The 993,145-nt window shown below is 41.1% G+C and overlaps 4 protein-coding genes and 1 pseudogene across 11 annotated transcripts; 1 reads left to right on the top strand and 4 right to left on the bottom strand.

Moving 5' to 3' along the window:
• Positions 1–21,523: 21,523 nt before the first annotated feature.
• On the bottom strand, positions 21,524–39,745 carry SENP8 (SUMO peptidase family member, NEDD8 specific). Its single transcript, XM_081228031.1, has 2 exons — positions 39,647–39,745; positions 21,524–23,116 (listed from the first exon to the last, which is right to left on the bottom strand). Exon 2 carries the CDS (start codon positions 23,078–23,080, stop codon positions 22,442–22,444), a length of 639 nt encoding a protein of 212 aa, XP_081084157.1. The 5' UTR covers positions 23,081–23,116; positions 39,647–39,745; the 3' UTR covers positions 21,524–22,441.
• Positions 39,746–40,036: 291 nt separating this feature from the next.
• On the top strand, positions 40,037–324,621 carry MYO9A (myosin IXA). 7 transcript variants are annotated; one of them, XM_081228009.1, is made up of 43 exons: positions 40,037–40,425; positions 91,705–92,615; positions 98,485–98,579; positions 101,205–101,267; positions 109,377–109,476; positions 110,996–111,052; positions 116,765–116,862; positions 119,073–119,199; positions 128,337–128,426; positions 132,212–132,328; positions 134,347–134,481; positions 144,264–144,385; positions 150,479–150,620; positions 162,257–162,452; positions 177,358–177,477; positions 198,787–198,862; positions 212,445–212,588; positions 214,094–214,133; positions 220,138–220,260; positions 228,023–228,103; positions 229,870–229,980; positions 230,847–230,969; positions 233,141–233,290; positions 234,105–234,424; positions 234,706–236,310; positions 239,463–239,562; positions 240,075–240,290; positions 259,829–259,941; positions 263,365–263,507; positions 266,363–266,586; positions 267,074–267,190; positions 268,733–268,921; positions 276,239–276,286; positions 281,001–281,112; positions 283,058–283,119; positions 290,575–290,767; positions 292,245–292,373; positions 293,177–293,282; positions 294,037–294,168; positions 295,054–295,177; positions 318,779–318,981; positions 321,011–321,153; positions 321,834–324,621. In XM_081228009.1, exons 2-43 carry the CDS (start codon positions 91,776–91,778, stop codon positions 322,295–322,297), a joined length of 7,893 nt encoding a protein of 2,630 aa, XP_081084135.1. In that variant the 5' UTR covers positions 40,037–40,425; positions 91,705–91,775; the 3' UTR covers positions 322,298–324,621. The 7 variants fall into 7 exon arrangements, with proteins under 7 accessions (XP_081084135.1, XP_081084136.1, XP_081084134.1 ...); XM_081228010.1 differs by having other exon boundaries at positions 91,702–92,615; positions 240,078–240,290; XM_081228008.1 differs by having other exon boundaries at positions 91,702–92,615.
• A 7,279-nt stretch (positions 324,622–331,900) lies between these two features.
• On the bottom strand, positions 331,901–338,262 carry NR2E3 (nuclear receptor subfamily 2 group E member 3; the record flags this gene model as incomplete). The annotated part of the gene is made up of 8 exons (XM_081228414.1): positions 331,901–332,033; positions 335,107–335,212; positions 335,464–335,710; positions 336,604–336,779; positions 336,898–337,146; positions 337,235–337,338; positions 337,498–337,624; positions 338,181–338,262. 8 exons carry the CDS (start codon positions 338,260–338,262, stop codon positions 331,901–331,903), a joined length of 1,224 nt encoding a protein of 407 aa, XP_081084540.1.
• Positions 338,263–355,469: 17,207 nt separating this feature from the next.
• LOC308614647 (protein transport protein Sec61 subunit beta-like) lies at positions 355,470–355,844 on the bottom strand (annotated as a pseudogene). The gene has a single exon. The product of its transcript is annotated as a protein transport protein Sec61 subunit beta-like (transcript).
• Positions 355,845–361,238: 5,394 nt separating this feature from the next.
• Positions 361,239–950,182, bottom strand: THSD4 (thrombospondin type 1 domain containing 4). The gene is made up of 18 exons (XM_081227432.1): positions 949,939–950,182; positions 921,739–921,846; positions 909,596–909,665; positions 861,092–861,453; positions 827,243–827,690; positions 813,162–813,264; positions 677,884–678,020; positions 445,424–445,628; positions 389,751–389,926; positions 387,253–387,349; positions 382,328–382,603; positions 377,519–377,648; positions 376,348–376,552; positions 375,588–375,761; positions 373,769–373,942; positions 367,970–368,149; positions 363,429–363,573; positions 361,239–362,955 (listed from the first exon to the last, which is right to left on the bottom strand). Exons 2-18 carry the CDS (start codon positions 921,765–921,767, stop codon positions 362,813–362,815), a joined length of 3,054 nt encoding a protein of 1,017 aa, XP_081083558.1. The 5' UTR covers positions 921,768–921,846; positions 949,939–950,182; the 3' UTR covers positions 361,239–362,812.
• Positions 950,183–993,145: the final 42,963 nt, after the last annotated feature.

Raw genomic sequence — 993,145 nt, 5'->3', positions numbered from 1 at the left:
GGTATTTTCATAACCAACTGCATCAATCTACTGACTTTTAGAACAGCTGACAAAAGTAAAAATGATTTCCCTGCCACAGGAAATTCGTCATCAATGCCAAAGAACTTAATGGCCTAAAGAGGCTCAGAAGTAGATCATTCTGCATATTAGAAACCTCTAGAGGATACACCAAAACTACAGATAATGTGCTCAATAGCAAGAAAGTGGCTGATATCAGGATTTCTCTCTCTACCCCCTCACCCCCAAGTCACATCTTACTCAACCACTGCTTTGAATAAGGAATGTCCAATCTGTCCACAGGCAGAAAAGCTACTGATCTGTAATTCTGCTAGGCTTGCATTCACCTTTTTAACATTTTGTTTTTGGCAATTGGTAGAGTGCATGGATAGAGCCTGGCCTGCAATGAAGAACTATGATTTACCAAGATGTATCTTTGTCTAAAGCAGGAATCAGTGAAGATCAGATAAGACCACTGTAAGAACTTTGGCTTTTACTCTGAATGAAATGAGAGGCAAAGGAGTGAATACACTTTAATCATATAGGCTTTAAAAGGATCTTTGTTGGCTGTGAGGCAGGGAAAGGTGGAAGCAGGAAGGTCAGTTAGGAGACTTTGGGGTGATTGTGTTGAGAGATGACACAGGCTCTGACTCAGGTGGTAGAAGCAGAGATGGTGGAAATGGGCAGATTCTGGATATATTCTGATGGTAAAAACAACAGAATTTCCTGTCAAATTAGAGATGGAGGATAACAGAAAAAGAGTCATAAAGGATGACTCATGTTTTATGGCTTGAAGAGGATGGACAGAGTTGCCATCAGCTGCGATGAAGAAAGCCATGAGTGGTGCATTTTTTGGGAGGAAGATCAGAAGTGTACCACTGAACATGTAAAGTTTGAGATGAGTTTTAGACATATAAGTGGAGATGTCAAGTGGGCAATAGATATATGTGTCTGGAGTTCAGGAGAGAAGTCTGGGAAATACAAATCTGGGAACTGTCAACATATGGATGGTATTTAGTAGTAGGAGACTGGATGAGATCACCAAGGACTGAGTGTCCATTGATAGAGGAAAGTATGGACGACTGGGCCCTGTGGCACACTGTGATCAAGAGATCAGGAAGAAAAGGAGGAACTAGCAAAGGAAACTGATGAGTGCCTGATAAAGCACAAGGAAACCCAGAAGAGTCTGGTGTTCTGGAAGGTAATTACCATACGGCAAGGAGGAGACTGACAAATGCTGCTAATAAACCAAATTTCTTTTACTGTGGCTCAACAAAATTTCTTTTTCACTTGAATATAACCCAGAAGTTTCCAACCTGGACAACTCCAAACAATTTAATGTTTAGGGTTATTCTTTCAGTACAAAAATGGCCCGAGCCCCATTTCCAACCACCGTGGTCAGTCCTGAGACTCAATTTCTGCAAGAGTTTCCAAAGTTGCTTCTGTGTCTCCTGGGTTAGACCATGATGCAGTCTGCTTGTCTACTGTCTACTGTTCCTTTAGCTACTGCCTTCTTGCCCATGACGTGCCACTCCTCATCCTTTATTCCTCCAAATGATCCACCACCAAGATAATCAGATGTATCCAAATTGCATGAAAGATTTAGAGTTAATGGAAGGCTATGGCACAAAGCTGAAAACAACTTCAAATTCAGTGCACACGTGACTGCTTATAGCAATCTGACAGCCATTCTCTCTCTCAGGAAACTTCTCACCAGCCATGTCCTCCAGTAGGCCCCTGCCTCCTGCCGTGTTTCTGGCATGTATCCCATCTCAGTTCTTTTCACCAACCTCCCTCTACTTTCTTTCCTAGGCCTCATTCTCTTTTTCTAGGGCATCCAATGAAAATTCAATTTCTTTCATCTTATTATTTGGAGTAACTGATCTCTCTTTGTATCCTCCTGGCCCACTTAGGCTAAACCCAGAGAGTTGACTTTTCTCAACCAAAAAGGTCCATCAAGATATTTACCTCAACAAAACAACAAGCTCTCTAGCAATAAATTATGCGACACTCCTGAAGTCAGAAAAGCTACATTCAGTTTTTGTTTTTAATAGAAGTTTTTCCTTTTGGGTAAATAAAACAGAAAAAAAAGCATTACCACTAACAAACCATACAGCAGTGTATCACAGTGGTTAAGAGTAGAGGTTCTGGAATCGGCACATCTACATTTTTTTTTTTTTTTTTTTGCGGTACCCGGGCCTCTCACTGTTGTGGCCTCTCCCATTGCGGAGCACAGGCTCCGGACGCGCAGGCTCAGAGGCCATGGCTCACGGGCCCAGCCGCTCCGCGGCATGTGGGATCCTCCCGGACTGGGGCACGAACCCATGTCCCCTGCATTGGCAGGCGGACTCTCAACCACTGCATCACCAGGGAAGCCCAGCACATCTACATTTAAACCTCATTAATTCACTTGGGCAACTCTAAGCTTCGGTTTTCTCATCTCTAAAAGGGGGACAGTAGTAGCATCTACCTTAGAGCTTTATGGTTATTATTAAATTGGAAATTTACACCAAATCCTTAGAAGTCCCTGACACATAGAAAGAGCTCAATAAATGTTAGTTATTATCTATTAAACTTAAAGAAAATTTAAACTTAAATAAGTATAAAACCTAGTGTTGGTATGGCTACACAGAATTAAACATAGGTTTTTATTATACATTATTAATGGTATACCGCACATTGATTCTCTTTTGAGAACTCTCTGGATATCTATATGAAGGGAAATAAATTGCTCATATGCTTTGATGTCTCAACTCCACTTCTGTATTCCTCAAGGAGATAATTTGGAATGAAAAAGTTGTTTATGAAGAGTGTTTGCAGCAATGCTATTCATAACAACATCGGAACTAACCAAAAACAACCCCTAACTTTGGGGAGGAAACGACTAAGAAAGTTATGACCTATTAACCTGTTGTAACCCCAGGTTACCATTAAACATAACAAGTAGACAATGATTAAGGGAGGAAATGTGTAAAAAGCAGAATTAAAATAGTGCTTATGCATGGATTATAACTATGTAAAATGTGAAAATCTCTAAAAAATCAGCAGATAAGTTGAAGAGATGTCCATGGTTAGAGTTACATGTTTAGCGAGTTCCTTGTTTTCTGTCAGGTTGCTTAAGTTTGTCAAACCCTCCCCCAACAATAGCTTGGTATTATGCAAGCATGAAAAGTTATGCCGATTAACAGGGCATTTTGATTTCTGCTTTAATACCATGGAAAGATGATGGGCTGTTTTTTGATAAATTGCTTCTATATTTGTATTTATTTTATTATTCAATGAATAATAACCAGTGTCTATATGCCAGGCACTATACTAAGCAGCATGGATTCAGTGGTGATGAGACATCGTCCCTGGACTCCAGGGCTTCCAGTTTAGTGGCAAGACTGGAAAATCTTGCCACTATAAATCACCTTTTTTTTTTTTTTTTTTTTTTTTTGCGGTACGCAGGCCTCTCACTGTTGTGGCCTCTCCCGTCGCGGAGCACAGGCTCTGGACGCGCTGGCCCAGCGGCCATGGCTCAGCGGCCATGGCTCAGCAGCCATGGCTCACGGGCCCAGCCGCTCCGCGGCATGTGGGATCTTCCTGGACCGGGGCACGAACCCGTGTCCCCTGCATCGGCAGGCGGACTCTCAACCACTGCGCCACCAGGGAAGCCCAATCACCTATAATTTTACACCACCAAAAATTACAGGTGATTTGGGCACACTGAAAGGGTTCATGATTCTAGCGTATTGTTTAACAAGGAAAGCAAATTAGTCTGGTGCATCAGGGAAGATTTCCCTGATGAAGAGTGCTGGAGAGTTAGAGGGGGAGAGAATAGCAAGTAGGAAGGCTTTAAGGGGAGAAAAGAATGTGCTCTGCTGGAGGAACTAAAAGAAGGTCTGCAGAGTTGGGGAACAATAAACTAGGGCAAGAGGGATCTAGCTCACAGAGAGGCAAGAGAAGCCAGAAGAGGCCAGATTGTGCAGAGCTTTATTAAAGATACTGGCAGGATATGAAACAGACTGGGGGATGGACAATATGTGTGAATACCGGAAGACTACTTTACAAGCTATTGTGGCAGTCCAGATGAGAGATGATGGTTGCCCGGATGACAGCGGTGGCATTGGTGAGAGAAATCCATGGAGTTAAAGGATATTCAAGATGTAGAATCAACACGACTAGGAGATTGGTAAATGTGAAGTGTGTGAGAGACAAGTAAAGGATGACTCCTAGATCTCTGGCTAGAACTGGGTGGGGCAGTGGTGCCATTTCCTGAGGTAGGAAATACTGATAGAGCAGATTTGATGGGGGAAGTTGAACTTTGGGATTTGTTGGGTTTGAGTTGCCTGTGAAATATCCAAGGGAAGATGTCTGGTAGGCTGGTAAATGGATATTCAGGTAGAAGTTTGGCAGAGGTCAGGAGAGAAGTATAGGTCTGATGTGCCCAAATCTATCACTGGCCTGGGGAAAGATGGGAGAGCCTAGGAAGTGTGTACAGAATGAGAAAAGGGATTTGGGAACAAAAACCTGAGAATCTACAGCAAATAGACAAGAAACTGGCAAATAAGAAAGAGTGGTCAAGAAGTACTAAAAAACTAGGTATCACATCAATTAAAGGAAGAGTTGTTTGAAAAGGAGGGTTTAATGTTGCTAGGAGGACTAGTAAAATGAGAACCATTAGTGCTCTTGTTTAAAATTTTTTGTAGAGTGGTGGGCACAGAGTCTAGATTACCGTGGGTTGAGAAGTGGGCAGGAGGTGAGAAACTGACACTTTAGATCTGGCTGTAAAGAGGAAGAAAGCAAAAGGTCAGTATCTAGAGGGAGACATGAGGGCATGCTTTTATTTATTTTTAAAGATGGGGAGATTTAATACATATGTACATCTAAATGCTGATGGAAAAGAGCCAGTAGAGAGAGGCTCCTGCTGCTGCTGCTGTGTGAAGGAACTGTCTGCACAAGATCCCTGTGCACAGGTGAAGGCATTAGCCACAGCTATGAGGGTCACTGCAATAGGAGTGAGGAAGGCTCAAAGGTGTGTACAGATATAGTTAGATGTGTAGATTTGGTGTCAGGAAAGTTGAAGTTCATGACAGTTCCTATTTTCTCTCTGAAGCTGGAGAGTGTGGGAGGAGGTGAGGGCTTCCCAGGTTTGTGGAATGAAGACCGAGGCAGCAGCTGTGGAGAGCTAGAGTGTGAGCTGGCAAGGGAAGCATGGCCAAGGGCAGAGAAACTTGTCCTAGCCTGTGTCGTGGGGGACAGGTTTTCTTCTAAGTACAGGTTGCTCTGTTTTGGTACACGGAGGGAAAAGAGCCAGGCAGTAATTCTTGTTCTGGCTTTTAACCCAAACTGCAGGATCCAAGATTAATTTTTTCCTGAGTAATGGTAACTCTTCCCTAGTACTAACACTTTAGTTGGCTACCTCTTCCTTTGACACTCTGACATGAATGTTTTCCTTACACAAGAAAACTTCATTTAAATGCATCTGGCACTTGATTTTTTCCTTGGTGGAGTTTCACTTGCTTCATTTTGGAACACAGTGACCAATCTCCCCAGTTTTGTACAGTGTGCCACCTCTGCCTAGTACCATTTATTTGACTCAATTCCTTTAAGTCCTTTCTTTTGTATGAGTCTTCCCCAGGCTGCTGCTCTTGTTCTACTTCCCATCTTTCATATACATGAAATCTGAAAGGAAGTACAATGTGGGGCTTTTAAAATGCTTTAGGTCAGTACATCGATGTCAGGAGCTGATCCAAATATGATCTAATATATAAAACAAAGCCAGTTATTATATACACTTCGTTACCTAGCAGTTAATTGAGATGACAGTTTCTCACTACTGGTTTCTGTAATATACTTGCTGAATTTAGGAAATTTATAAAGTGAGGCAAGATTACATTTACAGTGTTCAAGCAAGGAGTTTTTGCTATGATTTTCTGGAAGAGGGAGAAAGGTACAAGTGGAAAGAGTGTGAGAAGAGGAGATGGAGGCCCTGCCCTTGAGTCTTGGTCCTGTCACTTGAAATCATGTGGCTGAGCTCCACCAAGTTTGTTTCTTATCTATAAAATCAGAATAATAAGGAAAACAACCAAGATGGTGGAGTAGAAAGACCCTGAGCTCACCTCCTCTCACAAGCACAACAAAATCACAACTATCTACAGAACAACCATTGATGAAAAAATACTGGAACCTACCAGAAAAGATTTTCTACAACTAAAGACATAAAGAAGGAGCCACAACGAGTAGGGGAGGAGGTGTGGACTTGTGATATAATTAAATCCCACACCCCCTTTTGTTTGTGGGTAGAAGACCCACAAACTGGAGAATAATTATACTGCAGAGGTTCTCCTACAGGAGTGAGAATTCTGAGCCCCACATCAGGCTGCTCAGCCTGGGAGTCTGGCACCGGGAAGATGAGCCCCCAGAGCATTTGGCTTTGAAGGCCAGTGGGGCTTAATTACAGGAGCCCCACAGTACTAGGGGAAACAGAGACTTCACTCTTAAAGGGTGCATGCAAAATCTCATGCGTACTGGGACCCAAGGCAAAAGCAGTAAGTTGATAGGAGCCTGGGCCAGACCTACCTGTTGGTCTTAGAGTCTCCTGGAGAGGTGGGAGGGTGGCTGTGGCTCACCCTGGAGACACAGACACTTGTGGCAGACGTACTGGGGAACATGCAACCTCAAGAACACTCCCGGCAGCTGCCATATTGGCTCATTAGTGCCAAGCCCTGGCCCCACTCAATAGCCTGTAGGCTCTAGTGCTAGGATGACTCAGGCCAAACAACTAACTGGGTGGGGACACAGCCCCACCCATTGGCAGACAGGTGGCCTAAAGACTAAAGAGATCACAGCCACCTCTAGACACTCCCCTAGACATGGCCTAGCCCACCAGAGGGCCAAGACCCAGCTCCACAAACCAGTGGACAGGCACCAGCACCTCCCACCAGGAAAGCTTGCACAAGCCTCTAGACCAGTTTCACCCACCAGGGAGCAGACACTGGAAGCAAGAAAATTATGATCCTGCAACACAGGCCAGACCCTACCCTGGGACCGGCTGGGCCCTGCCTTTGCCCACTAGCAGGGCAACGCAACCTTCAGGACACTCCCGACCCCATACCCAACTGTGTCAGGAACTGGCCCTCTCCCACCAATGATCTGAAACAAGATCTGGGATCCCTGGGCCCTGCAGCCAGACTTCAGGAACCAGCTCTGCCTGCCAGAAGCCCAGCACCAACCCCAGGATCTGGTTTCACCTGCCAGTAGGTGGGCAACAGCCCCAGAGTCTTCAGGACCCTGACTCTACCTACCAGCGAGACAGCACTAGCCCTGGGGACCCCTAGGATTCCGTAACCAGCCACCTTAGGACCAGGCCCTGCTAAACAACATGTAGCAGAATCCACGCAAGGTAGGGCCCGTTAACCAACCAGACTAGAGGCTAACCAAGCCTACCAGACAGCCCATACAGTCAGCCCACTACACAGAAGGACCCATGCAGCCCTCTTAGGGGGAGCCCCTAGAGCATATAGCCTGGGTGATGAGAGAGGAGTGCACTGCGGGGATGCATAGGCTGCCTCCTACAGAAGGTCACGTCTCCAAGGTTGAGAAACGTAGGTAACCTATGACATACATAAAATACAAACAGCAACTTAGACAAAATTACATAGCAGAAAAATATGTTCCAGGTGAAGGAACAAGATAAAACTGCAGAACAACTACTAAGTGAAGTGGAGATAGGCAATCTACCTGAGAAAGAGTTCAGAGTAATGATCTTAAAGATGATCAAAGAACTCGGGAGGAGAATGGATGCACAGAGCAAGAAGTCAGAAGTTTTTAACAAAGAGTTAGAAAATATAAAGAACAATCAAACAGAGATGAACAATACAATAACAGGAATGAAAAATACACTAGAAGCAATCAACAGTAGACTAAAGGATTCAGAAGAACAGATTAGTGAGCTGGAAGACAGAGGAGTGGAAATCACTGCCGTTAAACAGAAAAAAGAGAAAAGAATGAAAAGAAATGAGGACAGTTTAAGAGACCTCTGGGACAACATCAGGCACACTAATATTTGCATTATAGGGGTCTCAGAAGGAGAACCTCCCTAACCTGGGAAAGGAAACAGTCACCCAAGTCCAGGAAGCACAGAGTCCCATACAGGATTAACCCAAAGAGAACAACCATGACACATTTTAATCAACATTACAAAAATTAAAGATAAAAAGAAAATACAAAAGCAGCAAGGGAAAAGCAACAAACAATATACGAGGGAACTCCTGTAAGGCTATAAGCTGATTTTTCAGCAAAAATTCTGCAGGCAAGGAGGGAGTGGCACGATATACTTAAAGTGATGAAAGGAAAAAACCTACAACCAAAAATACTCTACCCAGCAAGGCTCTCATTCAGATTTGATGGAGAAATCAAAAGCTTTACAGACAAGCAAAAGCTAAAAGAATTCAGCACCACCAAACCAGCTTTACGACACGTTAAAGGAACCTATTTAGGCGAAAAATAAAAGGCTACGTTTAGGGACAAGAAAATTATGGAATGAAAAAGCTCACTGGTAAAGGCAAAGATAAAATAAAGGCAGAAAATCATCCACACACAAAGGTAGTATGGAGGTTAAAAGACAAAAGTAGTAAAATCATCTGTATCCACAATAAGCATTTAAGGGATACACAAAACAATTAGATGTAAAATATGATATCAAAAACAGTAATCGTGAGGGGAGAATACAAATGCAGGGTATTTTAAATGCACTTGAAATTAAGAGATCAGCAACTTAAAACAATCATGTATATAATACACTGCTATAAAAAACCTCATGGTAACGGCAAACCAAAAATCTATACTAGATATACACCCCAAAAAGAAAAAGGAATCTAAATATAACACTAAAGATAGCCATCAAGTCACAAAAAAGAAAACAAAAGAAGAAAGCGGGGGGGGGGGAAGACCTATAAAAACAAATTCAAAACAATTAATAAAATGGCATTAAGAACATACATATCGGGCTTCCCTGGTGGCGCAGTGGTTGAGAGTCTGTCTGCCGATGTGGGGGACACGGGTTTGTGCCCCAGTCTGGGAGGATCCTACATGCCGCGGAGCGGCTGGGCCCGTGAGCCATGGCCGCTGAGCCTGTGTGTCTGGAGCCTGTGCTCCGCAATGGGAGAGGCCACAACAGTGAGAGGCACGTGTACCGCAAAAAAAAAAAAAAAAAAAAAAAAGAATCCACCTGCCAATGCAGGAGACATGGATTCGAGCCCTGGTCTGAGAAGATCCCACAAGGTGCGGAGCAACTAAGCCCGTGCGCCACAACTACTGAGCCTGCGCTCTAGAGCCCGCGAGCCACAACTACTGAACCCGTGTGCTACAACTACTGAAGCCCGCGCACCTAGAGCCCATGCTCCACAACAAGAGAAGCCACCACAATGAGAAACCCGGGCACAACAAAGAGTAGCCCCTGCTCATAGCAACTAGAGAAAGCCTATGCGCAGCAACAAAAGACCCAAATGTAGCCAAAAAACAAAAAACAAAACCATACTGATAATTATCTTAAATATAAACAGACTAAATGCTCCAACCAAAAGATAGACTGGCTGAATGGATACAAAAACAAGACCCGTATATATGCTGCCTACAAAAGACTCAGATATCTAGAGACACATACAGACTGAAAGGAAAAAGGTATTCCACACAAATGGAAATCAAAGAAAGCCAGAGTAGCAATGCTTATATCAGCCAAAATAGACTTTAAAATAAAGACTGTTAAAAGAAACAAAGAAGGATACTACATAATGATCAAGGGATCAATCCAAGAAAAAGATATAACAACTGTAAATATATATATATACATACACCCAACACAGGAACACCTCAATATATAAGGCAAATATTAACAGAAATAAAAGGAGAAATCAACAGTAACAGAATAGTAGGGGGCTTTTTTTTTTCTTTTGGTGGTACACGGGCCTCTCACTGTTGTGGCCTCTCCCGTTGCAGAGCACAGGCTCCAGACGCGCAGGCTCAGCAGCCATGGCTCATGGGCCCAAGCCGCTCTGCGGCATGTGGGATGTTCCCAGACCAGGGCACGAACCTGTGTCCCCTGCATTGGCAGGCGGACTCTCAACCACTGTGGCACTAGGGAAGCCCAGTAAGGGGCTTTTTAACACCCCACTTATATCAATGGACAAATCATCTAGACAGAAAATCAATAAAGAAACACAGACCTTAAATAACACATTAGGCCAGATGATATTTATAGAGCATTATATCCGAAAGCAGCAGAATACACATTCTTTTCAAGTACACATGGAACATTCTCCAGGATAGATCACATGCTAGGCCACAAAACAAGCCTTGGTAAATTTAACAAAATCGAAATCATATCAAGCATCTTTTATTTTTTCCCCCAACCACAACACTATGAGACTAGAAATCAGCTACAAGAAAAAAAAAAACTGCAAAAGACACAAACATGTCATAGGCTAAACAATATGCTACTAAAAAATCAATGGATCACTGAAGAAATCAAAGAAGAAATCAAAAAATACCTAGAGACAAATGAAAACAAAAATATGATGATCCAAAACCTATGGGACTCAGCAAAAGCAGTTCTAAGAGGGAAGTTTATAGCGATACAAGCTTATCTCAGGAAATGAGAAAAATCTCAAATAAACAACCTAATCTTACACCTAAAGCAACTAGAGAAAGAAGAACAAACAAAACCCAAAGTCAGTAGAAGGCAATAAATCACAAATATCAGAGCAGAAATAAATGAAATAGAGGCAAAGAAAAAAATCAATGAGACGAAAAGCTAGTTCTTTGAAAAGATAAACAAAATTGATGAACATTTAGCCAGACTCATCAAGAAAAAAAGGGAGAGGGCCCAAATCAATAAAATCAGAAATGAAAAAGAATTTACAACCGACATCACAGAAGTACAAAGGATGATAAGAGACTACTATGAACAATTATATACCAATAAAATGTGAAACCTAGAAGAAATAGCCAAATTCTTAGAAAGGTACAATCTCACAAGACCAAACTAGGAGGAAATAGAAAATATCAATAGACCAATTAGCAGTACTGAAACTGAATCAGTAATTTAAAAATCCCAACAAACAAATGTCCAGGACCAGATGGCTTCACAGGTGAATTCTACTAAACATTTAGAGAAGAGTTAACACCTATCCTTCTGAAACTATTCCAAAAATTGCAAAGGAAGAAACACTTCCAAACTCATTCTATGAGGCCACCATCATCATCTTGAGACCAAAATCAGGTAAAGATATCACACAAAAAAGAAAATTATAGGCCAATATCACTGATGCACATAGATGCAAAAATTCTCAACAAAATACTAGCAAACCAACTCCAACAATACATTAAAAGTATCATACACCATGATCAAGTGGGATTTATCCCAGGGATGCAGGGATTTTTCAATATCTGCAATTCAATCAATGTGATACACCACATTAACAAACTGAAGAATAAAAACCATATGATCATCTCAACAGATGCGGAAAAAGCTTTTGATAAAATTCAACATTCAGTTATGAAAAAAACTCTCCAGAAAGTAGGCACAGAGGGAACCTACCTGAACATAATAAAGGTCACATATGACAAACCCACAGCTAACATCATGCTCAGTGGTGAAAAGCTGAAAGCATTTCCTCTAAGATCAGGAATTAGACAAGGATGCTCGCTCTTGCCACTTTTATTCAACATGGTTTTGGAAGTCCTAGCCACAACAATCAGAGAAGAAAAAGAAATAAAAGGAATCCAAACTGGAAAAGAAGAAGTAAAACTGTCACTGTTTGCAGATGACATGATACTATACATAGAAAATCCTAAAGGTGCCACCAGAAAACTATTAGAGTTCATCAATGAATTCAGTAAAGTTGCAGGATACAAAATTAATATACAGTTTCTACTCACTAACAATGAAATATCAGAAAGAGAAATTAAGGCAACAACCCCATTTACCATCACATCAAAAAGAATAAAATACTTAGGAATAAACCTACCTAATGAGGCAAAAAAACCCCTGTACTCTGAAAACTGTAAGACACTGATGAAAGAACTGAAGTCGACACAAACAGGTGGAAAGATATTCTGTGTTCTTGGATTGGAAGAATCAATATTAAAATGACCATACTATCTAAGGCAATCTACAGATTTAATGCAATCCCTACCAAATTACCAATGGCATTTTTCAAAGAACTAGAACAAAAAAATTTTAAACTTGTACAGAAACACAGAAGACCCTGAATAGCTAAAACAATCTTAAGAATGGAGCTGGAGGAATCAGGCTCCTTGACTTCAGACTATACAACAAAGCTACAGTAATCAAAACAGTATGGTACTGGCACAAAAACAAACACATAGATCAATGGAACAGGACAGAAAGCCCAGAAATAAACCCACGAACTTATGATCAGTTAATGTACAACAAAGGAGGCAAGAATATACAATGGAGAAAAGACAGTCTCTTCAATAAGTGGTGCTGGGAAAACTGGACAGCTACATGGAAAAGAATTAAATTAGAACATTCTCTAACACAATAAAAAAAATAAACTCAAAATGGATTAAAGACCTAAACATAAGACTGGATACTATAAACCTCCTAAACGGAAACACAGGCCTAAATCACAACAGTATTTTTCTGGAACTGTCTCCTAGAGTAATGGAAACAAAAGCAAAAATAAACAAATGGGACCTAATTAAACTTACAAGCTTTTGCACAGCAAAGGAAACCATAAACAAAACAAAAAGACAACCTACAGAATGGGAGAAAATATTTGCAAATAATGCAACTGACAAGAGATTAATTTCCAAAATATACAAACAGCTCATACAGCCATACAGCTCAATATCAAAACAACAACAAAACAAACAATCCAATCAAAAAATGGGCAAAAGACCTAAAGAGACATTTCCCCAAAGAAGACATACAGATGGCTAACAGGCACATGAAAAGATGCTTATCACCGCTAATTATTAGAGAAATGCAAATCAAAACTACAATGAGGTTACACCTCACTGGTCACTAGTCAGATGGCCATCATTAAAAAGTCAACAAAGGGTGTGGAGAAAAGGGAACCCTCCTACGTTGTTGGTGGGAATGGAAACTGGTGCAGCCACTATGGAGAATAGTGTGGAGTTCGTTAAAAAACTAAAAATAGAGTTACCATATGATACAGCAATCCCAATCCTGGGCATACATAGGGAGGAGACTCTAATTTGAAAAGATACATGCACCCCAATATTCACAGCAGCATTATTTACAACAGCCGAGACATGGGAGCAACCTAAATGTCCATCGACAGATGAATGGATAAAGAAGACATGGTATATTCATATATATATATGGAAGCAACATAGATGAGCCTAGAGATTATCATATTAAGTGAAGTCAAAGATAAATATCACATATCACTTCTATGCAGAATTTCAAAACATGACACAATGAACTAATTTACAAAACAGAAAAAGACTCACAAGACAGAAAACAAACTTATGGTTACCAAAGGGGAAAGTGGGGGTGAGGGATAAATTAGGAATCTGGGATTAACAGATACACAATACTATATATAAAACTGGTAAACAACAAGGACCTACTGTATAGCACAGGGAACTATATTTAATATCTTATAATAACCTATAATAGAAAATGGAAAAAAATCTGAAAAAGAATATATACATGTGTAACTGAGTCACTTTGCTATACACCTGAAACACTGTAAATCAACCATAATTCAATACAAAAATAATACCTGGAAAAAACTTGACAATTAAATGAGATTATAATTATATATAATAACATATATAAAGTACTTTGCACGTTATAGAATGATACAAAGATTAGTTGTCATTTACCACCCTTGAGTAAGTTTTCTCTTTTGACATAACAGTATTTATCAGGCCATTTTTCATACAGCTGAATGGGTGCACTATAAAACTAAGTTTTCAAACTTGCTGCTAGTCTTAAAATGGACTGGTAGTAGGACAGAGAAATAGGTTTATTTTTGTGTGTACTATATGCTTTACACACCATACTGAATCCTCATTGTACCTGCTTAAACAGACTGAAACTTCATTTTGCAGATGAGGCTACTGAATCTGAAACTTGCCCAAGACTATAAGTATATAACTGACAGTGCTTGGATTTGCAATATTCATGCTCTTTCCCACACCATAGCATGTAAATTTCTGTAACTATTTTCCCCTTTTCTAAGTGATGGAAGAAAAACATTTCAGTATCAGTAAATAACCATATGAGTTTGCCATTTCAATGGAATACCTATTATTAAAACATATAGTCAATATGGATATAGTAAAAACTATAGATAAAAATAATAAGACATATCAGAAATATAATCCACTTGTTTTTAAATTATTCTGATCCAATTAGGACTAGTGCTTAGGAACTTCAACAGCTATCTAGCCAAAGGGCAGAAATATTTTGATCTGGACAATGTTAAATATAAAACTCAATGATATTTTTGACCACCATCTGAAGCTGGGTTTATATATGGTGACCTTTCAATTCCATATGAGACACAGGTTGGACGAGTGTGAGTTACTTATGGATCAATACAACAGGATATTTGAAAGCAGGGTGGTTCAGTGTAATAACTGCTCAATCCACTTTTTTTTGTTTGTTTTTTTTTTTGCGGTATGCGGGCCTCTCACTGCTGTGGCCTCTCCCGTTGCGGAGCACAGGCTTCGGACGTGCAGGCTCAGCGGCCATGGCTCATGGGCCCAGCAGCTCCACGGCATGTGGGATCTTCCCGGACTGGGGCACAAACCTGTGTCCCCTGCATCGGCAGGCGGACTCCCAACCACTGCGCCCCCAGGGAAGCCTCTCAATCCACTTTTGAATAAACTGCTTACCCACTGAATATTTTTAAATTGAATTCTGCACACTAGATCCTTTTGACTCTAAAAGAAGGGAGCACTGTACCAGCGAAAGATCTTTTTCCTATTGTATATCATGTAATATCAATGGTATATGGTCAAGCAGGTGTATAACTTACAGGCTGTTACAGTATCTAGTGAAGTATTACAAGTAGACTCAAGTTCTCCTGTCATTTACAACGCTAACACTTACAAATGGCATACTCAAAAGTTTTACAGAAGTAGACTAACTTGTGGTACAATCCAATCATGTTATGTATCTGGAAAAGGAGACCTTAGATTTAGTCTTTTTCTTTTTTTTTAGACTTTACTAGTTTAGTTCAAAAAATAATTTATTTCTGGCACGAATCTTAGGGAGTCAGGAAAGATTGCTACCATATGTACTATCTTTAAGAGGGAGACAATCTGACATTTAAACAGACATACTTTGCACTATTCATTATCAGAAAGACAACAACTTTTCCCAGAGAGAATTTGACCCTTTCGCAGTCTAGACTAGATGCCTAAGTCAACAGTTATTTAAACAATATTGCTTTCTTATCATATCTACACTCCTGGCCTCAGCAACCTGTGTCCTTTTGCTGTCCCTCCCTCCCTATTTCACCTCTATGGCTGATTGCCAGTTCCTAATCTTTTTTTCCTGCTCCCAGCTTCCATTGGGTATCCTTTTTTATCCCAAATATACTGACTTGAAATGGAAACTTTTTTGGTAGCTTTCTCTTTGACTTTTAGTTTCAACTTGTGTTCACTGAGGCCTGCTATGTGACCTGTACTTATTTACACTTACTGGGTTTTCCCTTCCCGACTAAAAGGAACTGGGTTACTGCCTCTGTGGTCACTGAGTGGTGAGGTTACTTTGGGCCATGTGGGCTGGGGGCAGGGTTGGGCTGGGGGCAGGGTTAGGCTGGGGAGGTAGTGAAATAAGTTTCATGGCTGAAGCTAATCTTTGGCTTTCAAGTCTCATACACATTGCAATCTAATTCTCATTAGAAATAGAATATGTGCATCTAACATATCATTTAAATTATTAATTATCTGAAATAACTCTGAAAAAACATATCCATGATTTAGGAGGGATAGCTTTTCTTTTTTACTCTTAGCTCCACATTTTAAAAGTTACATTGTCTGCATTTTGAATTAAGTGAAAGGGCTGAGAAAGGTCTCTTTTTCTCCTTTATATCTAAAAAATAAACCAACTTTCAGTCTGTAAGTTTCAGATACAATAATAGTCCTCAAATCACCATGACTAACTGAAAACAATTCTGTCAGATTAAGGATAGAGAGGAGAGGAAAAATGACTATCAGAAAGCAGAAATAGGGCTTCCCTGGTGGCGTAGTGGTTGAGTCTGCCTGCCGATGCAGGGGATGCCGGTTCGTGCCCCGGTCTGGGAAGATCCCACATGCCGCGGAGCGGCTGGGCCCATGAGCCATGGCCGCTGAGCCTGCGCGTCCGGAGCCTGTGCTCCACAACGGGAGAGGCCACAACAGTGAGAGGCCCGCGTACCGCAAAAAAAAAAAAAAAAAAAAGAAAGAAAGCAGAAATATTTATCTGAAAAACCAGGGAATCTTGGGAAGTTATCAGCTATAAGTTTTAAAACCATAGAGCTTTGGATATAAGGAAAGAGTGTGTGCATGGCTAATAGACAAGGTGAAGGAAAGCTTGTTATCAGTCCAGAGTAGCAAGGCAGCTCACTCACTGAGCAATCTAAGAGGTCCACCAAGACATTTATTTTAATGAAGTTATTTAATATTCCCCCTTTCTTAAAGCACTCCGGGAATCAGATGGGGGAAGATGGGCTAACACCATCTTTATCAAGTATTGGCAAAAATTATAGCTGGGAAAGCCTTTGCATGATGAATGGAAGAGATCTCACAGAACTGAGTAACCAATTCTCTTAATATTTAGATGTTGAATTAGGTTAGGTCTTGATCTGCTTCTAGCCAGTTGATCTCTTCAAATATGTCGACTGACATTCAAAGTAAGATAGACAAGATGAAAAGGCAGAGGGCTATGTACCAGATGAAGGAACAAGACAAAAGCCCAGAAAAACAACTAAATTAAGTGGAGATAGGCAACTTTCCAGAAAAAGAATTCAGAATAATGATAGTGAAGATGATCCAGGACCTTAGAAAAAGAATGGAGGCAAAGATTGAGAAGATGCAAGAAATGTTTAACGAAGAGCTAGAAGAATTAAAGAACAAACAGAGAGAGATGAACAATACAATAACTGAAATGAAAACTACACTAGAAGGAATCAATAGCAGAATAACTGAGGCAGAAGAACGGATAAGTGACCTGGAAGACAGAATGGTGGAATTCACTGCCATGGAACAGAATAAAGAAAAAAGAATGAAAAGAAATGAAGACAGCCTAAGAGACCTCTGGGACAACATTAAACGCAACAACGTTCGCATTATAGGGGTCCCAGAAGGAGAAGAGAGAGAGAAAGGACATGAGAAAATACTTGAAGAGATTATACTCGAAAACTTCCCTAACATGGGAAAGGAAATAGCCACCCACGTCTAGGAAGCGCAGAGAGTCCCATACAGGATAAACCCAAGGAGAAACACACCGAGACACATAGTAATCAAATTGACAAAAATTAAAGACAAAGAAAAATTATTGAAAGCAGAAAGGGAAAAATGACACATACCATACAAGGGAACTCCCATAAGGTTAAGAGCTGATTTCTCAGCAGAAACTCTACAAGCCAGAAGGGAGTGGTATGATATACTTAGTGATGAAAGGGAAGAACTTACAATCAAGATTACTCTACCCAGCAAGGATCTCATTCAGATTCGATGGAGAAATCAAAAGCTTTACAGACGAGCAAAAGCTATGAGAATTCAACACCACAAAACCAGCTCTACAACAAATGCTAAAGGAACTTCTCTAAGTGGGAAACACAAGAGAAGGAAAGGACCTACAAAAACAAACCCAAAACAATTAAGAAAATGGCCACAGGAACATAAATATCGATAATTACCTTAAACGTGAATGGATTAAATGCTCCAACCAAAAGACACAGGCTTGCTGAATGGATACAAAAACAAGACCCATACATATGCTGTCTACAATAAACCCACTTCAGACCTAGGGACACATACAGACTGAAAGTGAGGGGATGGAAAAAGATATTCCATGCAAGTGAAAATCAAAAGAAAGCTGGAGTAGCAATACTCATATCAGATAAAATAGACTTTAAAATAAAGAATGTTACAAGAGACAAGGAAAGACACTAAATAATGATCAAGGGATCAATCCAAGAAGAAGATATAACAATCATAAATATATATGCACCCAACATAGGAGCACCTCAATACATAAGGCAACTGCTAACAGCTATAAAAGAGGAAATCAACAGTAACACAATAATAGTGTGGGACTTTAACATCTCACTTACACCAATGGACAGATCATTGAAAGTGAAAATAAATACGGGAACAGAAGCTTTAAATGACACAATAGACCAGATAGATTTAATTGACATTTATAGGACATTCCATCCAAAAACAGCAGATTACACTTTCTTCTCAAGTGAGCATGGAACATTCTCTAGGATAGATCACATCTTGGGTCACAAATCACAAATCAAGCCTCAGTAAATTTAAGAAAACTGAAATCATATCAACCATCTTTTCTGACCACAACGCTATGAGATTAGAAATCAATTACAGGGAAAAAAAAGTAAAAAACTCAAACACATGGAAGCTGAACAATACGTTACTAAATAACTGAGACATCACTGAAGAAATCAAAGAGGAAATCAAAAAATACCTAGAGACAAATGACAATGAAAACACGGCGATCCAAAACCTATGGGATGCAGCAAAAGTAGTTCTAAGAGGGAAATTTATAGCTATACAAGCCTACGTCAAGAAACAAGAAAAATCTCAAAGAATCTAACCTTACACCCAAAGGAACTAGAAAAAGAAGAACAAACAAAACCCAAAGTTAGCAGAAGGAAAGAAATCATAAAGATCAGAGCAGAAATAAATGAAATAGAAACAAAGAAAACAATAGCAAAGATCAATAAAACTAAAAGCTGGTTCTTTGAGAAGATAAACAAAATTGATAAACCATTAGCCAGATCAAGAAAAAGAGGGAGAGGACTCAAATCAATAAAATCAGAAATGAAAAAGGAGACATTACAACAGACACTGCAGAAATACAAAGCATACTAAGAGACTACTACAAGCCACTCTATGCCAATAAAATGGACAACTTGGAAGAAATGGACAAATTCTTACAAGGGTATAACCTTCCAAGACTGAACCAGGAAGAAATAAAAAATATGAACAGACCAATCACAAGTAATGAAATTGAAACTGTGACTAAAAATCTTCCAAAAAGGAAAAGTCCAGGACCAGATGGCTTCACAGGTGAATTCTATCTAACATTTAGAGAAGAGCTAACACCCATCCTTCTCAAACTCTTCCAAAAAGTTGCAGAGGAAGGAACACTCCCCACACTCATTCTATGAGGCCACCATCACCCTGATAGCAAAACCAGACAAAGATACTACAAAAAAAGAAAATTATAGACCAATATCACTGATGAATATAGATGCAAAAATCCTCAACAAAATACTAGCAAACAGAATCCAACAACACATTAAAAGGATCATACACCACGATCAAGTGGGATTTATCCCAGGGATGCAAGGATTCTTCAATATATGCAAATCAATGTGATACACCATATTAACAAATTGAAGAATAAAAATGATATGATCATCTCAGTAGATGCAGAAAAAGCTTTTGACAAAATTCAACACCCATTTATGATAAAAACTCTCCAGAAAGTGGGCATAGAGGGAACCTACCTCAACATAATAAAGGCCATATACGACAAACCCACAGCAAACATCATTCTCAATAGTGAAAAACTGAAACCATTTCCTCTAAGATCAGGAACAAGACAAGGATGTCCACTCTCACCAATAATAGTTGAAACTATTATTCAACATAGTTTTGGAAGTCCTAGCCATGGCAATCAGAGAAGAAAAAGAAATAAAAGGAATACAAATTGGAAAAGAAGAAGTAAAACTGTCACTGTTTCCAGGTGACATGATACTACACATAGAGAATCGTAAAGATGCCACCAGAAAACTACTACAGCTAATCAATGAATTTGGTAAAGTTGCAGGATACAAACTTTAATGCATAGAAACTTTCTGCATTACTATACGCTAAAGATGAAAAATCTGAAAGAGAAATTAAGGAAACACTCCCATTTACTACTGTAACAAAAAGAATAAAATACCTAGGAATAAACCTACCTAGGGGGACAAAAGACCTATATGCAGAAAACTATAAGACACTGATGAAAGAAATTAAAGATGATACCAACAGATGGAGAGATATACCATGTTCTTGGATTGGCAGGATCAACATTGTGAAAATGACTATACTACCCAAAGCAATCTACAGATTCAATGCAATCCCTATCAAATTACCAATGGCATTTTTTACAGAACTAGAACAAAAAGTCTTAAAATTTGTATGGAGACACAAAAGATCCCAAATAGCCAAAGCAGTCTTGAGGGCAAAAAACGGAGCTGGAGGAATCAGACTCCCTGACTTCAGACTATACTACAAAGCTACAGTAATCAAGAAAATATGGTACTGGCACAAAAACAGAAATATAGATCAATGGAACGAGATAGAAAGTCCAGAGATAAACCCACACACCTATGGTCAACTAATGTATGACAAAGGAGGCAAGGATACACGATGGAGAAAAGATAGTCTCTTCAATCAGTGGTGCTGGGATAGCTGGACAGCTACATGTAAAAGAATGAAATTAGAGCACTCCCTAACACCATACACAAAAATAAACTCAAAATGGATTAGAGACCTAAACGTAAGACCGAACAGTATAAAACTCTTCGAGGAAAACATAGGAAGAATCCTCTTTGACATAAATCACAGCAAGATCTTTTTTGATCCACCTCCTAGAGTAATGGAAATAAAAACAAAAATAAACAAATGGGACCTAATGAAACTTCAAAGCTTTTGCACAGGAAAGGAAACCATAAACAAGACTAGAAGACAACCCTCAGAATGGGAGAAAATATTTGCAAGTGAGTCAATGGACAAAGGATTAATCTCCAAAATATATAAACAGCTCATGCAGCTCAATATTTAAAAAACAAAAAACCCAATCTAAAAATGGGCAGAAGACCTAAATACACGTTTCTCCAAAGAAGACATACAGGTGGCCAAGAAGCACATGAAAAGCTGCTCAACATCACTAATTATTAGAGAAATGCAAATCAAAACTATAATGAGGTATCACCTCACACCAGTTAGAACGGGCATGATCAGAAAATCTACAAACAACAAATGCTGGAGAGGGTGTGGAGGAAAGGGAACCCTCTTGCACTGTTGGTGGGAATGTAAATTGATACAGCCACTATGGAGAACAGTACGGAGGTTCCTTAAAAAAACAGAAATAGAATTACCATATGATCCAGCAATCCCACTACTGGGCATACACCCAGAGAAAACCGTAATTCAAAAAGACACATGCACCCCAATGTTCACTGCAACACTATTTACAATAGCCAGGTCATGGAAGCAACCTAAATGCCCATTGACAGACGAATGGATAAAGAAGATGTGGTACATATATACGGTGGAATATTACTCAGCCATATAAAGGAGCGAAATTGGGTCATTTGTTGAGACGTGGATGGATCTAGAGACTGTCATACAGAGTGAAGTAAGTCAGAAAGAGAAAAACAAATATCGTATATTAACACATATATGTGGAACTTAGAAAAATGGTACAGATGAACCAGCTTGCAGGTCGGAAACTGAGACAGAGGTGTAGAGAACAAATGTATGGACACCAAGGGGGGAAAGCGGCAGGGGGATGGGGGGGGCTAGTGTGATGAATTGGGTGATTGGGATTGAAATGCATACACTGATGTGTATAAAATTGATGACTAATAACCTGCTGTATAAAAAAATAAAATTCAAAAAAATAAAATAAAACAATCCTTTTACATGTCACTAGGCACTAACTAAAAATCAACAGAATAGCACAGTGAGTTGGCATACGGCTTTTAAATTGTTTATTTTAGTTATAGGTCATGTTATGTCAAATCATTTTTGACAAAAAAGAAAATATGTGGGCTGTGCAATAAGGTTTTGGTTCTGCTATAATTTTCTTCTTGTATTCTGGACTTCACATAGTCTTAATTTGTTTTACTGATCACTGCTTTTCCTTTGGAATAAGCCAATGTGGATAAGGGAGACCAAAAGGGAATTAATAAGTGTTAAGATAGCTTGGTTTTAAGGTTTTGGTGCATATTTTCAAGACATTTTCACAGAACATATTGCTCTCAAGTTACGGTTAAAGTGAAACTTTCCATTAGGATAATACAGAGGATAACATTCTCTCAGGAAAAAGTAAGAATTCTAAACTTTCCTCTACCAGGTATCTTCCCTCAGGCACTGAGGTTGTAGCCATCCAATACATGGGGAGAGGCAGAAAGAGGAGACTTCAAAAGTCACAAATATATTTCAACAGCTAATTTTTAGCAAGTGTGGCAATGAGATCTTTCCATTGTCCTCTCTTCTTTGTGATGTACGTAGGAGTGAGTAGCTGCAGTAGTGATTCTGGCTGTTGCCTGAAGTAGTTCTGACACAAGGCCTCAGTGTTACATATCACGTACATCCCACAGTCATAGCTGTTTTGTTGAGCAGGGGCTTTCTCTTCCACAAAGGCCAATTTGTCTCCTTTCCTGCCTAAGAAAGCCTCTAGTTTCTCTGCTACCTGCTTTGCATGGACTAAGTTGCTCCTACTATGAGAATCATAATGAAAAAAGCTATTTTTATCTTGGAGATAAACCAACAAACTCCAATGGGTTCCCCCAGCTGCCTGGTTGGAATTATCATTGATGGCTAAAAATACAACTCTCTTGTGAGGGAGGTCCAAGGGTTCAAGGAACATGGCGATCTCTGCTGGGTTGCCAGTGCACTTGATGAACTGGGTGACTTCAGGGCTGATGAAGCAGACATGGTCAGAGCAGTCATGAAACTGACTGTTGGCAAAGTACTCAAAGGCAAACCCAATAATATGGTCATTGAGCCAGCTTGGAGGATCCAATAGTGAGACATCTGATTGCCGCAGTAGACTGTCCATGTAACTCAAGACTACTGGGTCCATCTTGTACTGACCAGGGCTGCTCAGAAATTCCAGAAGCTGAAGGAGAGGCAGAAGACAATATTTACTGTTGAATATGATACTTGGCTGTAAAATGGGGATCATAAATAGCAACTACTCTTACAAGGTTTTGGGTAAGGATTAAATATAATTGTAAAGTGTTTAGCAACAATGTCTGGCTAAGAGTAAACACTCAAAAAAACTCTAGCTTACGTGCTTTATGTTAACAATTAGTTAGAATGAAACCTTTGGAAATTCTGCCTCTGAAATAGTAAGCATGGATTTAAAATCTCCTCTTTAAATGCAGAGATTGGTTAAAATTATAACTAATGTTTTACCAAACTCTATAGCATTAACCATATATTTGGCACTTTAATGAATATGCATGATAAGAATGGCAAATTGTTTTTATATTAAAGATGAATTTTCAAGGCTTCCCTGGTGGTGCAGTGGTGAAGAATCTGCCTACCAATACAGGGGACATGGGTTCGAGCCCTGGTCCAGGAAGATCCCACATGCCGCGGAGCAACTGGGACCGTGCGCCACAACTGCTGAGCCTGCGCTCTAGAGCCTGTGAGCCACAACTGCTGAAGCCTGCACGCCTAGAGCCCGTGCTCCGCAACAAGAGGCCGCCGCAATGAGAGGCCCACGCACCGCAACGAAGACCCAACTCAGCCAAGAATAAATAAATTAATTAATTTTTAAAAAAAGATGAATTTTCAGAGTCCAATTTAAATGTTACTAATTACTAAGGGAAACAGCTTCCATTTCAAAATTAATTTTCAAGAGATAAGATAAACTATTGCTTCCTCATTCCATAATGGAAAGTGACAGTGATTAGAGTAGTTAAAAGGAACTGTAATTTCAAGAACAGAAAATCATGAGAGTAATACAAATGAAATTCATTCCTGATTCTGCCCAGTTATGAACATGAGTGACAGTCTTTCCCATCTTTAACCTCAAGGGGTAAGACAGAGACTACAGAAATTCTTCTGACACTGAAAGGTAGTGTGGCACAGGAATCATGAGACCTGGGTCTAGCCCCAGTTCTACCACTGATTTGCTAGTATCATCCTGATTAAGTCATTTAATTGACTTTGATTTTGTCCTTGTGTTTGGTCACCTGTAAAAAGGCCCCAGAAAGTTGTAGAAAAGGCCAAATAATTTTACTCGAAGGTATTAAAAGAGTATAAAATGTTGTACAAATAGTATTTATGTTATTAATTTGATGATATTAGTAAGATGATTGGACAATCTGGATAGAGCTCCAAACTAATCAAAGGAAATGAGGTTTGGAAACAAATATCCATTCATATTATCTTGTTCAAACAAAGGCACGACTGACTTAGAGTGGGAGCAAGACAAGTCATATAGTAAGATTAATATGCTCATGATCACCTGAGGTAAGGTGCTAAGAGACAAGAAACGTGATAAGTGTGGTAATATAATATTTGAACCTAACAGAGGTCACTGCTATGCACTCACTTGGCAGCATAACAATATTTCTAAAAATCATAAAGCAATAAACTGTCACATGCAGATTGAGAGTACAAAGCAAAGCATATTGTAGGAAAATAACACTACTATGAAAGACTGGGCTAGAAGAGTGACATCAATTTAATCAATTCTGGCCATTAGACCAGTTATTTTACCACTTGGTTACACTATTAAAACAATAAAATTTTGTGACATAACCATTTTCATGTAATCAAAACCCTACAAAAACCCATACAGAAAAATAAATATACCCCTGAAGAAAAAAACCTCAAGTAATGAGGTAGCTAGGAAGCACCAAAGATGGTTTTTTTGTGCATACAGTATATGAACTATTTCAGAAGTAATACAAGTCTGTTGATGAGTGTGTATATCAATCTATATAAAATAAGATGGCATGAATTAAGATTTTCTTAAGAAGAAAGAATAACTTGAGCACAGACATAAACTGGAGCCAGGAACGAAGTTAACGAGGCATAGAGTACATTTGTTATGGGTGGGCCACAAATTTGGCTCTTGCTTTTTTGGCAGCTAACCAGAGAGTGTTAAGTTAAACATTCACAATGTCCATAAGGTAAAAGCAAAGCAATTGCTCTGGAGAGGTAAAAGCATTCTCTGTATTAAGGTCAGACAGATTTCTCTCAAGAAATTTTCATAAAAGACATGGTGTATTATAATGAATGTCCCATAATATCCTCATAAAAGATGAAACAGTTTCAGAGGACTTGTTTCTTACAATGATCCTTAATATCCAGCCTGATGGGAATGAGCAAACAGCAATCTAGTAAAAGCAGCTGTGGGAGGCTAGGTGCTCAGCTGGCTGCTGATGTGACTGGATTTAAGAATATGTGAGTATGAAAAGGGAATGACTGCATGTGCATCAAGCAAGGCTCCCTGACTCTCCCCCTCATGTCTTCAATGACTAAGAGGAGTGGTAAGGGCCAGACTGTACTGCCTGGTAAATACCTGGAGACCTGCTCTCTATGCTGCCAGCTGAAATCAGACCCACACCTTAACAGCAAATCCAACTAGGGGTAGAAGCCCACAAGAAGAGTGCCTGAACAGACAGGCGTCTCACCTTGGAGGGAGTGTCCACAGGCAGGGCCAAGATTTTCTTCAGAAAACAGTTTTTGTGTTTTGTTTGTTTGATTTTGAAAACATCCAACATACAGACATTGGGTCAATCAGGACTTAATTCTATTCCATACAGCATGATTGCAATAGTTTAACCTCAACAATTCTAAAGCAGATGGAACCAGACTGGTCTTTGGGCAAACCACCTTGGCCAAGAAAATGGATGCTAAACTTCATATCGGAAGACTTGAATTTTAGACTCCATTCTGTTAACTCATTGGCTATATGATCATAAACAAACTACTTCATTTCTTTAAGACACAGTTTCCTTTTCTGTAAAGTGAGAATATTAATACATGACCTTTACCAACGGGTATTTGTCAGTATTAAATGAATAAACGTAAGTAACTAATACTTTAAAAAAATATAACATAAAGTAGTATTTCCAGATATCTACTGGGTCACCAGGAAATTTATATCCTGACAACTGGTAACTGAACAAATGTTTATTGAGTGTTTCCTATGTGCTAGGGGCTAGAAAATCAGAATGGGGATAAGACAGTCATAGTTCCTACCCTCACTGAGCTTAAGCCTATTATGTTATAATGAATACATAATGAATATATACATCTCTTTTAGTCAATAAACACCTATTGAGTACCTAATATTAGGTGTCATGGGAGATACAAAGATGTGTAAGGTAGCTTACACTCAAAGAAGAAACCCATAAGCCACAAATAAAATGAATGGGAATTCAAAAGACGGAAATGGATGGAGAGCTCAGATCAGGAAAGACTTCAAGGAGAAAGTGGCATAAAAGTGGGCTCTTGAAAGGCAGGTAGAGTTGCATGCATGTAGAAGGGCATTAAGAAGGCAGAGAGGGCCTCCCTGGTGGCGCAGTGGTTGAGAGTCCGCCTGCTGATGCAGGGGATGCGGGTTCGTGCCCCGGTCCGGGAGGATCCCATATGCCGCGGAGCGGCTGGGCCCGTGAGCCATGGCCGCTGAGCCTGCGCGTCCGGAGCCTGTGCTCCGCAGCGGGAGAGGCCACAACAGTGAGAGGCCCGCGTACCGCAAAAAAAAAAAAAAGAAGGCAGAGAGGCAAGGAAAGTGCCTTTAAGTGTGTAGTCCAGTTTGTCTGGAATGAAGTTGGAGTAGGGATGTAGGTGAAGGTTGGAGGATGATTATCAGAAGCTAAGTGTTGATAGACTGATTTCCAGGTGTAAAGTGTAGAACTTATACTGGAGAAAATGTGGAGCCATTAATGGCTTTGTCAGTGCTTTAGGAAGATTAATGATTCAGGCATAGTATACAGGATTAACTGGTAGGGAGAGAAATTGGAGGTGGAGATCAACTAGATTTTCATTGAAAGTAAAGGTAGGAGGACATGACCTAAACCAGGTGAAATGGTAGTAGGAGAGAGGCAAGGAGGAAAAGATATTATAGACAGAGTATCCATAAGGGATCAGAGGAGGGTAGATTAAGAGAGAAGAATTAAGAAACGGTCTGGAAGCTTTCATTGGAGTGACTGGAAGAACAATGATCCCATCATTAATGGAGTAAGGGAAAAGGAGATGGAAGGGGACCTAGCAGAAGAACCAGGAGCCATCTGGAACCATCCTAGGGTTATATCCTTTCTATACAGTGAGCACTGTGCTTAGCATATCTGAGGTACAATAAATGTTTGTCAGATGAATGAACCTTTTTAAAAAGGGAGTCAGAAAATACAGATTAGGAAAAAAAGGGAAATAAGGCATTTTAAGATTTTTGTATTGTCTGTAACATCCCCATTTTTGCTTTGGTTTTGTGTTTTGTCTGTTTTTCTCTGTTGATTAGTAGTAAATTCCTTTAGAATTAAGAGACCTATGTATCTGGTCTTGGTGGATGGTAAGGAATATTGGGGAGACAATGACCTCATAGTTCTATTTGTAAAATCCTACAAAATATAGTATAGTCATTTTCACAATGCTGATTATTCCAATCCAAGAACACAGTATATCTCCCCATCTGTTTCAATGAAATTAGAACACTCCCTAACACCATACACAAAAATAAACTCAAAATGGATTGATTAAAGACCTAAATGTAAGGCCAGACACTATCAAACTTAGAGGAAAACATAGGCAGAACACTCTTTGACATAAATCACAGCAAGATCCTTTTTGACCCACCTCCTAGAGTAATGGAAATAAAACCAAAAATAAACAAATGGGACCTAATGAAACTCAAAAGCTTTTGCACAGCAAAGGAAAGCATAAACAAGACGAAAAGACAACCCTCAGAATGGGAGAAAGTATTTGCAAATGAAGCAACTGACAAAGCATTAACCTCCAAAATATACAAGCAGCTCATGCAGCTCAATATCAAAAAAATAAACAACCCAATCCAAAAATGAGAAGATCTAAATAGACATTTCTCCAAAGAAGACATACAGATTGCCAACAAACAAATGAAAAGATGCTCAACATCACTAATCATTAGAGAAATGCAAGTCAAAACTACAATGAGGTATCACCTCACACCAGTCAGAATGGCCATCATCAAAATATCTACAAACAATAAATGCTGGAGAGGGTGTGGAGAAAAGGGAACCCTCTTGCACTGTTGGTGGGAATGTAAGTTGATACAGCCACTATGGAGAACAGTATGGAGGTTCCTTAAAAAACTAAAAATAGAACAACCATATGACCCAGCAATCCCACTACTGGGCATATACCCTAAGAAAACCATAATTCAAAAAGAGACATGTACCAAAGTGTTCATTGCAGGTGTATTTACAATAGCCAGGACATGGAAGCAACCTAAGTGTCCATCAACAGATGAATGGATAAAGAAGATGTGGCACATATACACAATGGAATATTACTCAGCCATAAAAAGAAACGAAATTGAGTTATTTGCAGTGAGGTGGATGGACCTAGAGTCTGTCATACAGAGTGAAGTAAGTCAGAAAGAGAAAAACAAATACCGTATGCTAACACATATATATGGAATCTAAAAAAAAAACATGGTTCTGAAGAACCTAGGGGCAGGACAGGAATAAAGACACAGACGTAGAGAATGGGCTTGAGGACACGGGGAGGGGGAAGGGTATGCTGGGACGAAGTGAGAGTAGCACTGACATATACACACTACCTAATGTAAAACCGATAGCTAGTGGGAAGCAGCTGCATGGCACAGGGAGAGCAGCTCGGTGTTCTGCAACCACCTAGAGGGGTGGGATAAGGAGGGTGGGAGGGAGACGCAAGAGGGAGGGGATATGGGGATATACATATGCATACAGCTGATTCAATTTGTTATACAGCAGAAACTAACACAACACTGTAAAGCAATTATACTCCAATAAAGATGTTAAAAAAATATATAGTATAGTTCTATATTTTGGAGCCAGGGGGCTTTGAGTTCAGGATCTGACTTTGCCACTTGCTATCTGTGTGACTCTGGACAAGTTATTCATCCTCTTTCCTGGCCTCATTTTCTTCATCTGTAAAAGGAGGTAATAATAAAACCTGTCTTTCAAGAGTTGCTTTGTGAATTAAAAACACAAATGAAAAGACTCAGCACATTGTCTGGTAGATAGCAAGCTCTCAAAAAAAAATTGTTTCCTTCCCTGTTCTCTATATATTTGGGGTGGTAATAATGAATCTTAAAGATTTCTTGAAAATAAAGCATCTGTTTGTCTCTTTATATAAAGCTACAAAGTCACCAAGGATAGATCTAGCCAGGGCATGACTCTGCACTCTTGTACTTTACCTTTGGCATAAGCAGAGTGAATGCTAACTCCAGAGAAAAGCAGTCTCTCAACTTGAGTGAAGCATGCTGTTAATGTGTTGTCAGCATACACAAACCTTGTGGTTACAGGGTTTAGTTTATTATATTCTTCCAACTTCTGTAGCTAAATGAATACTGAATTCATAGTATAGAACACTTCCCAAATATTTAATTTTAACAAAAGGAAGAGACTATTTTTCATATTAATCTTAAAATCCTTAAAATGCATACTACTTGAATATTTCTGTTATAGAAACAGGGAAATTAAATTAAAATAAAAATTAATTTAAAGGGAAAGTTTATAATTCAATAGGAACCATTCTGATTTCCTGCTGATATAAGTAAGGCAAGAAGCTGCAGGTTCAGTAGAAAAAACACTAGGCTGGGAGTCAGGAGACTTGGGATTCAGTTCAGATCTGCAATCAACCAGTTGTTTGACTCTGGAGAAGACATTTTAAACTTCTGGGTCTCAGCTTCATCATCTGTAAAGTGAGGTTTGGACTAGATAAATAGCGGTTCTAGCCAGGGATGCACATTTGAATCATCTATGGAGATTTTAAAGAACACATATGGTCTGTCTCTGGGGGGAGGGTCTGGGCACCTGTATTTTTAGGATGTTTCCAAGTGATTCTATGATTTCTAAAAGACTCCTCTAGCTCTAGGGTTGTACAATTCTAAGCTCTCATCTTTGCAAATTTAAAAATCTTCCCTTGTGGGAAGTAGCCACATAGCACAGGGAGATCAGCTCAGTGCTTTGTGTCCACCTAGAGGGGTGGGATAGGGAGGGTGGGAGGGAGACCTCAAGAGGGAGGAGATATGGGGATGTATGTATATGTATAGCTGATTCACTTTGTTATACAGCAGAAACTAACATACCATTGTAAAGCAATTATACTCCAATAAAAATGTTAAATAAAATAAAATTAAAAAAAATCTTCCCTTCCTCTTTAAAGTCTTACTGGAACAAAATCATGCTCATTTGTTTACATATTCTTTATGGCTGCTTTTGAGCTATAAGAGCTGAGTAGCCTGCAAAGTCTGATATATTTACTGTTTGCCCTCTTACAGAAAAACCTTGCCAATCCCTGTTTTAGACCACTATAATGTAACCGATTATAAATGTCTAGGCTTAATTAATTTTAAGAGCTTTTAGAGATCTAATAAAGCATTGGAGCTATTTGTTAAAATATCTCAAAGGCAGTTTCCAAGTAGATTAACCTTTAACTAGAGGTGTTACTGCTGATTCAGTTGGAATTTTTGATGAGCAAATACTTAAAAATACTAATTACAGTGGATATAAGAATTGCCTACATTAGAGATGCATAAATATTCATAAGATCAAAAATATACATGAAATTTTTAATTAACAAGCATTTCATAAGGTATGCATCAATTCTCATAACTTCTGGGAAAATATGCCTGTTGTGGTTAAAACCACAGTAGTGAGCCAGATAAGTTTTACTGTAAAGCCCCAAAGAAAACACTATCCCAGAACTGTGACTTTTATTCATTTTTTCCCCCTAATTATTCAGAAAGCGTTCCTTAAAAAAAAAAAAAAGGAACAGCTTCATTTAGTTATGTTTTTAAACACTACAAAGGGCAAAGCGCAGCTATTTACTCATTTTAAGTGAAGATTATAACAGTTAGTAGTTTTGAAATGCAGTTCTCCTTTCCCCTCCTCACTCCCTTCAGTTTTTGTTTTAAATTGTATCAAATTGCAAACGCTCACAGATATGGTCTGTGCTCCTCTAACTAGATACATGGCTATGTGCCAGCAGGTATTGACAGACAAAAGCAAACAAACACACCCACACACCGAAAATCAAACATAGGCTAATAATCCCAGTGCATCTTCCTAGAGCTTCAATTTCACTAATTTTGGGGGAAAAGAGCTAAGCAATTTAATCTTAAATATTGATATTTTTATATCTTAAATACTTAAAACATTTAAATCAGTAACTTACATCTTAATTAACATAAACATGGACATGATAAAGCATAAAATGCAAAAGCAGCATAGATTTTTAAAATAAGAAATTTCCAGAGAACTTTTGCACCTGAGAAAGGCGATTTTCTCTGCTTCATTCACCCTACTCTGCTGGCTTGGATACTTCAGTGGAACAGTTTAGTTACTCTCCATACTTGATAGGCCTGTAACATAAACCCCTAATTCTTAGGAACCAGATTCCCTAAAAATTAATAAAGACATGAGCAAAACCTTACGCTTTAGCAGTTTAAATGTGTATAGGAGCAAGACAATTATTCAAGCAAATTTATTCATTCGGTCAAAATACATTTATTGGTGTTTTCTGTGTGCCAATTTTGCCTATAATAATGACTAGAAATTGAACCTAATATTATATAATGAAAATATAGACATCATCCCTGAACTTTCTATTTTCTTCATACCTCCTCTCCAATTGATAAGTCCTACTGATTCTACAGCCAAAATGTTCTGAACCTGTCCAATGGTTTTCATCTTTACTTCCATCACAGTCAAGTGCATCAACATTTCTTACCTTGATATAGCCTAACAGGTCTCCTTACTTCTACTATTGACCCCTCCAGTAAATTCTCCATACAGCTGTCAGAGTAATTGTTTAAAAATTTGTCAGGTCACACCTGTCCTGTTTAAAACCCTTTGGTAGCACACTATTACACTCAGAAAAAAAAGTGAATGCCCTGCCCTAGCTGCTTACAAACACCCTGCATGATCACATGGTCCCAGCTACTGCTCCAATCTCATTTCCATCACTCTCCCCCTTGCCCACTAAGCTCCAGCCACACCACCTTTCTTTTTATTCTTCAAACACGCCATGCTTTTTTTCTCCTGAGGGCTGGGGTACTAGCTGTGCCGTGCCTGAACCTTCTAGTGGTTGGCTCCATGTGTTGGGTAGATTTCAGTTTAAATGTCACTTATTCACAGAGATCTCCCATGATCAGTCAAAATAAGAGGCCACTGGTCACTCTCTTGTCCTCTAATTTCAATTCCTTGCATAGCACTTGTGGCTGTCTGACAGTTTTCTTTTTCATTTATTTGTTTATTGATTAACACTCCCCCTCCCCAGGCCAAAAATGTAAGCTCCATGAGCATAGAGAATAAAGGACCTTGTCTGCCTAAACTTGTTTACCACCTTGGCCCCCTGGGCCTAAAACAAAACTTGTCGGGCAGACAATAAATAATAATTGTAGAATAAATGAATGAATAATGGAGTATGGATCTTCACATGATATATATCATGTTCTGCAGAGAAATTCTTACCTTTATAGAGTCTTAGAAGTGTAAAGGCCTTTACTATCCCTTCTAGTCTGACTTCCTACTCCATGCAGGAATTTTTCATTTCTGCTCTCAGGGAAAAATGTGCAGGAGCCTGACTTACAACTGCTGTGTAATACTGGAGCAGAAACAGATAAATCAATGCAACAGTACAAAAACAAATCCATGCATTTTAGAAACTTTAAATATGATGATGAAGACATTATAAATCAATGGGAGAAATTTATGGATTATTCCATTTTCAATGAACACTATGTTCTATAGCAGTGCTGTCCAGTAGGACTTTCCGTGATGATGGAAATAAATGTTCTTTATCTGCAATGTCCAATATAGTAGCCACTAGCCACATGTGGCTATTGAGCACTTGAAAATGGCTAGTGAGACTGAGGGACTGATTTTATTTATTTTAATTAATTTAAACTTAAATTGAAATAGCTACATGTGGGTAGTGGCTACTATTTTGGACAGCATAGTTCCATAGGATTTCATAGGTATTTCTGGAAAGAAAAAAGATTATATGGTTAAGTAAGTTAGGGAAATGCTGCATCCTAAAACTCTGTATTGTTGATTCATAATGCACACAAGCATATTAGAGGCTACGAGAGGTTCTGCAATAAAGAAAATTAACTTTTCTTGGTCTGATTTTTTTCCCAACTCATTTGACCAATGAAATCCTTTTTGTGTTTGTTTTGGTGTATTATCTATTAACACCCTATTGTCTGTGCAGTGAAGTTTGGGATATGCTAACTGGGTAATTTAATAAATGGCACTGGAACAAGTTGTTAATCATTCGATTAAAAAATGAAGTTAGATCCCTACTTCAGACCTCATATCGAATTATATTTCAGATGGAGTGAAATTTAAATGTTAAAAAGTGAAACAAAAATATTAAAAGAAAATAGAGCTTAAAAACACTTATACAACTGGTCAATAAACACATGAAAAGATACTCAACACCTTACTAGTAATCAAAGAAATGTAAGTTGAAGATTTCATTTTTTACCTGTCAAATTAGCAAAGATGTGGAAAACTGATAATAACCAGCATTGCTGAGTAACTATGGGAAAATGGGCATTCTTATTGTTAACAGAAATGTAAACAAATGCAAGCTTTTTGAAGGATAAATTGCCATTATATTTTAATATTTAAGAAATGTCTACAGGTAGGTATTACACTTTCAGAAATTTATCTGAAGGGAAACATTAGGATATGTGCAAAAATTTAACAGGGATGTTTACCACAGCAATATTTATAACAGAAAAATTGGAAACAATCTCAAAGTTTAAAAGAGGACCGGTAAATTTAAATAATAGGATTTCCATTCAATGGAATACTTTGCAGCCATTAAAAAATGAAGTTATAGAAATAAATTTATTGACACAGAAAAATGTTCATAATATGTTATGGAAAGAAAGGTTATATAAAAATCTGTACACAAATATACACAAAAATAGTCAAGAATGATAGCCATCTAAAGTTATATACAGCTTTCTTTAAGAATGGAATTTTAATACTTTTAAACTTTTTTCTTTTGATATTGACTGCTTAATTTTTTCCCCTTTCTTTTTATAATGAGCACATACCAGTAAATACAGCTATTTTCATTCAAGAAAAAAAAAATGCACCACCTCCCACTCTTACACTGACCTAAAAATGTCTGTTTCTTCAACTCACTGGTCTCACTTTTGTCCTCCGGAAAAAAACAGTAAGTCTAATCTCTCTTCTACAAAACTTCGAACACAAAGATTTAAATATAAATATAATCTGATGTTCATTAAAATTAGATTACGTCCAACTTCTAATGAATGATTCCCTTTGCAATTTCACAAAAAGAATCACATCCAAGACCAAATGTGCTTTTCATGGCAGCATAAGCAGAAAAATTTTCAGGAAGGAAGCTGAAGCCTTATTTTTTGGTTTCAATTTCCCCTAATTAAACGTTTCCTTCTAATGCTAGCCTAAACCATCCAGAGATTTGTATAAAGTGGCATGTTAAAAATTACCATCAAGATTTTACATCCCTGTTAAAGACAGAGATTAGATTTTACTCAACCCTGCTATCTTCAGTGCTTGAAAACACAAAATTGTTATAAACATAGGAAGATTTCTCAATTTTATAAATTATTTATAAAATTTGAACAATATTCCTCTAATGAATATTTTACAAATAGAGGAATTCAGCTCTCAAAGCAGAAAAACCATTTGGTATGATGATGATGCCTGGTAACTCTACAGCCATAAATTCCATTTGGCCCTACCTTGGGCCAGGGAGATAGACTAAGTAACCTTTTAGAATTTCTTCTAGCACTGAGGCTCTCCATTTATTGTTCTGTTACTTATTAGGAATGGCTATCAATGGCTAAGGGGTCATTGACCAGAAAAAGAACTTTATTCTTAGTCTACCATTTCTACTTCAAAGGTTCCATCTATAACTGTGTCACTATTTATTTTCCTTTACTTGGTGTAAACACCAGCCTTTTCTTAAAATGATTTTGTTTTGCTTAAATTTTCTGAGAAATGACTTAACACAATTGCAAAATTTGAAATGACTAGGGCTGTAAATAGTGTTTGGGGAGGACACCAGATTTAATGAGAGGTCTAAGATATTTTACAAAAGAGTAGACAGAATTTTATTTAGTATATAGCTAATATATCCTAGCTGATAAGACGTGGTCAAGCTAAAGTTATAATCTGCCTGGTTTCGTAAATCACTGTGTTTAGCCCACAGTAGCTATACGCAAGCATTTTGTTTGAAAGAGTATAAAAAAGCCATCATCTTTTATTCTTATTTGTCTTCTAGATTTCAAAGCCTGGTAAGTTATTTTTTTCATAGATAGTTAAGAGGTAAATTGTTATTACAAACTCCTATTTAATGGGTTTCAAAAATGTGCTTGGTGTATAGCAGGTGCTCAATAAATATTTAATGAACAAATGGAAGAAACAATGAATTTGTTTTACTGTACTGTGCTGACAGGAAAACAGTGTCTGATGGGACCCGATTATGACATATAGAATTCTTAGCAATTTGTCTTTAAATGTTAATTAATACGAATACTTGTGAGTCATCTGACCAGGTCTGAATTATATATTATTAAGTAGGACTAAACATTTCCAGCAACTATATATTTTAGCTGCTAATATAAAGTGCCAAGTTGCTGCAACAAACAGTAGTGGGAAAATTACAGCCAGCTAAGGCCAGAAATCCACAAGCTATTGTTTTGAAGGAATTTAACCTATCACACTACTCTGAGAGAGCATTTATTTATTTTTTGGCCCTGAGGGAAGGCAGGCCTAGAACGATTTTTAAACCTACAATATAGATGCTCAAAAATAATAACTGTAACCAGGACAATTTTTTTCAGTATCATGACTGTGTTCTAGTGCTTTTATAACAGATGAATGTGCGAAAGTGTAGTCATCTAATTGGAAGCCAGAGAAAGGAACTTCCAGAGATTTTCTTTAAGTAATAAAAATGCTTAAAATCTCTCATATGTTTCAAGTATTCTCTCTGCTTTAAGAGAGACCTATTCCTCCCTTCCCTAAAAAAGGAGACAGACAGATGAAACTCAGAGTCTACATAAACTTGATTTTCTATCTGTGTTGAACCATATCATTACCCAAACGGTCTCCAGTAGGTAGATGGACAAAGTGAATATAAGCTAGTTATGCTGAAGAAGGTAGCCTCTCAGAGAATCTGGTTCAGAAAAGTTAAGTAACCTTACTCATTTGGATTAGTAATACTTAGACATCAAATTCAATTTTTTCAATAATATGGTTAAAAAAGCACATTATTTGGAGAGTAGCTGGGATTTGAGCAGTAAGTTTTATATAGTCTGGCAATGGTCAGGTTCCAAAGAGATGGGTTACCTGGGCCTTGAGGACTTCCTTTTTGTTTACTAATGCATTTTACTCATCCAAGAGGTTTAAGGAATTGGCAAGGAGAGGAGTCTGGACCTTAAACAGTCAGAAATTTAGGACTTACAGATGTAGATGGAATTTAACCAAGAAAGGCCTTAGCAATATCCAGGAACCTAGATAAGCAGTAAAGCCATTGCTTATCAGAAGTTCTAACATTATAATTTATAACATAAAAGAATGGGCTAGCCTCTTGACAACGTAAAATGCTAACTGATCTCTATACAGGTATGCGTGTCCTTGTTGAAAGGTATGTAATTCAGTCCAATCTTGTTCTTTAGATTGGTCACATTGGGAAAATAAAGGAACTTAGCAGACTCTTTGGAGATCACTTTATGATAAAATTTATTTTTAAAAAAATTTAATTATTTATTGGTCTAGTCTCTTCATTCCTATCTTTTGATGATCTAACCTATACATTGCTGCTACATTATTTTTCAAACAGAACTCTAGTTTCATTATTCTTCTCCACATTTTTAAACATTTCTCCATCGTCTACCAAAATTAAGTACAAACTACAGCATGGCATTAAATTATTTCCACAAAAATAGCCGCAACCTATCTTTCCCAATTTACTTCTTGTACTTCTCCCACATACACAGCCACAAGGTCAGTTCTCCTGCAGGCCCAAATTATTAGGCAACAGTGGAGTAGTAGTGGTTACTGCAACTAAGGTACAGGAAAAAGGGAAGAGCCAGTTCCCCACTCCCACTCCAACTGAGAGGTTAAGAAGTGAACACTGCTCAAGTACCTTTCCGAAACACAGACTTGATCTGTCATGCTCTTGCTTAAAACCATTACAGTAAGCTTTTTATAAATCTAGAATCCATGGGCCAGGAGGTAGCTAGAATTAATGGTTCCATGAACTTGGAATGGGGAAAAAAATTGCATCTTTTCAATAAACTCTAGCTGAAATTTAGCATTTTCTTTACTAATTGTAGGCAATAATCCTCAGTGGTATTAACAGTCCCTATGTCTTTGTCACCATTAGAAATATATTTTCATATCACATTAAAGTTGTTGCAGTTACCTCAAAATATAATTTATACTCATCACTATTTTGAAATTACATAATTAGACCTGCTGCCAGATGTTATTTAATATGTAAGGAAGCACATATATAACTACATCACACATTTGTTTTAATATTTTTAAAACTTTCAATAAAATAATTTCATTTACATTTCTATGTATTTACTTTAAACATTTAAAAACATTATTCTGAGATAAGGTCCACAGGCCAGGCTGCCAAAGTGGTCCATGACATAAAAGAGGTTATTTTACTTTTACCTTTGTTATACTTATTAATTGCTTATTGTATATAATCTAAACACTTTAGCATGGAATTCAAGGCTCCTCATTAACTGTTCACACCCACTTTATCATCTTTATCTCTGTCCCACCCCTGCTTTTCATACTAAACTCTAGTCATACCAGACAATAGTGACTCTCTCTTATCTGGTGGCAGATAGGTTTTTGAATTAACCCTAGTTAATAGACAGTAGCCATGCACTGGCTTGGGCTTTGCCTTACCCAGACCTTCTCTGCCTGCCAAGTGAATTCCTTTAAAGGTCTGTTTTCCCTAATACTACGAGGTCCTAATAGGGCTGAATCTTAAATCTTTATCATTCCTAATGTAAATGATCAATGAAATGAATATAAAAGACAGATTCTAAATTGGCAAGGCACTGTGTGTGGTAATAATCTCTAGGGGAGTGAAGTTAGTCTCCGAATCTCATAAATTCGCCAAGCTCTGACCTTTTTGGGGATAGAAATGAGGAGGCCCTTGAGCTCTAAGGCTGGATCCCCAGCTGATAAATCTCGGATGGAGGGGAAAGGGAGGGGAAAGAGAGCAGTAACTGAGGTGGATCTGATTAAGACTGAAGGATGGAAATGTGCTGAAGGGAAAGGCAGGAGTGACTTCTCCCATTTACCAGAGCAGTTATTCAAAACTATCATCACTCTGACCAAGCGTCCCATTCCATCCCCAACTCTCTCTCATCAAATGACTCCCATCTTAATGTTACAGAGTCAACTCTATTAACCTTCTGCCTTCCCCTACTTCCCATCCTTTCCTTTGCTCTAGTTTAGTGGTTCTCAACCCACAGCATTAGTCACCTCAGGAGTTTTTTAAAAAGAAACACTGATTCCTGAGTTTGTTTAATTGGCCTCAGATGGAGCAACTTCATTGGTTTTATTTTTTCAAAAGCTTCCCAGGTGACTCTAATGTGCATACAAGATTGAGTTCCACTAGTGTTCTTGGTTCTGTAAATTAGCTATTCTCATCCATAAATTGTCTACTTCTTGGTTCCATGGTACACTTTTATGCCTAAGAGTTTCCCATCTTAAAAGAACACACTGTTGCGGCCCACACGCTTACCCTTCATCTCATCACTTTACAACGATGTTTCTTTAAAGGGTAGCCTACACCTGTATGGTTTTTACCAGTTATGTTCCACGACTTTTTACTCTTCCAGCCAGTACTGGCATATGATTTTGTACCCGTCATTCCCTCTGCTTCTATCTCCTCTCATATTTCTTTGACCAGCTACTGCTCACTAGCCTTTTAACACAAATTGAGTGACCTAAAGGTCACCTTGGAAAGGGTTTCCTCAAGTCCTTCTATACAATCATGCTCAGAGTATCCTGTGTGTGTGTGTGTTTTTTTTTTTTTCTATTATAAATTTACTTTACTACCACTGCGGATTCTCTCATCGTCTCGACATAACAGAGCGCTTCAGAAAGCTGAGACTGTTTCATTTGCTTCTGGCTTTCTGGAGCCTAACTCCTGGAAAGCACTCAGTGAAAAAAGTCTGAGTAATGAATGGAAAGAAAGGCTAGGAAACGGAGGTCTGGGGCGGGAAATGAGGGGGAGGGCGTGTGTGTGGAAACGGGGTGGGGAGGGCTGACGGGGTGGAGCTGAGAACCCTGCGCCAAAACTGGGGAGGGGGCAAGGATACCCTAGATCTGCGTGGGCGGTAAAGCGGTCCCCGGCCCAGACACACCGACCAGCAAACCCAAGTGGGGAGCAGGCTTCTTACCTGCCTCGGGCCTCACCAACCCAACCAGACTTCAGGCGGCTCTCTATTGGCCGGAAAACGAAAGCTACGGTCGCAAACCCAGAGTTTTCTACCCCAACATTGCGACATTCCTCTTCATTAGAGAGAAAATCTAAGGCAGAGTTCCCAGCTCTGCCGTAAGGTGAGGAAAAAAAGCTTGGGCGGGGCCGCCTGGGACGGATGAAATGGGGCGTGTCCGCGCAAGCGCATGCTTGACTCTCTGGCGGCGTCACGTGCGGGGGCGGGGGCGGGGCCAGGCGGACCGGCCAGCTCCGGCAGGCGGTAGGGGGCGTGGGAGGTAAGTGCGCGCGCCTGCCCGTTTGCAGCCGAGGAGTCGCGCGGGGCGGGGCCTTGTGCGCGGGGTCGGGGGCGCGCGGGCCGGAGCGGACGGGATCGGGGCGGTGGTTGGCTGTGGCTGCTGAGAATCCAGCCAGGACGCCGAGAGGCGGCGGAGGAGGCACCGGCGGCACCGGCATAGGGGGCGACAGCGGTTGAGGCGGCGGTCCAACGCGTGCTCTCTGGGCGGGTGCGGCGGGGGATGTGCCTGCCCAGGCCGGGCGGAGTCTCTCTGACAGGGCGGGGGATGCGCGGCGGCCGCTCGCCCGGACCCTAAGGCAGCTGGGCCCACCCTCTCCAAACCCTCCGACCCTCGGTGGTCTCGGCCTCTGCTGTCTCCTCCGGCCTGACCCTGCGGCTGAGGCTGGCAGGCGGCTTCCGCCGAAGAGGAGGGGGCTGCGGTGGCCACCGCGGCGGAGCCCGAGGTAAGACCCGCCCAAGCCGCCCAGCGGCCCTGCGGCCCGGCCCGGCCCACGTCTCAGTCTCTCTCTTTAGCTTTTGCGGGGCCGCTCCGCCCCGCCCCGGCGGAGACGCCCCGCGAGCGGGTCTGCCCCCGCAGCTTCCCTGACATCCGATCGCTGCCCCGGGTCCCCCGTAGACCTCACCCATCGTATCTTCCATTGCCCAGACACCATTCCGGCCCTCCAGCCTCTCTAGGGGTTCTGTCACGGGCCCCCCACCCCAGCACACCCTACTGGAACCTCCTTCAGACTCTTTTCGGACGCTTAATGGGGCCTCGAGACTCTGTCACATCCTCCCATGAGCTGACCCGGGTTTGTCACTGTTCCTCAGACCCAGTTACTGCCACCCCCTAACCCATTGCTACCCCCAGTTCCAGGGCAGATCCATCATGCCCACCCCTCTTCTCTCCTCCCCCGCCCCCCCCCCACCTCGCTCACCGCCTAGCCGACTAGCTTTTGCCCTACCCAACTCGGCTTTCAGATAGTGTGCTTCGTGATGCTCTTACCTCCCAAGAGATCTGGTGTCAGCCCCTCTTTAGACACCATCAACAGCGGCCTCTCCCCCCGACTCCTACTGTAGCCTCTCCCCCAGACCTCTTGTCCTTAGGCAGACCTGATTATCTTTCTCCCCGCTCGTGATCCTTTCTTTGGTTGGAAGGGCTTTGCCATGAAATCCTGAAGGGGTGTTTGCGTAGCCTAGTGTATTCACTCCGGTGGGGCTTAAGGGGACCAACTGACACCCTTGTTTGGAAGGTTTAGTCTGGTGGCTATAGAGGAAGAGGGAAGAGCATGGAAGCCCCGGGCAGGGGGTGTGTGCTGTTGTAAGGTCTCACAGCCTGCTTCTCATCTTGTCTCTTCTGTAGAACGTGTGAGGTAGTCCAGATCGTGACATTTTAGGGACTTCTGTAAGGATCAGAGCACACAACACTAATGAATATAACTGTGTCTCCATTTGGTATCATTTGCTTCACTTTCCTAGATTTTTACAGATCTTTTGCACTGTTTTTGAAGGATACCAGGGTGCTTTTTTTTTTTGATTTGCTGTTTGCGAATTTGCTGGAAAAGTAAGATTTGTAGCTTTCCTTAATCCCTGAAGACTTTAATGTCAGTTTAATAATAAAATTCTGCTACCTGGTGCTACTGTCTTGCTTTTCCAAGGAGCAAGTACAATTATCATGCAGTGTTCACCGATGTCATTACCAACAGTCTTCTCAATAGTAAAATATTGAATAAAATGTAGTTTGTTGAACTCCTGAGCTGTCAAGAAGGAAAGGTAATTTTACACCAGATGATCAGTGCATAATTTTAACCTTGGTATAGGGATGAAGTATAGAGAGGTTTTTGTAGTCAGTACTTAAAATTTTTTTATTTTGTGTGTATGGAACTGAGGAGGGAGAAAATCATATTAAAATTATATGTCATAACTAGACATAGTATAAAAGTCAAAAGGTTCAAAAGAGTATGCAGTAAAAAGTTTCTTTTCCCCCTTTTTATCCTCTAACCACCCATTTTCCCTCCTTAGATGCAACCACTGTTTCCATCTTTGTGTGTGTCCTTCCTGTGATATTTTTAGCATACAAGTCTATACATTTATATTTTTAAAACACTCCACAGACAAATCCTTGCATACTGTATACTATGGATATACCACCCCCCCTTTAATAATAGATCCTAGAGTTCATTCAACAATAGTACATTTGGAAGTGCCTCATTTACTGGGTGGATAGTATTCCGTTCTGGTGATATTGAGGTTATTTTCAGTCTTTGTTCTTATAAACAGTGCTGCATGCTTTTCTTTTAAATGTATCATATGTTTTGTATGTTTTAAGTAATTTTCAGGATTTGAAAAATTTCATGATGATTCTTTTGTGAACCTACAAAAAAGCATATAACTAAAGTAGATTTCTCACTGAACCTCTGAGCTTCCATGGAGTGACTGGCTTTGATAGAGATTATAATGTTTGTCAAGTAAGTTACTGAAGGATTTAAAGAAGGGGACTGAACTGATAAGATTTGCATTTTTAAAAGATCACTCTGTCTGCTTTGAGGAGGGTGGATTGAAAGGTAGACTAAATGTGTCAGGAGGGTAAATGATGATGGTGCAGTCTTCATTTGGGTTTTGAGAGTAGACGGGATTTGGTGATTTCATTGGATTTGGGATTAGGGTGAGGGTTCATAGAAGATAAGATCTAGGTTTCTAGCTTGTACCTTTCACTGAGGTGGGGACCCATGTGAGGGAGGAGTGGAATTTTTATTTTTGTCAAGAAAGGGGAATTCAATTTGTGGCATGTTGAGTTTGGGTGATTATACTTCTATCAGATGTAGATGGCCAGGAGGCAACTGGATTTGTGGCTTAAGCTCATTATCAAGTTCTGGGTTGATAGTAATAGATTTGCGTGCAAAAGGTGTACTGAGAGGAGAAGAGATTGTAGGATAGAAATCTAACATTTACAGTATAGGTAGAGTTGAATGTCTAAGCTAGTAAATTATGTGATTAAGTTCTCTAAAAAGTCTTGTTATAGTTTAAACATCAGTAGGTTCACTGTCTGACAAGACTTTTTAACAGTGTTTTCTCTGAGTGGTATATAGTACTGAGGGAAATGGAGTAAACTTAGATTATTAAAAAGGTAAAACCTCAGTAGAAATTAGCAACATAAATCCCATTTTTTCCTAATCATTTAGATTATACTATTGTAAAAGTTTGTTCAATCTTCATTGTTTACAGAGAAGTATAGGAGCTAGGAATATGTGGTTTGCCAAGAATATTAAGTTTTTTGGTTTGTATGCTTTCTAGTTATATTAGTAATAAAGATTAGTCAAAGATTTTTCAGTCACGTTTTTAAAACATAGCATGACTTAATGTAATTATTCCTAAGTCCAGAGCTGCAGTGTAGAGCTCTTGCCTTTACTCTGGACCCCTGTAAATCACTTCTAATGGACATCTCCACTGGGATTCATATTTCACAAGCACTTCACACATGTACAAAATAAAACTCTTCTCTGCCTCACTTCCCTCCAAAAAGGTGGGGGTAGAAGGAGACAAACTGCAACAAAATTTTTTCTTTTGATTGCCTGTCTTGATGAACGGTACTACTCTCTCCTCCTCATGAAGCCTTCAGGAATCTGGGAATCATCCTCCACTGCGCTCTGTACCAAACTACCAACATCACAAAGTCCGACACGTTTTCCCTCATGATATTTCAGATCATTCCTGATTGCTATTTTTGTTGTCTCTTTAACCCCGAATGTCTGTTGGTCTTCTTGTCTTCTCATCTGCCTCTTGTTTTGCCGTACCCTCTAGTTCATTCTCTCCACTTTTGCCAGAGTAAGTGTTCTAAAATGCTCTTTTAGTTAGGCTCTTTCAGTTGCAATGAAGAGACTCAAGTTACCTTAAGTAGTGGAGTGCTTATTGAAAGAAAACATGCACAAGGGAACCCCGGAAAAGTTAAACAGCTTGGTCTCAGGAAGAACAGGAGCTTAAAAATAAAACTAGAGGGCTTCCCTGGTGGGGCAGTGGATAAGAATCTGCCTGCCAATGCAAGGGACACAGGTTCGATCCCTGGTCCAGGAGGATCCCACATGCCGCGGAGCAACTAGGCCCATGCGCCATGACTACTGAGCCTGCACTGCAGAGCCCGTGTGCCACAACTACTGAAGCCCGTGTGCCTAGAGCCCGTGCTCTGCAACAAGAGAAGCCACCGCGATGAGAAGCCCATGCACCGCAACAAAGAGTAGCCCCCACTCACTGCAGCTAGAGAAGGCCTGCGCACAGCAATGAAGACCCAACACAGCCAAAAATAAATAAATTTTTAAAATAAGTAAATAAATAAATAAAACTAGAAGCAGGAAAAGACAGATTTCACTCTAGTGCTCTACTGTTAACTTGTCTTAGCTACCTTTTCTATTTCGTTTTGTATTATTTTTTCTCCCTAATCCCCTCCCCCACCCAATCTCATGGCTTCCATTTATTCCTAATTTCTGCTTCCTTATAACTACCGTGTCACTCCCATGCCAACATCTTGCCTCCCGGCTACTGTCTTTTTTCTTTTTTAACATCTTTATTGGAGTATAATTGCTTTACAATGGTGTGCTAGTTTCTGCTGTATAACAAAGTGAATCAGCTGTACACATACATATATCCCCATATCTCTTCCCTCTTGCGTCTCCCTCCCTCCCGCCCTCCCTATCCCACCCTTCTAGGTGGTCACACAGCACCAAGCTGATCTCCCTGTGCTATGCGGCTGCTTCCCACTAGCTATTTTACATTTGGTAGTGTATATTGGCTACTGTCTTTTAAACTTGAGCTTCTGTTGCTGACTTTTTCCTAAGATTTTCTGGTTTGAATTCCCAAGAAACAATCTCTTTGGCTCAGCTCTGTAATCATGGGCTGCTAGCAAGCCTGTGTACTTGGGTCATGTGACTACTTCTGGCCATTTAGTGTTGGCTGTGTGTTTATTTGTGCATGTGGGTGTGGGGCAGGATCATAATGGTGAAAAACATGGGGCAGTGTGCAGGATAACTTTCCCACAAAATGGGGTTGCAAACATGGCAGGCACCATGATTGACATGGTACAAATACAAATCTAATCATATCCTTTCCTATTGAAAGATCTTCAGTGCTTTCCCATTGCTTTCAGGATAAAGCTTAAACTGTAGCTTGGCATGTGTGTGAGATCCTTCATGATCTGACTCTTCTTTAGGCTTTCCTTCCTTGCTCTCTTCCTTAAATTCTTTGATCCACTCATTGAACTTAGGTCTTTGCACTCTCTGTTCCCTTTCCCGTCTTTCTCTTCCACCTTTCTCTGCTTAGCAATCTGCTATCTGATCTTCAGGACTCAGACCAGGTGTATCTTTGGGAAGCTTTCCTTTACTTCCTCCAGGTTAAGTTAGGTGCCACTCCTATAGTGTGTAGTGCTTGCTTCTGTCACAGCTCTCTAATGAAATTCCTAATAGCTTGTCTATTTTCTTCACTGGGCTGTAGCTTCTTTGGTATCAGTACAATATAGTAAGGCACGTTTTAAGATTGAAGAATTTTTAAAAAGAATATGCTTATTATAAATTATAATGTATATAAAAAAGTACACAGATCATAAATGTGCAGCTCAATAAATTTTCAGAGTGAATACACAAATGTAACCAACACCTACCTCAAGCATGATACAGGATATTACTGTCAATACAACCACACACGCCACCTTATGCCCTCTTCTGGTCGCTAGTCCAGTTCAAAGAGGATTTAATTTTAAATGGGAAAACTCTTTAACGTAGATTTCTCTACATATTTTTTGTGTATCCTTAGGCATACAAGAGACATAGATATTAGAATTTTGAACCTATGGAAAGAACATACGTGATTTATATTAGTGCAATTTTGGCATATTTTTGTGCAATAGATAAATTCAAAATCACATCATATTTTAATATTCAGTTATGGGATGTTTGTATTTAGGTAGATTCTCTTGTTTTTAAGTTTAATATTTTAGAGTCGTGGAAAAGAATATGACAGACCAAAGAATATTTGCTTAAAATAGCCTGTTTTGAGTGGGGATCATGCTTGAGATGGGTATAGTAAACATGTAAAGCACTTTCCAAATGGTGTTTGGCCTCTGGGTTTTAATGTGAATTATGTTGCTAGCATATTTTGGCAATGGGGTCATCCAACGGGCAACTGGAGTATAATTTTACATGTACAGTGAGGAAAGGACTAGCTGTCCTGTGTCATAGACAGCTGGCTTGCTAAGAATTGAGTTTTTTTTGCAACTAGCAATAATTTTAGAGCATACTTATTTTTTTTCTCAGTTTTGATTTTTCTTAAACTTTAAGATTATGTGGCTCTTTGACTATGAAGGAATGCTATTAAACATACTTTTTCCTTAGATGGACTTTTCTGTCTGTAAATATTAAATTTGTTAAGGCCAATTAAGTGGAAAGAATACTATAGACTTTTAAACCTGGATTTTCAACAGACCTCGATTCAATTTCCAGCCTCATCCCTTATGAGCTGTCATTTGTGGGCAAGTCACTTAACATTTCTGAGCTTCAAGAATGTTCATCTCACAAGATTATCATGAGTTAAAACAGTTTATGTAAAGCACCAAGCACATAGTAGGTACTCAATAAGTCTTCATTTTCCTCCTTGAATATGTCTATTTCTTGTTATGTTTAAATATGAGATCAGGAATTTAAAGAATTTCATTGTGTGGCATAAATAAATGACCATCAAAAGTTTGTTGCCAGTAGAAGTCAATCTTAGAAGGATAGTCTGCTAGCTGTCTTTCAAGTGTGATCATAGTTTTCAATTCAAAAAGGCTCGAAAGAAATGCTTCTCTTCATGTCTTAGTATATCAGGTTAATGGATGTTAGAATGTATTTTGATTCAGTGTGAGGTACAACAAAATGTTCTGTTTGCCAATGACAAACATTCCTTAAATCATTGACAGATTGTAGTACTATTGCTGTCTGTAGTGTGTAAGTATTTGAGATCTGTTTACTTATATTGATCAGATGATAGTGGGCTGAGTAGTCTGGATTTTTTTTTTTTTTTTTAAAGACAGTAACTTTATTTTAATTTTTTGGCCTTTGCCGCGTGGCTGGAGGGATGTTGGTTCCCCGACCAGGGGTTGAACCTAGGTCTCCAGCAGTGGAATCGTGGAGTCTTAACCACTGGACTGCCAGGGAATTCCCGAAATTTTTATTTATTTATTTATTTTACTATAAGGGAGAAAGTTCTTCAGATAACTATGTGGATATGAGTTTATAAATGATCTTGAGATCGTATTTTTTCCTTACCTTCTTTTGCAACTCTACCTTATTTTAGTTCTCTTCCTGCCTTCCCCCTCCTTCTTTAAAAAAAGAAAAAAATTATTTATTTGGTTGCAGTGGGTCTTAGTTGTGACAGGCGGGCTCCTTAGTTGTGGCTCACCAGCTCCTTAGTTGTGGCACGTGGGCTCCTTTAGTTGCAGCAGGCAGGCTCCTTAGTTGTGGCATGCGAACTCTTAGTTGCGGTAGGCATGTGGGATCTAGTTCGCTGACTAGGGATCAAACCTGGGCCCCCTGCATTGGGAGCGTGAAGTCTTATCCACTGCGCCACCAGGGAAATCCACCCCCACACACTATTTTTTTAATAATGAAAATACTTAGAAAATGTTGAGGGACATCCCTGGCCATCCAGTGGTTAAGACTCCGTGCTCCCATGGGTTCAATAGCTGGTTGGGGAACTGAGGTCCCGCACGCTGCACGGTGCGGCCAAAAAAAAAAAGTGTTGAAAAGTTGAAAGAATAGAACAAAGAACATTGATAAGTCAGCCACCATAAGAACCTGCTGTATAAAAAAATAAATAAAATTTAAAAATTAAAAAAAAAAGTTAACAGTATGCCATCCATATTTGCTGTATTGTTTTCTATGTGTATGTGTGTGTATATACTTTAACTGAACCTTTTGGAAATTGAGACTATTTTGACTTTTACCTCATAACACTTGAGCATATATCTCCTAAGAAAATATTCTCCTTATCACCACAGTGCCATTACCAACACCTAAGAAAAATAACAGTAATTTCCTAATAACATTTAATATTCAGACTACAGTTAAATTTTCAGTTTTTCAAACCAGAATTCAGGCAAGATTTTTGCATGCATTTGATTATCTTTAGTTTCTTTTAATCTAGAAAAGTTTCTTATCCCACTCCTTTTTCTTATGATATTGAAATTTCTTTGACAAGACTAGATCATCATCTTATAGAATGGCCTTTTTTTTTTTAACATCTTTATTGGAGTATAATTGCTTTACAATGGTGTGTTAGTTTCTGCTTTATAACAAAGTGAATCAGCTATACATATACATATATCCCTATATTTCCTCCCTCTTGCATCTCCCTCCCTCCCACCCTCCCTATGCCACCCCTCTAGGTGGTCACAGAGCACCAAGCTGATCTCCCTGTGCTATGCGGCTGCTTCCCACTCACTGTCTATTTTACGTTTGGTAGTGTATGTGTCCATGCCACTCTCTCACTTCGTCCCAGCTTACCCTTCCCATTCTCAAGTCCATTCTCTATGTCTGCGTCTTTATTCCTGTCCTGCCCCTAGGTTCTTCAGGACCATTTTTTTTTTTTTTAGATTCCATATATATGTGTTAGCATACGGAATTTGTTTTTCTCTTTTTGACTTACTTCACTCTGTATGACAGACTCTAGGTCCATCCACCTCTCTACAAATAACTCAATTTCATTTCTTTTTATGGCTGAGTAATATTCCATTGTATATATGTGCCACATCTTCTTTATCAGAATGGCCTGTTTTCTAGTTATCTAATTATTTCTTTGTGCTTTTGCTTAACTTGTTCCTCTGTTCCGTGTATATCTTGTACAGTGGAAGTTATAATTTAAAGGCTTGATTATGCATGGTAAAAAGTTTTGGCAAGAATACTTTATAGGTGATATTATATTTCATGTTGCATACTGTGGGAGATATATGACGTCACTATTAGTGATCTAAGTTTTATGAAGTTTAAAGTGACGTTTGCAGACTTCCCTGGTGGTGCAGTGGTTATGAATTCGCCTGCCAATTGCAGGGGACATGGGTTCGAGCCCTGGTCCAGGAAGATCCCACATGCCGCGGAGCAGCTAAGCCCGTGTGCCACAACTACTGAGCCTGTGCTCTAGAGCCAGTGGGCCACAACCACTGAGCTTGCACGCCACAACTACTGAAGCCCCTGTGCTCTGGGGCCTGTGCTTCGCAGCAAGAGAAGCCACCGCAATGAGAAGCATGTGCACCATAACGAAGAGTAGCCCCTGCTCACCACAACTAGAGAAAGCCCACGTGCAGCAAGGAAGACCCAACGCAGCCAAAAATAAATAAATAAATTTAAAAAATAAATAAAGTGGTGTTTGCTGTATCTTTCCATTGTAGAAGTATATTCTTTCCTCTTATGATCATCAAGTACAATAATCTTTGGGGGCAATACTTTGGTATCATACAAATTTTCCATCCTTCAAAATATTCTATACCTAGCAATTTTAGCATCTTTTGTGAGCCTTGGGCAAATGAGTTATTTGATTGAAGGTTGGAAAATGGTGATTTTTTCTAATTCTGTAATTTTTTAATATTTATTAGCTGTCATTCTTCTGTTAACAAAAGGTTTATAACCTTCATCACCTGGGAGTGAACTGTACTTCCTAAAAGGGCAGAATAAGTAAATGCTTAATTTTTTCTTGTCTAATTTTCAGAGTGAGGGGTTGGTCTAATAGTCATGTACAGTGGTGACAGATGAGTTTATTAATGGTCTCTTGGATTTTTATTTATTACAATTAGTTACAGTTGTTCTTTTTTTTCAGATTTTATTGAAGTAGAGTTGACTTACAATGTTGTGTTAATTTCTTCTGTATAGCAAAGTGACTCAGTTATACATATATATATATTCTTTTTCATATTCTTTTCCATTATGGTTTGTCACAGGATATTGAATATAGTTTCCTGTGCTATACAGTAGGACCTTATTGTTTATCCATCCTATATGTAATAGTTTGCCTCTGCTAATTTCAAACTCCCATTCCTTCCCTCCCATTGTTCTTTTTTGCTGCTAAGATTGTCTCAAATAAGGATATTGGGAGTCCCTTCAAACAGACACCTGATTCTTTTTGCATAAGCCTATTATTAGTCTTTGAGTGATTCTTTTTGCATAAGCCTATTATTAGTCTTTGAGTGATTCCTTACTTTCGGGTAGAAGACATCTTAGCTCACCAAGGACTTCTGCTTTAGACAGGAATCAGCAGTTTCTCCAAGGAGATCTGTCTCCTTTTAGTGGAGGATGATATTTAGAAAACAACATCTGGATGTTGGTATGCTCCCTTTTATGGAACTGTCATCACTTCTAGGTCTTCTCAGGAGAGAAAAAAAAGCATGAGGTCATATTGATAATTCTTACTCAAATTTAACATTGCATGTTTCTTCATCTTTTTTTAAAAAAAGTACTTCAGTTTTAATCTCTTTTATATTGAAAATCTTAATTTTTATTAACATTGATTTTTTTCCTAAGTATAACTAATGTAGTTTTAAAATAAATAACACTACCAGTAAATTTTAAGATTTCTTTGCATCTCATTTTGTCTTAGAACGTATCCCACCAAGGTTATACTTATTGTTAGTACTGTGTTTAAAAGTCACTTGAAATCATTATTTTCTCAATGTGATTGTTACCAGTTTGGTATGTATTTAGGTCCATTTGTTTTTCATTTTAGGGTTTGCTTCCTCTGTTTTTTTAAATTTACTGTTACCCTTTGAATATGTAAGATACATAGTTCAAAAGGAGAAACCAAATGTAAAGGTATATGTAGAAATCTTATTTTCATCCTCATCCCTTCTGTTTCCTTCTTGCTCTCCTATAGATAATCATTTTTATAAGTTTCTGATCAATCATTCCAGTTTTTTCTTCTTCCTTTGAAGTTAGGTGTATGTGCATGTGTGTACTCTCCTTTCATACCATATGTACTATTCTGTATTTCTTCTTTTTTTTTTTTCCATTTAACAATATATTTGGGAGAATACTCCATATTGGTACATACAGATCTTATTCTATTTTATGGAGGCATAGTATTCTATTGTGTTGATATACTATAATTTTATTAACGAGTCTGTATCTGATAGATATTTGTGTTTAATCTTTTGAACTATGAATAGGTAATACATACTGAATAGATTAACTGAAAAATAAAGTTTCTTCCCCCGGTAATTAAGAGGAGTTGATTTGTTCCAGAGAGCCCTATAGTCTGAGGGGGCTTTAGTTTTTTGTTTTTGTTTTTAAAAAATATTTATTTATTTATTTATTTATTTATTTATTTATTTATTTATTTATGCAGCGCTAGGTCTTAGTTGCGGCACACGGGATCTCCGTTGCAGCATGCAGACTTCTTAGTTGCAGCATGCATGTGGGATTGTCCCCGACCAGGGATCAAACCCCGGCCCCCTGCATTGGGAGTGTGGAGTCTTACCCACTGGACCACCAAGGAAGTCCCTGAGGGGGCTTTGTTATTGTGTTTTGTTGTTGTTGTTGTTAAGAGGATTTCAGGAGAAGTAGATATATTTAGGTACACTTTCTTGCACCTAAATATTAGGTGATGATATCAATGATGTTAATCTGCTTTGTTTTATGGCACCTGGTCAGAAGGGACAGAGGTGATTTACCTACTTCCTCTCCCTGTGCTTCCTGGCTCCTTGAAGCATTGGAACTAAAAATCTGACGTCCTGGGTGTTTTCATGTAAGCATAAGTCAGGTTCTTTCCTTACTGTTTTTTCCCACAACTTCCCCTCTCCTTAACCTTTCTTCTTCTTCTTTTTGCCTTAAATCTTTCAGATTATCCAAGCATTCATTGGACAGATACTTAGCGTCTAGTAAGGCAGATAAAATGTATACTATGAGTGTAAAGAGTAAGAGATAGGAATACTAAAGACAGAGGGAATACTAAAGACAGAGATAGGAATACTAAAGACAGAGGGAAGGGTACAGGAATACTAAAGACAGAGGGAAGGGTACCTGCTAGGATATAAGGAATTCAAGCTCTCGGGCTTACATAAATTGCTTTATCATATTAAGTTACTATAGCAGGGACTTCCCTGGCGGTCCAGTGGTTAAGACTCCATTCTTCCACTGCAGGGGGCACAGGTTCCATCCCTGGTCAGGGAAGTAAGATTCCGCATGCTGCGTGGCATGGCAGATGTTTTAGAGAACATCTAAAAAAAAATTACTATAGCAGTCATAAGCAGTTGTTACTTTTCCTTTTTATTCGAACATACGGGAGAGTGAATAAAACATATGCAGTTTAAAGAAAATTATAAAGTAAATATTTGTGTTGTCATTGCCCAGGCCAACAAACAAGAATTACCTCCCCATTACCTCACTCTCCCCTTGCCCTTGTCAACATATCCCACTCTGTGGAGGTGGCTATTATCCCGACCTTTTGTGACTGTCATTTTCTTGCTTTGCTTCATAATCTTAAATCCCAGGTCATATATCCTTAAACAATGTAGTATAGTTTTCCTTGTTTTTGAACTTCATATGAGTACTTTATGTGATTTAAAAAATTTAGTTCAGCATTTGTGAAATTAATTGCAAGTTGTTGGCTGTCGTTCGTTAGATTTCATTGTGGTAATGTATTCCAATGTATACTACAATTTAATCATTCTAGTTTTGATAGACATTTGAGTTGATTCCAATTTCTTGCTGTTACACAAATAATTCAGTGGTGAGTGCTCTTGTACCTGTTTCATGTACGCAAGTGCACAGATATTTCTGTAGAATTCCTAGGAATGGAATTGCTGGGTTGCGAGGTATGCACACATTCAACTTTGATAATGACAAAGTGTTTTTCAAAATTATTTCAATTTATAATTCCAACACAATGAGAGTTCCCTTTGTTTTACATTCTCAGTACTTGGTATTGTCAGACTCTAAGTTTTACCAATCTGAAAGGTGTGATGGTGTCTCATGATTTTAATTTGCATTTCCATGATTACTAATGAAGTTGAGCATCTTTTCATCATCATTTGAGTCTTCTTCTTATGACGTACCTGTTCAAGTTGTTTGCCCAGTTTTTTTCTGTTAGGTGGTCTGTGGTTTTCTTACTGATGTTTAGAAATCCTCTGTGTGTGTGTGTGCGTGTGTGTGTTTTGGCCATGTTGCGCAGCTCGCTGGATCTTAGTTCCCTGACCAAGGATTGAACCCAGGCCCATGGCAGTGAAAGCGTGGAGTCCTAACCACTGGACTGCCAGGGAATTCCCTACATGTGTTTTGGATAATAACACCTGTTTTTGGTGTGTTATTTCACTTTCTATGGTGCTTGTTGATCAATAGAAGTTCTCAGTTTTAATGTAGTTGAATTTATCAGCTTTGGCTACTGCTATTTGAATCCTTTTAAAGAAACCCTTTTGTAGTCTGAGGTAAAGTAGTTCTTCTATATCATCTTCTAAGAGCTTTTAAGTTTTAACCTTTCACAAATTTGTTCTTTACCTGGAATAGATTTTTATGGATAGTACGAGGTCCAATCTTATTCTCTCCCACCCCAAATGGACACTCAGTTGTTCCAGCACTGATTTTGAAAAATTCATCTTTTTTTTTTTTAAAGGCAGTTATTTTTTTATAAATTTACTTATTTATTTTTGGCTGTGTTGGGTCTTCGTTTCTGTACGAGGGCTTTCTCTAGTTGTGGCAAGCGGGGGCCACTCTTCATCGTGGTGCGCGGGCCTCTCACTGTTGCGGCCTCTCCCGTTGCGGAGCACAGGCTCGAGACGCGCAGGCTCAGTAGTTGTGGCTCACAGGCCTAGTTACTCCACGGCATGTGGGATCTTCCCAGACCAGGGCTTGAACCTGTGTCCCGTGCATTAGCAGGCAGATTCTCAACCACTGCGCCACCAGGGAAGCCCGAAAAATTCATCTTTACTGATCTGCAGTGCCACATCTCACATATGTCCAGTATCCATATTTGCATACTTCTGTTTCTGGACTTTCTTCTCTGTTCTATTGGTCTGTTTGTCTATTCCTGTACAAGTGACACACCGTCTTAACTACTTATAGCTTTAGAAGTTCTGATACCTGGTAAGGCACGTCTCCCCACTTCGCTGTTGTTTTTCAGGAGAGTCTTGGCTGTTTTTGGCCCATTACACTTTCATATATATTTTAGAATCACTGTGTCAAATTCCACAAAAAACCTCCCAACAAGTAATTCAACATAAAAACAGCATTTGAGATTTTTATTGAGATTGAACTGGTTCTGTAGATTTATTTGGGGAGAACTGGCATTTTTCCAACATTGAGTCTTCCAAATTAAGAACGTGGATATCCTTCCATTTCTGTAATGAATCATGATAAGGTCTTATTTTTTAAGTAGAGGTTTTATACATTATTTGTTAGATTTGTCACTGAGCACTTCATATTTTCTGATGCAATTGTAAGTAGTGATATCTTTAAAAGATTATTTTCTATTGTTTGCTGCTGGCATATAGAGCTATAAAACTAATATCAAACTTGTGTCTGTTAAATTAGAGAATTAATGAGATTATCTGTAGATTCTTTCAAATTTTCTATATGCGCAGTTATGTCATATGCAAATAATAACAGTTTGTTTCTTGTTTCTAATCCTTATACCTTTTATTTTTTTCTTGCTTTCTTATGCTGCCTACAATATACAGCTATCTCCAGTATAATGTTGTTAGAAGTAGATGGGGGCCATCCTTTTCTTGTTTCTGATCTCAAAGGAAAAATTCAGCCTTTCCACACTAAGTATGCTGTAGATTTTTGTAGATACCTTTTATCAAATGAAGTTTTGTTCTATTCCTAGTTTGCAAAGACTCCTTTTGAGATGTAAATAAATAATTGAATATTTATGGATCTTAAAATATGGTTGATTATATTAATTGGCTTTCTGATATAAGTATCAGATTTATCTTTGCTTTCCTGGGTTACCTAACTTGATCATAGTATACTGTACTTACATTGTTGGATTTTGTTTGCTAATACTTGTTTGGGAGTTGTGCGTGCAAGTTCTGGAGTACGATTGGCTTATGGTTTTGCTTTCTTGTCTGGTCTTTGCCAGATTTTTTGGTTTCAATATTATACCAGCCTCGTAAAAAGAATCGGGAAGGGGCTTCCCTGGTGGCGCAGTGGTTGAGAGTCCGCCTGCCGATGCAGGGGACGCGGGTTTGTGCCCTAGTCCGGGAAGAGCCCACATGCTGCGGAGCGGCTAGGCCCGTGAGCCATGGCCGTTGAGCCTGCGCGTCCGGAGCCTGTGCTCCGCAACGGGAGAGGCCACAACAGTGAGAGGCCCGCGTACTGCCCAAAAAAAAAAAAAGAATCGGGAAGAATTTATTTAAGATTGTATTATTTACTTCTTGAGTTTTGGGGGGGATTTGCTGGTAAAGCAGTGTGGCTCTGGCGTTTTCTTTGTTGGAAAGATTTTTTTATTAGGGTCACTAAGTTTTTTTTTTTTTTTTTAATGGGACCAGTCAGTTTTTGTGAGTAAATTGTGCTGTTATACATATTTTTAGGATATTTTCAATTTCATCTAAATTAAAAAATCCTTTTACCATTGTAACATTTTCGGCATTGATATTTTTCCCCTTTTTTCCATTCCTGATCACTTTCTCTTTTTTACCTCGTTACTTTTGTGAGAGTTTTGCCAATTTACAGTTTTTTCAAAGACCCACTTCTGGCTTTGTTGGCCCTTTTTATTTTATATTTTTTTATTTCTCATTTCTATTCTTTTCTTTTACTTGTCCTAGTTTTACTTTCCTGTTTTTTCTATCTTCTTAAAAAGACAGTTCCCAAATTTTCACTTTTTTCTATTATACCTATTTAGAGTTATAAATTTCCCTATAAAGTATTGCGTTAGCTGCATCTCACAAGTTTTGAAATGTAATATTTTTGTTATGGTTTATTCAAAATATTTTCTGTTTACTTATTTTCACATGGATTATTTAGGACTAGATTTTTAAGTTTACAGCTGTGTGAGGATTTCCTGCTATATTAGTTATCTATTGCAGCATAACAAGTTAAGCCCCAAACTTTGTAGCTTATTATTGTTTACAGTTTTTGTGGGTCAGGAATTCAGGAGTGGTTCAGCTTGGCAGTTTTGCCTGACTCAGTTCCTTGCCATATGGGTTTTTCCGTGGAGCTTTTTTTTTTTTTTTTTGCGGTGCACGGACCTCTCACTGTTGTGGCCTCTCCCGTTGCGGAGCACAGGCTCCGGACGCGCAGGCTCAGCGGCCATGGCTCATGGGCCCAGCCGCTCTGCGGCATGTGGGATCTTCCCGGACCAGGGCAGGAACCCGTGTCCCCTGCACTGGCAGGCGGACTCTCAACCACTGCGCCACCAGGGAAGCCCCCGTGGAGCTTTTTAAGTTTAGTTGTTAAGGTATGACTGCTAGAATTCCTGAGGGAGAAAGTGCTAGGTAGAAGCATGTTGCTGTTTATGATCTAGCCTCAGAAGTCACTCAGCCTCACTTCACTGCATTCTTCTGGTCAAGACAGTTGCAAAGGTCCATCCAACTTCAAGGGGCAGAGAACATAGGGAAAAGTGTCAACATCACATTGTAAAAGGGTATGTGGGATGGGATAGATGTTGGTGTGAAAGATACTATTTGTTACTCCTAGTCATTTTTTTGTTACTGATTTCTATTTGTTTGAAAGAACATGATGTTATGATTTCAGTGCTGTTTCTTTTCTTTTTCTGGATCTCCAATTTACATATATTAGATTTTCTCTCTTTCTCACGTTTCTTTTTTTTTTGAAGTTTTTTTTCTTTTTTTTTTTTTTTTTGCAGTATGTGGGCCTCTCACTGTTGTGGTCTCTCCTGTTGCAGAGCACAGGGTCCGGACGTGCAGGCTCAGCGGCCATGGCTCACGGGCCCAGCTGCTCTGCAGCATGTGGGATCTTCCCAGACCGGGGCACGAACCTGTGTCCCCTGCATCAGCAGGCGGACTCTCAACCACTGTGCCACCAGGGAAGCCCCTGAAGTTTTTTTTTCTTTAATAAATTTATTTATTTATTTTTGGCTGCATTGGGTCTTCTTTGCTGCAGGCTTTAGTTGGAGCGAGCGGGGGCTACTCTTCGTTTCAGTGGCTTCTCTTATTGTGGAGCACCGGCTGTAGGTGCTTGGGCTTCAGTAGTTGTGGCACGTGGGCTCAGTAGTTGTGGCTCTTGGGCTGTACAGCACAGGCTCAGTAGCTGTGGCGCATAGGCTTAGTTGCTCCGTAGCATGTGGGATCTTCCCAGACGAGAGATTGAACCCATGTTCTCTGCATTGGCAGGTGGATTCTTAACCACTGCGCCACCAGGGAAGTCCCTCTCACATGTTTCTTAACCTTTTTTTCTGTATTTTTCTTCTTTCACTGTGGGCAATTTCTTCAGGTAGGTCTTTTAGTTCATTCATGTCTACTATTCCATTTTAAATTCCAGTTGTGTTTTAAAATTTTACAAGTTCTTTTTAGCTTTTAAAATCTTCAAAGTCATTTTTTATGGTTCTTGTCCCTTTCAGATATTTTCAGTCTTATTTATCACTTGAAACATTAGTAAGCAATTATATTTTCTGTGTGATCATATCCAATATCTGAAATTTTTGCAGATCTGTTTCCATTCCTTGCTTCTTCTTATTCATGGTGCTTTGTTTCCTTCTTGCTTGGTCTAAATAATGTGTTTTCTTGGGACATTATTTGTGATGCTTGCACACGTGTCTTCTCGATGCCTGTAACCTGGGTTTTTTTTGTGTCATTCAGGTAATATGAATTAAGGCGACAAAATTGTGTGAGTGTTGTATGTATGTGTGTGTGTAGGGTAATAGTAGCTGAGGTGGTCTTGTGTCTAGTGGTTACAATTCAAAGCATACTGTGGCCTATGCTACCTGTTTTTGTAAGGTTGCAAGCTAAGAATGTTTTTTACATTTTTATTTTTATTTATTATTATTTTAAAATTTTCTTTATTTTTATTTTTGGCTGCGTTGGGACCTTGTTGCTGGGTGCCAGCTTTCTCTAGTTGCGGCGAGCAGGAGCTGCTCTTCCTTGCGGTGCGTGGGCTTTTCATTGCAGTGGCTTCTCTTTTTGCAGATCACGGGCTCTAGGCGCATGAGCTTCAGCAGTTGTGGCGCATGGGCTCTAGAGTGTAGACTCAGTAGTGTGGCACATGGGCTTATTTGCTCCGTGGCATGTGCGATCTTCCCAGACCAGAGCTCGAACCCGTGTCCCCTGCATTGGCGGGTGTATTTTTAACCACTGTGCCACCAGGGAAGTCCTCTACATTTTTAAATGATTGGAAAAAAGGAATAATATTTTGCAACATGTGAAAATTTTATGAAACTCAAATTTCAGTGTCCATAAATAAAGTTTTATTGGAACACAGCTGTGCTTATTTATTTCTGTATTGTCTGTGGTTGTTTGCGTGCCACAACCACAGAATTGAGTGGTTACAATAGAGGTCAGTATGACCTCCAAAGCCTAAAGTATTTATATCGGGCCCTTTACAGAAAAAATTACAACTTGTCAGGAACTCTCATTTACAGCTAGCTCAGTGCCAACACAAATTTCCTTGCAGTTCTTGGGGGATAGGGTAGAATGGGACAGGTTTATTTTGGTTTATTTTATGAGTTTGAGTTTTATTGTATAGGGTCTCGTATCAGACTCACTTCCTAGCGTGGGTCCTGGGTTTGGCTTCTGTCTTTATGAGACTGTGAAAACCAAAGCCCAACCTTGGCTTCAGTCAGGGGCTAACTTGGCTTCAGCATTCTGCTTACCTCTCTGTTTTGGCCTTATAATTCTTATGTTTTGTCCTTATAATTCCTTACCATCTTGTTAACTCTTTGATACTTTTTAGAACATATATTTTCTATTTTATTAATTTAAACAATTTCAGTGGGTGTTTTGTTCTAAATAATTGGCCATATTATTGGAGATTGATATTCTTTTTGAATATTAAGAAATTAAGGCTCAAAAAAAAAAAACAAAAGAAAGAAATTAAGGCTCAGAAATAGTTAGCCCAAAAGTTATACTACTGGCAAATAGCCAACAGAGACTTTGACTTTAGGAAGCTTATTTACCATCTAGGAGTGTGAGAAGTTAGGATTGTACATCATTTCCCATGTTCCTAATATAATTAGGATTTCTGCTACTTGGGCCATGCAGGAGAAATGTCTTAGTTACAGAGGACAAGAAAGGCAAAAATACTTATAAGCTCTTTGGCAGAGAAAACAAGCACCATATGTAGAAGCCAGAGAAATAAAAAATGTTGAGAAAGAAATGGAAAATTATTTTGATTGTATAAAAGACAGTAAAATTTAGTAAATTTGCCGTATTAACTGTATGAATCAAAGAAGAAAATAGGTCTTTTAATTTTGCACCTACTTTGTAGCAGTCATTTTTATATATAGTATCACATTTAACTTCATAGCAACTGTGAGTTAGGTGATAATGTTGATTTAACAAGTATGCAAACATTTAGAGAAGGTAGTTTATCAATTTATCCAGGATTATGCAGCTAGTAAGTGCTAAAAGTAGGATCTGAACCCCTCTGTGACTATAAAGCCCATGTTTTTTCTATACAATTAGATTGTAAAAAAAAACAGTCTCTAAATGGTTAATGGAGTGTGTATGAAAATATGTGGTTAACATTTCTATACTTACATGAGAATTCCTCAGGCTTTCATTTAGAGGTTAGTCTTATTTTAGACAATTCAAATAAGTAGTATTTGGTTTCTAAGGTCACATGGATTAGAAGCAGCAATGAGAAAAAGGGGCATTTGTAGGTTTTTATGCTGACAGGGTGAAATTTTTTCTATAAACTAAAAGTCAATCTGGTGATACTGAGGATGGGGACAGACAGCCTTACTTTTCTTTTTTTTTACGGTATGGCCATTTTTTTTTTTTAACATCTTTATTGGAGTATAATTGCTTTACATTGTTTTGTTAGTTTCTGCTGTATAACAAAGTGAATCAGCTATACGTATACATCTTACTTTTATATATCAGTAGTTTCTATGAATATCACTATCATAAAAATTAACATTTATTGCAGGAGTCCAAATTCTTTTTTTTTTAATATTTATTTAATTTATTTTTGGCTGCATCAGGTCTTCATTGCAGTTTCGGGGGCCCCAGGGTGCGTGGACTCTGTAGTTTGCAGCACGCAGGCTCTCTCGTTGAGGCACGCGAGCTCAGTAGTTGTGGCACACGGGCTTAGTTGCCCTGCGGCATGTGAGATCTTAGTTCCCTGACCAGGGATTGAACCTGCGTCCCCTGCATTGGAAGGTGATTTCTTTACTACTGGACTAACAGGGAATTCCCAGGAGTCCAAAGTCTTAAGAAACACATAAATTATATTCAGTATACTGTTGTCCCTTGGTATCCACGGGGGACTGGTTCCAGACACGTGACCGTGGACACCAAAAGCTGAGGATGCTCAAGTTCCTTACAGTTGGCCTTCTGTATCTGTAGATTTTGCATGCGTGGATACTGAGGGCCGACTGTATTCTGCTTAAAAGGATAATAAAGTTAGAAATACGTTGTAGAAATAATTTCATCCAGAGAATTTGAAAACAGCAACTTCTGATGCTTAAAGAGCTGAAATTCCAGTTTATTGGGAAGCTTGGATCTCTAGAATGACTTCTCTAGAAGTTCAGAATAGCTGACAATTGTCTCTTGTGCTAATAAGTAATTTGTATTTGCTATCTATCTGATTCTAATTACTCTACAGTAAAATAATGATTAACTTGCACTCTTACTTTACATAAAACTAGTAATTTTTCATAAATATTCAGTCTTTGTAAGTTATTAATTTAGCATTGTTATCTCACAGCTTAACAAAAGAGAGGTAAGATTGTTTAGAATCCCACTTGAAGTCATTCACATAATATAGTTTTTTGACACATAGTGATGGCACCTTTTTAAAAAGACCAAAACCAAAGAAAACTTTTAAGATTGAAGTTTTTTGTAAATGGTCTGGCAACTCTGCTGTTGATAATATCAAGGTCTTGAAGGAATAAAAATGATCAATTTTTCAATAATGTTTTGAGTCTTGAGGCAGTTATTTTGAAGTGTTAACTTAGTTGTTCAGTGTACCATTTTAACGAGAACAAAATTTTAGGCTTTATTGAGTAAGGGGTACTCTGTTCTCTGATCATACTTCTACCTTTGGAAGACTGTTGCTTTTGCAAAAATGCACGTCACTGATCAGAGAAGGGAGGCTGGATGAGTGAGCAGAGACATATCAGTGTAAATAGAAAGAACTCTTAGCACATGTTTTGTTGATGGGAACCAGCAAAGATGGACTTTCTTTAGATAGTATGTGAAGAGCAGTCATTTTTCACTGTGATAAGCTACATAGAGTTAACATTTGAATTTTCTCAACTCAAGGATAGGTGCAACTGTCAGAAAAAAAATAATCTGTTGGTGTGAGCAGTAAGATAAATAATCGACAGAAACCAGCATGTTATTGGTTTATTTAGTGACCAGAAGTACTCTCTCATTGGTTGGTGATGCTTCTAAATGCCTAACGTCAGTAGTACCAAGGCTGAGAAGTATACATGAAGCAGTTGGGAAAGGAGTGAGTTGGGAGGAGGGGGGAAGGTGTCAAGAGTGCCTGGCAGGTGGCAAATATGTCAGATTACAAATTTGATAGTGTATTGGCAAATAGACCTCTGGCAATTGTAGATACTAAGAGTAGAGATCAGAGATGATCATAGTTGAGGGGATGGAACAAAAAGGACCTTGAGTATAATATTTGAAGCTCTGTTGGTAAAAGAAAGCCATACATATATGACACTAGGCACAGAAGACATTGTACTTATTAGATGATGGAAAAAAACAAGTTAGTATCCTGTAGAATTCATTATAATATGGTGTCAAGTTAAGATTTATTAGTAATTGTGTACCAAAGATTGCTGTATGGTTGTATTAGTTTGCTAGGGCTGCCATAACAAAATACCATAAACAAAATTTCTGTGGCTTACTCAACAAAAATTTATTTTCTTACAGCTCTGAACGTTGAAAGCCCAAGGTCAAGGTTTTGGCAGGTTTGGTTTCTCCTGAGGCCTCTCCTTGGCTTGTAGATGGCCACCTTTTTTGCTGTGTCCTCACATGGCCTGTTCTCTGTGTGTGTGCATCCCTGCTGTCTTTTCCTCTTTCTATACGGACACCAGTCCTATTGAATTAGGGTCCCATCCTGATGACCTCATTTAACCATACTTATCTCTTTAAAGGTTTTATCTCCAAATATAGTCACATTGTTGGGGGGTGTGGTTAGGGTTTCAACATATGAATTTTGGGGGGACACAATTTAGTCCATCACAGAAGTAGTACCCAGACAACAGAACAGAATAGAAGCTAAATTTTGTCTAGAGAAAGGCATAGTGGAAAAGAATATAAGAAAGACAAGCATGGGATAGTTTTGAGGCATTGGTACATTGTTAGTTTATCAATGCTATAATAGCATATCTCAGATCAGTCCTTTGCATTCTGAAATAATGGATGATGTTTAATGTTGTGTTAGAACTTCACTGATGTCCAGCAGGGTGTCAGACTGTACATTAAGTTTTTTGTGGGTTTTTTTTGAGGGGGGAGGGGTCTAGGAGTCAGCTAAGTAGTGAAAGAGGAGGGTGCAGTGGAAGTACTGTAGTCATTGTAGGGATGGAATTATTGATAAACTAGGAATCAGCCAATAGCACTTGTTCCTAGTGTGGTCAGTCACAGTTGAGTGAATTAAAATTCCTTATAGGTGTGGAAATATTTAAAAATAAGGATCTATGTCCAATGTTAATTTACTCCAAGGCTGTTTATTCTTAAAGATTTAGAAAACATTTTGAAATTTTTTCTTCAAATTCTGAAGCCTGCATTTAAAACCTAGAAATAGCCAATTTAAAAAATTAATGTAGATTTTCCGAATAGAGATTAAGAGACACAGATTTAGGTATACCCCCACCCCCATCCTTCCATCCTGTTCCCTTCACAGCAGTGCTGTTTTCCCATATGATAGCTCCCTAGCGCTGCTCTTTCAGTTTGGTACATGTTTTTCCAGATAGTTATCTATGCATTTACTTACATGCATATATATGCACTTGTAGAACATATATCATCTTGTTGTAAAACACATAACTGTATATGTCCTTTGTTCTATATGCATTTTCAAATAAGAGGTCTAAAGAACCATTTATTTCATTTTTGAAAATTAAGGTATAATTTACATGGATTAAAATGACTGAATCTTAGAGTTTACAGGTTGATGACTTTATATAAATTTGTTACAAATTTATTTTTAATTAATAGACTTTATTTTTAAAAGCAGTTTTAGGTTTACAGAAAAATTAGGCAGAAAGTACAGAATTCCCATACATCTCTTCACCCTATCCCTCCAGTTTCCTCTATTATTAACATCTTGCATTAGTGTGGTCTGTTAGTTACAAATGATAAGCCAGTATTGGTACATTATTATTGATTGGAGTCCATAGTTTACATTAAGTTTCATTCTTTTTGTTGTACATTCTGTGGGGTTTCCCCACATTATAGTATACCAAATAATTTCACTGTCCTAAAATCTCCTGGGCTTCATTCATCTATTCATTCCTCCATCCCTCCTCTGAACCCCTGGCAACCACTGATATTTTTACTGTCTTTATATTTTTGCCTTTTCCAGAATGTCATATAATTGAAATCATATAGTACGAAGCCTTTTCAGATTGGATTCTTTCACTTAGTAATATACATTTAAGGTTCCTCTGTGTATTTTCATGGCTTGATAGCTCATTTCTCTTTATTACTGACTAGTAATACATTGTATAGGTACCATAGTTTGTTTACCCATTCACCTTTTGAAGAACATCTTGATTACTTCCAAGTTTTGGCAGTTTTGAATAAAGCTGCCATGCACATTGGTGTACAGTTTTTTGTGTGGACATAAGTTTTCAACTCATTTGGGTAAATACGAAGGAGTATGATTGCTGGATTGTATGGTAAGAGTATGTTTAGTCTGTAAGAAAACTGCAAAACTATACTGTTTTGCATTTCCACCAGCAGTGAATGAGAATTCCTGTTGCTCTACATTCTCACTAGCATTTGGTGTTGACATTGTTTTGTTTTTTTGCTATTCTAATAGATGTGTAATACTATCTCATTGTTTTGATTTTCAATTCTCTAATAACATATGATGTTGAGCATCTTTTCAGATGCCTATTTGCCATCTGTTTATCTTCTTTGGTGAGTGTATAGATCTTTTACCTGTTTTTCCACCTTAATTGGATTGTTTGTTTCCTTGTTGTTAGGTTTCTAAGAGTACTTTATGTAGTTTGAATACCAGTCCTTTATCAAATACGTGTTTTGCAAAGATATTTTTTCCCGGTCTGTGGCTTGTCTTTTCATTTTCTTAAGTGTCTTTTGCAGAGCAATATTTGATTTTAATGAAGTCCAACTGTCTTTTTTTTTTTTTTCTGTGACTTGATATTGTATTTAAAAAGTCATTACCAGGACTTCCCTGGTGGTTCAGTGGTTAAGAATCCACCTGCCAATGCAGGGGACACGGGTTCGAGCCCTGGTCCAAGAAGATCTCACATGCCATAGAACAACTAAGCCCGTGCGCCACAACTACTGAGCCTGCATGCCACAACTACCAAAGCCCACGCGCCTATAGCCCGTGCTCTGCAACAAGACAAGCCATTGCAATGAGAAGCCCGCGCACCGCAATGAAGAGTAGCCCCCGCCTGCTGCAACTAGAGAAAGCCTGTGCGCAGCAACAAATACCCAATGCAGCCAAAAATAAATAAATAAAAATAAATAAATTTTAAAAAAGTCATTACCAAACTCAAGGTTATCTAGGTTTCCCCCTATGCTGTCTTCTAGGAATTTTATAGTTTTTGTTTTATAGTTAGGTCTGTGACCCATTTTGAGTTAATTTTTGTTCAAGGCATGAGGTTTATATCTACACTCTTTTTTTTTTGCATGTAGATGTCCATTTATTTCAGCACCATTTTTTAAAAATTGATTTTTATTGAAGTATAGTTGATTTACAATGTTGTGTTAGTTTCTGCTGTACAGCAAAGTGAATCATTTATACTATACATATATCCACTCTGTTTTAGATTCTTTTCCCATATAGGTCATTACAGAATATTGAGTAGAGTTCCCTGTGCTATACAGTAAGTTCTTATTAGTTATCAATTTTATATATAGTAGTGTATATATGTCAATCCCAATCTCCCAATTTATCCCTCCTCTCCTTTCCCCCTTGGTAACCATAAGTTTGTTTTCTACATCTGTGACTCTGTTTTGTAAATAAGTTTATTTGTACCATTTTTTTAGATTCCACAGATAAGCGATGTCATATGATATTTCTCTTTCTCTGTCTGACTTAATTCACTCAGTATGACAATCTCTAGGTCCATCCATGTTGCTGCAAATGGCATTATTTCATTCTTTCTTATGGTTGAGCAATACTCCATTGTATATATGTACCACATCTTCTTTATCCATTCCTCTGCTGATGGACATTTAGGTTGCTTCCATGTCCTAGCTATTGTAAATAGTGTATTCCAACACCATTTGTTGAAACGACTATCCTTTCTCCATTGAATTGCCTTTGCTCCTTTGTTAAAGATCTGTCGACTATATTTGTCTATTTCTGGGCTTTTGTGTTCCATTGATCTATTTGTCCATTCTTTTAGCAATACCAACTGTCTTGATTACTGTAGCTTTATAGTAAGTCTTGAAGTCCTGTAGTTTGATTCTACAACCTTGTTTTTCTCCTTTGATATTATTGTTGGCTCTTCTGGGTCTTTTGCTTTCCATTTAAACTTTCTAATGAGTATGTCGATATCCACAAAATAACTTGCTGAGATTTTGAGTGGGATTGTGTTGAATCTATAGATTAATCTGGGGAAGGTTTGCTTCTTAATATTGAGTCTTCCTTTTCTTGAACATGGTATAGCTCTATGTTTATTGAGATTGTCTTTAATTTATTTGAGCGAAGTTTCATAGTTTTCATTTTAGACGTCTTTCACACCTTATTGCTAACTTCACTGCTAAGTGTTTGTTGTTTTTTGATTCTGTTGTAAATGGTATATATTTTTTTTTTTTTGCGTTACGCGGGCCTCTCACTGTTGTGGCCTCTCCCCTTGCGGAGCACAGGCTCCGGACGCACAGGCTCAGCGGCCATGGCTCACGGGCCCAGCCGCTCTGCGGCATGTGGGATCTTCCCGGACCGGGGCACGAACCCATGTCCCCTGCATCGGCAGGCAGACTCTCAACCACTGTGCCACCAGGGAAGCCCGTAAATGGTATTTTTTAATTTCATTTTTCCAATTTTGTTGTATTAGTAGTTAGAGTTTACTTGATTTGTATATATTGACATTGTGTCATTTGAACTTGGTAAATTAAATTGGATTCTCTGTGTATGGTCATGTTATCTGAGAATAAAGATAGTTTTACTTCCTTCTCAATCTTTATGCCTTCAGTTCTTTTTCTTGCTTCATGGCACTGGCTACTGCCTCCAGTACAGCATTGAATAGAAGTGGTGAGAGTGGACATACCTTTTTTGTTCCCAATATTTTCTGGTACTCTTCATTTTTTCCTGCAGATCCAGACTTCCATTTGAGATTATTTTCTTTTGAGTCTGAAGAAATTCCTTTAGTTTTTCTTGTATATCTGCTGGTGATGAGTTCTTTCAGCTTTTGTTTGTCTGAAAATATCTTTATTTTAACCTTCATCTTTAAAGGATATTTCTTGCAAGGTTTAGAATTCTAGATTGACAGTTTTCTTTTCTTTCAGCAGTTGAGATACATTATCTGTTATCTTCTAGCTTTTATTGTTTTTGATGAAAAGTCAGCTGTCATTCTTGTTGTTAACCTGAATGTAAATTGTCCTTTCTTTGGATACTTTAAAGATTTTTTCTTTATTTTTGATTTTTTTAAAGATTTATTTTAATTAATTAATTAATTAATTAATTTTGGCTGCGCTGGGTCTTAGCTGCAGCACAAGCGATCTTCTGGTTGCAGCATGCAGACTTCTTAGTTGCGGCATTCATGCGGGATCTAGTTCCCCGACTAGGGATTGAAGCCAGGCCCCCTGCATTGGGAGTGTGGAGTCCTACCCACTGGACCACCAGTGAGGTCCCTATTTTTGATTTTAAGCAGTTTTACTATGATGTACCTAAGTGCAGTTTTCTTTGTATTTATTTTGCTTGGGGTTTGCTGAGTTTTTTGGACCTGTGGACTTATTTTTACATCAATTTTGAAAAAATTCTGCCATTTTCTTTTCAAATATGTCGTCTACCCCATTCTCTTTTTCACCTCTTTCCAGACTGTTTGATATTACTTAACAGATATCTGACTCTAATCCTGTACTTTTTTGTTTAATTCTTTTTTCTCTATGCTTTAGTTTGGATAATTTCTATTGATTTCTTACATTCAGTGATCTTTTCTATATCTTGTTTATTGTCAAGCCTATTCAGTTAACTTTTTGTTTCAGATATTGAATTTATTTATTTTTTTTAGTTTGAGAATTTCCATTTGGCTCTTTTTTCCCAGTGTTTTCATTTTTCTGCCATAATATATTAAATCCATATTTTTCTCAAACATGTATTTATAAGATTTATTTTAAAGTCTTTGCTGACTCCCACATCTGGGTCATGTGTAGGTTTGTTTTGAATTTTTTCTCTTGCCTGTTGGTCACATTTTCATGATTCTTTGAATATCCATTAATTTGTATTGCATGTGAATATTATATATAAAAAGAACAGTTAGAATGAAGTTTATAACTGCTTCCTCCTGGAATAAAACATGCTAACTCCTCAGATAGACCAAAAGGGTTAAGGGCTAATGTCTTCATTCTGACATAGAATTGAATTATAACTGGGCTGGATTATAGTTAATTTTGGTTTCCAGTGTTTTGAGGATGGATTCAATCTCCACCCTACAACAGAGCTTGGAATTTAAGTACGGCAGATTCTAGAGATCTCTTTATAGCCCTACACTTGGCTTACCACTCTCCAGAAGATCCCACTCTGCCCTCCTAGTCTACCCCTAAGTTTATGCATGCTGCTCCATACTCTCTGAAACCTTCCTGGGGAAGAATTTTTAGGCTGTGTTGATTTGTTCTGCTTGTGGGACTCCTCTGGATTTCAGTCCATCATATTGGTTGATAGGGTGGTTTGCCCCTTTGCTCACCATGGCATTAGAGTTGAAACTGGTCACTTGTTTCTTTACCTAAAAATGGCTTGTCCCTCTATGGATTTGAGTTTTTTTAGACTTCTTTGTGTTCTCAGCTTTCTGATGGGTTTAAAAAATTAATTTTGTCTAACTTTTAGTAGTTTGTCCAGATTTTTTCCTTTAATTTATGGTGGGGATGACTCTCTTATGACCTTATATATTCTAACTAGAAGAGGAAGCCTCAGCATGTTATTTTATTAGTTGAGTTAAAAATTCGTTAGAAATTTTATTAGTTTCTTCATTTGCACAGTTTGAAAAAGTGGTGTTCTATTAATTCCTTAGTAGTATCAACAAATTTGCTGGCATGTCCAAGTGACTTAAGCTTTGTTTTCCTTTTTGTTTCCATTGAAGGTGATATAAACTATATGGAGCATGTTTATTTTTTATTATAATTGGACAGGAATGGCTAGTCAAATCTAACTTTCCATCAGTTCATTTTTTTTCTGGATTTCAGCTTTTATGAGTAAAAGCCGAGTTATGAGGATAAAACTTTGTTTATGTCTGTTTTTGTGCTAGAAGGACAGAGTTGAGTATTTGGGAAAGAGACCTTATGACGTGCAAAGTTTAACATATTATTTACTGTCTATCCGTTTATGCAAAAAGTTTGCGAACCCCTGCCATGATTAAATGGCAGTGAATAATACTGCCAATTAAATAGCTTGTCCCAGGTCACACAGCTACTTTGCATTAGCTGTCTTTAACTCTCCAGGGGGCTTTTCCTATAAAACCATTGCCATGGTGAACCATTGCTAAACAGTTAATCCCAGCTATAGTTTATGTATTTGTTTATCTCAAAGTGTGGCTGTTCCTAATCCAAATTTCTTCTTTCAGTTCTTCTGAGATTGTCATTGATATATATATATTTTTTTTGCGGTAGGCGGGCCTCTCACTGTTGTGGCCTCTCCCCTTGCAGAGCACAGGCTCCGGATGCGCAGGCTCAGCAGCCATGGCTCACGGGCCTAGCCGCTCTGCGGCATGTGGGATCTTCCCAGACCGGGGCACGAACCCGTGTCCCCTGCATCGGCAGGCGGACTCTCAACCACTGCGCCACCAGGGAAGCCCTGTCATTGATATTTTAATTTAGATTCCCTTGAGATGTATATCTCAAAGCACTACGTTGGCTCTATGGAATAAATTTACTAGAGCAGGGGGTATGCCTAGTTCTAATGGCTGTTGCCAAATGCGTTACTTGGTTATGATTTTTCGATGTTCCATAAATCCTGATAATTGCAGTGGTCAATTGGTTGAGTCAGGTACACTTTCTGATTCATCCTAGTTACAGGAGCCACTTAAATAACTTTAAAGTATCTGAGGCAAATGTTGCAAATTGTTGATCTGTTATAGGTCTTATGGTCTTTAGAGGTAAATGCTGATTTAATGCAAGGTCATACCCGACAGGTGGTTAACAGTGGTTTAGCTTTAACTTCTGGGAATAAGTGGTTCCTATATATCCACAATGTCTTAAATATTCATATTATTAGAGGATGATACTATAAAAATAGGTTACTAACCATGAATGATTTATAATAGGAAAGATAAGATGCCTGCTTTAGGTAACAGGTATGTAATGGGATGCTCAATAATAATAATAATACCTGCCAAAACTTATATGCTGTTATCATGTGCCAGATATTGTTTTAAATTCTTTTCATATGTTAACTTATTTATCTGTCACACTAACCCTATGAGGAAATTGAGGTACATTCCCAGACTCAACCAGCTACAATTATGAATCAAACACAGAAATGGTCACAAATGATTTCTGTGGTTTCATATCCATAGGTCATTTCTCTTATCTTTATCTGACTTCATGTGCTGCTTCTTGAGATACTTCTCTTTTCATGACCCTTCATTTGTCTGGTGGTTTTCCTCTACTTAGATGTATCATCTAGAGGAGGCTGTTTATCCTATGTTCTTCAGTTTCCTCATTGGAAGATGGAGATAATAGGGCTTACTTCACAAAGTTGCTCTAAGATTTAATGACTCAAATGAATAGTTTGGCACATAATAAGTATTCTAAGTGTTAACCATTATTACTATTATTACTACTACTGTTACTACTCTGTGTTTTTAAGTCATTAGCTGCTCTATTTTTTTTTTTTTTTTTGCGGTACGCGGGCCTCTCACTGTTGTGGTCTCTCCCGTTGCGGAGCACAGGCTCCGGACGCGCAGGCTCAGTGGCCATGGCTCACGGGCCCAGCCGCTCCACGGCATGTGGGATCTTCCCAGACCGGGGCACGAACCCGTGTCCTTTGCATCGGCAGGCAGACTCTCAACCACTGCACCACCAGGGAAGCCCTAGCTGCTCTATTTTTGACTCTCATTTTTTTCTCTGCTGGACCACTAAACAGTGGTGACCAAAGGGCTTGGTCATAGTTTTTTTTCTCTATCTGCAGCCTGTGTGTGTGAGTTCATCTAGTCTGATTGCTTCACATGCCATCCATATGCTAATAGGTACCAGATCTCTAGTCCTATTCTCATTTCTTTTACAGACTTGTATATCCAATTGCTTACATGATATTTCCACTTGCCTATCCTCTAGGTATTTTAGAGTTAATATGGCCAAAGACAATCTAAGCCATATTCCCCCCTCCCTCCCAAAGAACAACAAAACAGCATCAACAAATGAATGTAAACAAACCTGTTCTACTCCCTTTCCCCCATTTTAGTAGATAGATAGAACCACTGTTTACCTGGTTACTTTCAGTCAGATAAACCAGGGTGTTGTCTTTGTTCCCACATCTAATCCATCAGTGAGTCCAGAATGCATACCCAATCTGTCTACGCCTTTCTATCTCCATTGCTACTATTCTATCCATCAACCATTTCTTTTGCCTGGGCTACTACGACAACCTCCTAACTGGTCTCCTGCTTCTGCCCCTTCCTCCCGCTGTCCTCTAATCCTCTTTCTTTCAAGCAAGTGGAATAATCTTTTAAAAACATAAATCAGGTTGTATCATTCCCTGTATATAAAAACAAAACAAAACAAAACAATACAATACCCTAGGCTTTCTATTACGTTTAGAATAAAATCGCAGACTGCAAGGTACTGTACAGTCCAGTCCCTTTCTACCTCTGACCTCATCTCTGATCATTTTCCTCTTTGAATGCTTTGCTTCAGCCACACTAAGCTCTTTTCTGTTCCTCAACCATGCCAAATTTGTTTCTGATTTTGCACTACCTATTCCTCTTAGCTTGGAGTATTTCTCCCGTATGTTAGAATAGTTGGCTCCTTCATTGTCCTATAGGCTTCTTACCACCTCCCAGAAGCGCCTTGAGGGCTACTGATAACTAAAATAGCACACTCAAGCCCTCTAGTATAATGATAGACAAACTACTGCCCACAGGCCAAATCCGGCAGGTGGCCTGTTTTTGTATTGTCTGAAAGCTAAAAATGGTTTTTACATTTTTGAACCTTTAAAAGAGTGAAAGAAAACCCACAAAAAACCTGAGTATGTGACAAAGGCTATATGTGATCCACAAAGCATAAAATATTTACTATCTGGCCCTTCACAGGAAAAGAACTTCTAGCTATAAAAAATTACTTTGTTCATTTGTTTCCTTGGTAATTTTTTTTTTTGTTCTCAGAGTGTTTAATTGTTGAAGAGTTTTGGCAAGTTGGCTAAGTTGTCTGGAATGAAGGAATTGAGCAACAATAGTTAATAAAAGGAACATTAGAATCATTGTTAAAAGGATAGAAAAGTAGGACAGATAAAAAATGTAGTAGGGACAAAGACTGAAGAGTCTGTGGACTTCTTTCAAAGTGGACAAGAAGAGATAGTCTGTTCAAAGGATCTACTGCTTCTGAAAGCTCCTCGGAATATGGAGGACTCAAATCTGAGTTTAAGGTATACCTGTGAAACTATTCAAGTGCTTGAGAGTATGCACATCTGAAAGGCCACTAAGTACCTGGAGGATATCATATTACAAAAGGATGTGTTCCACAGACAAAGTATAGTAGAGTTGAAAGATTCCAAGGCCAAAATAAGTGCTGAATTCTGGTTGCACAAACTTAAGCATGTGGAAAGTGATGCTGAGTCTCAGTATTTTGATGTGCATTTTGTAGTGATTGAGTATATCTTGTCAACAAGACCTCCAAAATATGCAGACATCTGTGGAGCTCCTAAGTGGATCAACCTGTAGATGAACTTCCCTAGTATCTGATTTTCATGAAAGTCAGAGGGAGAGGTGCTCAAATGAAGGATATCTTGAAAGAAATAAAAATTTGTAAATATGTAAATTAAGAAAAAGACAAAGTCTCTCTTTGTTTTGCTTATTCCCATACTTACTGCTGGCTGTAAATAATACATGTTTCTACTCTTTTTTTTTTTTTTTGCGGTATGCGGGCCTCTCACTGTTGTGGCCTCTCCCGTTGCGGAGCACAGGCTCCGGACGCACAGCCTCAGCAGCCATGGCTCACAGGCCTAGCCGCTCCACGGCATGTGGGATCTTCCCAGACCGGGGCACGAACCGGTGTCCCTTGCATTGGCAGGCGGACTCTCAACCACTGCGCCACCAGGGAAGCCCCTGTTTCTACTCTTTATTACATGTTTACTTCAACAGCCGGATAGTGGTTTATCACAAATTATATAATTGCTTATGAACCTCTATCATATTATTGATTCTGTTGATGGGGGCATCATGAGGTACAGCCCTTTGTTTCACGTATTTTTTCAGCAAACATTTTTTGAGTTTTTACTAGATACTAAACTAGTTGTGTAGCAGATATAAAGACAGAAATACTCTGCCCTTAACAAGCCTATAGACTAGTAGGGGAGACTACCAAATATGAACTGAGCAATTAGATATACCATTTGGAGTTCATTGGCAAAGCTAAGCTCAAACATCACTATTGCAAAGAAGCCTTCCTTAGGACCCCAGTCCTTATGTCAGAGAAAAGCTAATGCTGAGACTTGATCTCTGTTCTCTAAAAGCTTATGATTTCATAGAGAAAATATGATATGTCCCTTATCAGCTATAATATAAGGCAGTTTATGACAGGCAAAGTAGCATAGTAGTTAAGAACCCAAATTCTATGGTTAGACCACTGAGGTCCAAATCTTGGCTCTGCCATTTACTAACCTATAACCTTAGACAAGTGGCAGCCTCCATGTGCTTCAATTTCTTCATTTGTAAAACAGGGATAATAATAGTATACATTTAATTAGGATTGTTATGAGGATTAAGTGATTTAAGCACATAGTAAATGCTATATGAGTGTTTATTGCTATTATTATTATTATCATGTTTCTTTTTTGTGCTAAGTTGTAAGCAAATTGTTTGAGAAATTGGGGCCTGGCTCCTAACTCCAGATCATCCATGTACTGATTATATTATCTTGGGAACATCACATAACCTCTCTGGAATTGGTTTCTTCATCTGTAAATGAGAGTAATAGCATACATTTCTTTTTAAATGAGGTAATACATATAAAACACACAGAACAGTATCTAACTATATATTCTCAATAAAGAGGAGATATTTTTCTTAAAGCTGTGAATGAAATAAAGGAAATGTTACGGAATTTCACTTCAGAGAAGTGAAGTACTGTTGAGATGTATAACATTCCTGAGCTCATAGGAGTCACTAAATGCATGTTCACTTAATACATTTATTTAGAGAATGGGAGCCTAGGGGGAAAGCTGTTTGAAATACAGGTTTCTTTCCATGAGGAGCATGGAAAGATGATTTGATAATCTTGTAGGCAAATATCATTGACCTAGTAAAAGGAAACTTAAACATAAATGACCTAGAAAAAGTCACTTACAGTTTTCTTTTCTATATACAAATAGAATTTTTGTGTTTTCATTAAGAATTCTAAAAAATTGTAGGATTCTTAGTTTTTCTGTCAAACTATGCATTGTTTTGTAACTATGAGTAAATTTGAGGGAGTTTCTATAGAGTAGAAAATTTGCTGAGTAAAACAATATAATTTTTTATAGCTTTAAAAGATTTGTATTGGAATAAATAGACATTTAGAAGTTTCTGAAATTTTATTAATTAAATATATAAAGCACAGGAGCTTCATAAGTAAGTACTCCATATTATGTTGGTGTATTAAGAAAAAAATGTAATTTTACAAAGAATGGAAATTTATCTTGTAGAGGGAGAGATTTTAAGTTGTTTAAGATTCATGTTTTGGTTATAGTCTAGTCTTCACATGGTGTCCCTGTAGAATGGCAAAAGGTCCATTATTTTGAAACTCTTAAAATACAGTTGACCCTTGAATAACATGGGGCTTAGGGGTACTGACCCTCTGTGCAGTTGAAAATTTGTGTCCTAGGGTATAGTTCACCCTCCATATCTGTGATTCCTCCATATCTGTGGTTCCACTTCTGTGGATTCAACCAACTTTGGGTTATATAGTACTGTAGTATTTACTGTTGAAAAAATGTCTGCATGTAAGTGGATCTGCACAGTTCAAACCCGTATTTTTCAACATCAAGTGTAATGGAACATTTAAAAAAATAAATCTTTGGGAACCACAAGAGATGCCCAATTGCTGAAACAATCTCGAGAAAAAAGAATAAATCTGGAGTTATCACGTGCCCAGACTTCAGACTATATTACAAAGCTACAGCAATCAAAACAACATGGTACTGGCACAGAAACAGACTCATAGATCAGTGGAACAAAATAGAGAGCCCAGAAATAAACCCACACACTATGGTCAATTAATGTACGACAAAGGAGCCAAGAATATACAATGGAGAAAAGACAGACTCTTCAGTAAGTGGTGCTGGGAAGGCAGGGCAGCTACATGTAAAAGAATGAAATTAGAACATTCCCTTACACCATATACAAAAATGAACTCAAAATGGGTTGAAGACCTGAAACCATAAAACTCCTAAAAGAGAACATAAGCAGAACACTCTTTGACATGAATCATAGCAATATTGTTTTGGATTTGTCCCTAAGGCAAAAGAAACAAAAGCGAAAACAAACAAATGGAACCTAATTAAACTTAAAAGCTTTTGCATAGCAAAGGAAATCATTGATAAAATGAAAAGACAACCTACTGAATGGGACAAAATGTTTGCAGATGATATGACTGATAAGGGGTTAATAACCAAAATGTATAAACAGCTCATATAACTCAATACCAAAAAAAAAACAACTCGATTAAAAAATGGGCAGAAGACCTGAATAGACATTTTTCTGAAGAAGATATACAGATGTCCAAGAGGCAAATGAAAAAATGCTCAACATTGCTAATCATTAGAGAAATGCAAATCAAAACCACAATGAGATATGTGTAACTGATTCACTTTGCTGTACAGCAGAAACTAACAACATTGTAAAGCAACTGTACTCCAAAAAAATTAATTAAAAAATTTAAAAAAGACAATAAGTTGCCACCTCCTACCTGTGAAAATAGCTATGATCAAAAAGTCTATAGGGCTTCCCTGGTGGCGCAGTGGTTAAGAATCCACCTGCCAATGCAGGGGAAACAGGTTCGAGCCCTGGTCTGGTAAGATCCCACATGCTATGGCGCAACTAAGCCCGTGCGCCACAACTACTGAGCCTGTGCCCCAGAGCTCGTGAGCCACAACTACTGAGCCTGTGTGCCACAACTACTGAAGCCCGCATGCCTAGAGCCTGTGCTCCACAACAAGAGAAGCCACTGCAATGAGAAGCCCGCGCACCGCAAGGAAGAGTAGTCCCCACTCACCGCAACTAGAGAAAGCCTGCATACAGCAACAAAGACCCAACGCAGCTAAAAAAAAAAATAATAATAAAGTCTGTAAATGTTAGCAAGGATGTGGAGTAAAGGGAACCCTAGTGCACTGTGGTGGGATTGTAAATTGGTGCAGCCACTATGGAAAACAGTATGGAGGATTCTCAAAAAACTAAAAACATAACTGCCTTATGATCCAGCAGTTTCACCCCTGGGTATATATACAAAGAAAATGAAAACACTAATTTGAAAAGGTACATACATCCCAATGTTCATAGCAGTATTATTTACAATAGCCAAGTTGTGGGAGCAACCTAGGTGTCTATCAACAGATGAATGGCTAAAGAAGATGTGGTTTATATATATGATGGAATATTAGTCATGAAAAAGAATGAAATACTGGCATTAGCAACAATGTGGATGGACCTAGAGGGTATTATGCTTAGTGAAATAAGTCAGACAGAGAAAGACAGTACTTTCTGTTATCACTTATATGTGGGATCTAAAAAGTAAAACAAACGGATGTATATAACAAAACAGTAACAGACTCACAGATATAGAGAACTACTAGCGGTTACCATGATGGATGGGAGGAAGATAGAGGTATGGGATTAAGAGATACAAACCACTGTGTATAAAATAAATAAACAATGGGACTTCCCTGGCAGTCCAGTGGTTAAGAATCTGCACTTCCAATGCAGGGGCACGGGTTTGATCCCTGGCCAGAGGGAGCTAAGATCCTGCATGCCGTGTGGTGTGGCAAAATAAATAAATAAAATAAACAAGCGACAAGGATATATTGTACAGCACAGGGACATATAGCTATTATTATATAATTTTAACTATAAAAATGTTGAATCACTATGTTATATGTCTGAAACTAATATAATATTTTAAATCAAGTATACTTCAATAAAAAATAAATCTTCGTAATAATATTTAGATGCTAATTTTCCACTTCCTCAAGGTATTTAGAGATTATGGTAAGTGTAATTTTGAGACATTATTAACTTAGTAGGAATAACTGCAATATCAGACTGATATTACATGGAATACCGTTTTAACTTCAAATAACCAATCTCTACCATTTTAACTTCAAATAACCATCTCATTAGTTATGTTAAAGTTTTTCCTCTTTTTTTTAAAAAATTTTATTTATTTTTGGCTGTGTTGGGTCTTGGTTGCTGCACATGGGCTTTCTCTAGTTGCAGTGAGTGGGGGCTACTCTTCATTGCGGTGCGTGGGCTTCTCATTGTGGTGGCTTCTCTTGTTGTGGAGCATGGGCTCTAGGCATGCGGGCTTCAGTAGTTGTGGCACGTGGGCTTAGTAGTTGTGGCTTGCCGGCTCTAGAGCGTAGGCTCAGTAGTTGTGGCACATGGGCTTAGTTGCTCTGCGGCATCTGGGATCTTCACGGACCAGGGCTCGAACCCATGTCCCCTGCATTGGCAGGCGGGTTCTTAACCACTGCGCCACCAGGGAAGTCCCTTTTCCCTTTTTTTATTGAGATGTAGCATATAGCAAGTGCACAAGTATTCAGTGATCACAGTTTAAAAATTATATGTATATACCTGCTTATGTACCATCTAAATCAAGATATAGAATGTTTATAAAACTCCATAAGGCTTCCTTTCGTGCCCTTCCTCCAAAACTCCTTCTCCCCTAAAGAGAATCATGCTTCTGAAGTTTATAACCATAGATTTATTTTGTCTGTTTGTGAACTTCATATAAATGGGATAGTTTAGTATGTATCTTTTTGTATCTGGCTTTTTTTCACTCAACATTATGTCTGTGAGTTCATGTTATATCAGCAATTTGTTCTTTTTTAATGCTGTATTGTATTCCATTTATTTTATTGTTGATGAACATTTTGATTGTTTTCATTTTGGGGGCAATTTTATGAATGAAGTGGCAATGAACATTCTTGTACAGATCTTTTAGTGGACATAATCCATTTTGATGACGTTTGGAGTATTCCATTGTGATTTTGATTTGAATTTCTCTGATGACTAATGATACTGTATTAGTCAACTATTACTGCTTAATAAACAACCTGAAAATTGCCAGTGATGTACAACAATAAGTATTTATTTGTTGGTCATGATTTTGTGGGTCAGCTGGGATAGACTTTGCTCTGTGTATCCCATCTTCTTACTGGGACTAATAGGCTAGTTGAGGCATGTTCTCGTGGTGGTACAAAGGGCACAAAGCTCATCTAGCTTACCACATATTTCAAGATTTCATTTATATCGTGTCTGTTGACATCCCACTCTAAATTGTCATGTGTCTTAGCCTAAATTCAGGGGATGGGAGGTATACTTCTCCGGAGGACAGTGAAGGTAGGTAGTGAATATTTTTGAACAATATTTTGTTCAAAAAATATTGATATTTTGAACAGTAATCTACCACAGATGTTGAGTTCTTTATTGGCCATTTGGATACTTTCATAAGAGCCACTCTTCTATATATATTGTTGCTGGCCATGCTTACTGTATCAGCAACATTAATTACCTCCTTAGGAAAGGACTTTGATTACTTGCTCATTTTTAAAGCCACACCTGTCAAATTGTTGTTGAAAATAACTCTCAAAGAAGTCAAAGTGGTGTATATACATGAAAACAGATGAGAAAGTCAGTAGGAAAAAGCTACAGTGAAGTTTAATAAAATAACTACCTTAAGCATTAAAGATGATTGGTAAAGTACATGGATTAATGTGGATTTGAATTCATTTATTCCTTTAACAAATATATTTTTGAGTTGTGGATACCTATGATGAAAAAGGCAAGTCTTTTCCCTTTAATGGGGAAATCAGACAGTAAACAAAAATACAAATAAATAATATAATTCTAGGTAGTGCATCAAGTCCTCTGATTAAAAATAAATCAGGGCAAGGACAATAGAGTGGGGAAAGAGGGTTATTTTAGATAAGGTAGTAAAGAAAAGCCTCTCTGAGGAGCTGGCATTTGAGCAGAGACTTCAGTGATATGAAAGAAGGTCCAGGCAGAGAGAACCAGAAAGAAGCGTAGAGGTCCTGAAGCAGGTATAAGCTTAAACACAGAAAAAAGACCAGTGAGGGTAGATTGAAGTGGAGTGAGGGAAAGATAGAAGTTTCAGTTTTATTTAATTGTGTTATGGAGAGTCATTCAAGGTTTTGAATAGGAGAGTGGCAAGATCTGATTTACCTTTAAAAAGGGTGACTGCCTGTTCTGTTGTGTATAAAACGGAATGTAGTGGAGCAATGATAGAAGCAAGGATGTCACACTTCAAGTAACTCAGATGAGAGAATGATAATGGGTTTGAACTAGGTGATAGAGATAGAAATGGTAAAAACTGGTTAGATTCAGGATATATTTGAAAGGCAGACCAATAGTAATTATTGATGGATTGAATCTAAGAGGGATTTCCTTACAGAATTCCTTACAGGGAAGGGGTTGGAAAAATTTAAAGGTAATGCATTAGTTAGGGTAGGCTAACTACTGTAACTAAACAACCTCCAAATATCTGTGGCTCTATGCAATAAAATTTTATTTATTATTTACTTCACAATCCAATGTAGGTGAATGGGGTTGGGGTGATGGTGGGTACTCTTTTCTACGTGGTTATAGGGGACCCAGAGTCCTTCCATCTACTGGCTCTGTGTCCCTTAGGGTCTTAGAGCTTTATCCTGGATCCTCTCCAGACAAGGAAAGGCAGACCTTTTTTTTAGGGGCTTTTATTGGCTCAGCTTGGAGGTGATATACATTACCCCTGCTCACATATCATTGGCATGGGACTTGATCACATGGTCACATGTAACTAACTGCAAGGAAGGTTGGGAAATAAAGTCTAGCTGAGTGCCCAGGAAGAGGAAGAAATGGGTTTGTAAAAAGAGTATTTGGGGACCTTTGGAAGAAAAAATCATTACAAAACACATAGTTTGCATAGTTTAAAAATACAAATATTTGCATATCTAAATAAGTTACATGTATGTCTATATACATATGTACCTAATTTTATGGCACTTTGCTTTATTGTGCTTCACAGATACTGAATTTTTTACAAATTGAAGTGGCCACTGCATTCAAGCAAGTTTATTGGCACCATTTTCCAACAGCATGTGCTCACTTTGTGTTTCTGAGCCACATTTTGGTAATTCTCTCAATATTTCAAACTTTCATTATTACTGTATTTGTTATAGTGCTCTGCGATCAGTGACCTTTGATGTCACTATTGTAATTGTTTTGGGGTGCCACAGCCACGCCCACGCAAGACGATGAACTAATCGGCATATGTTGTATGTGTTCTGGCTGCTTCACCGATTGGACATTCCCCCTGTCTCTTTTCCTGTCCTCAGGCCTCCTGATTCCCTGAGATATAAAAATATTGAAATTACGCCAATTAATAACCCTACAGTAGCTTCTAAGTGTTCAAGTGAAAGGTAGGGTCGCATGTCTCTCACTTTAAATCAAGAGCTAGAAATTAAGTGTTCAAGTGAAAGGCAGGGTCGCATGTCTCTCACTTTAAATCAAGAGCTAGAAATGACTAAGCTAAGCGAGGAATGCATGTCGAAAAGCTGAGATAGGCTGAAAGCTAAGCCTCTTGTGCCAGTTAACCAAGTTGTGATTGCAAAGGAAAAGTTCTTGAAGGAAATTAAAAGTGCTACTCCAGTAAACATCACAAATAAGAAAGCAAAATAGCCTTATTGCTGATATGGAGAAAGTTTTAGTGGTATGGATAGAAGATCAAACCAGTTACAATTCCTTTAAGCCAAAGGCCAATCCAGAGCAAGGCCCTAACTCTTTTCAATTCTGTGAAGGCTAAGAGAGGTGAGGAAGCAGCAGAAGAAAAGTTTGAAGCCAGCAGAGGTTGGTTCATGAGGTTTAAGAAAAGCTGTCTCCATAACATAAAAGTGCAAGGCAAAGCAGCAAGTGCTCATGTAGAATTTGCACCAAGTTATCCAGAAAATCTAGCTAAGGTAATTAATGAAGGTCGCTATGCTAAACAACAGATTTTCAATGTAGATGAAATAGCCTTCTATTGGAAGAAGATGCCATCTAGAACTTTCATACCTAGAGAGGAGAAGTCAATGCCTGTTTTCAAAGGACAGGCTGACTCTCGTTAAGGGTTAATGCAGCTGGTGACTTGAAGTTGAAGCCCAGTGCTTATTTACCATTCCAGAAATCCTGGGGCCTTTGAGAATTATGCTAAATCTACTCTGCCTGTTCTCTAAAATGGAACAACAAAGGCTGGATGCCGTCACATCTGTTTATAACATGGTTTACTGAATATTTTAAGCCCACTGTTGACACCTGCTCAGAAAAAGAGATTCTTTTCAAAATATTACTGCTCACTGACAATGCACCTGGTCATCTAAGAGCTCTGATAGGGATGTTTGAGATTAATGTTGTTTTCATGCCCCCTACACAACATCCATTCTGCAGATCAAGGTGTAATTGTGACTTTCAAGTCTTATTATTTAAGAAAAACATTTCATAAGGCTCTAGCTGTCATAGACAGTGATTTCCTCTGATGGTTCTGGGAAAAGTCATTTGAAAACCTTCTGGAAATGATTCAGCATTCTAGATGCTATTGAGACCATTTGTGATTCATGAGAAGATGTCAACACAGAAGTTTGGAAGAATCAGATTCCAACCCTCATGGATGACTTTGAGGGGTTCAGCACTTCAACAGAGGAAGTAATTGCAGATGTGGTAGAAATAGCAAGAGAATTAGAATTAGAAGTGGAATCTGAAGATGGGACTGAATTGCTGCAATTTCATGGTGAAGCTTGATTGGCTGAGGAGTTGTTTCTTATGGATGAGCAAAAAGAAAGTGGTTTCTTGAGGTGGAATCTACTCCTGGTGAAGATGCTCTGAAGATTATTGAAATGACAACAGAGGATTCAGAATATTACATAAACTTAATTGATAGAGCAGCAGCAGGATTTGAGAGGATTGACTCCAATTTTGAAAGAAGTTCTGTGGGTAAAATGCTATCAAACAGCATTGCATGCTACAGAGAAATCGTTCATGAAAGGAAGTCAATCGATGCAGCAAACCTCATTGTTGTCTTATTTTAAGAAGTTGCCATAGTCACCCCAACCTTCAGAAACTACTGTGATCGATCAGCAACCATCAGCATTGAGGGAAGACCCTCCACCAGCAAAAGGATTACAACTCGCTGAAAGCTTCAGTGATGGTTAGCACATTTTTTTAGCAATAAAGTAGTTTTTAATAGAGGTCTGTACATTTTTTAGACATAATGCTATTGCACACTTAATAGACTATAGTATAGTGTAAACATAACTTTTATAGCAACGGGAAACCAAAAAAATCTTTGTGACTTGCTTTATTGTGATATTCACTTTATTGTGATGGTCTGGAACTGAAAACTGCAATATGTCCAAGGTGTGTCCGTATGTGATTATACATTAGTATGGTAATAAATATATTTATTTGTAGAACATTTCAGTTGTAAGTACTAAAAAATGAAGAAACATGAATATTAGCTCTTGAGTACCACTTTCCCAGAGTCATTTTTCTAAAATAAGTTCAAAATGTTTAATAGCTCTCTCACCATGAAATTTATAGCAGTACCCAAGTCAGTAATGTTTTCTCAAATGGACCCTACCTTGATAGTAGAATGTTCTTCTTTCAAAATGTACTGGTGAGGCTCTTGCTTTGAGTGAAGCTGTAACAAAGCTGGATTTTTATTTTTCAGATATACGTTTGCCTGATTCTGTCCTTCCAATCCTCTTGTCACTGAGTGCTAATACATGATCCTGCTTGCTAACGTTCATAAATAGATCCCTATGATAAAGCAAGTATAAAGAGAAAGGACACTTCTTTTTTCTTCTTGAAAAATAACTTTGAGAACTTGATAAAAAAGTAAAAGCAACAATGCATATTTTTTGAAAATTAAGTTTTATTAGCACAAAGACAGAACACTGCATTAAAAATCTTTAGTTATTTCTTTTTATCTTTTTTTACTGAACTTCTGATTTAAAGGAAACTATTCCGAACTCTGTTTCCTTCACCATAGTTTTCCTCTATAATTAGTCTCTTCTAACTCAGTCCAGTGAATGTCATAAGCTAGCCTATTCTGAACCACACCCCACTGACCACAGCAACTGTCTCACCACATTGTTTTTCTGTTAGCATGTACTTTTGAAATAACTACTTTGGGATAGGGCATAAAAAGAATATTAAATAATTTTCTTTGTATAAGTACCAGTAATTCCTAATATGCATAGTTTTATTTTATTTTTAAAATTAGTCATTTATCCCCACATCATTATTGAGTAATCCATTTTTCTCTGCTGATTTGAAATATTTATCATCAATTTTATAGATCTTTTTTTTTGCTCTTTAAGCCTTAATTTTCTATTTTGAAAGGTAATAGTTTGTTTCCTGTCTCAGAGAATTGCTGTTCAACTCAAATGAAGTAATGCATGTCAAACTTAATTTTGGTGAACACTATAAAAGGAAAATTTGATGATTTCCCCAAAGCCTAATATTGTGGTTCATGTTTTATATATGTATACTTTTATATACAATTTTGTAGTTTATGTTTTTTCATTTGACGTTATATTGTACATCCCTTGCCATATTTCTGCATGGTTGGCATTGCAAGTATCCTTCACTATCTAAATCTGTTTAATTCTTCAGTTTTGATAGTGGATTTGGATGCCCGGGGAGGTACTGCCTTATTTGAATTTATTTGGTTATGCAAGTGGATAGCAAATTGCATGATAGTGAAGGAAGTATCCAAAAGTGTATTCAAATATATTTGGTTCCTGAGTTTAGATTGTTAGATTTTGGATATGAGGAATTTGTATAACAAGGGAGGCCAATATTATCAAAGGATATTATGCTAAACCTGTTGTAGTGGGTTCTTTTGTTGACAGAGAACAGAAAAACCCAACTCAGAGTGGCTCACGGAATAAAAAGCAATTGATTGGCACAGTTAACAAGAGGTTCAGTGGTTGAGTTTATCTGAGGCACAGCTGGATTCAGTGGCTCAGTGTTGATAAGGTTTTGCTGTGTGTTGAGTTAGTTCATTTCTTTTACTGCAGAGAGGCTTCTTCTGTGCATTCAGAGAAGACGACTGCCAATAGCTCTAGATTTACATTTTTCTAGACTAGCAGCCCTAGTAGCAAAAAAAAAAATGCTTCTTTCCTAATAGTTACAGCAAATTTCCAGTAGGGAATCTCAGTGAGCAGCCACTGTCACTAGGGGGAATGGAATAAACTGATTGGCTGGGCCTGGGTCACAACTAAGTGGGGGGTGAGGTCAGTCCATTCAAACTGTGTCATATGACAAAGGAGGAGGAGTAGTTCTTCAAAGGAAAACACAGTACTTTCACCAGAAGAAGGTATAGATTACTTACGGGGCAGACTAAACTGATAGATGTCCGTATACCTATGCTATAGTGTGTCATACGATGACTCATTTTTTCCATCACCCTTTCTTTAGTCGAAATACTACAAGATGTTTTTTCTTTCAGCACCAAATTTGGCTTTTAGTTGGTATTGATGTACTATAGGTTAAAATTGGGCTGGGACTTCTCTGGTGGCGCAGTGGTTAAGACTCCACGCTCCCAATGCGGGGGGCCTGGGTTCGATCCCTGGGCAGGGAACTAGATCCCACATGCATGCCGCAACTAAGGAGCCTGCAAGCTGCAAGTAAGGAGCACACCTGCTACAACTAAGGAGCATGCCTGCTGCAACCAAGACCCTGGCACAACCAAATAAATAAAATAAATAAATAAATATTAAAAAAATTGGGCTCCTATAGCCTATCTAGTGATAAAGATCAGCTAGCATGCACTTTTTTTTTTTAAGTCTTTATATTGAATTTGTTACAATATTGCTTCTGTTTTACGTTTTGGTATTTTGGCCGTGAGGCATGTGGGATCTTAGCTCCCCAACCAGGGATCAAACCCCCACCCCCTGCTTTGGAAGGTGAAGTCTTAACCACTGGACTGTCAGGGAAGTCCCTAACATGCACTCTTGTCACATCTTACCTGAAAAGCTGTTCCTCAACCCATCCTTTTTTTTTTTTTTAATTCTTTCAGAAAAAGTGTTTTTTCTTTTTGTGAGAGTTACCTGTCTACCTTTGACCTAAATCTTATTTTGTCTTGCTTACCAAAGAACCTTGGCTCATCAGACCTTCATTTTTTTTTTTGTTTTTTCGGTACACGGGCCTCTCACTGTTGTGGCCTCTCCCGTTGCAGAGCACAGGCTCCGGACGCGCAGGCTCAGCGGCCATGGCTCACGGGCCCAGCCGCTCCGCGGCATGTGGGATCTTCCCGGACCGGGGCACGAACCCGTGTCCCCTGCATTGGCAGGCGGACTCTCAACCACTGTGCCACCAGGGAAGCCCCAGACCTTCATTTTTTTAAGTTTTCAGTTCCTTTTTCTCTGCTTGATTCTATTTATAACCATAAAGGTGTGCTGCCAAGCTCCCTAACTAATAAACATTTCACTCATACCTCTTCTCCTTTCTTTTATAGCAGATATGAGCAACACCTGCTAGTCTACTTGCCAATCTGTCACTTCCTGTTTAACTTCTTACAGTCCTTTACTATTTTCTACTTTTCAGGGTCACCAGTGATATCCTGAGACCTTTGTCTCAGGTGTAAACCTAGTATTACAGTATGTAAGGGCTAAAAAGGGCCTTAGAGATATTTAACTCAACTTTCTTTTTCCATTTTGCTTGAAGTTATTTTGATTATACCAACTTTCTTTTGGCTAGAATTTACATGGTGTATCTTCTTTTTTTTTTTTTTTAACTTTCAGGTTCTGTATCCTCATATTATACATGTGTGTCTATTGAAAACAGCACAGAGGTGGATTTTAAAAATCTGCTCTGGCAATCTTTGTCTTTTAAGTGGAGCATTCACACTTAATACAGGTACTTATATATTTAGTATGCTTTCCATTTGTTCCATCTGTTCTAAATGCCCCCTTGCCCTCTTTTATATTGATTAGTTTTTATCATGCCGTATTTTCATTCTACTAGTTGTAAAGTTATACTTTTTCCCTTTTTCTTTCAGTGGTTATCCTAGAATAGGAGTTGGCAAATGTTTTCTTTTAAGGGCCACATAATAGACATTTTTGGCTTTGTGGGCTATATGGTCTCTGTCCTAACTGCTCAGTTCTGCCATAGTGCAAAAGCATCCATAGGTAATAGGAAACAGTATAAATTATAGAGGACTAGATGCTATCATCCAGATAGATGAGCACTGGGTTGAGACCAGAAACTGGGAGAATATTTTTATCTTTAAAGTGAGGTAGTAGAAGAGGAACTGTAAGATTGATTCAGAAAAAGAATCAACCTATCAGGAAGATAACAAGAAAAAGAATTGTCATGTGAGGGCTGTTTTAAGAATGAGAAGATGGCCACATAGTCAAATGCTACAGTGTGGTGTGTTAAGATGAGGCTTGAGAAGAGACCTTTGGATTTGGCAACCTTATGGTAATTGGTGACGTTTTTAAAGAACATTGGCAGTAGCTTTCTATGTGGAAAGAGTGGTAAGGGAGTGGAAAGTGGATATATAGACCACTGATTCCTGAATGCTGTTCTCTGGACCAGCAACAAAAGAATTGCCTAGTTGCCCCAACCTCAGAACCATTATTGGGCCTAGAAATGTATATTTTTTAAATTTCCCTAGATGATTCTGATAAACACTCACGGATTGCTGTCAAGATGTATTTAAGAGTGATTATTTATTTATTTATTTATTTATTTATTTATTTTGTGGCCATGCTGCGCAGCTTGCGGGATCTTAGTTCCCCAACCAGGGATCAAACTGGGGACCCCTGCAGTGGGAACTCGGAGTCCTAACCACTGGACTGCCAGGGAATTCCCTGCAAGTGATATTTTGAGGCAACCCCTTCTTTCTAAACACAAAGCAAGACTGATAAAGTAACAAAAAGAGAAAACTGAATTGACATAAATGGGGCTCAAAAAGGTAAACATTTCTATTTTGGAAAGAGAATAGAACAGAAAGCAGTGACTGGGGCTTATGTCTGGGAGCTTGCAGGGAAAGCATCTGAGGTTTTGGCCTCTGAGATAATGTGGAAGTGTCATTGGAATTGGGCTCATTGTTGGTAACCATGGGCCAGGGTAGGTAGGGCTCCTCTATTGAAAAAGGTATTTCTGAGTTTAGCTCTGGGGCTGCTTTTTTTTTTTTTTTTTTTTTTGGCTGTGCCGTGCGGCATGCAAGATCTTAATTCCCCGACCAGGTATCGAACCTGTGTCCCCTGCATTGAGGGCACAGATTCTTAACCACTGGACTGCCAGGGAAGTCCCCTGGGGCTGCCATATGATTCACCTTTATAGATCAGACTACAGTTATGCAGTGCATCTCCTGAAATAGTACACAGCACAGCCTGCATGACTGTAAGGAGTAGCTTTGCTGCTTTCTATTGCCGGAAGCCATAGTTTATACGAGGCCTTATACCTACGGACTCAGGAGAACACAAACATAGCTTTACAGCTAGAAACCTCCTAGCTTAAAGCATATTCTTACTGTTACTGCAGGACAGATCTCCTGATTTGAATAGGCCAACTGTAAGAAAAATATTTATGAGATAACTGGGGAAATCACACACTGACCAGTTGTATTAAAAAATATTGATTTTTAAAGGTGTGATTAATGGTATTGTGGCTTTGTTTAAAAAAAGTAGTAAATAGTGGGTTCTTAGTAAATGCTGGTATGAAAAACAAAAGTCTTCCATTAAAAAGTTCACTTCTAAAGCTAAGTTCTCAAACAAATTAAGTCATCTAATGCTGAGAAACATACGAAATAAAATCAACAATCAGAAGAGCAGTTCACGCTGATGACATTAAAATATGAGTCTGAAAAATATCAGATTATATATTATTTAGGATTTTCAGGGAGGTAAGTAAGTGAGTAGTGTCTCTTAAAACTATATGACATACAGAGTGAAGTAAGTGAGAAAGAGAAAAACAAATACTGTATGCTAACACATATATATGGAATCTAAGAAAAAAAAAAAGGTCATGAAGAACCTAGGGGTAAGACGGGAATAAGGACGCAGACCTGCTAGAGAATGGACTTGAGGATATGGGGAGGGGGAAGGGTAAGCTGTGACAAAGTGAGAGAGTGGCATGGACATATATACACTACCAAACGTAAAATAGATAGCTAGTGGGAAGCAGCCGCATAGCACAGGGAGATCAGCTTGGTGGTTTGTCACCACCTAGAGGGGTGGGATGGGGAGGGTGGGAGGGAGATGCAAGAGGGAAGAGATATGGGAACATAGGTATATGTATAACTGATTCACTTTGTTGTAAAGCAGAAACTAACACCATTGTAAAGCAATTATACTCCAAAAAAGATATTTAAAAAAAACACTATGAAAATGACAGAAACCTTAGAAGTGAAAAGTGTGATTAAAAACAACAGATGGGGCTTCCCTGGTGGCGCAGTGGTTGAGAGTCCGCCTGCCGATGCAGGGACACAGGTTCGTGCCCCGGTCTGGGAAGATCCCACATGCCACGGAGCGGCTGGGCCCGTGAGCCATGGCCGCTGAGCCTGCGCGTCCGGAGCCTGTGCTCCTTAACGGAAGAGGCCACAACAGTGAGAGGCCTGTGTACCACAAAAAAAAACAAAAAAACAAAAAACAGATGGTGTTCATGAATGGGAAGTCAGTAGGATGTCAGTTTTTTCCAGTATTAATCTTCAAAATCATTGCAATGTCCATCAAAATGCCAAAAGGTTTTTTCATTGTAGTTGATATGCTGATCTTAAAATTTTTATAGAACATAACTGAAGTAACATTAAAGAGGAGCAAACTGAGGTGGTATGCCCTCCAGATATCAAAACTTATAATAGAGCAGTAATAGGTAAGACAGGCTTATTGATGGATAAATAGACTAGTGGAAAACAGTACAGAACCCGGAACAGATTGAGACTTATCTGGAATTTGCCACAGGACAGAAGTGGCATTATAAGTCAGTGGGGAAAGATTAGACTCTTCATTGTGATGCTGGTTCATTTGCTAATCTGAATTGACTTGAAAATAATTACAAGCCCTATCTCACAGCATACATGAAAATAAGTTCTGTATGTGTTAAAAGACCTACATAAGAAAAGCAAAATTTAGGCTTTTTAGAAGAAAATATAAGATAATAACTTTATATCCTTAGGATAAAGGAGGATTTTAAAAAATGATACCAGGAGATAATAGTATGTAGGTTTTAGAGCCAGACTGCCTGCTTCAAATCTCAACTTTATTACATTTGGTCAAGTTCTGTAAAATTTCTGTGTTTTCTCATTTGTAAAATGAGGATGATGATGATAAAAACAACCCTGAGGGAGGAATTGTGAGGATTAAATAATCCATGTGCAATGCTTAGAAAAATGACTAGTACAAATAAGCACATAGTAAGAGTTAACTGCAATTGTTGTTAATGTTGCTTCTTAAAAAAGAAATAATAACCTGTAAAATATTGATAAATTTATTAAAAATACAACTTCTCTACAACAAAAGGCAACATGAACAAAATAGAAAGATAAGCTACAGAATGGTAGGAGATATTTGTCACTCATTCAGCTGAAATTGATTAATATCCAGGATATATGAAAAATCATTCAAATTAATAAGGAAAAGACAAGTCAAAAGGGGAAAATGAATGAACAATCATAGCTCCAATGGCAAATGATAGGATAAGTGTTGACCCTCCTTACTAGTCATGAAGGAAATACAAATTGAAGTAATGAAATACCTTTTTACATGTCTTATATTGGCACAAACTCAAGTCTGACAATACTGACTTTTGGTAAGGAGGCAGAGAAACATGAGCTCTTCCTACACCGGCTGTGAAATAGTCAGTTGGTACAACTGCTTTGGAGAGCATTTTGTTAATATCTAGTAAAGTTGAAGGTGCTTAAAACCCAGCAATTTCACTCTTAGGTCTACAGTCCAGAGAAATTCTAGCAAAGGTATATGAAGAGACATGTATGAGAATTGCAGCATTGCTTTAATAGTGTAATACTGGAAACATTTTAAGCGTTCAGTGGAAGGATTTAGTGTAGTAGATTGATAAATTGTGGTTTAATTAATAGTAGATTGATAAATTGTAGTATAAGCATACAGTGGGAGTTTTTGAAAAATAGACTTTATTTTTTAGGACAGTTTTAGGTTCACAGCAAAATTGAGTGGAAAGTACAGAGATTTCCCGTACATCCCCTGCCTGCCCCCACATATGCATAGCCTCACCCATTATCAGCATCTCCCACTAGACTGGTACATTTGTCACAATTAATGAGCCAACATACCATGTCATATTGCTTGGCAATTAATGAATGTTACATGTATCAGCAGTTTATAAATAGAAAAGACAATGTTAAGTTATAGTGAGATGCAGACTGTTTGGTATAGCATTTTTTTTAAAACTTAAAAATTGGAAACAATACTATCTATAATTTATGGGGACCCACATATGTAGTAAAAATATAAAAGCATGTATGGGAATAATACCAACCTCAGGATAATGGTTACCTCTGCAGAGCAAAGGAAGGAGCTTTAATTATCTCTCTAATATTTTGTTTATAAAAATAATCTGGAGTGATTACAGCAGTTTTCAAACGGTGAATTTGGGTAGTAGATTTATGGCTGCTTTCTATATTTTCTATAGTATTCTATGCTTTTGAAAGATCATCTAGGAAAAAGGTAAACAGAGTATCTTCATTAGAGAGGACTTTGACAGAAGTAGTGTAGTAGTCTGAGAGAAGCAACTGAAGGTATTTTTCTTTTAAAAAAAAATAACAGCATCTATATGTTAAAGGAGGCAATAAGTGAAAAGGGAAAGATGGATAGCATATGGGAGCTGTTTTTTGATGGGGCAAGATACTGATAGAGATGCTAAGAAATGGGAAGTATCTGGAACATTTTCTCTGTAGACAGAAATGGAAGAACAGAGATGAGATGAAAATAGGAATACATTTTGAGTTGAAGTCATTTAAAAGAAATCACTGTTTTCTCAGGTATAAAAGTTGAAATCATTCTTTTAGAGGTGTGATATATGTGGGGTTTGAGAAAATTGGAGGGTATGCAGAATACTTGTAAGAAATGAAATAAAGTTAGATAAAAAGGCAGCATTGAAAGAAAAGGGAACGTTGAATAAAATTTGTAATGGTGCCTAGTTGTATAATTTTGTCAGCTTTGTTCAGCAAGCCAGGGGCAGGATCAATTTTGTTGCTCCCTTTACATCTTCACCTTAAGGGAGACAGAGTCCAGAAGTCCTTGAAAATATGTCTATTCTGTAGCAGGTTTCTCTCACTGTTTTCTTGGTTATAACTTCGTCTAGTTTAATTTCTGTTTATCTGATCTCATCTTCTTACTGTTTTTAATTTCACAAGTTTTTGCTCTGTTGATGCACTCTTTCTCAGTTTTGCTTTAACCTTAAGAGCTTTTGGGTGTGGGGTGATTAGATTTGTGTGACTGTTCTGTCCATCTTAAGCCAGTCTTCAATGAGGCTCTTTTCATATATAAAGAAAGAACTTGATTCTATTGCCAGGTACCTTAGAAACATTCAAGATAGTAGAGGACAAATTAATTTTTATTTTTACTCTTTGGGTTTTGAATTATTAATATAACAAAAGACTGAAAAAATTTTGGCTGTTTTAGGAAGTGTGCAGATTTGGACAATAATATGAAATATTATGTGATCTCAACGAGACTGTCTTCAAGAACCATTCTTATACTGAGAAGAGTTAGGATTTTTTGTCCTAAAAGGTGTAATCAACTTGATTGTTAAGCCTCTTTTTATTGAGCTTCAGAAAGCAGTGGCTGTGTGATGTGACTTCTTAATGTTTCACATCTTTTATGTTGCAGCAGTTCTTTTGCCACGAAAATGATTTGTGCAGTCTTGAACACATACTATCCATGCTGATGGGACAGGATCCAATATGAATATAAATGATGGAGGAAGACGACGCTTTGAGGATAATGAACATACATTACGTATATATCCTGGGACAATTTCAGAAGGGACAATCTACTGTCCAATTCCTGCCAGAAAAAACTCCACGGCTGCTGAGGTGATTGACTCTCTTATAAACAGACTTCATCTTGACAAAACAAAATGTTATGTTTTAGCAGAGGTAAAAGAATTTGGTGGAGAAGAATGGATACTCAATCCAACAGACTGTCCAGTTCAGCGAATGATGTTGTGGCCCCGAATGGCTCTGGAAAATCGCCTGAGTGGAGAGGACTACCGTTTTCTTCTGAGAGAAAAAAACCTTGATGGATCAATCCATTATGGTAGTCTTCAGTCATGGCTACGGGTAACAGAAGAACGTCGCAGGATGATGGAACGGGGTTTTCTTCCACAGCCTCAACAAAAAGACTTTGATGATTTATGTAGCTTACCTGATTTGAATGAGAAAACTCTCTTAGAAAACCTACGAAATCGCTTTAAGCATGAAAAAATTTACACCTACGTTGGCAGTATTCTAATAGCTATTAACCCATTCAAGTTTCTTCCTATTTATAACCCCAAATATGTCAAAATGTATGATAACCACCAATTGGGAAAACTTGAGCCTCACATTTATGCTGTGGCTGATGTAGCTTATCATGCCATGCTTCAGCACAAAAGGAATCAGTGCATCGTGATTTCAGGAGAGAGTGGTTCTGGGAAGACTCAAAGCACAAACTTTCTTATTCATCACCTTACTGCCCTCAGTCAGAAAGGATTTGCCAGTGGAGTGGAACAAATTATTCTTGGAGCTGGACCAGTACTTGAGGTAAGTGTGTAGAAATACTTTTCTTACTCTTAAACATATCTTAAAAAAAATAAAAGTTTGTTAGATGTGAGAAAATGAAATGAAACTAAATAGAAGTATAGACATCATTTTTAGTTACCAAGGAAAACTGGAAGATAGGAAAGCAGAAAAAGGCAGTGTGGAAAATTGAAAGGTGTGACAGTGGCAATATTTTCTTCAAAGGATGTCTTTGGGCCATTTCAGAGGATGCAAAGGAAAGTTGATTGGAGTCAGATATATCCCCCTGTAAAGGGAGACCGCAGGCGCAGGACTCCTGCCTGTGTTGGATTGTGGAAATAGGTCGTTGGGGAATATAGTCTTGTCAATATATTTTTATCTGTGCAGCCTTAAAATCTGTGCCTAGGATTGAAATTCTAAGGGTTCATTTTTGAAAATGCAGAGAATATGGGAAAAAATTTTTAGTTCTGTGTTTTAGAAGTAATACCATCAAGGGTAGAAAGGAAAGAGAATACACTATTTTTGTTTTAGAGCTGAAAGGAAAGGTAATATTACTTGTTTTTTGAAAGAGATTTTTGTGAGGTATAATTGCACATATTTAAAGTGTACAATTGGATAAATTTGACATGTATTGATATATACCCATTAAACCACCACCACAGTCAAGATACTGAACATATCCATTATCCCTAAAGTGTTCTCATATACCTTTTTAATGCCTCCTTCTCACCCTTTCTAGCCCACTCATCTATAAGAAACCACTTATGTGCTTTCTGTCACTGTAGGTTAGTCTGTACATTCTATAATTTTATATAAATGGAATCATGTAGTATGTACTATTTTATGTTTGACTTCTCTTACTTGGTTTAATTATTTTGTGTGAGTGTCAATAATTGATTCCTTTTGCTAAGACAGTACTCCATTGTATGGATATACCACACTTTGTTTATTCGTTCATCTTTTGATGGACATATACGTTGTTTCCAGTTTTTGGCTATAATGCATAAAGTATTCAAGTTTTTGTGTGGACATACATTGTCTTTTCTCTTGGGTAAATAGCTAGGAGTGGAATGACTGGGTCATATGGTAGGTATCTGTTTAACTTTTAAAGAAACTGCCAAACTTACATATAAATTTTACATACCATTTTATATACCCACCAAACAGTATATACAGTTTCAGTTATTCCATATCTTTGCTAACCCTTGATATAGTCATTCTTTCTAATTTTAGCCATTCAAATAGGTGTACAATGGTATCTCATGATTTTAATTTGCATTCTATAATAACTAATGATGTGAGCACCTTTTCATGTGTTTATTTGCAACCTATATATGTTCCTTGGTGAAGTGCCTGTCAAAATCTATTGCCCAACTTGTTATTGTTGTGTTTTGAGAGTTCTTTGTGTATGCTGGGTGCAGATCCTTTATTAGACATGTTTTGAAAATAATATACATTTTTCCCAGGTTTAACCCTCTTTTTTAAAATTTAAATTAAAATTTTTTTATTTTTTAGCTTTTTTATTGAAGTATAGTTGATTTACAATGTTGTGTTAGTTTCGGATGTACAGCAAAGTGATTCAGTTATACATATACATACATATTCTTTTTCACATTCTTTTCCATATGGTTTATTATAGGATATTAAATATAGTTTCCTGTGCTATACAGTAAGACCTTGTTGTTTATCTATTTTATATATAGTATATAGTTTGTATCTGCTAATCCCAAAGTCCTAATTTATCCCTCTTCCACTCCCTTTCCCCTTTGGTAACCATAAGTTTGTTTTCTACGTCTACGAGTCTGTTTCTTAGTAGTCAGAAACTTCCAAAAGAAAAAAAAATTGCCCAGGACCAGATGACTTCACTGACGAATTCTACTAAACATTTAAAGAAGAATTAACACAAATCCTTCAAAAATTCTTCCAAGAAATAAAACAGGAGGGAGGAACACTTTCTAATTTTATAAGGCCCAAAATATTTCACTGATACCAAAATTAAACAAAGACACCACAACAAAAGAAAATTACAGACTGATATCCCTTGAAACACAAACATTCTTAAAGAAATACTGGCAAACTTAATTCAGCAAAATATAAAAAGAAGTATACACCATGGTAAAGTAAGATATATATTAGGGAATGAAAGTTTGGTTAAACAATACAAAAATAAATGTATTATACAATATTAATAGACTAAAGGACAAAAACCACACCATCATCAGAATAGATACAGAAAAAGCATTTGACAAAAACAACACCCTTTCATGATTAAAAAAACAAAACAAACAAACAAACAAAAACACACTCTCAACAAACTAGGAATAGGAAGGAACTTTCTCAATCTGATTAAAAACACCTATTGGGGCTTCCCTGGTGGCACAGTGGTTGAGAGTCCGCCTGCCGATGCAGGGGACACGGGTTCGTGCCCCGGTCCAGGAGGATCCCACATGCCGCGGAGCGGCTGGACCCGTGAGCCATGGCTGCTGAGCCTGCGCATCCAGAGCCTGTGCTCCGCAACGGGAGAGGCCACAACAGTGAGAGGCCCATGTACCGCAAAACAAACAAACAAACAAAAAAAACACCTATTAAAAATTATAGGTTAACAACATACTTAATGGTGAAAGACTGAAAACTTTCTCCCTTTGATCAGAAAGAAGACACAGATGTCTGCTCTCACCATTTCTTTTTTTTTTTTTATTTGGGTGCACTGGGTCTTAGTTGTGGCTCGCGGGCTCCTTAGTTGCGGCTTGCCAACTCCTTAGTTGCAGCTCTCTGACTCTGGTTGTGGCATGTGGGCTACTTAGTTGTGGCATGTGGACTTCTTAGTTGCAGCGGGTGGGCTCCTTAGTTGCGGCGCGTGGACTCCTTAGTTGCAGCTCACCGGTTCCTTAGTTGTGGCATGTGAACTCTTAGTTGTGACATGCACGTGGGATCTAGTTCCCTGACCAGGGATCGAACCTGGGCACCCTTCATTGTAGCGTAGAGTCTTAACCACTGCATCACCATGTTTTTTTTTCCTTTTTTTCCCTTTCTTTTTTTTTTTTTTTTTTTTTTTTGCGGTACGCGGGCCTCTCACTGTTGTGGCCTCTCCCGTTGCGGAGCACAGGCTCCGGACGCGCAGGCTCAGCGGCCATGACTCACGGGCCCAACTGCTCCGTGGCATGTGGGATCTTCCCGGACCGGGGCACGAACCTACGTCCCCTGCATCGGCAGGCGGACTCTCAACCACTGCACCACCAGGGAAGCCCTTTTTTCCCTTTCTTGCTCTCTTTTTTGGTACTGAAATATAGTTGATTTACAATGTTGTGTTAGTTTCTGGTGTGCAACAGAGTGATTCACTTATACATATATATACATATTCTTTTTCTTTTTTCTTTTTTTTTTCATATTCTTTTTCATATTCTTTTCCATCATAGGTTATTACAAGATAGGAATATAGTTAGTTCCCTGTGCTATACAATAGATCCTTGTTGTTTATTTATTTTATATGTAGTAGTGTGTATCTGCTAATCTCAAATTCCAAATTTATCCCTCTCCCACCCCCTTTCCTCTTTGGTAACCACAAATTTGTTCTCCATGCCTGTGAGTCTGTTTCTGTTTTGTAAGTTTATTTGTGTCATATTTTAGATTCTACATATAAGTGGTATCACATGATATTGCTATCTTTCTCTTTCTGACTTCACTTAGTATGATAATCTCTAGGTCCATCCATGTTGTTGCAAATGGCATTATTTCATTCTTTTTTTATGGCTGAGTAGTATTCCATTGTGCATATATACCACATCTTTATCCATTCTTCTGTCCATGGACATTTAGGTTGTTTCCATGTCTTGGCTATTTTAAGTGGTGCCACTATGAATATAAGGGTGCATGTATCTTTTCGAATTAGAGTTTTCTCCAGACATATGCCCAGGAGTGGGATTGGTGGATCACATGGCAACTCTATTTTTTAGTTTTTGTTTAACAAACACACCTGTGGGAAAAGGTTGTTCTCAGTGAGTGATCTTCAAGTCAGGTCACAGAAAGATAGCCCTTTGAATGAGGTTTTCTAGGAAAATGCCTAATAGGTCAAATTGTGAGTTATCTTTGGGACAAGGCTTTAACTCTAACCCTAGTCTGATATTTGCAGTGGCTTCTAGGCTAGACTGCTTTTTAAAAAAACCCTGTAATTGTAGGGTGTCAGTTTTCTCTTCAGTGTGGAGCTAGGGAGAGGGAATTGGTAATCAGGTAAGTTAAAATGCCATCAATACCTGCTTTTCTTACTGAGATCCAGCTGTTTTCCTTGATTAAATGTTCTTCTACAAAGGATTATTCCAAGCCCTCGTTAATTTCTAGAATCATCAAAAAGTTGATGTTACTTTTGACAAATAACAATTTTTGTTAGTCTTATTTGTTTTATGAAGGGGAGATGAATTTCAGAGATCTTTACCATTTTCTCTGATCTCATTCTCAGTAATCTTATCAAGAGGTCTAAGTAATAAAATGTATTTTATATATTTACTCATGTGGTTACTATTTCTACTGTTCTCTATTCCTTACATTGATCCATGTTTGAACATGATAGCATTTTCCTTTCGCATGAAGGACTTCCTTAGTTCTTTTAGTGTGGGTTCACTTATGATGAATATTTTCAGATTTGTATATCTGAAATTGTCTTTTATTTGCCTTTATTTTTTAATGATTTACTTTAAAAAGTAGATATTAAAATTAAAAGAAATAACTTTACAGTAAAATTCTATGAATTGTAAACATATTAATTTGTGTAACCATTTATGGGTGTAGGTACAGAGTAGTTCCACTACCCCATGAAACTCCCTCATGCTATTCCTTATCTTCATACCCTCTGCCCTCCCATACTCCCATAACTTGTGGGAACTACTTGTTTGTTCTTCATTGCTGGTTGTTGTTGTTTTTTTTCAAAATGTCATATAAATGGAATCATACAGTATGTAGTGTTTGGAGACTGGCTTCTTTTATTCAGCATTATGTCTTGAAGATTTCATTTAAGTTGTTGAATATGTGAGTTCAACAGTGGGTTCTTTCTTTTAAATTTTATTGAGATATAACTTGAAATAAAATATAGCCATTTAAAATGTATGGTTTAGTGAATTTTGATAAATGCATATACCCTGTAACCACCATCATACCATCAAGCATAGAATATTTTCATTACCCCTTGTGTCCCTTTGTAGACATTTCCCACCCCCATCCCCATTCCCAGACAGCTTCTAATCTGCTTCTTGTTACTCTTGTTTTGACTTTTCTAGAATTTCATATTACAATATGTACTCTTGTGTATGGTTTCTTCCACTTAACATAATGTTTAATATTTGTCAGTGTTGATGTCTGTACCAGTAGTTCCTTCTTTATTGCTAGGTGATATTTCATTGCATGGTGTATACTTTTGATTATAACTTAGGAAACATATATTTTTCATTCTTTCTAAAATAGCACTGTCATTTTGTTTTAAGTAGATATAATAAAGCGTACATTATGTAATGAAACTTTATTTCCTTTATACTGTTCTAGAATTTTAATTCTTTTGATGTAATTATTCTTTTCCTAGCTTATTGCTATTTCACTTAAGCAAGATTTAAAAAATATATATGTATAAATATATCAAGAATATTTGCTGGCTCTGGAATGTGAAAGTGAAATCTGATTTGTAATGAGCAATAAGTTTTTAAAATTAAGATTTATTTTACTGAATAGCATAAAATGCTGTCTACTTGGTTTCATTTCAAATATTAGTTGCTTTCTTTTACTTTACCTTAACTATAAAAGTGAATTGCTTTTCTACTGTCTCTTTAACATTATTTTCTCTTTGAGCTGATCTAAGCAAGATTTTCCATTTTAAAAAAATAAAATTAATGAGAACTCTTTATTTTGACAGGCCTTTGGAAATGCAAAGACAGCTCATAATAACAATTCAAGTCGTTTTGGCAAGTTTATTCAAGTAAATTACCAAGAAACAGGCACTGTACTTGGGTAAGTAGCAGTAGCAGGCTTTGGAGCATGTTTATATTTTTGCCATTGCCCCTTCATAAACCATAGGTTGTTCATTTGCTTTTTAATGAGAATAGTGACATTAGTGTTTATATTAAATTTTTTTCTTCTCAATTATTTCTTTCTTTTGGAAAAGTTCAAACCTGAGAAAAGTTCTAAGAATAGTGTAACCCCCATATACCCTTAACTTAGATTTATAAGTTTTTAACAATTATATGCATTTGCTTTATCTTTCTATATTATTTCTACATTCATTTTTAAAAAATTGTTTTTGAGTAAGTTGGGCAGGTAACTTGACCCCCTAATTACTGTATTTCCTAAAGCAACCACAATGACATTTTCCTACTTAATACTATTTTTTTTTTAAATATCTTAATTGGAGTATAATTGCTTTACAGTGTTGTGTTAGTTTCTGCTGTACAACAAACTGAATCAGCTATATGTATACATATATCCCCATATCCCCTCCCTCTTGAGCCCTAATACTATTTTATACTTAAGATATTTAATTTTGTCATAATAATAATTCTTATTATACAGTCTGTGATCAGAGTCCTCTCTGGTTGTGCCAGCAATATTCTTTATAACTTTTAAAAAATTAATAGACTATTTTAAAAACAGTTTTAGGTTTATGACCTAAAATGAATAGAAAGTTTTAGGTTTATGACCTAAAATGAATAGGAAGTACAGAGAGTTCCCATATACCTCTTCACCCTATCCCCCAGTTTCCCCTCTTAATAATATCTTGCATTAGTGTGTTCCATTTGTGTTGTACCTTGAATGGGCTTTGACAGATGTATAAAGGTATGTATTCACCATGACAATATTATATGGAATAGTTTCACTGCCCTAAAGATCCCTGTGCTCCACCTGTTCATCCCTTCCCACCCACTAACCTTTGGCAACCACTGATCTTTTCACTGTCTTAATAGGTTTGCATTTTTCAGAATGTCACATGGTTGGAATTATATAGTATATAGCCTTTACAGATTGAATTCTTTGCTCCTTAGCAATAGGTATTGAAGGATCTTTCATGTCTCTCATGGCTTGGTTTTATTGGACTAATAATTTTTTGGATAATTGACATCTTTATGCTTTTTAGAAGTGTTTTTAGTTTTTTTATGTTTCTTGTTGAGTTTATTCCTAAGTATCTTATTTTATTTTTAATGTTGTTATTAAAATGTGATTTTTCTCTTGCATTATATCTTCTAAAATTGCACATTATTTGTATATGTGAAGGCTACTGATTTTTATATTAATTTTATATCTTGTTATCTTACTGAATTATTTTATTGTTTATATTAGTTTTACTGTTGTTTCTCTTAACATTTCTAGGTGTATTATCATATCTGCCTAGATAAATACTTTAAATTTTTTTCCTGTTCCTTGTATCTCTGATTATTTTCTATTTTGTCTGATTACATACCTCCTATACTGTGATAATATTGTTTTAGACCTTTGTGTGAATGCCTTTAATTTTCTTCACTAAGTAAAATACTGGCTTTAGGACATTTTATTGTGTTAATGAATTAAACATTGATTTTAATTTTCTTTGAGTGTTTTTGTCAGTAATGGCTATTGTATTTTATCAAAGGCCTTGTTGGCATCTATGGATATTAGCTTGATCTTCATTTTGGGATCTATTAATATTACCATTATTTTGCATTCCTGGGGAAAAAATATCTCACTTGGTCAATACAAAGACACAAACACCCACAGATGTACACGCACAGACATATTTATACACATACATATGTAAACTGGTTGTTGTGTTCTGCTTGCTAGTTTTTATTTATGATTTTTGTATCCATATTAGTGCTATATACTCACCCTCTATGCGAGTTCTTCCTTACGTCCTTTTTCCTTCTTGGATTGAATCGTATGTGTCTCTCTTGGTACATCCATAATATTCTGGTCATTGCTGTAAAATAAACCCTACCAACTCAGCATGATAGCTGCTAGTTTACCTATTTTCTCCACTAGTTTGTAAGCCCCTTGAGGACAGGTAGTGTATCACTTATTTCTGTATTTGAACAGTGCTTAGCACAGTGCCCAGTTAATGAATACTTACTGAGTAAATTGGTAAATAAGAAACTTATTTACCAGAATTTATTCCAGAATGTGGCAACAGCATGGATATATAAAAAAAGTATATCTTTGAGCATTATTTAGTAGTCTGGTCAAACTGTAATATCTGAAAAGATGTCCAGTGGTATTGAGCCTAGAAAGAAAGTAAAGTCTTTGTCACGGGAGGGTGACAAAGAATGTACAGTGGTATTGAGCCGGGAAAGAAAGTAAAGTCTTTGTCACGGGAGGGTCTTATGTGCCATGTTTTGAACTTCTGACTTTATTTTGCTTTGTTGAAAGAAAAAAAAAGACTTAGGAGTTTATGAACTTAATGTGGATGACACTAACAGTGTCCATAACACAATTATAGTGGTAAATGTACTCTGGAAGGCAGCTGTGCTCACCACTATACCACCAGCACCGGTGGTACCTGTACTCTGGATAGTATTCTTTATACTTTTGCATCTTCTCTAATAAAATATTTGTCTACTTTATATTAAGCTTTATTACTTATATCAATAAATTTTATTTTTCTTCTAGTGCCTATGTTGAAAAGTATCTGCTGGAGAAGTCCAGGCTCGTTTATCAAGAGCATAATGAACGGTACATATTTTAATATGTGTAATTAGATCAAGTTAACATTTGTATCATGTAGATTGACTTTTCAGATCTTTGTATATTATGACCTTTAATTCAGTTTATACCATGTATAATTTTATATATAATTGCTATTTCTCTCATGGGCAGAATACTGTACTTTTTAAGAAGCTGCTAGGAGGTCTTTTTTTTTAATGGGTATATAGAAATGTTGTCCTTTCTAAATTCTAGGCAAACTATCAGAACAGGAAAATAGTGGTATCTCAGGTGGGTATCGTTTTGTGAGCATTTTGCCTTTGGACCTTGTGTCACGTCTTGGTGTTCTTTCCCTAATTTGAGAAAAGTTTTTAATAAAGCTCTTAATTTCTCTGTAATCTTTGAGGTATATGGAATTTCAGAGCTGACATATATGTAACCTTCTTTAGATGAGGAAGCCAAATATCAGAGAGGTAAATGATTTGCTTCATGTTATAATGAGACAAAATGAAGAGCCAGAGTTTGAAGTTAAACAAACCTATATTCAAATATTGGATATGCTTTTGGCATATCACCTAACTTCTCTGCTTCTTAGATACTTTTTCTCATTTTGCAGATGGAACACTATCCTGAAGTTGTTTAGAGGATTAAATGAAATAACGTTTATAAAATGCTCAGTGTAGTCCTTATATATAATAAAATTTCACTAAACATTATCATAATTAATTACCTGTAAGCTTAGGACTAGAACTCAGACTTTTCTGTTAATTTTTTTGTGGCTAGCTGATGAGGAAATCTGAATTAGAGATGTTTCAGAATGAAGGGAAGAGAGTTTGGGGAAGAGAATAGCCTCCTGAAGACATGTAGAGGTATCAGATACGGCTATTAGAAGGTTATTAGTAACTTTTTCTAACACATTTTAATAGAGTAGTAGTGATAGAAGCCTGGTTTCCTTGGTTTTGAAGAATCAATGGCAGGAGAAGATCCAGAGCTTATATAAACTGATTCTCTGTTATCTTGCTAGATTTGATTTGTAGATGTATGTATAATCCTTATTACATGTTGCTGGATTTGGCTTGCTAGTATTTTTTTTTAACATTTTTATTGGAGTATAATTGCTTTACAATGGTGTGTTAGCTTCTGCTATATAACAAAGTGAATCAGTTATACATATACATATATCCCCATATCTCTTCCCTCTTGTGTCTGCCTCCCTCCCACCCTCCCTATCCCACCCTTCTAGCTAGTCACAAAGCACCGAGCTGATCTCCCTGTGCTATGCGACTGCTTCCCACTAACTATCTATTTTACATTTGGTAGTGTATATATGTCCATATATACGCTACCACTCTCTTACTTTGTCCCAGCTTACCCTACCCCCCACCGTGTCCTCAAGTCCATTCTCTAGTAGGTCTGCGTCTTTATTCTCGTCTTGTCCCTAGGTTCTTCATGACCCTTTTTTTTTTTTTTTAGATTCCATATATATGTGTTAGCATACGGCATTTGTTTTTCTCTTTCTGACTTACTTCACTTTATATGACAGACTCTAGGTCCATCCACCTCACTACAAATAACTCAATTTCATTTCTTTTTATGGCTGAGTAATATTCCATTGTATATATGTGCCACATCTTTATCCATTCATCTGTCGATGAACACTTAGGTTGCTTCCATGTCCTGGCTATTGTAAATAGATCTGCAATGAACATTGTGCTACATGACTCTTTTTGAATTATGGTTTTCTCAGGGTATATGCCCAGTAGTGGGATTGCTGGGTCATATGGTACTTCTATTTTTAGTTTTTTAAGGAACCTCCATACTGTTCTCCATAGTGGCTGTATCAATTTACATTCCCACCAACAGTTTATGAGGGTTCCCTTTTCTCCACACCCTCTCCAGCATTTATTGTTTGTAGATTTTTTGATGATGGCCAGTCTGACCAGTGTGAGATGATATTGCATTGTAGTTTTGATTTGCATTTCTCTAATGATTAATGATGTTGAGCATTCTTTCATGTGTTTTTTGGCAATCTGTATATCTTCTTTGGAGAAATGTCTATTTAGGTCTTCTGCCCATTTTTGGATTGGGTTGTTTGTTTTTGTGATATTGATCTGCATGAGCTGCTTGTAAATTTTGGAGGTTAATGCTTTGTCAGTTGCTTCATTTGCAAATATTTTCTCCCATTCTGAGGGTTGTCTTTTCGTCTTGTTTATGCTTTCCTTTGCTGTGCAAAAGCTTTTGAGTTTCATTAGGTCCCATTTGTTTATTTTTGTTTTTATTTCCATTTCTCTAGGAGGTGGGTCAAAAAGGATCTTGCTGTGATTTATGTCATAGAGTGTTCTGCCTATGTTTTCCTGTAAGAGTTGATAGTGTCTGGCCTTACATTTAGGTCTTTAATCCATTTTGAGTTTATTTTTGTGTATGGTGTTAGGGAGTGTTCTAATTTCATTCTTTTACATGTAGCTGTCCAGTTTTCCCAGCACCACTTATTGAAGAGACTGTCTTTTCTCCATGGTATATCCTTGCCTCCTTTGTCATAGATTAGTTGACCATAGGTGTGTGGGTTTATCTCTGGGCTTTCTATCTTGTTCCATTGATCTATGTTTCTGTTTTTGTGCCAGTACCATATTGTCTTGATTACTGTAGCTTTGTAGTATAGTCTGAAGTCAGGGAGTCTGATTCCTCCAGCTCCCTTTTTTTCCCTCAAGACTGCTTTGGCTATTCGGGGTTTTTTGTGTTTCCATACAAGTTGTGAAATTTTTGGTTCTAGTTCTGTGAAAAATGCCAGTGGTAGTTTGATAGGGATTGCATTGAATCCATAGATTGCTTTGCGTAGTAGAGTCATTTTCACAGTGTTGATTCTTCCAATCCAAGAACATGGTATATCTCTCCATCTATTTGTATCATCTTTAATTTCTTTCATCAGTGTCTTATAATTTTCTGCATACAGGTCTTTTGTCTCCTTAGGTAGGTTTATTCCTAGATATTTTATTCTTCCTGTTGCAGTGGTAAATGGGAGTGTTTTCTTAATTTCACTTTCAGATTTTTCATCCTTAGTGAATAGGAATGCAAGAGATTTCTGTTCATTAATTTTGTATCCAGCTACTTTACCAAATTCATTGATTAGCTCTAGTAGTTTTCTGGTAGCATCTCTAGGATTCTGTATGTATAGTATCATGTCATCTGCAAACAGTGACGCTTTACTTCTTCTTTTCCGATTTGGATTCCTTTTTCTTCTGATTGCTGTGGCTGAAACTTCCAAAACTATGTTGAATAATAGTGGTGAGAGTTGTTTTGTTCTTGTTCCTTGTCTTGTTCCTGATCTTAGTGGAAATGGTTTTAGTTTTTCACCATTGAGGATGATGTTGGCTGTGGGTTTGTCATACATAGCCTTTATTATGTTGAGGTAAGTTCCCTCTATGCCTACTTTCTGGAGGGTTTTTATCATAAATGGGTGTTGAATTTGTTGAAAGCTTTCTCTGCATCTGTTGAGATGATCATGTGATTTTTCTCCTTCAGTTTGTTAATATGGTGTATCACATTGATTTGCGTATATTGAAGAATCCTTGCATTCCTGGGATAAACCCCACTTGATCATAGTGTATGATCCTTTTAATGTGCTGTTGGATTCTGTTTGCTTGTATTTTGTTGAGGATTTTTGCATCTGTGTTCATCAGTGATATTGGTCTGTAGTTTTCTTTTTTTGTGACATTTTTGTCTGGTTTTGGTATCAGGGTGATGGTGACCTCACAGAATGAGCTTGGGAGTGTTCCTCCCTCTCCTATATTTTGGAAGAGTTTGAGAAGGATAGGTGTTAGTTCTTCTCTAAATGTTTGATAGAATTCTCCTGTGAAGCCATCTGGTCCTGGGCTTTTGTTTGTTGGAAGAATTTTTTTTTTTTTTTTTTGCGGTACGCGGGCCTCTCACTGCTGTGGCCTCTCCCGTTGCGGAGCACAGGCTCCAGACACGCAGGCTCAGCAGCCATGGCTCACGGGCCCAGCTATTCAGGTATTCCACAGATGCAGGGTACATCAGGTTGATTGTGGAGATTTAATCTGCTGCTCTTGAGGCTGCATGGAGAAATTTCCCTTTCTCTTTGTTTGCACAGCTCCTGGGGTTCAGCTTTGGATTTGGCCCTGCCTCTGCATGTAGGTTGCCCTCTGACGTCTGTTCTTCATCCAGATGAGGGGCGGTTAAAGTAGCGACTGATTACGGGGCTGTGGCTCACTCAGGCCGGGGGGAGGGAGGGGTACGGAATGTTGGGTGAGGTTGAGGTGGCAGAGGCCAGCGTGACGTTGCAACAGCCTGAGGCATGCCGTGTGTTCTCCTGGATAAGTTGTCCTTGGATCACAGGACCCTGGCAGTGGTGGGCTGCACAGGCTCCCAGGAGGGGAGGTGTGGATAGTGACCTGTACTTGCACACAGGCTTGTTGGTGGCTGCAGCAGCAGCCTTAGCGTTTCATGCCCTTTTCTGGGGTCCGCACTGATAGCCACAGCTTGTGCCTGTCTCTGAAGCTCGTTTAGGTGGTGCTCTGAATCCCCTCTCCTCTCACACCCCGAAACAGTGGTCTCTCGCCTCTTAGTCAGGTCCAGAGTTTTTCCCGGACTCCCTCCCGGCTAGCTGTGGTGCACTAGCCCCCTTCAGGCTGTGTTCACGCAGGCAACCCCAGTCCTCTCCCTGGGATCTGACCTCTGAAGCCCGAGCCTCAGCTCCCAGCCCCCACCCGCCCTGGTGAGTGAGCAGACAAGCCTCTCAGGCTGGTGAGTGCTGGTCGGCACCGATCTTCTGTGTGGGAATCTCTCCGCTTTGACCTCTGCACCCCTATTGCTGTGCTCTCCTCCTTGGCTCCGAAGCTTCCCCCTCCCCACCCACTGTTTCCACCAGTGAAGGGGCTTCCTCGTGTGTGGAAACTTTTCCTCCTTCACGACTCCCTCCCAGAGGCACAGGTCCCGTCCCTATTCTTTTGTCTCTGTTTTCTCTTTTTTCTTTTGCCCTACCCAAGTACGTGGGAGGTTTCTTGCCTTTTGGGAAGTCTGAGTTCTTCTGCCAGCATTCAGTAGGTGTTCTGTAGGAGTTGTTCCACATGTAGATGTATTTTTAATGTATTTGTGGGGAGGAAGGTGATCGCCACATCTTACCGCCATCTTGAAGGTTCTCTCTGCTATTTCTTTCTTTCTTTTTTTTTTTTGCGGTACGTGGGCCTCTCACTGCTGTGGTCTCTCCCGTTGCGGATCACAGGCTCTGGACGCTCAGGCTCAGCGGCCATGGCTCACAGGCCTAGCCGCTCCGTGGCATGTGGGATCTTCCCAGAATGGGGCACGAACCCGTGTCCCCTGCATCGGCAGGCAGACTCTCAACCACTTCGCCACTAGGGAAGCCCTGCTATTTATTTCTTAATGCTTAATTGAATCTTGTCTAGTTTCCTTTCATTTCAGCCAGAAAAACTCCCTGTAGCATTTTTTATGGGGCCCATCTGTTAGCTCTGAAGTATATTAATTTTTATCTGGGAATATCCTAATTTCTCCTTTATTTTTGAAGGATAGTTTTGCTGAGTATATAATTCTTGATTTTTTTTCTTTTAGTACTTTGAATCTGTTTCCTTTCCATGGTTCCTGATGAGAAATCAGTTGGTAATCTTATATTACGATCCCTTGATGAGGCATTTCTCTCATGGTGCTTTGAAAATTTTGTCATTGTCTTTCAACAGTTTTAATTTGTCTAGGTGTGGATCTCTTTGAGTTTTTCCCTCCTGGAGTTCATTGAGTTTCTTGGATGTACAGATTGATATTTTCATCAAATTTGGGGAGTTTCTGGTCATGTTTTTCAAATATTCTTTCTGCTTTTTTCTTTCTTCTCTTTTTGGGGCTCCCATTGTGCATATTTTGGTGTTCTGTATTGTGCATGTGTTGGTGTCTGCTTAATAGTGTCCCACAATCTCTGAGACTGATAATTTTTCTTCATTCATGGTTCTTTCTCTTCCTCAGACTAACTAGCCTTAACTGACCTTTCTTCAAGTCCACTGATTCCTTCTTCTGCTTGCAAATCTGCTTTTGAGCTCCTCTAGAGAGTTTTTCATTTCAGTTATTATACTTTTCAACTCCAAAATTTCTTTTTTGATTATTTTTGTAAGTTCTGTATACTTATTGAGAGCTTCTATTTGATGAGACAGCATTCTCATACTTTAGTTCTTTAAACATGATTTCCTTCAGTTCTTTGAATGTATTTAAAACAGCTGATTAAAAGCCTTATCTAGTGAGTCTAATGTCAGGACCTCCCCAGGAACAGTTATTATTGAATGTTTTTTCTCCTTTGTATGTGGTATATTTTGTTTGTTTGTTTGTTTGTTTAATTAAAAATTTATTTATTTATTTATTTCTGGCTGCATTGGGTCTTCATTGCTGCGTGCGGGCTTTCTCTAGTTGCGGCCAGCGGGGGCTACTCTTCGTTGCAGTGTGCGGGCTTCTCATTGCAGTGGCTTCTCTTGTTGTGGAGCATGGGCTCTAGGTACCCGGGCTTCAGTAGTTTTGGCACATGGGCTTCAGTAGTTGTGGCTCGCGGGCTCTAGAGTGCAGGCTCAGTAGTTGTGGCGCCTGGGCTTAGTTTCTCCACGGCATGTGGGATCTTTCCGGCCCAGGGTTTGAACCTGTGTCCCCTGCATTAGCAGGTGTATGTCTAACCACTGCGCCACCAGGGAAGCCTGTATGTGCTATACTTTCTGATTTCCTTGCGTGACTTGTAAATTTTTGTTGAAAATTGGACATTTTAAGTAATAATTGGACATTTAAAATAATCATGTGGCAGCTCTAGAAATGAGTTCCTCCCCTTCCAGGGTTTGTGGTTGTTACTTTTGTTTCTGCTGTTTGTTTTGTGAATTTTCTGAGCTAATTTGAAGTCTTTGAAAAGTATTCTTTTTCAAGTGTAGCTATTGAAGTATCTGCTTAGTTAGATTTAATGATTGAGCAGTGTGTTCCTTAAATGGTTGGAAACAGTAAGTCTCCCAGACTTTGCCTCAGGGCTCTCTATGGGTATTGGGCCATGACGTTTATTAACACCTAGGTAGGCATTTTGTAATTCTGCCTTAGCCTTTACTTCCTCCTTGTGCAGACCTTCTGGGTTAGTGATAGGTGAGAGGTTAGTATATCCTCTTGTCTTTGCTGAGTGGACATGCAACCCTGGGCATGGGCACAGCGTTATGCATGCACATGGCCTTTTAGATTCCCAGGAACGTATTGGGGCTTTTCAAAGCCTCTGTGGATGTCTCATTCCCCACCTTTTCCCTTTAAGTTTTTTGGTTAGCCTACTGTGTGCCCCAACTTTTATTCATCGCTGCAGGAGGCTGATATGTTCAAAAATTGCCTATAATTGTTTCCTACAAATGTCTCTGGGGCAAAGATTTTCTTACTGGGCTAACACTGAGTCAGGTCAAATAAGGATAGTTTTGAAAATGGCTCCTTCCAAGGAACTACCAGACAGATCAGATAATCATATTTCTCAGGGAATGAGACTCTGAATGAGCCCCAACCCCGTTCTGCCCTCTTTTGGAGGCTGCCAGGCTTAGGGTGTCCACCTCAGTTGTAAGCTGTTGGTATTGAAAGCTACCATGGATCTGGTAAGCAGGAGGTGGAATAGGGCAAGTTAAAAGGCCATCAAGCTTCTGTTTTTACTGAGATTCAGCTGTTTTTCTTGTGTAAAAACTCTCTGGATTGCTGTTTTCTTTTGGTTAATTCCTAGAGTTGATTCTGACAAATTTGCCAGTTTTCTAATTGGTTCTGTGGAGAGAATTTTTAGAGGTCTCAAGTTTACTGTATTGCTGCCTTCACATTTCTCTTTTGTATTCAGCACACAAAACATTATTTTATTTTGTAGTACTTATTTTTTATTTGGGCCACACTGTGTGGCTTGCTGCATCTTAGTTCCCCGACCAGGGATTGAACCTGGGCCACGGCAGTGAAAGCTCTGAGTCCTAACCACTTGACTGCCACTTGAATTCCCCTGTAGTACTTAAATATTGAATTTATCACCTTTGTATTAAAAAAATAAAGCTGAAACAGTTTACTAATTAATGTTTTCTTTTTCTTGTTGAATAATAACCATTAGACCATGTTCATTATAAAGCCATACTTTTTTGTTTCCAACAGGAACTATCATGTATTTTATTACCTCCTGGCAGGAGCAAGTGAAGAAGAGAGATTAGCATTCCATCTTAAACAACCGGAAGAATATCATTATCTCAATCAGGTGAGAGTTCATGAAAAGCATTTTGAAATGTAGGGCATTATTAAATTTTAGCTCTTGAGGAAAGTTAATTTTCCTAGTACTTTGTTTCTGAAACCTGGTTGATAGTGAATATTAACTAGCATTTTCATGTATGCAATCTAAAAATCTATGTGATGCAGTTCTTAAATTTTAAAATTATTATTATTCTTATATGAATTGGAAAAGATTAGTTATATGTGAACCTTTTGTTTTTTGTGAGACTCTTTAAAAGAATAATAAACTGTTAATAGATACTTCCTATTTAGAAAAATGCTTTACTCTTTCCAAAGTGATTTACCTTTTACAGACCACAGCATGTTAAATGTTACTAATGATTCATGCTTGCCCTTGTCAAAGGAATACTGAAACTTTATTTGCATGTTTGAAGTCTAATACATATACCTCTTTGCATGATATTATGATACTGACTTAGAGTATGATTATTTTTATAACTCAGTGATTATCCTATTAAACATTCAGTATGAAAATTCACTAAAGGAAATGACTTAGAGAATTTGTAACTTACCTTGTAACTCAGAATTCACCCCTAAACTTCCATAATAAGTAGTAATTCTCACAACTTTTCATTGTATTGGTTTCTCCAATTTTATTCCCCATATTAACAAAAATTCTAGAACTGGTAATAATGGAATTGGTCTGATAGTAGACCATTTAAATAACAGATTGTTTCCCCTCATTTTTTTGTTTGAGGCAAGATGTAATGTCTATGGAAAGAAATTCCTTTTGGGTAATTTAAAAAATTCTTATGAGGGTTTTGTAAGGAAATTGACACTTTGATATGGCTCGGTGATTGTAGTATGTATTTAGGGTTATGAAAGTAACATCTCAGACTTTTTGCAAGATATAGAGCATGCTGTATAACTGATATTTCCTAATTTTGAAACTACATATTTATAAAAGCTAATATAACTCTGTATTACTATATTGAGAATTTCAAAATTATGTTATATATCACTTCCCAGTATGACACTAGGCATTTTTACTGTATTGAATTTAAGTATATTAAAAAAAATCATTGATTTAGCTTCTGAGTATTTTCCTTTCCTTTCCTGTTTAAACTATTTGCCTTATATATAGGTGATTAAATATTTTCCTTTTTAAAAAGTAGTAATTGCCCATAAATGAGCTGATAGTTGTTAGTATTAGAGAAATCCAGTGTTTATTGCATCTCTTCCAGATATTTTTTGTAATCAGTGTCCATACCATACATATTCTTGTCATAAGGTCAGTATTCAGAGACTATGGGACCCAGCAGTTACTATATTTCAGAGTAACTGAATAATAACAAATATGGATTGGTTATGATAATATATGATCTCCCAGAATCTGAATGTTTATACTTAGTTCTTTCTTGTTTTGTGCTGGTATACAAAATAACTTTCTCTGGTAACAGCTGTGCTACGTGAGCACTACATCTAAGAGGTAATTAGAGAAGTGTAATAATCATTCCTTCTACCTAACTAATCTGCCTTACTTTCAGATAACAAAGAAACCCCTCAGACAGAGCTGGGATGATTACTGCTATGACTCTGAGCCGGTCAGTACAAGTGCCTAAATATTCTGTGTTCCTGTTAAAGGACCCTCACCTTGCTTATTTGCATCTGTCTTGTGACTTAGGAAGAAAATTAGCTAAAATACAAACAAAGAATCTAAGAAAGAAGATAAATCAATGTTTAATTTATTTGAATTGATTTATTTGTATGTGTATGGTTTATTGATTAAAAACCAGTCAATTTACCATTTTTGGATTGTTTTTGCTGTTTAGACTGTATTCAATATTTATTTTGACCATTAATAAATACATTGCATTCCTGATTTCAACATTGTTATGGATCCTTATGAACTATAGGATTTTTTTCCTTGAGATGTGTTTCTTTCAGTTCTTTTTTCAGTAGTTTAGTTACCCACATATTATGAGTAATATTTATTGTTTATTTTAAAAAGTTACATCCTTCCTGTTTTATATGTCAGGTAACAGTCTTTTCACATAATGAATGCATACTTTTTTTTTTAATAGCAAGAGAGGCTATAGCCTTTATGTAATTTTCCAAAAATTCCTATAAATAAGATTATTTTATGTTTTAAATTGAGAATGATTTAAGGGCATATATGATGTAATATAAAATGAGTAGGTAAATTTAGCTTTATTTGTTATATTTTGTACGAACAAGTTTGTAATTGTAAAAAGAACACAAAAAGTCTTTTTCCTTTACTTCAGTTTGCAATTAGGTCAGATGTGAGAGGCTGAAAACATGCACTCATCTATATTCATTAACTAATGAACTAATTTATTAACTGTTCCTCCTGTAAACATAACATGTCTTATTCCTTGCTTTAAATAACCATCACTTTAATTCTTACTGCATGTGATTACAAACTCCTCTAATTGGAAAACTATCAGAGTTGAGAAGTATTAGTAATTATGACATTAATTTTTTCCTTCAGTTTAATTGCATTACCATTTCATAATAAATCAAGTAATTTGCAGTTTCAGATTTAATATTTTGGAAAATAAATTTTAGACACTTAAATTTATAGATACTGATAACTTTTAATAGAAAAATTTTATGCTATTTTGTCACTCTTGAGAAGCTACCATCTTTCGCCTAGTACACCAAGTGACTGTGTGTGCCTCATTGGGAAGTAGGTAGGAGACTGGGAAACTCATATGGTGAATATAAGACTTGATTGCCTTTACAGAGCTTATAGTGAAATTGTGAACTGGTCTGCTATTGTTTAGACAGTGTAAGTAATGCTTAAGAATTTTGGGGCTCTGAAGTAGATAGACCTGACTTGAATACTGGCTCCATCTACTTACTAGTTTTGAGAACCCAAGCAGGTCACTTATTCTTTTGTTTCCATCACCTATTTAAGGGAATAATAATGGTCTTTAACTTTCATGAGTATTAAATTAGTGCATCTAAAGAGTTTGATAGATTGCTTAATACTGTGTAAGCGCACAGTAAATGTTTCCCCCATCGCTGCCACCACTGAAAACATCACTCTCCATCTTTTCCTCTTAGAAGAACTTTGTAACCATACTCTCCTACTCCCTTAACATTACTTTCATCACTACCCTCCCATTTATTACGTTTTCAAATCTATTATAGTTAGAACTTTGATTAATTTCTGTTGCTTTTTATCCGCAAGGTAATTAATGCAAACAAGCAGTCTATTTGAGGATCTTTTGTTTTATTCTTTCTTAGCTCCTCCTCATAGTATATTTGGGGGCAAACTAAACTTGTTTTACTCTGAGTTATTAGAACTTATGTGACTAGCATTATAGGAAGAGAGGATTAAGGAGGGTTCTGCAATTTGTGTTGTATTTTTTAACATACATTATTTGGAACTGTATAAATGATCCCAAGAGGAGAAAATTGCTTTTGACAAGGGACCTGTTGTTGCCCATTGTACAGTGATTTAATTCGTTTTAAGGGTTATCCTATTAATACAAGCTCAAGCAACTAGTGTTTCATGGGAGATAGAGGATTTAGAACTGGATAGATTTTGGTTTGGCCACCCCTGTTATTTAGGTGACTTATTTAACCTCTGAGTCTATTTTCTTCACTATAAATGTACATACAATTAAATATACATATGCATAATTAACTCCTTGTGTTTTGAGGATTTAGAGATTATAAACGGTAAGTGACTCATAATGACTGATATGTAGAAGATATTTAGTAAATGCTAATTTCCCTTCTTTAAATGGTAATAATCTATTCAAACAGTTTTACCTTAAAGCCAGTTCTGAATAACTTCAATGGAAACAGTTAGTGTCACCTAATTTTTAAATTTTTCTGAACCAAGCTTTGAATGATTTTAGGGTCCAACTATCAGGCGAGTTTAGTGAGAATTGCCAGAATAGTTCTTAGGATATTGACATTCCACCATGCTGCAGAGGATTAGAACTCATATCTCAGTGAGGCCAAGCTTCCATCCTGGTCATTACTGCCTTTATAGGAACCCAACCATTTGTATAGTACCTGGCCTCCCATTTTCCCATGAGGTAGACCTTCTGCAGGAATCCTGATGCAACTTGGGCAGGAATCTTTGAATCATAATGTTTCCATTCTCCCTATTTTAAGTATTTCTACAACATAGCACTCTTACTGCTATTCACTGTCCAACAGTTTATAAATTTGTGGTCACTCCCTTAAATACTGCCTTTTTGGCTTTATGCCAGTCCAATATGAAGGTCTCTGCATGCTGCACAACTTCCTTTGCATATATTTTTCCATTTAAAAACCACTTTAACATCCGTATTATGTTTGATCATTATAAAACCCCTGGTTGTAGTTAGTATGGTTACCTTTCACACCAGAAGCAACAGTGGCTCAGAATTTAAGTGACTTCCCCCACGGTGATGAAGCAAGTTAATAGTGTAATTGGGATTCAAATCAGGCTATGTTCTTTATATTCTTTTTTCTTAAATGATCTTCAGCATCTTTACTAATTCTCAAAGTCAATTATTCCTATTTATGTCCTATATTATCAACTGGTAGCTATAAAAAAGTATGATTTTTATAAGCACCGTTTTAAGAAATATATACAGCGTAGGAGAAAAATGTGTAATTTGACTCTGCTCTTCACTTTCTCTCCTTCATAAATGTTTACTATATGCCAGGCTTATTGTAGGTGCTTATAAATGAGAAAGCATTCTCATCATCTCATACAAAGGGAAAAAAGGCTGATAGCATGAAAGAACATTTTGGTGTGTTTGTGGGGAGTGTGCAGTGGCGTGTTATCAAGTAAGACTAGAGCCTGAGCTAAGTTTGACAAGAGGAATCAACTATTTTCTTTCAGTGGAAAGGGTCCTAACAGTTGTTGGTTAGTTCCCTGCCTTATTCTTTGACCCTTACCATTTCATTGTTTTCTAAATGACCTCCAACAGCTAGTATTTGTATCTTGGTGCTTGAAGGCTTTTCTCAGAACCCTTGTGCTCTTGCATGACCCTCTAGAAGTTCCTAGGAGTTAACAGCTTATCTCTAGAAGTCCTCAACCAATAACTCATGGGAGGTGGTATATAAGTGTTCCCGCTCCTTCACCTGTCTTTTTTTTTTTTTTGGCGGTACGCGGGCCTCTCACTGTTGTGGCCTCTCCCGCTGCGGAGCACAGGCTCCGGACGCACAGGCTCAGCGGCCATGGCTCACAGGCCTAGCCGCTCCGCGGCATGTGGGATCTTCCCGGACCGGGGCACGAACCCATGTCCCCTGCATCGGCAGGCGGACTCTCAACCACTGCACCACCAGGGAAGCCCCACCTGGTCTATTTTTTATACTGTTTCCCAGAGATTACTTTGGGATTAAAGTCCAGTTACCCACTGTGGTAGCTACTTTAATATTGTACCCTCTTTAGGCTACATTGCCTTCCCTACATTCCGCTAGTACTTGTACTGTCTCAAGGTCTGCTTCCATAGGAACTCAGATTAAGATAAAGATATTTCTGGTCTGGTAGTTTAGTCCATCCTTAGTTTTTCTAATACCATTGTCATCAGGGAAATACACATTAAGTACAAGCATTTAAAAGTTAATTATGATTTTGGTCTTCACTGAGACCATTTTGTATTTCCAAAGAACAATTTGATTACAGATAACAGCAAGTATAAATGTATTTATATTTTAGTTCTTTATTCAATTTATGTTCTCAATATTTTATACACATTGTTTTATTCATTCTTGTGGTAGATAAGAACAACCGTCAGTTATGAGAATCATTACTGTATCATTGAGTTTACACAAGTAGAAGCATAGTTCTCTTTTTCCCCACTGATTTATTATAGAAAACTTTTTACTAAATCATAAAATGAGTGAGCTATTTGTGGTTTTGGGGGGAAGAAAAGCAAGAGCTTTTAAAAAGCTTTACTATAGGTAAAAGAAAAATGTGTTAACTTAAAATTTTTTAGTAGGTAGGATGTTGGCATGTCTGTAGAAGTATGTCTTAAAATTGCTTACTAAAATTTTATAGTCAGAAAATTTAAGTACATGGGTTCTCAGAAAGAACGTTTCTTGAATTTAAAAATTTAAACTATCCATGTATACCTTTCCATAGAGAATAAAAATATTTTAATAGCATTCTAAGACTTAATATTTAATTTTAAATTTTATTATTTACATATATATTCATTAACTCATTCTTACAGTGCCTAAAGCAAGTTGTACATGGTAGATACTTGATAAATACTTTTTAAAAAATAAATGAGCACTTTGTTTACTTCTCAAAAAAGAATATCTCATTCAGTTAAATAAATCATTCATTGTATATCTACTTTAATAATTTCCCACTTTCTTCTTGGCACTGATTTGATATTGGAGAACTTCAGTAAATGAGACAAGTAATAGTTCATGTGTTCATTGAGTATTTAATACAATATTTCATAGGAAGATAGGCATTAAAAAAGTAAATACATGTGAGGAGGTTTTTGAAAATGTTAAGTGTAAGGGACTGTGAGAACATATAGTAAAGGGATTTAAAGACTTATTTATTGTTTTAAAGATTTAGATTATGTGTACAGCGTCACCGTTTGACTTTTGGGGGAAGTGAAATGCAAGAGTTGCTCTAGAAGAGTAGTATTTTTTTATTTGGTAGTACATAACTATTTTTACTGACTCATATCATGTATGTTATTTGCAGGTTTTTATACTTTCACATATACTTTTTTATTTTGCTCACTGATTACCATGTTGTTTATATTATTAGGAATATAATATTTGTTATTTCTAATATTGATATAATATAAACATCTTTGTATTATAAAAGTCTAGTCTCCACTTCTCAACTAAATTGTTGCCTGTTCTAAAATTTATTTTTGTGTCCCAGGATCTAGTTCACCTTGCATATGGGTAGACACTTACTAAATATTTGTTGAATAAATAACATTTGTTTGTGGAATTGAGCTCTCTTAAATGCTTTGGATCTCCAAGACTCTTCAGAACCACTCAAAATCAAACTATGTATCAGAACATTTTATACATATTGCTAGCTCTTAAGTTACTTTTGAGATCCTTGCTTGAGTGATTGTGAAAGAGGGAGAAAAGATAACCTACTGGTATTTTGGTAGGTGTGTGTTTAGTGTGCATACTTGTAGTAAGATAAGAAGGCTAATGAATTTGGCAGTGTCTAAATATTTCACCAGCTCTAATTTTTATAATAGGTATATTTATCTAAAATTACTGTATTTCCACGTGGCTTAGGTTACTTTTCAATAGGTAGTCTTGATTTTTCTCCCCCTTTTTTCTTAAAAAAACAGGATTGCTTCACAGTGGAAGGGGAAGATTTGAGGCATGACTTTGAACGCTTACAACTAGCCATGGAAATGGTAGGATTTCTTCCCAAGACACGAAGACAGTAAGTTTATTTATTGTATTCTTATACCCTTGGTAGAGAATAGATCATGATGTGTGTTTCAAAAATTCCTCTTCTTTGATCCTTTGAAACAATTTTCTGATATTCCTGATCCAGTGCCTGATCCAGTTCCATCTTAACCGTTACTTAGAATTAGAAAATTTATTTTTTTAAAAGACTTGTTTTGAATTGCTTTCTTTTGTCATAAATCTTTGAGAGTCTGTTGAAAGTTGGAGCTCTTCTTCCTGTAAAATGTAATACATAAACATTTGCATATTATTGCAAGGGCTCATGGTGCCCCCCAAACCTCTCCATGTACCTTACCTAAAAACCGTTGCTTTGTAACACTATTTTATAACTCCTTGTTTTCTATATCATTGATCTTTAATCTTATTAAGACATGCATACATTTCAGTATAACATAGTTTTCTATGTATTTCAACTGTAAATTTATGTCTGTAGCATTGTGCTAAATGTATATTTTTCATTGTAAAAAAAGTAGAACTGTAAAAAGGTTGAGATAAGGATGGAGTAAATTATGCTTAAAATAAAGAAGTAAATTATATTTAAAATAAAACAGACTACTCTAAAGATGCAAATAACCTTAACCTTATAAGCTTTTTGAGAGCAGGGATTCTTAATTCATATTTATAAATCTTTTAATATTGAATTATAGTTTATTCAATTGTTTATAAGACATTTATTATTGCTGGAGACTATGCATCACATATTTGTGGGTGAGAAACATTATTGTGCTGATTATTGAATCCAAAATTCTGAAATAGTGTAATGTGCAACTATATAAACTACTACTAAAAGTAATTTTTTAAAAAATGGCTCATAAGTTTGTTTTTTTATGTTTTTGGCTTTCAGTAGTTTTTATATTTCAGTTGATACTGAGTTTCCTCTCTAACTCAGAATGTTTTTATGAAATATTCCTTTAGAATTGACTTGTATTTTGTTTGAGTCGTGTTAATGACTCAATCATTTAAAAATTTTGAATTATTTGAAAAATTACACCTATGAATTAGATGTTGCTTCGGACCTCCGAAAGTACAGCTATTAGGTTCCTAACACAATATCTTTGTTTTATTTAAAATGCTTCCTAATTTTAGGAAGACACATAGTTAAAATTTCATAAGTAGAACAGATTTATTCTGAGGAAATAACTGGAGAAGGCACAAAGATGTGTGTATATATAGATTTCTAGGAAGGGCTTTTAGATGGAGTATTCAACTGTGTTAAATGCCTTTGAGATATCATGTAAGTTAAGGACATAATATATTTTTCTAAGTTACATGGAGGTTCTTGGTAACTTCTATGAGACATTTTACTGGGAGGCAGATGCCAGAATGTGTTAGCAAATAGGGAATGACAAAGTGAAAGCAAGGAGTGTAAGTTAACATTTCAATAAGCTTGTTTGTGAAGTGAAGATGTGGGATCTAGGATGGGTTGTTTAAAGTAAAAGAGAAGTGAGATTATTTTGATAGAAAGTTCTTGTCAGGTTCAGGCGAGAGCTAGAAAATTGGTATAATAATGTTCCGGAGTAAACTGAGTTCCTGAGATGTATAGCACAAGTGTAGGGATTAGTTGTTGTCTGGAGGAGGGGCATGTGTTCTTCTGAGACAGGAGGGAAGGACAGTCCAGATGCAGATGTTTCACGTTAAGGGCCTGATATTAGATAATATATCCCAGTGGCCTCATACTGTTTTTTAAAAAGCATTTATAATATGATGGGAAGTATAATATGACGTAGGAAAGCATTTAAAAAGTATAACTAATAATAAAAAATCACCTAGGTTACTTTGTTAAAATACAGATTCTAAGACCTTTCTTTTAAAGATTCTGATGCAGTAGATCTGAAATAGACAGTGTAAGGAAAGGACATTCCAGGCAGGATGAAAAGCGTTTAGAAAGTCCATGGACTTTTGAAACACTACGGCAGATTCAGACAATAGTAGGAAGTCCCCTTCAAATAGCTATATCTGACAGGTGATATAATTCTGAAAGGGTTATGTAAAGCGCTTTGCACAGTGCCCGACATAGTGAACACTCGATAAATTTTAGTTATTATAGTTATTATTATCCTATTTCTTATTTTTCTGAAGACTAAATGCTTTGTACTGGTTAATTTGCTTGATTAGAATTTTGGAATGAAATAAGCTTAGAGAATGCACATAAGCAAGCTGTAATTTATGGTTTTATTTTCACAGGATTTTCTCTCTTCTCTCAGCAATACTACATTTGGGTAATATCTGTTATAAAAAGAAGACATACCGGGATGACTCCATAGATATATGTAATCCTGAAGTTCTGCCTGTTGTCTCAGAATTATTAGAAGTAAGTGATTACATTCTCAGTTGTCATTTCAAATACTGGGTAACTTTTCAGTTTTTATTTTGTGTAACTAGTTTGTAGGTATAAATGGGTTAATACTTTTTATTAATAGTGTTACTCCAAAAGTTGGAATTTTTGCTGTTGTGTGTGCCAGAATCTTTAGAAGATTTGGGTTTTCTCCCCTGCCTGCCTTTGCCCCAGATATCCATGATTCCTCAATTTGCTGAATAGGATGAGTATTTCACTCTATACTGTATCATGTTCTAGGCCTTTGTAATTTTTCTCCTTCTATATTTGATATTTCCTCTCATAGTAGGATGTTGGTTAGATTATTTTATTTGAAGATGGGGTATCTGGATGGGTGGAGAAAAGGGTACTACTTTTTCTTTCTTCATGGCTGAATGGGAGCCAAAGGTCTTCATCTCCTATGACATTTCCTCCCACATCAGGGTCTTTATTATTACCCTATTCTTTCTTCCTGGAGTGATGATTTCTCATGTTTTCTGAGCTAACTACTCATCTTAAAAGGGATATGATTTTTGTAGACCCTCCCCTCTGACAGGAAATATATGTGTGTATACTCCCCTGAGTATATTCACATATCTACAAATATTTTTATGTAACCATCTATATCTATATAAACATGATCTGCACAGCAAGGGAAACCATAAACAAAGTGAAAAGACAACCTACAGAATGGGAGAAAATATTTCCAAACAATGTAATTGATGAGGGATTAATTTCCAGAATATGCAAACAGTTCATACAGCTCAATATCAAAAAAACAAAACAACCCAGTCAAAAAAATGGGCAGAAGACCTAAATAGATATTTCTCCAGAGAAGACATACAGATGGCCAACAGGCACATGAAAAGATGCTCAACGTTGCTAATTATTAGAGAAATGCAAATCAAAACCACAATAAGGTATCATCTCATATCAGAATGGCTGTCATCAAAAAGTCTACAAATAGTAAATGCTGGAGAGGGTGTGGAGAAAGGGGAACCCTCTTGCACTGTTGGTGGGAATGTAAATTGGTGCAGCTGCGATGGAGAACAGTATGGAGGTTCCTTAAAAAACTAAAAGAAAAATAGAGCTATAATATTATCCAGCAATCCCACTGCTGGGCATGTATCCAGTGAAAACTCTAACTCGAAAAGACACATGCACCCCAGTGTTCATAGCAGCACTATTTACAATAGCCAAGACATGGAAGCAACATAAATGTCCATTGACAGATGAATGGGTAAAGATGTGGTGTGTGTATACACACACACACACACACACACACATACAGATACGTACACACACAATGGGATACTACTCAGCCATAAAAAAGAATGAAATAATGCCGTTTGCAGCAACATGGATGTACCTTGAGATTATCATACTTAGTGAAGTAAGTCAAACAGAGAGAGACAAATATTGTATGATATCACTTATATGTGGAATCTAAAAATATGATACAAATGAACTTATTTACAAACAGAAATAGACTCACAGACATAGAAACCACATTTATGGTTACCAAAAGGGAAAGTGGGAGGGAGGGATAAATTAGGAATTTGGGATTAACCAATACATACTGCTATATATAAAATAGATAAACAACAAGGACCTACTGCATAGCACAGGGAACTGTATACAGTATCTTATAATAACCTGCAATGGAAAAGAATCTGAAAAAGAATACATATTTATATTTATTGTATATCTATATAAATAAAACTGAATCACTTTGCTGTACACCTGCAACATTGTAAGTTAACTATACTTCAGTAAAAAAATAAAAATTAAAAAAAAGATAAACATGAGATTATACTGTTGTTTCTAACTAATCCATTAGCACATGTATCATTCTAGCCTCCTCCCCTTGCTTATCTGTAAACTCACACTCTAACAGTGAGGAAGCTGTCTCCCATCAATCTGCCATTCATTTAGGTATTCAATTCTAGTATACCTGTAAAGCAGTATTAGAATTTTTAACCCATATATCTGTGGGAAATGACTTTATGGTGTCGTGTTACCCCTAGTTTTACAGACTCCATTTATTTCCAGAATTACTTAGGTCAGCACCTTTTCCTCCCACCCCCTTCACTGAGGTTGTTATATTTGTCATACAGTTTTCATGTCATGGTCTGTAAGATTCCCACAACATCTTAAATAATTTTCTAAAAATTTGTACACATTAAGATTCACTCTTTTTGCTATTTAGGTTGTGACAGATGCATAATGTCATGTATCCTCCACTACATTATCATACAGAATAGTTTCACAGTCCAAAAAATTCCCTGTGCTTCACATTCAATCCATTGTAGCAAACTACTGATCTTTTTACTAGCTCTGTAGGTTTGCCTTTTCCAGAATATAACATAATTAGAGTCATATAGTATGTAGCCTTTTCAGACTGATTTGTTTCACTTAGCAATATACATTTAAGATTCATCTGTGGCTTTTCCTGGCTTGATAGCTCATTTCTCATTATTGCTGGGTAATATTCCATGGTGTGGATGTATTATACCACAGTTGATTTATCCATTCATCTGTTGAAGAGCATGTTGATCGTTTCCAGTTTTTTGCAATTATGAATAACCTTTTTTTCTGTTAAAATGTCACTTATCTTTCAAATCTTGGTTCATATACTACTTCATGGGACTTAACCATATTAAAGGGTCTAAACTGACTCTATCAGCATAGAACATTTGCTTCTCCTTAGCATAGTTCAGTATTGGCTTTGTAGCATAAAGTTAATTGTTTACCAGTTTGTGTCCATTATAAGGTGGCAGCAATGTTCTTTGAGAGCAATGGATGCCTCTTATTGATCTAACCTTACAGTGTTTATTATTTTGTACATGCCTTGCTGTTGCTTATTAACTTTAATGGAATGAGTTAGCCTGGAAGAAGGGTCAGGAGGGAGTACCTTGAATTGGAACTAGATTCACTCATTGGAAAGAAGTTCCAGGGTGTGGAGTGTGGTATCTGAAAGCTGTAATTTTGAAGGTCATGAGGGTCAGAAAACAGATGTATTTCAGGCAGGCATTTCAGGTGATATTTTAGTCAAACATTTGGTATTGTGACTAGTGGTCTTTCTTATAAGTTCAGGCATTCAGCAAGTACCAAGGCTTCTAGTCCTAGTGCAGTATTACTTTTTTTTTTTTTTTTTTCTTTCTTTCCGGTACGCGGGCCTCTCACTGTTGTGGCCTCTCCCGTTGCGGAGCACAGGCTCCAGACGCGCAGGCTCAGCGGCCATGGCTCACGGGCCCAGCCGCTCCGCGGCATGTGGGATCTTCGCGGACCGGGGCACGAACCCGTGTCCCCTGCATCGGCAGGCGGACTCTCAACCACTGCGCCACCAGGGAAGCCCAACAGTATTACTTTTTTTGGTGAGAGACTAGTAAGAGGAATTCAGGCAATTTAAAGAGGTATTGGTAAAAAAAGGAAAAATCCAATTCTGAGAATTGGACTTACCAGTGTCAGAGTTAGAGTAACAACTAAATGTGATTTGATGGCAAATCTCACTTTTGAACTCAAGCTTCTCAAATTCCTTCTTGTTATATATAGTTTGGACTGGTTCTAGGAATGGAGGTTTAGTAAGTAGAAAGATGATAATCTTCAAAGTCAATGAGCTAGAGAAGGTCTGAAAAGACCTACCAGGGTATCCTGCCTATAGTTAGATCTTATTTTAATTTATTATTATTATTTTTTAATTAAAAATTTTTTTTTGGCTGTGTGGCTTGTGAGATATTAGTTCCCCGACTGGGGATCGAACCTGGGCCCTTGGCAGTGAGAGCGCAGAGTCCTAACCACTGGACTGCCAGGGAATTCCCATAGTTAGATCTTATTTTTAAATATGGTTTTCTCTAATTGATTAACATTGATAATGATAATTGGAACCTTAAGGCTTTCATTGAAATAAGATTGAAAGATAGGCACAATAACTGGTTTAATTAAAATGTAAACTCTTTAGTAAAGGTTTAATTTAATTTCCCTCCTTCCCAAAGTGATTCAATTCAATAATAAATATAGATTTAGCTTTTAAGAACAAATAATGGTTTAATTTTATTTATTTTTTCCAATTATTTTTTTAAATTTATTTTTTCCAATTATTTTTTGTAGTTACCTCAGGCAGTAGTGAACGGTTTGCGTCTTCTGTGTACTAAATCCTATCTGGGGTAGATGCTTGTAAAATTATTAAAAGCAAACAAGCTCCAATAGATTAGTTGTATTTAATTGTGGAGCATGTTTTTGTTGTGCAATATTAGAACCATCATCATTACCATAAATTGTTCAATTTTTAGTAGATTTGTGTGTTTTGAGTATATTTAACATCTATTGAAACTATTAAAGAATGAATTTTTAATATACATATCAGTTTCTCAATTAAGTGAATATGAGAAACATTGTAGATTGGATATTGAGCCCATTGCTAATTATTAATATTTTGTATTAATAAAGTTTATTTATTTATTTATTTATTTATTGGCCTCAACACGCACCTTGCAGGATCTTAATCCCCGACCAGGGATCATACCTTGGCCCCAGCAGTGAAAGTGCCGAGTCCTAACCACTGGGCTGCCAGGGAATTCCCTCAATAAAGTTTATTTTAAAAATTTAAAGTCATATTTGCACGATTAAGACTATTCAGAAAATTATAGAGGTAGCTGATTAAAATATGAATTCAGTGATTTTTTTAGGATGTTTATCAAAATACAAGCAAGATTAGTGTGTTTTGTGTGATTTTGTGTGTATGTGTGTAGATCTGTGTATGACCACTGTCAGGTTTTAGTGTCAGCATTAAATCAGCTCCTTAAAATGAATTGGGTGGTTTTTCATTCTTTAAAAATTTTTTTCTGCATCTAAAAGAGGAATCATTAGCAGAAAATCTTATGTTCCTTAAAGATTTGAACAATATCAACCCTGTGACCAATTGTATTTGATGTTCTTCCAGTTAGTTTTGTGTTGACTGATTTCTCAGAACTTTCAAATCTCGCTTGAGTTGATTTTGATAATTTATGTTGTTCTAGGAAATAATTTGTTGATTAAATGTTTAAAACTTATTACTTTTGCATTCTTTTAAAATATTTTGTTGATGTTTAAAATTTTTTTTTCTATGGTATTAGCTTTCAGCTTTCTATTTGTGTTTCTTAATTTTTTCTTTTGATATGTGAGATTTGTCTTTCATTTCTTATTTACTTATTATGTATTGATTTCTATTTTAATATATTTTCTTCTTTTTTTCTGTTAAATTATGAAATGTTTTCAGCATACAATATATGTGGAAAACAGCATGATAAATACCTGTGTACTTGAAACCTCATCCAAGTAATAAAATATTGCATGTATTTGAAGTCCACTGTGTTACTCTGCCCCCAGCAGAAGTAAATACTACTATGAATTTAGTTTTTTTTCAGTTTTTATTAATTGAAATTTTAAATGCAGTCGAAAACAGAGAGAACCCCAAGTACCCCTCATATAATGAACATAACCCAAGTACCCATTGTTAAGCTTCATCACTTATTAATGTGGCCTCTCTCTTTTTATCTGTATCTTCACCTGTTCCTTCCCAATTTTTTTAAAACAAATTCCAAAACAAAATCCCAAATATCTAAAAGATAATTTAGATGTTTTAAAAATATTCACAATAATTAAGAACCTACTGTATAGCACAGGGAACCCTACTCAATACTGTGTAATGACCTATATGGGAAGAGAATCTAAAAAAAGAGTGGATATATGTATATGATTAACTGATTCACCTTGCCGCACACTTGAAATTAACACAACACTGCAAATCAACTATACTCTAACAAAACTTTAAAAAAACTAAACAATATTATTAAAACACCTAAAAAAATTAACAGTTGTTTTTTAGTCTCAGACATATAGTCAGTGTTCAGATTTTCTTTTTCGTTTATGATTTCTGTACAGTTTCTTAGTTTTCATTGAGTTATAAATAACATACAACATTAGTTTCAAGTATAAAGAATAACATTTCAATATTTGTATATATTTCAAAATGATCACAGTAAGTCTGGTCATCTTTCAGCATACATAGTTACAAAAAATTTATTTTCCTGTGATTAGGACTTTTAAGATCAACTCTCTTAGCAAGTTTCAAATATGGATTACAGTTTTTATTAACTGTTGTCACCATGCTGTACATTACATCTCCATGACATGTGACATTTATTTTATAACTGGAAGTTTGTACTGTTTTGACTTGAATTTAGTTTTTGTCATTCCTATTCTTGTTTTTACACTTTCAGAATAGGTAGGTGTTTCTTTTCATAAAGAATATATAGTTTAGTTGTTCTGCATGTTTTCAGACTTTATATAAATGTTATACTATATGTATCATTCTAAAACTTGACTTTTTCACTTCATATTTTGTTTTTGAGATTTTTCAGTGCTGGTTTATATATTCTAGATTCTTATTTTTAGCTGTTGTATAAAATTCTGTTATATGAATAAAACAATGTATCTTTTTTAGTGGAGAGTGAAGTTGTTTGTAATTTTCCATTTATAGATAGTACTATGACAGGCATTCTTGTACATGTCTCCTTGTTAACATGTGTGAGAATTATTCTAGGGTGTGGTCCAAGGAGTAGAATTCTTGGGTTATGGTATATACACATATTGAGCTTTACTGACACTGGCAAATTACTCTCTACATGGTTGTACCAATTTATGCAAGTGTATGGAAGTAACCTATGCTCCATGTTGTAGCCAGCTTACATTTGTTTGTTCCTTTAAAAAAAATTTCTTGAGTCTACTACATAGGTCATTTATTTTTAAATATTTTAAAAATAATTGCTTACATGAACAAATATACCTCACAATAATACTACAATGGTTTTTTAAATTTTTTATTTATTTAATTTACTTATTTTTGGCTGCATTGGGTCTTCATTGCTGTGCGTGGGCTTTCTCTAGTTGCGACGAGCAGGGGCCACTGTTTGTTGTGGTGCGCTGGCTTCTCATTGCAGTGGCTTCTCTTGTTGCGGAGCGCAGGCTCTAGGCACGTGGGCTCCAGTAATTGTGGCACATGGGCTCAGTAGGTATGGCTTGCGGGCTCTAGAGTGCAGGCTCAGTAGTTGTGGTGTGCGGGCTTAGTTGCTCCACGGCATGTGGGATCTTCCCAGACCAGGGCTCGAACCCGTGTCCCCTGCATTGGCAGGTGGATTCTTAACCACTGCGCCACCAGGGAAGCCCCACAGTGGTTTTTATCACATATGTTTTTTCTTTGTTTTCTTAGTTTTGTCATTTTGTGTAATCTGGTATTAATATTTTTTGTTGTTGTTGTTCCGTGAAATATTTTAAATATATCTGAAAGGTTGAGGTTTTACATTTAAACTTTGGCTGTTCATTTTGTGAAGTTAATGTGCCTCAAATTGTTTCCATCGTTTGGAATTTGAAGATTGAGCAATGGATGCTCCAGAAGAAGGTGTATTTTCTTTGTTGTGTAATCATATTTTAAAAATGGTCGACCTGTCATGAATTTGCTGGTGACAGGGTAATGCCTCACTCTCTTGTTTTAAAACTCAGTTTCTCCTTGTACTCGTCTTTTTTTTTTTTTTTTTTTTTTTTTTGTGGTACGCGGGCCTCTCACTGTTGTGGCCTCCCCCGCCGCGGAGCACAGGCTCCGGACGCGCAGGCCCAGCGGCCATGGCTCACGGGCCCAGCCGCTCCGCGGCATATGGGATCCTCCCAGACCGGGGCACGAACCCGCATCCCCTGCATCGGCAGGCGGACTCTCAACCACTGCGCCACCAGGGAGGCCCTGTACTCGTCTTTTTGCTTGATATATTTTATATCATATTGTTTACATAAAATTTTATGAATGTCAAAGCTTTATTATGTATGGATGCTTTTATAAAATGGTCTTGTTTAGCATTTCATGCCCATCAGCATGGCAAAAACCAAAAGTCTGATGATACCAAGTATAGTCAAGGTTTGAAGAAATAAGAACTGTCAGTGCTTCTGCTAGAGAGAGCAAATGGGTAAAACCCATGTACAGGAGTTTGGCAATATCCTATAAAGCTGAAAATAGGTACACTACAACCTGGTAATTCCACGTTCAGGTATGTACTTCAGAGAAACTCTTGAACTCACATGCAAAAATATTCACTGCAGGCTTCCCTGGTGGCGCAGTGGTTGAGAGTCCGCCTGCCGATGCACGGGACACGGGTTCGTGCCCCGGTCTGGGAAGATCCCACATGCCGCGGAGTGGCTGGGCCCGTGAGCCATGGCTGCTGAGCCTGCGCATCCGGAGCCTGTGCTCCGCAAGGGGAGAGGCCGCAACAGTGAGAGGCCCACCTACCGCAAAAAAAAAAAAAAAAAAAAAAAAAATATTCACTGCAGTTTACTTTCTGATGGTGCAAAATTGTGAATAGCATAAATGTCTACAAGTAGGAGAATGGATTGTGCATGGTGGTAATTTATATAGTGAGATGCTATATAGCAGTTAAAACGAATAAGCTTGATCTAAATTACCAACATAGATCCCAAAAACATGTTTGTAATATAAAAACATGAACTGAAATTATACATATATATGTATGTGTGTATGTGTGTGTGTGTGTGTATAAAAACATGAACTGAAATGATACATGTGAAATTCATGATTGTACTGGCCTCTAGAGAGAGAGTAAGAACAAGGGAAGCATCAACTTTATCTTAAAAGTTTAACATCTGTAAGTGAAAATAAACATCTGAAACATCAATAAGTATCCATTATAATGTCCCTGGAATTCAAGAAGTATTGTCACTTTTTAGTCCTTGTCTCCAGGTTGTGGGATTATGGTTGATTGTCTTAAAATATTTTTTGTGCCATCCTGTATTTTTCATATTCTGCACGATGAAACATGTTTCTCTATTATGATCAGAAAGAAAACTTTAATTTAAAAAGCCCCATCTGTCTTATTTACCCTTTGTGTCTTTTTTATGGTGAAGTATGGTGAGTGGGACACTTAAATTCCACTTTGGCCAATATTTAAATTGCCCAGTGAATTGTCTTTTTGTTTTTTCTCTGTTGCATATTTACTAATCTCAGTCATTTTTTTTCTCTATTTGACTTTTCAATAAATAATTCAACCATAGTCATAAATCTTTTATATTGAATTTACTTTTCCACTGTATAGGTTAAAGAAGAGATGCTATTTGAAGCACTAGTTACAAGGAAGACCGTGACAGTGGGAGAAAAGCTTATTTTACCATACAAACTGGCAGAGGTATGAATAGATTTTCTTTGAAATCAAGGAACTCTGAACATTTTTAGAAGTTTAGGTTTATATTCTTTCTGTTAATAGAGTGAAAATAGCAGTATGGATTGAAATATTTTCTGGGCTCTTGAAATTTATCATGAACTTTCTGTCAACTTGGAAACTTAAAGTTGAGTGTAATTTTAAACAATACACTTACATTTTTCTCCAATGATCTCAATCTGATCACGGTTTTTAAGTTTCATAGTATTACTATGGGATAAGTAGATGATAGGTAGAATTATAAATAAGCAGTCTTTAACCCAAATGATTATTCCTTGTTGAGCACATCATATCTTCCAGCATATCATACTCTTTTGGTTTACTTTTTCATTGTTGGCCACTCCTTTGCAGTTCTTTTTGTTTGTTTTTTCTTTTCTTCCTGACTTCTTAAAGATTGGGTGCCCTAGGACAGTCTTTGTCTTTTCTTCTCTATATTCTTTATCTAGATTTTCTCACTTAGTCCCATGGCTTTAAATATCATCTGTATAGTAAGGCTTCCAGGTAAGTTTTATTGCTATAGTGTGCCAATATTACTATTATACCACTCAGGTGTATAGGAGTAGGAAAGTTATTGAAAAGCCTACTATTTTATGGTGAAATTTTATGAAAGTGTTGAGAAATCAAACTGACAATTATAAAGATAGGACAGGAATATGAGATTGGAAGTCAGAGAGATGGGGAAACAGTGATTTAACTGTAGAGAATGCTTTCTAGGCAGACATTGATTAATTTATCCCATTGATCCATTTATCCCATTTTTGGGGTCTCTCCTAATTGTACCTACAGGTCCACATTTCTTCATTATATCAGGTATCTTATATCGTATTTTATAGTTGCCAACTTTGAGAGCTCCTTTCTAGACAAGAGCAAAATCCAAATCGTTTTAAGAGTTTTGTTCATCTTTTACATAAAAGTTCAATGCTTTTATATTTTCTTTCTCAACTTTTTTCATTATTAAATATTTCTTTATGTTTATTTACATGTTTAACTTTAACTTCAACATTTTGAGATTATTTTTGTAGCCCCTGCTTTATTTTTGTTTATGTTTGTTTGGTATATTTATTTGTTTAGTAAATATTTGAAAACACTTTTTGTGTCTGGAATTGTGCTAGGCATTATGAGTAAAATGAAGAGCAGTCCGTAAGGATTTTAGTATTTTGTCTGAAGAGCAATGGAAAGAAGTGTTTTAAGCAAAAAAGTTGCCTTAGATATTTTTTTAAGGACAATCTGGCAGCAGTGTGAAAAAATCAGTTGGAGGAGAGCGTGTTAGTTTTCTATAGCTGTATAACAAACTTAGTGACATAATATAATACAGATTTATTAACTGACAGTTTCCTTGGATCATCAGTCTGGGCACAGGTTAGCTGGGTCCTCTGCTCAGGGTTTCACCAGGCTGATGTCAAGATATTCATAATGGCTGTGATCTTATCTGAGACTCAACATCCTCTTCTAAGTTCACAGGTTGTTGACAGGATTCACTTCCTTGCAGTTGTAGGACTGAGATCCATAATTTCTTGTTGGCTGTTAGGGGCCATTCTCAGCACCTAGAGTCTACTTGCCATTTCCTGCCATGTGGTCCTGTACACAACATGGCAGTTTGCTTCTTCAGGGCCAGCGGGGGAATCTCTGATGGATGGGCTCAGTCCCTAGTAAGTCAGCTCTACCCAAGACAGTATCTCTTGGGTTAACTAAAAAATTCACCTGATTTTGGGCCACAATTATATCTTTAAAATCCTTTCACCCTTGTCATATAACATAAGATAGTTATGGGAGTGAAATCCATCATTTACAGTCCTGTTCACACTTACTGGGAGAGGATATAGAGAACATGTACACCTGGTGATGGGAATCATTCTAACACAGAGGGCAAGAGTGAATGTGGAAAGATGAGTTTGGAGGCTATAGTAGTTAGTACTCCTGAGGAGAAAGATGCTTGCTGCTATGTCTAGAATGGTGACCTACTGATAGGGAGAAATTTATTTAGAAAGAAAAGAAATTTAAAAAGAAAGAAATTTAGATGGTAAAATCAACAAGATTGGGCAATGATTTGCTTAGTGGGAAGCAGGGAGGAAGAAGGAGATGTCAAGGATGAATCCTGGTTTTCTGGTACACACAACTGTAGAATACTGGTACCATTCAGTGAGAAAGGAAACACTGAACGAGGTCTTGTTTGAGTGAGAAAATAATTAATTGGTATTTGGGCTTATTGAGGTTAAGCTGTGATAGGCAAGACTGCATTTCAGAGAAAACAGGCTAAAAGTATAATATTGGGAGTTATGGTATACATAGGCATTATATTTGTATATTTGTTATATTTGGATTCTCTAAATATTTTAATTTGATATGGAGGTTTGTCTTTTAACTACCGAATTCAACTCATTTATATTCATTGTAATAACGAACATGTTTTCTTACTGTGTGTTTTAAAATATTTTGCTTTTGCTGAATTTAATCAGATCATCTTTATTCTTTTTCCCCTCCTCTGGGGAAAATAGAATGGTTATTCTCTCTATATATTCTACTATTGATTTTCTTTTTATTTTAAAGATATTTGGTTGATAACTTGCCTAAGAATAGAATTTTAGGGCCACATCCTTTTTTCTCTCAGAATTTCTAAACGTTTTCCAATTACTTTCAAGTGTCTAGTGTTGAAGATAGAGAATTTAATACCTGTCTTCTCTTTCCTATGTAGGTGATAGTTTAGGTAGGTAGTTTTTGTTCTGGAAACTTGAGGGGTTTTTTTTTTTCACTGAAATTCAGAAATTCATTCATCATCTATGTGTGGTCAGTTATAGTATTGTCTCCATTTTACAAATGTAAAAAAGCTGTAGCCTAAGAGTTTAAGTAACTTGACCAAGGTCAAATAGATGGAATAAGTAGAGAAACCGGGACTGGGAGATAGTCTAGCTCTTAATCAACACTCTCTACTTCCTCTAAAATTAAGAACATAGATATAAATATGTACCTGAATATACAAGCTTCAAAATAAGTCCCTAGATGAGAAGTACATAAATTATTAGGATTTGTATTCTTTTAAGTTCTAGGACTCAGCTGTCTAAGATACATGCCCCACAACCCTCTTTTTAGGTTGAGGTACTTTCTAAATGTTGGATTTTCTTTAAGTAATAGACTTCATTTTTTAGACTAATTTCAGATTTACACAAAAATTGAGCGGATAGTACAGAGAGTTTCCATAAACTGGGGAAAGCTTGAGGTGAGGGGAAAAAGTAAATCACATAACTCCATAATGAAAGAATTGTTACTGTTTGGGGATGGAGAAATTCTGGAGGTTACTGTGGATGACAAGCTGAAGACAGCCAGGAGTGTAATTGTGGTGTATGACTAGGATTCCACAGATAACTGATGCCTTTTTGATAATTGATTCCTATGCCTGGAATACTCTTCCCCCCTTTAGCTGGCAAAGTTCATTTATTTATAAAGTTCCTATTCTACCTTCTTTACTAGGTGAAATATATACCCCAGTTTTCAGTAAAAGTGTTTTGAAATGTGTGGACTCATGTTTTGTTTCCTTTATCTTTCATGGCAGTTTTAGCCTGGATTCCCTGAGTTGGATTAAATTAATGAGTATATATAAAAAACTTCAATTGTAGGTTATTTATATTGAAAGAAAAATTAATTTCTAATTCAGGATAATAAGCTTTTTTTCTTGAATGAGAGCAAAACACTTTGTTATAGTATCTTAGTCAGATTGTTGCCAATTTCACTTAGACTCCTAACTTTTTTTTTTGCAGGCTGTGACAGTGAGGAACTCCATGGCTAAGTCTTTATATAGTGCCCTGTTTGACTGGATAGTTTTTCGGATTAATCATGCACTTATGAATAGTAAAGATTTGGAGCAAAATACCAAGGTAGACATATATTGGATTATAATATATTTTTCCTGAAAAACTGTTTTAATAAAATGGGTAATGCATAAAATTTTAAAACATAGAATTATATAGAGTAATAAGTATCACTTTTTATCTGTATTCCCTGCTATTTCTCTCCTTATTTCTGCTTCTATGATCCTATTCAGTGAAACTGTTCTGTGTGTCTTTCCAGAGCTTTTTTCCTATGTACTTACATTCCTATAGATGTACATGTACAGAGTTGCTTTTAAACATAAAAATAGGATCATGCTATCTGTATTGTTTCTAATTTGTATTTTTTTTACCTGGTTATGTCTTGAAATATATCTAGACCTCATTATTTTTAATATTTAAATGTAAAACTTAAATATTTAAATGTAAAATTGCTCTTACATGACCTTTTCATAATTCTAATCTAATATACCAAGTTGACTTATTTTTTAAAATTAATTAATTAATTTTATTTTTTGCTGCGTTGGGTCTTCACTGCAGTGCATGGGCTTCTCATTGCAGTGGCTTCTCTTGTTGTGGAGCACAGGCTCTAGGCGTGTGGGCTTCAGTAGTTGTGGCACGTGGGCTCAGTAGTTGTGGCTTGCGGGCTCTAGAGCACAGGCTCAGTAGTTATGGCGCACGGGCTTAGTTGCTCCGTGGCATGGGGGATCTTCCCGGACCAGGGCTCGAACCCATGTCCCCTGCATTGATAGGCGGATTCTTAACCACTGTGGCACCAGGGAAGTCCCAAGTTGACTTATGTTTGAAGATCATTATTTTCACTGTTTTTTGTAAGGGCTTAGAATTAGTCAGCAGTATTAATCACACAAAATACTCTTAATGGAGACTTTTAAAAGTTTCTTACTATTTATCACTCATTACATCAGTTTGCCCAGTATCTCTCTTAGCACCAGTGGAGAAAAATTTTTTTCATTTAATCAAAATTGTCATACAACTGTATTTTAAGAATAAGGTGGGGTGGTGAGAAGAATGGTGGTTTGGGATATTAGAACTGAATATTTATCATCCATAGTAAGAAGTTAGAAGGTAATTTTTGGAGGTAAAATATCAAGAAATAGAGGAATAAACATTTTTTACTATATTATACTATTCTTTACCAAACAAGTAAAAAGATTTGAGTGTTGTTGACTTTACGGAGCAGAAATTGAGGGTGGAGAAGGGATTGTTGTTTTTGTTATAATCCTTTTAGAACTGTTTAATGTCATAAATCTTGTGTGTTTCTTTTTTTTGATAAAAATTTTTAAAGTTTTAACTTCAAGAAACCACATATTCTGATATCCCGTTTCATTTCTAGCCTGTGTAAGACTATTTAAACATACCTGTTAGCTTGATTCTTTTTTTTTTTTTTTTTTTTGTGGTATGTGGGCCTCTCACTGTTGTGGCTTCCCCTGTTGCGGAGCACAGGCTCTGGACACGCAGGCTCAGCGGCCATGGCTCACGGGCCCAGCTGCTCTGCAGCATGTGGGATCTTCCCGGACCGGGACACGAACCCATGTCCCCTGCATCGGCAGGCAGACTCTAAACCACTGCGCCACCAGGGAAGCCCAATTCTTAATGCAGAATTTTATTGGGATAGAGAAGTCAAACTAGGAAAAATTGCATGATCCTTTTGGCATAACCAGGCATAGCTAGGAATAACCTAGCTTTACTTTAGTAACCTTCTGACTTTCCAATAGCCTGTTTTTCCCTTCCCTGTCTCTTGGGTTTTAGAGATTTGTGATATTGAGGTAACAGGTCATTAACTCTGCTTTGTACATTTCTGTAATCAATGTATTACATGTGTTAAAACTTTGGATCTTTTTTTATAATTAAGATAAAAAGAAAAAGATGAAGAAAAAGAGAACTAACATGCTTTTCATTTGTAGTATATTTTGACTGAACACTGGCCCCCCAAGTTTTCCTCTCTACTGCTGTTGAAGAACATTTTGTTACTTATATTGTGAATATTATTCATGAAATAAATTTGAGCATCCTTTTTTAACCATAATTTTTTTCCTGTTTCACAGACTTTGTCCATTGGTGTTCTTGATATTTTTGGGTTTGAAGATTATGAAAATAACAGCTTTGAACAGTTCTGTATTAATTTTGCTAATGAACGCTTACAACACTACTTTAATCAGCATATCTTTAAATTGGAGCAGGTGAGTACCTGAATGTGTGTACGCTTGCCCCCTTCCTGCTCCCTAAACCCTAACCCCCACCTTCACATACACACACATAAATTTTTGAGTCATAGTCGTGATAAGTATTTTAAGTGTTGTATTTCAATACAGATATTATTGACTTCATATTAGTGTAAGCAAATTACAGATCAGAGCATAGTTTGGGGGCCTTATCACACAGGGTTTTCTTTTTTGTTTAATAGGCCTCAAGTATTAGAATCAATAATATGTGCTTGTTTGACTGCACCTTTGAATGAAAAAATACATGGGTTTGTTTTGAATTTTTGTTGATGTTTTTGATTTTTAATTGCCACCATGGGCTTGGTCACTGTGTGTAATGTTAAGTATGGTTGTTGGATTCCTTTGATCTCTTAGTTGGAGGATGGGATAGAGGAGCTTATTAACAGAATCTCAAATCAGCTCAGAATGTGGATACAAAGAAATAGGGCAGTGTAGAGAGACCAAAATGAGTAACTAGATATTTCTTGTGAGAAGTTCAAATTGACTGAATTAGTGTAGAAAGAGCAAGCCATCAGTTTCCATGAGAGTTCTTAGGGTAAATGCAGGGTTGAAGGAAATGTGGGCTCTTTCTCCAAGTGAAGTTTGAATTCAGTAACAAGTTGAGATTGTAGCCCAGAATTTCAGTTTGTATAAAAAGAAGCAGGGTTCACATTCACCTCAAAGGAAATAGTGAAGAAAATAAATGAACAGAAAACCACAACAGGTCTTTCCTGTCACTGAGGCTTGCCATCCTCTGTCCTGGCTTTAAGCACTGCTATTTTACTTAAAGAGTTATAAGGACTGATTAATATTCGCACAAGCAGCCTTAGTCTTGGCCATTTTGATGATTCCTTAAAGTTTTTAACACATGACCTTTTAGCTAGACTGTTTTTTAGAGCTGTTAAAAGATAGTATTATTTGTTATAATATCACCTAACATATATGTAGTGCTTACTCTTAAGTGGGTACTCTTTTTATTCTGGTGTTGCAAATGATGCCTAAAGCCTGTATTCAAAACACTCTGGCTTCATAATTCTTGCGTTTAATCAAAAGTTGAGCTGGGATTGGTTTCTTTACTCAATCCAGTGTTCTTTTTACTAGATTATGCTAAATCAGTATTTTTATCTCCTAAAATGGCTGTGTGTGTTGGAGGGGTGGAGGAATGCATTTTGTTGACAGCGTTTTGTATTTTTCAAAGAAAAGCATCAATTGCTCTGTGGATCATTAAACAGAAGACTGGTTAAATTGCTTTTGAAGAAGAAAGGTGTTCTCTTATTGTGAACTGAAATTATTCTTACCTTATTTAGAAGTCTAGATTAGCCATGGAGGAGCCACGAGAAATGCCTTACCTAAAAACATGTATAAAAATAAAACCTTACAGTTGATGGAAAATGTGTTCAAAACTACTTGGTGGGTGGGTGATCCTCATTTATTTGCTACCCTGCATATCATAGTTGTGGGCAATGTGGTGGAATTATGGATCACAAGACATAGATACTAAGGTATAGCTTTTTTTTTCTTTCTTTTAAGTCTCAGTATTTTCTTCTGTTATTTGTGATGTAATGGGTAAGCTTTTGATATAATTTATGGAAAGCTTAGAGAAAATTTATACTTTTTGCCACCCCATCTATTTTATTCTTCCTTTCTCTCCCTCCGCATGTTTTTCTACTTGAAATGGATTTTCTGGAAATAAGAGATTTAAGTCAGTTTAAATATTGAGTGTTTTATTTATTTGTGTATCACTGGTCTGGTACCTGTTATGAGATGGGTACTCAGGGACTATTTGTTAAATTCAGTTGAATACAGAATCAGTTAAGTAGATTAAATTTTTTGAAAAAATAAAACACAGAAATAAAAAAGTACCAAAGATGCTTTGGGAGGAAACATCTTGAAAATCTTGATTACTGAAGTTTACTTCTAAATTTTGCCCAGAATTAGTACATATGCACATAGGATGGGAGAGAGATGTAATAGGTGCCATGCAGGATGATAGGTATAAGGTAATCAGATATAAGGTAAAGTAGTGATATAAAGGATGAAATTGATTAGAACTTACTGAAAGTCTGCAAAGATTTCCCAGGGGTGATTCTGGAATAGAGTTTTCAATAGAAGTTGAGCTCACCAGACTGTCAGTGGGGAAAAGATATTTTAAACAAAGGTAACAATATCTTTAAAACTGTGAGGCATAGAATAGCACAGCAGTTTTGATGAATTGGAAATGATTCAATATAGCTAAAATATAGGATATAAGGATGGAGGCAGGAAGGGAGATAAGTTTGATGAAATAGCCTGGGGTCAGAGAGTTGTGCAGAGAAGATTAGAATTTTTCTTTTAGAGAATGAGGAGCTATTTGAAGTATATTTAGCAGAGGATTTGAATTGGAACTGTGGAAGATGGATTGAAGAGAGGTGAACTGGAGAGAAGGACATAATCCATGAGCCAGTTGAAGTAGTATGGGAGAGTGATTCTGAGTCCTGAATCAAGGTATTTGTAGAGATAATGTGGAATAAGAGACAGACAAAAAGAGGTTTCTGTGATTTGAAAATCTGTTTCCTGTTATCATTTGTAATACTGCTCTTATTTCCTTTACTTGCTCAGAATTATTCCTTAGGTCATTGATTCATCAGTAAATCGAATAACAATTATGTATCAGGCACTGTTAGGCATTGAAGATAGACATTTTAGAGTTCAGGGATCTTACTGTGGAGTTCATAATCTAATGAGTTGTTCTTTTGTCTATCCCACTTCTGGGGATGTCAGACTAGGAAATTTTGACGAAACTTGCGTGCAGAACACCTAAAAAAAACTGAACAAAATATATTTGAAAGCATTGGAGTACCTTCAAATAAGTGAAGTTTTACAGGGCTTAGATATTTAAGCACGAAACCCAGGGAGTTGAGCCCAGCATTCGGGGACTGCTTTGTTCCTAGAGACGTTTCTGTTCTGGTAGAGGGCTGCCAGATTCTGAAAGAGTCAGCCTTGAGAATCTGAGAAGCCTAAAAGGGTTTTCTCCAGATTAAAGAACAAGGAGGAGCCCCCTGGCAACTCCCACAGGCTTTAGGTTGAAGACCTCAATGGGTTATATCTTACAGTAAAGGTAAAGCAGAAATAGAGAAGGCATCATAGAGGCTGAAGACCAGTTTAAAATAATCTCAGTTCTTGATTGGGTTAAAATAGCGTAGAATTTCCGGCATTCTTAGCCACCTGCCAAGAGCAAATTCAGTCTCCAGTGGAGGAAGAAATCATTCTAGTGCTAAAGTTATCTCTATACTTTTTCATATACAAGCATTCAGTTTTTAACTGAGAAGTTTGTTTGTTTTTTAAGACATACAAGGAAGGAAACCAACATGAATAAGAACCAAGTGAGATAATAGGCTATACCATAGGGGATCCAGATAATGATTTTATCAGACATGAACTTTAAAGTAACAGTGGTTTCAAGAAATTTTTTAAGTGATAATTTTATTAAAGAACTACAAACTGTTTTTAAAAAATCCTAAATTTAGGAAAATTTAAAACTAATTTAGAACTAAAGGAGAATTTTAAAAATTTAGAACTAAAATGTAGAGTGAAATTAAAAACATTAGTTTTTCACAGTTCATTAGATATAGCTTAAGAGAAAATTAGTGATGTGGAAGATAGGCCAGAAGAAATAACAGCCTGATGAATAAAGCTAAAAGAGGAAAATACAAATAGTGTAAGAGACATGGGGCATAGTAAAAAAGTCTAACATATGTGTAACAGGAATTCTGGAAAGATGTATGTGAAAGAGAGAGAATAGGATAGAAGCTGTATTTGAAAAAAGTGATGGCTGAGAATTTTCCAAAACTTAAAACACAAAACAAAAAAATTTCAACAGGCACACATTTGAGAAGCCCTAAGAATACGAAACATGATAAGAACAAAGGCAGCCATACAGTAAGACAAAGACAGGGACTTTCCTGGTGGCACAGTGGTTAAGAATCCGCCTGCCAGTGCAGGGGACACGGGTTTGAGCCCTGGTCTGGGAAGATCCCACATACCATGGGGCAACTAAGCCCATGCGCCACAGCTACTGAGCCTGCGATCTAGAGCCCGTGAGCCACAACTACTGAGCCCTTGTCTCACAACTACAGAAGCCAGCGTGCCTAGAGCCCGTGCTCCACAACAAGAGAAACCACTGCAATGAGAAGCCTGCGCACGGCAACAAAGACCCAATGCGGCCAAAAAAATAAAACCCCAATGAAAACAATATCTGAGAAGCAGCCAGAGATGGGGGAAACAGTACCTTTAAAGAAGCAACAGTCGGGCTTCCCTGGTGGCACAGTGGTTGAGAGTCCGCCTGCCGATGCAGGGGACACAGGTTTGTGCCCCGGTCCGGGAAGATCCCACATGCCGCGGAGTGGCTGGGCCCGTGAGCCATGGCCGCTGAGCCTGTGCGTCCGGAGCCTGTGCTCTGCAACAGGAGAGCCCACAACAGTGAGAGGCCCGCATACCGCAAAAAAAAAAAAAAAAAAAAAAGAAGCAACAATGAGATTGAAAGTCAGTCTTTCGGGGAGACAGTGGATGCCAGAAGACAGTGGGGTATTTTCCTTAAAACTGAAGTATGTTATTTGGTCAGTAACTAAATTATTCCCATTGTCACTCAGAGTTTCAGGAATGAATGAAAAGCAATGAACAATGTAAAAAAGTGGGTGAATCTAAATGAATTTTAACAAAATTAGACAAAGATAAAAATATCTTTTGTGGGGCTTCCCTGGTGGCACAGTGGTTGAGAGCCCGCCTGCCGATGCAGGGGACACGGGTTCGTGCCCCGGTCTGGGAAGATCCCACATGCCACGGAGTGGCTAGGCCCGTGAGCCATGGCCACTGAGCCTGTGCATCCGGAGCCTGTGCTCCACAATGGGAGAGGCCACAGCAGTGAGAGGCCCGTGTACCGCAGAAAAAAAAAAGAAGAAAAAAATATCTTTTGTGGTTTAATGTCTGTGTGGAACTAAAACTTGTGAGTACAATAGCATTTAATTCAGGAAGCGATACAGAATTTAAGGTATTGTAATGTCTTTGTATTAAATGCCAAGTGGTAGAAGATTTTTTTCTCTGTTAGACATTGGTAAGTTAAGAATGTCTTATGATTTTAGGATAACCACCAAGTAATAAAAGAATATAAAACTCTCAAGTTAATATAGGAAGCAAGTGAAGTAAAAACAACTCTAGTAATACAAAAGAAAGCAAGAAAGAGGAATAAAAGCAATAACAAGAAAGCAGGACAAATAACAAATGGTAAGATGGTTGATTTAATCCCACAAATACCGGTAATTGCATTAAATATAAATGGACGAATTACTCCAACTAGAAGCCAAAGATTGTCAGGCTGAATATAAAATAAGACTAAATTGCTCCTTCTAAGAGAGACTCTTTAAATATAAGCATACAGGAAGGTTAAAAGTAAAAGGATGGAAAAAGATTTAGCAAGCCTTAACAAAAACAAAAGAACTGATATAACTGTATTAGTATCACACTTTAAGCATTGCTAGAGATAAAAAAGGAATATTTGATAATACTAAACAGATCAGTTCATCAGAAAGTATACAATTCTAGATTTATAGGTACCTCATAATACGGCCTCAAAGTATATAAAACAAGAAATTGATAAAGCTAAAAACAAACATATATTTGCAATTTTAGTGGAATATTTTAACATACCTTGCTGAATAGCTGATAGAACAAGCAGACAAAAAATTGATAAGGATACAGAAGATGTAAAGCACCCAGAGAATTGGGTGGGTGCTTTTTTTTTTTTTTGCGGTACGCGGGCCTCTCACTGTTATGGCCTCTCCCATTGTGGAGCACAGGCTCTGGATGCGCAGGCTCAGCGGCCATGGCTCATGGGCCTAGCTGCTCTGCGGCATGTGGGATCTTCCCAGACCGGGGCACGAACCCATGTCCCCTGCATCGGCAGGCAGACTCTCAACCACTGCGCCATCAGGGAAGCCCGGGTGGGTGCTTTTGAGGGTACCTAGTCCTGCCTGCCCTTGATGTCAGAATGCCAGTTTCCCTGGGTCTGAGGCCTATATCAAATAAGGATATAGAAGATTTTTAAGGCAAATACTTATCTGACATATATAGATAACTGCAAATTTACAATATTTGCTTATATACTGGACCATAAAACAAGGGTCAAATTTCACAGTTTTGAAATCACACAGATCTCAGTACCATAATGAATTTATATCAGAAACCAACAACAAGAAGATAACTGGAAAATACTTTATGATTAAAAATTAAGTAATGAATTTCTAGATAGCCTAGAAGTTGAAAAAAATTAGAAAATATATTGAACTTAATATATTACGTATTAAAACTTGTGACTAAAGGTGCACTTGAGTCACTAAGAAGTGTGACTAATGATTTACTTAGAGGAAAATTTTATAGCTGTTAGAAGATTTTAAGGTTGAAGAGCAATGATTAACAAACTGGAAAAAGATCAGCAAAGTAAACCAAAGGAAAGTGGAAAGAGGGAAATAATAAAGAAAAAAAAAGATTAAATAAAAGCGAAAACAAATATATTATGGGAGCGGATCAACAGAGTGAAAAGTAATACTTTGAAATGATTAATAACATTGATATAACCCTTAAGAAATTGGTGTGAGAGAGAGACAGAGAGGGATATAAATAGCCAGAATTCCAATGATAAAGACCACATCATTGTGTATCCTACACATGTTAAAAAGATAGTAGGATACACTAAACAACTTCATGTCTGTAAGCCTTATTAAATGATAAGAGAAAAAACTTTTCAAAACTGACATAGATGAAATACAAAGTTTATAACTATTAAAGAAATTGAATATGTAATTAAAAACCTTTCCATAAAGAACATTGTAAGCCAAAATGGCAACACTGATGAATTCTGCTGACTTTGAAAGAATTATTTTCAGTTTGACATAAATTCTTATGTGGAATAGAAAAAAAGGGGACAATTCTCAACACATTTTTGGGGGCCAGGATAACATTGCTTTCTAAATCTGTGAAGGATTTTCTTAGAAGTGGAAATTGTCAATTTCACTCATAAATGTAGATTTAAAAATTCTAAACAAATATATATCCAGCAAGATACATAAAAGGATAATACATCAGAACCAAATGGTGTTTTTCCTGTGGCGTGTTACATCTAACCACCTATCAATTTAATTCATCTATTAACAAAACAAAAGAAAAATTCATAGTGTTCTCAATAGAAATGTAAAAAGCATTTGATAAATTTACATATTCATTCTTGTTAAAAACAAAACGAAACCCTTAGCAAACTAGGTACATATAGAAGGGAACTTCCTGATAAAGGGCATTTACAAAAAAACCAGCAGTTAATGTCAAGCTTAATGGAAATAGACTGAATGATTTCCTCCTAAGACTGAGAACAAGGCAAGGTTGTTTTCTAAGAATTTTTATCAGGAACACAGGCATGTGAGGACATCCAAATGGGAAGTAAACATAGGACAAGATTTTTCACTTATTAGTCATTAGGGAAAATAAAATTAAAAACATAATTAAATATTCCTAAGCATTCACCAGAATGACTAAAATGGAAAAGACTGACAATACAAGTATTAGAGAAATACTGTGCACCGGAAAGTCCCATACACTGGTGGTAGGTGCATAAATTGGTACAACCCCTTTAGAAAGCTGTTTGGCAGTATCTTCTGAGGTTATACATGTGTAGTTTATAAGCCTGTGGTTTCACTCTCAAAATGTGTATAAATGTTCAACAAGAGTTTTATATAGAAATGTTCATAATTTCATTATTTTTAATGGCCAGAAATCGGAAATAAGTGTAATGTCTATCAATAGTATATAAATAGGTGAATACATTGTATATAAATACTCTACAGTATTGGTTCTCAAAGAGTTGTTCTTCTCCTACCCCTACTGGTACCATTGACATCACCTGGGCACTCCTTAGAAATGCAAATATAGGATCCCACCCTATACCTACTTATTCACAAATCCTGGGTTTGTGGCTTCTGTTTTTAACAAGCTCTCCACATGATTCTGTTGTATATTAAAGTTTGAGACTTAATCTCCGTAGCCAATTTTGGCATACTTTTTCTGTAAAGGGACCAGACAAATCAGTTTTCTAGGTTTGGGGGGCCGTATGGTCTCAGCTCTGCTGTTACATTGAGAAAGCAGCCTAGACAATGCATAAATGAGCAAATGTTGTACTCCACAACCCCAGCCCTACAGCAATTAAAATGAATGAACTTTAGGTGCATCCTACAACATAATGTTGAGTAAAAGAAAAAAAGCCAGATGAAAAGAATATGTATTCTATGATTCTATTTATATAATATTTATACACAGGTGAATCTTATCAATGGTATTAGAAATTAGGATAGTAGTTAACTTTGGGCAAGAGGGTCTGAATCATCATTGGGAAAAGGGGATGAGAAGGGATTTTGGACTGCTAGTAATGTCTATAAAAATCCATATGCTTGTACTATTTAGTACGCTTTTTATCCATGCTATGAAAAAGAATAGGGAAAAAACTTCCTTACCACTGCTTGGGGGTGACCTTTGTATAGCATTACTTACTTGTGAAATTGTTAATTATGAGGAAAGAATTATGCATTTACTTTTGCCAATTAGAATGACTGTTGTCTATAGTAGGGTCCACTTTTTCTTTACAGGATAATGATAATACGGAAAGAATGATAAAATTACAAAATCACTATTTCACAAAACCACCATATTTGTAGAGAAGTATGCAAGTGTAATCAGTGAATACTAAAACCATCAGATGAACAGGATATTTATTTGGTGCCTAAATATCAGTGCAATGTAGAAACGTAACTTCTTTGTTCTCATGGGCATCTTTCTGACAGTTTAAAAGTAAAAGCATCACAGAGATGAATAAAAGAAGATTTCCTAGTATAGAAATTGAGGAAGGACCAATGGGGGCTTCATAAGAGAGTTCTGAATAGTTGCTAGTATGTGAGCTTTGAGTTATTTAGTCTTGAAATTTGGGAAACTACCCTGCCCCCACCTTTTGAAAGGTGTTGTAAGAGTTTTATTTTGCCGAAGTTCAGTGTGTATGAATTCCATATGATTTCTATCAGTGATCGCTGGAGGTGATAGTTTTCCACTTTTCCCAGACATTGTTTCATTAAATTCATTGTTGACGATCCAGCAGTTCTTTTTGATGGCTTAGAGTCGTGTGGGAGAAATTAGGCTTTTTCTTTTTTTTTTTTTTTTTTTTTTTTTGTGGTACGCGGGCCTCTCACTGTTGTGGCCTCTCCCGTTGCGGAGCACAGGCTCCGGACGCGCAGGCCCAGCGGCCATGGCTCACGGGCCCAGCCGCTCCGCGGCATATGGGATCCTCCCAGACCGGGGCACGAACCCGTATCCCCTGCATCGGCAGGCGGACTCTCAACCACTGCGCCACCAGGGAGGCCCCCAGGCTTTTTCATTTTATATTTTTCCTTAGTGCAGTCATCAGATAGTGTGGCTAAAACAAATCCAGCCCTAAATTCTCATCTGAGTGGAATCACAAATAGGATTCTAACCAGAAAATTTGGTTGCATGTACTTTTAAAAGAAAACAGACATACCCTATATCAAGATTTTATACAAGTGAAATTTATACATTCTTCCATTGTGTGGATTAGTGATTTAAAAGAGAAAAGTTTAAACTATTCTTTTAATCCTGGTAAAAGCTTTTTAGTCCTTATTCTCACATTCCTGTTATTTTCTGCAAGATGAATATATTGTTAATATGTTATTTCCTAGGAGGAATATAGAGCTGAAGGTATCAGCTGGCACAATATAGATTATATTGATAATACCTGTTGCATAAATCTTATTAGCAAGAAACCAACAGGCCTGCTCCATCTTTTGGATGAAGAAAGCAAGTGAGTATGATTCTTTTCAGTTTTGTTATTGGCCATTTGGGCTTTCCATGTCTTCTTAAGCCCTACATTTTCTTCTTAACATTATTAAGTAAAGAGCCAAAGTTTCCCATATATGCCTTTTTTGTGTGTGTTTGTGTGTTTCTAAGAAAATTGGATGGACTTCACTATAGAACTCATTTTTTCCTTGAGTTTTTCCAGATTTCTTCTACAGAGTCACTTTGATTTTAGATTTGTTGGTTTATATTTATTTTTTGTTTTTGTTTTGTGTTCCTCTCTTCTTGAATTAAGTTTGTGTATGTGTGTTTTAAGAATGGGTTTATTTTTAATTTTTATTGGCATCTAGTTGCCAACTAGATGCCAATAAAAATTAACTTTAAAAAAAGGGTTTTTTTCCCGCAGTTAAAGAAGGTCCTTTTTATTTTTGCAGTGTCATTCCATACAAAAGCAATAGAAAGATAACAGTCTTAACAAAAGTTTACAATTGAATATTTGAACAGAAAATCTGTACACATTATCATTTACAGCAATTTTACGTGGTAAATTAACTGATTGTAAAAAAAAAAAAAGGTCTTTCTAAATCCTTCTGCTGTCTTAACTCTTGGAGTATTTTAGGTAGAAGGCCTACTTAGTGCTATTTACAAGTACCAAATTAAGACTGTATAACTTACATAAAGCCCATTAACTTACCAGCTCAATTTAATATTTTGACTATTCAGTGCTCTTAAAAAAAAAAGTTTTATATATGAGATGTGTTTGCAGTTTTCCTGTTTTGCAGAGGAGAAGATAATAATAGATTCGTGATATCTGCCATGGCTCTGCAGGTTTTAAGTAGCAGCATATGCTAGATATTTGCCACCCCTTGATAACACTGTTCAATATACTAAACTTATATGTATGCTTCAGAAATAAAGCTTCCTATAGCATCCTCCAGAGCGTTCTCAGTGCTCTATAAAGTATTATTTATAGTTTAATTATCCTAAGAGATGGCACATCTAGAATTGGAGAAGCCAAAGTGGTGAAGTATGTGTTGGTTTTCTGTGACTCTTTAGTAAAATATTTAGAAATTGAATTAGTTCACCTGATTCTTAGCTTAATATTATACTCATTAAACTACAATATAAAATATTAAGCATTTACTATCATAGGATGACTATATACCAGGTTTGTGTGGGACAATCTAAAGTTTATGCCTGTTGTTCACTTTAGTTATTAAAGGTGCCTACTTCTACTCTCAGAATATCCTGGTATGTATGGTAAGTTATATGTCACCCTGTTAATATGCCATAAACACAGAATTGCTACATAGAATTATAAAGTAATATGGCAGAAGGCAAAATATAATGGAAAGGAGACTGCTAACAGTTACATCTACCCACCTTATCACCAGTCTATCACATTTATTTCCATTAATCTAAATGAATTAAAATGCAACCAACACAAAAAAATTTTAATTTTATGTCCAAAGTCGTGAAGGTTTCTTGTATTGCTCTATATGTCCTGAAACATACATTGTCTCTTATAAAATTGTAAGGTTATTAGTTCTTAACTCAGCCTGCATACCTTACTTCTGGTGTATTTTATTTTGGAAAGTGTCATAGGTGATTTTTGATATTTAGTGTTGAGACCCATTATGGTAGATATTGAAATGATAAGCAGTTCTTTTTGTTTGAGCTATATTATGGTAAAAGAACAAGAAAGTTTAAGCAGTCCAGAAAAAGATCATATATGTAGTAAATGATGGACTCAAGATTCAAACTCAAATATTCAGATTCAAATACCTGGACTCCAGGTATTTCTAACTAAGCTTTATTTTTTTTTTTAACCTGAGCTTTTGTTTTCCTTTTTTATTGAGGTAGCATTGGTTTATAACATTATGTAAGTTTCATGTTTACAACATCATATTTCTACTTCTGTATACCCTACAGTGTACTCACCACCAAAAATTTATTTTCTGTCACCATAGAGTTGATCCCTTTTACCAATTTTGCCTTCCCCCCTGCCCCATCCCCTCTGGTATATAAAAAACGAATGAACAAATGAAAACAAACTAAATGAATAAACCAAACAAAAACAAACACGTAGATACAGAGAGCAGAGTAATAAGCGTGTGCTTTGAAGTATTGTCCTGTATTGCTTCACCATAATACTTAGGCTGTAGAGTCAGAAGTTCAGGGTTGTATTCCAACTCCCCTTAACAAATCTCTTAATATCCTTGGTCCTCAGTTTTCTTGCATGCAAAAAGGAAATGATGATGATAAATTATAATGCTGTGTGCTGTATATCTTATGGTGTTGTGAGCAGCAAATGAGCTAGTGGATATATAATTAAAACATGAATAGAGCAAAGGGGTTTTGTCTGGTCTGTTATTCTTTAAGCAAAATTTCATTGAGTGCACATCTTATTTTATAAAGACCATCTTTACCTGGTCAGTTGGTACCTCACATAAATGTAAATATTACCCCATGAAGAGAATGGCACTTCTTTGCTGTTACCCAAAAGCTTCTGGGGTTAAGCCACATGGCCAGAAATCACAGGGAGACAGACTTTGGCTCAATATAAGGAAGAACTTTCTAATCATTAGAGCTGATTAGCAGCTGCTTCATAAAGTAATAAAATTTCCCATTATAGTAATTATTTTGCATCATCTGTCAGGGTATTATTGTAGGTAGGAGATTGGACTGAATAATCTCTTAATTATCGCTTCAATTATGCTTTTATATTAGTTCTCCATAAAATTTTTTAATAAACCATAGTATTACTTTCCTTTCTTTATAAGTCAGTCTGTCAGTCCTATTATTACCTCCCCTTGTAAATGGACCAGCTTTGTCTCTATGCTTTAACACTCCAGAAGATGCAAAGGCATGAAATATTTTCTCTCTGTCATGTACCTACAAAGAGAGGTTGAAAATAAATTAGTCTCATTTAGGAAGAGCTGTTTTGGGAATCACTTTGAGTATTTTTCCTCTAAAAATATTTTCTTCTGTAGGGAATACATTACATGAAATATATCCTTAGTGGTGTTCCTGCTTCATTCAGTGTGTTTGTAGTGCTTTAGATGCATGGGTTGGAAGTTAGAAGTCTTATTTAATCTTGTCTTTGCTATCTGCTGGCTGTTCAAATTTTATAAACTAGATTCTAAAGGATGCAGTGTGGAATTTAGAAATGAGGAACGGTGTGAGCAAAGCTAAGAGTGTTATCAGTCTTTTCTATAGTACTTAGTGTGATCTGCTGACAGCAGCCCTGGCTGCACCTTGACGGTTGTTAGAAGTACAGAATCTCATACTTCCATCCCAGATTTCTTTTTCTTTTTTCTTTTTACGTCCGCACGGCATGCAGGATCTTAGTTCCCTGACCAGGGATCAAACCCGTGTCCCCTGCACTGGAAGTGCAGAGTGTTAACCACTGGACCGCTAAGGAAGTCCTACACTCCGGATTTCTTGAATCAGAATCTTCATTTTAACAAACTGAAGTTAAGATCAGAGCATTCATTTAGGACAGCATTTTATCAATCTTACCTGTTCATAAGAATTACCTGGGGAAACTTCTAAATAGGACTGATGTACTATTACATCAGTTACACCAGCCTAGCATCAGTTCAGTAGAATCACTGGAGATGGGGTACAGGCATTGGTATTTTGGAAAGCTCCCAGAGGTACTTCTTATATGCAAAGAAACACTACTCTAAGGCTGCCCCTGCAGGTAGCCTTTGGGGGACACTAGCTGAAGAGCTTTGAAATGCACAATATCGACTCTGACTCTGTTCCAAGCCCTTTTGCTTGGTTATGTAGTATGTATCCACAAATGTTTGTTGAATGCAGGATATGTGGAGAGTTTTTCTTTCCATCTTTCCTTGTTTGGAATAAAAATTGTTCTCATATCTGTCCTCCTTCCTTTCAAAATTTATTTTCTCCATTCAAAAGTAAGAGAAAAACAAATCATAAGCTTTTTGATTACTCAGAGGATTAGAAGGTAAATAAACCTTTACCGAGAGACAATGAGGTGAGCATCCTTCCTGAAAAGAAGCATTCTGCTGTGGAGTAGTGAGGGGTAAGTTTGCAGAGGTTGGGTTGGTCTAGGCTTAGGAGCTTGGATTCCAGTTTTCCAGAGTAGGAGAGGCACACAATTAAAGCACTATTGTAGGAAGATTTATTTTGATAGTTCCGTTTGGTGACATGAAACAAAGTAAAATTAGAATCGCTGAGGCTACTTTAGAGGCTGTTGTGGTACTCTCTGAAATTGTTTAAGAGTTGTAATCCATTCTAGAATGGCTGAGAGTTCTGGATAGGAGAGGAAGAGCCTAGATAGTCGAGATATTTTGAGGATGGGATAGTATTTGAATGCAAAAGCAGGCCTAGTTGACTAGGAAAATGGCAGTCTTGGCAACATAAAAAAGTAGGTAACATTTATATCATCCCTATAGGATGTCAGCTAGTGTTAGGTGTTTCTACCTACTAGCACTGTGTTACCTCATTTTACTCATTTTATGTATTAAAAAACCAGTTCTTAAAGAAGGTTGTACCTAGCTTGCCCAAGGTCACAGACAGAATTGGTAATCTAAGCAATGACTGTCTGACATCAAAGATCATTCTCAGGAGATGGAGACAACCTAAGTGTCCATCATCGGATGAATGGATAAAGAAGATGTGGCACATATATACAATGGAATATTACTCAGCCATAAAAAGAAACGAAACTGAGCTATTTGTAGTGAGGTGGATGGACCTAGAGTCTGTCATACAGAGTGAAGTAAGTCAGAAAGAGAAAGACAAATACCGTATGCTAACACATATATACGGAATCTAAGAAAAAAAATGTCATGAGGAACCTAGGGCTAAGATGGGAATAAAGACACAGACCTACTAGAGAATGGACTTGGGGATATGGGGAGGGGGAGGGGTGAGCCATGACGGGGTGAGAGAGTGGCATGGACATGTATACACTACCAAATGTAAAATAGATAGCTAGTGGGAAGCAGCCGCATAGCACAGGGAGATCAGCTCGGTGCTCTGTGACCACCTAGAGGGGTGGGATGGGGAGAGTGGGAGGGAGGGAGACACAAGAGGGAAGAGATATGGGAACATATGTATATGTATAACTGATTCACTTTGTTATAAAGCGGAAACTAACACACCATTGTAAAGCAATTATACTCCAATAAAGATGTAAAAAAAAAAAGATCATTCTCCTTCCTGATTCCAATACATACTATGTAATTAACCATTTTCGTTTTAATTTTAGAATCATTTTTACGCATTAGATATCATATTCAGCATCTTTACAATCTCATGTCACATTATTTTTCATTATTTCAGCTACTGTTAAATAAAACTATTCTCTGAAAGATACTTGCCATGTCCTTTTTATTTGTCAGTGATTATTTTCTGTATTTGAAACTCCTACCCAACCTTTAACATCTAGCTCGTAATTAATTGCCTCCTTTATCCTCTGTGAACCTTTCCATTGTTCCCAACTAGAGATTTCTTTCTCTTCTGAAGTTTTATATGCCTGTACTATTATGTAGTTACTTCTTAATATTATTTGAATGATTCTCAGATATGAAATGCTCATCCGTGAGTATAAACCTATTGATGTATATTTGAAATAATAATAGATATAATATAAAGCTATACAGTAACTGGTGTGGGTAAGAAAATTACTACTTAATTCATACATGAAGAAAAAACAAAATATGACAGTGATTTAAAGGACCTGTCCAAATTGAGAGATCATTCCCTTACTGCAAGTTCTTGACCCAAAACAACATACGATTTAGTTTTTATTATTCTTTGGGTTTTATGGTAGTGCAGCACACTGTGACCTAAGCTAAATATCCAAAGACCTGAGTTAATTTCTCACTTCTGCCACTTGCAAAGTGTGAGTTAGGCAAATCACGACTTTTGAGCTCTCATCTGCAAAATAGAAATACCAATTCTTGTTTTACTCATTTTTCAGCTTGTTATGAGAATTTATTTAAGTGAAAACTCTCTGTAATTTGCTAAATGTGTTAGATGGAAATGTAATTAAAATGTATTTAGAAAAACTACTGTATTAACTGCTGCATCTTTAGTGTTTTTGTTTTTATTTTTAATTCAGCTTTCCACAGGCTACAAATCAAACACTGCTGGACAAATTTAAGCATCAACATGAAGAGAATTCTTACATTGAATTTCCAGCTGTTATGGAGCCTGCTTTTATCATAAAGCATTATGCCGGGAAAGTGAAATACGGGATAAAGGTCAGTAAATTTCTCACTGAATATGCCTTTAGGGCAGAGGAGTGTTCTTAACTATATCACCATCCCTGTCACACCACCCTCTTTGTAGTTGTTCAATAACAGTGGGAGATAGTTTAAGGATACTACTAAAATTCATACTCTGCTTTACAGTATTCTACTGTCATTAGAAGATGGTTTTGTTTGTTTCCTCCTGCGGCTAAAATTGCTGTCAGCCCATTCTGTATGTAATAGTCTATTTATTTATATTCTATTTTTTATTTTCTAATTTTTTAAATTAATTTTTATTTTAAATTTAATTTCTGTTTTATACTGGGGTATAGTTGATTTACAATGTTGTGTTAGTTTCAGTTGTATAGCAGGTGTACAAGTATACAGCAAAATGGTTCCCATATAGGTTATTACATAATCATAATAGCCTTTTTAGATCTGAAAGAATAGTTACCATCAGTAAGTCTTAAATCCACTAGTTTATCTATGTAGTTGGTTGAATTTTTCTCTTCTCTACATCCATTAGGCCTGACAGACTTCATGTCATCATGTACCATTGGGTATTTGTGAGCTTGTACTCCTAATGAATATGTTGAAACTCTTTTCTTTTTATACAGCAGGTTCTTAATAGTCATCCATTTTATACACATAAGTGTATACATGTCAAACCCAATCGCCCAATTCATCACACCACCACCACCACCCCTCCACGACTTTCGCCCCTTGGTGTCCAGACGTTTGTTCTCTACATCTGTGTCTCAATTTCTGCCCTGAAAACTGGTTCATCTGTACCATTTTTCTAGCTTCCACATACATGTGTTAATATATGATATTTGTTTTTCTCTTTCTGACTTACTCCACTCTGTATGACAGTCTCTTGATCCATCCACATCTCAACAAACTGATATTCCATTGTATATATGTACCACATCTTCTTTATCCATTCGTCTGTTGATGGGCGTTTCGGTTGCTTCCATGACCTGGCTATTGTAAATAGTGCTGCAGTGAACATTGGGGTGCATGTGTCTTTTTTTTTTTTTTTTTTTTTTTGCGGTACGCGGGCCTCTCACTGCTGTGGCCTGTCCCGCTGTGGAGCAGAGGCTCCGGACGCACAGGCTCTGCGGCCATGGCTCATGGGCCCAGCCGCTCCGCGGCATGTGGGATCCTCGCTGACCAGGGCACGAACCTGTGTCCCCTGCATCAGCAGGCGGACTCTCAACCACTGCGCCACCAGGGAAGCCTGCATGTGTCTTTTTGAATTGTGGTTTTCTCTGGGTATATGCCCAGTAGTGGGATTGCTGGATCCTCTGGTAATTCTATTTTTAGTTTTTTAAGGAACCTCCATACTGTTCTCCATAGTGGCTGTATCAGTTTACATTCCCACCAACAGTGCAAGAGGGTTCCCTTTTCTCCACACCCTCTCCAGCATTTGTTGTTTGTAGGTTTTCTGATGATGCCCATTCTAACTGGTGTGAGGTGATAGATACCTCATTGTAGTTTTGATTTGCATTTCTCTAATAATTAGTGATGTTGAGCAGCTTTTCATGTGCTTCTTGGCCATCTGTATGTCTTCTTTGGAGAAACGTGTATTTAGGTCTTCTGCCCATTTTTGGATTGGGTTGTTTGTTTTTTAAATATTGAGCTGCATGAGCTGTTTATATATTTTGGAGATTAATCCTTTGTCTGTTGATTCATTTGCAAATATTTTCTCCCATTCTGAGGGTTGTCTTTTCGTCTTGTTTATGGTTTCTTTTGCAGTGCAAAAACATTGAAGTTTCACTATGTCCCATTTATTTACTTTTGTTTTTATTTCCATTACTCTAGGAGGTGGATCAAAAAAGATCTTGCTGTGGTTTATGTCAAAGAGTGTTCTTCCTATGTTTTCCTCTAAGAGTTTTATAGTGTCCAGTCTTTCTTTTAGGTCTCTAATCCATTTTGAGTTTATTTTTGTGTATGGTGTTAGGGAGTGTTCTAATTTCATTCTTTAAAATGCAGCTGTCCAGTTTTCCCAACACCACTTTTTGAAGAGACTGTCTTTTCTCCATTGTATATCTTTGCCTCCTTTGTCATAGGTCACTTGACCATAGGTGCGTGGGTTTATCTCTGGGCTTTCTATCTTGTTCCACTGATCTTGTTTCTGTTTTTGTGCCAGTACCATATTTTCTTGATTACTGTAGCTTTGTAGTATAGTCTGAAGTCAGGGAGTCTGATTCCTCCAGCTCCGTTTTTTTCCCTCAAGACTGATTTGGCTATTCGGGGTCTTTTGTGTTTCCATACAAGTTGTGACATTTTTTGTTCTGGTTCTCTAAAAAATGCCATTGGTAATTTGATAGGGATTGCATTGAATCTGTAGATTGCTTTTGGTAGTATAGTCATTTCCACAATATTGATTCTTCCAATCAAAGAACATGGTATATCTCTCCATCTGTTGGTATCATCTTTAATTTCTTTCATCAGTGTCTTATAGTTTTCTTCATACAGGTCTTTTGTCTCCCTAGGTAGGTTTATTCCTAGGTATTTTATTCTTTCTGTTGCAGTGGTAAATGGGAGTGTTTTCTTAATTTCTCTTTCAGATTTTTCATCATTAGTGTATAGGAATGCAAGAGATTTCTGTGCATTAATTTTGTATCCTGCAACTTTACCAAATTCATTGATTAGCTGTAGCAGTTTTCTGGTGGCATCTTTAGGATTCTCTATGTATAGTATCATTTCACCTGCAAACAGTGACAGTTTTACTTCTTCTTTTCCAATTTGTATTCCTTTTATTTCTATTTCTTCTCTGATTGCTGTGGCTAGGACTTCCAAAACTATGTTGAATAATAGTGGTGAGAGTGGACATCCTTGTCTTTTTCCTGATCTTAGAGGAAATGCTTTCAGTTTTCACCATTGAGAATGATGTTTGCTGTGGATTTGTCATACTTGACCTTTATTATGTTGAGGTAGGTTCCCTCTATGCCCACTTTCTGGAGAATTTTTATCATAAATGGGTGTTGCATTTTGTCAGAAGCTTTTTCTGCATCTATTGAGATGATCATATGGTTTTTATTCTTCAGTTTGTTATATGGTGTATCACATTGATTGATTTGCGTATAGTGAAGAATCCTTGCATACCTGGGATAAATCCCACTTGATCAGGGTGTATGATCCTTTTACTGTGTTGTTGGATTCTCTTATAAGTATTTTGTTGAGGATTTTTGCATCTATATTCATCAGTGATATTGGTCTGTAATTTTATATTTTTCTAGTATCTTTGTCTGGTTTTGGTATCAGGGTGATGATGGCCTCATAGAATGAGTTTGGGAGTGTTCCTTCCTCTGCAATTTTTTGGAAGAGTTTGAGAAAGATGGGTGTTAGCTCTTCTGTAAATGTTTGATAAAATTCACCTGTGAAGCCATCTGGTCCTGGACTTTTGTTTGTTGGAAGATTTTTAATCACAGTTTCAATTTCATTGCTTGTGATTGGTCTGTTCATATTTTCTCTTTCTTCCTGGTTCAGTCTTGGAAGGTTATACCTTTCTAAGAATTTGTCCATTTCTTCCAGGTTGTCCATTTTATTAGCATAGAGTTGCTTGTAGTAGTCTCTTAGGATGCTTTGTATTTCTGAGGTGTGTGTTGTAACTTCTCCTTTTTCATTTCTAATTTTATTGATTTGAGTCCTCTCTCTTTCTTGATGAGTCTGGCTAATGGTTTATCAATTTTGTTTATCGTCTCAAAAAACCAGCTTTTAGTTTTATTGATCTTTGCTATTGTTTTCTTTGTTTCTATTTCATTTATTTCTGCTCTGATCTTTATGATTTCTTTCCTTCTGCTAACTTTGGGTTTTGTTTATTCTTCTTTCTCTTGTTCCCTTAGGTGTAAGGTTAGATTGTTTATTTGAGATTTTTCTTGTTTCTTGAGGTAGGCTTGTATAGCTATAAACTTCCCTCTTAGAACTGATATTTCTGCATCCCATAGGTTTTGGATCGCCGTGTTTTCATTGTCATTTGTCTCTAGGTATTTTTTGATTTCCTCTTTGATTTCTTCAGTGATCTCTTGGTTATTTAGTAACATATTGTTTCGCCTCCATCTGTTTGTGTTTTTTATGTTTTTTCCCCTGTAATTGATTTCTAATCTCATAGCGTTGTGGTCAGAAAAGATGCTTCATATGGTTTCAATTTTCTTAAATTTACTGAGGCTTGATTTGTGACCCAAGATGTGATCTATCCTGGAGAATGTTTTGTGCACACTTGAGAAGAAAGTGTAATCTGCTGTTTTTGGATGGAATGTCCTATAAATATCAATTAAATGTATCTGGTCTACTGTGTCATTAAAGCTTCTGTTTCCTTATTTATTTTCATTTTGGATGATCTGTCCATTGGTAAGTGAGGTGTTAAAGTCCCCCACTATTACTGTGTAACTGTCGATTTCCTCTTTCACAGCTGTTACCAGTTTCCTTATGTATTGAGGTGCTCCTATATTGGGTGCATATGTACTTATAATTGTTATATCTTCTTGGATTGATCCCTTGATCATTATGTAGTGTCCTTCCTTGTCTCTTGTAACATTCTTTATTTTAAAGTCTATTTTATCTGATATGAGTATTGCTACTCCAGCTTTCTTTTGATTTCCATTTGCATGGAGTATCTTTTTCCTTCCCCTCACTTTCAGTCAGTATGTGTCCCTAGGTCTGAAGTGGGTCTTTTGTAGACAGCATAGATATGGGTCTTGTTTTGGTATCCATTCAGCAAGCCTGTGTCTTTTGGTTGGGGCATTTAATCCATTCACGTTTAAGGTAGTTATCGATATGTATGTTCCTATGACCATTTTGTTAATTGTTTTGGATTTGTTTTTGTAGGTCCTTTTCTTCTCTTGTGTTTCCCACTTAGAGAAGTTCCTTTAGCATTTGTTATAGAGCTGGTTTTGTGGTGTTGAATTCTCTTAGCTTTTGCTTGTCTGTAAAGCTTTTGACTTCTCTATTGATTCTGAATGAGATCCTTGCTGGGTAGAGTAATCTTGGTTGTAGGTTCTTCCCTTTCATCACTTTAAGTATATCATGCCACTCCCTTCTGGCTTGTAGAGTTTCTGCTGAGAACTCAGCTGTTAACCTTATAGGAGTTCCCTTGTATGTTATTTGTCATTTTTCCCTTGCTGCTTTCAGTAATTTTTCTTTGTGTTTAATTTTTGCCAGTTGATTACTATGTGTCTTGGCGTGTTTCTCCTTGGGTTTCTCCTGTATGGGACTCTCTGCACTTCCTGGACTTGGGTGGCTGTTTCCTTTCCCATGTTAGGGAAGTTTTCGATTATAATCTCTTCAAATATTTTCTCTGGTCCTTTCTCTCTGTCTTCTCCTTCTGGGACACCTATAATGCGAATGTTGTTGCGTTTAATATTGTCCCAGAGGTCACTTAGGCTGTCTTCATTTCTTTTCATTCTTTTTTCTTTATTCTGTCCCGTAGCAGTGAATTCCACCATTCTGTCTTTCAGGTCACTTATCCGTTCTTCTGCCTCAGTTATTCTCCTATTGATTCCTTCTAATGTAGTTTTCATTTCAGTAATTGTATTGTTCGTCTGTGTTTGTTTGTTCTTTAATTCTTCTAAGTCTTTGTTAAACATTTCTTGCATCTTCTCGATCTTTGCATCCATTTTTTTTCCGAGGTCCTGAATCATCGTCACTATCATTATTCTGAATTCTTTTTTTGGAAGGTTACCTATCTCCACTCCATTTAGTTGTTTTTCTGGAGTTTTATCTTGTTCCTTCATCTGGTACATAGCCCTCTGCCTTTTCATCTTGTGTGTCCTTCTGTGAATGTGGTTTTTGTTCCGCAGGCTGCAGGATTGTAGTTCTTCTTGCTTCTGCTGTCTGCCCTCTGGATGTTGAAACTCTTAACTCCCGTGGAAGGGCATCTTCATAATTTTGCCCATTTCTTTTTTTTTTTATTTTTATAAATTTAATTATTTATTTGTTTTTATTTTTGGCCATGTTGGGTCTTCATTGTTGTGCGTGGGCTTTCTTTGGTCGCGGCCAGCTAGGGCTACTCTTCGTTGTGGTGCGCAGGCTTCTCATTGTCATGGCATTTCTTGTTGTGGAGCCCAGGCTCTAGGTGCACGGGCTTCAGTAGTTGTGGCACGTGGGCTCTAGAGCGCATGCTCAGTTGTTGTGGCGCATGGGGTTAGTTGCTCCGCGGCATGTGGGATCTTCCCGGGCCCGGGATCGAACCGGTGTCTTCTGCGTTGGCTGGTGGATTCTTAACCACTGCACTACCAGGGAAGCCCTTGCCCACTTTTTGTTTGTAATTGATGAGCCCATTACCCTTCAACCAGTTGATGTTTAAGCCTGCCATTTAAGAGAGGTTCTAAGTAATGCAGTGACGATATGGAGAACGGTGGAGCAATACGTTTTCTCATGGATCTTGACGTGAGAGTCAGAGTTAAGATCACTCATTCATTCATCACTGATTCATTTATTCAGGAAGTACTGATATTTATTAAACACAAAACACATGTCAGACCTTGTGCTTGGTGTTCAGAATATCTAGTGAGAAATTAGCAGACATGTTCCTGGCTCTGTATACACATATACACACATATACATATATGCATGTGTGTGTTTAATATAGATAAATGGGGTTATGTGTATAAATAAAGTAATGGGTTTTGTGAGAGAAAGTAGTGAAATAGTGGATTTTGAATTTGTGGATCCATAAACACCTCTTTGAGAAACTTGAAACTTGAGAGATGACCTGAAGTAGATGTTACCTTGGTGAGGGGTTGGGATGGTGAATATTATAGGCCATGAGATAGGACAGAATTTAATATGTTAAAATAATTGAAAACAGGTCAGTGTTACTAGATTATAGTGATCAAGGAAAATAGTGGCATGAAATGAATTCAGAGAATGGACAGCAAGTTAGTTCTTCAGGCCTTCTAGACCAAGTTAAAGGAGTTTGGTTTTTGTTGATATTATTATGAGGAGCTATGAAAAGATTTTTAAGCAGAGGACATGATATGTGTTTTTAAAAGATTGATTTCTTGGAGGAGAAGGAATAGCAGAGGGAGAGATTGGGAGCTGGGAGATGAATTATGTAGCTTTTTAAAATAGTTGAGGTGAAATGTTAAGGTAAACTGGACCACTGAGATGTCAGTAGAGATGGAGGAGATCTAGATGATTATGAGATAGTTTTTGGAGGTACAGTCAGTAAACCTTATTGATGCATTCCAAGTAAGTGATCTCTGGCTATAGCTGATGGGTGAGTTTGAGGTGCTATTTCCTGAGGTGGAAAAGATGGGAAGGAACAGATTTTAGAACAAACGTTAAGAATAACAGAGTAGAGGGCTCCCCTGGTGGCGCAGTGGTTGAGAGTCCGCCTGCTGATGCCGGGGACACAGGTTTGTGCCCCAGTCCGGGAAGATCCCATGTGCCGCGGAGTGGCTAGGCTCATGAGCCATGGCCGCTGAGCCTGTGCGTCTGGAGCCTGTGCTCCGCAACAGGAGAGGCCACAACAGTGAGAGGCCCGCGTACCGCAAAAAAAAAAAAAAAAAAGAATAACAGAGTAGAATGGTGGTTACTAGTGGGTGGGGGAATTGAGGAGATGCTGGCAAAGGATACAGACCTGCAATTAAATTCTGGAGATCTAATGTGCTACATTGTAATTATAGTAAACATTGTATTTATAGTTAACATTGTGATTATAGCATTGTCTTCAAAGTTTTTAAGAGACCAGATCTTAAATGTTCTTCACACAAAACAAAAGAATGATGATTATATGACATAATGGAGGTGTTTGCTAACTCTAAAGTGGTAATCATATTGCAGTATATAAATGTATCACATCAATATTTTGTATACCTTAACCAATGTTGTGTCAGTTATATCTCAATTTAAAAATACAGTCTAAAACAAAAACAAAAAAATGTTCATTCATATTATCAGATAGGCTGAAAGTAAATAAAAGGATGGGAAGAAGACACACCAGGCAAACCCTAACTAAAAGAAAGCTGGTATAATTACATAATTATCAGACAAGATAGACTTTAAGACAAGAATTATTATTAGATATAAAGAAGCACATTTCATAACAATAAAAGGGACCAGTTCAACAGAAGACATATCAAAAGTTATATGTACCTAATGACTTCAGTTCAATTATATAAGCCAAAAGGGGAGCAAAAGTAGAACTAGACAAGTTTACCATCAAAGTTGTAGATTTTAATACGTATCTCTCAGTAACAACAGAATATGCAGACACAAAATCAATAAAAACAGAACAATTGAACAGCAGTACTAAACAACTGACCTAAGTGGCATATCATAACTAGATATTCTTTGCGTGTTTAGAAATTAAGTAAAATTCTTCTAGATAACGCCTGAGTTAAAAAACAAATCACAATTAAAATGATAATATTTTAAACTGAACAGTAATGAAGATAACAACATATCAAAATTTGTAGGATGCATTTAAAGCGATAACTTTAAAAGCATATGTTAGAAAGGAAGACTGGTTGAAAATACACTAGGGAAAGAACAGCAAATTAAACCCCCAAAAGTAGAAGAGGGAAATAATAAAGAGCAGACCAGAAATCAATATTATAGAAAGCAGACATACAGGAGAGAAATTAACAAAGCCAAAAGTGAGTACCTTGAAAGGATAACAGAAAATAATAGAGTTGACCCTTGAACAACATTGGTTTGAACGTGGGGGTCCACTTATACACAAGTGTTTTTCAATAAATAGGTACTGTAGTGCTACCCGATCCACGATTGGTTGAATCCATGGATACAGCACCGTGGATACTATAAAGGGCTGACTATAAAGTTACACAGGTTTTTTAACTGTACGGGTGGGTTGGCCTCCCTAACCCCCATGTTGTTCAAGGGTAAACTGTATAAGTAAAAGGTAATAGAAAATAACTAATGAAAGAAAAAAGAAATTCACAGATTACAGATAGCAGAAATGAATAAGGGGATTTAACTACACACGCTACAGATACTAAAAAGATATGAACTTATTTTGCCAGTAAATTTGACAGCATAAATAAAATGGAAAATTCCATGAAAAATACATTGCCAAAATTGACACTGGAAATATAGGAAAACCTGAAAACCCTATGTCTGTTAAATAATTTGAATCAGTAGTTTAAAACTTTACACAAAGGAAATTCCAGGCCCACATGGTTTCACCGGTGAATGCTTTCAAACATATAAGCAATACTAGTCATGCATTTTCTTTCGAGTTTGAGATACCTTTAAGATGTATAAATGGATCTCAGACATAACAAGAAATATGTGAGCTGGAAATACAGATTTGGGCTTCATCATTTAGATAGTGTTTCAAGTCATAATTATGGTCCAGATCAACTGATACAAGATGATCGAGGAAAAAATATGAGTACACAAGATGAAACCCTAAGAATTTTCAATACAGAACCAACAGTGGGGACTGAGAACGGACTGCACAAGAACTAAGTAGTAAATCACAGTGTGTTGTTATGGAAGCCAATAGAAAAGAGTTTAAAGGATGATGTGATTAGTTTATGAAATATACTTAGAAATCTAGAAATATGAAGACAGAGAGACAAGACCATTACATTTGAAAAAGGAAGGTGTCTTGTCAACATTTGACAGTCCTCATGGAAAAGAAATCTTGAATTTTAGGTTTTATGGTATAGTTATTAATAGGACAGGATGATCTTCGGAGTAGGGCAGACTGATATTTTAGGTCCTATTACTGGTACTTATGTTTGACCTCTGATGAAATTCTCTACCTCTGTTTACTCACCAGTAAAGTGTGGTTTATAATTGATTCCACTTTATTGAGTAATCGTTAGAATTAAATAAGTTACGTATAGTGCTTAGCTTAATGCCTGACATTTGTCTTCCCTCAGTAGGTGTTTACTTCTGCTGGTGATTTGATTTGAAAATTCTTACTCAGTTTTACTAACGTTTATAATATATACGTTTGCTCAAAGGGTACTTAGGGACCAACTTAGCACCAAGACTTTTGGCTTGTTTCCCCTGTTCTCAGGAGAACCAAGAATTACTAGGAAAGGAAAGCCCTAAAGGTAATAGGACAAGTTCAAGCTGCCTTCTGGACATGAGGGTAGATGACGTCTTACTAGGCATGATTCTCACAGAATTCTGAGTTAGAGCTGTTCTGTGAAGCTGCAACGACATGGAGTGTTTTACTCACCAAGTTTTAATCCTTCCATCTGGGTGTGGTTATAGTCAAATGCCTAGACTACACGTATCAGTCTGGGACCTTCTTCCAGGAGTGTTAAGCTTCTTGCCCTCCCTATATTTCTGTGGGTATTTAAACCCATTTTCTTGTGTTCTGTCATCGCCAACCCCCATTGACAGGTGGTTTTAACTGTCTATTTACAGTTCTTAAGTAATCTTATCCAGCTTTAAAAATCTGTATGCTGATGATACCCAAATGCATTTTCTGAAATCTCTGTAAGAATCTAGACAAATATATCCATCTGCCTACTTGATGTCTGTATGCAGACATAGTATACTGGTTATAAGTGGCTGAGTTTGAACCTCTGTTCTTCCAGTTACTGTGTGATAGGAGCCAAGATAGTTAACCTTTCTATGACTCACTTTCCTCATGTATAAAATAGGAATAATAATATCATCTACCTCAAGGAGTTGTTAAGGTGATGAAATGAACTTCAATGAGACAACACATGTAAAATGCTTAGAAGTGTGCCATACACTTAGAAACCTCTCAATAAATGTTACTTGCTATTATCATTATTCTCAGCATCTCAAGCTTCACTTGGACAAAACTTACCTCTTAATCCTCATTTTCTATCCCTATACCTTCTCTCTTCTCTAGTCTTCTCCATATCAGTATATGGTACCTCTACCCACTTTGTTGCTCAAACCCAAAATATAGGTGTTAACCTAATTTCCTCATTCACTCACCATGCCCTAATCCACCAGCAAGTCCTTTGTCCTTACCTCTAAAACATATCCCAAATATGATAACCATTTTCCCTTTCCACTGTAGTCCAAGTCACTGTCAGTTCTTCTTCTGGAATACTGCAGTAGCTGGCCTACCTTTTCCATCTTTGTACAGTTCATTCCCTCTGCACCAACCAGTGATGTTTATAAAACACCAGTTAGCTCATGTCATTATCCTTCCAGTGGCTTTTCTTTACACTTGAATAAAACCCAAACTCCCAGTTCAGGCTTACATAGCCTACATAGCCTATTTATTTGCTTATTCTTCTACCACTCTCACCCTTGCCAAGAATGCTCCAGCCGCTGGTCTTACTGGTTTTCTCCTAACTTGTTCAACTCATTGCCACCTATAGGTAGTAGGTGTTCCCTTTGAAATGCTGTTCCTGGTCTTCTCATTTCTGGCTCCTTTTTGTTATTCAACTCTCTTATCATTTTATGTGATAGTCCTGTAGAGAGTCTCTCCCTGACCAGTGTTTAACAAGCTGCAATAAGATTGTGGAATGCTCATTCTAATTTAAATTAATTATTGAATTAAATAGTTTTAGGGTCAGATGGGACTTTGTAGAGGATATCTATCTGGTCCATTTAGCTGCCTAAAACAGAAGTCACTTCTATAGCCTTATTCAACCACTGTTCATATATGTCACCCATTATCTTCTTGGTTTAATAATTTTTTCAAAAGTAACACTGGTACTTTTTTCATGTAGGATTTCCGGGAAAAAAATACAGATCATATGCGCCCTGACATTGTAGCTCTTCTGAGAAGTAGCAAGAATGCATTTATCTCTGGGATGATTGGAATTGATCCTGTAGCTGTTTTCCGTTGGGCAGTTCTCCGAGCTTTTTTCAGAGCTGTTATTGCTTTCAGGGAAGCTGGGAAAAGACACATTCAGAGAAAAACTGGTAAGCAGTAGACATCAGTATTCTACCATGCTTCTGTTTGTTTTCTTACCATGCCCTAACATCATGTTTCAGATCTAATGAGTTCTGGTGAGTGTATGTGTGTGTATATATATGTTGGTACATTTTTATTAATAAATACTGATAGGAATAATGAGTGTAAAGCACCTGGTATTTATTAGGCATTCAGACATTGGTATGATTTTTAAACAAAAAGTGAAATTATTATTTAATTATATAGAATTTAATATTGATATTTTTCTGTTTTCTTCTTAAGTCCTAGTTTTTACTACAAATGAAACATAATGTGGAAGCATAAATCAGGAGGCAGAAAAATTAAGATGGAGGTAGTATAGTATAGTGGGGTAACCCAACTTTAGTAATCAGTTGTCATCTCTTCTCTTGACTGATTTTGTGACTATTAGCTGTTTTTCTTGGAGTGTAATATCGCCTTCAATATTATGAGGGTAAAATCAGATAATACATGTAAAGTATCTGTTTATGAGGTGTTAATTTTCTTTTCCTCTTACACTTAAGTCAGTTAGCTGGATTTTACTTTAAAAGTTAGGAATGGATAAAACAGGATACTTTTTTTTGTGTGTCTCCTCCTTAAATCATAAAATATTCTCATTTCACATTCTGTAGGAGGAGCATCTCTAAAGCACTTGCTACCTACTTGAAATGACACTGTTGCTTGCTGTAGCTCTAGCCTTAGATAGACCATTGCTGCATAGTGAGGATATTCTAATACATATGTAATTATTTAAAAGAATTTTTTTGGCCAAGAAGCTTCAGCAGAAGTGCAGGAGGACACACTTTGTGCTTTCAGAACTCCTAGACTTACTCATAGGGCTTTTGGGCATGTGCACTAGCAGTAAAACTTTAAATTCAGCTTTTATGTATTTTAAATGAATAAAATATTTTAAAGATTGTATTTCTAAAATGAGAGGCAAAACTAATTGAATTTCATTTCAGTACTTCAGATTATAATGTGTGCAAACTGGCCTTTGCGGATAGAACTATAGTTTTTTTTTTTTAAATAAAAGGAGTATCTTAAAACTGCTTTGCCTTTGCCAAAAATTATTTCTAAGAGGCTATCTTTGCAAAAAGCTTGAAAAAATTTTAAATTGAGGTATAATGGACATATAACATTATATTAGTTTCAGGTATATAACATAATGATTCAATATTTGTGTGTACTGCAAAATGGTACCATCCATTACTATATAAAGTTACAAAACTTTTTTTCTTGTGATGAGAACTTTTACAATTTAACCTCTTGGCAACTTTCAAATATGTACAGTACTGCAATATTATTGACTACAGTTACCAGCAAAAAGCTTTAAGGAAAAGTTTTTTCTTTTAAGATACATTCTTATTTATTACAGTGGTCTTATCAATTATGAAAATTTTGAAAATTGATACATATCCTGCTAAGACATAACTGACTAAGATAAGAAACTTTTCTTATATTTACTATTGAATACATTGCTTTCTGTAAAAGTTATTCACATTGAATGTTACTTTGGCATTTAAAATATTATTTGTGAAAGCTGGTTCTATGTGTATTAGTATTAGTACAAAGACATGCAGTGCTACTAATGATCAACAACTGAAATTATCTTTGATAATTTCTAGATTCTTCTTGTTTTCTAATCTAGTTTTGCTTTCTGGCCAGCATAGAGCTTCCACATAATAAACTCTTTTTGAAAACTCTTTTATACTGGGATATAACATGTATACAGAAAAGTGCACAAAACAAAACATATAGCTCAGTGAATTATCACAAAGTGAAAACACCCCTGGAACTATCTTCTAGGTTAGGAAAGAGAATATTACCAACATGCTAGAAGTCCCCCTTGCATAAACTTTTAAAATTTCACTTTTTATCAAGAAAAAAAAAAACAATAGTTCATTTGCATTTTGAGGCAGTGACTGAGCAGGTTTGTTACAGAGAATAATTGTATTACAGCATATTAGTGTCAGTGCCAAAATTTAGCATTTTTCCTCCCTCTGCACCACTTACCACCTGCTGTTTTCTGGTGGGTTTAGGATAAACGGCTATTATAAAATTAGAACACTGTAGTATTGCAAAACAAAAACTAACAGAGTAACTGTGAAAATGAACTAAGTAGTAGATGCAGAACTCTTATAATGACCATAAGTAGTATGCAAACATATCAACGTGAAACAGGAATTGGAGATTATTTAAGCAGAAGTAGAATATATGAAAGGCAGAAGGTAACCCAGTTCAGATCTTGAATGAGAGTAAGAAGAGGTCAAAGATAATATTTCTAATGAAGAAAGAAGATGTAGACTGCAGAAGTGCAATATATTTTCACTTCCTTTAAGAAATAAGATATTTCACTGGACTCTTAGCTGATTGTCAACAAATACCTTGATGGTGAACCAAAAAAATCCTGGATTTTCTTAAGGAATTCCCTAACATTCTTTTTCTTCATCAAGCCAACTGAGCCCAAATGAGAATATCAAATTTAAATCTACTTTTGACTGTTATTTTTTCTTTTTTATAGACTTTCAAATTAGAGGGCACAGTGCCATTTTAAGGTCTTTAAATAAAAATTAATTCAACTTATTCCTTTTAAGAATAAATTTGTTATAGTTGTGGTATGTTATAGCGGGGGCAGGTTATCAGGAAACCATAAAATGTTCTTAGTAGAGTCATATAAATAGGCATTCTGAGTGAAGCTACATGTTGGCCCTGCTGGGAGGTGGAATTAAAAATGGTAATGATTTTTCTGGTCAGCAGTGAGGTATTGGAGTACAGGTATTCCAGTGGTAGCATCCACCTTGCCTCTGATTTACTCCTCCTGAATAAGAAAGAGCCTGGACTAGAAAGTACAGGGGAGATCATAACTTGACCATAAATTATACAGTATGCAGATGTGAGTGCAGTGATGCTTATTTTGTTCTTTTGGAGTTACATAAAAGTATAGCCAAAGAGGAATTTTAATCCATCTAAAAAGGCTAGGCAGAGACAGCGAATTCAGCTGTGGCATTGGCATAAGAGGCAAGAACGAGGGGCTTCCCTGGTGGTGCAGTGGTTAAGAATCCACCTGCCAATGCAGGGGACATGGGTTCGATCCCTGGTCCGGGAAGATCCCACATACTGCAGAGCAGCTAAGCCTGTGCAACACAACTACTGAGCCTGCGAGCCGCAACTACTGAAGCCCACGCACCTAGAGCCCGTGCTCTGCAACAAGAGAAGCCACTACAATGAGAAGCCTGCGCACCACAATGAAGAGTAGGCCCCGCTCACCACAACTAGAGAAAGCCTGCACGAAGCAACGAAGACCCAACGCAGTCATTCATTCATAAATAAATAAATAAATAATAATAATAATAATAATAATAAAAGGCAGGAACGAGAGTCCAAAGTGTCATTTGGTTCCTTAATCTACAGGGAGAAAAGCTGAAGCCATTCATATAGTGTCTGCAGATAGAGAGCTTTAATGGTTCCCACATAAACTGTTCCTCTTCCCCATCCCACACAATGGACTCCATAAGTCTAATGTGCTCCCATTTGTTTTTGCAAGTGGGAGAAGGATTCCAGTGACCATCTATTTCCAGAAATGACCAGGTACTAAAACTAATTTAGATATCACCTAAACAGGGTCTAGGATCTCTATGCAGTACTCTATCCATAATTCTACCCAGTACTTAAGACAATTAAGAGCATTTTTGTTAACAAACAAAACCCTGACCATTATTTATAAATCAATTCTGTATCAGGCACTATGGTGTGGTGAATAAGAGTAAGGGTTTTAGATTAAATGTCAATGAAACGGTAGAGTAAGGACCTCTGAAAGTTCTCTCTTCCATAAAAGCAACAAGAACACTTGCAAAAATTGTCAGAATAACTTTGCTGGAGCTCCGTGAATTCATCAAAGGCCTTCAGTAATCTGGGAAGTACATATACAAGAAAAAAGGCTGAATATTGATAATGACAGTGCACTTTGTAGTGTTTTAACTTGCACTACTCACCTCCCTCCCTCCCAAGCTCTACGGTAGCCTTGAAAATCAATAGCCTGGAAGCACAATGAAAATCAGCAGTGTGACAACCCCTGGAGGGAACAGAGGGGGGCTGGCGCTCCTTCAAAGCCCCATTCCCAGAGAATATTCAACTTATTTGGTAGTTCCCTGGAAGACCCCACTTACAAGGCTATCTTTTATCCTGACTTGGAGCTTGCCCAGTATGAATAACCTTTTACCTAGGGGTTTTGTCCAAAACAATCAGAAGCAGTTGTTGAACATTGCAACTTTCTGATGCAGTAGATAACAGCTGGGGCAAAAACTAACCAAAACATTTGAAAGGAAAAGCTGGAGAATGAAGTTTCCATAACGGCTATGAAAAGTTCCCATATATTCATGGGAATCTAGATAGCTATGCACATGCATAGGACTGTATACGTGCCCAGGGCTATGCATATGCTCAGTAAAGACCTGAGGATATCCTGATTTCTTACGTCAGGATAACCTTCAGATTCTGTGCAAGCAGGACAAGGCTAAGTTGTAAACTGCCTAGCTGAGTGTTGAAGGTATGCACCAACATACACACTCCGTGACCCTTGACAAAAACTGGGAGAATTAGTGGTTTCAGGCATGTAAAGATACCTGCCTTCAATCAATAGCTGACATTTAAGCTAACTGAGCAGAGATTTCCATGGTCAACTGTGACAAACTTTACAGAATTAGTTCAGGAAAGTCCTAAACAAATAGTAGCAACTGTAAAAAACAGCAACAACAGCAAATCCTGGGAAGAGAATTTTCAGAGTTGCCATGTTATGTAACTACCCCTGAAAAAATCCAGACATTGATATTACTAGACAAAGTCTTTAAACTATTTTAAATATATTTAAAGACTTAAAGGTAGCTATATCTAAAGAACAAAAGGAGAGTATGAGAACAGTGTCTCACCAAATGGAGAATATCAATTTTATACACACACACACACACACACACACACACACATCAATTTTGAAGTGGAAAAAAATGTACAATAACTGAAATGAGAAATTCAGTAGAAGAGTTCAGCAGCAGGTTTGAATAAGCAGAAGCCAGAATCGGGTGAACGTGAAGACAGATCAGTTGAGATGATCTGGCTAAGGAACAGGAATAATAAAGAATGAAGAAAAATAAACGGAGCTTCTAGACTTGTGGGACACCATGAGGCATATAAACTTCTGAGAGTCCAGAAGGAAAGGAGGGAAAGGGAAAGAAAGAATATTTCAAGAAATAATGGCTAACACCTCCTCAAATTTGCTGAGAAAATTAATCTACACATCTAGCAAGCTCAACAAACTACAAGGTGGGTGAATTCAAAGAGATTCAAACTTAGATATATCATAATTAAACTGTCTAGAGGTAAAGAGAGAATATTGAAAGCAGCAAGAGAAAAATGATTCATCATGCACAAAGTGTACTCAGTAAGATTAAAAGTTGATTCATCATTAGAAAGCATTGAGGCTAGAGGACAGCAACTTGGCATATTCAAAGTGCTGAAAGAAAAAAACATTGTCAATCAAGAATTCTGTATTCACTAAAACTGTCCTTCAAAATGAAATTATGACATTCCCAGATAAACAGATCCTGAGCGACTGTTACTAGCTGCCCCACAAGAAATATTAAAGGGAGTTCTTCTGGCTGAAATGAAAGGTCACTAGACAGTAGCTCGAAAGCACATGAAATAATAAAGAGCACCATTAAAGGCAGCTATAGAGTTAAATATAAAAGATAGTAAAAATGTATTTTTTACATTTTGTAACTTTTTTTTCCTCCGATGTGATTTAAAAGACAACTGTGAAAAAGCAATAATTATAAATCTCTCTTGGAGGGCATGCCATTTTAAAGATGTAATTTTGCATGACAATAACAGCATAAAGAAGGAGGAAGGGAATGAAGCTATATGAGGAAAGTTTTTATATACTATTGAAATTAAGTAGCTTTTAATCTAGATTAGATTGTTGTAAATTAAGATGCTAATTTTAATTCCCTTGGCACCTGTTAAGAAAATAACTAAAAAATAATATAGTAAAAGAAATGACCAGAATATTAAAATAGTATACTAGAAAACATCTTTTCAACACAAAAGAAGAGAGTAATGAAAGAAAAGAGGAACAAAAATAATATGTCTTACAGTATATGTGGAAACTAAATAACACATTTCTTAATAACCAATGGGACAAAGAAGAAATCATAAGGGAAATTAGAAAATAGTTTGAAATGAATAGAACAAAATATACATGCATATCTTATGGGCTACAGCTAAAACAGTGCTTAGAGGGAAATTTATTTCTCCCTTAGAGAAATTTATCTCTATTAAAAAAAAAAGAATATCTCAAATCAATAACTTAATGCCCCACCTTAAGATTCTAGGGAAAAAGGGAAAACTAAACCCAAAGCAAGCAGTAGGAAGGACATATAAAGAGTAGATCTGAAATAAATAAAATAGAGTAGAAAACAATAAAGAAAACAAATAAAACTGAAAGGTACTTCTTTAAAAAGGTAAACGAAATTGACAAACCTTGAGGTAGACAGACCAAGAAGAGGAGAGAGGAGACTCAAATTACTAATTTGGGGAAAGAAAGGAGGGTGTTGCTGCTGAACTGATGGAAATAAAAAGGATTATAATACTATTAACAGTTGTATGTCAACAAATTAGAACCTAGTGGAAATGGAAAAATTCCTAGAAATATGCTAACAGCCTATACTGACTCCAGAAGAAATAGAAAGTCTGAAAAGGCCCGTTACAAGAAAAGAGGTTGAATTAGTTATGAAAAAAAATCTTCCCACAAACCAAGGAACAGTGAATTCACTGATAAATTTTATCAAATACTTAATGAAGAATTAACACCAATCCTTTATAAACTCTTCCAAAAACAGACGATAAGGGAATACTTTCATTCTCAATCTGTGAGGCCAGTATTACCAGCATACCAGATAAGACATCACAAAAATGAAAACCACAAACCAATATCCCTCAACAAAAATCCTCAACAAAATCCTTGCAGACTGAGTCCAGCAATATGTAAAAAGTATTTTACACCATTATCTAGTGGAATTTACCCAGGAATGCAAGGTTTGTTCACCTTAGAAAACTCAAATCAATGTAATACACCACATTGATAGACTAAAGGGCAAAAATCAGATCATCACCTCAATAGACACAGAAGAGGCACTTGACAGACACGAATACCTTTTCATATTTTTCATCATAAAAATGCTGAACAAATTAGCAATAGAAGGGGACTTCCTCAATCTGATAAGGGGACCTGTGAAAAACCCAAAGGTTATATCATTCTTGATGGTGAATGACTGAATACTTTTCCCTTAAGATCAGAAACAAGACAGGATATCTGTTTTCACCTCTTTTATTTAACATTGTCCTAGAAATCCTGGTAAGAGTAATTCAGGCAAGAAAAAGAAAAGATATCCAAATTGGAAAGGAAGAAACCATTTTGTTTGTAGATGACATATTTTGTGTAAAACTTCCTAAGGAATCCACAAAAAAATCTACTAGAGATAAAAAATGAGCTCGAGTTGCAAGACACAATGTCAACATGCAAAATTGGTTGTATTTCTAGACATTAACAGTAAACAACCTGAAAACAAAACTAAGTTGGTGCTTCAGTTACAAGAGCACCAACAAGTATAAAATTCTTACTAATAAATTTAACAAAAGAATTGCAAGACTTGTTCACTGAAAGTATAAAATATTATTGGAAAAACTTAAAGAATACTGCAATAAATGGAAAGATATTCTATGTTTATGTATTGGAAGGCATAGTTAAGATGGCAATACTGGATCTACAGATTCAGCATAGTCCTGTCAAAACCACAGCTACCTTTATGCAGATATTGATAAGCTAATCCTAAAATTGATACGTAAAGGAATCCAGAAATGCAAGAAGGACAAAAATTGGAGGATTCACATTTCCCAGTTTGGATTAGGCAGTGGATTCTTAGGTATGACAGGATTAGGTATAAAGCACAAGCAACCAAAGAAAAAATGGATAAATTAGACTTCATCAAAATTAAAAACTTTTGTGCCTCAAAGGATACTATTTTTTTTTAAATTTATTTATTTTTGGTTGTGCTGGGTCTTCGTTGCTGTGCGCGGGCTTTCTCTAGTTGCGGCAAGTGGGGGCTACTCTTTGTTGCAGTGAGCGGGCCTCTCAATGCAGTGGCTTCTCTTGTTGCAGAGCACAGGCTCTAGGGCTCACGGGCTTCAGTAGTTGCGGCGCAAGGGCTCAGTAGTTGTGGCTCGTGGGCTCCAGAGCGCAGGCTCAGTAGTTGTGGCGCACGGACCCAGTTGCTCCACGGCATGTGGGATCTTCCCGGACCAGGGCTCGAACCCGTGTCCCCTGCACCGGCAGGCGGATTCCCAACCACTGTGCCACCAGGGAAGCCCTCAAAGGATACTATTAAGAGAGTGAAGGGACTTCCCTGGTGGCGCAGTGGATAAGACTCCACGCTTCCAATGCAGGGGGCCCGGGTTTGATCCCTGTTCAGGGAACTAGATCCCACATGCATGCCACAACTAAGGAGCCTGTGAGCTGCAACTGAGGAGCCCACGTGCTGCAACTAAGGAGCTGGCGAGCCGCAACTAAGGAGCCCACAAGCTGCAACTAAGGAGCCTGCCTGCTGCAACTAAGACCTGGTGCAACCAAATAAATAAATATATTTTTTAAAAAGTGAAATGACAACTCACAGAATGATAGAAGATATTTATAAATCATGTATCTAATAAGGAACTGGTATCTAGAATATATACAATTCTTGCAATTCAGTAGTAAAAAACTAATAACCCAATTAAAAAATGGGCAAAGGATGTGAAAAGACATTTCTCCAAAGAAGATATGCAAATGGTCAATAAAAAACATGAAAAGATGGTCAATATAATTTGTCATTAGGGAAATGCAAATTGAAACCACAGTAAGATACAACTTCACATCTACTAAGATGGTTACAATAAAATAGACAGGTAATAACAGATGTTGGTAATAAGGATGTGGAGAAATTGGAAGCCTCACATGCTGCTGGTGAAAATTTAAAATGGTGCAGCCACTTTGTAAAACAGCCTTGGTAGTTACACTTCACCCAGCAGTTCCACTCTTAGGTAGATACTTAAAAGAATTGAAAGCAGGTGTTCAAACAAAAACTTGTACTTGATGATCTTAGCAACATATTCATAATAGCCAAAAGGTAGAAACGACTCAAATGTTCATCAGCAGATGACTGGATAAACAAAATGTGGTATATCCATACAATGGAATGCTATTTTGTCACATAAATGAATGAGGTACTAGTACATGCTATAACATGGGTGAACCTTGAAAGCATTTTGTTAAGTGAAAGCATAAGACACAAAAGGCCACATACTGTATGATTTCATTTATATGAATTTTCTAGAATAGGCAAATCTGTTGAGAAAGAATGTAGATTAGTGTTTGCTCAGGGCAGACAGGGAGATAAAAAGGGGAGTGATAGTTTAAAGTACAGAGTTTCTCCCTAAGGACTCCACAAAAAAACTACTAGATCTAATAAATGAATTCAGCAAAGTAGCCGACGTGCAGCCTCAGCACTTGTGGCTCACGGGCCCAGTTGCTCCATGGCATGTGGGATCTTCCCAGACCAGGGCTCGAACCTGTGTCCCCTGCATTGGAAGGCAGATTCTCAACCACTGCACCACCAGGGAAGCCCCATCAGTTGTATTTCTTTACACTAACAATGAAACATCAGAAAGGTAATGTTAAAAAAAACCCCAAAAAACTGGGACCTCCCTGGTGGTGCAGTGGTTAAGAATCCACCTGCCATTGCAGGGGACACGGGTTTAAGCCCTGGTCTGGGGAGATCCAGCATGCCACGGAGCAACTAAGGCCATGTGCCACAACTACTGAGCTTGTGCTCTAGAGCCCGTGAGCCACAACTACTGAGCCCTTGTGCCACAATTACTGAAGTCCACATGCCTAGAGCCCGTGCTCCACAAGAGAAGCCACTGCAGTGAGAAGCCTGCACACCACAACAAAGAGTATCTCCCCTCTCCACAACTGGAGGAAGCCCGTGTGCAGCAACGAAGACCCAATGCAACCAAAAATAAATAAATAAATAAATAAATAAATAAATAAATTTATCTTAAAAAGCCCCAAATACCTTTTAAAATTGCACCAAAAGAAAAGTATCTAGGAATAAACCTGACCAAGGAGGTGAAAGACTTATATACTGAGAACTATAAAACATTAATAAAGGAAATAAAAGAGGATTCAAAGAAATGGAAAGATAGCCCATGCTCTTGGATTAGAAGAATTAATACAGTTAAAATGGCAATACTACCCAAAACAATCTACAGATACAATGAGATCCTGTCAAATTATCCATGACATTTTTCACAGAACTAGAACAAATATCCAAAAATTTATATGGAATCATGAAAGACCCAGAATTGCTAGAGCAATCCTGAGGAAAAACAACAAAGCAGGAGGACTTCCCTGGTGGCACAGTGATTAAGAATCCATCTGCCAGTGCAGGGGACACAGGTTCAAGACCTGGTCTGGGAAGATCCTGTATGCTGCCGAGCAACTAAGCCCGTGTGCCACAACTACTGATCCTGCACTCTAGAGCCCATGAGCCACCGCTGCTGAGCCCACATGCCACAATACTGGGGCCCGTGTGCCTCGAGCCTGTGCTCTGCAACAAAGACAAGCCACCGCAATGAGAGGCCTGCGCACTTCAGCAAAGGGTGGCCCCCATTCAATGCAACTAGAGAAAGCCCATGCGCAGCAATGAAGACACAATGCAGACAAAAATAAATATTAATTAATTAATTAATTAAAAAAAACCCAAAACAGGAAGCATAACTCTTCCAGACTTCAGACAATACTACAAAGTTACAGTAATCAAAACAATGTGGTATTGGTACAAAAACAGGCATACGGATCAATGGTACAGAATAGAGAGCCCAGAAATAAACCCATACACCTATGGTCAATTAATCTTCAACAAAGGAGGCAAGAATATAAAATGGGAAAAAGACAGTCTCTTCATCAAGTGGTGCTGGGAGAGTTGGACAGCTGCATGTAAATCAGTGAAGTTAGAACACACCCTCACACCATGCACAAAAATAAACTCAAAATGTCTTAAAGACTTAAACATAAGACATGACAGTATAAAACTCCTAGAAGAGAGCAAAGGCATAACATTCTCTGACATAAATCATACCAATGTTTTCTTAGGTCAGTCTCCCAAGGCAATAGAAATAAAAACAAAAATAAACAAATGGAACCTAATCAAACTTACAAGCTTTTGCACAGCAAAGGAAACCATAAAAAAACAAAAAGACGACCAATGGAATGGGAGAAAATATTTGCAAATGATGCAACAGACAAAGGCTTAATCTCCAAAGTATACAAACAGCTCATACAGCTCAACAACAACAAAACAACAACCCAATTGAAAAATGGGCAGAAGGGCTTCCCTGGTGGCTCAGTGGTTGAGAGTCCGCCTGCTGATGCAGGGGACGTGGGTTTGTGCCCCGGTCTGGGAAGATCCCACATGCCGCGGAGTGGCTGGGCCCGTGAGCCATGGCCGCTGAGCCTGCATGTCCGGAGCCTGTGCTCCGCAGTGGGAGAGGCCACAACAGTGAGAGGCCCGTGTACCGCCAAAAAAAAAAAAAAAAAAAAAAGGCAGAAGACCTTAATAGACATTTCTCCAAAGAAGACATACAGATAGCCAGTAGGCACATGAAAAGATGCTCAGCATCACTAATTATTAGAGAAATGCAAATCAAAACTACAATGAGGTACCACCTCATGCCGGTCAGAATGGTCATCATTAAAACATTTACAAATAACAGTGTTGGAGAGAGTGTGGAGAAAAGGAAACCCTCCTACACTGTTGGTGGGGATGTAAGTTGGTACAGCCACTATGGAAAACAATATGGAGGTTCCTCATAAAACTAAAAATAGAATTACCATGTGATCCAGCAGTCCCACTCCTGGGATCATTACTTGATTGACTTTGGGAGGGGTAGGGGTGGTATTTACCAGAAGGGAATGAAATAACTTGCTGAGGTGATGGAAATGTCCTGTATCTTGATTGAGGATTATATGATAAAACTATTTGTTTAAGCTCATCAAACTGTATACTTGAGATTAGTGGAGTTTACTGTATGTGAAATATACCTTTAAAAAATGGCCCTAAGGCCTGGGAGCTGGCATTACAGAAACTATTATAGGATCAGAGACATGGCTTCAGGTTTCAATGATACAGTGGAGCTGGGATTGAGCCCCTGTTTTATATGGTGTAGGAGCTTCAAAGAGCTTGAACTCTTCTGTCACTGAAAAGATAATTGTAAAACTCTGTCTGTTGGCCTTGACTAGAAGAACAAGAAGAATCATATCAGTGTATGTTAGTCCTTAGATAAAGTTTGAAAAAAAAGTTGCCTAAAAAAATTAGTGCCCCATATCTTCTTCACCATGTGAGAGAATTTATACTGTTTGTTTGGTGCATAATCTCAAACTAAGAAATTATCAAAACTAGGCTAGGAACTTAGCATAAGCAAACACTAAATAAACCTCTTTTAAGAGTTTGAGACTCCACTGAAAACGTACTTATAAAATCATCCTAGGAAACCAAACCACCTTGACAGGGAGTTAGTACACACACAAAGGAGTATCACTTTAAGGTTTGGAAATAGTATTATAGTCTGTAAAGCAGTGTTTAAAATTGTTAAAGAGTTAAAGGAACGCATAGAAAGCAGAATGAAAGAACAGAAGTTAAAAAAATAACAAAACCCTAAGTTACAGGTATGATGATGAGATACAAAACAGTCGGTGAGACACAAAACAGTCACAGATATAAAATTACCCATATCCAAATGGCATTGCCACAATTTATTTAGATAAAATAGAAAATTGAGTACAGAGGCTGTAGTCAAGTTGAGCGAGTTTTAATTTAAGATTACATAATAATTTACTATATTTAATATTCTGAACTCATATAAAATACTTTAATACCATAATCTTCTTAAAATTATTTCTGACTAACAATATATCATTAGCTATTGAAGGGCCTGAAAGTCTGTTGATAACTTTCAAAAATTACAATTTGGATGGAGTATGAGTAGAACTCACCAGGTGGTTTTTTCCTCAAATGGTCCCCCTCAACTGATGGCTTACCCTAACCCCTAGTCCCCACCCTGTTACTAACCAAGTGCAGCCTCATCTGAGCCTAAGCATTCCTTCCCCCCCACAAGAGTCCTATGAAGGAGGGGATTATTGAGAATAGAATATTTTTATTGAGGTATCTTTTGACTAAGAAATGATGGTAATACTTGTCTCTTCTTGAAACATTGAACATATACAGCTATGGACTCTCTGTACTGGATAAATGAGATAGTGTTTTATTAGCTTACTTTTTAATTATAGGATATGAAATGTTTTTTTTAACTTTACAAAAGCCTGATATAGATATAGATAGATATCAGATATCTGTTTCTATATCTATCTGTCTATCTATAATCTGATGTTATGGTATCATGAGATTCTGTCTCTTTAACTAAAACGTGGATCCCTATTCTCTGGATGTAGATATTCAGTTTATGGAATTATAGTTTGGTTAAACCATGCAAACCTCTTTGAATTACTCTGCTTCTGTTTAACTTTTTAAATGATTCTGCCTTGAGATCTATTCATAGATAGTATCTTATTCCTAATTATACAGTAAATATGTACTAATGGAACTTTAGTTCATAATTATGTGTTGCTTTATTTGCCTCCATCTATTGTTAAACTATTCACTTTTATTTTATTTTATTTTTATTTATTTATTTATTTTTTGTGGTATATGGGCCTCTCAGTGTTGTGGCCTCTCCCATTGCGGAGCACAGGCTCCGGACCCGCAGGCTCAGCGGCCATGGCTCACGGGCCCAGCCGCTCCGCGGCATGTGGGATCTTCCCGGACCAGGGCATGAACCCGCGTCCCCTGCATCGGCAGGCGGCCTCTCAACCACCGCGCCACCAGGGAAGCCCTCACTTTTATTTTTTAAAGGCAAACCTACATACATTTGAACTTCATGTCCTAACTCTAGAGATGTTCTTGTGTAAATGATACTTGGCTCCTCCCAAACCTGGAAAACCTGAATTCTCTTTTAAATACATTTATTCCTAATATTTGTGGTACAATCTTCCTTCCCTCTTTACTGCTCAAGTGTCTCACTGTTTCAGTAGCACTAATCTGGGGCTTTGTTCCTTACTTGAATGTACTCTGGTTCCTTTCCTCCCAATAATTGATTCTGACAGATTTTCCAGCTTTGTTTTCAGATTTATAAGTACAGAAGTGCTGCTGGGTTTTCCTGCTCTCTAGTGCTTTTCTTCCTACTCTTTCAACATTGACACACTTGGAATTCCTACAAGTGTGGTTAATTGCGAGATTTGTGAACCTTTAACTTTTGGTAAATTATTTTGGGTATATTTCTCTTTGGGGTTCCATCAGAAACAATGTTTCTTGCATTGTTGCCAACTCTATGCTAATTATATTTCAGACCTGATAAAAATGAGTCCATTAAAAAAAAGACACCATACAACTGTTTTCGAAATTTCCCTGGTATTTTAAATTAAAATTTTTTAGTATAATGTTAACTCACAACACTTTTGAGTACTGAAAAAGGATACTTTTGAATACCTGGACAGGACCTTTATTTTTTCTTATTGTTTTTGTGTAATTTCCTCAAATTAATTGGAAAAATTATTCATATTTAACCCCAATTATTTGATACATTTTTATTTACTATTAAGATAGTTGGCAGCACTGTCCTTGATTCTCTATTGGTTTGGGCTTATATAATGTCTTTTTCTTTTCTCCATTTTTTGTTTTTCTTTTGCTTCCTAAGGACATGATGATGCAGCGCCATGTGCAGTTTTGAAAAGTATGGATAGTATTAGCTTTCTCCAACACCCAGTCCACCAGAGGAGCTTAGAGATTCTGCAGAGGTGCAAGGAAGAGAAGTACAGTAAGGCTGCAAATCCTGATAAATAAACTCTGTGTCATCACATCCATTTGGAAATGGAAACCAGGAGCATTCTACACCTGGGTGGGACGTAAATAGCTTAGGCGATGTGACCTCTATAATCCTTTGACCAGTGAGTCTCAGGATACTTCCATTGAGACTTTCATTGTTTTTTTTGAAAAAGTTGATATACCTGTTCTTTTAACTTGGATGACTTTTAACTTGGATGACTATTTGTGATCCTTGAGCTGTTAATTATACTTGGTTACAGACTTTGAATTGGTTTCTGCTTTTGACTTTAAAGTATCCAAGTGATGGGTAAAAATGAATAATGATTTTTTCCTGTTGGTTTTTTTTTCAACTTTATTGAAATCTAATTGAGGTAGTGTAAACTGCATGCCAAAGCATACAGTTTGGTAAGTTTTGACATATATGAACTCATCACAATCAAGATAATTAACATATCTAACACTGCCAACAGTTTCCTCTGTCTCTTGAGAATTCCTGCTGATTTTTATGCTAATTTACACTTGAATTTTAACATCAGCAATATTGCTTTCACTGGCAAATTCACTTAGTTTGACTATAGTTCTCCTATCAGATTTTATCATGTCTGATTTAGAGCAAAGCCACCAGTTAATGTTTTGTCTAAGGAAGAATGACAGAATCATAGAGGGTGTTCTCTTGTTTTGTTTGTTTGTTTGTTTTTTATAAAATTGGTGTAAAATGATGCCCTTGGTCTCCATTTTCTCCTTTTCTATTTGTTGTACTCATTCTGCATGAAAATGGTTCTTTTGCTTGTTGTGGGAAAACAGTTGTTTGGCTACTGCTATTGCTATAGTGAGAATAAAAGGATCCTTCAGAATACTCAAAGCCTAACTCAGCAATTTGCATATAATGGACTAAATTACTTATGTAGTCTGTTCTGAGCTTTTTACAAATCACAGATTTACTTTGCTAACTTCACAGTTCTGTGACTGAAATTCCATGGAATATTAGTATTTAATTATCAGTGAAAGGAGAATATAAGTAGAATTCCTAAGAGCAAATGTTGTGGGTTCTTTCTTCAGTTCTTACTTATGCTGTCTTGGTATAAGAAAATGTGTAATGCATTTTGAAAAATGTTAAAATATTTTCTCATTTTAGAAGAATGAAGGTAAGTATTGTGTTTAAAAAAGACATCTTCAAATGTTGCTCTTAATTATTGCTATGGTTTCTGAAAGGTATACAAGTACTTATTCCAAATATCCATCTTCCTTTTCTTAATCTTTTAATTCATGGGACATGATTGAAAACAGTCTACAAATCTTTTGGAGGGAACTTAATTCTTTTTAACTTTTAAATAATTGGAAGTAGTTTATTTGCTTCGTTGATTTTCATGACTCTCAGCCTGACAACCCCAGGCCTAATTGTATTCCAGTTAGGTATATATGGGTGTAGAATAGGAAGGCAAGGGTTTCAGCAGCAGCTACATGAGGATATTGTACATTGTACACATGCACATTTATTTCTACATTTGTGGAAGCTGGGCTTTTCCATTACTTTAGGTAGTTTATTTTCCATTATAGTACTACCAATAATTAAAATTTTATAATATATAAAATGATAAATTCAAGTTTGGGAGATTGTTTTTAAAAAACCGGGGGACTACTAGCCTTAGGTAATAGTAGTGGTGAATTGATGAGGTGAATGAACCCTGCCACAGGTAACAATGATAAACCCTGGAAAAAAATTAAGGTAACATTATTTGAAAGCACTGGAAAAGAGATAAAAAAATACTAACAGACCCCAAAAGACCAAAAATAAGCACAGAAACTAGTGGGGAGTTTATTCTTTAAAGTAACTAAGTAGTGGGTAAGAATTGTGAATTTGTGGCTTTTTGCATAAGGTTCTCCCTAACTGCCATAGCTTCAGAGACAGAAAACCACAACCATACTGGCTTGAAGTGTCAGAGGATAAAGTTGAGGAGTAGCAAAGAAGCTTGAAATTTAGGAGGAAAATCCTGGAATGGAGAGAGCTGCCAAAGGCTAAAACTCAAAGGGTACGAATTCTGCCATCCATACCTGGCTGACTGTTGTGAGTATTCAGGGGAGACTATAGGAGCTCTGTCAAAGAGCAATGCAAACCAAATAGGAGATAACTTTGGAAAGACACAACTGCAGTAGGTGAGATTTGCAAGTTTACCGATTTTTTTTAACTGAGGGCTTTTTGTATCTCTGCATAGCTCCTCTTGGGGGATAGCTGAATTCTTACTGCCTTTAGTTGGAATCCCATAGGTAGAGGTGAGAGAGAAAGAAGCAGAAAAATATTGGAAGAAATAGTGGCTGAAAACTTCTCATGTTTGAGAAAAACTAGCTTGGAGATTCAAGACAATCTGTGACCTCCAACTAGAATCAATACAAAAGAAAACCACAACTAGACACGTTATAGGCAAATTGCTAAATGCCAAAGATAGAAACAAAATCTTGAAAGCAGCCCAGAGAAAATATGGTACATTAAATATAGGGGAATACAGGCATACCTCAGAGCAATTTCAGAATCAGTTCCAGATCACTGCAATAAAGCAAATATCACAATAAAGGGAGTCACATGAATTCTTTTGGTTTCCTGGTTCATATAAAAGTTATGTTTACACTATACTGTAGTCTGTTAAGTGTGCAGTAGCATTATGTCAAAAAAAAAACAATGTACATACCTTAATTAAAAAATACTTTATTGCTGGGCTTCCCTGGTGGCGCAGTGGTTGAGAGTCCACCTGCCGATGCAGGGAACACGGGTTCGTGCCCCGGTCCGGGAAGATCCCACATGCCGCGGAGCGGCTAGGCCCATGAGACATGGCCGCTGAGCCTGCACGTCCGGAGCCTGTGCTCCGCAACAGGAGAGACTGCAACAGTGAGAGGCCCGTGTACCACAAAAAACAAACAAACAAACAAACAAAAAAACTTCATTGTTAAAAAATGCTAACCATAGTCCGAGCCTTCAGGGAGTAGTAGTTACATCAAAGATCACTGATCACAGATCACCATAACAAATATTATAATAATGAAAACTTTGAAATACTGCAGGCATTAGCTAAATGTGACACAGAGTCACTATGTGAGCAAATGCTGTTGGAAAAATGGTGCTGACAGACGTGCTCAACACATGGTTGCCACAAATCTTCAATTTGTAAAAAACGCAATATCTGCAAAGCACAATAAAGTGACGTACAATAAAATGAGGTTTGCCTATAATGATATGGTTAACACTTGTCTTCTCATTAAAAGCAATGGAGGCTGGAAGATATCCAAAAATCATAATTAAAATCCAACAAAACAATTCAAGACCCCAAAACAAAAGCAATGTTCAGGCAGTTCAGTTAATTTATAGTTTGGGTCCAGACAAGTTAATTGTCTGTTAGAAGAAAAATCAAGGCTGCAGGAAAACATAACAATTCATTGTTGTTACAATGTATTATCCACAATGTCCAATCATCAGTTAGGAAAAGTATCTTTCAAAAATGAAGCTGGAATAAAGATATTTTCAGATAAACAGATAATCTGAGGGAATTTGTCATCGTAATGTGTTCTATGAAAAAGATAATGGAAATTCTTTAGGTTAAAAGCAAATGACACCAGATGGTAATTTGAATGTATAGTAGAGGCTGATAAACGTTTTCTGCAAAGGATCAGATGGTAAATATTTTAGGCTTTGTGGGTCATATGGTCTGTTGAAACAACTCAATTCTGCTGTGAAAGGAGCTATAGAGACAATACATAAATAAATGAGCATGGCTACATTCCAATAAATTTTATTATAGACACTGAAATTTAAATTCCATATAATTTTCACATGTCACAAAAATATTCTTCCATTGATTTTTTTCCTCAACCATTAAAAAAATGTAAAACCATTCTTGGCTCTCAGGCCATGCAAAAATAGGCAGTGGGTTTGATTTGGCCCATGGACTCTAGTTTGCTGATCCATGAGTTATTGGAAGGAATAAAGAAACCAGAGGTAATACATATGTATAAAAATAAATGACTATACATATTTTCTTTCTCTCTCTTAGTTCTTTTAAAAGATATATGATTATTTAGGGTAAAAATTATGACATTGTTCTGGTGGTTTAAAATGTGTCCACAAATTTTTTGATACTCCTCCCTTCAAAAGGCATGTGCTGTACTTAGTGATTTGCTTCTAAAATGTAATGTGGCAGAACTGACAATGTGTGACCTTCGAGATTAAGACATAAAAGGTATTGTGGCTTTTCCTCCTCCATGTCATTTTCGGTGCTGCCACCTTCTCTCTATAGTGATTATTCTCTGAGATTTGCAGGGAGGAAATTAGAAGAGTGGGGAGAAATTTTGGTTCTTGGGAGCATGAGCTGAAGCCCCACTTCCACAAAGGTCAGGAGCCCTGGAAAAGGGAAGGAATAAGATGCTGGGGGAAGAGAGAGAGAGAGGGTAGAATAGTAGAATGTCAATTTAATTTAAACCCATACTTTTGACCTTCTTGGGACAATGGAGACTGTGATGTTCCTGAACAAGATGAAGGACCAGCAATTGTCAGAGAAGGGCTTGTCACTGTCCTGATGTGCCTGCCTTAATGTCCATGACCTCAGGCATCAGTGTGGTCACACAAATGATTGAAAATTTAAAGTATGTTGTCTGACCAAAATGGAATTAAAATAGAAATCAGTAACAGAAAGACATCTGAGAAATCCTCACATATTTGGAAAATAACATGTATAAGTAACTTATAAGTTAAAGAAAAATTTATAAGGGCAACTTGAAAATATTTTGGTCTGAATGATAATGGAAACACAGCATATTAAAAGTTGTGGAATGCAGCTAAAGAAGCGCTTAAAAGAAAACCAGTAGCTTTAAACCCTTATATAAGAAAAGAAATGAGGTAAAAAATCAATGATCTGAGCTTTTACTTTATGAAGCTACAACAAGAAGGGCCTATTAGAGCTAAAATTACTGAATAGGAAGCTGACCAACAGTAGAGAAAATCAGTGGAAACCAAAAGCTGGTATTTTGGGTTTTTTAGTGTTTTTTTTTTGTTTTCTTTTATTTATTTTTTTAATACAGCAGGCACTTACTAGTCATCAATTTTATACACATCAGTGTATACATTTCAATCCCAATGGCCCAATTCATCACACCACCACACACACACCCCCGCCGCTCTCCCCCACTGGTGTACATAACGTTTGTTCTCTACATCTGTGTCTCAATTTCTGCCCTGCAAACTGGTTCACCTGTACCATTTTTCTAGGTTCCACATATATGCGTTAATATACGATATTTGTTTTTCTCTTTCTGACTTAACTTCACTCTGTATGACAGTCTCTGGATCCATCCACGTCTCAACAAATGACCCAACTTAATTCCTTTTTATGGCTGAGTAATATTCCATTGTATATATGTACCACATCTTCTTTATCCATTCATCTGTTGATGGACATTTAGGTTGCTTCCATGACCGGGCTATTGTAAATAGTGCTGCACTGAACGCTGCGGTGCATGTGTCTTTTTGAATTATGGTTTTCTCTGGGTATATGCCCAGTAGTGGGATTGCTGGATCATATGGTAATTCTATTTTTAGCTTTTTAAGGAACCTCCATACTGTTCTCCATAGTGGCTGTATCAGTTTACATTCCCACCAGCAGGGCAAGAGGGTTCCCTTTTCTCCACACCCACTCCAGCATTTGTTGTTTGTAAATTTTCTGAGGATGCCCATTCTAACTGGTGTGAGGTGATACCTCATTGTAGTTTTGATTTGCATTTCTCTAATAATTAGTGATGTTGAGCAGCTTTTCATGTGCTTCTTGGCCATCTGTATGTCTTCTTTGGAGAAATGTCTATTGAGGTTTCCTGCCCATTTTTGGATTGGGTTGTTTGTTTTTTTAATATTGAGCTGCATGAGCTGTTTATATATTTTGGAGATTAATCCTTTGTCCGTTGATTTGTTTGCAAATATTTGCTCCCATCCTGAGGGTTGTCTTTTTCTCTTGTTTATGGTTTCCTTTGCTGTGCAAAAGCTTTGAAGTTTCATTAGGTCCCATTTGTTTATTTTTGTTTTTATTTCCATTACTCTAGGAGGTGGATCAAAAAAGATCTTGCTGTGATTTATGTCAAAGAGTGTTCTTCCTATGTTTTCCTCTAAGAGTTTTATAGTGTCCAGTCTTTCTTTTAGGTCTCTAATCCATTTTTTTTTTTTTTTTTAAGATGTTGGGGGTAGGAATTTTTATTAATTAATTAATTTATTTTTGCTGTGTTGCGTCTTCGTTTTTTATTTATTTATTTATTTATTTATTTATTTATTTATTTATTTATTTATTTAGGGCTGTGTTGGGTCTTCGTTTCTGTGTGAGGGCTTTCTCTAGTTGTGGCAAGCGGGGGCCACTCTTCATCACGGTGCGCGGGCCTCTCACCATCGCGGCCTCTCTTGTTGTGGAGCACAGGCTCCAGACGCGCAGGCTCAGTAGTTGTGGCTCACGGGCCTACTTGCTCCGCGGCATGTGGGATCTTCCCAGACCAGGGCTCGAACCCGTGTCCCCTGCATTGGCAGGCAGATTCTCAACCACTGCGCCACCAGGGAAGCCCTCTAATCCATTTTGAGTTTATTTTTGTGCATGGTGTTAGGGAGTGTTCTAATTTCATTCTTTCACATGTAGCTGTCCAGTTTTCCCAGCACCACTTATTGAAGAGACTGCCTTTTCTCCATGGTAATTCCTTGCCTCCTTTGTCATAGATTACCTGACCATAGGTGCGTGGGTTTATCTCTGGGCTTTCTATCTTGTTCCATTGATCTATATTTCTGTTCTTGTACCAGTACCATATTGTCTTGATTACTGTAGCTTTGTAGTATAGTCTGAAGTCAGGGAGTCTGATTCCTCCAGCTCCGCTTGATTCCCTCAAGACTGCTTTGGCTATTCAAGGTCTTTTGTGTCTCCATACAACTTTTAAGATTTTTTTTCCAGTTCTGTAAAAAATGCCATCGGTAATTTGGTAGGGATTGTATTGAATCTGTAGATTGCTTTGGGTAGTATAGTCATTTTCACAATATTGATTCTTCCAACCCAAGAACATGGTATATCTCTCCATCTGTTGGTATCATCTTTAATTTCTTTCATCAGTGTCTTATAGTTTTCTGCATACAGGTCTTTTGTCTCCCTAGGTAGGTTTATTCCTAGGTATTTTATTCTTTTTGTTGCAGTGGTAAATGGCAGTGTTTCCTTAATTTCTCTTTCAGATTTTTCATTAGTATATAGGAATGAAAGAGATATCTGTGCATTGATTTTGTATCCTGCAACTTTACCAAACTCATTGATTAGCCCTAGTAGTTTTCTGGTAGCCTCTTTAGGGTTCTCTTATTTCTTTTTCTTCTCTGATTGCTGTAGCTAGGACTTCCAAAACTATGTTGAGTAATAGTGGTGAGAGTGGACATCCTTGTCTTGTTCCTGATCTTAGAGGAAATGGTTTCAGTTTTTCACCATTGAGAATGATGTTTGCTGTGTGTTTGTCATATATGGCCTTTATTATGTTGAGGTAGGTTCCCTCTATGCCTACTTTCTGGAGAGTTTTTATCATAAATGGGTGTTACATTTTGTCAGAAGCTATTTCTGCATCTATTGAGATGATGATATGGTTTTTCTCCTTCAATTTATTATATGGTGTATCACACTGATTGATTTGTGTATATTGAAGAATCCTTGCATCCCTGGGATAAATCCCACTTGATCGTGGTGTATGATCCTTTTAATGTGTTGTTGGATTCTGTTTGGTAGTATTTTGTTGAGGATTTTTACATCTATATTCATCAGTGATATTGGCCTGTAATTTTCTTTTTTTGTAGTATCTTTGTCTGGTTTTGGTATCAGGGTGATGGTGGCCTCATAGAATGAGTTTGGGAGTGTTCCTTCCTCTGAAATTTTTTGGAAGAGTTTGAGAAGGATGAGTGTTAGCTCTTCTCTAAATGTTTGATAGAATTCACCTGTGAAGCCATCTGGTCCTGGACTTTTGTTTGTTGGAAGATTTTTAATCACAGTTTCAATTTTATTACTTGTGATTGGCCTGTTCATATTTTCTATTTCTTCCTGGTTCAGTCTTGGAAGGTTATACCTTTCTAAGAATTTGTCCATTTCTTCCAGGTTGTCCACTTTATTGGCATAGAGTTGCTTGTAGTAATCTCTTAGGATGCTTTGTATTTCTGCAGTGTCTGTTGTAACTTCTTTTTCATTTCTAATTTTATTGATTTGAGTCCTCTCCTTTTTCTTGATGAGTCTGGCTAATGGTGTATCAATTTTGTTTATCTTCTCAAAGAACCAGTTTTTAGTTTTATTGATCTTTGCTATTGTTTTCTTTGTTTCTATTTCATTTATTTCTGCTCTGATCTTTATGATTTCTTTCCTTTTGCTAACTTTAGGTTTTGTTTGTTCTTCTTTCTCTAGTTCCTTTGGTGTAAGGTTAGATTGTTTATTTGAGGTTTTTCTTGTTTCTTGAGGTAGGCTTGTATAGCTAGAAACTTGCCTCTTCGAACTGCTTTTGCTGTATCCCATAGGTTTTTTTTTTTTTTTTTTTTTTTTTTGGCGGTACGCGGGCCTCTCACTGCTGTGGCCTCTCCCGCTGCAGAGCACAGGCTCCGGACGCGCAGGCCCAGCGGTCACGGCTCACAGGCCCAGCCGCCCCGTGGCACGCGGGATCCTCCCGGGCCGGGGCACGAACCCGCACCCCCCGCATCGGCAGGTGGACTCTCAACCACCACGCCACCAGGGAAGCCCTATCCCATAGGTTTTGGATCATCGTGTTTTCATTGTCATTTGTCTCTAGGTATTTTTTGATTTCCTCTTTGATTTCTTCAGTGATGTCTCGATTATTTAGTAACGTATTGTTTAGCCTCCATGTGTTTGTGTTTTTTACGTTTTTTTCCCTGTGATTAATTGATTTCTGATCTCAAAGTGTTGTGGTCAGAAAAGATGCTTGATATAATTTCAGTTTTCTTAAATTTACTGATTCTTGATTTGTGATCCAAGATGTGATCTATACTGGAGAATGTTCCGTGCGCACTTGAGAAGAAAGTGTAATCTGCTGTTTTTGGATGGAATGTCCTATAAATATCAATTAAATCTCTCTGGTTTACTGTGTCATTTAAAGCTTCTGTTTCCTTATTTATTTTCATTTTGGGTGGTCTGTCCATTGGTGTAAGTGAGGCGTTAAAGTCCCCCACTGTTATTGTGTTACTGTCGATTTCCTCTTTTATAGCTGTTAGCAGTTGCCTTATGTATTGAGGTGCTCCTATATTGGGTACATATATATTTATAATTGTTATATCTTCTTCTTGGATTGATCCCTTGATCATTATGTAGTGTCCTTCCTTGTCTCTTGTAACATTCTTTATTTTAAAGTCTATTTTATCTGATATGAGTATTGCCAGTCCAGCTTTCTTTTGATTTCCATTTTCATGGAGTATCTTTTTCCATTCCCTCACTTTCAGTCTGTATGTGTCCCTAGGTCAGAAGTGGGTCTCTTGTAGACAGCATATAGATGGGTCTTGTTTTTGTATCCATTCAGCCAGTCAATGTCTTTTCGTTGGAGCATTTAATCCATTCACGTTTAAGGTAATTATTGATATGTATGTTCCTATGACCATTTTCTTAATCGTTTTGGGTTTATTTTTGTAGGTCCTTTTCTTCTCTTGTGCTTCCTACTTAGAGAAGTTCCTTTAGCATTTGTTGTAGAGCTGGTTTGGTGGTGCTGAATTCTCTTAGCTTTTTCTTGTCTGTAAAGCTTTTGATTTCTCCACTGAATCTGAATGAGACCCTTTCCGGGTAGAGTAATCTTGGTCGTAGGTTCTTCCCTTTCATCACTTTAAATATGTCATGCCACTCCCTTCTGGCTTGTAGAGTTTCTGCTGAGAACTCAGCTGTTAACCTTATAGGAGTTCCCTTGTATGTTATTTGTCTTTTTTCCCTTGTTGCTTTCAATAATTTTTCTTTGTCTTTAATTTTTGCCAATTTGATTACTATGTGTCTCAGCATGTTTCTACTTGGGTTTATCCTGCCTGGGACTCTCTGTGCTTCCTGGACTTGGTTGGCTCTTTACTTTCCCAGGTTAGGGAAGTTTTCGACTATAATCTCTTCAAATATTTTCTCGGGTCCTTTCTCTCTGTCTTCTCCTTCTGGGACCCCTATAATGAGAATGTTGTTGCGTTTGATGTTGTCCCAGAGGTCACTTAGGCTGTCTTCATTTCTTTTCATTCTTTTTTCTTTATTCTGTTCCACAGCAGTGAATTCCACCATTCTGTCTTCCAGGTCACTTATCCGTTCTTCTGCCCCAATTTTGCTGCTATTGACTCCTTCTAGTGTAGTTTTCATTTCAGTTATTGTATTGTTCATCTCTCTTTGTTCTTTAATTCTTCTAGGTCTTTGTTAAACATGTCTTGCATCTTCTCGATCTTTGCGTCCATTATTTTTCTGAGGTCCTGGATCATCTTCACTATCATTATTCTGAATTCTTTTTATGGAAGGTTGCCTATCTCCATGTCATTTAGTTGTTTTTCTGGGGTTTTATCTTGTTCCTTCATCTGGTACATAGCCCTCTGCCTTTCTGTCTTGTGTGTCTTTCTGTGAATGTGGTTTTTGTTCCGCAGGCTGCAGGATTGTAGTTCTTCTTGCTCTTGCTGTCTGCACTCTGGTGCTGTACAAAAGGCCAGTACACCAGACTACTCTTATATGTATTCCAGAATTTCTGTCTCAGTTTCAAAAATATGTCATCCTTTTCCTGGAGAATACTCTTACCGAAGTAGAAGGCAGAGATGTACACCGGCCCGCTGAGCTCCTGGTCGCACAGCACCTTGGTCAGGACGGTGCGCGGCGCGCGCCCTGGCAACACACGCACAGCCACACATAGTTGAAGTTTGTGTGGAAGGCCATGGCCATGGTCGCCATGGGCTGCATCTGCCACCAGTGGCAGGCCCGCCCCACAGCCGCTTCTGCAGCGTGTTGCCAGCTGAGAAGAGCGCGGTGTCCAAAAGCTGGTATTTTGAAAAAAACAATGAAATTAATAAAGCTTGAGTCCAGCACCATTCAGTAGAACTTTCTGTGAGTATGGAAATGTTCTCCAACTATGCTGTTCAAAACTGTAGCCACTAGCCACAGGTGGTTGTTAAACACCTGAAATTTTAAAAAAATTTTAAAACTGAAGTTTTAATTAAATCAGTTTAAATTTGAATGGCCATGTATAGCTAGTGGCTGCTGTATTGGATAGTGTAGTTCTGGCCATTCTGATCAAGAAATATGAGAGAAGACACAAATACTGTTATCTGAAATGAACAGGTGGACACAGTTACATATGGTATAGACATCAAAAGTTTGAGGAAAGATTGTGAACATTTATGCCAATATATTCAACAACTTAGATGAAATGGACAGATTCCTTGAATGTCAACAGTTATCAAAATTGACCCAAGGAAGGGCTTCCCTGGTGGTGCAGTGGTTGAGAGTCCGCCTGCCAATGCAGGGGACATGGGTTCGTGCCCCGGTCTGGGAGGATCCCACATGCCGCAGAGCGGCTGGGCCCGTGAGCCATGGCTGCTGAGCCTGCGCGTCCGGAGCCTGTGCTCCGCAAGGGGGGAGGCCACAACAGTGAGAGGCCTGCCTACCGCAAAAAAAAAAAAAAAAAAAAAAAATTGACCCAAGGAAAAATAAAGAATCTCTTTATCTGTTTAGTCCTGTATCAATGATTGGATTCATAAGTAAAATCTTCCCACACATGAAAACAAAAAAGTCCAGGCGTATATAGCTTCAGTAGTCAATTTTATTTAAGAAATGTTTTCATTTTTGTTTTTTTAATTTTCGGCTACTGTGCGCAGGCTTTCTCTAGTTTCGGCAAGTGGGGGCTACTCTTTGTTATGGTGCATGGGCCTCTCATTGTGGTGGCTTCTCTTGTTGCGGAACCTGGGCTCTAGGCTCACAGGCTTTAGTCGCTGTAGCACGTGGGGTCAGTAGTTGTTCCACGCGGGCCCTAGAGTGCACGTGCTTCAGTAGTTGTGGTTTGTGGCCTCCAGTAGTTGTGGCTCATGGGCTTAGCTGCTCCATGGCATGTGGGATTTTCCCGTATCAGGGATTGAACCCGTGTCCCCTGCATTGGCAGGCGGATTCTTAACCACTGCACCCCCAGGGAAGTCCTTAAGGAATGTTTAAGAAAGCAATTATACCAGTTCTCCTCAACTCTTTCAGAAAACAGAGGAGCAAGTAGTACTATACAAATCATATCATTAAACCAGTATTATTACTCTAAAACCAAAATTAGATAGCATTACAAGATAATTACAGTCTAACGTTCCTCACAGTGAGAGATGTAAAAGTCCTTAACAAAATAAAAGCAGCCTGAATTCAGCAGTATATTTAAAGAATAATACATGAAGACCAAGTAGAAATTCAGGAATGAAAGATTAGTTTGATATAGAAAATCAATCAATATAATGTATTATATATATATGTATATATAGAGTCATAATTTATAATATAGATATTAATCATCTAAAAAAGAAAAACCATATATCGTCTTAGTAGATGGATATAAAGAATTTGTCATAATTCTATGCCCATTCCTATTTTAAAACTTTTAGCAGCCTAGGAATAGAAGGCAACTTCCTCAACTTTATAAAGAATACACATGAAAATTCTACAGCAGACTTCATATGTAATGGTGAAAGACTGAGTACTTCTTCCCTGACATTAAGAACAAGGGAAAGATATCTGATTTTGCCTCTCAGATTTAACACTGTACTAAAGGTCATTGTGCAATAAGGCAGCAAAAAGAAATAGGTACATAAATTGAAAAGGAAGATGTAGACAACATGATCATCTATATAGAAAGTACTAATGGGTTTAAAAAATGCTTCTTTAATATTAAAAGTGAATTTAACAGTCTCACAGTATACCAGCTAAATATAGAAAATTAAATTGTAATATTCTAGCCATGAACACTTGGAAAATGAAACTTATAAAGTCCATTTATATATCTGTGGCAGTCAGCTACAGTAGTTATTCCCCATTTATCCCCATCTTCTGGTATTTACAACCTTGTGTAGTCTCCTCCCACATTTTACCAGTGTTGGTCTATGTGACCTATAGGACATAGCAGAAGTAATAGTACATCACTACCAAAATTGTTAAAAAAGACTAGTTTCCATCTTAGGTACTTTCTCACTTGCTAACTCTCTCTCGGATCACTGTCTCTTGGAGGATCAAGCTGCTGTTGTGAGTAGCCCTACTGAGAATCCCACTGAAGCCTCAGGTCAAAGGCAGTGGAGAACTTTGAGGCTTGCCTCTAAGGTCACATGAGTGACCTTAGAGACAGGTCCTTCAGTTCAATTATAGCTTTGAAATGACCACAGCGTTGGCTGACAGCTTGAATACAACTCATGAGAGACCCTGTCAGAACCACCCAGCTAAGCAGCTCTTGAAACCTGTTCCTCTACAAAGTCTGTGATATTACGTGTTATTTTAAAGTGCTAGGTTTTGGAGTGATTTGATATGCAATGGATTATAATATAGCATACCAAAACATGAAATATTTAGGGATAAATTTAACAAAATACTGTTAGACCAGTATACAACTGAGAGAAATTGAAAAATGCCTAAATAAGTGAAGATAGATACATATTTTTGTATTTCTAAGATGTCAGTTCTCCCCCAGATGGATCTGTGGATTGAATGAAGTCCCAGTGAATATCGAAGCAGATTTTGGGGTAGCAATTCATATGCTGATAACTAAAATTTATATAGAAATGTAGAATATCTAGAATGACCAAAACAATTGTGAAGAAGTATAATGAAGCTGGAGATCTTACACTATATGATTTTAAGATTAAAATAATCATGACATTGTTCTCTTAGTGTAAGCAAGAGAGCAATAGAAACCTACTGTATAGCACAGGGAACTGTACTCAATGCTCTGTGGTGACCTAAATGGGAAGGAAATCCAAAAAAGAGAGCAAGTATGTGTATGTATAGCTGATTCACTTTGCTGTACAGTAGAAGCTAACACAACATTGTAAAGCTACTATACTCCAATAAAAAAATTTTAATAATTTTAGAAAAATTGAATAAAATCCTTTTCTGTAGAAAAAAACAAAAAACAGAGTCCAGGAAAAGATCTATACATATATTGTCAATTGATTTTCCCCAAAGGCCCTCAGATAATTCAGTGGGGGTATATATAGTCTTTAAAAAAAAAAAAACAGCACTGGAACAACCTGGATATCCATATGTACAAGAGAACTTTGACCCTTACCTTATATTATACATAAAAATTAACTTGAAATGGGTCATACAGCTCTTTGCAAAGAACAAAACTATTAAATTGATAGAAGAAAACCTGAGAGAAAATCTTTGCAGTCTTGGGACAAAATTTATTAGATGGGACATAAGAGCATGAACTATAAAAGGAAAAAATTGAGAAATTAGAGTTCACCAAAATTGAAAACTTCTACTTTAAAAAAGATATTGTTAAAAAAAACATAAAACATATCACAGCCTGGGAAACAATATTCATAATAATTTATGATACATAACCGATAATGGACTTCAAAATAAAATATTTTAAAAAAACCTCCTGCAATAATAAGAGAAACAGTTGAGTTAAAAATGGTCAAGAGGGGACTTCCCTGGCAGTCCAGTGGTTAAGACTCTGTGCTTCCACTGCGGGGGGCGCAGGTTTGATCCCTGTTTGGGGAAGATCCCACATGCCACGCGGTGCAGCCAAAAAAAAAAAAAAAAGTTACTTTCTGGTTAAAAAAAAATGGTCAAGAGGTTTAAGCATACACTTAGAAAAGAAGATATATGAATCATCTATAGACGCATTAAAGATTACCAGCTTTATAAGTCATTAGGGAATGCAAATTATAATCACAGTGAAGTCACATTAACACTGTGTCATGGCTAAAATTTAAGAAGTTGACAGTACTGATGATGAGTGGAGCAGCTGGAATGCTTATACACTCTGCTGGCAATGTAAAATATAGTGCAGTTACTTTGGAAAACAGTGTCAGTTTTTTATAAAGGTAAGCATATGCTTTCCATATGTTCTCTCCACGTAAGAAGTGAACACATATGTTCACATGAAGACTTTTTATAGATCAAACTCTAAAATGTAATGTTGAGTGAAACCTTACACAAAAGAGAACATACTGTTTTATTCCACTTATATCAAATTCCAGAAAATGCAAACCAGTCGATATGGACAGCAGGTTAGTGGTTGCCTTGGCCCAGGAGGGTGTGTGGGGGATTGTCGAAGAAAGGGTGTGAGGGAACTTTGGGAGATGATGCAAATTTTTCTTTTCCTTTTTTGGCCATGCCACACGGCATGCCGGATCTTAGTTCCCCCACCAGGGATCGAACCCATGCCCTCTGCAGTGGAAGTGCAGAGTCTTAACCACTGGACCGCCAGGGAAGTCCCCGGAAATATTCTATATCTTCTTTTGGTGGCAGTTTTGTCTAAACTTAACTAACTATATGCTTATAATGAGTATGTTCTACAATATGTAAATTTTACCTCAATTTAAAAAATTAATTGCATATCATGAAGCCTGACATAAGTCATAGATAGATATCTAGAAGAGACTATTTTTCATGGAATTAAGCATACCAAAAATAAAAATACGTTATGGGAACCCCAGGAAGTGTCCACACCTTACTCATCAGGGCCTCCTCGGGACCAGAGTGGGAACTAGCCAGCTTGCCTGATCTTGGGGAAGGCTTCAGTGCCAGGAAGACCTGACCATCTTTTGCTTTTTGCCAGGGCTGTGGCAGGGCACAAAGATTCTGACGTGGGGACCTCCATGTTACTCTGAAAAGAAAGAGGAGAAACAGCCTGGCATTTGGAGTCAGGCAGTGCCAGGTACAAATTCTGGCTCTGCTACTTAGCCCCTGTATTCCTGTGTGTGGAAGATGTTGTTTCTCAGAGCCTCAATTTCCTTCTCTGAAATGTAGTCCCCACTGCACAGGGGCAATGCGAGGCTCAAATGTAATAATGAATGCTAAAGCCCTTATCTACTACCCACTGCAGAGATTTGCATTAAAATAATTTAAAATATTCTTTAAAAAATGTCACGTGATCAGAATTCTTGTTTGAAAATGGCAGACAGAAACAAATACAGGATATGCCAATGTGTATTTTGGGGAAGCCTGCAGGAAAGTCAGGGAGCTATTTCTATTGAGTTGATAGAATAAGGCTATTTATCAAATTTAGGAAATCAATGTGGATAAACAAACATGAATGTCTGCCTTACAGACAACCACAATAACAAAAATTGATTCTTTTTTTTTTTTTGTCTGCTGCAAGTGGCTTGTGGGACTTTATTCCCCAACGAGGGATTGAACCCATGTGTTCGGCAGCGAAAGCACAGAGTCCTAACCACTGGATCACCAGGGAATTCCCTGAATCTCTCTGTCTTCTAAAGTAGCACGAGAAACCTTTATCTATCAAATGAAAACTAACAAGGGGGAATATGGATTTGAAGAGTGAAATAAAAGTGAAACAAAATACAAGAAACAAGTACTATGATTTAAATTAATAAAAATAGATTAACGTCACCAATTCAAATCTCAAAATGAATTTTTCAAAAAGTTTAATTAAATGATATCTAGATTCTTAAAATGATAAAAAGTAAAAGGATGGAGTAAGCTATATCAGGCAAAGGTGAACAATAGCAGTAAATAAAACTAGATAGTAATTTGAGCAGATCTTCATCAATAGAATTTATAAAAAGATTTAGTTGAGAAAGACAGAAGCTGAACTCACTAGGACGTTTTGAGAAACTTGTAAATACAAGTTATTATTTTATAAAACTTAATGCCTAATTTGCTTGATTAATGGGAAGAAAATAAGGTGAAAATAAATACTGGGTAACAATAGCTATGATAGGAAGGGGATGACTTGTATCAGATTTAAAGGTTCTCGTACTCTTTAGAAAAAGAGACTAGAGAATTAATTTAGTTTAGAATTCATGAATATGTTAAAAATTCAAGAATAATCAAAGAGGAGAGTGTATATAACTTCCAAAACAAAGCAAAGAAATCAGAATATAAAGAAAATAGTTCAGTAGAAGTCTGGGTAAAAGCATACAATAATTAGGGTAGATACAAAACATAAAATAAGGCAGAAAAAATTCCAGATATATCAGTAATACCAATAAATTAAAACAAACCCAACTAAACAGTTTTTAAAAAGATTATGCAATTAAAATAAAATTCAGCTGTAAGATGTTTATAAGAGACAAACCTAAAGCATATGAACACAAAAAGATATGACCGCAAAAATATAAAATATTCGAGTAAAGTTGTATCAGAAAGTTTATTCTTACTCTCGTACATTTTCACACCCCCTTTAGACAATTCCTCTTAAGATGTCTGTTACTATAAATTAATTTTGCCTTTTCTAAAACAGAAATGGAATCATACAGTATTCTTTTGTGTTCTGATTCTGTTATGTAACGTAATTATATATGTGTTCATTTATGTTGTTCCCTATATCAGTAATTTGTTGCTGAGTTGTATTCCATTGTATATGTATATACAATTGTGTATACAACTTTGTGTTTATCATTTATTTCTTGATGGATATAAGGTTTGTACTGTCTTGAGCAATTGTGAGGAACCCTGCTATAAACATTCTTGTTCAATTCATTTTGTGTATATAAATTTTCATTCCTTGGGTAAAAGTTATGATGGAGTTTACTGTGTCATAAAGTAGACATATGTTTAACATCCTTAGGAACTATCAAACTTTTGGTGCTTTAAAGATGTTCCATTTTCTTTTGTCCTACATTATTTGTGATGTTAAACTCAGATGTCATTCTGTTGTCATTCTTTCATATCTAATGTACCTTTTTTCATCTGGCTGCTTCAAGATTTTCTCTTTATTTTTTCATTTTCAGCAGTTTGACTGTGATGTCCCTAGATATCATTTATATTTATATTTATGCTGTTTGGTATTTGCTATACCTTTTGGATCTGTGCTTCATTATTTTTCATCAAATTTAGGAAATTTTTGGTCAGTATTTTTTCAGAAATCTTTTTCTGCTGCAATTTCTCTTTTTCTTCTGAGACCCCAATTACATGCTCTTAGAATATTTGATATTGTCTCAGATTCCTCATATTCTGTGGATTTTTCTTCTATCTTTGTTCTTCCTGTTCTTCATATTGGATAATTTTTATTTATCTGATATCAAGTTCATTATGCTGTTTCAAGTCGCCTTGTAAAACCATAGAATGAATTTTTCATTTCAGAAAATTTGAGTTTTCAGTTCCAGAATATCCATTTGGATTCTTTTTACAGTTTCCATTTCTCTCCTGAGATTTTTCTGTTAGGTCATAAGACTGTCTTATACTTTAAGTCATTGAACATTATGATAGCAATTTTAAAGTCCTTTTATGCTAATTCCAACAAGTGGGCAATGTTGGGATCTGATGCTGTTGAAATGGGATCAAGAAGAAAGGTGCACAGGACCTCATTTTCTAATCTCAGTGGTCAGTTGCAAGTGTTCAGTATATTATTCCTTTAAAATATTTAATAATTAATGTTTAAAAAATCATTACACAAAGGGAAATAACATGCATAAAAGAAACACCCTGTTGTGTTGGCAAGGAAGATACTCCAAAAACGAGAAGAAAATTCCCGGTGGGCACTTTACAGTTTAAGAAGAATTTAAGAACATGAATCCAATAAAGCAGTAGCACAAATTTAAGACTATGAAATATCAGAATGATGTTGAAATAGGTTTTGAACTACTAAAACAAGTAGAGGCATAAATCAACACCTATGCGATCTCAATAGAGGAAACATATCTGAAAATTGCATTACTAATATTAAGGAAAGGCCTGAAGTGATTATATTTCAATATGCTGAAGAAAAGAATTCATATGGAGAATAGAAAATGATAATTTGTCATAAGGATATTTGGTGTCTATGACTTAGGAACTGAATAAATGAAACAAAAACAATGCATTCAAATATGTAAGAAAATAAAGTTGTTCAAAGTTCTAACTGAATTTGTTGATCCCAAGACATATATTTTCCAGTAACAGTTTTTATGTGGGTATAGATGTATGTCTTAAGTTCTGTTGGGTATATACTTAGTAGTGGAATTTCTGGGTCATATGGTAACTCTGTTTAATTTTTTCTTGAACTGCTAGACTGTTTCGCAAAGTGACTACCATTTCACATTCAGCAGTGTATGCAAGTTTCCAATTTTTACATGTCCTTGCCAACACTTACTATCTTCCTTTTTTATTATAGTCATGCTAGGGGGTGTGAAGTGCAATCTCATTGTAGTTTTGATTTCATTTCTCTGATGACTAATGATGTTGAGCATCTTTTTATGTGCTTATTAGCCATTTGTGTGTTGTCTTTGGAAAAATATCTATTCATACTCTGTTCATTTTAAAATTGGGTTATCTTTTGTATTATTCAGTTGCAAAAGTTCTTTTTATACTCTGGATTCAAGCTTCTTATCAGATATTTGATTGGCCATTTTCTGTTGATACCATTTTGTGGGTTGTCTTTTCACTTTCTTGATATAGTGTCCTTTGAAGCACAAAAGTATTAGATTTTGGTGATGTCTGGTTTATCAGTCTTTCTCTCTGGTTGCTTGTGCCTTTGGTTTCATCTCTAAGTAACCATTGCCTAATCCAATGTCAGGAATATTTACTCCTATGTTTTAAGAGTTTTATACTTTTAGCATTTGTATTTTGGTCTTTGATCCAACTTCATTCTTTTCCATGTGGACATATAGTTTTCCCAGTTTTTGTTGAAAAGCTTATTCTTTTCCCATTGAATTGTCTTGGCACCTTTGTCAAAATTTAGTTGATCATAAATGTATTTCTGTACTTTCAGTTCCTTTCCATTGATCTATTTGTCTATCTTTATGCTGGTGCCATACTGTCTCAGTTACTTTATCTTTGTAGTAACTTTTTAATTCAGGAAGTATGAGTCTTCCAACCATGTTCTCTTTTTTCAACATGGCTATTCTGGTTCCTTTGCATTTCCATATTAATTTTAGGATCAGCTTATTCATTTCAGTAAAAAAAAAAAGGCAGCTGGAATTTTAATAGAGATTGCATTGATCTGTAGATGAATTTGGGGAACACTGCCATCTTAACAATATTAAGTTTTACAGTCCATGAGCATGGATGGCTTTCCATTTATTTAGGTTTTCTTTAATTGCTTTTTATGATGCTTTATAGTTTTTCAGTAGACATTTTATATTTTTTGTTCAATTTATTCCTTTTATATTATTTTATTGCTATTATTAATGGAATTGTTTTCTTAATTTCATTTTCCAATTGTTTATTGCTAAGTTGATTTTTGAATATTGATCTTATATCTTGTAATTCTGCTAAACTTGTTTAATAGTCCTAATTTTTTGTGAATTACTTAGGATTTTCCACATACAAGATTGTTATCTCAAATAAAGATATTTTTACTATTTTAAATATAGTAGTGTCTGTCTGTTAATCCCATACCCCTATTTTGTTCCTCCCTGCTTCCCTCTCCTCTTTGGTAACCACATGTTGGTTTTCTGTATCTGTGAGCCTGTTGCTGTTTTGCATATACATTCATTTGTATTTTTTTTAGATTCCACATATAAGTCATATATAGTATTTGTCTTTCTCTGTCTGACTTACTTCACTAAGCATAATATTCTCTAGGTCCTTCCACATTGCTGCAAATGGCAGTATTTCTTTTTTTTTTTTATGTCTGAGTAATATGCCATTGTATATATATATCACATCTTCTTAAGCCAAGTGTTGGCTGATGGGCATGTGGGTTGCTTCCATGTCTTAGCTATTATAAACAGGGCTGCTATGAACATTGGAGTGCACGTATCTTTTCAAATTAGTGTTTTCATTTTTTCCAGATGTGTACCCAGGAGTGGAATTGCTGGATCATATGGTAGTTCCATTTTTAGTTTTTTGAGAAACTTCCATACTGTTTTCCACAGTGGTTGTACCAATTTACATTCCCACCAATAGTGTATGAGCACTCCCTTTTCTCCACATCCTCGCCAGCATTTGTTATTTGTGTTTTTTGATGATAGCCATTCTGACCGGTGTGAGGTGATATCTCATTTTGGTTTTGATTTGCATTTCCCCAGTGATTAGCGATGTTGAGCATCTTTTTATGTGCCTGTTAGCCACCTGGGTGTCTAGCAAATATTTACTATTGAAGTATATTAATTTCACTTGTTCCTAGAAAAATTATTTGATGTTTAATTTATCTTAGCATTGATTGAAAATTTTTGATTTCTCTATGCTAGGTATAACTCGGAAAAATCCCAGAACACCTCTTTCTGATCTCCAGGGAATGAACACTCTAAATGAAAAAAACCAACAGTAAGTGTGTTTGGTTTAAGTTTTCAAGGACGTAAAGAAGAAATAACTAGAATTCTTATTAATACTTCTGTGGCTTTAAAAGTATGCAGTAAATCGGGCCTTTTTCTCTTTAAATTTCTTAAAGTTTTTGTAAATGGTGTAATAAGTTAAAAAGGTTTGAGTTAACAGTACAGTAAATTATCTAAGATTGCCTCTAGTAAAGTGGTTGTACAGTGTAAAAAAAGTTTCCCCAGGATAATTAAAAATGAGTGCTTATGTTTTAATTTCTGAGACCCTTCTTACGTTTTAAATGTCTTTTGCAAAAGTAATGGGTATTCTGCTTCTTTCCATGGAGAAGTCTTATTGGTAAGTAATAATTGAGTAGTTTGATTTACATCAAACTGTCCGATACCTTTTCTTGATGAGTGTGATACCCAAAGCTTATCTTTTACCATTTTCAATGAAGAATTCTTAAGTAAAATTTGAAAGTAACAAATATAAGTAATTTTGGGGGTTCGTAAATAAAGCTCCTTTTCCTTTACACATACTGTTTTATAAAGATTGTACTTTAAATGAGCAAACGAGCATTGTTTAGTGTCTAGAGTCTGCTGTGTACATTTTAAACATCAAGAGAATTGAGCTTCTTAGTGTCCTGGTAAGATATAAGATTAGGATGATCAGTCATTTAAAATTAAAGTATAACTTCATTGATCAGGTTTTCCATTTTGAGTTACTATGTCTTTCTAATATATATTGTCACTTCTCTGCTCCATAACTTTTTTTTTATAACTCTTTATTGCTTATTACAAGAAGTCTAGGTTCACTATTTTAACCTGCAAGAGCCATCACAGCCCAAGTATCCAACCTCAACTGTACTTACCTTTAACGCCAGCAAATTGAACTACTGGCTGTCTTTATAGTGCATGCATTTTGTTTTCTTAACAGTGACAGTTGGCTGACGATGAAAATCACCATTATATGTGCATGTTAGATTTTACCCAAGAACAAATTTAGATCATTAATCTGGTGACCTGTGTACCTTTTTTATTTCAATCTATTGGCAGTATTCTCACCCTGGTCATTAGAGATCCCTAACTTAAGGAACTCATTTTCTTGATTTGGGTAAAAAAAGGAACTGTACTTGTTGCATTTCCCGAAGCAATTTAATGGTTATAACTTTCCTAATTCCTAGTTTTTGTTTTTGTTTTTTTCTTGGCCACTCGCGCAGCTTGCAGGATCTTAGTTCCCCGACCAAGGATTGAACTTGGGCCACCGCAGTGAAAGTGCCATGTCCTACCCACTGGACTGCTAGGGAATTCCCAGTTATGTTTCTTTGTACTGCTTTCAATTTTGGATGCCTGAAGAGATCTATATGGGCTTCTGTTTTTTATATATCAGTTGGAATAGTCTGATATATTGGTTTAAGATTGGTCTGGGCTCAAGCAGTTAAGGTGATTTTAGGCACTCATGGAATGACAAACTAATTTTGTAAAGATGTGTGTATAAGCTCATTTTTGAGACCCTTCCTCACAGAGAAATTGATCACATCAACTTGATTCTTTTCCTTTGTGTACAATAAAGAAAGATATGTGGCATTGAAGTAATGTTATCAGGAAAAGGCCAGCTAGCAGTCTTAACAAGAGAGCCTCCCAGCTTGTGTTTGTTGTATTGGTGAGTTTATTTTAGACATATTTTAGAGAAAATTGGTGAGAAGATAGAGAGGATAGAACAATAGATACTCAGAAAATCAAATCAGTCATGAAATCATTAGCTTGTATCTACTAAGTGGAGTCTTTTGGACCTTCCCTATGGAACACTCCTAATCAGTGACTCTTAAATGAAAGAGTGGAACATCCAATTTGCTGGTGATATAGGACTAAGAATTGATGTAGTCTGTATGAAAACAAGGAAACGCAAATATAAAACTATTTTTAGCCAGTGCAAATATTCCTCAAGTGAGAGATAAAACTTTCATCAATGTTGAGTGGGCAGTTGCTTTTTGGTAAGAGGGTATAAACTGGAAACAGATGTCTTTGTATCAGAATATGATTTGAAAAAAGTACAGAGCCTATAATTACATATCATGAAGCAGAGATGGTAAATAGAGGCTGCTGAAGTGACACTTAATGTGAATAACTAAAAAGACTACCCTGGTTTCAAAGATACATTCGTTCCTAGATGGAAAAAGCTCTCTGAATAGTTGTAGAGAAGATTGTGTGAAGAATAAAATATACCACCCTATATTGGGAAAATATGCCTTTGGAAACTTGTTATTTAGGGGGCAAAAAGAGTATTATCAGAATTTATTGTCGACGAGTACATAATGAATTTGCACATTGTCCAAGTATATGGTACGTTTTATAATTAAATGGGGTCTGCTGTACTATCATGCTAACCCCAGGGCATTAAGGAACTAGAATAAGTCTCATTAAAACTCATGGGTTATGACACCAGTTTTTAGGACTTCGGCTATATTGATAACCACATATTTGAGTCCTGGGATAAACCTATCCTCTAAGAGTTGACTATGTAGCATGTGTGGATCCTGATTTCTATTCTTAATGCAACTGAAAACTCACTGTCTAAAGTGTTATTTTTGTTTAAATTCAACTTTTCCTCTTGATCTGGGCAAATGACTGCTTACCATCTGAGACATTGTATTATAAAATGCAACAACGAGAACAAAAATAAATACTTTTTTTGAAGGATAAGTCAAATAATTTATTACTAGGGTTTTTTAAGTAATTATCATATTTAACATGATTTATAAAGGTGAATGGATTTCAAGGTTCTCTTAGAACCAGTATGACTTGGTGTCACATAAAACAGCTTGGAGTAATTTCTCATATGTTACAGCCAGATAAATCTCATGGAATTTGATCATGTCTTAGAATGTATTTTGTTTACCCTAATGAAAAAATACAGAACTTGGTTATTAATGTAAGCAGTTATTTGTGGTTAGCAGTTCATATAATAATAGCAAATTAGTAGTATGAAATAATACTCATATTTTAGTATAAATTTAAAACATTAAGTATTATAGGGCTTCCCTGGTGGTGCAGTGGTTGAGAGTCCGCCTGCCGATGCAGGGGACACGGGTTCGTGCCATGGTCTGGGAGGATCCCACATGCCTCGGAGTGGCTGGGCCTGTGAGCCATGGCCGCTGAGCCTGCGCGTCCGGAGCCTGTGCTCCACAACAGGAGAGACCACAACAGTGAGAGGCCCGCGTACCGCCAAAAAAAAAAGTATTATATAGCTATTTCAAAAGTCTCTTCCAAATTTTTTCACTTTAATATATACTATGTTGGTTATCCTAAATAATATTTGTGTGTTTTTACGTAGTTTGTCCTTTGTTTTAAAAATTAGTGGCTTTTTTACTGGAGCATTATTTGCATGTAACTCCATTCCTGAAGGTCAGATCATTCTTGAGAGAAAAATAAAGAAATAAATTAAGACAGATACAACTTCTAGTTCTGCCAGATCATTTGTTTATTTAACAAGTACTTTGTGCCAGGTCGTGTGGCGGAAACTGGAGATTCATTACTTTGTGAGATAAATGTGATAAATGATATGATTGGAGAAATATAAGATACCATGGAAACATAGAGGAGGACTTTTAAATTTTTTATGCTAATACTGTATTTAAAGAATTAGATATGGGGCCAGATGCATCAGAAATGTTTTTCAGAAAAAGAATCTTTTAAACTGTTATCTGCGTGAAGAGTAAGGGTGAACCCTTTGAAGAGGAGGGTGATGTTTTACAGGCAGAGGAGCAATCTGTATGATGGTCCAGGAGCAAAAAGAGAGCTCTCTCTAGAGAGCATGGCACGAATAAAGAATTAAAAGAATGTAAGAAGAGAGAAATGATGAGAGTCGACTCTAGAAAGACAAATAGACATAGGCTAATTCATGTGGGGCTTTGTTAGCTGTATTGGAGATGCTGGACTTCCTCTTAAGGGTAATGAGAAGTTATTTAATGCTTTTAAGCAGGGGACTGACTGGTATTTCAAAAGAATCTCTATGGTTGCTTTATGGAGAATGATTTGGAGAGGCACTGGATTGGATACAGGAAGACTAACAGTTCTGGCAAGAGATGATGGCTTGCAGTAGGTGGTTGTGGGTACACATTGATGTGAACCTGTATTAAGGAGGAAAATTGAAAATCTATATGTCTCTCATCTGATTTTATGAGGATTCAGTGTTTATGAGAAGTCTGTATTGGATTTTCTATGCTTTGTGCAAATAATTTTTATATGTATGCAACAAATATATGACAGTGATCTAATGTATATATAAGGAGTACATTGTATATAGAGAACAAAGACGTTGTGTATGCCATCAATCTTAATAGCAATGTACTAAGCTAAGGGAAGCCTCTAGAAAAACTGAGACAGATACCTACGTCAAGTCATTTCATTGAAATAACCAAGTGGCACAAAGTTTTTTTTTTTTTTTTTTTTTTTTTTGCCGTACGTGGGCCTTTCACTGCTGTGGCCTCTCTCGCTGCGGAGCACAGGCTCCGGACGTGCAGGCTTAGCGGCCATGGCTCACGGGCCCATCCGCTCCGCGGCATGTGGGATCTTCCTGGACCGGGGCACGAACCCATGTCCCCTGCATCGGCAGGTGGACTCTCAACCACTGCGCCACCAGGGAAGCCCTGGCAGAAAGATTTTTAAGTACACACAGAGCTTTTTCTTTCTCCCCAGCATCCCATTGATTGTCCTCTCTTAAAAATAGGCTCAGCCTATTTTTGCTTTCTTTCACTTCCAACATTCTACTTCACCATTGAGCCTGCCATTCTAATGCTAGGACTCTTCCTGTTACTCAATGTGTAAAATACCAGTAAAACCTTTTTGCTATATTTTAAGCCTTTACATAACACATAGGAGAAAGAGCACAGGTTTGGGAGTCACCAAAAATTTGTTCTTGGCTCAGCTTATCTTCGTATTCTGAGATTGTGACTCTTGTAGCCTTCGTTTCCTGAAAAGAGAGGGTGGGGGGAATCTGTGTCTTATATAAAACTTGTGGAATATATTGGGTGAGGAGACAGAGTAATTAAGGATGATTTCTGACCTAGTACTTAAGTACTTAAGAGGCAACAGTTTTGAAGAGGGAGTGATAGTTTCAGCCTGCACATGTTACTTTGAGATTCCTGAGAGACCTTCATCTAGAGAGAGAGAATAAGTCATCGGATTTACAGATGCACTCAGTTGATTCTTGGACTAGAAGATGTATTTTGTTATTAATTGGGGATCTCGGTGTTTAGTTGGTGACTTCCAAATGTCTGCTATCCCTAGATTGTTTCTCTTGGGTCAGTCAGTTTTCCCTGCCTATAGCTTTTAAATCTGGCTACTGATGTTCTAGGTATGTAGCTGGGCTTCTCATGATTCCATATGCATACTTCCACTTAATTCCTCCTATTTTCAGTGTACCTCACCCACCCCTACCTTTAGCTATGCCTAATGTCTCTGACTTCTCCTGAGAGTCTGTGTTTCCAACTTTTCTATAAAGTAAAATCTTTGAAAGGTTTGAGGAAGGGAATGTTACTTCACTATATAGGGTAAGAGTAAGGATCTAGCTCATTTTTAAAGACTTTCAAACTAACTTCCTATTTTTAGCCCCATTCAGCATCACCCTTGCAGTGGTACCAGTTATCTCTAATATCTGAACCTTTCCAGAGTTCTGAATGAGAACACACTTGCATTTTGTTGTTTTAGCCTCTCTCCCACTCCAAACCCCAGCCTCTACACACACACACACACACACACACACACGAGCATATGTGTATTCTCAATCATGCCTACCCCTATAGACTCCCCTTTTCTATGATTCCGACGTACATATAAACCTAGGTTTTAATTTTTTCTAGTCTACTACATCTCTTATTACATGTCTGTCAACTTTAAACTTTTACTGTTCCTTGTCCCTTGCATAGTCTTCCTTCTCACTCTTTGTCCTTGTGAATTTATGACTTTGTCAGATTCGTGGTATTTCAGCTGGGGGCTGACATAAACAATTGCTATGGAGTATGCTATGGCAGCTTATTATGGGTTTCCCTTATGCAACCACCAAATAGTGTATTTACAAATGTAGCTTATTTAAGAATGTTATCCTAGGGAGCAGGAGTGGGGATATGGGAATAAAAAAGGGAAGGATAGAGAATCCATACAAGAATCAATGAATGAGTTGGCCACTGGTTGCTCAATCCTGTGGGACCAACTGAGAAGCTTAATGATTTGTGTCTCAGGACCATCTATTTGCCTTGAGGAAGAAAGGAGGAGGGACTTATCCATTGCTCCAGGGGTTGCTAGCCCCACAGAGAGTTCTGCTTGTGTAAGTGCAGAGCAGAAGCCTACATCAGACAAGAGGCAAGTGTCTGGAATCTAAAACTAAGTGCTGCCAGCAGCATCTGTTTGACGCTGGACAAAATTTGTGTATATGACTAGTTACCATTTGCAACAGCAGCAGCTAGAGTAAGAGGTAAGACTTAGGGGATTTGAAATGGAACATAAGAAGTGTGCAGTATACAAGTTTAATAGGAAGCTTTGATTCAGTCTTTATACATTAAGGTAGCATTTGATACAAGAGAATATACAAAACACACATATACATTAGGAAGCATATCAATAAAATGAATACCACCCAAGTTCAGAACCAGAAGATTATTAGTATTGCTGCAGCCACTTTTTTATCATATATTTTCTGATCATTCTCCCTCTCACGCCACAGGTAACTGCTATCCAGAATTTTATGTATACCATTACTATGCTCTAAAAAATAGTTTTACATTAAACGTATGTTTTTCTAAGCAAAGAGTTGTTTGGCTTGGCTAGTTTTTGAGTTTTAGAAATACTAATATATAGTATGTGGTTGCTGTGACTCTTCTCCTCAGTAATATCTATCTAAGATTCATCCATCTTGTGGCATGTAATTTGTTCTTTTTAGTTGCTATATAATATTATATAGTATTGGAGGGCATGGGGAGTTATTGTGGAATGGGTACAAAGTTTCAGTTCGGCTGAAAGTTCTGGAGATAGATAGTAGTGATGGTTGCACAACAATAAATGTACTTAGTGCCACTGTATTGTACACTTAAAAATGGTTAAAATGGTAAATGTAGTTAAATGTGTTATTTTTTTCTCTATTATTTGTCCTTTTAATAACTTATTTAAAGAATTGTTTCCTCAGTCCAAAGTCATCTATTCAGCCAGATTTTCTTCTAAACTTTGGTGGTGCTTATATCCATTTCAACCCTAAGCTTTTTTGACAATTGTTTTAATTTCCTCTGATCATGTACAGATGCATCTTGAATTAATTTCATCTTCTTATAGAAATCTCTCCTGGCATTTTTTTGATCAGAAGGGTTTGTTCTCTAGATCTACCACATAGCTGTCACAGTGGTATCTTCTTTACCTTTGTATTGGTCATTCCTTATGTTATTCTTCTGTTTTGTATCAACAGTTTTTTCTACCATTTTTTCCTTTTATAGATCTACTTTTTAAACTTTTACAGAGCATATTCTCTAGAAGCTCCATGAGAAAGTGTATATAGGAGGAACATGTTTTTGATTCCTTGTATAACTAAGCATACATTTATTCTGCCCTCACACTTGATTGGAAATTTGAGTGTGTATAGACTCTTGGTTGGAAATACTTCTTTTCAGAATTTTGAAGACACCGCCACATTGCCTTTTAGTTCCAGCATTGCTGATTTCTGAGGCCTTGTTTTAAATAGCTTTATTGAGATATAATTTACATACCACAAAATTTTACCCACTTAAAGTATACAATTCATTTAAGAGTTGGCCAACTATTCCAAAATCTAATTTGGAACATTTTAGTCAGTTCAAAAGGAAGTTTCCTGTTTACTAGAATGTTTCCTTTTCTCGTACTCTCACTCACTGTAGGTAAATATGATCTACTTTTTGTCTTTGTAGATTTGCCTATTCTGGAAAAAAAATATTTTTTTTGGAAATTTTATATAAATGGAATCTACAATATGTGGCCTTTTGTGTGAGACTTCTTTCGCTTAGCATAATGTTTTCAGTAATCTAGGTTGTAACATATACCAGTACTTCATTCATTTTTATGGCTGAATAACATCTCATGTTATGGATATTTTGGCTACACGTTTATCAGTTAATGAACACTTGGGTTCTACTTTTTGGCTATTATGAATAATGCTGCTGTGAACATTCATATACAAGTTCTCTTGTGGACGTGTTTTCAGTGCTTTTGAGTACATGCCTAGGAATGAAATTGCTGTGTTACATGGTCACTGTCTGTTTTGTTTAACATTTTGAGAGTTTGCCAAACTATCTTCCAGAGTGGCTCGGACATTTTACATTCCCAGTAGTAATGGATAAGGGTTCCAGTTTCTCCACATTCTTGTCATTGTGTTATTGCCTGTCTTAGAGGGAATGAAGTAGTATCTCATTGTAGTTTTGATTTGTATTTCCCTAAATAATGATGTTCAGCATCTTTTTATGTACTTATTAGTGATTTGTATATGTTTTTTGATGATTCGTATATCTTCTTTGAATAAATGTCTATTTTGTCCATTACAATTTTTTTGGTAAATATTCTTCTTTCCGTGTATGTAAATATAATTGTCTTAAACAAAACTGTATCATGCAACAATATTTAGATTTGATAATATATGCAGACAGCTCTTTATGCCATTAAATACTGTTCTCCCACATGATTTTTTTTTAACAACTTTATTGGAGTATAGTTGCTTTACATTGTTGTGTTAGTTTCTGCTGTTATAGCAAAGTGAATCAGCTATATGTATATTTATATCCCCATATCCCCTCCCTCTTGTGTCTCCCCCCCACCCTCCCTATCCCGCCCCTCTAGGTGGTCACAAAGCACCGAGCTGATCTCCCTGTGCTATGTGGCTGCTTCCCACTAGCTATCTATTTTACATTTAGTAGTGTAAAATACCAAATGTAAAAATAGAGAGTCAGTGCCACTCTGTGACTTCGTCCCAGCTTGCCCTTCCCCCTCCCCGTGTCCTCGAGTCCATTCCCTACATCTACGTCTTTATTCCTGTCCTGCCTCTAGGTTCTTCAGAGCCATTTTTTTTTTTTTTAGATTTCATATATATGTGTTAGCATATGGTATTTTTCTCTTTCTGACTTACTTCACTCTGTATGACAGGTTCTAGGTCCATCCACCTCACTACAAATAGCTCAGTTTCATTTCTTTTTATGGCTGAGTAATAATGATTGTATATATGTGCCATCTTCTTTATCCATTCATCTGTCGATGGACACTTAGGTTGCTTCCATGTCCTGGCTATCGTAAATAGAGCTGCAATGAACATTGTAGTACTCTTTTTGAGTTATGGTTTTCTCAGGGTATATGCCCAGTAGTGGGATTGCTGGGTCGTATGGTAGTTCTATTTTTAGTTTTTAAAGGAACCTCCATACTGCTCTCCATAGTGGCTGTAACAAAAATGTTCTTAACTACAATTATGTGTGTTTAGTGGACCAACCTTCATTGGACATCTACTATAAGCTAAGAACTGGAGGACAGTGATGAGTAAAAATTTTGTGATTCTTGGTCTTATGGAGCTTACTCTCCAGCTCCCAGAGGGTTTATGTTTACTATGGGAGAGAAGGGGGACACAAAACAATTAAAAAATTGTACAAGACCATATAAATTTCCAAAAGCTATGGAATACACTGTGAGGTCTCTGTGGGAAGACATGGGCTGTGGTCTCCTCTCAGGCAAGGGGAATGACATATACAAGGGCTCATTGTTAGCTCAGAGGGGAAATGGGTTTAGGGGAGCAGTAGGAAACAAAGTTGAATAAATACAGTAGGGCCAGATTGTGAGGCCCTTGAAATCAGATATAGGAATTTACATTAAACTTATGTGTTAGGAAATAGTGAATCTATTAAATGAGTGTGTGTGTGTGTGTGTGTGTGTGTGTGTGTGTGACAGAGAGAGACACAGAGAGAGAGACACAGAGAGAGAGAGACAGAGAGATGGAGAAAGAGGAGAGAGAGCTAGTGAATGAGCAGAGGAATAAATTCTACCAGGGTTTTCTTTCTAAAAAGTCCCTTCACTGGCTCCCTCTTGGCAAAGAGTATAGTCCCAGCTCTTAGCAGGGCACACTGTACCCCGCACAAGCAAACCTCACTTATGTCCTCAGCCTAGTTTTAAACATTCACCCCATGACTCCTCATTCTGGACACACTGAACTTCTTGCTCTTCCTTTCACACTGTGGTAGCTTGGAGCAGATATATTTACTCTACCCTGTAACCCTTTCCCTTCTTTCCTGGGCTGTTAACACTGTATCCATCATTGCTGCTGAGAAATTTTCCTCAGCCCACCCCAGCCAGAACTGGTTTACTTCACCTTCCTTTCTATCATATCACTTTGTACATGTCTCAGTTACAGGATTTATCACATTTATTATCACTGTTGATATATGACAGTCTCTGTCCCCTATTCTACTAGTCTGTTCATCTCAGACTCATCTCTGTCCCCTACTAGCCTGTGAGTGGGACCACGGCTTAGTCTTCTTCATTCCCCCAGCACCAAACACAGAGGCCAGCACATGCTAAGATGAGGATGCTGCATAAGGTATCATGTCCCACTTAGGGCTGGAAGGAGCAGGGCAGAGGGGTGGCAGAGAGAGATTAAAGAAAAAAATGAAGGAGACATTATGGAAATCATAGGGAGATCAAAGTAAGGGGATAAATGAGACGAGGGGCAGCATTTGTATGAAGCACTGGGATGGGTAATATGAAGACCTTGCTCAAAACAGGTGGGGTCAATTTAAAAAACCAACATTTTTTCAGCACCTACTATGTGTGGGTAACACTGTGTTAGACACTGCGGGGATATAAAGTTAAACAAAACACCTTTCCCTATGATTTGGTTGGGAAGATAAGACAAAGACTGGCAACATTCATGCATACAAATACAAAGTTTTAAGGTTCTTAAAGTTCAGTATCATTTTCAACTTCAAGACATTTAATATGAAGCCCCTCAGCAGTCAATAAGATATTGTTTTAAGAAATATTAGATATGGAAAGTGACTTGCCTAGTTGAGATCTCAGCAAAGCTCAACAAGCCTAGACTTGAAACAATTTTCTTAGAAAGTGGACTAAGACAAATTGACATGGAAATGTAAATTTTAATACCATTTAGGAGTATTTCTCATTTCTCTGTGTCTCAAACTGTATATTATGAGCCTTTTTTTTTTCTGTCCCTGAGTTCTCTCTACTTTATTTATTTATTTATTTATTTTTTACATCTTTATTGGAGTATAATTGCTTTACAATGGTGTGTTAGTTTCTGCTTTATAACAAAGTGAATCAGTTATACACTGATATGGGTATGCGGCTGCTTCCCACTAGCTACCTATTTTACGTTTGGTAGTGTATATATGTCCATGCCACTCTCTCAGTTTGTCACAACTTCCCCTTCCCCCTCCCTATATCCTCAAGTCCCTTCTCTAGTAGGTCTGTGTCTTTATTCCCATCTTACCCCTAGGTTCTTCATGACATTTTTTTCCCCTTAGATTCCATATATATGTGTTAGCATATGGTATTTGTCTTTCTCTTTCTGACTTACTTCAGTCTGTATGACAGACTCTAGGTCCATCCACCTCACTACAAATAACTCAATTTCGTTTCTTTTTATGGCTGAGTAATATTCCATTGTATATATGTGCCACATCTTCTTTATCCATTCATCCAATGATGGACACTTAGGTTGCTTCCATCTCCTGGCTATTGTAAATAGAGCTGCAGTGGACATTTTGGTACATGACTCTTTTTGAATTATGGTTTTCTCAGGGTATATGCCCAGTAGTGGGATTGCTGGGTTATATGGTAGTTCTATTTGTAGTTTTTTAAGGAACCTCCATACTGTTCTCCATAGTGGCTGCACCAATTCACATTCCCACCAGCAGTGCAAGAGTGTTCCCTTTTCTCCACACCCTCTCCAGCATTTATTGTTTCTAGATTTTTTGATGATGGCCATTTTGACCTGTGTGAGATGATATCTCATTGTAGTTTTGATTTGCATTTCTCTAATGATTAATGATGTTGAGCATTCTTTCATGTATTTGTTGGCAATCTGTATATCTTCTTTGGAGAAATGTCTATTTAGGTCTTCTGCCCATTTTTGGATTGGGTTGTTTGTTTTTTTGTTATTGAGCTGCATGAGCTGCTTATAAATTTTGGAGATTAATGCTTTGTCAGTTGCTTCATTTGCAAATATTTTCTCCCATTCTGAGGGTTGTCTTTTGGTCTTGTTTATGGTTTCCTTTGCTGCTCCCACATGATTTTTAATGACCTTATAGACTTCCATGGGGGTGGTTATAATATAACTTCTTTCATTTATTTCCAATTGTTGGTTATTTAGGTTGTTTCTGATTTTCTTGATATTGATGAAAATTTTTGTAAAGTTTTGCATGTTTGATTATTTTTTTATCTTCTGTTGTTCTTAGTAAGAAGCTTGACCAGGAGGACAGAACAAAGTTATTACAAGATTTTAAAGATATTGTCCTGGCTATCTAAAAAGTAGTATAGTTTAAATAAAGAACTAATTGGAAAATAAATATTTTAAGGTTATATTCCATTTTTCAAAAGCAGGAAGTTTCAAAAATAGTACAAAGGAAAAAAATAGTTCATAGAGTCCTATGTACCCTTCACTCAGTTTTCCTTAAATGACATCTTATATACTGGTAGTATATTATCAAAACCAGGAAAGTTACATTGTTACATTAATATTAACTAGACTACAGTTCTCACCATTTAAAAAAATCTCTGAAAAAAAAATCTGTGTGTATGGGTAGTTTTTTGCAGTTTTATCCCATGTATGGATTTGTGTAACCAACACCACAATCAGGATACCGAACTCTTTCATCATCATAAAAGAATTTATTCATGCTGCTTATTTGTATTATCCTTCTTCTTCCATGTCTCTTTCCTGTCCTCTAGCAACCACTAATCTGTTCTTCATTTCTGTAGTTTTGTTATTTTGTGAATGTTATATAAATCAAATTATATGGTATGAAACTGTCAGGGAGAAAAAACTTTTCGTTTGCCTTCTTAGGTTCAGTGGCTGCGGGCCTGTAAGTTAAACTAATGAAAGACAATTAACAGGAGAAGAAGCATACAGTTTTTATTAGTATTTTACATACATGAGTATTCTCCAAAAATAAGTGAAACTCAAAGAAGTGGTTACACTCAGTGGCTAATATATCCTTTTTAAAAAGGAAAGAGGGTTTGGGCTTCAAACACAGACAAAAGCCATGACATTATATTTTAATACATTATATTATTTACTGCTTGTTAAGTGGTATAGTTAAAGGTATTAGCTATATGATGTGCTCACCTTGATGCACATTTGAATGTGAATGTGCTAGAATCCGTAGAAATATTTTGTTCTGAAAGAGTAAAAGATAAGCCAAATTAATCAGTAATCTCTCTGATAAAACCATTTTCTGCTGGTTTAGCATTTTTTCTAAATTTTAACTTTAGTGTTTATAGTTTTATTTTACTTTTTAAAGAAATGTATGGAGTTTTAGGGATGTCTCAATTAACAAAGCAAATTGTACTCTATTTAATTTTTACAGTGAAACATTTGATTTTGCCTGGAATGGCAGAACTGGGATTCGCCAGAGCAGACTATCCAGTAACACCTCCTTGCTTGATAAAGATGGGATATTCGCTAATTCAGCTAGCAGCAAACTCTTGGAGAGAGCCCATGGAATTCTCACGTTAGTATTGATCAATAATGTGGATTGCTTTTTTATGACTGATTTAAAATTTCTGGCTAAAAAAGAAGAGAGGTGATCATGAAGCATTATTTTCATGAGTAGAATTTTGAGTGAAACAAGACTCAAAAGTAGTCAGAATTTAGAGCTGTAACAGTCTCCTGTATTATAAAGCTGGTGTTTGTTTTCATCTCACCAGGAGAATCAGACTGAATATACTTATTATGGAGATGACTCTTTATTGCTCTTTAACAGACCCTACATCCAGAGAGAGCAAAAACTGATAGCTCTTTTTAGGATTCCTAGTCTTTAACTGCCGTTGTCCTTTAATTCTGGCAATCCTAATAAATTGGGCAGGAAAATCCCTTATGAAGTGGTGAATGGGGCCATATACAGTTTACCCCTCAACACTGCATGGGTTAGAGGTGCCAACCCTCTGTACAGTCAAAAATTTGTGTGTTTCCTGTAGTCAGCCCTCCATATCCACTGCTCCTCGGTATCTGTGATTCCACATCCACAGACTCAACCAACCTCAGATCAAGTACAGTAACTTGAAAGACAATTAACAGGAGAAGAAGCATACAGTTTTTAAAAAACTGTTGAAAAAAATTCCACTTATAAGTGGAACTGCACAGTCAAAACCTGTGTTGTTCAAGGGGCGCCTGTATGGTGATATATAACACTTAACCCAAGCCTGCCATTCCTCCTTACCTGATTTAGAACTGGTTTGAGGACCATAGATATAACCATGCATGGTAGACAAGTAAAAAGTTCTTAGCTACCTATATCAACATATTTTAAAAACTTCCGAAGCATATTTTTTGACCACTAGCTAGAAGTGTGACTGAATTGGATTCCTTAATCCCTAAATCATCATTTAACAGTGTTAATAGGCTCAATTTGTATAAGTCTTGCTATACTCCAGAATTAGTAGGTGAAAGAGCTTAGATTCAAGCCCAGGTCTTCCTGACACCCCAGCCCATGTTCATAAGCATTGGGCTTTATTCCCTGTATGTAGCCATTAAAAAAAGAAAGATTTGATATAAGTGTGATACTGAATTATGAATAAGGGAAAAAAGGGCAAAAGAGAATTTTTAATTTCTAAAAATGGAAGATCATGAGTCTTAGTGAAAAGTACATTTTAAAAATTCATGAAATTAGCTATCTATTTAAGTTTAAAATGACAGAAACAATGCCTCTATAGGTTTAAGAATGCAGAGCCCTATTAACATCCAAAAGAAAATGAAACTTCAGCTTTGAATGTACATTATGTTACTTATCATCGGGCTTAAATGTGTTTGTACCTGTATTACAGAGCAGGCATCTCTTTTCTTCGCTTAACCTTCCTTCCCAAAGATGACTGCTTAGTTGAATTAGACAGTGTTTTCATTTAGGCGACCTATAACTTGGAAATGGGTATATAGTCTGTTGTTTTAGTAGAGACCTTGAAATCATTCGTCTCTACTGTGGTTTTTTTTTTTTTCCTAATGTATGATTTATCTCTATAGGAGAAACAAAAATTTCAAATCCAAGCCTGGCCTTCCAAAGGTGAGTATTACAAAAAATTTTTTTCTGTTAGTGCCCCATTTCATAATTATTTTTTTATTATTCATCAAACGATCTTCATAAGCAAAAAAGAAATATGTTATTTGTACCCAAAATAGAGGTTAATTGTGTATATTCAGTTGAAACCATTTTAGAAATAATGCTGGATGTTATGAAATGGCCAAGTTTAATGGTTCAGGTAAATACTTGTGATATGTCCCATTTTCTAGTGTTTGAAGAGCTTCTGAATATAAATGTAAATTTTTGTTGAGTAATTGCATCTTTGTATAAGATCTTTTCATTTCTCCTTGAGTCAGTTTAAGATAAAATTCTGAATTTTATCTGATTTAAAAATAATTTCTAAGTAATGCTTACCTAACTCTCATCATCATTAGCGTTAGTTAGCCAGGTTTTTCTGTAAAGGTCCAGTTAGGCTTGCAGGCTTATCTCGTCTAGTCTGTGTTATAATTACTTAGCTCTGCTATCATAGCACAAATGCAGCTGTAGACAATATGTAACTGAGTGAGAGTGACTGTATTCCAATAAAACTTTACTTATGGACACTGAAATTTGAATTTCATTTAATTTTCACATGCCATCATATATTATTTAATTCTTTTTGCCACCATATAAATCTTATAAAAACAGTGGGCAGGATTTGACCCAGGGGTTGTAATTTGCCTACTCTAATCTACATTCCAAAATATTTATTAAATTTACTAAAGAAAGAAAAATCTTACTGAGTTTTTCTCTCTTGTGCTCTCCCAAAGAAGGAGTCCTGTCATTTGTAACTTTGTTAATGGGCATAATTTCAAAATTTTAAAAGAACTGAAAAAGAGCTATTTATTGTCATGGTTCTCAAGTTCAAGAAAGAAGAAAATGAATCTGTCTTTAATTTTTCCCTCTACTTAAGTCACCTTATATTTCCAAAGAAAATTTAATGTACTGCTGATGTGGTTTGTGGTAGTGACAAATATGTTTTAAGCCACAAAGAAAATTTACCTAAGTGGTTTGTGATTATGGTCTTACATGAAACGATTTTATGTAGAGAGAAAGAGAGGAGACTACATTCATTGTCAAATATTCATTATCGTTCATTTGTCTTTCTTTTTTCCTTCACTGTCTCTCTAGCCTTTTAATATTTTGAATGCCACCTCTGGGCCTAGTGTTTGTGCTGTTCTTTTCCCTCTCCTCAAATGGATAAATTATTTCTTTTTAATTGTATAGTTGATTTACAATGTTGTGTTAATTTCTGCTCTACAGCAAAGTGACTCAGTTATACATATATATACATTCTTTTATAACTTCTTAAACTTTACATGATAGCCAACAAGAATATGTTGGATACATCTGAAGTAAATGATTCCATTCAATCATCAATCATGGGAATCCCATCTATTTCTCAATCTTTTAAAATTAAGTATGGCTAATTTTTTGTTTATTTTAGTGTGTCTTGTGTATTCAAGTACATATATTTAATATTAGAGAGGCAACATAGTCTGTGAGAATATAGACCTTGGAGTCAAACTGACCTACGTTCAAATGATGGATCTGTTACTTGCTCTTTGATTTTTTTTTAATTAATTAATTAATTTTGGGGGGGCTGCATTGGGTCTTTGCTGCTGTGTGTGGGCTTTCTCTAGTTGCAGCAAGTGGGGGCTACTCTTCGTTGTGGTGGTGCGTGGGCTCCTCATTGAGGTGGCTCCTCTTGCGGAGCATGGGCTCTAGGCACGCAGGCCTCAGTAGTCGTGGCACATGGGCTCAGTAGTTGTGGCACTTGGGCTTAGTTGCTCTGCGGCATGTGGGAGCTTCCTGGACCAGAGCACGAACCTGTGTCCCCTGCATTGGCAGGCAGATTCTTAACCACTGCGCCACCAGGGAAGTCCCTGCTCTTTGATTTTTGGAGTAAGTTCTCGAACTTGTCTTAACCTCTGTCTCTTCATTTGTAATGTGGGGGATAATATATGTTAGGATGAGAGATAGATACTTGGTATGTGCATGATTAGTATTCAATAAATAATAAGTATTTTCTTCATATTTGCTACCAGAATGTTAGAGCTGAAGTTGTGGCTTATCTGTGTACATGCATGTAGGCATGATGTGTGCTTTGTTTAGTAACCTCACTCTTCATCTTACTTTCCTACCCTTCTTTAAATATGCCTCATTTTTTCTAATTATGCTTAATGAGTGTTTGTGTTTTGCTTGTTTCTTTCAGTCCATTTCAAACCAAGGCAAAACAAGTATATATTAATAAAATTAAAGTAGCAGATCCTGTATCCTCATTGACTATGGTCATTTGCTGATTAAGATATTTTGGTTGCATTAAGTTAGTTTTATGTGATGTGGAAGGAAGCAACAGAAGTGTAGATAACCTGAACTTCTTTTCCCTTTTGCTCTTTTGTGAAATCTGCAGCCACTTTCTTACCTTGAGTATGAATCATTATTGTACGCAGCCCTACAACTTTTATCGCTACTGGAAATAAGATTCAGTCACCTGTATTAAGGGCACATCATTTTATTGATATAGGTAGGATTTAGAATGCTTTATTTTTATTACAGTTCTGAATAAACACGGGCAAATGTTCAACACATATAACCTCCAGCAGCCCTTAGCCTTCTGTTAATATAGTTCTGTTTTGATAGTTCTTTCCCTTTCTCTCCTAGAGAGTACTTTCCCTCTCATACCTTGAAACCATCACTTCTATTAAATATACCTTTCTAATATGATCTACCTTTAAATTTTCAGTCTTTTACTGACAGTTCCCTTGTTGTACATTTCTACTTTGACACCCTGCTCATCTCTCAGACTTGATCCCCAAAGCGATTTTTGTTTGTCACTCCCCTACTGAATTTTTGTAGTCACTCAGGCTCAAACGTTGAAGGTAAGTTTACTGTCCATTTTAGTTGGCTTTAACAACATGAGCAATATTTTCTTAATCTTTGTGGCTATAGCACCTTGAACAGCAAACAGTAAATAATTGCTTAAAAAAGAATGAACTGACTAATCTTAATAAGCTAAACAATGAAGATGGAATTAAGAAAGGAATAAAGTAGATAGTGAACAGAAGACCTAAGAAAAGAATTAACTCTGTATCTGTTTTCTGCTAGATCTTGGGCCCACAGTTCAGTTCTTGGTTTTTGTCACATCATACTGGACTACTGAAGCTGTCCCTTGACTGGATTTATCTCTCTCTTGCCTCCTTAGCCTCTTGTCTTCCACATTGTTCTGCTCCGCCTTGTCTCTCCTTTCTTCCTTGCCCTGTTTTATCTTCTTCATAAATCTTAATAACCCTCAGATTATCATTTATTTTTTAATTTCCTTATAGTCTGTTTCCCTGTACTTGAATGCAATGTATTCCTAGCACTTAGAACAGAACCTGTAGTAATCACTGAATATTTGTTGATGGATCTAATCATGGTGAGTTTTGTGGACAAGAGACTGGTCTCCAGTTGCTGGGGAAACATTGTTCAAAAATCATTACTTGCTAACCATTCATTCATTTATCCAAACTAATATTTATTGAGTTTGCAGTACCAGACACTGTTTTAGGCATTGGAGGTGCTGAGATAAACAGTCCAGTCAGAGAATCCTTGCTCTCTCATAGTGATTCTTTTAGAGAAAGAGAAAAAAATATACAAGTAAACAAAAGATGATTTAGATGATATTATGTGCAAAGAGGAAAATGAAATGACATATTATTGATTTAGAGGTGGGCTACCTTTGGGGTATTTAAGAAAATAGCTTTATGAGAAAGTTTGGGTATTTAAGCTATAAGTTGAATGCTACGAAAAATCAAGCAATGTAAAGGTCTAGCTATAGAGTATTCCAAGCAAATGAAAAGATTGGACAGACCTTGAGATAAGAATGAATGTGGATTTTTTTTTTTTTACCTTTCTAATCATTCCTTGATGGGAAGGACTTTTTAATAGTTTAAAAAAAATAGTTACTTGTATTTTTCACAGTTCATCTGACCCTTTTTCACATAGTGACATTTAGTAATTAATTTTACCATTGCCTTAGATATGGTTTATAAAATGAAACCATTTCCAAGGTCTTTTTATCCGAAGTATCTTAAACGTTTGGGGAAATAATTTTAGGCTTCAGTGCTAATTTCTTTTTACTTATGGATAAACCACAAAACTCTTCTAATTGAGTCCTGACCAGTATGGAAAATTATTTTTTTCTTAATATACAATGAATCTTTTTGTAAGAATTCAAAAATGCTAATAAAAATAAAGTCTAAACTCTCAAAATTCAGTATACACATGTACTATACATATTTACATATATATTATTGTTTTGTGTGGGGTTTTTTTGGTCAAGAGTATTTGCAGATATTTTTCCATGTCAGTAAATATAGGTTGCAGTATTTTTAGGAGCTGTATAGTATTCAGTTGTGTGAATGAAGCTTACTTTATGAAAAAAATTCTGTATAGTTCCTTATTGCTTTTGTTTAGAATTTTTCACTATTTTTTTGAAGTACACTGTCAGAAACAACATTCAGAGCTCTCCTTAGATAAATACGTAGACGTGAAATGGTTTATCAGAAAGATTATAATGATTTGCATTCCTAAGAACAGTGCATAAATATGCCTATTTCATGTATACTGGGTTTTATCAGCCTTTACTATGTTTGCCAATCTGACGTGCAGAAAATCTCCTTAAAAGAAAATGTGTGTTTCTTTGATTAAAAGTGAGATTGATTGTCATTATGTTACTTGTCATTTATATTTTGAGAATTGCCTGTTGAAGTCTTCTGCTCATTTATTATCACTGGATGTATTTTTTAAAGAATTTTTTTTACAGTTCTTATGTATGGATAATAAGTCTTTGTCATTATTGAAAATATTTTTTCTTAGGTGGAATTGTTTAAATGTATATTGTACTTAATGCCACTTGGAAGTTTTTATTTTTTAATGTTTATCTTGTCAAAATTAATATTTTTTAGTCTTTTAATTTGTCATACTTTTAACTCAATTCTGTGCTTCTCATACAATAAAACTTTTACTACTTTTTAAATAACATATGCAGTTGCACATCTGTGTAGATACATTTTTTCCATTGACAAACTCACAGCCATAAATTAGTAGGATTTTAAAAATTGATTAATGATTAGCTAAAAAAAGCTCCGAAATACTTTATCAGTGTCCTGTTTTGTATTCTTTAGTTGCTTTATGTGTAACTTATATCTTATTTTTAAGATTAATAATTAGGACCTCAGGATGCGGGTTGATAGGGACTACATTTTCTTTTTTTCTGTGTATGTGTTCCTGGCTTACCTATTATATAGCCCAGGGATTGAATTTAATTTATTATCTGTGTGATCGGAATTCAGTTGCAGATAACTAACCACCATAGATATTTTTAAGTAGAAAGGGACTTAATTCAAAGAGGTGCTTACAGAAATCATCAGAAGTATTAAAACAACAGAGCAGAACTGACCTCAGCTGTACTCAGAAAGCTAGGAAACGAGGAAGCCACTATCACTGGTGCTGCTTCCAGGCTCATACCACCTGTGGTGTAATCCAGGCATCAGGAAGAAGCTGCTACAACTGTTGGCTTCAGGGCTAAGGTGCTTTTACTAGAGTTGCAGTGACAACACAAATGCCCTGCACTCTGCCTCACAACACTTTAAAAAGTAGTGCCTGGGCACTGGGACCACCGAAAACTAAAGTACTTTTGTGTACACGTTTGCCAGCAGAAACAAGCTAGTAGACAAAGCCTCTGCCTCAGTTAGACCTTCCCAGTTTCACGTGTGGGAATTGGTGAACTTAAATCACATCCAGAACCTGAGATGTAAGAGAGTTTGGGAAATGTAGTTTCTTTTTAGCTGGTAAGCTTCTGTAAGAAAGCAGAAGGAGGGTAAAAATGGATGTTGAATATTAATCGCTCATATTCACCACAGTCATTATATGCAGGAATAATGAAAACTAGCTTACAATTTTGTTTTTCCTATTCTTAGATTAATTTACATGAAGAATTTGATTTTTTTCCCCTGCTTTTCAGCACTTGCTAGAAGTAAAGTCTTTAAAGCACCTGACAAGACTGACCCTACAGGATCGCATTACCAAGTCTCTTCTTCATTTGCACAAGAAGAAGAAACCTCCCAGCATCAGTGCCCAGTTTCAGGTTGTTTCCTGTTTTACCTTTTTTTCCTTTTATTTTTAACAAAGAGGAATCTGTTTTGTTCAGATTGGCATTGTAAGGTCAAAGTGATCTGCAAGATACCTGAATGGGATATGATTCATGTGACTAAAAAGCTATACTATAATGGTCATTTTGGATGGAAGTACCAAAGATGGGGAAAAAAAGTCAAGTGCTTTTGTTTTTCATCCTTGTATCTCTGGATAGTGCATATCCCAAAGAGTAATTTATTATTTTCAGTGTGAGGAGAAAAGCATCAGAAAACTGACTGCCCAGATATGGTCACTGTTAACATAATGATGTGTATTTCTCCCTATATATGTAAACCTCATGCTACTGCCGTCAACATTTAACTCAGTGGAATTGTAAGTTGTTTCTTGATTGTTTATTTTTGTTTTGTGTATACAGGAATCCAGTTCCTTTCATTGTAACTGGGCATTTAGGAATAAATATGATCATAATAAATTAACCAAATAACCTCCAGAATAACTTTACAAAATTCTCTTTGAATTCTTCCCATTCTTCTCAAATCATCTCTAACATTCTATTCATTTGCTAGATATTTATGAAAAAGAGCTGAAAATCTTAAAGGAAAGAGTGCTTTACACAATTTTACTCTACCTCATGCTTTTATCACAGAAGCGTCGTTCACTGTTAACTAAAAATTTCTTTATCTGCCGATAGCTATACTTCTATGTTATCACGTTTTTCAATGCTTCTGTTTAATCCAGGAGACCTGAATGTAAATTATCTACTAACATATCACTGGATATGATCTAGTTTGATTTATAAGCACAGTTCTTCAAACTGTAGGCTAGAAATGTCATTTTATTTTAGACAATTTTCACCATAGGCCTAGAGAAAAATTTGATTCTATAAAAGCTACTTGGTCAAAGTGCTCGTTTTGTTTTGTTTTGTTTTTTTGTGGCCTCTCCCGCTGCAAAGCACAGGCTCTGGACACGCAGGCTCAGCGGCCATGGCTCACGGGCCCAGCCGCTCTGCGGCATGTGGGATCCTCCCGGACCGGGGCACGAACCCGTGTCCCCTGCATCGGCAGGCGGACGCTCAACCACTGCGCCACCAGGGAAGCCCCAAAGTGCTCTTTAAAAAAAAAACAAAAACAAAAAAACAAGATCGAAGAGCCAAACAGCTTATTAGGTGCTAATAAAGTTAAAGGAAAGACAATTGAATATATAATGGAAGCTCTGCCATGAATTAAAAAAAATCCTTCTTAAATCACAATCCTATGGGTTAATGGTATTTGATTATTTAAAAAAAGAGAGAGATGTTGCTTGACCAGACAGGTCTGTCTGTACCTCGGTGATGTCTTTACATCCCAGAGTTTGGGTTTTCACTTTATGGATTTAGAAATGGAAAGGTGAATTTACAGGGAAAAAAATATCATGCTGACTGATAAACTATAAACACTGCTGTAAAACAGTATCAAAGTTTATTAATATACAATGAGAAATAAGAGTCATAGGCAGACTTGTTATAATTGTTAGTTCATGATCGCATTTACTCCTGATTAGCAGATCAAGGTAGGAAGCCAAATTCTGATCAAAAGGTAATGTGGTGAGCTTGGCATCTGAAAAGGAAGCATTAATCTCATAATTATGAAGGGTAGAACCATTAAGCTGTTGTGTCCTTTATTTTGTTACCTTGGATCTTTTACAGGTTCCTGTATACCAAACTCAGACTTTAATCTGAAGAGTACACATTATAGCTACTACAATAAAACTTAGTTATAATTACAATCCTATCATGTCCCTTAAAATCCCCCAAATTCAGGAATTATGGATATTTTCAAATTAAATTCATGTATTGTATTTAACATTTGCAAAAAGGGTCATCTTTAATGTTTCTAATACATTGTTAAGTATTATAAAAGTAATGAGTACTATATTTTCCAGATCCTTTACTAAATATTTATACATACACATTATTTTTCCTCCAATTCTGTGAGATAAATACTGTCATTCTTATTGTACAGGTGAGGAAATTAGAAATGATGAAGATAGATGGCACCCAGCTGTCTTTGACTTCATACACTTCTTGTGAATGAATATTTACTTTCATCAAAATGAAATCATAGGACTCATGAAGGATTAACTGATACAGGAATTGCCCTTCTGCTCTAAACAACTAGAAAACTAAAAAACTAAAAAACTAAAAAGATAAGAATAGAATGTTTTTAGATATTAGACAGTAAGCATTGCAGGATTATGATCCCTGAGAAGAGGGAAATAAATGAGGCAAGTCCCAGGTTACTGCATAAAGGCAGTTTGCTATAGCCCAGGGAGAGGGAGTCCAAACAGATGCCAAGGTTTTGCTCTGGACCTGCCCTCACAAAGCTTAATAAAAGCAAGTCTTGAAAGAATCAAAGTGAACCTTTATAACTTAACAGCCCCAGGGGAAAATGTCTGTTGCTCTTTAAAGGAATATAACAAAAGCCAACAATGTAAAATCACACTAGCATCCAATCTGAAATTATTAGGCATGCAAAGAAAGAATCAGGGAAAAAACAACCCATAGCAAGGGAGAAAAAAAATCAATCATTGGAAACAGATCTAGGGACTTCCCTGGTGGCGCAGTGGTGAAGACTCCATGCTCCCAATGCAGGGGGCTGGTGTTCTATCCCTGGTCAGGGAACTAGGTCCACATTCATGCCACAACTAAAAGTTTGCATGCTACAACTAAGGAGCCTGTGAGCTGCAACTAAGGAGCCTGCCTGCTGCAACTAAGACCCGGTGCAGCCAAATAAATAAATAAATATTGAAAAATGAAAAAGAAACAGATCTAAAAATGACAGAGATTATGGAAATAGCATTTAGATGAGGATCTCAAAATAGCTATTATAAATCATATAAATATGTCCAAAGAAAAACATGAATAATGATGAGAAAAAAATAGAAGATATGAAAAAGACTCAAATGGAACTTTCAAAGATTAAAAATGTAATATTTGAAAATAAAAATAAGCTAGATGGGATTAACACCTATTTGCCGAGGTAGTGAATTAGAAGTTACATTTACTTTAAAGTGCAGAGAGAAATAACAAAGATGGAAAAAATGAAAAAAAGCATTAGTCACTTGTGGGAAAATATTAGATCATTGAACATAGGTGTAATTGGCATCTAAGAAGGAAAGTCAAGAGAGGGGGATACAGAAAAAAATTTGAAGAAATAATGACCAAAATATTTCCTTATTTTTATGAATAATATAAGCTCAAAGATCAAAGAATCTCAACAAATCCCAAGCAGAACAAACCTAAACACACCAATACACATCACATCAAATTGCTAAAGCCAGTTAAAAAGAGAAATTTTAAATACAGCCAGAGAAAAAAGACAACATTTATGTGCCATGAAATGAAGATAAGAATAACAGTAGGTTTCTCATCAGAAACTATGAAAGGCAGAATTCAAGAATAGTATTTTTAAAAAACTGAAAGGGGAAAAAAATTGTCCCTCTAAAATTCTATGCACATGAGTATTGAGGGTTATATAGAGACTTATTCAGACAAACAAAAGTTGAGAGAATGCATTGCCAGGAAATCTACATTATAAGAATGTTAAATTTGGGATAAAAATGATGAGAAAACCATAGGTTTTGGATCTATACAAAACACTAAATTGCCAGAATGATAGAAGTGTAATTAACTATAATAAATACTTTTTCTCTTCTTTTAATTTTTTAGAAAGATAATTGACTGTAGAAGAAGAAAAAATAATATATTGTGAGGTAGAAATAAAACGTATGACAAAAGCACAAAAGGGAGGGGCTAAATGTAAGTTTATACTGTTGTAAAGTTTATACTCTTGTAAAGTTACAGCATTACCTGTATACTATACACTATACAGGTAATGGTGTAGCATTATTTGAAGGCAGATTGTGATATGTTAAAGATGTAAAGTCTTGAGAAATCCTTAAAAAAATAAAAGCTTATCATAGGTAATGAGCTAATAGCAGAACTAAAATGGAATCATAAAATACAGGTGATCCTTGATTGAACTGCATGGGTCCACTTACACATGGATTTTTTTCAATAGTTACACTACAGTTTTACACGATCAGTAGTTGGTTGAATCTCAGGATTCAAACTCCAGATAGGGTGGAACCAAGTATGCCGGGGGCCAACTTTAAAGTTACATGTGGGTTTTCAACAGCACAGAGGGTCAGTACCCCTTACCCCTGTGTTGTTCAAGCATCAACTGTATACTCAGTTTAAAAAAGGCAGGATAAAAGAAAGAGCAGATTAAACAAATAGAAACAAATAACAAGGTGGTAGACCATATGTATATTTTCCTTATTTCAGTGGTTAGATAAATAGCCACCCTCACCCTACTCTGGATTATTCTCTTTTGAGACTTTTTCTACTGCCAGCAAATGTTAGTATCCTTTTAGCCACCAGACTGTCAAATAAAGTAGCTAAAGTCTTAAGTTATGAGCGAGATGATGCAACTTGATCATAAGGCAAAAACTATGCATTGTTTATGCATAGAGCTGTATATGAAAGGAGACCACTTCATAGGCACCATGTGTCTGCTCAGTTAATGCTTTAAAAGGAGTTTTGTGGCTTTCACTTAGGATAATAGGTCATGCACATGCTGTTGCTGTTATATCTGCTGAAACATGCGGATAAAACTACTGCCCCTCTCTTGGCCTGACAAGACACGCATGCTTGGCTGCTCAGAGACCCACAGATTGCTGGGAAATATATCCACCACTACATCATTAGTCAGTGTAGTCCTTTGCTTGTAGTGGTGGAAATTCTAAGTGTTTCTGTTCCTTGGCTAAGAGTTTTTCTAACTTGGGGTTTTTTGGCAGAAATCTGAGTTCTCTGCATAAAGGCCCGGTTTGAAGAAAATAATCTACTTCTAGTTCTACCTCTGGAACTAAGAATTAAGTCATTACACAAACTCAACCAAACTGATTTTTATTCTCGAATATGTATCTGTGTATTCTGTTTTCTACAGTAGATACATATTGGTTTTATAGTGAGAGGAAAAGATGTCTAAAGAGGATTATTTTTTTCAAAGGTGGTTTATTTATAGCAGCAGAAAGTGAACCAGTGGTTTCCTGGGACACTGGGCGGGGGCAGTTATTGACTGCAGATGGGCAGGAGGGGACCTTTTGAGGGGTTGGGTGGAAGATTTCTAAATCTGGATTGTAATGATGGTTGCACAATTGTATAAATTTACTAAAAAAATCATTGATCTATGCACTACAATGGATACATTTTTATAGTATGTAAATTGTAATTCAATAAAACTGTTAAAAACAAACTCACTACTAAGAGAATGAAAGGGCAGGCTACAGGGTATATACATATACTTGCAATACAACTGAAAAAAGACCTTATATGTGGAATATATGAAAAACCACAAATCAGTTCTTGAAAAGACAACCTAATAGAAATGGGCAAAGGTCTTGAACAAGCAAAACTCTCTTATATCAAAAGATGTTATCCAGGGCTTCCCTGGTGGCGCAGTGGTTGAGAGTCTGCCTGCCAATGCAGGGGACACAGGTTCGTGCCCCAGTCCGGGAAGATCCCACATGCCGCGGAGTGGCTAGGCCCGTGAGCCATGGCCACTGAGCCTGCGCTCCGCAACGGGAGAGGCCACAACAGTGAGAGGCCCGCGTACCGCAAAAAAAAAAAACAAAAACGTTATCCAAAAGGCCAATAAGCCTATCAAATACATCCTCAATATTATTTATTATTCATCAGGGAAATGAAAATTAAAACTGCCTATAAGGCAATAATACTACACACTTTCCAGCATGGCTGAAATAAAAAAGATTGATTATGCAAAGTATTGGCAAGGATGTAGAGCAACCAGAATTTTTATGCACTGCTATTGAAATATAAATTGATGCAGGGATTTTGGAAAACAGTTGAAAGACATGTAGAAGATTGTTCATAGCAACTTTATTCCTAACAGCCCAAACTTGAGCAACCAAATATCCATCCTAAACAGATAACTTAACTGTGATATAGTCATATAATGAATCACTACTATATAGTGCTGAAAATGTACAAGATACAATTGTATGCAACAAATACAAGATAGTACATAGTGTATCTTTCTCTTTATATAAAGTTTAATAGTAGGTAAACTGACTTACCATCTTGGAAGTAAGGATAATGGTTACCCTTGGTTGAGGTGTGGAGGGTGGAGGCAGGTAGCCTATGTACAGTGATCTTGCTAAGTTCAGTGGGATGGAGCACAGAGGGACTTCTAAGGTTCTAATAATATTTTATTCATTGATTTGGGCTCTGGTTTCAAGAGTGTATTCCCTTTGTGAAAATTCATCATACTGTGTATTTATGATTCAAGCCTTTTATATTATGTGTATTATATTACAGTAACACACACGAAAAGAACACCTAAAAGTAAAAAAATGTGTATGTTGATGTAATATATATGACAGCAATAACAGGAGTCTATGTGATTGTAAGACTTCTAAGTTTTACTTGAAATCATAAAATATTGACTCTAAGTATACTGTGCGGTCAGGTTAGTATATTGTTATCCATAGAGCAGACACACACACACAAAACAATACAAAGAGATGTAGCTGAAAAGCCAACAGATAAATAGAACACTAATAAACAAAATATGTTATCTGACTGTAATTAAACCAGAAATCAATAAAATAAAGATAACAATCCCCAAATATTTGGCAAATTAAAAAGACATCTAAATAAAACATGAGTCAAAGAGGAAGGACAATTTTTAAAATATTTTAAATGGAATGAAAATAAAATACCACAGTTTGTGCAGTGCAGCTAAATCAGTACTCCAAGGTTAATTTATAACATTAAATGCTCTTATTAGAAAAGGAGAAAGGCCTTAAGTCACTAATCTAAGCCTCTGCCCTAAGAAACTAGAAAAAGAAAAACATTAAACCCAAAGCAAGCAGGAGTGAAATGATAAAGTAGAAATCATCAGTGAGATCGAAAACAGAAAAATAATAGAGAAAAACCAATGAAATAAAAAAGCTGGTTTGGGGCTTCCCTGGTGGCGCACTGGTTGAGAGTCCGCCTGCCGATGCAGCTGATACGGGTTCGTGCCCCAGTCCGGGAAGATCCCACATGCCGCGGAGCGGCTGGGCTCATGAGCCATGGCCGCGGAGCCTGTGCGTCCGGAGCCTGTGCTCCGCAACGGGAGAGGCCACAACAATGAGAGGCCCACGTAGCACCAAAAAAAAAAAAAAAAAAAAAGCTGGTTCGTTGAAAATGTCAGAAAATTTATAAACCTCCAGTCAGACTAATCTGGAAAAAAGAGGCAAAGCACAAATTATCAGCATCAGGAATGAAAGAGGGAACATCACTACATACTCAAACATTAAAACTGAAGCAGGGGATTACTACCTTCCTGGATACCCTACTGGATGTTTTTCCCAAAGTTACTCTGAGACTGCATGAGTTTGAATAAAGTTGTTTCATGAAATGTGAAGAAAGGTAAAAAATTTATTATAGACTTAGATTACTATAAAAGATATCTGCAGTATTTACTATTGCCAGTCTGTCAGCTTTAAGGTTAAACTGCCATCCTCGTCCTTAACTGGCCTCAGTTTAATCAGTATGGCAGTGTACACAATGTGCTTTTCAGAAACAAACCTATTTCTATGTATACCACTTTTTTTTGCATATTTTACCAACATTGTTGTTTATATTTATAAACCATTCGTTGCCAGTTTGGAATGAGAGTAAGTGCTAATTATATTCCTTTGTATTGCAGGCCTCATTAAGCAAGCTGATGGAAACACTTGGTCAAGCAGAACCATATTTTGTAAAATGCATTCGCTCCAATGCCGAAAAGGTAAAAATGTCTGTAAATAAGAGCTTCTAGCTCAGCTTACTTCAAACCAAGCTTTAAATTCTTTCTAAGGAGAATAAGTGGCGGGGAAGAGCTATCTATAATCTTTGTAAGGAAAACGGTGTTCTGTATTTTCTATGAATATCCTTCTTATTTCCTCACTTACCTGCCTGAAAAGTATTTATATGGGCTCAATTTAGCATCTCCTAGAATTTAGCATCTCCTACAGAAGCAAAAATCTCTTGAAATTCCATCATATAAAAGAATTTTATGCAACTTTTGTTACCCGTACCAAGGTTAATCTCTCTTGTTTAGATATAAGGTATCAATTATTCTTACAGAACTTGCATGGCATTTTTCATGTTTAGAGATTCTTGTCTCTTCAAAATAGGGAAGATACTCAACATTCTTGATTTCTTCTTGTTTTATATGACAGTCCCCCTTATTAGAGCTTTGCAAAATATATCTGTTAAGTGTAAACAGTTGTCATTTTTATGTCCATCATAGGAAAAAAATAGTTCTAGCCCAAACTGCTAAAATGTCTTAGGAATTAGGTTCAGCTTTCTTAATTCTTAATAAGCAGTCTCTAGCTCTGCTAGTTATAAGCTTTGTGATCTTAGATGAGTTACTTAACCTTTCTATGCCTTAAATATTTTCATCTGTGTAACAATAAAATGGAATTGTAGGACCAACCTCATAGTGTTTTGTGAATACATATGAGTCAATACCTATAAAGTACTTAGAATGTTCCTGGCCCATACTAAGCACTTAGTAAATGTTAGCCATTCTTTTATAGTGACAAAAGAGGAAACCATTTTATTTACAGTTAAATAGAAGTTTGAGTCCTTGTTACTCTTGCTATGCAAAGCGTTCAATTAATGAAGTATTTAAGGGCACAGGATAAGTACAAAATAAATATTAACTGCTATTATTATTTAACATAAGTTGCCCACTTGACTTTTTTTTTTTTTTTTGACAGCTGGTATGCCCCATCTTTCTGCAGGAAAATATTTGAGATTGCCTTAGTGGATCATTGAAAATAGTATTTAGAGAATAGGGAGAAATATCAGAAGCTCCAAATACAGCCTCTTTTGAATGTCTAAAAATATGCCTATGAGATACCTAGGAGTGACAAAGTGTCATGACTGATGATGATCGAATGCCTCCCTTTAGCCTCTTCCCTATTGATACTTACACAATGAGAGATCAATTCTCAGGGATTATAGGAATTTTTTGTTTTTCAATGTGTCATACCAGTATCATCAGCAAAAACTAGGGAAGTAAACTTCTTTTAACCTTGTACTAGTCATACAAGAAGAAATATGTCAGCTCTCAAGTTAACCAAGGCAACTGGAAGAGTGTGGGGTAAGTCATTTCTGAGTGAGATTGTAGATAAAATCTTACTTAATAAAAATATAGACAGTCTTGACTATGTATAAGTAGATTAACCTTGTTACAAATTTTATAGTGACTAGACTATGTGGCCTGTGGGCAATTACATTCCTTTTGAGCTTTGAAGGCCCTCTTCTTCTGCAAGTAGAGAAGCCTGAAAGCTTGGTGTCTCTTTTTTCCTTTTGGTCAGGCAGTTAGAACTTTTCTGAAGCTACCAGCTGGGGAGGTGAGATTGTCCCACCACCTCTGCTGTATCTTAACCAGACGGCCTCCAGTCAATTCCTAGATATTCAAAACTTAACTACACTTATAAGACAAACATTAATTTGGAGATCTATTCTCCTGGGTTAATCTTTTTTCCATTTGCTTTGTTTTAGTTGCCATTAAGGTTCAGTGATGCCTTGGTACTTAGACAGCTTCGGTACACTGGGATGCTGGAGACAGTTCGAATTCGCCAATCAGGATACAGCTGCAAATATTCTTTCCAGGTTATGCTTTTATAGTGATATTTAAATATATTTGTACATCAAGTAAATTATTCCTATGCCTTGCTTATTTTTTATTTGGGTCTCACTTGTTGTTTATTTCTCCTGATTCTTCCTTTACATTCTATCTTTTGTATACAGAATTGAAGAGGGATAGAGAATACTCATTTCCATTGAATGACAGCAATCTCATTAAGCTTGTGTTGTAATAGAATCCACTACTTGGCTATTCTCATTTGATCTGAATGTTTGTTAATATAAGTTTACCCATAACATAGCAGTTCTTCACACTGATTACGCCAGTAATTGAACTACTTCAATCAGAACTATCTAGTTCAAAAGAAAAGATCCCATTTGATTTTTCCTAAAGTCTTCTCAGCAGGATTTTCTTACATAGGAGGCTGCCAACAAGGCTCACAACTGTTCTCATCAGCTACTGCTGCTATGGATATAGAAATTATTTTGAAGCTTTTCAGCAGCTGAGCAGGTCTTTACTGTTGAGGGAAAGCTTTATTCTCAGTTGTACCCTGAAATAGCTGTCACCTTTGCTTATTTTTCTGCTAAAAAATTCAGATTTTTGTTAAATAACCTTTTCTTTGGTCTTTAGTACAGCTTTCTCAAAGGGAGAATTAGCTTCTGCCCTTCTTCTTTCATTCCCCTTTGATAACAAAATATGTAGGAATCACTATCTCCCCCTACCATTTTACTAATTAACCTTTTGAAATATTTTAAACTAACAAGTAAATTCTTGGTTTCACCCTGTTTAAAATAATGAGAAAAAGGTCAATAAAAGGACAATTAGCTAGTTTAGGATTTTGTTTACATATAATTCTTTTGTGATTTTACAACATTTTCTTTTCACTTTTCAGGATTTTGTGAGCCATTTCCATGTACTTCTTCCCCGAAATATTATTCCATCCAAATTTAACATTCAGGATTTCTTCAGGAAAATACATCTTAATCCAGATAATTATCAAGTTGGAAAATCCATGGTAAATATAATATATACAGCTTTTGCCAGATTGAGTGCATTTTTGTATATAAGTAATAATGGCAGTCTTTGCTGAGGAGAATGTTTATAAGAAAGTGTACCAGATATCATAGGGAAATCGATTAGGCCAAGATTTTTACTTAATAATATAGTCAGTATTAATCAAAGAGCTTATGGCCAATGCTCTAGTACTGCCTGTAATTTTAACTGCTTAAAAAGCATTTCTTCCTAGGTATTGCACTGTAATTATCAACTCAATTTGCCTAAAGTGACCTTATCCAGATTCCCCTACTGTCTTTAACTAATCAACTAGTCTTTTTCTCTGTCACCTTTCTTCTAGTTTCTTAGGCTAGAAACCATAATCATATTTTGGCTTACCCTTCACTTTAATCATTTTACAAAGTTCTGTTTCTGTTTTTTTCCTTATAAATGTTTCTCACATCTCTCCCTTTTTCTCCATTCTTACTGTTTCCATTTTAGTTCTGTTTTGTAGCTCTCACACATTTCTCTTATAGTAAACAGATCCATCATCTAATGCCAGTCTATTTTTTATTCCATTTAACTCACTCTACCCATAGTGTCAAAATCATCATCTTAATATACTTTATGTCAGCCTCCTGCTCAATAATAATCCCTTTATAACCTCCTCATTAAATCAAAACATCTTTCTCTTTTTCAAGAACCTCCATGTTGTCACTTCACACTGTTTTTTTCCTTTTTAATAAATTTATTTATTTATTTATTTATTTATTTTTGGCTGCAGTGGGTCTTTGGTGTTGCGTGTGGGCTTTCTCTAGTTGTTGGCTGAGCAGGGGCTACTCTTTGTTGCGGAGCACGGGCTCTAGGTGCGTGTGCTTCAGTAGTTGTGGCATGTGGGCTCAGTAGTTGTGGCTCGCGGACTCTAGAGCGCAGGCTCAGTAGTTGTGGCACACAGGCTTAGTTGCTCCGTGGCATGTGGGATCTTCCCAGACCAGGGCTCGAACCTGTGTCCCTGCATTGGCAGGTGGATTCTTAACCACTGCACCACCAGGGAAGCCCCACTTCAAGCTATTAATTGTTCCATTGTCCCAGTATGTATCTTTATTCTTTTTTTAATAATTTTTTTTTTACATTTTTAGAAATTTATTTATTTATTTATTTGGCTGTGTTGGGTCTTAGTTGCGGCAGGCGGGATCTTCGTTGCGGCGAACAGGCTTCTCTCTGGTTGTGGCACGCGGGCTCAGTAGCTGCGGCATGTGGGCTTGGTTGTGCCGTGACATGTGGGATCTTAGTTCCCCGACCAGGGATCAAACCTACATCCCCTGCCTTGGAAGGTGGATTCTTAACCACTGGACCACCAGGGGAGTCCCTGTACCTTTGTTCTTATTTCCAACTCCTTGTTTTGCTCTGTCTCTTGCCCTGAATAGCTTACTGTTTTCCTCTTTGGGTATCTAATATCTACCTGTACTTTCTAAGAATATTTTTTAATTGTTGACAAAAATGGGAAGTGATGGATGTTAATTAGATTGTGGTAATCATTTCAAAACGTTTATACATACATCAAAACATCACATTGTACACCTTAAATATATACAGTTTTTAATATCTACCTGCTCTTAATGTTGAAGTGTAAATCCTGTTTCCAAAGGGACTATGTCTAAGTTATCTTTGTACCCCCCTAAATTCCTAAAGATTTATAATAGAATGAAGGAGTAACTAAGTAAACTGATGAATAGCTTTGGGCAGCAAGAAGCCTTTGACGCATGCTGGGTTTCAAAAAGACTATCATTATTGGTTTCTTCATATTATGATCAAACTTTAAAATCTGTGGTTGTCATCTTTTTTTTCCCCACTCCAACATCTTTGAAAAATATGACATATTAATATTACCAGTACTGCATTGGCTTCTAATGGTGAAGTTCCCAAGGGAATAATGTATCACAGTCTCTGGCACTGGGATTTTTGTAGTGATGTTCACCTTTCCAGTTCCCCTTCTATATTCTAATGCCTCCTTTCCAGTTTGAGAATGACTGCTCTGGCTAAGTTGATGGAAATATCTATCAGTACTGCTTGTACCTGTCTGCCACTATGTCTGTTCTTCTCTAAAAAAGCTTACCATAGGAACGATGATGCATGAAATAAATTTCTCATTTCTTCTTAAGCTGTATGCTTCATCTTTTTTCCTTCTGGTAGGTGTTCCTAAAGGAGCAGGAACGACAACACCTACAAGATCTGCTTCACCAAGAGGTGCTCCGCAGAATCATATTGTTGCAGCGATGGTTCAGGGTCTTGCTGTGTAGGCAGCATTTCCTCCATCTGAGACAGGCATCCGTTATCATCCAGGTAAGAAACAAAAGATTCTTTGCATGAGATTGGCTAGTTTATTTAGCCAGTGTTTTAGTAACTAGAACTGTTTTACTGTGAAACATTTAAGTAAGAATGTAAATTTCTTCAGTGGTGAGAATGTGTCCTACTCATTTGTTAAATGTCCACAGCATCCAACAGATTACCTGGCATATAATAATAGACTTTTAATAAATATTAATGGAGTTAAATTGAAATTAAATTGAATTTATAGTTATAATGTCTTGTGAGGTATGATTAGGGGCAAAGGAATTATGTGCCTTAATTTTTGTTGGCAAGTTATTTTTAGTTTTCTGAGTGATATTTGAGAATTATATGTACATTGTTGTTGTTATGTATTCATTTTGGATGAAAGGTATCATATTTTACATTTATCTTTTATTTTCTCCCTCTTTGATTTATATGATGGCTGTTTTCCACAGGATCTTTACTGTTTGTACAAGAAAATCTTTAATATCTTAATCTTTGCAATGTATACACGTTGACGTTAAACCCATGAATATTGGCAAATTGTAGGTGAGAATATAATGTAATTTGTTAAAATTAATTTGTAGGGCATGAAAGCATCAAAAAGTTTTAAATTACTTTAAGTTGTATAATTAACTTCATTGAGGTTATATTATCTAAAATAGTTATTTTAGCCAGGCATATCTGGAAAAGGAAACTTTTTTTACTTCAACCACCCACAATTTAGCTGTTTAGCCACTTAACCTCTAGTTATGACATAACAAATTTCTGTGAGAATGTGTTATAAGGTATGACAACAGTTTTTATTATTTTGTCTTCCCCACAGCGATTCTGGAGGAATTACCTAAATCAGAAGCAAGTCAGAGATGCAGCTGTGCAGCAGGATGCTTTAGTTATGGCTAGTGCAGCCACTCTTCTTCAAGCTTCCTGGCGTGCCCACTTAGAGAGGCAGCGGTATTTGGAGCTCCGGACTGCAGCCATTGTCATCCAGCAGAAATGGAGGGAACACTATAGGCGGAGGCACATGGCTGCTATCTGCATACAGGCGAGATGGAAAGGCTACAGGGAAAGTAAGAGGTATCAAGAACAAAGGAACAAAATTATCCTTTTGCAATCACTATGTAGAGGATTCAGAGCAAGACAAAGGTAATCTTTTTTGCTATAATAATAAATTCCTCACTTGTCAAATACTTCTTATATGTCTGCTCTAACATTTGCCTAACTTGAGTTAGAATTGGTTATCTCAGTTTGTCTTCTCCACTAGAAATAGAATTGTGAAATGTGCATCCAAGTTAAAGAAACACTTAATATTATAAAAAGAAAAATTTTGAGACTTTCCACTTTTAAAAAAATTCTCAATAAATGTATTCTCTGCAGTGGTAACCAAGAGATATCTCTAGCCTATTTTTTTTCCTGTTTTGATATAGATTTAAAGCTTTAAAAGAACAAAGACTAAAAAAAACAAAACTAAAACTTGGATTGGCAAATATCAAGCCATATGGAACTCTGGAAATTCACGGTTCAGACCCTTCAGAATGGGAGGATTGTTCATTTGACAACAGAGTAAAAGCCATAGAGGAATGTAAATCTGTGATAGAGAGTAATCGAATTAGTCATGAAAGTTCAAAGGACTGCTTGAACGAGTCCCCAGACAAGCGACAGGAGAGAGCCAGAAGTCAAAGTGGTATGGACTTGCAGGCAGATGTGACTGTAAGAGAGAGACCCAAGTCCTTGGAAGATCTCCACCAGAAAAAAGTGGGTCGGGCCAAAAGAGAAAGTCGGAGAATGAGAGAACTAGAGCAAGCTATATTTAGTTTAGAATTGCTGAAAGTCCGTTCTCTTGGTGGTGTGTCTCCTTCAGAAGAACGTAGGTGGTCTGCAGAACTGATGCCTGAGGGCCTTCAGTCTTTACAGGGTACACCTGATAGTGAAAGCTCTCAAGGAAGCTTGGAACTTCTGAGCTGTGAGGAAAGCCAAAAGAGCAAACCAGAGCCCATAATTCTAGATGAAGGAGATGTGCCGTTTCTGTCACCTAAGATATCTAGCAGTCCAAATTTTGATTCACAGGACAATGCCCTCAGTACCTCAAGTGAGACTAACTATACATTGATTCAAAAGAGGGCACCTTCTGACTCAGTGCATTTAAAGAATGGGGCTATGAAGGAAAAACTGGTTTGCAGTTCTGAATCTATTACCTGTAAACCACAACTGAGAGACTCTTTTATTTTAAATAGTCTGCCTACATTTTTTTATATTCCCCAACAAGACCCACTGAAAACAAGTTCTCAGCTAGACACAAGTGTCCAGAGAAACAAACTATTGGAAAGTGAAGAAACATTTCCATCTCTTACTTTGGATATCAACAGGGAAGCCAGAAAGTACCACTTTCCAGGGGAAAATCAAGTTGTTGCTTCTTTGAATACAGATTCTTCCAATATTGTGCTTAAGAAGTTAGAAAAGCTAAACACTGAGAAGGAAGAAAGGCAAAAGCAATTGCAGCAGCAGAATGAAAAAGAGATGATGGAACAGATTCGCCAGCAAACAGATATTTTAGAAAAGGAGCGTAAAGCCTTTAAGACAATTGAAAAGCCAAGAACTGGGGAGACTTTTCTGGTACCGTCTTTCCATCAGTCAAAGCAAAGAATAGAGAGGCCATCCTCTCTCCTCATCCTGAATACCCTAAATAAGGACGAACCCAGTGTAGCTGGGACTCCATCAGTAACTGTTAAAGATGCTGCTCTTGCCCCAAAAGACAGTCCCTCTGCTCACTTACCCTTGAAGGACCGACCTGTCACTCTGTTCTTTGAAAGAAAAGGAGGCCCATGCCAATCTAGTGCTGTTAAGGAATTATCCAAGACAGACAGAATGTCCACTCAACTGAATGTAGCCTGTAAACTCTCTAATAATCGCATTTCAAAAAGAGAACACCTTAGGCCAACTCAACCTTGTAGCTACAAATCTGATGACCCTTTCAGAGATGGAACTACTAGGGCCATTTTCTTCACGCCAAAGGAAAATATGAGTAGTTCCCTGTAAGTGAAGTCTTTATTTATTTTTATGTATAAATGGGAAACTTTTTGGAAATTTTCATTAGGGTGCCTTGATGTGCCTCAACTATTTGTATGGGTGCTACTCAAATTAGCCATTTTCTGTGTGTAAAAAAATTTCCTAATTGTTGACTCCACCAGCCACCTGAAATTGGATATAATTATACCCTAGGAGTCTTTGACTAAGCACAGATAGCACGGTTTTTGGTTCCTCCCCATTAAGTGAGAAAACATTTGTGAAGGGCTGTACAGTGCCTGGAAACTTAGTAGGCAGTCAGCAATTGCTGGTTGCCCTAGAGCTGTCAGGTGTAGCAGTCCAAGCTTGTTAGTATCAGGCTTTAAAGTTAATGTGCTTTGTCAAAGCTGTTGGCCTATTTATGGTCTGCATTAAGTTCTTTGTACTTTTTTGGGCGGGGGATAAAAACCACATAAAATTTACCATCTTAGCCATTTTAAAGTGTACAGTTCAGTTGTGTTAACTATATGCACACTGTTGTGCAGCAGATCTCTAGAGCTTTTTCATCTTGCAAAACAAACTCAATTACCCATTGAAAGCAGCTCCCCTTTTCCCCTTACCCCCAGCCCCTGGCAACCACCATTCTACTTTCTGTTTCTAAAAATATGACTACTGTATTTTGTTTGTTTGTTTGTTTTGTTTTGTGAGATCTTAGTTCCCCAACCAGGGATTGAACCTGGGCCCTTGGCAGTGAAAGCGGGGAGTCCTAATCACTGGACCGCCAGGGAATTCCCTGTGACTACTTTAAATACCTCACATAAGTGGAAGTTCTTTATTCTTTTAAGTTGTCTTAAGTAGTGGTAGCTGTGAGAAAGCATTTCTTAAGTGGTACATAAAAACAACTTTGATAAAATTTAAAATATTTATATTAAGGCTATGTATACAGTGAATTCTTTCTGTTCTTGTGGGAGAATATCACTTTAAATGAAAGGAGGGTTATATCTTAGGGCTAAAAAAGTTAAATTTCATGTTAACTCTGAAAATAACTTTTTCTCATCATAACCTAACTTTTAACTCTGTCAGTCTTTAAAATTACAGATTTTATAGAAACTCTTTGTAAATATGGGCAAGAGATCATTTATATTTTATTTTTCCACTAAGAATTTTTATAGAGGAGTATGAAATGCAGTTGACATGACAACTACATGACAACTTGAGATCCTAGTGCTGCACATTAACCTAGAGATTGCCCAGAAGTTCAGACTCTGTGTAGCATATAAGCCCACCAGAGAATGTTAAAAACATATTATTTCTGTCATTCTGATTAATTTTAGTTATGTGAGGGGTGTGCATGTGTGTGTGTGTGTGTGTGCGTAGTTGTTACATCCATGAATCTGTTTTGTAGAAGACTTACAGATTTCAAAAACATTAATCATCCTTGTGAATTATTCCTTTTATCATTTTGCCAAGATAAAGTCTTATAGCTACTTGACCTAGTTTTCTTTACCTTATTAATATCTGTGTATCTTCAAAATGATTATATATTAGATTGTTTGTGTGAAAGGTTAAGTAAAATTCATACTTCACATCTTCTCTTGTTCTATAAGTAATACTAGAAACATTAGCATTTTATAGACTCATAAATGTTAGTGTTTCTAAGTTATAATATCTAGTCCAGTTCCCACATATTATAGATGAGGTCACTGGTGCCCATGGAGGTGAAATGACTTGTATAAGGTCACATATTTAGAGAAACAGCTGAGACCAGAATTTGAGTTTCCTGTTTAGAAATCAGCATTGGATGTCATGATTAAGAAGTAACATTAGTGTCCTTTCTATGCCATAGTGGTGATAAGTGCATCTTAGTCTTCAGCTGGTTAGTAAGGGAGAACAAAAAAGAAATCACGGAGAAACTAAGAGAAAATGCTGTGAGTTTAAAAGTTAGTTAGGGTGGTCAGGTGCTATCAAAGGTCCTATTAATTGTTTCTCTTTTGGAGGAAAAAAATCGAAGGTAAATGGCTCAACTGTGGCAAGAGAGATTTTTAATAACCAAAAGGGTTATTCAGGACAACCTAGGATTGCTGGACTTGATTGTACACTGGTCAGAAGGGAGATCTCTGAGAAGCTTTTAGCTATCAGAAAGATTGACATCTAATTAGCTTTGTTTAGGGATTATTGCATAGGGCAAAGGACAAGATAACCTAGGCCTTCATTTATAAAATTAAGTGGAAGATTTTGAATGCAAGGGCAATTACTCTGCCAAATGGTATTATAAGTTAGTGTCTACTTTAAACCCAGCAGTATGCTAGAAGGTAAGATATGATTTTCAGTGAGTTTACAGTCCTGTTATTGATAAATTTTAAGACTCATGGTTCTGAGTTAATATAGATAATTGGGGCCATAAAAGTACAGGTTCTGTTCAGATTTTCATCAGACACAGACATTCATTTCTACAGAGAATTTAATGATAAAGCAGTCATATCATGTGGTTATTCAAGCAGAATTAAATTTTCACAGACTAACACTATACCATCTTTATGGTTTGGGGCATACTTCTTTTAGCTTGATAACAATTTCTTATTCTGCCAGTGTTGATTTTATTCTAAAAATTTTAAACTAAGACCACAGATGAAAGCTACAGAGAGATTTCAGAATGAAAATTTGCTTATCAATAGGACCATCTCAGTATAAAACAAAGGACCATCTCAGTATAAAACAAAGTAATGAGGTCCTCATCACTGGGTGGCTACTTATCAGGTATTTTATAATGATTAGAGTAAAGGCCCCTTCTTCTGAGACTGATTCTAAAGATTTGGGGATTTGGTATTTTCCCTTTCTCATTATCAAATCCATTTCTTTGGGCTTCCCCGGTGGCGCAGTGGTTGGGAGTCCCCCTGCTGATGCAGGGGACACGGGTTCATGCCCCGGTCTGGGAAGATCCCACATGCTGCAGAGCGGCTGGGCCCGTGAGCCATGGCCACTGAGCCTGTGCTTCCGGAGCCTGTGCTCTGCAACGGGAGAGGCCACAACAGTGAGAGGCCCGTGTACCGAAGGAAAAAAAAAAATCAAATCCATTTCTTTGACCTGACTTGTTAGACTGTATTTCATGCTATACTTTTAAGACTGCTGCCATGAGATACCTGCTAGGAATTGAAATGTAATCCTGTTGTTTTATCCTAAGTGTCACCAAGGAAGCCTTAAACAGTGGAAATCCTCAACTCCATAAACAAGATGAACCAGCTTGGAAATCTGTGAAGTTAACTGGGCCGGGCCAAGGAGAGGTAAGTATTGACTTTTGTTTTATTTATCTTCTCTGCAAAATAGGTGCACGCTGTTTTGGAAATTATTATTCTTGTAGGTAGAGCACCTCATCTACTCATTTACTCCCAAGTGTTTACAGAGAGAGAAGCCATGAGTTAAGTCTGTTACACTTAGAGAGGAGTACTTCAGGCAGGGAAGGGTGCCTAAAAATCCAGATTATATTTACAAAAAAGAAGTTGCTGAGGAAAAGAAGGCAATTTATGCAAGTGACTTTGGTGACTCATGGCAGTGAAAGATGACTTCCTTGGCTATGGAGAAGAACAGTATAGATTTAGCTTCCATTCTTATTCTTTGTCCAGAGTAATGAATATGGATTGCTTTTGGTTATCGCTGTCACTTCTAGTGGAAAGGGCACAGGGGTGGAGGGGATGTTTCAAGAAATTCATGAGCTCTCTGATGTCTTTCATTGGCATCGTCTCCCAAAAACCAAAACAAAACATTTTTGTGTTATTTGTTTTATCATTTGGTCAAGCAGGTTGCCAGACCGGCCCATAAAAAGAAAGCTCGAATGGCGCGGACGCGCTCCGATTTCTTGACTAGAGGTACTTTTGCCGATGGGGAGGGGGATACAGAGGAAGATGATTACGATGACATTATTGAGCCCCTTCTCTCCCTTGACCAAGCTTCTCACTCTGAGCTAGGGCCTGTACCCGGCCTGGGTCAGGCCTCTCACAGTGACTCCGAAATGGTAATTTTACAGCAATATAAGAAAAATAGGCAACAAGCACATCTGATGGGAATAGTCTTTGCTAATCTAAAGCTAACCTTCACAGCTACTTCTCCTTATAATGGTTTGTACATGGGAAACCTCAGTGAACAAAGCAACTAAAGCTAAACCTTAATTTAGTAGGACTTGGATAAAGGGCACTTTAACAGTATATGTCAAATCATAAATTAGGCAAAAAATATTAAAGTTATTTAACTTAGCACTAATGTAGGACTTTTCTGTGTTATATCTTTTTTTTTTTTTTTTTTTTGCAGTACGCGGGCCTCTCACTGCTGTGGCCTCTCCCATTGCGGAGCACAGGCCCCGGACACGCAGGCTCAGCAGCCATGGCTCCCGGGCCCAGCCGCTCAGCGGCATGTGGGATCTTCCCGGACCGGGGCACGAACCTGTGTCCCCTGCATCGGCAGGCGGACTCTCAACCACTGTGCCACCAGGGAAGCCCATGTGTTATATCTTAAAAGGTCTAGAGCAGGGAGCCTCAAATTTTTTTTTTTGTAAAGGGCCAGATAGTAAATGTTTTAGACTTTATGGGTTATACAGTCTCTGTTGCAACTGCTTAACTCTGTTACTGTAGAGTGGAAACAGCCATAGGCAATAAGTAAACAAAGGCACATGGCTGTGTTCCAATAAAACTATTTACAAAAACAGGCAATGGGCTGTATTTGACCTGCTGGTCATAGTTTCTTGATCCCTCCGTGGTCTAGTGAATAGGGTATATAAAAAATAATCCAGTAGCTTTTAACTGAAATGGTATTCTCTCTTCTTTTCTTTTCTTTTTGGCTTTAAAGTTGCTTCCCTTCTGCATTTTTTAGTAATAGAAAATAAACATGAATTTTTAAAAATTTAATAAGCAATGCCAAAAATGTCTCCTTGGGCCAACCGAGCCAACTAAAAGGCTATAGATAATGTGAATTTGTCTTAATCACAAATTACAACATTGGAGTTATGTTTGAATAAAGCTGCATTAAGAAAATAACTATTGGGGCTTCCCTGGTGGCGCAGTGGTTGAGAGTCCGCCTGCCGATGCAGGGGATGCGGGTTCGTGCCCCGGTCGGGGAAGATCCCACATGCCGCGGAGCGGCTGGGCCCGTGAGCCATGGCTGATGGGCCTGTGCGTCCGGAGCCTGTGCTCCGCAACAGGAGAGGCCACAACAGTGAGAGGCCCGCGTACCACAAAATAAAATAAAATAACTATTATCATATCTCAACCCAAATTAGGCATATATAGTTTGATAAGTACAAATGTATTTATAGGTATAAAGTGTTTGATTTTGGAATTGTCCTGGAAAATACAATATGAGTACCCTGTATGTCTATTATGTACTAAAACATTATCACTGAGAAGGTGGAATGATATGCATTTTATTTCCGTGCATATCCTTAATTAAGTTGGGTCTCTAATGTTTCTCTTTAGTATCTGTTCATTATGGGAGAAACATTTTAGGATGGCCTCTTTTTGACTCATTAAATATTTTATCTTTGAACTGTTTTAAAAGCTGTTTGATTGTTCCAAAGACCTAGTTAATTAAAATTTTTTCTAAGTTCCAGAATATTCTCATTGTCTTTATCTTTTATTGGAGATGGACCCAGTTTTTATTTATTTATTTATTTATTTATTTATTTATTTTTCCAGTACGTGGGCCTCTCACTGCTGTGGCCTCTCCCGTTGCGGAGCACAGGCTCTGGACGCGCAGGCTCAGCGGCCATGGCTCATGGGCCCAGCTGCTCTGCGGCATGTGGGATCTTCCCGGACCGGGGCACGAACCCGTGTCCCCTGCATCAGCAGGCGGACTCTCAACCACTGCGCCACCAAGGAAGCCCTGGACCCAGTTTTTAAATGATAATATTGATATTCTAAGAAAGAAAAAATAAAAACAACAACAAAAACAGAAAAATGCATGACCAGTTCTCTAATTAGACAAATGAGTCATTACCCTGAGCCAAACTGTAGGACTGTAAAAGTTGCAGCCTGTATATCCATTGATATATATAATTAGAACCAAAGCGTTCTCTTCGTTGTAGGATAAAATAACTCCACTTTGGAGGTGCCCTATTTCTGAGTTATAAATAATGAAATATACTCTATCATATGCTTAGTTGTTAAAGATGAAATTATGTAATGGAGCAAACTAATTTTAATGAAAAGCACTGCTATACATTTTTAGTGTAAATAGGGAACATGCTTAAATTATTCTCCAAAGTGTACATAGATTTTTCATTTGTTGAAGAATTTAGCATTTATAATTGCTGTTTCGTTCCTGAGAGTTTCCTTTGTTACAAACCTTAGTCTTTTGGTGGTAGAATTCTTTCTCACTGAGAATTACTGAGATGAACCAGGAAGTTGGGCTTTCTGCTTGGAGCATTCAGCCCCTTTAAGGGTTCTAGCTGGTAGTCTCTGCCTGTGATTCTGTTCACCTGCTTGACAGTCACTGCATGCCAGTAGTTGTAGAGCACCCTCCTGCACATTTTGTTAGTCACCTCTCCAGCTTTCTCACTGTCCTTCTGTTTCATCACTAGCTATTTTAGGAATAGTTGGTGGTGGTTGTTTCTGGTGAACACTTGCATGAAGAAGCTTTGCTTTCTAGAATATGCTGATAGATACTTACTGGGGTTGGGGGTGGGAAGGGTAGGGACAGTTTTAAAGTGTGTTTCTGTTTGTTTATCTTGAAAATATGCCATGTTCTAATGTTATCTGATATTGTGAAAAATGAAGTCTACTTGTTTCTAAATGGAATCTACTGAATTCTCAAAATCCACATATCTTCAGGATTTTAAATGGGCTTGATTTTCTGGGCACACGCTTTTTTAAAAAACTGGATAGTTTTTGTTTTTTCTCTGGACAAAGTGATTTTAATAACTGACATTTGCCAAGAAGTGTGTCTGTCTTCGAGGAAGCCATCCACTGACCTTTCCAGTTGTGAAATAACTGATCTAATGAGATAAAGACAGTTAGAAATGAATTACCTGAAGGGGATTTGATAAGCATTACCTCCTGAGCTGGTGAATTGTTAATTAGTTGTTACCTGCTGTAGAGGAGTTGAGGTTTTCCCTCCTTATGACTTTACTGTTTTTTTTAAACTTCCTACTTTTAACTCTGCCATTTGAATAACTGTTTAGTCTCTGTATGTTGCTTTCACTTAGTTTTTATACCTACCATGTTTTATTTTATTTTATTTTATTTTAACATCTTTATTGGAGTATAATTGCTTTACAATGGTGTGTTAGTTTCTGCTGTATAACAAAGTGAATCAGCTATACATATACACATATTCCCATTTCTCCTCCCTCTCGCATCTCCCTCCCAACCTCCCTATCCCACCCCACTAGGTAGACACAAAGCACCGAGCTGATCTCCCTGTGCCATGCGGCTGCTTCCCACTAGCTATCTGTTTTACATTTGGTACTGTATATATGTCCATGCCACTCTCTCGCTTTGTCCCAGCTTACCCTTACCTCTCCCCATGCCCTCAAGTCCATTCTCTACATCTGCGTCTTTATTCCTGTCCTGCCCCTAGGTTCTTCAGAACCTTTTTTTTTGTTTTAGATTCCATATATATGTGTTAGCATACGATATTTGTTTTTCTCTTTCTGACTTCACTCTGTATGACAGACTCTAGGTCCATCCACCTCACTACAAATACCTCAATTTCATTTCTTTTTATGGCTGAGTAATATTCCATTGTATATATATGCCACATCTTCTTTATCCATTCATCTGATGATGGACACTTAGGTTGCTTCCATCTCCTGGCTATTGTAAATAGTGCTGCAGTGAACATTGTGGTACATGTATCTCCAGAATATACAAGCAGCTCATGCAGCTCAATATCACAAAAACAACCCAATCCAAAAATGGACAGAAGACCTAAATAGACATTTCTTCAAGGAAGACATATCGATGGCCAACAAATACATGAAAAGAACGTCAACATCACTAATTAGAGAAATGCAAATCAAAACCACAATGAGGTATTACCTCACACTGTTTAGAATGGCCATCATCAAAAAATCTACAAACAATAAGTGCTGGAGAGGGTGTGGAGAAAAGGGAACCCTCCTGCACTATTGGTGGGAATGTAAATTGATACAGCCACTATGGAGAATAGTATGGAGGTTCCTTAAAAAACTAAAAACAGAACTACCATATGACCCAGATATCGCATTACTGAGCATATACCCTGAGAAGACCATAATTCAAAAAGAGACATGTACCACAGTGTTCATTGCAGCACTATTTACAATAGCCAGGACATGGAAACAACCTAAGTGTCCATCAACAGATGAATGGATAAAGAAGATGTGGCACATATATACAATGGAATATTACTGTTAAGCAATATTTTTAAGGTGGCTTTCATATCATTTTTTAGTCTCTGAATCATCTGGATGGTGAATGAGTTAATAAAATCATTTCTATCCCTTATTTGTAGGATTGGTATAGGTAACAGTTTTCTCTGTATAGTTTCTTCTACCGTTTGCTAAACTTAAAGCAATCATCTCCATGGGTATGACTCCCAAATAGCTCTCCAGAATTTGTTGACTTTATCTACAGTATGCTAAAACCAAGTTTTTCATTTCCCCCCAAAACTCCTATACTTCTTATATTCCTATTTCTGTTTGTTTTTCTCTGAGATTCTCTTCAATCCTTATCTGTGTTGAATTTTCCTTCTCTCTACTGTCCACTCCACAAAAAACTGCCAGAAAAAAACCATTTATCAAGGCTAAATTTATTAGCTTATTTTACAGTAAGGGAAAGTCCACCTTGACTAAGTCTTAGTAATTTCTCAGAAGGGGGAAGTCAGGAAAGGATATTTATAGGATTTTAGGGCCTAGGCTGGTGATTTTGAAGGTCTTACAAGTTTGAAAACCAGCTGAATTGAACAAAGTTTATGACATAAAAAGTTTAGATTGGTGGCCCCAGGACAGCAGCCACACTATTGAATATACTTGGTATTTATTTATTTTTTAATATACTGTTTTCTATTTGATTTTGTTTAATTTCTTCAAGCCTGTTAGGTCTTTCTGGTTTTCAGTTTTGTTCTCGGTTTTTTATTGATTTTTTTTTTTTTTTTTTTTTTGGCTGCACTGCACGGCTTGCAGGATCTCAGTTCCCCGAATAGGAATTGAACCCCGGCCACAGCAGTGAAAGCCCAGAATCCTAACCACTAGGTCACCAGGGAACTCCATACACTTAGTATTAATATGTGTATTTTATTCCCCCCAAAAGTCAGGGACAGTTCATAGCATTGCGACTCTCCACTGTTTGATTTGGTAGAATTTCCCTATGAAACCATCTGGGGTTGATACTTTTTTGTGACATAATTCTTTTATTATAAGTTCCTCTATTTCTTCTAGGAGAGTTAGTCTTTAAAGCTTTCTGTCTAATGGGGGCAATTTTGGCAACTAGTTTTTTCCATTTCAGCTAACTTTCGTATTTATTTGCCTAGAGGTCTGGAAAGTAGTCTCATGATTTTAAAAAATTCTCTGTTTCAATGGTTATTTCCCTTTTATCATTTCTTATTTTGTAGATTTTTTTCCCTTACCTAGTTGTTTGTCTATTTTGTTAATTTTTTCCAAAGTAACAGGATTTGGTTTATTTATCATACCTACTTTTTTTTTCATTCTCCACTGATTTCTGCTTTTACCTTTATTATTTATTTTATTATGCTTTTTTTGGTTTACTTTCTTATTTTTCTAGCTTTTGAGTGGTTAATTTAATTCATTTATTTATTTTTATCGATACAGGTTTGTAAGGCTATGGTTTTTCCTCTGGTCACACTTCAGATGTATCTTGTTTATTCTAATATGTAAAGGATTTATTATTTTTTAAGAAAATCTGTAATTTTAGTTTCTTTTTTTACCCAAAACTTGTTTAATAAAATTTTTTGTGTTTTCAGATGAAGAGGCTTTTTTGTTTTTTAATTTTTGTTAGTTTCTAGTTTTATTGTATTCTGTTGAAAGACTTTATGATGCTTCTATTTGATCAGATTTACTGGTATTTTCTTTGTTACTTAGTATATGATCAGTTTTTGTGAATGTACCATGTGCATTTTTTAAATTGAAATATAGTTGACGTACCATATTATGTTACTTTTGGATATGCTATGTAATGACATTTGCATACATTATGAAATGATCACCATGATAAGTCTCGTAACCATCTGTCCCCATACAAAGTTATTATAATATTACTGACCATATTCCTTATGCTGTATATACATCCTCATGACTTGCTTACTATTAAACTGGAGGTTTGTACCTCTTAATCCCCTACATGTATTTCGCCCACCTCTGCTACCCCGCTCCCTTCTGGCAACCACCCATTTGTTCTCTGTATCTGTGAGTCTGTTTTCATTTTGTTCAGTTTGTTTGTTTTGTTTTTTCGATTCTGCATATGAGTGAGATCGTGTAGTTTTTGTCTTTGACTGACTTATTTCAGTTAGCATAATACCCTCTAGATCTGTACATGTTGTCTCAAATGACAAGAATTAATTTTTAATGGCTTAGTAATATTCCATTGTTTATATATATACCACATCTTTTTTATCCAGTCATCTATTGATGGGCACTTAGGTTGCTTCTATAGCTTGTCTATTGTAAATAATACTTCAATGGACACTGGAGTGCATATATCTTATATTAGTGGGGTTTTTTTCCTTTGGATAAATACCCAGAAGTGGAATTGCTGGATCATATCATAGTTCTATTTTTAATTTTTTGAGGAACCTCCATATTGTTTTCCATAGTGGCCATACCAGTTTACATTCCCACCAACAGTGAATGAGGGTTCCCTTTTATCCACATCCTTGCCAACACTTGTTATTTGTTGAATGTGTATTTGATAAGAAGATATATTCTCTATTCAGAGTATAAAATTTCAATATATATCTGTAAGCTCTACCTTATTAATTATGTTGTTTGCCTTCTACATCCTTATTATTTTTGATCTGTCTTATACAGAATGTGTTAACATCTCCTGTTATTCATTGTGAATTGTGGCTTTTTAGTATTAAGAAGTGTCCTTTGTCAGATTCCATGTTTTTTGCTTGAATCCTACATAAATAATAATATCACAGCCTCTGTTTTCCTATTATTTCCACTTGCCTAGAATACTTTTGCTCTCCCCTTTAGTTTTAGCTTTTCTGGATCCTTTTGTTTAGAGGTGTGTTTTTTTGCACAGTATAGTTGGGCCCTGCTTTGTGAGCCAAATTAAAAAAATTTTCCTTAATAGGTGAGTTAAATCTATCCATATTTATTGATGTAACTGATAGATTAATTCTCCACTCTTTCTTATAATTTTGTTACTATTATGTTAAATTTGCTGTGTTTATGTTACTTTTCTTTGATCTTTTATTTTTTTTAATTTATTTTGATGTTTAGGAGAGGTTGTGTTCTTGTTCTGTTGATTGTTTACCTTTATATATAACTTTTTAAAATGCCTTTAATATTTTTTAATTTAACCAATTATACTCTAATTAGTCATTTTAAAATAAATAATATTCTCACCTATTGTGACACAACTGATGATGAATTATTCTAGTCTCTATTCCCTTCTACTCCTATTTTTTAGGCTTTTATTTCTACTTTGTCAGAACATGTAATTTTATGTATGATTCTTTCACTGTAGTCCCTACCTTTGTTTTTGTCTTACATCTATTATTAAATGTATTAAATTATCACTTCAAGTATTTTGCAGATGTTTCCCTGTTTATCTCTTGGTTGGATGAAGCTCTCCCCCTTAGTAGATTACTTACGAAGGGCCATCAATATGGAATTCCCCAAGATCTTTCTATAGCCTTGATGTTTGAAGGGACATCTTGGCTACATACAAAGTCCTTGATTCATATTTTCTTTCTCTGAGTTTTTTGAAAGTGCTATTTTATTGTTGTCTTACTTTATTTGTTACTGTTGGTAAGTCTCTTACCAGTCTAAATCTCTTGCCCTTATAAGTTATTTGATGTTTTTACTTGCATGCCTTCAGAGTTTCTTCTTTATATTTAAAGTTTAAGATATGTCTTTAAATCGATCATTACAGATTAATTATCCTGTATATCTGCAGGACTCTGTCAATGTGTAAATTCTGGTCTTGCCTTATTTTTGAAAAGTTTTACTGGATGATAGTTTTAAATATTGTGTTCTGTTGTTTTGTTTTTCTTGTTTAGGGACTGCAATTACAAACAAGTATTTTTCTTTTCCTATCATCCATTTCAACTACCTTCTCTCTGACCCTTTTTGCTTGTTTCTTTATATCATTTTATATATTTTTATTATCTTCCTGCTTTTGTCCCCTTTAAATTTTCCATTTGTGCTTTTTCTCCCTTAGGCATCTCATAAGTTAATCTTCATTTCACTTTCTTATTGATTGATTGATTGATTGATTACTGTGTCCTAGCTGCTGTGCACAGGCCTTCTCCAGTCACAGCAAGTAGGGGCCTCTCACCACAGTGGCCTCTCCAGCCGCGGAGCACAGGCTCCAGCCGCACTGGCCTCAGCAGTTGTGGCCTGTGGGCTCGGCAGCTGTGGCTCACGGGCTCCAGAGCGCAGCCTCAACAGTTGTGCTGCACGGACACAGCTGCTCCGCGGCACGTGGGATCCTCCCGGACCAGGGACTGAACCCGCATACCCTGCACTGGCAGGCGGACTCCCAACCACTGCACCACCAAAGACCTTTACTGTCTTTTTATTTCTTTCATGAGTTCATTCAACTCTACTTTCATTTCGACCCAGTTTTTGCTCTCTCAGGGTTAACTGTTCATTATCTTGATAGCTGCTGTTTCTTTTTTTTTTGGCTGCATTGGGTCTTCATTGCTGCACTTGGGCTTTCTCTAGTTGTGGCGAGTGGGGGCTACTCCTTGTTGCAGTGCACGGGCTTCTCATAATGGTGGCTTCTCTTGCTGCAGGGCACAGGCTCTAGGCACGTGGGCTTCCGTAGTTGCAGCACACGGGCTCAGTAGTTGTGGCTCACGGGCTCTAGAGCACAGGCTCGGTAGTTGTGGCGCACGAGCTTAGTTGCTCTGGGGCAAGTGGGATCTTCCTGGACCAGGGATTGAACCCATGTCACCTGCATTGGCAGGTGGACTCTTTTTTTTCTTTTTTTTTAACATCTCTATTGCAGTATAATTGCTTTACAATGGTGTGTTAGTTTCTGCTTTATAACAAAGTGAATCAGCTATACATATACATATATCCACATATCTCCTCCCTCTTGCGTCTCCCACCACCCTACCTATCCCACCCCTCTAGGTGGTCACAAAACACTGAGCTGATCTCCCTGTGCTATGCGGCTGCTTCCCACTAGCTAGCTATTTTACATTTGATAGTATATAAGTCCATGTCACTCTCTCACTTCGTCCCAGCTTACCCTTCCCCTCCTTGTGTCCTCAAGTCCATTCTCTATGTCTGCATCTTTATTCCTGTCCTGCCCCTAGGTTCTTCAGATCCATGGTTTTGTTTTAGATTCCATATATATGTGTTAGCATATGGTATTTATTTTTCTCTTTCTGACTTACTTCGCTCTGTATGACAGTCTCTAGGTCCATCCACCTCACTACAAATAACTGAATTTCGTTTCTTTTTATGGCTGAGTAATATTCCATTGTATATATGTGTCACATCTTTTTTTTTAACATTTTTATTGGAGTATAATTGCTTGGCAGTGGTGTGTTAGTTTCTGCTTTATAACAAAGTGAATCAGTTTTACATATACATATATCCCCATATCTCTTCCCTCTTGCATCTCCCTCCCTCCCATCCTCCCTATCCCACCCTTCTAGCTGGTCACAAAACACCGAGCTGATCTCCCTGTGCTATGCGACTGCTTCCCACTAGCTATCTATTTTACATTTGGTAGTGTATATATGTCCATATATACACTACCACTCTCTCACTTTATCCCAGCTTACCTTTCCCCCTCCCCATGACTCCAAGTCCTTTCTCTAGTAGGTCTGCATCTTTATTCCTGTCTTGCCCCTAGGTTCTTCATGACCTTTTCTCTTTTTTTTTTAGATTCTGTATATATGTGTTAGCATACGCTATTTGTTTTTCTCTTTCTGACTTACTTCACTCTGTATGACAGACTCTAGGTCCATCCACCTCACTACAAATAACTCAATTTCGTTTCATTTTATGGCTGAGTTATTCCATTATTATTCCATTATTATTATTATTATTATTATTCCATGAGTTATTCTCATGGAATAATACTCATTATTCCAATAATTATTCCAATAATTATTGGAATTATTATTCCAATAATACTCATTATTCCAATAATACTCATAATACTCATTATTATTCCATGAGTTATTCCAATATTCCATTGTATATATGTGCCACATCTTCTTTATCCATTCATCTGTCGATGGACACTTAGGTTGCTTCCATGTCCTAGCTATTGTAAATAGAGCTGCAGTGAACACTGTGGTACATGACTCTTTTTGAATTATGGTTTTCTCAGGGTATAAGCCCAGTAATGTGATATCTGGGTCATATGGTAGTTCTATTTTTAGTTTTTTAAGGAACCTCCATACTGTTCTCCATAGTGGCTGTATCAATTTACATTCCCACCAATACTGCAAGAGGCTTCCCTTTTCTCCACACCCTCTCCAGCATTTATTGTTCGTAGGTTTTTTGATGATGGCCATTCTGACTGGTGTGGGGTGATACCTCATTGTAGTTTTGATTTGCATTTCTCTAATGATTAGTGATGTTGAGCATCCTTTTATGTGTTTGTTGGCAAACTGTGTATCTTCTTTGGAGAAATATCTATTTAGGTCTTCTGCCCATTTTTAGATTGGGTTGTTTGTTTTCTTGATATTAAACTGCATGAGCTGCTTGTAAATTTTGGAGATTAATCTTTTGTCAATTGCTTCATTTGTAAATGTTTTCTCCCATTCTGAGGGTTGTCTTTTCGTCTTGTTTATGGTTTCCTTTGCTGTGCAAAAGCTTTTAAGTTCCATTAGGTCCCATTTGTTTATTTTTATTTTTACTTCCATTACACTAGGAGGTGGATCAAAAAAGATCTTGTTGTGATTTATGTCATAGAGTTTTCTGCTTATGTTTTCCTCTAACAGTTTTATAGTATCTGGCCTTACATTTAGGTCTGTAATCCATTTTGAGTTTATTTTTGTGTATGGTGTTAGGAAGTTTTCTAATTTCATTCTTTCACATGTAGCTGCCCAGTTTTCCCAGCACCACTTATAGAAGAGGCTGTCTTTTCTCCATTGTATATCCTTTCCTCTGTTACCAAAAATAAGGTCACCACATGTGCATGAGTTTACCTCTGGACTTTCTGTCTTGTTCCATTGATCTATATTTCTGTTTTTGTGCCAGTACCATACTGTCTTGATTACTTTAGCTTTGTAGTATAGTCTAAAGTAGGGAACCTGATTCCTCCAGCTCTGTTTTTCTTTCTCAAGATCGCTTTGGCTATTTGGGGTCTTTTGTGTTTCCCTATAAATTGTGACATTTTTTGTTCTAGTTCTGTGAAAAACGCCAGTGGTGGTTTGATAGGGATTGTATTGAATCTGTAGATTGCTTTGGGTAGTAGAGTCATTTTCACAATGTTGATTCTTCCAATCCAAGAACATGGTATATCTCTCCATCTGTTTGTATCATCTTCAGTTTCTTTCATCAGTGTCTTATAGTTTTCTGCATACAGGTCTTGTGTCTCCTTAGGTAGGTTTATTCCTAGGTATTTTATTCTTTTTGTTGCAGTGGTAAATGGGAGTGTTTCCTTAATTTCTCCTTCAGAATTTTCATCATTAGTGTATAGGAGTGCAAAGGTTTCTGTGCATTAATTTTGTATCCTGCTACTTTACCAAATTCATTGATGAGCTCTAGTAGTTTTCTGGTAGCATCTTTAGGATTATGTATGTATAGCATCCGGTCATCTGCAAACAGTGACAGTTTTACTTGTTTTCCGATTTGGATTCCTTTTATTTCTTTTCCTTCTCTGATTGCCAGGGCTAAAACTTCCAAAACTATGTTGAATAATAGTGGTGAGAGTGGGCAACCTTGTCTTGTTCCTATCTTAGTGGAAGTGGTTTCAGTTTTTCACCATTGAGAATGATGTTGGCTGTGGGTTTGTCATATATGGCCTTTATTATGTTGAGGTAGCTTCCCTCTTTGCCTGCTTTCTAGAGGGTTTTTATCATAAATGGGTGTTGAATTTTGTCGAAAGCTTTTTCTGCATCTGCTGAGATGATCATATGGTTTTTCTCCTTCAGTTTGTTAATATGATTTATCACATTGATTGATTTGCATATATTGAAGAATCCTTGCATTCCTGGGATAAACCCCACTTGATCATGGTGTATGATCCTTTTAATGTGCTGTTGGATTTTATTTGCTAGTATTTTGTTGAGGATTTTTGCATCTATGTTAATCAGTGATATTGGCCTGTAGTATTCTTTCTTTGTGACATCTTTATCTGGTTTTGGTATCAAGGTGATGGTGGCCTCCTAGAATGAGTTTGGGAGTGTTTGTCCCTCTGCTGTATTTTGGAAGAGTTTGAGAAGGATGGGTGTTAGCTCTTCTCTACATGTTTGATAGAATTCGCCTGTGAAGCCATCTGGGCCTGGGCTTTTGTCTGTTGGAAGATTTTTTTTTTTTTTTTTTTTTCGGTACGCGGGCCTCTCACTGCTGTGGCCTCTCCTGCTGCGGAGCACAGGCTCCGGATGTGCAGGCTCAGCGGCCATGGCTCATGGGCCCAGCCGCTCCACGGCATGTGGGATCTTCCTGGACCGGGGCACGAACCCACGTCCCCTGCACTGGCAGGCGGACTCTCAACCACTGCGCCACCAGGGAAGCCCCTGTTGGAAGATTTTTTATCATAGTTTCAATTTCAGTTCTTGTGATTGGTCTGTTCATATTTTATATTTCTTCCTGGTTCACTCTTGGCAGGTTGTGCATTTCTAAGAATTTGTCCATTTCTTCCAGGTTGTCCATTTTATTGGCATAGAGTTGCTTCTAGTAATCTCGCATGATCCTTTGAATTTCTGCAGTGTCAGTTGTTACTTCTCCTTTTTCATTTCTAATTCTATTGATTTGAGTCTTCTCCCTTTTTTTCTTGATGAGTCTGGCTAATGGTTTATCAATTTTGTTTATCTTCTCAAAGAACCAGCTTTTATTTTTATTGATCTTTGCTATCATTTCCTTCATTTCTTTTTCATATATTTCTGATCTGATCTTTATGATTTCTTTACTCTGCTAACTTTGGAGTTTTTTTGTTCTTCTTTCTCTAATTGCTTTAGGTGCAAAGTTAGGTTGTTTATTTGAGATGTTTCTTGTTTCTCAAGGTAGGATTGTATTGCTATAAACTTCCCTCTTAGAACTGCTTTTGTTGCCTCCCATAGGTTTTGGGTCATCGTGTCTCCATTGTCATTTGTTTCTAGGTATTTTTTGATTTCCTCTTTGACTTCTTCAGTGATCACTTGGTTATTAAGTAGTGTATTGTTTAGCCTTCATGTGTTTGTAATTTTTACAGATCTTTTTCTGTAATTGATATCTAGTCTCATAGCGTTGTGGTCAGAAAAGATGCTTGATATGATTTCAATTTTCTTAAATTTACGAAGGCTTGATTTGTGACCCAAGATATGATCTATCTTGGAGAATGTTCCATGAGCACTTGAGAAGAATGTGTATTCTGTTGTTTTTGGATGGAATGTCCTATAAATACCAATTAAGTCCATCTTGTTTAATGTATCATTTAAAGCTTCTGTTTCCTTATTTATTTTCATTTTGGATGACCTGTCCATTGGTGTAAGTGAGGCGTTAAAGGCCCCCACTATTATTGTGTTACCGTCGATTTCCTCTTTTATAGCTGTTAGCCGTTGCCTTATGTATTGAGGTGCTCCTATGTTGGGTGCATGTATATTTATAATTGTTCTGTCACCTTCTTGGATTGATCCCTTGATCATTATGTAGTGTCCTTCCTTGCTCTTGTAACAATCTTTATTTTAATGTCTATTTTATCTGATATGAGTGTAGCTACTCCAGCTTTCTTTTGATTTCCATTTGCATGGAGTATCTTTTTCCATCCCCTGACTTTCAGTCTGTATGTGTCCCTAGGTCTGAAGTGGGTCTCTTGCAGACAGCATATAGATGGGTCTTGTTTTTGTATCCATTCAGCAAGCCTGTGTCTTTTGGTTGGAGCATTTAATCCATTCACGTTTAAGGTAATTATCGATATGTATGTTCCTATGATCATTTTCTTAATTGTTTTGGGTTTGTTTTTGTAGATCCTTTTCTTCTCTTGTGTTTCCCACTTAAAGAATATCCTTTAGCATTTGTTGTAGAGCTGGTTTGGTGGTGCTGAATTCTCTTAGCTTTTTCTTGTCTGTAAAGCTTTTGATTTCTCCATCGAATCTCTATGAGATCCTTGCCAGGTAGTATAATCTTGGTTGTAGGTTCTTCCCTTCCATCACTTTAAGTATATCATACCACTCCCTTCTGGCTTGTAGAGTTTCTGCTGAGAAATCAGCTGTTAACCTTATGGGAGTTCCCTAGTATGTTATTTTTCGTTTTTCCCTTTCTGCTTTCAATAATTTTTCTTTGTCTTTAATTTTTGCCAATTTGATTACTATGTGTCTCGGCGTGTTTCTCCTTGTGTTTATCCTTTATGGGACTCAACACTTACTGGACTTGGGTGGCTATTTCCTTTCCCATGTTAGGGAAGTTTTCGACTATAATCTCTTCAAATATTTTCTCTGTTCCTTTCTCTCTCTCTTCTCCTTCTGGGACCCCTATAATGCGAATGTTGTTGTGTTTAATGTCCCAGAGGTCTCTTAGGCTGTCTTCATTTCTTATTTCTTTATTCTGTTCCGCAGCAGTGAATTCCACCATTCTGCCTTCCAGGTCACTTATCTGTTCTTCTGCCTCAGTTATTCTGCTATTGATTCCTTCTAGTGTAGTTTTCATTTCAGTTATTGTATTGTTCATCCCTGTTTGTTTGTTCTTTAATTCTTCTAGTTCTTTGTTAAACATTTCTTGCATCTTCTCGATCTTTGCGTCCATTATTTTTCCGAGGTCCTGGATCATCTTCACTATCATTATTCTGAATTCTTTTTCTGGAAGGTTGCTTATCTCCACTTCATTTAGTTGTTTTTCTGGGGTTTTATCTTGTCCCTACCTCTGGTACATAGCCCTCTGCCTTTTCATTTGTCTGTCTTTCTGTGAATGTGGTTTTTGTGCCACAGACTGCAGGGTTCTAGTTCTTCTTGCTTCTGCTGTCTGCCCTCTGGTGGATGAGGCTATCTAAGAGGCTTGATGGGAGGGACTGGTGGTGGGTAGAGCTGACTGTTGCTCTGGTGGGCAGAGCTCAGTAAAACTTTAATCTACTTGATTGTTGATGGGTGGGGCTCCAACACTAGCAGGTAGGTCTGGTTCAGCCTCCCCTGGGGTCACTGCTCCTTCCCCTGGGTCCCAACGCGCACACTACTTTGTGTGTGCCCTCCGAGAGTGGAGTCTCTGTTTCCCCCAGTCCTGTCAAAGTCCTGCAGTCAGTTCCCACTAGGCTTCAAAGTCTGATTCTCTAGGAATTCCTCCTCCCATTGCCAGACCCCTAGGTTGGGAAGCCTGACGTGGGGCTCAGAACCTTCACTCCAGTGGGTGGACTTCTGTGGTATAAGTGTTCTCCAGTTTGTGAGTCATCCACCTAGCAGTTACAGGGTTTGATTTTACTGTGATTGCGCCCCTCCTACCATCTCATTGTGGCTTCTCTTTTGTCTTTGGATGTGGGGTATCTTCTTTGGTGAGTTGCGGTGTCTTCCTGTCAATGATTGTCCAGCAGCTAGTTGTGATTCTGGTGTTCTCGGAAGAGGGGTTGAGAGCACGTCCTTCTACTCTGCCATCTTGGTTCCTCTCCTCATCCCATAGGTTTTGGGTCATTGTGTTTTCATTGTCATTTGTTTCTAGGTATTCTTTGATTTCCTCTTTGATTTCTTCAGTGATCTCTTGGTTATTTAGTAGTGTATTGTTTAGCCTCCATGTGTTTGTATTTTTCACAGATATTTTTCCTGTAATTGATATCTAGTTTCATAGCGTTGTGGTTGCAAAAGGTACTTGATATGATTTCAATTTTCTCAAGTTTACCAAGGCTTGATTTATGACCCAAGATATGATCTATCCTGGAGAATGTTCCATGAGCACTTGAGAAGCAAGTGTATTCTGTTAGTTTTGAATGGAATGTCCTATAAATATCAATTAAGTCCATCTTGTTTAATGTGTCATTTAAAGCTTGTGTTTCCTTACTTATTTTCATTTTGGATGATATGTCCTTTGGTGAAAATGGGGTGTTAAATTCCCCTACTATGTTTGTGTTACTGTTGATTTCCCCTTTTATGGCTGTTAGCATTTGCCTTATGTATTGAGGTGCTGCTATGTTGGGTGCAAAAATATTTACAATTGTTATATCTTCTTCTTGGATCGATCCCTTGGTCATTATGTAGTGTCCTTCTTTGTCTCTTGTAATAGTCTTTATTTTATTTATTTATTTATTTTTTCCTTTTTTTTTTTTTTTTTTTTTGCGGTACACGGGCCTCTCACTGTTGTGGCCTCTCCCGTTGCGGAGCACAGGCTCCAGACGCGCGGGCTCAGCGGCCATGGCTCATGGACCCAGGCGCTCCGCGGCATGTGGGATCCTCCCGGATCGGGGCACGAACCCGTGTCCCCTGCATCGGCAGGCGGACTCTCAACCACTGCGCCACCAGGGAAGCCCATAGTCTTTATTTTAAAGTCCATTTTGTCTAATATGAGTATTTCTACTCCAGCTTTCTTTTGATTTTCATTTGCATGGAATATCTTTTTCCATCCCCTCACTTTCAGTCTGTATGTGTCCCTAGGTCTGAAGTGGGTCTCTTGTAGACAGCATATATGTGGGTCTTGTTTTTGTATCCATTCAGCCAGTCTGTGTCTTTTGGCGGGAGCATTTAATCCATTTACATTTAAGGTAATTATCGTTATGTATGTTCCTATTACCATTTTCTTAATTGTTTTGGGTTTGTTATTGTAAATCTGTTCCTTCTTTTGTGTTTCCTGCCTAGAAGTTCCTTTAGCATTTGTTGTAAAGCTGGTTTGGTGGCGCTGAATTCTCTTAACTTTTGCTTGTCTATAAAGGTTTTAATTTCTCTGTCGAATCTGAATGAGATCCTTGCTGGGTAGAGTAACCTTGGCTGTAGGTTTTTCCCTTTCCTCACTTTAAATATGTCCTGTTGCTCCCTTCTGACTTGCAGAGTTTCTGTTGAAAGATCAGCTGTTATCCTTATGGTGTTTCCCTTGTATGTTATTTGTTGTTTTTCCGTTGCTGCTTTTAATATTTTTTCTTTGTGTTTAATTTTTGATAGTTTTATTAATATGTGTCTTGGTGTGTTTCTCCTTGGATTTATCCTGTATGGGAGTGTCTGTGCTTCCTGAAGTTGATTGACTATTTCCTTTCCCATATTAGGGAAGTTTTCAACTATAATGTCTTCAAGTACTTTCTTAGTCCATTTCTTTTACTCTTCTTCTTCTGGGACCCCTATAATTCGAATGTTGGTGCGTTTAATGTTGTCCCAGAGATCTCTAAGACTGTGCTCAATTCTTTTCATTCTTTTTTCTTTATTCTGCTCTGCAGTCGTGATTTCCTCTATTTTTATCTTCCAGGTCACTTATACGTTCTTCTGCCTCAGTTATTCTGCTATTGAGTCCATCTCTAGAATTGTTAATTTCATTTATTGTGTTGGTCATCATTGTTTGTTTGCTCTTTGGTCCTTTTAGTTTCTTGTTAAATGTTTCTTTTATTTTTTCCATTCTATTTCCAAGATTTTGGATCATCTTTACTATCATTACTCTGAATTCTTTTTCAGGTAGACTGCCTATTTCTTCTTCATTTATTTGGTCTCGTGGGCTTTTACCTTGCTCCTTCATCTGCTGTTTGTGTCTCTGTCTTCTCATTTTGCTTAACTTACTGTGTTTGGGGTCTCGTTTTCGCTGGCTGCAGGTTCGTAGTTCCTGTTGTTTTTCGTGTCTGCCCCTAGTGGCTAAGGTTGGTTCAGTGGGTTGTGTAAGGCTTCCTGGTGGAGGGGACTGGTGCCTGTGTTCTTCTGGATGAGGCTGGATCTTGTCTTTCTGGAGGGCAGGACCATGTCTGGTGGTGTGTTCTGGGGTGTCTGCGACCTTAGTATGATTTTAGGCAGCCTCTCTGCTAATGGGTGGAGTTTTGTTCCTGTCTTGGTCGTTGTTTGGCATAGGGTGTCCAGCACTGTAGCTTGCTGGTTGTTGCGTGGAGCTGGGTCTTAGCATTGTGATGGAGGTCTCTGGGAGAGCTTTCACCGTTTGATATTACATGGAGCTGGGGAGGTCTCTGGTTGATCAATGTCCTGAACTTGGCTTTCCCACCTCAGAGGCACAGGCCTGACACCCGGCCGGAGCAGGAAGACCCTGTCAGCCACATGTCTGGTCTCCACTTCTGCTGGTGTTGAGGTTCACACCTCTAGCCTTCTGTTGGAGTCACCCCACCGATGAAGACAGGACCCTCAGCAGCCGATTGTTGGCAGGTGGATTCTTAACCACTGCACCACCAGTGAAGTCCCTGTTTCATATTATTTTGTCTAAGTTTTCCTTTTATTTTGTTTTTGTCTTTGGTTGTTTCAGGCAAGAGTATAGAACAGGTTCTTGTTACTCCATCTTGGCCAGAAGCAGATCTGTTCTTTAAATTTAACAGTTCAGGATATTTGCTATTTCTGTTGATAAGGCCATAGTCATGCAGACCAAAAGGTTAAAGAAAAGATTATAACTGTAGAAAAATGAAATATTAGAAAAATGACTTGAATAGGTAACAAGAAATTCTGTCCTCCAAATGGTATTGTCTTTAAAGGGGCACATTGTAAACAAATGGAGCAAGAGTTATCAATTGAAATTCAGGTCCTTTTTATAGCTATGTAAGTTGTTCATAATTTAAACCATTAGTGAGTATAATGATATTTTATTCTTTGGTCTTTTGGTTTTTCTTATCTTCCTGTGTTCTAGCTCTTTTAAACCCTTAACTGGATATAAAAATCTATAATAGCAAGTTAGCCATAAAAATAATTATCATCTTTTTAGGGACAAATAAAAGAAGGTATGAAAAACTATGCTTAGTATTCTAGATTTATCAGGTCCTGGATCTTTTGTCTCTATCTTTAGATGGTTTTGATTTTTTTTCTTACTTTTCCACTTGATGTTCTTTTTTTTCTTTCACTCTACTTGATATTCTTTGTTAAATTGTTGGGAAACATGAGCTGGTAGTTCCTGTTTAGCGTTTTCATTGACCCAAGTTCTCTTTACTTCAGATTACTGTATGAAGTTAATGGAGTTTTTAGTAGGTTTTTTTATTTGAATGCATCTCTGAGTAATATGAATGTATTTTTGAATGTTTTTAATAGGTGTAATTCTCAAATAATTCTATAACCTGAGTTTTAATTACAGTGCTATGATATAATTACTTGGTTTTAAGGTCTTCTTTACATATGTAATTATTACAGACATCACAGCGTTTTTCCTCAGTTGATGAAGAAGCGAAGCTTCATAAGACCATGTCTCAAGGAGAGATTACGAAGTTGGCAGTGAGACAGAAGGCTTCAGGTTCAGATATAAGGTATAAAGCATACACTGGCTGTTAATAGGGGTAATATAATTTTATTTACTAATAGACCATAGTTAAATACTGAGCATCTTTTTAAAATCATAATTGATAGAATAGCTATCAATTTTGAAAGTTTTGAAATTTATTTTTCAACAAAGACTAAGTACCTCCTGTGTGACAGTAGCATAACTAATTCAGATATATATAATGAGCTTTGTCTGTTGCTGTGTGTAACACTGTGGTTTGGGCAAAGTCTTTACGTCATTATATGACTTAGGATTTTTGGTTGTAAAAGAAAAGAGATTAGACCAGGTTAGATTGAAAATATTTTCCAGTTTTGGACTTGGACTCTGTTCTGTTTTAAGTGTTTTACAAATGGAACTGGAAAAGACTTTCAGGAAAGAACTCTGTTCTCTCTAGGAGAGTATATGAAGTGTTTATTTATCAAGAATATGTCTTTGTCCCTTACTGTGTTATATAAGGCAATTGGGCCCTCAGTGAACACTTCAATATCTCATTGGAATCTATCTGGTTCATAACCCTGTTAAAGATCACTTCCTCAATGACTGTAGAGGCATAATCCAAGGTAACCCAAATCTAGAGCAGATTATGCTGGAGATCAAATTTTGGGAAACAAAATGTAACATAGAGAAAACGTACAGGTGGAGATAGCAGATTAACTATATAAATTTAATTTCCACATCCTCCTAAAATAACAAAACCTATACAGGCCAAAAACAACAGGAGACAGCAATAATAAAACAGGAGACAGCAGTAATACAAACGTGGAATCCAAAAAGTAGATAGACAAATTTTAGATGTCTTTATAGATAGGAGAAAGTTGAATCCTAAACCAACTGGGTAAAACTGAGAAAGAAGCATCTGGCTGACTGGTCTTCCCCAATCCTAGCAGAAAACAGGAGATTTATTTTCTGGAAAGGATAAGACAGAAGATTTCTGCACTTGGAGGTAACCAGATACAGTTGAGGACTGGGGTACATATTTGGAACAGGGAGATTTAATGAATGTTTACATACTGAATGTTAAGATCCCCCAGATTTTTTTCTGTATTCAGCTTCCACGTTTCACATACCCTCTAAGCAGATGATTCAAAGAGTCTTTGGGACTTCCATCCAACCCTCATGGAAAGACCTAAAGATATTGCTATCAGGGGCTCTCCCTACAAATTGGACCAGCCAGATAACCCTACAAGGACGACCACAGTTTGGAAGCCCCACCAATGCACACTAGACCTTCCAAGAAACTTGTTTATACCCTACTTTTGATCACCACACATTTGAGGAGACATCGGAAGTGAAAGAATCTAAAACTAATGGATAAAATACAACTTGGAAGCAATAAACTATACAGGGGAAAGAAAACTTCAAGACAGACAAATACAACTATCAATAGACCTTCTGCATAAATAAATATAACTACATTCATGAAACCAAACAGAATACTTTAAAGGGAAACATTCATAATAAAAAGTATTTGAAAATTGAAACTGTGATAGCATGAAGAAGTCAGAAGAGTTAGAAAGAAAGTTGAGGACATCTGTCAGAAAGTTGAGCCAAAAGACAAAGGGATAGAAGAGACAAGAAAAAATAGGAAAATTAGAGGATCAGTTCAGGTCATCCAGTGACCCACTGATAGGAGCTCTGGAAAGATAGGACAAAGTAAAAATAAAGTAATTCAAATAAATTTCATGGAACTGAAGGACTTGAGTTTCTATAGATTGAAAGGACCCCCTGAGGGCCCAACATAATGAATGATGGTGAAAGTAGCTTTTAAAGTGATGGTTGTACAGCAATCACTGAGGGAACCATGCCAGATTAGAGCAGGTTAGATGGCTCTGGGAAAGATTTCTTCAAGAACATGGAACTGATGTTGTACCTACTATGTTTCAACATGTTGAGAGGAGATACTCACAAATGGGGAGACACTTGGAGGTGAACTGGATGTAGGAAAGTGAGCAAATGTAAAACAAAACACTAACTCTAGAAACAAAACACTAACACTAACCATATTGGTTATGGAGGGTACTGTATGTCCCAGTTGTGAATATTATTTACAGAGTAAAAAAAATAGTGAATACTACTGAAAGAAAATACTGTATATTGATCTAACTAAAATTATGATATTCTGTTGCAGGGATGTCTGTGTTTGTGGAGAGTATAGAACTGGAGTGTTGGAATATGCTTAATTATTATTTGTGGTCACAAATATGATAGCATTATAAGTATGGTAAATATTAAAAGAATCAGTTAAATAAATTCAAAAGGGTTGCTCTAGGGAGCAGAAAAGGAATGAGAATGGCAGGAGAATGCTATCATTTGTAATAAGTCTTGTAGAATAATTTCCCTTTATACTATATGGATGTATAGGATTAGTAATAAGCTATTAGAAAAAGAAGGAAGCATGGATAAAAGAACATGGGCTTCAAAAGCAGACAGACCTGATTTTTTTTTTTTTTTTTTTTTTTTTTTTTGTGATACGCGGGCCTCTCACTGTTGTGGCCTCTCCCGTTGCGGAGTACAGGCTCCGGACACGCAGGCTCAGTGGCCATGGCTCATGGGCCCAGCCACTCCGCGGCATGTGGGATCCTCCTGGACCAGGGCACGAACCCATGTCCCCTGCATCGGCAGGTGGACTCTCAACCACTGCGCCACCAGGGAAGCCCCAGACCTGATTTTAACTTCCATCTCCATCAGCCCTCTGAGCCTCAGGTTGCTCATGTGTAAAGTTAGGATAAAAATACCTATTTATCATGGTAGTTGTGAAAAGAAGGCATCATAAGTAAGGCATAGTGCCTGGCTCCTAGTCGATGCTCAAAAAAAAAGGAACCAAAAAATTAATGTACAAGTAAGCCTCCTAATACAAGGTTAGGATACATACTATATGGTCAGTAAATGTGAACTGTTATTATCTCAGGATGTTTCCTTGATTTATATGATGGGAGAGAGTATATAAGCACTAAGAATGAGGCAATATAGAGCATAGTAGGTGTGATTCTCAACTTTGTTACTCACTGGCTGTATAACCTTGGGAAAGTTACCTAATGTTTAAGCTACCAGTTTTTCACCTGAAAAACGGTTATGGTTTGAATGTAAACTTGTTGTTATAGTTAATTAAGGTAATTCTATATAAACACTTGTACCTGGAGCATGATAACAACTCAAATAAATGGTGGTTTTTGTTAACATCCCTGAGTCTCATTATTTCTGTATTCAAGATGAGGAAACTATCATTTACCCTCCAGATGAAGTTTAAATGTACAATTGAAGATTAAATATGACTAAACTTAACTGTGAAGGTTAAATGAATTAATTCATACGAAAGGTGTTTATATAACTTAAAGTGACGTACAGATATTGTCAATAGGACATGCTAATTTCCATTGTTACTTTTTTTTTTTTTTTTTTTTGTAAACAGACCTCAGAGAGCTAAGATGAGATTCTGGGCCAAAGGGAAACAAGGGGAGAAGAAGACTACCAGAGTGAAACCTGCCACCCATTCGGAGGTTTCGGCACTCTTTGCTGGCTCAGATATGATTCCAGCTCATCAGTTTCCAGATGGTAAAAATGGACAAAGGGTGGAGATTGTCTTCATAATTTCTGTTTACTCTTTTTGAAAGTTTACTATCCCTCTAGTATTTGTAATGGTAATCCTGTTGGTGAGATATTCTAATGAGATAGGACCAAGATTGTTAAGTCCCTCCTTAACTAACAGATAATTATAAAATTAAATTTTACCTATAAAAGAAGTTTCAGGGAAATGTGGCACAAAACAGTGAAGTAACAACAACTTCAATAATGATTGTGAATCTTCGATTAGCCTCAGTTTTCTAAAGTGTAAAAATCTAACCATCATTCATTCACTTAACAAATGTATATTCCTAGTAAAAATTAATGACAGCAGCTAATTTTTGAGTGCTTACTACATACAAGACACTGTACTAAGCATATTGTATGTATTAACTCCATTGATCCTCACAACAATTTTTTGAGGTTGGTATGATTATTATTCCCAGTTTATAGATAAGAAAGCTGAGGCACAGAGAGTTATTTGCTTATACACGTATAGCAATTGGCAGAGCTGAGATTTGAATTCAGGCAGTCCAGCTCCAGAGTCTGTATTCATAACCATTGTGCTAAAGTACCTATTATATGTTCCTGGGACTTTATAGTGGTAGCTGTTATTTTAACTTTTGGGGCATCAATCATAGCACATTAGAAAATACCCAACAGTTAGTTCATCTGTTGAGATATGGCCTTTCTAAATGCTAGAATTATTAACTCTCCAAGGATTCCAATAGTCCCAGTATTAGAAGATTAGCCCATTCTTCCCAAGCCCTTTGCTCAAGTATGTATGAATGTTTTTAATTACCATGTAAAGATGCCAGCTATCTTAAACAGGGATATACATCAGAGGTGGATGTGTAGTAATGAGTGGGTAAAATACCGGTGGGTGGACGAAATATCAGTATTGAATAAAATAGAAAGAGGCCCTAGGAAGAAAGTTATTATCTCTAAGAAGAGATAGAACAGGCCCAGTTAAAATAAGTAAACAAAACTTCTCACATCTAGAATGAGATAAAAATAAAGGGACAAAGGATAAGATAAAGGGAGGAAAGATCAAGTTTCACATGGGAATGGATCAGCCAGAGCGGAGGCATCTGTGTGTCAAAGGAAAAACTGGGGGCTTCCCTGGTGGCGCAGTGGTTGAGAGTCCGCCTGCTGATGCAGGGGACACGGGCTCGTGCCCCGGTCTGGGAAGATCCCACATGCTGTGGAGCGGCTGGGCCCGTGAGCCATGGCCGCTGAGCCTGCGCGTCCGGAGCCTGTGCTCCGCAAAGGGAGAGGCCACAACAGTGAGAGGCCCGCGTACAGCAAAAAAAGAAAAACTGGTAGAAATTTAATTAGAACCCTGTTTTTCTGTCTTGTGGCTTTGCTCCTATCACTTTGCAAACTGATATGGATAAAACCAGTAGTAAATGAAGTGAATACTACAGGTTCAGTTTGGAAAATTTGGAATTCCTAAGAGGATCAATTCGTTTTATCTTATCTGGTTTATAGTAGTCATTCTAAATTTTTCATATTTCACAGTTATATTCTCCACTGCTGATTTCCAAGAAGGAATTAGGAAGCTCTTTGGTTGAAATATATATTATTAGCAGACTTCATTGTGTGTTTGCTTAATAAGGATACGTGTATAAAAATTGATTGTAGCCTTTTTATTTATCTTTGGGTAGAAATTTATTAAGGTAGCCCTTGTTTTTAATGCTGAAATTGGATTATGGACAGTTTATTTAGTAAGTATTATTTCTTTTAGTATAAAGAACGATATTGACTTTGCTAAATGAAATAATTAGATACTTGTATATCTAGGTTATATAATGGAATTAATATTAGTTGACACCAATTTGAATATACTTATATCCTATATCTTTATAATTTTTATTCTGGTGTCATATCTCAAGTTTGTTTCACTTCCTGCCTAAGGTGGCATTTAGCAAGTAGGGGGCTATTTTTTTTCCTTTATTGTCAGAATTAGCTTTTAGATGGAATGAGGATATACCATTGGACAGAAGGTAAGGTAAATATATGTGGGGAAAACATATGTGAAATGGGGCCAGCTTTCTCATCAAGCCCTAGGTAGGTGTTGGCAAATCCAGTGTAGTTCTAGATTATAATGGAGTACATGGAACCCAATTTCTCTGGTGTAAACAATTGCAGAGAAAATTTCTTGTGTTTTCCAATATTATATACAGAGCTAGTTAATTCCAGGAATTATCTGAGAAATTCATAGAGTTATTTGGGAAATATGTGTGAAAATCCTAAATAGCAAAGAGACACAGGCAGAAGTGAACCAATTGAGTTACCTGGTTCCCTAAATAGAGGTTGCCAGCCTAACACCAGATATTGTCACGGGAGCATTTATGGCTTTAGACCCTAGTAAACAAATAGTAATAATTATCAAACTTCACTGGTTTATTGGATTTGTATATAGCTGGATGTTCTTTCAAACAGATATAGTAAAGCAATGACTGGGTTAATAGTCAGCATTTAACATGCTAGTGTGATTGTGTACTCTTCTTTCTTTTCTTTGGGACTGAGGTCTTTGGGATCCAGGCTTCAGTTCTACAAGACACTTCCATCCAGTTTTTCAGTATCAGACCTCATCTCTTTGGGAGACGCGATAGAATTTCCCATTGAAAAGTGATAATTCTTAAATACATTTTCTGTACAAATGTACAATCTGGATTTACTGCCTAACTGCCTGAACTTAAACATTAATGTTACTTTACTTTTCAGATATTTACATGTTTCCTTCAGTGACTTACTAAAGGAACTTAAAAAAAGAAGGATGTAGAGGTTTCAGTATTTTTACTAAAAGAAAATTTTTTTGGACACTCTATCTTGATTTATAGAATTATCTCAGAATCAGCCAACACCTCCTTTGAGTCCAGAATTGCCTGGGAGTTGCCGGAAGGAGTTCAAAGAGAACAAAGAGCCTTCTCCAAAGGCAAGGCGCAAGCGAAATGTGAAGATCAGCAGCGTGGCTTTGGAGTCTATGCATTGGCAAAATGACTCTGTCCAGATCATAGCAAGTGCCAGTGATTTAAAAAGCATGGATGAATTTCTTCTGAAAAAGGTACCCTTTGCCTCAGGCCCCTGAGCAGCTTTGACTGTGGAATGCTTGTATATCAGGATATGCCCCCTAAAGGATATATGCTTCAGTAAGTTAGAGCGTCTGTTTCTTTACCAGAAAGGTGCAAATAATAGGATTTGTATGAGTTAGACTGCGTAGACAGGATTTAAAGTTTTAGGCTTTACTGTTGACTTCAGTTTTACCATAACTGTCATGTTGCATTCTGTATGGGAAGGTGAGGCTTGTCATTGCACACTTTCAGTTGTCTTTTTGGTAGCAGAACTGTGGAATCATACAATGTTAGAAGGGACTTTAGAAATCATCTAGTAGTAATAAAACTTTGGCTATCTGGTCATGCTTTTATCTGGGTTCCATGATAGTTTTCCCTTTCAGGACGGTCATTGTTGAAGAAACAGTATGTGTCCAGAGTGGCATTCACTTCTTTTCAGTTTAGTTGATTGTGTACAAAATCTCTTTCTGTGGTCCCCAGATGAATGACCTAGATAATGAAGACAGCAAGAAAGACACACTAGTGGATGTTGTATTTAAAAAAGCTCTGAAAGAATTTCGGCAGAATATCTTCAGCTTTTATTCATCTGCATTGGCGGTAAGTTAAACTGTGTCAGGAGATATTCAGAAGTTTAACATATGAAAAATTTGACAATGCCATAAAAAATAATACAGGGGCCGTGTTCAACTAGAGATTTCTCCAGTGTCTTCTTTTTGTTTTAGGGATAGATGGGGAAAAGCATACTGACTGATCTCAGATTAATAGCATTCTCAAATTTCCTTGAGCAGTTTTTTTTCCCCCCCTGTTATAGGTATATTTTCATCTTAAGGTATTGAATTCAGATATTCTAGGTATGATTCTTTTTCATCCAGTGGCTCTTGACTATTTTGACTTCTCATGATCCTTTTAGCTCTGGCTCCAGCTTCTAATTCTCATTTGTGTTGGAATTATTATACTTTTTTATTCAGTAGAATTAGAGCAGTTTATGTTCACCAATTTCTATATATGAGTTTGTATCACTTTCAGATTTACCTATACTTTCATATGATGTTGGTCATGGTTTAGAAAATTTATTATTGGTGCTAAAGTATATAATAATTAATACTTTTGATCTATAGAATCTTTATTGGTATCTGAATTGTCATATTTATTCTATAAAAATAATTTGTATTTAATTGGTTTTTCTTTGTTCAACCTGTAATTTAATGTGTAAAGAGAAATCAGGAGAACTTTCCTATGTATATTCTGCTCAGTATAAGATTTTTTTGCCTTTTAAAAATAGGAACCATGCAGTCTTAGAGAGCAATAATTTCAAGACCATAATAAAGTAGTAATCAGGCTACGGCAAATGACTAGGTTTGGGTAGAGACAATGTTGGCCATATTTTTCTAATCCTGCTAACTGCTTGTCATGCTTCATACCTTTATTTTCTAGGTTAGGGACCAATATACTTTGTATCACATAGGAAGAGCCAACGTTATGAAATAGAGCTTAATAGTGGTTTTCTAACCCTGGATCAAAGAGGTTCAACTTCTAATTCTGAGGAGGTGAAAGAGAAATACATTTTAAATGTATATAATACATTTTGGTCATTTAAATGCTGTTTTTTTTCTTTCTCATGAAGACTCCACACCTCATTTAAATAAGTTAAAAGGAATTCCATGTAGATTCCTTTGCAAGAAATATGGTGTTATTCTAAGCATGTCATTCTTCTTTGGAAAAATGAATCAAAGTAAAGGTTGCCTGATGTTTCACTAGGCAAGAATTCAGGTATTCACTTTTTCAGTTTTAGAGTGGAACTATCTAAACAAGGTTCATTTCTGGGGATAGGTAATTAAGAGGGATGCAAATAATCTTTATAGCTAAATATAGTTAAAAATTCCCAGGGCTTTCTCCAATTATTACATTGTTTAAACTGTTAGGTATTTTACTAAAATTTAGCAGGTTTTATTCTGCAGACATTCCATAGTAGAGTGGAAATTTACAAATACCACATGACCTCATGGACATGTCCATTAGAAAGTGTATCAGGATCCTAATTTTTATTCAAAATAACTACCCAATAAAAATTGAATCAGTCTTCTATATATAAAGAATTTCTTCATAAAACCTTACATTTCTTCTCTTATTGCTTATTAGATAGATGATGGGAAAAGTATACGGTATAAAGACCTCTACGCGCTATTTGAACAGATTTTGGAAAAGACCATGAGGCTTGAGCAGCGTGATTGGAGTGAATCTCCAGTCAGAGTTTGGGTCAACACTTTTAAAGTGTTTTTAGATGAATATATGAATGAATTCAAGACTCTGGAATATATACCCACAAAGGTAAATATATTTTGATTTCTAAAAGGATTCAGTTATGAATTCTTCTTAAGAGTCTGGGACATCTGGTATTTGAGAAAAACATTACAGTGAACATGTCAGCTACTTTAGCACTACTTTAGATCCAGCAAACTCCATTCTGTCCTAAAAGTTCATCAGACTGTATTATCAAAGCCTTCTGCCATTAATATATTCTTCACTGAGTTAAAATATAATGTTGTGCCATTAAGATTATACCCTCAGCTTTGATAGAGGTCAGTACATAAATTTCCTTTTGAAAAACAGAGGTTAAAGACGTGATTCGTTGTATCATCTAGTGGCCTTTATGTAAGGACCCACGAATTATATTTCTCCTTGAATTAGGTTTTAGGAAAATGTGTGTTTCTGAAAATCTATATAATAGTAATAATAAACTTTATTTATTGAGTACCAGGAATTATACTAGGTGTTTGATATTTTATTTACTTCTTGCTTCAGCCCTATTAAATAATTATTATGAAATTCTTATTACAGAAGAGATAGTAGGCTTAGAGAAGGTTGTCAGTGTGTTTCCTTTTAGTACCCCAGCTGAAATAATTAGGTATCTGATTATTAGGTAGCAGGAATACTATTAATCCTTCTTATTGTCTCCCATTTTATTTTCAGTTATTCTGGTTTATGTATATTTAGATTTATAAAACATTTGAAATCATTTTGAAGTAATCAGATATAAATAAATCCTTGAAAATTCTTCTATTCTACATCTAAATTGGGGTCTTATGTTATGCAGAAGAAGATTCTTACTAGGCTTATACTGCCTTCTTTTGTAATTTTAAAAGATTAGATTGAGATTGTTCTCTACTATGGCTAACAGGAAACATCATATGTAAAAGAACTTTTCCATGTCCCAGATGATACCTTTTTTAAAAATATTTATTTATTTATTTATTTATTTATTTTTGGCTGCACTGGGTCTTCGTTGCTGCGTGCGGGCTTTTCTCTAGTTGCGGCGAGCTGGGGCTACTCTTTGTTGTGGTGTGTGGGCTTCTCATTGCACTGGCTTTTCTTCTTGCAGAGCACAGGCCCTAGGCGCGTGGGCTTCAGTAGTTGTGGCTTGCAGGCTCTAGAGCACAGGCTCAGGAGTTGTGGTGCACAAGCTTAGTTGCTCCGTGGCATATGGGTATCTTCCCCAGAGCAGGGCTCGAACCCATGTCCCCTGTGTTGGCAGGTGGATTCTTAACCACGGCGCCACCAGGAAAGTCCTCCAGATGATGCCTTTTGTTTTTTAATTTAATTTTATTTATTTTTTTTATACAGCAGGTTCTTATTAGTTACCCATTTTATACATATTAGTGTATATATGTCAATCCCAATCTCCCAATTCATCCCACTACCAGCCCCGCCGCCACTTTCCCCCCTTGGTGTCCATACGTTTGTTCTCTACATCTGTGTCTCAATTTCTGCCCTGCAAATGGTTCATCTGTACCATTTTTCTAGGTTCCACATATATGCGTTAATATACACTACTTGTTTTTCTCTTTCTGACTTACTTCACTCTGTATGACAGTCTCTAGATCCATCCACGTCTCTACAAATGACCCAATTTCGTTCCATTTTATGGCTGAGTAATATTCCATAGTATATATGTACCACATCTTCTTTATCCATTCGTCTATCGATGGGCATTTAGGTTGCTTCCATGACCTGGCTATCGTAAATAGTGCTGCAGTGAACATTGGGGTGTCTTTTTGAATTATGGTTTTCTCTGGGTATATGCCCAGTAGTGGGATTGCTGGATCATATGGTAATTCTATTTTTAGCTTTTTAAGGAACCTCCATACTGTTCTCATTAGTGGCTGTATCAATTTACATTCCCACCAGCAGTGCAAGAGGGTTCCCTTTTCTTCACACCCTCTCCAGCATTTGTTGTTTGTAGATTTTCTGATGATTTCCATTCTAACTGGTATGAGGTGATACCTCATTGTAGTTTTGATTTGCACTTCTCTAATAATTAGTGATGTTGAGCAGCTTTTCATATGCTTCTTGGCCATCTGTATGTCTTCTTTGGAGAAACGTCTATTTAGGTTTTCTGCCCATTTTTGGATTGGGTTGTTTGTTTCTTTAATATTGAGCTGCATGAGTTGTTTATGTATTTTAGAGATTAATCCTTTGTCTGTTGATTCGTTTGCGAATATTTTCTCCCATTCTGAGGGTTCTCTTTTCGTCTTGTTTATGGTTTCCTTTGCTGTGCAAAAGCTTTGAAGTTTCATTAGGCCCCATTTGTTTATTTTTGTTTTTATTTCCATTTCTCTAGGAGGTGGATCAAAAAAGATCTTGCTGTGATTTATGTCAAAGAGTGTCCTTCCTATGTTTTCCTCTAAGAGTTTTATAGTGTCCAGTCTTACATTTATGTCTCTAATCCATTTTGAGTTTATTTTTGTGTATGGTGTTAGGGAGTATTCTACTTTCATTCTTTTACATGTAGCTGTCCAGTTTTCCCAACACCACTTATTGAAGAGACTGTCTTTTCTGCATTATATATCCTTGCCTTCTTTGTCATAGATTAGTTGACCATAGGTGCATGGGTTTATCTCTGGGCTTTCTATCTTGTTCCATTGATCTTGTTTCTGTTTTTGTGCCAGTACCATATTGTCTTGATTATTGTAGCTTTGTAGTATAGTCTGAAGTCAGGGAGTCTGATTCCTCCAGCTCCATTTTTTTCCCTCAAGTTTGCTTTGGCTATTCGGGGTCTGTTGTGTCTCCATACACATTTAAAAATTTTTATGTTCTAGTTATGTAAAAAGAAATGCCGTTGGTAATTTGATACAGATTGCATTGAGTCTGTAGATTGCTTTGGGTCGAATAGTCATTTTCACAATATTGATTCTTGCAATCCACGATCATGGTATATCTCTCCTGTTTGTGTCATCTTTGATTACTTACATCAGTGTCTTATAGTTTTCTGAGTACAGGTGTTTTACCTCCTTAGGTAGGTTTATTCCTAGGTATTTTTTGTTGTTGTTGTTGCAGTGGTGAATGGGATTGTTTCCTTAATTTCTCTTTCTGATCTTTTGTTGTTAGTGTATAGGAATGCAAGAGATTTCTGTGCATTAATTTTGTATCCTGCAACTTTACCAAATTCATTGCTTAGCTGTACTAGTTTTCTGGTGGCATCTTTAGGATTCTCTATGTATAGTATCATGTCATCTGCAAACAGTGACAGGTTTACTTAATCTTTTCCAATTTGAATTCCTTTTATTTCTTTTTCTTCTCTGATTGCCATGGCTAAGATTTCCAAAACTGTTGGATAATAGTGGCGAGAATGGACATCCTTGTCTTGTTCCTGATCTTAGAGGAAATGGTTTCAGTTTTTCACCATTGAGAATGATGTTTGCTATGGGTTTGTCATATATGGCCTTTATTATCTTGAGGTAGGTTCCCTCTATGCCCACTTTCTGGAGAGTTTTTATCATAAATGGTTGTTGAATTTTGTCGAAAGCTTTTTCTGCATCTATTGAGATGATCATATGGTTTTTATCCTTCAATTTGTTAATATGGTGTATCACTTTGAATTGTATATATTGAAGAATCCTTGCATCCCTGGGATAAATCCCACTTGATCATGGTGTATGATTCTTTTAATGTGTTGTTGAATTCTGATTGCTAGTATTTTGTTGAGGATTTTTGCATCTATAATCATCAGTGATATTGGTCTGTAATTTTCTTTCTTTGTAGTATCTTTGTCTGGCTTTGGTATCAGGGTGATGGTGACCTCATAGAATGAGTTTGGGAATGTTACTTCCTCTGCAGTTTTTTGGAAGGGTTTGCGAAGGATGGGTGTTAGCTCTTCTCTAAATGTTTGATATAATTCACCTGTGAAGCCATCTAGTCCTGGACTTTTGTTTGTTGGAAGATTTTTAATCACAGTTTCAATTTCCTTACTTGTGATTGGTCTGTTCATATTTTCTATTTCTTCCTGGTTCAGTCTTGGAAGTTTATACCTTTCTAAGAATTTGTCCATTTCTTCCAGGTTGTCCATTTTATTGGCATAGAGTTGCTAGTAGTAGTCTCTTAGGATGCTTTGTATTTCTGCAGTGTCTGTTGTAACTTCTCCTTTTTCATTTCTAATTTTATTGTTTTGTGTCCTCTCCCTCTTTTTCTTGATGAGTCTGGCTAATGGTTTATCAATTTTGTTTATCTTCTCAAGGAACCAGCTTTTGGTTTTACTGATCTTTGCTATTGTTTTCTTTGTTTCTATTTAATTTATTTCTGCTCTGATCTTTATGATTTCTTTCCTTCTGCTAACTTTGGGTTTTGTTTGTCCTTCTTTCTCAGTTCCTTTAGGTGTAAGGTTAGATTGTTTATTTGAGATTTTTCTTGTTTCTTGAGCTAGGATTCTATTGCTATAAACTTCCCTCTTAGAACTGCTTTTGCTGCATCCCTAGCTTTTGAATCGTCGTGTTTTCATTGTAATTTCTTTCTAGGTATTTTTTGATTTCCTCTTTGATTTCTTCAGAGATCTCTTGGTTATTTAGTAACGTGTTGTTTAGCCTCCATGTGTTTGTGTTTTTTACGTTTTTTTCCCTGTAATTGATTTCTAATCTCATAGTGTTGTGGTCAGAAAAGATACTTGATATGATTTCAGTTTTCTTAAATTTACTGAGGCTTGATTTGTGACCCAAGATGTGATGTATCCTGGAGCATGTTCCATGTGCACTTGAGAAGAAAATGTAATCTGCTGCTTTTGGATAAAATGTCCTATAAATATCAATTAAATCTATCTGGTCTATTGTGTCATGTAAAGCTTATGTTTCCATATTAATTTTCTGTTTGGATGATGTGTCCATTGGTATAAGTGAGGTGTTAAAAGTCCCCCACTATTACTGTGTTACTGTCGATTTCCTCTTTTATAGCTGTTAGCATTTGCCTTATGTATTGAGGTGCTCCTATGTTGGGTGCATATATATTTATAATTTTTATATCTTCTTCTTGGATTGGTCTCTTGATCATTATGTAGTGTCCTTCCCTGTCTCTTGTAACATTCTTTATTTTAAAGTGTATTTTATCTGATATGACTATTGCTACTCCAGCTTTCTTTTGAGTTCCATTTGCATGTAACATCTTTTCCATCCCCTCACTTTCAGTCTGTATGTGTCCCTAGGTCTGAAGTGGGTCTCTTGTAGAGAGCATATATATGGGTCCTGTTTTTGTATCTATTCAGCAGGCCTGTGTCTTTTGGTTAGAGCATTTAATCCATTCACGTTTAAGGTAATTATCGATATGTATGTTCCTGGGACCATTTTCTTAATTGTTATGGGTTTGTTTTTGTAGGTTCTTTTCTTCTCTTACGTTTCCCACTTAGAGAAGTTGTTTATCACTTGTTGTAGAGCTGGTTTGGTGGTGCTGAATTCTCTTAGCTTATGCTTGTCTGTAAAGCTTTTGATTTCTCAATCGAATCTGAATGAGATCCTTGCTGGGTAGAATAATCTTGGTTGTAGGTTCTTACTTTTCATCACTTTAAGTATATCATGCCACTCCCTTCTGGCTTGTAGAGCTTCTGCTGAGAAATGAGCTGTTAACCTTATGGGAGTTCCCTAGTATGTTATTTTTCGTTTTTCCCTTGTTGCTTTCAGTAATTTTTCTTTGTCTTTATTTTTGTAAAATTGATTGCTATGTGTCTCCGAGTGTTCCTTCTTGGGTTTATCCTGTATGGGACTCTCTGCGCTTCCTAGACTTGGGTGGCTATTTCCTTTCCCATGTTAGGGAAGTTTTTGACTATAATCTCTTCAAATATTTTCTCTGTTCCTTTCTCTCTCTCTCTTCTCCTTCTGGGACCCCTATAATGCGAATGTTGTTGTTTAATGTCCCAGAGGTCTCTTAGGCTGTCTTCATTTCTTATTTCTTTATTCTGTTCCGCAGCAGTGAATTCCACCATTCTGCCTTCCAGGTCACTTATCTGTTCTTCTGCCTCAGTTATTCTGCTATTGATTCCTTCTAGTGTAGTTTTCATTTCAGTTATTGTATTGTTCATCCCTGTTTGTTTGTTCTTTAATTCTTCTAGGTCTTTGTTAAACATTTCTTGCATCTTCTCGATCTTTGCGTCCATTATTTTTCCGAGGTCCTGGATCATCTTCACTATCATTATTCTGAATTCTTTTTCTGGAAGGTTGCTTATCTCCACTTCATTTAGTTGTTTTTCTGGGGTTTTATCTTGTCCCTATCTCTGGTACATAGCCCTCTGCCTTTTCATTTGTCTGTCTTTCTGTGAATGTGGTTTTTGTGCCACAGACTGCAGGGTTCTAGTTCTTCTTGCTTCTGCTGTCTGCCCTCTGGTGGATGAGGCTATCTAAGAGGTTTGATGGGAGGGACTGGTGGTGGGTAGAGCTGACTGTTGCTCTGGTGGGCAGAGCTCAGTAAAACTTTAATCTACTTGATTGTTGATGGGTGGGGCTCCAACACTAGCAGGTAGGTCTGGTTCAGCCTCCCCTGGGGTCACTGCTCCTTCCCCTGGGTCCCGACGCGCACACTACTTTGTGTGTGCCCTCCGAGAGTGGAGTCTCTGTTTCCCCCAGTCCTGTCAAAGTCCTGCAGTCAGTTCCCACTAGGCTTCAAAGTCTGATTCTCTAGGAATTCCTCCTCCCGTTGCTGGACCTCCAGGTTGGGAAGCCTGACGTGGGGCTCAGAACCTTCACTCCAGTGGGTGGACTTCTGTGGTATAAGTGTTCTCCAGTTTGTGAGTCATCCACCCAGCAGCTATGGGATTTGATTTTATTGTGATTGCACCCCTCCTACCATCTCATTGTGGCTTCTCCTTTGTCTTTGGATGTGGGGTATCTTTTTTGGTGAGTTCCAGTGTCTTCCTGTCGATGATTGTTCAGCAGTTAGTTGTTATTCTGGTCCTCTCACAAGAGGAGTGAGTGCTTGTCCTACTCTGCCATCTTGAACCAATCTCCAATACCTTTTTATATTTAGCTCTAGGATGGAGAGTTTTCTAGAGCCAAAATATGCAAAGTACAATCTTTAAAATTAATAATCAGGTAATTAATGTTTAAAATAAAATAATCATTTAAATTAATAATGGTGTGGCTTCTGAGCAGAACTGAGGTTTAAAAAGATAATTTCTAAAGTATCCTTCCATTCTGTTGCTTTTATGAGCACTGTGTTTTACTAAACATAAATTTTTTTCCTCACATATGCTTACTAGCACTGCACGTTTCCTCTTGAAGAATAAAGAGCTGCTTATTTTATTACCTGTTGAGCAAAAATCTCAGCATTTGCAAAGAAGTAAGAAATTATGTTAGTCTTTGTTATATCACATTTTCTGTCTTTCTCTCCAACCAGGTGCCAAAAACAGAGAGAAAGAAAAGAAGGAAAAAAGAAACTGATTTAGTAAGTTGTAATCTATATTTTTATGTTACTAAAAAGTAATTTTTTAGACCACCAGTCTGAGCTGTATCATACAGTATTTCTGTGGAAATATTTAAAGAATAAGTTTATCAGATGCCTAGGGGGTAATCATTTACGTCTTTACAAAAATTTAGAATGACAAATGTGTCTTGAATTCTTTGGCTTGACTTGTTATTAATGGTGGCTTCCTAAAATGGTAGAAAACTGAAATGTTTACTCATGAAAAGTACAAATATGATCCCTTTTCAGAAGTAGGGGTAGGGAAGGAGATTTTTAAGGCACTGTCCCTCCCTTCTGAAGAATATGAGGACTATTTAGGATTTTACAAATGTAAGTCCTAATTCAAGAGACATTCCCAAAGGCATTTGAGCATATTTTACCATTGTTCATGTTTTTATCTTTTGTATTGTATGTCTCTATTGCATACTTTACCATAATCTCTGTAATTACAAGGATGAGTTAAGCCCTAGAGGAGCTCATAATCTGCTAGTGAAGGCAGGCATTTAAAAAATTACTACTTTTAGATGTGATAAGTATTATAGTAGAACTAGTACAAAGTGCTGTGGAAATACAGAAAGAGAGAATGAAGGAATACTTTACAGAAGAAAAGATGTTTTTGCTACTTCTTATCAAGTGAGTAGTAGTTTAGACAGGCAGTATCTAGCCAGAGGGAAAGAGTATGTCCAGAGACACATGAGTGAAAAACCTGGCATGTTGAGCCAGTAGCTTTAATAGGCTCAAGTATTGCATGTTTATGTGGGGGTGGCTGGAGAAGTAGGTAGAACTCTGGCCAGCACTCTACCTCCAAAATGCATCTAATATCTGACCATTTCACACCACCTCCACTGCTGTTACAGTGGTCCAGTAATACTATGTGTTGTCTCATAATTGATCTGCTTTCTTATATTCTTCTCCCCTTACAGTTTTCTACATAATAGCCATAATGGACACTTAAAAACAAAAATCAGGTCATGTTCCTCCTCTACTCAGAACTCTCTAGTGACTTCCAGTGTTACTCAGAGTAAAATTCAGAGTTCTTACCATGCCTACAAGACTCGACATGATCTTGACCTTGACATCTCTAAGCTTCATTTCTTCCCACTCTCCCCCTGTTCCCTCTGCTTCAGTTGCATTTGCTGCCACCACCTTCTCCTCTTTCTTCCCAAGTTCTTTCCCCTGCCCATCCTGTCTTCCTCCCTTTCCCCTGAAAATGTTAAGCTTTAGGGCCTACAGAACCTGGATTCACCCCTGCCAATGGTAAATTCTAATCCTAGGATATTTATTGTTAACCTTATTAATAAATCAGGATTATAAATCATCCCCTATCACTTGTAAACCAAATTCCAAGGTTTTTTAGATCATTGCTTGTCACTTTTCCACTGTGTGTGTTAGAAGCATGATCTGACTCTATTTTAGCATGATCTTACCTGTTAAAGAGTTTCTTCCTTTTCATGGAAGGAAACGGAATCCTGAAAGTAGGATATTTAAGCCCTTAGCCTGGCTTACTTTTGTTCACCAATGGAGAAACTGTAGACAACTTAATCTTTGAGTCTCAATGTCCTCATGTATATAATAGGAGTATATATTATATAAAATAAGAGTAAAATAGGATTACATAAAACAGGTGTAATGTCACCCACCACTGAGGATTTTTGAGATTGTGTATGAAGTAAAGTGTAGGGAAGGTGGAGGAGTAACAGGAAGGCACCTGTTATTTAACAGGTAGTGTTTAGGCCTTTTATACATTTTAAGCCTTATAAGAATAGTCTTTTTCATATTGATGAGGGAAAGAACAATACCTCAAGATAAAAATGAGTAAAGCATATGACATTAAAAAAAAAAAAAAAGAAGGGCTTCCCTGGTGGCGCAGTGGTTGGGAGTCCGCCTGCCGATGCAGGGGACACGGGTTCGTGCTCCAGTCCGGGAGGATGCCACGTGCCGCGGAGCGGCTGGGCCCGTGAGCCATGGCCGCTGAGCCTGCGCGTCCGGAGCCTGTGCTCTGCAACGGGAGAGGCCACAGCAGTGAGAGGCCCGCGTACCACAAAAAAAAAAAAAAAAAAAAAAAAAAAAAATCATTAATTCAACTGCTATTATATTTCAGGGCCTGTGATAAGTGCAGGTCATACAAAGAAATGTTAAGAAATATATGAATAAATGTTTATACTTAAGAGTATTCAAATTAAAATAAAACAACAGTGATTTTCTACTTTGTCCATCTATGAGCAAAGCTAAATTAGTTACCTAGTTTGGAAAGATAAATAAGTATATAGATTTTTTTCAATACTGCAAATGGGGTTATTTGCATAACCTTCTTGGAGAAGGTACTTTAATAATGGTGTATTAAAAGCCTTAAAAATATTAAAAACAAAACCAAAAAACCTTTGATGCAGCAATTCCACATACAGGAATTTATCCAGTGGATATATCAATTTGTTCACACTGACATGTACAGGCTTTTTATTGAAGAGGAATTTGTAATAAATAAACGTTTTGAAAACAACCTAAATCAGTAAGGAAATGGTTAAATAAATTAGATACATCTATATAATATAATACTGATTGGCACTAAAGTAAGAGAAACCATTCTCCAAGATGTTTTATTAATTAAAAAGAGCAAAGAGCCAAACACTATATAGAAAGCTACTATTCGTATATTTTTAAAAAACCAAAATACATTTATAACTGTACACACACACACACAAAATACCTGAAAGTATACACAGGAAACTGGTATCAGTGATTATTTCTATAAGAGGAACTAAACAGTTGGAATTCAGAGGTGAAAGAAAGGTTTTCATTGTATTCTATTTTGTACCTTTTGATCCATTTAGAATAAAGTAATTTTTTAATGAAACTAACTTAATATTAAGAGTTGCAGTAGAGGAAAACAATGTGCATGTGTGTGATTTACAGTTTCATTAAATAGAAGGATATCTGTGTGATAAAATGTCAATATCTGGAAATATTTGAGACATCACAGAGCCAAGGTCACATTATAAAGCTGTGGGATGGATGAACTGTGAGTTAGATCTTTTTCATTTAGTTAGTTGGTTATTTGATTAATTAAGACAAAAATGACTACTAATACTCCCCTACATGTATGTATGTATGTGTAAATGTGTGTATATATGTATTTATTTATTTTAAAAAATTGAGATATAATTGACATATAACATTATACTACTTTTAGGTATACAGCATAATGATTCAGTATTTGAACTATACCATATAGTTACCAAAATGGTAACAGTACCATTTTACAATCCCACCTGAAATATCTGAGGTTCCAGTCTCTCCACATCCTCACCAATAGTTAGTTTTGTCTGATAGTTATAGCTATTCTAGAGGATATGAAGTGATTTCCCATCATCGTTCTGATTTGCATTTCTCTGATAACTAATGATTTGAGCATCTTTTCATGTGCCTCTTGGCCATTTATACTTCTTTGATGAGCTGTCTATTCAATATTTTGCCCATTTAAACAATTGAGTTGTCTTCTTATTAATACAGTTCTTCCTGTATTCTAGGTAGTAGTCCTTTATCAGATATACGATTTGCAAATATTTTCTCTGAGTCTGTGGTTTATCTTTTTATTTTCTTAATGGTACTTTGAAGTAAAAGTTGTAAATTTTAGTGAAGCCCAGAACAATGGATTTTAACATTACAGAATATGAAGAGTTGATTGGTGTGGTTTTAGATTCCATATTTCAATTAACCTTTACGTTACCATTTGCAGAGTTTTAATATTGTGTCATTTTCTGAAAGGACAATTAAATTATTTTTCCATTTTCGAATTTCATATCTGTATGAAGCTGAATTTTCTTCATATTTTTCAAACTTAATTGCATACTGCCACCAGATTGCATACAGAAGTGGATATGAGAATCCAGTTGTCTTTTATTAAGCCAGACATCAAAGAGGTTTACAAAAATGTAAAACAGTACCTCTCTTGTCAGTACTTTTTGTGTGTGTTTTATTTATTTATTTATTTATTTTTTGCGGTACGCGGGCCTCTCACTGTTGTGGCCTCTCCTGTTGCGGAGCACAGGCTCCGGACGCGCAGGCTCAGCAGCCATGGCTCACGGGCCCAGCCGCTCTGTGGCATATGGGATCCTCCCAGACCGGGGCATGAACCCGCGCCCCCTGCATCGGCAGGCAGACTCTCAACCACTGCGCCACCAGGGAAGCCCTGTGTGTTTTAAAGATACAGTTTTTTTCATTAAAATGTTACTTATCATTAAACATATTCCATGTTAACATAACTTTAAGTGAATTAGATAGTTACATTTTTTTAGTTTTAATTTCTAACTCATAACTCATATGAACAGAAGTATCTTGAGATCATCAGTAATTTTCAGAAGTGTGAAAGATTCTTGAGGTTAAAAATAAAAATTTGAGAACCGCTGCTTTTAATTTAACATGCTGATTCAGAGTTGCATAAGACAGCTCTTACATCTTTATAGCATTGTTTTCTGATTTTCATATAAGTTAGTTTTGTCTCTACTAGATTGTTCACTTTTTGAAAGCAAGGATCATATATTTTACCTTTATTTTATTTCTCAGATCATATTTGTCCTCCTGGAAATAAGTACCCAATGAAGACAACAGGGAATTGAAGGATTTCCCATTGCCCAACATGTTAGGGCAGCATTTACTGTGTTGGCTTTAACATAGATAGCTATATTTTTTCCTTCAGGTAGAAGAGCACAATGGTCACATCTTTAAAGCCACCCAGTATAGCATCCCTACATACTGTGAGTACTGTTCTTCTTTGATATGGATAATGGACCGAGCCTCTGTTTGCAAATGTAAGTATGAGAGTTCTTTGAGGAATTTTTTTAACCACTTGTTATTTCTGTTTCCATGAGTTTTCTTATATCTTCTTTAACATTAAGGAATACTTCACACTCCCTAATTCTTTAACTTCATCTCTCATTATAGTTCCCTTTACCTGCTCTTTGTTGGCAAATAAGATATTTTGGTGTTCTTTGGTCACTGTACTTGCAGCTCACTCCCTCTGAAATGCTCTTCTCTCAGATGTTAGTATGACTTGCTACTTCAGTTGATTCATGTCTCCACCCTCCTATCTAAAATGCCACCCTGTCCCCCAAATCTCTATCCCTTTACTCAGCTTTTCTAGTCTTTATAGTAGTTATCACCGCCCAAGATGATGTTAAGTCTTCATTTGTTTTCTTGTTTGTCTGTCCCACTAGAATGTGTTCTCTGTAAGGTCAGGAAACTTATCTGTCTCTTCTTTATACCTAGAAGTATACAGAACAGTTCTGGCACATTATAAGTTTTAGTAAATATTTATTGGGTAGATGGACCTATAGATGGTTGGATGAATTAATGAACAAATTCTTAGATTATAACCAGAAAGGTACTTTTTTCTACTATAATCCTTTCTCAGAACCTTTAAACCCTAGAATGTGAGTGGAGATTTTTTGTGGGTCAGCTTGGTTCTGGCTTACAGAGGGTCTTTAGCTTCTACTCCTGTCATTCCATACATCTATTCTGGTGCTTTTAATAATTTTGTGAGGCTTTGTTTACTAGTGGGCCAGAACTGAATGAAAGAAATATTAGGAAGGGTTGGGTCCAGTATGACAACAAGGATGGAAATCATGTTCACCATAGTGAAATCAGCATTTGGATATTGCTGGATATGTTCACTTGTTCTATGGTTCAAAAGTGGTTTTCTTTTTGCTTTATTATCAGTAGTCTAAAAAAATTGCAATGAAAGTGAAATTGGGAGTAGTTTGCCATGTACTTGACTGTTTAGTGTTAGTCTGATTCCTGTAGGTTTGGTATGATTTTCTCTGTGATCTGAAACTGAAAATATAAAGAATCTGCTTTTTTTTTTTTTATGACTTGGGTGGGTTTGGTTTGATTTCTTAACAGCATTAACTAACTTTTTTTGTGCTTATACTGGTGATTTCACCAGTACAACGGTATGGTCTCCCCTCCTTGATCTTGGCTTTGAAAACCCCTCAAGTCATGTTTTAGAAGCTCAAGAAGGATATTCAGGTGTTGATGTGCAGGAGCCAGAGCTGGTGTACCAAAATGACGTAGGCCAAGTATTTTCTCAGTATCCTCCTCTCAGTGTGCCCTTCGCACCTACTGCTGCCTAGCCATCCTGTCATCTCCTGCTACGAGAAATTATTTCTGCTCTGAACTTTTTCTTTATCTCATCTTCCCAATCACTACTGATATTCTTTATGTTCTGGTTCCTCAGAGCTCTATTCTGGACCTTCTAGGATAGTAAATAAGGCCTTTCTTATATCTTAGTATGCTACCAAATTTGTTTTTATTTTAGTAAAGGTCTTTAACAGTAATGCTTTTCTAACCCATTGGAATAATTCTTAATAGGTACTTCTTTCATTTTAGCAGATCGTAGAACAAATTTAAGAGGGGAACATGAGCACTAGTTTGTGAATCAGACCACAGAGATATATATTCTGCTGGAATATGGTGGGGACAGGGGAGGAGGGGTGGGCAATCTTGAAAGAATAAAAAGCTTTTTCATAGACAGTGGTTAGAAATTTTAGGTTATGTTTTTCAACTTCATTTTTCTGAATTGAATGAATTAAGACAATTTTTCATTCTAATACCATACAAAGTATATGTATGTGATACTATAGCAGTCTCAGATTTAAAGGAAAAAATTTATGCTCAAAATAAAGCAGTAAACTTATTAAGTTCTTGTCACTCATGAACAGACTTCTGAAAATGCTACATTCTTAACCTATTTTTCAGTATGCAAGTATGCTTGTCATAAGAGGTGCTGTCTGAAAACCACAGCCAAGTGCTCTAAAAAGGTAAGAAGCTATCATCTATGAGTAATAAATAACAGGTCTGTTGGTTTTTCTTGCCTTGTAGAAAGAAATCAAGGCCTCTTTGATGATTTTATAGAGTAGCAGTTTTCAAACTTTTTGGCCACAAATCACAGTAAGAAATACGTTTTATATCATAATCCAGCATACACATATAGAGGGATGTGTATATATAACTGAATTGATTTTCCTGGAACTATATTTACCTTTACTACATGGGAACTACTAAACTGATTTCACAGCTGACAACTTATTAAAACACTTCTTTTAAAGGTTTCCTACTTCTTTAAACACTCATAAGTGTTTCTAGAAATTGTCTTGAAAGTGGTAGGCTACAATTAAAGATTTTAACATGAATGGTAAAATTCACCAGCATAGTTGGTGTTTTTACATATTTCTACTTGGATACACAAACAGATCTAAAAGATACTGAACATGTACTCTGCTACCTTTATGCTTCAATGAAGCAACAATTTTGGAAATATTTCAGGCTTTTATTGGTGTATAATCACATTTTCTTATTTATTAGTCACATATAATTTTAACAATACTATGCAAATCTGAACTATAATAAAATGTGTGTGCATGTTTACAGCCCATGTATATAGTTTGCATCTGTTCCAAATTAGTAGACAAACATGGCAAAGTACAAAGAGAAATTTGACTCAGGGCTTAAAATACAATGAAGGTGGGGCATCTTCTTCCAGCTAAGACGAAGTAGCTTCTGGCAGACTAATATTCATGCTGAGAACAGCTGAAAAAAGTCTGTTGCCTAGCATTAGAAAGCTGCCCAGGCAAATTGAATTTAGGGGCCTAGATCCTACAGAGAAGAGAATTACAGATTGGTGAATCTATATCTATGAGATGTTTCTCTCCTACTGGGAGTTTGTCAATTTTTGTTGTAGGGCAGGAAACCAAGATTCTGGGCAGAGGGCCACACTTAAGAGTCAGAGAAGCCAGCAATGCTCTTAGAAATCTGATAGAGTTATAGAGACAAAAGTTGGAGTTTGAGATTGCCAGAACTTGAGGGACCATGATCCAAACATATAGAGAAGTGAGCCTGAAACTCAGAGGTTTTTCCCTCAAGGAGTTTTCTGAATTCTTAAGCTGCACAGGGCAAGAGGCTAAGAAGCTAAACAGGAAAGCAGATTAGAGTATTTTGCAGTCTCACAGTGTCAAAGAGAGAAAAATCGGACTTGAATGACCCACCTTTGAAAAAGGACCCTAGTCAATACTCTAGACTCTTCAGTGAGACCTGTGAAGAGCTATACCCCAGGAAGGAGGATGAAGCATTGATAGCATTGATTAACTGAGTTTTATAAAAACTGCAAGGCAGTCCTTGATTGGATTAAGATGATCTCTTCCTTTTTCTAGCTACCCACCTACAGAGAATAGCATGAATTCTCTCTAAAGAGAGATAACATTGTTGAGAGCCTTTACAATTTGTTCATATATGAAATTAGACATTAAGAAATGAGACTAAGAAATAAACAGACAATATCTGTAGACTCATAGATGACCCATTACTGAATTCAGACATGTACTTAAAATTTTTTTAATTAATATGTTTAGATGCTGGATAAAAAGATTTAAAATGTCTTTTTATCACAAAATTGAAATATATATATAAATAAGAGCCAAATGGAAATTATAAAAATAAAAAATGCAATTGAAATTGTAAACTCAAAAGATAGGTTTAACAGTGTATTGGCCATAGGAGAAGAGAAGATTGGTGAGCTGAAAAATAGATAAGTAGAGACATCCAAGCAGGGAGCGTAAAAAGAATGGGGAAATACAGAAATAAACATAGAGACATGTGGGAAAGGATGGAAGTTTCTTAAATGTGTGCAGTTGGAGTCCAGGAAGAAAAGAGAACAAGGGAGAAGCAGCATTTTAAGAGCTAATGGTCAACAAACACGTCAACCACTTTCAACCTAAAGTGGGATAAATACAAAGAAAATCGTACCAGATGAACAGACCTCCAAATGTAAGAAAAGGAAAATTTCTTAAAAGCATTCAGAGGAGGGAAAAAAATAACCGCTGCTAAAGGAGCAGTGAAAAGACTGACAACTGACTTATCAATAGAAATGATGGAAGCCAAAAAGACAGTGGCTTGGCATATTTTAAGTGTTATAAGAAAATAAAGCTAACTCAGAATTCTGTACTTGGTGACAGTAGCCTTCCAAAGTGAAAATGACGTGAAAACACTCCAGACAAAAACTCAGAATTTGTCATCGGCAGACCTGCAATACAAGAAATACTAAAGATTCTCCAGGCAGAAGGAAATTGATCTCAGATGGAAACAGAAGTACAGGAAGGAGTGAAGAGCTATGGAAAGAGTAAATAATATGTGTAAATATAAATGAATGTTGACTAAAGACAATAATAATGTCTTGTGGCTTAAAATATAAAGAGAATTAAATTATGTGACAACAGCACCACCAAGGTGGTTGGGAAAATGAAGTTAAACTATTCCAAGGTCCCTGGATTATCTGAGATGTGGTGGCGCAGTGGTTAAGAATCCACCTGCCAATGCAGGGGACACAGGTTCAAGCCCTGGTCCAGGAAGACCCCACATGCTGCGGAGCAACTAAGCCCGTGTGCCACAACTACTGAGCCTGTGCTCTAGAGCCCACGAGCCACAACTACTGAGCCCACATGCCACAACTACTGAAGCCTGTGTGCCTAGAGCCCATACTCCTCAACAAGAGAAGCCACTGCAATGAGAAGCCTGCGCACCGCAAGGAAAGAGTAGCCCCTGCTTGTTGCAACTAGAGAAAGCCCGCGCACAGCAACGAAGGCCCAACGCAGCCAAAAATAAATATATTTGACTTAAATATGTTATAAGTATTTGTTGTAGTCTTTAAAGTAGCCACTAAAAGAATAGCAAATGAATAGATAGCTAAAAAGCTAATAAAGGTGGGAAAATGGAAAAACAAAAAATACTTGATTAATCTAAGAGAAGATGAGAAATGAGAGAAACAGAATCATAAATCAAAGAAAATAAATAGTGGATTGATAGATATAAGTCCAAATATATTGGTGATTACATTAAATGTTAATAGACCAAATACTTCCAATTAAAAGACTAGGATAGGGACTTCCCTGGTGGTCCAGTGGTAAAGAATCCGCCTTCCAATGCAGGGGACATGGGTTCGATCCCTGGTCAGGGAACTAAGTTCCCACATGCTGCGGGGCAGCTAAGCCCACACATCACAACTAGAGAGAGAACACCCACACACCACAACTAGAGAGTAGCCCAAGCTCCGCAACGAAGAGACCGCATGCTGCAACGAAAGATCCCCCATGCCTCAATGACCCGATGCAGCCAAAATATATATATATTAAAAACAAAAAAAGACTAGGATAGGGACTTCCCTGGATGTCCAGTGGGTAGCACTCTGTGCTCCCAATGCAGGGGGACTGGGTTTGATCCCTGGTCAGGGAACTAGATCCCACATGCATGCTGCAACTAAGAAGTCCACATGCCACAACTAAGAAGCCCACATGCTGCAACTAAGAGTCCTCATGCCGCAACTAAGAAGTCCTCATGTCACAACTAAGAGTCCTCATGCCGCAACTAAGAAGTCCTCATGTCACAACTAAGAGTCCATATGCCACAACTAAGAAGTCCGCATGGCGCAACTAAAGATCCCGCATTCCACAACGAAGATCCCATGTGCTGCAACTAAGACCTGGCGCAGCCAGAATAAATAAATAAATTTAAAAAAAGACTAGGATAAAACCAACTGAAAAATCTCAATGATATGCTATTTACAAGAAACATACTTAAATATGTTTTAAAAAATACAGAAGGTTGAAAGCAAAAGGATAGATAGATATAGCTTGCAGAGACTAACCAATAGAAAAGTGGTGTAGCTGTAATAATATTAAAATGTACTTTAGGACAACAAACATTACTTCAGGTAAAGGTGTTTCATAATGATGAAATGGTCAAGCCACTAGGGAGCTATAAAAATTCTAACTTTAGAAGAGTCTATTATTATAGCTTCAATACCTGGAAGACAGAAATTCAGTAAGGATGCAACTGATTTAAAAAACACTCTTAAAAATCTTATCTACTTGATGTGTATTGAACCCTGCATCTTACAACTGCCTGAATACACAGTCTTTTCAACTGCACATGGAACATTTGACAAAATTGATCATATGTTGGGCCATTAAGCAAGTCCCTACAAATTTCAGAGGATTGAATATTTTGAGAGTATATTCTTTGACCAGAATAAAATTAAGCTATAAATCAAAATAAAGATAACTAGACAATCCTCAAATGAAAATGGAAAAATATTTTGAAAGAAATGATGAGGAAAGTATGACACAACAAAAATGTGGGTATAGCTAAATTTGTTATTAGAGGAATATTTATAGCTTTAAGTATATATTAATATACATTAATAATATATTAATGTACAATACATTATAATACACATTTGAAAGGATAAAAGAATAGAAATTATGTAAACTTCCATCTCTCGAAGCTAGGAAAAGAAAACCCAGCAAATTAAACCCAAAGGCAATAGAAAGAAGATAATAAAGAGAAATAAATGAAATGAAAAACATGTATACAAAAGATAAAAAGCTACAAAGCTAAATTTTAGTTCTTTGAAAAGACAATGCATAAACTCTTAGCAAGAGTGATCAATAAAGAGAATTTTTAAAAAACCAGGTCATTCACACGAAGAAAAACATACACCGCAGATACTACAAACATTAAAAGGAAAATAAAAGGCCATTATGAACACCTTGATGCTAATAAATTTGACATTTTAGATTAACTGGGCAAATTCCCACAAAAACACAACTAAGTTAAACTAAGTCAAGGAAAGCTAGAAAATCTAAAGAGTTATTTATATCTATTAAAATAGAATCTGTAATTGAAAAAGCTTCTCACAAAGACATCTTCAGGCCCAGATGGTTTTGCCATTGAATATTTCCCAGTGTTTAAGGAAGAAACAACACGTCTTTTACAGACTCTGCCAGAGAATGGTAAAGAGTAAATACTTCAGTACTTTTTTTCCCAAATTGACGAACGAAGATAGTGAAACCTTGAAGTCAGTCATGAAAAGGATAAAGGAAAATTTCAGTTCAGGCTGTATCATAAGCTTAGATGTAAAAGCCTTAACCAAAATGTTAGCACATTGAATCTGTGCTAATGACAGATGAAAAAAAAAGACTTCATGATAAAGTTGGTTTTTAATCCATAAATGCAAAGTTGGTTTATGGAAAAAAATCCGTTTTTTAAAAAAAATCATTCAAAAATCCGTTGATGTAATTCACCACATTGAACTAATAAAGAAAAAAATATGGTCATCTCAATAAATACAAAAAAAGTTTTAGATAAATTTCAAAAACCACTCACTGTTCAAAGAAAAAAAAATCAACCACAGAGTGGAAGAAGATATTTGCAGCTTGGATCTACAGTATCTAAAAAGCATCTACAAGTCAGTAAGAAAGAGATGGTCAACTCTGTGGGAAAATGAGCACATAATTTAAGCAAGCACCTCACAAGAGAGGATTTCCAAATGACCAATAAACATGAAAAGGTGACCAGCTTCACTAATCATCAGGGAAATGCAAATTGCAATCATAGTGAGGTATATACCCACTAGAATAGCTAAAATGAAAAACATCTTAACAAGGATATAAAGCAATTGGAACTTTCATACATTACTGGTAGGAGTTTGAGTTAACCTAACAACTCTTGAAATTATTTGGCAGTACCTATCAAACCTGAACATAAGCATTTCTCATGACTTAGCCGTGCCACTCCAAGATATATACCCAACAGATATATATATAGATATCTGTGCCAAAAGACAAAAGAACATTTATATCAGCACTATTTGAAATATCCCCAAACTGATAGAAACCTGAATGTCCATCAGCAGTAGAATGAATAAATAAATTGTGGTATATTTGTATAATGGAATACCGTATGGCAGTGAGATTAAACTGTTGGTACTCACAAACATAATAATGTTGGGTGAAAGAAGCCAGAAACAAGAACACATACTGTATTATTCAAAAATAAATAAAGTTCAAAAATAAACTCACCTCATGGAATGCATATTGTATGTTACCATTGATATAATGTTCAAAAGCAGTTAAGACTAATTTATAGTGATAGAAATACAGATACTGGTTATTTGTGAAAGGTGAAATGCATAGTAGTTGGGAGGGTCTTGAGAGGGAGATAACTGCTGGTTATATTCTATTTCTTGATTTGGGTTCTGGTAAGAAGTGTGCATTCACTTTGTCTAAGTCTGTCAAGCTGTACACTTAACAATTTATATACTTTTCTATATATGTGTCATACTTCAATAAAACTTTATTTAAAATATACAAGGAAATTACTTCGGACAGAAAATAACTAAAGACATCCTGCCACCCCTTCCCGCAGAAGAAAAAAAGAAAATAACTAAAAACATATATTGATTTTACAATAAGAACTCAAGAGTTCACTTTTTCTCAGTTGAGAATAGTAAAATTAATTTTTCCCTTAATTTCAAGAAATAGAAATTTTTAGCATGTTTGCTTTAGATTAGTTGGTTTCAAATAAAACTATTTTGAAGTTTTTGTTTAATACCTTCAAGTATTTTATTTTTTTGCTTTCACAAGTCTTACTATTAACATTCCCAATGCCCTAGGGGTAGCCATAACATTTAAATAAATAGGTTATACGTGTGCATGTGTGTGTCATAGTAATAGGAAGAAGATTGGCTAAAGTTTATTTTGTTTTAATTATTGCAGCAAACATTATTTTATTTCTTTTAACAATTTATTAAGCATTTGCCATATACCAGATACTGTGCTTTGTATGTTCACCTGTAACTTAATTTTTACAATAACCCTCTGAGATAGAAAGGTGATATTCCTATTCCCAGCTATAATCTAGTTGCAAATATGAAATAACCTAATTCATATAGTGACAATATATGCCTCTGCCTTTAGCTATGACATCAATAGTCAGTTAAACTTCCCTAAAGTTTACATAAACACCGAAGCATTCTTATGCTTCAGAAATTAGTGACAACTAATTCATTTTAAATCAGCAGATTTTCAAATGGTACTTGGGGAATGTTTAACATACAAAGTCTATCCCCTTTCTCCTTTGCCCACATCCCATCTTTACATGAGGAGATTTTTTTAACAGAAAGGGAAACAGTAATCTGTTCCCACTGCCTCCATTCTGCCCCATTATTTGGCAGGGGTTGGGAGGATTCCTAGTGGAAGAGGATTGAAACTAACAGCTCATATATTTATACTCTCAGCATTTATCATAATTCCCTTTCCTCCCAACTTTCATAATTATGCTTGTGAAACTGGAGGAAAATAAAAAGTAGTTACTCTTAAAGAATTGGATAAACATATCTAACAATGTTTGAATGTATTTGGAAACAAAAATTATTTTCCATTTAGTATGATCCAGAGCTATCATCTCGACAGTTTGGGGTTGAATTGTCCCGTTTGACCAGTGAAGACCGAACTGTTCCTTTGGTGGTGGAAAAACTCATAAACTACATTGAAATGCATGGATTATACACAGAAGGTATTTACCGAAAGTCTGGTTCAACTAATAAAATCAAGGAGCTTCGACAAGGTCTAGATACAGGTAAGATAGTGCCCTCTAAATCAAGACCAAATAATTTTATTTAAATAGGTCATCTTATGCTCTTAGTTTTCATTACATGTTGATCATTTTCTTGCAGCCAGAAGAGTGTGGTCTTTTCTGTGGTGCTTGTTTTATCATTTGTAGCTTTCAGAAGAGTCTTTGTTTTTATGTGGTCAATTCAGCAAACATACATTGCATATCATTTGTACAGGCATTATTAGGTACTTCAGACAGATCTCATTTAATCTTTTTTTAACAGTCTGGTAAGATCATGTCTTTAATTTACAAAGAAGAAAATTTAGGTTCAGGGAAATTGAATAATGAGCTGTTGATGAGATGCAGGGCACTGTGCTGATGTTTTTGTATTAATTTTCACAACAGATCTTTGTACTAATCTTCCCAAACAGTGATTATTATCCCTGTTTACAGATGAAGAAACTGAGGCTTACAGAGGATCTTGCCCAAAGACTCACCACCAATAAGTGGCAAAGCTGGCATTTAACCCATAATCTAAACTATTGCCTGTTAGTCTCTGTTATTCTGACTCCAAGTGGTGCTCTTTCTGATGCATATTCTTGCCTTCCTACATTGATGACATAGTTATTTAAATGGATAAGTAGTGAACTGAACATGTATCTGTGTAGAGCTCTAGCCTCAGTCCTGGAATGTATGCAGAGGTTTGGCTTTGGCATTATGTTCAACTTCTGCTCTTCACCACTATTGGAAAGGAATAGATTTTTTTTTTTTTTTTTTTTTTTTTTTGTCACACTGCGCGGCTTGTGGGATCTTAGTTCCCCGTCCAGGGATTGAGCCTGGGCCCTCGGCAGTGAAAGCACGGAGTTCTAACCACTGGACCACCAGGGAATTCCCAGGAATAGATCTTTTTGAATCACATATAGGTGCAAAGTTTGTCTCTGTGTCACCAAGAATCTACCCACAAGCATCATTCATCCTATATCATCCCAATCATCTCATGTATAACCCTAGGGAGTTTATAAGTGAAGCAGAGTAAAGGTTTTCTTCACATTTCCTAAGCTCAATTATCACTGTCATTTCATCTCTGAGAATGACTTAAAATCAGTCTGACTTTTAGAAACTGTCCTTTGGGCCTTTTTTATGTTTGTCATCTGAAGCATCACTACTAGAAGTATCGTTCACAGACCAATCCACGAGAGAAGTACAGAAATTGAGAAAAAGCATTTAGAAACATTTATAGCAATTTAACAGTGCCTTGACATGAAAACTTGTGATCTTTTATTTTACACATCTATCAGTCCATGACATTTGAAAAACAACCAACAAACAACAACTGTTCCTTTACCACAGTAGGAGCACTGTTCCAAAGCATGGAATTAGATTGTAGAAGATAGTTTGATTAAGAACATGAAGGCATTTTTCGGTCATGATAGTTTCTAAAGTGAATTATTTGACTCTCTGCATGTTTTGGCTTTCTTATCTAACTCTTGTCTCTGAATAGATGCTGAGAATGTAAACCTAGATGACTATAACATACATGTCATTGCAAGTGTATTCAAACAATGGCTTCGTGATTTGCCCAATCCACTCATGACCTTTGAACTCTATGAGGAATTTCTTCGAGCTATGGGTAAGCACAGGCTTCCTGGGTTCAGGGAAGGCCTGCACTTGGGAAAGGAATGCCATCTTCATATTAGATTATTTTGCCATCCTCTCAGCTGGTTTAGTTCATATAGATACAAAAGTAATACAGTCAGTACAAAACTGCCAGTGAACTCTCACCTATTCAAATGTTAACTTTTTTAGAAACTCATTAAAAGGTCAGTGTCCTAAAAACTTTCTGAGCAGGTCACCTAGTTGCTTCTTACAAAGAGATTGAAAGACTAAGGTTATAAACAAATTTAAAAATTAAATAGGAGATTTATGTTCATTTAAATTGTGAATCTAGGCGAGAACTCAGTGTAAAGTTGGCTATCTATTTTAAGCCATGCCTAACATGTTGGTTAAGTTTTTCAGTGCTACAGATGTGTAGGATATTGATTAAGGCCTACCTAGAAGTGTTTAGGCCCTGAGGCCTGACTCCTCAATTCCCATAAGACTGATTTATAACTTATATAACAATTGATTAATTTTAATGGGGAATTGGTTTGCCACAAAATGCCTGAAAAGCTAGGGCATCTCTTGCCCCTTGCTGTAATCAAGAATTACTGGGCTATAGATTAAAACTCGTGAGACTGCTTAGAGAGTATAGAACTCAAGCAAAGGGAGATTAGTGGTAACTGTGAGTGTTTCTTCTGCTATACAGGTATAGCTAAAACTCCTAAAAATCAACCCTAGAGCCAGTCTCCCTTGCTACCTAGTGTCTGTCCAGAAGGAATATGTAATGTATAAGAGAGGATATTCATTCTTATTTGCTGCTCTTACTGCTTTCAGGCCTTCAGGAGAGGAAAGAGACAATCCGTGGTGTATATTCTGTGATTGACCAGCTCTCCCGAACTCATCTCAATACACTGGAACGCCTCATCTTTCATCTAGTCAGGTAACTTCAAGAAACAAAGGAACACTTAACAGTTTCTCTTAAATAAATGAAGAGCTTCTTCGTATGAAAAACTGACAGATCTTTTTTTTCCTGTTGATAAAGTCAATGCCTCAAACAGGTAGTTATGGTTCCTTGGAGCAGAAATCCTCAGCTGAGTTAGATTGCATGGCAGGTACTTCTCTGCCCTATTTGAGCCATGTAACACCTCAGTCTCATGGTGGCACTGTGTAGCCTAGCCTGTTATCTAACTCCTGAGCTAGAAAGGCTGTGTGTCTGTTGACATAACCTAATTCATAGGAGGAGGGTTCAGACGGAGCTCAGGAATTGACTGACCAAAGAGAATTCAGGGGTAGTCTCTCTTCTTCTGAGTGTAAATATTAGCAATAGTTGGGAAGAAAGCCATCTTTCTCTTTGGATAAGTATCTTATATGACTGTTTGAAAATGCCTTAAAGTGTCTACATTCTGTAGACATGTTCATCTAGTAACGGTGACCTGGGGCAGTGAGTCACAAATTTTTCCTTGATCAGCTATCTGCTTGCCTGCATTGCTTCAAGGAACAGAGTAAAAGTACACTTTCCAGAGGCAAAGGAACAGCTTTGGGAAAAGTCTGCAGTATCTTCCTTCAACTGATAGGAATATATTTCCAGTACTATGCAGTTGATGCCATTGATCTTCTTTCTCTCATCTCTTCTGCCTACCTCCCTGCAATTTTCCTTTTTCATCCTAGTTTCACTTGGTTTTTTTGTCTCTTAGGATTGCTCTACAGGAAGACACTAATCGAATGTCTGCTAATGCTTTGGCCATTGTATTTGCACCCTGCATTCTCCGCTGCCCTGACACCATCGACCCACTACAAAGTGTGCAGGACATCAGTAAGACTACCACGTAAGGCCAGTCACCATCACCTCTGCAAGACCCCAGGGACTTCTGAGTCAGTGTAGTCACTTTATACAGATATCAAACATAGTGAATGATTTCTTTTTTTTTTTTTTTCTTTTTTTTGACCATGATGCGTGTCTTGCAGGGATCTTAATTCCCTGACCAGGGATCGAACCCGGGCCCCCTGCAGAGTCCTAACCACTGGACCGCCAGGGAATTCCCCTAGCAAATGATTTTTTTTTTTTTTAAGTTCATATGTTTTTAATAAGATTGCTAGGTGCCACTGGGCTTTTTTATGCTGAAGATGAAAAATTCCTTTAGGTTCTGTTCAACTAATCATCATTTGTTTTGAAGGGCCTTATTTTTTAAATTTGGCTTTTCTTTAGGAATGATTATAGTTTCCAAATGTATTTTAAAATACCATTTTACCAAATTACATATACTTTGTGTTTTCCTGTAATCTAGTCTAACTGTAGTCTTATGACTCTGAATCCCTTTGGTCTTAATACTTCAATATTCCTGTATTTCACCTTGCCCTTTTTTCATGGACCTCTGATTTCCTTCTAGAGTGGTGATTCTTAACCTTTTCTGCAAAAGGAGCTTTCCTCAAAAAAGCCTAGTGTTTGTGTCCCATTCCCAGAGAGTGATTTAATTGGTGGGGGTGTGGCCTAGGCATTGGGACTTATAACTGCTTCTCAGATGGATACTAAAGTGCAGCCAAAGTTGTGAACCACCATTATAAACCCTGTCTCTGAGCTCATAAAATAAGGGATGTTGATTTTTCTTTTATCCTCCAACTATCTACCACACTTAGCTGAAAAATAGTCTGTGGGTGCTACAATTTATTTGATCGACTTCAGCACTTAACAGTTTTCTCTTTTCCTGTTTCAGCTGTGTGGAGCTGATTGTTGTGGAACAAATGAATAAATACAAGGCTCGTCTCAAAGACATCAGTAGCCTGGAATTTGCTGAGAATAAGGCAAAGACCAGGCTGTCACTGATTCGTAGATCAATGGTAAGATGCAGGACATGGAATCACAGGGGGAAATGGGAGCCTTCCTCAGATTTTAAGTACACATTATGATGTGTAGAGAGAGATTATTCTCTGAATCTTTTTCACATGGAACAAGTGAAAAAAAAAAGTCACCTTATCTCAGGGTACAATGTATGCCTCATGTTTGTTCTTTGAGCTGTCTTTAGTTATATACACAGGATACAGTTAACTATGAAGAATTTTTAAAATCAAGTATTTGGGTAAAATGTTGGTGGTTTAATAATTTGCCCTGTTTTCTTTTCCTGTCCTTTCTCTGAAAATGTAACCCACCCTAACTTTTGAGTCTACTTTCTTCCACCATCTGTTCCCAACCTCAACCATGTCACTTTTGGTGGTCCCACCAATAGTTCTGTGATGTAGAGAACTTAATCACTTGCAAGAATGTGAGTCATAGGATATAGAACTCCACTATGAGTCTACTATTATCAAATAAATATTTCTTTGAGGGCTTGTTGCTAGGTTTTGAAAAAAGCCTTACAAAAATGATAATTTATTTCTTCCATTTGCCCATTTGTCTGTTTAATATCTTCCTTTGTAACTGGTGACCTATATATAAACAACTCCATTTCACACTGACCAATAATCAGTAGGGTCTAGATAACTGGAAACCTATTGCTGCATTAAAGTTTAATTATTGCCCATTTACTACCCTTCCCCTGAATTGTAAAACAAAATTGTATTAGTGAACACCCAATCAGATCCCCAGGAAATCTCTAAAGAGAAGCAGGCTTCCCCATCATTGTGCCCATGTTTTTGCAGAGGCCCAGCAATACTTCCTCTATGCTTGGTAGTTTATACTCAGGTTAGCATTAAAGTAACTCCGTTTCTTCCTTTACTGTTAAACTGCCTGGCACAGGACAAGTGCACAACAAATGTCTGTAGATTAAGTTAATGAAGGGTGTTCTCTAAAAACAAACATAAACACAGAATTTCTCCAGTCGGTAAAGGTATTAAATAAAGCTCATCACAGAACACATGCTGAATCTTTTCTCCAGGAAATGAAAACAGAAACCCCATTTAAAAGTGAAACCCTGGGCTTCCCTGGTGGCGCAGTGCTTGAGAGTCTGCCTGCCAATGCAGGGGACACGGGTTCGTGCCCCGGTCTGGGAAGATCCCACATGCCGCAGAGTGGCTGGGCCCGTGAGCCATGGCCGCTGAGCCTGCGCGTCCAGAGCCTGTGCTCCGCAACGGGAAAGGCCACAACAGTGAGAGGCCCGCGTATCGCAAAAAAAAAAAAAAAAAAGAAACCCTTTCTGTAGTATGAATTTTTATGAACTCAGTTCTGAGAGGCCCAAGTTAGCAGTGCCCATCCAGGGAAGACAGGAAGAGACCTTTTACTCTAAAGCTACTTTTCAAAGCAGGTAGACAAGCTGTGCTTTTTTGCTGATGCTGCAGAAGACAGATATATTCATTCCATTGAAAGATTAAACCTCTTTAATGGGGCAATGACATGTACATTCTAACCTTCTGCTTTCCTTTTCATGTCCTTCCTAATCCAGAAACCTGTACTAATTGCAGTTAGATTTATGAGCATTACCCGCAATTCAGTCTCGGTATGTATTAATATTGCAATGTGTCACAGCCACTTTACATTATTGTCTCTCATCCATCCAGGAGTTGTTCTGCTCTGTCTATCATCCATGCCTGTCTACCCTCCATGTGCAGCCCCAATTCAGGTCCCACTTCCTGATCAACCTTCACTTGCTTTTCTCTTGCTCTCTTTCTTTAGAACCTTTATTTTCTTTCCTCTGTGTCATGCAGTTGAACAATGTCCATTTATAATATACTGGTTTTTCCTCTTTGTCAAATAAGCCTCTTTGTGGATTTCTTCTTTGGTTGGATCATTGAAAGGTGAACATTGAAAGCATTGAGGTATCAAATAAATTTCTGCTCAGTGAGCTTTGTTCTCATCAGTCTCTTCCTTTATTACATAAAAACCTATTACTGTTTTTAGCATCCTCCATCATTAGAAATGCTTATTTGCCCATTCCTATCTGTGACTTTGATGGTGTCTTCCTAGACGTAGAAGTATGACTGTTATCTACTCAGCATTTTTTAGACAGTGCTGCAAGTAGTAGTGAGCAAATTGATGGACTGGTTCTAGACTTAAATAATAATAGTATAATAGATCTCATACCAGGATTTCATACAAAAAAAAAAGAATGGAGAGATGGAACACCAATATATATGGAAACTAATTGCAAAGACTATCCATCTGTGTGTAACCAGTTCATTAAGGATGTCAATTTGCTAGGATGTAAATGTCAGTCAGTTTTGCTTTTTATCTAGTAATTGCCTTCCAACTCTACCTTGTCAAAATCCCCTTTCCTACTGGATATCAACTACCTTAACAGCATCTTGTGACTATTCCATAATTTTTAAATGCTCTAGTCTTAGTCTAGTATTTAAGACTTAGTTCTCTTCATATTATATCTTCATATTATAACATCAGCCACAGGCTTAATCAGTACTCATCACTTTCTTCCAGGATAGACTAGACCTTAATCTGGGGCTGAAAACTTTGGGGGTGAGTGAGTAGGTTCTTTTTGTCACACACTTCTGCCCTCCCTCTTTCTTTCCTTTTTTTTTTTTTTTTTTTTTTAATTTCTAAATTCCAGAACCTACCTGGCTCCAAGAGTTGGTTTTTTTGTTTTTGTTCTTTAAAAATTTTTTATTTATTTATTTATATGTTGGCTGCGTTGGGTCTTCGTTGCTGCGCTTGGGCTTTCTCAAGTTGTGGCGAGTGGGGACTACTCTTTGTTGCGGTGCACGGGCTTCTCATTGTGGTGGCTTGTCTTTGTTGCAGAGTACGGGCTCTAGGCATGCAGGCTTCAGTAGTTGTGGCACATGGGCTCAGTAGTTGTGGCTCGCAGGCTCCAGAGCGCAGGTTCAGTAGTTGTGGCTCGCGGGCTCTAGAGCGCAGGCTCAGTAGTTGTGGCGCACAGGCTTAGTTGCTCCATGGCATGTGGGATCTTCCAGGACCAGGGCTCGAACCTGTGTCCCCTGCCTTGGCAGGCAGATTCTTAACCACTGCACCACCAAGGAAGTCCCTGCCCACTCTCTTTCTTGTGCTGTTTCTTCCTCTGGTGTTGAAACTGAGAGGAGTGATATAGGAGAGGCAGAATTCTATGTGCTATGCCAGTATTGAGGTGACAGTCTTCTTGGTTGTTCAGCACTACTATTCAAGCTCATTGTCAATAGGCTTAATGAAGATAAGTGGTATCTCCAATTGACCCTGCTGACAGTGAGCAGAAGGCTATAGGCATTGGCAGTCCCTTGCTTTGGTTACACCTTCTGGCTAAACCTGACGGATGGCATTCATACCATGTGACTCTGATATGTATGTCTTTTTTTTGCCTCAGCACTTTACCCAATCAGATCTACCTCCCATGGCCAGTTCTAGGGCCTACAAGCACACTGGGGGGAAGGTTACATTTTTCATTCCTCTTGGTTCCCAAGAACTCAAGGTGGGTAAGTCTTGCCTACCTCTCTATCTGACTCTTCCCACCACACTCTTTCCCCACTTCTCTTTTCCCTTGTGCATATAACAGAGTTGCAAATCAGTAAGTCTTTTGCCTATACAGACAACCAAATGGAATGAAATACCAGTCTCCCTTTCTTTTAGATGAACTCAAACCTTGATTCTTACCTTCTGGATTCAGTGATGACACTGCCGTTTTCCTGTAAGAGGGGAGGGAATATCCTCTTTTCATAAACGCTATGTTTCCCTGAAATTCCAATAACCCACCTTTCTTTTTAGCCTTTTTAGATTTACATTGAGGGAAAGGTGTTAGAATATTGATTACAGTATTGGTTCAAAAAAATGAAACTCTCAGTAAGCCCTGAGAGGAGAAGCTGGTACCAACTACTCTTGGCTCCTTAAAGCTAGAAGAAGGGCTACTTAATTATCCTCAGCTTTAGATCTTAGCCACAAGTTTGGAACAAGAGGAAAAATCCCACTTAACATCCTATTGCATATGCATCTAGCTGTAGAAACGGTGTTAGTCCCAGTCTTAAGAACAAGACCGTGTCTAGGACGTATTTGGTATTCATTCAGCATCTAAGGGATTGAATCTAAGAATTGAATCTAGGAGAGAGCAGTTAGTTTTAGGATATTCACTACAAATAAACTAATCAAAGTCAATAGTATTCAGGTCTTTATAGATGAAAAAAATTGCTATTCTGTAATTAAATACAATGGTGACTTTGCTGAAATGAAGAGTGAAATGAATTTTCGAAAAGTATGTTATATTATTGCCAATGTGAAAAGTCATTTGGGTTGGGTGTTAAAAGATGAGTAGTAATTTAACAAATGGTGAAAAGACAGGGGAACGACAATTGCAGAGGCAAAGAAGCACGAAACAGATATCTGTGAATAATGACTGCCTTGTGTAGCTGGAGCTGGGCAGGTGGTGTGGAAGTGGCAAAAGAGTTTGGAAAGGTAAACTGGAACCAGATGTGCAGCATTAAGAATTTTGGGGCTTCCCTGGTGGCGCAGTGGTTGAGAGTCCGCCTGCCAATGCAAGGGATACGGGTTCGTGCCCCGGTCCGGGAAGATCCCACATGCCGCAGAGCGTCTAGGCCCGTGAGCCATGGCCGCTGAGCTTGCGCGTCCGGAGCCTGTGCTCCACAACGGGAGAGGCCACAGCAGTGAGAGGCCTGCGTACCGCAAAAAAAAAAAAAAAGAAAAAAAAAGAATTTTGAATTTTCCCTTTTTGAAGCACTTGGGAGCTATGGAAAGGTTTTGAAGTATGGGAATGTCACCATCATTTCTTTTAGAAAAATAGCTGGTAGCATTCTAAAGAAGAATGGATTAGAGATGGGCAAGACTGGCAGCCATATATCAGTTAGGAGACTCTTGACTTGTAAGTAATCATATTTGCCATCACTATAATAGGTTGAATCCTGATCATGTCATTTTGAAAATATGTTTCTGCTACCATGTACTTTCCACAGAATTAGATTTATGGAGCATAATCTTTGACTAGGCTATTCCCAGAGTAGGATTTTGGAATATGATATGCTCACAGTCCATCCAGTTATGCCTCTTCTATAATAAATGGGTTTTTTTTGTAACTTATTTTTGTTATAGTTCTAAACATAAGTATTGATTTAATATTATTTAAGATAGTATAATATGAAGAATATAATTTGAAATAAAGTTTACTAATCTATAGAACGCTCACAAATTATCCTCTTGAAAAATGTTACACACAAAGGTTTTCATAGCCAAACAAAGTTTAGGATATAATGTGCAGTACTTCCAAAACTTTAACTGTGGAGTGCTTTCTTCATAATGAGTCTAGTTGAACAGGCGTTCTAAAAAATGCATTTTAAAAACAACATTCTAATTTTTAAAAATAGTATCAGTTGCTATTTTATTCACTTAGTTTGGAGTTTTAAAATTGCTCTAAGTTTTTTCAGGATTTTCTTGCGGCGCTCATAGTGATTGGCAGTACTTATAAATTTTGCACCATCTAGGCTTATTGAAGAACTTACCTGCATGTCTCTGTTAGAAATTTGCATACCTGCAATTCTGTATCATTGTGGATCTGTGGGGGTAAGCTATGAAACTGACAACACCAAAAGAAGCAAGAAATGCCCTTCCAGAAGTTAAGTATTAATAATTGGAAAGTTAAGAATCAATTGAAGTGTGGCAGCTTTGAAGAGCTCCAAAGGAAAAAGATATTCCAAGTGTGGACTTGATTCTAGCAAAAGGTCCTGTCATTTCCTTATGTTAGTGCATGCTGTCTAAGTCTACTGTTCACATTCAGGTGACTTGACATAATAAGAATCAGACCCAGAGAATGAAGATTTTCTGAGAATATAAAAGTGTTCTTACTGTTTCTGGTACTGACCAGAAGGTATTTTTGTAGTATTAATCTTTTTTTTTAAAGATATAATTGACATATAACATTCTTAGTTTTAGGTATAGCACAATGATTTGATATATGTATATATTGTGAAGTGATTATCATAATAAGCTTAGCTAACATTCATCACCACATACAGTTAATAATTTTTTCTTGTAATAAGAACGTGTAGTGTTGTCTTTGATAACACCACAACCAGAAGACCCTTGCTTTTTCTATTCCTCCGGAACCCTCTTTCAGAGATCATGATGGTAAGCAAGAGGCATTACTTGAAGATCCACATGCAGGAAACATGCAGTGCCAATGGTGAGGAGGATTAGGCACAGGACCTCTTTGGGAGAGTAGGCAAAAGGAGGACAGTATTTGTGCTCTTTTTTGTGAATTGTGAAAGAAGCATCTCTTTTGAAGCCTTGAAATCATCTCTCTCAGATGTGGACAAACGGGAAGAAAAGTTATGTAGGGAATTCTTGTAGATAGAATTCCATAGGAGTGGAAGAACTATATAGTAATATCTGGCAAGGGAACGTGACGCTTTTCAAGAGGCCTGAAAATTAGGTTTGGGGAATAAAAGGCAGAAGTTAGGAAGTAAGGAAATATAAGGATTCTGTGATCTTGGGATGATAGGATTATATGTGAGAGAAGAGAAGGTGAAGATTTACAAACAGCAGAGTGAGTGAGCCAGGTGGGTTGAGTGTTTAGAGAGTAAAAAGTACAGAATACTAGACAAAAATAAGTGATGGTGGCTCCCTATGCAATTTTTGCTGCTAGGTCTACCAGTTGTATCCTAAAAATCGATTGTTAAATATTTTCATTTTACTCTTATATCTCCTTTTTTAAAAAATTCAGATTTGAAACTTAATACTAGCTCTTTTTGTATAATGATGTACTCAGTGCTTTTAAAGAAGCTGTTTTCTCACAGAACTTGAAAGATAAACTATTTTATATTTTCAAATGACTGGAATTATTTCTTTCTCTTATAGTATATAATATCTTTTAAAATTAGGCATTTGATAAATCTAAGATCTTGTGTTTCTACATAAAAGACACATTTACATGCTTGTTTCATGCTCATTGTGGAAAAATTTGAACAGTAAGGTAAAGTGCAAAAAGCAGGAAGAAAATCACAATTTTCTATTAATATTTTAGAATACTTATATTTCCCTTGAACTTTTTCCTTATGTATATGTAGTGAAGTTATGACAGTCCTATGGTATTCATAGTTTTATGTTTCTTTTATTATTTTAGGAAGGTTTTTGTAGAGCTAAAACATGAATTCAATTCAGTATTATAAATCCATTTAATTTTTTTTTTTTTTTTTTTTTTTTTTTGCTGTACGCGGGCCTCTCACTGCTGTGGCCTCTCCCGTTGCGGAGCACAGGCTCCGGACACACAGGCTCCGCGGCCATGGCTCGCGGGCCCAGCCGCTGCGCGGCATGTGGGATCTTCCGGGATAGGGGCACGAACCCGTGTCCCCTGCATCGGCAGGCGGACTCTCAACCACTGCGCTACCAGGGAAGCCCCATTTAATATTTTTAAACTTACAGTTTTACTAAATAAAAATGAGACTACCTTCCATCTATGTTTCTTCAGAGGTACTTCTCATTTTAGACTACACTTCAGACACATCTTTTTTTCCTTCCTGTTCTCTTCTGCAGATGAGACCTGTCTTCCTAGCCCCACTCATTGATTCATTTTCATTTATTCTCACTCATTTTTTCAACAAAAATGTTACAGTTCTGTTGTGTTTTAGGCACTTGTGCTAGGTGCTGGAGGTATAGAAATGACAAGATCTCTTCTTTAGATAAATTAACAGTCTAGTAAGCAAAGATATAAATAATTGTAGTTAAGTTTACTAAATCTCATCTTGTCTGTTCAGAAAGCTGTAGGGAAGCATAGAGAGCTAGGTGACTTAATACCTGAGAACACTGAATAAACTTCAATAGCTAGAATGTAAGATTTCTTGGTAAGAATGAAGGAAGGGAAGAGTGATAAGATATAATGAATTAGCAAATAAGTTTTTGGGTTCTTAAATTCCAGGATTAGTAGCTTGGATTTGATCTTTTCAGGGCTTCAGAGGCCATCAAAGGTTGTCTAAGAGTTTCCTCTTTTAAAAACACTGGACATAAAGTTTCACAGAGGAATTTTACCAACCCTTTAAAAACATAACAATACAATTTAATCTGTTCCAGAGCTAAGAGGGAAAAGGTCTTTTTTTATGAAAAGAGTGTAACATTGGTACTTTTTAACACCCTGCCCAAAAAAGAAAAACTAACAAAAATTTTACACAAAAGTATTAAAGGCAGCAGAGTACAGGATGGGCTCTGGACTAAACGTTTGTGTTTAAATCCCAGCACCAGATTACTAGCTATTGTGACATGGGCAAGTCATTTAATCTCCATGCCTCAGTTTTCTCATGTATAAACTGGAGTTAATAGTACCAGACTCACAGGACTACATGAGTTTATAATTGTAAAGCCATAGAACAGGACTTGATACACTGAGATATATATATATTTACACACATATATATACACATATGTGTATATCAATAAAACACTTGATATATAAATTCAGAACTGCCTCATCTGTGAGTATTAATCCCAAAATCCCAAGTTAAAATATTAGCAAGCATAGCTCAGTGGCCCATAAACATAAACTTTGACTACGTGTGATTTAACCCAGGAATGCAAGAATGATTCGATTAGCATAATTCACCATGTTAATTGATCTGTAGGAAAAAAATCATATTCTCCTCATAGATATTTAAGAGGCATTTGATATAATTATACAGTATTATTTTTTTAATTCTTATTAAAATAGGGATATATCTATAATTCCTTAGCATGATAAAATATATCTATTATATTCCCCAAACCAGTATCTTGCTTAATGGAGAAACATTGGAAGCTTTCTAATTAAAACTGGGAAAAGGCAAGAATGTCCATTATCCTCACTGTTATTTGCCCTTGATCTGGAGGTACTATCTAATGCAATTAGGTAATAAAAAGGAATCATAGGTATAAAATTTAGAAGAAGAGGTAGAATTATCACTATTTTCATTATGATTGTATATATGCAAAACTCAAGAAAATCAACTAAAAAATAATTAAAATTATAGGGTATGAGTACAATTGATAACTTTGATATGTACTACCCATTGGATGATATAATGGAAGAAAAATGCCCATTTTTATTAGCACACACATGCACTCAAAACAGCAACATAAAATACCAAAGAATATACTTAAGAAATGTAGAACAAGAAATGTGGAAGATTTATACAGAGAGAGTCTTAAACCCCAAGAATTACAAAAGAAGATTTGAACAAGTAAATGCATTTGGAAAGGAAGACTGAATATATAAAGATGTCAGTTCTTCCTAAATTCATCTATTCATTTATTGTTCTAACACCCAATAGGATGGAGAGAGGATCTGTTGAGACTCACCTAAACTTTCAGACTCATAAGACTACCGTGAGCTACACTTGGCATCAGAATCACTTAGAAGAATATGGGACAGGAAGCACAGCATGCCAGCAGACAACATAAGGTCTTCCTTTTACGCCAGAGTCATCGTAGCAAGCCGTGCTGCCACACCACCATCAGGGTGTTAGCTATATCCTTAGTCTCTCAAGTCACAGCTCAAGTGCAAGGAAAAAGAGGTCCACATTTAGTGGTTGCAGATCTGTTCTACCTTAGAAGTTTCATGCCTCCACAGGAGTCAGTATCTCTCATAAAATTCCAGACATAGTTTCCAGGGTCCCTGCAAGGGATATGTCTAATTCCAGCAGCCTCCACACTCAAAGAGCCTAAATATATAGGTTCCAACCAGATATTTATAATTTATCATTCCTTCTTCAGATGCCAATCAGGGTAATTTTTGCCAGAGGCAATGTTGTCTAGTAACATCATTTACATGCTACCTTTATCAGGTTTCCAGGGTCCTGAGCTAGAACATGGACCAAAGATCAAATTCTCATAGACAAGGAAAGAGTTTTGTAACATTTTACCTACAGATGTGATGTCAATAAAAACAACAAAAGAATATTTGGGGGGACCTTGACAAGATGCTACTAAAATTCATAATAAGAAAATAAGGAAGCAGGAAAACTAAGAAAATCCTTAATAAAGAAAAAGAAAGAATCATAAACATTAAAGTGAGTGGCATTTCAGAGGTAATACTATCCAATAAATGGTGAAGGAAAAAAGGATAGTCGTGGGGAAAAAACAAGAAAAATTAAAATGTTGATCTAAATCAATTAATGACTAAAAATTTTAAAATAAAAGTGCTAGGAGTATAGTCATCTCTCAGGATCCACAGGGAATACTGTGATAGGGGTTTCAGAACCCCCACCCCCACAGATACCAAATTTCTAGGATGCTCAAGTTCATTATGTAAAATGGCAAAGGGCTTCCCTGGTGGCGCAGTGGTTAAGAATCGGCCTGCCAGTGCAGGGGACACACATTCGAGCCCTGGTCCGGGAAGATCCCACATGCCACGGAGCAACTAAGCCCATGCGCCACAACTACTGAGCCTGAGCTCTAGAACCCATGAGCCACCGCTACTGAGCCCATATGCCACAACTGCTGAAGCCCGCATGCCTAGAGCCTGTTCTCCGCAACAAGAGAAGCCACTGCAATGAGAAGCCTGAGCACCACAACGAAGAGTAGCCCCCACTTGTTGCAACTAGAGAAAGCCCACGCAGCAATGAAGACCCAACACAGCCAAAAATAAAAAAATAAAGTTCCTGCTTTAAAAAAAATGGCATAGTATTTGCATATAACCTACACACATTCTCCCATTATACTTTTTTATTTGAAATATAATTGATTTACAATATTCAAGTGTACAGTATACTGATTTGATATTTTTATACATTACAAAATGATCACCATGATAAGTCTAGTTACCATCTGTCACCATAAAAAGTTATTACAATATTATTGACTATATTCCCTATGCTGTACATTCCATCCACATGACTTATTTACTTTATAACTGGAAGTTTGTACCTTTTAATCTCCCTCACCTATTTAACTCATCCCCCTACACCCCTCCTCTTTGGCAACCACAAGTTCTTTGTATCTATTAATCTGTTTCTGTCTTGTTATGTTTGTTTTTTTAGATTCCACATATAAGTGAAATCATGCATTACTTGTCTTTCTGTGTTTGACTTATTTCACGTAGCATAATCTAGGTCCATCCGTGTTGTTGCTAATGACAGGATTTCATTCTTTTTTTATGATTGAGTAATATTCCATTGTGTGTGTATGTATGTGTGTATACACACACATGCATACATATATATACTTCATCTTCTTTATCCATTCATCTATCATTGGATATTTAGGTTGCTTTCATATGTGGGCTATTGTAAATAATGCTGCAGTGAACATATGGGGTGTATATCTCTTTTCGAATTAGTGTTTTTGTTCTATCTGGATAAATATCCAGGAGTGGAATTGTTAGATCATATGATAGTTCTATTTTTAATTTTCTGAGGATCCTTCATACAATCTTCCATGTACCAATTTACATTCCCACCAACAGTGCACAAGGGTTCCCTTTTCTCCACATCCTCACCAACACTTACCTGCTATCTTTTTTTTTTTTTTTTTTTGCGGTACGTGGGCCTCTCACTGTTGTGGCCTCTCCCATTGCGGAGCACAGGCTCCAGATGTGCAGGCTCAGTGGCCATGGCTCACAGGCCCAGCCGCTCCACAGCATGTGGGATCTTCCCGGACTGGGGCACGAACCCGTGTCCCCTGCATCGGCAGGCGGACTCTCAACCACTGCACCACCAGGGAAGCCCTACATGCTATCTTTTTGATAATAGCCATTCTGACAGGTGTGAGTTGATATCTCATTGTAGTTTTGATTTGCATTTCCTTGATGATAGTGATGTTGAACATCTTTTCATGTGTCTGTTGGCCATCTGTATGTTGTCTTTGGAAAAATGTCTATTGAGGTGCTCTGCTCATTTTTTAATTAGGTTGTTTGTCATTTTGAAGTTGAGTTGTATGAGTTCTTTGGATATTTTTGGATATTAACCTCTTGTTAGATATATCATTTGCAAATATCTTTTCCTATTCAGTAGGCTGCCTTTTCATTTTGTTGATAACTTCCTTCACTGGGCAGAAGCTTTTTAGTTTGATGTAGTCCCATTTGCTTATTTTTGCTTTTTTTTCACTTGACTAAGGAGACATATCCAAAAAAAATATTGCTAACACCAATGTCAAAGAGCATACTGCCTGTGTTTTCTTCTAAGAGTTTTATGGTTTCAGGTCTTACATTTAAGTCTTTAATGCATTTTGTGTTTATTTTGTATATGGTATGAGAAAGTAACCCAGTTTGATTCTTTTGCATGTAGCTGTTCAGTTGTCCCAACGCCATTTGTTGAAGAAGCTGTCTTTTCCCCTTGTATATTCTTGCCACCTTCGTTGTAGATTAATTAACCATATAAGCATGGGTTTATTTCTGGGCACTCTGGTTTCTGTTCCAGTGATCTATGTGTCTGTTTTTGTTCCAGTACCATACTGTTTTGATTACTGTAGCTTTGCAGTATATTTTGAAATAAGGGAGTGTGATTCCTCTAGTTTTGTTGTTCTTTTTCAAGATTGGTTTGGCTATTTGGAGTCTTCTGTGTTTCCATACACATTTTGGAATTATTCTAGTTCTGTGAAAAATGCCATTGGTGTTTTGGTAGGGATTACATTTAATCTGTAGATTGCCTTGTGTTGTATTTGTGATTTTATCAGTATTAATTCTTCCAATCCATGAACATGGTATATCTTTCCATTTGTTTGTGTCATCTTCAGTTTCTTTCATTGGTGTCTTTTAGTTTTCCAAGTACAGGTCTTTTATCTCCTTGGTTAGATTTATTCCTAGGTATTTTCTTCTTTTTGATGCAGTTGTAAATGGAATTGTTTTCTTAATTCCTCTTTCTGATAGTTCATTGTTAGTGTATAGAAACGCATCAGATTTCTGTATATTAATTTTGTATCCTGAAACTTTAGTCAATTAATTTATTCTCATATTTTTTCAGTGGTATCTTTAGGATTTTTTTATATGTATGGTATCGTGTCATCTGCAAACAGTGACAGTTTTACTTCCTCCTTTGCAATTTGTATTCCTTTTATTTTTCTTGTCTGATTACTGTGGCTAGGACTTCCAATACTGTGTTAAATAAAAGTGATGAGAGTGGGCATCTTTGTCTTGTTTCTGATCTTAGAGGAAATGCTTTCAGCTTTTCACCATTGAGTGTGATGTTAGGTTTGTCATATATGGCCTTTATTATGTTGAGGTTTGTTCTCTCTATACCCACTTTGCTGACAGTTTTTACCATAAATGGATGTTGAATTTTGTCAAAGCTTTTTCTGCATCTGTTGAGATGATCATAATTTTTATTCTTCAGTTTGTTAATGTGGTGTATCACATTGATTGATTTGTGGGTATTGAACCATCCTTGCATCCCTGGGATAAATCCTACTTGATCATGGTATGATCCTTATAATGTATTGTTGAATTTGGTTTGCTAGTGTTTTGTTAAGGACTTTTATGTCTGTGTTCATCAGTGACATTGGCCTGTAATTGTCTTTTTTTGTGGTGTCTTTGGTTTTGACATCAGGGTGATGCTGACCTCATAGAAAGAGTTCAGAAGCATTTCTTCCTCTTCAGTTTTTGGGAATAGTTTGAGAAGGATAGGTGTCCTGCATACTCTAAATCATCCCTAGATTACTTACCGTATCTAATTCAATGTAAATGTAAATAGTTGTTATGTAATGCTATGTAAATAGTTGTTAGTGCATGGTGGCAAATTCAAGTTTTGTTTTTTGGAATTTTAGGGAAATTTTTTTCAAATATTTTCATTCTGCAGTTGGTTGAATCCAAGAATGCAGAACCTGCAGATACAGAGGGATGTCCTACAGCTCAGGCAACCTAGCTTTGCAGAGCTGTTTACTGCCCTGTATCCTGCAGGCACAAAAGCATTCCACCTCTTCACCTTCACATTGCCAAAACATCCAAGAAGAAGTTCAATTCAGCTGAAAGGGCAGTTATGGAAGAGCCCAAGAGGAGATGAAGAAGGTTACCAGATACACCTTCCCTACAAAAGTTGAAACCAATACATAACAGGAGGCAGAAAAGGATAAATCTTTAGGGGAAAAAATAGGAACAAAAGGGGAAAGGGGAGCAAAAGGAAAACAGACTGAAGTAGCTAACAAAGAAACTAAAAACACCTTAAGATAACAGAGAAACTGAAGCCAAGTGTGATTAAATTAATATAATTTATCAAGTTGGTGAGCCCTGTATTGTACTTCTTGTACAACACAGTAGAATTTTTTAAATCAGTTTTTTAAATGTGACTTTTATAGAGCTCTAAAAACATGTGTCATGTGTTTTGGTTTTTCTTTTTCTCCTAGTATATATACTGAGATTATATACATTGAGGTATAGTTGACATATAACATTGTGTAAATTTAAGGTGTACAATGTGATGATTATATATATATATATATATATATATAAAATGAAATGATTACCACAGTAAGGTTACTAAACACATCCATTACTTCATATAGTTACTTTTTTTTTTTTTTTTGGTGGTGGTAACAACATTTAAGATCTACTCTCTTAGCAGCTTTTAAGCATATAATACAGTATTGTTAACTGCAGTCAGTATGCTGTACATTACATCCCCAGAATTTATTCATCTTGTAACTGGAAATTTGTACCCTTTGACCACTATCACCCATTTCCCCCACACCCCAGCCCCTGGCAACCACCGATCTACTCTCTGTTTCTATGAGTTCAGTTACAAATATGTTTTTTAAGAAGAAGGGAATTCCACCTTCTCCCATTTTGAAAGGGTGAAATCAGTGCTAGTTTATTTTGCTTTACAAACTGAAAATAGTTAACTCTCCAAAAGCATAGTAATGTCTTAAATTGCTTCTTGATCTTGGCTCTCTGTCGTAACTGTGTTATCTGTGATGTCTTTGGTAGTGGTAATCCAGCTTTTCCTAGTAACTTTGTTAATGAGAGGTTGGAAATTTGAATATTGTGTATGATATTAAATCGTGGATAAGTGGGACTTTAGACCTAACACTCATCAACATTTGAAAATAATTGTAGTTGAAATCTTGATTTTAGGAATAATTTGTCTCTAGAGTTTAAGCTGGCAAGTCACTGGCATAACTGTTCAGAAAAGGATTACAATATGGCTTTATAGGATTTTCAGTACTTATATTAACAATTGGGTACACATTGTTCATAAACTATGTGATCAATCAAAACCAATAAAATCCCTATTATGGTAGAAAAATATACTGTGATCTTGGAGTAGAGGAGGTTTTTCTATTATATAAAACCATTAAGAGAAAAGTTCATAGGTTCATTGGCATAGTTATCAAGTATTAATGCATGACAAAAATGACCATAACCAAGGCAAAAGGGAAATGATATACGGTAAGAAAATATTTACAACTCATATCACAAAGTCTGATTTTCCCTAGTTAATGAGGAGAAGCCCCTACAAATAAATAAGAGAAAGACCTAGTGGAAAATGAACAAAGGGTACTACAAACCACTTCTCAAAGTGTCAACTGCTAACTCAGGGAGTCCACAAGGTCAAATATTTTTACCATAATGTGAAGAAAATATTTGCCTTTTTCACTCTGTTGACTTTTGCAGTGATGATAGAAAAACAGTTATGGATAAAACAACTGAAAGAGAATATATAGTGAATGTTGCTATAAAAAAAAGAAATCCCATTTAAAAAAACTAAATTATGCTTACTATGGAAAAGTATGGAGAATAAAGGATATTATTCCACTCAGGAAATACCTTTATATACTTGCAGATTTTAAAAGAACCTAAGGTATACCAGTTTATGTCCAGTTTTTAACACAGTATTAGCATTTTCCCATGTTTCTAAAAGCTCTATGTAATTAACTTTAAAATTTACTTTCTCTGACCTTGTAAGAGAACTCTGGGCTGTAGGGGTTCCAGCTTTTCCTTAATCTTTATTTAATTCTATCTTAAGAGAGATCAGACCTGTGGAGTTTGATTTTCTTCAGCTCTGTTAAGTAATTCTTAGCTAACCTGTAGTGAAGTACTTTAGGCGGCCAGGTGATGGTATGAATGCCGAACAAAGGCAGCTCTTTTATCGAATACTGGGAAGTGAATACTAGGAGTAAGCTCAGATTTTTCCAGCTCCCCGAGGCTTTTATACCACATTAAGTTTTAGTTGTTCATTTGGCTTCGTTAAAATAGTCACAATGATATGTAATGAGAAGCTGTCTTGGAACTTATAATGTAATTCTGACCAGTCATAATGGACTTTAACACTGTGTTGATACCAACTCCAAACCCTGTGCTCTGTGTCCATTCCACAATGCTATCTTTTCCGTAGTCATCCTCTATTAAATTTGCAGACTGACCTTTTGTTTTGAGGGCCTTTTTCTTAACATATTCTTTACTTCTTGCTCTCAGAACTGAAAGTGGAACAGCAGTCTTTTCACCCTCCTACTATTCATCCTGTTGCATGTTTTAGAGGGCATGAGCTTGGAAGAGTCAGTCTGAATGTCCTTAGAACTACCTTCTACTTTCACCTTACCATTTGGGCTAGCTCAGCAGTTTCTGTTTCTGAGACAGCATGTCTTCCTTTCTTCTTCCCAAAATCAACTCAGAAATCTGTCAGTTTATTGTCCCATCTATTCAAAGATAGTAGTATATTTGCATAAATAGTTAGCTTTGAAGAGGAGCTCTTACTTGTTGAGAAATACAACACATTAAAAAAAAAAAGCACAGAAACATACATCTGCATCTTAATGAATTATGAAGTAAACATCCACATACCAACCTCAGGTCAAGAAATAGAACATTGCCAGCACCCCCAGAAGCTCTTCTCTTTCTCTTTCCAATCGCAATCCTTTCTCTCCCCCAAAGGTAAGCAGTAACTTGAGTTTTATATTAATCACTTACTCTGTTTTCTTTGTTGTTTTCCCACTATAATATGTATCCCTGAGCACTATACTTTTGTCTGTTTTTGAGCTTTATATAAATGGAATCATATAATAGGTATTATTTTATATCTGACTTATTTCACTCAACCTTATGTGTGTAAGACTTATCCACATTATTGTATTTCATTGTAGCTCACATATGTTACTGTATAGTATTCCAGTGTATACGTATACCACAGTTTATCCATTCTAGTATTGATGGACATTTGGCTTGTGTTTGGGGGAATTATGAATAATGTTGCTATGAACATTCTGATACATGTAGTTTGGATGGACACATGGATGTATTTTTGTGGGGGTTATATAGGAGTAGAATTACTGAGTCACAGGATATATATATATCTTCAACCTGAGTACATAATGCCAAACTCTTTTTCCAAAATGGTTGTACTTTACTAGCAGTGTATGAGAGTTCCCAATTGCTCCACTTCCTCCCTAGCACTTATATTGCCAGATTCCTTAATTTTAACCATTTTAGTGGATGTATCACTGGGGTCTTATTTTAAATTTCTGTGTTGTGACTCTGATGTGCTTAAGCACCTTTTCGTAAGTATGTTGGCAGTTTGGATATGCTCTTTTGTGAAGGACCTGTTCAGAACTCTTGCCCATTTTCTAATTAGGTTGTCTGTCTTTCTCTGATCTGTAGGAGTTCTTTATGAATTTTGGATACATAACCTTTATTGGTTACTTCTGTTGCAGCTTTCTTCTTCCACTCTTAAAGGTGTCTTTTGATGAACAGGATGTTCTTAATTGTAATGTAGGCTAACTTACCAGTCTTTTCCTTTAGACTAGTACTTTTAGGGTCATGTTTAAGTTTTTTACTACCTGAAGTTATGAAGATAATCTTTATTATCTTCTAAAAGCTTTATTGTTTTGCCTTTCATATTTAGATATATAATCAACCTGGAAACAATTTTTGTATGTGGTATAGTATAGGGAGTGGTCTTTATGTTTCCACATGGGTATCCAGTTTTTCCAGCACTGTTTATTTAAAAAAGCATCCTTTCCATACTGCTCTGAAGTTCCCCTTTTGTGATCACTCAAGAGTCTATATATGTGTGGCTCTCTAGGCTCTCTATTTTGACTTTGTACCAACACCACTATTTTAATTACTATAGCTTTCTAAACATGTCTGCTAGAACAAGTCATCCTACCTCCTTCTTCAATAGTGTTTTGACTATTCTTGGCTCTGTATACAGTATTGCCATATAAATTATAGAATCAGCTTCACAAAAATTGTCTTGGGATTTTTATTGAGATTGCATTGAATTTAGAGATCACTTTAGGGAGAATTGATATTTTTACAATATTGATTGTTCCCATCCGTGAACATGATATATCTCTCCATTCATGTAGATCATTAATTCCTCTCAAAATTGTTTTATAGTTTTGTATATAGATACCTTACACATCTTTTGAATTATTTGAATTGTTACTAGGATTTTAATAATTTTAATACAATTATAAATGTTATTTTAAAATTTTTGTATTCTGTTTGTTGCTTGTTAAATAAAAATACAATTGATTTTGGTATTTTTCCACTTATTCTAACAATTTTTCTGTGCATTCCTTTGGATTTCCTACCTCTACAGTCATATTGTTCATGAATAATGATAGTTTCATTTGTTCTTTCATAATCCTTCTGCCTTTTATTTCTTTTTCTTATGCTAGCTAGAACCTTCAATGCTATGTTGAAAGGAAGTGGTGATAGGGATCATTCTTGGCATGTTCCCAGTCTCAAAGGGAAAGTGTTCAGCCTTTTACCACTAAGTATGATGTTTGCTATAGAATTTTTTATAGATGCTTGATGAGATTAAATATGTACCCTTCTATTCCTGGTTTTCTAAGAGTTGTAATTGTGATTTAGTATTGAATTTTATGAAATGCCTTTACTGCATGTATTGAGGTGTGCATGAGACTTTTTAATTTTATTGTTTTGACATTTTACAATGAGTGAATTTCTGAATCATTATACTAGTACAATAAATCCAACTTAGTCATGATGTAATATTCTCCTTATATATTGCTTGATTTGATTTATAGTATGTTGTTTAGAATTTTTACACCCCTGTTTATGACTAAAATTGTCCTATAATAGACTTTCCTTTTAATGTCCTTATGTTTTGGTATGAAGCTTATGCTGGCCTCTAAGAATGAGTTGGAGAGTAGCCCTTATTTTTAATTCTGTGGAAGAATTTGTGTGTTATTTCTTCTTATTTACTAGTGAAATCATGTAGGCTTCCAGTTTTCTCTCTGTAAAGGTTTTATTTATAGATTCAGTTTATAAGATTAATCACATTTTTTATTTTTTGACAGTATTAATTACTTGGATTTTTGTAGAAATTTCTCCACTTTGTATAAAATTTCAGATTTATTGACATAAAGTTGTTCATAGTAGCCTCTTATCCTTTTCATGTCTACTAGATTTTTAGTGATATCCCCCTTTCATTCCCGCCTTTGGTTATTTGTAAATTCTTTTTCTCTTACCAATTTTGCCAGAGTTTAAAATCTTTTATTAGTCTTTTCAAAGAGCAACATTTTGGCTTTGGTCCTCTTTTTTCTAATGTTTATTTACTGTTTATTTTCTTTTTTCTCCTTGAGTTTATTTTGTTGTTCTTTATCTAGTTTCCTGAAATAGATACTTACCTCTTTAATTTTTAACTTTTCTTTTTTTCTAATATATGCATATAAGGCTATAACTTTAATATAGGCAGAGTTAAACTGTATCCCATAGATTTTGATATTACTGTTTAAAGAATTTTAAAATTTTCATTGTGATTTCTTCTTTGGCTGGGCTATGAGTGTTTTAGAAGTCTTATTTCTTTTTTTAATTTTATTCAAGTATATTTGATTTACAATGTTGTGTTAATTTCTGCTGTACAGCAAAGTGACTCATTTATACATATATATACATTATTTTCATATTCTTTTCCATTATGGTTTATCACAGGATACTGAATATAGTTCCCTGTGCTATACAGTAGGACCTTATTGTTTATCCATTTTATATATAATATTGATAGTTTGCATCTGCTAATCCAAAACTCCCAATCCATCTCTCCCTTTCCTCCCTCCACCTTGTTTCCTCCCTCCACCTTGGCAACCACAAGTCTGTTCTCTGTGTCTGTGAGTCTGTTTCTGTTTCGTAGATAAGTTCATTTGTGTCATATTTTAGATTCCACATATAAGTGATATAATACGGTATTTGTCTTTCTCTTTCTGACTTACTTCACTTAGTATGATAATCTCTAGGTCTATCCATGTTGCTGCAAATGGCATGATTTCATATATGTACCATATCGTCTTTATTCATAGAAGTCTTTCTTAAATTCTGCATACATAGGGATTTTTAGTTTTCTCTTTGTAACTGCACTATCAGAAAACTTATTTTAAATTAATTTAAAGGTCAGATAAACTATTTGAACCCTTAGAAATGTATTGTCTTGCTGTATGTGCTTTAAAATAATGAGTATTCTGTAGTTAGATCGTGAATTCTATGTATGTCTGTTATATCACTTATGTTTATTAAGTTGTTCAGTTCTATGACTTTACTGATTGGTGTGTACACACTTGTTTTCTCTGTGCTGACATGGTAAGTCTTTTACACCAATCTTTTTACTTTCAGCCTTTCTGAATTCTGAATGTTTTATATGCGTGCTTTGTAAACTTAATATAGTTGGGTTTTCTTTTTTTAATACAGTCTGATAATCTTCAGATTTTAACTAGAGCATTTAATCTACTTAATTTAATGTAATCACTGATATATTTGGATTTAAATCTACTATTTTATTTTGTGCTTTTAATTTTTCTTACCTGACATATGTTTCTTTTCTTTCTTTCCTTTTTTGGTTCATTCTTGCCTTTTTCTTTTGGCTACTTTCTATTATTCCATTTTTTTCCTTTGTTAGTTTTGAAGTTTTATACTTTTTTACTCTTCTTTTAGTAGTCAACCTAAAGATTACAACATAAATTTGTGGTTTATCAAAGTTTGTTAATTGATACTTTTATTTTTTTCCCAGATAGTGCAAGGACTTTAATATGCTTTAGCTATTATATGATGTAGTTGATGTTGTTGTTATGTTTTTAATTACCTGTGTATTTTAAATTCAACACATTATTCTTATGTTTTATGCAAATTCTTTTAGACTTACATATTTACCGTTTTCATTGCTCTTCATTTCTTCCTCCCTGACTTTTCTTCTTGGGTCATTTTCTGTCTGCCCTTCCTTTAGTGCAGATATGCTGGTGACAGATTTCCTGTCTTAGTATGTCTGAAAATGTCTTTATTTCAACTTCATTCTTGAAGTTTGTTTTTGTGATGTATAGAATTCTAGATTGGCAGTTACTTTTTCCTTTCCTCTTTTGAAAATACCATTTATTGTTTTCTGACTTAAATTGTTTCTGTTAAAAAGTAAGCTTTGAATCAAATAGTTGCTTCTTTGTTGCAGGTACTTTTTTTTTTTTTTTGAGTGCTTTTAAGATTTTCTTTTGCCTTTAATTTTTAGCAGCTGTCTCTAGGTATGGACTTCTTTTTATTTATCTTTCCTAGAGGTCAAAGGCTTTCTTTAGTCGGTAGGTTGATATCTTTAATTAGTTTTGAAAAATGTTCTGCCAATATCTTTTTATTATTTCTTCTACAGGATCTCTCTTCTCTCCTGGTACTCTTTTTATATATGGTAGATCTTTTTATTGTGTTCTTCTATCAACTTTTCTGAATTTTTCTAGAAAATTTTTTGTTTTGTTTTGTTTTCTCTGCTTGATTCTTTGTATTTTCTTCTGACCTAACTTCTGGTCCACTATTTCAACTGTGTCTTTCTATCTCTTTCAGCATGGCTATTTTAAGTCTGTTCTGAGAGCAACAATATCTGGTGTCATTGAAGGTTTCTGTTGTTTTTACTGGTTTTCATTTACATTGTCTTGTCTCCTTTTGTGCTTGGTTGCCTTTTATTGTGTGTGAGACATAGTATTTTTAAAAATTATTTGTAAAAATATTTTGAAACCTGAGATGATGTTACTTTCCTCCAGATAGTGTTTTCATTTCTTCTGCCAGGTCCTAGGGCACTAGCAAACTGGGGTTACTTTAATCCAGTTTTAGGGATTACAGTTTTCTGAACCATTCAAATGACTTGAAGCTAGGCTGCAGTATCTGCAAGGACCGTAATAATTTCAATTTACACTTATACCTAGGATGCAAACCTTAGGGGTCCCAGCATCAGGCATGGATGGGGATGGAGCCCACACTCAAACCAGACTGCAACCCACACCCTTGCCTGGGTCTGGACTATTATTCTTTACCCCAGGGGTTGGCAAACATTTTCTGTAAAGGACCAGAGAGTAAATACTTGAGGCGTTGTGGACCATACAATCTCTTGCAACCATCAGTGCTACCATTATTCTGCAGAAGAGCCATAGACAGTGCATGAATTAATGAGCATGAAGGCATTTCAGTAAAGCTTTATTTACAAAATCAGGCACAAGGACAGATTTGACCCAGGGGCCATAATTTGCTGACTCCTGCTGTAGTCTGTCAAAAGCTCTGCTCAGACTCTCATCCACCTCTTCTTAAATTTAAATTAACCCTGAATGCTGGGCTAGCCTCATCTTGGTCTACCTTGTTAGCTCTCTGGTGCCTTCAAGAATATGTTGGGTTTTTTATGTTTGGTCCAGTTGTTCTCAGTAGGAGGTTTAATTTTAAATACCTAGTCTGCCATTATCAGAAGTGAAAGTTCTGTGCAAGGTAACCAATTAAAACAATGAGATTTTTTTTCTCCCTCTGATCTCAAGAAAGAAGTTTCTTGAGTTGTTCTTAGAGAATATCTCTCACTAACACCCTGTAATATATAAATGACTTTTTAAAAAAAGTAAAACTGAGTTTTAGGACCTGTTTCTATAGTCTTCCTAGACAGATTATATATTCCAAGGTTAAAGTTATAGAGCAGTGTTGTCCATCAGAACTTTCTTCGATGATGGAAATGTTCTACATCTGCACTGTTCAATATGGTAGTCACTAACCACCTGTGGCTGTTGAGCTTTTGAAATCTGGCTAGTGTTAACGCAGAACTAAATTTTTACTTCTATTTAATTTTTAAAAAAATTTTATTGGAGTACAGTTGATTTACAATGTTGTGTTAGTTTCAGGTATACAACAAAGTGAGTCAGTTATACACATACATATATCCACATTTTTAGATTCTTTTCCCATGCAGGCCATTACGGAGTATTGAGTAGAGTTTCCTGTGCTATACAGGAGGTCCTTATTAGTTATCTACTTTATATATAGTAGTGTCAATCCTAATCTCCCAATTTATCCCTGCCCCCCTTACCCCCCGTTTTATTTTAATTAATTAATTTAAAGAGCCATGTGTGGATATTTAGTTTGGAGGGGATGCAGCTTAGATTAAAAGAAGAATCTTGTCTCAGTACACAGTGTATTCTTACACTCCTACCCACCAACATACCCATTTTCCAGTGCTCTTGCAAGAAAATGCTTAACCTAAATGTGTTCAATGGATGGTATCTCACTAAATATCTTAGGTCTTGCAGAATGTTTCTGCTTCTTCCTACCATTCACCAGGTGTGATGGAAGTAGTACACTTGTTATCCTAACTGGGCCAGGTAAAACTGATCAGTCACTCAATTTACCTTTTAACATATATTTTTCTTTGCAGGGGAAGGGGCGTCTTCGTCGAGGAAACTATCCATGCCCGTCCTCTCCTGTTGTAGTTCGGTTGCCCTCCATGTCTGATGTCCCAGAAGAGACCTTGACTAGTGAGGCAGCGCTGGAGGCTGACATCACAGAACAGCAGCAAGCAGCTATGCAGCAGGAGGAGAGAGTCCTGACTGAGCAGATTGAGAACCTGCAGAAAGAAAAGTGAGTTTCCAGGGGGAAAGGGAGCAACTAGTTATCTGTTTTCATTTCCTTCCTTCTATCCTTTTTTTATTCTTCCTTATTGTGAGTCAAGCACTAGGTTAGGTGATATAGGGCATGTGGAGATGACAAAGACATGTTGCCTGTACTCAGGTAGCAGTGTGAAAGTTGTCACCTCAAGGAAGGATGCTCTGTGAGCTGGGAGACCAAACTGAAGCTGCTACAGTGATGATTCTGGAGATGCTGACTGGGACAGGGTATGTCAGTCTTAGCTAAGATCCCTAACAGGTCACCAGCCTTGGTGAACAGATTTGTCTTAAAAAGGAGGAATAAGGATTCCCAGGCTAAGATTATTCAGAACTCCATAAAAGAAGGTTATTATCTGAAGATCAATATAGCCATGGGGCCAGCAACTGGCTGGTTAGGGTAAGGCAGCAACTCTAGTGGGTGCTGGGATACTAGGTAGGGAAATTGGTTGCAATTTAGGTGACAAATAAGCCACTCTGTGACCTCTACCATCACTGGAGCAGGAGTGGGTATCCCTATATCTTGGGGATAATGTGAACATCCCATGGTTCTCCCTGAAGGTACTGTGTAGTGGTTTTGGTTGACAATGATGACTCTTATGTTTTAAGGGGATTTTTGTTCCTGAGTTCCCAGGATCCCAGAATCCTAGGTCTGAGAGCTTGATTCATGAGAGGTTATGAGTCTATTAAAGTACTTTTTGCCTGTCAGGATTGAATCTAGAATTTGGGCAAGCTAAAAAAGGCAGCTAGGGCTCAGGTGTGCTGAACATGGTAAGGCAAAAGTGGTCTACTTTGACCAGGGGCTAGCTATTTGATATAAAAATGATCTGAAAAGAGGACCTAATTCAGCTTTGATGAAAATGGCATTGGAAGTATTGACGGGTGAATAGGAATTTGCTAGGAAGGTGAAAAGTCTTTCCAGAGAAAGGAAAACGTATGAGCCTAGTCTTAGAGGTGTGAATGCACACTGCTTATGACAGTTGTAAATGCAGTAATGAGTTGCTGGTGAGACTGTCCTTGAAAAGATTGTCCATGAATCTCAAGCTAGATGTTGGAGGTATTAAAGGATGAATAATTTAAAGCTAGGTAGAGTGGAAAAGAAGCTACAAGGGCTCTGAAGGGGAGGAGACTTGATGAAAAACGGAGTACAGTTGGAAGGATAAGGAGATTGTGGACAGAGTGGAGGATTGGATTGACAAACTCTAGGATCTGCCCATTGGAGAAAATTGCCTATATAAAGTGGAGGAGAGGTTGTTAGGAGTTGCAGACGTAAAGGAACTTTGGTTTTAGAGTATTAATGTGAGCTTTCACAAAGATGTGGATTGAAATAGATCAGGGTGGTGTCAGGAGGTAGTGAGAAAGTGAGATTAGGAGCCAAGTACCAAAGACTTCAGGGAATGAGGGGGCGTGACTGAGAGGTAGGTGGGTGACTGATGAGGAGGTGTAGAGAATACTCTTAAGTGGAGATGGCAAAGGCTTCAAAGGACAGAAAAGGTCAATCAGTATTTTACTTCATCTAGGAGATCTAGAGGTCTCTCCTTGGTCAAGGTAGAGGGTATAGTCTGTAACCAGCGAATAAAATTTTGTAGAAAATAGTTTAAGGAATCCTAGAGACTATCTGGTTTAATCTCTTTGTTTTGTGGATGAGAAAGTTGAGGTCCAGAGAGAGGAAAGTACTTTCCTGATATGTTATGAATGAGTTTAGAGTGAGTTTAGAATCCCCTCCTGATTAGCAGCCCAGAGTTCATTTTACCAGAAGGTCTTGTAGCTTCAGCATCTTTCTCTACCTCATGCGTAGCCCTGTTATAGGTCCCACAGCCTTTGCTGTCTTTAGCCTTCACTGTGACTGTGCTTTCAGGTCCTTATCGCCACCCTGGAAGGGAACAGTAAGAAATGTGACTGTTTTTGCTACCTCAATTCCTGATCTTCACGGAAGGTCTTTTTTCCTGCTGTCTTCCTTCGTTTCTTATCAAATGCTAATGCGTTTCTTGATTGTATCTTAACAGGGAAGAGCTAACTTTTGAGATGCTTGTACTGGAACCCCGTGCCTCTGATGATGAAACCCTTGAGTCTGAGGCCTCCATAGGGACTGCTGATAGCTCTGAAAATTTGAATATTGAGTCTGAAGGTGCCATCGCTGAGAAATCAGGTAAATGAACATGTTAGACCAAAGACTCCAGATTTGTTTTGCAAAGAAGGAATAAAGATGCCCAAGTGAAGACAAAGTCCCTTTCAAGAAAGCCTTGAGTTTACATGAAAAAGTGACAAAGTCCTAAAGAGTTGAAATATACCGATTTTGTGAAGCTTCTATATAAATTGTTCATCAGACCAAGCCTTCAATGTAAGGCATTACTTTTGCAATTTAATGTTTTCTCTATATTTACCACGGAGAAAAGGCAACAGTCACAGCTTCTGTGTCTTACTGACCCATGATCCATTTTCTAAGGGTGGGTAGCAGGAGCTGAGTCCTGCTGTGAGATGGGACTGTACCAAACAAGGTCTTTAACTGCCTGGCGTGTTTCAGCGAGATGTGGAATTGACTACATATCCTGGCAGTTTTTTAAATGATAGGGACGGTTGTAGGCCTCTTCTGATGCCATAGTCCAACTCCAGACTTCCTTGGGGTTGATTCTGAAACGATATGGGTGGTGTAGAAATGGGTGGTGAGAGCTCTTCTCGAGTTGTGTCTGTGCACAAAGTAGGTCAAACTGGACCCTCCAGATCTTAGCCCACCCACTTTCACATGTGAACAGTGACACCTCTTCATCACACGATGATTTGTTTCAGAGGGAACTGTCATTTACAGCCTCGGTCTCTTTCTTGCTTTAGAGAGAAGCTTAGCCCTTATCTCCCTGAAGGCAGCTGGCAAGTCTGAACCTTCAGGCAAGTTGCGGAAGCAGCTAAAAAAGCAGCAAGGCTCACTGGATTCAGTGGACTCTTCAGTCTCTTCTTTATGTTCGTCTAGCACTGCATCTTCTCATGGGACCAGAAGACGATTTCAAATTTATTCCAAATCTCCATTCTACCGAGCTTCCTCAGCTGGCGAGGCCCTGGGAATGGAAGGGCCATTGGGCCAGACCAAGCCTCTAGAAGACAAGCCTCAATTCATCAGCAGAGGAACCTTCAACCCTGAAAAGGGCAAACAAAAATTAAAGAATGTGAAAAACTCACCTCAGAAAACCAAAGAGACCCCAGAGGGGACAGTTGTGTCTGGCCGCAGGAAAACTGTGGACCCAGACTGCAGCTCTACCCAACAGCTAGCTCTCTTTGGAAATAATGAGTTTATGGTCTGAACTGGCAGATGTGTTGTCCCTTCATGGCTACATCTCATCTTTGGGGCCTCCACCTGGTCCACAATATTCATCCTAATTGTGGTCCTGCCTCTCGCCTAAGCATACAACCAAGACCTTGTGTGCTGAATTCCTGGTCCTCCTGCTGGAGCGGAAAGGCCTCTTTGAAGCCTGCTAGGGATGGTGCCAGTTGTGCCTTGGCTGCTGTATTTGACTAGAGATTTGACTAAATAAAGCAACCAGGGCCTGGGGATTTGGGTCAGTTGTGGAGGTCTTTGTAGTTGCCTCTCCTCCCTCCTCTTTTCCCTTCCCAGACGTGAGTGTGGAACTGGGGGGACATTGTGGGCTGAAGGGACCCACTGATTTCTGACATTTGAAGAAAACATATAAATCTTTCTTAACCATTAAAGTGAAATCCTTTGGGTTTATTTTGGGATAGTTAGGAGCTGGGGTAGAATATAATTTTTTTCCAAGGATTTATAAACAAAAAGCCTAAGCCCTCTATTTTAAGATTTTTGAAAAACACTCCATGTTATATTCTGGGGAAAGTGAAAAAGCAGTTGTCTCCATTAAGCCATCAGAGCATGTCTCAGACATCTGTGGTTACACAGTGAAGAGGAGAATACATGTTTTGCTTTTGATGATGTTTGATGTCGTAATAATCAATGCTGGTTTAACTCCTGGTTAGTTCCTGCCAAATATATTGCATGGCCCGAAATTTCAGTAGCTATACTGTTCTTATAGCTCCTGATTCTAGGATCAGGTTCCTCTAATATTTTTTAAATGTCCCAGAGACATGGTGAACCCTAAACATGAGGGTTTCATCCAGGCTTTTCTCTTTGTATAGATTAAACTGAAGATCGTTTATGAACCTATTTATCTGCTGGTGGATTTCCACCATGAGCTCAGACAAATAATGTGACCATTTAATCACTTCTGCCCAAACATTCACACACAGCACTGCATGAATAAGTGTTACAGAAAGCTGCCAAAAAAAAAAGAGAAAAGTTTTTAATATGACCCATCTAACTTTTATCTTCTTTTCCTCAGACCATCAGTATTAAATAGATGAAAAAAAAAAAAAAAACAAGGACTACTTGAAGCTATTTTTGTTAATATTCTGGTTACTGAAGTTTACTGTAAATACATATATGTATAGTATGCATATTTCTTTTTAACCTTATGCTACCTTGCTCCCCATGGAATTTCTTCCCACAGATTAGGGGCCATTGGACGTGATGGTGAGAGCCACTCACCCCTGGGTTGAGGGAAAAGTCAGACCATTTTTCTCACCACTGGGTGTCTCCATATACCTGAGTTATGAAAGCATTTTAAGCTTCTTAGCATTTGTGGGATTAGAAATCTGTTTTTGCCTATTTATAATATATGGAAAATGAAACATGATACCCTTTCTTGAGATAAGTATGTGAAAATGTTTTTTTAAAGTTACTAAATGCATCTTGTCTAACTACCACATGCACTGTTCTAAAAAAGAGCCTTTACCATCTGTAACCTGAATTTTGGTTATTCTTCCTTTTCATACTTATTTGATGTGAAGTTATAGAAATATTAAGACTTTTGTTAAGGCAGAGTCTCTCCTGTTACACAACACTGAACCTCATGCCACTGCCTCCTTGGTTATTGTTGAGCCCCAGAGGCCAGACATGGAACATCATTCTGAGTGGCAGCTACAGGTAGCAGGAGGCTTACCTCTCTCTGGTTTGGGTTCAGAAATGACCCCAGGAAAGGAATCTTTTTAAATCTCCAGAATGATGATGGTTAGTAAGTAAATGTTAGATTTTATATCCTGCAAACATCTGCCACCTTGTTCATGCTGTCCTGAGGAGTAACAAAGATAAAGCCTTTAAAAATCTGAATTTGAGAGTCTCCTAGAGTAAAACCCAACCCCTCAGCATGGTGTGTCATCGTGGGTGCCCCAGTCCCCGTGCCAGGCACAGTCTGTCCCATTATTCTTGGGAGGGTGGTTTTCAGCTGGCACTAACTACTACTCTCCACTTGCTCCAGAACGTTGTTTAAATAGCATACAAAAAAAAAAGAGATTAGCCCTGTTGAATAGTTTTCTTTGGCCCACGGAAATGGCCTGGGAAACACATCTTGGCACGTGGCCTCCCCTCTGAATCTTTGTGGAGTTTTTGTTTTGTTGCTGTTGTTTTGCAAAGTAAGTTTTTGGCAGTTAAAAAACTACTCATATAGGTCACTTTATAGGAACCAGGCGATGGATGTTAAGAGACTTTATAATTTTTCTCAGGGACCTAAAACCTGAAATTGGATAAAATTTAATAAATATTTGTTTTTCAGTTGCTAGATTTGTGGATTTCTAGTCATTTAACAAGCTGCCAGAATGGAGGGTGGGGGTAGGGAGATCCACGCAATTATAAGAATGGAGAGCAAATGTGGGACCCTCCCTTTGAAGGAAAGCAAGCCGTTGTTCTCATAACATAACAGGCATTGTTGGCCTGGGAAAGAGATGAAGCCATAACTCTAAAAAACTGTCAGAACCAAATGCTGTATCTCCTTCCCTCTGATGTTAACTGGTCCTCCCCGTGGTTAAAGTTATGTTACCACAAGGCGATGCTGTATTACCAGGGGTCCCCAATCCCTGGGCTGCAGACCGGTACCGGTCTTGCGGCCTGTTAGGAACTGGGCTGCACAGCAGGAGGTGAGTGGCGGGGTGAGCGAGTAAAGCTTCATCTGTATTTACAGCCGCTCCCCATCGCTCGCATCACCGCCTGAACCATCTCCCCTCCCCACCGCCCCCTGTCCGTGGAAAAGTTGTCTCCCACGAAACCAGTCCCTGGTGCCAAAAAGGGTGGGGACCGCTGCTGCATTACAATCACTTATGATTGAGATATTTAACCTTACTATGTGTCAAATTTGTGTTTCCTATTGCTTCTCTGCTCATTTTCTTTGATCTCAAATGCCTCAAAGGAAATCCCTGCATGGCAGCAGTGGGACAGCCCCTCATTTGAAGCCCATACTCTAAAATGCAGAGCATTCTCTGCTTATCACACGTTCCCAGCCCCAAACACAGCCTTGATTTTTAACTCTCCCAATTAAAGCCAACGTATCCCTTATCATGGAAAATGTAATGGAAGCAGAGAAGTGTGCCTTGTGTATCACAAAGTGAAGCAAATACAGGAAGGATTTAGGAAGGTGACATGCTGAGTTTGTAATGCGCTTTATACTTCCTGCCATTTTAATTATTTTGCCACTCTCGGCTTCTGAAAGACAAAGGAGATACAGCTCAGTATGAACCTTGCAGAGGCAGAGGGAGCTGAGGTTAGGGGATGGGATACAAGAGCCCCACCTTCTCATGCTTTGGAAACCAGCTACAGCTCTTACCTTGCTGGGGGGTTAGTGGAGACTTCTGTCTTCCATCACGACAACAATAAGATTGTTTTCACTGTCAAAGACAGAGGGTTCCAGAAGCATGCTGAAGAGAGGAGGTCCAGCAAGGTTCTGCAGGCCCACCTTAGTGCCTGTGGGCCATGGTTTTTTAACTATAATGAATGTGTACCTTTCACAAGCACTTTGGTGAACCAGAGAGAAGAAAGTATTCTCAGGACATGTTTAAAGCTAAGAGAGTTTTAAGAAGAAACAAAGTCCAGACGGCTTTGCTCGTCCTTCTCTCTCCCTATTTTCTCCCCCTTGGTGGGGAGCTGGACAACATCATTCTGTGTTGACAGATGTGTTTGTCTACCCATAATTTTGTGACAGTTGGCACTGTCCCCCAAAACCACGCTAGCCTTGTAGTAAAATTCCTTGGTATTTGTGGGAGTCCTCTGTCTTTCTGTGCCCCTAAAATACTGTTAACCACTTTTCTCTGGAACCACTCCCGCATTTGATTTGGTGGTAAAGAGCAAAACAGTGATTGTGGAGGTGGATCTTTTAGGTCTTGTTGGTCTCTTGGTTGAAACTTTTCAAAAGCCCCACCAAGGGGTCTATTACCTTGCTCTCCATCCATACTTAATGCCTATTTATCAGCCCTGTTAGGTCATATAAAAGTTGCACCTTTTGAAAAAGTAATTGTATTTACTAAGGGAAAGGTGTGGACTACAGATTAGTATTATATTATTTTAATGGATTGAAAGTAATTTATAAGTATGCTGAGTGTAAATTTATAAAAGACTATGTATTGTAAAAGGACATATCCTGTGAAATATAATATCATTTTACTGTTTAACAGAATAATTCTATACGAAGAATGATTTGTCTCACCCACAGAACTGATTACATTCCTGATGCAATCAACAGGCACTTTGTGATTTCCTTTTTTTTTTTTCATCTTTTTTTGGCGGGAGGGAGGGGGACATCATTTGTATAAAGTAGAGTTTGTGTCACTCAAAATATGCACTGTATGGCTACACAAGAGCAGCTTGATGAACAGATCACTCCATGGCTCATTAAAGAACAAAGCTTCCAGAAGCAGCAATACGTGTGGTTTGTTTTCTGGCCATCCTGGCTCCCACCCCAACTCACTCCAACCTGAACCCAAGGAAGAGCAATGATTTTTGTTAAAGTGATTTTTTTTTAAGGAAAGGACTGAGCCCCCAAATTTTCAAAGTACAGAGGTGGTAATTATTGGAACTCAGTAGAGTTCAAGTGAAGGTGAGATTCAAGCTGTGAGTTTTCTGTAATGGATGCTAAGCTGTCAAGACTTCATTTAATCAATTTAGAGGTAGGCGGGCAGGAAAGGCAATAAATCTACATTGAGGATCCTCACCAAAAAGGCCATGAAGAAGTAGCAATAGCTGCTAATAGAAGGCCCTAGTGTATCCTTTTTGTTCTGCCCTGCACTGCATGACTTTGGGAAAGTCATTTGCCCTCTGTCTGGAATGTGGTCTCTCCCCCAGGTTTACTTCTCCGGATAACTCTTACTGACTCTCAGGTCTCAGTGTAAAAAGCAGTTCTACTTGGAAATGTCCTCTTCCCCCTTGAACTGGCTTAGATGTCTTGTTTTCTCGACAGCTCCCAGTATTTGTGGCATCAAAAAACTTTGATGTTAGCTTCCCAAGGCAAGAAAAGAGCCTATCTTGCTGACTCTTAGATCCTCAGCACCTAACAAAAGGTGCCCACACTTACCTTTTGGATGAGAGGCCTGAATGAGATCAGGGGTTTTCAAATGCCAAACCAAGTGTAAGGTGGAATTGAAAAAAAATGTGATCAATTTTCCCCTAATGTCAAATTTATTCAATTTTTAAAATTCTGAGACCATCCTTCACATTTCTTTTTACATCAAGTTTACATTTACATTTTGCATTAAATTCACATTACAACAAAATAGTGGACTAAGATTTCCTTAATTGGCTAAATAAAACCTAGTAATGCCACTTTTAAAAGTTGCCCCTGTGATTACTGGATCCACAACAAACCTTTCTGATTATAAAGAGTAGAAATCTGTAAGGAGATGCAGACTAGAGCTTTGCTTTTTAAAAACTTGTTCTGTCTCCTAGATTGGATAGCAGTACAGCATCTTAGAGCCAGGAACATAACCATGAATATGGATAAGACACATGTAACATCTGTTGAATCTTGTGAGGCATCTCGGACTCCGAGGAGTATGTCACTTCTCAGTTCTGTGTGGCCATTCATTCAGCAAGTATTGACTGAGCACCCACACCCACGGGCACTGTCCTAGGTGGCGGAGGTACATTGGTGAACAAAGCTCCTGCCCCCGTGGAGCTTGCATCCTAGTGGGGAAAACCAATGGTGTCCACCAGATGGAGACTAGTCATCCACAATATCTGGGTTCCCCTATCAGATTATATTTATTAATTTGAATGGGTGCTTCTTGGCACCTTTGAGTCTTTCTCTGCCCTTCCTACCTTTAAATACTCCCTTAAGGGCAGAGGAGAAGTGTCTCACAAATCTGAAAACTGCAGTTGAAAAGAAAGGCCCAGATAGTACCACAGGGTCTTCCTCTGTATATTTCATAGCCAGAGACATTTCTGGCGTTGAGGGCTGAAAGGAGTTTTGGTAGTATCCCCTCCCCTAGCAAGAGCCCTAAGTGCAGTGAAACAGAGCTGTAACCCATTTGAATTTCATGGGGCCAATTTACAGCAAAAGGTTGAATAAATCTTGGGATCAACTGAGAGCTGTATTAGGAAAACAGAGGCCACTTAGTATATTTCAGGTGTGAAGGACTTAATATAGGTATTAGGGGCTTAACATAAACTTTGGAAGAACTGGGGAAACAGATGAGAGAAAGCTCCCACAGATGGTCCAGAAAGCCACCAGATCTGAACCAAAAGTTCTGAAGTTCTCCAGAGCTTGCCGGGAAGCTCCTGCAACTCTAAAGAAGGCTGCTGTGAAATCTCCGTGTTCCCACACACATGGCTGCAACTGCCTCCAGAGAATAATGGCTCCTCATTTCCTTTACAAATCTCACGTGAGTGCCTCCCTTCCATTAGCAAACCATAGGGGAAGGGGATCCTGGGAAATGTACCTCCTGGCATCTCTGCAATGAAGACAAGACCTTAAGAGGGGCGGGGCAGGGGGCGGCTATGGATGCCAGGTTGGCAGCAGATAATTCAGCTTATGTACCTGCTCTAATTTTCCAAGACTTCTTCCTGAAGATCCCAATCTCTTTCTCAATGTAGAATTGCTGTGCTCACACCTCCCAGAGACTAGCCTGTGAACTTCAGCAGGCTGCCTTTGCAGCCTTATGTTCCCCAAAGCAAGACTTCAGGATAATGTTCAGGGCCTATTTGGTCAAATTTCAACCATGTTTCTTGCTAGCATGCCTTTGCTCAGGCTTTCTATACGTTTAAAGACTTCAGGCCTTTAAACCTTACGGATAAAACTTTGGATAGGGAATTGGAGAGTATAATGGCATTATAGACATTAAATGACCCAAATAACTGAGGCAAGTCTGATGCTTTTAGAAGATCAAGGGTCGGGGCTTCCCTGGTGGCACAGTGGTTGAGAGTCCGCCTGCCGATGCAGGGGACACAGGTTCGAGCCCAGGTCCGGGAAGATCTCACATGCCGCGGAGCGGCTGGGCCCGTAAGCCATGGCTGCTGAGCCTGCGCGTCCGGAGCCTGTGCTCCGCAACGGGAGAGGCCACAACAGTGAGAGGCCCGCATACCGCAAAAAAAAAAAAAATAGAAGATCAAGGGTCTTGAATAGTTTGAGTGCTTAGGTGGGAAGGGCTTAAGCTGGGCAGTATTTGCCATACTCTTTCTTCTCTGGGCACCAGTCAAGCTATTGTCATTTCCAGAGCAGAGTGTTCTGAACTATCCTTCCTCCATCAAGGCCAGACATCTCTGGATAACTAGGAGAATTCATATACAGGCCAAAGGGCAGGGAACCCCTAGGATTTCACAGATTTCTCACATGACCTTTTTCTTCTCGGCTTTAAGCATTTCTTCTTTGAAGGCAGAAAATGCAACGGGGGCTTCCCTGGTGGTGCAGTGGTTGGGAGTCCACCTGCCGATGCAGGGGACACGGGTTCGTGCCCCAGTCTGGGAAGATCCCACATGCCGTGGAGCGGCTGGGCCCGTGAGCCATGGCCGCTGAGCCTGCGCGTCCGGAGCCTGTGCCCCGCAACGGGAGAGGCCACAACAGTGAGAGGCCCGCGTACCGCAAAAAAAAAAAAAAAAAAAAGAAAATGCAACGGAATTGTTGTGCTGATTGCAGGGGCGGAGGGGCAAGGTGGAGAGACAGTGCCGGGGTTAAGCGGAGTCATACCAAGGTTTGCGTCCTCTCTGAGCCTCAGCTTTTCTCAACTATAAATGGGATGACTGGTCCCCTTGTCAGATTAATCTGAGGGTTAAATAACAATACACATTCAGTGCTCAGTTCACTGCCTGGTGTATCAAGTGCCTGAGATATGTTAATATTTTTTAAATTATTATTTTCTAGGTCTTCTGGATCTGTCTTTGAAAAGGAAGAGGTTTGTCTGAACTTCATCTTTCCATAAGGAATTAAGAAGTGATGCGGGGCGGGGTGGGGCGGGGCGGGTGGGGGGGCTTCCCTGGTGGTGCAGTGGTTAAGGATCCGCCTGCCAATGCAGGGGACACAGGTTCAAGCCCTGGTTCGGGAAGATCCCACATGCTGCGGAGCAACTAAGGCCGTGTGCCACAACTGCTGAGCCTGCGCTCTAGAGCCCGCGAGCCACAACTATGGGGCCTGCATGCCAGCGCGCCTAGAGCCCGTGCTCTGCAACAAGAGAAGCCACTGCAATGAGAAGCCCGCGCACCGCAACGAAGAGTAGCCCCCACTCACCGCAACTACAGAAAGCCGGAGCGCAGCAGTGAAGACCAACACAGCCAAAAATAAAATAAATAAATTTATATTTTTTTAAAGTGATGGAGGGACTTCCCTGGTGGTGCAGTGGTTAAGAATCCGCCTGCCAATGCAGGGGATAGGGGTTCGATCCCTGGTTCAGGAAGATCCCACATGCCGTGGGGCAACTAAGCCCTTGCGCCACAACTACTGAGCCTGCGCTCTAGAGCCCACGAGCCACAACTACTGAGCCTGCGTGCCACAACTACTGAAGCTGAAGCCCGCACACCTAGAGCCCCTGCTCCATAACCAGAGAAGCCACCGCAATGAGATGCCCGCACACCGCAATGAAGAGTAGCCCCCGCTCGCCGCAACTAGAGAAAGCCCTCGCACAGCAATGAAGACCCAACACAGCCAAAATTAAATAAATAAAATAAATAAATTTATTTAAAAAAAAAAAAAGAAGAAGTGATGGAGATTCCCCTTCACAAAAAGTGCCTGTGGCTGCCTTGTGTTGTGTTGCGTGGAGCTCACCTTTGTTTACGGAGAGGTGAGGAAGGATGAGGAAGAGAAAGATGGGGAGAAGCCATGGGGTGGTGGGATGCCATCTAGAGAGAAGCTGGGTTGTTGAATCCTCTGGGAGATTTTTCACTGGGCTTGGCTTCATGGCACCTGGACTACGACTCGGAGTGGCAACCAGATGGAATTCGAGACCCTGTACTCACTCTTTCAGCGTCTTCAAAGGGAGAACCTTGGCCACATTGTCTTCCTGTTTTTGTTTTTTCACTTTTTTTTTGAGGTCTAACAATACAGTAAATTGCACAAATCTTAAGTGCATGGCTCAATTAATTTTTATGAATGGATAAATTTATGAAACCACCACCCGGATCAAAATAAAGAACATTTCTAGCACATCAGAAGGCTCCCTCAGGCCCCTTTCCAATCAACCCCACCCCCTGCCGCGGAGGTAACCACTATTCCAACTTCTACCACCATTGGTTAGTCTTGCCTGTTCTTGAACTTTGTATAAGCAGAACTGGTGCCTGGATGCTTTTGTTCAACGTTTACATCTGTGAAATTTATCCATGTTGCCACATAATATTGATGGTTCATTCCTTTTTATTGCTGTTTTCCATTATATGAATGTACCACAATTTATTAATCCATCCTATTGTCATTGTACAGTTTGGAGCTATTATGAAAAAAGCTGCTACGAACATTCTGGTCCTATCTTTTGGTGGACATTTCTGCTAGGTACACATACCTACGGGTACAGTTGCTGAATCAAAGGGCAGGCAGATGTTTAGCTTCAGTAGATTGTTTTCCAAAGTGGTTGCACCCATTTTATTTCCACCTCCACTAGTTTTTGAACATATCACAAAGGAGCTTCTCCATTGGAGTATTCCCTATGGTCTTGCGGAAAAAGAGGAGCTCAACACGTTCGGAAGTGATAAACCTCAAAGCCGGTAGGAGCAGGAGCAGTTTCCCAAACCTGAACAGGATAGAGGATGCCATCAGTTTGGTTATCAGCTTCTGAGCCTGAGTCCTAGGGATAGTGCCATCCCAGGAGAGGCAGAAGGGGAAGGAGAGGAGAGATGACTGGTGCCCAGGGCGAGTAAGGAAGAGCTTAGAGGAAAGGCCCCATTCACCTACCCCTGACCCACTGTGGCCCTCCTCCAATCTTTAGTTGAGGAGTGTGATGAAAATAGTGAATAAATATTGTTTATTATGTGTTAAGATTATAAAGTCAGAAGTTTTATATATATATATATATATATATATATATATATATATTTTTTTTTTTTTTTTTTTTTTTTGGCAGTATGCGGGCCTCTCACTGTTGTGGCCTCTCCCGTTGCAGAGCACAGGCTCCGGACGCGCAGGCTCAGTGGCCATGGCTCACGGGCCCAGCGGCTCCACGGCATGTGGGATCCTCCCGGACCGGGCACGAACCCGTGTCCCCCACGTCGGCAGGTAGACTCTCAACCACTGCGCCACCAGGGAAGCCCGAGAAATTATTTATATTAATAGTACATGTGAATATATTATTAATTGAATATAATGATTATAATTATATGATGATTAATACCACATATATGTTAATAAGAATATAAATTCCTGGGAATTTCCTGGTGGTCAAGTGGTTAGGACTTGACGCTTTCACTCATGGGGCATGGGTTCAATCCCTGGTTGGGGAACCAAGATCCCACAAGCCGCATGGCGTGGCCAAAAAAAAAATATATATATATATATATACATATATATATATATATATATATATATATATATATATATATATATATATATATATATATAAATTCCCCTCTGTAAGCCACCTAGGATGACAGAATAGCTAGCCATTAGTGAAAATGTTCTGCAATCGAAACTTAATTTTTGTGGCTGAGATACTCATCCAGAAAAGGAGTCATTGTAGTTTTAAATAAGAACCATTTGCCAAGGCAGGGGTCCCCAGTGCAGAGAAGGTGGATGGTGAAGCCACAAGAGACGGGGAGGGGCATTAGACCCTCCTTGGGTGGGAGGACTGACAGCTGGGGTCAGTGCCCAATGTCAAGGAGGCCACATCAAAGTGGGGCAACTCCACACTCAGCTTCTACCACGGAGGTCTAAGGGAAGTCTTCCCACCTCCCAATGACCTACTGAACTTGTTTTGCCAAACCAAGGGCTTTCTTTCTCTTATAAGAGCCAAGCTGGTGGCACTGAGCAGTCGTGCACCCCTCCCTTCTTCTGCTTTTCTGATCTAAGCAGTGTCAGGAAGAAGTAACTATAAAGCCAAGTAGAGAAATTGTTTTTCAAACTGCCGGAAGTGGGTCACAACCAGCCTTTTTAAACAATAAACAATTTAAATAATTTAAACAGAAATATCAGAGTCAATCATTCAAAGTAAGGGCAGGTATTATTTGGGGGAATTTTGTTTCAGGGTCTGTATGTTATTGGGTTATGATGGAAATTGCATTTCTTCCTGGGTGTTGCAGTTTTTAAAAACTGAAATACGCTGGCTTAGAGAACCCCAAATGACTTCCTCAGCACTCAGTTTCTGCCTGTAGTTGATACTGAACCAACTCCAGTAGGAGTGGCAAAGGAAATGTTAATCAGAAGTTTGAAATTTGACACAAAACCAATATGCCCAGACATCTCTGGGAGCTGAGCCCAACAGAAACCTGGTGAAGGAGGGCCGCTGGTGCCTGAATGTCTGTGATGACTGTTCTTAGGGTGCTGTGTTGAGCCTTAGGGACACATTCTACCTATGCTCACCAATAACAGAAATCTTTCTGTGTGATGGGTGTAGTCCTTATACCTTTGACTCTTTCTAAAAGAAAATTACCTCTTCTTTTGATCATTTCTCAGATTACAGGGGATTTCGGGGGTGCCCGTGTTAGCTTACTTCTTCAGAGAGACCTGCTGGGGGCCCAAGAGAATGCAGAAAATATGGTCTAAAATAGCCAATAGGTGCCTGGAGTCCAAGTGATCCAATCTTGCTGAGGCTCCGTTGGATCTGCTGGTGTCAGGGCAAGCCGGGCAGTCCCAGAGCACTGGCTCCTGCCCCACTATCCCTGCAGCCACAGTCTCAGCTGGCAGCCACTGTCCTCCAAACCCAGCCAGGGCAGGGCTATTGTCCATGCACATGGCTTGTGCAAATGCATCCCTGTCAGATGTCCCGCTGCACCTCCAACAGGCCTCATGTTCCCTCAAAACTCTTTTCCTCCTGACTTTCCTTTTTATTTCTTGACTACCTCGTCTCCCAAATAGCGCTTCTTCCCCTCGTTCCTTATATCTACTCAAGTGCCAAGTCTGACCCATCCCAACTCCCAGTGGCTCCCGCAACTCTCATTGCCTTTCCACTCCCAAAGAGCAGAAACTCCACGGCTCCCCTGGATGATGGCAATGTCTGCTTCCCTCCCTGGTTGGATGCTCTGTACTCACTGCCACGGCCCTGCATGAAGCCCAGCCCTGTGTACAACACTCTCCTGCTCAAAAGCCTGCAGTGGCTCCTCTCTGCCTAGCGAATCAGATTTGGCCTTTGGCTGGCCTGAACAGGCTGAATGCCAGAGAGCCATTCTGGCTTAGTCTGCCACCTCCTCAGTGGCAGCGATCTCTTATACTTTCCAAACTGGGCTCCTGACCTAAGAACATATGCATATTCGCCTCTCTCTCTCTCCCCGCCTTGGCGAATGATGATTTCTCTCCTTGTAGATCTTATCCTTCCTCCAAGTCCAGCCCTGCCTCCAGCTCTGCTTGGCACCCCATCTCCCAGTGGGTCTCTGTCTCCTGCAGAGACATGCAGCCCTCAAGACCAGCCCTCAACTGCAATGTGGTCACTGTGCTGGGCACCCCTAGGAGACAGCAAGTTTGCCTTATGCACATTTTGGTCCCTACTTCCGGGCCTGGTGCTGTGCCTGGCACTCAGTAGGTGTCAGCCACAGACTGGTTGTACTGAGACCCTTTTGCCATCTAAACAGTGCAGCCCTGAGATGGTGTCAGAGAGGTGGGCAGGGGGATGGTGAGATGAAGGGAGAGATGGGCAGGTAGGCACGTGCATAGGTCACCTCACAGGCTGGCTGGGGTGGTGGGCCTTGCTGTGCTGGCTCAGCATCACCTGGGACTGGTCCTGCAAGGCCTCCACATGCTCAGGATCCTTCAGGCCCCGCGTTTCTGGAGAGAAGCAGCAGCAGTGAGCTTCTCTCTCAGCCCCTCCGACCCCCTCACAGTCAGCCAGGGCCTCAGGAGGCGTGAGCCCAGCCGTGCAGCCATCCATTCCCTCCTGCCCCCAGGGGAGAAGTCTGCACACATCTGCGTCTATGTGGGGCCATGGAGGGAAAGTGAGAGGCAGAAGGAAGTCACCAGAATTCCCCTTCCTCATCCCCAACCACTCTCCTCTAAGGCTTGGGCAAAGACTCAGCTACCTGGTTTGAAGAGGACCAGGGCCTTCATGCAGGCGAACTCCGTGGGGTCCACCGCCAGTGCCCGGAACCTTGAAATGGTTTCCTGCAGGATTCGAGTCTCTGCACTGGCCAGTGCCAGCCGGCCCTGAGAGCTGCCACCAGCAGAGGCCTCAGGCGGGGCTAGCAGTGGGCAGCTGTCCAGGGGCAGAGACCACTGGATGGCTCCGAGGAGGAAAAGTTCACTCCATGCCTCTTCCAGCAGGATCACCTGTGCCCAGAGAGAGGGAGAGTGTTATGACTGATACACAGCTCCTCTGGCTCAGCCTGGAACCTCTGCCACCTTCTCGGGTGTCCTAGGAAACGAAGGGCTGGTCCCGGGTGCCCAGAACATTCTGACCTCTGCCTGACATCAACCAGGGGTCCAGAGCTCTGGGACTTGGCACCATCTGGCCCAGATGCCTCAGCTGCAAGATATTCTGTGGGCTCCATCCAAAGCTGCAAGTGGAACACATAGGAAATCCTGGAGCTGTGAGAAGCTGGGCAGCCTCAGGGACTCCCCTCTAGCATCCTAAGTTAGGCATCCTAAGCCGACTCAGCCTGGCTTCTGATCTGCTTCATCCAAACCACTGGCTAAGGACTCAGACTCTCAGTGTGCCTCTTCTCCTGGATTTGTCATGACAGGTCCTCTTGCTCATGAGAAGCCCAGAGGGGTGTCCTAGCAGAGACGAGGCAGGGCTGAAATGCAAGCCCTGAAGTCAGGGGCATTTGTGTTCCAAGGGAGCTCAGGTTTGCCCACTGATGCTGTTTAGGGTGTGCAGACCATCCTGTGACAAACAGAGCATCTGTAGGGCCTGAGGTCTTGTCTAGGAGGAAAGAAGGCCCAGAGGGGCACAGACATTGTCTTCAAATCCCTGGTCCCCGTGTGTCCCTGGCCATCACTTTCCCCTGGGTGATGACCCTGACCATCATCGCTGTCCAGGGATGTAGCACCCCCAGCAGTCATATCCCTGAGACTGGTGTCCCTGACCATCACTGACTCTGAGGCATGGGTGTCCCCAGCCGTCACCATCCCCGAGCCGCGTGCACCACCAATCATCACCTGCACGAGGAGATATGCGCCCCCAGCCCGGTGGACTCTTGTGAGCCCCCTGACGGGTATACCTGATCCCGGAAGGGCAGGTTGGAGAACACGGGCAGGTTCTTGGCCCACTTGACAGCCATGAAGAGGAGGCGAGCCGACGTCTCATGGATGCTGTCCAGGCCACAGGGGGAGGAGGAGGAGTATGGGGACGAGGGGAACTCGGGATCATTGCTGGTGACATCAATATTCTCATCGGCTGTTGGAGGAGGAGGCTGTGCATCAGCCCCTGCTCCGAGGTAGGCGGCAGGGGCTTCTCAGGGGCCCAGGTGTGGGATGAAGGCAGGACCCGGGAGCTCAGCCATCCTCCCACTTACCATCCTCTGGCTCCAGCTTAGTGCAGGTTTCGGCCGTTATCAGACTGGCCATGAAATGGTGGTGGCCTGGAGGTGTGAGGGCCCGGGGCCCCAGGGCTCTGGCTGCAGACACCGGTGTAGGGCCCCGCGGGCTGGGCCCTGCTGGGGTCGGGGGAGCCGCCAAGGGCTCCAGCCAGGGCTCCGTGTCTGACTCCACGTGGTCCATTCGGACCTGGGCGGTGCTTCGTGGCTGGCGCTCATTCTGCACGGCTGGGGAGACAGGGAGGGTCAGGACGCCCCACGGGTCACACACCCCCTTCTCTTCTGCCACACCTCTCCGGGTGGTCTCCCGACTCACCGTCCTGGTTCATGCCCGCCTGCAAGCACTTCTTCAGCCGGCAGGCCTGGCACTGGTTGCGGTGGGCCTTGTCCACCGGGCACATCCCTGCCCCCACCTGGCACCTGTGGGCGGAGGGGAACCCCCAGGGAGTCAGGGTCCCGCCCAGGCCCTGGGCCGTGGGTTTCGGACGTGTTTGCCACAGCTCCTTCTTCCCTGAACACCCTCCATCCCTCCCAGGCACCTTCAGGGGCTGGAGGGCGGCGGGGCGCTGCCTGCCTCACCTGTAGATGAGCCGCCGCCTCACGCTCCTCTTGAAGAAGCCGCTGCAGCCGTTGCAGGCGTAGATGCCGTAGTGCTTCCCGCTGCTGCTGTCCCCACACACGCGGCACTGGAGCGAGGGCCCTGCACCTGAGGGGCAGCCGGGCTGGGTAGGGACTGGCCCAGGGTTGGTCAATCCCCCCTCCCACCTCCTCAGGGGCCCCTACGCCCTCCTTGCTTCCTCATCCTCAGATTCCTGCCCACCCGCCTTTAGACACGCCTGTGTCTCTCCCATCTGGAAGAGTGTCTGACTTATCACACCCCCTCAGCCCTCCTCCTCCCTCTTCTCTCTCCATGGCCAGTTCTTAACAAGAGGACACTCTCTGCCCCACCTCCCGTTCCCTCTCTCTGCAGGTGGCTTCAGGCTCCCTCAGGCAAAAAAGCAATCTTGGCACCACTGCTACGGACCTCTGCTCCCACCCCCTGAGGGCCCTTCTCTCTCCTTTCCTCCCCCATCCACTCGGCTGTCCTGTCTGATCCCCCTGTTTCTAGGATTCTGGGTTTGCCAGCAGGTTCCCTCACACTTGCCCACAGTCCTTGGGGCTCGGTCTGAGTCACTCCAGCTCCTTTCACGGTCCCTGCAAACCTCTGACCCACACTCCACTCTCCAAGGGTCCAGACCCTACTATGTCCAGGAAAGCCATACCTGTCAGCTCCTCCCCCAGGCCCCACCTGCCTGGAGACTCCTTCCTGGAGGCAGGCACAGCTGCCGGAGCCGCTGCAGCCATGTTGGAGTTCATGGGCACTGTCGGCCTGGTCCTGGCTGGTCCCAGGGCAGCCTCCACCTTCCTGCCTAAGAGAGGCCTCAGGATCGCTGAGCCGGGCCCAGCCTCTGCCTCCCTCTCTGATCCTCTGTCTCTCTGTCTGTGCCCCCGTCTCTTGTTTATCTCTACTTCTCCCTCTGTCCCTGTCTCCTTGTCTCTCCTCTCTGTGCTCCTGCCTCCTGGCCCCTCTGTCTAAACTCAGGAGCTGCCCCAACTTCCCCTCAGAGCAGCGGCTCTGGCTTGGGGAGATTTCTCCCAGGGCAGTGCTGGATGCAGCTTATGATCCTCTTAATCTTTACTGTCTCCACAGGGGATCAACCAGCCACACCTGCAGCATTACCAAGGTGCCCCCCGGAGCCGGTTGGGCCTGCTGTGCCCACACTGGCTCCCAGGATGCTCAGTGTCTCCGAGTCCCTGTGCTCTCAAGCTGATCAAATCGTGAAGGGAGGTGTGGACTCCACTGGCCCCAGGACCGTAGGGGTCTGGGTACAAGTGTGTGGCCGAGGTGTGTGTGTGTCTGGGCGTGGCTCCACACACAGGGTGCTCACTGTGGGTACTGCTCTCTGTCCCAGCGCTTCTCACCTAATCCCTTCATAAGGGACGGCTTAGGGCCCAGGATTTGAAGGTCTGGGCACTCCTGGAAGGCTAGCAGCCCCCAGACGCCCAGCACAGAGGCAGTTCCCATCGCATGTGGAAATGGGTCCAATGTAGGGTCTGAGGCTGCCTTGCAGGTGGGGTCTGGGCCCCACGTGGAGGGTCTCCTGCAGGACTGGAGGGGGTGAGGACGCAGCCCCTGAGCCTGGCTACGGGCTCTCAGGCGGCCTCCCAGCCCTTCCCTGACTTGTCCTCACAGTCCCAGTCAGGCTGGTCCCTCAGCGTCCCCAGATCCAGTCTTCCCAGCTCGAACCCATTGATGGTTCTGAGGTGGGGAGTGGGGAGGAGGCGTTTGTGTTTCCTTTGACCCCAAGGGTGGGTGGAGACAGCCGAGACAGACCCAAGTTCAAATCCCTGCTCCCTCACAGCCAGCCACGCGTCCCTGAGCAAGTGCTTTAACCTGTCTGAGCTTCAGTCTCCAGTAAAAAGGGGTGACAGAAGAAGTACCTGCCTTGGAGGGTAGCTGGGGAAGCTAAGTCAGATGATTCTCAAAGCCTTCCAGGGCCTGGCACTTAGTAGGCATGTAATAAATGATGGGGACTGTTATTCTGATTGCTTCTCAGGGTTGTGGAGAAGATCCCAGAGGAATCCTCGGCAAACGGCCGTTCCTTTCCTGGCTCCTTGGCCCCCATCCCCATTCCCACCCCATGCTCAGGCCGCAGCAGAAAGCCCCATGTTGGTCTGGAGGGGACCACGCATCCTGGGCGGAACTGGGCTCACCTCTGGGTGAGCCTGGGGCAGGGCTTGGCCCAGCCTTAGAGCCTGAGGGAGAGGAGGGACAGTGTGAAACTTCTGGAAGGAATCATGGAGTTAAGGGGGCAGAGGGGGCGGTGCAGCGCCCTTCTGTAAGTGGGGTTAACCCTCCCTGTGACAGAGAAGCACTACTGGGGATTTGGAAAGTCAGCTCGAGGGGCTTTGCAGGGTAATCCGCTTTCTGGGGCCTCAGAAGATCGAGGCCACTGAGCTGAGGCCCCTCACCTGGGCTTCTCTGTCTCTGTCCTCGCCCTCACCGCTCTGCTGATGGGCAGGCCCTCGGGACACTCCACGGCCAAGGTGTCTTGCTCCACCTAACCTCCAAAGCCAAGGGCGTCTCCTTGAACTCGATTGACCCATCCCTCCTTCCCGAAGCTCATCTCTTCCATTCTTCTGGAACTGTCTTAACTATCTTCCTCCCCCTCTGAACTCCTGAGCACCTCCAGGGCCCCAGCAGACCTTTCCACTCTCCGCTTGGGTAATCTCGCACACCTTCGTGGCTTCCACGACCACTTCACATCAGATTTTTGCCTGTGTCTCTGCCCCGAGCTTCTACCCACAGATACCCCTGGACCAACTCCACATGCCCCCAACCAACCCATCCCCAACTTGTCCGCAAAGAGATGGTCCCTGAAGCCCCGGGATTGAGAGACTGCCTGGGGCACCCTGTGCGGTAGGAAAGTGCCCAAGGCTGAGCTGACAGCCTCTAGTCCTGGAAGCCTGGGCCGAGAGGGGTCCGCTGGCAGAGGAGCTAAGAGGGAAAATCGGGATGGCGTGGGTCATGGGAGCAAGGGCTGGGGAGGATTCAAGGATGGAGGCAGCCACCAGGTCAAGTGTCCTTTGAGGTCGTTTGTATCCCCAATAATAAGGATGAGAAAGCAAGAGGAGTGCTTCCACAAATGCTGGCAATATATCCAAGCCTCACAGCATCCCTATAAAGAGTTATCATTATTACCCTCAACTCACAGATCAGAGAGGTTAAGCAATTCCCTTCAGGCCACACAGCTACAGAGTGGTGGAGGAGGTTGGGGATGGAGATGGGGGTTTCAAACTTGTGTCTCATCCCCAGACTCCCGCTTTGTACCACGGTGCTCTCCAAGAAGAGTCTGAGCAGTCGCTCTGCTAGGCTTTAGCAGCAGAAGGTAGCTGGCGCCCTTGGCCACAGTCATTCCACACGAAGGGACAGCAGATGGCCCTGGGTGGGTGGTGCTGGTGGGGAGGACCTGGAAGCAGAGCCCTGGGCTGAGAGGAGAAGGAGACAGAGCTAAGGGGTTTGCAGGAAGGGTGACACTGAAGGAAGGTTTTTTTGTTTTCCTGTGGAGGGAGATATTAAAAGAAAAATATTTGAGAACCAGAGTTCCTTTTATAATGGGAGACACAGAGGAGGAAGAGGCAGGGGGAGAGAGAGTAAAGCTGGAGACGGGGTGTGAATCGAGTACCGGATCCCTGAAGCAAGCCTGGGGGGTACAGGGCACAGGTAGAGGGACAGCTTTGGCCTGGAGAGGGGTCGCCGGGAAGGAATGAGAGAACCCAGGGCTTAGGGCAGGCTCCGGGTCAGTGGACCTCCTCTAGGGTCCTGGTTTTACATCTTCCTGGCTGTGCGAGCAAATGATTCTGCCTCTCTCTTTGTCGCACCATTTCTATTTTTTTTATTTTTTTATTTTTTTATTTTTTTTTTGCTTTATAACAAATTTAATCAGTTATACATATACATATGTTTCCATATCCCCTCCCTTTTGTGTCGCACCCTTTCTAAACTGGGTAGGCTAGTGCCCCGGGGGGGTTGTGGTGGGATCAGAGGAGGTGACACCGCAGGCGTTAGCACAGTCCAAGGTGAGAGGGAGGAGGCATGTGGAAGGGAGCCCGGGACGGAAGGCAGAGGTTGGGGGGAACACCTTGCACAGGTGAGGTCTGAAGCAGTCGCGCTGGGGAAGAGACTCAGGGAGGGACTTTGGGGGAAGCTCTGAGTCCCAGCTGTGAGTAAAGACGGTGACAGTCTGGGCAGGTATAGGATTTTCCTTGGAGCCCCCAGCAGAGTGGCAGAGGCTGGGAGGAGGAAGTGGACACCAGGATTGCTCCAAGGCTCGGTTCCTCTGAGCAAGTGCATGGGAGGGATGGCGAGGAAGGAGTTCAAGGCATGGGGAGGAGGTGGCGAGGGGAGAGCTGAGTGAGGAAACGGAGAAGGAGGGGACTTCTTTCCCCTGGCGGGTCTTTTCTCTGCTGTTCTCCATCTGAGCTGCCCTGCCCCTCCTGATCTCCCTGCCCAATTAACCCCATCCTTCAAGGCCTGTTCAGGGCTCACCTCCTCCAGGTAGTCTGCCCCGACTGCTCTCTTTCTAGAAGCACCTCCAGGGCCAGATATTGTCCTTAATGTTGACCTCATGCCAGGTCAACTTTCTCTCCTCAGTCTATGGGAGATTCCAAGGGTCAGGTTCAGAGTTTCAGGCCAGCTGGGCATGTGGATCACAAGACACTTAACGGACGGAAGTCTATTTTTAAATTGTCCTTCTTTTCCTGGTATTCTAGAGTGGGTATAGAATAAAAAATAAATAAATCCATTAGAATAAAAGACACCGGCAGTGTTTGACCTGCTTGTTCTTACACTGTTGGTTTTGACTTTATTATGTTGGCTCTCTATGTCATTGTTGGCTCTCCAGCTGAGCTCCTTTCTCATCCTGGCCCTCGGTTCTCTGGCTGTTCAGGCCCAGCCAGAGCTGTGACCATGCTGGGGGAAAAGATGACAGCCCAGCCGGGCCGGGGGACAGGGTGGGGTCTCTCCCGATCTGTGACCACCAGCTGCTGGGGCAGACACCAAAGGATTACTCAGCCCAAAGCCTTGAATCTGCTGACAAAGCCGCCAGAGGCCACCTTATCACTAATACAATTATTCCCCCAGGGGACAGGTCAGCAACTTCCTTCTGACTCCCTGGAAGTCTGGGACTGGGTGGAGGGGGTGCTGGGGGGCTGGGCTGGTGGGGAGATGGGTTCACGATGAAGGCTGCAGAACTGATTTCCCTCCGGACCTTGAAGACCCTAGCAGGTAAAGCCACCTGCTCCAGCCTGTCTGGGGCCTGTCATCCCCGGTGTCATCAGGTCACAGACCTCAGAGAAGCACTGGGCTCCACCATCAGGGGGGAGACAGTGGTTCTTGGGATGACCCAGCTGCCGGTTGGCCTGCTTAGGCTGGGTGGTGCCACTGTGGCAGCCATGGGCTTCTGGTTTGGGGCAAACCTCATTCACAGCATGTGGGAACATGTCTTTTGGGATTTCTTTAAAATTCTCTCTTTTTTCCCCATCCGAGGGTCTTCGCTATCTCTGAGAAAGGATAGCTAGTGGCGAGGGCATGGGCTCTGGAGCTCAGGACCCAGCAATTCCACTTCTAGGAAACTCTCTCACAAAGATTTAATTATATGGCTGTTCTCTGTAATGATTTTAGTAAAACATCCATCTGCAGACAACTGGGTAAATAAAGTATGCTCCATCCCTACAGTGGAATGCTATGCATCCATTGCTCCCAAGTTCATTTCCAGGGAAATACGACCACAGTATTTCAACCTCAATCCAGCTGCAAAACAGCATGCATAGTTTGATTTCATGTGTCTCAGTGGAGTTTCTGGCCACAGATCACGGGACTCTTTTTTCTCCTCGGCAGGACCTGAATTAATTAATAGTTTCTTTTTCTAGAGCAGTGAGCGGAAGGTTCAGGACTCCGAGGGGCCGACACTAGCAGGAAAGTTGCTCAACAACGCCTCTTTATCTCCTCTTCAAGATAACACTTAGAAATAATCAGATATTCCCTGCGCAGTTTCCCAGATCTTGGCTGCTGAAGTCTCTCTCCTAGAATCGTTTCAAAGGTCTGAGAGGAACAGGAGAGGCTCCCAGCCCCATCCGAGGATGAGCAGGCAAAAGGCAGGCCGTGCCGGACACATCCGATCTGCTGCTGCATGCTGGGGACCTGTGGGGAGACTCCCCTCCTCCGTGTCGTGATGACTGACAGTGAACGACGTCTGTATTTTATTGTTTTGTTTTGTTTTTTGCGGTACGCGGGCCTCTCACCGCTGTGGCCCCTCCCGTTGCGGAGCACAGGCTCCGGACGCGCGCAGTCTCAGTGGCCATGGCTCACGGGCCCAGCCGCTCCGCGGCATGTGGGATCTTCCCGGACCGGGGCACAAACCCGCGTCCCCTGCATCAGCAGGCGGACTCTCAACCAGTGCGCCACCAGGGAAGCCCACGACGTCTGTTTTAACCTCTCCTTCTCCCCGGTGCTTGGAGAGGTGGGCTTCTCCACCCTTTAGCAGAGCTACGACCAGCAGAAATTCTCACCACACTCAGAATCAGAAAATTTTGTTTCCTTTGAATATTTAATAGTGAACATGTGTTACCATATAATCAGGATAAAGCAAAGGTCTTTTCAGTTTTTAAAGAAGAGCTAATTTGAAGTAAATATTACCAATAATAATAATCATCAGAGGAAATATTTATGAAGAAATGGTTCAGTGTTTCAGTGTGTGAGAACGAAAAGCTTCTCATGTTCTGGGTTTCTCTCCCACATTACCCATGGGGAAGGCCCAAATCTCTAGCAGCGGCTCAGGCCGAGCCTTGGCTAATCAGAACAGCTGCAGCCGCAGAGATGGAGACCTGGTCCTGGACACGCCCCTCCCTTTTGCTGCGCCTGGTGTCAACCCTTTAGTGCTGGACTCCGCGAAGCTCTGCAGATCAGGGAGGGGCTGGGGCAGTGAGGGCTGGGTCGGGTGGGAGCTCTTTGAAAACTAGTAATGAGGTATGTTAAGTTCAACTACAGGCACAACCATACCAGTGTATTCTAGTTGGCTGACCCTCCGGGTTATAATATTTATGTCCTAGAAATGAAACAACCTAAAAGCAGGGTTTTCCTCTTTCTGACTTACTTCATTCTGTATGAGAATGGACTTGAGGACACGGGGAGGGGGAAGGGGAAGCTGGGACGAAGTGAGAGAGTGGCATGGACATATATACACTACCAAATGCAAAATAGATAGCGAGTGGGAAGCAGCCACATAGCACAGGGAGATCAGCTCTGTGCTCTGTGACCACCTAGAGGGGTGGGATAGGGAGGGTGGGAGGGAGATGCAAGAGGGAGGGGATATGAGGATATATGTACACATATAGCTGATCCACTTTGTTATACAGCAGAAATTAACACACCATTGTAAAGCAATTATACTCCAATAAATATGTTTTTTAAAAAAAAGCAGGGTTTTTCAACTTGGGCACGGCTGACATTTTTTTTTAATTTATTTTTTAACATCTTTATTGGAGTATAATTGCTTTACAATGGTGTGTTAGTTTCTGCTTTATAACAAAGTGAATCAGTTATACATATACATACGTTCCCAGATACAGCTGACATTTTGAGCCAGATAATTCTTTGTCATGGAGGCTGTCCTGTGCACTGCAGGATGTTTAGCAGCTTCCCTGGCCTCTACCCACTAGATGCCAGTGGCATCCCCTTTTTTCCAATGGTGACAACAAAAATGTCTCCAGACATTGACAAATGTCCCCTTGAGGGGCAGACTCGCCCTTGGTGGAGAACCACTGGCCTGAGCCATGTTATTTCCTGCTTTCCTGGAGACAGGTCACCAATCTGTTTTCACAGATGCAGGAAGCACTTCCCATGACAGATGTCCCGGAGGCGCCCCAGGCCATCAGGCATGTAACATTATCTCCGGTGTCGGTGTCGTGTGTATACAGACTCAGGAACTGTCTGCGAGGATGCTCAAAGTCGGCAGTTTTCTCTGAAGGAGAATTTTACTATTTTATTTTCTTTATATTTTTCTGTGTTGTTTGAATGTTTAATAATGAGCATGTGTCATAATTGTAATTAAGATAAAGCTTCTTTGTGTCTTTTAAAAAAAGATTAGCTAATTTGAAATAAATACGACCTCGAATGATAATAATAATTGGAAATATTTACTTAAGAAACTGTTACATGCCAGACACAGTTCTATGTGTTTATATGCATGAATTCTCTTAATCCTCACAACACTATCAGATAGGCATTATCATTATTATCCTCCTTTCACAGAGAGGTTTAGTGACTTCCCCAAAGTCACACAGCTAGTAGGAGACAGAGCTGGGATTCAAACCCAGGCAGATAAGCTGGTTATTTTAGGAGAATGTATCTGCCCAAGGGTAGGGAGAAAAAAAAAATGGGAATATCTTATTAAAATATCACCTTCATATATTTAATAAAGGAAATCTCCTCCAGACACATTCTGTCTCCAGGTAGATTAAAAGGATAAAGCAGATATTCTAGGCTGTGGAAAGTGACTTTGAGTTGGCATTTCTGTTCTCAGTTTTTCTACAAAATGCAGATTCTTAGACTCAAGCTACAATATCACTTATAGAGAAAAGTGAAAAGATTACTCGTAGGAAGCTTTGTTTTCTATGTTTGCTTTTAAGGGTAGGGCTCTGGGGTTGCACCAGGTATGACTGGGAATTACCTGTAGGTGTGCATGTGTGTAGGTGTGAGTGTGTGTGTGTGTGGTGAGAATCTGTCTCGTGACTGTGGAGGGCTAACTGCGATGTCGCCACAAAGACTCCAGCTCTGCCTGTGTCTACTGCAGTTTATTCTTGAAGATCCAGACAACATCCTGACAACTGCATGGGTGTAAAGAAATTGCCCAAAGTGAACTGTTTAAATGAGCAATGTCCACATGTCACATTTAGCACATTTTCCTTCCTGACTTCTGATATTGAAGTTAGCTGTGTTTAATGACATTCCTTACTAGCTCCATTTATTAATTTGGTGAAGACAGTAAATTGGGGCAGCAAAAATCCAGTGCCTCTCCACAGTGATGGAGGATATGTTTTTTAGGATGACATTTTAGAAAATGCATATGCTCAAAGCAATTCTCCCTAAGGTGAATGGTACAGGAAGGGTCCCGGGGTGGACTGGCAGCTGCCCATCTTTTCAGCCTGGGCTGCAATCTTGCCCCGGCTCCATGCTCTGGCCACAAAGGTCTCCTGCATCCCTGAGTACAGCAAACTCCTCCCCAAAACACGGGCTTCACATATGCTGGTCCTGCTCTGTTATCTTCAAAGGGGTTTGGAAGACCTGTTCTTTAATGGAGTTTCTTACACAGACACTACACCATGATATGAGATGTCGTTTTCAGTCTCCAGGCATTGGAAATAGCTAAATATATTTTTTTCAGTTAATAAATTATGACACATTTCCCAGATGGCTATTTTTTCTGCCATGGAAAGGGGATTATGCAGAAAAATGTTCTGATGAAATAGCAAGGTACAAAATACTACAAACACTATGGCATTTGTATACAAAACCAAAACTAATTCTGTTACACTATGGCATTTGTATACAAAACCAAAACTAATTCTGTTAAGTCAGAGGCATTCTGGTTGATATATTAAATTAAATTTAATATATTTAGTAGAAATTATTTTTATTTAATAAAAGTAAATAATGTTATTTAATAGAATTATTAAATTATAAATTTTTAATTAAAATATATTTAGTATATTTAATGGAAAAATAGTCTTTAAAATAAATTAGCATTATGATTTTACTGATCTCTGTTTCTTTACTGTTTCTGCAGCATAAAGAATTGTCAATTATTTATTTATTTATTTACCTGGTTACTTACTTATTTATTTAATAATCCCCATTCAATGGTAACTTTTAAGTCTGTTGATCTATTATTTTACTCCCAGACACAATCTTAAGTTGAGACTCCCGAATAAGACATTGAAATTCAAAATAAGTGTTCTGGAATTCCGAAATTATTTTGAAAATAAAATGTTTACAGACAAATACACACATTTATAATACATTAAGTAATTGTTTTTAATTTGGTTTGTTCTGACAATGGTATTGTAGTTATGTTTAATAAAAGACAATCTTTATAACTGTTAGAGTCATATTCTGAGGCATTTACCAGAGAAGTGATTCAATGTTTTGGATTTGCTTTTTAAAGATCCCAGCAAAAAAAAAAAAAAAAGTAAACAAATGGATATGAACTGAGAACGACTAAGGTTGGTGGTTGCTTTTGTGGGAGGTGGGTAAGATGGTTTCACTGAACGATTATCTCTACAATTTTGTTTATGATTGGAATTTTATTAAATAAAAGGTTAATTTAAAAATATATGCTCATACAACCAGACAACGTGAAAAATGAAACAGAAAAATGTTGTCGGTGACTTTGGACATACTCTCAAGTCTTTCTTGTTTTTCCCTTTGTTTGCAGCCCTCCCTCAATCTGCCTTCATGACAATTTTTAGCTTGCTGTGTAAATTTTGAGGAGCTTAGGGGAAAAGGGTAGTGCAGCGGAGAGGAAAATTCCAGGGGCTGGCTTTGGATTAGGTTGGCTGTTATGTGCATCAGCGCCCCCTCCTGGAAGGAGAGAAAGGCAGAGAGCTGGGGCTGAGGCACCCTGCAGCTTTCTCTCTGAATAAGAGTGCCTGGCTTGCTTTCTTCTCTCTCTCTCTCTTTTTTATGGTGTTATCTTGAGGATTTGTTTATCTATTTATTTATTTGTTATTAAAATTTTTTCCAGCTTCACTGAGATGTGGTCGATGTATGATATCGTGCAACTTTAAGGTGTACAATGCGTTGATTTGATACACTTATGCATCCCAGTATGATTAGCTGACACCTCCACCATGTCACATAATTATCATTTCTTTTCTGTGGTGAGAACATTTAAGATCACAACATATAAATATATACTACAGTGTTGTTAACTATAGTCACCAGGTCGTACATTAGATCTTCAGAACTTATTCATCATATAACTGGAAGTTTGTACCCTTTGACTAACATCTCCCCTTTTCCTCCACCCCCAAGCCCCTGGAAACCACCATTTTACTCTCTGTTTTTACAAGTTTGGCTTTTTTAGATTCCACGTATAAGTGATATCTGGCAGTATCTTTCTTTCTCTGATTTCTCTCACTTGGGATACCCACTGTTGGCTTACCGACAGGATTGCCCCAGGATCCTCCTCCTCTAGCCAGCTCTTCCTCACACCTCAAGACTAGGCCCCAATGTCTTCCCTCAGGTCAGAACGCTATCATTTCTCCCCACATCCCAGTTATGATCAGAAGCTATCTTATTCACCTCTTTGTTTCATTGTTATTGCCTGTCTCCAAATACAACCAGGAGATGGCTGAGATTGGAAATCTCCATCTCGTTGAAAGGCTTGGCACAGAGAAGGAGCCTGAATGGGTAAATGAAAGCTTCCCCTCATTCCCCAGTAGAGTTTGCTGCTCTTTCCTCTCGCCCTGCCCTCTGCTCTTGCCTCCAATAGAATCATCTCACTGCTTCAGACTGCTCTGCTCACGTGCCAGAGCCTGGCCCAGGGCCTGGTGTGGAGCAAGCCCACATGCATTCCTGCTGCCCTCACACCCATGGCCAGTGTTGCAAGTGATTCTGTCATAGGAGGTTTAAACCATTTACTTGCAGTTGAAAACAAGTCAACCTAGAGATTCTCTGGGGAGAAGTAAAAATGAAGAGTTGCAGATAATCGTGATAGAAAGAGAATGTGCTTTAATAAAAGGGTTTTATCTGGCCAGAGTAGAAAACTGTTCAAGTAATAAACTACCTCAGGATGGAATGATAGTTTCCTAGGGATCTTTCCCTGGTTTCTACAGTAATGTTTCCACATTGATTTACCAGGGGAGCAGCCCCTGATATAAGAAAATGGTTTTCAAGGTTTGCTGAGGAAAGGGGCTGGCAAGGGTAGCCCATCTCCACTTCAACCAAAACACCTCTGTGTTTGTCTGTTTTCTAATTGGTAGGATTTTGTTTGAAGAAAGATTTCCTCTTCCAAAAAAGTGACAAGAGGATTGCAGGAGTATCAGGTAAGGTACTTAATAGCTGTGTGACCTTGGCTGAGCCTCGTAACCTCTCTGGGCTGTTACAGTAAAGAAATAATGGAGCCAAGAAACCTTACCTGTGTGAAGGCAGGGGACTGAATTAGAGGACCTCTCAGGTTCTCTCCCATGTCTAAGATCCATGGTTGTACGAAGTCACAAAATTAGAGGGAGCTTAATCTACTCTCAATACCCAGAATGGCCACAAGATAGAGATGTTACTCCATGAGCAAAGCTTTTTCTATGCCAGGGACTGTTTCACTCCCCAAATTCTAGCACAAGAGATTTGGGAATTTCTCCTTAGAAATTACAGAAAAGGAAAAAATGTCCATTAGTACTTGCAAATTCAAGCAGAAGATTTAAACTATTTTAGTGATGAATTCTGGCAAAGTTACCCAGTGTTTAACTCATAGCTTTGTTTTTCTACCAAAACATCAAAGAGTATCGCTCTTTGGAGTCTCCCTCGCCCCATGACAAGAGTCTCTGCAAGGTTTTGTTCTGAGATATTGGAGCTCCTGACATATCATAAATATCCAGGAAATGGATGCTGAATGGAATGGATGTTGAATTTGTTGAATTGCATCGGTGAATGCCAGGTTGGCATTAAAAGATATGTTCTTCTATGAGGAGGATTTCCTATTCCCGTAAGGGCTGTTGACATGATTTGCCAAAATGGTTAGAGCGGTCTCTAGTTTTTGGCTAGAATTCAGCTTTTCTGTATTTTAGAGGTGATTGCCTCAAGCCCCAGATTACCAGGGTTTGGGGAGCATTGAGCTGGAAGGACATTTACTGAATTATGACTTGAGAATCTTTGTCACATTATACTTTACGGGTAGGAAAAGAAAGTATGAAAGCAACAGGTTTAGGCAAACACATGTGGTCCCAGAGGACGTCTCACTCAGCAGACATTTGGCATGGAGGCAGGATGGAGCAAAAGAGACTGGGATGTTAACTTCTTGCTGCTGGGAGAGCAGGGAAGATGGAAAGGTGGTGGGAGGAGGTTGCCTAGAAGATGATGACTGAGATCACCTGGGAGAGAGCCTGAGTGATGATAAAGGGTGGGTGCCCTGAGCCTGGAAGCTGGAGAACTTTCTGGACCCAGACCTGCCTGTTGTTTCCCCCAGAGTGTGGTCCCACCAGCATAAATGAACTGAATGTTCCTGAATCCTTGCTGGACCAATCTGTCAGGGCCTGCTTGTAGAGAAGCCCTGGTGACCTGGGGACCTTCATGAATAGGCTGGGGCAGGTAATGATACCTTGATAGCTCTCCCAGGCCCTTCCTGCAGCCAAGGAGCAGCCAGCCCTTCCTGAGTAGGTGATCAGTGGATCAGCATTGGAACAGCTGTTTTCATTTGTCTGATGCTTCAAGCTGCTGGTTATTCCAGTGTTGCTCATGCCTGAGTGACGTTCAGACAACTTGTAAAGGAAAATAATTGTTTCACTCACATGGGATGCTGAATTAAATAATACTTAATTACAATGTTACAAAAATGAATCTAAGTAGAGGGATTATAACTCTTACAGAACTACATAATCAAAATGAAATTGCCAATTAAGTAAAAACACTATTTCAGAACAAACAGAATTAAAGGCAACATCACTGATAAGATAGATAATGCTTTGTTGAAACTCAGTTGACACTCACAACATGGATGCATGGTGGAAATGCATGGTGGAAATTCTTTTGGGTTTGGCATTAATGACAAGTAACTCACCACTCTTGCCTACCCACCCTACTGTGGATCCTTGCTTCAAACAGCAAGCCTGTGACATAATTTGGCCTTTGCTTGGCATGAATAAACCTTTTACTGCTAAATTCAACTCCATTCTTCACGTATTAGCTCGCCCATGACAATTAATGTAACACTACCTGGTTCCAGGGCTGGAAACAAAGGCCTTGTTGGGCCGTAAGGTGGTCAACTAGACGTGGTGTATAGGTTCATGCCTATATATATATATATATATATATATATATATATATATATATTTATTTATTTATTTATTTATTTATTTTTTTGGTCTGTGTTAGGTCTTTCTTGCTGCACGCGGGCCTTCTCTAGTTGTGGCGAGCGGGGGCTACTCTTCGCTGCAGTGTGTGGGCTTCTCGTTGCAGTGGCTTCTTTTGTTGCAGAGCATGGGCTGTAGGCACGTGGGCTTCAGTAGTTGTGGGGCGTGGGTTCAGTAGTTATGGCTCGTGGGCTCTAGAGCTCAGGCTCAGTAGTTGTGGCGCACGGGCTTAGTGGCTCTGCGGCATGTGGGATCTTCCCGGACCAGGGCTGGAACCCGTGTCCCCTGCATTGGCAGGCAGATTCTTAACCACTGCACCACCAGGGAAGCTCCATGCCTATATATTTTTAATGCACAATTATTTTAATGACAGTGCTATTTATAATTTTTAAAAGGTGAAGATAAAGCAAAATTTCTAAGCATAGGTGAATGTCCAATCTCATTACAGTCACACAGCTCTTACAATGACATGTTCATGCCAATTTAAAAAAGATTATTATTAACATGAAAGCACAAAATGAAAAAACTTGCTATTGAAGACACTCTGGGAAAACACTGTTTTATTAAATTCTCTCCTCAGGATGAATTCCCAGGCATGGAATTATTAAGTGAAAGCTGAAGAGCTTTATGGCTCTTGTTACATTGTACTGAGTGGAGTTTCATAAATCAACATTTTCATTGAGATGGTATTTCTCAGCTTGCCTCCAAGGTTCATGGTTTAACCCAGGAAAATACCTGTCTGGGGCACAGCTCCTGCAAGGGCAGAAATGGCAGCTCATGTCCGGCTGCTGGCCTTACTCGGATCCTGTCACCCCTCTGCCCAGATCCCCAGCTGGCCTCTCCTCTGTCTCACGGTGAAAGCACAGCCTGTCCCTGGCTCCCAGGGTCTGACCTCATCTCCTCCCGCGCTGCCCCGCTCCCCCAGTGTTCCTGAATACCCTGTGTGCGCCATGGGGGCTCGACTCCGGCAGCTTCCTCGCCCGGCACCCTTACCCAGCTATCCACGTGGCCAGCTTCTCCCACGCCCCAACCATCCTATTTAAAGTCGCACCCCTGCCTGTCTCCACCGCTGCCCCTCCACCTTCTCAGCTCGGCTGTTTGCCCCAACACACACCACCGCCTGACGTGCCGGGCACACACGAGTTGTCTACATCCTTGTTTAGAATGTAAGCTCCGAGGGCAGTCTTCCGGCTGCGCTACTGCGTATTCAGTGCTAGTAGAGCATCAGGAGCGAGTGCGTGAACGGTTGTCACAACTGGGGAGGCTCAAAGCCTGGTGATGCACAGTGAATCCCGAGGGAGAATGCCTGGGATCTGAGGAGACAGAGCTCCGAGGGCAGGAGCAGGCGGAGGGATCTGCGTATTTCCCTTCCCTGTGATTGGCTTTGACCGGTAGAGCGAGGCAGAGGCTGATACTGGTATCAAGTTCAAGCACATTTGATCCTTTGGGTCCCACTGCTCTTGTTCCCCCTCCCACCTGGCCAGCCTCCAAACAGGGTTGACTCTGGCCTCTGAAGAACACATTTTTGGAATCCACATGTGAAAACAGGACAGAGAAGTAGAGGCGTCTCCTTGAAGCATTTTCTCTGGAGGCAGTGGTGTGTGTGTGTGTGCATGTGTGTGTCTGCGTGTGTGTCTGTCTGTGTGTCTTTGTGTGTCTCTGTGTGTCTGTCTGTATGTGTGTGTCTGTGTGTGTCTCTGTGTGTATCTTTGTGTGTCTTTCTGTGTGTGTCTGTGTGTGTTTCTGTGTTTCTGTATGTGTCTGTGTGTCTGTGTGTGTGTACATATCATAGAAGTGTGCTGCCCACTGTTGTCGGGCACTCCACCCCGAGCATGAGAATCTTTGTGAAGCCACAATAATCAACAACAACATCTGCTGTAATGTGTATTACGTGCTCAAGGAGTAAGTTCTGGGTTAAGTTAGTTTTCAAGGGAGTTTTTGTCTTGCACATGGGTTTATGCAGTTCTTCGGGAGAGGCAGTGCCACGCAGAGGAACAAGCACACTCTTTGAGACCAGACAGATATGTGTTCGACTTCCTCAGCCACTTAGGACCTGTGTGATCAAAATATTTCCTCATCTGGCTGAGACCTGGTTTTCCCAGCTATATTCTCTTTGCATCTCAATTTATTTATCCATAAAATGGCCACAAAATGAAGTGTTTGCTTCGAAGGTGTTATCTTGAAGATTAAATGATGTAAAAGGACCTAGAGGACACCTGGCACATAGTAGGTGCTCAATAAGTTAGGGTTTCCCAGCCTCAGTAACGATAAGCTTCACCCAGGACTGGCTCTGGCTGCTGCCAAAAATATTAGTTTCCCTTCCCCTGTCCTCTTTTTGTACTTTATTCTCTCCAACTTTTTACTTTAGAAAATCTCAAACCTCAGAGAAGAATAATATAACGAATACTACATACCCTTCACTAATATTCAGCAAAGTGCATTTTACCTTATTTGCACGTATTCTTTCTCTCTCTCCACATACACGTGCACACACACACAATTTTACTGATGACCCACGTGAAAGTAAATTGCAGACCTTGTGACCTTCATCCCTAGGACTGCCACAGTGTGTACTCCTGCCCGACCAAACACCACCTTCACATCCAAGAAGTTTTACGTGGATTCAGTTGTGTCATCTTAAGTACAGGCCATGTTCAAATTTTCTCTCTGCCCAAATGTTCCTGATCACTCTTACTTATTTACTCATTTATTTAATTAAAAAAATTTTAACATAGGTCCTTGTTGGTTATCCATTTTAAACATAGCAGTGTGTACATGTCAATCCCAAACTCCCTAACTATCCCTCCCCCCACCCTTCCCCCCTGGTGACCATAAATTCATTCTCTAAGTCTCTGTTTCTGTTGTGTAAATAAGTTCATTTGTATCATTTTTTTTTAACATTCTGCATATAAGCAATATCGTTGATCACTCTTTTTTTGAGGGTCACTGTCGCTGAGTCTATTACAGGAACGTGTTATTTTGAACCAAGTCTGACTCGCAGGCCCTTCTCTTTCTGATCTGCTGGAGGTAGATCTTGTTGTCTGTCCCTAGAGATGCCTGGAGATAGCTGAAGACAGTTACCCGTCCAGATCCTCCCTCCCCCATCCTGGTCCCCATCCCAGGCACCATCCTGATCCTCTGGGCTCTTTCCTGGTGGCCAATTGACTAAATACAACGTGTCGGTCCCAGAACTGGAGACCGAGGGGTCCAGCTTGGGTCTGACCCCTGAACAGGGGCTTTTGACCTCCCTCTCAGGGGCAGCTGTACATCTTCAAATGCAGCCTCTGCTCACACTGTCATACTGAGCATGGGTAAACTAAACAGCACTGCACTTTCTTATCAACAGCCAAGCACCCATCCAGTCCTTGGGCAATTAATGTCATTGATTGGAATCAATGTGGAGAGACTGGAACTAATATATGCTGAGACCATGTGACACGCCAGGCCCTGGGGAGATGGACATGGGAAAGACACAGGCCGGCCTCTAGGGGAAGCCGACAGTAGAATCCTAGTGTCACCAAGAGTTAGCTGGACACGAAACCTCTCTGAGTCTCAATGTTCTCATTTCTAGAAGGGGACAACATTCCAACTCCCTAGGTCTGCTGTGAAGATTTAAGACAGCAGATGTGAGGGTTCTCAGCACAGTGTCTGGCACATGGTAGACTTCTGATTTGGGTGTTGAAGAATAAATGGAATTTGGATAAATGCCAGAATAAATAAAATGTTCTGGCAATGGTTGCACAACAGTGTACTAAATACCACTGAATTTCACACTTTTTTATGAATTAAAAAGTTTATGAACCATAGAAAAAAAATTGATTCCTTAAAATCAATTCTCATTAAGTTCCCTGTAAAACAGTTAGCTTACAGAAAACTTTCTTTCTCATGAACAGAAAATCACCATGCTTTTGGTCCAAGATATGCTGGGGTTTTTTCCTTTCTTCTTCAGATGACAGATAGATGGATGTAGCTGAATCTATGAACGAGTGTACTTGCCCCAAATGTGCAACATAAATACAGAAGCGACGAACAGAAGAGTCATAACCAATACTGGAACCGGGCCAACTTTGAGCCCCGGTGAATCCTCTGTTTAGAATCGCCACATCCCCCCGGTGCCGGCTCGGGTAGTGCGGCCTGCGCTCCTCTCCGCAGCTGGCGGTTTTCCTCTGCCAGACTATGGATCTCGCCGCCCCGGCGGCCACTGCTCTGCTGGGAGAGCGCCCTGAGACCACGTTAGTGCCACTGGGGGACGGACCGGGCATGCAGAAGACAGGAGGGCGGCAGGACGCTGAAGTGGACAGCGGAGAAGCAGTGGAGCCCGGCGGCCGGAGAGACTGATGCAGGTTCACACTTTAAAATGATTAAAACAGTGAATTTTGTTAAGTGAATTTTACCGCAATAAAAAAAAGAGTAGGGCTTCCCTGGTGGTGCAGTGTTTGAGAGTCCGCCTGCTGATGCAGGGGACACGGGTTCGTGCCCCGGTCCGGGAAGATCCCACATGCCGCGGAGCGGCTAGGCCCGTGAGCCATGGCCGCTGAGCCTGCGCGTCCAGAGCCTGTGCTCCACAACGGGAGAGGCCACGGCAGTGAGAGGCCCGCGTACCGCAAAAAAAAAAAAAAAAAAAGAGTAAATGAAGATTTTTCAGGCAGGAAATGTGGATGGGAGGGATGGGAAGCACATCTAAGGCACAATAATAATTTTCTGAGAGTTACTGATGCTGCTGCTGCAGAGCAGCCAGTGTCAAGGACAGAGCCTGTAGGCACTCTACTAGAGACTCTCTCGTCCAGGGTGACTTTCAATGGGCTTTATGACCTAAGTCATATTTCACGTTATTAGGCATCAAGATAACCTGAAAGATTTTGTCAAACACTCTGCTAAGCTCAAGCCCAAGGTAAAGTCAGCCCGAGGAGAGTTGGAAGAAGTTGTATTCCAGTTGAGAGATGGAGCCGCACGAATCAGCACAGTGGGTCCCAACACTTTCTGCCTCCTGGGGGAGGTTTAAAGAAATACCTGTAAAAGTGCAATCCTGTAAAACAAAACAAAACAAAAATGAAATCCTCTAGAAGTGCACATGCCTGAATGTTTTATCTTAAGCTCCTCAGCCAAGGTTGAGGACCAGGGTACCAGCAGGCTGATGTCCTGCACTCCCTGTCCTCTTAGGGGTCCAGGCGCCCCCAGAGCCAAAGTCCCACAGATCAACCGATCTCTAAAGGGCTCAGCTCTTCTTTTTAGAGGGCTGTGCGAAGCAACGTGAGTAGAAATGGAATAAGGCCCGAGAAAGCACAGACGTGTTAACAAAGCTGACATTTTAAAACCAGTTTATTGTATTTTTACAATAATAAAAATAAATTAGTCATACACAAAAATAGTTGTCATTTTTGCTGAAGAGAAAACTGATTATTTACTCATATAATGCGCCTCCGCCTCTTTAAGCGATAATTGACACCGTACGGGTGACCTGGGGTGGATGGGGTATTCTGTGGGTTCCTTGCTCCTGGCTGTGCAGTTGACAACCCAGAGCTCCCACTCAGCAGTGTCCAGCGGGGGCCCTGGAGGCGTGGTCAGAGCAGTGAATGCATCACCTCTCTTACACCCCTCCCTGCCCTTGCCAGGGGACCCTGCCTCCGTCACAGCTCTAAGCCAGCCTCCCCAACAACTTCCTGCTGGTGATTCCAAGGAACGAGGCAAGACAAAGAGAAGGGATGAAAAAGACCCTCCTAATTCCTTCTTTAAATGTTTGAGGATGAGGAGATGGCAGATTACATGAGCAAATATGATATTCAAGGTGGAAAGGTGGCAATCCAGAGAGACCTGTTTCAGGTATAATCCGAGGGGTAAAAACCCCTGAATGAGTCGAAAAGCCGAGTCATTTATATTTGATCTTAAAACCCAGGAATTTGGCTAATCAGTATGCTAAATTGTAACTATGGACTTGGAATAAGACATCACGTGCAGCAACCTTCCGGGAAGCTGGGTTAGTAGGATCAAATAATTTGACACAAATGTGGATCGAATATGTAAATAAATACCTATTAGGTCCCTTTATAATTAACATATTCTAAATAATAGAACTATTTTGGTGTAGTGACTCATTCTGCTGGTAGAGTTCAGAATACACATTTCCTATAAACATCTTGTATTTACAAAGGACAAAATAATAAGTTATAACAAAGTATATCCTTCCATCAAACTGAATGGGGGGGATCTGGGGGTCAAGGCAGGTGGAAATTATGTAACAGAATGGCTTTCCTCTCACTGAGGCAAGGGGCTCAACGTCTGGAAGCTGCTAAGAAAGCTGGCTAGAGAATCCCACCCTGTGGGGGTCACTTTTCCTCAGCAAGATGGCAGTTTCCCACTGTTACCCACTGAATAGAAAGAAGCAGGAGTGTGGTTGAGAGGGGAGAGAATGACGTAGCTCCAGCAAAGGCACAAGAAAGCAAAGTGAGTTGAGAAAGTGAGATGGTATTCAAAGGGTGCTAGTCTAGTCGAGGTTCTGCCCCCATCAAGGTGTGTGACCCTGGGCAGGGAACTAGTCATCGGGACAATTGGTTACTCATCTATGAAGCAGGACCAGACAGGGCAGCTCTGACCAATTGGCTAGTGGTTCTCCGAGGTATGAGGCCACATTCAGCCCTGGAGAGGGGTGCGCCCCTGGGTTCAAAATGGTAGAAATGGGAAGTACGTGTGCTGTGTACTTGCCATCCCAGACCAGGTGAATCACTTGAAGCTGTTCTACTTACAGAGTCACCAAAACCCAGATTGGAGAGAATCTTAAAAGTCCTGTTGCCCCAGCTGGGTGCTCGAATCCTCCCTTCAGCATCCATGACAAATGGCCATTAAGCCTCTGCTGAGACCTCCAGGGATGGGTCAGTCACCACCAACCACAGAGCGCTCTACCTTCTGAAGGCTCTCACTTGTAGAAAGGTGGTTCTTCTGCAAGAAGTAAAATGTGTCTCCCTGCAGCTTTTACCTTCTGGTCCTAGGATGGCTCTCCTCCGGGCTAAACATTCTCATGAAGTCCTTTCCACTGCTTCTCAGAGTCTGTGCCCCTCATCAGGATTGGGTGTGCTCATCTGAATGTTATACGTTACCAATATTCTTTTTAAAGTTTCCAACAATCACAAATACGGTTCACCAACATTTTCTCCTTATGTAGCCTGAATGTCGTGTGTTGTGTGTGTGCGTGTGTGTGTGTGTGTGTTTGGGGGTAGTTCCATCCCACTTTCTGGACCCACACTGAGCTTCATCCACTGAAACTCTTGCATCTCCCCCACCTTGTACTTGTATGGTGTTTCTTTTTTTAATACAAAGGTGGGACTTTATGTTGCTTCCTGGTGAATTTTGAAGATCCCAGGTTTTGTTCTAGTCTCCCAGACTTTTTTGGTACTAGAACGTGTCATTCAAGCGTTACCTCTCCAGCTTCTTGGCATCCACCAATTTCATCAGGAAGGTGTCTAATTTCCCATCTAAGCCACGGAAAAAGTGTTTCATATGGCAGGATCAAATGTTGGCCTCCACCTGCCAGGCTGATAGAGGTTCCCTCAGGTTTGACTATTCAGCCTGTTTCAAGAGAAGTCATGTTTCTTTTTACCACTTATATTTGTGTCTTTGACATTAGAAAGCAGATATTCAAATTCTAAAGTGGCTATATTAAAGAAAAAGAGAGCCACTGGTTTAGAAAGTTACATCTGGGTTTCTCTCCCTGCCACACAGCTTGACAAAAGAAATGAAGCCAGTGTCCCTCATTTTCATCCCTCTGGAAAGTCATTCTTTTTAAAGGAAAGGGTGTTGAAAAACACTTTGAGGGTGAGTAAATGATACACACCCCAAGAGCCTTGGGCCAGAGAAGTAAGGCAACGGGACAGATGGGGACAGTTCTGAGCGCTTCTGTCACAGTGCAGCTCCTCTAGGGCGGGGACTGGCCCTGCTCATCTGGCTTCCCCACCAGCTCGCGAGCAGGGGGCACTGTACACGCCTTTAATGAAATGAACTGACGCCATCTAGTGGCCGAGTTTACAAGCTTTTTTTTTTTTTTTTTTAAATGCCCTATTTCTTATGCTGTTCCTTTTCTAAGGGGAGAAAGGCGAGTCCACGTGAGGATGGGGAGGATGGGCTGCACTGAATGGCTTTTGCCTAGGCTACAAGCGGCACACTTTCCTTTTCTAATAAGTGATAGTAAAAAAAGCAAACTATATCTGTTTGCAGTTTTGTTGATTTTTTTGTGAGAAAAACACAGAACAGCTTTAATTTATCTAATTTCAAAATTCAGAGCAGGGACTGAGGCAATCTGGTACACAGAAAAAAAAAGCTGTATTAAAATGTAAATTTCATTTTTGCATCATGGTCAGTTAAGGGACAAAGCAGAGGACTGAGAAGGAGATGGTGGGTCATGGGAAGGAGAGGGTGAGATAAGGGGACAAGAAAATGAGAAAGAGGCATCTCTGGAGGGAGGAAGGAACATTGTCGCTGAAAATACTAAAGGACATTATCATGTGTGTTGTGCTAAGAACAAAGGCATTTAGACGTTGATATAAGAAACAAGGAGATTAGTAAAAATTGGATTTCCAAGTCAAGCTGATAAAACCCCTCATCTAGCAACTTATAAGCTTTCCAGACATAAATGAATTCCAGGATTAACTCAACTATTTGTTGCAAGAGAAAAAAGACCCCTAATTTCAGTACTTCTTTCCCCTGAAGACATGGGGTTGATTTATTTGCTCCTATCCAATTCCACAACAGGCAGGATGGCCATTCTCATGAGAGGACCACTGTCCCTTTAAAGAACTTTTAGGTGACATTTAGGAGCCACAGGGCACTGCTGGATGTCAAAGAGACAAAGCCGTCACTGCCCCAGCCCAGTCGTGAGAATCCTGAGTTGGAAGGACCCAGGATGCTCACCTGCCACTTGGTGGAGAAATCCCTTTTAGGCTGGAGAGCTCACTCATTAGGACACCATACCTCTGTTGCGCTGGGCAGCCTGGATGGCTAGAAGGTTTTCCCGCAATCGGAGCTGAAATCAGCCTTTCTGCTCTTCCACCCACTGCTCTTGCTCTGTCCTCCAGCAGGTAAAGAAAGCTTCCTCCAAAGAATCCTTCAAATGACTGGCTTGTACAGCAACATCTGACAGTAGTTGCATAAAGGAAACCCTCCCTTGGGACAAGAAGCAAAGGCAAGTGGCGAGAGGGAAAGAGTGGGTGCTGGATGAAAACCAGCCATATGCTTGGCCTCTCTGGTCTGTTTTTGCTTGGTGGGCACAGGAATCTGGGCCTCTGTCTTGCTGCTTATTGCATGAGTTACGTAAGGATCAGGAGAGATAGGGTGCTTTGGGGGAAATGATGGCTGGGGCTCTCCAGAAGGAGAAGGTCACATAAAAAGGCCAAATAGAATTTCTGAAAGCTCAAGGGTAGTGGGAACCTAATGGAGTGTGCAAGACTGAGCTAGTGATACTGCTTCCAAAAGCTGCAAATCATCATCAAATTAGCAGATTTTTGGGTTAAAGGGCTCACGGGAGAAACTCAGTTGCTATGAATTTCAAAGCAAATGCTTGCTTTGAAAGGGAAATACGCCCAGGACCATAGTACTAAATAAGATAAATTTTCTATACGCCTCCAATTTGCTCAGCCTGATTATTTTTCTTAGTGGGTGTAAGAATATATATATATATATATACGTCCCCCCTTCTTTATCCTCACTGATTTTTCAGATAGTTTATCTTTCATATGCACTGCATTCCCCTTCCAGCCAGAGGCCTCGGGAACTACAGAGTTATGTGAAGTGAATCAGGGAAGACCCTGCCGCTGCGGCCATCGTGGAGGAGTTCACAGCCCCTTTTCCCAGGCTGGCTGCATTAATATAGATCTTAGTGCTCACATCTGGGAGCGGGGATATGGGTTGTGAGTCATGGGGGAAGGGAGGGATGCAAAGTCACAGAGAGACATCTGCAAATCAGACCAGAAAGACCTCAGGGAGACTCTTTCTAATATAAATATAGGGCTTTTGCTGGGACAGGTTGGTTAGACTTTCCACTGGGCGATGTGTAGGGAAGGACCCAGGAGAGATGGCTGAGGAAGGGGTGAGAGCCCAGGGGACAGAGCTGTGTGCTCTGGAAATCTGCTCTGGGAGACAAAAGGCCAAAGGATCCACGATATAGGATTCCATGGGCGGCATGTACCACTGGGGAGAGGAATCAGAATTTCAGGCAATCACCTTTCTACCCCAGTGGCTTTCTTACCTCATGGCATAGTTCCATTAAGGATGGGGTTTAAGAAACTGTGCAGAGTCCTGTCACCAGGACCTGTGACTTTGTGGGGGAAGGGAAAAAAGAAACAGACTCCTGAAACAACTGAGGGCAGGAGATAAAGACGACTTTTGGCCCGAGGAAAGAATTCAAAGGTCTGGGCGTTGTTTGCTGAATGGGAAACTTCTCAGCCTCTAGGTCTGAAATGAAACCACATCCTGCAGACCTAAGCCTTCTGGACAGCCCTCGGGGTGAGGGCTTTGTGGTCAGATGACTGGGGTCAGAACTCAGCTCTGTCACTGAATGGGTCAATTACCTGATAACGTGGCAGGTAGGTTACCTAAGTTTAGTCTCAGTTTCCTTGTCAGTAAAATGGGGACAATGATTCATTCCCTGACTCCCATTCTGGGGCGCTGTGCTCACAGCCGCTAATGAGCTAATATCTCTGAATACACCTGCAAAACAATAAAGCTCTAAACTGGCATGAGATATTTGTGTCACAAGGCTGAAAAAGAGCCTAATGTCTTTGAGAGTAAAAATAGGCACAGCCGGGCTGAGGTAACAGAGGGATGCAGGCATCCTAGCAAGGCTTAAGGGGGCTCTGGGGTGGGGGGACTGTCTCCTCTGATTCTCCAAGGGGCGCTGGTATTAGAAAGGCCAGCAGCACTGGGGCTAGGCAGTGCCCAGACAGGGCCTGACTGCTGACTTAGAAAGTGCCAGGACGGGAGTCGGCCGAGAGCTGCATGCAGTCCCCACCGCTCGGTCTGCAGAGAGCGCAGGTGCCAGGTTTCTGAAGGAGGGGTCAGCAGTTCACGGTGATGCTCAAAGGACAACTGTGGCCTTGCTCCTGGGCACCGTGTGTACACTTCATGAAGGTGGGGTGCTAAGTTGGCTGGCAGCTCCACAGGCCAGGGAGCCCCCAGGAGGGGCAGCAGTCAGCCAGTCCCACTGCTCACAGACTCCCTGACCTGCCCACGGTTGCGGAGCGGGGTGTTATCTGCTCCCCAGGAAGCCCGAGTGCCTGTTGGCCACGCGCGTGCAGGAGACGCAGCAGGCAGTCTTGTAGTAGTTGTAGACGCAGAGCCTGGCCTGGACCACCACGTTGCAGTTGTAGTACCTGTCCTTGCAGTTTTCATCTGTAGCAGAGGAGAACAGAAAAGACTCTCTGAGCACGAGGGGCAGCCTGGACTTAGGGAAGGAGAAAGAGCGGCCGGTGTGGCTCTTCATCCCGGTCCTGCTGTTTATTATTGATGGGAGGTGTGAGTGTGGGCTGAGAGCTTTTATTTTTTTCTTCTTCTTTAAACATGCAGTTGAAATCTATCTACTTTGGCCATAAGGATGCTGGAACCAAATCTCTGAGTGCATTGCCATTTTAATCAATTCCCATGTAAGTTTATCTGTTGATGGGTGGCTTGGATCGCCATCTGTGTTATCAACAGGCACCTTAAACTATGAAATATATACCCAAAGGATGCTGACCCCCTTCAACTCCATGACTAGGCACAAGGTCACAGAGAGACCTAGATGAATCTGGCATTTTCATACCAGAGAACAGGACGGACCTTAAGAAAGATTAATATTTTACTCCAAGATAGGACTCCCTACTTACCAACTTCAGGGACGCAGTCCTGAGGGTTACAAGATTCTTTCTCTTCTGGTTTCAACTGAGGGTCACAGAGATTACTTAGAGTCATCTCATCAGACAGACAGCGCACTTCCCGGACGCGGAAGCCTCCCTGGCAGCTCTTGGAACACTGCCCGGGGAAAGGAAGAAAGTTAGATTTCTTGACAGCCCATTAGCTCAGCACACGGGAGAAGACAGATATTGGAAAATTTCAGACATCTACCAAAGGAGACAGAGTATTAAACTCCCCTGCACCTAGCAACCAGCTTCAACACGCATCCACTCATGGCTAGCCACGTCTCGTCTGTACCCACCCAGGTCCATTATTTTGAAGCAAATCTAGATATCATGTCACTTCTTCCATAATATTTCTGTCTGTAGCTCTAAACAACAAAGACTCTTAAAAAATTACCACGATACCATTATTACACCTAGAAATCAACAATAGTTCCTTATCTTCAAAGATATATTCAGTGCTCCTATTTCCATTTGCCTTGTGAATCTCAATTTTTTTAATAGTGCTTTTTTGGGGGGGGGATCAGGATCCACATCAGGTTTGTATATTGCAGCTGGTTGACATGCCTTTTGTGACTCTTAATCCATGGGTTCCCCTCCCCTGTGTTTCTTCTCCCTTATACTTTATTTGTTGGAGGAACTGAGTCATTTGTCCTGTAGAGTTTCCCATAGTCAGGATTTTGCTGACTGCATCCCCATGGTACAGTTTGACATGTTCCTCTGTCTTCTGCATTTCCTGTAAATTGGAAATTGGATCCAGAAGAGGCCTTAACAGATGCAGATTTGATTTTTTGTGGTGAGACTGCTTCATAGGATGTGTATGTTTGTCTCTCTTTGTAGGGGGCCAGCAACCACTGATAAGCAGATCCATTAGTTCATTTGGGGTTGAAAAATGGTGATAATATCCTAACACCTCTTCTTCTTCTTCTTCTTCTTCTTCTTCTTCTTCTTCTTTTTCTTGTACGTGGGCCTCTCACTGTTGTGGCCTCTCCTGTTGCGGAGCACAGGCTCCGGACGTGCAGGCTCAGCGGCCATGGCTCACGGGCCCAGCCGCTCCACAGCATGTGGGATCCTCCTGGACCGGGGCACGAATGAGTGTCCCCTGCATCGGCAGGCGGACTCTCAACCACTGCGCCACCAGGGAAGCCCTCTTCTTCTTTTATAAGCAGAGAATGTAAAGAATCCCCACTCCTTCCTCACATATATTTACTCTCTGGTTACCCAGTGGTATGGCTTGTTTAGGAGAGACAGGGTAAATTCTTGACTATTTTCTTTTATTTATCAGTTTTCAGAATAATGAGTTGGTTCCCCTAACATCCTCCAATGGTGGAACCTCTAATTAGTTTTTTTTTATCATTACAAACTTATTATAGATGGATGGATTTAAACATATGTGATGTATTTCATTAAATCCATGGTAGTTATTATTTTTACTGATGCTCACTGATGCCCCATCAATGGCTATCAGGAGCCCAAACGTTGGTTCTTGAGCCCTTTGGACATGAACTCGTCTTTGAGAACCTCTTTGCTACCTTGTATGAAAAGACATCCCAATCTAATTTATACTTATAACAGTCACAGACCTGGAATCAGCCATTTCTCTAAGAATTCTTGGTTCCTTTTAGTGGGGAGTGGTATGTTGAAACCATATTCTGGCTGATAGGCATGCCGTTTGCTACTGGGTTGGTCATTGTTTCCAGGCTTTTTCAGTGGATAAAACAGGGAAAAAATTTTTTTAAGATAAATTAATTTGTGAGTTCATACTGATATTTCTAAGTCCAATTCAGGACAACAGGATTTTCACTTAAATCTCTTCTACTTTTGGTCTGTATCTTCTTTCTCCTAAGTTGAGAATCCTATTTCTCAAGGATACTGGGGATAATAGAGCTATACTATCATACTATCATATTTACTGGTACATATATTATCACAGTACCATAAAGTAGATTATTCATTTACTTTATCACCCATTATACACCCAATCATCTCAGAACACAGGACACCAGCTGTCACTAAAAATGTGATTATTGCAAACAATACAAACGTGTTTCTGCAGTCCTTTTTGTCCTTAGGGATGGACAGTCAAATTACTGTGGTTTACAACCACATGCAAGAGTGCTGATGCCACCAACTGCATACATATTTAGGTTAATTTGTTTCATTGCATTTTCCATTTTTAGGGATTTCTTTTTTAAGCAGAATAATTTTGTTTAAAAAAAATTTTTTTTTTGGCTGCGTTGGGTCTTCGTTGCTGTGTGTGGGCTTTCTTTAGTTGTGGTGAGCAGGGGCTACTCTTTGTTACGGTGCATGGACTTCTCATTGCAGTGGCTTCTCTTGCTGCGGAGCACGGGCTCTAGGCACGTGGGCTTCAGTAGTTGTGGCACGTGGGCTCTAGAGCACAGGCTGAGTAGTTATGGTGCATGGGCTTAGCTGCTCTGTGGCATGTGGCATCCTCCTGGACCAGGGCTCGAACCTGTGTCCCCTGCATTGGCAGGAGGATTCTTAACCACTGCACCACCAGGGAAGTCCCTGTTTTATAATTATATAAAATATTTACTTAGTTCCAAACTCAAATTTATAAAACAAGGTAAATTTAAAAGTGTCTTGCTTCCATCATCTTTGCTACTATGGTAACTATATATTTCATATTAGTTTCAGTTCACTTATTTATTTTAAAATTTACATGCAGAAAAATTCATTTTTTGTGGTGCACAGTTCTGAGTTTTGACAAATTCAGAGAGTCATGTATCTCCCACTGCAAACAAGACAGAACTTTCATCACACACAACAAATGCTCTTGTGTTGTCCCTTTGTAGTGAGATTCACCCTGCTCCATCCTCTGGCAATCACTGATCTGGTCTCTGTGCCTATAGTTTTTCCTTTTACAGAATATTATGTAAATGTAATCATACAACATACAGTTTTTGGGGGGGTTCTTTCTTTCATTAGCAAAATGCATCTGAAGTTCCTCCAAGTCGTGGGAGGTATCAGTTCATTCGTTCTTGTTGCTGAGTGGTACCTCATTGTTTGGACGCACTGCATTTTGTTTATCCACTGACCTGCTGAGGGACGTCTGGGTTGTTCCCAGGCAAGGCAGGTGTCTTTGGAGTTGGTGGCCTTTGACGTGGCCTGGTGAGTTTGGTCCTTTCTAGACTCTCTAAGCAGAATGGCAGAAGAAAATAGTGATCTGTTCCTGCTTTCTCAAGGGCCTTGGCCAATATCAAAATAATAAAATGGTACTTCCCAGAAGTTGGCAAAACATCTTTGAAACTCAACACCTCCTTTATTCCCATTTGCATCCAAGGTGTGGTTCACCACATACCCAAATGGCTGTCATACACTGTCTGAAAACAGAATTCTCAGCTTTTATCCACATATTTTATAAGAAAATCCCTTTGATCACCTTTGAATGATTTTGAGGAAGGCTCTGGCCTCTACTCTGGACTCACCTACAGCTACTGCTTGATGATCTTCCCTAGCAAAAAGCAGAACGAACACTGGTCCCCTTGTGTACAAGTCATATGAAATGGTCTTTGGGAATGATGACCTGAGGAATTTTTCTGTTCTAGGAAGTTTCTTAACAATAAACTCTTTCACTTGAAAAAAAAAGAATTTTATCACTGTTTCCATCCTTTTCTATTTCATTCCTTACTAACCTAGTTCTCTATTCACTCTGTCTCTCTGTAGCTCTGTCTTTCTTCATTTACCCTCCTTCCGTACAAAAAGGATTTGAGATGGCTTAATAGATACATAAGAGGGTCACAAGATAAAAAATAGGTGAGGAAACTGGGGTAAAAAGAAGATAAAAGTAGGAAAGAGAAAGAGAAGCCAGAGAACATTAGCACCTATAAGTCACTTTGTGTATTCTGATAAACTCTCTCTTAGAGATGGGCCACAGTTTTGGCTTTGAGTTTCCTAGTAGCCAATTCAAAGAGAAAAACAGGATCAGTCCCATAATCCATATTGTCTATAGGATTTTAAAAAAGTGTACAACACACACACACACACACACACACACACAGGTATGGAGGCCTGACAGAAATTCCTCCAGTGGGATTTATAACGAGATCACTTCATGATGTTGTATTCTCAACAGCATCCCTGAATCCTTTCAGCCATCAATCCTCTGCAGCAGTATTTCTCAAAATGTTGGTTACACCTGTAGCCAACTCACCTAAGGAGCAAATTCCTTGGCCACATTGGACCCAGAATCGGCCGTTTCAAACAGATCCCCTCTGATTCTTATGCACACAAAAATTTGAGAGTCATTATTTTATGGCCTCTATAGTTTAGAAATCAAGATCGTCCCAGTCTCAGGCTCCCCACTCCCCGCCAAGCAGGCTGAGTCCAGGGCACCCTGGCTGTGACCAAGTAGGGCTGATTGCTGCAGGGAATCTACTCAAGGGCTGAGCCCAGTGCCTGGTACCCAGTAGACGGCCCAACAGTGAGGGGGGAGGGGGGAAGCATAATGATGTACTAACACAACCTCTACCAAAAGCACCGGGACTTACCATGCTCCATTCTGTGTTAAACCATTTGGCTCCGCAGGGCTTGAGGTGGCAGGATTGCTGGCTGGGGGGTCTCTCCAGGAAGGAACATTCATAGGGGTCCAGCACTTCAAAGGTGTCAGTGTTCTTCCTAACACAAATCACCTCCCTCTGTTGGGTCCCACTCCCACACTCGATGGAACACTGGAGAAAGAAGCAGAGAAAGATGGGTGTCATATGACGGAAAGGGGACGAGAACTACCATCAACTGAGTGATGTTTACCAGAGCTTACCATCACTGATTCAGTGAGGAAGAGCCCGAGGGTGCCCGGAAAACACTTCTGGAGGAAAAGTTGCACACAGATTCCAATTTTCCTAACACTTCTGTGTCTGGAATGGAGAGTGGGTACCCTGAGTTCTCACAGCTTGAGGATGCTGGCCTCTGAGACCCTGGCACCCTCGGTGAATATGAGTGAGATGGTGTCCTGTAGGCTTTCCCACAGAACATACCAGCCAGTCAATTTGGTTTTGTCTGGTAGACTCTTGACACCTCTCACTGTAAAACAATGAACTAACATTCTAGTTTATCTGCTGGTCTTTTAGGGGAGGGAACTGGGAATGAATTCGTTTCCCAGAGTCTGCATGCCTCTGGATGAAGGGCTACATTAAAATTCTTTGGGACACACAAAGCAGAGAAGACCACAGACTTGGGACAATGTCCCCTGGTCAGCCCTCCGCTCCCAACAGGGCAGCCAGCAGGAAGCCTTTGTCCGCGGAGTCCAATCCCCTGGCTTCTTATTTGGAGCTGAAGCTCGCTGGGGTTGCGGCCACGAAGAAGCCAGTCAGATAATTACACATCTTGGTTCGTTGTGTTAGGTTATGGAAATACGATGCGTGTAACCCCCTATAAGTTATTCTGTTTAGTATCTATTACTTTGTAAAATGTTTTTTGTTCATGTTTGGTGTACTCTTAATACCTTTTGATTAGAAAATTTTTTTTTTTTTTTTTTTTTTTTTTTTCGGTATGTGGGCCTCTCACTGTTGTGGCCTCTCCCGTTGCGGAGCACAGGCTCTGGACGCGCAGGCTCAACGGCCATGGCTCACGGGCCCAGCTGCTCCGCAGCATGTGGGATCTTCCCGGACTGGGGCACGAACCCGTGTCCCCTGCATTGGCAGGCGGACTCTCAACCACTGCACCACCAGGGAAGCCCTGATTAGAAAATTTTACAAGCTGTGATCTATATACTTTTAAAGACTTTAAAGAAGCTATTGCCTTTATGAATAGCCTGTAAAAATGTCTACAGCTGAAACTCAATATTATCCTTGCTTCTGTATGCAGGCACATGGTGAAATAAAAACAGTGTGGAAAAACCCACGTCACTACCCAGCAAAAGTACCCCAAACCCAAGGCAACAGACTATGGATTATTCACACAGAGCATAATAAACATCTCCATCAGCAATTTCCACTTTGTGCCTTATTTTCTGCCATCTTCACAGACATCCAGAAAACTACAAGGCTTCTTAGTTTTGGGACTGTCTGCTCAGATGTTAGAGAGTAAATGTGATCCAGACACAGGGGCAGACAAGAAGGCTGCTGTTAATAGCTAAAGACTGTGAAAGAACCATCCCCCCAATCCCCCGCAAGAACTAAGACAATCTAAGGGTGAAGTAAACCCAGAATTGACAGGGAAGAAAGCAAGCATCTGTGCATGAATAATAGACCTGGTGGAATATCTTATGAGTAAGAGTTGGGCTACTTTGTCTCCAGAGTAGAAAAAGACTCCCTAAGCCTGACAGGTCTCATTCTCTTGGGCTGGCTTCTCCATCAGCCTCAACAGGACCACTGCTAGCACCTGTGCTCACAACTTCCCAGGGAGTCTCTTCCCCTAAGCCCACATGAAAAGTCCCAGGAAAGGACTCCATTTGGCTCGGCTTGGGTCACATGTCCATCCTGGACTAATCACTGTGACCGGGCCAGTGGGGTGTTCAAGAAGCCAACTCTCATTCAAACCACGTGTCTGGAAGGAACATTTATTTTTATATCCTGAAGTCAGTTAATGTTTAAGACCTACTTTCAACAAATAAGCATGCTCTATTTCATTTTCTTTTGGGATAATATCAAATTCCCAGGGCAGGGAGGTGCCAGCAGGCTCTGATAGTCTTATAAATTCAGAACAAAAACCTTGTCCACAATCAATCATGTCCTGACCCTTTGGATGACAGGCAATAAATTCCATGTTTCTAATCTTAGCAGAGATAAATGCTGCCTTCACCAGGATTCACGCGACTCTCAGTTTTCTGAGTAGGTCTGGAGTCAATAGGATGCCCACAGGTAAAAAAGACCTGAATCGGGCTTCCCTGGTGGCGCAGTGGTTGAGAGTCCGCCTGCCGATGCAGGGGACACGGGTTCGTGCCCCGGTCTGGGAGGATCCCACATGCTGCGGAGCGGCTGGGCCCGTGAGCCGTGGCCGCTGAGCCTGCGCGTCCAGAGCCTGTGCTCCGCAGTGGGAGAGGCCACAACAGTGAGAGGCCCACGTACCGCAAATAAAAGAAAAAAAAAAAAAAGACCTGAATCCTGCTCCCCTTTCTTCTTCCTCAGACATTGGTGGACATGTGAGTCGAACTGCACTGCTTATCTTCTCTGTGTGAAGGCTGTTATGATCCAGTATTAAGATTCCACACAGGACTCTTCCCATTGCCTCAGTTTCCATGAATACTTGGTGTAATTAGTGTCCCATACACGGTCCACTTCTGAATTATCTTTGGGGTTTAGATCCTAGGTGTTTTGCTGCCAACAATGAGATAGAAACATTGGCAGAAAAAATAATAAACATGGAGAAAGGGAACTAATACTTATAAAGTATTCCCCATGTCCTAAGCAATGACCCTTTTATATACAGTGTCTCATGAAAACCAAGAGCAACTCTAAAAAGTTGGTATCATTATCCTCATATTTGGATGAGGAAACAGGCTCAGAGAGGTTAAATTACCTGCCCCAACTCAGAGAACTAAGGCGACGCTGAACTGGGACCTGTTATTAAGTATGTCTAACTCTGATATCAACTTGGGTAGCATTGGAAGTACTTGAATTCTTTCTTTTCTGAATTTTTAAATATTTTACACTTTGTATTATAAAAATATTAAGGAAATTTGAGAAGGAAACACTTACCCATGTTGTTTATATAGAAAACTATACTTTGAAGCGGTTGAGATAGGGTTCATATACTTTCATATTCTGTTTTTCACTTGCCTTTATATTATATGTACTTTCTACATCTTCCTAATTATCATTGTTCTTGTTACGTATCTTAATGAGTTACGATATACCATAATATCCCTAACCATCCTGCTGTCATGAACATCTCTGTTGAAAAAACTTTTTTTCCCCCCTCTAATTATTTCCTTAAAATGAATCCCCAGGAGTGGGGTGACTGGGTGAAGGCAAATGAACATTTTTATGGTTCTTGACTTTTATTGCCAAATTGCTTTCCAAAGGGGTTGTGTTGATTTACAAGGACAAGGCAGTCCATTTCTTTTCAGGGTCTGTTTTTAAAGCTACTTAAAAGAAATAAAATTCTATATGGAGCCAGAGGTCCAGATAATGTGTAAATCATGATCATCAGCCAAAAAGTCTTTGGAGAACCAGCCAGCCCGGGGAGCCAAATACTAAATGGCCCAAGAACTCAAAATACCGATGGTAATCATAACAGGGCAAAGAGGGAATGATTTTAGGGGGTTCATGTTCAATTTTGGAACCCTAAGGAAAAATTAATTAATCAATTAAGTTACTTTATTGAGGCATTTGGTATTATTGGTTCTCCATAATGAACAAACTTAACTTTCTCTGTTTCTGCTTCATTCCCCCAGCTTTGTTGAGATATAATTGACAAATAAAATTGTAACATATTGAAAGTATGCACATGATGATATGGTATACATGTGCATTGCGAAAGGATTCTTACAGTCAAATTAACACATCCATCACTTCACATATTTACCTTTTTTGTGTGTATACGTGACAACACTTAAGTTCTACTCTTAGTAAATTTCAGTATACAATACAGTATTATCTACTATAGTCACCATGTTATACATTAGATCCCCAGAACGTATTCATCTTATAACTGAAAGTTTGAACCCTTTACCAACCTCTTCCTATATCCCCCACCCCCAGCCCCTGGCAACCATCATTCAACTCTGTTTTCCTGAGTTTGACTTTTTTTTTTCAGATCTCACATATAAGTGATACCATGCAGTATTTGCCTTTCTGTGTCTGGTTTATTTCACTTAGCATAATGCCCTCCAAGTCCATCCATGTTGCTGCTAATGGCAGGATTTCCTTCCTTTTTAAAGGCTGAATAATATTCCATTATAAACAAATACCACATTTTCTTTATCCATTCATCTGTCAACAGACACTTAGATTACTTCCATACCTTGGCTATTGTGAACAATACTACGAACATGGCGGGGGGCTGGGCAGTGCAGATATCTCTCCCAGATAATGATTTTCTTTCCTTTGGATATATACCCAGAAGTGGGATTGCTGGATCATATCTATTTCTGCTTTTGACACTCAAATACAGACAAAACTGACTTTATTAACAATAATAGCACTAGAAGCTACAATTTGTTGTGTGTTTATTGTATGTCAGGCACTGCACTACATACTTTGTACACATTACTTCATTTCTTCTAAAAATAACCTCATAATGTGCTTCATTATTGGCATTTTATAGACAAGGAAACCATGCTGGACCATAAGCTTCCTGAGGGCAGGGATATTTGTTTTGCTCAGTGATGTATCCCAAGGGCTTAGAGAGAAGAGCACATAGTAGGTGCCCAATAACTACTGGGGTTTTTTTTTGAGATATCACTAATACCTGTTAAAATGGCAAAAAAGAAACAAAAACAAAAACAACTCAGACAATACCATGATCTGATGATACAGAGGAACTAGAACTTTTAGACATTACTCACAGGAATACAAAAGGGTACAGCCACTCTGGAAGAGCTTGGAGCTCTGTATTAAATTAAAAAACCATTTACTACACAACTCAGCAATTCCACTCCTAGGCATTGACCCAGATGAAATGAAAACTTATGCACCCATAAAAAACTGTACATGAAAGTTAAAATGGCTTTATTCAAAATCACCAAACACTGAAGTGTCCCTCAACTTGGGAATCAACAAGTGTAGTATACCCATACAATGGAACACTACTCAGCCACAAACAGAATGAACTCTTGATATATGGAACAATATGGATAAATCTCAAATGCATGTGTATTACACATAAGCAAAAGGAAGCTGACTCAAAAGGCTACACACTGTTATATACAGTAATATGAAATTTTGGAAAATGAAAAATTATGAGGACAGAAACAGATGAGTGGATGCCAGGTGCCAGGTTTGAAGGAAAAAGTTGACCACAAAGGCACAGGAGAATTTTGGTGGGCAATGGAACTGTTCTATATCTTGATCGTGGTGGTAGTAACATGACAGTAATGTTTGTCGATAATGATAGAACTATATACTAGTTATGGGTTGAACTGTGTCCCCCAAGAGTTCATATGTTTAAATCCTAATGTCCGTACTTCAGCATCTGACCTTGTTTGGAGAGAGGGTCTTCACAAATTAATCAAGAATAACTACTGTTGACCGAATGAGGCTCTAAAAGCATAAGTAGCTTCTCCAGGGTCATGGGTAGCACAGCTGGGGTTCAAACCCACCCGGCACCCCCGGGATACACCGAGCCCTATTCCCTGACCTAGAAACAGGTCAGGGGACGGACAGACACACCCGGTTCTGGCCACTCACCTGACTCCAGCTTCCCGCAAACCACTCCACCTCGCCCGTGCAGGGCCCGTTGTCACATGGGGTGGCCTCCACTGGCCGGTTGTTCCCGCAGCCCTCCAGCGGCAGGCTGCTGACGTGGTTGGTCATGCACACCACCGAGCGTGTCCGCACTCCAGCCCCACACTCTGCCGAGCACTGCGAGACAGCAAGGGGCGCCTTAGAGGGGAGGCCTCCCCGCCGGTTCTGGAGCCACTCTCAAAGGATGCGAACGACATCGCGTTTCCCTACCAGCTCTTTCCCCTGGAAACCTCTGACCACTTCTCAGGCACACTTTCCTCCGTTACGGAATGTCAGTATGGCACCCTGTCCTAGATGTTCAGGGACAGTCTTCTTTCCAAATAGCCTGTCCCACGGCTGTGATTAATACACTTACACTTGTCAGACTGTTGTTTGGGCTTTCGATTTCGAAAATCTATTCAGCAGCAGAATAGTGAGAGCGCGAAAACTCGGGCACACCATCTGCCTGCTAGGAGCTGAGTCTAGGACTGGTCTGGGAAAGGACGGCTGAAGTCCGTCACAAGACATTGCTGCCTGATACTAAGGCAGATGGTTCCAGTCCCCGAGGGCCACAGCTATGGGAGTATTGGGAGGTGGCCTGATAGTAAGGGAGAGCTGGGCCTGATAACTGGACACATCAGTGTTAATACCCCTGCTATCTGTGTGACCCATGCTCACCTGGACAGCTGGTACAGGGACACATTCCTGGCAGGATGACTCAGAGTCTGCACTGGAACAAGGTTTCCAGGGATTTGTAGGCACATTACAGTTTCGAAGCGCCCTGAGGAATTCTGCTAAGGGAAATGGTGCAGACCTGGCCTAACTGGGAGGGAGGGACTAAGGACAGATGCAGCCACTAATGTCTCCATCCCGGTTAAACCTCCAAGGTCTTCTGAAGAATCCAGAAACCCAGAAACTATTCATCTGATGAGCAGTCCAGCTGCCCTGGTCAGAATATGCCTACTGGCAGCCAATCAACAGCTTCCACAAGAAAAGGCAGGCAAAACTCCTTATCTCCTTCCCCGATCGCTCCTTCACCCCAACGTACATCCTTGAATTTTGCTTAGTATTTTTCCCTAACATTTTTTTTAATTGTGGTAAAATACGCGTAACATAAAATTTACCATATGAATCATTTTTTAAGAGTCAGTGGCATTAAGTACATTCCCATTGTTGTGCGACCATCACCACCATCCAACTCCAGAATCCCTCTCTCTTCTGTTATAACTCTTATTTTTGTCTTTGATAGATGAATTCAATTTCTTAACGGCTTCCCTTGTACACAGGTAACTGGTGGGCTAATGATGAACTATAGACGCCTTTGAGTTCACCCTTGACACCTGACACCAGGGACCCTAAGGCGGCTGCGCTACTGGGGAGGGGAATGGTGGGATTGGTTTTGAGTTTGTAAGAAGCAGGGAAGGGGGCCTGCTATTTGCTGAGTGCCTGTTCTATGCCAGGCACGCCCAAGATGTAGGAAAGGGGTGATGTAATCCCTCGCTTTATTTAGAATTTCATTACTTAATATTCGTGTGACGTGCTAAGGAGAATTAAATGAATTCTTTCATACCCACGTCTCGATCTTGGAGGCCCTCAGTCTTCACAGAAGGATAGAAAGCCTACAGTAGTTCACCTCTGGGTTTTTCCCCAAAGTCAGAAGTCACCTTTGGGATTCCAAGCTAGCGATTCGTCTCTGTGTGGTTTGGGGCACCTCGTGATGCACGGCTCCTGCCCATCAGACCAGCAGACTTGGTCCCACCCGCCCGCCGTCCGGCACGCTCACCCTCTCGCTCCACTCCGTCAGGAACCAGCTCTTGGCGCAGGGTCCCATGTCGCAGTTCTCAATGTCATTGGGCCGGAGTTTCATGTTGCATTCCTCATCATCGACCACGTCCCCGATGTTGCTCACACACTTCACATCGCGGGTCCTCTGCCCCACTCCGCAGGGCACTGAGCACTAAAACACAGCAAGCGCACGTCAGCGCACCGGGCAGTGCCCGCTCTGAGGGCCCCTCTGGTCAGGGTGCCCTCGTCCTCGTTACCCACCACCTGAGCAGAGGATGGGGTGGGGCGAGACTCCTGGGTTGCCGGGTCCCCTCTCAAGCGATGCTACCTGGGGAGGATCCCAGCCTGAAAACATCACATGCCTTCTCTCTAAGATCTGCTTGGATGTCTCGCCTACTTTGATCCTCTGGGCCTCAGTTTTGCCATCTATAAAATGGGAGAGCACGACTGGAAGGAGGAGTTGGCTCTAGCAGCCTTTGCCAGCCTTCCCTCCACCGTGACACAGGAGAGAGAGGACACCTGTGTACACACGGCTCCCATGGGCTCACCCTGAAAGTTGACCCTTAAGTCTATCAGGATGATAGGATGGCCCTATCAGCACATCTTATGGTTTGCAGAATAGTCCTTCCAGAACCCCACAGGATGGGTCCTCCTGGAGAACCCAGGGTTCTCCCACATCAGGTCTTGGAGGGGGGAGGCAGGAGGGTGGCGGTAGGCCTAGGAGGGGGAGCTCCAGAGCAGGCTGGCCCGCTGCGTACCGAGGTCCAGTCCGTCCGGATCTGCCACTCGCTGCAGATCTTGAGCTGGCAGGTGCTGGTGGTCTCGGGCTTCTCCAGGTGCTGGCAGCGGTAGGGCTGCACCGTCAGGCTGCGGTTGGCATACACCTGGCGACACAGAACCTGGCGGTGCTGCATGCCCAGGCCACAGGTTTTGCTGCACTCAGACCACTCCCCGATGTCCCAGCTAGCTCAGGAACGAGAGATCGAGAGGGACCGGTCACTTCGGTCAACAGGAAGAGAGCATCTTACACAGAAGTTGGCCAAGCCAACTTACAAAGAAGCATCAGAATTGTTATGGGTGATCCCCAGCCCAGAGCAGTGCCTGGCAGTCTGCCTAAGGCCATCTGACTCCATAAAGAATGTGGCTCTGTTCCATATTCTCTTTACCAGTGATTAGGGCCCAGATTCCGTAAAATTATAGAAAACCAAGAAGGTACAAAAGATTTTTATCTAGTCAGAAAAATAACGCCAAAGATGAGTTTTATTACCCTGTAGAACATTAACCCACTTTGGAACTAACTTAGAAATCTTCTTCCAACCTTTGTTATTTTTCATGAACTATTTACACATCAGTTTCACATATTCTCCTCTGTTATCCTGCTTTGTCATTTCCTTAAATAAGACATCGGCACATGGGCACTATGTCTTCAGATGAGAATCATGTTCTTATTAGTTTGAGAATTATGTTTTGACCCCTTTTAGGGCTTTCCCTCCTTGTTCTTCTAAAAGTGTCCTATTTATTATTCAATAACTAAACCAAGACCTCTCCTGAGACACTCCCCAAGCAGATGTATTTGTGACTTACATTAGTCTCTCTCTGTACACAGCTCACCTGAGCACTGACTGCACTGGATTGTAACTCTTTGCTTCCCTCTTTGTTTTCCTTGCCAGCTAAAACCTAATTTCTCCAGTTCACCAAAGGCTTCCTGGGAGTGCGCTGACCAGTTAAAGGCTATGAGCTCCTGTGTTAATCCTGAAAGACAGGTGTGCTTGCTATACATATTGCATTTTATGCATAGACTAAGTCTCCTGTTTCTAAATCAGATGTAGGCTGATTTAAAAATTAGATTACACCTACTACTAGGGTCCTATGCACAAGCAACTAGAAGTGAGCTGAAAACAGGCAACCGAAACAGAGAGGCCCTCTTACAAGGCTGGGCAAGGGAAGATGTTGCAGGGTTCCTCCTCCGGGGTTGGCTTCATGCTCGAGTCACAGTAGCTCTCAGGAACTTCTTCGTGAGTGTTTCTGTTCACACAACGAAAAATAGGGTACTGCGATCCTGCAGGGACAAGAAGAACACACTCTAATGCTGGGCTATGAATGCAGATGTGCAGAGATCCGGGTGCTGATGAAGAAAAGCCTCAGAAACAGAACGATTCACACACACACACTCCTCCATTCCTGAGTTTATATGCAGCTCCTGCACAAGGGCTTTCCTAGGCACTGTCCGGGGCAAAGAAGAGCAGGAATAGTTCCTGCCCTCAAAGGCCTTATAATCTATTTGTGGACATGGTTTGAACATGTTCAAAGGCAGATAAAAACAATTCCCCTAAGAGTTCAAGACAACAAGAAAGATCGATAGGCAGGGGAATGATTATAAAATGAACACAAATAATAACTTCTTGAAGGTTTTCCGCAGACATGAAAGAGAGAGGGTTTTGCAGAGAGAGGGTTGGTTTTGGGGAGCTGTGCACACGTGCGTCTTGGAGGGGGGCTCTGTCCAGGCCGTGGAACTGGAACAAAAGTGCATGGCAAACTGGCCTGCAAGCGCCAGGTATGTTGAAGCAACAGTCAGGTTGGGGCAGAGAAGTAAGAAGATTCAAGAGAGGTTAGAAAAGCAGCTGGGTTTGCCTTTGTAAATCATTTTACACATTCCCCCAGTAAAGTACTGATCCAGTGGAATTTTAGTTATTTGAGTATATGTCTGCCTCCTATGAGATGGTGAGTTTCTAGGGGACAGGACTAATGCTTGCTCAACCCTGTAACCCCAGTACAGCAGGGGAGTAAGTGCTCCATAAAAGTTTGTTGAGTGAATATTTATCAGAGGTCTAACATTTGCTTTTGTTACTTTGCTAAAAAAAAATACTGACTGCCTAAGTTTTTTTGTTTTAAATGCACAGCCTCATGTTTCATACTTAATAAGGCATAATCTATTTTGGAGAAAAAGTCAAAGTTTGTTCAGTGCAATTTCTAGCTCTCAACTGGAAAAAACAAAACAAAAACTGATTCAATTCGGCCTGTCTCTCTGCTACCCCCTGGTGGCAGCACTGAAGTATTACTACTGGGTGTTTACAAAGAACCGTAACTGGGGGAAGGCGCAACCCGAGCGTCTGGAGAGTAAGATGCTTTTTCATAAATGACTGTGCACCCACTCCACCCACCCCCGGCCCCAGTCTAGGCCAGTAGCTGAGTCCTGCTAGGCAGAACACTGGCATTTAGCCTACAGCTTTGTCTCAGTTCTGTTGCTAATTGGCCAGGCATTTAGAGCTTCTCAACTTCAACTTGCTATAATTTTAATTGTAACTAAAGGGATAACTTTGAATGTGTCTCTAAATATTTCAGCAGCCACGAAGTGTTCCAATGCTTCTTTAAGCTAATTTTGTGGGACACACCGAGCCAGAAGGTAGTTCTTGTAAAAAACATGACAGTTTGTAAGACAGTTTTGAATCAGAAACAATTGTTTGTTTAAACTACTACGGGCATAAACATTTACAATGCAGCTATAACTTGAGACCATTATTTTAAAATAATGTTCCAATTAAGCATAATTATTAGCTGAGTAAAAAGCAGTACTACGCATAGCACAGGGAGATCAGCTCGGTGCTTTGTGACCACCTAGAGGGGTGGGATAGGGAGGGTGGGAGGGAGATGCAAGAGGGAGGAGATATGGGGATGTATGTATATGTATAGCTGAGTCACTTTGTTATACAGCAGAAACTAACACACCATTGTAAAGCAATTATACTCCAATAAAGATGTTTTAAAAAAAAGCAGTACTGGCTATAAAATTAATAGGAAGCAAAAACTTTTGTGGAATTAAATTTTCTCCAGTAACATATCTGCTTCCATTAAGAAGAGATTTTTAATGAAATTCAACAAACATTAAGGACACTGTGCTGAGTTACAAAGATGAATAAGATTCAGTTCACAGCTTGCAGGATACTCATTGCGATGCAGCTATTAAGGGATTAAGTAAAAAATTTATTATTTAGCCCATCCCTTTCCCATCAGACCATGTGGGTTTAACTTTTCTACTTACACCTTTGTGGATTGGAAGGCAAAAGTAACTATCCCAACTCCTTGGCATTAATGAGGGGGAAATTGAGTATCTTTAGCTGAAAGGATACAAGTTACCCTAGGAATGCTCTGTGCCTTGGAAGGATGGGTCCTGTTTGGGGCTCTGTGCACTTTGGCCACTGCCTGCCTTCCCCCGGTCCAGTTCCAGTGTTTAGCCCAGGAAATAAACTCAGAGGTACTCTTTCTGTCTCCAATGGTGAGAAAACACTAGATCTATAGTTCTTGACTCCAACGACCAAAAAGGTTTCTTTCTCTGGGTCAGTTTATATTTCTGCAGAAAGGGAGGCTATCACTCAAAATGGTACCTGGCCACCTCTTCACTGTCCAAGCATGCCACACAATTAGCCCTCTAAGTGCTGGCCAGCAAGAATGGGGTGGGGAGGTCAGGTGCTGGCTGGGCTTCAGGGAGCAGGAACAATCTGGGATCAGTTTGGTTGGGCTGTATGTTCAACAGAAGCGTGTTATGTTGGAGGGGGGACTGTACCACAGGTAATCAGTGGACATTAAATGAGGTAAGTTGGTGAATTCAGGGGACCGTGTAGAGGTCAGTGAGGCATTGTGGAGAGATGGACAAAATAAGAAGAAAGACAAAATTAAATAACTCTAGTCTTGGAACATCAGGGATCAACTGGGCCAAGCCAGGAGTTTGACCAGATAAACAGAGGTCTGGGCAGTGACTGGACAGAGTATGGGCCTCTCTTGTACACCAGTGACGGGGCTCTCCCCTGTGACCATGCTGTCATGATGCTGGAATTTTTAATCTGAGAGGCACAGAAATGTGCGGTCTGGTGAGTGTTGCCAGGAGGGACTGGAGGAGAGTTTGGGAGAGGGTTTGTGTGGGGAAAATGATGAGATCACGAGGCAAGTGGACTTGGCTTGTGCAGAAAAGAGATGGACAGCCGTGGCAGGCTCAGAATTTCTTGGTCACATCACACTTGTCACTACCACTGACAGCCATGAGATGAACTAAATGTTTTGTGCATCCACACTGCCTCCCTGCCCTGACGTCTCTGAGGCCATCGCTGGCTGGGAGCAAACCTTAGAGGGACAAAGGGGTCCTTCCATCATGCCTGGTACAGAACAGATACAGACTATTGAATGACCACCTGGACGAGTCCAGTGAACACAAGGCTGGGTGAGCAGCACGCAGGGTGTGTGGCAAATGGCACATGCTCTTGTCCTTGTCCCACTGTGTCCACAATGCAATGCCTTATGGTCTCCAGACAGGCCTAAATCTTGTCCTACTGGAAAGGCTGGGCCAGGCTGTCTTTAAAGACATGAAATGGAGGAGACTCTTCTACACATGCCACCCTTGATATCAAACCACATGACAACAATCTTTATCCTTTCACCTAGTTTTCACCTAGTTCTGAGTGTATCTGTTTCCGTTAGCAGGCATCACACCACTACCTAAATGGTAGACTATTTCAGCACTATCAAAATACCTTTTGATCCTGGGCTCCTATGTCAAGTACATTTCATTTCACACTGCTTACCTCTATGGCGTCATGGACAGATCCTCACTAAACTGATTTTGGCCTTAATGCATAATTATCTCTAGCTTTCTGCCTCTTTATTTTTATTTTTATTTATTTTTGCGGTATGTGGGCCTCTCACTGTTGTGGCCTCTCCCGTTGTGGAGCTCTGGACGCGTAGGCTCAGCAGCCATGGCTCGCGGGCCCAGCCGTTCCGTGGCATGTGGGATCTTCCCGGACTGGGGCACGAACCCGTGTCCCCTGCATCGGCAGGCGGACCCTCAACCACTGCGCCACCAGGGAAGCCCTGAGAATGACTTTTGAATGGCATTTGTGTAAGTGTTCCACAACCTTGACTTGTACGTCAGCTTGTAAATCTTGAACTAGGTGAGAGTATTCTCTGATTATTAATGAACACACTGCGCAGGAAAGGGTTCACTCAGCAGGCTTGGGTTGCTCAGACCCTGCATATTCCAAAGAGAGAGCTGTATTCAGGACTGGTCCTTGACCAGGGCTGGAGATAACCTCAGAGCCCTTGGAATATTCTGCTGATAAGAGTTTTTCTATGCCAGAGATATTGGGTTGCACTCTGTCAGTTTGACAAGCTAGTTTATGCCAACAATGTGATTTCTATGAATGCCTGTCTTTGCATACCTGAGGCCTTAGGCCATGTTGGATTAGTTTGACCTCTGGGGTGCTAAAGGCTGAGTAGCTAATGTGGGAGCTACATGCCTATGTGGTTGAACCCCAATAAATCCCCTGGACACCAAAGCTGGAGTGAGCTTCTCTGGTTGGCAATACTTGACTCATATACAATATTGTTGAGAGAACCAAGTGCATCCCTGTGCCACTCTACTGGGAGGGGACGCCTGGAGGCTGGCGCCTGGTGTCTCCTGGACTTTGTCACATGTGCTTTTCCCTTTGCTGATGCCAATCTGTAGCCTTTCACTGTTACAAATTGTAACCATGAGCACAGCAGGTTTTCTGAGTTTTCTAAGTCCTTCCGGTGGATCACCGAGCCTGAGGGTGGTCTTGGGGACCCCCCAACACAGCCTCACACTAACGAGCAATCACACAGTCAGGCTCAAGGAGGGGAAGCTTTGCCACGTGCCTGGGGCCTACCTGCATGTTCCCCACTCCTGCTCGGGGATCTGCAGAGACCCTCCTAGCCTGCACATGAGCTCACCTTTCCCGCAACTTGTCGAGCACTCTGTCGTCCCCAGCTGTTTCCAGTTGTGATCCCGGCTCCGCCGTGGGGTCTGTGGTGCTGGTGGTACCACATTGTCCGGCCGGTGGGGAGAGAATCTATCAGGATGCCTGACCGGGAAGGTCTGTGCTGATTCCGAGGTGAATATTTCAGATGCCCCGCCGTGCACGTCTGCCTTCTCTTCGTCCACCTCTTTCCCTTCTCTCTCCTGCTGGCTCCCCCCTTCTGCTACCAGCTGGCCGTTGAAGGGCTCCCCTAGGAGAGGCAAGTGCACACACCACAGAAGATGGGTTTGGACGGTGAGTTGTAAAGAGGCAATGGCTCCAACATTAGAAAATAGGTAGCATGAGATCATTTCTAATTCATAGCACATAAATTTAAAATAGGCAGATGTTAATTTCCCTAATATTAAAAACATTATTAAAAATGAATAAGAAAAAGATGAACATCACAGTAGGGAAAGTGGGCAAGGGACAGGGAGAGGCAATTTCTTTTCACATGAGAAGAAATACACACAGTCAAAAGTCACACAACAACGCTCAACTTCCTTCCTAATTAAAGAACTACATGAGAAAGCAACTAACAACAGCAATTCTATTTACCTAACAATAAAGATGAGAAACTCTGGAAACCCTTAAATCCCTAAACCCCTCGCTGAAGGTGCAGGAAAACACACTTTTGCACACTGGGTGAGCCTGCAAATACACGCAAAGTTTTGGAGGGCGACTTGGCAATATCTCTCTAAATTTTAAATGCACACACCTTTGACCTAGGGATTCAGTTTCCAGGACAATAGTCATACAAATATTCTCATTCTTTTATATAAAGTGGTATGTATAAGTATGGTTACTAATTTGAAACAGCAAAACAGTAAAATGAACTTAAATGTCTACCAGTGGTAGTGGTTCAAATAAATTATACTACAACCAAGAATGAAATATTATGCTATTTTTTAAAAGAATGAAGCAAATACATGTTGTGACATGGAGAAATGACCCATAGGTTGTTTAGTGAAAGAAAAAAGCATAGCAGAATTCAGTTTGTATACACATACACAGATGTGGCCGGACACTTTTTGAGAGACTAATTTTTTTTTTTTTTTTGCCACATTGTGCAGCATGTGGGATCTTAGTTCCCTGACTGGGGATCAAACCCAGGCTCCCTGCATTAGAAGAGCAGAGTTTTAACCACTGGACCACCAGGGAAGTCCTTGAGAGATTAATTTGTGTTTTGTTCTTTATCTCTGTTCCTCCTCCTATCCTATTCCAAGTGGCCAAGTTCTTAGATTTTCTTGTCTGAGATTTTTGCAGGAGTGAAAGTGAAAGGTGCAGGAAGTTAACAGCTCTTCCTTCCCACAGGGAAAGCCTCAGGTCCCAGAGGGGCCAGCCCAGGGAAAGGAGGAGGGAAAAGTGGAGAGAGCGCTTTCTCAGAGAGAGAGAGAGACAGAGAGAGAGAGATCTCCAAAGTGAGGAGAGGCACGTGTTTGAGGTCTTGGGTTTCCTGAGCACCACAGACCTGCCAGGCAGGTATCTTTCCTCTATCTGGGGTGTGTGTGGGAGCCCCCAGATTGACTGAGATTGAGTATTCTACCAGTTTCAGAGAAGTTTCAAACTGAGGTTAGATTTATGTTGGCTTATGGAAAAGACTGGCACACTTAGATTGTAGACAAATATTCAAACTGGCCGCATACATGTTTGTATATGCACAGAAAGGGCTGGGTAGGGTCCCACCAAACTGTAAAGAGAGATTCCCTCTGGGAAGATGGGAGAGGGCTGAGGTTGGGAATACTGCATTTTTAAAAAATAGACATATATATAATATAAAATACGTATATTAATTAGAGCAGTTTAGGTTCGCAGCAAAATCAAGTGGCAAGTCTAGAAAGTTCCCGTATCTCTCCTGCCCCACACATGCACAGCCTCCACCATCAACATCCCACACCAGAGTGGTACGTTTGTTACAACTGATGAGCCTACACTGACACATCCTTATCATCCAAAGTCCATAGTTTACATTAGGGTTCACTCTTGGTGTTGTACATTCTGTGGGTTTTGACAAATGTATGACATCTATCGACCATTGTAGTATCACACAGAATAGTTTCACTGCCCTAAAATCCTCTATGCTCTGCCTGTTCATCCCTCCCTCCCCTCTAATCCCTGGTAACCACTGATCTGTTTAATGTCTCCATAGTTTTGTCTTCTCCAGAATACCATACATACATACTTGGAATCATACAATATGGAGACTTTTCAGATTGGCTTCTTTCACTTAGTAATATGCAGTTAAGATTCCTACGTGTCCTTTCATGGCTTGATAGCTCATTTCTTTTTAACACTGGATAATATTCCATTGCCTGGATATACCACAGTTCCTTTATCCAAATTTACCTACTGAAAGACATCTTGGATGCTTCCAAGTTTTGGCAGTTATGGAGCAGTTGCATTTTACTTTACATATTTCCATTTTGATTGAATAGTGTTCAAGCATTCATTAGTTTAATATAAAATAAGGAGGCAAATTCTAAGGTTACTATAAAATGCAGTTAAAACTTAGAGCTTTCTCTATCCTTTCAGCAGCACTTTCTTATTTAGTTGGCTACTTATAATACTTCATGGTTTAAAATATTATATGCAAATTAAACTAATAGAATCAAGACCAGCATACTGATATAAATGAAACTGTCCAAGATGTTATCAGATAAAACATTTTAAAATCTTTTATGTACCTTATATATAGTGGGCACTGTGCTAGGATGGACACCTAATTTATTCAATACCTTCCCCCTCCCAAATAAACCCTTTGAGTGTATGTTTTTCCCTCTCTATTTTGTAGACTGGGAATGTGTTCAGAGAAGTTACTGACTTGCCTGAGGATGCACAGCAAGAAAGTGGCAGAATTGAATTCAAGCTCTGGCCTCCTGACTCCACTGATATGGTGGATGAAGCCTGGTCCAGATTGCCTCTCCTCACCAACTTTTTACAGCTAACCCCTTCTGGCCTGCCCTGTCCCAGGTAGCTGATCCCAGAACCACAGGCTACCCATTAGCTGAGACCCATTAGGCTTGTTATCACTCATCATCATCCTATATGATTTCAAATAGTCTGTCCAATTGTCCTTATAAATCAGCATCAGTAATCTCAATATTTCCCCAACTGAACTTGGTTTCTCAGACTGTATATTGCTCCTGGAAATGGCTTAAAAATTCTTTCAGGGCTTCCCTGGTGGCGCAGTGGTTGAGAGTCCGCCTGCCGATGGAGGGGACACGGGTTCATGCCCCGGTCCATGAGGATTCCACATGCTGTGGAGGGGCTGGGCCCATGAGCCATGGCCGCTGGGCCTGCATGTCCGGAGCCTGTGCTCCGCAACAGGAGAGGCCACAACAGTGAGAGGCCCGCGTACCGCAAAAAAAAAAAAAAAAAAAAAAAAAAAAAAAAAAAAATTCTTTCAAGCTGAGTGTGCTGACTTGGAGTTTGGATACATGCACATGCACCCCATGTGCCAGGTGGCTCCTCCCCAACCTGTAACAATCAGATAACCTGGTTATCCAATCGGCAGCCCAGAGAAGGATGTACAGCCAGGTCTCGCATCTGTCTCCTCACTTTCTAGGACAGGTGTTGGACCAGGTCACCTGTAGGCAGTGTAATAAGCACAGGGGCTAGTGACCCAGGCTGACCTGAGGTCATTGTGGGACCTGGGCAAGTAACTCAATCTCTCTAAGCTTCCATCTCCTTACTCTTAAAATGGGGCTAATAACAGTACCTCCCTCTGAGCATAGTTGTGAGAATTTGATGAGTTAGTCTATGTGAAGGGCTCAGCAGTGTCTGGCACATAGCGAGGACTCTGCGTGTGAGTGATTATTAGCGATTATTATTAATATTTCTGCAGACCCTTCTGTCTGAAAGATGGAAAAGACAGTCTCCATTTGGGTGGTGGGCTCCATCACCATTTGGTAAAGAAATATCAGCCAGGGGCTGCACTATACCCAGCAGAGGCAAGCAAAGCTGCTGGCTCTGTCAGCAGAGCCCACAGGGAAGAGGTGGATTGTTAGGTGTGAATTCATTATTCTTTTCTTATAGGTGAAAGCTGTGTTAGCAGAAGCAGAAGGGGACCAAGAGAAAGGGCATGTGGTAGATAGAATAATGGCCCTCTGAAGATGTCTGTGTCCTAATATCTGGAACCTGGGATGTGTTATTTTATACTGCAAAAGGGATTTTGCAGATGTGATTAAGTTATCCTGGATTTTGAGATGGAGAGATTACCCTGAATTATCTGGCTGAGCTCAATGTAATCGGAAGGGTCCTTGTAAGAAAGAGGCGAGAGTCAGAGAAGGAGAGATGACAGAAGAAGAGGGTCAGAGGCAGAGAGAGATTTGAAGGTGCTATTCAGCTGACTTTGAAGACGGAGGAAGGGGCCATGAACCAAGAAACGCAGGTGGCCTCTGCTGAAAAAGGCAAGGAAACTGATTCTTTCCCGGAGCCTGCACAGGGAGCACAGCCTGCCAACACCTTGATTTCTGCCCAGCAAAACCCATTTTGGACTTCTGACCTCCGGAACTATAAGACAGTAAATTTGTGTTGCTTTATGCTCCTGAGTTTAAGGTCATTTGTTATAGCAGTGATAGGAAACTAACATAAAAGACATTTCAAAATGTTGAACTGGAAAGACAGACTGAGAATGTTCACTTCATTTTTGAATCAAGTGAATGAAACAGTCTTGTCAGTGAAGGCTCAGGCAAATGGTGAAGCATCCTCTGATATCAATGCCCATTGACTCTGAAATATATGTCCATGGGTTTTCTCTGCGTTGACCAAGAGACAGAGGGCAGATACACAAGAAGAATAGAGAAAGGGCGTTAAAAGGAAATGATCCGGAGTGACCGGCAGCAAAACCAGAAATTTTACCTGGTCTCCTGTGAGGCAGCACCTGTGGGCTGATGGCATTGTTCCCCATGATTACGTACTCGTAGTGGACGCCTGGGTTAGGCTGCTGGTGTATCATCTGACAACACAAAGGTCAATGTCACTGCACTGGCACACATGCATACCCCCTTCCTGCTGGCTTTGGGCTCAATGGTGTAAGTGGCACTAACTATAAATGAGTGGACTGATTTACATCTAATAATATTAGCGGACTGGTGACCCACTAAACGAAAGCTATTTCCAGGTGGCTTTTTGCTATCTGCTTTTGAAGAATGAAGAATGTAGTCTTTGAGAGAATAAGAAGAAAACTAGGTTGAAAGTCAAGATTTTATAAATTTTAAACAGGAAGATGGGAGCAATGGTAGGGAACCTTTCTGTCGGCTCCCAACCATCTTCTACCATTGCTTAGGTTTTGCTCATGGCCCTCAAAATATCCAAAATAGACACTTAAGTTTGAACACTAGGTGGCGAGATAGAGTCATGTAAGGAAGGGCCAGACCTCTGGCAGCGTCGCCCCGAGATCCCCTAGGTTCCTCCCAAGTCCTCTACCTGGCCTGGGACGCTGGCTCAGGAAGGGTCTGACCCAACCCTCTCCCTCATTGACTCTCTGGGTCCCATCCCCTCTCATCCATGGAAAGTTCCAGAACCACAGAGAGATGAGGTGAGGAAAGCAGGTATAAGGGCAATAAGTTTCCTTGGGTCCTATTCTCTCAGGGACCCATGACAAAAGCTGCATAGGGCTGTGGAAGTCAGCAATTAAACATTGTCTGGGACAAGAACACAAAACAAACCAGCATGGCTCAGCAGAATAAATCCCTCCCTATTGGCTTTGGAGCACAAAATCCTTTGTGCTCATGGCTTTCCTGGAGGGAAGCAGGGTGGTGGGCTAAATGGAGCCTCGGAATGCAAATCTGCAGTTAAAATACGAGCCAGGCAAGGAGACAGGTCACGCTGTGATATTTCTGTCTCTACTGCTTTACGAAGGAGTTCTCCTGTTTACCCGCTGGGTCACCTAGAGCAAGTCCCTCAATCTCATGGTTTTCGATCTCTTCATCTGGAGAAGCAGGAGGTGAGAATCCAGTTGATCTCTGAGGTCCTGTTAGCTACAGGCATTCTCTGAGTCACTCCTGCATGGGTGGGTCCTGTTTGGTCCCTGAGGGTGTCTATTCCATCCAGTTACACCATCAGCCTTTACCCCTTCCTTACATGTGATATGTGGCCTCCTGTCTAGAAATCACCCAACAGAGGCGGACATGAGAACCCCTGGGCCCCCTACATCCAGGAACCATGGTGGGGAGCAGAGAGCCCCCGAGGGACATGGTGGTGTGACCTCAGGTCCCTGCTGTCTACTCCTAATCCCCTCACTTCTCTTTTCACACAAGCCAACAGTCATTCTGGGGCCGGAAAGCCTTTCCCCCGCTACTGTGCCTCTTCTGTGTGAACATTCTGCCAGTGCAAACCTTGTCCCATTTATGAACTTATTACTGGCCACCACATCCCAGACCACCCACAGTGGGCCTTTAACAACCTGAGTTTTTACCCCTGATGCCATTCGAAACTTACCCGGAGTCCAACACCAGCTGGACAGTCTATAAAAAAATATTCAGAATGTGCTATAACAAGACTTCCTTTGTAGTTTCTAGTCCATGAGCCACTAGGCCCAAAGGGAATGAACATGTAACTGTATAGATGGACAAGTAATATTTATAAAATTCGAACTTGGCAAATATCAAGTAGACCAGCATGGCTTTGGAGATGGTGGGAGAATATATATCTATGGGTGAGCGCATTCTTTTTTATCAAAACGTGATTTTGAGCTTTTATTTCCGGTCACCTTTTATTTCCTGATCTTTTTAAGAAGATTGGATTCTAGTGGTTTCTTTTAAAAAATAAGGACCATTTTTAACTCTGGGGCAACTTAATACTTTAGTTTCTTGTCAAAGAAATCAAAGTTCTGTCTTCTGTGAATGCAGGGAACGACTACTAAATCTCTATATTGTTCCTCCAAGCTTTATTGTGTCGTCTGGAGTACTCTGGAGTTCTTGTTTCTTCACTTGCTTTAATAGAATTTGAAGAGGGCTGGGAACTGTGAGTGGTCTTGTCCTGCTTTAGGCATTTGCTTTCTTTTGCCATAAAAAGAAAACACGCCAAATTAGCACAGGAGGAAAGTGCCTGGAGGAGAGCCAATGCTCATGAAATAAAGGATATGTTTTGCCTCTGATTTGGTTCAACAAGTAAAATTGGTTTTACTGGCTCAATAAACGCTGAGGGTAATAAGCATCTGGGAGAGTTTAAGGTTTCTATGAGCTAGGTACATTTGGAGGTGAGGGGCAAAGATGAATGCCAAGCATGTAAGGGCACCCCAAAAGGTGCCGCTCAAATGGTCTTATTGAGCAAGGGCAATATTTGTTGTTTATTTGTTCTAAGTGTGGTCCTGAGAAGCAAGAAGATACAAAATCCAGGCAGGAGTTCAAACTCACATAGACATCCAAGATCTCATTAGTGGGACCTTCCGCCAAAAAGGACTCTCCAGCAGTGCTCGAAATCTCATTTGGTCGCTTGTATGTGAACATGGTCCCTCCTCCTTCATATTTTCCAGGCCGGTCAATTGCCCAGTTCCCGTTGATGATGGAGCGGCCAGAACGACTTCGCAAGGCTGTTGAGAAAAATGAGAGTCCTCAGGTAAGCCTAGGTGTGCACAAGAAACTGACTGCTCCCTACTTGCTGGCTTATTCATTCATCAGGTTTGTCATTATGATCCACTATGTGCAGGGCACTGGCCTAGGCCCCGGAACAGGATGAGGCATCTAGATCACAGCCCTTTGGGCTTCATCACTTCTTCAACCCACTTCAATCCCTTCTACCACTTGGACTTAGTCTAGAAAGGAAGGGTGGGAGTGGTTAGGAGAGAAGAATGTAGAAAATGAGAGAAAGGAGAAAGTTAGAGTTGGAAGATAAGGGGGCGGGGAAGGGAAACTGTGTTCTATCCCATTATCTAGGTGAGAGGTCGCACACTGGCAGCTCATGAGCTGCTTTTGGCCCACAAATGGAATTAGTTTAGCCGTTGTAGTGTTCTTTTTTTGTAAATAATTGAAACCAAATTTAAGAATTGGGAGATTTCACATAAAAATTTTAGAGTTCTAGCTTCTCTTGTAAAACAAGAAGACATGTTAACCTTGGCTCCACATTCTCTCATGGCAGCAGTCATGGAGCTGAGGAGGACTGCCTCTGTTAGACGGGGCCTGCGTGCTCTGGCCTGCCCTACTCCCCACCGCTCCCTAATGCTCCCCAACACTGAGGCTAAGTCTCAGTTTATTACCCATTTATTTATGAATATAGATTATTTATTCCATTTATGATCATGCTGAATTAATATTTTCCTTATAGAATAGAAAATTTCTTACAATTCTTCCTACTGGTATGTCTACTAAAAGTGGCAAAGCTAAAGACAGGCTAAAAGGGTCACAGGACTTTCTCCTACTTGGTCATCTTCATTCATTTGTATTACCTGACTTCTGTGGACTTTTGAGGATGTAGCTATGTACCTACTCCCACATACACTGTCAGAATTCATCTTCACAACATTGTTAAGCGGATGTGCATCCTCATCTTTCAGAACATGGTTCAAGTCTGAGAAGGAAGTTGTTCAAGTTCATGAACAAGTGACAGAACTGCTATTTGGAGTCCAATAACAGTGGACTCAGGAGGGAGGTAAGAACGGAGAAGAGGGGCAAGGAACAAGGTGTTAGGGTTATTGAGAGAAGAAAGGACAGCATCTGAGAGCAGACTTGACTCCCTTAGACATTTGCTACCTTGAAACCCACAAGCGAATGGCAAATTGTATTTAAAGGAGATCCCATTTTAAGTGGCATGGTCAACAGTGGGCCTGTGATAGTCACTGGCTCTGTGTACTTTCAATTTACATAGCTACTAAACTTAATTTTTTTACAATGTATTATGAAAAAATTTACACATAAACGAAAGTAGTGAGAACGGTATAATAAACCTCCATGTACCCATCCCATCACCCAGCTTCAATAAATGATCAACTCCTGGCTTAGCTTTTTTCACTTTGTAAATCCCAGACACTATTTATCCTTACATTTTTCAGTGGGTGTCTCTAAAATATAAGGACTCTTTGTTTCTTAAAGCCAGTTTCAGCAGCGTTTTCTACAATGGGCCTTCCCAGGCCTGCAGAGTCAGAAGCTGCTCTGAGAGGTGGAAGAGCCCCCAAGGTTGAGGTGGCCTCCCCTGCAGACTCTATCCCTGTCTGGCTTGTTGCCATGGCTCCTGGGAGACCACAGCTGTGGAACGTCAAAGACCAAATTAGAAAATCACTTCAGCTTACTGAGTGGCAAGGAAGGGTCAAGAGTAGAGACTGAGGATGAATAGGTTTGGGGCTGTTTTCTCTCAAAACCACACTTCTTGAGAGTGGTCCATACGGTGTCTATGTGTTTTCACTTCCCATTCATTTCTCAGTCATCTCTAGTCTGACTCCTGCCCCCCATTATTTCACTGAAACAATTCAAATGAACGTCACCAGGACCTCCATGTTGCCCATTCCAATGGGCATTTTCCAGCCTTCCTCTTATTAGATGTCTCAGCAGCATTTGGCACTCCTGGCTGCTCCATTCTATTTGAAACCTTCTTTCACTGGTTTCTGGGACCCCTCACTCAGCTGGTTTTCCTCCTGCTCTTGGGCTGCTCACCTGTTCTTTCTTTTTTGTCTCATCTTTCTCTACTCGGCCATTAAATGTTAGTGTTCCTTAAGGCTTCAGAGTAGAGCTGATTTGGGTGCTGTACTCCTTTCATGGGTGATTGCATCTTTGCCCATGGCTTTAATTACTATATTCCAGTGACTTCCATATTTATGTCTCCAATCCAGACTTCTCCTCTGGTCCCAGGCTTATGGGATTTTAGTTCCCTGACCAGGGATTGAACCCAGGCCCTCAGCAGTGAGAGTGCAGAGTCCTAACCACTGTACCACGAGGGAATTCCCTGGCCCCAGACTTTTATATCTAATTAGCTATTTGACAGCTTCACTCAGATGTGTTGTGTAAGCCTGAATTCATCCTTGACCTCTTCCAGTATTTCTTTTTTTAATAGAAGTATAGTTTATTTACAATATTATATTAATTTCAGGTTTACAGCATAATGATTCAGTATTTTTACATATTATACTCTCTTTCCTCTCCCCTTTGGTAATCTCTAGTTTGTTTTCTATGTCTCTGAGTCCATTTCTGTTTTGCATATACATTCATTTATATTATTTTTTTAGACTCCACATATAACTGATATCATATAGTGTTTTTCACTGTCTGATGTATTACACTAAGCATAATATTCTCTAACTCCATTCATGTTACTGCAAATGGAAGAATTTCATTCTTTTTATGGCTGAGTAATATTATATATATATATATATATATGTAATGGAATATATATACATATATATATATATATATATATATATATATATATCACATCTTCTTTATCCATTCATGTGTTGACGGGCACTTGGTTTGCTTCCATATCTTGGCTATTGTTAATAGTGCTGCTATGTCCATACATCTTTTTGAATTAGTGTTTTAGTTTTTTTTTTATGTATACCCAGGAGTAGAACTGCTGGATCATATGGTGGTTCTTATTTCAGTAAATGGTACCACCATCCATCTAATTAGGAACCTAGGAATCATCCTGGACACTTCCTCCCTTCCTTATCCCTTATATCCAATCCATCATCAAATTTTGACCTTCTCCATATTTCTTTTTTTTTTTTTTTTTGCGGTATGCGGGCCTCTCACCATTGTGGCCTCTCCCGTTGCGGAGCACAGGCTCCGGACGCGCAGGCTCAGCGGCCATGGCTCACGGGCCCAGCCGCTCCGCAGTATGTGGGATCTTCCTGGACCGGGGCACGAACCCGCGTCCCCTGCATCGGCAGGCAGACTCTCAACCACTGCGCCACCAGGGAAGCCCTTCTCCATATTTCTTGAACTCATCTACTTCTCTTCATGTCCACTGCCATAATCCAGGGCCAAGGTACCATCAGATTTCATATGGACTAACTCAAAAACCTTCTGACTGGTCTTCCTGTTTACCTTCTTTTCAGCCAGAGTGATCTTTTCAGAATGCAGGTTTGATAACCAACTGTGGCTCAAAATCCTTCAATACTTTCTATTTCTCTAGGAGAAGAACCCCTCAATCATCAATGGGGTCAGGGCCCAGGTAATGTAGTCCAGCCTCATCTTGTGTCACTGTTATTCTTCTCTCTGTGCTCTGAGCCCTGGCCTTCTTTTAGCTCATCTGATACATCACATTCCCTCCAAAATGCTGTTCCTTCTTCCAGAAATGCTTTCCCTAACCACAAATCCTATTTGTTCTTTAGATGTCAGCTCCTTCAGGTAACTTTCTCCTACCCTCAGTCCAGGTCTCTCTCTTCTCACATGCTCTAAGAGATGCAAGAGCCTTTCCTTCAAGGCACTTAACTCAGTCTGTACATACACCCATTCAGAGCATGACTTGGTTAATGTTTGTGTCCCAGTACTGTAAGCTCCCAAAGGGCAAAGACAGTGGTATTTCCTCACCAACAATGGTGAGCCCAGCATACTGCTCACCATGTAGTAGGAACTTAATACTTACTGAATGCAAAAATATCTAGTAGAAAAAGGCAACAGCTCAAAAGAAAGACAGGCAAAGAATGATAAATAGGCAATGCACAGAAAACCAAATACAAATTCCATAAGCAAATGAAAAGATGCTTCTACCTCACTTAAAATTTAAGAAATGCAAGTCAAAACCACAATGAAATATTCTTGACCCAGCAGATCAGTAAATGTTTTAAAAATTTAATACTGCCAGAATTGACATGTGTGTGAACAAGCAAGCACCCATGACATTGTTGGTGGGAATGTAAACCGATTCAACCTTGGAGGGCAGTTTGGTTACAATCTGTTCTCAGGTCAAGAGGATGTTTAAATGCCCATCCTCTTGACCTGAGCATTGTACTTCTAGGAAACTACTTGAGGGCTGTCCTTCTAAGTACACAAAAGTGTTTTTAATAAGGATATTCTCTGCAGACAGTTTTAACTTGAGAAAAACTAAGACCAACCTAAATATCCATTAGTAGAGGATTGCTTAAGTAAATTGTCACCCTGGATAATCATGCAGTGGAATATCACGTGACCCTAAAAATGATGAGGCAGGTCTGTGTACGTGGGTATGAAAAGAACTCTGTGATACATTAAAAATTTTTTTTGTTTTCCTTACTTGAACACTTTTTTTTTTTTCATTTTGGCCACACAGTGGGCATGCGGGATCTTAGTTCCCTGATCAGGGATTGAACCCACGCCCCCTGCAGTGGAAGAGTCTTAACCACTGGACCACCAAGGAAGTCCCTGTGATATGCTTTTAAATAAAAACATATATACATAAAACATGTAGACACACACAGAAAACATTTCAGGGAAAGATGGTTCTAAAACTGTTAACATTTGGGGACAGGAGCTGTGGTTTATGTTGGGATGGGAGATTAGAAGGGAGACATTTATTTCCCATTTTATATCTTTTTACTACCATTAAAATTTTTTTTTACCATATGCATATATTACTTTCTTACTTTCTTTAAAGCTTAAAATTTTTAATTAATATAAAGGACAAGGTACTACAGAAATACTACTAAGGGATATAAAGATTTTCCCTTTTTTTATAGCTTCTCCTTAAAAGACCATTCAGAGCATCAAGAGCTCAGAATTAAGGTAGGTTCTGGCTAAGATTTTATGGCTTTTAATGGCAGTATTGTAGAAGAGGTTATTATCTGGAAACCAAAAAGTCCATTAAAGAACATTTGAAGTACTGTAGGGGAGAGAGCATCAAAGGCCCCCCAGGAAATAAAACATTGGGATCCTGAATCTTTTTACCATCCACTACTGTTACCTGTACATTCCCTCTAAAGGTTTAGATGAATCTTTAATCATATAATAGCAAAGCATTGAAAAAAAAAAAGCCACATCAGATTTTTAGTAAACATGGTCCTGATTCCATATGCCCACGGGTTAGCTTCTGAAATAGCTCCAAAACTAGCCCCCATCTGGCCTGGCCTTGTATATTGAAAACAGCTGCATCTACAATTTCTGTGCCTGTAAGCAGCTCCAGAGCTATTAATGGTGTCCAGAACTAGTCCACAAAAAGGTGCAGGTGATTCATGGTTCTTGCTAATGAGTGTGTTCACTGAAGGTCAAGCTTTGGCAAAGCCTATTTGAAAGGCAACTTCACAACTATGTCAATGAGAGGAAATCTCCATTCTTGTTAGACATTTGGGTTTTATTCCAGTTTTAGTTGTCAACACTGAGCATATATATTTGGCCTAAACTATCTGCACCAATAATGCCTTTCTCCAAGGTTCATATAGGAATTGCTAATATGTCCAAGCCCTGCTTTTCATATACCTTATCCCACCATCTTATTTTATTTTTATTTATTTATTTTTGGCTGCATTGGGTCTTTGTTGCTGCACGTGGGGGGCTTTCTGTAGTTGCAGTGAGCGGGGGTTACTCTTCCTCGCGGTGCGCGGGCTTCTCATTGTGGTGGCTTCTCTTGTTGCGGAGCATGGGCTCTGGGCGCGTGGGCTTCAGTAGTTGTGGCTCGCGGGCTCTAGGCGCGCAGGCTTCAGTAGTTGTGATGCATGGGCTTAGTTGCTCCGTGGCATATGGGATCTTCCCGGACTAGGGCTCGAACCCGTGTCCCCTCCACTGGCAGGCAGATTCTTAACCACTGCACCACCAGGGAAGCCTTATCCCACCATCTTAATGCCCACTGTTGATGACCCAAACACTGGCTTCCACAATCAAATAAAGAAGGTGATTTCCTTACAGCAAACAGATCGCTGTGATCTAGATGTCTGTTTCTTCCCTTGGAAATGAAGCTTAAGTTCCTCCTATTAACAAAATACCAAGCTTCTTAATGTTTCATCCATTCTTAGAAGCTATTAGGGAAGCGGCACAACAAACTTAAGGGTGAAGGGGTCAGACGTCACTGGCCACTGCCATGATGTAGCTGAAGGTTTGTAGTCATGCCATTTTTGGTCTGGTCTCTGAGCTTCCACAGAAGCCCACATATGGGCATGATCCCAAGTGAGTCTCAGAATATTTTAGCTAATCTAGATACCCTGAAAATGGAACACAACTATTCACTTCATATTACCACCATGGAGGGGTCTGTCAATGACATCTTTATTTTCACTAGCTTCAAGTGAAACTTAGCATTCCTTCTATTATAAATGTAGGCAACAAACCAAAACAGTATTAGCAGTACTGTGGCGTTGTCACCAATAGAAATCACTTATCTATTCACATTATGCATGTTAACAGATATTATGAAATATTGTTAAATAACTCATCACTATTTTAGAATTACAATAGTTATTAGACCCTCCATGCACAGTTTTTTTCCCATTTTCCCATTACTGACACTGGATGTGTATTACAACAGAAAAGCAGTAGTTGTCAGGCAGATGATTAAGTTCTGATAGAGTTGTCATTTCCTGAACACATGTGAATTTGGTCCGATTAAGTCATTTCAGTTGAGTTAATTGCATCGGCAGCCCAATTTATAGCTGTATTAACTAAAAAAATAGGATATAACTCACATATAGTAAAGTATTTAAATGATAAGTTTATAGCTTGATGATTTTTTTTATATTTGTATTATGCCTGTGTTACTACCACCTGGAAAAAACACAGAACATTCCAGCCCCCCACAAGGCTCCTCCTGGTCCCCTCAGAGTCCTTACCCCATCCTCACAAGTCTCGAATGTTGCCACTACTCTGCTGTCTAGAGCCATAGTTTCCCTGTTTTTGAATTTCATATAAATGGAATAATAACATACATATCCTTTTGCATTGGACATCTTTTACTTAACTTGATGCCCATGAGACTCACCCACTTTGTTGCATTTATCAGTAGTTCATTCTTTTTCATAGCAATTTAGTATCATGTAAATATGCCATGATTTACTTTTCTATTGTTGATTGACTTTTGGGTGTTTCCAGTTTTTGGCTCCTTTGGGTAAAGCTGCTATAAAACATTCTTGTATGTTTTTGGTGGACATAAGTTCTCATTTCTGTTGGGAATATACCCAGAAGTAGAATTGCTGTGTTAAAGGCATATGTATGCTTAGTTGCAGTAGGCACTGCTAAACATTTTTCCAAAGTGGCTGGACTTGTTGTTGGGAGCCAGGGATCTCACTGTGGAAAAGGAGCCACACAAATATGGAATGGGGGAACACTGTGGGGTATGGATTTAAATTTAAGATATCAGTGTGAATTCATAATTTTGAAATCATGTATATGTAGGTATATGTGCATGTTTATATGTACACCGTATATATGTATACATATGTGAGTATGTGTATTTTTGTTATGTGTTTGCATATGTATACACACATGCATATATTTCCTAGCTCTGTCTGCTAAGAGGGCTAAGAAGCAGAGACACCCCACTAGCAATAAGCATACCCTGCACCTTAATCTTGGTCTCTAATACCAGTCCGCATGAAAAGGCACCCTTATTTGGAGAAATGACTAGTTCCAGGGATGGGGCAGGGTAGGTATAAGATAAGCCTGGGAGTAAGGAAGTGTTCACAAAGATGATGGGGACATGTCACAAGGACATAGGAGTCACCTTGAAGAAGCTCCTATTGGCCACATCTGAGACAGTCTGAGCACCTAAGTAAGTATGGTAACAAATTACAAATTACAAATTACTGAAAGAAAAGGAAATTCATGAGCTCATACCAATAATAAGTAGATAAATAAATACATGGGGGAGAAGGGAGGGCTCTTGCTTGTGAAAAATTTCAAGGGCCGACTGGTAAATATAGAGAGAGTGCTGGAGTTGGAAAATCATTTTGCAATCGTCATGGTAAAGATTGGATCAGCCAGAAATCATCAACACACACTAAACCTTGGGGGGAAATTTTGATGTGGAGCAATATATTCCAGTGGTCTTGTCAGCCCCTCAGACTGCTTATTAGTTGCGAGGGAGAAAAAGAAAGAGTAATTATCCAGTGAAGAAACTGGGCAACACTTTACCAGGTGATCAAAATTAACAGCACCAGTGAGAAAAGGTAGACACTGTGTATCTCCTGACATGGTACCTTGCAAAGGGCGCACCACCCCTAACCCAGGGTTCAGCTGAGAGTGTATAACTTTAATCTAGTCACAAGAAACATCAGACAGGGAGGAACATTTTAATTTTTTTAAGGGTGGGGGACTGTATTCTTAAAAAATGTCAATATGATAAAAGACAAAGTCTGTGGAAACATTAGAGATTAAATGAGGAGAGGGAGAAATGTCAAATGAATGTAGTACCTAGCCTAGATTTGCTCCTGAACTGGAGGAAGAAAAGTGCTATAAAGGACATTATTAGATCAACTGACAAAACCGGAGTATGGACGGTAAATTAAATACTTGTAAATGTTGTGTCAATGTAGATGTGTGAAGTTGCAGGCTATCCCGTGGTTACGTAAGAGAGTATTCCCATTCTTAGCAAATACTCACTGAAACTGGTGTATTTGTGGATAAAGGGCTGTGGTACACGTAACTTACCCTCAAATGGTTCAGAGGGAAAAAATATAGGTGACTCTGAATAAATAAATACAGGGGTTCTCTGTACTATTTTAACTTTTTCAACATTTATTCAATAATTTGAATTCAAATTATTTCCACATAAAAACTTCTTTTAAAAACACAAGATGACGCCTTCTCCCCCAGATACTCACACCTGGGTTGCATCTCCCCATTGATTTGGATTTAATTGGTTGAGGTACAGCTTGCACAGCGAGTGATTTACAAGCTCCCAGGTGGGCTTCCCTGGTGGCGCAGTGGTTGAGAGTCTGCCTGCCGATGCAGGGGACACGGGTTCGTGTCCCAGTCTGGGAGGATCCCACATGCCGCGGAGCGGCTGGGCCCGTGAGCCATGGCCGCTGAGCCTGTGCGTCCAGAGACTGTGCTCTGCAATGGGAGAGGCCACAGCAGTGAGAGGCCCACGTACCGCAGAGAAAAAAGGAAAAAAAAAATATATAAAGCTCCCAGATGATACTAATGTACAGCCAGGACTGGATTAGATAACAGAATTTCCAAAGCAGAAGTAGGTGCCACTGTTTCCTGCATCCTGAACCACAAGTGTGTTGCTCCCCATCTATTTTTCTAAAGCTTTGAGCTAACTTTCGGTGGATAACTTCTAGAAATACATAATGTGATGAAGGGGAAACAATGTGTATAATCAAACAAGAAGTTCAGACAAAGCCCCGGTATTCTCTAATGTGCTTTGAACATCTACTGATAGGTAAGAGATTGTCATACTGAGTGAAGTAAATCAGACAGAGGAAGACACATATCATATGATATCACTTATCTGTGGAATCTCAAAAAATGGTACAAATGCACTTATTTAGAAAACAGAAATAGAGTCACAGATGTATCAGTAGAAAACAAACTTATGGTTACTGGGGGGAAAGGGATAAAGTGGAAGATTGGGATTGACATGTACACACCACTATATATAAAATAGATAACTAATAAGGACCTACTGTATAGCACAGGGAACTCTATTTGATACTCTGTAATGACCTATATGGGAAAAGAATCTAAAAAAGAGTGGATATACGTATATGTATAACTGATTCACTTTGCTGTACACCTGAAACTAACACAACATTGTAAATCAATGATACTCCAATAAAAATTAATTAAAAAAACATGCTGTAGGGAGACCATATGCACAGATCACACAAAACATTCTGTCACTGTGATGCTCTACAGAGCTGCCAAAGACCAAAAGTGGTGCAAAAGACGTTTTAGGATCTGAGTATGAAGAAGGCTTAGAGTGCAAGGTCGATGCAACTTTGAAAGAAGTAGCATCTATACATAAATATAGGTTATGGCTGGTTTCTATTATTAACTTTATTTCCCTGAACTATATGTGTATATACCTGCTTCCCTTGATAGAAGGTGAGTGCTTTAAAAGCAGATACTGTGACATGTACATGTTTGCCCCACTACTTAGCTCTTGCTTGGCACTTAATAAATGCTTATTGAATAGAAGTAAATTATGAGGTGTATTGTTCCTTTTTTTTTTTTTTTTTTTTTTTTTTTGCTGTACGCGGGCCTCTCACTGCTGTGGCCTCTCCCGTTGCGGAGCACAGGCTCCGGACACACAGGCTCCGCGGCCATGGCTCGCGGGCCCAGCCGCTGCGCGGCATGTGGGATCTTCCGGGATAGGGGCACGAACCCGTGTCCCCTGCATCGGCAGGCGGACTCTCAACCACTGCGCCACCAGGGAAGCCCGTATTGTTCCTTTTTTTTTTCTTTTTTGGCTGCGTTGGGTCTTTTCGTTGCGGCATGTGGGAACTTTCGTTGTGGCACGCGGGCTCTTCGTTGGGGCACACGGGCTCCTCTGTAGTTGTGGCGCGTGGGCTCCAGAGCATGTTGGATCTGTAGTTGCGGCACACCAGCTCTGTAGTTGTGGTGCGTGAGCTTAGCTGCCCTGTGGCATGTGGGATCTTAGTTCCCCGACCAGAGATCGAATCCGCATCCCCTGCATTGGAAGGCGGATTCTTAACCACTGGACCACCAGGGAAGTCCTTGTATTGTTCCGATCTATCTTATTTTAACTTTGGAGTTCAGATAAGAGGCTCTTGAAAACTCCTTAAAGTCCTGCTTTTATCTAGATGCTCCTGTTTAAGAATTTCAATCTCAAAAATGTCCTCCATTCCTCCTGGTCAAAATGGTAAATGCATGCAGTGATGCCTAAAAATTCTGTTGAAAAAAAAAATGACAAAAAAAAAAAGCAACATCTCTCTTTGGGTAGATCCAGGTCCAGTCTGTTAAAATGTCCAGATTATGGTTTCCGTTAAACAAATATACACACATATCACACTGATTTTTCAGTTCAGATTACTTTGGCATTTTGAGTTTGGAAAGAATTGAACAGGTGTGATTTTCTACAACATGATGTAACACATTTGGACTGAAAATCAGAGTAACAGAGAAAGAAGGTTGGCTTTCTCTTTGGCACTGTGTGATTACAGGTTGTGAGGGGTTTGAATAAAGGGAACTGCCAAGTCTGTTATTTAATTGCTAAATTATGGCTAAGTACAGCTAATTCTCATTCTTCACAATATTAACATTTGATTTATTTTGACTCCAAATTTCCTTTGGAGTGCTTACTAACTATAAAGAAAGTTTGTGTATTTTTAAGCCCCAAATAATGTTGTATGAAATAGATCCCATCTACGGTTTAAGACAATAAGCTAAGCAAAGAGGTATTGCGGGGCTGTCAAGGTAAGACACAGCCCACAACTTTGGGAGCTTAGACACATACTAATGTGACGTGAATAGAGAGACTGGTAAAATTTCCATGGGGTGCAGCGGATCACAGCAGAGGGTGTTGGTGGTGTCTGAGCAGGAATTTGCAGGGTGAGAAGCAGTTCACCAGGCAGAGGATGGGGGGGTAGCGGGAGGAATTCAGGGGAGAACAGAGAAGGACATGGACAAAGGCAGAGGCCAGAAGAGGCCTGACCTTGGAGGGGTGGGGGACAGTCTGGTGTGGTTAGAGGAGGGGCATCACAGGGTGGTGGGGGCTGGTGTAGAGCAGGGCGGGGGTGTGGAGTGAGAGCCCCTGGAGGTGAGGTGGGAAGTGAATGTTGTGGGCGGACTGTGAGGGCTGGATGGTGGGCACTGGGGAGCCATGAAAGGTTTTTGATCAGGAGAGGGACAGCTGAGATCTGGTTTTAGGAGAGAACACTGGCTGCTGAATAGGAGGGGCCCCAAAGTTCATGATCACCAGAGTTTCTGAGCGTCCACCATGCCTCATGGGCAGCGCCAGCTCTGCCACTGCAGCCATCTGGGGCCACCTCTCTTCTCTAGGCTGAACTGTCTACTCCCCACGAGCAGGGGGGAACTCCCTGCCCTTTAGAAGGAATTCCAGGAGCCTAGTTACTCTAACAGGTCTCATTGTAGCTCAGTTCATCTAGAGATAAACCCGATATCTTTCTCACCCTAAATGAACTTGCTTCCTAACTCTTCCTCCTTTTAAAAAAGAATTATTCTCCCACTACTCAGATTCAAGTTTTGGCAATCATCTTTGGGTTTTCCCTGCTTTTCTCTCTCCTTTCTCCTCCTGCCTAGTCCCCTCCCCACATTCAAGTTCGGTTTGCCTCACCCCTGGACCACGGCAGAAGTTTGATCATGGATCTCCTTGCATGCTACCCTAGATTGATCTTTGTAAAATACCCCCATGCCTAAAGGATAAAGCCCGCCCTCCCCTGATTCACAATCAATGTCTTGTGTGATTTGACCCTGCCTTCAACCATCTTGCACAGCCCCCTTGGCTTCTTCAGTCAAGTATGGAAAATGTCGGTAATTTGTACCTGAGATTTAAAAAAATCCTACTGTGATTTTTCATAGGGCAGGAGCCCTGTCTTATTTAGTATGTGACAAAAGGACACTCAGTAGACGTTGCTGAATAAAGCTAGCATCCCCTTCTCATCCCGAGGGTCCTAGTCAAGAGCTGCTCTCTCTTGCTTCTAACCTCTTAACCCTAATCTTAGGGTCCGTGACCTGTTTTTTCCGAGGCTCAATCAATGGCTGTCTTGATTGTTTTACTATTCTAAATGCTGCATCTAAGCTCCCAAGATTTTTTTTAACCTCAGGAGCAGAAAGTTGAATTAATCAGTCTCGTCAGCTCAGGACATTTTTGCTCTACAAGGCCTACCTCTCTTGTCTTATTTTATTTTCCCCTTCACACTGGATTCTCACTGACATCTCCCCCTGCCTGTCCTAACCAGCACCTACACTAATGTGATACTTATGTGTGTGTATAATACATATGTTACTCTTTTTCCAACAAACCTGTTTTTAAGATTCAAGCATAAACTTGAATCCAATGAAAAGATGCAAGATCTTGTGGGAAATTCCAAACAACCAGTCTAATAGCATTTTCACCCCTTTTATTCCTTTCTTTTTTTAAAGCCTTTTTGCTGAAATATAGTTAATTTACATTGTTGTTGGACTTCCATGGCGGTCCAGTGGTTAAGACTCTGTGCTTCCACTGCAGGGGGCACCGGCTAGGTCCCTGGTTGGGGAAGTTCTGCATGCTGCGCAGTGTGGCCAAACCAAAAAAATTAAAAAACAAGGTTGTGTCAGTTTCAAGTGTACAGCAAAGTGATACAGTTATGTGTATATAATATATATATGTATACACATACAGACACATTCTTTTTCAGATTCTTCCGGTGGGGGGGAGAGATAAATTAGGAGTTTGGGATTAACACATACACACTACTTTTTTGCTGAGGGTTCCAAGATGATGGTACTAATTCAATCCTTACTAGTGAATTGGTAATGGCAGAAGTTAATCTAAAAAGCATAGGATGTACTTAGATGTAATGTAATGTAAGAGTTTTATTGCAGAGACACAAATGAACCCAAACCCTTCTGTTGTCTGAGTATGAGAACACTGAGCGATAAATGCATATCAATTTCAATGTCCTCTGAAAGCAAACACAATTCCTATTGAATTACTTTGTTGAGCTATGGTTCTTGCACTTGATAATTCCCTGAGACTGAACCACTTATGTCTTTGGAGTTATAAGGGTTATACAGATAATGATGGCAGCTTGTCCATCTATTAGGTGAACAGGTAGGAAACATTTTCCCATGATAATAATTTAAAACATTTTTAGATGAAACCAAATGGATACTAACTAGGATGCAAAACCACATTTGGGAGAGAAAACACAAAATTTTAAAGAAATTTGGACTTGCAGTAGAACAACCTTGGGCTACCTTGTTAGTGTCAGGTAAGTATTAACTTTCCTCAGTACTAGGGGCTTAAAGGAAAGTCTAAGAAGCACCGGTGAAGTGGATTTATCTCTAAATCATCTTGAGAATTTGAGAATAGCATTTAAACTTCCTCTAACACACATCCATCTTCTGCTAGGCTCCTCTATTTTATAATCTCAGTTTACTTAAAAAGAACTTTTTTAAAAATGGAAAATGTCAAACATATAATATTAAGAGTAAACAAAGCAGTATAATAAATTCTCATGTACCTATCATCAAGCTTCAGGAATTATCAACATTCAGCCATTCTTCATTATACCTAATTGCTTCCTTACCTTTTTTGCTTTTCAACCCCTTCTTAGGGGAGATAGACTTGTTCTTTTCCCTGGAAGTATTCACTCAATTCAGATTTCAAGAATATAGCAGATTTATCTTTTTTTACTTCTCTGATTTAATTCCCTTTCCAAATTGGGTTAAGGAATGCAAGGTGGAGCTCAGAATGGAATCAACCCCATTTGGGCACTGTTCCTGCACTTGGGGTATTGAGCACCAAGTGATGATGGGGTCCAGTTAGGGCAGCACAGAGCTAGAGCCATGGTTCTCAAAGTGTGAATCCTGAGTCAACAGCAGCAGCATCGGAGAACTGGTTAGAAATGCAAACTCTCAGGCCCCATATCAGACCTCCTGAACTTGAATCCGAGGAAGTGGGGCCCAGAAATGGGTGGCACATTGATTTCCTCAGTTGTTTTCCTATTTTCAATTTCACTGATTTCTGCTCTTATCTTGATTATTTTCTCCCTTCTGCTTGCTTTGGCTTTCATTTGCTCTTCTTTTCCTACTTTCTCAAGTTTTAAGATTAAATTACTGATTTGGAATCTTTCTTCTTTTCCAATATAAGCATTTAACACTACAAATTTCCTCTAAGTATTGCTTTAGCTACATCCCACAAGTTTCAACATGCTGTATTTTCACTTTCATTCAGTTCAAAATATTTTCTAAGTTCACATGAAATTTTTGTCATTTTATTTCCATGTTTTGTTAAACTTCAAATATTTGGGAAATTTCCAGATCTCCTTTGATTACTTATTTCTAGTTAAATTCCCGTCATGGTTGAATAAAAAGCTATTTTATATGATTATCACTATATTAAGTTTGTTAAGGTCTACCTTATGGCTCAGAATACAGTTTATCTTGCTGACTGTTCCATGTGCACTTGGAAAGAGTGTATATTTCTGCTGCTGCTGGGTGGACTGTTGTATAAATGTTGATTAGATCAAGTTGTCTTCTTGTTCTATTAATTATCTTGACAGTAACACTAAAGTCTCCAAGTATAATTGTGGATTTGTCTATTTTTCCTTTCAGTGCTATCGGTTTTAGCTTTATGTATTTTGGGACTTTGCTGTTTAGATATATACACATTTATGACTGCTATGTTTTCTTGCTAATTTCCTCTTTATTATTATATACGTTCTCTCTTTGTCCCTGGTAATTTTTCCTTGTTCTGAAGTTTACATAGCTTTCTTTTGTTTAGTATTTGCATGGCATATCTTTTTTTTTATCCTATTAGTTTTAATCTACTTTTATCATTAAATTTAGAGTAGGTTTCTCACAGAGAGCATATCATTGGGTCTTAAAAAAAAAAACCCAACTGGACAATATCTACATTTAGCATAATTATTGATTAGATTTAGGTCTACCATTTTCTTAGTGTTCTGTTTGTCTCCTCTGTCTTCTGTTCCTCTGTTCTCTCTTTCCCTTCCTTCTTTTGGATTTGAATAATTTTTAGTATTCCATATAATTTATCTATTGGCTTTTTGTTCATAGCTCTTGTACTTTTTTTAGTTGTTACCCAAGGATTATAATACACAAACCTCATTTGTCACAGTTTAATGTTAACATTTACCACTTCAAATAAAACATAAAGTCTTGAAAACATATAGGTCCTTTCACACTCCCCTATTTATATTATTGATATATTTGCCATATGTATTACATCTACATACACTGAAATCCTCCCAGTGTTATTTTTGCTTTCAATAATCACGCATAGTTCATATAACTTAAGAGGATGACCTTGGCTTTTTTTAACCTCACGATAATCCTATGAAATAGGTAGCAGGTATTATGATTTCCATTTTTGAGGAGAGAAAACTGGTAAGTTAGGTGACTTGTCTGTATTCACACAGCTGGCTAACAGCAGAACTAGGACTCGACTTATTTGTTCTCACTTCCTATTCCTTTCTCTGTTACTAGGCTGCCATATATGTAAGTTATGGCTTTGGTACAGAAGCTAGAGTCTGTGTGGCACAGAAGGTGCCATGAAATTGCAAACAAATATTGGAAATGACAACACCTGGGTTCAAGACATGCTTTGCACACTGCAGGACATAACGACAGAGCTCATTCAGGGAGAACACTCAATATGTGACTGCAAAGCCAGGGAAGTGTCAATAAATAATATGTAAGCATTCTTCCCTTTGGAAACACCATGGTGACCTGGAGGAAGTGGCTCTTATATCCTACATGTGGCACCAAGATAATAAGCAGAAATAGACCTGGGTCTAATTTTTAAGGCACTGGATGAACCACAGACTGGCTGATGCTGTTCATGTTCCCAACTAACAAATAGTTTCAGTCCATGGCCATTTATGTTGGCTCTTCTCCATTTTGGATTTGCTACTTCTATTCATCAAAACAATCAGGATTCCAACTACAGATGGCTGAATACAAAATTCATTTCTGTGGAAATCCTATTTCCCTTCCCTTAAATTAGTGGTTTTAAAAACTGTGTTCCCTGGAGTCCTAGAGCTTTTCATTAACTTTCTAGATTTCCACAGTGTCCTCACAGGTCATCATGGAGAAGGGGGTAGAATGGACTTGGTATGTGTAGGGGTGAGGTGGGGAGGAAGCCAACTCCTTCTTCTTTTGTTTTAGATATTTTATTTGAACAAATAGTTCCTTGGAACTATTAAGGAAATTTGAAAACCTCCACCTCAGAGCATTGACTCAGCCTCTCAGGATGGGTGGGAACTTGAGGTCGGTGAACTTCAGTCTAACCGTCCACGGAAGGCTTGCATTCATCACAACTACATGACACTCAGACTGGGTCTGAGCAGCTTCAATGGCAGGGAATCTCCATGTCTCTAGCAGTTCACTTTTTTGCTTAGTTCTGATGCCATCAGCCTTTCTGTAGATCAGTGCTTCTCTAACTTGGCTCCCCATTGAAATCACCTGGAGAGGTTTAAAAAATACTGATGCCTGGGCCCCACCCCTAGAGATTCTGATATAATGGGTTTGGGGTGCAGCCGGGGCTATGGGTGATTTCACAGTTTCCCGAGTGATTCTAATTTGCAGCAAAGTTTGGGAACCATAGCCTTACATGAGCTGAAATCTGTACCTAAGAAGTGTTACCTAGTGCTCTTACTCCTGTTGAAGACACGTGTAACAATCCAAATCTGTCTTCCACATAAGAACCTTTATGTTTACAATCCAGAGACAGCTTTCACTTTCCTTGCAGAGTTTTCCCCTTCCAATGAAAATCCCAGCGCTCCCTGGATGTCTCCTCCAGCAGCATGTGATCGGGCTGGCCTGTATTTCTCTGAAAGTGAGGTACCTCCCCTGGAGTGAGTGCACTGTGCTGGGATGGAATTGATGATTTCCATCAATTCCTTTCCCCCCTTGAATTTGGATACGAATTAAAAATTACTGGCTAAGGCCTAATGACAACCAGAAAACCAATCAGCAGAGCCTGGAGACAATTCACTCTTACATCCCTTAACATTTTACAGTTTGCAAAGTAAATTCACACACCTTATTTCAATTACTCCTCCTCCTCAGCTGTTCTTATTCCATTCACATTATTTAGGTGAGGAAGCTGGTTTTAAAATAAAGAATTGTGCCCCAAACCACGAGGTTAGCAAGTAGCAGAGCTGGGGGTGGAATGTAAGGCTCCTGCTTCCATATTTAAATTCCTACACTATGTCACACCACCTCCCACATAACTGAATGTCCATGGCAGGCTGGGGACAGGACCTCACAGAATACAGACCTCTGGTTGTTGCTGCTGCTATATGTGGCGGTGTTCCAGGGCCACCCAAGCTCTCTGCACTGTGTGTGCGCAGCACCATAACCACAGGACAGGAGTCTCTGCCACAGTGTTGAGAAAATAAGGCCAGGTTTCAGGCCACATTACACGCCCCTCACTCTGAATGCTGACAGAAATTATGTGGTTACTTTAAAACCTCCTTGGAGAAAGGCCGCCATGTGCATGGCTGAACCAAATCACAAAAACCAGGTCAGACAGTGGCAACCTGTTTGGCAAAAATTCATAATTCATCTCACAATGGATCCCTTCCTGCATATATGGGATGCTTTATTCCCATACATGGGATGCTTTATTCTCCTTTTGGTTCCTGGCTTGTGTTTGCCCTAGGACTTAAAAAAAATCCCTTCTAACAACTGACACCTTAATTATATACCCTTTTAGTTTCCAGCTCAGCTCTGACCCTGGGCTTTGGTTTTCTGGCTGCACATTTGGAATACTCTCGGGACTTGCTGATTTCAGACTCCCATTGCTGACACTACTTTGGGTCTTAATTTCACCTATTTCACTGACTGAACTAAAGACAGTGTGATATTCATTGTCTGGGCAGTGGGCGAGGTCTGTCCTGAGTGCAGGGAATAAGGAGGTACATTGTAGAGGATTTAAAAATGGTAATGACTGTCTAGCAGTCGATGCTTTTTATTATCACCATGATAAAATCCTCCTCCCACTGCCCCCTTCCCCCTCCCCTTGGTAACATTCAGTCACAAATGTCCATCCCAACCTGCTACAGCCCTGGGCTCCATTTCTGCCCTGTCTTTTGGGCAGGATGGAAGTCACATCTGACCAGGCTCGGTAGGGCTTCCATAGAACTTGCCCAACAGTTCAGATGGAAAAGAACTCTGTTAGGGACAACAGACCCCTAAAAGATAGTGCATCTTCCTTGGCTGGACAGATAACCAGAGAAAACTGGATTTTAAAAATCTCTAAGAACATGCTCTCACATGAAGCACTGGTTATTACCAAGCCCTGTAAAGTATCACACTGGAAAAAGAGGGCATGAAATTGTTTTTATTTAAGAGGCATTTGTTTGCAAAAACGATGCTTTCTCCAAGCAAAATGTTAGCTTGCCTGGTTAGAAGTTAATTACAGTATTTATTGCTTAAAGCCAGCTTGGAATTTTGGCTTGAATTCTTATGAGCCTATGATTCAGGGGAAAAATTACCTATTCAACCCAAGGTCAGTGAGCTAAAGGTTAATCTGATAACTGCTTATTTCAAAAAGACCCATGAGATAAGAAATAAGTCCCTGAGGGGTAAAAAACCAAGCTGTGATTTTAAATCCAGGAACATTATCGTGGAGCTACAGGAATGTTTGTTACTCAGATTAGACCTAAATGAGGAAATGACTTAAAAGGATCAAGTGGTTAGTTGCCTGATTCTCACATTAATAATGCCCTTGTTCTTTTGATATCTTCAATACTCACATATTGGTTTAATTAAAATATTTGGAAGTTGAAGTCCAGTGCAAGCAGAGAAATCTTGCATGTGTTTATGTGGCTTAAGGGACTTGAGCTTTATCATTCTAACCTGTCTCCAAAGCAAACGTTATCCTTGTTGGTCCTCTTCCTTTAGCCCCATCTTAGGGGCTGGGTACCATGGACTGACTTGTCTGGGCCTCTGGACATCATGACTGTGTTTTCCAGCTGTCCTCTTCTTGGTGCCTATCTGACCTTGACCTTTGGGTTTCTCCCAATGCTCAAGCCTTGGCCCTTTGGTTTTCTTCTTCCTGCGTGACTCACTCCATCCGGGAGATTCAGTGCTCACCCCAGACCGGCCCTCCCACCTCAGCTCAGAGACTTCCATTCCAACTGTCAACGGGCCATGTCCTTGACCTTAATCCCTCCTGCCTCCTTCAAGATCACCCGCCAGCAAGCATTCCTTCTCCCCTCCAACTCTTATCTCCCTCTGTCTCTGCCAGCTCCTCTCCATTTTCCAAGAAACATGTTTAAGTCTACCCTAGCCTTCAAGAAGAAAAGAAACACCACACCTTGCCTCAGCCCTGGCACCCCTTAATCTCCCTCCTCCTCTGCACTGTCAAACTTCCTAAATAACATTTACTCTGGCTGACTTGCACCTGCAAAGGTCAGGAGCAACGGTCTAGTGGCTAGATTCAGCTACCTCTCTGCTCAGGCCTCCTGCTATGGAATGTTAACCCTTTTTTACTGGGACGTAGACTGCTCCCCAGTGCATCTCTCTCATCCCTCACCTCCAGGCTGCTGCATTCCCTGACTCCTGCCTATCTCTGTGCACCTCTGTTCCTCCTCTACCTTCTCCTGTCCAAAGGGAGCTGTGGCTGCAGTCTTTGGTTGGCTTTTTTAAAAAAATAAATTTCATTTATTTATTTATTTTTGGCTGAGTTGGATCTTCATTGCTGCATGTGGGCTTTCTCTAGTTGCGGTGAGCGGAGGCTACTCTTCGTTGCGGTGCGCAGGCTTCTCACTGTGGTGGCTTCTCTTGTTGCGGAGCACGAGCTCTAGGCGTGCGGGCTTCAGTAGTTGTGGTGCATGGGCTCAGTAGTTGTGGCTCATGGGCTCTAGAGCTCAGGCTCACTAGTTGTGGTGCACGGGCTTAGTGGCTCTGCGGCATGCGGGATCTTCCCGGACCAGGGATCGAACCCATGTCCCATGCATTGGCAGGTGGATTCTTAACCACGGCGCCACCAGGGGAGCCGTCTTTGGTTGGCTTCTATTTCCCTTCCATTCTATTGCCTTCCTCCCACCCCTGCAACAACTCCAGTTCTCCACTTTGAAGAGATGACCTGCAATTTATATCTTTGGTCCTGTCTCCTTCCTGCACTCCAGCACCAGGTTTCCAAGGCCTGCCAGAACTTTACTCTGTACCTTTCATAAATATGCCCCATGCCCCCCAAGTTCAACATGTCCCAAAGCAAACACCCCATGATCTCTCCCAGCCCTGCTTCGCCTGTTCACTGGCCCAGGTGTCCTCCCAGTCATCGGGCTGGAAACCTCTGCTCTTCTCCAGCTCTTTCTTTACCCCTGGTGTCTAATCAGTTATAAAATCCTATTTTCCAAGCAAACTGTGATCCCCATTCCACCATCCAGTCAGAACTTCCACGGCTCCAGGCACTGGCCTGCACTGTGTGCTGGGTGAGGAGGGCACTGTGTGGACAGATGCTGCATTTGTAATGGCTCAGTTTCCAGACCTGCTCCTACCAGCCTGGTCTGTGTCCTCATATGCACAATGAGGGATTAAGCGGACAGATGGAGAGATATACGATGTTCTTGGATTGGAAGAATCAATATTGTGAAAATGACTATACTACCCAAAGCAATCTACAGATTCAATGCAATCCCTAGCAAATTACCATTGGCATTTTTTATGGAACTAGAACCAAAAAAACTTAAAATTTGTATGGAGACACAAAAGACCCCGAATAGCCAAAGCAGTCTTTATGGAAAAAAACGGAGCTGGAGGAATCAGACTCCCTGACTTCAGACGATACTACAAAGCTACAGTAATCAAGAAAATATGGTACTGGCACAAAAACAGAAACACAGATCAATGGAACAAGATAGAAAGCCCAGAGATAAACCCACACACCTATGGTCAACTAATCTATGACAAAGGAGGCAAGGATATACAATGGAGAAAAGACAGTCTCTTCAATAAGTGGTGCTGGGAAAACTGGACAGCTACATGTAAAAGAATGAAATTAGAACACTCCCTAACACCATACACAAAAATAAACTCAAAATGGATTAGAGACCTAAATGTAAGACTGGACACTATAAAACTCTTAGAGGAAAACATAGGAAGAACACTCTTTGACATAAATCACAGCAAGATTATTTTGGATCCACCTCCTAGGGTAATGGAAATAAAAACAAAAATAAACAAATGGGATCTAATGAAACTTAAAAGCTTTTGCACAGCAAAGGAAACCATAAACAAGACGAAAAGACAACCCTCAGAATGGGAGAAAATATTTGGAAATGAATCAACGGACAAAGGATTAATCTCCAAAATATATAAACAGCTCATGCAGCTCAATATTAAAGAAACAAACAACCCAATCCAAAAATGGGCAGAAAACCTAAATAGACATTTCTCCAAAGAAGACATACAGATGGCCAAGAAGCACATGAAAAGCTGCTCAACATCACTAATTATTAGAGAAATGCAAATCAAAACTACAATGAGGTATCACCTCACACCAGTTACAATGGGTGTCATCAGAAAATCTACAAACAAGAAATGCCGGAGAGGGTGTGGAGAAAAGGGAACCCTCTTGCACTGTTGGTGGGAATGTAAATTGATACAGACACTACGGAGAACAGTACGGAGGTTCCTTAAAAAACTAAAAATAGAATTACCATATGATCCAGCAATCCCAATACTGGGCATATACCCAGAGAAAAGCATAATTCAAAAAGACACATGCACCCCAATGTTCATTGCAGCACTATTCACAATAGCCAGGTCATGGAAGTAACCTAAATGCCCATGGACAGACGAATGGATAAAGAAGATGTGGTACGGGCTTCCCTGGTGGCACAGTGGATGAGAATCTATGCTAATGCAGGGGACATGGGTTTGAGCCCTGGTCTGGGAGGATCCCACATGCCGCGGAGCAACTAGGCCCGTGAGCTACAACTACTGAGCCTCCGCATCTGGAGCCTGTGCTCCGCAACAAGAGAGACTGTGATAGTGAGAGGCCCGCGCACTGTGATGAAGAGTGGCCCCCGCTTGCCACAACTAGAGAAAGTCCTCGCACAGAAACGAAGACCTAACACAGCAAAAATTAATTAATTAATTAATAAACTCCTACCCCCAACATCTTCTTTAAAAAAAAAAAGAAGATGTGGTACATATATACAATGGAATATTACTCAGCCATAAAAAGGAATGAAATTGGGTCATTTGTTGAGATGTGGATGGTCTAGAGACTGTCGTACAGAGTGAAGTAAGTCAGAACGAGAAAAACAAATATTGTATATTAATGCATGTATGTGGAACCTAGAAAAATGGTACAGAGGAACTGGCTTGCAGGGCAGAAGTTGAGACACAGATGTAGAGAACAAATGTATGGACACCAAGGGGGGTAAGCCGTGGGGAGTTGGGGCTGGTGGTGTGATGAATTGGGCGATTGGGATTGACATGTATACACTGATGTGTATAAAACTGATGACTAATAAGAACCTGCTGTATAAAAATATAAATAAAATAAAATTCAAATAAAATAAATGCATCTTTTATCATGTACTATGTTTTTATATACACAGTCTTTTTCTAGACTATTTCATTTCATTGCAATCTCTTTGGTATCCCTGTGTCTGTTCCACACTGTTTTAAGTGCTGTAGGCTTACAGTATTTTGATATCTGGTAGGACATGTTCTCACTTCATCTTTATTCAAAAATTTTTGGTTATTCTTGCACATTTGTTCTTCCAGGTGAATCAGTTAGGTGATGATCATTAAAATTCTACTGGAATGTTGAGGTTTTTAAAAAATTGAATTTGTGGATTAATTTGGGGGAAATTGATGACTTTCATATGGAGTTGTCAGACATAAATATGGTATATTCTTAAATTTATTTAAGTTTACTTACATATCCTTTAGTAAAGTTTCACAGTTTTCTTCATATGTCTCTTGTGTGTTATTGCTTCATTTATTCCTAAATATTTAAAATTTTTGTTGCTTTATTGAATGGCGTCTTTTAAAAATTACATGTTCTCGGGACTTCCCTGGTGGCCCAGTGGTTGGGAGTCTGCCTGCCAATGCAGGGGACATGGGTTCGAGCCCTGGTCTGGGAGGATCCCACATGCTGCAGAGCAACTAAGCCCATGTGCCACAACTACTGAGCCTGTGCTCTAGAGCCTGAGAGCCACAACTACTGAGCCCACGTGCCAAAAAAAAAAAAAAAATTACATGTTCTCTATGGTTATTGCTTATGTATAGAAAAGCTAGTGATTTTTGAATTTACCTGTAATGAACATATGATTAGGTCTAATGAACTTTACATGAATTGTCAATAATTTAGTTTGTAAAAAGTAATGTAATATGCAAGTAAGGAGAGTTTTATCTCTTTTCCCCCAATATTTATACCTTGTTTATTTTTCTCATCTTAATTCATTGGTTAGAATCTTCACAGTGATTCTCTGAAATAGGATTGCTTTTCAAGTTTCACCATTAAGTACAATGAATACTATTGGATTCCAATAGACATTCTTTATCAAATTAAGGGATCCCTAGCTTATTAAGAGGGAATGAATGAATGAATTCAAATACAAACTGGGTGGCAAATGTCATCAAGTGACTTTTTAGCATCTATTAAAATACTTTTTCATTTAATATATTGGTGTAGTAACAGATTTCCTAATATTAGCTATCTTTTTTATTCCCAGAATTATTTGGGTTTTTGAAATTAAGTGACAATCCCCTCCCCAACATGCCTTTCTAATGGGATTTTCCATTAGAAACAACAAAGATTGTTATATTAACATGGAAAACCCTCCAGAATGCTGGACCTGCCACCTCTTAACCAATTCCTGATCTGTTTGGTGCTTTCAGGCCTGGAAGGCCCCGATGAAGGTGCGGTATGTCTAGCTGTAAGACTTGGGCATAGACCCAGTTTGAAGGTGATTTTGGCAAACCCTAGGCTGAACCTATCAAGTGAAATGTGAAATGTCCAAAACAGAGAAACAAAGGGAATGACAATGTTATTTTCAAGAAGAGAGAAGATAATAGACACTAACAGCTAATAACATTACTAAATACTGGAATAAAATATTGGCAGAAACTTTGCTTTGAAAGCTGGAGAAAAATAACAGATCAGAAGACAGACAAGGTACAGTATATACATTCTTAGCTACAAAAACTATCTATGTATCTAGCTTTGCTGTTCCCAAAGGAAACATTTCATAACCCTGGAGTTTAGGGAAGGTCTCACAAGAGATTATGATTCCAAATGTCATCTTGAATCCTGTGAGGATGACCAGTCTGTAATCCTGCCACCTCATGGATCATTCAAGTCAATTTGGCAAATCTTGTTGGCAAGGTCCCCTTCCTCCCTTTTTGCTCCTGTCCTTCCTAATTCACTTCACCCAGTCTTTCCAGTCTCATTTCCCATTACCCTTTACATCATCCTGTGTTCTAGAATAACATTTCCAGAACATTCTATGCACATTTATACTTTCATAGATTTACAGTTTGTTCTCTTTGCCTTCAAACCTCTTTCTCTAGTCTCAGCTGGAGAATTTGATTTATTCTTCACGATCCAGCTCAGAGGCAGCTCCTCTGAAGGCCTTCTATAAGTCTTCTTTCTCTCCTCTGCACACCCTCTGGGAAGAGTTGATTGTTCTCTCTCTGATTCTACCTCAGCACTGTGTTCCAGAGAGCTGTTTAATCTTCTGTCTCCCCTCTAGACTCTGAGTTCTCCAAGGGCAGGGTACGATACTTATTTAACTGTATGTCTTCCATATCTACCACAGTGTATGCAGGAAGTGGCTGCATCCGATAGTTTTCAAAGTGTGTGTCACAGAGCCCTAAGGTCCTGAGTCGAATATGAAGGACTCTGCAGAGTGAGGGAGGGGCTGAGCTGATGAAGCTACAGGTCCTCAACCCCCTATTCTGTGAGAGAAATGCCCTGTGTCTTATTCACATACTGAATTGGGGGTTCTGTGCAAAATTTCATCTATAAAAGTTTCACTGCCATAAAAATAAGAAAAACTCACATTTCCACCCAAGGCCCTGTTCTGTACATATTCTAGAGAAAATACTAGCTATCTAGCTTTTTTAAAACTTCAAAGAGGAGACCCCCACGTCTTGTGCCATAAAAATGAATTCACATTTTGTAACTGGAAAGATGTGACGTTTTACAAATATCCAATAATATCTCCCCCAACACACACAGAACACAAATGTAGATTTTGCGAACACCATGATTTGCAAAACCCTAAGTGTTAATCAGGTGCTATGAAGGTGGTTCTATCTTCCTTTTTTCACTTTATATGGTACATTTTAGACTCGGTGACCTGAATTCTACAGCATTCCTGGTCTATGGTGCCAGAATCATCACTTCCTCCCTCTCTCCTTTCATCTGGGTCCAAAACCATACTCTTTCTTTATGGCAGAGCCCTCGGAGGCGCTCCGCACCCCCATTTCCCCTGCCTGTGGGCCCTGGGATCCTCTGGCCCAGGCAGCTTGCAGAACAGGTGTGTTTATGTCTTTGTGTCTCTGTGCCCACTTCCCTTGAGCAGGTGTTTCTCCTCATTTTCCTGAAATGAATTCCAAGTTTGCTTAATGAAGCTGGCATTCCAGCACATTCCACCTCCCACTGGCTCCCGGCTTCCTGATGTCATGCACCTCTTCTTCATTTCATGTCACTGTCCTCCACACCCCCCTTCTGCTCTACCATCCCACACTCTGGGACAGCTCCTCCACTTTATTTTCCCATTTCCCCTTTTGAAGCTCTCCAACTTAAGATTCCTTCTGGAATTCTCCTGGACACAGCTCTTCTCATACATCCCCTTTCCACATAATAATTGGTATCTGTTTGCCCTTAACAGCGGCCACCCTATTTTCCCCCTTTATTTCCCTCCCTCTTTTCCACCCCATCACACTTCTCCCTTCCTCACCTGTTCTCCTCCCTTGGAAGCTGTGTGTTGCACAGACTGCCCGTTCAAGACACTTGTACTTGTGACTCCCCCAGAGTCTGTGCTCTGATCTCCCTGGACACCTGGGTTAGTATTTTCAGGCTTAGAGCAGACTTAATTCTGTCAGGAGCTGTTTTAGATCAATCTGAAGCCTTCTTCTCTCTCCCCTCCAGATTCTCTGTATGTTTCTGCTTCCCCTGGCCATGCAGTGGGGATGCAGGTGAGGTGGGAGGACGTGTGCACCTTTGTGTGCTGGGACGTGGTGTTCTTTTTCTTTTTAATTGCAGTTACTTTAACGTTTGGGCATTCTCTGGCCTCAAGTTATGCCAAGGGTGTGATTTTTGTGCACTTTCTTTTCCCCTTTCTTGATGTTCTAGCTTGTTTGTAGAAGAAATATTGGGAGATGGGCACCCAGCTGCTGTCCTTATTTTCAGCTACCTGGAAGCCCCTGTGTTCTTCTTTTAAATGATCATTGCTACCATAATAGAACTTTTCAATAGACCATATATTATACCTTACATAATAACAGTAAAACGAGCTAACATTTATTGCAGACTTTCTATGCACCTTGTATGATAAATGCTCTATCTGTAATGACTCATTTAATTACCATAACCACCTTATCAGGTAGGTACCTGTATTACTCAGATTTTATAGAGAAGTTAAGTAACTTGCACAATATGCACAAATTATCATGTATACTCTTCATAAAGCCTCCAGGGAGGCATTATTAGCTGCACTGTACAGATGAAGAAGCAGAGGCTCAGACAGGCCAAGTAACTTGCCCAAGGTCACAGAGCTACCAAGGTGCAAAGCAGGGATTCGAACTTGGTTCCAAAGCTATTCTTCTCCCTTGTGAAGGAAGAGGAAGGTAGCATGTGTGCTGGCTCCTGAGTGTGAGGGGCTGAAGCTGTTCCCAGACTTGGGGCTGTGACCCTAGGGCAGGGTGGGGGTCAGGCCACCTTCTCACTGCTTCTGTTGTGGTTGCCACTACCTCTCCCTTCATGAGGGGGCCCCGGGATGGCAGGAGGGATAGCAGAGGCCCGATCTTCCTTTTGTGAGATTGTCCCCTGCCTTCACAGAGCTGTGGGTCTGCCTTCTTTTGGGGCAAGGACATTCCATGTCTAGGCGGGCCCCTCTCCTGGAATGACAAGGGTGGACAGCAGACTCAGGAGTTGGGTTGGAGGGGGTCTCTGAAGGCGAGAAGCTGCAGTCTTCCAACCTCTTTACTGACCTTGATCTACTCTAGAGATATCAACATATGGACTAATGCCTCACTTGGGGGACTGTACCTGACTCTCATCTAGCCTCTGATCCAACGGCCAATTGGCAGAAAATAGAGAGGACAGAGGAACCTACTAAACTGCACTGACTCTGCAATCAGCAAAACTCACCAGCACGGGTTACATGACAATCAATGACACTGCATCCTCAACAGGTAACTCATAAAGAAAAGAAGAGAAGAGAGAATCTGTAGGTGAAGAGAGGTTTAAAAGGACCTAATTGAAAGTGGGCAAGACTGAACCATGAGGTCCAAGGATAACCACTTGGGCAATAAAATTATAAATAAATGCAAGGAAGTGATTTCTCTACAAGTTAGGAGGGGGAGGGAGGGAGCAGAGCTTGGGACAGGGCGTGTGGAGGGGCTTCTAGTGACTGGCTGATTTCCAGTTCTTTACTTTGTAATAACTCATTAAGATACAGGGATATACATATGCATATAGCTGATTCACTTTGCTATACAGCAGAAACTAACAAAACACTGTAAAGCAATTATACTCCAACAAAGATGTTAAAAAAAAAAAGATATACATGTGTTCCATGGGATTTTGGAAGAAGGGAGATATGAGGATAGTGAATGGGATATGAACTCAAGAGGCACCAAAGGAAAAGTTTAAATTAAGAGACAAGGGTACCTGGCCATTTCTATGCACATGCTTGTTTTATATTGTATCTTTCTGCCTCTCTTGACTGGCTCCACTTATGGGCTTTCCTGGCTGCCAGGTGCACCTGGGCCCCAGGTGGATGCCGTGGGTGCTCTGTGTGGTTTGCTGTGGTCCTGCGGGGTCTACTGGGGTGGTCCTTGGCACGAGGACGGGGCTATGGACGTCCTCAGATTTGTGCTTCAGGCTTCTCCTGACGAAGTTATACACAGTTATGGTAGCACATCCTGAAAACCTAAGTTCAGGATATCTGCACTTTTTCTTGGGACACAATAATATGGGCAGCAGTCATTAGACTTTTAAAAAAGTTTTTAATGGCTCCTTTGTTTGGGAGCAGAAGTTTTCACTTAGTTAAAACCTGAAATAATATTTGTATTATTTCTTACAACTGCATGTGAATCCACAATTGTTTCAATAAAAATTTCGGTTAAACCATAGAGAGGAAGGGAAAAATAAGCCACTAGGAAACATGTTGAACAAATTGAAGGAAAACGCATAATTCTTGAAAAGCTTAACCATGTTAAAAGAAAATGTGATGGGCTTCCCTGGTGGTGCAGTGGTTGAGAGTCCGCCTGCCGATGCAGGGGACACGGGTTCGTGCCCCGGTCCGGGAAGATCCCACATGCCGCGGAATGGCTGGGCCTGTGAGCCATGGCCACTGAGCCTGTGTGTCCGAAGCCTGTGCTCCACAACGGGAGAGGCCACAACAGTGAGAGGCCCACGTATCACAAAAAAAAAAAAAAAAAAAAAGAAAATGTGATGACCCGAAGTCATGCTTAAAGGACATCAGACTTTTATTAAAAGTCATCAGAAACAGTGATCTGGAGGCAACTGATGAAAAGCTAACCAGATGGAAATCTCTGTTGTGGGGAAAAATAAAATACAAAGAAAAAACAGACAGAGGAGAGATCTAAACATTCAGAGATGAATTGCTTGTGATAATACAAGAAGGATAGAGTCACTAGAACATAAGTGAAAATCCATTCAATGGCTGACGGCTTTTCAAGAGTCCTTCTCAGATTCTTCACCAAGGATCGAGCTTCATCTGAAAGCTCTTCCCATTGCCCTCTTCTCAGAGTCCCACATTCAACCCAAGCTTTGTTCCTCCACCTCTCCCTCCAGTTCAAGATCTTTTGTTGCCAGTGGACACAAGGAGACAGATCTTGGAAGACGGATTTCCTTGCCCTGATGCCCCACCAGAGGACACGTCTGGACCACCCCACAAATACTTCCTGCTGAGGGATGTTTTTCACCTTCCAATCCTTTGGTAGCAATGAGAAATATCTATCCACTAAGAGGTTTTCCTGATTTTCCTTTTCCATAGGCTGGACTTCCCTCCACCATCCTCATATCCTGAAAGTAATAGTGAGTTAACATCATGGTTGATTCAGTCTACAAACAAACCTAAACATCTAGAACCACAGCCAGAAATTTGAGATATTTTTGTGTCTCTTCAAAACCCCAGTTTTTTTTTTTTTTTTTTTTTTTTTTTTTTTGCGGTACACAGGCCTCTCACTGTTGTGGCCTCTCCCATTGCGGAGCCCAGGCTCTGGATGTGCAGCGGCCATGGCTCACGGGCCCAGCTGCTCTGTGGCACGTGGGATCTTCCCGGACTGGGGCACGAACCCGTGTCCCCTGCATCGGCAGGCAGACTCTCGACCACTGCGCCACCAGGGAAGCCCTCAAAACCAGTTTTGGATTCACTCTCATTACCCGTTTAGGACACTGCTCTCTCTTCCTGACGTTTATATTCTTGGCCCAGTCGGAAGTTTTATGGAATTGTAATTCCAGGATAGTGACTTGTAAATAAAGTTGACTCAATGACTTCAAAGATCCTTTTAAATATTAAATATCATCCAGGTCAGCATTTGCCAAAATGTCTTCACTGGAACGTGAGTTCCACCGGATACCAGGGTGTTGGAGCAGGATTTCTTACTGCCAGTAATAGAGCCGGTGACTCTTACATGCAGGCACCTCGGTGCCATTCCTCCCCTTCCCACTTTCTCCTGCTGCTTCTCTAAGACACCCTCAGATGTCAGAGCAACACGTGAACTCAGGGATGTCCCTGTCCAATCCCCCAAGCACAGAAGAGGAGACCAGGAGTCTGAGGGGTGGCCAGCTGGAAAGACTGGCTCTGATAGCTGAGCTGAGTTCACCATGGCCGGCTCGTGACCTCCAGCTCACTGGTAGCTCCCAGCATACTGCAGAGATAAATCTTACAACCCAGTGAATGAAAAAAAATCTCCAGTGGAAGAATATGTGTCCTGCCATAAAATACAGCTTTTGTCTAGCTAAATCCCCTTGGCATCCAGCAAAGTAAAAAGGGGAAAAAAATAGTCCTGAACTGTCTTGAAGGATGGCCTGGGAGTAAAATTCCAGTAAGATGACCTCATAATCTCTATAATTCTTGAAACCTGTAACAGCGATTCAGTTTAGAATAATGGAAAAATCAAAATTAGACTCAAATGTTCTCTTCCATGTGCATCTATCCCTGTGTGTCTTTTATCAGTTTGTGCCTGAATGTTCTGGAACCCTCATTTGTATATATCAATGTCCTGGTATTTTTTCACTCTTAAAATTATATGAGAAATTAGCCCTACAGAGGCTCTGGTCACTCAAATAGAGAACACGCCCGTGTGATTTCTTGTTACTTTTGGTGAACGTCCCAGATGGAATTTTGTGGTCCCTCATGGAGAGGTTAAACTTTCTAGCCCAACCACACTGCCGTTTTTGGTTACTCAAGGCTTTCACCTGGCTGGCATGATCTTTGGGAATCTTGATGGCTGGTTGGTTTTGACATTCAAAGAGATGTGCTGTGCCAAGTCTTCACGTATTAGCTGTCTTTGGAGAAGAGAGTGTCCAGGTGTGAGAGTCCAACTACCTCCAGTGGTGTCACTACGAATCCCTGGAGCCAGGCTCCCCAGTGCTGTACAGAGGAAAGAACATTGATCTCCTACACTCTAAATAAAGAGAAATGCTTCCCAGAGTCATTAGTAAAAGAGGCCATATGCTGAGAGTCCACTAGGTGCCAGGTACTCCACAAGGAGAACCTTCTGCAGTTTAATCCTTTCGTGATGCCCATTTCATAGATGAGGATAATAAAGGCCATGAAGCAATTTGAGGCTGTGCAACCAGGAAGTGATGGCACTGGAACTCAATCCAGTCCTGCCTGGATCCAAAGTCTGTGCTCTTTCCTCTCCAGGCAAGTTGCCTCTTAATGATGAGTTAACACCTTAGCAGTCACGGTCTCCAGGCAGGTGACAGTGAAGAACGATACACCCACAGCAGGAAGCAGGATAATGAAAGAAGGGGGATGTATTAGTTCCCTACTGCTGCTGTAACAAATTACTATAAACTTGGTGGCTTAATGCATCACACATTTATTCTCTTGCAGTTCTGGAGGTCAGAAGTCTGAAATGGGTTTCACTGGACTAAAATCAAGGTGTTGGCAGATGTCCCTTTATAGAAATTCTAGGGGAGATTACATTTTCTTTTGCCATTTCCTAGAGCTGTCTTCGTTGCACTCCTTGGCTCGTGGCCCTACCTCCATCATCAAAACCAGCCGTGAAGCATCTTCAAATTTCTCTCTGACTACAACTTTTCTTTCTTCCCCTTCCACTTACAAGAACGCTTGTGATTACATCGGACCTACCTGGATAATCTCCCCATCACAAGATTTTAATTAGAAACTTTAATTCCATCTGCAACCATAATTCTCCTTTGCCATGTAACTTAACATGTTTACAGGTTCCAGGGAATAGGATGTGAACATTCTTTGGGGGAGAGCATTATTCTGCTTACCACAGGGAGTATCAACACCACTCTGCCTCCTCGCAATTTTACTTGAAGCTGGCTGATGGTGGCACTCAAGTCCCCATGTCCCCCTCTGACATGTGTGCTGACCCCTGGCTCCCACCCTGCTAAGCAACTTTGTGAAAATCTAGAAATATAGACTCTAGCACCATCCTAAGAGAGGGGGAGTGGGAGCTACAGCTTCTCTGGGACCCCAGCTTCTCAGCAAGGATTCTGAACTGATGCTCAGCAATTCCAGAGAGGGAATCCGAAGAGGACAGTTCCACCAAGTAGTCTTGAAAATGGGAGGCTCAGAGAACACACAGAAGTAACTGCCCATCCATCACAAAACCATTTACACCACCAGGGCCAAGATGAAGGGCAAGGATGGTCTTCTGTAAAGATCCCTCTGGCTGGCTTTTAACTTTTTCCTTTTAAGATTGACTTCGATGTTTAATTGAACCTGATTCCATTGGGATTTAAAAAAAAGCACCTTAATTGGAGAAAGGCTTGGGGCATTTATTCCATTTTATGGATTACGGGTGGGAAGTTTGAAGAAGCAGATTTGGGTTAAATAGAAAGTACTTTTGAGCAATCAGAACTGTTTGGGGTGGAAGAGCCTGCCCCGCGAGGAAGTCACTCTGCCTCTGTCTGTGTTCAGGGAAGCTGGGGAGAGTGGTCCAGAGAGCTCCAGATAGGATTCTGGACTCTGAACCCAACCTGGAGGGAAATAACAGCTGGAGAATCCCTTCCCTGGTCCAGATGAGATGCTAGTCCTTTTATAGACACTCACAACCTCAACGGAGGATGACAGTATTAGCTCCACTTTATGGATCAGAAAACAGGTGAGTCACAGAGACTCACCCCAGGTAACAGAGCTTGCCCAAGGCAGGGGTTGGAGGACAGCCCAGGCTCCTGGTGCGCAGGCCACATAACTCTCTCATTGGGAAGCCTGGATGCTCTTGGCTCTCCTTCCTGGCTCAGGAAGTCAGTGACTTTATGATAATTCTGAGAGCAGAGGCGAGAAAACGAAGCTTACTTCGTATCTGTAGGCAGCTTTATACAACTATCTCATTTCTGTCATCCCTACTTTATATGTCAGGAGAAGGAGATTCACAGAGTTCACAGTATATGCCCAAGATCACAGAGCTGCCCAGTGGTGGGCACGGAATTCAAAGATTGACTGAGACTCCGAGCCCGGGACTCTCTCCACTGCCCCTTCCTGGATGCTGCTTCCAGAAGCCCAGAGGTGCCGAGCACCCTGAGGAACCAGGTGGTGGCTTCCAGAGCTGGAAGGGCACACCAGCTCCGAAATCCATCCTTGGTCTGACTACACACACCCACATGAGGATACCAAGAGGATAAAACGTTTTTTGAGGGTTAAAAACACTTTGTAGAAACTTCCAGCAGGAAGATTGTTATTTTGGGGTCACATTTTAGACCTACTGTTTATCTATCAGAATCTCAGTGAGGAAGAAGTAAACTGAAGATCCCTGCAGGTCCTAATGGGCAGAGCTTCAGAGCAGAGGATCCCTGGCACTTGCCTGACACCCAACGGTGGACAAAAGACTCTCATGTGCGTTATCTCGTGGGTGGAGATGGATAGGAAGCAGGTAAACGGTCCTGCTCCCAAGAATAGTCAGATGCATGGGGTTCTGGAACATCACAACTGGGAATGGAAATGTCAAAGTGAATGACTAAAAATAAATAAATAATAACGGATGGGGAATGATTATTCCAAGATGTTAACTTTTTGCCCTCAAAAGTAGGTTTTTAAAAATTATAGGCAGCTCACGAAAAGAAAAAAAAAACCCCAACAACTGTGGGTAATAAACAGGTAATTTAATAAAAGCGTTATTCTTTTTAATTATAAAAGTTTTAATTTCCCTTTCCCCTCCATTATTTCTGCTAATAAGCTTGTCGACTGGGCTGGAAGTGATTATGAAAGGCTGGGAACAGGTTTTATTACCTGGAATAACACTTTTAGACATTAACATTTTACTTTTCAGTTTTATGAATCAAATGTAATATGGAGCCTCTTTAAAAATTAGGACGCAATTCAGAATATTACCTCAGGATCACTTCATTTGAGTATGCAAATACACTCATCTTTAGGGTGAAGTCTGGGTCCTGGTAATTCTACACAAACCCTTAAAGGCAGAAAGGAAAATGTTCTTTGCAACCTTCGGGAATGATAGGAAAATTAAGGGAGGAATTCTGGATAGGCCTTAAGACAGAAGACTGGATTATAAAGGCTTCCCACCAGTCAGTAAATCAAAGTCATGAGCTAAGCACTTTTTTCCGTGTGGAGTATCCAGTTGGGAACTGTGGAGCATTATGAAGAAAAGGGAAAATCCAGATTTTCACTCAAGTAGCTTTTATTATCAAAAGGGAAGGTAGAAGAAATAATTATATAGAATACTTATGAGCACATGTGAAACAAAACAAACATTTACAAGAAGCTGTAACTGAAGTCATAACTGTAGCCTAAAACAGACTTGGCTTGTAACAGACTCTCAATAAACGTCTGTTGAATGGTGAATAAATGAAAGAAAAGTGAATGAATAAGTGTAACTTGTATATAAGCACTCCAATATTTTTCACCGATTGATGGTTGACACAGATCAGTTTCTGAGATGTTAGTTTTTAAGGTTAGTTTGCTAGCTCATTGTCCTCTGATGGGCTTTTCCTAAACAGAAAGTGCTTTCAGAAGGAAGCAATGATGCCCTGCTTATGGCCTCCTGGCCCAAACAGCCAAGATCCCACAACTTGAAAAATTAAAGCATAAATTTTCATATACAATAAAATTCTTATTTAAAATAGCAGACCATAACAAACATTAAGAGGTGGACTAAATAGTTCTAAAGAACAAGCAATTACAGAAAATGAACACCTAGTAAGAAGTTGGTAGCTTAATTTTTATTCCCTAGGGCTTACTAGCCACCATCTAGCACTATGCTCATAATTGACTATGAAACTTTTCTCAACTAAATTTTGGAATGAGAAATGAGTCCAGCTTTGGTACCTGTTAATAGGCACAGTATGTGACTATTCATTGTCTTGATTACTGTTCATCTGTGTGCTGGTAGAATTTTCCTTTAACATGGTCAGCGGGTAAAGAGTAAGCCACTTTTCAGATGTACCAGGCATTACAGCCACCATGCTGTACATTACCTCCTCACGACTTTGTAGTTTTTAAATAAGCAACCTTGATAAAGAAAAAAGCCATAAAGCCACTCAAACTGTATCACAACTAAAAATAGACAATACGTCAGAGGACATTTAAATAATGAGTGAATTCTATATGTAATTCTATACTACGACATTCGAAGCTCTCCATGAAAAAGCTATATGAAAAAATTACCAAATTGACTTAAGATGAACAAAAGAAACTCATGACAGACTAGTAACCGTAAATGAATGTTTAAGGGTTACCAAAAATAATTTCTTTTAGAAAGATTCCAGAGCCAGATGTTTTTTATTGGTGCGTTTCCATCAAAACCTAAAGGACTAGGTAATGTTATAAACCTTTCCAGAGAATATAAAAATTGGAAAGCTAACCTAACCTAAGCTTCAGAGAAGTGGCACAAAATGAAAGCAATAGCCCAATCTCACTGATGAATTATAGATTTAAAAAGTCCTAAGTAAGGTACCAGCAAACTGAATTCAACAGAAGAGTAAAAGAATCCCTGAGCAAGATGAAGAAGGTTGTATGCCAGGAATGCAAGAATGATTTAATATAGGAAATTTTTAGGAAAAAATAATTTAAATAGCTGCCAAAAATGACATCTAAAACTCATCCTGGTAAAAAAACATTTATAAAATTAGAAACAGACTTTCTCAACCTGATAATAAGCATGTAATCATACATTAATTTAAAATATTTATTGAGCATACATTTATCTTTCATGATAGTGAAAATTAGAGGCATTCGCATGAAAGTCAGAGATAGGTGAAGGATGTCTGCTATCACTCACTAACAGTTGTTTTAGAAGTTTTGGTAAACTTTTGGTAATATATCATGAAAAAGAAATCGAGGTATGACTGTTGGAAAGAAGAAGGCAACATCATCATTATTTCTATCTTATATATCATTAGAAAATCATGAGGACCAATTGAAAATACTCAGAATTAATAGAAGTTCACAAAGTGGCCAGTAAATGTAAGAAATCCATAGCTTTCCTATATACTGATAATAACAATTTGAAGATAAGATAGGGACAGATTTCATTCTCCATCATCGTCATCATCATCATCATACCACAGCAAAATACAGTTAAACACCTAAGACCAATCTTCACAAGAAATGCAGAGAATCTACATGAGAAATATCAAAATTTTACTGGCAGATGTAAACTATTGGAATAAATGGAAATAAATGCTACGTTCTTAGGCTGGATGTTTTAATTATGTCTATTACTCTCAAATTGATGTATAGATCTGGTACATTCTAGACAGGATGCAGGTTCCAATTCAAGTGTCACCTCCTTTGAGAGATCTTTTCTGACCACTGAACTCAGAGAGCACCCTGCTCCTCTAGCCAGCCACTCATTCTCCACTTCCCCTGTTTTCTTTTTTTATAGCACATATCTCCATCTGAAATGATCTTTTTGCTTTTTTGTCTCCCATCTCCCCCACTAGAAAGTAACTGTCATCAGGGCAGGGGTGTGCCCTTTTTCTCTGCAGTATTCCCAGCGCCTAGAACAGAGCCTGGCACACAGTAAGTGCTCAATACATGTTTATCAAGTGGATTTAACACAATCACAAGAAAACACCAATAGTATTTTTTTTTTTGAATGTGACAAAATGGTTCCAAAATTCACCTGGAATACAAACACCCCAGATTATCTTAAATGGTGTTAAAAAAGAAGCAAAAGAGGGGAGACTTGCCATGCTAAATATTAAAACACATTTTAAAGCTGCAACAGTCAAAATGTGGTATGGAGTTTATTTGAAAGATAAATGTAACAGAGCAAGCAGCCATGAAATAGACCTAGGATAAATATGAGGATGTAGCACATTCCAAACATTCCAATGTTAAATAAATAAATTATCCAAAATGTTGGGTTGGAAAATTGGCTAAATATTAGGGGAAAAATCTATGATCACATTTTATACTATTCTCCAAGTTAAGTGTAAAACTGTTTAGACCCCTATGCCCCCAAGCCAGACATAAAAGAATATATATATGCTGTATTATTCCATATTTATATAAGGCTTTAAAAAAAACAGACAAAACTAATCTATGGTGATAACAGTAAAGGTAGTGGTTCCTTTGGAGGTGACTGGAGGCAGGGTGCTCCTGGGACGCCAATAAAGTTCTATTTCTTGATCTGGGTACTAGTTACACGAGTGTGTGTTCACTTTGTGAAAATTCATCAAAGCTGTACAAATCTGAACCGAGGACTTTTCCTATATATTTACACTTAATACTTTAATAAAAAGCTTATTTAACAAAAAATAAGTATTAGGCCAGCTGATGGTTCTGGCCAGAGGTCAGGCTTTCCATCCTTAAACATGCATTTCTTCTCCATTTGTGTTTGAGAAGAGGGAATAAAGGTCTGTGGTGAAAAGCTAAACTTATTTCATTGTAATCAATTAATCAGGTCCATAAGGACCTTGGGTTGAAACACGTCTGCATCCCTCCACGAGGGATCTGTGTCACAGCGGCTCTGAGATTCCCCATGCTGACCAGCACTGAGGGTTTATGTTTCTATGAGAATTCCCTATGCTCACAGCAGACATTTCAATGTTCTGTGGGTCTCTGAGACATGGTTGAACATTTTAAAAAACACATGACAAAATAGAAAGTCAGTATTCATACTAAAAGCAGAACATCTAAAAGCCCAATCCTTGGGACTTCCCTGCTGGCACAGTGGTTAAGAATCCACCTGCCAATGCAGGGGACACGGTTTGAGCCCTGGTCCGGGAACTAAGCCTGTGCACCACAACTACTGAGCCCACGTTCCACAGCTACTGAAGCCCGCGCGCCTAGAGCCCGTGTTCCGCGTCGAGAAGCCACTGCAATGAGAAGCCCACACACCGCAAGGAAGAGCAGCCCCCGCTCGCCACAACTAGAGAAAGCCCGTGTACAGCAACGAAGACCCAACGCAGCCAAAAATAAATAATAAAATAAATAAATAAATAAATAAATAATTTTTTTACATCTTTATTGGAGTATAATTGCTTTACAATGGTGTGTTACTTTCTGCTTTATAACAAAGTGAATCAGTTATACCTATACATATGTTCCCATATCTCTTCCCTCTTGCATCTCCCTCCCTCCCACCCTCCCTATCCCACCCCTCTAGGTGGTCACAAAGCACTGAGCTGATCTCCCCGTGCTATGCGGCTGCTTCCCACTAGCTATCTACCTTACGTTTGGTAGTGTATATATGTCCATGCCACTCTCTCGCTTTGTCACAGCTTACCCTTCCCCCTCCCCATATCCTCAAGTCCATTCTCTAGTAGGTCTGTGTCTTTATTCCCGTCTTACCCCTAGGTTCTTCATGACATTTTTTTCTTAGATTCCATATATATGTGTTAGCATACGGTATTTGTCTTTCTCTTTCTGACTTACTTCACTCTGTATGACAGACTCTAGGTCCATCCACCTCATTACAAATAACTCAATTTCGTTTCTTTTTATGGCTGAGTAACATTCCATTGTATATACGTGCCACATCTTCTTTATCCATTCATCGGATGATGGACACTTAGGTTGTTTCCATCTCTGGGCTATTGTAAATAGAGCTGCAATGAACATTTTGGTACATGACTCTTTTTGAATTATGGTTTTCTCAGGGTATATGCCCAGTAGTGGGATTGCTGGGTCATATGGTGTTTCTATTTGTAGTTTTTTAAGGAACCTCCATACCGTTCTCCATAGTGGCTGTACCAATTCACATTCCCACCAGCAGTGCAAGAGTGTTGTTCCCTTTTCTCCACACCCTCTCCAGCATTTATTGTTTGTAGATTTTTTGATGATGGTCATTCTAACTGGTGTGAGGTGATACCTCATTGTAGTTTTGATTTGCATTTCACTAATAATTAGTGATGTTGAGCAGCTCATCATGTGCCTCTTGGCCATCTGTATGTCTTCTTTGGAGAAACGTCTATTTAGGTCTTCTGCCCATTTTTGGATTGGGTTGTTTGTTTTTTTGATATTGAGCTGCATGAGCTGCTTGTATATTTTGAAGATTAATGCTTTGTCAGTTGCTTCATTTGCAAATATTTTCTCCCATTCTGAGGGTTGTCTTTTTGTTTTGTTTATGGTTTCCTTTGCTGTGCAAAAGCTTTTAAGTTTCATTAGGTCCCATTTGTTTATTTTTGTTTTTATTTCCATTTCTCTAGGAGGTGGGTCAAAAAGGATCTTGCTGTGATTTATGTCATAGAGTGTTCTGCCTATATAAGTATTGATCAACTTCTGATTGCATCTATGAACATCTTAGTAACACCTCAAGCCAATGAGCTCCATGAGGGACATCACATGGGCTGGATATAATCCAAACAGCCCTTAAGATCTAGTTCACTGTCAATTATAAAAGCATGTGCCATAAAACTTTGACATCACTCTTGGCTTGGTATGGTTAGAAAAAAAGTCTTTGCTTGTGGAAGGGTATTTCTTGTCCAGAAAAATCTCAAAGCGCAAATATATAACCATATAATTCTGGACTAGTTTGTATAATAGTAACAACTAGCAGCCCACAACTAGCAGCAGAAAAGAACTTTATCTTCAAAGCTCACCCCTTCAGGGATTTATTAGCAAGAATTAAATGTTTAAAGGAAGAGCAGAATCTGACTGGAGCTCTGCTTAATGCGAGAAGGGAAAAGCGTGCTCAGTTTCTCCTGGAGGGAAGAGGGGGACCATCCTAGAATGCAGGTTTCCCATTTCTGAAGCTTTAACTCTTGAGAGAAAGTAGGGGGCCTTCTGAAGACAGCACTGACAATGGAGCAGCAAAGCATGGGCAACCTCAGCTGCTGGTTAAGAAAGTCTGGAAGTTATGGTTTTTCTCGGCTGTTGCTTCTTTCCGTAAGTCAACTATATTTACTAAATGTCGTTTAAACCTTAGAGATCTCTTCTTGAGGCTTAACTTGTATTAATTCCCTAATGTGGAAGCTCAGTGATCTAACACACCGCAAAAAGCCAAACTTCGCTTCAAAGAGGGAAGGCTTAGAGGCATTTCCAAGTGGGTTAGGGAGTGGATGTATTGAGGACAGCTTTATCGATGCTGGACGCACAGATAATGGGTTCTGAGCTATTACCCTAATCCAGGTAGGAGACCTGGGAGCGATTAGCAGCCCTGCTGAAGATGCTGTCTGCAGGTGCTGCTGGGAGATAATGTTATTCTCCCTGAAGGGACAAGGCTGTCAAACCACTTCCATAAAAATCTAAGACCCAGCCTGCCCGACAGCTGTTTCCTGCATTTGAGGAAAGCATCCCATTAGGTGCAAAAAAAGCAGGTGTGGGTGCTTTGCATATGTCTGAGACAGATGATATAATTAAAAACAAAGGCAAATCTCAGCTTAACTCCTCCCCACAAAACAAAAGGCAAATCCAAGTACAAAGAGGCAAAACTCAGTCTTACATTTCCAGGCAACTAGGCGCTAACTAAAAAGTAGAAAATGTGAAAACACAAGGAGCATAAGCAGGTGGGGCAGAATTGGTTCCAGCGTCTCTGAAAGCTCTTCAAGGCAGAGCGACTGTAAAAGTAAAAAGAAAGCCCATGTAAACAGACGCAAGGACATCAGAGCTTTCCTAAATCAAAGGGAAGAGTGCTGTCAGACACCGGGTGGAGAGTATGTAATGCAAAATTAAGTCTAGGAGTGCTCAAACAAATAACAGCATCTTTCCACTGTCTCTCTGGCATGGGATCTTTGGCAAATATTTGGTTTTAGACAGGAATCATAAAAGCCTCTTGCTGAAGAGAAGGCAAGAACTGAGTCCAAGTAAAAAACCAAATGCTCAAGGATCACCCTCTCTCATGTGCCAGCATTGATGAGGAACCTCCAGCCGCGAATCAGGATATCACTCTGAGATGTGTCCTGGGGCTGCCACTACCTGTAACAGGTAACCGAGAGGGGTCACAAAGCCCATCTCAGCAGCCTTTCCTGATGCTTGAAAGCAGGCCATGTCATATCACCTGCTTAAATACCCTTTTAAGAACATGCTTGAAGCGTTGGATGTGGAGAACCTGGAACCCTCATGCGTAGCTAGTGGGGATAGAAAATGGTGCAGCCACTGTGGAAAACGGTTGTGCAATTCCTCAGAAAGGTAAACACAGAATTATCACATGACCCGGCAATTCCACTCCTAGGTATATACCCAAAAGAGATGAAAGCAGGGACTAAACAGATACCTATACAGCAGCATTATTCACTATAGACAAAAGGTGGAAACGACCCAAATGTCCATCAACAGATGAGTGGATACAAAAATGTGGTAGATACATAAAAAGGAATTAATTTCTGACACATGCTACAACATGGATGAGTCTTGACAACATTATGCTAAGTGAAATAATCCAGACACAAAAGGACAAATACTGTGTGATTCCACTTGTATGAGGTACCTAGAATAGGCAAATTCATGAGACATAAAGTAGAATAGAGGTTACCAGGGGTTTGAAATAGGGGAAAATGAAGAATTATTGTTTATTAGGTACAGTTTTGGGGATGATAAAAAAGGTCCGATAGTGGTGGTAGTTGGACAACATATGAATGTACTTAATGCCACTGAAGAATACAGTTAAAACTGTTAAAACCATAAATTTTATGTTTATAGATATTTTACCACAATTTTTTAAAAAGGAGAAAAAAAACCACATGGTGTTTCATTTCTCCAAAATGCTCCACACTTTTTAAGAGCTGAACATTCTTTAAGAGGCTAGCTTCAGAAGAATGCTGTTGAGGCAGATGGTGAAAGTCTAGTGACTAAGACATAACTCTGGCAAGCTAGCCCAAGGATTTCCAACATGAGGGTAAGCCAAATGATTGTCAGCAAGTTTGAAGTAATAGTCGGGGTAGGGATGGAACAGTGTGGAGGGGACAAAAGGCTGTGAGGAATTAGAACATATTTTTCTTCTCATGGCGGTAGGGAGGGGGGCAGAGAAGGCACAGGTCCTCCTCCACGCCCCAGCTACGTTTTTCCTGCCAATGGCCACGGGCATATACGTAGGTCATGAACAAGGACAGAGCCTGGATCTGAGACCTGACTCCACCACTCATGAATTGTTCCCCTCAGCAGGTCCCTCAACCAGGCTGAGCTCAGTATCCTCAGCTCTAAATGCAGATGCTGATAGGACCCTACCAGCCCACCACCACTGTGAGACTGCTGCATTACATGAAGCAGGCAGACCCAGGATTCCTACAGTCTATGAGTAACACACGACCCCAGTACCATAAGTGAGGCCTCGTGATCAAGGTGGGCTAAGGATGCCTGAGCATAGACCCCCAAAATGGCTTCAGGAGAGCCAAGGCCTGCCTTGATTTCTGTATCCCCACTACTCATCCCAGTTGCTGGCACCTGGAGGGTACTTGAGGGAAGGAATGTCTAAGTCTGGACTGTTTGTCTTCAAGGAGTACACAGACAAATTACAATAGATAAATTACAATAAAATAAAATACGGTGAGTGCCAAACTGGAGATATGATCAAAGTCCTATGGGAGTCCAAAGGAAAAATCTCTCTTTGCTTTTCCTTTTATCTTCTGTCTTTTATTGTTCTGCCATGTATTAAGAAAGCAAGCAAGGACTACAGATTCCAGAAAGGCAGCTGTTGTAAGGTGTAGGAAGGTGTTCTAAGCTGGAACTTCTGTTGACGGGGCTGTAACCCAGGGGCCCACAACCAACAGACCGAGTGAAAGATTGAAGGTAAAATGAAGGAGAGGGCTTGGATTTGGGAACTAAGAATTCAGAGTGAGCTGACAAACACAAACTTAATGGTAGATAGAACAGTCATTCCAATAGCACCTTAGACATTTATTATTATCATTAAGACACCACTCTGAAATAAGTGACCCATGAAACTTTAGCACCAAAAGAGATCTTAGTGATCGCATTGGCCAGGGTTTCTCATCTCAGCACTAATGACACTTGGGGCTGGATAATTCTTTGCTGCGGGGCTATCCTGTGCATTGTAGGATGCTTAGCACCAGCCCTGGCCTCTACTCACCAGATGTCAGTAGCAACCCCTAACCTTACCTAAGTAGTAACAATCAAAGATGTCTCCAGGTATTGCCACATGAATGGGTATCAGGGTGGGGGGCAAAATAGTCCCCAGTTGAGACCCACTGTATAAGGAAATGGTCTTTTACCCTGAAAGGACACTGGAATCACCTAGGAGCTTAAAAAATCCTGATACCCAAACCGTGCCCCAGACCTATTAAAACTGCAGGCGGGAGAAGGCATGGGCATATTTCAAATAGACCTCAAATATTATACCTCCTGTGATTCCACTGTGCAGCCAGGGTGAGAACCAGTAACCCAGGGAGATTAAGGAACTAACAGTTACTGAGTACCTCTAAGATGCTGGGTATTTTACATACATCTCATTTGAAGTCAAAGGCTCAATGAAATTAGAACTATTTCTCTCTTTTACCTATGAGGAAACGGAATCTCAGAAACATTAACAAACTTGTCCAAAAGCATCCCAGTCAGAAATGGTAGTTTTGCAAAGGGCAATTTCAATGGGCAACGCTGGACTGAATGGAAGACAAATCAAGAAGTGGAGGTGACATAGGAACAAGAGCAGAGAAATGTCACTCGAAGCACTGGATGCAGTCTGAGGTGGAGGTGGAAGGAGTAAATACGTGATTATAAGTGTGTACCACAAAGAAGCCATTTTCTTCTCTTTTTATTGGAGTATAGTTGATTTACAAGTCGTGTTAGTTTCAGGTGTACAGCACAGTGATTCAGGTATATATCTATTCATTTTCAGATTCTTTTCCCTTATAGGTTATCACAGAATATTGAGTAGAGTTCTCTGTGCTAAACAATAAGTCCTTGTTGTTTATCTGTTTTAGATACAGTAGTGTGTATCTGTTAATCCCAAACTCTTACTTTATCCCTCCCCCCACCTTTCCCCTTTGGTAACCGTAAGTTTGTTTTCTATGTCTGTGGGTTTAAAAGAAACCATTTTCTGATTAGAATGAGGTCATCACAGGGGAGATGCTGAACACATGTGTTCACTTGTGTTTCTTTCTTTGTTCTGCTGGGAAGAAGGAATTACTCCTAGAGAGACAGTTGGTGGGTGGTGGGGCATAAGGACACATAACTAGAGCAATTAAGTTAAATCAGGTAGGCTTTTGATGTCTAAGAAGAAAGGTACAAATTTTTTTTTTTTTTTTTTGCGGTACGCAGGCCTCTCACTGTTGTGGCCTCTCCCGTGGCGGAGCACAGGCTCCGGACGCGCAGGCCCAGCGGCCATGGCTCACGGGCCCAGCCGCTCTGCAGCATGTGGGATCTTCCCGGACCGGGGCACAAACCCGTGTCCCCTGCATCGGCAGGCGGACTCTCAACCACTGCGCCACCAGGGAAGCCCGAAAGGTACAAATTTTTACACTTCAGCCAGCATAATCCTAGAGGCTTCTGGCTTCTGGAAGAGAAGGCTGTTTTCTATTTAGCCATTACAAGGAAAAGTAGAGTTTTGTTAAGCAGTCATTGATAAATATTGGAACCTTGAGATAAGAAAGGGAAACTATGAATTAAGCCCTTGCCATGTTAGAAGCTTTATATTTATTATCCTACTGAATCCTTGCATACCTCTAGGAGGTAGTGGTTTTGTATCTACTCCGTGTTGCCACTTGCCCATACACACTCAGAGGAAACCTCTCAGACAGCAGACTGACAGCATACTGAGGTTTGTTCCATTTTAAGGAAAGGTAAGTGTCTTAGTCTGTTTGGGTCACTAGAGCAATATATCACTGACTGGGTGGCTTGTAAACAATAGAAATTTATTTCTCACAGTTTTGGGGGCTGGGAAGTATAAGATAAAGGTGTTGGTAGGTTCAGTGACTGATGAGAGCCTACTTCCTAGATGACTCTTTTCCCTGTAACCTCACATGGCAGAAAGGGGTCAGGGATCTCTCTGGGGCCTCTTTTATAAGGGCACTAATTCCATTCATGAAGGTTCTGCCCTCATGACCTAATCATCTCCCAAAGGCCTCACCTCCCAATACCACCACCTTGGAGGTTTCAACAAATGAATCTGGGAAGGATGTGAGCATTCAGTCTACTGTAGTAACTGAAGGAAACCACTTAATATACCTATAATAAACAAATACTCATTAACTTTATAAATGTAAATTGACAACTAAGGATAATCAGTCACTGGAGCAAAAACAAAAACAAGGGCAAATTACAATAAAAATTCTTAAAAGTTAGTTATGTAAAGAAAATTCCTTACTTTGATAAGAGGTATCTATCAGAATCTTCAGCAAACATCTATTAGAAGCATTCCCATTGTCAGAAACATGATAAAGAAGTCCACTATCAGTATGATTATTCCAAAAATTTTTAGAGGTCTGAGTCTTTAAGTGCAACAACATATGAAAGAAATAGGAGGTAGAATACTTCAAGGGAAGATAACATTAATATTATCTACAGATATCATGATTTTCCGCCTAGAAAATCCACGTTAAATAACTGAAAAACAATTCTATTAGAATTGTTAAAAGAGTCTAGCAAGGTGTACAGGTACAAAATAAATAAGTAAACTGATGTAATATGCATTAGCACAAGTAATTGGAAATATAATGGAATAAAAATCTTATCCCATATTAGGAAAAACTATAGCATAAACCTAATAAAACATAAGCAAAGTCTAGGTAAAGACATTTTATTAAAGAACATAAAACAAGGAGATATACTATGCTCTGGAATCAAATAAGTCAATATTGTGAAGACAGTTTTTTCTTCTTCAAATTAGTCCATAAGTTTATTGCACTTTCAATTAAAATCTCAACGGAAGTTTTATAGATTTTGACAAATTGATTTGTAAAGTGTATGTAGAACAAATGTACAGGAAGACCCAAGAAAATTTAGGAAAAACAAAGCATTTGGGAGGAGTCAGAGAGTTGACCTACAAAAATTTAAAACATATGAAATTACAGTAATGAAAAAAATGGTACTAAAGGAGGAAGAGACAGATAGATCAACAGACCTGAACTGAGAATTCACAGGTATATCTACAGATATTTAAATTTAATATATGGTAGAGGTGTCATTTCAAATTAGTGAGGGAAATTTAATAAGCAGTGTTGGGACAATAATGTCTATCTATTAGGAAAAAGACAGCTCCCTACCTCACACTGCACACAAAAATTAATTCCAGATGGATTAAATGTTTAAATATAAAAAGAGATTATAAAAGTAATAGGAGAAAATATTAGAGAATAATTTTATGATGTTGGAGGTGGGTAGCTCTTCCTATGTAAGACAAAATCCACTAGCCATAAAAAGATGATTGATAGATTTGACTAAAAAAAGACTAAAATTTTCTCCACAGAACAATAGATATCATAAGCAGAGTTGAAACACAAGATAAAGACGAATAAACATACACAAAGAGAACGGTTATTATTCATAACATATATGAGTTCTTAAAATCAGCAAGAAAACTACAAACACAATTCATAGCAAATTCATAGAAGGAGTACAAATAACAAAAATGAGTGGTCAGGGAAATGTAAATTAAAAAGCTATACTAAAAATTAGGTACATTCATAATATTTAGTGTTGGTAAAGGTGTGGAGAAATGGTTCTTTCATGAACTTTTGGTGGGGGTATAAATGGGTACAACCAAATGTGGAGAGGAATTTTGCTTTATCTTTCAGAATTTTAAGTGTTCATTCCATTTGACCTATAAATTCTATTTCTAGGAGTCTATCCTATAGAAATATTTATGTAAGTATGAAAGGATACATGTATTAGGATATTCATGGAAGCACTACTTGTTAAAGAACCATTCTTCAAGTTTTCTTCTCCAAGAATTTGCTGTTTCTTCTAGAAACATCTTTTTCAGTTATTTATCTTGGGTTTTCTCTTTCAGTCTTTTAAAAAATATCTAGTGATCCTTGGTTGTCCATTCATGTTATTTTCAATCATCCATTGATATTTAAGACAAAAGTGGTGGGAAGGCTGCTTGAGAACTCCGTACACATTGGCTGAGCTTATTAACAGGCCAAGTTCTAGGAGATGGGGTACCAGTCACTCAGCAGCTCCTTCTTCCAATTCCAGAATGAATACTGAGGTCTTGGAGCACCAACCCTCTCACCCACGCCCTTTTGAATGAGGAAGTCAGTGCCAGCATTCTGAACGTGTGTGTGTGGGCTGCCTGCTCACATACACGTTTGTTCACTGTTTCCCTGTTTTTCAGCTCCATTCTCCCCTCCCACCTTCCATTTTACCTGCTGTCCCCCAGACTCACAGGCTCATGGGGCTCTACATGCAGGTCAACCCCCCTTTATCACAGTCCCCTCTGCTACCTAGGCTGTGATTTCCTTTGCTCTATTAGTGAAATTTCTTTCACCTACTCTTGAGAATTTGTTCCAGAAATTTGTTAAAATCATGTAATAGATGCCCCCCCCCATTTTTTTGGTGGTTGTATGTTGTACCTTCTCTTATTCCTTTAGTGTCATTTTGATGGAACCTTGGGAGGAAGGGAAGAAAAACTCATGTATGCAGTCTGCCATCTTGAACAACAAATCGAAAGTATTATTTGCAATATTAGAAAACTGGAGCCAGTCTCAATATTCCTCAGTAGGAAAATGCTTAAATAAATTAGGTTACATCTGTTGTATGGAATATTCTTTACTCAAAAATAATGAATTAGCTTATTATATGCATTGCTATGAAAAGTTATCATGATATAACATTAAAATAAAGGAGCACATTGCAGAAAGTGTATATAGTAACATGGATTTTAGAAAATATATATTTATTTGTATTTCCACAAAGGACTGGAGGGTATACACTGATGTGTTAAGAGCGGTCCTTTATATCCATCTTTACACTTGAAACCGGTGGATCAAGTGTGAGGTTGGCATGGAAAAAGAATTTCATCTCTTTTGCTCTATATCACCTGTATTGTTCAAATTTTTTACAATGCATGTGACTAAATCTTTGGAATTAATCATCATACAAATGTGAGGCATCATATTATTTAAATATTCTAGTCTTTCCCACATAGAAAGCTGCTCAACTAACAAATTAAAGGCTTGCAAATTACAGATGATCCATGATACTTGATTTTTAAAATGCTGACCACTACTTTCATTGTTTAAAACTTTTAAGAAAACGTGCTTAAAAGTAAAGGTATTGCCAGTTTATTTTTTTTATTTTTATTTTATTTTATTTTTTTGCGGTACGCGGGCCTCTCACTGCTGTGGCCTCTCCCGTTGCGGAGCACAGGCTCCGGATGCGCAGGCTCAGCGGCCATGGCTCACAGGCCCAGCCGCTCCACGGCATGTGGGATCCTCCCGGACCAGGGCATGAACCCATGTCCCCTGCATCGGCAGGCGGACTCTCAACCACTGCGCCACCAGGGAAGCCCTTGCCAGTTTATTTTAATTTTTAAAAAAATTTTATTTATTTATTTATTTTTGGCTGTGTTGGGTCTTTGTTGCTGCGCGTGGGCTTTCTCTAGTTGTGGCGAGCGGGGGCTACTCTTTGTTGTGGTGTGTGGGCTTCTTATTGTGGTGCCTTCTCCTGTTGTGGAGCACGGGCTCTGAGCACGCGGGTTTCAGTAGTTGTGGCATGCAGGGTCAGTAGTTGTGGCTCTCGGACTCTAGAGCGCAGGCTCAGTAATTGCGGCTCACAGGCTCAGTTGCTCCACAGCACGTGAGATCTTCCTGGACCAGGGCTTGAACCCATGTCCCCTGCATTGGCAGGCGGATTCTTAACCATTACGCCACTAGGGAAGTCTGCCAGTTCATTTTTAAAAGTTTATAAATCTTCAAAAACAAAAAAAATCCCTTCTAAGTCTAAAGCTCTATGACAGTGTAAACATGTTGGCAGGTAGAACATGTCCTGTAGAATCAATTTTTGCTTGGTATGCTTTTATGTCTGATTTCTTAACTGTTACATAATGACATTAGTAAATTGAGCTGGCTGAACTATGCCAAACTTTGATATTTCAGCTAAAATAATTTCACAACATCTTATTAAGGAAGAGGCAAGTAATATAAAATGTCAATCATTTTAATAAAATTAGATTTAACTTTTTATTTCCAAAGAGCAGGGTTCAGAATAATTCAAGTGGAAAAGGAGACTACATAGTTTACAATAGATACACTGGTTCTAAAGTATTTTCCATGAAAAAAAAAAGATCTAGGAATCTATAATCTACCAGCTAGTCTATATTTTGGAGCATGTGAAAAATTCAAATAAACACTGAAAAGTGGAGCTCATTTCTGCAGAACTTCATTGGTTTCCAACCTAAAATGAGACAGATAAACATCTTATCTCCTGAAATCTGTGTATCATTAAATGTCGTGATTTCTTCAGCTTTGCTCAGAGAAATAGTAAGCATCACGAGGTGCTGAGCTGGCCTGTCTTCCCAGCTACATATGGGCCAGAACCTCTTGTGAGTTATGGCAGGGCCAGGGCCAGAACTCAGGCTTTCAGAATCTGAGTCCAGCAGGTCCAGTTCTTGATGGCCAAACCCAAGAAAGCCATAAACTCAAGAGTCAGGTCGAATGCTCCATCGCTATTTACATATTAGCCAAGGCTTTTGGTATATATGCCTCTTTCTTCTGTGAAGGTTTTGATTTTTTAAAATTGAAATATAGTTGATTTACAATATTATATGTTTCACATGTTCAACATACTGATTCAATATTTTTATAGATTATACTCCATTTAAAGTTATTATAAAATATTGGCTATATTCCCTGTGCTGTACAATATATCTTTGTTGCTTTTTTATTTTATACATAGTAGTTTGTATCTCTTGATCCCATACCCCTATCTTGCCCATCCCCCTTCCCTCTCCCCATTGGTAACCACTAGTTTGTTCTCTATATCTGTAAGTCTGTTTCTGTTTTGTTACATTCATTCATTTTTTTAAATTGGCGTATAATTGCTTTACAATATTGTGTTAGTTTCTGCTGTACAATAAAGTGAATCAGCTATATGTATACATATATCCCCTGCCTCTTGGACCTCCCTCCCCCACCATCCCACCCATCTAGATAATCACAGAACATCAAACTGAACTCCCTGCGCTATATAGCAGGTTCCTACTAGCTATCTATTTTACACATGGTAGTGTATTTATGTCAAACCTAATCTTCCATTTCATCCCACCCTCCCCATCACCCCTGTGCCCACATGTCCATTCTCTACGTCTGCGTTTCTATTCCTGCCCTGCAAATAGGTTCATCTGAACCACTTTTCTAGATTCCATATATATTTGTTTCATTTTTTAGGTTCCACCTATAAGTGATAACATACAGTCTTTGTCTTTCTCTGTCTGACTTATTTCACTAAGCATAATACCCTCCCATTCCATGTTGTTGCAAATTGCAAGATTTTATTCTTTTTTTTATGGCTGAGTAATATCTAATTTTTTGTACCACATGTTCTTTATCCATTCATCTGCTGATGGACATTTAGGTTGCTTCCATATCTTGGCTACTGTAAGTAATGCTGCTGTGAACATTAGGGTGCATATAACTTTTAGTATTAGTGTTTTCCTCTTCTTCCAATATATACCCAGGAGTGGGATTGCTGGATCATATGGTAACTCTATTTTTAGTTTTTTGAGGACACTCCATATTGTTTTCCACAGTGGCTGCATCAATTTACATTCCCATCAACAATGTAGGAGGGTTCCCTTTTCTTCATATCCTTGCAAAAATTTGTTATTTGTGGTCTTTTTGATGATAACCATTTTGACAGGTGTGAGGTGATAACTCATTGTGGTTTTGATTTGCATTTCTCTGATGATTAGTAATGTTGAGTATCTTTTCATGTGTCTTTTGGCCATCTCTATGTCTTCTCCATGACATTTTTCACAGAACTAGAACAAATCCTCCTAAAATTTATGTAGAACCACAAAAGACCAAGAATAGCCAAACCAATCTTGAGGAAAAAAAAAAAAAAGCTGGAGGCATCACACTCTTTGACTTCAGATTATACTATAAAACTACAGTCATCAAAACAGTATGGTACTGGCACAAGAACAGACACATAGATAAATGGAACAGAAAAGAGAGCAGAGAAATAAACCCATACACTTATGGTCAATTAATCTATGACAAAGGAGACAAGAATATACAATGGGAAAAAGATAGTCTCTTCAATAAATGGTGCTGGAAAAACTGGGCAGCTATGTAAAAGAATGAAACTAGAACATTTTCTCACCATATACAAAAGTAAAGTCAAAATGGATTAAAGACCTAAATGTAGGACCTAAATGTTTCCTAGAAGAAAACATAGGCAGAACACTCTTTGACACAAATTGTAGCAATATATTTTTGAATCTGTCTCCTAAGGCAAAGGAAAAAAAAAGCAAAAATAAACAAATGGGACCTAATTAAACTTAAAAGTTTTTGCACAGGAAAGGAAACCATCAACAAAACAAAATGACAACCTATTGAATGGGAGAAAATATTTGCAAATGCTATGACCAATAAGGGGTTAATATCCAAAATATATAAATAGCTCATACAACTCAATATCAGAAAAACCAAACAACCCAATTAAAAATAGGCAAAAGGCCTGAACAGATATTTTTCCAAAGTTTTTGATTTTTAAATTTCAATTTTCACATACTAACTCAATAATTGCATCTTTAGTAAATAACTCCAGATCTTTTTTGAACCAAGCAAAGTAAAGAATGTCCATTTTTAAAAGTCAGAAGACCATGCATGTGAAAACACTTGGAGACTAAAGTACTATACGTGTAGCATGACTATTATTATTAACTAAGCGAATAGCCTAGAATAAGTCATTTAAATATTGTGGGTTTTAAAAAAACCTTTAAAAATGAGGTGATTAAACCACCTTCTCCAGCACTAATAATATAAGTCCTTCTGTTTTCATAGAAATCTACTTTCTATCTCTATCAAGTTTGGAGAGTCAGTCATTTTAACAATTCCAAGTATTTCACAAGGCAAATTTGATTTTTATTACTAATAACCCACAGGCCATTCAGGAAAACAATAGGGCAACTGAAAAAACTTGTTAAAGGTGTGCATTTTTTAAAAGCAATTATACACATTTGAACTATCCATTTCCTCTACATTGTGTATTATGCAGAACAAATGTACACAGACAGCCAAATCAGTTTTGTGCATCAAGTCAAATTTTTGTACAAAACACAGTTTACATAGCCAGAAATCACAAGGTAAGAAAACCAAAACTTTTATCATGACCTGGAAGATTGTGGAGAACCCTATTACATACCTCTTTGAAAAATGTTTCAAGAAAAGAAAAAAAAGAAAGAAAAATGTTTCAATGTTTGAAAATGTATAATGTGAAATACAGTCATTGGAAAGTTCAAAAATAGCTTGATAGACCTGTGCTCTAATAGCTTACACATAATCTCAAACAATTGCATGCAGTTTAACTTTGAACATATATAGACTTCCCAGAACAGGAAATTTCATAGGATTAAGTGGAATAGGGGAAGAGAACACCTGTGATGAGAAAAAGACCGTCCCATCCACCGTGAGCTTTAAAAGAATGAATTTTATGGTAGGCGAATTAAATCTCAATAATAGAAGGAAAGAAGGAAAAAAAAAAGAGCCTCTGGGTGATGCTACATCCCAAGTGATGCTTAAGTGCCCTAAACAGGAGGCCCTGTTCATCACCTCTGGAAACTCCTTTCACCCTCGCCTGTTCTTCTATCTCTACTCTCCCCACTCTGGCCACATGGCATCACGTCATACTGCCATGGACTCTGGATTTCTCATGCACCCCACTGGTCACTGGGCATAAGAAGTTGAACATGATTTTCTGAATCACTCTTCCATTGATTCTGGGTACTCCCATTCTCCTCTGCCTCCTCTGCATCTTTTTTAGGGAATTTCAGGGAATTAGGGAATTTGTATTCCATGAAGCTTTGAAATACTGACAAGCTCTCTGAGACAAAAGAAAGAGACTGAACATTTGTCAACTGCTAGTAAGTGCCAGGGGCTCGGTGGGGTCCTGGATATCTGTTATCCTATGGATTCTCATGAATACTTATAAGGTCCAGATTCTTAGTCCCATATTCTAGATGAAAACACTGAGGCTCTGAGAGCAGTTTCCACTCAGACATCTGGTGGGTAATCACCCAGATTATCTATTTTACCTTCGGAAGGCACAGCTTAAAAGCCACTTACTGAATAGAACTAATTCGAGCCAGGGAAATTACTAAAAACTACGCAAAGCTCACAAAAAGTGGCATTGTTTGCTGGTGCATTTGAACACAATCACACTTAAAGCAATCCCTCAAAGAACATTTTCCATTCTAGGAACAGGATGTCTATGAAGATTTGCTCTTTTAATAGTACAAAAGGAAGGAAGCGAAAAGACTTTTTTTTATGCAAATAAAAATAACACACAAACAACTCGGGGGAAACTAGCCTTATTGCCACTTTGGTGGCTCCTGGGTTTTCCAGAGCAAATGTAATAGCTTTCCACTTTAATTGGGTTTGTTTCAGAGTCCCATCTGCCATCCGTTCCTCCTCTCACCAATAAAACCAAGTGAAGCTAATTTTGGATGCATTTGCCCAGACAAAGATGGCAGAGCTTCAGAATCTAGAGTTCTTGGGTTATCTTCTGGGATGATCCTGGTACTCGAATTTATAAAATTAATGATCTCTCAGTTGCTGCAACCATTGACTGCTGCATGGCCAATGGTGTACCAGAACTGCTCATGGGTGTTATGTCTTGGTAGACTACCACGCTTGGAGATAGACTGCCTGGCTTTGAATCCCAGCTCCACCTCTTCCTTGCTGTGTGGCCTTGTCAAGTTACATAATCGCCCTGTGCCTGTCTCCTTATGTATGAAATGGTGAGGGGAATAGCTCCCATCTCCTAGGGTTGTTGGGAGGGTTCAATGATTTAATACCTGTACAGCACCAAGAATAGTGCCTAGTATACAGTCTGTGCTATTTAAATTTCTGTTAAATAAATGATCAAAAAAATAAACATGTATATTGCTGTTCATTAAATGTTTTTAAGAAATTGCTTTCCTTATGCTATTTGTTAACTGGTTTGTCCATGTTTACATGAATTAGAACTGCTAAAAGTTAACTTGCAGGACCTGATTTGCTTTGCATAAAATCAGCCAGAAACAGAGAAGGAAGAATCAACAAAGATCTCCTTTTGTGGGAAAATGGGTTAAAAATGGTCTCCCAATATTGATGATATTGCCCAAAATGATCGCTGACGGGTTCTGCAGCTGTTCCAAAGACACACACATACTGTTGCCCCAGGCTGATGAAGCAGAAAGAAGAGAAAAATGGCTTTTGCTTTAGACCTCCGCAGAGTGAGAGTCCGGACAGGATCATCAACTGCCCCTGTCCCCCTTAAATTCCAACAGAAAAAAGACTGGTAGATCTCTTGCCATTTCAAAGAGCCTCCCCTATTTCAGAGAAACATTTAGGCCATTTCTGATTTCATAGCCTTGTTTCTCTTGGAAGGAAGAAAGACTGGTTTAAATATGTAGATATTAAACATTTCCTTGCAAGAAGGACTTTTTTACTTTCTCCATATCATTTCAAGGGGAGGCCAGGTAGTGCTTTGGCATTCCCCAGTGGCACCTTCTACAGGTCCAAGGACCTCTGGACACTGCCGTGTCACAGTCGTGGAAGGAATAAATCATCTTGTAGGGACAGCTGGTTTCCTCTGGAAAAAGATCAAGCTTACCCAAATAGTTGTTGCTCTTGTACATCTCGGTGATGTTGATTTTTGTGGCTCCTTGAGGAATCTCAACAACTCGGTGGTAGCCCAGGCTGGTGAGGGCATGCTTAAACACACCCGACACAACCTGACAGCCCGTGTTATCGCCTCCGCACACCCCGCATTTGTCCACGACTTTGTCGGAGCCTAGGTAGTCATCACAGCCAATGCTCTGCAAAGAGGTGGAAAACAAGAGACTCTTGTAGCATATGTCAGGAGCATCCCAGGGAGGAAGGGGAGAGGGGACGACTGAAGATCCGTTGGTGGGTCTCAACCTGAACTTCCTCCTGTCCCCATCCAGATCCTGTAGATAAGCAAGTTCATTCTTCCCTTCGCTCAACAGATCTCCACTGAGCACCTACTCTGGGCAAGGAACTTCTTTCCTAGGTTAGGTGTGAAATGTACGTTCTAGGGGCGAGGTGGAAGCCACATCAGTAAACAAGTAAGTAAAACAAGCACACTTGGTAATCAGGAGAAAAATAACACAGAGAAAATACATAAGGAGGGTGTGGGGACTGGACATTTATTAAACAGGTTGGACAGTGAAGTTGTCCTGAAAATTCATCCCCCTGTTGGAAGTTTTTTGGGACATAAAACTGGGGTTTGTCTTCAAGTCTTCTGTCCTAAATGACAGATGATACAAACACTTAGCCAAGTACCCCCAACAGTAGTGTTCTCAGGCCCTGTTCCTTAGGAAATTAAATCAAATTTGTTGAGATCTGGGTCCCCACTGGTCACTGTGACTCTGAAAAGCTGAGCAGTTGGGACTTTTGCTTGGCTCGTCTAAAGCATTTTTCCCAGGGCAGAAGGGTACAGGGAAGCAAGGACCAGAAACATCAGCAAACTGGATGATATGCATCTAAATAACGGGATACACCAGAGTTTAAAGGAGCTCTGACCTTCCTGCGTTTCCTCCCCAATGAATCTTCTCATTATTCATCCCAAGATCTTTTTGCTTTATCTTCCCCCTCCCTATTCATGTGTTTCTTAGGCAATTTAACCTCAGGACCGAATGGAATGGTCTTCACAGAATCCTTTTCCACGTCTGTAGCTGAGTCCATAGGACTCACATTCGTGTATCCTGAATTTAAAGTTGGGACATATGGTCTGAACAGAGAAGATTCTGTCCCACTTCTGTTGGCAGATAGAAGTGAGCTGATTATAGTTCGGACAATGAAATATCGGGATGACAGGATTATTTCACTGGGTTACGGGGATAGGAAATGATACTTGAAATCAGTTTTACAACTTGAGACACACGTCTGCTGAATCAGAGGTTTGTGTTGGTTCTGGAATGGTAAGAGCAATCGTCAGACCCCACCTCAGGGGCAAAGTGTTCAGCAAACCATTCGAAGTTCACTTTTGATTGTGTTAAACAATCCTGGGTCTGTTCACGTGGGTCCTACAGGCCAAATCCTACAGGCAGAGTCAGATCAAAAGGTGTTCATTCTTTCCCCTCCCACTTCATGTTTTTTTTTTTTAATTTATTTATTTATTTATTTATTTATTTATTTATTTATTTATTTATTTTTTAAATTAGTTTCTGCTTTATAACAAAGTGAATCAGTCATACATATACATCTGTTCCCACATCCCTTCCCTCTTGCATCTCCCTCCCTCCCACCGTCCCCATCCCACCCCTCCAGGCGGTCACAAAGCACCGAGCTGATCTCCCTGTGCTCTGCGGCTGCTTCCCACTATCTATCTACCTTACGTTTGGTAGTGTATATATGTCCATGCCTCTCTTTCGCTTTGTCACAGCTTACCCTTCCCCCTCCCTATATCCTCAATCCCACTTCATGTTTGACTGACATCTTTCTGCAGGCACTGTACATCTGCATTATTATTTCCATATTCCTGAGTGCACATGAGTCCATCAACAATAACTGGTCTCTCTTCACAAATAGCTTCTCTGTAAAACATTATTTCTGACAATAACAGAACATCATCTCAACATGTTCCTCCACATCCAATTAGCCTTTCAAAGTGCCATGTTTGCTATGAATTTCTCCTCCCTCAAATATTTCTTGCCCTTGCCCTTGCCCTGTGCACGTTTTAGCAGAAAAATAAGGAAAACGCTTTCTGTGCATGGTTTCTAGCCCGCACCCCTGCTCCGGGTTCTCCTTTGCTTTGAAACAAACAAACAAAAAGGCCACCCTCAGCAGCAGTTTGGGAAAGTAGATCCCACGTGGCTAAAGAAAGATTCTAACTGAATGGAGATGCTTCTGATTCTCACTGAAAGGGAAGATGAACAGAAAAGCTGGCAGCACTGACACACTGGCCTGTCTAGCAAAATCTTAACTTCTTCCCTCCCCCGCTGCATGATCCATTCTTGCTACCCCGGGCCTCAACTTAACCCAGATGGAGCTTATTCCCTTGGGGCACTCCAGGTAAAGGCAACAATGTGTACCGAGGCACAGAAGTAGGAAAGAACACTGAGGAAGTAGGAGAGCATGCTCATAGCCAGACATGGTTGAAGTCTAGGTTTGCTGCTAAGGATGAAAGGGGGCTGGAGAATTTAGCTGAATCCGTTAAGGATCTTGTTTGCCAGGGTGAAGAATCGGAATTTTATTCTATCATATCAACAACCAGTGAAGAAGGTGGGGGCCATCCTCAGATTTGTTTTTCAGGTAATAACTTTAGCTGCAGTGAGGAGTGGGTCTTAGAGAGGGGAGAGCAGGCAGTCCAGTGAGTCTTTCTCTTGTCAATGGGGTGTATGGGGTGACCTACTAGAGAATGGACTTGAGGATATGGGGAGGGGGAAAGGTAAGCTGTGACAAAGCGAGAGAGAGGCATGGACATATATACACTACCAAACGTAAGGTAGATAGCTAGTGGGAAGCAGCTGCATAGCACAGGGAGATCAGCTTGGTGCTTTGTGACCGCCTGGAGGGGTGGGATAGGGAAGGTGGGAGGGAGGGAGACGCAAGAGGGAAGAGATATGGGAACATATGTATATGTATAACTGATTCACTTTGTTATAAAGCAGAAACTAACACACCATTGTAAAGCAATTATACTCCAATAAAGATGTAAAAAAAAAAAAAAAAAAAAAAAGAACCTCCAAAGACAGGGACTGACTTTGCATGAATCCTCAGCCCGCAGCCCAGTTAGTATGGGATGATCACAAGGGAATTACACAGACATGGACTGCTTCAGACAACCACACACGCAGACAAAACACCATTTTATCTTGGAAGTAGACACTATATTAAAATGCTCTGCACATTCCAATGGATCCCACACCAGATTTCCTGCACTCAGGATGAATCTAGACAATGGGGAGGGAGGGCTGCAGCAGTTTTTCCTGGTAGATGTCTAAGAGCCTGGAGGTTGGCTTCAATGATGCATGTGGCTGCACAAGTGATGCCAAGAACTGAAGGTAACATCCTGCCTCCTCAAAGCCCATCTCTGTGGAGTCTGAGCACCCAGGGTTCACTCCTTAAGAGAGAAGTCAGAACGAAGAGTGTGTGAACCTTCCTTGAGGGGTGACAAGAGGCTAACAGAGCACCCTTCTAGTGTTCTAGTGCCTAGCCAGGGTCTTCGAGAGGCTCAGTTGCTATGGAGTTACTAAATGTCCCACATGCAGTTCGCAAAGCAGGAGGGATAACCCCATAACGCGAACTGGGCAGATGACGTGCTTTCAAGGCCTTTATTTTTAGCACTGAGGGCACAGGTAAGTTACATATCTGACAACTGTCCCTTCTCTTGCATGGGGCTATTATGAAGATCAGATGATATAATGAGGGAAAATCTGGACTTGGAGTCCAGGCAGGGCATGGCTAAGGAAGTGACCTTTGGGCTAGAATCTGAAGCACAAGAAGGATCAACCATGGCAAGATCCAAACATGTAAATACACATTTTATCACTACTGTTGTTGAGTGACTGCACTGGGCGAAATCTGGGAAATCCCAGGCTGACTCTGACATGGGTCCTGATTATGGGAATTTGAATCTAAGTGGGGCGATTAGACACACATGCAGAAAATCACTTGCTATTAGGCAACGAGGAGTCCCTGCATTCCCTATGTCATGCTGGGCCAGATCAATTCTCTTTTAGAAAGCTGATAATTGACAATGGGGTGCATAAGTCTGGAGAATGTGGCAAGATCCCAGTCTGAACTAGGGGAATGATGATGGCATGAAGAGGACTTGAAAGATGCTTAGGAAGCAAAATGGACAGGCCTTTGTGAGGTAGAAGGGAACTCAAATCATCGTCTTCCTCCTCCCCCGCCTCAGCATCATCAAACCTAACATTTACAGTCTTTGTCATATTCCAGGTCCTCTGAATATGTAGTTTTCTCATTTAATCTTAAAAGCGATCTGTGCTATTGCTGAAAAACTAGGAAACTAAGACTTAAGAGAGAGGTTAGGTAACTGGCTCAAGGCTATGCTGCTGATAAGAGGTGGGGCTGGATTTGAACACAAATCCCATGCTTGTAACCATTATGCAAAAACTGCCCCCCTCCAAAGGATCAGAGGTCACACTGAGGGTTCTAGCTTTGTCGAAGGAGTGGATGGTGGCTGTGACCTAGGTGCAGAAGAGCAAGTTCAAGGCACTGTGACTATAGTGACTGTGAGAGCTTGGTCCAGAAGTGACTCTGGCATTCTCCTTTTCCAGCATTATGAAGCACCAAGCACATTTTGTATCTCTCTCACGTTGACTGTTTTACCATTATACACACAGTAAGTGAATAAATATTTTAGCTCATCTTCCCATCACGTTACTGTCACATAACTTTCTTACTGTTGTAACTTTTAATTTTGAGATAGTTTAAGACTCACAAGAAGTTACAAAAACAGTACAGAACATTTCAGTGACCCATCACCCAGGCTCCTCCAATGACAGTATCTCACATTAGCACAGCATGTTGTCAAAACCATGCATATCATGGACGTCAGTATAACATATTAACTCAAGGACAAACCTTATTTGGATTTTGTCATTTTTTACCTGCACTTTTTCTTGGTGTATAGGTCTACACAATTTTATCACATATATAGATTCATGTGCTTTGTTGCTTTCTTTAATGCAGCTGGTATTCTCCTCTAAAACATGGAGGTATAAGTTGATAAGTGGAGTTGACGTGATTTAGCAGGAAAAGCAGTTCGGCATGAGGGAAAGAATGTTGCACTGGGAATCAGGAAACCTGGAGCATAGTCCTGGCTCAGTCCCTGGCTTATGTGTGATGCTGGGTGGCTTGCTTCTCTCTGGGCTTGGTGCTGAAAACATTTCCACCACCATCCAGATCTTTCAGGGGACAGTGCTCAGAAATGAATCTGACCTGAATTCTGGTTTGCATATCAGAAGTCTGGTCAATTGGTCTCTGATGGAGTTGACTTAATAGTGCTGGTCTGTGTCTCTAAACTCTTTCAGAGGCACCACCAAAGTGCCATCAGTGGGTCCTTAAGGTGGCACTGCTGGACCTGGGTCACGTGCTGGCTCTGCCACTTAGGAGTGCTGCATCTTTGGACCTGTCAATCAGCCATTCTGAGCCTCAGTTGATCTGTGGCTGGGGCGGTACCTCATAGCACTATTGGGAGCATCAGATGAGGTAAACACGGAAGGCATTTAGCAGGATGCTGGATAGGGTGGCTTCTCAGGCAACTCTGGGTTTATCATTGTCTTCATAGACTTGGTTTCAGCTGGAATCTATCCATTTTAAAGTAAATCCCACCCTTATATAAGTGTTCAGACTCACTCTTATTTCTATAGCACTTTCTATTACTTCTCAGTTGCAGATATTCTCTTCTTCATTTGGAGAAATTCAGAAAAGTGTGAAAGGCTAAGAAAAGGCCAAGTTCTCCATAAAGGTAAGACAGCTGACATGGCTCCTTTGCACCCTGACTGCTCCAATAGCATTGAGTGAAAAAGGACAGAACAAACATCTGGTCCCTGGCCCCCGATCTATATTTCATCTCTCTCTCTTTTTTTTTCGCTCACCATGTACTGTCGTTCAAAAGAGATATTTCTTGTTGTTACAAAGGCAATTGGACAACTATCATATATTCTTATACTCTTCCAGTGATTTTTGCAACATGTTGTAGGAAAATTTTATATGTTGTAAGCCATCACAGGAGAAATTGCTCAAGAATTGCCTCCAATTGTATGCCAAAATTAACCTAAATGAAATTTCCTGTGGGAAATGAGCAAGCTGGACGACATATTTGGTGGTGAAGTTCACAGGGAGGAGACCTCTGTACATCGTGGCAGGGTAGGCTGGTGCCAGGCGTGCAGATAGTGGAGCTTCTGACTCCCTAATGGGAAGCAGATGTTTCTGTGTGTGCTCAGTAAACACATCAGATAGGGTAAACTCAACTGGTTGGCTTGATGACACTGACAGGTAAAACAACGTGCCTTAATAACCATGCTTTCCCAACAGTGTGGGAGAACATTATTATTAAAATGATCAGTCGCTAACACCAATTTACTTACATTTATGGTGAGCTAATTCGTGGAAATACATATGGATGCCAAAACTTTTATTCATGACACCCTGTTGAAAGAAATCTTTTGCCTATGATAAATATCTCCCTCTTATTACGGTCAGGAATGTAGATCAATACCACCTTCCTGGAAAGCTATTTAGCTATATATACTGTCTGACCCAGGAATCCTTCTAGGAATTTACACTAAGGAAATTATAAGAAATGAGGCCAACAATTTCTCTATGAAGGAGCTCATCACAGTATTATTATTAATGGAAAAATGGAAACATCCTAAATGTCCAACATAGGGAAATAGTTAAACAATATACAGAAATCCTCTGGGAAACACTGGAGGGGTCTTTTTCCAGTTGTTTTTCTCATGAAAATCTTCTAGCACTTGTGCCAGCACGATTGACCCTCAATATAGTTTGGTAAATGTTTCCTGAGGAGCCTGTACTATGTGCCAGTACGGTGTTAGGCAGGGGAGACATGAAGGTAAAACCAACACGGTTCCTACTTATGGTCTAAATCAGGGGTCAGCAAACTACTGCCCACAGGCCATATCTGGCCCATCACCTGTTTTTATAAATAAAGATTTATTGGAACACAAACATGTCCATTACTTACAGTTTACTTACTGTCCAGAGCTGCTTTTGTGTTATAACAGCAGAGTTGAGTAGTTGCAACAGAGACAGTATGGCCCACAAAGCCTAAAATACTTATGATTTGGTGATTTACAGAAAAAAAAAAAAAAAGCCAACCCCTGGTTTAAATCAAAAGGCAGACACTAGCAGCCGCATAGCACAGGGAGATCAGCTCAGTGCTTTGTGACCACCTAGAGGGGTGGGATAGGGAGGGTGGGAGGGAGGGAGACGCAAGAGGGAAGAGATATGGGAACATATGTATATGTATAATTGATTCACTTTGTTATAAAGCAGAAACGAACACACCATCGTAAAGCAATTATACTCCAATAAAGATGTAAAAAAAAAAAAAAAAGGCAGACACGATGCCATCTTTCAATATGGCATGTATATGTTCAGAGGGAGGCATGCAGAGCCCTGCACAGACAAGGCCGAGGCTCAGGTTGAAGGCTCCAGTCTGCCCCTGACTGGCCCTCATCCCGCTGCCCACTTGATTCGTCCCAATGTGTCTCAACTATAATACGGAAGGCAAAGAGTTACCTTCTACCTCAGTCGTTTTCTTCTTTTCCTTAAGCAGAAAGCACATACTTTTCAAACAAAACCTCATGAAGAAACAGAGAGAACTCCAATACGTAAAATGAGAAAAGCAGAACTGTTCTGGTTGAAGAGGGGCTGGCAGGGTTTGGAAGCCCACGTCTCACCTTCCTGCTGGCTCTTCTTCCTCACGGCCATGGTTTCTCAACTGCGGCTCTAGTGCCAATTTGGCCTAGATAGTTCTTGGTTGTGGGGATTGTCTTCTGCATTGTAGGATGGTTAGCAGCACCCCTGGCTTCTACCCACTGGATGCCAGTAGCAACCCTCCTCCTCAGTATGACAAACAGAAATGTCTACAGACATTGCCAAATGTCCCTTTGGGAAAAAAACCACCCCTGGTTGAGAAGCACTGCTCTAGTTTATTCCACAGCTCACGGAACACCTAGGAGCACAGATCTCCTGGAAAAAAGCTTTAAAACAATGGCAATTTCCTAGAAGTGCAAAAACAGTCATCTGTAAGTGTCAGAAGCTAATGAGCACAGAATACTTAATTATCCAGTTTTAAAAAACACTTCCCCACTGTTATCAGGCTAGCCAGTAGCCTTCTAGAGCTCTTGAATCTTGCCTTTTGGCTGAACTTCAACATGAGCAGGGTTATGTACTGGGAAGAGCACAGTGCCTGGCATATGGTAGGTGCATAGTAAGTGCTGAATGAAGTAGCAGCTGGTTGAGGAATCAAGAGATCAAAATTATAGGAACCAACTTGCTTCTTGAACTGGATCATCTCTAAGTCTCTTCTGGTGCTAAATTGTTTCTGGGGAAAAAAAAAAAGATACAGCCCTGATGTGAAGAATCCTGTCATGTCTAAAGTCAGAGGAATTTGCTTCATGTAGACAAAATTAAATTGGAAACAGGAATCAATGGGAAACAAACTGACAATGTCATTCATTTGGAGGGAAGAAATGGTCCATGAGATAAAAGGTATTTTGGCTTCCTTAAAGAAGGTAATTGTAAACTGGCAATCTGGTTTTAATCAAGCTTATGGCTGTCCCTTTTCAGTACCTCATCTTATTTCATTAGAGAATAGCACCTTATCAAGTGACTCCACTGGAAGAAAATGTTGGTGCTCTCCTAGGATAAAATTGGGTGAGAATCAACTACATGAGTGTTTACAGGTCTGAGGGAAGTAGTCCTGAGAGGGAAACATTTGATATGCAGTGAGAGAATTACCAGCCCTATTCCCACTAGGGTTGTCTTTCCCTGGAGAGTAGGGGTATTCCAAACTCTAAAATTTCAGTGCTTCACTTTCATGATCTTCCTCCCTGATGGACTGAAATGGCGGGGGGGCATGAATGAATTACAACAATGACAACTGCTCTATTATAAAAGTAAGGTGTCCATATTTCTGTACAGAATAGTAGAAACCTCTGGACTTCCACTTTACTTTTAAAATGTAAGGCTGACTGGTAAATTCTCTGTTTAAACAGAATTCTGTTTAAAGTATTTGATCAGATTGTATCTTCACTCTGTCGGGCCTCAGGAGGGATGGGTCTGTGAGGAGCTGTGGTCTGGGCAGCCAAGGGGTCAGGATTAGGAAGTTTCTTGCAGAAAGGAGCAGAGAGATACTTGTCTACACTCTACAGGGCAAAGTTCTGGAAGCCAGATTACTAGCAAAAAGGCAATAGCGAGTTGGGCGGATGAACTGTGCTCTAGGATGGAGGCTGCTTGCACACTGGCCCAATTTACACGGCCTCCTGGGTGCAGACAGCCGGGATCCACAGGTCCAATCAAAAGGCCCTTGGAGGACTGTGGGTGAATCCAGGGACCAGCAAAGAGGGAGGCTCATGCTTGTCCTTGACATTTCCTTGCCTCACAGCCTATCTCTAGACCTGCCTGTTTGCATTTTTCTCCACAAGATGGCACCTATAAGCCTTTGTAAAAGGGTACTCACATAAGCAACTAGTTTAGGGACATGAAACAGTGGTTAAACATTAAAAGGAATGATAGTCGAGAAACATAAGAAGGGTAGACTCAGAAATTCAGGGTGACTATATTTATTGTGCTCTTATGTGCAAGTTGCTGCCATGTTGTTAAGGTGTGATGTTCATTTCTCAAAATGTTTTTGTGGAGCATTTCAAAACGTGGGTGGGATATTCAGGCCTTTTATTTCCAGAATGTTCAAGAAAGTGCTTAAAAAGCTGTGTGAGTTAAACTTTGGGGGCTACATGGGCTTTTTCGATGTCACTGGGTGATCTCTTCAGGGATGGTTGAGAAGGCTGGCTGGGTGGGTGGGTTAGTGGGTGAGGGGTGGGAGATGAGAAGAAAAGCTGGCTACCAAAGCACGAGGGCTCGAATCCCAAGACTCTTGAGTGGGAGAAGGGCACACTGAAATGCTGTTGTCGCAAGACGCTAGGCAGACACAGGCAGTGGGTTCCAGAGATGGAAGAGACTAGAGATTGAGAAGCACACAGACAACTACATTAAGATGGGCACAGAGGGATGGTGGCCTGGACCAGAGAGATGGAATTAGAACAGAGGGCAAGGGCACACCAACGTTAGGCTAGAGGAATGACCAATAGAGTGATGAAGGATGGTCTATTGAACGTGAAGTAAGGAAGACCTGGAGGTCCGTGGCTTTGGAATCTGGAAGATTAGTAGTGTTGCCTGTTTCAGGCAGAAGCTTTCCTAGGGAAGTAGGCCTTTGATGGAGTCATCTTAGAGCGAGGGTCTGAGTGTACATCTTGATTATCACTAATTCATTAAATTTAGTCATATTAATTCTCTCTTCCTCTTTCACTGGAACTTTCCTCTAGAACACTAAACATTTTTTTAATTTTAGCTTTTTGGATAGGAATCCTTCCAAACTATATTTTTCACTCCTTTGTTTTGATTTTCGTTTTTAAAAATCAAGAATAATAAGCACTATTTGACCTTCTCTAGCCTCACTGCTACCCGAAGTGTGGTCCATGGACCAGAAGCATAGGCATCATCTGAGAGCTCGTTAGAAACCCTGGGGCCCACTGCAGGCTTAATGAATCGCAGTCTACATTTGAGTAGCGTCCTCAGGTGACTCCTGTGCTATCTGAGATTATCTGACTTTCTGGATCACTTTTTGTTTGCTCCAAGTTCTTTCTACTTTTCCCAAGTTGCCCAACCAATTCTCCCACCCGGTCAAAACAAAGACAACACAACACCATCACCCTCTAGGTTAAAAATTAAAAAGAAATAATGCCTTTGGGAAGCTTTTCTCTGTGATATTTTTTATAGGGATGGGATGGAGGCAAGACACACATTCCTAAACACAGTCTCTTGAGAATCCCAGTACTGGACAGCAGGAAGGGCTCTGGGAGACCCAGCCCCTTGCTCCAGGGATGAAGAACAAAGTCTCAGGAGGGGAAGTGATTTCTCCAGGGTGGCAGAGAGAGGACTTCCTCTCTCTAGAGACTACAGGCGAGAGACTCCTTTTCATGATACTATGATGTCCCCCTGCTCCTTCTGAGGCAGGGTTTTAATGTTCACTCACTTAAATGGTCTATGTTCTTTTCTTTCTTCTTCTTACGTCCCTGTAACCATGTGAAAAAGGTTTTGTCTACCAGCTAGAATAGCGACTCCTTTTGGAAAGCAAACTGTCTCTGTGAAAATACTTGGATAAACTGCATGGGCTGGGAGGTGGGACCCTGAGGCCTGGGGGTGAGCAAAAATCAAGGCAACAAGAGATAATGGCTAAACTGAGATATAGCTAAATAGGAGAAGAGTCTGGTTTTGCTTCCAGAGCTGGAGACAGAACAAAGGGACAGAAAAGAGAAGGAGGAGAGAAGTTATGAGATTGTGGAGGGTCAATGAGAAGCCCTGAGTGGCTGGGAGCACTGTTAACACTGACCTTGAATCTGAAGTGTGCTTGCTGTGATTTAAACCTCTCTTTGTTCTCAGACTTCCCAAGTCTTCACTGAAGACTTAACATAACATCTACGTTATGCCTATTTTCCTGCCTTTAAAATTCCTGGTTTAGGTTCCTTTAACCCCTCTGCATTTCCATAATCGGAAATAAAAATTTCTCTTCTATGTTCCCACATCTTCATAAGTTTTTCTTCTAGACACAGGGATGCCCACCTAAGAGCATCCCTAGTGTATTCCTGCAGGTGACATCATCTTTCTGAGCCTTAGTTTCCTTCCGTGTAAAGCAAGGATATTAAAATATAGTTTCTCAAATCTGTTGTGAAGATTGAAAACATGCAGATGAAGGCACCTAGTTCAGAACTGGCTTGGACTTGGGGCTGGAAAAATGTTGGCATGCTTTCCTTCTCCTTGAGGCTGCACCTGCCTCCCTTCAATGACCTGTCCCTGGGCATGGCCATGGGAATCCTTACTCTCACACCAGGCACACACATTTCTACTCTAACAGAGGAGGTTGTTCTGTTTGCACTGTCCACAGAAACCCCACTTCTATTTACACACGATTCTCAAGTGGTGTTCCAAGCCAGGGTTGTAATGGCAAACTGCTATGATCTATTTGCATTTCAATACCATTCTGGGACAATGGGGATCAAGAATTCCAGAGATTTTCTTATAACTTTGTTACCTCTCTATTTTTTTTAAAAAAGTGTGGGTTTGCTTGTTTTGTTAGTCTTTCCTGGTTTGTCTTAGAGACCAGTTATGGAAAGCCTCAGACGTTGTAAAGAGGTTATGTTCATTTCAGAAACAGAGCAAGGGAAGCTGTGGGTGGAGCTCACAGCTCAGGCATGTTGAAGCGCTGTCTTAGATGGACTGTAGGTGGAAAACAGATGCAAATAGGGATTCAAGCAACTCCCAGGGATTCAGGCAGTAGGAAGCCCCACATATATATTTGATAGCTGTCCTGGGTAGAGTACTGGCCACGTGCTAGGCACCTCACATGTTATCCTGTTTAATTATCTTGACTATCCCTACTTTATCGAAGCTCACAGAAGATAAGTAATGTGTAACACAGAGGTGGTGATGGTGGGTTTGAATGAAGGGACTTCTGGCTCTTTCTCCTTTGCTACTGGCACAGTCCCTTAGCCCAGTGGAAATCTTTCTTTACCTTAAGAACAGAGCCTGGTAGATGGCCGACCAAGGGCTACATATACCGAGGGCTAGAATGTCCAAGAAATCAAATAAGGCTAATTCCCTCTTATTGTTCTATCTCTAGGGCTGCTCTCTGGCTTTTCCCAAGACCCTTTCACGGGGTGCTACTTATGGTCTGAGGACTCCCACAAGGGCTGACTGAACTGTTTCTGCATCTCCTTCCTATAGCTTCTCTTTGTTTCTTGTTCCCCTCAAAGTCCCATGCTGTCTCTTTCCCCTCACGCAGCGCTCATTCCCCTAAGGGAGGGGACATCTACAACACCATCCTTTCTTTCATAACAAATCCATAGGTCCAAACTTATTTATTGAAATAGTAACTAGAGCTTTCTCATTTGTCTTGCTGGGAATGGAAACTGTTGGTGCACCAAGCTGGGAAATATTTATGACTCAAGGAAAAACATCATTCCACGAGAGATATCATTACCCAATCCAAGAGCTTGCTCTTTAGGGCTAGACTGACCAAGAAATCAAATCAAGATAATTCCTTCTTATTCTCTCTCCTAACCATAGGTGCGTCCAATGTGAATATTTATTTCATTAAGAAATAAAGGGGCTTCCCTGGTGGCGCAGTGGTTAAGAATCTGCTTGCCAATGCAGGGGACACAGGTTCGAGCCCTGGTCCGGGAAGATCCCACATGCCATGGAGCAACAAAGCCCATGCGCCATAACTACTGAGCCTGTGCTCTAGAGCCCGCGTGCCACAACTGCTGAAGCCCGCACGCCTAGAGCCCGTGCTCCACAACAAAAGAAGCCACCACAATGAGAAGCCCGCACACCACAACAAAGAGTAGTCCCCGCTCGCCACAACTAGAGAAAGCCTGCACACAGCAAGGAAGACCCAACACAGCCAAAAATAAATAAATAAAACTAAAAAAAAAAAAAAGACATTGTGTTGCATGCATGCTCAGAAGGAAGAAATTTGGCTGAAATATTTAAACACGAAGGCTCCTTCACGCTTCTTTTGAAGGATGTCTAAGAACAGGGTTATCTGTCAAACTCAATGTGTTCCATAACAATAATTCAGGTGGCAGCCAGATGAATAATTCTCACGCTTGCAGAAAATTTCCCTTCTTCTGCAACTTTAAACCTTCTTCTGCAACTTTAAACCAACTTTAAGGTAGGGCAATGGCAGATAGGATACCCACACATGGCCTCCAAGTGACTGCATTACCTATATGCACTTGTGTACATAAATATTTAGGACATGCAAACCAGTTGGATAAACATTGATTCTTCACCATCTTTGGTGGAACCCTGAAATTCTTAATTTTCACCAGTCCCTTCTTTAAACAGATCACATTTATGAGCTTTTCAGTCATGCCCCCCAGATGTATAAGCATAAGAAAGGCTAATGTTGTGATTTCAGGTAATCTATCCTGCATGTGGCTGTGAAATTTATCTTCCCCAAATACTGCTGTCATCATGTCAGTCCTCTGGCTCAAAAGGCTTCCTGATGTCAGTTGTCACTTAAACAAGCTGATTATTTTCTCCTAGGCATTATGCCTATATTTAAGTTCCTGATTCCAGGTGGAAAGGAGTGCCTGGGGCTACACGATCTCAAGAGTGAGCTTTACCCCAGGTGTGATAACTGAGTGAAAGTAGAAATTTTGAAAATGATCCAGCATCATTACACTTTGACAGCAAAAATACTTTGTTAAAGTGACAGTACCTATTAATTAGCAATGCTCATTATTAATTCTGCTCTAATTTGTTGGGTTGGTTTTGTGATAATAAACGGAGACAAAGTTTGTAAAAGGCATCTGACACAGGGGAGGAACTCAATACATATTATGTTTTATTTAAAGTCAAGTTAAAGATAACATAGAGGGCAAATTCAAAGAAATACAAACAAATGATATTCATTGCTAGCTTAAACAATAGCTGCCTTGGAATGTTACTTAGCTAGAGAACAGCCGGACTGCGCATACTTCAAGGAATGTGGAATGGCAGCAAATATGGAAGTAAAAAGAAAAGCATTTCTCTGGCAGAGTAAAAGAAACCCTAGTTAAAAGAGAGCCAGAGCCAAAGCAAAAAGAGTCAAAAATTCAGTTTTGACAATTGATGGACTCTCTGGACCCTATAAGAAAGGCAGGTTCTCATTATTCAAAGGAGTCCCTAGAGGTGCTGATGGATGCCAAGAAAAGCAACAGAAAGAAAGGAAACTGGTACTTGTTGAGGATCTAGTAAGGTGACAATATTTACTACCATTTTAATAGAGAAGGAAAGAGGTCACATAGCTAAGAGTCAGGCTATGAACACACAGCTATCTAGCTCAAACTCTTAGAAACAGAATGATAGGGTGGAAGCCAAACAGGCGAGGTGAATAGTGACTGAGACAGTGAACACAGTGGTGAACAGCACACACTAAGGGGGAAAAGCAGGAGCTACAAGAGAGGGAGTGAGAACAGCTCTGGAAATGGGTGAATGCAGTGCCCACAAAGGCAAGTGTCCTCTGGATGAGGACATGCAGCCTGGGGTGGACAGTGATGGAGAGAAAAATGGCTTCTGACTGCCTGCTCTTCCCTGATATAGCTCACGGGAGGGAGTCTCTTAATATTGTGTTGGGCTTCCTTTTTATACTCATGGGAAAGCTCCAATTTCTCAGAATCTTTGGGTTCTCTCTTACCATTGTCTCCATGTGTTGCCTGAAGCCCTGGCACGAAAAGTTTTCCCAACCACTTTTTCCTATTGTTAACAAAAGGATCTGATGGAGGCTTTCTCTCCAGTACAGACCCAAGGGTCTTTAAATCTTTTGGACAGCCTCTATTTCCTATTAGACTCACTCTGCCTCAAACCTCCAGAATGTTCTCTTTTGACTAGTGAGTGGAAAGGGAAGCTAAAATCATGGCATCACGAGCTTATAGACCAGGATTTCTCCAAGACCACCTTTTCTCTGAGTGTATTTGAGTCATCCTAGCAATTCTGGGGCTTCCCTTTTGAGACCTAAGGTCACCCTCTTTGAGACTGTATTCTTTATGTTTGAGGGCTACAAAGAAATCCCTGTAGATTCAATTTGCTCAGCTTGTATTTTAAGTAATGATAGGAAACAGCCTGCTCTTTTTAAGGTACAGAAACTTCTAGAGATCTTGAGCGGAGGAAGGCTATAAACCTATAACTTAATAGCTGCTTTGGTAGAACATTGATTTTGAGTTGTTAACTAAGATTTTACCCCTGAGATGAGGAGTGAACTTGAGTGCTCCAGAGTTATTGGAAGTGTCTACTTGAACACCGGAAAAATCTTTGCCTCAAATAAGTTGGGAATGGTGACATTGTTGACACAAAGCCATTCAGATGGTAACGAGCAGAATGACTTATCTGCTTCTTAGGATGGCTGGAAAACCATATCATCAGCGTAGACGAGGATGTTCATCTACCTCTCTGCTGTCGTTCAAAGTCATGGACAAATTGAACCAGGTTTTTTTTTTTTTTCTTTTTTTAATAAAAGCTAAAATGTCAGGGAACAGAACACAAACAAGGGTGGCATAGGGCATTGACCTAGCTGGCCATGAAAAGCAAATTTGAATTTCTTTGTAAATTTGGACCTTGCAGTTGCCAGTGAGTGTTAGCAAATACCCCACTATCTCTCCTTGCTGTAGAAAACCACAGTTCTCTATTTTATACAAGCATCACTAAGGTGGGTAGGAACAATAATAAAATGGATATTCATCAAAGGATGTCCTTTTCAAAAAATATAACCTTGAATTTCTTTTCCTAACGGATTTTTGTAATATAGAGAGGAACGAAATGGTCCAACCCATAGGAGGAGGAGGAGGCTTATCATAGTAAAATCAGTCTTATTACCAAGTATTCCCACTAAATAAAGAATGCTAGAATCACAGACTTAGAGCGGAAGAAACCAAAGAAGTCATCTGGTCTAACCAAGGTCACAGGAGGTAACGTAAGGGGCCAAGATCCATACTGGTGTCAGCCTAGGAACTACTGTTCCCTGCTGAGACCCTGGACAGGTCACTGGGGCTAATTAAACTGATAAAATGTGTGTGCTAGACTAAATAGGCTTTCAAGCTATTCTACGGTTCTATTTTAATGTTTTCATAATCTTTAAAACATGTTTGTAAAATATGAAGAACTTGATAAACATCCTTTTAACCACTGTATATGCCTAATTATAACACACTGGACACTGCTGTATTAACTCATTCTTATGCAGTCCTCAGGACAAACTGCTCCCATTTTTAATCAGTGAGATTGCCTGTCTACAATTTGCAATTTGTTGTCTGTCTTAATCAGGAACGCCTCAAGAACTGTAAGCTAAAATAATATTCAGAAATAAATCGGATGGTCAGGCATCTAAAATCATTTTCCATATTTTATGCGCTGAAATTTCTACTCAACAAAATAGCCATGTGCTTACTAATTGCTATTATAACAGTTAGATGCTAATTTTTTTTTTTTTTTTTTTTTTTTTTCTGCGGTATGTGGGCCTCTCACTGTTGCGGCCTCTCCCGTTGCGGAGCACAGGCTCCGGACGCGCAGGCTCAGCGGCCATGGCTCACGGGCCCAGCCGCTCCGCGGCATATGGGATCCTCCCGGACCGGGGCACGAACCCGTATCCCCTGCATCGGCAGGCGGACCCTCAACCACTGCGCCACCAGGGAGGCCCGATGCTAATGTTTTAATTAAAATTAATTAATACTAACACAACACATCGAGTTTTTAAAAATTTATTTTATGATTAGGATCTCTCATACCACTTTGTTTGGAAAAAAGAGCATTGCTGCTAAAAAGTGAAGACGATAAGATTAGATAATTTAGCACAAGCATAGCACTTTTTTTTAATAAAATGCCTTACATAAATTAACTCATTGAATTTTCCCAACACCCCAAGAGGTAGATTACATTAATTCCATTTTAGAGATGAGAAAACTGAGGCACAGGGAGGTTGAGAAAATTGTCCTAGATTAGCAGGCTATTGAGCTAGAATGTAACCTGGGCAGTCTGGTCCCAGAACATGGACTGTTAACTCCAACTCTCACTACATCTCCTGATGACCTCATGGGTGCCTGGTGACCCTAACTTTGTAAGACATTTCCCTTCTTGGCAAGAACCCTGTCTATCTGCTTGTTTGACCCTCTTCCACTGTCAGGGAGCTCCCCACCTGCTGAGGAGGCCATTCATCCCTGAAAGACTCTGACTTGTAACAAATCCTCCCTTTGGAAACCACTCTCTGTGTACCCTCCACCCTCCACCAGTGCTCCAAACTCTGATCTCTGGAGACCTTTGGACACTGGGCTGTCCCACTTCCTTTCTAATATTTTCCATTTGGTTTGACATTTTTGCCTAAAACAGTCCTTTTCCTCAACATTATCCCCTCTTTGTCAGGACTATGGGATGAGACTCTGGTGCAAGGAAAGCCCTAGATTTCCAGCTCCAAAGATGAATGATCTAGAATAACTTTACTGATGTACAGTATCAAAAATATGTTTTCAGTATTGGACCTTTTCTAGCATTCGGTTTTCCAGAGAAAACAGGGGCTTGAAAATACCCCTTTCATGAATCTTCTTTCTATGACAAAGTATTTGCCTTTTTCACTCTTCTATTAAAAAGATGACATAAGAAATTTTATACTGTGAAAAAAGATAAAATTACTATTAAATAGCAATGACACTGAGTAATAACTGGAAACTCTGTCTTTGGAATCATGCTCTCCTGGGGTTCCAATCCTGTTGGCCACTCTGGCTGTGTGACCTTAGGCAAGGTGCTTAAATTAAAAAAAAAATAGTAATTTAAGCCACAAGAGGAAAGCATTTCTCACAGTACTTGGAATAAGAGTTTGCGATTGTTGTTAACAATTACAGTATAAAGATCTGGAGTGTTTAACAGGAAGAAAAGAAGACAGACATGCTAGATGGCTCTAAATATTGGAGGCTTTGTCACATGGAAGAAAGATGTCCTCTTCGTGGGCACAAGAGGCTGGACAGGGACCAACAGGGGGATTGTACAGAAAGACCTGTCACATTACTGGTCCCTGGACTAGAAAGTTGCTTTTTTTTACTGCTTTTCAAATCTTCCCCAAATATTACTATTTGGTGGCTAAAAAAGAGTAGCATTTTTTTTCTTGACCTGTCTCTGCTGAAAAAGGCCAGTAATATACATTGTGAGATGTATTATTCTTCATGACACTAAAGTAAACTTTATTTTGAATAAGAAAAAATATACCTGAATATATTTTAATGCTTTCTGGCTTGCTCTTTTTGCTAAATGGGTTACTTGTAATTGACCTAGACCATCTTATAAGAATTAGCAGATGAGAATCCCCAGGGATATATTGGCAGTAGGTCAGGATTACATAAAGCCACAAGATAAAGATCATAATTCTTCGTTGATTAACATTTTAATTTAACTGGAAGTCTTTTAAAATATTTAAATCCCAACATTATTATCGACCTTGCGTTCAAGTTACATCTAAGTGTCTTGAGCAAAGAACATACAAAATTTAGCTCTGTATGCCTTTCAGAACTAGCACACACTAAGTGATAATAATTCTTGAATTAAGTAAAATTTTATGGCTGCAACTGGGCTTCCTTTTCAGTTTACAGAATGTCTCATTTGGACATCGAAGAAATTAGAGCCTAGGTCCACATGGAGTGAAATTTTGTGGTTTAGTGCATTTTTGCTTCTGTATTGCAAATGAGGTGTTTATGTCAAAGAGATACTTTCTTAGCTTCAGTGGATGTCACTCCTGAGTTATATCTGGCTTACTGGAACTCTCTCCCATCCCCCATGCAAGTCACCAGGATTTACTTCAAAATTACAGTTTACAAAGGTGATGAAAGTACTCATCTTTTCTTCTTAGGCAAAGGGAATGGTAGGATGAACTTCTGTTCAACATTACGGACATTCCTCTGTATGTGGTTCTTCTAGGTAAATGGTGGATTATAATTTCCCACCCCTCTGAAGTTAGCTGTGACCATGTGCCTAGTTCTGGCCAATGGGATGTATGTGGGAGTGGCATGAATCACTTCCAGGTTGAAAGATTTAATTGCTGGTGCTCAACTCTCCAAACTTTTCTTCCTCTGCCAGAGCAAATCTTGCAGACTTTGGGTGAGATGGCAGCTGCCTAAGGTGGTGGAGCCTCCACCAACCTGGGACCCTGAAGGACTATGATAAACAGAGGTCTTGTTGGTCCTTGAAGGACTGGAATGAAAAAGAAATCTTTGTTTTAAGTCACTGATATTTTGTCCTTATTTGTCACTCAAGCATAACACAGACTATTTTTCTTGATCCAGAACTTCTGGTTAAATTTTTAAACCTACAGCCAAAAAATTATGTAGAATTTCATGCTAGGTGACAAAGACTAGATCATACTAATTTCTAATATCTGGTAGGTCAAACTATGTTCTGAATTCTTTCTTTCTAATGCCTGATAGAGAGTGTGCTATTGCATTGCCATATCATAAATTAAAATTACTATGACTATTAGAATAATAAAGTTTGAAATGGAGTAGTTGAAATTGCTTAAAAAGACTCTTTCTTTATTATACAGAAAAGACAAACTGTTAATAGACACAGAATGCTACTTGACAATTCCACGTGCAGTTCATGATTTTCACGTATACTTTTAGTCTCCTAGGGTTCAGACGTTAACTTCGCGTTTCTGGGTTATGAGACATAGTTTGGAAAGCTCCATGCAGGTCCCTGTAAGGAACCTACAAGACATTTCATCACAACTTCTATGTATCACACAAAGCCAGAGTAGAACAGAAGTCCACAAGTAACCAAATGGCCTTCAGCCTTCTCAAAATACAACCTGGAGAATCCTGCATTCATTTGTCCCCACTGCATACTATCAGCTCAAGCATAACCATGTCCTGCAAACAACTAGAAATTACACATCGACAATCCTGACCTTCACCGCTGCCCCAAGTACGGTGCTGCCTCCGCTTTTGGCTATTATCCTCTCACTACTAAGTATCTCAAAGAAGCACCAACTTTCAAACAATCATGTCTCTTAACCTTTAGCCACGGACTCCCACCCTTGCTAGTTACTGAGATTTTCTCCCTTGAAGATGCTAATGACTTCATTTTACCCTGTATCAAATGGGGTCTTCTCATTCATTCCCAAGAGCACTGCTCATGCCTCACCTCCTGAATTGTTCTCTGCCTTTGCACCCACCTTGGCCCTCCATGCTCTCCTTTCTTCCTTTCCTCTACTTGTTTCCTAACTGTGGGCTTCCAAAGTCTCAGTTCGATTCTTAATACTCTTTAGATTCGTGTTTGCAAATATTTAACATGGGATGGCAGGGAGAGGGGCCAAAGGCTCAGTTCTTGACTGTACTTTCTCAATCTATACAGCCCAGGATGTTTCCTGAAAGCCAATCTCTTTTTTTTTTTCTTATTAGTCATCAATTTTATACACATCAGTGTATACATGTCAATCCCAATTGCCCAGTTCATCACACCACCATCCCCACCCCCCCACGGCTTTCCCCCCTTGGTGTCCATACGTTTGTTCTCTACATCTGTGTCTCAATTTCTGCCCTGCAAACTGGTTCATCTGTACCATTTTTCTAGGTTCCACATACATGCGTTAATATACGATATTTGTTTTTCTCTTTCTGACTTACTTCACTCTGTATGACAGTCTCTAGATCCATCCACATCTCAACAAATGACCCAATTTCGTTCCTTTTTATGGCTGAGTAATATTCCACTGTATATATGTACCACATTATCTTTATCCGTTCGTCTGTCGATGGGCATTTAGGTTGCTTCCATGACCTGGCTATTGTAAATAGTGCTGCAATGAACATTGGGGTGCATGTGTCTTTTTGAATTGTGGTTTTCTCTGGGTATATGCCCAGTAGTGGGATTGTTGGATCATATGGTAATTCTATTTTTAGTTTTTTAAGGAACCTCCATACTGTGCTCCATAGTGTGAAAGCCAATCTTGTAAAGAATTTGTTAGTAAAGGAACTTTCATCTAAAACTTCAAAAACAAGTGTCCTGAAAGTAAACAAGAAGTTGAAGATCTGTAAACAATGCTTAAAAAGAGTTAATCAGACTTGAAACTAGCACTGATCACTGATTCCCTACTACCTCCTAACAGTGGGTGTTCTCTCAAGCTAATTGTTCACTCTCTGTTTTCTATTTATTCTGTTGCCATCAGTAAATTCATCTACTTATTCTCACCTGAATTCCTAATACAAAAGACCACAATCTTAACTAGTTCTTTAGGTGTCTGTGTTTTCCAGCTAAAGTCCATGGATTATATTTGAAAAGCATTCTGCTAATTATTGTCTTTTCTCTTTTTTTACTCATCCTCCAGGAAATTCAGAAACGATACTAAGGCAGGAATGCCCAAGTTTCTCGAAGAAATAAAATCTGAATCTAGAAAGCAGTTTTTTTTTTTTTTTTTTTTTTTTTTTTTTTTTTTTTGCTGTACGCGGGCCTCTCACTGCTGTGGCCTCTCCCGTTGCGGAGCACAGGCTCCGGACACACAGGCTCCGCGGCCATGGCTCGCGGGCCCAGCCGCTCCGCGGCATGTGGGATCTTCCGGGATAGGGGCACGAACCCGTGTCCCCTGCATCGGCAGGCGGACTCTCAACCACTGCGCCACCAGGGAAGCCCTAGAAAGCAGTTTTGAGGGTGAAAACAGATGTCATCCAAAGCTCTTCTCTTAGGAACCTGCTTAAATGTGAGAAATTCCTGAATAGAAGGGAATGCTGGGCCAGTAATCAAACTTGCAGGTCTCTCACCTCACAGGTCCTCCTGTGGTTCTGGGATGTCATGGGAATTGAGGAGAGAGGTGGGAGCCTATGATTCCTGGGGGACCGGTGGGGGTCAGGGGAGTTGAAGGCACAGCTGCAGGATTGCTAGGAAGAGCTAAGCAAAGAAAGATTTCTTTGTGCTGGTCCCCACCCATGATAGAGAGCCAAGAAGCTAAGAATGCAGGGACAATGTAGCAGAAGATGGTGGGAGCTTCAGTCCAGGGATGGAAATAAGAAATAACTGGAATGAAATAAAATGGAGGAGGAGGAGGAGGTACTGACATCTGTTGACTATCTCTGTACTTCATTTATCCTTATTTCATTTAATTTTTATACTAACTACGAGGCAGCTATTATTTTTTCCCATTTTACCTGAGTTGAAGGACAGTTTCAGAAAAGTTAATCAATTTGTTGATGATCACATGACAGACCTGGACAAAACTCTGGTCTGCCTCCAAAGCCCACGTACTTTCCACTGAGCCAGGATAACAGAAGGTGATGGGCAAGAGCTTCAGGACAGACAGACAGACCTCACTGAGATCTGACTTCTGACTCTGCCATTTCCCAGCTGGATGACCTTGGTAAGTTTCTTAAGCTTGTGAAACTGTAATTTCCTCATCTATGAAACGGATGCATAATAGTGCCTACCTCATAGATTTTCAAGGGTCAAATGAGATAATTCATGAAAATGCATACATTGAAAGTGCCACAGACTAAGGACCTAATAAACATAAACTCCCTTTTTATTATGATTGTGGTTTTTTTTTTTTTTTTTAGTATCACCTCTGCCACATGTTCCTGTTCCAAATCATGCTGCTGGGAAAGAATAGTATTCTCTTTCTTTGATAATTGGCAATCTTTGTACAATATGTTTTTGACTCCCTATTAATTAAAGCATTTGGTAACCAGAAGACCACGTGTTCCAACCAATCCACGATGTGTTTCCTTTAGAGAAAGATAGATATAGGAGAAAACAGACCATTCTTTCAGCCTTCCAGCAGACTCACCGTTGTCAATTGGTCCATTTTTACTTTCACAGAAAACCCAACTGCTATCTTCAAGACCATCTTCTCACATGATTACTTTTGCCAGATAGCTTTTCATTTTCCAGGGTGCCTCAAATAAAGCCTGTGTGTGTGTGCGTGTGTGTGTGTGTGTGTGTGTGTGTGTGTTCCCACCCAATAAATCTCCCACTTGGCAGGGAGTGTTGATGGTTTCTGTGAAAGGGTCTTTGTGTCCCTTTTTGTCTAAGAAGCTTTTTCATTAGAAGCCTGGAAGTTAAGGTAAGTGCCACAGGGATTCGAGGATCTCTTGGCTTTTCTCTGATGTCCAAATTATCTCCTGGAAAAATGAAGTCCTACATTCCCTGAAGCCAGTTAATAGAAGGGACAGCTGTGAGAGCTTCAAATCTGGCCTTAATTAATGGGCACCACACAAATGTGACCAAAGCATATTTGCAGAGAAGAGGCTTTAAATAGCATCAAATGTTTGTGAGCAGGAGGCCATGCAATGCCAGGAAATATCTGACCATCTTAATGGGATCAGGCTTTTGTGTGCAAACAATGGTGAGCAAAACCACAGCCCAGCTGAGAGCCATTAGAATAGCTTCCATTTGTGGCAGTGTGGAAAGGCTCTTCACTGCTCATCAGAACAAAACAATGAAATTGTGGGGTCATGCAACTGTAACAAAACTGGGTGCCCAAATGAGTGTTAGTACAGTTTACGTGGACTGGGCTTCCCTTTGACCTTGCTGCCACCCTGGGCACAGAGGAGCATCACTGCCTTCAAGAAACTCTTCCCGGGCTTCCCTGGTGGCACAGTGGTTGAGAGTCCGCCTGCTGATAGAGGGGACACGGGTTCGTGCCCCGGTCTGGGAAGATCCCACATGCCGCGGAGCGGCTGGGCCCGTGAGCCATGGCCGCTGAGCCTGCGCATCCGGAGCCTGTGCTCCGCAACGGGAGAGGCCACAGCGGTGAGAGGCCCGCGTACCGCAAAAAAAAAAAAAAAGAAAGAAACTCTTCCCTTCACCTCTGAGGCCAGTTTTTTCCTCTCCTTTCAGATCAACCTATCTCCAACTTGCTCCTCCCATCTCCTCAATGAGTTAGTCCCCAAGCTACAATTCTTCTTCTCTGTCCACATCTGCCATGTGACTGATCACCCTGGGGGAAACTCCTTCTCCCAAATTACATAAGGATTTAAAAATGTCACTTGTCCAGCTGTGGCCAAAGTACCGGGTGTGTCATTGGGTTGTGGATGTTCTCACGCTTCCCTAAATACTTATATTGAAGACAGCAGAGACCTGAACATGTGAGTATGACATTCATTCATTCATTTCAGACACTTGCATTTCCAGATACAGATCTAGAAGCTGGCGATGCACACAGAACACTCCGTGTTCTCAAGGAACTTATAAAAACCCTCCTCCTTGTCACTGCAGCAACTGACATGGGCTGGGTATACCAAGCACTCTGCCAGGTGCTCCACTTACACGATCTCACGTATCCCTCAGAACAACCCAGTGAAGTGGCTACTATTATTATTTCATTTGACAGAGGACAAAACTGAATTTTGAGTGGGAGGGCAATCAGATAACTTTCCCCAAGCTAGGGAGCCAGTAAGCAGCAGAATTTGGACTAGAATAGGCTTTCCGTTGTCAGATCTCATGCCCTAATCCCTTATGCTATGTTGACTTTCCTTTCTGGTCATCTGCTTCCCAGTCTAGTGGAGGGAAATAGACAAAGAAGTTCACAATCGCTGATCATTGATAATTATAACATCATTGATAATTATAACCCAGCAGGAAAAAGAACTAATAGGAGGACATATTAATAATCTATACCAACACCCAGGGGAGCTGCATCTTCAAGGAATCAAAATTTATCCCTTCAAGAGAAATACTGCTCTTGATTTCAAGTCACCATCTTTCCACAGTTACCCCTGTCTTCACACAGTGGAGTCAATCTCACAAGTGGGGATGCTTATTTGTACACCCAATAGATGGGGGCTGACCTAGAATAAGAATCTGAAGAAACTAAATTTGGGGGCAATGTGACAAAATATTCCTGGAAGCAATTTTCCTGTTGAGCGTCAACCAATGCCTAGGAATTCCAAAGAGTTTGATTTTGGAGCAGTTTGTCTTTTAGTTGCTTTTTTCCTTTAGGAACTCTTTTCTTTCCTGTCTCACCTTGATCCCCGAAAAAAGGACAAATTGTTAGCTAAGGTGCCAAACTGGGGAGACCTGTAATAAAATAACTGCCTTAGACAAAGTCTGTCGTAGTAATTAGGAGATTTGTTGCAGCAATAGGTCAGACAAGAGCTGAAAGGACCTAGAGTTCAACTTCTCCTCACTCATGAATTAGCCCCTATCATTGGCCTCTGTGCCCCCAGGAGAAAATTTCACATGTAAGCTGTTTGTATAGTCTTTTTATTAATGTAAGTAAACAAGACCCTACGTGAGATGCAAAAAAGAAATTAACCAGGACCAGGCAATATTTCCAAATCACTGACAGCACTTGCTGGGAAAACAAAACTTTATATTTAAAACATAACAGGGAAAAAGTGTGCAACACTTCAGTCCAAGACATATAAACTGTGGATGGGGAGTTCATTCAACCAACACTTAGAGTGACTTGAAAACATACAGACATTTAAAACCCAAGCAAAGTAAGCCAGTCCAGGCTCTCTGGTGGTGGGAACCAAAACTAACAATTCTGACACACTGGGAGACCACAGGGGGTCCAAAGAAGTAGATTCTGGCCATATGGCTTCTGTATTTCACCCTGTTGGTTCCAGAGAACCTCTGGAAATTTTAATCAGGAGTCACATGACCCTAGTAACACCTGGAGAGATGTCAGCTTCACGACACAGCAAGGTAGACTTACAGGGGGTGTGACTGGTGACACAGAACTCAGGTAATACCAACAAAGATGGGAAGCTGGGGGCCATATTTTCAAAAGACATTTCCATGGAACAGGTAACAGAACTTCTTGACCCACTGGATGTTGTGGCCAAAGAATAAATAATGATAGCTAATATTTAGCGAGCACTGTGCTTAATACTTTTCATGGATTATCTCATTCAATTCTTCTACCAGCTTTATGAGATAGGCATGATGATTATCCTCATTTTACAGATGGAAAACTGAGGCCCAGGTAGGTCAAGCAGCCTACTTCTCTAAGATCTCTCCACTAGTAAGACATGGACTCAAGAACTGAACACAACTCTAGTGACTCCATGCTCTTAATCTCTCTGCCGTAGTAGAAATGAGTGCAAAACGACAGGAGGATTTCTAGCTTAGGATATGAGATGGGATGGTAGCATCCTGAACTGAAACCCGGAAGTCTGACACTAAAGCATCCCACTGTTTTTCTTACCCCTTTAGTATAGGACTTATGTTACCACAGAGGAAAATGGAGGAACATCACAAGACCCCTAAGCCAACACTGCTGAAGCCATTTCCTAACCCTAGGTTAATTGGAACCAAGTGGCCAAGAAGGAATGACTTCTCTGCCTCAGGGCTGCTTCCCCTCCTGGTCTGTCTCTCCCTCTTTCCCTTTTCCCTGAGGCCTCAGAGGCTCAGCTGACTTTTCTTTTTAGTATCTCCAAGACACATTCTACCCCTTTAAGATTCCTCCTCTCTCACAGCCTGGCTGTGAGGTGTAACTGGGTCTCCCTGACCCTTCCCAGCACAGGGCTTCTTCATTTCAAGGTTCTTCTAACCACTAAGGAAGAAAAAAGAGCAAACACAAGAGCTTCAGCTGGTCATTTGTCCTTCTTGGTCTTTCCTTTCTGACTCCCATTATTAATGAAATGGCGATGTTCTAAGGTCCATGTTCTTCTTAGTCCTTTGATGGAGGTCATGAAACAGTCCCTCTTTTCAAAGTTCTCTCTTTCTCAACACTGAGTGTATACTAGAATCACCTGGGGGTCTTTTAAAGCCATTGATGCCTGGGTCTTTCCCCCAAGACTCTGACTTGGTCTGGCACGGGCCTGGCCATGGTCATTTGTTGAAGTGTCTCAGGTGACTCACTACTCTGGGTCCCATAAACGCTGCCTCTTACAAGGATCCCTTTCCAAGTCCATCCAAAGCAGCAGTTCTCAAATGGGGGTTTGGGGGAGGTTTTTTCTTCCCTCAGGGAACATTTAGAAATGTCTGGAGACATTTTTTTTTTTTTTTTTTTTTTTGCAGTACGCGGGCCTCTCACTGTTGTGGCCTCTCCCGTTGCGGAGCACAGGCTCTGGATGTGCAGGCTCAGTGGCCATGGCTCACGGGCCTAGCCGCTCCGCGGCATGTGGGATCTTCCCGGACCGGGGCACGAACCCATGTCCCCTGCATCAGCAGGCGGATTCTCTACCACTGCACCACCAGGGAAGCCCTGGAGACATTTTTGATTGTACAATCGATGGAGGCAGGGGGAATGTGCTACTGACACCTGGTGGATGGAGGCCAGGGATGCTGCTAGACATCCTACAATGCACAGGACAGCCCCACAGCCAATAATTATTGGTCCAAAATGTGAATAGTGCCACTGTTGAGAAACCCCTCTCTAACGGAACTAGAGACACACACTGGTGCATTCAAACACCCTCGCACCTGTGAGGGGCTCCCCGGGGCTGTGAGAGGCCCTATTTGGAAGGCCTCAGTCTTTGTGAGGCTCCTTCTTTCCTGGACAGCCTGCCTGTTATTACCGTTCTGGAAACGTTACAGCGAAGGTTGTTTTTGCCATATCCGTATGGACGTTGTGCCTGAGAAGGTGGGGAGAAACCCTGCTCTGTCTTCAGGGGAGGAAACTGCACTTTGTATCCTATTCACAGTCATGCTCAGAACGCTCACACCTCTTTAATTACATGAAGAAAATTCTCAAGGAAAGCAAGACAAGAAACAAGAACACTGAAATGGGAGGTAAAATATAAACAAATGTTTTGGCTGATGTACCACCCATTTTTTAATCACAAAGTGTGTTTTCAGAGTGTACTGAGCTCTGCCTGGAATGGCTTGAATTAAAGATCAAAGGAGACAGAACAGAGCTCTGTGCCAATTTCACATCTCCCCGCCCCTCCCTGGAAAATCCTTGTGGTCATCCATTCGCCTAAAAAGTGCTTGTCTGAAGCACTTAAGCAAGCATTGATTAAAGGAGGGTGTTTTTTTTTTTTGTCTGTTTGTTTTCTTTTTTATTGGGGGAATTTTAGAACGTGGTTAGATAGGAACAACTTTTAAGAAAAAAAAGAAAGTGCTCGAGAGCCAGCTTACATGGACATAAGCTTGATGCTTGGAAACTGTTTCCCTTTTTATTGAGCGATTTCAACTTGAGGCAGAAGAAGGAAAGCTGGCTAAGAGGGATGAGGGCCCCTCTCGGAGCAAACAGCGGGCATGACCATGAGGGCTGGCGGGTGTGAAGGAGCCACCATGGGTCCCAGAACCAGCCATCGCCAGTCACAGCGGGCTGGCTATCCTGGGAACCAGACGAACCAAACTCCTGTGAGCTGGGGCTGCAATCGACATATCTCGAAGGAGGAACGTGTACAGAAAGCTGCTTGAGCAGCTGCCTACAGGATGGATTTTATTGGGGATGGGGACAGGGGACATAAATAAACAAAGAGAAACTTCCAGGGAGGCTGATGCAACAGTCTAGGCGTGGGATGTAGGATGGCGTGGGGCCCGGATGAGGAAAAGGCAAGTCTATGAATATCGCAAAGGAATAACTGGGAAGCTCTGAGCATCTTCTTATGGATCATATCCTCTAGAGCTGAGCTTCTCAAACTGTCCTCACACACAAGTAAGAAATGATGGTACAACGAGGGAGGTGATAAGAGTTAAGAAGAAGTGAAAACATGGACATGTGATGGGGAGTGCTGGGGACATGCGATGGGGAGGATGCTTTCACTTAGATCAGGGGGGGTGACAATAGCGTGGCCTGAACGACAGGTGTCATCCCTTGAGGACTATGGAGGGAGCACAGAGGCAGAGGGACATCCGGGGAAGGCCCTCAGGTCCCTCGCACCCTCTGTCTTGAAGCAGGACCTGTAACACTTCCAGCGCGTTCAACAGTGCTTGATGTGACGTGTTCAGGTCTCCTCCCGTCTGGCCACTCTCCCTGGACGAGGCCCCGTTTGTCACAGTTCCCGCTGAGACAGGGCCCGGAGATCTGAAGCCAGTTGTCCAGCTGCAGGCTGACTGGGCAGAGAGAGCTGGTTTAGGACACTTCTATTTATGCAGATGGAGCCTCCATTAGTTTTCTGGCAGTTCCACAACATTGTTTATTCATATCGAGCCAACCTGGTGACAGACTGGACATAGAGGCTGACAGAGCAAGAAAAGTCAGGGTATTTCAAGGGTTTGGGGCAGGAAAACTGTAAGTTAGACACGTAACCAAACCCCATGATAACTGTTTTGGTTTAGGCTCACTCCACCGGATTATAAAAGTGACTTGTTTATCCTTCCATTTCAAGTGCCTAGAACAGTCTCCAGGTCTCTGTGGGTATACCTTGGAGATATAGTGGGATTAGTTCACAACCACGGAAATAAAGTAAATATCACAATAAAGCGAGTCACACTAATTTTTTGGTTTTCCAGAGCATATAAAAGTTACATTTACACTGTCCTGTAGTCTATTAAGTGTGCAATAGCATTATGTTTTTAAAAAAAATACGTGATTGCTAAAAACTGAAAATCATCACCTGACCACACAGGGCTGCCACAACCTTCAATCTGTAAAATAAATAAACAAAGAAACAAGCAATATCTGTGAAGCAAAATAAAGCAAAGTGCAATAAAATGAGGTCTGCCTGTTTTGAGAGGATAGATGATCCTGATGTCCTTGATTATAAATGAATTTGATGACTATATTTCTCAGATGAGAAAATTGAGAAAAAGAGATGTCCCCTGATGTCCATGCACATTTGGGATGTCTCTACTTTGACTCACAGCCACTGCTTGTCCTACTGAGGCATCAGACAGGCTTCCCTGGGAAACAAGAATGGGGCTGGCAGTGAGGGAAATAGGGTTAGTCATCCAGTGGTTCAACTAATATTTATGGGGTGCCCACAGAGACCTGGAGACTGTTCTAGGCACTTGAGATGGAAAGATAAACAAGTCACTTTTATAATCCGGTGGAGTGAGCCTAAACCAAAACAGTTATCATGGGGTTTGGTTACGTGTCTAACTTACAGTTTTCCTGCCCCAAACCCTTGAAATACCCTGACTTTTCTTGCTCTGTCAGCCTCTATGTCCAGTCTGTCACCAGGTTGGCTCGATATGAATAAACAATGTTGTGGAACTGCCAGAAAACTAATGGAGGCTCCATCTGCATAAATAGAAGTGTCCTAAACCAGCTCTCTCTGCCCAGTCAGCCTGCAGCTGGACAACTGGCTTCAGATCTCCGGGCCCTGTCTCAGCGGGAACTGTGACAAACGGGGCCTCGTCCAGGGAGAGTGGCCAGACGGGAGGAGACCTGAACACGTCACATCAAGCACTGTTGAACGCGCTGGAAGTGTTACAGGTCCTGCTTCAAGACAGAGGGTGCGAGGGACCTGAGGGCCTTCCCCGGATGTCCCTCTGCCTCTGTGCTCCCTCCATAGTCCTCAAGGGATGACACCTGTCGTTCAGGCCACGCTATTGTCACCCCCCCTGATCTAAGTGAAAGCATCCTCCCCATCGCATGTCCCCAGCACTCCCCATCACATGTCCATGTTTTCACTTCTTCTTAACTCTTATCACCTCCCTCGTTGTACCATCATTTCTTACTTGTGTGTGAGGACAGTTTGAGAAGCTCAGCTCTAGAGGATATGATCCATAAGAAGATGCTCAGAGCTTCCCAGTTATTCCTTTGCGATATTCATAGACTTGCCTTTTCCTCATCCGGGCCGCATGCCACCCCACATCCCACGCCTAGACTGTTGCATCAGCCTCCCTGGAAGTTTCTCTTTGTTTATTTATGTCCCCTGTCCCCATCCCCAATAAAATCCATCCTGTAGGCAGCTGCTCAAGCAGCTTTCTGTACACGTTCCTCCTTCGAGATATGTCGATTGCAGCCCCAGCTCACAGGAGTTTGGTTCGTCTGGTTCCCAGGATAGCCAGCCTGCTGTGACTGGCAATGGTTGGTTCTGGGACCCATGGTGGCTCCTTCACATCCGCCAGCCCTCATGGTCATTGATATAGTAATAAAGAATCTTCTTATGCTTCACCTTCCTCCCCCAGAGCACTGGGCCTAGATGATTTTGTAAGTTCTATCAAATGTTCCAGGAACAGATAATCCCCACTTTACAAGTTGTTCCTGAGTACAGAAAAAGAAGAAAAGCTTCCCATTTTATTTAATGACATTAGAATAGCTTTGATTCCAAAGCTGGATAAGAACGGTGAAAGAAAAGAAAACAATAAGCCAATGTTCCCTACTTTAACATACCACAATCTTGAATTAAATGTTAGCTAATGTAATCCAGTAGTGTATTAAAATGGTAATAATTATATTCAAGTGATTTTATCTCAGAATGTAAGGATGGTACAATCTGATAAATATACCAATGTAATTCATTCCATCATTGGTACTAAAGAATAAAAATCATATGGGCATCTCAAAAGATGCTATTTAAATAAAGCATTTGTTAAAGTCCAATTCGTATTTAAGATAAAGCATTCCTAGAAAAACTTAGAAGTAGAAGGGTGCTTCCTAAACCTGAAAATGGTATCTACCAAAACCTACCCACAGAAAACATCACTCTCAAAGGAGAAAAGTAAGACATATTCCTTTTAGGGTCTGGGAGAAGACAGAGATGCCCAAATTACTGCTGCTCTTTCTTTATGGATGTCCTGGCCAGTGCAGTAACACAGAGAAAGGAAATAAGAAATATAAAGACTGGAAAAGATGAGACAAGACTGCCTTTGTCTGCAGATGGTATGTTTATCTACATAGAAAACCCAAGAAAATCCAAACACTCTTAGAATTAGTCACAGGGTACTGTGAGGTTGCATGATACAAGATACTATGTCAAGGTCAATTGTACTTCTCTATAACCAACAATGAACCACCAAAAAAAGAATATAAAATAACATACTCTTCACAATAGCATCAAAGATGATGAATTATTTAGGAATTAAGTTCAAAGACAAATAAAAGATCTTTATGGAAAATGTATAAAAATCCTCTTAAAGGATAAAAAAGAAGATCTAAGTAGGTGGAAATATGTGACACAATTATGGATGGAAAAATCATATTTGACTTATGCATTTCCAATCCTGGAGAGTCCTCTAGACCTCCTCCAGGGAGCTCTCCCTGACTCTCAGAGGAGAGTTTAGGGACCATCTGTCTGTGCTCTCCCAGTTCCTGTGCCTCTCTGTGTTTGTGCTCTATTATCTGTCAGTCTCAGCCCGCTCCCTCAGGCTGTGAGCTCCTGAAGGCAGAGGTTGAATCTTTCTGTCTTTGCACTGCTGACATTTGCACAGTGCTTGGAATATAGTAACTGCTCAACTAAGGTTTATTGCGTGAATAAATAAAAGACAGATCCCTGCGTATATGCTCCCGCTTATTTGCTATCCCTCAAGATAAACACAAGGATCATCTTCATTTAAGAGCAATGGATAAGATAATAAAAATAAACAAGAGGAACTTCAAAAAGATCTATGAATCTTAGAGATTTTTCTTCATCCCTATCCCTACTTTCTAGTTCCCAATTCTGTCCTGTGTTCTCTTGCTCTTTTGAGTGCAGAGTTTTTCAACTTCTTTCTTTCTTCTAGATGGTACTCCCCACTTCCTCTAAGAAGATCTTTCTTTCTGAGATTCAGCCTTTTGGAAAGCCCCAGCGTACCCAATTGGTGACATCATCCTCAAAGACTCCCATAGAATAGACTGTTTATCAAAGGCCTCCACTGGCTCACTGGAAAGGGGTTCTTGAACTCTGGTGAATCTTAGAGGCTGTTACAAAATAAGTATTCCTGGATCCCACTCCAGCCACCAGGAATTAGATTCTCTGGGAGGTGAAGTCCAGGTATGTATGTATTTTGTGTGTTTGTGCCTAATATTTGTCAAGATCAGGTGCGGTATAATGGAGTGTCCCCTGGGTGACTTTGGCCCAAGACATTATTCACACAGCTCCTCTCTGCAGGCAAGCCTGGCAGGGTCTTTTTGATGGACGTGAAGGATGACTTCATGACACCATATGATTTGGATTCCCGGACAGTGATGACAGTCCATGCCCTTTCCTTAGTTTGAAGCAAGAAATCCATATGAGACTTCCACTTGAAAAAGGAATCATAAAACGAGGACAGGTGTGAAAACAGTATTGGATTTACACATTAACACCAAATGGGTCCAAAACACAGTGTTTCAATTAAGCCACACAGCAAATGCCTTCCATATTGATTATTTTCATAAAGAACTAAAGCTACCACTCTATAGCAAAGAAATGCACTGATAGATTTATTATGTGTCTCCTCCCCACCAAAATAGTACTTTGAAAGGAAAGTATTCCCCCCAAATGTGACTTAAGGTATTTATATTAAAGAGTAGATAGTTTTAAAAATATAAGTATGTTCTTATATTTTGTTGTAGTGGATGCTGTAGTATGTTGTCCAGATTCCCTTCAGGACTGAGGACACAGCTGAGTCCCTCCCCAGGACCTGTCTTCAGGAGAAGGAAGCTGCTTTGTTCAAAGGTTACCCTCCCTTCCTGGGGGCAGCCAGCATCCACTGATTGCTTGATGGAGGGGTACAAAGGCCTGGCCTCCTTGCCTTTATTGGGACAACTCTGAAGGGCCATTCCAGCTCCAGAAGTCCCTATAAGATCAGTTGAGGTCTCTGTGGCATCTGCCCATTCCTGCACCCCTCACCTTTCATGGGATATTTTTCCCAAGCACTCTCCCTGATAAACCTTCTGCACACAAATCTCAAAGTCTATTTCCTGGGGAATCCAACCTATGACATCTGTTTGGTTCATGTTACAACTTGATTTTCTGGTTAGATTTTAAACGCTTATGATAAAATATTTGGTCTTAACTACTTTAAGATGCTATAATATCAAGTACAGTGCTAAGCAAAATATATATTGGCTATTTTTCATTTCTACCTTTCAAATACTTCTAACGTTTCTCTTTTATAACATGGGTTCAGCTGTCAGATAACTTAGGCTGAGATCTTCACTCTACCAATTAGGGGAAATCATTTAACTTTTCTAAGTCTCAGTTTCTTCATCTGCAAAATGGGATTAATAATAGTACTTATCTCATAATGTTGCTGTGATGATGATTAAATGATATACTCTATGTAAAGTACTTAGCACTATGCCTGGCACATAATAAGCATGCAATTAATGGTAGCTTTGTTGTTATGAATGGCATAACACTGGCACCACTCTGGTGACCTTAGTTATTATTACTTTAATCATCACTTTACTCCTTGATTGTTATAATAGAAACTGGTCTTCCTGCCTCTTAGTTTTCCTTCACCTTACTCCTTCCCTCCAATTTTATCCAATGCCACTGAATTACTTTCTTTTAACATTGCTTTCATTATATCACTTCTCCACTCAAAATTCTTCAGGGACTCCTGATTACCAAGACCTTTAAAAACTGGCTCTTCTGTAGTCATCCAACCATTTTTCCAATGGAGAAAACTCTTCTTCATTGTCTTTGAACCATTGCTCAGTCTGAATTATTTTCCCTTTTTTTTTAATCAATCCAAACCTGCCCAGATCAAAGTGGACCCTATCAATTAAAATTCCTCTCTATCTAAGTCAATAGCTACCTCTGTCCTGAGTCTAACATCCTCCCACGTTTCTAATACTGTATAGTCAAAGGCAGCCTTAAAGTTCTACATTTTCCTTCGATTTCATAAATGAGTCAAAAAATCTCCCTTGATAAGCTTGTCATCAGGACAGACTACAAAGGTTGCTATTCTGAGCATCTCCATCAGTCCTTAGGTGCTTTTTACATCATTAAAATTTACAAAAGGATAGTACTAAAAAATAGAGTGGACATCTCAAAAAAGAAAAAAAGGTTTAAAAAAAAGTGACTCCCACCCACAAATAACACAAGACCAAATGCTGAGCCACGATGAGGTAATGAGACATATGGAATTTGTCTAAAAGAAGTCAAGTGGCTTCCAGATTTGGAGGTTTGATGCCTCCAACTTATTTTTACTGGTAGAGATTCCATTTTATTAGTAATATTTGGGACATGGTATCAACAGTCGGCAGTTCACAAACTCTTTAAAAAGTCTGTCTCCCAGCAGAAAAGTTTTAATTAAGCTTGACAGAAACTATCTAGCAGCTTTCACAAGTAATTGCTATTACCCAAAATAGGACCAACTCATAAACTGCATGATTTCAGAAATGATGAATCAATAAAAATGTTTACAGAAACAGGCTTTTGATTAATTCCTTCAGACTAACAAATTCATGGCACATGTGATAAATTGAGATTTCTACTGTCAATTAGGGAAACCCAGAAATCAAACCCAGCCCTCAAATACGGCTCTTTGGATAACTGATCCCAGATTTTGGCGTTGGAACCACTTTCTAAGCAGCTCCTCCAAGATCAACTGCACCACAGCTCTGGGCTTTGTTCCTGCTATAGTCAGGTTCAAAATTGCTTCAATTCTCATGAATTCATGCTAAGAGCCACAGTGAGACTGACTATAACAACATGCATTGTAATTATTACGGTCTTGATAAATCAAGAAACAAGTCATCCATAAGTAATAATCACTTCCTTTTATGCATATAAGCTCAACAGCAACCAAAATCATTAGCAGTTATAATAAAGTAATATTTCCTCTATTACTAGGGTAAGAATTAACATGGAAGTTCCATTTATCTAGAGCACAAGTAAGAAATATTTTTTGTTATACAGCACTGTGCTCATAGCAATTAACTCTTGAGTTTCTACAAGAATCCAAAGAACCTTTGAAGCCATCAACAAATATGAAATTATTTTCACTGCAGTTTCAGTGTCCAAACATATTTACTTGAAGATAATCAATGTGTGACAGCTATAGGAAAAACCAGCTGATCAGAATATCAGTAATTTAACACTTCAATGGAAATTTACATGTAATTATTTAATAGGTACAATATTACTATGTCATTCCCATAAACCATCTTCTATTTTTTCCAAAATGCTCTATACTTAATGAGTGCACAAAATAACCAAATATGTGAAACAAAGTTAGTGTGTCAGAGCATCTCTGGGCCGAAAGGGACCTTCAGGGACACCCAAACCAATCCCTCCCCTGGGACAATTGTCCTTACAGCTTCTGGGTTGCTTTTATGTTAAAAATCTCCATTAAGTTACAAGAATTGTACATTCTCATTTTCAGTCAGTATTTTGACAGTAATTTTCCATCTTCCTGTAGAAACTCTTGATAAAATAGTACTTATTATCAGTATTTCTCCTGTATTTAACACTGTATTTCACAGCAGTCTAAATTACCATCAGTTGTAATTTTTTGGATGTTAAAATGTGAAAAAAAGGTGCATTTTACAACTGAAAACACATGGTCATTTTAGTGTGCAATCATACATGCAAAGAACAAGAAGTCATGAACATGCAGAATTCTGAAGCAAAGGAATTCAGAAATCATTTCATCTAACATCCTACATCACCATTTTTTTTTTTTTTTTTTTTTTTTGCAGTACGCAGGCCTCTCACTGTTGTGGCCTCTCCCGTTGCGGAGCACAGGCTCCGGACGCGCAGGCTCTGCGGCCACGGCTCATGGGTCCAGCCGCTCCGCGGCATGTGGGATCTTCCTGGACCGGGGCACGAACCCGTGTCCCCTGCATCGGCAGGCAGACTCTCAACCACTGCGCCACCAGGGAAGCCCTACATCCCCATTTTTAAAGACCAAGAGATTCAGAGCTAGGAAGTTATTTGCTCAAGATGACATAATAGGGGGTAGCTGATAGGGAGAATGGAAAATAGGTTGGACTCTCAGCCTGAAACTGACCTGCTGGTTGTTAACCTTTTCAACCCTCACCCCAGTAACAGTGGTCACTAGGGCAGTGAGTCCAGGCTGGAGGGATGACATGGGATATACACAGCCACTTTAAATTTTTTTTAGAAAAATGCATTTACTTTAATGAAATTTTTTAAAATAAAATGCAGTGGCACAAATCACCACAAAGTTATTTAAGTGATTATATCAATAGGCTGCTCTTGTAATTATATGCTAAAAATTTATGACTGTTCTCATTAACAGCATTTTCCCTCCTAATTAGAGCGATATCAAGAGCTTCTGAGAACGTGTCATGTTTCCTAAAGTACTACAAAAAGTATCACAAACACAGTTTGTGCAACATTCATTTACATCACCTTTATCCACCCAAGGTTTCACTTCAAGCTTATGCAAGGTTACACACAGAATTCAAAAATCTAATTGTATCATTTGATACCACAATTATCAGTAGGGTTGCTTCACAATGAGTTAATCCTGATGCCCTCCTGATGACAAATTATCATGCGAGAAGATGACCTCTGTTTGGTAAAGGGCATATGGATGGTTACAATCCCCTAGGCAAAACCTTGCTATGGCAATCTGACCAAAGCTGGACCAATGTTTTTCCCGTGTTGATGTGTTACATGCAAATCATATCTTCATAGATAATGTGCAGCATTTACATGTCTCTCCCTGTGTCTTGCGTCAGGAATAAGGAAGAGGAAACTACAACTATGCTTTCAAATACCTACAATATGTCAGGCACTGTATGAAGCATTGTACATTACTTATCTCACTCAGTTCTTTTTTATTTATTTATTTATTTAATTTTTTTGGGCTGCATTGGGTCTTCATTGCTGCACATGGGCTTTCTCTAGTTGCAGTGAGTGGGGGCTACCCTTCGTTGTGGTGCACGGGCTTCTCATTGCGGTGGCTTCTCTTGTTGCGGAGCACAGACTCTAGGCATGCGGGCTTCAGTAGTTGTGGCACGCGGGCTCAATAGTTGTGGCTCGTGGGCTCTAGAACACAGGCTCAGTAGTTGTGGTGCAAGGGCTTTGTTGCTCCATGGCATGTGGGATCCTCCCAGACCAGGGCTCGAACCCATGTCCCCTGCATTGGCAGGTGGGTTCTTAAACACCACGCCACCAGGGAAGTCCTCACTCAGTTCTTAGCCATCCCAGAAGGTAGGTATTACTAACCTCATGTTTTGGATGAGAAAATAGAAGATCAGAGATGTTAAGTAACTTTTCCAAGGGCTCACCAGGGGTATCATGGCAGAGCTGCCATCCAGAGCTCCACTTATCTGACCTCAAACACTGCACTGGTTCCTCCATGCCTCCCTCTCAGGACTCTCAAAGGCCTTTAATCACAGCATCAATGCAACGGACAGTGCATTGCATATTTTTCTTCAAACTGCCTTCTGGGACTGCAAATGATTTTCTAAAGAGCTGCACGTAATTCCAGTCTTATAGGCTGGTCACCCTTGACAGAGAAGATGTTGCATAGATACTGGCTGAACAGAAGTGATATTAAGTAACATTGAAAGAACTTCAAACCTTGGTCAGGATTTCCAATCAGGTGTTAACTGAATTAGTTGGAAAAATGAATTGTTACTGTCAATCAGACCTCCCTCCACCTGTAGATATTTATTTCCATTTATTAAATAAAGTTCTATGTGGAATAGAGAGCAAGCTGTGCCATCCACCTATAGGTCCTGTTTGGGTGTACGCATTTGAATATAATGAACAGAGAGAAGAGGAACTTGAACCACAAAGGAATAGAATGAATAGCAGCAATGGAAATTTCGGTTTATAGTATCACCAGGTGGGATTAAAAATTTGTGCCAGGCAAGAAGAATGTGACCAGGAAGTTAAGTCATTAAACAACAAGCTTTTATGGAGTCTTAAGAGCAGGCTGCTGAAAGAGAAAGAATGAATTAGTTTGAACACAACTTGCTGGTACTTCTGTCTTCCTGAAGATCGGGGCCTCAGCTTGTTTTACCAGATGCCAACTGTCCTTGCTTTGCTGGGTTTGGAGAGAAACCCTCCTGGGTGCTACATAGTGCATCCACTCTTTTTGTTTAAATCCTGGTTTGGGCTTTATGTTTAATTTGTAAAATGTATAACAATGCATGTGTGAAACCCTTGAAAACTGTAAATCACTACAGAATGTAAAGAATTGTTCATTCAATTAAAAATAATCAAAAAAATGTGTAAAGATGCAGAAAGGCATAGAAAATAATACCAAGTACTCAGTAAATTAATTTTGTGTTAAATTTGCTTTAGATATTTTCTTTCTTAGGGAAACACAACATTACTGATAATGTTGAGGAGGCTTTGGTATCCCTCCCTACTTCCATCCTCTCCCCAGAGGCAGTCTCTGAAGCTGGGGTACATCCATGCTCTTTAGTGTCTGTTTTGTGTTTTTAATTCAAATATTTGCATAATGGTAATGTATCTTTAGTAATTTGCTTTCTTCACTCTGTGTTCTTGAGAGCTATCCACGTGGGCACATGTGCATCTGGTTTATTCATTTTAACTGCTGCTAAGAGGGCACATGTGGAAGAGTTGCCCTGAAGTATATACCTAAAAGTGGAACTGCTTGCTTTTATGGTGTGCGTGCTTTCAGTTTTACTAGAAAGTGCCTCTGTTTTTAAGTTTCAGGTATCAATACACACCGTTTCTACATCTAAGTAAGACAACCTCCAACAGTACTAGGCTAAGAGAATCTTAGGAAATTTAAGTGAAGTTAAATAGGCATTGTAATTTTCTTCAAAAGACTACTTTGGGTACTTCTTTGGTTTTAGAGCTTTCCATGACTGAATGTACTTCCAAACTTTGGGCTAGGACCAGAGATGGAAAATAAGAACGCTTGTTGTTCAGAGGTGTGTGCTGATTGTTTGGGGTCTGTGGACATCAGCTCATGCCTGCCGGGTAGGAACTGGTAAATGGCTCCTTTGAGGACAAAGATAAACAGAAATGCCAGAGCTAACTGGAAAATTGTTTTCATAATTCAATTTTGTTTTACATAACCTTGCTCCCCAAATGTTAGCAATTTAGCTCAAAGAGCTGTTAGTGTTATTGAATAGTCACTAAATGTTGCAAAGAGACAGCTCAGCAAAACTCATGAATTGAGAAACCATTTTATGACCATTGTTTCACCTCTGGGGGTGGCTCGCTGCATTTTGTTCCAGGTCCCTAGGGCCCAGAGGTAATAACATCTGTATTTTTAAGACCAGCTTTGTACCACACCTGCATATCAATTCCCCTTTTCGACTTCTGCCTCTAAACCAAAGCCAAATGTTTGGCTACAGATTGGGTTTCCAGGGTTCGGCTGAGTATTAAATGCAGCAGCCCCAAGACTTCACTGGTCCCACAAAAATTTTCTTAAGTGATATTAACTGAGTCCTGGGAAAGTTTAAAAAATATAAATTTGGTCGCATGCATGCTCCCGGGAAGGGCCTGTCCCAGTCAGCTCTGCCCTACCGCCACAGCGTCCCCACCTGGCTGAAGCTGACATCTGACGACGTGAAGGAGAAGATCTACAAACTGGCCAAGAAGGGCCTGACTCCCTCGCAAATCAGTGTGATCCTGAGGGACTCACATGGTGTTGCACAAGTACATTTTGTGACAGGCAATAAAATCTTGAGAATTCTTAAGTCCAAAGGACTTGCTCCTGATCTTTCTGAGGATCTTTATCATTTAATTAAGAAGCTGTTGCTGTTCCAAAGCATCTCAAGAGAAACAGAAAGGATAAAGATGCTAAATTCTGTCTGATTCAGACTGAGAGCTGTATTCACCAGTTGGCTTGATATTACCAGACCAAATGAGTCCTCTCCCTCAGTTGGAAATAGTCTTAAAAGTGGTTGTCATAAACCAAGAAATAAAGTTACTGTAATACAGCCAACATCTCCAAGAGTGATGAACAAGTAAAACAAGGTAACAGCAAGATCCTTTGCAAACCCCAGGGTCTTCAGGCTCCTGCAGTGCTCTCCCAGCAGCTCCAGAGCAGCTCTGATTTTCTGGTATTTAAAGAACCCACTTCCACAAACACCACATTCATAGAAAGATAGACAAGACGAAAAGCAGAGGGCTACATATCCGATCAAGGAACAAGATAAAACCCCAGAAAAACAACTAAATGAAATGGAGATAGGCAACCTTCCACAAAAAGAATTCAGAATGATAGTGAAGATGATCCAGGAAGTTGGAAAAAGAATGGAGGCAAAGACTGAGAAGATGCAAGAAATGTTTAACAAAGATCTAGAAGAATTAAAGAACAAAAAATAGAGATAACTGAAATGAAAAATACACTTGAGGGAATCAATAGCAGAATAACTGAGGCAGAAGAACAGATAAGTGACCTGGAAGACAGAATGGTGGAATTCACTGCTACGGAACAGAATAAAGAAAAAAGAATGAAAAGAAATGAAGACAGCCTAAGAGACCTCTGGGACAACATTAAATGCAACAACATTCGCATTATAGGGGTCCCAGAAGGAGAAGACAGAGAGAAAGGACCCGAGAAAATATTTGAAGAGATTATAGTTGAAAACTTCCCTAATGTGGGAAAGGAAATAGCCACCCAAGTCCAGGAAGTGCAGAGAGTCCCATACAGGAGAAACCCAAGGAGAAACACGCCAAGACACATAGTAATCAACTGGCAAAAATTAAACACAAAGAAAAATTACTGAAAGCAGCAAGGGAAAAATGACAAATAACATACAAGGGAACTCCTATAAGGTTAACAGCTGAGTTCTCAGCAGAAACTCTACAAGCCAGAAGGGAGTGGCATGATATACTTAAAGTGATGAAAGGGAAGAACCTACAACCAAGATTACTCTACCCAGCAAGGATCTCATTCAGAATCAATAGAGAAGTCAAAAGCTTTACAGACAAGCAAAAGCTAAGAGAATTCAACACCACAAAACCAGCTCTATAACAAATGCTAAAGGAACTTCTCTAAGTGGGAAACACAAGAGAAGAAAAGGACCTACAAAAACAAATCCAAAACAATTAACAAAATGGTCATAGGAACATACATATCGATAACTACCTTAAACGTGAATGGATTAAATGCCCCAACCAAAAGACACAGGCTTGCTGAATGGATACCAAAACAAGACCCATATATATGCTGTCTACAAGACACCCACTTCAGACCTAGGGACACATACAGACTGAAAGTAAGGGGATGGAAAAAGATATTCCATGCAAATGGAAATCAAGAAAACTGGAGTAGCAATACTCATATCAGATAAAATACACTTTAAAATAAATAATGTTACAAGAGACAACGAAGGACACTACATAATGATCAAGGGGTCAATCCAAGAAGAAGATATAACAATTATAAACATATATGCACCCAACATAGGAGCACCTCAATACATAAGGAAACTGATAACAGCTATACAAGAGGAAATCGACAGTAACACAATCATAGTGGGGGACTTTAACACCTCACTTACACCAGTGGACAGATCATACAAACAGAAAATTAATAAGGAAACACAAACTATAAAAGACACAATAGACCCGATAGATTTAATTGATATTTATAGGACATTCCATCCCAAAACAGCAGATTACACTTTCTTCTCAAGTGCACACGGAACATTCTCTAGGATATATCACATCTTGGGTCACAAATCAAGCCTCAGTAAATTTAAGAAAACTGATATCATATCAAGCATCTTTTCTGACCATAATGCTATGAGATTAGAAATCAATTACAGGGAAAAAAATGTAAGAAACACAAACATGGAGGCTAAACAATACGTTACTAAATAACCAAGAGATCACTGAAGAAACCAAAGAGGAAATCAAAAAATACCTAGAGACAAATGACAATGAAAACACTATGATCCAAAACCTATGGGATGCAGCAAAAGCAGTTCGAAGAGGCAAGTTTATAGCTATATGAGCCTACCTCAAGAAACAAGAAAAATCTCAAATAAAGAATCTAAACTTACACCTAAAGGAACTAGAGAAAGAAGAAAAAACAAAACCCAAAGTAGGCAAAAGGAAAGAAATCATAAAGGTCAGAGCAGAAATAAATGAAATAGAAACAAAGAAAACAATAGCAAAGATCAATGAAACTAAAAGCTGTTTCTTTCAGAAGATAAACAAAATTGATAAACCATTAGCCAGACTCATCAAGAAAAAGAGGGAGAGGACTCAGATCAATAAAATTAGAAATGAAAAAGGAGAAGTTACGACAGACACCACAGAAATACAAAGCATCCTAAGAGACTACTACAAGCAACTCTATGCCAATAAAATGGACAACCTGGAAGAAATGGACAAATTCTTAGAAAGGTATAACCTTCCAAGACTGAACCAGGAAGAAATAGAAAATATGAACAGACCAATCACAAGTAATGAAATTGAAACTGTGGTTAAAAATCTTCCAACAAACAGAAGTCCAGGACCAGATGGCTTCACAGGTGAATTTTATCAAAAGTCTAGAAAAGAGCTAACATCCATCCTTCTCAAACTGTTCCAAAAAATTGCAGAGGAAGGAACACTCCCAAACTCATTCTATGAGGCCACCATCACCGATACCAAAACCAGACAAAGATACTACAAAAAAAAAAAGAAAATTACAGACCAATATCACTAATGAATATAGATGCAAAATTCCTCAACAAAATACTAGCAAACAGAATCCAACAACACATTAAAAGGATCATACACCATGATCAAGTGGGATTATCCCAGGGATGCAAGGATTCTTTAATATATGCAAATCAATCAATGTGATACACCATATTAACAAATTGAAGAATAAAAACCATATGATCATCTCAATAGATGCAGAAAAAGCTTTTGACAAAGTTCAACACCAATTTATGATAAAAAATCTCCATAAAGTGGGCATAGAGGGAACCTACCTCAACATAATAAAGGCCATATATGACAAACCCACAGCAAACATCATTCTCAACGGTGGAAAACTGAAAGCATTTCCTCTAAGATCAGGAACGAGACAATGTCCATTCTCACCACTATTATTCAACATAGTTTTGGAAGTCCTAGCCATGGCAATCAGAGAAGAAAAAGAAATAAAATGAATACAAATTGGAAAAGAAGAAGTAAAACTGTCACTGTTTGCACATGACATGATACTATACATAGATTATCTTAAAGATGCCACCAGAAAACTACTAGAGGCAATCAACGAATTTGGTAAAGTTGCAGGATACAAATTAATGCACAGAAATCTCTTGCATTCCTATACACTAATGATGAAAAATCTGAAAGAGAAAATAAGGAAACACTCTCATACACCCCTGCAACAAAAGAATAAAATACCTAGGAATAAACCTACCAAGGGAGACAAAAGACCTGCATGCAGAAAACTATAAGACACCGATGAAAGAAACTAAGGATGATACGAACAGATGGAGAGATATACCATGTTCTTAGACTGGAAGAATCAATATTGTGAAAATGACTATACTACCCAAAGCAATCTACAGATTCAATGCAATCCCTATCAAGTTACCAATAGCATTTTTTATGGAACTAGAATAAAAATCTTAAAATTTGTATGGAGACACAAAAACTGTGAATAGCCAAAGCAGTCTTGAGGGAAGAAAAATGGAGCTGCAGGAATCAGACTCTCTGACTTCAAACTGTACTACAAAGCTACAGTAATCAAGACAATATGGTACTGGCACAAAAACAGAAATATAGATCAATGGAACAAGATAGAAAGCCCAGAGATAAACCCATGCACCTATGGTCAACTAATCCATGACAAAGGAGGCAAGGATATACAATGGAGAAAAGACAGTCTCTTCAATAAGTGGTGCTGGGAAAACTGGACAGCTACATGTAAAAGAATGAAATTAGAACACTCCCTAACACCATACACAAAAATAAACTCAAAATGGACTAGAGACCTAAATGTAAGACTGGACACTATAAAACTCTTAGAGGAAAACATAGGAAGAATACTCTTTGACATAAATCACAGCAAGATCTTTTTTGATCCACCTCTTAGAGTAATGGAAATAAAGACAACAATAAACAAATGGGACCTAATGAAACCTAAAAGCTTTTGCACAGCAAAGGAAGCCATAAACAAGACGAAAAGACAACCCTCAAAATGGGAGAAAATATTTGCAAACGAATCAACGGACAAAGGATTAATCTCCAAAATATATAAACAGCTCATGCAGCTCAATATGAAAAAAACAAACAACCCAATCCAAAAATGGGCAGAAGACTTAAATAGACATTTCTCCAAAGAATACATACAGATGGCCAAGAAGCACATGAAAAGCTGCTCAACATCACTAATTATTAGAGAAATGTAAATCAAAACTACAATGAGGTATCACCTCACACCAGTTAGAATGGGCATCATCAGAAAATCTACAAACAACAAATGCTGGAGAGGGTGTGGAGAAAAGGGAACCCTCTTGCACTGTTGGTGGGAATGTAAATTGATACAGGCACTATGGAGAACAGTATGGAGGTTCCTTAAAAAACTAAAAATAGAACTACCATATGACCCAGCAATCCCACTACTGGGCATATACCCAGAGAAAACCATAATTCAAAAAGACACATGCACCCCAATGTTCATTGCAGCACTATTTACAATAGCCAGGTCATGGAAGCAACCTAAATGTCCATGGACAGACAAATGGATAAAGAAGAGGTGGTACATATATACAATGGAATATTACTCAGCCATAAAAGGAAAGAAATTGGGTCATTTGTAGAGATGTGGATGGATCTAGAGACTGTCATAGAGAGTGAAGTGAGTCAGAAAGAGAAAAACAAATATCATATATTAACACATGTATGTGGAACCTAGAAAAATGGTACAGATGAACCAGTTTGCAGGGCAGAAATTGAGACACAGATGTAGAGAACAAACTTATGGACACCAAGTGGGGAAAGTGGCTGGGGGGTGGTGGTGTGATGAATTGGGTGATTGGGATTGACATGTATACACTGATGTGTATAAAATGGATGACTAATAAGAACCTGCTGTATAAACAAATAAAATAAAATAAAATTCAAAAAATATATATATAAATTTTTAGAGGAAAAGAAGATGAAAGGAAATGAAAGGCAGGAAGAAGAAGAAAAGGGGCAGACAATAAGAAATTACTAATAAAAGTAGAAGTGAAACCTAAATGATGGTGGAAAAAATTTAAACTAAAATAATTTAAGAAGAAGATTATAGTCTAATTTTATGTACTTCCATTAATTTATTTCTGGCTTTTATGTGATTTTATTTTAAAAGTAGAAGATTGCTATTAAATGTTCTAAAAACAACTGGAGGAAAGGAATTTGAGATAGGGAATTTGAGGAATTCAAGAATTCTCAGATTGGAGTTCATGTTAGTTGATTTATCACTAGAAACTTCTGCTGACATTTGCCATGATATCACATGATGTGATGTGAATCAATGTTCTAACTTACAAATTATCTTTTAAAAGCTAGAATTAATTATAGATTGGCCGCTCCCTGGTGACAGGTAGGAAGTTGCTTTAAACTAATTGCTAAACTCTTTTGAATCCTATGACAGATATAGGTTACTGTGAACAGCTGACCTGGAAAATAATGTGAATGGAGCCTCCAAGGGGCTTTGCTGCACAGTGGCCCTCATCTGGAAAGGTTCCTTGTAGAGAGCCAATCCTATTCATGATTAATTCACCATCATGAATTCCTGGTGTTGAAGACCACCCAGTTCAAACCTCTTGCTCAATGCAGGAATCCCATGTACACCTTCCCTGAACAGGTTATCCAGGCACTTCTGTGGAACATTTGCTCTTTGTGTCTGGGGGCAGCACAATTCTATTTTCTAGGAAATTCTTCTTTATGGTGGATTAAATACAGGCCCCTTATTACTTCTACCCATTGGTCCCAGTTCTGCCTTTGTAAGCAGAACAAAGGAGATCTACACCTATTTTCCAGAGCTTTGAAGATGGCATTGCTGCCTCTTCCTGCTTACCTCCACCAATATTCTCCAGGTTAAACCACGCCAGCTGTCTCAACTGTACTTATTTGATAGGGACTCTAACGACTGGTCCTGGACACCCTCCCTCTGATAATCTAGAGATTATCAGAGCCCTTCTGAAAGTGAGCTGCTTGGAACAGAACATAACGTGGTCTGACCAGCAATTCACAAGAGGACTATGATTACTCAGGACCCTATATTTCTAGTAATGCAATATATAATTAGATTTCGCTTTTAACATCTTTTCATTGCACTAGTGGTTTTTAAAGAAAGTCAGCTCAAATTTCCAGATCATTTCTAGATGAACTGCAGATTTTCAAACCAGCTATTTCCAGATTTTTTTGTGGGGGGGAACTACCATCAAGCTTAGATATTTGTAGTTCCCAAATTTTACCCTTCTTCATTTTGAAAATGCAGACATTTGTCTATCTCTAGTCTTGGCACATTTAAATGGCACATTTGTATTGTGTGTCTCTTCTGGGCCAGATGCTGTACTGGGAGCTGGGAATGGCAGTGAATGAGACACAATCTCTGCCCTTGCGGAGCCTCTATCCAGAGGGGAGAGTCACGTAAGTGATGAGAAGGTTACAATAGCCCAGGAGCAAGTTGCCGTGGGAACACACATTCATCCACACTGAAGGAGTATCTCTCCCTGGGGTTCTGGGGTCAATCCACAAACAATTAGGATTGGCCAGAAGCCCAAATTCATCTCAAGAGCCCTATCTCCTCACTTACCCTGGGCTGCAGGTGCCTCTTTAGCCTGTTTCTCTTTTCTTACATAAAGAGCAATGTCCACCCAGGAAAACACAGAATCCACGTAGGAACAGCCCTTGTTTCTCTTTGCTATTTAATAAATTATTCTTGGGACCCTAAGGAGTAGGCCTGACCCTGCACTCTGTTCCTACTTGCTCTAAAGGATGGTGATGATGACAAAGAGAAGGAGCAGCTTCCTTTTTTTTTTTTTTTTGCGGTATGCGGGCCTCTCACTGTTGTGGCCTCTCCCGTTGCGGAGCACAGGCTCCGGATGCGCAGGCTCAGCAGCCATGGCTCACGGGCCCAGCTGCTCCGCGGCATGTGGGATCTTCCCGGACTGGGGCACGAACCCGCATCCCCTGCATCAGCAGGCGGACTCTCAACCACTGTGCCACCAGGGAAGCCCCAACAGCTTCCGTTTTTATTGAACATTCACTCGGTATAAAGTACATGTTATATATATCTCATATACACTCCTTCAGTCCTTTCTAACCCTCATAGCAATCTAATGAGGTATTTTTATCCTCATTTACAGCTGGGAAAACAGGCCCAGTAACATGCCCGGTGTCACATTATTAGGAAATGAGCGCACCCGTCAGTAGCTCAGCAGTGAAAATGAGGCTGCTCGCTGGGCCCCAAACCCAGGATTCCTGTACCTTAAATGCATATATTACCCTGACCACTGTTTCTGAGGCCTTGCTTACCTACAGGCCAACAAGACATCCAAATGATCTAGAGGCCCTTTTTTCAAGAGTCCTGGTTGATTCCAGCCTTGGCCTTCCTGACCCTGTTTTCCTATGTTTCACTGCTGTGTGTGTTCATCTGGGTGCGTGATCCCCTTCCGCCCACATGACCAAACTTTTGGAAACCCCGGCTCGTGAGATCTCTAGAGACAGCTTCATGGGTTTCTTTGGAAGTTTCCCTCCTTTCCCTGGTGCTCATTTTCTTTCAGTGGTGTTTCTTTCAATGGTAACGTGAACTGAGTTTAGAGGTTTTGTTTGGTTGTCTCGTTTTATTAATTCACTTACCTATGTAGCAACATTTTCATTTATTTTGTCCTCCATCCCTTTGGGAGCCACATTTCTCTTCGGAGTCTCTGACCAGGAGAACCTGTTTATCTTTTCTGAAAATAGAGATTCTGTGCATCATGGAAACCTCGTTTCCATTTTTCCATTTACATTTAAAAGGGAAAAGTGAACAAGGCTGAGGGCAGAAGTAGAGAGCTATAAAACACCGGCCCACTGTTTTCACTGCAAAAGCAAATCTGTACAAGTTGATTTACATCGAAGGTAGTGTAATCTAAGAATTGCTCCAAAGGCCAGTCCTTTCTCGGGTCCTGTTTTTGAATTGAGGGCAGTGGTTTGGTAGGAAGGGTGGCATCTTCCCATCCCAAGCTGGTGGAGACTCCTCACATGCAGGCCTCATCTTCTGGTTGTAAAAGCACCCAGCCTAGAGTCAGTCTCAGTAAATGTGACCTGCTGGGGTAGGGGGTTCACCTACGCTCATGTGGCCTGCTTCTTCCCCTGCCAGGTCTAGCTCGTTGTCTCTCTCCATTTTATTTTATTTTATTAATTTATTTATTTTTTTGCGGTATGCGGGCCTCTCACTGTTGTGGCTTCTCCCATTGTGGAGCACAGGCTCCGGACGCGCAGGCTCAGTGGCCATGGCTCATGGGCCCTGCCGCTCCGTGGCATGTGGGATCTTCCCAGGCCAGGGCACGAACCCGTGTCCCCTGCATCGGCAGGCGGACTCTCAAGCACTGCACCACCAGGGAAGCCCGTCTCTCTCCATTTTAAAAGGAGGAAGAAATAGTCCCTGAGTTCCTTGTCTCCAGTTACTGCTCTCTTCAAATATTACATATTCTTCATCTCCACTCAAAGTCTTATCTTTTTTTGAAATGTTCCACACTGACTCTCACCAACACTAAACCTCTCCCTCTCTTCCTATACTTGAAGTATGTCTTCCAGCTAAGCATTTCTGGTTTAATTAAATATTTTCAGAAACTGTTATTTAAACCTTTCAGATTTATGGCTTTCCTGTCCAGTGAGAGGATGCTTTATGAAAAAGGAATTAAATTTCACTCTTCCCCTTATTTCCAAAAATCCCATACAAGGTTGAGCCAGGCAGTGAGTAAAACCTCTGATCTAGGCTTACAAAATCATTAACAGCCATGACTATTCACCAGAAGGCAGCCACCAGAATTGTAAATAAATAGAGGGCTCTGATAAAACACATACAACTTTTAGATGACAATAACATACATAGGAACGAAGCCAGGGAGCATTCTGAACTAATGTATGAGGAAGTTAGAGAGCAGGACAACTTCCCAGCATAAAATAAAATGGATTAAATAAATTCTGTTTATTTGAGCAGGAAACAGAAGAAATAAATATCTTTCACAGACCTGCCCTCGTGCCTCCAAATTTATGACACGGTCACAAATGTCACAGGAGGTCAGGGAGACAGGGAAGTCAAAGATAATCCTGATGTTTTAAATTCAATTGACCTGGGAAATTTATGATTTCATTTAGAGAAACAGAAATATTTGGAGGAAGCAACAGTTTACTTGTTTATTCCCTGCAGTATTCCAAAAGAATCAGAGGTGGGGCAGCAACCTTAGGTGGTTGGAGATAAATGAGTTAAATGGATGGAAGCATTCCGTGCAGAAGACAGAGACTCGAAGGGCTGACTTCAAGGGCATGTGAGAACAAGGAGAATTCAGCATCCTATAAGTCAGGAGAATAGGTCCTCAAGAAGACTTTGAGGAGGTGGAAAAAATAAAGCTGTGACAATGCCAAGTGGACATGATAATTAGGCAGTTACCAGTGTCCTCAGGAGTAAAGGTGGATGAATCCAGACTGGGATGGGCAACAGCCAGAAGTAAATGGTGGCAAGGAAATGCAAGAAGTGGGTAGAGTTCTCTCAAACACTGGCAAATATTTATTTGGGGAAGACAGATAAATATTTAGCCGAAACAGAGTAGCTGAGTTTTTTAAAGAAAATATGGCCCTTTAGGGAGGGAGCGTCGCTCTGCTACCATTCTGATGACCCAGCTCTAACCATAAAGCCTCCATGTCTAGAGCTGGCTTCTGCGGTTAAAAGTTGAATTAATAAACATACCCTGTAGTGAGGGGAGGACAGGGAAAAGGGTCTATTTATTCAGTGAGTTTACAGTCTGGTCAATAGGCAGCAAATCTCCTTTCAGACCATAGGTGGATATCGGTTACACATACTCCAAGCTTAAATGAGTTATACTTACACTCCACAAAAAAGGAGGCATATTGGTTAGCTGGGAATTTGGCCCAAATGTGATACTACATTCCACCTAAGCAGGACTGGTTTATTAGAGTACAGAGGTTCTGCATGGATTTAGTGGTTTACATGGGATATGATTCCATATGTGGATAGAAGAACCCTTCCGAGCACAACAGTTGGTATGGATATAGCTTCATAAACAGGGTGTAGAGGAAAATTGACATGGTCAGGCCAGTTTTGCTTGGGTGGATGTGGGGAGTTATGAACATGAGAGGATCCAGATAAGGAAGAGGGGTTGGAGAGAGAGACTGTGACTCATTTTATATATGTGGCTCAATAAATATCTCCAGGCTAACGATTAACAGGCTCAACATTGTCAAAAGTGAGCAAAGACAATATAACTCAATAAATCCTACACCTATTTATGTCTTAGTTATCCAAAGCAGAATTTCCTAAAGTCGTTCTGAATATGCAGGATTTTAAAGGATGTTAAAAATAGAAGGAAAAAAAAAAAAAAAAAACACCGCAAAACAATGGCTCCATGGAAAACAAGTTTGGGAAATGCTAAATTGTACAAAGTCAACCAGGTTTCCTCAGTGTCTTTACCATGCCAGTGGGCCTTGTGAATCTCCAAGAGGAGCATATAACACACAGCATTTCTTGGATTTACTCGCATATAAACCCTTTCCTGCGCAGGACTTTCAAAGGACTAAAGGTATTGGAACACACTTTGGGAAAGGTTGTTCTTCATCAGCTCTGCTTATGCAAACACTATGCCTGTGACTGGCCATTAGCAAATGAAAATGCATTTGCTTTTCCTTAAGTCAAGGTGAATTTCACGATGCTTTTTCATTAAGGAAGCAGACTCCGCAAAGGCTTTACCTTGGTTATTCATGTGACCAAGTGACAAAGGCTCTTATTAAATAAACAATACCCTTCAAGATAGAATTATTATCAAAAGCACAATTTGTGAATTTGCTAACTCTTTCCTACTGATGGCACTAGCATTCTGACTTCAGTCACATTTAGCAACAATCAGAAATTTCAGGAAAGCACCGACAATCATCCACCTTGCTCTAAGTTCATTGGAGTACCCTGGATTGAGCCTTTGAAACTTAGCAATGCATTGACTCTGTCGGGAATTAATTTCACAGCTGGGGCCTCCCGTCTGAGTGTGATCCTTTCAATTGCAGAATTCAGAAGGCAAAGAAGACATGAGAGGAAGCTGAATGGCCTCCCATTCTAGTCCCACAGCAATGTGTCAAAAGTTTGAGCAGCCGCATATCCCTCTTGTCTCTGTCAACAGCTGCAGCCATGGAACCTACTCCTTTTCACGGGTGAAAACAGCTATGGACAACCTTGTATGGTTCATACACTAACAATCCAAGTAACCTCACAGAGCCTGGGATGCCATTCCGCCTTCCTGCTGTCTGCGCTTTGAATTTCAGATCCTCCACCTCTGTGAAACCATTTCCTCTATGAATTATCTGTTTTCAGAAATCCTTCAATTCAAGGAGCCATCATACAAAGAAGTTTGCAGAAGAAGTCTGGCATCAGCCCCACTGAGGGGTGATTAGTTGAAACCATGAGCTCATCCAACCTTAGAAAGCCTCATTACCTCTTCTACAAAAGGCTTTAATTCCCCTTTAGTGATTAAACTGACAAAAGCACAAAGATACTGGTCATTCATGACCCTATTCCAAAGGTCTCCCAGGCCTCCTAGCCCCTCCCTGACCACACAACTAGTGTTTCCCTAGTCTTTGAGGGTTGTCCATTTCCACAGAACTGGCTAACAGGGGATGTTTTTCAAGTGACCCAGTACTCTGGGCCCCCACATGCCTTAGCTACGAATGGTACACGCACTGACTTAAATGCCTCTATACAGCAGCAGTTCTTGGGGCAAAAAGCACTCACTCAAATTCTGCTCAGCTCCAAGCTTGCAAGACCTGACCCCTGCCTAATTTTCCAACCTTATTTATAGCCATTTCCCATTCCACAACTTACATGCTCAACCAGCACACCCCCCACGCCCCGATCCAGGTATTCCAGACTATTCCCTGTCCCTTAATCCTATCATGCTGTAGGCTCTGCCTTAATTGTCCTCACTGGCCTGCCAAACAAAAATTATCCCTCAAGTTCCAACTGAAACGTCATTTCCTCTGAAGCCTTCTCTGACCTCCCCAAGCTGGGTTATTCCTTCTCTCTCCTCTGCACATAACATTAATTGCTCACCTGTCATATTATACAATGGTTAGTTGTTATTGATCGTCTCTTCTATGTCTAGACTGTGACCTCCTGAGGGTCCCCAGCACAGAGCAGGTGTCCGCAGGGTGCTCACTGAGAAAAGAGGAGGCGTGCTGAGCTTCCGCTGCGCATGGGCACAGGGCTTCTGAGGGGAGGTAGCTTCCATAGGAAACACTGGCAGTGGGAAGCAGGCAGCACGAAATGGAAAAGGCTAGCCTGGGACCACCCTTAATCTATGTCTAGGAGGAAACGGCGATACTTTAATATTCCAATGAAAACCCCAGGACTCTCCAAATGCCAGATACAGGAAACAGGAGATCAGTACAGCAATATTAGGACACTGAAAGGGTCAGGGATACAGAAGGGAAATGTGTAATCTACTGACTGGAACTGGCTACCGCTGACACTTCTCATATTTACTGATTGCGCAGCTGGTAAGGTGGCATAACTGAGGTTTGGGCCCAAGCAGCCATAAGTGCAATGCTTTTTCTATTAAGGCATCTAAATGCACATTAAAAACTGCCAAGGCCTCCGCAAATAGTTGTATGCTAAGAATAGAGGTCAGCATGGTGTTCATTCATGTAACCCTCTCCACATCCCAGCCTGTCTTTCTCCTTCTACACACACACATACACACAAATGCATACATACATACACATACATACACATGTGGATGTAAGTATACGTACATGCCAACTCACCGAGGGGCACCCCTCTAGTCCCCCACTGCCATCATATGACTGCCCTGTCTGCTCTGTGCTCTGTTTGCCTCCAACTTATATTTGAGGAATGACTGTCAGAGTGTTACCCTCTCTTACATAAGCAAAGAAGTATAAAGACCGCATTTTATTCAGTCTGGGGAAAGAGAGTGTATTAATGCATGACCATCTTCCAGTAAATATGCAAATGAATGTATATAAATCACCTGAGTTTACACTTGAGCACAGAGAGTAAATGACTGGAACCAGGAATGTCCCACACATCCGTCCCTACTAAGTGGAACCCCGCCCCCACTGTAATCTCCCTCTTGTGTCGAGACAGACTGTTTCTACAAGGGCAGTCCTTGCTGATTTGAGCCCTGTTCTCAGAGGAGTTCTGTTGTGAAAAAATTAGCATTCCCTTCAGTCTGACCCAGTGCCTTCCTAAAGGTGCCATTTTCTGGATGATAGTGGATCTCCGCAGTTCACACATGCTTATGAAATGTGGTGTTTCTCTTACTAACAGGAGCAATGGACAGAAAACGAAGGGCTGGAAGATAGGACAGGGCAGAAGGTGGATGGAGGGGCCCTGAAGCGGGGGTGACACATCCCAACAGGCAGAGTGTCACACGGTTCCTTCCTCTCTGCAGCATTCATTTCCTTCGGGACACATGAGTGGCTGCCACTATCGATTGCTTGTCAATCTGATGCTTTCTCCTATATATTTTTTAATACTTATTTATTTGTTTTGGCTGCACTGGGTCTTCGTAGCAGCATGCAGGATCTTTTTTTTTTTAGTTGCGGCATGTAGGATCTAGTTCCCAGACCAGGATCGAACCTGGGCCCCTTGCATTGGGAGCGCAGAGTCTTACGCACTGGACCACCAGGGAAGTCCCGCTTTCTCCTATTTAATACCAGTGTATTCTTCTTTAAGTTAGGGAAGGAATATGCATGATTCAATGTGCTCTAAAACAGATTATCTAAATCCCTTTTGCAAACAGTTTTCACTTCTTTATTGCTGATGACAGTCTTGGATTCCATGCCAGGGAGTCTGTCTTTAATTTGGTTTGCTTATTGGGTCCCAAATGTGCCCAAGGGAGTTCATTTTCTCTATATGTCTGGCATACAGTAAGCACTCAATAAATGGTAGTTCTGATTGTTATTTTTCTTACACTCCCTATGTGTGGCCAAGAGAGATTATTGGCCAATTTGGATCTTTCAAGAGAGCAAATCTAACCCATGTGGCTAATCTGGCCAGAGCCTGAGTTAAACCCTGAGGTGACCCTGGACCTGGATGTCATGCCTCTGACCTTCAGGTCTGAAAAGCTGAAGAGATGTGGGAGTTTTCAGAGACATGGCTGAGCTGAGAACAGCTCAACTTAATTCCTAGTGAAATGACCCCTTCCACAATTATTAACTAGACAACACTGTTTAGAAATTACTGCAGTGGGTCACATTTGTTAACTAATTTGTATGAACTCATATATATGTTACCTATTAACATTAATAACCTACATTACATTTTCTGTTTTTTTCGCCCCTCTCCATATAATCAGTCTTCAGCTCATAAATCCCAAAGAACAAGAAAGGGTTCTCTCGTGTCAGCTGGTAGTTAATCTTCTTTAGACCCATCACCAATGTACAAGCCAGGGCTAAGAAGAGCAGGCCAAGAGGACCTTGTCCCTCATGTCACTCTCTGGATTTAAAACCCTCCAGTGGGATCCTTTAGCTGTCCAGGGAGACAGCAATGCAGCTCTCGAATTCTGAGCCAAAACCCGGGTTGGGTCTGTCTCTGTGCCTTCCTAGCTATGTGACTCGGAGCTGGTGAAGTAACCTGTCGACCTCAGTTTCTTATCTGTAAATTGGGGATAATACTCATGTCATGAGAATATCATAAGGATTAAGTGATATCAAATTTTAAATTACAGTGTTCATTTTTGGAGAGTATGCAGTGAAATGCTGCCAGTTGAAACACAGATTGGAAGGAGTTTTTGGAAAGCCATTTGGCAACAGGGATCAAGAGGCTGAAAATGCTCATGCCCTTTGACCCCATCATTCCAGTTATGGGAACTAACTGTGAAGGCATAATCAAAAACAAGGTCAAAGACTGACATACAAGGATGCTGATCACAGCTTTATTTATATTTATGTAAAACTGGAAACAACCCAAATACACAGTGCTAGGAGAATGATTAAATAAATTACTGTGCATTCACAGGATGGAATATTAGATATTGCTTAAGATGATTTTTATAAAGAATTTTTAATAATGTGGGAGATCCCCTTTAAAATGCTAAGTGATAAAAGGATGGAAGAGACATTACATAAAAATGCCAGGAAGAAGTATATCAGGATGGGTTATTGTCTTCTTTCTTTTTGTGTTTTACAATTTTTCTACAACGAGCATATTTTTTTAAAAAAATTGAAAGATCACAACCAAACTTAAAAATATGAAAGCCTTAACAAAGGGCCTGCTGTACAATAGGTACTTAAGCGTGAGTCCCCTCCCCACCTCCAGCCCCTTAGCATGTTTACTAAGTGGCTGCTGACCTGCCCTCGTCAATTTCCTACCTCATTTCCTGCTTTCCTCTGGATTCCAGGCCCTTCCATACTTCTGAACTCCCTGTACCTCCCAGGACCTTTCATGCTTTTCCACACACCCTAGTGTTTGTCCGTGTTGGAAAAAGTTACAGGTCTCTCCTCCCCAGACCTAGTTAAACACTATTCAGTATGACTCTATCTGCACACCTGCACTGAGACTCGGGGTGCGTAAGGTTCCACCTCCTCATGCCTTGATTACAACTCTTATGCTTTGTGCTGTGTTGAGCACACACTGCTGTTTCACCACAACAGAGAGGGTGACTACAGCAAGTACAGACACTGTACCTTGCTCACCTCTGAATTGTCAGTGCTGGGCATGATGCCTGGGTCTTAGCAGTGAGTCAACGAGCACAGAAGTGAGAGACTCTTATTCCAGCACCTTAACTCACATGTCACCTCTCAAGGTCCTTGTCATTTACAACTGCCAAAATGCCATCCTTCCTCACCTTTGAGCCGTCTTGCCCACTGGACCATCTGCCTGTGACCTTCCCCATTACCACTTCTTCCCAAGACGGTCCACCTGCCTTTCTCCAACCTTTGCAATGTCTCCTAAATCCCAACTCTCCTATGAAACAGGACTTCCTCTGCCACTTCCCATTCAGGGACCCCTGGATCCACATTTAGCCATTCTGACTCTCTGGTGTCAGTTTCTAGCCAGTGCTAGATCATCTCCATTTGTATCTCCTGCAAAGTCCCAAATTGAAAGTACTGCGTTGCCCCCAGCTGGCCCCTCTTTTCCTACTAACACATTTCTGCTCAGCACTGCTAAGCTTTTGGCTCACCCAAAAGGTTTGACAAATTTTTTCTTCTCCCCTAATTCATCCCCCAAAGCCAAGCTGTCATCCAGCCCTGCCTTTTTTCCCCTCAGAAATGTTTTCAGATTTCATCTCCCAATTTTAAGGACAACCACATTACAATTGCCCCTAGAAATATGTTATTTCTGGGAGGTCTTGTTCCTTTGAGCTGTTGATCCCGTCTCCTTGCTGGAGTGTGCAGCTCCCAAATTGCATTCCCTTTGCCGCAGAAGCTTAAGTGACAAGGAACATAAAATGAGCTAACGTGCTGCTGCAAAATGCCCCCAACCCCAAAAGGAGCCGGATGATGGCAACAGAAAACCATATAGCTTCTGTGGTCTCTCTGCCCAGCCACTGTGCAAAGTATATTAGAAGAGGTCTCTTGGAGAAACTTCCTTTGTCTTTTGCTTTTCACAAAGACCAACCAAGGAGAGTGTGGAAAAGAAAACAACAAAAAACAAAATGAAAGGAAAAAAAACCCCCCACAAAAACAGAGACAGCATTTTCTCTTGAACTTGCTGCAGTCAGGCTTCTGCCCTCACTAGGTACAGACATTTCCATCGTCAAGGTTACCAGTGACTGCCCTGATACTAATTCTGAGTCCTCATCTTACCGTACCCAACAGGAACGTTTGACCCAAATGATTTACCCCTTCCTCCCTAGAACACTGTCCTCAGTTGGCTTCTGGCACTGCACTCTCTCCTAGTTTTATTCCGAACTTCCTGGTTGCTGCTTCTCGGTCTTATTTGCTGTCCTCCCCATTTCACAGACTACAAACATTGTAGCATCCTAGGGCTCAGTTCTTTGACCATCTTCTCTCCTCTATACTTGCCAAGGTCATCTAGTCTCTTGGTATTAAATATCACATTTCTATTCCAGTCTGAAGCTCTCCCCGAACCTCTGACTTTTATACCCATGGCTCCAACATCTCCACTTAGCTGTCCAAAAGGCACCACAAACTTCACAATCCAAAATCTAGTTCCTGATCTCCTCCCCCAAATCTGTTCCCCATCTCGGCTGTGGGCTACTCCATCCTTCCCATTGTTTAGGCCAAAATCTTTGATGTCACCCTCTAACTACCCTTTTCCTCTCACACCCTGCAAGAGGTATGCCACTCTCCCTTCAAAATACTTCCAGGATCCAGACACTTCTCATCACCTCTACCGCCCTGTGACCCAAGACACCCTCACCTCTCACCTGGGATTGTTCAATAGTTAACTAATTGGTGTCCTCTTTTCAGTTTTGCCCGCTTAGCATCTATTCTCCACATGATAGTCTGACACTCATGTTACAGCCAGATCACTGGTCAAAACCTCCAGAGGTTCCAATCTCAATATGCATAAAGGCCAAAGTTTTTAAATGACCTATACTTAGGGTTACCATAAAGTTTCTCATCCAAACCAGGATATGTTTTTAATAAATTAATATCAGGACAATAAGTATATATTTGGATTGTCCCAGGCCAACAAGATATATATTTATCCTTCCCATAATCCTCTACACAGTCTGGTCCCTGTCAGCTTTGTGAAGTCATCCCCTTCTCTTTTCTTCCTTGATCTCCTCAGCCACACTGGTCTCCTTGCTATTATTTAAACATGTCAGACATGCATCTTCTCAGGGGCTTTCTGCTTGTTATAACTTCTTCTCCCATTTGTTTACATGGCTCACCCCCTCACCTTCTGGTCTCTGAACAACTGTCACATTCCCAGAAAGGTCCTCCTTGACCATTCTACTTAAAACTAAGACCCCACTCCTGCACTTCTTACTGACATTTCTTGTTTTATTCTTCTCCATAGCATTTCTTTTTTCCATCATTTCTACAGAATATTTTCACTGGACCTAGAATTCTAGGTTGACAGTGTTTTTTCTTTCAGCACTTGAAGACACCATTCCACTGTCTTTTTCTATTACAATGGACATTTATATACCTTGAAACGGTAAATAATTGACACCAGTTAATACACATACATTTTCCCAGCACTTGTTTGCAGTGGAGCTCCTGGAGCTCCTTGCTTTCCTGGAGCTCCCCTAAGTTTGAATGGGCTATTTGTTTCATTTGATGCAGATAACACACATTTCACCAGGCACTGGTGGGAGTGTCTCGTCTTGCATCCAAATATTCAGGGCCTTTCTGATTCTTCCTCTTGAACTCCCTCTGTCACTCAAACTGCTGAATGGAAGGCCATAATAAATCCAACTGTAGTTTTGTGCAGGGCAAATTCTCCATTGTGGAAGAATTACGATAAAACTGTATCACATTAAGTAGAAAAAAAGATGCCAAAATAGTCTGTAGATTACAAAGCATTATGAAAATGCACTGGATTGCCAGTGTTATTACTCTTTCATACTTCTCATTGGCACATCAATCAGACCTTACTTTCCTAAAGTGCAAGGAAGGAAAAGGCTGCATCTGTCTGGGATGAGGGCCTGGGCAGGGAGTTAGCACAACTCTGGTGCCAATGTTTCAGTGTCATTACCCCAAACTCAATAGGCTGCCAACTTACTTCATTATCTTCTCCTCAAGCTAAGCCTCCTTTCTATGTCGTTTTTATCCCTAGCACCTTCAAGTTTCCAGCCTTCCAGGTGCAAAACCTAGAGTTAAAAAGAAGAGAAACTTAGGATGGTTCTATAACTGTTCCTTCTCCATCTGTGGCTGAGGCTATTATTTATTTTTTCTAAATCTTACCCCGATTCGTTCCTCCTCTTCATTTCTACTACCAAAACCTTGAACTAAACTCTCCTTAACTCATGCCTGGATGATTACAGTTGGCCTCCCTGACCCACTCTGTCTTCACACTAACCCACCCTTTGTACAGTGCCAGAAGAACCTTCCAAAAACAATAATATCCCTAATGGACCACTGTCCACTGCCCCAAATTAAAATTTCCCCACCAGAGGGGAGGGCATTTCAAGTCTTTCATAATATGATCCCCTCCTGCAGACCTTACCTGTCACAGCCCACAAGCTGTGTGCACAAAAATATTCCATCACGAGGCTCAGTTAGTCAATGAACCCTGGGAGCCAGCACCCCAGCATCCCCCGTCCAGACCTCAGGTGGAGTCCAGAATTGGTCTTGCTCTCTTCAAAGGCAGTATCTGGTGTGTTACTTCCTACTAGAAACGTTACTATGTGTCACATGACCCACTAGGTTTTACATTGTATCTGTCAGACAGCATCACTGCATTTGTAAAAATACATTTTACTCATTGATCAAACTCTGTGACCAACTTCATGGCTAAGCCTTCACAGGTCCTAAAAGGACAGAAGACAGCATGGTCTAGGGGGAAGATCACAAGCTTTGGAGCCAGGAAGCACGGGCTTCAATCCCGGTTTGCTGGTTGACCACCAGCTTCATGACCCTGGGAATGTCACTTGATCTCTGTTCCTCAGTTTTTTTCCCCTCATTATTATTATTTTTGAGATACAGCTCATATACCATATAGTTCACCCTTTTTAAAGTAGATAATTTAGTAGTATATTCACAAAGTTGTACAAACATCACAATGATCCAATTCCAGAACACTCATCACCCCAAAAAGAAACCCTGTATCCATTAACAATCACTTCCTATTTTCCCCTCTCCCAGCCCCTGACAACCACCAATCTGCTTTCTGCCCTCTATGGATTTGCATTAGCCTCAGTTTTAATTAACACTAAGCTGAATATAACACTTACCTTATAGGACTAATGTGAGGATTGCTAAGCCTCTAGCTCAGTGTTGGCATCTAAGAGGACTTTAATAAATTGCTAAACCCTTCAGAGTCCCCAGTATGAAACCCTTAGCTCCAGTCAACCCATCATCTTTATCACCTTCCTCACCTTACACTCTGTTCTTGCCCCTCAGCTCATGTCTGTCTCCTAGATCACTGCCTCTCCAAACCCAACATTGAAGATCCAGCTGAAATTCTACCCCTACTTGTGAAACCTTCTCCAGTGTAACTTCTGTTTTTCCCATGGTTTTCCTAAGCTACCCTGAAGACAGAAAAAAAAGCCCTTCGGCCTGACTTTAAACATTTCCACATAATGAGATTTGGGCCATGACTCCAGGCTAATCAAACTTGTGTTTATTCTAGATTTTGCTTTGTGACACATCCAGGACAGCTCATACACACAGCTGCTTTGTTACAATAAAGAAAAAGAGTGCTACAGTTTTTTCAGGAGAGATTTCTGATCTTGCAACCAAATCGCCATTACGAGATGATGTTGAAGCAATAAACAGTGACATTTCAGTAGCTCTGTACATGGCAGTTATATTTTTCCACATTCTTGTGATTTGCAAATTTACAGCCATCAAAGATTACAGCCTCTTCAGAGTTTATTTGGTCTTGGAAACCTTCTTAATGAGTTTGACATTTTTATTAGGCTCAAAGTCTTCCACCAAAGCCTGGTGCAATTATAGTCATTTATAAAGTAGCCAACATGAAAAGAGGCTTGGCAGGTCCGTGACAATGCCTCCCAAAGTCTGGCCACCTGGGGATTCTCACCCAGTTTTCCCTTGTTCCGGAAGCACTGTGGAGACCAGGGGGGCAATCGCTGGAGCTGGGATAAGCGTAGATGACCTGTAATGCTCTTTCTAAGCTGCGAAATGCTTTCATTCTAGCTTGATTTCACAAATGCATCAATTCTCCCCACTGCCCTAGCCCAAGCCTTGAGGGAATAAAGGGAAAGAGACTGCTGTTACACGCAGCAGAAATCGCCGTTTAATGATATTCTTTAGGATAACACAACAGTTCATGGCTCTGCTCTGTTGTCAAATGGAGCTGGTTTCAAATCTCACTTCTATCATTTATTCATCCTGGCTTTGGGCATGTTATTTGCTCTCTCTAAAACCACATTTCCTCATTATTAAGATGAGTATAGTAACATGTAAAGTGCTGTTACTTTGTCGCATGTAGAATGCAGCAACTGTTCAATGTATGATGGCCACTCTTACTATTTTAGTTATCATCACCATCATCACTATCATCCTCATCAGACAACATTCTTAGGAACTGATTGTGGAGGTCATTAAAAATGGTTGAGTATGGGAACAAACTTCCAGTTATAAGATAAATAAGTCCTGGGGATGTCATGCACTTAACAATACTGTATTGTATACTTGAAAGTTGCTAAGAGAGTAGATCCTAAAAGTTCTTCATCACAAGAAAAAAAAAAAAAACTGTGATGGATGTTAACTAAACTGACTGGTAATCATTTTGCAGTACACACACATAACAAATCTTTATGCTGTATATCTTCAACTAATACAATGTTATATGTCAATTTTATCTGACTAAAACTGTAAAAACACAAAACAAAAAATGGTTAACTACAATTCATTCAAATAATTTCCAATAATTCCTTTTCTATGCCCACACACCAAATATTTAGAAAGTGTCATGTATGTGTAAGGCACTTTATTAAGTATTAAGGGAAGAATAATGATTAAGAAGACACAGATTCTTTCCTCAAGGATCTTAGAGAAGAATACAAGTAACATATGCTCTTATTAAGATGAGACAAAGAAAAAAATGAAAAGAGTTTCAAGAGAAGAGGAAACAAAGCCCTATGGGAATTCAGAAGAAGAGTGAAATCAGGGAAGGCTTCCTGGAGGAGGTGATACCTGAGCTAGAGAAGTGATGATAGTGAAGTGATTTGACCATTGGAAGACTAGGAGACAGGCATTCCAGGAAGAGGACAAGGCTGGGAAATCCAGACAGAACTTTCTGTGTGAGTGGCAGTCTTGCACAGAATATTCTCGAATCCACAGAATTGACTGTAGCTAATTAGTGGTATTTTCCCAAGGTCACACTGTTATAAAACCTTAATTGATGTTTCAATCTTTAAAGAAGAAAAAAAGCTTTTGGTGCTCATATCAGTCACTTTGGAAGGGAAATTAAATAGGTTTTCACCAGATGGAGTCATAACAGAAAGATGACACTAACCAAGCCTGGATGGTTCAGAATTTGAGACGTGAGAGCTTACAGGAAGACAGAGAGTCAAAGTGCATCTCAGCGAGATCTGTGGCTCTGCCGCTGAAAAGGAACTTTGCATACTGGGGTGCATTGTGGGGAAGACATTGGGGCTTTATGCAGCTCCCGGTCTTTAGGCACAAAGCGAGCTCTCCACACAATGCAGGGAGATGACATTTGCCCTTGAGTGCACACACATTCCTCAGGGCCGCAGCCAGCAGCCACCATAGCAGCTGAGTGGCAGAATGGAAGAGTTCTTACTTTAAAAAAAAAAAAAGTGCTCCTCATCAGGTTTTACGAAGCAAATGGAGCGGGACCTTGAGCGGGCGGGGAGAGGTGGTGCATGCCACCGGATTGATGGAGTCTAATTACCTTGCGTTGGGCAGGGTTCCTGGTTTTAGGTCCTTTCCACCCTTGAGATACTCCACAGCATTTCCATGACCTCGCAGGTGACCAAGCTCTGGTCAGAACAGTGAACAGCTTGCGTAAGTCTGAGCCTCAAATTTTGGCACTAAGAGAAGACATTATAATGTGTATGGAAAGGGTCTGGCATAGCAGGGGCTCAGTCTGTGTCCGGTTGGAATGTGACAGTGTGAATGAATATATTGATGGAAAGTGAGTTCCGTGTGTGACGTCAGCTCAGAGGACTTGGATCCTCCTCAGGCGACAAACATCCATATTTCCACTTGGATGGGAAAAGCCACAGCAAATCCATCAATCAAGTATTTACCTCGTACATACCGTGTAACCAGCATTGCACCATGCTAGAGTCAGAGGGCTGGATTCAAAGAAATATAATACATGCCCCCTGATCTCAAAGGTTTACCATTTAGTTTGGGAGACAAAACTAAGCCACATGAAATAAATACTTGTACCCAACATCATTTAGGGTTTTACTAAGGTTTTCAAGTGGTCCCAACTGTAAATATTGACTGTGAGTGCAAGTGGGGTTCAGAGAATATAAAAAGGTCAGAGCAAGTATGAGTAGTTAAAAAAGGAGTCACAAAGTAGGTGGAACTTTCCCTGGGTTGCTCCTAACATAGGTGACACATACCTTCATCAGTCTGTAGAAAACAACTTTTCAGAGAAACTGAAAGAGCATTCTTTATTAGATCTCTTTAAATACTAAGCAATCTTGTGAGATAATTGTCATCTGAGGTTATCTGGTTTGTCAGAGGTGGGGAGGGATTCAAACCCAGCTCTGTTCTTGAACCTCCCACAGCTAACACAAGTATGGTGGAACTTGCCTAAGCCCTCTTCTAATTTTAAATATTATAAAATAAAACAGTTCTTTCAGAAGCATATTCAGAATAGTATGGTTTTTCTGGATCATGCATGCATTATGTGGCTGGGAGGTATTGAGAATGAAAAGCAGCCTTCAATAGGACTAATCTATTGTACAGTGGTACTAAATTAAGAACCTAGGAAGGAGATTCGTTCTCCCACCTGGGAGTTTAATTATGGAAATGCTGTTCTTGGCATTAGCCTGGGGCATCCGCTGCCTTGAAGAATATGAACAATTCAATTAGTAATGACATGGATTACAGAGAAGGCTTGGTGGGAAAACATGAGCTCCTCAGGCATGCGGTGGGGTTCTTTCAGACACAAACCTGTGAGGCCTGCTGGTTTCTGCCTCAAAAGACTATCTTAGGGGCTTTCCTGGTGGCGCAGTGGTTGAGAGTCCGCCTGCCGATGCAGGGGACTCGGGTTCGTGCCCCAGTCCGGGAAGATCCCACATGCTGTGGAGCGGCCGGGCCTGTGAGCCATGGCCGCTGAGCCTGCGCGTCCGGAGCCTGTGCTCCTCAATGGGAGAGGCCACAGCAGTGAGAGGCCCACGTACCGCAAAAAAAAAAAAAAGACTATCTTAGTTACTGTTAACAGCCCTGAGTCCTTGGCTGTGCGTAGAAGACTCCAGCACAAAGCCTGGGGGAGAGGAGGAGGAGTGCAGTAGGGCAGGGGGAAAATAGACTCAGCAAGATAATGAGCCTTCTCCCCAACCTTCTGTCAAATCCTGGTCTTTCCAAGGAGTCCTCTAGTGTGTTTATACTTGATACCATGTATACATGCAGGCCCTCCTCTTCTCAATTCCCATCAATGCCTTCAGATTAAAGGTCAAACTCTTGGCTTCGGGGTTTATCCTGGCTGACTTCTCAAGTCTCCTGATGTAGCCACATCAGCCACACTGGCATTTTCCAAACATATCATGGGTTGAATACTTTCTGCCCTTGATTTTTGTTCTTGTTCCCCTGGCCTGGAAGGCCCCTCTCGTTCATCTACCTGACCAGTGCTCACCAGTCTTCCAAGGTCTAAGCTAAAAGTGACTGGCTCTGTGAACCTTTGCCAACCCTGGTGACTCTACCCTCCGATACAACCCTTCTTATCTCTCTCTCTGTTGCTGTCCTCCTTACTCAGCTTAGCCTGTACCAATGAGCACTTCTCTCTCCCCTGGGAGCATCTTGAATCATGGTTAATTCATCTGGGCGATCCTGGGGTCCAGCACAGGATCTGGCTCAGAGCAGGCACTCACTAAATGTATGACGGAGAAATGAAAAGCAATTCAAGAGGGTGCCTGAACTCACTTCCTTTGGGGCTGACACAGGCGCTACCCTGATGAGATGCTCTGTACAACCCTGGGGGCTCAGAAGCTGTGCTTGGGGGTTGGGTGGTGGGATCTACTTTCCAATCCCAGGAGGCCGTGGATGGAAGAGGCTTTTCTCACATGGGATGTTAAGCTTGTTAAAAACCCGTAAGTGCTATCCAGTGACTTGGAAGAGAAGTGGGTACAGTATGCAAGGGAAATGAATCCATCAAAGCTCAGTGATTTGACTAGGGAACGTCTCATCTTGTTTTTCCAAGTAAAATAAAAAGGTTGTGTTCTCTTGTAAACGTATTTTTTGGTGAAAAACTTTTTCTCTATAAATCTTATTATCATTCTAATGACTTGTATTATGATGCTCTTTACAGTGTGTTTTGTCTATCGGAAGAACTGGCATAAGTATTCTGTATCAAGACGTCAGAAAGAGCTGCATAGATTATAAGAATATATAGTCCATTTAGCATCTCTCTGAAAATCTGCAAAATACCAGACACTAAAGATCCACTGTCGGTTTTAGCCAGGCTGTTTTTACACATTCTTGCCTGTTTGAGAAAGAAGATTCTGGGTCGCACCAAAGAAGGCCTATGACTGAAAGCATACCCAGGAATTTGAGAAATTTGATGCTATGATTTAGAAATAATCTAAAGAGTCTACATTCCACCCAAAAAAACAAGATTAAAAGAACAATATTGTTGGAACATTAAGAAAAGAAACAACTTCAAAGCTAAACTTTCAAGCAAAGAATTTGGACTGAAGGAAAAAAGTGAAATCTAGTCAAATATTTTGGTTTAGCAATAGTTCCTCTTTGCCTCACCCAGCTTCGTTCCCTAAAGCTTACGGCTTCAGTGTCTCTTGGCTGCTTTCCTTCGTCCCCACCCCATCTCTGGCTGCAGCTCTTAAACAATGGCATTCCAAGCCAGGAGGGCCAGGGTCAACCCAAGGCCCAGCAAACCACCATCACCCTTCCACCTCGCTCTGCTTCTGCGCTCCCAAAACAGGACATCATTCCCCAGGTAGGAAGTCTCCAGGGTTCTCACCCCACCATGCACAACAGGAAACAAGCAGACAATGGTCCCATCATGAACAGGTTGGCCAAATTGAGCCTGAAGAGCACTGTCCATGCAAGGATCAACCTGGGCCTCTTCAACACCAGGAAACTTTAGAATTCAAAGAGGCCCAACAAGTGTCTTGATCTGGAGTAACTAAATAAAACTAAGTATCTTAGTTTGTTCCCATGGAACCAGTCTTGGGTTGCTAAGGACAATCTGAGTGGTAACTCACTGTTCACAAAATACAAAACTCTCAGCAATAAGCTTTTACAGCACCTCCTGGGAAGTGGATGCTTGCTGCATTTATTGGGTTAGAGAAACAGATGGCTACTTCTGGAACTGGGTAGAAGATGTTCCTTTTTTCATAAAAGAGTCTTTAGATAATTACCTTGTGTTTGTACTTGGAAAAAAGAGAAAGGGAGAAAGCCACAATGATGTCATGATTTTGACTACATCTCTACCCACGGAGGGGTGGCACACACCATGTCATTTGTGGAAGGCCACTGTCCCTTCAAACCAGTCGGCAAAATAGAACGTCGCCTTTTACTCAGTGATTTCTCTAAAGACATGTTTTTAATAAAGGATGGAATGAATACTCATAAGAAACAAAAATACAAACAAGGAATACCTCAAGAACATTCTGGTTGTGATTGAAAAATAAAAAAACCAAAACAGAACCTTTGCTGGGAAAGAAAAGTAATGATGAGGTTGCACAGAAGGACTCACGTCCTGACATTAAGGTTAGGAGATGCTGAAACAGTCACGCCAGAAAGCTGTGCCATCTCTCAGTGAAACCAAAATATGCAGTTATGCAAACACAGACAGAAACCCTTCTCTGCCACTCAGGATGACCTTAGCCTCTTTGGGTCTTGGTTTCCTTATCTGTAGAATGGGTATAACAGTACCTACCATCTTTAAATGGATGGTGTTGAACTAGCAGACCTTGCGATGATGGGGTGAGGGGATTCTTCTGCTCTAATAATTCAGGGGAGGATGTTCTTTAATTAATTATTAACAGGGCTCTGGGAATACAATAACTGGTAAAGGATGCTAGCTTCTTCCTTTGGACTGGCATATACATACATGCAATTTTAGGCCTGTTGAATTTCCCAAGCTCTAACTAAATTGCTTATTAAAACAAATTTTTAGTATTCACAGTGTCTGACTTCCAAGGCTTCCTGCCCATAGTGGCTTTCCAGCATCACCCAGTATCTACATAGAAGTACCACCGCACAGCTTCCAATCTCAGTCTGATTAAAGAGAGAAGAAGTGGGGGCTTCCCTGGTGGCGCAGTGGTAGAGAGTCCGCCTGCCGATGCAGGGGACACGGGTTCATGCCCCGGTCTGGGAAGATCCCACATGCCGTGGAGCAGCTGGGCCCGTGAGCCATGGCCGCTGAGCCTGTGCGTCTGGAGCCTGTGCTCCGCAGCGGGAGAGGCCATGGCAGTGAGAGGCCCGCGTACTGCAAAAAAAAAAATAATAAATAAAATAAAGAGAGAAGAAGCTCATACTTTTAGTTTAGTAACAACATCACTTGACTTTCCAAACTCAGCTCCTCCCTGGCCTCCATGCTCTGCCACTCAATTCGCACCATTGGGACTGCCCAGCCCCCTACATACCTGGTTAATGCTTCCTCCTTCTTGAATACCCAGCTCAGATGTCACCATCTCAGAGAAGGCGTCCCCAATTCCCTAATCCCAGGGACACTCAGATACTAACTTATCTCTGCTCCCAAGCTTTTTGTGCCTTCTTCAGGCATACAACATACTTCGTTTACTTCTCTCTCTCTCGACTGTTAATTCCTCCAGACCAAGACTATATCTTATTTTCCTTTATGCCCCAGCATATCACGAAGCCTGACACATTGTAGGCGGTGAGTTAATGCTTGCTGTGTAAATAGAGGCAAGAGTACGAGTGACCTGGAGCATTGCCTTCACGTGTCTGCTCTCAGTGCCGAGGGGGAGGCCCAAGGTCTCCACCGAAGGCAGTGTGGGGAACTTCTGGATTCAGGAAGTCTGAATCACCTGGTCACACCTGAGTCAGGTTGGATCCTCCTGGGCTAGGGCAGAAGCTGGCTCACAGCGAAGCAGAAGTCCTAGCTTGAAAGAGATCCATGTAGGTTTGGGAATGGACTGGAGCAAATGGTGCCAGCAATCCAGTGGGTGCCTGGGCTGTGAGGCAAAAGGTGCAGAGGGAGGCACCTGGCAGGAAAAGACACCCCATACTATGCGCTTAGCCCCCCATGGAACCCCCGACACCTCCCACCTCCCCAGCTCCCTCCTGTCCTTGGGCGCCCTCCCCTCTGCCCCCTTTCCCATTGGACTCCTCTCTTAGTGACTATAAACAGCCACTGATTTGACAGCAAGAATTTCCAGCCAGACACAGAGAAGAGAAAGGGAGATGAGACAGTGGGTCCGGGAAAGGGCAGGAGCAGCTATGAGGGGTGTTACCATCCTGCCCACGTCACACAGTCTCCAGCAACTTAGTGTGTTTTTACAAGGCCCCCATGAGGCTTTCGTATGGGTTCTTTTTATCACAATGATGGTAAGGGGCAAAGCTGGGGCAGGAAGAGAACCTCCAATTAAGTGATTTGATCTCTTTCTGGAAAGAACTTGAACTATAGACCTCACAATCCTCCCTAGCTGTAAACCCTTGGAAAAGTTAATTAACCTTTCTGAGAGTCCAATCCCCTGCACAAAAATGAAGATGCTCCTACTGACTTCCCAGAACTAGAGTTGGAACGAGACAAGAGGTTACATAGAATCCCCAGCACAGCCCTGGGTACCTGTGAGTGCCCACTAAGTGTCACTCCCCGTCCCCTCCCTCAGGCAACACTGGAACCCAGACGCTTAACACCTCAAATCTCAGCATTCTTCCAAGGCAGGCCATCCTCAGCTTAAGGCAGGCTATGTTCCAAATGTCCATTTGAAAGCTAAACTACGAACACATTTTCCTACCAAATGTATGTGATATGTGGCCCCTGGGCTCTCAGACCTGCCCGTAAAAGCCAATCTAGTCCACAATGGATTCTGTCACTGTTCTGCAGGCCAGAACCCAATACCAAGGAGGACGTGCTTTCCGTGGGAAAATGTGTTCTGCATTCCGACTTGTGATCCCAGACAGACATCTCACTGCACCTCTACAGGGAGGTATCTGCTCAACTCCTGGGATAGCAGGGCATGTGGCTGTTCAGTAGGGCCAGTGGGGCACTGGGGGACTGCCAGCAGCCCTCCTCTGCTCTCTGCCCCGGCTGCTTGTAGCTCCTGCCCACCGTGCACTTCACTGCTGGATGGAACATGCCAGAACAGAGCATTCACCTAGACAGTCATCTGCTCAAGAACCTAGACTAGTTTCCCAGCCCAAAGGTCTAAATTTCCTCTTCCAGTATTCCAGCCCCACCCCCCAAATCTACTTCTTTCCATGGTCACCACATGTTGGCTTATAAACGTGTTTTCTTTTCCCTATCAATTTTATTACTGCATGATATAGAGCAAACACTGTGAGCTATGGGGCAAAACCCGACTTCAAATCCTGGCTACATCACTTACTAGCCAGTGACCCTGGGCAGACCAGCTAATGCCTTAGCTCTTGTTTCCCAGTCTTTAAATTGAAGGATATTATCACCTGCCTCAGAGGGTTGTTGGGAAAATTACATGAGAATAATGTGTTCATCAAAACCTGACATGGAAGCTACACTTTAGACTCAGAAACATTTGTTTTTGTCCTTTCTTCTGTTATTTATGGAGTGAAACCACATCTGAACAATGTTATTCACAGTTACCTGCTGCCTTTGTTACACACCCATGTTTTTGTTTGTTAGTTCCTAGTCTATGGAAGATGTCTGGGTTTGTTGCCTTTTTTTTTTTCTCTCTCTCTCTTTTTTTGCTAGGGAGAATGTCTGGCTCCAGTCTAAGCATCTCTAGCCACACATAGGCTGGTTGCAAACATTCCTGCAGAAGGTGGTACCAGGCCTCATTCCCCTATCAGCTGCCCTCTGACATCCTCTGAAGCTCGGCCAGCAAGAATCTACCAGGTATTTGCCCTTGAATTCTCCCTTTCAGTGTCATGTGTCACACAGGGAATGTGCCCCATGACCAACAGGGAAGCCCAGGTGAGGATGTGCTCCTGCATCTTGAAGACGTCAGTGAGTTACAGCAATGCTCTTGCTTCATGAGAGCTGACGATGTCTCCACAATCACAGTCTTTATATCATATGTTTGTGACACGTATAAGTGAAAACCAGAGACTTAAAGAACAACACTTGGACTTTAGTCAAAGGTGGACCTAATATGCTAGTCTTTTTTTTAAATTTAATTTTATTCATTTTTTATACAGCAGGTTCTTATTAGTTATCTATTTTATACATATTAGTGTATATATGTCCTGAAAGACCAAAAAAACATGGGCAGACTGGATTCAATTCCACACTTCACTACTCCTTACTGTCTTGTCTCAGCCAAGTCATTTCATTTCTCTAAATTCCAGTTTTCTGAGGTCACCTGCCTATCTGGTGACCATAACATGAGAAGATGTCTGTAGAAGTGTTTTTCTATTTTGAAAGCCCATCCAAAAATATAGGGTATTATTATCACCGCTATCACACATACTACTGTATGAGAACAGCTTATTCTTGTCATGGCCCTAGTCCAGGACCATTGCCTTTAAAGCTATACTATTGCAAGTCTCCAAGTCAGTCTCTGCCCAGCGCTGGCTCATGAATTATCCTACGGTTCTGTTCTAAGCAAATGTACTACAGAATATTCGAGCCTGCAGACAGACATAGGGAATGTTATCAAAGACACTTGAGTTCCCATCACCCAATTTAACACAAACAGATGCAGGAGAAAGTCCGTCTCTCTGATGCCATTCCCCTCTCTCCTTCATCAGCCATAACCGCTACCCTCAATTTGCTGTTATCATACTCAGGCATGTTTCTACTCCTCCATAAATAATGTATTTCATTGTTTTGTATGTTTTTAAGGTCTATATAATGATCTAATACATTTATAATTCAGAGACCTTTTTTCTCTCTTTCAGCTTTGATTTTTTTTTTTTTTTTTTTTTCGGTACGCGGGCCTCTCACTGTTGTGGCCTCTCCCATTGCGGAGCACAGGCTCCGGACGCACAGGCTCAGCGGCCATGGCTCATGGGCCTAGCCGCTCCGCGGCATGTGGGATCCTCCCGGACCGGGGCACGAACCCACGTCCCCTGCATCAGCAGGCGGACTCTCAACCACTGTGCCACCAGGGAAGCCCAGCTCTGATGTTTTTTGTCTATGATGATGTGTCTCTAGTTTCTTTCTTTTTAAGTGTTACTCTGTACCTCATTATACGCATAATCCACAACTTATCTATTCTCCTGAGGATGAACATCAAGGGGGTTTCCTATTATTGGCGATTATAAACAGTGCTGCTACCAACATTATTGTACTTATGTACACATCTGCAAGAGTTTCTCTGGGCAGTCTTTTTTGAACTGTTTTGACTGCAACCCACAGTAAGAAATATATTTTATATCACAGTATGCTACACAAAGCACAAAATATGTCCACATACTTACATATAATGGAACTGCTTCAAGAAACAATACTTATTACCCTTATTGCATCCTCTGTCCTTTAGTATATTTCATTCCACCCTATTCTATATTTTAAATGCTGTTCAAAACCCACCAAACTGATTTCATGATCCATATATGGGTCTAGGGTATATACCCAGGTGTGGAATTGCTGAGTGGACGGAAGGCTATGTGAACCTTCAACTCCCCATTAAAAGACTGCTCTTTTAAATCACTCTCCAGCTAAACAAACACAACAGCTCCCTAACATCTAACGTGCCTTACTGCAAATTCCTGGGTCTCTGACAGGTCATTAACACTTTGACAGGTTTCCCCCCTCCCCCTGCTTGTTCCTGCCTTTACTCAGACTGTGCCCCCTGCCTGCCCCTTTCTTCCTGCCCTCTGCATACCTGTGCCCATCTCCCCATCAAGTATCAAAAGCTACCCCAGTCTCACACTGCCTTTCAACTTAAGCTGTGTTAAAAACACCACTAGGATGTTTACTCCTTAATCTGCAACTGCTTTCTGCATTGGCTCCCATCATCTTCCAAATGACAAAATTCTTGAGGGTGGAAATATGTCACAGTGAAAGTTCCCATCTTCGAGCAGAGTATCTCATCCGTGACTCAGAAGTCCCAGCTGCAAGTCACTGGGTTTTTTACCTTGGGCTAATCTTATAACCTCTCTGAGCTCCAGTTTCCTTGCATATAAAATGAAAAGGTGGTAGAGCTTCTTCTTCTTCTTCTTTTTTTTTTAAGAGGCAATGAGATCACAGCTGTGGAAGTACTTTGCAAACTGTGAAGGGACAGAAAAGGACTTATAGGCATTTTATATCCTCCACAGCAGGCATGATACTTGTTGGTTCTGATAAGCAGTCTTCCTCAGGGCTAAGCAGAATTCTGAGATGAGCCTCATGCCCTGGATGCTCTCCAGGACTGCCAGTGTGATGGGATTCACGCCCATGATTACGTTATGTTAAATGGCACAGCTGACCTTAAGATAGGGAGGTTATCTGCGTGGCCTGGCTTAATCACACGAGCCTTTTAAAGGCAGAAAGTTTTTAAACTGGTTGGTTGCAGATTTGAAACACAAGTATTTGTCGTGCTGTTTCTGGCTTGAAGATGGAGAGATCACATGGCGAGGAAAAGTAGGCAGCCTCCCAGAGCTCAGCTGATAGCCGCAAGGAAACAGGGACCTCAGGAATGAATTCTGCCAACAAGCAGGGAGCTTGGAACATCACTCCAGACTCCATCCAGGTGAGGAACACCTGGGAACACCTTGATCTCAGCCCAGGGAGACCCTGAACAAAAAACCTAGCCATGCTGTGCCCAGACTTCATACCTACAGAAATGATGATGATGATATATATGAATTAATATAATGTATGCATCCCGTATATAATATAGAAACTATGAAATAATACATCTGTGTTGTTTTAAGCCACTAAGTTTGTGGTATTTTGTTACAAAGCAATAGAAAACTAGTTATACATAGAATTCGGCAGATTTAGTTACTAGCTAGGTTTTCTATTTATTTCTCTGTCTGTGAAATTGGTGTCGCTTGTTGCTGTTGTTTTACCTTGCAAATTATGGTGGCTCAGATCCTTTAAATGTTATGAATGGAAAATAAAAACCAAGGTTGAGGGTAGGGAGAGATAAAGGAAGTAATTTGAGAGGTATCTACCAATTACTGCAGAGTAGATTGGAATCATCCTTTAAGAGTGTAGCAGCAATCTTTTCTGGGTGAAGCTACTTTGCTAAAATAACAAACCTCCTGAACCATGTCAAGTCTGATAGTTGAATTATTATTACTTTTCACATGTGTGCTTTCCTTCTTTTGGGGACTTGTTTACCCAGAGGTATTTCTAATTCCTTTCCTCATCAGAAACTCCATAGATTTGCAATAGTCAGATTATCATGAGAACGGGCATGGGTCCCTCTTCCGAAGGACATGCTAGCTCTAGGTAATACTCTCTGAAATTCCAGCCAGCCTCTAGCAACTTAACAATAACAGGTATTGGACATCTGCAAAGAACCAGATCTGAAGGAGAATACAAAAGGAATAACAGAATATCCCCTTACCTAATTCAGTTTATCCCCACTTTATGAAGGCAAATTACCTTAAACTGAAAATATAATTACCACTAATTTCATAAGAAAAAAGTTAGTGTAATCCAGAACCCCAAATTAAATCAATGTATGTAAAGACAACACCAAATATCACTAAAATGGTCTTAACTACTTTACTAGACAACATCGGTATGGTGATAAAACCCAACCAAGTGTTTTCTCTTTATTAGTTAGTCTATCTAATAGCCATTTACCTGTTCTCCTTAGGTTATGACCCCCTGTATACTTTATACTAAAAAAACAAAACATGTATTTGATACTGAAAGTTTAAATAATTCAACCTTTAATTAAAAAAAAATAGTAAAGTCAAAAAGAATCAATGAACACAGTGCAGATGACACCATACTCATCCAACAAGTTGCCATCCTAATGAAACAGCATCCCTGCTACAACCAGCAAACCACGAGTCATCTGAAAGGAGCGCGCCCAGCCAGATGTTGGTGTGACCTGCACCACAGCCCAGATGGCCACCTGGAGGCCACCCTGCTGCTCACAAGGGGCACCAGTCCAAACCGGTTTTCATGAATACCAGGACAGCCCTCTCAGAGCTAAATCAGGGGCACGCAGTGAAAGCTGTAGTAAAGCCAAATGGTTGTAAACCAAAGAGGCGTAATTTCACCGCACTTTACAGTTTACAAAACGTTCCTCCATCCTGAAAGTGTCTCCACAATACCACATTTACTTCTGCCCCCATGAATCTGAAAACTGTCATTCACCACATTCCACAGTCTCCTGTCTTACTTAACAACTGTAAAGTCCCAGAACGATAGAAACTTTAGCCATGAGGGTGGGAGGGAGGGAGATGCAAGAGGGAAGAGATATGGGGATATATGTATATGTATAACTGATTCACTTTGTTATAAAGCAGAAACTAACACACCATTGTAAAGCAATTATACTCCAATAAAGATGTTAAAAAAAAGAAAAAGAAAAAAAGAGACCTTAGCCATCACGTTTAACATTACAGTAGCCAAGGATTAGGGAGATGAATGTCATGCCTTCTGTGCATTTCCTTGCACCCCTTCTAGGAAAGCTTTTCTGATTCTCCCAGAACACACAGATCAGTGGATTAGTCAGTCAGCAAGTATTCACTGAGTACTTCTTATGTCGTGGCATTGATCTAGAAACTATGAGGGATTCAAAACAAAGTTTCTTCCCACAACAGGGATTCTATTCTAGTCCAGGAAAGAAGGTTTAAATATGTGAAATGATTTTGAATAAGAGAATACTAAAGGTTTTTTTTTTTTTTTTTTTTTTTCTTTTTGCGGTATGCGGGCCTCTCACTGTTGTGGCCTCTCCCGTTGCGGAGCACAGGCTCCGGACGCGCAGGCCCAGCGGCCATGGCTCACGGGCCCAGCCGCTCCGCGGCATATGGGATCCTCCCAGACCGGGGCACGAACCCGTATCCCCTGCATCCGCAGGCGGACTCTCAACCACTGCACCACCAGGGAGGCCCTACTAAAGGTTTTTTGTTAGGACAGTCCTGGAACATACTCTGGAGGCATTCACAGTTTATATTGAAGAACTCAGTACTTTCCAAAATATACCATTTATTATATAAAGGAATCTATTTCTATTTTGGAAGTATTTGTATATCACTCCAACATAGGTTTTGGAGGGTTTATAATAAAAGACATTACAAGGTTGTTAAAAATAGAAGAAGAAACCAGGAAACAGAAAATGTTATCACTCTTAAGGGTAAACAAAGTTGTTCTGGTTGAACATAAAAACTGAACCGGGGCCACTCTCAGCAAAGGCAAAAAGGTAACATGCTATCTTGTTATCGAAAGGAGAAGAAAAGATAGATCCACAGAACATTAGAAAGGACCCTAAAACCTCCTTATATGGAACTTTAAAGTCTGCTGTGTAATATAAGCGAAGGTGTCCTTAATAATAGCTTTAAAATAAAACAAAGGCAGAAACAGAGTTTTAATAGGTTGTTTCATCTTTTGATCTCTATAAAAGCTAAGAACATGACAGTGGAATGTAATTATTGAGGCCAAGTATTCTAACATGCTTAAAGGGTAGATTTAGAATTCCCAGCTGGAGGGGAGGAAGGAGAATATTCCTTAGACTGTTTCCTAAATACCACCTTTTTAAAAAAACGTGGTTTATAATAGGAGCTGGACTGTAAGTGATATGAGATCATATTTTCTGTGAAGGGCCTGATATATACAAATGTATTGAGAAGGATTATATTAACTATTTCGGTATTGGTTTCCTTTCTTATATAACTGCACATTTTCCGGAATTTTGGATTTTGTGGGCCCCAATTTTTAAATTCCCCCAAAGAACTCTGACGTCTCTATGGATTTGTTCCCCTTTTATTGTCAAGTAGAAAGTTTTTTACAAAAAGAAAAAAAAAACTGTCTTCCATCTATTCTTACTATCATTTCATAAAAGAAAAGACATTTTAATACCAAAAAAGTAGAAAAGCAAAATTTCAGAGAAAAAGAGAACTTTTTAAAATGATTATATTTAGGAACTCCCTGATGGCACAGTGGTTAAGAATCCGCCTGCCAACACAGGGGACACAGGTTCGAGCCCTGGTCCAGGAAGATCTCATATGCCGCGGAGCAACTAAGCCCGTGCACCACAACTACTGAGCCCGTGTGCCACAACTACTGAAGCCTGCATGCCTAGAGCTCATGCTCCGCAACAAGAGAAGCCACCGCAATAAGAAGCCTGCACGCCGCAACGAAGAGTAGCCCCCGCTTTCTGTAACTAGAGAAAGCCCACATGCAGCAACGAAGACCCAACGCAGCCAAAAATAAATAAATTAAAAACAAAAGAATATATTTAGCTTCATGTAAGGTTCTCTACACTACTTTTTCATTTACATTTTGCTCAGGGCCACTGAAAACTGCGTTTAGGAGGGTTAGGAAAACTCTGGCCTTGATTGTAAGCGTCTTGCAGGCAGGGGCTAGCCCACATACACAGGGTACCATGCCCTCAACCTTTTCCATTCCATTGCCAAATATTTGTACACCCAACCCTATATAAAAGAGACATAGGTTTTATGCCTTAGAGTGGTCGCGCATAAATATCCCACAGTCCTTACAGCAGAGTCCGTACAACTATTATCCACCTAGATAATGACAGAGTGTCACCTAGTGGTGAGAAGGGTAACTGCAGTCTTTCCAAAATAAAATTTAGAAGCTGTAAAGTTTCAAAGTATGAAATTTCAGTCCTCAAGGTGGGACTTCAAAAACAACTTATTGAAAATAAACAAAAAATAATAAAAAACACACTGATTTTCAGTACATTGTTGGGTATATGAAGGCATTCTGCTTGCTTATTCATTGTCATTTTTTTATCGTCTACTTTATTCAAAACTTAACCACTTACAAAAATATACAATGCAATCAAACAAAATAAGATTTAAAGTAAGTAGGAAGGAGACCTGTTAAAAGGAACAATATAAGGGAGCTGAAAGTGAAATCAGTACCAAAATATATGTCACAGGGTCTCCATGTTTGTTAGTAGCGGGTCACTATTCAGCTCTAAACTTTCTAGTAGACAGTTGGAGAGAGAAATCCATTCACTTCATGAGTCACAAATTTGTAAGATTAAAAAACAGCCCAGCTCTAGAGAAACTCAGGCGTGCCTAGTATGGAGACAAGTCAGGAACCTCTCCACCGTGTACTAAAATGCACAATGTCTTCAACAACAAACTGGGAGTAAATATGACAATGAGCTGAAGAGTCCAGTTTCCTGTAACTTCCCTTGTGTACAGACCGATGCATCACTAAAGCCCTGTTAGTACAGGTAAATTCTACTGAGGGCTATAATACTATGGTTCAGCTATGCAGCTTCTGCCAGTCTGGCTTAGTCTGAAGCTATTCTGGAGCCTCTAGGGAAATGGATCGATTATATCAGCTTCAGGCAATCACTATGGCTGCACTTGTTCACATTTCTCTGTAGCCAAGCCCGTGGCAATGTGATTTTGCAGCTCCTCCCCATGAAGAGATGGAGTCTATCTCCTTATCCCCTTGAAGGTCTTGCATGTTTCTGCTCATACTCTTGGAATTCCAACACTGACACATGAACAAGCTTGGCTTAGCCTGTAGAGAATGAGAGATGCATGCTCCATTCACCCTTGTCACCCTGGTGGATAGCCAGGCAACTGTCGGACATGTGTGTGAGGCTCTCTTAGATCAGCCAGCTCCTGACCAACCACAGATGCAGCCCAGCCAAGGTCAGCCATGCATGGCCCACATTGGCAGAAACACCCCAACTGACCTGCAGACTCAGGAACAATAATAAATGGCTGTTATTTTAAGCCACTCTTTCCTGCCTTACATTGCATCGATCATCATGTCCAGGTGATTTTCCCGTTAACATTCTTGTGTCCAGCTGCTCCTCTCCATCTGTTCTGGTGCCCCTCAGTTCATCACCTCTCACCTGGGCACTATAAACTGAGGGCCAGAGAGAGGAAGGAACTGCTCAGGGTCACAAAGCAGAAAGGCAAGGAGCCTTCAAACCCTCTGACATCCTGACACCCTACTTCATAGCCCCCACTGCTTACTTAGCTGGTAAAAGGAGAGCCAGAAACCAGTTTCTGGTACCATGAAGAGGGAGGTGAAACAGCCAGCTTCCCCTTTGATTATACCACCTGGGATGAGTAACTTTAGTGTTTCCAACCTCATTTTGCTTATCTGCAAAAGGGGACGATAATATCTACCAGGGTGGTCGCAAGGTTCAAAAGGAGAAATCTCTTTGGAATCCAAGGAACACCATGAATGTCTGCTATTGTGTTGGCACACTGCAGGTGCTCAATAAAAGCTGAATGCATGCAAGAAAAGTTGCATTATTGCCTGAGGCACAAGCTTGAACTGATGGCTGTGGCTCAGCACCAGACATTGCTCCGGCAGTGTTGATCAGGGAGCTAATATTCACTGAGTGCCTCCAAAGTAGTGGGATCAAGGGGTTAGAGCAAGTCTGTGTCACTGTATCAAGGACCAAATTCTGGTTTCACCTCTTAAGTTCCCCCTGAACTGCAGTTCTCTCTGACGTCTCTAAAATTCCCCAGAGGAGCATTTTTTTTTTTTTTTTTTTTGCGGTACGCGGGCCTCTCACTGCTGTGGCCTCTCCTGTTGCGGAGCACAGGCTCCGGACATGCAGGCTCAGCGGCCATGGCTCACGGGCCCAGCCGCTCCGTGGCATGTGGGATCTTCCCGGACTGGGGCACGAACCTGTGTCCCCCGCATGGGCAGGTGGACTTTCAACCACTGCGCCACCAGGGAAGCCCCAGAGGAGCATTTTTAAAGGACTCAGAGTCCTCTTCCACTCAGAAGACATTTACTAGGCACCCTGCTTGTTCCAGGTACTCTAGCACGTGCTGGGAATACAGTGAAAATCAAAGGTAATCAAAGGGGCACAATTAGTATTAAGTTACCAAATGAAGTCACAACTAGTGAGACTGCAGGAAATCAGAGCTCCGACTGACGTTTATTGTCGCTCACAATCCTTCAGAAACAGTTGATTCATCACCTACCGCAACAGCAGTGTAGAACGTGTGAATGGAGTACCTTGTATAAGGAAAATTAGATTATTCTATTCCCTAAAGAGTAATTAATTTATACGGTGGGTTTGAGGAAATATTTTTATATTAAGACAGTGTGGTGTTTAACTTATTTCACAGGTGGCATTTTTTGGGGAAAAGGGACCCACTGAATAGAACCAAACTATGTAATTCACAAAGCAGAGATTAGAGTTTCAAAAGGTCTAGAAACATTCCATTGGCCTATTGGTTCCTGAAGTCAAATACCTTTTCAAAAGCCACATTCTAGTTTTTGGTCAGGGCTGAAAAATAAGGTCTGTTGGGATCCTTGGCTTTACGGTCAGTAAATCTCATCCACGTCCCTTCCTAAATGTCTTTCTAATGGGACCCCACCCTACCCTTCTCAATGCCACCACCTTCAGCATTCCTCCTGGAATCTTGTAACGGCCTCTTTCAGATGTAACAAATACTGAGCACCCATCATGTGCCAGGCAGCGGTAAAGAAAAGTCACAATTCCTGTGCCCAGGAGGCTCAGAGTCCTCACCTGCTACCTCTCCCCAGAAACCCCCATGTCTCCTGTCCCCGCTACGGATGCTACAGTGACTCTCCTAGACATTCTGTACGTCTTGCACGTCCGCCGAGCTCAGACCTCTATCTGTAACCCTTAGCGGTTCACCAAGCTTTTGGTTGAAGTGCTCCCCTTGTGGGGCATCAAAAGCCTCTCAGCACATGTCCCCTGCAAACCTCACCAGTGGCAGCCCCTGTCATGCATCCTAAATTCAGGCCAGAACAAAGCCCTGGCACACATTCAACCCTGCCCAAGCTCCCTTTCTTGGCCTTGTTTGCCTTTCCTGGAATGACCTCTCCCACCCTCACCCCCAAACCTTCCCTCCTTCCTCCTTGTCACTTTGTCCTTCAAGAAGTAGCTCAAGGGTCAACTTCTCTTAGGGAGCTTTCTCCCCACCGTCACCCCGAAAATCACTTTTCAGACTTAGAAAATAATGAAATATACATAACTCTGAGATTATACTGAATATCATAGCATTAGATGACTCAGCAAGCCCTTTCAGACTCTGCTATGCTACAAGGGAGGGCCCCAATATTAAGTATCATGTTAGTAGACATGATACATGCCCAGAAACAGTGCTCACAACCCCTCTCCCTGAGGGCGAAGCCAGTGCCTTTTCTTCCTTTATCCCCAGAGCTAGCCCAGTGTCAGACGTAAGCTATACACTCTGTAAGTGGCTACCAAGCTACAGCTACCACCTTATCGGTGGGTTTGAAGTTAAAAGGTGGAAACCATCTACAAGTCCAGCACAAAGGAAACGGGTAAAATGACAGCTTCACCCGTACAACTGAATGTTGTGCAGCTATTAACAAATAAGGTTTTGAAGACGATTTAATGATAGAGGAAAACTGCTCACTATATAATATAGTTATTATCCCCCAACTCGAAATTCACATAATTGGCAAGGGTTGAGGATAAGTAACCACAGGCAATCATACTTTTGGAAATCCAAAATATTAACAGCAGTAAATCTGCTATGGTGGGATTATATTTTCTTTATTATCTTTTTCTAAGTTTCTCTCTGCATGGTGTCTCTTTCTGTTTCTGTCTCTCTTTCTCTTTCAACAATAAATATAAATTACTTTTAGGAAAAAAGACAAACATTTTAGGAGGGAGGGCAGTTTAGGGTTGGTAGAAACAAGAAGCAGATGAAAAAAACCCACTCTTCAAAGAGGCTGGAAGAAAGAAAATACAACTCATAGAGAAATTGCCAAGGCAGTTGCTAGATGGCATCTTAGCTAGTGAGATAAGCTATTTGTGGCCAGTCCCAGAGCTAAACTTACCACCATCAGGAAGGAGGACGGTGGCCACATGAAGATGCTATATTGCATAGTATAGACGATCAACATGTAGGGAGAAAGCTGGTCTGCAGGCTAGAGCTGACACTTCCTATAGATTCTAATGCAATCTTTACAACTAAATTATATGTTGGGGTTTGAGTCTCACTTGGGGACTCTATTTCCTACAGGGCTCAGAGGAGAATCCTGTCCACAATAGGTACTCGAAATGCATTCTAGGGGCTAAATACAGGCATTTTTAGAAAAGCATACCAGACATCTGGGGATTTGGTGAGGTGAACTTGCCTTAATATGGTAGGAACATGGAAATCACATTTTGAAATATAAACTCAGGGATCTCTTTTTTCCATTAAACAAGGAATTTCTTGGGATTTGCTAAACATTTCTGTTTTATTCAATACAGAAACTTTGAGGTAAAGGGATGCCAGAAGCAAACCTGGAGCCTACAGCTTAGGACAGGGTTTATTTATTTGGGCACAGGAAACTAACACACAACATTCTAGCCCCCAGGGAAGCCCTCCATGGAGACACTGCTAACTTGTAAGAATCCAAGATGTGTACATGGGATCTTTGGGCTCCGAAGAGGCTTAAACAGGAAAGGGGGGGAAAAAGAGTGAGTTCTTTACTAGGTCTGGATTCAACTTCAGGAACTTTCCACCTTGAATCTTCCCAGAAGATGCATGGAAGATGAAGCATCAATCAGCAACAACAAAACCTGTCCTGGTGATGCCGTGGAAACACCCCGTGGGACACCTCAGGCTTAAAGGGAGCTCTGGCTTCTCTCAGCCTTTAACATGCAGCTTGCAAGCCCAGCTCGGCCCCCAAGCAGGCGGGGACAATGATGAAGGTTAAACGGCCCACAGAGGCACAGCCAAGCTGTACCACAGAGCAACTGCTAACGCGAAAATGACTAGGAACACCCTGGAGTGTAGTCTGGGAAACCGCCTGGAGCCATAGAAACCCAGAGATGAACAGGCTGTTGTAGCTGGAATGAATCCGCCTGGACAGTCATCAACCTTCTAATTTTCCAGTTGAAGACACTGCTGCTCCCAGAAGAAAAGGGACTTTCTCAATACCCTACAGCCTGTTCATGGCGGGCCTGGGAGTAGACACACAAACTCAGCTTAAGATCCTAGAGCCAACTATCCTATTTCCATCACCACAGTTTTGCCTCCTAGATCACAAGGTAGTGGAAACGGTCTATCAGAAAAATCTGGATTTGCATGCCAGGTCCACCAATTATTAGCTATATGACCTTGCCTTCCTTGTGGAAAAACAATGTCTTCCTGGCCAATATCTCAAAGGGTTATTTTGAGTAATTAAGTAAATACAAATGGGAAAGCCTTTTATAAACCACAAATTCTACTTTTACAAATATAAGCAGCTGTACTTAATGCATGGTATTCTTGTGCCATGAGTACCTTGGCTGGGATTGTGCTTGGCATATAAGAAGCACTCAGTTGATGGTAGCTAGTGTTATTATTTGTCCTCGTAAGTAGTGGCACTGACTCCTTGAGTCCAAGGGCTAATACCTCTTATCTCCTTTGTATATGTTCTCCAAAATACTTAGCTCAGTACCCCATCCAAAATGAATTACGTTTTTCTCCCCCAACCTATGAGTCACATATTTGGTTGTGTTTCCGTCTTTGCTTTGGCTACTATGAAGCGCAGAGTAAAATTTCTGACCCATACTCAGCAGGACTTAATGGCATGGATTTTAGACACTAGTTTTTATCCTTCTCTTAGTTTTCTTATGTTAAGTTTTCCCTTTGCTCCATCTTCCTCCCTTACTTGTTACCGTGTATGTTACATTCACTAAACTTTTTATGGTTGTTTTCAACACTTTTTAGAATAAAGGAGTCATAAGTAAATAACTTTTGAGAGATGCTCAATTCACATTCTTGACTGCTGAACAAAAGAAAAAGAAACAAGAGTGGAGTCCAGGTTTGCAACCTCCCTCCTTCCCTCCCTCCCTTCCTTCCTTCCTTCCTTCCTTCCTTCCCCTGTCCCTCTTCCCCGCTCCTTTTAACTGTGACATCGGGCTTAATATTTTCCCTGAAACGTGAAACCAAATGGCAAAGAAAGATTAGCATGGGTCTGTACTCATATCCATGAATATCAGAGGGCAGAATCTTCATTTCTTCAGGGCTTCTGACCAGCAAAGAACACAACCCAAACCTTGGATATCTGACCAGCAGGCCACATTTTGCCTTGGATGCTTTTAGCAAAACATGTATTTTTAGAAAACCAAGATATTTAAGGGGATGTCATGATTAAAATAGATTCTTATGAGAGGAAGTATCTCTTCATCTTCTCTCCATTTAGGAGTAATACATACTCATTAAAGGAAATTTGTTGTATACCGTACAGACAAGTAGTAAAAAATATTAAGCAAAAAATCATGCATGGGAGGAAATGTTTTAAATATTAGCCTAAAAAAAGAGAGGTAAGATCACAGCTATTAAAGTTCTGGAGGGCGCTTCTGCTAGTACTTGCCTTCATTTATTTTTCTATTTTCCATGTTATCAAAAGGGTCCTGAATCCTGATTCAGCAAAACTGAGACTCGTGGGCTGATTTGGTCTTCAGGAATCCTGGTCATATTACCCATGTGATGCAGGAGTCTCCTATTTTATAGCACTGTTTCTGCAGCCACTTTGAAGAACACATGCATTTTCCTTTATCTGCAGTTCTCTGGTGACTCACTACAAACTTGATGCATGTGTAAGAATTCTGTGGTTCCCCATGCAGTCAAGACCTTTGTGTGAAGACCAGGAAGCCCCAGATAAAAAATCTTTAGGTAAAGCTAGAGACCAGCCAGCAGCCTGGCAGTCCCAGATTTGTCTCTTTCAACTGCATAACCTGGTTTTGTATTTATTTGTACCCAACTTATACCAACACAGAGATTCCAGGAGCCTTTTAAAGGCATGCACAAATAGGGTAAGAATAAATATACAAAGAAACTGGGGCAGAAAGAAAATAAATGAGAGAAGGGAAATAAAAAGGTAAGGTTGGGCCTCCCTGGTGGCGCAGTGGTTGAGAGTCCGCCTGCTGATGCAGGGGATACGGGTTCGTGCCCCGGTCTGGGAGGATCCCATATGCCGCGGAGCGGCTGGGCCCGTGAGCCATGGCCGCTGGGTCTGCGCATCCGGAGCCTGTGCTCCGCAACGGGAGAGGCCACAACAGTGAGAGGCCCGCATACCGCAAAAAGAAAAAAAAAAAAAAAAAAAAAAAAAAAAAGGTAAGGTTGGTACAAGGGTTCTATTTCCATAAGGTCTTATCCAATAGCTAGAGGTGGGTTATAAATTGGTTCTGAGCTTCCAAATTGCAAAGACTGAGAAGCAAGCATGATGAGTCATCAAAATCAGTGTTTGTAAGTCAAACACACACACACGCACACACACACACAGATCAGGTGTCCTGGTGTTCCTGCTTCTGATGGCTGATGTACTTCCTCTTGTAGGTCCTTAAAAAGATGAGGCCAAGTAAGTGGGCAAATATGCCAGCTTCCTTGCTCCTCTGTTGAATAATTCTGAGGTATGTGCTACAATGACTCTCAGAGACCCCCATCCAGATGGAGGCCCAGATGCCCACATGGTCACTGGCTTGACAACACACCTGTACTGAGTGCCTCCCTCTGTGCCTTACCTCCCCACTCTCTACTGGGGTATCCTGTGACCACCTGCCAAATGAACCACTTGCACTAGGATCTCTGGCTCAGAGTCTGTGTCTGGGGGAACCCAAACCAAGATCTAGATGCTGTGAGATCTAGTGAAACGTAGTAAACACAATGATGATTGCCACTTGCTGCCTCGTATAAGGACGTCCAGCACAGCCACGGACAGTTTCACATAATCAATGCCATGGCCACCTGCTCACTGCTCGGGGTGAGGGGTCCACTTGATAGAACTAACTTTTAGCATTGGAGCCAATAAAGTGGAACCAATAACTTTATCTGGCCTGCAGATTCCTAATCTCTAACAAGAAAGGGCTGGTCTATTGGTCCCCTCCGGTTCTAAGACTCCTTGACGTAAAATATGCCATACCTACATGAGTTTAAGCTTTTAGGGAGAAAGAAAATCACAGTGCTCTCTGCTGAGGTGTTTTTCAGAGCATCCCAGTCTGTTCAGCAGAAGCCTTCAGGGTTGGAGATGGGGAGGTGGCCCTGAGGAGAGAAGAGCTAGTGTCTGGAGCAGCCATCACATCTGTCCATGTGATGACCAAGGAAGTGGGAAGGGCATGAGGAGGGAGAAAGGGAGGCCCAAGAGCTAAGAGGACAGTTTAGAGACCAAGAGAGGAAATGACAGGGCTCTCTGGAGGCACAGTGAGGCAATTATAACCCACAAAATCTGGTTGCAGTGTGGGAAGGAATGGGGAATTATGTGGCAAAACGGTCCGAGAGATCAGGGTCTGTACTACAGAAACTCAGGGTGGGGTGTACCACCCAGCGTGGCTGAGGAACTAAGAGAAGTCCTACAGCCTTTAACAAGTTACAGTCAGAGTGTTCCTTATCTGTCTAGCTCAGTTTTCTCATCTAAAAATGGGATAATAATCCCTATCACAGAGAGCTCTGCTGGCCTGAGCACCTGAGCACAAAGTAGATGCTCCCTAAATACTGTTGTGGGAACGTTGGCCGACCCTGAATTAAAGAAATGCATGGACACCTCTGACCACAAACTTCTCAACCCTCAGAAAGTGGGTATTTTGACTCAGAAGGTGGGTATTTTTACTCATGGCTGTTTCAAAGCTAGTTTGCATTTTTATTTGATTAAATTCGTATAAAGAGAAAACGCACACAACATTCAAATGGTGCACTGTTACAGAATAACAATGCCCGAAGGGTACTTGAATTCACTATTAAATTTCAGCAAAAAAATGTCTAAAACAAAACCAAATGAAATGGTTTACTCATTACTTTTCTTTAAGTACTAGCTGTGACCTTATCAAGTTATTCCGCTCCCTGAACCTCAGATTTCCCATAACTAAAAATCGAGGGGCACTGGGCCAAATGCACTTGAAGAGCCTTTTTGGGTCTTTGGTCTGTTTCCATTCTAGGGCCCCTGGGAAAGCAGAGGACTGAGTCCTTTGTGTGGCCATAAAGAGTTACTTCTGTCTGCCATCGTCACACTTGTGTCCCGAGTACCTCAGAAGCTGTCTGAGAACATCTAAACCTTAATGACTCCTTTGCTTTTCTTCCCTTGTCAATAAATTACAGGAGGATGTCTTTCCTCTTGTTACTGTACCCCAGTAATTTATGTCCTGTGGTCTCAGAGGTTCATTCGGGTCCAGGAAAATCTGTCTGTTGCTCCCTCTTCAAATTCAATGCTTGTTTACAATTAAACTTGCAAGAGAGTCCTGGAGCAGAAACTAGAGTGATAAGATCTCTCCCATCACTTCCAGCGCGGCCCATCACTAACAAGTCAGGGCTGCCTTAGACCCGCACGTCAAACTACAGCCCTGGGAGCTGGTGAATGGTGGGGGCCTTGATACACATTTGCCACTTGGGCTTAAGACTTTACTCATCAGCTGGATACATTTATGGGAGATGGAAACAGTAACCGGGAAGTAGGGAGTCCTGGTTGGATAACAACCTTCTTTGAGGCCAGACAAAGCCACCTCTATTGAGGTTACTGACAGACATGCTATGAAACATGGAAATCAGAGGCCATGTAAGTCCTTAGAATTAGGTTATTTGAACCCAGTAAAAATAAGTGGACCTTTAAAAAAATGTACTACCTTTCTATTTCAGTGTGCTTTGTTTCTCAGGAATAACAGCCAAAATGTTATTTGGCTTAACCATTATGGTATGTATCTGGCTTCAAGTCTTGGCTTAGAATTCTGTTAATCATCAAAATGCTTCATGATTAGAGGCCCCCCTTCATCTGACAATCCCACAGTGCTTGCTCATAGTTCTTAGATGTTTTCAGTGGCATTTGGGATTTCAATTCCCTTTGAATGGGTTTTCCAGAGCATTTAGAGGATATGGTTCCAAAGAAGCTGCTCCCAGGGCACTAACTGGGTCTTCACTACCTGTACCTCACAGGGAAGATTCCTGGAGTAGTCTTGCGAGTGGGTCCCCCAGCAAGACTCTGCTGACTTCTCGTCTTTGAAGGGTGTCCTCATCAGTCATGACACAGCTTTTCTGCTCCAGTCTTACGTGAAGGCTCTATAAATGTATGCCACCTGCATGCACCTGGGGTCCAGCACTGTGTACCACAGGATGATGCGGGAGGTAGGGGTGTTTTTCCAGCCTCCGGTGCTTGCAGGCTCACCCTGAGACCAGCTGCTCATGGGGGAAACTAGTAAGAGAGCAATGGAGGTCAAACCAGATACAAGGCTTGATGTTACGTTATGTGTCAAAGCAGAGGGCGCTCTAGGACCAGAGATGGTATGCTAGGGGTGTCATGGAAGTGTGAGACTGGGAATGAGCAGGGAACGGGAGGTGTGAAGAAATGGAAGCTGCACCATATCCACGCCCTGCTTTTCTGCTACACTTCCGGAGCGAGAAAGCTAGAATGTGAGGTCAGCACCTTTGTCTGGTTGATTCACTGATGTATGCCAACCACTTAGAACAGTGCCTGGCACATAGCAGGCCCTCCAAAAATAATGTGTTGCTGAATGCAGTGGAGACCTGGATTCCACCCTTTCTCCTCCCTCCCCACCACCTTCCAACAGACTCAGATGGTTGATGCACAAATCTAACCGTCCCACGGGTCAGCATACTTGGGGAACAAACTGTATACAGCTGAGGTCTCTTACAAATAGCTCTGAACACATTTAATGCATCTGGTTTAACTGGTGCAGCCCAAAAGATTTAAAGCCACAACCACTGTCTTTCAAGTTACCCCCAAGCTTTCACTTGCCCAAAGGTTTCAGATGCTACAACTAGGCCCATAGTGATCATGTTGCTTCTAGACCATTCACCCTCCAGCTCTGAGTTGAGCAACTGTATGGTCTTGGGAAAGCCACATAACCTCTAAAAGATTTATTTTCCTCCTATGCAAAAGTAATGGGTTGGACTGGATTATCTCTAAGATTCCTTCTCAAATAATGATTTAAGAGATTGGAATTTGGTGTTTAACACCACTTTTTGGCTCTAGGGAAGACAGAGTGTTTTTTATCCACCCTTTTGCTGGGAAAACCACAGTGACCTCCTAGCCCCCTCCTTCACCCACAGGGCAGGTGTGGCTGACTTGTTCCAGCTTTAAGAATCCTAGTTTTGCTCTTTCTCGCCTTTCAACGGGCCATCTCTACCTTCCCATCTTAAAGCATCCTAGAAACTTTCTTCTCCTTTCTCTCTCAGTCAGAGCCTTTGCCTCCATAATATTTGGTTGAGAAATTTGGAGCCGCGTTGTGGTGTCTTGACCATAAACCTCCCCTCTCTAGGATCTTCTCTTTTTATTCCCATGGACGCTCCCCCCAAATCCACGTTCACTCCCTCTCCTTCCTCTCACTTTATATTCTGCTTTAATTTGACAAATATCTCCTTGAAGCTTTACTGAAGAATCCTTTTCCATTAGGCTTGAGAGATCAAATATGTTTACAACCAGGATAACTGCCATCCATCAAGCATCGGCTGTGTACCAAACACTCTATGGAAATTACCTCCTTAATCTTCACTGAAACTATGACGTTGACACAATCCTCCCCGTTTTAAAGATGAGAGAAAAGATGCTTAGGGAAGTCACTGACCCTGCCCAGTTAAGAACGTGCAAGACTGGAGATTCAAGCTCAGGCCCACGCGCCTCAAAGCCCATGGGTCTTCTCCATTCTACTAAAGACAGTAATGCTATTCAGGGGTTCACAATATGCATTTGTAGTTTAGTGGTCACTTCTAGATTCAGAGAATTTTGAAGTTGGAACATATTTAATAAATCATTTAGTTTTAGTTACTTCTAGTAGAACTTAAGAAATATAAGAACATACCCACACAGAGGGAAGGAATGATATAATTACATGGAAGAATGCACACGTATTATATACATCTATATTTATAATAAAAATGTAAAGTATATCTTTACAAGCTGCCATGGAACATTTACAAAAATTGTAATATTTGACCACAAAGAAAGCCTCAATCCTTTCTTTAAGGCTGGAATTGTATTGTGTACAATATGTCCCCAAGCTGTCTTGCATTCATTGTCTCCCACTACGTGCATGTACTTGATATTCTAGCCAAAGGGAACCAAAAAAAAAAAAAAAGAATTATTTGCCATTGTCTAAATATGCCCTTACCTGTCCCAATTTAAGACTTTTCTTTATTCATATCGTTCCTGAGGCTGGGAATGGCTTCCTCCACTATCTGTCTATAGAATGCTTAAGCATTCTTCAATCTCATCTCAAATACTATTTTTTCCATAAGGCTGGTCCTGATCCTCACAATAGGGTGTAATATGTTTATTAGAGTAGTTTACATGTTAGCTTTAACTAACCTAATTTTTCATGCCCACCTTTAGAGGACAGTGGAGGTAGAGGTGGTTCTCACTTCCTTATGAATCCCAGAGCACTTAGCACAAACCTCATACACGAAATAGCACTCAATACAGAGCTGGTGAATTTAATTGAGAGTTGTTTACTTTTGCCATGGTGCAACATAGGAATGTGGAAAAAAATAATTGTAGATAGGCAGATTTCAGTACATTCTAATACAAACCACTCGGTCTTTTACATCAATTACTCATTCTGTTTTTTAAATATGCCTGGGCTGAAATTTTAGCATTCTTTCTGTCAGTTCATATTAACTTTCTAAGCTAAAGTAAATAAATTTATATAATATGCTGAATCAGCAAATAAGTATTTTAAGTAAAAAAAATATATTTTTAAAGAAGAAATGCCTAATTTGAATATGCATGCCAACAACACAGTACAAGAAAATAGGGGAAAAGGACACCCACTATGGCATTCGTTTTTAGACTGAATAAATACTTCCATTTATCAAACTTGTGACTTTCTATTAAGGCACCCAATAGTTTCTTGGTGAGTAATTTTCTCAAAAAGTGGTAAATAAAATTTTGTTTGAGGCTCTCATGATATGCCAACCACAATGAATCACTTTTCTCTAATGTAGCTGAGCTGCTTTATAACATTAGCTATACAAAAGGAAAGGAAAGTTAAGGAAAGGTGCTAAAGGTCATAGTTTGCATTTGTATAGATCTTTACAGTTTGCAAAGCACCTACATGGACATTATCTTATTAATGTTCCTTATATGGCATTGAGGTGAATATTACTATTATCCCCATTTTATAGATGAGGAAACAGAGGTCTAGAAAAATTCTTTGCCCAATAAACACATGTTGGGAGAAAAAGGAAAAGGAAGAAAAGAAGAAAGGATAAAAATGTATCTTACAAAGGTGAAGATGGTAGACTGAGCAAAAGTATTTGTTTTTCTATTTTCTTTCCAAAATTCCATTCAGATGGCAGAAAAGATACACATGTTGTAAAAACAACTACAAAAGAAGTAAGGATACAATCAGCAGATAAACAATTTTTGAGGAATTTCTGAGTATTAGAAAGTTTATGTTGGCAAAAAACCACAGCAGAAAAAAACTACTAAAGCAGACTATTGCTGAGTTGGAAAAATTCTAAACACAGAAACCACAGGTACAATGAGCAGGAGGGGCCATTGAGCAAGAGTGGTCATTAATATCAAGGACAGGACTCCCTGAAGAACAGTGAGGTCAGTCATGCCCCATCCCCTCCACAGGCCAACAGAGCAGCTGGTGAGAGATTTCAACATGTCTCTTTCAAATATTGATAGATGAAGCAGGCAAACATTAGCAAAGATACAGACTTGAAAAATTCAATCTGCAATCTTGATTGAATACATATATAAATAGTCCCTGTACCCAGTTATCAAGAATGAACATTTTCCTCAAGCACACTTAGAATGTTTACAAAGACTGTCCACATATGGGGCCATAAAGCACGTTTCAGCTAATTTAAAAGAATAAGTATTGGGCTTCCCTGGTGGCGCAGTGGTTGAGAGTCCGCCTGCCGATGCAGGGGACACGGGTTCGTGCCCCGGTCTGGGAAGATCCCACATGCCGCAGAGCGGCTGGGCCCGTGAGCCATGGCTGCTGAGCCTGCGCATCCGGAGCCTGTGCTCTGCAAGGGGAGAGGCCACAACAGTGAGAGGCCCGCCTACCGCAAAAAAAAAAAAAAAAGAATAAGTATTACAGATATCACATTCTCTGACCACCATGCAATCAAGTTATAAATGAGCATGGGTCATACTTGTGAAAATATAATTAAATAAGGCATGGGTCAAAAATATCATAATGACAATTTTAAAAACCACTAAAACTGAATAATAAAAATACTATATGTCAAAACTTAAGGATGCAACAAAAGTGATATTTCAAGGAAAAAATACCATCTTTAATGCTTATATTAGAACAGATTAAAGGCTGAAAATTAATGAGCTCAACATAAATTTAAGGAGATAAAGAAATAAAGAAAAAAATCAAATGAATAAATTCAAAGAAAGTAGAAGTAAAAAGAAGAGCAGAACTAAAAAGAACAGAAAACAAAGCATCAGTACAGAGGGTCAACAAAGCCAAAAGTTGCTTTTTTCGTAAAGATTAATAAAATTGATAGACCTCTGGTGAGAATGGTCAATAAAATAGAAGTCATAAAGGAACAATCTGGACATCTGTAAGGACATCTGTAGCATCTGAAAAGATAATTAGAGGATATAATGAACATGTTTATGTTAAAAAACTGGATAACTTAAATGAAATGGACAAATTCCTAGACATATATAACTTTCAAACATTATCCAAGAAGAAATAGGAAGGTTTAATTTTCCTACAACCATTTAATACAATTCAATACTCTTGAATACAGATTTTAAAAAATCCTCTAGACAAAATAGTCACATATAGAATTAATTTAATAAACATCAAAATATATCATAACCAAGTCAGATTTACCCCTGGAACGCAAGGATGGTTTAACATTATAATGTCTATTTCTGCAATTAGACAGATTAAAGAAAACTACATGATCATCTCAATAGACAGAGGCAATGCCTTAGATAAAATTCAATACCTATTCATGATTAAAGAATAAATCTCTTAACAAATACAAGAGAATTTAGCAACCCAATACAACCAAACACTTTCAACAAGCTTCATTTTTAATGGCAAAATGTTAGAAGCATTCCCTTTAAATCAGAAACAAAATAGCACTGCCTCTATTCAACATTTTATTGGAGGGTCCAGCCAGTGCAATAAAAATAAGAAGAAACAAAAGGTAAAAGAATTGAAAAAGGAAAAAAAAAAAACCCAAATGGTCATTATTCAAAGTCATTATTCACAGATGACATGACTATGTACTTAGAAATCACAAAGGTTAAAGACGCAGACATAGAGAATGGACTTGAGGACACGGGGAGGGGGAAGGGTAAGTTGGGACGAAGTGAGAGAGTGGCATGAACATATATACACTACCAAATGTAAAATAGACAGCTAGAGGGAAGCAGCCGCATAGCATGGGGACATCAGCTCAGTGCTTTGTGTCCACCTAGAGAGGTGGGATAGGGAGGGTGGGAGGGAGACGCAAGAGGGAGAAGATATGGGGATGTATGTATATGTATAGCTGATTCACTTTGTTATATAGCAGAAACTAACACACCATTGTAAAGCAATTATACTCCAATAAAGATGTTAAAAAAAAAAAAGAAATCACAAAGGTTCCTACAGACAATTGATTTAAATAAATAAGAGAGTTAAGAAAGTTGCCTGGTTGCATTTCTAGGCATTAGCAAAATTTAAAAAATAATTTAAAAAATAAACATAATTTACAACAACAAAACTATAACAAGGTAGGTAGGAATAAATCTAAAATTAAAAGTGTACCAGACCATGGGGTGGGATAGGGAGGGTGAGAGGGAGGGAGACGCAAGAGGGAAGGGATATGGAAACAGATGTATATGTATAACTGATTCACTTTGTTATAAAGCAGAAACTAATTAAAAAAAAAAGTGTACCAGACCTTTATGTAGAAAATTATAAAACCTTATTGAAAAAGTTCAAAGACGACTTAAATAAATGTAAGGTTTAGAGTATGTTCCTGGATATAAGGGCTCAATATTGGGATGATATTAGTGCTCTTATATTGATCTATAGATTCAATACAGTTCTGATAAAATTTTCTAAAGGATTTTTCAAGGAAAATTGATGAGTTAACTTCAAATTTCATAAAGAATGTCTAAGTATAACTGAGACTCCCCCAAAGTAAGAATAAGGTAGAGAGATTTCAATAAATGGTCCTGCAACAATTGATTACCAATATGAGAAAAAAAATTAGATCCCTTCTTCACACTAAGCAGGCAAATCAACTCTAAGTGTATTAAAGACATAAATGTGAAATGCAAAACTTCAACAATTTTAGAAAAGAACATAGGATAATAACTCCATAACCTCGGGCTCAATAATTTCTTAAACAAGACATAGAAAGTGTTAACACAAAGAAAGAAAACTGGTAAATTCAAATACACTAAAACTGAAGGCTTCTGTTTATCAAAAGACTATAAACATTTAAATACAAGGCACAGAGACTACCCTGGTGGTCTAGTGGTTAAGACTCTGCACTCCCAGTGCAGAGGGTGTGGGTTCAATCCCTGATTGGGGAACTAGGATCCCTCATGCCGAGCGGTGCAGCCAAAAAAAATAAAAAATAAAAAAAAAATACAAGGCACAAACTGGAGGAAATAGTGCAAGGAATAATAAGCAGAGGATTCATATTCAAAATACATAAAGAACTCTTACATCAGTGGTGAAAAAAAGAAGCACCAAATTTAAAATAAGAAAATAGTCATGAACTGGCATTTCATGGAAGACAAAATGTGAATAACTTGTACACATGTAAAAATTATACTATATTGCAAGAGTTAGTGAAAAGAGAAGTGTCAATGAACATATACTAATAACGTTTTATACCTAATGTATCAGCAAAAATTAGCCTGTCTGATAGTGCCAAACACTGACAAGAAGATAGATAATTGAGAACCCTTAAACACTGCTAGTGGGAGTGAAAATTGATGGAACGTTTTAGAAATGAATTTGACATTATACTGTAGAGTTAAACAAACACATACTCTATGACCCAGTAACTCAACTCCTAGGTATACATCCTAAAGGAATCCTTGCACATACATGTGAAGAGATATGTTCCAAAATGTTCACATCAGTATCATTTATAATAAAAAATAAAAATAAAAAGAAACATGGAAAGAACCTAAATATCCATCAACAGTAAAAAATATGGTATATTCACAAAGAAGGATGCTTCGTATCCGTGAAAATAAATGAAATATAGCTATATGCATCTGCCTGTTGAATAAAAGATCAAGTTGAATAAAAAAAATCAAGATACCATGTCTATGTAATTCAAAACCAAACAAAATCAAACAATATATTCTTTAAAGATACATACATATGTGATAAAATTATTTTTAAAAAAGCAAAGAACGATAATCATAAAATTCACGATGTTTCTCTCTGAGGGAGAGAAGTGAGGGGGACAAAACTAGGAGCAGCATACAGTATTGAAAATGTTTTACTTCTTTTGTTGGGTGGTGGGCTCATAGATGTTTGTTTTATTATCTTGCTTTATAACTTGCTTATATATTATCATATATATTAAATATTGCACATTTTTTAGAAATAGAAGGTAAAAAAGGTACTCAGAGACTACCACTCCACAAAAGGGCTGGTTTCATGACTGAGTTCAACAGACCTTCAAGAAAAGGCTAATTCCTCTGTTGTTTAAACTATTTCAAAGCACGCTAAAGTATGAGAAACTTTTGAATTTACTTTACAAAACTAGCAAAACCCCAGCCTAGCCCAATAAAAGAGAGCCATGAACCAATAGTACTCATTTTTATAAAAAAAGACAAATTTCAAAATAAAATATTCACAAATCAAATCCATCAGCAAATTTAATGAATAAATCACTATGATTAAGAAAGTTAAGTTCCAGGAATCCAAAGAGAACCCAACGTTAAGAAATCTATTAATAGAATTCCTTATCTAAGTAGATTAAAGGAGAATTCCATATCAGCATTTCATGAAGGCAAACAGGGTTTGATAAAATTCAACAGAAACATAGAAGGGAAATTGTAACTAGATAAAATTTATCTACCTAAAACAATTGGCAGCCATCACACTTAGTGATGAAATATTAGAAGCTTTCCCATTTAAGTCTAGAAGAAGACAAGAATGTTCATTTTCATTGTGCTAATTCAACACTGTATCCTGGGAATCCTAGCAATTGCATTAGATAAGAGGTAGAAATAAGAGGCACCAGGTATCAGAAAAGAAGCAAAACTGTCATTATTTGCAAGTCTTAGGCATATACACACATATACTCATAGACACACACATCCACACATACACATACCTTTATGCTTGTAAATATGTAGGAATGGTTCTAGAAGGACAAATGCCAAATTGTTACTGATGGTTTCATCCAGGGAGGGAAGAGGGATAGGGTAGGAAGTGAGGGTAAAAAGGAACCTTTAATTTTTTATACTTTGCATTTCTTTATTGCTTGAACTTGTTTTACAATAACAACAGCTTTCATAATTAAAGAAAAAAACAATTAAAAATGTCAAAAGTCATATGGCTAAACATGGTAGACCCAAGGCTCAAACTCAGGTCTTATATTATCAAGGTAGTTCCACACAGTTGGTTTTGAAAATTGTATTCATAAGAAGGCGAAAGAAAGGTGGAGCCACTGAGAATTGTGCACAAAGAATCAGTCACTCAGGGCATTACACTGATCCTTCATTCCTTCATTTGCCACAAATAACACTCCAGGGACTAATAATGATGGCTAGCTACTTATAAAGTCTGTCACCGCTTACAAAACAACCCTACCTTCATTATTTCACTTACTTTAACCCTTAGGAAATAATTTCAATAATCTATGACCAAGAAAATGTTCCACAGTGGTAATCTAAATGATGTCATAAAAATATAATCTTAAGACTGTAGATATAGAATTTCTGGAACTTCCAAAGGCACAGAAAAAAACTCCAACCCTCGGGATCCAGGTGACTGACAAACCTTCTCCTGACACATCCCTTACAATATGATTGTGTAATCTGAACTGCTTCCAGAGTACGCCATGTTCTTTCTTATTTCTGGGTCTCTACATATCTTTTCCTTCTGCCTGGAACGTCCTCCCTCCCTATTTTTCCCCTTAAGTTGCCTACCCATCTGTGCAGAGGAGTTAACATAGCAGACCTGACTACTCTCCTTTAAAAATACCTGCTTATGGGGCTTCCCTGGTGGTGCAGTGGTTAAGAATCCGCCTGCCAATGCAGGGGACATGGGCTCCCTGATCCGGGAAGATGTCACGTGCCACGGAGCAACTAAGCCCGTGCACCACAACTACTGAGCCTGGGCTCTAGAGCCCACGAGCCACAACTACTGAGCCCAGGTGCCACAACTACTGAAGCCCACGCGCCTGGAGCCCGTGCTCCGCAACAAGAGAAACCACCGCAATGAGAAGCCCGCACACCGCATCGAAGAGTAGCCCCCGCTCACCGCAGCTAGAGAAAGCCCGTGCGCAGCAACGAAGACCCAACACAGCCAAAAAAAAAAACCACCTGCTTATGATGTTGGCCATTGGCTGGTGTCTGGGAACTTGGATTTTGGGAGGGTGCCCACCATTCCCAGAACTGGTAAGAGTGGCTCACTTGCATGTACTGTATGAACAATTCGGTTTATGCTGAACAGCTGTTTCCCTTTGGGAGTCTGTAATGTTGGTACATGGCAGGCAGAGAGTGCCTGCGTGGCCAGCCCCCAACAAAAACCTGAGGTGCTGAGTGTCTACAGCTTCCCTGGTTGGCAATACTTCACACGTGTTGTCACAACACATTGCTGGGGGAATGAAGTGGGCCCTGTGTGACTCCACTTCATTGGAACTTTCCTCTGGTTCCCCCCCCGCAGCTTCACCCCATGCACCTTCTTCTTTGCTGGTTTTCTTGTATCCTGTCACTGTGATAATTTACAGCTGTTAAGTGCAACTATATGCTGATGTATAGAATCACTGTGAATCACTGAACCTGGGGGTTGTCTTGAAGAGCCCCAACGCAAAACACTGAGTTTTTCAAATTGACATTGTCTGTCAATCTTTCTTCACTTTCTTAGGCAGATTTCACTGCTTCTTTGCCTCTGCTTTTGCAATTAAAGAGAGCTTCTTATTGCATAATCATTAATTGTTTGCACTCTGTGCCCCTTTTAAAGTATAAGCTCATCAAAGACAAAGACCTTATTTTTTTACCTTCCTTTTTTCAGCACTGAGGTGGCACACTCTGGTAGCATTTGCAATAGTAATTGTAGTAATAGCCAATAAGTGCTGTTCACTCTGTGCCTGACACACCAAGCTAAGAGCTCTACACATTTTAAAAATATTTTTTTAAAATTGAGGTATAGTTGATTTACAATATTATATAAATTTCAGGTGTACAACACAGTAATTCACAATTTTTTAAGGTTATACTCCATTTATAGTTATAGGCTATATTCCCTGTGCTCTACAATATATCCCTATAGCTTATTTATTTTAGGCATAGTAGTTTGTACCTCTTAGTCCTATGCCTCTATCTTGCTCCTCTCCGTTCTTTCTCCCCACTGGTAACCACTAGTCTGTCCTCCATATCTGTGAGTCTGTTGGTTGGTGGTAATCCTTCCAACAACCCTTAAAATAGCTACTGTTGTTATCCTCATTGTAAAATGAGAAAACAGAGGGGTTTTAAGTAGGTGTTCACTGAATGAATGAGCCACCTAAAGAACATCATTTTAGCCCTTAAGGAATCACTTCATTGAGGTGAACTTGTGTTATGCCTATTAAGTCGTGAACACTTCACCTTGACACCTGCTATGAGCAACTGTTGAGGATGTTATCTATCACATATTTTATTACTAAGTGATTTATTATTACATCATGCATATTATTATTATTTTTTAACTGAAAAGACATGCTCACTGCACACAATTCAAAAGGTACCAAAGGTATATAGTAAATCATAAGTCTCACCGGCTCTCCTTCCCCAGCCACTCTATTTTTTCCCTCATTTTCTCATATATCCTTCCAGAGAGAGGATGGACAAATACGTTAACACATTTCACAAAAAGGCTACCATTTTTTTTTTTTTTTTTTTTTTTTTTTTTTTTTTTGCTGTATGCGGGCCTCTCACTGTTGTGGCCTCTCCCGTTGCGGAGCACAGGCTCCGGACGCGCAGGCCCAACGGCCATGGCTCACGGGCCCAACCGCTCCGCGGCATGTGGGATCTTCCCAGACCGGGGCACGAACCCGTGTCCCCTGCATCGGCAGGCGGACTCTCAACCACTGCGCCACCAGGGAAGCCCAAAGGCTACCATTTTATACACGTTGCTCTTTTCTTACCTAACAACATATCCTGGTGGTCATTTCGTATCAGTGCGTGTAGAGCTACCTCATTCTTTCTGAAAACCTTGGTGATGATTGTCAACCAAGAACAGAACAACCCAGTATGGGGTTGGTGCACGGGTTTGAAAACAAACAGAGAAGGACTATTCCTTCTTTCATTTTCTGGCTGCAGGAGCATTAAACTGAGAGGTTTAATGCTAGGTCCACTCTAGGTCCCTAGAATGCCCTTGCCCTTGTCACAATAGGACAGCATTGGTGTCCACTTGCACAGGCTGTGTGCATCCCCTGAAAGAATGTAAAGGACTGTGAGTCAGGCTGGACTTTGGGTGCATTTGTCCCCTGCTGACGGACATTTAGGTTGTTGTAACAACTACATAGTGGAAAATGGTTTAGAGGGCATTTTGCACATTCAGAGTAGATCTATTTGATAAAGTATTAGAAATGGAAAAGCTGCGTCAAAGAGATACTTATTGTTTATTTTTAATTAAATACGTTGAGATATTAGTCACATGCCATAAAATTTGCTCTTTTAAAAGGTACGATTCAGTACAATCACAAGATTGTGCAACCATTACCACTAACTCGGAAACATTTTCATCACCACAAAAGATAGCCCGTACCTGTTAGCAGCTGAGATATTTTTAATTTTGATATGTTTTGCCAAATTGCTTCATCAAAATTAAAATAAACGTCTTTCTGGCTCACTTCTAGGAATCTGTCTCACCACAGTGTACCAACTATACAGGTTTCCAGTTGCCTCTGCCACCCCCTCTGCACATATAACTATCGCATTGGTTTTATCTGAGAAGGTAAGTCCAAGTTCAGGAAATGTACACACACATCCCCACACAGCATTCTCTTGCATCCTGCAAAGAAACTGGATCCTGGCACACTTCCCACACTGAAAAATGCACCCAAGGTCCAGCCTGATTCACGGTCCTTTACATTCTATCAAGGGATGCACACAGTCTGTACAAGTGAACACCAATGCTGTCCTATTGTGACAAAGGCAAAAGCATTCTAGGGGCCTCAGTGTTCTTAGTTTAATGCTCCTGCAACCAGAAAATGAAAGAGGGAACAGTCCTTCTCTGTGTTTGTTCTCCAACCCATGCACCGACCCCATACTGGGTTGACAGTCAGTTGACTGTCCTTGGTTGACAGTCACCAACGCAACAGTGCCAGCAACAGGACGCCAAATAAGACTTGCTTTGAGTCTCACCCCCTCTTCCCACCACCTGCCAGCCCCTGGTTATCTGGAAGAACCTCACACCCTAGAAAACTGAGTCTGTGAGCTCCTGGTCGGGGTTTGCTGCTTGGCGTCCATGCACACTGAGAACACAGCCAGCCAAACACCACGAGGTGTATGACACCCTCTTCCCCTTCCTTCTTTTTCCTCACGTGTTTTTATAAACATCGAAAGGGAAGGTAATTAAAACCTGCAAGAAAACCTGCTGGCCGAGAAACTGAAAATCTGAGTGACTTGGGGATGACACCACATGTTTACGGGTGCGTTTTGTAAGTAACATGGTTATAAAAAAAGAGGCTCTTATAAAGAAATGCCCCATTCCCCAAAGCTCCATATAAATGACATTCTTTTTAAGGAGCGGGTGGGGAGCAGTTCATACTCATGTTCTTCCTCATCGTTTCATTTCCAACAAGGGGAAAGGAATCTTAATTGTACAGTTTTCTAGGAGCACAGTAGTTATGGAGCCAAGGCTTTGCAGCGGCACACACACACACGCGCGTGCGCGCGCGCACACACACACACGGAAGGAAGGTAAACTAGAAAGAAAAGAGGAAAAGGCACAGGAGGGTCTTTATTTAGCATAGCAGGGTAGAACAAAGGAAGAGACAGCAGGCATTCATCACCTCTGATTGGCTTTTCTGAGTATTAAGCACACACACACACACACACACACACACTTTAATTCAAAAGACAGAAGTTCTGCCTTCCTCTCCTGAGTGCTAAGTGCCGCCTGAACAGTCAAGATTTGGATGAGCCCGTGTAATCCCCTTGAATTTTTCATCTGCTGTGCTGACTGTAAAGTGAAACAGAGCCACTGGCCTCTCCGCATGTGACACAAGGCTTGAAGCACACACACTGCAGAGTGGCCTTCCCCGGGAGCCAGCTGTGTGCAGGTAACTGGAGCCTGCCCTTGGCCCCGCTGTTAATAAGAGTAATTGGCACGCCACTGAGGGGCTGTTGGAGCGCTGTGATTTGCTCTGTATGGGGGTCTCCCCAGACCATATGCGTATGCAGCGGTGATAGAAATATTTTCCATATGAGCTCTCCTCTCACATGCTTAAGTGCTCCAGGCTGAGTCAGGCTGGCCCATTTGTCATTTACTCCACTAAAAAATCAACAGGGAAGTTGCGAACTTCAACTGCAACTAGAGGGTAATGGTCTGCTTTCCGCCTCCGCATCACTAACCCATTCAGTTCCTCCAGCTCCCATTCAAGACCCCGCCTCCCCCCACCCCACAGGCCCAGAAAATATCTGCAGAGCAGAAGACATGGGTAACTAATAGGCTAAAAGTCTAGAACAAATGACCCATTGCTGCACGCCTCTGTACCATGTCTGCTTTGAACAGAGTAAAGAGCCTGCTGCAACCATAGCTTGCCTTGCAGCGTGGATTTGGGAGCAGCTCACTTCCACTCCTCTTAGAAAAGGGAAAGTCATTACAGGAGGCTTTCAGAGCCTGCTCCGTCCCCACAATGCTAACAAAAGGCAGAGCTGTGAAGTGGCCCAGTGGCCTTTCTAGGAGATACACTTTTCACTTGGCTTTTCAAAGAGGAAGATGGATTCAGGAAAAAAGGCTGTCCTTTCATTACTCAGCCATCAGTCTCCAAGACTTTCCATCAGAATAAGGAGTAAAAGCAGTGGATGAGGTAAATTTGTTGCAGGCTTATTTGCAGGTGAGGGTGGATACACCTATGTGCTTCCCTCTCCAGCCCATATGATCATCCCTTCCAATTGCTGTGTCAAAAACTGGCTCCTACAGGCATTTATGATGTTCAAAAATGTATCCAGCAAACATATGAGCTAAACCAATAAGAATAAATCATCCTCATGGGTCTTAAACATGCCTCCCTTCTATGGTAGATCAGTAGAGCTGGGACACTCTGAGCCCTGTTATGTATCACTACCCTTCTTCAAACCTATGATACAAAGTTAAACACAGATTTTTTCCAAGCACATCAAAGCAAAAAAGGAGGAAAATGTAATGCAAAGGCAGCAAAGAAAAGCAATTCCTCTAGTATGCACCCTCTAGCATGCATATGCAATACTGGAGAAAAATTCGCAACAGGTAATAGTCTCTATTGGAATCTGACATGTACATTTTTTTTTTTTTGCAACAACAGAACTAGAAACGTACATGCTCCAGGCATCTGTCACCAAGACCATGCCAATGCCCTGGTGTGGCAGCTGTACCAGAAGAAGATTTTAGAAATTACAGGATTTTTCAAGAAGAAAAGAAGTCTTCCTGTAAGAAAAGGCAAGGCAAGCCTAAAAAAGCAAAATCAAGCATGACTCTTTACACACCATAAAAACCCCTTCCTTGATCCCTCTTGGTAGATAGAAGAGGAAATATAATGCTGACGAAAATACAACTTCTGACAAGATATTTTATTTGGCTTACCTCTCCCCCAGGTCTTGCTAACACTGCTGTTTGAACGTGGAGCAATGTTAATATCAGGTAGCTGACAAACATTATTACCCAACGTTAGAACTACCCTAGAGGAGAAGTCCGTCTGCCAAGTGCTAACAGCTAGCAGATGCACTTGTGTCTCGGGATTCCAGCCCCGGAGTTCCGCTAGGCACCGCGCTGCTTCCCTCGGCTCTCCCTCTCACTGTACTACCCGGAGCTCCGAGCTCAGCCTCTGCTCGGAAGAAAACTGGTAAGCTGATCTCTTCATGTAATAACTTCTCCCAGCTGGGGGAGGGGACAGGAGCCAGCTGGGAGCTGGGGGGCTGCCTTTAACCGAAAGCAGAAAGGGGAGGGACAGAAATGATCAATGTGGAGTTCCGCATCTGGTCTCATTCATGAAAAGGGCTCCAAGGTAAGCACTCCACAGGCAGGCAGACGGCCCCTGCTTCATCAACTGAGGCAGGCAGGAGGCAGTGAACTGCAGCAGGATAAGCCCTAGGCTGGGAGCTGGAACAACTGGGGCCTTCCTAGTCCAGGATCTGCTACTGACAAGCTGTGTGTGCCTGGATAAGTTGCCAACCCTCTCTGCTCCTCGACTGGTTTTCTCAGTGGTACAGGCAAGGGTTGGGTTGATGACCTCTGAGCTCCCTTTTAGTTCTGATTTGATGGCTGCAGAAATCTAGGCAGTCAAAGGCTGTGCTATCAAGGGCAGCCTCGAAGAGGAGAGAAGTCACACTATGCGTTTGACTGCTATGCGTTTATGTGCCGATCACCAGGACAGGAATGGATGGGAACTGAGGAAGCCACTATAACCTCCTCCTGCTGCTTCACGGGGTCTGTGTCTAACCAAGAGCTTGAGGAGTTATTGCAGGCGATGTAAAAATAAATGGTAAGGTGGGAACAAGTGAAACCCAGGTATTAGATGACACTGGCATAGTGCATGAAAGGATGGTTTTAGAGCCATACCTCTGGGCAGAATCACACTGACCATCAAAGTGGGGCTTATGGACAGAGGGAGCACAGGAGCAGGCTGGGGAGCAGGTCTTGCTAAAGCCTACAGTGAGCCCCAGCCGTTCCACTGGTCAAATGGGGAAAGGCCATCTGCTGGGTTTTGGTGATTATCAGTGAGGTCACCTAGGCACAAAACTTGGCATAGTTCCTGATACACAGTAAGTGCTAAAGACATCGGCTTTCTCTTTGATCTGAACAAGTATTGGCACTCAGTCCCAGAAAGTAAATTAATAAACACTTGAAAAGCCTCAGGTTGTGGGCATTTTCTTGCATTAATGAGGAAACTTTAAACCAAACTGCAGTTTGTAGCCACTTCAGAATGTTTATTATCACCAGTCATGTGACAATTTACTAGTGGGAGTTTTCTTGGTGGTTGGGTGAAGGGACTTTCAATCCCTTTTTCCAGGGCTGTAAGAGACAGAAGGTAATGGTGAAGATAATATCTCGTTAGAGAAAGGAAGGAATGAACTTCTTCTCTTCCCCTTCCTCTTCTGCTTTCTCTTTCTCATTCATTATTATTATTGCCTAGCATGGGGTCTGTTATGCTAGGTGACTGAAGGGGCACTGTCATCTACTCAATAACCTCACCAGAAACGCAGGAATTGTCTAAGAAAACCAAACTTCTTGAAAGACCAGGGGTCTTGTCTAGTCCGGGGGTTGGGGAACTTTCTGTAAGGGGCCAGATAATAAATATTTGTAGTTTTGCAGATCACATGCGTTCTGTGGCAGCTACTCAGCTCTGCTGGGGTAGCACAAGAGCAACCGAAGGCAATACATACAGGAAGGGGTGGGCTGTGTTCCGGTACAACTTTATTTACAGAAACAGGTCGCGGGCCAGATTCGGCCAGAGTTTGCCAATGCCTGGTCCACACGCTTCCCAATCATCCTTCAACCCACTGCAATCTGATTTTTAACACCTTTTCTCCACTGCAAGGGCTCTGGAAATATCACCAATGGCCTCCATGGCACAGACTGCAAAGGATAATTTTTCAGAGCTTATCTTATTTGGCTTCTTTGCAGCATTAACCATGGCCTTCTTTTTTTTTTTTTTCATATTGTGGTAAAATATACACAGCATAAAATTTTACCACTTTAACCATTTTTTTTTTTTTTTTTTGCGGTACGCAGGCCTCTCACTGTTGTGGCCTCTCCCGTTGTGGAGCACAGGCTCTGGACGTGCAGGCTCAGCGGCCATGGCTCACAGGCCCAGCCATTCCGCGGCATGTGGGATCTTCCCGGACCGGGGCACGAACCCGTGTCCCCTGCATCGGCAGGCAGACCCTCAACCACTGCGCCACCAGGGAAGCCCTAACCATTTTTAAGTGTATAATTCAGAGGCATTTTAGTATATTCACAATGTTGTACCACCATCACCACTAACCATTTCCAGAACTTTTTCATCATCCCAAACAGAAACTCTGTATTCATTAAATAATAACTCCTCAATTCCCCCTCCTCCCGACTCCAGGTAACCTTTATTCACCTTCCTGTCTTTATGAATTGGCCTGCTCTCGGTTGCTCAACTAAGTGGAATCATATATTTGTCCTTTCGTATCTGACATTTTACTTAGCATGATATTTTCAAGTTTCATCCATGTTGTAGGATACGTCAGAACTTCATTCCTTTTTAAGGTTGAATAAGATTCCACTGGGGCTTCCCTGGTGGCGCAGTGGTTGAGAGTCCGCCTGCCGATGCAGGGGACGCGGGTTCGTGCCACGGTCTGGGAGGATCCCACATGCCGCGGAGCGGCTGGGCCCGTGAGCCATGGCCGCTGAGCCTGCGCGTCCGGAGCCTGTGCTCCGCCAACGGGAGAGGCCACAACAGTGAGAGGCCCGCGTACCGCAAAAAAATAAATAAATAAAATAAAAAATAATAATATTCCACTGTATAGATCAGGGGTCCCCAACCCCCAGGCCGTGGACCAGTTGTGGTCCGTGGCCTGTTAGGACCCGGGCCGCCCAGCAGGAGATGAGCAGCGGGCTAGCGGGAGAAGCTTCATCTGCTGCTCCCCATCGCTCCCCATCGCATTACTGCCTGAACAATCCACCCCCGCCCCACCCCGCCCAAGCAAAAACTGTCTTCCACGAAACCGGTCCCTGATGCCGAGAGGTTGGGGACCGCTGGATATACCACATGTTATTTATCCATTCATCTGTTGATGGACACTTGGATATATTAAATGTACTCCAAACTCAACGGGTCTAAAACTGAACTAACGTTTCCCTGAAACCTGTTCTTGCTGTTTTCTCCATCTCAATGAATGACATCATTGCCCATCTAATGGTTGAAAACCATTAGGTGTTATCTTGAGTTCTCGTACTTCCTTACCAAACCATCACCAGATCTGACTGAGTTTCCTTCTAGAGCTCTCTCCAATCTGTCCATTGCCCCAGATTCCTGCTGCCTCTGCCCCCATTTGGGCCTCCACTAACCCTTCCTGACTTTTTGTAGCAAGACCTTGTAACCTCCCTACTCTCGTCTTTCCCCTTCCAAACTTCTTTCCCCACTGCAACCACTGGAATTCTTCTAAAATGTGAATCTAATCATGTCACTCCCCTGATTCTTTTTTTTTTAACTTTTATTTTGAAATAATTTTATATTTACAGAACGTTTGCAAAGATAGCACAGAGTATCATGGTATATCTTCACCCAGCTCCTTCTAACGTTAACATCTTAAATAGCTATGGTACCTTTAAGAAAACTAAGATATTAACATTGGTACAATGATATTAACTAAAATAAAGACTTCAGTCATATTTCCCCAGTTTTCCCCCAGTGTCCTTTTACTGTTCCAGGAGCCCATCCCAGGATTCCACATCTCTTTGGTCTTTTCTGGTGTGTGACAGTTTCTCAGTCTTTGATTTTTTGAAGAATATTGATTAGCTTTTTTGTAGAATGTCCCTCAATTTGGGTTTATCTGATGTTTTCCCATAATTAGACCTGGTTATGGGTTTTGAAGAAGTATACCACAGAGGTGAAGTGCCCTTCTCAACACATTTGTCAGGGGCACCCTATATCAACATTCCTGGTGATGTGGACCTTGATCACTTGGTTGAGGTGGTGTCTGCCAGGTTTGTCCACTGTAAAGTTACTATTTTTCCTTTTCCATACCTTATTCATTAGAAGTGAGTGAGCAAGTCCAGTGGAATTAAGCTCCACTTCCTGGAGAGGGAGTATCAAAGAATATTTGGACATATGTTAAAACCATTACAATAATTAATACATATTTGGGGGGAGATACTTTGAGGCTATGCAAATATTCTGCTTCTCAAAGTTTCATCCACTAATTTGAATATTCATAGGTAGATCTTGCCTGCAGCAGTTATTACTGTAGTCCTCTAAATGGCTATTTTCTGTTTCCCATCTACATCTATTAATCAGAATTCATCCGTATGGAAGATTTGTCCCTCCTGCCCCATTTATTTATTAATTCAATCATCTATTAATTCTTCCCTGCTTCTGAAAACCTTTTGATTACTCTCCATTATGGATGAAGTCCAAACTCCTTAATGTGACACTGGCGAGGCTGTTTATAATCTGGTCTCTTCCTGCCCTTCCAGCCTCCTCATCCTCTTTTCTGTTCACACACACTCCACTGTCCAGACGTCTTGCGCCACAAGAAATTATCCCTAAATGCCATGTGTCCTTGTGCCCCGTGCCTCCCTTCATGCTAGTCTCTCTAGAATATCATTCCCTCATCCTCAGTGGGTTAGCACCTGTTGCCCTCTGCCTCTTTGAAAATCCAGCTCAAATAAGCACCAAATACTGGAAACCACCTACATGCCCATCGATAAGGATTAAATGAACAACTTGTGACATACATAAAATAGGATACTCGGCAGCAGTAAAGATTGAGCTTGCTTCCCATATAATGAAACATCTTCAAGATTTATTCAGTGAAAAAAAGTAGGATGCACAACAGTGTAATTATTATCCTATTATTTGTGAATATGTGTTTATAATTGCTGGTATACATAACTATCTGCAGAAGAAAACACCTGAGGCTACCAACAGTGCCTGCTTCTAGGGAGGGGAACTCAGTAGCTTCAGAGCAGAAATGGGGTTGAAACTTATGACAATGTAGCCACTTAGTCACGTGTGGTTATTGAGCCCTTGAAATGTGGCTTTTCCAAATTGTGATGTGTTGTAAATGTAAAATATACTTTGTCCAGTGGGAAGACCTGGTATGAAAAAAGAATGTAAAATATCTCACTAGTATGCTTTTTTGCTGATTAGATGTTGGAATGATAATTTTATATATGTTGGTTTAAATAAAGTATGGTATTACACAACTTGTTTTGTTTTACTTTTTAAAATGCAGCTATTAGAAAAATTTTAAATCACGTATTTCTATGGGGCAGCACTTCTATATCCCTTTCATATTTAACTGAATTGTCAAACATGTGAGTGTATTGCTATTCCAAAAGTAAATAAAAATGAGGTAATAATAACAGTTAATAATAGAAAGAAATAAATACATACACAAACCCCCTCCATCAATGATTCACTTAAATGTCACCCTTCCTGGGAGTTATGCCTTGACAGGCTCCCCACCAAGCCGAGGGCACTGCCCCTGGCCTTTGTCCCCAGGCATCCTCTGATTTTCTCCAGTGCAATATTTATTGTAATTGTTAGCTAATGTATCTGCCTTCATCAGTAGAGAGTGAGGCCTTGATGACAGGAGATGTATCATTCTGTGTTCCCATGGCTCCACACGTTGCCTCATTCAGTGTGCACTGAATTAGGGAATGCATGCAAGAAAGCGTCCTATAGGAAACTCTCGTCTGCTTGTGATGGGAGGAGAGGTCTTCTAATGGCACATTTTAGACACTGCGAAGTGAAAAATGAAAAGGAGAAATTTCCAGAAACTGAATCCCTCCAGGAAATGCAGACAATTTCCAACCTAACTTTTGTGTGGCCTAGATAGAGAAAATATAAGTGAGTGGGAGAAATATGAGTAACAAAAAACAGGGAAAACAAATGCAAATAGCACCTTTAAGGCCATTTTATTTCCTGCAAAGAATGTCCATCCCTTTATGAAGGAAGAAGTAAGATGCCACTTTCTCCACAGAGATATATACTATATGGCTAAACAGGTCAAACTACTTTTATTTCCTTAAATATGCTTACATTGTATGGAACAGGTGGAAAAAAAATCTTTGTCAAGAAGTTGGCTATTGGTCTGGGAGCAGGTGTTAGTAATTAACTCTCCCTTTGTACGGACCATGGAGCCATTAAATAGCCAAGGAAGTGGGAACGCAGAAAGCAAAGGGGAGTTCTCAGCTCTATTCCCCTTAAACATAAGGAAAATCATGAGAAGCTCCAGCAAAGGGAGTCACAGGTCCTTCCCTTTCTCTAGTTTCTGCTTATGAGGGGCCAAAGCCTGACTCTTGTAACCAGTAGGGCACCTGTGCTATTCGGCTGAGCACCTTGCAGGGTCACTGAAAGGAGGGCTATGCTTCTTGGCTCGCCTTTGAATTTGAGCCAGGAGCAGGGCCAGAGACACGGTCAGGGAGATGCTTACACAAAGTACAGGGGGTAGGTAGGTAGGCTCATCCTACGTCTGAGAGGACACCAGGGAATGAATGCAGACATCAGGACCATTCTCATGTTGACCACATTCTTTATTTCAATTATTTACCCTAAGGCAGAGGTTCTCAAATTGTGGTCCCTGGACCAGCAGCATCACTATCATCAGGAAACTTGCTAGAGATGTAAATACTTGGGCCCCACTCCAGACCTACTGACTCAGAAACTCTGGGAGTGGGCTCAAGGATTTGTGTTGCTCTACCCAACAGTTCTCTGTCTAGTAACCTGAATTCAAATTGTATAACTTGAAAGTATTATTTTATTAAAAACATATTTTCTTAGAAAATTTGACTGTCAGATACTAAAACATAGCATAAAGCTATAATAATGAAAACAGTGGCAAATACTACCAGTGTAAGAATAGACATTATTTACATAACTGAACATGGAAAAGGATTTAGGGTGCAAGCAATGAATCACTACAGATCTGCAAGGAAAGGATGGAAAAGTGTTAGGAAAATGGCTATTTGGGAAGTAAATAAAGTTATTTCCATAAATTATACCATATGCTAAAAATAAACTGCAGGTAGATTGAAGATTTTAATGCAAACAATAGAAGTGTGAAAGCAGTAAAAAAAAAAAAAAGGTCAATATTTCCGTATTCTTGGAGTGGGGGAGGACTTTTAAGCACAGTTCTAACAAAGGCAGAAATCATAGAAGAAAGATTTATATGTACTTTTAAGATTTTGTAAATCAAAAATGTACATACCATTAACATAATTTAAAGTCAAATACACAGTAGAAAATGTATTTCACTAGTAAATAACTTAAAATATCAATACTTATCATGTGCTGGGACTTGGAGAGACAGGGATCAGCAAAAGAGACTCAGTTCCTATCTTTGTGGAGCTTGCTGTCTGGTGCAGGAGGCCAACATTAATGAAACCCAATAAGTAAATTAAAAATTGCAACATGAAAAGGTCTGCAAAGAAAAGATATGTGGTGATATAAGAGGCTTGTCCTCATTAGGGAGATTGGCTTGTGACAGGAGCAACAATGGGTTTCACAAGGACCTGAGAGGAAGCAGGTGTGGATGCAGAGAGAGTGGGAGAGTGGGAGCACAGCATCAGATTAGGCTGAAGACAAAGGGAGGAGCCAAGATAAAGAGTTCCATCCTTTTCCTAATGAGAATCTGTTTTAAAAGCAGAGGCAGCAGTTACATGACTAGAATTGCATTTTGCAAAGGCTACTCTGTTTATAGAGAAAGGGCTGAAGAGAGGCAACAGTGGAGGCTGGGAGACCAGTGAGAAGATTCTGGCTGGAGTCCAGCTGAAAGGGATAAGAGCTTAAACCAGGATGGTGAAAAGAAGTGACCAATTTCAAAGGTAATTTACAACATCTATAAAGGAAAAGGGTTTGTGTCCATAATATATTTTTAAAAACCCATAAATCAGATAATGTCTATTTTAATAGGGAAAGGCTAAAAGCAATGTCCAATAGCGAAGTTGCTAAATAAAGTATGGTGTATCCATAAAGTGAAATCCCATCCAATCATTTAAAGAGACTATGTCATATATTTATTGATATGGGTACATTTTGATATTATATTGTTTTAAGACAAAAGTAGGCCACTTAAATGGAAGAAGAGTCTTCTCAACAAATAGTGCTGGGATAACTGGATGTCCACAGGCAGAAGATTGAAGCTGGACCTCTACCTCACACCACACACAAAAATTTACCCAAGATGGATTACAGTCTATGACGGGCAGAATAATAGTCCCTCAAAGACGTCCATGCTCTAATCCTCAGAATCTTCGAATACGTTGCATTACATGGCAGAGGGTAATTAAGATAACAAATGGAATTAAGGTGGCTAATCAGATTACTTTAAAATAGGAATAGTATCTTGACTATCCAGGTGGGCCCAGTGTAATCATAAAGTTCCTTAAATGTGGAAAAGTGAGGCAGAAGAGGAAATCAAGAGTACAGTTGTCCTTCCCTCGGTATCCTGGGAGGATTGGTTCCAGAACCCCATGGATACCGAAATCTGTGGATGCACAAGTCCCTCATAGAAAATGGCATAGTATTTGCATATAACCTATGCACATCCTCCTGTATACTTTAAATCATCTCTAGATTACTTATAACACCTAATACAGACACTACAAGCCCCTTCGCGGGCGGAGACTGCAGGTGGCGGAGGGGGAAAGCTTCGGAGTAGCGGAGGAGAGCACAGCAACAGGGGTGCGGAGGGCAAAGCGGAGAGATTCTGGCACAGAGGACCGGTGCCCTCAGGCACACACCAGCCCGAGAGGCTTGTCTGCTCGGCCGCCGTGGCGGGCGGGGCTGGGAGCTGAGGCTCGGGTATCGGCTTTCAGTCGGAGCGCAGGGAGAGGACTGGGGCTGGCGGCAGGAAGAGAGCCTGAAGGAGTTAGTGCACCACGGCTAGCCCGGAGGGAGTCCGGGGAAAGGGTCTGGAGCTGCTGAAGAGGCAAGAGACTTTTTTCCCTTTTGTTTCCTGGTGCGCGAGGAGAGGGCATTAAGAGGGCTGCTTGGGGAAGCGCCGGTGACAGGCACGAGCCGCGGGTAAGGCACGGACCTCGGAGACGGGCGTGGGCCGCCGCCGCCGCCGCCGCCGCCGCCGCCGCGGGGCCTGTGTGCGAGCGCGGGTCACTGTCCGCCCCGCCTTCCGGGGGGCCTGTGCACCCCGCCACTGCTGGGGTCCCCGAGACCCGGGGACGGCTTTCCCGGGAAAGCGCACGGAGCGCCACGGGCTGCTGCAACGTCACGCCGGCCTCTGCCGCCGCAGGCCCGCCCCACACTGCGCGCCCCTCCCTCCCCTCTGCCTGAGTGAGCCAGAGCCCCCGAATCAGCGGCTCCTTTAAACCCGTCCTGTCTGAGCGAAGAACGGACGCCCTCCGGCGACCTACGCGCAGAGGCGGGGCCAGGTCCAAGGCTGAGACCCGGGAGCTGTGAGAGCAGAGGCAGGGAAATTCTGTGCAGCCTCGGAGGCAGCGGATTAAAGCTCCACGGTCCATTTGATGTGCCCTGCGTCTGTGGAGTGCATGAATGGACAGCGAATCATCCCAAATTGAGGAAGTGGACTTTGAGGACAAGATTTAAGACTTTCCCCCCTTTTCCTCTTTTTACAACGAATTATTCCAAATTAAGGAGGTGGACTTAGAGAGCAAGATTTCAGACTTCTCGCCCTTTTCCTCTTTTTACAACGAATTATCCCAAATTGAGGAGGTGGACTTGGAGAGCAAGATTTTTGATTTTTCCCCCTGCTCTCTTTTTGTGAATGTGTATGTGTAATCTTCTGTGTAAGATTCTCTCTGTATAGCTTTGCTTCCACCATATGTCTCAGGGTTCTATCGGTCCGTTTTTTTTTTTTTTTTTTTTCAATAATTACTTTCTAATTTTAATAACGCTACTATATTTCATACTTTATTCTATTTTACTTTACCTGCTCTTTCTTTTTTTCCTACTCTCCCTTCCTCCCTCCCTCCCTCCGCTCCTCCTTTCCTTCTTTCTTTTTCTTTCCTCCCTCCCACCCTTCTTCTTTCCACTTTCTTTTTCTTTCCTTCCTCCCTCCCTCCTGTCTTTCTTCCTTTCCTTTCTCCCTCCCTCCCTCCTTTCTTTCCATCCTTCCTCCCTCCCTCCCTCCCTCCTTTCTTTCTTCCTTCCTTCCTTCCTTCCTTTCTTCCCTTCTTCCTTTCTTTCCCTCTCTCTTTCTTTCTTCTACTAATTCTTTCTTTCTACTTTTTCTCCCTGTTACTCTGAGCCGGGTGGATGAAAGGCTCTTGGTGCTGCAGCCAGGAGCCAGTGCTGTGCCTCTGAAGTGGGAGAGCCAACTTCAGGACACGGGTCCACAACAGACCTCCCAGCTCCACATAATATCAAGCAGCGAAAATCTCCCAGAGATCTCCATCCCAACACCAGCACCCAGCTTCAGTCAACGACCAGCAAGCTACAGTGCAGGTCACCCTATGCCAAGCAACTAGCAAGGCAGGAACACAACCCCACTCATTAGCAGAGAGGCTACCTAAAAACATAATAAGGCCATAGGCACCCCAAAACACACCACCAGACGTGGACCTGTCCACCAGAAAGACAAGATCGAGCCTCAACCACCAGAGCACAGGAATTAGTCCCCCCCACCAGGAAGCCTACCCAACCTACTGAAACAACCTTAGCCACTGGGGTCAGACACCAAAAACAACGGGAACTACGAATCTGCAGCCGGCAAAAAGGAGACCCCAAACACAGTAACATAAGCAAAATGAGAAGGCAGAAAAACACACAGCAGGTGAAGGAGCAAGATAAACACCTACCAGACCTAACAAATGAAGAGGTAATAGGCAGTCTACCTGAAAAAGAATTCAGAATAATGATAGTAAAGCTGATCCAAGATTCTATTTCCATGATCCATAATCTTGGAAATAGAATAGACAACATGCAAGAAACAGTTAACAAGGACCTAGAAGAACTAAAGATGAATCAAGCATCGATTAAAAACACAATAAATGAAATGAAAAATACTCTAGATGGGATCAATAGCAGAATAACTGAGGCAGAAGAACGGATAAGTGAGGTGGAAGATAAAATAGTGGAAATAACTGATGCAGAGCAAAATAAAGAAAAAAGAATGAAAAGAACAGAGGAGAGTCTCAGAGATCTCTGGGACAACATTAAACGCACCAACATTCGAATTATAGGGGTTCCAGAAGAAGAAGAGAAAAAGAAAGGGACTGAGAAAATATTTGAAGAGATTATAGTTGAAAACTTCCCTAATTTGGGAAAGGAAATAGTTAATCAAGTCCAGGAGGCACAGAGAGTCCCATACAGAATAAATCCAAGGAGAAATACACCAAGACACATATTAATCAAACTGTCAAAAATTAAACACAAAGAAATCATATTAAAAGCAGCAAGGCAAAAACAACAAATAACACACAAGGGAATCCCCATAAGGTTAACAGCTGATCTCTCAGCAGAAACCCTACAAGCCAGAAGGGAGTGGCAGGACATAATTAAAGTGATGAAGGAGAGAAACCTGCAACCTAGATTACTCTACCCAGCAAGGATCTCATTCAGATTTGATGGAGAAATTAAAACCTTTACAGACAAGCAAAAGCTGAGAGAGTTCAGCACCACCAAACCAGCTTTACAACAAATGCTAAAGGAACTTCTCTAGGCAAGAAACACAACAGAAGGAATATACCTACAATAACGAACCCAAAGCAATTAAGGAAATGGGAATAGGAACATACATATCAATAATTACCTTAAATGTAAATGGACTAAATGCTCCCACCAAAAGACACAGAGTGGCTGAATGGATACAAAAACAAGACCCATATATATGCTGTCTACAAGAGACCCACTTCAGACCTAGAGACACATACAGATTGAAAGTAAAGGGATGGAAAAAGATATTCCATGCAAATGGAAATCAAAAGAAAGCTGGAGTAGCAATTCTTATATCAGACAAAATAGACTTTAAAATAAAGACTATTAGAAGAGACAAGGAAGGACACTACATAACGATAAAGGGATCGATCCAAGAAGAAGATATAACAATTGTAAATATTTATGCACCCAACATAGGAGCACCTCAATACATAAGGCAAATACTAACAGCCATAAAAGGGGAAATCGACAGTAACACACTCATAGTAGGGGACTTTAACACCCCACTTTCACCAATGGACAGATCATCCAAAATGAAAATAAATAAGGAAACACAAGCTTTAAATGATACATTAAACGAGATGGACTTAGTTGATATTTATAGGACATTCCATCCAAAAACAACAGAATACACATTTTTCTCAAGTGCTCATGGAACATTCTCCAGGATAGATCATATCTTGGGTCACAAATCAAGCCTCGGTAATTTTAAGAAAATTGAAATTGTATCAAGTATCTTCTCCGACCACAATGCTATGAGACTAGACATCAATTACAGGAAAAGATGTGTAAAAAATACAAACACATGGAGGCTAAACAATACACTACTCAATAACAAAGTGATCACTGAAGAAATCAAAGAGGAAATTAAAAAATACCTAGAAACAAATGACAATGGAGACACGACGACCCAAAACCTATGGGATGCAGCAAAAGCAGTTCTAAGGGGGAAGTTTATAGCAATACAATCCCACCTTAAGAAACAGGAAGCATTTCGAGTAAACAACCTGACCCTGCACCTAAAGCAATTAGAGAAAGAAGAACAAAAATACCCCAAAGCTAGCAGAAGGAAAGAAATCATAAAGATCAGATCAGAAATAAATGAAAAAGAAATGAAGGAAACGATAGCAAAGATCAACCAAACTAAAAGCTGGTTCTTTGAGAAGATAAACAAAATTGACAAACCATTAGCCAGACTCATCAAGAAAAAAAGGGAGAAGACTCAAATCAATAGAATTAGAAATGAAAAAGGAGAAGTAACAACTGACACTGCAGAAATACAAAAGATTATGAGAGATTACTATAAGCAACTCTATTCCAATAAAATGGACAACCTGGAAGAAATGGACACATTCTTAGAAATGCACAACCTGCCAAGACTGACTCAGGAAGAAATAGAAAATATGAATAGACCAATCACAAGCACTGAAATTGAAACTGTGATTAAAAATCTTCCATCAAACAAAAGCCCAGGACCAGATGGCTTCACAGGTGAATTCTATCAAACATTTAGAGAAGAGCTAACACCTATCCTTCTCAAACTCTTCCAAAATATAGCAGAGGGAGGAACACTCCCAAACTCATTCTACGAGGCCGACATCACCTTGATACCAAAACCAGGCAAGGATGTCACAAAGAAAGAAAACTACAGGCCAATATCACTGATGAACATAGATGCAAAAATCCTCAACAAAATACTAGCAAACAGAATCCAAGAGCACATTAAAAGGATCATACACCATGATCAAGTGGGGTTTATCCCAGGAATGCAAGGATTCTTCAATATACGCAAATCAATCAATGTAATACACCATATTAACAAGTTGAAGGAGAAAAACCATATGATCATCTCAATAGATGCAGAGAAAGCTTTCGACAAAATTCAACACCCATTTATGATAAAAACCCTGCAGAAAGTAGGTATAGAGGGATCTTTCCTCAACATAATAAAGGCCATATATGACAAACCCACAGCCAACATTGTCCTCAATGGTGAAAAACTGAAACCATTTCCACTAAGATCAGGAACAAGACAAGGCTGCCCACTCTCACCACTCTTATTCAACATAGTTTTGGAAGTTTTAGCCACAGCAATCAGAGAAGAAAAGGAAATAAAAGGAATCCAAATTGGAAAAGAAGAAGTAAAGCTGTCACTGTTTGCAGATGACATGATACTATACATAGAGAATCCTAAAGATGCTACCGAAAAACTACTAGAGCTAATCAATGAATTTGGTAAAGTAGCAGGATATAAAATTAATGTACAGAAATCTCTGGCATTCCTATACACTAATGATGAAAAATCTGAAAATGAAATCAAGAAAACACTCCCATTTACCATCGCAACAAAAAGAATAAAATATCTAGGAATAAACCTACCTAAGGAGACAAAAGACCTGTATGCAGAAAACTATAAGACACTGATGAAAGAAATTAAAGATGATACAAATAGATGGAGAGATATACCATGCTCCTGGATTGGAAGAATCAATATTGTGAAAATGACTCTACTACCGAAAGCAATCTACAGATTCAATGCAATCCCTATCAAACTACCAATGGCATTTTTCACAGAACTAGAACAAAAAATTTCAAAATTTGTTTGGAAAAACAAAAGGCCCCGAATAGCTAAAGCAATCTTGAGAACGAAAAACGGAGCTGGAGGAATCAGGCTCCCTGACTTCAGACTATACTACAAAGCTACAGTAATTAAGACAGTCTGGTACTGGCATAAAAACAGAAAGATAGATCAGTGGATCAGGATAGAAAGCCCAGAGATAAACCCACGCACATATGGCCAACTTATCTTTGATAAAGGAGGCAGGAATGTACAGTGGAGAAAGGACAGCCTCTTCAATAAGTGGTGCTGGGAAAACTGGACAGGGACATGTAAAAGTTTGAGATTAGATCATTCCCTAGCACCATACACAAAAATAAGCTCAAAATGGATTAAAGACTTAAATGTAAGGCCAGAAACTATCAAACTCTTAGAGGAAAACATAGGTAGAACACTCTATGACATAAATCACAGCAAGATCCTTTTGGACCCACCTCCTAGAGAAATGGAAATAAAAACAAAGATAAACAAATGGGACCTAATGAAACTTCAAAGCTTTTGCACAGCAAAGGAAACCATAAAGAAGACCAAAAGACAACCCTCAGAATGGGAGAAAATATTTGCAAATGAAGCAACTGACAAAGGATTAATCTCCAAAATTTATAAACAGCTCATGCAGCTCAATAGCAAAAAAACAGACAACCCAATCCAAAAATGGGCAGAAGACTTAAATAGGCATTTCTCCAAAGAAGATATACAGACTGCCAACAAACACATGAAAGAATGCTCAACATCATTAATCATTAGAGAAATGCAAATCAAAACTACAATGAGATATCATCTCACACCAGTCAGAATGGCCATCATCAAGGAATCTAGAAACAATAAATGCTGGAGAGGGTGTGGAGAAAAGGGAACACTCTTGCACTGCTGGTGGGAATGTGAATTGGTACAGCCACTATGGAGAACGGTATGGAGGTTCCTTAAAAAACTACAAATAGAACTACCATATGACCCAGCAATCCCACTACTGGGCATATACCCTGAGAAAACCATAATTCCAAAAGAGACATGTACCAAAATGTTCATTGCAGCTCTATTCACAATAGCCCGGAGCTGGAAACAACCTAAGTGTCCATCATCGGATGAATGGATAAAGAAGATGTGGCACATATATACAATGGAATATTACTCAGCCATAAAAAGAAACGAAACTGAGCTATTTGTAATGAGGTGGATAGACCTAGAGTCTGTCATACAGAGTGAAGTTAGTCAGAAAGAGAAAGACAAATACCGTATGCTAACACATATATACGGAATTTAAAAAAAAAATGTCATGAAGAACCTAGGGGCAAAACGAGAATAAAGACACAGACCTACTTGAGAATGGACTTGAGGATATGGGGAGGGGGAAGGGTAAGCTGTGACAAAGCGAAAGAGAGGCATGGACATATATACACTACCAAACGTAAGGTAGATAGATAGTGGGAAGCAGCCGCAGAGCACAGGGAGATCAGCTCGGTGCTTTGTGACCGCCTGGAGGGGTGGGATGGGAAGGGTGGGAGGGAGGGAGATGCATGAGGGAAGGGATGTGGGAACAGATGTATATGTATGACTGATTCACTTTGTTATAAAGCAGAAACTAATTAAAAAAAAAAAAAAAGAAAAAAAAAAAAAAAAACACCTAATACAATGTAAATGCTATGTAAATAGTTACTGGCATGTGGCAAATTCAAGTTTTGCTTTTTTGGAACTTTCTGGAATTTTTTTCCCCAAATATTTTCTATCTTCAGTTGGTTGAATTCACAGATGCAGAACCAGTGGATACTGAGGGCTGACTGTAATTTGGTGTGAGAAGAACTCAACTTGCCATTGCTGGCTTTGAAGATAAAAGGGAGCCATGAGCCAACGAATGTGGACAGTCTCTAGAAGCTGGAAAAGGCAACAAAATAGAAATTCTTCTCTAGCACCTCCACAAGGAATGCAGCCTGCTGACACCTTGATTTTAGCCTAGTGAGACCCATTTCAGACTTCTGGCCTCCAGAACCGTATGAAACTCAATTTGTGTTACTTTAAGCTACTGTTTGTGTTAGTTGACAGCAGCCATCGACACTAATATATAGATCTAAATGTAAGAGCTAAAACTGTAAAACTCCGAGAAGAAACATAGGAGTAACTTCAGGACCTTGGGTTAGGTGACAGTTTCTTAGATAAGACACCAAAAACACAAGTGACAAAGGAAGAAGTAAGTGGGACTTCATTGAAATTAAAGACTTTTGTGCTGCTAACGATAAACACAAGCCACAGGTTGGGTGAAAATGTTTACAAATCATATATCTGATAAGGGACTTATATCCAGAATATATAAAAAATTCCTAAACTTAATAACAAAAAAAAAACAACCCAATTATAAAGTAGGCAAAGGACTTGAACAGACATTTCCCCCCCAAAATATACAAATGGCCAATAAGCACATGAAAAGATGGTCAACATCATTAGTCATCAGGGAAATGTAAATCAAAACTACAATAAGACACCACTTCCTACCGGCAATCAGAAATACAGGTAATGACAAATGTTGGTGAGGATGTGGAGAAATCAAAACCCTCATACACTACTGGAGGTAAAATGTAAAATGGTGCAGCTGCTTTGGAAAACAATCTGGCAGCTGCACTATAAAGTTAAATGTAGAATTACCACATGATCCAGCAATTCCAATCCTAGTTATACACCTAAGAAAAGTGAAAACATATGTCCACACAATGCTTTCATTGGATGGATGCTCATAGCAGCACTATTCATAATAGCCAAAGTGTGGAAACAACTCAAATGTTTATCACCTGATGAATGAATAAAAATACCCAAACAATATCATAGTATCTGGCAATAAAGAGATGAAGTGCTAATACATGCTACAACATGATGGCCCTCGAAAATATTATGTTAAGTAAAAGAACCCAGTCACAAAAGTCCACTTATTAACTGATTCCAATAATATAAAATGTTCAGGATAGGCAAATTTATAGAGACAGAAAGTATATTAGTAGTTTCTTAGGCCTGAGGAGGGTGAGAAGAAATGGGTAGTATTTCTTTTTGGGGTGATGAAAATTTCTAAAAACTAGATTGTGGTGATGGTTGTACAACTCTGAATATACTAAAAAATATGGCATTATATACTTTAAATGAGTGACTAGTATACGTGCATTACTGTTAATAAAGCTGTTTTTAAAAAGTAGACCATAATATGGCATCCTTAATTCTGTTTGGGGCAAACATAAAAGATGAATCACATTCTTGTTTTTAAAATTTTAGTTATTTTTTTCCTACAATGAGCAGCAGAGGAATAAATGTAGTAAGAAAAACAAAATTATCTTCATTTGGAAAAAAAATGGTGACTATAACAATAAAAATGGGAAAGACCATGAAATAGTAAATTCACAAATGAAGATATACAAATGCAATACGAAAATGGAAGATGAAAGGCAATTTAACATCAATGGTGACCAAAGAATTACAAAACCAAATAACATCATACCATGTTCACCTGATACACCGGAAAAGAGTTTTTGTGAATGGTAATACCCACTATTGGCAAGAGTTCAGAAAAGCGAGTAGTCCGACATAAGGCTGGTGAGAATGTAAATCAGAACAGGTGCTTTAAGAGCTGGGTTTCTCAAACTTTTGATGTGTACACAGAAGAGCAACCAAAGTTACTTCTTACCCTCAACCAGCTTTCCACCTTCAATCCCCAATCTTATTTTACATTTTACCTCTCTTTCCTCTCTCCTTCCTCCCGACATAAAAGCTGAAAGTGCAGCAAGGCCATACCTAGGCAGGGAGTTCTGACTTCTGTTAACCTCAGCTTGCTGGAAACAGCAACAATCTTGGCATTGAATGTAATGGACCCCCAAGCCGTTGAAACAGCCCTCTGAAGGCTGGTAATTGGCTCTGCCTGGGGTATTTCCCCCAGCTTGGATATAGAGCTTGTTCATTTTTTAGTAATAATTTCTACTGGGGTGTTTTATTTTCTTCTTCCCATAAAAAGGATTTGATGAAGATAACTTCAAGGCTGTAGCTACCAGTAAAAAGCCAATATAAATTGTAAAAGTAGATACAGTAACTAAAACCACTGCTATTTAGCACCAACTGATGTTGAGGTAAGCAGCCAGATAGTTTACAAGCCTCTGAGGGTGTAACTCATGTTCTTAAGCATAATTCCAAAGCAAAATCCAATAAGCCAAATCATTAAGAAAGAGGTCAAGGTTTCAACAGTTATTGTGTGCATTATTTAATATTTATTGTGCCAGGCATTAGGCGGGGAGGTAGACATGAGCCGCATTTAATCCTCAAATCCTATGGATTAAGTATCCCTCATTTTATGGTTGATGAAGCTGAAGACTGGGAAAGGTAAAATTATTTTCAGTATAGTTTGTTTAAGAAAACATACAAGTATATAGAATACCTGAGAAATGCTTTTAGTTTTCTAATTTCTGCATTTCTAATAATCACTTCTATTTCTCCTGTTTTACTGAGCTCTCCCTTGTCAGCCCAGCATCTGGCATCAGGAATGTTTAATCTAATTTAAAACACAATAAAAGTAGTTAATCACTAACCCTGGCTTTCAGTGGAAACTGTTAGGCAAAAAAATCAAATGGTCTTCTTGCTGACAGAGAACCCTGTGCCATACTTCTTATGATCAATATACACAGCGTATTTTTGAATAGATAGACCACATAGTTAGTTTTTAAGCAATTATGAAATTTGTTTTCCCATAGTAACAAAATATAAAATGGCACTGTCACATTCAGAAAAGTGTCAAGTGCCATCACAAGGAGAAAGTTTTAAAAATTCACCTCGTGTTTCACCAAGTTCATTAGTTAAGGTAGTGGTAGCTGCTGTAACAGATAAACCTTGAGGTTTTCATGGCTTCATTAAGAGTTTATTTCTTATTTGGATAAAGTCCAGATGGTGGCACAGATGGTAGGGCAGGCGGCGCTCTGCTCTACGTGGCCACTTAAGAGATCCAGGCTGCCCGAGGCTCTGCCTGCTTCAGCACATGCTGTTCAGGGTCACCCTGGACATCGACATCCACCTGGCAGACGAGGAGGGGAGAAAGTGGAGGATTCTCACCTTCCACTGGCCACATCCAACTGCAGGAAGGCTAGGAAATATGACCTGGCTGTTGGCCCAGGAGAGAAGAATCACAGGTCTGGCATAGCAGTCAGGATCTTCTGAAGGGGAGGGTTCATCGCCGTTACCCGTGTTGTAAAAACGTGTGATGTACATTTGTAGTAAAGTGACCCTGGATAGCCCAGACTTCTTTCATGCTATCTATGAGGCCTAAATGTCTGTTTTATATCTAGATTTCCCCCTGCCTTTGCTTCATCTCAGTCCAGCCCGGAAATCTGAGGAATTCACTGAAGAAGCATGTCTCATCATCCCACGGGTTAATGCTCAGATATTTCAGTTTCAGAAACAGAAGCTGCAGAGGGAGTTATGGCTTAAATTATGAGGTGCAGGGAGGTGAGGAAACGAACATATATCAATTGTCGACTCTATGCTGGCACTTGACAGACATGATGTTATTTACTTTTAATAACAATGGATAAAGGAATTTTTTGAAAGCTACTTAGTTGTGAAAATCTTCGCTCTTTTAATAGTGGAGACTCAGTTTTCTTAAATAATCGAAGACCTCTTAAAGAAGACATGAGGCACAGGAAACCATTTTGATAAAACACAGAATCTTTCTTGGCTGATTACTTAGAAGGTAAAGAAAAACCTTTCACAATCTCATGTAGGACAGACCAATAATCCAAGGTGAAGTTTCATCTTCTCATTTTAGCAGATGAAAGAGAATTGTTTGAGTTTTACATAAATATACTATTGATATTAAAGCTTATTTTTCTTCAAGCCAATTAGGTAGAGCTCTTTTACATATAATTTTGGCAATACCCTGTGGAGGTAAAAAAATCACATATACATAACATATCCATAGACATGCATAAACATACAGACAGACACAGACACCCTATAGCTTTTGTTCCAAAACTTTAGCCATGAATCAGGTACAATAATACAAAACTCACTGGTTTATAAATAGCAGTTGAATCCAAATTGTGTCCCTGGCAGACAGAACGAGTTAAGGTTACCCACTCACATGGCTAAAGCTTTTTACTAATATTTGTGGAGAAGACTTTTTTTGTTGAAATATAGTTGATTTACAATATTATATTAGTTTCAGGTGTACAACATAGTGAGTCAATATTTTTATAGATAATACTCCCTTTAAAGTCATAATAAAATACTGGCTATGTTCCCTGTGCTGTACAATATATCCTTGTATAGTCTTTTTTTTTTTTTTTTTTTTTTTTTTTTTGCGTTACGGGGGCCTCTCACTGTTGTGGCCTCTCCCGTTGCGGAGCACAGGCTCCGGACGCGCAGGCTCAGCGGCCATGGCTCACGGGCCCAGCTGCTCCGCAGCATGTGGGATCTTCCCGGACCGGGGCACGAACCCGTGTCCCCTGCATCGGCAGGCGGACTCTCAACCACTGCGCCACCAGGGAAGCCCCCTTGTATAGTCTTTGTACATAGTAGTTTGTACCTCTTAATCCCCTACCCCTATCTTGCCCTTCTCTTCTTCCCTCTCCCCGCTGGTAACCACTAGTTTGTTCTCTGTCAGTCTGTTTCTGTTCTGTTCTGTTCATTTGTTTGGTTTATTTTTTAGATTCCAGTTATAAGTGGTAACATACAAGTATTTGTCTAGAGAAAGGAGTTTTATTTCCACTTTCCAGATGAGAAGGCTGAGGCTCACAAGAGTAGACAGCTCTGCCAAGGTCACAGTAGTAGTAAGAAGTGGACCCCAGTTTGAGTGCTGAGTCCAAATACTTTCCTTCATATCACTGCTTCCCACAGAGCCAAGCACTCTTAGGTGACTCTAGGGGGTGCCCGGAATGGGAAGTTCCTGACAATCACTCTCTGTGGCAGCTCCTGACGTTCTTAAGGGCCACGACTCTCAGAGTCAAGGAGCCCTGTCTACCACAACGACACGCACGACACATGGGCGAGAGCACTTGCCTTGAATCCTAATCACTGACCCTGACAATGGCAAAGGTGGAGGGATGAGGGGATTTTCCAAGTTAGCTGTGCTCCATTTTCAACTTTTGTGGTTTCCAGTAATAATCACTTTGGAAAGTTGGGTAAATATCTGAGAGCAAGAGATTTCAAGGTATTCTTCATTCTTACTTAAGGCAATTTTCCTAGGCTTGGACCTAGGATATCTCAGGCAAAATATGATAGTATACACAGAAACATGGGTGGAAATCAACAAAATCGGCATAATGTCCATGCAGAAATACAGCAAAATTTGAATAACGTTCAAAAGAAGAATCATAAATGTGAACTGAAGTGTGTATGTGTGTGTGTGAGTGTGAGTGTGTGTATCAGAGCCTAACTGATGTCATTGGGAATAGATCGGTGGTCTGTAACGTTTTTGTGTGTGCCTGTAGCACAATTTCAGACACTCAAATTTTGGGCTGTACACTTGAAGGACTTTAAAGGTGAACAATGGTTATAAAAAAAAAAAAGCCTTCAGGAAGTTCCAAAAACTTCCCACAGTTGTGTAACATTATTCACTTTCGTCGCCCCCCCCCATTTGAGAAAAACTGTTTGCTGCCCTGACCACATGCTTTTTTTTTTTTTTTTTTTTTTGTGGTACGCGGGCCTCTCACTGCTGTGGCCTCTCCCATTGCGGAGCACAGGCTCCGGATGCGCAGGCTCAGTGGCCATGGCTCACGGGCCCAGCTGCTCCACGGCATATGGGATCTTCCTGGACCGGGGCACGAACCCGTGTCCCCTGCATTGGCAGACGGACTGTCAACCACTGCGCCACCAGGGAAGCCCTACAGGCTTTTTTATATTCACGAGACACGTTTGCATATTTCAATAAATGGCCATTTTCCGTATGTGCTAACTTGATGTGGTACAGAAAACTGTGCCTCACTCTGTGCCACATCCCATAACCTGTTCACTTCAACACACCACCTGCCAGACGCTATAAGAGAATCTATTCTAGGTTGAAGCAAAAATAAATCCATTACATCCAGATCAAAATTTGGCAGTACCCCGGATGCCACAGCGATGCAGTAACCCATATCACTGGCTGTAGGGATTCACATCACCTAATTAGAAACGTGTCAAATAAAAGTCACGACATTTGCACAAGTGAAATATTAAGCTCCCTTTCACATATACAGTCCTTCACCCAGCCCATAAACATGCCAAGAGAGATTCAACATCATGTTTCAAATGCAGCACTGAAGAAGGAGTTTCTTTCAGCAACAGAAAAAACCAAACACAACTTTAAAAAAAGAATCACTAAATTAAACCTAAGAACAATACAATAAAATTGCCAAGAATGACAGCATTTCTGTCTACTCCGTAGACCTTTAAGCGACTGTCTCCTAACAAATATTCTGCCTGTGCCAGTGATGTGTGATTTAAGAGAGGAAATACTTGGGGGCTTAAGAGACCTTTGCAGGGAGCCTGGAAGCTCGCTGCAAATTTGAAGACATCTGCATTCCCTGGAATCTAGGTTCATTTCTCTCTGGGAACCACCAGGATGTAGAGTCCATAAACTGTGATTTTAGCAGGTCTCTGAAGTAGGCAATGAATCAGAACAAAATGAAACTCAGTGCAAGTAGGTAGCAATTTATCGCGGCTTTGTCCCCAGTATATGTGGACAAATTCAGGCATCTGCAATGGCGTAGTGACGGATCAGTGAAAACACTTTAATATTGGATAATGTGTCCAGGAGCAGAATGTAGCCGAACAGGGTTGGTTCTCATTTCCTCGGCTCAGCGACTATATCCTGGGTGTCTGCATTGTGCCTGGTGTTAGGAGCTTCTAGACGAATGAGGTGCAGTCCCGTGCCCCAGGGGCTCCAGGGAACGGGGAAGGTACTGAGTCTGTGGTGAGATGTCATCAGATCTCCTCACTGGCTTTCACTGAGGACCATGGTTTTCTACTGCACTTATGGGACCAGTGAGACTTCTCTGCTTCTCAAAACTCCCAACTGATTCTGACTTTTCAGCATGATTTAGGATATAGACTTCTGTGTCTGGGTCCTGTTTCCTCACAGTTGGAACGTTCTGTCCATGGATTTGATAACAGTAGCCAGTTATTTCTAACTCATTGCTTGGGAAAATTAAAAACATTTTAATACATAAAATCTTTGCATGGAGTTCCTTCTGCATTGTAAATCTTATAACCAACTCTTGACCTCATAGTTTGAATAAATGTATCCATGGGCAATTTTCAACCACCATCTGCCCGGATGGCTCTGAGCCCAGGCCTGACTTTATCCAATTCTATATCCTCCACTGCCTTCTGCATATTTCCATCTGCAAGTCTTACCAACATTTGAACTCTAAAACATCTACAATTAAATTCAAATCTCGTGGTTATGAACGTTAGTTTTAACATTAGACTGCTTGGAGTCAAACTCTGGCTGTACGACACACCAGCTACGCATCCTTGGGCAAGTAACAATTTCTATGTGCCTCGTGTTCTCATATATAAAATCTGATCATTGATGGTACCTATCCCTTAGGACTGTCATGAGAATTAAATGAGATATTGCACGTAAAACACTTAATGTGGTGTCTGATGCATATGAAGAGCTCAGTAAACATTCACTTTTTTTTTTTTTTTTTTACTATTCATTGCAAAATTGATGTCTATATTTCTGTCATTGGTACCAACCATTCTTCTCTACATGGGGCAGGGAGTGCTAAAGATAGGAGGGTCCAGGATTACTGTGGCGGTGGGAGCTTCAGTTGCGCTCTTGGATGGCCCCTTTCACGCATAGAGAGGGCGGGTGGGGGAGGGTGGGAAAGTCAGTTCTTCAGGGTATAAAGCAAGAGGGGTTCAAATCTCACCCCCACCTTCCTCCTGTGCTCATGGCAGACATCACTAATCATCTGCAGCACTCTTCCAGGCATCCTACTCCAGGCAGCACGAGCATTGCCATACAATGGATCAGTGTTGTCACAATGGTTGAAACTGATGTGCCACACCTCCTCTTAAAGTGAAAGCTTCTTCTATGGAGAAGAAGGTACCAGACAAAGAAGAACCCAAACCACAGGACAGTCCCACAGACTATTCAAGTCAAAGAGGGCTGTGCAAGCTTTCAAGTGGCTTCTGCCAACTGCTGTCAGTCTCTGTAGCTATTCTTATCGCTGGCAGGGGTCTTGGGAAACAAACATGGCCCTCCACAGACCACCTGACTCAATTTTTCTTCATTCCATCCTCCTAACCTTCACATTTTCTTTTCTCCCTCATCCCTGTCTCAGTGGATGGGGAGCCTAAGAGCAATACTTTCTAGAGGTGTGTGGATCATTTGTTCTTCAAGATAATCTAGGTAAAACAGGTCCACAGTCAATAAGTTTGGGAAAGGCTGTCCCCCAGAAGCTCCCTGTAGGGAACCACAGTGCACATAAGCACGCCAAAGGCTTAGAGAAGCACTGCAGAGAAGCCGGTTCAACCCTGTTTGATCCAGTGTTTCCCAGAGGCGTCTGTCTATAGAACCACTTCCCGCACATAATACCTACTGACATTCCAAGATCCAGTACATTCTACAGCGCACGTTTTTGGGAAACATGCTTTAGTGCCGAATTAAAGCTTTCCCTTTCCCTATTCACCACACATGCAGTGACCTAGTCCTGGCTAATTCTTTCATCAAATGTCTCCTGATTCCACCTCCTCTGCTTTATTCCCGTGCCCCCGCCCCCATCCAGTTCCTCATTTCTTCAGTCCTGGACTAAGGCCAGAACAGCCAGGGAGGCTAGTGTTTCACCCACCCTCGCCTTCCTACTCTCCTTGTCAGACTCTCTTCTTAATACATCGAAGTCTGTGTAATGGGTTGAATTGTGTTTCCCCCAACAGACATGCCCACGTCCTAATCCCCAGAAACTGTGACTGCGGATAATGGAGTTCAGGACATGCTACCCCTGAATATAGCACCTTGGCATATTTTAGGCTAAAGGGATCTGAGAAATGGCAAGTGCAGGAAGGACTCTCTGATCTTCCCTGAGGCAGGTCACAAGACCCTCGTGTGAGAGGTGCCCTCCCTATACCTGGAGGTCAGATGCACCTTTATCTTAAAGATGGAGAGACGCCAAGAAGAACCTAAATGAACAGGGCTGCTAAGTTTCCCACAGTTTACTACTCTCAGCTCTGACCCGCTTTTGTCCTATTACATTTTCCCACAACTCTCCATTCGGCACTAAACCTAGTATACAGACACTCAGGTTTAACTGTTTCTTTGGGTCTTCGTTTTATTAAAGGCTGCCGTGTCATGTAAAACTTATATTAAATAAATGTGAATGATTCTCTCTTGTTAATCTGTCTTTTGTTATGGGATCCCAGCCAAGAACTTTAGAAGGAAAAGATATTTTTCCTCCCTTATATGACGTTATTTGGAAAAAAGGTTTTTGCAGATGTAATTAAATTAAGGATCTCAAGATGAAATCATTTTGGATTATCTGGGTGGGCCCTAAATACAATGACAAGTGTCCTATAAGAGACACACAGAGGAAAGATGCAGAGAGAAGAGGAGAAGGCCATGTGAAAACAGAGGCAGAGATTGGAGTGAAGCAGCCACAGGCCAAGGAATCACCAGGGGGCTGGAAGAGGGGAGGATTAATTCTCCCCTAGAGCCTTTAAAAGGGGTGCAGCCCTGATGACACCTTAATTTTGGATGTCTGGTCTCCAGAACTGTGAGAGATCAAATTTCTGTTGGTTTAAGCCAAGAAGTGTGTGGTAATTTGTTATAGCAGTCATAGGAAATGAATAGTCATGACATCTTTATACTCATCTCCAAAAACGAAGCAACCTGAGCCAATTTACCCCAAAGTGTTGACTCTTCTGTTCCCATCACGTGGTCAGACAACAAAGTGTGGTTGTCCCGTGGTGGTGCTTCCATGTGTGCGGTTGCCGTGCAAGGGAGCCTTCTTGAAGGCTTGGCTGCCCCTGCTCCAGGTTACAGACAGGAGTCTCATTAAGTTGCTGGCTCTGAAATCTCCAGCTTTGGAACTTACTAGATCTTTTTTTTTTTTTACCACCATAATGCCTGCTCTCTCACTAAACAGCATTTGAAGAGAGGCATCCATAAACTCTGCCACTCAAACCTTTTGGTTCCACTCAGAGATACACAGTTGTTAAATTATATATTCCAGGAGGCACACAGAAAGGAAATAAAGATTCTGGGTTTGCTTGTCCACCAGGTGAATCAAAAGAAAACAAATTGATTTACAGGTTAATAAACTCTTTTAGAATACAGATGAAGGACTGAGATCTACCTAAGAGGCCATCTCCTTACTCATGGCCTTTTGGCAGAGAAGTTCATGGCCCTTCCACAGAAGTTCAGTCGTCCTGTGAGTCTAGGTATTTTCAAGTTAGAGAAAGTCAGACATACGACTAAAAATGACTTTGCCAAGATCACGGAGCCTAAGAAAACTGAGATCAGATTATCCACCCATGTTTTTGGATAGGAATAGATGAAAGTCAAAGAAAATATATTTTTTTAAATGATGAAATGGAATCAATTACATATGATGCCTAAAGAATCTTATTTCATTTATTTAAATAATTTCCTCTTAAAATACCCTGCATATTTATTTTCTTTAAAATATCATGGAAAACTAAAATACCTTACCAAACTGTATTCATAATCCCACCACTTGTCTTGTGGGGAGGGTGGGGAAGTAGACAGCTTTTTAGGTGTTCATTTAGTGGAATTAAAAGGGGGAAAAAGGGCTTCCCTGGTGGCGCAGTGGTTAAGAATCCACCTGCCAATGCAGGGGACACGGGTTCGAGCCTTGGTCTGGGAAGATCCCACATGCTGTGGAGCAACTACGCCCGTGCAGCACAACTACTGAGCCTTCACTCTAGAGCCTGGGAGCCACAACTACTACTGAAGCCCGCGTGCCTAGAGCCCATGTTCCGCAACAAGAGAAGCCACCGCAATGAGAAGCCCGCTCACTGCAACGAAGAGTAGCCCCCACTCACTGCAACTAGAGAAAGCCTGCGTGCAGCAACAAAGACCCAATGCAGCCAAAAATAAATAAAAATTAAAGTAGATAAATTTATTTTAAAAAGGGGGGGGAAGTACTATTTGAGTAGTGTCACTTTTATACTTAGTGGTGGAAGACAAGTAAGTAAAGCAATAATTTCTTTCTCTCTATGCATATCAATTTCCCCCTTCCAACCCATGTTTCCCTCAAGTCCACCACCTTCAGGTTGCTTCCTGATCTTGATAGTTGGTCTACTGACATTTCAAAATCAATGTGGTCAAGGAACACCTTGGCTGTTCACCCCCAAGACCTCTCTTCCAACTTTGTTTTGCTACATTCACTCATTTTTGGGGGGTTTACAAAGACTTCTCAGGAAGCACTACCGCTCAACCCAGCATACATACGTTCCTCACTTGTACCAGAGTGATTAAGGATTAACCTCTGGTACCAGATCATTAGGGTTCAAATCTCAGGTCCATCACTCACTGTGACTTTGGGCAAGTTATGTAACCCATCTAGAGCTCAGTTAGTCCATCAGAAAAAGGAGAGCAAGGCTAGTAGCTATATCACAAGATTCTTGTGTTTACTGAAGGAATAATATACATCAAGTGCTTAGCACAGAACTTTAAAACATAGTAAGTGCCTAATTAATCAAAGTAAGTGATTATTATCTCCAAATGAGAGTCACCGTAAAACATCTCAGAAATGGGTAAATGTGAGCATTCTCCCACCCAAGAGCAGTGGGATAAAAGAAGTCAAGACATTGTCTTGTTTAGATGACACTGCTCTTCTCCCACAAGCTGCCTAAGAAAGCATTCCCAGGAAGGGGGCCCTGGCTCACCCCACCCACAGGAAGCTGCAGCAAAGAGCATCACTCAGGGCTCCACGTTTCCAGTTTGCTCTGATCAGGAACCTCCTTCTAGAGTCAGTCAGGATGAGTGGCATCATGGGACAAACTTGTTTAGCTTCATCACTCCCTCCCAGATCCCCTTTGTCATCTGGGTCTCATCTCCAGACCCCACCCTTAGTTAGGTCACTTTCCAACTCTCTCTGACAGTCCCAAACCTTACCACTCTGACTTCTAAAGTTAAGAATCTGTCAACCTACTTAGTAGCACTCCTATCACGTAGTAGCTACAAGTTTCTTAACTATTCTGTGTCTCAGTTTCCTGTGTAAAATGGGGCTAATAATAGCATCTGGGGGGGGGGCTTCCCTGGTGGCAGTAGAGTGGTTAAGAATCCGCCTGCCAATGCAGGGGACACGGGTTCGAGCCCTGGTCCGGGAAGATACCACATGCCACGGAGCAAATAAGCCCGTGCGCCACAACTACTAAGCCTGCGCTCTAGAGCCCGTGCGCCACAACTACTGAGCCCACGTGCCAAAACTACTGAAGCCCGCGTGCCTAAAGCCTGTCTGTGCTCTGCAACAAGGGAAGCCACCGCAATGAGAAGCCCGCGCACTGTGACGAAGAGTAGCCCCGGCTCGTGGCAACTAGAGAAAAGCCCGCACTCAGCAACAAAGACCCAACGCAGACAAAAAAAAAAAAAAAAAAAAAAGCACCTGGGGTTTAAGATTATTGAGAGGACTAAAGAAGTTATTTCAAGAAAAGCACTCAGAATACCCCTAGACACACAGTCCATGCTCAAGAAAACTAGCTGTTATTACTATGATTTGCCAGCACTGACACTGAAGCAGACTCCCTAGAGCTTCATCTTTTTTTCCCATTTTAAAAAAATTTATTTATTTATTTTTTGGAACGCTCTGTGCGGCTTGTAGGATCTTAGTTCCCCAACCAAGGATCAAACCCATGTCCCCTGCAGCAGAAGTGTGGAGTCCTACCGACCGGACCGCCAGGGAATTCCCTTCATTTTCTTTTCTAAACTTCCCTTTTGCCCACTAACTGGACCTGGCTGGCCCCTGAGGCTCCCTCCTCACATCTCGAGTATCTCAGGGCCTAGATGATGGTAAGTACTCTCTTGCCCTCACCCCCTTGGCAGTTTCCAAAGCCAGGGCTGCATCTTCTTCAAAAACCTCCAGCCCCCTTGAAGTTCATGTTCTTTTAACCATCTCCCCTACTCCCTGTCTTACTCCTGTACCTACTATTCTCCACACAGAAACCAGAGGGATCTTTCAAAACCTTAATTCAGATCATATGCCTCTTCTGCTTAGAACCCTTCTGTGGCTTCCTGTTATACCTGGAACAAAACCCAAAACCTGCCTACATGTCTGACCTTGTATCACTCACCCACAATGGCCACATAGAAAAATGAGCTTTTTTTTTTTTTTTTTTGCGGTACGCGGGCCTCTCACTGTTGTGGCCTCTCCCGTTGCGGAGCACAGGCGGACGCGCAGGCTCAGCGGCCATGGCTCATGGGCCTAGCCGCTCTGCGGCATGTGGGATCTTCCTGGACCGGGGCACAAACCCGTGTACCCTGCATCGGCAGGCGGACTCTCAACCACTGCACCACCAGGGAAGCCCCCAAAATGGGCTTTTTTGTTGTTCCTGAAACACAGGGCACTCACTCTCACCCCTGGGCCTTTGCACTCGCTGTTTCCATTGCCCTCAATACCTGCCTAATCCTTCATATTATTCAGGTCTGAGTTCAAAGGCCATCTCAGAAAATCCTTCAATCCACATTCACTATCACTTTACTCCATCTATTGTTTTTATGGCATTACCAGCATCTGAAATGATCTAGATTCTTTTTTAACTTATTCTTTTTCTATCTTTTCTCTCTAGGATATCAGATGCATATGATCAGAGATCTCTCTTTGAGCCCAGAATAGTGCCTGGCCCATAGTAACCATCAATAAACACTTCACGAAAAAACAGACACAAAACTACAGGGTCCAAAGAAAACAGAGCTCTGGCATTGGACAGACCCAGGCTTGTATTTGAGCTCTGCCACGTATTGGCTGTATGACCTTTGACAAATTATTTACCTCTCCCAAACTCAAATTCCTCAAACTAAAATATGGGGGGGATGGTAGTGGTGGTCCCCACCATCACGGTTGTGATGAGGATTAATGAGATTGCGTCTACAGCACCTAACACACTGCTGGGAAAATTCCAAGGACTCAACAAATATTTGTTATAGTTATTATTATCCAGAGGACAACACAGACCCTAAACCTTAGTAAGATTAAGGTTAGTTAAACTTGGATCTGTTCCTCTCTTTCAGAGTGGAGTAGAACAGAACCCAGCCAGAAGGAAGGTTCTATCATTCCCACCCAGGTAGGGACTTCCCATTTTGGACAACTGCCTCTCTTTGTCTGAGAAAGAGAGCAGATCATCACATCACTTTCCTGAGACTAATCAGTGCCATATTTAAGGTTTTAAAGCTGACAGATGAAGATCCCAAGGTATCATAACTCCTTGTATAAATTAGCAAGAGGAACTAAATTTTCCATAACCTAATTGAATGCATTTAGAATGGAAAAAAAAGAACACATTTTCCTGCAAGGAGTATGGGAAACTTTCAACTTTGTTCTCCTAAGGAAGGGTCTAGTTCATGCAAACAATGCATATATGTTCCCTAGTGCATCCTGCTCTTCTGAGAGCTCCTGGATCCAACTTCTCCTCTACTTTCCTGCCTGGGGTCTCTGGTTAATTAAAATAAGGAGAGAGTGGTCGGTCTGGTCTGTTCTACTCCTCAACGTTCATGGCCAACAGACAAAGCATACATATGTCTATACAGCAGTTTCCTCCCTCTGGGGATCCTCCAGAGGCTTTCTAAGCACTAGCAGGGTCATTTTTTATTTCAAAAGAAGTTACATCAAGTCTTCTAGGCAATCCCTGGTTTTTTGCCTGCTCAATAAAGGTAACCAGTGCCAAAGAGGGAGCTTTGGGCCCCTCTTCCATGGGCCTGAAGAGAAGCATGATCAAAAATTCTCTTGTTCTGGGGGCTTCCCTGGTGGCGCAGTGGTTGAGAGTCTGCCTGCCAATGCAGGGGACACGGGTTCGTGCTCTGGTCCGGGAAGATCCCAGCCACAGAGTGGCTGGTTCCGTGAGCCATGGCCGCTGAGCCTGCGCGTCCGGAGCCTGTGCTCCGCAACGGGAGAGGCCACAACAGTGAGAGGCCCGCATACCGCAAAAAAAAAAAAAAAAAAATCTCTTGTTCTTTTAAAGGTGGCTTAGGATGAGGAGTAGGTAAAGCAAGTAGGTTGGTATGGTTACATCAGCGAGGGGCAGGCAAGGGTTTGAGTGGGAAACAGCTCAGTCTTAGGCATCCTGACCTTGAGATGTCAGGGGGACTTCCAAGTAGAGGTGTCCAGTGTGCCACTGACCACGTTCCTAAGGAATTCTGCTAGAAGGTATCCCTTACACAAGTTACAACTGAGAATGTCCTCTGGCCTGAAATTATTGTAGTTGAAGAATAATTTAAAAAACAGAATCCAAATACCTTCGCATTTTGAATTAGGGAGATTTTTGGGTGAGAAGGTAAAAGGAACATAGCTAGAAAGGGAGAGAAAGGACTAAGGGCAAGAATGAAAGTGAGCTAGGAATATTCACAGCCACACTATTTATAACAGTCAAGACATGGAAGCAACGTAAATGTCCATTGACAGATGAATGGATAAAGAAGATGGATAAAGAAGATGGAATACTACTCAGCTATAAAAAAGAATGAAATAATGCCATTTGCAGCAATATGGATGGACCTAGAGATGATCATATTAAGCAAAGTAAGTCAAAGACAAATATCATATGACATCACTTATATGTGTAATCTAAAACAATGATACAGGGCCTCCCTGGTGGCGCAGTGGTTGAGAGTCCGCCTGCCGATGCAGGGGATACGGGTTCGTGCCCCGGTCTGGGAGGATCCCATATGCCGCGGAGCGGCTGGGCCCGTGAGCCATGGCCGCTGGGCCTGCGCGTCCGGAGCCTGTGCTCCGCAACGGGAGAGGCCACAACGGTGAGAGGCCCGCATACCGCAAAAAAAGAAAAAAAATAAAAATAAAAAAAAAAATAAATAAAACAATGATACAAATGAACTTATTTACAAAACAGAGATAGACTCACAGACATAGAAGACAAACTTAGGGTTACCAAAGAGGAGAGCAGGGAGGGGTGGGGGAGAGGGAAATTAGGAGTTTGGGATTAATATATATACACTACTATATATAAAATAGGTAAGCAACAAGGTCTTACTATATAGCACAGTGAACTATATTCAATATCCTGTAATACATATAATGGAAAAAAATGAAAAAAAATATGTATAACTGAATCACTCTGCTGTACACTTGAAACTAACATAACATTGTAAATTAACTAGACTTCAATTAAAAAAAAGAAAGTGAGCTAGGACAAACAGAGGTGGAGCAAGAGAAAGAGAAGCAGGAAAGCAGAGGACACACTCAGACACACATGGAAGGGAGAGAGACGGACTGGGAGAGAGGACATTTTTGCTAGCATTTCCTAAATTAATCATTATTCACAATTCTTTTGGTAATCTTACCATATATTGGTTTAGCTCTAGCCAATGAAAGCAGTCAACATGCCCTGGGCAAACCTTAAGCAGAGCCATTTAGTACAACTTTCTGGGATGATAGGGCTGCTCTCTGCCTTGTTCAACATGGTAGCCACAGTGGCTACTGTGCATTTAAAATGTGGCTAATTCAACCAAGGAAATGAATTTTAAATTTTATTTAATTTTAATGAATTTCTCAGAGTATGGTGTGTATAACAAAGGGGGTAAAAGTGAAATACATTACACAGTACACAAATGACTATTTAAAATATTTAATAGCTATGTAATTTTTAAGGTATATTAGAAAACTATAACCGGTATGTCCAAATGATGATTTCACAGATATCGTATTGCTTAGAATAAGAAAAAATGAAATAGCGTATTTATTTGAAGACGAGTATTAAGTAAATAATAGTACACGAGGTACATGAACATGGCATAAATGAAGGCTAAATGACTAAAGTCTGGGAAATAGTAGACTAGACAGTGTCTTCTAAGCACATCATACTAATAAGATGGGCAGTCGACTTCGATTTGTTCCTGTGGACTCACAGAGCAAGAAAGAAGAGTTGTTTTTCAGCTATTGTCATGGAAGAGTAAGATAGAAGAGGAAGGAGTGTGACCTCAAAAATCTGCCAAGAAAGCAGAGACTTGGGGGACTTCAAGCCAAGCTCTCTGCTTGTAGAAGCAATTGGGCCACTGGCCACCACTACGCCAGCTCTTGCATTTGCTTGCTGGGTGAATCAGGGCAAAATGGCAATGAAGAGATACCAGAGACACCATGTGGAATAAATAAGGTAGGTCAGACTCTAGGTCAATCCACCTCACTACAAATAACCCAGTTTCATTCCTTTTTATGGCTGAGTAATATTCCATTGTATATATGTGCCATATATATATATAATGGATCTTCTTTATCCATTCATCTGTCGATGGACACTTAGGTTGCTTCCATGTCCTGGCTATTGTAAATAGTGCTGCAAGGAACACTGTGGTACATGTCTCTTTTTGAATTACGGTTTTCTCAAGGGCATATGCCCAGTAGTAAGATTTCTGGGTTGTATGGTAATTCTATTTTTAGTTTTTTAAGGAACCTCCATAATGTTCTCCACAGTGGCTGTATCAATTTACATTCCCACCAACTGTACAAGAGGGTTCCCTTTTCTCCACACCCTCTCCAGCATTTATTATTTGCAGATTTTTTGATAACGGCTATTCTGACCGGTGTGAGGTGATACCTCATTGAGGTTTTGATTTGCATTTCTCTAATGATTAGTGATGTTGAGCATCCTTTCATGTGTTTGCTGTCCACCTGTATATCTTCTTTGGAGAAATGTCTATTTAGGTCTTGCACCCATTTTTGGATTGGGTTGTTTGTTTTTTTGATATTGAGCTACATGAGGTGCTTGTATATTTTGGAGATTAATCCTTTGTCAGTTGCTTTGTTTGCAAATATCTTCTCCCATTTGAGGGTTGTCTTTTCATCTTGTTTATGGTTTCCTTTGCTGTGCAAAAGCTTTTAAGTTTCATTAGGTCCCATTTGTTTATTTTTGTTTTTATTTCCATTTCTTTAGGATGTGGGTCAAAAAGGATCTTGCTGTGATTTATGTCATAGGGTGTTCTGCCTATGTTTTCCTCTAAGAGTCTTATAGTGTCTGGCCTTACCTTTAGGTCTTTAATACATTTTGAGTTTATTTTTGTGTATGGTGTTAGGGAGTGTTCTAATTTCATTCTTTTACATGTAGCTGTCCAGTTTTCCCAGCACCACTTATTGAACAGGCTGTCTTTTCTCCACTGTTTTTCTTGCCTCCTTTATCCAAGATAAGGTGACCATATGTGCCTGGGTTTATCTCTGGGCTTCTATCCTGTTCCATTGATCTATATTTCTGTCTTTGTGCCAGTACCATACTGTCTTGATTACTGTAGCTTTGTAGTATAGTCTGAAGTCAGGGAGCCTGATTCCTCCAGCTCTGTTTTTCTTTCTCATGATTGCTTTGGCTATTCAGGGTCTTTTGTGTTTCCATACAAATTGTGAAAATTTTTGTTCTAGTTCTGTGAACAATGCCATGGGTAGTTTGATAGGGATTGCACTGAATCTGTAGATTACTTTGCGTAGTACAGTCATTTTCACAATGTTGATTTTTCCAATCCAAGAACATGGTATATCTCTCCATCTGTTTGTATCATCTTTAATTTCTTTCATCAGTGTCAAGTCAGAAAGAGAAAAGCAAATACCGTATGCTAACACATATATATGGAATCTAAAAAAAAAATGGTTCTGATGAACCTAGGGGCAGGACAGGAATAAAGATGCAGATGTAGAGAATAGACTTGAGGACACGGGGAGGGGTAAGGATAAGGTGGGACGAAGTGAGAGAGTAGCCTTGACATATATACACTACCAAATGTAAAATAGATAGCTAGTGGGATGCAGCTGCATAGCACAGGGAGATCAGCTTGGTGCTTTGTGACCACTTAGAGAGGTGGGATAGGGAGGGTGGGAGAGAGGCACAAGAGGAAGGGGATATGGGGATATATGTATACATATAGCTGATTCACTTTGTTATACAGCAGAAACTAATACAACATTGTAAAGCAATTATACACCAATAAAGATGTTAAAAAAAAAGACCACATACTATATGATTCCATTCCCAGGGAATGGAAATCTATAGAGAAAATAGATTTGTGGTTGCTTAGGGCTGGGAGATGGGTAGGTGGGGAGGATAAGGAGATGACAGCTAAGGGTATAGAAGGTTTTTTTTTAGGTGATGAAAAAATTTTTTTAAATTGACTGTGGTTATACAGATCTGCGAATACAGTAAAAAGCATTGAATTGTATACTTTAATTGGGTGGATTGTATGGTATACGAATTATATCTCAATAAGACTATTTTTTTAAAGTCTATTAAAAAATAAATTTTCATTAAAAAAATACAGTAGGTCAGCATAGGCTGCAAACTGTAGAGAACCAAATACAAATGTTACTCAATGTTATTCCTTCCTCACTATCCTTAGCTTCATCTCCTCTTCCAGGACACCACCTGGACCCCATTTCATGGATCACAGATGCAGATCTTTATTAAGGAATCCTGACCAATACTATGCTTTTGGCTATCCTGTTTCCTGTGGTATGTTGATCAGAATGTTTCCACTTGGTCTAGAAAACACTTCAGAGGCCAGGATAAGTGCTCCACGATAAAGCCTAGGTCTCTTATATGTGTCTGTTTTGGGTTATTCATGTAGAGTATGTGTCATCCTGCCGGAAGAGCAACAACCAGGTCATGGCATCTGCTGATCCTCTGAAAAAGCTGCCAGGGTTTTGCCAGACTGTGCCCTGAAAAACAGCCAAGGCACAAATTAACACCCACTCTCCGGCAATGGGAACAATTCCTGAAAAAGCCACTTCCGCAAAACCCAAGGCAACTCGGAATAATCCAGGAGCCAAGACACAATTTATTACTTCACAAAGAACATAGAATTCTGATCCAGCAGCAAACTAGCTGCTGGGCTTTTTCCTTTCCCACACTAGCTGCATTTTAAAGGCCTGACACTCTCAATTTACAAGCCCAGCCTTAGAGAGGAATGCTTTAAATAGGCAAAGATTTACAGAATGTCATAACTGAAGGCAAAGTAAAGATGGGATCCTCCTGAACTCTGTATCTTAGAGATGGGGCCACTGAGGCCCAGGCAGAGTAAGCAAGTGACGTGCCAGATGTAACACACAGCAACAGATGATGATACAGCCAACCCTGAAACCAAGGTACTCTGACCCCAGGATCACTCCTCCTTCTAACTCTCCCAATTTTTCTACTACGTTGAAATACCAATCATATTCTCAAATTAATATTTTAAAAGAAATATTTTTCATTTCAAACTAGAAGAGTCCAAAAGAGGATTCAGGCATCGCTTGGGATATGGAGCTAGACAACATCAAAGGTTAATTTCTAACCAACGAAGAGGTGGTACCTAAGGTGGGGACCAAAGTTACAGTCTATGCATTAGGGTGACACAGGTGACTCATTCATTCATTGCTGGTGAATTCTAAGAAGAAAAAATGGGGACATCCCTGGTGGCACAGTGGTTAAGAATCCACCTGCCAATGCAGGGGACGCAGGTTCGATCCCTGGTCCAGGAAGATCCCACATGCCGCGGAGCAACTAAGCCCGTGCACCACAACTACTGAGCCTGCGCTCTAGAGCCTGCGAGCCTCAGCTACTGAGCCCAGGTGCCACAACTACTGAGCCTGCACTCTAGAGCCCGCAAGTCACAACTACTAAACCCATATGCTGCAACTACTGAAGCCTGCGTGCCTCGAGCCTGTGCTCCGCAACAAGAGAAGCCACTGTAGTCAGAAGCCCGCCCACTGCAACGAAGAGTAGCCTCCGCTCGCCGTACCTAGAGAAAGCCCGCGTGCAGTGAAGACTCAACACAGCCAAAAAAATAAAAGTAAAAAGGGACAATATGAATTAAATGTCTTAAACATGTCCAAACCTCAATTTTGACCCAGAATTTCCACTTCTAGGAAGTTTCCCTGAAGAAATAACTAAGAAAGTGAGCAAACATCACTTACAAGATTTTCTCTTGCAGGACGTTAGTAGGCAGTAGCAAAAAACTGGAAACAACTTGAATATGTAACAGCAAGGCTTGGTTAAACAAATTTGGATATAGCCATCCATGGAATGTTATGTATTCAACAGAAAGGATATCTATTTATATCCTCTAACAGAGAGAAATGTTCATGATATGTTGTTTAAAAAGCACATTGTAAAACAGCACATTTAGTATGATCCTGTTTTTGTTAAGCTGAAGTCTTTTTATTTATTAGCAAACAATAAAAAAATATCTGAGACTATCATTGGACAACAGGCCCTAGGAAGTTTTAATTTTTTCTATTTTTCTACTTTTTGCAATGGAAATGTATTGATTAATTCATGAAGAGTTTTAGAAAGGTCTTAAAAATGAAACACATTTATTATTTACTACTGAAGGTGGATACCAGCAAAAGAATAACCTTAATACTTTCTCTACTGGCAGGTTCCATGAATCAGATGATGATGCTTATCTCTGCGCCAATGTCTTTCAAGCCCTCCTAATTACTCTTGCAGGTGGCCAGATGGAATTGCCTCTTTCCATCACAGGCACTATTATGAGCCTTATGCCTAAGACAGAAATGTGACCTCTGTGACTACTGTTCCTCCTTCCCCTGGTACAAGGGAGCCTCCCTTCTGCTCTTCCTCACCTTCCTTCTAGGCTGAGAGAATGATGTAGCCAAAGGGGCCCTCACTCTGACATCACTTAGCCTGAGTTCAAGTATTGACTCTGCCATTTATTTGCTGCCCCACTTTAAGCAAGTATCTTCTCTCTGAACCCGACTTTCCTCTTTTGTAAAGGTACAATTTACACATTACAAAATGCATGTCTCTTAGATGTACAGTTCACGGAGTTTTGACAAACATTTACACATAGTACAGATATTTACACTCATGTATCCACCACTTTAGTCAAAATATAGAACATTTCCATTACCCCTGAAAGTTCCTTCCTGTCCCGTCTCTAAACTGAAGCATCTACTTTCCGATTTCCATTACCACAGCCTAGTCCCACATGTCCTGGAACCACATAGAATGGAATCTTGCAGATTGTGTCTGGTTTCTTTTGATCAACGTAATGTTTCTGAAATACAACCATCTGGTGTGAGCATCCATAGTTTGTTTCTTTTTGTTGTTGAATATATCCATTGTAATATATCCATTGCATGAATATACCTCAATTTGTTTATCCGTTCACTTTTTTTTTTTTTTTTTTTTGCGGTATGTGGGCCTCTCACTGTTGTGGCCTCTCCCGTTGCGGAGCACAGGCTCCGGACGCACAGGCCCAGCGGCCATGGCTCACGGGCCCAGCCACTCCGCGGCATGCGGGATCTTCCCAGACCGGGGCACGAACCCGTTTCCCCTGCATCGGCAGGCGGACTCTCAACCACTGCGCCACCAGGGAAGCCCTATCCGTTCACTTATTGATGGATGTTTGGGCTGTTTCCAGTTTGGGCTGGCTGTTATGAATAGAGGTGATATTAACATTCCTATTCAAGTCCTATGTGTGTGCAGGTGTGTGTATGTGTGTGTGTGCGTGTGTGTACACACATTTTTGATTTCTCTTTAGTAAATACCTAGGCATGGAATTGCTGGATCAGTTCTCCCAAGTGGTTGTGCCCCTCAGCAACGGATGAAGATTTGTCTTTCATCCTCACCAATATGAGGTATTGCCAGTGAAGTGGTATTCGTGGTAGTGCACGGGAGATTTAACCTGCAAGTTCCTAACAACTAATAATGTTGAGCATCTTGATGTAATTATTGGCCATGCATGTATCGTCTTCTGCTAAGTGTCAGTTTAAGCCTTTTGCCCATTTTAATAGGTTGTTAGTCTTATTAGGATTGAGCTCTTTATGTATTCTGGATACAAGTCCATTGTCATGTAAAATGGTTTTAAAAGTACGTTCTGGGCTTCCCTGGTGGCGCAGTGGTTGAGAGTCCGCCTGCCGCTGCAGGGGACACAGGTTTGTGCCCCGGTCCAGGAAGATCCCACATGCCGCAGAGCGGCTGGGCCCGTGAGCCGTGGCCGCTGAGCCTGCGCGTCGGAACCTGTGCTCCACAACGGGAGAGGCCACAACAGTGAGAGGCCCGCGTACCGCAAAAAAAAAAAAAAAGTACATTCCTACCTACCTCAGACATTCAAGGTAAAGAGCAAATTAGACAGTGCTGTGACAGGCTATAATTAAGGATAGCCTTTCTTAATGGAAGTCACAATTCTTCTCTTTGTAAGGAACAGGATAACTGGAGCTAAAAGCGTTGTGAGGATGGTACATCCTCATGTACAGAGATGGCAGGAAGCTCTTAGCTCTGACTCACCACCTTGGGAAGCCTCTGGCAGTGTTGGAAGGATGTATACTTTACCCTCATTCCTCTTGATTCTCTGTCTTCCTTCACACTGCTTCCGCATCAGCTTGTGTCACCATTATTATTCCCTAGACTCTGCTTAGATTTTGGATCAATTTATTTGCTCTGATCTCAAATTGCCTTTCTTTTTCCTGAAATACTGGGTTTTGAGCTTCCTGCAACTAAGATTTATGTTTTTATTTTCTTGTGTGACTTGTTGCTTTTCCTGAATCCTGTCCCTAGCCCAACTTCCTGCCTGCCCTCCTGGCTCTGACTTGTGGTCTTGCTTTTATTCCAAGGGTCAAAAGGTGCTTGTACTCTGGCTTGTTTATGTGGCTTCAGGCCCTCGGTTCTGTCCTGGGTCCAGCTTACTTTATTCCCTGCATATCTGGGTGTGCCCATGGTCTGCTAGACTTGGTTCCTCATTCCTTACCCGAGAAATAATATTGCCAGGATGCTCTGTGTGGTAAGAGGTGGATTCTGTTTCCCAGAATAAAATATTTGCATTCGCTTTAGCATTAAAAGTCTTCAACAGCTGACTCCTTATCATCTTTCCCCATCCAGTTTTTGTTGGTTTTTTTTTTTTTTAAGAAGATGGTGGGGGTAGGAGTTTATTAATTAATTTATTTATTTTTGCTGTGTTGGGTCTTCGTTTCTGTGCGAGGGCTTTCTCTAGTTGTGGCAAGCGGGGGCTACTCTTCATCGCGGTGTGCGGGCCTCTCACGATCACGGCCTCTCTTGTTGCGGAGCACAGGCTCCAGATGCGCAGGCTCAGTAGCTGTGGCTCACAGGCCTAGTTGCTCTGCGGCATGTGGGATCCTCCCAGACCAGGGTTCGAACCCGTGTCCCCTGCATTAGCAGGCAGATTCCCAACCACTGCGCCACCAGGGAAGCCCCATTTTTGTTGTTTTAAAAATAAATTTTCCAATATGAAAATGTACTTATATTTTTCCCTATTAATTTAAAAGATCAATAGAAAATAATAAGCAGGGATCACAAGATTTGACAATTCTTTGCTGTTTCAGTGACAGATTATTCCTAGCTAGAAGAAAGAATCCAGATTCATGTGATTCTTTGACTCTTCTATATGTTCGTTCATTCATTCATTCATTCATTATTCAGCATTTACAGATCACCTGCTAGATGTGAGTTGCTGTGCTTGTAGCTGAAAATATAAACAAGACTCATACACAAAACCTTACTCTGAGATGCTCACTGAGTGGTGAGGAAAGCCAACAGGTAAAGAACTTTCCTTCCACAACATGGCAAGCGTTATACTGCAGGTACAAGGTGCTACAGAAGTTCAGGGGAGAAATGGAATACTTATCCCTGGAGGCCATCAGGACTGACAGTGATGGTGATATTTCACAGAAAAGGTAGTATTCAAGCAGTGCATTGAAGGATAAGTAGAAATATGACAGAAAGACAGGGAAGAGTATCAACAGAAACTTATTTCTCCAAACTTTTAACCTCTCAAGATGCTAAAAAACTCAGTTATAGAAATTACATTAGCTAAAAAGAATGTTTTAAAAAGAGAGAGAGAAAGTGAATGGAAAGAAATAAAGTATCAACTACTTAACCATAAAAAGAAGAAACGACACCTAGGTAAGTCATGCCTGGATGGCGAATCTCCCACTGAGGTACTATCTTGAGTACATGGAAAGAAATCAAACAAGCAAGCAATAGATGGTCTCAGTCACAGAGTGCCCTGTACTGTGCCTTCCTAACTCTGGCTGGTTTGACTGTTTGACTAATATCAGCCTGACCTCGTGAAAACAAAGACCAGGCCCATTCTGCTAACTGTTTTTTCCCAAGAGCTGTGCCTGGCACATGGAAGCACTCAATATTTGGTAAAGAAATGGATGCATGACACCCTGAATGCAAGGCAGCAGAGGGCAGTGTGGCTTCTGCAGGCAGACCATTCACCCTGCCTGTCAAGGCCTTCCACACCTGGACTTCTATCTTTACATTTCCAGTCTGTGTCAGCATTTTGATTCTTGCTCTGCATCATTTAAACCATGACAATTTGAAAGTGATCTTAGAATATTCTGTGCCTGTTTGAGAAAGGACTTTTGGGGAAATTCTTTTGTAATAGGAAATTTTAAAAAACATTCCCCTAGGACTGGCTCAAGTCACTTTTACTTACAGAGACTGTTTTGAGGGGAAGAAGTCTTGCCCAGGAATCTGACCAAAAAAAAGTATAAATATATTCAACATCTAGTTGGGCATGAAGCGGTTGGACACGATCACCCCTGGTTTCAGTCTGTAACTGTGTCACAGAAGTAACTTCTGTTATTTCCAAAGAAACACCAATGGAACTTGCTCTTTTCTTGCAAACCTGCATTCCCAGGGCAAACCTACCTGTGGCAAGGACCTACATAATTGTGAATGGATGGGGGCAAAGAGTTGCTGACTATCAGGAAATGCAGATAAAAATCCAATGAGATACCCTCACACACCTGCTAGGATGGCTATAATAAAGAAGACAGATAATAGCAAGTGTTAGCAAGGATGTAGAGAAACTGGAACACTCACACATTGCTGATGGGAATGTTAAATGGTGCACTTGTTTTGGAAAACAGTCCGACAGTTCCACGAAAGGCTAAACATAGAGTTACCATGTGAAACCAGCAATTTCATTCGTGGGTATATACCTAAGAGGAATGAAAACATACATTCACACAAAAACCTATACCCGAATATTCATAGCATCCATGTTCATAATGACCAAAAAGCAAAAACAACCCAATGGCCATCAACTGGTGAATGGATAAACAAATTGGCACATCCACACAATGGAATATTTTTCAGCAACAAAAAGGGATGAAGTACTGACACATGCTACAACATGAATGAACTTTGGAAACATTATGCTAGGTGAAAGAAGCCAGACACAAAAGAGCATATATTGTATGCTATTTATAGGAAATTTCCAAAGTAGGAAAATCTATAGAGACAGAAAGTAGATGGGTGGTTTCCAGGGGTTGGGTGGTGAGAGTTTGGGGAGAAATGGGGAGTGATTGCTAATGGGTACATGCTTTCTATTTGGGGTAATGAAAACATTATGAAATTGATAGGGGTGATGGTTGCACAGCCTCGTGAATATAGGACAAACTACTGAACTGTACACTTTCAAAACATGAGTTATATGGTACGTGACTTATATCTCAATCAAGTTGTTAAATATTCAAAAAAGAGCAGGCAAGGTGGAATACAGAAGAGAGGCAGGGACAAAGTTCAACCACAAAGGGAGGGCCAGACTACTGTCCCATTCTCCAGGTCAAGTGGGGTTCAAAGTAACATCTGAACCACTCCTGCATTTCAGTTCTACTTTTGTTGTATGTATGCGGGAGTATATGTACTATTAAGTTACCTCTTGAGAACCTATAAATCTGTGCTGTTTAATGTGGTAGTCACTAGCCACGTGTGGCTATTGAAATTATTCAAAAAGAAACAAAATTGAAAATTCAGTTCCTCAGTTGCACCAGCCCCATTTCAAGTGTTCAGTAGCCATGTGTGGTCCATGGTAACCACACAGTGACGACAGATACAGAACATATCCATCATCTCCAAGAGTTCCTATCAGACAGCGCTGCTCTGGATGACTCACCTGGCTCCCGGGGGGGTCAATCATTTACCACCAATCTTTTCTGCTCTCTTTAAAGCCTAGAGTTAAAAGAACTCTTTCAAGTATTGTGGGTAAGAATCCAGGCCAGGAAGAAAAGCAGAGGCCTGTGAAGGACAGAGCCCAGCGAGGCCTATGCCTATATGGGTGTGTCGTTTGTCTCATATGCAGTTGCTCTGCCCTGTGGGGATACTGGATGCTTTTTATTTCTTAAAAAAAAAAAAAAAAAAAAAAGGAATGAAAGAAAGAAGGAAAAGAATTCCAATATCGTTTTTATAATACTGCTGGAATAATAAACAATTGTTTAATGTTCTGTGCTGTGAGATTAAGCCCCTAGGGGAATAGGAGGGAAGATAAATCAATATTTACCAGTAGTCTTTATCCTATGTTAAATATTAGCTTAAACTTGAAAACCCATGGTTTTTGTTGCTGTCTCTCCTTAAGCCCACATTTCACTAGTCTCCTGTTCTTGGAGAGAATCATTGCAGAAGCAGTGGGAAATATTTGAACCATGTCCATTATATACGTTTTACTGTCGTCTTTAATACTTATGGTAAACGCAGGGGTCACAGGAAAACCTCAACAGACTGAAATGGCTCAACCTTTGTAACACAGCAACCCATAAATGTCAGTGGGAGTCAACCAGTATCGTTCATAAAGCTGTAAGGTGACCAAAATTAAGAGTAATTTGCTAGAATTTTGGATAAAACCTTGTGAGCTGAGCTAGGGGTCCTGCATTTCACAGATCTGCATATACCCTCTAGAGACACTGGCAGTTGCTACTGATCCTATGCAGACATAATCAGGGCGTCCACACCAAAGGAAGACCATGCTGGGCATGTGTTCAACTTGCAGCCACATCCCTGATTTCTTAGCCACTGGGAAAACAGCAAAACTCAGTCTCCAGAGAAGCCAGAAGAAAGTCTCAGTAGGAAATGTGGAGCCAAAAAGCAAGCCATTATATAACATCGGTTAGATGGCCCAAAGAGCAGATTTCCTATTGCATATTAAAGCATCGCCCTCCCTGGGGTCTCCGATAAAGATCCTTTATAAACACTAACTGAATAAAATTTCCGACACCTTCTCCATGGGGGGATGTATATTAAATACCAAACTTTTCTTACCAATGCTACAGCTAAGCTTTGAGAGGTGAAATAACTTGCCTTAAATCATGGCACGCCAGGAGGAGTCCAGGTGCATTGGCATTTGAACCTGCTATGGAAAACCTCATTATAATTGTACGGAATATGACAAGAAACACAGTCATTATCCAAAGAATTTTGGAAGTTAAGCAGTTATTTAATCAAAGTCACTTAAATGATTTATGGTTGGAAGGATCAAAGAATTAATGTTACAAAATTAAGCAAAAGCCAAAATGAAAGCAGTGAAGGGGGGAATGTTTGGTTTTCCCACGTTTTAACTCTTTTGTGAAAATGAGCCCTACAAATGCTTAAATATTTGCAATGGAAGTAAATCTTTTTTCTTTTTCCGGGGAGGAAGAAAAAATGACAATAAAATTTATGTTATTCAACTCAATGAGAAGACCCACGTCTTCAAAAAGTCTCTTAATCCTCCCACCTTTATGCCCCACTTTAGCTAAGAAGGGAAGAGAATCTATTCTTCTTCTTTAAGTCCTTTTAAGCCAAAAGCTGAGAGAAAGAGGCTGGTGTCTCCAACCCCTGCCTTGGACCAATACCAAATGTCCACAAAAATGTCCACTGAGACCAACCTGGACACCAGGTCCATAAACAGCCCATAACCAGAACAACTCTCTTTCCCTTTCCTCGTTGTTTCCCTGCTTCCCATGGTCTGGCATCTTATCCATCTGATTGGCTCCACTGGAAACAGAAGCCATGTTTTTTATTTCTCCTTATCCCCATTCACACTGCTCTGCCCACAATCCTGATAACAAAACACAGCTCAGTCACACCACCAAGCACAATCACACTCAGCCTCTGGGATCAGAGCCTGGCCTGTGAGAAACACCAATTTTTGTTAAGTTTAAATAAAAATAAAAATTTCTACTTCTATGATGGCCACCTGCAGTAAATGATGAGCACTCTGATCATCCATTCACAATGCCAAAGGCTCTGTTTGCTGTCTCTATGCATAAGGATTATCCACAGGCTACCGGTGAGTTGAGTTCCACAGAGAGGCCATAGTCCAAAACAGGAAATGAGGCTGGGCTGTGAAGGAACCTTTTTATGTGACTCTCATGTCTATTCATAATCCAGGTAGCATTACCCACATCTTCCTGCTGTTGCTCCCATATCTTACTCAGGTTTCTACTCAAATATCATCTCCGTGCAAAGACCTCCCCTGACCACATAATCTAAAAGAGCCCCATCCACACTATGTCTCTCTAGCCTCTTCTTCCCATTTAACGTTTTTCAGAGCCGTTATCATCACTGACATTCTAGATTTGTGTATCTGTTCATTATCAGTCTTCCCTCTAGAATAGCAGCCCCCAACCTTTTTGGCACCAGGGACTGGTTTCGTGGAAGACAATTTTTCCATGGACTGGGGGTGGGGGGTGGGGAGGGGATGGTTTCGGGATGATTCAAACACATTACATTTATTGTGCACTTTATTTCTACTATTATTACACTGTGATATGTAATGAAATAATTATACAACTCACCATAATGCAGAATCAGTAGGAGTCCTGAGCTTGTTTTCACTTGCCACTCACTCATAGGGTTTTAATATGAGTCTGCAAGCAATTGACTTATTATGGTCTCTGTGCAGTCAAACCTGTCTGCTCATGATAATCTGTACTTGCAGCCGCTCCCCAGCACTAGCATCACCGTCTCAGCTCCACCTCAGATCATCAGGCATTAGATTTTCATAAGGAGCATGTGACCTAGATCCCTCGCATGCACAGTTCACAGTAGGCAGAGCTCAAGCAGTAATTCGAGCGATGGGGAGTGGCTGTAAATACAGATGAAGCTTGGCTCGCTCACCTGCCACTCACCTTCTGCTGTGTGGTGCGGTTCCTAACAGGCCACGGACTGCTACCGGTCTGTGGTCTGGGGGTTGGGGACCCCTGCTCTAGAACATAAGCTCTATGAGGGCAGGAACATCTGTCTTGTTCACTGCTGTATCATCAGTGCACTTATGGAACACATGAATGGATGAACAAATAACTGTCATTCATTGAGAAGGCATTTACCAAGCATCTAATCACAATATCTACCAATTACTGAGTGTTTCCTAGATACCAGATACTGCAGAGAGTACTTTTAGCAAGCTCACTGGGTGTTCTAGCAACATAAGGATTTTCTGTCAATAGGCGATATTCTGTTTTTAATCAATAAAAAGTCTCTTGCAGCAAACCCTAACATAAACTATGGACTTTGGGTGATAATGGCATGTCATTGTAGGTTCATCAGTTGTGACAAACGTACTACTTTGGTAGGGGATGTTGTTAAAGGGGGAGGCCATGCATGTGTAGGGGCAGGGGGATGTGAGAAATCTCTGTTCCTTCCTCTCAATGTTTCTGGGAGCCTAAATCTGCTTTTTAAAAAAATAAGTCTTGGGCTTCCCTGGTGGTGCAGTGGTTGAGAGTCCGCCTGCCGATGCAGGGAACACGAGTTCGTGGCCTGGTCTGGGAAGATCCCACGTGTCGCGGAGCCGCTGGGCCCGTGAGCCATGGCCGCTGAGCCTGCGCGTCCGGAGCCTGTGCTCCGCAACGGGAGAGGCCACAACAGTGAGAGGCCCGCGTACCGCAAAAAAAAAAAAATAATAAGTCTTAAAAACAGGTCTCTTGGTGCTTCCCTGGTGGCACAGTGGTTGAGAATCCACCTGCCAATGCAGGGGACATGGGTTTGAGCCCTGGTCCGGGAAGATCCCACATGTTGCAGAGCAACTAAGCCCGGGCGCCACAACTACTGAGCTTGCGTGCCACAACTACTGAAGTCCGTGCACCTAGAGCCCATGCTCCACAACAAGAGAAGCCACTGCAGTGAGAAGCCCGTGCACTGCAACAAAGAGTAGCCCCCACTTGCCCCAACTAGAGAAAAGCCTGCGTGCAGCAACTAAGACCCAATGCAGCCATTAATTAATTAATTAATCAAAAAAAACCCCCAAACCCCAAAAAACAGGTCTCTTGCCCCAGCATAGCAGTGACACACATCACTAGGGTTACTCATTACCTTTCTTTCACTCCAGTATGGAAAGCTTATAACTTCTGCCAACATGGGTATTAGAATGATTCCTACTGTGTTTATTTCATTTGCAGGAATATCCATAATATTTATGAACTGGAGCCTGCTGGATAAAAAATTCTTTTTAAAACCAATAGAACACCACAACAACCAGATTTAAATGCTTTCATTTAATCTAAATAAACCAGTGGTGTAGCTTGGTAGACGAACCCTCCAAAGAGGTAACATTTGGTAAGCTTTTCCAGGGAAAGTCACTTCAGACTTAACATCTAAGTAGGATCAGCTATTTTTCTTAATGAAGAATCCATTTGAAGTTCTCAGTTAATTTCATATGAAATGGTTTCTACTGACTAGAGGATTCAGTATGGTGTCTGATATGGTGAAAGCAACCAATAAAATATACGGGGTTTGGAATCCGATAGACTCAGGTTTGATTTCTAGCTCTGCCATCATCAGCTGTGTAAAGTTAAGCAAGATGCCTTCCTTCTTGGAGTCTAAATGTCCTTGCTGCTCAACTGTCATCGTTTAACTAACATGTAATTATTGTTTTCTCTGAGGGTTGATTTAACCCCACTTATAAGTTAATGAGTTAATCTATTGCTGGCAGAAGATATGAGACCCCCTGGGTCAGAGACTAAAGACTTCATTAGTCACAGCACAGCAAGCAGCATGGACATCAGTATTTAGATCAGCTACCTTTTCCCCCAAGTCCTTGAGGCCAATGCAGAGGGGTCCAGATAGATGTTGCACATGTAGTGGGTTTGCACTGCAGCTGAGGAACACTGAGCTTGGGGGATGCACTGCTTTTACAGCCAGGAATAAGCAAGCCTCCTCTTCGTTCTGGAGGTAGATCTTAGCTCATTTCTCAGGGTTGCTTGCCGAAAACACAACTCTGAAAAATGGCTCAGGTAAAAAGCAGTCACGGCCTCATATTCTTGGCATACTCAGGAAGACATGTGAGAGCACGAGAGACCCACAGAGGACTGTGTCCCAAGAGTAACATGATTAGATTATGCTCCACAGTGCCTACAACATGGTAGCCAAAGATGATACCATCTCTCTTAGAAAGCATTCTTTTATTTGTTTATTTATTTATTTTTAACATCTTTATTGCAGTATAATTGTTTTACAATGGTGTGTTAGTTTCTGCTGTATCACAAAGTGAATCAGCTATATGTATACATATATCCCCATATCCCCTCCCTCTTGCGTCTCCCTCCCACCCTCCCTATCCCACCCCTGTAGGTGGTCACAAAGCACCAAGCTAATCTCCCTGTGCTGTGTGGCTGCTTCCCACTAGCTATCTATTTTACATTTGGCAGTGTATATATGTCCATGCCACTCTCTCACTTCATCCCAGCTTACCCTTCTCCCTCCCCGTGTCCTCAAGTCCATTCTCTACGTCTGCGTCTTTATTCCTGTACTGCCCCTAGGTTTTCCAGAACCACTTTTTTTTTTAGATTCCATATATATGTGTTAGCATACGGTATTTGTCTTTCTCTTTCTGACTTACTTCACTCTGTATGACAGACTCTAGGTCCATCCACCTCACTGCAAATAACTCAATTTCGTTTCTTTTTATGGTTGAGTAATATTCCATTCTATATATGTGCCACATATATATACAATGGATCTTCTTTATCCATTCATCTGCCGATGGACACTTAGGTTGCTTCCATGTCCTGGCTATTGTAAATAGTGCTGCAATGAACATTGTGGTACACGACTCTTCATGAATTATGGTTTTCTCAGGGGATATACCCAGTAGTGGAACTGCTGGGTCATACGGTAGTTCTATTTTTAGTTTTTTAAGGAACCTCCATAATGTTCTCCACAGTGGCTGTATCATTTTACATTCCCACCAACTGTACAAGAGGGTTCTGTTTTCTCCACACCCTCTCCAGCATTTATTGTTTGTAGATTTTTTGATGATGGCCACTCTGACTGGTGTGAGGTGATACGTCATTGTAGTTTTGATTTGCATTTCTCTAATGATTAGTGATGTTGAACATCCTTTCATGTGTTTGTTGGCCATCTGTATATCTTCTTTGGAGAAATGTCTATTTAGGTCTTCCACCCATTTTTGGATTGGGTTGTTTGTTTTTTTGATATTGAGCTGCTTGAGCTGCTTGTATATTTTGGAGATTAATCCTTTGTTAGTTGCTTCGTTTGCAAATATTTTCTTCCCCTCTAAGGGTTGTCTTTTCATCTTGTTTATGGTTTCCTTTGCTGTGCGAAAGCTTTTAAGTTTCATTAGGTTCCACTTGTTTATTTTTGTTTTTATTTCCATTTCTCTAGGAGGTGGCTCAAAAAGGATCTTGCTGTGATTTATGTCATAGAGTGTTCTGCCAATGTTTTCCTCTAAGAGTTTTATAGTGTGTAGCCTTACCTTTAGGTCTTTAATCCATTTTGAGTTTATTTTTGTGTATGGTTGTTAGGGAGTGTTCTAATTTCATTCTTTTACATGTAGCTGTCCAGTTTTCCCAGCACCACTTATTGAACAGGCTGTCTTTTCTCCATTGTTTATTTTTGCCTCCTTTATCAAAGATAAGGTGACCATATGTGCGTGGGTTTATCTCTGGGCTTTTTATCCTATTCCCTTGATCTATATTTCTGTTTCTGTGCCAGTACCATACTGTCTTGATTACTGTAGCTTTGTAGTATAGTCTGAAGTCAGGGAGCCTGATTCTTCCTGCTCTGTTTTTCTTTCTCAAGATTGCTTTGGCTATTCAGGGTCTTTTGTGTTTCCATACAAATTGTGAATTTTTTTGTTGTAGTTCTGTGAACAATGCCATGGGTAGTTGGATAGGGATTGCATTGAATCTGTAGATTGCTTTGGGTAGTATAGTCATTTTCACAACGTTGAGTCTTCCAATCCAAGAACATGGTATATCTCTCCATCTGTTTGTATCATCTATAATTTCTTTCATCAGTGTCTTATAGTTTTCTGCATGCAGAAGACTTTTGTCTCCTTAGGTAGGTTTATTCCTAGGTATCTTATTCTTTTTGTTGCAGTGGTAAATGGGAGTGTTTCCTTAATTTCTCTTTCAGATATTTCATCATTAGTCTATAGGAATGCAGGAGATTTCTGTGCATTAATTTTGTATCCTGCTACTTTACCAAATTAATTGATTAGTGCTAGTAGTTTTCTGGTAGCATCTTTAGGATTCTCTATGTATAGTATTATGTCAACTGCAAAGAGTGACAGTTTTACTTCTTCTTTTCCAATTTGGATTCCTTTAATTTATTTTTTTTCTCTGATTGCTGTAGCTAATACTTCCAAAACTATGTTGAATAATAGTGGTGAGAATGGGCAACCTTGTCTTGTTCCTGATCTTAGTGGAAATGGTTTCAGTTTTTCACATTGAGAACGATGTTGGCTGTGGGTTTGTCATATATGGTCTTTATTATGTTGAGGTAAGTTCCCTCTATGCCTGCTTTTTCTTCCAGGTTGTCCATATTATCGGCATATAGTTGCTTGTAGTAATCTCTCATGACCCTTTGTATTTCTGCAGTGTCAGTTGTTACTTCTCCTTTTTCATTTCTAATTCTGTTGATTTGAGTCTTCTCCCCTTTTCTCTTGATGAGTCTCACTAACAGTTTATCAATTTTGTTTATCTTCTCAAAGAACCAGCTTTCAGTTTTATTATCTTTGCTATCGTTTCCTTCATTTCTTTTTCACTTATTTCTCATCTGTTCTTTATGATTTCTTTCCTTCTGCTAAATTTGGGGTTATTTTGTTCTTCTTTCTCTAATTGCTTTAGGTGTAAGGTTAGGTTTATTTGAGATTTTTCTTATTTCTTGCAGTAGGATTGTATTGCTATAAACGTCCCTCTTAGAACTGCTTTTGTTGCATCCCATAGGTTTGGGGTCATCGTGTTTTCATTGTCATTTGTTTCTAGGTATTTTTTGATTTCCTCTTTGATTTGTTCAGTGATCTCTTGGTTATTTATTAGCGTATTGTTTAGCCTCTATGTGTTTGTAATTTTTTACAGTTTTTTTTTCCTGTAACTGATATCTAGTCTCATAGCATTGTGGTCTGGAAAGATACTTGATATGATTTCAATTTTCTTAAATTTACCAAGGGTTGATTTGTGACCCAAGATATGATCTATCCTGGAGAATGTTCCAAGAGCACTTGATAAGAAAGTGTATTCTGTTGCTTTTGGATGGAATGTCCTATAAATATCGATTAAGTCCATCTTGTTTAATGTGTCATTTAAAGCTTGTGTTTCCTTATTTATTTTCATTTTGGATGATCTGTCCATTGGTGAAAGTGGGGTGTTAAAGTCCCCTACTATGATTGTGTTACTGTTGATTTCTCCTTTTATGGCTGCTAGCATTTGCCTTATTGTGGTGCTCCTATAATGGGTGCATAAATATATACAATTGTTATATCTTCTTCTTGGATTGATCCCTTGATCATTATGTAGTGTCCTTCTTTGTCTTTTATAATAGTCTTTATTTTAAGGTCTATTTTGTCTGATATGAGAATTGCTACTCCAGCTTTCTTTTGATTTCCATTTGCATGGAATATCTTTTTCCATCCCCTCACTTTCAGTCTGTATGTGTCCTTAGGTCTGAAGTGGTTCTCTTGTAGACAGCATATGCATGGGTCTTGTTTTTGTATCCATTCAGCTAGTCTATGTGTTCTGGTTGCAGCATTTAATCCATTTACATTTAAGGTAGTTATCGATATGTATGTTCCTATTACCATTTCCTTAATTGTTTTGGGTTTGTTATTGTAGGTCTTTTCCTTCTCTTGTGTTTCCTGCCTGGAGAAGTTCCTTTAGCATTTGTTGTAAAGCTGGTTTGCTGGTGCTGAATTCTCTTAACTTTTGCTTGTCTGTAAAGGTTTTAATTTCTCCGTCGAATCTGAATGAGATCCTTGCTGGGTAGAGTAATCTTGGTTGTAGGTTTTTCCCTTTCCTCACTTTAAATATGTCTTGTCGCTCCCTTCTGGCTTGCAGAGCTTCTGCTGAAAGATCAGCTGTTAACCTTATGGGGATTCCCTTGTATGTTATTTGTTGTTTTTCCCTTTCTGCTTTTAGTATTTTTTCTTTGTATTTAATTTTTGATAGTTTGATTAATATGTGTCTTGGCATGTTTCTCCTTGGATTTATCCTGTATGGGACTCTCTGTGCTTCCTGGACTTGATTGACTATTTCGTTTCCCATATTATGGAAGTTTTCAACTATAATCTCTTCAAATATTTTCTCAGTCCCTTTCTTTTTCTCTTCTTCTGGGACCACTTTAATTCGAATGTTGGTGCATTTAATGTTGTTCCAGAGGTCTCTGAGAGTGTCCTCAATTCTTTTCATTCTTTTCTCTTTATTCTGCTGTGCGGTAGTTATTTCCACTATTTTGTCTTCCAGGTCACTTATCTGTTCTTCTGCCTCAGTTATTCTGCTATTGATTCCTTCTAGAGAATTTTTAATTTCATTTTTTGTGTTGTTCATCATTGTCTGTTTGCTCTTTAATTCTTCCAGGTCCTTGTTAAACATTTCTTGTATTTTCTCCATTCTATTTCCAAGATTTTGGATCATGTTTACTATCATTACTCTGAATTCTTTTTCAGGTAGACTGCCTATTTCCTCTTCATTTGTTTGGTCTGGTGGGTTTTTACCTTGCTCATTCATCTGCTGAGTAGTTCTCTGTCTTCTCATTTTGCTTAACTTACTGTGTTGGGGTCTCCTTTTTGCAGGCTGCAGGTTCCTGTTGTTTTTTGTGTCTGCCGCCAGTGGCTAAGGTTGGTTCAGTGGGTTCTTCATGCTCCCTGGTGGAGGGGACTGGTGCACTTATTCTGGTGGATGAGGCTGGATCTTGTCTTTCTGGTGGGCAGGACCGCATCCATTGGTGTGTTTTGGGGTGTCTGTGAACTTATGATTTTAGGTAGCCTCTCTGCTAATGGGTGGAGTTGTGTTCCTGTCTTGGTAGTTGTTTGGCATGGGGTGTTCAGCACTGGAGCTTGCTGGTTATTGAGTGGAGCTGGGTCTTAGCGTTGAGATGGAGATCTCTGGGAGAGCTCTCGCCAATTGATATTACGTGGGGCTGGGAGGTCTCTGGTGGTCCAAAGTCCTGAACTTGACTCTCTTACCTTGGAGGCTCAGGCCAGACACCTGGCTGGAGCACCAAGACCCTGTAAGCCACACGGCTTTTGGGAAGTCTGAGGTCTTCTGCCAGCATTCAGTAGCTGTTTTGTAGGAGTTTTTCCACATGTAGATGTATTTTTGATGTATCTGTGGGGAGGAAGGTGATCTCCATGTCTTACTTCTCTACCATCTTGAATGTCCTCCCAAGGCATTCTTTTAAATAAAGTTTCATCTTTTTTTTTGTATCATCACTCAAAGAATCCTAAAATGGTTGAGCTGCAAGGCATTTTGGAAACCCAACGGTTGTGAAATTTTAATAATGACGTAATTATTTTAATGAATGGAGAAGTGCTTCATATAACATTAGGGGAAGAAACAGGATCCCAAATTGTATTTATAATCTCTTAAAATACTTTACATATGCATGATATTTTTCCATGTTTTACAACAATGAAAATGTGCTTTATCACTTCTCTACTTAGAAAAAAATACAATGTTCTCATTCAGCCCCTTCACTTCACAGATGAGGAACTAAGAAGCAGACAGGTTAAATGACCTCCCCCAGATTCCCAGCAGGTCCTCGGCAGAGCTGGAATGCAAGCCCTCTGATTTCCAGTGTTATGTCTTATGCCTTCTCCTCTAGGGATCTGCAAGGGGTAGCAGGGCAAGGCGGGGTATGGAGGGTCTGGCCAAGGTAACCATGACCCTCTGAACTTGGGGTAAGTAGTTCTTTGCATTTTAGTTCACCGGCCCCTTACTACAGTGGACAGGAGGGAGAAGAATTCCCTTAGGCATGAGCTTCTTATGGTAAGTCACTCATTGTTAATAGTTGGCAGCCAACTGCGATGCGGCTTAATCCAGGGCAAAACAAAACCCTGGGACTCCAGTAGGCAGGACTGAGGTTGGGCTTTGGCACAAACTCCTAAAGGGTTGGCTTCAGCCTGAGCTATCTGAATTACTGGTCTAGACAGTTCCCAATTCACTAGATAATTAAGGGGTCCTCCCGCTCCCTTAGCCATGTTCACAACTCATGTAACACGTCTTTCTCAGTCATATACTTACCTCTCTCTTCTCCCACTATTATTTTCGAATGACATTATTGCACCATTGTACTTTTTATTTTACTTTTTGGTAGCAATGACTTTGCTCTTCCCTGTTTCAGAAGAAAAGCCCAATACAAATTATTAGAAGATCTAATTGAGGTATTGGTCAATTTGCTTAGTTGAATTAGAGTGGGCCCCTTGGAGCATCATGGGGTTTATCCCTAAAAGTCTTGCAGTATAATTCTGGCCCTGCTTCCATGGGGAGTGTATTTGGGGAGGGCATCTGGCTTTCTGACACCTGTTACAGACAATTCGAGTTAACATTCCAACTCTGAGTCTAGGCTTTTCTGCAGGCATGAGGGGATGTGGAGACCAAAGATTTGGTTTTTGTCTTCATGGAGTTTGGGGTCTAGAGGGAATGGAGTTTGCAGTGGCAATACATTGAGGCAACTCCTAGGAACTATGTGACTCCGCCCCTCTTCTCCTCAGTCCCCACCTTTCAAACTCTGGGACTATGGAAGGAGCAGTGTCCCCAGCTAAGAACATATCAAAGGGAAAAGATCTGAGTGTGGTTGAAAGAAAAACAAAGATGAGTATAGGCCTTTCAATATGGACCCCTGAAAAATCTTGTGTTCTGCGAACTAGTGCCCTAAAAATGTAGAGTTTTTGGGAAAAATAAGGGCCAACCATTTAAAACCTGTGCAACTTTGTAACCAGAAGCCAGGCAAAAACAATAATTGGTTCCTGGGATATAATTTAACACCCCAAGCAGGAAGTTTAGAGTTCTGGAGTCGACCTCAGGGCATATTAAAAATGTACAAAGACAAAAGAGTGGCAGCACTGGCTTGCAGGTGCTGAGTCAAGATGATGAAGCAGAGCTCTGATCCACAGGGTAGCCATTAAAGGCACAGCAGGAAGCACAACTAACTGCAGCCCTACAGCCCCAAAAGGCAGGAGGTGTGCTTCGTCTGGAGGCTGGAGCCCTCGGTAGACACTCATTTTTTTTTTTTTTAACTTTTTGGCCACGCCATGCAGCATGTGGGATCTTAGTTCCCCGACCAGGGATCGAACCCACACCCCCTGCATTGGAAGCACAGAGTTTTAACCATGGGACCACCAGGGAAGTTCCTGCACTCGTTTTTTTTTTTTTTTAACATCTTTATTGGAGTGTAATTGCTTTACAATGGTGTGTTGTTTTCTGCTTTATAACAAAGTGAATCAGCTATAGATATACATATATCCCCATATCTCCTCCCTCTTGCATCTCCCTCCCACCCTCCCTATCCCACCCCTCTAGGTTGTCACAAAGCACCGAGCTGATCTCCCTGACAGCACTCATTTTTAATTTGCTTAAGATACATCTGTAAAGGCTCTAGTCTATGCAGCACCCTACTGAGGTATTGTTTTGTTTTGCTTTGTTTTGTTGTCCTGTTGAAGCTGTTGAAGTTTGTAATTCTACTTCTGTTATTCTACCTTAGAAAATCACAGATGAACCAACTTAACTTACATGGTATATGGATAGCATTCCTCCTTTTACCAGGCATTTGTGAACTAAGCAATGTGACATGAACAGAAGTTAGAACAGAACAGCACCTGACAGATGAGCCTAGAACACAAACCCTATAAAGCTGGCGGAAAGGTCCAGCCATGGCAGAGGCCTTGGGCCAGTTCAGGCTGAGAAAGACAACTTGCTTTTCAAGCAACCTTAAGGGATGCAATTGAAAAAACTAAAAAATAATTGGGCTTGTGGAATATAGTAGGATCTTTGTTTCCTATATGCAACCTGAAGGTTTAATGCGTTACATAGTTTTGTGTGGATTACACGGATTTTCATAACCTTGTGTTGACATTCTTATTTGGGACGGAATGCCTGGTGCGTGGCACTTGTGCTCGATGATACGAAAGGCTGGACAAGGCAGGTCACTTGCAAAAAACCTGGGCTTGGTTGGCAAGGGAATATACAAAGTAGAGCCAACCTATGGAGACAAATTTACTGTCTCTACCATGTTCATGGGTTGATCCTCTTGCAAGCACATGGGGAAGTGAGAGTGAGAGCATCAACAATCCAGTACTTAACCTGGGCAGGGGGTAGGAGAGAGGTGCTGAAACAGGTCACTCATCCTGATGTGTAATACGCTTTCCTAAATGACATGGTGCATAGCCTGGGCTACAGAAGGAAAAAGCAAAACCAAAACCCTGCCTGAAAAAGAGATTTGACTCCTAAGCTCAAAACCAGCAAAAATGCAAATGAGAGGTAAGGAATAAAATGAGCATATACTAACTAGACCACAAGTCCCCGGGAGCAGGAACCAACTCCTGACACTGTGTCTGAACAGAGACTATGCACAATAAATCCCTGAGTGAAAGAAAACATTTAGTATGACATCATGGGCATGAGCCACATTTAGAAAACATGTTCATGCATTTTTTCCTCAAAAATAAACAAACAAACAAAAACTATTTACCAAGCTAAATTTTTTAAAAAGGATTTAAAATTCCCTTGTTGTTTGCCTCTCAAAACAAAATGACTCTGTTTATACAAAGAAAACAGGCCCAAATTTAAACCTTTGTCCTCCTCAGACCCTTTCATTAAGCTCAAGCTGATAGCTACTATCACTTGAGTGTTGCCAAAAGGTTCGTGCACTCTCCAGATTGCAGCATTTTCCTTTTGTAAGATCAGATAACTATATTATTTTGCTTTTCATTAAAATTTGCCTTACCTATTTGAAACATTTTTTGTCTATGTTTTGGTCCCTAGAAACCCGAACGACTTACATTTCCCCTACTTTTGCAAAATTTTAAAAATATTTATTTATTTACTTATTTTGGCTGCACCGGGTCTTAGTTGCGGCATGCGGATTTCTTAAGTTGCGGCACGCGGACTTCTTAGTTGCGGCACACATGTGGGATCCAGTTCCCTGACCAAGGATCGAACCAGGGCCCCCTGCCTCAGGAGCGCAGAGTCTTAGCCCCTGGACCACCAAGGAAGTCCTGCAAAATTTTAAAGTTGGTAACTTTTGATTTTTTTTAACTTTGCTTTTGACCACTATTCCATTTTGCATTTGCTACTTTCATCACAAACTTTGCTCTCGTTCGATTTGGCTGTCTACTTTTGGCTGCCATCTTTCTCCTGTCTTGTTCTTTGTTTATATCTCATTTTGCATTTCAGTGCTTTCATCTCCTTCCTCAAGCCCTAAGAACGTCTTTATGTGCATGTCTGTTTCATTCACTCTCTTTGATAATGCTAAAACAGATACTCAACAAACATCCATAAAGGGAGAGTGCATTGCCGCTAAAGCAAAAGAGAGTATATGTGGGAACAGGGTCTCAGTTACAGTACAAAGGAACAGGATTCTGAGGATGTCTGAAAGGAGACTCCATGCTACTTAATGTGAGCCTGGAAGGGTGGGAGGTTGGCCATAGGATGGGACCATGTTGGGGTAAAGGCAAGAACTGTGGTCCAAAAAATTAATCAAGATTAATATCCCTAGTGATGTCATGTGCCCCCTGATATGACATGTCCAGAAGGGCACTTCACCTTTGTGATAGTCAGCTTGTGGACTACTGGGGTATTCCCAAATCCGTAACCCCAGTCTAACCATGAGAAAACCTCAGACAAACCCATTTTTGAGGGATGTTCTACAACATACCTGACCACACACCTCAAAATTGTCAAAAAATATCAAGCGCGTGAAAACCAGAAAGGACTGAGAAATTGCCACAGACCAAAGGAGACTAAGGAGATGTGATGATCTAACGTGATGTGGGATCCTGGCTTGGACCCTGGAACAGAAGGACGATAATGGAAAAACTGGTGATCTGAATAGAGTCTAGAGTTTAGTTAATAGCGATGTCCCAGTGGGCAGGGACCAACTCCTGACACTGTGTCTGAACAGCGTTGGCTTCTTAGTTTTGACAAATGTACCTTGGTAATTTATCATGTTAACATTAGGCAAAAATGAAACTGGCTAAAGCAGTACACAGGAATTCTCTGAACTATCTTTGCAATTTTTAGGTAAATTTAAATTTATTCCAAAATAAAAACTTTATTAAAAAAATTAATCCAAAGAATATGTTATTCTCAAATTCCTTGTAGCTAGGGCTTTAGCCACTGGCTCCATTTTATATCTTTTCTTTTTTCCACCTTCTATAGTTATTTGCATACTTTGTGAGAGGAGTATGTGGCTTTAGTTTTTAATGCTTCTAAAATTGTTTCTTCTGAAGTCATCTGATTTAATTAAGAAGTCCTTTCATCTTTCATCAGTTCTTCTGTGTAAATCACAGAGGTGACCATCCTCACCTTTAATTGTCTCAACTTCCATAACCTTGCATGCATATATTCATTCATTCCCTTGTGCATTCATTCAACACACATATATTGAAGGTCTTATAATAAGCCAGGCTCTGAGCTACCCCTCAAGATTCCCTGTTGACTTAGAGTCCCAGCCCTCAAGTCATCAAGATAAAGAAAGATGAAATTCTTCATTACTTGCTCATCATAGAACAAGGGCAAGTCCCAGGGGCCTTGCTGAATCTGAAAGGTATGATTTGCCCTGCTATTTGAAAAGCCTTAATTTTCCACCATTCTTTTCCACCTCTCTCCTCCCACCATGCTATATACCCTCTAAAGTCATAATTTACTGAGTAACTGGGTTCCGAAGGCTGTCTGCATAATAAGTGCCAGTATGAACTGGTTCTTCATGGTCACTTGAGTCAGAAAATTACAGCACAGACAATGGTTCCATTTTCCTGTTTTGTGCATGATTTTCATCTATTGAAAAAGATGGGAGGGTTGGCTCCAGGAGTGAAATTGGTGCTTCTTTTGGCTTTACTGTGCTGACTGTCCATCAAAACTCTCAATTCAGGGCTCAAGAGCAAACAAATTAGGCCACGACCCTGGAGGGTGGCACTCTGGTGGCGGGGGGGGTGGGGAGTCGGGAGGTCAGCAGAGAGGTGTTGCCCAGACCCCCTTTGCTGCAGCAGCTCCTAGAGTGTATGGGTCCCAGCCAAGCTGGGGGTTTGCCTTGTTTTGTTTTCACTTATGGACCAGACAAGCTCCTAATGGGTGGGTTCAGGATCCCCAGGCAGAACAGCTCCATGGAAAGGCCAGGTTCAAGGATAAGGTTTCATGTGAAAAGACAGAAGCCAGGCCCTCCATAAACCTGGTGTGTTCACACCAATGCTGTAACAGTGGATCCTACAAGAGAACTGGTTCTGGGGCTCTGTTTTGCCTGATTTTCAGTAACACTTGAAAAGAAAGACAAATATGATATCGCTTGTATGTGGAATCTAAAAATATGGTACAAATGAACTTATTTACAAAACGGAAATAGAGTCACGAATGTAGAAAACAAACTTAAGGTTACCAGGGAGGAAAAGAGGTGGGGAGGGATAAATTGGAAGATTGGGATTGACATATACACAGTACTATATATAAAATAGATAACTAATAAGGACCTGCTGTATAGCACAGGGAACTCTACTCAATACTCTGTAATGGCCTGTATGGGAAAAGAATCTAAAAAAGAGTGGATATATGAATATGTATAACTGATTCACTTTGCTGTACACCTGAAACTAACATAACATTGTAAATCAACTATACTGCAATAAAAACTAGAAAAAAAGAAAAAGAAAAGCACCCTTATTGGAAGGCTCTCCCCTAGCAGGTTGGGTGGGGTTTTGTTTACATCTCCTATAGTATTTGGTACCCTGTGCTATTCTTACACTATATCAGTTCACTTATATATACTATACATGTTAGTATATATACTGTGTATATGTATATGTGTGTATATATATATAGTATATACTATATATCTATACCCATATGGATATATATGGATATACAGTATATACTATACAAGTTCAACAGTATGTAAGTACACTTGACTGCAAATTCCCTGAGTCAGATGACAGCCTCTGATGTGGCACCTGGCACACACGAGGACTGAAGCAACAGCATGTGTAGGGTCAGTAGTGAGGATCCAATATTTGACCATATGCCACAAAGACCTCATTTAAATGATTTGTTTTCTTTCTCCAACTCTCACTTACAACGTTTTCTAGCCTTTTTCTATCTAAAGATGGACAGGAGCCTGAAATTATCTCCTGTAGAACCCCTTGCCTCTATTCAGTATATAATATGTAATATACGATGATCCAATCTATTATTTTTCAAGTCAACTGTTTCAACTCTTCTTACATTTTACTTTCCATTGCTTTAATCATATTTGAACTCCTTTGAGTTTCATTTCTCTAACTTGTGAAGCATAAAACTTGATACATTATTGTTGTACACAGTTAATGTTAAGTTGGAAGATTTTTAATAGATTCTATAATTGTTCAAACATCCTTTGTGCTTGCTTTTGGATAACATATTGTGTTCCTGTTCATCTGTGATCCATGGTGAACTCTAAATTGTTTTCCACAGAAGTTCACAAAGAAGCATATCCCATTGTTTTCATTCACTTCCCCACCCTAATTTTGCTGAACTTTTGTACTCCTAGTTAATTTCAATAGCCCATAAAAAGTGTTGAGATGTATTTTTCAATGCTTTCTGGACTGACCATATATTATATACAAGCAGTTCTAAACATCTGTAATATCTAAATGTACCAGCTTGCCCTGATTATGTGCCATTCCTTTCAGTAGCGATATCAACTCTAAGCATCGTGCTATTTATCCCTGTACAATGGGGCTCTAATTAAGGTCCAGTTCCCACAAATGTTCTGGAATTTTGTGAAAATAGTTCTCTATGAGATCGGTATTGTGGATTAGTCCTACTTTATTTCTAAAATCAATCAATGTCAAAGCCCTCATTCTCAGCTTTATATTTAAACATGTTCCACATTCCTGGGCAGATCTTAAGCATAGTTAAATAGGTGTGTTCTCTGCGTGATTTGCTCTCTTTTTGGTGGCAGAAATTATGTAACATGTACTAAACAGAGGAGGCAGGGATAGGAAAGGGAAGGCACAAAGATAACTCAATGACACCAAAACGAAAATGGTCCTGGAGTTTCACAAGGTTGTCAGAATGGAAAGAGTTATTTGCATCTTTAAATTCATATCTCCCTTCAACTGTTAGCTGATCAAAAGAGACTCACAAGGTTACTGAATTAAGCCAGAGCACACTGAATTATTCCATCAGTTCAGCCATGAAATTCCCTTGCCATAATGAAATGCACTTGCCAAAGGATGGCTAATACTGACCTTGGCATTACCTAGCCCTGGTATGAAGGCAGTCAACAGCTCACATTAGCAGAGTTGGAAAACACCATCATGGAGAGGAAGAGAGACAAAGCAAGGGGAGAAATGGAGAAGAGACTGAAGATGAGAATGAGAATAAACAAAACACAGGTTTGGAAGTCAGACAAGTCCACTCTGGGCAAACCCAGACTCTGCCATGGACTCACTGCATGAACCTTTAATAACCGAAGTTATTAAATGTGAGTCTCAGTTTCTTTCTTTGCAAAATAAGGAGACCAACACTTACCTCATGAGGTCGTACTAAGAATAATCATATGTAGAAAGTGTTTGATAGAGTGAAAGTGCCAAATATGTGTTAATTGCTTTCTTTTCATTCTTCCTGCCTCCTCCAAAAGAAAAAAGAAAGAAAGAAAAACCCCTAGCTTTGGTGATATTTTCATACCCTTTCATCATCAACAACAATCTTATTATTATACATAAAGAATTGTGCTAAGCCTCTAAGATATATAAGCCTGGCTTTGAAGTTGCTTAGAGCATAAATGTAAGGAAAACATAGTACATGGTATCTTACGTGACATAGTATCAGGGACAATATGTGCTTTGAAAACTTGGTGTTGGAGAGACCACTGCCCCATGGGTAGTCAAAGCAAAGGATGGGCTTCCTCCTGGGCCTTGAGGGAAGGATCAGACTCAGTAAAGAGACACATCCTCGGTGGAGAAGATAGTGTGAAGCAAAACTGCAAAGAGGGAACAGCAACTCTGAGCACCAGGAATGGGACCAATTAGACCGAGGTGAAGGGTTTATGTCTGAAAATAATGAAAGACAGGGTGGGACAAGTAGGATGCGCTTGATCAGTGCCAAGCTACAGCACTTCATCTGGCATCAACTCAATACTAATAGATGTTCTTGAGCTTGGTGATTAGATGACCTAAGTCATGTCATCAGAAGATGAATCCAGCTGCTCTGTACAGGATCAATGGAAAAGGTAGAAACAGAGGCAGAGGGAGCAGCCATGGTGGCTACTTCCACATCTAGAAAACCAGCAGTGAAGCCTGGACTGAGGAGGTGGTCATGGCAGTGAGAGGAAGGAATGATTCTACAGAAACCCTAAGGATGAGGGACGTTAGGAGAGGCAGCCATGGGATTAAAAATAAAAGAGAGAACGAGAAACAATAAAATACTTTCTGCCAACTCTTATGTATCAGTCAGATATTAATAACAAGCACAACTGGGGTGAAAAAATTTTAAATATTTTAAAATACATTTAAGGTACTTGCACACAGCAGGAAAGTTTTGTGGGTGTCAACTTGCAGTGGCCCTTAAAATGTTAGTGTTTTAATTAGATGAGAAATAATCAGCTTTCTCCAGAAGAATGAGTAGTTTCCCCCATAAAGCATGATAAATGACGATATTATATGGATTATTTCCATGGATTCTTTCTGATTAGACAGTGTTACAAAACTTAATATTGTTTTGAGTAACATAATCCAACAGCAGGGTTTCTATTAGTTAAAAGTTACTCAATCATTAAATTCAAGTGTTAGATTTCTATCACCAACTCATGTTGGCTTCATGCCACCCCCAGTTAGGACAAGTACCTAAATCATTAGAAGAATCAACCTACACTCGACTCTTCCCTTGCAAAGAATTCAGTTTCCTTTAAATATAATTTTAACCCAAACATGTTTAATTCCTCCGTTTGAAAATTCCATTGGCATGTACCAGACATTCTATCCACCAAGTGCATTGCGTTGATGATCCTGAAGCAATATTCTACTTTTCAGGGCACTGAAACCATTTTTTTTTTTATTAGACCATGGCATTAAAAGCCCGTTCTGCCTATTCAACAAAGAGAAATCTTTACAGTTCTGTAGTTGTATTCAAAGATGGACAATCGTATGTTGATTAACAGAGAAAAAACAATTGCAAAGACTGCAGTAACCTGGGAACCTTATAACCCAGTGAGGATTGCTTGGCAAGTAATGTTTTTCCCCAGGGAATTTCAGTCTTAAGAGATTAAACTTTACGTCTGTAGACGAGACCCCTTGAACAAGAACACAATGTAGTAAGCACTATAAGATGAATGTAATTAAATGTATTTTTTATATATTTCTTATATGCATATATATTATCTCATGCACATATATGCCTTCATACACATGGCCATACTCCCTTTCTCTTCTCCTTATTAACAGAGCATTTGAAAAATATTCAAATTTGTATAATTACATCTTTACTGCAGAAAGATCTACTTTGGGGTACAACAACTTCAGAATCTGTAAAACATCCTTCCTTTTGCAAAATACTCTTTGGGGGCTAGAGAGCCACGGCAGTACTGGCATTTAAATTTCTTGGATGGAAAAGTCTAGAGTATGCCCAGTGCTCATGTATTTCCTTCTCTGTTTGGTAACTAATTCATCACTTTGCTCAGGGCACAAAGCTTCTAGAAAATGCTCCCAGAGTGGTTTCTCCCATTTTCAGCTGCTGCCACCCCAAGAGGAAAGGGGGCAGGGGCTGTGCCACAGTCTTCTCCTTTCTCTAGTACTGCTTGTGGCAGAGACGCTGAGTCACTTACTCGTTCTCTCATTTTTCCTTAGGACAGACCCTGGTTTTAGTCCATGCATCAGGGAGCCCAACTAAATGATTATAGTTTCTACCCTCTCTTGTTGCCAGGGGGGTACAATGAGATGTCACTGGAAGTTGTAGGGTGAGTTTCTGGAAAAGTTCCCTAATGGGAACAAGCAGTAGTACACTTTTTGTCTCTCTCTCCTTCCTTCATCTTGTTGCCTGGAATGCGTTTCTGTTGACAGGAGCTCCTGCAGCCCCTTGGACCCTGAGGCAACCTGGATGAAAGCTGCATACTGAGGGCACAGAACAAAACAGCAGAGGAATTTAGGATCCTCACTGCCTGCGTACAGACTTCTTTCAAGAGAAAGAAAAAGAAAACCCCCTTTGGGACTCTACCATGGTTAGTCTGAGTCTTCTGTTTGTGCAGCAGATTCTAATCCTAATTAATGTAATGCTTCAAACCGACAGCTTTCTATTGTACACTAAGTCAATTTTAATATCAAAAACTTATCTTTTTTATACCATGAGGTAACATTAGGATGCAAAAGCTGTAGTTCATATAAGTTACAGATGGATCTCACTAACATCGTTAAATGATCTCAGTTCAGCTTAATCAAGGAATAGATTCATGCGGGACAAGTGAGGTTCCAAACTGATCTGTAACTTAAGAAACCAAAGAATGGTACTTAGCTGTGATCCACCATTCCCTCTAAGAAAGAAGCCTCTGCTCCAAGGTGGGCCAGCACCTGAGCTGGTGCTTTACTGCATAGGAAAGAAATGAGTGTGAGCCTCAGCTGACTGTCCTGAGGCAAACGGAGGAGGCCCTGTCCTGAATGCTTCCAAAGCCTGAAGCTGTAATCAGCCCCTCTAGTGACTCTACCACGGGCTTAAATGAGATGCACGCTCTTTTCCTGACATGAAGCCTCATGGAGAAGCTAAAAATAAGATGGACTGGGTGCTTGGGAGTGTCCCTGGTGGGGGCAGTGAGATGTGTCTGTGAAATATAGCTTTAGACTTCCTCCTTTACAGCCCACATGGGAAGTTTCTAAACCCAAATCCTTTTCATTACAATGATAATAATATTGACTCTCATTTTAATCCTTCCCAACCTCTGCAGTCTGCAGTTTTCTTGACCCAGCAGCTTGGGCATGTCCTGTTTGATTTGTTGGGTGTCAGATCTCCTGAGCAAAGAAAAAAATGATTCCTTTTCTCCTATAGCATATTTCTAACTGACAAAGAGAAACTACACTTTTCGTATTTTAGTTTAGTTTAGAGTGTTATTCTCAGAAGACTGGATATTGAGAACCATTAGGTAATCACAATAAGACATGTGAAGCCCAGTCCTCTATGGAGGCATACATCTGCTCTGGGAGGGGCTGGCTTGTGGGCCATCTTCATGTCTAGAAAAGGGACTTTGGTGTCCGGATCTTTGCATTTGAGGGTAGGGCTGGAAGTGATCCAAGCAGTACGAGGGGGGCACTCCATTTTTGCATTCTCTCAAATAACCCAACGATTCAAGTTTGTAGGGAGAAAAGCAGAGCTGGATTGCCATTGGCAGTTGTCAACTTGAATTGTTAGCAGTTTCCACCTTTAGAGGAAACTGTGACTTAGGTCACTCGCACCATTTCTTTCTGAAAGGCAATAAATCGTCCCCATTTCCTCAGTCTCCCTCCTCTCACCCGCCACGGGCCTTAGTCAGGTCAGCTGTATCAATAGTTTGGAAGGTGCGTGGACCATTAAGCGGGGATTCAGTGGAGGTCTTTCTACCAGCACTTCATCAGAGCACATAAATCACTTCCTAGGCCCTGAAAGAGAAACATATGCCCCAAATATGTCAATTTACAAAATATTTTCATATCTTTAGGGTATTTTATTTCTCCTGCTTCTTGTGACATAAATAGCACAAAACCCGGACCCCAGGATTTTTTAATAACCAGCTGTGAAATTTCACTAGCACTGGCATAAAATCAAGAACCAAAAATAATTCATCCCAATGTATGGGGGCTTCTGTCCTCCTCTGATGGGGCTTTGATTTGGTAATGGTTTATAAAGCCACTCTTCTTCCTGAACTGAAACAGAACTTAAAAGAAAAATAGTGAATTTTCTAATGGGCAAGGATCCAGACAGTATTTCTTTGGGGATCCATGATGTGGTGGTGATGGGGGAGGGGGTCAGAATATGGAAGAGTAAAGAGGAAACTTTGTATAATACATACTTAGGCTGCTTGAAAGCTTTTTTTTTTTTTTTTTTTTTTTTGCGGTACGTGGGCCTCTCACTGTTGTGGCCTCTCCCGTTGTGGAGCACAGGCTCCGGACATGCAGGCTTAGCAGCCATGGCTCACGGGCCTAGCCACTCCGCAGCATGTGGGATCTTCCTGGACCGGGGCACGAACCCGTGTCCCCCGCATCGGCAGGCGGACTCTCAACCACTGCGCCACCAGGGAAGCCCTGCTTGAAAGCTTTTGAAAATATTTAATTAAAAATCCATGTCCTGTTGGATCTGGAAGCTGCCTGTGCTTTGTGCCAGCCTTTGGAATTCTTGAGACTCTAGGGCTGATCATGACTTGGGCCCTCTGATGCATTTAGGGCACAAGGTTTCCCAGCTTGGAAGGTGGGGTTAGAAAGGAAAAAATGGGGACAGAGAGGAACCCAATCCTTTCTTTTTATGTTGGTGTTCATTTATTTCACTGTAATCAAAAAAAAAAATCCTCCTCCCAACAAGTTTAGTTTGCAAATAAAAACAGTAGGTGTAAACTGAAAAAACAGTTTTACCTAATTTTTTTCATTTACAAAGGTTCATGTGTAATTTACAAACCTCCCCATAGGGCTTCCCCGTGGCACAGTGGTTGGGAATCCGCCTGCCAATGCAGAGGACACAGGTTCGAGCCCTGGTCCAGGAGGATCCCACATGCCGCGGAGCAGCTGAGCCCGTGCGCCACAACTACTGAGCCTGCACGCCGGGGCCCACGAGCCACAACTACTGAGCCTATGTGCTACAACTACTGAAGCCTGAGTGCCTACAGCCCGTGCTCCGCAACAACAGAAGCCACCACAATGAGAGGCCCGCGCACCGCAGCGAAGAGTGGCCCCTGCTCGCCGCAACTAGAGAAAGCCCGCGCGCAGCAACAAAGACCCAACACAGCCAAAAATAAATAAATAAAATAAATAAATTTAAAAAACCAAAGGGGCTTCCCTGGTGGCGCAGTGGTTGAGAGTCCGCCTGCTGATGCGGGGGACACGGGTTCATGCCCCGGTCCGGGAAGATCCCACATGCCACGAAGCGGCTGGGCCCGTGAGCCATGGCCGCTGAACCTGCATGTCTGGAGCCTGTGCTCCACAACGGGAGAGGCCACAACAGTGAGAGGCCCGCGTACTGCAAAAAAAAAAAAAAACAAAAAACCAAAAACCCACAAAACCCCTCCCCATACTGGTATGCGTAATTTCCTTATGAAATTGACCTTTGCAGTCTTGAATCAAATTAAAGTTGGATTACACCTGGGTGTTCCATCACTCAGATGCTACCCAAGAGCAGTGCTGGGAACTAGGAAGGGCTGGGTTGAGGCTGCCAGGTACAGCTGTGCCCTCGCCACCACTCACAACCTGAGCCTCATGCAGGCCAGCACAGCACCAAGTAGCCGGGCTGCACGGGGCGGGGTTCACACCCGGCGCAACCTCTGATGTGCTCTTGGGCAAGGTAACCACTCTGAGCCTCCCTTTCCCCAGCTCTGACGATGGCAACAGCCCTTCCTTCACAGGGTACCTATGGCCGATTCAATATACTGTATGTAAAACACCACCCAGGACGGACGGTACATAGTGTGAGCGGGATAAATATTTCCCTTCTGGGTGAAAGAAGCTGCTATCCCCAAGACAAAGAGAGTTTGCGCCAGCACTTTCAGGGCAATCCAATTGTGTTTTTTTGTCCACGCTGAAGTGTATGGAGTTCCTGGAGTAATAATAAAGCCCAGGTTCATACACGAATGTTGATGCACATTAGTCGTTTGACTCACACACAAGAACCCATCAAGCTTTTTGGAGCCTCAGTTTACTCAGCTGTAAAATGGGGAGAATGGTCAGCTACATTTTCCTCACAGATGATAAAGATCACACAAAGGAAGCTCATTGAACCTGTGGGGTGCTATACAAAAATATACATTATTCTTAAGTTTGAGATGACTCCAGTCCTAACTCAGGGGAAATTATAAAATAGTATAAACAATCAAAGAAGTATAAGAGTGAGAGGTACAGGGATGGAGCACTGATTTGCCAGCCAAACTTCAGAGGAGGCCACAGGCAGTCCCACAGTTAAACATTAGACCCTCCAGCTGTGGCTCAAAAAACCTGCTATCGTCTCATTATCCCAGAGCACAGAGAGGGCAACGAGGGGCAAGCTGGCTCAGTGTGCGTGCTTTCACGCCCACCTGAGAAGGTCTTCCCAAACCATTTTACTCTGAGTAACCCAAGCAGGTTTGTTTATTTTAAGACATGAGGGACAACCATGTGGTTCTGAAGTATCTTCTTGCTGCCTTCTCCCAGCCAAGACGCCCACCTGAATTCACAAAATTTTATTTGGAAAGTGTGATGGCTGGTGTGGCTTTTCAAGGGGCTACTTTCCACACTACAGCGATTAACCCTTTTTCAACAGTTCATTAAACGGTTTCTGAAAAACATAAAAAAGATATTTCATGGAGGGCAAAGGGTTTAAATGTGGCATGCTTCAGCAGTAATGACTGCCACACACACATCCATTCCTTCTACCAGGCTCCGTGAGTATGGAATTGATTTAGAGGCTTATACAAGAACAATGGCGGGGTGGGGGGGGGCGATTTTCTGCTTTGAAGAAGACCCTGGGTTAACTCCGGGCCTGAGAAAAGAGAGGAAAAAGGTGTTTGCTTCCTAAACTGCTAGGTTTCTTTTCTGGAAGCTTTCTTTCTCTTAGGTTCAGGGAGAAGAAGCCAGGTCCTTAGCTTTCCCACACACATGTACTTTCCTTCTAAACAAAACTTAAGCTGGATAGAACTGACATATGACTTCAGACTCATGGTACACCATCCATTCTTGCTATGGATACCGAGAGCACATTATTTTGAGAAAAAGCAAAGCTGCCAACATCCAAAGCATCACATGTATAATATCAGTAACGTTTAAATACGTCTAACAGGTCACGAAGAAAGAGCAAACACTCCAACAGGAAAATGTGCAAAGGAGGTGAACAGGCAGTTCAGAAATGAAACGGTAGTGACAGTTATGAAGAAATGTTCCACCTCACTAGTAACCAAAGTTAGGCAAATGAAAATAAGACACCTTTCATCAACTTACAAAATTTGTTACAAAATATGATTATGCCCAGTGTTGTTCAAGGGTGTGGGGATAAGGGCAAACTTTCATCTTCTAGTTATGTAAGCGTGGATCTTACAGAAAAGTGAAACTTCTCTGGTGGACAATTTGTCAAGTGTCATAAAGATGTTCATACCCCTTTGATCAAAATAGCTCCCTTTCTAGGAATTTATGTTGAGAAAATAAACATGTATATACATAGACATGTATATAAAAAATGAACATGGCAAGATGTTCACTGCAGTACAACAGGGTAGGGAACTTTCTATAAAGGGTCAGATAGCATATATTTTAGGCTTCACAGGCCAGTCAGTCTCTGTGGCTACTCAACTCTACCACTGCAGGGAGAAACCAGTCACAAACAATACATAGTGGAATGGACATGGCTGTGTTCCAGAAAAACTTTATTTATAAAAACAGGTAGCCACAGGCTGGATTTGGCCCATGAACCATAGTTTTCCAACCTGTATAGTACAATTTATAATAATAAAAAATATAGAATCAGCTAATGCTTACAACATGGAAATGATAATATAATTTATTTTATGCAGCTTTTACAACCCTTTTTTTCCTTTTAGTGATTTGGGAAAATGCTTATGTGAAGAAAAAAACAAGATTTTTTTATCATGCAGGTTTAGAATAAGCCCAGTTTTTTAAGGGAAAGAAAATATGTAAGCATGGAAAAAGGATTAGAAAGAAATACACAAGGATTTTAACAGTGATGGTTTTAATTTTCTTTTTTATACTTCTCAGGATCTGAATTTTCTATAACATATATGTATTTTATTTTTAAAATAGAAAGAAATGTTTAAAATGACAGAAATGGACTTCTCGTGTGAATATAGTTGCATAAGTCAGCATTCGCCCCCTCCTGCTTGTGGAAATAGTCCAAAAATGAGGATAAAAGGAAAAAACATACCATCTTCCATTTCTGGCAGAACCAAGAAACATACATCAACTTTCTAAAGGGATACAAAAGGCAAACAAATTTTCGCTGGAGCTCCAGAGGAGGAAGTATAAAGAAGAGCAGGAGAGACAGTTTAGGCACAGCAGAGCTCACAGAGCCCTAAAAATAATGCACTTCTGGAGGGTGATGGACACACTCAGCGGACTAAGGCAGAGACGTCATCTGTAAGAGAGGGTTTGCAGATGGGGGTGAGCTGGGCAGCAGTCAGAAGTAGATCCAGTGCTGTGGGCTTGAAGCTTATACAATTTGGGGGCCCCTTTTAAAGATAAACAATATGTTTTAAATACAGAATTATGCACAAACGTATTTATTTAGAATGAGGAAAGATAGGGTAATACATGTAAATTTTTAAGCTGATAAATTCCACTCACACCACCAAAATCCAGAAAAATAATGTTTCTAAAAACTGCAACTATCTGCTTGATCCACCTCTATAAAACCCCTCTTCTATAATGCCCCACCTCTAAATATCTTCTTTCCCTATATCTTTTGATTGCATAGTCCTTGATCACATCTTCATAGGACAATAATTTTTAATATGCAAGAACTCAGGGAACACTGACCCCATGAGTTTTCTGTGGAAATTTCTAGAAGATGCACTACAGCCCACCAAAAGATGACTGGGGAAACTGCAGCAAAAGAACTGGTAGGGCACTCTGAATACACTTAACTATACATCTAAGATAACAACAAATTTGAGCATTATAAGTGAGAAAAGGGAAAATAAACTGAAGAGAAGCAGAAGAAAGAGATTAATAGAAATAAAAGCAGATGTTAGTGAGTTAGAAAATAGAAAATAGCAGAATAAATAGAACTAAAAGCTTTTTTGGGGAGAAAGACAGTTAATCTGCTAGCTAAAACTTAATCAGGAAAAGGGAGGAAATAGTAAATATATAAGTAAGAAATGTCAGAAGGAAATAACTACAAAATCTAAGCAGGGCTTCCCTGGTGGTGCAGTGGTTGAGAGTCCGCCTGCCGATGCAGGGGACACGGGTTCGTGCCCCAGTCCGGGAAGATCCCACATGCCGCGGAGTGGCTGGGCCTGTGAGCCATGGCCGCTGAGCCTGTGCGTCCAGAGCCTGTGCTCCGCAACTGGAGAGGCCACAACAGTGAGAGGCCCGCGTATCGGAAAAAAAAAAAAAAAAAAATCTAAGCAAACTAAAAGAACCATAAAAGACTAGTTTGCTAAACTCAAAATAAATACATTTGAAAACCTAGACGAATGAACAATTTTTGAAGATAACATAATTTACATAAACTGACTGCAGAAAAAGAGATAATCTAAACAGACAAGTTTCCATGGGGGAAAAAAATGAGGAGAGTTGACAAAGAGCCTCATCTCCTAAAAAGTACCAGATCCAGCTGGTTTCATATAGGATTTCCACCAAATTTCAAAGAATAGATAGTTCCAATGTAATTTAAACTATTCGATTCAGAAATAGAATGAATACTTCCAAATTTTCTGCTGTGAGCAACAACTAAATGCAACAAAGATTTCACAAATAAAGTCACAGACCATCTCTTATGAATACTGATGCATAAATCCTAAATAAAATGTTAACAAAGTGTTGAGAGGTTAGCTAAGCTACTCTGTGATATTACTGCTTCAGCATCTATTTTGTTCTGCTAAGCAGCTTTCATGGACCTTAAACTGACACTAGCCCCCTAATGCAAGCACATGCCCTAGACAGCAGCTGCAGTCACACACAAATATAAGTTCCTGATATGACTTCCCCAATAGCCCCTGTGATCAACAATCTCCCAGGGCCTATAGGCCTTTTGAGCCCCTTAGATAAGACCCTTGTGGGGCTTACCAAAAACCCACTCCTCTGGTCTGAATCAACAAATCAGGCCCCAGCCTGGGAACCCCAAAGCACTCTACCCACAGATCCTAATAAAGGCATGTGCCCCAGGTCCTGCCTCTCACTGTCTGCACTGTGCACTGACCTTCCCATGTGGCCCCTCAAGGTATGCTGTGTACTTCCTCCAGGACCTGTGAGTAATTAACTTCTCTATTTCAATTTCTCTTGTGATCTGTTGTTGAATGGTGCTCACCATCCAGCACCCTGTGCTCCACTTAACAAATCTAAAGAAGTCACAACACAAACAGAATCCAGAATATTCAAAGAACAATGCATCCTAACCAGGTGGGGTTTATGCCAGGAATAGAGACAAGTTAATATTAGGAGACATGTTAATACAATTTACATATTAATACATTTAAGAAGAAAAAGCATAATTCAACATCTATTTACTCAATGGTATAAGAATAATATACTCAATGGTATAAGAATGCTCCCTTATCAGTAAATCTACCCCTGCCCAAGAGCCTGCATCATGCTAAAGAAAGAAATACAAGAAGCGGGCTTCCCTGGTGGCGCAGTGGTTGAGAGTCCACCTGCCGATGCAGGGGACACGGGTTCGTGCCCTGGTCTGGGAAGATCCCACATGCCGCGGAGCGGCTGGGCCCATGAGCCATGGCCGCTGAACCTGCGCGTCCGGAGCCTGTGCTCCGCAACTGGAGAAGCCACAATAGTGAGAGGCCTGCGTACCGCAAAAAAAAAAAAAAGAAATAAAAGAAGCATCTTCAGTAAAGTCAAGAACAAGACAAAGACACAAAGATTTAACTCTTATTTAACTGTACCAGAAGTAGTAGCCTATATAATTAGACAAGAAAAAGAAATTAGGGCTAAAATTAGGGCTAAAAATATTGATTAGAAGGAGGCAAAATTACCACTACTTGCAGGTGATATGGCTACATACTTTGAACATCCAAAAGGAAAAAAAATTAAAACTACTGAAATAATAAAATAATTTAGGAAGATAATAAAGTAGAAAAATTATACAGAATTAAATAACTTTCATATTTATAAATAATAACCAGACTGAAGATATAATGGGGAAAAAAAGCTTTCATTTATAACAGCAATAAAAAGATTAAAATACACATAAATTAAGAAGTGTAAAAGTTACTTATAAAAATATTTAAAATATTTCTGAAGGTTCCAAGAGAACACTTGAACAATGTAAAGTCATGCCGTGTTCTTGGATTGTGTACATTTAACATGATCTTAATATAAGTATCAATGGTTTTACCTCCTTGGAACTAGACAAATATCTACGTACAAGATTCTGTGCTTCAGGAGGATTGCACCCATAAGTCAAACAAGAATTGTTCTTTGCCACATTACTTGTGACCTCATATTCTGGTTGACAATTTCTTGCAATTACTATAAAAATACTCCCCAAAATCTACGTATACTGAGACTCAGAAAAGGCAAGTAGATTTAGCAACAAAGAGGTAACTGCTGACCTTCAAGAAAGAAGTTTCCATAGAATAGTGAGTCTGAAAACCAGTTAGCAACTGTTACCAAAAGCCACTCATTTCACTGCCCAAAGAGAGGCACAGAACTTCTCACCTGATTACAGGGAGCTGAACTGATGCAAAAAGCAGATCTTCCTGCTCCAAACACACTGTTAAATTGGATAAAATACATATATACACAAAATCCCACACAGTCACATTCAGAATAAGAAAGGGGAATCCTGAGGCATCAGAAATAAAGAGGATTGCATCCCACTACTGGGCATATACCCTGAGAAAACCATAATTCAAAAAGAGTCATGTACCAAAATGTTCATTGCAGCTCTATTTACAATAGCCAGGACATGGAAGCAACCTAAGTGTCCATCATTGGATGAATGGATAAAGAAGATGTGGCACATATATACAATGGAATATTACTCAGCCATAAAAAGAAACGAAATTGAGTTATTTGTAATGAGGTGGATGGACCTAGAGTCTGTCATACAGAGTGAAGTAAGTCAGAAAGAGAAAGACAAATACCGTATGCTAACACATATATATGGAACCTAAGAAAAAAAAATGTCATGAAGAACCTAGGGGTGAGAAGGGCATAAAGACACAGACCTAGTAGAGAATGGACTTGAGGTTATGGGGAGGGGGAAGGGTAAGCTGTGACAAAGTGAGAGAGTGGCATGGACATACATACACTACCAAATGTAAAATCGATAGCTAGTGGGAAGCAGCCTCATAACTCAGGGAGATCAGCTCAGTGCTTTGTGACCACCTAGAGGGGTGGGATAGGGACGGTGGGAGGGAGGGAGACGCAAGAGGGAAGAGATACGGGAACATGTGTATATGTATAACTGATTCACTTTGTTATAAAGCAGAAACTAACACACCATTGTAAAGCAATTATACTCCAATAAAGATGTAAAAAAAAAAAAGAAATAAGAAATAAAGAGGAAACACAAAGTCAGGATGTCATGCTGGCATAAAGCTGAAGGTTTTGCAGTGGTACCAGGCCCTAATAAACCCTGCAGGGATGAGATACGAATACAATTTTAAAACTGTCCACAATTGAGACTATAGCCAACCTCCTCCTAGGCAGAAAAGAAGCTGGACCTGAGGGGTTTTCTCAGCATAAACTGGAAGTTTTATGAACCAGTGGGGAACCACTCAATTGGTGTTGTCTTGAAAAACAGAAGTTAACATAAAACATGGCCCATGGAGAAACCTGTAGCACCCCAGAAAGGTAAATTCAAAATCTTCCCATAGGTACTACTCTTGAACACAGGACAAATGGGTTGTTCAGGGAAAACAATTCCTGCTGAACCAGCCCGACTCCAAAATTGCAAAGCATGGGAGAAATACCCAACCATGAGCTGGCATTAGCACTCAAAATAAACAAGGGAATTCACACCCAGGAAAAGCGGATAAGAGGCCAGTCTGAAAGAGACTTTTAAAAACTCTTTCTAAATATGGAAATAGAGGAAAGAATAGGAAAAAATAAAAACAAAAACTAGAAAGGAAGGTTTGTATCAGGGAGGTAGGCAACTGGCTCCAATGCTCACGGTAGGATGTGAGCACCACCTGTATGCCATAAGCCAAAATAGAAAAACAATAGGTAAGTGGGAGAATGAACACTGACTGAGCTAATTATGTACCAGCCACTCTCCTAAAATGTAAATTTCTCATATAATTCCCACAACTAGCCTGTGGGGTAAAATCATTATTCCCAGTTTTTTAAACTGAGCCTGAGTTTAACTTCCCCAAGGTCTCATAAATGGAACTGGATTTGGAACCTCAAAATAGTAAAGGGGAAGAAGCTACAGCTGCTAAAGAAAAATGTGTAAAATCGAGGGCTTAATATCGCCCAGGAAGGAAGAATTAAAGAGAGCTGATTTTAAAGGAAGATGTATCCATTTCAGCCCTGACTCTGAGAAACAGAAACATTTCAAGCTGCAGAGGAGGGTGTCTAAGGATGCTGAAGACTGAATGCCATGCAATATATAAAACTACAAACATCCCCCAAACTGGAATCACCTCTTACTCATGCAATTATTTTAGCAGGAGAGGAAAAAATGATCTGACTTCAGTTTGTTCAGCGTTTATTTTCTAAAAAAAAGGATACTTGCCACAAGTAATTACTGTGAAAGGGAAGCTATTCCTGGTTAGAAAAGTTTTTAATCATGAAGTGGTATTTGACAATGTAATTATTTCCACAGGCTGAAAAAAGAACTTGTCACTGAACTGTAGTAGTAACTGAGCTCGACCACAAAGAAAATGGTATGCATTGCTGATACACATGGTCACTAATTTTACAGGAATAACACTAAAATATATAGTAATAAAGATTTGCCATTCTATGAAAGTAATCATAAAATAATATAGAAAACACAGTTGTATGCTCTGTTTTGTTCTTAAAAGCGGGGCGACCTTGGACCTGGGCTGTGGTCTCCCCTTCATAGAAGGTGGGAAGAGGAGGAGTCTGGGATGTCCAGGCACTTCTGACTCCAAATTCCACTTTACTCAGGACTCCCTCTGCCTGGCAAGGTTGGTAAAATCAAATGCTCTAGAAGCAACGGTGAACTCAATTTTCTGTTAATGATCTCAAAACACTTTAAAGATGAATTTGCAATAAGTTCCTCTCCTACCACTGAACCACAATAATTTTGAGCCAAAAATAGTCAACGATGGTGAACTGTAACTCTGCCCAAGGAGGGAAATGATTCACAGAGAAATCCCTTAGAGGGTTTCCAGTTCAACCATGTCAGCTTAGGGAAAAGGATCTGAGGTCCAGAGATGGAGACCTTGGCCTAGAACCTGTGTCTTCCGGTTCCTCATCTAGGGCTCCACACTGTGCTGATGAGAATCAGGTCAGCTGAATAATGGCAGAAAAAAAAATATATATGTTGAGCCAATGAGGCCTAGAAAAAGCCATTAACATTAATGAGAATAGCAGGAGGGGCAGCGGTGGTTACTCATAAAACACCCTTCCCCAGCCCTGCCCTCTTTCTTCCAAATCTGGAAACACTAGCTTCTAGTGGAGCTCAGGAAAACAGTGGAGAAATGGCATACGTGAAAGCACAGGTTGCTTTAAACGTTTGGTGAATGTCATTGAGCAGGTCAGCAAGAGTCAGGAGAGCAGAGGCCACTGGCCAGACATCCGTTTCAGAGAAGATGGGAAATCTTAAGTGAATTCAAACAGATTGCATATTTTATCAACCAAGACCAAACCTTTTGTCAGAAACCCATGACCTCTTTTATTTATTTATTTATTCAATTTTTTTAATTGAAGTATAGTTGATTTACAGTGTTGTGTTAATTCCTATGTACAGCAGAGTGATTCAGTTATACATATACATACATTCTTTTTTAAATATTCTTTTCCATTATGGTTTATAATAGGATATTGAATAGAGTTCTCTGTGCTATACCGTAGGATCTTGTTGTTTATTCATTTTATATATAAAAGCTTATATCTGCTAACCCCAAGCTCCCACTCCATCCCTCCCCTAACCCCCTCCCCCTTGGCAACCACCAGTCTGTTCTCTGCGCCACGACCTCTCTTAAATTAGAATGCTTCCAACTGTCTGGGAAGGACAATCTTGACTCCAGGTCTTACTCCATCGCAAGGTCTCCCTCAATCATGAATTCCCTGTAGCATCATAGATGGATCACTTCATGTCTCTAAGCCTCAGTTTCCTCACCTGTAAACTGGGGCTAATAAACTCACAGTTCAACCAACCTCAGAGGTGAGAAATGGGGGTAATCAAGATAAGCGGTGTGCTTAAAGGATAACGAGAAGGAGGAGGAAGAATTTTGATGTTGATGACGTTACCTCTGACCCCTGATAGGAGCTGAGGCTAAGAGCTCTGCCTGCGGATAAGGCACATCTGGCTTAAAAGCCAGATCTTGGTCAAAACACATAATCTTTCTGAGCCTTGGTTTCCTTGGATTTAAATTTGGAATAATAATAGTAACTATTTCATCGGAAAAACAATTTAGGAAGAGATCCATGGCCAGTTTATTCTGATGTTACTCATGGAAACAAGAGCATGTGGGCCTTTCTGAGAGCTTATTTAGAAAAGTAGAACCATTCTCCAGGGATGCTCTTCACAATTCAGCTATGCCGGTGGGACCAGTGAGATCCGCAGGATTTCCCTGGTGGTCAGAGCTTTAGGAATTTTGCAGGAAAATACTTCAAAAGCTCCCTTTGGGGAGTAGTCTGGTCTCCGTCACAGTTTCAAATCTTGAGGAAGTCCAGGCTCAGGGAAGAGCTGTTTGATGGGCCCACTGAGAAATAGACAGGGACACACTGGAAGGGCCCATAATTGTTTACCGTGAACTTGCTCATTTGTTAACATTTTGCTCACAACACAATGAGGTAGGCAAAGAGGCTGCAGTCTCCATTCCCCAGAAGAAGAAACTGAGGCTGTGAAAGTTCAAGTTACTTTCCTAAGCAAATTGCCAACAATCAAATGCTCTTCTCAGGACACAGGCGCTGCCTCTCACTCTACTTGACCAAGTTTAAGAACATTACTCTCACTTAAATGTCCAGTCAAAAGCCAAATATCAGTAATTAGCATTAGTAATTAGTAATTTTTTATCCATTTTGATACCAATATATCAAATAAGATATAAACCATATATTTACATTTATTCAAACATATAAAGTTTTGGGGAAGTTTAAGAAGAAGGTATTCAAGAAGAATTGAGGTATCTGATACCTTGGAAGAAGGCTGAAGGACCCAAGACTTCAGTCAGCCCAACTTGGCCCGTGTACCTTCTCCCTTGGCTCCCTCTCTATCCCTGGATGGCGCTTTTAGAGCTCTTTAATATTTTGTATTCCTTGTTGTGTAAGACATTTTTTATTGGCAATCCAATACCTATTCTCAACCCCCTTCTTTTTTTGATGTCTTCATCAGAAATATTCACTTTCCCAGTCTCCCTCATAGCTAGGGATGGGCATGCCAAGAGTTCTGGCCAATGACGTCTAAGTTGAGATTAGCTGGAGGCAGCGGTAATGGGAGAGTTTTGCTTTCCTATGAAAAGTGACAGCACTGCCCTTTCTATCCTTCTTTCCGCCTTGAGCTCAGAGATGACGGTTGGCCATCCCTGACCATAGGAGAAAGGCCAAGGGAATCAGTAGAGATGATATGGCTGTTAAAGTACTGGACAACAACTTTGGTTAGTGCCTAACTTTAGACTTTTTGTTATGAGAGGAAAACAAATCCCTCTTGGTTTAAGCGACTCTGTCTGTTACTATTACGTGAAGCCAAACACATTACTAATTGATATGGCTGTTATCTTAGGCCCTTTTGTGATCAGAGTACGGTCAGAAGGAGTAGGGATCATTTTTGTTTTAACATCTTTATTGGAGTATAACTGCTTTGCAGTGTGTTAGTCTCTGCTTTATAACAAAGTGAATCAGTGATACATATACATATATCCCCACATCCCTTCCCTCTTGTGTCTCCCTCCCTCCCACACTCCCTATCCCACCCCTCTAGGTGGTCACAAAGCACCGAGCTGAACTCCCTGTGCTATGTGGCTGCTTCCCACTAGCTATCTATTTTACGTTTGGTAGTAATACATGTCCATGCCACTCTCTCGCTTTGTCACAGCTTACCCTTCCCCCTCCCCATATCCTCAAGTCCATTCTCTAGTAGGTCTGTGTCTTTATTCCTGTTTTAACCCTAGGTTCTTCATGACATTTTTTTTCTTAGATTCCATATATATGTGTTAGCATACGGTATTTGTCTTTCTCCTTCTGACTTACTTCACTCTGTATGACAGACTCTAGGTCTATCCACCTCACTACAAATAACTCCATTTCGTTTCTTTTTATGGCTGAGTAATATTCCATTGTATATATGTGCCACATCTTCTTTATCTATTCATCCAATGATGGACACTTAAGTTGCTTCCATCTCCTGGCTATGTATGGGATCATTTTCTTTAAACCCCATGTTAATGTTGGACTTTGGGAAGGGCACCCATGGTTCTGGGCCACTTTTCTGGTGTTAAAAGCTAAAAGGATGCATTTTCAAAGAATCGCTAGAAACGCCAAGAAAAAAAAAAGTATATATATATATATATATATATATATATATATATATATATATATATATATATATAAAGGAATAACTCAAATTCTGTAATATACTTAGAAGTTATAGATATCTTTCAGTATTTTCTATATGAGTTTAACAATATGATATTCCGAAGTCATCAGATTACCTTGCCCTGGATCTAACTGGGGCTTCTTATTTCACAAAGTCTAAAGGTTATATTTAAATTTGTCATCATTGGAGCTTTTTTTCTCTCAGTGTACAGGTATTTTGTTGTTGTTTTTTGGCTTAGTGAATATCCTCCTTTCTCCTCTCCCAAAACAATCTCACAAACATCAGTAAAAAAAATCATTCCTAGACAACAGTTTTGTTTTTAAACAAGTCTAATGAAGGCAGTCTGGTCACATGTATAAAAATCAAAACTTTATATATACTTTGACCCCTGACCAATTTTCACTTCTATGAATTTATCCTAAAAAAAATCAATCATGTGTGCAAACTGTAAGCATAGGAGTGTTCACAGCAGTGCTTCCAATAATGAAAAATGAAGGTAATGTGGTATATTAGATTCATGTTTGGAAATACATACTCTTCCTATGTCCCTCTCTGTGGACCCAGTGTACTTCCTGCCCCCTGAATTCAGGCTGGACCAGTGATTTTCTTTGGCGAATGAAATATTCATGACCAGGATGTAACCCAAGGCTTGACAAGCATTTGTGCAATTGGGTTTTCACCCGTGCACGTTTGTCATCACTATGAGAAAACATACAACACTAGCTGGCATCAGTGTGAGAAGATCCCAGGAGGGGGAATGACAGATTCATGGATCAGAGCCTCCCCATCTACCTCATTATGTACCACCAGTGCCACCGCAGGCAGTCTGTAAACTCATGAGTAAGAAGTAATGCTTATTTCTACAGGGCATTGAGATTTTGTGGTTGTCTGTTACACAACATTATTATGACCATAGGTGACAGATACACAACCTAAATATCAAAAACTAAGGAATTTAATAAATTGAGACACATATAATGGAGCATTCAACAGTCATTATTATTATTATCATTATTATTATTATTATTATTTGGCTGCGCCACACGGCATGAAGGATCTTAGTTCCCCAACCAGGGATCAAGCCCGTGCCCCCTTGAGTCTTAACCACTGGATCACCAGGGAAGTCCCGGTAGTCATTATTATTAATGATAGTGACCTATGTACATATTGACATGGAAAGTATCTAAAACATAGTAAGAAAAAAGCAAGTTATAAACATTTTATGTATAGCATGAATCCTTTCTTATACAAAATATATATACATATATGTGTTTACATGTATAGGAAAGAGCCTGAAAAGAAATATACCGAATGTTAGCAGTGTTTCTCTCTGAGTGGTAAGAATATAAATATTTTCACTTTCATTTTTATGAACATCTGATTTTTTGTATCAAAAATAAGCTTCTAGCAATTTTAAGTCGGAATTAAAACAATAAAGTTATTTCGTTTAGAAAATCAATTAAAGCTTGTATAGAATTCTGGATATAATTTGTCAGCTATTATTGGCCTTCCAGAGGAAAAAAGTTTTCTTTTTTATGTTTTTTAAAAATATATGTTTTTAAAAAATGTTTTTATATGTTTTATATGTTTTTTAAAAATCTGGCAACTAAAGTTTGAAATGTGCTTCAAAAATTAAACCGAATTCCCATCAAAGTACTAACAACAGCCCAACCTGTTGTTCCTCAAATTTGTCCGTCTCCTACCTCAACTGATAAAAAGCATTTGCTTCAGATTCTGAGTAGCTTATCTGTAAATTAGTCTTCATACGGTCTCCCAAAGGTAAAGTTGACCTTCTCTTCCACCTCTAACTTGATGATTTGCCCTTGATCTGTCCGTAAAACCCCAAATCCTGAAGCAATGATTGGGAAAGGGCAGACTCTAATAAAAGTAAGTTCATGAATGTCAGGGAAAAAGAAAGCTCACCCAATTAAAAGGACTAAGATTTGGCATCAGAAACAGAAGCTGTGAATATGATAAATAACACCGACAAATGGATGTGGAGAATGGTATTTAAATCTCCTGGGACTTCGTGTGCAATAATATCTCCATCAAATACCTCACTCAGGTACAGCAGAGTCATTGCAAACATTTGACTAAAACAAAAGAAAAACACAAAACAACCTGCCAGAGATCAGCTAGCATTTACAGATCCCAGACGTGGCTTGCAGAACATGTCCTGCCTAATTTTTCTGCAGGTGTTTCTGCTCCCTTGGACCGCCATTGTACTACTGGGGGCCCACTGCTCTCTGGTGTTAAGGAGTATAGTTGTTTCCGTTACAAGACATGACGCAGACCTGTGGTTTCAGGAAATATTAAAGACCTGTTCACTTGCAGGAAAATGACAGAAACTTTCATCTCTGTTAACCAGTAAATAGTCCCTTTCTCTAATGGCCCATTAGGGAAGCACGGGAAGGACAGGTCTTGGAGCACTTTGCCACACTGCCCAGTGTCTGGAAGAAAGTCCATATGGTTCATATCCCTTGCAAACACTCATTTGGTTGCCAGGGACCTCCCATTATCAGAAAATGGTCCCCAATATTTTTGTTACATGTTACATAATTAGAGTGAGTGTGTGTGCTTTAAGCCACATAAAAGGGACTTGAATTTTGGTTGCTACCTACAACTGACATTCTCTCCAACTGAAGTCCAAGATCTAAATCTCTCCTCACAATGCTGCACTATTTTGTAACAGGTTACTAAAGATGCTGTTACTTTGATTTTGTTACTATTCAGTACATCGTTTGGAAAGACTCCACCAAATCACGTTCTCCACTAAAAAAAGCTGCATCTTTCTACTTAATAAATATCTCTCTATAGACACCATATGTGCATGTTCATTTATAAAAATATGAGAATGTAAGGTATAATCCTTTATATTTCATATCCAATCTTAAATAAACATATGTTATAATACAGAATCACCTAAATTAAAATGAGTAGATGAAGACATAACAATGCCAGGAATGGAGTTAGCACACAACACACGATATACATTCTCATGTACTTGCTAGGGGTAAGCTCTGAACTTTCTGCTGTGATCAGCAATATGACACAGGATTCACAGGACCAGAGTAGGCTGATTGCTCAGTACAAAGACAGCTAATTCTACTCAGCTAAACCTGAGGGAAATCTCTTCCTTGGGTCCTCATTAAGAGGCTGCTGTGGAATGGGATGAACATCTTCAAGAAAACACTGCATAAAGCCAGCTAGCAGTTTCGTGGGGCCGTTTTTCACAACAGCCCTCAAAGCAGGCTGAGAGTGTAAGCCCTCTTCCTTGGGGACCAGAGCAATTTGATCTGGTCACACAACTCTGCTGCACTGCCCCTGATCCAGGGACAGATTTGGAAGCAAGCAGAGTGACTGTTTGTAATCATTTTTTAAGCTGCAGAACACTGGCTTCCCATGAAGCCTTACTTGGGAGTGGGGAACAGAGAAAGAGGAGCAGGTTTGGAGAGCGGCCTTAGGGATGCTGATGGCAGGGCTCTGGAGGAACGTTCAGCTGGAGACACAGGGCAGGAGATTGGGAGGGAGATCTGGGCTAGTGATGAAGACTGGAGAATCACCAGCACGACAGTGGAGGATGAGCAGACCCAGCTAAGGGGGCGAAAACGGAAGGGGCCGAGAACCCACAGATAAGAGAGCTGCTCAAGAAGTAACGGAAGCAGCAGCTTTTATTTCTTTTTCTGTCACTTGCAGCGTGAGACTCCCAATGTGGCCTCCATACCCCTCCCGGAACTTTCAAGTGTCTCTTGCTATCCGCCTGTCCGTTCATCCTCCTGGCACAAGAGCTGCGGGCAGTGTGGGGAAAATGAATTCAAGACCCGGGGCCTGTGGTGCAGCACATCCACTTCCTCCACTTCTGGACTCCTCTGGGCAACTTCAAAGCCATTTCCACACATGCTCACAGTTTTCCTGGCTGTCTGTTCATGCTCTTACTCCAACTCCACATTACACAGAATGAGGCAAGCCCGTCAGGGACACACGCTCGGGCAGCTGGCTCTGGCTGGCCCCGTGCAGGTCTGAGCCCTCTTCTCAATGCCACGAACTCATGGCTCTGGTTTTTGAAATGTTTGTAAACCAGGATCTGTATTACAAATGATTTACATGTTTAGCTGGGTGAACTGCGCTATTTTAGGGGACAATTTGCATATATATCCCCACGGGCTATGAGTGGTATCTGTAGGCAAGATTGCATATGGCCAAGTTCCCTAGAAAGCTGCGTTTAGATATCGCTGGGAGTAATTCAGGGGCTCTACCTTCTGCTCCAAATGGGAGGATGCCACTGGGGGGTTCCCTTAAGCTCAGCCAAAAGAAAAGAAGGATTAGAGACTTTCTTAAAGGTTTTCATTAGGATTAAGATCATTCTAAAGAAAAAGATGGATTAGATGTCTGCCTGGGAGACTGCTGGGGCAGCTGGTGCTCGCTAAGTCTCACTTTACTAAAAGCGAACGTCTCCAACGTTTCTTGAACTAGTGGAACAATGGCTCAGCAGAGGGCTTGGCAGTGACTTGGCCACAAGCTCCCCTCTAAAGATGCTAAAGCAGAATAGTATTGGGTTCCAGCTATCGCTTAGGATCCAGAGGCTGACTTGAAAATAAGCAGAACCTTCTGGAGAAGCTGCCAGACTGGGACACTGGAAGCTGTTTGAGGGGAGTTAAGGGCAGCTAAGTATCAGCAACAGACAGAACGTGGGGCAAATAACCATCAGGAATAGGCAGGGGTGGGGCAAAGAAGAATCTGAGCTCCCATTTGTGGAATGTCAGTGATGCGTCAAGCCCTTTGCTAAGTACTTTATCTACAGGTGTTACCTTATTTGATCATCATAAAACCTATGATCCAATCCCCATTTTATTGATGAGGAAACTGAGGCTCGAGGAGATTAAGAAACTTGCCCAAAGTCACAGTATGTGGTTGATTGGGGATTTAAACCCAAAGCCTATTTCTTAGCCATTACTTTATGCTTACTCTCTAACTCCTTGTTATTCAGGACCAGCACAGACCTGGATCACCTGGGAACTTGCTAAAAATGCAGACTCTCAGGCCCCACCCCAGACCTCCCAAATCAGAATCTGCATTTAACGAGATCCGCAGGTGATCTGTGTGTACCCAAGTCTGAGAAGTATGACCCTGACACACTGCCACTATCTGGTCAATGAATAGCCACTGGAAGAGGTACTACAATGTGAAATAACTAGAGACCAGTTTAGAAAATAGCCAACTGGGACAACATTTTTGGGGAACAAATTTGGCAATAGCTATTGAAATTTAAAATACACATTGTATGCTATTTGAAGGAATTTATTCTACTTATAAGCTCATATATATATGCAGAGATCTACAAATAAAGATCACAACTGTGTGGAACGGCAAACCTAAATGTGTGTCAACAGGTACATCAGGCAGGGAAACAGATGGCAGGTTCAAATTGTGACAATTTGAGGAGGGCTTAATAAAGGGATTATTAGCAAAGTTGTGGGTAAGGCAAAACAAGAAGACTTAGGGCAGTGGTTCTCAAACTTAACTGTGCATCAGAATCACCCAGAGGGCTTGTTAAAACACACACTGTTGGACCCCCATCCCCAGAGTTCCTGAATCACTAGGTCTGGGGCTGGCCTGGGAGTCTACATTTCTAAGTTTCCAGGTGATGCTGATTCTGCTGGTCGAGCAGTCACACTTTGAGGATCACTTGCGAAGTATACTAACTTAGGACATAAGAGTGAAGGAGAGGCCCCTTGGCCCAACGGGACAAGAGGAGGGAGAGATTGCTGAAACCCGAAAGGAAACGGTCATGTAGAAAAAGCACCTAAGAGGTAAGAAGTGAGGCAAGGGAATAAATACCCCAACCTCACTCTCCTCTCGCCTTCCTGTCTCATGTTGAGCTTCCCCCTGGCTGAACCCAATGGGAAACCAGGAGGAGGGAGGCCTGATGATAAAATCCATATAGAGCCTCCTGCAGGCAGACAGTGGGATGGAAAGGGCAGCCAAAGGGTCTGGAGGGGCAAGAGGAAAGTATCTGGCACAACAGCAGACTGGTTGCATGAAGCCATGGAGAACTCTGCTGTCAGGAACAAGAATAAAGCAGCTAATGTCGAACAGTGTGTACTGTGATGCTGCTCTTTGTGTACAAATACTGCAGAATATCTCCGTAAGGGCACAAGAGGCTATGAACTGTGGCTACTTCTGCCCCTGGGGCACGAGGATTCCTTGAGTGGGCAAAGCCTGACCCCAGAGGAGGTCAGAGGGGCAGCGGGTGAGCCTAACCAGAGAACCTCATGAGAAGGAGTCAGCATCAAGAGACTGCCCAGCAAGGTGCATCACCAGAGGGACCTCGGTAGGGTGGGTCTCAGCCTGGATGCACACCTGAACCACCTGGGAAGCTTTGAAAACTACCACACAGGCCCCGGCCCTAGAAGTTCCAACGGAACTGGTCTGGAAGAGCCTGGGCTGCTAAGTAAGAAAGTCCCAGGTGATGCTGCACTGGGCTGGTTGCTTTCTGATGAGCGCCCTCCACTGGTGGCAACCTGCACATCTCTGTGCATCCTGCAGCATGCACATGCATGGGGATTTTGCTGGCCCCATTCAGCCTCCTTTAGGCTCCAAGTCCCTCACTGTCAACAGCCTCCCAGGGCTTTCCTGGTGGCGCAGTGGTTGAGAATCCGCCTGCCGATGCCGGGGACACGGGTTCGTGCCCCGGTCTGGGAAGATCCCACATGCCGCGGAGCGGCTGGGCCCGTGAGCCATGGCTGCTGAGCCTGCGCGTCCGGAGCCTGTGCTCCGCAACGGGAGAGGCCACAACAGTGAAAGGCCCGCGTACCGCAAAAACAAAACAAAACAAAACAAAACAAAACAAAAAAACAACTGTGGTGCAACAGCCTCCCAAAACAGGGGGCAGGGTCCTTGACACCACTCCCCCGCCCAGCAGGAGCAGTGGCAATGGGAAGGGAATGCTCCCTGCCTCTCTTCTGTATGTAGGGCTGAGAAGAGAGGGGTGAGACCACCTTGTTACAACGACATGAGCATGCCAAGGATTAGTGCTGAGGCTATTACTATTATTAGAGAGAATAATAATTTACCAACAGGTCACCTTGTGGATTTGAAGACTCAGAAACAGTAACAACTCTGAGCGATCTAGTCTGTAGAGTCCTAGTTGGGACATGGCCCAGAAAAAAGGTGGTGGCTCTTAAAATAGTAGTGAATGAAGTAAAACAGGTTAAGATTCACAAAGCTGCATATGGTCAATAAAAATTGCAAAAAAACTGGGTAACATCAGAAACACCCCCCCAAAAAAACCCCCTAAAAACGCGCTATTCAGAAAGACCTCACCAATAACAGCTGTCAGGCTGCACGACCCAGGTATTCTTCCCACCAGAGTTACATAAAACAACTCACACTGTCTCCTCCACTGTTTCAAAGGTTACATTCCCTCCAATGCCGTTTTTCTAAATTTAGAATGCAACGTTACCACTCACACAGTTTCAATTAAGATGACATGTGCTTTATGAGAATAACATACAGCCAACCTCCTGTGAAATCAACCTCTCTTAAAATCAAGATTCCAGTTTCCAAGCAGGTCAGTGAGCGGGACTTCCAAAGATGCATTGAGAGAAAGATGACTGTACTGGAACACTCATCTTGGAATGAAGACTCCTCAGGGAGAAATTCCTAGTTTGTCTGCTGTGGAACCCTGCCCATTAGGGTAGGCAAGCCGCTGTCCACTAAGAAAAGCAAAGAAACCTTCAGCTGGGGAGATTCTAACTGGGAACTTGGAGGGAGAGCAGGAGTAAGGCTTACAGGGACAGTCTGAGCTGTGCTGGAAAGGATCCCCACTCAGATGAGCCTTTTCGCAGCCACTACGGATCATTCATCCAGAATGGGTTAACTTCAACTGGTGGTAATGATGATGATAAATGGCAAACAGTAGTAGTTAGTTTTTTTTTTTTTTTTTTTGCGGTACACGGGCCTCTCACTGTTGTGGCCTCTCCCATTGTGGAGCACAGGCTCCGGACGTGCAGGCTCAGCGGCCATGGCTCACGGGCCCAGCTGCTCCGCGGCATTTGGGATCCTCCTGGACCGGGGCACGAACCCATGTCCCCTGCATTGGCAGACGGACTCTCAACCACTGCGCCACCAGGGAAGCCCCAGTTAGTATTTACTGAACACCCAATATGTGCCAGACAGCCCACTGAGCACTTCACCATATGATAAGCATGAAATCTTTACAACAATCTAATAAAGTGGATACTACTATTAGCCCCATGTTACAGAGGAGGAGAAGTCACAAAGTCACTGGTCACACAGTTAGACAGTGGCCAAGCTGGGATTCAAACCCACTGTGGGACTCCAGAGCCCAGGCTCTGACACTGTACGGACAGCCTCTGAGAGCCGTTGCTACTGAGCACTAGGGATCATCTTACTTGAATCCTCATTACAACACTGCCAGGAAGGTATTATCACTCTCATTTTATAGATTAGGAAATCGAGGAATAACAAGTTTGGGGGACTTGCCTAAGGTGACATACTTAGTATGATGCCTGAGCCAGGATTTGAACCCAGGCGTGTCTGAGCAGACCATCCTTGCTCCTGGCCACTTGACTATACTTCTCCCTTATGCTGCAAAAGGCAAACATCTGACTGAGGTGATACAAAGGGGCATGGGCCAGGCCAGAGGTGGGGAATGGGGGGGCAGTGGGCCAGACGGCCTCAGAGGGGCACACTGCACACTGCAGACCCGGTGTTCTACCTCAGAACTGCCTGGGTGTGCAAGAAGGGCCACTGAAGAGGTGAGAGTGGTATACCCTGCTCTCAAGGGATGAAACAGAAAGGATTAAGTACATTCACAGTCTCAGAGGGAGGCAGGGCCTCCTGGAAGAACATTCTAGAAACTGCTCCATGGATCTGATTTTTGGATACCTCCACCTGCTTGCTCTAGTGATCAGTTCTGAATCTTCCCATGCAGAGGGCCGGTGCTCATGTTCAGGGTAGCTGGCATGGGGAGCAGAGGTGGGGACCAGCCACAGAGGGAGTAGCCAGAGAGGTAAGCCATGCTGGAGAGGGGCCCACAGCACAGGGAGGTGAGGGAATGCTCCCGAGATGTCAGGGCCCAAGGGGTTATCTAAAACCCAGCAAGTTCTTTCTGGTTTTCCTCATAAAAAAAAACGTATTTGCCTAGAAGAAAAGCTCAAAAAGTAAAATAATAAAAGAAACAGCCTGATAACTTTAAATACACTGTAAAACTTTTGAACTGTGTAAGAGTTTCACATCCTAACTCAGTCGCTTGAGTGACCTTGAGCTTTGTGACCTTGAGCAAGTCACTAAATCTTGGTGACTTGGTTTCCTCATCAATGAAATGGGGATAATACTAGCACCTACTTTATAAGGTTATTATAAAAATTAAAGGAGTCAATGCATATAAAATGCTCAGAACGGCACCTGGCACTCTGCCATGTAAATATTAGCAATTGTTGTTGCTGTTTTCTAGTTGTGGTTATTGATGGGGTTTTAAAAGACCTTTATATTGAAATTACTGAAGTGTAGCATTCACATGGCTCCAAGTACTCAACATCTAGGAAAGAAAGCAAAATTTTCAGTTTTACTGGTGCTCCCAGGTGGGGAGTGGATAGAACTCTAACAAATGACCAGATCCTGTTCTATAACATTTGGATGCGAATCATCATTCTAAATCAAAGCTCTGAACTTTGATAAATCACTAGTAATTATGAATCACTTCTAGAAAAAAAGAGGAAAAGTTTAGTTTTGCAAAAAGCTACTTTAAAAACTATAAGGTCTTTAAGTTAGGGGACCTCTTATACTTATTGCCTGAACATGTAAGGTTGTTTTGTCCCTTTAGACCCTTGTACAAGTTGGTTTCTCTACCTCCATGGGCCTAGCAAACTCGTATTCATACCATGAAATCCAGCTCAGACATCTCCTCTGTGCTACTTCAACACTGTGCATGTATTTATACTGTATACTTTTCTCTATAATATGATTGCTTATGTTTGGCTTCCCCCACTAGATTTTGAGCTCTGAGGATAAAGACCATGTTTCAGTTATCTTTGCATCTTCATCATTTAGCATATGGTGTTCTTTCATCTATTCTTTAAACAAATACTTATTGAAAGCCTATTCTATGTCAGGCTCCACGTGAAACACTGAAAAAGGAGTCAAGAGTGAGCAAGACCAGTGTAGTGGAGAACATGGGGAGGGAGATAACCAGATTATGAATTTCCTGCTTTCCTCCCCAAAAAGGGCAGTCTTCCAAAGATATATTTGATGCAGATATGTTGAGCATAAGTTGAATACATATCCAGCTAAATGTATTCATATGGGTGCTGTTTAGTAGATAAATATCACCTGTGCCTCGCCTCACCAGAAGTGAGCTATCAGAAGAAGTTGGTGGGTAGCTTCTCAGCCTTGAACCCAGACATTAGTGTGTGTCCATGGGCCTGGTGGCTATGAGGGAACCATACCAAGGACATTCTCACATTGTTCTTTTACTGTTCACCATGGCTGTTGACCTGTGAATTTGCTGTTGCATTCTGAGAACTGGTAAATCTGAAACTGTGGCCTGAGTCGACTGAAACTGTTACGTATGTGTGCAGACCAGACCTATGTGTGAAACCCAAGGAACCCCACTGGTATAGACCCATGACAACCACAGGGGGTCTGAGCAATGCAGGACACAGAGAAGTCAGCATGGTTTATAAGACGGAGAAAAATTTTTTTTCAGCAGCACCCTCTTTGGAAGTAAGCTGTAGGTGTTTGGGAAATACACCCAAACAAGTTCCTGGGTCAAATGTGAAGCTTGGAGGAAACCTGACCATACATCAAACTAGGCAAGGCAAGAAGAGTGGGTGGGTGTTTATTGTTATAGGTGTTATAGGTTTATGGGATGCCCCCACAATATTTATTCTCCCTTTCTTCCATAGTAATAGAACCCCTAGGTTTTAACTGGGCACATGTCTGCCCAGATAAAGACTACATTTCCCAACTTACTTTGTAATGAGGTGTGGCCATATGACTAACTTCTGGCCAATAGGGTGAAGGCAGAAGTGGTCTGTGCAACTTCTGGGAAATATTCTTAAAGGGAGAGTGCATGCCCTTCTTGCTGGCTGGAATGTATGAGTAATGGCTGGAGCTGCAGCAGTCATTTTAGATAGTGAGATGACCTCAGGAATAGAAGCCAAGTATGAAGAAATAAAATGAAAGAAGGACTCATACTGAGGACAAAAAAATTGCCCTGCCACTCTCCGACTTCTTCAATGTGAGATGGAAATAAACTCCTTTAGATCACTGCAATTATTATTATTATTTCTATTAGAGTTGAACTTAATGTAAAGGGGAATAAGAAAAAGACAGTGGAATGAGGGTTGAGCCAGTGAAGGGACATATGACCAATCACTTGTTAAAGTCACCTCTCATGATCACCTCAATCTTCAGCAAAGATAGTCAATTCATGAAAGTAAACTCATACCATGTGGATTTCTGCAGGAAATGGATTTGGGGGCTTGACTAATGAGGACAGAAACCAAGGTAGCACATGAAGATATTGAAGTGAAGAGGCAGAGAGAAGCATGAAAAAGCAAGCCCGGGAAGTCTCTGGAAATCATGGGAAATGCTTTGGAGCTTCTAGGTCTTTCCTAGAATTTAATAGCGTTTCTTGGAGGGGAAACTTGGGGCTCTGGTTATAAATGTGAAGCAATACCTGAGAGGGGACACTTGATTAAGGGTCTGGGTAAGGAAGTCTGTCTCAGCTGAGACCAGAGGACCTTGAGGCACTAGGCCCAGAGGCACGAGAGCTCAGGTCCAGTCCAGTGTAGCTGGAATAGAGCTTAGCAGGGCAAGAGGGGAGGAACGGGAGATAGCAGAGGTCAGGTCACGAACCGCTTCGGAGATTTGTTAGGGGGTGGAGATTTCATCTTCAGGGCCACAGGGATGAAGTCCCTCCAGATTTAACCAGAGGAGCTCGAGATTGGCATTGCCTTCTGGAAAGACAGTCCTGGCTGCAACGTAGAAAGAGGGTCAGGGACGAGTCAGCATGATGCAGGGGAGCAATTTCCAAGTCACTGTAGCAATCTAAGCAGGAGGTAATGATGGCCTCTACCAGGGGAGGGAGGAGAACAGCATTTGAGAGAGATCCAGATAGTGGAACAAACACTTGAGGATGAAGAATGGAACTTAGGGAGAGGCTACCTAGAGGCTTCTTCCACGGGGCCAGAGAAGGAGGTCTGGCAGATAAAGGAAAGGACCTTTTAAAGCATGATAGGGCCTCGGACTGGGGGGCCTGGGGAGCAGGCGGGCAGTGAGGGTCTACGGCATACCCAGTCTGACCTTGTTTCCCTGGTCCAGCTTCTCCTCCTCAGGCCTCTATTCCCTGTGTTTAAAGTAGAAAAGGAGCAGAAAAGCTGGAAGAGGAAGAAGAAATATCCTTCAGAATTCTCAAGGAAGGGTAGGTCAGGCCCTCTTCCCTGCATCAATTTCATCCTGGGCCCTGCTTTCTAGACTTCTCACTCTGTTGACACAGGAAACATTAGCACCGACCCCCCAAGGAATTGCCAATAAGCACTGTGAATAGGCATTCCCTTATTTGCCCCTATTTAAAAACTCATGTAGTTTCTGGCCTTACATTTAAGTCTTTAATCCATTTTGAGCTTATTTTTGTGTATGGTGTTAGGGAATGATCTAATCTCAAACTTTTACATGTCCCTGTCCAGTTTTCCCAGCACCACTTATTGAAGAGGCTGTCCTTTCTCCACTGTACATTCCTGCCTCCTTTATCAAAGATAAGTTGGCCATATGTGCGTGGGTTTATCTCTGGGCTTTCTATCCTGATCCACTGATCTATCTTTCTGTTTTTATGCCAGTACCACACTGTCTTAATTACTGTACCTTTGTAGTATAGTCTGAAGTCAGGGAGCCTGATTCCTCCAGCTCCGTTTTTCGTTCTCAAGATTGCTTTGGCTATCCGGGGCCTTTTGTTTTTCCAAACAAATTTTGAAATTTTTTGTTCTAGTTCTGTGAAAAATGCCAGTGGTAGTTTGATAGGGATTGCATTGAATCTGTAGATTGCTTTGGGTAGTAGAGTCACTTTCACAATATTGATTCTTCCAATCCAGGAGCATGGTATATCTCTCCATCTATTTGTATCATCTTTAATTTCTTTCATCAGTGTCTTATAATTTTCTGCATACAGGTCTTTTGTCTCCTTAGGTAGGTTTAACACATGAAAGAATGCTCAACATCATTAATCATTAGAGAAATGCAAATCAAAACTACAATGAGATATCATCTCACACCAGTCAGAATGGCCATCATCAAGAAATCTAGAAACAATAAATGCTGGAGAGGGTGTGGAGAAAAGGGAACACTCTTGCACTGCTGGTGGGAATGTGAATTGGTACAGCCACTATGGAGAACAGTATGGAGGTTCCTTAAAAAACTAAAAATAGAACTACCATATGACCCAGCAATCCCACTACTAGGCATATACCCTGAGAAAACCATAATTCAAAAAGAGACATGTACCAAAATGTTCATTGCAGCTCTATTCACAATAGCCCGGAGCTGGAAACAACCTAAGTGTCCATCATCGGATGAATGGATAAAGAAGATGTGGCACATATATACAATGGAATATTACTCAGCCATAAAAAGAAACGAAACTGAGCTATTTGTAATGAGGTGGATAGACCTAGAGTCTGTCATACAGAGTGAAGTAAGTCAGAAAGAGAAAGACAAATACCGTATGCTAACACATATATACAGAATTTAAAGAAAAAAAAATGTCATGAAGAACCTAGGGGTAAGACAGGAATAAAGACACAGACCTACTTGAGAATGGACTTGAGGATATGGGGAGGGGGAAGGGTAAGCTGTGACAAAGCGAAAGAGAGGCATGGACATATATACACTACCAAACGTAAGGTAGATAGATAGTGGGAAGCAGCCGCAGAGCACAGGGAGATCAGCTCGGTGCTTTGTGACCGCCTGGAGGGGTGGGATGGGGAGGGTGGGAGGGAGGGAGATGCATGAGGGAAGGGATGTGGGAACAGATGTATATGTATGACTGATTCACTTTGTTATAAAGCAGAAACTAATAAAAAAAATAAAAACAAAACAAAACAAAAACAAAAACAAACAAAAAAAACTCATGTAAAGTGACCGAAGCATTCTTTCCAGTTTCCTCCCTCCTCCAGCTGATACTATATGCATCACAAATAAGAAAGCAACAAAGCAAGTTTTGGGAAATAACCTATTAGATTAAGCTTTTCCCGACTGGGGAGATGAATACCGACCATGTAACTGATGAAGTTTGATTTATATGTAGGTAACTTGGGTTGCAGGAATAAAAAGTCTAGGCAAATACAAATCTTAAATTTAAATGCGTCACCCCGATTTTAAATAATGAATCCCCTTTCCTTTGGGCTCATTAAATCTGAAGCCAAAGAGGGAGGCCAGGGAGAAAATGAAGCATAAATCTATCATTTAGCTTTATAATGTAGAAAGGACTTAAAACTCCCCAAAAGGTAGCAGGAACAGCTTTTAAATCCTGCGTTTTCTCTGCCCCTGTCTACCTCTCAACAGTCACCCTAATTAAGTGCAGCACAAGTGTCAAACTATGGAACCACAGCCAAGATACAGTAGGAGCCTGAACTGCTGAGTTCAAAGGGGGCTCATTCCTTTATTACTATTATGCCATGATGCAGCCAATCACACCGAACATCCGGTGGGAGATCCCACTTCAATTAATAAAAACCTTGTTTTCTTCACAGTGAAATGTTAAAGTAGATTAATACGCTTGAAAATGAGTAGAAACAGGCTCATTTATTAAAGAATTTCAGAGGCTAAAAGCTCCGATTTCCTAGTGTTTAGTGGGAGAGCCAGGGGCTTGAGTTCCATTGTCACTCACCCACCAGGGAATAAATAACCCAGGTAAGGGCCACACACAAGTACAAATTTTACTTAATCTCGAAAGTTTTAAACATTCATTTTCACTTATCATTTAGGGGATAAAAATTGATGTTAAAAATGCACATATTCACTTTCCTAAGTAGGGAATTAAAGATTTGCAGGGGTCCCCAACCCCCGGGCCATGGACCTGTACCAGTCCGCAGCCTGTTAGAAACAGGGTCACACAGCAGGAGGTGAGCGGCGGGCCAGTGAGCGAAGCTTCATCTGCCTGCCACGTCCCATCGCTCACATTACCACCTGAGACACATCCCACCCCCCCAGCCCCCGAATCCGTGGGAAAACTGTCTTCCATTAAATGGGTCCCTGGTGCCAAAAAGGTTGGGGACCTCTGATTTAAGGAAAGAGGTGATGTTTTCATCTCTTACTCCTACTGAAGGCCATAGATTTGGAAGATCATGGAATACATGGGAAATTGGTAGCTGGCTACCTAGGCAGGGTTTACAAATAGGGATTCTATGACTTCTTGGGCAGAAACAGTGTACATCTCACTCCTAGGAAAAAATATAGGGAGTAAGCTCCTTAACATCCATGTTCGTAATGATTTTTTAGATTTGACCCCCAAAATAAAGGCAACAAAAGCAAGTTGGGGCTTGCTAAACAAGTGGGGCTACACCAAACTAAAAAGCTTCTGCACAGCAAAGCAAACGATCAACAAAATGAAAAGGGAACCTACAGAATGGGAGAAAATATTTTCAAATCATATATCTGATAATGGGTTAATATCCAAAATATAAGAAGAAATAGTACAACTCAATAGCAAAAAAACCAAACACTCCAATTAAAAAACAAGCAGAGAAACTGAATAGACGTTTTTTCAAAGAAGACATACCAGTGGCCAACAGGTACGTGAACAGATGTTCAACATCACTCGTCATCAGGAAAATGCAAATCCAAACCACAGTGAGATATCATCTCACACCTATTAGAATGGCTAACATCCAAAAGACAAGAGAAAACAAGTCTTGGTGAGAATGTAAATTAAAGAGAACTCTTATGAACTGTTGGTGGGAATGTAGGTTGGTGCAGCAACTAAGGAAAACAGTATAGAGGTTCCTCAAAAAATTAAAAATAGAAGTACCATATGATCCAGCAATTCCACTTATGGGTATAACCCCGAAGTAAATGAAATCACGACCTCAAAGAGATATCTGCACCCCCATGTTCACTGCAGCACTACTTACAATAGCCAAGACATGGAAACAACCTAAGTGTTTATCGATGGATGAATTGACAAAGAAAATGTGGCATATGTATAAAAGGGAATATTATTCAGCTATAAAAAGAAGGAAATCCTGCCACTGAGACAACATGGATAGACCTTGAGGGCATTATGATAAATGAAATTAATCAGACAAAGAAAGACAAATACTGTATGATCTCACTTATACGTGGAATCTAAAAAGCACTGAACTCATAGAAACAGAGAACAGATTGGTAGTTGGCAGAGGCAGGGGGTAGGGGATGGGGGAAATGGGTGAAGGTGATCAGAAAGTACAAACTTCCAGTTATAAGATTAATAAGTTCTGGGGATGTAATGTACAGCATGTTGAATATAATGAACAATACTGTATTGTATATTTGAAAGTTTCTAAGAGATTATATCTTAAAAATATATACATCACAAGGAAAATATTTGTAAGTATGTGATGTGATGGATGTTAACTTATTGTGATCGTTTCACAATACATACATATATCAAATCATGTTGTACATCTTAAAAACATGTTAAATGTCAATTATATCTCAATAAAATTAGGAAAAACAAAAACTCTAAAATAAAGAAATAAAAAGCAACAATGTATATCTCCCCAAACTGGAGAAAAGATGGCAGAGGAATTTCTGATCTAGAGGGTTAAAAGCTTAAGCTTTAGAGAGGAAAATGTCCAGATGAGACTATGACTCTATACTAAGATAATGAGTGTGTCCCAGAAAAAAGCACCAAAGCTCTATATTTTCCATGAAAAAATTAGGGCAAACTTATTGAGTATGTTGCTCACAACTTAAAGGTCCTACAGACTTTAGAAGAGACAGATTGTGGGTAACACAGTTACTTGAATTGTGACCCCTGATGGCGGGTACCTTTTCATTCTTATCACCAAGAATGATGGTTGGGTCTCATTACTACAAATCAGCACCCCTCCCCTGCAAAAGTATGCTTAATCTAAAACTAACAGGCAATAAACTGTACTGGATTATCGGTACTGGACTGGGAACTGGAACCCAGTCTTTCCATCTATTTTTCTGCCCACTGTCTTTCTAATCTTTCTGACAGGAGAAGGGCAAGTTCTGTGATGGAGGTTCCAGGGTGGGGCAGGGCAATATGCATCCTACCTACAGTGCTTGATCCAATAGAAGTCATACGCTGGTGGGAAACAAGGTCTGAGCCAGAGTAGACTGTCTGAACCTAGTTACCAAATCTAAGACCCAAAGACAGTGGGCATGGCAGGGCATGAAGCCAAAAATAATGGAGAAATCACAGGTCCTAACACATAAGGCTGGACACCTAGGATGGTGGGGACAGGTGTGAGTCTGCAGGACTTCCTAAGGTGGAGCAGGGCTGACCAGGGTGGCTTGTTATGGACTGTTGTTTGGGAAGTTGCGTAGGGTGCATTAAAAAGTATTGACATGGCATGGCCATATCTTGTACAGGGACGTACACTAAGTACTCATAATATTTGGTGATTTGAATTATGAAAACCCATGAACCTGAGGATCAAAGCAAGGTAGAGAACAGACAAATGAGGTCAAAAGGGGAGAGTGACGTGAACCCAAGATAGCTAGAAAGAACAGCTGATCAGGAATGAAGAGACTTGGGTTCTAATCAAGGTTATAATACTTTTAAGCAACAAGGTATGTCTTGGTTCTAGAGGGTCAGGTCAAGGGGTCAGTCAATAGATACATCTTCATGAAGTTGGCAGTCCCCTAGCTGGAGCCAGGACTTTGGTGGTTAGGGAGTTGGAGTAGAAGACAGAACCATTCCCAGCTTGCCCCATTCCCTTTCTGCCTCTGGAGCAAGAAGCAGGTCACTACAACTGACAACTGGGAATGTCAGAGACCCAGCATGTGTTGATTAATCAAGGCATTTGGCAAAGTCTCTCAGGAAATGCTTGTGGACAAGATGGAGAAATGCAGACCAGATGACAGTATAATTTGGGCAACTCATAGTTGGCTGAAAATCTGTTCACAAAGAGGGGATGGAAGGGGGAAGGGAGGGGTCTAATGACCCACCAAATGACTCTGTCACTGGTCCTATTCTACTCCCCATTACTAGGAGTGACTTGAATGCAAAGAGAGAAGAAATGCTGATCAAAACTGCAGATGAATACACAAAGCTGCAAGAAATACTAATACAATGAAGTCAAGATCTAAGAGTCAGCAAATATAAACACGACTTTGATGGACTGGAATGATGAGCTGGACCAATGAGATGTAATTGGATAGAGATAAATGTGAAGTCTTTCATTTAGATTCAAAAAATTAAAAAATCAATTACAGGGTTGGGAAGACAAGAACTGAGAAGAGTTCCCTTCAACAAAAACTGATCATTTTAGTTGATCACAGCCCCAAATAATCCAATAGTTTGACATGGCTACAAAAAAACTAATGTAATCTTTGGTGACATCAACAGAAACATAACATCTAAGTTAACTGGAAGAAACAGCTCCACTCAACTCTGTCTTTTTCAGACATCTGGACTGACACAGTGCCTTGCCAACAGACAGCATTCAACAAATTCTTGGTCGCACAAATGAATGGACACCACGTTTTCAGATGGACCTTGAAACTAAGATGGCAAGGGATTTGGAGGCTAAACAAACATGGAATATTGAACCTGGAAAAGACTAAGGAGACCCACATGAGAGTGGTTTTTAAATATCTGAAGTAATTTCACATTTGGTTTTGTTCCGGGGGTTGGTGGGGGGGAAGGTCAATGGTCAGAAGATACACAGAGATAAAAATGTGGCTTAAGCAGCAAATTAGAACTCTTTGACAATTAAAGGGAGTGGTAGCTTAAGCTTTTTCTTACTTATGATATTAAAGCAGAAGCAGGATGATCATCTACACATCTTTAGTATTTCAGAATATATACCTGCATACATTGGAAGTTTGGCCTGGAGGGTCTTGTAGATTCTGTCCAACCATGAGGCTATCAGAGATATGATTCTACAAGGCTTCCTTTAGCTCTGATCTTGTTCCTTTAGCTCTGAATGCACTTCCAATTCACTGGGGATGGCTTGCCAACACGCAAAACTTTGTGCCAGGCAATCTTGGCTATGGATTTCAAAGCAGCAGCTAACAAAAGAAACTGGCCTGCACTCCAGGATGGCAATCCATGACAATGGTAACTTTGTGAAAGGGTTCAGTTCTGCTTTGTTTGTTTAACTTTCCTCAATGCAAACACTGGGGAAGAAAAGAAAACTGATAGTGCCCATATGGCTTCATCATGGTAGAAGAAAATCCTGTTTGGAAAGTGTGATCAAAAGTGGACTCTAACCCTGACTTTTCTGGACTGTTTTGTTTCTTAACAAACATCAAGTCAGATGTTTGGAATTGAATCTTTCTTTTAACAGGACTACATATAATATTGACACTGTTTGGTAGCCATATTTAACACTGAAGGAACCTACAGATCCCAAGAGCACCCCTGGTTCTTTATTTGAAATAACACTATTAGAATTTTCTACTAGAGGGGATTCAAATTCTGAAGGGCTATAGAGAGTGTGGTAGCCCCCATTAAGATGGCCTCCAATAATCCTGGCCAACTGGTATTCATGCCTTTTTGTAGTTCCCTTGCATATTGAATGAGGCTAATCTGCGTAAGCAATAAGATATTAGAGAACTGATGAAGTGTGGCTTCTGAGGCTAGGTCATAAAATGCACTGGGGCTTCTACTTTGTGCTTTCTTGGATCATCTGGGGAAGCCAGCCCCCATATTGTAAAGACACTCAAGCAGCCCTGCAGAGACTCATCCATGAGGAACTGAGGCCTCCTACCAAGAGCCAGTACCAACTTACTAGTCATGTGCATAAGCCATCTTGGAAGCAGATCTTCTAGCCCAAGTCAAGACTTTAGATGGCATCAGGACGACCCAGCTAACATCTTGACTGTCACCTCGTGAGAGCCCCTGAATCAGAACCATCCAGTTAAGCTGCTCCTGAATTCCTGACCCACAGAAACTTTGTGGGAAAATAAAAGTGGATTATTATTTTTAGGTCACAAGTTTTGGAGCAATTTGTTACACAGCAAGAGATAACTAACACAGGAGAGTTAATACTGAGCTACAATTAGTAAATCTCCATTTTTCTTTTTAGTGGTTAAATAGTAGGGACCTCACTAAGGGGGCCAACATGTATAAAATCAGGATGTAGGAAACTATATAGAGAAGACACAGATTTTATTTGGTCTTCCCAGGACTGACTGCCCTGGGCAATGAATGATTAGTTAAGCAAACTGTGATCTGGTAACTTCCAGTCCCATCTAGCTGGGCGGCAATGACTAGACACCATCATGAAAAAAAAATGACCTTGGCCTTAAACACTAAAGGTGGCTGAACTGTGTTCAAACAGGGATCATTCATCATTGTCACAAGGTAGCCCTTTTCTATTTTCGCTAAGGAGACAGCCACCAGCCCAGGGACAGAAAGGGCAGGACTCAGATAGCAAAAAGTATCTGCTGACTTTAAATGGTCCAGGATAAATCAGCTCCCATAGAGTCATGGGCATAACTGTCAGATTCTGATGTGAACTCAGGACTTGAGTTGTCATAAACCAAGCTACTGTTTCCACAATGTGCAAATATGTCCACATGCCATCCAGCCCTGCTGGCAGGCATAATAAACTCCGTGTGGAATGTACTCCGATCCATTAATTCTGCGAGAGCAGGCATGATATGTAGGTGCCTTTTAATATACCATTTAATCTACTCCTGGAGTTATCTGGGACCAAAGGCATGCTTTAAAAAAACAGGCGGCTTGTATTTCTTCTCCTCTTGCTTATCTACCTATATATTTTTGAATGCTCGTAGGTGATTTATTTCTTTTATTAGCATGCATTGGCTCTGAACAACTGGCCTAGGTTTCAACCTCTTAGCCATTCCCTTAGGGGATCCTCTGGGAATGTGCTTGAGAAAGAAAATTACCATCAGTATTGAATCAAGGGGGACAGAGGGGACAGCTCCAGAGAAACATGGAAAGGGGCCATGGCACTTCTCATGGGTAGAAACTTGGAGATGGGGCCAGAGGTAAGAGTGTTGGTCCCTCCAAGGCCACGAAAGGTATTGCTGAGTGTGGCAGGGGACAAGATGTAGACCCAGTCTGTGGAAGACTCACTATCGAGGCTGTAAGAGGGAACATAATGCAGAAGATTAAAAAGTGTAAGGCTTACTGGCCTAATAATACCTCCCTAGGATTTATCAATTCATTTGCTACTCTCTAGTTCAGAGTTACTCACAATGGGCTAATCCTTCACAAAGTTGAAATGTTATTCTGAAATAACATTAGTTATGATATAACTCAGTTTACATGTATTCACTTCTTATTTTATTTATATTTTGCTGCAGTTCAAGGATTATGTGTGAGTGTTACTTGGAAGGTATATGTGTATCTTTTTGAAATTTTCAAATTAAAAAGGAATCTAAATAACCCTTGCTTCGTATATTCTATTTTACGGTAAGAGATACACATTTTTTTTTTTTTTTTTTTTGCGGTACGCGGGCCTCTCACTGTTGCGGCCTCTCCTGTTGCGGAGCACAGGCTCCGGACGCGCAGGCTCAGCGGCCATGGCTCACGGGCCCAGCCGCTCCGCGGCATGTGGGATCTTCCCGGACCGGGACACGAACCCGTGTCCCCTGCATCAACAGGCGGACTCTCAACCACTGCACCACCAGGGAAGCCCAGAGATACAGTTTTTGAAGAAAACTTGCAGGAGAAATGTTTCCGTCTACCTTGAACCAAGCAAGGTGAGTAGACTAAAACTCCCACCTGTGACAGCACTGGTGTGCTTTGCTGAGTGACTAGCTCAGAAGCATGTTAAACAGACAGAAAACAAGAAGAAATGTAAAGGCTGACTAGTACTGAAGACTCAAAGAGAATTGACAAAGTTACAGTTAGGGGTTCATGAGAAAGCTGTCTTAAGTACCCCTTCCGGTTCCCTCAAAGATAAGTTCCAACTCTTTTCAAATAACGTGTAAAACATTAATGGCAGCATAGGCAAGGATTCAAGCAGAGAAGTTCCCATGCGTCCAGCAAATAACAAAACTTGTGAAAGCGCTATCTACACTTAGTACCACTGTAAAGGAATAACAGAGTCAAGTTTTTTGAAGCTTCTTTTAAAAATTCTGTGCATAAGAGTAAACCATAAATGGGACTTCCCTGGTGGCACAGTGGTTAAGAATCCGCCTGTCAATGCAGGGGACACAGGTTTAAGCCCTGGTCCTCTGGTCCAGGAAGATCCCACATGCCGCGGAGCAACTAAGCCCATGCGCCACAACCACTGAGCCTGCGCTCTAGAGCCCGCAAGCCACAACTACTGAGCCTACGTGCCACAACTACTGAAGCCTGTGCTCCTAGAGCTCGTACTCCGCAACAAGAGAAGCCACCACAATGAGAAGCCTGAGCGCAGCAACGAAAACCCAATGCAGTCAAAAATAAATAATTAAAATTAATTAATTTAAAAAAAAAGAGAGAATCGCCTGCCAATGCAGGGGACACGGGTTCAAGCCCTGGTCCGGGAAGATCCCACATGCCGTGGAGCAAGTAAGCCCGTGCACCACAACTACTGAAGCCCATGCGCCTAGAGCCCGTACTCCGCAACAAGGGAAGCCACCGCAATGAGAAGCCCGCGCACCGCAAGAGTAGCCTCCGCTCGCCGCAACTAGAGAAAGCCCGCGTGCAGCAACGAAGAGCCAATGCAGCCAAAAATAAATTAATTAATTAAATTGTTTTTTTAAAAAAGAGTAAACCGTACAGTTGTGGAAACCTCACAGGATAAGAAGGACTCTCTCTCGGTAACATAAATGCCTTGAATGGTTTTTCCAATTATGTCTAAGGATGAAAAGAATATTTTCATTACACTTCATTCTCTTTTAGAAAGTTCTAGGATGTGCAGTGTTTTGAAACATGACAATAATATAATCAGTTAACATTTGCAATATGCTTTTTATAGTTCATGAAGTACTTTTGACACCTTACTTTATTTGAGCTTAATAACAACCCCGAGAGGTGGGCATAGTATTTTACAGGTGAGGAAATAGGTGTGTATAAGTCAACCAACATTTAGTGTGCGCCTAACAGATATGCTGGACTCTACTAAATACTAAATATGCTCTCACAGGTAGTCTTGTGAATGAAGTCGTATTTTTAAAAATTTATTATCCTCATTTACAATAAGAACACTGATGCTTAGAAAGGGAAGTCTGTTGTCTGGGATAGTATTGTGATAAACATGCTAAAATGCAAACTAATACAAAATATAAAATATAAAACTTTTGACTCCAAATCCTAGGCTCTTTCTACTCTAAAACAATAGATACACAAATCAAATTTCCACATATATTTATATGATAAAATTCTTGTTCAAAGCTTGTATGTTTTTTGGCAAGTCAATGCATTTCTCTGAGCTTCAGTTTTACCATCCATGAAACAGAAATATTGGTATCAATTAGAACAATTTACCTATGGCCATTAAAGAACTAAACTAATGCATATGTAAAAGAGATCTATTATAACCAGATTACATTTTCACAGGATTGTGTCATTTTTAATAATTTATCCTAGAACTGGAAAAGCCCAGAAATCAGCTGATAGAGATTCTGATAATGGCAGATGCCACAGACTCCGTGAATTCATCTGCTCATTCAACACATATGTGCCAGGCACTGTCATCCTGCAGGGAATCCAGTGGTGAGCAAGGTGGACAAAGACCCTGCATTTGTGGGGCTCACATTCCGGTGGGGATGGCAGGCCATGAACCTGTAACTAAATAAATACTGTCGTCTCCGGCAATGGTGCTATGGAGAAAATAAGCCATTCAAGGGAAGAGAGTATGGTGGTAGAGACAGGGTGGAGCTAGCCTGGCTAGAGGAGGATCCTTCCAGAGGAATGTGAAAGAAGCGAAGGAATGAGCCCTGCAAAGATCCCAGGGTCGAGTGCTCCAGGCAGATGTCACGGCAAGTGTCAAGCCCCTGAGCTGGGATGAGTTTGGCAAGACCCAAGAACAAGAAGGGTGAGGTGGCAGATGCTAAGTGAGAGTAGCAGAGAGAAAAGTAGAGCCGTGGGAAGGGGCCAGAGTATAGAGAACCTGTAGTCCACAGCAAGGAGTATGGATTTTATTTCAGGTGATGAACCTCTGCTTCTTAACCTCAGGCTGAATGTACAGGTTGGAAACACCAGCACCACCATCATTCCGAGGCCAGCTCCTTCACAGGCTGGGATGGAATTCTACACCCATGGGGCCTTCATCCTTGTCTAAAGGATGCTCATGGAAGCTCCTCATCTGCTTCACCTCCCCATTCTGCCCCAACTCTTTCAAATTCTAACAAGGCCTTGTTGAGAAGGAAGCAGTGCAGCCCCCGGATGGGGTTCTCGGACTCAGAAGCCCCTCAGATGAGGGGTGACTCCTGACTCAGCCACCAACCGGGTATAAGACCTCGGTCACACTGTTGTGTGCATCAGGTCTCCATGGGTAAACTGAGGATTGTGACAGAACCTACCTAGTAACATTGCTTGGGGATTGGTTGAGATGGCCAGGTACTGTGCTTAGCAGAGAGCTTCCCTCATCTCCACAATGCATGAAACAATGCTATTTTTATTTCAGCAAGCATGAGCATGTCAGCATTTCCACTATCTCACTGATACTTAAAGGCAGCTCCTTTTAGCTACTGGCAAAAATGTTTTCTGGAAATGGAAGAAATTACTCAGGAAAAAGAAAGGCATAAGATTGCCTTAGAATCCGAGGTGAAGAGGAATACACAGGGTGGAAAATATATGAATAAACATGGCATGCTGCCTTGGCACTCCTTGAATGCTTACCTGGGGACATTTTCTTCTATTTTTTAAGTAATCTAAAAGCAAACCACAAGAGGAAAAGAAAGGAAGAGAAAAGTTCTTTCCTCATACCCAAACCAAATACCACCAAATAACACTGCCATTCATACTAGGGGATTCTAATTAAGGGAAGAAAAGCCTGACTTTGTTTACAAAAGGGGCTCAGTCTAAAAAGTCAGCGGGTCAAACTGGGCTGAGCTTGACCCTTGACTCTCCGGCAGGCTCAGAAAGAGAGGAAACTGACCTGGATGAAACAGGCAGGCATCAGTGGCCTCTGTTGCTCAAGAAAAACAGTAGGACCCATGAGAACTGTGGGGTCAAGCACAAAGAAGGGTGCTCCTTCTTGCTGCAATCCAGGGCCACCCCGAGGTGAAAAGGGCAATTTTGTCTCTGACACCTCCCACCTCCCTTTCAGCATCGACTGTGTCAAATTTCTGCCCCCTTCCCCAGTGCTCCTAATTCCTGCCCCCTACCTCTCAACCAAATTGGGGTTCATCTGGAACGGATTACATCCATCAATTCACTTTCCCACTAGGCAGGGGTGTCAGGCTGGGGAGGGATAAGAGCATTTGATTACAGGCCAATTCCTGAGGTCAAAGGGACGAATACCCAATGCTGGGCATGGGGCTGACGGCATATGGACTCGCCGGAAGGGACAGGCTGCCCCGGAGGGTTGAATGATGGCTGTTTATTAAGAGGTGGGCCGCCCCCTTTCATGAAGTATCAGGGCCAATGGGAGAGCTGGCGGGGATGAACGATGTTACCTCCGCCATGCTCTCCTTCAAACCCCGCCCACCCACCAAACCACCAACTCAGCAGATAGTCCGAGTGCAAACGGTAGGCTTCTCAGTAAGCACAGCTATAGATGAGCCCCCTAACACTGCCTTCCAGCCATTCTGCCACCCCAAGCCCTTCTGATTTAGTCATCCTGGTGCCACCGCTACATCAAATATGAAAACCTTCCAGCCTGGAGAGGCCCAAGGCTTCAACGTAGGGCAGATGTGGGGAGAGGTGGGTGAAGCAAAGTTCTGCTTTCTTCTGGCTCTCATCCCTCCTGCCCCGCAGACCTCCAACAAGCACTTAGAGCCACAAAAGATGCCTTGGCTCAGAGAATCCAGTTAGGAACTTACTGCTGGTAGAAAATCAAGTCCCAGAGGATCAGCAGGTGAGAGGGATTTTTCTGGATGGCAAAGGTGAGTGTGGGAAGGGAGAGGGAGCTTCTGTGACCCTCAAGTCAAACCAAAGTGGATTCTGGCTTTGGAAGGAGATTGTACTTTCTCCTCCCGTCTTGATCCTTTCAACTGAGCTCTGGAGTTTTTATTTCTTCAGTCAATTTAGCCTGTCTTAGTAACCGATCCTTGTTAATTGTGTTCCTCTTTGGAATGACCTCGTGTCAGGGAGAAATGATTGGAGGGAGGGGGACCAGGCTGCCAACCTCGCACTGAGAAAGGCTTCTTTCCAATTACCGTCTGGACCACTTAGAATGAATTTTAACGGGCTGTGCTTTTCCTGGGACATTTTTCTTTGAACTCCCAGACTTCTCTTCATTGCAAGTTGCCATAATATGAACCAGATTTTTTTTTCTCCCTCTTGTTTGCTTAAAAGGCGTTAACTATAAATTAGAGTATCTTAAGAACGAGGTGTCACACATGGGGCCTCGGGCTCCACAGCCCCGGAGCCCCACAGCTGGGAGAGGGGCCAGGCTGCCTCTTTCTTTGGCAGCCAGGCTCCAAGACCCAGGCCAGGGATGATCCCACCCTCCTTTTCAAAGCTATCCAGTTACATCAATGTACAGGAACAGCCTTGTTTGACTTAAACATGAAGTTTTATTCCTCCCTCCCCCCACCCCATTTCTTTCCTAGAAGAGCAAGAGAGGGAAGAGTGGTTTTATTTATTTTTTATTTTTTTATTTTTTTTGCGGTACGCGGGCTTCTCACTGTTGTGGCCTCTCCTGTTGCACAGCACAGGCTCCGGACGTGCAGGCCCAGTGGCCATGGCTCACGGGCCCAGCCGCTCCGCGGCATGTGGGATCTTCCCGCACCGGGGCACAAACCTGTGTACCGTGCATCGGCAGGTGGACTCTCAACCACTGTGCCACCAGGGAAGCCCAGAAGAGTGGTTTTAAATGTACATTTCACCCACCATGGACATCAAGGTTCATTTGCAACAAATAAAACCATGCTCCCGAGCCTGGGGTTCCTCACCTCTGGGGGCTGCCAGTAGGTGGCCATGATGGTCATGACACAAGAAGGCAATGACCACCACACTGGATTTTCTGATGTACTACCCATTAGATGCTCATCAGAGCATCTTCACAACTGCACACAACCACATCCCGCCAGGTCTGAATATCATGCCTCCAGGGGAAAAAGCTGCTAACAAGCAGACAACCATCGTTTTAATGTAGTTCAGCTTTATTTTTTAGGATACTCAAGTTCACAGCTGTTACTCAATGTCAAAATTTAGGAAACATTCACTGGGCACCAACTGTTTACCAGGCATAGTACTAAACAATTTCACATCTGCTCATATCCCCCAATATTTACAATCATTATCCAATGAATTGCTCACTTGTGGTCGGTAACACCAAGTTGTTCCACGGCCCTCCATCCATTGAGGCACAATGGAGACCATAGGTCAGTTCCGGAAGCCCACGTCAGACAGGAGGCCTTTGATTTGCAAGAGCTAGAAGCTTCAGTGCAGAAGAGTTTAGTTTTGAATTTTGAAAGGGCTTGGCCTGCAAGATCACCCCAAGCTGGGTCTGAGCACAGGCTGTGACTGGAAATGACAGGGGCAGGGGCTGTCTTAGCTCCCCCTGCCACAGCAAAACACCACACACCAGGTGGCTTAAACAACAGACATGTATTTTCTCACAGTTCTGGAGGGTAGAAATCCCAGATCAAGGTCCCACAGAGTTGATTTCTGGTGAGGACTCTTCGTGGCTTGCAGATGCCAACTTCTTGCTATGACCTCACATGGCCTTTCCTCCATGTGTTTGTGTAAAGAGAGAGGAAGAAGGGGAAAGTGAAAGAGAGAAAGAGAGAGAGAGGGGGAGGGCTCTCTGGGGTCTCGTCTTATAAAGGCACTAATCCCACTATGGGGGCTCCACCCTCATGACCTCACCTAAACTTAATTACCTCCCAAAGGACCCACCTCCAAATACCATCGCATTAGGGTTAGGGCTTCAACGTATGCATGTTAGAGAAAGGGGACAAAAATTCAGTCTAGAACAGGCATAAATGCCCTTGAAAGCTGGGAGAAGGGCGGTGTGGGGGGGGTTAAAGTTTCAAGTGTGGGACCTGTTCCTTCACCACATGCAGCATCCCCCCATCCAGCCCAGGGTAGAAACACTGGAGGTGGGAATAGAAACCTCCAGAAATAGTTGGGAACCCAAAGCCAAGGGGATGTGTGTCGACCTTCCCACGTGGGAAAGTGGGAACTGGGAGACGCCCTCCCTGTGTCCCCAGCAACACAGGAAAGCTGCAGGAGAGAAGAAACAGTGGTGTGGTGGGTCTAGGCAGAGAAAGGAGCTGAGATGCACCCTGCTCCTCACCCAGGCCAGCACGTGGCTGCATGAGGAGTTGAGGCATGAGGTGGATGGCCCAGAACTGGGAGCCTCAGGGGCAGGCAGGGGGGCCTGGGAGCATCAGTGGCCAAAATGGGCGTGAGGGAGGACTGGAGTCCACCAGCCCTCAACTGTGCTGCAGTTCCATCCACTGCTATTGGAGCAGATACAGCGAGGATGGAGGGGACACCTGAAGACCAGACAATATGGACTCCAGCCAACCAGCCAGCAGGAGCTAGCAGGAAGGCCCACAGGGAGCCAAAGCCTTGGCCCCCAGCACCACCAGGAACTGTACACGTCCTCTTTCACCTTGACCCTCCCCAGGAGAACAGGGTTAGAGAAGGAACCCTCGAGAAAGGGGGAGGAACTCTGAGAGATAGAGGATTTTTCCCAAAGACACTGAGTTAGTCCAGAAGAGATTTCTAAAGCAGAAATGACTGATTTTAACTGACAAGATTAAATGCCACCCCCTCCCCAGCCCCGGCAACTCTGTCTACTTAGTGGAAACGGGGCCTTGTGAACAAGTTGAACTCAGTTATGAACAAAGTCACACCTCCACAAGCTCCCCTTTGTGGCTGTTCACTTTATACGTGTCTCATTATCTTGGGTGCTGTAAGCTTTGCTATTTCCATTTTGCAGATGAGAAAACGGAAGATCAGAGAGTGGGAGTAACTTGTCGATGGGCACACAGCTTGTAAGAGAGGGAAGCTGCGTGTGAACTTGAATTTTCTGAGCCTAAGTTCAATGTGCTTTGGGTTGGTTCCCTGTTCTCTCTCTTCCAACCCTCTCTTTGCAGGCTCAGCTCTCCTGGGTGACAAGAAGGCAAGACAAGAGATCCTCAGCTGCCTGCATTACCTTCACTCTTCACTCAGTCACAGGGCACCAACGGGGTGAGTCTACACTTTTCTCCTGAGCCCATGTCTCCTCCAGGCAGAAACACCAACCAGTTAGTGGAACATATGAGACCAGAGGGACAGGCAGCTACCCAAGTCATTAGCTACAAGGACCCGATCTGACCTGGTTTAGAGACAGGTCTGCCATCCCCTTCAAGTGTTCAAACACACATCGCTGGACTGAAACATCTGTCCAACACCAACACCTTCCTTCCTCTGTCCCTTCTTTTGATTCCATCCAGATTTGCACCTCACACCTCCCTTAGGGCCGTCCGTGTCCACCCTGGATGGTCATTCTACATCAGAGCCCTGATCCATCCCTTTGCATTGCCATGTTGCTTTAATATGGAGAATAGTTTCTTGTCCTACGTTTAAAGTGAAATTTTTTTTCCTAAGTGTCTCAAAGCCTACTATACATCTGTAGTGAAAGCTACCCAGAGAACTAGGCATTAACTTTGGCCAGCAAATCTTACAGATACCAGTTGGGGTTAAACTGGTTAAAAATAGGTTATACCTGCTTTTTGTTTTCTAGTAGCTTGGGGTCTGAATTTATGTTGCAAATCAATTTCCCCCTAATTAAATCTACTTATTTCTAAAATGCTAGTTTAACTTGAACCTAGTAATAGATTTTACAGGCAAATACTATTGATTTTGCTCTCAGCACTTTTACAACTCAAGTTAAACTGATTATCAAATGCCTGTATAGAATGGGAAAACAGAATAGACATCGCTGTCCTTTGTGACTTTCATGAATTTGGATTATGGCAACACTAGTAGCGAATTTTTTTGAGCACTCACAGTGTAGCAGGTACTGTGCTAGGTGGTTCACACAGAATTATCTCACTCAATCCTCACAATGACTCTGGGAAGTAGATTCTAGTATTACCTCCATTTCTCTGAGAGGAGAGGCTAATTAATCTTACCCAAGGCCACAGAGTAGTAGGTGATAGAACCTAGACTAGCACCCAGCTCCTTCTAACTCTAAAGCCCATGTTCTTCACCATGCTACTGTGCTACCACATAGAAACAGTGTCCAATATACCTCCAGATAATTTAGTTAAGTCAGTAGAACAAGAGTTTGACACCAGCGGTACTGAATAAGGACATGTGTGTTTATGTCTACAAGAGTAGTTTAAAAGCCAGTCACCTAGTTGCTAACTCAACCCAACATATAAGCCTTCTCCATCTGAATAGTGAAGACAGGGCCTGGCCACCTAGTCTCCTCTGTGATGACCACCTTAGAGTCTGTGACCGAAGTGAATAGGCTCCCTTGCGTCCTCTGGGGCAGTACTGAGGCTGCCCCTGGTCAGGTAGGCACACACAGGTGAGACCGGCCAGCCAGTTTCTGGGCTTGCCTGCTGTGGCTGGCCCAGGAGGGACCTGGGATTTGAAGGAGAATGAACAGAAGGCAAGGAGAGTTCTATGTAATCATCAAACGTGTTTACAGCCAGGCCCCAGTTTTCACCACCTCTCCTCTAACCAATCCATTCACCCAGCCGTGCCTGAAAGCCACCTACATTTAACTTTTTTTTTTTTTTTTTTTGCTGTACGCGGGCCTCTCACTGCTGTGGCCTCTCCCGTTGCGGAGCACAGGCTCCGGACACACAGGCTCCGCGGCCATGGCTCGCGGGCCCAGCCGCTGCGCGGCATGTGGGATCTTCCGGGATAGGGGCACGAACCCGTGTCCCCTGCATCGGCAGGCGGACTCTCAACCACTGCGCCACCAGGGAGGCCCTGCATTTAACTTTTCACCACTTTGATCCAAGAGTCTGTCAGTTCCTACCAGGCGGTTACTATTATCAGTCATCCGTTTCCCGATCAATGTCTGAGTGCCACCTAGGTGTGAATGGAGGTAACTGCAGGCCACAGTCGGTCCTGCACTGTTCTTTCATAGATCTTTCTAGGAGCCCTTGCAGAGAGAGCAGGAAGCAAGGACTACATGAAGATCCTCATTACATGACTCAATACTGGGCATGATACCTAGAAAATCATACAGATACACTTTCTGCTTTTGAAGACTTTGTCATGTAAGACTGGAAAAAGAAGTTAATAAATTTAATTTCCATTACCACAGGATCATATGCGCTGAAATCACTACATGCCCAGCACGTTAAGGGAGATAAGGATAGGTTACTCCCAAACAACCTCTACCACCTAATTTCTCATCAAACTTGGGCAAACGACATCTTTCTGGGCCTCGGTTCTCTCCACATATCTTCTCAATACTCTCAATGAGGCTGTTGAAGAGTGTGATATAAACCATTCTTACAAGGCCCATTTCCAGGATATAACACGGTACTTCTGTGTGACTGCTTTGAATGGCTGCTATTTTGTTTCAAGCTGGCAGGTGGGACAATAAGTAAAGAATAAATTATCTTGAGACCCTTTGGAGGTGACTAAGGCAGGCACTACCTAAGCACATGCACATTCTCCCACCTCTCCGTCTTCCTAACAGACCCCTGACAATGGGTTGGCAATGTTGGCAACGTCCCTGGAAGACCAGATCCAGGTTTAGCTAATGGGATGTAACCAGAAGTCAACTAGATGTTGCTGCTGAGAAAGCTATTGTTTGAGGAAAAGACACAGACTTGGCTGACAAGCACCCTCAGCCCTTCTTCTTGCCTGGAACGTGGAACTCGGTGGGGAAGAATGGTCACCTGGTGCTCGTGAGGACATGTGGTCACATGCGAAGGCGCCAGAAGGTGTCTCGGTCCTTGACAAGAGCATCTTCATTAGCCTAGGGCCTCTTCCTCTGGAGTTGTTGTTCCGTGGGAAAAACACACCTTTCTTTGGTTAAATCACTATTGTTGGATTTCTGTTATAAGCAGAAAGTCATTCCTAACTGACACAACAACTCAGGTTTTGCCATTCATTTTCTTACTCAACAAATATTAGAGCACATGCCTGTAACCACGTAACAGTAACTATGCCAGGTACTAATTAACCACGAGGCACTTGTGGTCTGGTGGGATAGGTTCTATGGCAGTGTAGCTCATCAGAAGGCACTGGAAGGAAGGGAGGTGGTCAGAGAAACGTCCCCGCAAGGAGACTCCTTAGTTGAGTATTCAGAATTAGCCTGGTAAAATTAACCTGCTAAAGAAGGGGAAAGAGGGCTACAGCAGACACAGTTGTTTGCCAACCCAACAGGTGTTTTCCCTTCCTCCACGCTGACATGCCTTGGCTTTCATTCCAATGTCTTTCCGTCTCTCCCTCTCTCCCTCCCTCCCTCCCTTTCTCTCCCGTTTGTGACTTTGTTAAATCCCTTTGCTGGTGATTGGTTTAGGAGGGGCATGACACTCTCGGTTCTAATGAGACAGGAGGCAAATTCTGCTGTGAGGGTGTCTAGAAAAGCTTTATTCACTCTTCGAAGAAGAAGAAAGGATGGACTCTTCTTTCTTCTGCTGGACCTCATGTCTGCCCGCGATGCTTAGATGCATGGCAGATGTCCTGAAAATGAGGGAAGTAACCCTGAGGAGGCCACACAGAGTTTGGCAGAGTGGAAAGGTGAAGGGAACCTTGTTCTCAGTGGCATCACCGACTAGCCATCTTCATCAAGCCTAGAACCACAAGGTACCCAGGTCTATGCTATGTGAGTTAATAGATCCTCTTAGTGTTTAAGTCTTTTGGACTGGATTTTTTGCTACCTGCAGCCAAAAACATCCTGCTACGAAGGCATTCTAGACAGAAGCAGCAGCGTGTACTAAAGAAACGAGAGATATGACAGAAGATGACCTGTTTTAAGATCTAGAAGTATTAGTATTACCCACGTCTAAGGTGAAAGAGTAGTGTGATGAAATGACACTGCACAATTAAGCAGAGACCTAAAGACCCTGAAAGAACTACTGAAATTTTTCAGCAGATGACACTGGTAATTCTGTATAAGGAGAGGCAATGCCAGAGACGGGAAGATCATGACAGTGGTTGCTTCACTTACCTACACCAGCGATGATGAAGACTTGAAGAAAGGGAGCAAAGTACAGAAACTTACTGGGGCAGTTTTCTTGGGACCTGGATCACCACTGGACGTGGTGGGGGGAAGGAAAAAGGAATTGAGGATGACATTCATATTTCTGGCCTGGATAACTAGTTGGATGCTACTCATGGAGATACAGGAGAGAGCATCTATGATGGTAAGGTTATTTCCTTTGGGGGGAAAGATAAGAAACATTCCATTTTAATTATCCTGAGGTTTGAGGTCCTTGTTGGGCATCTAGGTGGAGCCATCCTGAATGTAGTTGCTAAAGGGGGTAAAGTAGGGACTCGTTTCCAAGACTGAACTCAGCCAAACTTCCCCCATGCTTCATGTTGTTATGTACAAGAAAAGCACAAAATCATAAAGAGCCCATGCACTTTCATGGGTAACATTTGAATCCTGTAACCTTGAAAAGAACTTTCTGAGGCTTTTAGTCCGAAAACTAAACCATCACTTCTTTCCAGTCAGCCAGAACAAGGATCCCGACCAATCCTTGAACCTCAGGCTTGGATATCCAGCTGCCTACTGGACAGCACCATTGAAATGACTGGGAGGATCATCTGAGAAAAGAGAGAACCCCCTGCTGATCAAGTGGAACATGGACACTGCGGGTCCTGCTGTAAATGTGATTGTGAGGTCAGGAGATACCCAGGTAAGACCCAGTGAAGAATGCATAGATCATATAATCCAGTATCTCTAAATGAACAGTGTTGAAAAATCTCATGGCTGGTTGAACAAAGTACCATGTGCTAACTCACTGTGCTAATCAATGGAGGATTAAAGATGAGAAAGACAAGGTTGGTCGCTGGTTCAAGGTGTTTCTGGGCATCCATGGAGAGGCAGATGTGTAAGTCAAAAAGGCAACAGTGAATTACAGGTGTCTTGATAGAAGTCTATTTGGAGCACAACTGGGAGAGGCATCCATCCTCTCCTGGGACCAAGAGTAACAGTGTTATAGAGGTAATGACTCTTAAACTGAGTCTCGTCTGGTCTACGGCTATTTGCCATTTGTATAGGGAAGAAGAGACACTCCAGGCGGAAGAAGAGACACTCCAGGCAGAAGGAGGGGCAAAGCATAAAACAGAGGCATGGCCTATTCAGAGAGCTGTACCTGGTTTCGTATGGCTGGGGTAAGTGCTTTCTGAGTGGAGAGGTAGGCGGGGACTACATCATGGTGCATACTGAATGCCATGCTAGGAGTCTGGACTTTGTCTGTGGACAATAGGGGTGGGGATCATGGGCACAGAAGAAAGAGAGTAAATTTACTCTTATTTACATTTTAAAATCCCTCTGGCAGCAAAGTGAAAGCTCAACTTCCATGAAAGAAAACAAGAAAGAGGCAGGAAGACCAGTTCGGAGACCCCTGCAATGGTCCAAATGATTGAAGACCTGAAATGAAGCAATGGCTTCAAGAAGGCAAGAAAGGGGCAGACACAGGAGACTTCAAGGATGTAGAATGGACAGAACTTGGTGACCAAGTGGGGAGGCAAGAATGAGGAAGGCATCCAGCTGGTCTGGCTTGGGAAACCAGTAGAATGGAGGCGCCACTTGCCAAAATCAGAAACATGAACATGAACAAGGAGGGAGGGAAACATAATGAGTTCAGATTTGATCAAGTTGAACATTTCCAGGTGGAAATGCATTAATAGTGAATTAGTATGAGTCTGGAGCTCCAAAAAGAGGCCTAGCTACAGAGGACACATTGATTCTCTTGGTAAATTTCTGTCTTCTGACCAACAATTAAATTGGTAAGACTAGACAAGTTAGGAACGTCACTTGTGGTCACAGAAGAGGTGGTATCAGTCTAAGACACTTCAGATTGATTCAGTGCTTTAAACTCTCCATTTAAACTTTAGAATGGTGGATTTGCAATATCTTAGATGGAAAGTCTGCACTCAATTTAGACATCCGTTCTCCAGCACCAGTGCATCAGTTGGTCCATGCTCTGCCTGTGCATCTTTCTATGTGCCTGCCTGCCCACCCCCCTGCCCCGTTTACCAAACATTTAACAGGCATTCACACCATTTTTGATGTGGAAGGCAGTATACCACATGAAAAGGCCACGCCATTGCTGGAAAATTCTATTTCTTAGGAATTAAAAAAAATTGTTGACTAAAGGTCTGTTATCTCAGAAAGTACTCTCAGCCTTAGGAGAGGCAGATTTTCAATTAAGAAAAAGCATCTGATCTTCTTCAAGCAACCCATGTAACAGAAGGGATGTGTGACAGTCTTTACTTCTAGGATTGGCCTCAGGCCCTTTCTTCTAAAAAATAAAATAGAAGCACTTGAAGAGGGACTTCCCTGGTGGCGCAGTGGTTGAGAATCTGCCTGCCAATGCAGGGGAAATGGGTTTGAGCCCTAGTCCGGGAAGATCCCACATGCTGCGGAGCAACTAAGCCCGTGCGCCACAATTACTGAACCTGCGCTCTAGAGCCCGTGAGCCACAACTACTAAGCCTGAGTGCCACAACTACTGGAGCCCACGCACTTAGAGCCCAAGCTCTGCAACAAGAGAGGCCACCGCAATGAGAGGCCCGCACACTGCAATGAAGAGTAGACCCCACTCGCCGCAACTGGGGAAAGCCTGCGCGCAGCAACGAAGACCCAACAACAGACCCAATACAACCAAAAATAAATAAATAAATTTATATTAAAAAAAAAAGCACTTGGGCTTCCCTGGTGGCGCAGTGGTTGAGAGTCCGCCTGCCGAGGCAGGGGACACGGGTTCGTGCCCCGGTCCGGGAAGATCCCACATGCTGCGGAGCGGCTGGGCCCGTGAGCCGTGGCCGCTGAGCCTGCGCGTCCGGAGCCTGTGCTCCGCAACGGGAGAGGCCACAACAGTGAGAGGCCCGCGTACCGCAAAAAAAAAAAAAAAAAAAAAAAAAGCACTTGAGCGTTTGCTAGGCGGTTTTCGTTTTGAAATGAGATTTGCCCATTCTGCTTTAATTCAGTACAGAGCTTAAAGATTCAAGCAATGTTTGCTGCAGAAGGGAATGGGATGGGATATAGCTTTGAACGTGGCACCTTTCATGCCTTTCAAAAGTACGGCACAAGGAATTTACCAGTGATCTGGGATGCCGCAGTTTTGCAAATGCCCAGCAGGGGGAGCCAGAAGTGAAAACGTACAGTTTTGTTGTTTGCTTGCTTCTGAAATGAACAAGCATTTTTACGGGGTTGTTTCAACGCTTCCTCTTTGCAAAATTTAACGTTATTCCTCCTCATCCCCAATTCCTAAATATGTTGTGGCTTCCAAGCAACATTAAGTGTTTATATCTAGAAAGAGAGGAAACTGTTTTTCTCTTAATTACAGGTGGAACCCCAGTTGACCAGAGCCAAGTCAGGTAGAGACTTGTGGGCAGAGGACAGCTTTTCCCTTTGGACACAAAAAGTATTTATGAGCAGCCAGAGCAGCCCAGGGAGGCCAGGTGAGGAAGGGGGAAACACACAGAAGATGGGTCCTGTCTCCCCCAAAAGAAATGCTTTGAATGCAAAAATGAAAACAGGGCAAATCTTTCATTTTTCCCTCCTCCATTTTGTATTTTGAAGGATTACAAACCTAAAGAAAAAGTTGCAAGAAGAGTTCCATTAACATCCACACGCCCTTCCCCTAGATTCAGTGACCAAGTTGCTACACTTGTGTTCTCCCTGTGTTCCGCTTCTCTCCTCTCCCTCTCCTGTTCATCAATTCCACCAAAATTTCTTTTTTTAATTGAAGTATAGTTGATTTACAATGTTGTGTTAATTTCTACTGCACAGCAAAGTGATTCAGTCATATATATATATATATATATATATATATATATATATATATATTCTTTTTTATATTCTTTTCCATTATGGTGCATCGCAGGACACTGAATGCTATCCAGTGTGCTATATAGTAGTACCTTGTTGCCCATCCTTTCCATACATAATAATTTGCATCTGTTAACCCCAAGCTCCCAATCCATCTCTCTCCCACCCACCCCGCCTTGCCAACCACAAGTCTGTTCTCTATGTCTGTGAGTCTGTTTCTGTTTCCTAAATAGGTTCATTTGTGTCATATTTTAGATTCCACATATGAATGATATCACATGGTATTTGTCTTTCTCTTTCTGATTTACTTCACTTAGCATGCTAATCTCTAAATCCATCCATGTTGCTACAAATTCCACGCTTCCCAAAAAGACATGTAATTTCAACACCGGACACTAGATGTCACTGTTAACCGGTTCTACACAACCACCCTTCATAAAGTAGTACCAGGGAAAAAGTCATCACCAAGAATTATTAAAGTCACATTTACGTGGTATTGTGCTACTTAATCTATAAAAACTGGAACACAGCAATAAGACAGACTTTCATTAACAATACTGCATGTTCTCTAGGCTCACTTTGAGGGGCTTAAAAAAAAAGTCTATTTTTCCCCAAGTGAGAAATAATAATAAAATCATATCAGGCACCACTGGAAGACCAGGAATTGAAACCTCCCATTGCATGTGTGAGGTCTTTAGATTGGGCTTTTAGAAAGTGATTTGAAACCCAAAGCATACAAAAATCTTTCACCCAGGAAAAGCTCATCATAGCTCTCATAAGGGAGACAAACATACTTTGAGGTTTTGTCAAGTACAGTTTTGAGAAAACAAGGCTGGTATCTGGAAACCGAAATTTGAATCCAAGGTCCTTTAACTCACATGATTATATTCAGTCCCTTGACAATCATGGGCCACTACTAATCTTCCTTCCTTAGTCCAATTTGAGTGATTTTGGCGGTAGGGCAAGAAAGAATCTTTTCTCCTGGCACCCTCTCAGGATTTGGTTAGGAGACCAGGTATTAATTGCTACAACTACTAGCATTATGCTGAAAATAAAACACAGGAAAAATAGTAAATTTCTAACCATCAGGAGATGAGTTGTTAAACTTTCAGAAATTGATAGGATCCATAAACATATTAAATAAAATTTGTAGAAGATATTCTTATTTATTGAATGACAGAAGATGGGACCCCAAGAGCTGAGTTGCTCTTAGGGACAGCATTTTTTCCCTGTCAAATCCAGTTTATTTTAAAAGCAAGTAGCTGCTAGAACTTTTATTCTATGCTTTTCAATGAATCTTAATAAATCTAATTCCTTTTTTATTTTTTATTTTTGCCATGGTTTTGCCATCTGGAGTACTTTTCATGATTGTAACTTCTGCTATTCCAGTACTAAAAGTCACGGAACATACGTTTTTCAATCAAGTAAAAATGTATTGTAAATATGAAGGCTTACTAAGGCCCCTAAATGCAGATGGCTTTTCCAAGTGATAAACAAATGTTTCCATTTGAAGGCCATAAGTGCATTAGCTCCAAGCAAACAGCAAACTTACCTTTCATAAGTTTAAATGCCAGTCCATTTTATTTCTCTTTCAAAGTGTACATTCTGGTATTCATTTATGAATAGACATAACAGACTAATGGAATACACCAGAAAGCCCAAAATACGTATCTACATATATACATGCATGCATGCATACATACATACGGTAATAAAGAGGGAACTCCAAAATAGTGGGGGAAAGATTTATTTAATCATGATAAAGGCATAACTGTGTAGCCATCTGAAACAAAGTAAAATTGAATCCATACCTCATATGATACACTAGAATAAATTCCAAATGGATTAATATGAAATGTAAAAATGTAAAAGCATACAGTTATAAATTACTGAAAGAAGACACAGAAGAAATTTTTTAACTTCAAAGTGTAGAAAGACTTTCCATGACACAAAATCTAGAATCAGACAAGAGAAAGTTACTAAATTCACCATTTAAAAAATGTAAAACTTCTGCCTGGCAAAAAAATAAATAAAACTGCATGAGCAAAGGCATAAGTCAAAAGGCTATTTGAAGAAAAAAGCCTTGCAATTTACATCATAAAAAATTCTTTCATGTATGAAAAGATCCTACAAATGAAGAGAATGATCAATAACCCAATAGAAAAACAGATCACAGGAGAGGAATATAAATGGTTCCCAGGTCAGGAGATCAAGGTGCAGTGCAGGGCTGGGACTGGAGTGGGACAGGTGAGGTGCCTAAGGGACAACATTTAAGGAGACCCTGAGAATTTCATTTTATTCAGCGCCTCCTTAAATTCTGCATCCAAGGCACCTCAGGCATCCTACTCCAAGGCCTGAAGGGATCTTAAACATATGAAAAGATGCACAACCTCACTCAAAATAGAAGCAAATGAAAACTACCCGAGATACAATTTTTCACTTCTCAGATTGGCAAAAATCCAAATGTTGGACAACACACTACCCTCAGACATTGCTGGTCCAAGGGTTAGTTGTTTCAACTACTCTGGAGAGCAATTTGCCACCCACTGGGCATTAAAATCACAAATACATATGGACTCTTGACTCACTTCTAAGACTTTATCCTACAGATACAGGCAAACATAAAATGAATCACTCACGGGAGCATTCATTGCAGCACTGCTGGTAATGGTGAAAGATTGGATACGACCTGAACATGCATCACGGTTAAATAAATTACGGTTAGTTCATATAGTGCAGTACCATGCCACTGTCGAATGAAGGGGGCTGTGCTTTAGATATTAAAATGGAAAGTTCTCCAACATATGTTAAGTAAGAAAAGCAAGGTCCATGTGGTAGCCGAGGGGGAGGGGGGTGAGGGAGGGATGGATTGGGAGTTTGGGATTAGCAGATGCAAACTACTATATAGAGAAAGGATAAACAACAAGTCCTACTGTAGAGCACAGGGAATTATATTCATATCCTGTGATAAACCATAACGGATATAGCTAGTGGGAACCTGCGGTGTAGCACAGGGAGCTCAGCTCGGTGCTCTGTGATGACCTAGATGGGTGGGATGGGGGCGTGGGGTGGGAGGGAGGTCCAAGAGGGAGGGGATATATGTATACATATAGCTGGTTCACTTTGTTGTACAGCAGAAACTAACACAGCACTGTAAAGCAATTACACTCCAATTTAAAAAAGAATATATATATATGTATAACCGAATCGCTTTGCTGTACAGTAGAAACTAACACAACACTGTAAATCAACTATACTTCAATAAAATAACAAATAAATAAATAAATAAATAATTTTTAAAAGAAAAGAGAAAAGCAAGGTCCAGACCATATTTGCCAAGAAGAAGGGAAAATAATATAATACGAATGGGCTGGTAAGTGCATGAAAGCATCTGCCTTAAAAAAGGAACTATCAGAGAGTGGTTACTTCCTGTTGGGGAATGGGAAACTGGGTGGATGGAGACAGGGAATCACATTTTTTGATACTGGAGTCATGTAATGTATTATTATCTATTACAAATACAAAATAAGAAATGTGTTTCCTCTGGCACTGTTGCCCTCAAATATCTATTTCTACCTAGATGCACAACACCTCAGGATACTTTTCTGAAGCTTTTCTAACACACTAGCAGTGCTACTCACTACTTGGTTTGACCTGACGTATAAAAAGATGCCCAAACTTGGTGTCAGGGTGGTGGGCTTTCAGACTCTACCAAAGTCATCGTCAGGCTAAGCAGCCTACTTGGTTTTTTGTTTTTTTGTGTTTTTTTTTTTGCGGTACGCGGGCCTCTCACTGTTGTGGCCTCTCTCGTTGCGGAGCACAGGCTCTGGATGCGCAGGCTCAGCGGCCACGGCTCACGGGCCCAGCCGCTCCATGGCATGTGGAATCTTCCCGTACCGGGACACGAACCCGTGTCCCCTGCATCGGCAGGAGGACTCTCAACCACTGCGCCACCAGGGAAGCCCCGTTTTTTTTTTTTTTAAAGTCTGATCCTCTGTCAATATCATCAGTTAAGAACATGAGCTGACTCAGCAAGAATGTGCACAGGGGCCAAAGGGAAAGGGGCGGGGGGACTGCTTTCCTTGGCTTTGTTAGTCTGAACAGACACTGCCTTGGGGTTTCCATATGCAATACAGTTTTCTGCATCCCTAAAATTTTTATTACGTGCCTTGTGGAAAAGTATCTGCAGATGAGCTTATATACAATGAGCGCTGTATAACTCTGTAGCGTCTGTATCATAACAGGTCATACTCAGGCAGTGCTTCTAGCCTGTGTTTGGTTCAGGGCAGGAATAGAGATGGTCTGGGGCAAAGGTGGACTATTTGTCTGGCCCAGGGGACTTTGCTGAAGCTTCCTCTCATTTCTCAGTTACAAGTGCCTGTCAGCACTCCTGCCAATTTGGATAGAATAGCTCTTTAAGTCCCCTTTGGCGGAAGGCTGCCCCTTCCTTCAGAAGACCAGGGGAAAGGAACCCTAAAATTCTCTCTCTTCTGACACTGTGGTATAGGACAGACCACCAGGAAGGGCAGGTTGGAGGTTCCGGACATCCTACCCCAATCTTACCTAAGCAAACCCTCTCTCATCTGTTTTGACATTAGAGATCCTGGCTGACCCCCAAACCTGTTCTCGACCCATTATATCATCCAGTTTCCAGGGCAATCTTTCTCGGCTTAGAGAATGACCCAATGGAGGGCTTTCTACTGCTAAAGCCAGCATGCACCCAGGAAGATGTGTGAGTATCTTGGAGGAAAGAAGAATGGCACCATCAGGGGGAGACCAGACTCACCCAAGGGCAGAGAGCAGAAGAAAACGCAAAATGATCACCTTGGTATCTCTCAGCTCCTGAGTACCGCATATGTACTGGGTCCTGCCTGGAGACCTGGCACACATTTTCTCCAGTCCCTGGACCTGCATGGCCGGTAGTGCAGCTCCACTTGTTCTCCCGACCCCTGCTCACCTCGGAGACCTTCCCCTGACACCCCATCTAACATGTGCTCTAACCACTGTTCACTATTTCAGTTCCCCATTAACTTCAAAGTGCTCATCAAAATTTGTCATTCTTTTGTTTGTTAACGGACTTTTTGTTACTTTCTCCATTAAATTAAGCTCAATGTGGGTAGGAACCTTGTTAATCTCTCCCATTTTTTTATCTCCAATGCCTAGCCCAGTGTATGGCTGGGAGCAGTTAAGACTATTTGTTGAGTTAATTATGTGTATTGCTTGGGTTATTGATTAATGATTAGTTAATAATTCATAAGTACATATTAAGAAATCCAAACTGAGTTTTGTTAGGTAGTGGTCCCAATGCTTGAAAATGAGAAAAAGCATAGATCATGGAAAAGAAGTACATAGAATCAGGCAAATTTCATCAAGTTCACTTTAGGTTTCTGTTTAAGATTTCAAGAGGCCCTGAGAACGATCAGGCAGGGCTTGGGCTCTAAAATTTTAATGCTTAGTTAATCCTATTCTTGATCATTTTTAGGAAAAGGGGTTAGGAAAGCCAATTTCTAACTTGTTCTTCGGTTCGTTCATTTACACATTTTTAAAACTGATTCAATTTACTGAATAATCTTAATAGCTTAAACACTGAGGATCCAAATACGTATAACACTCCCTCTGCTTTAGGAGCTCAGACACATGTCCAAATAACTGTAACATAACATGATAAGCATTTTAATACAAGCAGAAAGTACTTTTAGAACACGGTTTGCTTGGGGTGGGGATGGAACAGGGAGCCCACCAAGTGTCACATAAGCTCAGAATTCAAGCAAAGTAAAAGCTCTCCACCCTATCTCAAGGCTTGACTCATGCACATGTCTGGCACAGACAAGAACACTTTACTCAAAGCAATGATTCTCTTGGTTTCATTCAAGTAACAACAGAACTCTGAGCAAAGCCCACACAATAAAGCCAGTAACCAAAAGAGAAAAAAAAAAGCAACTTAGGGCAAATGGGCAGAGAAATGAACAGGGTTGTTTGGTTCAGGAGAGCACAAGAGCAGTTTATAGAGGATGGAGGAAATCTGGCGCCTGAACTCACAGGCGCACATAGATGCACACGCCCATCAGGTCACCCTTTCCAGTCACGGCAACATGCTGGTCCAGAGCTTATCTCTGAACATGTGGAAAGAGTTACCTTGCTTTAATTTACTGAATAGATACGAAAATGTCTGCTGATGTGTCCTGGTCGAAGCTGAGCGGTGACCCAGCTGGGAGAGGAGGTATGAAAGCCCCCGTCGAGCGGGGAGGGGTGCGGATGGTGGGCCCCGCATGGAAGGTGCTGGCTGACCAGGGATGAAGAGGGCAGGTGGGTGGCAGAAGGGGGTCTTTTCCCTCAACAGAAGGCACCATGGGAGACTGCGCTCTCACCCTTGCTTAGCTTCTTCCTGTCATTAGCTCGGTCCGGACTCAAGAAATTCAGTGTGAATAAAATTAAAAACAAGACAGGAGCCTGGGGAGGTGCCAGGAATTCTCCCTGACCTTCAAAGCCTTGGGTTCTGGGGATTTAGCCAAGGGGGCTTCATGTCCTTGTGTTATCAGCCCTCAACTACCCGTCCCAGCCAAAAGAGAAAGCTCTGTGTTGGATTCAAGACTAATTTCATTTGCTGAAATCCAACAGACTGAGTCACCAAGTACCTCAATTCATTTACACATTTATTTTAAGTACCTATTCAAAAGCAAAGTGCCTGGAATTGCTCCTGGCCTGGATGGGTGGTAGGCAGTGGTGATGGGAACAAATAATCACAAGAAGTGGGAACAGAAGAACAGAAACAGTGCTCAATGGGGTCAGCCAGTGGCTTTTGAGCCGAGTCCACTGGGTGGCCCAAGAGTGGACGTGGAACGGCTCTCCAGGCTGCCAGACAGTGTGTTCATTCTTGTGGAGGCACAACCCTGCAGGCCCCCTGGCTCAGGGAGCAGCACATCCCAGCCCAGCCAGCACCAGGGCCCCAGGAGGCCTGGCAGGAGACAGACGATGAAGGGCCTGGACTTTATTCCACAGGCAATGGGGAGCCACAGGTGGAGTTTAAGCAAAAGAGAGGCATATCCTAATGTGTGTTTTAGAAAGACAGTTTGTTTTGGAAAGACGCAGTGAGGAAAATAAAATCAGAATAGGGGAGACACCTAAAGCACAAGAGTTTCCGCCTATCACATTTAAATTACTCTTTCTGTTCTGATTAACAATTCACCCTAAAAAGCCAATATTAACAATTCACCCTAAAAAGCCAATATTATCCAACTCATTTTGTCTTCATAACAGTTCTCTGTAAAATGGAGACTAATAATGCATATTGACTGAGTTATTGTGAAGATAAATGGCTTAAGGCATCCTTCTGTATGAACAGCACACATCACAGTGTCTGGCACAGGGTAAACACTCAGAAGCAACTCCTTGCTGTGTGCATTAGCTTCAACACCTTCCTGCATGGAGGTTTTGCATCAGCCTATTATTTCAAGGCACTTACTCAGGGACTGTTTCTCCACCATCAGGGATTTTTTTTCTGGTGGGAGGGAGGGTAGGTCTTAGAGTGAGTCTGACTCTTTCAGGATCATTCAAGTTTGAAAGCCTGAGGTTTCTGAAAGGCTGGTCTCCAGGGAGCTAAGGTTGTTTTTTGTGCTTTTTTTTTTTTTTTAGTTTTTATCCAAGGGACCCTGTTCTTTCAAATGGCTGCTATACCTTTGAAGGCAAAGTTCCATCTATTTGCATTAAGTTGTCAGCAAAAATATGTACATTATCAAACTATGAAAATCCAGAATTTTGCAGAGCTTGAAACTGAGATCAAGGAAAAAAAACCTCATAGCACACTTAATGTGATGCTTAATGATAGAAATGGTTACTGTGCTCTCTGTTCATTAGACATAAATGCTATTCCATTCCCATCAATGACAATCATGCCTGGGTAGGGCAGAGACTTCTCTGAAGACGGGCCAGATGTTCCTATCTGACGTCTAGAGGGATGAGTTTAAGGTGAGGAAGGCCGAATCTCTGTGGGCTTCAGATACACCCTCTTGATTTAGGACAAGTCAGGGCTAGAGTTCTTTCCCTTCAAAGCCTGGCTATCGATATGCAGTCCTTAGTCTGAGGCCAACATTTAGGATCCTTCATTCCCTGTCAAAAAAGGAAGTGTTGGGGCTTCCTTGGTGGCGCAGTGGTTGGGAGTCCGCCTGCCGATGCAGGGGACGTGGGTTCGTGCCCCGGTCCAGGAGGATCCCACATGCCGCGGAGCGGCTGGGCCCGTGAGCCATGGCCACTGGGCCTGCGTGTCCGGAGCCTGTGCTCCGCGACGGGAGAGGCGACAACAGTGAGAGGCCCGCGTACCAGAAAAAAAAAAAAAAAAGAAAGGAAGTGTTACCCAGTTCTGAGGGACTGGCGAGGAATTCCCATGTTCTCCAGCCCCGAGCTCAAGGGTTTCTGCATTCTTACAGCCTCTCTTCCAACTCTTGGATCTAAAACCCCAGTGGAGCTCCAGCAACAGGGTAAACACAGGCTGGCCAGGGAGCGCTCTGCCAGGAGCTGGAACAGAGCATTCCAGCTTGCTCTGGGTGGGCCTGGGGTGGCTTGGAAGTGGCTTGGTGTCAGGAGGACGCCCTTCTCCCTCAGCTACTCTTGCGTAGGTTTAGCTCGTATTCTTATTTAATGCTTGTCACTTTTCATTAACTTTTGTGGCAGGCCTGGGTTTGCTTTCAACTCTCTGGGTCCAGCAGAGTTTTTCTGGAGCTATTTCAGATGTAGACGCTCCTGTCAGAGAGTGACAGCTCTCTCAGCCACAGGTCAGCGAGGCAGAGATAGCAACTTGCATTCTGGGCTTCCGATCAAATATTCAGAAAAGGGCACTTTACCCTTTGAAAGTTGCAAACTAAACAGAACTTCAGCCTGGGAAGCAAATGTACTTCTGATTTATTTAAACTGAAGTTCTAAAGAGGAGGTGACAGTCAGTGGTTCCAACAACAGCAGTGAGTGAATGTCAGGCAAACAGCACAGAGAACAACTACGAAGTAATATCAAAGTTGTCCTTGTAACATCAAATTCCTATTCATCTACTCACATCCTGGGGAATGTCTGTCTCAGTCTTTCAGCAATTATCATCTTCAAACTGTGTTGTCTACACCACTGGTTTTCATCAATTAGTACGAATCCATACCCATGTCCTTATAAGTGTTTGTTTTCCTTTCATATCATCAGCTTAGAGGCACTTAATGCAACACTAAGAAAACAAGCTCCCCCAGTGGAAAGAGACCACATTTCCTCTTCCTTCCAACACATCTCACTACTGTATATTTACACTTCTGGTTCTTTGTGAACTATATTTTAATCACTGTGTCTCTTAAGATTTTGCTATTCAAAGTATGATCTATGGACCAGCAGTATAAGCATCACAAGGGAGCCTGATGGAAAAACAGACTACTCAACTCTACTCCAAAATAAAATAAAAAGTTAAAAAAAAAGAGTCCTCCATATCCTTGCCAATACTTGTCATTGTCAGACCTTTACATTTGGGGCAATATGGTGAGTTTCCCTGATTACACGTGAGGTGTAGCACCTTTTCCCATGTGCCTACTGAGCATTTGAAACGTGGCTAGTCTGAGTTGCACTGAAAGAAGTGAATAAAATACACACCAGATTTTGAAGAATTAATATGAAAAAGAATGTAAAAATGTGTCACTAATAATTTTTATATTGATTACATGTTGAAATGATAATAATTTGGATATACTAGGTCAAATAAGATACAGTATTAAAGTTTAAAAAAATAGACTACTCAGGCCCTTCCCTAGACCTACCAATGTAGAATCTGCCATCCACCTGTGATTCACACTACAGTGTAAGAACACTGCCTCAAAACATAATGTGAATCTCACAAATCTACAATCTGCAAAAAAAAAAAAAGCAAATACTTTCGCATAGAAAATTCATACACAACAGGACATATGTGGGCATAAGCAAACATAATACTAAGAAAAGCCAGCATGCTTTACTAAGTGCCTGTTATGAGGACCTTATGTGTATTGGCTCGTGACTCCTCACTACAACGCAGGAAGTAGGTACCATCCTCCTCCTGTTGTAAATGATGTACAGGCACAGAGAGCTTACAGAACTTGTACAAGGTCACACAGTCAATCATGGAAGAGGTAGGATTTGAACCCAAGCAGTCTGACTTCAGAGGGCATGTTTTTAACCACTAAACTACACCACCTCCCAGCAGTGTGCACCTGTATTCAGGAAATAGAACAGCTGATTCAGGATCTGAAAGAAAAACCTAGGCTGCTATAAGGTGCATTATTTCAGGTTCAGTAGCATTTAGAAGCAGGGACTAGTTGAGCCGGAAACCACAAAACACTAACGGAACTCCTTTGGGTATTATCTGAGGACAGTAAGGATAGAGGGGATGCGTGAAACCCAGTTTTTTCCAAACAAGAAGAAATTGGAGGCTAGATAGGTCCCAGCCTTCAGCGTGCTTCCCATCGTACTCCCTACCTCTTTTGTACTGCATCAATGCTCTGGGGGTTTCTTGCTCATCCGAAGACAACCTCACACGCATCAGATATCAAATGACCACTTTTTCCTTCCTTTATTCACAATCCGAGAATATCCATACTGCTTTGATAAATTATTTTGTATCCTATTTAAAACCTCATTAAGAAAAAGGCTGGAAGGGGAAGGGGGGGTGCGTATAAATTATACTCAAATAGCTCTAATACTAAACACAGTGGCAATTTACGTTCAAAGTAGAACAGGAACTTTCAGACATGATAGCCAAAGAGCTCTTCCTTTGATGAAACTCAGTCCTGCCAGCAACTGTTAATTAAGATAGAATCTTAGTCTGGGCTCCAAAGAGTCATTTACCTGCTAGAGTCAGACCTCCACTCTTACATTTATAGATGAAAGGAGGGTCGACATCCAGGCTCCAATTAATGTGGCTGTGGAATTGGTGCCATCTCCTTTGGGGCACCTGTTTTTAACCACATGGTGCTTTCTGTCAAAGGGTAGCATCCCACAGGGATTCTCTACAGACCAGAATGTTTGCAGAACGCAGGGGAGGGAGTTCCTGGAACAGACTTCAGAAATACAAGGAGGCTAAAAACTTCCTGTTGAAAGTACAACTTCAGCTATAAAGACACCAGACAACTTTCATTTGGAAGCTGGCCCCAGCTGGTGGGAGGCAAGATAAAATACGCCATGCCCTTAAAATGCCACCCTGATGACTTCAACTGCTTCTTGACTGATCCAGCAGTGCCCTTTTCATAACCTCCACTGCAGAGGGAAGGAAGAAGCTTTGGATCCAACAAGGAAAGATCGCTGAGTTTCTTACGACGCATGTGATATAAACGTGCATAAGTCACTTAATAACTGAAATGCCAGAGTGAGACTTGGCAACTCTCAAAGATCGAAAACACGGAGCAAAACAAGCTGCCCTGTCTTACGCACTTCTCCCAGAGCTTATGGTTTGGAGTGGAGGGGACCAAAAGTTGTGGGGAGGAAGCACGCCACAGCCTGGCAAACAGTGCAGTCGGCAGGCACAGATCAAACACCCGAGACCCACTCCAGATACGCCAGTCCAGGGGCACTTACCTTGCACTGCCCAGATACGCAGATGGCCGTGCCGTTCTGGTCACAGGGGGTACCATCAATGACCTTCTCAGCCTGTCGTACATAGAAGCGGTAGCCCATTGCCTGGCAGTTCAGCTCACACTTCCGATTGCCCTTGGCTACCGAAAAAGAAAAGCACAACCCAAAAATCAATAAGCATCTTTTTTTCCCTGTATTTTTTATTGAGATAAAATTCACATAACATAAAATTAACCATTTTAACCAAAGTGTGCATTTCAGTGGTTTTTAGCATATTCACAGTGTTGTACAACCATCCCCGTGAACTAATTCCAGAACATTTCTATCACCCCAAAAAGGAAACACTGGACCTGTTAGCTGTCACTCCCAATTCTCTCCTCCCTTCAAGACCTTGGCAACCACCAAATCTATTTTTTGTCTCTATGGATTTGCCTATTCTGGACATCTCATAGTCACACACCTTTTAAAATGCGTGAAAGTTATTAGATCTCTCTCTATTTGATGGTAGAGAGAAGGGGTTGTATCTTGATCTACAGGCACATAGTAGAGATTCGATGCTGAGTGAATACTGTAAAGGAATTCTTTTTTTTTTTTTTTTTTTTTTTTCTTTTTTTCTTTTTGCGGTATGTGGGCCTCTCACTGCTGTGGCCTCTCCCGTTGTGGAGCACAGGCTCCGGACGCGCAGGCCCAGCGGCCATGGCTCACGGGCCCAGCCGCTCCGCGGCATATGGGATCCTCCCAGACTGGGGCACGAACCCGTGTCCCCTGCATCGGCAGGCGGACTCTCAACCACTGCGCCACCAGGGAGGCCCAAGGAATTCTTAAAGAATCTCACAATGCAAATAATAGACTCCACTTTTAGACATCCTCCCATGCTTTAACATAGTCAAAATTATATCGTATAAATCAGCAATCACAGTGAGCACACAATGTTTATGTTCTACTTTTTATTATTTAAAATCTATACAATTATATCATTTTATGTTCTTTTAAATGGCTGAATTTCCTGTAATAATTCCTCCATTACCAGATATTTAAGTGGTTTCCCTATCACCTTAGTGTGGAGTCCAAAGTCCTCAGCAAGGGATAAAACATCTTTCAGGAGCTGTACCTTGCCTACGTTTATAGTTTCATTTCCTCCTGTTCCTCCTTAAATCTGCATTCTATCCCCAACTAAGCACTTCCTCTGTCCAGCCATTGTTTCACTGCTCCTCTGGCTAGCACCTGTTTCTACTTTGCTTTACTTCCCAGGTCACCCCCTCTGGGAAGCCCTCCACAGATCCTGATCTACTCTATACGTCCATCCATCGCCGGCTAACCCAGCCTCCTCTACTATAAGGTTAAACAAACTTCATTTGAAGCATGGCTTTGAGGGACCACAGAGATGTGTCTATCTTATTCACTTTTATATCCCCAACACTCAGTAGAGAGCTGGGCACGTAGCAAATGCTCAATAAATCCCTGAGGAATAAAAGGAGGGATAGATAAATGAATATTGGCCTTTGGGGTTTTTCTGTTTTGTTTTTGTTTTTGCCTTTCTCTCCTCTCTCCCCACTAGATAGATTCCCCTACCTCGGGGTGTTTCTTTATATTTTTGTTAATTCACAAAAAGTACTTCACCAGCCCAAAGCCTGGTGCTCAATAAATACTACATTAATTACTGCTACAACTAATATTTTCAGAGCAACCTAGTTGCCTCCAAAATAAGAATGAGAAAAATGTTCAGGTGAGATATATTTCCATATCCAAGGGAGAAAGACATGCCAAGTACACACTGATTTTGTTTAACTGTTTTTGGAGACAAGACTAATGCTATGTTCAGCCATAAACAGCATGTTCCAGGGTCATGCCTTTGTCTGAAAATCTGATTACTGCATTGGATAATACTAACTTTTTCCTACACAACACAATACATCATACTTTCCCCAGTGTGGCTGCCTGACTGTCATAGCAACGAACTTCCTTCTACTCCAAAGCCATTGAAAACCGCTAACAGGAAATCACAGGCAACCTCTGGGACCACATGGTTTAGGGAAGATTGAATCTTCTGTGTACTCTGAGCTCTACTGGAGAAGTCAGGAGACTTGATTTCCTACGCTGGCTGCCCAAAAGATATGAGGTGATCTTGGAAAAGTCAAAGGTTACCAGAGACGAAGCACCTTTGGGAATGTCTGAAACCAAACTGGCATTTTATGGATTAAACACACACACACACACACACACACACACACACTCCACACACACACACCAGGCCTAACAAAGGAAGTGACAAGTTAGAGGGAAAACTAGTCTCCTACAACCTGCTTTCTCATGTCATCTATGTATCCAGACCCCATTTCCTCTCTCCCAGCTCCTTACTTTGGGAAGTAATAGCAGGAACTATCCAGGTGCATTGCATTTTGTAATGAAAGTGTCTGAAAGGCAGCCTCACAGAGGGCAAGTGTTTTGAGTTCTCACTTCTCTGGGCTTCCTCCCAATTACCTCTCTCCTTTGGAATACTTTCTTTGGCAGCCACAGCTTTAACCCTCAATATTTGCAATCATACTATGGAAGAACATTCTGAGAACAAAAAAAAGATGGCTAAACATGAGACAATGACAGCAAATGGCTACATGTAAATAACCCAGAGGAATGGCCTTAGGTCTGGGTTTCTCCTACCTGTGGCCCAAACCAGCTACTAGGTCTGACCCTCTGCCTATGTGGCTTAGGCAGTGTCCCTGCCTTCTCAGACTTGCAACAAGAAAAAGGGGGATCCTAGGAGGTAACTGAAACCTGGGGACAAGTGACTACCTGACAAAATTGCCCAGAATCCTGCTGCCTTAGCAATATTTTATGTAGAGCATCTCATAAAATTACATTAGCCCTGACTTCTCCAGACCCTGCTCATACTCCTCAACCACTTTAAAATGCCACATAAAAATACATCTGCAGGGCTACAGTTTAATGTTTTTTCATGGATGGTCACTTCACTCCTTTCTTCTCCCCTTGAATAGAATTACAATTCTGATGTCAAGAGCCTCTTCTCTAAGAAGATTTTGTTATGGTTTCCTCCTTGCAGAGAGAGGAGACAAAACAGGAGAGCACAAGATAGAACAACAGGATAAGAGCAAGGGGGCACATCCTTCTCCTCCGTGCTTATCTCCCTCTTACTGCTCTCCCTCTCTGCTCTCATCTGCTTCCTAAAAGTCCTCCCCAACCCCACAGGGAATACCTTTACATTCCACACACCACAGAGGTAGTGACTCTCAGTGTGGTCCCAGGACCAGAAGCATCAGCATCACCTGGGAACTTGCTGAAAATGCAAATTCTTGGGCCTCACTTCCAACTCCTAAAGCAGAAACCCTGGGGATGGAGCCTGGAAACCTGTATGTTGACAGGCCCTCTGGGTGATTCTAGTGCATGGTCAAGTTTGGGAACAACTGCTCTATGAAAAATCAAGTAGTGAATAGACCTGGAAGCAGCTGATTATTCTTACATTGAATCAAAGATGTTCAAATTCCATGCCTAAATTTAAAAGTTAATACAAGCACTATTTTTAATTTAGGATATTGCCTGGATCCCTGATAGTAAAACAGCCCGCTGATCATTTTTTAAAATTCTGGAGAATATACAAGAAAATTCAGGTTGCTTAGAATAAAGTGACTAACAGCTAAAGGGTTTACCCTCAAATACAGGTTAAATGTTTAAATCACTCATTGAACTCTTTAATTGGAAAATCCATTGATCTAAGAGTGAAGACATTTTTAAGTGATAAAGGGCAAAGAATATAGAAAAAGAGCTAACAGTTATAAAATTTTGGAAGGTGGGAAGCAGAAGGATCCATGGAAATGACTTAGCAGACAGACCCAAGCAAATGGATCTTAAGCAGGAATTGAAGCAATGAAGCTACCTAGTATTGTACCATCTCCAGAAGGCAACTTTGGAAATAGGGGAGAAAGCAGGCCTAAAAACAGAAAAATTATCTATAAGCATATTTAAGAATTAGTCAGAGGTTCTACTTTCCAGAATGGTTAGCTAAAAGCCTTTGAAAATCAGCTCCTTCATAAAAGCAATGAGAACATTGGAAAAAGCTGGAGTGGCTTATACTAATATCAGACCAAACAGACTTTCAGACAAACATTTTTACCAAAGAAAAATAAGAGCATTTTACAATGATAAAATCCATCAGGAAGACAAACAATGAAGCCCCAAAATACATGAGGCAAAAACTGACAGAATTGAAAGGAGAAACAGACAATTCAACAATAATAGTTTGAAACGTTGATACTCCACTTTCAATAATGGATAGAACAACTAGAGCCAGTAGATATCTATAGAACCTTCCACCCAAGAAGAGCAGAATACACATTCCTCTCAGGTACACATGAAACATTCTCCAGAAGGGAACAAATGTTAGATCACAAAACAAGCTTTAATAAATTTAAGAGGAGTGAAATCATACAAACCATGCTTACTGATCACAATGGAATGAAATTAGGCATCAACAGCAGAAAGAAATTTAGGAATTTCAAAAATATGTGGAAATTAAACAACATACTTCTAAATAACTGATTAAGAAAAAAAACTCAGGGAAAATTAGAAAAAACTTTGAGATTAATAAAAATTAAAACACATCATACCAAAACTTATGCGATGCAGTTATAGTTGTGCTTAGAGGGAAATTTATAGCTATAAACACCTATGTTAAAAAAGATCTCAAATCAATAACTTAATCTCCCACCTTAAGTATTGAAAAAAGAAGAAAAAACTAAACTCAAAGCCAACAGGAAGAAGGAACCTAGAATGGAAATAAATTAAACACAGAAGGGAGAGACAACAGAGAAAATCAATGAAACTGAAGTTGGCTTTTTTTTAAAGGGAGAAAATTGACAAACTTTAGATAGACTAACCAAGAATAAAAAAGAGAAGACTCAAAATACTAAAATTAGGAACAGAGAGGCGACATTACTACTGATTTTAGAGAAACAAAAAACAAACAAAAAACAAAACAATCTTCTAGCCAGGGCAAAATAGACAAGAAAAAGAAAAGGCATCCAGATTGAAAAGAAAGAAGTATCTATCTGTATTCACAGATGACATGACCTTGTGTATAGAAAAAATTTTAAGTGCACCAATAAACAAGTTCATCAAAGTTACAGGATATAAGATCAATATGCAAAAATCAATTATATTTCTATACACTATCAATAAAACAACCTTAAAATAATAGCATTATTTTTTATTGTAAAAATAGCATTTACAATAGCATCAAAAAGAAGAAAACACTTAGGAACAAATTTAACAAAAGAAGTGTAAGACTTACACATTGAAAAATACAAAACACTGTTGAAAGAAATTAAGGAAGATCTAAATAAATGGAAAGAAATTCCATGTTCATGGATCGAAAGACAATATTGTTAAGATGGCAATACTCCCCAAAATTGATCTACAGATTCAGTGCAATCCTAATCAAAATATCAGCTGTCTTTTTTGCAGAAATTGACAAGCTGATCCCAGAATTTATATGAAAATACAAGGAACCAAGAATAGCCAAAATAACCTTGAAAAAGAAAAACAAAGTTGGAGGACTCATACTTCCTGATTTTGAAACTTACTACAAAACTACAGTAATGAAGACAGTGTGATATTATCACAGGCTAGATCACAGATCAATGGAAGAGACCTGAGAGTCCAGAAATAAGCCCTTATATTTATGGTCAATTGATTTTTGACAAGGGTGCCAAGATAATTCAATGAGGAAAGAATAGTCTTTGCAACAAATGGTGTTGGGACAACTTTGCATATCTACATGCAAAAGAATGAAGCTGGACCCCTATCTCACACCATATATAACAATTAACTCAAAATGGATCATCAACCTAAATGTAAAAGCTAAAACTATAAAATTTCTAGAAGGAAGCATAGTCACAAATCTTCATGATTTTGGATTAACAATGGTTTCTTAGATGATATGACATCAAAGGGACAAGTGACAAAAGAAAAAACAAGATAAATTGGACTTTATCACAGAAGTCTATTGAGAAAATGAAATGGCAACCCATTGAATGAGACAAAACTTTTGCACATCATATGCCAGATAAGGGACTTGTATCCAGAATCTATGAAGAACTTTTATAACCAAAAGATAAAAAGAGATTCCAATTAAAAATGGACAAAGGACTTAAACAGACATTTCTCTGAGGAAGATATACAAATGGCTAATAAGCACATGAAAAGATGCTCAATATCATTAGTCATTAGGGAAATACAAATTGAAACCACAATGAGATATCACTTCACACACAGGATGCCCCCCCCCCAAAAAAAAAAAAGACAATAAGAAGCACTGGCAAGGATGTAGGGAGATCAGAACCCTCTCACAATGCTGATAGGATTGTAAAATGGAACAGCTTCCTTGGAATACATTTGGCAGTTCCTCAGAATGTTAAATGTAGAGTTACCATACGAGCCAGCAATTCCACTTCTAGGAATATACCAATGAGAAATGAAAACATACATCTTCACAAAAACTTGTATATGAAAATTCATAGCAGCATTATTCATAATAGCTAAAAAGTAGAAACAATACAAGTGTCCAAGTGATGAATGGATAAACATAATGTGGTATATCCATACAGGAAATATTACGTGACAAAAGAAAGGAATGAAGCACTGATATATGCTACAACATGGATGCACCTTGAAAACACTATGCTAAGAGAAAAAAGCCAATCACAAAAAGTCACATATTGTATAATTACATTTATATCAAATATTCAGAATAGGCAAACATATAGAGGTAGAAAGTAGATTAGTGGTTGCCGGGGGCTGGAGGGAGGCGAGAATGTGGAGTGACTACTAATGGGTATGGACTTTCTTCCTGGGGTGATGAAAATGTTCTGAAATTATATAATGGTGATGGTCGCATGACTCTATACTAAAAGCTGCTAAATTGTACTATTTAAATTGGTGGCTTTTATGGTATGTGAATTTTATCTCAATAAAGCTGTTATTTTTTAAAAAAGAAGCAGCAGGGCTTCCCTGGTGGCGCAGTGGTTGAGAGTCTGCCTGCCGATGCAGGGGACACGGGTTCGTGCCCCGGTCCGGGAAGATCCCACATGCCACGGAGCAGCTGGGCCCGTGAGCCATGGCCGCTGAGCCTGCGCGTCCGGAGCCTGTGCTCCACAACGGGAGAGGCCACAACAGTGAGAGGCCCGCGTACCACAAAAAAAAAAAAAAAAAAAAAAAAAAAGCAGCAGCAGCAGTTAGCTTCCTAGATCCCCAAGAAATCATCACATAAATAACAAGAAAACTTCTGTTTCCAGATTGAAGGAGCCCACCAGGTGCCCAGGACCAGGGTGTTAGGGTGCTCAGATTATCTACCATTACCATCCCAATCCAAGTCAGGATTCCCCCAGCAGCGGGGAGTTTTGCCTGCTGTTAGCTCACAGCTGTGTCTTTCTGGAACTTGCCCCCAGCCTAAGGGAGCTGCCTCACCAACCTCCTTCCCGGGGATAGCCCCTGTCCAAGGACGGGTCCATGTGGTTGTACAATGGCCCATCCCGTCTCAGTTTGGGGTAATTCCCGGCTCAGAGCTGTTCATTCCTGCATCTCACACCCCTCACAGGCATAGTTCCAGAATCACTGCCTAATAAACACTGGGCACAAATCTCTGCCTCAGGATTAGCATCCTGGAGACCTGACCTAGTACACAATTATGGCTCAGCTGTGAAGCGCATGCACATAGTCATACTGTAAGCAGTGGTTATTAATCTAACCAAAATTACAACATAATTACATTGAGAGTGTGTGGGATGGGAAGTGTGTAAGTATGGTGAGGTGGAGGGAGAGGATGATGAAAGAGGGCGACATCATCACCTTCAACAGAAAATACCTGAAACTGAGAAATCCAGAAGTAATGATATAAGCATTATTCAGAGATAAGAAGGTAAATATCAAAAGAACAGCTAAAATTATTGGGGAGGAGAAATACTGGAGGGGGCAAAGTTTGTAGAATTATTTGACTCTGTAAGATACATGCATGGGTAACTTAGATTAAACAATAAAAATTAATTTTAAAAAGAATTTAAAAAATAACTCCAACAATTTGGGTTCTGAGAAATGGAATCCTGTACAGTTTCTATCAGTGGTGGGTCCCTTCCATCTCTATTCAAAATTAACACAAAACTATAAAACTCCTTGCTGTCTTTTTAGGAACTCAGCATAAGTGGGAGAGCAAAAATGTTGCTTTCCAGGAAAGCAACACGTTGCTGAAGGTTCTAGATTTCAGCCAGCTTTGCTACTACCAAGGCTTGCATTATCTCTTAGTAAGCAAGAGGGAGACTCCTCAAAATGGCAGGAAATGAGGTTCAAGCTTTCCCCACAAATGCACATTCTTTCGCCTTCCCTTAATTAGAGAGAAAACTTCAGGTAAGAAAAGAGGAGAGACATTCTGTGAATAAATACATGAGGCTATTCTTGGAGAATGGATAATAACATCTGTGCTTAGTTTCAGATCCATTCAAACTTCACAAGTTCACTCCAAGTTTAACACTGAAGCTCTCATTTCCCAGGCTCAAGTTCCATTTTTTTGGTAGAATATGTGATATCCCTGTTCAAGAAAAGCAGCCTCGTAAATGCAGCTCATAAAACTCAGACGTGGCAGGGTGCTCACCCAACACATGCTGATGAGTGAAGTGTAAACGAATTAGAAACATGTGGATACACTGTCTTAACTGTGTATGTAACATTTATATAAAATAAAAAGGTGTTTGCCCAAAGTCCTAGCAATGGGCACGGAGTTTGCAGCATTTGCTAGGGGGTGAACAATCCAGGGCAGCCAGAGCCATAGCCATAGCCGTGCCGGGCTTGACCTCTGCCAACTACATTATCTACGTGCTAATCCTCCTGTTTATGACGAAGGATCTGCCTGCCCTTGGACTCCAAATTCTGCACTAGACGCAGATGATTACTACATAAACTGCTTTCCCCCAGACTGTATTTTCCAGTACAAAGTTATGGAAAATAAGATGAGGAGAATGCTTCTAAGAGCCCAGACTCTTCTCCGGAATTAGAAAACTGTTTGAAAAAGTAGAGAAGAGGGGCAAGATTAATTCTTAGCTTTTCCTGTTCTGAAAAGGAAATTGTTTGGGCGTGCATTCCATTATAAAAACTTAAATACAAAAGCATACAGCTTATCAATTATGGACAATAATACCCCTAACCTTCTATCCCACACTGCAACTATATAGTTTAAACTTTGAATCTTATTTAATTGACAGTCTTAACAGACTTGGAGATCTGGATGAAAAACAGTACACAAAATGCCTTTTTTAAATCCTGAAAAATCACTGGCTCAATGTTGCATAGATGTTAAATTCCTCTTAGCACTGCTCACACTTACACACACTTCTAGTAGGTAACACTTTAATGGTGGTTCTCAAACTTCAGTGTACTCAGAATCACTTTGAGGTTTCATTAAAACACAGACTGATGGACTCTAGCCCCAGAGTTTCTGACTCATTAGGTGTCTGATTCTTGGCAAACCCAGCATCTGCCTTTCTAACAGGTTCCCAGGTGATGCTAATGCTGCTGGCCCAGGAACCACACTTTGAGAACCATTGTTCTAATTGGTGCTATTGAACCAGGATGGGGAAAGGAGACCCACCCAGCAACCAGACCACTAGTTGACACTTCGGGAATGCACTGCCAAAGCTGACACATAAAATGATGTTCAGCTAACTAAATCAAAGGTTACAGTTTTATACATGCAAGCCAGCCAGTCGAGACTGTAATCAAGAGGCCATTCAAGGAGGAAGTTCCCTTCTGAGCTGGCAGGTACGGTCCATATACTATGCAGGAAACGGAGAGGGAAAAGGAACTTCTCTTTCTTTAGCATCTGCATTTGTCTCTGGCTACCTAACCTCTTCCTGCCTTTTACAATTTTTATGTCTACTGCTTACTGAGCACCTACTATGTGCCAGACTCTTTATGTACATTGACTCAGCTAATCCTCGCCCCTGGAGGATGAGGGCCCTGAGGCTCAGGCAAGCTCATCACCGCACATGGCCCATTCGAGGGGTGAGAGACATCCTCCATGGTGGAAGTAGAGAGTGAGGGAAGATGAGCTGAGATGAGGCTGCAGAGGCAGATCGGCAGCCCAGGGCATGCAAGACCATCATTCTCGTAAAAAGAATGAACACACTTGTCTTGAGTTCTACGAAGCACCACGGCTAGCATTCCTTGCACTTTTCCAGATAGCAGAACGTGGAGCAGCAGCAGCTTCCCATTTGGAGAAAGTTCCTAGACACGTAATTTCACAGGAATTGGTTAAGCCAACTTTGTCCAAGTTACCCAACCTTTTTTCTGAAATGTGTTCTTTTTCTCTCATGTCATAGTAAATCCAAAGCTGGAAAAAGTGACTGAAAACAAATACCATTATGGAAAAATATCATGCTGTTCAAAACTCTTCAAGCTGTGTGACATGTAGTGCTACATCTTAAAATGTTACATTTAATAAAAAAATGAAAGTGTGAAAGGGGTTCTGTCAGTAGAAAGCCAGTTTGGCCAACTGTCAGGAAAGCAGCTTGACAGCTTCAATAGAAGTGGGAGGTCATACCAGTTTCTTATGGAAAAATATATATCTATCTGAGTGGATGTGGATATATTAAAATACGGCATATATACATAGCCTCCAGCAAAACGATGTGGCTGGGGTTTTTCCTGCTAAGGACTGAGGCTGTTGAGAGCTCCGAGAAGGAAGCTGGGGAAGGGAACTCTGGTACAAACTGCCATGTAAAAGTCTCAGAGGCCAGAGAAACTCAGAGGCAGAGGAAATGACACCATCTCTGCAGGCAATACCCAGAGGAGGGTGGCTTGACTTCCCATCTCCTGCCATTATCATAGTAAAAAATATATATATGTATAGGTATGCATGTATATGTGTGTGTATGTGGGTATGTTTACATGTGTGTAGTATGTATATATGTTGCATATATCTGGGTGTAGGAATGCCTGTGTGCATATATTTGTGTGTATATGTGTACTTATTTATGTGTGCATTATGTGTATAAGTGTGTTCATGTAAATAAGTGTGCATGCACACATGTATCTTCCAGAGTCTGTTGGCCCCAGGCCAAAGCAATCAACAGTGATAAGAACACAATATGAGCTGATCCATAAGGTAGTAAAACTAATTGCATGAATGTGTGGGCAGATGTAGCAAATCCACATACCAAGCAGTGGTTCTAACAAAGGCTCTCTCTTCTAAACATTTAAGAGCAGACATGGTAAGACACTAGAAAAAGAAGGTTTCAGCAGGAAGAAAGTTTTGATGGCTTCAGGCCATCAAAAGCCATTTGATGGCTTAGTATGACAAATTCTCAGAATTCAGGGGAGAACTTCAAGGAGCCCCAGTTAACCTTGGACTCAGCTTTCCCTTCTGGGGCTTCATAAAACCCGCTGAAGAATGACTTTCATTGCATTACCACTCCTCTTGCAGCCATCCTGAGTTCGTCAGTCTCCTCAGAACATCTATGTCCAGCCCCTAAGATGGGGTTCGAGGACATCATTCTCTACAAGTGGGTCTTTCACTAACTAACGACTCAACTACTCTCTTCATTGTTCTGGAAACACACCATGGGCATTCTCACCTCTGTGGCTCTATTTCTTTTGTTCACCTCTCCAGAATGTCCTTGACATTCCAATTTACCAACACAAACCCTACCTCCAGCATATGATTGTGAAATACACAAACATAAAAACTGTGACAAGTGCCGTGAAGGCAGAGTCTCCCAGGGAATACAGAACAGAGAAATGCACTGTGTCTACGGTATCAGGAAAGGCTTTACCGAGGAAGTGACTTTTGAATTGAAATCTGAAGAATGAATTAGTTTTATGAGAGAGGGGATGGAGAGGAAGCCATCTCAAGCAGTGGTACCAGCCTGTGCAAAGGCCCTGTGGTAGCAGGAGTGGAAAGAAGGCCAGTGTGGCTGGAGAGACAGCCTGGAGAGGAGTGAGCCTGGAGAGGTGACCCTTCTTTAAGTCCACAGTTCTCATGATCTCTCTGGATCGGGGTTGCCAGATAAAGTGCAGAATGCCCAGTTAAAATTTTCAGATGCATAAGATATGTTGTATGGGACATACTTAGGCTAAATACATTAAAAAATTATTTGTTTATCTGAAATTCAAATTTAACTGGACGTTCTTTATTTTTATTTGCTAGCAACCTTACGCTGGATACAACCAAAGGACATATTCTTCTACATAACTCATTTGTATTCTCTACCACAACAGGTCTTATTTTTTAGCTGGCTTCAGTTCTTTCCATCTCTCAGGACCTCAATCAGAGAACCTCAGAGCAGGAAGAGTCCTAGAAATCAGGTAGTCTGACCTTCTAGCTCCACAGATAAGAACAGGAGGCTCAGAAAGGCTCCGGAGCTGCTCAAGGTCACAGATAAAGACCCCACTGAGGCATCTTTCATGCCCTCCTGCTGTGCCTAGGACAGCGCTGAGCACATTAAAACAACAGCCTAATCAATTGTTTGATTGAATTAACAAGCTCATTTACATGCCTCTGTACAGAGGGGGATGAATAGATACAATCCCAGACAGCCAGGAGCTTTCCAAACAAAATAAACAGACAGACAGACAGAGCAGAGGCCACTTGCACATGCACAAACACGGGACAGACACAAAGAACCCCAGCCAGCGGCTGCTTTGACCAGCTAGACTCCTGCCTTTTTCCGGGGGCTCTATAAGAGCCAGGAACCAAGAAGCCTCTCCTCCTTGCTGGCTTGGTGAATTTACTCTTGCATGGTGGCCCATGGAATTGACATGACAAGTGTGGAAAGGGATCATTTTTACCTTAAGATGGGAACTGTGACACTGAAAGGCCTCAATAGCCAGCCTCGTTTGTCCCTTTCAGGTCCTAGTTATTTGCTAAGAGACTTTTTTTCGGGCCTTCTCTGCAGGCAGAGCACGTTCTGTCCAAATAGGCACAACCACCCAGAGAAAAAGGCAGGGGTGGGACCCTCCACCACTATTTACCAAACGAATGCAACATTCAACCCGACTGAAAGCAGGGGAATAATCCCTCTGAGCAAGCTTGGCTTTCATTCCTCCACAGGACTTGAAAAGACGTCAATCCATCCCAATCACAATCAAATGCAAGCATTTCACTTCCCAAAGACAAACAAGGATTTGGACAAATGAGAAACGGAGGCTCCCTTGTGGAGGCATGAAAAGGGAATTCAGCAGCCCCGGCGGCTCCCTCTCTAAGAAAGCACCGGGAAGGATGTTCTTGCCGTGGCCACACAAAGCGTGGCATGAGCTCATCACGCCAGAACCTAATTGAAACCTCAGGCTGAAACAGTGTTTTGTGATATCTGGGGGAAAGGATGGGCAAAGACAAAAAGGAAAAACAAAGGATGTGTACAGAAGAGGCATGAAAAGCAGCCCACTTCTTGACTGTTGGGACGATTTGGATGGTGGCCATTGAGTTAAATGAGGTGCAGCCTTCCTTTCAATCTCAGAGACCCAAAGCCGTTTTGCAGAACTAGCTGCTGCCAGCATCGTGGCTCCCTAGCCAAGGTCTTCAGGGTCCATTAGCACCTTCAAAGTACAATTTAAAAATTGTATCTAGGGCTTCCCTGGTGGCACAGTGGTTGAGAGTCCGCCTGCCGATGCAGGGGACGTGGGTTCGTGCCCCGGTCCGGGAAGATTCCACATGCCGCGGAGAGGCTGGGCCCGTGAGCTGTGGCCGCCGAGCCTGCACGTCCGGAGCCTGTGCTCCACAACGGGAGAGGCCAAGACAGTGAGAGGCCCGCGTACCGAAAAAAAAAAAAAATTGTATCTAAAGAAATGCAGCAGAAAAGATACTGGTTAGACCTTTAGACAAACCACCTAGCATTCATGAATCCACTGAAAGGCATAAAAGGGAAAGAGAAAGAGCGTGGCTCTGTTCTGTCCTTTCCTAGGTTTGAATCTGAGTTCTGCCACTTAACTAAGCTTGTGTCATTGGACTAATTATGTCTATGAACCTTGCTTTCCTTAACTGTTAAAATGGCTATGCTAATGCTTATCTCACGGTCTTGTCTGAGAATCAAATAAGAGAATGCTTGTAAAAGCACAGGTGCAAATATTTGTTCACTTCCTTTCTTCTCCCCTGAAACTAGATGCCCAGGGAAGTGATGAAGTCAGTGTTTGGAAGCTTTATTAAGAACTGCAGACATGGAAATATCTGACTTTATTGAAATGTGGCAACGCTTGGAGGCTGGAGGTAAAAAGATGCGCTGGGTGGTAGTCCCCCCCCACCTAGTTTCAAGGCTTTATTTTATTAAAAGTATTCCCTTGTCAGTAAGTAGTTAATTGACGTTAGGCTGTCTTCAAAGCTCTGCGGAGCTGCCTGTTCTTTGCATATTCTTTGATAATTGCCGAAGCAGTGTGGCCAAGTTAAAATAAGCCTGGAAGACGAGTAGGGAGAGCGGTCCCATGGTGTTTTGGCTGCACTTCAGGACTCCAGCTGCTCAGTAGCCAAACCTTGGGAACGCTGTTTAAGATCTCATTATTCTATTTTCTTTCTCTTTATGGTTCTTGCAAATAGCCACCTGCAAGTTTCATTTCGTTATTGGATCTGTATAGAGAAACGGTTTTAATCCTTCTTCTGAGAGTCTGCTGTGTTCTGAAGGGCCAGCATCTCCTGCAGTTCAACCCTCAGCCACTGACAAATATAGGTCTTAGTGAGGGACTCGCTATTCTTTTCCTTCAGTAGAAGTTCCCATCGACAAGCATACCCTGCCTCAATGAAAGACCGGGATGCCTGGAAAGAAGGCACCTCTCCCTATACTCCCAACAGTACCTAGTCACAGCCAGTATACCTTTGTGAGGTTATTGGTTCTTTTCCTAGGGCCAGTCCCCTATTTCACCTGGACTATGTAGCCATAGCCCGATGCTCTGGATTCCTTTGGAATGATTTAGCCAGCCATAATTACCTAAAAAATTGGGGGAGGGGGCCAGAAAAAGAGAATTCTCTTTAAATGCCCAATAGATTTGAGACAAAAGGATGTGATCTCTTTGACTGAGTAATCCAGCTTATCCTCTACTCTCCTCTTCACTGTACTAGGCAGATCAGGCTCCAGGAAAACTTCCTGGATCATCCAACATAGTAAACGCAGGGCACTGTGACAAACGGGCAAGCACATGTTTAGATCAAGGACACTCAAGGTCTTTCTGTGGGTTCATAGTGCTGGAGGTCAGGGGAAGGTTATGTGACAGAGTAGACAGAGGGAGATGTGAGATGCAAAGCTGGATTCAACCCTGTAGACCTATGAAAGTCCAAGTTTCCATAGCTCTCTCTGCAATCCAGAAATCTTCCAATAGTTCTAACCATATTTCCAAGTGCTCTCTACTCTTCCCCCACTGTTTTCCTTGTCCAGTTAAAGCCATACAAAGATTTCACCAAAAACAGATAGTCCCATGAAAATCAAACTAGATAACATCAACAGAGAGGGAATGTAATATAAGCTCTTTTAAACCTTTGGCCTAGATTCCATTGGGCCCATCCTCTCACACCTCATTTTTTTTCCTACAACAATAACAGCAACGTTTACAAGAGCCAAAAAAGTGGAAGTAACCCAAGTATCCATCGACAGATGAATGAACAAACAAAATGTGGTATATACTTACAATGGAGTACTATTCGGCACTAAAAAGGAAGGGAATTCTGACACATGCTACAACATGGATGTATCTTCAGACATTATGCTGCATGAAATAAGCCACTTACAGGAAGACACTGTATGGTACCACTTACTGAGGCACCTGGAGTAGTCAAATTCTTAGAGACAGAAAGTAAAATGGTGGTGGCCAGAGTTAGGGGGAGGGTAAAATGAGGAGCCATTATTTAATGGGTACAGAGTTTCAGTTCTGCAAGAATAAAAGAGTTCTGGAGATTGGATGCACAGCAGTGTGAATGTACTTAACACTACTGAACTGTATACTTAAAAACAGTTTAGATGGTCAATTTTGTTATGTGTATTTTGCTACAAATTTGAAAAAATGGAACTAGAGTCTTTACATTCAAAAGTCTGCCCCTCCTTCCATTATATTCCAAGGCTCCAATCAACACTCTAATGAAACAATACTTAAAATTGGTGGTCAAGTTCCAATAGCTGGGATGATCCACGCTGCCCCACAGAGATCTGCTGTCTGCTCTCGTCAAGTGAAGTGGGCATCAGCTGTCCTTTGCAAACAAAGATGACATTACTGACTCCAAACCAGCAAAGCATGGGTGAAGGCTGCTTCATTCCCCATTACTTGGGATACATTTCCATCGCTTTCACCCGCATTCTCCTCCTTAAAGGGCCTGGCGCATACTGGGTACTCCATATGGGTTTGGTGAGCAAATTAATGAGTCACTAAAAGGTTAAAGGGGAATGAACCAAGCAGCTATACGACAGAACTGTGAGAACCCCTCGAGAGTGTTAAAAACACAAATTGATTGCTCTTTGTGGACAAATCCGAGGGATGATTTATGTGAAACAAGGTAAAGTAGGTTCTTGTTAAAGTCTCAGATTTTACTGGGAATGTGTGATATCCTGAGCGCGGTTTTGATTTGTCTTCTGTTTATGTGTGTAAACCACAAAAGCAGTTAACTGTTGATGGCCAAATAACAAATGTCTCTGCCTCTCCCCAGAGAGATTAAATAGCTCTGGGTTGAGAAAAAAGATAGAAGATCAAAAGAAGATCCAGACTTCCCGGCTGGCAGGCAGCAAGAGGTCCCCTGGCCAAGGGAGGGTAACCTTTGCTTGAACTTAGAGGAATGTGGAAAAGGGGTTCTGGGCTGAGAAGAAAATCTGTAAGATGCTTCTCCTAAGCTGTTCAGACCAGAATTCTGAGCTACATGCCTGAAATTCCCTGACCTGACCATAATATTTACTTCTAAGCCTTGGCCGCATATACTTATAATTAACAAAAAAGATGTCTTGTTTTCTTTTTTTAAAAATGATGGCACATAAAGCAAGTTCCGGGTGAAAGTGGTATCTTTGTATAATTGGTCCAATACTTTTGGGGAAGTAAGGCAGATATCAGGTGACATAATTCATACCCGCTGATCTATTCATCCCCCTCCTGGAATTTATTCTAAGACTAAAATCTAAAAGAAGAGAACATATTACAGTTTTCCTGAAAATGTATTTGAATGAATTTTGAGTTCTTTTTTAAAAACTCACTAGGAAAAAGACTTTGGGGGAGATAAAACATTATCCCCATTACACTTAACGCCATATTAACCCCTATATAAGCCCTGATTCATGAGTACCACTTCCTTGATTTGGAGACAATCACCAACCACAGCATCCTGAGCAGATCTGAAAATGCTTCTCTAACACCTGAGATCACCCAGACAACACTGTCCGTCAAAAAGATCCCATTCTATAGGCACTCAGACAGTTTTTTTTTTTTTTAATGTTAATGAGTTATGCCTAGCAGCTAGCTTGCAGTGCACAGCTATTCAATTCTTCAAACGGGTGATAAAAGCATCCTGCCCAAGTCCTCAGAAGCCTAAAACAAAACGCAAGCAAGCTGTGAAAACAACTTGACCCCCATGCCCAGGGCTGCAAGGGAATCTCCAGGGCCCAGGAAAAAAAGAAAAGACAACAAAAACAGAAAACCCTGAAACCTTGACTCCTAAAGTAGCAAGTACTATAATGCAAATGTATGTTGATTAGAAGGCAAATAGAATCCTTTTCAGCCTTTGGTTTCCAAACACAAAGCTTGGAAGACAATTGATTTTCTCCAAATTCTTCCAAATAGAGAAGGAAATAGCTGGGGAAGACTTTCGTCATTTTAAAAGCTGACCTCTGAATTTGGAACCTAGGTAACGCCCACATTTTCTCTTAAAAAGTGTTATTTACTTAGTGATCTGGAGTCTACATATTTCAGACTCTCTGTGTCTCTCTGCTAAGAAAACAAGCCATCCCGTTCTGGAAAGTAGAAAGGCTGGGGCCGTGCCCACCTGTCAAACTTCTCTTTCACATGGTAACATCTCCATCTGCTGGAAAGTTAGATGTCTGCATTAAAGGCAGATAATGTTAGTTTTACTGTCCTATAAATCTAGGTCAAATTTACATTCCCACTTTCTCGTTCATAAGCCTTGCCATTTTATTTGAAACATCTGGCTTTTTTTCCTTATTTCCGAGGCCCCCAATGGTCTTCATCCCTGTGGCATTTGCAGGACCCCTCCTAACCCCTGCTCACTCCCCTCCCCACGGTTTGGGCAGGTTCCCATCAGTCTTTCTTTAGAGATGTACATCCTTAGGTTAGTCCAGAAACCCTTCTCTGAAGCTGGATATTGTTTACCTGGAGGTCAGTGGTTCCCATACAACCCTCCCCCCCACCCCCCGCCCCCGGCTGGCATTCCTTTGAACTATGATCTTAGCTTTTCACAGCACGAGCTCTTTTATTTGCCTGGGCAAAACTGTTCAATAACTGCCTGTTTTGTCTTTGATTTTTAAAAATAAATAAACACACAAACATTTGGGCCATGAGGACAAGGCTGTGGTTGCCCCTCTCTTGTTTCTGGTGCCTTCAAGTCTCTTGCTTTTCTGTACGTTTGTGTGGATTCCACCTTGGCCAGGCACCCACTCAGTGATTAGCCCCAGGAAATACAAGTGCACGTTGCCTGTGTACATGACTACTTCTCTGTCCTTTCTGTTTCATCATTAGCATCATTTTTCAGAATCAATTCCTCCATGCCTTTAGTTTAGTCTCCATTCTGCCATTCCTTTCTTTAAAGTAAACAACGTGGAATTCTATTTATAAATTATTGCTTCCTGGTATTAAACTTCCAGCCCGAACCTGAGCAGCTTTCTGGGCTTTCATCTCTTTATTTGTACAGTAAGGAAGTGGGACTGATCCCTTAAGTCCATGCTATTTATGATGGTCAGAGGAAAAAGAGGCCCGGCAAGTAAAGAAGCCACCTGCTTCAGTAGCCTCTCAAAGACGACAAACTTGAGAGTCAGAGGTTGGCAAGGAAATAAAAGCTAGGCTGATCTTGTCCTTCTCTTAGGAGAGCTGGTGAAGGACAAGCTAGCTATGAGAATACCTGATTATAAAAAAAACAGGAGTCAGATAAGCCCAAGAGGACCCAACCCTCCTCCGTCTACCTAAAGAGAAATTAGAACTGTAGAGCTGAACAGAAAGGCAGGCCTTTCCTTGTCCTCCAAGACCATCTGCTAAAATGTACCTGAGAAGGAGAAAATGAGAAAAGCTAAAGAAAAACGCCTTCTCTCTCTTTCTCTGTCTCTCTCTCCACAGCTGCCTAATCCAGGGGGTAGAGGGCCTAAATAATTTCGATCTCAACAACTGGTTTAAAACATGTTATCTTCCTTTGCCTAGAAGAAAGAATTAGGTTTATTGAGCAGTGACTTGCAACAATAAAAGATCCATAAAACTGATGCTTTAATTAATGGCTAATATGTAAGCTTATTCCATTAAAAGCAAGAGCATAATGGAGTGGAACAGTGGATGTGACAGGACTGAGTTCCGGCCCCCAGCACTTTATACATATGATTATTGCACTATGTTGCTTTCCTACTCACGCCCGCACTTAGATTAGGAGTTCCTTGAGGACGATGGAACCTGGTCTTCTCATCCTAGTAGCCTAGACAGAGGTCCTCTCACACAACAGGTATTCAATAAATGCTTGTCAAATTGAAATGGACCAACCAGAGCCCATTCTAATGGTCCCTCCACATATGGAGAGCAGATGGCTGATGATCTACTTGCCAAAGTGCTGGCCCCTTGTTCATCTGATGTGAGCCCTCCAGGTCTCCTTCATGGTGCCTTTACAAGAATTAGAATATGTGTCCCTACCTCAACACACTTTACTTCCTCCTGATAGAAAATTGTCATAATGTATTGATACCATTAGAAAAAGCCACTTTTTGCCATCTGCTGGAAAGTTGTCACAGTAAATATGCAAATCATGCACCTTTTGAGTCAACAGAGTCATAATAAAAATATGAAGAAAATCAAAACAATAAAGATACCTACAGAGGAAACTTGCACAAGCCTCTTAGATAGCCTCATCCACCAGAGGGCAGACAGCAGAAGCAAGAAGAACTACAATCCTGCAGCCTGTGGAACAAAAACCACATTCACAGAAAGATAGACAAGATGAAAGGGCAGAGGGCTATGTACCAGATGAAGGAACAAGATAAAACCCCAGAAAAACAACTAAATGAAGTGGAGGTAGGCAATCTTCCAGAAAAAGAATTCAGAATAATGACAGTGAAGATGATCCAGGACCTCAGAAAAAGAATGGAGGCAAAGATCAAGAAGATGCAAGAAATGTTTAACAAAGACCTAGAAGAATTAAAGAACAAACAGAGAGGAACAATACAATAACTGAAATGAAAAATACACTAGAAGGAACCAATAGCAGAATAACTGAGGGAGAAGAATGGATAAGTGACCTGGAAGACAGAATGGTGGAATTCACTGCTGTGAAACAGAATAAAGAAAAAAGAATGAAAAGAAATGAAGACAGCCTAATAGACTTCTGGGACAACATTAAATGCAACAATATTCGCATTATAGGGGTACCAGAAGGAGAAGAGAGAGAAAAAGGACCCGAGAAAATACTTGAAGAGGTTATAGTTGAAAACTTCCCTAACCTGGGAAAGGAAATAGCCACCCAAGTCCAGGAAGCGCAGAGAGTCCGAGGTAGGATAAACCGAAGGAGAAACATGCCGAGACACATAGTAATCAAATTGACAAAAATTAAAGGCAAAGAAAAATTATTGAAAGCAACAAGGGAAAAATGACACATAACATACAAGGGAACTCCCATAAGGTTAATGGCTGATTTCTCAGCAGAAACTCTACAAGCCAGAAGGGAGTGGCATGACATATTTAAAGTGATGAAAGGGAAGAAGCTACAACCAAGATTACTCTACCTGGCAAGGATCTCATTCAGATTTGATGGAGAAATCAAAAGCTTTACAGACAAGCAAAAGCTAAGAGAATTCAGCACCACCAAACAAGCTCTATAACAAATGCTAAAGGAACTTCTCTAAGTGGGAAACATAAGAGAAAGAAAGGACCTACAGAAAAAACCCCAAAACAATTAAGAAAATGGTAATAGGAACATACATATCGATAACTACCTTAAACATGAAAGGATTAAATGCTCCAACCAAAGGACACAGGCTCGCTGAATGGATACAAAACCAAGACACATATCACATATATATGCTGTCTACAAGAGACCCACTTCAGACCTAGCAACCCATACAGACTGAAAGTGAGGGGATGGAAAAAGATATTGCATGCAAATGGAAATCAAAAGAAAGCTGGAGTTGCAATACTCATATCAGATAAAATAGACTTTAAAATAAAGAATGTTACAAGAGACAAGGAAGGACACTACATAATGATCAAGGGATCAATCCAAGAAGAAGGTAGAACCATTATAAATATATATGCACCCAACATAGGAGCACTTCAATACATAAGGCAACTGCTAACAACTATAAAAAAGGAAATCGACAGTAACACAATAACAGTGGGGGACTTTAACACCTCACTTACCCCAATGGACAGATCATCCAAAATGAAAATAAATAAGGAAACAGAAGCTTTAAATGACACAATACACCAGATAGATTTAATTGATATTTATAGGACATTCCATCCCAAAACAGCAGATTACACTTTTTTCTAAAGTGCACATGGTACATTCTCCAGGATAGATCACATCTTGGGTCACAAATCAAGCCTCAGTAAAGTTAGGAAAATTGAAATCACATCAAGCATCTTTTCTGACCACAATGCTATGAGATTTGAAATCAATTACAGGGAAAAAAAAGTAAAAAACACAAACACATGGAGGCTAAACAATGTTACTAAATAACCAAGAGATCACTGAAGAAATCAAAGAGGAAATCAAAAAATACCTAAAGACAAATGACAATGAACACACGACGATCCAAAACCTATGGGATGCAGCAAAAGCAGTTCTAAGAGGGAGGTTTATAGCAATACAATCCTACCTCAAGAAACAACAAACATCTCAAATTAACAATCTAACCTTACACCTAAAGGAACTAGAGAAAGAAAAACAAACAAAACCCAAAGTTAGTAGAAGGAAAGAAACCATAAAGATCAGAGCAGAAATAAATGAAATAGAAACAAAGAAAACAATTGCAAAGATCAATAAAACTAAAAGCTGGTTCTTTGAGAAGATAAGCAAAATTGATAAACCATTAGCCAGACTCATCAAGAAAAAGAGGGAGAGGACTCAAATCATTAAAATTTGAAATGAAAAAGGAGTAGTTACAACAGACACTGCAGAAATACAAAGCATCCTAAGAGACTACTACGAGCAACTCTATGCCAATAAAATGGACAACCTGGAAGAAATGGACAAATTCTTACAAAGGTATAAGTTTCCAAGACAGACCCAGGAAGAAACAGAAAATATGAACAAACCACTCACAAGTAATGAAATCGAAGCTGTGATTAAAAATCTTCCAACAGGGACTTCCCTGGTGGTGCAATGGTTAAGAATCCGCCTGCCAGTGCAGGGGACACGGGTTTGAGCCCTGGTCCGGGAAGATCCCACATGCCATGGAGCACCTAAGCCTGTGCACCACAACCACTGAGCCTGCACTCTAGAGCCCATGAGCCACAACTACTGAACTGAGCCTGAGTGCCACAACTACTGAAGCCCACGTGCCTAGAGCCCGTGCTCCGCAACAAGAGAATCCACCGCTATGAGAAGCCTGCACACCGCAATGAAGAGTAGCCCCCGCTCGCCGCAGCTAGAGAAAGCCCATGTGCAGCAATGAAGACCCAATGCAGCCCCCCAAAAAATAAATAAATAAATAAATCTTCCAACAAACAAAAGTGCAAAGCCAGATGGCTTCACAGGTGAATTCTATCAAACGTTTAGAGAAGAGCTAACACCCATCCTTCTCAAACTCTTCCAAAAAATTGCAGAGGAAGGAACACTCCCAAATTCATTCCATGAAGCCACCATCACCCTGATACCAAAACCAGACAACGATACTACAAAAAAAGAAAATTACAGACCAATATCACTGATGAATATAGATGCAAAAATCCTCAACAAAATACTAGGAAACAGAATCCAACAACACATTAAAAGGATCATACACCATGATCACGTGGGATTTATCCCAGGGATTCAAGGATTCTTCAATATGCACAAATCAATCAATGTGATACACCATATTAACAAACTGAAGAAGAAGAACCATATGATCATCTCAATAGATGTAGAAAAAGCCCTTGACCAAATTCAACACCCATTTATGACAAAAACTCTGCAGAAAGTGGGCATAGAGGGAACCTACATCAACATAATAAAGGCATATACGACAAACCCACAGCAGACCTCAATGGTGAAAAACTGAAAGCATTTCCTCTAAGATCAGGAACAAGACAAGGATGTCTACTCTCACCACTATTATTCAACAGAGTTCTGGAAGTCCTAGCCACAGCAATCAGAGAAGAAAAAGAAATAAAAGGAATACAAATTGGAAAAGAAGAAGTAAAACTGTCACTGTTTGCAGATGACATGATACTATACATAGAGAATCCTAAAGATGCCACCAGAGAACTACTAGAGCTAATCAATGAATTTGGTAAAGTTGCAGGATACAAAATTAATGCACAGAAATCTCTTGCATTCCTCTACACTAATGATGAAAAATCTGAAAGTGAAATTAAGGAAACACTCCCATTTGCCACTTCAAAAAAAGAATAAAATACCTAGGAATAAACTTACCTAGGGAAACAAAAGACCTGTATGCAGAAAACTATAAGACACTGATGAAAGAAATTAAAGATGATACAAACAGATGGAGAGATACACCATGTTCTTGGATTGGAAGAATCAATATTGTGAAAATGACTATACTACCCAAAGCAATCTACAGATTCAATGCAATCCCTATCAAATTACCAATGGCATTTTTTACAGAACTAGAACAAAAACTCTTAAAATTTGTATGAAGACACAAAAGACCTCAGATAGCCAAAGCGGTCTTGAGGGGAAAAAATGGAGCAGGAGGAATCAGACTCCTGGACTTCAGACTATACTACAAAGCTACAGTAATCAAGACAATATGGTACTGGCACAAAAACAGAAATATAGATCAGTGGAACAAAATAGAAAGCCCAGAGATAAACCCACGCACCTATGGTCAACTAATCTATGACAAAGGAGGCAAGGATATACAATGGAGAAATGAAAGTCTCTTCAATAAGTGGTGCAGGGAAAACTGGACAGCTACATGTAAAAGAATGAAATTAGAACACTCCCTAACACCATACACAAAAATAAACTCATAATGGATTAGAAACCTAAATGTGAGACCTGACACTATAAAACTCTTAAAGAAAAACATAGGAAGAACACTATTTGACATAAATCACATCAAGACCTTTTTTGATCCACCTCCTAGAGTAATGGAAGTAAAAACAAAAATAAACAAATGGGACCTAATGAAACTTAAAAGTTTTTGCACAGCAAAGGAAACTACAAACAAGACGAAAAGACAAGCCTCAGAACGGGAGAAAATATTTGCAAATGAATCAACGGACAAAGGACTAATATCCAAAATACATAAACAGCTCATGCAGCTCAATATTAAAAAAACAAACAACCCAATCCAAAAATGAGCAGAAGACCTAAATAGACATTTCTCCAAAGAAGACATACAGATGGCCAAGAAGCACATGAAAAGCTGCTCAACATCACTAATCATTAGAGAAATGCAAATCAAAACTACAATGAGGTTATCACCTCATACCAGTTAGAATGGGCATCATCAGAAAATCTACAAACAACAAATGCTGGAGAGGGTGTGGAGAAAAGGGAACCCTCTTGCACTGTTGGTGGGAATGTAAATTGATACAGCCACTATGGAGATCAGTATGGAGGTTCCTTAAGTAACTAAAAATAGAATTACCATATGACCCATCAATCCCACTACTGGGCATATACCCAGAGAAAACCATAATTCAAAAAGACACATGCACCCCAATGTTCATTGCATCACTATTTACAATAGCCAGGTCATGGAAGTAACCTAAATGCCCATGGACAGACGAATGGATAAAGAAGATGTGGTACATATATACAATGGAATATTACTCATCCATAAAGAGGAACAAAATTGGGTCATTTGTAGAGACGTGGATGGATCTAGAGACTGTCATACAGAGTGAAGTAAATCAGAAAGAGAAAAACAAATATCTTATATTAACGCATATATGTGGAAACTAGAAAAATGGTACAGATGAACTGGTTTGCAGAGCAGAAATTGAGACACAGATGTAGAGAACAAACATATGGACACCAAGGGGGGAAAGTGGGGGTCGGGGGGGTGGTGGTGTGATGAATTGGGAGATTGGGATTAACATGTATACACTGATGTGTATAAAATTGCTGACTAACAAGAACCTGCTGTATAAAAAAATAAATAAAAGAAAATTCAAAAAGAAAAGATACCTACAATGTAAACACTGACCCTAGAGATACAGTAACCTGTTCAGTGTACAGCCTGAACAACTGTGCAAGGCAGATGATTTCTTTCAGGCATCTATGAGACTAGCCTTGAAAAACCGAGCCTATGAGGTGGTGGCAAATGGTAGAACTATTTATGTTCTGCTACTTTCATGTTGGCTTCAGAAGAGTCACTGACAGAAAGAGGTGGGATTGTGTGTGTTTGTGTGTGTGTTAGGGGATTGGGAAGGGGGCAAGCAGTGATCACAAGGAATCTAAAGAATGACTTCTCTCCATTACAAAGTGCTCAGGCCCAGCAGGTTTGAGCTGTAAACTTGTCCACAAAAGGATTTCCCTGGCAATACACTGTTAGTTTAGGTACCAAATAGCTGTCCTGACATGGAATGGCCCACAGCACTCTGGGTGTTGTCCATCAACCCACAGGTATACTCATCAGGTCTGCTCTCTTTCCTTGTCCTCTCTGCAGATTTACACTGCAGACCAGCAGCCCTCCCTCAGTGCTCTCCTGTCCCATTGCATCCCTAGCACTGCAGTCTCCAGGTTGCCCTCCTCCTGGGCTGTTCCTCCAAAGGTTCTTCTTCCTCCACCCCAGATAGGCATTCTCCGAAGGTCATGTCTCAGAGTCTGAATCTCCTTCTCCACTATCCCCTTTTCATCTGTTTCCCAGGATGGAGAGCACCCACATGCCTGTTCATCCCAATCTGCACACAACCTGTGGCCCTGGCTCTCCATATGCCTGTACAGCATTCCCACTGGGACATCTTGACTTCACCGCAAACTTACTTCATAGCTAAACTCAAGCTCTCAACTTCCTCCCACTTCTGTTCTTCCCCACTGGACTGCCTGTTTCGTGTCAGGGTTGCCGTTATTCCAGTCACATAGCTACAAAACAGTGTGATCGGGCTTCCCTGGTGGTGCAGTGGTTGAGAGTCCGCCTGCCAATGCAGGGACATGGGTTCGTGCCCCGGTCCGGGAAGATTCCTCATGCTGCGGAGCGGCTGGGCCCGTGAGCCATGGTCGCTGAGGCTGAGCGTCTGGAGCCTGTGCTCCGCAACGGGAGAGGCCACAACAGTGAGAGGCCGGTGTACCCCCCCCAAAAAAAAAACAGTGTCATCTTTGACTCTTTTCTGGCCCTTAGCTCCTGCATGAAGTCACCCATCCAGCCTAACTCATTCCCCCTTGGAAATGTCTCCAGTGTTTCGTTCACATGTCAGTTTCTTTCCACTCCTGCACCCAGGGCCACATCAAGCCTGGGTAACTGTGGCAGTCTCCTCTTGGTCCCTGCCCTGCTCATCACCCTGAGCACACTTGCTACGTCACAACTCTACAGAACCCCTTTCAAGTGTCACCACCTTTTCCAACTCAGAGCCACTGATGGCTCCCTCCTACAGCGCAAAGTCCAAACTCCAGAGCTGGGGGATTAAGACCTTCCATAATCTGATCTTACCAATTGTTTGCCAGTGTTTCAACCCAATGTGCCTTGGAATGGGTTCTTTCACTTTTTAATTTTTATTTTATGTTGGACTATAGTTGATTTACAATGTTGTGTTAGTTTCAGGTGTAGAGCAAAGTGATTTAGTTATACATATACATATATTTATTCTTTTTCAAATTATTTTCCCATTTAGGTTATTACAGAATATTGAGGAGAGTTCCCTGTGCTATACAGTAGGTCCTTGTTGGTTATCTATTTTAAATATAATAGTGTGTTTATGTCAATCCCAAACTCTGACATGGGTTCTTAGCCAAGCCAGACTGGTCTTCTAAGGGGATCCAATCATTTGTCACATTCTGACCTCTGTGCCTTTATTTGTACTTGGTGCTACCACCTGGAATCCTTTTCTTTTTTTTTTCTTTTTTTTTAATTTAATTTTTTTATACAGCAGGTTCTTATTAGTCATCCATTTTATACATATTAGTGTATACATGTCAATCCCAATCTCCCAATTCATCACACCACCACTGCCCCCCACCCCGACCCCGCTTTCCTTCCTTGGTGTCCATACATTTGTTCTCTACATCTGTGTCTCTATTTATGCCTTGCAAACCTGTTCACCTGTACCATTTTTCTAGATTCCACATGCATGCGTTAATACATGATATTTGTTTTGTTGATAAGTGGGGCAGGCTGAGGAGACAGCCAGGACTAGGGGTGTGTGAAGATTAGCTGGCCTTGATTGGGAGAAGTGTTTGCAAATGGGAACAAGGAGGAAAAGATTTGTTTTTCTCAGGGCACATCAAAATTATGTATGTTCAAGGGTAGATCCAAAATGATCTGACCCAGCCACAGAAGGAGGTCATGAGGGCAGCTAGAGAAAGGTCCCAATGCAGAACAAGGGGTTGAGAGGCTGGTCAAACAGTGACAGGGCAGGCCATCAACCAAGACCCAGAGGAGTGGTGATCAGTATGGGGGAGGTCCAGTGGCCTGTACTGAAGACCCAATTACAGCAAGACTAGTGCCAAGGGGCAGGACTCCCAAGCAGGGGCACGAGAAAGGAGGGTGCATCCTAGAATACTAGAGCATGATGCTCAGAACAGAACCTGCAGCCAGACTGTCAGCCCTAAGCATGGTCTTCATCTTGTCCTGCATAAACTCAGGACTGGCTCCAGATCAACAATGGCAGACACAAGGGACCTGAGTACTCCTTACTCCTGCACACGTGGCAGAGGTCAATAATTGATTATGGCACGTTTTCCCTCTGGGCCCAGAAATAACTTCAGAATCCTGCATACAAGATCTCCAAACAGCCACTGCCAATCAATCGAAAGTAGCACATGAGATACATTCTATTTGTCATGCCTGGTCCCAAAGTCACAGGTAGGGCCAAATGTGTATGTGAGAGTTCACTGGCTCAGCTGTAAATAACACGGAGACAGAGTTGCAGGGTGCTAGGTCAGTGGTTGTCTAACTTTGATGTGCATCATAATCACCTGGAGGGTTTATGAAAACCCAGATTGCCAGGTCCCACCTCCTGGGTCTCTAGTTTTGTAGGTGTGGGGTGAGGACAGAAATTTGCATTTCTAACAAGTTCCCAGATGATGCTAATGTTGCTGGTCCAGGGACCTCAGTTTGAGAACCACTGCACTAGGTAAAACCATACCATCTCTCATCTTGTTCTTATCTCTCGGGGCCAGCTGGAGTCCTTTCTCCTGGGCTTAAAATGACCTCGTCCATCTCCACTTTTAGAGAACATTATCAACACTGTGTATACGATCTATCGACAAACATGTATCATGTTGGGAGTAACAGAGACAGGCTAAGTCCCTGTTCCCACAAGTCACAAAGGATTTTATAGTCAATTACAATTCAGTGTGAGAGGTCCTGTGACAGGGAAAGCACAGGCAGCGGTGGAAACACACAGAGCACCTCACCCAGTCTTAGAAGATCAGAGAAGGCTGCTCAGGGGAACGTGAACCTGAGCTGGACCTGAAGGATGAGAAGGTAGACTGGAAGGGGAGGAAGAAACTTATGTATGGCCTGGGGTTGTTTACCTTTTGCACACACACACACACATACACACACACTCCACCTTATCTCCACGTCTAGACAGTAACCAGCCTGGATGAAGAGCTGATCTTTAATCCACCCAGGCATTCCTTAGGATGCTGGGCTCTAGCAGACATGGACGTTTTTATTCATTGATGGAATGCATACTTTTGCAACAGGCTGGAGTTGTTCTGTATTTGGGAAGGCACGGGAGAGGAGGAGTGGGGACTGTGAGGACATGCGGGTTTGGCTGAAATCCCCCCTGCGATTTGGTGCTTTCTGTGGCTGTGAGTATTTCTCTAATTACCTGCAGGACAGGGGCCTCAACACCAAGCCCTACTAAACCCTGCCTCAGCCCGGTATGCCGCTTACAACTGGCAGCGTATCTGCAGACGGTGATTAATGGCCCATCGTCCTAGCCTTTGTGTCCACTCCCAGCCCAAGCCACCATCTGTGAACAGTCTCTTGCTTGAGTAATAGCTGTCTCGAAAATTGTTTTCCACGTTTATAAACAGAGATGGGGCGTTTTCCTCTGCTGTCTTAATTTCAAGTGATTAGGCTGAGCTCATTCCTGCAAACAACCTCATTATTAGGATTCAAAGTTTGAGGGTCAGGGCCATTGCTCACCTGCAAGCTTCATTCCCCAAAGCAGCCTCTGAGGAAGCTGGAGGGAGGCCCCAGTGCTCTGATGAGGTCAAGGCAGCTTTTTCTGACATTGAATGAGGAGACGCTGCCACCTTCTCCCCCAGACTGTCCCTTTCTGATTTGGAAAGTTAGATGGATATTTTCTTACCACATCCCCTATCTCACCACTCCCGTTTATTCTTATTTAGAATGTGGTTAGCTCAAGTCTTACTTTAGGTGGGATAAGAAGTGACAGATATCCATTAAATTCTTCTGGTCTCTACTCCATCTCTGTCTCTGCAGAAGATAGCACAACCTGACACGTATTAGATGCTCAACAGATGGAAAATGAATGAAATAATTAAGATACAGTTTCAAGGGGACATTTGAAATGAAGAAAACGACCCATGTGTTTTGCATAGACAGTTACACGCCCTCCACTTCCCCCTTCTGAGAGCTTCACCTACCCCACAGTCAAGGGCATCCGGGAAGAAACAGTACAGCCGTGAGCACTGGAAACATGTGTTTGCATCCCCTTCAGGGAGTACACACATCACCCAGGCCATGTACAGCTGTTCTAGACAAAGAAAACACAAGCCAGGATTGTGCACATCATTCCAGGTCTGCCCTCTGACCTAGTTTGTCATGGAACTTGGTCCAGCGTTCATATAACAAACTGAGGAAAGAGTTACCCCAGTGATTTTACAACTGATTGCAGACCAGCAGTTCCAGCACTTTTTAAATAATGATTTTGCAATTCCCAGGGACCAGTGTGTAGCACTTGCCTGTGCAAAATGCTTTCTCCAAGAAACACTCATCTGCGATGGGAACACCCTGCTTCATGAACTGCCTATGACCCTGAGGATGGAAAGCCAGAGGCCCACTGTGCAGGGTCTGAGACTTTGAGAAGCAGAATTGACCATGAGAACATCTTCCCTGACCGCCATGTTTCATGGGGAGGCAATTCACCCAGGGGCAAGTTAGTGGCAGAGTCGGGCCAAAAACTCACATGTCCTGCCTCACCATCCAAAGCTGTTTTAGAAGTGGAGAACGCCTCCCCACCAGATCTTATGGATCTAGAAGAGACCTCCTGCTTTCTTGAGAATGAGATAACAGAAATGTAGTTGAGTCTCGGGTATGCTAATGTTTTCAATGAAAATTTGCTGTGTTGGTCATCAGTACTCCAAAATGGCTTCGTTTCAGTCTCTGGGATCTCCTGTGTGGAAGACCCTGAACTAGAAGCCAAGTTAAGAGAAAGCCACAGAACTCTATCCAGCAACGAAAAAGCAAATACATAATCTTCAAACATCCATGGAACAGTTACAAAAACTGCCGATGTATTAGACTACCATACAAACCTCACTACAGTCTAAAAGTTAGAACTCAGGGCTATATTTCTGCTCCCAAAAGAAACAAAGCATAAAACTAGAAACTTATTCTAGAAGACTTACTTTTAGTCTATCCACTTGCAAGTTACGGACATTCCTTGAAATAACTCTTTTGATTAAAGAGGCAATCAAAACCAAAATTATTAACTATTTCGAAGAATTGTTTCCAAGCCTAGCCCTAACACTATCTGAACACTCTTGGACAAATCATATAATCACTCAATTTCCTTCTCTCAAGAAAGAGTTTGTGACAAGGATTAAAAGAGATAATATGAAAAGGGGTCTAGCACAGACAACAAATGCGATGCCGGCTCTAAGGCCAAGCTTGTGTAACTGGATGTTAAAACGGGCCTGTTCTGTCCCCTTTTCAGCTAAAATAGGAAGACAGTGGATGCTACATTTTGAAGGGAACACAACACAAAATTTCAAAGTTGAAGGGCAAATACATGACTTGAATCCCTTACTCACAGTGAGCATAGAATAGTTTTGAGAAAATGGAGCTTAAGAGAGGATATCTTTGGAGAGAGTTGTGCCGGCATTTCTCCCTCCCCAGGGAAAAGGGTGGGGCTCTTCTTCAGGTTGAGAGAAAGGAACTTCAGTGAGATCACTGGAGGGTTTGATTTGGTCTCCTTACAATTACTGGGACACAGAGCAGTGGGTCTAATTCCTGCCTGGAAAATCTAAAAGATTAGATGCTCTATTGGTACCAGCAAAGGAGAAGTGTCTGTTGAGCACTGTTCTCCTAGAGAGAGTCAGGGCAGATGCTCTGTAAGAGCTTCTTGTGGACCAGAAGGTATACTGGGGAGACAGTGAGTCTGGATCTATTTAAATCCCACTAAGAGGATTCCATGGGAAAGTGACAGAAGCCCAACCAAATGGGTCTGAAAGCTGAGGAAAGGAGAGGTAACTGGAGGAAAATGCAACACGTGTGTCAGGGAACATATAGGTCAATGTTCCCAGTAAGCGTCTCAAAAGAGCCCACAGAAAAATCCATGAGGGAAATAGTTGGCTCCATAGACCTTCCAGGCCCATCCAGTGAGGACACCTTACAGCAGGACTTGTCAAGTCAGAGCTTTCCTGCCTTTTCTTCTTCCCAGTCCATATACCCAGCAGAGCCAGCAATGCTGGTCACAGTTATGAGCGAGGATGTGTGAAAGCAGAGCAAAAAGGCAACTCATCCTCTTCTCACCTGCATCAGCTTCTAATTTAGAAAGGGGAGCAGATCTAACTTTAAAACAAGTTGGAAATTATTACATAGACTGGTCACTTAAAAACTAAATTGAGACTGTGTTGTCAACTTCCAGTGGTCCAAGGAATTTATATTACCTGAGAGTGATGAGAAAAGTCATGAGACTGCCTGAGTTTTCAATCAATGGCAGTGGAAGAACTTCTACTGAAATACTTTTAAAAGGGCAGTGAGAGAAAAAGAAAAGTTGCTTGTAATTACATCCCATGAATTTCTTGTTCAATTTACTGGCTGCACTTACAAGTTATATCTCCATTCCACCCATCTCCATTCAGGATGCTGGGATACCAAGGGCTCCAAAGGCAGCCCAAAACCTCCTTTCAGTTTATAAAATCTCTTCCTTGTCCCCCCCCTCCCCCATATATCGCTAAAGTTTCAGCAGACTGTGCTGTTGAAGGCTATCGCTGAGAAAGGGAAATACATGATAGAGGGATTCTGAGAGATAGGAAAAGGATGGAAGGAGGCTTTTTACTAGAAGGGGAGAGTTAGGGCAACCACAGCTCAAGGAAGATAGCGTAGGAATCCCAGGCAGACAGAAAGAGAGCTTGATGGAGTGGAGACAATGCCCTTGGGGTTAAGGCTCCTCCTCTGGAGTCCTGCCCGAACCACCACTTTGGCGGCCTTTGTTACTGTTACATCAGCAACAGTGATGTGAGGTATAGAAGACTGACAACCAGAAGGCAAGCCGGGAAAGTCAGAGCTAGAGCGTTCTCTGCTTCCCCTGGAAATCCTCATGCAAATTCCTTAAGCAGCACCCACCCAATCAAGTGGGTCATGGCTGGTGGGCTTGCTCTCTCTCTCTCTCTCTCTACACACACACACACAGACCCCTACACACACACAGACACACACACGGGTAGGGAGAGAAACAAACACAATTTTACGAATGAAGTTAAGTGAGCTTCATTTCCAACGATCTGATATTTTTTGGTTTTTTTTTTCTAGGATATGTAGTTTAGGTGCCAAAATAACAGAATTCCTAAGATATTTTATTGTTTAGGTGGAAGCCATGGGTGAAAATATTTGTGATTAGGGCTGTCCCCGCAAAGTGCAATTTAACAGGGCTTTACATAACCATTAATTCACATGTACAATATACGTTCCATTTATAATCCATCCCCAAATAAGCTGCAAGCAATTTCATACTGTTTTGTACTTGCTACAACCAAAACACAAGCCCCTACCATAACACGCCTTAAAATGTGGTGCCATGTGATGGCCAAAAAGAAAACACAAATGGTCCAAAATGATGTGATGAAAATAAATAAAACTGAGTTGCAAAAACACTAACTATTGTTCTGGGAAAGGTTACAAAATCTGGAAATGCTGACATGCAAAAACATCTACTCATCCATCAAGACTTGACTTAGTGGTCATCTCTGTTAGAACCTCCTGAACCCCCAAAGGGAAACTAGTATTTTCTGGAACCACTACCTGCCAGTTCTTTTAGCGAATCTGAGAGGTAGGTATCATTTTCTGCCTTTGAACAGATAAAGAAACCAAAGCTCAGGTTGCTGAAGCTACTTGCCCAGGGCACACAAGTTAAGTATCTAGCAAGCACCTCAGATGGAAGGTAGGAAATTAACATTATACCATAACAGTATACCAAACTGCTGGGGCCAGGCAAAGTGCTAAGTATGAAGTATGTGCTTTCTCGTTTGATACGATGGTCTGTGAGGCAGTTGTTATTACCCCCTAACCAGCTATGAGCAAACTGGCCCAGTCTTGCTCCATGTCAGAGGGGTGTGAAGTGCTTGGACTCAAATGTGGGTTTTCTAACTCCAGTACTGTGCAATTCCATGTCACCATGCTGCCTCTTCTGAAATGGTCCCTGGGATTGTCCACTTCATTCACTTTCACTGGTCAAACATCAGTCTTCACCTAGAGTACTGCTGGTAAATGTATCTCCCTCCTGTACCTTCTGTGCCACAGGCTCAAGCATCTGCCGCAGCTGCCCATCACTGTCTGAGTTTGAAAACCGCATGCCTAGATTGCAAGATCTTCTATAATCTAGCGTACCATGACTTTACTGAATGTTATTGCTATCACACAAAACTGGGGAAAACTTTGAAAGAACAAAAAAAGATTTTTGAGTATGTTTTCCGGTAAAATTAGGCATTGTTTAATAACCTTTTCTGGATGACCTAATTTTATAGGTCAGTGCCTTTCAGAGTCTTTAGCTGAGCTCTTTTACAACTCTATAAATGGTAGAAAACTGATCGTAATGCAAATGATTTTTGTCATTTGTGGAGACACAAATTATAAGCCCCCTTGCTTCCCCAGAGGCTAGTTTTTCATCTACAGCCAATTCCTTTCAGCACGCTGGTTGGCCTTTATGTGTGCTTGCTCTCTCCTTCGAACCAGCTGTAACATCGTGCTGGTTCCCTCATTAGTTAATGAGTTAAATAAAATCTTCGACACATGTTCATTTTATATTTGAAAGCGTGTCATGATTGTACCTTTTCCTAAAAAACTATTCCTTAACACTGTTGCCTCAGATACTTGGGCTGAATTCCTCACTAATTTAGAAATACAGTAAGTTTTCTCCTTTCTTTTTCAGTTCCTCCCTCCCAGGGACCACAAATGCACACATATATGTATACAAACACACATGCACACAGACCAGGAATTTCAGCCCTTTGCCAGGGGGACAAGGGAAAGGGAGAGAGCAAAATCCGATGATAGCAAACTAGGAATTAGGTAATAGCAAACTATGGCCCTCAGGCTAAATCTGACTTAACCACCTGCTTTTGTACATAAAATCTTATTGGAATGCATTCATTTGTGCGTTGACTATGGCTGCTTTTGTGATATAACTAACAGCAGCATTGAGTAGTTACGATGGAGACTATCTGGCCCGCAAAGCCTGAAATAGTTACTATCTGGCCTTTTACAGAAAAAGTTTGCTGACTTCTCAATTAGACACAATCTTTACCCTCTACAGAGTTCAGAATCTCGTGAAGGGAAGTAATGAGTATACATAGATGAAAATACAAAAATGACAATAAAATAAAGTGAGTCTCCATGGATGGGAGTGGTTAGGGGAGAAATGAAACATAGACGGGAGTGCTGAGTGTGGCTGAAAATGGCTAACGAACTTCAGTAATCTCACAGTAGAGCACCAAAACCATACCATGCAAATTATTAATTTGTCTACTTATTTACTCGTCACAATTGTTCTTTGTTACTGCAAAATAACCCTAAGCATAAGGAAAGGCAGTATGAAATACTTGTGTGCTCAACGCAACTCACTTTACTATTTTGTCATATTTGCTTTGCTTAAGATTTTATTTTCATAGTCTTTAAGTTGGGAAGATTAGGCCAAGTTTCCTCTCTCATTAATTGACCGTATAATGAAGGAGATCCATGGAGTATTTAGTCTACTCTAGATCTGAAGAAGGTCCCAGTATTAATGGTTTACTTGTTTGAAATTCTTGCTTTTCTTTTGTCTCCTTTCCATTAAAAAAAAATGAGATTCATATGGTTCAAAATTCAACAGATACAAAAAAGTAACCAATGAAATATTTTCCTTCTACTTCTGTTCCCCAGTTACTCATTATTATAAACAATATCGAAAGTTTCTTATGTTTCCTTCCAGAGATATTTCATGTATATTTGAGCAAATATGTATGTATATTTATTTTCCACTTTCTTTTTACAATTTTTTTCTCTTCACCCAATACTTTGTTTTGACAAGCCAGCCAGATCATCACATACAGAAATTCTCATTCTCTTTTTTCAATATTTCATAGCATTCCTTCATATGGATGGATTATAATTTATGTGACCAGTTTTCTTTCCATGACATTTAGGTTATTTCCAATCCTCTGCAATTACAAACAATGCTACAATAATCACGTGCGTTTGTTGCTTCCTCTAAACCTAAGAATAACTGTACATTGAGAAGTAGAATTGCTAGGTCAAATAATATAGGCATTTATAATTTTGATAGATATCACCAAGTCATTTTCCATGGAGAGGGGACCAAAATTATACTTCTACCAGCAAGGTATGAGGAAGCCCATATCCTCACCAAACCAGGTGCTATTAGTCTTTTTGACCTTTGCTGCTCTAAGACATGACAAATAGTATCTCAGTGTAGCTTAAAATTGCACTTTCCTTATTATGAATGAAGCTGCGCATCTTTTCATATAGTTAAGTCATTTGTATTTGCATCTCTAAGAACTGTATGTCCAAATATTTTTGGTTCATTTTCTTTTGGGCTATTGGTCTTTTTAAGGGGGAGGGAAGTGACCCTTTACAATCCATCCAAGTATGGCCATGATGGAGTCAGGGGACAGAGAAGTAAGGCAGTAAGTAACCTTTTAAACTCTTTTCCAGATAAGTGGAGCATGTTAAAGGATCACGTGTAGGTCTTACCCATCAGTGGCTCCCCATTACCTATAGAATCAAGTCCAGGCCTCTTAGTATGACATCCAGGGCCCTTCATGCTCTAGAAACACCAAATACCTTGTGCTACCACCTACCCTGCCCTAGTTCCCACCTCTTACCTTTGTCTCTCAGGCCATTCCCTCTGTCCCAATATCCTCCCACATTACTTTGCTCAGATAACTCTTTCTATAAACTTGGAGATTCAGTTCAAGGAAATTCTTCAGGGAAGAAATCTTCCCTGAAGCCCAAACTGTGTTACATGCCTCTCCTCTATACTCATATGGGACCATGTGCCAACTTCCATTAAAATTATCTCTAAGGTACCCATCACCTCTATTAAACTATAGTCTCTTCAAGGGCAGGAACTGGGTCTTCTCCCTCTTTGTTCTTCTAGCCTAAGGAGGACAGTTTGTAAGTGCTGACCGACCTGAAGCTCTATAAAAAATTAACCATATGATTTTGAATATGCTCTGTTGAGGTCTTGGTTTCTTCCTCTGTAAAATGAGAGGGTGAGACTGGATGACTCTAGGTCCTCATTAGATCCATGAATATGTGAACCGATGGTTGAAAGAGGCATCTCATGAGGATTTGTATGCTATTGAAGTACACAGTCAATTAGGAGCTGGGGAGAGTGTCAAAACCCAGCTAGGAGACGGTTGTAGTGAACCAAAAATGAAGCACAACAAAACAGAACTCTACAAAGGTGATAGCAGTAGAATAGAACAGCTAATAAGATCATCTATACCATTTTTCTAGAAATAGAGACAAAGACGTAGAGAACAAATGTATGGACGCCAAGGGGGGAAGAGGGGTGGGATGAACTGGGAGATGGGGATTGACATATATACACTATCGATACTACGTATAAAATAGGTAACTAATGAGAACCTACTGGATAGCACAGGGAACTCTTCTCTGCGAACAATGCTCTGCGGTGACCTAAATGGGAAGAAAATCCAAAAAAGAGGGGATATGTGTATATGTATAGCTGACTCACTTTGCTGTGAATTGAAACACAATATTGTAAAGCAACTATTCTCCAATAAAAAAAATTTTTGTTTAAAGAATAGAACAGCTAAGAGGGACTTTTTTAAAGCAAAAACATTGATGGGTCTTGGTGGCTGATCAGATAAAGATGGTGACCATCAATTCCTTCCTTCACTACACACACATGTCTCTTCTCATAACAAGAGATCAAGCCTAATAACTCATTCCACTGAATCTGGACTGGCCTTATAACTTTCTTGACCAATAAAATGTGGTGGCAGTGAAGGTCTGGGACTTCTAAAGCTAGGTCATAAGAAGCCTTGCAGCTTCCAGTGGATTTTTTAGAATGCTTGCTCTAGGGAAAGTCAGCTGCCATGTAGGAAATCTGACTGCTCTAAGACCACCATGCTGTGAGAAAGTGCAAGCTAGCCACATGGAGGGATCACACAGGGAGAAAGAGATGCCTGATCAGCCCCTAGCTCTTCCCAGCCCAGGTGTCAAATATCTGAGTAAAGGAACATTTAGATGACCCCTGCTTTGGTCACCATTTGAGTGGAAGTACAGGAGAGAACGAGCAAGAATCACCCAGCCGAGTGCAGTCACTCAGAATAATGAGAGGTAATAATAAAAAATAATAAGCTGTTGCTTTAAGCCGCCCAGTGGTTTGTTACGTAGAAATAGATAGCCAAAACATAAAGGAACCAGCAGATACAAAATAACAGAGTGGGAAATGCAGAAGATGGATTCTCACATACCTACCTGGGTTTCAATCCCAGCTTAATTTGCTACTGAGTGGCCTTTGGCAAAATTCTTAATCTCACTAAGCCTCAGTTTGTTCATCTGTAAAATGGGATGATTATAGCTCCTACCACCTAGGGTTACTGTGAAAATCAATGAGATGACAAAGTAAAGACACATAGTACGGTGACTGTAGGCCTTTACTGAATGGAAGGTATTATAACAACAGAGGAAGAATCAAAGGTAACTCAAGATTAATGGGAGAATGGTGATATGAATGATGCAATGGGGGTCAGGAAAGAGTATTAGGCATGTTGAGTTTGACATCCAAGGGGAAATCCTTCCACACCTTCAGTGAGCTCTGGGCCTCCTGCCACTATCCTAGATATGTACAAGGCCCTCAAAACTAATTGCCTGACTGATGCACAGCAGAAGAGAAGATGCAAAGGAGAGAACTGGAGGATGGGAAAAGGAGTTGACTTTTAGACTGAAGATGATGTTAACTTCTACCATATTAAAACAAGTGACAAGGACTATACTTGCCATACACAGCCAGCCACACTATAATAAAATGGATCCTTCCATCCAAATAGCTGGCAGGCTACACAGAGGCAGGCTGTGCTGGAGAGGGACAAGGGAACTCATTTTTGCCAAGTTTTCACTAGGTGTCAATCCCTGGGCTAATGTCTTTTTTTTTTTCTTTCTTTTTTTTTTTTGTGGTACGGGGGCCTCTCACTGCTGTGGCCTCTCCTGTTGCGGAGCACAGTCTCTGGACGCGCACGCTCAGTGGCCACGGCTCACGGGCCCAGCCGCTCCGCCGCATGTGGGATCTTCCCGGACCGGGGCACGAACCTGCGTCCCCTGCATCGGCAGGCGGACTCTCAACCACTGCGCCACCAGGAAAGCCCTGGGCTAATGTCTTTACATACATTCTCTCTTAATCTTCTTGACAATCCTATTAGTGTTATAGCCATTTTACACATAAGGAAGCCAAGGCTCAGAGAATCAAAGTAACTTACAAAAGGCCACCAGAGAGTAAGTAAAGATGATGATGACAATGGCATTGACACTAAGTAATATGAGCTGAGCAGTAGCAGGCACTGTTCTCAGCACTTTATGTTCATGATTTCATTGAATCCTCCCAGCAACCAGAGGTAAATACTATTTTTGCATCCATTTCACAGCTGGGGAAACTGAGGCACGGTGAAGTTACGTCTTTGTCCAAGGCCATCCCATTGATGAGTGGCTAAGGAAGGATATGAATTTATGAAATCTGGCTCCAGAGTTGAAGCTCTTGGAAGCCCCATGCCTGTTCCTGTCACCCAGTGTGGCTGCTTCTAAATGGATACCTATCTAACGGGATTTCAGCCGGAGAGATTCCTGAAGTTCCACCTGATCACACTCTACAATTAAAGTACAGTTACTAAATATTCCCTGGACTGATAATGAAGAGCTTTCACTGTCAGGGCAACCCTGATGTGGGAACTCTCCCTTAAGCCACCACCAAGAGAGGCAAGGAGCAGAATTCAAGGAACAGCTGGGAACGAGGGGAGGAATACTCTGCCAGGACGTCACGAGGTGAGACAGACACCTTTAAGGGTCTCCAGCCAAAGGTGACTAAGCCCTTCGAAGCCCAGAGAAGGGGAAGGCCCGGGGGAAGTCCGTGCTATGGGCACTTGTCTGGATAAGTGGGAGAAGTCAAAGGGGATCCGGCCACCCCTCCCCTAAAAGGCCAGGCCTTGGGTTCTCGTTTCCACAGTATTAACAGACAGCAGAGCCACATCTTAGAATGTGGCCCAAGTTTGAGGCATTTGGTAGGAACCACAGCACAGGGCCAAAATGAATGCTTTTTTCTCCCCCCTTCAAATCAGTAAGGCAATCGGTAGTATGACGGGGACCAGGAAAAAACCCCAAATAGATAATTTTGCAAAATAACATAACTCAATTATTTTTAGGCGGCAGAAAGGGAAAATCCATTTCTCGCCACATTTAATTTTGTCACTCTCTTTCCTTTATCCTTCCCAAATCTCCGTCCCTGCATCTGGAATGTGATCCTGAAGTGCACTCTCCATCCTCGGCCAGAAAGGACTCCGGTTGCTAGATTCTGCCAAGACACTTAATCCAGCCCCCGCCCATGTTAAAACTGCAGGCCAAGAGCCAGGAGGGGAGAGGGAGCAAGGGCATGGGGCCCTGCACGGCCTCCATGCCTCAAATACTTTCTCAAAACCTGGCTGCCGCCCTCACCGCACTTGGCAGTACAGCTCACGCCCTCTCAGAGAAGTCATCCTGCACAGGGTCCCACGGGGTCGACTTGCTGAAAATCACACCGAAGAGCATGTCGTCTCCCACCCGGGCCAGGAGTGGTAGCCAAGGAAACGCAAGCCTCCCAGCTGAGGAATCTCAGGGACAGCAACAGGGTCCTCAGGGCAGCAAAGATGTGCCACCACACACTGCCTGTCCCAAGCATGGCAGCCACCAAATCAAGGGACTGAGAGCAGGAAGCGCTTGGGTGGGAGGTGGGAAGAGAGGAGGAGGGGACATTCCTTTGCTTTCTCTCCACCAGCTACACAGTAATGAGCATGAGCATCTGGGAAGGAGTGGTCCTTGGCCCAGATGCTGCAGGACACAGATGGGGCAGCCATCATGGCCTGTGCACCTACTAAGCTCTGGAAGCACAGACATGGATGTTCCCTTCTTACCTCAAATGCACAGAGAAAATATCCTTCACACTTGTAGGATGGGGAGAAGCAGAGGCTGAGCTGGGCAGCCCCTGTCCCTCTCTGCTCTCCCCCAGGCTAAACCTGACTGCCTCCCTGGGCCCTGTCCCTTGGTGTCTTTGGGTGCACAGTGCTGCTAATGTCCTGGGAAAAGAACTCCCCTTAAAGGGGCTGTGAGGGCATTCCAGGCCCCCTTGGTGCTGGAATAGCCACGGCAGACTCCTCTCTGGCTTAAGACAGCGAGCGCTGTGAGCTCCAAGGGGGTAGGTGAGCCGCACTCCGGGAGCAGGGTACCCCTCGTGAGCTTTGATGACCGTGGCCTCCTCCACCCCAGCTTGCTTAATACAAGAAGAGTTAGTATCCCCGCTGAAGTTTCCTTCCTTCTTTCCTCCGTCCCTTTTTCCTTCCTTCCCTCCCTCTCTTACTTTCCTTCCCTTTGCTTTCTGTTCATTCATTCAACACATTTTCATTAAGCACCTACTACGCACCAAGTACTTTTTCTAGCTTCTGGGGACACAGCAGGCAATGAGGCTGCTAGCTCTCCACTCTCACCAAGTTACATTCTACTGTGGGGGCCAGGGGGTGAGAGACAATAAATAAATGAGCAAACAAAGAGCTCCCCCAACTCCTTTTTGGATTGAAAGTGTGATGGGGAGAACCAGAGTGGGGGAGCAGGTAGGGACTGACTGCATGGCCACTTTGCTCTGGGTGCTCACGGAAGGTCTTGGGGCCCCAGAAATAACCATGTGCAGAGACTAGTCATCAACCTCATTGGAAGAAGAAACTGAATAGAATGTTCTGGGGAAAAAACTAATTAGAGCTAAGTGGAAGAAGCTGACAGACAACTTGGAAAAGGCGAACACTCCGTTTTGACACATGAGGAAAATACTACATCATGCCTTACTACTCGCCACTGGGTCCTAGTGATGGAAACTCAGTCGTGCACCAGCATCCTCCATGGGCCCTGCCGTCCACTAGCTCAGCTCCCCGAGGCCCAGACCTGGTTGCCCAAGAGCACATTCCCAGCTGGGCAGGGGCTGGGCCAGCAACTTCCTTCCTCCCCCAACTGCCAACCAGCCCAGCACAGTCCCCTTCACCTGGTGATACCCCTCTCCTCTCAGGGCACCACTGAACAACACAATCTGGTACTTGAGCTTCCGGTCCACACTTGCAACAAAAACAAGAAACAAACCTCTGGGAAGTTAGGGCAATCAACTGCGAGACACTCATTTAGAGCCTCTATTTTGTGTGTGTACACACGTGTGTGCACACACACAAGAGGCAAATTTCAAACCAGCTGGAGGAAAGCATGTCTTGCTCCGAAAGTCATCAGGTTTGGAAGGCAATTTCAAATAAAGAAGAGGTCCTTGGTGAGTTGGGTGTAAGGAGGCCAGGATTAACACTCACCTTATGCAGTTAGCACGTTATATCACTCTTTTATTGCTTGCGGTTTTGCTCCAGGAAAACCTTTATTTGAGACACTAATTGATCTGCAGTGCATTGAAATCTCCATAAAGAGGACTCTCACGCCAAACAAGGTCATGTACATGAAAAAATCTAGCACAGGGCCTAGCTCATGGTTGGCGTTCAGCAATGTTATTTTTGTTTTATAAAACACCTGTACTGGTTTCGTGTGAAAACAACAGGATTCCCTGGGAGGAAAAACTCCTCACCTGCAATACTTTATCCACCCACCAAACATGGGCAGAGACACCACACAGGCCCAGGAGTTGCAAGGAAGAACAAGAGGGCCATGAAGTTGACAGAGGGACATCCTACATGATGATGTGCTCTGGGTATATAACCAGAGTTCTATATGTGAAAGGCATTCATGGATTACCACCTCCTGCTCCCATCTTGACTGGGCAGTGATATAGGATTCACTGTAGATTGGAGACACTTGACAGATAACTAGTCCCCATCCCTTAGGCCTGGAGAGATCCTGTGGCCTGCCCATGGCCACTCAGTGGACCAATATGTTGTCTGGTCATCTCATCCAATGCTCATTAGCAACTGCAGGGGTGGAAATCATGTCAGCCTAAAGTTTCTAAAGGTGAGACCGCATGAAGCAAGCTCCATGACACCACTAGCACATAATAGGCATGCAGTAAATTGACGTTACATTAATAATAGAGGAGTCTTTAGTTCATCAAGTACTCTCTGAGCCACACTTTCGAGAAGTATAATCTGGGATTAAAATGAAGAACCAAAGGTGTCTTCTCGGGACTTCCCTGGTGGCGCAGTGGTTAAGAATCCGGTGCCAATGGGTTCGAGCTCTGGTCCGGGAAGATCCCACATGCTGCAAGGCAACTAAGTCCATGCGCCACAACTACTAAGCCTGCGCTCTAGAGCCCGTGTGCCACAACTACTGAGCCGCGTGCCACAACTACTGAAGCCCGGGTGCCTAGAGCCCATGGTCCAAAACAAGAAAAGTCACTGCAATGAGAAGCCCGTGCACCGCAACAAAGAGTAGCCCTCGCTCGCCACAACTAGAGAAAACCCGCGAGCAGCAATGAAGACCCAACACAGCCAAAAGTAAATAAATAAACAAATTGGAAATAATTTTTTTAAAAAGATAGCTTTAAAAAAAAACTACAAAGGTGTCTCCTCAGTCCTTACCTAACTGGATCAGTCTAAGGCCACTCTGATGCCTCCCTGCTGGAGCCTCTTCCTCTCTGACTTCTGTCCTGGCTCCCTGGCCTCTCCTTCTCAGCCTGCTTCATCGGCTCCCCTTTCTCAACAGCCCCTTGGATCCTGGTGCTCCCCAGGGTTCCATCCTCAGCCCCTTCCCTCCTCAATCACCTGGCAATCTCATTTGCTCTCCCTATTACACATGTGTGAATCTCATTATCTGTTCCCATATAACTTTCCATGTCCACAAAGGAGGAAATGAAAGCTGAGTCACACCAGCAGCGAAGGATTGGGACAGGATTTGAATTCAGGCCTGTCTGATGCTCAAATCTATGCCTTCAATGCAAAGAAGCTGAGATTTTATCATCCAGGCTTTGAAGAAGTGTTGGGAACATTGCATTCTGTAGATAACCTATACATTAGCGGCTCCTATTATTTGGGGGACTAACAGACCCTTTTTAGAATTGTATAAAAGCATGGACTTTCTCCATGGGACATAGCTATGTATTGGTAGAGAAAACGTTTGTATGCAATTTAAAGGGTGTCCTGGATCTCCCTGAAGCTCATCAGTAACTCCGTCTGGGTCAGCAACCTCAAATTAAAAATGTATCCTGTAAAGACAGAGAAAACATCTTTGAAGTATTTTAAATAAAACCATGGTTTAGGTGTTCTTTCTCATCTGCTCTGAATTGCCTCTGGAAAGCAAACTGAAAACTGTATCACATCATGGATTGTTTTGCAAACAGATTAAGTGCTTTCTAATGAATAATTGGACACTTTATTGACATGGATTATTTATTGTCAAAAATTGCACCAGGCCCAAACGAATTAAAGATGTTGTGTCCCATGAAGATTTTGTTTTCCTCATCCTCCACTGCTCTTCTAGGTGTGACATCCCTGGATGGAAACAGAGAAACCTTGCTTCTGCTTCATGTGGCATGTGTCTGTTGATATCAGAAGGGTCTGATGGATATACTGTGATAAGTAAATGAAGCACCAAACACAGAGTGTTCAGCAAAGTGTCTGGTACAGGAGATGGTATTGAACAAATGGGAGTTATTGCCTGCAAGGTCCTTGGAGAGCTGGCCACAGCTGCCTTTATAGCCTCATCTCCTGATCTCCTACCTCCTCCACATCTAGACAAGCCACATAGACGAAAACAGTATTTCCCAGAGTTTTCAGGCTTCTGGACCTTCACTCATGCTGTTCCCTCCTCCTAGACTGCCCTTCCATCGATGTGTCCACATGGAGAATTCCACCAAGATCCAGCTTAAAAGTTCTCATCACAAGGAAAAAAAAATTGTAACTATGTCTGGTGATGGATGCGAACTAGACTTATTGTGGTGCTCATTTTGCACTATTCACAAATATCAAATCATTATGCTGTACACCTGAAACTTATATAATGTTATATGTCAATTCTATCTCAATTTTTTAAAAAGATCCAGCTTAAAAGTTAAGCTTTCCATTATCCCTCCCCCACCCAAACTCTGGTTGGAATTCCTTTTCTTTTCGGGGGCGGGGCTCATAAAGTGCTAAGATAGCTGCTAAGCTTCTATCATAGCACATATGATACTGGGTTACAAGTATTCTCTTCTTTCTCCTGGTATCTCGAACTCCCCGGAACTCCTGAGGACAGGATCCATGTCTTTAACATTTGTATCCCTAGCAGACCACAGAAGTTCTCAAGAAATACTCTTTGGAATGACCTCAACTACACTAGCAAATCCTCTCAAACTCTCTCTAAGTCCCAGGGTGTCTAGAAGCTTTAGTAAAGTTCAAGTATGTTCCAATTTACCTGGTTTTTAAAGACCCATACCTTTCAACCCCATTAATAACTGACACAGCAGACACAGTAATGCCTGCTACTCTGTTATGGAGCCATGACTATGTGAAACATCCTGTAATTTTTCTCCATAGGAAGCCATCGCCAAGGGAAAGAAACACATCTGCTTCTCAGAAAGAATGGCTGGCAACCATCAGGGCTTCGGATAAACTCAGGCCATGTGTCTTCAGTCAGAAGTTTACCTTGTGGACCGATCATCAAACCTTAACCTGGCTGAGGCCTGAACGTAATAGAAGCAGTAACACCAGGAGTGACCATCCTGGAAGTTTCTATCTTTCCAAATGAATATTCAACATGTTCCTGGTTGGAAAAGGATGCTTAAAAAAAAGAAAAAGAGAAAGAAAAAGGACCAGGAAGGTATCAACGAATTCAAATCACCAACTTGCCAAAAATAAAGGAACACTGTAATCTTTTCTTTTGTTTAAGTAATAGGCCCACTTTGGATGCCAAAGTGAGAAGTACAGGGCTGTCATGATTCTTCAAAGGGGGCTTTTATCAGGTAGCTGCACACAGGTACTGAGAAGTTTTAAAAAGAACCAAAGGCTGGCAAACTGTGGGTGGAAAAGCTAAAGGGCAGAAAGCAATGGGTTTCCTAAATGCAGACCAGAGTCAGCAAGTTACCATGAGTTGGTAATTGACTTCTTAACCAATATGGCTCCTGGAAGGGAGTAAGGAGACAGCAGCAAAGGCGTGGGCCAAGCTGGGAGACATGGTGCGGAAGGGAAACGGGTTTCCATGTTGTTTCCAGGCCAACCTGGCCACAGAGAACACCATCACCAGCCCAGGAGAGGGACCAGGCAAATGCTGTCTCCACTCTCCGGTGAGAACCTAGAAATAGCTGTGGCCAAGAGCCTGCAGTCTCGAGCCAGATAATGAGAGCAAGAGCACATGTGAGAACATTTAGATATTATTTTGAAGTTATAAAAGGTTGTTTAGGTTTGGTCCAGGGAGGAATTTAAGAGCAAACAGCTGGGAGAAGGAACGAGCTTAGAAGTCTCATGAAATCTGTAAGTTGGGAGAAGAAACAGTATTTAGAGGGTAAAATCAATCAACAGAAGCAATATAGTTTAAGGACCTATTATTGTGTGTGTCTGTATTACTTATGCATACCTTTCGTAAAGAAAGTTTTTTTTTTTTGTAATAATGACATACATATAGTGTGTTACAGTGGGAAACGCAGAAAGCTCAGCTCAGCATCAGGTAGCCGATTGGCCCTGCCCCTTACTAGCTGAGTCTGGGCCTCTAGGCTTGGGTCAGATGCTCTCTAATGCCTCTCGCAGTGCTCACGTCCCATGATTGATTTACCATGCAACATTTAATTGTGATGCAGGGCCTTTTTCCTACAGAGTATACGTGGGCTTCTACTACTCCCCAGTGGCTCCCCAACCACTCACCTGATACCCCAGGACCATAGCTGGCCCTGGAAAGCATTTCCCAAACAGAGGTAATTGGTACCCCAGCTGGAGCACAAGCAAAGCTGCTCCAACCGCAGCTTGTGGTCAGACTTGTTGGATTATGCTCCTTGAACACAGGGACCCGAGTGGTCTCACGTATCAGCTCAGCTTAAAGGTAATAAAAACCACCCATCCGGGCTTCCCTGGTGGCGCAGTGGTTGAGAGTCCGCCTGCCGATGCAGGGGACACGGGTTCGTGCCCCAGTCCAGGAAGATCCCACATGCCGCAGAGCGGCTAGGCCCGTGAGCCATGGCCGCTGAGCCTGCGCGTCCGGAGCCTGTGCTCTGCAACTGCAGAGGCCACAGCAGTGAGAGGCCCGTGTACCGCAAAAAAAACAAAAACAAAAACAAACCCCACCCATCCTCCCAGCAGTGTTTCTTAGAATTACTGACAGGCTTCATGCAATGAAGAGGTTAGAGGTGTGTCTACATGCTTTGCCTGCAACTTATAAAGAGGAGACTCCCAAACCTGGGGGTGGCACACCCTTGTCACCAACTCTGTTCTTTTTCCCGTTTGCCCTTTCCCTAAGGTCTCAGCTTATCTCCCCGGCTCTCCTCCCCACCTTCCTCCTAATTGTCCATAGACATCTCAAGCTTCTTGGCCATTCTTTCTACTTGGATGTTTTGGAACTGAAGAAATTTGACTTCAGAGTTGTGTTAATGGCAGTGTTGGGAGATTTTTATTTTAAGAGAGGAAGAAGGAAAAAGAAAAATTCGAGTCACAAAATGTTCACTCTATCTAGAAGTTACAGCACCTCGGCTCCCAGAAGGGTAGTCATTTCACGAGTCAGTGGCAGCCCCATAGCAGAGCTCAGGGCTCTTGATTCCCAGCAAAGAACTTGCTCCTGTTCCACTCCTCCACTCGGCAGGAATGACTGTGTGAATTCTGGGGCACTCGGCTCCCCATCAAGAATGCACGCTTCAAAATGAAGGTGCCGAAAAGAAACACTGAACAGACCCCAATATCCCCTCATGTTAGACACTGGAAAGCATAACTCTGGGATATTTTTAGTGAGTAAATGTCATCAAACTCAGGAACAAAACAAAGTTCAGCTTAAAATAATGAAGCTCAAGTTAATACACCCCTCCTCCGTGGTTTTGGCATCGCAATTCACCATTTTTTCTTTTTTCGGTACTTTGCAGTTTATACAGTTATAAGACTGGAAATCTATCACACCAGCTGGGCAAGGATACACTATAAATGTGCTAGAATAAAATATAGATGGAGATTTAATTATCATGCTACTCACGCTTTTTAAATAACAGTGTGTCAGCACTTCCATAAACCGATTTGCATTACGTTAAAATTAATGGGCTGTAAACCTCTGCTCCTGGAGAAACATACCACGTCTCTCCTTCCTGCTCTAACCTCCCTCCTGAGACCAGCTGCTTATCAGCTACCCTGGCTGGGCCCACATTCCAACTCCCACTCAATTACAAAGCCCCCGAAACCTCTAAGAGTAAGGATCCCATCCTATTTCAAACACCAATGTACGCACACAACAGCCTCATCCCGTTTCTCCAAAACACGTGAAAGCAAAACAAAAAGAAAAACGAATCCTTTGATTAATCACTCAGCAATCCTCCTCTTGCCGCAGTGATTTTTGACCAGTGCTGGGTGTGGACCACTTTTACCTGTGAAAGTACCATCAAGTGAAGAAAAGATGGAGATGCTGGCTCCTAGAGGGAGTGGGTCAGAGAACATACAGGACTGTCCAGGCCGAGGCCACATGCTCTCGGGGCCAGGCAGACAGGGAAGTGATGAGAACAGCCAGTGGCCATGTCTTCAAGGAACCTGTTAGTAGAGGGAGGACAGGACATGGAATAGCATGTAGAGAAAGGAGCAGGTTCATGTCACTGCTTTCCCGATAGCAGACATGTGCACGACTGCATGAAGAAGGAAAGAACTGAGCAAGAGAGGGGTCAAAACAAAAGAGAGAAACAATTAAAAAAGGGAAACAACATTTTTGGGTGCTTTTCTGGGCTGGGCACTTCTGTATCCATTTTATCTTCCATATACACTATGTATAATTCAACCCCCAAGTGTCAGAGAAGCCTCATTTTAAATTAAAACACTGAAATTCAGAGAAGTTAAATAATTTGTCTATGATCTTGCTGCTAAGAAGAACTGACATGGGATTTGAACCCGGGTTAGCTTGACTTTGCTATCCCAGTTTCCCCCATGCTCCATGCGGCACAGCCCGGGAGGATGAGCTAGATCTGAGGCCACAGGTAGGAGGATCATCCAGAAAAAGAGAATATATGTCTGAAATCCAGAACGGATAGCTATAGAGATTGAAGTACATGATGCATTTGTAAGGGAAAGTGAATTTCATAATTAAAAGGTGAAAACCCACCTCTCCAAATAAGAGCACTGCCCCCTTTTCAAGGGACTCACCCTGGAGACTTGGCACTTATTCCAAAGATGATACTGTTACTCAAAATGCTTATATGACTCCTTACTTACATGAAGTTATAGAACATGTGGCACATTCCTTTAAATAGCTTGGTGGTTACAGGTGTTCATCTTTTGGAAACAAATCTGAAGCAAAAGGTTGTATGGGAAAGTGTAAATTTTAATTAAAGGCAAAAACAGCCATTATAAATTGGTGTGACTATAAAACAGAGATACTACATCTTCTATGGCCCTGCCTGTCTCTGAACACAAGCAAGAGCTAAGCTCTGAGCTGTTTTCTGAAATGGTGGCCTCACTGGGGTGTAGACTCTTGAGGTATCTCTGTTGAAAGACAACATTCACCTAGATATCAAGTTTTGCTGAGCAGGTGTTCTGAGAGAAGACAAAGGAAAAATAGAGAAGAGAGTTAACATTTCTGGGATGAAGCATCTCAGACATCCAGGACCTGCTGCTGTGGTCCTCAGGCCAGCAACACCAGCACCCACTGGGGCTCATTAAAAGGCAGAATCTCAGGCCCATTCCAGACCTCCTGAATCAGAGCATCTGCATTTTTACATTTCCATGTGGTTCTGCTGCATATTAAAGTTTGAGAAGCACTGATCTGGAGGAGGAGACCCTATGCCAAAGGTTGGGTACTGAGGAACTGAAAAGACAACATGGAATCAAGGTTCCCACAACACAGATAACCTAAAAAGCATGCTTTTCAAAAGCTCAGACAAGCAGGAATTTGATTCCACTCATTTTATAACTACTGTAACTATAAGCCCAAGAGTTTCCAAGACAGTCTCAGTTTCAAATACTCTGTTCCATTTGCAGACCACATATTATGGACAGTCTGGGACAATGGATGGACTGATGGGTACTGTGAATGAGTACTTAGGGGTGAGATTAGTGAAACTGTTACCATGTGGGTATGGAGCCAGGCTAGTTAGCGTGGAGGACTGCCAAGTGTTTGGATGATCAACCTGATCATCTGAAAATGAAAAATTAAGCTGGAGTTGGGATGAAGAGCAGTCAGGGAAGGATCAATGTCAAATTAGGAGGAAAAAAGAGTGGGTTTATGCAGTATATAACAGAGCTGTCTGATAGAACTTTCTGTGACAATGGCAATGTTCTATATCGACACTGTCCAATATGGTAACTGCTAGTCACATGTGGCTACTGATCACTTAGAATATAGCTAGCACAACTAAGAAGCCTGAATTTTAAATTTTATTTAATTTTAATTAATTTAAACTTAAAAGTTACATGTGACTGTTGGCCACCATACTAGACAGCACAGGTATATTTAAACACTATGGATAGGAAACCAGCCCCTGGGCCTGCCTCGGGCCCAAGGAGGACCAGCAGCACCCCCACTTAGGGAAGGGTCATTAGTGGGGCACGAAAGGTACCAATCAGGGAAGGAGAAAGGATTCAATGAGTAGATTTAGACATACAGAAAATGTAGATCCTGATAAAGTCAAACTCTTTGCCTTTAAAAGTGTGTGTTTAGGGCCTCCCTGGTGGCGCAGTGGTTGAGAATCTGCCTGCTAATGCAGGGGACACAGGTTCGAGCCCTGGTCTGGGAAGATCCCACATGCCGCAGAGCAACTAGGCCCATGAGCCACAACTGCTGAACCTGTGCGTCTGGAGCCTGTGCTCCGCAACAAGAGAGGCCGCGATAGTGAGAGGCCCGTGTACCGCGATGAAGAGTGGTCCCCGCTTGCCACAACTAGAGAAAGCCCTCACACAGAAATGAAGACCCAACACAGCAAAAATAAATTAATTAATTAATAAACTCCTACTCCCAACATCTTCTTTTAAAAAAAAAAAAAAAAGAAGTGTGTGTTTAGGGGGCTGAGCAAGGGAGATGTCCATCTGGTGGTGGCCTGAGCAAGGTGCCAGAGCCCTAGTGGGAGAAAGATGGCATTCATGTGGGAGGGTGGTCTGGCACTGAGTGGACATCTACATAGAACAGGGGTAATGGTAGCAACGGAAAATTAATTACATGTAAGGTGCTTGAGCAAATAAACATATAAAGCATAATGGGAGTTGGATTTCTCATCATCAGAGAAAACAGTTACAAATATGGAAAGAGAGAAAACTGGAATGAACCTTATGTTGGATTGAAACTTGAGATATGAGTGTGAACTCACAATTTTATATATAATATACATATATATATATATATGGACACAGAAGTTAATATAGATTGATATGGATATAAATATGTATGTATATACATACATATTGCCTAGCTTTGTCCACCTTGAGGGCCTGGGAGCAGCAATGCCCCAGTAGCAATAGGAACACCCATTTTCCAGATCTTGGCTTCTAACTTCCATTCCCCACAGTCTCCTTGGAAAAATGGCTGATTCCCAGGCATAGATTGGAAAAACATAGCATAAGCTTTGAATATCTTACTGTGCCAGAAAGTGAGGAAGTGCTCAAAGAATGACGGGGGCATGTCAAAAAAGACACAAGTTGACAGGACTCCCACTGGCTAACTTAGGACAATTTGAGCCTAAAAATAAGGAATGATAGTAACAAATCATAAACTATTTCTCTTTTAGAGAAATCCATGTGTCCATACTGATATAAATAAATGACTGAATAAAGGAACAAATGGACATCATATACCACTTGCTAGGATACAATAAGAACACACCATCCCTTCTGTGATTTTCCTGCTAAAAATGTACAGCCTGAATCTAATCATGAGAAATCTAATCTAATCTAATCATGAGACGAACCCAAACCGAGGGCCATCCTACATAATAAATGGCCTGCACTCTTCAAATATGTCAAGGCCCTGAAAGTCCAAGGAAGACTGAGAAATTATTCCAGATTGAAGGAGACCAAAGAGATAAAACAACTAAATATAACATGTGATTCTGAACTAGATGCTTTCGCTATGAGAATATTCTTGGGACAACTGATGAAATGTGAATGATGTTTGATGGCAGTAATATATCAATATCACTTTGCTGATTTTGATGGATTTACTGTGATTATGTCTGAGAATGTCTCTGTTTATAGGAAATACAGCATGCAGGGGTAATGGTGCATCCCGCTGGCAACTTACTTTCAAATAGTTCAGGAAAAAAATAATTCTGGGTACAGGATTTGCATCTTTTCTGTAAATTTGAGACTGTTTCAACATAAAAAATAAAAATAAACCATGTTTATCTATTTGGAGTCCATGGACTGTAATGAGAACTCTTTGGAGACATCTCATCAGAAAGATGTTCTTCTCTAGCAAAAAGACAGAACAGTGTGCAGGAAATCTCTTCCCTTCCACCTAAGGTAGACATTTATGTGTTGATGCTGATGCCTGGAGCTGTGGCAGACACCCTGCAAATAGGGAAAAGCCACTAGAAACTCAGAGAAACCATCCCAGAGACTGATGCTGTTGAGCTGCTAAATTAGCAAGCCCACAAACTAGCTACCTCCAGATTTCTTATGTGTGATTATCAAATTCAAAATTGTTTAAGTTAAAAAAAATCTACCATTAGGTAGCATTAGCTCTCCTGTTTGAAGAAAGCAGTCCATCAAAGAGTTCAGGACTCTCTTCTTCTATAGGCCGCTCAGCTACCTTTGGCCCTGCATTATTGCCTTCTGTATTTCAGCTTCCCATCCTCCACCTCCTCTGGCCTGAGACTGGAGTTGCTAACATATGAAATACGCTTCCTATTGGCAGGTTGCTAGGGTACAACTCCTCCTTACTGGAAGTCAGTCCCTCCCTTCACCCTACACACACACACACACACACACATACACACACACACACAGGTAAAACGGCACACTGAAACAGAACAAAAATGTACCTTACAGAAATGAGAAGTCACATATATATTTATAGCCAATGTCACAGACCCTGCCTAGACTAAGGAAGGTCAAGAATAAAGATGAAGCAACCTGACAACGGTCTTCTTTTGGACTTAAGCCTCATGCTCTCCCCCTTGAATATTTCACCTAGTGCAATCTGCACCTCTCTTTCCACACTTTTCCCTTATGACTACATCCATACTCAGAATTCTTGGCTCTCTTTCCTGCCACCACACCTAAAGGGCATCTTCCACCTGGGTAGCTCTCACTGGTTGGAACTAAGAAATAGACATTGATACCACACCATTTTCAAATCCTTCCCATGACCCTGCAGATTCTGGTGAGCAAGGTCAATTTGTTGGGTTGACCTCGTACATATGAACACAGAATCCACAGAGGCAAGCATGAGAAATCCTGTTGAATGCTTGCGATACAACCCAGTATTTCCATGGCTTTTTTTTTTTCGAGTGTGAAAATAATGCCCGTACCCTAAGCCCAGAGAAACTTTCACACTGTTTACTATTTTTCCTAAATTATCATGTCTGGCAAGAAACTAAAGATAAGCTTACAGCACAATGCTAGGTGTCAAGGAGGACACCACAAAGGATAAAGGAGGTGAGGTTTTTTAAGCAGACACCCAGCTAGCTAGCACCTCGCAGGTGTGCTTGGAGAGGCAGCTCACGCGTGTTTTGGAGACACAGCCAATGCTTCTTGATAATCAGGAGGGAGTACAGTGTTAAATAGTAGAGAGTGACCGCCCCCCCCAACCCCCGCAAAATAGATCCAAATCCTAACCCGGGAACCTGTGAATGTGATTTTATTTGGAAAAAGGGTTGTTACAGATGAAAGTAAGGATCCTGAAATAAGACCAGCCTGGATTTAGGGTAACCCTAAATCCAAAGGCAGGTGTCCTTATAAGAGAGAGGTAGAGGTAGATCAGAGTCACAGACACACCAAAAAGAATGCCATATGAAGAAAGAGGCAGAGATTAGAGGGATGCACCTACAGGGTAAGGAGAGCCACGGATTATCAGCAGCCACCAGAAGCTAGGAGAGAGGCATGGAACAATTCTCCCGCAGGGCCTCCAGAAGGAACCAACCCTGTCAACACCTTGATTTCAGACTCTGCCCTCTGAAACCATGAGAGAATACATTTCTCTTGTTTCAAACCATCAAGTCTGTGGTCGTTTGTTATAGCAGCCCTAGGACACTCATACAGTGTGCAAGGCAGGGCATTTAGGGGTGGGCATTTAGGGGTGGGCTCTGTCCAGAGGAGAAATCATTTTCGCTCCTAGTTATGGTAAAATAAGAACAGCAGGCACAAAGTCTCTGGCATACGAATGAAATGGAACTTTTTAGGGTGTGGCAAAGGTTACTTCTCTGAAGATTCTTTTGGGTGCAGAAGTAGATGGTGAGATAGCAGAGAGCCTCAAACAAACTAGGATGGCAAACACCTTCTGAGACTCAGCACCAGACTTTCTCAGAGGGTCTAGGTGGGCCTGACATCAAAGATCCCAGGAGTTAAATTCACCATGAGGAAAGGGGCATCTAGTTGGTGTCCTGGGCCCCCATCTGTGATGCTGGGTGGGGAAGGCCGCTTCAGGTGCCGCTTACGACTGGGGCTGGGCTCCCTCCAACACAAGGACCTGGCACAGCGCTCATGTGTTGAGAGCAGAGAAAAGTACGTGAGAGTCAGCCAAAGAGGCTGCAACTGTGGGCTGCACCCAGGGGTCACTCTGCAGCCCTGCAGGGTCTGTCCCTGCCAGCATCTCAGGTCAGGGGCAGAAGGGACATGGGGAGCCAGATGAGGGAGTCTAGAGAGTGGAAGAGGTTGTACCATGTGGAGGTCAGTTCAATGGGAGGTCGGAGAAGGAGAGACACTGATGCTGAGACTGCACTTCCGTTGTCTCTTCTCTCCTGTTCTCAGGCCGCCCCCTGACTCAGGGTCCTCCAGAGTGTCTGCAGCGAGAGGACCACAGGTCTGAGCCCAGGACACACCCCCACTTCTTTATCAGATTCATCGTGTACATGATGCATAGTTCACCCTTCCTACAACAGTCTCTGTAACACAAACGGCCTCTCCGTTCCAACTTCCCAAAGCATACTTTAAAACCTCATCAGGCATCAGGGACTTCCCTGGTGGCACAGTGGTTAAGAATCCGCCTGCCAATGCAGGGGACACGGGTTCATGCCCTGGTCCGGGAAGATCCCACATGCTGCGGAACAACTAAGCCTGTGCACCATAGCTACTGAGCCTGTGCTCTAAAGCCCGCGAGCCACAACTACTGAGCCCACGTGCCACAACTACTGAAGCCGGCGCGCCTAGAGCCCGTGTTCCTCTACAAGAGACGCCACTGCAATGAGAAGCCCGCACACCGCAACAAAGGGTAGCCCCTGAGCACAGCAGTGAAGACTCAATGCAGCCAAAAATAAACAAACAACTAACTAACTAACTAACTAACTAAATTTATAAAAAACAAAAAAATCTTCATCAGCTGCATTATTTTTAAACTCTAGGAAGAAAATGGAACTGAGCAGATGTTGCTAAATAACATCTGCTGTCCCATTTTTATAAAAAGCATTTCAGTCAATCGATGTATTGGTTTCTCTATCAGGATATCCATCAACCAACCCACTCACCCATGCTTCTGTGTGTGTGTGTGTGTATGTGTGTGTGTGATGCATCAGTGATGCCTGGAGTTATGTTTACCTACTGTTAACAAGAATTAATTCTCCGTGGTGTAATCTGGAGTGATTTGTTTACTTTCTTCTTGGCTTTCATCTGTATTGTTTGAATTCTTTACATTGGACACGTTACTTTTAGAAAAAAAAATTAAGGCATTCAGATCATTATTTTAAAAGAAATATAATAAAATTCCCATAAGTGGAAATAAATAGAAAGAAAGAAAGGAGAGAAGGAGAGGAAAGAGGAGAGAGGATAAAAAAAGAAAGGAAAGAAAGAAAAAGGAAAAGAAATGAAAAGAAACTGGAGACAGAATGAGACCCACTCAGAAGAAATGGTGACGTCATTATCTAGATACCCACACCTTAGAAGCCCGGGTCCCAGTGTAGGCCCTCCTGTCCCATTTTCACAAGTGAACCCCCTTGGAAAGCTTATGGAAGAGTCTCTGCAGGCTCATTAAGGCCCAAACACCGGCCACCTCTCCTGCAAAGGAAAGACTGGGTGGTAGGGTAATGGGAGGCCGCCACAACCAAGGCCAGCCAGAGGGCGGGCAGCACGGTGAGCTTCCCATGCCGCGTGGAAAGGGCCACACGTCCTGGTTCCTCTAGCTCATCCCCTTGAGGATTTAGTTTGAGAGGCCAGAACCTTTCAACTTCAGGGTGGCTGACATTTTAGACTCTCTGGTTCAAGCTCTCACTTAGGGTTCCAGGACTTCTACCATATCTTGGACTTCAAAGTGTCCTTCCACAAGTCCCTTAACTTCTTGGAGCCTCAGGTTCCTCATCTATGAAGCAGGGATAGGAGACCCATCCTAGCAAAGGGCCAAATCCACCATGTACCTTAGCAGGCAGGTCACGCTGCCCTTCCTCAGCAAACCCAGGCTGGTCAGGACTCATAACACAAAGCAGATCAGCACACATCTACTGAGACCATGCTAAGCTCCGCAGCTGTAATGGAGCCTAGAGATCAGATCAACGTCAACAATAATAGACAGAGAAACCACAACACTGAGCAATTATGTGCTTTATACATCTTTGCCATTTAATCCTCACAACATGCCTAGGAGGTGGGTTCTTTAAGTGTTCCCATTTTATAAGTTAGAAAGTTGAGGCACAGGGAAGTTAAGAACGCGCCTCAAGTCACAAAGCTTGCAAACGGTAGTGCTGGGCTTTTAATCTAAGTAATCCATCTCTTACACACTATACCTTATGCCTACTTGATAATAAATAATATATGGCTCTCATTTTTAATGAGGTTACATTTTTAGATAGGGACAAGGCACTTAAATATAAAATAATGCACCGTGATCAGTTTAACAGGACATGTGTGCTAACCCAGGGGGGAAATAATAAAATATCTGAGAAGGTCAAGGAAGATTTCCTAAGAGTGATGAAACTCAATCTGGGTTTTGAAGGATGAATGGAAGATTTTCTGGGTTAAAAAATAAAGAAATCAAAAGGAGGCAGAAGCAAGAGTTTGGATAGGCAGAGGCAAAAGAAAAAAAGAAAAAAAAAGCAAGAAACAGCACAGAACACTGAAAAAGTTTAAGGAGATGAAACATGCTAAGAATGCTAAAATGCTACGAAGAGCAGGGCACAGTGCACAGAGGGAGTGATATCTCAAGGGCTGAAAACAAGGCTGACAAAAAGATCCAGGATCCAGGATGACATCAGGACAAGATGGCCTGGAAGGAGGCAAGCCTCAGAGACGGCCAGTGGCTGGAGCGACACAGGGTGACCGCCCTGCAAGAAGCTTATCCTATAAACACTGGCCACACAGGCCTAGGGGTGACCCCTAGGACAGACGGGTAGCCCCAGAACCCTGATCCTGGTTTCTAGACAGTGGCTGGACTCTGGCCTCAGCTCTGGCCACACCAAACTGGAGACTGCAGTCTTCGCCAGGCCCACTCTGGTGGTTCAGGTTGGACGTACTTTTCTATTTTGTCCCATTTATCTCTTCTCTTACCTCCCAAGAAGTGTCGGTTACTGCAAGAGGCTGGTTATGAGTGCCTTTTCCTTCTAATAATCTCAGTTTTCCATCACTGATTAAGCAAACCTGAACAATAGAATTTGCTCAGAAACAAAAAGCTGAACTCCAGCCCTTTCGAGCCAAAGGCCCGTGCCTGTGTAACTCCTTAGTCAACGGCCTCCTAACCTCCCTGCCTTTCTCTAAAGAGACACTATAAAAGGAGAAATCAGAGCCGAAAGAACCTCACTGTGGAGGAGATCAGCATATTAATTTATACAGTCCGCATACTCTTGGCATTATCTCACGGCCTGATTCTAGGTTCCACATGTGAGTAGGAACTGGAGCGGCATGAAGCTCCCTGATGTGCAAGGCTGGCTTAGACACAGGTCCAAAGAACACTGACCGTGCAGAGTGTGAGCAGACGACTTTTGGAGTCTCCCGCGCTACTGCAGAGAGCTCGGAGAGGTCAGGGCAGGAGGGCTGGAGCCACCACCAAGGATTCCTGACATGTCAAAGCACACCAAGATTGCAGGACTGGCTCAAGGTTGCTCAGCCAAGGAGGGAAGCTAGGATTCAAAGCCCAAACTTCTGATGCTTCAATGTTAAAAACCATACTTTGAACCCAGTTCTTGGGGAAATAAGGTGATAGCATTTGAGGAGGAGAGGATGGGGCAGTTTAAGAGCAGCACCGGGAAGGGAAATGTGGACAGCAGCCTTTGCTGGGTACCGCTGGGTGATAAACTGTGTTTACCACAGTTCCGTTAATCCTCACAATCCTTCAAGGAGGTCGTCAGTGCCCCCATTTATTTATCCAGGGAGGGAGCTGAGGTTGAGAAAGGCACAGAGACTGGACCACAGTCAGTTAGTGAATGAGAGTCCAGATTAGAACTCAGTCTGACCTTCAAATGAGCATTCTGCCTACATCACACCGCATCCGGGAGTCACTTTACTAACCCTCAAGCCTTCCAGGCATGTCTCGGGGTGCCTCAGCCCTCCATCAGGTCCACGTGGGGCATCCAACACGCACAGCCTTATCTTACAGCCTGGCTGGGGCCTCTCTGGCCTGGGGCCCAGGCTTCCGAGACCTCCAGGGTTGAACAGAGACTTGCTGTATGGATGGCCTGCCTGGGCAGAATGTCCGAGGGCTCTCTCACCCCATTCCTGGCTGGGAGACCCTTTTGCTATTTATCAGGCCAGACCAGTTTATCCAGTTCCTATTTAGGATGACTCTTTACCCGTTAACTAGTTGATTCTTGTAAGGTTTTGCTCACACGGCAAGTATTTGTGGTTTTGTTCCTGGGGCAACAGACACTGAATAACTGGGGCCAGGTTTCCTCCCAGCTCCCTTGGGCTCAGCCGGCTCCTCCCTCTTAGGGCCACCAGGGGCCATGGGGCCTGGCTCTACTCGTCCACCTGGACCCTAACACAGCCGCCAGGTTCTCTGGGCCTCCAGGCTGGGTCCACCGTCCATTCCTCAGGCTTGGTAGCTTCAGGGACGACCACCCCCTACAGTTCTCTCTTGGGCTGGGAAATGGCCACTCAGCTTTGGAGCAGTTCTTATGGGTGCAACTAGAGAGCAACTGAGTGCTGTATCCAGTCGAGCCACGTCCATATCCACAGATGTCCTCTGCCTAGCCCAGGACTAGGTGGTCATTCCAGCTCTTCTCCTTCTTCCCCTCTTTCCCCTCCCCACCAGACAGACACGTATGCACACACAATCTGATCTGTCCTAAGATCTGGAAGGGCTGGGCAGATAACAAAAGGCCCTCAAGCAAATGGTACCCATGTAAATAACACCCTTGCTTCCCTAAGGCATATGCTTAAATAGGACCAAAGTCACCTCCAGGTGACCTTAATAAATAGCATTTTCCCTGATGGTGTGAACACCTCGCTCATTTTGACAGGTTTGACAGGTTTGACAGGTTTGTGCATCATTCTTAGAATTTCACCCACATCCTACAGAAAAATTAGATTGCGGTTCAATCTGTTTGCTGCTTCAGAAACTGAACCTGAATGACCAAATAAGAGAAAATACGTTATGAATTTTTTTTTTTTTTTTTTTTTTGCGGTACACGGGCCCCTCACTGTTGTGGCCTCTCCCGTTGCACAGCACGGGCTCCAGACGCGCAGGCTCAGCAGCCATGGCTCACGGGCCTAGCCGCTCCGCGGCATGTGGGATCTTCCCAGACCGGGGCACAAACCCGTGTCCCCTGCATCGGCAGGCGGACTCTCAACCACTGCGCCACCAGGGAAGCCCTGTTATGCATTTAAAAAAATCTTTTGAGGAAGAGAAATGATGAGTTGCTAGATTAGGGTTTTGAACGCATGTCTTACAGAAATTTAATACTTTATGCCTTTTAAAAAAGTCTAATTCTGTGAGATCTATTGTTTCTTTGCACATATGGTACTTTAAAACAAACGGAGACATGGTTCTATGTGGAATTTAATTAATGATTAGTGGTAACACCAACTGTTCCACTTACTGATCATCAACTTTAAGAAAAGCAATCACACCCGAATGACCACTTTACTTTCTTCCTTACGGTTAAAATGACAAAGTAAAGAATTCCTTGCTTCAAATATTGCTAATAGAAATTTTAACTTTTCGGTAACTTGAATTTGAATTTGTTTTATGTTTAAATGAATTTCAGATTCAACAAAATATTACAAACTTCTAATAAAAGGGTATTCATGGGCTTCCCTGGTGGCGCAGTGGTTGAGAGTCCGCCTGCCGATGCAGGGGACACGGGTTCGTGCCCCGGTCTGGGAAGATCCCACATGCCGCAGAGCGGCTAGGCCCATGAGCCATGGCCGCTGAGCCTGTGCGTCCGGAGCCTGCGCTCCGCAAGGGGAGAGGCCACAACAGTGAGAGGCCCGCATAACGCAAAAAAAAAAAAAAAAAAAAAAAAAGGGTATTCATATATTTATTAGAGGCCTCTTCTTTCCATGCATCATGGAGAGATACACCACTCAGACCAAGGCTGTAATATTAAAAGTTGAAAAACTATTGCCCTAAATCATTTAATTGTTTAAATAGGTTCTAGAAGTGTGAGCATTTGTGGGAGAGAGAAAGAGAGAATGCCTGCATGTCTCACACATAGGGGTATGGCAGCCATCACTATAGTGCCCCTCCCTAATGAATTAAAATAGAAAAGCCATCCACTGAGGTGATTTCTCCCCAGTTTGAGAATTTTTAAAAATTCATTGTGCTTTGCTGCAGTCCAGCCCCTCAAGTTTGGCCTTCCACATCATTCCTTTACAACCCACCCCTGTGCCCTTCCAAGAAGAAGGATGACCTCAAGTGGGAAACAGTCTCCAGCATCTGCTTGGGGCTTTGATTTTGTAGGTTTATTTTACACATCCTAATTCTGCGGGAAACTCCCTGCAGATGTGGAGGAGCCCTCAATAACTGACCTCTTGTTAAAAGACAAACAGCCAGAAACCAGAAACATGACCGGGAAGACAAACAGCTGTTCAGGTCTCAGCTGTTTGCCAGAATGGCAACATCTTCAGAAATGAGCCTCATACTCATCTTGATGGAGGAGGTCAGGGCTTGAGGTTCCTTTGTTTGGTTAGAGATGGTAAAAGCATGGCACATATGCCCTTCCACCCCTCTCCCACACTCATGACAGACATCACTAATCAATCCCTATATCTTTTTCCTCTGAACCTGAAATCAACCCCAGAATTCTTCTCAAAACGGAGTACAGCCAGAATCCACGGTACCAGATTAATTCTATTTGCCATCCTGGAGTCTAGGTTCGAAAGGGTGAGGATTATACAAAAATCCTCATGAGGAAGGGGGTACTTCGTTCAATTCCTAAACTTCGTTCAATTTGTTCTGTTTCGTTGAAGTACCATCTCCGAACCCAACAATGCTGATTTAAGCAAAGAGCCTTCAGCTAAAAGATGCTGGTGCTGATGTGTTTGCATTTACTGAACGTGAGCTGTGTGCCAGGCATGTGTGTGCTGAGCACCTCACATGTACTGTCTCATTTAATTAATAAAAGATGATTCTGATGCTAACATGACCCAGGATCCAAGACTCACTTCTCAGATCCAACATGTTTCACAGATGAGTGTAGCACAAGTCACACAGGACAGCTGCATGCCAAGAGTGCTCTCAGCCTCCCAGGACCTAAGCTCCATTAATTCTGCTCAAGGAGGAGGGCCTTTCTAAAATCCAGCGCAGCCCTGGCGCATCTGTTCCAGTCTGTCACTTAGCCACATTATATTTCTGAATAAGCAGCTTCAGAAAGCAGCACACTTTGTAACACAGGCCACCTTTGCCCCAGATGAACAGCACAGCTTCCATGGAGAACATACATTTTCCTTCCTCCACCTACCATATCTGATGACATTTCTGAGAGCTGTGAGGCTGACAAACCTATCCAGCAATCAGATGATGTCAAAGGCTTCATTTCAAAGAACTGGAGACAGGAAAGCTGTTGTGTTTCTTCTCTTGGGCTTGGGTCAGACCCTGGCCTGCTGAGTCATTTGCCCTGATAGGATGGCATTTAGCCACAGACTTGGATCCTGGGTGACAGCCTTGCACCAGCTGCTCCCAGAGCTGTAGAGTGAGAAGATAAGAATGATGATGAAAGTAAGAGTAAAAAATGAGAGCTACCAATTTTACTGGATGTTCAGTAAGCACCCTTGCAACGTACCAAATGCTTCACATATACACTCTCATGTTTAATGCCCCAACTCTCTCCTATGACCTATCCATGTAGAAAGGCTGCTAATGTTTATCTCTTGGAGAAACGGTTCTAGAGAAACCATGGATTGGTTTCAAAGCTAGGATTTTGAAGAGGGCCTTTAACTCTGTCTGCCCATTTGCAAGAAGGAGAGAATTCTCTTTGTTTTTCACATATTATATATGCTGAAGAAAAATGATCCACGTGAACATGCTTTGGATGATTTTGTGGAAAGGAGCTAAGTTCTCTGTTTATGACTGTTCTGGTTGTTGATATACTGCTCTGGCTCCCTGTTTGCTGGATGTATCTCATCACACAGTCCTCCATAATGTGAATTCTAAATCTTAAAAGTGGTCATTCTTTAAATACTTTCATTAACCAAACCAGCACCAAAAACAGCAGGCGGGGGGGAGGTTGTGAGTTTCTCGAGGGCAGAGATTGTGTCTTACTCATCTCTGAGTTCCACATATCTGGCATAAAAGAGTCAGGCTAGGGCTTCCCTGGTGGCGCAGTGGTTGAGAGTCCGCCTGCCGATGCAGGGGACACGGGTTTGTGTCCCGGTCCGGGAAGATCCCACAGGCCGCGGAACGGCTGGGCCCGTGAGCCATGGCCGCTGAGCCTGCGCATCCGGAGCCTGTGCTCCGCAACGGGAGAGGCCACAACAGTGAGAGGCCCGCGTACCTCAAAAAAAAAAAAAAGAGTCAGGCTAGAAATGTGACTTGAGGATAAAGGACTGGAGGGTAGGAGAGGGAAGGAAACCACAACCTTCAGTAGAATTAATTATCTTGTCAACTAAAGTTCAGACTTTGTCCACAAGCATCTACCAAGCCCTGCGACAGAGAGAGGTTTGTTCATGCTTGGTACTGCCTTAAAGATCAGATGTTTGACAAAAATGTTACCTCTAATGAGAGGGAAATAGCATTAAGTCAAGTATTAAGTAAAGACTTCATATGTGTCTCTAATGACAAGCACAGCCCCTAGTATCTTAGTCTGGTGGATTCTTGAGAGAATTAAAAGGCCCACCTGATGGCCTGGGACTGTCCTCTAATATCACTGCCCTTCTCAGTGTACCAGTTGCCAGCCACTCAAATCCATACTTTTCCTGTCCAAAATTGTAGATGCCAAAACAACAAGGCTCCTGGCCAAGAAAAAACAAAGGCTCAACCTAATTAGAGCATGTTGAGGGTGAGAAAGCTCAAATCTGAGAGGCCCACACATCAGAAATGGGAAATAAAATAGGCAGCTGTTTGGAGTCCTGATGGGCAATTCTCCACTTCCACGATACATTAACAGTCACAAGGGCAGCAACGAGGGGGCTTTAGGTGGGCTGGGACCCACTCCATAGAATGCATGCCTGATCTGAAAGCTGAACCTTCGTAAACTCCTCCTGACACAATTTCAGCCTGGAGATTCCAAAGGAAGGAAGCCCACTCTCTTGGGTTGAGTTGTTAAAGATTGCATTATACCCCTCTTCTTCAAGCAGAAAGCAGAAAGCACAATGCACAGCGGCTCTCTCCACCATGACCTTGCAGCCAGCAAAGAGGGAAGATGTCCTTCTCAGCCCAGCATCCCAGTCTTCCCATAGAAGCACCACAGTTAGGGAGGCCTAATGGGGGTGGGGTGCTCAAATGGAATCTGGATGAGCTAGATTGGACACCAAACTAACAGTCTGCAGCCAATGGATTCATCACTCAAATATTTACTTGAGAGCCTTCTGTGTACCAAGCACGATTCCAGGTATTGATTACACAGCATGGACAAAACAGACAGACATAGCTGCCTTCAGGGATAACGAACCCTGCCTTAACCTTGTGACAGCCCCTGGGTCATAAAATGTTAACCTCGCAAGACTTGAACTGGGATTCAAATCCCAGGCGTGCTGCATTCTACCTTTGCAACCTCAGGCACCCAGCTTCCCTGGGTTTGTGGGGATGATTAAATTAAGGCAGGAATTTGAAGGACCTAAAGTAGAGTCCTTGCCTCCGCACCGCCCCTGGTCTCCTGATTCCAAGCCTGACATTCTTCCCTCCATATCCTACAGCCAAGAATTGCCACACACACATGGACCCATGCATACAGATACATCATCCTTAAAATAAGATGTCCCATTCTCTACATCTTTGATCTCTTATCCTCCCAGCCACCTGCAGTGTAGGTATCTGTGGCGCCTCTGAGAACGATGTCCTTTGCAGACCTTCATCTACAGGGAGTGTAACAGACCAAGGGCCCCAGATGCTGGGCCCTGAAATTCATCATTACAGCAGCACTGGCCCTGCAATGAGCTGTGCTTCCTAGAGGCAATGGCTGAACCCAGCAGGGGTACAGAGGCAAGTCTGTTCCTGGGAGACACGGATCCTCTGATAGCCAACTTTGACTCCAGGGCTCCCCGATATGGTCTTCCTTGGAAATCTAGGATCCTTCCCCACAACCTTCCCTCCCTGTCTCCTTCAATCGAGGACAGACTTGCATTGCTGTCTGACCATCCTCCTAGCCCACACGTTTCCCCTAATAAAACCTTTGCCCATTTAATCCTGTCTTGGTGTCTGCTTCTTGTAAGATCCTGACAAACAGAATCTCATTACCTCTGTATTGCAGATGGGGAGGCTGAAGTTCAAGAAACAAGCACTGGCCCAGTGTCACAAAAGAGAAAAGAGCTGCAATTCGATATTAGCTATTTGGGAATCCAAATGACACAGACACCACCCAACCCTCCACAAAGAGCCCCAGAGACAGGGTCTAAGGTGTTTTCTGCAAAGCTGGATGCCTTTATCCCAAGTCCCACAACTGAGTAGCGGTGGGCCAAGACCAAAGCCTAGGTTTTCAGCATCTGAATCTGGGATCCCGCCTCCTGCCCCGCCATGCTCCAGAGTCAGACCGCATCAGAGCCATCCCAGAGAGAACGCACCTCTGCCGTTCACCCCGCCCCGTGGAGCCACGGCAGGTTTTTGCATTTAGTAAGTGTGTTTGGAGACAATCATTTCATAAAAGTTGATCGGCTCTGAGTCGGAGCCAGCTGAGACTGATAACTCCAAGTCTCCCCAGACATGGAGTTCAGATGCAAAGCCACATTTCGTCCCAGTGATCTGGCCACCTGAGACCTGACCGTCTTCAGATGAAACCAGGGGCTCATGTGTCCGCATCCAAATATCCTCGGCCTGCCCCAGTTGGAGGTTTCAAAGCTGCTTCTCCAACGCCAGGAGGAGCCTGAGGAAGGGCAGCCACCTCTCCGTCACCACTGCAGGCCAAACACCTAGGTGGCTGGGGGAGGCGCCCAAACACCACCACAGGAAAACCAATCAACGCTGTCTCGATGACTGTAGCAGAAGACTGGAAGGCGAGACAAACAGCTTTGCCAGCCAAAGGCCACTGAGGGGAGTGCAGAAGGGAGCTCAATTCTCTGTCTACGCCCCGGGAGACTCACAGGTGGGAGAGCAGATGAGCACGGCCCTCCTCCCCTCTCGCCAAGGCCAGCTTGCAGGGACAGCTGGTAAACAGGCTAATTAGTGTCCATGCCATTCACACCCCTGATGTGTCAACTGATGATGTCTGTTTTAAGTTACTCACGGAACTAGCCTCTCTCTTACTCTTGGCAGCCAACAGGGCAGTGGACCAGGGTCAGCCACAGCAGAGACAGAGAGAAAAAGTGAGAAAAAGTGAGCGGGTTTATAAAACAGTATGTTAGGTCAGAAGGAACACAGTGCCTGAGCACTACCTTCAATTGGGTCCCAGAAGAACTTAGGGCAGGAAGGAAAGGGTTAACGGTTATTGAGGGCTTTGCTGAGTGTCACACACTGTGCTAACTGATTTACGTGCATTATGTCGTCTAATCCTCACAGTAACTCTAGACAGTCAGTACTATCATTATTTCTACTTTACAGAAGAAGAAACTGAAGTTCAGAGTGGTGAAGCAATGTGCTCAACGCCTCCCAGCTAATAATGGGTCAGGCCTGGGTTTTAACGTCAGTCTATCGTCGGAGCTTACTCTACCCCGCAAAACAATGCATGATTCCCTGTGTTTTCTGAATACCTACTGTGTACCTGGTGTTTTAATTACACGACCTCATGGAATCCTTACAGTAACCTTACAAAGTCCTTGTCTTACCCATTTCTGAGAAGTGAGAACAAAGACTCAGAAAGATGAATTTAGTAAAAGTCATATAGCTATAGTCACATAGGTGGGGTGGGGCACAGGTTGGAACTGAGTCTGACTGGCTCCATACACCCTAAGTCCTTCCCAGGGGCACCCAGGGGCAGCCACAGCCACTATTCACACGGCCCAGGAGGGCAGTATTACGCTAGCAACGATCCTGAATACTGACTGAGCATTAACAATGGGCTCACTACCAAACCAAGGACTTTGCACATATTAACTTCATGTGATTGTAACCACAGCCCTGCCAGGTAAGTGGCATGACCTCGATTTCACAATCCGACGCTCAGACAGGCAGGGCTGCACAAGTACTGGGAGCAGAGCTGCAGTTCTAACTCAGACCCACAATACTGCCTGCCGGCATGGCGTCTTCCAGGAGACACATCAACGCAGTCATCACCTTTCCACTGAGTTAAAATATGCTTTTTGGCTGAAGAATCCCTTTAAAGCAAGTTGTTAAGGAATCAGCAAAGGAAGTTTCGGGGTTTCATCCTGACCCTAAAAGAACCTTCTAGAAGTTACGGGCAGGGTGGGTCACCTGGACAACTGGCCACTTTTCTCTCCCATTGAACTTTCCTCGGGCCCGAGCCTCCGAGGTCTGCCTCTGACTTCCCAGGACACGGCTCTGGCCTTTCAAGTCAGCGAGATTCCAGCTGAGGCCTGAGCTCATACTCGTCTGGCCCCCTCCCTATCGCCAGGCAGCCAGCTCCTTGTTTTTCCTCCCATGATGATGGATATGACCTGTCAGGAAAGCTGGGAATATTTTAAGCTCCTAACTGATTTTTATCTAAATTTAACTTTGGGCCACAGCATCAGCAGAGTTTGGTCCAGAGGGCAGCCAGCATTTTCATGGTGACACATCATAACGAAGGCTCGGTATTTCTCAGATGCCCTGGCTGGGCCTGAAGCTAAAAGATGGCAAACGGCTCTTTAGGAAAAAGATCTTGATCTTGTAGGACTAGAGTCATCAGACTGCAGATGGGAAGGGAACCATAGATACTATCCAACACTCCCTCCCGTTTAACAGATGGGGAACCTGAGGCCCAGTGAGCCTGAGTGACTAGAGCCACAAAGCTTGGTCTTGCTTTTTTTCTGTGACAGTGCATTGCCTCTAGGGAACACAGTGAACAAACCAGATGTGACATCCCCAAGGGCCATACTTTTTTATTTTATAAATCATAAAATCAAATGCTCTGTGTCATGGAACTGAAGTCTGTTGAACCCTGATCTCTAGTCAGCAGCACTGACTGTCTGGTTCAGCATATTTAACGAGCCCATGGAAAGTGGACTTTTTCCAAGGGTCAGGGTTTCTAAAAAATTCCAATCAAAAAATGTCCGTGCCACACATTGTTTTCTCTCCCTTGCTAAAATGCTGGCTTCTGGAGAGCAGGGCATTATCAGTGTAATTCACTGGTCTACTTCCAAAGCCCAGAACAGCACCTGGCACTTGGTGGACAAAGGTTAAATATTTATTAAAAGGCAGACTGGCTGAATGAATGAACAAATGAGTAAATATAAGAAAGAGAATCATCAGGCCAAACTGACTCTTGGTAGGAAGGGGAGAGCAAAGCCACAAGTGAAATAACGTGAAATTACCCTTTTCCCTTCCTGCCACCAAGGTATGCAGCCACTGATGACTTTTAGGAGGATTAGATGAAAAGTTCTTGCATCGTCTTTCAATAAAAGGCAGATTGAAACACCCAAATGGTCACTATCATCCACACAGCTAGCTAGATTATATGATTGAAGATTGAATTAAGAAGAAAAAGAAATAAACAGTATGGAGGTTCCTTAAAAAACTAAAAATAGAGCTACCATATGATCCAGCAATCCCACTCCTGGGCAAATATCCGGAAAAGATGAAAACCCTACATCGAAAAGATACAGGCACTCCAATGTTCATAGCAGCACTATTCACAAGAGCCAAGACATGGAAGCAACCTAAATGTCCATTGACAGGTGAAAGGATAAAGAAGATGTGGTGTATGTATATATACAAGGGAATATTACTCGGCAATACAAAAGAATGAAATATTGCCATTTGCAACAACATGGATGGACCTAGAGATTATCATACTAACTGAAGTAAGTCAGACAGAGAAAGACAAATGTCATATAATATCACGTACATGTGGAATCTAAAAAGAAAATACAAATGAATTTATTTACAAAACAGAAACAGACTCACAGACATAGAAAACAAACTTACGGTTACCAAAGGAGAAAGGAAGGGGGGAGGGATAAATTAGGAGTATGGGATTAACAGATACATACTACTATATATAAAATAGATAAGCAACAAGGATTTACTATATAGCACAGGAAACTATAGCAATATCTTGTAATATCTTGTAATGGAAAATCTGAAAATATATATATATATACATATACATATAGATATATCACTGAATCACTTTGTTATACTCCTGAAACTAACACAATTTTGAAAATCAACTATACTTCAATTTTAAAAAAGAAGAGAAAGAAATAGAAAGAAGAGAAATAAAGACACGGACAAAAATACAGTGACACAGACTGCTAATAAGAGGGGTCACAGTGGATCCCACAGCCGGAGGCAACATTAGTCCAGAGGCCTCTCCTCTGAGTCAGGGTTTTTAATACTTTTAGAGTCAGATCACCTCGGGGTTTGGGAACAGGGGACACACAGCCCAATCAGCAAGGCAGTGAAGAGAGTAGCTTTCTTTTTCATCCTATTCCTCACTTCAGTATCTTTGTGGGGAAAGATACCGGCCTTCGCTACAGTACACTTACTTAAATTAAGAAATTACCATTCTCGGGCTTCCCTGGTGGCACAGTGGTTGAGAGTCCGCCTGCCGATGCAGGGGACACGGGTTCGTGCCCCGGTCCGGGAAGATCCCACATGCCGCGCAACGGCTGGGCCCGTGAGCCATGGCCACTGGGCCTGCGCGTCCGTAGCCTGTGCTCCGCAACGGGAGAGACCACAACAGTGAGAGGCCCGTGTACCGCAAAAAAAAGAAATGACCATTCTCTCACCAACACGACTGAATTAATTAATATATTCTGAGGCTCAGATGGTATCAGGTGTCCCAGGCCCCACATGGTAACAGGTTTATTTTCACAAGCGGGTCACTAAATATATAAACATAAAAGGTTGCATTTGTGTATATTTGAAGGCACACGATACGGAGAGTGAAGTGAAGAAAAAGGACAAGAGAAGAAGCAGGATTTATAAAAAGAGATCCAAATACAGCTTTATTTATTGAATGCCCATTATCTGTTCAGCTCTGAATCATAATGAATTTTTAGGGGGAGGGAATCTGGATAAAAGAAAGCAGATGATATTCAAAAAATAAATATAACAGAGTTCCTGACTTCATAGGGTTTTAATTGGTTAGGGAGACAAAACAAACACATATATAAAATAAATATACATACTTAGCATAGTAAAGCATTAGTGAACTGTTTTATAAAATGCATGATCCAGAAGTCCCAAGAAAGGAAGCTCTAGGCGGGTCAGGTCAGTTAGGGAGGGCTTCCTGAGGGAGGTGAGAACAATGTGGTAGATGGAGGCTAAGATTTAGACTGGCAGGAGCGGTTTGAAACAAATGTGGGTGGCAGGACAGTGTGAGCCCCTCCACAAGCATGGGCATTTATGCATTTCATAGGAGGAGAAAAGGCAACCATAAAACAATGAAAAAGAGGAAATGGAAAAAAACGTGTGGTCCATTGGAGAGTTCGAATTGTTAACGGAATATCCTTTTCATGAACACAACTACCATTTACTGGGCCTGCCCACCACCAGCTGCTTTCACACATACTGTCTCCTTTGGTCATCACTACAACCTGAAGGGAAGGTCCTGTTCCCAGTTCACAGGTGGACAATCGAGAATTACCGAGACTGAATGTCACAGAGCCTACAGAAGATTAGAGGTAAAATGCTGCTTGGTCTGTTGGCCTCCCACACCTCTGTTCTTTCTACTCTTTCTCTCTTCTGAAATAGTTTCATTCTGTCCACCCCACCCCTCCTCCAAATTACTATTCTCTTTTCCTGACTCTGCACCTCAGCTATAGCTGCAAGACAACCAGAAAATCACTCCTGATTCATGTTAGCAATACATTTTTTCACTTTCCCATCATCACCACCACCACCACCACCATCACCATTGTCATTATCACTATCACCAAAAGTACCACCATCACCATCAACATCATCACCACCACCACCATCACCATCAACATCACCATCACCACTATCGTCACCACCACCACCATCATCACCACCACCACCATCACCATCACCACCACCATCACCATCATGACCATCACCATTATCATCACCTGCCATTTATTGAGTGTTCACACTGGACCGGATATCGGCTCTGGATCGGGTATTAACATTAAGCCCTTGACACACATTCACTCACAGAATCCTCACAACAACTCTGTGTGGTATATATCATCTATTATCTCCACTTTGTGGATGAGGAAACTGAGGCTTGAAGAAGTTAAATCACCTGCCCCGGGTCACATCAGTGGCTGAATCTGGGTTCAAAATGCATCTTTCCTTTCTCCCACGCCATCTGCTTCATGCTATACCCAACTGACTAAATTCTACCCCGGCAGCTTTGCAGAGCAGTTCCATGAAATTATTAAGCAGATGTTCTTGCTCTACTAGAATGCAACGTTTATTACTGAGGCGGAAATTGTTAGAGGATTTGCCATCATGTATTTTACATGCATGTCATTAGAATTACTCAGGGGTGAGAGGAAAAAAGTTCCCAGTAAAAAATTTTATTTCTTTCTGACTTTGATGTCATCAAAAACCCACAGTGGCCCCCTGGACAAACTATTCAGGGGAGATTCTTTTGTTCAATTTACGTCATACTCAGAAGTCAAATGGGCTCTAACTTAGCACTTCCTTAGACTCCTCTCTGATCTGGGCTTGGCATTTCAGAAGCTGAGCCCCAAATGCACAGGTTTGGGGAAAAAAATACCTGTGCAGTCAGTGTTGCTAGCTCACTGTACAGATGTGGAAATCAAGGTTTGCAACAATCACAAATCATGTGATCTTGTGCTCTGACTTGAGTACCAAGGAAGATGGGGGCTATGACATATCCTACATTTGAACCCCCTTAGACCATACTGAGGACCTCTTTTGGTATGAAAGCTCCCTGCCACCTTTTCATCCTCACATTTGCCTCCTTCCTTTCACATACAGAAATGGGCTCTCAGTCATCTGTCTCTCTCCAGTACCAGACTCAGGATGGGCTGGCAACAGCCTGGTACTCAGGGACTATTGCCCTGAGGAATGGAGAGAAAATTCATGGTCGTGAGATCAAAGGGAAAGGAGGCAATCGTCCTGGAGATTACAGATAAGAGTCTGACTCCTATGGATGAGAGAAACGATTCCTGGACATGTGTGAGGAGTTTGTTACAACATTGTGTATAACAAGTAAAACCTGGAAATAATCCCCACATTTTCAGTCATGGCGGATGGTTATATAAATTGTTCTATACTCATATAATGAAATAACATAAAGCTATATAAAATGTTGCTATAGTACATGCAGTGTCACAGGGGGCAAACGTTTGTTCTTGGGAGGTAAAAAAAAACCCTCAGATATTGCAATTATTTGCAGCCCTCCCAAGAACCATAATATATAATCAGATATACAGTATATCTGTGGTATTAAATTTTCATGGTGGTATTAAAAGGACTCCTCAGTGAAGCAGTAATGAAAAGAAGGCCAAGAAACACTGCTGTAGAAGAATCATTCACGAAAGCGGTTGACACTAAAGATGCTACATGAGAAAAGCAGGTAACAGTGGCGTGACACTGCTTTGGTAAAACATATACTCACTGATAGAGTGAGAAATTCACTGTCACTGGAAAAAACAAAAGTCATAATTTCAGTAGTATTCTTAGAGTAGTGGGGTTACAGACTATTTTAATTTTCTTCTTGCTTACCTGCATTTTCTGAAGTTCCTATCATCAATATATTCTTTATGAGGAAAAGGGCTCTGTGTGTGTGTTTCTAAGAGTCAGATTCTTGTATTAAGCTTGTGCTAAACCAAAGGGAGCAGCAGAGCCACATAGGCAGCCCTTGATTTTTGCTACTTCATCCTTTTTCTTTTTGTTTTTTGGCTGCATTGGGTTTTTGTTGCTGCGAGTGGGCTTTCTCTAGTTGTGGCGAGCAGGGGCTACTCTTCGTTGCTGTGCATGGGCTTCTCATTTTGGTGGCTTCTCTTGTTGTGGAGCACGGCCTCTAGGTGCGCAGGCTTCAGTAGTTGCAGCAAGTGGTCTCAGTAGTTGTGGTTCGTGGGCTTAGTTGCTCTGTGGCATGTTGGATCTCCCTGGACCAGGGATGGAACCCGTGTCCCCTGCATGGGCAGGTGGATTCTTAAACACTGTGCCACCGGGGAAGTCCAGCTGCTTCATCTTTTATCTTTCTTCCTATCAACCAACTTTTCGCTTGCAACCTTGGGACACTCATGCAACTTAACTGTAAGGAACTGCTACAGCGCCTAAAGCTTTCAGCTCAGGATGACCTTCTTGGAACCCAAACCAGTCAGAAGCTCTATAGCCAGTATTCAGGAAATCTGAGAAAACTGAATGGGCTCCACTCCCCACCCCTCTCCTGCTATGGTCCCCCTCAATTCCTCACTGGCTGCCTGAACAATCTCATCTTCTTTCCAACGGGCCTCACTGGGGTTTAGCTGACTCTTTCTCCTTTTAAGCTGCCACCATCTGTCCATCTCTTAGGCCTTCTGCTCCTGCAATGCTGGTCAAAGGACAACAGGGGTTTCTCTACTCTCTTCATGATCTTTAATCCTTTGCTGTGGTAGTCAGCCTCCAAAAGGGCCCCCAAATGATCAATGCCTTCTGTGATTCACCACTCTGTGTAGTCTCCCCACACATGGATCAGGACCAGCCTGTGTAATCAACCGAGGATGACAAAGGTAAACAGTCTATGACTTCCATTACTAGGTCATTAAGGATGTGGTACTTTACACTTTGCCTCTTTGATTGCCTGCTGTGAAGAAAGCCAGCAACCATGTCAGGAAGATTCTCAGCATCCCTGTGGAAAGGCCCAGGTGGAGAGGAACCGAGGCCTCCTGCCAACAGCCAGGGCCAAATCGCTAGCCCTGCAAGTGAGCTGCTTTGGACATTTATGCTCCCGCCCCAGTCAAGCCTTTAGATGACTTTAGCCCCAGACACCTCATGAGCAAACCAAACACAACCACCCAACCAAGCCACTTCTGAATCCCTGACCCACAGAAATTTTGTAAGATAATAAATATTTATCGTTGTTTTTAAGCCACTCAGTTTGGGGATACTTTGTTATGCAGCAATAGGCAGCTAATACATTTGTGTTTTTAGAATTCTACTACCGCGCCCCCGCCCCCAGCCAATACTGTGTGAAATAGACAGGGTTGAAAATTTTAAAATAGGAGGAAATCACAATGATTCAACAAACTCATTAAGTTATTCTGATCTTCTCCTTGGATTAAATTTCCTCACTTTTTTCTGACCCTTTTCCCCAGATGGTTCTGATAACCAAATATCCTCTAGCAAGGGCTGAGTTTGTCCAGTCAGCCTACCTATAATCTCAGCCTCCCAGTCTCTTTACCTCATGAAAATGCTCTTTTCCAGCAAGTGAGCCAGTAGGTATAAATCAGGCAGACTAGGGGAACATTTCTTCAAAGTTCCTAAAGAGTCACCTATCCCTTCCAGGCAGAATTCCACAACAATGTTTGGTCTGCAATGGATTTTTAAAAACTATTAATAATTTTTTAAAACTATTAGTAGGTGCATTTCGATATACTCCGAGATTGATTTCAACTTAATTTGACCCATATTAAAACCCCCAAAAGAAATCTATGTTATCATTTTACTCAGTTCTAAATTTGCCCTTCAGTTCTCATGGATTTTGATTGTTATTAACATTTGCAATTGTTGACTCTGGCTTTTATTTGTTTTAGCTGCTTTTCAAGGTTTTAAGAAATATTTTTGGGCCCCTATTAAATTGACTATAATATTTTAAGATTCTTTTCAACTTTGCTCACATTAGCCCATTTGTTGTTTTAACAGGTCTTAAGTTGTTTCAGCTGTTTTTGGTTAAATAGTTTAACTTAGGGCTTCCCTGGTGGCGCAGTGGTTGAGAGTCTGCCTGCCGATGCAGGGGATGCGGGTTCGTGCCCCGGTCCAGGAGGATCCCACATGCTGCGGAGCGGCTGGGCCCGTGACCCATGGCCGCTGAGCCTGTGTGTCCGGAGCCTGTGCTCCGCAACGGGAGAAGCCACAACAGTGAGACGCCCACGTACAGGAAGAAAAAAAAAAAAAGTTTAACTTAAAATTATCATCTGATGTTACAGCATTTTAAGAACGCAATTACATTTATTTCGGTGCTTTTATGTTCGTAACTACTTTTAATATTTTAAGACCTTATTTAGTTCTAGCCTATTCTTGGAATATGATTTCAAAATATTGTGGGGAGAGGAAAAATTATTTTAAGAGACTATTTTAACCTTATGTTTTAATACAAAGAACTGATACAAAAGTTCCGAGGAGGTGAGTTCCACCGAAGATCTTGGTCCCAGCTCTGGCTGTCCAGGCAAATAACTGAGTCAAAGTCATCTCACCTCTCCAAGTCTCAGTTTACTCATCTGTAAAATGATGAGGGTCAATTCATCAAGTGGGGTCAACTTCGGACGGTGGCCTGGCAACTGTTATGACAGCAGTTCCTTCACAATTTTTGCCATCTCCTGGACTAAAATTTCAAATTTTTAAAAATTAATTTTCAAAAGAAATTTCATCTTACCCTGTAAGTGGAAAATCCACATCAATTTCCATCCATGAAAGGTCGCAAGAAAATAAATACAAAAGAAAGCCAAAAGATGTTATTAAATTTTGGGTGAATACTGTCAAAGGCTAGCTCAGTTTGAGAATTGCTGGAGATAACTAACACCCAACTGAGACATTTTTCTCAATGTTAAAGAAAAAAAAAAAGATGTAGCGTGGGGTTGAAAAAGAACTAAAAAAGGATGACTTTCTCATTCTATGACTCAATGTTAGGTAATTGGGTTTCTTGGTTCCACCTAAAGTCAAGGGATGTGCTACCACCAGCAGTGTGAGTCTCACACTTTCTGAAAAGCTGACGAAAGATACGTGGTGGAGCAAAACATTCAATGATATTCCAGGAATAGGTTTCCGTGGCTATTCAGATCTTCTCTTTTACGTGTTGTCTGTCTCTTTACTAATCTAAGATGGATCGCATTGTATTAAAAGGCCAGAAATGTGAGTTGACCTATTTTAAATCTTAGTAATATCAGGGACCTTTGAGAAGGGGAATAATTTGTGATATAAAGGAGAGTCCCTTTTTCTAGAAGGCGGTATCCCCACGAAAAGAAGTAAAGGAAAGAGCATGGGAGAAGGGGAGTTGCTGTAATACAGAGACACTCAGCAAACAATTTTGAGGTTGCTTCAGTCTGGGTTAGCTGGTGGTCCTCAGTACCTTCCAAATATACAAAAGTGTTTTATGAACTTCAGTCTTATACCAAATGTAAGGCATTATGGAATTATCCCATTAGACTGTGATGTGGTTATTATGGGTGACAACAGAATGACCTCACCCAGTTTACCCTGATTTGGGACGGTGACTCATTAAAAGGCCAGCTCGGGGGAACTGGGGTTCACTAGGGGTGACTCAGCAAACTCTGAGCTCAGCAAACATGAATCCTTAAGTCAGCATTTCCCAAAGCACTTTCTTAAGAATGTTAGTGTCGAGAGATTTCTGTTTAAAAAAAAAGCCCAATTAAAAAAAAAACTGCTGTGACCCTTTACCCTTTGGTAAAGCCTGGTTACTGCAACTTCCTTTTGAAAATTTATAATTCCCATAAGTAGAGTCAAAGCTTTGAGAAGTCCTATAATAATTTGCTTACCTTTGTTTAAGCACAAGTCTGTTACTTGTTCGCCAAATAAGCTTTCATTAATAGCTTAGCAGAATGCATGTTCAGGGCCACCCTGATTTCTACCAGGGTGCCACCGACAGGGCACTCTGGGACCAGGACAAAGAAAAATGTTGAGGAAGAAATAGTGTTCTGTTTTCTTGAATGCTTTAAGGAAGAGTGTTTTCACTCTGGAATTAATGTAAAAGAGTATTTCCCAGAAATTTTAAGGACTTTGGGATATTTTAGAGATTTTGGAATCCTTGTTTCATGTCAGTGTTTTAGTGTTCCTTGTTTCCTTTATCAGACATAGCAAGAGTGTCCTAAAGAGACCAGTTAGGACCATGGTGTGCTGAAAACAGACTTGGACCGAGTATCAACAAATATGATCACTTAAGAGAGGGTTTTGCAAGCACCAAAGTCAGGCACAAGTGCTAACTGTGATCCCCCAAAGGTCTGGCTCTAATTCGGATTCTGCCACTAACTGACATTATGACCCTGGGCGTGGCCACGCCCGTTTTGCAGATGAGGAAACTGAGGCTGAGAAACAAAGCAGCTTGTCCGAGGCCATACACCAAGTTAGGATAATTCCACTGGCATGTAGGGTACCAGCTCCCAGGTCAGCACTCTCTCCATGGGCTACACTTAGGCCCCTCTGCCTCCTGCTTCCCAGGTTCACACCTGACATCATCTGACCTTTTTCCAGTTAACCTGGATGTCTGTCTTCCTTCTGCCTTAAGTCTTAGATTCACTGCCCCTAGCATCTTGACCTTAGTGGCTTCTACCCCAGAATGAAATGATTCTGTGTGGTTCTGCCATCTCTGGGGTCCTTCTGATACTGATGGGCTGAGCCCCAGCCTCAGCTACGGGCCCTTGACTCTGTGTTTGTGTTGGTCTGAATGACCTTAACGACTCTGGCCCCATCAGTGACTCTGTGGCCAAACCCTGAGTGCCTCCCAAGAGCTTTGGCCTTTCCCATCAGGATGATTATTCCAAGAGCCTTCATCTTGGGCCAGGATTCCAACTCTTTATTAAGATTCCATCTCTCATTGTGGCTCAGGAACAAAAGGCCCAGGTGCAGAGGACACTGAACTAGCCCTGCTTCCAACCACCCTGCCTCCATCCCTCCCACCACTCCCTGACTCCCCCGTCTGTCTGCACACCTGATCTCCTCAGCCTTCATGCTGGTGGCCATTCACGGTGATTGTCCTACTCTATGTTGACCAGGAGGCTTGGCTGTTTCAAGTCCTTGCCTTTCCAAATTCACTGCCTTGTCTCTGGCTCATGGCATGCCTCCTGTGAAGGGCCTCTGTAACAACTTCCCCCATGGGAGGCCCAAGCAGATTAGGAACACATAACTCCACGCTTCCTGAAACTTTCCTCCCTCTACACCCCCCTAAAAGCCACTGGCAGGTGCATGTGGGTGCAAGAAGTACCCTACTCCTGGGTATATATGTTCTAAGCTCCACTGTTTCCTCTCTTGAAAATAACAATAGTGAGAGACACTAACATCTACTGAGCACTGACCAAATACCAGGCATTTTGCTAATCAAGCACTTTAGGTGGCTTGTCTCGTCTAACACCATAAGAACCCGATGAAGATAGGTACTGTGGTTACCCTCATGCTGTCTGATGAGGAAAAGTTCAAAGAGGTTGAGTAATTTGTCAGATATCAGTTTTTTTTGTTTGTTTGCTTTGTTTTTGCGGTACGCGGGCCTCTCACTGTCGTGGCCTCTCCCGTTGTGGAGCACAGGCTCCGGATGCGCAGTCTCAGCGGCCATGGCTCACGGGCCTAGCTACTCCGCAGCATGTGGGATCTTCCCGGACTGGGGCACGAACTCGTGTCCCCTGCATCGGCAGGCGGACTCTCAACCACTGCGCCACCAGGGAAGCCCCAGATATCAGTTTTAAGTGGTGGATCCAGGATTTGAAACCAGGCCATCCCTAATCCTTAACTATTCTGCTACCCTCCTTCACAGGCAACCTCACCCTGGGAATCTTAAGGAAAAACAAATTTCCCCAATGGGAACACTTTACCATCTTCCAAAGAACTCCACCTGACGTATACAGAGATGGGTTCACGGGAGACAAACACCCTTTTTCCTTTTGTGGCTACTCCTCACTTTTAATTCTCTCAATCACAAATCTGTTTCACAGGTAAAGGGAATAGAGAGTTAGTCACTTTCATATCTACTATTTTAGACACCGAAATCCAACCCTGAAAATAATCCCTCGACAGTTTATTCAAACTATTCTTTTCTTTTCTTTTTAACATCTTTATTGGAGTATAATTGCTTTACAATGGTGTGTTAGTTTCTGCTTTATAACAAAGTGAATCAGCTATACATATATATATATTTTTTTTTCAGACTATTCTTACACAAAGCAAACATTTAAGCAATCTAATCTGTCTAAACATTTACATCTCACCCAATCCTTTTTAAACTTTGGGTTCTGCCAACACTTTCTGAGGGACCTTGGATGGCAGTTCCCATGGCTCATTTTGTGTTGCATGAAAATATAAATGTCAGAATTGGCAATGGTTTATTAGGTCTCACTGATAACTACAAAGTACAATGCTTTGCGTACTTTTCCGACATGGGCTTTCCCAGAACAGGCAGGAAAAATAGTCTTATATGAGGGTCTCCAGATTTTGGCCCTGACACCCATTACACTGTCTTCTGAGAACTGCACTGAGATGCTGGAAACATAAATCTTCCAGCCATCTCCTACTGCTCCCTGGGGGCCCCGCATGCCCTAGGCCCAGGGAGCCCTGCTCTGCTCAGCAGCTGCACTGAAGAAGTTCATCTGCAGAATTGGTTCTACTCAGTCCTTTGGCCTCTAGGAGCCAAGCTCAGAAGCATGCTGTGTCCCCATCCCTACCAGCAATGGGCTTAGATTGGTGTCTACTGCATTTAAAGAGCCAAATGATATCCAGGTCGCTGCAGAGTCACAGTTCTGTATCACTCACCCTCAATAAAGGTAGACCTGTGTTTGACCTATAGATTCCACAAAGGCCTGGGACAATCACCTCAGTAACGCCTTGGGCTTCCCCATTCATTCATTCACTCCCTTGTCAACCTACTCTCCTTTTTTCCATTCCTCCTCCCTTCCTTCCTTCCTTCCCTCCCCTTCCTCCTTCTTTCAGTCCCCTTTCTTTCTCCCTTCCTTCCTTTCTCCCTTCCTTCCTTTCTTTCTTTCTTCCTTTCTTCCTTTCTCCCTTCCTCCCTTTCTCCCTTTCTCTCTTTCTTTCTTTCTTGTTTTCATTGAACCCTTTCCATAAGCCAGGCACTGTGCTAGGTGCTAGGGAGACAGGGGAGTGCAATAAACATGGTCCTGCTCTCTTAATGAATCATTTCTGGATCTGAATGAAGGCGGGCTCCTATATTTATCCATGTCCACCTAATCTATTTCTTCTTGTTCCTAAACACATAGCTAGGCAGCATCTCCCAGGACCTCTCGTAGTCAGATGCAGCCACGTGACTTGACTGAGCTCTGGCCAATGGAGTATGGGTAGAAGCCATGTACACTACCTCCCATAAAACTCCACATGCTTTCTCTCTTCCATTACACACAATCCTGTGGCAGAGGACCCACTGAAGGTCCCCAAGGCCAACAAGGGACATTGATCCATAAGGTGGAAGGAGCTAAAGTCCCTAAATAACTTTGTGGAACCAAGCACTCCCATCTACCCACCACCCACTCACACTGGTGTGTGATGTGAGCGAGAAATACATCCTAATTATGTTAAGTCACTGAGATTTGGGGGTTGCTTGCTATAGCAGTGAGCCTACCCTGACCAAGACTCAGGCATGAGATTGACTAATTACATCGTGTTTCTCTGGAAAGAATCCTAAGAAGGTATTTCTCCCAGGAATATTTAAATTTTGCCCAACTAGAAGGTCTCAAGCTGAGCTTAATTCTTCACAGGGGTAGCAATCAATACATAGCAGCTTACTGTTGCTTCTGCAGAATTTAACAAGGGTTATTTTTAAACAGATTGGTATATGACAGAGGCAGCTTGACAAATCAGTGAAGGAAAGATGGCCTATTCAACAAATGGCTAGGACAACCCCTCCATAGAAAGAAAATTAAAATTAGATTTATCGTTCACATCACACGAAAATAAATTCCAGGCCAATTGAAAACTTAAATATAAAATGCAAAACTTTAAAGCTTTCAGAGGTACAAATAGGACAAAGTATTTAATACAAAGAGAAGAGAAGAGTATCTTGAAAAGAACCCCAAAACAGAAACAAATAGGGAAAGATTGGGAAAAACCGACTGTATTCAAATAAAAATTCAGTAGCTTTCATAAAGTTGCAATAATCTAGAACAGGGGTCAGCAAACCATGACCCATGGGCCATCATCTGGCCCTCTGCCTGTTTTTTTGTGAATAAAGTTTTACTGGAATACAGCCTTGCCCATTTGTTTATGTCTACAGCTGCTTTCACGCTGGAATGACAGAGTTGAGTAGTTGCCACAGAGACTCAGTGGGCCACAACGACTAAAGCATTTACTAACTGGCCCTATGCAGAAAGAGTTTGCTGATACCTGGCTTAGAAGAAAGTAATTGCAATACACATAGCCGACAAAAGATTAGCGCACGCTCATTTCACTCATGTGTATAAGGAGGCATTGTCTGCAGGGGTTAATAAATGAAAACAGCCTAAATGTCCATCGATGTGAGAATAGATTTAAAAATTGTGAAGTGCTTACTCACTAGAATATTATACAGCAGGAGTGAATTAGATCTGCACATATCAACAAAAATAAATTTCAGCTAAAACTTGCAAAAGGTAAGATACAACATGGTATCATTTTAAAAACACACTGAAGAAATATTACATATTTTGTTTAGGTTCGTACATAAGTCACAAATCATAAAAACACGCAGAGAAGGATATTCATTGCCTTCGGTATATTAGCTTCTGCTAAGGAGATTAAGGAATAAGAAGAAATGATGAGATGTGTTTTAGTTATTTCTGTATCTTTAAAAATTTGTATCAAATATGGCAAAATGGTGGCATGTATTCAATACTAGTAGTGAATACACCATGTTTTATTACTTTCTACATCTTTCTCTACATTTGAAATTTTCTAATTTAAATAACAATAATATAAAATAAAAGCATAAAAAGCTCCTGATTACTACTACTGGATATGCCTTCTAAATATAGCTACCAAAGTACAAGGCAAAAACAGGTGTGTCCCCAAAACTTGGGGGCAGTGCCACTTTGTAAAAACACCAGCTCTGCCAGTTAATAGCTGTCATTTTGACTCTCTAAGAGTCTCCTTTTCCTCACTCTAAGAATAAAGATAGTATCTATCTCATAGATTTCTTTATAAGAATTAAATGAGATAATCCATGCAAAGCATTTTGCACAATGCAAACACATAATTGTTCAATAAATGATAGATATTATAATTACTATTTTTATTATTATAAGTATAGTACAGTACTATTTTTATTATTATAAGTACAGTCCTGAGCATAAATTGGTAGAACCAATACAAAAAGTAAGATCCACATTAATCATTAGTCACCTTAAAAGGCAGAAAGTTTGTCAAAACAGGTAAGAAAGACTTGGCTAGCTTTATTTTTTAAGGTGGTCTCTGAAAAGCAATTCATAATATGAAGAAGGACCACTTATTAGAAGGGGGTTGTCCGTCTGGATTCTCAAGAGGGTAAGTCCCTGGAGCATGAAATATCTCCAGCTATATCCCAGGGACAGCTTGGCCTGGACAAATCAGATGAGTGTTTTATTTTTTGGACACATGCTTTCTGATCATGAAAAAGGAAGCATCAGACTCCAAGACTTTAAGCCCTCTTAGACTTTCTCTGCTCAAATTCAATGGTCAAGTGATCTTTAAATAAAAATACTGTAATATCAGTAATTACCACAGTGCTTGGCAGTTACACGTTACATCATGTGATCCTCACAATTCAGTAGAATAAATGATTATTATTCTATTTCACAAGTAAGAAAACTAGGGTTCCACGAACTTAGTAAGATTACACAAAGTCACACACTGTAAGCCAGAGGGCTGAGTTAGCAACATATGTTCAAGTCACCCTTGTCCAGCCTAACAGCTCATGTTCATTACGTTACATCATGATAACTGCTCTTCATCTGGAATAATAAATGGCTTCCCCTATACATATTCCTCTAGGGAGAAGAATGTGAGAACCAGCTAACATGTCTCTACATCACCTGGTAGTTGCATTTATTACTCTTAATAATTTGAAGCTCATGTAATTCAAATCCCTAACACCTAATGTCTGATTCTGCAGGGGAGAACCAGACTATAATGTAGGGTTCAGACAAGCATCCCATCTTTAAGGGAGCTGCCAGAATGGCTACCCGTTTCCGCTCCTATTTTGACATTGCTATTGTTTCTCTGTTCAATTTCAGCATACTTATTACAAAATTAAGGCAACGGGAGAAAGAACACGGTTTACGCAGAAGAAGCTGGTCTCAGGAGGGAGTATGACTGATCATTATACAATACTATTATTCAGCCCAGTAAAGCATGTGACACGCCCTTAAACACTTCTGGATTACACTTGCAAGCCTGGCAGAAGCCTGACTCAGCAAACCAAAGAGATGCTGGCACAAATTATTTGGCACAAGTATTAAGAGGCACCTCTTATTTCTCCTTCAACAACTTCACAGGATAGCTATTGATAGAGTAAAAGTAGAAAGGTCCAGTTCTGACACAGGCAATTTCTACCAGCCAAGGTGTTAAACAAAGACTTTTTCATGAGCTCACTTCTACTTATTCTTTACCCTGGTACCATAAGAAAAAGATAATTAAGCCCAGAAATTTTCAGTGGGCTCTCAAAAATCTCTCTCCTTCCTATGGCCCTTTATTCTTAAAAATCTATTTAAAAGCTATAATACAAACTCTGGGGTTATTACAAAAAAAGAGAATCTTTAAACACTAGATGTTCAAAAAACAAAGTAAATATGTGTCCCAAGATGCCCTATAAGCTTTGTAGTATATAAATATCAGCCAATCAATCAGGGCCAATCATGGAAATATTTAATCATGTATTTCAATAAAATCCTTTCTTGGAAAACTCATTCAGAGATAACAAGGGCTACAACATGATCACCAAAAATATGGCGCCACATTGAAATCATAAAAGGTAATGCACAGGTATCATACAATTCCTGCTCTAAACGTTTTTCATAAGGATGCAGTGGCCTAAATTCCCCCATAGAACAGAAATGTGGTGCTGGGAAAGTAGAGAGGAATCCAACTTAAGAATGAAACTTAGAAGTGAACTTTCGAAATGAAAGTTGTTTTGAACACATCCCACAATGTTTCAGCCCTGGATAAAGGTTGGATTCCTTTAACTACAGCCAGGTTCATAAGTGTTGTCAAACATTTTTAAAACATGAAGGACTCTTCCAAGACCTCATGATTAAAGTAGCGCAGTGGTTAAGAATCTGCCTGCCAGTGCAAGGGACACGGGTTCAAGCCCTGGTCCGGGAAGATCCCACATGCCGCAGAGCAACTAAGCCCGTGCGCCACAACTACTGAGCCTGCGCTCTAGAGCCTGCGAGCCACAACTACTGAACCCGTGAGCCACAACGACTGAGCCCGCGCTCCGCAACAAGAGAAGCCATCACAATGAGAAGCCCGTGCACGGCAACGAAGAGCAGCCCCCGCTCGCCGCAACTAGAGAAAAGCCCTCATGCAGCAATGAAGACCTAACGCAGCCATAAATTTAAAAAAACAAAACAAAACAAAAAAACAGTGAAAACGTAACTTTTGTGTTGAGTTCATGTTTCTTTCTGCAGACTCACGGGCCATTTTCGAGCAGGGAATAGTCTGGAAATGGGGACAAAACTCTCTGGGGACAACCAACAGTTTTCCACACCAGGCAGAAATCACCCTTGGTGGTACACAGCAAAAAATAACAAACATAGGTATTCATTGGTAAATCTTACCAGTACATTGCTAAAATTCTCAAGTCTAAAATTCAGCCTGTATGAGAATCTGCTTCCAAAACAGGGCCCCGGCCATAACTAAAGTCACACACCACCTGATTCTCCTACTGCAGTGATTTATCTCTATTGCCATTCCTGGCCTCGATCTTGCTCTTCATTCTCACTTTTCTAACTTCTGCTGAATGTCTCTCCCTTAATATCCTAACTTTATTTCCAGTTAAGTACATTTAAAGCTAAACCCACCTTTTGAAAACAAATAAACACACAAATAAGTCCTCCTTGCTCCCTACCCAAAGGCAGACATTCAGTCTCTTTCTCGATAAACTTGACTCTTACCAAACCTTTCAAAAGAGCAATGATCGTATGACTAAAATGATCCTTTCTAACTCATCCAGAAACTTTCTTAGGGTCAATGTTCTCTAAAGACTGGGAAAAGCTGTAGGACTTTCAGCAGCTTTGTACTCAAAGCCCCTCCTGATAGAAGAATCCCGCAGGAAAACCCTCCATACATCTAGTCATCCGTATTAAGACATAAGAGCTCATTTAAAGGACAGCTTTCATTTGCTTTTGTTAGTAGAAGCCTGGACTGTGCTTTTTCTGACAACCTGAGTCCTAGCTCTAATAGAGAAAATTTGGCTAAAGAGATGATCATGTAGAAAAATGATACTAATAATGGCATGAAAGCCACAGCGACCTGGTGTCAGTACCAATCTTCTGAAATGAAGGGAGCCTTGTGTAGACAAATGACAGCCAAGACCTCAGCTGCATGGGGGCAGGGGTAACCACAATAAATCAAAAGTCAAAAACGACTTGCTTCTCCTGAGAAACGCTTCTCCAGAAGGTAAATGCTCTCTTCCCCTTAAAGCAGTATTTTTTTAAATTTTGAAATTATACATATATTAAAACTAATTTTAACCTACATCTACTCATCCGTTCTAGTGAATATTTATTGAGCCCCACTATGCACCAGGCACTGTTCTAGTAAGTGGAGATACACAGTGAGCAAGACAGAGGAAGTCACGGCTCTCACGGAGTTTTCAAGCCTAAGCTGTGAGGAGAAGTCTTTCCTAGCAGGACAGGCCCTGTGGTTAGTAGCACATATAAGCATCCCTGCTATTAGAGTCAATAGCTTTTCTGATACTCATATACTTCTGGATGACCAGAGTCTCCATCCGTGGTAATGTCGTTATAAAGGTCGTGATAGCTACCACATCTTAGGCTCATCCTAGCTACTGGGCAGTTTATAATAACAGCCTCATTAATCCTCCCAGCAACTCAGAGTTAACAAATAAAGAAAATGAACTCAGAGAGGTAGAGTACCTTTGAGGGTCACAAGATTGGAACCTATATGTGTCTGGCTCCAAAACCCTGTTAACCACTGCCCTCAACTATGAACACCATCCTCTCTCACAATGATGGGCCCCCTCTGCTTTCCAGCCTTGCAGTCAACCCCTGGGGGTGGTCTTGGGAAGACAGCTCACCATGTCAAGAACCTGGTGTTTAATGGTAATTGAATTTGTCTCCATCTTTCTGTCATTCCGTCCTGACACGACAGATTGCAGGGGGTCCTCGAAGACTCAAGTCTGTCCTCTGGGGACTGGTACAGTCTTGGGGAGGAATTTGTGCTTTGATGAATAGAGAAAAATGTTTTGTCCCGGATTGGTAGATGACTGGCTATATGATTTTCATTTCCTTCATCTATCAGCTCTGGGTCATGGGGAAAAGTCTACTAGCACCTTAGGGTTTTCTCCAAGAATTCTTATCAGAAAACACTTGCCTACCTTTCACCAGCAGCAGAGCGGTTAGGGAAAGAGGTTAAAAGAATATGTGTAGGACCACTGGTGACTGATGGAAGAGAAGTGTTTCAAACAAGCCTCGTGCGTTTATTGCCCAGGCCAAGGAGAGAAAATAGTCTTTACTGGACGCATGTATTTGATAGCATCTGGATCCATTTAGTAAGCCTATTTATTTCATAACAACATGAGACCATGATGCCAGGATGACTAATGATCTTTTATATTCTACCACTCTTTTTGCATAAATCGACAAGTCTGTTAGGGAGATTAATTATCTGATATGGGGCAAATATGCATTTCGGTTACTTCTTTTTAGCAGGGATCTCTTACATGGAATACCTTTTCCCATGGACAAGGTTGGAGAACATTGGAAAGCCCTTTAGGCATCTTCCAAATTAGGTGAACCTGAGTTCTTGGAAAATAATTTCAAGGTTCTTAGGTAATGCTCTTCTGTTATCCCGAGGGGAAACATTGATAGAATCCTCAGATTGGGCAAGAGACAGAAAGGAGGAAAGAGAACTTGGGCCAAAATTTTAGTGATACGACTGAAAATTTTACTGTCAAACATATTTTTAAATATGCAGGATAATACCGTACATTGTAACTATACTGGAAATATAATTAATTGGGATACACTGGAATAGAAGTGCTATGTTCTATGTGGCAAACTTCAGAATAAGTGATGTCTCCCCTGAACTCCAACCAGAGGATTTAGGGTCTGAAGTAACAACTGTCAAAGTACCATTCAACCTCTGAAGGAAGCACAAGGCTCCCCACTTCCCCTTCACAGCTCACCTGGTGAGGGGAGACCCGGACAGTCCCCACCAAAGGCCTTGCAGGTCGCAGCCAGATGGGACGGGCTTTCTCACATTTCACGAAGAGTGAGAGGTCCCGGTCTTTGCATGATTCAGTCCTTTCAGTTTTCCTCCCAGGGCAAGTGCAACATCCTGGGTGGTTTCTGGGACGGGCTGCCGCCACCTTGGAAGGCCCCCTACCCACAGCTGGAATAAATCCAACGGGCAGCTTGGGCCCACTCTGCTCTTCAACCCTTAGTGCCCTTCCTTGGGGACATATCCTTCTCCACTTTTGCCCTCTGATCCTGAAGGTCACAACTAGGGCCAACCAGGGAAAGGGAACCAAAGGGGCCTGCTCTGGGTCCAGGCAAAGTGGTCCTTGTGAACCAAAGTGGAGCAGCCTGGGGTTTCTGGCATGAGGAGCGACTTAGAGGAGTCTTTAACACCCAGAGAGTTAAAGGACCTACGTATGCCTGGTGGTGTTCTCTAGGTAAACATTACCTGGAGTAACCACACCAGGCACAATGTCAGGCTAGGACTAACCTAGAACACCAGTAAAACGTCCTCCTCAAGGACTCCCAAAGGCCAGCACAGCACCCAGTTAGGAGGAAGTATCACCCAGACGAACGGCACTAAATGCAAGACTCCAGAGAAGGGGTATAATTAGTAATATGGGAAAACCTGAAAGGGAAGATTCTGGAAGAGGCGACACATTTGAGACCCACTACCCATTTCTATCAGGCCCACCACCTTGGTTCTTCCTACAAAGTCAAAAACAAATAAACAGAAACCTCATCTCAAATGTACTGCTTTACTCACAGAAGTGGCTTGTGTGAGGTCCACATTTATAAGCAAACACATATCACATTATCCTTTACAACTTTAGAGCCCATTTATCATTTGTCTCCCCATTGCCTCTTCAGCCAGAGCAGACATCAGCATCTGCCAGAGATCTGTAAGAACTCAGCCCATGCTGACTGCCCGCTTCCTGCCCTACAGCTCCCTAACTGGAGTCTATGTGGGCCTTGCCTGGAGGTTTGGCCACCATCCCAGCTGGCACAGGGAACGTATGGGTACCCGAAGCTAGATGTTCTGACTGCCAGAATCACGTGGGGAACTTTTATAAACACAGATTCCGGGGTTTCTCCCAGACATGGCAAATCAGAGTCACCTCCTGGGCGAGGGAGTTTTGGAATGAGTGGCGAAGGGTTTTGAGAGGCACACAATGCACAAGTTGCAGACGTTACATCAGAAGCTGGGAGATCTAGAGCTGCATGTAGTGTTCTCTGGATGCAGGCTGCCATTTCTAGGGGCCAAACAAAGGCTTCACAGGGACGGGCAGGCCCCCTGAGCCCCTGCACCCTGCAGAGTGGTAGGGGGAGAAGGGCTGAATGAGAAGCCAGAAGGCATAGAGCTTGAGGGGCCATGGTGCTGGAAGGAGTGAAAACGGGTACTATCTCCCCAGATGAGGGGAAGTGACTGACATCATTACATGCCCCTCTGCAGCAGCCAAGCAGACTTGCTGCTGGCCCAAAGAAGGGATGTGACCACTGGGCTAAGTGTGGGTAGGAGTGTGTTTGCAGACAGGAGCCCCAAATCTTCATTACCTGCTGCCTTACTTACTCCCCATGGACACCCCCAAACCATCCCACTTGGATCTTGGATGTGAGCAGGCCCTTTTGCAGGTGGTGTGCACCATGCCGGAGATGGGACCCGCTCTCTGGCGCAGACCAGAGCCTCTCTGTCGGATGGGATCTGCTGGCCCTGCTCTTCCCATCTCCCTGACTATGGCCTTCCCAGTTGTGTGTTCTGGCTGCAGTGCCTGTTTGCGGCCCCTGTGGTTCTGGTGACCTACTGGCCTTCCCTCTTGGGGTCATCAGAGTTTGGCTTCTCTATTTGGGTCTCAGGTCTGCTCTGCCAGCCCTCACCATCTGCCACTTCTGGTGTTCTCTCCAACCTGGGGAAGAGAATCTCTGTGTAGCCCCAGGCCCATGAAATCCCACTAAACAAGGACTGAAAGCCCTGCCAGGGAAAGGAGACTCCGACAGCAATACTTGGCAGCTCACCTCTTACGTGCAGAAAGATTTTCTGGGTTTGAACCTACTACTTTAAACCTCGGTCTTCAGAAATATGTCCCCAAATAAACCAACCCTAACCTTGCTCCCATGGAGAGACCCTCCAGTCCTTGTCTGAGCACAAAATCAAAATGTCCTGTAGTTGGCTGTGGCACCAGCATGGGCATCAAGCAGCTGAGGTCAGACCCCAGTGAGATCCTCTGGCAGGAGGAATCGAAAAGCACCCCATCTTTCTAATGTCATGTACTGAAAAGACTGAGTGATTTTTCCTTCCCTCCCAACAAGTTCCACTGGCTAGTAGAAGAGAGGATAGTTACCTGGCAAGTATCCAAGCAGAGCACAAGTTCAACTACCTTGAGGCACACACTCAAATTAGAAACTCGGAGTTGTAAATTGAAACTCAAATTACTGGAGAAGATCTTCAGATACCCCAGAGAAAATCATTATAAAAAAGATACTAAACTACTTCTCAAAAGAAAGCACAAGAATCACTCTAATGTTCATCTGGAAAAAGGACAGCCCAGAACAGCAAAGAGAATCTTGGAAAAAAGCAGAGTAAATAAAGGGGAATCAGGCCTTCTGGATATGAACACATATTACAAAGGAGTTAAAATGGAATCATATTAGTAGGATATAATAGACAGCTTAAAAATACATCTTATAAAATATAAATATAAAATTAAAAAAATATATATATCATATCTTATAAGGTGCTGTAAGAGCTATTCTCAGAGATGTTTTATGGCCCTTATTGATTACTTACTAACAGATAAATATTGTCTAAATGATTTATATACAGTCACTCATTTAATCATCACAACAGTCATATGCAGTAGGTACTATTTTATCATCCCCATTTATAGATGGGGAAACTGAGGTCAAGAGAAGTTAAGCAACTTGCTCAAGGTCATACAGTCATAGAGTTAATAAGTCAAATCCAGACAGTCTAAAACCAGAGTCAGTGTTTGCATCCATTATACTCAGGGGCTTCTTTAGCAAAATCAACTGAAATGTTCTTTGTAGGATACATTTAAAATAGGTTATTGTCAATTAACTCAAAATAGTATTGTGTGGGCCTAAAATGATGGTTATTAAATAAAGAAGGAGTCTGGAAAACTGCTTGTGATGTAATATGAAACTTTTTAAAATGCAGAATAAAAGATGTACAGACACTCTGAGTGAAATAAATATATATATGGGACAAATTGGAAGGAAATATGTATCTATGGAAGCAAGCCTGATGACTGATCTAGGCTAGAGCAGTGGTCCCACCCCATCCCAACCAAATCTATGTCTGGAACTGGGAACCAGGCTCCAACAGTTTTTAAAGATCCCCAGGAAATTGATTCCAGTGTTCCATCATGTTTAGGAACCTCTGGTCTAGAGTTCAGAGCCAGGTAAAAGAGTCCAAAGAGAACCAGGCTTTTCTTTTATCCCCTATAAATGAGGGCAAATAAAAGTTTTCTAGAAGTCTAAAGAGAAGTTGTCATTAGCAAAAAACATCAAGAAACAATTCATAAAAGTAGAAATATAAATGGCCAGAAGACCTGGAAAAGTACTCAGAAAGAACTTAAGAGATATCATTTTTTTTAGAACAGCAAAGCTGGAAAAGAATGATTATCCCCAATACACAAAGGTATGTGTTCAAAGATATTTACTAAAGCATTGTTTCAAATAGTAGTATCCTACAAACAACTTGGATGGCAATCAATAGGTGGTTAATATAATATATTATGATCCATCCATTACATAGGACACTTGAAGCCACTAAAAATCATGATCTAAGCCTCTCTTTGTTGGCCTAAAAAGCTGTTTACAATACATTTTTAAGTGCAGAAAGACAGGCTAAGCAATATTATGTACAGTATGATCTCAGTTTTTGTTAAAAAGCTAAATAACATATAGAACAAATTAATAGTTATTTCTGAGTGATGGAATCAGAGCTGATGTTTTTCTCTTTTGCCTTCTGTCTTTATTTCTGTTTAAGAATGTACAAACAAAAACAACAAAAACTCCCAGCCTTTAATGAAGCAAGTTTTAGGTAATTAGAGGAAAATGCCCTTCGGGTAGAGAAGTTTCCCTTTTCTTGCAGGAAAGGCACAGATTATTTTAAATAAAACAAGCACTGTCCAGATTTTATCTTCTCCTTTAGCAAATTCTTATGTCCTAAAAGGGATTTTTCCAATTAAACAGATATTGTTTTGGACAATGGTAAAATCTCAGAGCAAAAGAGTCCTCTGGCTGTGGTTTCAGAAGCTGGGAGTTAGTTCTTTGGGAAGAAGATGTTTATCAAGGCACTTTGATGCTCCCTTAGAACTTGCCAACACAATCTGTTTATTTTATTATATAGCTTGTAATTTCTTAATTTGAAACTTAAGTTCTCATATACTGTTCTACTGCCAGACATTACATGAAGAGTTTGAAGCAGACAAAGCAATCAAAAAGAACACATTATACTCTCTAGATATTTACTGGTACTTTTAAACTCATAGACTAGTATCTTCATGGATAATTTTGGCAAATTGATAAGTGTTAGGGCTTTAAAAAGTCAAACTCTGCCTAGGATAGGACTCAGTGATTTAGTAGGAAAAGTGATAAGAAACTTCTATGAATACAGCACCTGGTCCAGAAATAACAACTAAACCAATCCCTAATAATCAGCATTAATCAAACCATCCCAAGTTTCCAGCCATCCCTGTGCAGCTCTGAAAGCCTCTTCTAGACAAAGGTCCCTATCTTGGAGAGATGCTCCTCTGATTCCCAGTTAAAGGTACTGTTTATGTCCTTCTGTTAACTCAGGTAGTTTTTGAAAAAATAAATAAATAAAACATATAGGAGTGGTGTATCCTTGAGGACAGTGTAAAAAAATAATATTTGAGAAAAAGCTGTTTTTAGGTATTCGGAGGGAACACATCTGTAGATAGAAAACTGTTCTTTATATGAAAGCTTGGCCCTCATTTTACAATAGGGATGCTAATTTATGAGGATGTTCCAGACTGAGGCAGTGTAAGAATATATTCCACACAAGTTTTAATAACCTTCAAAAGGCACATTTATGAAAATTCCATTCCTTATCCCTAGTAGTGTGAGAGTTGACCATTAGTTTAGGGCTTTCTGGGTCTAGAGAGTATGTATGCTCAGCAATTTTCTCTTACTATACAATTCCCCCACCCCTACCCAGGGTCCTCAGCTACAGTGTTTTTCAGAACTTGCTTTCTAAGAGGTCAGGGTCTCTTCCTGTTCCAGATTAAGGGGCAGGCCAGCAGGAAAACTGCCAAGATGCCAAAATACAAGGAAAACCTAACTAGAGAAAGAAAATAGGATTTGCCAGAACTCCTTTCAAAGAGGGCTCTGTAAATGGTTGAGAGTCCTCTGATGAAGGGGCCTGTGGTAGTCATGACAACCGTAAGGGGTATGTATGCTTGAGTGACAGTAGGCGGTTACCAAAATGCTTTCTCAGGTAGGTGATTCCTGTTAAGCACATTGTTTTTATTTTGCTCAGTGATGCATGCAAGTTTGGGGCCAGAGGTGAAATGCCCAGGACAACAAAGGAGCTGCTGCCCCAGTGGTCCTCCTTCTCCCCATCACCCTGCACAGCTTCTCTAAATAGTGGAACAAATATTTCAAGAATATCAAAGCATCCGCAATGCTTAGCTTGCCCCTATCAAGAAGCCAAGCATTTGAAAACAAAAACTACAAGATGACCTAAGTTTTAAAAACCTCAAAATATGGTAAAACATTTCAAACAGTTCCATAAAAGTCACCCAACTCTAGCTCTCCTCTTTTTAATTATCGTTCTGCTCTGTGTTTCTCAATTGCGCTGTCCAGCTCAGCAGGATGAAGTACAACTCAGACCAGAGGCTCACAAAAGCCAGGGCAGAATCTGAGTGCACCAGGCTGGTGAAGAAGGAAGGGACAATGGAGATGTCTGGCACCAGACCGGGTGGTCCCCAAGTTGAAAGCCATCTGAGAAGGAATGCAATAACCTGTGGGAATTTGGAAACTGCACACAATGGGAAACATCATTGTAAAGGACATTGGAGGCTTCGAAAGATATCCAGCACCTGTGTCAGGTACTGTGCTAGGTGGTTTTCATTCCTTATTTCATTTGATCTGAGTACTAATTCTGTAAAGTCAGAACTGCTATCCCCACTTCACAGATGAATAAGCTGAGGCTCAAAGGGTTTAAGAAGTGTGCCCAACTTCACATCATTATAGCAAGGGCCTGAGCTAGAATCAAATCTACATTTGTCTGAATTCAGTATCCATGCTCTTCTCAAGAGACAGACAGAAAACACAGCCACCTAGGAAGAAGGCAGTGTCACTGGACTTGACATCAAGAGACAAGTGTTCTATCCTGGGTTTTAACTCTTCCAAATTGGGACAAGGCACCTAATCTCTTTGGGGGAGACGATATGCATGCTGATGAAATGGGAGGGTGCAAGAGCGATGACAGTAAAAATGACAATCCCTATTATAATAAAACCCAAGAGGCTCATTGAGATCTGATGCAGAGGTGCCCACTCTGGGCAAAAAGCACCAATATCAGGGCAGGTGAGGAAGGTAGAAGCTGTCAAGCTGGGTCTCAGACACACCAAGAGGGCTCCTGAGCTGAGCTGGATGGTCACAAGAAGAGAGCTGAGGTCTGAAGGGCATCCGGGGGACCCAACAACAAAAATTCTGCTTCTCCAACCATGGAGGGGATTAAAATAAAAGGTCAGCATTGGACCAGGGGTTTAAAGAGAAATTAGCCATAAAACTCCAGATTGAAGATAGAGGTAGTGCTAGCCACATTGAAGGAGGGAATATCTAGGTAAGCCTAGAAGAGAAGAAATGAAGCCTCATCAAGTGAAAAAAAAACAGTGAGGTCAGACATGTATAGGTGACTTTACAGTATACTTAGCTGATACCCTGGTCCAGTAGCAAAATAATGAATGTGTTTTAAGTGGGTAGTGCAGAACAGTAGGACGGCCAGTTCATAACAGAAGAGGGTCTTGAAAAAGAACAAAATTGGAGCACTCAAACTTCCCAATTTTAAAACTTGCTACAAAGCTACGATAACAAAGACAGTGTGGTATTATTGACATATAGATCAATGGACTAAAATTGAGAGTCCAAAAATAAAACCTTTATGGATCGACTGTCAATTGATTTTTGGACAAGAGTACCAAGATCATTCAAAGAGGAAAGAATAGACTGACTGAATAAATGATGCTTGGACAACTGAATAGCCATACACAAGAGAATGAAGTTTGACCTCTACCTCATACTATATACAAAAATTAATTCAAAATGGATCAAAGACCTGAAATTTAAGAGCAAATTATAAAACGCTTAAAAGAAAACATAGGGGTAAATCTTTATTTCCCTGGATTTGGCAATGGATTCCTAGATATGACACCAAAATCATAAATCAAGATTGAGTCATGAGGAAATAGAAAGTCCTAATAGACCTATAACTAGCAAGGAGATTGAATCAGAATCAAAAACCTTCCAACAAAGAAAAGCCCAGGACCAGATGGCTTCACTGGTGAATTCTACCAAACATTTAAGGAAGAATTAACACTAATGCTTCTCAAACTCTTCCAACAACCTGAAGAGAAAAGAACATGTCCAAATATTTTATGAGGCTAAGATTACCCTGAAATCCAGAAAAAGATACTACAAGAATAGAAAATTATAGGCCAATAACTCTGATGAATATAGATGCAAAAATCCTCACCAAATAGTAGCAGTATTAAAAGGATCAAACACCATGACCAAGTGAGATTTATCCTTGGGATGCAAGGATGGTTCAATATATGAAAATCAAATAATGTGATATACCACATTAACAAAATGAAGGATAAAAATCACATGTTCATCTCAATAGATGCAGAAAAAACATTTGACAAAATTCAACACCCTTTCATGATAAAAACTCTTAACAAACTAGTAATAGAAGGAACTCACCTCAACATAATAAAGGCCATATTTGGAAAGTGAACAGCCAATATCATACTCAATGGTAAAAAAACTGAAAGCTTTTCCTCTAAGATCAGGAACAAGGTAAGGATGCTCACTCTCACCACTTCTATTCAACATAGTGCTAGAAGTCCTAGCCAGAGCAATTAGGCAAGAAAAAGAAATAAAAAGCACCTTAATTGGAAAGGAAGAAGTAAAATTGTCTCTGTTAGCAAATGACATAATCTTACATATAGAAAACCCTAAAGATCCCACAAAATACTATTAGAACTAATAAATAAATTTTATAAAATTTCAAGATACAAAATCAATATACAAAAATCAGTTGTATTTCCATACACTAACAACGAACTATCTGAAAAGGAAATTGGAAAACAATCTCATTTACAAGTGCACAATAAATAAAGAAATAAATAAAATACTTAGGAATAAACTTAACTAAGGAAGTGAAAAACTTATACACTGAAAACTACAAAACATTCATGAAATAAATTAAAGAAAACAAATGGAGAGAAATTCTGTGTTCATGGGTTAGAACACTTAATATCGTTAAAATGTCCGCACTACTCTAAGAAATCTACAGATTCAATGCAATCCCTATGAAAATCCCAATGGCATTTTTTACAGGAATTTTTTTAAAGTACTAAAATTCATATGAAACCACAAAAGACCTCAATAGCCAAAATGGTTTTGAGAAAGAACAAACTGGAGGCATCACACTCCTGATTTCAAAATATATTACAAAGCTACTGTAATCAAAATAGTAGGATACAGGCTTAAAGATAGAAATATAGACTAAAGGCACAAAATAGAGAATGTGGAAATCAAACCACACATATATAGTCAACTGATCTTCAACAAGGGTGCCAAAAATACATAGTAGGGAAAAGATAGTCTCTTCAACAGTATTGGGAAAATGGAATATCCACGTTCAAAAAATGAAATTGGACCCTAATCTTACACCATACACAAAAATCAACTCAAAGTGAATTAAAAAGTTAAATGGAAGAACTGAAACTATAAAACTCCTAGAAGAAAACAGGAGGAAAGCTTCATGACATTGGTCCTGGCAATGATTTCATGGATATGATATCAAAAGCACAGACAATGAAAGCAAAAATAGAGTGGGACTACATCGAATGAAAAAGCTTATGTACAGCAATGGAAACAATAGAGTGAAAAGGCAACCCACAGAATGGGAGAAACATATTCACTAATCTTGTACCACATAAGGGACTGCTTTCCAAAATATGTAAGAAATTCTTACAACTCAATAGCAAAAAACCTAATAACCCAATTTAAAAATGGGCTAAAGACATGAATTGACACTTCTACAAAGAAGACAATACAGATAGCCAACAGGTACATGAAAATATGCTCAACACCACTAATCATCAGGGAAATGCAATTAAAACCACAATGAGATATCACTTCACAGCTGTTAGAATAGTCATTTTCTTTTCTTTTTTTTTTTTAATTTTATTGAAGTATTTGGACTTCCCTGGTGGTGCAGTGGTTAAGAATCCGCCTGCCAATGCAGGGGACACGGGTTCGAGCCCTGATCCAGGAAGATCCCACATGCTGCAGAGCAACTTAGCCCATGCACCACAACTACTGAGCCTGCACTCTAGAGCCCATGAGCCACAACTACTGAGTCTGTGTGCCGCAACTACTGAAGCCCACGTGCCTAGAGCCCATGCTCCACAAGAGAAGCCACTGCAATGAGAAGCCCATGCACTGCAACGAAGAGTAGCCCCTGCTCACCACAACTAGAGAAAGCCCAGATGCAGCAACGAAGACCCAAGACAGCCAAAAATAAATTAATTAATTGATTAATTTAAAAAAATTATTGAAGTATAATTGATTTACAATGTTGTGTTAGTTTCAGGTGCACAGCAAAGTGATTCAGTTAGACATACATATATATCTATTTTTTTCCAGATTATTTTCCCTTACAGGTTATTACAAAATTATAATAGGTATTTAAAAAAAAAACCAAAAGACAACAAATGTTGGCAAGAATGTGAAGAAACTGGAACCCTTGCATGCTGTTGGAGTGAATGGAAAATAGTGTAGCCGCTATGGAAAACAATATGGAGATTCCACAAAAATTAAGATAGAACTACCATATGATCCAGCAATCCTACTTCTAGGAATGTATTCAAAAGAACTGAGATCAGGATCTTGAAAAGATATTAGCAATCCCATGTTCTTGGAGCACCATTCACAATAGCCAAAATGTAGAAACAACCTAAATGTCCACTGATGGACGAACAGATAAAGAAAATGTGGTAAATCATGGAATCGTACTCAGTCTTTTAAAAAAAAGAAGGAGGGCTTCCCTGGTGGCGCAGTGGTTGAGAGTCCGCCTGCCGATTCAGGGGACGTGGGTTCGTGCCCCTGTCCGGGAAGATCCCACATGCTGCGGAGCTGCTGGGCCTGTGAGCCATGGCCGCTGAGCCTGCGCGTCCGGAGCCTGCGCTCCGCGACGGGAGAGGCCACGGCGGTGAGGGGCCCGCGTACCGCCAAAAAAAAAAAAAGAAAAAAAGAATCCTGCAATATGCGGTAACATGGATGAACGTTGAGGACATTATGCTAAGTAAGATAAACCAGTCACAGAAGGACAAATACTGAGTGTTTGTGCTTATATGAGGTACCTAAACTAGTCAAACTCATAGAATCAGAGAGTAGAATGGTGGTTTCCAGGGGTTGGGGGAGTGGAAATGGGGAGTTACTAATCAATGGGCATAAAGTCTCAATTATGCAAAATGAATAAGTCCTAGAGATCTGCTGTACAACACTGTCTCTGTAACTAACAGAAGTATATTGTATACATAAAATTTTGTTAAGAGGGTAGATCTCATGTTGTGTTTTGACTACAGTAAAATAAAAGTTTAAAGAAATAATGGGAGATATACAAGTGGCCAACAAGCACATGAAAATATGTATAATAACAGGGCAAGAAAGAGGGAGAAAAGAGGACTAAGGTCCATCCTAGTTACATTTCATATTATCTCATTTAATCCTCACAAGAGACTCCATGATGTTAATATTATTAGTCCCATTCTGCAGACAAGGAAACAGAGGCTCAGAGCCATTAAGAAACCAGTCACAGTTAATAAATGGCAAGGTTGGGATGAAGCTTCTCAATAAGTTACTAAAATGGCAGCAACCAAGATTATAACTTAAAGAAAGAGGATGCTTTCAGAGGCACTGAAAACTGGACCCTTGATTTTATGGCACTTTTACAGTGTGATAACACATGAAAAGCTGTGATAAAATTTTATGTCTATGAAGCCAGGGACACAAAGCCTTGGCCTGTGTTGAGGATAATGAAGGACAGGTGCTGTACAGATTTATGAATACAACTTGGCCAACTCCCTCAACCCCGCCCTACATAACTGCTTCTCTGATCCAAAGACAAACACCAAGAAATAGTTGGCAGGAATATGCATCTTGCCCTAGAGGCACAAACTAATAGAAACAACTGGCCTCAGGGAGGCTTTGGAGACCACCTGGTCTTAGTGGGTCCAAACACACATCCACTCACCAGATGTATCTAGATCACCTGGGAAGCTTGTTAAATGCAAATTCCTGGGCCCCACTCCAGATCCCTTGGGAGTTAGGCCCAGAAATTAGAATTTTTTAAAAATTCCCCAGGGGAGCCCTTATACATTGTTGATGGGAATGTAAAATGGAACAGTCACTTTAGAAAACAATTTGGCAGTTTTCTAAAAAGTTAAACAGAATTACCATATGACCCAGCAATTCCACTTCTAGGTACGTACCCAAGAAAAATGAAAACATACATTCCCACAAAAACTTCTACATGAATGTTCTTAGCAGCATTATTCACTACCTGCTAAGTCTATCACCTGGACCAAGTGTCCATAAACTGACGAACAGATAGACTAAATGTGGTATATCTGGACAATGGAATAATATTGAACAACAAAAAGGAACAAACTGTTGATACATAACACATTAATGAACCGCAAAGACATGTTAAGTAAAAGAGGTCAAGTGCAAGAGACCACATGTTGCATGATTCTATTCATATGAAATGTTCAGAAAAGATAAATCTACAGAGATAGAAAGTGCATGTATTCTATGTTCTAAGACTGATTTATGGTGATGGTTGCACAATCAGGTAAATTTACTAAAAATCATTGAATTTTTACACTTGAAATAGGTAAACTTTATATTTTATGATACATAAAATATGCCTTAATAGAGTTGTTTCTTAAAAAAAACAAAAACAAAAACAAAAACCCTCTCTGGATGACTTTGAAGCACCAGCAGATTTGAGAACCACTGAATTCCAATATACTTATCTTACGATGGAAACTGAAACCCAGAGAGGGAAATGATTCACCCAGTGTCACAAAGTGAATTTATACAGAGTCAGAATGCCTCTGATCTGTGACTACAGAAAAGGAAACAGAGAGCCGGGGATGACCTGGTGAAATGAACCAAAGGGAACATACAACCTTAATGATTCAGTCCCCACTAAACCCTTTTCCCCCCTCAAAGAGCAGGAAGCTGGCTTGTTTTGCTTGAATGATCCAGGAAAGGGGCTCAGGAAGCAGCTGGAGGGCATAGACTTGGAGTCAGGAGGCTTGAGTTCAAATCCTGGCCCTGAGAGTTAATGGTGACCCTGGGCAGGTCATCCCACCTCCCTGAGTCTCATGGGGTTCATCCATCTGTAAACGGAGCTGATAACATCACGCTCCCAGGATCACCATGACCCCAGTAGGGAAGACATTGAATAATCCAGGAAAGAGATGACTCCGGATGATTTCCTTTCCTGCCTAACTGAAACCACAGATGTCCAGCCCAATCTGCTTATCTAAATGCCACAACTAGAGCATCCCTTCCAGCCTATAGGGCACTCACAGGCCCTTTCAAGTTCTCTGATGCAGGCACCACAAACCCACCCTGATCTTGGTCTTATCCAAGTCACCAGGTGTCATAAAACTCTGGAAAGGGGGAAACAGGATTGCATTTCTTTACAGATATGACAGCCCCAGACTGAGAACAATATATATTTAAAAAATAACAACCTTCCGAGTGGCCACCAATGCATCAATACTGGATTGGGTGTGGTGTTATTACAAGACCAAGAGAATGTAAAACATCCTGTAATATATCTCAGTAGAAAATCTTTGCCAAGGGAAAGAAATCTGTCTTCTATCTAAAAGGAATGTTTGGTAATTGTTTGGGCCTTGGATAAACTCAGGCCATACGTTTTGGGGCCAGCCGTTTACATTATGGATAATCATAGAGCCCTGATGTGAATATAGACATCGCAGACCAAGAATAGTAAGGGACCGAGATGGTCATGGCAGCTTTGACACTTAGGGAGAGAAGGGAAGCCTGTGTCAGGATGGGGAACATTTAGGTCAAGATGCTTTCTGAGAAGGAAAAATGTAAACCCTAGTACCTCCTGAACTGAACCCACCTCAGTGGATTCTGAGCTCTCAGCCTATGAGATCAGACAATCAGACAGGAACGTTGATGTGGCAGAGGCGAAGGTGAGAAGGGACCCCTTCAACTTGGCTTGCTTAGGCCACATTTTCTTTGCTTTATTAGCTCTAAGAGGAATCTGACTTCTTGGAGGAAACTGCTTGTGTCACTGACTAGTTGGCTCCTGGTAACTGAACTAGACAGAGATTAACAGGCATTCTTTGTAAAACGTCATTCGGGACAGACAAGAAGACAAAAGAAACAGCAGCTCCCCACTTACCACAGCAGAGCAGGCTCAGGCCGGGAGAAAGAAAGCCTAACCTGAGAGCATTTAGCTCACAGAGGTGTGAAAGACTTGTTGAAAATGTAAGCAGCAGTAGCAGCAGAACATAAACGTGCACAGGAGAGGCTAGAAGAGGGTGAGGACTAAGGCAGGATAAATAGGAAGAAAAGCAAAGGGTAGGATGACAAACATCTAAAATGGGGATGGCAAACACTTAGCACAGGGGCTGCAAATGCCCCCACCCCAGGATGCATGGTGGCCCCAGAATCCCCCATGCAGTCCCCAGGCAGCCACTGGGAGGAACTGGGCTCCACGGGCACTTCTCAGGTCTGAAGAGAAAGCCAAGATTTTCACATCCAGTTAAACATGGAGGAGTGACTATCAGCCTTCACTTCCTCTCCCTCCAAAAATCCTACTAAAGTGTCAGTAAAGCAATTAAAAGTACTGTAACCCACAAGGATAAAGGCAACAGAAAGAAAACATCAGCGAATCAAAGGTTTCAGCAAAGTTGGTAATAGAGTGCACGTTTTAAACTCAGAATCCGCCGTGAAGGATCTGCTGAGATCAAAGCCAACCAGCCTGACAACGCCAGCAGCTCAGGCCTTGGAGGCATAAGTTCCATGAAAGATGGGCATCAGGGAAATGAAAAAAACAGCATTACTGTGACTTTATGAGGCCAGACCACTTTGTATTCTCCATCTCCCGCTCTGAGCAGGCAAGATGTTTATTCTCGGGAGAAACTGAGGAGGGGCTGCAGACTCAGGAAGCAGACATGGTGGAGAACAGAAGAGAGGGATGAGGGACTCGCAGAACAACAGTCACACGTCCACCTCCCCGGGCAGGAGATTAAAGAATTCTTCCCTGGAGAAAATGAATAACCTCAGAGGAAAGACATCCATATACTGACATGTGTGTGTGAGGTTCCAACAAAAAGGCCAGCTCAAAAATCTGTTCTCCCCAGAGAAAGCTCATCAGCCAACTACCCAACCTGTGTAGGCAGAACTTTCACATAGTTCTTAGTGACTTACTGTCAAATATAAAAACTCACTAAAGGGCTTCCCTGGTGGCGCAGTGGTTGAGAGTCCGCCTGCCGATGCAGGGGACACGGGTTCGTGCCCCGGTCTGGGAAGATCCCACATGCTGCGGAGCGGCTAGGCCTGTGAGCCATGGCCACTGAGCCTGTGCGTCTGGAGCCTGTGCTGCACAACGGGAGAGGCCACAACAGTGAGAGACCCGCGTACCGCAAAAAAAAAAAACTCACTAAAGGTCAGCAGATCTAACAGGAAAGGCAGAGTCAAAACAAACAGAAAAATAACTTGGAGGTGAGGCGAGATGCAGAGCAAATAAAAAGAACTTTGAAAAATCCTATTATATTCTTAGAAAGTGAATACATTAAGATATCACATCCATGAAACAAGAACAGGATGCTATGTTAAAGAAGTAATCAGAAAACAAGAAAGAGCTCTTAGAAATTACATGGTCATAAAATTTTAAAGTTCAACAGAGAATCTAGAAGACAGTCAAGCAAACTCCCCAAAAAGTAGAACCAAAAAAGCAAAACAATGGAAGACAGGAGAGGAAAGATAAGAACATTTGAGACTCAATCCAAAAAGGAGTTCCAGAAATTAAGAGAAAATACAATAAAACTTATCAAAGAAATATTAAAAGAAACTACCCAGGAATGCATTTCCAGCTTGAAAGGTCCATCATAAGGTATGCATATGATGCAATGGACACACACAAAGGTCCTCCCCAAGGCAACTCATTGTGAAGTATGGAGACACCAGAGATTAAGAGAAGACCCTAAAAGCTTCCAGAGGCAAAATTCACACCCCTTGCAAAGCAAGGAGCATCAGAATGGCATGAAAGTCTTCTCTCAAGCAGAATGCTAGAAGACAATGGTGAAAAACCTTCAGAATTCTCAGATACAAAGGATTTCCAATATTGATTTCTAAAGCTAGTTTAATTATAAGTCAAGCATGGGGTGGAATAAACACATTTTTTTACATATGCAAAAACTAAAAATAAAATATTTCCCTTGCACCCTTCCTTAGGAAGCTGTTAGAGGATATGCTTCAGCCAAGCAAAAGAATAAACCAAGAAAGCAGAAGATATAGAACACAGTAGACAAGGGCCAACACAAGAGAGGATGCTAGCTACGCCCTCAGCCTAGAACACAACCAACCAGTCCAGATCGGACAGAGCAGGAGGGTGGAGAGATAAGGAGGGAAGATCTCCAAGAGAAAACAAAATATAAATGGTAGGTTATTTTATGTATTTGAGCACTTGGAAAAATCGAGAGATGTCAGAAAGATATTGTTATAGTTAATTTTATGCATCAGCTCAGTGGGTCACAGGGCGCCCAGACATTTGGTCAAACGTTATTCTGGGTGTACCTGTAAGGATGTTTCTGGATGAGACTAACATTTGAATCAATAAACTGAGTAAAGCAGATTGTCCTCCCTAATGTGGGTGGGCCTCATCCAACCAGTTGAAGGCCTGAATAGAACAAAAAGGCTAACCCTCCCGTGATAAGAAGGAATTCCTCCTGTCTGACTGCCTTAAGCTGGGACATCAGGTTTTTCCTGCCTTTGGAGTCAAATGGAAATATCAGCTTTTCTTGGGCCTCAAGCCTATTGCCTTTCAGACTGGAACTACACCATTGGCTCTTCTGGGTCTCCAGCTTGCCAACTGCAGATCTTGGGACTTGCCAGCCTCCAAAAAGCATATGAACCAATTCCTTATAACAAATAAATAAGTAAATATATACATATATACACACATACATACATCCTATTGCTTCTGTTTCTCTGGAGAATTCTGACAAATACAGATGTATTGAACTATTTAGAAAGAAATAATGGTAACATATGAAAGAACTGTAGTGAACAGTATTTCCATGGTCATAATCATATGAACAATGATCATTTAAAAGTTCAGTTACAACTACACGGGGAAGGCTGGAGGAGGGGGGAGCGGGGGGAGGCGGAGGGAGGGGGGAGTAGTAGGGCTGGGAGTGATTGGTTTAAGAATGCTAAATCCAGTTACCTTACAAGAAGTCAAGAAGGAATATTCAAAATGGATAACTCATATTGTCTAGAAAAATGGAGGTAAATGCCAAAAGAAACAGCTCAAGAAGTTGAAGACAGTTGCCTCTGGGGAATGGATAGGATTTGGGGGGAATACTGTTTTTCATTATAAGCCTTTAAGGACTATCTGATTTTTAAATTATATGCATATGTTCATAAATAAAAGTTAATTTAAAAAAGGAAAAAGAAAGGAAACCAGATTTTCAAGATAGATCAATTAGGGTGTGATTATACATGTTAAAAGTAACTTAATTGGAATTGGCAGTAGAGACAAACCTTCCTGCCACCTGTAACACATGATGACAAGGTTACTTATTTGTAATCAACAGCTTTTTATGCAGTTGAGTGTTTCATGGCTTTTATAGACAAGATTCACAGGTAACTAATTTATATAATATGACCAAAAGAGATATCTATACAATCAAAATATTTTTTAAATTAAGTACTAGTGAATGATGTATCTCTGCTCTTCTTAGTAATCAAAGCCTGAAATAAATCTAATTACCATGCATTCAGCTTCCTGGAAGCAAAGAACTTTTCCAAGTGTTGGATGTTATTGTAAACAAGCTCATTTTTGAAAGCAACCTAGTAAGTGGATAGTTGTGGAGGTCCCAAAGAGACACTAATAGGACAAAAGGGAAGAAAATCTAAACAACGTACAAATGAAAGCTGGGATTTAGAATAAAATTTCCAATGACAGCATCGTTCATGGATTTTAAAAGTGCTCTATTGTGCTATCGCAAACACCAAACCCACCCTAGCTGGATTAAACAGAAAATATATTTAAAGGACATTAGGCAGCTCACAATCTCCATGAGAGCCAGCTTGGAAGCTACTCAGCCAGGAACAGAGGACATGCTGAACCAGCACCTGCCCCTAAGGCTACAGACCACATGGTCACCGTGACCAACAGCTTGCACTATCAGTACTACCAAGAGGACGTGGTACAGGGATCGAGGCATTGCCAGAGCAAAACTTCCAACACCCTTCTCTCTATCCCATCTATTGCAGGAAAGAAAGAACTGGTAAAAATTCTTTGGTGTTTAATGCATATTTGCTTTAGGAAAAGGTGGGTGAGGAGGTGTTTAGTATGTGTGGGTGCTCGCCCAATGCTCTGGCACCATCGTTTCATTCTGGATTATTCAGCAGGGAGGGATCATCCAGCTAGGAAAATAGGAAAGTGAATTCCAGTCATTTCTCCCCTGTCAGGAGGAAGCCAAAGCCATGTCCTGTGATAAATGATGAGCCCCAAACAAGAGCTGAAAAGGTGTCAGGCTAAGGCAATATCAGGCAGTTTAACACTCTATCCATAATAATTAGATTACTGATTGGTCCACTTAATGTCCTCCATACTAACTTAACAGTTGCCTAACTAGTTCCTTTGAAAATTGGACCTCAAGAGGGAACCCACAAAGGCACGGCCTTGGTATCTATCTTAGTCTAATAGAAGCAGAGCTACTATTCTATTCAGGAGGAACGGTATGGGGCGTGAGGCAGGGAAGGACCCATCTCCCATTTTCAAAAAGTGGCATGGACATATATACAGTACCAAACGTAAAATAGATAGCTTGTGGGAAGTAGCCGCATAGCACAGGGAGATCAGCTCGGTGCTTTGTGACCACCTAGAGGGGTGGGATAGGGAGGGTGGGAGGGAGGGAGACAAAAGAGGGAGGAGATATGGGAACATATGTATATGTATAACTGATTCACTTTGTTATAAAGCAGAAACTAACACACCATTGTAAAGCAATTATACTCCAATAAAGATGTAAAAAAAAAAAAAGCAGTACTAATAAATAGAAAACTCCACCAGTTGGGGGTTTGCCCACCAGAAGTGTTTTCTATGTTTCTTTATGCATAAATCCCCCATGCAGAAGACCACAGATCCCTGGAAGGTCCTGGTGTAACTGTGAGGGGAGCCTGAAGACAGAAACTGCACAAAGTATTGTCAGCAGATTGTGTAAATAATAAGTCTCACACATGTGCATAGGCGTCATTTCAAATGTATGTGGATGCTGTTGTGATGAGTAAGATACTGTGATTTACTGAATGAGCTGAATCAGCATTCATAAGGACATTCTTCATCGTGGATGTGATCAATGTGTCATTCTCTGCCTGCCTTCCTTGACCCATTCTCTGCCTTTCTTTGACCTGCTCTGTGTCTCAGGAGGGAGTCCTTGCCCTTTGACTTCCAACTGGACTTGACCAGGAGGAGATGGGATGATGAGAGGAGTCCAGGTATTTATTTTGACTCTCCATTCCAACCCTCACCTGCCCTTTGACCCAAGAAGGTCATTAGACACCTCCAGACCTCAGTTTCCCCATCTGTACAATGGGGGAATGACTCTGAGGTGTATTTCAGTGGCTGTCCCATGTTTTTACTTCTTGGAGCCTCAGAAAGAATAGTTATTCACATCGGCCAAATCAAATAGGTATTCATTCCAAGCTGATATTTCCTCGCTGAGGTCAGAATGCCTTCTTTCAAAAAGAGATCAAAACGACAGGATAAGAAAGTTTTTGTTTTGTCTTTATCTCTTTTCACATTAAACGTTCACTGAGGACTGCTTCCTTTTTACCATCTAAACGCAGGCTTGAATTCAGTAAATAACAAGCAAACAGTTATGTGGGACTGTAAGATTCATTTTTTTCTAAGCATTTTATATGTCTCATTGGGCATAAACTAGGGCATTTGCTGCAGGAAGTATCACCCAGAATCCTCTGCATGTTGCCTCTCTGTACTAACAGGGCACGCTGCACATATTGTATAAAATTGCACAAATGTGAAAAGGAATTGTTTTCTTCCTCAAATTTTCCCCCAAGTATCATAGGAACTGTATTAGCCCTTAGCCACAGTAGTCATTCATTTTTAAATGAAGAAGGGTTAAAAATTCCTTCTTGAACTTGAAGTCTCCTAACACAGTTTATCAACCCAAGAAGAACTGTACCCGACTCCAGCGGCTCAGAATATCAAAAGCAAAATATGAAGCATGTGAAATATGCAAGTTCATCCTCTTGGCATTTGACCCCATGGTGGTCCTTGACTCCTGTGTGGCAGGAGGCTTGTCCTAGTTTCAAAATCGTGCAAGATTATTTTCCACAAAATATGTTTGTGGAACATATTATGTTGCCTCACTCAAAGCTGTTTTTAAAGTCTACATCTATCAGTTTCCCAGGAACATATTCCTATTTCTCTTCACCACGTGAAGTTTGATTGTTTTTTCGGGTAATGTCTGGAACTGCTCTGGATATAAAACATATAAATTTAAAAATATTCTCATGCATATCAAAGAAGAATGTAAAGACATTAATATTATCCCATAATGCTTATTACAGATAGTGCAATGGGTAAAAATCTAGGTCTGTAGGCTTATATAAAAACACTATGGGATAATAAGCATATTATTTTCAGTTTTTCTTGGATGCTATTACACTTTTCTAAATATTAAATATTAACACAGTATTCTGTAAGATGATGAACTTTCTTCCATTTCCTTCTGTAAATACAAGCATCTGACACTGCTGTATTCAACCACCCAAAAGGCTACTCTTGTACTTTCCCTTTGCTTCCTAAGTATTTCATTTTCTCTGGTATATTTTCCAGGTAGACACAATTTTTAGTGTTAATTTATTTGTGACTATGAGTTTAACTCAAGTATGATCCTTCCCAAACGGGAGTCAGCATACTGCTAGGAATGGTAACCATTTGTTAAAAAGTGGAAGATTGAAGTATAAACTTTAAACAATCAAAAATGTGGACAATAATAGGCAAAAGTAAAAATAATTTGAAATCAGCCCAAGTTTTGAAATTTCCTCACTATAAAACTGACAGGGCCTCCCTGGTGGCGCAGTGGTTGAGAGTCCGCCTGCCGATGCAGGGGATACGGGTTCGTGCCCCGGTCTGGGAGGATCCCATATGCCGCGGAGCGGCTGGGCCCGTGAGCCATGGCCGCTGGGCCTGCGCGTCCGGAGCCTGTGCTCCGCAGCGGGAGAGGCCACAAGAGTGAGAGGCCCGCATACCGCAAAAAGAAAAAAAAAAAAACTGACAACAAGTAATGATAACAATAGCAAAACAACAACAATAATAATAGGATTACCCCAAACCCAACTTATAGCAAACTGGTCACAATCTGTCTAAAATGCATAGGATGCATTTATATGTAAATGTCAATTTTTAAAAAAGCATTCTATGTATACATCAAAGAAAGAGTTTACCATTGTAGATATACAAATGAACCTAAACCTGACTTTTTTTATTATGGTGGAAAAAAAATCTGAGGATTAGCTGCATGAAAAAAGTTTCCTGCAATGATATTTATTAATAAATTATGCAAACTTTTGAAGAAAAACCACTAGGACCTTTTTCAATGTACGAGAAAAGTTGGGATTTGGAACAATCCATTGGAAAACACAGTTAGTGAAGCCCTAAGTTGCTTGTAGGTTTGTTCAGGGTTAGTTTCAGAAACACCTTAGGAGATAAAGTTCAGTCAAGAGAACATCTGATGAAGCCCTGATACGTATACATGACTTTTTCTGGCTTGGATCAAAAAGAGATAGGCTAAAAAAATCAATATTACTACCAAACAACACACTTTAAAGTATTCAACAGACACAAGTAAAGGAGCATCTAAGGAACTTTCCAGAAAGTTGAGAAATATTAGCTATTAGTCCACTTATGGTCTTTGCTGCTTCTGTTTATAATATTGTTGTAAAGGCTTGTTAATGTGCCAAATGTTTAGCTGTGAAATGTCTGATGAAGTAATTTGTAGTAAGGTATGATTATTCCATTCCATTCCACTCATAATCATAATGGTGCTCACATCTCTGAAAACGTACAGACAGTGGCTAAAATTGAGAATGACAGCCTGGATGGAGGCTGGTGAGTGCACTCAAAACTGCTGTAGCTTCAACAGAGAACACACCTTAAAAGGATAGGACAGTGTCTGACTACTAAACTCTTTAGACACATTGTAATAAAAAGTGCCTCCAAAAGCTTGCTCTATTACCTCCTTGAATACTGGCTGTTGCTGGAGGAAAGACTAGATCTCAGCTAATGTTCTTAAACTGACTATTGAATTGTTGTTTTTATTAATGGAGGAGAAACTGTTCTCAAAATAAAGGGTAAAGACCTGGATACACTGAATTATTTTGATATTCACAAGTTGACTTCCTTGGGAAAGTTTTTTTTTTCACCGCTGAAATCCCTCAACCCACCACTGCAAGGCAGAACTGACTGCTGCAATAAAAAAGTTTGACTTATATGAAGAGCACAGACCCCAGGAACTATATGTCTTTGAGACAGTTTATTTATATTAATGGCCAAAACAAAGAACACCAGTTTTTTTCATTACTGAAATCAAAAATGCTTTGGGTCCATCATATTATAGGAGTAACTTGGTCTCTCAGAGGAAGAAATACTTAGGGAAATTTTCAGGAGCCTGAAAATACAGCATGAAACCACTTCTTTGGCAACATTCTGGGCATCTTCTCACATACAATGCCCCAACACTTATTTGTATGAGTTTATGTTTTCAAAATATTATAACACCAGGAAAGAGGGAGAAGCTGTCTGGACCTAGAACGTATTATTATGTTGCATTAGTACTCTTTTACCAACCCAATTTTTTAAAATAACCAAACAACAGCATCTCACATTTTCCCTCAATGGTAAGCAATATAAATTAATTTTTCTACTAAGACAATATGTATATGTTATAATGTACAATGAAAAACCTCGTGCATTTGTAAGAATGTACAGACATTCCTAGCCTTTCTTTGTGTTACTTGAGGCCACATACCCAGGGCTCTCACTTATCTGCTCTGGGATTGAATGCACTTGAGAGAAAAGGCATCAGAAGCACTGTACCTCTGGTTTAAGTAGAATATTATGGTACTGACATAATTCAATCCAACTAAAATGTGAAATTCTGGTAAGTGACCAATAGGCTGCTCTTTTCTAAGACAAAAGATCCAAACAGGACAGGAAGGTCTTTTTCTCCTGAAGTCTCCATTTAGAAGTCTCAATTTAAAAAGAAACAACACTAAAATAGATAACTAATGAGAACCTATTGTATAGCACAGGGAACTCTACTCAATGCTCTGTGGTGACCTAAATGGGAAGGAAATCCAAAAAAGAGGGGATATATGTATACGTATAGCTGATTCACTTTGCTGTACAGCAGAAACTAACACAACATTGTAAAGCAACTATACTCCAAAAAAATTCATAAAAAAAGAAAGAAACAACACAAAATATCTCCCATGGTAATAGCAATCTTTGTAATGAGTTAAAGCTATTTACTCCTTTTTTTTTTTTTTTTTTTTGCGGTACACGGGCCTCTCACTGTTGTGGCCTCTCCCATTGCGGAGCACAGGCTCCGGACGCGCAGGCTCAGCGGCCATGGCTCACGGGCCCAGCTGCTCCACGGCATGTGGGATCTTCCCGGACTGGGGCACGAACCTGTGTCCCCTGCATCGGCAGGTGGACTCTCAACCACTGCACCACCAGGGAAGCCCTATTTACTACTTTTTTGATCTATCGGGTCTTAGCAAATTGCTAAACCTCTCTGAACCTAGATTGAAACTAAACGTAATAATGGCACCCATATTATAGAAGCATTCTGAGGATTAAGTGAGATATTTCCTGTAAAGAAGCTCAGCATAATGCCTACCACACAGGAAGCAATTGCTAAATATGACTGTTATTAGGCACCAAGTCTTTAGTAAGTGCTGGATACAGTGCCAAGTGCTATTGAGAAGCTCAGGAGTAAAAGACATTTCCTCCCAACATCAAGATTTTACAGACTAGTTAAGGAGATGATACAAGAAATAAGTGGTATAAAACCATATTTGGGAAATAGGGCTGGTAGACTTAGTGAGTTCAAGTTATTGGTCTCACTGGCTGTATGAGTTTGACCAAGTAACCATGTACAGTAAGGGTTAAAAATATCCCATCTGCCTATCTCATAGGGGTGTTAGGAAAGTTACAGAAATAATGAAAGTGAAAAAGTTCTGGCAGCTAGAGAATTTTACGAGGGTTTTAATTATTACTGTGATTTCCATTACAGTTGACCCTTGAACAACATGGGTTTGAACTGGGCGGGTCCACTTATACAGAGATTTTTTTTTTTTCAAGAGTAAATACTACAGTGCTACAGGATCTGCGGTTGGTTGAATCTGTGGATGTGGAACCGCAGATATGGGATAGGGTCAAGGCTGAAAAGGATACGCAAGTTGAATGAGGACGAAATCAGTGACGAGTAAGGCAGTCATGGAAGCCTTCATGGATCTGATAAGCACTGAGTGGGTCCCAGAGACTAGCTGGGATTTGGATAAACAAAAGGGAAGTGGAGGAGATCCTAGGCAGAGTCAATACATGAGCAAGTTCATGGGGATGTGCCTGGTTAGAATGGAAAGTGTGTGAACTGAAATGGTAGGGAAGCAAACGTGGGTTACTGTGGGTGTTTGACTATGTGGATCCTCCAAGCCAAGGCGCAGATATTAGATTGGCCATGTTGGAAGCAAGGCACCACTGCACAAGCAAGGGGATAGTGCTAGAAATAAGACCATGACAATAACTGGGATCAACAAAACATGCACATAAAAGTGACGCCTCTCCCTCCCCCTCCCCCATCCTTTTCCCTCTTCCTCTTTTTTCCCCTTTCACTTCTCTCTTAGGCTATGGTACAGTTGGGTAGGGATATCATAAATTGATGAACTGTTAAAACACTTTAATCCAAGCACCAGATAAGGTAGGGTCTCCTGATACTGCTAAACACCAGTAGTTTAAGTTAGATGCCAAACTTCTTTTTTTTTTTTTTTTTGTGGTACGCGGGCCTCCCACCGCTATGGACTCCCTCGTTGCGGAGCACAGGCTCCAGACACGCAGGCTCAGCGGCCATGGCTCACAGGCCCAGCCGCTCCGCGGCATGTGGGATCCTCCCGGACCGGGGCATGAACCCGTGTGCCCTGCATCGGCAGGTGGACTCCCAACCACTGCGCCACCAGGGAAGCCCACATTTTCTCATTTTGTAAAACGTATAACAGTTTAGATACTGAATAAAAGTTGAATAAAAAACATTCATTTGGAAATAAAATACTGCTTAGCTGGAGTTAACTGATCTTGTTTTTGGGACTGGAAAAGTAGTAATAACATAATAGCTTACATTTATTGAGCACTTACTAGGCACAAGGTGTATGAATTACTTCATTTAATGTTCTTCAAAGACCTTTGAGGGGATACTACTATTATCCCCATTTGATTGATATAGAATCTGAGGCCTATGGTCAGCAGAGTCAGGTACACATCAGAGTTTTAAAGGCTATTTTATATGGGCGTAAACCAAAGGTTATTGAATACAATGATGACTGAGCATAACAAATAAGAACCTTTGTTATGAAGCAGCTTTGAAAATTAGAATCATTCATAACGCAAAATTCTTTGGGGTTAAAAAACAAATTGATGATTACTGAATGAGTACCTTTCATATATGTAAATTAATTTTTAAAGTGGAGAAATGATTATCTTAAAATTTCCTAATGCCATGAAAAGGGGATTCCACTTAACATAATACATGTATTCAGAAACAGTTGTATAGGAGAGACCTTCAAGATGGCAGAAGAGTAAGACATGGAGATCACCTTCCTCCCCACAAATACATCAGAAATACATCTACATATGGAACAACTCCTACAGAACACCCACTGAACACTGGCAGAAGACCTCAGACCCCAAAAGGCAAGAAACTCCCCACGTAGCTGGGCAGAGCAAAAGAAAAAACAGAGACAAAAGAATAGGGAGGGGACCTGTGACTCTGGGAGGGAGCCGTGAAGGAGGAAAAGTTTCCACACACGAGGAAGCCCCTTCACTGGCAGAGATGGGGGGTGGCGGGGCGGGGGGAAGCTTCAGAGCCATGGAGGAGAGCACAGCTACAAGGGTGCAGAGGGCAAAGCGGAGAAATACCCACACAGAGGATCGGTGCCGACGAGCACTCACCAGCCCGAGAGGCTCATCTGCTCACCCACTGGGACAGGTGGGGGCTGGGAGCTGAGGCTTGGGCTTCGGAGGTCAGATCCCAGGGAGAGGACTGGGGTTGGCTGTGTGAACACAGCCTGAAGGGGGCTAGTGCGCCACAGCTAGCTGGGAGGGAGTCCGGGTAAAACTCTGGACCCGCCTAAGAGGCAAGAGACCACTGTTTCAGGTTGCGAGGAGAGGGGATTCAGAGCACCGCCTAAAGGAGCTCCAGCGGCTACCAGCACCGACCCCAGAGACGGGCATGAGACGCTAAGGCTGCTGCTGCAGCCACCAAGAAGCCTGTGTGCAAGCACAGGTCACTATCCACACCTCCCCTCCCTGGAGCCTGTGCAGCCCGCCACTGCCAGGGTCACGTGATCCAGGGACAACTTCCCCGGGAGAACACGCGGCGTGCCTCAGGCTGGTGCAATGTCACGCCGGCCTTTGCCGCCGCAGGCTCGCCCTGCATTCTGTACCCCTCCCTCCCCCTGGCCTGAGTGAGCCAGAGCCCCTTAATCAGCTACTCCTTTAACCCCATCCTGTCTGAGCGAAAACAGACGCACTCAGGCGACCTACACGCAGAGGTGGGGCCAATCCAAAGCTGAACCCCGGGAGTTGTGCGAACAAAGAAGAGAAAGGGAAATTTCTTCCAGCAGCCTCAGGAGCAGCGGATTAAGTCTCCACAATCAACTTGATGTACCCTGCATCTGTGGAATACGTGAATAGACAACAAATCATCCTAAAATTCAGGTGGTGGACTTTGGGAGCAACTGTAGACTTGGGGTTTGCTTTCTACATCTAATTTGTTCCTGGTTTTATGTTTATCTTAGTTTAATATTTAGAGATTATTATCATTGGTAGATTTGTTTATTGATTTCGTTGTTCTCTTCCTTTTATATATATATATATTTTTTTTTATTTTCCTTTTTCTCTTTCTGTGGGTGTATAGGTGTATGCTTCTTTGTGTGATTTTGACTGTAAAGCTTTGCTTTTGTCCTAGGGTCCTGTCTGTCCATTTTTCTTTTCTTTGTACAGTTTTTAGTGCTTGTTATCATTGGTGGCTTTCTTTTTTGGTTTGGTTGCTCTCCTTTCTTTCTTTTTTTTCTTTTTATAATTACTATTTAATTTTTAATAATTTTTAATTTTAATAACATTATTTTTTTCTTTCTTTCTTTTTTTCTCCCTTTTCCTCTGAGCCGTGTGGCTGACAGGGTCTTGGTGCTCCGGCCAGATGTCAGAACTGTGCCTATGAGGTGGGAGAGCCGAATTCAGGACATTGGTCCATGAGAGACCTCCTGGCTCCACGTAATATCAAATGGCAAAAATCTCCCAGAGATCTCCATCTCAATGCCAAGACCCAGCTCCACTCAACAACCAGCAAGACACTGTGCTGGAAACACTATGCCAAACAACTAACAAGACAGGAACACAACCCCACCCATTAGCAGAGAGGCTGCCCAAAATCATAATAAGGTCAAAGACACCACAAAAACACACCACCGGACGTGGTCCACCCCACCAGCAAGAGAAGATCCAGCCTCATCCACCAGAACACAAGCACCAGTCCCCTCCACCAGGAAGCCTACACAACACACTGAACCAATATCAGCCACTGGGGGCAGATACCAAATACAACAGGAACTATGATCCTGCAGCCTGTGAAAAGGAGGCCCCAAACACAGTAAGTTAAGCAAAATGAGAAGACAGAGAACTACGCAGCAGATGAAGGAGCAAGGTAAAACCCACCAGACCAAACAAATGAAGAGGAAACAGGCAGTCTACCTGAAAAAGAATTCAGAGTAATGATAGTAAAGATTATCCAAAATCTTGGAAATAGAATGGAGAAAATACAAGAAACGTTTAACAAGGACCTAGAAGAACTAAAGAGCAAACAAACAGTGATGAACAACACAATAAATGAAATTAAACATTCTCTAGAAGGAATCAATAGCAGAATAACTGAGGCAGAAGAACAGATAAGTGACCTGGAAGATAACATAGTGGAAATAACTACCACAGAGCAGAATAAAGAAAAAGGAATGAAAAGAATTGAGGACAGTCTCAGAGACCTCTGGGACAACATTAAACACACCAACATTGAATTATAGGAGTCCCAGCAGAAGAATAGAAAAAGAAAACGACTGAGAAAATATTTGAACAGCTCATAGTTGAAAACTTCCCTAATATGGGAAAGGAAATAGTCAATCAAGTCCAGGAAACTCAGAGAATCCCATACAGGACAAATCCAAGGAGAAACACGCCAAGACACATATTAATCAAACTATCAAAAATTAAATACAAAGAAAAAATATTAAAAGCAGAAAGGGAAAAACAACAAATAACATACAAGGGAACCCCCATAAGGTTAACAGCTGATCTTTCAGCAGAAACTCTGCAAGCCAGAAAGGAATGGCAGCACATAGGTAAAGTGATGAAAGGGAAAAACCTACAACCAAGATTCCTCTACCCAGCAAGGATCTCATTCAGATTCTGCAGAGAAATTAAAACCTTTACAGACAAGAAAGCCAAGAGAATTCAGCACCACAAAACCAGCTTTACAACAAATGCTGAAGGAACTTCTCCAGGCAGGAAACACAAGGGAAGGAAAAGACCTACAATAACCCAAAACAATTAAGAAAATAGTAACAGGAACATACATATTGATAACTACCTTAAATGTAAATGGATTAAATCCAACAACCAAAAGACACAGACTGGCTGAATGGATACAAACAAGACCAGTATATATGCTGTCTACAAGACACCCACTTCAGATCTAGGGACACATACAGACTGAAAGTGAGGGGATGGAAAAAGATATTCCATGCAAACGGAAATAAAAAGAAAGATGGAATAGCAATTCTCGTATCAGACAAAATGGACTTTAAAATAAAGACTATTACAAGAGACAAAGAAGGACACTACCTAAAGATCAAGGGATCAATCCAAGAAGAAGATATAACAATTGTAAATATTTATGCACCCAACATAGGAGCACCTCAATACATAAGGTAAATGCTAACAGCCATAAAAGGGGAAATCGACAGTAACCCAATCATAGTAGGGGACGTTAACACCCCACTTTCACCAATGGACAGATCATCCAAAATGAAAATAAATAAGGAAACACAAGCTTTAAATAATACATTAAACAAGATGAACTTAATTGATATTACAGGACATTGCAACCAAAAACAACTGAATACACTTTCTTCTCAGGTGCTCATGGAACATTCTGCAGGATAGATCATATCTTGGGTCACAAATCAAGCCTTGGTAAATTAAAGAAAATTGAAATCATATCAAGTATCTTTTCTGACCACAACGCTATGAGACTGGATATCAATTACAGGAAAAAAATTGTAAAAAATACAAACACATGGAGGCTAAACAATACACTACTAAATAACCAAGAGATCACTGAAGAAATCAAAGAGGAAGTCAAAAAATACCTAGAAACAAATGACAACGAAAACATGATGACCCAAAACCTATGGGATGCAGCAAAAGCAGTTCTAACAGGGAGGTTTATAGCAATACAATCCTTCCTCAAGAAAGAAGAAACATCGCAAATAAACAACCTAACCTTACATCTAAAGCAATTAGAGAAAGAACAAAAAACCCCCAAAGTTAGCAGAGGAAAGAAATCATAAAGACCAGATCAGAAATAAATGAAAAAGAAATGAAGGAAACGATAGCAAAGATCAATAAAGCTTAAAGCTGGTTCTTTGTGAAGATAAAATTGATAAACCATTAGCCAGACGCATCAAGAAAAAGAGGGAGAAGACTCAAATCAATAGAATTAGAAATGAAAAAGGAGAAGTAACAACTGACACTGCAGAAATACAAAGGATCATGAGAGATTACTACAAGCAACTCTATGCCAATAAAATGGACAATCTGGAAGAAATGGACACATTCTTAGAAATGCACAACTTTCCGAGACTGAACCGGGAAGAAACAAAAAATATAAACAGACCAATCACAAGCACTGAAATTGAAACCGTGATTAAAAATCTTCCAACAAACAAAAGCGCAGGACCAGATGGCTTCACAGGCGAGTTCTATGAAACATTTAGAGAAGTGCTAACACCTATCCTTCTCAAGCTCTTCCAAAATATAGCAGAGGGAGGAACACTCCCAAACTCATTCTATGAGGCCACCATCACCCTGATACCAAAACCAGGCAAGGATGTCACAAAGAAAGAAAACAACAGGTCAATATCACTGATGAACATAGATGCAAAAATCCTCAACAAAACACTAGCAAACAGCATCCAACAGCACATTAAAAGGATCAAACACCATGATCAAGTGGGGTTTATCCCAGGAATGCAAGGATTCTTCAATATATGCAAATCAATCAATGTGATAAACCATACTAACAAATTGGAGAAAAACCATATGATCATCTCAATAGATGCAGAAAATGCTTTTGACAAAATTCAACACCCATTTATGATAAAAACCCTGCTGAAAGTAGGCATAGAGGGAACTTACCTCAACATAATAATGGCCATATATGACAAACCCACAGTCAACGTCATTCTCAGTGGTGAAAAACTGACACCATTTCCTCTAAGATCAGGAACAAGACAAGGTTGTCCACTCTCACCACTATTATTCAACATAGTTTTGGAAGCTTTAGCCACAGCAATCAGAGAAGAAAAAGAAAAGGAATCTAAATCAGAAAAGAAAAAGTTAAGCTGTCACTGTTTGCAGATGACACGATACTCTACATAGAGAATCCTAAAGATGCTACCAGAAAATAACTAGAGCTCATCAATGAATTTGGTAAAGTAGCAGGATACAAAAGTAATGCACAGAAATCTCTTGCATTCCTATACACTAATGATGAAAAATCTGAAAGAGAAATTAAGGAAACACTCCCATTTACCATTGCAACAAAAAGAATAAAATACCTAGGAATAAACCTACCTAAGGAGACAAAAGACCTGTATGCAGAAAACTGTAAGACACTGATGAAAGAAATTAAAGATGATATAAACAGATGGAGAGATATACCATTTTCATGGATTGGAAGAATGAACATTGTGAAAATGACTCTACTACCCAAAGCAATCTACAGATTCAGTGCAATCCCTATCAAACTACCCATTGGTAGTTTTTCACAGAACTAGACCAAGAAATTGCACAATTTGTATGGAAACAACAAAAAAAAACCCAAATAGCCAAATCAATCTTGAGAAAGAAAAACAGAGATGGAGGAATCAGGCTCCCTGACTTCAGACTATACTGCAAATCAACAGTAATCAAGACAGTATGATACTGGCACAAAAACAGAAATATAGATCAATGGAACAGGATAGAAAGCCCTGAGATAAACCCATGCACATATGGTCACCTTATTTTTGATAAAGGAGGCAAGAAGATACAATGGAGAAAAGACAGCCTCTTCAATAAGTGGTGCGGGGAAAACTGGACAGCTACATGTAAAAGAATGAAATTAGAACACTCCCTAGCTCCATACACAAAAATAAACTCAACATGGATTAAAGACCTAAATGTAAGGCCAGACACTGTAAAACTCTCAGAGGAAAACATAGGCAGAACACTCTATGACATAAATCACAGAAAGATCCTTTTTGACCCACCTCCTAGAGCAATGGAAATAAGAGCAAAAATGAACAAATGGGACCTAATGAAACGTAAAAGCTTTTGCACAGTAAAGGAAACCATAAACAAGATGAAAAGATATACCTGAATGGGAGAAAATATTTGCAAATGAAGCAACTGACAAAGGATTAATCTCCAAAATTTACAAGCAACTCAATGTCAAAAAAAACCCCAATCCAAAAATAGGCAGAAGATCTAAATAGACATTTCTCCCCAAGAAGATATACAGATTGCCAACAAACACATGAACGGTGCTCAACATCACTAATCATTAGAGAAATACAAATCAAAACTACAATGAGGTATCACTTCACACCAGTCAAAATGGCCATCATCAAAAAATATACAAACAATAAACGCTGGAGAGGGTGGAAGAAAAGGGAACCCTCTTGCACTCTTGCTGGGAATGTAAATTGATACAGCCACTATGGAGAACAGTATGGAGGTTCCTTACAAAACTAAAAATGGAACTACCATACGACCCTGCAATCCCACTAGTGAGCATATACCCTGAGAAAACCATAATTCAAAAAGGGTCATGTACCACAATGTTCACTGCAGGTCTAGTTACAATAGCCAGGACATGGAATCAACCTAAGTGTCTATCGACAGATGAATGGATAAAGAAGATGTGGCACATATATACAGTGGAATATTACTCAGCCTTAAAAAGAAATGAAATTGAGTTATTTGTAGTGAGGTGGATGGACCTAGAGTCTGTCATACAGAGTGAAGTAAGTCAGAAAGAGAAAAACAAATACCACATTCTAATACATATATATATGGAATCTAAAAAAGAAAGGTTCTGAAGAACCTAGGGGCAGGACAGGAATAAAGACGCAGACATAGAGAATTGACCGAGGATAGGGGGAGGGGGAAGGGTAAGCTGGGACGAAGTGAGAGAGTGGCATGGACATATACACACTACCAAATGTAAAATAGATAGCTAGTGGGAAGCAGCCGCATAGCACAGGGAGATCAGCTCGGTGCTTTGTGACCACCTAGAGGGGTGGGATAGGGAGGGTGGGAGGGAGATGCAAGAGGGAGGAGATACGGGAACATATGTATATGTATAACTGATTCATTTTGTTATGAAGCAGAAACTAAGACACCATCGTAAAGCAATTATACTCCAATAAAGATGCTAAAAAGAAAAAAAAAGAAACAGTTGTATATATTGATTGTCTGTAAATAAAATACTAACTACATTTCCTTAAAGAACTTCTCTAGGGTAAATATGCAGAGTAAATATTTAATAAAATGAAAATTTGTTTTGCAATCTGAATAGTCATCCAATAATTTATCTGTTTTGTGAATTTGGATTTACAGCAGACTCTTGACATTCCTGAGGCACATATCTGGAACCTTCTTGAGTTCCCAGATTCACAAACAGAAAAATATTTATAGAGGCTCCCGGCTTTTTCAGGAGTCAAATATCCATGGAGAGTTTCCTGTTTATAGCCTTACACTACACACTACAAGTTAACCATACTTCCACATCTCATGATAGGTTTATATCTCACTTGACTGCCATTTTTCACAGAAACAAGCAAAAGTTTTCTAACTAATTAATGAGCATTGTTGCAAATGCACAGATAAGTGAAGAAAAATAAAGCTAAGTGACTCTTTTCCGGACACACATCTTGCAAAGCTGACTTTTCAGATTCCTATCTCAGTCAGGGGATCTCACACAGTGTCACAAACCTGCAAGTGAAATGCAGAAACACCTAGGGTCTAAACACATTTATCCAATTTGCTTGAGCAAAGGACAAGGGCCATACTGATAAAACCCATAGAAATGCCATCGTTATTGCTAACCCAAGCGTTACAGAAGACGACTGAACTTTTTGGTGATGAGTCCAGAAAACTGGATTATAGAAACACTGTCCACATGAATTACAGGAATTTGCCTGCTCATTCCAAATACCTATATTTTGTATGGTCGGGGTTGGTGACAATCAAGGTTGGATGTTTGCGCTGCCTTCGGTAGTGGGACCCCGTCACAGCAGGCGCAGAGGCCCCAGAAGGCTGGACCTCCTGGAAGCACTGTGCTGGAAGCCTCAACCTCTGGCTCGGTTTTCAGCCCCGCCAAAGCAACACCCACCATGAAAGGCAGACAGGAGAGAAGGAGTGACAGAGTGAATGAGCGAGAGAAAGAAACAAAGGAAGAGGGAGAGAGGGAGGGAACGCAGAAAAGAAAGAAAAGAGAGGGAATGAAAAAGGAATTTGGCTGTTGTGAGGGGGAAAAAAAAGAACAAGAAAGATATTATCATTTCAAAATATATAGCATGTACATTTCAGAACATATTTGAAAACACTCCTGCCAAATTTTCGAATTATTTATTTATTTATATCCCTTCTTGTTCCAAAGAGGTTTTGCAGCATTTTGCTGCCAGATTAATTTTCCTGAAGCTCAGCTCTGATCATGTTACTTCCCTGCTTTAAAAAACCCCAATACCTCCTCACTGCCTGTAAAATGAAGTCCAATTTCCTTAGCCTCCTATTTGAGGCCCTCCATAATCTGGCCCCAAACTTCCAGCCCAACCTTATCCTGCATTTCTTCCCTTTAAACACCCTTCGTTCCAACCAAAGGACACTCACTGATTTCTCCTAATACATTCTGTATTTTCCACCCTTGCACCTTGGCTTGTGCTGTTCCCTCTGCCTGGAATGCCTTTCCCGACATCTGCATATGCCCCATACTATTCACCATTCCAGATTCCACCTGGAGGATGCAGGCACCTGGTCATCAATCGTGGAACTTACAACCTTTATACACATGCTACATACACATCATCTCACTGGATCTTCGCAATGGGAGGAAGCTATTTCTTACTGTGGTCCAAGGAAGCTGTGGCTGGTACCTCTGGGGTTGTGTCCTCTGTCCACTGTCCTTCCTGCTACCCCAAGGCTATCCCTCACACAGACCAAAAGGTGGCTGCCTGAATCAACGCCAACATGTTGTAGCAATCTTTTTTTAGCTTCACTTTTTAAGGAGAAAAAGTGCACCTTTCTATTCTGTGTGAACTTGAACTCACCTGTCCAGCCCTGAGGCACAGTTTCATTTGGCAGTCCCTGTGCAGCCCTTGCCAGGCTCCATCAGGTGGGACAGTACACTAGCTGATTCTGAAAGGCAGAGGCCTGGCACGTCCAGCGAGCCAGGGTGGGAGCAGTTACCCCAGGGGCCCCTCCATGCTCCCTGCCTGTAATGCACGAGAACATACAGGGAAGAAGACTGATAACCATGGTAAATATCAGTGGGTCAAGTTCTACTCCTTCGAATCCTAAGAACATGCCAAGGGATTTTTTTTGAAGGTGCCACTGATCACTGGGAGTGGGACAGCAGGTTGCTAAAGCTATTTATACAACCTCCAAAGCCAGCTTAAACAAACAAGGCAACTGGGTGTGGGACAAGGCATCGTGACTGATTGATGGGGATCTATTAGGCATGCAAAGCTGCCAATATCTACATGCTCGTTGGGCGAGGGCCAAAGCTATTACATGATGAGCAGTTACGTAACCTTAAGTACAAATGGAATTTGGGCTGTATGTATCAGATACGCTTCTCCTTTCTAATTTTTGGCATCAAGAGGTTACATGAACTGAATGGAGGGTCACAGCCCTCCCCTCCACTTTCTCCCTTTCCTAAAGACCGGCAGGCCTAATGCTCACAACAGACACATCTCTTAATAATGACTGCAAGTTTTTCCCCAAACCAAAAGCTCCACTGTCCTGTTTAAATCTGACCTATTTTTTAATGTGCTGCTCAATATTTTTTTAAAAAACATCGTTTGCTGGAACATGACTTTAGACGAAAGCTGTTTCCAGGGATTAACCCAAACTTTAATCGCTCCCCTGAACAAAACTTGACTCAGCCCAATAAACTATGGCTCACTTGATAAAATCTTAAAGCAAAAATTAATTGGGTAACCATGTGAAATCTATGGTTTGCCCTGCCAGTCTCTTGCCCTATCTATTGGTGACTTCTGGCCTCACTAAGCTCATGACAAGGTTTGTCTGCCTGGCGGTTCTGACCCATGAAATGCCTGGCTCTCCACCCCCATAACCTGCTCTATTTCAGCCTCTCCCAATTGCAATCCCTTCCCAAACGAGGTCTACTCACCATTCTCCTCCATGCCTCCACGATGAAAACCGTTTGCAACAAGGTTGAAAAGAAAAATATTAACTGAGTACAACATAGAATTTTGTTTTCCTAAACTTTTCTTGTCATTAATTACTAAATAACAATCCTGAGTTGTAAAGTCTGTTGACCAGCTCCAAAGCTGCTAATCAATTATCGATCACTTACATTTGCAAAACCACTATCTAGTCTTTAGTTCAAAAGTAGAATTTATACGGGGCTTTTCCTTGTTTTACTTCTGAACTATTTAAACATATCCACACACGTGTTTGTCAACAAAGTTATACAGTGATTTCCTCACAGGGGGTTTTGGTGGTGGTGGTGGTATGTTTATGTGTGTATGTGGTAACCCAAAAAGAGAGAATGGAAAAATCCGGTAAAAACACTAAGCACTAACCAGAGAAGGGTGAGCTGAACAGTACGAATCATATAATAGAGTACTTCTGCTTTGCCCCGGGGGAGCTACAGAATCTGCACCATGTTAGTTCCAGCACAGAAAGGGCCAGAAATGTACATCTCCTTTGGTGGGCCATCCAAAGATCACCAGTTTCCATCATGGGTGAGAATGGAGCAGTGACAGTCACAGAACAAGAAAGAGAGGAGAAATGCAACAATCCAGAAATTTCTCCCATATGAACAGAAATGGTTGTGAACTAAAGCCTAATATATCAGGCTATGTATCACAATTAGTAATCTTAAAGAAAACCATACATCTCAATATATACTCAGTTGCTAAGTATTTGGGTTCAAAGGACCTCAAATAGTTAGCTGTTCATGTCACCTAGGTTTGCAGGAAAGAGGTGTGATAATGATGTATGTGAACTCAAGACATGATGACAAGTGCTCTCCATAGTTCAGGCTGAAAATAGCTGGGTTTGGAAGCAGGATAATTCAAATATAAATCATTGCCACTACTTCATTTTTTTTTTTTTTTTTTTTTTTTTTTTTTTTTGCGGTACGCGGGCCTCTCACTGTTGTGGCCTCTCCCGTTGCGGAGCACAGGCTCCAGACGCGCAGGCTCAGTGGCCATGGCTCACGGGCCCAGCCGCTCCGCGGCATGTGGGATCTTCCCGGACCGGGGCACGAACCCGTGTCCCCTGCATCGGCAGGCGGACTCTCAACCACTGCGCCACCAGGGAAGCCCCCCACTACTTCATTTTTAAAAAATTTTGCCTTGTACTTTTTTTCTTTTTCTTTTTTTTTCTCTTTTTTTTTTTTTTTTTTTTTTGGCTGCACCGGGTTTTAGTTGCAGCATGCAGGATATTTAGCTGTGGCATGTGGATTTCTTGGCTGCAGCATGCACGCAGGATCTAGTTCCCTGACCAGGGATCGAACCCAGGCCCCCTGCATCGGGAGCACGGAGTCTTACCCACTGAACCACCGGGGAAGTCCCCTCCACTACTTCATTTTGTTTTGCTGCAGTAGACACAGCCTCAGATGCAGACGGGAAATACAATTCCAAAGGTAGAAAGAAACCTATTGCACACTTCAATATCAGACAAACCAGTTTTTAGAAATTGTCCTTGAGTTAGTCCCTCCACCTCTAGATACACTGGGCCCCTGAAAGAACCCTTAATTTAAAGGATCACTCTGGGAAAGCAGGCCTTCCCCTGACTATTTCAGCCATCCTAAAAGGCCTCTCTTGGAAAATTACAAACAGTTATACATTATTTGGTTTTTACTTACATTTTAAATGTGAACACATTTTAGACAGAACTAGTACAATGATGTGTTCATTATATTTATTTGCATCATTTCCTTGATTACTGTATTCTAAAATCAGAAGCTTTATACTTGCATTTGAAGCAAGACCTATGTACTGCTTGGCAAACTTTGTGAATCATTTAAGAGTCTCATCTCTGTTCAATAAATAGGAACTCATCCCAAATTTTCAAACAACTAACAGGGTTAGTTGGCACCTATATCATCACAATGTGAAAGACAGAAACAGACTTACAGATATCAAAAGCAAACTTAAGGTTAGCAAAGGGGAAACATGGTGGGGTAGGGTGGGGTGGGGGGGGGATAAACCAGGAGCTTGGGGTGAACATACACATGCTACGAGTAACCAACAAGGACCTACTGTGTAGCACTGGGAACTCTATTCAATACTCTGTGATAACCTATATGAGAAAGGAATCTAAAAAGGAATGAATATATGCATATGTATAACCGAATCACTTTGCTGAACACCTGAAACTAACACAACATTGTAAATCAACTCTACTCCAATAAGATTAAAATATATATTAAAAAACTGTAAAGGCAGAAAAGAGGCAGTGTATGTGCTGCCATTTCCCTTCCCATACCTGCGCGAGACATCACTAATCAATCCCAGTGACACTCCTTGCTCCTGAGCCCAGCACATCAGAGCCACACTCAACCAGAGCTGCTTGTTATGACTCATGTATTGATTCTAAAGAGAATAGCCAAGATGATAAACAAGTTGCATGCTCCAATCCATAAGGAATCAACTGAAGGAAATAAACATTCAGCAGGCTGGTGAAATAAGATTTAGGGTGACAAGACGGCTGCTTTCAAGTATCTGAAGGGGGAACCTGGAGGTTTCATTAAATGTGGCTCCAAAGGGTAGCCAGGCAACAAATAATCATCCCAGAGTGAATTATAGTGGCATTATAAGAATGCCATTATTGCAAAGTGTAGGCAATGTGAGGAGGAAGGTGAAGCAGACTGCCTGGGAATGCTGAACATGCTCTCTCCCTTCTTCCCACCCAACCACAGATACACATCAGATTTTTCCTTTAATCCTTTGTAAACAAGTTCCACTGACTCATGGAATGTTCTCACTCATGGAATTTCTAAGAAGCAGATACAGACAGGTATGGTTGCTATTTAATAGCTTTTGGGGAGTGACTATGCAGATGAGGGAGACTCTCTTTGGTAAATATGCAAAAGGATGGGCTGGATTTACAGTTTAAACAGAAATTGCATTTTCATTGATTACTTTCTAGCCCTAAGGCCTCTAACTCTAAAAACCTCTTGATGTTGGCCCCATACTAATGTCTCGATGTTCATGCAAGGTGCAACCAAATGTCCTGACCACTCCTTTGGGACCCAACTCTACCAATTTACAGTCAGAGGCCTCTGCTCAGAGGGTGACAGAGCTGTGCTACAAGGGATTAAGACAGAGTCCCAGGATTTCCTGCAAAAGTCTTAGTCAATGTACAAAGTGAGAGAGTGGCATGGACATATATACACTACCAAACGTAAAATAGATAGCTAGTGGGAAGCAGCCACATAGCACAGGGAGATCAGCTCGGTGCTTTGTGACCACCTAGAGGGGTGGGATAGGGAGGGTGGGAGGGAGGGAGACGCAAGAGGGAAGAGATATGGGAACATATGTATATGTATAACTGATTCACTTTGTTATAAAGCAGAAACTACCACACCATTGTAAAGCAATTATACTCCAATAAAGATGTTAAAAAAAAACAACACACATTTGTTTGTTTTTAAAGGTACCGAATTGGTCACAGCTTGGTTACACAGAGAGAGAAATTCTTTGGTAGCCCCTGAGGCAAATGACTGCTCTGAAATCAGCAGGCTGTGGTTATGTAACTTCTTGTTTACTCTGATCCTTCTATTTTATCCTGCGACTTGGAGCAAACCATCCAACCTGAAGTCTCAGTTCCTGCGTCTGTAGAACAGGAACACTGTAGTGACATCTGACCTTGCCCATCCTGACACCACGAAGATGAGGCAGTCTTTGAAGAAAGCTGAGCTTCTTAGAAGACAGAAATGACAGGATTGGGTCTCATTATTTAATACTTTGCAATGGGTTTAAGCTCTACCCTTGGTTTTCAATCCTCAAAATTACTCACATTTAGACTAATCTGCTTACTAGATGTTGAAATGTACCCTGAGGCTTTTCTTTACTATTACTTAGAATGACGCTGGTTCAAGCACCAGGAAAGAAATCGCTCTTACACGAATCATTTATACCTTCCAGAAGACTTTAGAGCAGGGGCGATACTCTCCCTCAAACAATCTTTCCCTTTCTAAATCCTAAATTTCCCAGGGAAAAGAGGCTCACAGAGATGTGACACCGTGTGCTCCACCCTACATCTTTCATACTCTTCAGATACAGAGAGAAACACAGTGTGGATGCAAGAACTAGACGTGTTCTAGGTGTACTTCACATAGATAGTCCCACTGGGGAGCAGGAGGGTGACCAGGATTACGGAAATCAGGGGGAAGGAACAGAACCATTACTAACCCCCCTTCCCTTCCCCCTGAGGTCATCACCCTCAACACAGGATGCCGTGGGATGGTAAAGGTTACCACAGAACACCAGCCTCTCTCCCATGCCCCTGTGTAAATGCACACTGGTCAACCTGAATTATGCCTGATAATGTGTGGAAGCAAAGGGGACCCACACAGTCACATGCCATACATGCATAAGGAGGCCTATCTGTAGAAATCTGCAGAAACAGAAACACAAGGAGAACAAATGAGTGATACTCAAACATAATATCCTAATTCCAATAATCCCTCAAAGGTGTCAAGAGGCCCTGTGAGCCTACTGCTGAAAGGACAGTTGACAAACCAGATGGGCACCCTGACTTGTGAGTTTCTGTCATGGACATGGGTCGTTTGGGGCCCTTCAAGACCCATTCTTCCTTCTTTTGGTTCAGCACCAGGATTTCCTTTTTGGAAATTAATTCTCCCCCTCTGTGTGTAGTCTTGCTGGGACTGTCAGTCAGGACTCTCCCCACCCTTTTACCCCCCGGCCGAGGAGTGGGCATGTGGCCTGGAGCAAGCCAATAGGGCTCTTATTTCCAGGGCTTTGACTCTTGGATGGAGAAACCTGTTGGAATTTATCCACTGCAGCAGCAGCAGACAAGTAAGACTGTCAGTTCTGTCCACCTGGATCCCCAGAGCTTCCTCAGTTTCTGTCCTTCACCCAGCCTGGTCCTGCACACTTCCTGTTGATTCTCAGAGCCACTGTATATCCTTCCAATAAAATCCTTTTGTGTTTGACTTAGCCAAAATTGGTGTCTGCTGCTTACAAGGAAAAAAAAAAAAAGAGAGAGAGAATGCTAACTTATACAGATGTGCAGCTTGCTTCCTCAGATTCCGGACCTACCTGAGGATTTCCAGGCCCAACAAAGCCCTATGATGGATCCTAAATGATTCCAAAAATGATACTCCGCATCTGAGTCCATTCTCCCTAAAATCCTCTTGTTTCTCCATGGTCAGTAGTAAAGAGTATTTAAAATAGAATGAGAGAGAAAGAGGCAAACTAGCAAGACTTAAAATAGTTCTATAATGGTGAAATTTATACTGGCTCTAAATTTCACTTTTAGGAACACAGAGATGAAGACAGAGAAGAGGAAAGAGAATCTAATGGACTTTTTAAAGGATCATTTATATACAAGAAAATGCCTAGATCACAAGAATTCAGTTGATGGGTTTTGACAACTATATTCACCTGTGTAACAACCATGCAAATCACGATTTGGATCATTACCATTGCTCCACAAAGTTCTATCATGCCGCTTTCCAGCTAATCCTTCCCCACACCCAAACAGGCAAACACTGTTCTGACGTCCATCACCATAGCCTAATTTCTCCTACTTTAGAACATAATATAAAAGGAATCAGACAGTATGTACTCTTGCATCTGGCTTATTTTGCTCAATATAATATTTCTGAGGTTCATCCAGATTGCTATATGCATCAGTAGAGCGGTCTATTTTATTGCTGAGTAATACTCCATTGTATGAAGGTACCATAGTTTGTTTATTGTCTCCTGTTTATGGATAGTTGGGTTGTTTCCAGTTTGGAGCTTTTATGAAAAAAGCTGCTGTGAACATTCTTAAATAAATATTTTTTATGGACCTATGATTGCTTTCATTTCTCTTGAATAAATGCATTTTTATTTAATGGTGAAGAAGCTTTCTATAACAGAATGCAGAGAAACAATAACATACTTTTTCCAAGAGGAAAAAAAGTGCCTATTTTCCACCTTTTCTTCTAGGATAGAGTAGGTTCATAGGCACCATTCTATTAACCCTTTATTCTTCTTTATAAGTTTCATTCTCTCAATCCACAGAATCCTCATTTCTCTACCATTCCAAACAAACGTTTCTCTTTCCCCTTAAACTAGCAAACACTCTCCATATGCCTTCTTCACAGCAATTTTTAAAAGAAAGAGCTAGCTCTATTCACCAGCTACCCTCTTTAATTTCTTTCCAGTGGTTTTCCCAACCGTCTATCCTAGTCTTATTTTCTCAGTTCTCATTCTCTCCTTGACCTCTTGCTGTGTTAAGCTGATATGACTGCTTCTCCCCCATGGCCCCTTCTTTCATTTTTTAAAGAAAATTTAAATGTTAATTACTCAGACAGTTTTTACGAGGAAAACAGGTACCCAAAGACTAGTCTTAAATGCTCACAACTGTACACATCTTTCTCCTGGCTTCCATACACATTGAGAGTACAGATCCTGTAGCCAGATTCTGAGTTTAGAACCTGGCTTTATCACTTACTAGCTGGATAACCCTGGGCAAGTTAGTTAACTATTATATACTTTGTTTCTTCTGTAAAATGAGGCTGATAATAGTACCCACCTCACAGGGTTGTTGTGAGGAGTAAATGAGTAGCATTTATTTATTTATTTATTTTTTTTTGCGGTACGCGGGCCTCTCACTGTTGTGGCCTCTCCCGTTGCGGAGCACAGGCTCCGGATGCGCAGGCTCAGCAGCCATGGCTCACGGGCCCAGCCGCTCCGCGGCATGTGGGATCTTCCCGGACCGGGGCACGAACCCGTGTCCCCTGCATCGGCAGGCGAACTCTCAACCACTGCGCCACCAGGGAAGCCCAATGAGTAGCATTTAGAGCTATGCCTGGTATGTAGTAAGTGCTCAATAAACACAAGCAATTTCTATTATCTCATTTGTTCCTCACTGTGGTGTATGTAATAAGAGAACTTTATAAACCATAATAGACTATATTACTGTAAGAGATGATATAAGGCATTATAATGCTTTGGTGCCACCTCTTCTCAGGCTCCTTTCATGGTTGACTCTCTTTCCCCTGCTTCTTTAAAGTGGGCATAATCCAAAGCTCCTTCCTGGATCCCTTGTCCTCATGATTCTACGCTCTCTTGAAGGTCGTATCCATCACGGTGGCTTTAATTATCACACCAAAACCAATGACTTCAAATACAGGTCTACAACTCTAAGGTAACTCCCTTAAACATCCCCAACTTCCTGCTGGGCATCTCACTACCATTCATTCAAACTCAACATATATAAAACCCAAATCGCCGTTTTGTTTTCACAAGAGGTTGCCCTCAGGATTTTGCTTTGTCCTCAATAATACACTCATATGTAAGCAACCATGGCCTAGTCTTGCCAGGTATTCCTAGGCATGGATAAGAGAGCTTGAGAATGGATCTTGAGGTGGGTATTACGGGAAAACTCCTCTCGTTACCCTTAGGCCTTCCCTGTCCACTCTGAAAGGTCCCTGATGACTATGAACTGTCTGTGCAGGAAGGGTGGGCTGGAGGATGGAGAATTGCAGGTACCTAGGAATGAATGAAGGTGCTTCATTAAAACATGAACATCCTAATCCCAGGTTCACCAGCACTTGGTCCTAAGCCTTCCTTCCTCATGTCATACAGTTTGGATAATACTGTCCATGTTTATGGCAGCCCTTGCCCCACGCACCAGTGGAGTATCTGTGCCAGGGCAGACTGGTGGGGGACTCAGCAGCACACCTGGGCACCTGGGTGCCAACATTCCACCTCTGCCCCTCAGAGCTTTAGTCAAGGAGAAGAAATGGTCTCAGTGGCTCAGGGCTCTGTGGCTATTAGAGACTATGTGGCACCTTTAATATTTCCTGGAGCAAAATCTACTCTCCTTGCAAGCAGCCTAATAAAAGTCTCCTGGACTTAGAAGGAAGGCACTGTTGGAGCTTCCTGCCTGTGCTAGTCATTAGGGCTGGTCACGGATATTCAATTTCTCCTCCTTCAAGCACACAGTGGGATGGGTACCTCCCTGCTGCCCTTGAAGTTAAGTGTGACATGCCACTTGCTGTGGCCAATGAGATGTGAGCAGAAACAACAGGGATCGCTTCCAGTAGAAGCTTAAAGATCCCACGTGTGATTCACTTGCTCCCTTTCCCTGCCTCAGTGGAAGCAGAAGTTGAGGTGCAGCTTCTATCAGCCTGGGTCCCCGAATGAGCAGAATACTTACTACATTACACAGGTAGCATGAGCGTAAGACAAACTGTTGTTCATGTCATTAGGGATTTGGAGGCTCTTTGTTCATTAGGATTTGGGGGCTCTTTGTTCCTGCAGCATAAGCTACTAAGGCCTGACAGATACAGTGGCCCTGGTCACATGACCACTTAGCAACCTCCAATTTCTGACTCAGCCTCACTTTTGGCTTTTAGATTTGCACTCTATTTAGTTCAGCTATTGAGGACACACAGTGTACTTACAGTACTCCAATACAAAGCTGTCCCTGGTTTATGGATTAAGACTGATGCTTGCTGCTGAATAGCCCACAGCGACCCAGAAAAACTCTAGATTCTAGTGCCGCCCAGCCCCAACACTCTAGTCGTGAAAACAGGTACAATTTTCCCCAATGCACCTAAAAAAAGTCTTTCTATTAAAGAAGACTTTCCCATTATAGCTAGGTTGATCATATAATTTATTGTCCAAAATGGTTTTGAATGAAGGGGGACTAGGGTGACAGGCATGAACTATCACTATCCTGAGTAAACAGGGACGCAGAGGCACTGGAATTCTACTTTTATCGTCTTTATGGTATTAGGTCTATGAGAAAAATTCCTAGAGGCATTATCTTAGGACAGATCCAGGAAATGCATTTAAAAGCCTAAGAAGAAGCATGTGGAGAAATTAATGTGTTTATCAGAGAGTGTACTCTGCTTTTACTATTCTGTGTGGCATTGGACTGAATGAGTGCAGCTGTTTCCCTAAGTAGGCATGTGCAAATAGCAGTAGACTTCCAAACAAAACCAAGAGCCCAATGCAAAATCCAGCCGTAAAGTATGAACACCCTGCAGAAACATTAACAGCGTCTTCCTCCCACTGGTCAGCCTGGGAGTCATTTAAGAGGAAAGAGGACAAAATCAAGAAAACAATCTTAGCAGCAAGAAGAATTGTTTAAAAAAAGCCAAAGTAAATGCAGCTTCGGTGACTATGGGATCCTCTTCTAGGCATGTGAGACATATTAACATCAATAAATATTTTTAAAGAATGCTGAATTTTCTAGACAAAGTAACAAACACAGTGTAGAAGGTAGCTGATTTCTTTAGTCTGCTGCTAGTCTGCATTTTTCTTTTCCTTGTAAAATACCAGGATTCATATTGCCTTCTTCAAACTTTCAGGGCTTATGGCCAAAAAGTAGATAATAATTTCTGGAGAAGATTCTGTTTTTCTGTCTGTCACAATCCCCTCTTCCCCACCTCCACTTGCTGGGATGTGTGTTTCCCACCAGAGGGTTGGTCACATGACCTGAGTTAGCCCAACGACCCCCTCAGGCCCTGAACTCAGGTCCAGGGATGGGGATATGATCCAAAGAAGATCACAGTGTGGTTTTTCTGAGGTTGAAACCATCACTAGGCATGCTAGTTTCCTAGGCTGCCGTAGCAAATTACCACAAACTGGGTGGTTTAGAACAACATAAATTTATTCTCTCATAGTCCTGGAGGCTGAAAATTCAAAATCAAGGTGTTGGCAGGGCCATGTTCCCTCTGCAATCTCTGGGGAAGAACCTTTCTGTGCCTTCTCCTGGTTTCGGGTGCTTTCCCGAAATCCTTGGTGTTCCTTGACTTGTAGCTGCATCATTCTTATCTCCACCTTGGTCGTCACGTGGCCATCTTCCCTCTGTCTCTGTGCCCGAGTGTTCCCTGTATGTGTGTCTCTGTGCCTCTTCTCTTTTTATAAGGGCACCAGTCATATTGGATAAGGGCCCACCCTAATCCAGTATGACCTCTTCTTAACTTGCACCTTAATTACCATGCAAAGACCCTATTTCCAAATAAGCAAATTCTTAGGTACCAGGGATAGGACTTAAACATACCTTTTTTGGGGGGACACAATTCAATCCATAGCACTAGATAAGACAGAGTCTTTCTCACTATGATTGCAAGTTCAAAGCCATGTAAACCTGCCCATCCACCTGAGAAGTAAGTAAACAGACCCAAGAGATGGAGAAAGATAGAGAAAAGCAGGGTCCTAATATTACTGAATCCCTGGAATGCAGCCATATCTGAATCCCAGCCCACCTCTTGGACTTCCCAGTAACATGACCAACAAAATATCTTTCTTATTTTTATATAGGTAGGTTGGATTTCGGTCACTAACAACCGAGAGTTCTAATTAATATATGCACCAGTGAATTATGCTATATAATGTGAATCCAAATAGCTCCCCATATCTGGATGGGGAAGAGCAGGTGGGTTATATATGAAAAAGATTAGCCATGAGTTGTTAACTGTTGAAACTAAATAGAAGGTTATTATTATATGATTATACTATTCTCTCTATTTTTACGTACGTTTGAAATTTTCCAAAATAAAAAGTTAAATCAAATGTTAAAAAAGCCTCCTCCCCTCCCCCTGCCAGGACTCACAATTAAAGTCCAGCACAAATCAGGGCAAACAAAAGAACAGAAAAGGTAGAATCATACATAAACCAGACAATAGCAGGCATCCACAGGGAATATTGATAATAGATGAAAATATTAGCACAAGTTTTCTTTGCAGGATGCAAAGGGCTTTTGATATTAGATCTGAGTCTACCAGGCTTGACAGGATCAGGTGGCTGGCAGATGACCTCCCTGAACTAAGCATAGAGGGTTGGGCAATGGGGCTCCAGCTCCAGGGGAAACAATGGGGAGCACAGTGCAGAGTTGGAGGAATTTGCCTTTCTTCCCAGTGAATCACGGCAAAGCAGCTATTATTATCCACAGCCAGCAATAAAGCAAGGGTGCAGCTCAGACAAAATGCTCTAAATGCTCACTGACAAGTACTGTTGTTCTGACACAAGAATATATTTCACAGGTTATGAAACACCCATGATTCTGTGCCTTTAATTTAAGCCAGAGTCACCAGCTCTTCTGAAATCCTGCCTTCCTCTTGGATTAGAGGTTCTCAACCCCAGCTGCTCATTAGAATTACTTGGGATCTTTAAAAAATCCTCATGCCCAGGCTGCACCCCAAACCAATTAAATCACAATCCCTGGGAGTGGTGCCCAGGCATCAGTATTTCTAGAAGGCTCTTCAGTGATCCTAGTGGGCAGTGGTCATGAGAGCACTTTAAGAATCCAAACAAGGCTACAGACTCTTCTCTGAGAAAAATGCACAGACAAGAATAATTCTGCATCCAATTTCAGAGCAGACATCAATTCTGCCTTCTCCTCCTCAAGGGCTTACACCTAGGCACAACCTTCCACATTTGGACATTGATTCTGTAATGGAATCTGCACAACTCATTATCAAGCCCTCCCCAGGACAATTTCTCCAGAGCTCGGACATAACAGCAGTGCTCCACACACTGGGTTGTGGCCCAGCCCAGCTGCCCCAGTCACTGCCTTGGGCTGACGTTGAGCAGAGCCCTTCAGCTGGACACTGAGGGCAGCTGCACTCTCTCCTCTGGCCAGCATGGCTGTCGGTATTGAACCCCACAAGTTTTGCTTGACCCATCACCAATTTGGAGCCTACTTTCTCTGTGATGGGAAGATATATCTCAGAATTTAACACTTCTCAGCCCAAAAGCCATGTCATCACCTGCGTTTCAACATAGGAAAGTGACTCCAAGATCTAGAACAGCACTGACAAGCTCTACCAATATCAGATCTTCCATCATTTTGAAAAGGCAGGAACCTTGGTCCCAAGGGCAATGGCTACCTACCACACTTCATCTTTGGAAAAAGCATTCAAGGCTCCCCCAACACAAAAGCCAAGCAAGTGTCAACCCTACAACTCTACATGCTCTCTTAAGCCACCACACCAGCGCTTGCAGCAAGAACCAAGGAAAAGGGAAACTCCATCCCTGCTCACTCCTCACAACCTTAGTTTGAAACTCTCACTCTAACCCATTCCTCAAACCCTGTCTCACTCATCCTGCCAGCCTCAGACACTGCTTGTTTCAGTCAATGCCTCATCCATCTGACTGATGATCCAGGTGTCACCTGAGCTACACTACCTTTGGTAAAGACCCCTACCAGCTCCCCTTTGCCCTGGGGGTCACACTTTCTCCCTCATTGTCACTCTAGCCAGGATCACACTAATTCCTCCAGCAATAACCAAAGGGCAACAGGGTTGGAGAACAGACAGAAAATAATTGCTGTGGACAGGGCTAGGGCTATTCTTACCTTCTGCAAACGGTTCCCATTCATAAAACCGGCCCATGAACGGCTTGTTGTTGTAGGATGCACATTGTACCTCCCAGATACTTCTACTGCTTTCTGGACACACCTAATAAAGTAGATATTAAACATGCAATTAGCGTCCATCTCTCTTCATGGCCCCAGCCAAATCCCAGGAGACCTCTCCAATGTTAAATGTCAGTCCTCCTCCACCGAAACCTGGGGTTCTACAAATGTGCTGATCACCTATATCGAAAATTTTAAATGCAGATCCCAAGGCTTCATTCCAAGTTTACTAAATCAGAAACTTTGGAAGGACACTAAAGTTTTAACACGCTCCCCGTGTTAAGTTTTTCCATACCATAATTTGAGAACCACTGACCCAAACCTGCTCCTGACAAAGAGGTCTGCTCGCCTCCCTCAAAGAGGCCATCCATTTCCATCTGTTTGACTTTGTTCGGGCCATTCCTGTGCATGGGACAATATTCACAGCAAACATGTACGGCGCTCTTACCAGGTGCAGGCACTATTTTAAGCATATTTCACATATTAACTAACTTAATCTTCACGATGACCAATGTGATTGATATGGTATTTTTAGATTTTTTTTACAGGTGAGCAAACTGAGGCATGAAGCAGCCACACAGCCAGTGAGGACAGAGGCTGCATTGAAGCCCAAGAGGTCTGGTGCCCACCAGGCTCTCTCTCAGTGTCCTCCCATCTTGTCTAAATTCTGGTCTAAATTCTCTCCACCATCTAAAGCAAGAGCTCCTAGCCTTCGGCATGCAAAAGAACCACCCAGAGAGCTCCTGGGAGATGCAAACTCCTGGATCCCTCCTCCAAGGATTATTATTCAGTAAATCTGGCATGAGGCCCCATAATCTGTATTTTGTCAAACTATCCAGATGATTCTGATACACTAGACTACTCAAAGAAAACATCCAGCTCCCTCTGGTTTCTTTCTTTCTTTCTTTTAACAAATATCTCTTTTTTTTTAAATTAATTCATTTATTTTTGGCTGTGTTAGGTCTTCGTTGCTGTGCGTGGGCTTTCTCTAGTTGCGGCGAGTAGGGGCTACTCTTCCTTGCGGTGCACGGGCTTCTCACTGCAGTGGCTTCTCTTGTTGCACAGCATGGGCTCTAGGCGCGCGGGCTTCAGTAATTGTGGCACACAGGCTTCAGTAGTTGTGGCTCACAGGCTTAGTTGCTCTGAGGCATGTGGGATCTTCCTGGACCAGGGCTCGAACCCGTGTTCCCTTCATTGGCAGGTGGATTCTTAACCACTGCGCCACCAGGGAAGTCCCATTTATAAATGATAAATATGAGCAAAATGTGACATAAACGTGAAATAAGATCACAATCTCTCATTTAAAGCTAGGATCTAGCTTTTTAAAACTAGCAACACTCTGCTTAAGTGTAAGGTGTGTGTGTGGTGAAGGGGTGTTTTAATAATCAGACGGGAAAGGCATCTGGCCCCTTAAATATTAAAAGCTCTGTATAGAAGTCTCTGGAATAAACTGCTAATATGATAGCTCAAGTCCTGAAGGATTTAGAAAGAAATCTACTGTATGTATCAGAAACATGAGGTCTCGTGGAAGATGAGGGAACAGAGGGAGAAATGAAAACAGGTGGAAGGAAAAACATCCCCTGCTTGATCAAGGGCACTTGGGGAGGCTGCTGGGACAAACACTCAGGGTGGTCATAACCCTGCTGCGGCCTGAGCCAAACCATATGGAGCAAGAAACCATGTGAAGCAGAACGTGATGGTAACTGGTGGGGGAAAAGGGCCGGCAGGATGAGCAGGGCCGGCTGGGCTCTGACAATGGGTGAGAAGCTGACAGGCTGGGGAAGGCTGTCTCCAAGGGCTCTGGAAGCCACGCTGCTGGTGGTCCTGAAGCCGGAACCATGTAGGCTTCCAGCAATACCAGCTGCCTCCATGAAGGATTTGGAGTTAAGATGCTTGTTACAACCTTTGGCCAGATCCAAAGTTCTACTAGGATGGGATCAGCTGGGCAGCTTGAGAGTAAGTACCATCCTTGCGATGAGAAAGAATCGCTAAGGGGTGTGTTAAAAATACAGATTCTCGGGCTTCGCCCCAATGGAGGGTGGGCAAGAGGGCCAGGAATATACACTCAAAGTGCTCCCTCTGGTGCAGCCAGCCTGGCACCAGACTAGGCAGCCGCAATTAAGAGCCACTCCCAAGCCTCAATCACACGCCAAATTACTTAACATGAAATCACAGTGTGAGAGCAGAATTAAAGCAAATCCAACCCCTTTCATTTAAAGATGAGGAAACAGAGGTGTGGCGAAGGGGGGTACCTTACCAGAGGTCCCACGGTGACATAGAGACAGAGCCTAGAATGCTGACCACCCACCCTCGCCATCACTAGAAACTCGAGATCCGCTGCTGGGTGGGTGGCAGGTTTTTGTAATGGAAAGAGACCAGAACCAGTGGGCCAAATGTCTCGTTCCTCAAATAACTACGTAAAGTCAAGCTGCTCTGAATGAGGCTCCAGCCAGAAGCCACCCTAATTAACCTAGCGGCAATTACCAGAATTAGAAGCTGTAGACCACAAAAACTTAGCCAGTCTGTTTAACCTCTTTCTACCCATCAGTAACATAGTGGCAATGGGCTGGACCACGAAACAACACACCTTCGGAATCACTTTGAATTGCTTGATATTTGATGATATAAATGCATATTTCATGCCATGGAAAGCAGTCCACAATCCATTAAGTGAAAAAAGTGATTATGTGTGTGGGGTGTGTGTGTGTAGAGAGAGAGACTAAAAGTGTTATCTCTGGAAGGTGGGTTATAGAAGTTTTCTTTTTACAATTAACTTTCGGTTTATTTGTATTGTCTAATTTCTCTACAATAAATATGACATTTATGTAATAAAAATATATCCGTATTGAGCCCTTCCAGACACACAGCCACGCAAAGCTGGAAGGGCTCAACACTGATACCATTTTTATCAGTGTGTTTAATGCTAATGACTGGTGCTCTTATTATATCCATAAGCATCTGCCGAATCAACTAGCTACCTGTGATGCGTCATTCAGGATACCCTGTCCCTGGTCATCAACAAGTTCTTTATATTTGAGCCTGGCCCAGTTACCTCCTAAGGCCAGAGGGCTTAACGTGGCATCAGATCCACAGTGAGGGATCAGGTGCTGAAGCAGCAAATCCACCTACAGTTGCCAGGAGGCAGCTGAGCCCAGAGGTTGACTATGGTATCCAGTGAGCACCATGGGAAGGTGTAGCAGGAGGTAACAAGGTGCTCTGGAAAATGGGGGTCTCCCTGTGCATGACTCTGAGCAGGGGCCCCCACAAGACGTCAGGTAAGCTGCCAGTTAAAGGCAAGACACTACTTCCTGGGGAGGAGAGAGACCTGGCCAGAGAAATGCAAGCCTCACAGAGTCCAGATATGGAAGTGGGTTACTGAGACAGAATTATGGTACAGGTGAGGAACACAGATGCCTGGGGTGATAATGATGAAGATGGTGTTAAGAATAGCTAACTTTTTTTTTTTTTTTTTTTTTTTTGTGGTACGCGGGCCTCTCACTGTTGTAGCCTCTCCCATTGCGGAGCACAGGCTCCGGACGTGCAGGCCCAGCGGCCATGGTTCACTGGCCCAGCCGCTCCGCGGCATGTGGGATCTTCCCGGACCGGGGCACGAACCCGTGTCCCCTGCATTGGCAGGTGGACTCTCAACCACTGCACCAGCAGGGAAGCCCCAAGAATAGCTAACTTTTATTGACACTTACTAAACGTCAGCCACCCCACCATATGATTTATGTATATTTGCTCATTTAATCCACACAACCACTGTTATATCCATTTTACAGATGAAGAAGCCAAGGCAAAGAAAAGTTAAATGAGCTGCCCAAGGCCACGGGGGAGTCAGGATTTGAACCTAGAACCCACGACAGTAACCACTATGCCACAGTGCCCCTCAAGAATGTGTGGATAGCAAAGTTAATTTGCAATCGGTCCTCAGACAAGAGGGCTGTAAACTTCTTCTTGCCTACTGTCAGGAGACGTCCTGGAGAACAAGTTCAGATTCAGCCTCTGAGGCCTACTGAAGTGGCTCCAGCAACAAGGACCAGGGAGCCGTGGATTGAGGATGAAAACTAAGGAGGGCTGGGGAATTTCTGTTTCATGTCTCTCCTGTAGATTACATCTGTTTGTACTTATACTATTATCAGTATAAGATCTCCTCTCATTTTAACAGACTCTCTGAAGTTAAAACTTCCAGGTTACAGATCATTTTACATTTGTTATACTTTAAGTGGGTTGTTTCCTGATGCCATAGACTGAGTCACCCTCACCTTATCAGTAACTGTCTCTATATTACACTGTGAGTTGGCTTTGGGCAGATTTCCTGCAGACAGCTGATCCTTTCTATGGGCACGGATTCTTACAACCTTCAGGCCAGAAAACCGAAACAAGGGAAAAGCCATGTAGATAGAGATCAGGCTCATTCAGGATGGGGCCAGCTAAGACCGGAGCTTTATAGCCAAGGAATGGCCCTGGGAGATAACCTCCCTTCAAATGACTCCTTTCCACCACAAAGAGGGAGGGATATTCCCACTGGTCTCTTATGGGAAGAAGAATAAAGATTTACTTTAATATAATGAGCTGAATCCTGATAAAGCACTTCAGGCCCTATCCAAAGTTCCATCTAGACAATTGCCTGGAGTTGCTATGAGTCACAAAGAGTATTATGGAAACTCTGACTATGTTTCTAGTGACCCTGGTTAATCTGAGATGACAACTGCCCGTACGTAACTTCACTGCTCAAGAGGCCGCTGTCAGTGATCACACAATTAACTTTCAGTAATTAATTACTTTCAGTTCCCCAGGAGACTGAAGGGTATCATCCCCGATGAAGATGACACCAAGGAACATGACCTTGGGGTCTGCCTGGGTCCAATATGCATTTTTGTTTTTACCCTTTGCATTGCTCTGGATTCAATCAAAAGACCGGCTACCATAGCAACACATGATGTATTTAACATCACCACAGTGAAAAAAAAATCTAAAGAAAAAAATCTAGAAAATGTCCCTGAACTGCTATGAGAAAGTGGCTATGTGACCTTGGGCAAAGCAGTTTGCTCTTCTAAACCTAAATGACTGCATTTCAATAACAAGCCCTGCACCACTCCCCTCACCCCCTAACCCGGGAATTCTGTGAGGAGTAAACTAGTAATATATTAAAGTTTCTAGCTCATAGTAATGCTCAATAAATGTTAGCTGAATTGGAATCTAAGAAGACATCAAAGATGAATCCAGCAGTTCCAGAAGCTGTTAAGTGCCCGACAGGTAGGTGTTCTGAGCAAACATTCCCTTCTTTTCTCTTCTACAGATGGAAGATGGGCTTTGTTTCCCATCATCTTGTTATATGATATAGAATCATATAACCATGGACCAAAATTTCTTACAAGTTATCCAGCACAGTTTTCAAATATGTTTAATATCTGCTTTCTCAAGTCACTTGGAACAAACTCAACCTCACAAAAACTCTTCTGCCACCTCCTACCACTTCCAGGGCCCTCTAGACAGTCAGTGAATTGGTTTGTCCAAAAGAGCTGGGTAAAGGCTTTGGATTTAAAAAACAAAAAACAAATAACTGAGGTTTTCTTAGTTCTCAAACACTTTTTTTTTTCCTATCTCAAACACTTTTTTTTTTTCCTATCCATGTTCATACTGTTCTCCTAGAGAAAGGAGTTTCTCTCTTATTCAATAAATACATCAAAAACCCAAAGGATATTACTATAACTAAGCCCATCCGTTCACCCGTGAGAACCCTATTTTTTAGATACTCTGTACAGGGCTTCCCAGGTGGCGCAGTGGTTAAGAACCCGCCTGCCAGTGCAGGGACAGGGGTTCGAGCCTTGGTCCAGGAAGATCCCACATGCCACGGAGCAACTAAGCCCGTGCGCCACAACTACCGAGCCTGCACTCTGGAGCCCGCGTGCCACAACTACTGAAGCCCGTGTGCCTAGAGCCTGTGCTCGGCAACAAGAGAAGCCACCGCAATAAAAAGCCCATGCACCGCAACAAAGAGTAGCCCCTGCTCACCACAACCAGAGAAAGCCCACGTGCGGCAATGAAGACCCAAAGCAGCCAAAAATAAATAAATAAAATAAATAAATTTATAAAAAATAAATAAATAAGTACTCTGTACACATGTCTATACAAACCTAGGCTTACCCCAGGAATGCTTGTTTATTTCTCTCTCTTTAGATTATGAATGTATCTCTATGCCTGTAAGAAGGTCTGAAAGAGAATATCTTTTTTTCTAACTAACCAGGAAGTATGTGGCAAAATGTAAACTTAAATTCAAAGCTCCTACTCCCCCAGAGAGCATACATTTCTCAGTGGCTACTTTGGGGATCACATTAATAAGACTGGTTTCTTCCCCTCTGCTATCTGCTGAGACAGGATGTGAAATTCCTTCAAAGGCAAATAGTCACTGTGCCCCTACTATGTGTCAGGGGTTGCAAGCATTGAGGCTACAGAGAAAAATCCCTCATATAGTCTCTCACAGGGATTTCACAGGCCAAGGGAAAAAAAAAAAGAAAAAGCCCAACAACAAATAAAACATAAACCAAAACACATAATGCAATGAGAAGAATTTGGTGAACCGTTTGGGCACTACATTTCTAACCTTGCAAAATAAGGAGGGGACTGATCCTTCCTAATATTGATAAATCAAGACAATAAAAATGGTTAATATACTATATATAATAAAAATATAACTGAAAATAAAATGTGGCTAGCAGAGATCAGCAGAGTGGGAGGAAAGAGAATCATTTCTTCATCTTTCAGAGTAAGCACTCAGAGAAAATTTGAAGTTGATATATCAAGAAGCAGAGATGTTCGTACACTATTTAGACTTATGGAGAGAATGAGAGTAAAACTTTTTTTTTTTTTTTTGCGGTACGCGGGCCTCTCACTGCTGTGGCCTCTCCCGTGGCGGAGCACAGGCTCCGGACGCGCAGGCTCAGCGGCCATGGCTCACGGGCCCAGCCGCTCCATGGCATGTGGGATCTTCCCAGACCAGGGCACGAACCCGTGTCCCCTGCATCAGCAGGCGGACTCTCAACCACTGCGCCACCAGGGAAGCCCAAGAGTAAAACTTTTAAATGATTGACTGTGATTACATCTTGGGAGAGGCACTAGGATATACCTCTCTCTACCACTGTGATATTTCTTCCTGTTTGTACTACTTTTTATAATCATGAAAAGTGACAGTTGTGAACAATTCATATATATGTGTACGATTCATACATCTATATTTCATACATATGAAATATATATATATGAAATTTATTTGAATATTTATATATAATATTTACACGTTTAATATATTTAATATGTATATGTTCACAAAATATTCATATACATATTTCATATATATATATGTAAGGCCACTTTTCATATACATATGAAAGTCAATAAGAGAACTTTGTATGGAAAATTCCCAGTGGTCTGAGAAGATGGAAAGCAGAATAATGCAAAAAGCACTGACACTAGCATATATTTCCCAGATAAGGAGGTTGGTGACAAGCTCACGATAGGAGAAACCTACGCTGAGCCCTCTAGTTAGATGACCTGTCCATCCGCTAACTGGTCCCACAGTTCCTGTCATGTTTTACACCTTACAGAACTGCACTGGCTTCTTGACGTGGTCCATTTGCTAAGCTTCTCCTTAAACTGCACGCAGGAAGTTGTTTGTCAGTTCCTCTCATTTCATATGAGACTAGGAATGGGATAGAATTAGAATCTGCCTAAAGAGACCTTAGCTATATTTGAGATTTGTCCAACATCTTCCCTTCATTTTCACTTACCTTGAGCCAGAAACAAGTCCCCATGGATATCTCCATTGTCAGAAGTCAGTCCCACCCCAGGGAAATTTACTGGAGAGTCATTGATACCAGAACTCATCACAGCCATTGTTTGCTAAAAGCTGCTTTTTAGCCCCAGAGGTTTTTCCCCTTGAAACGTTAAGTGCACTCAGTCTAAGTTCAGGATCATTTTTCCTTTGGCAGCAAAGCCCTTTAAAAACTCGAAAGCTTGCCCCCGCCTTGCACCTGGTGACTCCCTCCAGCCTCCCTGATCCAGAAGGAGCCTGTGTGTCAGTCCCCTCTCCAGGGAGGAAGCACTGAACTCACAGTGCTTAAGAGAAGAAGGCGGGAGAGAGACACCTACGTCTCCAGGACAAAGGGCATACATAAGGTGTCTTGGTTGGTTCATGTATTTTGCAAAAAATAATACAAAACCCCAGAAACAGCTAGTAGAAAAGAACTGTATTTTTACTACATCTCCATGGGCACCAGGAGGGATTGTGGTTTGGTTTTCTCCTCCCCCTGTGTCACCCTTATAAAGACTCTAGATCTTTTGCTCCCAGGTCTTAACCTTCAATGAAAGTCCATGAAGAAGAAACTTATCTATTTCCTCGATTGCTTGAATACTTATAATTTTTAGCCATAGCTGAGGAAGTGCAGGGCTGTGGATAAACCATGGACACCCCTGTGTTGCCCCTTCACTGCTGAAGACATACTTGCAGGTGAAGCCACCGCTCATGGCAAAAGCATCTCATTCCACTGAGAGGTCCTCCAAGCACCCTTTCTTGATCCTCAGCCCCTACAGGAGCGCAAAGGGGCTCTCGGATCCCTGTCACTCCCTCTTCCTAGAAAATTCTCCCTTCCACTGGATCGCCTGCAGGAGGCCTTTGCTGCCTCCACCCAAGCCAGGTTCATTTCCACTACCTGGAGATTTCAAAGTGCCTACACAGTGTGTAGAGTGGTGCCTGTGCCCTGCGCTTGTTATTACCTATTTATGAGTCTCTCTCTCCCGCTGGACTTTGAGCTTAGGCTCAGAGCTTGCTCTACTTTCAGCGTCCCTGACTCCACTCAGTCAATGTCAGTGCCGTGCTTATGGAGTCCAAGCAAAAACCTGCAATAGTGAGTGACCTGGACTGTTGTACTAGTAGACGTCTAAGATGATGCCTGCTCTAAAAGACCACAGATTCTTTATTTTTACTGGAGTGTATCACCTTCACTTCCTCATATACATTGTAGGCAAGGAAAAAGAAAACCTTCCTTATTTTTAAAGTCTACATTCAGGGATCATTAGTGCTGCACTGATTACTGATACTGAAGTACTATTTCATAGAGGACATCTTATATGAACCGAACATCCTAAAGACAAACTAGCATGCTTAAAATTCCCAGATGACATCACAAGGTAGGGCTTAATATTAAATATGCACATTTGAGGGTATAAAGGCTTCACTGGCATGAAGTTATCTATAGGCTGACTTCTATCACTTTAAACATGACCCAAGGGTGATTACACTGAAAGCCACATCACAGCGAAATGCTGGGTCTCTCAGCAATCTTGTTTTATTCTTGGGCAAAGGGGAAGGACCCTCAACCACAGCTAACCCAAAGGACAAAAGGGGACTCTGAGCAAGTCTGACCATTTCATCCCCAGTTCCATGACTCAGCCCTTAGGAATTGAGAGCTGTTCAGATATGCAGACATCTTACTCCATTCTTATCTTCAGCCACGTTCACTTATCCAGGTCCAAATGGTTTATTTACTAACAATGTGTCAGCACATGCCAAGCTCCTTTTACACATGACCTTATCTGAACCTCACATCAACCCTATGGAGCAGGTACTATTATTCTCCCCACTTCACAGATGATCCTCAAAGAGTTAAGTAACTTGTCCAAGGAAACTCAGCTCCCGGTGTTGGAGCTGGGATTTGTATCCAGCTCAACTTAACCCCCAAACTCACTGTCCCACACCGTCTTGCAAGCTTAACATCCAATTAAACCGGTTGATTAGAATTGCTTTCTGATTTTTCACTGTGTTTAAAAGGTTTCTCACCCATCAATCTCATGTATGAAAGTCCAGCAAGACCACGTGATAATTCTGTATTCTGAGATGTTAAAGCATAAGTTTCCCATTAAGACCGTGATTATTTAAAGTGGATAGAAAGAGGCGGGAGGGAAAGGAAGGAGGGTCCCTACCACCTGGCAGGCACTGCAGCACCCAAGATCCTGAAACAACCCTGCCTTTTTGTCCTTGACTAAGCTGCTTCCTTGGCCCCAAATGCTCTTATCCCTTTTCTGGCCATCTTTGAAAGCCCAGCTCAATTGTTCCCTTCCCCAACCCTGTGGACTCCTGCCCTGTGCTCTCAGAGCTCCTTCCCCCTCACTAAGTGCTCCACCACCAAGTAGACCTACAAGTAGCTGCATTTAGCACCTTCTCTGTTGTGTTGAGGGAGGGATTGTGACCAGTGATGAGATTTGGAAGGCTGCAAAAACATTTCCCCTAATTCACACCACCTGTCATAAGCATGACCTCACAGCTCAGAACTGAGCCCTTTACTGTGGGGTAGTTTTAGAAAGGGGGCATTCCGGGCTTCCCTGGTGGCGCAGTGGTTGAGAATCTGCCTGCTAATGCAGGGGACACGGGTTCGAGCCTTGGTCTGGGAAGATCCCACATGCCGCGGAGCAGCTGGGCCCGTGAGCCACAACTACTGAGCCTGCGCGTCTGGAGCCTGTGCTCTGCAACAAGAGGCCGCCATAGTGAGGGGCCTGCGCACCGCGATGAAGAGTGGCCCCCGCTTGCCACAACTAGAGAAAGCCCTCGCACAGAAACGAAGATGCAACACAGCAAAAATAAATAAATTAAATTAATAAACTCCTACCCCCAACATCTTCTTTAAAAAAAAAAAAAAAAGAAAGGGGGCATTCCATCAAGAACTAGGGTGGGGTACACTGGGCACTTAGTTAAAGGGATGAAGTTCTGAAATCAGTGGATATTTCCAACCTACCCTGGGTTACTTTCCCTTCTTTTTCTTCTCCCAGATAATAACTGGGTGAGAACTTGAAATGTATGCATTATTTTCTAATTTTTTGAAGAGGACATAAGTGATAACTTTCATTCCTTGTTCACAGTATTACCCTTCACCTCTTTCCTTTTTGAGTAGGAAGACTTACATAACTGGGGGACTCACGCCATCCCCTCACTTGGACATCGAGGAGGATACGTACATGTCTACATAAGGTCACTGATGCTAAGATGCTGGAGCACATGGGTCCAGGTGGAGGATGTGCAAATAAGACAACACAGAAGACTGAGATTACTCTCCTTAGAAAGGCCTGATTGCAAGGTTGGTCCTTGGCTGATGTCTGGGAACTTGGATTTCAAAAGGGTTCCCATCACTCCCTAAGTGATAAGAGTGACTCACTATGCTCCAACTATATGTACAAGCAATATATATATATATATATTTTTACATCTTTATTGGAGTATAATTGCTTTACAATGGTGTGTTAGTTTCTGCTTATAACAAAGTGAATCAGTTACACATATACATATATCCCCATATCTCTTCCCTCTTGCCTCTCCCTCCCTCCCACCCTCCCTATCCCACCCCTCTAGGCGGTCACAAAGCACTGAGCTGATCTCCCTGTGCTATTTGGCTGCTTCCTACTAGCTATCTATTTTACGTTTGGTAGTGTATATATGTCCATGCCACTCTCTCACTTTGTCCCAGCTTACCCTTCCCCCTCCCCATATCCTCAAGTCCATTCTCTAGTAGGTCTGTGCCTTTATTCCTGTCTTACCCCTAGGTTCTTCTTGACATTTTTTTCCCTTAAATTCTATATATATGTGTTAGCATATGGTATTTGTCTTTCTCTTTCTGACTTACTTCACTCTGTATGACAGACTCTAGGTCCATCCACCTCATTACATATAGCTCAATTTCATTTTCGTTTCTTTTTATGGCTGAGTAATATTCCATTGTATATATGTGCCACATCTTCTATATCAATTCATATACCCTGAGAAAACCATAATTCAAAAAGAGTCATGTACCAAAATGTTCATTGCAGCTCTATTTACAATAGCCAGGAGATGGAAACAACTTAAGTGTCCATCATCGGATGAATGGACAAGCAATATATTTTATGCTAAGCACCTGCTTTCCTTTTGGGAACCTGGAACTTTAGTATGTAGCAGGCAAAGGGTGCCTATGTGACTAGCCACCGATATAAACTTTGGCCATGGAATCTGTAATGAGCTTCCCTGGTAGACAACACTTCACATGTGTAACAACTCATTGCTGAGGGAACAAAGTACATCCTGTGCAACTCCACAGGGACAGGACTCTTGGAAGACTGTGCCTGCTTTCCTCTGGACTTGGCCCCATGCACCTTTCTTTGTGCTGATTTTTCTCTGTATCCTTTCACTGTAATAAATCGTAACTGTGCATACAACTATATGTTGAGTCCTGTGAGTCTTCCTAGCAAATCATTAAACCTAGGAGTGGTTTGGGGGACCACTAACACAGGGAGTTTTAAAGTGTCCATGGGGCATAGCCCAAGTCACAAGAAGCCATGGGCTTATAAAAAGAAGATATGTAGTAATGGGACCTTTAAGGAAAGCTATCTCTCAATAAGGGTAAGTAGGATGTGACTTGGGGTGATGGCATGCAAAACGTTACAGTGAAAAGAAAGGAGTTAAACCTGTACAATCCTCTGTCAACATTTACTTCTTTGTCTAAGAAAATGTGTGAGACATTGTTTTACCTACGTCCAAAATGATGCAGACATGAATTCACAAGAATTTTTAAATATTCTTTGTAATTCAATCTCCTCGGTAGTGGAGTTATCCAGCACCCAGAGAAGCCACAGCTTTTATATGGGAAGAGACAGCCCTGCTGTTGGCAGCATAGGTCTGGAAAAAAGTGCATGCTTCAAAAACATAGGTTAAATGAAAGAAACGCTAAGTAGATATCAGGTCCACATATATGTCAAATGCCTTCTCTCTTTTCCCTTCTCTTTATGGATTACTTGGTCCTTAAAACTGACACATACTAGTCAATGGGAGAATATATTCTACATTAGAAATGAATTCATTTCATTTTTTAAAAATTGCAATGGATATTCCAGAACAGGGACTGTGTCTTACCATGGACACAAATATTTTTTTTTTATTTATAAAGCACTTTCTTAACATCACCTCATTTGACCCTCGTAACAACTCCATGAGGTAGATAATATGACTTCTATCTTCCATGGAGCCTGGTCCGTTACAAGACAAGCAATGATGCTCAATTAAGACTTACTAGCTGACTGATGGCTTTAGAAAAATTACTTTAGGCTTTAGGAAAATTTCTGCTTTACAAAAATCAATAATTCCTGAAGTCTGTCAGTGGAAAAACAAGCTGAAAAGCAATCCAGGCATTCAGAGGAATTATTAAAATCACAAATTAAGTCATTTCTATGGACTCTACAGCAGGAAATATATTTTTAATGAGGAAATTGAAGCTAATATATAACAGCTGTCCTGTTACCCAGTAACAGACTATTAAGGCAGATTAAATTATTAATGAAAAATATAGTAACTTGGAAGTTTAACCTTTAAACATTCTCATTCCTTTCTCTTTTATATAAAGTCTTTCAACTGATATTTATTCTTAAAAACACCTTTGGTCATCTTATGTAGTTTCCATTTATAATTCGCTTTGCTATGGAATTATTAGCTGTAGAATCTTCAGCAATTTTTCACTATCAGACTTTTTCACAGTACAATATCCAAAGTCTTTATGCCTTGAAGAGCAGGGAGCCTCCAGGAAACTTACTGGATGATACGCATGCTGGTCAAACCTCCCAAAGCTCCCACATCTTTGACACCACCACTGGTTGCCCTAAATTAGTCAAACTGCACTTGACTCACAGACCCACGAGCAAAGAAAAAATATTGTTGATATAAAGCCACTGAGAATGTGAGGGTTGTTTGCTATATGCAGCAATAGTGATTGTCAATAAGTGATTCAAGAAGTTATCCATAAGTTACTAAAGTAATAACCTTATAAAAAAGAAAAGTATATGGGAAGAACACATGAAGAGAAATGAAAGGGAGGGAAGCCAAAAGGTGCATTCACGTGGCCTAAAAAACCATGCCCTCTCTGTCTTCCACCATGTTTACTGCCAACCAGCAGAAAGATAAGAGTAGCAGCTGTTTCCAGGGCCAGTCTCAGGCGGTGTATACTCACATTTGTGTTGCACAGCTTGTACTGCCGATAGGCCCCAATGCAGGAGATTGCTGTAGATCGGGCAGGCTGGGAGAAGCTCTGAGCTGCCCTGTGGGCCCCCAGGCCAGGGCTGCTGCTTGTTTCTGGGTTGTGGAAGAGATGTGAGGCTTCAGGGAAGCCTTGGTCCTGGGTCAAAGGCAGCTGGTAGATGGAGCTCTCTGAGACTTGCAGTCCAGGACGAGGGTTACTGTCACTCTGGTACAGGGGTCCATGTCGGGGGGCCCGATGGGCTGGAAGGTTGTAGCCATGGCTAGAACCAGATGCCCCCTGGGACCTGGAATTCCGGGATGAGGGCCTCTGCCTCCGAAGCCTCTGTGGCAGGTGTGCAGAGTCCGTCTGCAGTGGTAAGATGTATGGGGCCTTACCATAGCCATACATGCCAGGGCCGATGGGACCTCGGGTCCTGCTCCTAAAGAGAGACACACAAGAGAGGATTTTCATGTTAACCCAGAAGCTCTGATCCATGGGAGAGGGAACTGGGTAGGAACAGAAGCCTGGGAGAGAGCCTATAGTAGAACAAGGAGGTCAAAGAGGGCTTTCCAGGAGAAGGGAAGATTCTGGAGGCTGGAACAGAGGCTCTACAGAGGCTGCCATGTAGAATGAAGGTAGGAATCAACAGTGGGTGATGTGACTGGTGGAAAATGAGGTTAGAACGGTAAGCTGCGGCCAGTAGGTGATTTATGTCGGGAGTTTGGGTGCTTTTGTAGGTTGTAGGGAGCCACTGAAGGTTTTTTGAGAAGAATAAAGATAGAATTGTAATTTCAGCCAGAGTAACGTCCTGTTCACTCTTTTTCAGATAATAGTTTGTGGGGGGTTTTTTTCTCACTTAATTGTACCTGATATTTCAGACCCTGTTTCCATGACCATTCATGCCCAAATAGCTTTTCCAGGTAAATGGAACTTAGCTAAGCAACCAAAGACTAATGCAGTCCTGAGACGTGACTTGCTCTGGGTCAAACTCAATCCCTGATGAAATGAGAGGAGGCTGAACAATGCGGAACCCATGCGGAACAATGAGTAAATGGTCATCTTCACATTGGTATGGATCTTTAGGTTTTGTCAAGACCAGCTGCCTTGTGAGGTCTTATGACAATCATGTAAACAGAAGTGTGCATGTAAATTTCCAACAACTGGCTTTCCAGGGGGAAAAAAGCCCTGATCTGTGCCATTTGTCCATTTCCACGGTGTAAGTACTCCCACCATGGCCAATTTCAAGCTATCAATGTGAAGACACAATCATCTCTAACAAGCAGGAAAAAAAACTCCAGCATACCACTGCATACAAATGTACTGTGAAAATACTGTTTGCAAAATACAGAGTTAGGAATGATGAACAAATATAAAAGTGAATCAGAGAGGATTCCCAAGATGCCAACCGTACAACTGAAAGTAACTAGAACATAACACAGGGTGGGGTAACAGCCTTGGGAGCAATACAACAAGCAATGCGTCAGGAATTCTGAGGCAAGAGAATGCCTCAGAATTCCTCCCCCTTCTGTCTGTGGGGATCTGAGAAGGTTTCACCATCACTGGTCTGAGAGTTGGGAAGCAAGGTTCCAACACTGTGGAAGGATTTAAGTAAGACATATAACTCTTACTTATTTGTAAAATGACTGAACTGGATTAAATGACCAAGAAGGTCATTCCAACTCTAAAATTTTATGCTCCCAGAGTAATTAATACTACATTTATGTAAAATTGGAAATGTGCCCAAGACTTTCTACAGGATGGCCCCATTAAAATAAGCACATTAAAATAGCAATCAAGGTGAAACATTAATTTCTGCCCTCACGAGGAAATTCTTGCTTCACTCTACATAACCACTGAACGTAACATTTAACAGACCACAACTAATTATTAACATCTTTATCACTAATGGCACCTTCATTCTTAGCTGATACGGTTTTGAATTAAACTGTGTTAGTGTTTATTTTCCTTTAGGCATTTCTCAATTAATCTTGGCAACACTTAGGACTCTGTGAATGATGGGGGGATCCAGAATGTTGCTTTGAGAGATGCAATTAAGAAGTTGGTCGGGCTGCCCCGGTGGCGCAGTGGTTGGGGGTCCGCCTGCTGATGCGGGCGACACGGATTCATGCCCCGGTCCGGGGGGATACCACATGCTGCGGAGCAGCTGGGCCCATGAGCCATGGCTGCTGGGCCTGCGCGTCCGGAGACTGTGCTCTGCGGCAGGGGAGGCCACAGCAGTGGGAGGCTCACGTACTGCGAAAAAAAAAAAAAAAAAAAAAAAAGAAGTTGGTCTTAGGAGGAGCTTCAAGATGGCAGAAGAATAAGACATGGAGATCACCTGCCTCCACACAAATACATCAGAAATATATCTACATGTGGAAAAACTCCTACAGAACATCTACTGAACATTGACAGAAGACCTCAGACGTCCCACAAGGCTCTTGGTGCTCTAGCCAGGAGTCAGGGCTGTGCCTCTGAGGTGGGAGAGCCAAATTCAGGACATTGGTCCACCAGAGACCTCCCAGCTCCACATAATATCAAACGGCAAAAATCTCCCAGAGATCTCCATCTCAACGCCAAGACCCAGCTCCACTCAACGACCAGCAAGATACAGTGCTGGACACCCTATGCCAAACAAGTAGCAAGACAGGAACACAAACCCACCCATTAGCAGAGAGGCTGCCTAAAATCATAATAAGGTCACAGACACCCCAAAACACACCATCAGACATGAACCTGCCCACCAGAAAGACAAAATCCAGCCTCATCCACCAGAACACAGGCGCTAGTCCCCTCCACCAGAAAGCTTACAAAACCCACTGAACCAACCTTAGCACTGAGGGCAGACACCAAAAACAATGGGAACTACGAACCTGCAGCCTGTGAAAAGGAGGCCCCAAACACAGTAAGTTAAGCAAAATAAGAAGACAGAGAAACACACAGCAGATGAAGGAGCAAGGTAAAAACCCACCAGACCTAACAAATGAAGAGGAAATAGGCAGTCTACCTGAAAAAGAATTCAGAATAATGATAGTAAAGATGATCCAAAATCTTGGAAATAGAATGGAGAAAATAGCAGAAATGTTTAACAAGGACCTAGAAGAACTAAAGAGCAAACAAACAGTGATGAACAAAACAATAAATGAAATTAAAAATTCTCTAAAAGGGATCAATAGCAGAATAACAGAGGCAGAAGAACGGATAAGTGACCTGGAAGATAAAATAGTGGAAATAACTACCTCAGAGCAGAAAAAAGAAAAAGGAATGAAAAGAATTGAGGACAGTCTCAGAGACCTCTGGGACAACATTAAATGCACCAATATTCGAATTATAGAGGTCCCAGAAGAAGAAGAGAAAAAGAAAGGGACTGAGAAAATATTTGAAGAGATTATAGTTGAAAACTTCCCTAATATGGGAAAGGAAATAGTTAAACAAATCCAGGAAGCACAGAGAGTGGCATACAGGATAAATCCAAAGAGAAACACGCCAGACACATATTAATCAAGCTATCAAAAATTAAATACAAAGAAAAAATATTAAAAGCAGAAAGGGAAAAACAACAAATTAACATACAAGGGAATCCCCATAAGGTTAACAGCTGATGTTTCAGCAGAAACTCTGCAAGCCAGACGGTGTGGCAGGACATATTTAAAGTGAGGAAAGGGAAGAACCTACAACCAAGATTACTCTACCCAGCAAGGATCTCATTCAGATTTGAAGGAGAAACAAAAACCTTTACAGACAAGCAAAAGCCAAGAGAATTCAGCACCACAAAACCAGCTTTATAACAAATGCTAAAGGAACTTCTCTAGACAGGAAACACAAGAGAAGGAAAAGACCTACAATAACAAACCCCCCAAAATTAAGAAAATGGTAATAGGAACATACATGTCGATAATTACCTTAAATGTAAATGGATTAAATGCTCCAACCAAAAGACATAGATTGGCTGAATGGATACAAAAACAAGACCCATATTATCCTGCCTACAAGAGACCCACTTCAGACCTAGGGACACATACAGACTGAAAGTGAGGGGATGGAAAAAGATATTCCATGCAAGTGGAAATCAAAAGAAAGACGGAGTAGCAATTGTCGTATCAGACAAAACAGACTTTAAAATAAAGACTATTACAAGAGACAAAGAAGGACACTACATAATGATCAAGGGATCAACCCAAGAAGATGTAACAATTGTAAATATTTATGCACCCAACATAGGAGCACCTCAATACATAAGGTAAATGCTAACAACCATAAAAGGGGAAATCAACAGTAACCCAGTCATAGTAGGGGACGTTAACACCCCACTTTCACCAATGGACAGATCATCCAAAATGCAAATAAATAAGGAAACACAAGCTTTAAATGATAAATTAAACAAGATGGACTTAATTGATATTTATAGGACATTGCATCCAAAAACAACAGAATACACTTTCTTCTCAAGTGCTCATGGAATATTCTACAGGATAGATCACATTCTGGGTCACAAATTAAGCCTTGGTAAATCAAAGAAAATTGAAATCATATCAAGTATCTTTTCTAACCACAACACTATGAGACTAGATATCAATTACAGGAAAAAATCTGTAAAAAATACAAACACATGGAGGCTAAGCAATACACTACTTAATAACCAAGAGATCACTGCAGAAATCAAAGAGGAAATCAAAAAATACCTAGAAACAAATGACAATGAACACACGACGACCCAAAACCTATGGGATGCAGCAAAAGCAGTTCTAAGAGCGAAGTTAATAGCAATACAATCCTACCTCAAGAAACAAGAAACATCTCAAATAAACAACATAACCGTACACCTAAAGCAATCAGAGAAAGAAGAACAAAAAAACCCCAAAGTTAGCAGAAGGAAAGAAATTGTAAAGATCAGATAAGAAATAAATGAAAAAGAAATGAAGGAAACAATAGCAAAGATCAATAAAACTAAAAGCTGATTCTTTGAGAAGATAAAAAATATTGATAAACCACCAGCCAGACTCATCAAGAAAAAAAGAGAAAAGACTCAAATCAATAGAATTAGAAATGAAAAAGGAGAAGTAACAACTGACACTGCAGAAATACAAAGGATCATGAGAGATTACTACAAGCACTCTATGCCAATAAAATGGACAACCAGGAAGAAATAGACCAATTCTTAGAAATGCACAACCTTCTGAGACTGAATGAGAAAGAAACAGAAAATATGAACAGACCAAGCACTGAAATTGAAACTGTGATTAAAAATCTTCCAACAAACAAAAGCCCAGGACCAGATGGCTTCACAGGCAAATTCTATGAAACATTTAGAGAAGAGCTAACACCTTCCCTTCTCAAACTCTTCCAAAATATAGCAGAGGGACGAACACTCACAAACCCATTCTATGAGGTCACAATCACCCTGATATCAAAACCAGACAAAGATGTCACAAAGAAAGAAAACTACAGGCCAATATCACTGATGAACATAGATGCAAAAATCCTCAACAAAATACTAGCAAACAGAATCCAACAGCACATTAAAAGGATCAAACACCATGATTAAGTGGGGTTTATCCCAGAAATGCAAGGATTCTCCAATATACGCAAATCAATCAACGTGAAACACCATATTAACAAATTGAAGGGGAAAAACCATATGATCATCTCAATAGATGCAGAGAAAGCTTTCGACAAAATTCAACACCCATTTATGATAAAAAAAAACCCTCCAGAAAGTAGGCATAGAGGGGACTTAGCTCAACATAATAATGGCCATATATGACAAACCCACAGCCAACAACGTCCTCAATGGTGAAAAACTGAAACCATTTCCACTAAGATCAGGAACAAGAGAAGGTTGTCCACTCTCAGCACTATTATTTCACATAGTTTTGGGAGTTTTAGCCACAGCAATCAGAGAAGAAAAAGAAATAAAAGGAATCCAAATCGGAAGAGAAGTAAAGCTATCACTGTTTGCAGATGACATGATACTATACATAGAGAATCCTAAAGATGTTACCAGAAAACTACTAGAGCTAATCAATGAATTTGGTAAAGTAGCAGGATACAAAATTAATGCACAGAAATCTCTGGCATTCCTGTACACTAATGATGAAAAATCTGAAAGTGAAATCAAGAAAACACTCCCATTTACCATTGCAACAAAAAGAATAAAATATCCAGGAATAAACCTACCTAAGGAGACAAAAGACCTGTATGCAGCAAATTATAAGACACTGATGAAAGAAATTAAAGATGATACAAATAGATGGAGAGATATACCATGCTCCTGGATTGGAATAATCAATATTGTGAAAGTGACTCTACTACCCAAAGCAATCTACAGATTCAATGCAATCCCTATCCAACTACCACTGGCATTTTTCACAGAACTAGAACAAAAAATTTCAAAATTTGTTTGGAAAAACAAAAGACCCCAAATAGCCAAAGCAATCTTGAGAACGAAAAACGGAGCTGGAGGAATCAGGCTCCCTGACTTCAGACTATACTACAAAGCTACAGTAATCAAGACAGTGTGGTACTGGCACAAAAACAGAAAGATAGATCAGTGGAACAGGATAGAAAGCCCAGAGATAAACCCACGCACATATGGTGAACTTATCTTTGATAAAGGAGGCAGGAATGTACAGTGGAGAAAGGACAGCCTCTTCAGTAAGTGGTGCTGGGAAAACTGGACAGGGACATGTAAAAGTATGAGATTAGATCACTCCCTAACACCATACACAAAAATAAGCTCAAAATGGATTAAAGACCTAAATGTAAGGCCAGAAACTATCAAACTCTTAGAGGAAAACATAGGCAGAACACTCTATGACATAAATCACAGCAAGATCCTTTTGGACACACCTCCTAGAGAAATGGAAATAAAAACAAAGATAAACAAATGGGACCTAATGAAACTTCAAAGCTTTTGCACAGCAAAGGAAACCATAAACAAGACCAAAAGACAACCCTCAGAATGGGAGAAAATATTTGCAAATGAAGCAACTGACAAAGGATTAATCTCCAAAATTTATAAGCAGCTCATGCAGCTCAATAGCAAAAAAACAAACAACCCAATCCAAAAATGGGCAGAAGACTTAAATAGGCATTTCTCCAAAGAAGATATACAGACTGCCAACAAACACATGAAAGAATGCTCAACATCATTAATCATTAGAGAAATGCAAATCAAAACCACAATGAGATATCATCTCACACCAGTCAGAATGGCCATCATCAAGAAATCTAGAAACAATAAATGCTGGAGAGGGTGTGGAGAAAAGGGAACACTCTTGCACTGCTGGTGGGAATGTGAATTGGTACAGCCACTATGGAGAACGGTATGGAGGTTCCTTAAAAAACTACAAATAGAACTACCATATGACCCAGCAATCCCACTACTAGGCATACACCCTGAGAAAAACATAATTCAAAAAGAGACATGTACCAAAATGTTCATTGCAGCTCTATTCACAATAGCCCGGAGCTGGAAACAACCTAAGTGTCCATCATCGGATGAATGGATAAAGAAGATGTGGCACATATATACAATGAAATATTACTCAGCCATAAAAAGAAACGAAACTGAGCTATTTGTAATGAGGTGGATAGACCTAGAGTCTGTCATACAGAGTGAAGTAAGTCAGAAAGAGAAAGACAAATACCGTATGCTAACACATATATATGGAATTTTAAAAAATGTCATGAAGAACCTAGGGGTAAAAGAGGAATAAAGACACAGACCTACTTGAGAATGGACTTGAGGATATGGGGAGGGGGAAGGGTAAGCTGTGACAAAGCGAAAGAGAGGCATGGACATATATACACTAGCAAACGTAAGGTAGATAGATAGTGGGAAGCAGCCGCAGAGCACAGGGAGATCAGCTCGGTGCTTTGTGACCTGACCGCCTGGAGGGGTGGGATGGGGAGGGTGGGAGGGAGGGAGATGCAAGAGGGAAGGGATGTGGGAACAGATGTATATGTATGACTGATTCACTTTGTTATAAAGCAGAAACTAACACACCATTGTAAAGCAATTATAGTTCAATAAAGATGTCAAAAAAAAAAGAAATGCTAGCAAAGATTCATGCAGAAAGATAACAATCTCGAAATAAATTAGATTAAAAATCAACAAAAATAGAAGTTAGTCTTAAAAGAAACAAATATCTATCTATCTATAGATATAGATATATATAGATATATATATGTTGGATGTAATTTGCTTTTTTCTTCTTGTGGCAGGCCAGGTAATATGAATGAATGACATCATGAAAAAGTGAAGGAAAGAATTTCTGTGTGTGTGTTTGTCTTTTTTTTTTTTTTTTTTTTAAGATCTGAAAGCCTAACAAAAATTCTAGCTTCACAGTAAGTACTGGGTGGAGATCCCAGCTGAAGGTAATACAGAAATAAACACACATGGAGTGATGCTTCTCAAATTTGAATGTGCACAGGAATAGCCTAGGGATCTTGTTGAGAGTGTCAGATTCTGATTCAGAAGCTCTGGGGTGGGGCTTAGGATTCTGCATTTCCAACAAGCTCCCAGGTTCCAACAAGTCACCAGCATGACTTGAGGAACGAAGTCAAAGAACAGAATTGACATTCCAAACAAAAGAGTGAGAATTCAACAATAAAAGTTATTATGCTTAATGAAGAAAGACAGCTATAAAACTGTTTTAAAAACCTCTGAGTTTGTGACATATACAAAAATCTGCTGGTCTGGGCCGGGCTGCACTGCTATAGCTCAGTGAGAGGTGCTGAACCCAGTCTGACTTGACCTTGCTCTCGGAAAGTAGAGGAGGCAGAGTGAGAGCCTGCTACAGTTGGCTGATGACTTCTATAAGCATCTTTCCAAAGGCTGCCCATCACCCCTGAGGGGGTAACGGATGCATGTGCACATGTATATTTTCGTACTCACACTGCCTTGTGGGAGGCTCTGCCTAAACCAGAGAACCATTCAAAACCCACCCAAACAGCGGCACCATCGGAAAGAGGATGATTCAGAAACGAACGGCCAGTTAATTCTGATAAACGGACTACAGAGGAGGAGCAGCCAGTTAGGGTGTGCTTGCGAGAGAGATGATTTCTGAATCCTTGACTCAGAACACTTGGATAAGCCGCAGATTCATCCCCACTTGGCCAGGAGAATGTGTGTTTTCCTTACAGCCGGCTGGTCAGAGCTAATCATCCTGATGGTTCAGAATGGCCTCTTCCCCACCAGGACAGAGTCCATCTGGCCACTTGCAAGGGAGCCGACATGAACTGGGTAGATTTATGCGGAGTTGAGATTATAAGCACAGATGTGGCCGAGAGGATCTGTGTAGCCAGTTAACCCTTCCAGGGGTGCTCGCGGTAGGTGCCCTGGGGGCTGTTAGGTTGATTAGTTCTGCTTGGTCTCCCCATAACCCAACTCTGGGATTTTACTTGGGATATCCCATTTGTCAAAGTTCTAGCTAATTTTGGAAAGTTAGGTCTTGAGAAAGAAATGGAAAAAGCCTGAGTTGGAAGTCAAGGACATGGATGTTAGTAAAGCATAGTGGTTAGACTTGGACTCTGAAACCAGGTTTCCTAAGTTTGAATCCCAGCTCTGCCACCTGGTAATTATGAAATTTGGGTCAGTCACTAGGCTTTTTTTTTTTTTTTGCGGTACGCGGGCCTCTCACTATTGGGGCCTCTCCCGTTGCGGAGCACAGGCTCCGGACGCACAGGCTCAGCGGTCATGGCTCACGGGCCCAGCCGCTCCGCGGCATGTGGGATCCTCCCGGACCGGAGCACAAACCCGCGTCCCCTGCATCAGCAGGTGGACTCTCAACCACTGCACCACCAGGGAAGCCCCAGTCACTAGGCTTTTTGAAGCACTTAGGATGCAACATTTAAGGAGACACTCACTCTCAGGGTTGCGATGTCTCCTTAAATGTTGCATCTCAGGTCCAGTCCTGGCCCTGCATGCATTTATAAATAAAGATGATAATAGTGCCTTCCTTCCAGGTTGTTGTAAAACATAAACGACTTAAGAGCAAAGGACTTAAATAATGCCTTGCACAGAGCACACTTCATATACGTATTTGCTCTTTTAAAAAAAAGTTCAAGCTTGGCCATTTACTAGCTCCACAAACTCTGGCAAAAAAAATGCACCCTCAATTTTCTTACCTATTAACTGAGTTACACCCACTAGGATGGCTATAATAAAAGGAACAAATAATAACAAGTGTTGGGAGAGGATGCAGAGAAACTGGAACCCTCATGCATCCCTGGTGGGAACGTAAAATAGTGCAGTCACTTTGGAAAACTATCTGGAAGTTGCTCAAAAAGTTACATGCAGTATTTCCGTGTGACCCAGCAATTCCAATCCTAGGTGTATACCCAAGAGAAGTGGAAACATATGTCCAAGCAAAGACTTGTACATGAACGTTCATAACAGCTTTGTTCATAATAGCCGCGAGATGGAAACCACCCAAATGCCTATCACCTGATGATTGGATAAACAAAACAGAGCATATCCATACACTGGATTATTACTCAGCCGTAAAAGAGATGAAGTACTGATATATATTACAATACTGATGAACCTCAACACTATTCTAAGTGAAAAGAGCCAGACACAAAAGGCCACGTATTGCATGATTCCATTTATATGAAATGTCCAGAAACAGCAAATTCATAGAGACAGAAAGCAGATTAGCGCTTACCAGGGGCTGGGGGGGGGGAGGGGAGAATAGGCAGTGACTGCTAAAGGGTACGGGTTTCTTTTTGGGGTGATGGAAATGTTCTGTAATTAGATAGTGGTGATGGTTGCACAACCTTGTGAATATGCTAAAACCCACTGAATTATACACTCTAGATGGTGAATTTTATGGTACATTAATTATATCAATAAAGCTTTTATTTTTTTTAAATGGGAGCATGAATAATTCCCATCTTATCTACTTATAGTGATGTTGTAAAGGTCAAATTGAGGTTACCAACAGGAATGCATTTTTCAAATCTGAAAGCAGTTTTTATCATTCATTTTCCATTATTTGTTTCAACAACCTTTAACAAACTTTTATTGATCTATGAGCATATCATGTGTGATATTTTTTTCTGCTCGTTCACATTCCCAAGCCTGACGACATTAGTAAGTGCAGAGCCTCCCTCCCCCACAATGACAAGAACAAGGCAGTAAGTGTTCTGACAGCAGGTTCTGGTCCCAGTTCTTCCAATGACCTACTATGGATGTCTGGGGAAATTGTTTCTTGAGAAAATGGCTGCAAATAGCATTTTGGAAAGGGTAATAAGCACATAAAACACTTTTCTTACAACAGGCTGGCTACCATCCAGGGGCTCATTATGTGTGATGTTGTGCAGCTTGGTGATGTTAATCCTGACCAGTCAGTGTGACGATTCAAGCAAAGACACCGCATCTAGCCTCCCTCTTCCCAGCTCTATACACGAACCCTGAAGTGTGTCACCTACAACTACCGCCTGAAACTGACAACACCCACATGTCTACTGCCTGCCCAGACCCCTCTTTTGAGCATCAATCCCATAGACCCAACTAACCTGTAGACTAGCACTGCTTCTCATCTGTGAGGTGCATGCAAGTCACCTGGGGATCTTGTCAAACTACAGCTTCTGATTCAGGAGGTCGGGGGGTGGGGGTCTGATTCTGCATTTGTAACCATCTCCCAGATGACACTGATGCTGTGGGTCCTCGGACTACACTTTAATTGCTCTACCTAGACATCCCCCCAGACATCTCAAGCTCAACAAGCCCAAAGTCATCATCTTCACCCCACGACACAAAAGGGTTCTCTTTCTAGTTCTTCCTATACTCTCCTTCTCAGTAGTTCTCAAGCTTGAACAAGCATCAGAATCACCCGGAAGTCTTATCTAAACAGACCACTGAACCCCACCTGCAAAGAGTCTGATTCAGGAGATTTGGGGTAGGGTCTGAGAATCTGCATTTCTTACAAGATCCCAAGGGATGCTGTTGGTCTGTGGGCCACACTGCTCTGTTTCACTCCCAAGCACCACACCATACCCTGAAGTCGGCTGGCTCTTCTGTTCTCCTCACCCCTGTATATTAAGTTCAAATTTCTTGGCTCAGTCAACCAGCCTGCACCACATGGCTCGTCACACCCTGGGTACTGCGTGGACCACTCACACTACACTTCTTGGAGTTTCCCAACAGAACAACCCAATTTATTTCTCCATATGCTCTGGCTATGCTGTTTCCTCCTCCAGGCTGTCTTCCCCACCATTTTCTACAACAACAATCTGTTCGCCCTTTAGGACTTAGCTGAAGCATTAATTCCCCCATGAAGCTTTTCCTGGTCCAAACCCCAGCTCAACCCTTCACTCCATAGCATCAAAGTCCTTCTCTTTTGTCCATCCACTGGACCCCATGTAATTGTCACAGTACAATAACCTTTTATTATGCCGATTTCTTTAGTCTGCCTTAGTTTACCAGACTGTAGGCTCCTTCAGAGCAGGGAGTATGTCTTTTTTGTCTTATATCCTTAGAACCTAGTACAACGGCCGGCATAGAGTAGGTGTTCAATAACTGTTGAAAAACTGAAATAACAAATGAAGGAATGGCTCAAACCATGATTGCCAAAGGAAGGAAAATCTCCCCTTCCCCTTACTATCTGTGTTTAATTTCTGGTACATGCATTATCCCTCTATGTAGCAATAAAAGTCTCATCTACTGGGTGAGACCATTCCTGATATCAAACACCGGGAGAAGACATGGGCCCTTGGAATAGAAAGGAGAATCAGACAGAGGCTGGGACTCAGCTTTATTCTCAAAAGGCGGGAAGAATTAAGAGGTCAAGGTGCTCCATGCATACCTGTCAGAGCTGGACAGCCACCAGGAAAGGCTGTCTGTCAGCTGCTTGCGACTACAGGATGGCTTCCCATCTCTTGTCTTAGTTTCCAGTACGGAGTAGAATGGGCAGAGAGAGAACCCTGCATCTGGAAGCCAGGCTGATTATATTTCTTTATACTCTTTATGTTGATTTCCCTCGTGTCTTCCCTTCAAGCTCAGTCAGGTCTCCGTGAGAGGTCCAGCCTCTCTCAGCTGTGCTAACATGAACCACACATGGGCCCCAGCATCCAATGGAGCAACAGCCCCTGGGACCAGCCTGCAAGGACCCCTAGGAGCCTAAACCTGACAGCCAGGGGCTGGGCAGTGAGGTCAGGCGCCCCTGCTCAAGTGGAAAGTCTCCTTGCATGGCTTTATCTCGGAGGTTCCAGGTTTTACAGCATTTAGAGAGGCGCATCCCTTGCAGCAAGCTTGAGCTATCTGAGTTGAATTTAAGGTAAAAAGAAGTCAATCCTTCCATAGAGAAGATGGGAAGGAGGTTTGCGAGATGGAATATTACTGATTACTGGAGATGGCTCACAGAACCAGGGGTGGGTGGAAGTTCCTGTACTAGATGCTGTTGAGAAAATCTAAGATCCTGTTGAATCTTACTATATCTAATGAATAATCCCCATATGATTTATTTTTTATTAATTTTTATTGGAGTATAGTTGCTTTACAATGTTGTGTTTGTTTCTGCTGTACGGTAAAGTGAATCAGTTATACATATACATATATCCATGGAAGCAACCTAAATATCCTTCGACAGAGGAATGGATAAAGATGTTGTACATATATACAATGGAATATTACTCAGCCATGAAATGGAACGAAATAATGCCATTTGCAGTGACATGGATGGGCCTAGAGATTGTCATACAGAGTGAAGTAAGTCAGAAAGAGAAAGACAAATATCGTATAATATTGCTTATATGTGGAATCTAGAAAAATGGTACAGATGAACTTACTTGCAAAGCAGAAACAGAGTCACAGATGTAGAAAACAAATCTCCATATGATTTAAAGGGATCCTTTAATCCACATTTGCACCTTGCACTGTTTTTACATATCAAAACTAAACTCTTCCCAAGCCAATGTTTGGGGGCAAATTTACCTGGCCAGTCTTACCATCGAAGACAGGTCTTAGGAAATGAGAAGCTAAAATCACAGTTTCCTAGTTACAGATGCAGGGATGCTGCATCTGAGGGTTGCCTCTACACCAGCCTCCAAAATGTGCACATTCTTCCTCCCTTTCTCTTCTCACTGAGAAAACAAGGCATTTCCACTCAGCACTCTAAGCTTGGAGAGAGGGGAGGAAGATGTGATTTGCAATTACTATCAAGTGAAATGCATTTCCCAAAATCCATTAGTATGACCAAAAGCATTTTTTTAAGGTTTATTTATTTATTTATTTATTATTTTTGGCTGCGTTGGGTCTTCATTGCTGCACGCGGGCTTTCTCTAGTTGCAGCAAGTGGGGCTTTCTCTTTGTTGCTCTATGCGCGCAGGCTCAGTAGTTATGACTTGCGGGCTCTAGGGCACAGGCTCAGTAGTTGTGGTGCATGGGCTCAGTTGCTCCGCGGCATGTGGGATCTTCTTGGACCAGGGCTCAAACTCGTGTCCCCTGCGTTGGCAGGCGGATTCTTAACCACTGCGTCACCAGGGAAGTCCCAGCATTTTTTTTTTTTATTGAAGGATAGTTGATTTACAATGTTGTCTTAGTTTCTGATGTGCAGCAAAGTGATTCAGATATAGATATAGATATAGATAGATATGTATACATATATTCTTTTCCACTATAGGTTATTATAAAATATAGAATATAGTTCCCTGTGCTATACAAGGTCCTTGTTGTTTATATGTTTTATATATAGTAGTGCATATCTGTTAATCCCAAACTCCTAATTTATCCCCAAATGCATTTTTAAAGAGGTTTTAATAGACATTTTCAAAGATACTGGGCAGCAGCAATCATAACTAGGAATTATCTTTTCAGGCGGTTATAGAGATACAAAGAGATGTGAGCTCAGGAGTCCTCAGTGCAGCCCTCTTGAACTGGCAGGACACCTGAAACAACCCTCACAGGACAACGTTTTGAGAAATTCGCCAGTACATTTCTCCCTCTCAGCAGTCCCTTCTCTCTCCTCTCAGTGCTTCTAGAATGACCTTGATGATTATAGCACCAGAGAAGAGAAGACCTAAAGGTCAGCAGGAGAAAAGAAGTTTCTTTAGAATTTGAAAAGCTGAACTTTGTCTGGCAAGAACCAAAGTCTGAGGCATAGAAAGCAGAGGTGTAGTATATACCACAGAATATGAAGAAGATGCTATGACTTTGGAATTACCTTCTCAAACCTAAGGAAATGAAGAGTTTGGCTAGCAGACAGAGGAAGAAGCAACTGAGAGGCAGTAACCAAAGGTTAGGCCAGAATACTCTGCCTGGTGTGGGGAGTAATAGAAGCTTCAGATTTGTTTAGGAGCCCGAGAACAGAAGGGACCTGCAAGTTTTGTGGGGAAGCCGGTGTCCAACATGGCGCCTGATGTGGGAGGACTTGGGAGGGAGGGGCCCACCTGAGCACTGGTAGGTCATCCCAGAGGGGTCTTTGTGGTCCTAGGAAGGACCCAGGGCACATGGCCCTCACTGACTACAGCACATGTGGAGACCTCAGCAACAGTTACTGCAAAGGATGGGAGGCAGTCAGGGAAGTGGAGCAGCAACAAAGACTGCAGAGAAGTCTCTCATCTGGGGACCCAGGTCGCCCCCAGGGAAAACGGTAGCATTTGAGGAAGGGGGAGAATCCTGAATGAACTGAGTATAAACTCCCAAACTGATCATGTTTAACATTACATGTCAAATCATCTGAGTGTCCTGGAGTTGGCAGTTTTCCTGCAACAGCAGAAACAGAGACTCATGAACCAAACCTAGTTGTAGAAAAATAAATTGCATTTTGCATATCTGAGTTGTGACTGTAAATCTGACACTCAACCTAAACATCCTTAAACAGGAGAATAATGAGCTAGGCAAATAAGGTAAATGTCAGAGTACATACTGGAGTTCAATGAAGCTATTTAAAAGAATGAGGCAGATGCGTATATACTGATGCAGGATGGTCTCCAAAGTACAGGGAAATGAAAAAGAACAAGACACAGAAGACACTAAGCATTCATGCTCCCCATTTGTGTTTAAAAAGAAAAGAGAAAAAAATGTATACAATATATCATAGATATACTGGATACATTTCTGAACTGATACAAATGAAATTTTAGGCAATGATTTCCTCTGGGAAGCAGACTCAACAGGGTGGAGTTGAAGCAGATTCTTTTGTCATTTCTTATCCTTTCCTACTATCGTAAAAAATATATATATGTATTTTTTGTCTTCTGCACATTTTCTATGTATGAAAGTGATGTCAAAAAGAATAACACTAAACTGTTTTCCACTGAATTTTTAAAAAATTTACGGATTTAGCTGTTTACGGATGTGGGGAAGATCATAAGAAACAAACGCAGAAATCCCCAGTCAGAACTCTCCTTAAAGGTTTTGTCTGCTGTATACACAACATCACAAAGAGAATACAAGTCAGCAAACTTAATACTTAAATACGCAGACATTTCAATTGGACACAAAATACCCACTTATAAAGAAGCTGTAATCCCCAAAGACTGAAGGGACAGAAATAGTTAGGGGAGAAAATTTTCTTCTGAAATGTCACTGTCAATAACTGAAAAGTCATATACTCCCAGAAGATTTTACATCAACAAAGGCCATCACCAGCCTTGTGCCCAGCTTCTTTGGAGTCTGGCTGTGCTTGGGCAACATAGCCTAGGTAAGGAATAGCACTGGCTCTGTGACATCCAATCCAGTATTTATAGTGATGACAAACACCCAGTGCATATTCCCAGGTTGTCTACAGCATCCCATCCGTGAGGTACCCAAGTCAGGGTCAGGAACCTCAGGCACTTTTGACTTCTCTTTCCACCAGATTTGTTTTCATAAACACAGCCTTGGTCATTACCCTCTGTTTCAAAAAACACTCATGGCTCATCTCTGCCTAGAAAATAAAGTTCAAACATAGATGGTTTTAAGGCACATTTGGTTTGATGCCACGTCAAGTCCTTCATCATCTGGTCTCAGTCTCTCTTCCCAAATTCAACTCCAGTCTTCATCCTCTCCCCCGTCTCCTGCCGCCAACCCTACACTTCCCAGGCATAAAGGATCACTCATCATTTGCCAAACACACTGAGCTCTTGTGCCTCTAAGGGCCAGCCTGGAATTCTACTCTACCTACCGACTTCTGAACTGGTACAGCCTTCCAGGCCCAAAATAAACATCAGCGCCTGTATGCTCCCCCCAAGTGGTCCCCACACAGTTAGTGCTCTCTGCTGTCTGCACACCCCTCTGCCATGGCATTAACACTGTATCTTGGTAACGTTGTTAAGTAAAAGGTCTGGCTTCCCCACAAGTCTTCTAGTCTTTGGGGGCAAGGCTTGTCAGCTTCTTATTCCTGTGTGTGTAATCCGTGAAACTAGCAGCGGGTCTGACCCAGAGGCACTCTGGGAATGTTTGTTGAAATAGCACCTGTTAGAGACCATGGCTTAATTGCTCGGCATTTCTTACCAGTGGGTCAGTAAAGGTTACCTCTATGGATCAATTAGTAGAGATATAAAGGCTCTAAGTTCCAATAAGCAAGAAGTCAAGGCAGCCCCACACTTCTGGGTGGGAAGTAAAGGGAGCTGGTGAAATTAAAAATCAGTAGCCAGTGGCCACCTAGAGAGACCTTAATGCTCAAATTCGAGGGGAGGAAGAATGGAAGGGAACGGCAGCTGAAGAGCAGAAACATGCGTTCACCAGGGGGCCTCGTGATCCAAGGCAAGCTGGAGGGAAAGGAGTCTGCAGCTCAAAGCTGGAAAGAGAGCCCTGTGTTCCTAAAACTCGCCCTGTTCCATTGTGATCACCTGCCAAAGGGAGAAAGGATAGAATGTGCTAAGTTCAAAGAGGCTGTGAGCAAATGGTTTAGGTTGAGTGCATATGTCTTCTTAGAAGTTCAGAAGACTGAAAGTCCTGCCAGAGCTGTTCCAGGCAATAAATTCTCTGGTGTCTCCAGAAGATAAGAGGCAAAAATCTGACCACTTAGGGAAGTAAAAATTAAGATGAGGAAAACAAAAGCTTTCCTGATTGTCTGTCTACCGGGCGGTACACATTGTCACACGCATTAGCTGGTTTAACCACATCTGCTCCCCGGAAAGTATTCAAGGTCTGGATCTAAAGACCAGTGTAAGAATCAGCTGATAGGTTTGCTCTGAACCTTCAGGGAAGAAGGATCTCAAAGGCTTATACATGGTTATGGTGGCGGGGAGAGGCAGGAGGGAGAGAGGGAGGAAGGACACAGGGGCAAGTGACGAATGATTCAAGAAGCAAGCAATCTAGCAAAGAAAGCAGAAAGGAGAGACTCTGAGTTTAAAAGGCCCTCTTTGCACCAGGAAGCCAAGCCTCAAGGCCCTATCCTCAGTGACCCAACCCAACTGCTGGCCTCCCAGAAGGCAAGGACCACAGCGCTGTCCCCGCACACACCCCCAAATACAAAACAGCCTTCAGAACGGACCCAGTTCTTCTGGGGCAAGGATCCCAGGAGATGAATTAGACTTTGACGTAGATCTTGCCATCAGGCTCCTTCCCCTTGTCTAAAGGATGGAGTTTGAAAGCCAGCCAAGTATCCCTGAGAACAAGTCACCACAGTGCTCACGGGTGCCACTGTGCATCTGAGTGATCCTGGGTTTCCAGGACTGATCTTCAGGTGCCTTGTGCAGTGTGGGCCCCAAGGGGTGGAATAAGGGCCATTGAGGGGGTGTTGATGAAATAATGAAGGTAAAGGGTCTAGCCTTTGTGGATGCTCCATAAACTGTGGTTACCATGACAGCTGCACTGTCCCCAAGGAGAGAGACACACAGCCTACAACCTTGACACACGAAGGTCACTGCAGAGGCAGACAGCCAAATGGGGGCTGAGAGGTACAGCGCTGGCTTTGCATGAAAGAACAGTAAATGCATTCATTTCTCCAGCGTAACTGAGAGGAGCCCTCTTGGGAATCAAACCTGTTGCTGGTGTGTGTTGTGATCTGAACCTGAGCGGCCCTGCATGACTCAGGGGCTTAGGGGAAACCAAATGAGATTGGAGTGGGGCATGGTGCCTGGCCAGGCAGGTGCCAAGCAAACGTGAGCTCCTAACCCCTCTCCCCTGGGGACTCTCAAACAGTGCTCTCTGCCCCAGAGGCTGACCCCCCAGCAGGTTGAAGCAAACTGAAGAACTATTTTCTGTAAGTTCTGCTGAATTTATTAATGGAACAGTAATAATGATGATAATGCAACTTACATTTCTTGAGCATCTTTTATGTGAAAGGCCCATGGAGGAAGCAATGGTATTTCTCTCATATTCTGAATGTCTCCCCAATCTGAGCTTTTACACATACCACTTTCTGTGTACCCACTTGCCATATATCACTTCATTTTTTCTTTATTATAAATAGGAAATATTTCAATTATAACGGTCGGGTGTGAAAAATGATGCATAACTTTCTTCTTTGTGTTAGAGGAAGTTTTTTAGGTACAAGTCTGTCACCCTCAGTTAATTCAAGGAAAAAGGGATTTGTCCTAGATGTTACTCCATCCCCCAAAATGGCACTGTGTACTTAAATAAATTCAGTATTCAGATCACAGTAATTTATTGAACACCTGCCAAATGTTTTATGCATGTTATCCATTTAACCCTGCAAACAGTGAAGTGGGTCATTATTCCTATTTTATACCTAAGGAAACTGAGTCTAAAAAATATTAAACAACTTTCCAAGCTAGAAAGTCTGTGTGAATGGATATAACTGAGATATTAACAAATATTACTGAATGAATGAATGGTAAGCTCTTAAGGAGCTTAAACAGCTGCAGTGGAGCACAGCTTATAAATAACAAATGCCACTCACAAAGGATTACAGGGAAGGACTGTTTGGAATGAGCATTTATTGGAAAACAGGGTGGGGGGAATTACTGTTTCCCTCCAAATCCAGAAAGAAAACATTTTCAGCACTAGCCCATGTGTTCTAATCACCAAGGAAAAGGAAATCTTAGCTAACTGCTGCTGGATCCACAAGGCCCACGGAGGACTAAATGCTTCTCTAGGAAAAAGATTCATGAGGGAAAAAAGAAAATAATACATGCCTGGAAGTCAGACTGTAAAGAGGAAAAGGAAGTCCCTGGGGCAAGGTCTGATCTTGACCTAGGCCTGATGTAGGAGGCATTAAGCCAAGAAATAAGTCTAGGGGACAGGAAGAGAGAACAACACAGTGATTAAAAGCAGAGGCTTAGAGCCAAACTCTGGTTCAAATCCCTGTTCTACAACCTACTAGCTCTGGGCCCCAAGGCTCATCACTTCATCTAAGTGCAGAGTTCTTCTCGTATTTAAAAAAAAAAAAAAAAAAGGATAATATGGATTACTTTACGCGTGAAGAGTTCTTAGAGGTTTAGCTCAAAGCCTTCAACATGGTGCATTAGTTTCCTGTAGCTGCCGTACAGACTACCACAAACTTGGTGGCTTAAAACAGCAGAAATTTATTCTCTCATAGTTCTGAAGGCCAGAAGTTCAAAATCAGTATCAATGGACTGAAATGAAGTTGTTGTCAGGGCTGTGCTCCCTCAGGAGGCTCTAGGGGAGACTCTTATTTTCTTGCCTCTTCCAGCTTCTGGTGGCTGCCAGCATTCCTTGGCTTGTGGCCCCGTCACTCCAATTTTCAAGAACAGCTCCTTCAAATCTCTCTCTCTTCTGTCTTCATATCCCCTTCTCCTCTGTGTGTCTGGATGTCAGATCTCTCTCTGCCTGTCTCTGTTTTTTTTTTTTTTTTTTTTTGCAGTACACAGGCCTCTCACTGTTGTGGCCTCTCCCGTTGCGGAGCACAGGCTCCGGACACGCAGGCTCAGCGGCCATGGCTCACGGGCCCAGCCGCTCCGCGGCATGTGGGATCTTCCCAGACCGGGGCACGAACCCGTGTCCCCTGCATCGGCAGGCGGACTCTCAACCACTGTGCCACCAGGGAAGCCATCTGCCTTTCTCTTCTAATGACGCTCATGGTTGCATTTAGGGCCTACACCTGTATAATGTAGGATAATCTCCCCATCTCAAGATCCTTCATTACATCTGCAAAGTCTTTTTTTTTTTTTTTTTTTTTTTTTAAGGTAAGTTAACATTTTCAGGCTCCAGGGAACAGGACTTGATACCTTTGGGTGGGTGGTGGGGGGTTTGTCACTCAGCCTGTTACACACAGTAAACCCTCAATAAACATCCGTTGTGGCTGCCCTTGTTACTATTAACAGAGATGAGCTAAAAGAATGATATGCCCAGGAAAGGGTCTATGGATGGATGAGAAAGTGAGGACTCAAAAAGCCCTTGAGGTGCTGTTAGTACTTTGTCATGAAAACCAACAGTGAGGCCACAGCTTTTGTACCCCAAACTCTCTCACAGGTAAATTACCTGGATCCACATTATAGGCTCGGAGTAGGAAGAGTGGGGAGGCTGGGGTCAGGCGACACTGCACTCAGATCCACTCCGCCCCTTACAGGAGCAGGATGCTGGGGACTTTTCTACCTCAGCTCAGTGTTCTCAACTGCAAGATGGGCTGCTTAAGGCTCAAATACACATGCGACTGATGTGGCACATAGCAGGTGCTATAAAAATGGTTGTCTTGGGCTTCCCTGGTGGCGCAGTAGTTAAGAGTCCGCCTGCCGATGCAGGGGACACGGGTTCGTGCCCCGGTCCGGGAAGATCCCGCATGCCGTGGAGCGGCTGGGCCCGTGGGCCATGGCCGCTGGGCCTGCGCGTCCGGAGCCTGTGCTCCGCAACGGGAGAGGCCACGGCAGTGAGAGGCCCGCGTACCAAAAAAAAAAAAAAAAAAAAAGGTTGTCTTCACTACTACTGAATTAGCAACGTGTGCAGGGAGGGGGTGAGTAAAGGAGATGACGGTAACCCCACACATACAGGATGTGTCCCCCCACCATCCTTACACGAAGGCATCTCTGACTGCCACCAGGCATGCATCCAAGGAGAAGCCCTAGGGGTCCGAGATGCAAGGTGGAGATCCCCTTTTGGGGACACACATATTGTTGTCTGGCTTTTTCCAGAGCCCATCAACTCTCTTCTGGAACCCGGAGTTATTTGGAGGAGGTTCAATGCAGCATTCTTATGGCAAATGTGATCTTTGTTCTGATAACTAATGAAACACTTCTGACACTTCATGAAATGCCACAAGAAAGGAAAAAGGGCTCTTTGGAGCCTTGTCTGCGAGCAGAGTCGCTCACGCTTAAAATCTGGCTCCAACCTTTCCTAACCTATAGGCAGAAGTGTACACACCAGTGAGCCCGGCTCTGCTGCAAATGCTGAGGTTTCAGATTTAGAAACCGAAGCATATTAAATCACCATTTATCTGGTTAGCATCAACAGGTAACTTCTTGTCAAACAGTTCAGGGACTAAGTAGAAATCCTGCTTCAAAAGAAGGTAAAGAAACAAAACTTTCCTTGCAGGCAGAAAACAAACAACAAAAACACAGAGTATGCATTTCAAACAGATGTACCTGCTTTCTCTGCTAACTGCCCAGGATCACCAGGGAGGTTTTCCAAGGAGAAACACAGACAATGCCAAAGCTTTCCCTTCTCTTGCCCTGTGGTTTCTTGCCTGTATGTAACAAGACTCCCTAGGTTTCGACGGAGGGTCAAGAAAATGGCATGTGGCCTCGTGAAGTTTAATTAACAGCAAAATTTGCTATCCAACATCATGAAGGGGTCCACTTGGCTCCAGGGCCCCTCAGGACAGAAATAACATATTGCTCCAGAGTTATTAATGATGAAATGGAAATGGCCTCCAAGAAAGTGGGCAGGAAAGGAGGAGCTAAAAAAACAAATGATTCCTACCCACAAGCCAGAGACGGTTCCCTGGGGAGGTGGGGAAGGATGGGACAGCCTGTGACCTAGGCCTGATCCTGTCTGTCCTGTTTCAAAATGAAAGGACCTTTCAAGCAAAAACACACACACGCACGCACATACATACACTACATGCATACACACACACACGCATGTACACGCATAGGCTAGAAATTACAGAAAAAGACTCAAGGCTCTAAAACCCAAAGGTGATCTGGTCAATGATAATAAAATAATCAAGCCATGTTGGTTTTGAACAGTGTCTTATATTTTAAAAGTACTTGTACAGCTGTTACCTCATCTGACCCTCTCAGCAGGCCTCTATGGAAGACAGAGGACAAATAATTATCCAGATTTTATAGATTAGATTGATTCCCAAAGGTCATCCAGCTAGCAAATCATGGCCATGAGACAGGAAGTGGGGTCTAATGACTCCCAGCCCAGGGCTTTTCCAAGGTAAGAACTGCCAGTGCTTCCAACAGAAAAGGGCCAAAGCCCAGGGGGAGACCAAGAAGAGGAGGTCAGACATACGGACAGCACTTTTAAGAAAAGCTCATGTGATGGGGCAGAAGTCTGAACAGAGGGTTACGATGTGGATGCATCTAGAGAGGAAAAAAGCCGTCGCATTCCAGAGCGTGTTGGAAAACAGGTCTGAGAGCTGTGTCTCCCAGCCACCGTCTTTCCATCACTCGGGATGGCAGAAGGGTGGTGGGAGCATTTAAAAGAGCAATCGGACCTCACTAACACATCAATATCAGGCAACAAACAACCTAATCCAAAAATGGGCAGAAGACCTAAATAGACATTTCTCCAAAGAAGATATACAGATTGCCAACAAACACATGAAAGGATGCTCAACATCATTAATCATTAGAGAAATGCAAATCAAAACTACAATGAGATATCATCTCACACCAGTCAGAATGGCCATCATCAAAAAATCTAGAAACAACAAATGCTGGAGAGGGTGTGGAGAAAAGGGAACACTCTCGCACTGCTGGTGGGAATGTGAACTGGTACAGCCACTATGGAGAACAGTATGGAGGTTCCTTAAAAAACTACAAATAGAACTACCATATGACCCAGCAATCCCACTACTGGGCATATACCCTGAGAAAACCATAACTCAAAAAGAGTCATGTACCAAAATGTTCATTGCAGCCCTATTTACAATAGCCAGGAGATGGAAACAACCTAAGTGTCCATCATCGGATGAATGGATAAAGAAGATGTGGCATATATATACAATGGAATATTACTCAGCCATAAAAAGAAACGAAATTGAGCTATCTGTAATGAGGTGGATGGACCTAGAGTCTGTCATACAGAGTGAAGTAAGTCAGAAAGAGAAAGACAAATACCGTATGCTCACACATATATATGAATTTAAGAAAAAAAAATGTCATGAAGAACCTAGGGGTAAGACAGGAATAAAGGCACAGACCTACTAGAGAATGGACTTGAGGATATGGGGAGGGGGAAGGGTAAGCTGTGACAAAGTGAGAGAGTGGCATGGACATATACACACTACCAAACGTAAAATAGATAGCTAGTGGGAAGCAGCCGCGTAGCACAGGGAGATCAGCCCGGTGCTTTGTGACCACCTAGAGGGGTGGGATAGGGAGGGTGGGAGGGAGGGAGATGCAAGAGGGAAGAGATATGGGAACATATGTATATGTATAATTGATTCACTTTGCTATAAAGCAGAAACTAACACACCATTGTAAAGCAATTATACTCCAATAAAGATGTAAAAAAAAAAAAATCAGGCAAGAGACCTTAATGAATGGATAAAATCCCTTTGTTTTACAAACATGTAAACTAAGGCTCAGAGAAATGAGGTGACTTCCCCAAGATCAAAGTGTTCGTGAGAGCTGGGGACTGGACCCTGGACTCTGGAATGGAATACAGAGTTCTTTATTCTACACCAGCTGCCTTGGGCGTCTATTATCTTTAACTTCATTATCACTGTCCTTGATTAGCACTGCATGTCCAAAGCAGAGCACAGAAGAGCGCAATGGGGAATGCGTGGTTTTCCCTCTTCTTTTTACTGGGAAATGGCACTGCTGAATTTCCCATAGACGATTACCAGACATGATGTGGGGAAACGGCTGGTGGTCCTGCTAGCACAGAAACTGTCCTATTACTACGGTATTCTTAAGAACCCCCCAAACGCAAGTACATTATGGTAGGCTGGATAATGCTCCCCCCTCCCCAACCCCAAGATGCCCACATCCTAATCCCTGGAACCCCGTGAATGTTACCTTAAGTAGCAAAGGGATTTTGCAGATGTGATTAAGGATTTTGAAATGAGGAGATTATCCTGGATTATCGGAGTGGGTGCCATGTAATCACAAGGGTCCTTATAAGGAGGAGATCGGGTGGATAAGAGTTAGAGAAGGTGAGAGGACAGAGGCATGAGGGTGGAGTGATGGGAGGAAAAGCCCTCGGGCCAGGGAAGGCAGGCCGACTCCACAAGCTGGAAAAGGGAAGGAAACAAATCCTCCCCTGAAGCCCCGAGAAGGAACATAGCCCTACCGACACTGTGATTTTAGACTTCCAGACTGTAAGAGAATAAAGCTGGGCTGTTTTTTTTTTTTTTTTTTTTGGCTGTATGTGGGCCTCTCACTGTTGTGGCCTCTCCCCTTGTGGAGCACAGGCTCCGGACGCCAGGCTCAGCGGCCATGGCTCACGGGCCCAGCCGCTCCACAGCATGTGGGATCTTCCCGAACCGGGGCACGAACCCGTGTCCCCTGCATCGGCAGGCGGACTCTCAACCACTGCGCCACCAGGGAAGCCCAGCTGGGCTGTTTTAAGCCACCAAATTTGTGGTCAGTGTTACAGCATCAATAGGAAACTAAAACACCTACTGCAAAACTAGAGGATCAAGTCCAAGCTCCCAGGCAGTAAACCCCAGCTTCATGAGCTTTCCTGAGACGGGGCTGGGGGAGGAGGGTAGCAGAGCCAAATACTTGTAAAATCACAAGGGCATTAAGAAGAGATTTAGACCAACTATACAATGGAGACATCATCTTGCTTTAAGATGAAAAAGTGTTGGTTATCCATGTTTACGGGGTCTGCCTCTCTCGAAGAAATTCTATTTCAATCCCCTTAGGACTGCTTGATAATCCCTCCTTGGAAAGGAGCCTGTGGACTTTCCTGGTCTCGCTTGCACACGCTTTCATATACAGCCTGTGCTCCAGCCCCATCAGACCATTTAGAACTTCCAGAACATGACAGGCTCACCATGCCTCCAGGGGTCAGCCCTCGCAGTTTGATTTTTTGGGGAATGCCCTCCTCTCTGCTAAAATCCTTCTTCTTCAGAGCTCAGCTCAGTCATCACTGCTTCCGTGAAGCCTTCTCTGGCTCCCTCCTCCTTCCCCTCCCTTCCTTCCTCACACCCTGAGCATCTCTCTTAGGAGAGCACTTGGTCTTGTAAATGTCTGTTTGCTTGTCTTCCTCTCCCACCCCGCCAGCATGCACTCCTTGAGGACAAGGAGACTTTCTTGTTCCTCTTGTGTCACCGAACCGCTGCCATCTCCCATCCATATCAAGTACTCCCCAGGTCTTTCCCCCCTGAGTAATACGAACTCACCCTGCAAGGAAGGACTTCCACCAACCAAGTCATCTGAATTCCCCAAGAATTAGCTCCACCTCTGTGTTCCCACAGCCCTCTGCTCACCCCACAGGTAGAATACTCACTACACTGCATTCTGGTGGTTACCCCTGAGCTGTTTCCTTATTAGGCATGGAGGTCCTTGAAAACCACACCTCCTTCACCTGTCTATCCCTTCTGTGTTTAGCACAGGGCCTGGGTCACAGCAAATACACAAGGAACGGTGACTGAATTAAAATGAAAACTAAACACAACAACGTAATGCCCAGGTCATCTCTATTAATTAAGCCCTGGGATCCAGAGGCAGCCTTTAAAAGCAAATACCTTCATGTGAAAGTTTTGCATGGCCAGCTGTTGACTGTGCCTAGTTGGTATTTCTCCTGGGATCCCACACAGACTTTGGAGTTCATGGTGAAGATGGTTTCAGTGTTACTACATCTATATCTATATCTATATCATCTATATCTATGTCCATGTTATATATGGGGTAAATATTGGAGAAAATTTTTGTTTTTCATCTCAAACAGAGAAGTATTAGTTTACCGAACTTAGCTTAATTCGTGAGTGTTACCTTTAACTTTGAAAACGGCTCTCTAGAAGGGCAAGTCTGAGATGAACATGGTAAGTACAGATGGGTTTAAACCCTGATTCTCTTGCCTTCCTTCTGTGTGACCCTGAACTTGACATTTTCTCTTCGACCCTCGAGTTTGTCTACCACAAATGGAACAATATAAGTCTGCCACACAAAACTGGGATGAAGATATGATAAAATGCCACATATAAAACGCCTGCCAATGTGCCTGGCATGTGGAAGGCATTCTGACACCTTTACTGAGGGCTTATGAGTAGCCCCTGCACTATGCTAAACACTTTGTATGAATTATCCAATTCACAGCAACCCAACAAAGCAGGTGTGTTATTATCATCATCAGGGAAAAGTTAAGCGATGTCAGCAGGACACACAGCAAGCAAGGGGCAGAACTGGGCAGAGAACCCAGACCCGTCAACAGCAGAGCTGAGCTCTTCACCGGCATGCAATCTGCAGCCTCTCAGGATGGGTTAGCTCCCGTTGCCCCCTGTCATCAGAAGGTCTGGTTAAAAGACCGACAACAAATAAAGACCAATATTTTAAAGAAAAAAAAAATAACTGAGAACTGACCACAAACTGCTGCTGAGCGCAGTCTGCACAGCCTGGGCAACAGAATGGCTGATCCAGCCAGACTACCTCCCAAAGGAAACTTCACTCTACTTGCTCGGAGGCTCTGGGAAGCCTACCCTCTACAACCTCTTTCTCACACCTGAGGGATATGACACACTCCACCCAATGGAAACAATGGCCATGATTTTCACAGCTGTGAATTCTCAGCCCCAGGCTCCTACAATGGTCTCCAGTAGATGACAGTTTTCGACTTGGCAATGCCCACTGGGGGAGGGCGTTCCCCATCTGGAACATCTCTGGATTAAAGCCATCAAGCATCCCATTCCCCAGATTCCCCAGCTGGTTCACACGCATCATGATCAGGAAAACTGGCTCACGAGGAAGCCCACGGGGAGGAATGTCTGCCTGTTAGCGGGCTCTCTGGCAACGAAAGCGCTGACAAAGGTACCTGAAGTGGTCCTCAAAGAGTAGTGGACGCTGCTCTCATCTCCTGTCTTTGTGGAAGCTGAATGAAACTGGCCAGCAGGTATTTACAACAGGTTCTGTAAGCTTATGTACTTGAACTCCGGGCAGCAGGACCTCTCTTTGGGTGCCACTGTCACTAGACATTTCGGGAATGGGAAATCTGTTTGGTTTTGCTGTTACAAAAGGGAAGGTCCTACCATAGCAGGGGCTCCTTGGGCCTCCCTCCAGTCTGCGGGTACCCTTTTCCAGAAATCGAGGGGGAAGCCTCTCCTACTGAGGAGTGTCTTTAATATCACAGGTGTGAGTTCCTGCACTGCTGCCCGACTCACCTAAATGCCTCCCCCGCCCACCCCTCTCCCTTTAGCCATCCCAGGGACACAGCCTTGGACATGGAGAGAGGTAGGACTTGGTGCAATCCTTCTGGAATCTGCTGGCCAAGACCTGCAGGCTGCAGTCCCCCAGGCCTGAGCCTCCCCAGGCTGCCACTGCTCTGACGAAATCCCAGGGAAGGCCACCATTGTGGAGGCCTTTTCCGAGCAGGCTACATCAGGCAAGGGCATAGGGAAGGGTCCCCAGGCCCTGGGATCCTGGCTGCACCCAGGCTGTGCTGCCCAGAGTCCTGCCCTCCTGGACTAGTCCTCAGTTCCCGACTCCCTGTCTTCCTCTGTGGTCCTAGTTCTCCACCTGATCCTCCCTGCAGAATAAGAGTTCTAACGGGAACTCTCCAACGCGCTACCGCTCAGCCTCTAAATTTATAATGGCATTAAAGCTACAATTTACTGAGCACCTACTATGGACCAGACAATATATTACTTCATTTAATTACTCAACAATCCTATATGATAGATAGTATTATTATCCTTATTTGAAAGATGAAGCCCCTGAGGTTCGGAGAGCTTAAATAACTTTAGGATCCTTGGGAGAGCTCCAATCAGTACTGACATGATTTCTAAGGTTTTGTAGAGTGTGAATGTGCGTGTTTTAATGAGCCAAAAGTCTGATGTGGGAGCAAGTGGACTCAAGAAGTTTCCAGATCTATTCCAGCCAAGTAAATTCTATTTATTCGTCAAGGTTAGGTTCAAATCCTACCTGTTCTGTGCAGTGTTCCCTGACTGTTCCATCCCACAAAGATTTCCCATCTTCCTGAACTCTGGCCACATGTCTACTGTTTTCTGACCCTTGCAGTGTTTTGTGAGTTTGCCACTTATCCACTACCTCATTGTCAAGGACAAGGACCATGGCTTCCAATTTTTTTTTTTTTTTGCGGTTCGCGGGCCTCTCACTGTTGTGGCCTCTCCCGTTGCGGAGCACAGTCTCCGGACGCGCAGGCTCAGCGGCCATGGCTCACGGGCCCAGCCGCTCTGCGGTATGTGGGATCTTCCCGGACCGGGGCACGAACCTGTGTCCCCTGCATCGGCAGGCGGACTCTCAACCACTGCCCCACCAGGGAAGCCCCCAATTTTTTTTTGAACTGCCCTAGTACCCAGGACTAGATGCAAAGATTTCCCTGGGTAAGAGAGCTGAACAATGCAAGGAAGAGATGCAGCTCATTTTAAACCTTGACTACCAAATCCCATACACTTTTCAAGACGTGTCTCAAGCTATCCAACCTCCGAGCAGCTTTTCTGGACCACAGCTGCTGGAAGCGAGCAGCCTCACTTTCAAAATACCCACTTCAAAAATACTCATTTCAGAGAAAAGAACTTTAGTGCTGGACTCTGACAGACCTACTTTGAACCCTGGTTCTGTTGCTTCTGAAGTGGGTGATCTTGAGTGAGTCACTTCATTCCTCCGAGTCTGCTTCCTCATCTGTAAAATGTGAATATCCGCATCGGCCTCATAGGGCTGTGTGAACTGTAAATGTTACAGTGCATTTGACATAGTGCCTGTATATGAGAATGATCCAAAATGGTAGCCATTATCATTACGGTTACTATTTCAGCCCACTGCCTTATCTGGAAGGCATTTACACACATGCCTTTTCCAACCTTCTAGAGCAGTGGTTCTCAAACTCTGGAGCATATCAGAATCATTTAAAATAAAGCTACCCAGGTCACAGTACAAATCTACAGAGCAGAATCCCCATCAGGCAGGGGAGATAGTGGAGACTGGGCAACTCTACTTTTAACAAGCCTCCCCACCCCACTGCAAGTAATTCTGATACATTCTTGCCAAACTTGGAAAATTCTGCTGGACAAGACTGATTCCCAAATTACTTTCCACAGAACCTTGAAGTTCCAAAGAGATACTTCCAGATCAATGGCTCCCAACCTTGGCTGGACTGGAATTATATAAATCTTCAAGCACAACCCTTAGAGAACCAGATGTTCACCTGGGACGTGACCAGGGTGTCAAGACTTCTAAAAGATGGGCAAAGGATTCTGATGGTCAACCAAGGTTGAAAACCATTGCTGCATTTGGATCTAGATCCTGGGTTTCCATAGCAATGCCTCTGAGGCTTCCACCAGAGCAGCTCAGCTTCTGTCTGTGTGACAGACTGAGCCTCTTCCTAAGGCTGATTTTGCAGAAAGGACTCTTATGCTTCAAAAAATAGTTAAGTTTGCCAACAGTTGCTCTAGCCTGTCAGTAAGAGCCTGGAGGATCCCTCACCTGGTTTTTATACCTTTGTGTCTGTCCAGGGCCTTACAACATAGTAGATGCTTAATAAATATTTGTTAGAAGGTTGAATTATTTTGTTTTATTTGTTATCTGGCTCCAATTAGGTTTTCAGTTGCCTAGTATAACAACGTAACAGTTTCTTAAACATATAAGCTCCCGATAGCCTTCGCCTCAAATCTCAAACCTGAAACAGAGAGTGGGGCAGACAGCCATCCAGAGAACACACTGACATTTCTTCTGGGGTCACATAAACTATGCAAGTTCCTAATGACTAATAAATATAAGCAAATGTGATTTTCATCAGCCAGGAAGAGCTCGACATTTGTCAGCAGTGCAGGTCTTCCAGGCTAATATTTGGAGTGTTTCATCTAAAACTGTCAAATTACAAGAGCATGATAGAAACTTGTAAGAACTTCATAGTAAACAGTAACTGGCCCCTTGTCAATAAGTTAAAAGAAAAAAAAAATTCCTGCTGCCAAAACACATGGGCTGGAATGTCTGCAGCCCAGGCCTGCAGCCAACTTGAGCCTGTTCCCTAGGCAGCTCTCCTAGGTTGGTTCTCAACCACAGAGGCTGGAAGAGAAGTCCCTAGTACTCCAGGGATCTGGGAATCAGCAGCACCTTCAAATTTCAGCTTTCCCATGGCTCTAGGAATCTGAGCAGTCATTTAACCTCTTAGGGCCTTAGAGCCTCATGTGTAACAATACTTCATTAGGTCCTTAGAGCCTCATGTGTAACAATACTTCATTAGGTCCTTAGAGCCAGGACTGCCTGGGTTCCAATCCTAACTCTTCGCAGACTAGCTGTGTGGCCTTGGGCAAGTTACTCCCCTTCTCTGGGCCTCTGTTTCCTCACCTCTAAAATGCGGATGATATTAGCATCTATCTCACAGGGTTGTCAGTGCAAAGGGACAAGAACAGTGCCTGGTACAGAACAGGCATTCAATAAACTTTAGCTGTTATAAATCTGCAATTCTGAAACCAAAAGTTTTGAAAACCAAGTTTTTGTCTTTCCTTTCCTTAATATTTATTTTTTTAAATTTATTTATTTTCCTTATCTTTTTGGCTGTGTCAGGTCTTAGTTGCGGCACACGGGGTCCTCGTTGAGGCACGCAGGATCTTTCCTTACAGCATGCGGTCTCTTCGTTGCAGATTCGGGCTTCTCTCTAGTTGCAGCGTGCAGGCTTTCTCTCTCTAGTTGTGGCGCACCAGCTCCAGGGCGTGTGGGCTCTGTAGTTTGCAACACACAGGCTCTCTAGTTGAGGCGCAGGAGCTCAATAGTTGTGGCGCGTGGGCTTAGTTGCCCGCAGCATGTGGGATCTTAGAGCCCCGACCAGAGATCAAACCCGCGTCCCCTGCATTAGAAGGCGGATTCTTTACCACTGGACCACCGGGGACGTCCCTTGTCTTTCCTTTTCTTGTTACATTTTTCTCAGTTTGGTGGCAAAACTAATTGGGCAGCAAACCTGACCTTAACAGACACAAAGCTTTTTATGGTCTTTTATTTTATCCTAGCTGATGTGAACATTCGTATGTTTCACTGCAGCAGTAATAATGTGTTTGATGATGGGATGCTGCCCATGCCACGGAAGGAATGTCATTCACATGTGAAATATGCCCTAACAATACCTTTCTAAACTCTGAACAGTTCTGAATTCTAAAATGCACTGGCCATACGCATTTCAGATAAGGGACTGGGGAGCTATGTTATTATGGGGTTGTGGTCAGGATGAAGAGAGAAAACACATGTCAAACCCTTGGCTTTAGAAGTAGCAGCCCCTCAGTCCCAGAGTGACGTTGGGGGGTCCTCGGGTCTATACGCAGGAAGAGAGAACGAAGGAATCATCCTCTCCCAGGTGGTCTCTCTTTTATTCTCCCACTGACATGCCATGCCAGTCCTCAGAACTCTCCCTTCTATCAACTCAGATTTGATTTATCATTCAGAATTCGGCCAAAGCACTTTCTCTGTGAAATGATCCTCTCTCTCCAAACTCCCAATGACCAGGTCAAGAGAGTGTGTGTGGCTGGCGAGGGTGGATGGGTTGCACCTCCTCTCCACCTCCAGGTGGCTGGCGAGGGTGGATGGGTTGCACCTCCTCTCCACCTCCAGGTGGCTGGCAGCTGAGAAGGATTCAGGCAGCGTTAGCCACAGTGGGGAAGGGGGGCCATCGGTGCTAATGTCTGAACTGCAAGGCCGCCCACCGGATATGTTCGTGCCCTGCTTGGGATGGGCATTAACTTGGCTTAGCCACTAAATTATGTATTTCTTAAGCACAGCAAGCACAGCTTACACTTTTTGTTCTTCCTGTAAATGTTTGTTGTTATTGTTACTGCTTTCATATGAATATTCTCTCAGAATCTATCATGGACTTCGGGCGCACAACAAATACTGCTGAATGGATGCTGAATAATCTGTCAATGTTGGTTGATTAATTCACTGACAAGCTCTTCCCAGCCTCTATATTCCTACCTTTCCATGGGCACTGTCTACTTTGGCATATTTATGCTAACCTAGCCACCCGAGGCTTTTGAGAGCTAAACAACTATTCTGATGCCAGTATGCCATTTCTGGAGTTCATATTTTATTAAGACTACAAAAAATGTCCAGGTCTTTAATTAGACACATCCTCAAAGTTGTGTGTTCACTCAAAATACTTTGGAGAAACTTTGTAGAAAAGTTCATAGAAGCCTGAAACCTACAGCCTGGGAGCAAGTTAGACTCCAGACACTTAACTTGTTCAAGGATTCCAAACTCATGTCAGCTCTTGGGTTAAAAGGCCCCTTGTTTTGTGTCCTCAGCTCAAATCCACACATCCTGCGGCCAGGAATCTCCCTGTCCCCCAGCACTAGGGGAGCACAAGGACAGATGTCTCCCGGCTCCAGGTAGCTCTTTCTTTCAACCCTCCGCGGGGCCTCCCTAAGGTTGAGCCTAAGGGCATTCTGAAACTCAGCTTCACTTTGAAGGCAATTCAGAATCACAGAGGGGGTGGGAGTGGCCTCAACGCTTTAAACGGCTGCAAAATAAATCAAAGGATGGAAGGAGATCTGTGGAGCCGAGAATTCCTCCCCCTCTGGCAGAAGCAAGGCATTAACCGCGCAATCTAGGATGAAGAGCAGCGCGCGCGGCACATCCGGGCAGGGTCAGGGACAGGGATAGTGGCGGGTGGGCGGGCGGGCGCGCGGGGGCCGGGAGGGCCTGTACCTTCTCTCCGCTGTGGGTTCGCGGCCCCGGGCCTGCGGGTGCCGGCTGCCTCGCTGCGCCGGACCCTGGCGGCTGGAGTTGAGGCTGGCGGGGGCGCGTGGCTCCTCGCGGCTCCGGTGCAGCGGCACCGACGTACGCACGGCTGACACCACGTGGCCTGCGAAGGCGCGCGCGGGGGCTGCGGGCGGCGGTGCGCCGCGTGCGCGGTACGAGCCGGGCAGGCAGGGTCGCGTCTGCTCCATCACGCCGCCGCTGCAGCTGCGCGAGCAGGCGGACCAGGGGCCCCAGGCGCCCCACACGCCCGGGGCGCCGCCGCCGCCGTCCTCGGGAGCGCCCTCGGCCACCGCCATCCGCTGCGGGACCTGTGGAGACAAGAGGCCGGTTAGGGGACCGCAATATCCGCTCCTGCTTCATTCGCAGAGGCTCTGGATAACCCGAAAGGCTTATCCATTAGGCACAAGTTGGCACAGGGCCTGTGTTAAAATCTGAGAAACAAAATAGAATCCAGCCTGGGTTATACTCGTCTTCATACAGACGCAGACGCAGTCATAAAATAGAATGAATGAGTATATATAGCGTATGTGTATACATATAGATACATATATATGTGTGCGTGTGTGTATATATATATATACACACACACATATACATATATTTTAATAAAGGAAGGGACACACAAAGGCCGGAGTGCATAGGGCTCAGCAAAATTGTATGTGGTCCTGGCTTTGGGGGCCATGGCCTTGGAGAGCTCAGTGTGGTGCCCTCACCTCCTAACTGAGGCTTACCCCTCTGGTCCTTAGGGTCCAGGCTAGAAGGACAGGGCTTCCCTTAAGCCTCTGAGGAGGCCACGTCCCAGTGTCTCCATGCAGTAAAGGCAACACAACTCCAGGGTTTAGAGTCCCTGCTCTAGAACCAGATGCCTGAAGTCACACCCCTGCCACCTCTTCTATTAGTGTGACTGGGAGGTTTCTGAAGCGCTCTGTGTTCTAAAGAGGGATGGTACCTACCTATTTCACAGGGCTGTAAGGAGATTTAAGTCAGGATGTCCACGTGCAAAGCAGACAGCTGGCACTAAACACATACTTGTTAAACCCATAATGATAACCTTTCCTGCTTCCAAGATGAATCAGGAGATTTAAAACGTCAGAAAGTTTTAAAGTTCTATCCCGAGGGTGACTCTACACCCCCATTCACTTAACTGGTCATTTCACAGAGATCTACCATGCCAAGCAGGTTGCTAAGCGTGGGTACACTGTGTTCCTTCATGATGCAGACAGGCTCTGAGCACCAGGTATATACCAGTGTTGAGCTAGGTCCTGAGGACAAGGAGAAAAGCACCCCAGGTTGCACGAATAGCCTGGCCCAGTAGCAAAGAGCTTTATGTAGCTAGGACAAGCCTAGGGAGGCTCCCCCGGGGGGACTGGCTGCCTGTCTCCGTGGGGTGGGGCTTGAGAAGTCCTCAGAGAAGGAATCATGGTAAAAGAGCTGTAATTATTCAGGCACCCACTTGGTGCCAGATAACGCGTGTAATTTCTAGTCCTCACAGCAGCCCTGGTTACAACCATTCTCACCTTTCAGAGATGAGGTTTCCCACCTGAGATTCACAGACCTGTGACCTACCCTAGTCATGTGGCTGCAGCAGAGTTTGGACTCAAGTCTCCCCAGCCTCCAATACCTGCAGCTCCAGCACTGCCTGCTCTCCCCCCAGCAGACAGCTGCTCTTGGATCCTTCCCCTGGAATGTCCTTCCTACCCTTGGGACACCGAGTAACACTATGACTTTCCTTAAAAAATGTGGGTTTTTCCAAATATCGTATATTAACGCATATATGTGGAATCTAGAAAAATGGTACAGATGAACCGGTTTGCAAGGCAGAAATAGAGACAGAGATATAGAGAACAAAGGTATGGACACCAAGGGGGGAAAGTGGCAGGGGGTAGAGGGGGAGTGGTGATGGGACGAATTGGGAGATTGAGATTGACATATATACACCAATATGTATAAAATAGATAACTAATAAGAACCTGCTGTATAAAAATAAAATAAAATTCAAAAAAAAATGTGGGTTTTTCAGTGAACCTCAGGCTTCCATCTGACATGCATAATTGCCTCCAGATTACCTTGGCTTTTTTTTTTTTTTTTTTAGATATTGGGATTCATCCGCATTGTTTGGTCCAAGAGCTTGAAGACCTTTCACAGTTACACTCCTCTGTCCCCACGATACCCCTGAGAGGTGAGAAGGTACAGGGATTGTCTTCCCCTTTGTGTGGAACAAACCCAATAAGGCTGAACTCCTTCACAGCACATGGGAATGAGACATGGAGCTAAGATTACTTCAGAGGGTGGTGTGGATGAGGAGACCCCCCCCCAAGAACCTGAGGTGAGAGCTCAGAAAGAGTAAGCCACCACTGTAATGGTGACTTTTAGTGACTATAGTCACTAAAAGCCTTGCAAGGCTCAGCTCCAGGGTAGAGTCCTTGCCCCCAGGTACTCAGTTACCCTGAAGCCATGGGGCTTGTTTAATTGGGGCCACCTTCCTTCAATACATTCCAGGGCACAGAGGGGTCTCTGCATGACCTTGATAGCTTAAGCTGGGTTCCTGAAGGTTCAGGGAGTGACTACTGGAAGGATGAGTGAGAGAGCTGAGGAGTCCAGGAAGCAAACAAGCATCTAATCAGAGGTTTAAACCCAGAGCTGGATGTCAGCCCGCCAGTCTGTGGGCGCCATGTTCAGAGAGCCACGGCGAGAGGTCAGGGGTCATGTGAGTGGAGCCAGCGGGAGATGCAGTGGAGCGAGGGTAGGACAAAAGGTTCTGTGACAGGAGGGCTGCAGTTTCCTGACCACCAGTATGTGAGCAGCAGGCAGGAAGATGGGCGCACAAATAGCAAATACACTCCACTCATCACTGCTAAATTGGGAACCCAGGAGAGAAGGGTTATAAATATAAAACAAAACACAGCAAACAAAAACCAAGCTTTTGTTCTTTTTTCTCCTCCCTGACATACCCTGATTTATTAATATCAAACCGATGGTGGATTCGCTGGGTGACTGTAAAAAAAAATGTGCCGAATCAGGCCACAGTCTTGATCTATAAAGTAATCCCTAGAGTGTGTGTGGTGGGCTGAATGGTCGCCTTCCCCAAAAGGTATATGTCCACACCCTAACCCCCAGAACTTGTAAATGTGGCCTTATTTGGAAAAAGAGTCAATGTCGATGTAATTAGGTTAAGCGTCTTGAGATGAGAACATTTTTCTGGGTGGCCCTTAAATCCAATGACAAGTGTCCTTAGAAGACACAGAGGAGAAGGCCATGTGACCAGAGAGGCAGAGACGGGGGTGCTGCAGCCACAGGCTGGGAGCCACCACAAGCTGAAAGAAGCAAGGAGGATTCTCCTCTACTTACTGGAAGGAGCATAGCCCTGGCAACACCGTGATTTTTTTTTTTTTTTTTTTTTTTTTGCGGTACGTGGGCCTCTCACCGTTGTGGCCTCTCCCGTTGCGGAGCACAGGCTCCGGACGCGCAGGCTCACGGGCCTAGCCGCTCCGCGGCATGTGGGATCTTCCTGGACAGGGGCACGAGCCCGTGTCCCCTGCATCGACAGGCGGACTCTCAACCACTGCGCCACCAGGGAAGCCCAACACCATGATTTTGAACTTCAGGCCTCCAGAATTGTGAGGGAATAAATTTCTGTTGCTTTAAGCCACCAAGTTTGTGGTTATTTGTTACGACAGTCCTAGGAAACTAATACAATCTGTTGGTACTTCCAGGACAAGGAAGAAAAGCAGACAGGCATTTGTTGGGCTCCTTCTCTGTGCCGGGTACTCTGCAAACAGCTCACATGCGTGGGGACGGGCTCTATGACATAGGCACCACGAGCTCCAGGTCACACTTTACAGGGCCCCTGAGCCACCCTGGGAGGTTGGTTATTTTGTCCCTTTTACAGGAAGAAACTGGGGCCCTGAGAAGCTGTATAACCTGCCCATGTCTCAGTCTAGTGAGGGGCACCGACAGGACTAAAATTGAGGTCTCCTAACACCTACTCTAGCATTTTTTTTTCATGCAGCATGTTGCCTCCCTGCCTATGTTGTTGATGGAAAACAGAAGAGTAAAATGAGTAGTAATAAATCCACTCTGTTAGTCTAGTAGGAGGATAATCAGAATAAACAAACAAAGGCAGAAGTATGTTTCTGGCACATTTGGGGACTTCAGTTACCCACGACTTCCTGATTGCACATGAACATAGATAACTAAGGCACTGTCTATAATATTTGGCTTAGACCTGCAGCTAGACTAAAAATCCACTTCCTAGAACTAATCCCACCCTTAATTTAGTTTCCTATTGCCAAACTGGGCAGGGTCCCTAGGGAAGGAAAACATGAAACCACATTCCATCCTATTCTATTCATAAGAATTCTCTAATTTATAAAGTTGAATTATGGTGAGTGACTTGAAATTCCATATCAGTCCCCATGGTGGGAATCCAACCCCATGTTCCAGAATTGTATTTTTATAGTACATAGCCAGGGGAAAAAAAGAGAAACAGAAAGGAAGGAAGGAGGGAAATGCAGAGAAAGAAAGGAAGAAATATCAAAGAAAAAATAAAGGGAGGACAGACAGCTTTGCGTGTCAGCCTCCCAGTTCCACCAACCTCCCATCCGCCCTCTATGCCTTCCCAGTCCTCCTAATGACCCTCCTCCCTCCTTCCTTTCTGATGGTCACGGAGTTTTCTGGGCGGCAGGATGGGAAAAATTCCAAGTGTTCTGGACATAATATTCCTAAAATTAGGACTAACTCACAGGACCTCAGTTAGTCAGTGACAAACAGCAAAACCAAAGAATAAATCATGCTGAGAGACAAAAACCAACAAATAATAGAAACTCAAAGCCGTGTCAACTGCCAGCCTGTTATCCCTTCCCCAAGACACACACGACATGTAAAGACTGAAGCAGAAAACACGAAGCGCTTCTCAAATGACCCCCAAACTGCTGATTTCTTTCATTTTTAAAGAGTTCTAACAAACCAGTAAGAAAAAGACAAACAACCCAATGGAAGTAGGTTCAAAGGGAACCTACTTTGAATGGGGAGTTTACAGTTGTTATGGACTGAATGTCTGTGTCCCCTCAAGGTTCACGTCTTGAAGCCCTAACCCCAATGTGATAGTATTTAGAGGTAGGGCATTTGGGAGTTAATTAGGTTTAGATGATGTCGGGTGGATGGGACCCCCTGATGGGATTCGTATCCTTATAAGAAGAGGAAGAAAGACCAGAACTCTCTCTCTCTTTCTCCACCATGTGAGGACATAGTGAAAAGCCAGCCATCTTCAATCCAAGAAGAGAGTCCCCACTGTGGAATCAAATCTGCCAGCACCTGGATCTTGGACTTTTCCCAGCCTCCAGAATGGTGAGAAATAATTCCTGTGGTTTAAGCCACCCCGTCAATGGTATTTTGTTATAGCAGCCCAGGCTGACTAGTACAGCAGGAAAATAAATACAATACATATATGAAAACTGTATAACATCACATATAATCAAATAAATGCAAACTAAAACAACAGAGTTCCATTTTATCTCTATTAGATTAGCAAAGATTATAAAGTTTGACAATACTGATATGGCAAGAATGTTCCCTGCTGATGGGAGTCTAAACTGGGGCACTTCTTTGGAGGGAACTTTGCAATACCTACCAAATTTGAAATGTACATACCCTTTAGCCCAGCAGCTCTACTTTCAGTAGTTCACCCTATAGATACACTCAAAACTGGTGCATAAAGCTGTATATAGAAAAACTTTTATTGCATTACTTTTTGTAAGAACAAAACCAAAAATATCTGGAAACAACCTAAATGTCCATGAATAGGAGCTTGGTTCAATCCTCCCAAATCTAATCCAGCCAAGCAATGGATTACAACTTACCTGTTAGAATGAGGTATTGATAGATTTATACCTGTTAAATTGGACTACTCTCCATAATATATTAATTAGGGACAAAAATACCAAGAAGTAGAACAGTATTAGAGAATAGACCTATTTACAGATATCACTAGGTTGAAACAAATAATTATTGATATTTGATCTTCTGTCATGAAAAGCAATATTCTGCTGTAAGGAAAGGAGTGGGTGATGAAGTTCACATTGGATGGCTTCAGCCTTCTAGGAAAGAGGTAAGATCTGCCACTGAAAGAAGGAGAGAGACAAACTGGAAGATTACAGAAAGAAGGTGTAATTAGGATGAGCAAAAATTTCCTTTCTTTGCCTGAACTGGTTTAACGTAAGCTCTACATCTGATATTCACAAGATTCATTTCAAGGATTTTTACTTCCATTTTGCAGATATGGTCACTGAGGTTCAGAGTGCCCTAGTGGATGAAGCATGGGTTTTGAAAATACACATGAGAAAGAAAATACAGTTGGCCCTCCATATCTGCGGGTTCCACATCTGTAGATTCAACCAACCTTGGATTGAAAATATTAAGAAAAAAAAAATACCAGAGTTTCAAAAAGCGAAACTTGATTTTGCCTTGACTTGGCAACTATTTACATAACATTTACATTGTGTTTAGAACTATTTATATAGCATTTACATTGTATTAGGTATTATGAATAATCCAGACATGATTTAAAGTATATGGGAGGATGCACATAGGTTATACACAAGTACCATGCCATTTTATATAAAGGACTTGAGCATCTGCAGGTTTTGGTATCCCTGGGGGTCCTGGAACCAATCCCCCACGTATCCAAGGACTGACTGTAATGCAGCTCTGATGGTGTTGTTGGGTAAATGAAATGAAATAATGAAGTAAAGCGTCAAACACACTACCAGTCACCGAGAAGGAGCATAGAAGACCTCTAATTTTGTCCCTTCACTGGAAGAACTTACATCACCCATCAAAAGTTTTATAATGTGTAAGAAGCAGATCCAGCCCTCAAATAAAATTGGTGTTCTCTCCATTCCACTGGAGGTTTTAAAGAACAGAGGCAGGGTGGATGTAGAGGCAAGATAACAGAATTAAAAGAGAAGACTTTTCAAAGTACACATACCATGCCATGCCTTTTCCCCAGATGTTATAATATGTCTTGCCTAGGATCAAGGGAAATGTGTACTTTGGATAAAATCCTCCAAACCTTCTAACAGCCCCCTTCCTCATAGAAAAATGACTGCTTGATATTATGCTTTTCTAAATAGTCACTGTGGGGCATGAGTCAGGGAACAGAAAAAAAGGAAGGTATTCAAAGAAGTAGGAGAATCACGCTAGTCACATCCCTATTTAACTCAGGCCATGCAAAAGAAGAGGTTGTAGTAGAACTGGAGGGGGGATTAAAATCCCCCTAAGGTTTTGGGTTTGGAGAGGGATGCTGTAACTAACAACACTGTGGGACCTGTTGTATGGAAGTTACTGTTAGGCAGGGATGTTTTTGTAAATGTATACTGATGGTAGGATGTGTGTGTAGGGCAGCCTGGCAATCATTCCCCTTTCCCTGGGTCCTCTAGGAAATCACCCCTCCACACTGGATGAAGTGTGATAGGAATGTATTCAGGGACCCTGTCAGCTGAAGCCAAGGTAAGCAATGTGAGCCAACTGAACACTCCCTGGAATTTGAATCGCCAGTAAAGTGGCTGAGAGACTGCAAATGGCTTTGGGTCCTTCGTTCTGACCTCACTGCTTATGCTCTGAGACCATTCCTGCTGCTCTCTGGAGTGTCTCAATGCCCACATGCTTCCTGGGCTGGTTCCAATAAATTTCCCATTGCTTATGTTAGTTTCTGTGGCTTGCAGTAAAGAACCCTAAATGGTATCTAAATGAGTGCAAATATTAAAATATATGGATATATGGATAAAGTGTGGTAACAAAGACAGTGTGAAATAAGCTGGGTCTGCCTTTGGCACAGGACTTGGAGAGGAAGCAATGACTGGAATGACCAAAGGTGGTCCTGACTTGGCAGAAGCCTTGGGATTAAGGGGGTCCAGGGCTGGAGGATTCATATGGAGACAACAGTTGACCACAGTCAGCATAATGAGAGAACCAAGGTCTCCATGAAACATGATGGGCTAAGTGAATAGGAGGATCACAGGGACAGACAGCAAATGGGCTTAGAGGAGTTGGAAAAGCAACAATCTGAGCTACTGTGGCCGTGTTTTATTCCATCAGCATCTTTTGAAGGAAGATGAACATATGTGACTAAAATAGAAGGGTGGTCAAATAAACTGGAGCTTCATGACTCAATGAAATAGCATAATCATGAATAATACAGAGCAATGCGGAAAGAGTCCTGTAATATAATACTAAGTGAAAAATGCCAAATACAAACTTGTAACTATACCATGATTATAATAATGTAAAGATTCTGTAGCATGTGAACAAAGCCTGGAAGGGAACGTGGAAAAATGAAAACATACGATCTGTTACTGAAGCTGGACCCCGGGTAAGTTTTCTTGTAATTTAAAAAAGTTCAGTCATGGTTACGATATTGCTTGCTCAATAAATAAAAATAAATAGATTAAGTGGAGAAAGATTCAGAACAGACTGCTGGGGGTTGGGGGAGGCACAGAATAGACCAAGAGTTGGTGGTAGTCCTCCTCACAGAAAGCTCTGGGAATTTCTCATCGCCATCAGTAAATCCGTAACTAGCTAGGAACAGCTCTAAATGTTTTCAGTGTATTTGGTTTTGGTACTAATGTGAAATCATGTAAGATTTCACTGATTTCTAATTTTCTTTCTACAAAATTAAACCCACCATCTGTTCTTCATAGAAAGCGAGTCACATGCAAAGTCTGACATTCTGAAGTCTCATTCTAGAAGAGAATGGGAAAAGGAGGTTTTGTTTTAGCCACATAACAAGTCAACACCCTAAAGCAAACATTACAAAAATACTCCTTGGAGTTTGAGCCCAGAGAGCAAAGTTTTGGAACTCCAACAGCACATGAAAGCAAGCACATAGAAGTGGCAGCTCAGCTAGGACATTTGTTACCTGTGCAGGAACATGGGGAGGTGGTGCATCTTGATAAAGAAGCTCCAAACTCAAACCAGATCTAAATTAAGGACCTCCACGATGGTTTCTCAGAGACACAAATTCAACCTTACATCTTAACCATGCATCTAATCTTTCCTCTCAGCATAATGTCAAGGCCGGCAGCTGCAAAATGAATATGAGAATCTCACAAATATGGGAGACTGGACTGGAGTAAAACATGCTCAGCCTTGACCATTGTGTCAGAATCTCCCACAACGTAGTTTACATATAAGGGAGTTCACCAATGCATTTCAGGAACAGTTAAAAGGATGCATTTGCACAAAGCCATAACAGGGGGAGGAGTGAGTGGAGGTTAAGGTAGAGAGAGAGAGATGTGTGGAAAGAGAAATATCAAGCCTGAGCTAGAGCATGTGCCATATAGAGGAAAATCCACTGACATACAGTCACCCAAAAGCTAAGCAAGTGTGAGTCTGGTTGCCCTGCCAATTCCAGCTCTGTCTGCCAGGCCCTCAGGCCCTCTCTCAATACCTGTGTCCTCCAAGTTGGTGAACCCTGACAGTAAATCATCTCAAATACATCAAACTCTATTCTATCCGCTCACTATGGTACTGAGTATATACTCTGACCCAAACACTGGAGACGAACACAGAGGTACCCTCGTCCTCCTAGTTCTAGTCCTGTGTTGTTTCTCCATGTGTGACCCACAAGGTACCCACCACATAATCAACCTCACGTCTATTTGAGACACGCAGTTCCTGGATCCCACACCAAACCTAGTGAATAAAAAGCTCCGGGGTGGGGCCCAGGAATATGTATTTTAAACAAGCTTCCCCAGTGATTTGAATGCATCCTCTGGTTTGAGAATCACTGGCCCCCGAATACCTCTAGGTGAAACTCAGAGGAAAGCACTCAACTGAGCTTACCCTCTGGACTTTGGACCTTTACTATATACTGCTACTTCCTTAATCCCCAAATGCTCTAGCCACATGATTTTATCACCCTCGAATTCCCTGCTTTTTGGCCTACCCCTGCCACTTCTGCCATTCAAGTTGAGGCCAACCTGGAGCTTATCATATGAGACAGGAAAACATTCACAGAACGATACCTACCTAACATGGGATCCATGCTAAGAAGACTCCATTTGAAATGTACTTCTAAGAAAAGAAGTATAACAGCAATAGGAACTGTAGAAAGATGAAAGAAGAGGGAAGGGAAGGCTCGTGGGAAACCCTGGACTGGCCCCTGTGTTCTGGTCCCAAGTCTGCTGTTACTCACTTTCTGATTTGGGGCAAGTCAGTCTGTGGCTCTGGACCTCAGTTTCCATATCAGTAAAGTGAGCCGGTTGGGATTGATGAGGGCTGGGGTCCCTTCCAGTGCTAACAGGCTCGGATTTTTCCTGGAAGAGCACTGACATTCCTTGCCACGTATTGATTCGCTTCAAGTACCACAACTGAGAGGCAATCCCACAGGTTGTGCCCAGGGGTCCCCACTGCCAGCAAAGAGCAGGCTTTAAGCACAGAAGATCTTCCCTAAAGGCGGTGCAAAGGAGGCCTGGATGCCTTTCCACAATATTCAAAGGCAGGGCCCAGCCAAAAGGATGGAATGAGGTAAATATTTGAATGTGATCTACATAATCGGAAACACTCCCCCTTCTGAAATGGACCTGACTCTTTCATCACCAGCCACATGGAAATCATCCTCGGTTATAACTAGAAAATAACGCAGAGCATGTGCCTGGGTACCGAGGCCGCCCTGTGTTGCTGCGCAGTTACTCAGGAAACAGAAGCAGATGTCTCTGTGCACAGTGCCTGGGTGTGTTCTTTTGTTCAGTGGCTAGTCCATTTGGCCTCATGCTCTCAACAGCAATCCCCTACCTTCAACCCAAGCCAACCAGGACAGTCAAAATAGTGAGTAATTCACACAATAAAGAGTGCCGGCTTCTGGACCCAGAGGTTGACTTGGGGAACAGCAACCTTCCAGCAGAGAATTCTGCCTGGTGATTTGGCCAACTGCATCTGAGTCAATATCCAACACTCCCCAGGAAGCAGCTGGGATCCGCAGGCCCCTATAAGGAAGGCAATTGGAAAGCACTCCCTGAAACTTGGCGGCATCCAGCGCAGAGCAGAACACACAGTAGATGCTCTGGAAACACTCTGCTGAGTGAAGGAGCCTGCAGATGGGCTGAGATGGAACCCTACCTGGATTCCCATCTTCAGACTTACCCTGTCCACTCAGGCTTCCTGGTGCCACCACAGTTATTTTCTTGAAATCTAGCCCTATTGCGTTACTCTCTTGCTTACCAATGTCTCTTGAGTTCTCACTCTCCAGAAGATGAGATCCAAACTTATTCCGTGCCATGACATTCTAAGCCTTTCATAAACTGGCCTCACCCTTCCTTTCCAGCTTCAACTCCTCCGCTGCCCTCTGCCCCACCCCCAGTGCTCACAGCGTGCATGAAGTGGGGAAGCAGGACACGCCCTTTCTCCCCTCCTGCCTTCACCCTGCTGAAGCTCAAATAGCTTCCAATACCTCTCCCTTCTTCCTCTGCCTGGGAACTCCTACTCAGCTCCAAAGACCTCTCCCAATCAGGTCAAATGGTCTCTCTCCCATGCTGCAGGGCCATTACCCCCATCGCTCTGCATAGCACTCAGAACCTGGCACTATAATTATCTGTGTACACAACCATCTCCCCAATAACACCGTGAGCCCTCCAAGGCAGGGGTTATGCTTATTTATCTTTGCCTTCCATCTACTCTAACAGCACCTCTTACAGAGTCTGTCACCTGGCAAGGCCCTCAGAGAGTATTTGATGGATGGATGAATGAGCACATGGATGAATGAATGACGAATGTACCAACTGCTTGGTTTCTTGCTCTGTGAAACATCAAACACCTCCTCTCCCTAGAGCAGCATGTGCCATAGCTGTTCAGCCACTTGGGTGGTCATCTAAGATGCCCCTATTGTTTTCCTTGCTGCATGTGCCTAAATGACGGTTCTATCTCTTGAAAGTAATACACTCAGTATTTCATCTCCTGGCTCTCTCCTGCCTGTTGAAACTTTCTCTCTCCTTGATTCCAGGACACCATATTGCCCTGGTTTTCCTCCTAAGTTTGTAGCTCTCTTCTCCTCTTCTGTTATGTAGTTCTTCTTCTATCTGCTGGCTTCTCCCCTTCTACCTGCCCTTCAAATATTAGGGCTCCATTCTTGGTTTTCCAATCTCATCCAGCCCTTCTTACAGGGAAATACTGTAGCATCAGCAATGATCTTTCATGTTGATATCACCCTTATTAATGGGTAGCCCCAAACTCTCTCCCAGGTACCAGATTTACATTCCAAATCACCAACTCGACATAGTTGCCAGGATGACGCATGGGCTTCTCATACTCAATATGTCACCTAACCAGGACCTGAATGCCTGCTCCATCTTCTGATTCATCCATTGTCCATTCAGTTGTCCATTCAACTGGACATAAAATCCTACTAGTCTGACTTCAAAAATATCCCTGGACTCTGTCCCATTTCCTCCATCCCCACGGCCCGTGGTTGGGTCATGGTCTCACTCCCATTTGCTCTTACCTTGTCTCTATCCATTCAATCTCCCCTTCCCCCACTTCCAGAATTACATTCCTAAAAATCACATCATCCAAGACCCATGTTTACAGACCTCCCGGAGCTCCCCTCTGCCCCCCGAACTACATCTAGTCCCCCCAGCCTGGCTCACAAGGCCCTTCACTCTTTGGCCTCTCCCCGGACCTGCAGCCTCCCCTGCCAGCACTTCCCTATTCTTAACTTCTGACTCAACCACCCCAAGTCTTTACACCACTCTGTGCCTCTATATGACATGCCACTGGGCTCAAAAACCCTCCCTTGGGCTTCCCTGGTGGCGCAGTGCTTGAGGTTCCGCTTGCCGATGCAGAGGACACGGGTTCGTGCCCCGGTCGGGAGGATCCCGTGTGCCGCGGAGCGGCTGGGCCCGTGAGCCATGGCCGCTAAGCCTGCGCGTCCGGAGCCTGTGCTCCACAACGGGAGAGGCCACAACAGTGAGAGGCCCGCGTACCGCAAAAAAAAAAAAAAAAAAAAAAAAAAAAAGCCCTCCCTCACCTCCCACCCTTACTTCACCTGATCAAGTCCTGCTCATTCGTCAAGACCCTATTGGAAAGAAGTACACCCTCTTTAGAGACAACCCCAACTCTCCAGGCAAGGATAGCTGCTCTGTCCTTTAGGCATCCACAGAACTTTGCGCACACTTCACTATATTCCGTTATAACTTTTTTGATGTGTCTCATACCCCAAGTTGTGAAACAAAACCAAGTATAAATTTCTTATGCTTACTTACAAATGGAATAAGTACAAAACTGAAAACAACCAACAAAATCAAATTAACAATATTAATTTAATGTGATAGATAGTTAATGAAACTAAATAGACATTGTAGGGTGTGATGTAGGACATATTTAAGTCTTTGAAGTTTCATTTATTGACTAGATTCTTTTAAATTTGAGCAGGATGGACCATCATTTGAGTTGTTATTTTTTCCTTTTGAAAAATGAATTTGTTTACACCACCAATCCGTCATTTAGAAGGGCCAATCTATAAGGCTGAAAAAAAATTTAAATGCTGCTTAACAAAAAAAATTCACTATCATTTACCACTGTATTTACTATGAGTGAGCTAGTATGATCTGGGTCACAAAAGGCAGAACTTGTGTATACAGCTGAAGGTGGACATGGTTCTGAATCTCTACAAGACAGGGTCTTTGGAGATTGGCACCCCAGATGGTATCTCAATATCCCCACCCTTTTATGGATTCAAAAATGTAAAAATCTTTTCTCACTAAAATGTAGGTATAAACTGTCATTCAGATTATCCAGAATAGACATATTTTTAGGTTCTCATCAAAATGAAAATTCTCAACTAAAAAAATCTAATTTAAGTTGCAGTTCACCAAGAATATACCCAGGATTCCAAGGAGCTATGGGTCCTTGGCTTATAAAACACTGTTTTAATTTTAAAGAAAAACGATGATGCTTAGAGCCAGGATTTGACCCCAGGCTGGGCTGATTCCAAAGTTCAGACTCCTCTCTCTGCCCCTGCTGCTTAATTCTCAAGAATGCTATGAGGCCCAAATACTGGGTACCAAAGAGCTTTATAGGCCATAAAGTCCTATACAATGGTTAGTTTAGGTTATTTTTATTTATATAGGTCAAAGGAAAATACTTTAGAGAAGGAACTGGCACATTTTAGGAAATGTCCTATCTTGCACAATACAATGCCTCTTTAAGGAGATAATATTTATATCAGTTCTCTCCATATAGTTAACAGGTTACAACTCAAACCTGATATTATTTGATTAAAGAGGGAAAGATATTATTACATGCTCCATGGGAGCAGGTGAGCAGAAAATCGGAACCTCTCAACAAAGGAAAAGATGCTGATTATCAGGGGCCCATGTGCAAATGCATTAGAAAACTCCTGTTTACTCAGGAACACCCATGGGCAGCCATCCCTGAAAGAGGTGCAATAATATGGGACGCAAACAAATTTTCTGACCATATCATTTCCAAAGTCCAGTGGAATTCCTTGGTTACCCTTTTGAGATCCTTCCAATCACATCCAATGACCTGTAAAAATCTGTTTCTTAGGCTTCCCTGGTGGCACAGTGGTTGAGAGTCTGCCTGCCAATGCAGGGGACACGGGTTTGAGCCCTGGTCTGGGAGGATCCCACATGCCGCAGAGCGGCTGGGCCCGTGAGCCACGACTACTGAGCCTGCGTGTCTGGAGCCTGTGCTCCACAACAAGAGAGGCCGCGATAGTGAGAGGCCCGTGCACTGCGATGATGATAGTGAGTGGCCCCCACTTGCCACAACTAGAGAAAGCCCTCGCACAGAAACGAAGACACAACACAGCCAAAGATAAATAAACAAATGTGGGGTTTAAAAAAAAAAAAAGAATATTATTTTTTTTTAAATCTGTTTCTTTGTGTTTAAATAGCATTTCTTTGATTCTTCTAGAAAGAGAGGCAATTAATGTCTACTAAGGCCCTACCATGTGCCAGGCACTTTACTAATTTACTTCACTGAATTCTCAAAGCTGGCTCCACCTCACCAATCAGATCTTAATTCAAATGTCATCTCCTCAAAGAGGTTTCCCTGGCCACATCGTCTAAAGTAGCAAGTGTATATGGGCACACAGGTACACACGTACACACACACACACAAACACACACACAGAGTCACTATCACATTGCCCTGTTTCACTTCCCTCATACAGTCTGAAATGCTATTATTTGCTTGTTTGTTTATTGTCTGTTGCTCCCATCTGGAATAGATATGCCTCCTTATATGTGAGGATCTTGTGTCTCTTCTTCACCTCTATTCCCAGGCCCTAGAGCAGAGCCTCATACATAGTAGGGGCTGAATGGTTGCTGAATGAATACACCCTTCTAGGTAGGAAAAATCATCCGTCTGTTATAACTGAGAAGCTAATATATTCTGCTTAAGTTTAGGCTCTAGAAAGTGATATAGTCAGAATTGAAACTCAGATCTACCTGCTCCAGGAGCCAAGATGCCCACTCCCCAACCTTCTCTAACTGGGCTTGTTAGCCGTGCCCCAGACATCCCAGAAAAAAAAGATGTGGCATCTTCCCCAACAGCCAATTTTCTCAGAGTTTAAAAAAAACAGGTGTATGTGTATGTAAATTTTTTCCTGATGTTAAGTAATTTAAAGGATTGCTTTAAAATTAAAACAATCAGTTGTATTTTGGGACATAATGTCACATTTACAAGAATGTTTAAAGAAAAAAGTGGACTTCAAGGAAATGTTAAGCCTTTAGTAGGCTACTTCGGGCTACTCCAAAGGCTGTATTGTGCATGATTGTGAACCTGCGTGTGTGTGTGTGCGTGCAAATATTCACACTCTTCTAGTGGGACATTTTGAGGGAGACATTTGAGAAGCCCCAAACTGTACTGGCCACCACCCAAATGTACTGGAGTTGAAATGATTTAGCAAAGAGAAAAGTAACCGAGGGATAACTGTCCTAAACAATGATCTTCAAGGTCACGAAGGATGGTGCTAGAGACAGAAAGGTCAACAGACCTCAGCTAAAGTGGTTTAGGTGACAAGGCAAAAGCACAGACAAAAGAGACAAAAAGAGACTCCAAGGGAGTCCAAGGGTGGTTGCAAAGCCTCCTTCGCAGAGCAGTTCAAAATAAAACAGACTTGTCTTTCTGGGATGGCGTAGGTGTGGTCTTGCCTGAAAGAGAAAATCTCAGGAAATTATTTCCATCCCGAGAACGCTATGGTCTAGACCACCAGCGGCAGTCAAATTGGAAGCTCCCACCACTGTTTCTGGAATGGTAAAAAAAAAAAAAACAACACCAAAGGCCCCTCTTAACAGTCTCTGGCTTGATCTGAAACTTCTGCCACAGACATTCATAGAAAAGGTCACCTGGTGCAGAGTCCTTGCTCGGGTGAGGAACAGAGCCCTCCAGCAGTGCCCATCCCACGGAGGTGGGCTCCTCCCGTGTGCTGGGGGAACCAGGATGTCTCCTTGACCCTGTGGATGTGGGTCATGTGGACAGCCCCGGAAGGGTCTCCTCTGCAGCACTCGTGTAGGCTTCCCCAAACATTTAAACTCTCCCTGGCTCTGAACCAAGAATCCCTCGCAGAGCCAACAGCGTACAGCCCATTAAAAACCCTGTGCAAAGGCAAACACTCTCTCCATTAGACAAGGAAGAAACAAGAACCACGTTTTGGGACCATGCTAGCTGTTGTTGAAATCAGACCAGGGGCTAGAGTCCCTGAAGAGGAAATATCACTGTATTAAAAGCCACAGCTATTTACAATGCTCACAGTCGATTATGTGGGAGACCAAAGGTGCCGTAGGAAGCGCTGGGAGGGCAGGCAGATCCTGCCACGTTCGGGGCAGTTCCAGTGTGGGGAAATCAGAGGCACCTTTGGATTGTCAAGCTGTCTGAGGCTTGAGACCCGACGTGTTTGATGGTAAGAATACTACATTAGTATAAATTCATTTAATCCACACCCCAATCCTGGGAGATCAGCATCAACCTTTTATCCATAGGAGAGTCATTAATCTAACTGGTTAGAATCCCTTATGCTGCCTGGACCACATTGATTGGCAAGCAGAGGTACCACTTGGAAAGCCTCCATCCTCTGGCTCTTTCTTCCACAGCATGGGGTCCTCCACCTCTTTCTTTACGAGCTCTTGAGAGTGCTGTCACTGCTTTGGGCTCACAGACACAGAAGGTCCTGTGCAGGCCTCAAATCTAAGCTATATAATCCACTTATGCTTTGTCAGAACTCTGCACTGGGAGCCATTAGGCACTGACCCAGGTAAAGTGTTTTCTGGCATTTTACTCACAAAATAACTCTTACTGTAAATTGGATATAACGGGGATGATTAAAAATGAGCACGGCCACCATCACAAGGATGGTGGCCATGTGAGATTCCCGAGGCAAGCCAGCCAGGGGCGCGGGAGAAGCCACCGCCGCCCCAGGTGGGCACGGCTCTGCTTGAGGTTTGCCAACAACACGGCGTCTTCTCCCTCTGAGGGAGTCGGCTGTGAAGGGAGCTGCACTGTGTTTGGATATGGTGCCCCCTACCCCCAACATCTTATTTCAATTTTGTACTTTATTGATTATAACAATGGATCATGATGACAACGGCCTACACATTTTACCAAAATATGCTCTGCAACCACTAAGAACCCTTTATTAATTCTTACAGAAAAAAAATTATTCTTGCAAGTATGAAACTCTCAAACACTTAACCCTTTTATTCCTTCGAAGCATGGCTTTGATGACTTGATGTTTAGCACAAAACCCCTCAGGGAGATAACTAAGGCATCAGGACAGGACCCACCATGCTCTGTTGTCAGGGTCTCTCTCCCATGGGACTCCCACAGGCAGGAGTCAGGCCTTTCAGCATCTCTGGCCATAATACCGTTGGATGACATGACAAGCTCGCCAGGACCCAGTGCTGATATTCCACACAAGGTGATCTAAGTCACACGGCCAGCGAGAGGCACAGCCAGGACACCAGTCCAGGATTTCTCATGCTCTCTCCACCACCCCTGCCCCCAGTCAACCTGCCATGCAAGGCCAGAGACTCTGCAGACCAGCCTGTCTGGGACAACAGGGACTCAGCAAACCACAGACCAATGTGAAGAGTGATGGGGTTCTGGTTGAAAGAACAGCCACGGAAATGAAGGAGGAGCGCGCTGGGCCCAGGAATGTGGAGGGAGCTGGGACATGCCCTTTGTTCCCCGCAGCCCGAGATGCCTCTGAAATTCCCAACTGAAGGAGAAACGTGGGGAAAGCTCCAGAGGCCTCTGAAATACTCACGGCTGCTGTGGTCTCTAGAACAATGGTTCTCAATCAGGGGCAATTCTGCCCACCAGGGGGACATTAGAGCGTACCTGGACACATTTTTGGTTGTCACGTTTGAGGGTGTGGGGGACACTACTTGTATCTAGTGGGTGGAGGCCAGGGATGCTGCTAGCATTCTACAGTCCATGAGACAGTCATCTCCACCCTCTGCTCCCCAGGCACCTTCACAGTTATCTGGCCCAAAATGTCAATGGTGCTGAGGATGAAAAACCCTGCTCTGGAGTCAGCCAGGGATACCCTGACACGACTCAGCCTTCCTCTCTGCAGAGTTCCATCTCTGGCCTGTGTAGAGCAAAAGAATCTGGACCCCAGAGCATCAGCATCGTGACTGAGAGGAGGAAGGGGGTGGGATACAAAGTGAGAGGGAGCAAAGGTCCAAAAAGAAAAGGTCCAAAGGGAATGGGGATGTGGGAGTGCACATGTGAGGGACCCCGAGATGTATCCCTGGCCCTGCCTCTAATATCTCGTGGCACCCGTGCAAAGAGCCTGGGTAGGTCAGTTTGGTTCTTGGTGCCTGGCAAGTGGATGTTGGTATGCACTAATCTTAAACAAGGTCACAAATAAAATGACACATCAGGGGATTTCCAGTGAATCTACTAATAGGGGAACTGCTTATGCCAGTTGATTAAAGTTGATACTACTGAGGTTAAATAGGGAAAATACCCAGACTGGAATCGGTCAATCGGAATGAAAAGGAATGCTGCTCTGACTCATTAAATGGTTGAGGCAGGGCCCTTGGAACGATCGGGCTGTAAGTGAATTTTTACTTAAAGGCACCTGGGTCATCCGTATCGGTGGATGGTGGTGGGCCCCTACATGCATTGCCGAGAGATTTAACTCAACCTAGAGCCCACACATCCCAGCTGGCCTTCTCCGGTGCCGGGCATACCTGGCCAGGTAGAAGAGGGAGACTATGCAAGGTTAGCAAGTTTCTTACCCTGGATGTGAGCAACCTTCTGACCCATTCTGCCCTCCAGGCCCAAAGCTCCAGCTGTGACCCTGAGCCACCTGTGATTTACATTCCTCCAACCATCTGGGAAACTGAGGCAACAGTCAACTGCGGGGGAGGAGGGAGGAGAAGGGATGGGTGACCCCCGAAGGCCCTCCCAGCCTGACACGCAAAAATCTCCATGTCCTGGATATAGGCCCGGGGTGACGGACAGCAAAGAAATGGGACAGAGCTGCCTACCAGAAGAGCTGGTGAAGGAAGCAGCGTTTGGGCAGTGCAGCCTTCCTGTGCCAGCCTCACAGGGCACCTTGTTGGCCTTTCCTGTCCCTCTTTGATCTCCCCCTCCCCCAACATCCTCCAACTTCTAGGTCACACATGGATTCCTCCGGGAGCACTTATCTTTGTGGCATCAATCCCCCGCCTCCAGCCTCTACACCCCAGTGTCCCAACAGTACCAAACACACGTAGAGCCACTCCCCTAACCCCCTCCCCACTTCCCAGTCCCCAGCGAGGCTGTGCTGGGGGCAGCAAGGCCCTCAAGCAGATAAACACAGAGACCTGCAGCCCTCAGGCCCCCAGAGGACAAAGGGCCAGTCCACTGGGCCCATGGTACATCCAGCTCATCTGTGCTGTCAACGTTCAGAGCCCTTGGGGATCCTCTCGTCTGCCACGGAGCTCTCCATATGTTTCCCGGGGCGTGGCCAGTGAGAACACCACCAGCCAACAGAAGGGGGCTCTGTCTCTGTCTGAACTTGGGGAAGAAGAATGAAAGGGAGCTCTGTTGGAACATCTGGGCCAAAAAACACATTAAAGGACGGGAAGTTCTAGAAATAGGAGATTCTTTTCAGTCCTGAAAAGCCACATGAGGCAGCAGAAATCAGGCCTGATTGACTGAACAGCACGAACCACTGAAGAGAGGACGTCTTCCCAAGGAAGGCAGGCTTCCCTGAGTCTGGCAGGCAGACCCTCAGAAACGGCCCTTCATTCTCCTATTTGTCCTTATGAGTTCCAAGCATGATCAAGCAAGCACACCATTAAGCTCCAGGTACTGGGTGAGTGTTGTACCTGCATCAGTTCTGAATCCCAGAACAATTCCCAGAGCAGCAATACTTGCTCGGGGGTATGCTCATTCTATAGACAAGGAAGCAGAAGTTCAGAGAATAGCAGTCTTGCTAAGCGGAAGAGCCACACTGCAACTCAGGTCCGTTTCAAGGTTTCCTGAGCCGGTCAAGAGCAGGGTCTTGCCTTTTTCTATTCTCTGCACCAAATACAAGGCCAGGCCTATGGAAGCCACTTACTGAGTGCATGGTGAGTTGAACTGAGCCCTCCCGAGTTCAGGCAGCAGCATGCATCTTGCCTTCTCGGACATGTATGACACCTTGACAACTTACTTGGGACCACCTCTGTAGCTGGTTTCTGCCATGCACACCATGATGCCATCCTTGTTCCTCTTCCTGCTTCTCTGACAGCTACTTCCACTGCCATTCCTCATTCTAATTTCCTCCAGAATCTACCCCTAACATAGGAGGCTTTCTCCTTTCCATGTTCCTATTCATTCATGTTCCCAGTTTGTCTACAACATGAGTCAGAGAAGATGACTGACTTGCTACCTGGCATGTCTGCCGCTACCTTGATTGTCACATTTCTTTCTTTCTTTTTTCAAAATTAAAGTACAATTGATTTACAATATTCATTTCAGGTGTACAGCATTATGATTCCGTATTTTCACAGATTATACTCCTTTAAAAGTTATTACAAGATAATGGCTATAGTTATACAATATATCCTACTCCTGATTTGCCCCTCCCCCCTTCCCTCTCCCCTTTCGTAATCACTAGTTTGTTTTCTATGTCTCTGCGAGTCTGTTTCTTTTTTGCGTATACATTCATTTACGTTGTATTTTAGATTCCACATATAAGTGATATCATCAATTGTCACATTTCTGAAACTCATCACAATACCTTCTCGCCTCCCCTGCTCAAGATCGCCTCTTCCTCATGACCCTTGGTGTCGGGTGGCTGTACTGCCTCTGTCCCAATATCCGAGGCTACAAAATGGAGCCATTCTTTTTCCCTGAGTCTCCTTTGCCCTTCAAACCTGGTCAGTTATCAAGTCTTCTTAATTCTTGCAGTCATGTCTTTCATCTGACCCTTCTTTTCAATTTGATTAAAACTCCCCTAATTTGAAACCCAAATTCATAATAAAAGCGCCTCACCTACTCCAGCCTGGGCTTTGAAAGGCAGTCCTGAGTTCAAATGCTGGTTCTGCCGTTTACAAACTCTGTGACTCTGGGTGGGCTCTTCAACATGGATAAGTCTTAGTTCCCTCATTAGTTAAGTGTACTCACTCTGTCAGGTTGTTGAGTAAGATAGAAATCATATGTGTACAGAGCCTAGTACCTAGGGGATGCTCAATAACTGGTTGTTATTATTATTATTACCACCAGATGGCTTCCCCGCCACCAGTGTCTCCCCATCCCCCTCCACCCTACACACACTCCAGTTGACAAGAGACACGTCCTCCCTACCTGCCTCCATCTATTGAACTCTTCCCAATTCTGCCTTCCCAAACCCTCTGGATCCCAGCAGAGACGCCGCCCTTCACTGAACTCAATAATGCTCAGCTGTCTTTTTATCGTTTGCAGTAGAATATGCATACCTAAAGATCTTAACATTTCTTGGCATCTCCCATGGACTGAGTACTGTTAGGTACATTCACAAACATTATTGCTTTTCCACCTTCTACAATGAACTAATGCAATGCCTTGCACATAAAACCAGTCAATAAATATTTACTGATTGAAGAAAGCAGTGCCCCGTGAGAGCATGGAGGACACATCCCACATGGTGAAGGAGGATAGACAGGGTTCCAGCCCCCTCCTGGGCTCCTGCATGCCAGGCTGTTTCGTTCCTCTTCCTGCGCCCCTGGAAGCCTCTAGCTCTCCCCAGAGCAGCGTCTCCAATTGGGAATCCAGGTGTAACAGCCCACCAGGCGACGACTAGCCGCGGTTTCCATGCCTCTGCAGTGAAGCCACTGCAGTGGGTCTTAGGATCTCACAGTGCAAATGTGAGCACCCCGAAGTGGATGCCACAGAAGACCAGGAATGGCTGGTGTCCAGGAAGCAGAGGCATGCACACGTTTTGAGACACTTAAAGGATACTAAAAAGCAGATGCAGCCTTGGACTGGTAGGATCGAACTGGGTTTGTGGGGCCTCTCCAAACAGGGCCTACCTTCAGGGTCAAGCCTTGGTTTCAGCGAGAAAATGAGTGACAGACAGGAATGGGGCCCAGTAAGGCAACAGGCCACCCGGGATGGAGTCATAGGGAAACTGTATCCTATGTTCCCTAAATTTATCCCCCAGGCCCGGAGTGTGGAAGCAGCAGACTGTTTCCAGACCCTTCCATGTGGTTCTTAGTGCTGAGGCCATGGGTGGGCTGTGCTTCTCAGTGGCAGGTGGCTGCTACTGCTGGAAGCTGGCTGGGGCTAAACCAGAGGAGGCGACTGCTACTCAGCAGCAAGAAAAGCAACTTGAGCTTGTGGAAAAGGGATGTGGGCATCACTTTTCATCATCCATTAAAGGCAAGAAAGAAACAGGACATAGACCTCATATGTCTTTCATAGATACCTTCATAGTACTTCAGGGTTCTTACCAACACCAGCAGCTATTCCTTTAGGTAACCCTGACTCTCTGACACTGGCCTAGAACCATAATCCAGGCGGCGGAAGAACCTAGAAATTCTAGAAGTTATGAATCATCAGAATTGTACCAATCGTACCTAGTTGTTTATTTCACTGTCGTGCTATAAGTCATTCTGTTTCACAGCATGCTACTATTATTCGCATAATGCTGTATAAGGCATGTCATGAGCTGCCGACCCAAACACCGACTTGTGCCCGTTGGCAAGAGGCAGATTCGAAGCAGTAGTGACCCTTTCTGACTGTGGCACCCAGTTCACCCCAGAAGGTACAGAGTAGGGAGGCCATTGGAGGGCTGCACTAATACAGCCAGCCCTCTGTATCATGAGCTCAACTACAGCCTCAACCAACCTCGAATCAAAAATATCCGAAAAAGGGCTTCCCTGGTGGTGCAGTGGTTGAGAGTCCGCCTGCCAATGCAGGGGACACGGGTTCGTGCCCCGGTCCGGGAGGATCCCACATGCCGCGGAGCGGCTGGGCCCATGAGCCATGGCCGCTGAGCCTGCGCGTCCGGAGCCTGTGCTCTGCAACGGGAGAGGCCACAACAGTGAGAGGCCCACATACCGAAAAAAATATATATATATCCGAAAAAAAATTCAAGAAATTTCCAAAAAGCAAAACTTGAACTTGCCACTTGCCAGAAACTATTTACGTAGCATTTACATTGTATTTACAACTATTTATATAGCATTTACATTGTATTTACAACTATTTATATAGCATTTACATTGTATTAGTTATAAGTAATCTAGAGATGATTTAAAGTATCCAGGAGGATGTGCATAGGTTATATGCAAGCACTATGCCATTTTATATAAGGGACTTGAGCATCCGTGGGTTTTGGTATCCTAGGGGGTTCTGGAACCAACCCGCCATGGATACCAGATACCGAAGATACCAAGGGACAACTGTGCTCAGATTCCCAACACCAGCCCAGCCCCTGATCAAAAGCACGACCGGCAGTATGTCCCCCAGGAGTCCCGCCCATTCCGCTAGAAGTCATTTGTATTCCTGTGCAGTCAGCGGTTTGCAGCCAGGTTTGGCTGGGGAGGTCCCACTGCTCATTTCTCTCCTAAATTTCCCTGGTGTCCAGCCAAGTCTCCATTTTACTCAAACTCTGAAGACAAAAACGTATGAAGAAAAATGATTCCCACGAAGGATGGAAAACTAATCTAACAAGCGATTCCGGCTGTGCAGAGGACCAGAGGCGGACCAGGGCACCTTAGCAGAACAGCTCCTGGAGGTGGGACGGCCTCTCACAGCCTCATTTACATGGTGCAGCACAAGACGCTGCAATGGACAAGAGCAGAAGTCAAAATAATCAACTCGGACTTGAGGGACCACTGCATCCAAGGAGGCAGCGCTGGGAGCTCAGGACACGGAACTAAGTTTATGACACAGTCCTATCCGCCAGGGTTTATAACCCATCCAGGAAAATAACACTGAAATACCTGAAAAGGAGTCCACAGCAGTTTCACATGAAAACGAACAAAAGGAATGTAAAACACAAGAGAGTACACCAAAAAAAGGCTTTTGAAATTCAGAAGGTTTGAAGAGGCCAAAAAGACCAAGCCCCAGGGATGGCATTGCCCCTGAGTTTGGGCAAAAACCTAGAAGAGGGACAGATTGATGAGACTCGGGGACCCAGGAGTAAACCAGTTCCCGTGGAGCTATAACTCCTACATGGAAGGATGAAAGAAGAGAAGATTGCAAAGGCGGGCGAGGGCAGATCTGGAGAAGCCTGTGTGCCAGTCCTAGGAGCTTGGTGTTTATTCTACATGCGCTGGGCAACTGCTGAGGGCCGCGGGCAAAGGGAGAGGCAACGGAGTCTGGTTCAGAGGCCCAGAGCGAGTCTGAATTTCTGTTCCACCACTTGTCCTTGGTTAAGAGCCTTGGATGGATGGATGGTTCCCAACCATCTCCAAATCTGCCTCCTCACAGGTAAAAGAGGAAAAATAAGAGTGTTTACTGATTCATAAGCTCGTCGTCAGGTTGATAACAGATGTACCACGCTTAGCAGTATGCCAGGCACTCGGCGCGAGATCCACAGATGTTTGCTGGGAGAGGAGTAAAAGCACATTAGAAGGAGGACGCTGAGAGCGACGTGTAGATGGGGGTAGAGTGAGACTGGAAAGTGGCTGGCTCCCTGGAAGGTTCTCACAACAACCCAGCGCAAGGTAGCAGGGGCACAGGCAAGAACAGCCGTCGTGAGAGGCATCAGGAAGGAAACGTGGACCAGACACGGGTATTGACTGGATAACGGAGCTTAACGCAGCTCGGCTCTCTTGCCTGGGAAATCAGAAGAGACAGTGGTGCCTGAAATAAAAATAGAGGGTCCCAGAGACAGGGCCAATTTGGTGAACACGAGAGGAAGTTCCATGAATAGATGCCATGGGGAGACTGGGACTCAGCGTATGTCAGGCCAGTGCCTTGGATCTGGGGAAAGAATCCCAAAGAGAAAGAAAGTGTGGGGAGAAGTGCTGAGGGACAAAGACGGCGGCACTGGGGAAAGGCTCCCATTGAGGGGTGAGAGAAGGCAAAGACGTCAGTAAAGGAAATAGAGAAGGAACAGAAAGGAGGCAGGACTATTAGGATGCCGGGAGAGGAGAGGGTGGCCAACCGCGTCCGGTGATTCAGGGAGAGCAGAGAGAATGAGAAGTGCCACTTAGGAGGCCCTGGTGACTTCAAGCAAAAGCAATTTTTGTGAAGCATGAGCGGGCAGCTATGATGGAGTAAGTCTTGGTGAAGGTGGCACTAGGAACCTGGCACTGAGTGGAGAGGGCTGAGAGCTGGGGAGTCCCCGCGCAGACGTGTTTCCTCTTGGGGGCACCTTGTGCATCCCAACATTCACAAAAGTCAGCAGAGACACTCTGTTGCCAGAGTTCAGATCCTTTGGCGCTGCTCCGGAAACACAGCCTCCTTCTTGCTGTTCTGGGACAGTGTCACCAGCTGTCACCTGTTTCAGCCTCCTGTCAGGGAACCTCCAGGATGGTGATGGGTGTCAGCAGGCCTTTGACTGCTTTCCCTTCTATTTTGTTTGGCAGAAAAATAAAGAGGTACATGGAAGAGGTGCAGGGAGAGAAGGGGTGCCCTGCAAGGGAATCTGCAGAGAGGTGTCAGAAGCCCTCATGGCATCTGGTTAAGTAGGCGCCTGCACAGCGCTGATGCCTCTGGCCACCCTCTCCCCGCCCAGCCTGCACCGGGGGTAATGCTCACCAAGCTACCAAGAGCAGGACCCACCTCCAGACACGCTGAGGAGTGGGGGACGGAGCCCAGCCTCAGTAGTTTTTGTGGGTTTTTTTTTTTTAACTTCCTTGGTGATTCTGCTGGGCAACCAAGGTTAATCACTTACTCCCCAAGGGGTTTCCTCTAATGAACACATAGGGCACACGTTCCACAAACAAAGAGACTTTTTAAATTATTGATTTGGGAAGTGACAGGCTCTCTAGCTTAGCAAACGAAAATAGGTTTGGCTTGTGAGGAGCTCTCTTAACCTCTGCGAATCTCATTTTCTTCAACTGTAAAATGGGCAGGCTCTGATCTCAGAGGATCGGATGGTTGCTGTGATAGTGAGCGAGGGCATCCAGCTTAGAGTCTGGCCATGTTTGGGGCACCCGGTAAATGGTTTTAGTTGAAAGAAAGAAAAAAAAGGAATGAAGAGACGAGATAGAAGTGACACAGATGAAACAAACAGCTTCGCTGCACGTGTGGAAACCTACCTCTGACTACAGTCAAGCAGAATTATGAAGATGATTACCGCCACGGAACACAGAAACACCCCACGGCCAGTCATTCTCTGATGGCCCCCTGAAGGGTCCTACCTGTCCTAACTGCACAGCCTGCTCCTGTAAATGCAGGCTTTGGGTCGTTTTCCTGTCAAAAATCATGCTAAAATCATTATTTTAAATGATGTTAAAACAGCAAGCTCATGTCGACTCTTGGCTGGAGACTTCTGCTTAGAGGAAACCAAAGACACCAGAACGTCCATTTGCCTCACGCTGTCATGTGTGGAAAATTTTAATTTGCCTAGTTAATCGTGAGGGACATGGGAGACAGGTAGGCAGAATGGCATGACGGCGGAGAGCACAGCCTCCACCATTCAAATCCTGTGTCTGCAGCTAGTACTTGGGTGACCAGTCCTAGACCGGGAGCAGTTTAATCCTCCTGTTCACCTTGAGTCTTTCATGCCCTTACCCGTGGCTTCCTGCAGGCTCCAAGGTAAAGCACAAGATCCCCGTTACCTTTCAAGCCCTCCAGATGCATCCCTCCCACCTCTCCGGTCCACTCTGTCCTCTCCTCGGGAGAAACCTCCATCTATGTGGCCCCTTGAGAACCCTGAACACGTACCGTTCCCCGTGCTGCTCCCCCATCTTCATCAAGGCCTCCTTCCCCCTTTGTCTGGGTCTTCCTCATCCTTTGAAGCCTAGGCTTGAGTAGGCAGCCCTGTCAATCTCAGGCCTGGGGTGGCTCCCTTCCTCCTCTGACCCTCTTCCTCCAGTGTCTACCTTGTTCTGCAATTATTTCGCTTCATACTTTCTGCCCCTTCTAGCTTATGAGCACTTGAAAGGCATGAGTAGGGTGACCATGTAATTCATCGTTAAAACTGGATCACTTCTGAGAGTGGAAGGGGGTCTTAATACTAATTATATCAGAATAACAGGCATAAACAAGGACTGTCCCAGATGAAGCAGGATGTCTGGTGACCTTAAAATTAGTCCCATCTTACGTCTCCTTATATCCTTCTCAGCTCCTGGGCCTTATAAACAGGAGTTGTAAAGTGAAATGCTGGCAGCTAGCTCTTGATGGAGGTTTAGAGAGATTAATCTGGCCCGTGCTGTGTAGGGGAGATGAGCTAGAATAATAACAGCTCACAGTTATGAATAGAAATGAGTAAGTGACATGCTGCTTTTATTTCCTTCTCTATAGAGATGCAAATGCAGCCCAAGGGCTGATGTAAGGTTGAAACAGGCCTTGCATGAGAAATGCGGTTTGCATAGTTTAATACAATTTAATATCTACTCATGGCCAGCTAAGCATCTGTCTCTAATTCCACAGCCACGGTCCTTTCAAAGTCACTGCCTTTGGATGTAAGTTTCTCAGAGAGAATGAGCCTGTGTCCAACGCCGGGAAAGCAACAGCATTTGGCCACCAATCTCCCCTCTATCCCCACCAAGCAGCCTTTCCTGTTTTGTTTTTAGCTCCAGGGGAAGGACAATGGACAAGTCAATCAGTGCAGATTACCCTACACAGGGAGGAGCGACACCTGACAGCCATACCCTTCACAGAGTCCACGGGGACAAAGGCGTAGGGTAATCAGGGCTGCACGGAGAATGCACTTCTCATCAAGCCTTGGGGTTGCTTCATTGTTTTTGCTCTGTTTTCCAGAAAGTCTTTAGAGGAGGAGAGAGGGTGTGGAGGAAGGCAGGGCCTTGCCTATGAGCAGATATTTCAATGCGATCATCCCCCTCCCCCAACTCAATGTCAAGGAGCAGCCCTTGCAAAGGAGAAGCCATGAGACAAGGCACAATCAGGGGCTGTCCTGCTCGACCTGCCTTCCCCTGCTGAAAAGGCTGCTTTTCCACTAGGCATGCTCTTTGTATGGAAAAAAATTCCACCTCTGGTTTGCTCTTATTTGTACCCACCCGCTGTGAACTAAAATTGCACGAAGCAGAGGCCAAGACGGTTTTCCTAGTACATCTAACATCTGCCAGCTCTACATATAAGGACTCAGATCACTGGTGACTAGTTAATGAAGGAACCTTGTGAAGTGGGGTTAGTTATTCCTCACCTTTCACCAAATGGTTTAAAGGCTTTCATCTGAGCTATAATTAATCACCTGAAATGCCTTGCCTTCACTGGTATCCCCATTCTATGGATTATACGGCTGCAGTAGGTTCTGGGGATACAGACTTGAGCATCTGAGGGACAAAGCAAATGTCACAGAGGTTGAGTTGCCTAAGTCCACTTGAAGTCCAGCTTGGGAGCCTGAGAACCCAATACCCCCGGGGATCCTGCCAGCCCTACGACTTTCCCAGAGAGGCCCAGCTGTTATTTCCCCCAAGCCTAAAATCAGAGTCACTTGAACAACCACTTCAAGGTTGAGGAGTTCACCCCCATCACGTGGGTGCATTACATAATTAAGCGGCCCATTACTTGAGGAAGAGTAGGTTGCTCTTCAATGAAAAAACAAGTCAAAAGGTTGAAATCACTTAACCATGGGCAGAACCACATGGTGTACCCAGCTCCCAATGCTCTCTTGATACACAGAGGTCATCCCATCCATTCGTCTCTGTGTTTTTGTACTTGCTTTTCCTGCATTCCAGAATCTCCACCTCCTCATTTCTTCCCCCTGGATAATTCCTACTCGGCTTTTAAGACTCAGCTTAGGGAATTTCTCTTTGAGCCTCAATTTCCCCATCTGTAAAATGGGGATAAGAGTAGCTTCTACCTCACACAGTTGTTGTGAGGATTAAAAAAATAGATAATGTGTAGAAAGTACAGTGCCAAGCATGTAAAAAGTGCTCAGTAAATGTTAGGTGTCACTATCAGCATCACCATTCTCCTCTGTGATCCCAAACTCAATGGTCAGACACCATCATAGCATCTCCCCGACTGCACCGTGATCGTTTATTTTTGTCGCCTCCATTAGGCCCTGAGCTCCTCCAAGGAGAGGCCAGTACCTCACCATCATATCCCCAGGACCTTGTATAGTGCCTGACACACAGCAAGTGCTCAATAAACCTCCTGCATTTTTTTGCATCGATGATTAATTCCAGACCGAACTCTATGCCCTCCTCCTGTGGTTCTGTGCATGGACATGGAGTGTCCCTGTAAAAGGCGTGGGAGGAGAACAAAGAAAGAGAACAAGATGTTCTTGCTGCTCCTCAGAATTATTTTAAGGCAAAGATTCTACATAATTCTTTTGTACTCTGGCATTTTATGACCTTCATTTTCTCTGACCGCTTTCTACAGATGCTGATGCTTTTACTAAAACTATAAGGACAGTGATCTTAAAGCCAAAGGTTTTAATACAAAGTGGAAAAGTAAAGCAGATCCACGTGGCCTCAGCAAAAGGAAACCAAGGTAGGCCAAAGAGAAATCAGGTAATAGATGGATTTATGGTCCAAACCATAACCTGTTAGCATAAACTAGGGGGAAAAACACACCATACCTTCAATGGGCAACATATTTTGAACAATATTCAATACAATACAATTCTAGTAAAGGCCCTTGAAATTAGGTATAACTCTCTTTCAATACTAAGTTCTTATTTGGGGCTTATATGAGGTTCTGTGTCTGGGGCAGAACTGGAGTTATATTAAAAGTGATCACTTTTTGCTTATAGAATTAGTATTGACAGTTTTAAAGAGGTTCGTCTTAGGGAAATTTAGATGTTAGGACACCTGGTGCCAACAGGGTAAGTTCTGTGACCGAAGGGCTTAGCTCAAAAGTTCTAATCTAATTTACAAGGTTGGTTTACACCACAGCAACCCTTGTCATTTAGCAGAAGCGCACGGTGAACCTAAACACAGGGAAGAAAATGGTCTGGTTTTTAGCATAGGCAGAGCCAAGAAATAGGGGCGGGGGACGGGGGGGGGGGTCTCAGCTGTGCATTATCACCACGCCAACAAAACAAAATAAAATCACTCTCATCACATCTCAGGTCAGCCTGAAGTTACTGATGGACAGCTGTATACGACCAGGATGGGTTCTAGGAAACGAAATCTAATTAGGGCACAGACAGGGGCATCCCAAGAAGTGAGTTGCCGCTTTCTAGAGACCAGAGGGAGATGCTGCTGAGGATAAGCATCGCTGGGGTTAAGCACTTTGCATTCAGTTGCCCGGGTTTGAATCCTGCTTCTGCCACTTGGCAGCTGTGGTCTTAATATCTCTAAGCTGAGGTTTCCCCACCTATAAAACGGGGATAAAAATATCTGCCTTCGAGGATAAATGTAAACAATCCTCATTATGTGCTTAGCACAGAGCCTGGTGCATGGTGAGCATTCTCTCAGTGTTAACCATCAGCAAGGACCAAGGACTATGGCCAAACAAACTCCCAGAGTGAGATTCCCCATGTGCGGTCCTGCGATCCCTGCTTGTTCCCCATACTGGTAAGCAGTAAATTCCTTAAGCTATAAAGGGCCAGGGGGCTTGCTTTCACGGGGAGTCCTGAACTGAAATGCTAGGAAGATTATGTCTCTCTCTTTCCTCTTTTTTTTTTTTTTTTTTTTTTTTTTTTTTTGCGGTACGCGGGCCTCTCACTGTTGCGGCCTCTCCCGTTGCGGAGCACAGGCTCTGGACGCACAGGCTCAGCAGCCATGGCTCACGGGCCCAGCCGCTCCGTGGCATGTGGGATCTTCCCAGACCGGGGCACGAACCCGTGTCCCCTGTATCGGCAGGCGGACTCTCAACCACTGCGCCACCACAGAAGCCCTTTCCTCTTTTTATTTTTATTTTTTGGCTGCATGGCATGTGGGATCTTAGTTCCCCGACCAGGGATCGAACCGGTGCCCCCTGCAGTGAAAGCATGGAGTCTTAACCACTGGACACCAGGGAAGTCCCTCTCCTTCCTCTTTCTAAAGAAGCCCAAGAAATTGAGAAGGAGGAGACTATTTTAAAAAGGAGTCCCTCCTACTAAGGAGGCCACAGTGGTCACAGCAGAAATGTCCCTATGGTTCCAAACATGTGGTTAAGAGACACCTGTAAAACGTAACATGGATCTTCAACAACAAGCTCAGAGGGAAGATGACCACAGGTAACCAGGGGTCTCCCTAGAAAGAAGGGGGAACCACAGTGCTGCCTCTGCAGGTGGGTTTACCCAGCTAAATAGGCGGTCCTCAACTGCAGGCAATTTTGTCTCCCAGGGAACATCTGGCAACGTCTGGAGATATTTTTCATGGTCACAACTGAAGGAGCATCTTACTGGCATCTAGTAAGTAGAGACCAGAGATGCTGCTAAACTTTTAACAGTGCACAGAACAGTCCCACAGCAAAGAATTATCCAGCCCAAAATACCAGTAGTGCCGAGGCTGAGAAACTCTGGTCTAGATACATCAGGCTTGGGTAGAAATCCTGCCTGTGACATTAGAAGGGAAGCTCCTTGAGAAGCAGCCTGTTTGGGTACACAGCATGTAGCTCAAAGCTGGCATCTGCCATCACCACAACAGCAAACAATGACAGCGACACTTACATACGACTTACCGGGTCCAACAACATCCTACACCCTTTATATACAACTCACGCAATCCTCAGAACAACCTATACGATAAGGACTATTATCATCCGCATTTTACAGATGACAAAACTGAGGCACAGGACCTTGCCCAAGGTCCAGAATTAGTAAGCAGCAGAGCCAGGTATCAACTCAGCAGTCTGGCTTCAGAGTCCAAATTCACATCGTAGGCACTTGGTAAGTGTATGATGAGTTAATGGAAAAAAGATGAACTCAGCCATAAGTAAAAACATGCATTAAAGATATGAGAAGCAATACAAACAGAATAAAATTAGGAACAAAAGGACATTGACTTCTCTACTTCTCCAAACTACCCAAGAAGTGAGCATCCTGTGGAGGGGATGGAAGCCGGCTGGCATGTGAAGACTCCACTTGCCAAATTCCTCCATCATCAAGAATCGGGTAACATCATCATTTGGAGGAGAAGGGGGGCCACTAACATACACACAAGGACAGTGGCCTTAAGACTGTACTATTCATTTTCTTTTCCAAAGACCAAGATTTGTGGCCTAAGTGATAAGTTATTCTGTCTGTCAAAAGTTTGTTTTAACTGTAATCTGGCCTAAAAACATAACATAGTGGGGAATTTAGAAGTTATTTTAAACACACCTTTTTATGGTTTGAGTTTTGTGTGTATACGTGTGGGAGGGAATGGAAATCTCAAGAAAAAAATTAAAGTACATAAAATAGTCATTTTTTTCTTATAACTATTTATAGTCTCAAAGTCACTTTGTTAGGGTCAAAACACACACAAAACATCTATTCTGTAGGACTCTGCTTGTTTGTAGTAAGATCACATGTGAGATACGGGTGCTGAGTTTGTTCAGACAATAATAACAAATTTACAATGTATTTATTTTTAAATACTGTTACAAATGGAACTACAAACTTCCAAAGGAAGGAATTTATAAACTGGGTTGTGTGTGTTTCTGTGAAGCAGGAAAATCACTTAGAACAAAAGAAATATTCACGATGTAGAAAAATAAAGGGTTTTTTTGCCCTTGAACTTAGTACGAATTAAATACCAAAAATAGTTTTTTAAAGAAATCAGGGCAGAGGGTGTCATAGGGAAGGAACACTCAAAACTCAACGGAGGGACTTCCCTGGTGGTCCAGTGGTAAAGAGTCCACCTTACAATGCAGGGGACGCAGGTTCGATTACTGGTCAGGGAACTAAGATCCCACATGCCGCGGGGCAACTAAGCCCGCACGCTACAACTACTGAGCTCGCGCGCCACAACTACTGAGCTTGCGCGCCTCAACTCTAGCCCACATGCCGCAAACTACAGAGCCCACGCACTCTGGAACCCGCACGCCACAACTACAGAGCCCACGTGCCCTGTAGCCTGCACGCCACAACTAGAGAAGAGAAAACCAGCACACCACAACTAGAGAGAAGCCCATGTACCACAACAAAGATCTTGAGGGCTGCAACTAAGACCTGACGCAGCCAAAAATAAATAAAATAAATAAGTAAATCTTAAAAAAAAAAAACTCAATGGATATCATTTTTGCCATTAAAAATGTGGGCTGGTTGCCTCAGTTTTCCCAGCTTACATTACCCCAGTGTCTGCTTCCTCTGATGGTCCCTCAGCATCTTCACAGACTTCTACAAATAGAATATGTGACCCAAGTTTACCTAGGTCTTTCATGTTTCATTTCTTGATTTAGAGCTTTCCCACAAGATAAGAGCTCCTTTCATAATCTAGAGGAGGAGGGATCTGAAGCAGAGCAGAGGATTAACAAAGGCAGAGCCTCCATGTTGGGAAGCGGATGGCTGTGACTTCCTTCCTGTTTTCCTGGCGCCGGCCACGGGCAGTGGACATCAACATAAATGGGACCAAGACTCCTTCTCCACAGGAGAGACCTGGTAGATACCACAAGGCTGGGAGGATGAAAACCCAATGCAAGTTAAGTCAGCCAAGGTTGGAGAAGGCAAAGAAGTCCTAAGGGGCTGGGAAGGCAGACCCAGTCTGCTGTTGAGGAAGTCAGCAAGCACTGGCCAATGTGAAAACTGGGCTCCAGGCAAAGTGGTTTATTCTGTATTACACTTTGTGCCATCTACCCATGGGCAAATAGCACACTCAGAAAAAAATTAGAGATCTGGTAGGGAATCCTAGCCCTAAACCAGAAAAAGGCTAAGAGGCCAGGAATTCCCCATTATGTCCCAAATAAAAGCTGAAGGTGTTCTCTTTCTGCTACATTGTCAAGGGCTTTCCCAAACATACGGTCCAAAGCTTGCTGCTCCATTAGTAACAGAAGCAAATTTGACTTCTCGGCTGCTGGATTTGAAACCAAGAGATTAGGCACAGCATGAATTAATGAACATTAACATTCTTCCCAGTCCTTAATAAGGTCCTTTTACTTTAATTTCTTCATTTCTCATAAGTAGAAATACTCTTAATTTTTCAGAAGCACTCAGTTATATTTATGCCATTAGAAACAGAAGGTCTGACAAATACCAGCTGGAAAAGACACAGTGCCTGCTTTAGAGTCAGCTTCCAATTCTGCAAGGGTTCTGTGGCTGGACATTCACTAATGAGAATGCGCCTTATGCTGTTCTTTGAAGAGCATCTTTGTTTCCTGGTAACTCTGAAAGGACAATCCCACACTGCTCCAAAGACTTTCATTGCCATTTCAGTAATGGCATTTAATGCACTGCATGGTCTTCTTTCTCCTTTTCTTTACTGAGGTACAACACACATGAAGTGCATAAAGTATTCTCATTCTAAATGTATGACTCCTTACACTTTTAAGACCTAAAAAAACAGCACCTAGGTCAAGATCAAGAGTATTTCCAACATCCTGGAAGGTTTCCTCATGCCTCTTACTAGTCAATCCCACCCCCACCCCTCATAGGTATCAATTATTCTGATTTTATTTTCACCACGTATTAGCTTTGTCTGTTCTTGAACTAAATACAAATGGACTCATACTGTAGGTATTTTGTGTCTAGTTTCTTAGAGTCAATAAGGAAAATGTATTCAGTGAATTCACTGAATGAATTCATGTGAAATTTATTCAGTTGTTGCTTATACGAGTAGTTTATCTTTAACAACTTTATTGAGGTATAACTGACACAAAATAAATTATACATATTTGAAGAGTACAATTGGATAAGATTGCTCATACATATTCGCCCATGAAACCAGCACCATCATCAAGATAATGCACATATCCATCACCCCAAAGGTGTCTTTGTACCCCTTGGTCATCTCCCCTTCCTCCCCTTCTCCATCCCCCACAAACACAGATATTCTTTCCATCATTATAGATTAGTTTACATTTCCTAGAAGTTTATATAAATGGATTAATACAGTCCACTTTTTTGTATAGATTCTTCCACTCAGCATAATTATTTTGAGATTCATCCATGTTGTAGCAGGTATCAATAGTTCCTTTCTTTTTATTGCTGAGTAGTATTTCTTTGTGTGGATAGACAACAATTTGTTCATCCATTCACCTGTTGATGGACATTTGGGTTGTTTCCAGTTTATGGCAAATAAAGCTGCTATGAATATTCATGTACAGGTCTGTGTGTGGATATATATTTCCTTTTCTCTTGGGTAAATGCTGGATCATATGATAGGTATACGTGTAATTTTTTTTAACTGCCAAAATGTTTTCCAGAATAGTTTACCATTTTTATAGTCCCACCAACAGCCTGCGAGGGAGGCAGTCTCCTCCACGTCGCCATCAGCACTTGGTACAATCAGTCTTTTATTTTATTTTATTTTATTTTATTTTTTCAATCAGTCTTTTAAATTTAAGCTACTCTAGTAGGTGTGTAGCCATATCTCATCGTAGTTTTAATTTGTATATCCCTAATGACTAATGATGTTGAAAGCTTTTTCTGAGCTTATTTGCCAACCATGTACCTTTGGTGAAGCATCATTTCAAATCTTTTGCTTACTCTTGTATCAGGCAGTTTTTCCTTATTATTGGGTTTTGAGTGTTCTTTATATATTCTGGATACAAGTCCTTTATCAATATATGACTTGTAAATATTTTCTCTCAGTCTGTGGCTTGCCTTTTCATTCTCTTAAGAGTGTTCTAAAACAGAAGTTAGGAGTTTTGATAAAATTTAATCAATCAACTCTTTCTTTTATATAGGTCATGAGTTTGATGTTGTATCTAAAAAATAAAATCTCTGTCTAGTCCAGTCACAAGTATTTTCCCCTTTGTTTCCTTCTAGAAGGTTTAAGGATTTAGGTTTTACATTTAGATTTATGATCAATTTCAAGTTAATTTTTGCATATTGTACACGGTATGGATTGAAGTTCACTATTTTGCATGTGGATATCCAACTGTCCCAGGGTTATTTATTGCAAGATTACCCTTTTTCCACTGAATTACCATCGCACTTTTTCCACAATTCAGTTGTCCATATATTTGTGGGTCTATATTCTGTTCCACTATTTATCTACCTTGATGCCAATAACATGATATCTTTATTACTGTAGTTTCATAATAATGCAAATATTAGGTAGTATAACTCCTGGAATTTTGTTCTTTTTTTTTGAAATTTTTTTTGGCTATTCTAGGTCCCCTGCATTTCATAAAGGTTTTTTAATGAGTTTGTTAATTTTTGCAAAAAGTCTGCTGGGAATTTTATTGGTATTGTGTTAAATCTATATATCAATTTAGAGAGAATGGTTATCTTAATAATATTGAGTTTCTTACTCATAAACGTAGTATATTTCTCCATTTATTTACGTCTTCTTTAATTTCTCTCAATAATGTTTTATAGTTATAAGTGTATAGGTCTTTCACATCTTTTGTCAAATTTACCCCTAGGTATTTCATATTTTTCATGCTGTTGTAAATGATACCGTTTTTGACTTAATTTTCTATTACTCATTGGCAGTTGACAGAAACACAATTGACTCTTTGCTTATTGACCTTATATCCAATAACTTAAACGCACTTATTCTAATAGTCTTTTTTAGATTTCATCAGATTTTCTACAGACAATTTTGTTGTCTGAAAATAAAGACAATTTTACTTCTTCCTTTCCAATTCGGATACATTTTATTTCTTTTCATTGCCTGACAGCATTGGTTAGAACTTCCAGTACAATGTAGAAGCGGTGAGAGAAAACACTGCTGTCTTTTTCTCTGTCTTAGAAGAAAAGCATTCAGTCTTTCATCACTAAGTATGGTTAGCTATAGGTTTTTAGTAGATGTCCTTTATCGGGTTATAGCAAGTTTCTTTTTATTCCTAGTTTGCGGAGAGCTTTTATCAGGAATGGATGTCAGATTTTGTCAGAACTTTTCTGCATTTAATGAAGTAGCCATATGGTTTTTCTTTTTTAGTTTGTTAATATGATGAAATATATCAATTCATTTTTAAATGTTGAACCAAACTCTTATGACTGGAATGAAGCCCACTTATTCATGATGTATTATCATTTCTTATAATGTTGGATTTAATTTGCTAAAATTTTATTTAGAGCTTTTGTATCTCTGTTCATGATGAATAATCGCCTATAGTTTTCTTACCTTGTAACATCTTTATTTGGCTTTGGTATGTAGTGCTGTTCTCATAGAATGAGTTGGGAAGTTTTCTTTCTCTTCCATTTTCTGGAAGAGCTTCTGTAAAATTAGTATTATTTCTTCCTTAAATGCTTGTAAGAATTCATTATTAAAGCCATCAGGACCTGGAGTTTTCTTTGCAGGAAGATTTTAAACTACAAATTCCATTTCTTTAATAAATATAGGAATATTCAGGTTATCTATTTCTTTTTGAGTGAGCTTTGATAGTCTGTATCTTTCAAATGATTTGTCTTTTTCATTTAAGTTGTTGAACTTATAAGAATAAAGTATTAATAATATTCCCTTATTATCCTGTTAATATCTACAGAATCTATGGTGATGCTACCAGCCTGTCTCCTGATAATGACAATTTGTGTCTTCATTATCCCTGATGATTCTGGTTCAAGATTTATCCATTTTATTGATCTTTTCAAAGAACCAACTTTTGGAATAAATGGTTTCCTTTATGGTTTTTCTGTTTCTACCTTATAGATTTCTGCTTTGATCTTTATTATTTCCTTTCTTCTTACTTTGAGTTTAATCATTCTTTCTCTAGTTGCTTCCTCAGTGGAAGCTGAGGTCACTGATTAGAGACCTTTTTTGTCTTTATGGGTATTTAGTTATATAAATTTCCCTCTGCGTGCTGTTTTAGCAGCATCCCACAGTTTCTGATATTTTGTGTTTTCAATTTCATTCATGTCAAAGTACTTTCTAATTTCTCTTTCATCTCTTCTGTGACCCATGGATTATTTAGAAGTGTTTTATTTCATTTCCAAATATTTAGGAATTCTCCAGGTATCTTTTTTACTGATTGCTAAATTAATTCCACAGTGATCAGAGAATAAACTGTCAGTGACTTGAATCCTGTCTATTTAGACTTGCTTTATGGCCCCAAATATGATTTATCTTAGTAAGTGTTCTTCACGCACCTGAAAAGAATACATATCAGATTTTGTCTGGGGGAATGTCCTACAAACGTCCATTTGGTCAAGTTGATTGATGGTCATAGTCAAATCTTCTCCATTCTTACTGATTTTTCTGTCTATGTGCTCTACCAGTATTAGGAAAGTGGTATTACAGTCTCAGACAGTAATTGTGGACTTTTCTGTTTCTCCTTGCAGCTATATCAGATTTTGCTTCAGTAATTTGAAGCTCTATTATGAGGTACATAAACGTTTAGGATTGTTATGTCCTCTGATGAATTGACTCCTTTACCACTATGAAATGACTTTTTTTTATCCTTGGTAATACTCTTTGCTCTGAAATCTACTGTATCTGATATTAATAGAGTCTCTCCAGCTTTCTTTTGACTAGTGTTAACATGGTATATCTTTTTCCATCCTTTTACTTTTAACCTAATTTGTGTCTTTATGTTGAAGTGTGTTTCCTGTAAACAGCATACAGTTGAGTGTCTTGTTTTTTTATATCCAACCTGTCAAACTCTGCCTTGTAGTTGAGGTGCTTCTGTGATTATTAATATAATTATATTTAAGTCTAACATCTTGCTATTTGTTTTCTAGTTGTCCCATCTCTTTTCCTTCTATTTCTGCCTTTTTTTGAATTATTGGGGTATTTTTATGATGCTATTTTATTTCCTTCTGAGCTAAAATTCTTTGTTGTGTTTCTTGAATTGTTACTTCAAGGTTTATAGTATACGTCATTAACTTATCACAGTCTACCTTCAAGTAATATGACACAGTCTTACATATATTATAAGAATGTTACAATACTATACTTCCATTTATCCTCTTCTGGCATTTACACTATTGTTGCCATACATTTTACTTATACATATGTTATAAACTCCACAACACATTATATTATTTTCATTTAAGGAGTCAATCTTTAAAAGAGATTTAAATAATTTTTCAAAACCTTATATATTTATCCATGCAGTTATTATTTCTGGTTCATCTCATTGTGTGTATAGGTCTATATTTCTTTCTGAAATCATTATCCTTCTGCCTAAAGAATTTCCTTTAACAATTTTTGTGGTACAGGTGTGGTACAGCATTTATGTTTGAACGCATCTTTACTTTCATTTTTTGAAAGTTGTTTTTTCTGGGTATAGAATTCTAGGTTGACTGTTGTATTCTTTCAGTACTTTAAAGATATTGCTTCATTTGCATGAGTGACAGCAGACAAGGAATCTGTTATCATCCTTATCTTTCTTTCTGTGGATGTAATGTTTTTTCCTCTAAGGGCTTTAAAATTTTTGTCTTTATCATTAATTTTAAGCAGTTTGGTAATGGTGTAAGGGTGCCATTTTCTTCATGTTTCTAGTGCTTGGAGTTCATTGATATTCTTGGGTTCATAGTCTTTTAGTCAAATTTGGAACATTTCCTAATATTTTAAAAAATATTTTTCTGTCACCCCCCCCACCTCTTCTCCTTTTGGTACTCCAGTTGTACATATAAAAGCTCACCTGAAGTTGTTCCAGAGGTCACTGATACTCCTCATCTTTTTTAGATTCTTTTTGGAAAGGTTCTATTGCTATATCTTCAAGTTCTCTTTTCTTCTGCACTGTCTAACTTTCCATTAATCCCATCCAGTGTAATTTTCATTTTCATCTCGAGAAGTCTGACATGGGTGTTTTTTATATTTTCCAAACCTCTACTTAACTTTTTGAATATATGGAATACAGTTTTAATAACTTTTAATATCCTTGTTTTCAAATTCTAACATCTGTGTCATTCTGAGTTGGTTTCAATTGACTGACTATTCTCATTATGGAGAATAATGCTAATGTTTTTCTGCTTCTGTGCATGCCTCGTAATCTTTGACTAAATGCCAGGCATCTTGAATATTACCTTGTTGGGTGCTGGATATTTTCATATTCCTATATTCTTGAGACTTGTGCTAGGATAGCTAAGTTATTTAGAAACAGTTTGACCCTTTCAGTAGTGCTTTTATGACTTGTTTGTCATGTCCAGAGCAATGCAGTACCAAGGCAAGAGCTTCCTGAGTATTCTCTCCAATGCCTCCTGGATTATGAGTTTATAAAGCCTGGCTGCTGGGAAGAGTCACTGTTCCTGTTCCTGCCTGAGTACCAGAAATTGTTCCCTTTAATCCTGTCTGACAATTCTCTTCTGGCCTCAGGCTGTTTCCTCACACATGTGTTGGTCAGTGCAGCACTGTATCCTTGAGGAGAAAGTCCTGCAGATCTCTTGCAGTCTTCCCTTTGTGTAGTTCTCTCCTCTCTGGTACTCTGCCCTGCAGACTCTCTCCACCTTGATCTAGCTGGACTGTCAAGTCCATCTCCTTAACTCAAGGAGGTCAAAAGTTTCTGCCTGTATTCCCATTTCCCCAGCAGTTAGCTGGGGAAATTTTCACATTCAACTCATTTGTTTCTCATCTCTGAGGGATCACTGTCTTTTGTTGCCTGATGTCCAGTGTTTTGAAAAACACTGTTTTATATATGTTGTTTGGTTTTATTTTCTTTTGGTTGTTTCAGGTCAGAGGATTAGGGGAAATCTGGTCCCTGTTGCTCTATCTTGGCCATTTTGCTCTTATTCTAGATGGGAGAGTAAATCTGATCGCTGTTGGTCCATCTTGGCTGGAAACAGATGTCTAATTTTTAATTGTTGTTTAATGTTATCTTGTATGGACATATTATAATTTATTTATCCATTCTCTTGCTGATAGACTTTTGGATTATTTCCAATTTTAAGTTATTATAAATAAACTTCTATGAACATTTTTAATGTGTATTTTTTGGTGAGGCATGCACTCATCACTCTTGGGTTAATATTAATACTTAGGAGTAGAATAGCCAGGTTGTTAAAAAAAAAAGCTTTAAGATATGCTGCCAAACAGTTTTAAGATATGCTGCCAAAGGGGTTTACTATTTAACCTCCCACCAGCAGTATATGAAAGTTCCTGTTGCTCCACATCTGCATCAGCACTTGGTACTGTCAGTGTTGTTCATTTTAGCCATTCTGGTGGTATCTCATTTTAACTTGTATTTCCCTAGGGACTAATGATTTACTTAATGATTTTGATTGAGCATCTTTTCACATGCTTACTGACCATTAGAATACCCTCTTACATGAAGTGTCTTTCCAAGTCTTTTGCCCATTTTAAAATTGAATTGCTTAACTTTTTCTTAATGATTAGTAGTTTCTTCATACAATCTGAGTATGAATCTTTTGTCAAATATATAATTGTGAATATCTTCACCCTGTCTATGGCTTATCTTTTCACTCTTTATGGTGTATTTCGATAAACAAAAGTCCTCAATTCCAATGAAGTCCAGTTCTTTTATGGTTAGTTCTTTTGGTGTGTTGTTTAAGAAATCCTTGCCTACCTCAAATCATTAGGATATTTTCATATATTTTCTTCTGGAAACATTACTGTTTTCTCCCTTCTTGAATACAGGAGCAATAATATGAGCAATTTTATGGGCTTCCCTGGTGGCGCAGTGGTTGAGAGTCTGCCTGCCAATGCAGGGGACGCGGGTTCGTGCCCCAGTCCGGGAGGATCCCACATGCTGCGGAGCGGCTGGGCCCGTGAGCCATGGCCACTGAGTCTGCGTGTCCGGAGCCTGTGCTCCGCAATGGGAGAGGCCACAGCAGTGAGAGGCCCGCGTACCGCAAAAAAAAAAAATAAAAATAATAATAATAATATGAGCAATTTTATGTTACCTAAAACTTCTTTTTGTCCTTCTATAGGCTTTCTGTCCAATATCCAGTTGTAGGACATTGTCAAGAGGCAACTTGAAGTCAATAGCTGCACACAGTAATAGTAGGCTCTAAACCCATTACAAGGTCCCCTGCTATTCACACTGTGGCTTGCTAATCAGTTAGAAAAACAAATATTTTACTTCAGCCTTTCTTCATTCTGTAGTGTGTCTGGGTTTTTTTAGTTTGTTTGCTTGTTTTAAAGTTTCTATAAATAACAGATTGAAGAGCACTTCTCTTTGGCTGGTAGCCCTAGGAGTGAGTTTTTATTTCCTTCTTCATTGTTTTTCATTGTTTTCTAAATTCTCTGTAATAAACATGCATACTTTTAATTAAAAAGTAAACTTTAAAAAAAAAACAAGTTAAGCAGTTGTGATTAAAGTATATGTATGTTTTTCCATATGTAGGAATAAAATACTATGTTTCACGATTCTTTCCTAAATAGATTATGTTGACCATACACATTATGACTTAGAAAGCAACTTGCTCAGTGAATGTCTGTGGAGCAGACAGAACACTTTCATTAAGTTAAAAGCTTTCTGCAATCTGCATATTTTCCCATACTAATAACACATGGTTTTTATTAAATCCTTGGTCAAGTTTTTTTTGCTCTTGGTCTTACCTTATCAGCAAATGAAGCTACAGGGAGTTTTTAAAATGAAATCATTTGCCACGTGTCATTAAATAACTACCAAGAACAGAGGTTGAGCAATCCTTTCTGATGCCATCCATGTTGCAGAAGTGAGAGAAAGACTTCTGGATAGAAATCTCTCAAACGAGCTACTTATACTCTGCACCCGAGTCCCCTTTTCCTGCACTATTATGGGACAGTTTTTACAGAGATGTATCCAGTCACCCAAGCAGCATTTAGAAATGCATAGTTTACTTGACAGCATTCACAAATTATGTCTTTTCCTCAGAATAACTTACACTGTAGAAATGCTTCCATATGCTAAAGTTGGACACACTATAATAAATGAGAAAGAAAAAGAGATGTCTTTTAGAGGGTAGTTTTCATACGCATACTAAACTACAGTATGCACAAATCAGTAATGCTGTCCCTTAAGAATTTACCATAAATGGTTTTCTAATTCTTGCTGCTGCTCTCTACTACAGATTGAGAGTGGATCTTGCCACAAAACAGTCAGGAGGAATTCAATTATGATTTATCTAAGTAATGAAAACAATTGGATAGCAATCATAATTCTTATGTTTTAATGAAAAAATATACTTTTTTTTTCTCAAATCCTTTGTGTTCCTTAAAGTCCCAACTTCAAAACACATATACAGTAATTACAGTTAACCTCTCTCTACCCGACTTTAGAGCAGTGGCTAGCAAATGGCGGGCCATGGGGCAAATCCAGTTTTTTGTAAATAAAGTTTCATTGGAACACAGCCATGTACATTTATTTACATGTTATCTATTGCTGCTTTTGTGCTACAAAAGCAGAGCTGACTAGTTGTGACAGAGACTTTGTAGCCCAGAGAGCCTAAAATAGTCACAACTGGCCATTTATAGAAAAACATTTCCAACCCCTGTTTTAATAAGTATCTCCTTATTTCTTATGTTGCAGAAATAAATGGATGTTACTACTGCCAGTACTGCTTGTGCTCCAGGATTTTGGGGATATAGCCAGGCAGGATGACAGTCACAGCTCCACAGAGCTCCAATAAAACGTCAAGAAGAAATTCACCACCCAAGAAAGCACTGAGTCTTTTCTTCTCTGGGGTGAATGACAATGACAATGATCCTGGCAGCTAAAATGTATATAATTATATTGAAGAACTGTCCTAAAATGCATGTTTTCCAAGTAAAGGAATCTATACGTTATTGTGAAAAAATAATTTTTTAAATCTAACTTTCTACTGCAAAGTTTTTCATATTTTGACAAGGAGGAACCATACACCAAGATGTGAAACTTTTTGCTCAATTTTTAAATTCAACATTCTAAAGTAATTCATAAATCATTTTTTAAAATTTCTCAGAACAAATACTTTCTTTAAGAAATATGGAGGCTTACCAAGCACATTATGGTACAGCTTGGTAAAGAGAATAAACATCATTAAAAAAAAAAAAAAAGAAAAAGAAAGAAATATGGAGGCAATACCTTTTTGTGAACCTTTTGTTCAGGCTATATTTATATCATTCAGGCTAACTTGAAAAATTAAGAGAAACAGCAAAGTAAGTTGACCATTTATAAAACATTTTCAGGTATGATGGTCTATTTGAATAACAGCAAAAAAAAAAAGAACACTGGTAGATTGATTCAACTATTAGGATTAACAACCCTGATTAACTCTGAACACTAATAAATAATACAACATAATAATGAAAATAGACAGTTGTCTTAGTCTGATCCAGCTGCTATAACAAAAATACTATACACTGTGTGGTTTATGGAAAACTTAAATTTATTTTCCACAGTTTTGGAGTCTGGGATGTCCAAGATTAAGGGGCCTGTGGATTTGGTGTCTGGGGAGAACCTGTTTCCTGGTTCACTGACAGCAATGTTCTCCCTGTGTCCTCACATAGCAGAGGAGGTTAGAGATCCCTCTGGGACCCTTTTTATAAGGGCATTTATCCCCTCATGACCTAATCACCTCCCAAAGGCTCCACCTCCAAATATCATCACACTGGGGATTAAGTTTCAACAAATGAATTTGCGGGGACACATTTGGTCTATGGCATTCCATCCCTGGGCCCCCATAATTCACACCCTTCTTGCAAGCAAAATACATTCATTCCATCCCAATAACCCTGAAAGTCTTAACTGGTTCCAGCATCATTATTAAACTCTAGGCCCAGAGTCTCATCTAAATGTCATCTAAATCAGATATAGGTGAGACTCAAGGTATGATTCATCCTGAAGCAAATTGCTCTCCAGCTGTGAATATGTTAACATCAAACATGTTATGTGCTTCCAAAATACAATGGTAAGACAGGCACAGGAGAGACATTCCCATTCCAAATGGGAGAAAGAGGAAAGAAGAAAGTCCAAATTGGGGAAATTCCATAAAGGCTTAAGAATAATCCTCTTTGGCTCCATGCTCTGCCTTCCAGGCCCACTGGGCCCATGGTCCTACCTGCACAGGTTGGGGCCTCAAAGCTCCAGGCTGCCCTGCCCCCACTCTGGTTCTCCAAGGTTGGGGTCCTGGGACCTGGGCTCAAGCCTTGTCCTTTGAAATCTGCGTGGAGCCAGTCATGCCCCCAAGGCTCTGCTGGGCACAGCCCACACCCTTCCCTGGGCCACTGGAGCAGCTCCTGGCGCAGCTGAGGAGCTCAGAGTGAGTGTGGGGAGTGGAAACCGCCAAGAGAGGTGATGCGGAGATGAGCCAGATCTGGAAGGCACCACAGCCCCCTTTGCATTCTTCCACTGTCCTGGACAATAGCTCCTGGCGTCTGTCAAGATAACTGACTAATCGCCTTATCAAACGGTCTCTCGACCACACCCGTAGTATCCTTTCCTGGACAGACTTTCTCATTCTTTTCAATAGGGATCCACTGAAGATTTTCCAAAATCTTTAAGTTCTGTGTTCTGCTTCCTTTCCAGTTAACAGTTCCATCTTTAAGTCATTTTTCTCTTCTCACTTTTTACTATGAGCAGTCAAGAGAAACCAGGCCACTCCTTCAACACTTTGCTTAGAAATTGCTTTGGCTAAATATCTAATTTCATCGCTTGCAAGTTCTACCTGCCACAAAACACCAGAACAGGAACAAGCCAAGTTCTTTGCCACTTTATAACAAGCACAGCCTTTCCTCCAGTTTCCAATAACATGTTCCTCATTTCCATCTAAGACCCCATCAGAATGGCCTTTAACCTCCATATTTCTACCAATATTTTATTCGGGATTACTTAGGTATTCCCTAGGAAGATTGAGCTCCCCTCTTTTCTTTCTCAGCTCTCACCCGAATCGCCTTTAAAAGTCCATTCATGGCAACATAGGCTTTTTCTAGCATGCACTTCAAAACTCCTCCAGCCTCTACCCACTACCCAGTTCCAATGCCACTTCCACGTTTTAGGTATTTGTTATAGCAGCACCACCACTTCTCAGTGCCGATTTTTGTCTTAGTCCGTTTGAGCTGCTAAAACAGAATATCATAGACTGAGTGGCTTATAAACAACAGAAATTGATTTCTCACAGTTCTGAAGGCTAGATGTCCAAGGTCAGAGTGCCAGCACAGTGCCGACCTCTGGGGTGCAGCATTCTCCTTGTATCCTCACATGGTGGGGCAGCAAGCTCTCCCATAACGCTTACAAGGGCACTAATCCTATTCATGAGGACCCCACTCCATCACCTAATCACCTCCCAAAGGTCCCACCTCCAAATACCATCACATAGGGGTTTAGGTTTCAACACACCAACCTGGAGGGCAGGGAGGACACAAACATTCAGTCTATCATAGTTGTCCTCTCTGACTCTTGAAATCATGAATGGGGATGATGTAGTAGAGTAAAAGGGTTGTAAATTGCCAAGTGACTCCAACAAAATGATGTTTAGATCTTGGCCAGGTTTTCCATTCATTCAGTCAGTCTTTCAATAAGCATTTTATTGAGCACCTACAACAGGCCATGCTGTATTCCAGGAGGTGGAAATTGGGGAGTGAACAAGACAGGTAAGATGCCACCTTCATGGAGCTGACACCCTAATGGGGGACACAACACAATATAGGTTCACATCTGGCCCAGAAAGACCAAGTCAGAACATAATCCACAGACCTAAGATAAATTAGACTAATCAGACAAGAACATCAAGAACTTCTCCCAAGGGCTTCCCTGGTGGCGCAATGGTTGAGAGTCCGCCTGCCAACGCAGGGGACACGGGTTCGTGCCCCAGTCCAGGAAGATCTCACATGCCGCGGAGCGGCTGGGCCTGTGAGCCGTGGCTGCTGAGCCTGTGCGTCTGGATCCTGTGCTCCGCAACGAGAGAGGCCACGACACTGAGAGGCCCGCGTACCGCAAAAAAAAAAAAAAAAAAGAACTTCTCCCAAGAAGGTGCATATCTAGGCAAACCTGTACACATACTCTTTTCTTGCCCCCCTTCTCTCTTGGACTTCACCTATGAAAAGCCCCTCTAGGAAAGGTTCCAACCAACTCAGTCACAGTTAGATACAAATGACTGACCTATCAGTCCTCTCAGAAGTATCTGCATTTCATTACTTGTAGACATCAGGAGTTCCTAGATAGGAGAAAGGGATTTTAGGGACCCTCCCAAAGTCATATCATGCATCTGTTTCTCAGGAAATATTAATCACACAACTGCTCTGTTGCAGGACAGCATTGGGCTTGTTTAGGCAACAGTGAATAATTCCTTTACTATGAAACACACAGAGCCTGAAGGGAAGCATGCTTGCTACTGTCCGTTTGTCCCTCCAGATGCTCTGTCCACCCTTCTCCACCCAGCCCTGTTGCCCAGGAGGCTGGCCTTTGAGCACTGCATTAAGGGATTTTTCTGTCTTCTGTCCTTTGGTTGGATTCAGGTTTAGGGAGTCACCAGCAGGAGATGGAGGGGAGGAGGAAAAAGAGGGCCGGGTCCTTATTTCCCTGCTCCCTCCCTGCCTGGCCGCTGGCTGCAGTGTCCTTCTAACCAAAGATCATGGATGGCTCCCTCCGAGGGGTGCTCTTACATGGCTACAGCCTCAGCTTTAGCTGCAGCTCTCTCTCTAACCATCCACACGCATCCCCCTGAAGGTGCCCGTAGCAGGGGGAAAGGCTCCGTGCTGGTGCTCCTCCACCCCTAGGGGAGGTAGAGTCTGCTCACTCATCTCTCCTTAACCACCCCACTCTAATGGACACAGGACACAAAGCCAGCACTGTTTTCGGATCAGAGACCGACTCTGGGCACCAGCTTCATTTTGAAGATCAGAAACTTCGGAAGGATAGGAAGACTGGTGAACATCCTATAAATGGTGCTTCCTCTGAGAATCAGCAGTGACTCAACCTCCAAATGGAACAAAGCTCAAGGTGGTGATGACTGGTTCAACCCCACCAGGCCCTTGGGCAGAGAAGGAAAGCCTCTGAACGGCCATGGCTTACCTTTCTGTGTTCAGTGGAGGGCTGTGGGCAGACGAGCTGGAATCCAAGCAGCAGGAGGGAACCCAGCACACTGAGAAAGAAAAACAGCAACAGGCAGGGCTGTGAGTATGTTCCAGGCAGCAGCATCCAGCAGAAGGCGCATCCCCGTCTCATCACTGGAAGGGAGAGCACAGTCCAACCCAGGCCCTGGATGTGACCCAGTGAAGATGCAAAGGGCCCCACAGGAGAGGAGAGAGCTGCGGGCAGGGCTGTGGCATGAGGCAGACCTGGGATCAAACCTGGGATCAAACCCCACTTTACTGCTTACCAGCAAGGTTTCCAAGTCAGGACTTTAACCTCTTTGAGCCTCAGTCTCCTCCCTTGTAAGATGGGGACACCACAGAAGCTGGCTGGAGGTCTGGGGAGGCCTGTATAAGATAACACACCGTGCCTGGCACAGAGTAAGCGCTCGTGCATGCTTGGTCCTCGTGGAGGTGGTAAGGTCAGGCCAGAAGGGGGGCTGCTTCTCCCAGGGAAGTTCCTCTCCCACATTCCAGGCTTTCCTCGGAACCATTCCTCTGCCCGTCCTTGGGCTTTTAGTGTCCCATATGTTCTCCATGGGTGAGATTAGCTGTGTTAAGCCCCACTGTCACCAGCCCTGATTAGGGCTTGTCATCAAAGAAAGAGAAGGTGTAGAAATAGGAGCCAGCTGGCCCCAAGACAGCAGGCTGTGCTGGGAGAGCGTGAAGCTTTGGATTCAAACACATCGAGGCCAGAATCCCAGCTCCGCCATTCCCATCTGGGTGAGCCTGGGTGAGCCAATGTCTCTGAGCTTCAGTGTTTTCATCTTCTGTAAGGATCACTGAAGATAACAGAGATGGACACGCCCGGCACAGCCAGTTAGTCAGAGGAGAAACAAGTACTGCCAATTAATTAAATGCCTGAAGTTTCCTGATGTCACATCATCAACAGCACTGTTTGAAGCATCCCAGGAAAAAGGCCACTGGTCCTACTTAGTTGTCTTTTGAATTCTTTTTTTAAGGGTTTAGCCCTGAGGGCAGTTAGGTAACCCAGTGCTTCTCAACCTTCTTGAGGCCTCTAACATAACTGAGAGATGTGAAACATGCCCTTGTCCAAGGAAAACTCACTGTGTAGAGGTGGGCATGAGGACTACCTGTCTGAATCTGGGGGGTAAGGTCTGTGGAGCTAGAAAAGCTCCCACCATCTCTGAGAACCCTAAATTCCACCCTAACCCTCACTGTGCCTGAAAATGAGACCGGTCTAGCAGACCACACAGAATGGATGTGGCCGGACTGGTTAGAGGCCGTGTGGTGGGACAAGAAGCATGGGGAAGGGATATGTACCAAGGTGTTCCATGCATCCTTTTTGTTGCTGTCTTAGAGTTGCACTGAGGTCCCAAAGCTAAGAACCAATGGGATGACATACGCACACGTTCCAAAGAGAAGGGCTGCACCGTGTACTCAGGACCAGAAACGGAGGTGCCTCCCTCCGCCCCCACCCATCCTGCCCCGCAGCCCCTCACCCTAAACCTTCAGGCTGAGCAAGGAGTGGGGTGTGGGCTGGAGAATGAGAGAAGTTTGCTAGGGATGCAGGAATGCTGAGCACAGCCCCTCCACCCCCCTTAGGGGAGGAAAAGTTGGAGCTCCTCCCAGCCAAACAAGGAGGGCTACCATTCGAGAGCTTGATCTGGACCCCCTGGGTTTGGGGTATAAGGAGCGGTGCTTGATTTTCCCCTGAAACGTAGTTAAAGTCCAAAACCTGGCTGGAGTGTCTAGGAGGGCGGAGCGGTGCGAGAGGGCTGGGGTGGGAGCAGCCTACGTACCTGGAGCTTACAGGGGCAAGAAAAGCTGGGGTTCTCCCATGGAAAGCAGGACTTAGGTCCTCTGGCAAGGACCTCATCAAAGCAGATTGCTCACCAAAAGACAGGTGATGTGTGGTGCGTACCCACAGGGCCCGGGAGCTGGGGGAGGCAGGATAAAGAGGCAGCCAGTACTTGCACAGCCTGAACCAGGGGATGCACAGCAGGAGATCCCAGTGAAGGGGAGGTTCTCCAAAGGACCAACCAAAGGGCCCTGAGAGGAGAATCCACAACATAGACATCAGACAGCAACACCAGGTGACAGCGGGCACCGATGCTATTGAGATCCTCTTTGCCCAGATATCTGTCCCCTCCCCTGCTCTGTCCTGGAGGAACTAATGAGGACCAGAGGGAGGGGGGCACAGAGGGGAACTAGGAGTGTGAAGAAACAGCCAAGCCCTCTCTTCCCACTACAGGGGTCTGAGGCCAGACCAGGCCCAGGATGGGGGGAAGAAAGAAGCTTTAAATTGGATGAGAGACTGAAAATTTTATATCTGACTAGACTTTCTTTTAATGTAGCATATCTGTACATGAAATCCTTCCAAGTAAGGAATCTATTCAGAAAAATATAAAATCAGTGGTGAAAAGAATCAAAGAGTTGATTTATAACTTGCTGAGGCTCTAGGCCAGTGCTGTCCAAGAGAACTTTCTACAACAATGGAAATGTTCTCTCTCTGTACTGTCCAATGCACAGGCACATGGACCTGTGCTGCTCAGCACACAGGGGGCTAAGGGTGTACGCCTGGATGGTGAAGTTGCTGATGCCTTAGATTCACCCAAAAAGTACTCAAGGAAAACAAAAACTAAAGCTACTGAAGGAAAACTAAAACTTCTAGAAGGATGGGCATTCAACCATTAAAGCTACCCCCTCCCTCACATACACACATCTTTTGGGGCCTTTTGATACTTGAAAGAGAGACTGCTCATTAAGCCTGCAATGGACCAGAAAACTGCCTAAGCTGTCTTCCAGGCACGGGGCAGGGGTATCTAAAGGAGTGGGTGTGGACACAGTGATGGGAAAAGAACAGTTATTTTTCTAGTTGTTTCCTTACTGGATACAACCTTATGCTCCTTGGTTACATGACCTTGGGCAAAGCACCTCTGCACCTCAGTTTCTTCATCTGTAACATGGGAATAATAGAACCTGCCCTGCCTACCTCAAATGAGTTCATGTGCAAGAAAGCACCTTATGAGGCCGTGCCTACAAATCTGAATCATTTGTAACACATTCTGGCACTGTTTACTCATTTAAAAAGAAAACCAGATTGGTGTGGTTTTGTTAAGAAAACAAACAGCAGCTCCAGAAATGCGTTACACCTCAGCCCCTCAAAGTTCTTGGCACACACCTAAGCCACATATTTGTAATGCAATCACGAGCCATTTTGCATAACCACTCATCCCAGGCTACACTTCCATAACAGTCGGGGGACTTGGAGTGAGAGAGGGAGTGAAAGATGGGAGAAGGGAAAATTCTAGGTTTCCTGTTGTCTTGGAGGGACTGCATTCCAGGGTTGCCTGGTCAACTCTACTCCCAGATATGGTTACAGCTCCTTCCCTCCTCCCCACGTCAGGTGTCTGCCCAAAGGTGTCTCTTCTCCATAAGGCTTCCCTGACCCTACATAAAACAGGACTCCCCCTCCCAGCCCAGCCTATCTCTCTTTCTCCATAGCACTTTCCATTTCACATAGTATGTCTTTATTCACTTAAATTTCTTCCTCTGCCCACTAGGATATAAGGTCCATGAGATCAGGGAGTCTGTTTTGTTACTACTTTATCTCCCAGCACCTCGGAAAGTGTCTGCTATATAGGAAGAGCTTAATTCATTGAATTAATGAATGAGGCTTCATCCTCTTATGACCTGTGAAATTTCAAGATAAGTAGAAATAGTGTGGATTAATGGATTTCAAAATGTCCAAAGTAACTTTGGGAGCTTTGCAAAGCTCTTTTATGAGGGATTTATAAAAATCAGTGTGCTTTTGAGTCTCTACGTGACTTTCCAAAAATTCATTCTCATAGGATTTACACAAGGTCTGGCAGCAGAATGTCTGTTGGTGCTTTTGTTGCAAAAATACTATGCAAGTTATGTTTAGATGGTCAGATGCTTCTTTTCTTCATCAAGCTGGGCCCCAGTGAGGCTAAAATGCATAGGGATACCCAATAAAATGCTTGCTGGAATAAAACCTTAGTTAGTAAATGGGCTCTGCTCTGAATGGAATAGAATAAATTCCCCCAGAGGGGAAATTATTCTTTGGGCTGCGATCACAGCAGCCAGAGCAATATATAACCCCAGGGGCCAGATGAAACTTGGCCAAGGGCTGTAAGGTTCCCACCCCGACTCTGTAGACTCCGTTTTAGGACACCTCAGCCTGCTCACACATACCTGTCTAATTGCTAGTCCATAGCTGTGCCCACACCTCTTTAAAACACTGACAATCTGGCCCAAAGTCTTGTTCTTCCTGACCCAATTCGAAATTAATGTTTGGGGAATGGGAGAGCATGTGTGTGTCTGTGTGTGTGTGACTCGTGTGTTATTCCACTTTGATAGTTTGCTTTGGCAAACTGCTCCCAGCTTGCAACGTTTTGACAGATTGAAGGCTACCAGGGCCTTTGGCAAACAAATCACACTCTCCCCTCCAAGCGGTGCCGGAAGCCACATTTCTAGCGAGACTTTCCGATTCACCTTGCACGAGAAGCAGCCCAACATTTCACACCAATCAGAACAAAAACAACAACAAAAGTTATGCCGCTTACCCATCCCTGTTCTAGATTTTAAACACTCCAACATTTCATTTCCTGTAGAAAATAACGCCCGCTGAAATTTGGTACAAGATTGACATCACGGAACTGGGACTCTGCCCTTGTGTATTCGCCTGGGCCAACCCCTTCCCACCCACCTCCCCCAATCATCCTTGACTCCAGTGAGGGTGGATCATGTCACAGCCTCTGTGTACCTCGGATTATCTCAATGAGCTCAATGCCACTTGAGCATATCAAGTCACAAAACAAGCAAAAGAGCAAAAAGAAAAAAAACCTTACTTTTTTCCTTTTCAGTTAATACAACCCGAGAGATATTTGGGGAGCAACCTGATCATGAATAAGATTATACTGACCTTCACAAAAGAGAGCCAAAATCTTAGCATCGAAGTGAAATCTCCACCTGCATTCTGAGGATCAAAAATTTTTGCTACGTGTGCATTTTACTGTGTTCAACTCAACCCTCTGCCTTCCTCTGACAGCAGTTAAAGAGTTAAAAGGCAGCAAGAGAAGGAGATGGGTTACAAATGACATTAGCCAGAAGACTACGTCGTTACCACTGATCTCAACGCTTACAAGTATTATTTCATTTAATTGTCAAAACCACCCTATCAGACACTTTGATTATACCCATTTTTCAGGTGAGGAATTTGAGGCACAGAAAGGCTAAGAGTCTTACTGAAGGGCACACACACCTAATGAGTGACAAAGCCTGATTTCAATGCCAGAAGTCAGATTCTTGGCCTGGACCCTTAACCACTGTGCTCTGGGGCCTCCTAGGACACAACACACCTTGAAACCAAGCATTTGCCATTTTATTACATCACTTTTCTTCCGCAGTCTGTATAAGGCTGTGGCTTCACACGTCTGTTTCACTTTCTGTCACTGCTTGCAAAAAATAATCAGAAAATAAGTGGATACGGTAAAACTTCATGCATCCACTCTCACTAGACAACAGTCTAAATTTTAAAATACTTGAAGCTTACCATTGAAATCCCAAACTTAAGAAAAAATACATTCTGTTTCTTTGCCCTGCCTTCTCATACAGAGTATGCTGCGCTTAAGCAACCTTGTTTAGATGGCTCAGAGTCCCCAGAGTGAGTATTAATCAATTTGTGCGTGTAAGGTGGCGGCCTTGGAGCAAAGCAGCCTGAGAGCACCGTGGAAGCCTGGGGCTTTCTGAATCCAGTCGGCCCTTGGCCGTCTCCTCTCTACCGTCAGGCAGGCTTCGCTTACTAACTTCCTACAGATGAGCCTGCGCCTCTTAACTCGGCTTCCTTCGGGTCCACCTTGGCCTCAGAAACCGTTAGGCAACCAAGCTGCAGCCAAACCAAGATCAAACAGGCTCAGGGAAAAGGCCTGCCTGGCTTTCGTGGAGTAAATGTTTCCATTTTAGAGCATGGACTTACGGACACCTATTCTAATTGCATATTGGTTTTTATTGCTTATTTCCAGGTTCTCAATTCTCGCAGCCATTTGCATTTTCTGGACTCTGGGGTCTCTGGAAAAGTGAGGTTTTCTGTCACAGCACAGCTTGTTTTTTCTGTTTTTTTTTAATTTATTTTTGGCTGCGTTGGGTCTTCGTTTCTGTGCGAGGGCTTTTCTCTAGTTGCGGCAAGCGGGGGCCACTCTTCATCGCGGTGCGCAGGCCTTTCACTATCACGGCCTCTCTTGTTGCGGGGCACAGGCTCCAGATGCACAGGCTCAGTAGTTGTGGCACATGGGCTTAGTTGCTCCGCAGCATGTGGGATCTTCCCAGACCAGGGCTCGAACCCATGTCCCCTACAATGGCAGGCAGATTCTCTACCACTGCACCATCAGGGAAGCCCCACAGCACAGCTTTTTAAGACACAAGACCCTTTGATTAAATTCCCCTGCTCCATGGTAGGCTTCTTGAGGAAACAGTTCTGATACATCTTTGCAGCAAGCAGAATGACCAGCGCCGTCTTGGTCCAAACTCAGGGCTAATCAATAGCAAGTGAATAAAAGAATGGAAGGAGAGAATGAAGTGAGGGGAGAAAGAAAAATGAGAGAGAGGAAATGCCAGTCACCAAGAAATACAAAGTGCTGCTGTGACCGACACTTTCATCAGGAAAGTGTTTTCTAAGTACATCCCAGAATTCTCTGTTGGAAAAACAGAACTTGGGGAAGGAAAAAGACAATCCTAAAAGGTGGGTTTCTACAAGTTGGAGACATTGATTCTGATCCTGGGGTGGGAGGGGTGTCAATGTTAACCTGAGTCATATAAATTCACTTGAGTATACAAGGAACAGGTAGTTGGCAGCTCAGTGATCACACCTTGACTCCATTGAATGCTTTTTGGTACAGAAGGTTCTAGCAAATCCCACAGTCAAGTTCTGAGTGATGAGGATGAGAGCCAGGTGCAGGACTGTGCCAGGCATAAAGAAAAATCAATACTGTCTGAAAGCCTGCCATCATTTTATAGGGGTGGGTTTGCCAGGGCAGTCCTCCAAAAAACTGTTTTATTTCCTGCTAGCCTCTATGCCTACCATTCAGATGGCTCCTACCGGGCTTCCCACAAAAGATTCCAGCAGGTTCTTCCCTGGTACACTTGTACTCTTCTGCATCCACCAGATGAGTTGTGTTTATATGGAGTTTAACCATGGTCCCAAAATTGACGATGCCAGGGCTTTGTAATTACATAAAATATTCAAATAGTACACAGGCCCATGAAGCAGAATGCAAAAAGAAATAGTTGGTAGTTGTTTCTACACAAATGAAGCTGAATGCTTTGGAAAGACTCAATAAAGGCAAGTTGCCAAAAAAAACCCAAAAAAACTGGCAAATTAGGTGTGGATGAGACAACTGTAAATGATTAGGGGCAAAAATAATAAAAATCCAGAATCATTCTATACTCAGATTGCTTTGCAAATGTCTTTAGATTCCCATTCCACTTTAAAGAAACCCAGATGGAAACCTCAGATAATGCTTATGGGTGTGGTTTGTGCAAGAAAGACAATCAGGGGTTCACGCTCAAAGAAAAGTCCTTGGCCCCCATATCAAAAACTTGGTGAGTGAATGTACATGTGTTTTAAGTTAAAAATAAACTGTTAAAGGTTTGTGTCTGTATCATTTGTATGATCTTCTGCTTTAACCTACTTTTATAGTTAACTGAAGATCCTAATCAGGAAAGAAGAATCTCCTCCTTTTTTTCTCTCACATGAAGGATAATTATTAACTTATTCATTCAATATTCAACAAATATTTATTAAGCATCAACTGGATAGTGGTTTAGATGTGGGCTACACCAACTCAGCCCTGCCTTATTGACACCTGAAGTTCAATACTTAGGATCCCAGCCTGGCCTCTTCTCTTCCCTCTCCTCCTCTTGCCCCTCCCCATCCCACTCCTGCCCCTCCCACTCCCACTCCTGCCCCTCCTCCTCTTGCCCCTCCCACTCCCACTCCTGCCCCTCCTCCTCTTGCCCCTCCCACTCCCACTCCTACCCCTCCTCTTTCCTGTTTTCTTCCTGGCCACATTTCTCCTTCTCCTTCATCCCATTTCTTGATCCCTGGCAGAGGGACTCTAATTGATCCCATGACCCTTCCCAATTATCACATATTTCTCTACTCTGAGGGGAGTCTCAGTTTTCATTCCTCAGCTATCACTACTTTGGGCATTCTCTTTCTCACACTTACAAGTAAACTTTCTCAACCCCCTTCCTTCTTGTTGTTTGTATTCAGGATCTTTTTCAGTTCCCCAAGAACAGCCGCCTTTCTCTTTCTCATTTCCTCAATCCCTTCTGGTTGTATTTCTCAGCAAAGTAGCTGACAGGCATTACAGTAATATTACTGTGTGTATCAAGGAAAAGAAAAGCCTTACTTTTCAGAAGACTAAAACCAGACACTTGACCTAGGGCCACCAACCTGTAAAATGATCCAGAACTCTCCTTCGTAAGAGCCATAAAAATCACCATCTAACCCCATAATCCCTCTAATTACATCTGCATTTCTTCAAAAACTACTATTCAAAATAAGAATCCCCCCCCCAATCAACTTTAGCCACTTGTTTGGCATTTTCAATAGTTTTGTTTTCCTCTGTGTTTTCATCTCAAAGATAACTTGTATCAACTATACAAAAGCACTCCATGAGGTAAAGAAAGAGCCCCTGACCAAGCAGACTGGCTCTAAAGAGACTTTGTTGGCTGGCCATGGTAGGTGGCCATCTTCACTTATTACACTGCTTCTAGGGAGAAAACTGAGTTTCCTTCCACTCAAGCACTGAAAAAACACACATAGATGTAACTGTGCATACAAAAAAAAAAAGGTGAATAATTTGGAGCAAGTCTTTAAGAAATATATACACTTCTGTATTACTTAGTGCCTTTTCCTCTCTAACTTGTAACAGGTGACAAAACTTAATCTAACCTTGACCAATCCTTTGGTCCAAATGGATTTCACCTGCTCTGAGTCTTGCACGGCATCCAAGTCTTGTCCAAGGTTCAATGGCAACTCGCTAACCAGCTCCACCTAGAGTTAAAATCTTAGTGTCTCTTCTGCTACTGGGTTTAACCGTGGTTCTTTTGATTACTACAGATTCTGAGCAGGGCAGAGACACTTGCTACGTTAATACTCAGGGCTTCTCCATCTCTTTCAATGACAGGGAGGCTGGCTTTCTGTTTCCCTGTGGCTTGGCAAGAACTGGGGAGGGATTTTTAAACGAAATCTCTGCATATCAGAATTGTGAATCCCCTTAAATGCTTTTTCCTCTCAGGGATTTTCTTGGCAGCTAACTCCCAATTTTTCTCTGGTGTTTTCTCTATAGGTAGAGAAATCCTCCAGCTTTTCCTGTTGATCTTTATGTATTTGGTTGCCTTGATAAGTATTAAAAAGCCCTTAATATTTGTGTTTCTCTGGGTGCTTCTCATCTACCGATTTTATCAAAGACCTCTCACTCTTAAAGTAACCATAGCTCTTTCCCCCAGAACATTTTGAAAAGCATTTAAACAAAAGATACTCTAGTTTTTACGTGGCCCTAGAAACAGAATGCAAAATGGTTTATGAGTACCTGGCTTATGAAGAAGGAGACTTGATGGAAATCTTCAGCTGAGCTCTCCCAAAGACTCTCCCATCCTCATAACTCACATTTTCTTTCCCCAGTCCTTACAGCAGGACTGTTGGAGAAACGTCCTGCTGAGTAGCTCTGTTCAAACAATCCCTTCAGCAAGACCATAATCCTGGAGGCCTGTCAAGACTTCCAGAGTTCTGCCCGGAGGGTACCAAGGCCACATCTAGCTTTCAACGACTCCCACCCTGCTAATTTCTAATATGTGGGCAATTTCTCTGAAATAATGCACAGCTTGGAGGTGAGCCCGCCAAGCCTCCCTTGAAGGGAGATGGCCTCCGTATCACAGATCATTACAGAGATTAACTGCAGGGGCATCAATTAAAATTCCAAACATTAAGAAAAAAAAAACTTTGCAAAAGGGACTTCTCTCAAATGAAGCCCTTCTTGTACAGCCTGGGTGGCCACAATTTTGAGGGTCTTCAGTACTCGTAGGGGCCTTTCTGATGGCAGCTAGATTTACACTTGCTTACCACATGGGGAAACTTAGGTTTTATCTTCTGCTCTTTTCAATCCAGTTCAATATATGACTGTGACCTCCACTTCTGTGTCTCCCATTGGGTCCTGGTGTTCAAATATGCTGTGGTCCTAAAGTGACCCAGTGGTCCAACTGCATTTCTCATTCCCCTGTGGTTTTACAACAGTATGTTGGAGCTTCCACAAACTGGATACATATTTTATGTCTTGAAATATCTTTTAAACTATGTTTTAAACTATGGCTAAAAAAAATGCACCCATGCTAATTTAGATTAGATACCAAAGACTAACCCTGAAGAGACTTGGGCTGCTCTGTTCATGGCTGGATTCTGCAGAAGCCTCAGGATGGAGCTTTTCCTGCCTTCTCTGACTCTTTTTGACACACTTGTTTATGTCATTGATGAAGAAGCTTATAGCTCTGCATGGGTCTTTGGACTGCAGGCCTGCACACGTCAATTCATGTAAAATTATACAGGCAGTTACAGACTAAGCTCACCCACACACACACTACACTCAGTGAAATGCTAGGCATGGGTCTAAGAGCATCTGCCTGGCAAATGCTCTAGCCCTGGTTGGGCCATCACATGTGGCACCGTCATAATAACATATTACAGACCATTTTACTTTTCAGTGTAAGTTCTGGGCATTTGGGACTAACATATAGTTAAGGGGGGAAAAAACAACTACAAGATATCCTTAGTGACTCAACTTTGAAACAAAAAGTTCTTCCTTTCCCTTTCTAGATTCTGAATCAATTTCTTTAAAGAGTATCCTGAGATTGCAAACTGAGCTGCATTGAAGAACTGTTACCTATTGCCATTACTTACCTGTATGGATCAAGATTTTCTTAATACTATGCAGCTAAAACCAGTCGCAAAATAAACTAGATGCTGAGACTAATGTACAAGCCATCATCCATAAATCTGATTTCAAATTTTGATGTTTATCCAAACAGACTCATTAATCTCATAGTGTGTAAATATTACAAACTCAAGCATCTAAAATAAATTTCTCTTAATAAAATGCTGCCATTGGCTATTTATATGTTGAGATTTTTACATAGGATTTTGATTGAAGAATTTTTAAAGGGGTCTATCATCTTAAGGAAAGTTTGAAAACAGCCTCGATTCTAGAGCACCAAGCCCTTTCCCTGACTCTGCACTGAGGGAAATGAGCACCAGGAGTTAAGCACTGATTTTCTGATTTGCATATAGAGACGATACTACTTGTTCTACTTACTTTGCATGGTTGATATCTGTATCAAATATAACATACAGGTGTGTCATAGAGGTTTTGAACAGAAGGGACAAGAGAGGTCACCTTCTAAATACACTGGATCAATTAAGTCACAGTCTGTGGGGATACAGCCAGAGGACAATATTTTCTAAAGTTTTTCAGGTGATTCTATTGTGCAACCATGATAAATACACACCAATCCAGTGACATCTTTACTTAAAAAAAAAAAAAAAAATCTGGGCTTCCCTGGTGGCGCAGTGATTGAGAGTCCGCCTGCCGATGCAGGGGACACGGGTTCGTGCCCCGGTCCGGGAGGATCCCACATGCGACGGAGCAGCTGGGCCCCTGAGCCATGGCCACTGAGCCTGCGCGTCCGGAGCCTGTGCTCCGCAACGGGAGAGGCCACAACAGTGAGAGGCCCGCGTACCGCAAAACAAAAACAAAAAAACAAACAAACAAACAAAAATCTGAGTCCTAGATGTTTCCTAGCAAATAGCAGAGCACAGCATCGAACTTAAGTCCCTCGAATCTCAGTCCAAATACCTCTCACCACAGCACACAGTTCCCCAGGCCTTTGTGAATAAAAAACTTACTACACATATGTACAAAGCATATAAAAAAATATCTGTGAGATGCAGGCCCTCAAGGCTAGTTATTATAAGAAATATATAGTAAAATTCAAATATCAAATTTCTTATTTCCCTGTTCTCTTTTTAAAAGGTTCTCCACTTACCTGAGAGACTCCAGGAAACCGGAAACCATGATGCTGGGTATCCCAGGAAAAGCAAGGGCTCCTCAGAGATGTTGCCAATTTTCTGCAGATGGGGGTGGCACTCAACTCCTACAGAAGAATAACAATGCTATTTTTAGCATGGTTTGCTTAGGAAGATTCTAGAGCCTAAGATTCTGCAGCTTAAGTTGGCCAATTAAACCGGAAGTGAGCAAATGGAAGACATTAGGACAAAAATACCATTGCCCAGTTATGCCCAATTATGGTTACCAGATTGCCCAAATGAAAGCAGATTATGTATGAACATGAGGTAACAAATTTACAGGACATTCAGCACAGTGACTGACCCATAGAAAATGTTTAATAAACTCCCATCAGTATGACTACCTCAGATTCTAAGCTAAGAGCAGAGTTGGCATTAGGCAAATGCGCGTTGGAAATCTTGCACCATCCATTAAAGGCTACTTGACCACAGGAAAGTCATTTCACCTCTATGTCTTGGTTTCTCCATCTGTACAGTAGGGGTAAAAATACAGCCTAACAATAAAAAGAAATGATGTCTGGATACATGCTACAAGACAGACGAACCATGAAAACATTACACAAGTGAAAGAAGCCAGATACAAAAGGCCACTTATTATATGATTCCATTTACAGGAAATGTCCAGAATAGGCAAATCCATAGAGACAAAAAAATACATTAGTGGTTACCAAGGTCTGGAGGGTGGGGAGGGGCTAATTCGAGGGTCTGAGGTTTCCTCCTGGGGTGACAAAAATGTTCTAAAATTAGATTGTGATGATGATTGCACAACCCTGTGAATACACTAAAGAAAGTTTAATTGTACATATTAAATTGGCGAAGTGTATGGTATGTGAATTACATCTCAATAAAACTGTTCAAAAAATATGGCCTAAAGAACTGTGGCAGATTATGAAGATTAAATGAATGGACACATGTCATATGCTTAGCTCAGTGCCTGGAACAGAGGACGCTCAATTAAAAGTAGCTCTGCAGAATTCCCTGGTGGTCCGTGGTTAGAACTATGTGCTTTCACTACGGTGGCCCGGGTTCAATCCCTGGCTTGAACCCCAGAGTTTTCCAAAATCATTGGTTTCCAAATTCTTCTCAGGACTGCAAATTTCCTTCTCACTAGAAACGGGAGATGGGGGATAAATTACAAGGACTTATGAAAAGACAGTCAGGAGAATCAGAAAATTCCATTTGCAGGGGGAAATAAGATTTTTCAAGTTACCACCAGCCCTTTCTGGGGGTTATTAAGAAAATCAAGCCTCTTGAATATAATCACCCCTAATTAGCCATCAGCAACTCATGAAATTACTCATGGTATTGAAGACCCTTAAATTCTTGGGTCTCAGCCAAAAGTTACACTGAGATCCACCAGGAAGAAGGCCAACAAGTGCAAATTGGAACAGTTAAAACTCCTCTGAATCCGAGGCACGGTCTTCTTGCTCTTGGCTGGGAAGCGGATATGCACAAAGACGGGATTTAACTTGGGAGTCAGATGAGATCTTTGCCAAGCTCCTGATAATGATCAACTAATCAGTAATTATTTACTCATGTGGGGTGCTCAGGTCCTCTCCAAGGTGCTATGGAATTCAAGAGATGAGGCAATGCAGAGTCTTGCTTTACAACCTAGCTTACATGGATAAGATTTAGGGGCATGGAATTGTGTGGGGAAAGGTTGGTGTTATCCAGAACAACACAGGGTAAATAGTGTTATACAGAGACCTTGAGCATAAATCAAACTAGTTCAAGAGAAGGAGAATCACTAGAGAGGGCTGGTCAGGTATCAGCAAGGAAGATGGGTCTGAAAATCAGCCCTTAGCCTATGTGGGTTACAAAAGAACAATCCAAAGTGTTTGGTAAGAGTGTACATATTGTAATCTGAAAGACCTGGATCTAAGACTAATACCTCCATTTATTAAGCAGGTGACCTTAGGCAATTAACCCTTTTGGCTTTCAGTTTCCTCATCTGTAAAATGGGGATACTGTCTATAACTACCTCATAGGGTTGTTGTGCATATCAGATATTTATTGAGACTCCAGGACCTAGGTGCTAGATACACACACACACACACACACACACACACACACATGCCAGGCATGGTCCCTGCCTTCAAGGAAATTACAATCTACAATCTAGATGCTAGAGGGCTACACATGTTAAAGAAACTGAAACATAAATAAGTATAAAAATAAATTGTGATAAGACCCATGGAAGCCAAGAAGAAAGTGCAAGGTGCCTCAGAAAGTATACTGGGCAGTAGTCAGAGAAGGTCCCTCTGAGGAAGACCTTTATGCTGGGCCTTGCGGGGTGAGCAGGAGTCAGGCAGGTGAAGAGGGAGGGGGGCATCCCAGGGAGGGGGAATCGCACATGTAAAGGCACGTGAGGAACTGGGAGGAAGAAGGAAGGAAGTAGTGTGGTGGGAACGTAGCAATCAAAGGAAACCCCAGGAAGAGCTGACCCCCTACTGAGAGGTAAAATCCCCAGAATGTGGAAAATGAATGGGTGAGGGGGGCAAGGGAAAGAGGTCTCAAAGGGGACCCCCTCCACCCCCTCCAGATTGCTGGTGGACTGAGGTGGCAAAAGGAGGTGCTAACTGAGCTTTTTTAGTTTTGTCAGGAAAGGAAGGGCAACGCTAAGGGAAGAGGGTGTGCTATAAAGCAGTGGTTTCCAAATCTGACAAGATGTCAACCAGAAAAACATCTTAAATTATCAGAACAGTTTGAAAATAGATTTACAACCACTGCTGATAAACATGAACCTCGTCCTGTGTATTTTGCCTTCAGATATTTGCTGATGATAGAATGAAGCCATCACAATTAGCATGTCGCTTTAAAATATGGTTCCTTCCATCTTTATGTCACCCTTTTACAATTTATATTTTGAGTGTATGTTTTATGTGGTCACATCATACATTGATAGGTTAAAAAAATAACCAAACGTAGATTAGCATTGTATGCTCAAACATTTTTTACTGATGGGGTGTGCAATCAAACAAAATTTGTGGAGGCCATTACTCTTGAATATTTTTTTGACCAACTTCTTGTCAGATTTGACTGGTCACTTTTACCTTATGAAATGGTTGATGAGCATGTCCTGGAAGAGCTGGTAGAAGCTCTGCCATTACCTGATATTCACTTGGGTCTCTATGATGGTAATAGGGAAGAACAAATCTGACTCCATGTTGGATCTGTTTCTTTAACTTTTGTATTCTATTGCTTTGCCTACAAATTAATCACTCAAGGGATGTTGCCTAGAGCTTAAAGTAACATAATGGCCCATTCTCCAGGAACCCTGCCTCCCATGCCTGAGTGTTAAGTTAAAATACCTTTGTTTAGCTCACAGGAAACTTCCTGACCAGGCTACCTGTGAATGGCTGCAGGAAGAAAGAAATTAACACATCCCATCTGGACTCTGGCCGGAACCAGGAAATATTGCTAACAACTTATCACCTTTTTTACATTACCTCCTCACCTCCCCTTCTTTATTCTGTAAAAGGAACTAGCATCCAAACCTGGGTAAGATGGTTCTTTGGGACACGAGTCCACCATCTTCTCGTCTGCTGGCTTTCGGAATAAAGTTGCTATTCCTTGCCCCAACAGCTCATCTCTCGATTGATTGGCCTGTCCTGCAGTGAACAGTACGAGCTTGGACTTGCTAACATGATTACTATGTGCTAAATCAGCTCTGCTTTTCAAACTGTGGGTCACAACTCATTAGTCTGTCATGAAATCAACTGCGTGTGAGTCATGACCTGCACTTTTTATAATGAAATAGTAAAGAACAAAAAAAGAAAATGCCAGCATTTATCACACACAGTAAGGCTAAGTAAGTATGTCTCACTGTGGCTACTGGTCAGAAAAGTTTAAAAGCCCTGGTTCTGGAGGATCAGAAGGCAGTGCAGGATTCTCATCGTGATGAAGGAGTAAAACTGTGAAGATGTGGCGAAGACACGTTATCCAAGCCCTGGCAAGCGCCAGGAGAATTTTGACGAGATGGGGAAGAAAGAGCCCTTGTAGGTTCTGGAGAAGGGAGGGGCCTGATGAAAGTGAGGTTTCCCAAAAATCCATTTGGCAACAGCACCGGGGATTGAGTAAACATGCTATCTGTGGAGCGAGTCACCTTTGGGGGTTTGCTCCTGTTGATTTATAACCTTTCTTGACGGTGAACAAAAAAATCGAACGATCTAGTTTCTGTTAAAACATGTGTTCCCTGGCCAATGGAGGCCCCACCGGCTCTCCTTTCCACAAAGACCCTGCAGGAAGGCTGGACAAGTCACCTGATTTGGTTCAGGCCAAAGCCACAGTCCCCACACACCTGGGGAACAGAAGGGATGTGACAGGAGGCACGAAGGCTTGGGATGGAGGGGACGGAAAGAGGGGCCACAACAGATGCAACCCAGGGCAGGAGCTGGCTTCCCTGACCCCAAAAGAGGCCACCGTGCCCTGGACATTGGCGCTGTTGTGCTGCCCCTTTCCCACAGGCCACCTCTGAGTATCCTTCCTGCCCCTTCTCCTCTTGGCCCGGCCAGAACCCCTGGAAGACGCCCCCTGATTTCAGTGCACCCTAAAGAGAAGGGTCTGATCAGCCTCTCAGGTCTGGGTTCAGAAAGACCACCTCGCGGCCACATCCCAACCACAGACCCCAGATCCCCCTCCTGCCCTCCCCACCATCACGCACAGGCTTCTCCCCCAGAAATATCGTCTCTCAGGACCCCAGCCCACTGTGTGCAGCGTCCCCACCTGACTGGTCCAGTTGTCTGTGGACCAAAGTACCAGGATGTCAGCTCCCAACATCAGTGCGTCCAACCTACCTTTGTCTTCCATTAACAGGAAAGTGGAAGAAAAGTCAAGAAAGTCAGGAATCAACTTTTACTACACTACACACCTGATGTGCGATATAAGCATGTTATTTAATTCTCATAGCAAAACTTAGGCCACACGACGGGTGGAGGGTAGGGCTTGGACTTGAATACAGACCACCAACCACAGGGCTTCTCCTCTTTTCACTTTATTAGACTCACTACCTCCCACCTGGTAGAGAATCATGGCTAGACAGTCAACAAATGAATGAATGGATGGATGGATGCTACCCCAAGGGGACTGGGTGTACCTCACCTCTTTGCTGGGAGATGAAACATTTCAGGACATGACTTGACTGTGCCATGAACATCACCTACAGCAAAGTGAGCCAGGATGAGCAATTTAATAACCTATTATTTCAGATAAGAATAATAATAATGTAGCTGGGGACTCGAGCAAACATCTACTGAGTGTTTACCATGTGTCAGATGGTTTTCTAAGTGCTTTATATTAACTCATTTTATTCTCACAACAACCTCATGAAGGAGATACCATTGAGAAATGGAGGTCAGAGAAGTTAAATAACTTTTCCAAAGTCACCCAGCTAGTAGGTGGGAAAGTCACAATGCAAACCCAGGCAGCCTGAGCCCAGAGTTTATGCACTTAACCATCATTTGATACTGCCTTCTACCCACACACGAACAGGGCTGGCTTAAAGGATCAAAACAGAGTCTGTGTCTGCTGCTGGTCCACATCTTTTCCCAAGTGTCACCTCGAGTACTAGTTTAGAGATAAAGGAACACTCTAGGTCTCAATGGATACGTTGAATGGATTCCTCAAGTCGCAACACATCAGAGTGGTCCCATGTCTCTTATAGGGCTGGGACCAGTGATCCTGAAGTCCTTGAACATTTGTATGTGGGGCAATCAGGTTACCAGCTAATGAGCTTTCAATACCTATTGAGTTAGGAAGCTTCATGCCAGATACTACATATGACAAGAGGGGGACCCCTGCCCTTGAGAAGCTTACACTCTTACTGAGGCAGACGAATAAATACAAAACTACATAAATGAATATTTCTTTCACAACGATAGACTGAGTGCCCAATGGCTGGTACAGGCAAAAGGAATGCCAACAGTCCAAGGAAGTAAATAGCACAGTGGACTTTTTTTTTTTTTTTTTTTTTTTGTGGTACGTGGGCCTCTCACTGCTGTGGCCTGTCCCGTTGTGGAGCACAGGCTCCGGACGCGCAGGCTCAGTGGCCACGGGCTCACGGGCCCAGCCGCTCCGCGGCATGTGGGATCTTCCCGGACTGGGGCACGAACCCGCGTCCCCTGCATTGGCAGGCGGACTCCCAACCACTGTGCCACCAGGGAAGCCCAGCACAGTGGACTTTTATTATTAGCAGTTACTTTATTCTTTTGAGAAAGAAATATCCTTTCTCAAAAGAGTCACCGTTAACAATACAGTGGGCAAATTTGCCAGACAACAATGGGAGGTACAGGACAGGGTCTAGAAGCTTAAAAGAGAAGGGATTATCATCTCTTTTAACAGATACCAGGCATGCTCTCTTATGTTCTGTTTACGCTTGTCCCTCACTGGTTGGGGAGCTTCTCAAGGCCAGGGATAAGTTATTCATCTTTTCATCTTTACTCATCTTTGCCTGGTACAGAGTGGCCCTGCAATAAAAGTTTGATGAATGAATGAAGGATGAACAGCACGTGTCTCCAATAGACTTTTACTTCTTAGGAAGCGGGCCCATGTCTGATTTCTCTCTAGGTGCTATTGCTGGTGCTCAGTAAATGGCTACAGACTGCCCTAGAGAAAGAACGAAGGCACCGGCCCACCGCAGATGTGTGCTGCCTCCGCAGAGGGTCCGACCCTCCCAAGCCCTCTGCTGGCCATCATCACTCGCCACAGCCCTTTCAGGAAATCCTGCCTCAGGCAGCAGGGTATTCAGGAAAGCTGACCTTGGAGGCCCAACCCCCCGGTCACCTTTCCAGTCTCCCCCTACTGACCTGAGGCCAGAGGCATGTTCTCCTGACACTCCCTCTACTCTCAATATTTGGTCTTTTCTCCTACCCCTTGCAAAGCCCATCCTTTTTTCCCATCACATTCAAACCCAGCCACAGAACTCATTTCTTCCCATTAGAACCTCCATTCTGCAAACTGACTGGCCTTCCCAGAGCTTCCTGAAAACCCAGAGAATCTGAATTAGGTAAAAATGTTAAGAAGATCTTAAACCTCCCTGGATACTATTAAGCAAACACATTACAGTGGGTTTTGCTAACTCATTAAAGGGAACACCTTACTTCTCCTTTCTTCCCTGGAGAAACTAGGTAATCTGCACAGATGAGTCAAGGATTTCAGTGCAAACTACATCATTTTCATGGTCATCAACATTGATGTGGTGTATATTTGTTTTCAGTCCTAAAAAACGCTTCCCAGGTAACTAAGGAAAACAGTCAAGGGTAGAAATATCAGGCGGGCAAGATATTTTCAATAAATGAGCCATTTGTTCCTGCTTCTGTATAGAGTTGCTTTTTCTATTTCGGATGACATGATACTGCAGATCGAAGGGAGAAATGCATTTGGAGTAAGAGCGCTTTCTCTTCTCCAAATATTACTTAGTCACTTGATTTACAGCACTTGATCAACTTGGTTAAATTTCTTTACTTCTGTGTAAGTCGCATATGCAAAACTCCAACCTAGCAACTGCCACAGTGTTTCATCATGATCTGTGCTTTCCTTTCCTCCCCATAACAGGACACTACGGAAGAGTAAAGACTTTTCTCAAAGACTTATTTTTTATATTCCTGGTGCCTAGAGCAGCAGCTGGGGGCACAACAGGTGTTCTGTGATGACAGAGAGAACTTAACATTCAATCTCACTCGGAGGACATTCTCTTCAAGCATGACCATACGACATTTCTAACTACTGATGCCCAGCCCACAATCTGAATAGAGACTTTCCTGTTTTGTAGTGACTGCTAATTGTTTCTGAAATTAACACCATCAGTGACCTTCTCTGCCCTACTTGGACACACGAATAAACAGCTGTGATGTGATGCAGGCCACCCTACCTAGGAATCGGAAGATACCTAGAGACACACTCCAGCCTTCTTCCCCACTCAGACTCAACCTCTCCCCAGCATCCTCTGCCAAGAGTGATTTGTAATCCCTGGATTGTAGTCATCAAAGGAAACAAGATCAGACTTCCACAGCCTGAGCTCTGCACAGGAAACACAGATTTTCTGATGTGCTACCCAGGCCTTCTCCAAGGTGATGATGCACCTCATTTCAAAAGGCAATATATTCTGCAGCCACCTTTGGTCAAAGGCAGGTGGCCATAAGACTAATGGCAGCTTTGGCTCAGGCTGAGCTCCCCTCCTGGTCCACCTTCCCCTCCTTTTGATATAAGGTCCTGGCATCTACAAATGGCCTCTTGGCACTCTGGCAAACATCTGTGTACATCTATGTACGCACCACACACACGTACAAACACACACGTCGGGGAAGTGGGTATGCCACGTGCACTAACACTAAAAGACAAACTCACAGACAGCAGGCATCAAATTCATCCACAAGATAGGTCTAGGTGAGACTTCAAGGCTGGGTGGAACATAGCTAGTATGATACAGTCTTTTAGAAAAAAACTGTCTATACAATTGCACATGTTTATTGAGGAAAAATTGAAAACTACAGGAAAACATAAAGAGGAAAGCTATAATTACTCACAGCCTCACATTCCAGGTTAACCACTCTGAATGCTTTTGGTGTTCTTCCTTCTGGTCTTTTTTCTATGCTTAATGCTTAGCTATATTATCTGTCTATGCTACATATACAAAATCACTTACACAGTTTTGCATTCTATTTTTGACTTTAAATCATAAACATCTCATTTAATCACTGTATAATAGTTCACCCCATGGAAGCTGGATAACATATCTAAGTAGTTCCCTTATTGTTGGAATTTGTGATGAGTATCTTTATAGGAAATTCTTCATCTGTTTCTCTGCTTAGATCCTTATGGTAGATTCCTAAAACCAGAATCACTAAGCCAAAAGGTATGACTATTTAAGGTCCTCCTTACATATGGGTTGTTTTCGAAAAGAGCACACCCACCTAAAATCCCACTGTAGTGGATGAAATAAACATACGTGCCAATAATGTTAGCATTATAATCTTTTAAAATTTGATCCATAATTAGTTAGGGTGGGCTAAGAGCTGCAACAAACCATCCCAGAGTTTCAAAGCCTTAACACAACAGAAAGGTTTTGCTCAATTCATTGTCTAATGTGGCTTGGAAGGGGCACACTGCTCCACACAGGCATGCAGGCATCCAGGGACCCAGTTTCTTTTCATCTAGCGGCTCGGCTCCACCATTGTCTAGAGCCTAGGAATCCTCAGCTGGTTTTTTTCTACTTTCCAGCCCGTGAACAAACAAGGGAAAAGAGAAAGCATGGGGGATTGAGCTAACAGCTTTGAGAAGCCGTTAACAAATCACTGCCGCTCATATTCTATTAGTCATATGGCCATACCTAACTGCAAGAGCGTGTGGAAAATGTGGTCTGTCCATACTCCCAGGAAACCTTTGAGTAATAACCTTGCTTGGTACAGGGTGGGCATTCAGTGTGTTAGTCACAATAGGCCAAAAAAAAAAAAAAGTAAATCATTTTAACTGTATTCCTTCAATTACCAGTAAAGTTGGAATCGTTTTTCATTTTTATTAGTCATGTGTACTATCTCTTCTGTGTATTTTTTACCTCTTTTACCAGTTTTTCAGTAGAGCTCATAATGTTTTCAGTTGATTTTTAAGAAGCTGTTTCTATATTAAGGACATTGACCCTTATTTTGTCAAATTCTTTCAGTTTGATTTTTGTCTTTTAATTTTGCTTGTAACTTTTATGCAAATAAGTTTTCATTTTGTCTTTAAATCTATCCGTTATTTCCTTTGTGACTTTTCTGATTGACATCTCATCACAGAATCACAAAGCACACAAAAACTGGGAGATTCCAACCCAACTCTCCAAATCCATTATTTTGTAAGTATGATTCACAGATGAATAAACTGATTGCTCAATGAAATAAGCTGACTGGTGCAAAGTATCGCAGCTAATTAGAGGCAAAGCTCTGACTGGAGATTTTTTTTATTGCAGTATAATTGCTTTGCAATGGTGTGTTAGTTTCTGCTGTACAACGAAGTGAATCAGCTATATGTATACATATATCCCCTCCCTCTTGGACCTCCCTGCCACCCCACCCTCCCATCCCACCCATCTAGGTCATCACAGAGCACCGAGCTGAGCTCCCTGTGCTTTACAGCAGGTTCCCACTAGCTATCTATTTTATACATGGTAGTGTATAGATGTCAATCCTAATCTCCCAATTCGTCCCACCCTCCTCTTCCTCCCACCATGTCCACATCAGACTACAGATTTTTAATTCTTATTGAGTGTATAATACCTGACAGACTGCGCTGAACACTTTTCAAACATTACTTTACGAGGTAGGTGCTACTGATACATCCATTTTACACAGAAGGAAACTGAGGCCGCGAGCAGTGAAGCACTGTGTCCGAGGTCACCAGAAGCAATATGCCCCTAGTAAAGGGCAGCAGCAGGATGGAACCCGAGCCCACCTGCTGTCGAGTCCTGGCTTGTGTCAGCACTCCATTAAGCTGCCTCTCAGGTCCCCTGACACACGGCATCAGATACACATTTCCTGGAGAGCTGCTTGAGTCCACATTTACCGGGCGCACAATGCAGGCTGCAGCCTGGGCCCAGCCAGGGGAGCTGCTGTGTATGAGGTTGTGCTCCGCCCTGTTCACTCCACGGCAGCTTTGGCCTTGAGTCCAGCATATCGTCTCAGTGCCCCCATGCACTTCCCCGTCCAGAATACATCCCGGCTCCCTGTGCCTCGGCCACCATAAATCAGCCGGCCACACACTCTGCCCTTGGCGCTTCTGAACATCAGAGAGAAGGATTTGCCTTTCCCTGCTCAGCTCTTGGGGCTTCTGCATTGACATTTGAGTTATGTCATTATTTTTTTAAGCGATAGAAATCTAGTCAATGATTTGTAGCAATCACTGCTGTGCAGTGTAGGCTGAAAGGCTCATATATCCTTACAGAGGGAAGCAAAAGCCCGGCAAATTAGTCTTATTTCCTTGACACAACTCTGTGATGGGCTGGTATTAGGTAAAGCTGAAATCGGGTGCCATGATTAAAAGATTATGATAATGAAAAACAGACAGCCATCTTGTGAATTAGGAAATATTCTCAAGGAAACCAAGAGAGGCAAGTCGCTGGAGTCAAAGGTCACCCAAAGGTCAAGGGGGACAGTAGAAGACAATTGGGTTTAGCAAGAATAAAACCGTTACCGTACCCTTTTTCTTAAACCCAATCGTCAGCAGCCATTTGCATCTGTTCCCTGCCGGTCTCCTCTGTCTGCTCCCCCTGTAACCCAAACCAGGACTAGAAAAATATCAACCACAACCCATTCCCCGCTCACGAGCTCTGTACACTGGTTAAGCACTCTTACACTCTGACCTCTTTGATTATTATCTCATGCAGAGGTCTCAAAAACCCAACGTCTCGTGCTTCCCTGGTGGCACAGTGGTTGAGAGTCCACCTGCCGATTCAGAGGACGCGGGTTCGTGCCCCGGTCCGGGAAGATCCCATATGCTGCAGAGCGGCTGGGCCCGTGAGCCATGGCCACTGAGCCTGCGCATCTGGAGCCTGTGCTCCGCAACGGGAGAGGCCACAACAGTGAGAGGCCTGCGTACCGCAAAAAAAAAAAAAAAAAAAAATCCAACGTCTCAAGACCTACCCTCTCATTCAGACTGTTTTCCTGTACTTCTGGTTTCCTCCTGCTGATGGCCCACACATGCTGAATGATAAAAGGACCTGGTCACCAGCTCCACACAAAGTCCTCTTCCTGCTGAGCTTTCCTACTTTGATGGTGGTATCACTATTCTTCCAATGAACAAAGCTCAAAGCCTGCCTGGGCTTCTGTGATTTCCCCCTCCCATGAGTCCTAGACCCCACCTCTTGCTAGCTGTCAATTCTTTCCTTGTAACTGTCTCTCAGGTAAACCCTCCCCTCTCCTCTCCATCTACTACCAGCCTCTTCCAAATCACCATCCAGATCACTGCAGTAAGTGTTTCTCTGATTTCCCTAAGCAACTTTGCCAAAAATCAGATGGGCACACCTCTAGGTTCTCTCTTCTGTCCCTGTGCCAACACCACACAGTCTTGATTACTGTGGCTATAAGTCTTGAAACCTGGGAGACTGACTCCTCCTACTTTGTTCTTTTTCAAAATTATTTCTGGAAGTTTGAGCATGACATATCTCAGTATGGATTTCTTTGGGTTTATCCTGTTCGGAATTTACTAAGCTCTTGAATCTGGAGGCTTGTGTCTCATCCTAACCTTGTGAAGTGTTCAGCAATTAGTCTATTGAGAACTTTTTCAGTCTTACCCTCTTTCCCCTCTACTGGGATTTCAAAGACCCCAGTGTCAGGTCCCCTGAGGATCTGCTCTTTTTTTTTCTCTTCCTCTCATCTATTTTCTCTCTGTCGTTCAGATTGGGGAATGTTTATGGTTATGTCTTCAAATTCACTGATTCTTTCCTCTGTCATCTCCATTCTGCTGTCGAGCCCACCCAGTGTGATTGTGTTTCGGCTACTGTCTTTTTCCATTCTAAAATTTTCATTTGCTTCTTCTTTATGCCTTTTGTTTCTTTGCTGAGACTTTCTATTTTTTTCCCCGTTTGTGTCAAGCATGTTCGTAATTGCTCACTGAAGCATGTTTATGATGACTGCTTCAAAACCTTCGTCAGGTAATTGCCACTTCCCTAACACCTCAGTGTTGTCTCTTCTCATTAAGCTTGCGATCTCCATGCATCTTGGTGTGACGAGTGGTTTTCAATTAAAACCTGGACATTTTAGGTATTACGTTATGAGGCTCTAGAACTTACTTAAACCTTCCATCTTAGCTGGCTTCCTCTGACACTGCCCCAGCTGAGGAAGGGGAATCCTACCTCATCACAGCCAGGTGGGGACAGAAGTCCAGGTACCCCGCTTGGCCTCCTGAGGGGGGGAGGAGGACTCATCATTACTGCTGACAGGGGAGGGGGTTACAGCTCCCCAACAAGTCTCCACTGATACTTCCCTGGCTGGGAGGGGTAGGAGGGCCACATCACTGCGCCTCACAAGGCCTCCACTGGCACCACTGGGGGAAGGCAGAGAGTGGGAGGGGATGCATGGCCTTGTTACTACTGGGTGGTGGTAAGAGTCCTGACTCTCCACTAGGCCTCCTCTGACCACCTAGCGGGGAGGGGCAAGGACGCCTTGCTGCTGTGGGTGGGAGTGAAAGTCCAGGCTCCCCACACATCTCAGCTGAGAAATGGGCCCCCAGAAATGGCTATCATCATGCATTCAGGAGTGAGGAATTAGTGACCCCAGAGACAGAGCAGGATGGGTTACTGGAGATCAAATGGCAAAGTGGTGGCAAAGTCAGGACTCAACGTCCAGGCCCTCGGCTCCAAGACCACTCGTCTATAAACCAAAGAGCTCCAAAAGCACAGGAAGAATGCCAGCCCCCTCCCCAACATAACAGTGCAAAATCTCACCAGCCAAAGGATGGTGGCTGCCTCTCTTCCCATCCTGCCAGACCCCAGGCCAGAAAGCACATGTGGTTATGCACATCAGCCCCTTGAACAACACAAACACATGTCTACTCAAGACGGGCCTTCCATCCAACACACACAGCAAAAGCACACTCGAGAGCCAAGAACCACAGCATCACAGTCACCTTCGGGGCTGGTGGTCTCCCATCTGGAGAGGATCCTGGCTTTCCTACCGTTGGAATCTCTGAAACCAAGATACACCCAGGAGCTGTGGACCTCAGAGCAGCCAGCAGACGAGACGCCCCCCTCCTGGCTGGAGAGCTGGGTCTGCACCCAGCTGGAGGCGCCTGCTTTGGACCTGGGGCCTCTCTTCTGGCCCTGGCCGTGGTCTCAGCACAGCACTGCTTATTCTCCAACAAGGGAAAGCTGGTGACCCGGGAGGGGAAACTGCTTTCTAACAGCCTTTGTTTTTGTTTCCATTTAAAAAGGTTAGTGACTTTACTGCATGTGGAAAGAACCAAAGCAACAATTTCAAAGAGGCTCCACATGCTTTGGAGCTGACCAAATATACAGAACATTTGGGTGGGGAGGAAAAGAAAGGGAAAAGAGAGAACAAAGTTTATCCCACATTCACCATGTGCCAGACATACGCCTTGGTGCTCCTTCCCATGCTTCTACAACAACAATTCCAGCCAGAATTAAGCTCCAAACCCCTTACCATAGGCCATCAGACTGTCTAGAGGCAGGCAGAGTTGTTAGATTCCAGGATGGTACACGGCAATGAACAAAGTTATGGGATATAATTTGAACCACGAAATAGAATGATATAACTATTAATAAAGTCATTTGATGCCTACATTTCAAAACAATATGATTTAAATTTTAAAATTCGTTAGAATAATTTGCCTACATTGGTATCACCCAGATAAATACCCACAATCTTTTTTTTTTTTTTTTTTTTTTTTTTTTTTTTGCGGTACGCGGGCCTCTCACTGTTGTGGCCTCTCCCGTTGTGGAGCACAGGCTCCGGATGCGCAGGCTCAGCGGCCATGGCTCACGGGCCCAGCCGCTCCGTGGCATGTGGGATCTTCCTGGACAGGGGCACGAACCCGTGTCCCCTGCATCGGCAGGCGGACTCTCAACCACTGCGCCACCAGGGAAGCCCAATATCCACAATCTTTTGATAGAACTTGTGAACTTAGCTATGCTCTTATGATCACTGGAACTCCTGTGAGTGATTTTGTTGACTGCAGGGCTATTTTAACATTCACTCTTTTTATTTCTTTTTTAACATTCACTCAATTGAAAACAATTTTCAAATATTATAGTAATCTAGACCAGGGGTCAGCAAACCCTGGCGAGTGGGCCAGACCTGTCCCATGGCCTGCTCTTGTCACATTTTCAAATGGCTGAACAAATACCGAAAGAATACCATTTCACGACATGACAATTATATGAAATACAAATTGCAGCGCATGTAAATAAGGTTTTTACTGCCCATTCTTTTCTGTAGCGTCTATGGTTGCTTTCGTGCTCAAAAGGCAGAGCTGATTAGTTGCAACAAAGACCCTACAAAGCTGAAATATTAACTCACTGGCCCTTTACAAAAAAATTTTGCTGACCTCTGATCTAGATGGTCTGTCAAATGGTGGTGCTGGATTGAAAACACACTGTGATGATCACAGGGACAACCACCATTGGCAGCTTGGCTATCGAGGAAGCCAAACAACCGTCCTGAGATACCAAGTGGGCCGTTTATGAGTGAGCCCTTTGTGCGGTGTTGGTGATAACAGTGACAGCATGAAAAGCCAACTTCGAGCAAACTTATGCATTCTGAGAATGCACCATGCACCCATGCACGCTCTGTACATTTATCCTCTGGGGAAAACCACAGTCTGAATGATGAGAGATCTGAATTCTGTGAGGTCTTCGAGAACGCAACCCTCCCGTAAAACAGGCTTCTGCGTCCTCCCTCCCTTTTCCACGTCAGCGTGCGGCCCTTCCGAAGTCGCTGTGACTTCCCACCACTGTCCGTCTGATGCCCTTCTCCGGGGCCCCTGCCTTCCCTTTATCACACGCATCATCTCCCCGCCTGGCCCCTCCGAGGCTGTAAGTGCCCCCCAAGGCAGGAATGCCAGCTCCTTTCTCTTGAAGGCGGACAGATGTCCCAGCACCCATGAAGGCCCTTCATTTCAAGAGAGGAAAGAACAAACGCTGTCTCCTCTCACTCTGAAGGCAGGTACAGTGATCATTAGTCCTTTTCACAAATGAGGAAACTGAAGCTGGAACAGGTTAAGCTATTCACAGGCACTAAGTGACAAAGTCAGAACTGGAATTCACACCATTTACGATGGAGGGTCCTGCTGCCATGCGTGGCCGGGGCTCAGAAAGTACTGGAAGCGGGGTGAATGGACGCAAGGTGAGGTCCACGCAGAACCACGAAGGCATATTTGCACAATCTCAGAAGCCGCCAAGATCTTCCCCTTCACTATGCTTAGTGAAAGAAGCTAGTCACAAAAGACCACCTATCGTATGATGCCATTTATATGTGGACACCGTACGAACACTGACATGATTTCCCTGCATGGAACTCGGTAAGTCCCAACTTGCAGCACCTCTTATATCCCTTGTAGGAGTGAGGTGTTGAGTTCCTCCCATGATTCCCCGAGGAAAGAACAGTACCTTCTTTCCAGAACAGAAAAGGGAGGCCAAAACAAGAATCCATTCTGTTTCTGGGTTCTCTCACCTGGGCCTCCCAGGTGCCTTTTCTCTGAAGGCCCCTCAGCAGCATTGATGTTATTAGAACAGCTCCTGCTTTGGACCTAGTAATTACATGACCAGGAACTGAATTTCCAAAGTGGAACATGAGATCAGAAAAACACAAAACAAAAGAGCAAATTGAACATTCAAGTTGGTAGTACTAATTTTTTGATGAGGAAGAAACTAGAAACCACCTAGATCTCTAACAGAGGATGGGGAATGGCTAAGGAACCCATGATGGGGCAAAATGATGGAAATGGTCATTAAGCTTAAAAATGGGAACCCCGATTATGTCAAGAGAAATCTTAATATAAAAATCATACTATGTGGGCCTCCCTGGTGGTGCAGTGGTTGAGAGTCCGCCTGCCGATGCAGGGGATACGGGTTCGTGCCCCGGTCTGGGAGGATCCCATGTGCCGCGGAGCGGCTGGGCCCGTGAGCCATGGCCGCTGAGCCTGCGCGTCCGGAGCCTGTGCTCCACAACAGGAGAGGCCCCAACGGTGAGAGGCCCACGTACCGCAAACAAACAAACAAAAAAAATCATACTATGTGAAAAAGACATGCTTAAATTAAAATATAGGCAAATATCAAGGAGAAAACAATATGAGCAATTAGGGTACTATGCTGACATGTGGGGTGAGCCAGGGGGTACAGAGAAGGGAGGGAAGGAGGGAGGGAGAGGGGAATGGACGAGTACTTCGGCAAAGTAACATATACAGTAAAACTCAAGTTAAAATATAGCACAGTTGTGGAATTATATAGTTTTCTGGAAAGCCAATTTGATAATATGTATCAAATACCTTAAGAGTATTTATATCTTTTGTCCCAGAAGGAGTGCTATGCATTAATAGATATATAAAAAATGCACAGAAGAAGCAGTTTTATTTATAAATAATATCAAAAAACTGAAAAATACCAACATGTCCAAAATAGGGGACTGTTTAAGCAAACATTAATATTTTTTTAACATCTTTATTGGAGTATAATTGCTTTACAATGGTGTGTTAGTTTCTGCTGTATAACAAAGTGAATCAGCTATACATATACATATATCCCCATATCTCCTCCCTCTTGCGTCTCCCTCCCACCCTCCCTATCCCACCCCTCTAGGTGGTCACAAAGCACCGAGCTGATCTCCCTGTGCTATGTGGCTGCTTCCCACTAGCTATCTATTTTACATTTGGTAGTGTATATATGTCCATGCCACTCTCTCACTTCGGCCCAGCTTACCCTTCCCCCTCCCATGTCCTCAAGTCCATTCTCTGCGTCTGCGTCTTTATTCCTGTCCTGCCCCTAGGTTCTTCAGAACCTGTTTTTTTTCTTTAGGTTCCATATATATGTGTTAGCATATGGTATTTGTTTTTCTCTTTCTGACTTACTTCACTCTGTATGACCGACTCTAGGTCCATCCACCTCACTACAAATAACTCAATTTCACTTCTTTTTATGGCTGAGTAAAATTCCACTGTATATATGTGCCACATCTTCTTTATCCATTCATCTGTCGATGGACACTTAGGCTGCTTCCATGTCCTGGCTATTGTAAATAGAGCTGCAATGAACATTGTGGTACATGACTCTTTTTGAATTATGGTTTTCTCAGGGTATATGCTCACTAGTGGGATTGCTGGGTCATATGGTAGTTCTATTTTTAGTTTTCTAAGGAACCTCCATACTGTTCTCCATAGTGGCTGTATCAGTTTACATTCCCACCAACAGTGCAAGAGGGTTCCCTTTCCTACACACCCTCTCCAGCATTTATTGTTTGTAGATTTTTTGATGGTGGCCAGTCTGAATGGTGTGAGGTGATATCTCATTGTAGTTTTGATTTGCATTTCTCTAATGATTAGCGATGTTGAGCATCCTTTCATGTGTTGTTGGCAATCTGTATATCTTCTTTGGAGAAATGTCTATTTAGGTCTTCTGCCCATTTTTGGATTGGGTTATTTGTTTTTTTGATATTGAGCTACATGAGCTGCTTGTAAATTTTGGAGATTAGTCGTTTGTCAGTTGCTTCATTTGCAAATATTTTCTCCCATTCTGAGGGTTGTCTTTTGGTCTTGTTTATGGTTTCCTTTGCCATGCAAAAGCTTTTAAGTTTCATTAGGTCTCATTTGTTTTTTTTTGTTTGTTTTACTTCCATTTCTCTAGGAGGTGGGTCAAAAAGGAGCTTGCTGTGATTTATGTCACAGAATGTTCTGCCTATGTTTTCCTCTAAGAGTTTTCAGTGTCTGGCCTTAGATTTAGGTCTTTAATCCATTTTGAGTTTATTTTTGTGTACAGTGTTAGGGAGTGTTCTAATTTCATTCTTTTACATGTAGTTGTCCAGTTTTCCCAGCACCACTTATTGAAGAGGCTGTTCTTTCTCCATTGTATATTCTTGCCTCCTTTATCAAAAACAAGGTGACCGGGCCTCCCTGGTGGCGCAGTGGTTGAGAGTCCGCCTGCCGATGCAGGGGATACGGGTTCGTGCCCCGGTCTGGGAGGATCCCATATGCCGCGGAGCGGCTGGGCCCGTGAGCCATGGCCTCTGGGCCTGCGCGTCTGGAGCCTGTGCTCCGCGGCAGGAGAGGCCACAACAGTGAGAGGCCCGCATACCGCAAAAAGAAAAAAAAAAAAAAAAAACAAGGTGACCATGTGTATGTGGGTTTATCTCTGGGCTTTCTATCCTGTTCCATTGATCTATATTTCTGTTTTTGTGCCAGCACCATACTGTCTTGATTACTGTAGCTTTCTAGTATTGTGTGAAGTCCAGGAGCTTGATTACTCCAGCTCTGTTTTTCTTTCTCAAGATTGCTTTGGCTATTCGGAGTCTTTTGTGTTTCCATACAAATTGTGCAATTTCTTGTTCTAGTTCTGTGAAAAATACCAGTGGTAGTTTGATAGGGATTGCATTGAATCTGTAGATTGCTTTGGGTAGTATAGTCATTTTCACAATGTTGATTCTTCCAATCCAAGAACATGGTATATCTCTCCATCTGTTGGTATCATCTTTAATTTCTTTCATCAGTGTCTTACAGTTTTCTGCATACAGGTCTTTTGTCTCCTTAGGTAGGTTTATTCCTAGGTATTTTATTCTTCTTGTTGCAATGGTAAATGGGAGTGTTTCCTTAATTTCTCTTTCAGATTTTTCATCATTAGTGTATAGGAATGCAAGAGACTTCTGTGCATTACTTTTGTATCCTGCTACTTTACCAAATTCATTGATTAGCTCTAGTAGTTTTCTGGTAGCATCTTTAGGATTCTCTATGTATAGTATCATGTCATCTGCAAACAGTGATAGCTTTATTTCTTCTTGTCCAATTTGGATTCCTTTTATTTCTTTTTCTTCTGATTGCCGTGGCTAGGACTTCCAAAACTATGTTGAATAATAGTGGTGAGAGTGGGCAACCTTGTCTTGTTCCTGATCTTAGTGGAAGTGGTTTCAGTTTTTCACCACTGAGAATGATGTTGGCTGTGGGTTTGTCATATATGGCCTTTATTATGTTGAGGTAAGTTCCCTCTATGCCTACTCTCTAGAGGGTTTTTATCATAAGTCAAACATTAATATTTTTTAAAAATACACTGCAGCCATTTAAAATATCATGTCTTCGATAGATAGCTAGCGGGAAGCAGCCGCATAGCACAGGGAGATCAGCTCGGTGCTTTTTGACCACCTAGAGGGGTGGGATAGGGAGGGTGGGAGGGAGGGAGACACAAGAGGGAAGAGATATGGGAACATATGTATATGTATAACTGATTCACCTTGTTATAAAGCAGAAATTAACACACCATTGTAAAGCAATTATACTCCAATAAAGATGGAAAAAAATAAAAAATAATTTAAAAAAATAATAAAAAATCATGTCTTCGAAGAATATCGAATATTTAGTACAGAAGGAAAATGTTTATGATGAATTATTAAGTGAAAAGAGTAGTGAACAAAATAATATGTTTAACATAATACCAATTTTATAAAAGTGTGTGTGGGCAGGGTGAGAGAGAGAGGGAGAGCCACCAGGAAGATACACATTGAAAATAATGGTCATCATTGGTTGGGAAATTATGGGTGATTTTTATTTTTCTGCTTTGTGTTTTCTGTATTTTCTAAGTTTTCTGCAATAAATATATCTCACCTTTGTAATCAGAAAAAAATAAAGTGTTATATCTAGAAACTTAAAAAGCAAATCATCAGGGCCGTCATCAGCACACAGCATCTGACACCGGGGTCCACGTGGAGTTAAAACCTATGCAGCAAACTGTGCAGGGGCTAAACTGTCTATACTGTACCGAAACTAGGCAGACTGTGGCAAAGACAGCTCCAAAACCCTCCAGCCCGCCTCTCCCAGGCAGGGGTCCATGGCACCCAGGGCACATCTCAATAGGCTTTGCCAGTGGCACAAGCCAAGGGCAGCACGAGTGCCTGGAGGAGAGAAGCTGGGCATCCCTGCTACTCCCAGACGTGGGAACCCAGCCAACCTCCCTCCCGCCTCCGCCTCCACACACTCAGGCAGCCGTACTCACTCCGCCTGCCCCCATATTCACGGCGGTTCTTTCACACCTGCCCACAGTAAAAAATGAGCCCCCCTTTGTGCTACATCGGTTTTGCGATTGTAATTCCACCCCTTCTCTAAGCAAAATAGTCAGCCTTACTTTTTAGTTTAAGTGGGTTACACAGCAATAAAATGGAATGCAGCACTGATACACGCTTCAACATGGACAAACCCTGGAAACGTTATTCTTAGTGAAAAAAGTCAGTCACAAAAGACCATGTATTATATGATTCCATTTATATAAAGTGTCCAGAATCCATAGAGACAGAAGGTAGAGTCATGGTTTCCACAGGCTGGGAGAGGAAGGAATGGGGAATGACGTCTAATGGGTACAGAATTTCTTTTAGGGGTGCTGAAAATATTCTGGAATTAGATCACGGTGATGGTGGCACAACTTTGTGAATAAAGTAAAAACCACTGAATTGTGTACTTTAAAATGGTGAATCTCAATTTTTAAAATTTTCAAGTGGGTTACAATTAGACTTCTCAGCAGGTTATAATTATAATGAGGCACTAACTGGCCCAGTAGTTCCCCCAGAGCACATATTTTGGAGGCAGATGACTTGGAATTCAAATATCACTCTGACATCCACTTGCTGTGTGAGCCCATGTAATTTCCCTAACCTCTCTGAGCCTCAGTTTTCTAGGCTGTACAACAAGAAGAATATTGTCTAGCTTACATGGATTGCTGAGAGGATTAAATAAGTTCATGCAGGTAAATCCCAGCACCTGACACAGAGCTCCATAAACAGCAGTTCCCTCTCCCTTAGCTGGCCAGAAGATCCTTTGAACTTCAAGCAGAATGAAACCCTGGACTAATAAGAACCTACTGTATAGCACAGGAACCCTCCTCAATACTCTGTAATGACCTATATGGGAAAAAAATCTAAACAAGAGTGGATATATGTATATGTATAACTGATTCACATTGCTGTACAGCAGAAACTAACACAACATTGGAAATCAACTATACCCCAGTAAAAATTAATCAAAAAAAAAAAAAAAAAAAAAGAATGAAACCCTGGGCCGTGACTAAAACATCACTAAAGTCAAGCAGGACCTGAGTACTTGTCTGTTCTGGAAAAGACACTAAACAGAGCTAGAGGCTAGGATGTCAGTGCATACCCTGTAACAAGACTTCAAAACTCGAAGACACACAGCTCCACTCCCAAGGCTCACCTTATAACCAGCAATAAACGCTCCGCCTCCACCGACAGTCTCAAAGAGCCTCATGTCCACTGTCGGGTGGGACCCTCTCGACCATTAGATAAGTGTTGCTATTCTTAGCACCAATCAAGGATGAAGCAACCAGAGCTCAAAGAAACCAGAAGGAGGGGCAGAGCTGTGATCTGCACCCAGGTCAGACTGTCTCCACGGCTCCTAATTTTGCTTTCAAGGCAGCTGCCCGCCCTACTCTCAGCCACTTTTCTCCGGGCTGTCAGGTCACAGCAAGGCTGGCTGTGGGCAGCACTGGTGTGGAAGGGCCATGCCACCACAGGACCAGGCAGGTGTCACTTCCCAGACCACCAGCTCTGGCCGCCAAGCATGGAGGCAGGGGTGGGAGGCAAGGAGTGGAATCAAAAGGGCAGCTGAAGGCCAGGGAGCCAGTAGCAAAGGGAGGGGCGAGAGGGACCAGAATTCAAGGCATGTGAGGGTTAGAGGTCAAACAATCGAGATCAATCACCCTAAGCAAATGTGAGAGGTGTGGAAGAGAAGCTGCTTACATCCTTCGCAGAGAAGCGAGAAAAAAGTGATGGCTAACCTTCACATGGCACATCCACATGCCTGAGGCTGTTTTAAGCTTTTTACATTCTCATGACTCTCACCCACAGTATGTATGTATGTATTATTATGCCCATTTTACAGATGGGAAGACTTACAGCACAAGAGGTTAAGGAACTGTTCAGGGCCCCCCAGCATGGCTGAGTCAAGGCCTGAACTCAGGCAGCTGGCTCGGGAGGGCTCCCCCCCTCAGCTGCCTGAACCGGGGAAGGAGGTGGACCCAATGCCGAAGATGGTGTCCAGCCAGTGCCAGACTCCCTTCTCCATCCTCCTCGAAATGACAAGGGATCAGAGGCACCGTGCTACAGAAGGAAAAGTCTGTTTGGCAACTACAAATTTGTAACGTGCTGATATGATCAGAAGGTTTCCAAGAAGGAAGCAGGTAGAGCAGCCTCCCTGCAGTCTGCGTATCCATTTGCATAAGAAATTAACCTGAGCCTCCAAGAAAAATGGTTAAGTCCAAGATGTCACTTGTCTCACCCTGCTGCTCTCCCCTCGGTCATGTGACTGCATCCCTGCCGTAAATCAAAGGCCAAGCTCCCCTTTCATCAGATGCCTACAGATAATTCCCTTGCGATTTCCCTGCTGGGGCTCAGAGGGCCACAACCTAAAGGGTTAACATCTCATTTCCTCTCATCTTTCAAGCCTTAATCCCCATCCTGAGCTGGGTGCATTCCAAGCCCACCTGGAGCAGGTCATGACGAGCCCCAGCCCACGGCTGGCCCTTCATTTCCCCTGGCAGGAGATTAGATGGGGCGCCCATTAATCACTCATTATTTGGGTCCTTGCTGCTGGCCAGCCCTAGGGCAGACGGCCAGCTGTCTGGGAGGGTTGCCCAGCCCAGGTTGTGGGCTGCCTGATGCCATCCTTCTGGGACAAGTGCAGTGTAGGCAGGCTCTCCGGACCATGCCCGAGAGGAGAGGGGTTAAGGGAGAACGCTGCCGGGGTACTGCCCAGTGATCCGCTTGAGTAAGGCTCATGGAAGAAGACAGCATGCACAGTACGTTCAGGGAAAGGATTAGGGAAAAAGAAAAAGAGATAAGCAGAAAGGGACCACTCTCCCGGGACAGGTAACCATCAATAAGAGCAAACTGCTGCCTACCTGTTTCTTAGGTCCTTCTTGGAGGAAACTAAAGGGAAATGGGAGGAAGGAAATGGAGAGGGAAGAGGATGTTGAATGGATAATTCTTCATCATCATCATCATCATCACTATTATTACTGCACAGCTGGGGGTGTTCATCTCCTGGGTTTGAATATAAGGTTGCAATATTCAGCCCTTCAGACACAAACCTCCTGGACCTGAGGGGGCCTGAGATGATATATTTTTTCTAGAGCTCATATATTGAGCACCAACTGCCTGCCAAGTGCTGACTGGGTACAGAGCAGTTAAATGGGATGAAAACTGACACCGGGCACCCACTAGGTGCCAGGCCTTTGCTTAATGCCCCATGTGCCTGTGCACCAGTCCTTACACCAGCCCTCCAGGATGTGGCCATCCTTTGTTACAGATGGGGAAACCAAGCCTAGAGGTGGGAAGGTGCAAAATAAAGGCCTGTAGAATGAAGGAGATGTGTCAATGACCAGACCCCACTCCGGGGAAGGAGGTGGGACTCACCACGCCCACACGCTTAGCCCTCTTTGGGGAGTCCCAGTCCACTGTCAGTCACCTCAGGCAACCTGGGTCTCCAAACCAATCCACCCTGGTCCCTCTCCCTCAGCACATGCTCAGGCCCAGAAATGCATTCACAGTGAGCCTGATGGGGAGAGGTGGGAAGCATGCTTTCAGGACTGAACTGAAGACCCTTTTGACCAAAAGAGGGCTCTGTTCCATGGCTCACTCCTTAAGAGTCAAGGTCAAGGCCTCTGTTAAAAAGGACCCTGCTACCTGGGATCCAGTGGCTCATTAACTCACCACCTGTCATTAGAACCTCACTGTAAAGGCAGCCTCGGGCAGTGGTCCTCAAACCTGAGCCGTGCAGAATTACCTGAGGCTGTCTTTAAAATGCTCATTCCCAGGCCCTGCCTCCACCCTGGAATCTGTTTTTTTTTTCCCCCACCAGATCCTAATTCTGATTCAGGCGTTCTGAAAACAACCCTTTCAGGAAACAGTGATATAGTGGAAAGAGCACCAGACTTAGGAAGCTGGGTTCTAAGACTTAGATTCAAAACCTGAGCTGCTGACCTCAGGCAAGTAAGCAGAGTTTCCTTCCTCGTGAAATGCAGATGATACTGTCTCTGTCACAGGTTGCTGGAAGGATGAAAGCATCAAGCCCAGCACACACAGGGCTCATTAAACATGACCTGAAAGAGTTCATCAGGCCAGCAAGGCTCCAGAAACCGGAGAAGTCAGTTTTGATGGGTTGGAGAAAGAAAAGAAGGCAAATCAGGCCCAAGATGAGGGGTGGCCCAGCATCAGCGCACAGGTCAATCAGAGGGGAGTGAAGAGGGGGGATCCTGAAAGAGGGCAAGAGTCTGCAAAGCAGCCTCGCACTGAAGCTCCCCTCCCAGTGGCAGCCTGGGCCCTGCGTTAGCAATTAGCACGGCATTTCTAAACCATTACCTTCAAAGAGAAGCCAGTCAATAAACACACGTGCAACCTTTAGATCTGCACATACGTAAATAAATATCACAATTCTGCACACACACAGAGAGAAAGATAAAAGGTGGGACAAGTGGAGAGAAGAAGAGAAAGGAGGGAAAAGTAGGATGGAAGGTCAAAGCCAGTCGCATTTTCAAGTTCGCTGGTGCTGGCAACGTGCTGGAACTGTGCCCCATGGCCTGGGAGAGGCCCTAGGAACAGAAACCCAGAAGCTGCTCTGGAGAAACTTTGGGGTGGCTGGGGAGATGCAGTTTGCCCACTACGACATGTCCAGGCTGAATACAGAGACCGTGCGAAGAATGCAGGGGGACACATAATATGGGTTCATGGAAGAGAGGGATGGGCATGTGCAAGAAGGGCTGGGATCCACTTCCTGGCAAAATTTAGACCAGCAGAGGGGAAATCTGCATTTCTGAGCTGGGGGTAGGGGACATACAAGACCACGATAAAAAGAACAGGTAAGTGGAGTGAAGGATTTCAGGCAGGGAAGAGCTGGGCTGCTCTTGGATCAATAAAGTAGACTCAAATTAAGGCAAGTTTGAAACATCCAGATGAAGAATGGCCTTGACGCCACCATGTCCATACCAACACGTTCACATCTCTAGGTCTTTGCTCAAGCTCTTCCCTTTGCCTGCCATGCTTCCCCCCCTTCCAGCCTTTCCCATCTCCTTGAACTCCTCCCCATGTTTCAAAACCCAGCAGAAATTTTCCTAGCTCTTCCCATGCAGGAAAATATTTCTCCCTCATCTGTGTCTCCTTGATGCTTTGCAACTCCCAATGTTTTGCTTTGTTTTGTGGTTCTTTCTTTACATCTCTTTCTCTCCCAGGTGGCTACACATCATCTGCTAGCCTGTCAACAAATCAAGGGCAAGGATATTGTCTTGTTCTTGGTTTAAGCCTCAGCATGTAGTAACACTCCCTGACACAGCAGACCCCCAAAAATATTGGCTGGAGAAGATTTAAATAGAAGTGAGTACTGGGGAGCCATTGTGATTTTTTGAAAGAAGTGATGTGGTGCAATCAGAATTTTAGGAATATTAATCTGTCAGCATGAAAGACGATGGATTAAAATGAAGAAAGGGACTCGTGGCCAGAAGTCAAGAGGGGAGACTCTTACTGTAACGGGGACATGGTTTAAGGAGGGAGCAGAGGGAACGGAGACAGGAAAATAATTTCCTGGATACCACAAAAGGACGTGGATGGGACTTGGTAACAAATTAGCTATAAATGAGGGGACTGGGATGCGGAGTCTGGTGCCCTCAAACATAGAGACTCCCAGCCAACTGGGAGAAAGGTGGTACCATGGAGAGAAGCGTTGGGGGATGGAAAAGGATAGGCAATCAGTACCCAGACTCTCTTTAGGATAACTGATTACAATCACAATAAGCATTTCTAGGTCAACAACAACCCTCCAAGTCAAAATATCCAATCCTGATCTTATGCCCAAACTCTAGGCTGTATTTTATTTATTTTTTCCTAACAGCCAACTGGAACCACTTCTACATGGCAGGGAAGACTGAAATGAAGATAAGACCAATCTGGCACCCTGCTGGGTGCTGGGCATGGAGGAGACCACACAAGCTCATCTGGCCAGCCCTCCCCACAAGAGGCCACCCGAGTTGCTTGTTCACTAGGGCCTCCAGTATTCTGATCACCCAAACTTGTTTCCGGGACCTCTGGGAAATCCCTGTTACAGCCCTGCAGAGGTTTATAGGAAAGTCCCAGGACTCCTGTCTGCTTCCTTGCATTAATTTCAGGGCTAGGATTTTGTTTTCTAAAGGAATTCAACTATGGTGCCAACAAAAATCCATAGGAATTGAGTAGCACTGTATTTAAATCACCTTTTTAAAATGTTTGCTTCTTTGTATTTTGAGACCCAGTAAAGTCCTATTAAGCCCAACCACTTCATCACTGTTATCAATGAAGTAGAAGACATACGCAGGTTATACAGGTTTTAAGAGCTGTGTGATCTTTGAAAAATCTTTAGACTCTTTTGTACCTGGGTGCCTTCAGCTGCGAAAGGGCAGTTGGAGGAAATGATTCCGTAGACCTCTCTCAGGTCTCTATGTCTCTTTTAACAAATTCCAACAGGCATCCCATGATCGCTTTGGCTACCCAGGACCAAGATTTCAGATTCACTTACTGCCTGCCAAGGGACAAAGGGCTGCGTGGTGGGGGTCACAGAGGAGACAGGAAGAGAGGCAGGCACGCACACTCGCCAGGCAGTAGTGGAGGCACAGGCAGTGGCGTGGGGCGCGGGGCTGGCTGTGGACTGATTAAGGAGACCCCAGACCCCACAAATTCCCGATGCTAAGTGGGCCTGAGAACGACGTGAAAGCCTCTTCCCAACTTAGGGCTGATGTTATTTCAAAGAAAAAAATATTAACTTCCAGATCGCTAAAGCTCCAGTGTGGGCTAGTTCTGTAAAAGCTAATTCTACAAGCGCGCCAAGGGACTGCAGGTACTTGGGCTACACTTGAGGAAGTGTCCGGAGTTGGCGGAAACCGCCCATCCACTCCGGCTCCCAGAGGCGCTAGGTTTAGCTGAGACACACACACAGAGATGTGAGGCTTTCTAGAAAACGATGTGGCCGAGGCCCCAGGCTGGGTCTCGACGCGCGCCGACCGAGACTCGACCAGCTCTCCGGCCCCCGGCAGGAGGTTGGCGAGGCTAGCGTGGGGTCGCGCGGGCTGGGTGTTCACTCGCCAGTCCCCAGCTGCCGCAACCAAGAGAGCTCGGGGCCCCGACTCCAGGACGGCCAAGGTTGACTCTCCCTAGAGTTTCCAAGTAGGAGGGTGGAGGGGTGAGTGCTGGCGCTGGGACAGAGCAAATCCCCCAGGAAAAGAAGAGGACAGAAGGAGGCGCAGCCGTCGGCACGAGCTAGGCGCGCGCTGGCTCCCCCAGCCTGGTTCGGACGCAGCCCCCCGGCGCCCCCGACACACCCACTGCGCCCCGCCACCCGCGCCAGCCCGCCCGGCGGTCCAGAGGGGGGCCGAGAGGCTGGCAGCGGCCGGGCCGGGTCGTGACCCCGCGGGCTGGGCGCAGGGGGCGCGCGGCGCGGGCAGCTCGGCTCACCTGGCGGTCCGTGTCCCGGAGCGGCCGGCGGCCGCCTCGCCTCGCCCCCGCGTGGTCCCCGGCGCCGGGCAGCCCCGAGCGCGCCGCATGGACGGCCGCCGCCGCCGCCCCGCGCCCGTCCTGCACGGGCTCCCGCTGCGCCCGGGTTCCGCGTCGGGCTGCGCGGGCGGCCAGAGGCTCGGGTGCGCGCGGAGAGCTCTTGCTCTTGAGTTTGCGGTCCTGAGAGCCGGGATCCGCGCTCCCTCGGTCCCTCCTCCCTCCCCCACTCTCGGCCTCCTGCTGTCATCTGGATCCGCTCCTGACGCCCCCTGGCGGCCGTCTCGGGAAGCACGGGCCCCCAACCCACCCTCACTCCCCGGAGGGGCCCCTTAACAAGGACGAACGCCACGGATAGACATCATCCCGTAGAGGGGAGGACAGTCTAGACCGAGGAAAGGAGCGAGGAGGGTGGCGAGATTGGAAGGAAGAGCGGTCCGGGCTGGCCAAGTAAGAGGAAAAGGGGGTGAGACCAGGAGGTAATTAAACTAGGGCCAGATGGTGGAAGGCCTTGAATTCCGCGCTAATCTTATCCTGAGGTTTGTGGGGGCAATTGAAGGACCGAGGCACAGGAGGGATGGGGGCATCCTTGCGTTTTGGGACAACCATTCTGGCTACAAGAGGATGAGGATGAGGCTGAAGCAGGGAGCCAGCAAGAAAATTTTTGCTGTAAACAAGAGTGGAGAAGAAGGCAGTGACTATAAGGGCAGCGAAAGAAGAGCCCTCCCGTAAAGGGCACACAGTCACACGCGCACACTTACACACAAGATAAGACCCACTGGGCTCCTTCTAAAGGCAAGGGACAAAGGACAAGAGCCCTCCACATTCTAACTAGGGTTAGACAGCATGGGGGAGAGAGAAAACACGCTTCTGACAGCCAGAGGGATTCGGCATTTTTCTTGTTTTAGGGTAATACTGTATCCCCACACACAGAAAAAAACCTGCTGCAAAACAGTAATAATAAAAATCAAACTTTGATCTGTATATCCAAGCCCTTCTTCTTACTAACTGGCAAATATTGTCCCAGAGAGGGCATGACCAAAATTACCCAGCTAGCTAATAGCCGGAAAATTACTAGAGCCCAGTTTCTTGGTTCCCAATGCAGTGCTACATTCTTTCAATTCAAATGGAGGCGTTTAGAGCTAGTGAGGTAGGAAATAGAATGACTGTGAGAAAATGTCCCTCCTCTCCCAGGAGGGGGTAAGGGTGACCTTAAATATTTGAAGAGGTTGTTCAGATACAGGTAGACTCCCTAAATGAGTCAGCCTGTTTGATTATGACGGCCTCCAAAGCCTGCCTGCAGGAGTTGTTTTGAAAGTGCAGGTGCACGGGTGGGACAATGAAGGTGGCAGTAGAATGTAAGCTCCCTGCCCCAGATCCAGGCGAACCAGGGATGGGTGTGGTATGTGGGAGGAGAAAGGAGAGCAGCAGGGCAGATAGCTCCAAGGGAAAAAATTTAACAAAAGAGAAAGTGACTACGCAAGAGATTAGGCCAAAGAAAATCACCAACTTTGAGTGCCGACTACTGGCCTGGAGCCTGGGCAGAGCCAGTTCTCCCTGATTCAAGCTAGTTCAAATAGGATGAAATAATTCCATACTCGCTCACACAGATTTTGATTGGAGGCACAGTGGGATTAAATGAATTCTGAGTGTCATGAGTCCCTTGGGTCCAGATTAAGTGGCTCGAACAGCTCTGACCAGTTTAAACCATTTAAAATGATAGAAAAATTATAAAACATTGGGATATACTTAATGTCCCAATGAATTGGACACTTCAAATGGTTAAAATTATGTAGTGTATATTTAACCACAATTTTTAAAAAGAAAAAATAACTAATAAAACTTGTTCAAAATGGATTGATTTATTAATTTATTGAAGAGATATGTACAGAGTGCTGAGTAGGGCCTTGGTACTCAGAGGTAAAGATAAAATGAAGAAAACATTCCAGTCCAAAAGAAGCTCAGAGTAAGGCGAGAAAGGTGCAGAATAGAAAATCATACTGGTAGGAGGTAGGTATAATTGGGGCATCTGCAGATCCCCAGCTTGTGGGAGGGGATCGGAAATCTGGGATGTTCTGCCTGATCTGAGCCTTAAAGGATGAGGGAAGTTCATCAGGCAGGCCATGGTATGAGCAGGGCTTAGGAGCCAAGGATATGGAGTTTTTTAAAAACTAATTTTAGACATACAGACAAGTTTCAAAAATAGTACAAAGAATTCCCTTATATTCCCACCCTTCTTCCCTTGATGTGAACATCTTACATAACCAGAGTGCAATTTTTATTGACCAAACTTAATCCAAGTGACCTAAGCTGGCTTTTCAGAACTGATTCTGATCCACTTCAAACTTGCTCAAATAGCTGTGACCGCATTTTGCTTACATGTCACAGAGTGTTCTCTTTTTTAAAGTCAAGACTGTGAAATCTAGTCTCATTTTAAACAGAGATATTTACATTATGTACAGACACAAGAGAATATTAATTATACAAAATCAGCAAGTTTTAAATCTTTCAGTCCTGCTCCATTTCTACTTTTACCCAAGCGTATGAGTGTGCATGCATCAGATTGGCAGAATTTGGTCCTCATGTATAAACAACTAACCCTCTCTAGCAGAGAGGACAAAGCAGAGTGGGTGCCTCAGATCACAGTCACAGGCCACCCCGCGGTCGTCCAGCTCCCTGGCATGTCAGTGTCTTCTGTACACAACATCTTGGGGGGCAGGTTGTCAGTTACCCTCGTGCATATCTGCAGTGTCAAGATGCTCACTACTCATAAAATAGCCCGTACTGTTGTTGGAGGCTTTCTGTTACAAAGCCCCCTCTAATTGTTAACTAAAATCTTTTTCCTGTGACCACTGCCCATTGGCCTTAGAAGTGGCTCCTAAGATGAGAAACAAAAATCATAACCCCTCTGTCAGCTCCACATATATAGGGCAGCCCTAGTTTCCACCTGCTGCCATGTATAATTAGGAATAATTAGTGCTCCCTTCACTCCACTGTCCAGGTTGCTATGATAGACGACCTGGTCATCCTGCACAAGACTGCCACCACCCCGCCCCACTAAGCCTGCCCCCTGCCCAGCACCACATGCCCAGCATCCCACCATTCCTCCTGGTGGTCCCCAGCCTGGAGCATAACATCGGCACTGGTGAGGCCTTCCTAATGTTGGGGGACGGATGGCATACTGCTGAGAGCAGCTTCCTGGGATGTCAGAGCATGTGGGACTGGAATAAGAGCCAAGTGTGAACAGACTGCAGGAAGGCAGCTTGGGACAACCAGACCTTTTGGGGGGACATATGAGTAACACAGCTTCTGCACTTCACTAATAAGTACTGACCAGGAATCCTTTTACCAGCAGAATATTTCTTGGGGCTAGAGTTCCAGAAGTTACGCTTTGAAAAAATACTGCTCTCTACTCTTTACAAACATGAATGTTTTCATCCTAATGGCATTTCTGGGGGTTGTGTCCCAGCAGGGAAGAAAACCCCTCCATTATCCCTTCTTTGTTAACACTTGGAGGTGGAAGGGAAGCAGACATGTAGTCCAACCCCTAATTTCAGGCTCCGGCGAGACACCAGGTACCGGGAACAATGCAAAATTGTCCTCTTCATTTTCTTGGTTGTGAACGTTTGTAGACTGTAAAGTCAAGGCAAGCTTGTGCCCAGTGAATAATAAGGAAATAAGGGAAGCGTGATTTAAACCAAACAAAATAAAACAAAACAGAACACCACAACACAACACAGTCCCTCGCGAGCTGGTAAACATGTAGTTTTAAGCTGCTTCTGAGAACCTTTTGGTGAGTGTTAAGAAGCCTTCCCCCCCCTGCTTGCCTCCTTAACTTACTTCTTTCTCTTCCTCCTCCAGGGCATCTGGGGTATGGACCTAAAAACCGGGTTCCTCCCGAGGGCCTGCCTGGGGCTGGCCCCCACTTGGCCTGTAAGAGAATAGCTGTACCACAAGCTCAGAGGACAGAAGTAAAATGACTTCTCAATGGAACGTCGGTTTCCAATGAAGTGTCGGGGAGTCTTCAGGCTGTGTTCAGGTTATCTAATTCCCCTTACCTCTCTTACTTCACTCTCATTCCCTTTCTTGTCTCATGGCCAGAAAGAGGAGATAGGAAGCCTCAAGTTACCTGGTACAAGACAACTTTTGGAATCCCAAATATTCAGATTATTTCTCTTTTCCCTCTTTGCAAGCGGTAATACTCACAGCTAAGAGGCATCACCCAGGGTGAAGCCGCTTCTCTCCAGGAGCAGCAATGCGGAGCAAAGTAGAAGGCGGACATCACAGCCTCCGGATCCACAGGCTCCCTTTCTCCTTCTGGCGATGATTAACTAGGCAAAGACAATGGAGAGCGATGGAAGAAGTCCGTTTGCTAGCGCCTGCTCCTCTCACACACGATTGGTCATTCTTTCATTCATCCATCCAGCCTATATTTATTGAAGCTGACTATGAATGATCGAAGGGAGGATGAGAAACGTTAACCAAAGTCAAAAGGGGACAGGGCGGGAGAGATTGTTCTAGACAGAAGGAAGCACACTTGCAAAGGCCCCGAGGGAAGCGTGATGCACCTGGGGAACATAAAGAAGGGCTGTGTGGCCAGGGCTCAGGGAGAGAAAGGGGGGAAGTGGGGCAGGGGGATACGTTTGACTGTGCTGAGTCTTCCAGGAAGGGTTAATGAGCCTTTGACAACCACAAAGGCACAGGCATGTCCCATCAGAACAGACACAAGCCACAGGCTGGGGCAGGGTCCTGGGGGCCCCCTGCTGCCCTAGATGCTGGATTTCGGGAAGGTCCAGGGATCCCAGAGGGGAAGAAGTGCTGGGGGCAGCTCAAGTGTAGTGGCTATTAATCAACCAATCCAAAAACATATCATTTCATGAGCGATAGGGAAAGCTGTCCTGTGCAAACCTGCTAAAGGTCAGTGATGTTTAGCGTCGTTTTTGTGAGCTGGGTTATTTTCAAATGAGCAAGAGGAAGCCTCTGAGGTGTTTTAAGCAGGGGCTGACCTGACCAGATCTGTGTTTATCCAAAGGGAGAGAGAAAAAAAAAAAAAAAATCCTTTGGTTAATTAAAAAATGAAAGGAAAAAAAAGGTAATGTAAAAACATCATTTCACAATTCTTTTGTAATGCAAAAATAAATGCAAAATAAAACAAATCCATCATTCTAAAGGAATGCCCTGTGTTTGCCTTACCCTGCTTCCTGGGAGACTCTCCTAATAAGATCTTGGCCTTCACTCATTGCCCATGCTGCCCTCGTGACCGGCACCACAAGTCTCCAAGACTGGCCGCAGGGTTAGAGGTCTCAGCACAGAGAGCAGTGTCTCTGTTTGAGGCTAATCAGCTTACACGGTGCCTGAAATTGCTGTCACCTTAGCCTCATTGGCAATTTTCCCTCTTTTATCAAACTGGCTTTCTTGTTGAATGAACTGATTTTTATAAAGTCTCAGAGATACCACATATCCAACGAACACGGGCCAGATATGGTTTGTACATAATCCCAGGCACTACAGACCACAAAGTCAAACGGTCTCTAGGTTGGTTCATTGCTCTACTTTGCCAGTCATCTTTGTCTTGCCTCTATTGTCAATATATAGAGACCTACTGTGTGCCACTTGTGACATCTGGCCAGACTTTGCTGCCAAGATTTCTATGGGTCCTGCATTCCTTTTTTCTTTTCCTTCCTGTTTCCTGTTTCCTACTCTCTGTGTGATGGTGGCGTCTTCTCCTTGTGAGAAGCAGTTGAGCGTAGTAGAAGAAGGCAGGTATCCCCCAACCTCCACGCCAGCATCACTCGCTGGCCGTGTCAATATCAAAATCACCAACCTCAGAACTGCAGTCCCCTCATTTAGAAAATAGAAAGAACATATTTATACATGTTGGAAGAAAAGGGGCTCACACCAACTGCTGAAGCCCCTTCCAGCTCTCAGATCTATTATTCTCTCAGAAACTCTGCCACAGGGAAATTCTGTGGCTCATTTTGGATCCATCTGGGAAAAGATGACATACACAAAGAAGCATGTGACTTCTTTTGTAAAAATTTCAAGCTGCATTTGAAATGCCTTCTTTTATTCCTGCAATGTAGAGAATTACCACACAACTCTAGTGCCACATTATGGCTTCAAGAGAAAACTCCCCACAGCCTGTGTCTTGAGGCTTTAAGACTCACTGACTTAGCTGCGGTGCTCATTTGTTTGGGAGGGATGAGAGAAGGCCTGCTGTGTGTGTGAGCCCTGGAATGGCTCCAATGTTCCCCTTGAAGTAGCTGTCAGTCCAAAGGCTATAGGATCCATGTCCGTGGCCAGCTTCTTCCTAAGGTCACCTTTCCCTATTTCAAATCATGAAGTTCTAGAGGCTGAGGAGGGCATTTCTTCTTATGCAGATAAGCGAGTGGCAAACATTCATCCTATGAGTATGTGTGTGTTTGACTGAGAACAAGAACCCCTGATAAGTGCTGGGCTGGTGCCCTTTCCATTACCGCACGGGGGCCAGGCCTTGAGCTATTTCAGGGAGCCGTCCTTCCCCTTGTAAGTTCATGCATGGAGACAACTGGGGTCTCATGCTGTCAGAAACAGCTCTCAAAGCCACTAAAAACATCTTGAGTTTCAGATCTCATACACATTAAAGCTGAGGGCTTTGGGCCCTACTCAAAGCATATTTAATCTAATCAAGTGGTGCTTTTCCTTCTTTGGGGTTAAAACAAAAACACTGCTGGATCTCCCTCATGGGCTTGTTTGGAGGCTCGGCCCTGCAGTATGGACACAAATTTCTACTACTCCCCATGCCTTGCCTCTTTCTAGAACTCATCTATGGATCTCAAGTTTGTTCAGGAAGAGTCCGGAGGCGCGGGGAGCATTTCTTCTAAAGTGTTGGGAGGACTACCACCTCCAGAGCCGGCAGCCTGAGCAGTGGGGTCGCTGCCTCACCTCTACTTCTCCAAGGGAAAGGATTGCACCTGCTCTTGTGCCCTTCAAAGAGCAAGCTGTGTGAAGGTGGAAGTCTTTAGACAAGGCAGAGCTACCCCTGCATCAGCTGGCATCATATATTTCAGGGCAGGTGTACCATGAGTATGAGAGTAGATGGAAGGCTGCAGAGTGGGGTGGTCTGAAGCTACGATTCAGAAAAATAGTAGCAGCTTGTTTTAATCTGGTTCTAGCCATGTGACCTTGAATATTGTCTTCACCTCTCTGAGCCTCAGTTCTCTCATCTGCAGAATGAGACTAAATACTCACAGCTGACTTCTCTCAAGTGGGGAAATGTGTAGAGCACACTCTCATGCCCTCTACCTTTCCTCTTAGAATTCTGAGAGAAGGTGGGCTGTGTCCATGGTCAGTCCCTTCTGACTAGCTATATTGCTGTTTTTCCATCGTCACTGGAATACTCCAAGGATGAATGAAGGGTATGGGATCAAGCAGAGAACAAACGTAAGCAAGAACAAGCATGTAGACTAATATACAAACTTCTGACCCAGTCCTACAAATGGAAAATACCACACAGAGGGAAAGAAACCAAATCACCCTGACATGAAGTCAGATATTGGTGCAGGTGGACAAGAGCCCTGGTTGCTTTTTATTTTTTCTACTCTTTTCAATTTCTTTCTTTTTCTCTTTCTTTCTTTTGTTCTTTTGTTTTTTCATTCTTTCATTCTTTTTCAAAAAAGAAAAATTAACTTTGTGAAATTGGGGGTCAAGCTTTTTACTTGTCAGCATCTGAAGTTCCCTTGAAGATAATAAGAAGCACCTTCTATAAAATGACTTCCTGAAGAGGAGACATCTGAGCTAAACAAGTGTGCACCTGGGTCCTTGCTCTGCTCACTTACTAACGGTGTGACTTTGGAAAAGTGCCCTAAGAGAGTCTGAGTTTTTCAACTCTAAAGAGAAGATAACAATTCTTGAGGGCACGGTTTGGGCAGTCATTACTATTTCCCCTTTAGGGGCAAGAGAGGATTTAACTTCACTGTCCCCTTGAAGTTAAATGTGGCCATGTGATTTTCTTTGGCCGATGGAATATGACTTCTCTTTTTAAAAATAGAAAGAAAGAGAGAAAGAAAAATAGAAGGACGGAAGGAAGGGAGGGAGGGAAGGAGGGAGGGAGGAAAGCCAACAGATGCTTTAAGTCTCAGTGTACCAATCGCATTTCCTTCCCACTGGTGCCATGATTGTAGAAGCTACGGTTAAGGTGTTGCCTTGGTTAGCCTGGGTCTCAGAGGTCTCCGACGAGCAGAGCAGCCACCACCCCTGTTGGATGTGTAGCATATTCTGCTGTGTTAAGCCACTGAGATTTGGGTTTGTTTATTAATGCAGCAAAACCTAGTATACCATGACTGAGACAGTGGTTGTTACAATAAAATATCATGGTGTTTGTAGATACAAGTTGGCAGTGACACTGTGCTCGAGAAGCCTTGTTATTTCACTATCCAGAGGTAATTGTATTGATTAGCCCAAGGTAAGGGGTAAATTCTGGGCACGGGTCAGGCAGGCCACAGAAAGCTGCAACTTAATCCAGACTATTTGATTCCACCAGGGGCCAGAATCAGGAAAATCCTAAAAAATCTCCCCCAGTAGTTCTGCCTTGGTGACCAAAATATCCCATCTACCTTTGAATAAGCTCCAGATAAAGGGTCAATCGATGTCCTAAAAGGGGAGATGCCTAGGGAGATTTCACAGGCTCTGGGGAATTGAGTGATGCTCAGGGAGGAGTATACACGGTAGTGGGAGGGGTCTCGAAGAGCAGCAATTTAGAATGAGGCCTGCACTGTGGTGAGGGGAGGGGGCATCCTTGGCAGTGGGAAGTTTAAGGTCACCTCGGTATGTGGTCCCTGTCTCTCCTTTCTTGCCTTAGTAGTTTTCTTCCTCACATCTTCCGTGATAACTTCTCAACTCCAGGCTTCCATTTCCTGGATATTCTAGCAGACTCTTCAAGCCAGTGTGTGATGGAGGGAACCACCAAAACCGCTGTCTCCTTATTCCAGGCTCCATATCTGGGTGAAGGGCAGCTGTCTTCCCAATCGCTTAGGCTTAAAATCTCAGAATCCTTATGGCCTCTTGGGACACTCTCTTTTCTTCCTGTTAATGTGAAAGGGGAGAACGTAAACAAGAAAAACAAGTGGAAGTACTGTACAGGCCAGGTAAGGTGTGGTTCAGTCTTAATGTGAATTTGTTCCTTTGAGAATTTGTGTTTGGGGGGAATGTCTCTAAGTGTAGATTCAGAAAATAGGACGTGGACTGCCTAATTCTTTTTTTTTTTTTTTTTTTTTTTTTTTTGCGGTATGCGGGCCTCTCACTGTTGTGGCCTCTCCCGTTGCGGAGCACAGGCTCCGGATGCGCAGGCCCAGCGGCCATGGCTCACGGGCCCAGCCGCTCCGCGGCATATGGGATCCTCCCAGACCGGGGCACGAACCCGTATCCCCTGCATCGGCAGGCGGACTCTCAACCACTGCGCCACCAGGGAGGCCCCCTGCCTAATTCTTTCAGGCCATAATAAAGAGCTATTGCTGGTCAATGAAATTTTAAAATGCAACTTCTGGGGGGCAATATATATATATATATATATGTATATATATATATATATACATATATATATATATATATATATATATATACACATATATATATATACCATTTTCCACATAGCAAAAGACCAATGATTTAAATGAGATGCTGATTCCACAAAAGATGGAATAAGGAAGGGCACACTAAATGCAACTATAAATCCTGGACAGAATGGAGGGAGTAGCTCTCTGAGGGCCCTGAAACATAAATTGTAGCAGGCAGATTGGGGAAGGAGACCAGGATTCAAAGTTCCACTAAGCCAGCAGTGAGTTTGCCATTTTTTTCCTCTAGTGTTGCCCAGTCTGGACTCAAAGGCAGCCAAAAACTCAGAAGTGTGCCCCAGGGGCCGACAGAAATAGCTCCAAGAGAGTCCTCTGTTTCTGGTCCAAGAACTAAGAAAGGGGACTCCGAAGAGTCAGAGAGAAAGAGAGGGGAAATCCTCTGGTTTTTGTTTCTTTTTTTCCTTCTTTTCAGCCTCTCCCGCAGGCAGCAGTGGTGGTGGGGATGGGAACGGGGGTGGTGGCAGTGGTGATGGGCAGGTATCTAAAGCCCTGAGGGAGGAAGGAGAACCATTCTGTTTGACCAGAGGAGCAGTGATCAGAAGAAGGTGAGCACGTCTCTATTCCTTTTTTTCCTCTCTCTGTCCTCCTGCCACTCGACTCCAGACACAATAACAGTCACAGGAAGTATGTGGCAGAGCTAGAAAACTATAGACCAAGCCTGCTGGCTAAAAGACAAGGAAGAAGGCTCCAAGGAGCCAAAAGGTGTTGGCAAGATCATGGAGAGTAGGGATATTAAGAAAGAAATCCATGAACTGAATGTATTAACTCCTGGGTTCACCTCCAAGCTGAACATGTATGGATCTGACTTTAAAAAGCATACCACAGGTTTTGAGAACTGAACTACAGGTTAGACCAAGATTCTGCCCCAAGACTGCCCACTGGGTGGCACACACACAGAACTGATGTGAATAATGCTGCACTTTGAAAACAGAACTGGTATTGGAACCATAGCTCACAGAGGCAGGTTGGAACTTACAGCCAGAACATAACGTGGTTAATTGCCTTCTTCAAAAAAACAAGCAAACAAAAAACACAATGTTTCTTTAAACCAGATTTAAACCAGACTCAGAGTCTCATAATATTTCAAAATATCAAAAATATAGGCCAAAATTTCTCAGCATATGAAGAATCATGAAAGTCTCAACTAACAAGGAAAGAGAAAATCAACAGATATCAACACTGAGAAGATGCAGATGTTAGAATAATCAAAGATTTTTAAAGCAGTGATTGTAACTATGCTCAAAGAAGGGTAAGCACTCCTGAAACAAAAGAAAAACAGAAGGTCTCTGGAAAAAAAAGGAAGATATAAAAACAAATGAAATGGAAATTTTGGAACTGAAAAGTACAATAATTAAAGTGTTGACTTTAGTACAGTAAGTCCCATACATACGAACCTTCAAGTTGCGAGCTTTCAAAGATACAAACGGGCATTTGCATGTCCAGTCACGTAAGTTAGTTCACGTGTCTGGTGTACATTGTTACATGAGTACATCCTCTACAAGTGGTTGTACTTTTGTGTACTTTACTGTACAGTACTGTATAGAGTACAGTAGTAAAGTATCTTTAGTTCAAGCCCAGGGTATCCAGAAGCAAGTGTAAAAGCAGCGGTGATGTAGCTGGTACTGCTAAGAAGTGCCAAGAGATAACAATGGAAACAAAAGTGAAAATAATTGAGAGAGTGGAGCAAGGCAAAAAGATGGTAGACATCGCTTGTTCTTATAACATGAATTGTTCAACCATCAGCACGATTCTGAAGAACACGGACAAGATCATGGAACATGTGAAGTCTGCTGTGTCGATGATGTCATCAAAGAAGCATGGAAAAGTGATGGAGGAGATGGAGAAAATTCTCAGTGTGTGGATGCAGAATCAGCATCAGCGTCGAGTCCTGCTCAGCTTAATGCCAATTCAAAAGAAAGTTAAAAGCCTTTATGAAGACTTGAAGAAACACGGCAAAGAATCAGAGGGTGCATCGTTTAATGCCAGCCATGGCTGGTTTCATCAGTTCAAGGCTAGAGCCAACAATCACAACGTAAAAGTAAGTGGCAAGGCAGTGAGTGCAGATACCATAACTGCCGGGAATTTCCTGAAATGCTTCGAGAAATTATTGATGAAGGCATGTATTTACCAGAGCAGGTTTCTAATGTGGATGAGACAGGACTGCACTGGAAGAGGGTGCCAGACCGAAGTTACATCAGTAAGGAGGAAAAGTTGATGCCAGGCTATAAAGCCGCAGAGGATAGGCTAACTCTGTTGTTTGGTGGAAATGCTTCCAGTGATATGAAGGTGAAGCCTCACTTAGTTTATCATTCAGAGAACCCAAGAGCCCTTAAAACCAGAGCCTAGGAGTATGGGGCCATCACAACGGGTTAAAAGAAACCCTAGAAGTTACCCCTTACTCCTGGGAGACCCCGGTGGGGTACAAATTCTGGGTGAGCCCAGCATATCCTCAGTACATTCCCTAGGACAGAGACCCAGGCCTGGAGATAGCGTGCGAGATGCGGCCTGCAGCATCACCATCTGCGAGAACAGGAGGGGAGAGAAGCCTTTAACAATCTGCCATTACCCCAAAGAGGCCTTGCTTAGCCAGAAGTTAATATGCTACCCTGGAATTGTGTATTACAACAAGAAGAAAAGGAGTAACGTTAAAGGACCAGTTTACTTCCCAATTATACTGAGAGTGCGAACTTGAGTCACACATTACATCAATTATATGGACAAGAAAGGAGCCACATTTTCACGAAATGCATGGGTTCATGTTTGTTTCATTAAAAAATTGGGCTGAACCAGAATGACAATATACAGACTCATCCACCAGAACACAGGCACCAGTCCACTCCACCAGGAAGCCTACACAACCCACTGAACCAACCTTAGCCATTGGGGGCAGACACCAAAACCAATGGGAAGTACGAACCTGTAGGCTGCGAAAAGGAGACCCCCTAAAACAGTAAGTTAAGCAAAAGGAGAAGACAGAGAAACACACAGCAAATGAAGGAGCAAGGCAAAACCCCACCAGACCAAACAAATGAAGAGGAAATAGGCAGTCTACCTGAAAAAGAATTCAGAGTAATGATAGTAAAGATGATCCAAAATCTTGGAAACAGAATGGAGAAAATACAAAGAACGTTTAACAAGGACCTAAAGAACTAAAGAGCAAACAGACAAGGAAGAACAACACAAAAAATGAAATTAAACATTCTCTAGAAGGAATCAGTAGCAGAATAACTGAGGCAGAAGACGGGAAAGTGACCTGGAAGATAAAATAGTGGAAATAACTAATGCAGAGCAGAATAAAGAAAAAAGAATGAAAATAATTGAGGACAGTCTCAGAGACCTCTGGGACAACATTAAACACACCAACATTCGAATTATGGGGCTCCCAGAAGAAGAAGAGAAAAAGAAAGGGACTAAGAAAATATTTGAAGAGATTATAGTTGAAAACTTCCCTAATATGGGAAAGGAAATAGTCAATCAAGTCCAGGAAGCACAGAGAGTCCAATACAGGATAAATCCAAGGAGAAACACGTCAAGACACATATTAATCAAACTATCAAAAATTAAATACAAAGAAAAAATATTAAAAGCAGCAAGGGAAAACAACAAATAACATACAAGGGAATCCCCATAAGGTTAACAGCTGATCTTTCAGCAGAAACTCTGCAGGCCAGAAGGGAGTGGCAGGACATATTTAAAGTGATGAAAGGGAAAAACCTACGACCAAGATTACTCTACCCAGCAAGGATCACATTCAGATTCAATGGAGAAATTAAAAACTTTATAGACAAGCAAAAGCTAAGGGAATTCAGCACCACCAAACCAGCTTTACAACAAATCCTAAAGGAACTTCTTTAGGCAGGAAACACAAGAGAAGGAAAAGACCTACAATAGCAAACCCAAAACAATTAAGAAAATGGTTAATAGGAACATACATATCAATAACTACCTTAAATGTAAATGGATTAAATGCTCCAACCAAAAGACATAGACTGGCTAAGTGGATACAAAAACAAGACCCATATATATGCTGTATACAAGAGACCCACTTCAGACCTAGGGACACATACAGACTGAAAGTGAGGGGATGGAAAAAGATATTCCATGCAAACGGAAATGAAAAGAAAGCTGGAGTAGCAATTCTCATATCAGACAAAATAGACTTTAAATAAAGACTACTACAAGAGACAAAAAAGGACACTACATAATAATAAAGGGATCAATCCAAGAAAAGATATAACAATTGTAAATATTTATGCACCCAACATAGGAGCACCTCAATACATAAGGCAAATGCTAACAGCCATAAAAGGGGAAATCAACAGTAACACAATCATAGTAGGGGACTTTAACACCCCACTTTCACCAATGGACAGATCATCCAAAATGAAAATAAATAAGGAAACACAAGCTTTAAATGATACATTAAACAAGATGAACTTAATCGATATTTATAGGACATTCCATCCAAAAACAACAGAATACACTTTCTTCTCAAGTGCTCATGGAACATTCTCCAGGATAGATCATATCTTGGGTCACAAACCAAGCCTTGGGAAATTTAAGAAAATTGAAATCGTATCAAGTATCTTTTCCAACCACAACACTATGAGGGTAGATATCAATTACAGGAAAAAATCTAAAAAATACAAACACATGTAGGCTAAACAATACACTACTAAATAACCAAGAGATCACTGAAGAAATCAAAGAGGAAATCAAAAAATACCTAGAAACAAATGACAATGAAAACACGATGACCTAAAACCTATGGGATGCAGCAAAAGCAGTTCTAAGAGGGAAGTTTATAGCAATACAGTCCTACCTCAGGAAATCAGAAACATCTCAAATAGACAACCTAACCTTACACCGAAAGCAATTAGAGAAAGAAGAACCAAAAAAACCCCAAAGTTAGCAGAAAGAAAGAAATCATAAATATCAGATCAGAAATAAATGAAAAAGAAATGAAGGAAACAATGGCAAAGATCAATAAAACTAAAAGGGGGTTCTTTAAGAAGAGAAACAAAATTGATAAACCATTAGCCAGCATCATCAGGAAAAAAAGGGAGAAGACTCAAATCAGTAGAATTAGAAATGAAAAAGCAGAAGTAACAACTGACACTGCAGAAATACAAAGGATCGTGAGAGATTATTACACGCAACAATATGCCAATAAATTGGACAGACTGGAAGAAATGGACACATTCTTAGAAAAGCACATCCTTCTGAGACTGAACCAGGAAGAAATAGAAAATATAAACAGACCAATCACAAGCACTGAAATTGAGACTGTGATTAAAAATCTTGCAACAAACAAAAGCCCAGACCCAGATGGCTTCACAGACGAATTATATCAAATACTTAGAGAAGAGCTAACACCCATCCTTCTCAAACTCTTCCAAAATACAGCAGAGGGATGAACACTCCCAAACTCATTCTATGAGGCCACCATCACCCTGATACCAAAACCAGACAAAGATGTCACAAAGAAAGAAAACTACAGGCCAATATCACTGATGAACATAGATGCAAAAATCCTCAACAAAATACTAGCAAACAGAATCCAACAGCACATTAAAAGGATCATACACCGTGATCAAGTGGGGTATATCCCAGAAAAGCAAGGATTCTTCAATATACTCAAATCAATCAGTGTGATAAACCACATTAACAAACTGAAGGAGAAAAACCATATGATCATCTCAATAGATGCAGAAAAAGCTTTTGACAAAATTCAACACCCATTTGTGATTAAAAAAAAAAAAAACCCTCCAGAAAGTAGGTATAGAGGGAACTTACCTCAACATAATAAAGGCCACATATGACAAACCCACAGCAAACATCATTCTCTGTCATGAAAAACTGAAACCATTTCCTCTAAGATCAGGAACAAGACAAGGTCGTCCACTCTCACCACTATTATTCAACATAGTTTTAGAAGTTTTAGCCAGAGCAATCAGAGATGGAAAAGAAATAAAAGGAATCAAAATCAGAAAAGAAGGAGTAAAGCTGTCACTGTTTGCAGGTGACATGACACTATACATAAAGAATCCTAAAGATGCTACCAGAAAACTACTAGAGCTAATCAATGAATTTGGTAAAGTAGCCAGATACAAAAGTAATGCACAGAAATCTCTTGCATTCGTATACACTAATGATGAAAAATCTGAAAGAGAAATTAAGGAAACACTCCCATTTACCATTGCAACAAGAAGAATAAAACACCTAGGAATAAACCTACCTAAGGAGACAAAAGACCTGTATGCAGAAAACTGACAAAAGAAATTAATGATTATATAAACAGATGGAGAGATATATCATGTTCTTGGATTGGAAGGATCAACATTGTGAAAAATGACTATACTACCCAAAGCAATCTACAGTTTCAATGCAATCCGTATCAAACTACCACTGGCATTTTTCACAGAACTAGAACAAGAAATTGCACAATTTGTATGGAAACACAAAAGAATCGGAATAGCCAAAGCAATCTTGAGAAAGAAAAATGGAGCTGGAGGAATCAAGGTCCCTGACTTCAGACTAGATTACAAAGCTACAGTAATCAAGACAATATGGTATTGGCACAAAAACAGAAATATAGATCAATGGAACAGGATAGAAAGCCCAGAGATAAACCCACATACACATGGTCACCTTGTTTTTGATAAAGGAGGCAAGAATATACAATGCAGAAAAGACAGCCTCTTCAATAAGTGGTGCTGGTAAAACTGAACAGCTACATGTAAAAGAATGAAATTAGAACACTCCCTAACACCATACACAAAAATAAACTCAACATGGATTAAAGACCTAAATCTAAGGCCAGGCACTGTAAAACTCTTAGAGGAAAACATAGGCAGAACATTCTATGACATAAATCACAGCAAGATCCTTTTTGACCCACCTCCTAGAGAAATGGAAGTAAAACGAAAATAACAAATGAGACCTAATGAAACTTGAAAGCTTTTGCACAGCAAAGGAAACCATAAACAGGATGAAAAGACAACCCTCAGAATGGGAGAAAATATTTGCAAATGAAGCAACTGACAAAGGATTAGTCTCCAAAATTTACAACTGCACGATATCAAAAAAAACAAACAAACAATCCAATCCAAAAATAGGCAGAAGACCTAAATAGACATTTCTCCAAAGAAGATATACAGATTTCCAACAAACATATGAAAGGATGCTCAACATCGCTAATCATTAGAGAAATGCAAATCAAAACTACAATGAGGTATCACCTCACACCGGTCAGAATGGCCATCATCAAAAAATCTACAAACCGTAAATGCTGGAGTGGGTGTTGAGAAAAGGGAACCCTCTTGCACTGTTGGTGGGAATGTAAACTGATACAGCCACTATGGAGAACAGTATGGAGGTTCCTTAAAAAACTAAAAATAGAGCTACCATACGAGCCAGCAATCCCACTACTGGGCATATACCCTGAGAAAGCATGATTCAAAAAGAGTCATGTACCACAATGTTCATTGCAGCTCTATTTACAATAGCCAGAACATGGAAGCAACCTAAGTGTCCATCGACAGATGAATGGATAAAGAAGATGTGGCACATATATACAGTGGAATATTATTCAGCCATAAAAAGAAACAAAATTGAGTTATTTGTAGTGAGGTGGGTGGACCTAGAGTCTGTCATACAGAGTGAAGTAAGTCAGAAAGAGAAAGACAAATATCATATGCTAAAACATGTATATGGAATCTAAAGAAAAAAAAAACAGGTTCTGAAGAACCTAGGGGCAGGACAGGAATAAAGACGCAGATGTAGAGAATGGACTTGAGGTCACAGGGAGGGGGAAGGGTAAGCTGGGACGACGGGAGAGAGTGGCATGGACTTATATATACACTATCAAATGTAAAATAGAAAGCCAGTGGGATGCAGCCACATAGTGCAGGGAGGTCATCTCGGTGCTTTGTGACCACCTAGAGGGGTGGGATAGGGAGGGTGGGAGGGAGGGAGACGCAAGAGGGAGGAGATATGGGGATATATGTATATGTATAGCTGAATCACTTTGTAATACAGCAGAAACTAACACACGATTGTAAAGCAATTATACTCCAATAAAGATGTTAATAAAGAAAAAAGAAAAACAGAGCCAAAGGCTCTCTTCCTGTTGTGTGGAAGAGTAACCCCAAAGCTTGGGTTACACAGGCCATTTTCCAGGACTGGTTTGTCACCACTTTATCCCTGAGGTAGAGAAATATTACTTGGAGAAAGATGTCCCATTCAACATTCTTTTGCTGCTCAACAATGCTCTGGGCCACACCCCATTCATGGATGACTTTCATCCCAACATCAAAGTAGTGCATCTGCCGCCGAATACTACGTTGCTCATCCAGCTTATGGACCACGGAGTTATAACGACTTTCAAGAAATATTATTTACGTTACACTTTTCATCAGGCAGTAAAGGCGAAAGATGAATCGGGAAAAACCTTGCGACAATTTTGGAAGAACTATAACATCTACAAGACCACAAAAAACATTGACTTTGCTTGGCGTGGTGTTACAGGCTTCACCCTCAGTGTGCTTTGGAAGAACCTGTGCCCACAGTTTGTTCACGATTTTCGTGGATTTGGGAAGGTGGATGAGGAGTCCAAAGAGGTCTTCAGCAACCTAGTGACCCTCAGCAAGAAGATGGAGCTAGATCTGCAAGAAGACGCTGTCACTGAACTCCTTGCTGTGCAACATGAGGAGCTTACTAATGAAGACCTGATGGAATTGGAGGCCCAGAGAAAGGCTGAAGAGAGCCAAGAGGAAGAAGAAATAACTGAAGAACCGAAGAGATTCATGATGCAGGAAATGCACGTGGATTTTCTTTAATTGAGGAGGCACTGTTAGTTTTTGAGGCACAGGACCCGAACATAGAATGTTACATGAAGGTTGCAATAGCTGTTCAGAATGCAATCCAGTGCTACTGTGTCATTCATTGATGACGAGAAAAGAGCTACTACCCAGACATCACTGGATCGTTTTTTCAAGAGGGTAGATAGAATTGAATCCAGCAAGGAACCAGAACCTGTGGCATCAGTGTCAGGCATGAGTGAAACTGCAGCTTGCCCTCCGTCTCCTATTGCTGATAATCCTTCAGCTCTACCATCTCCCACCTCCTCTCCCTCCTCCAGTCAGTAACGTTTCTTGCCTGTTCACTCGATGTCAGCCCCTGTATGCGAGCTGCTGTACTGTACTACTGTACTTTTCAAGGTACTGTAGTGTAAGATTAAAAATGTTTTCTCTATTTTTGTGTTTGTTTTTTATGGGTTTGTTTGTTTGTTTTTTGTGGTACATGGGCCTCTCACTGCTGTGGCCTCTCCCGCTGCGGAGCACAGTCTCCGGACGTGCAGGCTCAGCGGCCATGGCTCACGGGCCCAGCCGCTCTGCGGCACGTAGGATCTTCCCGGACCGGGGCACGAACCCGTGTCCCCTGCATCGGCAGGTGGACTCTCAACCACTGAGCCATCAGGGAAGCCCTTTATGTATTATTTTTGTGAAAAGTATTATATAAACCTATTACAGTACAGTACTATATCGCCGATTATGTTAGTTGGGTACCTAGGCTAACTTTGTTGGACTTACGAACAAATTGGACTTACGAACGCACCTCAGAACGTATGTAGAGGACCTACTGTACAAGGAAAACTACATTGCATAATGATAAAAGAGCCAATTCACAAAGAAGACATAGCAATCCCAAATGCATATGTACCCACAACAGAATTTCAGAATACAAAAAACAAAAACTGATAGAACCAAATGGAGAAATGACAAACCCACAATTAAAGCTGAAGACCTCAAAACTCCTCTCTCTGTAATTGATAGTATAAGTAGAAAGAAAATCAGCAAAGACAGAAGAACTGAGCAAGGCCATCAACCAATGGAATCTAATTGATATTTGTAGACCCCTCCACCCACTAGCAGAACACACATTCCTTTCAAGTACACATGGATCATTTGGGGGCTCCTTTGCACAAAACAACTCTTCCCCAAGGGAACAAATGGAGATGTAATGGATGGTGAGAGTATAGCAGCAGAGAGGAATTTTCTAACTTCACAATCTAGCCTCCCAGAGGACACTGTGGGACCATGGGCAGTGTAAACTTTGAAATGAAAAGGCAGTTATCATTTTAATCCAATTGCAAGCAGCTTAAAGAATCAAGCACAAATTCATTTGCATAGAATTGTTGAAACAAGTTTGATCTGATCAGATCAGGGCTGCAGGTTTGTAGGTGTCTGGTTTTGAAACACAAAACGCAGTATTTACTTTCAGTCTCTGAAATACATTTTAAAAATGTTGTTCATATAAATTACCATTCCACTTCAGTTTTACTATTAATTGTATTATAACTTGTATTCTCATTCAGTTTCTACACCTTTTTGTTCTCCTTCTGTACTAGTTTGCCATTTGGATAAATAAGTATGATTAGGTATCCGTTCAGGTGGCTCCTAGGTCACCAACATAGTTCTGAATTTATTCATTTTTGCACTGTCCATCAGTGTCAAATTATGATTTAATCCAGAAATTATTTGAAAAAAAATATGAAAAGGTTTTTATTAGAGAGCTATATTCAGATCATGGAAATATGGTTCAACAGTTCATGAGTCAACATATTTTCCATAAAAGCAGCACCACCTTGGGACAGAGTCCCCACAGATCTGGAGAAATCATTTCTCTTTGAAAATGTCTGCTATTTTAGGTCTAGCTCCTCATTAATTACTTTTGATGAAGCAATTCAAAGCTGGGTAATGTCCCCATGAAAAAAGATGCTCTCCCAAAAGACCAGTGAGAAGGTCAGAGCCTGGTCATGTAGTTCACTTCCACTGAGGGAATCTCTTCTCTAGATGAGTGGGGAAATTTTTTTTTTTGCAGACAACCTGCCTCAACTTGATTAAAACTTGGGAAACTCAACAGTGTAAGAAGTAATTTTAATGCTGAGAGAAATCTGTAGATGAATGGACATTACAGATTGCTGAATCGGTAAAGAGCTTGCTTTGGATTTTATATACCTCTTAATGATCTATGAAAGCAAAATGTAAATTATAAGATATAATGTATAATGACATCTATAACCTATCCATCTCTTTTTTCCCTCCATAGATAGTTAATAATATATTTTTTAAGCAATGGTGCCAGATCTGGTTTAAACTGGCTAAAGCTGGTTTTAATCAGCAAGGGTAACACTATTGAAATTAGAGCTGATTTGATCCAACTTGAATCAAGCTACTTTGACAAATGTGATTTTATCTTTTAATTTTTATTGGAGTATAGTTGCTTTACAATGTTGTGTTAGTTTCTGCTGTACAGCAAATTGAATCAGTTATACATATACATATATCCCCTCTTTTTTAGATTTTCTTCCAACAAGTGTGACTTTAAACTGGTTTAATTTAATTAGAACCTGTTTGCTCTGCTAAAAATCATTTTTTATTTATTTTTTCCCTAATACAAAGCAGTGTCACCTGGCTGAATCCAGTTTCCTCCTTCTGAACCATTGTGACTCAATTCATGTTGGTCTGACCCAGTAAGGACAAGTTAGAACCAGGCTCATCTGGTCTCAATCATCATGAATTGCTCTGAATCTGATTTGTCCTAAATTGGAATGTTTTATCCTGCTTGACCTGACTTTATCCAATTTGAGCCAGGAATATTGGTTTTGACCTGGTTAGAACCAGTTAAAAACTGATTTTGACCAATTTGGAATCTGTTTGCTACTTTGGTTATTGCTGAGAACAAGTTGGTTTCTGTTAGAAATCTGACATTCAGAAATGGCTCAGCTAGTCAGAGCCTACTGTGAACCACACTTATTCAGATGAAGTCAGAACTCTTCAGTCTAATCTGAAACACTGAAAAAAAAAATGGAGATGGAAAATCCTATAGGTTAGGGAGTAAAAAGGGTGGGGGAGAGAATGGAAGATATTGCATCTATACTCTTATAGATATAGGTTAAAATGGGAGACTCAGGGTCAAGAGATGATTTTTTAAAATATGGATCAAGGTCCCAGAAGAGGTAGGAGGGCCTAGAATAAAGAGGCTGGGTCAGAAACCAAGTAGGGACAAAGGTATGTTGCAATTAGATTGGAGGGAGACGGGAATTATATGGATGTGGTATCAGTTTTAATAGCATATGAAGACAATTTTAATTTTTATCACAGCACTGTGACTTTGGTTAAACGATTTATGTAGCTGATTATATTCTTTTGACAATTCTATCAATCTCCTAATAGCTACAGTTTTCCCCCTTGAGGCATCTGAAGGGCACACTCACATCTGTGTCCTATCGTCATCATACCACACTTGTCCCCAAGGAAGGATGTGAGGACAGGAGAAGGGGTAGAGACCCCAAGGGAAGACAAGTTGCCAGAGTTCACAATGGCCCCCTCAGGAGACCCTACTGAAAGGACTCATGTTCTGGACTTGTAGCAGATGATCACCTCTTCACCACTTCCTGCTGTCATGTAAGAAAGTGTCAGGGCTGTGGCAAAGGCAATCATCACCAGCCCTTCAGAAGAGGTGACCCTCGTGTTAGGGTGACCATATGTCCTCACATGCCAAAGACAATTCTGGTTTACATCTGAGTTCCCAATGTCATTATTAACAGTGGCTCCTATCTCTCTCTAGGTTGTTCCAGTTTGGGCAACAAATTATATCATCAAGCTACCTGAGGCCCTATCTCCTCCTGCCTATGACTCTCTACCCCTTTCTATTTTCTCTTCTGCAGAGATTGCATCCATTCTCATAGCCTAAAATTCCCTCTTTCCAGAATTTTCATCTCCATCTTTTTTTCCCTGGGATTCAGTTTGTAATCTCCACTGGGATATTAAAATAATAATCCACTTGGTGCTGCTGGAAATGACCCAGAACCGACAGGTGTTGTTTTGGCTTCATCCACCTCTGCCACCCAGAAACGTGTCACCTGAGTACTTATTGAGCCCAGTCCCCACACTAAAAAGAAAGATGGGAAATATTTGTCACCATGTTGGAAAATAAAAGGGTATTTGCACATGTTGCTAGGGTTCCTCTGGAAAACATCCATCCAAGAATCGTTCCAGAAATTCCACTTCAAGGTGTGTGTTTCTTTAAGGAAACATTGCGCTGCTGAGAAGGAACACCCTGCAAGGTGTCACTAGCTGTAGGCATTGCTACGGCAGATGGGCCTTATTGTGGAATAGCAAAGGAAGAGTCACAGGGGAAACACATGAGCGGGCAGGGCGCACGCTCCACCTCTAAGGAAGCTGTAATCAGATAGCTGACAGAGTGTGCTCATTAAAGACACCAACTTCTCAGGCTCCAGACCCACAGCAAAGACATGCTGGAAGGAGAGACGTGTTCCACGCCAGGATCAGGAACCAGCCCACATTTCGGCTTGAGCCCCCGAGCTCCCACTCTAGGCTAATTTGCTCCAACCCAAGCCCTTGAGAGAATCGAGGTGCTTTCCTCCTTTGGGAGCCTGAGAAGAAGCTTGGAGTCAGGTCAGAGGTGGCGGTCAGCAGAGGCTGACATGCCAGCCTGGAAATGGGCAGCTTGTCCAGAGTCAAGTTTGGGCTGATTCAGAAACCTCGCCTGTGGAAAGAAGGGGATGAACTCCAGTGGGGAATTTCTGAAACATGAGCTCATATTCACCTAGGAGAAGGAAGTGCTTGAGGTACGTCTATTTTCTTTTTTTTTTTTTTCTGACTATGAAATATGGGCCAAACTCCATTGACAAAATGGTTTAAGACCTTGTATTGGAAAAATAAAAGTTAAAAGAGGAAAGAGAACTTGCATGGGTTGAACACACACTGAGGGCTAGGCTCTCTGCTGGGTATGGTATAGAGTGGAATTTATTGGATCTTTACACAAACCTCCAAGGGGAAGTGGCAGTTGACCTGGAGTCTCTTTAGTCAGGTATTTAATTCACCTCTCTGAGTCTTGGTTTTCACACGTGTGGAATGGGCTGATGCTCCCCAACCAGTGTCCACTGCAGGATGATTGAAAACATTAAATGAAATCATGGCAGAAGCTGTGAAATGTACAGCTCACTGAAATGTAGTTTAACTTAAATTTGGAGGGAGGTGGGCTGACTCTTCCGATGATTCCTGGATGTTGTTCTGCTCAAGAGTTTTAGGAGAGGTGGTCTGTCATGAGTCAGGTAGACACTGAGATGAGGATTCCAGCACTTATAACTTAATTGGGGGGTGAGCTCAGGAAGCATGTGAGGGAGAGAGGAGGTGAGACAGGGAAGGAAGGAAAGCTGATGAAAGGTGTGTTCATGAGTGTGTTACCACTGTGGGCAACTGGGGCTCAGTCCTGCTGGGGACCCTCTGGGAAACTGTGGAACATAATTCACCTGGCACCTCTGGCCTGTCCCCTACTGGTAAGGAAGCACATTCTTGGGCTCGAAATTGTCCTTAGGCAGAGACCTGGGAAAACATTCCTTGTGAGGAAATGTCTATAAATGAACTCTAGGGCAGACCCAGGGGCTGTGGTTGGGGGACCTAGAGCATTTCCTAAACAGAGTCCCACCCTCTCGTCCAGAGAAGGAGGAAGGGAGAGCAGCAAAAGTGAAGCTGGAGAATTAAGACAGCAGGAGAACACATGGAGTTTGCCCCATGTCAAAGCCTAGATTAGAAAGATTGGAAACCTGGGCCTCCAGGAGTACAGTGCTTCTCTCTCATCCCACTTGTACTCCTCCCCTTCCCCACCCTCTACCCCGCATTTGAAATATGAATCCATTTATAGGGGCAGGGCAGGAGAATTGGAGGCCGAGAGTCCTCACAACTCTTTCCTAAGCAATGATGGCTCTTTTCAGCCCCATTAGACGATGGAAGGAGCACTTGATGGTGCCCACATGCAGAATTCTTAAGCAGGGGACCTTAAATTGATTTCATTGGGAGTTTAACTGGTAGGGAAGCTGCTTTCCTTGGGGGCAGTATAATCTAGTGGTTAGGAGCAGGAGCTTTGGAGTGAGACCAGGCTGGGTTCAAGGTCCAGTTCCATCCCTTTGTAGTTGTGTAAACTTAGGCAAGTTTTCTTCATCTTTTTACGTGGAAGTTTCCTCATCTGTAAAACTGGGTAAAATACCAGTAAAGTCTCAAAGGGTTGCTGTGAGAGTTAAATGAGTATGTAAAGCCCTTATCACAGTATCTGGTACATAGTAAATGCTCAATAAGTTCTAGCTATCATTATTTCTCACTCATTTAACAAACATTTCTTGAGCCTCTTCCATGTGTCAGGCCCTGTTTCAGGTACTAGTGACACACTGGTGAACAAGACAGACTCAATTCTCGCCATGAAATTTAGAGGCAGACAATAAGCAAGTAAACAAATTAATAAACATTATAATATCAGGTAATAATAAGTGCTTGAGAGCTATGTAATGTGAAGAAGTAAGAATGCAAAAGATCCTGGGCAGCATTCTAGGCAGTAGGTATAGAAAATATGAAAGCCATGAGGTGAGAATAAAGTTAGTGGGTTGAGAAAAAGCAAGAAGGTTGGTGTAGTGAGAATAGGAGGGCAAGAGAGAGAAGTGAGAGTGAAAGGCAGCCATGGTAAGGAATTGGGTTTATTCTAAGTTTTGAGCAGGGGTTGACATGATTTGATTTGCATTTTAAAAATATCCACTTGGGTGGCCATGAAGAGAATAGACTGGGGGAGGGATGGCAAGAGAGGAAGCAAAGAGATGAGTTATGAGGCTATTGGCGTGGCTCCAGAGAGTGATGGCCGTGGCTCAGACAGGTGACATCAGTAAGAGTGGTGAGAAGTGGTTGAATCCGGGATGTATTATGCAGATGGAACCAACCAAACTCACTGATGGTTTAGATGTGGAATATAGGGTAAAGAGAAAACTCAATTACAACTCATAGGCTTGGAGCTTGAGCATCTAGGTAAATGGTGGTGCCCTTGACTGAGAGAGGGGCGAATTGGAAAAGACACAGGCATGAGGAGGGGTTCTGGTGGGAAATTCAGAGTTCTATTTTGGACATACAAACTATGAACTGCCCAGCAGGTGTCCAAGTGGGCATGGTAAGAAGGTATTTGGCTTAGGGAAGAGGTTAGGGCTGGAAACATGTTTGGGGGTCATTAGAGTATGAACAGTATTTAAAATCACGAGACTGGGTAAGATCACCTAAGAGTGAGGTGAGATAGAGAACAAGTCTGATGACTGAGCGCAAGAACACCCCGACATTTAGAGGGAAGAAAGAGGAGGAGAAGCCAGTAAGGGGCATGGAGGAGTAATCAGTGTATAAGTAAGCCAGGAGAATGGGCTACCTCAAATTCAAGAAAAGAAAGGGTTTCCAAAAGAAGGAAGTGACCTCCTGCATTAAATGCTAATGAGAGGTCAACTGATATGAAGATAAGAATTGACCAGTGCATTTAGCAAGATGAGAGTTGTTGGGGTCTGTGAGAATTCTGGCTTCATTATTACTGTGCAGACTAGAGCCTGACTGAAATAGGTCAAAGAAAGAATAGGGGGCTTCCCTGGTGGCACAGTGGTTGAGAATCCGCCTGCCGATGCAGGGGACACGGGTTCGTGCCCCAGTCTGGGAAGATCCCACATGCCGCGGAGCGGCTGGGCCTGTGAGCCATGGCCGCTGAGCCTGCACGTCCGGAGGCTGTGCTCCGCAACGGGAGAGGCCACAACAGTGAGAGGCCTGCGTACCGCAAAAAAAAAAAAAGAAAGAATAAGAAGAGGGTAAGTAGAGAAAGGAGCAACAGCTGTGTTGAGGAGTTTTCCTATAAAGAAAGCAAAATAAAGAAAGAATAGATAAAGAACTGGAAGTCGAGAAGAGATTTATTTATTTTTTAATATCTTAAGGGACATTACAACATATTGATATGCCAATGGGATAAACCGCTAGAAATGGGAAAGTCAATGATACCAGAGAAAGATGCAAAGTCCTTGAAAGGAAAGAAGGGATAGGACCCAGTCAACAGGTGGTGGGTTGCCCTGGACAGAGGCAGAGGCAGAGACAGGTCATCCTTTGCAACAGGAAGAAATGCAGAGTATACAAATACAGCTACATGAAATATTTCTGTATGCTTAGGGAAATTGCTTTTTTTTCCTCTGGAAAGTTTCTGAGATTTCAACTTAAGCACCTATTCAGTGGCTCAGCTGGGGCTGGAGGTTTTGTGCTGCCTGCCAAGCAGTGATTTGGGGTTCATAGGCAATCTCAAGAAAGCAAAACCAGGGGACCTGAGGTTACAGACCATATTCTTTTCCATTCTTGTAGGCCTTAATAAATGTTGGATTGGCTTGAGTTACGAGAAACTAAAATACACTTGTTGAAGACCTCCTTAAAAGATAGTTACAGATGATACAGAAAGCCATTAATTCTGGGGAATGAATATAGCTCCCACAGTCTACTGAGCAAATCTGTCTGCAGATGGGAAACGTGTAAGGATAGAACCCTCCACCAATGTGGGCTGGGATTCGTCCATCGACTTGTCCTCTGTTCAATAATATGCCATCTTCTTAGTCCTACTTACTGATCTTACCATGTTAGATGGCAAGCTCCCTGAAGGAAGAGGTTGTGTCTTAGTCAGTAGTCTATGGCTTCTCCCAACCACCCCAGGTGCACAGCCAGTGTGTGTCAGTGCAAATGATGGGTCTCTTCTCACAGTCATTGGAGATGGGGAGTAGATCCTCTAGATATGAAAGGAGACCTTCACATCATGGTTCCTTAAAGGCTTCTGACCCCAAATACCTCAGATAAAGAGACTTTTGAAGTTAACAATTAGGAAAAGCTGCCAGATAGGAAAGTCGGGAGTTCTAATATACTCCTCTGATCATCTAGCACTTCCTGTAGTGGTAATTATGAGATTTTCTGATTTTCCTACTAAGCTTGTAATGTTGGAAGGTTGGGGGGCACATTAGCCAAAAGTCTTACTCTCAGCCTATCCATCATGCAGAGGCAGAACACGTTGAGTGGTTTCTCTTTTTGGATCTGAAGCTACTTGTAAGAACCCACCTATAGCAACCCATGAAGGTCCACGCTGGGTCAACAATCATGAGTGGTCCCTCAATCCTATTCCACTGTTCAGTGGGGGTGATAAGACTTCTATCAGAAAAAAAGCTCTTAGGGCTTCCTGGCTCCTCATGCATGGACATCTCTCTTTCCTTCTCCTACCACTCCCTTGGGCCCTGCGGCCACCGAGACACTTCTGTTCCTTTATTCCCTTCACCTCCACACCCAGGAGCCCCACTTTTCTTTGGCCTTCTATGGGGCCTGTCAGACCCATGGACTATTTTCTTCCAAAGCAGATCAGGACTAGGAAGTGTAGAAAAACAGCCCTTGGAGTCAAAAGTCTATAAGATAAACACATCTTCCAGACTTCTGAGAATGACCTCCTCTCAGTATGCCTCCTGTGTACTTCCCAAGGCCCCTTCTCATATCCTCACGGATGTAGGCTATGTCTGCAGAAGGGAATGACGCTGGAGAAATAGGCTCGTCCTGCCAAGAAAGCCTCCACATATGAGTGGCTCTCTGGGAACCACAATGCGGTACATGGCAAGTTGCTTTCTAAGACCTTGAACAGCACATACAAGCTGAAAACTTGCTTTTCTCTGTGGGATGGTCCAGAAATGACAGCAGGCTTCTAAGCAATTCTTCATACAAGGTGGTAACTGCAGCTGGAGGAAGGAACCATGAGTGAGGAGTGCCCCCAAGCTTGGATGAGTTTGGTCTTTCAGAGCCAATCAACACATGGGGTTATGGACAGAAAAAGCCGCCTTACAGAAGCTGAGGCCCACAGGCCAGTGCATGACTCTGTGTTAATTAATTGATTGCATCAGCCTTTCTAAAGAAAAAGTGTGTGGAAACCAGGTAAAAGTAGTTCAGCTTGGAATCTAGAAAAACCTCAGTCAGAAAGGCACACTTGGGACAAACCCAACTACGCCCTGCTGAAGGGGTCTGTCCTGAACTGGACCTGTAGGCCAGCACATCATCGTCACTCTCCTGCTGGCTTAAGAGTTGAACTGCAAACACCCATGGAGTTCTGAGCAGCAATCACTGATAGATCCCAATACTCCTTCCTTGTCTCTGATCTGCCTCTGCTCCATGATAGGTAAGCAGAGACTGAGAATAGCATGCACATGGGGGTAGGGTCCTGGTACAGGGAAGCAATTACTCTGTGAGACAGGGCACGGGACAGGAACAGTCCCAAGGGGTCACCAAGAATAGGTCAACAGAATTATCCAGGCTGGAATCAACACCTTTCTTTGACCCTACCTAACTGAAGAATTTTTCAAATTCTTTAGTGCAGAGGAAGCTGGTCATTAATTTTTTTAACATCTTTATTGGAGTATAATTGCTTTCCAGTGTTGTGTTAGTTTAGTTTCTGCTGTGTAACAAATTGACTCAGCTGTATGTATACATACATCCCCATATCCCCTCCCTCTTGTGCCTCCCTCCCACCCTCTCTGTCCCACCCCTCTAGGTGGTCACACAGCACCAAGTTGATCTCCCTGTGTGATGCAGCTGCTTGATCATTAATTTTAGAACTCAGCCCTATAGTATGTATGGTTTAGTGTTGTGTGGGGGTCCCCAAGACCACCTCCAGGTTCAGTGATTTGTGAGGACGCACAGAAGTCAGCATATGGTCGCACTCATGGCTATGATTTATTATAGTGAAAGGATACAGAGCCAAGTCAGCAAAGGGAAAAGGCATATGAGAAGTCCAGAGGAAACCAGGTGCAAGCTTCCAAGAGTCCTCTCCCAGTGGAGTCACATGGGACAAGCTTAATTCCTCCACAATAACACATGTGAAGTGTTGTCTATCAGGGAAGCTCATTAGAAACTCAGCGTCCAAGGTTTTTTGGGGGGCTGGTCATACAAACACCCTATTGTATCAACATTCCAGAATCCCAGAAGGAAACCAGGTGCTCAGCATAAACCACATTATACAAACAGGATAGGCACAGTGAGCTACCCTTATCATTTAGGGTGAGTTTTGTATCAGTCTCGGGAACTGTTTACTGGCCAAGTTCCCACACACCAGCCAAGGGCCAACATGACAAGTGGGCCTTTCTAAGGACAGCAGTCTCATGCTTGTCATGGTAACCCTTCTGCACAGGTGTATATAATTAAACTTACATTATCTATACTGTAACAACATAAAGTTCTCATTCAAAAGTATAGGTTCAAACATATGTTTTGCTATCTTCTTAAAGTGCTAAGATAAAGCACTTCTCCAGATAATGCTGTGGATATAGTTTTCTACCAGGAGGACCCCATTTGCTGCTGCCATCGAGAATCTAGTGCCCCAAGTTGGCAAAACAGAACCTAAGCCTGGCCCTGGCCTTCTACCAGCACTGTGCACTGTGACCCTCTCCCGAATTGGACTTTAAAGCAGCCCACCTGACCTGGAATGCTAAATACTGTCCACAGAATATCCCTTTCTCATCCTTCCCCAAACCCAAACTGACCAGCATGGGGGTCCCAAGTCCTGGTTCTGAGACCTGGAAGGGTCACAGCCCTCACCCTGAAGAACTGTTTCAGGGACTTTCCGGAAGCTCGGAGAGGAGCCATTCCCTCTGAGGCACATAAAGCTCCCTTCACATGGCTTCCTCCTTTCTCCATGTTTCAGTCTCTACCCTACCTCTTTCTACAGTTGGGACGTTATTTACTTATTTTCGCTTTTCTGAAGCAAGCTGTTACTCTGGCTCAGGCTGGGTCACAGTGAAATTTTTTTTAGACAGTTTCTCAGATATATGAACTCAGCCACCCCGAAATCAACCTTGAATCTGTGCAATGGTAATGACTCAGTTGCTCTTAGACCCGTGGAAATCCTAATCCCCAGCCCCATTTCACACAGTAATGACTTTTCCCAGTTTATTTTTCTTTCCTTTTTTCAAAGGACAGCGTTTGGGGAAGCAGTGAGGGGAGATTAACCCTCTTGAGTCTACCTAGCTCAATCAGTCCATTCATGGAAGCCAGATTTGGGTGCCTTTCCACATCCAGAACATTAGCCCGGTAGGAATTCCCCTTCTGTTTTTTTCTTCCTCCAAATTTAGAATCTGGGCTGTCTGTGTGGGGCTGGGGGTGTTTCAGGACAAATGACATCATTTAGACCCATAGAAACAGATGTTCAGACTTTCTGTGCTCCATGAACTCAGCTTCATGCCATCTACTGGAATGGAAACTGGCCAGGCCATCCAGAGGGAGTATCTAAGATGAGTGGGTGGGATTGTACTGCTTTCCTTTCATTAAAACAGGAAGGGCCTGGGCTGGAATATGTTAGTGAGGACATCCAGAAATGGGCGTGGAAAGCAAGTGCTCAAACTCACAATAGGTAAAAACTCCAGTCCACTGAGCAGATTTGCAAGCAAGATGCTGAAATAATTTTTCCGTTCCACTTCCCTCCCCGCTCCCCCACCTTCAGAAAGGCACAGGATATTTTTAGCAGGAAAAATAAATGCCTCATAAAAATACCATACAGGGGACAGGGCACCCTCCCACCGGTTTCCAAGAGATCCCTGGAGTGACCATGAAACTAAACAGACTTCAAAGCCAGTATTGGGACTGCACTTGCTAGTCTCTCTGCCAGAAACGCTTTCCCCCAGAGATCCTCCTCATTCACCTTTCAATTTCTTCAGGTCTTAACTCACATGCTACTTTCTTGGTCACTCCTTCAAAAAAATATAACCACCCTGACATTTCTGTGTTCCTTTCTTTCCTTTATTTCTCTCCTTAGTGCATGTCACCATTTACCCTACTCTAGTGTAAATGTATTTATCTTGTTTATCTGCCTCCCCACTAGAATGTAAGGTCCATAATAGCACAGACCTTTGTCTCTTTTTCTTTGCTTTTGCTGCTGCATCTCTAGTGAAATCTTTCATTGAATCGTTAGAATAAAGAATGATGAAACTGTGCTAAAAATCCACCATCTCTCCTGAGTTCCCTGCTGTATATGTGACACCACTACTTGGCACATCCTCCAGCTCATGGGAGGTCTCCTGAGATGCTCACACCTAACCAGACACTCAGTTGTGCTGCTTCTTCCCCCAACATGAATCTTACTTCTGCCGACTTAATTCAGTCTCTGCTTAAGTCAGAAAACCATGACAAACCTCTCAAAGTGGTGCAGGGCAAGTGGCTTTGACAAACTTCAGGCCTCTGCTTCCTCATTTGTAAAGTGGGTGTAGTAACACCCCTTTCCATTGGGTGGTCGTGGGGAGCTGAGGTAACCTGTCGATAGCATTTCTCGACACAAAAGCATTTCTTGATACAAAAGTTAACACTGCTTCCCTTCCCTACTGTGTGTGCGCCGTTCTGAATGCCTCTGATGGCGGCCAGATGCTCCTGAGGGCCTCTCCCTTCAGTCCCTTCACCGAGCAATCATCTTGTCCACTACTGCACAATTTCTTCAGTTATCCTCCGGTTCAAAAATCCACATGTTCCTTCCGAAGAGGGAACCTTTCATTGAACCCAACCGCACAGAGTCAATTACAATCAAACCACATGAATTCACGCGGCGAGCACAAACAAGGTGATTTCTTAGCAGGAGGGGCTCAGGAAACCCTCCAGTGAAGAAGAGGGCTCCAGCTCCCCACCAAGTGTGTGGTCAGTTCATCATCCGAGCTCTCTGAACCACTTGTAGACCTCCAAGCCCCATGTGCTCTTCCCTGTCTCGGAGCCATCCTGCAAGCTACCCCCTGAGCCTAGAATACACCTTCACCACTTCAGGACCCTTCAAATAACACCATGCCCTTCAGGACCCATAAGGTAGGCTCTCCTTTGAAAAGCTTGCTGAGCTCCCTCCCAAAGGTGGCTTAGCTGCCCGTTTCCTATGCTCCCACCACCTCATCTGCTCACCCCACCATGGCATGGACCATGCTGAGTGGCATCTACCTCCCCAACCTGGGCTGTGAGCCCTGGTGGGCAGGGACAATGTCCTATCCCTCCACGTGAACTCAGACAATATTTGGCACATGGTAGGTGCTGAATAAATGCTTTTTGAATAAATGAGCAAGTGAGTAACTGAAAGAATGTATGATTCAATAAGTGAATAAAGAAATGCAACACTCTACTAAGTGGAGGTGTGTGATGGTATGAAGAGGCTGGAAAAACATGCCTCTTAGGAACAGACCCAAGATAGTACCCATCCCACAGCCTCCTCTCACAAGTCATCCCTTCCCCCTGCACACACTTGTTCTCCCTGAGCTGCCTCACCCATCCCGGAGGCTTCCATTTCCATCTGGGTGTCATTGACTCCCAAAGCAATGGTCCCAAATTCTGTGCCAAACTTAAGATAAGCTTTTCTTGCCTAAGGATTTTCCATTTTAATTTTTGCAGCCACTGCTTCCTCCATGAGAGATCTCCTATATCTCTGGATTTGGAGAGTTTGCATTCTGGAAACAAGCAACTCTTCTTGTACAGGCCCAAACCTCCACCAACAGAAAGGCAGATCCTGCTACATCACATTCTAGAAGGATTTTAGCAGGTTTGCTGAAGCTAAAGGCATCCTCTATTCCCATGTAGATGTGGTATTTCACAGTGACAGAGGACAGAGAAGCAAAATTAAAGTTACTTGCCTTGAAATGTAGTAGAAAATGTAAAAATGCAATGTCTAGATGTGTAGGGCAGGAGTGGGGACTTCTGGCCTCCAGCTCTTGGCTCAGTTTTCTTCCAACCTTTGGCAAACACAACAAATCACGGTTACATTAATGAAGAACGATTCTTATCAGTTGGTAACCACCCAGTCTGGAAGTTATCCAGAGCCCATTGGAAGGCACTTGGGTGGTGATACATTTTACAAGCACGTTCTCATTGTTCTACTTCATTTCAGAATTCATTCTGGCTTCTTACCTTTCAAATCAATCCTCTTTTTCTCCAGAACCTGTGTTAACTTTTAAAGGGAGTCCTTTGCTTTCCGCTCTTATTTTATATTGTTGACTGAAGCCATAAAGTCACTAGATATGAGAGCTGGAAAGACCCTGAGAGATTATCTGGTCTACCCCATTCGTTTTATGGGTGAGGAAACTGTCAGATGTGACTTTAACTTTGAATTTTATGAGGCCTATTTGTGTTGACAATATGATTGATTGTTCTGCTTCTGAGACTGAAGATTTGCAAGGGAAAATATTTTTAAAAAGTCAGTGCTCTTCCTAATGGGGGGTAGCATGGAGTAACAGCTCTCACTGCTGTAATTTTCCTGTACCACACCCTCTGAGGATATAATACAAGATCTCTCTACCTGGTGTAAGCCAACCACAGTTGGAAGGGTTGTAGGAAGCTGCTACTCTTCCTAAAGAGGAAAATATTGAAAGGTAGGAAGTCACTCTCTGTCCCGAGGGTGATTCAGGTTGACAGAAGGGACTGCAGACCTCTGAAGCAATAAGATGTCCAGTCAGCTGCACCCACTATTCACAAAGGGGGTTTCTCTTAGGGGTTCTGGCTGTTTGGACCTCTTTAAATGAATCTCCTCTGGTACACTATAGCTATTAAATCCCCCTCCCCATTGAGCAGCGAGGCCACAGAAGGTTCCCTGGCAGTGAGGCATTACTTGGTTTAGAAGCAGTATACATCATAGGCTGTGGTGTATGACACCGGAGAGCTGAAGCTTGGATTCATTCTGGAAAAGGCACAAAGTTCAGAGGTAGAAAAGCAAAAGCAAAATCTCTAAGCAGAGCCAATGAAAAAGATCAGGAATGGAGAACTGGTTTCATGTCAACTCTGGTTGGTAGTGCCTGCCTGGAGTACTGTGTTGAGAAGGGCTGTGAGGCTGTGAGATAGTAGAAAGGAGCACTGTTATAGGTTAGTGATGCCTTCATTAGGCCCAGGATGAAGAAGAACAGCAAGCATTCTAGACCTTTTCTTTTTCTTTTTTGATTTAATTTTATATAAGAATTACATATATACAGTTTTAAAAGTCAAATAGTGCTTCCAAGGTTTATAATGTAAAACAGCAGTCCTCTTCCCACAGTCTTGCCAGCAGGCTCCCTCTCCTCATTGAAGAAACTATCTTAACAATAAACTTGGGTTAGAGGGGACTCTGGAAATATTAAAGTATGGAGATTATTATGAGAAAAATTATGAGTGATTTGAGAGTAAAAGCAAGAAGTTATTGGCCCTATTTAGAGTACATAGGAAATAAAATATAAGGCAGTAAGCTCCCTGACATAGGTCTTGGCAATGATTTTTTGAATCTGACACCAAATGCAGAAGAAACAAAAGCAAAAATAAACAAGTGGAGCTATATCGAACTAAAAATCTTCTGCACAGTAAAGGAAACTAACACAATGAGAAGACAATCTACTGAATGGGAGAAAATATTTGCAAATCATATACCTGATAAGAAGATAATATCCAAAATATATAAAGAACTCATACAACTCAGTAGTAAAAAAGACAATCTGATTGAAAAATAGGTAAAAGATTTAAATAGACATTTTCCCAAAGAAGACATACAGATGGCCAATGGGTACATGAAACAACGCTCAATATTACTAATCAAAGGGAAATGCAAACCAAAACAATGAGATATCACTTCACACCTGTTAGAATAGCTATTATAAAAAATAAGAAATAAGTAGTTGGTGAGGATGTGGAGAAAAGAGAACCCTTGTGCATTGTTGGTGGGGATATAAATTGGTGCAGTCACTATAGAAAACAGTATGGAGGTTCCTCAAAAAATTAAAAATAGAACTACCATAAGATCCAGGAACTCCACTTTTGGTTATTTATCCAAAGAAAAGGAAAACCCTAACTTGAGAAGATGTATGTACCCATGTGTTCATTGCAGCATTATTTACAATAGCCAAGATATGGAAACAACTTAAATGTCCATTGATGGATGAAGAGATAAAGAAAATGATATAGATAAATAGATAGATAGATAGAAAAGGAAGTATTATTCAATCATAAAAAATTATAAAGTCTTGCCATTTGGGACAACATGGATGGACCCCAAAGGCATTATGCTAAGTGAAATAAGTCAGACAGAGAAAAACAAATACCATATGATCTTCTTATATGCGGAATCTAAACAGAAATGAAAACAAAAACAAAAAACCAAGCTCACAGATATGCAGAACAGATTGGAGATTGTCAGAGGCGAGGGGTGAGGGTTAGGAGAAATAGGTAAAGAGGGCCAAAAGGCAACAAAACAAATCAAAACAAACAAAAAATATCCCTCGAGGCTATATTTACATTACATTCATGGAGAACTTATCCACATAGTCACTCAATAAATATTTAAAGAATGAATAAACACGACTTTAAAATTTCAACTTAATATTCTAAGAATAGAAACAAAGAGTTTTATAGAAAAAAAAGAAAAGAAAATATAAACCCACTTTTATCATCCAACCGGGATGACAAAATGGTAGGGTGGGTTGAATGGTAAACAATATTCATCTGCGGTAGCAAAGTCCTAAACTGACCACTTAACCATCGTCAAGGGAATGGGGTGGGGTCAGTACCTCAGGGGTGGTGGGCATGTCAGTGTCCGTTACTGGTAGAGAGGGGATTGGGTGAAGCACCTGGCCACCTAATACCCTAAGATCATAGGATGAAACCAGTAGTCTAAGATGGGGGTTAAAACTCTGATGGATCAGGCAGTAGTTGGGGGCCATCACATAGGCAGGTCTGGGAATTGTTGATCACTAGGCAAAGGGAAGGCCTCTCTGTCCACTCCCGAGACCAGCCCAGAGGCAAGAATGCTTTAGGAGCAATCTGGATGTCTGTATGGAGGGGTGACTCTCGTCACTCGCAAAGATGTTACAGATCCTCTCTCCTGATGTTCTCCTGCCCTTGTGCGTGGGCCACAGGGGAGGCTGTGAATGATGGCACAAAGTACTTTTTCTGTATCTACTCAGATAATCATCTCATTTTTCTCTTGTAGTCCTTAATATAGTGATTTGCATTGTTTAATTTTCCAAATGTTAAACCAACCTTACATTCATGGAATGAAATTCTCTTGGTCATGATGTATTATTTTTTTATATATCAGTGGATGTGATTTGCTAAAATATTGTTAAGAATTTTGATATCTATGTTCCTGAGGGATTTGGGATTGTAATTTTCTTTCTTATAATGTCTGTTTGGTTTGGGGATCAGAGTAATGTTAACTTAAAGACTGAGTTGGGAAGTGTTTTCAATTTTCTGGAAGAGTTTATTTAAAATTAGTTTTCTTTCTTAAATATTTGATAGAATTCACTAGTGATGTCATCTGAGCATGAAGTTTTTTTGGTGGGAAGGCTTTGAAGTAAAAATTCAGTTTCTTTAATGGATACAGGGCTATATGGGTTATCTATTTCTTCTTGAATAAGCTTTCGTTGTCTGGGTCTTTCAAAGAATTGGTCCATTTCATTTAAGTTGCCAAATTTATGTCTGTAGAGTTGTTCATCATATTCCCTTTTATCCTTTAAATGTCTGTTGAAACTGTGATTACATCACTTCCTTCTCCTAGTGTCTTCTTTTTGTCTTAATCAATATGACTAGAGATTTATCAATTTTATCGACTTTTTTATTTTTTATTTATTTATTTTTTTTGCTGTACACGGGCCTCTCACTGTTGTGGCCTCTCCCGTTGTGGAGCACAGGCTCCGGACGCGCAGGCTCAGCGGCCATGGCTTATGGGCCCAGCCGCTCCGCGGCATGTGGGCTCCTCCCGGACTGGGGCACGAACCCGTGTCCCCTGCATTGGCAGGCGGACTCTCAACCACTGCACCACCAGGGAAGCCCCTATTGACTTTTTTAAAAAAGCAAGTGTTACATTGGTTTTCTCTTTGAGCTTGAATTGCTCTATTTTTACTACTTTTTTAATGTGGAAACTCAGGTCATTAATTTGATACCTTTCTGACAAATTCTAAGCACTAATTTACTAGCATCCTACAATGTTTGATATGTTGCATTTCCATTTTCATTCAGTTCAAAATGCTTCCTGATTTCACTTTTGATGTCTTCTTTGATCCATGGGATATTTAGAAGTATATTAGTTTCTAAATACTTGGAGGTTTTTCAGGTATTTTTTTCTTGTTTTCTAATTTAATTGCATTGTAGTCAGAGAACATATTTTGCATGAGTTGAATTGTTTTCAATTTATTGAGGTTTGTTTTACATCCCAGAATACTGTCTTAGTCAATATTCCTTGAGCACTTGAAAAGAATGTGTATTATATAGCTGTTGGGTGGAGTGTTCTATAAATATGGTTTACCTTTATGGTTTGGTTTATGGTGTTATTCAAGTCTTCTATGTCCAAACAGATTTTCTACTTGTTCTATTAATTATTAAAAGAAGATGTTGAAGTCTCTGGTTGTAATTGTAAATTTGCCAATTTCTCCTTTCAAGTCCATTAGCTTTTTACTTGATGTATCTTGATCCTCTGTTACTTGGTGCAAAAAACATTGTTATGTCCTTTGATGAAATGACCCTTTTATCATTATTAAATGATAATCTTCTTTATCCCTGCTAAGATTATTTTCAATGACTTCTACTTTGTTTGATATTAGTATAGCCACTCCAGCTTTATTTTGATCAGGGTTACCTTGGTATTCTTTTCCATTCTTTTATTTTTAATCTATTGTGTCTTTATATTTAAAGTGGATTGCTTGTAGGCAGCATATAGTTAGGTGTTGTTTTTTTATCCAATCTGACAATCTCTGCCTTTTAATTTGGTGCTTACACAATTTGTACTTTATGCAATAAGTCATATGCTTCTACCTCACTATTTGATTTCTATTTGTTCCATCTGTTATTTGGGAATTTTTTCCTATTTTATTGACTTCTTTTGGATTAATTGAATATTCTTATGAACCCATTTTCTTCTCCTTTGGGGACATTAGTTATAACTCTTAGTTTTGTATACAGTAGTTGTTTTAGCATGTATAGTAAACAGCTCTAATTATCACAATCTACCTTAAAATAGTAATATTCTGGTTACATATATGCACATAAATGTATAGATGTACATAAATGTATATAGATGTACATAAATGTATATAGAAGAGCTTCACTCTGTGTCTACACATCCTAGTATTAACCTAAAACTGAGCTGGTTTTCTGTAGTTCTCTCCTCTATGGAACTCTGCCTCCACAGCTTCTAGCTCCCTCAGACTCCCAGAACTCCAATCTCTGCTCCTCAACTCAGAGAGAACACTGTGTTCCGCTTGGGAATGCCCTACACACTCTGCTCTCCAGAATGTACCTCCAGGCAGAAAGCTACAGTGATTGTAGGACTCACCTCATTGGTTTCCCTTCTCTCTGGGATCACAGGCTTCAGCTTCATATCATCCTATATCTTAAAGCAGTTGCTCCACATATTCTGTCCAGTTTTTCTCATTGTTTAAGGCAGGAGGGTAAATCTGGTTCTGAGATATATTTTTAATATTGTTGGATTAATTTAACGAATATTTATGGAGGATTTTTGCACGCATTTTCATGATTGAACATGACTGTATATCCACAGAGGGACATTTCACTTATGAATATAAATACATACATATGTGTATATAAATATATATGTGTCTATGTGTGTGTGTGCGTTTCTTATCCAGTTTTGTATTCAGTTATACTAGCCTTTCGGAAGTTTTTGCTCTTTCTCTATTTTCTTGACTAAAATTAGGGAATGTTTCTCAATTTCTTTTTTTTTTTTTCATTAGTCTCCCCCTCTCCCTGGAGCCTCTTTAGATATGTTTTTTTTCTAATCCCCCACCTTGAAATTTTAATACCATAGAAACACTGTATATCTGTTTATGTACCGTGACCCTTTGGAGGACCACAGTATTTTAATACCTAAGGTTTTTCCCCTTCTCCCAAAACCAGTGGATTTTGATCCCATTGAGAATACATGAAGTAGGGAATTACCTGTTCCTTACAAGTTTGTAAAGCTTTCATCTAAAAAGCTTTCTGGGCTGCAGCTTTTTGGAAAAGGAAATCTTTGATTACCATTTTGCTTCTTTAATGCTTACTGGCCTGTTTGATATTTATATTTCTCCTTGGGCCAATTGGGAATTTTATTTTCATCTCAGAAATACAGAGCTGTTATTCAGGCAGGACACACCAACCTGGCAACCAGGCAGAATGCTATCTGATTGGCACGTGCCCATCCTGATTAGCCAGCACCAAGCTTTACTTGTTGCTGAGCTATTTAAATACTATTGTGTAGAGCAAAATCTATTTCATCTACAATTTCAAATATATTAGGCTATAGTTTTCACAATATTCTTTTATTATTTTTAAATGTCTTATGCATCTGCAGTTATTCCCTTTTTATCATTCTGCATTCTGCTTTATACAATCTTTTTCTTTCTTTCTTCCCAGAAGACCATCTTGTCTTTTCAAAAAAATTTAAATATCAGCTTTTAATTTTACTGATCTTCAGTATCGTTTGTTGTTACTATTATTATATCTTGTATTATTAGTGTTTTCTTATTCTTTACTTTGATTTCTGCCCTTAATATTTCTTCCTTTCTGATTTCTTTAGTTTTGCTCTAATTTCCTTTTTCTTTCTTCTTGAACTAAACAGTTAGCTCATTAGTTTTCAGTCTTTCTTGATTCCTGATACATTTATTTAAATTTATAAATTTCCCTCCAAATATTGCTTTAGCTATGTCCATAAATTTTGGCTTAAAATACTTTCAGTTTATTCTGTTTTCTATATTATATTCATGAATTCCTTTTTTTTTTTTTTGCAGTGCGCGGTCCTCTCACTGTTGTGGCCTCTCCCGTTGCGGAGCACAGGCTCCGGACGCGCAGGCTCAGCGGCCACGGCTCACGGGCTTAGCCGCTCCGTCCCGGACCGGGGCACGACGTGTCCCCTGCATTGGCAGGCGTACTGTCAACCACTGCGCCACCAGGAAAGCCCCTATGAATTCCTTTTTAATCTAAAGACTTTTTAGTTGTATGCAATTTCATTTCTAGACTTAAAGGATTTTAAAAAGTTATTATCAATAACTGTGAAGAATCTTGGATTTTACCTGCTTGTAAGGTACCGAGGTAGCCAGTCAGTTTCAAAACCAATGGCGGAAGACATGAGACTCCTGGATCAAAGACAAATGACTTCATTTTCTCATTGGTTCCCCTTGCCTCCTAAGTCCTACAAGAGTGATGCATATATGGGTCCAGGAGGATGCTGCCTGCACCTGTAGTAGGTTTCAGTCACAGTTGAAGGACCCTGAGATTAGGAAACTCCAATCTTTCATAAGGGGGTATAAGCCAACCTACCCAATCTTTACCCCACAGCGAGACATTACCTTCATTTTACTCGAGAGCAAACACACCTGCCCTCTGCCATGGAAGGAGATGCTATCTTTATTTTCCAAGGCTGTTTGCTACATAAACATGCTTGAAAAGCTGACAATGCCTCTGCTCAGAAGACATACAGAAACACAAGAGACCTATGGAGAATCATCTCCCAATAACTATTCTTTTGTAATTTATTTCTAACATAATTGCATTGTGGTCAGAGAATATAGTCTGTGTGGTATTGATCCTTGGGACTATTTGTGAAGGCTGGGGAAGTCTAGGAATGAGAGCATCACACATCACAGAACCTGCAGACCAACTGCATTCCCAGTTCCTTCACCAGGCATGCCTCCATTCAGAGAATCTGGAAAAAAGGAGGTTATCTCCAAGAGGAGATAAACTTCTCAGGTTGCAATCCACTGTCATTGAGGGTATGGAGAGGAAGGGAGTGAGGAAGCAAATGCCATAGGGCAGCTAGATGTTATACACGTGTTCTCACCGGATTCTCAACTTGGGAGGGTCTTGAAGCTACCCTGATATTCTCCCCATCTCCCCAACCCTTCCATTTCCCCCATATGCATAACCGGGCTGCTCTTGCTAATTTCCAGTCTATGGAAGCGATGGGGCCAGAAAAACATCCTGCCAAAGCAACGTAGGGGATAAGTAAGAGCAAAATTCACCCGCCATAGCTACACCTACTGCTCCACTATGTCCCCATCCCAGACTGCCATGAGCTTCTACACCAACTCACAACTGTCTTTGGTCTCCTCGTGGGCTTTTCAAAGTTTTGACATTAGTTCTGCAGACTCTGCCTTCTCAACTCCTCTATTCATTCCTTAACTCTGGCTGCATATTAGCTGGAACTGAGGAGTATTTAAAAAATCCTAGTGCCCAGATTCTGCTTCTGAAGATTCTGATACAAATGGTCCAAGGAGGGCCCCTGATTATCAATAGTTTTTAAAGCTTCCTGGGTAATTCTAATGTGCAAGAAAGGTTTCTAATTTCCTCTGGGATGATTTAGGGGAAGGGACCTCACAGCCCAGGTTTCTTAATTTTCCTGTCAGGAGCAAAAAACTTGTATTTTGTTTAATGTTCAAATTACTGAACTCATATACCTAATAAAAAATATTTTTAAAACAAAGTATCTTGAAATTTTAAACTGACTATAATTTGATTAATTTCTCCTATGTCTTTTTAAATGCATTTGCAGATTTATTATGGCTGATTTTTTGAACACTTCAAATATATAAAACTTTCACAAATGCAGTGACTACAAAGCTTATTATTATACTTACACTTGAATGTATTCTAAAGCCTCAGAACAATGGACTTATTCACTTCTTTGATAATTTATGTGCTTGTTTTATACCTTCTGAGGGGATATTAGTATACTTATTTTAATATCTTCCTAGGGTTTTAGTAATATATTTTTATTCCTTCCCAGGGGTGGAGTAATATTACTAGACCCCAAAGAAAAAGTATACGTGCTCAGCCCAGCCAAGGCAGCAGAATCTGGATTACTGGCTGATCCATTTTTGGTCTGGGTACAGGACACATCATCAGGCTGCAATAACTTCTGGACTTACTGCAACATGATTTTTAAGGTCACACCTTCACTTGGGTTTTATTTTTTTACAACCTGATGTCTTTCAGGAAATAACATACTTTTAAAGTCTCACTTTACCAGAGTTACAGAACCCAATATCCTATCAGTATGATATATTGACTTGGTCTGTTACCTTTTTAAAGAAATATGTATTCCTTATTGGCGTTTTATTAAAATGAGTAGGACCATCTAGTGGTTTCACTTCCTGTAAGATGAGGCATTGGGTCTGGGTTGTAGTTTCTTCCTCTTTGGGACATTTGACTAATTCATCTTTTTGGAAGACCCTGTTGACCCTTTCTTCTACTTGGTAATTTTGTGTGATCACTGATCCTGATTAAGTTTTGGACTTTCTTTCCATCTAAATTGTATGTTAATCTCATACCAACAAAACCAGTCTGTTCTCCTCTTGATAGAGTTCCTGTTTTTTTCCTAGATTATTGGTTTGCTCATTTCCATAGCTTTTTTTTTGCCTCAGAAACAAATACGCATATATATATTTATGCATTTCTATACAAAACAATAATTAACGAAATATCCATATATAAATAATAGCCGCTTGTTAAAATCCATTAACAAGAAGCAAATCCATAATTAGTTATCCATTTTTTGTTTACAGCTATATTTTTGTACTCATTATTTTAACTTTTCTCTTTTGAGAAATATTATGAATCCATGGTCTTTCATAGACTCAACTTGCTCCAAGTAACCATAATAACAATAATATTTTGTGCTCAAATTGTTACAGCTTGGTCAATGGAAACCCTTAATTTGGG

The sequence above is a fragment of the Mesoplodon bidens genome, assembly GCF_964165515.1.
Source record: "Mesoplodon bidens genome assembly, chromosome: 3".
NCBI lineage: Eukaryota > Metazoa > Chordata > Mammalia > Artiodactyla > Ziphiidae > Mesoplodon > Mesoplodon bidens.
The sequence above is the reverse complement of the archived record's forward strand: the minus strand, read 5'-3'. Positions and strand labels throughout refer to the sequence as shown.

Excerpts from the sequence above, each read along its gene's own strand:
- THSD4 (XM_081227432.1), bottom strand. The coding sequence starts at position 921,767 with ATGGTTTCCGGTTTCCTGGAGTCTCTCAG. Across the intron at positions 445,629-677,883 it reads GCGTATCTGGGCAGTGCAAG|AGCATTGGCTGTGATGACTA; the intron begins GTAAGTGCCCCT and ends ACCTCTTTGCAG. Across the intron at positions 373,943-375,587 it reads TGACGGAGTGGAGCGAGAGG|TGCTCGGCAGAGTGTGGGGC; the intron begins GTGAGCGTGCCG and ends GCTGTCTCGCAG.
- SENP8 (XM_081228031.1), bottom strand. The coding sequence starts at position 23,080 with ATGGACCCAGTAGTCTTGAGTTACATGGACAGTCTACTGCGGCAATCA.
- MYO9A (XM_081228009.1), top strand. The coding sequence starts at position 91,776 with ATGAATATAAATGATGGAGGAAGACGACGCTTTGAGGATAATGAACAT. Across the intron at positions 128,427-132,211 it reads TACCATACAAACTGGCAGAG|GCTGTGACAGTGAGGAACTC; the intron begins GTATGAATAGAT and ends TTTTTTTTGCAG. Across the intron at positions 220,261-228,022 it reads GCATCAGTGCCCAGTTTCAG|GCCTCATTAAGCAAGCTGAT; the intron begins GTTGTTTCCTGT and ends TTTGTATTGCAG.